Raw genomic sequence first — 1153433 nt, forward strand, 5'->3', positions numbered from 1 at the left:
ATAATTCAAATGTACGGCTTCCTCACATTAAGCAGTGTCTTTTAAGCATACTGATTCTAGTAACAGTTGGATACAAAGGATAATGCTCACCTAAGTAATAGACAGCTTCACCCGTTATGTTCAGCAGAGTTAGATAATAAGCCTTCGGATGATACCAAAGAGTACTTCTTTTTGAAATGTTCACATGCAGGGTTTTTCAGAACAATTCAAACTAATCCTTATATCCAAGAGCATCCTGTTGCACCCAAGAGGAAATTGTTTTAGAACTGAAAAACTTTGTTCCACATCTCCACTGTTATCAGAGTATGCTCAAAGCATATTTTATCAAGGAAAACACAGGGTTGTGGGCCAGTATTTAATCAATTTTGCTTTGAGCACAGTATGGGTTCACTCTGGGTGGGGTGGTTAGCAAGATTCCAAGGAGCTAACAGGGCCGGGAGGGAGGAAGGGAGGACATTCCAGTGCACGTCACTCAGACATCTCCCCTCTAAGTTCTGGCCTTTTTGCTTTTCATCTGTGCTCCAGTCCTGGCACAAACTGGCAATAAAAGCTTTATTGTGTGGCACCTCCCATCTTTCCGTCAGAATGCACTCTTACGAGCAGCAAACTAATGTAAAGGTGGAATCTAAAGCTAAGTAGTGGGAGAGGGATGGTATGGTCTGTGGGCTCCCACCCACCGCATAGCAGCACATCCTGAGTTTGGTGAAGCCCTGTCATCCTAAGGGCACAGCCTCTGGTCTCTCTGTAGAACAACTGGTGATTTGAATTGCATTTCGTTTTGCCGAAGATGAGAGTTCCTAGCATATCAGCAACTTGATTGCTGGCAGCTGGCCCGTTTAGGGTCTTTTTTCAAATCCATGATTTTTGGATGCTTTTGTTCTGAGGTTTTCTGTATAATGCTTTTCAGTAGAGACATCCTACTATCAAAAAAGAAAGAAAAATTCCTTGAAGTCAGACAAATAACTACATCTCAATTTCTCTATATATCTAGAAATAGTTCAGGCACTCTGGAAGTTTCATGGAAGTAGGGAGTCACTCAGTGAATACCTACTGAGCACCAGAGATCAGCAGGTACTATTCTAGGAGCTGGAAATAGAAGTACAATATACAAATAAAGCAAATGATGCCATTACAGTTTGATATACTATTTATTTAGTTATTAATATGGACAGCCTCTTATGCAACATTATAGATATCTTTCAAAACCTAAAATACAGTCCACTATCCAGCCCAGGAGGAGACAATGAACAAGATCATTCTTACAGTAAATGTAGCATAAGCACTCACAATAATCTTCCTTTTCTTGGATATCAAAGGGAAGTCAGTCAAAAGGTTCTTTTACCTCCACTGGGGTTTTAACGTTCTTGAATGATAGCTATTTCAGAGTCAGAAGTCCATCTTCGAGCACCCCCCAGAGGTGTGCAGCATCAGTGTTGGAGAGCAAGGAGCCCGCCTTACCTTTCAGCTAGTATTCGTCAAACTTAAGCATACGGAGAAGGCAGGTATGTCACAGGGGTGTTCTGACTAATTTACAAAGATTGAGTTTCAAAGCTCTAAAAACCCGTGTGGTGGTGGTGGTAGTGGTAGTGGCAGTGAAGAGTATACTACATTTTGCCAAGGGGGTCTTCTCATCTTGAGTCTTGGCACTGTCACTTTTCCATTAGGCTTTAAGATCTACTGAAGTTCTCTGTGAAAAGCAGAGGTGGGAAGTGCGAACAGCTACGAGGATGAGGCCATCTGCAGAATGAACTGGACTGGCTGCTATGGCTTTTATAACCTGCTTCCTTTCTTTAGACAAACATTTCTGAAACTTTGTGTCCTGCGTATGTCTCACATAAAATTTAAAAGGGCTAAGACTGAGGAAACTTCTGGCTCTCAAGCTGGATGATAAAAAACAAAATCCATTCTCCAATGAGCTATACTCAAATTTCTCAGCTGAAAACAAATGCCAAGTGATTTTTAAAGACGTGTGCTGGACAATATTAACTGATGGAAGAAATTCTGAGGTGAAACTGTACATATACCAAAATCTAAAATACAGGCAAAAAACAAGATGTATAATATTCTTCAACCCCTTAAGTTTTATGTTGAAAACTACAAATGTTTTCAGCATCAGGCTACTGATGATGGCCAATTAAATATGAAATTAAAAAAACCTCAGGAAGTCTTGCAAGTTTGTGGCAGTTTCAAGAGACTACAAAGGAAGAAGAAGAAACCATAGGGTAAAGAGTGAGAGCGTTGGACTTTATTTAACTCTAGGTACCACGGATTTGACATTAGTAGGTAAGACTAACAAATAAGCAGCCATACAGGTTTTTTGGTCACTGTGCTTTCCAAGCACCAATAAATGGAGCTATTTTTACGATTCAATCCCATCGTTCATGAGCTAATCAGATCCTGCTGCGTTCTCACTTGTTTCCAATTTACCAGCACGTTAGTATGCAGTTTACCAAGGGTGAGGAGCAAGTCACTGTGTAGTACCAAGTTTACGTCATCACAGGACTACAACATGCACATCCTACTTAATGGAGCTCAAGCAACAGGAATACAAGAAAACAGTTATGGGTGGAGACTGGTTCTTGACAAATTCATGTTCACACTAACTAATGGGTTTAGAAATCTTATTGGGCAGGTACCTACAGCAGTTCTTCGGTTGGCATTGGAACGTTACACGCATGCACAAGTGATGTGGAAGAGGATGAGGCCGAAGAGGCAGCTGGATGGAGGACAAAGGGGAAATGAGAGGAGTGTCGGGGAGGGGCAGTTCTCAGCTCTCCACAGCCAGTCTCTGCTCTGTGAGAGAGGCCTGCTGAGCGACGCTTTTGTTCTCATGACTGCGAAGTTTAGACACAACGTCTAGAAAGGCCAGATCCTGAACTTTCTTGTGCAGGGATTCTGGAAGACAAAAAACAGGACAACAGGTATGCTTCCATTAGCGTGTTCTGCTCTTACTATACACACTACCCAAAGCATATACCCAGAATGCTTGGTTAAATGATGCTGTTATAAAAACAGATGTTTTAAATTTTGTGGCAAATGAAAAGGCTTTACCTCTCCAGAGGGAGGGGAAACATGCATACTTACAACCGATTCATGTTGCTGTACAGCGGAACCCAACACAACACTGTAAAGCAATCATCCTCCAGTTAAAAGTTACACCTCACCTCCTTTCAACAAATTTCTGTGATGGTAGACTCCTTTTCAGAGTTCCTATCTTCTTCTTTCTCTTGCTCTATTTAACTTCAATTACAGTACAATACAGGATTCCTCTCAAGGCCATAAGTTTTATGTAATTAGCATTCCTCAAACTGGTGTGTTTATTTTGATAAAACTGAGGTATAAGACCAGCTGGAGTAGCAATACTCAGAATAGATTTTGAAATACTTGATATTTCTAGAGCATTCCATCCAAAAGCAGCAGAAAACACTTTCAAGTGCACACGGAACATTCTCCAGGACTGACCCCATGTTGGGCCACACAGTGAGCCTGGTAAATTTAAGAATCGTGAAATCATATCAAGTATCTTTTCTGACACAATGCAATGAGACTGGAAACTAACTACAGGAAAAACTGTAAAACACACACATGTGGAAGCTGAACAATATGGTATCAAACAACCACTAGCTCACTGAAGAAATCAAAGAGGAAATTTAAAAAAGAAATACCTAGAGACAAATGAAAACAAAAGCAAATAATCCAAAACCTATGGGACACAGCAAAATCAGTTCTGAGGGAAGTTTACTGCGATACGATCTTACCTCAGGAAACAAGAAAAATCTCAATCTATTTGCATCTAATGCAACTAGAGAAAGAAGAACAAAAACCCAAAGTCAGTGGGAAGAAAGAAAGACTTAGCAGAAATAAATGTGACAGAGATGAAGGAAACAGAAAGCTTCTTTGAAAAGATAAAAATTGATAAACCTTTAGCCAGACTTGTCAAGAAAAATGGAGAAGGCTCAAATCAATAAAATTTAAAATGAAAAAGATTATAATAGACACCACAGAAATACAAAGGATCATGAGACCACTACAAGAAACTATATACCAATAAAATGGACAGCCTAGAAGAAATGGACAAATTCTTAGGTACAATCTCCCAAGACTGGTCTGTTTATATTTTCCATTTCTTCCTGGTATAGTCACAAGTGATGAAATGGAAAATATGATTAAAAACCTCCCAACAAAAGTCCAGGACCAGATGGCTTCACAGGTGAATTCTATCAAGTATTTAGAGAAAAGTTAACACCTATCTTTCTTAAACTAGTCCAAAAAATCAACAGGAACACTCTCAAACATTCTATGAAGCCATCATGCCTGATACCAAAACCAAAGATATCACCAAAAAAGAAATTTACAGGCCTGTATCACTGATGATCACAGACACAAAAATCCTCAACAAAATATTAGCAAACCAAATCCAACAATACAGTAAAAGGTTTACCTGAAACTGTCACAACACTGTTAAAATTTTTTTTTATATTGGAGTATAATAATGATTAAGTCAGGGGTATGTAATGTACACTATAGGGAATATAGTCAATGATATTGCATTAATTTTGTATGGTGACAGATGGTTTATTAGACTTATAGTGGTGATCAATTCATAACAATGAATATATATAAATTTATATATATATAAATGTTGAATTGCTATGTTGTATACCTGAAGATAATATTGTATGTCAACTATATTTTAAAAAAAATTAAAGAACAAACACAAATTCAATACATTAAAAAAAAACTCAATACATTAAAAAGATCATACATCATGATCAAGTGGGATTTATCCCAGGGATGCAACACAACAAATTAAAGGATAAAAACCATATGATCATCTCACTAGATAAAGAAGCTTTTGACAAAATTCAAGACCTATTTATGATAAAAACTCTCCAGAAAGTGGGCATAGAGGGAACAGACCTCAACATAATAAGGGCCATATAAAACAAACCCATCTTACATCACAATACCAAAATTAAGTCATAATAGATCAGAGACCTGAACATAAGAGCTAAAACTCTAAGAAACTTAAAACTAAAAAACTTAAAAACCTAGGCAACAAAAGGAAAAAGAGAAACTGGACTTCATCAAAATCAAAAACTTCTGGGTGTCAAAGGACACGACGGTGAAAAGGCAATTCTTGAAACAGGTGAAAATATGTGTGAATCATATGTCCAATAAGGATATAATATACAGGACATATAAAGAACTTCAACAACCAACAAGAAACAACCCAAATAAAAAATAGGCAAAAGGATTTGAATAAACATTTCATCAAGAAGATAAGGTATACAAATGGCCAATGAGCAACTAAAGATCCCCAACATCACTAATCATTAGGGAAAAGCAAATCAAAATTACAGTTAAGTTAATACCTGACACCCATTAGGATGGCTCTCAAGACAGAAGAGCGTATCAGTGAGGATGTATAAACGGGAATCTACGTGCGCTTCTGGTGGGAATGTAAAAATGGTGCAGCCACTGTGGAAAAGAGTACAGTGTTTCCTCAAAAATTAAACACAGAATTGCTGTACGGCCTAGCAATTCCCCTTTTGTATATGTATGCAAACTAACTGAAAGAAGGAACTCGTATTTGTGTACCTATGTTCCGAGCGGCATTACAACAGCCAAAAGGTGAAAAGAATCCAAATGCCCACTGACTGGGTGAATGGATAAACAAAGCCTTAAGAAAGAATGGAGTTCTGACACGCTACACAGAGATGAGCCGTGAAAATAGCATGCTAAGGGAAAATAAGCCAGACACAAAAGAAAAAATATTGTCTGGTTCCATTTACACAGGGTACAAAGAATAGTCAAATTCATAAAGATAGAAAATAAAACTGTGGTTGCTAAAAGCTGGGGAGAGGGGTGGCTAGGGAGTTATTGTTTGAAGTGTATAGACTTTCAGTTTGGAAAGAAGAAAAAGGCCTGGAGGAGAATGATAGGGATGACTGCACAGAGATAAGAATGAACTTAATCTATTGGACTCTACACTTAAAATGGTTCAAATGGCAAATTACATGTATATTTTACATTAAAAAATATCCGAACAATCATGAACATGCTTGAAACAAATGATATCAGCTAGGAAACAGATGATATAAAGAACAGAAATTTTTGGAACTCAGAACTATATACATGTATATGTATATTGCATATATACACAGAAGTAGAATTGCTAGGTCATATAATAATTCTGTTTAATTTTTTTGAAGAGACACTGTACTCTTTTCCACAGTGGCTGCAATAAATAGCTTGATAGGCTCAAGAACAGAATGGAAAAGACGGAAGAAATAATCAGTGAACTGTAAGACAAAGCAATACAAATTACCCAATCTGAACAAAAGAGAGGTGATAAGCTGGGGAAAAAAAAAATGAACAAAACTTCAGAGCCTTGAGGGATATAACTAAACAGCTCACATTTGTGTCATGAGAGGCCTTGAAGGACAAGAGGAATAGGGTGGGACTGAAAAAGTACCTGAAGAAATATGATTAAGGACTTTCCAAATTTAGCAAAAGACAAAAAGCCTATACAGTCAAGAAGCTGAACAAACCTTACATAGGATAATCCCAGAGAAATTCACGCCAAGGCAAAGTATAATCAAACTTTTGAAAACTATTAACAAAAGAAACTCTTAGGTCACAAATGACACCTTATCTACAAGGGAAAAACAAACCCGGAGATGATGGGTTTCTCATAAGAAACCACGGAGGCCTGAAGAAAGTGGCACAACATTTTCAAGTTTTGAAAGAAAAGAACTGTCAACCTAGAATTCTATACAGAGAAAATATTTTTAGAAATGAAGAGGAAATCAAGATATGCTCAAAGAAAATGAATAAGTGAGGAATTATAAACGAAATGAGAATTTGTTACAAGCAGACCTAACTTAAAATAATGGCTAAAGGAGATTATTTAAACAGGAAGAGAATGTTTTTTTTTAAAAAAGCAATCTTGGAACATCAGAAAGAAAGAACAGATATAGCAAAGACACAGATAATACAATAGCTTTCCTTTTCTCAAGCGTTTTCTGGATTATGTTTGATGCTTGAAAACAAAAATTATAACAACACTCATGTGGTTCTAAGTGCATAAAGGGGAACTATCACTAAATTGAAAAGACACACGCACCAGCACCTCCATGCTTACTGCAGCATTATTTACAAAAACCAAGATACAGCAGCAATGTGAGTGTCCAAGGATAGATGAATGAGTAAAGAAATGATGGTGTGTTTGTACAATGGAATACTATTCAGCCATGAAAAAGAATAAAATCTTGCCATTTATGACAATATGGCTGGACCTTGAGGGACTATTCTAAGTGAAATGAGACAAAGAAAGATAAAATACCACACGATCTCTCTTATATGTGGAATCTAAATACCAAGTTCATTAGATACGGAGAACAGATTGGTGGTTACAAGGGGCAGGGATTGGGGGTTGGAGGAATGGGCAAATTTTTTTTTTTTTTAGTTTAAATATTAAAAACTACAGTAATAAAAAAAATATAAAGAAACAGTAAATGATTTTTGCTTACTGATTAAGCAACACACACTTTTTCCCCCACTGTTCTCCAACTTGGATTTCATATTACAAAAAAACAAACTTACCAGTAAAGCAAATAATATTTTTATTTTTGTCTAACAGAACAAAAATAGAAAAGAAAATTCAGAAAATACCCAAAGACAATACTCTCTAACTAACTAAAGACTTAACACAAGAGCCTCTTGACCATTTATTTTATTTATTGGTCCAATTGAGAATGGATGCGCTCTTTTTAAGGAAAACTGTAACATCTGGGGGGTTGCCCAAGCAGGATGTATGGAAAATATCAGCAATTACCCAAAGCAGAGGAATACTGCGGCATTAGTCAGTATAGCAGAACACAACAGAAAACACTAACATGGGCGATGCAGACAAGAGCCACGTCAGCAACATCCAAAGAGACGGCGCCCAAGCCAAGGGATTCCGTGATTCCAGCTCCTTTAGCACAGCTGACACAGCTGCAGAGAAAGCCACACGGACCTGATGCCATTACACAGTCCCCTCAGTTAACTCTCCTTGTTCTGATCAAAGCTCATCAAGCGGCCCTTGGCGCCTGTCTGCCCTGAAGGAGTCAATTCACCAGACATGCATCTGCGGTGTTCTGAGCTCAGTGGCAGTCATACTTCTCATTATAAAGGGGTAAACCACCATTCTGGTTTTGTACCTGGATGAGGTGACCCTATCCCAAGAGACAGATCCACCCTTGGTGTATGCACAAAAAAGTCCATCTAGAAACTCAACCCTGCCCATCAAGGCTCAATTCCAGAGAGGCTTTCCTGATACTCACCCGCCTCTACTGCCCACCATCTTGGCTGTTACCATCACCTTGGAAGTTGCTAACCAGACAGGACTACTGACATTCACCACTCCTCACCCAGCACCACTGCAATGTGGTGCTTATTTCCTTCACAGTCTTGGCTTCCTTGTCTAACAAATGGTAGTAATGATACTGACAACCAACTCTGGATGAAATTATGTAATCCTCAAGCATTAAAAAAAAAAAAAAGGGTAGTGGATGATAGAGTGGATTAAAAACACATGACCTAAAAACACGCTGCCTACACTTCAAATACAAGATACAGCAGACTGAATCTAAAAGGGTAGGAAAGAACCAAGTGAATGTTATTCAAAAGAAAGTAGGAGTAGCTATATTAATATCACATAGACTTCAGAGCAAAGATTACTACCAGAGACAGGGAGAAATGTTACATATGGATGAAAAGGTAAATTCTCTAGGAAGGCACAGTGATCCTAAAGGTGATGCACCTACCAAGAGAGCTGCAAAATATATGAAGCAAAACCTGATAGAACTGAAGGGAGGTAAAGACAGATCAACATTTACAGCTGGAAACTTCAACACCGCTCTCTCAATAATTGACAGAAATAGTAGAAAATCAGCAAGAGTATATCAATAGAAACACCACTGCCAAGCAAAAGGATCTTACATTTATAACACTCACCACTCAGTAACAGCAGGATGCATGTCCTTCTCCAGTGTCCATGAAAGATATACCAAGATATGCCAATCTCTTGAACCAATTACTTAGCTGATATCATGGTACACAAAATCAGAACTTGTTCTTTATATAAAATAATATTTTAGGGTTAATGAAACTTAAACCTATTAATTTCTTAACTGACTTTTACCTATAGTGTGCTATATAATTTTTATTACTAAGAATCTTTTGAAAGTATTTGCAATGTAAATGTAACCCTATATCTTCCATAAATTTTTAATGCTTTTAAAACCCAAAGCCACCATTTACTATTATTTTATATTTAATGTCAACCATATGTTGATGAATATCAAATGACAGAGGAAACACGTACCAGATCCCATGAGAGCACAGATCAGGACCATGGAATTGTACTTGATTTCAGGAGCACTTCTCTCATCTGCTAGCAGCCTGTGCAAGATCTGTACAAGTTGAGCACTTTCTAGGTCTTTCTCAGCAGTACCTGGAACATGAAATAATTAAAGCATCAGTTATATTCACTGGGTATAAACCTGGTACAGTCTGGCTAAACACTGCTTCCCCTTTTAGAAAATGATCATGTCAAACCTTCTGAAAGGAACTGATAAGCAGAAAAGATGGTATGATAGATAAGACTATGTACTGTCACCATCTTCAAAAATTATCATGACCAAATAGGCATATGAAAAGATGTTCAACATCGCTAGTTATCAGAGAAATGGGAACCAAAACCACAGTGAGATATCACCTCACACCTGTCAGAATGGCCACCATCAAAAAATCCACAAACAACAAATGCTGGAGAGGGTGCGGAGAGAAGGGAACCCTGGACTGTTGGTGGGAATGTAAATCAGTAGAGCCATGATGGAGAACAGTATGGAGGCTCCTTAGAAAGCTAAAAATAGAACTACCCTATGACCCTGCAATCCCAACTCCTGGGGCATATATCCGGAGAAAAGCATGGCCCCAAAAGACACATGCACCCCAACGTTCATTGCAGCACTCTTTACAATAGCCAAGACACGGAAACAACCTCAATGTCCATCCACAGAGGAATGGATAAAGAAGATGCGGTGTATATATACACACACACAATGGAATATTACCCCGCCATTAACAGGAATGAAATAAGGCCATTTGTAGCAACATGGATGGACCTAGAGAGTGCCATACTGAATGAAGTCAGTCAGACAGAGAAGGAGAAATAGCGTACGACATCCCTTTACGTGGAATCTAAAACAAAATGATACAAATGAATTTACTTACAAAACACAAAGAGACTCACAGACTTAGAAAACAAACTCATGGTTGCCAGGGGGAAGGGATAGTTTAGAACTCTGGGAAAGTCGTGTACACACTGTGATATTTAAAATGGATAACCAACAAGGACCTATTCTATAGCATATGGAACTCTGCTCAATGTTATGCGCCAGCCTGGATGTGAGGGGGATTTGGGGGAGAACGGATACATGTATATGTATGGCTGAGTCCCCTCCCTATTCACCTGACACTATCACAACTTTGTTAATTAGTTATACCTCAATACAAAATGTTTTTGGTGTTAAAAAAAAATTAAATTATTATGGCCAATTGTGTATTCTCTGTCTCTCTTCTTATCCACCTATTCTCACCCACTCCAAGGTATTTTGGAGCAAATCCTATAGTCACATAAGTTCCTCTATATGTATTCTAAAATGTATCTTTAAGAGAACGGTACCCTGCAAATCCTATCAAAATCCCAATAGGATTTTCTAGAGAAAATAGGTAAGCTTATACTAAAATCTGTGTGGGAAACCACAGGTCCTAAAAGAGGTAAACAATCTTGATAAAGAAGAATAAAGTGGGAGGAATTTCTCTACTTGATATGAAGATCACTACATAGGTACAGTTATCAAGACAGTGTGGTGTTGGTAGAGAGACAGACACATAGGACAAAGGAACTGAAAGAAGATCCTGGAAGCAGATCCACAGAAATATGCTCAACCGATTTTTGACGAAATCAATTCAGAGGAGGAAAGACAGCCTTTTCAACAAATGGTGCTGGGGCAAGTAGATCCATAAGCAAGGAAAAAAGAAAAAAAAAAAGAAACCCTGACCCAAATCTCACATTTTATATAGATATTAACTAAAAAAGGATCACAGACTTAAATGTAAAACTACAGGACTTTCAGGACACAAATAATCCTTAAAAGTCAATAGTTTAAAAAAAAATTAGAAAATTGGCAAAAGACACAGGTATTTCACCAAGGAATATATAAGATGGAAAAGAAGTACATAAAGATGTTCAATGTCTGTAGTTTTAAAAATTAGGGATAATATTAAATATTGGTGAGGGTAAAGAGAAAACTAGGTCAGTTATACAGTGCTGGCAGGAATGTAATGTTTTCCAGAGCCACTCTCATAAACAGTTTGTTATTTCTTAAAAAATCAAATATGCCGTTATCATACAACCTAGCAGTTATAACTCCTAGGCATTTATCCAGAAAAATGAAAATTTGTGTTTACATAAAATCCTATACATGAATGTTCTTTGCAGCATTATTTTTAAAAGTCCCAAAGTAGAATCAGCCCAGACGTCCTTCAATAGGTGAATGGTTAAACAAGTCGTGGTACATACAAATCATAAAATGCTATTCAGTAATGAGAAGGGATAAACTATAGACACACATCAATGACGAAATTACGCTGATGAAAAAAAGCCAATTTCAAAAGGTCATATACGATTCCATTCATAAATTTCTGAAATGAAAAAAAAAATTTAGAAATGAAGGGTAGGTTAGTGGTTTCTAGGGATTAGGAGGGTAGGAGGCAGATGAGTGTCCTTATGAATGGAGGATCCTTGTGGAGTTAGAACTGTTCATATACATCTACACAGGTGATCAAACTGAATTTAACATAAATAGAAATTGAGTACAAGTAAAACTGGGGAAGTCTGAACTAGAGGTAAATTTTATCAGGGGTTGGGATGTTATACTAGGTTTGCAAAATGTTACCACTGGGCAAAACTGGGCAAACTGTAAAGGCATCTTTATTATCTCTTTTAACTGCATGTGAATTTACAATTACCAAAAAAACAACAAAAAAAGGACTCTTTAAAATGTTGCTTTAATACTATTATCATACAAAAATTTTATAATTCCTTAATCGTATCTCAAAACCTGAAAGGATACAGGTTTGGAAAAATATGGTTTTCAAAGTGTGTCATATATTAAAAAGGTAGTATGGCCTTCTTTTTAATCTTAGGCTCAAGGAGCCTAGGAAACACTAGCTGATAATGATAACAAATGTGATTATGTATTATCATTTTATATAGTTCTATGGTAAAGTAATCTGACTTAGGCAAATGCTCAGTTATTAAGAAGAAGGCAAAATTAAAGCCTATTTAGAAGATACTAGTAATGCAGGGCACAAGACCAGATTCACCCCAGGTTGGTAGGTCAAGGATCTTCTAAAATTGCTTCATCACTGTAAGCCATTTTACGAAATCAAGTCATGAACTCTCTTTGGCATTCAGTGTCCTCACCAATTCTCACCTCTTCATCATAGTTTCTGATAAAGTCATCTCCCCTACCCATGGAGGAAATCATAGGCTAGGCCAGGACTCACACTGACCTCCACAGCATCTTTAACGTAAGTGACCCAAGTGACATACATCTTCTTGAAGTCTTGTGTGTGCATGCGTGCATGCTTAGTTGTATCTGACTCTTTGTGACCCTATGGACCGTAGCCCCCCAGGCTCCTCTGTCCATGAAATTTTCCAGGCTAGAATACTGGAGCGGGTTGCCATGTCCTCCTCCAGGGGATCTTCCCAACCCAGGGATGGAACCCACACCTCCTGCATCTCCTCCTTTGGGAGGCAGATTCTTTACCACTGAGCCACCTGGGAAGCTTGAAGTCTTTTCTAGCTTTAACATTCAAGAAACTTTTACATCCTATGATTTTTTTTTAAAATTATATATGGTTTTAAAGTTTATAACCTGTTAAGAGGACAAAAAATTCAAATCTCTCATACCTGAAATCTGAGTAAATCTGACACTAGAGGAAGATATACCACTTTTGCCTTTTAGCTTCTCCTTCCTGAGAATTCCCCACAGTGAGAGTTATGGACGTAAGTCATCACTTAGAACTGAAGCGACCAGTTAACAGCATTTACCCGAGAATCTCTGGACGGAACAGGACATGCCTACTATGTCTACAGGCCTCCTTGTGTAAGGCAGCCTCAGGTCTTACCTCAGGCCACCCGACTTTCATTGTCTCCAGCTGACTACGTATCAGAGCTTGGTTCCTGACACAAAGTTGCCTCCCATAAACTATTTGTCTATGAGTCAGCTTTTCCTGAAGAATTCTGAGTAACAGGGATGCTGCCACGAAGAGACTAACTGAATCATTTAGACTCTGCTTTGGGGGAATTCTGAGTGTACATACATAGAAGAGTGACATAAAAGGTGAACATTTAGAATGAAGGTGATGCTGTAAAGCAATAGGAACCATGGTGGCCGAGACCAGACCAGCAAGAGACAGAATCAGCAGTGTAGACAGAAGAGGCTCTCAGTGGCTGGAAGAGCAGCTGACGCTAAGCTTGCTATTGTATTCTAAATATTATTTCATTTTCCCATGAGGCCTGCTGAAATTCCCTAAGTGCCTAAAATTTGAGATATCATTTAAAAGTCAAACTAACATTAAAGCATTGCCTTAAAAATGTCACCAAAAGGACAACCAAAAGGGACACCTACGGTGACAATCTTATAGAGTATGATTTTCCATATACTCAGATATAGTATAGACACACACTGGCAAAATGCTTCTAGTCAAAGGTTTTGTCTGACTTCTATTCCACTCCTGTGCTTCCTTTCATCCAAGATAAAAATAGGAGAAAATAAGTTTGTCACTGGGGTACTTACCCAATTCTAAAGCTGCTATTAGTGCCAAAGCAACAAGGGCTTCATTCTGCATTATTACATGTTCACTAGTTGCCATGGTAACTAGATGCTTGATGCCACCACTTTGTACAATGGTTTTAATTACATCCTACAATAAATAAGTATCATGAAATTATAAACTTTAATTTTAAACATAAACTGCATTACAATCAATCAATTCACTGTTGAGTGGTTTTCTGACAGTTTCCCTATGAATCATTACATTTAACCATATTTTTTTTTTCTTCACAGAAGAGAAGGAAAAAGCTTTTAGCTTTAAATAAATTCAAAGATGACAACTTAAATTACCTAAGCAAAAAAGACCACTGCAGTTCATACCAAGGAAGAGAGTTCCAGAAGCTAACAAACAAAAGTGCCACAGACCCAAATGTTCACCTACCATGAGATCAACAAAACAGAATAAATCTTGGAATAATAATAATAAAAAGTTCCTTTCAAATTTTTATTATTAATATAATACCAGGTGGCTGCCTTTCAGATGAACCAGGTGACGCTTTTTATGTATATATGTATGCATGTATCTATTTAGTCTTAAAACCTCTGTTGTATCTGACAAAGTAAGATTACATACAACAGGACTCGAGGAGAACTTAAACCAAAATTCTGTCTCCCTAATTTCTCACAGTACCTTCAACTCTGTCCTTTCCTGTGGCAGGGGGCAGTGGGCTCCAGACTCAATAAATCTCACTGACTCTGAGCAAATTACAAAAGCTCTCTGAATCGCAGAGATTTCACTTGAGATAATGTAAGTGTCTATCTCATAGGTTTTTGTTATACAAAATTATTACATGAAAAGCACACATAAAAGTATACAGCAAAGGCTAGATGAAAAGAAATGGCTACACTTATTTCTAGCACTCACTTTTGTCTTCATCTCACTTAGGGTTTTGTTGCGTTCAAACTCAAGTTCTTGTTGGCCTAACCGCCACATGTAACAGGAATCTGAGAGTTCCAGATCCAGATGCCAAAACATGTCTGTCTGATTTAATCTAGTTAACAGAATTATGGTTTGCCTAAACGAAACCACTGGTAAGAGACCTCATGGAATGGAGCAAAGAATTATGGTAAAGACTCCAAGAAGGACAGAAGAGTGATTTGGGAATAAGCAAGTTAGTTGGAATGTCAGTTCTTCCCATAGTCTCTCATTTTGATGAATGACATGATGACCCCACCTGGTCCTAAGCCCCAAACGTGGAATTCTCTAAAACCTCCTTCTCCTTTGACCCCAATGTTGAATTCTGTCAATTCTACCACCCTCATCTTTCTCAAATCCTTCTCTTCTTTTCCATCCTCACTGCTTCTATTAGGCTGAACTATATGCTATTTATTTCTTTGTGTCAAAATGGTCGAGTAACAGCAATTTCAAATTACTCAACCCAAATCCTTAGTTCAGCCCTTCATCATCTTGCATCTATATTTTTGAAATAGCTTTGTGTTCCTTGCCCCTAGTAAATAAGCCGTAGAGTCATCTTTCTAGGAAAACCAAATAATGGCACCCTGCTGCTTAAAATCCTTTGGGAGCGTTTTAATTCTCTACAGAATCAACCGGGCACAAAGTTCATCTTAATGCCCACTTCTCTCCCCCCTTTGGTGACTGTCTCTGGGCCCAAGAGAGCACAGTTATGATGGAGAAGAGGTAAAAGGAGGACCACAGGAGTTAATTTTGCTATCCTTTCTCAATACTTTCCATCTCGTCAACAATACACTTGGTCCTGTACTGGTGCCAATGAAATGGATGGGCTTTCAGGCTGCTCTAGGTGAGACAGGTGGTAGGAAGGTCCAAGTTACCAGCTGTTTTTGCTCCAGGGAAAGACACCCAGAGATAGCATGTGATGGGGAGGAATATTCCTGTGATCAACCAGCTGGATAGCTACTGTGGTGAAGTCAATTATTTATATGAAGGAGATTTACTCAAGACAAGGAGTACGTTTAAGATTTTTTTCTTGCCATCTTCTTTTAATCTGTTTCATAAATAAATGGATGGTTTCCTCAGACTTACTTTTGATTTACTGTGTCGTATGAGGGCAGAGAGCAGTCTGTTTGACTCTCCCATCACACCAGCATGATCTTTGGCTTCACACCATTCTACCAAACGCTCCACTAATTTAACATTTTTTCCCAGTTGTTCAGCAGCTTCTGCTATAGGAAAGAAGGCAAACCACAAAGGAATGAATCAATAATAGGCAATCAACTAAAACAGCTAGTTAAAGATGTGAGAGTGTGAAGGAAAATTACAGGTCTAAAAAACAGAACACAACAATTTTGTTAAATAAGAACTACAAAATACTCTGCATCTAATGGATTGAGATTTTTTATATAAAGTTATGGACTTTTATAAAAAATGGAATAACTTTATACTCTTTTGGCTCAGCTTGGTAGTCTGTTAGTACTCTGGAAAACTGTACCAAACAGTTTTCAGCAGTACTCTAAGGAGTCAATACATATAAAGTTTAGAATTTAGAAATAAATAAATACAACTCATTCCGAGGATTAGTTTTCATTGTTTCTGTAAACAGAAACATGATCTCCCTGTTTGTAAAACAAATTAAATTTTTTGACTGTCATTATATTGAAACAATGATTTTGAAGACAAAGTAAAATCACTATAGAAAATGCCAAAACATAAAAATTCCTCCAAGAACTGTTAATAAATCAATCTAAAACCTAGATTATACCTACAAATGAAGAGAAGTACAATATAATTTCCATTTAAAGTCAATTATAACAAACATGGAAATTAATTAATAGGGATCTAAAACCAATCTCTTTTGCCTTTTATTTGCTACTTATCTCTATGATTACATAATTATGAAAGCTAAAAACAGGTCCTTTTTCATACAAAACATACACCTTAGGAAAGAATTTCTCTTACCTTGTGCATCTATTAACATTCTTAATGTTCCCAAGAGTTTGAACTGAACCGGGGGCATTTCAGATTTAAGGAATTTCAAAACTGCCTCCGTGACTCCAGCTGATAACATCTTTGCTTTATTTACAACTAGAGAGAGACAGAGAGACTGGTTAAAATTATGTTAGCATTTTTGATGATAATCATTCAATTCAATATAATTTTTGAGTGTCTTATTAGCTTTAAGGCTCCATGTTACATTTTTCTACTTAAAAACAATCCTATTACTTTTCTGTTAATTTTAAGAATGGGATTGGGAATGCTAGGTCGGGGGGATAAATATCCTCTGAGGAGGGATTAGGGGCAGGAGGAAAAGGGGACGACAGAGGATGAGATGGCTGGATGGCATCACTGACTCGATGGACGTGAGTCTGAGTGAACTCCGGGAGATGGTGATGGACAGGGAGGGCTGGCGTGCTGCGATTCATGGGGTCGCAAAGAGTCGGACACAACTGAGCGACTGAACTGGACTTAAGTGATAGAAGCACAACATATGAAATCACATTTACTGGCTTTTCAAATCTAATTAAAAAAGCTAATAATTTGTAAAGGAAATCTGACAATGTTGTCTTCATATTTACAAAAAGCATGATTCTTCAACTTTAATAAATGTCTCTTTTTACCTCTATCCTTGACTCAAGTGTGTTAATATAGATATTATAGACATTAATAAGCAACCTTAATCTGCTACATGAAACAATTTTATATAGATTGCATTTTCATATGTTATACTATTTTTACCTAACCAGAAACTTACCATTAGAAAGTAGAATAACAGGATAGTTTTAACTATATCCTGTATTATTTCCCATGATAATGTTATTTTGAAAGACTAGTAATCCAAAAAGGCACATTAAGGCTAGTTAAAAAAAAACTGTATGTCTGTACCCACTGCTATATTTAAAATGGATAACCAACAAGGACCTACTGTATGGCACATGGAACTTTGCTCAGTGTTATGTGGCAGCTTGGATGTGAGTGGGTTTTGGGGGAGAATGGACACATGTATATGTATGGCCGAGTCCCTTTTCTGTTCACCGAAACTAGCACAACACTGCTAACTGGCTATAGCCCAATACAAAAAGTCCAAAAGGAAAAAAATGTCACGTCTGCTTGTAGGGGAAAAAAATTCTTAAAAGTCATCTTTAGGGGATTCTATGAATTGATATCATTATCTTACCTCAACTGAAGATGCTTTAAAAATCTTAACTATACAGTATGATGAAAATCTGGGAGTTCACAAAACGTAATAGAATATTTGAATAATCTGAAAAAGGAAGATTGTGCTTGTGTAGTCTCAGAAAGCTTCTTTAACATATAATCTCCATTTATTAGTAAGAAAAATGTAAGCAATCTGAAGACTATGATTTTTTCTTTTCTTGGTCAGGGTAGGTCCACAAATCACATAAAGTAAATATCTTTCCAAAACAATAGATTTTATCTCTTACACAGTTGGCTCCCATTCTTACGACTTACCTGGGATGGCTAGGTTTCTGAGGGCACTTAGCGCTGCATGCTGAACAGTTACGTTTCCATCTTCTACATGTCTGTCCAATAAATCCATAAGTTTTTCTACAATTCCATTGTCTACCATATGGATACAATTTCCATCTAAATAACAACAGAAAACATTTTTTCCCCTCTTTACAAATATTTATAAATATTTTGTAATACTCATGCCAGCCCATTATCTACATTAAGGAAAATGGAGCTACAGAAAAATAAAATGAATTCCATCTCTTTCTCACAGCAGACTTACGAGATTTTTGTTTGTTTACTGAGTGAGAAGTGTGATTATAAGATTCTTTTTTAATTTTTATTTTTACTTTACTTTGCTTTACAATACTGTATTGGTTTTGCCATACACTGACATGAATCCGCCACGGGTGTACATGAGTTCCCAATCCTGGACCCCCCTCCCACCTACCCCATATCATCTCTCTGGATCATTCCCGAGCACCAGCCCCAAGCATCCTGTATCCTGTATCGAACATAGACTGGCAATTCGTTTCTTACATGATAGTATACATGTTTCAGTACCCTTCTCCCGAATCATCCCACCCGCTCCCTCTCCATCAGAGTCCAAAAGTCCATTCTATACATCTGTGTCTCTTTTGCTGTCTCGCATACAGGGTTATCATTACCATCTTTATAAATTCCATATATATGTGTTAGTATACTGTATTGGTGTTTTTCTTTCTGGCTTACTTCACTCCATATAATCGGCTCCAGTTTCATCCATCTCATCAGAACTGATTCAAATGAATTCTTTTTAATGGCTGAACAATACTCCATTGTGTATATGTACCACAGCTTTCTTATTCACTCATCTGCTGATGGACATTTAGGTTGTTTCCATGTCCTGGCTATAATAAACAGTGCTGCGACGAACACTGCAGTACACATGTCTCTTTCAATTCTGGTTTCCTCGGTATGTATGCCCAGCAGTGGGATTGATGGGTCATAAGGCAGTTCTATGCCATTTTTTAAGGAATCTCCACACTGTTCTCCATAGTGGCTGTACTAGTTTGCATTCCCACCAACAGTGTAGGAGGGTTCCCTTTTCTCCACACCCTCTCCAGCATTTATTGCTTGTAGGCTTTTGGGTGACAGCCATTCTGACTGATGTGAAATGGTACCTCATTGTGGTCTTGATTTGCATTTCTCTAATAATGAGTGATGTTGAGCATCTTTTCATGTGTTTGTTAGCCATCCGTATATCTTCTTTGGAGAAATGTCTATTTAGTTCTTTGGCCCATTTTTTGACTGGGTTATTTTTCTGGAATTGAGCTGCATAAGTTGCTTGTGTATTTTTGAGATTTGTCAGTTGCTTCATTTGCTATGATTTTCTCCCATTCAGAAGGCTGTCTGTTCACCTTGCTTATAGTTTCCTTTGTTGTGCAGAAGCTTTTAATTTTAATTAGATCCCATTTGTTTCTTTTTGCTTTTATTTCCAGTATTCTGGGAGGTGGATCATAGAGGATCCTGCTGTGATTTATGTTGGAGAGTGTTTTGCCTATGTTCTCCTTTAGGAGTTTTATAGTTTCTGGTCTTACGTTTAGATCTTTAATCCATTTTGAGTTTATTTTTGTGTGTGGTGTTAGAAAGTGATCTAGTTTCATTCTTTTACACGTGGTTGACCAGTTTTCCCAGCACCACTTGTTAAAGAGATTGTCTTTAATCCATTGTATATTCTTGCCTCCTTTGTCAAAGTTAAGGTGTCCATAGGTGTGTGGATTTATCTCTGGGCTTTCTATTTTGTTCCATTGATCTATATGTCTGTCTTTGTGCCAGTACCATACTGTCTTGATGACTGTGGCTTTGTAGTAGAGCCTGAAGTCAGGCAAGTTGATTCCTCCAGTTCCATTCTTCTTTCTCAAGATTGCTTTGGCCATTCGAGGTTTTTAGTATTTCCATACAAACTGTGAAATTATTTGTTCTAGCTCTGTGAAAAATACCGCTGGTAGCTTGATAGGGATTGCAATGAATCTGTGGATTGCTTTGGGTAGTATACTCATTTTCAGTACATTGATTCTTCTGATCCATGAACATGGTATATTTCTCCATCTATTAGTGTCCTCTTTGATTTCTTTCATCAGCGTTTTATAGTTTTCTATATATAGGTCTTTAGTTTCTTTAGGTAGATATATTCCTTAGTATTTTATTCTTTTCGTTGCAATGGTGAATGGAATTGTTTCCTTAATTTCCTTTTCTACTTTCTCATTATTAGTGTATAGGAATACAAGGGATTTCTGTGTGTTGATTTTATATCCTGCAACTTTACTATATTCATTGAGTAGCTCTAGTAATTTTCTGGTGGAGTCTTTAGGGTTTTCTATGTAGAGGATCATGTCATCTGCAAACAGTGAGAGTTTTACTTCTTCTTTTCCAATTTGGATTCATTTTATTTCTTTTTCTGCTCTGATTGCTGTGGCCAAAACTTCCAGAACTATGCTGAACAGTAGCGGTGAAAGTGGGCACCCTTGTCTTGTTCCTGACTTTAGGGAAATGCTTTCAATTTTTCACCATTGAGGATAATGTTTGCTGTGGGTTTGTCATATATAGCTTTTATTATGTTGAGGTATGTTCCTTCTATTCCTGCTTTCTGGAGAGTTTTTATCATAAATGGATGTGGAATTTTGTCAAAGGCCTTCTCTGCATCTATTGAGATAATCATATGGCTTTTATTTTTCAATTTGTTAATGTGGTGAATTACATTGATTAATTTGCAGATATTGAAGAATCCTTGCATCCCTGGGATAAAGCCCACTTGGTCATGGTGTATGATCTTTTTAATGTGCTGTTGGATTCTGATTGCTAGAATTTTGTTGAGGATTTTTGCATCTATGTTCATCAGTGATATTGGCCTGTAGTTTTCTTTTTTTTGTGGCATCTTTGTCAGGTTTTGGTATTAGGGTGGCCTCATAGAATGAGTTTGGAAGTTTACCTTCCTCTGCAATTTTCTGGAAGAGTTTGAATAGGATAGGTGTTAGCTCTTCTCTAAATTTTTGGTAGAATTCAGCTGTGAAGCTGTCTGGACCTGGGCTTTTGTTTGCTGGGAGATTTCTGATTACAGTTTCAATTTCTGTGTTTGTGATGGGTCTGTTAAGATTTCTTCCTGGTTCAGTTTTGAAAAGTTGTACTTTTCTAAGAATTTGTCCACTTCTTCCATGTTGTCCATTTTATTGGCATATAATTGCTGATAGTAGCCTCTTATGATCCTTTGTATTTCTGTGTTGTCTGTTGTGATCTCTCCATTTTCATTTCTAATTTTATTGATTTGATTTTTCTTTCTTTGTTTCTTGATGAGTCTGGCTAATGGTTTGTCAATTTTATTTATCCTTTCAAAGAACTAGCTTTTGGCTTTGTTGATTTTTGCTATGGTCTCTTTTGTTTCTTTTGCATTTATTTCTGCCCTAATTTTTAAGATTTCTTTCCTTCTACTAACTCTGGGGTTCTCCATTTCTTCCTTTTCTAGTTGCTTTAGGTGTAGAGTTAGGTTATTTACTTGACTTTTTTCTTGTTTCTTGAGGTATGTCTGTATTGCTATGAACTTTCCTCTTAGCACTGCTTTTATAGTGTCCCACAGGTTTTGGGTTGTTGTGTTTTCATTTTCATTCATTTCTATGCATATTCTGATTTCTTTTTTGATTTCTTCTGTGATTTGTTGGTTATTCAGAAATGTGTTGTTCAGCCTCCATATGTTGGAATTTTTAATAGTTTTTCTCCTGTAATTGAGATCTAATCTTAATGCATTATGGTCAGAAAAGATGCTTGGAATGATTTCAATTTTTTTGAATTTATCAAGGTTAGATTTATGGCCCAGGATGTGATCTATCCTGGAGAAGGTTCCATGAGCACTTGAAAAAAAGGTGAAATTTATTGTTTTGGGGTGAAATGTCCTATAGATATCAATTAGGTCTAACTGGTCTATTGTATCATTTAAAGTTTACGTTTGTTAATTTTCTGTTTAGTTGATCTGTCCATAGGTGTGAGTGGGGTTATAAGATTCTTAAAATAGATAAAAATGTTTAAATTGGCCCCAAAAATCTCTACTTGAGATCCTGACAGTATGTCAGAAGATGAGTAAGTAGAAACCACATGCTTAATGTGTCCGCCAATTGTTTCCATTTATAATGAAGTATGCCAGTGTTCTGCCAACATTACAGTAACAGTACTCTAAATTTTGTTATCATGATTGATATTTAAATTATTTTTTAAAGCAGAATTTCTGAAACATTTATAAAACAGAATATTATAATAATTACTATTTAACCCCCATTTAGCTTCATGAATTATCAACATTTTGCAAGTCTTATTTTCAACATTAAGGAGCTAATGATGGTCCCCAAAAAGACAGAATGAAAAATGGAATAAGTCATTATTAAAACATGCTATAACAAGAGTTAATACTCAAATAAAATAAAATTAAAAACAAAAGTAACTCATATTTCCTAGATACAGTATAAGAATAAGTTTCTAGAATGAACAGCAGAAGTATCATACTTCAGAAATATACATGAAGGCTGGTGCCTCTGAAGTATTATTTAAGTAAATATTCTAGCCTAAACCAGTAGATCACCCACACTTAAGTTTTGTAGACATAAGAGTATAAATTGAGGCACAATAATGAATACTCAGATTATTAAATCCAAGATAAAATCTAAATCCAAAGAGCATATCCTCCTAGATCGGAAGTATATTAGCACGGGACTAAAGTTTATTCATCTCTGAAGTGTAGAGTATTCAAAAAGAAGGACTTCAAAGTCACTGTTCATTATCTTTAAACTATCAGCTCTTAGTTGAAGTGCATAAAACATGTAATTTGTTGGGCAAGTTGCTATTAGTATTTCAGATTTCTGAAAAATTAAGGTAGTAGTACACAGAGATTCTACATATGCTTCTGAATGGTTCTAGGTTTAGTACATGTTATGGCAAAACATAATTCTAAAATATAGAAAGTCTGATTTAATAAGAATGAGCTAATATGCTTACCATTTCTGGCAAAATTTGCAATTGCCAATGCTCCAGCAAGCTGTAGCTGGTGGTTATTTGATGGAATCCAAGAGAGTACCCTTTGAAACACATTACCTTTTCCTCCTTCAAATAATTTCTGCATGGATTCATCTAGAGATAAATGAAACAGATACAAGGGAAATACTTAGGAGTGACACATCCATATTCTTAACTGAATACCCAACTGGGAAATCATATACTTCACAATCCACAATTCATAAAGGGAGAAGTAATGGCTCTTTTTATAATAAACTTTTGGTAGAGACTGGACAAAAGGGTTTAGAATTTTTCTTTTCTAAATCCCAAGTAGCCGTTTAGCTTTTAGACCTTTGGCACCATAGCTGTCTCTTCTAAATGACAGCTCTTTAAATACTGTGTAAGAGAGTAAAGACTCCTCCTGTCCAGGTTCATTATCTCTAGTTCTCTTTATGATGTGTTTCAAAATCATCACATCAACAAGATTAAATGTGACAGGAAAATGAGAGAAAATGCCTAATGAAGTATTTATAAAAGAGACAATAAATTTTAAAAAATCTGACAATCATGTTTTTTATTGACATAAATTATAACTCACCTCCAAGAAGTAATAAAACCATTAGATCCGAGGCGGTTTTGAGCTCAGCAATATCCTCCTCTTTGTCACTATCCACTTTCTGCTGAACAATCTCCAGTAGACATTCTACCAGGCCTGATTCAACAAGCTGTAGTTTAATAGCATCTAAAGAATAATGTGTACAAAATAGCCAAAATTTAAGATGAAATAAGAGTTCTGGTATAAGCAATTTATTATTAAGAATTATAAGACACCAAGAAAGTACATGATTTAGATAATACTCCTTTGAAGATTTGAGTTTCAAAAGGAAGTATCAGACAGTGAAGCTTAAATACACAAGAGCTTTATTTCATTTTTCCATTTGATATTATGTCACTTTTCAGAATGTCTGGCAGCACCTAAACAAATTGATTCTCAGCTCTGAAGGCAAGTAATATCTACTGTTATTCTAGAGATTATACTCACATTTAAAAGGCAACACTATAAAATATCCCATACTGTTTAAAATAAAACACACAGATGATATAGTTAAAATATATCCACTAATGGAATTTGAATACCAAGATACTGAAAAGAGGTATTAGTAAATTTCAAAATATATCACAAGGTATGCATATTTGGATTCATATTGGTACACTGTTATTTTTCTAAGGCAGTTAATTTGTAACTTTCTGAACTTAAAAAGTCATGTTTTAAAAAAGAGCTTCAGGTCCTCATTAATCTGAAGCTTCCGCAAGTGATGGGAACGTGGTTCATTATATTATATTTGCTCTACATTTGAATAGGTTCTTAAGTTTTCATAATAAAAGTGGAAAGAAAAAATAACTTCGAATTTTTTTGATGGATAACTAAGGAATTTTAAACAGATTTTACATCCCAATTGTATTTTAAAACACTATCTTCATAGCAAACTATATTTGTCTATTGAATCAATATTGTTTATACTAATATCTTAAATATTCTTTCATTATAGAACATATTTCACTGAAGATTTTATATTTACATTCATATCTCTCTCACCCAATTCAGCAGATATAGTATAAACTTCATTCATCCCTATGTTTTAACCTAAATTGGTCTACTTAAATATTTTGGGTATATTTGATACTGCTTAAGATAAATGTTGATCAACTGACGTTAGAAATACATTAGCTACACAGATATTTTCAAACTTAAATTTTATTGTTTAACTGGATTTTATTTTAGTCTTCAGTTTCCCTAGGCTGTATATGCATATATCTACAGCAAGGGCAGTGTAAGCTTCTTATTTGGGAGAAACAGACCTTTTTTTTTTTTTTTTCCCCAAACTTAAGACTATTCATTCAGACCATTTTAATGTGTAAAAATTTGGTCTTTTTTCCCTATCACTAGGACCACTGATCATCTTTGGCATATTATTTCAGAATACACCGAATATTCAACCTAGAATATTTTTTTAAAAGGTATACTTGCACTGTGCCATGCTGAAAGTAGGGCGTTTCCTTGGTTACAGAATGATAGAACTAGAAATATGCGGTGACTAGAATTGAAAGCCATGACGAAAAAGCCTTAAAAAATACAAAAAACCTTGAATTATAGAAATCTCAGTTTAAATGTTGGAATCACTCTCCTTTGCATACAAGGAAAACCAAGGATGATATGCTAAGGATAGTCCAGACACAAATTTTCAAAGTTATCATTCAGTCCATTTCAAAGTTATAAAACACAAGGGAAGATAGTGGAGAACAAAACAAATAAATAAAAAGTTATTATGAAATACTGCAAGGAAGGTTACAGGTTGTTCTCTGGCATAAAACTACCTGAAAGTCACAATGAAAATTTCCTATTTGGCCAAACCATGAAATGAGATGAAAAATAAATTTCTCCCGTAAGATCTAAGGCACGCAGAAAATATAACATGTGCTAAGGTTAAACTATGAGATCTTTCTTCTCACAGTTTAACTGTAATCACATATATATATGGGATGCTTAAAATGCCTTATTAAAAAGGAATAGCAAGGCATTCCGCCAAAGCAGACAGCCTAGCACACTTTTATCAGTACCATTCTGCCCAAGGACATCTACTTATATCACTACCATTTATGTATCATGTTTTTTTAATATATATGTATGTGTATATCTGTATGAACGTATATTTAAAAATCTTTTCTAAGTGCTGGAAAAATTCCACAAATTCAACAAAGCATATAAATATACGTTATGCTTAAGTGTGAAAGTTGCTCAGTTGTATCTGACTCTGCAACCCCGTGGACTACACAGTCCATGGAATTCTCTAGGCCAAAATACTGCAGTGGGTAGCCTTTCCCTTCTCCAGGGGATCTTCCCAACCCAGGGATCAAACCCAGGTCTCCCACATTGCAGGTGGACTCTTTACCAGCTGAGCCACAAGAGAAGCCCAGGAATACTCCAGTGGGTAGCCTATCCCTTCTGCAGCGGATCTTTCTGACCCAGGAATTGAACCAGGGTCGTCGTCTTCATTGCAGGTGGATTCTTACCAACTGAGCTATCAGGGAAGTCCTTATGTTCTGCTTAATCAACTATTATTATTAAATACATTAAATAACCACAGAACTATTACCTAAATCAAGAAATCCATCACGAACAACCAGAGAAACCCCTCTGTGATTTTTCCTGTCACATATCCATCCCTTTCAAATCACTACCTTGATATCCATACATATCCATACTTTTACAATATCACCAAATAATCATTCCTAAAAAACTACAGCTTAATTTTAGCTTTTTTTGAAACTTCATATAAATGGAATCATATATTTTTCAGTGCTGGCCTTTTCTTTTTAATGTTTATAGGACTCATCTACACTACTGATTATGGCTATCTTCATTCCTTTCCATAACTGTGTATTTTTCCATAATATGGATAGTCCATGTTATTCTACTGTTAATGGATACAAGTTGTTTAAATATTTCATTATTATAAACAATGCTGTTATGGACATTCCTGGAATGGCTCCTGGTGTACATGAACATGTTTCTGGGTATACACCAAACAGCAGAATTTCTGGATCACTGGGAACACCCATCTCTAACTCAGTAGATACTGTTCTCCAAGTCGTACCAATTTATAGTCCCATCAGCATTTAATGAGTTTCCACTGTTTCACACCTTCATCAATACTTGGTATTATCATTTTTTCCAGTGAGTACACAGTGGTAATTTATTGTGGTTTTATTTTGCATTCCCTAATTTTTAATGAGTTGAGCATATTTTCATGTGTTTATTAGCTACTTGGATTTTATCTTTTGTCAAGGGCCTTCTCAAATTATTTGCACATTTTCACCACTGAATTTTCCACATTTTTCTTAGTGACTTGGGGGTGTTTTTCTACGTGTTGTACACATCAGCCCTCTGCTTGTTACATGTGTTGCAAATATCATTTCATCTACTGTCATGCTTTTCTCAAATTTTTATTTTTAAAATAACCAAATTTATCATTTTTTCCTTTTAGTTAAGCTTTTTGTGATATAAGAAAATTTTCTGTATGCAAGCCTGTGATGATATTCTCCTATCTCATGTTTTAAGGTTAACTTTCTTATTTCAACTTTTATGTTCAATAATGTATCTGAAATGAAATTTTTAAAATAGTAAAAACTGGGATTGTATGTGTGTCTCCAATCGTATTTTCTACATTTCTAGCACCATTTATTTAACAAACTGTCCTTTCCATATAGCTCCATAGTGGAACCTTTTTTTCTTAGTGAAACAGACATCTACTAATGCATCCATTTGTTTCTGGGTTATCCTGTTCCACCAGTATTCCTGTCCATCTTTGAACCAATACTACATTGTCTTTTAAATATAATAGAGCTTTATCAGAATAAAACTTTATTGTTGTTATGAAGTAAAACCCATTCTGCTCCCTTGTTCTTGTTCACATTATCTTGACTATTCCTGGTCTTTGGGATTTTGATGAGAACTGCAGTTAAGTCTTTATATCAGTATGGGGCCATATAACATCATTACAGAATAGCTTTCTGTTTATTTAGATCTTAGTTTCTCTTAATGATTTTCTACACTTTTCTTCCAGAGATCTTAGACATCTTTTATTAACCTATTCTGAAGTACTTCTCTCTCTTTTTTTTTTAAAGCCACTCAGCTTGCAGGATCTTAGCTCCCAGACCAGGGATCACATTCAGGGGCCCCAGCAGTGAAAGCACAGAGTCCTAACCATTGGAATACCAAGGAATTCCCTTAAATTTTTTTTTTTATACTAAACAATGTATTTTTAAAATGTATTTTGTTTTTGCTAGTATGTAAAAATACAATGCTTTGGGTTTTCAGATGTTTTTCTTTGTTTTGGCTAACAACCCAAATTCTAATTTTCAAGATTAACCTATTCTTTTGTATTCTGGATGTAATCATATCATCTATGAAAAATGATAGCTTATTTCCTACCAATATCTTTTCTTTCTTTTTTACTCTATAGCACTGGATAGTTCCTACAATACAATAAGAAATAAAAATGGGGATAATCCTTCTCATTCCCAACTTTAGAAGGAAATGCTTTTTGTTTTACCACTGAGTGTGAAGTTTTCTATAGAATTCAGGTTATATATTCTCTTCACTCTCTTCTAGTAATGGTTTCTTAAGTTTTTAAAAACCATATATGGATGCTTAATCTTATGAAATGTTTTTCTGGATGATAAAGACGCTTACTCCTTGGAAGAAAAGTTATGACCAACCTAGATAGCATATTCAAAAGCAGAGACATTACTTTGCTGACTAAGGTCCGTCTAGTCAAGGCTATGGTTTTTCCAGTGGTCATGTATGGAGGTGAGAGTTGGACTATGAAGAAGGCTGAGCATCGAAGAATTGATGCTTTTGAACTGTGGTGTTGGAGAAGACTCTTGAGAGTCCCTTGGGCTGCAAGGACATCCAACCAGTCCATTCTGAAGATCAACTCTGGGATTTCTTTGGAAGGAATGATGCTAAAGCTGAAGCTCCAATACTTTGGCCACCTCATGCGAAGAGTTGACTCATTGGAAAAGATTCTGATGCTGGGAGGGATTGAGGGCAGGAGAAGAAGGGGATGACCGAGGATGAGATGGCTGGATGGCATCACTGACTCGATGGACGCGAGTCTAAGTGAACTCCGGGAGTTGGTGATGGACAGGGAGGCCTGGCATGCTGCAATTTACGGGGTCGCAAAGAGTTGGACACGACTGAGCGATTGAACTGAACTGAAGATCACACAATTGCACACATCTCACACTAGTAAAGTAATGCTCAAAATTCTTCAAGCCAGGCTTCAACAATACGTGAACTGTGAACTTCCATATGTTCAAGCTGATTTTAGAAAAGGCAGAGGAACCAGAGGTCAAATTGCCAACATCCACTGGATGATCAAAAAAGCAAGAGAGTTCAAGAAAACATCTATTTCTGCTTTATTGACTATGCCAAAGCCTTTGACTGTGTAGATCACAATAAACTGTGGAAAATTCGGAAAGAGATGGGAATACCAGACCACCTGACCTGCCTCTTGAGAAACCTATATGCAGGTCAGGAAGCAATAGTTAGAACTGGACATGGAACAACAGACTGGTTCCAAATAGGAAAAGGAGCATGTAAAGGCTATATATTGTCACCCTGCTTATTTAACTTCTGTGCAGAGTACATCATGAGAAACGCTGGGCTGGAGGAAGCACAAGCTGGAATCAAGATTGCCGGGAGAAATATCAATAACCTCAGATATGCAGATGACACCACCCTTATGACAGAAAGTGAAGAGGAACTAAAAAGCCTCTTGATGAAAGTGAAAGTGGAGAGTGACAAAGTTGGCTGAAAGCTCAACATTCAGAAAACTAAGATCATGGCATCCGGTCCCATCATTTCATGGCAAATAGATGGGGAAACAGTGGCAGACTTTATTTTGGGGGCCCCAAAATCACTGTAGATGGTGAATGCAGCCATGAAATTAAAAGACACATTGTCCTTGGAAGAAAGGTTATGACCAACCTAGACAGCATATTAAAAAGCAAAGACATTACTTTGCCAACAAAGGTCCATCTAGTCAAGGCTACGGTTTTTCCAGTGGTCATGTATGGATGTGAGAGTTGGACTGTGAAGAAAGCTGAGCACTGAAGAATTGATGCTTTTGAACTGTGGTGTTGGAGAAGAATCTTGAGAGTCCCTTGGACTGCAAGGAGATCCAACCAGTCCATCCTAAATAAGATCAGTCCTCGGTGTTCATTGGAAGGAATGATGTTGAAGCTGAAACTCTAATACTTTGGCCACCTGACGTGAAGAGCTGACTTATTTGAAAAGACCCTGATGCTGGGAAAGATTGAAGACGAGAGGAGAAGGGGACGACAGAGGATGAGATGGTTGGATGGCATCACCGACTCGGTGGACGTGAGTTTGAGTAAACTCTGGGAGTTGGTGATGGACAGGGAGACCTGGTGTGCTGCAGTTCATGGGGTCACAGAGTCGGACACAGCTGAGCGACTGAAGATCATATGATTTTCCCCTTTATTAAGTTTTAATGTCATGAATTATATTGATTGCCTTTGGAATAATAAACTACATTTCCAGAATAAATCCAATTTAGTATGATGATTAATTTTTAAATATATTATTGGAAATTGTTTGCTAAAAGTTTATGGGAATTTTGGATCTATGTTCATGCTGAGACTGGCCTTTAATTTGTATTCTTCTATGGTCTTTGATGGTATTTTATTAGCTTCACAAAATACACTAGTGAGTATATTTGCGTTTCCTATTCCTTGAAAGAATTTAAGGTAAGATTACTCGGCTTTTCTATTCTTGTGTCATCCATACTTGAAAATGTATGGGCATCAAATTTTTGTAACATTTTTCTAGTATCTGTGATATCTGTAGTGAGATCTATTTTCTTGATTCTGGTTATTTGCACCTTCCCTCTCTTTTTTTTCCAGATTAATTTTACTAGGGATTTACCAGTTCTATGACATCTTTTCAGACTCAACATTGACAAGCATCTGCTTATATTGTGTTACATATTTTCTATCTCATTAACTTCAGTTCTTTGTATTTCCTTCCTTCTAGTTTCTTTGGGTTTCATTTATGTTTTTCTTCACTAATTCCTGAGATTAAAACTGAGCTTACTGATTTTAGCTTTTTTCATTTTCCATTATATACTTTTAAAGTGAAAAAAAAAATCACTTTAAGTATGGCTTTACATGCATCATAAAAGATTTGAGATAGTGTTCTCATCTTCCTTATTATTAAAAAAAAACCCTCTAACATACTCTAAAATGGCAATCCTTTGTTAAAATTTTTTCCATGAGAAGTATACACATTTTAAATGTTATATGTACTTGCAAGGGCTCTGAAGCGAGGTGCAGGGCTCCACGTATGTCCATTAAATCAATTTTCATAATCATGGTGTCCACATTTTCTATATTACTATTTTTTTAAAGTCTATTTGTCCTACGATATTTGTGGATATTTAGTTGTCCTCATAGTTCTGAATACTTTTGCTTCTGATCTTTTGGGATAATATGTATTTTTATAGCTTCCAAGTGAACTGGATCTTTCATCATGATAACGTCACCTTCTTTATCTCTAGCAAGTTTCTTAATAGTAATGTCTATTTTACCTGATAGTACTGATGATATGACTATCTCGGCTTTTTTCAGGTTTGAATGGAATATTTTTTCAATCTTTTAAATCTCCTCATACTTAAGAAGTATTGATTGTTTAGTTGGTTTTTAAAATTTGAGTTAACAGTTGGTCTTAATTTTAACTAAAGCATTTAGGCCACATACATTTAATGTAATTACCAAAATACTAAATCCAGTGTATTTTTTCATCCCTGTTTTTACCTCCTGTTCCATGTTCCCTTTGCTCTGTTCTTTTGTTAGTTGATGCTGTATTAAAAAAAATTCTTTTCCACAAATCTTTCCATTAGTTGCATTTGGTTTTAAAAATTATTCTACTTCACCTTAAAATTTGGACTCATTAATCAGAATCTAATGGTACTTTCTTCCAGATAATACAAATGTCTTGGAACTCTTCACTTTTATGTCCCTCCAGATTTATACACTCATTTTGTGGTTCGGTTCAGTTGCTCAGTCGTGTCAGACTCTTTTCGACCCCATGGACTACAGCACACCAGGCTTCCCTGTCCATCACCAACTCCCAGAGCTTGCTCAAACTCATGTCCATCAAGTCAGTGATGCCATCCAAACATCTTATCCTCTGTTGTCCCCATCTCCTCCCACCTCCTCCATTTTGTGGTATATAAAATATATATACATATATATATACACACACACTTTAGATTTCACAACAAATTATTTTTATTATTTTGTATATTCAACATTCATGAGATTTACATACATATTAACTGCTTTTTTTTTTTTTTTTTTGCTTCTTTCTCCTCCCCTGCACCTATAATCTTCTTTCTGGATTCAGTTTCCTTTTTGGGGGGAGGGGGGTGGGGAATCATTTTCCTTTTATCTACAAAAATCCTTTATAATTTCTTTTTAGTAAGAATATGTTGGTGGTTAACTTTCACGGTTTCTAATCTGAAAACATCTTCATTTGCTTTCGGTTCTGATAGTTATGCTAGGATTAGAATTTTAGGTTATATTTCTTTCAGCACACAGAACATGTCTGTCATCTCCTTTCTTTACGACTGTCAAGAAGTTAGCAGCCAAACTTTTGCCTCTTTTAAGGTAATCTATTTTTCTCCTGGCTAATTTTAAAGTTCTGTCCTTATATATATATATATATATTTTTCAACTTCAATATGACATATCTAAATGTATATTTCTTTGAATGTTTTAAAATTATTGGGGTTCTTGAATCCTTGATATCTTTCATAACTTTTCACAAGTGCTCTGCCAAAATTTCTCCAAACTTCTACATCTCCCTTCTTTCTGGGACTCCAAAAAATGTATATGAGTCCCTTTCCCTCTTATTCTCTTTTATATATATTGGTCCTTTTCTTTCTCAGGATTTCATTCTGGATTTCCTTCCATTCTATCTTCCAGTTCACTGGTTCTCTAATTTAACTATATTTAATCTGCTATCAAACTCATCTATTTAGGTTAATTTTTGCTGTGTTTCTCAATTCAGGAATTTCCAATTATTTCCTTTTCAAATCAGCAATTCTACTTTTTATAGTTTCTACTTTCTATCTAAAATTTTCAAGTTTGTTTTTAACTCTTTGAACATAATAAGCATACCTGTTTTGAGTCAATGTCTAATAATTCCCGTATCGGGATATTTGTTGCCTGTTCTTTGTGCTGATTCTTGCTTACAATGTCTTGTCTCCTCATGTCCTCTCTGGTTATGTGCTAGACACTGTATTTGAAAATTTATTATGGGATGGTTTGTTTCCTTTGGTTCTCTCTTATTCCTAGAGTGTATCCCTTAAGATTTTTTGCCTAAATGGTATAAAGACTACTTTATACCATTAAAGTGGAATACTTCACACTGTCCCTGACATGCCTTCTTTTAAAGGCCCTTCTCATTCCCTCTTGCCTCTTCACTGCCTCCAACTTCTCACTCTAGAGCCTCATCCTCAGTGTCTACACAGTTGGTAGGCCTGGTGCTCCAACTTTTATGGCTTTTGCCCTGCAAGAGTATGTAAGTGGAGTAGAGCCTCTTGGCTGCCTTTTCCAGACTGGCATAAGAATGTGTAAGCTACAGAACCATCTTTCCCAAGATTTTAAAATCAAAACAATTTGGAAAGTAGTTTTGGCCAATATATGTATAGTTATGAAATAGATAATGCAGCTGAAGTTAGAGATATCTGAAATAAAACTTATCACATCATTAATAAAAGAAAGGAATTTGAGTTAAACATTTAGCTGGCAGTTAAAAAATATTAGAAAAAATGGAAAAGGTCTATATGATCAAAAATCAAGAGGTGCATTTATTTTCTCACCATTTTCTGCCAATGGAGCAAGAACTTCAAAAACCATTTCCCTCTTATCATGTTCTATTTGTTTCTTGAAGAGTTTCACCAGCTCTTCAGCAATGTTTGTACTGGCAAACTGTTCTTTACTTGACTCTGTAAAAAATAAGAGGACAATTTAAAGTAAAAAAACAAAATTAAGCACAGAAAATTTTTTCTATTACTTTCAATACTTGGTCATTTTGTATCATTACTGATAAATGCAAACACTGTTCAAATACAGAATCAGTCCTTTTTTTTTTTTTTTTTTAATGCCTCTGTAGAGGAAAAATGTCTAAAGCTTTAAGATGTTCTGACCCAATTATATTCAAGGCTATAAAAAAAATGTTTGCTAGAATAACATATAGGTAACCATAGCAATGGTAAAATTACTGTTATAAATTCATAGTTTCAAGGCTTTTAGCCAAAGAAGAAAAATTACTCATAACAGATTGCATTTCACATGGCTGAACTAAAGGTGACTTGTCTTTATACCATTCGAGCGGCATACTTTCACACTGTCCCTGACATGCCTTCTTTCTTGTCTCTTCACCACCTCTGACCTTTCACTCTAGACCCTCATCCTCAGCATTTAAATATCTTTAATATTTCTCACAAGAAAAGCAATATTAAAACCAAATACCTTCCCTTTACTCCACTTTCATGAAGCTACCATCCAGTCTGTTGAATTTCAAACAAGTTTCTTGACAGCACTGTCTACATACACTGTCTCTACTTCCTCAACTCACATGCACACCTAAACCCACCTCAAACCAGTTTTGGCCCACCTCTACAATCTGCAGTCTCCTTTGCGTGCTCCTCCTTCCCACCAGACCTGTATAAATTCTAGTTCCTTAAGACTTCATCTTTGGCTTTCTTACCTTGATCCTTACTCTCACCCTAGGCAATCTAATTTTTTTCCATAGCATAAAAATACCACCTATATGTTGATGCTTATACAGTCATACCCCTAGCCCTCTTCTTAACTCCAGGCTATTTAAATGGCCATCTGACATCACCATTTGAATATCTTTCTAGCATCCAAACACCATGCCTAAGGTAGACTTCTGATATTCTGATATCTCTGTTCTTTCTCCAGACTTCCTTAATTTAGAATAAACATGCCACCTACCCACCTTCCACACAGTCAGAAACCTGGGGCTCACTGCTCACTTGTAACCAAAATCTATCAATCAACCACCAAAATACAACCAGAATCCATTCTGTTCCCTTTCTGATTCTCAGTTATTTTGCTGAGTCAGATATCCTATCAATTTATCTAAAAGTTTCTCTCAGAGAATTGACCAATCTAGTTGAGACTGCCTGCTTTTCATGTTTGCTGAACACACTGACATCCTGGAATTTCTTTTCCATGATCTTGATGGATATTTTCTTCTCCTTACTGTATTAGATACTCTATATCTATGTTCATTTACATTCAGTTTTTTTAGTTTCAGTGGAGGCATCCACCAGCAGCTTTCTGAGAAAGGTAAAGTACACTGTTTGAAGAAGATAAATATTTAGAAATTTTAACTGTCTGAAATGTTTCTCCCACCTAGAATGCACATCTGTAATTTAAATTCCTTCCTTACCTCATTCAATTATGTCCTCATACTAGCAATTATTGTAACTTACAATTATATGCTTATTTATAAGTTCATCTTAGAAATAAGTTTCCACATCACCTACTAAAATATAAGCTGCTTGAGAGCATGCCTACCACAAACACAGTATACAGTATGGTGCCTAGTACAGAGCAAGTGTTCAAAAGAAATTTGTTGATTTTGAATGTTGGAAGAAACAAGTAAACAATGCAAGAGATACATTCTATTCTCTAGTTTCTGGTAAATCTCCACCAATATCAAATAAAAAATATTACAAATTCAACTTTAAAAGAAAATGGATAAATAAATATTTATATTGCTTAAAACAGTTTTGATTTACTCTACTGTTACCCTGCTTTTGGCACATGTACCAGATCTATGCCAAAATGATGAGAATCCACTCCAAGACTTCTAAGTAAGATTCCTTAGAGCTACAAAAAAAGAGCAAGGGTGGAGTGTCTTTTCTAATAAGTTACCTAAACCCTCAGAAATCAAATTTTACAAACATCACACCTTACCCTAAAAAGTTAGTTTGATTCAAACAGGAATGATTTAACTCCTCAACATTCGTGATTGCTCTTCTGTTTCACACAATGCTTCAAATAAACGAAACATAAAATCATAGATGAAATAGACATCATTTATCTAGTTATGTACTCTTAACTCTTTTTAAAAAAGTTGTAGCACTTTTTCCCAATCCATAGTTTATTCTTCCACTTATTAAACTGAAACCAAATCACCGCTGTTAAGTAATTCAGTCCATTTGCCAGCACAAGGGAACAATGCACAATAATTAATATAGGAATTCACAAAGAAAACCTGATCATATCCTGTAGGTGGATACAGAGAAAAGATAGCATGATCTGTGATTTGGACATTATATTTGATTTAAATGCCACAGATCCTTAACAGACTTTGAGCAAGAAGGATTTTTTCTTAAGGATTTATTTTTAAAGTTTTTTTTTTTCTTTTTTTAATGTGGACCATTTTTTAAAAAGTCTTTATTGAATTTGTTACAGTACTGCTCCTGTTTTTTATGTTTTGTTTTTTTGGCTGTGAGGCATGTGGAGTCTCAGCTTCCCAGCCAGGAACTGAGCCCACACCCTCTGCATCAGAAGGTGAAGTCTTAACTATTGGACAGCCAGGGAAGTCCCCCCTTAAGCGTTTATTTTTTAACAAAATTATATATTAATTTAAAGAGTTAGTTTTAATACTTATTTTACTGGCAGAATCCAATCTCCCTTTGCCATTTCCTCTTCAAAAACAAGCACATAAAGCTCTTTTAGCTAATTCACTGGTATTTACGTCCAAATCTTTAAATAACACTTTATATTGACAATTTTTGCTTTTTTAGTTTTAGGTATTTTTGATTGACCTTTCACTATGAAAGATGAAGCACTAGCTTTCTCCTTTTCCTGTCTCCACAATAACCTACATCTTTACAATGTAATTATACTGTAGTTTTGGTTTGAAATAATTAGTGTTTCAATAATATACTGTTTCATTTGGCCTGGGGTTACTTCTATTTCCTTGGAATTACTCTTTTTCTCATTTACTTAGCTTTCAATATACTTATTAATTCAACTCCAAACTCTCCATCAGTTGTCTGAATTTTTTCTTAATAAGCACGTTCTCTTTAGGTGCTCAATTAACTGCATCTCGTGTAAGAGTTTCTCCAATCTGGACTGGTTGCTGTTTGAAAACAGGAAATTTGGGGCTGGCATGTCACCATACTACTAGAAACTTCTATTTTCCTGTTGAATCTTGTCTCCTGATTCCTATGTAGTCTTATTATTTATATGCCTTGCTTCATCGGAACACATCTTCCAGAGGCTTCCAGGAAAGATATAAAGGATACCACTTTTCTGAGACATTCATGTTTAACACTGTCCCTATTGTTACGTCACACTTGACTTGATGATTTGCATATAGAATTCTATACTAGAAATAATTTTTCCTCAAATTTTTGAAGGCAACAACATTCCATTTTCTTGGTTACCAGTGTTGTTTTGATACATTTGATGTCTACTGATTCACAATCTTTTCTATGTAACTTTCTTCCTCCCTCTCTCTCTGGAATTGTATAAAATGTTCCCTTTGTCCCCATTATTCTAAAATTTCACATTGATGTGCTGTGGTCTGGGGACCTAATTTCATCCAGGAGGCTGTCATTTGATAAGATTCTTCTAATCTGGAGAAATATTTATTTTAGTTCTGTGACACTTGGGTTTATTCAGCAATTTTTTCCCTATTTATCTCTTTCTAAAACTCTTGGACTGATTCTCTATTTTCCATAACCTTGCTTTTTGCTTTATTTCTGTAAATATTTCTCTATACAGTTTATTGTCTTTCACTTCAGCTGTTTTAGCTTTCTTGCTCTGTTCCTTTTTCTTTGAAGATAGCGTCCTGTCATAGTTTCCTGCTTACAGTATTCTCCTACTTGAGCATATTAGAGTTTCCCCCCACCCTGCATAGTTTCTACTTCCTCCAACTTACTTTTTTTATTTCATGATTTCCCATGTTAGAGGCGGTCCTCACTTTTCTAGTTGTCTGCTACTCATTAAGAACTGGGATTTAAAAATTGATTAGGATCTATGAGTGGCCTTGTAAGAGTCCCTGTAGATCTGAAGGCTCTGTGTAGAAGAACTCCAACGTAAGTATCTTTAAGTTCATACCCTCTACTTTGAGTCTCTCTCTACAGAGTAAACACAGTCTTCTGCTGAGATGGGAAGGCCAGTTACCAGAGTGGGAAGGGACAGAAGAAACTCTTGATGCCACTAAATCCTGAGCCTTTTGAAGATACCAAAGAACAAATTGGTTAGTTCTTGGCTTTCCAATTCAGTATTCAAATTTCAAAGTTTTGCTAAGTGAGTTACTGCTTCTTTTCTTTCTGGGTTCTAAAAAGTTTTTGTATTAACCCTTTTGTTTGTTTTCCCTCCCCTTTCCTTGATGGTTTTGCATTAAAACAAAACAAAACAAAACAAAAAACTCTTTAGTTTTAGTTGGTTTCCAAAAGGGAGCAAAAGTACAGATTTTCATTCTAACATTTCTACCCACCTCCCAAAATACTAATATTTTAATCAGACAAGTTTATTTATAAAAGATTGTGAAGCCAAACAAAAAGGGGGAAAATCTCATTCTGTTTATAATGTTTATAAGCATGTAAACTTTAAAACTGGATTCAACCTATAATTGTGAATATAGAATAATATTGTGTGCATATACACTAGGAATCAAAAGACTTAAAAAGGGCTGCACATTCCTTTTCTGCCCCCAATCCTAAATTAGACTGCATTCATTTATTTTTCTGTTTTATCTTTAAGCTATATCTTTAGTGAGCAAAAACACAAAAATTTCTTAGCTCCAATTATAAACAATATAATCCTAAGATGTAATTGGATCTACACTTTAGCACTGAAACAATGTATCTATGATGCTTCAAAAAAATAAACTGAAAGAATCTAAATAGATTTCCAGGTGAACATCTAAAGAAAAATGTATTATATTAATCAGCTATGAATAATTATATTTTGGTTCATGTCTAGGACTTACCAAGTTCTGCTAAATTGCCAAAGGCAACAAGACACATTTCTGTAAGAGCTGCATTTTGGCAGTGGATGCCCAGTAATTTAACTAATGTAGGAATAACACCCATGTTGATAAGCTGAGCTTGAAGGGAATCTGTTAAAAAACAACAACAAACAAACAAGAAAACAAAACACAAAAAAAATGTTTACGTATTAAATGGACATTAGTAAGAAGAAAACACCTCTTATACTCCCTACTGCAAACACAATACTATTTCATACTATTTTAATTATGGTAAAACAAGGTTAAATCCACTCATAAGTCTCGAAAATGTTTAAGACATTAGTTCAAAGGAATTGAATTTTGAAACTTTTCAATGAAATTTTCAAAGAAATTTAGAAATGACAATAATTCAAGTAATATGGCACATCACCAGTGTTTTTTAAATGGTTTTATACCTTTACTGAGTAGGTTTTAAAATGCAAAAACAATTAAACATTACCACTGGTTTTTAAGTTAAAAGGTTAGACAAAGTAACACTTGCATTACAGGAAGTCACAGAGTATATGAAAAGCATAAGAAAAAAAGCAACTTAAATAAGACTAAGAAGATAAAAGTCTTAGAACCCCTTAAAACACTTGCTTCATAATAAAGAATGAAAAATATATAACACACTCAAATTATTATTTATTTGCAGCAGAGTGTTCTTTGATGACTGTTAGGAAGGAAAGTTTTAACAACAAAAGAATCTGGTTACTTAAAATATTTCTCTTTTCAAAGTTTTATTTAATAATAGTGACAATCATCTTAGGAAAGAAAGGAAGATTTGGCTTGAGAGGTAAAGAGGTCAATATGGCTTTGTTATCATCGCTTGCCTTCATTTTCTAAGAAACTAATTGATTTTAAAGTACTTAATATGCCTCACATTTTCACAACTGCTCTTCATGAACAATGATAATAGAATACCTGTAACAGAGTTGAAGGTAAATAAACCAAAGTGAAAATCAAAAGTACTACCTCTAAGAATAAGCAGAAAGACACTAAGAAGAAAGACACTCATATGCCTATGCAAACACTATCACTACTAGTAACTGGTTCATCTAAAGACAGAGGAAAGCTTTCAAAATCTTTTCCTTTTAAAAATTATATGCCATTTTCAAGTTAAGAATTTTCTCCAAGTTTTTTTAAGTTATATATATATTTCATCTAAAGAAAAAATCTGTTTCTTACAAAACACATTTTCCTCATAGCATGCATCCCTTGATGGAGATTGTGTACTAATCTCTTTACCACTCTTCAGAGTTCTTAGGCTTCCCTGGTGGCTCAGTGGTAAAGAATCTGCCTGCCAATGCAGAAGATGCGGGCTGGATCCCTGGATTGGGAAGATCCCCTGGAGAAGGAAATGGCAGCCCACTCCAGCATGGGAATCCCATTGGCAGGGGAGCCTTGAGGGCTACAGACCAACTGACTCTGAGTTGCGAAGAGTCAGACATGACTTTAATGGCTAAACCGTAACAACAACATAGTTCTTAACCTATAGATAAGGAGATGGTTGGGTGATTATCAGAAAGAACATAAAGGTAAGGTTGAGCTGTCTCACATGCCAATTGATTACTTGCCTAGAGGTCTGTGTAGTTAATTTTTCCTGCTTTTAGAGTCAAATATGAAGAGATAGCTAACAAGAGGCTTGTCAGCCCTGAAAACTGATGGTAATTATGGATATTATCTGGCTCAGTTGGGAGGGGTGGGTCATCTATACTAGAAAGAGGCTTATTACCAAAATAAGAATAGAAAACAAATCCTGAGACAAATGAAGTTTACACTGAGAGTTCAAATAGTCTAAAACAATTTCAAATTTTGCAGTGCAATTATGAAGTCTGTTCTAAAATGACATATATGTAAAAGAATGTATTCAATTAAATGATTCATTTTTATGCTTCTGATGCTAATTATTTTTTCTAACTATACAATTCAGTAATTAATGAATGACTCACAACACTTACATTATCTTACAGGCAAATAGCCTATTATACCTATAGTATTACACATATTATAGTATATACCTTTATGTTATATTGGCAGAGTATTTGTATCTTGGTTATAGTATCTATAAAGATCATGCACCAAGAAGCTTTCCAAGTTAGAAATTATTTTGGTTACTTACCAGTTGATAGAGTGCCTTAATATTGGATCACCTCTGCAGATCCTTGTTCTTTAGCAATATTTTTAACTTTATCTATTCGTTTTGACTACCTCTTCAAATACTGCAGAGCTGTTGAATCATTAAATCTCAGGTACGTAAGCGTGAGCACTAGCGCATGCATTGAGTGAGTCAAACTCTACTATATGTCTGCATATATGTAAGCATCACACACCCCCTCAGTACTGCTGGTACAAACTGTGAAAATCCAGCAGTCCAGGGACATTAGAGGAATAACAAAACACAGGAAGGAGCTAGGAGCTAGTAGGAGAATGCCACTTAAATAATGCTCTTCATGTTTTCTGAACTTGGCATCTCTACCACTTTCTTTGACCACTTTTACAACATTATGGATTTTGGTTCCAGGGATAAGAGGGCCAAAAGATAAAAGAAACATTACAGAGTTTCATACAATCTGTGGCATACAAATTGAAGCAGCAATATTTGAAATTGTGGTAGATAAGCAGGAAAAGTAGCATAGTCCAATGGCATATGGTATAAATTGCCATAATTCATGAAAATCTCATTGCTTCATGAAAATGTGTTCAAGCTACCCAGGAGCCATTTAACTGTGTATTCACATACAACACACATACCACACACAAGTAAAGAGAAAAAATATATAGTCATCCAATGGACAGGCCTCATTTTAGACCACTTGGGTGCCCCTCTTTTATATCCGTTTCTATGAAGGTAACTAAAACAAAAATTACACTCAAATAATTCTAAAATCTGTTCATGCCAATTGCAGGCAAGTCATTCTCCTTTGTTAATGGAGGCCCAGAAGAGAGAAATATCTTAAACAGGCTGATACAAATTTTCATCTCAAGATAGGCAGGCATCCTAGAACACGGTTCTTAAAGTGGAGTCCCCAAAACCCTTTCAGAGGATCACCAGGTCAAAATTACTTTCATAAAAACACCCAAGATTTGATTTGCCTTTTTCACTGTCCTGACATTTCCACTGATGGCACAAAAACAGTAGTGAGTAAAACTGCTGGGGCTTTAGTATGAACCCAGTCAATGGTACCAAAACGTATTAGTAGTCACTGTATTCTTAACATCATACATTCACAGTAAAATAAATGCTGTTCTTTTCAGCAGTTAAAGAAATTTAACTTATTTTTTCATAAAAAGATGCTATTTACATTGACCTGTAATGGGTTTTTATTATTTGAAAATGCAATACTAAATAATTTTTTAAATGCCTTCATTTAAATTTCCAATATAATATTGATATAACCCATACATATAGACAAAAATTCTTTGAGATCTTTGGCAATTTTTAAGTGTCTAAAAGAGCCCTGAGATCAAAAGTTTAAGAACCACTGCCAATGGATTACCTAATTCTTATAGGGATTGGGGAAAAAAATATAGAAAAGAGTTCTAAAATTCAATGATATGCTTGGCAGATGTGACAGAAGAAAAACATTAAAATTAAAAGCACAGTAGGAATCCTAGATACTGGTGCTTAGATATTTTGAGTGAGATAACATTAATTAAGCACTGGAACACCTCATTTTGCTTATATGAGTAGATATTCTACTTAAGTCTAGGAGAATATTCCATGATTAGATCTGTTTCCCTATTTCAGTTACAACTTACTATGTTATCAATACATAGTTCTTTTAAGGGTTAAGTAAAGCTATAGTTTGTGTGGAATAAATTAGTATTAGTTCTTATTGCTGGAAGCAAATGGTTAAGTAGAATCACTTTTTTCTTATTGCCCAAAGAAAGCTGTGAATAGACTTCAAAGGACATGGCTGACACTCATGCTGTTGTGAACGGTACCAGGGATATGACTTATAAATAAAAGACTAACTGGAAGAAATCCTCAGAACCAGTTCACATTCTCTAGAGACACTTGAGAGGGTAAGAGACACAATTCAAGACCGAGACTTATCGCATTCTTCAATGAATACCAGCAACTCCAAAACAATGTCAGAGCTCAACAAATACAGTTCACAAGAATGCAACTCAGGCCCATACATAGCAAACACGTATGTGTGAAAGACAGTCTTTAGACAGGACAATGTCATAAACGTCTGAAGACTTTTAAAAATTGCTCCTGACACACATCACAGACAAATACTGGCCAAAGTACAGAATTACAAAATTACATAATATCAAGATGACACAGGCCCTGCATGACCTATGGGAGGAAGAGAAGAAAGGCACTGAGGGGGTGCAATACAGATGCGTATACAAAGAGATATAAGGCAATCAACGCATGCGCTGGTGTGAACACTTACCTACCTACATTTGAATTTCAATGGTTCCAAGTTCTTCAGGTCACACACACATGGAAACTCCAAAGAATGGAGATCTGGAGAGAAGATCTCAAGTTGAAGAACCTTTTTCCCCCTGAGTTTTCAGTTTAATGTTTCAAACATTGGTATAGATTATAGGTCCAGAAAAGTATGCCAAGAATTCTAGTAACTCAACTGAAGTTATGTGGATCAATTACTAAAAAGTATAGGTTTTTAAAGAAGATAACACATGTTTATCTTATTCCCAAGAAAAGTTCCTTACAATGTCATAAAATTTTTAAGCTGATTAATAGGACATAATGATGAAACTGTATCAAAGTAACACACACATAGACAATTCAAAATACACAGTCTCTACATTAGTATGCAGATTTGGTGTTTAGTATTCATTGTATAAAGAGTATACACTTAAAAGCTTACACAAAAACCACATCTATAGTCTAATTATATATAGCGGAAACAATAAAAACAAGCAAATATAAATCCTGATGAGTTGGATAAAAATAATTTGGGGATAAAAAAATGCCCTTTACTAATGGCACATCTATATTTCCAAAAATATATATAAAAAGTAAAAATTAGATATGATGTAACAGTGTAGTATAATTTGTGCGCTGAAGCAAGTTGCAGCTCTGTCATCATGTTGAAAAGTAAACTGACTTAAATAAAGCAACCAAGAGGATGGTCTGTGGTTAAAACCTTTATACATACACATGTGCAAATACAAGTAAAGACTTCCTGACTTCAGTTAAACTTATTACCTAATATCCTTTTGTTGACTGATCAGGAAAGGGAAGAATTTTTATTCTAAATCTAATGCTGAGCAAATAAAACCAAGAATATTTACAATTGCTTAAAATTAACTTCAAATCAATTATTTTGAAATTTCTGTTTACTCAAAACATGCATTTCATGTTATGTTTACATACAGATTACCTCTATAATTTAAGCCCCAGGTTACATATCTCAATGATAATCAGCAATTTTCAAGGAAAAAAAAAAGAATCAAGATTCATTAGTATTTTAGAGTACTAGAGGTTTAAAAATAATACACTTACACATTTCGTACTTTCTGAAAGTTAACAATAAAAAGTGAAAAAGTTTCTAAGTTCTGAAACTAAGAGAGTCTCTACAGAGCAAAATTTCCCTTCTGTAAAAGTTCTAGAGATAAATGACAAAATTACATGAGTGAGTATAACATAAAAACAGTTAACAATGGAAAACCTCAAAGCAAATCACAAGAGAAAGGAAAATATTTTATTATTCTTAAGAGGCCTGTTCATTTACTGTTCTAAATCCAATGACATCTAGAATGATTATGTCTTTCTTAATCTAGTAGATAATTTTTTCCCTAGGCTCACTTCAGGTTAAATTACATACTACAGATCACCTATTGTTATAATGAATTGTTACAAAGAAGATTCCTACAGATACATCTACCCTGATTAAGAAAATTCTATGCTTTCATCTCAGGCATAAACTGGTCTTTTTAAAGGTTAAAGTTGTTTGTTTTTTAGAAGAGGACTACAGTCAAGCTATTGCTTAAGCAGCTCTTAATTGAGAGAAAAACATTCAGTCTTGGCTCTCATATGGCATGGCTGAAAGGCCACACCTACAGTTAAGTATAAATTTAAGCAAAAATTTTGTACAGCCAATTGAGTTGTGAGGCTAATTTACAGACAACACATATATCTTACAATCATGTGTGTTTAAAAACATAAAAATTCTGTTTTACAGCTTTGGTTTTAACAACAAAACAAATAATAGTAGTTACCCTAGAGAATTATTATGATTAAGTTTTTACACTTTAAAATTACATAAAAGTTATTTGCAACACACAAACTGTGTTAAGAAGTATCTACATAAGCCAAAGATTTCTGACTTCTTTCCAGTAAACATTTTTCAATTAAATTTGTTTTTCAATAAGTAAAATATAGGCAGCTTGCTGTTAACTAGATTTTATTTGTAGTTAGAAAATAGTTATTAATTTCATACAAGTTAGTTTACATATGTTACTTTTCTGCTGTAAGTTTCTTGCTGAATGAATTATTTCAAGTGGTCTAAATTAAAGATGTGCTGATATCTGACCAGAATCCATTTTATATGTACCTCTGACTTTTGCCACAGCTCTGTCAAAGGAGAATGTTTACGTCAGTGTCATTTCTGGCGCCTACAAATTTGTGCACAGTCAATGGTCATGTGTTTGGTACCAACATATTTCAATTAATGCCACATAAATAATAAAAACAAGGCCTGGTCTTTCAGTTTTACCTTCACTATCTAAATATGCACTTTCAAATACAGGTAAACATTTCATATAAATATCTCCTAATGTGGATCACATGCTGAAATTCTATCAGCTGATATGTAAATGTGTATTTATATGGCAATATTAAAATGTGGCAATAACTAATGATGGTGAAAGCTATATAAATGTAAAAATTAAATCAGGGCAGAATAACAGATTTTATCATCTATTCTCTTCAGAATTTACAACAAAAAATAAATGTTAGGAGTTTTTTTTTTTAGTTAACTAATTCCATTCCAGCCATGAATCTTTCAAGAGAAAGTCCAATTTGAGAATTCTTTACATTTTATGAGGATAAGTTAAAATCAGAAAGCCAACTCTGCCACCTTAAATTTTCACTATGGGGACATTCTCAAAAGTAATATTCAACATCTTATTAGTCACCTTCTACACATGTTTTTACGTTAGAGAATGAGAAACCCCCAACATATTTTGTTACCCTACTGTCCTCAGTTAAAATTGGTCATTTAGTATCACAATGCTAAATGCACTGTCTTGATTATAAAAGCAATCTAGAAGCTACAAATGCTGCAAAAAGTATTACTTCTTTAATATAATGTCAATCTTAACATTATGTTAACAAAACTAGAGCAATCACTTCATTTTTTGTGATATATTTTGAATTCTTATATTCAGAAGTTCATTCTATAATAGCCAAAACCGAATATTACTGGTAGTAATTGTTCATGCAGAATTAAACTAACATGTACATTTGGTACACCTCTAAAAACCAAATTCAGCGTCTGTCCATTAAATAACAGTATTATTAGAGTAGCAGTTTAAGAGGATTATGACGAAGAGCTAGTACTCTAATTGGTCAAATTTAATAGCCAGAATCAGCAGAACAAGAACAGTTAACTGCTCTGTCCTTCAATAAAAGTTTGTTTAAAATGATATTACTTGTAGCAGAACTTCATGAATGTCACCTGCTTCAGAATGATTAGAAAGCTCTGTTGGTCAAACAATGAAAATTACAAAATTTTTACAAAGAGAACAGCAATTAGCAAATAAAGAATTCTAATATAAGTCTTTCATGCACTTCAACTAGAGTACTAGAATAATTTGACATATTGAGTTTCAATAGATAGAACTTAAAAGTACATCTCCCATGCCATTTTAAAAAGAGAAAAAAAAAGAACAGAAGGTAAAATGAAAACTATATATAGAAAAATTAATATAATTAAGAAAAAAGACAATAAACTGCAAAGATATACTGTTTTGTCTTTTCCCCTTTAAGTTAGCCAGAAAGTTTTTAGTGTTTAGAAAATTTGCAGAATTATTAATTAGCTTATATCCACAGTAAGTAAACTTTGAAACTAGTTCCTCATTCATGCAAAGCAAATCATTCTCAGCATCTAACATCTAGGAAGCATTCTTTCTTACCTATAATAAAGTAATACCAAAATATAAACAAGAGGCTCAGGCCAAAGTGCACTTTTAATCAGGATTATTCCTTATTAATTTCTATTCTTCCTATTTTAAGAATAAAAATCAAGTAAGCCAAGTTAATCGGGCTGAGTTCATTACAAAAATGAAGAGTATTATTAGAATTGAGAAACTGCTGGTTGAAATGAAAGTAGCAGCTATTTACTAACTACATATTAAGTGCTCTTTAAATTAGAGGAGAGAAGATATACTTTACAAGCCCATTTTAAACAAGTGAATTGAAGTACTGGGCTTAATAATTAAATTCAATTTTTAGGCTCTGACACTCCACAAAATGCACTTCTTAAATCACACAGATGGCCTCCCTCCAAACATAGTTCAGTTATTGTAAGTCCATGTGGCAAATACATTATCATAAGAGTATGCTAGAGAGATTTCAGGAATCAGAAAAGAGAAATGAACTCTTTAAGTAACAAGGAATTATTAAGATATCACAGAAAAATCAGCTCTATTTGTAAAAATCGTATACATACACACAAACACACACACATATGTATTGTACATATATGACAGCAGTTGTCACATGAAGAAGCCTACCACAGACTGTGCATATTAGTCACTTTAGAAGGAAACTAACTCTTCCTTTCCTGATGACATGTTTATTTCCTGTACTTTTTTCTCTGACGGTATAGGTTATATAAAACAAGGAACTTCTAGTCTTTGCTTTAATGCTTATCATCATTAATAATTTTTCTTAGAATTATCACAGATTTTTCCCTATATTTTATGTTTGTAGCGTAAGTGTACTAAGAAAAACATAAACTCTCAGTTACAGAGTTTTCCAAGTTGGTTATCATGGTTACTTGTAATATAATAAAAATGGTGGCCATCCAGATTCTGCAGAAAGGCGTTAAGTTATTCCGGTGCTTTGCTTTAGATAGCTGGTTTCTTGCTATTCAAGCTGCAGTCAACTTTCAAGTACACATATGCAGATTTGTTAGGTCTGCGGATCACCTGCGGTGAATTATTAACCATGGATCTGGTGCTGTCACTGTCAGCTTGTTTTCAAGGCCACTTTCTCCTGCTGCCATGTATGTGAACAGCAAATATAAACTGACGTGACAGGCAAGAGTTTATAATGGTCCTAACTTATTTAATGAAGAAAATGCATACCAGCAACATATTTTTCTTCCCGTCACTGATTTTGCTGATTAAAAGAATTTAGACAATACAAAGCACCCAGAGAAGTCGATCTATTATATAAATATTTTCCAAACTCCTACTATATACCAAAATGGTGTTGTATTTGAAAACAGTTGGATATGTGAACAAAATTTTCAATCATCAGGGCAATGTTTTGGCACTGGGTAACCAAAGCTAAGAAAAAAAAAAAAAATCCAAGAAACTAATGAAATTAAAAATACCTACAATAATAAGTTTGAGTTCTGGTTTATAGAATAAAACTTTTAAAGTTATAACTACATAAAGAAAATACAGTTCACATTTCCTCAAACTGAATGTCAAATTGTCAACACGATTTTCTCTAACCACAACAGTCAGATGTTCAGAATATTTTGGAAGGCCACAAAACAGAAGTGCTTTCTTGCCACGTGAAAAACAGGTATGACTTTTTCAAAAAGGAAAAATTTGAAATGATTTTCACTAAACAAGAAGTTTTATTCATGTTATTTTATTTAAATATAATTTCATTTAGCAATATAATTGATACAACTTTTCTAGCTAAATAATTATAACTTTTTCTATTCAGATAGTCTACACTTAATCGTCTGAATATAAAATGTTTTAATTGCTTCACTAGTGGGGAAAAAAAAGAATATATCTAGTTTTTAGCTTAAAAGTCTTAGCAGTTTCTAAAGTTTTAGAACTCATGAACCTTGAGTTTTATACAGTTTTATCAAAGGGTATAAAAATGACTTTACTGAGTGTTTTCATTATGTATCTTTCCTGCATGTGTTTAGGAAACTTGATTTTCTATTTAATGTATTCCAAGATCTGAAATGCTCAAAGCTGTCCACTAAAAGGACAGGAATCAGGATATCCTGAGTCTCAGCCTGGTGTCAAGCCACCTTTAAGACTAACAATTTGAAAATGTTCTCACTAGAGAAACTATGTTGGTGAGTCTCTGGGACCATTTCAGTACTTTCTTATCTTCATATTTAAATCTTTTAACTATGAAGCTGAAGAGTACCTCCTAACTACTAAGGAGACAAGTTATTGGGCCTGAGGGTAGAGTTAATTTTTCTGTTAGAGGAACAAGGAGGTATTTATCACTCAACTATTCTACTCAGAAACTAGCAGAGGCTTGTGTACTGAAATTCAATAGCAAATACACAAAAAAAGGAATTTCATTTATCAGTTCTAATAAAAAGTGCCTCCTGAGTTTCAAAACGCTCTCCAGGTGGACGGGATCAATACCAAATGATCTGATCTTGGCCAAGACCTAAAATTAAGTTGGAAAGTATTAAACATATTTTGAAGAAAACAGTAATAATGGATACAACAAAGATGCTTAATAATTATACAAACAAAAAAGGATATAATTTAAGTTAAAGAGCATTATGAAGAAAAAGAAATGCTTCACAAACTAAGATTTCCATGATAGACAAATGTAGAAGGAAGTGAAGGAAAGAATATCGTTACAAATTTGGTATTCTTTTAAAATACTAAAGGTAACTTTATTTCTATTTTACCTAATAAGTTTTTAAAAGTGCATTCAAACTGCAGCTTTTAGAAGAAAGGAATAAAAACATCACTGCTCCAAAAATGTTCTCAGAAAAATTAATATAGCTTTCCAAAATATCTAAGTTATTTCTTGGGAATACTTGCACACCTGGGGGAGGGGTGGGTAACAACGTTTACAAAAGAAGTATATCATGCATTTAGACCATGCATTCTGTGTGTTGTTAACATTACCCTTTCAGTACATTTTCCTACACAGTGTGATATACCCTAATTAATAGAGAATCAATGTCCTTCAGATTAGAATGAAAGATGTTTTTGAAGACCATTTTGGCTATTTGACATGCTTTTGTAGAGATTTTTGAACACCTTCCTCAAAGGATAAACAGCAAGTTTAGGTGCATAACAAGACTAATTCTTTTACAGCCAAAGCTGCCATAGTAACTTTATTAGTTTCTTTCATTTATATCTTTCTAAACCATTCTCCCACTTAGCTCTTGTCCCACTTTTGCAGATATCCAAGCTTAAATGAAACGGCAGGAAAAGGAAGTGACATGAATATCTGGCCAATGATTTCTTAATGCAATTCAGATACCTGTGTATTATGATCACATTTCAATTCTGTAGGAACTGGCTACTCATTTTGCAGATTATTCGGATCCTGCATTTCTGCTTTGCCTATTAATATGTTTAGGGCATTTTCTTTTCAAAAGTAAACCCATCGGAGGGTAAGAAAAAGAGAGGAAACTGACCCTACGAAGACTACATCTGTTATCAGTTCAAGTAACAGGCAAGTCATTTAATGAATAAGAACTATTTATTATCATTATAATGGATAATTTTAATTCAGAAGTTTAAAAAACAGCATTTCTTGGAAGGATGTGACTTGAGGACACATTCTGTTTAGCCTGTACAGTGCTAAAGAAGCAAATGTAATCCAACATTTAAAAAGAGACATCACAAAAAAAGTTAGTTTTTTAACTTCCTCCTACCACCAAATGAAAAGATTTGGCAGTAGTTGGCCAAACGCCAACAGAAACAACGGCTAGAGAAGAGCAGTAGCTCTCCCCTTTCAGCGGGAAAAGGGCTACAGTCCCCACCATCTGCTGTTGTCACTAACACTAAGGTCAAATGTCAGTAGTCATTTGTCATCAATGTTTACCTTTCTTTTTTAATTATTTAGAATATTTCCTTGGACTCATGAAGAAATAACAAATATACCTAAAGACCCCCATGTTTCTAGAACATGGGAAAGAACACTATTACATGTTCAGTATACAAGTAAATTTATCTCTGCAAGAGACTTCAACTTAAAATATCATGATGAAATAAGTCACAAAAAGACCTTATTTGTATTAATTCTAGGAACACACCAGAAGTTGAGTGTTTGATCCATGCAGTAATTCACAGAAGAAGACAGATGACTGTTTTGTGATATTTAAAAGTATGGTGAAGACTTCATTTCATTGTTTTTATGTTTGTTTAATCAACAACCATATAGGCTCTCTGAAAACTGACATATCATTTGTTGCTGGGTTCTAAGAATGTTTTCCAGAGACAAGAAACTTCTGTTTACAAGTACTTATTAAATTTCTAAAACTAAATATCTGCAATTGCTCTGAACTTTATTTTTCTAAGGCCAGGTTTCATTTACATTTTTTTTTACTGTTACAAGTAATTCAGTATCTAGAGAAAAGAATTTTATTTATATAGACAGTGTTTGTGTTTTAAAATTGCTCCTGGTATTAATATAAAGTAATAAACAAAAGGCTATTTTAACATTGTATATTTTTTAAATGTTCATAACAAGAAATCACAAACCATACCATTATTTTGTTTCTTGGTTTTGGTACTGATTAACATGGACAACCCTTCAACAATTAGTCCCATTTAGTAAATTAGACCACTGTGTATTTTTGAAACATTGTAATTTAATGTTGGCTAGTTAATAATTTTATATGCTACTTATTAATATGTATGCTTTGTTCATAATTTTTCTAAGTATTTTTAGTGTACACTACAGTAATGATGATTTTCTACTTCTCCCCCACAGATAAAGCAAGGTTTCAATTTTGTTTACCATTCTCATTGCTATAGTTCATCAGCATGCCACAAAAGACAGTCAAGAGCTTCTCACTGGCGGGATCTGTTTTACTGCACAGTGACCTTAAATGGTCAACTACAATCTGTGCACCACCTGCTTGGTCAACTGCACTTCTGCCCTCATCTGTAAAACAAAGAGTCAAATTAAAAATAAAAGAAAAAAGAAATGTACCTTAAAATTTCAAATACAAAACATAACAGACTTATTCCTTATTTAGTAAGCAGAAAATAAACCAAAAGTAGGACATTAAATGTCTTCTTAGAAAGCAAAGCAAAACAAATAAACATGGAAATGGGGGTGGGATGGGGAAGAGAGGCAATCACTTTTTAGGAGAAAAAAGATTATTCTCATTGGCATCATATAGGAATTTAAAGAACTTCTCTGTGTCCTAAGAGTTTATGACTGACGTGAAATTTTTTGCCTTCTCTTTCACAAATGACAACTCTGTGTAAGAAGAAAAAGACTGGAACTAAAATTTGATTGGAATTTTTTTCTCAGTTTGGAAACCACTAAATGTATCTTTCTCTCAGTGGTTTCAAAGTCAGTTACTATCAAAGACAACCATCTGCAGTATAGCATAACTCTAGATTACAATATGTAATTCCTAAAGATTAGTACTAAGGTCTTTTTACTGGCATTTTCTATAGTACATAAGCATATTTCCTTTTTCAGTTCTTAGTAGTTTGCGTTTCATTTTTCCTTATTCTCTTCATTCAAGAAAACACCAATACACTTAAACATTACAAGCAATGGTCAAATGGTCAAACATACCTTCTGCTATGTGTACATCTACATCACATAGAAGAGATATCATTTAACTGTCAGAACACAGATATCACTTTAAAATACTTTTGCAAACCTTGAACACAGAAAGAGACGAAAGAATCCGTCTTTCTAAATCTGATTTCCTTATATAAAATATGATACACTCTAGAACAGTGCATACAGTAAAAATGAAAGCCACAAATGTGAACCAAATATATAATTTAAATTTACAAGTAGCCATATTAAAAACATAAAAAGTGAAAAATTAGTTTTAGCGATATGTTTTACTCAATCCACAATCTCTAAAATATGATCACTGCAATACACAATAAAATTGCTAGTGAAATATTTTACATTCTCGTCTTAGTAATAAATCTTTGAGAGCCAGGTGTATTTTATATTTTACATTACAGTTACATGTCTGTTCAGACCTGCCACATTTCAATAGCTCAAGAGTCAAACCTGGATAGTGGCTGCCACACTGAATTGTGCAGCTATAGAAGCATACAAAAGGATCAGTAGAAGAAATGCCTCATAAAAGAATTACTGCTACAAAATTAGTTAGTAAAGGAAATCTAATAAATCTAATAAAAGAACTGAAACTAAGATCATATCTTTGTAACTGTTGCTGAATCATAATAGAAAATGAAACAATACATATCACTTCCTGTGGCAGAAATACACACACAACTTACATAGCAGGGCTTCATAATGTTTGAAAAGTTTAAGGAAAGCTGTACTAAAACAAAATAGTTGTGGTCACTTAAGTTTTGTGCCATGCCCACTTGGCTTCACTGTACTGTTATATAGATGCAGAAAAGGACCCTATGTTAATTAGCTAATAAGAGCAGAGAAAATTCTTCAGTGCCAGAGTAACTAGTCGCATGAGCCAGCCAACTATAACACGTATCTCATTTAGATATCTTGGTCATATCCCATTTAGAGTTTTCGTTTCCAGTAACATAAATGCAAATTATCTAAATTGCTGGGCAATTTGTATGCAGATCATGTCAGAAAAAACTAAACATCAGGATGACGAATCTAGCTCAGACCTTCAATATTATGCACATACAGTATTTGTTGCTGTTTAGTCACTGAGTGATGTACGACTCTTGCAACTGCATGGACTGTAGCCCTCCAGGATACTCTGTCCATGGGATTTCCCAGGCAAGAATACCAGGGCAGGTTGCCATTTCCTTCTCCAGGGGATCATCCTGACCGAGGCATTGAACCCACATCTCCTTCACTGGCAGGCGGATTCTCTACCACTGAGCCACCTGGGAAGCCCACATATACCATATACCCCCATCCCTAAATTGCAAAGTTCAAATAGTTCTTGATTCTAACTGTTGAGTAAGTATAGGCTTTCAAAATATAAACTGTGTGTGCTTAGAAAGCTAAGCTGGCTTCCTTTTGATATTCAGGTACTCAATATTCAAAGCATTAATTCAAGAACCTTTAATACAAATTTATTCAACAAATTTGTTCATCAAATTCAGTAATGCAATAAGTAAGAACATAACTACAATTAAAAGGCAAATTACCTACTTGTGTTTCAGGGCCACAGTATTTTTCTTCCCTTCCTCTGCTTTCCTTCTTCTTTCCCTTCCTCCCAGCTTGCCCTGTTTGCACTGTCTACAACATAGCTATGTGTTATCAAGAGTTGGGGCTGGAGAGTGTAAACTCAAATCTCTACCTTAGAAATTACATTATTACCAAATTTAAGACAAAAAGCACATATAAATATCTGAGTTAGAGAATTTTATTAAAATAAAGAATCCGAAGATGCAAAGAAACAATAATGCTGTGTCCATTTACTCTATCAAAACCAGTGAATAAGTTTTTAAAGGTATCTCACAAATTATTTAAAATATATATTAGAACATGTCATTACACAAGTCCATTCAAACTGTTTTTCCACAGTAAAGGTAGCTCTATAGCTTTATGCTATCATATTAAAATGAGTATTATTATTGTTCACTTGAAAATAACTTTCAAAAGATTCCTTGTCCTAAACTTTCATATCCCTGAATGTAGACTCACTTTTAACTCTCTGACAATAAGTGACTTCTAATTTGTGAAGCACCCTGAGTTGTCACTTCTAGAAATATAATTTACATTTTTATTTTCCATAAATGTAAGTATCCAACCACTTGAAAGTGCAGCCCATGAACTCTTTAAGCCCTGCTACATTCTTTAATGATGACTCGTCACAGAGAGTAGCTTCCAGCACAAGTAAGAGCACTACATAAGAGCCTGGCTTTAGGAAGTAGGGCTAATGTAATACTGCACTTGATATTACTCTTCAGTTCAGCAGCCAAAACCAGGAAGCAATGAAATTTGTATGTCATGTTTATTATGCCTCACAAATGAGAAAAAAAAAGTTAGCAAGTTGGTATTCCACCATCAGGTACAAGTTATGCACTAAGGCTGAGGGAAGAACCTGAAAACAACCACTGAATACAAGCTCAGTATATCCTACTTTCAGATTTGCTCCTATGTTGTGGCTCAGCCAGTAAAGGATCCAATTGCAATGCGGGAGACCTGGGTTCGATCCCTGGGTTGGGAAGATCCCCTGGAGAAGGGAATGGCTACCCACTCCAGTATTCTGGCCTGGAGAATTCCATGGACTGTATAGGGCTGCAGAGTCGGACAGGACTGAGTGACTTTCACTTCACTTTCCCAAATGCCTCATACATAGTAGGCACTCAATATGTACTGAACGAATGAGGCCTTAGGCTACATTTTGGTAAATTATAATTCACCCTGGGGATGGGAGAGTGGGACAAAGAGAAGGAGGGAGGAGGCAGGGAAAGGGAGAGAAATGGGAATGAAAATCATTTAATTCTTTTTTAATGATTAAACCACAATATGGTTTAGTGTTCCTTGTGTTCTGAGCTTTACTTAAATGAAACCATGTTGTATTCCTTCTTTTTGTGCCTTCTTACACTGAACAGTGTTTAGGGTATCCATCTATTCTGTTACACGCTTCTTTGCTGTATAATATTCATTGTATAAACACATCATAATTATTTATTTATTCCTTTGCTGATTACTATTTGGGAGGTTTTTAGGTTTGGGCTATCATTTATAATAGCCAGGGGGTACTGTTGGTTCACAGACGGCACACCTTCCACTTGTTAAGATGATGACAAACAGGCTCACAAAGCCAGCACACATTCCCTCCACCAGTGTGCGAGTTCCTGTCGCCTCACTCCTTCACTACAACCGGCATCCCACTTGACTGTTAACAGGATTGTTAACTTGATTAATAACCTAATATTAGATCAACATTCTACTTGATTGTTAAATCTGATGGGTGAGGTTGAACCTACTGCAGAATACACAAAGCAGGTCTTTGCTGACAGCCGACTTTTCCATACATTTAATAAGACAGATAACTTAGTTCAACAGTTTATAGCATGTATGTAGAGGTAAAAACAATTCACGCTGAGGGAGGGAGAGAGATATAAATGGATGCATATACAGATATTAGAATCTGAAAGAAAAGGAAGAGAGAGCCAAGTAGCTGGTAGAAGCTGACTATCAAGCCTATGGACTAATTATGACTGGAGAGGCACAATTCTGGAACTTTTTAACAAGCCTGCTTATAGAAAGCCTTACTATAATATCAGCAAACAAACTGTCTTTTAAAAATCATTTCAATAATCACCAGTTTTCCTGAGAGAGACTCTGGAAGGCTTATATCTTTGAAAGGACTGAGGAGGAAGAATGGGGAAGCAGAATGGTGTTGGATATCAAAGAAGCCTATAATTTACAATAGCAAATTTTATCTAAAATTAATTTTTAAAAGAATTTAGTTTCATAATCTAAATGTATGATTTCCATGCTACATTCTACTTTTCTGGTTTAAACATCATTTTTTCATATTTCTTTTCAAAAATTCTCAGTATCAAGTACAAATTATAAAAATCTGTTTTAAAATTATGCCTACATATATATTTGATATGTTTTCCTCCCACCCTCTAATTATTTGTACAATAACAGAATCTTCATTCCTTAGGCATCCATCTGCTCAAACTACTTATTTCCTAGCAGAAGTAATAATCCTCTGTGACATAAGGCGTGGTTACTGTGGTGACGATTACGATGCAGCAATTCAGAAAATTATGACTGCATGTGAGAAATAAACTACAGGAGCGGGTATCATACCTATAATCTTTCATCTAAATTTTGTTAAAAATTAATATTGACAAACATGAGAAAAGTGTGTGCTGTAGAAAGACTACTGAATAAATTATCTTTTGTATTTTCAAAGAAGTTTTAGCGACTAAAGGGTTTGCTTTACACGCTGTACTGTCATGGATTTGGGCACTACCTCACTCTGTCTTCTATAAAAACATCCTGCACAAATGCCCTGCAAGTGTTAATTAATGCTGGCTGTGCACAGGCTGTGCACGCACACATAAGTGCTAGAGATTTGCCATAATTAAAGCTGGTATGGAGCAGAAAGCTAGCAAAGGTTTTTTACGGTTGCTACTGCTGCTAAGTTGCTTCAGTCATGTCCGACTCTGTGTGACCCCATGGATGGCAGCCCACCAGGCTCCCCTGTCCCTGGGATTCTCCAAGCAAGAACACTGGAGTGGGTTGCCATTTCCTTCTCCAATGCATGAAAGTGAAAAGTGAAAGTGAAGTCACTCAGTCGTGTCTGACTCTGTGTGACCCCATAGATGGCAGCCCACCAGGCTCCTCTGTCCATGGGATTTTCCAGGCAAGGGTACTGCAGTGGGGTGCCATTGCCTTCTCAGATGATAAATTAGCTAAGAAGATAAATTATAAATGATGTTTCATTTTTCTTATATTTCAACTCAGAATTTGCTTAAAGAAACAGTAATGATTAAATATCAGCATTTTGAACTAAAACTTGGGAAACTGAATTCTAATTCAATGTTCCCTTATTAAACATTAAAAACATATTTTGGAATACTTTTACCATTTAAAAGTTCAGCAAGACAACAGCACTATTTTGGTGTTAACTGTGAATCTTTTTAAAAGGTTTATTTATGAAAAATTCTTGAGTAAAAGATACCCAAAATCTTTTTAGTGTATCCATGAACTTAACAAATACTAAAAGCAATCTACATTTGGGGTGGGGTACTATTTTATTTTTTCTATTTTTTGGCCTTGCCCCATGGTGTGTGGGATCTTAGTTCCTGAAAAGAAATCAAACTCGTGCCCCCTGTGTTGAAGTGAAAGTGAAGTCGCTCAGTCGTGTCCGACTCTTTGCGACCCCATGGACTGTAGCCTACCAGGCTCCTCCGTCCATGGGATTTTCTAGGCAAGAATACTGGAGTGGGTTGCCTTTTCCTTCTCCTGTGTTGAAAGCTCAGTCTTACCCACTGGACCTTCAGGGAAATCTTGAGACCAATCTACATCGACAGACAAAATCTATTTCACATATAGACAAAATAGAAGAAACAGACAAAATCTATTTCACAAGAGATTAAAGAGGCATGGTACGATAACACAATTTTCATATCCATATCAAAACTGATGGAGAGTCACACACACACACCCCTTCATTGAGATCCATGTTGACAGTGAGATATTTCCAAATCTCTAAGAAAACATGCTTTGACTAACAATATTAGAATCACAGCAAACAATGAACAAATTAACATATTTTCTTTAACTCTGTAAAACTGATGGCCTTATGAACAATGACAAACCCTTAAAATTATGCTGCACATCTTTTCACACACCTGTCACATTACCTATGATAAGCCATCCAAATAGTCACAACTTTTAAAAGTCTCTCCCTTTCCAACTTCTGCATTCTTGGCAGAAAACATGCTCCTTAACTTTTACAGAGAGAAAAGAGAACACAACAGATACAATCTTTCTCACACTTTCACCTTCTGCACTATTAGACGGAGGATAATATGCTTCTTTTCCCAATCACTTTCAGAATCTCATACTGTAATTAAAGTTCAGCTACAGCTAATTAAGGGCAAAGAAGATTTATTTTCAACAGTCACTTTCCTCTTCAAGTAAATAAAGTTGTAGACATGTAATAAACTGAGGACCTGAATGCAAAGAACGTTTAATGATGAAATTCTTGGGACTACTCCTGGTTGTTGGCATAAAAATGAGCATTTTTGTTACCTAAAATTTGAAATGTTATTTCAATAAGGCAAGGCAGAAGTTTTTAATATTTAAAAACCTATAGTATCACTGAGGCAATGACTTTAAAAATAACTATGATAAGGTATTTAAGTTAAGGGTTTTGTTAACTTTGCCCATAAGAAAGCTTCTTACCCTCTACTGAAGTCAGTTTCCTAATCTGGAAAGGAGGGGAAGAGAAGAAGATGCTCAAACTTCTTTTTAGCTTTGACATTCTCTTATTCATTTCAATTTCTACTTCTATTTCTACTGTGTCCATGTTGTGCAAACAGGAAGTACTTAGTATATGCTGTGTATGTTTTTTTAATGTTCTAAATTTATCTATTCTAGCTTTCCAATTATTAATAATTATATTAGTAATTTAGGTATTTATTTTAATGTTCCCAAATAAATACCACTAGAAACTATAAAGGCTTATGGCAGATAAATCAGAAATCCTTTTCATAAACTAAGCTAGAAAGTTGAGCTCTGAAAAATTATACTGTCTAGAAGTAACAGTCATAATTTTTGATGTGCTTTTACTTAGTGAACAGAGAGGTGATTCAGAATAGATGCTTAAAGTCAAAACAATTATAACACAAGTCTTTACTAGCATTGGTTTGGAAAAGACAAAGACATCACAGTAACATTTATTTTAATCATGTTTCCCATGTTTTTTCCTTCAGACTCTACTACTCTGCCACCTTTAAGCCTCTATGAACAAATACTTTGTTACAACAGAATCTGAACATGTATAACATATACTGAACAAGGACTTTAAAACAAACAACACAAATCAGACTCACTTTAAATGCAGGGGCACAAACACTATTCTGAGCCTTTTTTAGTTAATAACAAACTATAACTGAGATTAGAATCCTAGATTTTAAGCTTCAAAGAGCCCTTAAAGTGCCCATTCATTTTCAGTGAATATCAGCCACATGTGTTATGAAAGTCAGATGTCTTAGATGACTAAATGAAAAGTATTACTCAAAATCTCCAAACTATTTCACAGCTGAGTTTAAAAAAAATGATTGAATTTCTAAAGTCTGCCAGAATTCTGTATGAATAATGCTACAAATAAGGAGTAAATATGATAAAGTTTGTAAATATTTTCATTAAAATATGATTTTAAAAAGTCAGCTGCTATCTTTAAATTTACCCAAATTGAAAAGTAATCAAATACCAAGTTTCTTCCTATAAAAAACAAATTTATGACACACAAATTTAGTCATGTGTATATTCTTAGACTGTCTTTTGGATTCATTAGTTTAATATCTTTATCTGAGATAATGCTACTAATAAAAGAGCATGGTTTTGAAACACAGACATCATTTCTGCTCTTTCTGGGTCAATTCTGTCTTTCAAAAATGTATTTTCAAGTTCTAACCCCCAGTACCTCAGACCTTATTGAGAAATAGGGTCACTGCAGAGAGTTAAGATGAGGTCACATCGTGTTTCAGCGGGTCCTTAATCCAATAGGGCTGATATTCTTATAAGAAGAGAGAGATGCGGACAGGAGAATGCCATGAGGAGGCACAGAAACACAAATGGAGAAGACGTTTGTGAACAGCGTGTGGCGACAGCAGCAGAGCCTGGAGTCGGGGTCACAAGCCAAGGAGCTCCAGATGCCACCAGAAGCTGGAGAGAGGCAGAAAAGGAAAAAAAGTCTCCGCCTACAGGTGAAAAGCGAGCATGGTCCTGCTTGACGCCTTGATTTTGAAGTTACAGCCTCTACAACTATAAAACAAACTTCTGTTGTTTTAAACCACCAGTTTGTGGTATTTTGGTACAGTATTCCCAAGAAACTAACACACTGCTCTACATAAAGTGTAAAATATTCAAGCCTCATCTTAAAAAAAGGAATATTTGACATTACTTGGTATTAAGTAAGCCTATACTATATACTCAGATTTTACACATCTCACAGAAATTAGTTTTCAGATTACTAACAATAGTATTTCTCAAGCAATTATATAGTATAGGATTTTAATTACTTAATAATATGGGACATTTTGTTATTTAATTAATATAGAGCTTTAACTATTTACTTATCTATTCAATTATTTAATTACATGAAGCAATTATGATATGGGTACAATCAACAGAAAATTATGGCTTCTTTCCTCAACACTTAATCTACTTTGAATTTTTTTTTCTACTTAGCACCAGAATGTTTAGAAATGGGTTTTGCTCCAGGGATTAATACTAACGGTGATGGATGTTCTTCATGGTGCTTGTCATTAATAGTCCACCACTAGAAGAGGAAGAGGTGTATGGGGAGAATTTCTTTGTGGAATAGGCAGGCATGAATGGCTAAAGAGACAGCAGGAACACTTAAAAAAAAAAAATCTTCCAGTACTCTTCCTCTAAGTACAAGGGAAGAACTGCCTGTTACTTAAGTTCTAAAGATGACTGCACTGGAGTCAAGAAAGCAATAGCAAAACATGAATCCAGCTGAACTTCTGACTAGACTGGCTGCTCTTCCACCCCATATTAACTGCCTCAAATAAAAGGAAACTTGCTTATTTCCAGAGATTAATATTGTTAATTTCAGTTTCTATTGTTTTTCTATATACAATGTCCAGCATTCAATACAAAACTAAATAACTCAATCATCAGAATGAGACTCACTGGTAACTAAGATGTCAGAACTATCAATAGGGACTTTAAAATAATCATGATTAGTATATTAAAGAATTTAATAGAAAAGGTGAATATCCATGTAGAGATATGGAATTTTGTCAAGAAATAGAAATTATAAGAGTTAAATGGAGATGTCAGAAATCAAAAAACTATCAAAGATGAAGAATTATTTCAAAAGGCTGAACAGTAGACTCAGCAAAACAAAGGAAAGGCTCAGTGAACTTGCAGAGCAATAGAAAGAATAAAAATTAAAACACAAAGACAAGAAGAGAAGGGAAACCCCAAAGCACCTACAAGCTGACAGAAAATAGCAAATGGTCTAACATAACTAACACTGGAATCCCAGCAGGAGGAAAGAAAACAGGGTAGAAGGAATATTTAAAGAGCTAACAGGGAAACATTTGCAAAAAATAATGAAAGACATCAGACCACTAATCTATGAAGTTTAAGGGCTCTTCCCTGTCTCCCCAGCAAGGAAAACAAAATAAAAATACACACCAAATAGCCAAGCTGCTGGAAGATCAAAGGAAGAGAGACTCTTCTGAAGGCAGCCAGAGGGGGGAAAAAAGTTATATTTATATTTGGAATAGCAAAAATATAGCAGAATATAGCAGACTTCTCATCCAAACTATGCTAGCTAGAAAATAACGGAATAATATCTTTGAAGCATCGAAAGAAAAAAGCAACCTGTTAACAAAAGCTTTTCAGGCAGGAGGTTACAATACTGGATCAAAAATCTGGCTATACACAAAAACAAGGAACACTAAAAAGGATAAAAAGAAAATCAAAGTAAACACAAAAATTTTTTTTCTGTTTTAAAAAAATATCTGTCTAAAGTATAAAAAACAACAATATACTGTCGGGTCTCTAACATATGTAAAAACAAAATATATGACAATAATATCACAAAGAATGGAAGGAAGGATATTAGGAGCACACAGTTGTAAGATGATTAAATTACATGTGATTTAACAGTATTTGATGGTAAATTGTGGTAAGTTCAAGATATATATGGGCAACCAATAAACAATTAAAAAGATGCATAAAAGCCAATAATAATGAGAAAAATAAAAATTACCCAGTTCATCCAGTGAAATGACACATTTGATTATAGAAAAGGTACTTATTAATGTTAAATTAGCCTTTATGTGAGGCACTGTGGATATAAACAGGAACCTAAGAAGGCTTTCCTTTTATAGAGTTCCTATTTCAGCGAGGGAGACAGAATACTAAACCACAAAAACTTCAATACAATTTTTTACAGGGTGTTATAGAAGCACCCAGAAGGGAACATATACCTCTTCTGGAGGAACAGGTGGAAAAAAGAAGTTTATATAAATCTTCACAGAAATTAAATGTTCATGATAAACAAAGTGCATTCATCTAAGACCTATAAATTACGAATCCATAATAAAAGAGATTTATGCAGTAAAGTTAATTTCTAGCTTGCCTGTAATCTAAGTTAAACACTATTTAATAGGAGTAATAGATCCTTAAACTACTGATTAATGACATAAATTACATACTCAGTTTAATCAAGATACTTTAAGACTTGGGGCCAAATTAGCACTAATTATCCACTTTTATTAATCAAACTGTGTTGGGGGTACCTACAATGTTTCACAAGCTGAGTTAGATCTGGGGAATACAAAGATAACTAATTCATAGTTCAGGACAGAAAATGAAGGAAAATATTGAAACAATAAGCACAATTAAGTTTTTCATAGTACCATGTGGGCACAAACGAAGTGTTACCTAGAAGAGTTAGAAACACATTCATTGTCATATTTCTCAGAGTGTTTCTCAAGTCCTGAATAGTATTTGTTTGGTCTACATGGTGAAAAAAACCTCAACTGCATACTTTTTTGTTTAGATTCTGATTGGATTCCCTTCCTTATTAAATACTGAGGCAAAATTTATACAAAATAAATCACGTAGGTTTAAAATGTATAATTTATGAGTTTTGACAGTTTAGCACACCCAAGAAATCAAGATACGAAACTAGCACCATCAAAAGATTCCTCATGTCCTCTTGCAGGCCACCTTTCCCTCTATCTCTAGACAATCAGTGGTTTCTGTCACTCTGTATATATACATTCATACAGCATGATTCTTCTATGTTTAGCTTCTTTGCCTCAGCCTATGATTCTAAGATTTATAATTTCAAGTATGTAAGTGATTTGTTCTTTACTACTGAGTAGTATTCCACTGTATGGGAATGTCACAGGTTTTTGTTTTTAATCTGTTCACTTACACTGATAAAACATTGGGATCTTTCTAGTTTGGGGTTATTGTGAATACACCTGCACTGAATGCTGGTGTTTAAGGTTTTGGTTAAATATCTAGGAATGAAATGGCTGGATCTTATGCGGTGTATACATTTGTGAGTATATGGCTTTTGACAACTAATACACCTGAAAGACTATGGGGTGCCACTGAAAATTTATATTTTAAAAGTTCTCAAATACAGTAAAAATTGAAAATTCTTAAAAGAAAGCACAATGCATGTATTATTGAGCATAGTTCAGTCGCTCAGTCATGTCCGACTCTTTGCAACCCCATGAATCGCAGCATGCCAGGCCTCCCTGTCCATCACCAACTCCCAGAGTTCACTCAGACTCATGTCCATCGAGTCCGTGATGCCATCCAGCCATCTCATCTTCTGTTGTCCCCTTCTCCTCCTGCCCCTAATCCCTCCGAGCATCAGAGTCTTTTCCAATGAGTCAACTCTTCACATGAGGTGGCCAAAGTACTGTAGTTTCAGCTTCAGCATCATTCTCTCTAAAGAAATCCCAGGTCTGATCTCCTTCAGAATGGACTGGGTGGATCTCCTTGCAGTCCAAGGAGTCTCAAGTCTTCTCCAACACCACAGTTCAAAAGCATCAATTCTTCGGTGCTCAGCTTTCTTCACAGTCCAACTCTCACATCCAAACATGACCACTGGAAAAACCATGGCCTTGACTAGAAGGACCTTTGTTGGCAAAGTAATGTCTCTGCTTTTCAATATGCTATCTAGGTTGGTCACAACTTTCCTTCCAAGGAGTAAGCGTCTTTTAATTTTATGGCTGCAATCACCATCTGCAGTGATTTTGGAGGCCCCAAAAATAAAGTCTGACACTGTTTCCCCATCTATTTGCCATGAAGTGATGGGACCAGATGCCATGATCTTTATTTTCTGAATGTTGAGCTTTAAGCCAACTTTTTCACTCTCCTCTTTCACTTTCATCAAAAGGCTTTTTATTTCCTCTTCACTTTCTGCCATAAGGATGGTGTCAACTGCATATCTGAGGTTATTGGTATTTCTCCCAGCAATCTTGATTCCAGCTTGTGCTTCTTCCAGCCCAGCGTTTCTCATGATGCATGTAAGTTAAATAAGCAGGATGACAATATGCAGCCTTGACGTACTCCTTTTCCTATTTGGAACCAGTCTGTTGTTCCATGTCCAGTTCTAACTGTTGCTTCCTGACCTGCATACAGATTTCTCAGGAGGCAGGTCAGGTGGTCTGGTATTCCCATCTCTTTCAGAATTTTCCACAGTTTACTGTGATCCACATAGTCAAAGGCTTTGGCATAGTCAATAAAGCAGAAGTAGATGTTTTTCTGGAACTCTCTTGCTTTTTCCGTGATCCAGCAGATGTTATCAATATGATCTCTGGTTCCTCTGCCTTTTCTAAAACCAGCTTGAACATCTGGAAGTTGATGGTTCACGTACTGCCGAAGCCTGGCTTGGAGAATTTTGAGCATTACTTTACTAGCATGTGAGATGAGTGCAACTGTGCGGTAGTCTGAGCATTCTTTGGCATTGCCTTTCTTTGGGATTGGAATGAAAACTGACCTTTTCCAGTCCTGTGGCCACTGCTGAGTTTTCCAATTTTGCTGGCATATTGAGTACAGCACTTTCACAGCATCATCTTTCAGGATTTGAAATAGCTCAACTGAAATTCCATCACCTCCACTAGCTTTGTTCATAGTGATGCTTTCTAAGGCCCACTTGACTTCACATTCCAGCATGCCTGGCTCTAGGTGAGTGATCACACCATCGTGATTATCTTGGTCATGAAGATCTTTTTTGTACAGTTCTTCTGTGTATTCTTGCTGCCTCTTCTTAATATCTTCTGCTTCTGTTAGGTCCTTACCATTTCTGTCCTTTATCGAGCCCATCTTTGCATGAAATGTTCCCTTGGTATCTCTAATTTTCTTAAAGAGATCTCTAGTCTTTCCCATTCTGTTGTTTTCCTCTATTTCTTTGCATTGATCGCTGAAGAAGGCTTTCTTATCTCTTCTTGCTATTCTTTGGAACTCTGCATTCAGATGCTTTTATCTTTCCTTTTCTCCTTTGCTTTTTGCTTCTCTTCTTTTTACAGCTATTTGTAAGGCCTCCCCAGACAGCCATTTTGCTTTTCTGCATTTCTTTTCCATGGGGATAGTCTTGATCCCTGTCTCCTGTATAATGTCACGAACCTCATGCCATAGTTCATCAGGCACTCTATCTATCAGATCTAGGCCCTTAAATCTATTTCTCACTTACACTGTATAATCATAAGGAATTTGATTTAGGTCATACCTGAATGGTCTAGTGGTTTTCCCCACTTTCTTCAATTTGAGTCTGAATTTGGCAATAAGGAGTTCATGATCTGAGCCTCAGTCAGCTCCCAGTCTTGTTTTTGCTGACTGTATAGAGCTTCTCCATCTTTGGCTGCAAAGAATATAATCAATCTGATTTCGGTGTTGACCATCTGGTGATGTCCATGTGTAGAGTCTTCTCTTGTGTTGTTGGAAGAGGGTGTTTGCTATGACCAGTGCATTCTCTTGGCAAAACTCTATTAGCCTTTGCTCTGCTTCATTCCGTATTCCAAGGCCAAATTTGCCTGTTACCCCAGGTGTTTCTTGACTCCCTACTGTTGCATTTCAGTCCCCTATAATGAAAAGGACATCTTTTTTGGGTGTTAGTTCTAAAAGGTTTTTTTGGTCTTCAAAGAATTGTTCAACTTCAGCTTCTTCTCGAGCATAAAAGGTACTTAAGTAAATGCATACCAAGTTGAAATGAAACCTTAGCTTCATATCTAGAAAAAAGCACTGGGCTTCTCCTGCTCCAAAATCAATCTGGCCACTAAAGAAAAGCTTCGCCCTCATTCTGATTTAAACTTTAATATGTATCTCTTCTAATTAACTTTACAATAATTAATCATCTAAATTACAAAATGAGAACAAAATTCAGGGCTAAAAGATTAAAAAATAAAATTCTAGAAGGAAGTGCTAAGAAATTATGTCATAACGATTTAGAATTGTAAAGAGGAATAAGGCAACTAGACCTTAATGCAAAACGATGCACTTGATTCCATGCTCAGAAATCATTAAATACTTTCACCCTGTGACTTGTATTTTCATCAATTTTAACATCAAATTATTTTTTTAAACTTGCCTGATTTTCATCCACTTAATGGCTTTGTTATGAAATTTGGTATCCTTTTATTACAATCTTTTATTATAAAACACTATATAATCTGATCTGGTCTAATAATGATTAGCTGATACAGACTACATATGTACATAACTGATCCACACTGTCTTATGTGGAAGAAAGAGGGAAGAAAAGAGCACCATCCGGTGTTCACTCAAATGACAAGTTGCCCAAGGGAAAGAACCTGTTCTTGTTATCACAGCTTAGTCTACGGTTTTTCAGGTCACTCAGGAAATTTTTTTGTCTCTGATTTGACACATCATTATGGTTTTGCTACTTTAAACCCCAATCTATTTCATTTAGAGCACAATATGAGAAAAAAAATTTAGGTTAGAGAGCTACTAAATAGAAAAGTTCGCTTTGCTATACCAACAATTTGGTGAAATTTAAAAGGGTGTATTGATCAGTAGAAGAGACTAAAACTGAAGTTTAAATATTAAAAATATGTAAGATGTATATAAATTCATTTCTATTATTTTTCATTGCAGGAAAGGAAGAATTTATTGAGTATATTTGGTAAAGACAGTATAGTTTTAATTCTCTATATGCCATATATGCAGAGGAAATAGTACAAAGCAATCATATTTGTCTGAAAACTTTCAAGGGTTTATCTATGTTTGTCTAGCTGGTTTAGTGAGAATAATAAAACTCTCAGATTATTAGCTGGATTTCCTTAGTTTTTGCTAAGAATCCTGGTCAAATCAAAACGTTTCTCATTTCCCAATGAATAAAATTCAGTATTGCATACATTATTCTACATTTAGAGAAAATGAGAATAAAGGATCAAACATGGTAAAGTATGCTTGTATTCACATATACTTTTTTAAGTTTTTGAATTTGGAAAAACGTGAAAAGCTTTTTCTTTATCACTTGGTTCTGCTCTATCTTCTTTCAAATTAGACAAAATTTACCTTTTTTTGACTTAGATTAAACAAAATATTCGTTTAAGATCGCTACTGCTGCTGCTAAGTCACTTCAGTCATGTCCGACTCTGTGCAACCCCATAGATGGCAGCCCACCAGGCTCCGCTGTCCCTGGGATTCTCCAGGCAAGAACACTGGAGTTGCCATTTCCTTCTCCAATGCATGAAAGTGAAAAGTGAAAGGGAAGTCGCTCAGTCATGTCTGACTCTGTGTAACCCCATGGACTGCAGCCCACCAGGCTCCTCCGTCCATGGGATTTTCCAGGCAAGAGTACTAGAGTGGGGTGCCATTGCCTTCTATGTGTTTTAAGATTAGCTTTTAGCAAAATTCTTACAACAAATCCCTATATCTGGAATTCTAAGGGCTGAACTATTAATATTGAAGCATAAAATTATTTGATGAAATATTTAGGTATTTATGAAAGTGGTAATTCCTTTGATTATATTACTTTGAGAAAATAAACCAGACATGAATTTTAGATCAACACTATCACCCAGTTAGCCTTGATCCTCAAAAGTCATGTCAACTCTGGGACCTCAGTTTCCCTTATCTGTAAAATTTAGAGGGGATGGATGGATTAGATGACTTCCAAAGTCCCTTCTATTTAAAAAAAAATTATAATTTCTAGGCAGCTTTATTTCCTTAAATTTTCTAATTTATCATGGTTCCTTCAATCTACATGTTCTATCCAAGTAACATCTGAATATTTTGCTAAACATGAGAGTTTATACTTTTTGTATGTTTATCCTCAAAGTGTATAAGAATGTAAAGACACAGAAACTACCCAACTGCCATTTCCTCTTGCATATCTCTATTAAGAATCTTAGATTTACTACTGCCACCAAGAAAACAAAACAAAAACCAGCAGCAATAACAAAATTCAGAAAAATATAACAAAATATACTCTGTTCTTTCCATTACCAGTAAACTGCCCTGCCCTCTGGCCAGGTGCTCAAGCCCCAGATCATTTCTCCCTTACCCTTATTCCTGATTCACCCACCACTCTAAATACTTCTCAAATTCGTCTGATGCCTCTCAGCTTCACTACTACAACCCTCATTCAAGTCACCATTATCTCTTGCCTGGACTACTACAAGTCTTATTATTGGTCTCCATGCTCCCTTTCTTAAGTATTCCATTCTTCTCAACCCACTTTTCATGCAGCTCCAAGAGTGATGTTTTTAAAATCTGTACCAGATTCCCTTGAAGTTTCTCATTACTCTCGAATGGCCCACAAAGCTCTCTGTAATCTAGGTCTTATTTTTTTCTTCCACTTTATTAAACAACATTCTCCCTATTCACCACATTTCATATACCTTGCTCTCTTTCACGTGGTTTGACCACACCAAGTTCTTTCCTCACTCAGGAGTTTGTAATTGCTATACTTCTCCAGGGAACACTCTTCCCCTTCTCTTTAAATGGCTTATTCTCATTTTTCAGACTTCACCTCAAATAACAAGAGAACTTCATCTCCAGATACTCTCCATTATAACATCTTGTTTATTTTCTTGATACCAATGATCACTGTAAATACCTTCTTTTCCTAGTATTTACCTGTTTATTATCTATCTCCTCCTTTGCAAGATCCACAAAGATAAGGAGTTCTTGCTCCTATTTTCCGATTCCCAGCACCTTCCAAAGAGTTGATAGTATGATGTAAATTAATGAGTTGTATCATTATTTCTTAAGTCAGACATATTGGCTATACTGATATGCATAACTATACAGGGTTTTCTGTATGCTTCTTAAATATACTGCCTTTTACTTTTGCCTAGTGATATTTTATTTTTCTGGAGCAGAATACTGGTAAATAGACACCCTTACATTGTTTTTCAAGATCAAGTCAAAAGACACTTATGGAATCTACCAAGGAAGAAAATTAACTTCTGATACCTAGTTTCCTCTATAATTCTGTCAAAATAGGTAATTTCTATTATGTATCTTAGACATAGTCAAATATGTTTTAAGCATTCTAATGAAAACTTTAAATTCATCAACATCTTTGCTGAAATCCCAAAAAACCAATTATTCACCCTCCAGGTGCAGGTAAAATGTATGAAAGACTAGATATAAAAGCAAAAACTATAAATATTACAGTGAAATTAAAAAGTCAGTCATGAAGAAAAAACATCATGACCATTAAATACCCATATATCAAAAGGAAACATAAAGCTTGCAAATCTGTGGCAGAGTACTATATTCAGATTTAAATATTGCCTTTATTTAATGCAGGATAATTTCAAATAGATTTATATATTTACATTTATAACATATGATCAGGAAAGGAAAACACTAGTTCCACAGATGCAGCTTAAAATTAGGTGACAGTGAGACATCTGATGGACAGCTTTGGTGTCCCCACTGATATCAGTTTTAATTTCTACAGACCAATAGATTTTTCATGTCAGTCAAAACTCTTGACAACTCTAATTTTTTAAAAAGCCTTTAGATAATAGTAAAGCATCTGCAAATCACATTGCATTTGCTAAAGAAATCACTGAAGTACTCTATTTCCTATAGCTTTGTATTTCTACATTATCAGAAAAAGACTGAATATCTATATATTATAAATTATTAATTAAACTCAATTATTTAATAAATTTACCTTAAGTCTCTTCTGAATAGCATTCAGGTAACAAGGTAAAAAATATATTGCTCCAATTTTTTAGTTTAACTGCTCAAGATCAAAATTAAATTTTATTCCAACTATTTTAAGGAGAGGCTTTTGTATCAAGTTATTTCACAGTTAAAAAACTATACTATATATACATATAACTCTGTATGTGTATGCACATGTAAATGTAGTTAAAATTTAGAATTTAATGTGAATTGATAACAGCACATTTTCTCAAAAGGTACATTATTCCACTCATCAAGAAGAATATGAACTATTCACCTTTAAAAAGTACTTTTCTTTTACTATTCCTTCCCAATTAAGGGAAATACTCCAACTTGCAGCAAAGATAAGTTTGATTAAAAACAGAGGAAGTTTTCAGTACTTTAGCTTGGTTACAAAGAAGAAAAGTAGAAAAATTAAAACAGAATACAATTAAGAGCAGAGGATAATACATATTGACATGGTGGCAAAAGTAGACTAGAAATTTTATGTTTAATGTGTCTATACATAGACTTGACCTTTAACAAGTGAAATGAGAGTAGTAAAGGTAACGGGAAAAAACAGATCTAAACAGCAACAACAAGAAAATCCAAAAATCTTACTTTTGCATCATATTTAGAATTTTCCTACCCTTTTAAAGACTTGTTAATCAGGAAAGGCAAGTTCCAAAGGCCATTCAGGTTTTGACTTAGAGGCAAGGAGAGAATCTGGTATCCAAGGGACAAAAAAAAAAAAAAATGCTTTTCTATTTAAAATTTGGCAACCATAAATGACTTCCTATTGAGCTTAAAAAAAAATCATTTAATACTTTTGGCATGCACAAGACTCCCTCACATGTTGCCTCCCTCACATGTTGCCTCCACTTACCTGCCTATCTATAAAACTGATGCCAACACCTGAAAACTACTACTTTATCTCTTCAACAAGGCATTTACTTATTTTATAACATAGTACTTGGAAACCAATCAAGCACTGGAAAAAAGCAGCTTATTTAACACGTTCTTTTCTCTGTAAGTTTGATTAAGGTAAAAATTCATATAGTTAGATTTTTAAACACCATTTTAATAAACAAAGTGTATTTGGACATAATACCAAGCACAAAAATGTAAAAATCATAGTTCCCCAAAGTATAAACTCTGTTAAGTTCTTCAGTCGTGTCCTCTTTTGCAACCCTATGAACTGCAGCCCGACAGACTCCTCTGTCCATGGGATTTTCCTGAGAAGAATACTGGAGTGGGTAGCCATGACCTCTTCCAGGGGATCTTCCTGATCCAGGGATCAAACCCGTGTCCCCTGCAGCTCCTGCACTGCAGGTGGGTTCTTTACCACTGAGACACCAGGGAAGTCCATAAGCTGAAGGGTTATTAAATAAATATTTAACACTGCTTACACCTGGTGGATACTTTATAAGAACCAACCAAATTAATGATAATCCAACTGTACTTTGTAATTTAATTTCACTCTTTCTGCTCCTGTATTTACCACATCACACCTGGCTTATTATAATGGTTTCTTCATCTCTGCCATCTGACTTCTCTTCCTTTCCGATACAGACTGGATTCCGCAGGATTCCAGAGGAGTTCCACAGAATCCTTCTATGGAACTGAAAATGCCAATTTCAAGCTATTTCTAGTGGCTCTTTCCTGTTCACACATTCCAGTATAAGACAGCTCCATAGCCTACACACATTTTAAGTGCAAAACACACATCAATAAATGGATGTAAAATCAAGATCTCTAAGTAAACCTTCACTACCGTTTGCTGAGTTAAAAATCATATCCTTATGACTATTTAAAATATTCCTCACAGTTCCAATTCTCAACTCTTCCCCCACACCAAAGTTTCTTACCATCACTTTGCCAGTAACTTTTATTTAATAATGAGCTTTGACTTCTAACTTTACTGGGAAGATGGAGGCCATGCCAGAAAGACATTTTGACTGCCCTCTGTACTACTGTAAATATATATATATATTTTAATAGTTTCACCTATCTGGTCCTTTTTCTCTAAGGCAGAAAGTCCTTTCCCATTCTAACACCAAAGATTTCATCTCTTCTTTATTTATCCATGATGTTTCTCCAACAATCATCCACTCTAGGAAATCTACTCTGTCCTTGTACATTGGGTCCTAGTCCAACAAATAAGTTCCTGTTTCCACTAATTTAATTACTCTCACAAGGCTGCCCTTCCTACAGAGCATTACTGTCTTTTCTTTTCTCAATTCCTAGGAACTTAATACCTTTGTTTCATTTCCTCATTGCTCACCATAGCCCTTGAAATTCTATTTCTTTCTCTAGAAGATTCAACTTAAAGAGTTGTTTTTTTAAAACATGAACGTCTGTTAATTAAATCATCAAAATTCAGCTACATTTTTTTTCTTGGCAGCGCTTGACGGAGCTTACTACTCGACTCCTGGGAACCCATGACACGAAATTTGTTTCCTCAAATCTTTCAGTGCTTCCTCACAAGCTCCTTCATTTCCTCTACACTCTAATTTGGGCTGTTTGCCTCATGCTACCTTTAAACATTTCTTCTATTCCCATGGGTCAACCATCACTGTTACGTGAGTGAATTTCAAAGCTCTGTCACCTCAAGATTTGTACTTCAAATTCAGCCCAGCTCGAAACATATCCACCTGCTTGAGATCTACTTCTGTTGGTGTTATTCAGATCTGAATTTGGGACTCATGGACTCCTTCTGACCTGATACTTTCTTGGATTCTTATACATGGACTCCTTCTGACCTGATACTTTCTTGGATTCTTACACACACACACACACACACACACACACACACACACACACACACACACACTCACTCTGTTCTCTTTCTATTCTCTTTCATTTACTCTTTAAGCTTGAAAAAAATAACCTTCCAACTGGCTATTTTTTTATCTAGTCTACTGTTCAGTGGTTTTTAAGTACAAATGTGCATGAGAATCATCTAAGGAATATCTGCAAGAGTATCAATGATAGGTTAGATTATAGTCTCAGAGACTCTGATTTACTGATTCTAGGGTGTGGCCAAGAAGACATATTTTGGAAAAGTTCCCTAAGTGTTTCAGAGGCATCCTTTCTCCTAAGAACAACTGCCCACATAAGACACATCTTTCTCAAATTAACTTTCTATGGGATCAACTTGAACACAACTTTTTTGTTCCAATACTTCCATGGCTCCCCACTGTACATGGGTTCCAGATATAGCTCTCTACTCTATTATCTACCTTTTAAAATGCTTTTCTGTGCTCCTGAAAAATCTGAATCCTTTCTCCACTATGCAGATGAACTGCTTCCTCCTCTGTTAAGACCACTGGAAGAGCTCCAATACAAACAGGCTCCCTCCTAGAGCTCTACTGTGTGTCCTCTTACAGCACCATCGCTGGATCCTGTTTTTACTTACTGATTCATTACCTTGAATGCACTATAACTCCTTCAAACATAGGGGACACACTTGAACAATTAAACAGAAATGAGTATCAGCAAAACTATTTTCCCCTTCACATTATTTGCATTAGCTTTTCTAGAACAAAGGTAAATTATAAATTACTTACAGGCTGATCCTGACCACAGATCTCACCTGAGGCTTCTGGTCCAACATAGAAATTCTCCTGAGACTTAGGAATGCTAATATCTAACTTATCCCTAGAGGATGCACAGAAGGCAGAACCTCTTGATTATCTGCTCTGATCAAGGTTCCAAAAGTATGAATTGTCTCTCCCTAAATTTTATTCTGGGGCTGTCAATTTTTTATTTTTTTCCTCAAAGTCAAATCTGGAGGGAGAAAAAATTAGAGGCAATTTTGCCCTCCACATTAACTACAAAAACTAGTAAAAACACAATTATTGCTGCAGGTCATACTTTAAATTTTTACATGTCTGTGTATATGTATTTAAGTTCATAATTATATACATTTTTTCTTTCCATTCCCTCAAGTAGGGCTGAAAGAAACAAGGTCATTTCCCAAAGAAGAGATTACGTGTGTCTCTTAGATATGTGGTGTTTTTAAAATTTTAATTTTGAAATAGAGACTCACAGAAAGCTACCAAAAAAAAATTAGTAGACATGTCCCATGTACCCTCCATCGAGCTTGCTCTTCGATAACATTTATATAACTCTAATACAATATACCAACCAGGAAACTACAATCTACAGACCTTATTTAGATTTCATCAGTTTTTATATGCATTTGTGTGTAGGCACATACAGTTTAAAGCAATTTTATCACATTCATGAAACCACCGTTAATGTGGCATTCTTAAGTAGTAACTATCACTTAAATCAAATTTTATCAAATCAATAACAGGCTTAAAAATCACAGATTAAGTATATTTTCTGGTCTCAGAAATTACAACTTTGATACATTACACAACACAGAAACTGAATAGGTACAGTGAATCCAAAGTAGAAATGTGTTCTGGTTTAAAATAAGCTAGGAAATATATTTAAGTCAAAATTTCTGAAAATTTTAAGTTGTATGCTTGAATCAAGTTCAACTACCAAAAAACAACACATTTGGGCTATACTGTCCAAACAGAACTATCTTTGCTAAAGTACTCCATATTATTTATTAGATTCTATTAGAGATTTGGTCCAAAAAATAACCACACAGAAACTATTTAAGCAACTTTTGTAGAACTATTATTGAAGGTGCTGTCTGCATATTTGAAGAGGAATGTGTACAGAATCACCTAGGGAGCTAATGATATCTTGATGATAATCTCTTTTTGTATTTGTCTCAACAGTTTTCTGTTTGAAGACCTACAAATTTCTCTTTAGCGCAACTAAAAAATTATATAGTATATCAAGTTTTTCACCTCAGCAAATGAGAAGCTCAAATTAAACTAGTGCTCCTTATAGTAAGCATTATATCCCTGATTCTTACTAGATTTATCTCCTGTCTTTATGCAGCTTCTGTTCTTTTTATCTTATTTTAAATATCCTATGTACATTAGTGTACATACGCCAGAGCATACTTTTTAGAAAGAATGTTATTGAATGAATGCTTGAGTCCCCCTAAAATTCATATAACTGATATTCTAACCCTTGAAATGATGATATTAGGAGGTAATTAGATCATTCAGGTAAGGCCTGCATGAAGAGACAGGAGAGTTTGCTTTCTCTCTCTCTCTCCTTTCTCTGTGAGGATACAGTGAAAAGGCGGCCATGGGCAAACCAGGAGTGTCCTCACCAAATACTGAATCTACTGCTGCCTTGATCCTGGGTAGATTTCCTAGCCTCCAAAACTTAGAAATAAACATTGGTTGTTTAAGCCACTCAGTCAATGGTATTTTGTTATAGCAGCCCAAACTGAACAAGACAAATGACTATATGCAAATGCTACATATTCCCTTTGCACAGCAGTTCATAATTTATATTGTACATCTATATATAAACCTCATTTAATCCATTCAACAGCCCACTTTTCCAATGAGGAAACTAAAATTCAGAAAGATCAAATAACAACTTAGTAAACGGTACATCTGGAAATCTTATCAATCTGTAATATTTCCCTTCCAAAGAGCTTATTAAAATTTTACTTTTTAATAATCTTATTAAACTATATTTTATAAACAATGCACTATTTGCTTAATTTCTAAAAAAAAGGCTCCAATTACTACTCCGTTCATCCATTGATATTCATTCTGATCAAAAACCACGTATTTAGTGGGTACTCTGTAACTGTCCACAAGTTTATTCCTTTATGCAATTTATTTTCTCCACCATATTTAAAACTCTTTAATGGCATGAACCTTTTATAGAGCTTATGATAGTATAGCAAAACATCATCTATCTCTAACTACTATATATTTAGGACATCTTTACAATGGAGGATTTTCATGTGATAATAGCCATAACCAGTCTCTTAAAACAGCTGCCTACAGTTATTTCTTCTTAAATACATGATGCACTTTGATAATAAATTCATTAAAAATATAACTAATTGATAAAAGCTAAAAAGTCTTATTTTAAAACTTGTTTGATAATTCTACTCTAAAACTGAATACAAAAAAAAAGTAGGACAAACATGTAGACCTGCAAACACTTTAATAAACTAATCAAATATTTAACCTAATTTATATCACTGAAATAACAATTTATTTTAAATGCAAGACATAAGTATTAGTAGTTCCATATTGAATATAACTGCTATAAATATACCCTATTTAGACATTTCAAAGCATGTTTGTATTATTCTTATCCAACCAATTTACATCATGAAATATTACAGAGTTATTGCTAATTATTTTTAGCATTTTCAGTTAGAATAATGGATTTTTTCTTTATTCCTTATACAGAAATAGTGTAGCATAGTTAGAATCACTAACATACAAATAGGTCCACACATGTATTGAACACCTGGGCACCCTTTCTTTTTTATACTTCTTGAAGTCATGGAAATAAACAATATTTAGTTCACTTCATAAATACTAGTTTCAGCAAGCCTGATTACCACTTCTGCTGCTGCAGCTAAGTCACTTCAGTCGTGTCCGACCCTTTGCGACCCCATGGACTGTAGCCTGCCAGGCTCCTCTGCTCATGGGATTCCCCCGTGGGTTGCCATTTCCTTCTCCAGGTTACCACCTCAGTTTGTTCAGTGAGCAGCATATAATACAAGCTTCTTAAGTGTGCACATTTCTAATAATAGGACTAATTATATAATCGCAAGCATTAATATTATTTCTATAAAGAGGTATATTTATTTAATTTTAATATATATTATATGCAAGACATATAGGATATGTGGGTTCGATCCCTGGGTTGAGAAGATCCTCTGGAGTAGGAAATGGCAACACACTCCACTATTAGTGCCTGGAAAATCCCATGGACTGAGGAACCTGGTGCACGCACACATAATTTGAATTGTATATTATTCTTTCTCTGGTATATAAAAGGTGCAAATATTTAATTTCATGCAATCATATTCTTTTAGCCTCTACTAAATGACTTTTTTAACTAGTATTTCCAATATCAATTATTTACTGACCTCAAGCAGTAAAATCTACAAACAGAAAGCTGAGACTCTAGTCCCTAATTTATCCCTGCAAATTATAAACACTGAGTTGGAATTTAACATGAAGCTCTTCAATACTATAAGACTATTTAAGTATATGAGCAATTTTAAATATACAAAGCTATAAACACAAAATTAATCATTAGAAGAAGAAAATACCACAAAGATGGCCAGTTAAGAAGAAAGAAAGAGCTCATTTTTTTCCATAACACTTTTGAGAGAAACATGTAATTAAACAAGTCAAAGGTATGAATTTCTGAGATTCAAGATTACTTTTCTTTATTTAAAATCACACCCCTTAGCATATCCCATCAAAGCTTTGCTGACTTCTTTCCAAATTAAAATATAATTTTTTTCTCTTCTTTGATCTAAAAGGTATTAAACTTCTTATAAAAAGAGTACTTTTGGCAAAGTTACAGGTAAAAGAATTTTTTTGAATGTTTCTTACATCAGAAGTCTGTTTGTATACTTGGAAAGAGAAATCCATAAATGCCTCGGCAGTTCTCTAGAAGCACAAGAAGAAGACTAAGCATTTTAAATGAAAAATGTTCCTACTAAGTGACTCTTTCATCTCTACATCCAAGAGACAGACTGGGATTCAAAAAGTTCATCAGCAACAAAGCCTCACTCTGTCCCATTTAGCAGTTCTATCAGTCTATTACCTGATGTTAGGATTATATAAGACAGTTTCCTTCCATTAGGAAGAGCTCCTAAAATGGGCACTGTCAAAACTGGTAAAACTGAAATCTGACCTACTTTTTTCAAAAGATGGCCATGAATTTTGTGGTAAGTGTAATTCTTTTTACAGTTAGAGCTCTTCTTTAAAAAAGAAAAAACTTTTAACTGAAATATGCTAGCACATGTCTTATGTTTTAACTATCAAATAAAAATCTATAAATATGTACACATTGCTTAAGCTTTTATCTCTAATACTGAATTCTCTATGTTACTTTATCCGTACATTGACTTTACTATGTATTGTAGGCCCAATAAAATTCTGAAGAAACCCACATTAAAAGATTATTTATTTGGAATACATTTGTAAAACAAGAATAAACTGATCAGTCCTACGGGTAAGTTTGATAAAATACACATGTAAATTTTAAATCACATGTTATTTGTAAGAAGAATTTTCCTTTTATTTACAAGGCTGTCATTTATAGCTGTCTATTCTCCTTTTAGGAATGAAGTATTACATTATTAAGGAGGAATAAGGTTAATTAATTCATTACAATGGAAGTTATTTAATACTTTTTAAAAAGATAAATCTAATTTTTTAGTTCTTTCAAACTCCCAACTGTCATAAAATGTCAATGGATTTTAATTAAATTAAAAAATCAACCACATAGCATCACATTTCTAGATTTTGTTATCATTCTTATAATTAAAGGGGCCTACTTTTCCTACAACTATTCTGGAGAATCAGTGATAAGTTTATAGAATTTAATTTCAAATAAAAGGATAAGAAAGCATATAGTATTATGGAAGTTATACGCTTAAGATAGCATGGCACAGTGAACACATTTTACCACATGATTTACAGTAATAAACTGTAAAGAAATAAATTTTTTTATTTATTCATTTTAAGACTACTAACTTCATTTTCCTTAAAGAAGATCTAAAACTATAAAAATTAGTCTGTATTCACTATGCTTAATTTTCTATTCAGCTATAATTTTCACTGAATTAAATGCAAATAAAGTGGTTATATTCATAAATAAATGAAAGAAAAATATTAACTTTATAGCCTAAAGCATAGCCACAGACTTTATAGACAGTATACCTCATAAGAACAGAGTAAACGGATATGACAAACAGTATTATAATGGACTTCAGTTTCATCAAAAATGATCATCTTATTAACTAGACATTTATTACCCTAACTTTAAGGTTCTTTAGAGTACACAGGAAATAAAATTACTCTGTGCCCATAAAAATCATAGCAAGATGAGGCAATAGATCACTATGGGTATTTCTTCTATTGTGCCAATGTTAAGTGAAACTCTAGAACAAAAGTACTCAAAACAGATTAATTCCTATGATATTCAAGCAATGCATAATTCAAGACTATCTAAACTGAACAAAGATTAAAGAATACTTGATAGCCTTAAAATCTAATAACAAACACAGAAGAATAAAGAGTAATGATTGTGTTCCAAATAGCTGCAATCAATCTTTACCTATTATTTTGCAGTGCTCTATTAAATGCATATTGTTAAAATTAATCATATAAAATACACATTCATTGTTAAAAGGTAGTATTATAAACTATGGTGTTTAATAAAAACTCTAAATGTGAAAGCATAAAGTCATAAACATAAGCACTAAGATTCTATAAACAAAGCTAATACTCTAGGATAAGTAAGAACTGGAATGAAGGCATAGTAAGGTCAATTTATAAGCAATACTGGGGACTCAAATTCTCCAATTAAAATTCATAATAAAAGATACCTGTGTCTTGAGCTATAACATGATATTTCAGAAAAAGTAAGGAAAGAATAAATGAGGCTAGCCTTATCACTACTGCTACAGAGAAGTTACAACTGAAACCTATGGTTTCAATCTTTTTTTATATCTTTCTTTTATCATAAATGAATATGTTTGTGACTTTATTGAATTAAATAAATTCTTAGGAGATGCTAAAAGTGAGTGTTTAAAAATGTGTTTTTGTTTCTGAAAATAGAAATCAAAGGAAAATCAGGATAAGTCTAAGTAAATTGACTATACTCAAGATTTTTTTCTGCTTTTCATTTGCATATATATGGGAAGAAAAGGTAGAAAATGTAAAAATTTTGCAATATCTGTACTCATACCCAAGTTCTTGCTTTCTCTTTGCCTAGCAGGAACAGTAATATTGTATAAAGTGGTAAGGATGACAACGACATTATGACAAATAGGAATGGAGTCAATGCAAGATGCAATAAACCAATCTAGCTCTTGAAAGATAATGGTTTTTATGAGTGGCTTTACTGAATTGCAAGGAAGTAAAATGCATTTGGATAGACTTAGAAACTAAAAAATGTGTTCAGAAGCATTCTCATCCAGAGATGGTAGTTCAATAAAGCCTAACTGAAAAGATATTTTTCCCTAAAATTAAAAGCTCCAAAACTTAGAAATTTACTTATTTTCTTCTGAAAATATCATTTGTGAAATCACACACACACACAAAAATTCATGGCGGATAAGTCTCAGTTTAGAATACTATGGCCCAAATTTCCATCAGTTCAAGTTTCATAAGCAGAACTAAGTCATACTGCCCCCTCATTAATGTCTTCGGCTAGAAGAGATAGTGCTAACACTCAAAGCAGAATTATTACAAAAGTCATGACTCTTAACAAAAGTTTGTAAGTGTACCACTGTTATGTCAACACTTACGGCTATCATAACATATGTTTCCTAGAGCTCTGCCCGTTTGAAGCAGCACTTCCTGGTCTTTGCTATTTAGCAGCTGCACCAGTGGTGAAATCAATCCAGCATCCACACATGGAATTCGCATAAATTCTGAAAATAAGAGATATGGTTAATTAAAAATATAAACATTCACAATTACATAAATAACTTTCCTTAATTAGATATTTACTTATTATTAATACTTATTAAAATGTTTAAGATGGCTTGCTATTTGAAGAGTACACCACTGTCCAAAAGTACTATTACAACCCTACTAAATATTTCATGAAATAAGTATACAAAAATGAATGGGATCATATTTGTCTTGTTGATAGCCTCTACCATAAACCAAAACAATTTTTCATTAACTTTCATTATGCTAATTTATCACTACTTTCTTAACTGCATGTTATAAGAGGAGAAAGAGGAGGAGAATAAGATTTAAAGTTTTTACTTGCTTTTACAACTTCACTTATTAGCACTGTAGACACAAAATAGCACCTCATTTCAGAAATATATTGTTATTATTATTAATAGATACTTTAAGAGTACAATTCTAAAAAGGAAGAAATATTCATGGACACTTTCTCTTCTGCTTATTTTTTCTTTGTCCCAAATTCATCTTAAGTCTGTTATCTAGAGGAATACTTACTTTAAAAAGTATCAAATCTGTTACTGTAACTTATGCTCATAGCTATGCTCCCACATTAAACTTGTACCTGGAACTTCTTAATAATCCTCTGGTTTATGAACATCAGCACATAGTCAGTTACATCAATTTTTAGAGGATATTTTTGGAAATAAAAATTTAAACAAAATTAACCAAAATCTAACAAGTATATGCTAATATTTCTCTTCTGTTAGCAGAGTAATGATGAACCTATCAACTTCTAATTTCTTTTTTTCTCCAGTTCACACAATTTTCTTTCATTGCCAAGTTTATAACAAGAAGAAATGTAAGCCCAGTTGATACCTCTGTTGGGTCATGTTGCATTTCTGAAGATATTTATTTTAAAAAGAAGATTCTAATCTACTTTCTCAGCCAGTCACTTAAAAAACAGCAACAACAATGTGGTGGTTAAGCAATAAACCACCATTTAAATTGGGTCCCATTTATTTTAACCAGCAGGGATTAGTGACAGGCCCTTAACAAGCCTCTAATTAAAAGTATAAATGCTACTAATTATGTCTCTGAAACAGAGCTGTCATCTACTAAAGTGTTACTAGAAGCAAGCTCTAGCAGCAGAGGTATTGAGAAACTGACAAACTATTATGAGGACTGATATTACTCAGTGAGATCATATGGGAATGGCAACCCATTTCAAAATCAGCTAAAAAATTTCTCAATCTATGTTACGTGTGTGTGTTCATTCTTAAGGAAAAAAGCTTAAAGATAAAAACTGATTTCTGGAAATTATACTGTGTTTCTAATGAAGTTAAAAATAAACTGCTTGATATAAAAATCAAGCTACCTTGCACCTGAGAAGAATTTAGACAGTGGCTGGTCTAGGTTAACAATGTCTGGAGGGGTTTCATTCTCAAACTAGATCTGCCTCAAGAGTTCTTTGTTGTCCCAAGGTAATCCCTATCTATTCAGAGCAGTTCAAATCTGCTTGAAGTACACGAAATACTCCTAGACCCACTAGGAATTTCTCAACATTTAGGACCAGCTCAAATCCAAGGCAGAGCATAGTGATTATAACCATAGTAGCTTAGATGTAGATGCAAACAGCAGATGATCAGGTTTCATTAACAAACAAAAAAATGCTTTACCAATATAGAACCTCACTGAAATTTAACATATATTTTGAGCACCTCTAAACAAATGAAACCTGCCAACAAACATGGACAGACATGAGAGCTGAGCCATAAAGAAGGCTGAGGGCTGAAGTTTTAATGCTTTCACACTGTGGTGCTGGAGAAGACTCTTCAGAGTCCCTTGGACAGTAAGGAGAACAAACCAGTTAATCCTCTAGAGGAAATCAGTCCTGAATATTCACTGGAAGGATTGATGCTAAAGCTGAAATTCTAATACTCTGGCCACCTGATGTGAAGAGCTGACTCACTGGAAAAGACCCTGATGCTGGGAAAGATGGAGGGCAGGAGGAGATGGGGGCGACAGAGGATGAGATGGCTGGATGGCATCACTGACTCAATGGACATGAGTTTGAGCAAACTCTGGGAGACAGTGAAGGGCAGGGAAACCTAGCATGCTGAAGTCCGTGGGGTTGCAGAGAATGACACAGAGACTAAACAACAACAAACAAATTAAAAAATTTCATGGCAATCCTTTTTGGTAACACACACATGAACAAGCTGTTTTACTGGACCAAAAATAACATATACTGGTACTTTACAAGGCCACCTGCAGAGTGATTACACAATGTATAAAACTGTGTAAAACTGAGACCAGAATTTTAAAGTTTCTTCTTTTTAAAGTATAATATATGCAACTTACTAAAATAAAAAGACTAAAAATAATATCAAACTTTGAGAAACAGAGGCATACTAATGCTACTGCATTTAGCATGGCCTTCCTTTATGCTTAAAAACTGCTTTAAGAAGTCAGTGGTTCTAACAATGAAAAATTGGAAAGAGAAGTTAAGAAAATAATCCTATTTACCACTGCAACAAAAAGAGTAAGATACCTAGGGAAAAACCTACCTAGAGACAAAAGAGCTGTATGCAGAATACTGGAAGACACTGATGAAAGAAATCAAAGATGACACGAACAGATGGGAAAATATACCATGTTTTTGGAAGAATCAATATTGTCAAAATGACTACACAACCCAAAGGAATCTACAGATTCAACGCAATCCCTATCAAATTACCAATGGTATTTTTCACAGAATTAGAACAAAAAATTTCAGTTTGCATGGAAACACAAAAGACCCTGAATGGCCAAAGCAGTCTTGAGAAAGAAGAATGGAACTGGAGGAATCAACCTTCCTGACTTCAGACTATACTGCAAAACTACAGTCATTAAGACAGAACAGGAGTGGCACAAAAACAGAAATACAGACCAATGGAACAAGACAGAAAGCCCCACCTTATTTTTTCACAGAGGAGGCAAGAATATACAATAGAGAAAAGACAACCTCTTCAATAAAGGGTGCTGGGAAAACTGGACAGCTACCTGTAAAAGAATGAAACTAGAACACTTTATAAAACCGTACACAAAAATAAACTCAAAATGGATTAAAGATTTAAATGTAAAGCCAAAACTATAAAGCTCTTAGAGGAAAACATAAGCCATACACTCTTTGACATACATCACAGCAAGATCCTCTTTGACTCACCTCACGGAGTAATGGAAATAAAAACAGAAGTAAACAAATGGGACTTATTTAAACTTAAAAGATTTTGCACAGCAGAGGAAACAATAAACAAGATTAAAAGACAACCCTCAGAAGGGGACAAAACAACTGCAAAGGAAATAACTGACAAAAGATTAATCTCCAAAATACCCAAGCAGCTCATGCACCTCAAAACCAGAAAAGCAGACAACCCAATCAAAAATGGGTAGAAGACCTAAACAGACATTTCTCCGAAGAAGACATACAAAAGGACAAACATGAACAGATACTCAATATCCCTCGCTATTAGAGAAATGCCAATCAAAACTACAATGACGTATCACCTCACACTGGTTAGAACAGCCATCATTTAAAAAATCTGCAAACAATAAATGCTGAAGAGGATGTGGAGAAAAGGGAACCCTCTTGCACTGCTGGTGGGGATGTAAACTGACACAGCCACTATGGAGAACAGCATGGAGATTCCTTAAAACACTAGGAATAAAATTAACATATGACTCAACAACCCCACTACTGGGAATATACCGTGAGAAAACCATAACTGAAAGAGATGCATGTACCTCAATGTTTGCGGCAGCACTTTTTACAATAACTAGGACATGGAAGCAACCTAGATGTCCACTGACAGATGAATGGACGCAGAAACTGTGGTACATACATACAATGGAATATGACTTAGCTATAAAAAAAGAGTGCATCTGAGTCAGTCCTAATGAGGTAGATGAACCTGCAGCCTACTGTACAGTGAAATCAGTCAGAAACAGAAAGACAAATATTCTCTATTAATGCATGTGTATGGAATCTAGAAAGATGGCACTGATGAACCTAGGGCAGCAGTGGAGACACAGATGGACACAGTTGGGGCAGGAGAGGGTGGGACGGACTGAGAGAGTGGCAGGAACCAAACACATTCCCATATGCAAAACAGACGGCAAGTGGGAATTTGCTGTGGGGCAGCGGCAGCCCACAAGATGCTGGACATGACTGAGTGACTAAGCTTGAGGACAGAGAGCTCAACCCAGTGCTTTCTGACCACCTAGGAGGGTGAGACGGAGAAGGCAATGGCACCCCACTCCAGCACTCTCGCCTGGAAAATCCCATGGACGGAGGAGCCTGGTAGGCTGCAGTCCATGGGGTCGTGAGGAGTCGGACACGACTGAGTGACTTCACTTTCATTTTTCACTTTCATGCATTGGAGAAGGAAATGGCAACCCACTCCAGTGTTCTTGCCTAGAGAATCCCAGAGACGGGGGAGCCTCGTGGGCTGCCGTCTATGGGGTCGCACAGAGTCGGACACGACTGAAGCGACTTAGCAGCAGCAGCAGCAGGAGGAGGGTGAGAAATGGAAGGAAGGATTCAGAGGGAAGGGTTGTATGTATACCTGTGGCTGATTCACGCTGATGTATGGCAGAAACCACTAAAGTAATTCTAAAGTTTAAAAGTTTAAAAGAAATTGTTTTTAAGTCAGTGTTTTTCTTAAATTGACTGAACTAAAATCATATACGAATATTTCTGCTACAAAATAGCCCTGAAATATCTTCTAACGCATCCCCTCTCCCTTGGATATAAACCATATATAACGGCATGGCTATTACATAATCCATGCTTTGAGGTTGTTTCTCCAGAGTATATATACGTGGACACTTAAGAAATAAATGCTTCTCACAAAGGTGAACTCAGAAAACATAGCATGTATTCTGACTTCACTACTGCAGTCAAGTGCCATGTCAGCAGGTTTGTCAGTAGGTCAGGCAAAAAAAAAAAAAAAAGTGAGTTTATCTGGATAGAACATAAAACAACGTATACACTGAAAAACGCAAGGTCTCCTGTGACAATAAAGATCAATGACTCAATGACAATTCAAGAATCCCATAACCAAAGTAATGAACGATACAGGTACAGCAGGGACGAGCAGTGCAATTCTTTAACTGACTATTCTCTGACCGACTCTGTGCAACCCCATAGACGGCAGCCCACCAGGCTCCCCCGTCCCTGGGATTCTCCAGGCAAGAACACTGGAGTGGGTTGCCATTTCTTTCTCCAATGCATGAAAGTGAAGTCGCTCAGCCACTCAGTCATGTCCAACTCTTAGCGACCCCATGGACTGCAGCCCATCAGGCTCCTCCGTCCATGGGATTTTCCAGGCAAGAGTGCTGGAGTGGGGTACCACTGCCTTCTCCAACTCTGACAGAATGGAATAGCAAATGAGAAATGTATGAACAGGATGACTACAGTCATTTTAAACAATTACATGAAAAAAAAGTTAATGGAAAGAAAAACAAAGAAAATTTTTTTAAAAAAGGTCTAATCTACAAAATGGAAACATAAATTAATAAAACATACTGACAAGTAGGGTGTAAAACTGAAGATGTTCCCAGCAGAAAAGTTCTTGAGGAAAACCTCACCATTTTTGGCTATTTCTGCTATGACGTTAGCTACTTTGGCTGTGCAGGAGGACTGTGGAATCAACAGACTTGCAAACACTTGAAGTATTCCACTTCCTTGGATTTTTTCACTTGTTTCCATATCTGAAAGAGATACATACAAAGAGCTTCAGTGAACGTCTTCAACATTAACATTGACAATTACATCTACAGTAAATTCTTTAAGAATTTTCACCATCTATAGTAGAAATTATTTATATTAAAATGTGTGCATTTATATAAAACTATCTTCAGTTCCACAAGCTGCTTTTATCTTCAGTTTTTCCCTATGCGAAACACTTTTTAATACAATCTTTTGTAAACCTACAGTCAGATTACAAAGGAATCCTTTCTGAATATACCATTTGCATACCAGAGTTACTTTTTAATGTTATTTCCAATCCTGTCTATTCAGAGTAGGAATGCTTTATTTTCTACTTCCCTTGAGTTTCCTAATAGTGTATTATTATATACATATAAATTCTATGACTTCCAATAATGCTACAGCTATTAAAAGTGGCAATTAATTACATGTGCAAAAAACTCACCTCATATCATTTTATATGCATTACCGTGTTTCTCACAAAACTTATTCAAAATACCACTAACGAAAAACGGAAGTAGTTTAGGCAGCAATAAGGCCATGGTATTCAGAATTCTGGGCTTCCCCCGTGGCTCAGCTGGTAAAGAATCCACCTGCAATGCGGGAGCTGGGTTCAATCCCTGGGTTGGGAAGATCCCCTGGAGAAGGGAAAGGGTACCCACTCTAGTATTCCAGCCTGGAGAATTTCATGTACTATACAGTCTGTGGGGCTGCAAAGAGTCATACACGACTGAGCGACTTTCACTTTCATTCTGAATTCTATACGGTTATATAGAAATTCAAGAGGCCTACTTCTTTTCTTTGTTTTCCATCTTTGTTAAACTACAAATGAAGAGCCTTTGCATGAAACCAAGCCACTTCATGTAAAAAAGTATGACCTATTAAACAGTAACTGGAATGATGTACACCTGGAATAGTAACACCCGGAGCGATGATGGAAATAAAAGCTCAAGGAAACAAAATCTAAAATTACTATTTGACTTTGAACAGTGAAGAGGAATGCCAAGTGTTTAAAAATAGGAAGTTATAAGGCTCATTAAAACATTCTATTTAGGGGGCAATCCCAAGATGACGGAAGAATAAGACAGGGAAACCACTTTCTCCCCCGCGAATAGGTCAAAAGATCACCTGTATGCGGAGTAACTTTCACAAAACAACTTCTGAACTCTGGCGGAGGACCCATATACCAGAAAGGCAAACCAACCTCTTTAAAATGAAGGATCTGATCACTGGCTTGATGGCTCTCTTCCCTTTTGACTCTCCCTTTCCTCCCCCTAGTCACCTCTATTTCCCTCCTCTCTTCTTTATATAACTATGAATCTCTTTGGGTGTTCCTGGCTCTGGAAAGTCATTTCATCATCAACCTAGGGGTTTTGCCTTCTGTGCTGTATGGAGGGAAGACTCTTGATGTTACCATAAGAGGGGGACCAAAACCAAGAGGCAGGAGGTTCAACTCCAGAACTCTGGACCCATCACAGAACTCCTGACACTGGGGAACATTAATAGATGAAAGCCCACCCAAAAGCCTCCCATACCTACCCTGAGACCAAGCTCCACCCAAGAGCCAGCAAACTCCCATGCAAGACACCCCATGCCAGGTTTCCAGCAAAACAGGAACACAACTCTGAACATTAAAATTAGACAGGCCGTCCAAAGCTGTATCAGATTCACAGACACCCCATTTGAATGTTGTTTCTATGTGTAGCTCCTCAATATCTTTTATTGCCTTTGAATACACATATAAATAAAAGAATTCTAAAGACTTCTTGTTAAGTAAATGACAGCTGCTGTGATCAATGGAGTAGGAAATCATTTTTAATAATTTGAGAAAGTCTAAAAAATAATTATTTCTTTATAGTAAGTGCTGATTGTTCAGCTCAGTGTTTTTCAAACTGTGGGTCCCAATCCATTAAGAACCCTGAAATCGATTTGGTGAATAAGGACCAGCAATTCCTTAAAAAGAGAAATAGAATTAACAATATCTACAATAAAAGAATAGAAAAACTTTTTGTTCATGCATAGTAAGGTGAAACACTGAGTTACACATACATAAGTAACTGTGTGTGCATGCTTACCGAATGCAAAATGCAGCCCTAATCATAGCTTCTGGTCAAAAAGTGAAACAGCAATGTTCTGTGCAACCAATGACTACCCAGAATTCTGGGTTAGAGAGCTTTCATATTCTTAACGTCATCAAGAGAAGCTAGAATTAACGGCTTAATCAGTAGAAAATTACATGGAAAAATTTGTAAAAATTGAAAATTGTAAAAATTCCATGGATTTATTATCTTAAAAACATTCCCTTGCAAATACTGTAGTTATGTGTATGTTTATCTATCCAGTACAAAAGATCAAGTAATCAGGATTAGTTAATGTTGAAACTCCATCCATGCATTTCCTTCTTCTACCATAGGCCTAGTACACATTAAAGCAGCTAATACCATTTTGGTTTCTTACATTTTATGTTCTGTAATAAAAAGGATTATTTTGGAGATACTTTAAAACAACATTTTCTATTAGGTGAAGAAACAGAGGTCCAGAAAGATGAAGCAAATTTGTCTAAAGTCACCAATCATACTAATCTTAGAGCATAAGGAGCAAATTCAGACTCAACTACACTAACAACTCAACGTGTATCATCTGGCATCCACTGGTGCCATTCTTTACAACAGCAAACGTACTTAAGCATAAATAAACGAAACTGTCTTTCTGTATGCTGTTACTCACTCATTTCTCACAATTCAGATTGTTACAAATGTAGTTTGCATGATAAAATATAAACACAGCAGCTGTCCTTTCTTTCAGCAAGCCCATTTATAAAATACAATGTGCCTTTTCACTTTTGTTTCTGGGATTAAAAAATAAGTTTTTATGGTACCACCTGAAAATCTGACACCAAATTTCCATTAATTTATTTTTTTAAAGCAAGAAGTCAAAAGAAAAAATTTGCCACATTAAAATTCTTCCTTTTCTGACCACTGCTACCAAAAGATGTACAACCTTAGAACACTGGGGCAGACTGCCCCAGGGGTCATGTCCCACCATCTGCCGGTGCTAGGATGACAGCAAGAATCTGGCATAAGGCATGAATCATGATTAGATGTGAGGCTGAGGCATTTGTGTGTGTGGAGGCGAGGAGTTAACTGCAAATCACCCATGCATGTCTCATTTTAACTATAACTAAAAGAATGGCTTAACATCAGAGCTGATGTCAGGGGCAAGGGGAATAAAAGAAAACAATACAAAACTCTTGCACTCTGATGGATTTCCATGGATTACAATCCAAAGTATTGGAAGGTAAGTTGTAATACAATGAAGCAAGATTTGGGGATAGTATCTTTTTTAATACTATTGTCAGAGAAAATATAATCTGGTTTTTCATATAAATCTGATTTACCATTTAGAAAAACTGAAAAGGAGTTCTATTTACTTGCTAGCATGTGGATTTCTATGTAGGTCTAGAATTTAAATGAAACAGTTGGGAATTATCTTCTTTCATCTGGCATGAAAACAAAGAGTCAAATACTGCTTACTGTTAAACTGCCACTATCCAATAAATAATTATAAAGTTTCAGTCTCATTCCATATATGCTTTCTACACTGGCATTCTACTCCATATTACAGTGTGTATCTGTGAACTAAACATTTTTTCTGATATCTGTGAACACCCTTGAAATGATTTTAAGAGAGTCAGTGAGTGTGGTGTATGCAGGTCTAAATGAATGGCTTTCTGATGGCTTGCCAAAAAAAAAAAAAAAAAGCCGTGATCAGGAGTTCTTTAAAAAAAAAAAAAAAAAAAAAGGCACACTTTTCATTATCTTTACCCAGACCACTACTGACACTGTAAATGCACTCCTTTTAAATGTTTGCAGAAATCAATCCAACTTCCCCCCTTCACATTTAGGTGCAGCCATAAAAACGTTTGAGAATGTCTACAAATTACAGCTGGCAGTCCTTGAATTTTGAAGGACCCAGGCACGAAGGGCAACTGCTTCTCTAGAATAAGATCTGTGGGAGCCACAGCCATTATAGCACCCTTGCAGTCGTGCAGGCACTCATTCTGGTCTCTGCAGTCGTATGTTCAGACTCCGCCTGACCTCCCGAGGGCAAAAATGCAGCTTTGTTATGAAATTGCCAGAGTCAGAAAGAAAAAAAAGCAACCAGGCAACAGGGTCAGAGAAGCTTGAAAGAAAAGTAAATCAAGAAGCTGGGCTACAATGCTATAGGGAGAGAAGAAGCTAAAGCACAACTCATGTCTCAAGGCGAAAGCCAGAAGAAGGCAGGAGCAGGTGGAGTGGGAAGGACTCATAACTGAAGAGACGGCCGGAGAAAGGCTCAAGTTCCTAACAAAGCTGCCAAGTAAATACACTGAAATAATTGGCATTATAGTTATATATCAAGAGGAGGTTTTCAGGTATGCTACTAACATAAGTTGCATTTATGATGTTACGTTAGCATCTGCTTTCATGAGGATAAATTAACAAAAAGCATTTGATAACCAATTTACAGTAAACTCCAAGACAGAAAAACAAAAATGAAGACTCTTATTACTATGACTCTACTAGATTAAAAATGTACTTGGATTAGATTCACAGTATTGTTTACTTCTAGTTATAAGAACAATAGGAAACTGTTAGTTTCATTTACATGTCCAAGGATTCTTGTGACTGACTGTGAAGAGAAGACTTGGATTTGGAATTGACAGCAAGGACCAGGAACATGACTCAAGGGCCATGTGTATCCTTGTCTCTGGGGAACTATTTATTTCTCAAGGGAAAGACTTTTAGAATAAGGTATAACAAGAGACCTGGCCCCGTGCCTGAGAAATCTGATTCAAATCCAAGGCTTCATTTACTACTACACAGACAAATCCCAAATTCTCTCTCCCTTTATCCAACTAAAACAAAGCATGTGCACTTGGATATGGAATATATACCTCAAGTTCAACATTCCTCAAATCAATTCTCCTCTTTTGTTTCCTTTCATTTTATTCTCCATAGCAGTTCACGGCAGGGAACCTAGCTAAGCCAGAAGCCCAAGAAGGATTATAAGATATTCTCTTTTAATAAATGCCTTTCTACCACCTACGTTAATCAGAGTGTAAGTTCCATAGATCCCATCTGATTAGCATCTTTTGCATCTATTCTTTACTTGTTAAATTCATGTTACTTCCAGTTCTCAATTCTGACCTTTATTAAATGCAACAGCCTCCTCAAGAGTCTCCCTAACTCTAGCCTCCCTCCATCTGTCATCTACCCTGACTGCAGAATAAGCTTCTGGAAATACAAATTTTATGTCACTCCCCTACTTTAAATCTTTAAATGATTGTCTGTAACTTTTAAAGCACATCCATGATATTTTCCAACCATATCTCCTGATACTCCTCCACTGATATACTATATTCTTGCCACACTAAATTACTTATAGAGATCCAAATTAACCATTTCATTTCATATCTTCTTACTACTTCCCTCTCTGAAATGCCACTCACCCCACGACTTTAATTCCTACACACAGGCACAGTGTCCTCATTTAAAGGTACCTGATTGAAAGCTCTTCGATCTTTTTAAAGATACTATCACAAAAATTCATTTTTAAAAATAGCTATGTGACATAGGCATGATAGATTGTTTCCTTCATACTACAAATAAGGTCATATGATTATACTGGAAAAGTAACAACAAACCAGTTTTTCTGATACCTAATCCAGTGCTCTTCCTACCACAAATGTTAATTTAGAAGACACAGAGTACTAACAACACCTTGACCAGATTCGCCAAGTTATTATGTGGTAAATATTTTTATTTAACATATTTTGCAGCAATAAGAATTAAAGTCAAACAACTGAGTGAGAAAGGGATGCACAGTATTTTGAGACAGATAAACTGACTCAGTGGTTGAAGGAGAGAAAGGGAACTGTGTACAGAAAAATTGAAACATTTAAAATAAGATTTAAAACACATAAGAAGAGTATGCTGGGTATAAGAAGATGAAAGGGCTTGACAAATAAGAAATTAGTGTTTCTAAAAGAAAATGGAAGTACATGATGGGGAGGAGTTACAAAATGCTCTTTCTTTCACTGATGAGAACTTTTTCCTCCCCAACATGGATTTTAAGCAAATAAAAGGAATATGAAATGCAGGAGAGAAAAGGATAGATACAGTCATGAAAAGAAAGAGGGTAGAACAAAGACCTATTCGTACAATGACTCACCAACAGAGGTTTTACTAAAAGATTAAGTTGAGAGAGTCATTTTGTAAAATTACAATAAACGATTTTTGACAGTCATGCAGCCATTTCAATTCCAGAGATAATGTAAGCTGTGGGAGTTGGAGAAGTTATGTGTTTGGAAATCATCACTAGAATAAGTAGGGAGATCTGCTAGTTTTAACTATTTTCTTTAAAGTTATCACTAACTAGGTCAAAAGAGGTTGCTAAAAATTGAGCTATATAGTTAAAAAAATGGAAGATATTTACTGAGAAAGTATATACAAAGAGAGACAATACTAATGAATGTGGTAAAAGCAGAGTATATAACCAGAACTGTTCAACTACAATTTCAGAGTGACTACTGAAAATATGGTCCCTAAAAATAAAGTAAATGTGGATTTCTTTACTTCCTACTAAGAGAATAAGGATACTGTATAGTGAAACAAAGAGAATAAGGACACTGTATTGTGAAACACAGTGAAGGAATCTTTTCAGTAGAAGATCCATCTCCATCCTCTGGTGAAATACCTTGAAGAACAATACAAAGTCTACATTGATGGGCTCAGTGACATTACAAAAAGAGATCCCAGAGAGATGCCTTGCTTTTTCCACCATGTGAGGGTCTAGTGAAGACAGCCGTCTATGAAACAGAAAGCAAGCCCTCACCAAAATCTTCTGGTGTCTTGGTCTTGGACTTACCAGTCACCACAACTGTGAGAAATGCCACCCAGTCTAGGCTATTTTGTTACAAAGACCCAAGTGGACTAAGACACAGAGCATCAAAGTCCTTTCATAATTTGACCCCTATTCCCTTCCCAATTATCATCTCTAGCCCCTTCCCTGAATGGATCCTTTTGGCTACCTCAGTCACTCAGTCGCGTCTGACCTTTGCGACCCCATGAATCGCAGCACACCAGGCTTCCCTGTCCATCACCAACTCCTGGAGTTCACTCAAACTCACGTCCATCGAGTCCGTGATGCCATCCAGCCATCTCATCCTCTGTCGTCCCCTTCTTCTCCTGCCCCCAATCCCTCCCAGCAAGAGGGTATTTTTTCCAATGAGTCAACTCTTCACATGAGGTGGCCAAAGTATTGGAGCTTCAGCTTCAGCATCAGTCCTTTCAGCATCAGTCCTTCCAAAGAACACCCAGGGCTGATCTCCTTCAGAATGGACTGGTTGGATCTCCTTGCAGTCCAAGGGACTCTCAAGAGTGTTCTCCAACACCACAGTTCAAAAGCACCAATTCTTTGGCGCTCAGCTTTCTTCACAGTCCAACTCTCACACACATACATGACCACAGGAAAAACCACAGCCTTGACTAGACAGACCTTTGCTGGCAAAGTAACATCTCTGCTTTTCAATATACTATCTAGGCTGGTCATAACTTTCCTTCCAAGGAGTAAGCATCTTTTAATTTCATGGCTGCAGTCACCATCTGCAGTGATTTTGGAGCCCCAAAAAATAAAGTCTGACACTGTTTCCACTGTTTCCCATCTATTTCCCATGAAGTGATGGGACCAGATGCCATGATCTTAGTTTTCTGAATGTTGAGCTTTAAGCTAACATTTTCACTCTCCTCTTTCACTTTCATCAAGAGGCTTTTTATTTCCTCTTCACTTTCTGCCATAAGGGTGGTGTCATCTGCATATCCGAGGTTACTGATATTTGTCCAGGCATCTTGATTCCAGCTTGTGCTTCTTCCAGCCCAGCATTTCTCATGATGTTCTCTGCATACAAGTTCAGTTTCTGTTTGAACTAGGTTTCTTCCCTGTGAAATTGTGTATGCGGCTTCCGCTGCTTGGGATGTTCTTCCCATAGTCCTTGTGCCCTCACGTTACCTAGGTAAATACACTGCATTTTCAAAATCCAGCACTCCCTGTTCCTGCTTAATCAAATCCACCTCTCTCTCCCAATATTCACACAATGCTGTCATTGTTTCCAAGGTGTCAGATATTGGTAGCTGAAGACTTGGAGTAGACGAGATTACCCACAGATGACGTATTTTTACTGAGTCCCTACTATATTGGCAGTATAAGCTAGAGGAAACAAATCATACCCTCAGTGAGCTGTCTAGTGAGAGAAAGAGAGATGTAAATAAATTATCACAATTCAATGTGACTGATACCACCATGGAAGTTACATATAATGTATAACGGGCAGCAATCACAGCTCCATGAAGACCATGGAAATTTCCATAAATAAGGTTAACATTTAAGCTGTTTTGAAACCAATAAAGCATGTTCTCAGCAGAAAAAGGAGAAAAATATATTCTACAAAGAAGGAATATGAAAAACCACTACTAGCTAAGGCTAATAACCCTAAATTTTAATAGCATCATTCTGTACCACTGGGTGGTTTTTTTTTTTGTTGTTTTTTGCCAGCTGCTAGAGGCTACCAAAAATGAGAAATAGGAAAGGTAGATAGGTGATACTATCAAAGGTTTAGGAAAAGGCAGGTGAAAGGAGAAAAATAAGAGAATATACCAATGTAACACCTACTTATCCATCAGAACCTAGGTGAAATGTTTATCTCTGTGACACTTTGAAAGACTCTGATAACTATGAATTGAGTCCAATTCTCTGAACACTTTGTAATCAACTCTATATAATGTGTTACACTGTATTAAAACTTATCTATTACTTGCCTATTCAATCTCTCCAGGGCAAGGTACCAACTAACGCATGGTGGGACCCAATTAATGCTAGTTGAATAGAACTGTCCAGTCTTTAAGGACTATATACTGAATAAAAAAGACATACACAATTAATATACACTGAAATAAGTTCAACTAAAGGGATGTATTACAATGTATATTAATTAGTCAAACTTATTTAATGTGTTTTTATATGCCTTTTTTATTCAGTTATAAACTCCTTGAAGTTTGACTAAAGGGATGTTTCTGGGCTTCCCTGGTGTTCAGTAGTAAAAAATCCTCCTGCCAATGCTAGAGATGTGGATGTGATCTCTGGGCGAAGATCCCCTGGAGAAGAAAATGACAAACCACTCCAGTATTCCTGCCTGGAGAATCCCCATGGACAAAGGTGCATGGTGGGCTACAGTCCCTGGGGTTGCAGAAGAGTAGGACACTATTTAGCGACTAAGCAACAAAAAAGGGAAGTATAAGCTGTCACAGAACACTAAAGGTGGAGTAGGTGAGTTTTTATTAATGCCCTAGTTGATAACTTAATGTTTAAGATGAGTATTTATTAATGTAGAAGTTCTAATTACTTTTAACAGAAAAGAGGACTGAGCTTATAAAGACTGTCTTGTATTTTAAGAATTCTCTCATGAAGAACAGACATTTTGTTTTTAGTAGAATCACCAATCGCTAGCTCCTGCAGGGACTAAACTTTTCACTTTGCATTAAGCTAATCAGGTCTTGGATTACATTTTTTCAAAAGCAAGCATACGCAAAAATATTCTTTAAACCTTCAGAAATCATTTTAGAAATTACCTTGCCTTTATCTCATCCCTCCCACATGCACACATCAGAAAGAAAAGGTGATCAATCCATAACTAAGTTATTATGAGCAAAATCAAAACATTCTGTTTGCTTCTTTAGTACAAGGAGGAGAAAAGATGTCTAACACTGAAATATGGGAAGAGAAAATTACTAGCATCTAAATGAACTCACCCCAGAGAACACTGTGTGCTGAAACCTAGAATTTAAATCCAGATGTCTCTTTAAAAAAAAACCCACTACTTGGCCTTCTGGAGTTTCATTTTGGGGTTTATCACAATGAATACTAAAAAGCAGGTCATGAAATCAACCTTAGTAAAAATCAACTATAGATTCCTTTGTGGAAAACTAATGTTAAGGGCATCATTCCTCACTAGCAGTTACACACAACTATTATGTCACACAATTCACATTGATACATCAGTAGAATAGAGTCCACTCATGATGGTTACTTTTGTATGTCAATTTGATTGAGCTATGGTATCTGGGTATTCAGTTAAACATTACTTTGGATGTTTTTGTAAGGGTGTTTTTGGATAGGATTAACATTAAAATCTGTACACAGTAAGCCAAGCAGATTGCCCCCCATAATATAGGTAGACCTCATTTTATCTGTTTAGAAGGCAATGGCAACCCACTCCAGTACTCTTGCCTGGAAAATCCCATGGACAGAGGAGCCTGGTGGGCTACAGTCCATGGGGTCGCTAAGAGTCAGACACGACTGAGCAACTTCACTTTCACTTTTCACTTTCATGCACTGGAGAAGGAAATGGCAACCCACTCCAGTGTTCTTGCCTGGAGAATCTCAGGGACGGGGGAGCCTGGTAGACTGCCGTCTATAGGGTCGCACAAGAGTTGAACATGACTGAAGCAACTTAGCAGCAGCAGCAGCATTTTATCTGTTTAGGGTTGGAACAGAACAAGGGGCTGACAACCCAGACCTCTTTCCCACACATGCCCTGGTGTAAGAGGAATTCAGCCAACAGAATAACTCATTTGCAGGGTTATAAAATTTCACATAGTATTCTCTACTACTGCTCCAACAGCCTTGTATAACTAGAGTCAAAGAAAAAAAAAAAAACTAAATGTGTTTTAGCTTTCTGAAATCCCAAGAAATTACCTAGTGCATTATTTGCTTTTTAGCTGGTGATATAACAGCCCAAATATCCAAGTGAATGTATCTGACAACAAAAGGCACTGAATACTACTAATCCTTAGTAAAAAAAAAAAAATTAAGAGAATATTCTCTACACTACATAGTCCATTATATGAATATTACTTAGAATATTATACCTAAAATATATCTTACTAAAAACATGAAATATTCACATTTTCTCAGTTATTAATGATGATTTTTGAGGAAAGAGGTTGTGTTTATTTTTCTCTATTTGCCTATTTTTTCTTTATTTTTGAAATACAGCTGATTTGTAACATTCTATTAGTTTCAGGTGTACAACACCTGAAATGTTTATAGATTATAACATTTCTATAGGTAAATGTTATAGTTATAACATTCTATGTGTTATAGATTATAACATATAACATATAAATCAATGTTTATAGATTATACTCTATTTAAAGTTATTATAAAACAATGGCTATACCTCCCTGTGCTGTACAATATATCATATAAATAGAAATCTGTGTCTTTTAATCCCACACTCCTGTTGTGCCCCTCTTCCCCTCACTCTCCCCACAGGTAACCTACTAGTCTGTTCTCTGTATCTGTGAGTCTGTTTCGGTTTTGTTATATTCATCCGTTTCATTTTTTTAGATTCCACATACAAGTGATAACATGGTATTTGTCTTTCTATGCGTGACTTACTTCACTAAGCATAACACTCTAGGTTCATCAATGTTGTTGCAGAGGCAGGATTTCATTCTTTTTATAGCTGAGAATCTTCTATTGTGCACGTGTGTGTGTGTGTACGCATACACACGCCACTTCTTTATCCATTCATCTAACAATGGGCACTCAAATTGCTTCATATCTTGGCTACTGTAGATAATGCTGCCATGAAACTTGGAGTGCGTGTATCTTTTGATCCAGTGTTTTCTTCAGATACACACCCAGCAATGGAACTGCTGGATAATATGGCTGGGGAAGGGGGAACTAGCTCAAACGGCACAGCACTCACTTTGCAAGTGAAGGGTGGCAGGATCGAGGCCGGCATTCTCCAGGTTTGGCTTCCCAGGTGGCACAGTGGTGAAGAATCTGACTGCCAAGCCGGAGATGTGGGTTTGACCCCTGCGTTGGGAAGACCCTCTAGAGAAGGAAGGGGCAATCCACTCCAGTATTCCTGCCCGGGAAATCCCATGGACATGGAAGCCTGGTGGGCTACAGTCCATGGGGTCACAAAGATTTGAACACAACTTAATGACTGAGTAACAACAATGGTGATTCTATTTTGAGTTTATTGAGGAACCTCCATCCTTTTTCCAATAGCAGCTACACAAATTTACAACCCCACCGATAATGTACTAGGATTCCCTTTTTTCCACATCCCAGCCAGGACTGGTTATTTGCATACTTTTTGAAGACAGCCATTTTGACAGGTATGAGTTTATATCTCATGGTTTTGATTTGCATTTCTTGATTAGTGATGCTAAGCAGTTTTTCAGGTGCCTTTTAGCTAGATGTATATCCTCTTTGCAAAAATGTCTATTCTGGTCTTCTGCTCATTTTAAAATTCAGTTCAGGGCAGTCACTCAGTCGTGTCCAACTCTTTGTGACTCCATGCACTGCCGCAAGCTAGGCTTCCCTGTCCATCAGCAACTCCCGGAGCTTGCTCAAACTTATGTCCACTAAAAGATGCTTGCTCCTTGAAAGAAAAGCTATGACAAATCTAGACAACATATTAAAAAACAGAGACATTACTTTGCCAACAAAGGTCTGTCTAGTCAAAGCAATGGTTTAGCCAGCAGTCATGTATGGGTGTGAGAGTTAGACCGTAAACAAAGCTGAGTGCTGAAGAATTGATGCTTTTGTACCGTGGTATTGGAGAAGACTCTTGAGAGTCTCTTCGACTGCAAGGAGATCAAATCAGTCAAAGGAATGGTTCAGATCAAACCTAAAGGAAATCAGTCCTGAATATTCATTGGAAGGACTGATGCTGAAGCTCCAATACTTTGGCCACCTGGGGCGAAGAACTGACTCATTAGAAAAGACTCTGATGCTAGGAAAGACTGAATGCAGGAGAAGAAGGGGACAACAGAGAATGAAATGGTTGAATGGCTTCACTGACTCGATTTTTAAATTGTTCTTTTTTTAAAGAAAAACATATTGAGTTAAATGGGTTGTTTATATATTTTGGATATTAACCCCTATTCATATCATTTACAAACATCTTCTCCCATTTGGTAGGTCATCTTTTCATTTTACTGATGGCTTCCTTTACTGTGTACAACTTTAGAAAGTAAATTAGGTCCCATTTGCTTATTTTTGTTTTTATTTTTAAGCCTTAAGAAACAGAGCCAAAAAGTATTGCTACAATTTATGCTGTGATTTGTTATAAGACAGTAAAATGACCACAAGCCACATGCAGTTAATAATACGGCATATAATGTTACTGGCCTCACTATTCTTCAACATCGTATTTTACAGCAAATAGAAGATAATACAGTAGTCTGTGCATGTGTGCTCAGTAGCTTCCGTCGTGTCTTGACTCTGCAGTCCCATGGACTGTCACCCACCAGGCTCCTCCGTCCATGTGATTCTCCAGGCAAGAATACTGGAGTGGGTTGCCATGCTGTTCTCCAGGGGATCTTCCCGACCCAGGGGTTGAACCCGCATCATTTATGTCTCCTGCATTGGCAGGTGGGTTCTTACCACTAGCGCCACCTGGGAAGCCCAATATACTAGCTTCAGTTCAGTTCAGTCACTCAGTCATGTCCAACTCTTTGCCAACCCCATGAATCACAGCACGCCAGGCCTCCCTGTCCATCACCATCTCCTGGAGTTCACTCAAACTTACGTCCATTGGGTTGGTGATGCCATCCAGCCATCTCATCCTCTGTTGTCCCCTTTTCCTCCTGCCCCCAATCCCTCCCAGCATCAGACTCTTTTCCAGTGAGTCAACTCTTCACCTGAGGTGGCCAAAGTACTGGAGTTTCAGCTTTAGCATCATTCCTGTCAAGGAACACCCAGGGCTGATCTCCTTTAGAATGGACTGGTTGGATCTCCTTGCAGTCCACGGGACTCTCAAGAGTCTTCTCCAACACCACACTTCAAAAGCATCAATTCTTCAGCACTCAGCTTTCTTCACAGTCCAACTTTCACATCCATACATGACCACTTCCAATTAAAGAGATTTAGCTCTGATTTAGTGTACATCTCTTCAACTCTTTTTCAATGTGCTTCTAAAAAGTGTTTAATTTGGGATCTTTTCCCCCTTTCTGGCTATTCCTTCCTTACTTTGAATATTTCAAGCAATGGGTTAATCATTGACTCTGCTACTGCTAAGTAGTGTCCGACTCTGTGCGATCCCATAGGCGGCAGCCCACCAGGCTCCCCCGTCCCTGGGATTCTCCAGGCAAGAACACTGCAGTGGGTTGCCATTGCCTTCTCCAACGCAGGAAAGAAAAAAGTGAAAGTGAAGTTGCTCAGTTGTGCCCAACTCTTAGCGACCCCATGGACTGCAGCCCACCAGGCTCCGCCATCCCTGGGATTTTCCAGGCAAGAGTAATGGAGTGGGGTTATTTTGTCTTTAATGTTAAAATTTTCCTATTTCAACAATCTTTGCAGATGATCATTAATATTCACATACATTCTTAACTCAAAAAATGGAAAATGCAGTAAATAAATGAGTAACAATGAAAAGTGAAATAACTTTGCTTTTGTTTATTTACTTGGTATAAATATATTCCCATGGTATGGCATCTCTTCCAGTTTTAACATAATAGATAAACTATAAATTCATATGGATTTAGACTCATATAAAATCAAACCTCCAAAAGGAGAAGAATTCACTACAGTTGCCTACTTTTCTGGCTAGTTTTCTTTTTTCCCTGTAACCTAAAATGTTAGAAACTTTAAAAATTATCTTTAATGTCAAGGATTAAAATTTTTTTTAATTTATAAAATAATTTATATCCATAATTCATTAAATCTTGAGATACCAAAATTCACATACTGTAAACGTCTAAGAGGAATCTACGTAAGTTGTTATATAAAACTACATGCAAAACTATATATCTATATAAAACTATTAAAATAAAGGTAGAAGACTAATAAGCAATCATGTTCACATTTTCAGGATTAAATAATATACACAAATTTTAAAAAATGAATATCTCAATTTATAGCTATGGACATAATTCAAAGGCTGATATACTATGACCTTATAATTGTAGCCAAACAATTATTTGGTAGCAAAATTAATGCTCTACTGACCGTAATTTTGAAACTTAGAGGGCTATAAATTACTAAATTGAGAAATTTCCTATATTGTTTATTGGACTATTTAATAACCATGGAGTCTAAAATATATAATAATTAATATTAATTTTATTTATTCTTTAGGTACTAATTCTCATTAAGTACGTGTCTGTCCCTGAATATACAAAGAAAGATATAAATTATACTGAACCTCATTAGTCTACTAAATGACAATGACTCGGAGATTGTAAAACTACACTGTACTTTTCATTAAGAAAAATTTTCTCTACAGACGGAATGTTGTCCAGGATTGACCACATCCTGGTTCACAAGGCAAGCCTTGACAAATTTAAGAAAGTGGAAATCATACTGGGACTTCCCTGGCAATCCTGTGTTAAGACTTTGCCTTCCATGGCGAGGGTGAAGATTTGATCCCTGGTGAGGGAGCTAAGTCGCTTCAGTCGTGTCCGACTCTGTGAGACCCCATAGACGGCAGCCCACCAGGCTCCCCCGTCCCTGGGATTCTCCAGGCAAAAATACTGGAGTGGGTTGCCATTTCCTTCTCCAATGCATGAAAGTGAAAAGTGAAAGTGAAGTCGCTCAGTCGTGTCGGACTCTTCGCGACCCTATGGACTGCAGCCCACCAGGCTCCTCCATCCCACGTGCCTCAGGGCCGAGAACCAAAAAGTAAAACAAAAGCAACACTGTAACAAATTCAATACAGACTTTTACCAAAAAAAAAAAAAAAATCATATGAAGCATCTTTTCTGATCACAATGCTATGAGATTACAAATATACTATGAGGAAAAAAAAACTAAAAAAAAATCACAAACATGTGGCGGCTAAACAATTTGCTACTAAACAACCAATAGATCACTGAAGAAATCAAAACACCTGGAGACAAAAGAAAACGAAAGCAGAATGATCCAAAAACCTATGGGATGCAGCAAAAACAGTTCTAAGAAGGAACTTTATAGCAACACAGTCATACCTCAGAAAACAAGAAAAAAATCTCAAACAACCTAACTTACACCTGAACCAACTACAGAAAGAAGGACAAACACAACCTAAGGTTAGTAGAAGAAAAGAAATCATACAGATCAGGACAGAAATAAATGAAGTAAAGAAAATGAAAACAATAGCAAAGATTAATGAAACTAAAAGCTGGTTCTTTAAAAAGACAAACAAAATTGATAAACCTTTAGCCATGCTTGTCAAGAAGAAAATGGAGATGATTCAAAACAAAATTGATAAGCCTTTAGCCATGCTTGTCAAGAAGAAAATGGAGATGACTCAAATCAATAAAATTAGAAATGAAGAAGTTAAAACTGACACCACAAAAATACAAAGGATCATGAGACACTACAACAAGCACCTGTACGTTAATAAAATGCACAACCTGGAAGAAATGGACAAATTATTAGAAAAGTACAGTCTCCCAAGACTGAAACAGGAAGAAAAAGAAATTATAAACAGACCAATTAGAAGCACTGAAATTGAAACCGTGATTAAACACCTCCCAACAAACAAAAGTCCAGAACCTGATACATTCAGAGATTAATTCTATCAAAAATCTAGAGAAGAGCTAACATCCATCCTTCTGAAATTGTTCCAAAAAATTGCAGAGGAAGAAAAACTCCCAGCCTCATTCTATGAGGCCACCATCACCCTGATACCAAAACCAGACAAAGATACCACAAAAAAGAAAATTACAGGGCAGAATCACCGATGAACAGAGACACAAAAATCCACAATAAAATACATTCCATATCTAACAATACATTAAAAGGATTACACACACATGATCAAGTGGGATTTATCATAGGGATGCAAGCATTTTTCAATATCCACAATTAAGTGTGATGCACGAAATCAATGAATTGAAGAATAAAAACTGTATGATCATCTCAATACAAATGAGATAAAACAGATACAGACTCCTAGACTAAGAGAACAAATTTATGGTAGTGGGGAGGGATAGTTAGGGAGTTTGAAATCAACATGTACACACTGCTACGTTAAAACAGATAACCAACAGTGACCAACTCTGTTCAATGTCATGAATGAGAGGGGAGGTTGGGAAAGAACGGATACATGTATATGTATGGCTGAGTCTCTTTGCTGTCCACCGGAAACAACCACAATATTGTTGACTATACTACAATATAAAATAAAAAGTTTAAAAAAAAAAGAAAAAAAGAAAAACTTCCTCTAGTATTAATGCTCTCAACAAATAATTTCATTATAAACAAACTTTAAAATAATAAAAATAAAAATATTTACTATTCTTAATACTAATTGATTAGGCTAAGGACTTACGGTTTAAAGGCACCCACTCTTGACTTTTTAAAGAAAATCATTCTTTAATAAAGATTATCTTCTTAACATAAAAATATATATTAAGTCATTATATTGAATGGTGAAGTATTATAAGGGCTGCCATTAATATCAGAAACTAAAATAAGATAGTACTCATACCATTGTTATTTACTACTTTGCCGGCAATTCAAGCCAATCCAATTCCAGTAAGTCAGCTATAGTCACAAGGGAAAGCGGAAACAAAAATAACACTTTGTTGTATGTTCTGGCTGCAAAACCCAAGAGATCTAGCTAAAAAATCATTTTAACTAACATGTGAGTACCAGAGGTAGTTGAATATAAATAAAGATATAAAAATCAATATATTAATAGCTTTCAAACTGATCTCCAACAAAAACCACCTGCAAGTTATAATGAGAGAAATTTACTTGTAAAAACAACCAAAAAATGTCAAATACATAGGAATGAAGCAGGAGGCAGATGGCCCTCCCCCAGGGTAAAGCAGTTGGAAATTCATTCCCTATTGACCAAAACTCCAAGATGAAAATGGAGACTAGCAGAACAATTAAGGGAGAAGGCTGGGCCCTGCCCAGACCACATATCCCTCATTCCCAAAGTCTGGAGACCTTCCTGATCACACATGCCCAGAGAAGCTCCTTGGAGGTCAAAGAGGAGTGATGTTAACCAATTCCAGGCTATCCATATGCCTCTGCAGTAGGATCCATCTTGGCTAAGAGACGTGTAGGCACACATGGAAGGATCCTGAGATATACCAAATATTTGCCTGGACCATGAACCAGACAAATCAAAATGACTGGCCAAAGGAAAACCAGAAGAAATGCCTCATGTAAGTGATTTAAGCTGCCACGAGGATGCAACTCAGGGACTGTCCCTCTGAGTCTGCCCCTGTGTCTATCCGTACAAACTGTAGTCTTTTTCCTCTTAATAGACACTCTATTTGCTTCACTACTTTCCACCTTGGTGGAAATTCTTTTCTGCAGAGCCGAAGGGGCAGGGCCTTCATCACTGACTACTAGTCCTGTGGCCAGGATCTGGTGCTTTCACCACCACAACTCAGTCTCAATCTCTGGCTGGGAACCCAAGCCCTGCTCCAAGCCATCGCAGGCCCAGACCACCCAAGATCAGGAATAGCACTTTAAATAAGATATATATAGAAAGCAGGTGAACCAAATTATATAACCGTAATGAGAAAAGTTGAATAAAAAGTATAATTATGCTTTTAGAATACAAAATGTTAGTATTTTACTGAGGATGGTAAATCTTTTTTTTCAGTATATATTTGACACCCAGCATCATTTCAAATCAAGTTTGTCTTATGTATTTTACTGTTAAGAATGTAAGAAGTTTTTTCATATGTAGCAAACCTAAGAAGCAAAAATGGTATCATTTGTTAATTAGCTAGTGTAAGAAAACCCAAATCCTCTGTCAATGCTTTAATCACAAACTATAAATACTAACAGAGGCTTATCTCCTTCTTGAGATTATACATAATGGAGCTTTCTTTGCCCCTTATGAAGTACAATGCTTAAAAACATAACAGAAAGCAAACAGCACCCAGTATCATGTTATTATCTTCTGTTACTAATCTTGTGGCCTGGGAAAGATTTCAAGATGATCTTTCTCGTTACTTCAATCAGATTCAAGTCTTTCTGTGACCCTGTTTCTATGAGCTCCTGAATATGAATATATTTGAGTATAATCTCTACTTCCTGCTTCTGACTAACATATACCTTAGACCTATATGCTATCACTTCCTTAGACTCTATCCTTAGGATAATGAACTTAAGGGTCATTATCTTAAATGGCCACTTTTAAAAATGTCCTCTCCTCCACTGAATAACCCAATTGCATTTTATTGACGACAATGATAATGATTTTGTCTCTAAATTGCATTGCCATCATACCATACTGGTTGGCCCAACTCTTAAACCTTAACTCTTAAATCATAATCCAAGAAATGATGGTAAAATTTAAAAAAAAAGAAAGAAAAGAAAAACAACAAAAAAAATTAAAAAGATTAAAAAAATTTAAAAAAAAGAAATGATGGTTTACAAAGCTCCAACAAAAATAAAATATTTATAAATATTATATAAAATTTAAGAAGTGAGATTCAATATGTAATCACTAATTTTAAAACTTTTAATGAGACATTTGACTTTGGGGAACTACTAAGTCTTTAAAAAACAGTATGCATTTTATACTTACAGGACCACTAGCCCAGACTAGCCTCATTTCAAATGCTCAACAGCTATGACAGAGTGGATACTGTATTGAATAGTAAAAGTTCAGAAGATCCCTCTGGAAGGCTAATGAGTATAGTTTTCCCTGTGTTCTTCCATGGTTAGGAGAATTTTTCTATTGTCTTGATACTTACTGAGCACTTTGGCAATGTCAAATTCTTATTCCTTGAGTTTTCTGAAAATACTGCTCTAATACTGAATTGTTCTGCATATTGTTGTTGAAGAGTCTGATGCCAATCTAATTTCCTTTTCTTTTTAAATAACCTAATCTTTTAGCATGGAGGCCTGGAGGATTTCCTTTTTGTATTTATTCTTACCTTTGAAGTATCAAAGTTTCGCTAAACATCCTCAAGATCAATTTTCACAAGCACATGGTGGGTACTTTCACCATATAGATTCTGGTTTTCTACTTCAGAAAAGTTCATACCCAAATATGAGTTCTATTTCAATGTTTTGTTTTTCTCCTTAAGGATTCCAATTGCAGGTATGTTATATCTTTTTGCTTACCTTTTATATTAGTCCTTTTATCTCGGATCCTTTATTTTGTCTTCATTTGACCCATTTTCCTCAATGTGGTTCATTAAATTTTCAGCCATCTCTATTCCTCCTTGGTACCCTGTAATTTACTCTTAATTTTTAAAATTATTCTTTTTCTTCATCTTCTAGTCAACTTTTACTTCACATCTTCCTAGTATTTATCCACTCTGGCTCCATGTTTCTGAATTTCTTATTCATATATTCTTTTGCCTTTTCATATCTATAAACGCTTAAGGATATTTAATATGGGTCATGGTGTTCTGTTACTGGTAACTGCTTCATGGTTGGTTTAGGAGAAACAAAATTAATAGCTAAAATGTTTCAATTCTCATTTTCTGCTTTTTCCTTGTAGTACCTATGTACATACATAACCTGCAATTTCCTATTCAGTGTGTGAAAAGTGAAAGTGTGGCTTGCTCAGTCAAGTCTGACTCTCCGTGACCCCAGGGGCTGTAGCGTGCCAGGCTCTTCAGTGTGTAGTTTTTAACTAGCAATAAAAGTTGTATACAGTAAGGAAAAGATTTAGGATCAATTCTCAGGTTTTTTAGTTCGAAAGCTCCTTCTTCTGAAATTAAACCAAAGAGAGCTCTTAGTGTGTCTTCTAACAGCATGATTTTCTTACTTCTACAGGACACTTAAATGTCCCCATCTTGTGTCCCCCTTTCCCTTCATCACCAAGCCTACAAGGGAGAACAATTTCATCCTCCAAAGAGGCACTCTCCTGATCTGCTGCCTAGGGTCTTGAGTACCCTTGGAGACAAAAGTCTCCTTTTGATTTCCGAATAGCCAATGCTCTGAGTGAATCTAAGCCCAAATTTTAGGATTTTCCCACCAAGGTAAGATTTTTCTAAGAACAATTTTTATTGCAAACTATCACCCCTAGGGCTCCTGATTCAATCCCTCCTGTCTTTTCCATGTAGTCTCTGCAGTCTGCATGAACTCTAAAATAGGATCTGAAGCCGAGTAGGCCAGATATAGGTATTTATTTCTCTCTCTCCTAGTAATCTGAAGTTCTTCATTTTCTCCAACACAGGTTTTGAATATTTTATTTTATCCAATCTATTTTGTTGATATTATACAGAATCTTTTTAGACTGTGTAGGAAAATTCAGATTTAGATGGCCACCACTACTATGGGAATATCAGATCACCTTGCCTGCATCCTGAGAAATCTGTATCCAGGTCCAGAAGCAACAGTTAGAACTGGACATGGAACAATGGACAGGTTCAAAACTGGAAAAGGAGTATATCAAGACTTCATATTGTCATCCTACTTCTTTAACTTATATGCAGAGTATATCATGTGAAATGCCAGACTGGATGAAGCACAAGCTGGAATCAAGACTGCCAGGAGATAACCTCAGATATGCAGATGACACCACCCTTATGGCAGAAAGGTAAGAGGAACTAAAGAGCCTCTTGATGAAGGTGAAAGAGAAGAATGAAAAAGCTGGCTTGCTTAAAACTCAACATTCAAAAAACTAAGATCAAGGCATCCAGTCCCATCAATTCATGCTAAAAGATGGAGAAACACAATGTAAACAGTAACAGATTATCTTGTTTGGCTCCAAAATCACTGCAGATGGTGACTGCAGCCATGAAATTCAAAGATGCTTGCTCCTTGGAAGAAAAGCTAAGAGAAACCTAGTCAATGCATTGAAAAGCAGAGACATTACTTTGCCAACAAAGGTCCATCTAGTCAAAGCTATGGTTTTTCTAGTAGTCAAGTATGGATGTGAGAACTGGATCATAAAGAAGGCTGAGTGCTGAAGACTTGATGCTTTTGAACTGTGGTGTTGGAGAAGACTCTTAAAAGCCCCTTGGACTGCAAGGAGATCAAACCAGTCCATCCTAAAGGAAATCAATCCTGAATATTCATTGGAAGGACTGATGTTAAAGCTCCAATACTCTGGCTACCTGATGGGAAAAGCCAACACATTAGAAGAGATCCCGATGCTGGAAGATTGAAGGCAGGAAGAGAAGGGGACAACAGAGGACAAGATGGTTGGATAGCATCACTGACTCAACAGACATGAATTTGAGCAAGCTCCAGGAGATGTGAAATGGACAGAGAAGGCTGGCGTGCTGCAGTTCACGGGGTCACAAACAGTTGGACACAGCTTAGCGACAACCACCACTAGCAGTAGCAGTAGTGTAGTGTTAGTCGCTCAGTTGTGTCCAACTCTTTGCGATCCCATAGACTGTAGCCCACCAGGCTCCTCTGTCCATGGGATTCTCCAGGCAAGAATACTGGAGTGGGTTGCCATTCCCTTCCCCAGAGGATCTTTCTGACCCAGAATCGAACCTGCGTCTCCTGCATTGCAAGCAGATTCTTTACTGTCTAAGCTACAGGGAAGATCCAGGAAATCTTAATTCATCAAGAACTCTCAGTGTCTTTTTAGTTGACCACAGTCTCTAGTTCAGTCTCTTCTACTCTTCAAATACTACCTTTAATAAGGGCTTCCCTGGTGACTCAAGTTGTAAAGCGTCTGCCCTCAATGCGGGAGACCCAGGGTTCAATGCTTGGGTTGAGAAGATCCCCTGGAGAAGGAAATGGCAACCCACTCCAGTATTCTCGCCTGGAAAATCCCATGGACAGAGGACCCTGGTAGGCTACAGGCCATGGGGTCGCAAAGAGTCGGATATGACTGAGAAACTTCACTTTCTTTCTTTATTGAATAAAAACTGAACCCTTGGTAATTTATGATTAGCACCAGCCATAAGCCCTCATAAATGATGGACATAATAATCAAAAGAGCCACATAATACAAAAGTATGTAAAGGAGGAGACCAACATAATTCACCTTGCAAAAAAGACATACCACTCTGTGGTACATTTGATACCTTAGAGAAAAAAAGTGATATCTAGATATTGCTATGAAAGAATTAAGTAAAATAAGCTTTCATTTCTACTAAAACAGCAGCAATCTTTCATGATCAGTAACTGCAGGTTTAATAAGGCTACTGAAAAACAGCTGATGATAAATTTCAAAGTCTTTAACTTAGGAAATAATTTTGATACATGATAATGAGTCTGTTCAAAAAATTAAAGGCATAAAGCAGACTAAAAGTAAATGACAACAGAAAATTCTTACTGTTAAAGAAGATTTATGATCTACTTGAGCAGCTTCCGTACATTATTTGATATGCTTAGGATTATAGCCTAATAGGGCACCAAAAATCAACATAATGAATAAAATAAAGAACAAGGGCAAAGAAATAACCCAAGAATTCAATAGGGAGATGAATATTATGAGGTTATGAATATGGAACTAGATACTAAATATTTCCTTCTTTAAAAACAAGTAAACTGATGTTCTTTCATAAGGTTTTCTATAGATAATAACTGCCATCAGGCAATTAACTCAAGTTAAAACACAAAGGTATATGAGGCAGTAAGACAGAGGAAAACAGTCTAAACTGTTAGAAAAAAGATGTAAAAGCTGTGTTGGTGATCATGCTGATATTGTTCTGTGGTTCTCCCAACCAACAAGAACACGGTCCCCATTATCTTACAAAAGAACAGAATTTTTATTATGAATGACTGCTAATTTTGCTCATTTTGAGGCCTTTAATTTATGCTAGTAGGTTGTCCTACAAGGTGGATCAGATGTCATATTCTCTAAGGACAATTCCTGTCTTAATGTTTAGGGACAAAAATGTGGCCTGTTTTACATTTTTAAATAAGCATGAAATAAAGTACCAATACAACTCAACAAGCATTTACGAACAATCTTCTAACTATTCCCTTAATCAAGAGAGACCAGAATAAACCAGGCTGATTCTTTACTGGTAGCCTTCATGTATTTACTAAAAACATTTGAGATCTGAAGTATTTAGTAATAAATGAGTGACTGAATGCTTCTACGTTAATTCAGATTTCAGATGTACACAAACTACTTGCTTAAACAAAATGTTTTCCATAACGTCTAGCAAATACTCAAATTTTCAACTTTTGTCTCTTAAGATCCTTACATATACTAGATTTAATGCCCACTCCAAATTCTAAAAAACACTCTGAAGTCATGCAAAGTGAAAATTCTAATTTCAGATTCTTATCATTTGTAAATTCCCACAATGTAAAAACTTAAAAGCATGATTTCTTTCGTTTCAGAAATGTCCCTTCCAATGACAGGTTCGGTTCAGTTCAGTTCAGTTCAGTCACTCAGTCATGTCCGACTCTTTGTGACCCCATGAATCACAGCACGTGAGGCCTCCCTGTCCATCACCAACTCCCGCAGTTCACCCAAACTCATGTGCATCGAGTCTGTGATGCCATCCAGCCATCACATCCTTTGTTGTCCCCTTCTCCTCCCGCCCTCAATCCCCCCCAGCATCAGGGTCTTTTCCACTGAGTCAAGTCTTTGCATGAGGTGGCCAAAGTACTGGAGTTTCAGCTTCAGCATCAGTCCTTCCAATGAACACACAGGACTGGTCTCCTTTAGGATGGACTGGTTGGATCTCCTTGCAGTCCAAGGGACTCTCAAGAGTCTTCTCCAACACCACAGTTTCAAAGCATCAATTCTTCGGCGCTCAGCTTTCTTCACAGTCCAACTCTCACATCCATACATGACCACGGGAAAAACCATAGCCTTGACTAGACGGACCTTTGTTGGCAAAGTAATATCTCTGCTTTTTAATGACAGGTTAGTAAATAATAAAATAAAACTTTTAGATTTCCATTACCCACATTACCATCTTGTACAGATAGAGAAATCATTCTTTCTTGATCAGGTGCAATACTAATGCAAACACTGATATTTTTAGTTAGAATACCTGACACTAAAGGAAGAATTATGAAACTAGAACTTCTCTGGGTAAAAAAGCCAGAATAGATTCTCAGTTACATGCTTTATAATTTTACCTTTAAGAGCACAGAAGTAGCAATGGATCAAGCACTTTATTCAGAGAAGTAAGAACAACTGTATAAAATAAACATCTCACTGATATTTTAAAATTTTTTCTTGCTTAAAAGCTAGATGTTAATTTTATAAAACACATCAATAAATATCTAAAAATATACAGCTCATGGGTTTATAAATCTCCTTCCTCTATACTAATAATTTGAAACCACTTTTTTTTAAAAAGCAAAACTTTAAAACCATAGTAAAATCTAGCTTCTGAAAACACTTTCACATTCTATAAACTCAGAAAAAAGCTGCACTATACTCAGAATGTAGTTTTTTAATTTTTGTAAACCAAGAGTTACAATTCAAACTCTAGATTCTGCCAGAACAAGGCAAGTAAACTTACAGGGACTGTTTCCCTACCTTTTAAATGGTGATGTATCTAATACCTCATCATGGGTCTATTGGAAAGATCAGACAACAGATTAAGTTTGAAGTCTAGTGCTAAGTAGTACACAGCGGACACTCAATCAGTGATACATATCATTCGGAAGTTAAAGACAGGACATCTGCAGGAACTACCTCTTCCTACATCAAATTATTTCGTGTCAACAGTCTCAGATGTGAAGACAATTATGAATTTTGTTACAGAGTCTTCAGAAGACATATCCCTTTTGTTCCCTTCCTGAAGAGTCAATGATTCAATTGGCAGTTTGTTGTTTTCCTTACCATTGTGGAACTATCTGTCCTTAACATTTTATGAAATACAATTTCAAGACCATTTTCAATAAATGAGGCTAACAAATAACTCAGCAATGGGTCTGAAATTTAATCCAACACCATACACACGTGTCAGTATATCCTGAAATCTGTTCTTTAAAACACTATAAAATTTTGCTTCCTTTTTTCACTTCTCTTCATCAACTTTCTCTGGGTTTCAGTCTTTCCAGGAGAGCACTGAGTGCCCCTCAATGTCTACTCAAGGACATGGAATCCCCACCCTTCAGGTTCTGAATGAATGGTCCATTTGGGAAATACTGCATGTTTCTAACATAAAGAAAAAACTGGGCCATTTAAAACAAAAGAAGTTATAAAAAAGCAAGGCTTCAAAAGAAAAATGAACTTGAGATACTCAATTTATGTAGACTAATTACATATTATGTAAATCGACCTATATAGGCATGCGTAAAAATCAGGTCATCCTGTGGTTTTCTCTCATCTTTAAGACCACCACTACCCATAAGAATCTTTTGTCATTGTGTAAATAGTTTACATCTATGATCCCCAATAAGGAAGTCACCAACCAAACAGGGTTACTGAAAAGTTAAGAGTAAAAAACCTTAATCTTTTATTAAATTTAACTATTAAATTTAAATAGCCACATATATCTACTACAACGGTGAACAAAGCCTTACACATTCTCTTCTCTCTTTTTAAAAATTTTTTTTTGATTCGGACTATTGTTAAAGTCTTTATTGAAAGTGTTACAAAACTGCTTGCGTTTTGTTTTTTGGCCCTTTGTCATGTGGGATCTTAGCTCCCAAACCAGAATGGAACCCAAACTGCCTGCATTGGAAGCAAAGACAACCTCTGGACCACCAAGGAAGTCCCTTTTTATTGTTCCTTTGCATTCCCATTGTGCCCTTTATCCAGATGGTCTCATTGAACACCTTGTTTAAACCCCTTCTGTGATATCTCTAAGATCAAACAGCTTGATAAAACTGTAATCTCAAAAGCAAACAACTACTGAAATAGAATTATAAAAGCCAGCTTTAAAATGTACTTTTTCATGAAGACCACTGCAATCAATTATTTTAATTTTCTTATCACAGTTTACTAAAGAAAAAAAAAAAGCATACATCTCAGAGTGCTTCAAATTTAACTTTAACAATACAGTATATAACTTCCCTCCTGAATTATTTGTCAGCTACATAATTACTCTCAGGGTAAAATAAAGGCATAATTAAAAACAAGTAAAGCATAAACCAAAATACAGCCAAGCAGAATTAAGAGAACAAATGAAAATTATTCTGTATCTATCTATTCACTGTGATAATACAGAAATTAATGACTACAAGTATGACAGCTCAAATGCAACAATACAATGAATTAGTCAGTGAAGAGCTGTGTAATTTTTATCTCTAGTATTATTTACCACACCACTAAAGATCAGGAGTTACCTCAATTTTAAGGGATTTTTGGATGACTCTTTGCAATTAAATCTATGCATACATTATTTTAAAGTAAAATGATTAAAAAGCTATCATAAAAAAATGTTAAGGGTTTTAAGCGCCCTCTCTGTTTCTTCCTTTTTTCATAAGCTTCCTCTCTGCTTCTCCTCTCCACATGTTAACACAGTCTTTTTTTTAAAGCACAAATGTAGGTGTTAAGAAGAAAAACAACTCTTGGTGCATGTCTGTTAAGAACTGCCTCTCTCTGGGATTGGTATTAATGTCATCACTACCAATCAGTTTTTCCTTTCTTCTGCCTATCAACTTGGCTTTCAGTATCCTGGGGGTGGGGAGATAGGTAGGAGTGTGGAACAAGGAAAACAACATCAGTATTCAAACATAGGATTCAAAAGAATTCAAACAATGTGACTGCAAGTTATTTCCTAAACTACATATGAATTTCTGAAAGACTGCTGACTTGATTTTTTTGTTTGTTTGGCATTTGAGTAAACATAAAAAAAACTTACTAAAGTGTCAAGTAAAGTGAAGTCGCTCAGTCGTGTCTGACTCTTTGCGATCCCATGGACTGTAGCCTGCCAGGCTCCTCCATCCATGGGATTTTCAGGCAAGAATACTGGAGTGGGGCGCCATTTCCATCTCCAGGGGATCTTCCCAACCCAGGGATCAAACCCAGGTCTCCTGCGCTGCAGGCAGACTCTACAGTCTGAGTGACCAGGGCACCGCCCCCCGCCACCTAAAAAAATCAACTTACTATTTTGCGTCAAAGCTTGAAGTAGACAATCCAAGCATCCTTCTAAACTATCATCAGTTCTGTCAGCAGCTGTTATCTTCAGCTTCTTCAAGGTATCACTGAGATTATCTGCTTAGAGAAAAAAAGATATCAGAAACCTCACTAACCATCATGTTACACGATAAACAGTACAAAGAGGCAAAAGGCTCCCATTATGGTGAATTAATTTTCATACACATTCCAAAATGGCAATGGACTATACAACTACTCATTTTTTAATAAAACTTTATACATTTAACTCATATAAAATAGTCACTGTATCTGTATGATACCAAGAATATTCCATAGTCACAGAACATCTTTTCAGCATTCTTATGCCTTATTTATTGTTCACGAACCAGCTATGGTTAACTGAAAAAAACGAGACGTCCACAAAAACTTATGTAAGCTTTGCAAGTAATAATGGATTACATTTTTTGGCTTCCTCTGTTGCATTTCAAATATATAAACTGAAAATGAAACTTTAGAAAAGTTTCAAAATAATTTGACTTAAAATAATAAAGTCTATTTATTATTATGGGCTTCCCTGATGGCTCAGATGGTAAATAATCTGCCTGCAATTCGGGAGACCCAAGGATAGGGAAGATCCCCTGGAGAAGGGAGGGAATGGCTACCCACTCCAGTATCCTCGCCTGGAGAATTCCATGAACAGAAGCCCCTGTCTACGGAGATGCTCAATAATATAAAGCTTTTTAAAACTGCCACTTAAACACTTCAAAGTACTGCGTTAAGTCAAAATGTGTACATTTTGGATTTTACAGCAGTTTGCATGCTCAGTCACTAAGTCAAGTCTGACTTTTTGCAATCCCATGCACTGTTGTAGCCCTCCAGACTCCTCTGTACATGGGATTTCCCAGGCAAGAATACTGGAGTGGATTGCCATTTGCTCCTCCAGGGGATCTTCCGGACCCAAAGACGGAAGCCACGTCTACTGTATTGACAGGCAGGTTCTTTACCACTGAGCTGCCCGGGAAGCCCTTTAAAACACTGCTCTTCTCCTAAATTAAATATGGATTTCTCCAGACCAGAGATAGTTAAAATTTTTTTACATATTAAAAATTATTTAGGATGCCAAGGAGTTATTAAATTTTTATTAAAGTATATTTGATGTACAATGTTATATAAATAACAGGTGTAGAATACAGTGATTCACAATTTTTTAAGGTTATAATCCATGTATAGTTATTATAAAATACTTGCTATATTCCCTGTATTGTACAATATACCCTTGTAGCTTATGCTCTACATCAGTTTGTACTACTTAATCCTTTACCATTTTATTGCCCATGCTTTATTCTATGTATCAGTGAGTCTGTTTCTTTTTTGCTGTATTTACTAGTTTGTTGTATTTTTTAAATTTCACATATAAATGATGTCATACAGTATTTGTCTGACTTATTTCACTTAGCTTAATACTCTCTAGGTCTACCCACCTTGTTGCAAATGGCAGAATTTCCTTCTTTTTTATACTGGAATACCGAGACAAAGTGTGATATCATTTATATGTAGAATCTAAAGAATTCAGCAAACTAGTAAATACAGCGAAAAAGAAACAGCCTCACCGATACAGAGAACAAAGTAGTGGTAACCAGTGTGGAGAAGGAAGGGGAGAGGGGCTGCTATGAACACTGGGATGAATGTATCATTTTGAATTAGTGTTTTGATATGTACACCCAGGAGTGGAATTACAGGCTCACATGGCAGTTCTATTTTTAGAGAAATCTCCATGGTGTTTTCCAGTGGTTGCACCAATTTACATTCCTCCTAACAGTATACAAGGATTCCCTTTTCTTCACATCCTCACCAACATGTGTTACTTGTGGTCTTTTTAATGACAGCCATTCTGTCAGGTGTTAGGTGGTAGCTCACTGTGGTTCTGACATATTTTACTGATGATTAATGATGTTGAACATTTTTAATATGCCTAATAGTCATCTGCATGTCTCTGGAAAATATCTGTTCAGGTCTTTTGTCCATTTTTCAATCGGGTTGTTTTTTTTTTTTTTTTTTTCCTGATTTTCAGCTGTATGAGCTACTTATATATTTAGGAATATTAACCCCTCATTGGTCATAGTATTAGTAAATATTTTCTCCCATTCAGTAGCCTTTTCGTTTTGCTGATGCTTTCCTTTGATGCACAAATACTTTCAAGTTTACCTAGGTCCCATTTATTTTTGCTTTTATTTATTTCCTTTGCTTTAGGAGACTGATCCAAAAAACTACTGCTACAATTTATATCAAAAAGTGTTCTGTCTATATTTTCCTTTAGGAATTTTATAATTTCTAATCCATTTGGAGTCTAGCTTTGCATATGGTATTAGAAAATGTTCTAACTTCATTCTTTTCCATGTAGCGATCCAGTTTTCCCAGCACTACTTATTGAAGACACCATCTTTTCTCCACTGTATGGTCTCATTTCCTTTGTTGTATACTAATTGACCATAAATGTGTCAGTTTATCTCTGGGCTTTCTATTCTCTTTCCTTTATCTATGGTGCTGCCTGTGCCAGCTCTTTGTGACCCCATGAACCGCAGCATTCCAGGCCTCCCTGTCCATCACCAACTCCTGGAGTTCACCCAAACTCATGTGCATTGAGTTGGTGATGCCATCCAGCCATCTCATCCTCTGTCGGCCCCTTCTCCTCCTGCCCCCAATCCCTTCCAGCATCAGGGTCTTTTCCAATGAGTCAACTCTTCGCAGAAAGTGGCCAAAGTATTGCAGTTTCAGCTTCAGCATCAGTCTTTCCAATGAACACCCAGGACTGATCTCCTTTAGGATGGACTGGTTGGATCTTCTTGCAGTCCAAGGAACTCTCAAGAGTTTTCTCCAACACCACAGCTCAAAAGCATCAATTCTTTGGCACTCAGCTTTCTTCACAGTCCAATTCTCACATCCATACATGACCACTGGAAAAACCATAGCCTTGACTAGACAGACCTTTGTTGGCAAAGTAATGTCTCTGTTTTTGAATATGCTATCTAGGTTGGTCATAACTTTCCTTCCAAGGAGTAAGCATCTTTTAATTTCATGGCTGCAGTCACCATCTGCAGTACTTTTGGAGCCCCAAAAAATAAAGTCTGACACTGTTTCCACTGCTTCCCCATCCATTTCCCATGAAGTGATGGGACCAAATGCCATGATCTTTGTTTTCTGAATGTTGAGCTTTAAGCCAACATTTCCACTCTTCTCTTTCCCTTTCATCAAGAGGCTCTTTTTAGTTCCTCTTCACTTTGTCATAAGGGTGGTGTCATCTGCATATCTCAGTTTATCGATATTTCTCCCGGCAATCTTGATTCCAGCTTATGCTTCTTCCAGCCCAGCATTTCTCATGATGTACTCTGCATAGAAGTTAAATAAGCAGGGTGACAATATACAGCCTTGACATACTCCTTTTCCTATTTGGAACCAGTCTGTTCCATGTCCAGTTCTAACTGTTGCTTCCTGACCTGCATTTAGGCTTCAGATAATGGTGGGCATTATTTGATACCATACCAAAACTTAATGAGCAGTATTTTTTTAAAAATTAGCTGCCATGGGAAATCTGAAACAATACAAATGAGCACTGCCAAGTTACATGAAAATCCATTGCTCTTTTGCACTTTGAAGCTTTTATACATGCAATATATTTAACATCGATGAATTGATCATTTAAAAAATTAAGTCATGGAGACATGTATATCTTCCAAATATCAACACATTTCATTGTACTATTTCAGGATATCATATTTGTTAATATCATCACTAATCTTTTTTAAAGACTAGGTATTAGGAAGCTATCAAGCTGAAAGTGATACAAGTTTTCCAAAGTTCCAATCTTCTCTTAAAAACTCTTAATTTTATCACTAGGAACAGACACTGTCAATTTTTTTCTTCAGTGACAAATTAACCTCATTCATTTGTGAGAAAATATCTGCCAAATATGAAGAGCCAGTTTATCTCTCAGTTCTTAAAAAAAAAAAAAAGCTATTCCATGGGAAAAAAGTTATCTCAGTCAGCTCACAACTCAAAGAGTGCACAACTGCTTCACTTAGAGATAACTATCAGAGTTTACAATGCAATGTAAGCGTTTTATGTGTACTTCCCATTTTATCACAGTATACTTTCAAAATGTGTATGAAAAGGTTGAAAGTTTTAAAAACATGGTCTTTTTTCTTTTTTCTTTTCTGATGTGGAACATGCTAAAAATCTACACTGAATTTGTTACAACACTGCTTCTGTTTTGTTTTCTTCTTTTTTATTTTTTTGACCCTGTGCCATGGGAGATCTTAGCTCCCAGATCAGGAACTGAACCCATACTTGATACACTGGAAGGCAAAGTTTTAACTACTGGACCACCAGGGAAGCCCAGATCATGGACATTCTTAAGTGAAATTGGCATTTTTTTCAACCTCAAGTATATGATAATAAAGAATATAATAACTACTAATTATTGCAGTTTGCTGCTACTACTGATTAGCACACACTGAAGCACCAGCGGTTTTCAACTCCAATTACTCTTAGAACACTGTGAATGCAACTGTCAACACGGTGAAAAGGAGAAAAAAAAAGTCTTGACACTATGCAAATAGTTTTGACGTCACAGACACCCTAATAAGATACCAAAGACCCCTGAGACTGCTGCTCTAGTATTTGAATTTCACGTATTTCTGTACTTCAAAGTAAGGTATAAATTTTAACAGAATTTTGTACATTGTCAGCTTATGATCTTGGTTCGTTTACAAGGCAAACAACTCAATATCACAGGAATCCAAGTCTAAACCCCAACCACTAATGCTGAAGAAGCTGAAGCTGAACAGTTCTATTAAGACCTACAAGACCTTCTAGAACCAACACCAAAAAAAGGTTCTTTTCTTCACAGGGGTGTCAGTCACTTAGTTGTGTCCGACTCTTTGTGACCCTATGGACTGTAGCCCGCCAGGCTTCTCAGTCCATGGGATTTTCTAGGCAAGAATACTGGACTGGGTTGCTATTCCCTTCTCCAGGGGATCTTCCTGACCCAGCGATCAAACTCAGGTCTCTTGCATTGCAGGCAGATTCTTTACCGTCTGACTCACAAGAGAAGCCTTATCACAGGGGACTGGAATGCAAAAGCAGGAAGTCAAGAGATACCTGGAGTAACTGGCAAATTTAACCCTGGAGTACAAAATGAAGAGGGGCAAAGGCTAACAGTTTTGCCAAGAGAATGCACTGGTCATAGCAAACACACTCTTCCATGCTGTACTCTATACATGGACATCACCAAATGGGCAATACCAAAATCAGACTGATTATATTCTTCTCAGCTGAAGATGGAGAAACTCTATACAGTCAGCAAAAACAAGACCAAGGGCTGACTGTGGCTCAGATCATGAACTCAGGCATTCTCTTACTTCAAATAAGGTATAAACTTTTTCTTTCCTTCTTTCTTTCTTTTTTATTTTAATTGGAGGCTAACTACTTTACAATATTGTGGTGGTTTTGCCATACATTCACATGAAGCAGCCATGTGTGTACATGTGTTCCCCATCCTGACCCTCCCTCCCATCTCCCTCCCCATCCCATCCCTCAGGGTCATCCCAGTGCACCAGCCCTGAGCACCCTGCCTCAAATAAGGTATAAACTTTAATGGACTTACTGCAAAATTCAGACTTAAACAGAAGAAAGAAGGGAAACCACTAGGCCACTCAAGTATGACCTAATCAAATCCCTCATGATTATCCAGTGGAAGTCACAAATATATTCAAGGGATTAGATTTGACAGACAGGGTGCCTGAAGAACTATGCACGAAGGTTCCTAGCACTAGGAGGTGGTGATCAAAACCATCCCTAAGAAAAAGAAATGCAAAAAGGCAAAATGGTTGTCTGAGGAGGCCTTACAAATAGCTGAGAAAAGAAGACACATGAAAGGCAAAGGAGAAAAGGAAAGACATGCCCATCTGAATGCAGAGTTCCAAAGAACAGCAAGGAGCGATAAGAAAGCCTTCCTCAGTGATCAGTGCAAAGAAATAGAGGAAAACAATGGAATGGGAAAGACTAGTGATCTCTTCAAGAAAATTAGAGACACCAAGGGAACATTTCAAGCAAAGATGGGCACAATAAAGGACAGAAATGGTATGGACCTAACAGAAGCAGAAGATATTAAGAAGAGGTGGCAAGAATACACAGAAGAACTATACAAAAAAGGTCTTGATGACCTGGACAACCACAGTGGTGTGGTCACTCACCTATAGTCAGACATCCTGGAATGTGAAGTCAAGTGGGCCTTAGGAAGCATCACTATGAACAAAGCTAGTGGAGGTGATGGAATTCCAGCTGAGCTATTTCAAATCCTAAAAGATGATGCTGTTAAAGTGCTGCATTCAATAGGTCAGCAAATTTGGGAAACTCAGCAATGGCCACAGGACTGGAAAAGGTCAGTTTTCATTCCAATCCCAAGGAAGGGCAATGCCAAAGAATGTGCAAACTAATACACAATTGCACTCAATTCACATGCCAGAAAGTCATGCTCAAAATTCTCCAAGCTAAGCTTCAATAGTACATGAATGAAGAACTTTGAGATGTATAAGCTGGATTTAGAAAAGACAGAGGAACTGGAGATCAAATTGCCAACATCTGTTGGATCATAGAAAAAACTAGAGAAATTTCAGAAAAACATCTACTTCTGCTTCATTAACTACAAGAAAGCCTTTGTCTGTATGGACCACAGCAAACTGGGGAAAATTCTTAAAGAGATAGGAATACTAGATTACCTTACCTGCCTCCTGAGAAATCTGTACGCTGGTCAAGAAGCAACAGTTAGAACTGGACATGGAACAATGGACTGGTTCAAATTTGAAAAAGGAGAACATCAAGGCTGTATATTGTCAAACCTGCTTATTTAACTTATATGCACAGCACATCATGCGAAATGCCAGGTTGCATGAAGCACAAGCTAGAATCAAGATTGCTGGGAGAAATATAAACCACCTCAGATATGCAGATGATACCACCCTATGGCAGAAAGCTAAGAAGAACTAAAGAGCCTCTTGATGAAGGTGAAGGAGGAAAGTGAAGAAGCTGGCTTAAAATTCAACATTAAAAAAACGAAGATCATGGCATCTGGTCCCATCACTTCATACTTCATAGCAAACAGATGGGGAAAAAAATGTAAAAAATGACAGACTTTATTTTCTTGGGCTCCAAAATCACTGCAAAAGGTGACTGTAGCCATGAAATTAAAAGACCTTTGCTTTGTGGAAGAAAAGCTATAACAAACCTAGACAGAATATTAAAAGCAGAGCTATCACCTTACCAACAAAGGTCCATATAGTCAAAGCTATGGTTTTTCCAGTAGTCATGTATGGATGTGAGAGTTGGACCACGAAGGTTGAGTGCCTGAGAATTGATATTTTCAAACTGTGCTCTTAAGAGTCCCTGGGACTACAAGGAAATCACACCAGTCAATGCTAAAAGAAATCAACCTTGAATACTCATTGGAAGGACTGATGGTGACACTGAAGCTCCAATACTTTGGCCATCAGAACAGCAGTCTCATTGGAAAAGACCCTGATGCAGGAAAAGATTGAGGGCAGGAGGAGAAGGGGGCAGCAGATGATGAGATAGTTAGATGGCATCATCGATTCAATGGACACGACTCTGAGCAAACTCAGGAAAGACAGGGAAGCCTGGCATGCTGCAGTCCACGGGGCTGCAAATAGTCAGACATTACTAACTGACTAAAGAACAACAATGATAAAATAAGTGGTCATTTATTTTCCATGCTAACCCAGGAAAAAGTAAACTTAAAAATTTATGTCATATAATACTAACATGCTCCAGTGATGCCTCATACAACTTGTGGCTAACCTAATAATCCTAAATAAACTTTATTAAAAATTTCAGCGTATCATTCACAACCACTGTTAATACTTACTTTCTTAAGAGAGCTCAAATAGCTTAAGAAATTGATTCTTTTCCCTAAAGGAAAAGAAAACTATGTTCATATGTATGTCTTCTGTTAACTAAAAAGAAGTCATAGGGAATCATATCTCAGATATACTTGTTCAATCTTAGTAAGTAGGTTGATTTTTCTGAAATAAAGTATGAAAAAGATATAATATCTAAGTTGATATTACTAAAAGTAACAAATATTTACCACAACACTGAGGAGAAAACAGGATACCCTGTTAGTCAAATTATAATAATCCATCAAAACTATTAGTCAACAAGTAATAAAAGTAGTTAAGACTTATTTAGTACTATGTGTATAGACATCTGGACCTGTTTTACTTCTTTCTTTTCCTTGATTCCATCCCCAGTGCTCCCTGCTTGACATCCCCTTCTCAGTAAGTCTCAGCCTAACTGTCACCACCCCAGAGACCATCCGTGCTTGTCTGAATCTTCTCTTCCTCAACCCTCCAGGGTCATTTTCTATTACTGCATCCAGCCTTCACAGCTGCTCCTCCACTATATTGTATGGGGCACCTTGTCAGCTACAGTCATTGCACTATACCTATTACTTGGCACAAAAAGGCAGCCAGTCAATATTTGTTAAATTTACTCAGTGCATAAAGGAACGCATTCCTTACTTGCAGAAAGCTGTCTAGTTACCATCCTCTGTAACACCTACTTATGAGCCAAAGCATACCAACAGGGAAGGGAAGGTATTCAATAAATGTTACCTGTTCAATATGCATTCCATATTATCAGAAATATAAATCAGGATGTTATATGTTAATATAGAAAGATATTAATGAAGCCAATTTAAGTACTTGAGGATATAAAATATATAACTAAAAACTACAAACATTTTTTAAAAGATTTCTACTCAATTAAAAAACACCATTCAGTCTCTCCATAGAAATAATTATATATGTAATGATGTGAGATTTCTTGAGGAAAAGTTCACTAAATTCTTCATCCAGAGACAGTCAAAGTTGTCAACAGAATTATTACAAATTTAATATATATAGTCAAGGCTATGGTTTTTCCAGTAGTCATGTATGGATGGATGTGAGAGTTGGACTGTGAGGAAAGCTGAGCGCTGAAGAATTGATGCTTTTGAACTGGGGTGCTGGAGAAGACTCTTGAGAGTCCCTTGGACTGCAAGGAGATCCAACCAGTCCATTCTGAAGGAGATCAGTCCTGGGTGTTCATTGAAGGGCTGATGCTAAAGCTGAAACTCCAATACCTTGGCCACTTCATGCGAAGAGTTTACTCATTGCAAAAGAGTCTGATGCTGGGAGGGATTGGGGGCAGGAAGAGAATGGGACAACAGAGGATGAGATGGCTGGATGGCATCACCAACTCAATGGACATGAGTTTGAGTAAACTCCGGGAGTTGGTGATGGACAGGGAGGCCTGGCGTGCTGCGATTCATGGGATCGCAGAATCAGACACAACTGAGCGACTGAACTGAACTGGACTTAAGCATTTTCAGTGAATTAAGAGGCTACTACTTAAAAAATTCTTACTGTGAATCCGTTTAAAAAGTGTTAGAATGTTGATATCTTGATGGGAACAGCGATTATATAAGTAGGTACATTTGTCAAAGCTCAAACTGTATGCTTAAAATCTGTGCATTTTAGTTTGCGTAAATTATATGTCATTAAAAGAGCATACTGGGAAATAAAATGCCTCAGTAACCCCTTTTCCACTCGTCTCAAGCTTCCTTACTAGGAATTTCTATTTCAATGACACTTCTGCCTCCTCACTTGGCATCTGCCACCTCCATTACCCAGGAGAGGAATGATTTATTTCACTAACAAGGTGAAAGAGAAGAACTAGGTATGCATAGCTCAGCCCCTTCTGGGTTCCTGATCTTTTAGCAGAAGGGGCAAGAATGCTGTTTCTCCCTCTCTTTGGCTGTTCAGCTGCACCAGTAACAAGCTTATTAGTAAACATATCTAAGTCAGCTCTGAAGTATTAGCTGTTACTTTGTGACTATGCAAATAAGCCCTGTCCTTCACTCTAGACTTTATCAATTTTAAAGCAGTTATTTTGAATTCCACCAGAGAATTCATCTGCTGATATGGCCAATGATTCTGAACTTGGGTAGGGATGCTATGCTAAGTTGCTTCAGTCGTGTCCAACTCTTTGCAACCCCACGGACCATAACCCGCCAGACTCCTAAGTCCGTGGGATTCTCTAGGGAAGAAGACTGGTGTGGGCTGCCAACAGAGGGTATTATTTTTGGACTCCCTCAAACTATGACAGTACATCTCAGCAGTGAATCCGTACCATCTGAAATTTTTGTGCATACATCCATATTTCTGTATTTTACATTTCCTAATGATTTAAGACGGGCTTCCATGGTGGCTCAGTCGATAAAGAATCTGCCCTCAACGCAAAGGACCCTGTTTTGATCCCTGGGTCAGGAAGATCCCCTGGAGAAGGAAATGGCAACCCACTCCATTATTCTTGCCTGGAGAATCCCACGCACAGAGAAGCCTGGTGGGCTACAGTTCATGGGGTCACAACGAGTCAGACATAATTTAGCAACTAAACCACCACCAAGATTTAAGGCACTGTAACTGTTCTAATAGAAAACTTCTAAGCTTCTGGCTGGTGGGGAGGGCATGTTCTAACAGAAAATTTCTAAGCTCTTGGCTGGTGGGGAGGGCAGGGGCAGTAAGTAGACCAGGCTAATTTTCATGCGAAGTTCTAGTATTAAGCAGTATTAACAACTAAAATGAATTTTTTTTCTTAAAAGAATAATTTCTTATATGACAGCATATGGTCTAGCGTAGCTTATGAAAGAAAATATGACATCTTCAAAGAGTTAAAGGAAAACTGACTTTGGTCATTAATTCTGTGTCTCCTACTTCTTAACCACTCAATCACTCTTAAAACCACAATCTAAGGAAGTTCTCTAAAACTAAAATTAGTCTGGCAAAAGTCTTAAATGATACCTTGACAAATCCAATGGACTTTCTTGACTCTCTTATTTAATATCCTTGCAACAAGCCTCTTTCTCCTCCTCTTACTTCAAAACACCAGCATCTCTGAACATTTGTTCTTGGTCTTCTTAATCTCTACCTACCCATTAATGTTAGTGTGACCTTGGCTTTGCCCAGAGTCCTCTTCTCTCTCTGGATAACAGATATGTTCACCAGAGAATTAGAATGGTATGCTGATCAGTAACAAAAATACCCAAATAATCCAATCAAAAGATGGGCAGGACATGTCTTAAACAGACATGTCTCCAAAAACATACAGACAGCCAACAGACATAACAGACATATGAAAAGATGCTAAACAATGCTAATTATTAGAGAAGTGCAAATCAGAATACAATGGTTACCACATGATTCAACAATCCCACTCAGCATATATATCTTTTTAAATTAGAGCCTTCATCTTTTCCAGATATACGCCTAGGAGTGGGATTCCTGGATCATGTGGTAATGACCTATAAGGGAACAGAATCTAAAAAAGTATGCATATATATCTATATAACTATATCTATATCTACATAAGAATGGAAAATATACATATACATATATAGTTGCTAAGTCATGTCTGACTCTTGCAACCCCATGGACAGTAGTCCCTCAGGCTCCCCTGTTCATGGGATTTTCCAGGCAAGAATACTGGAGTGGGCTGCCATTTCCTCCTCCAGGGGATCTTTCCAACCCAAGGATCAAATCTGCGTTTCCTGCATTGGCAGGTGGATTCTTTACCACTGAGCTATCAGGGAAACCCACAATGGAATGTTAATCAGCCATTAAAAGAAAATGTTCTGCCATTTCCAACAATGGATGGACCTAGAGATTATCATACTAAGTGAAATCAGACAAAGACAAATATTATATGCTCTTATACAGGGAATCTAGGGGAAGACAAATATTATATGCTATCACTTATATGTGGAATCTAGAGGAAGACAAATATTATATGATATCACTTATATATGGAACCTAAAAATTAGTACAAATGAACTTATTTACAGAAGAGAAACAGACTCACAGACACGGAAAACAAACATGGTTACCAAAGTGGCAGGGAGGTGTAAATTGGGAGTATGAAATTAACAGACTCACACTACTACATATAAACAACAAGGATTAACTGTATAGCATAAGAAACTATATTCAATATCTTGTAACAAACTATAATAAAAAAAATAGAAAAAGTATATAGATATATGCATATGTGTATAGCTTAATCACTTTTTTGTATACCCAAAACTAACATAATATAGTAAATCAACTATACTTCAAAAAAATTATTACAAAAATAAATACATGAAATGTTATGCTGCCTCTCTTCTGTCCTTCCTTCCTTTACCCAGCTGAACAGATAACTTCCTTTATCCAGCTATCTACCTATCAATGTAAAAAAATGCCACTTTTTAGGCCTTGCTATATTCGGATAAAATATGACTGTAACTTTTGTTACCCATGATCAGCAAGCTAGCTCTCATTTCAGGTGTTTCCTCTTAGAAGCCCTTGTTAAAGATATTAAGACATAAAGACATGACCGCACCTATACTTCCTGCTACAACCTTTAAAACAACTTCGTCCAGTCTTTTTTCTTCTAATCCTATATACCATTAGGCACCAAAGACTTTATGCTCTAATTTCTCCTTTATCAGATAGAAAGTCAATTTACTGGTCTTTATGTGTGTATTGCAATGTAAGTGTTTTAGTAAGACCTAAAATTTTACAGCTATCAGTTTTCCTCTTAATATCTAAAAAAAAAAAAAAAAAATGACGAGAAAGGTGGGGATACTGTTAAATAATTGGACTACAGAAGTGCTTAAGATAATCACTATCAAAGAATATACCGTGCAAAATAGCTAGTCTCAAAATGAGACAGTGTCATATTAGGATAAGAAGTCCTGAAATTCTTTTTTCTTAAAAGAGAAAAACCACCACTGTTTATAAGAATACACAGAAGTACTGTGCAAAAAAGATCTTCATGACCCAGATAATCATGATGGTGTGATCACTCACCTAGAGCCAGACATACTGGAATGTGAACTCAAGTGGGCCTTAGAAAGCATCACTACGAACAAAGCTAGTGGAGGTGATGGAATTCCAGCTGAGCTATTTCAAATCCTGAAAGATGATGCTGTGAAAGTGATGCACTCAATATGCCAGCAAATTTGGAAAACTCAGCAGAGGCCACAGGACTGGAAAACGTCAGTTTTCATTCCAATCCCAAAGAAAGGCAATGCCAAAGAATGCTCAAACAACCACACAATTGCACTCATCTCGCACGCTAGTAAAGTAATGCTCAAAATTCTCCAAGCCAGGCTTCAGCAATACGTGAACAATGAACTTCCAGATGCTCAAGCTGGTTTTAGAAAAGGCAGAGGAACCAGAGATCAAATTGCCAACATCCGCTGCATCATTGAAAAAGCAAGAGGGTTCCAGAAAAACATCTATTTCTGCTTTACTATGCCAAAGCCTTTGACTGTGTGGATCACAATAAACTGTGGAAAATTCTGAAAGAGATGGGAATACCAGACCACCTGACCTGACTCTTGAGAAACCTATATGCAAGTTAGGAAGCAACAGTTAGAACTGGACATGGAACAACAGACTGGTTCCAAATAGCAAAAGGAGTACATCAAGGCTATATATTGTCACCCTGCTTATTTAAGTTATATGCAGAGTACATCATGAGAAATGCTGAGCTGGAAGAAGCACAAGCTGGAATCAAGATTGCAGGTAGAAACATCAATAACCTCAGATATGCAGGTGACACCACCCTTACGGCAGAAAGTGAAGAGGAACTAAAGAGCCTCTTGATGAAAGTGAAAGAGGAGAGTGAAAAAGCTGGCTGAAAGCTCAACATTCAGAAAACAAAAATCATGGCATCTGGTCCCATCACTTCATGGGAAATAGATGGGGAAACAGTGGAAACAGTGTCAGACTTTATTTTGGGGAGCTCCAAAGTCACTGCAGATAGTGATTGCAGCCATGAAATTAAAAGACGCTTACTCCTTGGAAGGAAAGTTATGACCAACCTAGATAGCATATTCAAAAGCAGAGACATTACTTTGCCGACTAAGGTCCGTTTAGTCAAGGCTATGGTTTTTCAAGTAGTCATGTATGGATGTGAGAGTTGGACTGTGAAGAAGGCTGAGTGCTGAAGAATTGATGCTTTTGAACTGTGGTGTTGGAGAAGACTCTTGAGAGTCCCTTGGACTGCAAGGAAATCCAACCAGTCCATCCTAAAGGAGATCAATCCTGCGTGTTCTTTGGAAGGAATGATGGGAAAGCTGAAACTCCAATACTTTGGCCAGTTCATGCGAAGAGATGACTCACTGCAAAAGAGTCTGATGCTCGGAGGGATTGGGGACAGGAGGAGGAGAAGGAGATGACAAAAGATGAGATGGCTGGATGGCATCACTGACTTGATGGACGTGAGTTTGAGTGAACTTCGGGAGACGGTGATGGACAGGGAGGCCTGGTGTCCTGTGATTCATGGGGTCACAGAGAGTCGGGCACGACTGAGCAACTGAACTAAACTGAATAGTTGATTTACAATGTTTCAGGTGTATAATAAAGTGATTCAGAGATATGTATATATATATGAAAAATAATGTGTATGTATACATATATACAGCGTTTTTCAGATTCTTTTCCATTATAGGTTATTAGAAGATATTGAATGCAGTTCCCTGTGCTATACAGTAAGTTTTAATGTTTTATATATAGTAGTGTTCATCTGTCAATCCCAAATCCCTGATTTATTCTTCTTCCTCTTTCCCCTTCAGTATATGCAAGCTTGTTTTCTGTGTGTCTGAGTCTATTCCTGTCTTGTAAATAAGTTCCTTGGCAATGTCAGGTAGTCAGTAAAGAAAAAGGAGTCCAAGACAGTAGAATCATGCAGAGGGTAAAAAAAATAAACATAAAAAACACAACATGAAAGGGGAAGTGGAGGACCAGAGTGAGAACCGCAGGCAAGAAAGCCTGATTGCTGCTGGGCATAACCAATCAGGCCAACACTGGTACCCTCCCCTATTTTGCACTGGGCATAACCAATCCTACTCCAGGCGGAGGAGACAGAAAGGGCAAAAAGAGAAGCCAAGAAGGCTCCGTGTGCTTCTTTAGGGGTCTGCCTGCTCCTCTGTCTCAGGAGTCTGCTGCCTGCTTGAGCTGTAACTGGTTTGTCGTTAAGAATACTACCTGCTTAATAAAATCCTGTCTGTCTGAGCTACAAGTTCTCCAGTCATTCTAAATCTTTGTTATGAGCAGACAAGAACTAGGTGAGAGAAATAAACCAAACTGACAGTATCACTTTTTTAGATTCCAAACGTAAATCCTGAGATTCTTTGTGCTAGTCACAGTAGCATAATTTTAAGAGTTTATCTTCTATACAGAGGTTATCTAGAAATAATACCTTTAGCTTCAAGGTCACTGGATGTAAATAAAGATATAGTGTATATTTTTAAATGTTAATTCTATCGTCTTACTATATAGTAGTGGATGGATAGACAGACTGATTGACAGATAGGTATTTATCTCTTTGGACTATTCATAACTAATGCTACTAACCGAGTTTGTGAAAGTTCAAGATCTATTTGTTTATGCCCCAAATTCAAGTTCCACTCAACCTTTTCTAAATATACAGTCTCTTAGTAATAGCAACACTCTTATGAGAGAGATTAAGTATTTCTTGAGACTGAAGAGAATATTATCTTCATGCACATATGAAGTAGCAAGGCTTTACCATATCATCACTGCAACCAAATAAAAGATTTTTTTTTCTACTAACAAGCTTCTGAAGCACCTAGAATATAGCCAATGCATGCCTGGAAGAATTTCATATTCATCTCAAAATGAATGGCATTAAGTCACTTTAGGGCAAGTGGCTTCAGTTCAGTTGCTCAGTCGTGTCTGACTCTTTGCAACCCCATAAATTGCAGCACGCCAGGCCTCCCTGTCCATCACCAACTCCCGGAGTTTACTCAAACTCATGTCCATCGAGTTGGTGATGCCATACAGCCATCTCATCCTCTGTCGTCCCCTTCTTCTCCTGCCCTCAATCCCTCCCAGCATCAGGGTCTTTTTCAATGAGTCAACTCTTCTCAAGAGGGGGCCAAAATATTGGAGTTTCAGCTTCAGCATCAGTCCTTCAATCAACACCCAGGACTGACCTGCTTTAGGATGGACTGGTTGGATCTCCTTGCAGTCCAAGGAACTCTCAAGAGTCTTCTCCAACACCACAGTTCAAAAGCATTAATTCTTCGGCACTCAGCTTTCTTCACAGTCCAATTCTCACACCCATACATGACCACTGGAAAAACCATAGCCTTGGCTAGAAGGACCTTTGTTGACAAAGTAATATCTCTGCTTTTGAATATGCTATCTCCTGCTGCTGCTGCTAAGTCACTTCAGTTGTGTCTGACTGTGTGAGACCCCAAAGATGGGAGCCCATCAGGCTCCCCTGACCCTGGGATTCTCCAGGCAAGAACACTGGAGTGGGTTGCCATTTCCTTCTCCAATGCATGAATGTGAAGAGTGAAAGTGAATATGCTACTTAGGTTGGTCATAACTTTCCTTCCAAGGAGTAAGTGTCTTTTAATTTCATGGCTGCAGTCACCATCTGCAGTGATTTTGGAGCTCCCCAAAATAAAGTCTGACACTGTTTCCCCTGTTTCCCCATCTATTTCCCATGAAGTGATGGGACCAGATGCCATGATCTTCGTTTTCTGAATGTTGAGCTTTAAGCCAACTTTTTCTCTCCTCTGTCACTTTCATCAAGAGGCTTTTACTTCCTCTTCACTTTCTGCCATCAGGGTGGCACCATCTGCATATCTGAGGTTATTGATATTTCTCCCGGCAAGCTTGATTCCAGCTTGTGCTTCTTCCAGCCCAGAGTTTCTCATGATGTACTCTGCATAGAAGTTAAATAAGCAGGGTGACAATATACAGCCTTGACGTACTCCTTTTCCTATTTGGAATCAGTCTGTTATTCCATGTCCAGTTCTAACTGTTGCTTCCTGACCTGCATACAGATATCTCAAGAGGCAGGTCAGGTGGTCTGGTATTCCCATCTCTTTCAGAATTTTCCACAGTTTATTGTGATCCACACAGTCAAAGGCTTTGGCATAGTCAATAAAGCAGAAACAGATGTTTTTCTGAAACTCTCTTGCTTTTTCCATGATCCAGCAAGTGGCTTAGGGAGCTGGAAATAATAACAGTATCTCTTGAATATTTTATTTCACTTATTTAAAGAGTTTACTATCTGACAAAATTAAAGTATTTTATAAGTTTGTCTAGTAAAGTAGGAGGAGATCATTGTTTTTTACTAGTGTGACAATGGAAAGTAGTGTGTTAAAATTCATAGTATTTTCAGCTTTTGTAAATTGTAAATTAATATTTTGCTTAATGTATCTTTATAGATTAAGTCCTGAGCGAAGTCTAAAACCCAGAACCTTTTAACAAATTAGTCTATTGTGTCTTCCATTAAATTATACTATGTTTGAGGAAATAAAAAACGTTTAAATACATTTGCTTCCTTCTTTCTTTTAATCCATTTCTGCTAGTTGAAAACTCAAAAGCCAATGGAGGATTTAAGTTCCCTCTGCTTATTATGGCTCCTTCTTTACAAATAAATCTTAGATTCTGTAACTTTCTTACTAACACTAAAATGAGTATGTTAAGATTGTTTCTGAGTTTTAGGAAACCTGGGTCAAACTTCTCAATTTCTATTCACCTGGCTAAAGACCTCAGAAATATGATCTTCTCAAAGCGTATCACTATTCTTTCAAAAGTATTCAGTCATTAATAATTACCTAAAGTTCAGAATTCCTTACATCAAAGCCAAGAGCCTCAACTAATATTATGCCCTTATCTCTTATCTTTATCATGCAACATTATATATGTCAGTCCCACCACATTACCAGCTTTTTTGCAGGCATACACCCATTTTTATAACTGTGCTTATTAAATTCTCCCTGTCTAAAAATGCCTTTCTGTGCATCCTCCATCTACAGAATGACTACTTATACTTACTCTGCAGAGTCAACTAATATTCAATTCTGCTGTGAGATATTCGATATTCTTGCAATCAGATCAAGCCCTTCCTTTTCTAGGCTCCCATACTTTGTTCATAACCTCAATGATGGCACTGAGTCCACTGTTTTCTATACTGTCACTGTTCCACCATAACAAGCAACTCATGGACAAAGATGACGGCATATTTTAATGATCAACAGCCTCTAGAGTCAGTTCATCTGGGTTCAAATCTTACTTCCACCACTTAAATTGTACAAACTACACAAGCTTCTTATTTTCTTTGTTTTCTCATATATAAAATGTAGATGACAATAATAAGTAACACATAATAATAATGTGCTGTGCTTAGTCACTTAGTCCTGTCTGACAATCTTTGCGACCCCCATGGACTGTAGCCCGCCAGCCTCCTCTGTCCATGGGGTTTCTATAGGCAAGAATACCGGAGTGGGTTGCCATGCCCTCCTCCAGGGATAAGAACAATAATATAATGTGTGCCAGGGCTTATTGTAAGAGCATTATGCATAACCACATTTAATCCTTGCAACACTCTGATGAGTGTTATTATTATAATAGTACAATAATATAATATCATATATAGTATAATATAATAATAACACCACTCACCAGAGTGTTGTGAGGATTAAATGAAGTTATGCATAATGCTCTTACAATAGGCCCTAGCACACATTAAACAATCAACCACTGTTGATGACTGTTGATACAATAATTAACAACTGTCAACGTCATCCTACTCATTACACCCACCATGCTCTCTCTCAGACAGTAAGCACTCAGTGAACAACTGCTGCACAGAATTTAACGGCACCCACCAGATGTGACCCATCAAATGAACTATTTTCAGTTTGCTTTTTCAATGTTATTTAATGTTTTATATACACACACAAAGCTTAATTAAAATGCATAAATGCGATAATATCATCTCCTTTTTTGCCTGGTCTTCCTTGCCCCCATATCAACCTCTCTATTTACATGTCAATAACCTAAGTTTTTTAACCTTTCATTTTTTTAACAACCTTTACAGAATCATGTACAGATATATACAATAAATTTGGGGAGCTTTGTTCACTAAAATGGGATTATACTACACACACTTTTTTGCATCTTGGTTTTCTCACTCAACAACTCATGAATTACTCTAAGCCAATCTGGATAGTTCTAACTCATGTGTTTAACTAACTGCCATACCTCACAGTACAGACACAGAGCACAATTTAGTCAATCATTCCTGTATACATTTTCACTTTCTTCTGCTGTGTTTCAGTTTGGTCATTGGTGCCACTAATGCAATAAGCATCACTGGACATATACAAAGTACTTTTGGTTTTATGGGACAGCTTCTCAGGATGGAATTTCTGGTATTTTCATTTTAAATGGGGCTGCCCTGATAGCTCAGACAGTAAAGAATCTAAATGCTGCAAACAGCTGTCCAAAAAGGATGAAAGATCTCACTTTTCTTACAGCTATGTGTTAATAGCATTCTTTTTCCAGTAACCTGGCGAACAATAAATATTGGTATCTATTTCTTGATGGTCTGATGGCTTTAGAGTTAACATGTAGTCGCTATTTTAATTTGTATTAATTTAACCACTATAAGGGCTTCCCTGATGGCTCAGTTGGTAAAGAATTCGCCTGCAATGCAGGAGACCCTGGTTCGATTCCTGGGTTGGGAAGATCCCCTGGCGACAGGATAGGTTATTCCCTCCAGTATTCTTGGGCTTCCTTTGCGGCTGAGCTGGTAAAGAATCCACCTGCAATGCAGGAGACCTGGGTTCGATACCTGGGTTCGATCCCTGGGTTGGGAAGATCCCCTGGAAAAGAGAATGGCCACCCACTCCAGTATTCTGACCTGGAGAATTCCATGGACTGTATAGTCCATGGGTTCACAAAGAGTCTGACACAACTGACAGACTTTCACTTCACTTCAACCACTATAAATGTCAGCATCTTTTCATGTTTGTTGGCCACTGAATTGCTTTTCTGTAAAATGCTTACTGATGGTGTGATCACTCATCTAGAGCCAGACATCCTGGAATGTGAAGTCAAGTGGGCCTTAGGAAGCATCACTACGAACAAAGCTAGTGGAGGTGATGGAATTCCAGTTGAGCTATTTCAAATCCTGAAGGATGATGCTGTGAAAGTGATGCACTCAATATGCCAGCAAATTTGGAAAACTCAGCAGTGGCCACAGGTCTGGAAAAGGTCAATTTTCATTCCAATCCCAAAGAAAGGCAATGCCAAAGAATGCTCAAACAACCACACAATTGTACTCATCTCACATGCTAGTAAAGTAACGCTCAAAATTCTCCAAGTCAGGCTTCAGCAATACGTGAACAATGAACTTCCAGATGTTCCAGCTGGTTTCAGAAAAGGCAGAGGAACCAGAGATCAAATTGCCAACATCCGCTGCATCATCGAAAAAGCAAGAGAGTTCCAGAAAAACATCTATTTCAACTTTATTGACTATGCCAAAGCCTTTGACTGTGTGGATCATAACGAACAGTGAAAAATTCTGAAAGAGATGAGAATACCAGACCACCTGACCTGCCTTTTGAGAAACCTGTATGCAGGTCAGGAAGCAACAGTTAGAAGTAGACATGGAACAACAGACTAGTTCCAAATAGGAAAAGGAGTACATCAAGGCTGTATATTATCATCCTGCTTATTTAACTTATATGCAGAGTACATCATGAGGAATGCTGGGCTGGAAGAAACACAAGCTGGAATCAAGATTGCTGGGAGAAATATCAATAACCTCAGATATGCAGATGACACTACCCTTATGGCAGAAAGTGAAGAAGAACTAAAGAGCCTCTTGATGAAAGTGAAAGAGGAGAGTAAAAAAGTTGGTTTAAAGCTCAGCACTCAGAAAACTAAGATCATGGCATCTGGTCCCATCACTTCATGGGAAATAGATGGGGAAACAGTGGAAACAGTGTCAGACTTTATTTTTCTGGGCAGATGGTAACTGCAGCCATGAAATTAAAAGATGCTTACTCCTTGGAAAGAAAGTTATGACCAACCTAGACAGCATATTAAAAAACAGAGACATTATTTTGCCAACAAAGGTCTGTCTCATCAAGGTTATGCTTTTTCCAGTGGTCATGGATGTGATAGTTGGACTATAAAGAAAGCTGAGCACCGAAGAATTGACACTTTTGAACTGTGTTGTTAGAGAACACTCTTGAGAGTCCCTTGGATTGCAAGGAGATCCAGTCCTGGGTTTTCACTGGAAGGACTGATGTTGAAGGTGAAACTCCAATACTCTGGCCACCTGATACGAAGAGCTGACTCACTGGAAAAGATCCTGATGCTGGGAAAGATGAAGGCAGAAGGAGAAGGGGACGACAGAGGATGAGATGGTTGGATGGCATCACCGACTCAATGGACATGGGTTTGGGTAAACTCCAGGAGTTGGTGATGGACAGGGAGGCCTGGTGTGCTGCGATTCATGGGGTTGCAAAGAGTCAGACACAACTGAATGACCGAACTAAACTGAAAATGCTTATTCACATCCGTCACCTAGTGTTCAAACAGGCTTGTCAGTCTTGCTGTTACTGTACAGTACAAACATTAACTTTTGGTCTGTAATCAATTTAACTTTGTTTCTCCAAATCTATCACTATTCCACTAAAATTGTTTATGTATTTTTTCCTAATTTTCTTTTATAGCATCTGGATTTCCAGCCATGGTTAAGAAACTCTTGGGCTTCCAGCAAATGCCCCAATTTTCTTACATTATTATGATTCTTTTAGCTTTTATTTAAGGCTTTGATTCACAAGATTTCACTTTTACATATGGCGCATTATTGTATCAGGAGTAGTTTTAATACTCCATCCTTTTCCCATGGAATCAAACTACCACCTTTGTCTCTTTATACAGAAATGTACTTTCTGAAGTCTCTTCTTTCCAGTGACCTTTGTCTATTCTTATACTAACATATCTATGTAATCAATCACACTGGCTCTATCTATATTCTGATTATCTGGTTAAGCTAGTCTCAGTAAAATGTTCTACTTTTATGTAGATTTTGTAATTTATTAAGTCTATTTGAACATATTTAAAAATTATGTCATTTGTGAGAACTGAATTTTTCTCAATATCATATGTAGGTATTTATGCCTAGAGCAGGAAAGAGCTACTTTGTATAATTATTACATAATCAGCTAAATTCTCTTATTAATATGAAGTTATTAGAAAACAGTGCTTTTTAGTTTCCTGAGTTTTCTATATATATATTTACATGATTAGTAAAAACAAATCATGTTATTGCTTCTTTTCTAATGTTCAGACCCATTTCCAAGACAAGGTCAAAGGAGAAAATAGTTCTAAAGTTGACTAACTCATTGCCAACTAAGTTAACTTTTTTATGTTAAAATGCAATATAGCAAACTTCCTGTCCTGCTCTTAAAACCACTGCATCCTCCCTGCCACTCACATAAACATACACATGTACCTAACAAAACAGGCACTTATTTCTTGGCAAGTTAAAAAAGGCTTAGTAAAAAAGTTCATGACTCAGTCACTACTATTAACACTACAGAATCCTGGGGGGGTCAAAACATCAACTGGTAGGGGGAACACCTGAGAACACAGGAAAATGTTTAAAATTTTAATCATTCATTATTATCTTCATAATTATTTTTGGTCACAGAATAAAGAATTTAAAAATTAAAGTGAATATAAAGCTAACGTAAACAGGCCATTTTCTTTAGTTTCCAAGATTAAGTTCCACAGAAGCAGTCTGACAGGAATATACCTATTTAGTGAATACTAAACTTGACTTGAAAAAGAGATACCTGAGTAAAAATGGAACAGTTCAAAGTGTATGTGTTGCAGTATTTACTTTCAACAGCAATTCAGGCAGTACCTGGGAGAAATGGAAATACTTGTAATATTTAGAGTGAAACAAATGAAGGCTAGAAACTGTTCCACTTAATGAAAGAACTCCTGATTTCTACCTTAATTCATTAACCACTTTAACATGTAATCATACCTCTTCACACACATGGGTTCTCTCCCAACATGCTTCTCCAGACTGCAATGACACGGTAACTCTGTGTCCATTTGCCAGTTACCCACACATCCATCTGCTGGATATGCCTCTTCCATTCCACAAGATGACTGTAACAGCACATCTCACATTACTTCCTCCCTCATTTGAAATGACTAACTTAAGAGTTAATAAAAATGCAAGATCTTAGATGAATTTGATTAATCTCTTCTATATGTCAACAGTTTGAACTACATGCTAAGTAGATAAATTTCAAAATTTAAATTAAGTTCATAAATCTATTTAAGAAATCATTTTTGTACAGTATTATGCTGTTCTGTTTCTTCTGTATTTTTCACTTTGCTAGTTTTATAGTCCTAGGTTCATAGAACCCTATTAGTTTATTTCTACTATTTCTACTACTTGACGGAAATTCTTATACAACAGGACATTCTTTAAGGATATTCACACTACTCTCCTATGGTAGAAACTTATATTTTGAAAACCTACTTTACTGAGTTACTTCACTTACATTTTTTATTACAGATTAATGGCATAAACTGCCATGATTAAGAAACACTTTTATTAAGATGTTACACTAAAAACAATGACTACGTTTCACTGTAAGTTTTCTTCTCTATTTCAGAAACTAGATAAACTTTTTGAGCACTCACCTGTCATGCATTCTTAAACAGAGTTAAAACCTATTTAGTTTGAACATGTAATACTGCAGTCTTAGTAACGTGTCGTGTTTGATTAGGGGGTGAAGAATCTGACTGATAACCTTCACAACTACAATATTAAACCATAATGGATAAGAGCAAGGTACAGTGGTACAGTTTGTAAACTGTACTTCACACAATGCCAAAAGACCTTTTCACTGAGAGTTCAAGAATTATCTCACTGGTTTGTAGTTGTCAAATATAGCTTTAGCAGATAATGACATCAGCTTTTCTTTTTTATTTAGAGAATGACTTATGTTGAGATTCAGGATTAATTAATTCTTTGACCCAAACTGATCAAGAAAAATACCAGTGTAATTTCCTCTCCTCAACAATCCCCTAACAGAAAGATTTAAAATACTACCATGCTAAATAGTCATCAACACCCAGGATATAGTAAACTAACTTAGGAAATCAATGTGGATAAATCTATGAAGCATGATGGCATCTGTCAAAGAATTTTAAAGATACCAAAGAATTATACTAGAACAATGGTGGTGAAACTGCCTCATCTGTCGTTACAAACAGCTTCTATGTACAACTGTGGAAATGATCTCTACACACAAGAGTTCCAGGAGAAGCTGGAGAGTGGAAACTATGTACTTTCAAACTTCACTTCTGTAAGCTAACTGAGTCCGTAACAAAAGAGAAACCCTAAACATAAAAAGTAACTAGTTGAAATGTATTTGCCCTGTTCCAGCTCTCTATACCTGGGGTGTGCCTGCAAACCAAGTCCTCACAATATCAGCATTTTATCACCAGGATTCTTTGGAATAATGTTTTATCAGTTTACTTTATTATCCTCTATTTCCCAGTTTCTCAGGCCCTGTTTATCTTCACGCTTTCATACTCTATTTTGTCCCTTAGAATAGTACATTGATCTTGGACATAATATCTTAGCTGTGACCTTTACCCCTCCAGGACACTACTCAAGTGTCTGCCGATAATGCTTCCGCTCCTGCATTTAGATTCAAGAGTAAAAGACAACCCGCCTCCAAGCTCTGCCCTGGATGGTAGGACATGCCTGACAAAGGGTAGGGGAGGAAGACCAAACAAAAGACAGATAATATAATTTCAATAAGAGGAAATCTGACAATAAACCAAAGTGTTTGGGGGCTATCTACTTACACTTCCAAACAGTCTTGCACAATAGCTTCACTAGAACATACTCAAAGCTATGACTAATCAATTATGAAAGAGAAAGAAGTAAATACCCTGCTTTAAATGCTTTGTAATAATAGAGAACTAGATTAAAGATTGACATAAAAGACCTACATAAATGGAACTTTCTTTAGCTAGAGAATAAAGAAGTACTTCATTAAGAGTGGCACAAAGCAAACAGTCTTATTTCATAACTGAATAAATACAAGGAAGAGATAATATACACTGAAATTTATAAACTCTTAGGCAATAACTTTTCTGGGTAATAAAATGTCAACCAGAGAAAAAAGATATATAAACAAGGAGTCATAAGTGTGAATTCAATATAAGGCATACATTAAGGAATATATTGGGCTTCCCTGGTGGCTCAGACTGTAAAAAATCCGCCTGCAATGCAGGAGACCTGGGTTTGATCCCTGGATTGGGAAGATCCCCTGGAGGAGGGCATGGCAACCCACTCCAGTATTCTTGCCTAGAGAATCCCCAGGGACAGAGGAGCCTGGTGGGTTACAGTCCACAGGATCACAAAGAGTTGGACACGACTGAACAACTAAGCACAAGGAATAGATTAAGAATTTTTAAAAAATCTAATAAAAATGATATTGTCTGAACTGTAACTTATGAACCCACAAAGGAATGTCTTCCCAAGATACTGCTACAGAAAGCAAAAAAACACTTGAGGGTCAAGGTAAAGCAAAAGAAAATTTAGATAAAAATGCACAAAACAGATAGTATGATATCTGTTTCTAAAGCTACAATGTACCATGAATTTAAAAGGAATCCTATCTAAGCAATAGGATGAAGAGACATTAGGTTAGTCTTCAACTTATTTGCCTCTCAGCTTTAAATTCACCCTTATTGCCTGATCTGTAAGAAATGAATCTGGGCCTTTAAAATACTTTTTCTTTGCCAGATGGTAGGATACAGGCTTTGCAGATGCCAATGGATAGCACTGAAGAGGTATCTCCTTCCTGCCCAGACTGCGTAATTTTGTTCAGGATCAAGTGTCTGCAAGTCACTGCCTTCACTACGCATATCTCCAGCTCTCAACTGCGGCAGAAGTGTTGTGTACAACAGTCCCACAAAACTCAAGTCTGCACAGCAGGTTACTGCTTCCTGCACCCTCTCCTCAGTCCTGGAAGTGTGCATGCCAGAAGCCCTTTGGATCTGGCCACCCAGAGCCACTCTGGCCCAAACTGTACACAGGAGTGTCCTGGGCTCCTGCAGAAGGCCTCTCCAGCTCCAGGTCCCAGCAGTACCTGCAGGGGTGCTTCAGTTTCCTCTGCATGCCCAACTGTCTGTGTGCCGCCCATCAACTCCAGCTTGCTTGTTCTGCACGTTCTCCAAAGAGTTGTTGCTGTGGGTCTGACTATGGACTGGCTCTGGCCTGGGTAGTCCACGGATCTTCTACGGCATCAGGAAGCCTGAAGCTGTATTTTTAATGAGAACTAACCCTTCCAAGGAAGTCTGTCCTTCCTTGGATGTGCTCATGCACCAAATAATTTAGAGTTTGCTGTCTACCTTTAAAGTTACTCTCCAGTTATTGTTTAACAGCTTTATATCAAATGTGCCCTGTAACATTACTGTGAGCTGAAAGATTTCATGATGGGTTTCATGATGTTCCTGCGCTGTTGGGGCACCAAACCTTTGGTTGTTTTTAGCTCTGAATACAAGATAAAATTCCCTAAAAACGACTATTTTCAGCTTTGGAAACAAATTAAAATTTATAAGATTGTTATTTTATATAATATTTGCAACTACCTTGATAAACAGGTATCGTTATTATTACCTATATTTTAACAGATGAGAAAGCTGAATTTGAAATCTGAACAAGTTTCCCAGAAAGTTAAATATCAAAGTTGAGATAAATCCAGACATGTGTGTCTTCAAAGTCCAGGCTCTTTCTCACTGACCAAGCAATCTGCACAGTGCCACGTTAAATGAACCTCATTCAAATCTCATGTGCACCAGAGCTATACAAAGCAAGGACTACCTGTATCTTGCTTTATATAGATGTAAGTTCTTCAATAACAGATTTATAACCCAACCAAGTTAGATGGTTATACTAGCTAACAACTGTATGTATCTTAGTTATGTGATTAAAAAAAAAAATCACAATGAAATTTATCAGGAAGCAGTCTCTGCTATAGTATTAATATCTCAAGGGTAGTACAATGTTGTTTAGTACAAATAAGTGTTTAACTAAGTACATAAATTTTAGGAAAACTTTTCATGATCATTTGAAGTAGTCAGCTCTTGTATATTCCAGAGAAGCAGTACTATGGCTGAAAAGGTAAATATAATCTATCCTCTCATTTAAATTCATGGGGGGGGGGGCAGTGTTTTCTCTTTTTCTACTTATTGTTTCTATTACTCATTATATTATTCTTTATCTACTAGTTAGAGGTTAAGCTTTCTATAAGAAACAAAAGATGGGACTATTACATTACTTATTTTGTCACTTTCTGTAATGCCTAATATGGTGATCTTGTGTTTCTGATTTGACTTATGGTAATTTGTACAAACCATAAAAAAGCCAGAAATATGGCCCAGTGGACAGTTATTTTTCCTGGGCGCTTAACACTTCCCTCCCCAAAAATGTGTTCTGGCAACTGAAAGGAATTTAAGTTAATCAGCTCATATAAATTTTGTCTTTGTTCTAACTGATTTTACTTTTGAAACCAACTTTATCTTATAACTTTAAAGGTAAACCAACATTTATATTTCTGTGAAGCATAAGTATATCATAAATTCTACTTTCTTACAATATCAGTTTCATTTTTCATAATGGAGTTCCTTAATCCCCTGGAGAAGTAAATGGCAACCCACTCTAGTATTTCTGCCTGGGAAATCCCACGTACAGAGGATCTTAGTGGGCTACAGTCCATGGGGTCCCAAAGAGCCAGATATCACTAAGTGACAAACAAGGAATCTACAAAGTGGAATATTCTTCAGAAGAGTTAAAGAAAATAATTTTTACAACATGGCAAATTGCTTGTTAAAAAGAATCTTAGATGATGTGACCTTCTCACAGTTTTGAAAACAATTTTTTGTTAAAGTACAATGATAGCTGGTTACTTTCTTCTGACTATAAAACACACAACTCCTTAAATAAATTCAAGGAACTTATTAGTTATCTGAAATTATTCTATACAATCATTTTTATATAATGAAAAAAATTTAAAATTTAATTATTTTAAAAATAATTTAAAATAATATGATTTTATGAAAGTTGTTATATAACTCTTATATGTTAGCATTTTCTAACATACATATATATATACATATATATATAAAATAATATTGTCAGGAAACAATTTGGCAGTCTTATTGCACTTTGATGACTTTTTTAAAATGTCATGCCATTATTTTCCCCTAAAAAGTGTATTTTATACTTGAGGGCAAATAAAAAAAGGAAAACTAAAACACATCTTTCTGGGGGGACTAGTAGGTCTTCCAAATAGGAAAAGGAGTACATCAAGGCTGTATATTGTCACCCTGCTTATTTAACTTATATGCAGAGTACATCATGAGAAACGCTGGGCTGGAAGAAGCACAAGCTGGAATCAAGATTGCTGGGAGAAATACCAATAACCTCAGACATGCAGATGACACTACCCTTATGGCAGAAAGTGAAGAGGAACTAAAAAGCCTCTTGATGAAAGTGAAAGAGGAGAGTGACAAAGTTGGCTGAAAGCTCAACATTCAGAAAACGAAGATCATGGCATCTGGTCCCATCACTTCATGGGAAATGGATGGGGAAACAGTGGAAACAGTGTCAGACTTTATTTTTGGGGGCTCCAAAACCACTGCAGATGGTTTAGTCCCCAAGTCATGTCTGACTTTTTGTGACTCCATGGACTGCAGCCCATTAGGCTCCTCTGTCCATGGGATTCCCCAGACAAGAATACTGGAGTGGGTAGCCATTTCCTTCTCCAGGGGATGTTCCCCACTCAGGAATTGAACCCACATCCCCTACATTGGCAGGTGGATTCTTTACTACTGAGCCACCAGGAAAGCCTGCCAAAGGCAATACAAAACAATCAACTTCTGGAAGACCAGAGATTCTATCCTCCCTTTGATTTCTTACATTATTTGATCAACTGAAAATTCAGTTTAATCATTCCTAATGACCATACATATCACAGATAGTTAATTTTGCTCTTGACAAGTGGCATGATATAATTTTCACAACAATTTGTTGATTTTAGAATAAATGTATTAATTTTTTTTAAGTAATAAGTTCAATTTTGTCACGGTTTGAATACAACTAACTCTAGTTAGTAGTTCAATAGCTATAATAGAAATTTCAGATACTGCAAATTTAAATCTGTAGGATTTAAGATAATAGTAAGTAATGAACTGGGGACCTTATACCCTGCCTAAAGGACAATTATCACTGATTGTCACCAGTTGAAATACAGTAGGTTCAAGGATCTGAAATGTTTAATTTTTCAAGATAAGCTGAAGCAAAAAAAAAAAAAAAAAAAACCCAACAACAAAAAAGATAAGCAGAACCAGATTTTTATCAGAGATTTCCTGAATATTTAAATGTTAACAACTAATTCCAATTTCTAAGACTTTGCTAAAAAAAAAATCCATCTGCAAGAGTATGTTTGGCCCAAGGACTGCTGGTTTGCAAGCTCTATTAGAGACATGTCTATCATCACTATAGGATAATGTTTTAAATTAGGAGGAGACTTGAATCTGCAGGGATTCTGTAACATGAACAAACAAGTATTTATTGAATGCCAGTAATATAAAACATTGAGCAACTAAAATTATATTACTAGATGTGTTACAGTTCAAGAAGTGAGAGGTATCCAGAGAAATAAGAGGCCACTATGAGAGGTCAGCAGTACTTTACAAAGACAAAAAGTTATTCTAGGAGGAAGAGTAAGAGAACAATGGTGTCTTGGTGGCATCACTGATGAAGAATATTTAGAGGACTGTAAGATTATTAAAGGAAGATGTATTTCAGACTAGTGAGAAATACAAGAGAGACAGCAGATTTCTATGGATCCTGAAAGCTAAGCAGAGTTAAGACGATGTAACAGACAGCTGAAGCAACATTAGATCTTCAGCAGGAAGGTGATATGACCGATGCAGTGTCTTAAAGACTGATTACAGTACGTAGAAAAGATTGGAGAGCCGCAGAGTGGTAACAGAGAGGCCAACTAAGAAATGGTCTCAGCAGCACAGGAATGAGACGAGGGGCCTGGACTTTGGCAGTAGGAATGAGTGAAGTGTTCTCCCCCAACCTATTTACCTGAATGAATCCTCATTACTAGCTTGTTCATGTGTGTGTGTTATGAACACAATTTTTTTTAAAATTTCATTAAATTGGAGCTGGCCTAGTATAATGAACAGAACACTAGGATAGGAGCTAGGAAATCAAGATTCTAGATCTGACACTGCACCTAACCACATGGGTGAAGCTGGGCAAGTCTCTTAGCCTCATTAAACCTCAGATCTATAATCTGGGTAGAAAAGGCCAGAACCAGATAGATGTCACTGTTTGAAACTCTGGATCTTACAACTCTGAAAAGCAACAATCTGAAGTATTCAGATAAGAATGTAATTTGAGGTTTCTTTTGAAAGTCCAAAGCTGGCTTCCTTGACTCCACCTTTGTACATGGCAGAACTGGCTGGAGTTGACTAGTGAATTTCTCTCTTAGGTTGGACACACACTCTCTAGTTTGCCACAGTCCCATCATTTCCTTAAGTGAGGCCCAATGTTACCTGCTATTCATCATGATTTCACTGCTGTTTTTCTTATGGTAGAGAAACATTCTTCTCTACTTTTTCTCAGCACTTTTCTCTACATTTTCTAAACTTTGTCTTTTACCAGGGGTGAGAAAATGTAAGAAAAGAAAAATTATTTTTTCCAAGAAAAATAAAAGCATACATTTTTATGAAAATAAATATTCCTTTACATTTAACAGGCAAAAAAGCTCATCTGCATGAAAAGATTACCATTTAACCCTCTTTAATCAGATCGTTTCATTTAGTTTGGAAACCCTGTTATACACGTTGGAAAGCTATTGAAAAAATATCAAAGGAGTGAAATAATTAAATTCACATTTTAGAAAGAGTACTCTAGAAGCATGCAAAAACTTAAAAGGGGTATGACTGAGAGAAAGAAAATCTATTAGAGCACTAAAGTGGTCTGCAGAGGTGAAATGACAAGTTTACAGTGGAGAAAGGAGGGACTGATTCAAGGAGACAGAATTATTAGAATTGGGGGAACCCAACAAGTATTGGAGGAGAAGGCAATGGCACCCACTCCAGTACTCTTGCCTGGAAAATCCCATGGATGGAGGAGCCTGGTGGACTGCAGTCCATGGGGTCGCTAAGAGTCGGACACAACCAAGCGGCTTCACTTTCACTTTTCACTTTCATGCATTGGAGAAAGAAATGGCAACCCACTCCAGTGTTCTTACCTGGAGAATCCCAGGGACTGGGAAGCCTGGTAGGAGGCCGTCTATGGGGTCGCACAGAGTCGGACATGACTGAAGCGACTTAGCAGCAGCAGCAACAAGTATTGGAAGTAGAATGATGCTAGATTTTAGGGATGGTTCACTAGATAAATGGTGATACCATCCAGTGTACGGAATTCACAAGAAAGAAAAGGTTCTGGGGAAAGGTGAGGTAGTATAGCATTACTCCACAGTAGAAGTTGGCCAACTATAGCTCACTGCCTGTTTTTATACCACCCACGAGTAAAATGGTTTTCACATCTGCAAATGGTTGGAAAAAGTCAAAAGAAGAACGTATTTCATAAAGAGCAAATTGCACGAAATTCACATTGCAGTGTCCACAAACAGTTTCCCTGGGACACAACTGATTCCTTTAATCACTGTCTATACCTGGGTTCACTTCATACGGCAGAGATGAGTAGTTGAGACAGCAACCATACGTGGTATTCTCGTCACTGAACACTGTTTCTGGAGGTACTACAAACTGTAGTGACACAGTTATGATTGCTCAGTGTTTCAAGCACCATGTGTAATGGCATACCACAACGTTTCATTTCGACCATCACATCAAAGGGCTTCACAGGTGGCTCAGCGGTGAAGAACCACCTGCCAACGCAGGACACTCGGGTCTGATCCCTGGGTTGGAAAGATCCCCTGGAGAAGGAAATGGCAATCCACTCCCGTATTCTTTTGGGGAAATCCCACGGACAGAGGAGCCTGGTGGACTACAGTCCATGGAGTCGCAAAGAGTTGGCCATGACTTACCAACTCAACAACAATCACATCAAAACAAAAAGAGAAAACTATACTTCAAATATCATGCTTTTAATGTTTTAAGGGTCACATGGATTATTCTGCTACTGAATTAGATGGCAAACCACTGTATCACACAATGACACTAAAGCTACACTAGAAAAACTTAACACATATCTATATAACCAGACTAGGTATCCATCATATTCATAATTCACAGGAAAGTAATCAGAGGAATTAGAAAATATAAATCAAAGTACTTCATTGTACCAGAGTTTCGTCACAAAAAAAAAAGTGAAAATGAATTTGCAAACAAAGTTAAGTTTCTGAGTGGTGCACCTGTTGGTTAAGCAGAGAAAGCTATTTACACATGGTATGTTAATTAAACTGCATTTTGACTATAGCAACCAAAGAAACATTTGCGGGGGGTGGGGGGGGACATGTTTAAGAACAGTCTTTCGGTAAGATAGCTATGGTAAGAGCACTGGGAGCAATATTCAATTCAATTATCAATATTCAATTAGAAGACAAGGCAAATAATTTTGAAAGGTTTTCTTTGGTTCTTGATAAATTAACAGATAATTGAGATACTGCATAGTGTTTTATTTTCGAAAAGGCAGTGATAAACATGAAGTGACTGAAGGATTGGCCCTCTGTAAAGACTGCATACAACAGGCAAAAATATTTTTAAAACTGAGACAACATTAACTCAGTACAACCTAAAGTGGAAGCTACTAAGACATGTTACAACTGATGATGGTAAAAATATGTGAGGAACAGTAAAAGGCTTAGTAGAATAAATTCACAAAGTTTGTGAAAATAAGGTATATAAAGCCTATGTTTCTTTATTACATTAAGCATCAGCAGTTATTTTATGGGAAAACTTTAAAATAACATGTATTATTGAACTAGTAGTATCAACTTCATTCACTCCTACAGATTTAACTACTATCAGTTGTTTCTACTTTGATAAAAAATAGAAGCTGAATATCCTAACTTGCCTTATCACACAACAGCTTGCGGGCTTAGCAGTTGTATGGTTTTATTGTGAGGTGGTTTTTTTTTTTCCCAAGCTCAACAGTGAGACTGAAATTTCTGAACAAAAAGAAAAGCCTTCAACCATTATTAAACAATGAATACCTTTGGAAATTATATTTTGCTGCAGATTGATAACGTTTCCTTGAATTTGACCTGAAAGTCTAGGCAAAATAGTATTTATATGCAAAACATACTATGTTAAGTCCTTTTGACAACATTTTTCAAATCACAAATAACCATCAATCTGCTTTATATATTTCTTGTGCCGTCAAAATTAAAAACTAGGTCTCCGTGCATATACAAAGTTGCAACAGATATATTATGCAAGTTCAAACTATAGTGCCAGCAGTGTTTTCCAGACTTCACTGCAAGCGCAAGAGAAACTTCCATATACCAAAATCCATTTAACTATGTAATCGAGGAGCCTCTAACTTTCGACTGGTTAATCTGCAATGTAAACAGCATATAAATAGCAAATATTAAAGAGAATCTAAAAGAATTCTATAAATGCCTTCCATACAATTAATATGATCACTAAGATCATATGCCCGTGACTGACAGGAGCATTTGGTGTCACGTATCTGTGTAAAAACATTTCCAAGACAAAATCAGTTAGATGCCTTTACAGACCTGCATTAACAAATGAACAACTGCAATCAAATTTGATGATAGGGTAACTGTGAATCCCAATTAAATAAAATTGCTATCTCAAAAAGAATATTTTCTTTAGGAGATCTGTATTACAATAAACCATGCTTAATTCATGGTATAGTCTGAACGCAGTCAATAAAGATTTTGTGGTTATTTGCTTTCTCTCATATGTATTTTCACTCTTATCCATGTATTAATAATATCTTTGATTTTGCCTCATGGCCTGTGAAGTCTAAAATACTTACCATCTGGCTCTTAATGTAAAAAGTTTGCAGACCTCTGCTCTATGGATATGCTATTCAAAGTGCAGCAGCATCTGGGAAATGTCTTGACAAGGCAAATTCTTGGCCCACCCCACATCTACTAAATCAAAATTTCTGAGAGTGAGCCCAGTAATTTTTTTCTTTTTTAACAAATGTAAGAATCTCTCTTAAAGATTTCAGAGACTTGGTTCTGTCCCCTTGGATAACGTATTTAATTCTTTGAGTCAGTAAAATGGGAACAGTGTCACCCACTTCATAGAACTATTGAAGAAATTAAAACTAACTTTAAAAATATGAGAAAAAAAATAAGGTTTAACATGGTAACTGACACTAGTAATTCTTAATAAATGGCAATGAATTAGAAAAGACCCTAATGTTGGGAAAGATTGAAGGCAGGAGGAGAAGGAGATGACAGAGGATGAGATGGTTGGATGGCATCACCAACTCAATGGACAGGAGTTTGAGCAAGCTCCAGGAGATGGTGAAGGACGGGGAAGCCTGGCATGCAGCAGTCCATGGGGTCTCAAAGAGTTGGACATGACTGAGAGACTGAACAACAATAAATGACAATTATTAATACAAAGGTATACAGGGGGGCCTCCACACACCAGCCCATGATACATGAAAATTAAATTTTTAGGAATTTTGTGAGACAGTTATTTAAATTTCATAAACTTAAAACTAAGTAGGTTACACTAAATCAAAGTTATTAACACTCAAAACTCATCACGACTTAATTACCTTACCACATTTTACCATCATCTGTGCTCATGTAGCTATTATGTCTAGATGGTAGATATCCTTATATTGTTGTGCTGCATCTCATTTCTTCCCAACTATGCATATTCACAGGAAATCAACCACCACAATCAGAGCTTTTTTTGGAGAAGGGCTTCTGGCGAAACATTAATCAACACACTTCTGGTTATCATTATTAAAAATTACATAATGAATTCAGTTTTGAACTCAATGAGTCTGAATTAACTATGCACATAGGGATGTCTAACAATCTGTTAGTTAAAAAGATGTATTTTTAGGCACCAACAGCATATAGATAGTAGCTGAAGCCATATACATGAACAAAATTGAGCAAAAGAGCATTTAAAGAAGGGATCAGATATAGAATGATAAGGAAAAAATTAATTACATGAACAATTAGTCAGAAAGACTTTGGAATTTATATGTATAGCCAATTATGGCTAGCAGCTCAATTTCACTATTCCCATTTATCACTATCCAAATTTTCAGCTTTAACTCCTGGAATGCTTCTACCAACAAAAGCTGTATAAATAGATGCACTGAATTACATTACTCTGCCAGTTGAATTTAGCATCTATATCTTAGCCAGCATGGGTAATGGTATTTTAGGTCACCTATTTAGACAAAGCTAACAAGTTGGTTTATACTCTGAAATTTCTACCTCAAGTAGACATTGCCCTTTGAATGATAAAGAAAAAACAAATTATACAGGGATGATAACATAGTTTAAATATCAATGATACTGAGCATATTTTAAAGTTTAGTTTCAAAGAATCATAAAATTTTAGAACCAAAATAGACTTTATAAGGTACTCTGGTATCTTAATTTTTTTGTTCTTCTCTCCATAAGAAAGAGCTATTTGCCAAGTAAAATGTCTAGGAAAGCATTTTAAATTTTTTCCTTATCAGTTATCTGAACATTTGATTATCTGAAATTAACAGAGTTAACAAAGGAGCAGATCTACCTTCTCCATTCCTTCTGATGTTCATGAGTGGATATTAAAAATTTACATAATTCTTTATGGCTGGTACCACCAATAATGCCAGAATCACCTGATTCAATTCAGCTGATCTGGAGTCTCCAGAGAGAGCACTAGTACTTCTTTGAAGGTACCTAGAGGCTTGAATATTCTGCTGTGAAAACTAAAACTATGGTTCTCAAAGTGAATTAAGGCCTATTACAACTTTCTCAGTAGTAGTACTATATATTTCAGAATATGACTCTACCAAGGATAGTAAATCTAGCCCTCTCCTATATAAAAAAAAAAAAGAGGGGGGGTGTATATACAAAACAAACATAAAGCCAACATAAGAAAAATTACTGAACTAGTCACTGTATATGCTCTTTTAAAACAATAAATTTTTAGTGATTGCCAGCTTACAGAAATATTTTATTGCTCTACCTTGACTTGTAAAGAACAAGTAAAAGTACCAATATTAACTATTTTTCTATGAACCTATTCCTGGACTTAGAAATGCAAGCCAAAAGATTTATCCATAAGGCTTATAGATAGAGAAAAACTCCATGAGTTAAGAGTATAATTAAAGGCACACATATAACTAGAGAAATCTCAAATTCACAAAGACTATAAAAAGTGATAAACCATTCACCAGTAGAGTATCTATGACGCAAAATGTCACGTAAAATACAAAACCATTTCTAAACTCACTCTACATGACAGATATTGCAAAAATAAAAAATAAATTAAAATAACAAACTAAGTCACAGAGACATAAAACATAGAATGTCAAAGAAATGTGAGGCACTACGGTGAGATTACAAACTTTGGTTAGCCAAAAATTAGCACGTGTCATTCCATGTAATCTGAGACATTTAAAAAAATGTTTACATGCTTACTTACAGATGTTCAAACACGGCAAGGAATACCGTACTACTTACTATACATAGTGAACTCTGTTTCTACTTATTCATTATCCACTTGGCCTTTACAGGTGACCTCCAAATCTATCATTCCTCATAAAGATGCTTTTTAGAAAATACTTAACCAGAGGTAATACCCTAACCAAACCACATGAACCTGGAGCCTTTTCTCAGTCGTTACTGCTCACTGTTCTGAAGCAGCAGTCACTGACCTTTCATTCTTGAAATCAACCAATTCTAGTCTTTCACTCCTACCTGCTACAATCTTTTTCAGTGTTAAATCATTTCATTCTTTTTTCCTAATGATGCGGCATTCCTCAAGACTCTTACCTTGGATATATTTTCTTCATTGGCTCTCATCCTCCTACCTAACTTCAAATATTATCTCAGGATATTGGTGGGTAATTTTCAGATATCTAGCTCAAATCCTTTCTTGAGAGTTAAAATAACCGTTATACATTTTTTTACCCAGTTTTGGTCAGTCAAATTTTTACTGCCCAGCTCCATGTGTGATACACTAGTGTTAGGTATTTCAAAACCTAGTATGAGAATCCCTGACATCAAGAAGTAGACAAGCTAAAAGAAAAGCTAAATAGTCCATCAGGTGCAAAACTGACCATTCATGTGTCCTCTTCCAATGGACTGAATATGCATTTAATAGATCCCACCTTCTCAGTATTCCCATGTAACAATGTATGGCTCCTTTCTTAACTCTATATTCTTTATGTGCCATATTCTATTCCTACTGCCATAGCCTGGTTCAGGCTAGTACGTATTTTCACCCAACTGCAACAGCCTTCTTAACCCTTCTCTAGTTTCTCATCCAATCCATCCTGCGCTCAATTAACAGATTAATTTTCCTAAACCACAGATGTGCTCCAATACTTAACGGCATAAGATGTTTAACAGTCCCTCAAGTCCAAAAACAACTTCGGCTTGACATTAGGGGCCTTCCATTATCTGTTCCTTACCTTTTAATACTTTTTCATCTCTGTCACCCACTATTTCCTTACCTTTTGCTGTAGCCAAACATGATTATTTAATCATATCCTGAAACTGTCTGAATCTTCCTATTGCTGTATCTTCATTTACGTCATTTCTCTCCCTCCACCCCCATCCCGATTAACAGTCTCCATTTCTACCTTTCAGAAGCTTAACCAAATACTGGTTCAAGTAGCATCACTTTTCCTGAAAACTTCTCTCCCTCGTTGGAAAGTATAAAATATATTAAGGTCTTCTGTATCACTCATACATTACTTCTATTACAGTTATCTGTGTATATATCATATTATTCCTTAAGAGTATAAGAAACTTAAAAAATGTTTTACTAATCTTTATCCTCCCACAGTATATTACATATGGTTGATATTCAAATAGGAAGTATACAATGAATTTTAATATATACATAAAATAACAGCCAAGATCCATAAGACCACATAAGAAGTTTCCTTCACTTTCTTATGGAGAAAATCACTGTCACAAGAATTTTTTTTGTGACCTATATATTTCTTAAATAGACATTAACAAGTGATTTTTTTGCCCTACCAGTAATCAGCATACCCTTTATGTATGTATGAATTGTTATAATAACTTCCTTGGGTTAGAATATAAAATTGCTTCCCAAGCTTTCAGTTTTACATTATTGTATGTACCTACTGATCACAAACTAAACCAACATACCACTGAAGACAGCAGTGTAAAAAGAAATAGCTTGCCTGGTGGCTGCTCCAAAACCCATACCTCTTAAGACAACTCAACTTTTTTTTTTTTTTTCGAGAAAGAGAGAAGAGCAATCATAGTGTAAATATACTTCTCTGTTCCCACTTCTTCACACCTCCATTACCTCCCTGCTGCTGCTGCTAAGTCGCTTCAGTCGTGTCCGACCCCATAGACAGCAGCCCATCAGGCTCCCCCGTCCCTGGGATTCTCCAGGCAAGAACACTGGAGTGGGTTGCCATTTCCTTCTCCAATGCATGAAAGTGAAAAGTGAAAGGGAAGTCGCTCAGTCATGTCCGACTCTTAGCGACCCCATGGACAGCAGCCTACCAGGGTCCTCCATCCATGGGATTTTCCAGGCAAGAGTACTGGAGTGGGGTGCCATTGCCTTCTCCGCTATTACCTCCCTAACATCTACCAACTCAAACGTTCTTCAGAGTCCATACTTACAGGTTCACAAGTTCACAATAATAGATGGGTTTGCAGTTCAACAATTAATTCAAAGAGTTACTGAATATCTACTATGTGGAAAGCACTGTGGAGGGCCCAAAAATCATTAAGACACAATTTTCATCTTCTGGAACACATGACTAAATGCACAACACACACACATATAAACAACTCCATTATAAAGCTGATTATATAAGAGCTCAAAAGCTTCCAACAAGGTACAAACAGAATGACGTGAGAGAGTAATTTAGTCAAAGTATACCTGAGAAGCTTCAAATGAGGAATGGATTTAATTTTCTTTGAAATCAAGTAATAATATTCAAGATTTTCAAGATTATTTTTAAATTATTTTTTCAGTAGTACTGCAATAGAATTTAATTTTTTTCCCACCGAAATGGTACTGATTCAACATGCAAGTTAAAATTTTAAACAGATTTTTATTAGCTCAGCTTGAAACATGGTGAAATACAGTTTATAGGCCAACTTGTGGCCTATAATTAACAGGAAAAAATTTGTTATGTTCAAGGGGAAGACAAACTATGTCTCCAACAATCTGAACTAATATTCTACTCCCAGAGAAAGGCTAGGTACATATAAATGGATCACTCAATTTTTACAGAAATCTCTTCAGCATACCAATAGGACATTAAAAAGAAAAAAACTGAACAAGAGAAAATAAAATTCTGGGTCTTAGATTCACTTTTCATTCATACCACCTCCTCTTGTAACAATGACCTCTTCCTGATATACAGCAAAAGATCTGAATCAGAGCCTGGAGCATTTGCTTTTTAAGCTCCATCCACACCATTTCTAGATTTAGACACTTCTTTGAAGATTCTGAGTTGCCATGACCTAACTCTGGACGTGCTGAGTACTGTATTGACAGATGAAAGGACCACACTCATCTGAAGCTTAAAATAACTTGCAGGGAAGGGGTGGGAAAAGTCCAAGTTGATATATGCCAATGTAGCAAATTCTAAAAAGAGGAAACTATAATAGACAGGAATGGAAACAAACTGGGGAACTTGGAGAAGCATGGTATTCCAAATTGCTACCATTTAAAAAAACTTTGGTCTTTTAATTACATTACAGTATCCATAAGACGTTTTTGCAATTACTGAACTTCAAAATTAAGCAACATACTGTGAAAAAAAAAAAAGGATAAATTACATGCACTTTTATAAAAGATACTTGCTTTTAAATATCCAAAACTCTTGACATTAACAAAAAAATAACTAAAATCAGATTATGTAGATTTCGACAAGGGAAGCCGGGAAAGAATAACGTGTAAGTTGGGTAACATGTTACAGGGTGCAGTTTCCTACTACAGTAGACAGGCAAAAGAACCAAGAAAATGGGTTGAGCACAGAATACTGCTACACTGCAGCCACTCAACACTAATTCAACAGCTAGCGGGCTCTATCCATCCTTCCTCACGGTCCTCGTGGCCTCTGACAAGTCATCCTTTCAACCTATGAGACTGTGCGCTCTCCCCCAACAAATATAAATTCCCGTGCAGGTTGTAAAATCTCCCCCACAAACTACATGCTCACACCTCCTCGCCTTGGGATGAGCAGTTCCCACAGTGGGGAAAGGTCGCCCTGGCAGGGAAGTTGGGTGAAGTGGTCTTTCTCGCGGTCCGACCCGAGCCTCCAGCCCAGCAGCCGCTGGGGAAAGGAAACGGGCGGCCACCGAAGGAACCGGGAAGGGGCAGCGGATGCGAGCCCGCAAGGCAGGCTCCGTGGTGCCCGCTCGGGCAGGAAGAATGGAGGAGGGGAGGCTAGGCAGCGAGGTGCCCGAGAGGCGGGCGGCGATCCGCCCCGCGGCCAGACCCCACCCCGCACTCGGCACCCTCCCAGTTCGCGGACCCGGCGTGCGTTCCGCGTGCGCCGACTCTCCCGGGAGGAAGAGCCACTGCCTCACACCCGTGGATTTGAGAAATCAGGCAACTTTGCGCGAGAAATGCTTCCCACCCTGCAACACACCGAGAAAGAGAAATATGTCAGGCGATGACGGGGGAGGAAGGATGACTTACCCATGTTCCTCCCAGAGGGTGAGGAGCCGGCAGGGCGAGGCGAAGGTCTCCGGTGCGGGCGGCGCGGCGCTGTGTCCTCCGTCTACCTCTGTCTCTCCCGCAGCCAGGGAGGGACCCGCGGGGGGCGGCCGCCGGGGAGGAGCAGCTGCCGCTGCTGCTGCTGCAGACGGCGCGGCCGCGGCGGGGACGAGCGGCGGGGGGCGGGGCGGGGTAGGGCGGGGCGGGCGCGGCGGGCGCAGCCTGCGGCGGGCGCGGCTCCGAGCGGGCGGCGGAGGCGCCGAGCCCAGCCGGAGGAGCGCCCGCCCCGACGCGCCGTCCGAGAGCGCCCCGCCCTCCCCACCGAGCATGCTCAGTGCGTTCCCCGCCCCCCCACGCCTGGGGCCAGTGAATCCGAGCGTGCGGGTGGGCGTGTGTTTGCGGGCCGGCTGCAGCTGCGGCGGAGGAGCTTGATGGCGGCCGCCCGAGGGTGAGCCTTCAGAGGCCGAACGCCGGGACGCCGAGCCCGAGCTACTACACCTGGCTCTCTACCATGGCTCCCGCCAACCCACACCCGGAAAACGGGCCCGTGTTCATTTCGGGACAGTCTAGGTGCACCGGCGGGAATTTCCCGAAGGAGGAGACGCTGGGCCTTCTTAGACCCGGGAGGGTGGTCGGGAAGCAAAGCGGACGTTCTGAAATGAAGGTGGAATGGACGTGCTGGCCATGAGGCCAGCGACTCTGGAGACAGATACCTGAGAACGCCCGTTTTCAGAGCAGCCTATGGGCCCGCTGGGCACAGAGCAAGGAGGCGGCCGCTGGGAGGGCGCTCAGCATTAGGACTGTCTTGTCTGTGGCCAGTTTTAAAAAAAAAAAAGGTTCGGCAAACGAGAGGAGTGACCGTCCCGGGATTTCTTCAGAAAGTGTTGTTCTTCCAGAGGAGTGCGGCCTTCCGTTCCCCGGAGGACACCTGAAAAGCTATGTAACTAGGGTGCCCTAGCCATGGGGCGCCACCCTGCCGGGATGTGCCCGGCTCCCTTTGAACGCGGCAGGCACAAGGTTGCCAAAGTGGAAAATTAAGTCCGCAGAGTTGCCTGCGGCCCCTCAGGGTACATCGGTCGGAGTTTTCCTGGGTCCGCGAGGCCGCCCAACAGCGGGGAAAACCTGAGCCTCGCGGTCCCTAGTGAGGCGCCCTCCCAACTGGGCATGCGCGCGGGGCGGAGGCTGGTCTTGGTTCCTCTGCCCTGGGAGAGGAGGCAGGGGGAAACCTATTTCGCCGCTCTGGTTGGGGTGAGGAACCTGGTCGCTCTCCCGAGGCAGCAACTGCAGTCGTGCATGGGAAAGGGCGCTGTCAGCAGCACAACCTGTGAGAGGGAGATGACAAATAGCTAAATGGAAATTTCTTTCCTTTTTCAACTTTTACTCATTATATTCAGTGTTTAGAAAAAGCCCTCTCTTCACACGTGGCCCCTTTTAAATCAGCTCAGTTTCTATTTGTATAACTGATACCACACAAGTCAGAATAGGTCTTGTAACTTGCTAAGTCGTGTCCGACTCTCTGCAACACTAGGGACTAGGGCTCCAGGCTCCTCTGTCCATGCGATTTCCCAGGCAAGAATACTGGACTGGGTTGCCATTTCCTTACCTAGGGGATCTTCCAGACCCAGGAATAGAACCCCCTCCTCCTGGGGTGGTGGATTCTTTACCACTGAGTCACCAGGGAAGCCCTTGTAACTTGTTGAGCAGAGGTCAAATATTCTAAAACAAAAATGAACCATGGTAAGTAAAAAGAAAGAGGTTTGGTAAAACAAGAAAATACAAGGTAACTACAGAAGTCAGGATTATTAGACCTTCCTGGCTGCTGCCGTTTTTTTTCAGGCTTAGTCACCTCTGCCTCTCCGCCCTAATTCCGGGTGAGGGGAGTATGTAAAATTAGTTTCATTTTTCTCGGTTGTAATGGTCTTTCAGCTGTTGATCCGAAGAAACACTAACAAAAGCTGTTACTTATTGAGTCCTTAAAGGGCTTCAAATAAGTAAAGGCAATATTATTGAATAACAAAAGCGGGTAACATTTACTGAGTGCTTCCCAGGTGTCAGGCACTGTTCTAAGCACTATTGATGGGGTGCAGGGCAGGCTTCCGTTTAAATATGCGACTATGGCTTATTTATTATTTGAAATTATGGTTGAGAAACATCCAGTGCAAAAAGACCACTGTGATCATTTGTTTCCCTGAAAGCACGAAATAAATTTTTCACATGAGATGTCCTCTATGTATCAGAAGGACCAGTCAATCCTAAAGGAGATAGATCGTGAATATTTGTTAGGACATTGATGACACGACTGAGCGACTGAACTGAACTGATGCTGAAGCTGAAGCTCCAATACTTGGCCACCTAATGTGAAGAGTCGACTCACTGGAAAAGACCCTGATGCTGCGGGACTGAAGGCAAAAGAAGAGGGCAGCAGATGAGGTGGTTAGATAGCATCACCGACTCAGTTAACATGAATTTGAGCAAACTCAAGGAGATAGTGAAGGACAGGGTAGCCTGGAGTGCGCTGGTCCATAGGGTCGCAAAGAGTGGAACACAACTTAGCCAGTGAACAACAATCAGAAATAGGTATCGATGGCATCCGTATCGCCAGAGAGCAATAATTCAAGGCCGAGAACCCTTGCTACCCCAAGTCTGAGTCCCTGTTTTCTCAGAAAGAAGTCTTTCTCTGGAAGATATAAAAACTGCCTGCTTTGGCAAAAAAAAAAAACAGAAACACAGAGTTTTCTGATGCCCGAGATGGTCAGGCACTTCACTGCTTGTACGCTACTTCCCTTTCTGTGATGCAAAAATGCTCTTTCTGGTTACCTCAAAATAGTCTTACAGGCTTGAATTAGTTTCCTAAGTACCACAAGCTGCTTGGCTTAGAACAACACGAACGTATTTTCGTACAGTTTTTGGGGCCAGAAGTCTGAAATCAAAGTGTGAGCAGGGCCATGCTCACTGTGAAGGCACTAGGGAAAGATTTCTTCCAAACCTCCCCTAGCCTGTGGTAGTTTCTTGGCTTGTGCTCATGTATCTCCATCCTTCACATCCATGTCTCTTGAAATTTTTCTTTTTTACGAGCACTCCAGTCATTTTCAACTAGAGGCCCAACTATTCTAATCTGACCTCATCTTTAATTATACCTTCAGTGACACTATTTCCAAATAAGGTCACGTTCTGATATACTGAGGGGATGGGACTTCAACATATAAATTTACAGGGAACATGATTCAGTCAACACACCAATGCAAGCTACACACACACACCCCTACCATGTTCCACTTTCATTTTGGACCTTTCCAGAAGACCACCCTGGGGCCTTCATGCTGCGGCTCCTCATTTTTTGTCCCTCTCTCTTTCTTTAACCTATATTAATCTCTTCCAGATTTCAAGTTCACTTGCTTTGGCTTTCCATGCTACTTCCATTTGTAGTTATATATTACAGTAATTTCTAAGAGCATCTTCTATCTTTCGTTTGGATGCATAGATTGAAACTAGCAAAAGCAGCTGAAGCAGTTTTGTGACCACCCACCTGCCACTAGTTTAAGTGCCTCTTTTGTTCTGCTTGAATCCACAAACCATCCCCTCAGCACCCCACCAGTTAAGGCCATGGGGCTGTCCCTGCATATTGCATACAGTGAGCCCCAGTGCATTGCTGTGTAACATCTGTTGCTGTTGTTGTTGAGTCATGTCTGAGTCTTTGCGAGCCCATGGATGGTAGCGCACCAGACTCCTCTCTCCACGGAATTTTTCGGGTCAAGAATACTGGAGCAAGTTGCCATTTCCCAGGGATTGAACCTGCACCTCCTGCAAATCTTCTGCGTTGCAGGCAGGTTCTTTACTGCTGAGCCACAGGGGAAGCCCCCGTGGGACCCAATACTGACTGCTACGTGCAGATGTGGGCTGGCATAACACCTACATTTTCACACACACACTAGTTCCCCTCCCCTTCCTTGTCTTCTCTCACATGAAAGTAACGTTTTTCTCATGTCTTCACTGTCTTTATCATTTTATTCAAATGTTATCTACATGAGGGCTTCCCTAGCCATTTCATCTAATCTTTCAACACTAGCTCCACTTCCATATTTTTTCCTATGCACTTACCACTAAAATAATATATGTTTTGTTTATGAGCTGTCACTCCCATTTAAATTTAAGCTCCCCAAGGACAAGGATTTTTGTCTGTCTTATTTGCCTTTATATCCTCAGTGCCAGAACAACGCTAGCATATAGAAAGTGCTCAATAAAAATCTGTTTTATAAATGAAAGTCTTCTCATGCTTTCAGAGCTTTTGTCTTAAAGTTGAGTGAGAATGGTATTAGGATTCTTTTTATAAACTCCAGCGCTTGACCAAGTAAAATAAGTTATTCAATAAATATTGATGGTGATGATGATGACAGCTGCTATCTGTGACACTTCTTTCTTAAAGTATGAATCTTCTCAATGGTAGGGACTAGCTTTTGTACTAATTCATTCACTCATTCAGCTAATAGAGACACTGAATGCCTACTATGTATCAGGCACAATAATAGGCCTGATTAGGGATAAAAAATAAACTATGGTCCCTGCTCTCAAAAAACTTATATATTAGAAAAATTGCTTTGATGAAGCTTCCAGTCATTGATCCCATATACATTATTCTGATGTCAAAATAGTTTTCCAGAATAAATCTACTAGTTCTCATGTTCCAGGTAAAGCAATGCTCAGGATCTGATTATGCCTATTCTTGCCTGGAGAATCCCAGGGATGGGGGAGCCTGGTGGGCTGCCATCTGTGGGGTTGCACAGAGTCAGACACGGCTGAAGTGACTTAGCAGCAGCAGCTACAAATAAAGGAAAAAATTCTATCTAGAAATATCTATATATTCATGAAGTATCACAGATTTATTTGGGTAGCAAATTATTATTGGGATGGGGCAGGTGAGAAGAAATATCAAGAAAAATGTTTACTAGAAAGGGTCAGAGCACTGTATTTTGACAGGGTTTATAACAAAACTTACCTTATTGATGCATGTAAACTTCAAGAGGTTAGAAGTTGATTTAAATTCAGTAAAGGAAATGTACTGGGAGGGACAGAGCAAGAAGAAGTAGGAAAAGAGAATGTTCTTTAAAAGAATAATAGGGAACTGATTGCTGCTTCTTCACCATGATGTTCTGAATAACATTTAAGGGGATCTCACTGGAGTAGTTAACTAAACCGTGCAGTGATAATAATAAAATGATTTGGCTGTGAACAGTCTTCTGCCTAAACTCTAGTTTTAAAAGGCTGCAATGAGGTTAGGCTAGTCCAGGTTGAGCAACTGAAATGTCTATCCCTAGCTTATTGTAACCCTATTCCCCCTCTCCTCTCATTTACTTAATCTATTAACCATTTTCTCAGTTCAGTTCAGTCGCTCAGTTGTGTCTGACTCTTTGTGACCCCATGGACTGCAGCATGCCAGGCTTCCCTATCCATCACCAACTCCTGGAGCTTGCTCAAATTCATATCCATTGAATCGGTGATGCCATCCAACCATCTTATCCTCTGTCATCCCCTCTCCTCCCACCTTCAATCTTTCCCAGCATCAGGATCTTTTCCAATGAGTCAGTTCTTTGCATCACGTGGCCAAATTATTGGAGTTTCAGCTTCAGCATCAGTCCTTCCAATGAATATTCAGAACTGATTTCCTTTAGGATTGACTGGCTTGATCTCCTTGCAGTCCAAGTCCATTTTCTACATCTCCTTGCAGTCCAAGACCATTTTCTCCATCTCCTTGAAGTCCAAGACCATTTTCTACATCTGATGAATTTTCTTTTTTCATAGTCTGTCACTTCAAATTATCAATGTCTACCTATTGCAAACAATCATAAGCCTAGATTGTATGTGTGTGTATATATATATATACATATTGTATGTGTGTGTGTGTGTATATATATACCCACACATACATGTGTATTTATATATTTATATAAATATAATATATATTTATATAATATAAATTATATATAAATATATATTGTTATGTATATTGTATGTGTGTATACACACATATATGTATTTATATATAATATTATATATATATACATTATATAATATATAATATATATATATGTGCCTGCCTGCTCAGTTGCTTCAGTTGTGTTCGACTCTTTGTGACCCTATGGACTCCCACCAGGCTCCTCTGTCCATAGGATTCTCCAGGCAAGAATACTGGAGTGGGTTGCCATTTCCTCCTCCAGGGGATCTTCTGGACTCAGGGATCAAACCTGTATCTGTTATGTCTCCTGCAATAGGCAGGGGGGTTCTTTACCACTGAGCTACCTGGGAAGCCCATTATATATATATATGTATATGTATATATTAGATGAGACAAAATGCTTTACAACCAGTCTAGTAGTTTTTGAGCATCTCTTCTGAGCTCAGCACTCTGCTAGGTGCTCTCAGAGATAGATATAGGTATGCAGCATGCAAAACAAGAGTAGGAACAGTCAATATTTTGAAGTTTCTTCCTATTAGAAAATTGCCTAAGTCTGTGAGTATCAACATATAAAGAAATCTAGTCAAAGAAGTCAAAGCTTGCTCCATAAGGATACGAGTGGATATTTGGAGATATGATATTTGGACATTATTGGAAGAAAGGAGTCTATCCTGAGAGAGAAACAGTGTGAGCTAGGGCACACGTGTCATATTCATTAGACCATAGGAAAGATCATGATGGGGCATCCTGAGAAATAAGGTTGAAATTGTGGTAAGAAGAACAGATTGTGAGGGCTTAAAATAGCCAAGTGAAGGAATTTGAACTTGATAAGGTAAGAAATAAGAGCCACTGAAAGTTTCTGAGAAATGGAACGTAGTGATAACAATATAGGAGCCAGAGAACAAGCTGTAGATTAAAGAAAGCAATACTTAATAAGAGTATGAGACAATCTGCTTGGGAGTTAGGTGCACAGCAGTGGATAAGTGTTTTGGCCCTCCAGGAGTACAGTGGTAGAGACAGACAAGTGAGTCCAGAGCTGTAAGCAACAGGAAGGGGTAGTGTGGAAGGATATAGGTAGGACATTTAACCCTATTGTGGAGAGCTTCCTGGAAAAGATGCCATCAAGCAGAGACCTGAAGGAGAAATAGGTCAAGGAATCAAAAGATTTTATTTTACGTACATGGGCAAGGAGACAAGAATTTGGATCTTTGAGGAACCTGTAAGCAGTTGACGGCTAGAGCGAGATATGCAGAGATGTGGGGAGAGGGAGAAGGTCAAGGAATAAAAGTAGATAAGAAAGAAGGATCAGATCTTGCAGGGCCTTGATGGCTGAGGGCATTATCCTGAGGGCAGTAGGGATGGTGTGAAGTTTGAAAATGACATAGTTAAATATATATTTGAGTAGCTGCAAAGTGGAAAATGTCTAAGAATGAGGTCTAGCCTAGAAGGTGGGAGCCTATTGCAACATTCCAGATGTGAGCTGAACTAAAATAGAAGCAGTAGGGACAGAGAGTAAAGGATACTCTCGAGAAATACTAAGGAAGTGCTATAGGTTTGGTGGGAAAGGTTTAATCTAATCTAAACATTAGAATGTTTAGGATTGTTTATTTTAAATAATACAACAGTACTAAGGGCAAGGTATTATTAATATCTCAGTTTTACAAATGATGAAACATGTTGAGAGAGGTTAAATAATTTAACTTAGAATTGACAACTAATAAAATAAGCAGAAGTCAAATTTAAGCCTCTCTGACTCAAACCCCCACTGCAATAATATGTAGATAAAAATGCTGAGGGAAAATACCTTCTATTTTGGGTGACCTCAACAGATTAAAAATGCTATATTAAAAAATTTTATTTGAAGCAAGTTTCATTGTCTCTAAAATAATTTTTTTGGCTCTACTTCTGTGAACCTTATGAATTTAAAATATAGAATCTCTGTGTTACTATAATATTTTATTTATGAATATTTAATAAAGCTACTTTTCATTAGGATATAGGTTCAGTTATTCTTGAATAATATTTGGTTTATTTTAAACTCAGTTGCCTTTACCATTCTGTTGCATTAAAAAAGGGGTTAGTAGTTTGCTATGCATCTAGGATTCTTATTATGACATGCAGGAATTTGGTATATTTGCAATGGCACCGCACTCCAGTACTCTTGCCTGGAAAATCCCATGGATGGAGGAGCCTGATGGGCTGCAGTCCATGGGGTCGCGAAGAGTCGGACACGACTGAGTGACTTCACTTCACTTTTCACTTTCATGCATTGGAGAAGGAAATGGCAACCCACTCCACTGTTCTTGCCTGGAGAATCCTAGGGACAAGGGAGCCTGGAGGGCTGCCGTCTATGGGGTCGCACAGAGTCGGACACAACTGAAGTGACTTAGCAGTATGTTAAAAGGAGTACGTCAAGGCTGTATATTGTCACCTTGCTTATTTAACCTCTATGCAGAGTACATCATGAGAAACGCTGGGCTGGAAGAAGCACAAGCTGGAATCAAGATTGCAGGGAGAAATATCAATAACCTCAGACATGCAGATGATACCACCCTTATGGCAGAAAGTGAAGAGGAGCTAAAAAGCCTCTTGATGAAAATGAAAGAGGAGAGTGAAAAAGTTGGCTTAAAGCTCAACATTCAGAAAACAAAGATCATGGTATCTGGTCCCATCACTTCATGGCAAATAGATGGGGAAACAGTGCAAACAGTGTCAGACGTTATTTTGGGGGCTCCAAAATCACTGCAGATGGCGACAGCAGCCATGAAATTAAAAGACGCTTACTCCTTGGAAGAAAAGTTATGACCAACCTAGATAGCATATTGAAAAGCAGAGACATTACTTTACCAACAAAGGTCCATCTAGTCAAGGCTATGATTTTTCCAGTGGTCATGTATAGATGTGAGAGTTGGACTGTGAAGAAAGCTGAGTGCTGAAGGATTGATGCTTTTGAACTGTGGTGTTGGAGAAGACTCTTGAGAGTCCCTTGGACTGCAAGGAGATCCAACCAGTCCATTCTGAAGGAGATCAACCCTGGGATTTCTTTGGAGGAAATGATGCTAAAGCTGAAACTCCAGTACTTTGGCCACCTGATGCGAAGAGTTGACTCATTGGAAAAGACTCTGATGCTGAGAGGGATTGAGGGCAGGAGGAGAAGGGGACGACAGAGGATGAGATGGCTGGATGGCATCACGGACTCGATGGACGTGGGTCTGAGTGAACTCTGGGAGTTGGTGATGGACAGAGAGGCCTGGTGTGCTGCGATTCATGGGGTTGCAAAGAGTCGGACACGACTGAGCAAATGAACTAACTAACTAGACCATTTGATACGTATGGATAGCATGTGTTTCTTTTTCTTCCTGTAAACTTCAAATTTAATTCAGTCCTTAAAATGTTGTTAGTGAGATATCAGTTCAGAATAATGACATCTCAGCTTACAGTCTCCTTACTCAGTTTTCACTTCATTTTATCTTCCATGTTTCATAATAATGAGAAAGTTGCACCAAAGTGAAATGAATAGGTGGCTTGAGAACACTGAGACCTGATGGTTGAGTATGTTACCAAAGGGGCAAAGAGAGTTCAAGAAACAAGAATGCTGAGTCCTAGTCTACCTCTAACTACCTCTGTGGCAGTTAATTTTGCCTTTTGGGGCAGTTCACTGTATCTCTGACTGTCAAATTCATTCTTTTTAAAAACTGTGAATTATAATAGATATGTCAAAGGGAAAAAACATGACCTGTCTTTCAAATTTAAAGAATATTTTTCTCATAGTGCTCAGTTCTGATGGAGGCATTCAGTTCTACTACCTAAAATTATCTCCATGCTCTACCCCACCCCCACACATGTACACATCCTCACAAACTTACTAGAAAAATCCTCCAACTCTGAAAACATCCCATTGCTCCTACCTGTGCTGGCCTAAGGCAAAACTGGGAAGTAATTCAAATTAGTCTGATGCTCTTGAGAATCTTGGGTTATTCTCAAAAAGTCTCTTGTAACACTAGTATCATTATATAATCCCTAGGCTCAGAGGTTAAAGCGTCTGCCTGGAATGCAGGAGACCCAGGTTTGATCCCTGGGTCAGGAAGATCTCCTGGAGAAGGAAATGGCACCCCACTCCAGGACTCTTGCCTGGAGAATCCCATGGAGGGAGGAGCCTGGTAGGCTACAGTCCATGGGGTTGCAAAGAGCCGGACACGACTAAGCGACTTCACTTTCAACACTAACATCTAATACTAATCACATGAATTAGATATTTTACGGATAAGGAAGTAGAGAAATAAGGTATTTTAATTAATTTGACTAAGGTCACATGACCAATAAAAGGTAGAGCTGGAATTTGAACCAAGTCTGTTTGATCTCAAAGTCCATGCTCCCTCCCTTTCATTGCATTACCACATATAAACCTGTTTTCTCACCCCAAACCTCACCTCCGCTATAATACTGCATGAACAAACACCTATACTTTATCTTACTTCTCCGCACTGGCAAGGTTAACTGTCTGTTTTAGTTTCTAAGTAAGAATGATTTTCTTTTCAGGGTTAATGGAAGCTAATCTAATAATCTATGCCAATAGGCTTATAACCATCCATTCCTCTTGTGAAACATATGTAATCACTCAAAGAGTGGTGTTTTAGATAAAAGTAAAAATTCAAAAGAGGAGTTCTGACTAGATTATCTTATTATCTTCATATACTTTTGTGTAACCCAAATCACCAATAATTGCCCGTTTTCCCCGCTTAGGATTTTTCCAGATCCTCTTGAAATCTTCTCCATTTCCTTTTCAGGGGTCCTCTTTTATCTACCTTAAAATTCACCTAAAGATTTCCTTAAGGAGACACATTCTAATTTAATCTCATCCAACCCTGATTAAGTTCTTAGTGCTTATAAAACTTCTTCAATAAAAACTAGCTTATTCAGACTTCTGAATAGAAACACCTCATTAACCAGCATGTCTGTTTACCTGCAGTTCACTGATAATTGATTCACATAATGACGATCCCGAGGGGCAAGATTCTGAAGTATTAAAGACTGAATGAAATTTGCTTAATGTATTTATATTTGTTTCCCATGACTGCTGTAACAAGTTACCCACAAAATTATTGGCTTAAAATAACACACATTTATTATCTTACAGTTCTGGAGGTCAGAAATCCAAAATGGAGTTCACTGAGCTAAAATCAAGGTGTCATCAGGGTTTGCCTCCTTCCTTTCTAGAGGCTCTGTGTTAGTTGCTCAGTTGTGTCTGACTCTTTTGCGACCCCGTGGACAGGCTCCTTGGTCCATGGGATTCTGCAGGCAAGGATACTGGAGTGGGTAGCCATTCACTTCTCCAGGGGATCTTCCTGACCAGGATTGAACCCAGGTCTCCTGCATTGCAAGCAGATTCTTTACCATCTGAGCCACCTTCTGGAGGCTCTAGAGGAAATTTCCTTGCCTTTTTCAGCTTTTCAAGACTGCCTACATTCCTTAGCTAGTGTGCTCCTTGAAGACTGCAATCGCATCTCCTCCTCTCACTCTCCTGCCTGTGTCTTTCCCTTATAAGGGCCCTCATGATTATTGTGGACCCACTAAAATAACCCAAGACAACATTCCCATCTCATGATCCTTCATTTAATCATATCTGCAAAGTCCCTACTGCCATGTAAGGTAATATATTTTTAATTTTTTATTGCAATATAGTTGATTTACAGTGTAATATTTGTTGCAGGTATCCAGCAAAGTGATTCAATCATATATGTAAATATATATATGTATGTATGTGCTTATGCTCTTTTTCACATTCTTTTCCGTTATAGGTTATTACAAGATATTGAATATAGTTTCCTGTGCTATACAGTAGGTCTTTGTTGTTTATCTATTTTATATTAATATAAACTAGTGTGTATCTGTTAATCCCAAACTCCTAATTTATCCATCCCCTGTTTTCTCCTTTGGTAACCATAGATTTATTTTTTATACCTGTGAGTCCGTTTCTGTTTTTTAAGTAAGTAAAAAAAAATTTGTTCCATTTTTATAAAATTCCATATATACGTGATATCGTATGATAGTTGTCTTTCTCTGACTGACTTACTTCATTTAGTATGACAATCTCTAAGTGACTGACAGATTCTAGGAACTTGAACATGGACATCTTGCAGGTGAAGGGACATTATTCTGCCTACCTTGGTAGTACGTATGAAATATTTTGTCCTATTAAATGTATGGCTATTAGTAAAAACCTATATGTATATATGATACATAAGTGATATATATATGTGAATGTACATGATAAATTTATTAACTATTTCTTTAATCATGCTAAAAAAGCTTTAATTTTTATTTTATATATGAGTTTTAATCATTTCATGGATATAATACTTGTCTTTCTAGATCCACTATCCCGATCTCCTTTTTCATGTCCTTTTTTCCTTCATAGAATCTAGTAATAGCTCTTTATGTGTACATTTTCAATAAGCTGACATATTCTTGAAGGAATCAGCATGTGAACCAGGTTTATATGGTAAATAAACTAATTTCTGGTTTCAAAACAATGATAGGACTATGAAAAATTCATATGGAAATTAATTGGAATTTGCACTTCGTAATTATCAAGTCAGCAAGCCAGGTTATTAATTCTGAATTGCTATTTCCATGTAATCATTCATTGATTCAACGACTATTCAATACTTAACACTAGCCTGCGATGAGCTTAGATTTTTGGATACAACCACAAACAATGAAGACTTGTTCCTTCATTGAGCAGATTTTAGTGAGGAGAAGAAACAAGCAAATAAACAGAACAGAAAGGTGGGATAAATATAGAGAATTTCCTGGCTGTCCAGTAGTTAGGACTCTGTGCTTTCACTGCTGAGGCCCATATTCAATCCCTGCCGGGGGAACTAAGATCCTGCAGTCTAAAAAAAGGTGGGGTCAGGGTGGATGAGTACTGTAAGAGAAGCAGATAAGAAGCTAGGGCAGACAGAAATGACAGTGGGGAAGTAACTTACATGACACTGTGTGGGAAGGCTACTCTTAGAACATGATAACTAATCTGAGGCCTGAACATAAGAGGCGTATCGTGAAAAACCGGAGGAGTTACTCCTCGGGCACAGGGAGCTACAAGTGCAAAAATACTGAGGCAGAAAATACTGAGGCTGTGTTTTAGGAAATGAAAGACAGCTAGAATAACTGAAGCCTAGTAAGTAGGAGAGTGGCGAAAATGAAGTTGCAGACGTAGACAAAGTCCAGTAATATAGCACTGAGGGCTTTATGGATGGGAAAGAAAAAAAAAAAACCATGTGTTATTCCAGAAGTTAAAAACAAGTGGGATATAGGACCCAGGAGTCAGGATTAGATAGAAGACAAAATAGCAGCTAGATTACTGATTCTGCTGATTGGAGAATCAGTCCAATAGACCTCTTAATAGTCCTCCCACTGCCATCACCCTGGAAAAAGATCCCTCCCCTATTGCTCCTAGCAGAACTGAACTGCAGGTTTTCCTTCCAGGACAAGCTGGTTGCTAAAGGGCAGAGGAGAATTAAGCTACTCTGAAAGAAAGAACTTATGAAGTCTCTGAGACACACATTCTCAGTTCCCATTGCCATATCACCAGTGAGATATTAATAATTTCCTTCCTATACCCCAGGGAAGGAGTGCTAAGGGATGAAAGTGTGTGTGTGTGTTGGGGGGGGGGGTGCAGTTGCTGAGAGAGAATGGGACAATTTTCACTTTCTTCCTGCAGAGAGAAAGTTCTCTCCTTTCTATGGAATGTGTAGAGGAGAGGGGAAGAATAAATATTTCCCTTACAGTTCCATCAGATGGATCTTACCGGCCATGATACAGAGTTTGAATTTCACTCTAAATAAAAACGACAAGCAAAGAAAAGTTTTTAGTAGCAGAGTTACAGACTGATACACAATTTGGAAAAATTACCTTGGCTGCTATGGAGACAAGTGGAAATAAGGAGAGCATCTAGCAGGAAGAGCTACTGCCTCCTAGATGTTTTGAGAGATGGTGTGGCTTACATCAAGGTAGCGGAGGAGGAAAGTAAGAGGATTAACAGTCTGGAGGCAGAAAGGCAGTGCTTGCCGATGAATTAGATTTAGGGAAGACAGTCAAGGAGGACTGAAGGCTAAGTAATTGAGACTGGGATATCACACTTAAATGACTGGGTGGATGATGGAGCCATGTGTTCAGTTGGGAAAAACTGGGAAAGAAATAAGACAGCAACAGAATTATATTCCTTGGATTTGGCAAGGAAAAGATTGTTACTGATTCTGCAAGAGTAATTTTTGGCTTGCCAGGTGGCTCAGTGGTAATGAATCTGCCTGCCAATGCAGGAGACACAGATTTGATCCTTGGGTCAGGAAGATCCTCTGGAGTAGGAAATGGCAACCCACTTCAGTATTCTTGCCTGGGAAATCCCATGGACAGAGGAGCCTGGTGGGCTATGGTACATCGGGTCACAAAGAGTCAAACACAACTTAGCAATTAAACAACAACAATAATTGTGAACACTGGGAAGTAAAACCAGATTTAGGATTTGAAGAAGAAATGACAGGTGGTTGCTTGTGTACATTTTTTAAATTTTATTTATTCATTTGGCTGTGTTAGGGTTAACATTAGGGTTAGTTGTTGGGTCTTAGTTGCAGCACATAGAATCTTCACTGGGGGACCTTTGTTGTGTCTTGTAGGAACTTTCATTGAAGCACATAGACTCTCTAGTTGTGGCACGTGGGGCTCTGAGGTATGTGGGATCCTAGTTTCTTGACCAGGGATTGAACTCACATCCCCTGCGTTGAAAGGCAGATTCTTAACAACTGGACCACCAGGGAAGTCCTGCTTGTGTACATTTTTAAAGGAAATCTTACTGTGGAGGTAAGCAGAGAAGTGGCATAATAAGGGAGATAAGGGATTTTTTGAAGATTTTTTGTGTTTACACTGAAGTGAACGGTCCATTGATGGGGCAAAGTAGACAGAATACATGGAGGTACAAAACCTTTGGAAAGGTGAGAGGGAATGGTACCCAGAGTCTAACTGGGTAATGGGCCCGAGATATGGACACTTGAAGTGAATCTCTATAAGAGGAGTAATGGTACAGATACAGGTAGACTGGTATATCTGATGTCAGGAAGATAAAGAGTCCTCACTGAATAACTTCTGTTTCATTTATGGAGCATGAGGGGACATCATTAATGGAGGATAAGGGGAGAAGTAGGGCAGATAAGAGATTTGAAAAGAGAAGAGACATCATAAAGTAGTTGTGTCCAAAATTATGAAAGCAAACAATGTAGAAACATAGGTCTATCACTGGGCAGTGCTTAAAGCCCATGTAAGGTTTGTAATTATCTATGAAAAGTATAATGTATAAGTTTGTTATTTTCTTCGACATTTCATTCTTTACTATATTCTGATATGGTCAAAGAACTGTGGTGGTACAGTTAATAGCATGTGTGAGCTAAAAGGATAAAAGCTGACATTTATATTTTCAGAGGTAATTCAGTTTACAAGTTCTAGGTGTGACCATGGGAACAAGTGTCTAAAGAGGAGAAGAGGAAAAGTTAAGAGGTCAAGGAACTGAGAGGAAAGTTCTAGGCGGGGTCATCTATATGCAGGCTGAAATCACAGAGCATGCTGACAAATATAGCAGTGGAGTGTGGGTCAGGGGGTAGGTCATCTACTAATGAAGAAGAACAGCCAAGACATCAGCAGCTGGCAGCAACGTGATTTAGAGAGGGACACAGCCAGATGTCATGGCTTCAGAGAGCAGAGGTTCCTACAGGAGGACAGTGGGGACTGAGGAAAACACCTCCTGTATCTATTGGCTCTGCAGTAAGTGGAAGGTGAGGGGAAAAGCAGGTGTCACTCAAGAGGCCTGTAGGTTAAGTGTCCTCAACCAGAAGGTTAGTTTTCAGTTAAAAGATGGAAGTGAAAATTTCCATAAGATTGAGAATGTAACAGGGTTATGTTATCAAGTGTTGTTTAATAAACCATGACAAACTCAATGGCTTAAAACAGCAATTTTATTATCTCTCAAGATACCATAGGTTGATTGGGCTCAGCTGGGTGATTCTTCTGATTCACATGATGTCATATGGGGCTGAAACCATTAGGAGCTATGGTTGGTCTGGAAAATACAATTTGCTAATTCACATATCTGGTGTCTTAGTGGAGAAGACAGGAACGCTGGGCTCAGTTGGGATGCCAATGCCTGTCTATCTGTCTCTCTTCTGTTTTCATCTCAGGGTCTCTCCCTCTCCACATGAACTTACCAGGAGTATAGCTAGACATCTAACCTGGCAGCTTAGGCTTTCCTAAAGCACAAAAGTGGAATCTTGCAGACCTTAAGGTTTATTCCCAGAACTGGCACATCATCATTTCTACCACATCCTGTTGATTAAAGTGAGTGAGTCATGGGGCCAGTCCAGATTCAGGAGAGGAGTCTTACAGTGATGTCAATACCAGGATTTGTGACCCATTGGTAGCAGTAGCCATCAATGTCAATCAGCTACCATAAGGAACTTTTTGATTCAGACTCAAACTTCTTGACAGAGTGGAAAGGCTGAGATAGGAGTGGGATTCAGTCACATTAGGAGATAACAGCAGTGTAGGAATGGAAGAGCAGGTTGTAATGGAAGATGGAGGGACTTGAACTTCCAAAGACAATTGAAATAAAGAGGAACTTGAGGTATGATGTACTTGAGGGTCCAGTTGTACTAAAGCAGTGGTTTCCATATTTCTTTTTGATTATGCATCCCTAACTAACATTTTTTAACATTTTAATAATGATAATAAGATAATTATTAATTATGTATAAATACTCTAATGTGTACTTTGTAGAACAACTTAAAATAGAAATTAATAACAGTTAGATTAAGAGATTAAATAATAGTTTTCCTATTTTATTCTATTTATCAATAGATCAGCTTCCTTACCCTTTTTGGTGATAGCAATTTGGTTGACAATTTCTTGTCGGTTTAAAAAATCTTATTTTAATATCTTGTGATACAGTGGCTCAGAGGTCTGGTTCTAAGTTCAGTTTATTCCCATGTTGGTTTTAATGGATATTTTAGCTGAAGGAGCTTTCTCACAAAAATAAGTACTGGAAGATGGAAGAAGTGCACCATTAGCTGTGCCTGCTAAATCATGATGCTCATTTTTCAAACCCATCCCCAATTATGAGAAGGGTTTTGTTGAAATTCAGCTAGCCGACATATATCATCCCCAATATATATCATCCCCAATAACAGTCAGCCCTTATTAGCCAATAAGAAGTTACTATATTTTCATATTTTTAAGAAATGGATTCAAAACACATTGAAACTACTTTTTTTTAAGTGAGATTTAAAAGAAGATCTTTACAGAAGATTTTCAAGAAACAGTCTGAAAAATTCAATTTCCAAGTTTTTGTGTGCAGATATTATGAGTTTTACATTTAAATTGTTTTCAACAACAAAATTACATAATAGTGGAACATTTCCAAGTGTCTATTTTAAAAATGCTCTCTCCTTAGCCCAAATGTCTTTGGAAACAGCAGTTACTTTCTCCATTATTAAAAATGTCACACTTACGTTGAAGAAAGTGGTTGAGCATTATTTTTTCAAATATATCTGATCATTGCTTATGTTCATAGAAAAGGTTAGCATACTGGGCACACTTGTCAAGTTTACTTACAGATAAGTATTACTCAGCTTTTAGTTGGATAGTCCTTTCTATAAGAAAACCAGTAAACTGGCTGCTCTGTGGTAAAAAGATGTTAATGGTCGGCCCTTGCTCATTATAAGACTCCACTATTAAAGATCTTATTTAAAAAACTAATCACACTGACATTCTGTTTAGCACGTAAACTGTGGTACATATTATACGTGGAGAGGAAATCAATTTGTAGCATCTGGATGCCATGTATTTGACTTACGGAGCAAGTGATGACAGGAGTGCCAGTCAGTACACTGAGTATTAGACAAACATAAATCCCTTCATACTTTTTAGATACAAAATAAATGTGTCAGGACTGATATTTTATTCTTCTTTTTCCTCCCTGCTTTTTATTTTTACTTTTGGCCACGCTCTGCAGCATGGAAGACCTTTGTTCCCCAACCAGGGATGGAGTCCGTGTCCCAGCATCGTCTTTTAAAAAATTTTTGCAAATTTATTTTGGCTGTGCTGGGCCTCCGTGGCTGCTCCAGCCTTTTTTTTGCCCCTGTGTTTGCAGCAGGTGGGTGCTAGTTGTGGTGCATGGGCTTCACATTGCCGTGGCTTCTCCTGTTGCAGAGCCTGGGCTCTAGGGCAGATGGCCTACAGTCATTACAGCTCCCAGGCTCTAGAGCACAGGCTCTGGAGTTGCTCCAAGGCATGTGGGATTTTCCCGGACCAGGGATCGAACCCGTGTCCCCTGTATTGGAAGGAAGATTCTTTACCACTGAGCCACCAGGGAAGAACTAATATTTTATTCTCGCTCCTCATGGTTTTGTTTTGCTCATTCCATTTTGGAAATTATATTCTTTGAGTAGGATGAAGAGGAGGAACATTTGGTTTTGGCAGCATGGTCCACAGTAAAACATTAAAACAGTGATTTTGGGGTGATGGCTCTTTCTGATACCACTCAGTATAGTAAAGATTTTTATGCTAAAAAAAGTCTCATTGCAGCACAGTTATTATTGTATATAAGCACCAACTATGTGCAGACAATAGTTATAACAATGACTTTTACACTAAAAGACAGATGATCCAACTTTTGGTCTTCAGGTACTAAGATGGAAATTAAACAGGCATAAAATGTTAAAGACAAAAACAAAATACAAAAGTCCCCCCAAACAAAAAGCACAACAGGACTTATACTATCAGGGAAAATATACATTCAGAAGCCAGACTTGGGTAGTGGAGCCCACTGAGTTCAGAAATGACCGGCAGTGGGATCAGTCAAAGGAAGTCATTGGAAACAGCTGTCTTCTTAGAACATATAAGCATATTGGATTAGTGGCTCAGAGGCAAGTCCTAGAATTTCTTCAAACAGTAACACAGGGAAAGAATATCTTGTTGGTTGTTTGGGAATGATTATAAAGCAGACATTGGATGTCGGAGTCTGGAACTCAGTGGACAAGAGGAGTTCATGCTCTGCTTTTCCTCTTTTCTTGGAGCTCTTTCTGCTCTGCTCACCTCTCAAAATGAGGTGGTCTCTCTTCTCTCTCCTTCTTTCTCTCCCTTTCTCTCCTTTACACAGTCTCCCCATTCATTTAAGCCCCAAGGCTATATGTCATCCCTGATCTTGATCCTGAGTTCCAGATTTGCATTTCTGCTCACGTACCATACTTTCTTATCTTATTAACACTTCAAATTTGATATGGCCAAAAGAGAAATTTTAATCATCCTTTTATCCCCAATCTACTTTTCCCCTAATCTTTACTATCTTAGTTTTCTTAAACCAAAAACCTGGAATGCACTCTTCTCTTTCTTCTGTTATCCTCTGTTTCTTTTCACCTGCCCTCTATCCAATCCCTTTGATTCTCCTTCTTTCCAAACATTATTTCACATCTGCCTACTTTTATCTCTGATATACAACCCTGGTCCAAATGGCCATCTTCTCGTATCTTGATTTCTCTGAGGGTCTCTGGCCTTTTCTCTTGCCCACTTACATTCTGACCTCTACATAGCAGCTGGAGTCCTCATTATAGAATGTAAATCAGATCCATCGTCCCCTGCTGAGTCCCTCCTCCCTCCAAAACATCCTACCTCACTTGCTGCTGCTGCTGCTGCTAAGTCGCTTCAGTCGTGTCCGACTCTGTGCGACCTCATAGATGGCAGCCCACCAGGCTCCCCCGTCCCTGGGATTCTCCAGGCAAGAACACTGGAGTGGGTTGCCATTTCCTCCTCCAATTAAGGCCCAAATTCCTTACCCTGGCTTACCAGGCCTCATGTAATCTATCTTGCTTCCTTCTTTGTCATCATTTTAAACCCTTTCCCCTTCTCACTGCCTTTCTTTCTGTTTCCTGAAAATGCCAAGTTCATTCCTGCCTCAGAGCCATTAAACTAGCTGTTCCCTGAGCCAGGAATGCTCTTTCCATAACTGCTTCCTTCTTATTATGCAGGTCACAGCTCAATTATCACAAAGGAACTCAGTTGCCTCGCTTCTATAATGTACGCAAACCAACAAATCTGAAGTAGTTACTCCATCACATCACTCTGATTTACTGTCTTTATAGCCTTATTATTACCTGTTATTTCCTTGTTTTATTTGTTTTCTCCCTGTACTAGAATGTAACAATAGTAAGAACAAGGATTTTTGTCTTTCTTGTAAACTGGCTCTGTTAGAATAGTGTCTGGAATCCTTTTCTTTTAAACATCAATTGCATGCTCTAATTTAGTGCCCCGGAAGAGAGAGCTTTAAAGATAGAATATCACAAGCCTCATTAAAAATGTCTCATACCTAATGCTGTTTAATTGGAGAAGGGTACATCCAACAACTGTTGTTTAGTAATGGGAAGGATGTCTAATGGAACAGCTGTTTTCAAAAGAATCTTAATAGCTCTAGACTTCTGATTCAGGGGATGAATGAATAAACTTAAGGAGCTCTTCTGAGCAAGTGCTATGCTAGGGACAGTCATAGGATAAGATAGGAGATAAGAAATGGTGGAAGAGAGCCAACTCATTTGTCCAGCTGATCATACTATGAAGGGTTGGGAGAATAGAACACAGAGATAATATTAAAATAGAAATTATTGGAAAAATACAAGTTACAGATGGATAGAATCCAAATCGATTGCACAAACAGAGATAGTTACTATAAAACATGATTCATGCCTTCAAGGAAACTTAACAATATAAAAATGAAAGTGAACGTATATACAGTTAAGTGGAATCCAAAATACTTCTTAGACTAGCCTAAGCCACACCTTCAAGCCAGGCCACTTGATTTTAGCCCTTAAATAAATCTGACTGTGGGAGAACTGCTTAGAAACATAGCTTTACTAAAGATTTAATGAGAAAACAGAAAAGTGAAGTGTTAGTCACTCAGCCATGTCTGACTCTTTCTGACCCTATCGACTATAGCCCGACTCTTTGGGACCCTATGGACTATAGCCCGCTAGGCTCCTCTGTCCATGGGATTCTCGAGGCAAGAATACTGGAGTGGGTTGCCATTTCCTTCTCCAGGGGACTCTCCCCAACCCAGGGATCAAACCCAGGTCTCCTGCATGCAGGCGTATTCTTTCCACCACCAAAGCCCAGGAAAACAGAGGGAGAAGTCATATAGCAAAATAACCTAAAACTCCGCTCTTTTTCTCTTTCTTATAATTCCCTTAGTCCTTCCTCAGCAGCCTTTCTAATCACCTTGCTTAGTCCTCTTTTCCCCATCCCCCTTCTCTAGCCTCATTGTGTAGTATTCTTAGCAAACCAAAATCTAATTGTCAGCCAAACCATGATCACCTGTTGTTTCTCAAATGAATTTAGCATGGTCGGTCTAGGGGTGTGGGTGGGGAGAATGACTCAACTTTTATGCCACAGATATGTCTGGACACTAATTCAACATTATGAGAGCTTAAGTTTCACAGTGGTGTTTAGTTGGAGATAAATCTGGAAAGATAGCTCAAGGCATGATTAGCTTTGAATGCCGCCCCATTTTTACTTTTGGTAGGTCAATAGGGAATTTTGAAGATTTTCGAACAGAGATGCTTCATGATCAGATTTGTATTACAATAAGATAAGCCTGGGAACAATATGAAGGATGAATTGGAAAAATAATCCACCAAAGACAGGAGCATAGTTGGCAACTATTTTACAGTTATTCAGTGATGAAGTTATAAAATAGAGTGATGGAGATAACATGGAGAAGTTGATTTCTAAACACACTTAAAATTCAAGAATCCTCAGAATTTTAAGTTGGAATAAATGTAGAAGGTTGAGAGGGTCCTCTTGTTTCTAGCTTCAGTAACCAGTAGGAGAGTGATACAGTTAAGTGAGTTAGGGAGTGTAAACAATGAATAGCTGCTCCATTTTTGTATGTACTTTATGGTTTGCTTTTGTGGGCAGAGAAAATGATTTAGATGTCAAGCCGGACAAGTGTGAGTAGGAAAGCAATACACCCACATGAAGATGTACAGCATTTGGAAATGCAGGTGTGAGGTTTAAAGGAAAGGTCAAAGCAAGAGGAAATTAGCGGTACAGATGATGATGGAAGCTATGGAAGCAGATAAATGATGCATGAGCAAGTGTGAAGCTGGGAGGAAATAGTGCTAAGAACAGGTACATAAGGAAGTATTACATTTAAGATATTTGTGAAAAATAGGAACAGAAACAGATTGACCAAGAGTTGTCAGAAGGAGAAGGACTGTCGATAAAAGACCATTATTATTATTTTTTACATTATTTATTATTTAAAATATAAATTTATTTCTTTTAATTGGAGGTTAATTACTTTACAATATTATATTGGTTTTGCCATACATCAACATGAATCCACCACAGGTATACATGTGTTCCCCATTCTGAACCCCCCTCCCTCCTCCCCCCTCTCTGCGTCATCCGAGTGTATCAGCCCCAAGCATCCTGATAGTATACATGTTTCAGTGCCATTCTCCCAAATCATCCCACCCTCGCCCTCTCCCACAGAGTCCAAAAGTCTGTTCTATACATCTGTCTCTTTTGCTTGTCTCGCATACAGGGTTATCATTACCATCTTTCTAAATTCCATATATATGTGTTAGTATACTGTATTGGTGTTTTTCTTTCTGGCTTACTTCACTCTGTATAATAGGCTCCAGTTTCATCCACCTCATTAGAACTGATTCAAATGTATTCTTTTTAATAGCTGAGTAATACTCCATTGTGTATATGTACCACAGCTTTCTTATCCATTCATCTGCTGATGGACATCTAGGTTGCTTCCATGTCCTGGCTATTACAAACAGTGCTGCAATGAACATTGGGGTACACGTGTCTCTTTCCATTCTGGTTTCCTCAGTGTGTATGCCCAGCAGTGGGATTGTTGGGTCATAAGGCAGTTCTATTTTCAGTTTTTTAAGGAATTTCCACACTGTTCTCCATAGTGGCTGTACTAGTTTGCATTCCCACCAACAGTGTAAGAGGGTTCCCTTTTCTCCACACCCTCTCCAGCATTTATTGCCTGTAGACTTTTGAATCGCACCCATTCTGACAAAAAGACCATTATTTTTGAAAAAGTGAGAACTTAGGGTAAAGAATTAGGATACATGATGTACAAGTGGTTGTGGAATTCTGATATACCATGGGTTTTTAACTACAAAATCTACTTATGATAAACTGTTCACAGTTACCAGCCCTGATTATAAAGAAGTAGGGGCAGGGTGTGGTAAAGGCGGGACGAGGGAGAAACTTCAGCTCTGATGTTGGAATAGAGAGAATTCCCATTTTCAGGGGCTTTTGGTACAAGTCTAGAAATTTAAATTAGACCTCTCTCTGCTTTCTCTATATTTTTTACTTTAAAAATGTTTTATTGAAAAATAGTTGATTTACAATATTGTGTAAGTTTCAGGTGTACAGACAGTGATTCATTCTGATCAGTCACAGCACCTTCTTCATGCACTGAAAACAATTTTTTTATATGTTTCAGCTGTATTTTTACTTTTCTTGAAAAAATAAAAAATTATATGCCAAAAAGGTTGCTTTTTTTATTCCATCTTCAACATTAAAATGGCTGCACAAAAATTTGCTACCTTTAGTAAGTTTTTTATGCATGCTGATATGACGACTGTCATAATGCAATCTAACAAAATTGTTTCGAATTAAGTTGAAGACAACTAAGTACTCCATCTTACAGAAAAAGCCCAGCAAACCTTTTGGCCACCCCAGTGTTTTTGTCCCAACTACTCAACTTCGCCATTGTAAAATAAAAGCAGCCATAGCCAGTACATGAAAAAAAAAAGAACATGACTGTTTCCCGATAAAATTTTATTTATGAAACAGATGAAGGGCTGGGTTTGGTCCATAGCCTATAGTTTTCATACCTTAGTTCCTGATCAGTCATTCTCTGAGATTGATATTTGGTTAGGGGGTGCATGTTTGACCTCAGAATAAATACGAACTAGAAATCTCCCAAGAGTTAGCTCGGTTTTGTCCAGGAGGAAATCATTTTTATCTTCAGATCTTGATCGAGGTGTGGTAAACATCAATCTGGTGATCTTTGAAGATCCAGACAAAATGAGGTGGTATTGTGAAAGCAGCAAGGGCACTTTTGATTTTGTTGAGACAGAAACCTGCATGATTAACAGAGTATCCACCAGGCCTTTTGATGTTCCTTGGGACCTTGACAACTGCATGCCATTTTTGAAGCTCCTTCATTATCTTTTTATTCACCAATTTAATTGATAAATCAATATATTAACAGGCCAATCCCATTGACATATTTTAGTTAGAAGAAAATTATCTATATTATTTTTGTATTAATCTACAATTTGCTTATATGCCATTATTAATCACTACAATTAAAATGGACCAAAAGCATTCAAGATGAGTTACTATTACTTTTTCACTATTTAATTAACATTTTCCTGTGTGCTTCATTCAATTAGACTCTCTCCTTTAGTTACAGGTAAAAATACAATATGTATTCTTTCATTTACTTATTCATTCCTTTATTGAAATCTCACTGAGTGCCAGGTATCAACCAGAATGCAATGTGCTAGAAATACAAAGATAATCCTTCTTAATCTCTGTCCTTGAAATGCTCTCTGTCAAGGCATAATAGAGTTTCCAGAGGGAAGAACTGGTGAACAGTTTCAAATATGGCTAAAGGTAAGTCGTGAGAACAGAGGCCACTGGATTTAGCAGTAAAAAAATCATAGAGAGAGCCATTTCAGTGGAGTGTCAATGTAAGTGCACACACTTTTGGATTCTTCAAACTCTCGCCTATGCTACAATACTTAGATTCCCAACAATAGACCCCAAGGGCACCGTCTTTGTTTCTCACCAGACTATATGATAAACTCTAATTTCCAGGTGAATTGGACCTTAGAGCTGTATTAATCAGGACTCTAAGCTGTAGGCAATAATACCAGTTCTGCTAGGCATCAGCAGGAAAGCATTTCAAAATCTCTGGGAAGAAAGGAGACTCAGTCTCAGAAGCTGCATAAATAGGAAGTGAGTCAGAAGTCTGAAGCCAATCTAGACCTGTAAAGACACATTACCTTGACATTGTATTTTCTAAGACTATTTTTTAGAGCAGTTTGAGGTTTATAACAAAATTGAGAGGATGATACAGAGACTTCTCATATGCTCTCTTCTCCACATGTGCATAGCTTCCCCCATTAGCAACATCACTCACCAGAATGATAACTTTGGGTTAACACTTGGTGTTATACATTCTGTGGGTTTGGACAAACTTATAGTGTATGCATCACTGGAAAAGGACATGGCAACCCACTCCAGTATTCTTGCTTGGAGAATCCCATGGACAGAAGAGCCTGGAAGGCTACAGTCCATAGGGTTGCAGAGTCAGATATGACTGAAGTGACTTTGCACAGCATTGATAGTGTTTGTACAACAACAAATATTCATTATTATAAAAAATTCCTCTGTGCTCTGTGTATTCATCTCCGTCCCCCTGACTTCTGGCAATCCCTGAACTTTTTAGGGTCTCCATGTTTCTGTCTTTTCAAAAAAAAGTCATATAATTGGAACTATATAGTATGTATTTTTCCAGATTGTGATTTTTCACTTAGTAATATGCATTTCACGTTCTTCTGTGTGTTTGCATCATTTGATACTTCATTTCCTTTTAGTGCTGCATAATAATCCACTGTCTGGATGTACCATGGTTACTTCATTTACTGAATGACATACTTTGTTGCTTCCAAGGTTTGGCAATTATGACCAACTATAAACACCTTTTGGAGAAGGCAGTGGTACCCAACTCCAGTACTCTTGCCTGGAAAATCCCATGGATGGAGGAGCCTGGTAGGCTGCAGTCCATGGGGTCGCCAAGAGTCGGACACGACTGAGTGACTTCACTTTCACTTTCACTTTCATGCATTGGAGAAGGAAATGGCAACCCACTCCAGTGTTCTTACCTGGAGAATCCCAGGGACAGAGGAGCCTGGTGGGCTGCCGTCTATGGGGTTGCACAGAGTCGGACACCACTGAAACGACACCAGCAGCATAAACACCTTTGGGGACTTCCCTGATGGTTTGATGGTTAAGAGTCCTCCTTCCCATATAGGGGATGTGGGCTTGATCCCTGGTGGGAGAATTAAAATCCCATATGCTGTAGGGCCCCTAAGCACATTCACCACAACTACTGAACCCATGTTCTGTAGCCCAAGTGCCATAACTAGGGAGAAGCCTGTGCACCGCAACCAGGAAACCATGTGCTGCAAGGAAAGATCCTGAGTGCCGCAGCTAAGACCTGATGCAGCCGTTAATTTTTTTTTTTTAAGAACACCTTTGACTATAAACACCTATGTATAAGTTTTCAACTCCTCTGGATGAATACCAAGGATCACAATGATTGGATAACTGGTAAGAATATGTGTAGCTTTGTAAGAAGTTGCCAACTACCCAAAGTCCTCCAACGTGGCTGTATCATTTCGCATTCCCAACAGCGATGTCTGAGAGTTTGTTACTCCTCATAGTTTCCAGCATTTGGTATTGTCAGTGTTTCTGATTTTGGCCGTTTTCATATGTATGCAGTGGTATCTCACTATTGTTTTACCATGCCATTCTCTGGTGACGTATGATGTGGAGCATCCTTTCATAGGCAGTTTGTCACCTGTATATCTTTAACAAGTATCTGTTCAGATCTTTGGCCCGTACGTTTTTTAAATTTTATCTTTAATCAGATGATTATTGCTTTACAATGTTCTGTTGGTTTTTGCCATACAACAATGAGAATCAGCTGTAATTATATATGTCTCCTCCCTCCTGAACCTCCTTCACACCCCACACCACATCCCATTCCTCTAGGTTATCGCAGACCACCGACCGGGTTGAGCTCTTGTGTTAGACGGCAACTTCCCATTATCTATTTTGCATATGGTAATATATATATTTAAATGCGTCTGTCTCGATTGGCCACCCCAACCGACTGTGTCCACAAGCCTGTTCTCTATCCCTGCCCTGCAAATTAGTTCATCAGTACCAGTTTTCTAGATTCCATATATATGCATTGCATGCCGCATGCCTGCTGAGTCGCTGCAGTCATGTTCGACTCTTTGTGACCCTATGGATTGTAACCCACCAGGCTTCTCTGTCCATGGGATTCTCCAGGCAAGAATATAGAGTAGGTTGCGGTGCCCTCCTTCAGGGGATCTTTCCAGTCCAGGGACTGAGTCTTTTGTGCTTGCTTCATTGACAGGCGGGTTCTTTACCACTAGCACCACCTGGGAAGCCCTACATATGAATTAATATACCATATTTGCTCTTATCCTTCTGCCTTACTTCACTCTGTAAAACAGATTTTAGATTCATCCACCTCATACCTCACCACTTTCTAAATTCATCCACCTGACTAGTGACTCATATTAATTCCTTTTTAATGGCCCATGTTTTAATCAGGTTGTTATTGCTGAATTTTAAGTTCTTCATGTATTTTGGATAATAGTCCTTTATTAGATGAGTCTTTTGCAAATATTTTCTCCAAGTGTGTGTTTTTTTTCCCTTTTCATTAATCTTGAATTTTTTTTGAAATTGGTCTTTTTCAAATCATATATTGTTAAAATAACTTTCTTTGGCTAGTATCTCTATGTTTTATTTGCAGCTTTTGTCTGAGGTCTTTTAGTTCAGTGTATTGTTAGTAACATGGAGCAAGATTTGTTGCTTTAATCCAACCTAATAATCTCACTGACTACTCTTTCCAGTATATCTGCAATGATTTTAACCATCTTATATTTTATGCCTACCTTTCTTTTTCTGTTGATTTTTTTTCTGCCTTTTTTTGGGTCCAAAAGTTTTACATTCTGCACTTTTGTCTGCTGAGTAGTTTATTACTGATTATGTATTTTGTCTGTTAGTTATAATGCTTACTTTTTCAGCATTCAGTTCAGTTCAGTCGCTCAGTCACGTCCGACTATTTTCGACGCCATGAATCACAGCATACCAGGCCTCCCTGTCCATCACCAACTCCCGGAGTTCACTCAGACTCATGTCCATCAAGTCGGTGATGCCATCCAGCCATCTCCTCATCTGTCATCATCTTTTCCTCCTGCCCCCTATCCCTCCCAGCATCAGAGTCTTTTCCAATGAGTCAACTCTTCACATGAGGTGGCCAAAGTACTGGAATTTCAGCTTTAGCATCATTCCTTCCAAAGAAATCACAGGGCTGATCTCCTTTAGGATGGACTGGTTGGATCTCCTTGCAGTCGAAGGGACTCTCAAGAGTCTTCTCCAACACCACAGTTCAAAAGCGTCAATTCTTCAGTGCTCAGCCTTCTTCACAGTCCAACTCTCACATCCATACATGACCACAGGAAAAACCATAGCCGTGACTAGATAGGCTTTAGTCGGCAAAGTAATGTCTCTGCTTTTCAATATAATATCTAGGTTGGTCATAACTTTTCTTCCAAGGAGTAAGCGTCTTTTCATTTCATGGCTGCAGTCACCATCTACAGTGATTTTGGAGCCCCCCCCCTCCAAAAAAAAAGTCTGACACTGTTTCCACTGTTTCCCCATCTATTTCCCATGAAATGATGGGACCAGATGCCATTACATTTAACTATAAGTATTTCTTACATATTTTAACATATTTGGTGCTTTTATTTTTCAAACACAGAATAATCTACAGTTCAGTTCAGTCGCTCAGTTGTGTTCGACTCTTTGCAGCCCCATGAATTGCAGCATGCCAGGCCTCCCTGTCCATCACCATCTCCTGGAGTTCACTCAAACTCATGTCCATCAAATCAGTGATGCCATCCAGCCATCTCATCCTGTTGCCCCCTTCTCCTCCTGCCCCCAATGCCTCCCAGCATCAGAGTCTTTTCCAATGAGTCAACTCTTTGCATGAGGTGGCCAAAGTACTGGAGTTTCAGCTTTAGCATCATTACTTATAAAGAACACCCAGGACTGATCTCCTTCAGAATGGACTGGTTGGATCTCCTTGCAGTCCAAGGGACTCTTAAGAGTCTTCTCCAACACCACACTTCAAAAGCATCAATTCTTCAGCGCACAGCTTTCTTCACATTCCAACTCTCACATCTGTACATGACCACAGGAAAAACCATAGCCTTGACTAGACAGACATTTGTTGGCAAAGTAATGTCTCTGCTTTTCAATATGCTATCTAGGTTGGTCATAACTTTCCTTCCAAGGAGTAAGCGTCTTTTAATTTCATGGCTGCGGTCACCATCTGCAGTGATTTTGGAGCCCTAAGAATAAAGTCTAACACTGTTTCCACTGTTTCCCCATCTATTTGCCATGAAGTGATGGGACCAGATGCCATGATCTTCATTTTCTGAATGTTGAGCTTTAAGCCAACTTTTACACTCTCCTCTTTCACTTTCCTCAAGAGGCTTTTTAGCTCCTCTTCACTTTCTGCCATAAGGGTGGTGTCATCTGCATATCTGAGGTTATTTATATTTCTCACGGCAGTCTTGATTCCAGCTTGTGCTTCTTCCACCCCAGCATTTCTCATGATGTACTCTGCATAGAAGTTAAATAAGCAAGGTGACAATATACAGCCTTGACGTACTCCTTTTCCTATTGGGAACCAGTCTGCTGTTCCATGTCCAGTTCTAACTGTTGCTTCCTAACCTGCATATAGGTTTCTCAAGAGGTGGGTCAGGTGGTCTTATAATCCCATCTCTTGAAAAATTTTCCACAGTTTATTGTGATCCACACAGTCAAAGGCTTTGGCATAGTCAATACAGCAGAAATGGTTTTTTTGGAACTATCTTGCTTTTTCCATGATCCAGCAGATGTTGGCAATTTGATCTCTGGTTCCTCTGCCTTTTCTAAAACCAGCTTGAACATCTGGAAGTTCAAGGTTCACGTATTGCTGAAGCCTGGCTTGGAGAATTTTGAGCATTACTTTACTAGCGTGTGAGATGAGTGCAATTGTGTGGTAGTTTGAGCAATCTTTGGCATTGCCTTTTTTGGGGATTGGAATGAAAACTGACCTTTTCCAGTCCTGTGGCCACTGCTGAGTTTTCCTTAGCATGCTTCAATTATCCATAATTGTACTTTCCAATCTTATGATTGCTTGATTTTTTAAAATACAAAAGTAGTAAGTTTTTATAGTCAGTACTAATTAAATTTATTGTCGTTAATTAAAAAAATATTGAATGTTTCACAACTTTGTGTGTCGTCTTTGTGCAGAAGCCATGCTAATCTACTCTGTATGTTCCAATACAGTATATGTGCTGCTGAAGCACGTGTTTCATTTATTTTTTATTGAAGTATAGGCTTCTCAGGTGGTGCAGCGGTAAAGAATCTGCTTGCCAAAGCAGGAGACATAAGAGACAAGGCTTTGATCCCTGGGTCGGGAAGATCTCCTGGAGAAGGAGATGGCAACTCACTCCAGTATTCTTGCCTGGAAAATTCCACGGACAGAGGAGTCTGGTGGGCTTCAGTCCATGGGGTCGTAAAGAGTTGGACACAACTGAGTACGCATGTGCACACATAATTGATTTACAATGTTGAGTTAGTTTCAGGTGTAAAGCAAAATGATTCATATATATACATATATATATATTTCGGATTATTTTCCATTTGTTACTACAAAATATTGAATATTGTTCCCTGTGTAATAGAGTAAATCTTTGTTGATTATCTATTTTATATACAGTAGTGTGAATCTGTTCATACCCTTAATTTATCCCTCCCTTTCCCTTTTTCCTCTTTGGCAACTGTAAGTTTAAGGTTTTTTTTTTTTTTTTTGTATAATACTGGGACATTGTGATTTAATTATTGAAATGGAACTTCAAAGTCTCACTCAGAAAGAATGTATTACAGATTAAAAGGTTGGGGACAAGTTATTTCAGTATTCAGTAAAAATTCTATTCAATAAAAAATCATAGCCAAGAGAAAAACTAGATATTTTTTAAAAAGTGTTATCTGGATGTTAAAATTTCCAGGTACTGAAATAGCTATGAATAATATATTCAAGAAAATATGATAAAATTAAATTTAAAAAAGAAATACACAGAAATAGAGAGGATTCAACAATGAATAGAGTTCAACAAATAGATTAAAGTAGATTAGACTCAATAAATAAGAGTAACAGTGAGATTCATGTTGGATCAGAATACATACAGACTAAAAGATGTATTAAGAAGCAAAATGTAAGAGACCCATGAGTCACAAAGTAAAACGTCTAAGCAACATGGTTGGATTCCCAGAAAGCAACCTAGCCAAAGAATCACAAGTTCAGAAAACTAGTACTTTATATGTGTGCCGAAAGCAAATTTACTGAAACTTTTCCCTGAAAGGAGACGTTATGTTTATTTTTATATTGCAAATTAAGGGTATACTGGAGCTTCCTCAAAAAAAAAAAAAAAAAAAGAACCCCAAACTAGAACCACCATATGATCAATAATTTCACTCCTGGGCATACACCAGAAGAAAATGAAAATATTCATTTGAACAGATACATGCACCCAGTGCTCACAGCAGCACCACTCCACAATAACCAAGATATGAAAGCAACCTAAGTGTTTACCAACAGGTGAATGGATAAAGAAGACGTGACATACAGATAGATAGATATATGCATACACACACAGTGGAATACCACCCAGTCACTCAAAAAGAACAAAATTTTGCCATTTGCAGCAACATGGATGGACCCAGAGGGTATCATGGCTAGTGAAAAGGTCAGACAAAGGCAAACACTCTATACTATCACTTATATGTGGAATCAAAAAAATTTATCCCTCTCTGTCCCCCTTTCCCCTTTGGCAACCATAGTTTAAGTGTTTTTTTTTTAAATTTTTTTAAGTAACTTATTTACTTATTTTTGTTGATCCTAGGTGGCGCAGTGGTAAAGAATCACCTGTTAATGCAGGAGATGAAGAGATTCGAGTTCCACTCCTGGGTCGGGAAGATCCCTTGGAGTAGGAAATGGCAACCCACTCCAGTATTCCTGCCTGGAGAATCCCATGGACAGGGAAGCCTGGTGGGCTACAGTCCATGGGGTTGTAAAGAGTTGGACACGACGGCATGACTGAGCACGATATTTATTTTCGTTTCACTGGGTCTTGGTTGCTGCGCATGGCATGGCTTCAGTAAGTTCTCGAGTTTCACCACTCTCCCTTGCGGTGCACAGGCTTCTCATTGTGGTGGCTTCTTGTTGTGGAGCACAGTCTCTAGGCACGTGGGCTTCAGTAGTTGAGGCACAAGGGCTCATTACTTGCCAATTCAGTAGTTGTAGGGTCATGAACTCAAGAACACAGACACAGCAGTTGTGGTGCACAGGCTTTAGTTGCCCGAGACATGCGGAATCTTCCCAGACCAGGGATCAAACCAGTTTCCCTTGCACTGCAAGGCGGATTCCTAATCACTGGATCTCAAGGGAAGCCCCATCCTTCTATTTTTTAAAGACATCTTCTCAATTCTAAAAGATCACGGATTCATAAAGACCCAGCCATTCTCCAAACACATTCTAGTTCTGTTAAGAAAATGTAATTAGAAAGTTTATGAAATTTTAATTAGTTAAATAGTGATACTTCCAGAGATGAGGAGGGCAGTTTCGTTCACCTAGCCAGCTGACGACTTGCTTTTCTTCACAGTCAATGAGCTGTGCTTATTATTTTCTGTGCCGAGGCTTGAAGCTCCAGATGCAGAGCAGCAGATACAACATGATTTTTCATTTACCTTTTAGGAAGTGAGTTTCACCCCAATTTAGTTCGGATCAGTGGATGCGGTTTCAGCCCTTCACTTTCCATGGCATACATTCAGAAAGCAAATTCTAGTCACCAATGTTTATTTTTGGATTTAGAGTCCAGCAGAGCTTGTGGCATTTCTCTTCTGCTTCTTATCCATGGAGATTTATGTTTGAGTCTGATAGGCATTTTTTGGTTTTCTCTCTTAATGTTTATACATATTACTGATTATTTTTGGTGCTGGGTGAGTACATGAAAACCTGAACTTCCAATGTCATCTTGACTGTAAATCTCTCAATACTCTTTCAAAGCCTAATTTATCTTCGCTCTACACCAGAAAAAGATGAGAAAAACAGCACATTAGATTCTCTCTCCTTACACTATACTTCTTGCTGATAAGATAAGTTGTTCTGTGCAAACTTTGTGTGGAAAGGAAATTATACACTGGGTTGCATAATCTCATACATTTCATAGCTTCTCATAGGTAAAAGCTTTATTTTATGGTATCAAGATCACTCATTTGTGTGGTTCTAGAAGTTCCAAAAAATGTCAAGTACATCCATAAAAAATTATACACTAAAGTTAAAAGAATGGATTGTCTAGTTCTTTGGGTAATCTGCCATAACTCTCCACAGTACTGTTAGACTACATGAGGCTTCCCTCCTAGTTTGTATTCATTGCCTATATGGTACAACCCTTCAATTGTGCTATGTTTTTGTTTTAATTTTTTTCTTATACTTTTAATAGTTTTCATCATTTGTAAGTGGCTTAGCCCTTAGGCCTAAAAATAAGCCCTTTATATTAACTGACATTTTCCATTAATGAGAAAACACTGTCACTTTAACTCTTTATTTCCTGTTTGTAAAACCAGGCATATGAACTTTTTATTGCTGCTATAACAAATTACCGCAAACACATTGGCTTATAACAACACAGAGTTATTTTCTTACTGTTCTCAAGGTATGAAGTCTGGAATGGGCCTCACTGGGTTAAAATCAAGGTGATAAGCAGGATTGCATTCCTTCTGGAGGTTCCAGAAGAGAATCCATTTCCTTACCTTTTCCTTCTTCTAGAAGCTGCCTGCATTGTTTGTGGTCCCTTCCTCCATCTTCAAAGCCAACAGCATAGCATCTTTAAATCTCTCTCTGATTCTGACCCTTCTGCTTTCCTCTTCTACTCATAAGCACTCTTGTGATTACACTAGGCCCGCCTGGGTAATGCAGGATAACCTCCACACCACAAATTCATCAGATTAGCAATGTCAATTCTATCTGCAACCTTAATCCTTAATTCCCTTTTGTCAGTTCAGTTCAGTTCAGTCACTCAGTCATGTCTGACTCTTTGTGAGCTCATGGACTGCAGTATGCCAGACCTCCCTGTCCATCACCAACCCCTGGAGTTTACCCAAACTCATGTCCATTGAGTCAGTGATGCCATCTAACCATTTCATCCTCAGTCATCCCCTTTTCCTCCACCTTCAATCTTTCCCAGCATCAGGGTCTTTTACAATGAGTCAGTTCTTTGTGTCAGGTGGCCAAAGTATTGGAGTTTCAGCTTCAGCATCAGTCCTTCCAATGAATATTCAGGACTGATTTCCTTTAGGATGGACTGGTTTGATCTCCTTGCAGTCCAAGGGACTCTCAAGAGTCTTCTCCAACACCACAGTTCAAAAGCATCAGTTCTTTGGTGCTCAGCTTTCTTTATAGTCCAACTCTCACTTCCATACATGACTACTGGAAAAACCATAGATTTGACTAGACCTTTGTTGGCAAAGTAATGTCTCTGCTTTTTAATATGCTGTCTAGGTTGGTCATAACTTTCCTTCCAAGGAGTAAGCGTCTTTTAATTTCATGACTGTACCCACCATCTGCAGTGATTTTGGAGCCCCCTAAAATAAAATGTCACTATTTCCATTGCTTCCCCATCTATTTGCCATGAAGTCATGAGACCAGAAGCCTTGATCTTAGTTTTCTGAATGTTGAGTTTTAAGCCAACTGTCACTCTCCTCATTCACTTTTATCAAGAGACTCTTTAGTTCTTCTTTACTTTCTGCCATGACGCTGGTATCATCTGCCTATGTGAGGTTATTGATATTTCTCCCAGCAGTCTTGATTCCAGCTTGTGCTTCTTCCAGCCCAGCGTTTCTCATGATGTACTCTGCATAGAAGTTAAATAAGCAGGGTGACAATATATAGCCTTGACGGACTCCTTTCCCTATTTGGAACCAGTCTGTTGTTCCATGTCCAGTTCTAACTGTTGCTTCCTGACCTGCATACACGTTCTTAAGAGGCAGGTCAGGTGGTCTGGTATTCCCATCTTTTTATGAATTTTCCACAGTTTGCTGTGATCCACATAGTCAAAGGCTTTGGCATAGTCAATAAAATGGAAATAGATGTTTTTCTGGAGCTCTCTTGCTTTTTCCATGATCCAGCAGAAGTTGGGAATTTGATCTCTGGTTCCTCTGCCTTTTCTAAAACCATCTTGAACATCTGGAAGTTCACGGTTCACATACTGTTGAAGCCTGGATTGGAGAATTTTGAGCATTACTTTACTAGCATGTGAGATGAGTGCAATTGTGTGGTAGTTTGAGCAATCTTTGGCATTGCCTTTCTTTGGAATTGGAATAAAAACTGACCTTTTCAGTCCTGTGGCCACTGCTGAGTTTTCCAAATTTGCTGGCATATTGAGTGCAGCACTTTCACAGCATCATCTTTTAGGATTTGAAATAGCTCAATTGGAATTTCATCACTTCCACTAGCTTTGTTCGTAGTGATGCTTTCTAAGGCCCACTTGACTTCACATTCCAGAGTGTCTGGCTCTAGGTGAGTAATCGCACCATCGTGATTATCTTGGCCATGAAGATCTTTTTTGTACAGTTCTTCTGTGTATTCTAGTGGAGGTGATGGAATTCCAGTTGAGCTGGTTCAAATCCTGAAAATGATGCTGTAAAAGTTCTGCACTCAATATGCCAGCAAATTTGGAAAACTCAGCAGTGGCCACAGGACTAAAAAAGGTCAGTTATCATTCCAATTCCAAAGAAAGGCAATGCCAAAGAATGCTCAAACTACCACACAATTGCACTCATCTCATATGCTAGTAAAGTAATGCTCAAAATTCTCCAAGCCAGACTTCAGCAATACATGAACCATGAACTCCCTGATGTTCAAGCTGGTTTTAGAAAAGGCAGAGGAACCAGAGATCAAATTGCCAACATCCGCTGGATCATGGAAAAGCAAGAGAGTTCCAGAAAAACATCTATTTCTGCTTTATTGACTATGCCAAAGCCTTTGACTGTGTGGATCACAATAAACTGTGGAAAATTCTGAAAGAGATGGGAATACCAGACCACCTAACCTGCCTCTTGAGAAATCTGTATGCAGGTCAGGAAGCAACAGTTAGAATTGGACATGGAACAGCAGACTGGTTCCAAATAGGAAAAGGAGTATGTCAAGGCTGTATATTGTCACCCTGCTTATTTAACTTCTATGCAGAGTACATCATGAGAAACGCTGGACTGGAAGAAACACAAGCAAGCTGGAGTCAAGATTGCCGGGAGAAATATCAATAACCTCAGATATGTAGATGACACCACCCTTTTGGCAGAAAGTGAAGAGGAGCTAAAAAGCCTCTTGATGAAAGTGAAAGAGGAGAGTGAAAAAGTTGGCTTAAAGCTCAACATTCAGAAAACGAAGATCATGGCATCCAGTCCCATCACTTTATGGCAAACAGAGGGGGAAACTGGAAACAGTGGCAGACTTTATTTTTTTGAGCTCCAAAATCACTGCAGATGGTGACTGCAGCCATGAAATTAAAAGACGCTTACTCCTTGGAAGAAAAGTTATGACCAACCTAGACAGTATATTCAAAAGCAGAGGCATTACTTTGCTGACTAAAGTCCGTCTAGTCAAGGCTATGGTTTTTCCTGTGGTCATGTATGGATGTGAGAGTTGGACTGTGAAGAAGGCTGAATGCCGAAGAATTGATGCTTTTGAAGTATGGTGTTGGAGAAGACTCTTGAGAGTCCCTTGGACTGCAAGGAGATCCAACCAGTCCATTCTGAAGGAGATCAGCCCTCGGATTTCTTTGGAAGGAATGATGCTAAAGCTGAAACTCCAGTACTTTGGCCACCTCATGCGAAGAGTTGACTCATTGGAAAAGACTCTGATGCTGGGAGGGATTGGGGGCAGGAGGAGAAGGGGACGACCGAGGATGAGATGGGTGGATGGCATCACGGACTCGATGGACGTGAGTCTGAGTGAACTCCGGGAGTTGGTGATGGACAGGGAGGCCTGGCGTGCTGCGATTCATGGGGTTGCAAAGAGTCGGACACGACTGAGCAACTGAACTGAACTGAACTCTGTGTATTCTGCCACCTCTTCTTAATATCTTCTGCTTCTCTTAGGTCCATATTATTTCTGTCCTTTATCGAGTCCATCTTTGCATGAAATGTTCCCTTGGTATCTCTGTTTTCTTGACGAGATCTCTAGTCTTTCCCATTCTATTGTTTTGCTCTATTTCTTTGCACTGATCACTGAGGAAGGCTTTCTTGTTTCTCCTTGCTATTCTTTGAAACTCTGCATTCAAATGGGTATATCTTTCCTTTTCTCCTTTGCCTTTCACTTCTTTTCACGGCTATTTGTAAGGCCTCCTCAGACAGCCATTTTGCTTTTTTGCATTTCTTTTTCTTGGGGATGGTTTTGATCCCTATCTCCTGTACAATGTCATGAACCTCTGTCTATAGTTTTTCAGGCACTCTATCAGATCTAAACCCTTGAATCTATTTTTCACTTCCATTGTATAATCGTAAGGGATTTTATTTAGGTCATACCTGAATGGTCTAGTGGTTTTCCCTTCTTTCTTCAATTTAAGTCTGAATTTTGCAGTAAGGAGTTCATGATCTGAGCCCTTTTGTCATGTAACCTAATTTTCAAAGGTGTTAGGGATTAGGACGTGGACATCTTTGGGGGATCATTATTTCATCTACCTTAATACTGGTTAACTTATGAGAGTTCTTCCTATTCTATCAAGGATTCTAAATTTTGTAAGTACTCTGTGAGGTATATTAGTGCAAAAAGATAGTATGTAAGTACTGAATAATGCATAAGAATTTCGAGTACAGAAATTATTATAAGTTTTTATGTCTTGCTAAATTCACAGAACTTTTTTCCATTGGATACATTAAAACATAAAAAATCACAGTGATTACTTTCTACTAGTAATTCAGAATGTATCCTAATTATCATATTTTAACATTTTAATCTGTAAACCAAGTTAAGGGTGAGGATCATTTTACTCTCAAATATCTACTTAAAATTAAAAATTAAGAGGCTTTTTCTATGTTAACCAGTCAATGAGAATATTATCATGATGGTTCGGTAAGTACTTGAGAATTAAAATTTGGTAAAATGTTTTAAATTAAGTTCTTTCTACCTCATTTGCAATTTGCTTTGTTTTTTATGCAGTGGGAAAATGCAAATGTTTCTCAAAGGAGCTTTCATATTCATAAAATATTCTCAAATCCCATGGGGTTTATCATGAACATTAAACTTGCCTTATTATTTTTCAGGTCAGTATAGCCAAAGAGGGAACTTTTTAAATAATACCATGCTTTGGGGTGCGGTGGCAGGTGTTAGTTTCATCACTTTTATTAAATAAAATGCTATTATAAAAGCAATACTTTTTTTAAAAAACAAGACAAAATAACTATAGCTTTCAATTTCCCAGTAATGAATATATCCTTGAAAGTAATTACTGCAGTCCCCAAACAGAGAGAATGGTTTAAAATGATAATGTGAAATAATTTTACTTTCATGATCCTGTATTGCTCTTTTAGCATTAACATTTTGGTTTAAATTCTTGAATACGATTCATTTGCTACGCTTGTTTTGTAGATGTTCTTTTCCCTGGAGGATTTTTCAGAATATTGCGTCAGCTTGTGTTTTCCAGGTTCTCATTTCTGAATTTGTAAAGATGCTCCCAAAGAGATTATAGTTAAGTACGACTTCATTATTTATATATGCTTTGTTTGAATATGTACCCTAGGATTTGAATCTATCATCAGCTCTTTTCTGACCCCAATTATTAAGATAGTTAAATATTTTCCATGCTCATCATTGTAACTGAAGGAGAAACATTATTTTTTAAAACAGCACACCTAACATCAGAGATGCAACTGGTTTAATCTTCATTGGAACTGTAATTAAAATACAATAATATATGTATATCCATTGTATTATTTCCATTTGTTTAAAATAGTTGAGGAGTATTTTGGTACTTAATGTTCTAGCACAAATGAATTACTCTCCTACAGATGTTCCTAGACACTAAATCTTCTACATAGAGATGTCTGTGTCTAAGGTCTTCAAATTGCCGATGATAATAGCAAAACAGCATATAATAGAGGCAAAACTGCCTTCTTCACCTCTGGAAACACCACTATTTAATTGAAATGTTATGAATTTTCTAACTACCTATGTCTTCTTAACTGAGTTAACATGTGTTTGGAGAATGACTGGGGCTTTATGAATTAACTGAGAAGATGTCTTTAAAAGATAGATGTTAAATTTTTTATTTGCATTGTAACCTGGATTATAATATTTTAGATTTGTTCTATTAAAAAAAGTAGGGTGTGTGTGTGTATATGTGTTAACTATGGTTTGGGTCTAGGGGCAACATTCAGAAGTTCACATAAACACAGATTTTTCAAATTGTGAGTTAGACAGTAGTAGTGACATATTAAAATGATATTTAAAACACAGTTTTGCAGTGAAAATTTTAAAACACGGAAAACCTGTCATAGTTTCTCTGTAGTGATGCTATGACTTCTGGCCAATTCAATATGGAGTGAAGAGAGATTTTATGAGCCAGATTTTAGGAAGAAACTTATTTCATCCCCAGAGTCTTACAACTCATTAAAGTTTATGTTACAACTCTCCTTTTATTCTGATTATAACAGAAATTCTGTCTCACTGCAACAGAAACTGCTGCAACAGCTCTTCTTCACATTTGTAAGTGAGGACATCCTTGGGATTGAGTCGCTTTTGGGGTATAGGGGGTGTCAGATGATCTTCCTGTTTGCTGCCACTAACACAAGGATTCTGAAAGAGGACCTGTTTGATTTTTCTGAACCAGATTTCTTGTAAGTTGTCCATCTGAATTGGGAAAGTGGAGGTGGAGTTTCCTGGGGAGGTGGGAGAGGTGACTTTGAGAGGCAAATAGACATTCCCAAGTATTTTTGTACAGTCGCTCAGTCGTGTCTGACTCTTTACAACCCCGTGAATTGCAGCATGTCGGGCTTCCCTGTCTTTCCAATGAATACTTAGGGTTGATTTCCTTTAGGTTTGATCTTGCTGTCCAAGGGACTCCCAAGAGTCTTCTCCAGCACCACAATTCGAAAACTCAATTCTTCGATGCTCAGCCTTCTTTATGGTCCAGTTTTCAAATCTGTACATGATTACCTGTCAGTTATCTGTCATAGGGACACATCTGTGAGAAGCCAGGTCCATGTATGTATGAGACGTCAAAAAGTTATTCTCTCAGATCCAACCCAAACTTAGAGATGTTCGGTAAGAAAAAAGTCAGATTGGGATCAGGAAATATTATTTTCTTTTCCCCCCAATAAGTTTAGTTGTGGGTATTCTCATATGAAAGCCACAATGGTTAATAAAGTTTTCCAGCCTGGTTCTGAGACCACAAGAATACAATAGCTAAGGACACTGAACAATAGGTCATTTCAATAATTCTCAACCCGTGTCATACCCTGGCAATGCAGAGTGACATTAAGTAGTGTGATTGAGAAGCTGGAGGGCGTAAAAATAACTAGAGCCTCTCCGGTGGGGAAGCCATCTCCTTATTGCTCAGATTAATTAGGTCAACTTTTCACTGCATGCCAAATTCTTTAATGTATTTATCACAACTGCACCAACTCTCATTACGATCAGATAATTATGTGTGTAATTTTTGGTTGAAATGTCTTACCTTTTCATTATGTAGTGGACTTCTTGAGGGCAGAGAGCATGACTGTCTTACAGCTACAAATCTAATGACAGGTACATGTATGGTCATCAACAAGTATATATACTACTGTGTGGTAGTTACCTTGTTGAATGAACTGATGGTAGTAAATTGGGTGAGAGCAAAAAATGTCTTGCAGCTTCTTCAAGCTGTATATTCATGAAATGAAATTCAACTTAGCTTCTGCCTTTTGTCTTTCCAATCTGTTTCTCTCCTTGTATTCATTAATATGGCTAATGGTGTTATCACTTATCTGATCTCCCAAATTAGAAAGCTCAGAGCCATTCTGCATTCCTCTCTCTTACCCAATCTATATATAATTGACTTTCAATTTTTTTTTTCATTTTGCTTTAGACTGTCTCCAGATTCTGATTCTTCTACCTTTGTAGTGCCATGATCTTAATGTAGGCTTTTATTTTCTATTATCTGAAGTACTGCACCAGTCACCTAATGAACTCTGAGCCACTAATTTCTACCTATTTCAATCTGTACAATGTCATTGAGGGCTGTCTTCCAAACCACTGGTGTATGAATACCTTGCTACTTATAATTTTTCATTGGCTGTTTATTAACCTAGTTCAGTTCAGTACAGTTCATTTCAGTCACTCAGTCCTGTCTGACTCTTCGCGATCCCATGAATCACAGCACACCAGGCCTCCCTGTCCATCACCAACGCCCAGAGTAAACTCAGATTCATGTCCATCGAGTCAGTGATGCCATCCAGCCATCTCATCCTCTGTCGTCCCCTTCTCCTCCTTCCCCCAATCCCTCCCAGCATCAAAGTCTTTTCCAATGAGTCAACTCTTCGCATGAGGTGGCCAAAGTACTGGAGCTTCAGCTTTAGCATCATTCCTTCCAAAGAAATCTCAGGGTTGATCTCCTTCAGAATGGACCAGTTGGATCTCCTTGCAGTCCAAGGGACTCTCAAGAGTCTTCTCCAACACCACAGTTCAAAAGCATTAATTCTTCAGTGCTCAGCTTTCTTCACAGTCCAACTCTCACATCCATACGTGACTACTGGGAAAACCATAGCCTTGACTAGACGGACCTTAGTCGACAAAGTAATGTCTCTGCTTTTTAATATGCTGTCTATTTTGGTCATAACTTTTCTTCCAAGGAGTAAGCGTCTTTTAATTTCATGGCTGAAATCACCATCTGCAGTGATTTTGGAGACCAAAAAAATAAAGTCTGACACTGTTTCTACTGTTTCCCCCTCTATTTCCCATGAAGTGATGGGACCAGTTGCCATGATCTTCGTTTTCTGAATCTTGAGCTTTAAGCTAACTTTTTCACTCTGCTCTTTCACTTTCATCAAGAGGCTTTTTAGCTCCTCTTCACTTTCTGCCATAAGGGTGGTATCATCTGCATATCTGAGGTTATTGATATTTCTCCCAGCAATCTTGATTCCAGTTTGTGCTTCTTCCAGTCCAGCATTTCTTATGATGTACTCTGCATATAAGTTCAATAAGCAGGGTGACAATATACAGCCTTGACGTACTCCTTTTCCTATTTGGAACCAGTCTGTTGTTCCATGTCCAGTTCTAACTGTTCCTGACCTGCATATAGATTTCTCAAGAGGCAGGTCAGGTGGTCTGGTATTCCCATCTCTCTCCTAACCTAAAAAATAGCCTTATATCACTTAAAGAGTGGTCCTCAAGGAGAGTAATACTGCTCCCTAGGGATATTTGCAAACTTGTGAGCACATTTTTGATTGTCATGAGGATTGGTAGTACTACTGACCTTCACTGGGCAGGGACCAGGGAGGCTAGATGTTCTCCAATGTATAAACTGTATTCCTTAATAAAAATTTTCATATTTGTCACATCTTTTAAACATCCCCCAAGAAATTCATGTAAGTGGGAAATTTGTATAAGCATTTAAACAGATGTTTTATAGGTATGGAAGCACTGTGTAAATTCAGGGAAGTATCAGTTTTGATCAAAACTTTACTGAAGTTGTTTGCCATTTTTGAGACTCATAACACTAATGGTGGATGCTGCTTGGGGTATCTGAGTTTTCAGACACTTCTTCATTTGTGGCTATCACCTTTATGATGAGCCTATATATAGATATAAGCATCTGACTACTTCATGGTTTCCAGTGAAGTTGTACCCAAGCATTGACATATTGAAATATGTGTTATTTTATTTTGTTACTTTTATTTCTTTTATATATAACATTAAATATCATATGGATTTTTAAACCATGTGTCAGTCAGTTTTATCATCCTTGAATTTCATTTGAGAAGAATAACAAGGACAAGGACATCCGTTGGATCATAGAAAAAGCCAGAGGCTTCTAGAAAAACATCCACTTCTGCTTTATTAACTATTTCAAAGCCTTTGACTGTGTGGATCACAACAAACTGTGGAAAATTCTTAAAGAGATGGGAATGCCAGCCCATCTGACCTGCCTCCTGAGAAATCTGCATGCAAGTGAAGAAGCAAGTTAGAACCGGACACGGAACAACAGACTGGTTGCACATTGGGAAAGGAGTATGTCAAGTATGTCACCCTGCTTATTTAACCTATATGCAGATACATCATGCGAAATGCCAGACTGAATGAAGCACAAGCTGGAATCAAGATTGCCGGGAGAAATATCAATAACCTCAGATACGCAGATGATACCACCCTTATGACAGAAAGCGAAGAGGAACTGAAGAAACTCTTGATGAAAGTTAAAGAAGAGAGTGAAAAAATTGGCTTAAAGCTCAACATTCAGAAAACGAAGATCATGGCATCTGGTCCCATCACTTCATGGCAAATAGATGGGGAAACAATGACAGACTTTATTTTCTTGGGCTCCAAAATCGCCACAGATGGTGACTGCAGCCATGAAATTAAAAGACACTTACTCCTTGGAAGGAAAGTTATGACCAACTAGGCAACATATTAAAAAGCAGAGACATTATTTTGTCGACAAAGGTCCATCTAGTCAAAGCTATGGTTTTTCCAGTAGTCATGTATGGATTTGAGAGTTGGACCATAAATAAGTTGAGCACTGAAGAATTGATGCTTTTGAACTGTGGTGTTGGAGAAGACTCTTGAGAGTCCCCTGGACTACAAGGAGATCAAACCAGTCAATCCTAAAGGAAATCAGTTGTGAGTGTTCATTGGAAGGACTGATGCTGAAGCTGAAGTTCCAACGCTTTGGCCACCTAAAGCGAAGAACTGACTCACTGGAGAAGACCCTGATGCTAGGAAAGATTGAAGGCTGGAGGAGAAGGAGACAACAGAGGATGAGATGGTTGGATGGCATCCTTGACTCGATGGACATGAATTTGAGTAAGCTCTGGGAGTTGGTGATGGATAGGGAAGCCTGGCTTGCTGCAGTCCATGGGGTCACAAAGAGTTGGATACAACTGAGCAACTGAACTGAACAAGGATGAATATTCATCATGAGGATTATTTGGCTTAAAACTACATATGAAGATGATATATCAGGTGTATTAAAAGTATATTCAGATGATCAAAGAAAAGGAAATTTCCTTATTTTTCTCTAGGGCTGATCTGTTAAGTTCTTATTTACACTATAGTAGATAAAAGAAAGTGAAAAATTTAATCTAAACCTGTAAATGTAATCCAGTAAAATAATTTTAAACATCCACTTGGATGACTGTATAGTTTCTTATAGGATGCTCAGCATGTCTCAGATTTCTTCTCCTTTCACTATTACTCTCTGAGTCTCTGAAATGTGAAGAGAGGGTGGTAAAGCATCTTGTGGTGCTGAGGAGAGGATCCTTGCTCTATGTCTATGGGCTCATCCTGCCTGTTGATTTAAATGCCATCTATATGCTGCAGGTGATCTGTTGACTGACCTTCCATCTCCAGTCCTGAATTGTGCTGCTCTGGAATCATATTTCCATCTCCCAACTTGACATTTCCACTTGGATGCCTAACTGGCATCTCAAACTCACCATTGCCAAATCAAGACTCTTGATTCCACCTCTCCCCAAATTCACTCCTCTCCTACCAAACTTTCCCATGTCAGTAATGGCTACTGTACCCCAATTGCTCAAACCAACAGTCCCTATTCCTCTTTTGCCTCACATTTCAATCCAAACCATCAGCAAGACCTATTAACTGTACTTTTAAATATGTACTGTTTCTGCTGTTATAACTCAGTTTCTCTAGCCTCCCTGTTTTGTCCCTTATAGTCAGTCCTTCACACAGCATCCTGAATTGTCTTTCTAATGGGTAAACCAGATTATGTCACTTCCCTTCATGGCTTCCCACTGGAATCAGAATAAAATCCAAGCTCTCTACCAAAGACTATAAGGGCCTACCTATGTCTTCTCCTTCTGCTTCCCTCTCTGACCTCCTCTCTTGCCACTGTCCTCCTCATTCACAGCCCTATAGCCTACTTTAGACCTTCCCCCAGATCTGCATGTATGGCCTCCTCACAATTCACAGCTCAAGTCAAATAGCACTTCCTCAGAAAGGTTTGTCTGTCTTGTTCATTTCTGTTTCCTCATATCAAAACATCTAGCTACTCAAAAAAACAGGTTAGTTAGATGGCTGGCTTATTTCTGCTATGATAAGTCTGGGTGAGTATTCACCATGGACTAGTGAGCACCGAGGTGCAACTTTGGGGGTGGAATGGTGGCATCCAGTACTGCAGCCTGGTCATTTGCGCAGGGCCTTTGGGTACTCTCACAGTATTCTTTCTGTGATTCCAGGCTATGCTGGTCTACTGGCACTCTCAGCACTTTCAGACTTCCTCTATAAAGTTCAGGAACTTCTGGGGACATGGCAGGACATGTATAGGCCATGAGCAGCCAGGAGATGTGCCTCAAGTTTTATGTGGCCATTATATACCCCTACTTACACATTCCCATGCCATGTTGGACATTATACTGAGTGAAAGGTAGGGCTCTCCCAGGCTAGGGGCCTCCCCAACACTGCTTCTGATGAGTCCCTAGGTCCAAAGTCCTTGGTCTTAATAATTTCTGTTTCAATATTTCTGAATGCCATTTTGTCACATGAAGTCCATGAAAAGATGCTCAACATTGCTAATAATTACAGAAATGCAAATCAAAACCAGAATGAGGTATCATCTCACACCAGCTAGAACAGCCATCATCAAAATGTCTATGAAAAATAAATGATGGACAGGATATGGAAAAAGGGAATGCTCCTACATTGTTGGTGGGAATGTAAATTGGTATAGCCACCATGGAGAACAGTATGAAGGTTCCTTAAAAAACTAAAAATAGAGCTACCATATTACCTAGAAATTCCACTCCTGGGCATGTATCTGGAAAAAATGTGGTTTGAAAAGATACATGTTAGTTCAGTTCAGTCACTCAGTCATGTCTGACTCTGCGACCCCAAGATACATGTACCCCAGTGTTTATTGCAGCACTCTTTACAATAGCTAAAACAGGGAAGCAACCTAAATGTCCATTGTCAGAGGAACGGATGAAGATGTGGAACATGCACACAGGGAAACATTGCTCAGCCGTAAGGGAATGAAATAATGCCATCTGCAGCATCATGGACGGATCTAGAAATTTTCATACTAAGTGAAGTAAGTCAGACAGAAAAAGACAAATATACGAATATCACTTGCGTGTGGAATCTAAAAAAAAAAGATAAAAATGAACTTATTGACAAAACAGGAACAGACTCACAGTCTTTGAAAACCAACTTACGGTTACCAAAGGAGAAACGTGGGGTAAATTAGGAATTGGGGGTTAACATATACACACTACTATATATAAAATAGATGATCAACAAGGACCTACTGTAGAGCACAGGGAACGCTATTCAATATTCTGTAGTAATCTGTACGGGAAAAAAGTCTGAAAAAGAACGGATATATGTGTCGGTATAACTGAATAACTTGGTTATATACCTGAAACTAATATAACATTGTAGATCAACTACACTCCGCTATCAAATAAAAAATTTTTTAGGAAAATAATTATAAACAAACAAACAGATAAATGCCCTTCTCTCTCTCATGTCCCACCTTCACCTGCAGTCCCTTTGCTGTCTCAAAGCAGAAACCCGGAGGAAAGAGGAGAGAGACATCTTCCAGGCGTCACTCTTCTTATTTCTTGTCTTTTGAGATAATGCACAAGACTGAAAGGAGAAGCTGCTTCCAGTTTAACCTTTCTGCCTCTGTTGGCTCGCCTTACACAAACTGTATGGCCTGGCTTTTGAAATATTAAGAGGGGAGATTGAGGAATTTATAATAAAGTCCTTTTCTCCCTCTTATAAAACCTGGCTCTCTCAATTACTGTCTTCCTAAAAAAGTTAAGAAAGCCTGCTTTGAGACCTACAGCTAATCAAAGGCTATTTTATTTTATGGTATTTCCCCTACCATGGCATGGTAAATATCATGGCTTGACTTTGGAAGTGCAAGAACACAAAGGAACATGCTTGTATGGGGACATTACAATTGAGTGATTTTTTCTAAAATGTTATCCCTAGTACACATAGCCTGTTCCCAATTTGCTTTATCATCTTGTCCTCATTTCCTGCTATGCTCCATCTGCTACACAAACCTGGTTCTTTAGACACCATAAATTTCTTATCATTTTCTGAACGCAATATACTCCATGAATTAGCACAGCTGTTTATTTTGCCTAGAACATCATTCCCTGATGCACTCTGCCTGGCAAAGTCTTTTTTATCTTTCCAGATTTAGTTCAAATGTCATCTCCCAGAGAAGTCTTCTTCGACCAACTTGTACTCCATAATGTCGAAGCAGTATCTAAACATCACACATGTAGCATGCATCACAGTAAATTGTTGTTGTTTGTTTGTTTGTTTGTTTTTACCACTAGTTTGTTCAGCACATCAGTGGCAGGGGCAGAGTTTTACACATCTCTTTACCAATGACCCTATTATTCTGGTTAAATATATTTCTTCTGTTCTTATCGGGAGAAGGCAATGGCACCCCACTCCAGTACTCTTGCCAGTCCATGGGGTCGCTAAGAGTCGGACCTGACTGAACGACTTCACTTTTCACATTCGTGCATTGGAGAAGGAAAAGGCAACCCATTCCAGTGTTCTTGCCTGGAGAATCCCAGGTACTGGGGAGCCTGGTGGGCTGCCGTCTATGGAGCCGCACAGGGTCGGACACGACTGAAGCGACTTAGCAGTTAGCAGCAGTCTGTTCTTATTTAAATTAGACAGGAGAACAAATTGAATACTTTATAGGAAAAGGTTTCCCAAGTGGCTCAGTGGTATAAAAAAATCTGCCAGCTAATGCAGGAGATATAGGAGATGAGGGTTTGAGCCCTGGGTGAGGAAGATCCCCTGAAGAAGCAAATGGCAACCCACTCCAGTATTCTTGTCTGGGAAATTCCATGGACAGAGGAGCCCTCCATGTGACCCCTCATGGGGTCACAAAGAGTTGGACATGACTGAGTGACTGAGCAAAGGTAAGAACAGGAAAAGGTTACTAAATTTCTATAGTAATACAATTTTCCCTTTAATTTGCTACATAAAAATGTAAAAGCAAGAAAGAGGAAGAACAAAGCTAGTTTAATATATCTGAAATTCTTACTTAACCCTTTTCTATTTTTTATACAAATATATGAAGGATAAATAATTCATGTTCAAAAAATTCTGCAGATTTTTGATAGCCCAAAACTTTATACAGACTTCAAAAAGAATTATAAATGAATGTTTTAAAAATCCTACCCATTCTATTCTACATTAATAAACAATCAGAGTGTTTTAGATAAAATATTCCAATCAGGTTTCAGTGAATGAATAAGCTGAACTAGAGAAAGATCAAGATAGCAACTAATTGTACATTTTAAACATCAATTAACAACACAAAACAGGTTTTTGTTTTATGAAAAGCAAGTCAGATAACAAGCTTGTGGAATTATGTCCTATCTTCTTTCCTTTATTTCCTTCCTTCATGGTGAATTAAAAGCAGGATTTGTCAACCACTAGTAGGGAAATGCAAAAGTCACCACTCAGGGGAAGGCTGTGTTCTCAAGAGGCTAAAGCAGGAGCTCAAAAACCTTGCCTTTTCTTTAATGCCTTATTCTGTTTTGTTTGATCAAAACATGTTTGCTTTAACGTACTCCCAGGTGTAGCCTTGTGGCTTTTATTTTCCTATTCCAGCTTCAGAATCAGAATGTATTGCTTCTTTACCACCTTTGCAAAACTCAACAACTGTAAAAATGCAATGTGAGTGTGTGAGTGTGAAACTCGCTCTGTTGTGTCCGACTCTGTGCGACTCCATGCACTATACAGTCCATGGAATTCTCCAGGCCAGAATATTGGAGTGGGTAGCCTTTCCCTTCTCTAGGGGAATCTTCCCAACCCGGGGATCAAACCCAGGTCTCCTGTATTGCAGGCAGATTCTTTACCAGCTGAGACACAAGGAAAGTCCTTGACGTTGGATTGTAAAAATGCAATGGTTTCTTTAAAAGATGTGAGGGCATGTCTGTGACATATTTAGATTATTAGTAGGGATGTGTGGTGGGTTCAACAGTGTTCTCCCCAAATTCCAGTCCATTCAGAACCTCAGAGTATAAGTTTATTTGAAAATAGGGTCCTTGAAGAATGTAATTAGTTAAGGATCTTGCGATAAGGTCATATTGGGTTAGACAGGGCCCTAAATCCAATCAGGTGTCTTTAGAAGAAGACGTGAAAAGGCACAGAGACACACAGAGAATGCTCTGTGAAGACAGAGGAAGAGAGTAGACTGATGCAGCTAAAGGCCAAGGGAGGCCGAGGATTGCTGGCAGCTCCCAGAGCCTGGGAGAGGCAAGGAAGAGTGTTCCCCGGAGCCTTCAGAGGGAGCATGACCCTATAGACACCTTGATTATGGGCTTCTGGCCTCCAAAACTGGGACAGAAAAAATGTCTGTTAAGTCACCAAGTTTGTGGTACTTTCATAGTAGCCCTAGGAAACTAACATACAGTGTATAATTCTTAGCTCATTCTTTATCTTAGAAAGCAGAGAGACCAGAGATTTGGTGGGGAGAAGAGTCCTTCCTTCTCTGAACTGTCCCATCACTGTTTGCAACAATATAATAATCCTCCTGCTTCTCTTCCTCCTATTGCTAACTGATCTATGGATGACTGTCCCCTGGGAAATTAAGGAGCCCTTGCAAAGAATCCATGAAGCTATACTGAATTAGATAGTAACTGAGAATGGAATAAATGGGTTTCCTCCGGTTTTGCTCAACTATTTCCAAAAATGTATAGATGCTATAGTCGCCAGCACTGTGCACAGTAGGGTGGACGGTTTAGACTGTGCACTGCACAACCCTTAGCGTAGCATTCACATCAGTGTCAATATGCAGAGGAGTCAAACTGTATGCTGTGAAACAGACGTATGCTACTGTGACTCACAGGATACAATTTCATCTAAAAGCATTATTGAGTTAATGGCAGTGGTTTGTTATTAGGTATTTCTCGCCATCATTAGATTTTTAAGTTAAAACTACTATCCTATAGGAGGCTATGACTTTCTTAAAAAAGATGTCCTTACATAAAAATATATATTTGTAAGCTTTCCTGCCCTAATAAGTAAGCCAGTTGCCTGAGAGTTTCTTTTATCTTTCTTTCTTACTTTTCATCCATGTCAGTCGTAAAGCTCTATCCATTTCTTCTTTAGAATATTTCTTAGATGCTATCTGCTTCTACATAATAACTACTTTACTTCTGGCTAGGACGGCTATAACCAGATTCCTATATCCTCCTGTTAATTTGTGACAGAATTGCAGATTAATCTTTGAGAAGATGATTTTTTATTATGTCAACCCTCTGATCAGGAAATTTCACTGACTTCCTTGACTTGTATTAATAGAATTAAATCTGAGTTTCTTAGTCTTTCATTCAAACCTCTGTTAATTTATTCTATCTGATCTCTTTTCTCACCACTTCCTATCACTGTTCTTTTTAAGTTGGTGAATTGACTTTATAATGATATTAAACAGCTGTAGTGAAATTTTGATTTCTTTCTATTGCTTTCTTCTTCTGTCTTTTGACAGTTACAACTTCAAAACAAGCTCCAGAAGAATATACATGAGGCATATAGAGGAAAAGATGTGCTCACAGTAATGTTTTTGTGTTTATTCTTAGTTTCAGAGACCCTGTTTCATAAAGGTTGTTATTGCTGTTTAGTTGCTAATGTGTACGACTTCTTTGTGATCCCAAGGCCTGTATAGCCTGCTAGGTGCCTCTGACCATGGGATTTTCCAGACAAGAATATTGGAGTGGGTTTCCATTTCCTCCTCCAGGGGATTTTCCCAGCCCAGAAACCGAACTCATGTCTCCTGCACTTGGCAGATTCTTTACCACTGAGTCCCTGGGGAAGCCCTTCATAAAGATACTTGTAAATAAAAAAACTAAATGTAATGTCTAACAATAATGTCTAAAATAATTATTCTCTGTTGAGCTGATAATATAACTATTAAGCAAGCAAGAAATTGATGAGTTTTTAGTAAAATCATCAATAATTATATTTCATCACATACAGGTTACAAGGCAGGTAGTTAAAATTACATTTTAAGAAATTTTCCATCCACATGTCAAATACATATATCTTGTTTAAGAACCTATCTTTTAATTGTCAAAAATATTTATACTTCTTATGCAATAATATTATTAAAATCTAAATAGAATTATTAATTCCTGACAAACATCATGCTAGCAAGTAAAATGGCAGTGTTTTTCTTTTACATCTTAGATAAAATAGATCTTCATATAAACAATGGTAGCAGTCCTTCTAAAACTGACTGAATATTTATTAAAGTTCCATTGCTAATATATCATATTTTATACATTAACGGTGGGGATTATCATATATGAAGTATTATTCATTGTAGACAGTAGATAGCCTCATTACTATTAAATATATGAAACTTCATATATTATTAGAGTGCCAGAAAAACATCTATTTCTGCTTTATTGACTATGCCAAAGCCTTTGACTGTGTGGATCACAACAAACTGTGGAAAATTCTTAAAGAGATGAGAATACCAGACCATCTTACCTACCTCCTGAGAAATGTGCATGCAGGTCAAGAAGCAACAGTTAGAACTGGACATGGTACAACAGACTAATTCCAAATAGGGGAAAGGAGTATGTCAAGGCTGTATATTGTCTCCCTGCTTATCTAACTTATATGCAGAGTATATCATGCGAAATGCTGGGCTGGATGAAGCACAAGCTGGATTCAAGATTGCTGGGAGAAATATCAATAACCTCAGATATGGAGATGACACCACCCTTATGGCAGAAAGCAAAGAGAAACTGAAGAGCCTCTTGATGAAAGTGAAAGAGGAGAGTGAAAAAGCTGTCTTAAATTCAACATTCAAAAAACAAAGATCATGGCATCTGGTCCTATCACTTCATGGCAAATAGATGGGGAAACAATGGAAACAGTGAGAGACTTTATTTTCTTGGGCTCCAAAATCACTGCAGATGGTGACTGCAGCCATGAAGTTAAAAGACGCTTGCTCCTTGGAAGAAAAGCTATGACCAACCTAGACAGTATATTAAAAAACCAAGACATTACTTTGCTGACAAAGGGCCATCTAGTCAAAGCTATAGTTTTTCCAGTAGTCATGTATGGATGTGAGACTTGGACTATAAAGAAAGCTGAGTGCTGAAGAACTGATGCTTTTGAACTATGGTGTTAGAGAAGACTCTTGAGAGTCCTCTGGACTGCAAGGAGATACAACCAGTCCATCCTAAAGGAAATCAGTCCTTAATATTCATTGGAAGGACTGATGCTGAAGCTGAAACTCCAATACTTTGGCCACCTGATACAAACAACTGACTCACTGGAAAAGACCCTGATGCTAGGAAAGACTGAAGGCAGGAAGAGAAGGTGATGACAAAGGATGAAATGGTTGTATGGCACCACCAACTCAATGGACATGATTTTGAACAAGCTCTGGGAGTTGGTGATGGACAGGGAAGCCTGGCGTGCTACAGTCTATGGGGTCGCAAAGAGTCGGACATTTCTGAGTGACTGTACTGAACTGAACTGATGTGAAGGTATATGAAACTTCGCATGCTGTTTAGTACAAATAATTTCTTATTTTATACAAATAAAAAATCCCAAGAAATACAACACATATTAGTCATATCTAGCAGGTCCACAAACATATTTCAAAAGCATAAGAGATAATCCTACTGTATAGCACAGGGAACTCTACTTGATGCTGTGTGACAGCCTGGTTGGGAGGGGAGTGTGGGGGAGAATGGATTCATGTATATGTATGGCTGAGTTCTTTTACTGTTCACCTGAAACTACCACAATTGTTAATTGGCTATATTCCAATAAAAAATAAAAAGTTTAAAAAAAGCATAGGAGGTAGATGGGTTCTATGTAGAACCTGAACGTACTCTGGCATAAAAGAGTAATTAAGATTTTGTGATGAAAGGTAATAACGAAAGGGTAAATCATGAAATAGAGAAGGCACTGCTACAATCTGTTCAAATGTTCAAAAGTTGAAGGCAACGAGTGGATAGCTAGGTGTAATGATGCTCTGGAATGTCATTATCTGACAGGGTCCAGCAAACCACAATAATGATGGCATAGCAATCTTTTCTTTCCAGAAAGCTTTTGATCCAGGCCATTGAAGAATTTGTTTTCCATGGTAATATCTCTAATTCTGTAATTAAAATATCAAGTAAGGATTTCACCAAATTAGCTTTCCAGACAGTTTTATAGAATCTCATTTGTCTTTAAGGAGTAGGGTACCTGAATAATTATTTTAATATGGTCTAAATGTAATTACTGGAAAAAATAATAAGTGTATTTTGGCTGTAGCAAACCACATTTATTAATTGGAATTGCAATACTACCACTGACATTGGCAGAGTAGGAAAAAAAAATGCTATTTAGGCTAGTTCTGTTTTTTTCCCCCCTTTAGTGTTTATCCACTTGGAGCTGAAGCAAGTATAAAGGCCAAATGGGAATCTGACAGTTACTCAGCCAGAAGATGTCAACAAATCAGGAAGTTTTAATCTAGAAAACTCTGTTCAGAAATAGATGTGAGTTATAAAGGCAAAAAATAAAGGTTAGGAAAAGCATGAAATGAATTGGACATCAAAAAACTGACATATACGCCTATATACACTGTTTTATTCCTTGTGAAAATGTCAGGAATGCCATCATTTATTACTGGCTATGTGTTAACAACTCAGGGTAAACCAGCATAGTGACAGAGATGAAAGGTATTCAACCCAGACTTTAGAGGTGGGAGTAAATGGCCAAGAAAGTGGTCTTTAAAAATGGTGAGGGGAAACCAACCGTGGGGGCGAAGGGTCTGAAATAGATGGATAAAAAATTCTGTGTTGCAAACTACATATGGCTCAAGTCAATCTGAAATAATACTCCCTTATAGTCTCTAGACTTTGTGGCACACTGAAGGCTGGGAAGGAAACAATGACCAATTTCACCTGCTGTTTTGTAATTGTTATGTTTGTTGTATGGTGTGAGTAAAAATGAGCTAGGTATGTGTTTGTTCACCCAGCCCTAAACCATAAAAGATCCATAGTAATCTTTCAATTTTATAATAAATGCATGACAACAACAATAACAACCAGTTTTTATCTTTAACCCTAAATTAGATATAATACAGTTATTGAGCATCTTAATGAAGTCAATTTTATTAAATATTCCTTTTTTTTTAACAATAGCTTGGGCCATCTTCCCTGATGGCTCAAGAAACCACCTGCAAGGCAGGAGATGTGGGTTTAATCCCTGGGTTAGGAAGATCCCCTGGAGAAGGGAATGGCTACCCACTCCAGTATTCTTGCCTAGAGAATTCCATGGATAGAGGAGCCCTATGGGCTACAGTCCACAGGATGGCAAAGCATCAGACAGTACTGAGGGACTAACACTTTTCCTGTGATAATGTTACTTGTTCTTCAAGTTTATGAAGTTTTTGTCCGACCTCCTTTCAGGTTTGGGTGCCAGTTAAGCAAGCAGATGAACCACAGGTTAGATCATATGAGGTGCTTACCTGGAGAGCTAGGAGAAACAAGAGCCAGACAAAATGCAAATAGAGTCGGAGAATTGAGAATAAAAACCAGGAAAACCAAATTTGTGATCATTTCCTACACTAGGAATGTAGGGAGACAGGCCTGGAAGATAGGAGTTCAAAGCTGGTGTTCTAGAACATTGTGTTTTTTTGTTTTAAATTATTAGGAATATTATAGAAAATTTATACACATGATAAAAAACTTAAATGAGTACATAGAGATATGAAACGAAATATAAAATCTCCTAACTCACTTACTTTCAGTTCTATTCTCTAGAGATAACCATTGTTAACAGTTTCTCACGTATCCCTCCAGAATTTTCTATCCATATACTAGTAAAAACAATTTCTACTTTGAGAATTACCATTATATTTATTATGAAACTATATTAAAATATAAATGTAAGGAATATAATACCTTGAAAAAGCAGAGTCACCCTATATATGTTATATATATATGTAAATATATATATATATGGAGAAGGTAATGGCACCCCACTCCAGTACTCTTGCCTGGAAAGTCCCATGGACGGAGGAGCCTGGTAGGCTGCAGTCCATGGGGTCGCTGAGGTCGGACATGACTGAGCGACTTCACTCTCTCTTTTCACTTTCATGCATTGGAAAAGGAAATGGCAACCCACTCCAGTACTCCTGCCTGGAGAATCCCAGGGACCAGGGAGCCTGGTGGGCTGCCATCTATGGGGTCACACAGAGTCAGACACGACTGAAGTGACTTAGCAGCATATATACATATATATGTATATATATATATAGATACATAAAATAAAGTTCTTAAAAATCAAGCAGGCAAGTAAAAGGAATTAGTAATCATTAGTAATCATCTTGTATTATGTTCAGTGACAAGTAGAAGGAACAAATCAGTTAATCAGAACCAGATACATAGAGGATGAGGGCTTCTCAGGTGGCGCTAGTGGTAAGGAACCTGCTTGGCAAAGCAGGAGACCAAGTTTGGTCCCTGTGTCAGGAAGATCCCCTTGGAGGAGAGCATGGCAACACACCCCAGTATTCTGGCCTGGAGAAACCCGTGGATGGAGGAGCCTGACAGGCTATAATCCATGGGGTTGCAAAGGGTCAGACACGACTGAAGAGACTTAGCGCATGCGCATGCGCATAGAGAATGACTCTCCTTAGAGCAAACACACATACGGCTTTTTATTTTTATTATTTTATTTTTTTACTTTACAATACTGTATTGGTTTTGCCATACACTAATTCTTTTAAATAACAAGGAATTATACTATAAGCTGCTTTGTTTTTAACTTTATTCTTTAAACTAACAGCTATTTTGGAGATCTTTCCATGTGGGTCTATTTAGATTTACCTTAAATTTCTTGATTGCTACACAGTTTCTATTATATGGATTTGCTATAATTTACACAACCAATCTTGGGCTTCTCAGGTAGTGCTAGCGGTAAAGAACCTGCCTGCCAGTGCAGGAGACATAAGAGATGGGGGTTTGATCCCTGGATCGGGAAGATCCCCTGGAGGAGGGCATGGCAACCCACCCCAGTATTCTTGCCTACAGAATTCCATGAACAGAGGAGCCTGGCAGGCTATGGTCCAGGGGGTCGCAAAAAGTCAGACATGACTAAAAAGACTCAGCACCGATACATGCACGCACAGACCCAATCCTATGCTACTGAACATGGATTGAGTTTTTAGTATTTCAAACAATGTTGCAAGAAGTAATTTTATAATATGACTTTTTACATTTGTGGAATATATCTGTGTGTTAAATTCCTTTTAAATGCAGTTACTGCACCAATTTTTAGATTTTAATAGGTGTTAACATAGTGTCTTCTAATGAAGTTGTACAAATTTACATCCATTAAAAGCAGATGAATGTTCCTTTTCCCCTCAAGATTCACTCTCACTGGATGTTTTAACTTTTTAATCTTTGCTAATATCCTAGGTGGAAAAAAATGATATATCAATTTTTAAACTCCTTTCAATTAATTACAACTGAAATGGATTATTTTTTCATAAGATTTTTAGTTATTTTTATCCCTTTTTTCTATTAATATAAGATAGATTACATCAGTTTTCTCTCCAAAGTAAAATTGGAAGTTCTTGCCATGGCCTAGGCTTCCCAGGTGACTCAGTGGGTATAGAACCTGCATGCAATCTGGGAGACGCTGGAGATATGGGTTTGATTCCTGGGTGGGGAAGATCGCTTGGAGGAGGGCATGGCAACCCACTCCAGTTTTCTTGCCTGGAGAATCCCATGGACAGAGGAGCCTGCCGGGCTACAGTCCACGGGGTCCAAAAGAGTTGGACAAAACTGAAGTGACTGAACATGCGCTGCGGCCTACAAGATTCGAAAAGATCTGCCTCCTGTCTTCCTCTCTGACCTTGTCTATCAACCCCACTCTCTCTGCCTCCCTCTGCTCCAGCTGGTGGCCTTCTTGCTATTCTTTACCAAGGTCAGATGTGTTCAGCTTTCAGAATCTTTGCTCTTACTATTCACTCTGCCTGGAGTTCTTTTCCCTCTAATAAAACAGGATGATTTCCCCATTTCAAGTTGCTGCTCAGATGTCATCTTTTCAGGGAGCCTTACCCTACCACCCCGTTGAAAGAAGCACCTGGCTCTCTTCATTCTGCCTCTCTTCATCCAACTTTATTTTCCTTTATAATTCTTCCTTATACTCTGCCGGGCATTATACATACTGGTCAACAGGGGCAGGGGCATTTGACAAAGTCTAGAAACAATTTTGGTTCTCACAACTGGAGAGGAGTTGCTACTGCTGGCATGCAGTGGGTAGAGGCCAGAGGTGTTATTAAACATCCTACAATGCACTGAAGAAGGCAATGGCACCCCACTCCAGTGCTCTTGCCTGGAAAATCCCATGGACAGAGGAGCCTGGTAGGCTGCAGTCCATGGGGTTGCAAAGAGTCGGACATGACTAATTGACTTCTTTCACTTTTCACTTTCATGCATTGGAGAAGGAAATGGCACCCCACTCCAGTACTCTCGCCTCGAAAATCCCATGGATGGAGGAGCCCGATAGGCTGCAGTCCATGGGGTCGCGAAGAGTCGGACATGACTAAGTGACTTCTTTTACTTTTCACTTTCATGCATTGGAGAAGGAAATGGCAACCCACTCCAGTGTTCTTGCCTGGAGAATCCCAGGGACGGGGGAGCCTGGTGGGCTGCCATCTATGGGGTCTCACAGAGTTGGACACGACTGAAGCGACTTAGCAGCAGCAGCAGCAGCAGCAGCAGCAGCAGCAGCAGCAGCAGCAGCAGCAGCAGCAGCACAATGTACAGGACAGTCCCTGACACAAAGGACTATTTAGCCCAGAAGGTCAAAGGCTGAGAAACCACAAAGGTCGAGAAACTCCGAAATGTATTGGTTTATTGTCTGTCAACCCTCTACTAGCAGAGAGGATATTTAATAACTAGAAAGGGTGTGAGTTCTGATCAGTCAGATAGGGCATCAGTCATAAGCAACTAGTATTGCCCTACAAGGGTTTACCAGCTGAGCGTCAGGCCTACCTACTAGAATTAAGACTCATTAAGGAGATTGTGTTTTATGCTTGCATCATTTTTTTGTTAAATAAAATATGTTAAATCTATTTATAAGTCTATGACATATATACTCTATGTTAATTTTTGTCTATGTGGTTGCTTTTTAAAAATTAATTAGCAAGTGTTTTTTGTATATTAAAGAAATTAGAATTTTACTGATATGTATTAGAAACAATTTTTCTCTAGTTAGTTGGTTGTATTTTATCTTATTTGAAGTATTTGTTTTGTCTTGCATGAGTCTTTAGTTTTTATCTAGTCGAATATATTAATCTATTCCTTATTGAATTCTAGATTTTCCATGTTCCCATAAAAAGACTCCTACTCTAAAATTATTTTTAAATTCATCTTTATTTTTAGTTTTTATGATTTTACTTTTACAATGAAATATTTACATATTTCAAATTTGTTTTTAAATCTTTCTAAATGTTCTCCCAGTTGTTCCAAGATCACTTACTGAATAAGCCATTTTCTCTCAATAATTTGAACACATTTATATATTATGTGGCTTCCCAGGTGGCTCAGTGGTAAAGAATCTCTCTGCAATGCAGGAGACGTGGGTTTGATCCCTGGCTTGGGAACATCCCCTGGAGAAGGAAATATTGCCAGTCCAGTATTGCCTGGGAAATCCCATGGATAGAGGAGCCTGGCAGGCTACAGTCCATGGGGTTGCAAAGCAATTGGACATGACTTGGCAACTAAATAGTAAAAGCAGCATTTATTATATACTAAATTGCATTTTTGTTTGGAGGTTTATTTTTGAATTCTCTTTTGTTTCACAGAATTTTACCTGGCTAATAATAACATTCCTTAAAATTAAAGTTTTACATAATTAATATCTGGTAGGTATATTTCCTCCACATAAATTTTCTTTTTCAGAAATTTTCTGGCTCTACTCATTTATTTTTATAGATGAGCTCTACTACTATTTTTGCAAGTTCAAAAGAAAACAAGAAATCTCTTTGGGATCCTGTTTGGGATGATACTGAATTAACTTACTAATCTTTGGAGAAACTTCATGTTTGTATTAGTATTATTTTTAACTTAGTTTTTATTCTATATTGAGGCCTAGTTGATTTACAATGTTGTATTAGTTTCAGGTATACAGCAAAGTGGTTCAGTTATACACACACATATTAATGCAGCCATTCTTTTCCCAGTTCTTTTCACATATAGGCAACTACAGAATATTGAGTAGAGTTCCCTGTGCTACACAGTAGGTCCTCCATGTTTGTATTATTGAGTGTTTCTATACAAATCAAAGTATAGTTGACTTTTGAATAACCTACTTTGTTGGGGTGCTGATCCTCTAAGAGGTGGAAAATCCGTCCGTCCTTTGCATCTGCAATTCCACATCCTTAGTTCCAAAAACTGAAGAGATATAGTACTGTAGGATTTATTACTGAAAAAAAAATCTGTATAAGTGGATCTCTGCAGTCTGAACTCCTGTTGTTCAAGAGTCAACTGTATATCTATATATATTTTTTTATATCCCATAACTTTTCCTAAGTAGATCTTAAATTTATGTTTACTGCTGCTGCTGCTAAGCCGCTTCAGTCATGTCTGACTCTGTGCGATCCCATAGATGGCAGCCCACCAGGCTCCCTCATCCCTGGGATTCTCCAGGCAAGAACACTGGAGTGGGTTTACTACTAAGTATTTTACTGTAAAAATCTGATTTTGTAAAATGGGATGCTTTCTTTCATTTTATTTCCTAACCTATTTTTGTCCAAAGGTTTGTTTTCTCATTAGGTGCCAGCCACATAAGGAGTGCAAGTGTGAATCTGGTTTGAACAGGGTTAAGACAGACAGCTTCAAGTTCGGGGCTATATCTGGTCTTGTTTTTGTCTCGGTCTTCTCTCTCTTGCCCCCATCCATCCTAAAACTGAGAATGGCCATTTTATTATTCAATCAGTCTCAGCATCTTTCTCAGAAAGTCAGCTAATTGTGCACTCAAGCACTCTGAGATTCGTAAAACAGGCTATTATATACTTAAATATTGTTTTCTTTGTTTTTAAATTATTCCTAATATTTTGAGTTATGAATAAATTTATCAATTACATTTTTCTTCAGCTGCTTTTTCCACTGAAAAATAAATCTGTAATCTAAGTTTTGCAATATGCCCAGAGACGCAGGAGAAGAGGGAGGCTGCCAAAACTCTAGGAGTAGACAGAGCTGGTCCCCAGGTGGGTCAGTGGTAAAGAATCTGTCTGCCAACATAGGAGATGCAAGAGACACGGGTTCAATCCCCGGGTCAAGAAGATTCCCTGGAGTGGGAAATGGCAACCCACTCCAGTATTCTTGCCTGGAAAATTATGTGGACAGAGGAGCCTAGTGAGCTACAGTCCATGGGGTCACAGAGTCAGACATGACTGAATGAAAGCATGGAACTCACAGCTCAATTCATCAGTTTGGCATACTTCATTCTAATATTTGCAGGAACACCAATGTCTACCTCCTGTGGCCTCCCCATAAGAAACTGTCCACTATGGTCAATGCAACTTCTAAAAAGATGTGAGGAGAGAGAATCAAAAAGTGTTTTGAGGCCTTTTGAATCAGAGGTATTTTGCTATCATACTTGGTGTCTCTATTGAGCATCTGTTCTGCACAATCTGAGAAATATGAATCTATTGCCACAGTGATATCCTTTCTTGCCCAGAGCTCTTCAGTCCTGTACAGTTAAGCCATAGCTAGGCTTCAGGTTTATACTTACACATAACCAGCAACTGATCTCCAAAGGTGATAACATGCTAGGGTGTTACTGGAAGCTCCTGAAGTAGTTTTCTATTTCTCACATGTGCCTTGACCAAAGCTGCTTGCCTTGGATATGGAAGTTCTTGGGTTGACTGGATCTTAAGCACAAATCACTGAGGGAGAATTCTACTTTGAAGCCCTTGCTGCTCTTATCCAGCGAAAAATCTTGGACTGAACCACCTCAATCTGTCAGAAAACTACTAACCTCAAAAAAGGAAGTTATTAAAAATCTGGTTCATTTTTTTTCCCCCCAAGCAGCTTTTTCACTAGTATGTAAAATTTCCCCAGCCTTACTCTGGAGGCAGACTCTCTACTTCATGAAGTTGTGAGGAAAAAACATCAGGTTGTGAGACTTACCCTCAAGAGAACAGGTGCCTGAACATCTTATATAACCAAGAGCAAAACAAAGATCCCCAAGGAGACTTGCTTCAGGTACCTAAACCAAGAAATGCTGCCAGCTTGTCGCTCAGTGTTCTAAATTCAGCCCACCTGAAACCCTGTTACACATGATGCTTTCAGAAAACCAAAGCATGTTAGGAGGACGTATGAGTTTTGGGAAAGAGAAATTGGAAAATTTGAGGAGAAGTGCCTAAAACTTTTCTTGGTGCTTTCGGTTTGTCTTTAGGGTGTGTGGGTGAATTTGCCAGGTGTAGAAGACTGGAGACAGAAGGGGCACTATATAAATATATTAAGTTTAGTATGCAAGTTGTTAAAACATCACATAAGCTCTGTTATGATTAGAATAAAAATGTCACCTCTTTTCAACATTAACAGAATTATATTCTACCCACACACGTTGCTTTAGGCATCTCATTTACCAACACATTCGGACATCAGATAGGCATAAATTAAATTATATAATTTATAGTGCATAAAAATCACAGAAATGCTTATTGATTTGTAAATTAGGACAATATATTTTAGCTGTGCAGTCTTTTATCAATAAATCTTAATTGAATTTTCAAGTTAGAGCCTGCAGGGAAAATGTGCTCTAGTTTTTTTTTGGTTTCCAGAAACACTGAGTCCAACATTGTGAATGTTCCCTGACTAAATGTAACTGGATCGTTTTGCCACAAAGATGAATCAATTCTCTTAATTTGTTCAAATGAAAATCATTCATATATTCTAGGTCTAAGGTTTTCAACTACTCTGTAAAAGTAATTAGTTTTTCTTGTAAACTACATTTCAATCAGTTGAATATTATAAAATATTAATCTCCTTCTAAACGAATTCTCAAATATCAGCATTATTTTCTGTGCAAACATATTAAACCTTTACCTCTGGGATAAACAAAAAGATGATATATTAAAATGACAATTCCACTTAGGGAATTTTACCAATTTTTTAAAAAAATAAAAATTGTATGCCAGAATCATCAGTGGCACAGAAAGCTAGGGGAATGATTTCAACTTTCAAAAAATAAAATTCAGTATTTTAGCACTTTGAATAGAAGAAAATGAAAGTAGAGGAATCACTCTGGAATTTTAGTTTTGAATGCCTCTTTTTATCTGTAATGTTTAAAGTCAAAACATACCATTTTCCTTCCATTGGTATGGTCTGTCTTCATTGTGTTCCCTCAAAAGCCAACCCTGAAACAAGGGACTTGGGTACACGTGATGTTCTAGGGGAATGATCCGCAGGCAAATCAAGGCAGCCAACTTGTGTGACAGTGTAGTATTCTGTGTCATTACAACACTAACTCTCTGAGGTAGATAAGTTAGTCATCACCCTCAATTTCAAGCACTTGAAACTAACTCTCTTTAGCTGATTAAGCAGGAAAAGGAGTTTATTAAAAGGATATTGGCTGCCTCACAGAACTGCTGGAAGGCCCAGAGAACAAAACTTGAAGTAAGTTGTCTGGGAACAGATTCTGATCATCACACAGCACAGCCGTCCCAAAGAGGATACTGCAGCTTCTGTTGCTGTCTTACACAGCATTAGGGAAGGTGCTATCAACTCCCAGCTCCCCCACTAGGCCACTCCAGTGCCAGGAAGTAGAACTTGAAAACCATAGAGAAACTGCATGTTCTGGGAATGCTACCATCAAAAGGAGTGGCACAGGGCCCACACCTGGATCTTAGCCCTGCAAGTCTTATTTAGGACTTCTGACCTCTAGAACTTTATAAGAATAAATTTGGGTTATTTTAAGCCATTAAAGGGGCTTCCCTGGTGGCTCAGCGGTTAAAGCGTGTGCCTGCAATGCCGGAAACCTGGGTTCGATCCCTGGGTCAGGAAGATCCCCTGAAGGAAATGGCAACCCACTCTAGTATTCTTGCCTGGAGAATCCCATGGATGGAGGAGCCTGGTGGGCTACAATCCACGGGGTCACAAAGAGTCAGACACCACTGAGCTACTTCACTTTCAATTTAAGCCATTAAAGGTGGTGATTTACTAAAGCAGTGACAAAAACCCCAATACACCTCTTTTATCAGAGAGATAAGAGAGATGAGAGAAATATGGAAAGAGACACGGAGAGATCGATGAAGACGATAATGCTGATGATTCTGATGGTGCATTCTGAAACCCTTGATTTATCTAAGTCAGCATCATTCCTGCACACTGCAGTTACTGGGTGGGCGGATCATTTGTTTTGAATACCAAATAATCTGTATTGTATTTCTACCATCTACAACTGAAAGTCTTAAAGATACAAGGTAGCAATCTCACTTTCAAATTTCTAACTTGTAAAGTATAAGGAAAATGAGAGTGTAGAACCCAGTTTCTTCGTTGCCATCCACACAGATGAAGTGAATTTCTTGAAAGAAGAATGCTTTCTGAATGAATTAATGCACATTAACCAAGCACACTCAGATGGAGACAGTATTACAGGTAAAAAATGTTCAAAAAATCTCTGAAGACAAAAGAAAGTAAAGTCAATGTTTCTGTTAGTCACTGTTGAGTATAAACTTAATTATTATCTTGGAATAAAATAGCAAGCATTTAGCTTTTGAATCATTAAGGTTCATTGGTTTCAAAAGTGAAGTTGTCATCTTGGCCAAACACAAATGTTGTGCTTGATTTAGGAGAATCAATTCCCCAGAAATATTCTGATCACACAGAATTTAAAAAGGAGCAATACCTAGATCTTCCAGCAGCATGGTTAAATGTATCCTATCAAAAGAGTCGGACATGACTGAGCGACTGAACTGAACTGAACTGAACATATGATAAACATAGCATGAGCTGTGCTGTGCAGTCGCTTCAGTCATGTCTGACTCTTTGCAACCCTATGGACTGTAGCCCACCAGGCTCCTCTGTCCACGGAATTCTCCGGGCAAGAATACTGGAGTGAGTTGCCATTTCCTTCACCAGCGGATCCTGCCAACCCAGGGTTTGAACCCGCATCTGATACATCTCCTGCATTGGCAGGCAGGTTCTTTACCACTAGTGCCAGCTGGAAGCATACACGTTTACATTTTAGATAATCTAACTTTCCTCTAGTTTAGAAGGTACTCATCAGTTATGTAGGACTTCCCTGGTGGCTCAGACGGTAAAGCGTCTGTCTACAATGCAGGAGACCTGGGTTTGATCCCTTGGTCGGGAAGATTCCCTGGAGAAGGAAATGGCAACCCACTCCAGTACTCTTGCCTAGAAAATCCCATGGACGGAGAAGCCTGGTGTCCATGGAGTCTCAAAGAGTCAGACACGACTGAACAACTTCACTTTGACTTTCTTTCATCAGTTATGTAGGCAAACGCAGTTCAATCAAGGATCACAGCCACTCATACTTCAACAAAAAGTTGGTCAATTTATGTGGGAAGCTCATCTTTATTTTTATTTTGTGAGAAACATATGGAAAAAGGAAATATTTAAAGTTGAATCAGTTTTGGTTATCAGAGGGGTAAAAAATGTTGCAACTAAATTTCCCCTGGCATTTAGACATAGGTAAAAGGTGTTGCCAACAAAGGTCTGTCTAGTCAAGGCTATGGTTTTTCCAGTGGTCATGTATGGATGTGAGAGTTGGACTGTGAAGAGGGCTGAGCGCCAAAGAATTGATGCTTTGGAACGGCGGTGTTGGAGAAGACTCTTGAGAGTCCCTTGGACTGCAAGGATATCCAACGAGTCCATTCTAAAGGAGATCAATCCTGGGTGTTCTTTCGAAGGAATGATGCTAAAGCTGAAACTCCAATACTTTGGCCACCTCATGTGAAGAGCTGACTCATTGGAAAAGACTCTGATGCTGGGAGGGATTGGGGGCAGGAGGAGAAGGGGACAACAGAGGATAAGATGGCTGGATGGCATCATGGACTCGATGGACGTGAGTCTGAGTGAACTCTGGGAGTTGGTGATGGACAGGGAGGCCTGGCGTGCTGTGATTCATGGGGTAGCAAAGAGTTGGACACGACTGAGCGACTGAACTGACCTGAACTGAAAAGGTGTTTTAAGCTTGAATTTAACAGAGGTTTTAATATCATACTAATTTTGCCTTCAAATAATTTAGTTAGTCTTTAGAAGTTTTGTACCTTTTCATATTTAGTTCAGTTCAGTTCATTTCAGTTCAGTCGCTCATTCGTGTCCTACTCTTTGTGACCCCATGAATCGCAGCACGCCATGCCTCCCTGTCCATCACCAACTCCCGGAGTTCACTCAGACTCATGTCCATCGAGTCCATGATGCCATCCAGCCATCTCATCCTCGGTTGTCCACTTCTCCTCCTGCCCCCAATCTCTCCCATGAGGTGGCCAAAGTACTGGAGTTTCAGCTTTAGCATCATTCCTTCCAAAAGAAATCCCAGGGTTGATCTCCTTCAGAATGGACTGGTTGGATCTCCTTGCAGTCCAAGGGACTCTCAAGAGTCTTCTCCAACACCACAGTTCAAAAGCATCAATTCTTTGGTGCTCAGCCTTCTTCACAGTCTAACTCTCACATCCATATATGACCACAGGAAAAACCACAGCCTTGACTAGACAGACCTTAGTCGGCAAAGTAATGTCTGCTTTTGAATATACTATCTAGGTTGGTCATAACTTTTCTTCCAAGGAGTAAGCGTCTTTTAATTTCATGGCTGCAGTCACCATCTGCAGTGATTTTGGAGCCCCCCAAAATAAAGTCTGACACTGTTTCCACTGTTTCCGCATCTATTTCCCATGAAGTGATGGGACCAGATGCCATGATCTTCGTTTTCTGAATGTTGAGCTTTAAGCCAACATTTTCGCTCTCCTCTTTCACTTTCATCAAGAGGCTTTTAGTTCTCTTCACTTTCTGCCATAAGGGTGGTGTCATCTGCATATCTGAGGTTTTTGATATCTCTCCTGGTAATCTTGATTCCAGCTTGTGTTTCTTCCAGTCCAGCGTTTCTCATGATGTACTCTGCATAGAAGTTAAATAAGCAGGGTGACAATATATAGCCTTGATGTACTCCTTTTCCTATTTGGAACCAGTCTGTTGTTCCATGTCCAGTTCTCACTGTTGCTTCCTGACATGCGTACAGATTTTTCAAGAGGCAGGTCAGGTGGTCTGGTATTCCCATCTCTCTCAGAATTTTCCACAGTTTATTGTGATCCACACAGTCAAAGGCTTTGGCATAGTCAATAAAGCAGAAATAGATGTTTTTCTGGAGCTCTCTTGCTTTTTGCATGATCCAGTGGATGTTGGCAATTTGATGTCTGGTTCCTCTGCCTTTTCTAAAACCAGCTTGAACATCAGGAAGTTCACAGTTCATGTATTGCTGAAGCCTGGCTTGGAGAATTTTGAGCATTACTTTACTATCATGTGAGATGAGTGCAATTGTGTGGTAGTTTGAGCATTCTTTGGCATTGCCTTTCTTTGGGATTGGAATGAAAACTGACCTTTTCCAGTCCTGTGGCCACTGCTGAGTTTTCCAAATTTGCTGGCATCTTGAGTGCAGCACTTTCACAGCATCATCTTTCAGGATTTGAAACAGCTCAACTGGAATTCCATCACCTCCACTAGCTTTGTTCGCAGTGATGCTTTCTAAGGCCCACCTGACTTCACATTCCAAGATATCTGGCTCTAGATTAGTGATCACATCATCATGATTATCCGGGTCATGAAGATCTTTTTGTACAGTTCTTCCATGTATTCTTGCCACCTCTTCTTAATATCTTCTGCTTCTGTTAGGTCCATACCACTTCTGTCCTTTATCGAGCCCATCTTTGCATGAAATGTTCCCTTGGTATTTCTAACTTTCTTGAAGAGATCTCTAGTCTTTCCCATTCTGTTGTTTTCCTCTATTTCTTTGCATTGAATGCTGAAGAAGGCTTTCTTATCTCTTCTTGCTATTCTTTGGAACTCTGCATTCAGATGCTTATATCTTTCCTTTTCTCATTTGCTTTTTGCCTCTCTTCTTTTCACAGCTATTTGTAAGGCCTCCCCAGACAGCCATTTTGCTTTTTTGCCTTTCTTTTCCATGGGGATGGTCTTGATCCCTGTCTCCTGTACAACGTCACGAACCTCATTCCATAGTTCATCAGGCACTCTATCTATCAGATCTAGGCCCTTAAATCTATTTCTCACTTCCACTGTATAATCATAATGGATTTGATTTAGGTCATACCTGAATGGTCTAGCGGTTTTCCGTATTTTCTTCAATTTGAGTCTGAATTTGGTAATAAGGAGTTCATGATCTGAGCCACAGTCAGCTCCTGGTCTCATTTTTGTTGACTGTATAGAGCGTTTCCGTCTTTGGCTGCAAAGAATATAATCAATCTGATTTCGGTATTGACCATCTGGTGATGTCCATGTGTAGAGTCTTCTCTTGTGTTGTTGGAAGAGGGTGTTTGCTATGACCAGTGCATTTTCTTGGCAAACTCTATTAGTCTTTGCCCTGCTTCATTCTGCATTCCAAGGCCAAATTTGCCCGTTATTCCAGGTGTTTCTTGACTTCCTACTTTTGCATTCCATTCCCCTATAATGAAAAGGACATCGTTTTTGGGTGTTAGTTCTAAAAGGTCTTGTAGGTCTTCATAAAACCGTTCAACTTCAGTTTCTTCAGTATTACTGGTTGGGACATAGACTTGGATAACTTTGATATTGAATGGTTTGCCTTGAAGACGAACAGAGATCATTCTGTCATTTTTTGCGATTGCATCCAAGTACTGCATTTTGGACTCTTTTGTTGACCATGATGGCTACTCCATTTCTTCTGAGGGATTCCTGCCCACAGTAGTAGATATAATGGTCATCTGAGTTAAATTCACCCATTCCAGTCCATTTTAGTTTGCTGATTCCTAGAATGTCGACGTTCACCCTTGCCATCTCTTGTTTGACCACTTCCAATTTGCCTTGATTCATGGACCTGACATTCCAGGTTCCCATGCAATATTGCTCTTTACAGTATCGGATCTTGCTTCTATCACCAGTCACATCCACAGCTGGGTATTGTTTTTGCTTTGGCTCCATCCCTTCATTCTTTCTGGAGTTATTTCTCCACTGATCTCCAGTAGCATATTGGGCACCTAATGACCTGGGGAGTTCCTCTTTGGTATCCTATCATTTTGCCTTTTCATGCTGTTCATGGGGTTCTTAAGGCAAGAATACTGAAGTGGTTTGCCATTCCCTTCTCCAGTGGACCACATTCTGTCAGACCTCTCTACCATGACCTGCCTGTCTTTGGTTACCCCGCAGGCATGGCTTGGTTTCATTGAGTTAGACAAGGCTGTGGGCCTAGTGTGATTAGATTGACTAGTTTTCTGTGACTATGGTTTCAGTGTGCCTGCCCTCTGATGCCCTCTTGCAGCACCTACCATCTTACTTGTGTAGTTTATTATATGCATGACACTGTGCTAAACACTTTACCTATATCATTCCATTTCATTGTCACAGCAAACCAATGGAATAGGTACTGCTATTATTTTCATTTTACGAATAAGAAAACTGAGGCTTGGAGAGATTAAGCATCTTTCCCAATGTCATACAACTTATAAGTGCGAAAAGCAGGATAAAATTTTGACAGATTCTACAAACTATAGTATACTTCAGAGCTTACTTTCCAAACCAGTAAGACCATCTCAATTTCAGCTGGAACTTTTATATGCTATCTTTGTTTCATTTATATCTTTCTGGTGTTTATGCTATATTTTGGAAACATAAATGATTATGGAAATACCTGACTAACAGTTTCCCTATGGATCTAGTAACATGCTAGTTTTGTTAATTTAGAACTATAGGAGCAAAGATTATAAAGTAGCATTTGGAAGAAAAAAATTGTCATAGAATGATTTTAAAAAAAGGATTGACAGTTTTCTAAGACTACTGAAATATTTTTGTGTATAATTGAGACTAGACAGATATTGATTATATCATCTTAAATATATGAGTTTTCCAGAGTTATTTATTAAGCCTGCTCATGTATTCTAAGTATAAAGCTCTACCTTCTTGATTGCATCTCACCTCATAACTTTTTTGTCCTTTGGCCACACCACACAGAATATGGGATATTAGTTCCCTGATGAGGGATTGAACACACACCCCTGGCAATGAAAGCACAGATCCTTAACCACTGGACCCCAAGGTAAATTCTGACCTCATAATTTTAAGCATCACTTATATTCAGACAACTTACACATTTGCATCAATATCAATAGGCCAAAGCACTTACCCTTCATCCAGTTGCTTAGTGGTTTTCTTTGTTTAGCAGAGCAGCAAACACCTCAAGCATTATCAAAGCAGGATTTATTACCTCTTCCTCTTGCCCACATCCCTCTCCATCATAACCTCTCAATTTCTCTTCACGTGTCAGCCCTGTTCAGTCAGTGGTACCACTATTCATCACCTATTGATTCTTTTCTTGGTTTTGAAGCATCAGAGAGTTAGGTGTCTAGGAACTAGAACCCATGAATCAAGACCTTGGGGAGAAGGTACACAAATTGAGGTGATCCCAACAGGCTGTGCTGGTCATCCCCTCACCCCCACTCCCTGCTCCAGACACATGCTCATTGTGCACAGTATAGAATGAGGGGATTAGACATCTAACAGAAATCACTGGCCAAGAGGGTAATAAACTGAGCAGGAATTTCATCAATTTTATAGTGCTGGAAAGACAAAATTTGGAGTTCAAGGACCATTAAAGAAAAGAGGCTATGTTAAACCCTCCAGACTTTCAGCTGAGACTCAAGAAAGGAAACGCCCTGGAAATAGTACAAACTAAAAATATAGAGCTATCACAAAGGCTGAAATTCATCTTAGAATTGATATAATCCAGGAGTACATTTAAGGTGATATATCCCTATTTTAACTGCTGATGGGGGGGAAAAAACCAAACACCTATATCTTTTTCTGGAGAAAGAGATAGAAAGCGTTATCCAGAGGTTCAAGTTAGCACTCCAAATTTTCACACACAACGTAGGTATACTAGGACATGACAATAACCTAAGAGGAAGAGGAAAAAAAAAAACCCACCAGATAAAAGAAACAAACACATAGAGATCCATATATTGTATTTATTACATATGAACTTTAAAATAACTGTATATCAAAACATTTAAGAAAAGTATGAAAAGGTAAGGGATTTCAACAGAAAATTGAAACTATTTAAAAATTTCTTTAAAATTCTAGAACTAAAAATGATAGTAACTCAAGAACTTAGCTAATGAACTCAGTGGCAGATTAGACATGACTGAAGACAGGGTTGATAAAACACAAGAAAGATTGGAAAACATCGCAGAAAAGAGCAGAAGAATTCTGGAGCATGATGACATATGCTAATATATACATAATTTGAGTCCAGAAAGGAGAGGATGGAGAAGTATTGGAATACATGAAGAACTAAATTTTTTAAAAATTATGAAAAATATAAAGCCACACAATCTAGAAGGGTTATAAACTGCAAGCAGGATAATTTAAAAAAAAAACCCATCTAGACACATTATTAGTCAAGCTGCTGAAGGTGAAATATAAGGAGAGAATCTTGGGGACTTCATTAGTGATCCAGTAATTAGGACTCTGAGTCCACTTCAGGGATGCAGGTTCTATCCCTGGTCAGATAACTAAGATCCCACATGCTATGTAGTATGGCCAAATAAATAAATAAATACATAGAACATTTTGGAAGTACTCAGTAGAAAAACAATAAGACTTCTCAACATAAGTGATGAAAACAGCAAAAAATAGGACAGTTTCTGTAAGCAAGTGAAAACAAGTATCTTAGAATTCCCAACAGGCAAAAACATCCTTCAAAAATTAAAATAGTTTAAGATGGGTCATAAAACTAAGTGTAAAAGGTAAATGCTAACACTTCCAGACTAAATAATTTTAAAAAAACTGTTTTCATGGTCTTCTGGTAAGCAATTATTTCCTAAACAAAACATACTAAACACAGAAAAGAAGATTGGAAAATTGGACTTCATTGAAATAAAGAATTTACGTACATCAAAAGATACCATTAAGGAGTAAAAAGGGAAGCCAGAAGAACAGAAGAATATAAGCATAAGCATAAGACATAGCCACCCAAAGACAGCTATCTAACAGAAAGGCTGTATACCACAGGATTAGTAAGAACGTGAAGAAATTAAGTATCAAAGTTTGTGTATAGCACAGCGACTTTGGAAATTTGTTTGGTGGTATGTGTTAAATGGTCTACTATTAAATGATCAGCAATTTCATTCCTAGTATAACGAGTGCCTATGTTCACCTAGTAAATGTACAAGAATAGTCAAAGTAGCCTTATTCATAATCTTAGTTTTCTAAAATTATAGAAATCTGCATTAATATAATGGATAAACCATCTATGGTACATTTATACAAGGGAATACTATTCAGAAAACTGCTACATGCCACAAAATGAATGAATCTCATAGACACAATGTTGTGCCAAAGAAAGCAGGCACAAAACAGTACATATTGCATTATAAGTCCATTTATATGAAGATTGAAAGCAGACAAGATTAATTTGTGGTTATAAAGGTCAGGATAGTATTAGCTTTGGGGAAATATTGGCTAGCAGGAGCCTCCTAGCTTGCTGGAAATTCTTCTAGAGTGCTTGATCTAGGCTGTGACCACATAAGTGTTTACATATGTAAAGATTCATTTATCTGTAATAAATGATATTTTCAGAAAAAGAAAACTATTGAGAGACTTAATCAATAGTAGGTGTGCACTCAAAGAAATAAAAAGGCAGAGCTTCAGTTAGAAAGAAATGAGCCTTGATAGAAGCAAGCAATGCAGGGAGAAGTAAATAGCAACAGAAAGGGTCAAACGTGGGTTAACATTATAACCATTATTGTATAACATTATAACATGTATAATATTATTACATTATTGTATAAAACAATAATAGTCATGTCAAATGACATTTGTAATTTATAGAACTAAAATACCTGACAGCAATAGCACAAGAGGAGAGAAGGAGCAGAGTGGAGTGTTCCAGAATCCTTGCATTGTCTGGTACTTTGTAAAAGTCCAGGTTTATCATAGACTTGAATAAATGAAGGATGTATGTCATAATCTCAAGAGAAGTGATGCCCAATTGAAATATAATACAAGCTACAAATGAGCATCACATAAGGGAATCTTCAATTTCTAGCAGCTATATTTAAAACAAGTAAAAAGAAATGTGAAATTAATTTAAATAATATATTTCTAATCTGGTACATCTACAATTTAATTATTACTGTAATTATTAATAATTTAATTATTTATATTCGATTTAATTATTAATAATATCTACAATAAAATGATTAATGAGGATCCTTAAAATAATATTAAGTCTTCAAAAGCTGGTGTCTTACTTTTTATTCCACATCTCAATTGAGACTAGTCACATTTCAAGTTCTCACATGTGGCTACTAACTAATATATTGGACAGCCCAACTCTAGAGCAGTGATTCTCAAGAAGAGAGATCATGCCCCATGGGGGATATGTGACAGTGTCTAAAGACATTTTTGATTGTCATGATTGTAGGATCATGGGTGGTACTATTGTTATCTAATGGGTGGAAACCATGGATGCTAAAAAGAAATCTTATTCACAGCCTCCTCCTATCCCATAAAGAATTCTTCAGTCCAAAATGTCAGTCACAACATGGCTGAGAAACCCTGCTCCAGAGTAACCTCTGAAATAAAATTTAAAAATTATACAACTAGTAAGATAGTGGTAGGAAGGAGGAGAATTACATAAAGGAGTAAAAATTACATAACTAATTCAAGAGTAAAGAATGTAAAGAAAAAAGGAATATAGAACACAAATAGAAATCAAACAGTTATAGCAGTAATGTTACACGAAATAAATAAATGGATTCACATTCTAGTTGAAGATTAAGATTGTCAGATCGGGTAAAAGTCCCTACCTATATGATGCAACTTTTCTTTTTTTTTACATATTAGTATGTGGAAATGTTCAAAGTACAAACTTTGGGTTTGTATAGTTACAAACTATGATTACAAAGTCCATACCTTGCAGACTCTAACCAAAATAAAACTGGTATGGCTATGCTAAGATCAAAATAGGTTTTAATGCAAGATGTATTACTAGAAGCACAGAAAGGTATTTCATAATGATACGAGTCCTCCATCAAAGTGATGGAAGTGATTGATTTAAAACGTCAGATGACCACATTACTTCACTGATACAAATCTTTCAGTGTCTCCCCACTGACCTTGAATAAAGCTCAGACTACAATTATAGTAGATAAGATCCTCTGTGAATCACCTGCTTTCCACAAAATTCATGTTCAGCCGTGTTGAAGACCATGCAGTTTACTCAAAATTATCCTATTGTTTTATGCTGCCTGTGTTTTTGCTCATATTAGTCCTTTTCCCTGTAATGCTTTTCTTCATGGAAATCACCCAGAAAAGTTCTATTTATCTTTCAAAGCTGTCTTCTGTTATATCTTAGCTAAATCTTTTCTTACTGATCTCTGCATATAATCCTTCCCTCCTCTGTGTACCTCTGTACCTCATGAACATATAAAAAAATAATTTCTTGTACAATTCTGCCTTTTCCTGGTAGCCAGCAGGAAGATGTTAGGCACTCAATTTTTTTTTTTTTAGAAGTTAAAGTATTTACCAAAGCAAAAATTTAGCTATGACTATAAAGAAGGTTGAGTGCCGAAGAATTGATTCTTACCAACTGTGGTGCTGGAGTAGACTCTTGAGAGTCCCTTGGACTGCAAGGAGATCAAACCAGTCAATCCTAAAGGTAATCAACCCTGAAAATTCACTGGAAGGACTGATGCTAAAGCTGACGTTCCAATAGTTTGGCCACCTGATGCAAAGAGCTGACTCATTGGAAAAGACCCTGATGCTGGGAAAGATTGAAGGTAGGAGGAAAAAGGGATGGCAGAGGACGAGATCATTGGATGGCATCACCAACTCAATGGACATGAGCTTGAGCAAACTCTGGGAAATGGTGAAGGACAGGGAAGCCTGGCATGCTGCAGTCCACGGGGTCGCAAGGAGTTGGACACGACTGAGTGACTGAACAGCAACAAGAGTGAGAGACGCTTTTTAAAGGTACCCATTTGACTTCCTGGTTCTGATGTTCAAACCTGAGATTCAGCCTTTGTAATAATTCAGGTTTGGGGAGTCTGATTTCACCTTAGGCATTTACTTTTACTGAACATAATCTATTTGTGTTGGTAACTGTAATAGCCTTAGAGAGATACTTGCTAGAACATTGTCTAAAATTCTTACCAATGTATTTTTCCAATGAATGCAGTCCTTTTAGATTCAAATGGCAACTCACTCCAGTATTCTTGCCTGGAGACTTCCATGGACCGAGGAGCCTGGTAGGCTACAGTCCACGGGGTCGCTAAGAGTCGGACACAACTGAGCGACTTCACTCACTCACTCTTTTAGATTCAGCACAGGTAACTTGTAAATTGTTTATATAATGACTTCAATTAGTATCTTTTAAACTAAAGTCTCATTGTTCTCTTCTCATTTTATTAATTTTATACTTACGAATGGAGTCATGTCAGTATAATACCTGAGAAAGAAAGTCTATTTATACTGCTCTTTTGTAATAGATTGCTTCTTTTTCACAGCTTGATTCTTTTACAGTAGTTTTCTAGACTGACCTAGCCAAACTGTAATCAGTAAATGAATTAACTTGAAAAACTTTCATCTTAGGTATTTATAAAAAGCATGAATCCACATTCTGCTGAGAATTTAGAAAGAATTTTCAGAAGTTATTCAATGCAGCACTATTGAACAGGGTTATATCATTAGGAAAAACTGCAATGACAAGGTTCTAATTTCTGGATGTTATTCAAAATATTTTCAGCTGATTCTTCAGTTCTTTTTGCTAGACTCAGAAATTAAAATAACTTCTTGGATGAGTTGATTTATAACCAGCATAATAATGCTTTCATAATTTTAAAATGGCTCAGTTTTGTGTTACAGTAGACTAGTTAAGGACAAAAACTTCGGGTCAAACTGCAAAGATCTAAATTCAAGCTTTGCTAGATCCTAGCTATATAATTTTGGTCAATTCCTTAACTTCCCTAAGGTGCAGTTTTTCATCTATAAAATATAGATGATAATAGTATGTACACCACAGGTTATTTTGAGGTTTGAATGACTTAATATAGATAAGACAGTTAGTATGATTCCTCTTGCTCAGTCACCAAGTTGTCTTTGTGACCTCATGGTCTGTAGCCTGCCAGACTCCTCTGTCTATGGAATTTCCCAGGCAAGAATACCAGAGTGGGTTGCCATTTCCTTCTCCAGGAGATCTTCCCAATCCAGGGATTGAACCTGCATCTCCTGAATTGGCAGGTGGATTCTTTACTACTGAGTCACCTGAGAAGCGCCATGATTCCTCTTACATAGTAAATATTCAGTAGAAATGAGCTAACACAAAAAATATAGCTAGGTAAAATCAATAAATCATATAGTTAATCAAAACAGCTATTTTATATCATCTACCTTGTATCTAAGGGTTTTCCCAGTGGTGCTAGTGGTAAAGAACTCGCCTACCAAATCCAGGAAATATAAGAAATGTGGACACAACTGAAGTGACTTAGCATGCACCGTGTATCTAGGTAATATTAACAAAAGCTACTATGCAGAGTACATCATGAGAAATGCTGGGGTGGAAGAAACACAAGCTGGAATCAAGATTGCCGGGAGAAATATCAATAACCTCAGATAAGCAGATGACACCACCCTTATGGCAGAAAGCGAAGAGGAACTAAAAATCCTCTTGATGAAAGTGAAAGAGGAGAGTGAGAAAGTTGGCTTAAAGCTCAACATTCAGAAAACAAAGATCATGGCATCTAGTCCCATCACTTCATGGGAAATAGATGGGGAAACAGTGGAAACAGTGTCAGATTTTTTTTTTTTTTTGGGCTCCCAAATCACCACAGATGGTGACTGCAGCCATGAAATTAAAAGACGCTTACTCCTTGGAAGAAAAGTTATGACCAACCTAGATAGCATATTCAAAAGCAGAGACATTACTTTGCCGACTAAGGTCCATCTAGTCAAGGCTATGGTTTTTCCTGTGGTCTTGTATGGATGTGATAGTTAGACTGTGAAGAAGGCTGAGCACTGAAGAATTGATGCTTTTGAGCTGTGGTGTTGGAGAAGACTCTTGAGGGTCCCTTGGACTGAAAGGAGATCCAACCAATCCATTCTGAAGGAGATCAACCCTGGGATTTCTTTGGAGGGAATGATGCTAAAGCTGAAACTCCAGTACTTTGGCCACCTCATGCGAAGAGTTGACTGATTGGAAAAGACTCTGATGCTGGGAGGGATTGGGGCAGTAGGAGAAAGGGACGTCCGAGGATGAGATGGCTAGATGGCATCACGGACTCGATGGACATGAGTCTGAGTGAAGTCCGGGAGTTGGTGATGGACATGGAGGCGTGGCGTGCTGTGATTCATGGGGTCGCAAAGAGTCAGACATGACTGAGTGGCTGAACTGAACTGAACTGAACAGTTTAATGATCTCTGAGCTATATCACATTTAAATATTATAGTAACTTTGAGAGTTGACCGTAATGTCCCTTATTTTATTGAGTCAACTAAAGTTCAGAGATTATAAGCTCAAAGTTGTAAGTATGCATGCATGTGTTCTAGGTCGCTTCAGCCGTGTCCCACTCTCTGTGACCCTATGGACTATAGCCTGCCAGGCTCCTCTGTCCATGGGATTCTCCAGGCAAGGATACTGGAGTGGTCACCATGCCCTCCTCCAGGGGATCTTCCCCGACCAGGGATTGAAGCTGCATCTCCTGCATTGGCAGGAGGGAGGGGGCATATGTATACTTCTGGCTATTTTGCATTATTGTATGGCAGAACCAACACAACACTGTAAAGCACTTATCCTCCAATTTTTTTTTTTAAAAAGAGTATTTTGACATGATCATTTGAAGCAGACATTTTAATATCAGAGATATTTTGGTGCAGCCTATATAAACAAATGTTGAAACTTCCTATTTTCCCCTACAAAATAAAAATAACTTTATTGTGCTCTTTTCCAATTAAAATAACATCACATATTGAAAACAATTTGGACAATACAAGAAGGTATAAGACTTACCTATTACTTCTTCATTTAAAGGTGGCCCTGGTTAATATATCTGGTGAACAAAAATAGCAGACATTACTAGTTGCCTATTAAATATCCATTGTCCCCATATTTCTTAATAATTAAATTCAAAATTTTGTTTGGATCAAGCTAACATATTCATCCCCCCAGATAAACAGTGGACCTGTAAACCAGTTCCAGCCAAGGAGATGCAAGCAGAAATTACTGGGTAGGCACTGGTGGAAAGGTTTTTGATTAGGAAAAGACAATCACCTTTCCTTTTTCCCCTTTCCTTTCCTTTTCCTGCATGGAGTGCAAACAGGCTAGAAGTGCAGCTACCATTTTGGGGCTGAAAGTAAGAAAGTTACATATATTCTAGCATAATGAAGCTTGAATACCTGGGGGCATCATGGAGCCATTTCCCCAGTCTTGGACTGCCTACTTTGGGAATTCTTGTTTTGAGTTAAAAAAAAGCACACTCTTTGATTAATCCATTTTAATCTTGTTTCTGTTATATGCACCTAAATACAACCTTCAGTAATACACTGCCATTCTGAAATTTTTTCCCTGTTCATTGAATTTTAAAAGATAATCTTATTGTAACCTTACCATAGTGCTTCTTATAGAAAATGAATTTGTTATAATTATAAAAGGTAACACTATGAATAGTAAATTTGTCATAAACAATATTTATTTAACTGTATGTTATGTACACACCAAATTTATAGTTACAGAGAAATTCTCGTAGAAAGAAAAACATAAACTGGCTGGGTGACTCCTACACATTGGGTGAACAAGAAAGCACCCATATCAAAATGGTTAAAAGATGCTGAAACACAGTGTTACCGTAAATCCTAACCTGGAAGAGCAACATACAACTGGCAGGGAACTCACAGCTTCCACTTTTCCCTAAGGAGTGAAGGGTTTGAACACAACTGGAGCCCCAGCTTTTAAAACCTCCACTTGAGAGACAACTAAGAGCTCAGGTCAAGCTGAACAAGTAAGTTCATCTCCTATAAGAGATCACTCTGTCAAGATTGGGGGAGGTCGCTATTGTACGTGATGTACAAAAAGCAATACAGAGAGACAAGGAAAACAGAAACGGAGGAATGTGCTCTAAATTTTAGAAAGATAAAACTCTGGAAAGAGCCCTGAATGAAATGAACATAAGAGGGGATAACTGAGAAGAAATGCATAGATTTCTAGAAACATACAACCTACCAAGATTGAATCATGAAGAAATAGAAAATTGGAATGGGCCAATTACTGGTAAGGAGATTGAATCAGTAACCAAAAATTTCCAAGCAAAGGAGAGTTCAGACCCAGATGACTTCACTGGTGTATTCCATCAAACATTTAAAGAAGAATTAGTACCAGACTTTGCCAAACTCTTCCAACAAACAGAAGAGGAGGAACACTCTCAAACTCATTTTGCAACATTACCTTGATACCAAAACCAGATGAGGACACCACATGAAGTAAATATTATGGACCAATATTCCTCAGGGCTTCCCTGGTGGCTCAGCTGGTAAAGAACCTGCCTGCAATGCAGGAGACCTGGGTTTGATCCCTGGGTTGGGAAGATCCTCTGGAGAAGGGAACGGCTGCACACTCCAGTATTCTGTCCTGGAGAATTCCATGGATTGTATAGTCCATGGGGTCCCAAAGAGTTAGACACGACTGAGCAACTTTCAGACCACCTGACCTGCCTCTTAAGAAACCTATATGCAGGTCAGGAAGCAACAGTTAGAACTGGACATGGAACAACAGACTGGTCCCAAATAGGAGAAGGAGTACATCAAGGCTGTATATTGTCACCCTGCTTATTTAACTTACATGCAGAGTATATCATGTGAAATGCTGGGCTGGAAGAAGCACAAGCTGGAATCAAGATTGCCAGGGGAAATATTAATCACCTCAGATATGCAGATGATACCACCCTTATGGCAGAAAGTGAAGAGGAACTAAAAAGCCTCTTGATGAAAGTGAAAGAGGAGAGTGAAAAAGTTGGCTGAAAGCTCAACATTCAGAAAACGAAGATCATGGCATCTGGTCCCATCACTTCATGGGAAATAGATGGGGAAACAGTGGAAACAGTGTCAGACTTTACTTTTGGGGGCTCCAAAAGCACTGCAGATGGCGATTGCAGCCATGAAATTAAAAGACTCTTACTCCTTGGAAAGACAGTTATGACCAACCTAGATAGCATATTCAAAAGCAGAGACACCACTTTGCCAAGAAAGGTCCATCTAGTCAAGGCTATGGTTTTTCCAGTAGTCATGTATGGATGTGAGAGTTGGACTGTGAAGAAAGCTGAGTGCCGAAGAATTGATGCTTTTGAACTATGGTGTTGGAAAAGACTCTTGAGAGTCCCTTGGACTGCAAGGAGATCCAACCAGTCCATCCTAAAGGAGACCAGTCCTGGGTGTTCATTGGAAGGACTCATGCTAAAGCTGAAACTCCAATACTTTGGCCACCTCATGCAAAGAGTTGTCTCATTGGAAAAGACCCTGATGCTGGGAGGGTTTGGGGGCAGAAGGAGAAGGGGACGACAGAGTATGAGATGGCTGGATGGCATCACTGACTCAATGGACATGAGTTGAGTAAACTCCGGGAGCTTGTGATGGACAGGGAGGCCTGGCGTGCTGCAATTCATTGGTCGCAAAGAGTTGGACACGACTGAGCGACTGAACTGAAGTGAACTGAGGGACTTTCACTTTCACTTTCAATATCCCTCATAAGGAGTAGGGGGAATGGGTGAAGGTGGCCAAAAACATAAAGACTTCCAGTTATAAAAAATTCTGGGGAAGTAATGTACAGCATGGTGACGACAGTTAACAATACTGTGTTGTTTATTTGAAAGTTGCTAAGAGAGTGTATCTTAACAGGATCCAAGAACTGGAGAATAGCATTGACATACATACCCTACAACGTGTACACTAGATAGCTAGCGGGAAGCAGCTGTATAGCAACCGGGAGCTCAGCCTGGTGGCCTGTGATGACCTAGAGAAGTGGGATCAGGGGGTGGTGGGAGAGAGGCTTTGAGGGAGGGGATAAATGTATACGTCTAGCTGACTCACATTGTTGTACAGCAGAAACCAATGCAACATTGTAAAGCAATTATCCTCCAATTAAAAATAAATTAAATAAATAAAAATAAAAAGAAGATCCAAGGAAAACACTGTAACTATGTGAGGTGATGGATGTTAAATACTGTGGTAATCATTTTGCTGTATATATGTATATCAAATATGTATATACCTTAAACTAATTCAGTGTTATATGGCTGTTATAGCTCACTAAAACTGGGGAAATAAAAAGAATTTGCACAGTAAATTTGACACTTAATAATGCATAATTGTTACTGTCCTGAATGATAATTAGGAATCTGTGGTAAACGATTCTTTTAATGGTTGCAATTATATTACTGTCACAGAGTCAAACTGGTTTTCTTCTTTTTAAAAACTAAATTTCATGACTTTTTCAATAAAAATGGTACATATTAAAAGTCTACTCTGATTCTATAGACTTTTAATAGTTTAAACTTGATCACACGCATGCTGACTGATTTGCATATTTAAAAATCCAAGATCTTGAACTCCTACCTCACAGACTTATGGAGGTTAAATGGTTCAAGTTCAAGTTGTTGAAGACAAACTGTAATTGTGTTCCTCAAACCTCTTCCTCTATTATTCAGTCAAGATTCAAGGCAGACAAGACCACTCCTCTTACTGTTCCCTTGCCATAGACAACCTAATTACGTGAAGAGAAGGATCAGGGTGAATAAAGTGAAAGAAGGGAATTATCCAGAAAAAAATGGCCTCAAGTTTTTCATTCATTCCTTCTTTTACAAATATCTGGATGTCCTTCCTAAAGCACTTGAACAACATGCCTGTTCTCTCTTTCATTAAGGGCTTGCCTGAGAGTACAAGGCAGCACAGATGGGGCTCTGAAGCAGTAGAGATCTGCTCAGAGTTGGGAAATAAATCCTACTCAGCTTTCCACATAATGCAAGTGCTAGCTATTTTTTTTAAAATTTTTATTTTTACTTTATTTTACTTTACAATACTGTATTGGGCTAGCTATTGTATTTAGCTGCCAAGCGCACCAGTCAGATTCCTGGCCAACTCCCATCATACTTTCTGGTGGCAAAGCTTATATTCCTGGGCATGTAGCTCAGACCAGGTCAATCAGAATACTTCTTCCTCTGGGGAGATAAGTCATATGATCCAAGTCACGATGTTTCACCGAATTGTTCTAGATGCAGATAGCAAGGAAAGTCTTATTTTTGAATACTGGAGTTAGAAGTTTGTGAAAATAGATGCCAGTTGTCTTATTTCTTATCTTGTAGAGATAATGAAATCACAGAAAGATAGCAGAGTTATAGTTATGGTAAGATATGAGGGAGAGAGAGAGGGGCCAGGAAGCACTGCCTGCTGTTTCCAGGTCTGAGGTTCCAGAAGCTGTCATTGCTCAGGGTGTTAGTCAATGAAAATTTCCGCGCATAGGCGGCTGCCTCCTCTGTATCACACTTCACCATCTGGAGCTGAAAGAGGCACTGTTCATGCCCAGGGCTCAGATTAAGTCTTATGTAAAGAGTTCCTTCACCCTCTGGCCTCCAGTTTCTTATCTTCTACCAGCAATGTTCTCAACTCACATCTCCCAAAAAATGCAACTCTTTTCAGGTATAAAGGAGTTTCAGTCTCAGGGGAGAGACTTATGCAAGGGAGCCAAATTTTTCGAAACTCAACTCTTGTCTACTAAGTGAACAATCTTTAACATAATTAAATAAGCCCTTCGTTTAAAAATCGTAGTCTTTGCTCTATATTTACATAACAAAAAACTCAAGAGGCTTAATTAGAACAAAGGTGCTGTTTGTCCCAAATGTGGTTCCATGTCTTTTTGAAACAAACAACAACAAAAAAAACATTGGCAGCTTTGAAATGGAAATTTTTTTTCAATTCCCTACTCTTCTAAACCAAGGTGTCAAGATTCTACCCTAGTTCTATCTCAAAATATCTTGCAACTTTCTTCCTCCCAGTAGTCTGTGCAAGAAGATTTTCACAGCTTGTGCCTTACCAACTGGAATTGAATCTTTCAGATGGTAGGGCAGGTGACTTTCCCGTGTTGTTCCAGATGTCACTCTAAAGTTCCAGTGCAGACTGTAACCATCCGACTGGGGTTATTCGGTGAGTACTTAGAATTGTAGGACCAAAACAGAGAAATATCGAGGAAAGACACAGAAACTTGAGAGAAACGACAGTGAAGGTAATTAGTTGGATTAATCGGTCATGTGATGGGCTCAGAGTGCTGTGACTTTTAAGGACATCTGTGGTATATTCTTGGGGGCAGGATAGAAGCCTTCAAAAACGACCAGGTTAGAGCATAGTGCAAATTAGAAAACAATGCAGCCCTCCCAGTTGTATTTGGATGTGGTGCTGCTGCTGCTGCTAAGTCACTTCAGTCGTGTCCGACTCTGTGCAGCTCCATAGACAGCAGCCCACCAGGCTCCCCCGTCCCTGGGATTCTCCAGGCGAGACCACTGGAGTGGGTTTCCATTTCCTTCTCCAACGCATGAAAATGAAAAGCCAAAGTGAAGTCACTCAGTCATGTCCAACTCGTAGTGACCCCATGGACTGCAGCCTACCAGGCTCCTCCACTCATGGGATTTTCCAGGCAAGAGTGCTGGAGTGGGCTGCCACTGCCTTCTCAGGGACGTGGTGCAAGCCCTCCTAATTTCCTGCCCTGCCTCTTCACACTGTTGTCAATGTGATAACAGCTGCAATCCTGACCAGTCTCTCAGTTGAAGTTTTCACAATGGCTCTCTCTTCAGTCTTGATACTTTTGCCACTTGACTGGGTTCCTGGACTGGTCTCATTCTCCTTTCTGCTTCTGTTATTTGTGTTCACAGCATAAAGGGGATTCTGACATGAGATAAGACATAAGATAGCCTGGATATTATTTTTGTCCCTATGAAAAAAAAGAGATGGGTATTTTAAAGAAAGACCCATAATCACCACAGGTAGGAGTGCTACAAGAGCTGAGCTGCAAGATTTCAGCTGGAGAGTGAGAACTAGTAACTGGATTTTCCCTCCAGCACCATCTTGCTTTTCCACAAGAGACTAGAAGCAGGCACCAGTGAAGATTGATGGTTTGGTGAGATACACAGGTCCATAGCATGGTTAGGAAAGTCTAGGGTATTGCACTTCTGCTAGAAATGGCTGTATTAAATATCATCGTCTTGGAATCCTGGTGTTTTGGATATGATAGATTGGTTCACATAATGCCCATTCCACCCACTTCCTTGACTTTTTGTTATCCGACTCTACTGCAGCAGTTGTAAAACCTAAACACTCAATTCCTCAGCATTTCTTGAAACTGAAGTCATGTGACATGGTTCTACCCCACGAGGCACAGGCAGATGTGATTTAGCATCACAATTTTCCCTCTCTTATTTTTGCCTGGTTTTTAGTTTCAAGAACTGGAGGCACTGATGCCATTTGGTACCATAAGGCAACAAGTAAGAGAACAAATGAGAGCAAGATAATGATGATAGACCAAAAAGGCAGAAGCCATAACATTAGCCTGGAACTGCCTATCCCAAGATTTGTGTCAGTGAGACAAGAAACTTCTACTCCTTTAAGCCAGTACTTGGCATCCTTTTCCATATCTTAGCACACAAGGAAATGATAATATTCATAATCCACATGGAGGTAGATAGACAAAGCTGCTTAGAACTGGAGACAATCTCTCATAGCTTAAATGCCAACTCCAAAGACTAAATGATCACTGTCTCAGTTTACTTTTAACCATTTACAGCTCTCAGAGGATTGTGACTTAAGCCACTTTTAGTTGGGGTTTCTTTTCTCTGAATCTGAACACACATTTGATGCACTAGATTTTGAAGACGGTCTTGGGAAGTAAGAAAGTAACTTTTAACTGGAGAAAGAAGGAATGCGTAGGTAACAGAAATACATGATAAAGGTAAACAGCAAGTTAGACTCTGTAAGGAAAAAATGAAAATGTGGCGTGTGAAAAGGAAATTCTGTTGAAAAGGTGGGATTTCTGATTTAAAGAATCAGAGGTTTGCTCATTGTAACGAGAAGTATAGGCTCTGCAGGTGTCTGGCTAATAGAATGGAGATGGGGATCTTCAGAATCAAGGAAGGAAAGAAACAAGGATTAAGGGAGCTGGGGCTGTTGAATTACCTTAGAGTGAGGAAGATACAAGTATAGAGGAAGAAAGGACTGCTGTAGGCTGAGGGTATCCATGGAGAAGGAAGAGGTCTCTGCTAGGTAACGCTGTGAATCGGGGAAAGGAATTAGACTGAGGATTCACATTTCACGTGATAAGATTGGAAGGGAAGGTGCTCACTCTACTGTGTGGAAGTAGCATTGAGAATCTAGAAGAACATTAATTCTGAGGAATGGGCCATATATTTCTCCTTCTCTCAACCTTGCCGTCCTTCCACTGCCCATATGTCCCCGTTGAACTTTTCCTGTTCCTCCTATTCTGGGTTATTTAGGTCAGACTGTAGCACTACAAATAAGAAATATAGATGAGTTTATTTTTCCAAACCTCCTTCCCTGATGACAAAGATTCTTTCCTTGACCAGACTCTACTTAGTTTCCGTGGAACTCCATTTCAACTAGGCCTGACTTTGGATTTCCGTGTTCCTTTCAGCATTTCCCAACTTTATCAAGAATCTTGTTAAAGTCACTTTAACTAGAATTCCCCATCCTTCATATCTGATCACCCTCAGTATCTAATTTGGTTCCTTATCTGTCACCATCCCCCAGGTGGTGTCTGGCCTGCCTACAGCAAGAATCCTGTTAGGTCAGTTTAACCAGAATCGCCCCTACCCCCACTCCTGATGTTTCCTATTAGTAATAATCTCCCCCACCCAACTCTCTTCCTTGGCTAAAAGCTCCCCTTGCCTATGCTTTGTTAGGAGTTGAGTCTAATCTCTGTCTCCCACTGCAAGATCCTGCTGCAGTTGTCGCTATATCCTCTACAATGATCTCCCTTGAATAACATCTACCTTACTTACCACCTTCAACAAAAGTCATGAATAACATTTTCTTTAACAATTTGAATAAAATTTTCCCTAACGTTTATCAGGAGTTACAACAATGAAATAATAATGATTATTAGTGTAGATAATATACATCTTAAGGATGATAAATTGTTGAACGTGTACTAGATGTCTGACATCACTCAAAGTGCTATACAAATATTAACTCATCACCACTCCAGTATTCTTGCCTGGAGAATCCCATGGACAGTGGAGCCTGATGGGCTATAGTCCATGGAGCTGCAAAGAGTCAGACACGACCGAGTGACTGGATAATGACAACAATCCTCATAAAAACCCAACCAACTTTGGGTTAAGGCAGCACTGAGCATTATGATTTGGTGTGTGAAAGACAAAATGTATTAGACAATCGAGGAAATTATTCATCTGTAAGATAACAATAAAGAGACTGTTTAATGAGGGGTGTCTTGAAGAACAGGGAGGGGCCTGGGATTCTATAGAGGCAGATAAGCAAGAGTGTCATCTGCCATGAGGGGGTTATGAAGAATGACAGCGGCAGAGCTGTGCTTTGCAGCTAGGCATTTCCTAGAACATGAGAACATACAAGGATTTCTGAAACACTGCTGCTCAAAACACAGGGTTCAAATAAAAGTGCAGCACCGTCAGGGGAATGAAGAATGAGAGAAGTATCGAATGTACCGTGCAGTTTAATGGTAATCGTCACACTCTATACCTCTAATTTTAAATCTGTTAATATTGATTAAATGCAAAGAATATAACTCTACATGTTTTCTAAAATTATCTAGTGTTAAATTTAAGGATAATGGGAAACCTAGGGCTACATTTTAAGTGCTACATTTTAAGTGCTACATTAATCAGTGCTACATTTTAAGAAAAGCCAACCCAGGTGCGATAGACAACTGGAAGGGGGTTATTTATGATACAAAATGATGACAAAGTTTTTAACAAACTTCCCAATGATTTATTTTTGGAAATAGTATCAATAGTGAAGGGCCACCTGAGAACATGATAATAAGAAAAATAAAGTTGCTCTCTGGAAAGCTACTCTTACGGCTTAAAAAAAAAAAAAAAGGAACAGGTCAGTCTAAGTCATAGGTATCCCCAGAACATCAAATAGTGCTTTGCACAGAGTAGATATTTCTTAAATTAGTGACTTTGTATGAATAAAACCTGGAGACTGTGTAGAACTACAGGACTAAAGAGTTTGGGAATGTCTCCAGCTCTAGTCTAAACCAACTAGGTGTAAAATCTGGAATGTGACCAAACTTTGATAAACAAAACTCTAAGCAGTGTTATTATGCCTTATTTAGAAAGATGATATAAATGTAGGGGTTCAAAACATGCTGAAATATACCAGTTTTGGACATTAACTGTTTTGAGTTACAAATACTAGAAAAACAACAGACATAAGAAAGCTACACTGACCTTCCCTTTTCTTGTGAAAATAGGAGAGAAAACTCCCAAGAAGAGATGTACATGGAGGAGGAGAAATTCTTATCAGGAACAGGGAGTCAAGGTTGCAAAGAAACTGCACAAACAAACCTTGTTAAAACAACCCTTCTCTGCCTTTGTGCAGTCTCCCCATGTATTTTAGGTACTTTTCCACAATTACTAAAGTGTGTTCAATCTATTAATAGTATCTTATATACTTAGTATCTATGTGCTTATCACATAGGCCTAAATACATTGTGGGTCTTCATTTTCCTGTGAAGACATTCATGTACACATGAAAATAAAATTTATATGCTTTTCTCATGTTACTCTGTCTATATCAATTTAATTCTCAGATTCAGTCACAGACCCTAAGAGGGTAGAGGAGAAGTTTTGCCTCCCTTATACAACCAAACGGTAAATTCTATTCGGGGTAGCGAATATGAAGCCCTCCAATACAAAGTTGTTAACATCCATCCAAACACTGCCCAGGCAGAGAATGTTCAGATTAATGAAAGTGGCCGAGGAGTGAGAACTCCAAGCTTCTTTAACCTGATTCCCTTAACCATTTGAACTGCATAACTGTTGTCCCTATTTTAACAACCCCCACCTCCACACTTAATGAACAACACTGTAATTCAGTTTGGCTTCCTGTGGCTGTCAGAGAAACAAATCTTAGATTTAGCACTAACCATGGAAGAACTGAACTGTAATAACACATTTAGCCATTTCTTTACAGGTACATCATCAACTGACTTTCCTACCTTGGAAACGGAGAGGCTGAGAAACACAAGCAGTATTATGATTAGAATTAAATTTTAGGTAGCTTTTCAGGCTGCAGTGTGGAAACTGGATTTAAGAACTGAAAGACTTGGATCAGGGATACTAGTGAGAAGGTTTTTGAGATTGTCTAGGTAGGAGATAATGAAGCCCCGATTAAGAAGGCTGTAGAAATGTTAGAGATCACCTGAAAGATGATGCTGTGGAAGGGCTGCACTCCATATGCCAGCAAATCTGGAAAACTCAGCAGTGGCCACAGGACTGGGAAAGGTCAGTGTTCATTGCAATCCCAAAGAAAGGCAATGCCAAAGAATGCTCAAACTACCGCACAATTGCTCTCATCTCACATGCTAGTAAAGTAATGCTCAAAATTCTCCAAGCCAGGCTTCAGCAATATGTGAACCGTGAACTTCCTGATGTTCAAGCTGGTTTTAGAAAAGGCAGAGGAACCAGAGATCAAATTGATAACATATGCTGGATCACGGAAAAAGAAAGGGACTTCCAGAAAAACATCTACTTCTGCTTTATGACTATGCCAAAGCCTTTGACTCAGTGAATCACAATAAACTGTGGAAAATTCTGAAAGAGATGGGAATACCAGACCATCTGACCTGCCTCTTGAGAAATCTGTATGCAGGTCAGGAAGCAACAGTGAGAACTGGACATGGAACAACAGACTGGTTCCAAATAGGAAAAGGAGTATGTCAAGGCTGTATATTGTCACCCTGCTTATTTAACTTCTATGCAGAGTACATCATGAGAAACGCTGGACTGGAAGAAACACAAGCTGGAATCAAGATTGCCGGGAGAAATATCAATAACCTCAGATATGCAGATGACACCACCCTTATGGCAGAAAGTGAAGAGGAACTAAAAGGCCTCTTGATGAAAGTGAAAGAGGAGAGTGAAAAAGTTGGCTTAAAGCTCAACATTCAGAAAACAAAGATCATGGCATCTGGTCCCATCACTTCACGGGAAATAGATGGGCAAACAGTGGAAACAGTGTCAGACTTTATCTTTTGGGGTTCTAAAATCACTGCAGATGGTGATTCCAGCCATGAAATTAAAAGATGCTTACTCCTTGGAAGGAAAGTTATGACCAACCTAGATAGCATATTCAAAAGCAGAGATATTACTTTGCCAACAAAGGTCCATTTAGTCAAGGCTATGGTTTTTCCAGTGGTCATGTATGGGTGTGAGAGTTGGACTGTGAAGAAAGCTGAGTGCTGAAGAATTGATGCTTTTGAACTGTGGTGTTGGAGAAGACTCTTGAGAGTCCCTTGGACTGCAAGGAGATCCAACCAGTCCATCCTAAAGGAGATCAGTCCTGGGTGTTCACTGGAAAGACTGATGCTAAAGCTGAAACTCCAATACTTTGGCCACCTCATGCAAAGAGTTGACTCATTGGAAAAGACTCTGATGCTGGGAGGGATTGGAGGCAGGAAGAAAAAGGGCTGAAAGAGGATGAGATGGCTGGATGGCATCCCGACTCGATGGACCTGAGTTTGGGTAAACTCCGGGAGTTGGTGATGGACAGGGAGGCCTGGTGTGCTGCGATTCATGGGGTCGCAAACTGTCGGACATGACTGAGCGACTGAACTGAACTGAGAAATGTGGACTTCCCTATTGGCTCATATGGTAAAGAATCCCCTGCAATGAGGGAGATCTGGGTTTGATCCTTAGGTTGGGAAGACACCCTGGAGGAGGTCATGGCAACCCATTCCAATATTCTTGCCTGGAGAATCCCCGTGGACAGAGAAGCCTGGCAGGCTACAGTGCATAGGTTTGCAGAGTTGGACAGGACTGAGCGACTAAGCACAGCACAAGCACACAGAAATGTGGAACCAAAACAGGAAGCAGTTCTCTGTACCCTTACTGGTGCTAATTATTATTTTCTAAATCTGCTTATTTTATGGTGACTGATGCTATCTCATTGATGTTTAGATTTCGATGTCTTCTATTAATAATGAAGATAAAATTTGTCACTTGATTCTTTTGTTTAATTACTGTTTAATTTTTAAAGCTTAATTTTTTCTTTTATAAAATGCTTTAGACTAAATGTACGAGATTCAAATTATCTAGAATTAACCAACAATGGTAATAGTGACATTTTAGACACATAAAAGTAGTAACACCAATTGAAATGCAAAGCAATCCTATTTTGTTTTAATGTAATACATTAACTTTGGTCTGACCTTCAGCTTTGATTTACACAAAGTTGTCTGGGAGACAGAATTTACTGTCTCAGCATAAATCAAAGGATTTGTGTTGTAAAATGTGTCCAAAAAATTAATTCTAAGAAACTGAGTAAGTTTATCCATAATTCAATCAGTCCCAAGGCTCAGGAAAACATTTTTTAAATGATGTTGGAAGAGCAATTCATAAGCAAACTCTCTTATAATAATCTTATTCCTGATGGTTATTTATTGCAAAATAAGCAAGTATGATAGCAAATAAAGGACTTTTTTTTTTTAATTAGAAGAAAGTGAAATCCACAATCCTATCACCAAAACACATTTTATTTTAATTTTTTTAACTTAGTTTTTGTATCTGTGTAGTGATACAAATTTGATACCTCTATAGTGTTTGCGGATTCACTCAAAAGAATATCTTCCCTTTTAAATTACAAAGCTACTGGATTTTCTACAGCAATAATAGCTAGACAAAACTTTCCAGGTGGTGCTTAAGGTAAAGAACCCTGTCTGCCCATGCAGGAGATGTTAAGAGATACAAGTTAAATCCCTGGGTCGGGAAGATCCCCTGGAGGAGGACATGGCAACCCACTCCAGTACTCTTGCCTGGAGAATTCCATGGACAGAGGAACATGGTGGGCTATGGTCCATAGGACTGTACAGAGCTGGACACGATGGAAGCGATTTAGCATGCATGCACAAGCATCTAATAGTATTAGATATTATTGCAGTGACTGCTGAGCAGTTTCTTTCCATGAACCAAAAATTCTTAGAACTCAAACTCAAATTTGAAAGATGTACAAATAGCATTTTAAAATCACTTTACAGATCATTTTGACTTTAGTCATTTCCTTTTCCTCTGTTTTCAAACAAACACTTGATAGTATGAAAGTGAAATGGGACTTCCCTGGTGGTGCAGTGGATGAGAATCTGCCTCCCAATGCAGGAGACATGGGTTTGATACCTGGTCTGGAAGGATTCCACATACCCGGTCAACTAAGCTGCTGTGCCACAACTACTGAAGCCCATGCTCCCTAGAGCATGTGCTCCATGACAAGAAAAGCTACCACAATGAGAAGCTTGTGCATCACAACTAGAGAGTAGGCCCCACTCTCCACAACTAGAGAAAGCCTGCATGGAGCAACAAAGACCCAGTGCAACCAAAAATAAAAACAATAATAATAAAGAAAGTAATATGAAAATACTGTAGTATTGTGAAAAGGAGTATAGAATCAGAACTGAACTTTTAGCCCTATAAGTCACATATTTATCACCAATATTTTTGAATTTTAGTTTTCTCTTCTGTAAATAAAAACTGTACATGACTCTTCTAAGAATTAGATAATACCAAATCATAGACTGTGCAATTAGTGAACAAACTTGTGGTTACCAAAGGGGAAAAGTAATAAAGGGGAGGTATAAATTGGGAGTTTGGGATTGACATATAGTGAAAGTGAAAGTGAAGTTGCTCAGTCGTGTCCGACTCTTTGTGACCCCGTGGACTGTAGCCCACCAAGCTCAAGCTCCTCTGTCCATGGGATTCTCCAGGCAAGAGTACTGGAGTGGGTTGCCATTTCCTTCTCCAGGGGATCTTCCCGACCCAGGGATCGAACCCAGGTCTCCCGCACTGCAGGCAGACGCTTTAACCTCTGAGCCACCAGGGAAGCCCAGGATTGGCATATATACATTACTATATTTAAGATATATAGCCAACAAAGACCTACTCTATAGCACAGGGGACTCTGCTTAAAATTCTGTAATAATCTAAATGAGAAAAGAATTTTAAAAAGTATAGATACATGTATATTTATAACTGAATCACTTGGTTGTATACCTGAAACTAACACATAACACCACTAGTCGACTATATTCCAATATAAAATAAAAAATGTTTAAAATGATGCTCTGTTATACTGAATTAAGAATTGACCTAATGGGTGTGGTCAAAATATCAGTGCAGAAAAATCCACGCTTACTTGAGCGTTTCTGAGCACATGTAAAGGTTTTTTGATTGGTGGCTACAATCAAGACCTGAAGTATCTTTGCCTTTTTGTCCTTTTTTTAATCCAGCACCAGCCCCCAACTCTTAAGACTGCTTGATTAACTGCAAAAACTGAAAAACAAACAAAGCAAAACAATGTGAGCAGTAACAGTGTGAAATGAAATTCATATTTTATGGCAAGACAAGAAAAATTTAAACATGAAACATTTTCTCTGCCCTTTGGCTTCCTCTCCTCCACTGCATAATATTTCTAAGTTATGTACCAACCAAACTTCTCCATCAACAGACATACCTGCTCAATGGAAAAGAGCAACATTTTCATAGTATCAACAAGGCAACTCCTTAAAAGATAATATTCTGCCTTGATTTTATAAGGGGCCACAATATCACTTACATCTGGATTGTGTAAACTGTCAATAATACATCATTTAATGTACAGTCCTCTGTCTCAAAAAACTCACATAACTGTGCCTTGACTTCTAATGGGTGGGACAGTTCTCACAGCTTTCTGAGATGCTCCTCCAGAGTTATAATCTTCAAATTTGGCTTGAATAAAAATTTCCATTTCTTTATAGATTGATTGATTTTTAAAAGATAGTTTCCTGTTTTACATATTTTGGGGGCTGTGTTGTGTCTGAGTTGTGGTGCATGGGTTTACTTGCTCTGTGGCATGCGGCATCTTAGTTCCCTGACCAGGGACTGAACCTACATCCCTTATATTGCAAGGGAGATTCTAACTACGGACCACCAGGTAAGTCCCTGACTGATGAATTTTTCATTGATAACAAGCAACAGAGAATTAATGAAGTTACAAAAATTCTTTAAAGCTAAGAATAACTACACTTAAAAATTCTAGCCAGAGCACTTAGGTAAGAAAAAGGAACAAAAAGTGTCCAAATTGGAAAGGAAGAAGTAAAACTATTTCTGTTCTCAGATGATATAATCTTTTTCTTTTTTTGATATAATCTTAATATAGAAGCTCTAAAGATTCCACACATGCACACACAACAACCTGTTAAAACTAATAAATAAATTCAGCAAATTAGCAGCATAAAATGTTAAAACACAAAACCAAGTTGTGTTTCTATATATTGACAGTGAACAATCTGAAAAGAAAACTATGAAAACAATTTACAATAGCATCAAAAAGAATAAAATACTTAGAAATTAACCAAGAAGCTAAAAGATTCATACAACGAAAACTACAAAACATAGAAAGAAATTAAAGAAGTCATGAATAAATAGAAACAGATTCCATGTTCGTGGGTCAGAAGACTTCTACTAAGATGTCTATACTACCAAAAACAATCTACAGTTCCAATACATCCTTATCAAAATTCCAGCCATGTTTTTTTGTAGAAGTAGAAGGATCTATGCTAAAGTTCATATAGAATCTCAAGGGATCCTAAATAGCCAATGCAATTTTGAAAAAGGAGAGGAGAGTAAAAGCTGGTGAACCTACATTCTTAATTTCGAAACTTACTATAAAGCAATTGTAATCAAAACAGTATGGTATAGTACTGGCATAAAAACAGACCTATTGACTAGTGGAACAGAATAGAGAGCCGAGAAATAAATTCTATCATATATGGTCAACTGACTTTTGACCAAGGTGCCAAAACCATTCAAAGAGGAAAGATAGTCTTTCCAACAAACTGTACTGGTAAAACTGGATATCCACATACAGAAGAATGAAGCTGAATCCTTACCTAATATCATACACAAAAGCTAACCAAAAAATGGATCAAAGATCAAAATGTAAGACCTAAGAAAACATAGGGCAAAAGTTTTACACCACTGGATTTGGCAATAATTTCCTGGATATGACACCAAAGGCACAGAAAACAAAACAACAATAGACAAACTGAATTTCATGAAAATGAAAATAATGTGTGCATGAAAAGATATCAACAGAGCAAAAAAAGGTAACACAAAGAATAAAAAAAATTTGGAAATCATATATCTGATAAAAGAGTAATATGCAGAACATACAGAGGACTCCTAAAATTCAATTATTAAAAAAAGGCAATGCAATTACAATATGAGCAAAGGGTTTGAATAGACATTTCTCCAAGAAAGATACACAAATGACCAATAAAAATATGCAAAGATGCTCAGCATCACCAATCATTAGGGAAATGGAAATCAAAAGTACAACGAGAGCCCACCTCACATTATGATAGCTATTAGGATGTGGAGATATTGGAATCCTTCTGCACTATTGGTGGAAATGTAAAATCCTGTTTCCATTATGGAAATAGTATGGTGTTTACTCAAAAAAGTAAATAGAATTACCATGTGATCCAGCAATTCCACTTCATATATACCCTAAAGAATTGAAAGTAGAATTTTGAAGACATATTTGTATATCCATGACCAAAGCAGCATTATTCACAATAGCTAAAACATGGAAGCAACCCATGTGTCCATCAACTGATAAATGGATAAGCAAAATGCAGTATACACACACAATAAAGCATTATTCAGACTTAAAAAGAAAATTCTGATATATGCTATAACATGAATGAAGCTTGAAGACACTATGCTAAATAAATCAAGCCATTCAAAAAAAGACAATATTCATGATTCCATTTATATGAGGTACTTGGAGTTGAAATCACAGAGAGATAAAGTAGAATAGTGGTTATGAGGGGCTGTGGGGATGGGAGCAAACGGGGAGTTATCCCTTAATGGGTAGAGTTTCAGTTTCACAAGATGAAAAGAGTATGGAAATAGATAGTGGTGATGGTTGTACAAAATTATGAATATATTTCATACCACTTAAAAATGGTTAAGGCAATGCCAAAGAATGCTCAAACTACCGCACAATTGCACTCATCTCACACGCTAGTAAAGTAATGCTCAAAATTCTCCAAGCCAGGCTTCAGCAATATGTGAACTGTGAACTTCCTGATGTTCAAGCTGATTTTAGAAAAGGCAGAGAAACCAGAGATCAAATTGCCAGCATCCGCTGGATCATGGAAAAAGCAAGAAAGTTCCAGAAAAACATTTATTTCTGCTTTATTGACTATGCCAAAGCCTTTGACTGTGTGGATCACAATAAACTGTGGAAAATTCTGAAAGAGATGGGAATACCAGACCACCTCACCTGCCTCTTGAGAAACCTGTATGCAGGTCAGGAAGCAACAGTGAGAACTGGACATGGAACAACAGACTGGTTCCAAATAGGAAAAGGAGTATGTCAAGGCTGTATATTGTCACCCTGCTTATTTAACTTCTATGCAGAGTACATCATGAGAAACGCTGGACTGGAAGAAACACAAGCTGGAATCAATATTGCCAGGAGAAACCTCAGATATGCAGATGACACCACCCTTATGGCAGAAAGTGAAGAGGAACTAAAAGCCTCTTGATGAAAGTGAAAGTGGAGACTGAAAAAGTTGGCTTAATGCTCAACATTCAGAAAACGAAGATCATGGCATCTGGTCCCATCACTTCATGGGAAATAGATTGCGAAACAGCGGAAACAGTGTCAGACTTTATTTTTTTGGGCTCCATAATCACTGCAGTTGGTGACTGCAGCCATGATATTAAAAGATGCTTACCCCTTGGCAGAAAAGTTATGACCAACCTAGATAGCATATTCAAAAGCAGAGACATTACTTTGCCGACTAAGGTCCGTCTAGTCAAGGCCGTGGTTTTTCCTGTGGTCATGTATGGATGTGAGAGTTGGACTGTGAAGAAGGCTGAGCGCTGAAGAATTGATGCTTTTGAACTGTGATGTTGGAGAAGACTCTTGAGAGTCCCTTCGACTGCAAGGAGATCCAACCAGTCCATTCTGAAGGAGATCAGACCTGGGTGTTCTTTGGAAGGAATGATGCTGAAGCTGAAACTCCAGTACTTTGGCCACCTCATGCGAAGAGTTGACTCATTGGAAGACTCTGATGCTGGGAGGGTTTGGGGGCAGGAGGAGAAGGGGACAACAGAGGATGAGATGGCTGGATGGCATCACTGACCCGATGGATGTGAGTCTGAGTGAACTCCGGGAGTTGGTGATGGACAGGGAGGCCTGGTGTGCTGCGATTCATGGGGTCGCAAAGAGTCAGACATGACTGAGTGACTCAACTGAACTGAAAAATAGTTAAAATGGTAAATATTTTATGTATTTTACCATAATAAAAATGAAAAAACGAGCAATAACTGTCCCTAAATTTTTGAAGTCTTATTTATGTAAAGTTTTTGTTGTTTTTTAGCACCATGCCTGACGCTAACATGCTGAGTATGATCTGAAGAAGCCCTGTAGCTATTTACAAATATTTGTAGAAATGTCTCCCTCTCTTCTACCAGGAAGAGGAGGACTCAACAACTCTTATCAGTGAAGAAAGCACCAACTCAGATCTGCAGTACAAACCTTACTAAACAACCCTGTTTACCATAAGTTTCCTGGTCCCTTTTATATATCTTGCCTCCCCTGCCCCAAAGCCCCCAAATTCCTTTTCCTTTGTAGGTCTTTAAACTCAATTTCTACCTACCCATTTCTGTTACTTATTATTGAGCGCTCCCAGGTGTACATGTGCAATGCACATGTTAATAGCTTCCTTGTTTTTCTAACACTAAGAGGAAGAGATTTCCTTTCACCTACATTATCTTCCATTTCTCTCTGTGGAGAAATCATAGATGTGTCCCTTCTCTGCTTTGGTCCTGGGGTTTTGATTATCACAGGTAGTATAACCTTGCTACTTGTTTCCACTGTCTCAAGATCTCACCCTTAAATAGTAACAATGACATCAGTTATTCCTACTTGGAAGCCTGTTGTGAAAATCAGAAGGAAGAGATTTGATACTATTCCGCATGGAGGGCCAAACTGACAGAAATTCCTATGAGGTCATGGGAAAGAGCATATTCTGCCTCTAAGCTGGTGAATTTGTTGAAGTTTAGCTATAATCTTGCTGTAAGGAAGTGATGTTGAGAGCTGCTTTTTCATTACAATCTTACTCTGAGTCCTCTGACAAGAAAGAAGTTTGGTAACCTGGTTTGGGAAAACTAAACACAGACAGAGATGAAAAACTTGTAGAACAGCAGCAAATTCTTCCATAAACCTGACAATTTTTTCCCCCTGCCTCAAGGATCAATTAGAAGTTGTCTCCTTTTCCTCTTAATCCCCATGGTACTCTATCTGCAAGTTGAATTATAATTTCTATGCATATATTTTCTCTGTGGTTTTCCCATCAGGGATAGCCCTGCCAGCAGGACAAACATACTCATCCCTGTACTTGGGTGGTTTTCCCGGGTTGTCGTGGTTCCTCTACTTTCCTAGCCAATCAATACTCCCTTCCCTTTTTTATTAATACATTCTTTCATTAGCTCGTTAATTTATTCATAAAGCATTTCAAATCCTGTGGACTTGGCAGGAATTGCCTTTCAGGTCACCTCAATTATGTATAAATATATTGTTCAACTCTGAGGGAAATCTTATTTACTCAATATCCAAATTCTTGTGTGACCATTCACTATAGTGCTCTGTACTGACAACTGTAGAAAGTAAATTAATGTTTTACTTACAGCTGCATTTGAGGCTGATGCTATATCCTGGACACCAATAGCTATTCTGACTGTGCGAAATAATGATTAAGGAACTCTTTTAAGCATTGTTTTTCCTTATAACTATTTCACTTGCGCGTAGGTGTCCTGCTGTTGTATTATTTCCATGTGCCCACATTTGCATATTTCCATTGTGATAAACATCTGCATTCATCCTTATTTCCTTCCCTCTTGTCTCAGAAGATGAAGTGTCCCTCCCACTGCTCAACCGACAGCAATCTGGCTTCTGCTTATCCCCCATCTTTCTCTCTCACCCCACGAAAGAAATTATCTTTAGTGAAATAAAATAATGCATTAAAATTTATAACTTCAGGGAATCCTTTCCAATATTTATCTCAATGAATTTCTTCTCTACTTCTGATGACTGGACAAGCACTTCTCAAAATTATCATCCATGCACTTGGAATCCCTGACATTTCTTAGGCTTTCCTGGTGGCTCAGTTGGTAAAGAATCTGCCTGCAATATGGGAGACCCGGGTTTAATCCCTGGGTTGGGAAGATCCTCTAGAGAAGGAAATGGCAACCCACTCCAGTATTCTTGCCTGGAGAATCCCATGGACAGAGGAGCCTGGTGGGTATAGTCCATGGGGTCACAAAGACAGACATTACTTACTCTGACTCTAATCAAATATGCCTAACCAATTTTATTATTTTCCTTAACGAGCTTCTCCTCTTTCCCCACAGATATTTAATCTTGGCTGTTTCTAAGGGGTCTTTCTGTTTTCAGGCACTGTTCTTCTCTCTTTGCCCTCTCATGTTGGGTGACAATTCACATGGTTTTAATTCCCTGTTATATGCTCCAGTACTTTGGCCACACCTGATGCGAAGAGCTGACTCATTGGAAAAGACCCTGATGCTGGGAAAGATTAAGGGCAGGAGGAGAAGGGGGCGACAGAGGATGAGATGGTTGGATGGCATCACTGACTCAATGGACATGAGTCTGAGCAAACTTGGGAGATAGTGAAGGACAGGGAAGCCTGGTATGCTACAGTCCATGAGGGTGAAAAGAGTTGAACATGACTTAGTAACTGAACAACATACTTTATGATCAAGTAAGCTTACTCTGTGATTGTAAGGGTGATTTAGTTTTAAGAATTCCATCAACACAGTTCTTGGCACCCACATGTCAGTGTCAGCTCTAGCCATTAGATTTTGACACAGCAACATTCAAAGAAAGAAGACACATCACTTTGTCCAGGGGCTCTTTGTTGAAGAAAATTTCCTCAGAAACATCAGCAGACTGTATTTTACAACTCTTTGTCAACTGCATTAGCTTTCCACTGCTATCATAACAAATCATTACAAACTTAGTAGCTCACTACAACACTCATGTATTATCTCACAGTTCTATAGGACAGAAATCTGTACTGGCTCTACTGGGATCTCTGTTTAGGGCTTCAGAGGATAAGGTCAAGGTATAAGCTGCGCTGGGCTTCTAGCTGGAGGGTTTGAGGAAGAATCCACTTCCAAGCTCATTCAAATTGTTTACAAAATCCAATTCTCTGTGGCTACAAGACTGAGGTCCCTGTTTCCTTGTTGGTTGTCACCTGGGGATTGATCTCAGCTCCTGGGGCTGCCCACATTCCTCAACAAGTGGTTCCCTTGAATCCTTGTGCTTTGAATCTCACCGATTTTCCATTCTGCCATCAGCTAAAGAAACCTCTCTGCTGTTTTTATGGCTGGTGTGATTGGATTAGACCACATAGATAATTTCCCTATCATAAAACCAGCTGTGCCAAATCACAGACTATCATCAGGAGAGGAACAACATTTCCTTATATTTATAGGTTTTAGGGATCAGCATGGGACATTTTTTGGGGGATATTTTAGAATTATGCCTACAGCAGCCACAGTTGAGTCACATGCCCTTTCCTGAACTAATCATTGTCCAGGGAATTAATTACCATAATTTGCTCAGATAGTCTTCTGGGATGGAGTGGATGTGCTGGGGAATAAACCACAATGTACATTATGTCCTCACATAATAATGCTTCCTTTGTGAGGTGCTAAATAGGTTCATATATTCTGTCTACTATATATATATATATATATATATATATATATATATATATTCTTTTACAAAGAATACCATTATGTTGTTAATATTATATTTTCTTCCTTGTTCATCATAATATGGTACATGTTGGTTAGCATATCAGGTAAAAAGAGACTTTCTGAAGTAAAGCCTAGCATTTGATAGCAACAGAAGAAAGTCTGGTTTTTCTATCCTATCATGGTGAACTATTTTTAAAAGAGACAGCCGACTAACTAGTTAAACTCATGGATGGCAGCACCATTATGGTTACAACTTTGGAGCTTCTTCCATGTCTTTTTTATGTAAAACATGTAGGATTTGGCAGATGTAGAACTGATGTTGATTCAGCTGTTACAGGTAAGTCACTCTGGGTATCTGGGAACAACTTTCAAGAAGTCACTGTCCACTCAGCATCAACTTTAAAGGACCTCCAGTATTGCTTTAAAGTTCCTTTCTAGCATTTGTCTAATTTCTCTTGCCCTGACTCAGTCCATCGACAGCCTCCTCTGCCCAGTTTGTTGGAATGTAAGGGCAACCTGGCTGTGCTGCAGGTCACTCTGTGAATATCTAGTGCACTGTGTACAGTCTAGCTAAAACGTAGATGTCATTTTCCGTACTGCCCTCTTCATATGTGACCCTCTAGAAGCTGTTTCCTATGGCCAAGACTATTTCTTTGCCCTAAGAGGAGAGCTTTTCATTAGACAAGGGTACCTAAGTATCTAAGTAGGGCTATTTCCTTATTTCATTGTTGTGGTTTAGTCACTAAGTTATGTCTCTTTCATGACCCCATGGACTGTAGCCTACCAGGCTCCTCTGTCCCTGGGATTCTCCAGGCAAGAATACTGGACTGGGTTGTCATTTCTGTCTCCATGGGATATTTCTGATCCAGGGATCAAACCCACATCTTCTAAAATGGCAGGTGGATTCTTCACCACTCAGCCACCAGGGAAGCCCTTATTTCAGAGAGACTGCTATTTTCATTGGGTTACTTACTCAACCAATGATGGAATTATGGTGACTGTGTTTATATAAAAGGACATAAAACATGGCCTATTGGAAACATTATATTTTCAAGAACTTTTCTCTTTACTATTATAAAGATTCTTTGTTAAATTATTTAGGTGTAACTATTTATAAAGCTAAATTATTTTATTTTTGTATTAATAAGAAGACAAATGACTTTATTAGCATTAATTGGTGAAACTGTGCCATCTAGTGTCCTTTATAGGAAAAATTTATTTTTCAGTCCCTCGAATCTTACACGTAACAGATTAAAAATGAGTCTAGAAATGGATTTTTCCAACCCTAAATATTACAGATAGGAAATATTAGGACATACATCATGGAAGAGTGTTCCATGTACAGGGAAAAATTCTAGCTAATCCTTAGGAACTGGTGTGGTCACTCCAGGCATTTCCTGAGATTTGTTTACTATATATCGTATAACATCCTCCGTGCTGTGTCTATTAGTGGGGAGAATGAGGAACACAAGATAATAAGATAATTGGTGGTTGGTGATGAAAGGAAGGAAAGATCTTGAAGAGTGGGGTTTGAAGATTCTTCTCTCCTTCCTTGCCTTTCCCTGAGATCTTTTTTCTTTTAATTAAAAAAATTTTTTTTGGCTGTGCTGATGACATGCAGGTCTTCTACTGACCTGGGTTTCCTGACTGGGGAACAAACCCGAACCCCCTGCAGTGTAAGCACGAAGTCTTAACCACTGAGCTTCCAGGCAAGCCCTTCTCCTTCTATAATGCCTTATCCTCTGAACTGGGAAAAAATAGAGTTGTGTGTGTGTGTGTGTGTGTGTGTGTGTGTGTGTGTGTGTGTGTGTGCATGTGTGTGTATATGTACATATTTTGATGAGAGGAGGATAACAGTCATTGTCAGTTGTATTAGAATAAATGGTGAAATGCAAAGGAGAAGACAGAGAAAGTTTAAAAATTAAATTTTAGGGTATTGGAAGCTGAAATTAATTGACAGAAAGCTTTGGAGTTACAGTTATCCAAGTTTTGGTTTATGTGACTTTCAGTTCAGTTCAGTTCAGTCGCTCGGTCGTGTCCGCCTCTTTGAGACCCCATGAATCGCAGCACACCAGGCCTCCCTGTCCATCACCAACTCCCGGAGTTCACTCAGACTCACGTCCATCGAGTCCGTGATGCCATCCAGCCATCTCATCCTCTGTCGTCCCCTTCTCCTCCTGCCCCCAATCCCCCCCAGCATCAGAGTCTTTTCCAATGAGTCAATTCTTCGCATGAGGTGGCCAAAGTACTGGAATTTCAGCTTTAGCATCATTGCTTCCAAAGAAATCCCAGGTCTGATCTCCTTCAGAATGGACTGGTTGGATCTTCTTGCAGTCCAAGGGACTCTTAAGAGTCTTCTCCAACACCACAGTTCAAAAGCATCAATTATCTAGTTACTTTTGGAGACTTAATTTTCATATTTAAAAAAAGGTGGTAGTAGATGGAAAGAAAATTCAGATACTGTATACCAATAAAATGGTTGTGTAGAAATAATGATGCAATGAATATCAATTCATTTCAACCACAAATGTGTTAGGAAAAATTTCAAGTACGTACCTATATATGTGAGACACACGTACATACTTGTGTTAGTTATTATGCCTGTTCAATTAAGCTAAAGATTTTTTATCTAGTGACCTTCTCAACTATTAATCATGTACCATCTTATGACTTCAGTTATTTTTTTGACATTTTTTCTATCTTGAATTGCTATTATGTTTTTCAGGCTTATGTCAACAACTGTGTCTTTATCTACAGATATCTACATATCTACCAAAATGTTTACATCCCTCTCAATGCTTTGTTCATAGTACTGCTGCTACTGCTAAGTCACTTCAGTTGTGTCCAACTCTGTGCAACCCCATAGACGGCAGCCCACTAGGCTCCCCCGTCCCTGGGATTCTCCAGGCAAGAACACTGGAGTGGGTTGCCATTTCCTTCTCCAATGCATGAAAGTGAAAAGTGAAAGTGAAGTCGCTCAGTCGTGTCCAACCCTCAGTGACCCCATGGACTGCAGCCTTCCAGGCTCTTCCGTCCACGGGATTTTCCAGGCAAGAGTACTGGAGTGGGGTGCCATTGCCTTCTCCGTGTTCATAGTAGGCAATTCATAAATCCTTGTTACCTTATACGCTGGGCTTCAGTAGAATTTTCCCTTATGCAGGTAGATATGTCATCAACAACTCCTTTATTTGGCAACTATGAAAGTATATTTCACCAAACACATTTGTGATTTTCCAAGCACTTATGTAAATTATGTAGTTATTTTATGTTTAATTGTGATAAAAACATACAACACAAAATTTATCATCCTAACCATGTTTAAGTGTGCAGTTCAGCAGAGCAAAATATATTCATGCTGTTGTGCAGTGGGTCTCCAGAACTTTTTAATCTTGCCCAACTGAAACTCCATACCTATTAAACAACTCTCCAATCCTCCCCTCCCTCAGCCCCTGGCAACCACCACTCTTCCTTCTGTTTCTATGAATCTGACTATTTAGGATACCTCATGTAAGTAATTATCACGGAGTATTTGTCTTTTTGTGATTGACTTGTTTCACTTAACATAATGCCTTCAAGGTTCATCCATGTTGTAGCAACTGACAGCATTTACTTCCTTTTTAAGGCTGAATAATAATTCAAGGTAATTATTTTTAAAGTACTTAGATTGCAGTCAGAAAACTTAATCAGTGAGGACTACTTATCAATTTAATATGCTCTGCATTAAATAACAGAAGAATATAGCTACATATATTTAGTAAAACACTGTGCAATGCTAAGACAGAACTTTAATGATTGAGTACCTTCTAAAACTTTAATAAGCTCCTTTGGGACCATTATGCAAGATGATAGGTTTTTAAAAAAATGCCATATAAATATGTTCTTAAATCTTTTATCAACAGTTTATAAATTGAGCCACATGAGATTTGGATCTTAGTACTATACTTTCCATTTTTAAAATACTGAATCTAAATGATGAGAAGTGTCAAGTTTACTTAAGTTTTTAAAAGCACACACTGTCTTAAAAATACTTATTTTTTTGGTCTTAATTATTTGAGGAGTATGTCAAGACTGTATATTGTCACCCTGCTTATTTAACTTATATGCAGAGTACATCATGTGAAATACTGGGCTGGATGAAGCACAAGCTGGAATCAAGATTGCTGGGAGAAATATCAATAACCTCAGATACGCAGATGACACCACCCTTATGGCAGGAAGTGAAGAGGAACTAAAAGCCTCTTGATGAAAGTGAAAGTGGAGAGTGAAAAAGTTGGCTTAAAGCTCAACATTTGAAAAACTAAGATCATGGAATCTGGTCCCATCATCATGGCAAATAGGTGGGGAAACAGTGGAAATAGTGACAGACTTTATCTTTTTGGGCTCCAAAATCACTGCATATGGTGACTGCAGCCATGAAATTAAAAGACGTTTGCTGCTTCGAAGAAAAGCTATGACCAACCTGGACATAGCTTTAAAATGGACAGCATATTAAAAAGCAGAGATGTTATTTTGCTGACAAAGGTCTGTCTAGTCAAAGCTTTGGTTTTTCCAGTAGTCATGTATAGATGTGAGAGTTGAACTATAAAGAAAGCTGAGTGCTGAAGAATTGATGCCTTTGAACTGTGGTATTGGAGAAGACTCTTGAGAATCCCTTGGAATGCAAGGAGATCCAACCAGTCCATCCTAAAGGAAATCAGTCCTAAATATTCATTGGAAGAACTGATGCTGAAGCTCCAACACTTTGGCCACCTGATGTGAAGAATTGACTCATTGGAAAAGACCCTGATGCTGGGAAAGATTTAAGGCAGGAGGAGAAGGGGACGACAGAGGATGAGATGGTTGGATGGCATCACCAACTCAACGGACATGAGTCTGAGCAAGCTCTGAGAGTTGGTGATGGACAGGGAAGCCTGGTATGCTGCAGTCCATGGGGTTGCAACGAGTTGGACACGACTAAGTGAGTGAACTGAACTGAATTTTACCATCTAAAAAGGAAAAGTAATATCTTGGCATTTCATTCACACTTTTGGAAACAAAAGTACTGCATTTGGTATTGTTTTCCTTATTTTCACACCATTAAAATCATATAAAACCACAATGAGGTACCACTTCACACCAGTCAGAATGGCTGCGATCCAAAAATCTGCAAGCAATAAATGCTGGAGAGGGTGTGGAGAAAAGGGAACCCTCCTACACTGTTGGTGGGAATGCAAACTAGTACAGCCACTATGGAGAACAGTGTGGAGATTCCTTAAAAAATTGCAAATAGAACTACCTTATGACCCAGCAATCCCACTTCTGGGCATACACACCGAGGAAACCAGAATTGAAAGAGACACATGTACCCCAATGTTCATCGCAGCACTGTTTATAATAGCCAGGACATGGAAACAACCTAGATGTCCATCAGCAGATGAATGGATAAGAAAGCTGTGGTACATATACACAATGGAGTATTACTCAGCCGTTAAAAAGAATTCATTTGAATCAGTTCTGATGAGATGGATGAAACTGGAGCCGATTATACAGAGTGAAGTAAGCCAGAAAGAAAAACACCAATACAGTATACTAACACATATATATGGAATTTAGGAAGATGGCAATGACGACCCTGTATGCAAGACAGGGAAAGAGACACAGATGTGTATAACGGACTTTTGGACTCAGAGGGAGAGGGAGAGGGTGGGATGATTTGGGAGAATGACATTCTAACATGTATACTATCATGTGAATTGAATCGCCAGTCTATGTCTGACGCAGGATGCAGCATGCTTGGGGCTGGTGCATGGGGATGACCCAGAAAGATGTTATGGGGAGGGAGGTGGGAGGGGGGTTCATGTTTGGGAATGCATGTAAGAATTAAAGATTTTAAAATTTAAAAAATAAAAAACTAAAAAAAAAAAAAATCATATTACCAGTAAACTGTTACCTGAACTTACTCACTCTAGGAGAACCGAACCCAAGAAAACCCATGACAGGGACAGGGAGAGCGATCTAATGACTGGGTTGGTGCATTTGCCTCATCTCAAACCCTATTTCCACAGGGCATCAGAGGAACGAGCAGCTGCTACTGCTTCCAGGCAGATGATTTATTAAGTACACTGATTTTGGTCAAAGTTAATAATAGAAACATATTATCTGCCCCTTCTTGAAAAAATCCCAAGTACAAACTTCATTTATCCCATTTTTATGTAACTTATTCTCTTCATGACTCTACATTTTGCGGTAAAACCTCTTGCACCACATCTCCACATCTTCCCCATAATTGCTGTCATTAGAACACATGTGGCTCTGCCTCTAATTACTGTTTACCTCGCTCGGTACTGGGTTTTTCTCATCATGGTGTTTTCTGAAGCAGGTGGGATGAGCCATATTTTCCAAAGGAGCCCAGGTGGCGTATGTTGCAACATTCATTGCAAACTGTGCATGATTTACGTCTCACCATGCTTCTGCTCTACCTTATTCATGGCACGAAAACAATACCAATATTTCACAGCTCTGCTTGCTTGCTTTCTCTGTTTTGTTTCTTTTAACCAAGGTGTTACCTGTTTAAATTTTATTAAATAATCCTGAAACATCTCCATTTTCTAAACAATTAATAAATATAATCATTATTTATTCCTTCTTCACTCTTCTCTCCCACCACATTCTCTCCCCATTTTAGGTAATCTATACTGATGATCTAGCGTGCTTTTCACATTTTCTCCATGTTTATGTAATCATATATGTAAGTATACATGCATGTGTATTAATAGGTGTTTTATGATCATTCCTTGGTTTTAGGAAAATATATGACACATGCTTTCCGAATCTTGCTCTTTTCAGTGATACCTTATGGAAATCATGCCAAGGATTTGAAATGACTTTTACTGTTGTTTAGTTGCTAAGTGTCCAACTTTTTTTGCAACACCATAGACTGTAATCCACGAGGCTCCTCTGTCCATGGAATTTCCCAGGCAAGAATACTGTGGTGGGTTGCCATTTCCTTCTCTAGAGGATTTTCTAATAAAGCTAGTGGAGGTGATGGAATTCCAGTTGAGCTATTTCAAATCCTAAAAGATGATGCTGGCTGTGAAAGTGCTGCACTCAATATGCCAGCAAATTTGGAAAACTCACCAGTGGCCACAAGACTGGAAAAGGTCAGTGTTCACTCCAATCCCAAAGAAAGGCAATGCCAAAGAATGTTCAAACTACTGCACAATTGCACTCATCTCACAATCTTAGCAAAGTAATGCTCAAAATTCTTCAAGCCAGGCTTCAACAGTATGTGAACCGTGAACTTCCAGATGTACAAGCCAGATTTAGAAAGGCAGAGGAACCAGAGATCAAATTGCCAACATCCACTGGATCATTGAAAAAGCAAAAGAATAGCAGAAAAACATCTACTTTTGCTTTACTGATGATGCCGAAGCCTTTGACTGTGTAGATCAGAACAAACCATAGAAAATTCTTCAAGAGATGGGAATACCAGACCACCTGATCTGCCTCCGATAAATGTGCATGCAGGTCAAGAAGCAACAGTTAGAACTGGACATGGAACAACAGACGGGTTCCAAATTGGGAAAGGAGTACATCAAGGCTGTATATTGTTATTCTGCTTATTTAAATGATATGCAATGTACATTATGCAAAATGCCAGGCTGGATGAAGCAGAAGATGGAATCAAGACTGCCGGGAGAAATATCAATAACCTCAGATATGCAGATGACACCACCCTTATGGCAGAAAGTGAAGAGAAACTAAAAAGCCTCTTGATGAAAGTGAAAGAGGAGAGTGAAAAAGTTGGCTTAAGACTCGACATTCAGAAAACTAAGACCATGGCATCCGATCCCATCACTTCATGGGAAATAGATGAGGAAACAATGGAAGCAATGACTTTATTTTTTTGGGCTCCAAAATCACTGCAGATGGTGACTGCAGCCATGAAATTAAAAGACACTTACTCCTTGGAAGAAAAGTTATGACCAACCTAGCTAGCATAATGAAAAGCAGAGACATTACTTTGCCAACAAAGGTCCGTCTAGTCAAAGCTATGGTTTTTCCAGTGGTCATATATGGATGTTAGAGTTGCACTATAGACAAAGCTGAGCACCAAAGAATTGATGTTTTTGAACTGTGGTGTTGGAGAGGACTCTTGAGAGTCCCTTGGACTGCAAGGAGATCCAACCAGTCCATTCTGAAGGAGATCAGCCCTGGGATTTCTTTGGAGGGAATGATGCTGAAGCTGAAACTCCAGTACTTTGGCCACCTCATGCGAAGAGTTGACTCATTGGAAAAGACTCTGATGCTGGGAGGGATTGGGGGCAGGAGGAAAAGGGGACGACAGAGGATGAGATGGCTGGATGGCATCACTGACTCAATGGATGTGAATCTGAGTGAACTCCGGGTGTTGGTGATGGACAGGGAGGCCTGGCGTGCTGTGATTCATGGGGTCGCCAAGAGTTGGACATGACTGAGCGATTGAACTGAACTGAACTGAAGCCTCATCGTATTAACAGAGCAGACATATTAATAGAGTCTACTACATTGGTTATGTGGGAAATGATTTAGACTATTCATGTAAAGTGATTCACATAGTGCTAGCACATAGTAGGTGCTCAATAAGTGTCAGTGGAAAAAAACTCACTTAGGCATTGGATAATGGTATAATTTTAAAAATACATTTCATGAAATGCAAATGAAAACTACAATGAGGTATCACTTCATATCAGTCAGAATGACCATCATTAAAATGTCTACAAATAACAAATGCTAGGGAGAGTATGGAGAAAAGGGAACCCTCCTATGCTGTTGGTGGGAATGTAAGTTGGCGAACCCACAATGGAAGACAGTACAGATGTTCTTCAGAAAACTAAAAAGACAATTACAATATGACTCAGCAATTCTACTCCTGGGCATATATATATACACATATATATGTATATATATACATAAAAAACTATAATTTAAAAAGATATATACATCCCTATGTTCAGAGTAGCACTACTCACAATAACAAAGACATGAAAACAACCTAAATGTCTATCGACAGATGAATAGATAAAATGTGATGTACACACACACACACACACACACACACAGGACTATTACTCAGCCATGAAAAAGAACAAAATAATACCATTTGCAGCAACGTGGATGCAACTGGAGATTATCATACTAAGTGAAGTAAGTCAGAAAGAGAAAGACAAACACCATATGATATCACTTAATGTGTGGACTCTAAAATATGACACAGATGAACCTATCTATGAAACAAGGAAGTCAGTCACAGACTGAGAGTCAGAGAGAGCAGGTTTGTGTTGCCAAGAGGAAGGAGAGTAGGGAAGGGGTGGACTGGGAGTTTGGGGTTAGTAGATGCAAACTATTACCTACAGGATGAATAAACAACAAGGTCCTACTGGATAGCACAGGGAACTATATTCAATATCCTGGGATAAAGAATAATGGAAAAGAATATAAAAAAAGAATGTGTATATGTATGTAATTGAGTCACTTTTCTCTACAGCAAAAATTAACACATTGTTAATCAACTATAGTTAAAAAAACACATTTCATGATTTCAGAATCATTAAATTTGCAGCTTAGACACAAATTAAAATACTGAACATAAAATATACTGTGTAAGCTTCAAAACATTATATTAATGACCTTTTTTTTTCTCTCCCTTTTTAACTTGAATGTGTTATCACTTTACTAGCTTCCCTTGTGGCTCAGTGGTAAAGAATCTGCCTGCTAATGTAGGAGATGCAGGCTTGAACCCTTGGTTGGGAAGATCCTCTGAAGAAGGAAATGGCAACCCACTCTAGTATTCTTGCCTGGGAAAGCCCATGGACAGAAGGAGCGTAGTGGGCTACAGTCCATGGAGTCACAAGAGTTGGGCATTACTTAATGAACAACAATATCACTTTATAATATGACCTCTAATAACATTGACAAAGTATATTCATTTGATTGATACATGCTAAATGATTTGTTACTATTGCTTGATTTTTTTTTGTTAACAAAAAGCAAAACAATGGAAAACCATCATGAGGTGAAGAAATTAGTTTCAAAAATAATTCAGTTTTTATATTTATAAGGTAGTTAATGCTACTTAAAGCAGAGTTCCCATGCCCAAGCTTCATTTTAAAGTTTATTCTGTGGAAGCCAGTATGGAGAAATGGAAAGAACCCAAATTTTGCAGTCAAATAAACCTGAATTCAAACACAGTTTCCATCTCTTACTACAGTAATGGTAATACAGTGTGGTTGATTAGCATTAAAACTATTTTGTAGGAACTGAGGAATGCTAAATCAAATTATTTTGTGTTCATATATAATTATAATTCTATGTTAACACTGTAATTTTATTAGCAGCACACTCATTCTAAACTATTTGAGAAATATTTACCACACTGAGAAATAAGTAAAATGGTTTGTTCTCATTTTAAAAGTATCTTCCAATTCTTAAATATTTTGTACTATTCTGGCTACTGAACCATAAGGCGGAAATAAAAGCTAGGGAAGTTAGAACAGCCACAGTAATCAAGGAAATAGATAAAGGATTTTCACACTAAGAACTTTTCAAAGAAAAGCGTTTTGTTAGGAATACAGAATTCTCAGCGACCAAGTGTTACAAAATTAGGAAGACTGTAGATTCTATACCTTGCTGCTAACTTGCTTCAGTCGTGTCCGACTCTATGCGACCCCATAGACGGAAGTCCACCGGGCTCCCCGCTCCCTGGGATTCTCCAGGCAAGAACACTGGAGTGGGTGGCCATTTCCTGCTCCAATGCATGGAAGTGAAAAGTGAAAGTGGAGTTGCTCAGTCATATCCGACTCTTTGCAACCCCTTGGACTGCAGCCTACCAAGGCTCCTCCAGCCATGGGATTTTCCAGGCAAGAGTACTGGAGTGGGTTGCCACTGCCTTCTCTGAGATGCCATACCTTAGTGGTGTCATATTTAAAATAGATCTGACCACAAATAGTCAAACAGGAACTCACTACAAGACTTTGTGGAGAAGGCAATGGCACCCCACTCCAGTACTCTTGCCTGGAGGGTCCCATGGACGGAGGAGCCTGGTGGGCTGCCGTCCATGGGGTCGCTAAGAGTCGGACACGACTGAGCGACTTCACTTTCCCACATTGGAGAAGGAAATGGCAACCCACTCCAATGTTCTTGCCTGGAGAATCCCAGGGACGGGGGAGCCTGGTGGGCTGCCGTCTATGGAGTTGCACAGAGTCGGACATGACTGAAGTGACTTAGTAGTAGTAGTACAAGACTTTGAAACGCTAGTCTTGCCACTGATCAGCTATCCCTCTATGTGAGGTGTTTGAGGAAAGACCACACATTGAGGTGGCAGCAAGATATAAATTCTGTATTTCTAGCTGGTGGCTGTGTGCTAAGTCGCTTCAGTTGTGTCAGACTCTTGGTGACCCTGCGGACTGTAGCCCCCGCTCCTCCTCTGTCCTTGGGATTCTCCAGGCAAGAATACCGGAGTGGGTTGCCATGCCCTTTTCTAGGGAATCTTCCCAAACAGGGATCAAACTGGCATCTCTTATGTGTCCTGCAGACAGGCAGGTTCTTTACCACTAGCGCCACTTGGGAAGCTCACTACTAGTTGGTACACAGGTCCTAGGGTTACAAAATCCCCTTTGGAGATACGTAAACAAGCTTCGATAGACCCTGTAAAGAGCACCTTTTGTCTAAACTAGGTTGGCGCCAGTGGACAAAAATCAAATCCAGACAAGAAGTAGAAAAGCTTCCTTTGACACTTCATTTTCAACGGCAAGCCTTACCGCAGGAAAGAGTAATGTAGTCGGCTGCAGATAAGAAAAATCAGGAGGTGAGAGCCTGCACCAGTGCCTATAGCAAAATGGCCTGGACCTGAATTTGCTTTTTGGGGTCACCATCGAGGACGACGGATGATGAGATGGTTGGATGGTATCATCGACTCCTTGCACATGAATTTGAGCAAGCTTCGGGAGTTGGTGATGGACAGGGAAGCCTGGCATGCTGCAATCCATGGGGTCACAAAAAGTCGGACACAACTGAGAGACTGAACTGACTGACTGATACAGTTAAGTATCAGTTTCTTAGTAGAAAGGGGCGGTGTCTAAAGTGCTGAAATTAAAAAAAAATCATTTTAGCCATCTCTCTTGTTATGGATTACACACTTCTCTTTCTCTCTAAGATATAGAAGACTTGATGAAGACGTTCTTATATCTTTGGGTCCCCACAATCTAGCAGGATACTGAACCTATAGTATATGCCAGTGTTTTTTAAGTGAGTGAATAATTATTCACGTTGAGTAGGAAAAAAGGTACTACAGATACATTCTCGAGACGCAGATACGCTTTGTACAGAGCTGTGCTTTCTCAACGCCTCTGTTTTACTTTATGAACGGAGTAATGAGTCTGCTGCTGTTGCTTGGCATCCGACAACAGAAGCCCCTTTCAGTTACCTGCATTTGCATTGCTTCGGTTGGTGAGTTTTTCTTCTTCCCCGGGCTTTCTGTTTCTGTCACCACCACCTTCTGGGTTTTTCTGAGCCACACCGTGGACTATATCTGGGATAAAGTTAGAAGTGCTTTCTTTCCCCCTGGGGTGCGATATAGTTGTGGTGGGAGTGTGGGCACAGAATCGTTTCTTTTCGTAGTAAGACTTTTATTTCACAATTTTTGCTAGTCTATTTCCCAGCGGCCCTGACTTAAAGGGAAAATAGATCACAACCAAATTAGCCCTAACTCCTAATGCGTTTTCTAGAGGTTTTCTGACAAGTCAGGATCCAACGTAATTAGAAAAGTAAGAGGATCGCGGGGGTTCGAGTATGTTCTTTTCTTTAGGAAGCCAAGAGCGCCGGGCGGAGCGCTGCGCATGCTCCCGGAGCTCGGCTCGAGAAAAGCGCCTCAACCTTTAGTCCAGAGACTTCCGGGAGGAGAGAAATGGGCGGAGGCAGGGCCGGAAGCACGGGGGCGGGCGCCTAGTGCTTAACCTCGTTCTGTGGAAGGCTTCAGGCCTAGGTTGGTGAACTGATGACTCTGTAGGAAGTCTTACGTCTGGTTACACCGTTTTCAAGTTTTCCATGCGGCTCGAAGTCGCCTGGGAGAAATCTGACACCTATCAGCAGGTGGGGCGATAGCCCCTGCGCTAGCTCCTCCGTTTACAGAAATTCTTCCCGGGCCTTCTGAGTTTGTTGACGACGTTTTGCTCTACCATTTCTTCTAGCTGCTCAGTTCTTAATCCCTTTGTAGCCGCGCACCCCTCCCCTCACGCCATTATGTATGACCGGGCTCCCCGTGTGCTTAGATTGGCTGAAGGTGGCAGCACTGAGAATCGCGTGGGTCCTGGATCTTACCAGGTTCCTTACCTGAAGCAGCAGGCAACAGGTAAGATGTAGAGAAAGGCAAGCCTTTTGTGACAGGCGCCTCACTTTCAGCCTGCCCCGCTCATGTGTGCCTGAGTTAAACACTATAGTACAACTCCATAGGTATAACAGAACATGAAGTACGCAGGGAAAATTCTCTCCCTATTTTTACAGATGGTAAACTAATTTTTCCCATTTCACTAGACCAGTAAGCGTATTACCTTTTTGATTTTACAATGGTTTTCTACATCTTAGTTTAAATGCTGCAGATTCGATCTGGGATTTTGATTTCCCTGTCCCAGTTGACTATCAATTCAGTTCAGTTCAGTTGTGCCCGCCTCTTTGCGACCCCATGGACTGCAGCATGCTAGGCCTCTTGTTTATCCATAACTCCCGAAATTTACTCCAACTCATGTCTATTGAGTCGGTGATGGTGTCCAACTATCTCGTCCTCTGTTGCCCCTTCTCCTCCTGCCTTCAATCTTTTCCAGCATCAGGATCTGTTTAAATGAGTCAGTTCTTTGCATCAGGTGGCCAAAGTATTGGAGTATCAGCTTCAGCATCAGTCCTTCCAATGAATATTCAGGACTGATTTCCTTTAGGATGGACTGGTTGGTTGTCCTTTCAGTCCAACGGGCTCTTAAGAGTCCTTTCCAACACCATAGTTCAAAAGCATCAATTCCTTGACACTCAGCTTTCTTTATAGTCCAACTCTCACATCTGTATATGGCAACTGGAAAAACCATAGCCTTGACTAGATGGACCTTTGTTGGCAAAGTAATATCTCTGGTTTTTAATATGCTGTCTAGGTTGGTCATAACTTTTCTTCCAAGGAGCAAACGTTTTTTAATTTCATGGCTGCAGTCACCATCTGCAATGATTTTAGAGCCCCCAGAAATAGTCTGTCACTGTTTCCACTGTTTCCCCATCTATTTGCCATGAAGTGATAGGACCCAATGCCATGATCTTCATTTTCTGAATGTTGAGCTTTAAGCCAACTTTTTCTTTCTCCTCTTTCACTTTCTTCTTCTTTTTTTTTTTTTTCAGGAAAAATAATGATTTAATTTATTTTTAAATTTATTTTATTATTTTTTACTTTACAATATTGTATTGGTTTTGCCATACATCAACATGAATCCGCCATGGGTGTGCATGTGTTCCCAATCCTGAACCCCACCTCCCTCCTTCCTCTCCATACCATTGCTCTGGGTCATCCCAGTGCACCAGCCCCAAGCATCCTGTATCCTGCATCGAACCTAGACTGACGGTTCATTTCTTATATGATATTATACATGTTCCAATGCCATTCTCCCAAATCATCCCACCCTCTCCCTTTCCCTCTCCCACAGAGTCCAAAAGACTGTTCTATACATCCATGTCTCTTTTGCTGTCTTGCATACGGGGTTATCGTTACCATCTTTCTAAATTCCATATATATGCATTAGTATACTGTATTGGTGTTTTTCTTTCTGGCTTACTTCACTCTGTATAATCAGCTCTAGTTTCATCCACCTCATTAGAACTGATTCAAATGTATTCTTTTTAATGGCTGAGTAATACTCCATTGTGTATATGTACCACAGCTTTCTTATCCTCCTCTTTCACTTTTATCAAGAGGCTCTTTAGTTCCTCTTCACTTTCTGCCGTAAGGGTGGTGTCATCGGCATATCTGAGGTTATTGATATTTCTCCTGGCAATCTTGATTCATCCAGCCCAGTGTTATTCATGATGTACTGTGTGTATAAGTTAAATAAGTAGGGTGACAATATATAGCCTTGATGTACTCCTTTTCCTATTTGGAAGCAGTCTATTGTTCCATGTCCAGTTCTAACTGTTGCTTCCTGGCCTGCGTACAGATTTTTCAAGAGGCAGGTCAGGTGGTCTGGTATTCCCATCTCTTTCAGAATTTTCCAGAGTTTGTTGTGGTCCACACAATCAAAGGCTTTGGCATAGTCAATAAAGCAGAAGTAGATGTTTTTCTGGAACTCTTTTGCTTTTTTGATGATCCAACGGATATTGGCAGTTTGATCTCTGGTTCCTCTGCCTTTTCTAAAACCAGCTTGAACATCTGGAAGTTCACAATTCATGTCCTATTGAAGCTTGGCTTGGAGAATTTCGAGCATTACTTTGCTAGTGTGTGAGTTCAGTGCAATTGTGCAGTAGTTTGAGCATTCTTTGGCATTGCCTTTATTTGGGATTGAAATGAAAACCGACCTTTTCCAGTCCTGTGGCCACTACTGAGTTTTCCAAATTTGCTGGCATATTGAATGCAGCACTTTCACAGCATCATCTTTCAGGATTTGAAATAGCTCAACTGGAATTCCATCACCTCCACTAGCTTTGTTTGTAGTGATCTTCCTAAGGCCCACTTGACTTCGCATTCCAGATTGTCTGTTTCTAGGTGAGTGATCACACCATTGTGATTATCTTGGTTGTGAAGATCTTTTTGTATAGTTCTGTGTATTCTTGCCACCTCTTCTTAATATCTTCTGCTTCTGTTAGGTCCATACCATTTCTGTCCTTTATTGTGTCCAGTAGCTCAGACGGTCAAGTGTCTGCCTACAATGTAGGAGACCTGGCTGGGTTTGACCCTGGGTTGGGAAGATCCCCTGGAGATGGAAATGGCAATCCACTCCAGTATTCATGCCTGGAAAATCCCAAGGACCAAGGAGCCTGGTGGGCTACAGTCTATGGAATTGCAAAGAGTCGGACACAACAGAGTGAGTTCACTTTTGCATGAAACGTTCTGTTTACTATATGAGTCTCCAAATCACCTGTGTGCTTCTTACTACCTTCTGTCTCTTCTTTGTAATCCTGCCTGCCTCACATACCTTTCCTAGAAACATTTACTAAGATAAAACTTTTATATTTGTTTTGGAATATCTTTTTTTTAGGTAGGTGCCTTCTATCTGACCATCACCATCTACTTGAACTTACTTAATGAGAGCTCCTTTATCCCACATTCTGTAAGAAACTTTACTTGTTGAAAGGTGAAATGGGAATGGATAATTTAAGTAATTATTTGCTCTCATTTGTTTGCAGTTAGTGGGTGGGGTAACTTTTAATAAGTAACATAATTTGCTTTCTGCTTTTTCTAATCTTATTTTTTGTGGGGCTTGATGTAATCCAAAGTAAACTTTTTTCCTTTTTAGCCTACATTTTCCCTATTCCCACACAATTCCTGTATTTTTCAATAAGTGCCAGGATCCATTATTCCATTGACATGATTGATGAGATTAGGATGGTAGGTTGATTTAGGTTTCTTTGGAGTACTAATTTGTCTTTTGTCATTGTTTTAATCTTGAATTTTACCGCCTTTCACCTTCTGATATTGATATCAGTGTTTTTGGAGCTTATTACGTGTCTTTATTTAATGCAGCTGAGTTACAAGCATTACCGTCCTACCAATTTATTAGCCACCAATGACCACTGAAAATGCTTACACTTTTCTATCTTTATTTTATTTTGACACAACTTACCACTCTTTTTTTTAAGAGATACTTCTTTCCCTGGTGTCTGTTAACATCTTTTTGCTGGTTCTTTTCCTAACTGTTCTAACAGTGCCTGATACGTGGTTGGGAGACAATAAACATTTGTTAAATGCTGAATCAAAGTATCATTTCCCCCTCTCTAATCAATACTCCATAGTCTTCTTTAAAGATTTTTATTTTAAGGTATTTCTAAATACCTTTTACATGTTTATATACTGTACTTTCCATCATTTGCTTGTTACTTTTCTCATGTTTACTTTCTCATTCAAATCCACAGCTTCAGCTGCTATCTATATTCTGATGACTCCCAAGATACAGCTGTTTCATATCTCTAAGATGAGCTTTCTTTTGATAAGGTCTTTTACTTTTTTTAGGCATCTATACCTAAAGTGTCTGAACTTACCAGTTTCCGCAGAATTACTGGGCCCTTTGAAAAAAAATTCCCTATCAGTCAGTTAGAAACTTTAAGCTTTGAAATTACTGTAGACTCCTTTTTTCCCCCTCTAATCACTCTCATTGATCTTAGGACTTATTGATTCTTCTCTTCTCTATATCTCTCAGACTAGTTCCCTTTCTTCATTTAACCGCCCTTGACTTAGTTTGGGATTTGTTATTTTTATTCCAAAACAAGGGCTTCCCTGGTGGCTCTGATGGTAAAGAATCTGCCTGCAATGCACGAGACCTGAGATTGTTCCCTGGGTTGGGAAGATCCCCTGGAGAAGAGAATGGCAACCCACCCCAGTATTCTTGTCTGGAGAATTCCATGGACAGAGGAGCCTAGTGGGCTACAGTCCATGAGGTTGGCAAAAAGTTGGACACAGCTGAGCGACTAACACTTTTGTCAATAAAATATTTCTCGTTTCCCTCTATTTCAGTTTCTAACAATGTTTGTTTTATGTCTAATGTGATCTATACCTCCACCAACACTTAACCAACACATTAGCAATTCCAGCCTTGCATTATCTGTAAATTCATGCTCACTCACCTCCGTTCCTTTGTACCTGCTGCTACCTTTGCTGGGTATGTTCTCTCGTCTTTCCTTACTTGGCTAATTACTACTTATGTCTTGAGTCCCAGGTGAAGTTTTTCGCTGACTCCAGTCTGTCCCAGGTCTTTCTTCTTTGACTCCTTAATAACTCAAAGGACTTTGGTACTTTATTGTAATTATGTGTTTACTTACCTGGCTGCCCCACTAAAATGTGAGATTTTTGAGGGCAGTAACCAAGATCTCCACTGTATTAGTCTCAGTTTTTAGTTCAATAGTCTTAACTCCTAAGTGCTTAGTTAAAAAAATAGCAAAACAGCAATTCTAGAAGTAAAGTTAAAAAAATCTGATGAGTTACACGTGTCACATTATAAGAGTTTTTAATTCTTCTCTGTGTGAACTCTGATTGGAGATAAGTAACTAGGGCTTGCAAGGTCCTTTTACTGCTTTATAGAATTGTGCCTTGTTGACCTATGAAGGAAGCTAGGAATTTCCATTCTTGGGAACTTTGAGCAACTATATCATATGGAATCCTGTTTTAGCAGTACTCAGCAGACATGCTAACAATAATAATCAATAGAGGGCATAGGCATCTCTTCAGTCATTTTTCTACCAGATTCCCTGGCAAGGTAATTGAAAGTAGCTGTTACCTCTTTCCTAGGTACATTCTGCCTCTCACTTCTTTGAGATCAGTAATACTGGGCTATAGAGCAGTACACACAGTTATTTAAGGGTCAGGGAAATTTTGTAGAGTATGATGTAGGAAATGTTGGGAACTTTATGTAGTTTACTTGTTACCTTTGAATTACACACAGAGGAAAAACTTGGAGTCTTAACACTTCAGAAGAACACTGCAGATATTCTTTATTTCCAACCTTTCTCTCCTCATTAGCATTCTTTGCTTACTAGATTCTGCTTGGTCCGTCCTCTAGTGTATTGTCTTCATATTTTCCTCAGGAAATTCTTTCCACATCAATCTGCAAACTTCATTGCCTCGACTTTTGTCCAGCTGATCGTGGAGACTCTTTTCTACCCAGGATTTGCAGCCTGAAAGGAATAGGACTGATTTCATGAGTGGGAGAGAGAATGGATATTCCAGATCCAGATTAGTGAGAGCTGCTCCTGATTTTCTTGCGAATTATCTGAGAAGCAAGAAAATCTCTCATTAAGGCAAATCTTTGCCATAAATGACCAGCCTAGTAAAATATGATAAAAACATAGTCCCTTTAATAATGGACAGCTCCTGGCATTATTATGCTAAGGAATATTTCATTGTTTTCTGGGCTTGATTTACATAATAAATGGTACCCCATGTTAAAATGTGTTAGTTATCTGTATTGGTTCTCTATTAGTTATCTAAACTGGATAATGCTGGCTGTTAATATATTTTTTGCCAAATTTCTTTTTTTATAAAGAAGGTATTAGTTTAATCTGGTGTAGAAGCATGAGCTGTCCATGGACTTACACTCCTGCCTATGTGCTCGTCTTACACCCCTGCCTATGTGCTTGTGCCAACAATAATGACTTTATCATATTAGCCATTCAGACAGAATTCAGGAGACCATTTGAGGGAATGCAATTTATCTGTATTTAAGTTTATATTAAAAAATGTGATTGCTCTAAATGTTGATATCCCTGAAGATGAGTATGTTTCAAAGTTCTAGTTATTGCTTTTATGTGAAGAATGCCCTGCTTGCTTTGTATCTGTAATTGTGGCTATAGAACTTGTACTTTATCCCCCAGCTGCTCACCTTCTTTCTCAGAAAATAGACTGACTTTTATTGCTTCATGCCAGTCTGATTTATTTTCTGCTATTGGTGCCTCAAACTTAATATGTCTCAAATTGAACTTATTCTTCTCAAATCTTATCCTCCTACAATTCTTCATTTCTTCTTTCTTCCTGACAGTTTGATTTGTCATTTATTGTGGGAACTTCACATGTCAATATATTATATGTCTCAAATCAAACTTTTTATCTTTCATTTCACCAACCCTAATGTGACAGAACCCTTTACTCCTATATTTTATACCTTAATTATTGGCAACACTGTTTGTAATGTAAGTATTTGTTTATTTGTCTGGCTTTCCCTCTAGTTGAGGCCAGGGTTTTAGCTTATTCGTTATTGCACTCTCATTGCCTCTCTCTGACACATAATAAAGCATTTAGTGTTGCTGAATGAGTGACTAAAGGAGTAGTTTAGAATATCTACATTTATTGTTTAGTGTGCAGGGCAGTATGATAGAGAGGTAAACCATCCTGGTTTGTCTGGGAATGTCCTGATTTTAGCACTACCAGTCCTGTGTCCTGGGCAAACTGAGACAGTTTGTCACCATAACTGTAATCCATAGGTAAATAGGCATATAATTATGAATAAAACAGAAAATCCCTTTCTCTTACGGAGCTTATTAGTAAAAACATTTTAATTTTCTTGTGGTTTTACTTGAGCTCAGTATTTTATGTAAACTTTTAACCTATTGATGAAAGATTTTATATGATTAATTTTGGGAAACTTCAGTGAAGATTTTATGAGCACTGTCTCTTTTGAACACATGGGCTATTGGAGGTTCCCCCGTTTTATATGAATTTCAGTATTTTGCAATTCATTTTATATTTCTTTAGATAGATTCATTTAGAATCTCTGCCATGTTTTGATGACAGCTGCCTCAGAACTAGCCCTGAGCTTAGCTTTCTTCATTTTCATATCTGTCTCACATTATCCCAGTGTCTGTACATACCTAAATTAAAAAAAAAAACAACCTTTAATTGTGAGATGAAATACTTATACAGAAAATCGCATAAAATATAAACATACAACTTAAAAAGTAATACTCAAAGAAATATGGCATTGCAAAATTTTCTTTTTCATTCATAACTCTTACCTTCTCCCCTACTGGTAACCACTATTCTAATTTTTTTAACAAAAGATTTTTATTTTTACCTTATTTTGCTTTACAATACTGTATTGGTTTTGCCATACATTGACATGAATCCACCACGGGTGTACATGAGTTCCCAATCCTGAACGCCCCCCCCCCTCTCACACCTCCCACTCCATATCATCTCTCTGGATCATCCCCATGCACCAGCCCCAAGCATCCTGTATCTTGTATCGAACATAGACTGGCGATTCGTTTTTAACATGATAGTATACATGTTTCAATGCCATTCTCCCAAATCATCCCACCCTCTCCCTCCCACAGAGTCCAAAAGTCCGTTCTATACCTCTGTCTCTTTTGCTGTCTCGCATACAGGGTTTTCATTACCATCTTTCTAAATTCCATATATATGTGTTATTGTACTGTATTGGTGTTTTTCTTTCTGGCTTACTTCACTCTGTATAATAGGCTCCAGTTTCATCCACTTCATTAGAACTGATTCAAATGTATTCTTTTTAATGGCTGAGTAATACTCCGTTGTGTATATGTCCCACAGCTTTCTTATCCATTCATCTGCTGATGGACATCTAGGTTGTTTCCATGTCCTGGCTGTTACAAACAGTGCTGTGATGAACATTGGGGTACACGTGTCTCTTTCAATTCTGGTTTCCTTGGTGTGTATGTCCAGCAGTGGGATTGCTGGGTCATAAGGCAGTTCTATTTGCAATTTTTAAGGAATCTCCACACTGTTTTCCATAGTGGCTGTACTAGTTTGCATTCCCACCAACAGTGTAAGAGGGTTCCCTTTTCTCCACACCCTCTCCAGCATTTATTGCTTGTAGACTTTTGGATCGCAGCCATTCTGACTGGTGTGAAATGTACCTCATTGTGGTTTTAATTTGCATTTCTCTGATAATGAGTGATGTTGAGCATCTTTTCATGTGTTTGTTAGCCATCCATATGTCTTCTTTGGAGAAATGTCTAGTTCTTTGGCCCACTTTTTGATTGGGTTGTTTATTTTTCTGGAATTGAGCTGCATAAGTTGCTTGTATATTTTTGAGATTAGTTGTTTGTCAGTTGCTTCATTTGCTGTTATTTTCTCCCATTCAGAAGGCTGTCTTTTCACCTTGCTTATAGTTTCCTTTGTTGTGCAGAAGCTTTTAATTTTAATTAGATCCCATTTGTTTATTTTTGCTTTTATTTCCAATATTCTGGGAGGTGGATCATAGAGGATCCTGCTGTGTGATTTATGTTGGAGAGTGTTTTGCCTATGTTCTCCTCTAGGATTTTTATAACTTCTGGTCTTATGTTTAGATCTTTAATCCATTTTGAGTTTATTTTTGTGTGTGGTGTTAGAAAGTGATCTAGTTTCATTCTTTTACAAGTGGTTGCCCAGTTTTCCCAGCGCCACTTGTTAAAGAGATTGTCTTTACTCCATTGTATATTCTTGCCTCCTTTGTCGAAGATAAGCTGTCCATAGGTGTGTGGATTTATCTCTGGGATTTCTATTTTGTTCCATTGATCTATGTGTCTGTCTTTGTGCCAGTGCCATACTGTCTTGATGACTGTGGCTTTGTAGTAGAGCCTGAAGTCAGGCAGGTTGATTCCTCCAGTTCCATTCTTCTTTCTGAAGATTGCTTTGGCTATTTGAGTTCTTTTTGTATTTCCATACAAATTGTGAAATTATTTGTTCTAGCTCTGTGAAAAATAACATTGGTAGCTTGATAGGGATTGCATTGAATCTGTAGATTGCTTTGGGTAGTATACTCATTTTCAGTATATTGATTCTTCTGATCCATGAACATGGTATATTTCTCCATCTATTAGTGTTCTCTTTGATTTCTTTCATCCCTGTTTTATAATTTTCTATATATAGGTCTTTAGTTTCTTTAGGTAGATATATTCCTAAGTATTTTATTCTTTTCGTTGCAATGGTGAATGGAATTGTTTCCTTAATTTCTTTTTCTACTTTCTCATTATTCGTGTATAGGAATGCAAGGGATTTCTGTGTGTTGATTTTATATCCTGCAACTTTACTATATTGATTGATTAGCTCTAGTAATTTTCTGGTGGAGTCTTTAGGGTTTTCTATGTAGAGGATCATGTCATCTGCAAACAGTGAGAGTTTTGCTTCTTCTTTTCCAATTTGGATTCCTTTTATTTCTTTTTCTGCTCTGATTGCTGTGGCCAAAACTTCCAGAACTATGTTGAATAGTAGCGGTGAAAGTGGGCACCCTTGTCTTGTTCCTGACTGTAGGGAAAATGCTTTCAGTTTTTCACCATTGAGGATAATGTTTGCTATGGGTTTGTCATATACAGCTTTTATTATGTTGAGGTGTGTTCCTTCTATTCCTGCTTTCTGGAGAGTTTTTGTCATAAATGGATGTTGAATTTTGTCAAAGGCCTTCTCTGCATCTATTGAGATAATCATATGGATTTTATTTTTCAATTTGTTAAGTGGTGAATTACATTGATTGATTTACAGATATTGAAGAATCCTTGCATCCCTGGGATAAAGCCCACTTGGTCATGGTGTATGATCTTTTTAATGTGTTGTTGGATTCTGATTGCTAGAATTTTGTTGAGGATTTTTGCATCTATGTTCATCAGTGATATTGGCCTGTAGTTTTCTTCTTCACTATTCTAATTTTTATGGCAATTACTTCCTTGCCTTTCTTAATGGATCATTAAATCGTATTGATGAAATGATCCTTTTAACATAATGAAATGTCTCTTATTCCTGGTATTTGTTGTTCCAAAATCTGCCTTGTTGGATTTTAATTTAGTCACACCAGGTTTTTTCGATGCATTGATGTATGATACATCTTTTCTCATCCTTTCATCTCTGTGTCTTTATGTTTTAATAGGGTTTCCTATAGACTCCCAGAAGTTAGATGTTGCTTATTTATCAAGTCTGACAATCTCTTTTAATTGGGGTGTTTAGACATTTTCCATTTGATTTTGTTACCAATATTGCTGTGTTTAAATTTACTCTCTTAGAATTTGCTAGCTATTTTTCTCATCTGTTCTTTGTTTCCCTTTGCTTCTTTCCCTTTTATAGTTGAATGATTTGAGTTTTAAAAAAGATGGTTTTGTTTTTATCTCTACTATTGGTTTACTAGCTGTAGCTTTCTTTTATTTTTTAGTGGTTCCTCTAGAGTTTACAATATACATCTCTAACTTAACACTATCTTCAAATAATATTGTACCACTTCATGTATAATATATGAGCCGTACATCTTCTGTTTTCCTCATCTCATTCTCTGTGCTATTGTGGCTAAATATTTTTTATTTACAGATACTGTAATGCCATAATAAGTCAAAATTATTTTTGTGTAAAAACAATTATTATTATTATTTTTTAAGTATTTACTTTTATTTATTTGGCTGCATAGAGTCTTAGCTGTGGCATGTGGGAACTAGTTCCCTGACCAGGGATCAAATCCAGCCCCCCTGTATCTTGAGCACAGAGTTTTAGCCACTGGACCACCAGGGAATTCCCACAATTATTTTATAAAGTGATTAGGAACTGAGAAAAAAATGTCTTGTTAACCCACATAAAAGTAGTTATAAATCTCATAATAAGTTAAAAAGTAGTTATTAATCTCAAATATACTTTTCCTATCAGAAGTTTTCTTTGGGTCTTTTTTATATTCTCATGTTCATCTTTCTTCTATCTTGTTGAACATATGAAAAATATTTATAATAGATACTGTAATGTTTCTTGTGCTAATTCCATTTTCTCATTTCAAGATCTATTTCTTTCCATTGTCTTTTCTCCAGATTATAGGACATATTTCTCTGCCTCTTAGAAGAACACTCTCTGGTTGTTTGCACTATTCCCTTAATATAATCTGTAGCTTGGTTTGTGTGTGCCTGTATGTGTGTTTCATTTGAAATCTGTATTTTGTTCTTTGGTTGCTTACCCCATTTTGGAACATTTCAACTTCTGTACTGGATTTCTCTGCTCTATCAGACAACCCTTGTCTTTTCAAAATGGACCTTGGCTTCCTTTTAAGGATTTCTGTTCTTGTGGACCTTGTGTGGTTTTGTTTGTTTTTGTTTTGAACAGCAAATTCAAACCATCAGTCACTAAATTAACACCCAGAGTTTTTACGTCATTCATGAATTTTTTTTGAATCACCTCAGTATTGTTGAGAACTTCCCCTCCTTTTGGAGAAGGCAATGGCACCCCACTCCAGTACTCTTGCCTGGAAAATCCCATGAGCGGAGGAGCCTGGTAGGCTGCAGTCCATGGGGTCGTGAAGAGTCGGACACGACTAAGCAATTTCACTTTCACTTTTCACTTTCATGCATTGGAGAAGGAAATGGCAACCCACTCTAGTACTGTTGCCTGGAAAATCTCATGGGCGGAGGAGCCTGGTAGGCTGCGGTCCATGGGGTCGCGAAGAGTTGGACACGACTGACTGAGCGACTTCACTTTCTTTCACTTTCCCCTTCTTTGCCCCTTCTTTGCCCCTTCTGGGCACTTTAGCACTTCAGATATTGCTTGTTTAAAATTATTTTAGCACTTAATGCTTCACTAGTTTGTTTCTTTTTAAGGGTAAGGTATGTATTTTATTCACCTCTTTTGTGCTTCAGACCTTACACAAATAAATCTTGATTTCAGTTGCATTTTAATGCAAGAGGGCCTCAAAAAAAACATTATTTCTGGTTTAAAAATGTATTTTATTAGTCCAGATTAGCAAGCTTTTAAACTGTACAAATTATTGCCATAAATCCTCATAGTGTACATTTCCTTAGGTGTACAAGATTTTCACAAGTTTCACTTTTATCCTTTTATTACCTGTTGAATATAGTTGCTCTGTTTTCTTTCATTTTTTCTTGAATATCAATGTTACTTAAACTGTGCTCATTTTCTTGATATATTTCTTAAAAAGTTTTTATCAGCCTTTCAGCAGACGAAATCTGTGTAATAAGTTCATTTATTGAGTATGTCAGTAATGTCAGTAATCTTATGCTTATATCTTGTATCCAAGAAATACTGAGTGCCAAACATGTACCCAAGCAAGGAAATGAAGCTGAAAATGTTAGTCATTCAGTCATGTCCAACTCTCTGAAACATTATATTAATTACTTTCTGTAAGCTCACTTTAAATTATTTCTGTCTAGGCTCTCTCTACAAATTCATATATGCTATTTGGTATAATTGAAGTGAAAGTGTTAGTTGCTTAGTCATGTCCAACTCTTTATGACCCCATGGAGTGTATCCTGTCAGGCTTCTCTGTCCATGGCATTTTCCAGGCAAGAATACTGGAGTAGGTTGCCATTTCCTTCTCCAGAGTGTCTTCTCAACTCAGGGATCTAACTCAGGTCTCTCACATTGTAGGCAGACTCTTAACTGTTGAACCACCTGGGAAGCTGTATAATTAATAGGTTTCTCCAACATATAAAACTGTGATCTTCTGAGGATGAAAATATTTTATCAGTTAAATAGAACTTCCATTTTCATCCCAACCAAATATACTTAGAAGAAAAAAAGCTTTTGTTTTCTTTAGGTATTTTTTCTTTTGTTTAGTAAGTTCAATTCTATAGGTCCTTAATTTAATATACATTAACATTAATTCCACTGTTATATAGAATTTTTAAAATGCAGCAACATCTGTGGCTAAACATTAGTTCTGATAATATATAGTCTCAGCAATTGATGTACCAAATGATTTTATATATTTTGAGTGCGTTTTCTCTGAAATCATTAGAATCCTGTCTTATCTGCCAGTGATATGATTTTACTTATAGGTGGCTATGCACCATTCCTGTCTTTGACTGCCAGGGAAAGTGCTTTTACTGTCATCTCTAACACTGAGAAAGATGTTCCAGGTCCAGGACACTATAATGTTTCAGAAAAGCAGGTAAATTTACAGCAGTCATTATAATTATCTGAGTTAATAAAAATTATGCTTTCTTCCTCTAATAGACTAATGTGTCACTTGCCATATTATATTTTCCCTTCATATCATTTTCTTTCACCTTTCAATCTGTATTTTGCAATAGAATAAGAGAAAAAGAAGTGTGTCCAATGGTAATTGTCTGGTGGTGTTTGTCATTAGTCTATATAACCTATAGGACAAAAGCATTCTCCTTGAGATTCCTGAGTGGGAGAATAGGGCTACTGAATTTATTAAGGCCCATGAAAGTTGTGCAGATGGTCAAGATATGTAGAATAAGAATGACAGCAGGGCGCAGGAATTGGTTTGTGGGCTGTACTCTAAAGCTGTAGCTATGGCCATTGTCTCCTATTTCTATACCGTCTCAAGGGTCTGTGACCAGAAAATCTTCAATGGTTCATTTATGTTCAGAAATAATGTTTTAATTCCAGTATTTTCATAATCATTAACATCAAGTTTTACCCTTTTCACCTACATTTTGCAGTCATGGTAAGTCCTATCTGACCCAAGCAGACCTATATTTCCCCTGTTGGAGGCCCAGACCTAATCGCTGATGTGTTAATTTTTGTATTAGACTTCTGAATTATTAATAGCAACTTTTTTTTTTACCAGTTATGGGGTTTTGATTGCAAGCAATCAAATGGATTTTTAGGACAGATACTAGGTTTCTAACAAATTTATAGGTAAGGTACTTGGTTGGCTCATAGACTTGAAGGAAGAATTGTTCAAACAGGTCTTAAAGAAGGATAAAATGAAAGTGAAAGCTGTTCAGTCATGTCTGACTCTTTGCAACCCCATGGACTGTAACCTGCCAGGCTCCTCTGTCCATGGAATTCTCCAGGCTAGAATACTGGAGTGGGTAGCCGTTCCCTTCTCCAGGGGATCTTCCCCACCCGGGGATCAAACCCAGGCCTCCCACATTGCAGGCGGGTTCTTTACCACCTGAACCATCAGGGAAGCAGTAAAGAAGGATAGGACTAAGACAATTCCAGGTGTTTCAGTAGTAAGAACTTCTGCATTATTCAATGGCAAACTTCCATTAGATAATGTAATTCCATACCTTCCCTATACTTTTTTTTTTTAAATGTCTAATAACACTAAAGATTAAAATTCTCAGTAGGGAAAATCTGGTTTGGTTTTATTATGGACCCACACCTCTGCTTCTTGGGTCAGGGGTTCCTGTGTTTGGAAGTTCCTTTTAAAACACAAAATACGGTAGGTTTGATTGTCCCAAGAGTGGTAAATATGCTATTTTGAGCAAATAGTAGAAGGGATGTTGGACAGATAAAAGCAATAGATTTCCATTATGTTTCATGCTTTGATTGCCTAGTTCTCCTCTCTCTCATGCACACGACAAATACACACTTCTTCCTATATATGTAATTTTAAGTGAAGTGAAGTGAAGTGAAGTGAAGTCGCTCAGTCATGCCCGACTCTTTGCGACCCCATGGACAGTAGCCTGCACCAAGCTCCTCCATCCATGGGATTTTCTAGGCAAGAGTGCTGGAGTGGCTTGCTGTTAATTAGTGTTTTGCTACTACCTTTAAAGATGGTATTACAGTGTCACTGCTAAATGAATCCTGGATCTTTAGATTAAGACTGCTTCTTGTTCTTGACATTCCTGTTTCATTATTCTGCAGTTTATAGATTTGATGGTAAATATAACATGAGCTTTTATACAGAAGTGGTTAGGAGTGTGGCTCTGGAGCTAGACTACCTAGACTCAAAATCTGTCTCTGCTTACTAGCTGCGAGACTTAATCTTAGCCACTTAGTCTTGTCAGGCCTTTGTTTCTTCATCTATTAAGTAGCGGCAGTAATTTGATAGGCTTTTTTTTTTCTAAGGATTAAATATATTAATAAGCATTTAGAATAGTACCTTAAAGTACAGAAGGTTGGCCTTCAGTAAATTTTAACCATTATTAGTGTTGCCATTTTACAATAGAAAGGGGAAAGAAATAGAGGGAAAATTTAAAAAAAACGTGACATATGAAGCAAGGAAATATAGATAAGGACCTGTTCTGTTTCTGTAACTGAACAAAAGGCTATAGCTTAAGATTTTTCTGTTACTCACTCCATGTTACTTTAACACGAACTTTATCTGGTGGCATTCTAAGCGTTAGTGAGATGAATAGACTCTTCAGATCTAAGGTGTCTGAGTTCTTGGTTCTTAGGCTTGCTTTTTGTCCTTTAAATAAACTTGCTCTTAGCATCTTCATTGACAGAAGGCTCTGCAGGGTGTCCCATCTTCCATCCTACCACACTCCTGGTACTCATTAGTCCTGTTTTTCTGTCCTAGTGAGGACAGAAAATTAATTTCCCCAGTCAATACACAAACCTCCTTATTTTGTTTTCTGCTTGGTAGGAAAGAATGTTGAACGATCACTTGGTGGTTTCAACTTCCAGTTCAAGGGAACATATCTTGCTTTTCCACGAACTCTTTTAAATTTTCCAGAAAACTAGAGCCTAGAGCACAAAAAGCAAAACATTAAATAGTGGGACATTAGATGTAGTCATTAGAAGTGTCACTCCTGCCTCCACTCCCTGGCTTACAGACCAGACCAGCAAGGGTCTGTGGGCTTGCTAGTTCTGACAGTATTTCCCTCATTAAGCCTGATATGTAATTCTAGTATTCAAAGAGGGAAATACAGTAAAAATACATAATATATAGGTTTCAAACTTGTCAAATGTGATAGTTATCAGGATGTTGGAATATTACTTTAATACTGATTTTAGTCAATTCTCTTGTAAAATAATATAAAGTACAATTTAAGTAAAATTTTATTTTATTCCCAATAGGGTACATTTCTTGGATTTTAAGAGTAAGAAATAAGGAAGTGTGCTTTTTTGTGAAATGGATGATCTAAGAAAAAGTTCTAGTATTCTCTACTTTTCTCCTTAAAACTATAAACAAATGCTTGGAAAATATTGATATCCTTGCTTTAAAAAATGATTTATTACTTATTTACACAGTTGCTGTTAAGTTTTGGAGTTTTAAGTTAAATTCTTGTAGAACTTTTAGAAGTTCAAGAACTGTGAATTTATCGTACTATTTGAAAAAAGTCATTTCATTTTAAACAACAATAGGAAACATGTTTGTAATGTGACATAGGTTACATGTTATGTAAATTAGATAATAAAGGGGTAATCTTACTGGAAATTAATGCATATGTTTGGTAATTTATTTTTATACTTTTCTTTTGGAAGCATAGATTGAAATGTTGCTTTCTGTGGGCAGTTAGTAAATATCATTTGAAGACTTCAAATGAAATGTTAAAAAACCCAAAATGCGGGTTGTTTTTGTGAGGGCCTGCCTCCACTGCTAAATGTAGCAATAGAATACTTGTAGAATACTTGAAGCTTTTTGAAAGCAGAAGATTTAGGAGTTGAAATTTTTTTCCCGTATTTGGTCTTCTCTGTTTCTCTCTTCCTCTTATGGTCATTTCACTTTGGCTATGGTTGTGACCATTATTCTAAAGTTGGAGGTGGGGCATAATTTTTGCCTTTACAGCTCTTGGCCAGTTATAGGCAAAGCAGTTTCCTTTAGCATATCTGAAGAATGTTAATTTTGTTCAAGAGGAAAAGAAAAGTAGAAAAGAACATAAAGGACATTTGCTTTGTAGAAAAGAAGGCAAAGAAAATTAAGAAAATAAAAGAAGCAGAAGAATCAAATTTACAAAGTACAAACTTCTGATCCTTTGATAATTAACCTATTAAGTCACATACTTTGTTTTGTTCACATCCCATTTCCTAGGATGATTCCCATTCCAAAAATTCAGTACAAATTTCACTGTTTTCTGGTTGTCTTCTAGCATCAGACCTGTTTCTGCAAGATAGATACCATTTCGTTCCTTCATACATGAGAATGGCCCTGGAGAAGGAACTGGCAACCCACTCCAATGTTCTTGCCTGGAGAATCACATGGACGGAGGAGTCTGGTGGTGTAGAGTCTGTGGGGCTGCAAAGAGCTGAACGTGATTGAGTGACTAACACACACACACACACACACACACACACACACACAGGAGAATGGTTCTAGATATGGGGCTCTATTTCCCGTGCCTGTTTAGTTTATGTCTTATTTTTCATTAACCAGGCCTAGGAATAGATGTCCAAATCTAGGTTTTATTTTAGATTGAAGAGATATACCTCATTAGAGCTGAATGATAAGCTATCATATGTGATACAGTGCATGGATTCACACTTTAGATGAGACTCTGCCTCCTATAGTGTTGAGAGATTGCTGACAATATAATAATTCATCAACTAACCATAGCACATAGACAAAGCACAGTTCTCAAGAAAGACTAAGACCGCTTTCTCACAGGTGTTTATATAAAATGTATTACTACTTGGTAATATGATTTTGACTCAGTTATCTGACATATGGAAGTTTCCTTTGCAAACTTTGGTAAAATTTGTAGAATTGGTGGTTATGAATAATATGAAACATATCCTGGTTAATTTGTATGCAGTTAAAAAAATCAGATTAGAGCTATCTAAACTTTTGTTGAAGTATTCAATATAAATTCAAATTCAGTTTAAAATGTCAGATCTTAGAGACTATACTAATGACTGTCAATGATTGAAAATTTGGAGATCTTCTCTTCACATGATTTTATTTTTTAATTTAACTTATTAGATTTTTTTTTACAAAATCATTAATGTCTACCATTATAGATCCAGATTCTTTAAACATAGAAATTGTGATCTTATTAAATCAGTAATCAAGTAGTGAATTGAGTATCTAAGAATAATTTGACTCATTTTTTTACCAAAAGAACTCTTTTGTGTATTTCTTAAACTCTGAATAAAGCCTGCTGCTGCTGCTGCTGCTAACTCGCTTCAGTCGGGTCCGACTCTGTGCGACCCCATAGACGGCAGCCCACCAGGCTCTGCCGTCCCTGGGATTTTCCAGGCAAGAACACTGGAGTGGGTTGCCATTTCCTTCTCCAATGCCTGAAAGTAAAAAGTGAGAGTGAAGTTGCTCAGCCGTGTCCGGCTCTTAGCAACCCCATGGACTGCAGCCTACCAGGCTCCTCTGTCCATGGGATTTTGCAGGCAAGAGTACTGGAGTGGGTTGCCATTGCCTTCTCCAGAATAAAGCCTAATAAGGTGCAAACTAGAGATAAGCTCAGTCAATAGTGATTGTGAACAACTGACATGAACACATCATGTGAAAAAGTCTGTTGGTAAATTAATAACTTAAAAAAAACATATCTGATCAATCAGATGCCAAGAACTATTAATATGAATCATCGTTGAAATGACTGAACTGTGACTGTTTATTGAAGCTAGTATGATGGAATTTTATTTGAATTAGCTGGCTTTTAGCCAGTTGATAACTTTCTGATTCTAGAGAATCCAGATATGTGACATGGAGAGTCACAGAAGATTCCTTCCTGTTCTCTCCCTGCAATAAACAGTGTTTACAACTAATCTGACCATAAAACCAAGCTGTTGCCAGTAAAACTGCATAAACATCCCTGGAAATGACCAAAGTGTTATTCATGAAAATAATTAATCCTAAACAAGATTGGAAGGCTTTCTTTCCCCCTGCAGTATGAGCATTTAATCTCATTTCAGAGGTATAAATTCTCCAGAGACCTATAAACAAACACGCACTCTTTATTTTTGCTCTTTAGCTTTGGAGATTCCTTTATCTTTGATTTCTGTTTTAAAACTGAGTGCTGCATTCTTTTTGAGTGTTCAAAGTACAGCAAATTTTAGTTTGAGTTTGGTATTAAAACTGACAGCTGTATTGTCATCCTTTCTTATTACTGTCTCTCATTAGAGAACTGTCTTCAGTCAAGAGCCTTAACTTTCTCAGGCTGAGTTTTAAAACTATTAATGTTCACGTTAATATGTAATATTTATCAAATAGATATTGACTTAAAAGTGTTTCTTGTAATTCATGTTTTTCCTGTCCAACTTAGTGTAATATAAAAGGAGGCCAAAGTCTACAAAACCGGGAAAAGCGTTTTAAGAAGTTTATTTCAGATGGTCCAGGGCCAGCAAGCTATGATCAGTCTTATCCTGGAACATTGGCTGTCGTGAACAGGAAAACTCTGGAGGCTAAAGAGCATCTTCAGTCAGTATGTTGCTATTTTGATTTCTGTTCCTAATGACTTTTTAAAAAATTTAAAATAATTTAGAAATGGTATAATGTTTCATGTGATAAGTACATTTGAAAAACCTTCTGGTAAAAATTATCTGGTTTATTAGTATCCATATTGTAGTTTATAATTACATGAATACTCTGTTTATAAATTATAGTTTTCTACCTGTATTAACATTTGAATTCATTTTTGCTTTTGATAAAAGTATAATCTCTTCCAGTGTCTGAGGTGAACAGAAAGTAAAGGAGATTTTAAAAGTTGCCATAGTGATTTACATCTGTATATATAGGAAACTTTGTGTTAAGTACTGTTAACAATATAGTGAAAATTGAAACATGACTCCTGAAATAAGCTTAAAATTTAGGTGAGAGATATATATATATATAGATCATTAATAATGTAAGATGAAATATGACAGATGCTAAGTGAATGATCATGTGATTAAGTGCCATAGGAATTTAAAGGGAGACTGATGTATTATGGGAAAGCATAGTTTGGAGATGGCTTATAGCAGAGGTTTGTTTTGAAGCATAGGATTGCAATATCCTCTCCAGAGGATCAGTATATTCTTAATAAGTAAATTTTTAGATGACTAAATCATTTAAATGCTAGTATTTTATTTGATATTCTTATGCCAGGTGTGTGTGTGTGTGTTAGTTGCTCAGTCTTGTCTGACTCTTAGTGACCCCATGGATTATAGCCTGCCAGGCTCCTCTGTCCATATTATTCTCCAGGCAAGAATACTGGAGTGGGCTGCCGTTCCCTTCTCCATGGGATCTTCCCGATGCAGGGATTGAACACAGGTCTTCTACATTGCAGGTGAATTCTTTACCATCTGAGCCACCAAAGAAGCCCTATATTTATACTAATATTTCTAATATATGTTACTCCTTCTTGTTTCTATTTAAATTATAAAATAGTTTACATTAAAGGAAATTCTGAAAAAACAGATAATCACCTGAAAACTTCTGACTCTTAACACTGGTAATTCTATTAATTTTTTTAGTGTTAAACTGTATATATATATGACTTTATTGTAGTTGTTCTTTGGTCATTAAGTCGTGTTTGACTCTTGTGGCCCAATGAACTGTATGTAGCCTGCCAGGTTCCTTTGTTCATGGGATTCCAGTATTCCTCTGTTCAGGAATACTGGAAAGTGTTGCCATTTCCTTCTCCAGGGGATCTTTCTCACCCAGGGATTGAACCCCCATCTCCTTCATTGGCAAGTGTGTTATCACTGAGCCATCTGGGAAGCCATATGACTTTATACGCTGACATATAATATTATATAATTTAAAAAGCTGTAGTCAAAATTTTGATTTAAATTTATATTTTTGATTTCTATTTAATATTATATCAGATATTTTCCTTGCTACATAGTCTGCAAAATTAGGATTTTTATACAGGGCACTGGTAAGATGAAGATAAATCAGGAGCTGGGAAGGAATGAAGCCAGGAAATGTTATAGAAAAATGTAAAGTTTGTTTTGGCCTGACAGATACTATGATTGCATAGCCCAAGTCCACTTGGAATTGCTGATTGTTGATGTGACTGTAGGAATGAATGCCCATTTTTGAAATCACTAATACTTGCTTTACTAAGCAAGATAAAAAACTGAGCCAAGTGAGAGAGATTCCTTACTTCTAATAGTGGCTTAAACAGTAGTTTGGTTTGTATTATGGTTTTTGTTACTATTTAATAATAGTTTGATTAAATCTGGTTTGTATTATGAAGTAAGACTTGAATTCACTCTTTTAAATTACTTTTACAAACATTTTTGATTTATATTGTAAAACTCATGAAGTCAATATTTAATAGTTGTCTTTTGTAAATTTTAATATTTTATTATTCATTCCTTCTCTTGTCTTTGAGTAAATAGTATAATTTTTTTTTTTTAACAGAAAATGTCAAGGGCACTTACAGTTTCCAGAAGTGTTTATGTTCCTTCAATTCCTTTCGGACGGTCATATGGTTATGATGTTAATGAGGATGACAGTATTGTAAAGCTTTTACCACCTGCCAGTGACAGCACACTAGGTCCAGCATACTATAAGCCTCAAATTGTAAGTATAATACATTTCACATTGACAGTTGGAAGACCATTTATGATTTTGTATGTTTTAGTTAAGATAACACAAACTGCATAACAAATAGACCCCCAAATCTCACTGGCTTAATGCAGCAGAAATTCTTTTTTTTCTCATTCATATGGGCATTTCTTGTTGATAAGAGACTTTCCTCCATGTATAGATTCAGGAACACAGGCTTATTCCATTCATGTTACTGTCATCTCCAAGGGTCTTGGTGTCATATGTATCCATCCTGCAGAAGGGAAAGAGGATAAAGAACTGCGAGTGGGTTTTTTTTTTTAGGCTAGGCCTGGGAGTTCAGGGCACACTGAACTTTGTATTATGTTTATATACCTCATAATATAAAGGTATAATATAAACTGCCAAGGAGTCTGGGAAATATAGTCTAGCTATATTCCAGAAAAAGAGGAAGTAGGTTTAACTTACTAAAAGTCTTCTGCTGCATTGTATAAGCATATGCAATACATAGATATTCTTTTCCTGGATTTGAAAGGGAAAAAGCATTTTATTTTTAAAAAGTAATTGTTTTTTAAAAATATTTATTTGTCTGTACCATGTTGTGGCATTTGGGATCTTTATTTGTGTCACATGGGATCTAGTTACCTGACCAGGGATTGTACTGAGGCCCCCTACAGTGGGGCTGTGGAGTCTTAGCCACTAGACTACCAGGGAAGTCCTATGACAGAATTTGAAACTAATAAGCATTATTTATTTCATAAGTGATCATTAAAAAAGATAAGGAGTCTCTCTGTGATTTAAAATATCAAACATAATATATCAGATCTATCTTATCCAGGTTTTAAATTTCAAATGAGCAAAAACTTTATTCAGTCAGTTGAAATGTATGAGTTATCCATGAATATAGATATGTCTGGTTTTACTTCATTACAAGACTGAAGCACATTGTGCTTTGAATCTGTTGTATTTTTATACTTTTATGGGATCTGGAAGAAGTAATCCTAGTGAGGAAAATGGCAAATTTAGGGTAGAGTTAAGGAGAGGCTGAAGAGACCTCTTGGGCAAAGAAGAGGTATACTCAGAATTTGGCTTAGCTCTTATTCCCAATACTCTCTAATATTTGAACATGTTTCCATTTTTGGGTATAGACTTAAGCACCTTGTGGAAACCATTCATTTTTTGGTAACAGGTATACATACTGGGGCATTTTGGAGTCTTAGATACTTTGAATTGTTAAGTTTTTGTTACTAAAGTATTTTTATTGTAATTATATAATTGTACTTTGACTAGTAAGAACATAAAACCAGATTAACCATGTACACACCATCACATATAATACATAATAAAATTTTATTACACTTCAATTAGCTATATTTTAAAATGTGTGCTTGGTTGCTCAGTTGTGTCCAACTCTTTATGACGCCATGGACTATAGCCCACCAGGTTCCTCTGTCCATGGGGATTTCTCCAGGCCAAGAATACTGGAGTGGGTTGCCATGCCATCCTCCAGGGGATCTTCCCAAACCAGGGATGGAACCCAGGTCTCCCGCATTGAAGGCAGATTCTTTACTGTCTGAGCCACCAGGGAGGCCCATATTAAAAAATATATATATATATATATATATATATATATATATATATATAATTACAATTATTACCGAGCCCAAGTTCCCTCCCTCCTTTTGTCTCCCTTTGCAAAAGTAAACAGTGAATCTTTTAGTTCAGTTCAATTCAGTTGCTCAGTCATGTCTGACTCTTTGCAACCTCATGGACTGCAGTATGCCAGGCCTCCCTGTCCATCACCAACTCCTGGAGCTTACTAAACTCACGTCCATTGAGTCAGTGATGCCATCAAACCATCTCATCCTCTGTTGTCCCCTTTCTTCCCTCCTTTAATCATTTCTAGCATCAGGGTCTTTTCAAATGAGTTAGTTCTTTGTATCAGGTAGCCAAAGTATTAGCGTTTCAGCTTCAGCATCAGTCCTTCCAATAAATATTCAGGACTGATTTCCTCTAGGGTGGACTGGTTGGATCTCCTTGCAGTCCAAAGGACTCTCAAGAGTCCTCTCCAACACTGTAGTTCAAAAGCATCAATTCTTCAGTGCTCAGCTTTCTTTATAGTCCAACTCACATCCATACATGACTACTGGAAAAACCAAAACTTTGACTAGATGGACCTTTGTTGGCAAAGTAATGTCTTTGCTTTTTAATATGCTGTCTAGGTTGCTGCTGCTGCTAAGTCACTTCAGTCATGTCCGACTCTGTGCGACCCCATAGACGGCAGCCCACCAGGCTCCCCCATCCCTGGGATTCTCTAGGCAAGAACACTGGAGTGGGTTGCCATTTCCTTCTCCAATGCATGAAAGTGAAAAGTCAAAGTGAAGTCGCTTAGTTGTGTCTGACTCTTCACGACCCCATGGACTGAGGCCTACCAGGCTCCTCCGTCCATGGGATTTTGCAGGCAAGAGTACTGGAGTGGGGTGCCATTGCCTTCTCCCTGTCTATGTTGGTCATAACTTTTCTTCCCAGGAAGAAGCGTCTTTTAATTTCATGGCTACAGTCACCATCTGCAGTGATTTTGGAGCCCCAGAAAATAAAGTATGTCACTGTTTCCATTTTTTCCCTGTCTATTTGCCATGAAGTGATGGGACTGGATCTTAGTTTCCTGAATGTTGAGTTTTAAGCCAACTTTTTCACTCTCCTCTTTCACTTTCATCAAGAGGCTGTTTAGTTCTTCTCCACTTTCTGCTGTAAGGGTGGTGTCATCTGCATATCTGAGGTTATTGCTATTTCTCCCGGCAATCTTGATTCCAGCTTGTGCTTCATCCAGCCCAGCATTTAGCGTGATGTACTCTGAATATAAGTTAAATTAGCAGAGTGACAATATACAGCCTTGACGTACTCCTTTCCCAATTTGGAACCAGTCTGTTGTTCCATGTCCAGTTCTAACTGTTACTTTTTGACCTGCAGGCAGATTTATCTGAGGGAGGTCAGGTGGTCTGGTATTTCCATTTATTGAAGAAATTTCCACAGTTTGTTGTGATCCACACAAAGACTTTGGCGTTGTCAATAAAGCAGAAGTAGATGTTTTTCTGGAACTCTCTTGCTTTTTTGATGATCCAGCGGATGTTGGCAATTTGATCTCTGGTTCCTCTGCCTTTTCTAAAACCAGCTTGAACATCTGGAAGTTCACGGTTCACGTATTGCTGAAGCCTGGCTTGGAGAATATTGAGCATTACTTTACTAGTGTGTGAGATGAGTGTCATTATGTGGTAATTTGAGCATTCTTTGGCAATGCCTTTCTTTTAGATTGGAATGAAAACTGATCTTTTCCAGTGGCCACTGTTGAGTTTTCCAAATTTGCTGGCATATTGAGTGCAGCACTTTCACAGCAACATCTTTCAGGATTTGAAATAGCTCAAGTGTAATTCCATCACCTCCACTACTTTGTTCATAGTGATGTCTCCTTAGGCCCACTTGACTTCACATTCCAGATGTTTAGCTCTAGGTGAGTGATCACACCATCATGGTTATCTGGGTCATGAAGATCTTTTTTTTTTAGTTTTTTATTTTTTAAATTTTAAAATCTTTAATTCTTACATGCGTTCCCAAACATGAACCCCCCTCCCACTTCCCTCTCCATAACATCTCTCTGGGTCATCCCCATGCACCAGCCCCAAGCATTTTTGTATAGATTTGTGTATTCTTGCCACTTCTTAATATCTTCTGCTTCTTTTAGGTCTATACCATTTCTGTCCTTTATTGAGCCCATATTTGTGTGAAATGTTCCCTTGGTATCTTTAATTTTCTTGAAGAGATCTCTAGTCTTTCCCATTCTGTTGTTTTCCTCTATTTTTTTGCATTAATCACTGAGGAAGGCCTTCTTATCTCTCTTTGCTATTCTTTGGAACTCTGCATTCAAATGGGTATATCTTTCCTTTTCTCCTTTGCCTTCACTTCCCTTCTTTTCACAGCTATTTGTAAGGTCTCTTCAGACTACCATTTTGCCTTTTTGCACTTCTTTTTCTTGGGATGGTCTTGATCACTGCTTCTTGTACAATGTCAGGAACCTCTGTCCATAGTTCTTCAGGCACTCTATCAGCTCTAATCCCTTGAATCTATTTGTCACTTCCACTGTATAACTGTAACGGATTTTATTTAGGTCATGCTTGAATGGTGGCTCAGATGGTAAAGCGTCTGCTTGCAGTGCAGGAGACCCGGGTTCAATCCCTGGGTCGGGAAGATCCCTGGAGAAGGAAATGGCAACCCACTCCAGTACTCTTGCTTGGAAAATTCCATGGATGGGGGAGCCTGGTAGGCTACAGTCCATGGGGTTACAAAGAGTCTGACATGGCTGAGCAACTTCATTTTGAGTGGTCTAGTGATTTTCCCTACTTTTTTCAATTTAAGTCTGAATTTGGCAATAGGAGTCCATGATCTGAGCCACAGTCAACTCCTGGACTTGTTTTTGCTGACTGTAGAGAGCTTCTTCATCTTTGTTTGCAAAGATAATCCATCTCATTTTGGTATTGACCATCTGATGATATCCATGTGTAGAGTGTTCCCTTGTGTTGTTCAAAGTGGGTGTTTCCTATGACCAGTGTGTTCTCTTGGCAAAACTCTATTAGCCTTGCCCTGCTTCATTCTGTACTCCAAGGCAAAACTTGCCTATTACTCCAGGTTTTCTTGACTTTCTACTTTGCATTGCAGTCCTCTATAATGAAAAGGACATCTATTTTGGGTGTTGATTCTAGAAGGTCTTGTAGGTCTTCATAGAAGCGTTCAACTTCAACTTCTTCAGCATTAGTTGTTGGGGCATAGACTTGGATTACTGTGCTATTGAATGGTTTGCCTTGGAAATGAACAAAGATCATTCTGTCATTTTTGAGATTGCATCCAAGTACTGCATTTTGGATTCTTTTGTTGACTATGATGGCTATTCCATTTCTTCTAAGGGATTCTTGGTCACCATAGTAGATATAGTGGTCATCTGAGTTAAATTCACCCATTCCAGTCCATTTTAGTTTACTGATTCCTAAAATGTTGATGTTCACTCGTTTGATCACTTCCAGTTTGCCTTGATTCATGGACCTAACATTCCAGGTTCCTAAGCAGTATTGCTCTTTTCAGCATCTGACTTTACTTCCATCATCAGTCACATCCACAACTGGGTGTTGTGTTTTCTTTGGCTCCTTCTCTTCATTCTTTCTGGAATTATTTCTCCACTGATCTCCAGTAGCATATTGGGCACCTATCGACCTGGGGAGTTCATCTTTCAGTGTCCTATCTTTTGCCTTTTCATACTGTTCATGGGGTCAAGGCAAGAATACTGAAGTGGTTTGCCATTCCTTTTTCCAGTGGACCACATTTTGAATCTTTACTACATTTAAATAACAAATATTTTTGTGTGATTTAAAACGTTTAAGTAAATGGTATCATCTGGTATGTAGATTGCTTCCTGTTTCACTTAATGCTATATTTTCTAGACTTAACTATATCAATATATTTTACCTAATTTATTCATTGTTTCCCGTTAGTGAATTTCTTTTTTTAAAAAAATTTATATGTTGAAAAAATTTAAGATTGGGAGAAAAGTAACAAGAATAATACAAGTAATTACTATATACTTTTCACTTAGATCCTGCAGTTAACACTTTATTACATTTGCTTTGTCATTTCCTCCATATTTATTTCTATCCTTATTAAGCAATTTGAGAGTACTGCATTTCAAACATGATGCCCCTTTATACCTAAATACGTTAATGTAGAACAAGAATCTCTATTATGAACACAATGATGATCAAAATCAGAAAAATTTCATTCATGTAATGCTATCATATAATCTATAGATATTTTTAAAGTATTGCTAATTATCTCAATGATATTCTTTAAAAATGAGTTTTGGTCTAGAGTGTTAATCTAGTATTATAAGCCACATTTAATTGTGTCTCCTTAGGTTCCTTTAGTTGGGAACAGTTCTTCAATCTTTCGTTGTGTTTTGTAGTCTTGACTTTTTAAAGAGTACGGAGTGTTTATTCTGTAGAATATGTTTCCATTTTGGATTTGTGTATGTTTTATCATGCTTAGGATAAGTTTATCTTTTTGGCTGGAATGAAAGTGATGTATCAGTGTATCACATAAAGAGGGACAGGATGTTTACTTATCTGGTAATTGGTGATGTTAACTTGAGGGGATGTCTTCCAGTTTTATCTACTATAAAGTTACTATTTTTAAAAATTATAAATATTTTGGAGAATTTACTTTAAGAATGAATAGATATGTTGTTCCTTATCAAACTCTCACCTATTTAACATCCATTGATGATGCCTGAATCAGTTTTATTGTGATGTTTATTAAATTATGGGTTTCTAATTCCATATTTTCCTTTAACATTTTTTGTTGGCATTTTAAAGAACAGCTTTATGTTCTTTCTCATTTATGTATTTATATCAGTGTGGGTTCTTAAATTCCTGTTTTACTCCAAAGGTTATAATTTACCACTCTCACTTTTTATTTTGAAGTTAAAATTATCTAATGTTGACCCTTGGGAGCCCTTTAAATCTGCTTATTGTGTTTTTGACATTCATTGAGCATTTCTTTATTTTATGGCACAATAAAATGCACCAGACCCATTTTGTTTTTTCCCTGCTCCAGTTGTTCAAATCAGTCATTTCCTCAAGAAGCCCTACTTTTTTAGTAGAGAATAATATTTCAAAAGAGTATCAGTACACTAGTGTTCTTGCCTGGAGAATCCCAGGGATGGGGGAGCCTGGTGGGCTGCCATCTATGGGGTCGCACAGAGTCGGACACGACTGAAGCGACTTAGCAGCAGCAGCAGGTATGTTTAGGATATCATTCCTTCTAGGCCATCTCAATGGACAGAGTTGTAAATCTATACTTTTTATTACTTGTTAAAAACTTTGAGCTTATATTGATCTCTCTGATTCCAGTTCAATGCCACATGTTTATTCCAGTATTTCCTTTGCCATATTTGAGCTCCTTTCTCTCACATAACCTGGCTCACAGTGTTCTCAGTATAGTTACTTATTTGCTTAATCTTATAAAACACTGAAAATGATTTCAGGATTGAAAACCATTTTCAGACTTGAGAAGGTACAAAGTTCTTACCTCTATGTGACCATGTGGTTCTATACAAGTGGGAAGTGAAAGCTCAGACAGATTTACTTATAAATTGCCAACTTGAATGTTGAAGGGGTGTTTCAACACATGCACAGAGCATGTCTGCAAAGGTTGGAGACTTACTGAAAGGGCATTAAAACCCCTGTCCAGCCATTACCCGGCCAGTTAGCTAACCAGACCAAGACTTTAGTGAACACGCATGACAGAGGATACAGAATTTAGAGGATTAGTTCAGGAAAATCATAGAACCAAACAAACAAACAAAAACAGAATTAGGGGCGGGAGGGAGAGTCTGATTTTTTAGTTTTCTCACTGAATTATCTCAGACGTCTGGTTTACAACATAATCATGAGATATACAAAGAACAAAAAGTATATGGTTCATATGCAGGAAAAGAAGCAATCACTAGAAACTGTTCTTGAGGAAGCCAGGATGTTGGATTTATTAGATAAAGTCTTTGTATCAACTAATTTAAATACAATCAAATAAGTAAAGGACTTGGGCTTCCCAGGGGTACAGTGGTAAAGCATCTGCCTGCCAATGCAGGAGACACAAGAGGTGTTAGTTCAGTCCCTGGGTCAGGAAGATCCCCTGGAGTAGGAAATGGCAGCTCACTCTAGTATTCTTGCCTGGAAAATCCCATGTACAGAGGAGCCTGGTGGGCTACAGTCCATGGGACTGCAAAAAGTCAGACACAACTGAGCAGCTGAGCGCATCAAACATCAAACATACCAATATAAGCATGGTGAGAGTCAAAGAAAGAAAAAGGGCAGAGGGAATATTTGAAGAAATAATAACTTGGAAACATCCCAAATTTGATGAAAAATAATCTACACATACAGGAAGCTCAATGAATTGCGAATAGTGTAAGTTCAAAGAGATGCACAGCTTGATATAGCACAAAATGTTGAATACCACAGACAATGAGAAATCTTGAAAGAAGCGAGAGACATGGCAAGGAATCCCTAAGAAGACTAGCAGTTTACTTATCAGAGAAAATGGAGGATGGAAGGCAATGAAGTGATATATTCAAAGTGCTGAAATAAAAATCATTGTTAATCAACAATTCTGTAGTCAGCAGAAAAATTCTTTGAAAATGAAAGCAAAATTAAGATTCTCAGGTAAACAGAAACCTATAGACTTTATTTCTAGGTCCTCAGGATGAAATGAAAGTTTATTAGATAATAGCTCAAATTCTATTTAAAGAATTAAAATACAAAGGTAAAGGTAAATATATAAGCTAGTATAATTTTATTTTTGGTTTATAATTCTCCTTTTTTGAAAATTTCTGTCATGAAACATAATAGAGATATATGTTCAAATACAGATATTCCAAGACCTGATAGATTGCTCCATAAAACTTACGAAGAACCAACTTACCTCTGGTAAAATGGAGAGTAAAGATTTTGAGGTTATATATACATCTCCTGTTCGCACCCTGAATCCTCATTTCTTTGTGGCTATGTGGCCTTTTTGTCCCAAGATTATTTTGCAGCCCTCTCTCTATGCCATACCTGGTTTTCCAGGCCTTGACTGGCCTATCATCCTGTCAGTCATACAAAAATAGTTTTCATCAACAGATAGTGCTGTTATCTTACATATTTGAGTAAGATATGCTTAGAAGAACAGTGGAGATAGTTCTGTAAAAATTGCACTGGAATGAATGGCAGTCCTGTGGTCTGATATAAGTATATTCTGTCCAAGGTAAAGGACAATGAAGAAACGTAGTGTAATGGAACTGGACTGCCTGGGTTTCTTTCTTTGCTTTTCTGCTTAATAGTTACTTGTCTTTGACCAAGTTTCTTAAGCTCTTTATGATGTTTCCTTATCTAATGTATCCTGGGAGAAAACTTTGATCTAATACATTGGAACTATCAATAATGTTTCTTTTTCACAATAGTCATTGATCCTTGGTCTTAGCTTAAACAGTTCTCTAGTCTTAAATCTCAAAATGTTATTCTTGTTTTAAAATTGTATTTTTTATATATGCTATTTCTTTTTTCAGAATAATATATCATCTATTAAAAGGCTTGAATAATGCCTCCACGCTTTCCTAGACGTATAAAACCTTTTTCACATGTGAATAAACACTAACATATAACTTTTGATTTCTTTTTGGTTAAATTCTTATTTATAGAAGAGAAAAATAAGAAAAATTATAATTTTAATAGGTCCAATTTATCTAATGCCATGTCTTAGTAATTACTGAGTCAGTTCAACTTGTATTTATTAGGGTAAAAAATCTAGAATGAATTTAAGGAAACATGTTTGTAGAAACATAGATTTACATATAAATTAAAGACATAATTGTTAAAATTCAAGAAGATTCAATAAAGCATAGCTGGAGTAGCTTAGTAGCTGGAGGCTTAAATTTCTTGTTTATTCCTGCAAAAAAAAAAAAATACGTGCCTCACAGACTATTTTCAAATTGATACTGTAGTAATGTTAATTCGAGTATTACCCAAATTTCTGATAATTCTGTATATCTCTTTAGCTGCTTTGTGAGCTTGTGCTATATGTGGGCCCAGTTTCCAGATATAAATATTAATAGAAAATTGAGAAAATAATCCAAGAGATAGGTATTATTGTGATTATTCACTGAGTCATTGAAATAACATCTGCTGAAGGTATTTTATATACCTTAACTATGGAAGCACCTGTAAAGTTAAAAGCTATATAAGACTCAAGCCACCAAATCATTTTAAGCTATATTTAATCTATAAAGGAAAATTCTGTATAAGTTATTTTGTATAACATTTTGAATTATAAAATTTGACTTCTTTCCCTTTTTAAAAAGAAGAGCCCAGGGAACCATTGGAAATTTGCTTTTCAGAGGTGGATTTTGCAAGCAGGGTTTTGCGGCTGGAATTATGACACTGACATGCTTGCTAATAATAACATGTTGGGAACTACCTGTGTGCTGCCACACTGGAGTGCAGTCTATTAGTGTTTGAACTGCTGCACCTCGGAACTTGTAATTCTTCACAAATTCTCTTTCTTCACTTAATTATGGGAAAGACATGAGGAGAAAGTTTCATAGCCCCTTCATTTATTTCACTGTCAGTGAAAGTGGCAGTTAGTAATTCTTCAAGTTATATTACATCATTCACTTAAAATAATGGAGCTTCTTGCTGAGTTTGCTTCAATTAGGTCATATTTTATTTGCTAATGATTTTAAAGTTAACAATGTCCTTGAAGGACGGTGTTGTCAACACATCTTGACATAAAGAGAATGTGATATAGAACTAAGAGTATGTCAATTTATTCTTTATTTTCTGTTTGTATTTTAAAAAGACTTTAAAATTAATTTTCCAATTGAACATTTATGGGAGAACTGCAAAGGTTAGTGAATTAAGTAGTTCACGTGGTTTAAATGAAATAAATTTCAGTGTATACACAGGAAAAGGATTTTGCTGGTATCTTGAATGGTGTGTGTGTGTTTAAGTATGTTTGTGTGTACATAATCTTTCCTTCTGTTGGGTTGGTTTTAAGAATTTTTAAACAGTTAACCTGCAAAATCCCAATGATTAACCTGAAGAAAGCTTCTTGGACCTAATTCTACTTGAATATAGTTTCTCCTGAAATGTTATGTTGAAGCAGTTACTATAAAACTAACATATTTTTCAGTTCAGTTCAGTTGCTCAGTCGTGTCCAACTCTTTGCAGCCTTATGGACTGCAGCATGCCAATCCTCCCTGTCCTTCACCAACTCCCGGTGTTTATTCAAACTTATGTCCATTGAGTCGGTGATGCCATCCAACTATGTCATCCTCCATCATCCCCTTTCCCCCCCCCCTTCAATCTTTCCTAGCATCAGAGTCTTTTCCAATGAGCCACTTCTTCCCAGCAGGTGGCCAAAGTATTGGAGTTTTGGCTTCAGCATCAGTCCTTCCAGTGAATATTCAGGACTGATTTCCTTTAGGATGGACTAGTTGGATCTCTTTGCAGTCCAAGGGACTCTCAAGAGTCTTCTCCAACACTACAGTTCAAAAGCATCAGTTCTTGGGCTATCAAATTTTATAGCCTCAAATTTTTTAGGCTATAAAAATATAATGTTAAGGATGGCTTGTCAAAATGCTCTGTGTTAAAATACGAGTTTTATTTTTAAAAATCTATAAGCTATAGCAAATCAATAGATGTGTTCCTGCCTGAAAGATAGAAAATATCTGGCACATCTAACCTGGCTATATTATATTAAAAGAGTTCTACATTTATTTTATTACTTATTATGCCTAAAATCTTCACAATTATGAAATTTTGCTTTATTTCAAAGTAAAAATAAAGTACAACACAAATGAGAAAACTTTCTTTCTGACATCAAAACTGTATATGTACTTTAAAATCCATGCCTCTATTAAGTAATTTCATTTGAAAGGTGGTCTAGAACATATCTTCACAAAAAAAGTGTTGTAGGGCTCAGCACTGTTTCCTTTTTGAAGCCCTCTGGGGTACAGCAGTTTTCAGAGTTGCCACTTACCCAAAGGAACAGGCTGCTTTGTAGCTACTCTAGTGGGTAGCATGGTTTCTTCCAGGACTCCTCTTTTACCATCTGCTACTCTGTTGGTCATGTCAGGCTGTGCTGTTTTTCTGTGCTGTTCTGCTAGGTGTTATGGTGTTTGTCTTTGCACGCTAGACCCAAAGCCTTTGGATGGTCTGACTACCTTTATTTCCTTTTGTGTTACATTCAGAGGTGCTAGAGTGGTGTATAAGCTCTATGCATTAGAGAGATTGGTGGGATAGCCCTTTTAATTTTTATTTATAGCTCTGTTCCTTCTAGGATGGACAAGGATCTGGGTTTGGGAATCATATATCAACCTATTTATAATAATATCATCATCTTGCTTTAATTTGGTGCTTTATAGAGTGTTATAACTACATAGTGTGTTCAAGCTAAGCATCCCTAGTGAAGAAGGGAAATACTTCTCTGCTCTTTGCATTGTAGTTTGTTAGAAGGAATCTGTATACCAATTAGCTAAGCCAGCAAGATGACTTACAGTGCTGGAAATATTCCTAGTGGAAATAAGGATCAATCCTTTTAATTTATGTAACAAGTTTTCCCAGGCTTCATTGGATTGTGGGTACTAATTAGCATCACAGTTATGTTCAGTTAAGCTCAGTCGCTCAGTCATGTCCGACTCTTTGCGACCCCATGAATCGCAGCACACCAGGCCTCCCTGTCCATCACCAACTCCCAGAGTTTACCCAAATTCAGGTCCATCGAGTCGGTGATGCCATCCAGCCATCTCATCCTCTGTCATCCACTTTTCCTCCTGCCCCCAGTACCTCCCAGCACCAGAGTATTTTCCAATGAGTCAGCTCTTCGCATGAGGTGGCCAAAGTACTGGAGCTTCAGCTTTAGTATCATTCCTTCCAAAGAACACCCAGGGCTGATCTCCTTTAGAATGGACTGATTGGATCTCCTTGCAGTCCAAGGGACTCTCAAGAGTCTTCTCCAACACCACAGTTCAAAAGCATCAATTCTTCAGCTCTCAGCTTTCTTCACAGTCCAACTCTTACATCCATACATGAGCATTGGAAAAACCATAACCTTGACTAGACCTTTGTTGGCAAAGTAATGTCTCTGCTTTTCAATATGCTATCTCGGTTGGTCATAATGCATATTGTCTCCTCCTGTTGATGTGGTGGAACTCAAGCCTTCTTCAAAGTTCTCCTTCACAGAAGCTTCTAGAAGGGCTGTCTCAACTATGCTCCTGAACAAGTCTGTTTCCACTGAGACAGCTTCTGCTGCCCCAGGCACTTTAGTCCCTTGCCGGATGGTGCTCTCTGCTGAGCATTTCTGCTCATGTACTCCATCATAGTGAAAGCTGCATAGTGAGCTGAGGTGAAGTCAGGCGATTATGCTCTTCTCTCTGTGTTACACTCTAATAGCTAGAAGGGTCTAAAAGTAGCACTGCTTTTTACCAGTGTTTTAATGAATTAGATCTTTTAGATTTTGCACTCCACAGAACAGAGGCGTAAATCCACTGGGGGATTGTGTTGTACAAGGCAAATTCAGTCAGCAGAAAAGACTACGAAGTAGTAAGCATTGCCACTCTTTGGACCGTAAGATTTTCTTACTGGATGTGGGTTATCATGATTAGCTGCTTCCCATAGGATTACTTTTGCATTTACCTTCTGGTTGATTTGTTCTGTTAGTTCACTGGACATTCCAAAATATGTCTGAATCTTATATGGACATAGCTAGTAACTCGCTGTTTCTATACCCTCAGCTCCAACATCCTCCACCACCCCAAGAAAGGAGACTTAGTAATTCAATTTCTGTCTCAGATTACCATCTATGATGAATGAATCAACAAAGGTTCCATTTCATTTCACTCAAACATCACAGTTCTGTCAGATGGTGTTTGCCTCTGTTTAATTGTTTAAGGTCAGGTGGGTGCAAAAGGAAAAGTTTAGTTTTATTGATTTTGTATTTTATAGTATTTGAGGGCTAGTTGTTAGTGGTGAGTTCTAGGAAATAAAAGATGTTTTCACATAGTAGGAAATCTTAGTGCTATAGCAGCTTATTTTTGAATTTTGTTGTGGCACCTTTCTGGAGTGATGCCTGTCTAACTAGGAAGTCTGTCTTTGTTAGGGCCTAATGGCAGTGCTTCCAGTTTATTTCCAACCATCTGTGGCAGGAATGGAATGGGTTTTAGCATTCTTTCTTCACTTCATGTAATGGCACTGGTGCAAATAAATCTCTAAGGTTATTAGTAATTTTGAGAATTACTCTGTACTCACTACCCATGAGTCTGTCCTTACCTCTAGTATCTATCTTCCTGGGCATATTAATAGGGTTCAGCTGAGGTTTCGTTCACATGCAGCAAGGTCTTTTTCTGGTTCTAGTCTCTGCTGTGCTATATTTTCCAGAAATTCCTTGAAGTGGAATGTGAATGTGAACGATACCTTCTCTTAGTTTCTGAAGAAGAAAAAAGAAAGAAAAGAGTGAAAGTCTTTCAGTTGTGTCCAACTCTTTGCAACTGTACCGTCCATGGAATTCTCCACGCCAGAATACTGGAGTGGGTAGCCATTCCCTTCTCCAGGGGATCTTCCCAATGCAGGGATTGAACCCAGGTCTCCCGCATTGCAGGTGGATTCTTTACCAGCACTGATAATTTGAGTCTATTTTACACTCTTCTTTTGAGGTTCTGGCGGGAATCTGATTTGATTCACCAGTCTGAACTAGAATTTTGTCTTCTTAACATTTAATCACTATTTATTTAATTAATATTGCTTATAATGGTAATTGAGAGAGATTGGTTCCACTGTTCGAGAATAGCAATGATCACTTAGAACAACTGGCATGCTGTTTTATGCAGTTAAACTAAAAGTTTATGTTACTGGGATTTTATTCATTGTATTTATATAGTGTTTTAATAATCCATTCCTATTTTAAAGCTGTATTTTTACAAATCTGAATTAAAAGTTAAATAGACTAGAGTTTAACTTTACATCAGTTAAAAAAATAAGATTTTATAAATTTTAAAAATGATTACTCAACATAACAGAATTCCTATAAGAAACACTGCTGTTCTTGTTTCATATTATATTATTAGTGTCTAGTGAAAGCAGGTGTTTTTACCTTCTCTGAAACAAAGTCTTCAGTGAGTCATGCTTAATTTTGGTATTTATTATAGTGGATGTGAAGGAAGATGATTGCTGATTTCTCATGCCACAAATGACTTCTTTGGTGTTAAAGTACTGATCCTGATCTCAAATAGTAACTATAAAATGAACGGAGTTTAATTTTTGTTGTGCATTTGTTACTATAAGAAAATTTTATGTGAATATCTTATAGACTTAAATATCAAGTAATTAGACATTTTCTAGTATCTGTTGGTGATGTTTGAATTCTAATTTAATTTCTATTTAATTAAGTCATTATTGTTAGACTTTGCCTAAATCATGCAATTCTGCCCTTCCTCCCTGATTTAAACGGTAAGGAGCTGATTTTCATTACCCTTAAGGATTTAGGTTGTTGAGTGTACTGCCTAGAGCAAAGCTGTTCATATTGGTTGAGGTTATGATGGAGAAGGAAATGGCAACCTAGTCCAGTATTCTTGCCTGGAGAATTCTGTGGACAGAGGAGTCTGGCAGGCTACAGTCCAGGGGGTCGTAAAGAGTCAGACACAACTGAGCAGCTTTCACTTTCATGCTTAGCTAGAGGTCCTTCTCTGGGAATCCTGGTTGACTTAGGAGTGGAATAGGATACAGTGATAACTTAGGTTATCTAAGTTATCATGATAACCTATATCAGAGAAGATTCTAGCATTTACCAGGGGAAACTCATTGACTAAGGCTATCCTTGCTTTAGACTTGAGTAAAGTTAAACTTTGTTTCATGATTTATATAAACTCTCTCTCACCCACCCTTTTTGTTTAAAAGGATTTTTCCAATGCAACTTTGAAATACAAGGGGATACATTTTGGCAACTCTTTGGGAAGACTTCAATTACCTATAACTTCAGGGCCTGGTCCTGGACAATATGATATAACCCAGTAAGTAAAAAAATAGTATACTTTTACTGTAGTTTTTGACTAATAATTTAGACTAGGTTATGCTGTTATGAAAGGAAAAATCAGTATAAAATACTTAAAGAAATATTATACTTTAGGCTAAGCTATGTGAAAACTATTGCTTTTTCAGTCTGCCAGATCCTGTGCTACCTGTTTTACTGTATTAACTCATTTAATATTCACATGTCTCTGTGTAGTTTCTATTGTTATGTGTATTTATTAGTGAAAAATGAGTCAGAGAAGAAATAACATATTTAATATCATGTAGCTGTTGAGTGGCAGAAGTTAATATATAGCCCATGTGTCTAAGTACTAAAATATGCTGTCTTTAATTACAAGATAGATAAAAGTTCAGGAAAAATATAAAAGTAGGTGACCCCAGGATTCTTTATCTTGTTCCTGGCTCTGGTGTCCATTCTTCTGACTAATGATAGATTGAGAAGGCATTCTCACTTTGAGTCAGAGCCATAACATTAGGTTGAAGGTAATATTTACAAAGTCTAACTAGGAAATACATTTCTTGTAAAATAACTGTCTTTATTTTTTTTTCTACTCTTATCTTAGATGTGAGTACAGTCTTAGATATGAGTCCATGGAGGCCAAAATTGACTAATAAATACAATGTTCTCAGAAGCTATAGCTGCTTTCCATGATTTAGTTTTTTTTTTTTTTAATAGGTTCCAGCTTATGTGCCTGATCCTTTCTCTCTCATACAATGAATTTTCTCATAGGAAGTCCCACAATGATTACCTCCAGTTAATTTGCTGGACACATTCAGATACACATGTATACCAGCAGTGGACATAGCTTAGACTCTTGCTTAAACTCCCCTGCTACTGTTCATTCATTGAACAAACATTGTTTGAATTCTTGCTATAACCTAGTAATGAACTTAGTAACTGAGAATAAAAAGAATAAAACATGGTCCTTGTTTTAGGGAATTTATGCCCTGTTCTAGTGTCCTTTTCTTTGTTCACTTTCCTAGTATGGGAGATATGCCATGTATTTTTATTTTTTAGTAGTTACACTAGAAACTTAACATGTATAAACTTAACATGTATACACAGATTGTTGCTGCTAAGTCGCTTCAGTCGTGTCCAACTCTGTGCAACCCCATAGACAGCAGCCTGCTAGGCTCTTCTGTCCTTGGGATTCTCCAGGCAAGAACACTGAAGTGGGTTGCCATTTCCTTCTCCATTGCATGAAAGTGAAAAGTGAAAGTGAATTCGCTCAGTCGTGCCCGACTCTTAGCAACCCCATGGACGCAGCCTATAAGGCTCCTCCATCCCTGGGATTTTCCAGGCAAGAGTACTGGAGTGAATTGCCATTGCCTTCTCTGATATATAGTAATGGGATCTAAATTTAATCTTTGTCATTCCAAATAAAGCAAAGTCTGTCAAATGCTCTTAATGGTGTGCATTTCCTTGACATAATACTTTTGTTAGTACTTTACTCTTTCTTCTTTCAGTTTGGCTGGTTGGTTCCCTATATGTCTGCCTGCCCATCAGTTTTATTGAGGTTTTGTCAACATTAGGCAAAATTAACCCTTTTTTAGGGTATGTAGTTCTGTGATGATTTTTTTCCATTTCATTATACATCTAACTGAGTACCTCAGGCATGACCAGTATTCTAATTATGTTGCTCTAATTTTGCTTGCTATTTTCTTTATCACAGTCACTTTTACTTCTCTAGCCCTGTCCTGCTCCCATTCTCATCCTAGTTTTTAAATGTTACTTTCTTTTTTATCTTTGTTACTTGTCTTATTTCTTCCTTTTCTTCTGTTCGCATTTTCACTTTGCTAGTAGTACTCTTGCCTGGAAACTCCCATGGATGGAGGAGCCTGGTGGGCTGCAGTCCATGGGGTTGCTGAGGGTCGGACATGACTGAGCGACTTCACTTTCACTTTTCACTTTCGTGCATTGGAGAAGGAAATGGCAACCCACTCCAGTGTTCTTGCCTGGAGAATCCCAGGTACTGGGGAGCCTGGTGGGCTGCTGTCTATGGAGCTGCACAGAGTCGGACACGACTGAAGTGACTTAGCAGCAGCAGCAGCAGCAGTAGGAATGTATCCATATATATTGCACTCCTAACTGCTTCAGATGGTTCATCATTTCCATAATTTGTCTACTCTTTGGTTTGCTGCCTTCACTGTATCTTTTATTTGGACTTGTTTTAGCTCCTTCTGGTAGTCAATATTTTATACCATTTTTTCTTTATTACTTCTTGTTTATTGATTGAGTCATAATTACTCTGGGAGATTTGATATGGTATAAAAATGGAAATACTTGCTGGATGGGAGGAGAGTTTGGGGGAGCATAGATATGTGTAGTTACACTAGAAGTATAGTGTAATTATATTTCTCAATCCTCATCCCAATTCCCAAGAAGGCTAGTACTAAATATTGTGCTAACCATTGGACAGTGGCATTCATCTCCTGTGCTAGTAAGGTTAAGCTTAAAATCTTGAATGCTCGGCTTCAGCATTATGGAAACCGAGAACTTCCAGATGATGAAGCTGGGTTTAGAAAAAGAAGGGGAACCAGAGATCAAATTGCCAACATTTGCTGTATCACAGGGAAAACTAGGGAATTCCAGAAAAACAGCTACCTCTGTTTCATTGACTCTGCCAAAACCTTTAACTATGTGGATCATAATAAACTGTGGAAAGATCTTAAAGAGATTGGAATACCAGACTATCTTACCTGTCTCCTGAGAAACCTATAAGTGGGTCAAAAAGCAACAGTTAGAACCCTGTATTGAACAGCTGAGTGGTTCAAGATTGAGAAAGGAGTATGGCAGGACTGTTTGCTGTCACCTTGTTTGTTTAATTCATACGCTGAGCACATCCTTGAGAAATGCTGGCTGGATGAGTTACAAACTGGAATCAAGATAGGTGGGAGAAACATCAACAACCTCAGATATGCGGATTATACCACTCTAATGTCAGAAACCAAAGAAGAACTAAAGCACCTCTTGATGAGAATGAAGGAGGAGAGTGAAAGACCTGGCTTAAAAATAAATATTAAAAAAACTAAGATCATGGCATCCAGCCCCATTACTGCAAGGCAAATAGAGGGAGGAAAGGTGGAAACCATGACAGATTTCCTCCTCTTGGGCTCCAAAAATCACTGTGGATAGTGACTGCAGCCATGAAATCAGAAGACGTTTGCTTCTTGGCAGGAAAGCTATGACAAACCTAGACACTGTGTTGAAAAGCAGAGGCATTACTCTGCCGACAAAGGTCTGTAAAGTCGAAGCTATCATCTTCCCATTGGTCACATACACTGTGAGAACTGGATTGTAAAGAAGGCGGGGTCCTAAGAACTGATGCCTTTGAACTGTGGTGCTGGACAAGACTCCTGAGAGTCCCTTGGCCAGCAAGGAGATAAAACAAGTCAATCTTAATGGAAATCAACCTTGAATGCTCACTGGAAGGACTGATGCTGAAGTTGAAACTCCAGGATTTTGGTCATCTGATGCCAACAGTTGACTCATTGGAAAAGTCCCTGATGCTGGGAAAGATTGAGGGCAGAAAGAGAAGAGGGTGTCAGAGGATGAGATGGCTGGATGGCATCACCAATGCAGTGGACATGAATTTGGGCAACTTTGGGAGATGGTGAGGGACAGAGAGGCCTGGCATGCTGCAGTATATGGGGTCACAAGGAGTCGGATACGACTGGGTAACTGAACAACAAGAAGAAGATAGATGTAGATGTATGGTTGAGTCCCTTTGCTGTTCACCTGAAACTATCACGTTAATCAGCCATACTCCAATACAAAATAAAAAGTTTAAAAAATGGAAATATTTGACTATTCTAAATGGAAAGATAGGCCTATAGGTTTTTTTTTTTTAATTTGGGAAACAGACCTAAATGATATGTGACTCTTTTGATATCCCTAGTATAAATATTTTTATCCATAAAACTATTTTGAAAATGTTTGTTGAATTTTGTGTAAAAAAAAAATCAACGAAGTCAGCATTTAATAGTGAACTGAGATGTTCTATGCATTGTTTAACTCATAGTAATGTGTAAACAAAAAAGTAATGACAATTATGTAACCTAAGCATTTGTTTTTCTATTATCTGTTTTATAATCTGCTTATGTTCAATATAGCTCATTGGAAATGTTTAATGTGAAACTGTTTCCCCAGAATTCTGTTTAAGAATTAGAAAAACTGTATGCCACCAAACACTTCACATATAATTATCTGCTCTAATCATTATGACTTTGAGAATTGGTTATTAATATTTCTAATTATAGAAGAAGAGTCAAATCTGAAGTTTAGAGAAGTTAGGTGATTTGTGCAAGGTCACGTAGCTAGTAGGCAGCAATCTTAGGATACACATCAGGCTGTCTTACTTCAGAGCTGTTGCTTACTTGGTTTATTAATCTCACTTGTAAGTAAGTAAAGTAAAGTTGCTCAGTTGTGTCCGACTCTTTGCGACCCCATGGACTGTAGCCTATCAGGCTCCTCCGTCCATGGGATTTTCCAGGCAAGAGTGCTAGAGTGGATTGCCATTTCCTTCTCCAGGGGATCTTCCCAACCCAGGAATCGAAGCCGGGTCTCCCACATTGCAGGCAGATGCTTTACCGTCTGAGCCACCAGGGAACTTGAGGTTGTGTAAATTTCAGGGAAAATAAGCTTCCTTTTCATTTTCAAAGATCTTTCTTTATGCCTTTTTTCCTGATTGTCATGTGATATAAGTAGCATTAATTGTTTTCCCCTTGGGACTTCCCTAATGGCTCAGCAGGTAGAGAATCTGCCTGCAATTCAGGAGACGCAGGAGGCACAGGTTCAATCCCTGGGTCAGGAAGATCCCCTGGAGGAGGGCATGGCAACCCACTCCAGTATTCTTGCCTGGAGAATCCCAGGGACAGAGGAGCCTGGCAGGCTACAGTCCACAGGGCTGCAAGGAGTTGGACATGACTCAAGTGGCTTAGCACCTACTGAGGATATATTGGCCTAACAACACCCAGATGTGTTTATCATCAAGAACATGATCTTACTGAATACTTTTTAAGCAGGAAATATTGGTGTAAAAATATTCTCTTAGCTTATATAGACATTTATATATTTGAAATTGAGAATAAGTTTTTTTTTCTTGATTTTTAAAGGAAAAAGCCACCTCATTATGAAAATGTAAACATCAAGAAAGATCAACAGCAAAATAGTCGCTCAAATCTCCGACGACTTTATGAAGTAAAAATATTGAAGGAAGAAAAAGAGGTAAATTAAAAATTAGCCATTTCATCTGCTTTCTAGATTTTAAGATAATTGAATCTTAAAACAAAGTTAGAGTACTCTTAGATGTACTGTGCCTGGTAGGTAGTGGTCATTCAGTGAATTTTGTGGAAGGAACTAAGGAACTATATTTAAAATTTCCTTCAAGTGATCACTATTTCCGCTTGAGCACCTCTTGTGATTAAAAACTCCATACCCCTGAGGTTTCTTGTTCCAGTAGTAGACTACTCTGTTTCTTACAATTTCCTTCCTAAATGGACTTAAATTTACCTGCTTGCTGTCTTCTTAATTCTCCCTTTTCCTATGACTTCTCTTGAATCTGCCTTCAAACCTTTGCTCATAAGGATAAATGTTCTAAATACCTTTGATTTTTCTCAGTATTTAACTTCAAGATAACTTATCTTCCTTTGAGGTTATTGGGGATCTTCAGTTTTTGACTTTTTCTCTCTTTGAAATAGAGAACTAAGAATAATATTCTTGGTATAGAGTCTGAATAGTACCTAGTTTTTATTTTCATTGTTCTAGGTAGCTTATATTTATTAATATAAAGCTCTAAATGCCATTAACTTTTTTTTGTAGCTATGCTTCAGTTTAATCATTTGGAACTTGCAGTCATAAAAACCTTGGATATTTTGTAGTCACAGAAACCTTGAATTTTTTTAAAGTTTATATTTAAACTTAAAAACTTGAAGGTCATAGGATAAACATTTCAAAATGGATCCATTTAGAGGAAGGATAAATGATTCTCAATTGAGAAATCAATGAGTATTTCAATAAGAATTTTCTCTGCATTTGATTTCCTTGGTTTTTCCTCTGAATATTAATCAGCAGTGAAAAATATTGCTTATAGAGTTATTAGAAAAAGATACATTAACAGGGAAATATAATGCAGTTGTTTTCATAGAATAATAATTATAAATTTCAAACAAGATAAAAAAAGTGTTAATTTAGAATCATGAGAGAGATTGGTCTGTTATATTGTAATGTGTTTGTCTGGTTTTAGTATTAAGGTAGTACTGACCTCATACAATGAGTTAAGTGTTCCTTCTACTTGTGTCCTCTGAAAGAGACTGTAGAGAATTGGTATAATTTTTTCCCCTAAATGTTTGGTAGAATTTACCAGTGAACTCATCTGGGTCTGGTACTTTTAGTTTTGGAAGGCTGTCTTGATTTCTTTAATAGATTTAAACCTATTCAGATTATCTGTTTCTTCTTATGAGAAGTTGGCAGTTGAACCTTTTAAGGAAGTGGTTTGTTTCATCTAGGTTATCAAATTTGTGGGCATAGAGTTGTTCATAACATTCCTTTATTCTTCTAATGTATATGGGGTCTATAGTTATGTCTCCCCCTTCATTTATAATATTAGTGATTTATGTCTTCTCTCATTTTTCTTAATTTGCCAGGTGAGAGGTTTATAAATTTTATTGATCTTTTCGAAGAACCAGCTTTTGGTTTTGTTGCTTTTCTCTGTTCATTTCTTAGCTTTAATTTCATTGATTTTTTTCTCTAATTCTTAATTAGAATTAATTCTTAATTAAATTAATTCTTAATTTCTTTTTTGGGTATTATTTTGGTATTTAATATTTTACTTGGGTATTTAATATTTTATTTTGTATTTGCTCTTTCAAAATTTTTTCCTAAGGTGGTGACTTAGATGCTCATATGTGTTTTTAGTGGTATAAATTTCCCTGTAAGAGCTGTTTATCCTGTATCTCACAACTTTTGATTGTTTCTGTATTCATTTTCATTTAGTTCAAAATGTTTTAAAATTTCTCTTGAGATTTCTTCTTTGATCCGTGTATTATTTAGAATTGTGATGCTTAATCTCCATGTATTTTGTGAGTTTCCATTCATCTTTCTGTTTTTGGTTTCTAATTTAATTCTACATGGTCTGAGAACAGATGTATGATTTCTTTTTTTTTTTTTTTGATTTCTCATTATTTTTATTGTTAAAATAATAAAGGTCGAAAGAGTCCAGTAGAACTTGGCTCACTGTTTCTCCAGCCTATTTTTACTCCTCCTTCCTTTCTTAACTCTTACGACTTTTGTCTCCTTTCTTGACTTTTACTGCTTGTGTCTCCTTTTTTTTTTTTTAATATTTTAGTTTTTTATTTTTAAAAATTTTAAAATCTTTAATTCTTACATGCATTCCCAAACATGAACCCCCCTCCCACCTCCCTCCGCATAACATCTTCCTGGGTCATCCCCATGCACCAGCCCCAAGCATGCTGCATCCTGCGTCAGACATAGACTGGCGATTCAATTCACATGATAGTATACATGTTAGAATGTCATTCTCCCAAATCATCCCACCCTCTCCCTCTCCCTCTGAGTCCAAAAAGTCCGTTATACACATCTGTGTCTCTTTCCCTGTCTTGCATACAGGGTCGTCATTGCCATCTTCCTAAATTCCATATATATGTGTTAGTATACTGTATTGGTGTTTTTCTTTCTGGCTTACTTCACTCTGTATAATCGGCTCCAGTTTCATCCATCTCATCAGAACTGATTCAAATGAATTCTTTTTAACGGCTGAGTAATACTCCATTGTGTATATGTACCACAGCTTTCTTATCCATTCATCTGCTGATGGACATCTAGGTTGTTTCCATGTCCTGGCTATTATAAACAGTGCTGCGATGAACATTGGGGTACATGTGTCTCTTTCAATTCTGGTTTCCTCGGTGTGTATGCCCAGCAGTGGGATTGCTGGGTCATAAGGTAGTTCTATTTGCAATTTTTTAAGGAATCTCCACACCGTTCTCCATAGTGGCTGTACTAGTTTGCATTCCCACCAACAGTGTAGGAGGGTTCCCTTTTCTCCACACCCTCTCCAGCATTTATTGCTTGCAGATTTTTGGATCGCAGCCATTCTGACTGGTGTGAAGTGGTACCTCATTGTGGTTTTGATTTGCATTTCTCTAATAATGAGTGATGTTGAGCATCTTTTCATGTGTTTGTTAGCCATCCGTATGTCTTCTTTGGAGAAATGTCTATTTAGTTCTTTGGCCCATTTTTTGATTGGGTTGTTTATTTTTCTGGAGTTGAGCTGCATAAGTTGCTTGTATATTTTTGAGATTAGTTGTTTGTCAGTTGCTTCATTTGCTATTATTTTCTCCCATTCCGAAGGCTGTCTTTTCACCTTGCTTATATTTTCCTTTGTTGTGCAGAAGCTTTTAATTTTAATTAGATCCCATTTGTTTATTTTTGCTTTTATTTCCAGCATTCTGGGAGGTGGATCATAGAGGATCCTGCTGTGATTTATGTCTGAGAGTGTTTTGCCTATGTTCTCCTCTAGGAGTTTTATAGTTTCTGATCTTACATTTAGATCTTTAATCCATTTTGAGTTTATTTTTGTGTGCGGTGTTAGAAAGTGATCTAGTTTCATTCTTTTGCAAGTGGTTGACCAGTTTTCCCAGCACCACTTGTTAAAGAGATTGTCTTTACTCCATTGTATATTCTTGCCTCCTTTGTCAAAGATAAGGTGTCCATATGTGTGTGGATTTATCTCTGGGCTTTCTATTTTGTTCCATTGATCTATATGTCTGTCTTTGTGCCAGTACCATACTGTCTTGATGACTGTGGCTTTGTAGTAGAGCCTGAAGTCAGGCAAGTTGATTCCTCCAGTTCCATTCTTTCTCAAGATTGCTTTGGCTATTCGAGGTTTTTTGTATTTCCATACAAATCTTGAAATTATTTGTTCTAGTTCTGTGAAAAATGTGGCTGGTAGCTTGATAGGGATTGCATTGAATTTGTAAATTGCTTTGGGTAGTATACTCATTTTCACTATATTGATTCTTCCAATCCATGAACATGGTATATTTCTCCATCTATTAGTCTGTTAAATTTGTGAAAGTGTGTTTGTGACTCAAAACGTGGTCTGTCTTGGGAAATGTTCTGTATGAGCTTGAGAAGAATGAATTCTGCTGTTGTTGGATGAAGTAGCATGTAGGTGTCAATTACATCTAGTTGACTGATGGTGTTATTGAGTTCAAGAGTGTCCTTATGGATTTTATGCCCACTGGTCTGTCCACTTCTGAGAGAGGGTGAAGTCTCCAAATGTGATAGGGAATTCATTTATTTCTCCTTGCAATTCTGTCAGTTTTTGCCTCATTTAGTTGATGCTCTGTTGTTAGGTGCCTACACCTTAATGATTATTACGTCTTTTTAGAGAACTGACCCCTTTACCATTATGTAATGACCTTCTTTATCTCTGATAATTATTTTTACTTTGAAGTATACTCTTTCTGAATAAAAAGCTTTCTCTGGTGGCTCAGATGGTAACGAATCTGCCTGCAATGCAGGTAGATCTGGATTTGATCCCTAGGTTGGGAAGATCCCTCAGAGAAGAAAATGGCTACCCACACCAGTATACTTGCATGGAGAATTCCATGGACAGAGGAGCCTGGTGGGCTACGGTCCATGGGGTTGCAAAGAGATGGACACAACTGAACAACTAACACTTTCACTCTTGCTTTCTTTTGATTAGTATTAATGTGATATATTGTCCTCTATCCATTTACTTTACATTTATATGTCTTTATATTTAAAGTGGGATTTTTGTAGACAAGGCTTACTATACAAGAATAGTGGTATCTTTGATCCACTCTGACAATCTGGCTTTTAACTAGTGCATTTAGATCGTTGACATGCATGGTTATTGATGCAGTTAAATTAGTATACACTACTGTTTTCTGTTTGCCCTTATTCTTTTTTTTTTTTTTTTTTTGCCTATGCTGCACAGCTTGTAAGATCTCAGGAACCTAGGCCATGGTTGTGAAAGCCCAGAATCCTACCCACTAGGCCATAAGGAGCTCCCACATTGTTGATATTTTTGTTGTTCATTTTTTCCCCCTGCCTTTGGTGGCTTTGAGTATTTTGTATGATTCCTTTTCTGTCCTTTCTTAGAATATAGCTAAACTTCATTTTTTACTTTTTAAGTGTTCAGTTCAGTTCAGTTGCTCAGTCGTGTCCAACTCTTTGCGACCCCATGAATCGCAGCACGCCAGGCCTCCCTGTCCATCACCATCTCCTGGAGTTCACTCAAACTCACATCCATCGAATCGGTGATGCCATCCAGCCATCTTATCCTCTGTTGTCCCCTTCTCCTCCTGCCCCCAATCCCTCCCAGCATCAGAGTCTTTTCCAATGAGTCAATTCTTCGCATGAGGTGGCCAAAGTATTGGAGTTTCAGCTTTAGCATCATTCCTTCCAAAGAACACCCAGGGCTGATCTCCTTTAGACTGGACTGGTTGGATCTCCTTGCAGTCCAAGGGACTCTCAAGAGTCTTCTCCAACACCACAGTTCAAAAGCATCAATTCCTTGGTGCTCAGCTTACTTCACGCTCCAGCTCTCACATCCATACATTTTAAGTGTTAGTTCTAGTTTATAACTAATTCTGGTCTACTTTTAAATAATACTGCACTACTTCATGGGTAGTGTGAGTACCTTGTAATTGAAAAAAAATCCTAGTTTTTCCTTTCCATTGCTTGCATCATTGTCATACATTTCACTTATATTTAAGCATACAGAAACATATTCATATGTATGTGTGTATATATATGTATACACACACATACATAATTGAATATACTGTTGCTATTATTTTGAGCAAAATATTTGAGAAAAATAATAATGGCTCTGTTAGACCCATAAAGAATAAGAAAAATAAAACTTTTTGTTTTACCTGTACTTGCACATACTTCAATTCTCTTCCTTTATGCGGATCCAGATTTTGGACCTGTATTACTTTCCTTCTTTTTAAGAAAGATACCATTTCTTGTAAGGCAAGTCTACTAGCAACAAATTTCATCAATTTTTGTTTGTCTAAGAAAGTATTTCTCTTTCACTTTTAAAGGACAATTTCATAGCATGCAGAATTCTAGATTTTTTTTTTTCTCAACACTTTATTTCACCCTACTCTCTTCTTGCTTGCAAAGTTTCTTTGGAGAAATCAAGTGTAATTTTTGTTCCCCTTTATGTAAGGTGTTTTTTTTTTTTTTTCTGGCTTCTTCCAGGATTTTTTCTTTATCTAATTCTGTATTTTGAAGACAATATGCCTAGGTATAGTTTTTCAACAGTTATCCTTGTTTCAGGGACATTGGTGTTCTCTGAGCTTTCTAGATCCGTGGGTTGATGTCCAACATTAATTTGGGGGAAATTCTTGGTCATTTTTTTTTCACATATTTCTTCTGTTCCTTTTTCTTTCTTCTTCTTCTTCTAGTATTACCAGTTGTTATTATTCTTTAGTCACGAAGACATGTCTGACTCTTTTGTAATCCCATGGACTGTAGCCCACCAGGCTCCTCTGTCCATGGAATTCTCCAGGCAAGATTACTTGAGTGGGTTGCTATTTCCTTCTCCAGTGGGATCTTCCTGACCCAGGAATCGCATCCACTTCTCCAATTTGGCAGATGGATTCTTTACCACTGAGTCACCTGGAAAGCCCAGTACTACCATTATACATATATTAAACCTTTGGAGGTGTCTCCCAGTGTTTGGATAGTCTGTTTTGATTTTTTTTCCAGTTTTTGTTCTCTTTGCTACTTAGTTTTGGAGGTTTCTATTGATATATCCTCAAGGCTAGAGATTGTTTTTTCAGTTTTCTCCAGTTTACTGATAAACCTGCAAAGGCATTTTTCACTTGTGTTCTTGTTTCTGGTCTCTAACATTTATTTTAAAATTTTCCTTTTTCTTTTAGGATTTTATCTCCCTTCTTCCATTGCTTACTTGTCTGTATATTCTGTCATTTTTTCCTGTAATAGATAAATTAGCTTATTAATCATACATATTTAAAATTCCCAATCTGATTGATTTCACCATCTCTGCTGTGCCTGGTTCCCAGTTGTGTTGTTTACTACCTCTTCTAAAGGAGTTTTTGCTTTCTAATATTTGGTGTAACTTTTTCTTGATATTAGTCAGCTTGAGTTGCTATAAAAGAATGTCATAGACTGGGTGTCTTATAGGCAACAGAAATGTATTTCTTATAGTTCCGTGAGGCTGAGAAGACTAAGATGAAGGTGCCAGCAAATTCATTGCCTATTGAGGGTCTGTGTCCTACTCACAGACATCTTTTTGTTGTGTTTTTGCATAGTGGCAGGAGCAAGGGAACTGTCTGGGATTTTTTTTTTTTTTTAAGTAAAGGCACAAATTTCATTCATGAGAGCTCTACCCTCATGAGTGAATCACTTCCCAGAGGCACTGCCTTCAAGTACCGTCACATTGGGGGAATAGGTTTAAATGTGTATCTTTCAGGGACAAAAGCATTAAATCTCTAGCACTTGACATGATTTATCAGGTAAAGAAACTGATGAAAATATGCCTTTCGTAATGTGGTCTGGGGAAGGAGGAGTGTTCTACAATCCTGTGACTAGCTCTTAGTCTTTTAGTGAGCCCATGTCTCTGGACTGTGAACTTCACAAATGTTTCTCAGTGTTTTCCTCTCTCCTTAGCTGGAATAGAGTGGCTAGTGGGGCCTGGAGTTGGATATTCTCTTTATTTTGTGTGGAAGGCAAGACTAGGTTTTTTTTCTTACACCAAGTTTACTAGATGTGAATAATAATACAGCAGTTTAGACTGTGGCTAATGATATTCTCCTGAGAGCAGGCTTTGTTAAGATAAACAGAGTGTTCTGGTATATTTCAAAATGATTCCTTTCCCTCTGTCTCTGCCAGAAACTTAAGGGGATTTTGCTCCAGTATTTGCTGTGAGAATCTAAGTTGAGCTGCTGGAGTAGATGAAAATTGTGAGGTCCTCCTCTATGACTGAGACCCTGGAGTTTTTAACTTTCAGACTTGTCTGGGTGGAGGCTCCAGCAATACATCAAATAGAGTTCAGGTTTTCCTGCCTCGGCAGTGGTTCCCACAGTGGTTTCTGCGTGTAGGTTTCTGCTCTGGTAAGCTGTGACTTCTTGTGTTGGCTTGTCTACCTCTCCAGTCTAGGGGGCAGCCGTTTTGCCCTGTGTTCTCTGCGCTCTCATGGATTCAAGAAGAGTTTGGTTTTTCATGCTGTTCAGGTTTTTACTTGTTGTCAGGGAGGAGTGTCAACATTAAAGTTTCTTTTACATGTGGGACTGGAGACTGGAAGTCAGGAAACAAGTTTTTTAAACATAAAATATTTTCTGGCAGTGACATCAGCAAGATGGTGAACTTGGAGTCCCAACAGTCTTCTTTCCCCATAAAATAGTAACACTCAATAAACAACTATATCCTGATGCAAATAGCTCTGGGAAATCTCTGCAGTACAATGAAGATGCTACGGAGGCCTCAAGGAGCTTCAAAGCTAAGGATGGTCACGTAGAAAATTGTAGAAGGCATTTTGCCTGCATGACCCCAGCCCTCAGTCCATAGCTAAGTTATGAAAGACATACAGAATACTTTATCTAAAGTAAAAGTTCAATTATTAAGACAAAACAAGAAGAAAATCACATCAGAAAGGTGACTTTCCCCATGCGTGGGAAAGGGAGTGGGAGCTCTCTTGGAGCTGGTCTGGTATAGGCACATCCCTGCTGCAGTGGTGGCGCCAGTGTCTGAGACGAGCCCGTACAGAACCAGGGTCTTGGCTGCGCGTGGCAGGTGCTGGATCCAGCCCTGCGAGGTGAGTAGCGGAGGCTGTGGCAGGTCCTTCCTTCTCCAAGGGAGGCATAGTAACATGAAATAGAGGCAGTTCCATCAGCTGGCTTCTACTAACTTTGTGTTTTGTTCTTGTTTCTCTTGGTATTGTTTATTTGAGATTTTTCTTGTTTTCTAAGTTAGCTGGTATCACTGTAAGCTTCCCTGTTAGACCTGCTTTGGCTGCATCCCTTTGGTTTTGAATTGTCGTTATCTTCATTTTCATTTGTCTCTGCTGCTGCTGCTGCTGCTGCTGCTAAGTCGCTTCAGTCGTGCCTGACTCTGTGCGACCCATAGACGGCAGCCCCTGGGATTCTCCAGGCAAGAACACTGGAGTGGGTTGCCATTTCCTTCTCCTGGGTATTTAAAAAAATTTCCTCTATAATCTCTTCAGTGATCCATTGGTGACTCATAACATACTGTTTGTGCTCTTCACAGTTTTTTTTTCTTATAGTTGATTTCTAATCGCATGGTGTTGTGATCACAAAAGATGCCTGAAATGATTTCAGTTTTCTTAAATTTACCAAGGCTTGCTTTGTGGCTGACATTATTGCTTTAAATATTTTCTCCTTATCCTTAATTTTTGGCATTTTAATTGCAATCTGCCTTGGCTTGTTCCTCTTTGAGTTAATCCTGTATGGGACTCTTGGTGCTTCTCAGACTTTGATGTCTGTTTTCTTTCCCAGGTTAGGGAAGTTTTCAGTTACTATGTCTTCAGTAGTTTCTCAGGCCCTTTCTCTCTCTCTCATTCTTCTAGGACCCCTATAATGCAAAATTAATGTGTTTGATGTTGTCCCAGAGGTCTTTTAAACTGCCCTCATTTCTTTTCATTCTTTTGTTCTTTCTCCTTTTCAGTGGCAGTGATTTCTATTATTCTGTCTGATCCATTGCTCTGTATCATTTAGTCTCCTCTTAATTCCTTTTGGTGTATTTTTCATTTCAGTTATTGTGTTCTTCATCTCTGTTTGATTGTTCTTATATTTTCCAACTCTTCGTTAAACACTGTGTACCTGTTTTCTCAAATTCTTTGGTCATCTCTAGAATCGCTACTCTGGAGTCTTTCTTGGTAGATTGCCTGTTTCCACTTTACTTAGTTCTTCTGGAATTTTATCTTATTCCTTTGTCTGGAACATATTCATCACTGGCTCATTTTGTCCAGGTTGCAATTTTATTTTTATGTATTCATTTTTCAATTTTATTTTATGTATTTTTATGTACATTAGTTATGTTTCTCAACCTTGTAGAAGTGACCTTCCGTAGGGGATATCCTATGTGTCTTAGCAGCGTACTCTCCTCTTATCACCCAAGCTATATGCTGGAGGGGTTCCTCATATGAGGGCTGGTGTGTCCTTATTTGTAAGTGTTTGGGTAGGCTTTGCTGGCTCCTCGTCCAGTGGGTTGCCATGCCCCACCTTGTGTGGGAGCTACTGGCTGTTGTTTAGTGGAGTCTGGTCACTAGGTGGTTAGAATCAGGACCCTAGGGGACCCTGGGGCTAGTACTGCCTCAGTGGTAGGCAGTGTAGGGTCCTGAAGACTTTGGGACTGTTGCCTGCCCACTGGTGGGTGATGCCTGTTCCTGGGGTTAGTGCCAGACTCTTGGCAGGCAGAAGTGTTCCTGGAGTCTGGCGGTAGGGCCCAGGGATCTCAGAGCTTGTTTCAGACTATTTGTGTGTTTGTGGGGGGTTCTTCACACAGTTTGGTGTGGGATCTGGAGTGTCTTGAAGCTTGTATTGGCCTGCTAGTGGGTAGGGCCAGGGCCCACCTGGTCCCAGGGTAAGATCTGGCCTGCTGTAGTGGGGTGGATCTGCAAGCTGTGAGATCATAGTTATTTTGTATATGGTGTTTGCATGAGGCTTGTCTAGAGGCTACTGCAGGCTTCCCACAGGGAAGCAGGACCAGTGCCTGCTCACTGGTGGATTAAGCTGGTCTTAACCCTCTGGTGGGCAGGGCAGTGTCTGGAGGCCTGTTTAGAGGTGATTACGGGCTCGAGAAGTCTTTAGACAGCCTGTCTGGTGATCAGTGAAGTTGTGTTCCTGCTCAATTAGTTATTTGGCCTGAAATGTCCCTATACCACCTACAGGATACTGGGTGTGGCCAAGTCTTGGCACAAATGAGCTAAGATGGCAGCCACCAACAACATTGTTACAACAGTAGAATGTTCCTAAGTACGGCTACCCCCAGTGTTTTTGTTCTCCGTGTGAGCCATAGCCACCTCCTAGCTCCATGGGAGGCTCTCCAGGACTAGCAGGAAGCTCTGGCTCAGGCACTTACAAAATTACTGCTTTTTCCCTGGAGTCCACCTTGTCTCGTGGTTCCTTCTTTATAACATTAGTTGTGGAAGATCTTTCCAGGCTTTTTCCTTGATGGTTGTTCTGAAGATAGTTGTGATTTTGGTGTTCTCATGAGAGGAGGTAAGCTCAAGATCTTTGTACTCCACTACCTTGCCCCAACCTCAAAATTGACTTCTTTTTAATTTAGAGGTTTGCTTTTTTGGAAAAAATAGCAATATTCAGACATGATTCATGTGTAATATAATTATTTAAAGTATATAATTTCATGGTTTAGTATGTTTTCAGAGTTGTACAACTGTCACCACAATCAATTCTAGAATATTTTAATTCACCCCAATAAGTGGTCATTTCCATCCGCCTCCAATCCTCTTAGCTCTAGGCAATCAATAGTTTATCTTCTGGCTCTGTAGATTTGTTTCTCTGAACATTTCATATGTATGGAATCATACACATTTGTCCTTTATTAACTTCTTTCATTTGGCATAGGATGTAGCATGTATCAATGTTTTATTTCTTTTCATGGCTGAATAATATTACATTGTATGGATATACCACATTTTGTTTATCCATTCATTAGACACATTTGGGTCATAATCACTTTTTGGCTAAGAAGAAAAGTAGTAAGTATAGCAATATGCTAGTGAAAGCATAAGAATAAAGCCATGAACATTTGTGTATGAGACTTTTATGGACATATGTTTTCAATTCTCTTGGATAGGTGTAGAATTTCTGTGTAATACTGTAATTCTAACTTTTTGTGGTACAAACAGGTGCACTATTTTATATTGTGACTACTAAAATATGAAGGTTCTAATTTCTTTCCACCATTGCAGCACTTGCTATAGTTTTTCTTTTTGATTATGGCCATCCTACTGGGTGTGAAGTGATATATTTTTACAGTTTGATTTACATTTCCTAAACATTAATGGTGATGGACAGGGAGGCCTGGCATGCTGCGATTCATGGGGTTGCAAAGAGCTGTACAGGACTGAAGGACTGAACTGACTGAAACATTAATGATATTGAGTATCTTTTCATACACTTACTGGTCACTTGTATATCTTCCTTAGAGAAATGTCTAACTAGACTTGGCCCATTTAAAATTTTTATTGTCTTTTTGTTACTGACTTTTAGGAGTTCTATAAATTTGATTTGTTTTTCTCTTAACATGATTAATTTGAATAACATATACAAGAATATGAAATCTTTTTAAAAATGTATTTATGTTCCCAATTAACCCATTATTCTTAGAGAACAGGAATCTTTCATTGTACTTTCTTTCTTTTTTTTTGTATTCCTATAGTTAGTGGAGTAAGATACATAATGTTTTTTGAATGAATGATTACAAATTTGAAAAATATACAGTTTTATTTTAAAATATGAATTTAGAGAAAGAATTCTAAGGTTTTCTCTTGCTTTCCATGTATAATATTGCCTTAGACATAAATTTTAAAGCAATAAACTAATTAGGCAAGTAAATGCTCTAATGTCTTTGGATGTAAATATTTTCTGATGGTACAGCAAAATACAAGATATAATAATATGAATTGTTGTTGTTTGGTTGCTAAGTCATGTCAGACTCTTTTGTGACCCCATAGACTGTAGCCCTCCAGGCTCCTCTGTCCATGGGATTTCCCAGGTAAGAACACTAGAGTGGGTTGCCATTTCCTTTTGCAAGGGGTCTTCTTGACCCAGTGATCGAACCCCCATCTCCTGCATTGGTAGGGGGATTCTTTACCACGGAAACCCAATAATATGAATATAAACATGAATATTCATAACTTAAATATAAATATGATAATATGAATGATTGTGATTTTTGTTTATTATATACTTGGAATCTATTTAATTCTGTTGTATGTGCAATATTATTACAATATATCTTTTGAATTTATTCTGGCATTTGACTCTATTGATAAATTCTGTTAAGAAATACAAATATATCTCTAATGGTTTTGTAATTCTGTGAATACCCTAAAAACACCCGAGTTGTACATTTTAATGGATAAATTATATAAGATATAATGTATAAAATTATATCTCAATATAGCTGATATATACATGAGGAAAGAAAAGAAATCCAAATATTAACTTTTATTCAACCTGAATGTTTTCCACAGGAATATGTCTTGCCTTTGGCAATGAAAATTCTTGTTAGTATTCTCTTTAATATTAACGAAGTCTTTAATATATATAAATACTTAAGTTATTTCTATTGAGACTCTTTTATTTGGTAATAAAAGACTTAAGAAATTGCTGTAAATAGCTCTTGATCAGTTAAAAATCTGAGTAAAATTTCACTGAAAGTGAAGTCATTCAGTCATGTCCGACTCTTTGCAACACCATGGACTATAACCTACTAGGCTTCTCTGTCCATGGGATTTTCCAGGCAAGAATACTGGAATGGGTTGCCATTTCTTTTTTCAAAATTTCACTAGGTGGCGCCAATAGTTTGAGTCTTTATTGACAGAAAACCTTATTTATTTGTAAATTTCCCATATTCATTAAAATAAATGGTTAAAAATTATGTGGTATGAAAATTTGCCTTGTAGTTATCCTGAGCAGACCTAAATTGGAAGTTTTATTTGTTTGGAATTTCTGCCAGATAGAAAATAACTTGGAACCATATATTTAAAAATGTTATTTAAATTCTAGTTGCAGACTGAGTTATAGATTTTTCATTTCATTTATCTATCAATATATAAATTTATGAAAACTGTTAGAATTTTAAAGTTATCTTAAAGTTATAATTTATAAACTTGGTTTTCCTATAGATTAGAATATACCTAAAAATAATGTACTTGTCTGAAGTAAATATTAGGTAGAAACATCTACCTAAGATATTAAGTAGAAATCTTCAAGTAGAAAGTTGTAGTTTGAAATAAGTAAAAATGTGCTAAAAAGATTAATAACGACATAAGCGGCAGAAATAATATATAGCCTTTTGTGACTATTTTTAAAGTCCATCATTAGAATAATTCTAATGATTTTCTTTTAGGGTGAATGGTTCCAATATTTCTGACCCAAAATTTCACCTTTTTATTTTTCATTGCTAGCCTTTGATATTTATTAAACGTCCTGATTGGTGGGCATTATAACAGATACTTGGTAATTTATTGCAGCTAGCAGTATGTAGTGGTTACCTTGAAAGAAATGAACTTTGAGGATAAACAAACATTTAGGAAGATTTGCAGAAAATTATTTTCTCCCGAAACACAAATTAATTGTTTGAATTATGGCTATTGTATCTAGAAATCTGAGCAATCACTTTTCTTATTTTTTAAGATGTCTTTTCTAAGTTTTAAGTTATGGATTTCAAAGAGAAAAAAGAGAGATCAAGAAAGATTGGAGGAAAAGATAGAATCATTAAAACATGAATTGAGAAAATTGTGTGAGAAAAGCAGTGAAGTTAAAGTTGGAAACATTTTTTTTTTATTGCTTAAACAGTGGTTCAGTATCTTTTAAAAGAGCATCTTTCTGTAACTACATAATAGTTTTATTATTAGTGAGTTTTAAATATACTGAAGTCATATTTGTGGTAAAAATGTAAGAACCATGTAAAATAAATAAAGCATTCTTAGATTTATTTGTATTTTAGTGGTAAAGAGTTCAGGTTTTAAAATCACACTGCAATTTCTTACTCCATTACAACTAGTTGTGTGAGCTTGGGCAACTTACTTTGCCATTCTAAGCCTATATACTTTTCCTTCTAAATCTCTAAAGTATAAATAATAATATACATAAAGATGTCATTGTGAAAATTCAGTGAAATGTGATCACACACACACACACACACACACACTGCTTAATACAGTGTTTGGCATTTGATAATACCATGCTGTGGCTAGAAAGATGATGAATATTACAAAGTTTTCTGAATCAAAGGACTTACACATTGATGGATGATACAAATATATAAAGAATTATAAAATGATATCAAAATAAGGTACAGTGAGACTTCAGAAGAGAAAGTCATTGATTCTGCTTGGGGAATGACACAAGTCAGGAAAGAATTCTAAAATGTGTTTGTGTTTTGAGTAATAAGTAGGTGTTTGTCAAATGGAGTAGAACATTATAGGCAAAGAGGATGTGCAAAGCCATGAAATTTCAAGCAAAGCAGTTTTTATCTGGGTGATAATGAACTAGTAAATATTTTAAATGGAAGATTCATGAACAGTTTTGTAATTTTAGGAAAATAGGGCAGTAAGCTGTGAATCAAATGGATGCAATGTGGGGAAAGGGAGGACAGGAGAAGTCATGAAGTGATATGTAGTGATTCACATAGTGGATGGCTGTGTGGATGGCACTGATTTTTATCTGGTGGTTAATTTGATATGGGAAGATGACTGGCAAAGTTGAGGATGACATAGGTTTCTCATTTAAAATACTGGATAAATGGTGTTGTACGGAGAGAAAATATAGAAAGAAAGCATACTACACTGTATGTGTGTGTGTGTGTGTGTCTGTGTGTGCGTGCATGTGTGTGTGTGTATACATAATACTGGGGGATCACATTCTTTTATGCATCTATTTGTTAGATAGGTAGAAATGTTTTAAAGATAGTAGAAAATTGAGAAAAATTTGGACTGGAGATTTAGGAATTAGTCTTTGGGTTAGTTATATAATCCATAAAAGGTGAGGATTGATTGATAGTATTTAATGGATAAATGGAGGAAAAGGGATTTCAGAAAGGAACTAGGAGGATTCAAAATGGTAGGGACAAAATAGGGAGGAGTGATCTCACAGGAGCCAGATGAGGATTGTGTTTCAAGAAAGTAGCTGCCACCTGTCTTATGTACTTTGGATAAGTTAAAAAAATAAGAACTGAAAATGGTTACCTGAACTTTGCAGAATTTTGAGATCAGTGGTTGCTTTAGTAAAGCATTTCTGATGGACTGGGTTGAAGATAGCAGGCTGGTGGTGGATTGAAGAATGGATCTATGGGAAAAAATAGGATCCTGTGAATGTGTCTAAAATGAAAGGCAGAGATAAGCTTTTATCCAGGGTTTTTTTTGTTCCCTAAAGGAAAGACACTATAATTATCTGCATATGCTATTTACTTTTTGTTAATTTAGGAGTATTTCCAAGAGAAAAGCTAGGTTAATGATTTTAAATAACCTGATAGTAATTAGGTTATTAATATTTTAATTCCAGAAGCATCTATAGAAGTGAGTATTGTATGCTTAGCATTACACTAGTTGCCTTAGGACTTCGGAAGGTTAAGAAAAAAGTTTATTTTTTATTTGCCTTTGGCGACACAAGTTATGTAGAAGAAACAATTAGAGAAAAATATATGGTATTCTCTCTAACATTTGCTGAATGAATGAATGACATTAATCTATGAAGGCTGAAAACAGGGTGTGTGTGAAATATGGGGATATACAGAGTGTTGTTATGTAGTCACTAAGTCATGTCTGACTCTTTTGTGACCCCATGGAGTGTAGCCCACCAGGCTCCTTTGTTTATGGGATTTTCCAAGCAAGAATACTCGAGTTGGGTGCCATTTCCTCCTCCAGGGATATACAGAGTGAGATGGGCCTTAATACTTCTTATCTTGATATGCAAAAGTGTTACAGTCTGACCCTTTACTACTCCAACTGCATATACCATAATTCTTCTACATGCATTCAGGACTCTGGTCATATTGAACTGCCCCCTCAGCTCCTACCTCTCTCCCTCTGCATAGCTAGTCTTTACCCTGCAGTGCTCCCTTTCTCTTCATGCAGCTGACTCCCAGTTATCAGTGAGATTATTCTCCTAGTTATCTATGCATACCTCAATTGTGGCATTTATCGTACTGTATGATAATTGTCTGTTTCTGCGAAACCATGCCATTCTTGAGGGATTACATCTTATTGAATTTAAATCTCTAGCATATTGTAGATTAAAAGAATTATTGAATGAAGGAAAGAAATCATGTTAAACTATCTCTTAAAGGAAATTCTGGAGAACAGATCGATGGAGAGTAAGCAGATGAGGACATTTTGAGTAGAAATAGAAAACATAACATTTGTTTAGCTGGCAGACTAGTCTAAGTGAGATTGTTTCAGTGAGTACTGAGAGAGCTCTAAAGATGGAAATGATGGAGGGCTTAAATGCAAGCTGGAATGTCCAGATTCCACATAAATTGTAATAGTCATTCTTACGCAGGAAGACGTAGAAAAGTTTTTCAGGTTGTTTATTCTGATAGTTGTATATTTTACAGACTCCCCCTTTCAAGTTTAATCTGTTCCTAAAAACACATTGGAGCAAATACTTGGGTAGCAGGAACCTGTGTTTTGTTATTTTATGCGACAAAAAATAATACAACCAACTTGGCAAAATTGTACATCAATTTCCCTAAACACTCTTAAACAGCTATATAACAGTCACACAAGAATTTCAGCAAGGTATTTAAAACACCAGGTACCTAATTAAGGAAAAAAAAGAAAGCATTTATTGAGGACATTGATATGTTTGTGTGCAGTAGACAATAATATTCTATATCAAATATTACTTTTTAATTTGCAAAAGCCTATTCTGTATTGTAAATAAATAGTATAATAGTAAGTTACAGGTACTAAAAGTATCTAAATATTTTGGGTTGGTTGTATCCTTAGTTACCTGGCAAAAGCACAGTCTGGGACCAGTTAAATGCTAAGCTTGGGGAGCATGGAGAGGGTGGGAGGGAGTGGGAATGTGCTGAGTACAGTAAGGTGCTCTAAACCAAACAGTAGTGATCACATTAGGATAAGAGCTGAGATAGACTGCAGACTGCTCTGCACTGTCAGCCTACGTTTGTGCAGGGCACTTCTTTGCTGGCATGCATCTTCAGGTTCATAATAAGTTCCTATTTAAGTACTGAATCTGGGATAAGATATTTGGCATGTCATTATTTAAATATTTGTTTTCAGGTAGTAAAAGTTTGAAGAGTGATGTAGAATCTGCTTTATTGGGTTCTTTTATTTATTATTATTTTTAATTTATTTTTTAATACAAATTTCTTTATATTAATTGGAGGCTAATTACTTTACAATATCATATTGATTTTACCATACGTCAACATGAATCCACCATGGGTGTACACGTATTCCCCATCCTGAACCCCCTTCCCACTTCCCTCCCATACCATCTCTCTGGGTCATCCCAGTGCACCATTCCCAAGCATCCTGTATCATGCATCGAACCTGGACTGGCAATTCGTTTCATATATGATATTATACTTGTTTCAATGCAATTCTCCCAAATCATCCCACCCTCTCCCTCTCCCACAGAGTCCAAAAGACTATTCTACACATCTGTGTCTCTTTTGCTGTCTTGCATACAGGGTTGTCGTTACCATCTTTCTAAATTCCATATATATGTGTTAGTATACTGTATTGGTGTTTTTCTTTCTGGCTTACTTCACTCTGTATAATAGGCTCTAGTTTCATCCACCTCACTAGAACTGATTCAAATGTATTTTTTTTTAATGGCTGAGTAATACTGCATTGTGTATATGTACCACAGCTTTCTTATCCGTTCGTCTGCTGATGGACATCTAGGTTGCTTACATGTCCTGGCTATTATAAACAGTGCTGCAATGAACATTAGGGTACACGTGTCTCTTTCAATTCTGGTTTCCTCCATGTGTATGCCCAGCAGTGGGATTGCTGAGTTGTATGGCAGTTCTATTTCCAGTTTTTTAAGGAATCTCCACACTGGTCTCCATAGTGGCTGTACTAGTTTGCATTCCCACCAACAGTGTAGGAGGGTTCCCTTTTCTCCACACCCTCTCCAGCATTTATTGCTTGTAGTTTGGATCGCAGCCATTCTGACTGGCATGAAATGGTACCTCATTGTGGTTTTGATTTGCATTTCTCTGATAATGAGTGATGTTGAGCATCTTGTCATGTGTTTGTTAGCTATCTGTATGTCTTCTTTGGAGAAATGTCTGTTTAGTTCTTTCACCCACTTTTTGATTGGGTCGTTTATTTTTCTGGAATTGAGCTACATGAGTTGCTTGTATATTTTTGAGATTAGTTGTTTGTCAGTTGCTTCATTTGCTATTATTTTCTCCCATTCTGAAGGCTGGCTTTTCACCTTGCTTATAGTTTCCTTTGTTGTGCAGAAGCTTATAATTTATTAGATCCCATTTGTTTATTTTTGCTTTTATTTCCAATATTCTGGGAGGTGGGTCATAGAGGATCCTGCTGTGATTTATGTTGGAGAGCGTTTTGCCTATGTTCTCCTCTAGGAGTTGTATAGTTTCTGATCTTTAATTGATTTTGCGTTTATTTTTGTGTATGGTGTTAGAAAGTGTTCTAGGTTCATTCTTTTACAAGTGGTTGACCAGTTTTCCCAGCACCACTTGTTAAAGAGATTGTCTCTTCTCCATTGTATATTCTTTCTTCCTTTGTCAAAGATAAGGTCCATAGGTGTGTGGATTTATCTCTGGGCTTTCTATTTTGTTCCATTGATCTATATTTCTGTCTTTGTGTCAGTACCGTGCTGTCTTGATGACTGTGGCTTTGTAGTAGAGCCTGAAGTCAGGCAGGTTGATTCCTCCAGTTCCATTGTTCCTTCTCAAGATTGCTTTGGCTATTCGAGGTTTTTTGTATTTCCATACAAATTGTGAAATTATTTGTTCTAGCTCTGTGAAAAGTACCATTGGTAGTTTGATAGGGATTGCGTTGAATCTATAGATTGCTTTGGGTAGGATACTCATTTTCAGTATATTGATTCTTCTGATCTGTGAACATGGTATATTTCTCCATCTATTAGTGTCCTCTTTGATTTCTTTCATCAGTGTTTTATAGTTTTCTATATATAGGTCTTTAGTTTCTTTAGGTAGATATATTCCTAAGTATTTTATTCTTTTTGTTGCAATGGTGAATGGAACTGTTTCCTTAATTTCTCTTTCTATTTTCTCATTATTCGTGTATAGGAATGCAAGGGATTTCTGTGTGTTGATTTTATATCCTGCAACTTTACTATATTCATTGATTAGCTCTAGTAATTTTCTGGTGGAGTCTGTAGGGTTTTCTATGTGAGGATCATGTCATCTGCAAACAGTGAGAGTTTTACATCTTTTCTAATTTGGACTCCTTTTATTTCTTTTTCTGCCTTGTTTGCTATGGGCAAAACTTTCAAAACTATGTTGAATAGTAGTGGTGAAAGTGGGCACCCTTGTCTGTTCCTTACTTTAGGGGAAATGCTTTCAAAATGAAGTGAAGTAGTTGATCTTTGTTGTGGACTGAGGTTTTTTGATTTGCTAAATCTTGTTATTCTTAGTATGTTAAAAACATGGAGAGTTCTTTCTTGCATCAGTAATTTTTTTAAAATGTCTTTTCTGATTCTTCTTTCATTAAAGTAAAAAACACTAAAAAACTATAGTATGGACTTTGTGAAAGTCCGACTTGGGTTTGAATTCTATTTTAATGTTTGTTAGCTGTAGGCCCTTGGGCAAATTGTTCAACTGTTATGAGGCTCTTCTATAAAATAGAGACCATCTCATAGTTTGTTGTAAGAGTTAATTTCAACAGTGAAGGAGGTATGCTTACTGGAGTACTTATTATAGTGATAAATACCTAGTACTCAAATATTATTTTTTTGTAAAACTAAAAACATAGCACATTTAAAGTCAAAGTGCATGCGAAGCCTTTCTTTTGAATTTTACCCTACTGATACATCTTCATTTAACTTTAGTAAAAGTAATATATTGGGTTTTTATAGTTTAAAATTTTTTTTCTCTATTCATCTGATCCATTACCTACCCCTCCCCCAAATTATTTTGTCTTTATACTGTAACAAAGTATTTATAAAAGGAAAATGAGTTCTGTGATAACCATAGCAGTTTTTGTTCATTGTTGTGAATATTCTCCAAGCTGGTGGCAACCCAATGTTTATCTGTATGTGAGTGGAAAAATAAATTGTGAATATTTATACAGCATAATAGTATTTAGCAATAGGAAGAGCTAACCGTGGAATGACTTATTCACAAAACTTCATGGTGAGTCTCAGAATTATTCTCCTGAGCAAAAGAAACCTGATACTAAAAAGATACTGTATGATTTCATTTATATAAAACTCTAGAAAGGACAAATTAACTGAAAACAAATAAGCTGTTGCTTGTGTCCTGGAGTAGAAGAATTATCTGGAATGTGGTACATGAAAACTTTTGTGGTGATAGAAATATTCTGTACCTTGATTATGGTGATGGTTACAGAAGTTTTGGTCTTTTAAAACTCAAGAGTTTACATTGAAAATGGGTGTATTATATTGTTAGTAAATGGCATTGTAGTGTAAATTATATGATTTATATAGTTTATTGGAATGTAAACTGTGAGAAGGCAGATTTTTTTATTGTTGTTGTTCATTGTGATGTACCCCTACTTCCTGGAATGGTCCTTTTGTGTATTTGATAAGTGAATTGATAAATCTGATAGACATTTAAATTCAATAAGCTATGAGCATTTCCTTTTCAGTATTTTTTCCTACAGTCTTTTTTCCACTTGTTAGTCTTGTCTGTTTTTCATATAATAATGTATTAGTTCATATTTTCCAAGAACTTCTATGAATAAAAGGATCCAACTCCACTAGAAATATTCTTGACCTACTCAAAGTAAAGGGAAATTTATATCAGTATATTTTTATTAATGATTTAGAAAGAAGAAATTATGATATTCCTAAATACTTATGTAAAAGGAGTTCTTGTCACCAGGATTAAAATCCACGGAAGACTCGCATTTTCTGATATGAGAACTTTGCAACCATGTATTTAGTCATGCTCTTAGAGCTTCCCTGGTAGCTCAGGCAGTAAATAAGTCTTGCAGTGCAGGAGACCAGGCTTTGATCCCTGAGTTGGGAAGATGCCCTGGAGAAGGGAATGGCAACCCACTCCAGTATTCTTGCCTGGAGAATTCCATGGACAGAGGAGCCTGGTGGGTTATAGTTCGTGGGGTTGCAAAGAGTTAGACACAACTGAGTGACTAACATTTTAACTTTCTCAGAGCTAAGGGGACCTACTAGAGGGCAACAGCCTTGAGAGCCAAGGCAAAGATATAAATGTGGTCAAGGAAGCATCTAAAATGTAGATAAGGAAGACAGGGAAAATTCAAAGGTAGCTGATTATTAGGTCTAAAGAATGGGGTTAGATTATAGGTAGGAAAGTGAGGGAACAGCTCAGAATCTGGAAAGGTCAATATTAGGTTGGTAAAATATTAAGAGATGGTTTAGGCAAAGAGAGCAGAACACAAATAGTGTGAACATGTTGATGCCCGTATTTGTGCACAGTTGGCAGTGTGTTTTAAAGATGAACATAATGCCTTAAAGGCTAGATTATATATTACTCCACTGAACTTGCACTTCACCTTTTTTCAAAAGCACAAACTCACCAGCCTGTTTTCCAGTGTTTCCAACTCTGTCATTTCACTTGTAATGGGCCTCCTTTGTTGATAGCCCATTACACATGCTCTTATACCTGTATACATCTCTGTGTGTAAAATCTCTGAGCCATGATACATCCTATCCCCTTCAGTAAGTAATTGGAAGACACTTAAGAGTTTCTGGGTCTCTCGGGAATGCAAATAATTCGAAATTTACAGAGTCAGCGATTTGTCTTGGAAAAATGTAGTTTGTAATGACTTGGGATTTCTGTGCATCATTAGAGGATCGTCCTAGGAAAGTGAAAGGTTTCAATTCTGTCCTCATATCATAGAAGCCAAATGAAAATTTCTGCAACCCTTCTCTCCCATTAATGGCTTTCTACTGTCTGCTCCTAGAGAGTATACTTTTCTGGTCTGTAAATCCATCAAGTAGTCTATTACCCTAAGTCAACTATGGCATAAATAAACCAGAATATCCAATTATAATTAAACTGGAATTCCATATACATCAGAATGGACTTCATTCCTGGTGAACTCTTGTTGTGGGAACATTCTGTCACCACAGCCCCTGAAGCTCACATCTTCATGAGTGTGTACAGGGGGCTGTGGTGTCAGATATCAGGAGACGTCTTGTAGATGATTGCAGAGTGAGAGCCACTGCAAGTTTAAGTGGGCCATTCAGAGCAGCTTTGAAGAGACTTTACAGATTGCTGTCAGATCTGCTCTTTTGTTCTGATCTTTCATTGCTTTGGCTGTCTGTTTCTGCTACCTTATTCTGTCTATATTTTCTGTATCTACCCCACTCTAACCTTATGCATTACATCATGCTAAACCTGCCTTTAAATTTGTGACTTTTTAGTAGAGACCCTGCAGTCTCCCAGGTTTTATTTTCGTTTTTTGAAAAATTGCATGCAGCTTGGGCCACTAAAACATTGTTTGCTTGGGAAATATAATATAATCAAACAGGAATTGAATGAAGTTTCCAGCTACTTGACTATGAGAAGTACCCAACAGTCTAAATTTTTGCTATGGGATTTTAAGAAATCTTTATGTTGAGGTATAGTTTATTAACAGTGATGTGTTTGTTGTAGGTGTATAGCAAAATGATTCAATTATACCCATGTAAGTATCCATTCTTTTTCAAATTCTTTCCCCATTTAGGTTATTACAGAATATTGAGCTGAGTTCCCTGTGCTATACAGTATGCCCTTATTGGTTAACTATTTTAAATAAAGCAGTGTGTACTTGTCAATCTCAAACTCCCAATCTATGCTCTCACCTACCCTTTCTTCCTGGTAGCCAGAAATTAATTCTTTAAGTCTGTGAGTGTTTCTGTTTTATAAACAAGTTCACTTTTATACTTTTTTTTTTTAGATTCTGCATTTAAGTGATACCATAAGATATTTGTCTTTCTCTGTCTCATTTACTTCACTTAGTATGATAATCTCCAGGTTCATCCTATGGGATGTTTTTTGTACTTATTCATAGATACCTTTTGCTTATATCTTGTGTTTACACTGTTTCATATATCCATGCTAGCTGAATAAAAGGCCCCTAGGTAAGTGAAGTTGCTATAAAACAAGGTATGGTTATGATATAAATCAAGTAGACCTTGTTTTCAACTTTGACATGTAGAGAGAAAAAGACTATGGAGATTATGAGTTAGAAAACATGGATGTGAAGTCGATTAATCTCTTATTAAATGTGGATGCTGAAAAGTAACTTAATATTTCAGAGTTTTTTAATTTATAAAATAAGAGTTATGATAATTCCTACTTCACAGGATTACATAATACATGAGATAATGTGTGTGAAAGCACTTATTGCATTTAAGGTACTACATATATTAATTGCTGCTGTTTGAAAAAAAGTTCCTATGTACTTTTCTAATATAATGCCCTAAAATTGAGTGATAGAAGCAGCCATGTGTAATTCATCTTTGTGTACTGTTCTTGAAGATAGAAATTGTGATACTTACATCACTGCCTTCATGTGAGTAAAACTAATCTTTGCTATATTTCATAATGTGTTTGTGTTATTGCTGTGTTTATAATTATACTTTGAGTTTACCTAATTTTAAATTATTTGAGTCATCCTATTCTGCTTTTTTAAAATTAACATTGATTTTTTTTTATTGGTATTTTAGATTTGGTAGGCTAAAAGAGACACCTTTTCTCTCTAAGTGTAGCTACTGTGGTGGTGTGTGTGTTTATATTTGTTGTGTGCATGTGTTCACATATGAATTATAACTGTTAAGGATTGCCAGGTAGTATAAGTGAAAGTCAATCATGGTTACCAATCTGGTAAACATATTTGCTCTAAAGGGTAAATTATTCATTTGTGACTAAAGCAACAGGTTGTTTTAAATCTCAATACAGAAAGTGAACTTTATAGCAATATAGTTTATAAACTATAAATATCCCTTCAAACATAAACAATTGCTTGACATTAGATAATATTTCTTATCTTAACATTAGATAATACATAAAATACAGTTTTATGTGTATATAAATGTGTATTTTCCAAAGTTGTATGTTTTTACTTTTTGATTGTATGTATTTACCTTTTATATGTATTAATTTTTCTAAGAATCAATTTATAGCTACATTAGTTTTTCTTTATGAGTTTAGGTATAATATACTACAGATTTATTCTGAAAAACAGCTACATAAATTACGATTCTTGAGTCTTACCCATAGCATCTTTAGGAAAGTAAAATGAGCATCTCTATACATTTTTTTAATGGGCCTATAAATATTTCATGAAGTCTCTGTAAGTGAGTATTCTTTTTGGAACCTGGAGTGAAATAATTATTTCAAAGCAGTTAATGAAAATATATTTTAAAAAGTAACATTATAGAGATTTTTATCCTATATAAATAACATATAATACAACACATACAAATGTTCCTAAAGAATTTTTCTGTAAAAGAAAATGTTACCTTTTGTGTTGCATATATATAGTGTTGCTGTGTCACCATATGGAGCTATTTTGTGGGTCAGTCAGTAAAGAAATTTAGGAGGAATTAATTTCTCAAAAGTGCTAGTAGTAGTAAGTTTATTTTAAAAGGCTGAGTCTAATAAACAATAGTAATATTTTCTAAGAATTGATAAAAGCAAGTAGTAAAGAATGAGTTTGTAAGAGAAAGTGAAAGCAGTGTCCTGGTAAGACTGATGAGTATGAAATACCCATCTTTGCTTTTCAAACCAAACCTTTTAGGTCATCAATCAGTTAAGAGTGGCAAGTAGTGACCGTTAGGTGGATTCATTAACACCCTGCAGCCTGCTTGTACAGGGTGACCCACATCTGTCTTCATTAGAAGTTTTCTGGTTGCTGGTAGTGAACAGATGGGTCATTATTGCCAACACTGCCCTCTGGGGCTACCTGGAGGACATGCAAAGTCATCCTACATAGGACACATCCATATTTACCTACTAGGATATACACAAAATATTTTGAGTAATGATGATATATTGAGGTATTTTTAACCAAAAGGCTGCCCATGTGGATTCATATTTGTAAACTGTTTATGCAAAAATATTATTTTGGAGGAGAGGGAAATTGCTTAAATGCATATTTAAAATATAACTATTTGAACATCTGTGAAAGCTCAGATACAGTTGAATTGTAAATTACAGATAAGTTGATAGATTTTTATTCAGATTATTTGAATTTAACAGTATATTGAAAAACTTCAGTAGAAACATGGTATGTAATAGACATGGTTTTTATTGACAATGCTTTTTTGTCTAGTATTTCAAGATTTCCTTCCATTTGTTTAGTAGGGTTCAAATAAGATTATACCTTAAAACATATGATACTAAACTCCAAATTTAAGATATCAAAAGCTTAAATACATATATTTGACCCATCTAACTGACTTAAATAAAAGCAAAATCATGTTTATGGTCTTAGAGTATACAATTTGAGTGTTGAATTTTATCTGAGACTGTTTTTTTCAGAGGCAGCAAACACTTTTGTTATGGTAGATTAATTACACTGGTTGTACTTTCCTTGGTATAAATGATGGGAAGATACTGACTGTGTACATTTATCTTTGTACTATGCTTCTTTTTTTAATCTACTGCGATGCCTTTGTTCATTAATGTTCAGGGTTACCAGTAATGCAGGCTACATGTATAAACTTAGAACACTGAAAGGAAAAGTATTTTATGAAATGGTTACTCTTCCCATAATACTATAATGTGGTATTTTAAACTAGTGTTCTGAGTTTAGAAATCTGGAGGCTGGGGTCCTGGGAAATTGGAAGGCAGAAATTCTAAGAATTATTTTGTTCCTTAAATCTGATCGACTGGCTAGTGATGAATTTGCTTTCTTTCATGTAAGTTTTTAACAGAGAACTTTTATGAGGGATCCTACATCATGATGATTCTGATGTTAATAATACTAGTAATTGTGGGCTAGCTTTCCCTTTATATTACAGTATTCTTAGAAGATATTCTTTGCCTAAGAAGTCAGATGAGGTATACTGCAAGCGCATTGCCTTACTTTTTGTTAAAAAAGTAAATGTTTTCTTCATGTTGGTTGCTTTGTTAGTTTTGGCAGTGATCAACTTGCTTTACAGTTAGGGAGAGGAAAAACCATAGATTCTTTAAGGATCACATTTGAAATGATACTCAAGTTCTGTGTCTAAAATAAAATTTATTTTATTTCAGGAAACTTCTTATATTAAGTTTTTTTTTCCCAAAGGAACAAAGACAATAAAAGAATTAGGACTGTGTTGTGAGAACTGTGTTGTGACTGCAGTATCTTTTTTCCACCATGTGACTCTCACTATAATAGTTGAAAATTATAGAAGGTTAATAGAATAACATGAAAAACTTCAGTCTTATATATCAGTGTGGTAGGGTTGTATATCAGTGTGGTAGGGTTGCTATATCAGTGTGGTAGGGTTGCTATATAATAAATTATTATAGTGTTCAGTCAGTCCAGTTCAGTCACTCAGTCATGTCTAACTCTTTGCGACCCCATGGAGTACAGCACACCAGGCTTCCCTGTCCATCACCAACTCCCGGAGCCTACTCAAACTCATTTCCATCGCATCAGTGATGCCATCCAACCATCTCATCCTCTATCATCCCCTTCTCCTCCCACCTTCACTCTTTCCCAGCATCAGGGTCTTTTCAAATGAGTCAGTTCTTTGCATCAGGTGGCCAAAAAATTGGAGTTTCAGCTTCAGCATCAGTCCTTCCAATGAATATTCAGGACTGATTTCCTTTAAGATGGACTGGTTGGATCTCCTTGGAGTCCAAGGGACTCTCAAGAATCTTCTCCAACACCACAGTTGAAAAGCATCAATTCTTCCACATTCAGCTTTCTTCATAGTCCAACTCTCACATCCATACATGACTACGGGAAAAACCATAGCTTTGACTAGACGGACATTTGTTGGTAAAGTAATGGCTCTGCTTTTTTAATATGCTCTAAAAGAAGATGCTATGAAAGCGCTGCACTCAGTATGCCAGCAAATTTGGAAACTTAGAATGACTAGAATGAAAACTGACCTTTTCCAGTCCTGTGGAAAGGTTGGTCATACATTTTCTTCCAAAGAGCAAATGTCTTTTATTTCATGGCTGCAGTCACCATCTGCAGTTATTTTGGAGCCCCCAAAACAATAAAGTCTGTACTGTCTCCATTGTTTCCCCATCTATTTACCATGAACTGATGGGACCAGATGCCAAGATCTTCATTTACTGAATGTTGAGTTTTAAGCCAACTTTTTCACTCTCCTCTTTCACTTTCATGAAGAGGCTCTTTAGTTCTTCTTTGCTTTCTGCCATCAGGGTGGTGTCATCTGCATATCTGAGGTTATTGATATTTCACCTAGCAATCTTGATTCCAGCTTGTGCTTCATCCAGCCCAGCATTTTGCATGATGTACTCTGCATATAAGTTAAATAATCAGGGTGACAGTGTACAGCCTTGATGTATTCCTTTCCCTATTTGGAACCAGTCTGTTGTTCCATGTCCAGTTCTAACTGTTGCTTCTTGACCTGCATACAGATTTTTCAGGATGCAAGTCAGGTGGTCTGGTATTCCCATCTCTTTCAGAATGTTCCACAGTTTGTTGTGATCCACAGAGTCAAAGGCTTTGGCATAGTCAATAAAGCAAAAGTAGATGTTTTTTCTGGAACTCTCTTGCTTTTTTGATGATCCAGTGGATGTTGGCAATTTGATCTCTGGTTCCTCTGCCTTTTCTATATCCAGCTTAAACATTGGAATTTCATGGTTCACGTACAGTTGAAGCCTGGCTTGGAGAATTTTGAGCATTACTTTGCTCGTGTGTGAGACGAGTGCAATTGTGTCGTAGTTTGAGCATTCTTTGGCATTGCCTTTCTTTGGGATTGGAATGAAAATGGACTTTTTCCAGTCCTGTGGCCACTGCTGAGTTTTCCAAATTTGCTGGCATATTGAGTGTAACACTTTCATAGCATCATCTTTCAGGATTTGAAAGAGCTCAATTGGAATTCCATCACCTCTACTAGCTTTGTTCATAGTGATGTTTCCTAAGGCCTGCTTGACTTTGCATTTCAGGATGTCTAGTTCTAGGTGAGTGATCACACCTTCATGGTTATCTGGGGTCATGAAGATCTTTTTTGTATAGTTCTTCTGTGTATCGTTTCCACCTCTTCTTAATATCTTCTGCTTCTTTTAGGTCCATACCTTTTCTGTCTTTTATTGAGCCCATCTTTGCATGAAATGTTCCCTTCGTTTCTCTTAATTTTCTTGAAGAGATCCCTAGTCTTTCCCATTCTGTTGTTTTCCTCTATTTCTTTGCATTGGTCACTGAGGAAGGTTTTCTCTTGCTATTTCTCTCTTTGTTATTCTTTGGAACTCTGCATTGAAATGGGTATCTTTCCTTTTCTCCTTTGCCTTTCACTTTTCTCAGCTATTTGTAAGGCCTTGTCAGACAATCATTTTGGTTTTTTGCATTTCTTTTTCTTGGGGATGGTCTTGATCACTGCTTCCTGTACAATGTCACAAACCTCTGTCCATAGTTTTTCAAGCACTCCATCTATCAGGTCTAAAATCCTGAATCTATTTGTCACTACCACTGTATAATCATAAAGGATTTTATTTAGGTCATACCTTATTAGTCTAGTGATTTTCCCTACTTTTCTTCAATTTAAGTCTGAATTTGGCAAGAAGGAGTTCATGATCTGAGCCACAGTCAGCTCCTGGACTTGTTTTTGCTGACTGTAGAGAGCTTCCCCATCTTTGGTTGCAAAGAATATAATCAGTCTCATTTTGGTATTGACCATCTGGTGATGTCCCTGTATTGAGTCTTCTTTTGTGTTGTTGGAAGCGGGTGTTTCCTATAACCAGGGCGTTCTCTTGGCAAAGCTCTGTTGGCCTTTGATCTGCTTCATTCTGTACTCCAAGGCTAAATTTGCCTGTTACTCCAGGTGTTTCTTGACTTCCTACTTTTGTATTCCAGTCCCCTGTAATGTAAAGGACATCTCTTTGGGGTGTTAGTTCTAGAAGGCCTTGTATGTCTTCATGGAACCATTCAACTTCAACTTCTTCAGCATTACTAGTTGGGGCATAGACTTGGATTACTGTGCTATTGAATGGTTTGCCTTGGAAACAAACAAGAGATCATTCGGTCATTTTTGAGACTGCATTCAAGTACTGCATTTTGGATTCTTTTGTTGACTATGATGGCTACTCTATTTCTTCTAAGGAATTCCTGCCCACAGTAGTAGATATAATGGTTATCTGAGTTAAATGCACCGATTCCAGTCCATTTTCGTTTACTGATTCCTAAAATGTTGATGTTCACTCTTGCCATCTCCAATTTGACCACTTCCAATTTGCCTTGATTCATGGACCTAACATTCCAGGTTCCTATGCAATATTGCTCTTTATAGCAGCAGACTTTACTTCTATCACCAGTCATATCCACATTGTTTTTGCTTTGGCTCCGTCTTTTCATTCTTTCTGGAGTTATTTCTCCACTCATCTCCAGTAGCATATTGGGCACCTAGTGACCTGGGGAGTTCACCTTTCAGTGTCCTATCTTTTTGACTTTTCATACAGTTCATGGGGTTCTCAAAGCAAGAATACTGAAGTGGTTTGCCATTCCCTTCTCTAGTGGACAACTTTTTGTCAGAACTCTACACCATGATCCATCCATCTTGGGTGGCCCTACACAGCATGGCTCATAGTTTCATTGAGCTAGATAAGGCTGTGGTCCATGTGATCAGTTTGGTTAGTTTTCTGTGATTGTGGTTTTCAGTCTGTCTGCCCCTCTGATGGAGAAGGAAGAGGCTTATGGAAACATCCTGATGGGAGAGACTGACTGAGGGGGAAAGACTGACTGGGTCTTGTTCTGATGGGCAGGGCCATGTTCAATAAATCTTTAATCCAATTTTCTGTTGATGGGCAGGGGTGTGTTCCCTCCCTGTTGCTTGACCTGAGGCCAAACTATGGTGGAGGTAATGAAGATAATGGCGACCTCCTTCAAAAGGTCCCATGCTTGCACTGCTGCACTCAGTGCCTCTGAGTCTGAAGCAGGCCACCACCAACCCACGCCTCCACTGGAAGTCTCCTGGACACTCATGGGCATGTCTGGGTTAGTTCTTGTGGGGTCACTGCTCCTGTTTCCTGGGTCCTGGTGTGCACACGGTTTTGTTTTTGCCCTCCAAGAGTCTGTTTCCCCAGTCCCGTGTAAGTTCTGGTGGTTCTATGGTGGGGTTAATAGTGACCTCCTCCAAGAGGACCTATGCCACACCCAGGTCTGCTGCACCTAGAGCTCCTGTGGCAGGCCACTGCTGACCCCTACCTCCGCAGGAGACACTCAGACACAGTTCTGGCTCAGTCTCTGTGGGCTGGGCATGCGTTTGTGCCCTTCCCAGTTATGAGCAGCTCAGGCAAACAGGTGCTTGGTGAGTACTGTCCCAGTTGGGCTGTGCATCTTAATCACCTCCCTTGTCATGGCTGCTTTGTTTTCTGGGTATGCTGTGAGAGCACCATCTCAGGTGTGCCATATGTCTCCTTTGGAGAGCTGATCTCAGGCTGTGACCCTCCTGGCGGATGTCAACCATCAAGGATCTCAGTAAGACATGGTTAGCAGCTGGAAGCCTGCTCACAGTTTGGTGAAAGATGCTGTCTCTGGGGCTGAGATAGTAGCAACCCCTTGCTTTCTGGCTCTGGCTGTGGCAAGCCTGCCTCTCTGCCTCTGGGTCGGGAGGGGCCAGTACACAGCTGGCTAGTTCTCCTTTGGTATTCCTTCAATCTGCTGTTCTGTGAGCAGGCCAGTCTGGTCATTAGGTTGTTAGGTTAGAGCCTTTCATGGGAAAGTTCTCTTTTCCGCAATTGCAGTTAGACGTGTTGGTGGCTTAAAAAGCACAAATTTATTTTTTTCACAAGTCTGGAGGCTGAAGTACAAGATTAAAGTGTTGGCATGTTTAGTTTCTTCTTTTGGCTCTGTCTTTGGCTTATAGTTGTTCATCTTCTGGCTGTTTTTCTTTCCATGGCCTTTGTTTACATGGCCTGGTATCTCTTCCTCTTCTTATAAGGACACAAGTCCTAGTTGATCACGGTACCACCTTTACCCTTATGAACTCATTTAACATTAGTTGCCTCTTTAAAGGCCCTATGTAAATACAGTCACGATAGGGGAGGAGGTTAGGGCTTCCATATATGAATTTGGGGGACATATAATTCAATTCATATCATCCTGCAAGAGTAGGAATATTTCATATTGGTGAATTTTGCTTTTTGATTTAATTTTATTATATTTTATTGCTACACGTAGGCATTTAGGATTTGTTGATGCAACTTGTAAGTTAATTTTTTACTATAGCTGACCCTTCAGCAACTCAAAGATTGGAGTGCTAACCCTGCCTGCTATCAAAATCTGTATAACTTCTGTGTGGTTCTCTATATACATAGTGCCTCTGTATTCACTTCACAGTTGGCATTTGTAGATTCAGCCAACCTCAGATCATGTAATACTGCAGTATTTATTGTTAAAAATATCTGTAAGTTCACCCTTGCAGTTTATACCTGTGATGTTCATGGGTCACCTGTATTTTTACCGGTATGATATTTTACACATGTGATATTTAAAAAAGTAGTTCAATATATGTAGCAACAATTTTTTTGTTTGATCATTTTATCTCTTAATTTATCATTTAGGTTGTAGGTCACTCAAAGTCTTTGGCCTCAGGACATCTTTGCACTCTTAAAATATTGAGGACCCTAAAGATCTTTTATTTATGTGGATTATGTCTACTGACACTTGTATTAGAAACTGAAACTAAGAAATATTTAAAATACAAGAATATATGTGTTTATGAGAGAGCTGGAATAAAATAGGCAAATAAAGTCTTAGTATTTTCTAGAGACTGAATGTGCCTCTCCGAAATTCATATGTTGAAAACTAATCCTTAATGTGATGGTATTTGGAGGGGAGCCTTTGGGAGGTGATGAGGGCATGAGGGTAAAAGCCCTCACAAGTCATGAATATGATTAGTGCCTTTATAAAAAAGACTCCAGAGATCCCCCTTACTCCTTCTACCATATGTGGACACAGTTCGAAGATGACTGTCTGTGATCAGGAAGCTGGTGCTCACCAGACATCAATCTTTTGACTTCTTGGCCTCAGAAAATGTAAGAAATAAATTTCAGTTGTCTAAGTTATCCATATAACAAATTACTATTAACTGGATAACTTAAACACCCTGCTTATTTAACTTATATGCAGAGTACATCATGAGAAACTCTGGGCTGGAAGAAGTACAAGCTGGAATCAAGATTGCCGGGAGAAATATCAATAACCTGAGATATGCAGATGACACCACCCTGATGGCAGAAAGTGAAGAGGAACTAAAGAGCCTCTTGATGAAAGTGAAAGAGGAGAGTGAACAAGTTGGCTGAAAGCTCAACATTCAGAAAATGAAGATCATGACATCTGGTCCCATCACTTCATGGGAAATAGATGGGAAACTGTGGAAACAGTGTAAGACTTTATTTTTCTGGGCTCCAAAATCACTGCAGATGGTGATTGCAGCCATGAAATTAAAAGACGCTTACTCCTTGGAAGAAAAGTTATGACCAACCTAGATAGCATATTCAAAAGCAGAGACATTACTTTGCCAACAAAGGTCTGTCTAGTCAAGGCTATGGTTTTTCCAGTGTTCATGTATGGATGTGAGAGTTGGAATGTGAAGAAAGCTGAGCACCGAAGAATTGATGCTTTTGAACTGTGGTGTTGGAGAAGACTCTTGAGAGTCCCTTGGACTACAAGGAGATCCAACCAGTCCATCCTAAAGGAGATCAGTCCTGGGTATTCTTTGGAAGGACTTATGTTGAAGGTGAAACTCCAATACTTTGGCCACCTGATGCGAAGAGTTGACTCACTGGAAAAGACTCTGATGCTGGGAGGGATTGGGAGCAGGAGGAGATGGGGACAACGGAGGATGAGATAGCTGGATGGCATCACCGACTCAATGCATGTGAGTTTGGGTGAACTCTGGGAGTTAGTGATGGACAGGGAGGCCTGGTGTGCTGCAATGCATGGGGTCACAAAGAGTCAGACACAACTGAGTGACTGAACTGAACTGAGCCTCCATAGACTAAGGCAATATTTTTATAAAATTAATTTTGATGCTGAGAATTCTCTGAAAGGAAATCAAGGAGTCCCCAGGGGTCACTGGAACAAACTTTGAAAACTGTGACTATAGAATCTTTGATGTTACAAATAGCATCATTTTGCTGTTGATGATTAAATACCAAAATTAAATGTTAATGTTTAGTAGTAAACGTTCTATTACTATGTGTATTATTACATTGTATTTTAATATATATGCAACTAATAGAACTGCTTTTTAGTTATTAAAGAACAAGTTAATCTTTAAACATATAGTGAAACTTAAATTGGGAATGAGAATAAGTTTTCTAACTAAACCTGTTAAAATTATAGTGACCTTTAGAGATATTGCTGGCATTTGAAACTCTTATATAGAATGTCCTCCAACATTATACTGTCAGCTCTGAACATGAGGATTGACTAGTTTGAAATGGCAGTCTTAGGCAAAGCAGTAAACTTTGAAATACCCATAATTGCTCTTAATGTCAAAAATGACACATGGCCAGGGGGAACTTCCCAAGATGGCAGAGTAGAAATATTCTGAGCTTATATACTGTCTCAGACACACTAAAATTATAACTACTTACAGAACAACTGTTGATGAAAAAGCCTGGAACCTATCAGTAAAGCAACTGAAAATATAAAGAAGGAACAACAGTGAGATGGGTAGAAGGCATGCCATTGAGGTATAGTCAAGATCTATACCCCTGGGTGGGTGACCTACAAATGGGGAATAGTTAAAATCACAGAAGTTCAAGGAGGAAGTGTTCTGACTCTACACTGGGCTTCCCAGCCCCGAGCTGCTGCACTGGGAAGACAAGACCCTGGAATGTTTGGCTTTGAAGGCCAGTAGGGATTCCTGGGTGGCTCAATGGTAGAATCCATCTGCCAGTGCAGAAGATGTGGGTTCAATCCCTGGGTTGGGAAGATCCTGGAGGAGGAAATGGCAACCCACTCCAGTATTCTTGCCTGGGCAATCACATGGACAGAGGGGCCTGGTGGGCTACAGACTGTCCATGGGGTCTTGAAAGAGTCAGACACAGCTTAACACCTAAACAACAACATGAACTTACTTTCCAGGATCTTGAGGGTTGGGGGAAATAGAGACTCCACTCTTAAAGGACACACGCAAGATACCACATGCTCCAGGACTCAGAGCAAAAGCAATGATTTGAAAGGAGCCTGGGTCAGACCTACCAGCTAATCTTGGATAGTCCTATATAGAGAGGCAGGAGGCAACTGCAGCTCACTTTGGGGACATATAGACACTGGCAGCAGCCATTTGGGGAAGCTCATTCTACCACGTGGATGCTGGTGCTGGCAATCACCATTGTACAATCCTCCCTTTAGCTTATTAACCTCAGGACCCAACCCCATTCCCACCCAACATCCAAACCTAGTAGGTACCAGTACTGGGATACCTTAGGTCAAGCAACTAACTGGGCAGGGACAGTCCCACCAACCAGCAGAGAGGCAGTCTCAAGACTCACTGAGCCTGCAGCCACACCTAAACACAGCCCTGCCCACAAAAGGTCCCAGGATTTTATAGTCAGCCTAGCAAAGGAAAAAGAATAATAAAGGAAAAGCATCATAGGGAGGAGAGGTAATAAGGATTTTGAGAGTTTAAATAGAGGAATTTGAGCTAGTCATGCAGATCAAGAAAGGAAGACTCACCTTTAGAAGTGAGGTTCGAGGAGAGATCTGAAGAACGTGACTTGGAGGAGGGTTCAGAAAAGGACACTCTAGGCTGAGAAGAGCATCAGAGACCCTGAGGTGGCAAGGGGTAGTGGATGTCCAAGGAACACAGCCTGGATGTTTCTGGACATGTATACACATAAGGAAATATGCAAAAGGTTATTAATTACTTTGTGAAATGGTTGCCTTATTGTGGAATTATGGTTAAGTTTAGTGGTTCAGATGGTAAAGAATCTGCCTGCAATACGGGAGACCTGGTTTGATCCCCCTGGAGAAGGGAATGGCAACCCACTCCAGTATTTTTTCCTGGAGAATTCCATGGGCAGAGGAGCCTGGTGGGCTACAGTCCATGGGATTGCAAAGAGTTGGACATGACTGACTGATTAATATTTTAACTTTTCGTTAGATGACTTAGGCTTTTTACATCATACCATCAGGAAAACTTTTTACCAGAGAAGTGAAAAATTTAATAACTACTTTTATATTCTTCTGACTTTAGTAATAAATGGCACATAGGATTTTGGATTTTGATAGGAAAAAATACATTGTAGGCTTAGGAAAAGAAGAACTCTTTTTCAAAATATGCTTGCTAATAAAGCATAATATTAGCAAGGCTTCAAACCCACAGTCTAAATTGAAAGATATAGGTCTATCAGGAAACCCCTTTTGTTTCAGCACTCACTGTTGAAAACTTTTCAAAAATATATAAGCCCTCTCCTTCATTTATTTTAACTTTATACCTAAGTGGTATAGTACAGGTAGGGAGTATATGGATATTGGTACTTTTAAGATATAAAATAATATGTTAAAAGTAGTTTTTATATTAATACTGCTTTCCTTTCGTGCTCTAAAAACTTCACAAAGCAGCAAAATCTTTTTTTTATATTTTTGGGTGAAAGACAATGAAGTGATGTCCAGATGTATAATAAGCAATACCATTCAAAAGGTTGGGCTTCCCTGGTAGCTCAGTGGTAAACAATCTACCTGCCAATGCAGGAGACACCGGTTCAAACTCTGGTCAGGAGATCTCCTGGGGAGAGAAATGGCAATCCACTCCAGTATTCTTGCCTGGGAAATCCCATGCACAGAGGAGCCTGGCAGGCTACAGTCCATAGAGTCTCAAAGAGTTAGACATGACTTAGTAACTAAACAACATTCAAAAGGTTAAATCTTTAATCATTTATTTTTAATAGCTAAATTACTACATTGGCTGATTGGATTTGAAATTTTCTTTGTAATTGAATATTATGGGAGTTATTTCAGAAATATAAACATGAAAATTAATTTCAGATTAGTAATTTTTTTTTTTACTGTTTTCATTATGAAATTCAGAAAGCACTTGTCTGAGATATGGTTGCAGGTTGCTTTCTGAAAAAAGCCCATCTTACTCTGTTGATAACCAAATAAACATTTTTAATCTTCTTTTTATAAGTGTTTTTATTTGAGAAGAATGTCTGGCTCAGTGAACTTGATTGATTGCTTAGATTCTTAAAAAGCAGAAGCAATGAGGAAAAAACATTTCCATAATGTTTTGCTGTAACTGATGGGCCCATGTTTGAATTTTGAGCCTTTTGACATCTGTAAATGCTGAACTAAAAAAAAGAATGAAATTTCTTCATATTTCTGAATATATATTATACATTTAATAAAAAGGACCATAACTGATACTGATTGTCAGAAAAAATAAACTTGTGAATAAATAAAGCAGTCACTTGTAGACTTACAGGTAGAGAGACTAAATTAGGCAATTTGAGTACCGGTTATTCACTTAATAGTGAAGGTGATTTATGGATATTACATATTCATGACTTATGAATGGTAACAAAAATAGTTGGTCTAGTAGAAAGGGAATATATTTGCAGCCATTTCTGATGTCTTTTATCAGTATTTCTACAGATGAAGATATATTTTCTTATTAGATTATGGTAAAAGAATGTGACAAAAATACTTTCCAAATGGAATAAATATTAAAGTGTGGCTTTCTGTTTAAATTTTGACAGGTTATGTATTAAGACATACTGTATATCCATACTCAACTTGCCTTTTGTGAGAGTCAGGTTAGATCACATTTTTCACTAAATGTGTAATTTAAAAATTGTTAGTCACTAAATTCTTTTAAATATTAAGTAGATAATATATTTGATTATATTATAAACCATATATTTTTGGTATATGAAACAGGCTTCCTTCAGCTTTTATATATATATATATATATATATATATATAAAATGAAATAAGTTGCTAAAGACTCTGAGGCATCAAATCTTTCAGTTATATTTAAGTCATAGCATAATCCAGTAGAAAACATTAAATAAAATGAAATATATATCAACCTTTACTCATTAAGGACATTATAATACAGTACTTTACTGAACTGCAGATGGATATCCAAACTAAAATGTGGATAAATATATTTGCAAATTTACTTATTCTGATACAGTTGTAGTTGTAAAATTACACGGCTTAAACATACAGTGTAATAGTATATGGCAATGTCATAACTAATAGTGGTCATCTTGGTGCGTCTGTATTCAAGCTCTGTTGTCTTGTGATTAAGTAGCAGAAATAGCCTAGATATTGGGGCAGTTATTTAGGCAGAGCAGCTCTGTGTTGTTTAAATGAAAGCTTGGTAGCAAATGAGTCTCTGATTTATCTGTATTGTTGGAATATTCACATATGTGTTTGTTTACTTTGTGTACTCCTTAAAGGTATTTGCTTTCCTTGGTAGGTATATCAGGTGACAGTAAACAGAGCTCAGTTTGTCTTAAATAGAAAAGGAATTTATTGGTACATTTTAGACTAGGTCTACCCTGGGTCCAGTTTAAGGCTGTTTAAAGGCTCCAGTGATGTTACCAGGGCCTGATTTCTCTCTCTCGATTATGAGAACCTCCTCTTCTGTACTTGTTTTATTCATAGATGGGATTTTTCCTAATAGTGAAATGGAAGTTATTGCACTGAATAGCCTCACAGTCCCTTGTTCAAGTATAGTGAAAGAGTATGTCTGCTTCTGGGTAATGTAAACAAAAGTCCATTTTTAACAATTTATTGGTTTGTGATGTTTATTTGTCATGTATTAAATTCTTGTATTCATTAGGGTCAGTTTCTGGGCTATTTAGATTGCTCAAACAGCTAATATAGGGTAGGGATATTGCAAAAGAAATCTTTTTTTATTTTATTAGACCTCTATCTTTGAAATGAGTGTTATTTTAGAGAATGGATGTGACAGCTCTTTTGTAATATGATTGGAGAATTGTTGTAACAATTGTAACATCATTATAACAATGATATTTACAAGAGTTGTACCTTTTTGGTACATATGAAACATTTTAAAGTGAGAAAAACACTTCTAACTAGCTATAAGTGACATAGAAAACTATTTTACTTAAAATAGTTATCCAGTAAATGGATTCCTTGCAACACTCTTGATCTTTTCATCAAAATGGTAATTTGGCTCCTGGCTTTGTTAGCATTATTTTTGGTTTGCTATTTTGCTGCCTTGGACAGAAATTGTAGGACAATGTTAAATGATAATGGTGGTGTCTGGTATTTGGCATCCTATCCTGCTTTTAGTGGGAATGACTCTAGTGTATTCAGTGCTTATTTTTGGTTATCTAATGAAGTCACCATGTGGAGGATCTCACTAAGCATATGGAGAGATTTTCTCATGTTAATAAAGCTATCTTTAATTTTTCAGTGATGGTAGGTGATTCTCATAAAATGCTGTTGAATCAGTTTTGCAAATATGCAGCTGGCTCACAGAACATCTCCTTGGTTAATGCTCTCCCAGTAGAGACTGCCCCTTATTTATGAGTACAGTAATGTCATAGAATGTGCATCGTCTATACCCAACACAAACATTTTAACAAAATGTATGCAGAGAAAGTTCCTAGGTATATTCTAAATGCAACTTTGGTAGAATATGAAATTCAACTGTAGATGTTTTATGAATCTACAGAAGTTATCAGCAAAGATTTCACTGTTGCTGGAATAAGAGAATATTAAAACATTCAAAGCAACTGTTTGTTAGTAGCTATGTGAATGTTTATCAGAAAGCTATGTTTTAACATTTCATATCTTTCAATAGTTTGGTGAATATATAGATTTTTAATAGGGTTTTAGTTACTACATTAAACATTGTTAGAAGTTTTAGGTTGGTGTAGGTTGTATATGACTCTTTGTGACCCCATGGACTCACCAGGCTCCTTTGTCCATGGAATTTTCCAGGCAAGAATACTGGAGTAGGTTACCATTTCCTACTTCAGGGAGGTTGATGTATAATGCATTATCATTGTTATTTTAGTGAAGAACATCTAAATTTTAGGAAGGAATGATGTTATGCACTTAATGCCTGTGTTTAATTTGAATTTTTGTACCTTTGAGATTGTCCATTTGTAAAGTCTGAGGAGGCCTTACAAATAGCTGTAAAAAGAAGAGAAATGAAAAGCAAAGGAGAAAAGGAAAGATATAAGCATCTGAATGCAGAATTCCAAAGAATAGCAAGGAGAGATAAGAAAGCTTTCCTCAGCGATCAATGCAAAGAAATAGAGGAAAACAACAGAATGGGAAAGACTAGGGATCTCTTCAAGAAAATTAGAGATACCAAGGGAACATTTCATGTAAACATGGGCTCGATAAAAGACAGAAATGGTATGGACCTAACAGAAGCAGAAGATATTAAGAAGGCTTGCAAGAATACATAGAAGAACTGTACAAAATAGATCTGCATGACCCAGATAATCACGATGGTGTGATCACTCACCTAGACCCAGACGTCCGGGAATGTGAAGTCAAGTGGGCCTTAGGAAGCATCACTATGAACAAAGCTAGTGGAGGTGATGGAATTCCAGTTGAGCTATTTCAAATCCTGAAAGATGATGCTGTGAAAGTGCTGCACTCAATATGCCAGCAAATTTGGAAAACTCAGCAGTGCCCACAGGACTGGAAAAGGTCCATTTTCATTCCAATCCCAAAGAAAGGCAATGCCAAAGAAAGCTCAAACAACCACACAATTGCACTCATCTCGCACGCTAGTAAAGTAATGCTCAAAATTCTCCAAGCCAGGATTCAGCAATAACTGAACCGTGAACTTCCAGATGTTCAAGCTGGTTTTAGGAAAGGCAGAGCAACCAGAGATCAAATTGCCAACATCTGCTGGATCATGGAAAAAGCAAGAGAGTTCCAGAAAAACATCTATTTCTGTTTTATTGACTATGCCAAAGCCTTTGACTATGTGGATCACAATGATTGGAGGAAAATTCTGAAAGAGATGGAAATACTAGACCACCTGACCCACCTCTTGAGAAACCTGTATGCAGGTCAGGAAGCAACAGTGAGAACTGGACATGGAACAACAGACTGGTCCCAAATAGGAAAAGGAGTACGTCAAGGCTGTATATTGTCACCCTGCTGATTTAACTTATATGCAGAGTACATCATGAGGAACGCTGGGCTGCAAGAAGCACAAGCTGGAATCAAGACTGCCGGGAGAAATATCAATCACCTCACATATGCAGATGACACCACCCTTAATGGCAGAAAGTGAAGAGGAACTAAAGACCCTCTTGATGAAAGTGAAAGGAGAGAGTGAAAAAGTGGGCTTAAAGCTCAACATTCAGAAAACTAAAATCATGACATCCGGTCCCATCACTTCATGGCAAATAGATGGGGAAACCGTGGAAACAGTGTCAGACTTTATCTTTTGGGGTCCAAAATCCCTGCAGATGGTGACTGCAGCCATGAAATTAAAAGATGCTTACTCCTTGGAAGAAAAGTTATGACCAACCTAGATAGCATAATAAAAAGCAGAGACATTACTTTGCTGATTAAGGTCCCTCTAGTCAAGGCTATGGTTTTCCAGTGGTCATATATGGATGTGAGAGTTGGACTGTGAAGAAAGCTGAGCGCCGAAGAATTGATGCTTTTGAACTGTGGTGTTGGAGAAGACTCTTGCGAGTCCCTTGGACTGCAAGGAGATCCAACCAGTCCATTCTAAAGGAGATCAGTCCTGGGTGTTCTTTGGAAGGACTGATACTAAAGCTGAAACTCCGATACTTTGGCCACCTGATGTGAAGAGTCAACTCATTGGAAAAGACCCTGATGCTGGGAGGGATTGGGGGTAGGAGGAGAAGGGGATGACAGAGGATGAGATGGCAGGATGCCATCACCGACTCGATGGACATGAGTTTGAGTAATCTCTGGGAGTTGGTAATGGACAGGGAGGCCTGGCATGCTGTAATTCATGGCATCGCAAAGAGTCAGACACGACTGAGTGACTGAACTGAACTGAACTGACTGAGATGTCTATATTAATAACAGGAATTATGTCAGATTATGATACCAGAATTATTTATGTCATAAAATAAATTGTGTGATTTAATCTTGACATTTTAAAGAACTAAGTCACTCATTTTCCTATCCTGAATCATTTTTGAGTTATTAGTTAACTTTTATAGTTCAACTTTTATAATTTTCTGTTCAACCATCTTTTGCTGCTGAATTTTGTATCAGTTATCTCAGGGTTTTGTTGTGTTTAGCAGCGGCTAGGCTGAGGGATCCCACATCCTGGTATGGTTTGAAACTCATGCTAATACTGAAGGAGAGATCATCCAGGTTTTCTTATCAGTTTGCTCAGATGTAGGCAGAAGGAAAAGAAGAAATGGTGAGGCTTTAAAAGCTGTCAGCAGTCAAACATCAAAAAATAGAGTCAAATTTTTTATCTTAGTGGAGTTTACAAGAAGGAATACAGTAATAAATGATAGAGTATTACTTTGTAAGTTTGACACTTGAGGAGTGAAGCAGTTGATTTTGGATGGTTCTACAGAAGGCAGGTGGTGCTAGTGGTAAGAACCTGCCTGCCAGCGCAGGCGACATAAGAGACGTGGGTTCGATCCCTGGGTCAGGAGATCTTCTGGAGGAGAGCATGGCAACCCACTCTAGTATTCTTGCCTGGGGTATCCCCATGGACAGAGGAGCCTGACAGGCTACAGTCCCTAGGGTCGCAAAGAGTTGGACACGACTGAAGCGACTTAGTGCACACACGCACCTACGGAAGTCATAGTCACCGTGGGTTTCTGTATGATTTTGTGTCTGGCCTACAACATAGCTGCAGGCAGATTTTGATAGTAGCTGCATTTCTCCATGCTGGATGGGTTACAGATATTTGTTCTTGAGAGAATGATTCCAATGTATACAGAATTTAATTTTTAAAATTTCTGTGGAGAATGAAAATTTGAAACCCATCATTGGTTGGAAACTTTAGCTACATTCAAGTAAGATTAAGGCCATTATTTGGTGTGGTACAAACTTGAATTGATTTCAAATGAGAAATGGAAATCAGAATTAATTTATTCTATCACGGCAATAAATGTAAATGGTTTAAATCATATGAAAGGCAAAGGCTTTGGGTTATAATAAATAAACTAAAATACTGCTTTTTAGAGGCACACACAAACAAAGGTATGTAATGGCTATAAAAGAAAGAATGGACAAGGATATATCAGGAAAGCAGAAATAGAAAATAAAATGAGTGACTAAATTCATTTCCTACAAAATAGAATTCAGGGCAAAAACGTTCAAGATGATCTTGAAGTAAAGGCAGCTTTCTCTCTGTGCCTGAATCAGCAGTAGGAAGTGCCACCTGCAACAGAGATTTGAAATTACATGCATAGTAGAAGTAGAACTACCTCTCTGTAAGAATAGCAGGACTGTTTTTCCATACTGAAGCACATCTCCCTTTAGTGTTTGGCTTATAACCTGTTAAGTTGGTAAAAGTATTCAATTAGGTAAATACTACTAGAACTGGACATGGAACAACAGACTGGTTCCAAATAGGAAAAGGAGTGCGTCAAGGCTGTATAATGTCACCCTGCTTATTTAACTTCTATGCAGAGTACATCATGAGAAACGCTGGGCTGGAAGAAGCACAAGCTGGAATCAAGATTGCCGGGAGAAATATCAATCACCTCAGATATGCAGATGACACCACCCTTATGGCAGAAAGTGAAGAGGAACTAAAGACCCTCTTGATGAAAGTGAAAGAGGAGAGTGAAAAAGTTGGCTTAAAGCTCAACATTCAGAAAACTAAGATCATGTCATCTGGTCCCATCACTTCATGGGGAAACAGTGGAAACAGTGTCAGACTTTATTTTTTTGGGCTCCAAAATCACTGCAGATGGTGATTGCAGCCATGAAATTAAAAGGAGCTTACTCCTTGGAAGGAAAGTTATGACCAACCTAGATAGCATATTCAAAAGCAGAGACATTACTTTGCCAACAAATGTCCGTCTAGTCAAGGCTATGGTTTTTCCAGTGGTCGTGTATGGATGTGAAAGTTGGATTCTGAAGAAAGCTGAGCACCAAAGAATTGATACTTTTGAACTGTGGTGTTGGAGAAGACTCTTGAGAGTCCCTTGGACTTCAAGGAGATCCAACCAGTCCATCCTAAAGGAGATCAATCCTGGGCGTTCTTTGGAAGGACTGATGCTGAAGCTGAAACTCCGATACTTTGGCCACCTGATGTGAAGAGTTGACTCATTGGAAAAGACTCTGATGCTGGGAGGGTTTGGGGGCAGGAGGAAAAGGGGATGACAGAGGATGCGATGGCTGGATGGCATCACTGACTCGATGGACATGAGTCTGAGTGAACTCCGGGAGTTGGTGATAGACAGGGAGCCCTAGCGAGCTGCGATTTATAGGGTCACAAAGAGTTGGACACAACTGAGCGACTGAACTGAACTGAACTGATAGGTAAAGAGAAAGAACCAGCCTTTTCTTCAGACAAATATAGCCATTTGTTGGGGTTAGTCCTATTCATAATTGCTTTCAGGTTTTCAAAAATTTCACATCATTATTTCTCTTATTATCAATTTTATGTACAAAATGACATCTTTTTATTCTACCCATGAATGTAGAAAATTTAAGAGAATTTTACTGACAATGTAAATGGTTGGAGTACATGTAAAATGGCAATCTGCAGCAGCTATGTTTAATAGGGTTTTAAAAACATTTTTACTTGAAGGGACCATTACATGTTAGGTTATAACATTTCCTATCTCTCTTACTTACTTTTTTTTTTTTTTTTGAGATACATCTCTCAGTGGACAGGGAAAGATATGTGTAGATGAATGGTGAGAGATGGGGTGGAATAGTACTCTGGGTATCTCATGCTATAGTATAGACCCAGTGGAAGGATTATTACTCACATTTTTAGTTAATGATTTTTAACAAGAGAGCGTTGTAGGGAAGTATTGAAATCATCCTTTTCTTTCAGGTTTGCTATGTCTATCTTGAAACTTGTGGAAATTCCTGTTAGATTCTAATGATATGTTTTCTCTGCATCCCACTACTCAATGATGATTTTATTATTCCTTAAAAAAGTCTACTTAGGAAGTATTATTGTTTATGAAGTCCTTGGTAATTTTATTAAGACTAGCAGGTAGGTGCAGTTTCCTCCCCCCCATGAACTGTCTGCTTAGATTTTCAAAATTAAATGGTTGTGTATACTTTTATAATGGCTAGCTCAGTATTTAATGGAAGGAACAGTTGTTCTTTAATTCAGGGTACTCAGTACAGAAAAAGATACTGTCATCTCTGCTCTTTGGTTTTTTAAAAATTCATTCAGAAGAGAAACAAATACATTTAACCTGTTGTTATTGGGAAAGAGTTCCTCATAGGAAGATTATTGAGTGATAACTTCTTAAATATATAATTTTCACATATACTGTTCCCTACTAAATGGAGTATTTCATATGAAATTCGGGTTATGTGTTGTGAAAAAGCACTACTTAAAGTCTGGAGGCAACTGTGAGAAATATACTTTGGAGCAATTATGACAAAACAACCAATCCTGTTTTATATGAAATGACCTTTTTTCCATAATTGGAATTTCATATGCACATCAGTCACCCACATCTAGTTGATTAGAGATCTTTATTGTATGTTCTACAAAGCCATTTCCATTTGGGTTTTCTTCTTTATGGAGGACTTTGTGGCCCCACAGTTCACATATTTCTTTAGCAAGCAAAAGGGTGCAAGTAAGGTGAGACTGGTGGTGGTAGCATTACCTGTTTAGTCACTTGTCATCCTCAGCAGGTAGCATCAGAGCTGGTGTCTGTTCACCTGTACCATACCCCACCATAGTGGACCGTCTGATCCCTTTCAAATATTTATTGTGACCAACTGAGACATTTGGTAACTCTTATCTAGGACATGCCTTGAAATATACAGAAAGACATGGGATGTGTGGGGAATAAAGCAGAAATAGAAGTTATAACCTTAGGATTTTCTTGGACTTCCCAACAGGATTATGATTTGATTCTTATTCTTTAAGGCCTAATAAAGATGATTTATTGACTTCTCTGTCTCAACCAGCTCTTAGCCATTACTACCTTTGCCTTTGGGGGAAAAAGTGAAAGTGTTAGTTGCTCAGTTGTGTTCAGCTCTTTGAAACTCCATGGCCTTTACCCCACCAGGCTCCTCTATCCATGGAATCCTCCAGTTAAAAATACTGAAGTGTTTGCCATTCCCTTCTCCAGGGGATCCTCCTGACCCAGGGATTGGACCTGGATCTCCAGCATTGCAGGCAGATTCTTTACTGTCTGAGCCACCAGGGAAGCCCACCTTAGCCTCAACTACACTGTTATTTCCTTCCACAGCCTCTCCATCATTTTGTATTAGATCAGGGGCTTAGGTCGTATCGTAGTTTTGGAGCATTTTCTTTTAGTCCATTTGTACAGAAACCTTAACTATCCTTTATACAGCTTTTGACGACTGATGGCCAGCCAGGGTAGTATCTTGGACTTTGAATACTTTTTACTTGTGTGTGTGTTCAGTCACTTAGTTGTGTCCGACCCTTTGTGACTTCATGGACTGTAGCCCACCAGGCTCCTCAGTCCATAGAATTTTTCAGGCAAGAATACTGGAGTGAGTTGCCATTTCCTCCTCCAGGGGATCTTCCCAATCCAGGGATCGAACTCACATCTCTTATGTTTCCTGCATTGCAGGCAGATTCTTTGTCACTGTGCTGCCTAGAAAGTTTCACCTAAACATTTAGACTCATAAAACTATCATAGACTATACTAAACTATCTGTTTAGAAAAATATTGGACAGGAACTACAACTTACCTGCTGAAAGTGTTAGGAATTCTTCTTCTTTTTCTTAATATAAATTTATTTATTTTAATTAGAGGTTTATTACTTTACAACATTGTATTGGTTTTGCCATACATCAACATGAATCCACCACAGGTATACACATGTTCCCCGTTCTGAACCCCCCTCCTTCCTCCCTCCCCGTACAATCCCTCTGGGTCGTCCCAGTGCACCAGCCCCAAGCATCCAGTATCGAATTCTTCTATAGAAGTCCTTTTAGCAATCACAGAATAATAGCTCAAGCATAAGGAGATTTGATACATATGAGGAGGGTGTGATATTCTCTCCCTGGTTTAAAAGTCTCATGTCCCACAGGAAACATTGTCTCTTTTAACTACTTCAGGAATAACTTCCAGGATCCCTTCAAGGGACATGCCTGGTACAAATGATAAAGCCATGGTGCCCCCATTATGTATTTATGGTTCTCCAAGTACAATTACATCTTACTAATCAGGCAGCATGTAAGAACTGTTGCCTAGCAATCCAGTGGACTTACTCTTTTCAGGTTATTGGAGGCAGGGAAACTTTTCAGGGTTATTGGAGCTAGAGAGAAAGGGTTTTTATTAATCCTTTGCCTATGGTCTGTTCCTTGCACTTTGGCTAACATGTTCACATAGACAAGGACAATTGACACACTTTATGACCACTAGTATTGCATTATTCAAGGGGCATTACTGTTCACTTTATACCTTAATTAACTGGAATAATCTTTTGAAAAATTAGTTTTGTAGGGCCACTGTTCAGTTCAATTCAGTCGCTCAGTGGTGTCTAACTCTTTGCTACCCCATGAATTGCAGCACGCCAGGCCTCCCTGTCCATCACCAACCCCCAGAGTTCACTCAAACTCATGTCCATCAAGTCGGTGATGCCATCCAGCCATCTCATCCTGTGTCATCCCCTTCTCCTCCTGCCCCCAATCCCTCCCAGCATCAGAGTCTTTTCCAATGAGTCAACTCTTTGCATGAGGTGGCCAAAGTACTGGAGTTTCAGCTTTAGCATCATTCCTTCCAAAGTACACCCAGGGCTGATCTCCTTTAGAATGGACTGGTAGGGCCTACCATACTTTTAATTCTGTAAAAGTGAAAGTGAAAGTCACTCAGTCTTGTCTGACTCTTTGTGACCCTATATAGTCCATGGAATTCTCCAAGCCAGAATACTGGAGTGGGTAGCCTTTCCCTTCTCCAGGGGATCTTCCCAACCCAGGGATCAAACCCAGGTTTCCTGCATTGCAGGCAGATTCTTTAATTCTATAGATCTCAGGTAAATTTACATCAGGGAAAAATACATGACAGGGTTTAGTAAACCAAACTTGATACAGTGATTTTTTAAAATATCATTTATATCGAACATGTCTCTTTCATTTCAAAAAAATATACTATTAGTAAACCAGGGGATCTAGGAAGTCTGAAGTTATAATCAAGTTTTTACTTTATCTTCTTGGCTTGGGCTTTAAAAACACTGTTATTGCAGAAGTTACCTTATGAAGTTTCTTTATTTTTAATGGTAATTATAAAAAGACTTAACTTTCACTTTTTACTTTCATGCATTGGAGAAGGAAATGGCAACCCACTCCAGTGTTCTTACCTGGAGAATCTCAGGGACGGGGGAGCCTGGTGGGCTGCTGTCTATGGGGTCGCACAGAGTCGGACACGACTGAAGTGACTTAGCAGCATAAAAAGACAGCAGAAGATATAGGTAAAGAAAGGCCACCTTATACTCATGCCTGCCTCTGCTCACTGACACACACACAGAGACATTTCTTTAGTGACTGTAATCCCATTCATTCTTCATGAGAATAGTCACAAAAATATGGATTCTGAGGCTTGTATGCAACCTCAGTTACCCAACCAGATGTCAGGGTCTCTCTATATATTTAAATTGCATATTCAGCATCTGCTCAGATATCTAATAGGCATCTCAAATCACCTATGTCCAAATCAGAAGTTTTGATTTCTCCCACCTGTCTTTCCCATTCAGTCCAACTACCAGTTACTAAATAGTACCAATTTCTTTTATCAAGGAACTTAGGAGTTTTAACTGATATTTCTATATGCTCTCTTCTGCATATAGCATTCAGAGATGTCTTTCTAAAATGAAATTAGATCATAATCAGATCATATACTTGTCTTGCACAAAAGCTTCCAGTGATTTCCACCATTTGAAGAATAAAATGTATACATTTAGTCATAGTCAGTATGGTCTTTAATAATATAGACCCAGCCCATTTCTTTTATTTCCTACCACTTTTTGCCATACTTACCCTTAAGTATTCTGCTGTTCTTTTATGGCTTCTTTGAACGTATCAAACTGGATAATCTGGTGAGAGGAGTACGGTTGGTAAGGACACTCCTGTACATTTATACCCTAGAGCAAACGTGCTTTGGTTATCCTGGATAAGGTAAAGCCGCAGCAGAGGATTCTTTGCTGCGTAACCAGTATTGTATAAAAGCAGGTCTTAAGCTCTTTCTTGTCCTTAGCACTCTCTCTTGTCCTTCACAGATTTAGTCCTGAGCTACTTAACCTGACCTGTTTGATACTCTGAGCTTTCTCATATTTGACCTTCCTATTCTTTCTCCTGTTTATAAATTTATCATAGGTATTTGCACTCGAGGCAAGTTTCTTGAGTGTCCAACCAGTGCAGTTCCACAGAATCACATTCAGAAGGACCACATGCTTGATCTAATGCTCAACTGCTGTTATCTTGAAACTCAATACTATTTGAACAAGCAATACCACATTTTCACTTTGCACTGTGCCTCAAAGTTGTCTTTAATAAGACTACTAAATAAGTGGTCTTATTTGTGCCCCTGTTTGGCATTGTTTTCAATGCTGTATTGGCTATATATATTCACGCTATATTGGCTTCCAGATTCTCCCATTGGCTGTTTCAGGTTTCCACGATCCAGTATTCTCCCAGAGTGTTTATGATCCAGTTCAGTCCCGGCTTCCCCTCACCAACATAGGTCCCAGGAACAGCACTCTATTAGCCTTGTCCTAGCCCTTGGCTCAAGACATTTTCCCTTACATTTTGTGCATAATATTAGAGAAAATATTTATTAAACACTTACTATGTGCTAGTTACTACAGTTGTTAACTCCTTATTTTATGACTAAATCTATAACTCATTGAAACATTGTGAAAATAACTCCACACAAGGAAAATTGCAATAAATTACTGAGTAGTATGAATCAAAGTGTCATTCTCTTTATTATTTTTTGAATTAATGATTTGGTAATATTTTTGATAATTGACAGCTTCTGTATAGACTTCAAGATGGATCAGTAATAAGAATTACATTCTATGGTAAGTGTAAAATTTATTAAGGTTAGTGAAAATTTTTAGTAAAACTATTGAGTTAAAACTGTCTTTTAGTGGATAAAATAAAGATAGTTTACCAAAGAATTTTGAGCTCTAAGTATCTAGGGAAAGCACAGTTACTAATCTTTAACAAAATAAGTGAAAGAGAAGAGTGAAAAAGTTGGCTTAAAGCTCAACATTCAGAAAACGAAGATCATGGCATCTGGTCCCATCACGTCATGGAAAATAGATGGGGAAACAGTGGAAACAGTGTTAGACTTTATTTTTGGGGGGCTCCAAAATCACTGCAGATGGTGATTGCAGCCATGAAATTAAAAGATGCTTACTGCTTGGAAGAAAAGTTATGACCAACCTAGACAGCATATTCAAAAGCAGAGACATTACTTTGCCAACAAAGGTCCATCTAGTCAAGGCTATGGTTTTCCAGTGGTCATGTATGGATGTGAAAGTTGGACTGTGAAGAAAGCTGGACTGTGAAGAAAGCTGAGCGCTGAAGAATTGATGCTTTTGAACTGTGGTGTTGGAGAAGACTCTTGAGAGTCCCTTGGACTGCAAGGAGATCCAACCAGTCCATTCTAAAGGAGATCAGTTTTGGGTGTTCATTGGAAGGAATGATGCTAAAGCTGAAACTCCAGTACTTTGGCCATCTCATGTGAAGAGTTGACTCATTGGAAAAGACCCTGATGCTGGGAGAGATTGTGGGCAGGAGGAGAAGGGGATGACTGAGGATAAGATGACTGGATGCCATCACCGACTCGATGGACATGAGTTTGAGTGAACTCCAGAAGTTGGTGATGGACAGGGAGGCCTGGTGTGCTGCGATTCATGGGGTCGCAAAGAGTCGGACAGGACTGAGTGACTGAACTGAACTGAACAAAATAAACCCTTATGCTGATTAATTTTTCTCACAGTTATAGTTAAAACTGACAGTAATGCAAAGGTTCCTTTTCATTATATACATAGTTTCTTAGGGATGTTCCTTGTGAAGAAGAAGTTTCCTCATTTGTGTTTAGTTCTTTGGAGTAAATTGTATAAAAATGTAGAGTTCAACATTAAACATGTGAGTAGCACTTGCTTTTTGTATCTTGTTAAATGAGATTCTGCATTTTGAGTTGATTTCTTGAGAAATATCTTCTGTTTTACATAAACTTATGAGAGGGCTACCCTGATAACTCAGTTGGTAAGGAATCCACCTTCAATGCAGGAGACCCTGGTTCGATTCCTGGGTCAGAGAGATCTGCTGGAGAAGGGATAGGTTACCCAGTCCAGTGTTCTTGAACTTCCCTGGTGGCTCAGATGGTAAAGAATTTGCCTGCAATTCGGGAGACCTGGGTTTGATCCCTGGGTTGGGAGATCTCCTGGAGTAAGGGAATGGCTATCCACTTCGGTATTCTGGCTTGAAAATTCCATGGACTAGTCCATGGTGTCGCAAAGAGTTGGACACGACTGAGCGACTTTCCCGTATGAGAATATGATCATGAGGAATGGTGAAAAATAAAAATAGGTGCATAACCTAAGCTATTTTCCCCTAAAAATTCATATCCTGTAACATGTTTTCCCCCTTTATAATAAAATTTTATTTTATTTTTTTATAAGAAATATATCTTGAAAAGATTAAAGAAAAGACAGCTAAAAGTTAGAGGTTTCAGGATAAACTAAAGAAGTGGATAATATGTTTGATCTGAAATTAGCTATCTATATAATTTAGAGAAATTGTAATTCACAGGAAAGAATGTGCACAATCATGATTAAAGCTTAAAAATGAAACTGTAACAGAATTCAAGAATGATTACAGTCTTCAGCACTTTGTGCATATTATTCAACAAGTGAATTTTAAGATGAAAGCATCTGAAAAATCAGTTGTATAGCTATCCTTGCTTACTTTTTAAAAGAAGATACATATGTAAGATTTATTTATCTTTAGCTTTCAGGTAAATGAAATTCACAAAAATGCTGCCAAAGGAAATCAATCAATGCCTTCATGATTATTTTTCAAGACAATTCACAAATTATGTGATGGGAAAAAGGAAAATTATTGGTTGTCTAAACTTTTCATCTTTATAGAAGGAAATGGGATGAGACACATTATGACACAGGTACCTACTAAAAGCCTAAAGTCAAAACCTGTGTTTATTTTACTCCAATTTAGATTTGGAATTATTTGCTTGGGCTTCCCTGCTGGCTCAGCTGGTAAAGAATTATTTGCTTTTATAAATATCTTGTGGATTGATTCTTAAAGTTGTTATGTGGGGTATAGTTAATGGCTTTTGTAGAGTCAAGTCCCTGCTAGATGTATCTATAAGAACCAGAATATTAAAGGGTATTGGGATGCCGTGTACCTACATGCTAAGCAAGGGATTCAAAGTGTAATCATCAGCAGATGGGTTCTCCTAAAGTGTTAAGAGCTGATCTCAATTAGCATGTTCTCATTTGCCAAAATCAATGATATTTTGGGAAGCTATTCTGATATTTTGCAGCTAAAAGAGAACAAGGTTTTAAAATTTTACTAATTTTAACTGAATCCTTATACCACTTTAATTATTTTTCCCCAGTTCTTTGTTATAATTTTGTCAAAAGAAATGGAGAATGTTTGGTGTAAGTGGGCCTCCCGTCTCTTATCCAGCTTAAGACACTGTTAGAGAAACTTACCAACTAGCCTTTGAGAACTACTAGTTTTTGATGTTTCATCAGTTCTTGGGTATTGCTTAAACCTTAAAAATTTAAGTATACTTGGAGTACTCTTTCTGAGAATAAGACTGTTTTACTCTCCCTCAGTGAGGTTATAGTGGAAAGAATGGACTCAGTCACTGAATTTCCTAGCTATCTCTTAATAGAAAGGTAAAGGGAAATCACTCAGTCGTGTCTGACTCTTTGCGATCCCGTGGACTGTAGCCCACCAGGCTCCTCCGTCCATGGGATTCTCCAGGCGAGAGTACTGGAGTGGGTTGCCATTTCCTTCTCCAGGGGATCTTCCCTACCCAGGAATCGAACCCGTGTCTCCTGCATCGTAGGCAGACACTTTATCATCTGAGCCACCAGGGAAGTCAAAGTGATGTCACTCAGTTGTGTCTGACTCTTTGTGACCCTGTGGACTATAGCCCACCAGGCTCCTCCATCCATGAGATTCTCCAGGCAAGAGTACTGGAGTGGGTTGCCATTTCCTTCTCCAGGGGATCTTCCTGACCCAGGGATTGAACCCAGGTCTCCCCCGCATTGCAGGCAGATGCTTTAACCTCTGAGACACCATGATTTTTTACATCTCTTAATAGGTGCTGCCTATTTATGGATGTATCAACACATAAAGATTCTTCTCCAGAAGTGGTCCATTAGTTCAGTGTCTATTAAGTGATAGGTACTTTGTTAAGTATTTTAAATATATGATCTTGTTTAATTCTTTCTAATTACCAAATATTAATATCTCTATTAATTCTTCTATATTAGGTATAAATTGTTGACCTTTCTGATTTTTTCACTATGTATATAGAGCTTCACTAGTGGCTCAGAGGGTAAAGAATCCACCTGCAATGTGGGAGACCTGGGTTCAGTCCCTGGGTTGGGAAGATACTCTGGAGGAGGGCATGGCAACCCACTCCAGTATTCTTGCCTGGAGAATTCCACAGATGGAGGAGCCTGGAAGGCTACAGTCCATGGGGTGACAAAGCGGTGGACACTACTGAGCAAATTTCACTTTCATATAGATCTGTATTTATTAAAGTGGAATTCTAGATGTCAGGAGCATAGTATTGAGTTTTAAAAAGCCATTACAAAATGGAAAAACAGATTTAAAACTATTATACATATTTATATTCTTAGAAATCTTAAAAGATGTTTATCAAAATGTTAACAATGGTTAGTAATTTCTTGGTGCTAGGAGGAAGGAGGTGTGAGAATTTATGAATACATAATATTTTTAAAATAAACATGCCATTTTAATTTTAGTACAAAAAACTAAGGCCAGTGAACCCTATTTTTGACAAGTGTATTTGACAAGTATCTTTGCCAAATATATCAAGCATATTTAAATATCTTTCTCATTAAAAGATAAAGAAATAGAGGCAATAGGGAAATTCTCTAACCGCCCCCCCCAATATACGTATATATCAAACCATAAATTACATGCCTGTCAAAAAGAAGAGTTGCTTGGGATAGAGGATCTCGATTTATCAGATCCTCCCCTTTCATCTCAGGATTTTTTTGAAGAGAAGGCACTTTATAGATTATTTATTAGTTGCTAAATGTGAATTTGTCTCCCACTTGTACACAATAGCCTAACTTCTTTACCTCTATGCTGCTATCAAGCCACCTGTCTTATCTTTCTTCTTCTCTTTGACAACCTCTGTAACCTCCAAAACATTTATCTTCTGTGCCATAAAATTTTTTTCCAAAGAAAGATCAGTTATATGTTCCAGTTTTGATAGAATCATCTTTAACTTTGGCAGATTAGAGAACTTCCTCCATAAGTATAGCCATGCCTGAACTGTCTAAAGTGGGGTCTTCCACTAATTAGGGCAAAGACCCAAACAGGATTCATCAGTTATTTGAATCTGCTAAGAAATTTTATACCTTTATTTTCTCTTTCTTTGAACTGACAGACCTGTGATGAGGTGAAAGATGCAAGAAAGATGTGGGGCAAACACTTTATACAGGTCAGGGACACTGTGCAGGTCCCTGTACAGGACACTATACAGGTCAGCAATAATTGCTTGCATGATGTTGCAGTGCAGCTCGTTGTACACTTGGCACTCACAGCAAAATTTCCTTCCAGCTATGGTGAAGCACAGCTATCCCATCTTCATTCTTGATGCAGTCCTTCCCAGTCAATGACTGTGTGGTTCATTTGTAGCTGGTTGCTTCCACAGCACGCTTGTGGACTTTAAACTTGCACACTTCACAAGACAATCCTTAGGGTTTGCCAAACTGTGGTTCACGAACCAAATCATGGCCTATAGACTTGTGCTTCTTTTTGTACAGGCACTGAAATAAAAATTTTATAGGGTTTTAAAATAAAATAAAGTGTGCAGTAGAGATAGCATATGGTCTACAAAGCCTAAAATAATTACTGTTTTGGCCCTTTACTGAAAAACTTTGCCAACTCCTGATCTGTGTGATATGACCCTGGATTAAACCTCTAATGCAAGTTACAATATGTTGGCCTAGCATGTGAATGGGAATACCAATTATACATTCCTGAGAAATGATAGTCATGATACTGAGCAGACTCAAAATGTTCCCTGTTCTGAACATTTTTCAGTCTTTCAATCCAATCTTCCATGTATTTTTTTGTTGTCAGTACATAAAATGAGCTTTATACATGGAGTTTTGACCACAAGACTTGGTGTTGGATTCAACCACATCAGCAACCATCAGATCTATCTTATCAAACGTGATTGCCTTTGTAAAGAATTATTCTACCCACCCCCTGTTTTCAAATGTTGGTTTGGATTTTTATGTTTCATTAGCATCATTTTTTGATAATAATTATTATTCTTTTAGAAAATCTGGCCCATGATTGAAACCTTGCAGATGAGTGTCTGCAGGAAACTGGGGTCTGTTTTGGACTCACTGTCATGACTCCTCTGTGGGTGCCAGAGGCTATAGGGAACTCTGGTGAGAGGTGCCTCCCGACTGGCAGGAAGCCTGGGCAGGATAAGCAAGGCTTGCCAGGGAGGAAGAGGGGCATACATTTTGTTTTTAAATTAAAAAAAAGAAACAATATGAGCAATTTTAAAACCTGTACAAAAGTATAGAGAAAGTGTAATTTTCAGCTCATGGTCAATCGTGTTTATTCTCTCTCTTGAAATATTTTGATGTAAAACCTAAATACTATATATTCTAACATGTAAGTTTGAATATGAATACCTAAAAATAATTGTAACCCTATTATAATCTGCATTAGAGGTTTAATCCAGGGTCATATCACGCAGATCAGGAGTTGGCAAATTTTTTCAGTAAAGGGCCAAACAGTAATTATTTTAGTATATCTCTGCTGCACACTTCATTTTACAATCCTGTAAAATTTTTATTTCAGTGCCTGTACAAAAAGAAGCACAAGTCTATAGGCCATGATTTGGTTCGTGGACCACAGTTTGGCAAACCCTAAGGACTGTCTTATGAAGTGTGCAAGTTTAAAGTCCACAAGCGTACTGTGGAAGCAACCAACTACAAATGGACCACACAGTCATTGACTGGGAAGGACTGCATCAAGAATGAAGATGGGATAGCTGTGCTTCACCATAGCTGGAAGGAAATTTTGCTGTGAGTGCCAAGTGTACAATGAGCTGCACTGCAACATCATGCAAGCAATTATTGCTGACCTGTATAGTGTCCTGTACAGGGACCTGCACAGTGTCCCTGACCTGTGTAAAGGGCTTGCCCCACATCTTTCACCTCATCACAGGTCTGTCAGTTCAAAGAAAGAGAAAATAAAGGTATAAAATTTCTTAGCAGATTCAAATAACTGATGAATCCTGTTTGGGTCTTTGCCCTAATTAGTGGAAGACCCCACTTTAGACAGTTCAGGCATGGCTATACTTATGGAGGAAGTTCTCTAATCTGCCAAAGTTAAAGATGATTCTATCAAAACTGGAACATATAACTGATCTTTCTTTGGAAAAAAATTTTACGGTACAGAAGAAAAAGAACCAGTAGATAAATGTTTTGGGCTTCCCTGGTGGCTCAGACGGTAAAGCGTCTGTCTGCAATGCAGGAGACCCCGGTTTGATCCCTGGGTTGGGAAGAACCCCTGGAGAAAGAAATGGAAGTCCACTCCAGTATTCTTGCCTGGAAAATCCCATGGATGGTAGAGCCTGGTAGGCTACTGTCCATGGGGTCGCAAAGAGTCGGACACGACTGAGCGACTTCACTTCACTATTATACCCACAAAATGAAAATGATTTAATATCCACCAGTTGCCATTTCCATCATAGGTCACATGAATCCACATGCAATGCAGGAAACCCTGGTTTGATTCCTGGGTCAGAAAGATGCACTGGAGAAGGGATAGGCTACCCACTCCAGTATTCTTGGGCTTCCCTTGTGGCCCAGCTGGTAAAGAATCTGCCTGCAATGTGGGAGACCTGGGTTCAATCCCTGGGTTGGGAAGATCCCCTGAAGAAGAGAAAGGCTACCCACTCCAGTATTCTGGCCTGGAGAGTTCCTTGGGGTTGCAAAGAGTTCGACCTGATTGAGTGACTTTCACTTTCAGTTGCCACTTAGGGCTTCTCTGGTGGTTCAGACAGTAAATAATCTGCCCACAATGTGGAAGACCCAGGTTTGATTCCTTTTTTGGGAAGATCTCCTGGAGAAGGAAATGACAACCCACTCTAGTATTTTTGTCTGGATAGTTCCATGGACAGAAGAGCCTGGAGGGCTGCAGTCCATGGGGTCGTAGAGAGTGTGACATGACCAAGTGACTAGTACTTCACTTCACTTGCCGTTTGGTGTTCAGATTTTCTCAGCAGCCTCACTTTTTAAAAATTGTTTCAATAAAATCAAAATAAGATTCATACATTATAATTGATTGATATAGCTCTTAACTTTCTTTTAATATCTAAGCTTTCTGTCCATTTCTTTATATATATTTATTGGAAAAAAAGGATTATTTTTCTCTTAAATTTCCCACAGTCTGGCTTTGCCAACTATTTCCTGATGGTGTCCTTTAATGTTCCTTTGTCTCTTGTGCATTTTACAAAGTAGATCTATAAGCTTGATCATAATATTATTCAATCTTTTCAGCAAAACTCTTCTTAAATGATATTGTATATTTCCATCAGGGGATGCATAGTATCTACTCGCTCTCTTTTGTGATATTGTTGGCCATTGATGATCATAATCTAGATCTAGTTATTTACTAGGGGTTGCAAAATTTGGTAGTTTCTAATTTTCTACCTGTTTATTAGTTGAAATACACATAGTTGCTTGAAAATGCTGTGTTGTAGTTCATATAGAAAAGTCAAGATAAATGCTTGATATATTTATTTCTTTTATTTGCCATTTTTCAAAATATTGTGTTGTCACTCAGCATTCTTCAATGGTGACCAATGATTTTTCTTTTTAAATATCACTATGAATTCATATAGTTAGACAGGTGTCTTTAATATTTATTTCTGCCCTCATCTTCCACTCTTGTCAGTTGGGAGCCTAATTTGGCTTTTTATTAAAACCTAGCAATCTTTGATCCCTTTCTTTCTGATATAATAAAATGTTCCAAGCGCATCCTTATAATACATGTAGTCTGTGATTTCTTAAGGGAGTCTTGGTTCCTTTTAGTATTATCCTTATTTTAAAGCTGAGGAAGCTGAAGTTTGGCATGTTTTACAATTACTAAATGATGGGCTTGCTATTCTGACCCAGATCCATTTTATTATAAAATTCCCAAATCCAGTAGCCATTGGAGACATGGAGAGTACCCCGTGAGCTCAGTTCTTATTTAGCATTTATTTAACTAATTTATGTTCCTACAAGTTCTGCTTTAAGGGAAAAAAGAACTCAAAACTTTTTATATGTGCTTTCTCTTGCTTTATTATATATCAAACAGCCTACATGTGACTTTACTTGTTCTTTGCATTTCAAATTTAAGAGAAACTTTATTCTTCACCTAGGATTAATTGCTTTACTGCTATCTCTAATTATATGAACTCTTATCCAGTACAGAGTCTCATTATTCTCAAGAATCTAGAGTCCTCTGTACTTATTTTATCTTTTGAGTTAAAAGAGAAAGCCACAAGAAACCAGGTCAGACTACAGTGTATTGCTTCATCCTTTCCAACCTTGAGAATTACTCCTGTCCCCTTGCTCTGTACAGTTCCCTAGTGCAGTGTTTCTTAATGTAGGAAGTTCACTAGAATCATGCTTTAGAAAAAACACACACCTTTATCGCTAGCTTCTGAGTCAGTAGGGTTGGTAGGGGCTTCATTTATAAATGTTTGGAGAGACCTTCCAGTGATTCTGATACTACATTTCTCCAGGCAAGAATACTGGACTGGAAAAATCTAATAGTCATAAATAGGACACCAGAATTACAGATACAATGTAAGACTGCAAAATAGGAAAGGCAGGCAGCCTAGAAATAGACCAGAAACCTACAGTAATTTAACATGTGATGAAAGTAGGATCTAAAAATGGTGGGCAAAAAAAATAGATTAGTAGATGTCTGTTGTTGGTACAAATCAGTGGCCTTCTGTGAAAAAAACAACTTAATCTTTCCTAAAAATGAATCAAAATACATTTTTAATAAAGTCATAAAAGTACCAGAGGAAATCATGTGAAAGTATTTTAGAATAGGAGAGTATAAAAGACATTTTAAATTATGATATAAAACTCAAAAACCATAAAAGAGAACAGTGAAATTTAACCGCAAAAGTATCATAAGACATTTGTAGTATAAAAATTATCATGACAAACTGCGAGGTGGTACTTGCAACTCAATCATAAAACGGTAAACTCCGGTATGTTTAAACTATTTTTAAAACCCTTATTTTAAATAGATGGAATACCAAGAGATGTATACAAATAGTTGTCAGCTATATGGAAAGCCACATCATTTGTCATAATAAGAAAAATGAACTGAGATGCCATTTTCACCTATAAAATTAACAAAGATTCAAAATTTGGATCCATATCACTTGGCTGACCATGGGGAAATAGGAGTACTCATATATTAATAGTGGGAAGGTAAGCTAATACAATCTCTGTGAAAGGCAATTTGGAAATATCTATCATAATTACAAAGGTATGTATCCTTTCAAAGAGCAGTTCTAAATTTAGGAATTATCCTACAGATAGAATTATATATCTGTAAGGAAGTACATACAGGGTTATTAATTTTACCACTGGTTGAAATAGCAAAAAGCCAAAAACAACATGGTTTTACATCAGTATGGAACTGGCAAAGTAAATCATAATATATAAGTATGAGACAATACTATATAGCTCTATTTTTTTCTGTTATTATTATTATTATTATTTTTTAAATTTTCTAAATTTTAAAATCTTTAATTCTTACATGCGTTCCCAAACATGAACCCCCTCCCACCTCCCTCCCCATAACATCTCTGTGGGTCATCCCCATGCACCAGCCGCAAGCATGCTGTATCCTGCGTCAGATATAGACTGGCGATTCAATTCTTACATGATAGTATACATGTTAGAATGCCATTCTCCCAAATCATCCCACCCTCTCCCTCTCCCTCTGAGTCCAAAAGTCCGTTATACACATCTGTGTCTTTTTTGCTGTCTTGCATACAGGGTCATCATTGCCATCTTTCTAAATTCCATATATATGTGTTAGTATACTGTATTGGTGTTTTTCTTTCTGGCTTACTTCACTCCGTATAATCGGCTCCAGTTTCATCCATCTCATCAGAACTGATTCAAATGAATTTTTTTAATGGCTGAGTAATACTCCATTGTGTATATGTACCACAGCTTTCTTATCCATTCATCTGCTGATGGACATCTAGGTTGTTTCCATGTCCTGGCTATTATAAACAGTGGTGCAATGAACATTGGGGTACATGTGTCTCTTTCCATTCTGGTTTCCTTGGTGTGTATGCCCAGCAGTGGGATTGCTGGGTCATAAGGTAGTTCTATTTGCAATTTTTAAAGGAATCTCCACACTGTTCTCCATAGTGGCTGTACTAGTTTGCATTCCCACCAACAGTGTAGGAGGGTTCCCTTTTCTCCACACCCTCTCCAGCATTTATTGCTTGCAGATTTTTGGATCGCAGCCATTCTGACTGGTGTGAAGTGGTACCTCATTGTGGTTTTGATTTGCATTTCTCTAATAATGAGTGATGTTGAGCATCTTTTCATGTGTTTGTTAGCCATCCGTATGTCTTCTTTGGAGAAATGTCTATTTAGTTCTTTGGCCCATTTTTTGATTGGGTCATTTATTTTTCTGGAATTGAGCTGCATAAGTTGCTTGTATATTTTTGAGATTAGTTGTTTGTCAGTTGCTTCATTTGCTATTATTTTCTCCCATTCAGAAGGCTGTCTTTTCACCTTGCTTATATTTTCCTTTGTTGTGCAGAAGCTTTTAATTTTAATTAGATCCCATTTGTTTATTTTTGCTTTTATTTCCAGAATTCTGGGAGGTTGATCACAGAGGATCCTGCTGTGATTTATGTCTGAGAGTGTTTTGCCTATGTTCTCCTCTAGGAGTTTTATAGTTTCTGGTCTTACATTTAGATCTTTAATCCATTTTGAGTTTATTTTTGTGTGTGGTGTTAGAAAGTGATCTAGTTTCATTCTTTTGCAAGTGGTTGACCAGTTTTCCCAGCACCACTTGTTAAAGAGATTGTCTTTACTCCATTGTATATTCTTGCCTCCTTTGTCAAAGATAAGGTGTCCATATGTGTGTGGATTTATCTCTGGGCTTTCTATTTTGTTCCATTGATCTATATGTCTGTCTTTGTGCCAGTACCATACTGTTTTGATGACCGTGGCTTTGTAGTAGAGCCTGAAGTCAGGCAAGTTGATTCCTCCAGTTCCATTCTTCTTTCTCAAGATTGCTTTGGCAATTCGTGGTTTTTTGTATTTCCATACAAATCTTGAAATGATTTGTTCTAGTTCTGTGAAAAATATGGCTGGTCGCTTGATAGGGATTGCATTGAATTTGTAAATTGCTTTGGGTAGTATACTCATTTTCACTATATTGACTATTCTAATCCATGAACGTGGTATATTTCTCTATTTATTAGTGTCCTCTTTGATTTCTTTCATCAGTGTTTTATAGTTTTCTATATATAGGTCTTTAGTTTCTTTAGGTAGATATATCCTAAGTATTTTATTCTTTTCGTTGCAATGGTGAATGGAATTGTTTCCTTAATTTCTTTTTCTACTTTCTCATTATTCGTGTATAGGAATGCAAGGGATTTCTGTGTGTTGATTTTATATCCTGCAACTTTACTATATTCATTGATGAGCTCTAGTAATTTTCTGGTGGAGTCTTTAGGGTTTTCCATGTAGAGGATCATGTCATCTGCAAACAGTGAGAGTTTTACTTCTTCTTTTCCAATTTGGATTCCTTTTATTTCTTTTTCTGCTCTGATTGGTGTGGCCAAAACTTCCAGATCTATGTTGAATAGTAGCGGTGAAAGTGGGCACCCTTGTCTTGTTCCTGACTTTAGGGGAAATGCTTTCAATTTCTCACCATTGAGGATAATGTTTGCTGTGGGTTTGCCATATATAGCTTTTATTATGTTGAGGTATGTTTCTTCTATTCCTGCTTTCTGGAGAGTTTTTATCATAAATGGATGTTGAATTTTGTCAAAGGCCTTCTCTGCATCTATTGAGATAATCATATGGCTTTTATTTTTCAATTTGTTAATGTGGTGAATTACATTGATTGATTTGCGGATATTGAAGAATCCTTGCATCCCTGGGATAAAGCCCACTTGGTCATGGTGTATGATCTTTTTAATGTGTTGTTGGATTCTGATTGCTAGAATTTTGTTGAGGATTTTTGCATCTATGTTCATCAGTGATATTGGCCTGTAGTTTTCTTTTTTTTGTGACATCTTTGTCAGGTTTTGGTATTAGGGTGATGGTGGCCTCATAGAATGAGTTTGGAAGTTTACCTTCCTCTGCCATTTTCTGGAAGAGTTTGAGTAGGATAGGTGTAGCTCTTCTCGAAACTTTTGGTAGAATTCAGCTGTGAAGCTGTCTGGACCTGGGCTTTTGTTTGCTGGAAGATTTCTGATTACAGTTTCAATTTCTGTGCTTGTGATGGGTCTGTTAAGATTTTCTATTTCTTCCTGGTTCAGTTTTGAAAAGTTGTACTTTTCTAAGACTTTGTCCATTTCTTCCACGTTGTCCATTTTATTGGCTTACAACTGCTGATAGTAGTCTCTTATGATCCTTTGTATTTCTGTGTTGTCTATTGTGATCTCTCCATTTTCATTTCTAATTTTATTGATTTGATTTTTCTCTCTTTGCTTCTTGATGAGTCTGGCTAACGGTTTGTCAATTTTATTTATCCTTTCAAAGAACCAGCTTTTGGCTTTGTTGATTTTTGCTATGGTCTCTTTTGTTTCTTTTGCATTTATTTCTGCCCTAATTTTTAAGATTTCTTTCCTTCTACTAACTCTGGGGTTCTCCAATTCTTCCTTTTCTAGTTGCTTTAGGTGTAGAGTTAGGTTATTTATTTGACTTTTTTCTTGTTTCTTGAGGTATGCCTGTATTGCTATGAACTTTCCTCTTAGCACTGCTTTTATAGTGTCCCAAAGGTTTTGGGTTGTTGTGTTTTCATTTTCATTAGTTTCTATGCATATTTTGATTTCTTTTTTGATTTCTTCCGTGATTTGTTGGTTATTCAGAAGTGTGTTGTTCAACCTCCATATGTTGGAATTTTTAATAGTTTTTCTCCTGTAATTGAGATCTAATCTTAATGCATTATGGTCAGAAAAGATGCTTGGAATGATTTTGATTTTTTTGAATTTATCAAGGTTAGATTTATGGCCCAGGATGTGATCTATCCTGGAGAAGGTTCCATGAGCACTTGAAAAAAGGTGAAATTCATTGTTTTGGGGTGAAATGTCCTATAGATATCAATTAGGTCTAACTGATCTAATGTATCATTGAAAGTTTGCATTTCTTTGTTAATTGTCTGTTTAGTTGATCTGTCCATAGGTGTGAGTGGGGTGTTAAAGTCTCCCACTATTATTGTGTTATTGTTGATTTCCCCTTTCATACTTGTTAGCATTTGTCTTACATATTGCGGTGCTCCTATATTGGGTGCATATATATTTATAATTGTTATATCTTCTTCTTGGATTGATCCTTTGATCATTATGTAGTGGCCTTCTTTGTCTCTTTTCACAGCCTTTGTTTTAAAGTCTATTTTATTGGATATGAGTATTGCCACTCCTGCTTTCTTTTGGTCTCTATTTGCGTGGTATATCTTTTTCCAGCCCTTCACTTTCAGTCTGTATGTGTCCCTTGTTTTGAGGTGGGTCTCTTGTAAGCAGCATATAGAGGGGTCTTGTTTTTGTATCCATTCGGCCAGTCTTTGCCTTTTGGTTGGGGCGTTCAACCCATTTACGTTTAAGGTAATTATTGATAAGTATGATCCCGTTACCATTTACTTTATTGTTTTGGGTTCGGGTTTATACACCCTTTTCGTGTTTCCTGTCTAGAGGATATCCTTTAGAATTTGTTGGAGAGCTGGTTTGGTGGTGCTGAATTCTCTCAGCTTTTGCTTGTCTGTAAAGCTTTTGATTTCTCCTTCATATTTGAATGAGATCCTTGCTGGGTACAGTAATCTGGGCTGTAGGTTATTGTCTTTCATCACTTTAAGTATGTCTTGCCATTCCCTCCTGGCCTGAAGAGTTTCTATTGAAAGATCAGCTGTTATCCTTATGGGAATCCCCTTGTGTGTTATTTGTTGTTTTTCCCTTGCTGCTTTTAATATTTGTTCTTTGTGTTTGATCTTTGTTAATTTGATTAATATGTGTCTTGGGGTGTTTCGCATTGGGTTTATCCTATTTGGAACTCTCTGTGTTTCTTGGATTTGGGTGATTATTTCCTTCCCCATTTTAGGAAAGTTTTCAACTATTATCTCCTCAAGGATTTTCTCATGATCTTTCTTTCTGTCTTCTTCTTCTGGGACTCCTATAATTCAAATGTTGGAGCGTTTCATATTGTCCTGGAGGTCTCTGAGATTGTCCTCATTTCTTTTAATTCGTTTTTCTTGTTTCCTCTCTGATTCATTTATTTCTACCATTCTATCTTCTATTTCACTAATCCTATCTTCTGCCTCCATTATTCTACTATTTGTTGCCTCTAGAGTGTTTCTGATCTCATTTATTGCATTATTCATTATATTTTGACTCTTTTTTATTTCTTCTAGGTCCTTGTTAAACCTTTCTTGCATCTTCTCAATCCTTGTCTCTAGGCTATTTATCTGTGATTCCATTTTGATTTCAAGATTTTGGATCATTTTCACTATCAATATTCGGAATTCCTTCTCCGGTAGATTCCCTACTTTTTCCTCTTTTGTTTGGTTTGGTGGGCAACTCTCCTGTTCCTTTACCTGCTGAGTATTCCTCTTTCTCTTCATCTTGGTTAAATTGCTGCGTTTGGGATGGCCTTTTTATATTCTGGTAATTTGTGGAGTTCTCTTTAGTATGGAGCTTCCTCACTGTGGGTGGGGTTCTGTCAGTCGCTTGTCAAGGTTTCCTGGTTAGGGAGGCTTGTGTTGGAGTTTTGGTGGGTGGAGCTAGGTTTCTTCTGTCTGGAGTGCAGTGGAGTGACCAGTAATGGGTTATGAGACATCAAAGGTTTTGGAATAATTTTGAGCTGCCTGTATATTGAAGCTCAGGGCAGTGTTCCTTTGTTGCTGGAGAATTTGCATCGTATGTCTTGTTTTGGAACTTGTTGGCCCTTGGGTGGAGCTTGGTTTCGGTGTAGGTATGAAGGCATTTGATGAGCTCCTATTGCTTAATGTTCCCTGAATTCAAGAGTTCTCTAATGTTTTCAGGCTTTGGATTTAAGCCTCCTGCTTCTGGTTTTCAGTTTTATTTTTATAGTAGCCTCTAGACTTCTCCATCTATACAGCACTGATGATAAAACATCTAGGTTAAAGATGAAAAGTTCCTCCACATTGAGGGACACTCAGAGAGGTTCACTGAGTTACAAGGAGAAGAGAAGATGGAGGGGGTAGTTAGAGGTAACTGGAATGAGATGCGGTGAGATCAGAAGAGGAGAGAACAAGCTAGCCAGTAGTCACTTCCTTATGTGCACTCTATAGTCTGGACCGCTCAGAGGTATTTACCGAGTTATGCGGGGAAGAGGAGAGGGAGGAAGTAGACAGAGGTGGCCAGAAGGAGAAGAGAGAGGAATGAGAAGGAGAGAGACAAATCCTGCCAGTAACCAGTTCCTTAGGTGTTGTCCACAGTCTGGAACACACAGAGATTCACAGAGTTGGATAGAGAAGAGATGGGGGAGAAAAGAGACAGAGGCCACCTGGTGGAGAAAAAGGAGAGTCCAAAAAAAAAAAAAAGAGTGGTCAAACCAGTAATCTCGCTCTCAGGTTAACTTGGGTAGTGAAGTTTGGGTTTTTAAATGTACAAAATTGACAACAAAAACCTAAGAGCAAAGATTAAAAATCTAGAGTAGAGGTTGGATTTTCAAAAATACAATATTAAAGAAAAGAAGCAGAAGGAAAAAGGAAGAAAGAAAGAAAAAAACAACCAAGAATTATTAAAAAAAAAAACAAACCACCACCAACTATCCAAAGACTATATATGGTGTTTGCTTAAAAAAAAATAGTAATAAATAGTAATAGTAGGTTATAGAAATAAAAATTAGAGGAGAAATAGAAGACTTAACAATCAAAAAAAAGTTAGAAAAGAAAAACAAACAAACAAGAAAAACAAAACAACAACAACAACAAAAAAGGGATGATTTTAAAAATAGTAAAAATATAACTGGCCCTTCTCTGATGTTGTGGGCCGTGTGGGATCACTTCCAAGGTGGTTCCCTGTGTTTAACTTCTTCTGTTTGCTGGTTTTTTAGGCTCACTAGTTGGGTCGCGCTGTGGGGAGGGGGGATGCTGCAAACAAATAGCACCGTTGTGTGCACGCAGTGTCTCAGCTCCACTTGATCTGTCCCTTCTCGCGGCGCTAAACCGCTCTGGCTCTACGATGTTCAGCCGGGAACCATCTGGGGCCGGCCCTAGGCTGCGTGCACTTCCCCTGTCCAAGCCGTTCAGGTTCGGCACTCAGGCAGCCTTCAGAGGCACAGATTCGGCTGGGACTGCGCTTTGTGCCCTTCCCAGGTCCGAGTAGCTCAGGAGTTTGGCGAGTGCGATTGCCGCGGCTTGTCACCTTTTCTGCTGCTGCTGCTCAGCTTTCTGGGTGGACCGCTGGCACACCCCGTGAGGCAGATTGTGACTGTCCAGCACCCCTAGAAATCTTAGCAAAGAAGCCTGCTTGCAGTTAGGTAAGTAAAGTCTCTCCGGGTCTGCAATTGCCCCTTTCCAGTCCTTACGGCTCTGGTTGCCTGTCCCTGGCGGGGGATGGTCTGCAGCCGGCTTTTTCCGTTCCGTCCTTTGTTCTGTGCTCGGTCGTGGCGGTGTCTTATGTTCGAGCTTTTCATGCGGTAGCTATCCCACAGTCTGGTTTGCTAGCCCAAGTTAGATCGTTCTGGTTGTGCGTGGGCCGTTCCTGCCCGATTCTTACAAAGCACTGCAGCCCGTGCCTCCCGCGCTTCCCTGCCCTGCCCCCACTTCCCAGTGGCGGATGCAGGCGTCTGTGCTGCTTTTCCGCTGGGGGAGTTACTGTTGGGCTTGTAATCTCTTGGTTTTAATTATTTATTTATTTTTCCTTCCTGTTATGTTGCCCTCTGTGTTTCCAAGGCTCGCCACAGACTCGGCAGGGAGAGTGTTTCCTGGTGTTTGGAAACCTCTCTTCTTAAAATTCCCTTCCCGGGACGGGCTTCCCTTCCCGGGACGGAGCTCCCTCCCCACCTCCTTTGTCTCCTTTGTCGTCTTTTATATTTTTTCCTACCTGTTTTTGAAGACAATGGTCTGCTTTTCTGGTTGCCTGATGTCCTCTGCCAGCCTACAGAAGTTGTTTTGTGGAGTTTGCTCGGCGTTGAAATGTTCTTTTGAGGAATTTGTGAGGGAGAAAGTGGTCTTCCCGTCCTATTCCTCCTCCATCTTTTCCTGCCCTCTATAGCTCTATTTTTTTAAAGGATGCTCTTTGAAGACTGATATGAAAATATCTACATTGTTAAAATTTTAAGGAAAGTTTAAGAAGAGCATCTAGAATCTGTTACCATTTTCATTTTCTGTAAAAAAAGCACAAGTCAAAATGTATATTTTTATTATGTACATATAATTTTTCAAGAAGTAAATGCTGGAAATGAACATAAGTGGCTTACTTATTGGGGTGGGTTTTCAGATATGAACAGATAAAGAAAAGTGGTAGGTAGCAGAACTTTCACTGTGTATATTTTAAAATATGTGTTGATTTTGAACCATATAAAATATATTGCCTATTCAATGTTTTTAAATTTAAATTATTTTATAAGGAGGCTAGAAGGAAAATTAACAATATAAAAAACCCAAAGGTTTTTTAAAAAGGAAATTAATGCAAGAGATAATATTCAAGAGAATCAAAGCTGGTTCTTTGGAAAGATTAACAAAACATATTTTAATGACTTTAAGAAATTCTGATATTTAAATGTTAATGAAGCACAGACTTAAGCCTGAGCTTAAAGTGAATGGATATATGATATATAAATATGGCTGAAAAAAATTTCCTTGATGGGGAGGAAGCTCTCAAAGAGATTAGAGAGTCCCTAGAACACTACTATCGGAGAAGGCAATGGCACCCCACTCCAATACCCTTGCCTGGAAAATCCCATGGATGGAGGAGCCTGGTAGGCTGTAGTCCATGGGGTCGCTAAGAGTCGAACATGACTGAGCGACTTCACTTTCACTTTTCACTTTCATGCATTGGAGAAGGAAATGGCAACCCACTCCAGTGTTCTTACCTGGAGAATCCCAGGGATGGGGAGTCTGGTGGGCTGCCATCTATGGGGTCACATAGAGCCGGACACGACTGAAGCGACTTAGCAGCGGCAGCAGCAGAACACTACCATGGGCTTCCGTGGTGGCTCAGATGATAAATCTGCCTGGAATGCAGGAGACCGAGGTTTAGTCCCTGGGTTGAGAAGATCCCTGAAGAAAGGAATGTACGCCATAAGTTCTGACGAAAGGTGGTTCATCTCCTGGGGGGAGAGGTGAATCAAAATGTCTTGCTGTTATTGTTGTCCTTGTACCTCCAGTAGTTTAGCTTCGAAACAAGGGGTATTCGTCAGGCTGCCCCCTTGGCTCCATATGCCATTTATGCATTTATTGTCTCCCAGCTCCAAATCTACCCTATTTTTTTTACTCTACCCTGTGATGTTAGAATTGGATAGTTGACTATTTCTTCTTGACAACTGGCATAATGTTAGATTTTTCCAACAGATAGTATAGGTGGGTACTTGCTCCTTGGAAGAAAAGTTACAACCAACCAAGACAGCATATTAAAAAGCAGAGACATTACTTTGCCAACAAAGGTCTGTCTAGTCCAAGCTTTGGTTTTTCTGGTAGTCATGTATGGATGTGAGAGTTGGACTATAAAGAAAGCTGAGTGCCAAAGAATTGATGCTCTTGAACTATGGCATTGGAGAAGACTCTTGAGAGTCCCTTGGACTGCAAGGAGATCCAACCAATCCATCCTAAAGGAAACCAGTCCTGAATATTCATTGGAAGGACTGATTTCAGCTGAAGCTGAAACTCCAATACTTTGGCCACCTGATATGAAGAACTGACTTGTTGGAAAAGACCCTGATGCTGGGAAAGATTGAAAGCGGGAGGAGAAGGGTACGACAGAGGGTGAGGTGGTTGGATGGTGTCACTGACTCGATGGACATGAGTTTGAGTAAGCTTCAGGAGTTGGTGATGGATAGGGGGGCCTGGTGTGCTGCAGTCCATGGGACTGCAAAGAGTAGGACATGACTGAGCAACTGAACTGAATTGACTGAGTATAGGAGAGACAGAGCTAGGACTAGCAGAGGAAGGGGCTTCTCTTCCTGATTCTGGTGTGCATTTTGTTCCTTCTATAACTTGAAGGTGAGCAGTGTGCAGGACTGGTGGCGCTCAGTCTCCACCAGCTTCTCAGGCACCCAGAAGGCTAAGCACTAGCCGCAGCCTCTCACTGCCTCAGTAGACAGCTTTCTGCAGATCAGTGTTAGCCTACTCCTATCACCAGGGAGTGGTTTCTGGAGGACCAGTGAGGTCCTGGCTCACCAGGACCTCAGAGGGCTGCTTCTTATGAAGCAGCTCCAGTCCGCTGGCACCCTCGTATACTTTTCCAGCTCTCTAGTTTGCTGCGGCCACACTCTCTCCAATTGGGTTAGAATCTTGGCCTTAGTTTGTTGGGGTTTCTTTTTTTCCAAATTCTTAGTTCTTTCCTTGCTTACTGTCTCTCAATCCTAAAGGTAATAAAATGCTTCTTCCAGTAACAACTGCTTTATTCCTTGAAGTCCTCTTTTACTACTTTCAGAGGATGACTAGCCTTTTTAAAATTATTATTTTCTTACTGTAGTATGAATGTGAAAGTGAAGTCACTCAGTCATGTCTGACTCTTTGCTACCCCATGGACTGTAGCCTACCAGGATCCTCCGTCTATGGGATTTTCCAGGCAGGAGTACTGGAGTGGGTTGCTATTTCCTTCTCCAGGGGATATTCCCAACCCAGGGATCGAACCCGGGTCTCCCTCATTGTAGGCAGATGCTTTAGCATCTGAGCCACCATATATTCCTTGGAGTCCTCTTTTACTACTTTCAGAGGATGACTAACTTTTTAAAAATTATTATTTTTTTTTACTGTAGTATAGTCGCTTTGTAATGTTGTGTTAGTGTCTGCAGTACAGCAAAGTGAACCAGCTATCCTTATACATGTAGTCCTTCTATTTTGGATTTCTTTCCCATCCAGGCTATTACAGAGCGCTGAGTAAAGTTCCCTATGCTATAGAGTAGGGTCTCACTAGTTGTCTATTTTATACATAGTAGTGTATAGGATGACTTACCTTTTAATAGTATAATTTTTATATAAAATATTCCCTGTTTGGATTACTAATTTGACTTCTGTCTCTTGACTGGACCCTGTGCAATCCAGAATCAAAACCAGAAATTGTTCCCAAAAGATCAGTCAACATTCTGGAATTAGTTTGACCATATTCTTAGGCTGGAGCAGTATTGATTTCCTTGTAATGGGAAATGCTATACTAGTAACTTACAGCATCGGTGGCATCGTTGGCATCACAATTCACTGAGCTGTCACTTGTAGAGGATTGTGATGCAGTACCAACTGATGCAGGTATTTTCAGAGCTTCCCCTGAAGAAGGACTGAAACTTCACCCCAAGTATTTACTATGAATCCTCCTTTGAGCCTTTTACAGTGAAGTCTTGGTCCAGTTACTTGAGTACTCTAGGGAAAAGGAAGATGTGAGGAAAACTAGTTGCTAGCTTTGAGTTGCAGAGAAGGCGATGGCAACCCACTCCAGTACTCTTGCCTGGAAAACCCCATGGGTGGAGGAGCCTGGTAGGCTGCAGTCCATGGGGTCGCGAAGAGTCGGACACGACACAACAGAGCGACTTCACTTTCACTTTTCACCTTCACGCATTGGAGAAGGAAATGGCAACCCACTCCATTGCTGGCCTGGAGAATCCCAGGGACAGCAGAGCCTGGTGGGCTGCCGTCTATGGGGTTGCACAGAGTCAGACATGACTAAAGCAACTTAGCAGCAGCAGCAGCAGCAGCTTTGAGTTGATGCTAATTTCTGGGGTCTAAAATGCAAGTGTGGTCCAGAATTCAAAGTGAGGGTTGTATTAGTCTGTCGATTGACTTAGCTGAAGTTAGACTCATAGAGGGTACAATTTGTCCACAGATTTTACTTTGTGGTTATAAGTCTAGTTTCTGAATGTATAATTGGAGTAGATATACTTAAAAACTGGCAATATCCACAGAGTGGCTCTGTGACATATGGTTATGGGCCATTATGGTAGAAAGAGCTGAGTGAAAATCATTGGAAATTCCTTTCTCCTCCAAGGTATCAAGCCAGATGCCATAGTGAAATCCTAGGGAATTGCAGAGACTAGTGCCACCATTGGAGAAGGCAATGGCACCCCACTCCAGTACTCTTGCCTGGAAAATCCCATGGGCGGAGGAACCTGGTAGGCTGCAGTCCATGGGGTCACGAAGAGTCGGACATGACTGAGTGACTTCACTTTCACTTTTCACTTTCATGCATTGGAGAAAGAAAAGGCAACCCACTCCAGTGTTCTTATCTGGAGAATCCCAGGGACAGGGAGCCTGGTGGGCTGCCGTCTATGGGGTCGCACAGAGTTGGACACGACTGAAGCGACTTAGCAGCAGCAGCAGCAGGGCCACCGTCAGAAGACTTGACAGATTCAGTAGTAATGACACCTATTACATTTCCATGTAATTATCCCATTTGATTTGTGGAGAAGTCAGATGAATTTTGGAGAATGTGTATCACATGCAGTCCTTTAGGGTGTGATGAAGGTTGAAGCTGCCTTCTCAGATGCAGTATCTTTACTGGAGAAAAATAACAGAGTTCACGCTACTGATGGCATTATGCTCATTAGATTTGATGAGCAGAAAGTAGCAAGAACTTATATGCCTTAGGAAGACATATGTAAAGAAGGAAGTGGAAGGTAAACCCCATAAAATTTCCGAGACCTCTGACCTCAGTGAAGTTTCTGGGAGTCTAGTGGTTTGGATCATGCCAGGATATCCCCTCAGGTGAAAGACAAGTTGCTGTTCCTTTCCCTCCCTATGCTTTTGGGGAGCGATATGTATCACTTTTGAGTGTGTTACTTTGACCCATCTACTGAAATACTTGTAAGTCTGCTAGTTTTAAGTGGAAACCAGAGCAAGAGAAGGTTTGACCATATTCTTAGGTATTAATATGATAAGTCTGGCCTGCATCATAAGCTGTTCTTTTACTTGGGCCTTATGATTCAGCATATTTGATTATACTTGAAGTGCGTATTGAAAATGTTTATATTGCAAGTGTGTATTGCAACAATGGGATGTTGTAGAAAACTTCTGACAAGTACCAATGTGAGAATAAGAGTATCTACCTCTAGGTTTCTCCAGCACTTTGTGTTGTCTTCTGCAGATAACTATTTTCTTAATGAGAAACAGCTCTGGGTTGCTAGAAATCAAATGCTTAATCATGGGACAGTAGATGACCATGTAACCTAAGCTTACCATCATGAACTGGGTATTTTCTAACCAGATAGTCATAAGCTTAGTGTGTCTAGCAGTAATTATTATGAAGTGTAAATGACATGTAAGGGGCAAGATTCAGGCACGGCTGGAAGATACAAATAATCTATATATGCTCAGATTGTTTTGCACTGACTCCTATTGTATCAGAAATGGTAAATACATAAATCGATATGAACAATATTTCAAACTTTTAATTTCTTTAAAAGATAATTGACTGTCTAAAGCATAATGAGTAACAATGCCTAGGGGATTTATGACATATATAGAAACAAAATGATGACAATAATAACTTGAAGAAATAAAAATTTGTAGTGTACTGATATAAGATTTTAACACTATACACATAGTGCCATGCTGTTATTTGACGTTAAAATATGATGTTAAAGGTGTCTAGAACAGCTACTAAAAAGTAATCAAGGGGGAATAACAAATAACGCAGTTGCTCTCCAGTTGCTAAGTCGTGTCCAGCTCTTTGTGACCCATGAACTGCAGCATGCCAGGCTTCCTTGTCCTTCACTGTTTCCTGGAGATTACTCAAACTCTGGTCCATTGAGTCAGTGATGCTATCCAACCATCTCATCCTCTGTTGCCCTCTTCTCCTCCTGCCCTCAGTCTTTCTCAGATTCAGGATCTTTTCTAATAAGTCGGTTCTTTGTATCAGGTGGCCAAATTGGAACTTCAGCATCAGTCCTTCCAATGAATATTCAGGGTTGATTTCCTTTAGGATGGACTGGTTTGATCTCCTTGCTATCCAGGAGGCTCTCAAGAGTCTTCTCAAGCACCACAATTTAAAAGCATCAATTCTTCAGCGCTTAGCCTTTATGGTCCAACTCTCACATCTACACATGGCTACTGGAAAAACCATAGCTTTGACTCTACAGATTTTTGTTGGCAAAGTGGTATCTCTGCTTTTGAGTGCGCTGTCTAGGTTTTTCATAGCTTTTCTCTCCAGGAGCAAGTATCTTTTAATTTCATGGCTGCAGTCACTGTCTACAGTGATTTTGGAGCCCAAGAAAATAAAATTTGTCATCCTTTCTGCTTTTTTCCCATCTGTTTGCTGTGAAGTGATGGGACTGGATACCATGAACTTTGTTTTTTGCATGTTGAGTTTCAAGACAGCCTTTTCAGTGTCCTCTTTCACTTTCATCAAAAGATTCTCTACTTCCTCTTCACTTTCTGCTGTTAGAGTTGTATCACCTGCCTATATGAGGTTGTTGATATTTTTCCTGGCAACCTTGACTCTAGCTTGTGATTCATTTCTAGCCCAGTATTTCTTATGATGTGCTCTGTATACAAGTTAAATAAACAGGGTGAATATATACAGCCTTGAAGTATTCCTTTCCCAATTTGAAACTACTCAGTTGTGCCATGTCTGGTTCTAACTGTTGCTTCTTGACCTGTACACAAGTTTCTCAGGAGGCAGGTAAGGTGGTCTGGTATTCCCATCTCTTTAAGACTATTCCAAAGTTTGTTGTGATCCACACAGTCAAAGGCTTTAGCATAGTCAGTGAAGCAGAAGCAGATGTTTTTCTGGAAATTCTGTACTTGTTCTATGATCCAAGGAATGCTGGCAGTTTGATCTCTGGTTCTTCAGCCTTTTCTAAACCCAACTTGTACATTTGGAAGTTCTTGATTCAGGTACTACTGAAGCCTAGCTTGAAGGATTTTGATCATTACCTTGCTAGCATGTGAGATGAGTACAATAGTATGGTAGTTTGAACATTCTTTGCATTGCCCTTCTTTGGGATTGGAATGAAAACTGACCTTTTCCAGTCCTGTGGCCACTGCTGTTTTCCAAATTTGCTGACATATTGAGTGCTGCACTTTCACAGCATCATCTTTTAGGATTTGAAATAGCTCAACTGGAATTCCATCACCTCCACTAGCTTTGTTCGTAGTGATGCTTAAGGCCCTCTTGACTTCATACTCCAGGATGTCTGGCTCTAAGTGAGTGATATACCATCATGGCTGTCTGGGTCATCAAGACCTTTTCTATATACTTCTTTTGTGTATTCCTGTCACTTCTTCTTAATATCTTCTGCTTTGTAAGGTCCTTACTGTTTCTGTCTTTTATCATGCCCATTCTTGCATGAAATCTTCCCTTGATATCTCCAGTTTTCTTGAAGAGATCTCTAGTCTTTCCCATTATATTATTTTCATCTATTTCTTTGCATTGTTTACTTGAGAAGGCTTTCTTATCTCTCTTTGCTATTCTCTGGATTTATTCAGTTGGGTATATCTTTCCCTTTCTCCCTTGCCTTTTGCTTCTCTTCTTTTCTTAACTATTTGTAAAGCCTCATCAGAAAGCCACTTTGGCTTCTTGCATTTCTTTTTTCTTTGGGATCCATGATTGATTTACAGAGAAGAAAAAAAACAAGGCATCTTGAGAGTTGAGAAGATGGAAATTTACCCTCAAGGAATTTCCAGTCTAGTGGGTGGAGAGACATTGTGAGCAGGTATAAATAAAACTTCAGGGCCAAAGAAAGCGTCTCAAATGGAAAAATCAAGCACTTTGATACTTTTAAAGTACAATGGACATAATTAATTTTCAACATTATAATCATTTCCATAACATAAGTAGAGACTCCTAGATCTAAAAAGGGAGAAAAACCAGAAGGAATTTTTTTTCTGCCTTCTCTTTCCCTGATTTGTTTATTAAACTTATTTCTTGAGTAAATTTTTTAATAAGGAAATGCTTTAATTTCCCTCAATATCTTCTCTGCCTCACCTCCTTGTTACAGGGCTTGGTGCTGAACTAATATGCATCCATACTATAAGCAAAGTATCTGCCTAGACAGATACAGCAATTATAAAACCTCTATTTAAGGGGGCTAACTTTTAAGCTGAGCTAAAGCAAATACTCATTTCCCTCTACAGTAGGCCCTTGTTTAGCCATTCTGTATGTAGAAGCTTACATCTGATAACCTCAACCTCCTGCTCCATCCCTCCCCCAGCCCCATCCCCCTTGACAACCGCTAGTCTGTTTTCTGTGTTTGTGAGTCTATTTTTGTTTCGTAGGTAGGTTCGTCTGTGTCACATTTTAGACGCCACATATAGGTGATATCATATGGTATCTGTCTTTCTCTTTCTGATTTACTTCACTTAGTGTGATAATCTCTACATTCATCCACATTGCTGCCAATGGCATGATTTTATTCTTTTTCTGGGTGGACAGTATTCCATTGTAGGTATGGACCACATCTTCTTTATCCATTCATCTGCTGATGGACATTTAGGTTGTTTCCGTGTCTTGAGTATTGTGATTATTGCTGCTATGGATATATGGGTACATGTATCTTTTTGAATTGCAGTTTTGTCTGGATATATGCCCAGGAGTGGGATTGCTGGATCATATGGTTATTTTATTTTTAATTTTCTGAGGATCCTCCATGCTGTTTTCCACTATAGGGAGGTTGCACCAGCTTTACATTCCTAGCAATATAGGAGGGTTCCCTTTTCTCCAAACTCTCTGCAGCATTTATTATTTGTAGACTTTTAGATTATTTTCTTAATTTTAATTTTTAGTATTTAAAAGTTTTTGTTGGAGTATAGTTGATTTACCAGAGTAGGCAATGGCACCCGACTCCAGTACTCTTGCCTGGAAAATCCCATGGATGGAGGAGCCTGGTAGGCTGCAGTCCATGGGGTCGACCGCTGAGAGTCAGACATGACTGAGCGACTTCACTTTGACTTTTCACTTTCATGCATTGGAGAAGGAAATGGCAACCCACTCCAGTGTTCTTGCCTGGAGAATCCCAGGGACGGGGAGCCTGGTGGGCTGCCGTCTATGGGGTCGCACAGAGTTGGACATGACTGAAGTGACTTAGCGGCAGCAGCGGTTGATTTACAGTGTTTTAGTTTCAGGTGTACAGTAAAGTATATTTGTCAACTTTTTAACAATGGCCATTCTAACTGGTGTGAGATGGTACCTCACTATAGTTTTGATTTGCCTTTCTCTAATATTTAATAATATTGAGCATCTTTTCATATGCCTGTTGGCCATCTGTATTTCTTCTTCAGAAAAATGTCTATTTAGGTCTTCTGCTCATTTTTCAATTGGGTTATTATTATTATTATATATATTTTTGTTATTGTTGACTTGTATGAGCTGCTAATATATTTTCCAGATTAAATCCTTGTTGGTCACATCATTTGCAAGTATTTTCTCCCGTTCATAGGTTGTCTTTTGTTTATGGTCCCCTTTGCTGTATAAAGGCTTGAACTCTTGATTAGGTCACCTTTGTTTATTTTTGGTTTTATTCCTCCTATTGCCTTGGGAGACAGACCTAGGAAAATACTGGTATGATTCATGTCAGCGAATATTTTGCCTATGATCTCTTCTAGGAGTTTTATGGTGTCATGTCTTACTCTTAAGTCTTTAAGTCATTTTGGGTTTATATTTGTGTCTGGTAAGAGGGTGTGCTCTTGCTTCATTGATTTACACGAGGCTGTCCAACTTTCCCAACACCACTCGCTGACGAGACTGACATTTCTCCATTATCTATTCTTGCTTCCTTTGTCAAAGATTAATTGACTATCGGTGTGTGGGTTTCTTTCTGGACTCTTTTCTGTTCTGTTGATCCATATGTCTTTCTTAAGCAGTATTCTTCTAAATAAACCTTGGGAAGAAAGAAAAAATCATGAGGGAAATTAAAAAATACTTTGAGCTAACTGTAAGTGAAAAATACAACCTATCAATATTTGTGGGACAAGAGTTAACACAGTGCTTAGTGGGTAATATATAGAATTAACATTTATATTAGAAAAGAAGAAATAAGTAAAATCAGTGAAATCAATTTCCATCTTTAGGAAATAGAAAAAAGAAGAGAAAATCAAATATAGAACAAGGAGAGGAAATACCAAGTGGATATAGGTGAAATCAAGTTCTGTAACATCTATATCTCTACAGGAAATAGGAACTTCTAAGATTCAAAGTATCTATTTTTACTATCATGTGAATTGAATCGCCAGTCTATGTCTGACGCAGGATGCAGCATGCTTGGGGCTGGTGCATGGGGATGACCCAGAAAGATGTTATGGGGAGGGAGGTGGGAGGGGGGTTCATGTTTGGGAATGCATGTAAGAATTAAAGATTTTAAAATTTAAAAAATAAAAAACTAAAAAAAAAATAAAATAAAATAAAAAAAATAAAATAAAAATAAGAAAAATTTGTTAATATTTCTGACAAGCTTAACTCCTGTTTTTTGTTTTTGGTCCTTACTTACTTTGTGACCTAGGGTAACCTGTTCAGCTTGCTTTAACACTTAGGTTTCTCATTTGTAAGATGAGATAATAAATTTTAAGGTCATAATGATTGAGAGGCAAATGACATGAATATATGCAAAGATGATAGCAATTTAGAATTAAAATTTAGAACACATATTTTTAAAATCCAGCCTCAGTAAAATTAAAAAGCTAAAAAGAGTAAAATGTTTTTAATGACAAGAATCTTGAGGTATGAAGTTATTTATACAAGCTTTTTTTTTTGATTGAAGTATAGTTAATTTGCAATGTTGTGTTAGTTTCTGGCAGAGTTAGTTTATAGCAGAGTTCCAGTGTTGCATGTATTCTTTTCATATTCTCTTCTATTATAGTTTCCTATAAGATATTGACTATAGTTCCCTGTGCTTCACAGTAGGACCTTGTTGTTTTGCACAGGATTTTAAAAATATAGTTTACTAAGAAAGTACACAAAAGTACTGTATTTTGGATGAACTCTCCAGTTAAGGACAGTTTAAAAAGTGAATAAAGAAGTCTGCTTGAATATATTAAAACACTACAAGGCAATAAAAATTTACCAATCAAAATTTGAATGGGGGAGAAAGGATGCCCAAGGAGATAAGCCTTGTGCAGTAAGTAAATAATGACCCTCCAAAGATGCCCGTGTCCTGTTCCCAAGGACCTATGAATATGTTACTTTACATGGTAAAAGACCTTTGCAGAATTGTTTCCTACTCACTCATGTGGAAATTAGAATTTGTTAGAGATATTCTTGGATATTTGGATGAAGTAATTTATAAGCAAAGTGTTGAGGATACACTCAGGTTTCCTTTTGATGCTTATGGTAAAATGTGAGAGGAAAAAGATAAAAAAAGGGAAAAACTATTAAGCCAAAGGAAGTAGGACTTATGATTTAAGAAGTTTCAAGCCTTGAATATCTAGATTGAAAAAGACACTAAAATTAGAAGATTCATGTTAGGAAAGAGTACTCTGGTGAGAAAACCAAGGTTATGGCTGAACAATCTTCTTAGAAAGGTCTGGGTATACAGTCACAGCGTTTAGTCACACTTAGAGGGCTGTTCTAAGAGACTAGGTTTGTGACTAATGGATCCCTTTAACAGTCTCAATTGAAGCCAAAAATAGAGACGGGATAGTTTAGGGAAAACTGATGAAAGAGCCTCTTGTGTGGAATGAATCCCTGTGTCAGATGTGGGAGATCCACTTTAGAATTTTACATTAACAACAGCAATGCCAGCTTGGACTAAAAGGGACAGAGAGAAGGTTAACTGAAAGAAGGCTGTGGATGCCAGGTTCTATCATTAGGAAACAGGCTGAAAAGACTACTACTGGGCTGGCAGCACATGTTACCTTGATGAAAAAGGATGGTTGACTCCCAGGGTGGAGCTTTGGCCCAAAGATGTGAAGCTGTGATCCACAGAGGATTATTCCTAGGGCTTCAGTTCTTATTGACATTGCCTGACAGGATTTTGAAATTCCTTGGGATGGCTGATTCCTTTTTGTTCTTCCGGGTCCTTCCTTTTTGAATGGAATGTCTGTTTGCTGTCATATGATTGTCCCATCATTGTTCTTGGGAAGCTGATAACATTTTTTCCAGTCTTTCAGGTCCTCCGGTAGAGAGAAATTTTGCCCCAGATGGAATATATCCAGAATCTCATTCCTACCTGATTTATAATATGTGATTTAAATAGTGCAATTTGGGACATTTGAGTTGCGGCGATGTAGATGAGATGTCACACTTTGAGTTGCTTCCATAATTGATTCAGACTTATGGAGATGTTGGAATGGGGTGAATGCATTTTAATGTGGAATGGATATGAATCTTTGGGGACCACAGGGTTTACTGTGGTGGAAACAATAATGTGTCCTGAAAGATGTTCAAGTCGTAATTCCTGGAACCTGTGAATATGTGAACATGATAAAAGGAACTTTACAGATGAGATTAGGGATCTTGATATAGAGATATTTTTCTGGATAACTCTGATGGGCCCAGTGTAGTCTCAAGGATTCTATTTATTTATTTTTGGTTGTGCTGGGTCTTTGTTGCTGCACATGGGCTTTCTCTAGTTGGGGCAAGTGGGGATTACTCTTCATTGGGGTGCACAGGCTTCTCATTGTGGTGGTTTCTCTTGTTGCAAAGCACAGGCTCTAGGCACACAGACTTCAGTAGCTGTGGTACTCAGGCTCAGTAGTTGTGGCTTGTGGGCTCTAGAGCTTGGGCTGAGTAGTTGTGGTGCATGGGTTTAGTTGCTCCACAGCATGTGGAATCTTCCCGGACCAGGGGTCAAACCTGTGTCTCCTGCGTTGGCAGGTGGATTCTTATCTACTGCGCCACCAGGGTGGTCTAATCACAAGGATTCTTATGAGGTGCAGAGGAGTGACAGAGTCAGAGAAAGCATCGTAACAACAGAAGCAGAGAGAGAGAAAGCAATGTAACGATGGAGGCAGAGGCTGGAGTAATGCAAGGCCACAAGCCAAGGACAGGGGCAGCCTTTAGAAGTTGGTTAAGGCAAGGAAGCACAACCCTGCCACAATCCTGCCAATTCGAGGAGTCATTATATTAATTGCTTGCCAGCTATATTAATTGATCCTCAAATTCGGCTGAAATTCATCTGAATACTCTTCATGAAAGACTCAGCTGTACAGTAAACCCTTAATAATAAAAGACAGCCTCTTTATTCTTTGCTGTTTTTTTTTGTTGTTGTTCTTATACTTTCTGATTTGTAAATGGAGTAATGAATTTGCACTAGTCTATAACAATGAAGAAAGTGAAAGAGGAGAGTGAAAAAATTGGCTTAAAGCTCAACATTCAGAAAACGAAGATCATGGCATCTGGTCCCATCACTTCATGGGAAATACATGGGGAAACAGTGGAAACAGTGTCAGACTTTATTTTTTTGGGCTCCAAAATCACTGCAGATGGTGACTGCAGCCATGAAATTAAGACGCTTACTCCTTGGAAGAAAAGTTATGATCAACCTAGATAGCATATTCAAAAGCAGAGACATTAGTTTGCCAACTAAGGTCCGTCTAGTCAAGGCTATGGTTTTGCTTGTGGTCATGTATGGATGTGAGAGTTGGACTGTGAAGAAGGCTGAGTGCTGAAGAATTGATGCTTTTGAACTGTGGTGTTGGAGAAGACTCTTGAGAGTCCCTTGGACTGCAAGGAGATCCAACCCGTCCATTCTGAAGGAGATCAGCCCTGGGATTTCTTTGGAAGGAATGATGCTGAAGCTGAAACTCCAGTACTGTGGCCACCTCATGCGAAGAGTTGACTCATTGGAAAAGACTGTGATGCTAGGAGGGACTGGGGGCAGGAGGAGAAGGGGACAACCGAGGATGAGATGGCTGGATGGCATCACTGACTCGATGGACATGAATCTGAGTGAACTCCGGGAGTTGTTGATGGACAGGGAGGCCTGGTGTGCTGCGATTCATGGGGTCTCAAAGAGTCGGACACAACTGAGCGACTGAACTGAACTTAACTGATAACCATGAAGTACCAAAATGAGAAAATGTTTAAGAGAGTCACAAAGACTTGGGTACTGACATTGTTAAGTCACAGAATCAATACTTACATGATTTATTTCTGGGCTTACTACTTTATGAGACAAATTTATTTTTAAAGACAATGTTGGGTTTGTTGCTATTTGTGACTGGATTCACTCCTACCTGATATTCTTATAAAACAAGATGAAAAGTCAAAGACAATAATTATGCTGAGATAAAGCCCAGTAAAAGCACAGAAAACACAGTAATCTCTTTCATTAAATGATACAAGCAAATGTCATATAATATTAGTAGCATATGTATATGAGAGTACCTATAAACATGTAGTAATATCTGTACAAATGTATAGAATTTTGGTTTATTCTTTGTTAAACTACTGATTTGCAGAATATGAATCAACTCTTGCTTATGTGTGCTACATACATATGTGGGGAAGAATTTGCCAACATTTACTTTTATTTATCTTTGAAAACTAGCAAAAGGAGAAGTGGTGCTACTTTGCTTTAATCAGACATGTGGACTTGAAAACTTGCATTAGGTTATAGCAGCAAAAAACGTAATCACAACATGGGAGAGTGCTGTGTAAATAAAAGAGATTCCATCTGAGTGGCAATCCGTTCTGTGCTTTGTTCATAGAAAAGAATTGGTAATCATCAGTTAGCTTTCTAATTTTAAACTGGATTTGAATCAGAAAGTGAAAAGTATGAATATATTCAAATTTCAGTCAGTGTCTATGTGTGCTTTAAGTGTGGATCATGAAGAAATAAGTAATGTTAGATTTAACTTTCTGATCACACTGAAGTAAGAATGTTGACAAGGGACAGATGATCATATGAGCTATTGAAATAAAATATAAATTTTCTGCCAGTAAGACCATTATGATTTCATGTGGTCTTTTCAAGTGGCATATTTTAGTATCTTGAGTGGTCTGAACTTGTCATTTCCAAGCCAAAATACTGTTCTTTTTAGTGTTAAGGTTATTTTCCCAGAATTTTTAAAGGCAATCAAACTGAAATACAAATAGCTTGAGACTGACATTTGGATCTTTTCCCAGCTTAATGTCTTTTTTAGTCTGGAAAAAGAAACTGATGATATATTATTTAGCTAATATATAAACCACATCCAAGTGCTGCAGCAGAGCATGAAGAAATAATTTTGAGAACTGAAAACAAGAGTGGATTAGAGATACATTTATTGTTGTCTTCCAAGTCAAAACAGCCAGCCTTCCAGCTTTTGGCTGTAAAATGTTAGAACTTATCATCTATTTGAGTCCTGAAAGTAGTCTTCAGTGAGCCATTTCTCCATAATTTCTGGACCGTTTGTGTTAATATGAAAATCTATATTTATCTGGCAGCCACTAAACACTTGGTGCCATTTATAATGATCTATGATTGTGAATTTAAAATTTCCAGCTTAGCAGAAGCCAGCATGAGAGATCAATTGCAAATATAACCTAAATTATAAATTAAGCTATCCACCATTGAGCTGCATAGAGCTACCTTGGTGAAAAATTGCAAATAATATTATCCTTCTCACTGAAATAAAACTTATTTTATTGCTTATTTAAAAGATATTTTCTTTTGTTGTCAAGAAAATAAACATTTAATTTTTTTTTATTTTATTTTTTGGAGAAAAATTGCTTTACATTGTTGCGTTGGTTTCTGCCATACAACAATGTAAATCAGCCATAATTATATACCAGTTCCCTCTTGAGCCTCCCTCCCCTCCCAGAAACACATTTTCAAAAATATGTAAACTTGATGATATTCATGTACACTGATACCTATTAAGGAGTGGTAGACACCAAACTTTAAGAAATATGACTATTGAAGCTACAGATAGGGAGTCTCCTTTGCTTACGTAATTACAAGTAGCTCAATTTGGCAAATTAAAATTGTTCTGTCATCTTCTTGACCCTCTATATGAAATTCACATTGATATTCCACCACACAGAATCAGAGAAGGTTCTTATTCTAGTTCTTTCATAGCTTGATGATTTGATGAATGATCTTATCTTCTTCTGGGATCTTTAAATGTGTCCTGCAGAGCCTACTTTCACACTTCATTTTCTGATAGCCACCAACATATCTTTCATTACGCTGCTTAAAGAAGTATACTTGCTTATACTTGCGTGCATGCTCAATCGTGTCCATTTCTTTGTGACCCCATGTACTGTAGCCCACTAGGCTTCTCTGTCCATGGAATTTTCCAGGCAAGAATACTGGAGAGGGATGCCATTTCCTCCTCCAGGGGATCTTTCCAACCCAGGGATCAAACCTGCATCTCTTGCGTCTCCTACATTGGCAGGCAGATTCTTTACTGCTGCACCTCCTGGGGAAGCCTAGAGAAGTGTGGACAATTTTTACTTATTGTATTCACTGACTTTGGAATGTATCAGGAAGTTAGATCATCTCATAGCAATGAGAATTGTGAAGACACAATTGGTTTCTTCATGGTATGAGGCAGTGCCTTTGATGTGACTCCATAGTTTGATCACTGCACAGTAATCTAGTGAAATTATGTATAAGTAATTGCTTTTCTTTCCTACATAGCATTTCAGAGATTCCTTCAGACCTAGGCAATCCTAGTTGTAGAACTATCAATCTGTGTAAAGGTCATCTCTCTGCTAATCACTTATAATTATGAAAATAATAATTTCATCCTGATGCTATTACAGCTAGGTATAGAAAACTCCAACTCATTTATCAAACTTCTTTTGGGCTCTGATTTTACAAGACCTGGAGGTATATGCAAAAATTCATATAGGGAGATATATTCTAATATATTTAAACTTAGACTAAGATATGGATAGATTAAGAGTAGACTAAGAGCAGTGTGTGAAATCTGGTGGCTAGATAGGCTGAAATGAACCTACAAGTGGATTATGGCCAATTCATAGTTATAAAAAATTGAATTAGTTACCAACATTTGTAACCTGTAGAATTTCATAAATATAATCTAGATATTCAGCTTTTCTTAAAAATGAAAAAGGCAAAAGCCCAAACCTAACAGCAGTCAATTGGGGATGATTAAATGCTGCCCCTGATGTGGATGAGTGATCCTTAGTGTACCATTTTACATTCAACACTTATTTCCCCACCTGGCCCCAGCCATCATTTGACTTCTCCATCCTTGTGAGTGTAATAGCAATTAATGGTATAGGGTCCTTTAGCTTCATTTAAGAATTGTAATCCTTAACTTTATTTCACTTTGATATATCCAATTGTGTATTATTCATTAAATGTCAATTGTTTCTTTTAAAAGAGGAATTTAGGTTTTTAGGGAACAGGAAGAATACACTTGTGTTACGTAACTCTAGGGAGAAGTTCATGTTGCATTGCACAGTAATAAATGTCAATGAATTCTGAACATTCACATAGTTCTAATTTACTAATATAAGCATTTTAAACCTTGGCCACAACGATCATCCATCATTTGGATATATAATTTCAGGAAAACTATATAAACTATTTGTATGTTTTCTCTTAGTGAAAAATTTTTGAACACAGAATCACATAATTCTTACATAATTGTTGATTATTGTGGTGACCTTTTTTCATTTTCAGGATGTTCATGTTTACTCATATTTACTCTAGCTTAGAACTTGGCAATATAGCTTCAGATTTGCTATATTAAATTTTTGACACAACTGAATTACTAATACCAGTGTTGACATGAACTGTTATTTGAGCAACTGTATTAAGGAATCTTGGTAGCTTTTATCAGCTGTCCTCAACCTCACAAAATGGTTGAAACTTCATAAAACCATCTTTTACTCCAATGTACAGTCAAACCTAGTAGCTCACATTTAAATTCTGCCTCTCCTGATATTGTTGTTGTTCAGTTGCTGAGTCTGACTTTTTGTGACCCCTTAGACTGTAGTGCACCAGGCTCCTCTGTTCTCCACTATCTCCCAGAGTTTGCTCAAACTCATGTCCATTGAGTTGGTGATGCCATCCAACCATCTCACCCTCTGTTGCTCCCTTCTTCTCCTGCCCTCAATCTTTACCAGCATCAGGGTCTTTTCCAATGAGTGGACTCTTCACATCAGGTGACTAAGCGTTGGAGCTTCAGCATCTGTTTTTCCAAGGAATATTCAGGGTTAATTTCCTTTAGGATTGACTGGTTTGATTTCCTTGCTGTGCAAGAGACTCTCAGTAGTCTTCTCCAGCACCACAATTTGAAAGCATCAGTTCTTTGATGCTCAGCCTTCTTTATGGTCCAACTCTCATATCTGGACATGACTACTGGAAAAACCATAGCTTTGAGTACATAGACCTTTGTCAACATTGTGATGTCTCTGCTTTTTGTCTTCAGTTTGTCATAACTTTCCTTCCAAGTAGCAAGTTTCTTTTAATTTCATGACTGTAGTCACTGTCTGCAGTGATTTTGAAGCCCAAGAATATAAAATCTGTCACTGCTTCCACATTTTTTCCCTTCTATTTGTCATGAAGTGATGGGACTGGATGCCATGATCTTTTTTATTTTGAATGTTGAGTTTTAAGCCAGCTTTTTCACTCTGCTCTTTCCCACTACTCAAGAGGCTCTTTAGTTCCCCTTCACTTTCTGCCATTGACTTCCCTGGTCACTCAGCTGGTAAAGAATCCTCCTGCAATGCAGGAGACCCTAGTTCAATTCCTGGGTCAGGAAGATCCGCTGGAAAACAGATAGGTTACCCACTCCAGTATTCTTGGGCTTCCTTGGTGGCTCAGCTGGTAAAGGATCTGCCTGCAATGTGGGAGACCTGGGTTTGATCTCTGGGTTGGTAAGATTCCCTGGAGAAGGGAATGGCTACCCACTCCAGTATTCTGGCCTGGAGAATTCCATGGACTGTATAGTCCATGGGGTCACAAAGAGTTGGACACAACTGAGTGACTTTTACTTCACTTCCCTTCACTTCACTTTCTGCTATTAAAGTGGTATTATCTGCATACGTGAGGTTGTTGGTATTTCTCCTGGCAGTCTTGATTCCAGCTTGTTACTCATCCAGCCTGGTATGTCTCATGATGTACCTTGTATAGATGTTACATAAGAAGGCCTACAATATACAGCCTTGAGGTACTCATTTCCCAATTTGGAACCAGTTAGTTGTTTCCTGTTGGATTCTAATTGTTGCTTCTTGATTTACATACAGGTTTCTTAGGAGACAGGTCAGGTGGTCTGGTACTCCCATCTCTTTAAGAGTTTTTCACAGTTTATTGTGATTCATACAAAGGCTTTCATGTAGTCATTGAAGCAGAAGTAGATGTTTTTCTGGAACTCCTTTGCTTTTTCTACAATCTAATGAATGTTGGCAATTTGATCTCTGGTTTCTCTGCTTTTTCTAAACCCAGCTTGTACATCCGGAAGTTCTTAGTTCACATACTCCTGATATACTTGTCTAGATTTACATGGGAAAGCTATTTTCTATTTCTGTTACTGAAAATATGGTAAGGTTCCCTAGTGGCTCAATGGTGAAGATTTTGCCTGCAATGCAGGAGACACAGGAGATGCAGGTTCAAACCCTGGGTCAGGAAGATCCCCTGGATGAGGGCCTGGCAACCCACTCTAGTACTTTTGCCTGGAGAATCCCATGGATAGAGGACCCTGACAGGCTACAGTCCATAGGGTTGCAAAGAGTTGAACATGAGTAAAGCAACTTAGCGCACAACTAGTATACAGTTTGTTCTACAGAGCACTTCTGGTCATGTATTTAGTTTTCTCATTTCAATGGTGCTATATCTGAGACCCAGTGATACTTATAATACACTTATTGATTCACACAAAATTTTCAGATCTTTTTGGTTACTTTGAGTTCTTCTAACCATGCTTATTTGATTTAATTCTGTTTAAATTTAACTGTTTCTTTTTTAAAAATCAGAGTATTTTGCTTCCTGAGATCAGAAACAGAGGGCATTACGCTTTCTAAATGAACCACAATTTATGTTGCAATTATGAAAATGAACATATAAACACGTGTTCTTTCCTATACTCTCAAGTCAGGGTTACATATTGTTCTGTCCAATCAGTCATTATGACTGAATGACTCAAAGAGTTAACTGTACCTGGGACATACTTATTAAATATGTTCAATTTTAAATTAAGAAGATAATGCCAATTATAATCATATAGCAAATGTTTTGTTGAATTCAGCATACCTAAAATATTTTAAGTTGCAAATCATCCTTTTAAGTTCCTTATAAATTTAGTTCTTCATACTGTAAGATGCTATAATAGAAGAGGATTTTGGACAACATCTTGTTTTTAGAAACTAGAATAAAAACATTTTAATTAGCTTTGGAAAATGGAACAATCGTCAGTCTTACCAAAATATTAAATCTAGATGTTTTATAATAGTAAATGCTCTAAAAATTATTAGAGTCGAAAGATTAGAATGATTCATAAATTCACAGTTCAGTTCAGTCACTTAGGCGTGTCTGACTCTTTGCAATCCCATGAACTGCAGCACGCTAGGCCTCCCTGTCCATCATGAACCCCTGGAGTCCACCCAAACCCATGTCCATCGAGTTGGTGATGCCATCCAACCATCTTATCCTCTGTTGTCCCCTTCTCCTCCTGCCCTCAATCTTTCCTAGCATCAGGGTCTTTTCAAATGAGTCAGCCCTTCACATCAGGTGGCCAAAGTATTGGAGTTTCAGCTTCAACATAAGTCCTTCCAATGAACACTCAGGGCTGATCTCCTTTAGAATGGACTGGTTGGATCTCCTTGCAGTCCAAGGGACTCTCAAGAGTCTTCTCAAAACCACAGTTCAAAAGCATCAATTCTTCTGTGCTCAGCCTTCTTTATAGTCCAACTCTCACATCCATACATGACCACTGGAAAAACCATAGCCTTGACTAGATGGACCTTTGTTGGCAAAGTAATGTCTCTGCTTTTGAATATGCTATCTAGGTTGGTCACAACTTTCCTTCCAAGGAGTAAGCATCTTTTAATTTCATGGCTGCAGTCACCATCTGCAGTGATTTTGGAGCCCAGAAAAATAAAGTCAACCACTGTTTCCCCATTTATTTCCCATGAAGTGATGGGACCAGATGCCATGATCTTAGTTTTCTGAATGTTGAGCTTTAAGCCCACTTTTTCACTCTCCTCTTTCACTTTCATCAAGAGGTTCTTTAGTTCGTCTTCACTTTCTGCCATAAGGGTGGTGTCATCTGCATATCTGAGGTTGTTGATGTTTCTCCCGGCAATCTTGATTCCAGCTTGTGCTTCCTCCAGCCCAGCATTTCCCATGATGTACTCTGCTGCTGCTGCTAAGTCGCATCAGTTATGTTCGACTCTGTGCGACCCCATAGATGGCAGCCCACCAGGCTCTTCCATCCCTGAAATTCTCCAGGCAAGCAAGAACACTGGAGTGGGTTGCCATTTCCTTCTCCAATGCATGAAAGTGAAAATTGAAAGTGAGGTAACTCAGTTTTGTCTGACTCTTAGCGACCCTATGGACTGTAGCCTACCAGCCTCCTCTGTCCATGAGATTCTCCAGGCAAGAGTACTGGAGTGGGTTGCCATTGCCTTCTCTGATGATGTACTCTGCATATAAGTTAAATAAGCAGGATGACAATATATAGCCTTCACGCACTCCTTTTCCTATTTGGAGCCAGTCTGTTGTTCCATGTCCAGTTCTAACTGTTGCTTCCTGACCTGCATACAAGGATTAGTGATATATAAATTAATATTGAAATTAATACAATACTGAGATCACATAAATATTACATAATATTCTTAATTCTTTCTCTTCTTTGTCCACACAATATCCTCAGAAACCACCTTTACTCTGATGACCTTGGGTATCACCTTTATGTACTTATCACTTCCAAATACACAGATCACTTCCAGTGTACCTTGAACTCTCCACTGAGCTCCAGTCTTCCACAAATTGCTGTCTGTGTGATACCTCTAGCTTGATGTTTTATAAGAACTATAAAAGTAACATTTCAAAATTGAACTTGTCTTTCTTCTAACCCTGCTCTTCCTTCTATTAGATTTTCTCCACCTGACAAGTGCTTACTTCCCAGGTGGTGCTATTGGCAAAGAATCCACCTACCAATGCAGAAGGTGCAACAGATGCGGGTTGGATCCCTGGATCTTGACATTCCTCTGTAGGAGGAAATGTTACCCACTCCAATATTTGTGCCCAGAAAATCCCATGGACAGAGGAGCCTGGTGGGCTACACTCCATGGGGCTGCAAAGAGTCAGACATGACTGAGTGACTGAGCATACACACAGACACTATATGACATCAGCCAGGACAGCGTCACAAGGCTACCCCTATCTGGGATATGGTTATGGAAAGGGGAGTTGGAAATTGGGATTGTGCTAGTAGCCGATAATATTTGAGTCACCTGCTTACAAGCCATGTTGCTTTTGGAAATAATTTCTTTGTATCACAATTTTTTTTGTCTGTGAATTTATTGCTGAAAAAGTGTGTATACTCAGTAAATGTTAGCTTTGTTTTGGTCACCTATTGCTGCCTAGCAAATTGCCCTGAAATGCAGTGCCCTAAAACAGCAACTATTTGTTATTTTCATGATTGTGCTAATAGCAACAAATGAGGTTAGATTGCTAGAGAAGACTCAAGGCCCCAAACGATGAAACTTATCTACAGTTTCTTGCAGACAAAGAATACAAATAGCAACAGCAATAAAGTATTCTTTGTCATCAAAGGCTGCAAAGGTTCCAGAGAGGCCAGGAGTGAGCTCTATTTGTCTTCTCTCCATAAGGCCATATCAGGACATGCTTTCTGTCTTAGATCAGGAACCGCTAACAGATGTGTGGATATCTCAAAACCTGGGAGCTCAGATGAAGTCTTTTATCAGAATTTCTTGTACTTTACTGGTCACGTAGGCATTTTCTATTGCGTAACCAGAATCAACTATGGAACCTTCTATCTCACTGTGGCCAGGTACAAATTATTATTATCAATGAACAATGCTAACAAGCTGATGCCAACCACTCAAACTCATGAGGGTTTCATAATTTCAAAACAAAACTGTTAATCAGTAGTTTCTCATCTTGACCAAGGATCAGTGCCTTGTCAATGCTTTAGGAGAGCAACTCACCCCAATTCTAGGCCTGCTGAAATTAACCTTCATCGTACAGTAATTCTCTGGATTTTTGGACTCAGTTGGGTAATTTTTCTAAGCCATATGGTACCAGCTAAGACCACTCATCCAGCTGCATTCCAGAGTACCCAAGATGGATGCTTTCATTCATATGTGAGACATCTTAGCTGGGTTTGCTGTAATGACTGGAAGCTAGCTGGACCTCACTTTCCTTTAGGTAGTTGGACTTGTGTAACAGGCTTAGGGCTCTGAGACTGCAAATTTGGAACATGTCAGGCCTCTTAAGACCTAGGCTTGGAAATGGTGCTGTGTAACTTGCCGTATATTCTCTTTGTCTGAACAAGTCACAGGGCCAGCTCCGATTCATAAACAGGGAGATGAACTCCATCTGCTGATGGGAGGTAAGGCACGAACTTTTAGGGATAGGAAGAATTTTTGGTGGGCATGTTTGTAGACAATCTGTCATGATTATTATTCTTGTTGTTATAATTACTGTATTATCATTACTAGAACTATTGTTTAGTCAAAGTAAGAAAGCATTATCTTGCCTGGACTTCTGAAATAGCCTCCTAACAGGTATCTTTGCTTCCAGTCTCACTCCCTTTTTTTAAAAAAATTAATTTATATTTTATTGAAGGATAATTGCTTTACAGAATTTTGCTGTTTTTTTGTCAAACTTCAATATGAATCAGCCATAGGTATACATATATCCCCTCCCTTTTGAAGCTCCCTCTCATCTCCCTCCCCATTCCCACCCCTCCCATCCCCATCCCAGGGTTGATACAGAGCCCTTGTTTGAGTTTCCTGAGCCATATAGCAAATTTACTCCCTTCTTTTATCTTCACAGGCAGGCAGATATATCATCTTAAAATGTTTTCTGACAACAGAAGGACAAACAACCCAATTGAATAATGGGCAAAAGACTTTTTGAGAATATACATTTCTCCAAAGAAGATATACAAATGCTCAGTAAACACACAAAAAGATATCCAACACCTTTAGTCATTAGGAAAATGCATATCAAAATCACTGCAAGGTGCCATTTCACATTTACTGGGATTTACATAATAAAAAAATGGAAAACAACAAGTGTTGGTGGGGATGTGCCAAAACTGAAACCTTTGTACGTAGTTAGTTGGAATGTGAAATGGTGTGGTCTCTATGGGAAACAGTTTGATGATTCCTTGAAAAGCTAAATATAGTATTACTGTATGACTGAGAAATTTTACTTCTAGATGTAAACTTGTTCCTGCCAGCCTCTTCCAGGAATGCTGTACTGACCAATTTCCCCTTTGTATATGCTTTTCTGTTCCATCCATTCTTCCCAAGATAAGCTCCTTCTTGTGTTCAGGTTTCAGCATAACTTGTCTTTCCTGTCTAAGTTCCACTGCTACTTTCTAACTTAGCACTCTGTATTCTTTATACAAATTGCATTACTTGCCATTTAGAAATAGTTTATTTATCTATTCAGTCTTATTGGTCTGTCTCTCACTGGAGTTTTCACTTCCTGAGGGCACAGGTCTGTCCTGTTATACATCCAGGAACTTAGCATGTACCTAGCACATATCTGGCGATTCAGTTATTTGTAAAAATGGACAACCAAAGGAACTCCGTTATGAAATATAAAAGAGGACGTGCCACTACGTAATAGGGTGATGAAAATTTAATGGTCTTCAACCAGTTTTGCCATGATCTGTGTAATAAACTTTTGTGGTAATATTCCTTGAAGAAAAGAAGAGGGGCTTTGTAGTTAGTCAGACCTTAGTTTTCTTTGTGTTCCTACTAGTTGTCTTAGAGGTAATTTCCTTAATCTCCATGGATCTTATTTTCGCAGTTAGGCAAACTTGAGTAATTTTGTTTATCTTGCAGGATTTTTAAGGATTCTTATAAAGAGGAATAGTATCAAGTACAGTGCCTGCCACACAGTGATGCTCAGTAACTATAGGGAATTAGTGTTTGGTTTATTTGTAAGAAGGATCACAGAAAGGGAAAGCTAAAAACATTATCTAAGTAAGTATTGATCGCAAAATTGAATTTTATAGACTAAACAAAGCATCTAAAGTAAAACCCTGTGATATCGGAATGGAGCTAGTAAAAAAAATATTCCTCCCCCCCCCCTTATCTTTGCCCTTTCTGCAATCTTATTGCATTATACCTTGTATATATATATTTATTTCTATGTTTCCATATTTGATATATATTTAATATATACATGAATTTAGGAGGCAATCACAAACATTTGAACTCTGATAATTAAGAAGTCAAATGTTGATTTTTTTTAGATAGAAAAATGGTTTTGTGGTTATGTTAAAGAAAGAGTCCTTTATTTTTTAGAGATATATCCTAAAGTATTTATTGATGGAAATTATATGATATTTTGGATTTGCCTGTACATCATGAGTGAGAATTGGGCAGATTGATAGGATTAGAAATATATGCGGATGTAGTTGAGGATTATTGACCCTGGGTAATGTATATGTGGGAATTGTTTTGTGTGTTTACTTTTTCATAATTATAAGTAGGGAAGAAAGGAAATGGAGAGTTTAAGCTTATATAGAGAGTAGGGAGATGTTCTAGGCACTTTTCCCACTCACCGAAATTGTCAGCCAGGGGTGAGCAAAGAGTGACATTTGGGGGTCTGCTAATACAAAGGCTGAGTTGTGAGGCTGTCAAAACATAATGAAGTTCAGTAGGTTTCAAGTCACATCTATTCACGTGTGAAATTTTAAGTAACATTTTTCAGTGACTCACTCTTACATCTGAATGAGGAGGAAGGGATCACCAGACATTTGAGGGAACTCCCTGACATGAAACACAAAAGCAAAAAATCAAGAAGCCAACATCAAGGAAACTCCAAGGAAACAGATAGTAAAACAAAATTATAAATAATTAAAATTATAATTAATATTCAGAGAAAGATGGAGGATAATGCATACATTAATAAAGAAGATGTCAAGAATAATCAAGATAATTTGAAAATTAAAAATATAGTTATCAGTTTAGTTCAGTCACTCAGTCGTGTCTGACTCTTTGTGACCCCATGGACTGCAGCACTCCAGGCCTCCCTGTCCATCACCAACTTCTGGAGTTTACTCAGACTCACGTCCATTGAGTCGGTGATGCCATCCAACCGTCTCGTCCTCTGTCGTCCCCTTCTCCTCCCGCCTTCAATCTTTCCCAGTATCAGGGTCTTTTCAACTGAGTCAGCTCTTTGCATCAGGTGGCCAAAGTATTGGAGTTACAGCTTCAGCATCAGTCCTTCCAGTGAACACTCAGGACTGATTTCCTTTAGGATGGACTGGTTGGATCTCCTCGCAGTCCAAGGGACTCTAGTCTAGAGTCTTCTCCAACACCACAGTTCAAAAGCATCAATTCTTCCACACTCAACTTTCTTTATAGTCCAACTCTCACATCCGTACATGACCACAGGAAAAACCATAGCCTTGACTAGATGGACCTTTGTTGGCAAAGTAATGTCTCTGCTTTTTAATATGTTGTCTAGCTTGGTCGTAACTTTCCTTCCAAGGTGTAAGGCGTCTTTTAATTTCATGGCTAGAGTCACCATCTGCAGTGATTTTGGAGCCCCGCAAAATAAAGTCTGTCACTGTTTCCACTGTTTCCCTATCTATTTCCCATGAAGTGATGGGACCAGATGCCATGATCTTCGTTTTCTGAATGTTGAGCTTTAAGCCAACTTTTTCACTCTCTTCTTTCACTTTCATTGAGAGGATCTTTAGTTCTTCACTTTCTGCCATAAGGGTGGAGTCATCTGCATATCTGAGGTTATTGATATTTCTCCTGGCAATCTTGATTCCAGCTTGTGCTTCATCCAGCTTGGCATTTCTCATGATGTACTCTGCATATAAGTTAAATAAGCAAGGTAACAATATACAGCCTTGACTCATTCCTTTTCCTATTTGGAACCAGTCTGTGGTCCATGTCCAGTTCTCACTGTTGCTTCCTTACCTGCATACAGATTTCTCAAGAGGCAGGTCAGGTGGCCTGGTATTCCTATCTCTCAGAATTTTCCACAGTTTGTTGTGATCCACACAGTCAAAGGCATTGGCACAGTCAATAAAGCAGAAATAGATGTTTTTCTGGAACTCTCTTGCTTTTTCCATGATCCAGAAGATGTTGGCAATGATCTCTGGTTCTTCTGCCTTTTCTCAATCCAGCTTGAACATCTGGAAGTTCATGGTTCACGTCCTGTTGACGCCTGGCTTGGAGAATTTTGAGCCTTACTTTACTAGTGGGTGAGATGAGTGCAATTGTGTGCTAGTTTGAGCATTCTTTGCCATTGCCTTTCTTAGGGATTGGAATGGAAACTGACCTTTTCTAGTCCTGTGGCCACTGCTGAGTTTTCCAAATTTGCTGACATAGTGAGGGTAGCACTTTCACAGCATCATCTTTTAGTATTTGAAATAATAGCTCAACTGGAATTCCATCACCTCCACTAGCTTTGTTCGTAGTGATGCTTCCTAAGGCCCACTTGACTTCACATTCCAGGATCTGGCTCTAGGTGAGTGATCACACTATTGTGATTATCTGGGTTGTGAAGATCTTTTTGTATAGTTCTTCTGTGTGTTCTTGCCACCTCTTCTTAGTATCTTCTGCTTCTGTTAGGTCCATCCCATTTCTGTCTTTTTCTTGAGCCCATCTTTGCATGAAATATTCCCTTGGTATCTCTAATTTTTTTCAAGAAAATATAATTATAGAGTTTAATTATAGAATTTAAAATTATAGAACATGAGCTGAAGGAAATATCTGGAAGCCTGGTCACACTTATTTACCTTATTTACAGAAGGGAACTCTGGAACTCTAGGGAAAAATGGCAGTTATAGAACCACTGAAAAGTGATTGTACCTGCAGGGTCCTAGCAGTGTGAGTTTTAAACTATTTTAGGGTTCAGTTGTGACTGCACATTAACATTAAACAGAAAGCTTTTAAAATTTTAATAATGCCTGGGTCTCATTTCTATTGGCTTTAGTTTGAATAAAGTAGAACAAGGCATTATTATTTTTAAAAGTTCCCCAGATAATTCTCTTGTAAAGCATGGGTTGGGATCTAGTGTAAGCTTTCAAAAGCAAAGCCCATGCTTTATTTATTAGTATGCACACTGCTTTGTACATAGTAAGCTTTTAGTATTTTCTGTGGAAATAATCATCATCACTGATGGTGGCTCCAAGTTAGAGGAGTAAAGTTTCAACTATTTGCCTTTCCCCAGTCCCTGTAACTTCTACACACTATCTGATCAAATAAATGATTATACCCTAGGTTTTTTTTTTTTGAAACTGACATCAATTTTATTTTATTTTATTATTTTTTTTTTAATTTTTCAAATTTTAAAATCTTTAATTCTTACATGCGTTCCCAAACATGACCCCCCCTTCCACCTCCCTCCCCACAACATCTCTCTGGGTCATCCCCATGCACCAGCCCCAAGCATGCTGCACCCTACGTCAGACATGGACTGGCGATTCAATTCTTACATGATAGTATACATGTTAGAATTCCCATTCTCCCAAATCATCCCACCCTCTCCCTCTCCCTCTGAGTCCAAAAGTCCGTTATACACATCTGTGTCTTTTTCCTGTCTTGCATACAGGGTCGTCATTGCCATCTTCCTAAATTCCATATATATGTGTTAGTATACTGTATTGGTGTTTTTCTTTCTGGCTTACTTCACTCTGTATAATTGGCTCCAGTTTCATCCATCTCATCAGAACTGATTCAAATGAATTCTTTTTAAAAGCTGAGTAATACTCCATTGTGTATATGTACCACAGCTTTCTTATCCATTCATCTGCTGATGGACATCTAGGTTGTTTCCATGTCCTGGCTATTATAAACAGTGCTGCGATGAACATTGGGGTACATGTGTCTCTTTCAATTCTGGTTTCCTTGGTGTGTATGCCCAGCAGTGGGATTGCTGGGTCATAAGGTAGCTAGTTTTTAAAGAGAGCTTTTTTTTTTTTTTGATCATATCCTAGGCATTTCACTTCATCTGTAAATATTTCAGTAGTGACCTCTGAAAGATAGTCTTTAAAAAACCAAATAATTATCTTAAAAAATTCACAGTGTTTACTTAATATGATAGATTTTCAATTAGTGTTCAAATTTCCAGTGTCTCATAAATATAGAAACAAGATCCACAGAATGTCCACGCATTGCCGTTGGTATTGATTGATACATCTCTGTTGCTCTCTCCCCCTTTTCTTTTCTCTCCGTTCCTTGAAGTTATTTGTTGAGCAATTTATTTGTCCTGTAACTTTCTACAAGAGGTGGTAAGTGCATCTGCCTCAAGCATATTCCTTTGCCTGGGGTGGGGGAAACACTGCTTTATAAGTGACTGTGTGTCCTTCCATTAGGTAGCACATGGTCTAAAGAGGGCCATTTTTATTAGGTTGTACATGAAAAGATTACATAAACAATCTGCCACAGTAATCTTAAGTTTTCTTCCTAAGGCAGGATACTTTTAAGATCTAAGCCTTCTACTTTAAGATCGATGTGCTTTGCAGAAAAAGCTGTGGTAGGGACCCCTTTTTGGCTGAGCTGTGTTTCTTTATTGTGCTTGAGAATCCTCTATGAGGCTTGTTAAAAGTGTAGATTCCTGTGCCCAAAAAGATTCTGATTCAAGATCTCAGAGGAGACACTGGGAGGCCTTGTACTTAATAGACTGATATCCGTGCAGGTGTTTTGTTGATAACAGTTTGTAAAAGCAGGATAAATATCACAGCATTGGCCTTTGCAGAGTTTATTTTACCTTCTTACACTGTCACAAAGGGAGACCTGCCCTTCAGTGGTCAGTGTCTCACAGTCCTACTTTGGAACTTATTTAGAATTGGCTTATTAAATTCTAACTTTTTATAAGTAAAGACCTGATTTTACTATTCTATGTTATTTTAGTGAAACAAAGTTCAGTAATATTAGAAACTTTGTGGAAAACAGAAGAAAAGGAAAAGGAAGTATTTATTGAAGAGATCACGATTTCATTTAGTCTTTAGCAAAATAGTTCTCAAGACTAAGTATATTCACTCACCTCATTAATCACACTTAGTCTTTTCCCTATGCTCTATATTAATGACCAACTAGACAACTGTTCAGAACAGGAGGCAAGTAGTAGTAGTCCCTGTTTGTCAGTAGCTAATTATTTTTTATCATGCCTGCCTATACAGAGAGAAAACTGATATAGCATATCTGTAAAAAAAATACATATTACATCATGTATTTGAATATTTGTTCATATTTTTGTATTTGATACATATTTCATAGGTTTATATACACTCAGAACTATATAGAAATTTTTTTTCTTCTGAATGTATCTTTCTGCAAGTTCATAGGAAAAAACAAACTTAGATGCCATGATCAAAGTGAATCTTTCTGTCAGCCATCAAATAATTGCATAACTCTGTTCATTTGAGACAATATAATATGGACTTTTGCATACATTTTTAGAATCTAATTTGTTTTTAAGAAGAGGTATTTATGTATTAGAATTTCTCCTAAAGAATTTTTCAAATTATTTTTTTACTTAAATTATAGATATTTTACTATTATTACAAATAGATAATGCTATTCTTTGGAGACATATTAGTTCCCAGAGGGACATATCTTCTAAAGTCATTATATGGCCATTGAAAATGTAGGATTCAGTGCATGAGTTCATGCAGATATTTACTGAGCACCTAGTATGCCCCAGCTACTCTTCTGTTCTCTAAAGATACAGCAACCAATGAAACAGAAACAAAACAAAACAAAACAAAAAAAACAAAGCAAAACTGCCCTCTTGGAGCTTACAACATAGCAGGAAATGATATTTTGGGTAGTAAAAAATGAAAAGGTTGAGAAATAGGAGAGGGAACAGGGATTCTTTGGGTTTCCTGGAAATGGCTCACTGAGAAGGTAACACTGAGTAGTGAACTGATTGAATTGAAAGAGTGAGCCTTGGAGCTATATAGGAGAACATTCCGAGCAAAGAGAATGTAAGTGCAAAGGTCCTTAGGTGAATATGTGATTGATCTTTTGGGAAACAGAGTGGAGAGAATAGTAGGAGAGGAGGTTAGAGTGGTAATAGAGTGTCTGGAAGTGAAATTCTTTTCATATTTAGGATCTTTTTTTTTTTGGAAGTGAGATTGAAAACCATTGAATGGGTTTGAGAAGGGGGATGGTGCAATCTGACTAAGGGCCTCAACTGGACCCATTGCTAGCTTCTGTGGTAGAAACAGACTGAAGATGGGCAATATTGGAAGCAGGGGAGGTGGTTAGGAAGATTTTTACAGTAATCTGGATGAGAGACGGTGGCTTGGATCAGAGTACTTGTAGAGGTTGGGAAACATGGTTGGATTTTGATGTATTATAATAATATAGGTGACAGAATTTACTGATAGAATTTCATTTTATATCCAAGTTATAAGCCCAGTATTTAACTTATAAATCAATGTATAATTCTTTCAACTATAGAAAAGTAAGAGTGTTATATATGAAGCAGATGATTTAAATCTTTTTATATACTATGAAAGGTACTTTATCAAGGTAATTAAAATATTTGATGATGAATAAATAGTACTTCCTGATACATATTTATATTTTATTAGCAGGATAATTAAAAATCCTATTATTTACTGAGTTAATTTTATCTTTTGTAAAGTATTTAGTTAAAAGCTTAATGTCTTATATCTTCTAACATTTGTAGTTAAAATAGAAGAGCTGGTTGTATAAGTTAAATGGAAGAAATATATTTATTTAATGTAATGTTTAATCACGTGAAGGGCTCAGATAATATTTTTTTTCTGAGATCTATCAGTAGAGGGCAGCAAAGTTTCAAGCAGTATGTTTTTAGGTTCCTGGGAGGCTTTGCAAAGGAAAGCAAAGCCTTTCTCTCTTTTTTTTGTTTGTTGCTCTTAAGTTTGTTCTGGCTTGCTTTTTAATGAAGAGCTTTGGTAATATCACTTAAAAGCCCTGTAGCTCCAGTGTTCTTGCCTGGAGAATCCCAGGGCTGGGGGAGCCTGGTGGGCTTCCGTCTATGGGGTCACACAGAGTCGGACACGATTTAAGTGACTTAGCAGCAGCAGCAGCAGCTTTGGTTCAGATATTTAACCAACTGTTCCCTTAGGTGCTATAGATACTTTCTTAATGAGAGCACGTCTTTTTTTCTTTCTGTAATTTAGGGAGTACCAGGGCCAGGAAAATATGACATTAAGAGTCAATTTCAGAAGCATAAAAGTGCGACATCAAATGTGAATGGTGCATCACCTGCTTTTCTTTCTCAATCCAAGGTAATGTTCTATAGTTGTTTCACAGATAGAGGATAACAGGTAAAAGGATACACTAGCAACAAATTCAGTGGTGTTAGGAAGATTATAAAAAGAAAAGTGGTATATAAACAAATTGGGAACAGATATAGTCTAGGCAAATCATATTGCCAAAAATGTGGGTAGACTTAAATGACATAAGATTACAATATTAAGAATATTGCAGAGACTGGTATTCAAATTGTAATTTTTATTAAGCATTTTCTACTAAGCAAATTTGCATATGTGAAAGTTCAGTTTATCTTATAAGAAATTTTACTCTGGGTTTTAAATATATTTTGCTAATGAGTATATGACTGGAAGGTGATCAAACCAGTCATGAAACATCATGAAACATCATGAAAAATGCTGGGTTGAATGAAGCACAAGCTGGAATCAAGATTGCCGGGAGAATATCAATAACCTCAGATATGCAGATGACACCACCCTTATGGCAGAAAACGAAGAGGAACTAAAGAGCCTCTTGATGAAAGTGAAAGAGGAGAGTGAAAAAGTTGGCTTGAAATCAGATGTTCAGAAAATGAAGATCATGGCATCTGGTCCCATCACTTCATGGCAAATAAATGGGAAAACAGTGGAAGTAGTGACAGACTATTTTTGGGGCTCCAAAATCACTGCAGATAGTGACTGCAGCCGTGACATTAGAAGACACGCCTTGGAAGAAATGATATGACCAACCTAGATAGCATATTCAAAAGCAGAGACATTACTTAGCCAACAAAGGTCTGTCTAGTCAAGGCTATGGTTTTTCCAGTGGTCATGTATGTATGTGAGAGTTGGACTGTGAAGAAAGCTGAGCACTGAAGAATTGATGCTTTTGAACTGTGGTGTTGGAGAAGACTCTTGAGAGTCCCTTGGACTGCAAGGAGATCCAGCCAGTCCATTCTAAGGGAGATCAGTCCTGGGTGTCCTTTGGAAGGAATGATGCTGAAGCTGAAATTCCAGTACTTTGGCCACCTGATGCGAAGAGTTGACTCATTGGAAAAGACTCTGATGCTAGGAGGGATTAGGGGCAGGAGGAGAAGGGGACGACAGAGGATGAGATGGCTGGATGGCATCACTGACCCAATGGACGTGAGTCTGAGTGAACTCTGGGAGTTGGTGATGGAAAGGGAGGCCTGGCGTGCTGCAATTTATGGGGTTGCGAAGAGTTGGACATGACTGAGCAACTGAACTGAGCTGAAGCTATTCCTTAGGCAAGAACATTATAATTCTAACAAACATTTATAATGTGGCACTATCTGGGTCAAGTAGTTGTGATATTTCTCCAATTGTACTGTGTAAACTCTGATTATCTTACTTAACTAGGGAAGGTTATTAACCTTTAGATGACTACATGTGACTACTTTGGTTTCATTGTACTTAAGCACCTCCTTGGAGACAGTTAGATTGCAGGTATATTTTGGAGACATAATTAACATGACTTTTTAATGAGTTAATGTTGTGGTAAGGGACTGCTGCTGCTACTGCTGCTAAGTCGCTTCAGTCGTGTCCGACTCTGTGCGACCCCATAGACGGCAGCCTACCAGGCTCCGCTGTCAATGGGACTCTCCAGGCAAGAACACTGGAGTGGGTTGCCATTTCCTTCTCCAATGCATGACAGTGAAAAGTGAAAGTGAAGTCGCTCAGTCATGTCTGACTCTTCGCGACCCCATGGACTGCAGCCTACCAGGCTCCTCCGCCCATGGAATTTTCCAGGCAAGAGTACTGGAGTGGGGTGCCATTGCCTTCTCCGGGTAAGGGACTAGGAGGAATAAAGAATGAATACTAGGTTTTTGCCTTGAGCAGCTTGATGGTACTTGAGGTACAACACAGAATGAATGTAGGGGAGTGAGATACTGTGTGTGCCCTCGATTTTTAAAAATCACATTTTTGCAACCAGAACTCTCAGTTTTTATGCTGTTCTGTTCATCTAATATATAGTCCTAATGTGACATCACTTGGCATCAAGTGTAATATTTTAAATATATTTCTCAGAAATGAAAAGGAATATGGTATCAGTTTTGCTTAAGGGATTCTGAAGTGAAAGATGTGGAAGAGTTAAAACCAACAGGACTGCCTGCTAGGGTAGCGTTAGTGTTTAGTTGAATATGGATAGATTTATTAATGACTATGATTGAAAACAGAGAAGGCAATGGCACCCCACTCCACCACTCTTGCCTAGAAAATCCCATGGACGGAGGAGCCTGGAAGGCTGCAGTCCATGGGGTCGCGAAGAGTCAGACACGACTGAGCGACTTCACTTTCACTTTTCACTTTCATGCACTGGAGAAGGAAATGGCAACCCACTCCAGTGTTCTTGCCTGGAGAATCCCAGGGACGGGGGAGCCTGGTGGGCTGCCGTCTGTGGGGTCGCACAGAGTTGGACACGACTAAAACAACTTAGCAGCAGCATGATTGAGAAAGCAATAATTCAGTTAACCGGTAGACTTAGAAGACAATTTTTTTTTTTTTAGTTTTTTATTTTTTAAATTTTAAAATCTTTAATTCTTACATGCATTCCCAAACATGAACCCCCCTCCCACCTCCCTCCCCATAACATCTTTCTGGGTCATCCCCATGCACCAGCCCCAAGCATGCTGCATCCTGCGTCAGACATAGACTGGCGATTCAATTCACATGATAGTATACATGTTAGAATGTCATTCTCCCAAATCATCCCACCCTCTCCCTCTCCCTCTGAGTCCAAAAGTCCGTTATACACATCTGTGTCTTTTTTGCTGTCTTGCATACAGGGTCGTCATTGCCATCTTCCTAAATTCCATATATATGTGTTAGTATACTGTATTGGTGTTTTATTTTTTAGGAATAAAGACATATTATGTTTCTGGGATAGTTATTTTAAAAAGTCATTAACTTAAGGATTTGTCTGGTATTTTATCTAAATGCATTGAATTTTCTTATGTCAACTAGTAATTTTTAAAACCTAAGATTTTCTTTATAATAATGCTTCTCAACTTTTGCTGCAAATTAGAATATTTTGGGAAATTTTAGTACAAATCCAATTGCTTTCTTTCCTGTCTCCCAGAGTTGATGGAGCTGGTCCAGAATAGGGTCCAGGCAGGCATCAGTTTTTTTTTTAAACTTGTCAAGAAATGCAGCCAGGGTTGAATATTACCATTTAAAAATATTGTACTCAGCATTTAAATAATAAGATAATATTTAGGAAGGCTTTGGAAATGTTTCTACTTGAAAGGAGGCTAAAAGCAATATCTGAGCCTAGGCTAGATGATGTATTGGATGGGAAAATTGCATTAGAGGTATAATTAGATCAACTGACAAATTTGGAATATGAATGGTAGATTAAATAAAAGTCTTATATCATTGCTACATTAAGAAAATACATGTAAGAAAATATTCCTATTTTTAGTAAATGCACACAAAGGATTTAGGGAGAAAGGGCTGGCCACAACACAACATACATAACTTTCCATTAAATAGTTCTCTGTGTGTGTGTGTTTTTGTGTGTGTATAGAGATAGAGAGAGGGAATAATGGACATACAAACAGAAAAGCAGAAATAAAGCGGGCAAATGAAAAAAGTGAATGGCGTATTAACAGTAGGTGATCCTGGATAAACATGGCACAGGAATTTTCTGTATTATTTTTATTTATAACTTTGAATATTCCAAATTTTAAATTAATTCCAAATAAAAAAGTTAAAAAATAAATTATACAATCTATATGAGATAAGATTTCATAGTTTACATATAGATACATTTAATCAGTTAGTTCAGTTCAGTAGCTCAGTCATGCCCGACTCTTTATGACCCCATGGACTGTAGCACACCAGGCTTCCCTGTAAATGAATATATCAAGTAAGCTTATTATAAGTTTATAATGTAAAAAATTTAATGTTATAAGTTAAAGTGATTTATGTACCGTTTGAATCGATAAGATTTTTTCTTAAGGTAGTTAATATTGTTGTGTTAATTGAATATACATATTCAGGAACTTTGTCAATTTGTACAGTTTTATTACATAGAAGAAACTGTATTTGATCATATAGATTTTATTTATTATCTTAACTTTCAGAATATCTTAAATGTGGAGATTGTCCATACACTATCATCTGAATCTCATAATGAGATGATGTCCTTTCATTACTGTATTAATATACATCTGATTTTACTAAAAGTATATATTTTATGTTTTGATAGGTGTAAGATCTTAATTCATCTACATTTTCTTCACTTAATTAAGAAATAAATTAAACTCCAGATGTTATATTACTAAAAAGGCAGCTTTTAAGTCATGAAATATCAAAATGTAGCATTACTTTCTAACTGGCATATTTTCCTGTTCTTTACTAGAGGTTTGTCCCTATGAAATCAATCACTCCAGCTCCTGGCACATACAATGAATCTCGAACTGCTTTCAAGCCCTTGAAGAAAACATTAGGATTGAAAAATACCTCATTTGGTCAAAGTGCTGCTCGATTCACACAAGACTCTAAGACAGAGAAAATGCCAGGTTGGAAATTAATTGATATGTATCCACTCTAACTTGATGTAACTTAATATTCTTAACAAGATGGATGCACCAGAAAGTACAATTTTTTTTTTGTTCTGTGGGTTGTGTTGTTAATTTAAGTCAACATTTTTTTTAAGCATTGACTATACACTAAACTCAGATAAAAATAATGTGTAATTTTAGTAAGATTTTAATTTAACTTATCACATATCTTAGTTGTAATTTTCTATTGCTTTCCTTTTTTCAATAAAGTTCCTAATTTTCTCTTGATAGATGAACATATATAATATAGTAACTATGTGGTCACTGCCAGTAATGTAACTTATGATATTCAATTTTGTTAAAATTTTATTTTGGGGGATGTCCAATCATGTGTTCTAGTATTCTCAGTGGGTATTCTTTTATATATATATATACACATATATATATATGTTATATATAAGTATATACATTTATACATAATTATTATATATAATACATGTTATATATTTATATAGAGAGACATACTAGATTATAGTGGGTAATCTTTATATATCTAAGAATATAACACAAAACATATAGAGCTTCCCAGGTGGCTCAGTGGGTAAAGAATTCACCATCAGTGCAGGAGACATGGGTCTGATCCCTGGGTTGGGAAGATCCCCTGGAGGAAGGCATGGCGACCAACTCTAGTATTCCTGCCTGGAGAATCCCGTGGACAAAGGAACCTAGTGGGCTACAGTCCATGGGGTCACAGAGAGTTGGAAACAGCTGAAGTAACTGAGCACACACACACTAGCGTATAGGTTGTCTGTTGCTGCATGACAAACTTAGTGGCTTAAAAAAATGCTTTTTCTATCATATCTCATTAGTTTGTGGGGTTTCTGGAAGGCAGAGTTCAGATGAGACTGTCATTCAGAGTGTGTGCATAGCTCCAGCATTGCTGCCCCAGGGTAGCTGATTTTTGACATAGTAGCTCAGGGCTCCATGAGACCTGATAGGGTACTGCAAGACTTCTTATGACTGACCCTCAGAAAATCCCAGGACATCATTTCTGCTACATTCTATTAGTCAGTCAAATGACCCAGGGTAGCCCATATTGAACAGAAGGGCATGAAACTATCTCTCAATGACATGGATAGCAAAGAATTGGTAGCATTTTTAAAATTTTATGTAAATGGAATCACACATTATTTAGAATTTTGTATATAATCTTTCATTGGCATAATGTTTTTGAGTTTCAATCATATTGTTGCATTTATTTTTTCTTTTTATTATTGAGTAGTATTCCATTGTTTGGGTGTAGCACATTTTGTTTATCTGCTTACCAGCTGATGGACATTTGGTTTGTTTTAACTTCTCTTGGAAAAGTAATTAGAAGTAGAATTTCTGGGTCATATGGTAAGTATAAGTTTAACTTTGTAAGAAGCTGACAAATTGTTTTTCAAAGTAGCAAAGCACTTTGCATTCCTGTCAGCAATATATGAGAAGTCTTTCTAAAAAAGTTGCCTACAGTTACTCAGTTTATAAAGATGTATATAAAAAACAGAATAGTGCCCAGCCATAGAAGAGTGAACTTTTGCCATTTGTAGCAATATAGATTGACTTTGAGGATATTATGCTAAATGAAATGTCAGAGAAGAAAAGTACAGTATGATATCATTTATATGTGAAATCTAAAAAATACAACAAACTAAATAAACTGAATAAAAACAAAAAGAAGCAGACTCACAGATAAAGAGAACAAACTAGTGTTTACCAGTGAGGAGAGGGCAGAGGGGAGGAGTACAGAGGCAGGGATAAGTAAAAGGGTTATTATGGGATTATATGAAATCAGGTGTGTGAAACTTTTGAAAACTTTAAAGCACTCTAGAATGTAAAGACTCATTCAATAAATACAATACAATAAAATAGTAAAGTTACTAAGTTTAAAAGAATTAAAAGGGTGCTTATTATTATATATTATATTTTTCATAATTCTAGGTCCTGGGTTTTATAATATCCAAAACAATACGTTCATTGACAACCTTAGCAATACCTACTGGAAGAAACCAAAGAAAAGTGCATTTGGTTCTTCTGTTCCTCGGACTCTCTTCCTGGTTCAGAAAGAAGTTTTTATTACTCCTGGGCCTGCTGATTATAAGGTAATATGTGAATACCAAAATTATATTATTTATATCTCATATGAAGAATTTAGAATTTACAAAATTACCTGTGGTATATGTACTTCATTATTATAAGCCATACTGTTGTTAAAATTATTTACATGTGGTCAATTATGGCATAAAAACAAATATTAATTTGGTTAACGCTATGTTTATAATTTCTTTTTCAAAAATAGATCTTATTTGGGAATTCCCTGGTGGTTAGGTCACCATGCTTTCACTGCTGAAAGTGTGCAGGTGCAAGTTCAGTCCCTGATAGGGAAATTGTGATCTCACAAGCCATGTGGTATGGTTAAAAACAGAAGTCTTATTATTTAACTCTTTGAAGATCTCATATACTTTTGGCATTTGGAAATTTCCGGGACCAGATGTTGAACCCATGCCTGCTGCACTGGCAGGTGAGTTCTTATCCACTGTACCTGCAGAGAAGTCCTCACTTCAGTTGGGTTTAGTTGCTCAGTCGTGTCCGAACTTTGCAACCCCATGGGCTGCAGCACACCAGGCCTCCCTGTCCATCATCAACTCCCGAAGTTTACTCAAACTCTTGTCCATTGAGTCGGTGATGCCATCTTACCATCTCATCCTCTGTCATCCCCTTCTCCTCCCGCCTTCAATCTTTCCCAGCAGCAGGATCTTTTCAAATGAGTCAGTTCTTCCCATCAGGTGGCCAAAGTATTGACTGGAGTTTCAGCTTCAGTAACAGTCCTTCCAGTAAACACTCAGGACTGATTTCCTTTAGGATGGACTGGTTGGATCTCCTTGCAGTCGAAGGGCTTCTCCAACACTACAGTTCAAAGCATCAATTCTTCGGTGCTCAGCTTTCTTTATAGTCCAATTCTCATATCCATACATGACTACTAGAAAAACCATAGCCTTGACTAGACAGACCTTTGTTAGCAAAGTAATGTCTCTGCTTTTGAATATGCTATCTAGGTTGGTCATAACTTTTCTTCCAAGGAATAAGTGGCTTTTAATTTCATGGCTGCAGTCACTTCGGAGCCCCGCAAAAGAAAGTCTGTCATTGTTTCCACTGTTTCCCCATTAATTTGCCAGAAAGTGATGGGACCAGATGCCATCTTAGTTTTCTGAATGTTGGGTTTAAAGCCAACTTTTTCACGCTCCTCTTTCACATTCAACAAGAGGCTCTTTAGTTCTTCTTCACTTTCTGCCATAAGGGTGGTGTCATCTGCATATCAGAGGTTATTGACATTTCTCCCGGCAATCTTGATTCCAGCTTTTGCTTCATCCAGCTCAGTATTTCGCATGATGTACTCTGCACATAAGTTAAATAAGTAGGGTGACAATATACAGCCTTGCCATACTCCTTTTCCTATTTGGAAACAGTCTGTTGTTCTATGTCCAGTTCTAACTGTTGCTTTTTGACTTGCATGCAGATTTCTCAAGAGGCAGGTCAGGTGGTCTGGTATTCCCATCTCTTTCAGAATTTTCCACACTTTATTGTGATCCACACAGTCAACGGCTTTGGCATAGTCAATAAATAAGAAGTAGACGCTTTTCTGGAACTCTCTTGCTTTTTCGATGATCCAGTGGATGATGGCAATTTGATCTCTGGATCCTCTGCCTTTTCTAAATCCAGCTTGAACATCTGGAAGTTTACTGTTCATGTATAGTTGAAGGCTGGGTTGGAGAATTTTGAGCCTTACTTTGCTAGTGTGTGGGATGAGTACCACTTTGCGGTAGTTTGAGCATTCTTTGACATTGTCTTTCTTTGGGATTGGAATGAAAACTGACCTTTTCCAGTCCTATGGCCACTGCTGAGTTTTCCATATTTACTGGCATACTGAGTACAGTGCATTCACAGCATCATCTTTTAGAATTTGAAAAAGCTCAGCTGGAATTCCATCACCTCCACTAGCTTTTTTTGTAGTGATGCTTCCTAAGGCCCACTTGATTTCACATTCCAGGATGTGTGGCTCTAGGTGAGTAATCACACCATCGTGATTATCTGGGTTGTTGAAGATCTTTTTTGTATAGTTCTTCTGTGTGTTCTTGCCACCTCTTCATAATATCTTCTGCTTCTGTTAGGTCCATACCATTTCTGTCCTTTATTGAGCTCATCTTTGCATGAAATGTTCCCTTGGTATCTCTGATTTTCTTGAAGAGATCTCTAGTCTTTCCCATTCTATTGTTTTCCTCTATTTTTTGCACTGATCACTGAGGAGGGCTTTCTTATCTCTCCTTCCTATTCTTTGGAACTCTGCATTCAAATGGGTGAATGTTTCATTTTCTCCTTTGCTTTAACTTCTCTTCTTTTTCACAGCTCTTTGTAAGGCCTCCTCAGACAGTCGTTTTACTTTTTTGCATTTCTTTTTCTTCGGGATGGTCTTTATAGCTGTCCCCTGTACAATGTCATGAATCTCTGTCCATAGTTCATCAGGCATTCTTTCTATCAGATCTAGTCCCTTAAATCTATTTCTCACTTCCAGTGTACAATCGTTAGGGATTTGATTTATGTCATACCTGAATGATCTAGTGATTTTCCCTACTTAATTTAAGTCTGAATTTGGCAATAAGGAGTTCATGATCTGAGCCACAGTCAGCTTCCAATCTTGTTTTTGCTGACAGTAGAGAGCTTCTTCATCTTTGGCTGCAAAGAATAAAATCAATCTGATTTTGGTGTTGACCATCTGGTGATGTCCATGTGTAGAGTCTTCTCTTGTTTTGTTGGAAGAAGGTTTTTACTATCACCAGTGCATTTTCTTGGCAAAACTCTATTAGTCTTTGCCCTGCTTCATTCCGTATTCCAAGGCCAAATTTGCCTGTTACTCCAGGTGTTTCTTGACTTCCTACTTTTGCATTCCAGTCCCCTATAATGAAAAGGACATCTTTTATGGGTGTTAATTCTAGAAGGTTTTGGAGGTCTTCATAGAACCGTTCTGCTTCAGCTTCTTCAGCATCACTGGTCAGGGGATAGACTTGGATTACTGTGCTATTGAATGGTTTGCCTTGGAAACGAACGGAGATCATTCTGTCATTTTGAGATTGCATCCATGTACTGCATTTCAGACTCTTGTTGACTGTCATGGCTACTCCATTTCTTCTGAGGGATTCCTGCCCATTGTAGTAGATATAATGGTCATCTGAGTTAAATTCACCCATTCTAGTCCATTTTAGTTCGCTGATTCCTAAAATGTCGACATTCACTCTTGCCATCTTCTGTTTGACCACTTCCAATTTGACTTGATTCATGGACCTGACATTCCAGGTTCCTATGCAATATTGCTCTTTACAGCATTGGACCTTGCTTCCATCACCAATCACATCCACAGCTGGGTGTTGTTTTTGCTTTGGCTCTGCATCTTCATTCTTTCTGTAGTTATTTCTGCACTGATCTCCAGTAGCATATTGGGCACCTACCAAGCTGAGGAGGTCATCTTTCAGTGTCCTATCATTTTCCTTTTCATACTGTTCATGAGGTTCTCAAGGCAAGAATACTGAAGTGGTTTGCCATTCCCTTCTCCAGTGGACCACATTTTGTCAGAAATCTCCACCATGACCCGTCTGTCATGGGTGGCCCAGATGGCATAGCTCATAGTTTGATGAGTTAGACAAGGCTGTGGTCCATGTGATTAGAATGGTTCATTTTCTGTGATTGTGGTTTTCAGTCTGTCTGCCTTCTGATGGAGAAGGATAAGAGGCTCATGGACAATAAAGGACAGAAATGGTATGGACTTAGAAGCAGAAGATATTAAGAAGAGGTGGCAAAATACACAGAAGAACTATACAAAAAATTCTTCATGACCCAGATAATCATGATGGTGTGATCACTCACCTAGAGCCACACATCCTGTAATGTGAAGTCAAGTGGGCCTTAGGAAGCATCACTACAAACAAAGCTAGTGGAGGTGATGGAATTCCAGTTAAGCTATTTCAAATCCTAAAAGATAATGCTGTGAAAGTGCTGCACTGACTATGCCAGCAAATTTGGAAAACTTAGCAGTGGCTGCAGGACTGGAAAAGGTCAGTTTTCATTCTAATCCCTAAGAAAGGGATTGCCAAAGAATGCTCAAACTGCTGCACAATTGCACTCATCTCACATGCTAGTAAAATAATGTGCAAAATTCTCTAAGTCAGGCTTCAACTGTATGTGAACCATGAACTTCCAGATGTTCAAGCTGGATTTAGAAAAGGCAGAGGAACCAGAGATCAAATTGTCAACATACATCGGATCATTGAAAAAGCAAGAGAATTCCAGAAAAACATCTATTTCTGCTTATTGACTATGCCAAAGCTGTCGACTGTGTGGATCACAATAAACTGTGGAAAATTCTGAAAGAGATGGGAATACGAGACCACCTGACCTGCCTCTTGAGAAACCTGTATGCAGGTCAGGAGCAACAGTTAGAACTGGACATGGAACAACAGACTGTTTCCAAATAGGAAAAGGAGTACGTCAAAGCTGTATATTGTCACCCTGCTTATTTAACTTATATGCAGGGTACATGATGAGAAATGCTGGGCTGGATGAAGCAGAAGTTGGAATCAAGATCTCTGGGAGAAAAATCAATAATCTCAGGTATGCAGATGACACCACCTTTATGGCAGAAAGTGAAGAAGAACTAAAGAGCCTCTTGTTGAAAGTGAAAGAGGAGAGTGAAAAAGTTGGCTTAAAGCTCATGATTCTAAAAACCAAGATTATGGCATCCTGTCCCATCACTCCGTGGCAAATAGGTGCAGAAACAGTGGAAACAGTGGCAGACTTTAGTTTTTGGGCTCCAAAATTACTGCAGATGGTGACTGCAGCCATGAAATTAAAAGACGCTTACTCCTTGGAAGGAAAGGTATGACCAACATAGACAGCATATTAAAAAGCAGAGACATTAGTTTGCCAACCAAGGTCCGTCTAGTCAAGGCTATGGTTTTTCCAGTAGTCATGTATGAATGTGAGAGTTGGACTGTAAAGAAAGCTGAGCACTAAAGAATTGATGCTTTTGAAGTGTGGTGTTGGAGAAGACTCTTGAGAGTCCCTTGGACTGCAAGGAGATCTAACCAGTCCATCCTAAAGGAGATTAGTCTTGAGTGTTCATTGGAAGGGCTGATGTTGAAGCTGAAACTTGAATACTTTGGCTACCTGATGCGTAGCACTGGCACATTTGAAAAGACCCTGCTGCTGGGAAAAGTTGAAGGGAAGTGAAGGGGATGACAGAGGAAGAGATGGTTGGATGGCATCACCGACTCAATGGACATGAGTTTGAATAAACTCCTTTAATTGGTGATGGACAGGGAGGCCTGGTGTGCTGCAGTCCAAAGAGTCAGACACGAATGAGCTACTGAACTGAACTGATAGCTGTATTCTATATGTCCAAGAAGGTAATGGAAAGATAGATCATATTAAGTAGAGAAATGTCACAAGTAAAGAAGCACAAAGTGAAGTTCATGAGATGGGAAGTATACCATATGAAAATAAGTACCTTCTGACTAACAGAAATTTATGCAGTTCAGACAAAACTATTAGTTAACCTTAAGATAGTAATACAAACAACTTCAAATGAAATACAGTGAGAGAAATGCAAATCAAAACCACAATGAGGTACCACTTCACACCAGTCAGAATGGCTGCGATCCAAAAATCTGCAAGCAGTAAATGCTGGAGAGGGTGTGGAGAAAAGGGAACCCTCCTACACTGTTGGTGGGAATGCAAACTAGTACAGCCACTATGGAGAACAGTGTGGAGATTCCTTAAAAAATTGCAAATAGAACTACCTTATGACCCAGCAATCCCACTGCTGGGCATACACACCGAGGAAACCAGAATTGAAAGAGACACATGTACCCCAATGTTCATCGCAGCACTGTTTATAATAGCCAGGACATGGAAACAACCTAGATGTCCATCAGCAGATGAATGGATAAGAAAGCAGTGGTACATATACACAATGGAGTATTACTCAGCCGTTAAAAAGAATTCATTTGAATCAGTTCTGATGAGATGGATGAAACTGGAGCCGATTATACAGAGTGAAGTAAGCCAGAAAGAAAAACACCAATACAGTATACTAACACATATATATGGAATTTAGAAAGATGGCAATGATGACCCTGTATGCAAGACAGGAAAAAAGACACAGCTGTGTATAACGGACTTTTGGACTCAGAGGGAGAGGGAGAGGGTGGGATGATTTGGGAGAATGGCATTCTAACATGTATACTATCATGTAAGAATTGAATCGCCAGTCTATGTCTGACGCAGGATACAGCATGCTTGGGGCTGGTGCATGGGGATGACCCACAGAGATGTTATGGGGAGGGAGGTGGGAGGGGGGGTTCATGTTTGGGAACACATGTAAGAATTAAAGATTTTAAAATTAAAAAAATAAAAAACTTAAAAAAAATTAAAAAAAAAAAAGAAAAGTGAAAGTAAAGTCGCTCAGTCATGCCCGACTCTTCGCGACCCCATGGACTGCAGCCTTCCAGGCTCCTTTGTCCATGGGATTTTCCAGGCCAGAGTACTGAAGTGGGTTGCCATTGCCTTCTCCGCATAGCCCTTTAGTTTAAACAAAATATTTTATTACCTTGATTGGATAAATATACATTAAAATAAATTCTTTCCAATGTTCAAAAAAAAAAAAAAAGAAATACAGTGAGAAAAAAAAGACAAAAAGTAATGAATAAAGTATCAGTGAACTCTGGGTATATTTGAAGTGGCCTAAATGTGTAACTAGAATCCTTGAAGGAAAGTAAAGAGTGAATGAAGCACAAGAAATAATTTTAAGAAGAAATATGGCTGAAAATTTCCAAATTTTGATGAAATCTAAAACCACATATCCGTCAAGCTCAACAAACCCATAGCAAAACGGCATCAAAGGACTATGCCAAGGCAAATTACAATCAAATTGAATAAAATGGTAACAAAGAATATATTCTTAAAAACAGCCAGATGAAAAGTAAACGTGACATTAAGAGGGATGAAGTTAAAAATGACACTACAATTAAGGTTGGAAATGATGCAAGCCAGAAGACAGCAGTGCAACATCTTTGAAGTTCTGAAAGTAAACAGTTGTTAGCCTGTAATTCAATTGTAGGCTCAAATACTCTGCAAAAATGAAAACAAAGTGAAAAGCTTTTCTAAAAACTTCCATGTATAAAATAAGTCATGGAAATGTAATGTACAGCCAATGCAGGAGACATAAGAGATGTGGGTTGATCCCTGGGAAGATCCCCTGAAGGAAGAAATAGCAACCCACTCTAGCCTTCTTGCCTGGAGAATCCCCATGGATAGAGGAACCTGGCAGGCTACAGTGCATAGGCTTGCAAAGAGTCAGACACGACTGAAGCAACTTAGCATGCATATATGACTATACTAAATATTTGAATTTGTTATGTAAATCTAAAAAGCTGTGATTGCACAAAAAAACTTTGTGGTGATGGATGTTAACTTGATATTGTGATGACCATTTGCAATATGTAGAAGTATCAAACCATTATGTTGTACACCTGAAGCTAATATAATGTTGTATGTCAACTCTACCTCAATAAAAAGAAAACCTTTTCATAAGTATGAAAGCTGAAATATTTATCCACAAAAGTGTAAGAAATGTTAAAGAAAGTCCTCCAGGCAGAAAAAAATGTTACCCAATAAAATGTGGATCTTTATGAAGTAATGCAGAGTATAAAAGATACTTGTGTGGGTAAATATAAAAGTTATGTTTGATTTCTCATTTTATTGAAAGCAAAAAGTTTTCATTTTTTGACTTGCTGAGAGTTTACCTCTGTAGAAAGAAGTGGAAGCCATTAGAGGAACTCCTATTCTGACCTTAATATTGATTAAATAGAGGAGAAGTCATTTATGAAATAGAAGGGAAGAATAATTTTGTAAATAGTGATCATGTTATTCAAAAGTTAAGAATCGTCAAAGAGATCCTGGACATTGTTAGACATGTACAAGAAATACAGAAAATCCCTGTTTCAAAATGATCAGCAGAAAACAAAAAATGTTCCTAAGATAAGAGATGATACAAATAAAATTAGCCTGACAGGTTGACAGAAAACCACTTTCATGAGTAAAATTCTGACAATGCAGTTTGCTGCACATTAAACTTTTAAAAAATTAATTATTTTACATATAATCACTCTCTTTTAGATTTCCTGTCCATTTAGGTCAACACAGAGCATTGAGTACAGTTCCTGTGCTATACAGTATGTTTTCATTAGTTACCTATTTTATACATAATTGTGTGTGTGTGTGTGTGTATATATATATGACTCTGTGGTGAAGAATCCGCCTGCCAATGCAGGAGAACAGTGGTTTGATCCCTGGGTTAGGAAGATCCCCTGGAGAAGAAAATGGCAACCTACTCCAGTATTTGTGCCTAGAAAATCCCATAGACAGAAGATCCTGGCGGGCTATAGTCCATGGGGTTGTAAAAGAGTCAAACGTGACTTAGTGACTGAACAACAACAATGTATATATGTTGACTCTAACCTCCCGACTCATCACCCCTCCTCTCTTCCCTTGGAATCCATAGTTTATTTTCTAAGTCTGTGTCTATATTACTGCTTTGGGAATAAGTTCACCTGTACTGTTTTTCTAGATTCTACATATGAGTGATGTTATATGACATTTTTCTTCATTCAGAGTTCAGATTTAAAAAGACATCTTAATGTGTGTGTGTGTATATATATATATATATATATATATTATATATACATATTATATATATATATAAGTATTCATTTTTCTCATCACTGCAGAAGTTGAGAAAGCTTAAGAGAATGCATATATGGAAAAGTTAAAGTAGCTAAAAATTCAGGTGGAAAATATGGAAAGAATAGATATGTGGATATTCTGTACATAGAATATAAACAGAAGTTAAACATTGGGGGAGTTTGAACATAGTTGTTACATCATAAAAGGGCATGTACAGAACTTTGGAACTATGTCTATCCTATAGTACAGGAAGTAATAATTGAATAAATGAATACAGCAGAGAAGCATAGAAATATGATCTAGGAAGCTTAAAGGGAAGAACAATTTATTGTAAAAATTGATAAAGAAAATTATAATGGGGACTTCCCTGGCGGTCCAATGGCTAAGACTGTGTGCTCCCAGAATCCTGTAGGGTAGGGTAGATGATATAGGGATAGCAGAGCCACTGAATTACTGAACCAGATTGGATTCTTCTGTCAATAGGAGCAAATGATTTTCACCACAGAAAGTATGGAACACACATAGTCGGAAATTGAATGTTAAATACTTAGTGTGTAATATAGGGACTTTAAGTGGTATTTTCTTCTAATAGAAAGATTTCACATTTTTCTCCGCAAAACAGATAGAAGTCAATGGAGAGCACCTTAATCTAATCATGGTTTGTGTAATTTACAGTTTTTCCAGGACTTAGTTTACCTCCTGTGTTCATTGTATAAAGTATTGTCCTCTGGGGATTTCAACTGTGAGCCTGGTGTGTTTGACCACTCCCAGGCCAGTATTCTGAATGCTAATATTTAATGACTCTGCGTTTCAGAGTTTTAGCTTAGATTTTTAGCATTATCCTGCTTCTTATCCCCTTGCTAACATCTTAAGGGGAAAACAAATCATGTGTTTTGAGGCACTTCAAATCCAGTTTGTCATGTGGCCCAACAAGACCATAATAAACTTATTTGCTAGCTCCTTAATAGCAGCCCTCTGCTAGATCTAAACCCAGATTCTTTCTGTCCTGTTATCAGCAATTATCCCAGGAAAAAAAAAGCACCTGCAGATTGATAGATAACCTTTCAGAGATTCTGTCCTCTTCAGAATCTTAACCCCTCTTGTCTGTGCTGACAAGTCCTAGATTTGGAAGCATTCACAGCCCTGTGAAGACTTAAATATATATATTTTATCTGGATTTATAACAAATATATCATATTTATAAGAAATAAAAATAATTTTTATTTTGTTATATTTTATATGGGTTAATTTGGTAAAAATACAGAAATAAAACATGAAGGAAAGCATAGAGAGGGAGGCACCAGCTTCAGCGTAGTGAAGCATATAGTTTCAAAGATACATTGAGAGGTGGAATTTTTAGATCAATGTTCCTGAAAAAGTGAGCAGAGAAAGAAATATCTAACTATTGTACTAGGTGTTAAATTCTGAAGTATTAAATACAAATATAAAATTCTGAAATACAAATAATGAAGTGGACAAAAACAGGAAAATAAATCCTCATCCTTTTTGTATGTAAAAGGAATGTTACTGTTGGTTATATGGTTTAAATTATCAAATGAATACAAATGACTGAAGTGTATAATAAATTAAGAGTATAATATCATGAGCATTAACTAATTGCTAATTAAAATTTTAGATTATTATCTTCCTCTAGCCTATTAATTTGCATCTTCAGTGTATATAAGGAATTATATTTAAGAAAGTGTGGATCATTTTACTAGAAAATTTATTAATCCAGGATTGCCACAGAATCAATTTAGTTATTCTTAATGTATTTCTAGTTCATGTATAAATAATCAGGTATGGGGAAACAGTGAAAACAGTGTCAGACTTTATTTTTTCGGGCTCCAGAATCACTGCAGATGGTGATTGCAGCCATGAAATTAAAAGACGCTTACTCCTTGGAAGGAAAGTTATGACCAACCTAGATAGCATATTGAAAAGCAGAGACAATACTTTGCCAACAAATGTCCGTCTAGTCAAGGCTATCGTTTTTCCAGTGGTCATGTATGGATGTGAGAGTTGGACTGTGAAGAAAGCTGAGTGCTGAAGAATTGATGCTTTTGAACTGTGGTGTTGGAGAAGACTCTTGAGAGCCCCTTGGACTGCAAGGAGATCCAACCAGTCCATCCTAAAGGAGATCAGTCCTGGGTGTTCATTGGAAGGACTGATGCTGAGGTTGAAACTCCAATACTTTGGCCACCTGATGCGAAGAGTTGACTCATTGGAAAAGACCCTGATGTTGGGAGAGATTGGAGGCAGGAGGAGAAGGGGATGACAGAGGATGAGATGGTTGGATGGCATCACCGACTCGATGGACATGTGTCTGAGTGAACTCTGGGAGTTGGTGATGGACAGGGAGGCCTGGCGCGCTGTGATTCATGGGGTCGCAAAGAGTCGGACACGACTGAGCAACTGAACTGAACTGAACTGAATGTTAAATTCAGAACCAATTCTTGTCCTGATTCATAATTAGCAGGTTGTAATTTGCCCCTAAATATGTTTAAAAAATGTGTGGAGATCCATCTTACTTTCCTAGAGGTTCATATAATCAACCCTTTTCCCATTTTAATGTTTCATTGGTAAAATATTTTACTACATTTCATTTAAAATGTTTAAAAATAAATATATCTCTATGTAACGATAGCCATATTTTTTTAAAAATTATTTTTGATATTTAAATTTATTTATTTTTAATTGAAAGATAATTGCTTTACAGAATTTTGTTCTATAAGCTTATTGCAGTTATTTATCATGCCCCTTGAGAAAAATAAGTGATATATATTGAGAAAAATAAGCGATATATACCTCTTCTTTCAACATGTGTTTTATTTTTGGCATTCACAGGTCCCTGAAATTTCTGATGAACTACCCAACTTGACTAACCGATATGCTGCTTTCTTGTCAAGAACAGAAAGAACTTCTAAAGTATCAGATATGGTAAGAACACTTTCTAACCAAATGTATTTGTAATTTAGGAATCGTGAGGAGACTATGTAACATAAACATTATGTTAGGACCTGAGAGTGGTACCTGGTGGCCTGCTGTAACATCTTCAGCTAGTGTGAAACTTCTATATTTGTAAAGTTCAATGAAATTCTTGAAGCTAATCAGAAGTTTAGCATTGCTCCATGAGAAAATATTATGTGCAATATTTCCTTTAGGGTCAGAGAGAATCCATTCTTAGGACAAATAGGAAAATTCAACTTGTATGTGAAATGGAAGATTTACTTTTTAGTTCAAATAAGTTTACTCATAAGTGCAAATATTTACCCTTTTCAGTTTGAATCTCTCTTGAAATTTAAGACTCTTGAGCAACATTTTCATCCCTATTAATCTGTATTTTAAACTGTGTTGATGTAAACTTTGTTACCTGAATTTCCCTTTTTTTAAAATAAATAGCTAATATTGAATAAATTGAAATAAGGAAAGCTGTGAAATTTAAAACTATATACTTAACTAATTCATTCAAATTAAATTTATTAAAAGATCAAAGTGAAATTTAAATTAAAAAAATTAGAATTGTATGTGTAGATATTGTTAAAATAAATCTTTATAGAAATTAGACTATCACAGGATATTATTAGTGACAAGAGCAAAATAGGACCATTAACCAGGTTTTAAAGTATAGCCAGTCAACTTGAGAAGTAGCATTGCTTGCTGAACTAAAATTCTACTGGGTACATAATGCCAAGAGTTCATTTACAGTGTTTTCGAATGGTGAAGTAACTTACAAGTGTAGGAAGAACTCATTTAAATGAAGTACAAAGGCAAGCCTAGTTAAATACAGCTGTGAATGTTTAGGAATTTATAGAAATAAAATTAATTTGAATGGACTTATTTTTTTTGTAAGACATTAGTTGACAATCTGAGAGCTGGAGTCAAAATTAGCATTAGATCTGGCAGTGTCTTGACATTTAAGAGAGTCTTATAGTTATTTTAGCAAATTATTTCTTCATCTTGAGGAATTTTAGCGTTCTGCTGTGATTCTCAAGTGAGTCATTGTTATACATACCTTTGGATCCCTGGTGCGGTATGTCATGAGGAATTTATTACTAGTATAAAGCTTTTTAGGGCTTCCCTGGAAGCTCAGTTGGTAAAGAATCTGCCTGCAAAAAACACTGCAGGAAACCAATGTTTGATCCCTGGGTTGGTAAGATCCGCTGGAGAAGGAAATGATAACCCACCCCAGTATTCTTGCCTGGGAAATCACATGGACAGAGGATCCTGGAGGGCTACAGTCCATGGGGTTGCAAGAGTCAGACATGACTTAGCAACGAAGCCTCTATAAAGATTTTAAGCTTTGGAATATTTAGAATGGATTCAGTGTTATTTCTATTGTAGTATTGTAGCTACTAGGAAAAACCAATGCAGATTTCTGAAGGTAATGCATAGGAATGTATATGTAAATGTTACACCTTATGTTTGCAGTGAAAAAAAAAAGATGATTGAGAGATCTGTTCTAGAGAAAGATGAGTTGCCTACCAGTTGTTTTTACCTAACTTATGCTTGCCTCTTTTACCTTTTATCTCTCACTGCATTTGGAAAGTCCTTTTTACTTTAAAAATAATTTATATTGAGATATAGTTGATTTGTACTGTTGTTAGTTTCAGGTGTACAGCAATGTGACTCTATTATACATGCATCCGTATTTTTAGATTCATTTCCCATGTAGGCCGTTACAGAGTATTGAGTAGGGTTCCTTGTGCTATACACTAGGTTCTTATTAGTTATCTATTTTATGTATAGTAGTGTGTATGTGTGAATCCAACCTTCCAGTTTATCCCTCCCCCCCTTATCCCTAGTAACCATAAGTTTATTTTCTACATCTGTAACTCTATTTCTTATTTGTAGATGTTCATTTTTAGCCTTTTTTAAAGATCCACATATCAGCAATATCATATGCTATTTGTCTTTCTCTCTTTGGCTTACTTCACTCAGTCTCACAATCTCTATGTCCATCCACGTTGCTGCAGATGACAACATTTCATTTTTTATTGGCTGAGTAATATTCTATTATATATATATGTACCACAGCCTCTTTATCTGTTCCTCTGCTGATGGACATGTAGGTTGCTTCCATGTCCTGGCTATTGTAAATGGTGCTGCAGTGAATATTGGGGTGCATGTATGTTTTTGAATTATGTTTTTCCTTGGATATATGCCCAGGAATGGAATTGCTAGATTATATGGTAGCTCTATTTTTAGTTTTTTGAGAAACCTCCATGCTGTTCTTCATGGTGAATTTACATTGTTACCAGTAGTGTAGGAGGGTTCCCTCTGTTCTACACCCTTTTCAGTCTTTATTGTTTGTAGATTTTTAAAATAGTATTTTCTTTTTTTGGCAAGAGACACTTGCATTTAAAAATATTGGTTGGGATTCAATTTATCCAAAAAGCGATAGTTTAGTCACATAGAATTCTTCGGATTTTGAATCCTTTCTACAAATGAGAATACCTTTCAAACATGTGGGTATATAATATGTATCTAGTGAAAAAGTCAGATTATTGATTTCAATATATCAATATTGATCTCAAACTTATATTGATAAAATAATTGGATTATTTTTAAATTTTCTTATCAAATAAAAATATTAGAACATTTACCTCCTATATGTTTACATTTATACATATAGATGTGCTATAATCTTGAAGGAATGCATGTAGTTTAATTTTCAATATATTACACAAGATTTTGCTAAAAGGTATTTAAAAACCCAGACTTCTGGTTTCATATTAAAGAACATATATGTATGTTCTCCCTTCTTTTTACAAGGTCCCAATGAAACAACTTTGTAAAAAACTACAACATAAGCACTAGTTGAATATAAAAAGACAAAGATATTGAAAATATAATAAATTGAAGCTAGACACAAGCCAAACATCTGTTTATTAGGCATTCCGGGAGCAGAATGCTAGGATGGTAGTTGGAAGTATTTGATGTAAAAAAAAAACAGTAAGTTATCTTGAAGGGAATAAAGATATGTCTTCAATTAGAAGAGCTCAACAAAATACCACAGACAGATTTTCAAAGACATTTATTTTTTTCACATTCTCTTGCATTTTCAGAAGACTAGAAATAAAATACCCTTGAAGCTTCCCCAGAGGAAAGTAACTGGGTCACCTATAATGGGATAGAAAGATACTGTTATCAACACTTTCTCATCAGGATTAGAGACTTTTCAGAGCAGGGAATGATGGAATAATATTTCCTAAAATTTTTAAGAGGAGATAATTTTGGACATATTGACAGAATTCTGTCTCTACCCAAAGTTTCAATTAAATGAAACAAGAAAATAATTTTCTGACCAGCAAGAGCTTGGAAAGCTTCATAACTCCACATCCCCATACAAAGATGGTCCAGCAAAATTTAAAAAAAAGGGAACAAGAGAAGGGTGACATAAACATTAAGAACATAAACTGAGAATTTCTGGATAAAGTAGAGAAAAGTGGAAACAAATTAATAAAGAAGACATTTTTAGTTCATGCTTGGGACATTCTTCAAAAGTCAAGGGTTTGGTGACCACAGAATTCATTTACTTCTCTGTGCGTTTGGCTGCACTATTTGGTTTGATAGGAAATTATATTGATTGATTTAAAATCAATCTGTATACATAGCAGAGGACTTAATTATAGTATAACAATATAAATGTTAGAAACCTTAATATCATCATTAAGGTAATAGATCAAGAAGTATGAAGTAGGAGACAGTAGAATATGTTGGGTCTTTTATTTCAGAGTGCAGAGCTAACAGATGGTATCAAAAATCGACAAACTCAGTATTAAGCCCTTCCTTATATTCAATTTGTAATGGTAAAATCCAAAGGAAAAAAATCACACCTTAAACTAAAAAACACAACTACTATTAATTGTGTTTATTGTTTATTGTGTGATTATTTCTCAGAATGGAACCAGGGAGAGGTTGAGGATAATTTTATTATTTATTTTGGACTCTTGTATTATTTTTATTCATGATATGAAGATATTTTCACACTGGTCAGAATGGCTGCAATCCAAAAGTCTGCAAGCAATAAATGATGGAGAGGGTGTGGAGTAAAGGGAACCCTCTTACACTGTTGGTGGGAATGCAAACTAGTACAGCCACTATGGAGAACAGTGTGGAGATTCCTTTAAAAAAATTGCAAATAGAACTACCTTATGACCCAGCAATCCCACTGCTGGGCATACACACCGAGGTAACCAGAACGGAAAGAGACAATGTGTACCCCAATGTTCATCGCAGCACTGTTTATAATAGCCAGGACATGGAAACAACCTAGATGTCCACCAGCAGATGAATGGATAAGAAAGCTGTGGTACATATACACAATGGAGTATTACTCAGCCATTAAAAAGAATACATTTGAATCAGTTCTAATGAAGTGGATGAAACTGGAGCCTATTATACAGAGTGAAGTAAGCCAGAAAGAAAAACACCAATACAGTATACTAACACATATATATGGAATTTAGAAAGATGGCAATGATGACCCTGTATGCAAGACAGCAAAAGAGACACAGATGTATAGAACAAACTTTTGGACTCTGTGGGAGAGGGAGAGGGTGGGATGATTTGGGAGAATGGCATTGAAACATGTATACTATCATGTAAGGAACGAATCACCAGTCTATGTTTGATACAGGATACAGGATGCTTGGGGCTGGTGCACGAGGATGATCCAGAGAGATGATATGGGTTGGGAGGTGGGAGGGGGGTTCAGGATTGCGAACTCATGTACACCCGTGGCAGATTCATGTCAATGTATGGCAAAACCAATACAGTATTGTAAAGTAAAATAAAGTAAAAATAAAAATTAAAAAAAAAGTAAAAATAATGCTCCTGATTTTATGATGAGTATGCATTTGGAATGGTATTATGACATACTGGTGCCTGTACTGACTCATTTCTCTGCAAACAACCAACATTCTAGATAAAATAGAAACAAAACATACTCATGAATGCTTCCAAGAATTAGCAGAGAGGAGGAATACACAAGCTAAATTAAGGAAGGACCCAGAGTGGCAAGCAGAGCTCTGAAGCCAACTCTCACCTTGAGGGTGTTTGCCAAGCTGGATGACCTTGAGGTTTTATTTGTACAGTCTCAGAGACCTCCAGGGAAAGAAAGAAACCTAGGCAGGTTAAGAGTAAAATGCAAATAAGTCTACCTTTCTGACACACCAAAGAATTTAAAGGAAGTTAGCCAGTGTTAAACTTTTTGATATAGAATGTGTGTTAGGGGAATCAGCCCTGAAATCCTGTTACATTTCACCTTCATTTAATGAGGTGAATTGTTAATACAAAATACCTGTCTGTTACAGATATTAATGAAATAAATTTTATTAATGAAAATAAGAGCTAGTGCTTATAATATGCTTGTTCTATTCCAGAGACCATTTCAAATATAAAGCATGGTACTTATTTGAATATTATAATTATGGCCATCTTTAAAAATGAGGAAACTGAGTTTAAAGTTTTTAAGTGGCAGAGTTTTAATTTCAAACTGAGGCAGTCTATCAATAGAATCCACTCCTTTGGGATCTTTTTCTGCTCCTTTCCTCTAACTTGAAGAATTAGGCTTAACTAGAATAAATATGACAATACAATAAATGATTTTTGTGATTTAAGACCAAAGAGATATGACTGTAAAGATCTCAGACATATTATAAAGGATAGAACTTTTTTTTGAAATGCAAAAGAAAAAAAAAGATATGTTTATTAGAAACTGATGGAGGATTCAGCATTATGAAACAATAGTGAAGTTAGTAACTTTCCTCTAGTTACTGAGGCCAAAAATTAACTAAGGAATATCTATTTAGTGGAAAAAATCATTGGAAGTATTTGATGTACTTTCTTAGATTGAGTCATGTCTCAGAAAGAGGCATCATTTGGTTAGTGGCACTCTACTATAAAAAAAATCACAAAATTATACCATTTTATAAAAACGAACAAATAAAATACATTAGAATTGCTTGCTGAACAGCTGTGCTACCACTTTTATCAGGTGATAAATGGTTTTATAATACCTACAGTTGAGAATGAAGGACATTTTAAAAGTAAATTTCAATTTATGTTTATTCCCATATTAAATTTATGTTCATTTGATTTGTTAAATATTTTGAATATCATCCCTGAATAAAGTTTAAGAGCAAGTGCTTTGGCATCCGGGATATGCTTTTCAAGTCTCTAAATCTATTTTTTCAAATGTTCAGTTCAGTTTGGTCACTCAGTCATGTCCAACTCTTTGCGACCTCATGAATCGCAGCACCTCCCTGCAATTCAGGGAGGTGCTCCCTGTCCATCACCAACTCCCGGAGTTCACTCAAACTCACGTCCATCGAGTTGGTGATGCCATCCATCCATCTCATCCTCTGTCGTCCCCTTCTCCTCCTGCCCGCAATCCCTCCCAGCATCAGAGTCTTTTCCAGTGGGTCAGTTCTTTGCATGTGGCCAAAGTACTGGAGTTTCAGCTTCAGCATCATTCCTTCCAAAGAACACTCAGGACTGATCTCCTTTAGAATGGACTGGTTGGATCTCCTTGCAGTCCAAGGGGGCTCTCAAGAGTCTTCTCCAACACCACAGTTCAAAAGCATCAATTCTTCGGTGCTCAGCTTTCTTCACAGTCCAGCTCTCACATCCATACATGACCACTGGATAAACCATAGCCTTGCTTGACTAGACGGACCTTTGTTGGCAAAGTAAGGTCTCTGCTTTTGAATATGCTATCTAGGTTGGTCATAACTTTCCTTCCAAGGAGTAAGCGTCTTTTAATTTCATGGCTGCAATCACCATCTGCAGTGATTTTGGAGCCTCCCAAAATAGTGTGACATTGTTTCCACTGTTATGCCATCTATTTCCCATGAAGTGATGGGACCAGATGCCATGATCTTAGTTTTCTGAATGTTTCAAATGTTAAATAGTGATAGTAAATTAAGTAGGCATACCTGATGGAGTCATAGTAAGAACTAAGTGTCTTATTGCATGCAACACTTATTTCATTGTGTTACCCATAGTAAGCTATAAGTAGGTTAGCTATAAAAATTTTGAATTGCAGGGTTATGGCTCAAAGCTAAGTAAATACCATTTCAAAGCCTGTGCTCTCTTTTCATCTTTTTATAATATGAATGACAATATATTAAAATATGGTAATGTCTTTTGCTTTTTATATTTCTTTGTGATATTCACCTTCCGCAACCACAGGCACCCTCTATCTTGCATGGTATTGCTGTGTCAGGAATGCAAAGCAGCAGGAAGAATAAATGTTCAGCTTTTTACTTTGGAAGCATTTCTTGAAGCTCCTTTCAGAAACAATAGTTGTGGGGGCCATGGCTTTATCTGTTGTTGTTCAATTGCTAAGTCATCTCCGACTCTTTGTGACTGCATGGACTGCAGCATGCCAGGCTCCTCTGTCCTCCACTATCTCCCAGAGTTTGTTCAAATTCATGTCCATTGAGTCAGTGATGCTATCCAACCATCTCATCCTCTCTTACTCCCTTCTCCTCCTGCCCTCCATCTTTCCCAGAGTCTTTCCCAATGACATGGCTCTTTGCATCAGATGGCCAAAATATTGGAACTTCAGCATCAGTCCTCCTAAAGAATACTCAGGGTTGGTTTTCTTTAGGATTGACTGCTTTGATCTCTTTGCAGTCCAAGGGACTCTTGATAGTCTGCAGCATTGCAACTCGAAAGTGTCAGTTCTTCAGCTTTATGATAGAGCCTTAAAAATAATGAAAAATATTTTCTGATTTTCAATTTCCTTTAAATATTCTAGAGCTAGAGTTGGCTAAGAGGTCCAACTTCTATATAAATTAGCTATTTATGGATAAAAAACTCAAAATCTTAGCATATAATAAAATTCTTTCATTACTCACCGACTAGTTTTCAGGTCTGCTAGAGCAGCTTACTTCAGGCTGCAGGTTTGCTGGAGAGACGCTGCTTTACTGATGCCATTTCACTGGGGTGGCTCTTAGGAGCAGTGGGAGGGAGCTAGCTGGAGTATGAGAAGCTGAAGTATGAATTCCGCTTCATATCTGAGAGCCTAGGAGGGTGTCTCCTTTCCTTATATTGGGTGGGTAGCTGCTGCAGACAGAAATGTTATAATGGTGTATTTAAGCAAAGAAGGTCTATATCAGTCAGGATCTAGTCAGGAGACAGAGCCACAGGAGTTATTTTGAGGTAGAGTAGTGCAAGGAATTGTGGATAATGGAGAACCCAAAAAGTCAGGAGGGAACACTGAAGTATCGTGGAAGTAGTGACAAACAATGCCACTGCCCTTAGACCTTAGGGAGCAAAGAGAATAACAGATTGGAATTAACAAAACTTGAAATCATGGAGAGACTTTTTAAGGTGATTTAAGTTTGTGAAAAGGATGCACAGCTCAGCTGATGCTAGCAGCTCAGGAGCTCCAAAGAAAGAACCCTTGGGTCTGGGGCACAGACCTTTGTGATCCTGCTGCTGCTAACTGTTAAGTCACTGCAGTCGTGTCTGACTCTGTGCGACCCCATAGATGGCAGCCCACCAGGCTCCCCCATCCCTGGGATTCTCCAGGCAAGAGCACTGGAGTGGGTTGCCATTTCCTTCTCCAATGCATGAAAGTGAAAAGTGAAAGGGAAGTCGCTCAGTCGTATCCGACTCTTAGCGACACCATGGACTGCAGCCTACCAGGCTCCTCCATCCATGGGGTTTTCCAGGCAAGAGTACTGGAGTGGAGTGCCATTGCCTTCTCTGTTTGTGATCCTGGAGATGGTAAAAATATGTTAGAAGTGGGTTTCAGCTGAAATCCATGAGAACCAGAGTTATTCTGACTAAAAACTGTATTCTTTTACTTTCGATCTTTCTTTTCTTACAGTATCTCACTAAACAGGTATAGAAAGTTCTTAGATTTTTACATAGTTTTTAATGTTTATTTTATTGGCTTCTAGTTTGCTTGTTGGTATCTTATCATTCACTGAACTATTGGTGGAGGAAAGCGCCATAAAGTGAATTTTCTTACTGCAGGCCCATCAGTGCAAGTGAAGGTTTTTAGGAAAACAATTTCTGACATACTGAAGAGGAAGTCAGGCACAGTGCACTTACATACTTTCTCTTCTTCCATTACATTTTAAAGTCTCCATAAATTTTTCATATAATTGTCTAACCTCATTAGTTCAGAAAATGGCCTTGTTATGCAAAGGAAAGAGCAAGTGCTGCTGGATGCCATATTCCTCCACGCACAGAAGGATGGTGAAGGAAACTGCTAAGCAAGATACAGTGAAATAAATCAGATTCTAGTAGCCTGCTTCTTGATTGCATGCCATTGCCTGTCAGTACTTACACAGATTGTGAGAAGAATGCAATTCTGCAGTTTTATATTAGTTATTTTAATTGTCATATATAAATGTCAGAAGCAAATAATAACTTTATGAAGAAATGATTTAATTTTTTCTCTTTGATAAAAAATTTTGCACATTCTGTGTTTTTGAGGATAAAGTCTGTCTTTAAAGATAACATGTTCATTTAAAGTGATCAACAGCAAAATGACTCATATTCTACATAACCTCTGAGACTTAAGCTGTTTGTGGTATTCATCCCAATCTTATTCCTACATTTTATATCAACCAGTCATTGTTTTATAGCTTATGTGAGAATTGAGGGTAAGTGTGTTAAAACTGATATGGAGATGACTAATCAAGACCTTAACTCCATCATTTAAGTCCTTGATGCCAACATGACTATATGTGTAATCCTACACATGGTAGAGTGATGGCATTAATACCACTGAAATCTCTGTGTAGTAAATTCACAACTAATGAAACACAACATTTAGAAATTGACTTCAATGTCTAATTATCTTAGGATGCACATATTCATGAGTTATAAACCATTTTAGTATATTTAAGTGTTTAAGAATTCATCTTTTTTCAAAGTTATCTTCATTGATGAAGAAAGCTATAGCCTGCAATGCTGGATTTATTTATTGAAATCTGATTTCACTGACGTGGCTAGCAGAGTCATCTTTTGACCAATTCAGAGTATTAAACTTTTGAGTATGTGATCATTATTATACCCAAAATATGTATTTCTATATGGATTTCTAGGGGTAAACAATAATTCCATTCTATTTTTTATAAATATCTAAGAGAAAAGGCATTTTTCCATCACATAAATTTAAAACGTAGGTACAGATACCATTGTATTCATATCATCACCACAAGCATATAGGAAACAAAGAAAAGTCTTAAGAGGTTCATATAAGTTTAAATGATATTAATGGAAAAATTGAAAAAGAGGGGAAAGGATAAAGAACAGAGATGTGCAAAGGAGTATAAAGAAGAGAGGTAATGGGAAGAAGTACTCACATGGTGAAGTTTGAAAGGGTGCAGAGTAGCAAGAAAAAGCTAAAGCAGAAACATGTTGGAAAACTTGCAGCTAGATTCAGTTGCTACTATGGGAGTTTGAGCAAGCTCTGGGAGTTGGTGATGGGCATAGGAGCCTGGCGTGCTGCAGTCCATGCGGTCGTAAAGAGTCACACATGACTGAGCGTCTGAAGTGATGGGAAGGAACTGCTGCTTCTGGAATGACAAAGCAGATCCAATGGAAGAAATTCCTCCTTCTGCCAGCCTTGTAAAGACTCTGTAGCACCTCCTGTTGGCCAAGCCTAACAAGGTACCCCATCTGACAAAGCACAAATAGAATTTGCAGATTTCTAGGTTTGGAGCTGGGACAACAGATTAAAATCTGGTACATTTCATCACTTTGACTGCTTACCATCTTAATTGATCTTTCCACTCATTTGGAGTTACATATACTGTTCCAAACAGCTTTGTTTCTGCCCTAAACAGTACAACTGTCTTTTGTATAACACGTTTTCTCCTTGTGCAGAATGAGAAGCCACAAGTTTCCAACACTGGCTGTTTTCATCTCTGGCAAATTTAGTCATAGACCATCAAAATTTTTGTTATCTAAATACTTTAATAAATTGTTAAGTTACAGTTGTTCACTGTTACATGGTAAATCATGTATTGTTAATTTCAGTGAAATTTTTAGAAAATAAGATGACACTACCCTTATGGCAGAAAGCGAAGAGGAACTAAAAAGCCTCTTGATGAAAGTGAAAGAGGAGAGTGAAAAAGTTGGCTTAAAGCTCAACATTCAGAAAACGAAGATCATGGCATCCAGTCCCATCACTTCATGGGAAATAGATGGGGAAACAGTGGAAACAGTGTCAGACTTGATTTTTGGGGGCTCCAAAATCACTGCATATGGTGACTGCAGCCATGAAATTAAAAGACACTTACTCCTTGGAAGAAAAGTTATGACCAACCTAGATGGCATATTCAAAAGCAGAGACATTACATTGTCGACTAAGGTCCATCTAGTCAAGGCTATGGTGTTTCAAGTGGTCATGTATGGATGCGAGAGTTGGACTGTGAAGAAGGCTGAGCGCCAAAGAATTGATGCTTTTGAACTGTGGTGTTGGAGAAGACTCTTGAGAGTCCCTTGGACTGCAAGGAGATCCAACCAGTCCATTCTGAAGGAGATCAGCCCTGGGTGTTCTTTGGAAGGAATGATGCTAAAGCTGAAACTCCAGTACTTTGGCCACCTTATGCGAAGAGTTGACTTATTGGAAAAGACTCTGATGCTGGGAGGGGTTGTGGGCAGGAGGAGAAGGGGACGACAGAGGATGAGATGGCTGGATGGCATCACAGACTCGATGGACGTGAGTCTGAGTGAACTCCAGGAGTTGGTGATGGACAGGGAGGCCTGGCGTGCTGCGATTCATGGGGTCACAGAGTCGGACACGACTGAGCGACTGAACTGAACTGAACTGAACTGAAAGAAGGAAAATGAAACTAGTTAATGTGCACATATATGCACACACACAAGGAAATTTATATGAACAGCTGCCACAATCTTTATTCTTTTTTTTGAAACAAATACTTTAATGGACCAAAAAAAAAAAAAAAAAAACACCACTATTTCCAATCAGTGGAAAGAGGTGTTGTTAGGTACTGCTTAGGTATTTGAAGCCTGTAGTAAAAACATACGGTTAAATTTTAAAATGTCTTGACATTGTATTTGGAAATTTTGATTCACCTGACCCAACCATGAAAAATGTCCTTAACCAATCTATGAAATATGTTTTCTTTCCAGATCATTAAGAAGCGTTTACTGATAGGGTTGTGCACTATAGAACTATTCTTTGGATGCTAAAATAAAAATAGTAATTCAGAAAATGGAATATTTGTTTCCCATACCATAAACTTCTGCTGAATACACTTTAGGGAACTAGAGACAGCAAAAGAGAGCAGGATGAGGACAGGTGTGTGTTGTTCAGCTGTCACTCATACTAGCAATACATCAATCCCTTTGAGATGTTAATGTTAACATATAGCTGAAGTGTATCAGCTGGGAAAGAAACCAGTCCCTTCTACGGTTATTTATGACAAAGCACTCTTAACTGAAGTCCAGTTTGTTTGTTGAACACAATCCTCATTCTTATCTGGTCTGAGGCTGTAAATGATATTTATGACTTCTTTCTTCTATCACTCTCACCATGTTTCTTTGGCTCTCAACTGTTCAGGGTTCACTGTCTGGTGAATGACCAGACCTTCCCTTTTGAATCTTCAGTAAGCCTTCCTTTTTTTTTTTGATATAATTTTCCATCAGTTCTTAATATTGGAGATAGAAGTATTAAGAGGAATCCCAGAGAATACGCTAAAAGAGTTCTTCCTGCCTTCCCTGTGTTGCAGCAAGTCAGATTCTACTTGTTCATTGTGACAAATCACCCCAGTCAGTAGAGTGACCTCTACTTTGTTTCTTTTTTTAATTTTAATTTTTACTTTATTTTACTTTACAATACTGTATTGGTTTTGCCGTACATTGACATGAATCCACCACGGGTGTACATGCGATCCCAAACATGAACCCCCGTCCCACCTCCCTCCCCATAACATCTCTCAGGGTCATCCCCATGCACCAGCCCCAAGCATCCTGTATCCTGCATTGGACATAGACTGGTGATTCGTTTCTTACATGATAGTATACATGTTTCAATGCCATTCTCCCAAATCATCCCACCCTCTCCCTCTGAGTCCAAAAGTCCGCTCTACACATCTGTGTCTCTTTTGCTGACTTGCATACAGGGTCATCATTGCCATCTTTCTAAATTCCATATATATGTGTTAGTATACTGTATTGGTGTTTTTCTTTCTGGCTTACTTCACTCTGTATAATCGGTTCCAGTTTCATCCATCTCATTAGAACTGATTCAAATGTATTCTTTTTAATGGCTGAGTAATACTCCATTGTGTATATGTACCACAGCTTTCTTATCCATTCATCTGTTGATGGACATCTAGGTTGTTTCCATGTCCTGGCTATTATAAACAGTGGTGCAGTGAACATTGGGGTACATGTGTCTCTTTCAATTCTGGTTTCCTCAGTGTGTATGCCCAGCAGTGGGATTGCTGGGTCATAAGGCAGTTCTATTTGCAATTTTTAAGGAATCTCCACACTGTTCTCCATAGTGGCTGTGCTAGTCTGCATTCCCACCAACAGTGTAGGAGGGTTCCCTTTTCTCCACACCCTCTCCAGCATTTATTGCTTGCAGACTACTTTGTTTCAAGGGCCCCAAGTGCTAGTTGATGATCTTAAATTTCAATTCTGTAGAACCAGAGTCTTGTCTCTAGGTGGAAGCATGCCTCCCTCAGGAATCAGGATTTTAAATGAGTAGAGTTCAAAATTATGGAGATAAGTGGCAAAAATTTTGTGAGTTATCAGGTGAAACAATGAGAAGAAATATTTGACACACATTGCATATTCTGCGTTGCGTATGCTTAAAGAGGTCCTCTCAAGGTCTTGTCTCTCAATTGGCATCATTATTGTTTTCAGCTGGTCCTCTTGTTTGTTAGCTGCTTCTAAGTGGAGAATTTGTTAGACCTAGTGAATTCTGTAAGCAAAAAGCCCATATTTCTTTTGCTGAAATGAGTTCCTTGATCAGAAATAATGTTGTCTAACATATCCTAACTGTAAATAAGCCCATTCTGTAAGTCCAAAGAGGGCTGTGTTGGCAAAAGAATTAGTGGCAGGAGGACAAATGAGACCCTTTCTTGTAAGGAGCCTTTTTTTTTTTTTTTGAACGTTTTGGAGTCAGGTTATGCTGGGTTCTTAAAAGAGAGTAAGTATTCTTATTCCCCCAATTCTGTCAAAAAGTTTGCTTATTTTTTGCATGATTGAGTTGCTCTCTCTTAAATGTTTGTAAGGATTCACAGTTAAAACTTTCTGGACCTGGTATTTTATTTGGGGGATGTTTTTAAGAAAATATTCATGGCCCCCCCTGATGCTTTGGCACTGGGGCCTTGTTGACCCTGAATAGACAGCTTCTCTAGCTTTAGGCTAGAGCAAGCAAGTAGCTGGCAAGCATGCTGTTTCTATGCAAACTAGCCAATCCAGGGCTCAGGCTCCGCTGGGCCTCACACACTTGTAGCTACTTCTGCTCTAATCACCCTAGGACCTGATACCAGAGAACGAAAAACAGTATCCTGTACCCCAGAGTCTGCTGAAATTTTTCAAACTAGCCAATCCTAAGCTTGCATACTCTGTCTTTCCTGTTCCTTCCTGTGGAAACCTCAGGGAAGGCTCTCACCCATGTTTTCCCTTCATTTCTTCTTTCCTTCTGTGACCTCCACGGTGCAACATGCTCCTCCTCCTGAGACATGTGAGTATAACAAACTCTTTTTCAATAATGATAAATAATTATAAGCCACCTTAGTAGGTATTGGGCCATTTACATTTTATATATTTTTTTCTAGTTTTATTAATTCAACTTTTAGAGAAATATATCCATTTCTTTCAAATTATCAAGTTTAGTTTTTTGAAAAAGTGATTGCTGTATTTCCTTTTTTTGTTTATAAGATCTACAGTGATGATGCCCTTTCCTTACCCCCTGATTTTGGTACTTTGTGTTTTCCTTCCTTCCTTCTTGCTTTCTGTAATCAGTCTTACTAGGCATTTTAGCAATATTTATAGACTGTTTTTTAAGGAAAACCTTTTGGCTTTGTTGATTTTTCTCTATTATGTGTTTATTTTCTGTTTCATTGATTATTTTATAATTTCTTTGTTTGTTCCTTGAGTTTGATTTGTTGTTCTTTTCCTAATTTCTTGAAATGGAAGCTAAATCAATGATTTTCAGCTTCTTTTTGATTATATGTATTTTTAAGGCAATAAATTTCCTTCATACACTGCTTTAGCTGTATTCCACACACTTTCTGTTACTTAGATTCAAACATTCTTTAATTCACATTTTTTCTTCTTAGACCTGTTTAAGACTATTGTTTAATTTCCTTGAAGTGAACTCTTTTCCCTGACCATTTGTTATTGATTTCAAGCTTGCTTCCATTATGGAAATAGAGTTATATACTCAGTTGTTTCAGTGTGTTAACAATTTAAATGTTTTCTTTATGGATCAGCATATATCAGTTTTTTTTGTGTTTATGTGAAAGGAATGACCCATCTTCACTTTGTGATATCTGTAGTACTTTCCTTAATTCATTAAAATTTTCTTAACAATGCACACTCTTTCATCTGCTGGCTCTCTTAATATCGTGAGAGAGTTAATTAGGAGCATCAGATTTATTTTGGAATACCCATGGGGTCGCAAAGAGTTGGACACCGCTGAGCGACTGAACTGAGACTAACTGATTATATTTGACAATTAAGTTTTTGAAATATATTTTTATGAATCAATATGTGAATTTTAACTTTGATTAGGAATGTTATTTTTTGACAGAAAAGATGGGCATAAAATAGGAGTTTAGTATTTTTTTCCTCAATCTTCTAATAAGTCTTCTATGAACATCATTACTCAAGCATACCTTTTAAAACCTTAATTTCACTTTGGAGCACTCTGTCACACATCTATTTAAGGACACTGCTATGAGTTTTTTGTTTTATCATCTTTTTATATGAATGTCTTAAAGATAAGACATTTATTTCTTAAAGGTGGAGAGTCTATCTTCATTGCTACCCTTCATGGTTTGGTATCATGCTAGGTACACAGTAGATTCTCAGCATTTAGCTTTACATTTAAGAAAAAATATAAATAAATTTAAAAATTGCTTTAAAATTAATTAAAAATAAAAGTAATTAAAAACCACCACCAACAAAAGAAAGTACATAAATCAGAGGTTGCTCTTTTTTCACGGGAGCAGTACCTATCTCAAAGGAAGCATAGATGTACATAAAGTTATCTTGAAAAGAAATGAAGTCTTTGTCAAATTAATATATAGTCCCCCCACAAACCCACTTGGTATTGTTCACATGAAAATTTAGAGAACGGGTGTATCATTTATATTGTATCTTTCACCTGGTCTAGTTGTGTTTCTGTGCTTAGGATTTCTGAGGTCCATGGCTGATTGAGGTTAGAGTACTTCTAGCCTCTGTATCATGTAAGATAAAAGGTATCTTTACATAAACATGAATATATTTCTAAAAAGAAATATTTTTTGAAGTGTATTTGATTTACAGTATGGTAATTTATGTTGTACAGCAAAGTGATTCAGTTATACATATATATATGTACATTCTTTTTCATATTATTTTCCATTATGATTTATCATAGGATATTGAATATAGTTCCCTGGGCTATACAGTAGGACCTTGTTGTTTCATCATTCTGTGTGTAATAGTTTGCATCTTTAATCCCAAGCTCCCAATCCATTTCTCCCACACCCCATATGTATATACTTTTAAAATATGACATTTATTGTATTTACATAGAATGCCTTGTATATTAATTTTTAATCATTTAAAAAATATTTTTAGCTAGGCAAGATAAAGTGAAAGTCATTGTTTGCCAGTATTGAATATGTGTTTATATATTCTCAATTTGGTCTCCTATTTCCAAGATATTTCATGATCTAGCACTTTATTTTCCTGGAGACTTATCTCATTTATAGTTTCCTTAGATTAGTTTGATATGTTAATTCATTTTTTATAGTGATGATTAACTACCATTACAATGGTTCTAACTGAGCTTCTAAGAATTCTCAGATTAGTTGTGTTTGCCTTAAAAGTAATTTCTAGAAATATATAATGATTGTCAATTTAACTTGAGATAAGAAGTTTATATCAGATGAAGTTTACTCTGAAAATAACTATATAAAGGGAGATTTCCTTGGTCATTCTATTTCAAGCATTGTATATATCCAGTTCAGATAAATCATATCAAAGAATTGGTTATCTTGCATATATAGGTATAGATCTCAGAACTGTTACAAGTTTTGAAAATTATATTTTTTAGGATCTGTTCGAAAAGAACAATTTGATTTCAGCTTGAACGTTCTTAAGATTTGCAATTATAATTTTATGTTATTTTTGATTAAAATAAACACTCAGAATCAGGAAGCAACCTAAAAAATATATTGTTGTCAATGTTAAATTTCATCTTTAACTTGCTCTCTTAAATTTGCTTATTACATTTAAATATTTACACTTAAATTTCAAATTTAGCATAAGATCATATCATAAGATCATACAGAAAATGTTGGGCTTTATGTATGCATTTAGAAGCTTTAAAATTTGTATTGATTCTGTCTGATATTTGTTACATTGAAAGAACAAGATGATGCCCCTGTATTGAATGAGTAGGTGTACCAGTCAGTTCAGTTTAGTCACTCAGTCATGTTTGTGACTCCATGGAACACCAACTCCTGGAGCTTGCTCAAGCTCATGTCCATCGAGTCGGTGATGCCATCCAACCATCTCATTCTCTGTTGGCCCCTTCTCTTCCCATCATCAATCTTTCCTAGAATCAGGGTCTTTTCCAATGAGTAGGTTCTTTGCATCATGTGGCCAAAGTATTGGAGTTTCAGCTTCAGTGTCAGTCCTTCTAATGAATATTCAGCACTGATTTCCTTTAGGATTGACTGGTTTGATCTCCTGGCAGTCCAAGGGACTCTGAAGAGCCTTCTCCAACACTACAGTTCAAAAGCATCAATTCTTTGGCACTCAGCCTTCTTTATGGTCCAACTCTCACATCCATATATGACTACTAGACAGACCTTTGTTGGTAAAATAATGTCTCTGCTTTTTAATATGCTGTCTAGGTTGGTCATAACTTTTCTTCCAAGGAGCAAGCATCTTTTAATTTCTTGGCTGCAGTCACCATCTGCAGTGATTTTGGAGCCCAAGAAAATAAAGTCTGTCACTGTTTCCATTGTTTTCCCATCTATTTGCCATGAAGTGATGGGACCAGATACCATGATCTTAGTTTCCTGAATGTTGAGTTTTAAGCCAACTCTTTCACTCTCCTCTTTCACTTTCATCAAGAGGCTTTTTAATTCCTCTTTACTTTCTGTCCTAAGGGTGGTATCATCAGCATATCTGAGGTTATTGATATTTTCCCCAGCACTCTTGATTCTAGCTTGTGCTTCATGTAGCCCAGCATTTCTCATGATGTACTCTGCATATAAGTTAATATGCAGGGTGACAATATACAGCCTTGACATATCCCTTTCCCAATTTGGAACCAGTCTGTTGTTCCATATGTCCAGTTCTAACTGTTGCTTCTTGATCTTCATACAGATTTCTCAGAAGGCAGGTCAGGTGATCTGGTATTCCCATCTCTTGAATTTTCTACAGTTTGTTGTGATCTACACAGGCATGCTACTGTCCATGGAGTTGCAAAGAGTTGGACATGACTGAGTGACTGAACTGAACTGAACACAGTCTTAGGCTTTGGCATAATCAATAAAGCAGAAGTAAATGTTTTTCTAGAACTCTCTTGCTTTTTCCATGATCCAGCAGACATTGGCAATTTGATCTCTGGTTCCTCTGCCTTTTCTAAATCCAGCCTGAACATCTGGAAGTTCATGGTTCACATATTGTTGAAGCCTGGCTTGGAGAATTTTGAGCATTACTTTGATAGCATGTGAGATGAGTGCAATTGTGTGATAGTTTGAATATTCTTTGGCATTGGTTTTCTTAAGGATTGGAATGAAAACTGACCTTTTCCAGTCTTGTGGCCTGCTGTTAACATAGTGTGTATACGTAGTAGGGGAGTAGGTGTATGGGCCACTATTGGCCATACACATAATCATTAGGTGTATGGCCCACTGTTAATGATATTTGGGAATAGTTAATACTTAGAATGATGCACTATTATCATGCACTGAAACCTTAATTGAGAATTTAAAACTGGAGTGGGTTGCCATTTCCTTCTACAGGGCATCTTCCAGACCCAGGAGTCAAACCCATATATCCTCTGGCTTCTGCACTGTCAGGCAGATTCTTTTACCACTGAACTATTTGGGAAGCCCCAGTGTTTCTTGGCCATGGCTTAGAATAAGCTAGTGAGTTTTAAAAAATACCATTGCCAAGGCCTCATCCCTTACATATTAGGAATTAATTCTTGTGGTATGGGGCCCAGGAATCCATGTTTTTTAAAACTCTCAGACAATGTTAAGACAAGTGCAGGTTGAAAACAGTTGTAATATTCTGTGATTTACACTAAATTTTACTCAGTGTTCACCCTCCCTAATTTCTAACTAGTTCGAATCCAAGCATTTGTTTACTAACACTTTTGTTCATTCATTAGTTCAAATATTCAACATATACTTATTCAGGGTCTATTATGAGTATTTCTAGATGTTAGGAACACAGAGGTAGACAAGACATAGAAGATTTTTGCCCTCGTGGAACTAATATTTTTGTGCAGAGGGGATAAAGACTATAAGTTGAAAAATGTTACATGATATTTTTGTTGGTATGATGAATAAGGAAGAGAACAAATACAATGCTGTGTAATGAGAGAGGAGTGACAGCGATATGGGGTGGGTTGATACTTCCAGAATGTTTCTCTGATGAAATGAATGAAAAGCTAAAGAATGAGAAGAAGCCAGTGGTGAAAAGAGCCTGAGGTTGATTGAACCAGACAGAAGGAATGTATAGTATCATACTCCTAAGGAGGGAAAGACTTGATATATTTGAGGAACAGAAAGGAAACCAGATGAATGGCTTTCAGATGAGAAAAATCACTTCTTACTTGAATTGATACTGTCTCAGTGATAATGTATCATTTCTCTCTGTACTAGCTAAAAATATTTTTTTTTTTAGTTTTTATCAATTTGATTATGATGTGTCTGGGTGTAGATTTACATGGTTCTGTCTTCTTTGAGGTTCTTGAATCTGTTGGTTTATATCTTTTGTCAAATTTGGGAATTTTTAGCCATTATTCCTTCACATACATATATTATCCCTACACTCTTTCTTTTCTTCTTTTGAGGCTCTGAATAACAAAATGCTAAATCTTTTGGTTACCTGCAGATCCCTAAGGCTCTGTTAATTCTTTTAAGATCTGCTCTCTCTCTGTTTTTCTGTTTGGGTAATTTCTATTGATCTAAGTTCATTGATTATTTCCTCATCTCCATTCTTTCATTTAGCTCATCCGCTGTAGTTTTTGAGTTGTTATTATGTATTTCCGTTCTACAGTTGTCATTTAGTTTTTCTTTGTTTATTATAGAGTTTTGCCAAGGGTTTCTAATTTTCCATTTGTTTCAAGAATTATGTAATTGCTTGTTTGTACTTTTGTGTGATATCTGCTTTAAAATCCTTGTCAGACAATTCCAGCATCTGCTCCATTTTGGTGTTGTCATCCGGTGATTATCTTTTCTCATTTGAGTTGAGATGTTGCTCTTTGTTGATATGATGGGTAATCTTGGGTTTTGTCTGGACATTTTCAGTAACTGTGTCATGCAATTCTGGTTCCTACTTAAATCTTCTATTCTAGTACAGTCAGCTTATTTGAATTCAGAGCACACATCCTTGGCCACTTTTCTAGACTGTGATTCAAATGCCAGTTTAGTATTTAGGTTATTCTGGTCTAGCCTGTTTGTATGCTACCCAGTGGCCAATTTAAAGCCTGCAAGGTTGTTCACATGATATTTTTTCTCAGAGGTTTTGTTTTGCTGTTTTTGGTTTCATCCATGAGTCAGTTGGAGGGTCTACCCAGGACTCCATACACAGGTTTAAACAGTTCCTTTCTTTAGCGGCCTCTTTTCTGTACTCTATCCACTTTCTCCCCTGTCTTTGTAGGAGAGGTGAAGTGCTTCCTTTTCGTTATCATTTACTTACTATAGAGTGAGCTTGAGTGTCAAGGTTCTGCCTTGTAGTTTCTACAGCACCAGCTGGGGGGTGGGAGAGTTTTCATTCTTGAGCACAATGCATAGAAGCTCCACAGGGCTCTGCCCGACATCTGATGTCTCTGCAACATCTAATGGGGAAGAGGCAAGGTGCAGATTCTATAATAGGAAATTGTTTCTTTTCATGTGTCCCATAATTTCTTCAGGCTTGCTTTCTTCTGCATGAATGAGTCTACTTTGGAAACTATTGAAACATTTCTGTTATTATATTTTTTAACTGTAGGATTCTATGTTTGTTTGGCTTTTTGATGGTGGTTGTTTCCTTGACAGACTTCTTGGTTTGTTCCTCCATTGTTTTACTAATTTCATTTAGTTGCCTGTGTTGTCTTATAGTTCACTAACCTTCCTTAAAATTATTCTGAATTCTGTAACAGTTCATATAACTCCATTTCTGTAGGGTCAATTATTGGGGCTTTATTGTTTTCTTTGGTTGTCATATTTACTGACTGTGTGTGTATGACTTAGTTCTGCAGGTGTGTAAAGCTGATGTTTGGGATTACTCCTTGGGCATTGCAGGTATGATCTTGGTCCACCAAGACCTGTGTGTTGGTTGTTGTAAGCCTCTTTCATCTTCTCTGTCACAATCAGATACACCGTGTCTGGTCCCCATAGACTCCCCTGCAATGCTTGTGGAATGAACTCAGAGTAGAGGCTCTCACAAACTGATTCACAATGCCAGGGGAGGCTTTTAGCCTTCTCCTCTTACACCCCACTCTCTTTTCCCGCTGGAGGAACCAGAGACCCAGGAGAGACCTCTCTGCTTGGCTCTGTCCTATCCAAGGGAAGCAGACACGTGGTCAAAATGTTCTTGCTTCCCTTATCCTTCTAATGTAGTCTGTCTTGATCTCTGAGGTACAGTGGGATGCTTCATCTTCACCCCCATGTCTAGGATTCTCTCAGCAGTATTGTTCTTGAATACATGTTAGTGGTTCTTGTGAAGGGAAACCAAGTCAGGAACAACTTACGTTGGCATCTCAGTGACATTGCTCCTCTTTCCTTCAAAATTTAAAGGAAAGAACTTCAAAATTTCTGTTTATCTGCATTTTCATAAGTATATGATGCCATCATTGCACTTAAATAATTTGCAATTTAGTAATTAAAGAATTTAAATTACAGAGTAGGCAGTGTCATAGAAAACTAAATGCCTCTCCATGAAGTCTATTTTAAGCAAGGGATAAATGATGGTTTCTCAGGTGCTGTAGAAATGTTACCTTATATGAAAACATCTAGTTATTGGTATTTTGCATACATTTTAAACATTAGAATACCACTTCCCTCGTGGCTCAGATGGTAAAAGCATGTGTCTGTAATGTGGGAGACCCGGGTTCGATCCCTGGGTCAGGAAGATCCCCTGGAGAGGAAATGGCAACCCACTCCAGTATTCTTGCCTGGAAAATTCCTTGGATGGAGGAGCCTGGTGGGCTACAGTCCATGGGGTCTCAAAGAATTGGACATGACTGAGCAATTTCACTTTCACCATCGACATTTGTGCACATAATATTAACAAAGGTTTCGTGATTAATGTTCAATTCTTGGCAAAGAAAAAAAATTTCGAAATTCAAGGTCTAGAATTAAGTGAAGGATTTTAGAAAGATTTTTATTTAGCTTAGTATTACCACTGATTGTATAATTGAGACAACAATTGGTCTATTAAAGCTTTTTTATTTATGAGTAGTACATAATTAAAGAAATTTTTGAAGATAAGAAAGGAGAAAGAACAAAAGAAGTTTATATAGTTCCACCACCTGAAACAAACAATGCTAATGTTTGAGTAAATTTTTCTTTCATTGTAATAATAGTGAAATATCCTGTTTGTATTTTGTTTTCCTCAATCAGGATTGTATTGCAAATATTTTCATATAAAGCATTTTGACTATCATTATTTAATGAGTATAAAACATAGGAATCTTTTTGTTCTGAGGAATGCATTACTAAAGATGCCCTATAATTCAACTCTAAATTACATTAATAATTTTCACATAGGAATAAATATAAAAATGTGAGTATATTTATATTCAGTGATATAAATATCTGTTGTAACTTAATAACAGACTAGTAGTTTTAATTTGGAGCCATATTCCCCACAGGCTTCAAAAAAAATGTTTCCACTATCCCTTCCTAGTTATATAATGCTTTTTGTAAATCAAGCATCTGCAGTGTTTGTCCTTGTTTACTTTTGACACTGTTTGCTTGTAATTTTTTTGTTTTCCTGTGCATAGAGATGTATAGGCATTATTCAGAGATAACTGACACTTTTGCTTTGGTTAGAATTTTACAGTGCTCATTAGTTCTAGACATAAATTTTTGTTTTAATTTTATGTTACTTGATTTAGGTTAATCATAATAATTAGCATAATTCTAGCTCTTTTACCACAGTGATTAGTTCAGGTGGGAATAGAAACTAAGTTGGCCCAGACAATGGCCTAAGACTATTCTGTGGTTGAAGAGAAAGAAGCTTTCTCTTTTTCTGGATTGTATAACAGATGGATATAAGGCTGAGGCCATTATTCTATCATTAGGTAGACTGGCCTGCAAAAGGACTTGACTCATGGAAGAGAATAAGGCTTAGAGAATCAGAGATAAATAGATTTGAAATCCTGATTAAGTCATGCATGAAACCAACCCTTCTTCTAAAATTGTAGTTTTAACCTTGTGTACACTTTGGAAATTATCTGGAACCTGGAAAACAATTATATATATATATATATAGTATATATATGCACATATGTTTATTATATATAATGTATATATGTACATATACACATGTATGTATATAATTGTTATGTATAAATATAACATGTATGTATATAACAATTATAATATGGTTATAATATACATTAATATATTAACATATAATAATATAGGCATATAATTGTATATAATATAAAAATATATGTGTATGCACACACATACACATATAATGTACATAACTGTATACATATTATATGTATGTAGATAATTCTGTACACACATATATATTAATATATACCTGGAGAACTCAAGACCATTTAAAAAATGAGCTCTGAAGAGGGGGCATTGGGATAAAGATTTGGAGACAGACAAGTTTTAAGAAAAACAACCCAGGTGATTCTAATATACAGACAGGGCGAGAAATGCTGCTTTTGATTTTTCAGTAATATGAGCCCATTTTTTTTATTATTTAAGTCAGCTATATTTCTTTTTCTGTTATATGCAACTGAAATCAGTTTCAGTAAAATGTAAGGAAAGGAGATTTCATTAGAAAAACTTAGGAAGGAAAGTTAGCATGAAAAATATTAGAAAGAATTCCTATACTAAACATCCCAGACTCTAGGTCTAGAACTTATCAAAAAAATATGTAACAACTATTAAGTTAATTTGGTTTGGAAAATTGGTAAAAAGGGAATGAAAACCATTACAATGAGAAAACAACATGTTAAGCCTTATTAAGAAGATATAACTGTGACTTTGTAAAAATACTCCTATTTCATGTCAGATACTTAATATGGAGTATATACAGGACTAGACATACATCCTCCAAGGTCTTTTCACTTGGACAAGAGAGAGAGAGTTTTGTCATAAAGTTGACTGTATCTCTTGAAATATCATGTATTCTTAGACTTGACTTATAGTTAAGGAGATCTTTTAGTAGCAAACCCTTCTTTTATCTTTTACTGCGACTCATGTGCTACTGGGTCATCATCATCTGACTTTATTTCAATTGCTTGATGGTATATCAGAACTGTATTTTTTGGGGGGGTTATACCTTGAGCCCATTATTGATTTGATTTTTGAAATAAATACCATATTATTATTTTCTACTTGAGTTGTGTTATTTCCTGATTTAGCATCTGATCATATTTAAAAAATGTAATAACAAATTCACAGGATGGGTCTGAAAAACATAAAACTGGGAATGCACATGGCATCAAATATTCTTGTGCCTTGTGTCTCCAATTTTTTTCTTGGCCACTGAACTTCAATATTTTAAAAACAATATAGAGATCCACTTCTTACTTTTTCTGTGAGGTGTTTTTGTTCTCCAGTCCCAGGCTGACTGTTATAGTTGAGACCCACCCAGGCCTCTCAACAGGGATACCTGTATTGGAAAATCTGTGCAAAATCCCTGAACTGCCATAAATTTTGATCAAGGAAGACTGCAATTCAGATGTGTAAACTAGTAGATACAGAGATGACTAAAGATGAATTTAAGCATTCATGTAAACTGGCAACTAAAGTATATGGCTAAGACTGTGTAGAGCAGTTACTTGGGAATCCTGAGATAAATGAACTGAGAAGGGAACATTGAACTCTTTGGAGATCTTGAGAAAACAGTGGTGCTAGAAGCAAAGTTATAGCCAAAGTAGACTGAAGTGATTTCTTATCTTAGAAAATAAATTAGTTTAGAAAATAAATTTTATTTTGCAACTAGGAGTCAGAAGCAGTTGCTTTGGTTTAAATAGCCTGTTTTCTACACCAGTCTACCATACAAGGGGCAATTGTACTACATTTTATTTATTAGCGTTCTGAGAGAAAATATGAAAGAATTTACTACTTTAAATTCCTTATTGAGACGTGCTTCATGCTAAGTTGTTTCAGTCGTGTCTGACTTTTTGGGATCTTATGGACTTAGCCCGCCAAGCTCCTCTGTGCGTGTAATTTTCTAGGCAAGAATACTGGAGTGGGTGGCAAGGCCATCCTCTAGGGAATCTTCCTGACCCAGGGATCTAACCCATCTCCTGCATTGGCAAGTGGGTTCTTTACCACTAGCACCACCTGGGAAGCCCTTTTTGAGACAAGGTGACATAAATAAATGTTATAGAAAGTAATTTGGGAATCACATATTATAGAATAGATATATGAAAAATGTGTGCTTTGCTCAGTCACTAAGCTGTTTCCAACTCCTTGTGACCCCATGGACTGTAGCCCACCAGGCTTCTCTGTCGATGGGATTTCCCAGGCAAGAATACTGGAGTGGGTTGCTATTTCCTTCTCTAGTGGATCTCCCTGACCCAAGGATCAAACCTACCTCTCCTGCGTGGCAGGTGGATTCTTTACCACTGAGCCCCAGGGAAGCCCCGTGTGAAAAATAGATTTTTAAAAATCAAGCAATATTTAGAAATTAATTTATTCATAAAACACACCTTTTAGAATGTGATTCATCTTTTATAATTCCATAGGTTGGACTTTTAGTAACCTAGGTTTCTACAAAGTACCCTTCACTTTTATCTCCATATTCCGTATAACTGAATAGCTACATTGTTGTTACTGACACAGGAAAAAAAATACATGTTTTGTTTTCCACTCTTGAATTCTCTGTTTTGTACTCTGTGGACTTTTACCCATTCTGTTATTGATGCCAAGACCCATCATCTTGGGTTTCCATATTTATAAATGGTATACTTTAGGGGGCTTAGAAAAGCGTGACACATAACGTGGCAGAGACTTGTATTCTCCCCTTCCCCCTTACTAGCAGAACCCTGATTCTTTTGAACCAATAACGTGTCATTTGTAGCTAGGTGTAGTCAGTGACTAAGTTTTGGCCAATGAAAAGTAAGTTGAATTTACTTAGTAACTGAGCCCAGTTTTCTCCTTTGTAAAATAAGTTTCTTATATTTTTCTGACACTTGGATTAAGTTTTTTCACTCTTGTCAAAAAATTATAAAAGAGAAGAGGTAACCTTTTCTTTCCCATTTCTTATTAAGGACAAGGGCCTCACCTAGGGACTGCAAAGCAATAAGTTAGAAGAACTTAGATCTCTGATAACTTTGAGGAATTCCATAACAGCCCTGCCTAACCTACTCCTGGAATTAATTTAAGTGGAAGAGAAACAAGCTTCTGCCTTGCTTAAGATACTGTATTTTGTACTTCTGTGTTAAATGTAATCTAAATTTTGATTACCAAATGGTTCAATATGAGTAGTGTTTTAGTCAAAGTAGTTCAGTAGTTCAGTCTAAAAATATATTTTGATCCTCTTTTGTTTCTCTTTTCTTATGGTTCTAAATAAGTAGTCCACTATAATTATTTAGCCTATTCATCTTTCTTCTCCCAGAAGAATTCTCTCTCGCACCAACACCTTTCTTCTTGGTCACACTCACGGTCATGTGAGCCTCCTGCCACATGCGGTCTACTAGGGAATATAGTTGGTTTTCCTCCCTGACTGAGAGGAGATAAGTAGGTAGTATCTGAATGTTATGATTAGATAAAAAGTGTAGAGCTATAAACCTTCAAAAGTGAAAAATGTTTCACTTGCCGCTTGTTTTGTCTTATTTAATCCTCCTGTTGTTGTTGAGTCACACTCTGTTGTTGAGACACACTCTATTGTGTCTGACTCTTTGTGACCCCGTGGACTACAACATACCAGGCTTCCCTGTCCATCACCATCTCCTAAGCCTCCTAATCACACTTTTTTTAAAATTTTTTGCAGATTTCACTCTTTTTAGGTACAAAGTAGGGCCCAGTTTTCTTCTTTTTCTTTGGTTGCATGTACCACGTGGCTTGTGTGATCTTAGTTCCCCAACCTGGGATTGAACACACCTCCTGCAGCAGAAGAATGGAGTTCTGATCACCAGATCTCCAGGGAGTTCCCAGGGCTCATTTTTCTTAAGCAAACTTGCCCACATTTTTGTAGTTAGTAAAACTGAGTTGGAGTTTGAACTCATGTCTATCTGATACCAAAACTCATGATTAGACATACACATTTTGTTGTGCAAAGTTTATGATAGAAGGTGATAAGTGCATCGGTAGAGAAAATTTTACAGAAAAATTGATACCTGATGGGAATTATCTAGCTGACTTCTATAGTGAGGAGCATTTTTTTGGGGGTGGAGGAGGACACCATGGGAGTGCAAAGGTAGTTCAGGCAGATGACCTCTCTACTCCTTACCAGGTAGCTAGTGCTGGGGAAGTGTTGATCTAGTGAAAAAGGGGGAGATATGATGGTCTCTGGTCTCACAGAGCTTACTTGACTGTTGCTCTGGTTTTGTACTTAAAGTTACTGTTTTTCCATTCAAATGAAATACTGTTTTATTAAGTTTGGGTTTCCCAGGTGACTCAGTGGTAAAGAATCTGCCTACCAACTCAGGAGATGCAGTTTCGATCCCTGGGTTGGGAAAATCTCTTGGAGAAGGAAACGGCAACCCACTCCAGTATTCTTGCCTGGGAAATCCCATGGACAGAGGAGCCTGGTGAGCTACAGTCTATGGGTTTGCAAAAGAGTTGGACACAACTGAGCAACTAAACAACAACAGCTTTATTAAGATTATTATTCCTTCAGAGGCTTAAGTAATTCCAATTCAGAAAATAATCCTCTTCATTAAAATACAAGACTGAATAACATACATGTGAATCTTTATGTTCTTTTCCTATCCCCAAAGATCTTTTTCTCTTTATAATAAAATGAATAAGATGAAAATATATTTTTGGTTTTCAGATAGAACTGAAAATACTACCCAAAGCAAATTTACACATAGAGCAATAAGCAGTAAATTAACGTGAAAGTGAAAGTTGCTCAGTCGTGTCCGAGTCCTTGGGACCCTATGGACTGTACAGTATATGTAATTCCCTGGGCCAGAATACTGCAGTGAGTGACCTTTCCCTTCTCCATGGGATCTTCCCAACCCAGGGATTGAACCCAGATCTCCCGCATTGCAGGCAGATTCTTTACCAGCTGAGTCACAAGGGAAGCCGAAATTTCCCCCAAATAACAACTTTTTCTTTATTTAGTTGTCAATTCTAAATATATTAGTATGTCATTTCTTCAGTTGCCTACTTTGATGAAACTTTATTTCTTTACTCTTAAATGGTGTAGTCAGCCCTCTGTATCCACAAGTTCTACATCCCTGAATTCAACCAACTGCAGACGAAAAATAATTGGAAAAAATTCCGAAAAGTTCCAAAAAGAAAAACTTGAATTTGCCCCTTGCTGACAGCTATTTACATGTCATTTACATTGTATATACAACAATTTACATAGTATTACAACTATTCCCATCGTATTTACATTGTATTAGATTTGATAAATAATCTTGAGATGATTTCAAGTATTCAGGAGGGTATGTGTAGGTTATATGCAAATAATATATCAATTTCTAGAAGGGAGCTGAGCAACTGCAGATTTTGGTGTTTGGTTCTACAATCAATCCTTCACAGATACCAAGAGATGACTCTATGTCAGCATAAAGTGAGAGAGTCTATTACTATTCTTGAAATGCCAGTTTTTGAGCAAACTTTTACAGCACTTACATAACAGTTACAGCAAGGCAAGTTTAGTCTACATTTCTTTTTAATAAGTCATTTTATTTAATGAACTAATCTTATACAGACAAACATGTTATGACCCCAAAATGAGATCAAATAATTAATTTAAACATAGTCACAGTGATTACATCATTTATAAATATGGCATTCCTGATTCACACAACGTTAAATATCACTTTAATACAATTCAAAACATTGCGTGACTTCTGTTTAAGAGTATAACATCCCTTTTAAAGTATGGATTAGATTAGTTTATTAAAATGACTTTATTTTCTATACTTACTTGATGCCTAGAAAACATGACTTCAAATGAAAGGAAAAAGTTATTTTCTATTTAAATATACAATATAAACAGAGTTAATAGTCATGTTAAGGTAGAACATTTCCTTTAAGAATGTCACTGTGACAGTTGATTTCTACAGACCAGAAAACTATTATGTATTCTCCTACCTCTTTGGTTGCATATGTATATCTCTAGAATAAAATGGTTAGTTTAACAGTCTCTCTCAGTTCAGTTCAGTTCAGTCACTCAGTCGTGTCCGACTCTTTTCGACCCCGTGAATCGCAGCACGCCAGGCCTCCCTGTCCATCACCAACTCCTGGAGTTCACTCAGACTCACGTCCATCGAGTCAGTGATGCCATCCAGCCATCTCATCCTCTGTCGTCCCCTTCTCCTCTTACCCCCAATCCCTCCCAGCATCACAGTCTTTTCCAATGAGTCAACTCTTCGCATGAGGTGGCCAAAGTACTGGAGCTTCAGCTTTAGCATCATTCCTTCCAAAGAAATCCCAGGGCTGATCTCCTTCAGAATGGACTGGTTGGATCTCCTTGCAGTCCAAGGGACTCTCAAGAGTCTTCTCCAACACCACAGTTCAAAAGCATCAATTCTTTGGCACCCAGCTTTCTTCACAGTCCAACTCTCACATCCATACATGACCACAGGAACAAACATAGCCTTGACTAGACGGACCTTAGTTGGCAAAGTAATGTCTCTGCATTTGAATATGCTATCTAGGTTGGTCATAACTTTTCTTCCAAGGAGTAAGTGAAAAGTGAAGTCACTCAGTCGTGTCCAATTCTTTGTGACCCCATGGACACCAGGCTCCTCCATCCATAGGATTTTCTAGGCAAGAGTACTGGAGTAGGATGTCGTTTCCTTCTCCAGGGAACTTCCCGACCCAGGGATTGAACCTAGGTCTCCCACATTGTATACAGACGCTTTCCGTCTGAGCCACCGCTTGATCTTAGCCAAAACACCAAGAAGCATTAAGTAAGGAGTAAGCGTTAAGTAAGAAGTAAGCGTAAGTAAGGAGTAAGCGTTAAGTAAGGAGTAAGTGTCTTTTAATTTCATGGCTGCAGTCACCATATGCAGTGATTTTGGAGCCCCCCAAAATAAAGTCTGACACTGGTTCCACTGTTTCCCTATCTACTTCCCATGAAGTGATGGGACTGGATGCCATGATCTTCATTTTCTGAATGTTGAGCTTTCACCAAACTTTTTCACTCTGCTCTTTCACTTTCATGAAGAGGCTTTTAGTTCCTCTTCACTTTCTGCCATAAGGGTGGTGTCATCTGCATACCTGAGGTTATTGATACTTCTCCCAGCAATCTTGATTCCAGCTTGTGCTTCTTCCAGTCCAGCGTTTCTCATGATGTACTCTGCATAGAAGTTAAATAAGCAGGGTGACAGTATACAGCCTTGACGTACTCCTTTCCCAATTTGGAACCAGTCTGTTGTTCCATGTCCAGTTCTAACTGTTGCTTCCTGACCTGCATACAGATTTCTCAAGAGGCAGGTCAGGTGGTCTGGTAATCCCATCTCTTTCAGAATTTTCCACAGTTTATTGTGATCCACACAGTCAAAGTCTTTGGCATAGTCAATAAAGCAGAAATAGATGTTTTCTGCAACTCTCTTGCTTTTCCATGATCCAGCGGATGTTGGCAATTTGATCTCTGTTTCCTCTGCCTTTTCTAAAACCAGCCTGAACATCAGGAAGTTCATGGTTCACATATTGTTGAAACCTGGCTTGGAGAATTTTGAGCATTACTTTACTAGCATGTGAGATGAGTGAAATTGTTTGGCAGTTTGAGCATTCTTTGGCATTACCTTTCTTTGGAATTGGAATGAAAATGGACCTTTTCCAGTCCTGTGGGCACTGCTGAGTTTTCCAAATTTGCTGGCATATTGAGTGCAGCACTTTCACAGCATCATCTTTCAGGATTTGAAATAGCTCCACTGGAATTCCATCACCTCCGCTAGCTTTGTTTATAGTGATGCTTTCTAAGGCCCACTTGAGTTCACATTCCAGGATGTCTGGCTCTAGATGAGTGATCACACCATCGTGATTATCTGGGTTATGAAGATCTTTTTTGTACAGTTCTTCTGTGTATTCTTGCCACCTCTTCTTAATATCCTCTGCTTCTGTTAGGTCCGTACCATTTCTGTCCTTTATCGAGACCATCTTTGCATGAAATGTTCCCTTGGTATCTCTAATTTTCTTAAGAGATCTCTAGTCTTTCCCATTCTGTTGTTTTCCTCTATTTCTTTGCATTGATCTCTGAAGAAGGCTTTCTTATCTCTTCTTGTATTCTTTGGAACTCTGCATTCAGATGCTTATATCTTTCCTTTTCTCCTTTGCTTTTTGCTTCTCTTCTTTTCACAGTTATTTGTAAGGCCTCCCCAGACAGCCATTTTGCTTTTTTGCATTTCTTTTCCATGGGGATGGTCTTGATCCCTGTCTCCTGTACAATATTACGAACCTCATTCCATAGTTCATCAGGCACTCTATCTATCAGATCTAGGCCCTTAAATCTATTTCTCACTTCCACTGTATAATCATAAGGGATTTGATTTAGGTCATACCTAAATGGTCTAGCGGTTTTCCCTACTTTCTTCAATTTAAGTCTGAATTTGGCAATAAGGAGTTCATGATCTGAGCTCCCAGTCTTGTTTTTGCTGATTATATAGAGCTTCTCCATCTTTGGCTGCAAAGAATATAATCAATCTGATTTCGGTGTTGACCATCTGGTGATGTCCATGTGTAGAGTCTTCTCTTGTGTTGTTGGAAGAGGGTGTTTGCTATGACCAGTGCATTTTCTTGGCAAAACTCTATTAGTCTTTGCTCTGCTTCATTCTGCATTTCAAGGCCAAATTTGCCTGTTACTACAGGTGTTTCTTGACTTCCTACTTTTGCATTCCAGTCCCCTGCTACTGCTGCTGCTGCTAAGTCGCTTCAGTCGTCTCCGACTCTGTGCGACCCCATAGACTGCAGCCTGCCAGTCTTGCCTGAATTCTCCAGGCAAGAATACTGGAGTGGGTTGCCATTTCCTTCTCCAGTGCATGAAAGTGAAAAGTGAAAGTGAAGTCTCTCAGTCGTGTCCTACTCTTAGCGACCCCATGGACTGCAGCCCACCAGGCTCCTCCATCCATGGGATTTTCCAGGCAAGAGTACTGGAGTAGGGTGCCATTGCCTTCTCCGTCCAGTCCCCTAACCGTAGCTTAAAAAATACTCTAAAAGTTTCATGGTTAGGATTCTCTGGAGATTTTTATTTCTTTATAGCCTTTGTTAGATCTAAGTCTTTGCAAAACGTTTCTTCACTGGCCACAGTACTACAGAACATTTCTCAACTGTTTAACTTTTAATGAATCTGTATATATATATTTTTAACCCTAAGGATTATATGTGTATTTTATGTTGCTTCATATGGAGCATCAGGTAATATTAAAGTCTGATGACTGTATACTTTTAAAAATAATTTTTTTTAGGAAGGGTCCCAGAAATTCAGACATATATTATGTCATCTAAAATAACCCAAAAAGAACAACTTTTATTTGAATTTAAGTTTATTGTAGTTATTCTCTTGCTGTGAATATTCTCTATAAGGATATTGTTGTTTAATTACATGTACAATGTGCAGTACTTTGATAGTGACTGTTTTAGAATATAAACTTCTCCTTGAACATTAGGAATCCTAAACAAGATTTATGGTTGATTGTTATGTCGTAGATAAAATTAGCATGTTATTACAGATGGATCACAGATGGAAAGGAAATACTTGTTTGGAAATCTGTAAGATTTCTATGTCATTTACTTAAATTCTTTAGAAACAGCTCTAATTTATTATATATTGAATAGGTTTAGAAGAATGATTTAAGTTCCTTTTCTTGTGAGTTTCCATAGCTTTTGAGATACTTGGAAGATAAAAGAAAATGTTTTTAAAGTTTTATGTTTTTGAAGATGTTGGGTAGTCGCCAAATCCTGTCTGACTCTTTGGGAACCCCATGACTGTAGCCCACCAGATTCCTCTGTCCATGGGATTTCCTGGTCAAGAATACTGGAGTGAGTTGCCATTTCCTTCTGTAGGAGATCTTCTTGACTCAGGGATTGAACCCAGGTATCCTGCATTGCAGGCAGATTCTTTACCACTGAGCCAGCCAGGAAGTCCTTTTTGAAAATAGCTAGAAGCTTTTCAGAGAATTTAGCTGTCTACAGTAATATTCTACCTTTAAACTGAAAAGAATGAAGGGTAGGGGTAACGTGTTGCTTATAGAAAACTGCTACTAGCTTCCTGAAAATCTTAAATGAATTGCATAAAATCCAAACTAGTGCTTATATAGAGAGCTGGACTAACTTTATTGTGTTTCAGTGAGTTTTCCTAAGAGGTTTTCTTGACTCATGTCATAGTATTATTTATCTATTTTTCTTTTTATATTTCTAAATAATTTGCCAACCATTTGCTTGAAATATTTTAGAGTCTAGAGAGGGAAGATTTAACTTTTGTCAGATCAAGGATTTATTTTTAATGTCAAAAGCAAGCTCCAAATTACTCTTCCTGTTCATTGTGTCATTTATTCGTCCTGTGTATTGTATCATTGCTGTCATTTACTTCACACACACAGCTATATAAACATACATAAGCATGTATATGTGTGTGTATATATGTGTATATGCTTATGACATACATAAGCCTACAGGCATACCTTGGTTTGTTGCCCTTCACTAACTCTGAGCTTTCTAAAACTTAAAGGTTTGTAAAGGTTTGCTGTGTTGATCATCTATCAGCACCATTTTCCCAACAGTGTTTGCTTACTTTCTATCTCTCTGTCACCTTTTGGTAATTCTTACAGTATTCCAAACCTTCCACCACCAAAAAATTATGACTTGCTCAAGACCTAGAAGATGATTAGCAGATTTTAGCAAAGAAATATTTATTTTATTTTATTATTATTATTTTTTTACTTTACAATATTGTGTTGGTTTTGCCATACATCAACATGAATCTGCCACGGGTGTACACGTGTTCCCCATCCTGAACTCTCCTTCCCCTTCCCTCCCCATACTATCCCTCTGGGTCATCCCAGTGCACCAGCCCCAAGCATCCTGTATCCTGCATCGAACCTAGACTGGCGATTTCTAAATTAAGATATGTACATTGTTATTTTAAATATAGCACTATTGCACACTTAATTGACTACAGTGTTATGTAAGCATAACTTTATATGCCCTGGTAAACCAAAAAATTCACATGAATAACTTTATTCATCCATTGATGGATACTTGGATTATTTCCATATTTTGGCTAATGCTTCAGCAAACAGAGAAGTGGTATTTTTAAAATGGTATTCTTTAGGAAGTGGTATTTTTAAAAAACATTTTTTTTGAGGATGGGTGTTCATTATTTATTTTTGGCTATGCTGGGTCTTTGTTGCTGCGTGTGGGCCTTCTCTAGTTGCAGCGAGCAGGGCTACTCTTCCATTGCAATGGGCAGCCTCTCCCTGCTGTAGGTTCTCTTGTTGTGGAGCAAGTCTCTGGGGTATGTGGGTTCAGTGGTTGTGGTGCACGGGCTTAGTTGTATGCGAGGTATCTTTCCTGGTATCTTTCCAGGCCAAGGATCAGACCTGTGTGCCCTGTATTGGCAGGTGGATTCTTAACCACTGGACCATAGGGGAAATCCAAATTAAAGCTAATTTTTTTTCTTTTTTTTTTTGACCATGCTTATGGTGTGCAGGATCCTAGTTCCCTGACCAGGGATCAAACCTGTGATTCCTACAGTGGAAGTTCAGTTCAGTTCAGACCACTCAGTTGGGTCCGACTCTTTGCGACTCCGTGGACTGCAGCATGCCAGACCTCCCTGTCCATCACCAACTCCTGGAACTTGCTCAAACTCACGTCTATTGAGTCGGTGATTCCATCCAACCATCTCATGCTCTGTCGTCCCCATCTCCTCCCACCTTCAATCTTTCCCAGCATCAGGGTCTTTTCAAATGAGTCAGTTCTTCACAGCAGGTGGCCAAAGTACTGGAGTTTCAGCTTCAGCATCAGTCTTTCCAATGAATATGCAGGACTGATTTCCCTTAAGATGGACTGGTTGGATCTCCTTGCAGTCTGAGGGACTCTCAAGAGTCTTCTCCAACACCACAATGCAAAAGCATCAGTTCTTCCACACTTAGCTTTCTTTATAGTCCAACTCTCACATCCATACATGACTACTGGAAAAGCCATAGCTTTGAGTAGACAGATCTTTGTTGGCAAAGTAATGTCTCTGCTTTTTAATATGCTGTCTACGTTGGTCATAACTTTCCTTCCAGCGAGCAAGGGTCTTTTAATTTCATGACTGCAGTCACCATCTGCAGTGATTTTGGAGCCACAAATAATAAAGTCAGCCACTATTTCTACTGTTTCTCCATCTATTTGCCATGAAGTGATGGGACCAGATGCCATGATCTTAGTTTTCTGTATGTTGAGCTTTATGCCAACTTTTTCACTCTCCTCTCTCACTTTCATCAAGGGGCTCTTTAGTTCTTTACTTTCTGCCATCAGGGTGGTGGCATCTGCTTATCTGAGGTTATTGATATTTCTCCGGCAATGTTGATTCCAGCTTGTGCTTTATCCATCCTGGCATTTCTCATGATGTACTCTGCATAGAAGTTAAATAAGCAGGGTGACAATATACAGCCTTTCTGTACTCCTTTCCCAATTTGGAAACAGTCTGTTGTTTCATGTCCAGTTCTAACTGTTGCTTTCTGATCTGCATACAGATTTCTCAAGAGGCAGGTCAGGTGATCTGGTATTCCCATCTCTCTCAGAATTTTCCAGAGTTTGTTGTGGTCCACACAGTCAAAGGCTTTGGCATAGTCAATAAAGTAGAAATAGATGTTTTTCTGGAACTCTCTTGCTTTTTTGATGCTCCAGCAGATGTTGGCAATTTGATCTCTGTTTCCTCTGCCTTTTCTAAAACCAGCTTGAACATCTGGAAATTTACGGTTCACATATTGTTGAAGCCTGGCTTGGAGAATTTTGAGCATTACTTTACTAGCATATGAGATGAGTGCAACTGTGTGGTAGTTTGAGCATTCTTTGGCATTGCCATTCTTTGGGATTGGAATGAAAACTGACCTTTTCTAGTTCTGTGGGCACTGCTGAGTTTTCCAAATTTGCTGGCATATTGAGTGCAGCACTTTCACAGCATCATCTTTTAGGATTTGAAATAAGTCAACTGGAGTTCCATCACCTCCACTAGCTTTTTTCGTAGTGGTGCTTCCTAAGGCCCACCTGACTTACAGTGGAAGGGTGGAATCTTAATCACTGGACCACCCGAGAAGTCTCAGATAAATAGTGGAATAGGGATCATATGGTAGTTCTGTTCTTAATTTTTTTTTTTAAGGAATTTCCACACTCTTTTCCATAGAGGTAATACTAGTTTACAGTCCCACAAACAGTATATGAGTATTCCCTTTCTCTACTTCCTCTCCAACATTTATTATTTCTTGACTTTTCAATAACTTCATTCTAACAGGTATGAGGTGGGAATCTCATTGTGATTTTGATTTGCACTTTCCTGAGAGTTATGTTGAATTTCTTTTCTTAACTGGCTATTGGCTATCTGTATGTCTTCTTTGGGTAAATATCTATTCAGATCCTCTGCCTGTTCTTTAATAGGTTTTTTTTTTTGTGTGTGGTTATTAAGTTATAGATATTTTTTATATGTATCGATCATGTGATTTTTATCCTTCATTTTGTCAATGTGATGTATCTCTTTCATTAATTTGTGGATGCTAAACTATCCTTTCATCCCTGGACTAAATACTGCTAGATTGTGGTGTATGATCTTATTAATGAATTGTTGGATTTGTCTTGCTGTTATTTTGTTGAACGTTTTTATGTCTGTGTTTGGAGAAGGAAATGGCGGCCCACTCCAGTACTCTTGCCTGGAAAATCCTATGGATGGAGAAGCCTGATGCAGGCTATAGTCCATGGGGTCACAAAGATTCGGACACTACTGAGCGACTTCACTTTCACTTTTTTTTCATTAAGGATATTGGCCTACAATTTTATTTTTTGGTTGTGTCCTCATCTGGTTTTTGTATCAGGATAATGCTAACTTTATACAATGTTTGGAAGATTTTTCCCTCTTAATTTTTTAGAAGAGTTTGAGAAGGATAAGTATGAATTCTTTGAATGCTCTGTAGAACTTGCCAGTGAAGCCGTTGGTCCTGAGCTTTTGGTTATTAGGAGCTTTGTGATTACTGTTTGAATGTCCTTGTCCATCAGTCTATTCAGATTTTTCTTTAGGATTCAGTCTTACAGGTTATATGGTTCTAGAAATGTATCCATTTCTTCTGGATTGTTCAATTTTTTGACATATAATTGTTTGAAGTAGTTTCCTTATTTATGTTATTTTAGTGGTAACTTGTCTTTCATTTCTGATTTTACTTAATTGAGCTTTTACTGTTCTTACTTTGTTAGTCTCACTAATGGCATGTGGATTTTGTTTATCTTTTTAAGGAACCAGCTCTTAATTTCATTGACTTTTTCTAAATATATTTTTAAAAATTTCTTTATCTTCTACTCTGATGTTTATTATATCCTTCCTTCTGCCTGTTTTGGGCTTCATTTGTAGTTCTCTTTTTTTAGTAGGTATAAGGTTAGATTATATAGGATTTGTCTTGTTTCCTGAGTTAGGCCTGTATTGCTGTGAACCTTCCTCTCCTTTTACTGCATCCAGAAATTTTGGTATGTAGTGCTTTTTTTTTTTTTTTTTTTTATTCTTTACTTTGTTTTTAAAGATTCTGTTTGTATATTTTCTAGCCCAGGGATTCTTTCTTCAGCCATGTCCAATTTACTAATAAATCCGCCCAATGAATTGTTTATTTCTGTTTTTATCTCTATAATTTCTTTTTGATTCTTTCTCAGGATTTCTGTCTCTCTGCTGATACTGTCTATCTGTTCTTTTCTTTTTAAACCACTGTAAAGTGAAAGCAATAGTTGCTTGCTGCTGCTACTGCCGCTGCTAAGTCGCTTCAGTTGTGTCCGACTCTGTGCGACCCCAGAGACGACAGCCCACCAGACTCCCCCGTCCCTGGGATTTTCCAGGCAAGAACACTGGAGTGGGTTGCCATTTCCTTCTCCACCCACCCAGCCTAGCTTCCCGTAAAAGGAACTGAGCTTCTGAAACAAACAATAGGGTTCGCAGGCACTCGCGGAAGTCTCCGTTTCTACATGCCTCTCCACCTGTTAAACACTTACAGAAAGACACCCTGTTTCTTGCCCCACCCTTTTTGTACCTCATAAACCTTCCCTGCAGAGGCTTGAAATTCCACAGGGAAGGCACCTGGTATTATGATAAAGGCACTAGCTTGGGCTTTGGAGGCCTGGTACCCCATAGGCCCTGTTATGCTCCCCCCTGCCCCCCACTTCCAAAACACACCCCAAGACAATGAGACAGTTGCTTAGCCACGTTCAATTCTTTGCGACCCTGTGAACTGTAGCCCACCAGACTCCTCTACCCATAGGATTCTCCAGGCAAGAACACTGGAGTGAGTTGCTGTTCCATTCTCCAGGGGATCTTCCTCACCCAGGAATGGAACCCAGGCCTCCCACTTTGTGGAAAAATTCTTTAGCCCTTGAGCTACCATGGAAGTTTATCCATTGAAGCCTTTAGCACATCAGTTGTTGCTTAAAATTCCTGATCTGATAGTTTATTACACACCTGCCATGTCTAGTTCTAATGCTTTCTCTGTCTTTTCAAATTATGTTTGTTGCCTTTTGGTGTGCCTTGTAATTTTTTGTTCATAGTGGATTAGGTACAGAGTGAAGGAACTGCTGTGAATCAGCTGTTAATAATGTGGTGCTGAGGTGTGTGTGGTGGGGGAGCATTCTGTAGTCCTATGGATTATAGTCCATTTTATAGTCCTATAGTCTCATTCTTTTAGTGAGCCTAAGCCTCTAGGCCATGAACTTCACAGGTGTTTCTCATTTTTTCTCTTCCTTTAGGTGGGACTGGATAACTCGAGTGGGCTGGAGTTGGATATTTACCTTCCCAAAGTTACTTAGGCTCAGAAAAATAGCCCCGGAAGGTTAGGCTCTGGTTAACTAGTTTGCTTTGAGGCCAGGTCTTGTCAAGAAGAGCAAAGTGTTTGCTTCCTCTTGAACCTCCCTCCCTCCCTATTCATATTGGTATGTGGCAGAAGCCATCACAATGTTGTAAACCAGTTATCCTCCAATTAAAAAATAGATAGAAATTTAATATATTTATATATTTATATATGAAGAACAGCATGCTCTGAGGTATTTCAAAATGGTTCCTATTCCCCTACTCTTGGAAGAAGACCAAGATAATTTTTCTCTGCTACTTACTATAGGACTCTGCTGGAGCTCCTGGAGTTAAATCTCACAACCTTGTGGTTACCCCTCTGTGACTGGCTTCCCCTGGAGTTTATAACACTCAGTTGTTGTCACTGATATGTTTTACTCATATATATTAATATTTATATTACCCACATTTTATCCATTTTTTTCTGTTTCATTTCTGTTTCCAATATCAATCATTTCTGTTTCGTATTTTCCCATTCTAACCACCATCCTGCTGCTTTTTCCCTACACTGGGATCTTTTTCAGTTTTATCTTCAGATATTTCTGTCCTGTTTGAGATAAACTCACATTCTTCCCTCTTTAGTTCCACAGAGATGGCATATTTTCCAATAAAATTTTCATTGGCTATCTCACCTTCCCTAACCTTCCCTTTCATTGTCATGATATTCCTAAGCCTTTCGGATTATCTTTACTCCCAAATCTTTGCTCTTTTATTATTATTATTTTTGAAATTAGAAAAGAAACCATTACTTTTTCCAAGTCATTGTTACCACTATTTTTAGTTTCTTATTCTTTCTTCTAAACTGCTTCACATATCTAAAATGTACTGGATTAGACTTCAGTTGCTGACAATATAAACTACTTTAGCTATTTCAAGCAAAAAAGGATTTATTTTCAGGCATATTAAGTGTCTAAAACAATCACAGATGGAACTGGACAAATCACAGTGAGATACCATTATACACCTATTAGGTTGGCTAAAGTTAATGGGGAAACTGGAAACAGTGTCAGACTTTATTTTTGGGGGCTCCAAAATCACTGCAGATGGTGACTGCAGCCATGAAATTAAAAGACGCTTAGTCCTTGGAAGAAACGTTATGACCAACCTAGATAGTATATTCAAAAGCAGAGACATTACTTTGCCGACTAAGGGCCGTCTAGTCAAGGCTATGGTTTTTCCTGTGGTCATGTATGGATGTGAGAGTTGGACTGTGAAGAAGGCTGAGTGCAGAATAATTGATGCTTTTGAACTGTGGTGTTGGAGAAAACTCCTGAGAGTCCCTTGGACTGCAAGGAGATCCAACCAGTCCATTCTGAAGGAGATCAGCCCTGGGATTTCTTTGGAAGGAATGATGCTAAAACTGAAGCTCCAGTACTTTGGCTACCTCATGCGAAGAGTTGACTCATTGGAAAAGACTGTGATGCTGGGAGAGATTGGGTGTGGGAGGAGAAGGGGCCGACAGAGGATGAGATGGCTGGATGGCATCACGGACTCAATGGACGTGAGTCTGAGTGAACTCCGGGAGTTGGTGATGGACAGGGAGGCCTGGTATGCCGCGATTCATGGGGTTGCAAAGAGTTGGACATGACTGAGCGACTGAACTGAACTGAACTGAACTGAAAGTTAAAAGAATTATGACATGATTCTCTATACAGGAAACCCTAAAGACTCCAAATAAAAATTATTAGAACTAATAAATGAATCCAGCAAGGTAGCAGGATGCAAAAGTAATATACAGAAGTCTGTTGCATTTCTTTACACTAACAATGGAAGTATCAGAAAGTAAAAGAAAATTCCATTTACAGTTGCATAAAAAAAAAGGCAAAATACCTAGGAATAAACCTAACCAAGGAGGTGAAAGACTTATATTAGAACTATAAAACATTGATAAAGGAAGTTGCTGCTGCTGCTGCCTAGTGCTTCAGTCATGTCCAACTCTGTGCGACCCCATAGACGGCAGCCCACCAGGCTCCCCCGTCCCTGGGATTCTCCAGGCAAGAACACTGGAGTGGGTTGCCATTTCCTTCTCCAGTGCGTGAAAGTGAAAAGTGAAAGTGAAGTCACTCAGTCGTGTCTGACTTTTTGCGACCCCATGGACTGCAGCCTACCAGGCTCCTCCATCCATGGGGTTTTCCAGGCAAGAGTACTGGAGTGGGGTGCCATTGCCTTCTCCGAAAGGAAGTAGATGATTTAAGGAAATAGGTATCTCATGTTCTTGGATTAGAAGAATTAATATAGTTACTTAAAGTGGCCATAGTAACCAAAGCATTCTGCAGATTTAATGTAATCCCTATCAAATTACCTATGACATTTTTTCACAGAACTAGAACAAATAATCCTAAAATTTATATGGAACCACAAAAGACCCAGAATTACTAAAACACTCCTGAAGAGCAAGAACAAAGTTGGAGGCATAACTCTTCCAGACTTCAGATAATACTACGAAGCTACAGTTGGTCGAGACAGTGTGGTGTTGGCACAAAAAACAGATATATAGATCAATGAAATAGAATAGAGAGCCCAGAAATAAACTCATACACATATAGTCAATTAATCTTTGGCAAAGGAGGCAAGAATGTACAACGAAAAAATGACAGTCTCCTCAGCAAGTGGTATTGGGAAAACTGGATAGCCCTATGTAAATCAATGAAGTTAGAACACACCAAAATAAAGAAAGTAAACTCAAAATGGCTTAAAGACTTAAATATAATACATGAAACCATAAAAATTCTAGGAGAGATATAGACAATCGATTCTCTGACATAAATCCTAGCAATGTTTTCTTAGGTTGGTCTCCAAAGGCAAACTAAATGAAAGCAAAAACAAGCAAATTGGACCTCATCAAACTTATAAGCTTTTACACAGTGAAGGAAACCATAACAAAAATGAACAGACAACCTACAGACCAGGAGAAAATATTTGCAAACAATGAGACCAACAAGAGTTTAACTTTCAAAGTACACAAACAGCTCATACAGCTCAATAACAAACAAACAAAAACCAAACCAATCCAATCCAAAAATGTGCTGAAGACCTAAACAGACATTTATTCACAGAAGACATCAAGATGGCCAACAGGCACATGAAAAGATGTTTAACATGCTAATTATTAGAGAAATGCAGATAAAAACTACAGTGAGGTATCACTTTACATGAGTTAGAATGGCCATCATTAAAAAGTCTACAAATAAAAATTACTGGAAAGGTTGTGGAGGAAAGAGAACCCTTGTACATGGTAAGTGGGACTGTAAATGGTACAGCCACTAAGGAGAACAGTATGGAGGTTCCTTAAGAAAACTAAAAAGAGAATTACCATATGATCCAGCAGTCTCACTCCTGGTCTCTCATCCTTTTTCCAAATTGCTGCTGTGCCTCTCTCAGTGCTTCTTAGAATATATTAAAGATTGCATGCACTAACCTTTCTTTTCATGGAAAGGCATTTTATTTTAAATATAGCAGTGTATACATGTCAATCCAGAACTCCCAATCTGTCTGTCTCTTCCATCCTTCTACCCTGGTGACTATAAATCCATTCTCTAAGTCTGTGAGTCTGTTTCTGTTTTGTAAATAAGTTCATTTGTGATTTTTTTTTTTTTAGAGTCTACATAAAAGTGATCTTGTGAGGTATTCGTCTTTCTCTGCCTGACTTACTTCATTTAGTATGGTCATCTTCAGGTCGATGCATGTTGCTGCAAACGGCACTATTTCACTTTTTTTTAATGGATGAGTGATATTCTACTGTGTATATGTGCCTCTTTATCCATTCATCTGTCGATGGACATGCAGTTTGTTTCCATGTGTTGGCTATTGTAAACATTGCTTCAGTGAACATTGGGTGCTTCCTTAAAATATGTGAGTTTTTGCTACCAGCGCTACTCCATCTATTTGTGGGATTTTACTACTCTGATGACATATTTCCTACATCTCAGCAAGGAGCTGAAACTGCTTGTTTACTGTCAGGATGCTCATGTCATTTACTGTTGATGTTCAGCTTGTTTACAAAGTCAAGCTGATGTTTCTCCATTTTAATCATGACTCTTCAGCTGTGCCTACATTGTTGTTTTTGAGGAAAGCAGTATATGTATTTGGTCATATACTAGTTATTACGATGTCTCAGTACCTTAACAACCCCAATTCTACTTTTGAGATTTTTAAAAAAATTCTATGATGTAATACATTTCCAGTTAATTTATTCAATTGCTGGCCTCAAGATTCCTGCTTGCTTACTTCTGTTGAGTAACTTTTTTCTGAGTTCCTCCAGTAAAGTACACATTTTATTTTATGCTTCTATTCTATGCTTTTATCTATAACATATTTAGTTAAAGGATATCTTGAGCTTAAAAGTGCTCCCTGATTATTATTAAATTAACTTGAAGCAGCCAAAGCTCTGAATCAGAATTTTTATAAAGGTTTGACCCAATGTCCTTAAAATACAGTGTTGATAGCATGCCTGGTTATCTGTCTGCCCATCTATCTAAAAACTTGTGATGGCAGTTCTGTTGCACTAAGTAAATTTCCTAAACAGAATCTATTTGTCTAACAGTGAGTATGAAGTTTCAATTTGTTGCAATTTATAATATTTGCTTTTCATTTGGAAAGAAAAAAGTACAAAAGTGGTAATTTTACAGCTGAAAGAAGTTGGAGTAAATAGTTGTGTGATATATAACACAACTGAAATAAAAGTTATTTTGGAAAAAGTATTCAAGTTTAATTGCACTGCACAGTTCTCTGTACAATGTAAAACTACTTTTTAAGATTTTTCTATTTATATGCATATAACAATATAATTCTAGGTGGGATGGTATTCACAAGATTGAATGTTAACTTAGATTCTTTTTACTTTTCCTGATGTTGTTTTCATTTGAAGTTTGAAAGTAGTCCAAACTGAGCTCTTGTTATTCTGATTAATTTCTTGAGGCTGGTAATACAAAAAGTAGTAGAAATTTTTTCTGTTAACAAAATAGCATAAGTAGTACTCCCAAAGAATTATCTTTTCAGATAGACATAATGTAAGACAGTTACATTTTTAACAGCTTTAGTTACTTAGTGTAAGGATCCAGAGGAGCCTTGTATATATACTAAGTCCCTTCAGTTGTATCTGACTGTTTGCTACCCTGTGGACTGTAGCCTGCCAGGCTCCTCTGTCCATGGAATTCTCCAGGCAAGAAAGAACACTGGAGTGGGTAGCCATTCCCTTCTCCAGGAGAAAAGGGAATTCCTGACCCAGGGATGAACCTTGGCTTCCTCACTGCAAGGGGATTCTTTATCTTCTGAGCCATCAGGGAAGCCCTATTTGAATAGGATATTATGCCAATAAAATTAATAATAATAATTAGTATTGTGAAATTCCAAACATTAATGCTAAGACATGTGAAAAGCAATGAAGCATTAAAAAAAAAAATACTGTGTTGTTACTGTTGTTGTTTCTGTTGTTATCATTACCAGCAGCTTGTATTGAACCTTTCTCAGTTCAGTTCAGTTTAATTGCTTAGTCATGTCCAACTGTTTGCACCCCATGGACTGCAGCATGCCAGGCTCCCTGTCCATCACTGACTCCTGGAACTTGCTCAAACTCATGTCTATCAAGTCAGTGATACCATCCAACCATCTCATCCTCTGTCGTCCCCTTCTCCTTCTGCCATCAATGTTTCCCAGCATTAGGGTCTTTTCTAGAGACAGTTCTTCGCAGGCAGGTGGCCAAAGTATTGGAGTTTCAGTTTCAGCATCAGTCCTTTCAATGAATATTCAGGACTGATTTCCTTTAGGATGGACTGGTCGGATCTCCTCTCAGTCCAAGGGACTCTCAAGATCTTCTCCAACACCACAGTTCAAAAGCTACAATTCTTGGCAGCTATCAGCTTTCTTTATGGTCCAGTTCTCACACCATAGATAACTACTGGAAAAACCATGACTTTGACTAGACAGACCTTTGTCGGCAATGTTTCTGCTTTTTAATATATTGTTTAGGTTGGTCAGAGCTTGTCTTCCAAGGAGCAAGTGTCTTTTAATTTCATGGCTGCAGTCTTCATCTGCAGTGATTTTGAAGCCCCCCAAAATAAAGTCTGTCACTGTTTCCATTGTTTCCCCATCTATATGCCTGAAGTGATGGGACTGGATGCCATGATCTTCGTTTTCTGAATGTCGAGCTTTAAGCCAACTTTTTCACTCTCCTCTTTCACTTTCATCAAGAAGCTCTTTAGTTCCTCTTCACTTTCTGCCATAACGGTGATGTCATATCTGAGGTTATTGATATTTCTCCTGGCAATCTTGATTCCAGCTTGTGTTTCATCCAGCCCAGCATTTCTCATGATGTACTCTGCATATAGGTTAAATAAACAGGGTGACAATATACAGCCTTGACATACTCCTTTCCCAATTTGGAACCAGTCCATGGTTCCATGTCCAGTTCTAACTGTTGCTTTTTGATCTGCATACAGATTTCTCAGAGACAGGTCAGGTGGTCTGGTATTCCCATCTCTTTCAGAATTTTCCACAGTTTGTTGTGATTACACAGTCAAAGGCTTTGGCATAGACAATAAAGCAGAAGCAGATATTTTTCTGGAACTCTCTTGCTCTTGCTGTCATCCAACAGATGTTGGCAATTTGATATTTGGTTCCTCTGACTTCTAAAACCAGGTTGAACATCTGGAAGTTCTCGGTTCATGTACTGTTGGAGCCTCGCTTGGAGAATTTTGAGCATTACTTTGCTAGCATGTGCAATGAGTACAATTGTGTGGTAGTTTGAACTTTCTTCGGCATTGCCTTTCTTTGGGATTGGAATGAAAACTGACCTTTTCCAGTCCTGTGGCCACTGCTGAGTTTCCCAAATTTGCTGGCATATTGAGTGCAGCATTTTAACAGAATCATCTTTCAGGATTTGAAACAGCTCAACTGGAATTCCATCCCCTCCACTAGCTTCGTTCCTGGTGATGCTTCTTTTTGCATCAATGTATTGCTTTCAGTGTCACATGGTCACGGTTGCTACCACTCCTTTCATTGAGTGTTTCCAGGGTCCTTAGATTTTTTGAAGTGTGTTGACTACATCAGTTAACTGTATGCAATGTTAAATAGGTGAAAAAGCTCTTTGTTTTAAATATTTTCTCCAGTAATGACCACCAGTACCTTCACCTAGCATTTCAGTTTGATTTGCCTTTGTTCAAACGAAGTTGAGTCTGTTTCATGTACTACAGGGTTCTAAGTAGATATGCCAGCCTCTCGTGAGATACTCCCACAAAGGCTGCACGGAATCCTCAGTGTCTAGTTCTGATTTCCTAGATGAACACTTGACCTTCTCTTGGCTGTAGTTCTCGAAGTAGGATATTTTCAGAGGCCAAAAGCTGGCACTGTATGGGGAAGGATATCTTTGTTCATAATGCTTGGAATTGGTTTGTCAATATATGGTGAGTCTACGTTGATGCCAAAACCAATTGAGATAACTTTGAAAGGTTTTGATGGACCTGAGAGACTGTTCATCTATAAACCATAGATATTTTGTAGCATCTATTATCTTGTGTTCAGAGAAAATAACAGCTCAAGAATTCCAAATAAAATCTCAAAATACCTTTACCATCTTTAACCTGGACCCAGAGCCAGTGCTGTGGCTAGAGTTTGAGGACTAAGTTGAATCAGGGATATTAAAAGTCAAATTATGGCACCATATTATTAATTTACCCATGAAACCACAGGCTCTTATAGTAGAAGGCCAGGAAAGATACTTTGATATGCACTTGCTGTGAATTAAAATGGTTTCCATGCTAAATGGTTGGAGAAGGCAATGGCAGCCCACTCCAGTTCTCTTGCCTGGAAAATCCCATGGATGGAGGAGCCTGGTAGGCTGTAGTCCATGGGGTCGCTAAGAGTCGGACATGACTGAGCGGCTTCACTTTCACTTCTCACTTTCATGCATTGGAGAAGGAAATGGCAACCCACGCCAGTGTTCTTGCCTGGAGAATCCCAGGGACGGGGGAGCCTGGTAGGCTGCTGTCTCTGGGGTTGCACAGAGTCAGACAGACTGAAGCAACTTAGCAACAGCAGCATGCTAAATGGCATCATCGTGCACTGAGACTGGCCAGAGCTTTATTTAGGTGACTGTCTTCTGTTCACTACCTTCCTGGTAGATGCTAACATTGAAAGTAACAGGTATACTTTTTAAAGTGCTAACTAAATAATCCAGATTATGAAATACAGTTTTCTCCTTTTGAGCTTGTGTTGTTCATATTATGTGTTAGTTTTTTCTTCTGTCGGACCCACTGTGGATATTAGGTAACCTATCTCCATGTTAATTTAGAAAATCTCTTAGTACTATTCGTAAAAAAAAAATGTAAGTATCTCCCAGTGTGAAAGATAGATAATGGTTTTAAAGCTTGTCAACTTGTTTCTGAACTAAGTTTAGTAGCATTAAATATAATTTGTTTTCAAGTATTTTTTTTTGCTGTCTTTTAGTCTCCTGAGTCGTCTTAATCAATTCAACATCTGTAAACTTAACACAGTGCTCTTTATAAATCAGAAAATGATGATAGTTTGGAAAGATTTTGGTTATCTATTGTATAATACAGAATTTTGTAGAATAATTTGACTTCTATAGACTATTATGATTTTGGGTTGTCAAATAATGCAGTCTTTTGTTTATGTGATGAATGTACTTTAAAAACTTTATAATGTTTGTGAGACTATAATTTTCTATTTTATATAGTACACTAAAGTTCAAAGTTTTCCTTAAAGGGTCTTTTTCTCAAGGCATGAAGATTTGGAAAAAAGTATTTTGTAGCTGACTTTAATTATCTAGACTTCAGTGGGTGCCAGTATTAAAAAACTTAAAATAAAGCATAATGGCTATAAATACAAAAACCTTTTTTTGTCATATGGTTGGAAAGTAGTTTAATATTCCCATGCTGGGCACCCTTTTGCCAAATTTAATGAAAATCAGCATGATATGATAGCAGTTAGTATTTGAATTCTCCAGTTATCTTTATGAGTACTGAAAAAAGAGAGATTCAAATAGCAGCTGATAAGCTAGTATTATCTTTATCATGTTCCTTATCTGAATCAGAAACTGGCATGGACCTTCAGTAAGTTCTTTCTCTTTTGATGGTACCCTTGTTTTCTCTGAGAGTACATTGTATCAGAATTGCCAGTTAAGAAGCTTTATTCCCAATTCAGTGAATATTCAGTTCAATGAATATTACTGTCTAGTTGTTCTCAGAGATTGAAAGCAGAACTCAGTGATTTGACTTGCAGCCTCTGTGATGAATCTTGTGAAAGAGCTATCCTTATGTCAATGTTTTTATACCTTCATTACCATTAATACAATGGAGACAGAGTATTATTAAATTGTCTTAGCTTCATATACAATTTTCTTTCCCTTTTAAGTTAATTGTATCATTCCTATTTTGGATATCTTATATTAAAATATAATTTTTATTGAAGTATAGTTGATTTAAAATGTTAATTTCAGGTGTATAGCAAAGTGATTCAGTTATACATAAAAATATGTATTTTCATAGTATTTTCCCTTTAAGTTATTGCAAAATATTGGGTATAATTACTTGTGCTATGCAGTAGCTCCTTGTTGGTTTTCTATTTTATGCATAAGGGTAAGTAAGTGTTAGTCGCTCAGTCATGCCTGACTCTTTGTGACCCCATGGACTGCCGCCCACCAGGCCTCTCTGTCCATGAGATTTTCCAGGCAAGAATACTGGAGTGGGTTGCCATTTCCTCCTCCAGGGTATCTTCCCAACCCAGGGATTGAACCCGGGTCTCCTGCACTGCAGCAAATTCTTTACTGACTGAGCTACAAGGGAAGCCCACAATATTTACTAAGCTTCTATTATTTATTAAGCTTCTGTTATTTATTAGGCACAGTTCTGGATAACAGAATTCCAGGGAGGAACAAAACCCTTGCCTTCACAGATCTTACAGTCTCATAAGGAAGACAAAAAACAGTCAAAAAGTAAATGCACGGTTTGCCAGAGGATGATCATTTTGTGCTGTGCAACAAGAAAAGCCACTACGACAACAAGCCCATGTGCCTCAACTGCAGAGTTGCTTGCAGCAATTATTGTACAGCAACAAGACCCAGGGCTGCCCCCCACCCCCGCCAAAAAAAAAAATGCATTTGAGGGAATTCCTGGCAGTCCAGTGTTAGGACTCTGCACTTTCACTGCCGAGGGCCAGGGTTTGATCCCTCGTCGGGGAACTAAGATCCCTCATGCGGTGTAGCAGCCAAAAACAAAACAAAAAATGGCATTGATACCAACTACAAAAATTTTCAATATCAGGAAGAAAAGGTTAATTGATAAGCTTTTAGTAAATTTTAGTTTTTATTTCCAGACATCTGTCTTTCTAATTTAAGTCTCAAAAGTCATCATGAACAATCCTGTATTTAATGAATTTCAAGAGAAGCAAAAAAAATGGAAAGTGCTCCTCCTAACTCAGCAGTGTAGGATATGTGACGACAGATTCTAAATGACGTGTAAGATTCACAAGTCTTACAATTCACAAGTCATTTTATGAATAGTAGTGTATATGTATCAACCTGCCTGAACTCCTAATTTATTCGTCCTTCACCCCCAGATTCTTTTAAAATATTTAAGGTCAGGTTTTTATTGGCACAGTGTTTGACAAGTCTTGTCCTTCTAGACAATCATAAAGAGTTAACCTTGTGCTAGTGTGCTTTTCACTCTTTTAAAAAATAATGTATTTTCAAAATTTAGTGTTCAAAATCTTGTGAATGGTACATTCTATATTGTCCTTTAGTTTTCAAATATGATAACATTTTTATAAACCCTTTTGCAGTGACTTCACCCATTAATCACTCTCTCAGCAGTCTTACAGCAATCATGATGAACCTGATCTATGAGATGGTGGGAAACATTTCGAGTTACCATGGTAACTCACTGTGAGCACTGTGAAAAGTTCTTGGGTCATGAGGCTTTAGAAAAAAAAAGTTAGCTAGAAACAGACTATTTTGAGAAAACTGGAACAATACTACAAATTTGGTATTTTCTACTTAGAAAAAAATGCCTAACCGTTCTTTTCTTAGAAATAATCCTAGGGGAAAACATTTTGAAGTAAGCTCAAATTTAAAGTAAATTCAAAGTTATTTCCAATCACTAAAATTATAGTATTTTTAAATATTATGAAGGCAGAAGAAATTACCATCAATCTAGGAAAAGTAATATTACCTTTAATAATTGCTTATTTTAACTTCGCTCTTATATTTCATATTAATAGATTCTTTAAAATTCTACCTTCCATCTTTGTATGTGTTTGTGTGTGTGGCAAGCATTACTTGAACTGCTTTGAAGAATAAAATACCAAGTCTCCTATCTTGTAGTTTAGTGGAAGAGACTGAGAAATAGAGGCAATTTCCAATAAATAATGAAAGACACCCTGATAGGAATAAACATAGGCAGACTGCCTAACCAGGCTTGAGGGCCAGATATTACTGAGGGGGGTTCAATAATATTTAATCTGAGTCCTGAAAGCTGAGTGAGATGAATTAAAAAGAGGCTCTTCCATGCAATACTCAGCATGTGCAAAGGCTCCTTTGCTTTCCATTTTTCAGAACAAAAATAATTCGGAATATTTAGGGCAGAGACTGTCAAGACATTTGGTGGCTGAATAAGCTGGAGAATTAAACAGATACTGCCCTAAATAAAGATCTTACCTGCTCATGCACGGGGATAGAGCTTTATCTGAGAATGCAGTGAGGTTTCAGTGGTAGTTTTAAGCAGAGGAATGGCAACATGCATTCAATTTGTAGAAGGATTAGGAATCAGCATGGCCAGTAAGGAGATATTTTAGTTTTCTCTAACTGCTCTCACAGATTACCACAAATTTAGCAGAAAACAGGAGCATCCATTTGTTATCTCCCAGTTTCTTTGGGTCAGAAGTCCAGGTGGAGCATAACTCAGTTTGTTCTTTGTTTTGGGTCTCTTAAGGACAAAATGATGCACTCCCTGGTGGCTCAGACAGTAAAGAATCTGCCTGCAATGTGGGAGACTTGGTTCGATCCCTGGGTCAGGAAGATCCCCTGGAAAAGCAAATGGCATCTCACTCCAGTACTCTTGCCTCAAAATTCCATGGACAGAGGAGCCTGGAGGGCTACAGTCTGTGGGGTTGCAGAATCAGACTCAGCTGAGCGACTAACACCTACATTTTCATCTTAAACCATATTCTTCATTTTTAGCTTGTTTTGAAATACTAAATGTTCTGGATTGTATATGGTCAACTGAGTGCCACCAATACTTCATACTAAGGCTAGAAAGCGTATTTTCTAGAATTCCATTCCCTGTGTGGCTCCAGGTTAAAGTTAGGTGCTAAGAGAATCTTACATGCTATTTGGAATATGGAGATTAAATATAAGTCATTATTCTTGGCACGTAATGATGCCTAGTTGCAGTAGCTTTGGAGATCTTCCCACACCTTCCTGTTTTACAGTTGTGGTGACTGGACCCAGCAGTTTCTCAGACTTTTCTGTGAGCTCTTGCTTCTTGACCACCTCTAGGGTTTCAGGCTAAATTTGTTGGAGACTGTTTCTTCAGTTCTCTGAGTAGAGCCTCCCAGACATTTACTCTCCAGACTCCCTCACATTGGCCTATTTTCTATGCATTACTTCTTCCCGTGCCTGTGTCCAATCTATTGATGAATCAAGTAGAAAGCACTCTTCATGTCTGTGCCTGTGTTTTCATTTCTACCACTTCTATTTGATTCTTTTTTATAATTTTCAAAGTCTGTGTGTCTTGTTCTGTTACCCACTTTCCACTAAAGCCTTTATCATTAATCACAGTTACTTTAAATTCTCTGTCTGAAAATTATAACATCTGGACCATCTCTGTGTCAGGCTGTGTTGTTTGCTTTCTTTCTTGGCAGATGACTGTTTTGACATTTTTTTTTTCCATTTGTGTCTCATAAATTTTGGTTGAAGGCTGGACATGATGTAAAAGAGAATCAAGTAAGCTCTACCTGGATTGGCATACCTTTTCTTCTGATATACTTCAGTGCAGAGTTGGGCTAGTTTTGTCAGGAATTGAGTTGGTTTGGGATTTTGTGTTGCTGGGTTTACTTAGTGCGTTGTCGGCTTTATGTTACTTCATTGTCACCTTTTGTTTAGGGTGGAAGTTGGCTTCCAGAAGATTTTTCCTCATTTCTGTTCTGTCCTCCTTTTAGGCTATGCCTCATGTTGCTTGTTACTGAGGTCTCACTAGTGGTGTTGAGGGGCATGGGATGGATGTTCTGTATCAACAGTCCAAAACCTTTTTGGCACCAGGACTGGTTTCATGCAAGACAAGTTTCCACAGAATGAGGGTTGGGGACTGGGGTGGGGGTGGTGCCGGTGAGCGCCGGACTTACTGGCCTGCCGCTCACTTCCTGCTGTTCCGCCAGGTTCCCAACAGGCTGTGCACTGGGTGGGGGAGACTGGGTTGGGGACACCTGTTCTACAGTGTCCTAGATCATCCTCAGCCTTAGACCCATTTACTAGGTAATCTGGGTGGATCTCTCACAGTCATGTTGAGTTTCTGCACAGTCCTCTGGTTTTCTGCCCTTATTTATCTCAGAGGAGCAGGTTTTATTTCCTGTTCCATCCCTCCAGCCATAATAGTTCTTCATCTGTGTCCTAGAGGCAGCAAGATTTACTGCCTTTCTTCTGGCAGCTTAAGGCTTTTGTCTCACATGAAAGAATGTTTTGGGTAGACCTTCACCCTTATGGCAGAAAGTGAAGAGGAACCAAAAAGGCTCTTGATGAAAGTGAAACAGGGGAGCAAAAAAGTTGGCTGAAAGCTCAACATTCAGAAAACTAATATCATGGCATCTGGTCCCATCACTTCATGGGAAATAGATGGGGAAACAGTGGAAAGAGTGTCAGACTTTATTTTTTGTGGCTCCAAAATCACTGCAGATGGTGATTGCAGCCATGAAATTAAAAAACGCTTACTCCTTGGAAGGAAAGTTATGACCAACCTAGACAGCATACTCAAAAACAGAGACATGACTTTGCCAACAAAGGTCCGTCTAGTCAAGGCTATGGTTTTTCCAGTAGTCATGTATGGATGGAGAGTTGGACTGTGAAGAAAGCTGAGCACTGAAGAATTGATGCTTTTGAACTGTGGTGTTGGAGAAGACTCTTGAGAGTCCCTTGGACTGCAAGGAGATCCAACCAGTCCATCCTAAAGGAAATCAGTCCTGGGTGTTCTTTGGAAGGAATGATGCTAAAGCTGAAACTCCAATGCTTTGGCCACCTGATGTGAAGAGTTGACTCATTGGAAAAGACTCTGATGCTGCGAGGGATTGGGGACAGGAGGAGAAGGGGATGACAGAGGATGAGATGGCTGGATGGCATCACCAACTCAATGGACGTGAGTTTTAGTGAACTCCAGGAGTTGGTGTTGGACAGGGAGGCCTGGTGTGCTGCAGTTCATGGGGTCGCAGAGTCGGACACGACTGAGCGACTGAACCGAACTGAACTTGGCCTGTTCTGCAGTGACAACTACTTTCCTCCCCCCAAGTCTCTATCAAAAGAGATGCTTTCTTTAGTTTCCCTCTCTGTCCCCAGTATTTCTTGTGAGCACATGGTCTCACAAGAGACCATGAGTCTCTTGGTCTCATGAATGAGTCGTAACTATCTTTGTGTCTGAAGGTCCTAGTATGGTATTCTATACTCTCATGCCAGTCCATGCTTAGCCTTAAGCAGTTCATTAATTTTTTTCTTACCAGCTTGTATGGTGTTTCCTGTCTTCCCTCCATGCTCCACCTTGGATAAATCAATACTTTAAAATGTCTTTTCTTGAGGACACTTGTCTTTCTTTACATTTTATTGATAGGTTAACTTTTTATACTCTGTGACTTTGTCTCTCTGGTTTAAGAAAAATTATAATCATATATAAGAAATTGGCCCTTTGTTATTGTGAGGGTGGAAATGACAGTCATTCCAGCTTTCTACATCTTAGGTAGAGGCTGAAAGTCAGTTTTGACATTGAAAACATTGTATAACTAAAAGAGAATAGATTTGAAGATTCTGACGTAGTGCTCTTGATACTGTTTCAGTAATCTTTGAGATATATAATGATAACTAAAACCAGAGTAATGGGAGAAGTATAAAAGTTGGAAGTTTTTAGTTTTGGGGTGTACTTAGAAATATTTTAGTCTGAATCTTTTCTGATAAGGTCACTGTTTTAAACTATACAACTTAATTCTGAATGTCATTTTCTTATACTCAATAAGCCAGAATATTATTTCCTTATGTCATTTTCTCTTGTCATTTAATGTATTTGTATAGGAATATTTAAAACTCTAGACTATTTTCTTGCTTGTCCATTTATGACTGTATGGTTACTATTTCAAGAATATTATACAGAAGTATAGAAAATGCATTCACAAAGTCCTTTTAATGAGAATTTGAGGGTAGAATGACTACTTTAAATATTGATGATAACATTTTAGAGATGAAAGGACTTTAGGAAACTTTTAAAGTAACATTTTTACCTTTAAGAGATGAAAAAATTAAGAAGAAAAAAGGTTAAGTGACTTAAAGAAAATATTGCAAAGAGATTTCTTGAGAAAAGGAGAGAGTTGTCTTAGATGAAGTCTGTCAGAGGAAAAGTTTTGTGTTTGTCCTTTAATTTTTAGAATTAGGGCTAAAGGTTCAGACTTGCTCTAGCTACTTTGCTCTCCTTTCTGATTTTTAGCAAACCCAGAGTGCTGACCTCAGCTTTTTTTTAAACTTGCTTATATCCTTCCCTTATTTCCTGGGTCTACTTTGTGGCTGAGTTCAGGTGCATTCTTCAGTTTTGCTTTTCTTTTTTCCTTCCAAATTGGTAAAGAGACCATTTCCTTTTAAGGATAATCCTTATAGTAGGACAGATTGAAGATAGCAACAAAAAAGCACATTTTAAGCTGTCAAATATTAAAATTATGTTAACCAAAATGGCTGGCATCCTTCTAAACTGGAAATGAAAGTCTTAGTGTTCTTATTCCACATCTATTTTTAAGTGTGTTGTAGGTTTTCCCTTCTGAGCTTATTCCCTTTTCCCTGAAGACACCTCTTCCTAGCATGAAAAAATGCCAAAACATTGAGGAAAGAACAATATTGTACTTTAGCTCAAGTGGATAATTCGGATTTCTTATAAACTCTGTAGCCAGTGATGTCAACTTCTTACCTACCTCATATATAATCAGTTCTCAAGGGACATACCTTCTTAACCAGCAGGGTCATTTTGGCTGTAGAAGTGTTTGCTTCTGGAGCTTCTCTAGTGTTCCAGTTACATTTTAACAGACCCTGAACTAGAAATTGGGAATCTTGATTCTCTGCTCAGGTCTTTATTTAATGCTTCCCAGTAAAATCCATCTTATTTTTACTGATGTCTGAAGATAATCTTTCATCGGTGCTATTTTCTATTTGTCTGAACATACTTTCTCCATGTTTACTAATTGCTCTTTGACATCTCCGCTTTTTCTTTTTAACTGTACCTGCAGAAATAGAAACTCTCAATGAATCTGATGCCATTGATAAAAAATGCAAAAGGTCTTTTATGAAAGTGTTTTATTCAAATGCAGCTATATTCTAGTCCAAAATTTTTCTTTTCCCTTACTTTTTACCATATAAAGAATACAGGAGTCTCTTTGAAGAATGTAAGTAAATCTCTAATTCTCATCTACATAAAATGCAAACTTTTATGGAATATTAAATATGATAACTAAAAGGGAAAAATGAAGTTTTATGCATTCTATGAATTGTTTTATCTTCCCTTAAAAAACTTTCAAGACTTTTTTTAGCTTCTATACAATGAGATATCCTTAGCTTTTAAATATTAAAAAAAATGTATGTAATGCTTAGTATGGAAAAGATATTCATGGAAAAGATATTCATAGAAATGTAAAGCCGTTTCCTACACAGTGGAAAACAAAGGAAGCAGCATGTAATTTAATGATAAGCATCTCTGAGGACCTTCTAATTACCTTCTAATATGGCGTTTATATTTAGAAAATTAATTTACCCATTTTATGGTCCCACATCCAATTCTAGAACTATGCTTTTAAGACATCATTGCCTAATTATAAAAGAAGCATTAACAGAGTAGATTTTTAAAATCTGCTTTTGCACATTTGAGCATTTTGCTAGGGTTTAATATCTTTTCTAGACCTTTGTTTTGCTCTATACGAAGAAAAAAAATCACGTATCAAACATTTTTCAACAATTTCCTAATGTGCATTGTAAATACATGATTACATCTGTTTCTTCATATGAGTCTCATAGTGCACACTTAGGGGCTTATCTTCTACTGATATTCAATTGATTTAATTAGGCAAGTCACACTAATGTGGTAATTGGAAGACAGACTTTTTAGCATTCGCCTGAGATTAGATTGCATTCATGGAATCATAATTATTTTGATGGCTTGCCACAGTGAAATAGATGAACTGTGTACCAGCTAAATTTTTAATGAAGTTAACTTTTTACTTTAATTCTTATGTAATTTCTTTATTTTGTATGTACGGTTGTTTCTCAAAGTGTCCTTTATTTTATTTTATTTTTCAGTTGTCATTCTCTTTCTAATATGCCATATCTCAAATATTTTAATAAAATTTTATTGTATATTTACAAGACTGTAAACTTAAAGACAAAACAGTGTTGGTCTGAAGACAATGCTAGAAAATAGAAGTAAAACCCATTATTTATTAGAGCTCAATTGTGGTTATAAAACATTTTATCTTGTAAGTTGTTAACATTTTACACATAATTTCTGTTCATTTGTCTCCTTTATGAACTCATCTAAGGTCATTATTCTAATTCTAATAACACTATTATGACCTTGATGTATTCTAATCACTGTGATAGTGTTTGGGATAAAAGATAGCTATGATCTTTCTTTCAGAAGAACTTCATCCAAAAGTAGAATTAATGCCTTTGAAAACAAATTCTGAGGAACATGGTTTGTGTTTTTTATATCATCTGGGACAATTCTTTTCACACTTATGTACATAGTCTACTTGTAATTTAATGTCATGAATTCCCATTTTTTTTCATTTTTTTCCTGATTAATCATTAAGTTCTAATCTTTTTTCTTAGTATTTTGGAGATTTTTGACCTTCAGAGAAAAATATATACCAAGATCAATGTAGTTGCAATATAAGTAATAAGCACCCATTCTGCTTCTAGGTCTTTACTCAGGAAAAATGGGAGGCATGTATATGAATGTTTATGGCAGTATTATTAACCTAAACTGTTATTACTTACCCCAAACTGGAATCAGCCTGAGTGTTCATCAGCTAGTAAATAATAAGTCAGCTAGGATGTCTATAAAATGAAATACTACTCAGAAATTTAAGTGAATGAAATACAGATATACACAGGAACATGGTGAGTCTTAAAATCATGTTATGTGAAGAAAGCTAGAAACAAAACACTATATAATACATGATTCTATTTATATAACATTCTAGAAGTGAAGATTACATAGAGTCACAAAGAGCAGATAACTGTTTACATGTGAATGTGGGTAGAAGGTGGGTTAGCTTACAAAGAAACATGAGAACTTTGGGGGATTAAAAAAATGTTTATTATCATGATTGTTGAGATAACTTCATGCAGGTGACATCCCCAAACTTGTCAAATTGTACACTGTAAATATGTGACGTTTACTTTTTTTCAAGTATACATTAGTAAAGTTGCAAAAAATTACTTAGAAAGATAAGACAAATTGATGAATATTATAAAAGTAAAGAGAAAATACATTAATGACAAACAAAAATAAGTCATTAAGATGATCATTGTGTGAATTGGTAACCCCAGGGACTAATGGGGTTCATAAAGTGTTTCCAGTGGAGTTTCTAAATAACTAATTTTCATTTCGCATGGTCACAGTTTTAAAATAACTCTTTTATTTTGATTGATGAGAGAATAGAGTTTACTTTTTATATTGCTTTTACTTTATGGTGTAAATTTCTTTATTGCACAATAGGTTGAATGTTTTAATGTTTCAGCTTCTCTTTTATTATCTATATTTCTGATTATCCATTATTTTACTTCAGTTATACAGTTAGAGAAAAATAATGTAGAAAACATACTTTTACTTTTTTTTTTTTAAACTATTTTCTTGGCATACTCCAATAACAGAAGCTTTCCAAGGCACTGGAAACTTAGTAGACCCCAGTGTCTAGATTCAAAGGTTCAGTGTATATAATAGAGTTAATGTTCTAACAAGAATTTTAATTTTGCAAGAGATGGAAACTGTTTCTAATTCAAACATGTTAGAGTGAGTGGAATGATTTTATTTCTCTTTTGTTTCTGGAAAATAAGTTGAACATAAGGTTTCCCAGGTGGCACAGTGGTAAAGAATTTGTCTGCCAGTTAAGAAGACTGAAGAGGCGTGGGTTTGAGCCCTGGCTTGGGAAGATCCCCTGGAGTAGGAAATGGCATCCTGTTACAGTATTCTGGCCTGGGAAATCCCATGGACAGAGGAGCCTGGCAGGCTAGTCTATGGGGGTCACAGAGTCGAACATGACTGAGCAACTGATAATGCACAAAATTATAAGAATCTTGACAGTGGGGTATTTTTGAGTCATTTGGAAAAAAAAAAGGCATAGCATGGTATTTCTTCTATGTGGTATGATATTTTTTGTTGTATTGTATAACGTTGCACCTTAAAAAGAGAAGACATATGAGAGAAATTTCTTGTTTTACTAGTGTATTTTATTGCTGTATTTTCCCTGCTATTTAAAAAATAGTAGTAGTAGTAACCTAAATAAAATTTTGAACACAATACTTTCCGACTAAGGGCAAAAAAGAACTATAAACAAATTCTGAACTGTATTTAGTAGGTCTGATTTTCACATGTGTAGGTTAGCGATTTTAAAACAACTTTCTGTGTGAGTTAGGAGTAAGTGAATGGGTCAATACACTGAGAATAAGAAGCGCTGTGTTTTTCACTGTTAGAAAAGGGAGTTACAAATATGAAAAGGAAAACTCGAATGTATAGATAGAGATATATGGATATAGATATGAACATAGTTATTTATATATGTGTACATTCTTTTTTTTTTTTTCCTATCTCTGTCTCTTTAAAGGGCCATTGTAGCAATGAACACACTTTATTCTCAGATCTTGGTTTCTAAAAATCATTAATTACTGAAAGGTTCTAGAGGTCCTTAGAGGAATGGCTGATTCCAGGGCAGGGGCAGGACTATCTTGTTGTGTTAAAAATCAGTGCTCACTTTAAAAAAAAGTGATTGAAACAAGTCAGAAAGAACAGGGGCTAGATTGAAGGTGCTCCCATAGGCACCTGAAATAATTTGAATATCAAAATAAATAATGATAATAATGAGTTGTAATGCATAGAATAAAACAGGAATCCGCTAGTCAGCAGGTCTGACCTGTGTTGAACTGACCATGGTATTTTAATGTTTCTTAGTGTGCTTCCATCTATTTACTCTCACATTTATAAAGTGAAAGTGAAAGTCGCTCAGTTGTGTCCAACTCTTTGTGACCCCATGGATTGTCCAGGCCAGAATACTCTAGTGGGTAGCCTTTTTCTTCAGTGGATCTTCCCAACCCAGGAATGGAACTGGGATCTTCTACATTGCACGCAGATTCTTTACCAACTGAGCTATGAGGAAAGCTCAATTGTTCTAAAATTATATTTTTTATAATATTTTCTGGTTTATTTGGTGCATAGGCAGTGGTAAATTTTTTTTTATCTTCAAAATGAATGTATCTTTTAGCATTGAAAGTTTTCTTCTTCATTACAGTAATATTTTTGGCTTGAATTCTAATTTATCTGATATGGTCATAAACCTTTATCTTATTTGCATTTGCCTGATACACCTTTATCTTTACCCAGCACATTTTATTATTTTTTATATTTTCAAAGTTACTTTTATGTTTGTCTCTTGTGCAGAGCATATAGTTGTTTGTTGACTGTTTTGTTACCCAATTTGAAAATTGTTTCATTTCAATAAGTGAATTATGTCTGTTCACACTTATTGAGTATATACAAATCTTGGACATGTTGATTTGGTTCCAGACCACCACTGTAAAGCACATATTGCAATTAAGTGAATCATACAAATGTTTTGGTTTCCCAGAGCATATAAAAGTTATATTTCCACTATACAGTAGTCTATTAAGAGTACAATAGCATTTTATCTGACAGTGTACATATCTTAATTAAAAGTACTTCATGCTAAAAACTGTTCATTGTCATCTGAGTCTTTAACAAGTTGAAATCTTTTTGCTGGTAGAGGGTCTTCTCTCTGTGTTGATGGCTACTCACTGGTCAGGGTGGTGGTTGCTGAAGGGCTAGGTGCCTGTGGCAATTTCTTGAAACAGAACAGTGAAGTTTGCTGCATCAGTTGACTCTTCCTTTTACTTAAAGATCACTGTAGGGTTAGTAATTGATCTAATTTCAACACTGTTGTGTCTCACCCATTGTGTCTCAGGGAATAAGAACACCCAAGGAGAGTGAGAGAGATGGGGGGACAAGTTAGTCGATGGAGTAGTTAGAACATATGCATTTGTTGATTTAGTTTACTGTCTTAAATGGGTGTGCTTCATGGTTCCCCTAAAAAATTGCATCAAACATCACTGATCACAGATCACCATAAAAATATAATAATAGTGAAAAAGTTTGAAATACTGTTAGGATTACAAAATGTGTCATAAAGATATGAAAGGAGCAAATTCAGTTAGAAAAGTGGTATGGTAAACTTGTCACACGATGACACGGACCTTTAATTTGTGAAAAATGCAGTCATCTGTGAAGCATAAAAAAACAAAATGTGGTATGCCTGTAGTCTCTATTATAATATTTTTGAATAATTACTATATATTATATTAATTTTACTCTCTCAATGTTATTTTTCTCTTTGGCCTTTCATAATGTCAATTTATTTATTTAAGAAAATTTGTATTTTTGTTGCAACTGTTATTTTTGTACTTAGAACTTTTGAAAATGTTCTTAGTCCCATTTTCTTATCTTTTTACTGTCTGGTTTGCCACTTTTTAATTTTTTTCTTTGGACTATCATCTGTGACCTACATAGCAGTCAATGGGCTTCTGTACTTTTCTTATACGTTCCCTCCTCCTGCCGTTATTCAATTGCATGATTTATACCCTGTTTTAGTCTTAGATGTACTATTGCATATACTACTCATGTTTGTTAGTACTTTTGCTGAACTCTTATTTGTTGTATCTTGGTTGAGCAAGACTCATCTTTGTGCACATTTTTCATAAGGACAATATTACCTGGGTTCTTGAGTGTTTGGGATTGTTTTCCTATAGTCTTGATACTTTAAGGCAGCGTGGCCAGCAATGTTGTTCTACATTGATAAATATTTTTTCTGTTTATTAAAGATAACAGTTACTGTAACTTAGCTTGGTATGTTATTCTGGAGAAGTCTGTAGCCCACCTAATTTTATTGCCTTTGTATTGCCTTTGTTTTCTTTGTTTTTTTCTTGGAGATCTTAAAAAAGTTTTTTTGTTTGTTTAATGTTTAAAGTCCAGTAGATTTATAGGCACATTTCCAGGGCTGAAATTTCAGTTTTCCTACATATAAAATGGTCACTTTCAATATATATATATTTAAATATATTTTTAACTTTCATATTTTTCCTCATTATCACTTTATATATTAGTTTGCTCTGTTAAAGTAGCATATAAAATGGAGACCATACTTGAGAATTTCCTGAGAAGCAAAAAACATTTAAGCCACATAAGGAAAACAACATCTTATTTCATGAAGATAACTAACCTAGATTATTTCTTATAAATCCTCCGGCAATCATTAAAGTTCATTTCAGTTCAGTCACTCAGTCGTGTCCAACTCTTTGCAACCCCATGAACCGCAGCACACCAGGCCTCCCTGTACATCACCAACTCCCGGAGTCCACCCAAACCCATGTCTATTGAGTCGGTGATGCCATCCAACCATCTTATCTTCTGTGGTCCCCTTTTCCTCCTGCCCTCAATCTTTCCCAGCATCAGGGTCTTTTCCAATGAGTCAGCTCTTCGCATCAGGTCGCCAAAGAAAACATGTCATATTTCTAAAAATAGTATGAGGTCACTTTTAATGAATCCTCTGCCATCTAGGAACCTCCACTATAATAACCAATGACTGTAAAGGTTAGCCGCTTTCTCATTTTACTCTGTAAAACATAACATCATACCCCCAAGCTTCATATCAGTTTTTATTTTTGAACACACTCAGTTGCAAACTGTTCTAATTATGCACAACAAACTCTTACTAAATACTATTTATTGATTTGGTGGTTTTAATTTTGCTCTTTCTAGGTTTTTGATGGTTCCATTAAAAAAAAAATTCAGGTATTCCACTTATACACACATTGGATCTTCTCTGTCCATCTTCCATTTCAAATCACTTTTTCTCTGACTCTTCCCTTTTTACTTTATCTAATATTCTAACTCTTGGTTCATTTCCTGATTTTAGGCAACACTTCTTTTGAAATTTTTATGTGAAAGTTTTTTCTTCTGTGCTTACCTTGTAACTTAGTCTATATTTCTTAGATGGTTGTGTTTTTTTCCTTTCACTTTTTTTTCTTAAGTCAAATCAACTTTTATTTCTTTCATTTTTTTGTTCACTTCTGCTCTTAATTTTTAAATTGCATGCAGTTATATTTTGGTAATCACCAAAAGGTTTATTGAGGAAATTTAATTCATCTTGGAGTTTTGTGTTAGAGTTTTTTTTTTTTTTTCTTTTTACTTCTGTGTGTGTGTGTTTGTATGTTGGAGGGGCATTCATTAGCTAGTGTTTTGTTGCTATCAAACTGTTAACATTTAATCAAGAACATACATAGTTGCCAGTTTTCCTCTGAATATGACTTTGAAGAGATCATGTGGCTAAAGATCTTATATTTGATGTTAATAAATCAGATTACTATGATGATGTCATTAGCACAATGAAGAGAAATTATTGTATGCTTAGGGAAAGAAATGCCTGAGCAGACTTATAAATTGTTGAGGAAGGTTGTAGCTTACAGAGCACAGAACTGTAAGTGGAAGATCTGGGTTCTTGTCTTGACCTTGCCACTGATGCGTTGTGCTTAGTTGCTCAGTTGTGTCTGACTCTTTGAGACCTCATGGACCTTAGCCCGCCAGGCTCCTCTGTCCACAGGGACTCTCCAGGTAAGAATACTCTCCAGGTATGCAGTGGGTTGCCATACCCTCCTCCAGGGGACCTTCCCAACTCAGGGATCAAATCCAGGTCTCCCACATTGCAGGCAGATTCTTTACCATCTGAGTCACCAGGGAAGCCCCACTGATAATATGTAGTAAAATGTAGCAAAGTCATATTAGTTGTGGGCAAGATGTCTTACAATTTGGAGATGAATATTTGAGGGTCTTAAACTATTACTAGATATGAAAAGAATCTAGAAATTATTTTTATTTGAAATTCTCTGAGGAAATTAGCGAGTGCTGGTTGGTTAGCTTTCTGGTATTGGAGGGAAAGTTAATACTTCTAAAAGTTATGCTTCTAATAATAGATGATGACAAAATTGCTTTCTAAAGTGTCAGGGATGGATTAACTACAGGAATTTGGTCTTCCAGTGAAGTTTTGCAAGTTTAGGGCCATGAAGAAGACATTCTGGGTGTAAAAGAAAGTTGGAATCTTACTGATCAAGGGTTACCTCTTCCATTCATCTTACATACTGTGTTCAAATCCTAATCTAAATAAATACTTTTTAAAATAACTAAATGCCTTAAAATATCAAAAGCTTATCTTTTTAAAAAATGCATCAAAATGTTTGTCTTCTTGGTCACTAGATAATTGGTCTTCCTGGGCTCCACAGAAGTCTAATTCTGACTTAGAACAAGAAACTTAGCTCCTCTGTCTCTCTTTTTTAAAAATTAATAAATGAAGATGACCTTGAGGGCATTTTAGAACTAACTTTAGTTTTAAGATTCTAAACTAATTTAATAAAGAAAATATTTATTAATGTTATTCTAATTTGTTACTAAGTTGTTATTCATTAAAATTTTGAAATAGTATTAAGGTATTTTGTTTCTAAACTGAGAGTATTAGGGATTTAGTAATATTTTAACAAGTAAACTCACCAGAAAACAATAGAGCAGAATAATTTCTAAGCTCTTCATATGGCCTGTTTTCCTGGCCATAAGGTTGGTTGTCTGCAGGCACATTTTTCATAGAGTCACATGATCAATTAATGTTGAAAATTATATCAGCATTCTGACATAATTTAAAATTAGATAACTTGAAACCCTCTTATTTTAAGGGAAACATCAATAGCTATTAGATAATGTTTTCTTTGGTGTTCTACTATTTCACTATGATGCACTTAGGTGTGTATTTATTCTTTGCTTATCTTCATTGGAACTTGATTCAGCTCCCTATCTGAGCACTCACCTTTCATTTGTATCAGTATTGGAAAAATGTCAGATATGACCTCTTCAGATATTATCTCTTCCAGATTATCTCAATTAAAAAATGCATCAAAATGTTTGTCTTCTTGGTCACTAAATGATTAGTCTACCTGGGCTCCACAGAAGTCTCAGTCTCATTCTTGCTTAGAACAAGTAACTTAGCTCCTCTGTCTCTCTTTTTTTAAAATTAATAAATGAAGATGACCTTGAGGGTATTTTAGAACTAATTTTAGTTTTAAAATTCTAAACTAATTTAATAGAGAATATATTTATTAATGTTATTCTAATTTGTTCCCAACTTGTTATTCATTAAAATTTTAAAACAGTATTAAGGTAATCCAAGTCTATGCCCCAACCAGTAATGCTGAAGAAGCTGAAGTTGAATGGGTCTATAAAGACCTACAAGACCTTCTAGAACTAACACCCAAAAAAGATGTCCTTTTCATTATAGGGGGCTGGAATGCAAAAGTAGGAAGTCCAGAAACACCTGGAATGACAGGCAAATTTAGTCCTGAAGTACAGAATGAAGCAGGGCAAAAGCTAATAGAGTTTATCCAAGAGAATGCACTGGTGATAGCAAACACCCTCTTCCAACAACAAAAGAGAAGACTCTGACATGGACATCACCAGATGGTCAATACCAAAATCAGATTGATTATATTCTTTGCAGCCAAAGGTGGACAAGCTCTATACAGTCAGCAGAAACAAGACCGGGAGCTGACTGTGGCTCAGATCATGAGATCCTTATTGCCAAATTCAGACTTAAATTGAAGAAAGTAGGAAAAAACACTAGACAGTTCAGGTATGACCTAAATCAAAACCCTTATGATTATATAGTGGAATTGAGAAATAGATTTAAGGGACTAGATCTGATAGACAGAGTGCCTGATGAACTATGGATGGAAGTTCCTGACATTGTACAGGAGACAGGGATCAAGACCATTCCCAAGAAAAAGAAATGCAAAAAGACAAAATGGTTGTCTGAGGAGGCCTTACAAATAGCCATGAAAAGAAGAGAAGTGAAAAGGAAAGGAGAAAAGGAAATATACACCCATTTGAATGCAGAGTTCTGAAGAATAGCAAGGAGACATAAGAAAGCCTTCCTCAGTGATCAGTGAAAAGAAATAGAGGAAAACAATAGACTGGGAAAGGCTAGAGATCTCTTCAAGAAAATTAGAGATATCAGGTGAACATTTCATGCAAAGATGGGCACAATAAGGGACAGAAATGGGTGGACCTAACAGAAGCAAAAGATATTAAGAAGAGGTGGCAAGAATACACTAAAGAACTATACAGAAAAGATCTTCATGACCCAGATAATCACGATGGTGTGATCACTCACCTAGAGCCAGACATCCTAGAATGTGAACTCAAGTGGGCCTTAGGAAGCATCACTACGAACAAAGCTAGTGGAGGTGATGGAATTCCAGTTGAACTATTTCAAATCCTAAAAGATGATGCTGTGAAAGTGTTGCTCTCAATATGCCAGCAAATTTGGAGAATTCAGCAGTGGCCACAGGACTGGAAAAGGTCAGTGTTCATTCCAATCCCAAAGAAAGGCAATGCCAAAGAATGCTCAAAATACCAAACAATTGCACTCATCTCACAGGCTAGTAGAGTAATGCTCAAAATTCTTCAAGCCAGGCTTCAACAATATGTGAACCGTGAACTTCCAAATGTTCAAGCTGGATTTAGAAAAGGCACAGGAACCAGAGATCAGATTGCAACCAACATCCTTTTGATCATTGAAAAAGCAAGAGAGTTCCAGAAAAACATCAATTTCTTCTTTATTGACTATGCCAAAGGCTCTGACTGTGTGGATCACAGTAAACTGTGGAAAATATATCAAGAGATGGGAATACCACACCACCTGACCTGCCTCTTGAGAAACCTGTATGCAGGTCAGGAAGCAACAGTTAGAACTGGACATGGAACAACAGACTGGTTCCAAATGGGGAAAGGAGTAGGTCAAGGCTGTATATTGTCACCCTGCTTATTTAACTTATATGTAGAGTACATCATGCGAAATGCTGGGCTGGATGAAGTACAAGCTGGAATCAAGATTGCTGGGAGAAATATCAATAACCTCAGATATGCAGATGACACCACCCTTATGGCAGAAAGTGAAGAGGAACTAAAAAGCCTCTTGATGAAAGTGAAAGAAGAGAGTGAAAAAATTGGTTTAAAGCTCAACATTCAGAAAACTAAGATCATGGCATCTGGTCCCATCACTTCCTGGCAAATGGATGGGCAAACAGTGACAGACTTCATTTTCTGGGGCTCCAAGATCACTGTAGATGGTGAGTGCAGTCATGAAATGAAAAGACGCTTACTCCTTAGAAGAAAAGTTATGTCCAACCTCGACAGCGTATTGAAAAGCAGAGACATTCCATATATATGTATATATGGAATTTAGAAAGATGGCAATGACGACCCTGTATGCAAGACAGGAAAAAAGACACAGATGTGTATAACGGACTTTTGGACTCAGAGGGAGAGGGAGAGGGTGGGATGATTTGGGAGAATGGCATTCTAACATGTATACTATCATGTAAGAATTGAATCGCCAGTCTATGTCTGACACAGGATACAGCATGATTGGGGCTGGTGCATGGGGATGACCCAGAGAGATGTTATGGGGAGGGAGGTGGGAGGGGGGTTCATGTTTGGGAACACATGTAAGAATTAAATATTTTAAAATTAAAAAAATAAAAAACCAAAAAAAAAAAAAAAAAAGCAGAGACATTATATTGCTAGCATGGGTCTGTCTAGTCAAAGCTATGATTTTTCCAGTAGTCATTTATGGATGTGAGAGTTGGACTGTGATGAAAACTGAGGGCCGAAGAATTGATGCTTTTGAACTGTGGTGTTAAAGACTCTTGAGAGTCCATTGGACTGCAAGGAGATCCAACCAGTCCATCCTAAAGGAAATCAGTCTGGAACATTCATTGGAAGGACTGATGCTGAAGCTGAAACTACAATATTTGGGCCACCTGCTGTGTAGAACTGACTGATTTGAAAAGATACTCATGTCCAGAAAGACTGAAGGCAGGAGGAGAAATGGAGAACAAAGGATGAGATGGTTGGATGGCATCACCGATTCACTGGATATGAGTTTGAGTAAACTCCGGAAGTTGGTGATGGACAGGGAGGCCTGGCGTGCTGCAGTCCATAGGGTTGCAAAGAATAGGACACTACTGAGCGACTAAATTACTACTACTACTACTAATCTATTCAAATTAATAAGTGTTCTAAACTTCAAAGATAGAGTAAAGAACATATATTTTATTTCATAATTATTTTTCCCTGCTCATGTAAAAGGTAGTTTGATGTTTTTAGTGTTTCATGTATATAAAAACAGTGTGTAGTCATGAGTACTTTTTAATCCTTAGGAACCTCATTAAATGATGTAATCACTGATTAATGTGAAAACATAATTTGGAATAGATTAGTTCTGAAAATGCATATATGATAATGAAATGCAGATACTAAAAAGTAAATGTCTTTATTAAGTTTATTGATTTGAAAAAAGTCAAAGCAGGGACAGTTTTTATAGTTAATGGACAATAAAGCATCTTTATAAAATCAAGAGTAGAAAATATAGCATATTGTAGCATATTATTAGATTTTTCATCAACATTGCAGGTAATATTTAATAATGCCATTTGTACTATTGTTTGATTTCCTTTCCTGCATTTTCAAGTGGCACTATACATCAGCTTTAATTTGCGTTGTCTAGGTTTTAATGGTATACATTAAAAATGATTAGTATGAAAACATTATTTAATTTGCCTTCAAATCAAATTTCCATAGATCTTACATAATATTATATTGTTTGGTGTAAAAGCCTTTCAGAGGACAGTATGTTTTATAGTATTAGATTGAATCATTTCCTTGAAAAGAGAGAAAGACTAAGTCAAAGCCAGTATTTTTGACTAACTTTTGGGAGGAAGGAGGGAAGAAATAAAGATATGATGATAAATTTGGAGTGACTTCATGTGAAATGGTAATCAGATGCTTTTTCTAACTGAAACCACAGTTTCGAAACCACAGTTTCCTCCTCTTACACTTGTCTTTTTCACATGCGTTGGTTCATGCTCAATTGACTTACTCTCTTAGTAAGTGCAGGTATTAATGTCGGCTTCTGGTGGCTCAGTGATAAAGAATCCACCTGCCAATGCAGGAGATGTGGGTTCAATCCCTGATCCAGGAAGATCCCCTGGGCAAGAAAATGGCAACCCACTCCAGTATTCTTGCCTAGAAAAACCCTGAGGACAGAGGAACCTGGCAGCCTACAGTCCATGGGCTCACAAAGAGTTGGACAAGTTATAATTCCATGTCAGTGTTTGTGCATTTTGTCATTTGAAACAGATGCACTGATTGTTTAACTGCATGTTCTAAAATTAATTTATGGCATTGAAGGATATATTACTTTCAAGTTGTGTTTGTAGTAATTATTTTGGAAAACTCAAGTGTTACCTAAATATGTGAGATATTAGAAGCTTAATATTTATAATGAAGTATAATAACTAAAAGTTGTTCAAGTGATGCTCAGCTGTGTGCCTGGCATGCTGTGTTGCACATGCATTAACGCATTTATCCTTATAAGAACACCAAGAAGTGGGAACTATTGTTGTTAATACCTCTTTTATGAATGAGGAAATTAAAACACAAGATTCACCCATTGTCATATGGTTTTACAAACATGCCAAGCCAGGGCTTGACCTCAGGTAGTGCCCTTCAGAGTCCATAATCTTTACTACTAGTGTGCACTGAGGCCAGTGCTTTGTAAAGACCAAGTAAAGTTTTGTATTTCACTGTAAGTTAGGGTAGCATTTAAAAACAGTATCTTTAAGTAGTTTTTTTCTTTTTAGTACAGAGGAAACAATATATCAAATTTTATTAAAAAAGGGAGAAGAAGTAAGGATATTAACTATTTTATTTTAGATGGTCATTTTCTTGATTCCTTATGAAGTTAAATAATATTTTGGATGTTTTTATATGGCTCTAATCTTTATATGCATAATCTTGGAAAATAGTAATAGCACCCTTGAAGCACTTTCATCTTCTGTTTAATTTTGTCTGTTTGGTTTTTTGTCTAGTTAATCAACAAACATGTAATGTTTCTAAGAAATATGCCATTAGATTTGACACCAAATACATGATAAACCTGCAGAGTTCATTAGTGTCACAAAAATACCATATTTGAAAGAAGATGGGATATTTAAAATATTTCATTCATCAAAAAGGGTGTTTATAGGAACATACAGGGACATTATTAGATCTCCTGCATTTTATTTTTATTTATTTATTTATTTTTGGCTTCCCTATATATATTTTTTTAATTTTTACTTTATTTTACTTTACAATACTATATTGGTTTTGCCATACATTGACATGAATCCACCACGGGTGTACATGCGTTCACAAACATGCGCCCCCCTCCCACCTCCCTCCCCATAACATCTCTCAGGGTCATCACCGTGCACCAGCCCCAAGCATGTTGTATCCTGCGTCAGACATAGACTGGCAATTTGATCTTACATGATAGTATACATGTTATAATGCCATTCTTCCAAATCATCCCACCCTCTCCCTCTCCCTCTGAGTCCAAAAGTCCGGTTCTACACATCTGTGTCTTTTTTGCTGTCTTGCATACAGGGTCGTCATTGCCATCTTCCTAAATTCCATATATATGTGTTAGTATACTGTATTGGTGTTTTTCTTTCTGGCTTACTTTACTCTGTATAATCGGCTCCAGTTTCATCCATCTCATCAGAACTGATTCAAATGAATTCTTTTTAACGACTGAGTAATACTCCATTGTGTATATGTACCACAGCTTTCTTATCCATTCATCTGCTGATGGACATCTAGGTTGTTTCCATGTCCTGGCTATTATAAACAGTGCTGCGATGAACATTGGGGTACACGTGTCTCTTTCCATTCTGGTTTCCTTGGTGTGTATGCCCAGCAGTGGGATTGCTGGGTCATAAGGTAGTTCTATTTGCAATTTTTAAGGAATCTCCACACTGTTCTCCATAGTGGCTGTACTAGTTTGCATTCCCACCAACAGTGTAGGAGGGTTCCCTTTTCTCCACACCCTCTCCAGCATTTATTGCTTGCAGATTTTTGGATCGCAGCCATTCTGACTGGTGTGAAGTGGTACCTCATTGTGGTTTTGATTTGCATTTCTCTAATAATGAGTGATGTTGAGCATCTTTTCATGTGTTTGTTAGCCATCTGTATGTCTTCTTTGGAGAAATGTCTATTTAGTTCTTTGGCCCATTTTTTGATTGGGTCATTTATTTTTCTGGAATTGAGCTGCATAAGTTGCTTGTACATTTTTGAGATTAGTTGTTTGTCAGTTGCTTCATTTGCTATTATTTTCTCCCATTCAGAAGTCTGTCTTTTCACCTTGCTTATATTTTCCTTTGTTGTGCAGAAGCTTTTAATTTTAATTAGATCCCATTTGTTTATTTTTGCTTTTATTTCCAGAATTCTGGGAGGTGGATCATAGAGGATCCTGTTGTGATTTATGTCGGAGAGTGTTTTGCCTATGTTCTCCTCTAGGAGTTTTATAGTTTCTGATCTTACATTTAGATCTTTAATCCATTTTGAGTTTATTTTTGTGTGTGGTGTTAGAAAGTGATCTAGTTTCATTCTTTTACAAGTGGTTGCCCAGTTTTCCCAGCACCACTTGTTAAAAAGAGATTGTCTTTACTCCATTGTATATTCTTGCCTCCTTTGTCAAAGATAAGGTGTCCATATGTGTGTGGATTTATCTCTGGGCTTTCTATTTTGTTCCATTGATCTATGTGTCTGTCTTTGTGCCAGTACCATACTGTCTTGATGACTGTGGCTTTGTAGTAGAGCCTGAAGTCAGGCAGGTTGATTCCTCCAGTTCCATTCTTCTTTCTCAAGATTGCTTTGGCAATTTGAGGTTTTTTGTATTTCCATACAAATCTTGAAATTATCTGTTCCAGTTCTGTGAAAAATATGGCTGGTAGCTTGATAGGGATTGCATTGAATTTGTAAATTGCTTTGGGTAGTATACTCATTTTCACTATATTGATTCTTCTGATCCATGAACATGGTATATTTCTCCATCTATTAGTGTCCTCTTTGATTTATCAGTGTTTTATAGTTTTCTATATATAGGTCTTTAGTTTCTTTAGGTAGATATATTCCTAAGTATTTTATTCTTTTCGTTGCAATGGTGAATGGAATTGTTTCCTTAATTTCTTTTTCTACTTTCTTATTATTAGTGTATAGGAATGCAAGGGATTTCTGTGTGTTGATTTTATATCCTGCAACTTTACTATATTCAGTGATTACCTCTAGTAATTTTCTGGTGGAGTCTTTAGGGTTTTCTATGTAGAGGATCATGTCAGCTGCAAACAGTGAAAGTTTTACTTCTTCTTTTCCAATTTGGATTCCTTTTATTTCTTTTTCTGTTCTGATTGCTATGGCCAAAACTTCCAGAACCATGTTGAATAGTAGTGGTAAAAGTGGGCACCCTTGTCTTGTTCCTGACTTTAGGGGAAATGCTTTCAATTTTTCACCATTGAGGATAATGTTTGCTGTGGGTTTGTCATATATAGCTTTTATTATGTTGAGGTATGTTCCTTCTATTCCTGCTTTCTGGAGAGTTTTTATCATAAATGGATGTTGAATTTTGTCAAAGGCCTTCTCTGCATCTATTGAGATAATTATATGGTTTTTATTTTTTATTTGTTAATGTGGTGAATTACATTGATTAATTTGCAGATATTGAAGAATCCTTGCATCCCTGGGATAAAGCCCACTTGGTCATGGTGTATGATCTTTTTAATGTGTTGTTGGATTCTGATTGCTAGAATTTTGTTGAGGATTTTTGCATCTATGTTCATCAGTGATATTAGCCTGTAGTAGTCTTTTTTTGTGACATCTTTGTCAGGTTTTGGTATTAGGGTGATGGTGGCCTCATAGAATGAGTTTGGAAGTTTACCTTCCTCTGCAATTTTCTGGAGGAGTTTGAGGAGGATAGGTGTTAGCTCTTGAAATTTTTGGTAGAATTCAGCTGTGAAGCTGTCTGGACCTGGGCTTTTGTTTGCTGGAAGATTTCTGATTACAGTTTCAATTTCTGTGCTTGTGATGGGTCTGTTAAGATTTTCCATTTCTTCCTGGTTCAGTTTTGGAAAGTTGTACTTTTCTAAGAATTTGTCCATTTCTTCTATGTTGTCCATCTTATTGGCATACAACTGCTGATAGTAGTCTCTTATGATCCTTTGTATTTCTGTGTTGTCTATTGTGATCTCTCCATTTTCATTTCTAATTTTATTGATTTGATTTTTCTCTCTTTGCTTCTTGATGAGTCTGGCTAATGGTTTGTCAATTTTATTTATCCTTTCAAAGAACCAGCTTTTGGCTTTGTTGATTTTTGCTATGGTCTCTTTTGTTTCTTTTGCATTTATTTCTGCCCTAATTTTTAAGATTTCTTTCCTTCTACTAACCCTGGGGTTCTCCAATTCTTCCTTTTCTAGTTGCTTTAGATGTAGAGTTAGGTTATTTATTTGACTTGTTTCTTGTTTCTTGAGGTATGCCTGTATTGCTATGAACTTTCCTCTTAGCACTGCTTTTATAGTGTCCCATAGGTTTTGGGTTGTTGTGTTTTCATTTTCATTAGTTTCTATGCATATTTTGATTTCTGTTTTGATTTCTTCTGTGATTTGTTGGTTATTCAGAAGTGTGTTGTTCAGCCTCCATATGTTGGAATTTTTAATAGTTTTTCTCCTGTAATTGAGATCTAATCTTAAAGCATTATGGTCAGAAAAGATGCTTGGAATGATTTCGATTGTTTTGAATTTATCAAGTTTAGATTTATGGCCCAGGATGTGATCTATCCTGGAGAAGGTTCCATGAGCACTTGAGAAAAAAGTGAAATTCATTGTTTTGGTGTGAAATGTCCTATGGATATCAATTAGGTCTAACTGGTCTAATGTGTAATTTAAAGTTTGCATTTCTTTGTTGATTTTCTGTTTAGTTGATCTGTCCATAGGTGTTAGTGGGGTATTAAAGTCTCCCACTATTATTGTGTTATTTTTGATTTCCCCTTTCATACTTCTTAGCATTTGTCTTACATATTGCGGTGCTCCTATATTGGGTGCATATATATTTATAATTGTTGTATCTTCTTCTTGGATTGATCCTTTGATCATTATGTAGTGGCCTTCTTTGTCTCTTTTCACAGCCTTTGTTTTAAAGTCTATTTTATCGGATATGAGTATTGCCACTCCTGCTTTCTTTTGGTCTCTATTTGCGTGGTATATCTTTTTCCAGCCCTTCACTTTCAGTCTGTTTGCGTCCCTTGTTTTGAGGTGGGTCTCTTGTAAGCAGCATATAGAGGGGTCTTGTTTTTGTATCCATTTGGCCAGTCTTTGTCTTTTGGTTGGGGCATTCAACCCATTTACGTTTAAGGTAATTATTGATAAGTGTGATCCTGTTACCATTTATTTTATTGTTTTGGGTTCGGGTTTATACACCCTTTTTGTGTTTCCTGTCTAGAGAATATCCTTTAGAATTTGTTGGAGAGCTGGTTTGGTGGTGCTGAATTCTCTCAGCTTTTGCTTGTCTGTAAAGCTTTTGATTTCTCCTTCATATTTGAATGAGATCCTTGCTGAGTACAGTAATCTGGGCTGTAGGTTATTTTCTTTAATCACTTTAAGTATGTCTTGCCATTCACTCCTGGCCTGAAGAGTTCGTGTTGAAAGATCAGCTGTTATCCTTATGGGAATCCCCTTGTGTGTTATTTGTTGTTTTTCCCTTGCTGCTTTTAATATTTGTTCTTTGTGTTTGATCTTTGTTAATTTGATTAATATGTGTCTTGGGGTGTTTCGCCTTGGGTTTATCCTATTTGGAACTCTCTGTGTTTCTTGGACTTGGGTGATTATTTCCTTCCCCATTTTAGGGAAGTTTTCAACTATTATCTCCTCAAGGATTTTCTCATGGTTTTTCTTTTTGTCTTCTTCTTCTGGGACTCCTATAATTCAAATGTTGGATCGTTTCATATTGTCCTGGAGGTCTCTGGGATTGTCCTCATTTCTTTTAATTCATTTTTCTTGTTTCCTCTCTGATTCATTTATTTCTACCATTCTATCTTCTATTTCACTAATCCTATCTTCTGCCTCCGTTATTCTGCTGTTTGTTGCCTCCAGAGTGTTTCTGATCTCATTTATTGCGTTATTCATTATACATTGACTCTTTTTTATTTCTTCTAGGTCCTTGTTAAACCTTTCTTTCATCTTTTCAATCCTTGTCTCTAGGCTATTTGTGATTCCATTTTGATTTTGAGATTTTGGATCATTTTCACTATCAATATTCGGAATTCTTTCTCAGGTAGATTCCCTACCTCTTCCTCTTTTGTTTGGTTTGGTGGGCAACTCTCCTGTTCCTTTACCTGCTGAGTATTCCTCCGTCTCTTCATCTTGGTTATATTGCTGCGTTTGGGGTGGCCTTTTAATATTCTGGTAATTTGTGGAGTTCTCTTTATTATGGAGCTTCCTTACTTTGGGGGGGTTGTATCAGTGGCTTGTCTAGGTTTCCTGCTTAGGGAGGCTTGTGTTGGAGTTCTGATGGGTGGAGCTGGGTTTCTTCTCTCTGGAGTGCAGTGGAGTGACCCGTAATGGGTTATGAGACATCAAAGGTTGGTCCTTGGGTGGAGCTTGGTTTCAGTGTAGGTAGGGAGGCATTTGATGAGCTCCTATTGCTTAAGGTTCCCTGAATTCAGGAGTTCTCTGATGTGTTCAGGCTTTGGACTTAAGCCTCCTGCTTCTGGTTTTCAGTTTTATTTTTACAGTAGCCTCTAGACTTCTCCATCTATACAGCACCAATGATAAAACATCTAGGTTAAAGATGAAAAGTTTCTCCACATTGAGGGACACTCAGAGAGGTTCACTGAGTTACAAGGAGAAGAGAGGAGGGAGGGGGTAGTTAGAGGTGACTGGAATGAGATGCGGTGAGATCAAAAGAGGAGAGAGCAAGCTAGCCAGTAGTCACTTCCTTATGTGCGCTACATAGTCTGGACCGCTCAGAGGTATTTACGGAGTTATACAGGGAAGATGAGAGGGAGGAAGTAGACAGAGGTGGCCAGGAGGATAAGAGAGAGGAATGAGAAGGAGAGAGACAAATCCTGCCAGTAACCAGTTCCTTAGGTGTTCTCCACCATCTGGATCACACAGAGATTCAGAGTTGGATAGAGAAGAGATGGGGGAGAAAAGAGACAGAGGCCACCTGGTGGAGAAAAAGGAGAGTCCAAAGTTGGAGAGAGTGGTCAAGCAGTAATCTTGCTCTCAGGTAAAATTGGGTAGTGAAGTTTGGGTTTTTAAATGTACAAAATTGACAACAAAAGCCTAAGCGCAAAGATTAAAAAACTAGAGTAGGGGTTGGATTTTCAAAAATACAATATTAAAGAAAAGAAGCAGAAGGAACAAGGAAAAAGGAAAAAAAAGAGCCACAAGAATTATTTAAAAAAAAAAACAAAACACCAATAACCACCCAAAGACTATATATGGTGTTTACCTTAAAAAAAAAGAAGTCTTTTTTTGTTTTTGGATAGTAATAATAGGTTATAGAAATAAAAATTAGAGGAGAAATAGAAGACTTAACTATTAAAAAAAGTTAGAAAAAAAAGGAAAAAAAAGGAATGATTTTATTTATTTTATTTATTTATTTTTTTTTTAAATTTTAGTTTTTTATTTTTTAAATTTTAAAATCTTTAATTCTTACATGCATTCCCAAACTTGAACCCCCCTCCCACCTCCCTCCCCATAACAACTTTCTGGGTCATCCCCATGCACCAGCCCCAAGCATGCTGCATCCTGCGTCAGACATAGACTGGCGATTCAATTCACATGATAGTATACATGTTAGAATGTCATTCTCCCAAATCATCCCACCCTCTCCCTCTCCCTCTGAGTCCAAAAGTCCGTTATACACATCTGTGTCGCTTTCCCTGTCTTGCATACAGGGTCGTCATTGCCATCTTCCTAAATTCCATATATATGTGTTAGTATACTGTATTGGTGTTTTTCTTTTTTTTTTTTTTTTTTTATTATTTTTTTATTTTTTTAGTTTTTTATTTTTTAAATTTTAAAATCTTTAATTCTTACATGCATTCCCAAACATGAACCCCCCTCCCACTTCCCTCCCCATAACATCTTTCTGGGTCATCCCCATGCACCAGCCCCAAGCATGCTGCATCCTGCGTCAGACATAGACTGGCGATTCAATTCACATGATAGTATGCATGTTAGAATGTCATTCTCCCAAATCATCCCACCCTCTCCCTCTCCCTCTGAGTCCAAAAGTCCGTTATACACATCTGTGTCTCTTTCCCTGTCTTGCATACAGGGTCGTCATTGCCATCTTCCTAAATTCCATATATATGTGTTAGTATACTGTATTGGTGTTTTTCTTTCTGGCTTACTTCACTCTGTATAATCGGCTCCAGTTTCATCCATCTCATCAGGACTGATTCAAATGAATTCTTTTTAACGGCTGAGTAATACTCCATTGTGTATATGTACCACAGCTTTCTTAGCCATTCATCTGCTGATGGACATCTAGGTTGTTTCCATGGCCTGGCTATTATAAACAGTGCTGCGATGAACATTGGGGTACATGTGTCTCTTTCAATTCTGGTTTCCTCGGTGTGTATGCCCAGAAGTGGGATTGCTGGGTCATAAGGTAGTTCTATTTGCAATTTTTTAAGGAATCTTCACACTGTTCTCCATAGTGGCTGTACTAGTTTGCATTCCCACCAACAGTGTAGGAGGGTTCCCTTTTCTCCACACCCTCTCCAGCATTTATTGCTTGCAGATTTTTGGATCGCAGCCATTCTGACTGGTGTGAAGTGGTACCTCATTGTGGTTTTGATTTGCATTTCTCTAATAATGAGTGATGTTGAGCATCTTTTCATGTGTTTGTTAGCCATCCGTATGTCTTCTTTGGAGAAATGTCTATTTAGTTCTTTGGCCCATTTTTTGATTGGGTCGTTTATTTTTCTGGAATTGAGCTGCAGGAGTTGCTTGTATATTTTTGAGATTAGTTGTTTGTCAGTTGCTTCATTTGCTATTATTTTCTCCCATTCAGAAGGCTGTCTTTTCACCTTGCTTATATTTTCCTTTGTTGTGCAGAAGCTTTTAATTTTAATTAGATCCCATTTGTTTATTTTTGCTTTTATTTCCAGCATTCTGGGAGGTGGATCATAGAGGATCCTGCTGTGATTTATGTCTGAGAGTGTTTTGCCTATGTTCTCCTCTAGGAGTTTTATAGTTTCTGATCTTACATTTAGATCTTTAATCCATTTTGAGTTTATTTTTGTGTGCAGTGTTAGAAAGTGATCTAGTTTCATTCTTTTACAAGTGGTTGACCAGTTTACCCAGCACCACTTGTTAAAGAGATTGTCTTTACTCCATTGTATATTCTTGCCTCCTTTGTCAAAGATAAGGTGTCCATATGTGTGTGGATTTATCTCTGGGCTTTCTATTTTGTTCCATTGATCTATATGTCTGTCTTTGTGCCAGTACCATACTGTCTTGATGACTGTGGCTTTGTAGTAGAGCCTGAAGTCAGGCAAGTTGATTCCTCCAGTTCCATTCTTCTTTCTCAAGATTGCTTTGGCTATTCGAGGTTTTTTGTATTTCCATACAAATCTTGAAATAATTTGTTCTAGTTCTGTGAAAAATGTGGCTGGTAGCTTGATAGGGATTGCATTGAATTTGTAAATTGCTTTGGGTAGTATACTCATTTTCACTATATTGATTCTTCCAATCCATGAACATGGTATATTTCTCCATCTATTAGTGTCCTCTTTGATTTCTTTCATCTGTGTTTTATAGTTTTCTATATACAGGTCTTTAGTTTCTTTAGGTAGATATATTCCTAAGTATTTTATTCTTTTCGTTGCAATGGTGAATGGAATTGTTTCCTTAATTTCTTTTTCTACTTTCTCATTATTAGTGTATAGGAATGCAAGGGATTTCTGTGTGTTGATTTTATATCCTGCAACTTTACTATATTCATTGATGAGCTCTAGTAATTTTCTGGTGGAGTCTTTAGGGTTTTCCATGTAGAGGATCATGTCATCTGCAAACAGTGAGAGTTTTACTTCCAGGAACAAGACAAGGGTGTCCACTTTCACCGCTACTATTCAACATATTTCTGGAAGTTTTGGCCACAGCAATCAGAGCAGAAAAAGAAATAAAAGGAATCCAAATTGGAAAAGAAGAGGAATGATTTTAAAAATAGCAAAATATATCTGGCCCTTCTCGGATGTTGTGGGCAGTGTGGGGTCACTTCCAAGGCGTTTCCCTCTGTTTAACTTCTCTTTATGCTGGTTTTTTAGGCTCACTAGTTCAGTCGCACTGTGGGGAAGGGGGATGCTGCAAACAAATAGCATTGTCGTGTGCACACAGTGTCTCAGCCCCGCTGGACCTGTCCCTTCTCGCGGTGCACAAACCGCTCCAGCTCTACGATGCTCAGCCGGGAACCGTCTGAGGCCGGCCCTAGGCTGCGTGCACTTCCCTGGTCTATGCCGCTCATGTTCGTCGCTCAGGTAGCCCTCAGAGGCACAGATTCAGTTGGGACTGCGTTTTATGCCCTTCCCGGGTCCGAGTAGCTCAGGAGTTTGGCGAGCGCGATTGCTGCGACTTGTCGCCTTTTCTGCCTCTGTTGCTCAGTTTTCTGGGTGGACCGCTGGTGCCCCTTGTGAGGCAGATGGTGACTGTCCAGCACCCCCAGAAGTCTTAGCAAAGAAGCCTGTTTGAGTTTGGTAAGTAAAGTCTCTCTGGGTCTGCAATTGCCCCTTTCTAGCTCTTACAGCTCTGGCTGCCTGTCCCCAGCGGGGGATGGTCTGCAGCCGGCTTTTTCCGTTCGGTCCTTTGTTCTGTGCTCGGTCCTGGCGGTGTCTTATGTTCGAGCTTTTCATGCGGTAGCTATCCCACGGTCTGGTTTGCTAGCCCAAGTTAGATCGTTCTGGTTGTGTGTGGGGCATTCCTGCCCGATTCTTACAAAGCACTGCAGCCACGCCTCCCGCGCTTCTCTGCCCTGCCCCCACTTCTAGTGGTGGATGCAGGCGTCTGTGCTGCTTTTCCGCTGGGGGAGTTACTGCTGGGCTTGTAATCTGTTGGTTTTAATTATCTATTTATTTTTCCCTTCCTGTTATGTTGCCCTCTGTGTTTCTAAGGCTCGCCACAGACTCGGCAGGGAGAGTGTTTCCTGGTGTTTGGAAACCTCTCTTCTTAACATTCCCTTCCCAGGACGAAGCTCCCTCCCCACCTCCTTTGTCTCCTTTTTCGTCTTTTATATTTTTTCCTACCTGTTTTTGAAGACAATGGTCTGCTTTTCTGGTTGCCTGATGTCCTCTGCCAGCCTACAGAAGTTGTTTTGTGGAGTTTGCTCAGCATTGAAATGTTCTTTTGAGGAATTTGTGAGGGAGAAAGTGGTCTTCCCATCCTATTCCTCTGCCATCTTAGGACCGCCCCTTGATCTCCTGCATTTTAAATGTACAGTTTTTTTTTGATATTGAAATCTACAACCTGTGTCATAAAATGTTATTTTTGTGTATGTTAACATTACCAGAGCTTCCTATCTTGCCTTTTTTCTCTGTTGAAACAATTAATGCTCATTTTCTGTTCTGTATGCCTTCTTTGTCTTACACCTTGCTTTCTCTTCTCTCTTTTCATCTTTTTCAGTTCATTCTTCTCTGTCATCATCTTTACTCTTGTCTGTCTATATATAGCCATAATTATTTGAAGTAGATAATTGGATGCTAAGATATTTGTAGCTTACAGAAAGCCAGTGTGGATCATTCTGCCCACTCTTGGCTTACTATGTATGGTGGTGTTAGTTTCCAAATATCAATAGTTCTGTGACTCATCTACTGCCAATCTCATAAGAAGAGAAAAGAAAAGAGGCATGTTTCCTGTACAATGACCCACTGAATCTTTCTGAACATGACCTTCAGCATGCATTATGATGGGAAGGGTTTGGATGAGTGAGTGAGACCTTGGGGGCCTTCTTGAAGCTAATGATAAGGTTATGAATATAACCCAGCAATTCTGACTTCAAGTTCTAATATACTTTAGTAGCACTACCTTGAAATGATTCCTCTTTTTATACACTGGGTGATTCTTGACATACAGAGCATTGATAGTTGATAATAAGGGTCATTTGATTTCACAAAGTTTAAACATGACGTATTGACTGGACTCTTTCTTATAGATGTTTCTCTAGGGTTAATGTGCAATGTTACAACTCTGTTATTCAAATTCACAGTTTCCTCACAAATCACATTGAAATTTTACCTCTTCTAAGTTTTCTAACTTTATCAAGATGAGTTTTAGTGCCTTATCCAAATCTGTTCAACTGGCTCTGGGAGCAGTTATTTTTTTAAAAAGAATCATTTACACTATCTTTCTTTCTACATTCTACTTACAGAGTAATTTACTTTTGGATTTTTATTGAATTGATAAAACTCTGTAGAAATGATGTAAGGATTATACCAGATAGATTTATACCAGATGAATAATTTATACCAGATAAAGGATTATCTGGTAATAATCTATGCTTTTTCCCTACCTGAGAAGCGTTCCCTGCCTGAGTATAGGAAGAAAAAGGTTATATAGGCTATTTCTGCTCACGTTTTACTTTAACCTGCTGAGATATATATTTTTTTTCTGTAAAACCAGTGTCAGAGGTCATCATGAAAAGCTCAAGCATCAAAAGTAAAAGTCTACTTTTTTGACAGCAAAGAGAAAGAAATATATCTCACATAAAATAATAATCCAATTTAACTACCTGAAGACATATTGTAATGATTTTGTGAAAGTTAGGCCTTGATCAGTTTGAATAGAAATACTCCTGCATCATTGCTGAGATTATAAATTTCATTTATCTTTACCAGAAACTGGAGCATCTTTAGGGAAAGCAGTACTTGAACAGTTTTATGCAACAGATAGTTTAAAAAACTGCTTTATACATTAGGCTAATTTAATCACTGTAGGGGTTGAAACTGCTTTCAGGGTGTAGTGTCAGCCCTACTTTTATGGAGAAACTCAGTGATAAGATCACACATGAAAGGGAAAGCTTCGAGACAGATACTGATAGATTCATTCACTAGCTCATGTATCTACTCATTGATTTAAAAATGTTCATTAATCACTTGCTGTGTGCTGCACATTTGAAGGTATGATGATGTACTGGGGGTAAAATGATGAGCGAAACAGATTCTTTGTGAATCTTCAAGAAGTTTACCTTTCTATGGGAATAAGTGATGTTAAAAAATAATTGACTTCAATTGAAAATGCAGTAATGACTACAAACTTAAGAGCTATGTGTTCTGAAAGCCTATTGCAAGAGCGAAAGGATCCAGGGAAGATTTGAGACCCAAAGGATGAGCATGAATTAAACAAAGTCAATAAGTCATGGGTCAAAATAGCTTTTTATATAGTCTAAAATCTTGATAGTATTCTAGAAGTGAGTTAATTTTTTATGGTTCTGATTTCCTCACAGGTAGCTATTGTGACTGAGATTACTAGTTCCCTACGCCATCTTTATTTTTTTTCTTCCTTTCTAACATTCCTATCTAATATAACCCAATTTTATTTAGAAGAATAACATGCCCAGATAAAACAGTTACTTTTTAAAAGTTCACTTATAGGGTGGTTATTTGACACAGTTTTAACCAATGGGAAGAAAACAGAAGTTACTGGTTTTGACTCCTAGGAAAGTTCCTCTTGGAAAGTTTTTCAGCTGTTAAACAGAATTTTGCCCTTTGATTCTTCTTTGGATTTCTAAAATGAGAATGCTATGGCGGGAGCTATGGCTAATGTCTGAGAACATTAGGATGATGGTCACAATCTAAGTATAGTAAAATAGAAAGCCAGAAAAGGCCTTGATTCCCTGTGTAACTCTGGAGCCCCTAAACTCTTGGATTCCTACTATCATTTTTTCTTTAATTTGAGAGAATAAAAGAAAAATTAATCTGAAATATGTAGAAATCTGAAATATATAGAATCCTATCTGTGGAAACCTTGACTGCCTACTCATTAGATGACTTTATTCTCTTTCTACCCTTATATTGACAAAGAAAACAGTATTCAAGTAGATATGGTATATTTATTTAATGTGCCTTTTATACGTTTGTGTGTCTATACAAGCAATAAGTATTAGAAGAATTAAAAGGTAAAGAATATCAGTTCCAGCTTGAGTGATCAAGAGTGCTTCATGGAAAATATTCCATTAGAACTGAGCTTTAAAATTGTAAAGGCTTTTGCATACCAAGGAGAATCTACTGAACTTTTTCCGCATAGACACTTAGGAGCTGATGAGTGCTTCCCGTGGATGTGTGTCATGTTTTAGTATGAAACTTGCTTGCTATTGGAATGCCAGTGATTTGAGACTGGAAGGCCTAAAGGTTTAAGAGGCAGTTATTACAGTTGTCAAGCAGTATTTTGGAGCCCTTACCAGGATCTTTTTGGTAGTAAAGGAAAGAGAGCGTTGATTTTTAGATATAGGAGAGAAGGGTGAAATGAAAGACAGCTTTCTGTTTTTAGGCCTGGCTACATAAAGAATTGTTGTAGGCAGGTGAGAAAGGATAGATAATTGGGTAGCTGTGGAAGGAAAGAAAATGAATTTTATCTTAAGGCTATCTGAGAATAATGAAGTGGAAGTATACAGCAAACAATTAGAAATTTGTGACTTAAGCATGATGAGTTGTATAATATTATGTTGGAGAAATTAGGTGAAATTAATGGTTTTATTGCCAACATAATTTTGCCCATCAGCATTTTTTTTTTCTTTACTGGGTTTTGAAGTATCATAGTGTAGCTGACAATTCTACTTTCTTTCATAAAACAGCATTAGGATAAAAGGTTTTTTTCACTGTGCTGGGAGATTACAGAAAATGAAATCCATGTTTCCTGTTTTTGATGATCACAATTACATTATATTACATCTATATTAAAATATTTTTCTTTCTAAAATAACATTCCTTTCTGACTCATATATTTAAAGAAGTGTATGTTTAGAATGATGAATATTAGGAATGCTGAAAAAAGGCAGGGGTAACATGTTTGTAATTATAATTTACAATATACAGAACAAAGATAATTTGATTATCATCTGAAATGCCTTTCTTCTCTATAAAGCCAAAATGAAATAACTTGGATAAACATATTGGTAAATTGCTTTAATCGAAGTTTTCTGCATATTCAGGCAAACTTCACTACATTTATATGGTCTATAAATTTTTCATTGTATATATTTGATTAAAGATTTTGATTTGATGCTTTGATTGAAAGTATCCTTGAAGTTTTCTTAACACACTTCACTAATATGACAAACTTCATCATAAAAGAACCCCTAAATGTGTTCTTAATAATTATATATTTGAAATTTTAAAATAGAATTTTAGACCAGAATATACCTAGCTAGAAATAACAGCTAGAACAAGTTGCCCCAAAACATAAAGTTAATTTTAGCCCAAATTATAGTTGATTAGTGATTTATTATTTTACCTAGCTTTGTATGTGTATATGCAGTATATGTATATACCTATATACCTTATAGAAAGCAAAAATGGAAGAACACTTGTTTTATATCTTGCAAGAAATAGTTCGTGTCTAGTTACCTAGAATGTTAACTCTTGTAGTGTGTGTGAATTTGTCACCTAGCTAGTATCCTTAGAGCTGTTGTGTATCACTGTGGACTCAACCTGCTGGTCAGAGTTTGTCTCCTAAGCAAGGCAAGACTGAAATTCCACTCTTCCTTTGTTGCCCCGATTCATGTTGCCCTTCCTGAGGGTCTCATTTTTCCTCCCTGCAAGTCCTACCCTTTACAAATTTTCAGCTTACTCTTTAGCTTCCTATGCTGTTTGGGTTCAAAACTTGGCAAATATCTTGAGAAAGAGCTTGTTTTGTTGCCAGCCCATACAATAGTGACTTTGGCTCCTAAGCATCAGGAAGCTGCACATTTTCTCCTGTCTCTTTAGCCCGGACTTCTGTTCTTTTGCTTGCTCCAGCACTCAGCAAAGAGTCCATTGTAAAGAACCGTAAAGAATTTGTTCTCCCCTGATCTTCAGTCCCTTAAGATAGACTTTGTGTCCTTTGAAAGCTCTACTAGTTCCTCTTTCTGGTAGAATAACCTGGCTGCCTATGAAAAACCTAATCATTAGCTCGTGTCTTGATTTGGTAAATGCCCATATAGGAGAAAGCAGCTTGTAATGTAAACCATATTAGAAGGGCTTTCCCTATTTTTGAATTTAGTACATAAAATTAAGTGTGCTTCCACAGATTTCTTATATTTTTAAAATTATAATTTTAACATTTTACCATTTTTAAAAAGTAATGGTGGCTTATCAAAACCTACTCATTGGTGGAAATGCTTGAATAGCAACTTTAATTACAAATCAAACATGCTAAGACAAATTGCAATTAGAGATGAGCTTAACATTAAAAAAAATTAATTTGCCAGAATAATATGATAATTAAAAATTTTTTATCACAGCTCCACAAATATATACAATAATATTGGCATAAATACAGGGAAACGCAGACAAATTTAAAAACAAAGGTAACTTATTTGTCTGTATAGATCTATCTTTAAAACATAGAATAGAGTTGACCACTTTGTGATTTTACTGATTAGGACAAAATGAGAAAAGGCAAAAATAACAAACATAAACAATGTAGATAAGGATATTTCTGCATGTTCTTGAAGTAATAAACACATTTTTAAATAAATTTGAAAACTCAGGACAACAATAGACAATGGTCCTTACTGTAGAAAAATGGAATCCAGAGTTAATATCTAAAATATGTGTTTTTCAACCAAAACTTATTAGATATGTAAATATTAGGTATAAGTATGTTTCAAACTCAGAGGGAGAAAACAGTCCAGACACTCTGGTAGATTAAATATTGTATTTAACAAAGAAAGACTTCAAAGTAGCTATCATAAATATATTCAAAGAATCAAGGGAACTTCAGTTCAGTATAGTTGCTCAATTGTGTCTGACTCTTTGCAACCCGATGAACTGAAGCATTCCAGGCCTCCCTGTCCATCACCAACTCCCGGAGTTTACTCAAATTCATGTTCATTGAGTCAGTGATGCCATGCAACCATCTCATCCTCTGTCATCCCCATCTCCTCTTGCCATCAATGTTTCCCTGCATCAGGGTCTTTTCAAATGAGTCTGTTCTTTGCATCACGTGGCCAAAGTACTGGAGTTTCAGCTTCAGTATCAGTCCTTCCAGTGAACATTCAGGACTGATTTCCTTTAGGATGGACTGGTTGGATCTCCTTGCAGTCCAAGGGACTCTCAAGACTCTTCTCCAACACCACAGTTCAAAAGCATCAATTCTTCGGCACTCAATTTCTTTATAGTCCAACTCTCACATCCATACATGGCTACTGGAAACCATAGCCTTGACTAGATGGACCTTTGTTGGCAAAGTAATGTTTCTGCTTTTTAATATGCTGTCTGGGTTGGTCATGACTTTTCTTTCAAGGAGTAAGTGTCCTTTAATTTCATGGCTGCAGTCACCATCTGCAGTGATTTTGGAGCCCAAGAAAATAAAAAGTTTTCCACTGTTTCCCCATCTATTTGCCATGAAGTGATGGGACCAGATGCCATGATCTTAGTTTTCTGAATGTTGAGCTTTAAGCCAACTTTTTCACTCTCTTTTTTCATTTTCATCAAGAGGCTCTTCAGTTCTTCTTTACATTCTGCCATAAGGGTGGTGTCATCTACATATCTGAGGTTATTGATATTTCCCCTGGCAATCTTGATTCCAGTTTGTGCTTCATCCAGCTCAGCATTTCGCATGATGTACTCTGCATATAAGTTAAATAAGCAGGGTGACAATATACAGCCTTGACGTACTCCTTTTCCTATTTGGAACCAGTCTGTTGTTCCATGTCCAGTTCTAACTGTTGCCTCCTGACCTGCAGACATATTTCTCCAGAGGCAAGTCAGGTAGTCAGGTATTCCCATCTCTTTCAGAATTTTCCACAGTTTATTCTGATCCACACAGTCAAAGGCTTTGGCATAGTCAATAAAGTAGAAGTAGATGTTTTTCTGGAACTCTCTTGCTTTTTCAATGATCCATTGGATGTTGGCAATTTGATCTCTGGTTTTGCTGCCTTTCCTAAATCCAGCTTGAACATCTGGAAGTTCACAGTGCACATACTGTTGAAGCTTGGCTTGGAGAATTTTGAGCATTACTTTACTAGTTGTGTGAGATGAGTATAGTTGTGCGGTAGTTTGAACATTCTTTGGCATTCCCTTTCTTTGGGATTGGAATGAAAACTGATCTTTCCCAGTCCTGTAGCCACTGCTGAGTTTTCCAAATTTGCTGACATATTGAGGGCAGTGCTTTCATAGAATCATCTTTTAGGATTTGAAATAGCTAACTGGAATTCCATCACCTCCACTAGCTTTGTTCACAGTGATGCTTCAAAGCCCGCTTGACTTCACGTTCCAGGTGTCTGGCTCTAGCTGAGTGATCACTCCATCATGGTTTTCTGGGTCAATAAGATCTTTTTTTTGTATAGTTCTTCTGTGTATTCTTGCCACCTCTTCTTAATATCTTCTGCTTCTGTTAGGTCCATACTGTTTCTGTTCTTTATTGTGCCTATCTTTACATGAAATTTTTCCTTGGTATCTCTGATTTTCTTGAAGATATCTCTAGTCTTTCCTATTCTATTGTTTTCCTCTATTTCTGTTCATTGATCACTGAGGAAGGCTTTCTTATATCTCCTTGCTATTCTTTGGAACTCTGCATTAAATGGGTATATCTTTTCTTTTTCTCCTTTGCTTTTCACTTATCTTCTTTCCACAGCTATTTCTAAGGCCTCCTCAGACAGCCATTTTTCTTTTTTGCATTTTGTTTTCTTAGGGATGGTCTTGATCCCCATCTCCTGTACAATGTCACGCACCTCCGTCCATAGTTCTTCAGGCACTGTGTCTATCAGATCAAAAATCCCTTGAATCTATTTGTCACTTCCACTGTATAATCATAAGGGTTTTGATTTAGATCATATCTGAATGGTCTAATGTTTTTCTCTAGTTTCTTCAATTTAATTCTGAATTTGGTAATAAGGAGTTCATGATCTGAGCCACAGTCAGCTCCCGGTCTTGATTTTGCTGACTGTATAGATTTCTACATGTTTGGCTGCAAATAATATAATCAGTCTGATTTCAATATTGACCATCTGGTGATGTCCATGTTAGAATCTTCTCTTGTGTTGTTGGAAGAGGGTGTTTGCTATGACCAGTGCGTTCTCTTGGCAAAACTATATTAGCCTTTGCCCTGCTTCATTCTGTACTCCAAGGCCAAATTTGCCTGTTACTCCAGGTATTTCTTGACTTCCTACTTTTGCATTCCAGTTCCCTGTAATGAAAAGGACATCTTTTTGGGTGTTAGTTCTAGACGGTCTTGTAGGTATTCATAGACCCATTCAACTTCAGCTTCTTCAGCATTACTGGTTGGGGCATAGACTTGGATTATTGTGATATTGAACGATTTGCCCTGGAAATGAATGGAGATCATTCTGTCATTTTTGAGATTGCCTCCAAGTGCTGCATTTCAGACTCTTTTGTTGACCATGCTGACTACTCCATTTCTTCTAAGGGATTCTTGCCTACAGTAGCAGATATAATGTTATCTGAGTTAAATGCACCCATTCCAGTCCATTTTAGTTCACTCTTTTCTACAATGCCGACGTTCAGTCTTGTCATCTCCTGTTTGACCACTTCCAATTTGCCTTGATTCATGGACCTAACTTTCCAGATTCCTATTCAGTGTTGCTCTTTACAGCATTGGACTTTGCTTCTATCACCAGTATATCCACAACTGGGTGTTGTTTTTACTTTGGCTGTGTCTCTTCATTCTTTCTGTAGTTATTTCTCCACTGATCTCCAGTAGCATATTGGGCACCTACCAAGCTGGGGAGTTCATCTTTCGGTGTCCTATCTTTTTGCCTTTTCATAGTGTTCATGGGGTTCTCAAGGCAAGAATACTGAAGTGGTTTGCCATTTTCTTCTCCAGTGGACCACGTTTTGTCAGAACTCTCCACCATCACCTGTCTGTCTTTGGTTGCTCTACAGGGCATGGCTCATAGTTTCATTGAGTTAAACAATGCTGTGGTCCATAGGTTCGTTTTCTGTGATTGTGGTTTTCAGTCTCTCTGCCCTCTGATGGAGCAGAATAAGAGGCTTATGGAAGCTTTTTGATGGGAGAGGCTGACTGAGGGGGAAACTGGGCCTTGTTCTGATGGGCAAGGCCATGCTCAGAAAATCTGTAATCCAATTTTCTGATGACAGGTGGGGCTGTGTTCCTTCCCTGTTATTTACCTGTGACCAAACTATGGTGGAGGTAATATGATAATGGGTCCTCCTTAAAAGATCCCATACACTCAGTGCCCCCAACCCTGCAGCAGGCCACTACCGACCCACGCCTCCACTGGAGACTCCTGGACACTCCTGGGCAAGTATGGGTCAGTCTCTTGTGGGGTCAAAGGAACTTCAGTTTAGATAATTAAAGCAAATATACTGAGTTAGACAGTAGAGAATATCAATGAAAAATAGAAACAAGCATGCAAGCAAGCAAAGGAACCAAAGAAGAATTCTAGAATTATAAAGGACAAAAATGTAAATGAAAATTGACCAATGGGACTTAATAGCATATTTGAGATGACAGAAGACAAAATCAGTGAACTCAATAAAATATAGTTCCACAGAAATCATTGAATCTGAAGGAAAAAAATTGAACAAAATGAGAAGTTTCAGAAATCTTTGAGTCAGTGTCACATATTCTAGCATATATGAAATGATAGTCTCAGGAGGAGAGTTGAAAAAGAAAGGGGCAAAAAAAAAAGCTTGAAGAAAAGATAGTGAAAGCTTTTCCAGAATTAATGAAAAACATGAATATTACAAATCCAGGAAGTTCAGTGAACTGTTAAGAAATATATTTATAAAGAGAATCTGCTCTTAAGCATACACAGTCAAATGGCTAGAAGCGAAAAACAAAAAGAACATCTTAAAAGTGAAAAAGAGTTTACTACATACAGTGGAAATAATATGATTATGAATCTCTTATCAGAAATAGTAGAGGCCCAGAATCAGTGAGTGTTAGTCACTCAGTCATGTCCAACTCTTTGTGACCCCATGGACTGTAGCCTGCCAGGCTCCTCTGTCCATGGGATTCTCCAGCTGAGAATGCTGGAGTGGGGGGCCATTCCCTTCTCTAGGGGATTTTCCTGATTCAGGGATTGGACCAGTGCCTCCTGTGTCTCCTGCACTGAAGGCAGATTCTTTCCCATCTGAACCACCAGGAAAGACCCCCAAATCAGTGAAATGACATGTTAAATGCCAGGAGAAAAATAAGTGATTCAATAATTCTGTAGCCAGTAAAAGTATCACTGAAAAATGAAATGTGAAGTAAAGACATCCTCAAATCTTTAACCATAGCATGGTAAAAGGAAAATTCATTCTGAGGCTAACTCAGGTTCAGTCTTTGTTCATAATGTACTACATCTTAGGAGTCAACCTGGTGATTAAATGCTCCATATCTTGTTGGGGCTGAAGGTTTAAATGTTGGTATTTGGTAATCAGAGTTTTAAACATCAGAGTATACCTGCAGTTTAATATGTCCAAGATTAGAGAGTATATGAAATTTTACATGTCAAAATGGCAGGGAACCAGGATTGGAAAAATTGAATTTTTTGAAATGAACTGGTCTTTGAGGCTTCAGGTCAGTTAGGATTTTAAGTGGTTAAGAATTCTGGGCATGGGGAATTATGCAGGGCCTTCGATTTTTTATTTTGTTGTTTTGTTGGTTGTTTGGGGCTTAAAATACTAGGAACTTTCCTTTTAAATGTCCTATCGGTATTTCTCTGCAGAAAATGGAAATGTCACTGAGGCTTTCATGTAGTCTCACAACTAATGGAAATAATAATGCTAATAATAACGATGACAATGAAAACAAACAGTATATCTTGTTATGTATCAAGCACATTGATCCGAACAAGTAGATTGCTGAATGTTTCTCTAGCAAAGATGTGTTTATTTGAGATCAGCAGAGAATGGCAATTTGGTGTCTGCAAACATGGTGTATGTGTGCGTGCTCAGTCACTTCAGTTGTGTCTGACTCTTTGTGATCCTATGGACTGTAGCCTACCAAGGCCCCCTTTCCTGGGATTATCCCGGCAAGAATACTGGAGTGGGTTGCCATGCCCTCCTCTAGGGGATCTTCCCAATCCAGGGATCGAACCTGTGGCTCCTGTATTTCAGGTGGATTCTTTACTACTGAACCACCTGGGAAGTCCCTGCAACCATGGTGAGTCACGTGCAAGTCCCTGCAGGGCAAGGGAAGGAGAACACTTTTGCAGAGATGAAAAGGAAGTTGGGAGAGCTATAGAAAAGAGAGTCCAGGGTATTTCATTGCCTGAGTTCTTGCCAGGAAAGAAGAGGAAGAGGGTATTTCTTCCTGTAGGGCTCTACTATCATCCCAGGGTATAAGAGCGCCCTCTTCTGATCTTCTGACTATAATTAATTGAGGTTTATGTTCCTTAATGCTTTAATAGATACCATTCTAAGAATTTTGCATACATAAATTATTTTAATTCTATTATAATTTATGTCATTTTTAGGTAGGACCCTGGCTTTCCAGATGAAGAAGTCAAGACACCTTAGACTTTAATTTGCATTAAAACATAACTTTTATTTCATCAGACATTTATGGCATTTTCCCTCAGTTGCTATTTGCATCTTTCAGTTTGTCCTCCCACTGTTGCCTCTGGGAAATGAACATAACTGCTAGCACTGCCAGTGCCATCACTGGAATAGATTTTTTTTTAACTCACTTTTCTTAAGCTAAAAAAAATAAAATAACCTCTAAATGGAATTTTTAATGTTCTCTATTTTTTTAAAATAACTAACTGCCAATTGAAAAGCTGGCATTTGAGCTTATGGCTTAAACTCATGTCCTAGGTTTAAAAAATTAGACCAGGAAGATGAGAATCAAGTAGTTTTAGCTTTTGTGCTGGGACTCAGTTTGTACTGCAAAACACGTGGGATATTCCAAACACAGGAACAGGATTCAAATACTGAGTAAAAAAAGACATGAGAAATGTCTATTAGATCCACTCATCAAATGCCTTCCCTATTTTCTGTGATGTATAAAGGATCACCAACAGAAATTTGATGATTTTACCTATACATACTATTTCCCCCTGAAATGGTGTATAAAATACAATATATAGGTAGTGTTGTTGCTCTTTTTAAAAAAGGATTATTGCTTTATAGAATTTTGCTATTTTCTGTCAAACCTCAACATGACTCAGCCATAGGTATACATATATCCTCTCCCTTTTGAAACTCCCTCGCATTTCCCTCCCCATCCCACCCCTCTAGGTTGACGTAGGCCTATGTTTGAGTTTCCTGAGCCATACAGCAAATTCTCATTGGCTATCTATTTTGCATATAGTAATGTAAATTTCCATGTTACTGTTTCCATACATCTCACCCTCTCCATTACTGCTCTTAAACAGGCTTTCAGATTTTTCTTACTAATCCTAGGAATTAATTAATGAATGCCTAGAAAATTTGCCTGACATATTAATCTCTTAGATAAAGTGAGAGTTGAAGATGAGTAAGAACATCCTAGAAACATCAGTAAAGGACATAATTAGGAAATAAGACTTTATATTTTTGGGCTGCAGGATCACTGCAGATGGTGACTGCAGCCATGAAATTAAAAGATACTCGCTCCTTGGAAGAAAAGCTATGACCAACCTAGACAGCATATTAAAAAGCAGAGACATTATTTTGCTGACAAAGGTCTGTCTGGTCAAAGCTATGGTTTTTCCAGTAGTCATGTATGGATGTGAGAGTTGAACTATAAGAAAGCTGAGCACCAAAGAATTGATGCTTTTGAACTGTAATGTTGGAGAAGATTCTTGAGAGTCCTTTGGACAGCAAGGAGATCCAACCAGTCCATCCTAAAGGAAATCAGTCCTGAATAGTCAATGGAAGGACTGATGCTGAAGCTGAAGTTCCAGTACTTTGGCCACCTGATGCAAAGAACCGACTCATTGGAAAAGACCCTGAGGCTAAGAAGCATTGATGGAGGTGGGAGAAGGGGACAACAGAGGATGAGATGGTTGGATGGAATAACTTACTCAGTGGACATGAGTTTGAGTAAACTCCGGGAGTTTGGTGATGGACAGGGAGGCCTGGCATGCTGTGGTCCACGGGGTCACAAACAGTCAGACATGACTGAGTGACTGACCTGAACTGAACAGCTTTTGATAAGAAAATGAAAATGGGTAGTATAATCAAGATCTTTGTAAAGTTTTCCTAAATACTCTGAGTACTTTGTATATGAATGGTTTCTTTGTGTTTTTGTGGTCTTTTATGCTTTCCTTTCGCATACCACAGAGGCATTCCTGAAAGATCCAAAGTCATCTTTGGAACTATTTTACTACCATTTATCCTCAGCCTACTTTTACCGAATATACTCCTAGTGTAGACAAGAAAGAAAGAGTAATTGACATTTCTCAATTGACTTACAGATTGTGGAATTTGTGTTTGACATAGTATTTACACCAAAAATATGGATTTGCATGTAAGAATCTCCTCCACCAGTCATGATCCGTGCTTTTACCTTATTTAGTGATTCTTTGGAAGTGGGAGTTCATACTGTTGGCTTGTGCCTGAAGATGATCATAGGGATTTAAGGAACAAAGAAAGTATGTTTTATAAAGTATGGCTTCTAGATGGACTTCAAAAGTATGGTTTTTCAGTATCCAAATGTGTTTGACTTATTTGAAACATTAAAAAAACTCTTTTCTGTTCTCCTGTACTTTGTTCAGTCTTGTTTTCTATGTTGAAATTAGCTTTGTAGAATAGTAAGGTTCTTTGCAACCTCATGGACTGTAGCCTGCCAGGTTCCTCTGTCCATGGAATTCTCCAGGCAACAGTACTGGAGTAGGTAGCCATTCCTTTCTCCAGGAGATCTTCCCTATCCAGGGATTGAACTCAGGTCTCCTGCATTGCTGGCAGATTCTTTACTATCTGAACCACCAGGGAATAGTAAGATTAGTGAACCCTTTGGAAAGATATAAGCGTCTGAATGCAGAGTTCCAAAGAATAGCAAGAAGAGATAAGAAAGCCTTCCTCAGTGATCAATGCAAAGAAATAGAGGAAAACAATAGAGTGAGAAAGACCAGAGATCTCTTCAAGAAAATTAGAGATCCCAAGGGAACATTTCATGCAAAGATGGGCTCGATAGAGGACAGAAATGGTATGGGCCTAACAGAAGCAGAAGATATTAAGAAGAGGTGGCAAGAATACACGGAAGAACTGTGCAAAAAAGATCTTCATGACCCAGATAATCATGATGATGTGATCACTAATCTAGAGCCAGACATCTTGGAATGTGAAGTCAAGTGGGCCTTGGAAAGCATCACTACGAACAAAGCTAGTGGAGGTGATGGAATTCCAGTGGAGCTGTTTCAAATCCTGAAAGATGATGCTGTGAAAGTTTTGCACTCAATATGCCAGCAAATTTGGAAAACTCAGCAGTGGCCACAGGACTGGAAAAGGTCAGTTTTCATTCCAATTCCAAAGAAAGGCAATGCCAAAGAATGCTCAAATGACCACACAGTTGCACTCATCTCACATGCTAGTAAAGTAATGCTCAAAATTCTCCAAGCCAGGCTTCAGCAATACGTGAACCGTGAACTCCCTGATGTTCAAGCTGGTTTTCGAAAAGGCAGAGGAACCGTAGATCAAATTGCCAACATCCGCTGGATCATGGAAAAAGCAAGAGAGTTCCAGAAAAACATCTGTTTCTGCATTATTGGCTATGCCAAAGCCTTTGACTGTGTGGATCACAATAAACTGTGGAAAATTCTGAAAGAGATGGGAATACCAGACCACCTAACCTGCCTCTTGAGAAATCTGTATACAGGTCAGGAATCAACAGTTAGAAGTGGACATGGAACAACAGACTGGTTCCAAATAGGAAAAGGAGTGCGTCAAGGCTGTATATTGTCACCCTGCTTATTTAACTTATATGCAGAGTACATCATGAGAAACGCTGGACTGGAAGAAGCACAAGCTGGAATCAAGATTGCCGGGAGAAATATCAATAACCTCAGATATGCAGATGACACCACCCTTATGGCAGAAAGTGAAGAGGAGCTAAAAAGCCTCTTGATGAAAGTGAAAGAGGAGAGCGAAAAAGTGGGCTTAAAGCTCAACATTCAGAAAACGAAGATCATGGCATTAGGTCCCATCACTTCATGGGAAATAGATGAGGAAACAGTGGAAACAGTGTCAGACTTTATTTTTTGGGGCTCCAAAATCACTGCAGATGGTGACTGCAGCCATGAAATTAAAAGACGCTTACTCCTTGGAAGAAAAGTTATGACCCACCTAGATAGTATATTCAAAAGCAGAGACATTACTTTGCCAATTAAGGTCCATCTAGTCAAGGCTATGGTTTTTCCTGTGGTCATGTATGGATGTGAGAGTTGGACTGTGAAGAAGGCTGAGCGCCGAAGCGTTGATGCTTTTGAACTGTGGTGTTGGAGAAGACTCTTGAGAGTCCCTTGGACTGCAAGGAGATCCAACCAGTCCATTCTGAAGGAGATCAGCCCTGGGATTTCTTTGGAAGGAATGATGCTAAAGCTGAAACTCCAGTACTGTGGCCACCTCATGCGAAGAGTTGACTCTTTGGAAAAGACTGTGATGCTGGGAGGGATTGGGAGCAGGAGGAGAAGGGGATGACAGAGGATGAGATGCCTGGAGAGCATCATGGACTCAATGGACGTGAGTCTGAGTAAACTCCGGGAGATGGTGATGAACAGGGAGGCCTGGCGTGCTGCGATTCATGGGGTCGCAAAGAGTCGGACACGACTGAGCGACTGAACTGAACTGAACTTTGTAGATTCTGGGACCAATCTAAGTATTTGTTTTAACTGATTTAAACCTCACAGCAACTCAATGACATAGAATATAAGTTCTATAGTTTTCCTACTTACAGATGAAGACACTGGAAATTACAGAGGTTAAGTAGCTTGGTTAGGGTCCTACAGCAAGTAAGAAGCAGATATTTGGAACCAAAAAGGTCTAGTGCTAGAGCCTCTACCCTTGGCCACAAGACAAGTCTCCTGCCCGCCAGAAAATTACTAAAACTTAAAAAATATTGTCTTTGTACATAAAACAGATGAACAGATTTGTTACATATAAAACATTATTTTAAAAAATAATTTGAAGGAAACGAGTTTTAAAAGTTTTCATTGAGGTAATTAGCTAATGGTTTTAGGCATTAGTTATGTAACAAATATATAATATTTTATTTTGTTTAGATTAGAATTATTATTATAGTTATTAATATCCATGTGGTTTATGTTGATTAAAAATGTTAATATAACTGTAGAGCATGTTAAGAGCTATAAATGATGAAATGGGGAAGCCTTTTAACCTAATTGAAATCTATTAAAATGAAATAAGCAGTCTCGTTTGTAGGATAAGTAAAGTATGCTCACATAGGATGGTAAAGCAGGAATAGTTTTGCTACTTAAAAAAATAAATAATCAGTGCTCTCATTTCTATAAAAAATTTGATTTTTATTGTGAAAATTGAAAATTAGAGTTTGATGTATATTATGAAGGGTTTCCCAGTGGCTCAGTGGTAAAGAATTCGCCTGCAGTACAGATGTGAGTTGGATCCCTGGGTTGAGAAGATCCTATGGAGAAGGCCATGACAACACATGACCACTCCAGTATTCTTGCCTGGGAAATCTCATGGACAGGGGAACCTGGTGACCTACAGTCCATGGGATTGCAAAGAGTCAGACATGATTTAGCGACTGAACCACAACAACTGTATTATGAACACTAACTTTTTAAGAATGTGAATCTGTACTTCATGATTCTGTTCATGTTAATTTTTTGTGAGTCAGTTTATACTTTGTTTAGGAGAGGATAATTTAGGGATACTCTTTTAAATTTCCATTTTTAATAATGAAGTAAAAATTTTGTATTTTTCTATGTATACCATTTTTTAGTGTGAACATCTATGCTATATCTTTCTGGAAATTTCCTATATGTTTATGCTAGTTCATTGAAATCTGTTTCAGGGTGTTCCAGCACCAGGTGCCTATGATGTTCAAAAATCATATGAGGTATCTCAAATTCAACATAAATACATGCCACCTCGTACTTTTGTGGCTAGAATAAAACATGCCTCCTTTCTTAGCACAACACCTCGGTGCCTGGACAAAGTGGATGATGGGCCAGGTAAGTAAATCTGTCCTTTTAAAGATATGAGGGAAAAAAATCTAAGGTTTCATTATTAAAATAGATAATTGTAAATATACATTTACATTCACCATGTTTCTTTTAAGTTTGCAGGACCAAAAAAAAAAAAAAAAACAACCTAAGTCTTCTTATTTAGTGAGAGTTTGAATTTTTTTCAACTGTAAGGTTTGTTTGGAATTTTATGTCTTTTAATTTTTCCAAAGACAATTTTACTACAGCTCATAAGTCATTTCCTATTAGAGAAAAAAAAAAACTCTAAATATGCTACATTATTGGAGGAGAAATAACTACTGATGTGGAAAATCAGTCATATACAAGATATATATCTTATACATATCATGCCAGTCTCATGGAATTATTTGAATTTTCCTCAAATATTAAGAAAGCAACTATTTAAAAGCTAAATGTTTTTAATCAGGGCTTGAAATACCAAAAGAAATTTTGATTTTTAGAATTGCAATTAGTTCAGCTACTAGTAATTACACTTTGTACTAAAATATAATGAAATAGCTTTTCTTGGTAATGAAAATGAATTGGTAAGGCTGTTTCACACCAGAGTGCTAGATAAAGAATAGGAACATGAGTTTTCAACAGTAATTTACAAATGTATTGCCAGTAAATAATCAAACTATTGTCATGAATCTTTATGAGACTATAAAAAGAAAAAATGAAATAGAATAGAGAAAATTAAGAGATTTTAAAGAAAAATCAAAGCAGGAGAATATGATGGGTCAAACAAATAAGAATACTTGGGGAACCCTGAAATCTATAGAGGCTTGCTTTATTTTTCAGTTTCACTAATCAGGTATATTACCAACTTACAGGTCCATTTTAAGTCCAAATTTAGCTTTCCTTAGTTTCTTTTTTTTTTTTTTTTTGTATGATCAATATCTTTTTTTTTTAAATTTTTATTTTTACTTTATTTTACTTTACAATACTGTATTGGTTTTGCCATACATTGACATGAATCCACCACGGGTGTACATGTGATCCCAAACATGAACCCCCCTCCCACCTCCCTCCCCACAACTTCCCTTGGGTCATCCCCGTGCACCAGCCCCAAGCATGCTGTATCCTGCATCAGACATAGACTGGTGATTCGATTCTTACATGATAGTATACATGTTTCAATGCCATTCTCCCAAATCATCCCACCCTCTCCCTCTCCCTCTGAGTCCAAAAGTCCGCTATACACGTCTGTGTCTTTTTTATATATGGAATTTAGAAAGATGGCAATGATGACCCTTTCCTTAGTTTCTTTTTCATCTTTTGAGTTATTGTGCCATTGTATATTTTGTCAGGTTTTAGCTTTGTTTGAAGTATCAGTAGAATTCAATTACCTTTACTGTGTCCATAACCACACTCAATATATGGTCACCCAGAAATGGTTTAGGGAAATTCATTCTTTGAAGTCGAGGTATCATCACTGTCACCAAGACCAAGAACAATCAATCAAGTAACAGATGTCTATTCCAGAGTCCCTTAAAGTAGATTAGATTGGTTTTCATATTTTCTGAAGATTTTTTTCCTTTGCCTTTACTCTCGTCTCCATAAAATGTATTATAGATAGAATGCATAGTAAGAGTTTGAGTTAAGTTCCAGAACTGGAATCTGACTTTTCATTACTTCAATGTTTAGCCCCAGGCAAGTAAACTCACTAATTGTTTCATTAGTTTCTATTTTACAAAATTGAGATAATATTTGCCACCTACTTGACTCTCATGAGAATATGAAAGATTAAAAAAACTATACTTCAAAGTCATTTTCAGAACATTTGAATCTCCTAGAAGTATAAAATCTTATTATAATATGAAACATGTTTCTTCTTAGTGCCAAGCTAGCAATAGCTTCTGAAAGAATTTGGGATAGGGAAATATCTTCATTATGAAGACAGTTATTATTTGGAAGTCAAAGACATATGGGCTGTCAACGTCACTATACAACTGTAGATTAGTTAGTTAACTAAATGAAAAGAATTTATCACAATAAGCCAATACTTCATTAAGTTTGCCATCCTGCATCTTAAAGTAGCCTATAATTCAAATAAATGATAGCAGATATCCCACATTCCTCTATTATCAACACATTTGAAAAAATATATGCATTTCTGAAGCTATTACCTGATGCCATGATTATGAAATTTGATTTCCTCTGACATATGTAGATACTGTAATATTTTAGAATGATTCATTTTTTGAACTTAATCTTAAAGTATACAGTCCAAAATATGTCTCTTACATATATTTAATAGGTCACCAGGGCCAATTCAATTAATATCCATGCCTTGTTTTGGTAATTGAAGATTAACTTCTGTTTGTCCTGTTACATTGATTTAATCTAGGAAAATAAGTCAGGTGTGTATCAACTCTGAATAGGTTCATCTTACTTGGTTGATTTTTGTTTAGGCTAGATTTTTTATTGACTGATAAGACAAGCAATTCTTAATTCTATAATGAGAATAGCCCATTTATATTATAGTTCTTAATACCATTTAACTTTTGTTGGGGACAACTGGTATGTTAAGTCTTTAGGTTTCTGTTTTAAATCAGTTATATAAATCATTGTTATATGATCAAAAGGGCTTCTCTGGTGGCTCAGAGGTTAAAGCGTCTGCCTCTGATGCGGGATTCGATCCCTGGGTTGGGAAGATCCCCTGGGGAAGGAAATGGTAACCCACTCCAGTATTCTTGCCTAGAGAATACCATGGACAGAGAAGCCTGGTAGGCTACATAGGTCCACGGGGTCGCAGAGAGTCGGACACGACTTCACTTTCACTTATATGATCAAAAGGTACAATGATAGTAATTCTGTTGGTTATATGTTTTGTGTCAATGTTTATCCTATGAATGATATTCTTTCTTATCATATCTTCTTAGAAATAGAAAAAAAGTGGGTTTTTTTTTAGTCCCTAATATTTGTCATTTAAATCTTCGTAATTGTTTTACCTTAATACCAGTGACAAGAGCCATTTGCGCTTTATGTCAAATTATTTATGAGCCAGATAAAATTATTTTCTGTTATTATATATGTGTATTTGTATACATTTGAAACTATAAGACTGAGTTAATTTATAGAGCCTGATATGAATGTTTCTTCCTTGAGTCATGACATTGACAAGAAGAATTGAGTGCTTTGCCTCACAGAACTTAAAAACGTGTACCTATAATAGAATAATAGGCAAATTAAAAATTTATTACTGTCTGGTATTGGTACGTAAAAATGGTAAGAACTGAGATTGATAAATGACATAATATGAGTTTGGTTGATATATGAATAGTATTCTTGGGACTCACAAACTTATAGGACATTCAGTCACTCAACATTCTATAGCTGTGTATTTATTTCAAATTATTTTAGAACTTTTAGCAATACTATGGAAGTGATTTTGTTTTATTCAAACGAAGTCTTTTCTTTGAAGTTATTTGAGAAGGATAAAACTCATTTTCATTAGTCTAAATTAAAGGGGGAGGTAGTATAGTTGCAGTCAGTATACTGTATACCATTAAATGTTGTGTAACCAATAGAAACACATTTGAATCATTTAATGAGGAAGTTATTGAATGAGGTGTATCACATTATAAAGCGATCTACTCTTACAGGCGTAAGTTTTAATTCAGGGATATGTAAATGACTTTGTGATTAATCTAGTTCAGGTAAAGTAAAATTGTTAAGTGTAAAGAGAATTAAACATTTTTTTTCTCTCATATTTGACCTGTTTTTAGACATTTGGAGGAGGAAAATACTCAGCAAATATAAAAAGAAAATGAATGAAAACATTGAGAATGTGGAAAATTGGGAACTCTTTTGTATCACAGTGGAAATATAAGTTGATGTCAGTGATTCTTAAGGACAAGCTGGCAGAATGTTTCAAATATACATCCCATTTAACCTTAACATTCTACTTCTGTGATTCCTGTATGAAATAATTGATAATATGCCTAAAGTTTTACACATCAAGTATATTCATTCAAAAACACTAAAAATGAAAAGTTTTAAATATATGAAATGAAAGAAAATAGGTAATTCTGATGTATAAGCTGCATAAAGTCTTATGAAAAATTTTAAAATGGTATATATCATTTAAACCTGGTAACAGGATAAGATTGATTTGATCAGTTATTCAACAAATATGTACCAAGAGCCCCTTACATACTAAGCACTGTTCCAGGGACTTGTGATAGAGCAGTGAACAAGATGTAAACATTGTTTCATGGAGCAAAACTTTAGAAGCAAGACATTTAATAAATAAATGAATAAATAGATCAATAGGTTGATAAATGAAGGAATGAAAAGAAAGAATACAAGATGGTTATAAATGCTATTGAGAAAAATGAGAAAAAAGGAAGAATGGGAGTTCACTGTGGGTTCTGCATCAGTTTAAAAAGTATTATCAGTGAAGAGCTTACTTGGAAAATAATATGTGATTAAACAACCTTAGGCTCATAAAAGATTTTGTTTTGCTTTTCGATTCTTGCTTTTTCTATAGGAACATACACTGTTTTACAGTAAGTAAAAATGATTTTAAAATTTTAATAAAACAATTGAAATTTAAAGCATAATTTTAATTAAAATCAATATTTAAGTGAATAATAGATTAAACAATAAATAGTATAAATATAACACTTGTAGGCTGAACATAACAGACACTGAGACTATTTTTATATAGAAAGCATAGATTATTTCTAATGAAAATAGAGTGATTTATGTGTAACATTCCCATGGGAAATTATTTTATGAAACAAATATAATTCATCATTGAAGTTAATTGGACATATCCCATGAAGATATTTTTGTTCACTTTTTTAATAAATATAAGTGGTGCCTTTGATATAAAAATCAGTATAGTGTGAAAACTAATTATTTATTCTATTTTCTCAGTGGTTTGTAATATTATAGCTTCAGAAATACCATAGAGTTTGTCAAAATGCAGTTCATCCCACTTGCTGAGTGCTATTGCAATAAACATGTAATTTTTTCGCTTGTTTTTCTATAGCTTCCAGAAATGCTTTTGGGCTGTGAAAATGCAGTATAATTCTGAGTATAGGCAAAAATTGATCAATCAATATTGGAGACTTGCTGATTTTATATCATTATTAAAAATGGTAGAAATTTTATTACTGAAAGTAAGATAACTTTATTCGATTTGCTCTCAAATTGTTTTTGTTTCTCTGGGCACTTCATATATCGGGTAAATTCTTATATATATACAATTGAGAAAGATCAACTTATTTACTAGGTGTATCTTAAAGGTAAAATTACCCTATATGTAGTATACAGAAAATGAATTTTCTGAGTCATTCACTTATTGTATACTAAAGAATCTTTGAAGACTATGGAAAAAGTTTCGTTTGAGGAGAAATTAACTATGTTGGGGGAGGGGAAGAAAGGATTGATGCAAAATATTTTAGAACAGAAAGGTTAACAGAATCAAAATCTGAAATAGAATGATAGCCTTAAAGCAGAAAATCGACTTTGTTTATTTAGGTGGAAGGTAAGATGACTGTGTGGATCACAATAAACTGTGGAAAATTCTGAAAGAGATGGGAATACCAGACCACCTGACCTGCCCCTTGAGAAATCTAAATGCAGGTCAGGAAGCAAGTTAGAACTGGACATGGAACAAGAGACTGGTTCCAAATAGGAAAAGGAGTACGTCAAGGCTGTATATTGTCACCCTGCTTATTTAACTTATATGCAGACTACATCATGGGAAATGCTGGGCTGGAAGAAACATAAGCTGAAATCAAGATTGCCGGGAGAAATATCAATAACCTCAGATATGCAGATGACACCACCCTTATGGCAGAAAGTGAAGAGGAACTAAAAAGCCTTTTGATGAAAGTGAAAGAGGAGAGTGAAAAAGTTGGCTTAAAGCTCAACATTCAGAAAACGAAGATCATGGCATCTGGGCGCATCACTTCATGGAAAATAGATGGGGAAACAGTGTCAGACTTTATTTTGGGGGGGGCTCCAAAATCACTGCAGATGGTGATTGCAGCCATGAAATCAAAAGACGCTTACTCCTTGGAAGAAAAGTTGTGACCAACCTAGATAGCATATTGAAAAGCAGAGACATTATTTTGCCAACAAAGGTCCTTCTAATCAAGGCTATGGTTTTTCCTGTGGTCATGTATGGATATGAGAGTTGAACTGTGAAAAAGGCTGAGCACCGAAGAATTGATGCTTTTGAACTGTGGTGTTGGAGAAGACTCTTGAGAGTCCCTTGGACTGCAAGGAGATCCAACCAATCCATTCTGAAGGAGATCAACCCTGGGATTTCTTTGGGAGGAATGATGCTAAAGCTGAAACTCCAGTACTTTGGCCACCTCATGCGAAGAGTTGACTCATTGGAAAAGACTCTGATGCTGGGAGGGATTAGGGGCAGGAGGAGAAGGGGCCGACTGAGGATGAGATGGCTGGATGGCATCACTGACTTGATGGACGTGAGTCTGAGTGAACTCTGGGAGTTGGTGATGGACAGGGAGGCCTGGTGTGCTGCAGTTCATGGGGTCGCAAAGAGTCGGACACGACTGAGCAACTGAACTGAACTGAAGTTGTAAAGAATAATTGAAAATGTATAGATTTTATACAGAGAGAAAATACAAGTATAACTGTTTTTTTTGTACTTTGCATTATTGCACTTTACTGATACAGGTTTTTTAAACAAATAAACTGATGCTCTGTGGCTACCCTGTTGAGGAAGTCTATCCACACCATTTTTTCCAACAGCATTTCTCACTTCCTTTTTCTGTGTCACATTTTGGTAATTCTCACAATATTTCAAGATTTTAATTATTATTATGTTTTTATGGTGACTTTTAGTCTGTGATCTTTGATGTTACTGTTTTAATTGCTTGGGGACATCATGAAATAACATCTCTCCTCTTATCCTACACCCATCTAAGATGGCAAACTTAGCTGGTAAATGTCATATGTGTTGTGACTGCTCCATCAACTTGCAATTCCCTCTCTTGCTCTTTCAGACCTCCCTATTCTTTGATATGTAACGATATGGAAATCAGGCCAATTAATAACCCTAAAATAGCCTATAAGTGTTCAAGTGAAAGGAAATGTTACATCCCTTACTTTAAATCAAAAGCTAGAAATGATCGGGTTTAGTGAGTAAGGCATGTTTGAAAGCTGAGACAAGCTGATATGATATAATATTGTTGCCTGTAATCACTGTGCTATGCATTAAATCTCTATGACTTACTTATTAGTTTTAAGTTGTGTGCCCTTAAATAACTTCTCTCCTCTTATCCTATTCCCAGGCCCTAGTCACCACCATTTTACTCTTTTTTTTGGAGTTTGACTTTAGATTCCACATGTAAGTGATATCATACAGTATTTTTCTTTCTGTCTCTGACTTATCTTAGTATAATATCATTGAAGTCCATCCATGTTATTATTACAGGTGGCAGGATTTCGTTCTTTCTTGTAGTTGAACAATATTCGATTGTGTGTGTGTGGCATGGGCCACATCATCTATATCCATGTACCTTTTCATGAGCACTTAAGGTTGTATCCCTGTCTTGGCTAATGTGAATAGTACTGCAATAAATGTGGGAGTGCTTGTATCTCTTCAATAGTGCAGCAGCTCTTTATACAGATTTCTTAAACACAGAAAGTGACATAACAAAGCATTCAACATGTACAGTATATAATAGCAAGCTTGGAAAGTACATAGTGGCAAATCCTCATGGAATCTAAAATAAGTATAATAAATCATATGAATTTATAATTGCATATGTAGTAGATCAAGGCACTATGTGTTCAAAAGTTTTTCACATTTCATCTGTAACAACAAAATATTTTGCTTATTAAATGATATGGTGACTTCAAGGAAAAAACAACTGTTTTATAAATTTTGTAATCCTCAGTTTTAATTCATGAAGATGTTTAGCTTCAGTGAGTGAACTGAAAGTCGCTCAGTCGTATCCAACTCTTTGCAACCCCATGGACAGTAGCCACCAGGCTCTTCTGTCCATGAAATTCTCTAGGCCAGAATACTGGAGTGGGTAGCCTTTCCTTTCTCCAGAGGATCTTCCCAACATAGGGATCGAATCAGGGTCTCCTGAATAGCAGGTGGATTCTTTACCAACTGAGCTCTCAGGGAAGCCCTTGGACCTTCAAATCTGAATGAAGCTAATCAAATGAAATCTTAACAAAAATGTGTGGAAATTTTAGGCAAATATAATACAACTTTAAGTGGTCAGGCTTGCCGTCTAATGGAAGAAGTTGTCTCAACAGTTAGGAGGCTTCTTATTACTGAATGTCTCTATCCATGAGCTGAATGACTTAACTTCCAGGAATGCTTTGGGATGGATTTCTGCAGAGAGTGGGAAGTTGGATTTGAGAAACTTTAAGCCCTCCACCCCTTTGCACTGTGTCCAAGTCTAATAATTCTCTAGATTATTACCATAAGGGCTTCCCAGGTGGTGCAGTGGTAAACAGTCCACCTGCCAATCAATGCAAGAGACGCAGGAGATGCAGGTTCAACCCTTGGGTTGAGAAGATCCCCTGGAATATGAAATGGCAACCCACTCTAGTATTCTTGCCTAGAAAATCCCATGGAAGAGGAGTCCAGTGGGCTACAGTCCATGGGGTCACAAAGAGTCAGATATGGCTGAGCACGCGCGTGCATGCGGCTAGTATACGAGAATGTAAATTATACAAGAATGTAAATTATAATGTGATTATAATACAAGAATGTAAATATAATGTAATTATACAAGGTTGTGAATTATAATGTAATTATAATGAGATTATTTATGAAGGAAATTTGAATTTGTAGAGAATAAGGGTGAATAACACCATCTCTAATCTGTATTCAAAGTTTTAGGAATTTTTTTCCTAAAGACATCATATTAAATATTTCATTTTCACCTATATAACATGGGTCCAATTCCATTTTTAACAGTAATGTCATTGATAATAATGGGTCTTGAATAGGAATCACTTTTAGTAAGAACAATAATTTATCAACCCTTTATAGTGTCAACAGACACTTTTCAAAATACTTTGTATATATTAATTAGTTTAATTTTCACAACAATCCTATAGTTACCACACTCTACAGGAAAAGTAACCAAATCTTAGTTTATGTTACTTGCCTAAGCTTTCACATTTCAAAGATAGCAGGCATTCAAATATAAGATGTTGGCACATGGACCTGTGCTTTTAACTGCTGTTTTCTAAGTATAGTTTTAATTAATAAATTGACACTAAATTTATAAATCCTTTGGTTATGAGCCTGATTAGAATGAATTCTTTCTCCTTCCTTAGGGTTTTTATATACCTGTATGTATAAATATATAAATTATCAAATAGAACATATAAAGGTGGGTCAGCTGTAAGAAAGAGACTATCAATAGTATGAGGTAGGTCAGTCCCTAGGCAATAATTCAACTTGACTTTATAAACAGAGTTTCTGAGGGTGACAAGCAGCCCCCTGATACAGTTTTAAGTGTAGACATCATCTTCATTTCCTGGTACCATTTGCATTCCTCTGTATATAAGGGAAATGTATTTATAACTGAAGGAAGATCTCAGGGGAGAAGAGGATTAGAAGAAAAGCAGAAGAAAATGAAATGTATGATAATGCATCTGTTCTCAATATGCTTCTTGGACCAGGTTTTAGTTCCTATGGCAAGAGGAGTAAGAACTGGAAATGAGATTTTCATGAAAGATAGGTGAGATCTGGAATAAAGGTATTTCTAGAAATATTTAAAAAGCAACTTGAGACTCTAGGTCCAAGCAGTACAGGACCAAAATGTGATAAAATGTCGACGTGTTGTTGAAGACACCCTTCTTCAGGGAATATTTCATTAGGATGGGAAGGTCGAGCAGGATCTACATTGTTAACAAGCACCCAGATTAAGTCTAATGCAAGTGAGTTAGGATTTATCATTTCACAAAGTGTCACAGTTATCTCATTTAGGATTCGTCATATGTTTTTTTTTAAGTCATCCATAATTTTGAGTTATTTTCTAATTATTGAGTATGGAATTCTTACCCATATCTGTAGGTCCCAGCTCAAGCTAACAAAAATGAGAGTGTTCCTATTTATTCTATTTGTTTTCCTATATACTTCTACCTTGGGCCTTAAGACAAACTGAAGCAATATCAAGAAACTTAATATATCGATATTAAATCAGGTTCTCCAGAAACAGACCCAGAAATAAAAATTAAAATTATTTATTAAGGAGATATCTATGAGAAATTGGTAAAAGATTGGGAAAAACAGGAATTGGAAGGAGTGGAAGCCCAGCAGAGATGCAGTCTGTGGCAAAGTCCTACAGAGGGAAGCCTAAGTTTAGCCTGATCTCCCAAGGAATAGGGGTCTTCCTTGGTGGCTCACACAGTAGAACATCTGCCTGCAATGTGGGAGACCTGGGTTCAATCCCTGAGTTGGGCAGAGCTCCTGGAGAAGGAAATGGCAACCCATTCCAGTATTCTGGCCTGGAAAATTCCATGGACAGAAGAGCCTGGTAGGCTGCAGCACACTGGGTTGCAAAGAGCCGGACACGACTGAGTGACTTTCACTTCACTTCAGTAAGTTCTTACATTATGATAGACATCACGATAATCTCTTTCAAAGCAATGCCTAATTCGAAACTCCAAGGGGATACTTGCAATGCAAGCTATACCTAAAAGCTGCCCTGTTCAAAAGCAAAAGTACTGACGCTTTCATACTTGTATATCTATCAGCCATTGATTAAGGGCTGCCTTGGGGGCACATAAAATCCCATGTACATCTGGATCTCTTGAGCTTATAGGCAAACTGGGCTCCTGACAGCATTCTTTTGAAAAAGAGTCATAGATGCTGGCTGCTGTAAGAAAAAAGTACACAGTAGTTGGAAATGTGTAAAATGTACTAACAACAATCTGAGAAATCTGGATGGAGCGCTGACATTATCAGCTTACCTGAAGTTTACTTTTTATTTTGATTTTCATTGACTTAACTGTCTTTTTTATCATCAGGTTTTTTTTAAAGCTTATTTTGAATTGGAGGATAATTGCTTTACAATGTTATGTTGGTTTCTCCCATACAACAACGTGAGTATACATGTATCTCCTCCTCCTTGAGCCTACCTCCTCTGTCCCATCCCACCCCTCTAGGTCATCACACAGCACTGGGCTGAGATCCCTGTGTTATATAGCAACTTCCCACTAGCTCTCTCTTATATGCATAGTTGTGTATATACATCAGTGCTATCTTGTCAGTTTGTCTCACTCTCTCCTTCCCCCTCTGTGTAAAAAATCAACAAATATTGTAAGGTTGTACTCTGGCCATCCACTGTGCTGGATACAATGATTTTGGAAATGCAAAAGAAAATTCAATTTAATCGAATATTTGTAAGTTGAGTTAATTCACAATTTCTCTTTTTTAAGATTTTTTTTTTTTTTAGGACTGGACCTTTAAAAGAATTTAACAAGATGTACCTTAGAAAGTCCAAAATTAATAACCTAAGCATGGGGGTTGCTAGACTAAGCCATTAACTGATATTTAAGATAAATATAAAAAGTATTTATATTCTTCCATTTTATCAGAATACTGTAAATTACTGAAGTAAAGCAAATTATGCCAGCAAAAGTAAAGGAAATTGTATTGGACAGACTTTGCATTTTATGATGCCAATTATTTGATATGATTCTTTCCTTCTTCCATTAATGGATTCATTCTTCCAATAAATGTAGTGAGCAGCTAATTTGCACCAGGCAGTAACTGAATTTCTGAAAGTGAATAGAAAAAAGATAGTTCCTGCACTTTGTGTGTGTGTGTGTGTGTGTGTGTGTGTGTGTGTGCACGTGTGCATGCAAGCATGCTCAGTCATGTCTGACTCTGAAACGCCATGGACTGGGATTTTCCAGGCAAGAATACTGTAGTGGGTTGCCATTTCCTACTCCAGGTGGTCTTTCCAACTCAGAAATCCAAACCCACATCTCCTGTGTCTGCAGGTGGATTCTTTCCCACTGCGCCATTAATGGAGTTTAAAACATAAGCTTTTTAAAGGTAATATGGTGGCACAGTGGTAAAGAATCTTCTTGCCAGTGCAGGAGACGTGAGTTCAATCCCTGGGTTGGAAAGATCCCCTGGAGAAGAAAATGGCAACCCACTCTAATATTCTTGCCCAGAGAATCCCATGAACAGAGGAGCCTAGTGGGCTATAATACATGGGGTTGCAAAGAGTCAGACATGACTTAGCTACTGAACTACAACAAATAACATGCAATTATAATTTATATGTTACAGTTTTATAATTTTAAATTATGTTTATCATTAATTTTTAAATATTTGGGTTACTTTTTTCTATTCATTAGAATATAAGTAAAAATATTTTCTGACAGTATTTTAGCATTTAATAAAAGCACACACTTGTACTCACCATAAAAAACAAAATATACTGGTTTTAAATATTAATAATGCTTTGTGTGTCCATAAGGGCTACTATATCCTGTTACTATTTTTGTTTCTTTATGAGCTAATATTTATATGTTGTAATAATTAAACAGTATATTTACTGTTCTTTCTTGCGCACATTCTATTGAAAGCAACTTGATGTACTAGGATAAAAATAAACTCTAGATTCTGACAGAATGCATTGTAATTGGGCTTATTTATGAGCTAAATGACCCTACAAGTATCTCATTTTTCCCTTCCTATTCCTTTAATATGAGCATTCATGTCATTCTTAATGTGACCAATGTAGTCCTTATGTATGGGAAACAAGAGCACCTTTGATTAATTCACAAACTATGACCAATATCTGTAATTCATTTTTTTTTGAAAATTTTGTTTTGTCTTCGTGCTATACATAAAAATATGTATCTGAAGGCTGTCTTTTCACCTTGTTTAGAGTTTCCTTCTTTGTGCAGAAGCTTTTAATTTTAATTAGGTCCCATTTCTTTATTTTTGCTTTTATTTCCAATATTCTGGGAGGTGGGTCATAGAGGATCCTACTGTGGTTTATGTCGGAGATGTTTTGCCTATGTTTTCCTCTAGGAGTTTTATAGTTTCTGGCCTTACGTTTAGATCTTTAGTCCATTTTGAGTTTATTTTTGTGTATGGTGTTAGAAAGTGTTCTAGTTTCATTCTTTCACAAGTGGTTGACCAGTTTTCCCAGCACCACTTGTTAAAGAGATTCTCTTTTCTCCATCGCATATTCTTGCATCCTTTGTCAAAGATAAGGTGTCCATAGGTGCATGGATTTATCTCTGGGTTTTCTATTTTGTTCCATTGATCTATATTTCTGTCTTTGTGCCAGTACTATGCTGTCTTGATGACTGTGGCTTTGTAGTAGAGCCTGAAGTCAGGCAGGTTGATTCCTCCAGTTCCATTCTTCTTTCTCAAGATTGCTTTGGCTATTTGAGGTTTTTTTTTGTATTTCCATACAAATCTGGAAATTATTTGTTCTATTTCTGTGAAAAATATCATTGGTAGTTTGATAGGGATTGCATTGAATCTATAGATTGCTTTGGGTAGTATACTCATTTTCACTATATTGATTCTTCTGATCCATGAACATGGCATATTTCTCCATCTATTAGTGTCCTCTTTGATTTCTTTCATCAGTGTTTTATAGTTTTCTATATATAGGTCTTTAGTTTCTTTAGGCAGATATATTCCTAAGTATTTTGTTCTTTTAGTTGCAATGGTGAATGGAATTGTTTCCTTAATTTCTCTTTCTGTTTTATCATTGTAAGTGTATAGGAATACAAGGGATTTCTGTGTGTTGATTTTATATCCTGCAACTTTACTATATTGATTGATTAGCTCTAGTAATTTTCTGGTGGAGTCTTTAGGGTTTTCTATGTAGAGGATCATGTCATCTGCAAACAGTGAGAGTTTTACTTCTTTTCCAATTTGGATTCCTTTTATTTGTTTTTCTGCTCTGATTGCTGTGGTCAAAACTTCCAAAACTATGTTGAATAGTAGTGGTGAGAGTGGGCTCCCTTGTCTTGTTCCTGACTTTAGGGGAATGCTTTCAGTTTTTCACCATTGAGGATAATGTTTGCTGTGGGTTTGTCATATACACCTTTTATTATGTTGAGGTATGTTCCTTCTATTCCTGCCTTCTGGAGGGTTTTTATCATAAATGGATGTTGAATTTTGTCAAAGGCTTTCTCTGCATCTACTGAGATAATCATATGGTTTTTATTTTTCAATTTGTTAATGTGTATTACATTGATTGATTTGCGAATATTGAAGAATCCTTGCATCCCTCAGATAAAGCCCACTTGGTCATGATGAATGATCTTTTGAATATGTTGTTGGATTCTGTTTGCTCAAATTTTGTTAAGGATTTTTTCATCTATGTTCATCAGTGATATTGTCCTGTAGTTTTCTTTTTTTGTGGCATATTTGTCAGGTTTTGGTATAAGGGTGATGGTGGCCTCATAGAATGAGTTTGAAAGTTTGCCTTCCTCTGCCATTTTCTGGAATAGTTTGATTAGGATAGGTGTTAGCTCGTCTCTAAATTTTTGGTAGAATTCAGCTGTGAAGCAGTCTGGTCCTGGACTTTTGTTTGTTGGAAGATTTCTGATTACAGTTTCAATTTCCATGCTTGTGATGAGTCTGTTAAGATTTTCTATTTCTACCTGGTTCAATTTTGGAAAGTTGTCCTTTTCTAAGAATTTGTCCATTTCTTCCAAGTTGTCCATTTTATTTGCATATAGTTGCTGATAATAGTCTCTTATGATCATTTGTATTTCTGTGTTGTCTGTTGTGATCTCTCCATTTTCATTTCTAATTTTATTGATTTGATTTTTCTCCCTTTGTTTCTTCATGAGTCTGGCTAACGGTTTGTCAATTTTATTTATCCTTTCAAAGAACCAGCTTTTGGCCTTGTTGTTTTTTGCTATGGTCTCTTTTGTTTCTTTTGCATTTATTTCTGCCCTAATTTTTAAGATTTCTTTGCTTCTACTAACCCTGGGGTTCTTCATTTCTTCCTTTTCTAGTTGCTTTAGGTGTCAGTTCAGTTCAGTCGCTCAGTTGTGTCCGACTCTTTGTGACCCCATGAATCACAGCATGCCAGGCCTCCCTGTCCATCACCAACTCCCAGAGTTCACTCAGACTCACGTCCATTGAGTCAGTGATGCCATCCAGCCATCTCATCCTCTGTCGGCCCCTTCTCCTCCCGCCCCCAATCCCTCCCAGCATCACAGTCTTTTCCAATGAGTCAACTCTTCGCATGAGGTGGCCAAAGTACTGGAGTTTCAGCTTTAGCATCATTCCTTCCAAAGAACACCCAGGGCTGATCTCCTTCAGAATGGACTGGTTGGATCTCCTTGCAGTCCAAGGGACTCCCAAGAGTCTTCTCCAACACCGCAGTTCAAAAGCATCAATTCTTTGGTGCTCAGCCTTCTTCACAGTCCAACTCTCACATCCATACATGACCACAGGTAAAACCATAGAGTTAGGTTATTTATTTGACTTTTTTCTTGTTTCTTGAGGTATGCCTGTATTGCTATGACCCTTCCCCTTAGCACTGCTTTTACAGTGTCCCATAGGTTTTGGGTTGTTGTATTTTCATTTTCATTCATTTCTATGGATATCTTGATTTCTTTTTTGATTTCTTCTGTGATTTGGTTATTCAGCAGTGTTTTGTTCAGCCTCCATATGTTGAAATTTTTAATAGTTTTTCTCCTGTAATTGAAATCTAATCTTACTGCATTGTGGTCAGAAAAGATGCTTGGAATGAATTTACCAAGGCTAGATTTATGGCCCAGGATGTGATCTGTCCTGGAGAAATTTCCATGTGTGCTTGAGAAAAAGGTGAAATTCTTTTTTTTTTTTTTGTGGTGAAATGTCCTATGGATAACAATTAGGTCTAACTGGTCTATTGTATCATTTAAAGTTTGTATTTCTTTGTTAATTTTCTTTTTAGTTGATCTATCCATAGGTGTGAGTGGTATATTAAAGTATCCCACTATTATTGTGTTATTGTTAATTTCCCCTTTCATACTTGTTAGCGTTTGTCTTACATATTGTGGTGCTCCTATGTTGGGTGCATATATATTTATAATTGTTATATCTTCTTCTTGGATTGATCCTTTGATCATTATGTAGTGTCCATCTTCATCTCTTTTCACAGCCTTTGTTTTAAAGTCTATTTTATCTAATATGAGTATTGCTGCTCTTGCTTTCTTTTGGTCTCTATTTGCATGGAATATCTTTTTCCAGCCCTTCACTTTCAGTCTGTGTGTGTCCCTTGTTTGAGGTGGGTCTCTTGTAGACAACATATATAGGGGTCTTGTTTTTGTATCCATTCAACCAGTGTTTGTCTTTTGGTTGGGTTCAACCCATTTGCAGTTAAGGTTATTATTGATAAGTATGATCTCATTGCCATTTACCTTATTGTTTTGGGTTTGAGTTTATATACCCTTTCTGTGTTTCCTATCTAGAGAAGATCCTTTAGCATTTGCTGAAGAGCTGGTTTGGTGGTGCTGAATTTTCTCAGCTTTTGCTTGTCTGTAAGCTTTTGATTTCTCCTTCATATTTGAATGAGATCCTTGTTGGGTACAGTAATCTGGGCTGTAGTTTATTTTCTTTCATCACTTTAAGTATGTCCTGCCATTCCCTCCTGGCCTGAAGAGTTTCTTTGAGAGATCAGCTGTTATCCTTTTGGGAAACCCCTTGTGTGTTATTTGTTGTTTTTCCCTTGCTGCTTTTAATATTTGTTCTTTGTGTTTGATCTTTGTTAATTTGATTAATATGTGTCTTGGGATGTTTCGCCTTGGGTTTTGGGATTCTCTAGGTTTCTTGGACTTGGGTGATTATTTTCTTCCCCATTTTGAGAAAGTTTTCAACTATTATCTCAAGTATTTTCTCATGGTCTTTCTTTTTGTATTCTTCTTCTGGGACTCCTATGATTCGAATGTTGGGGCATTTAACATTTTCCCAGATGTCTCTGAGGTTGTCCTCATTTCTTTTAATTGTTTTTTATTTTTTCCCCTCTGTTTCATTTATTTCTACCATTCTATCTTCTACCTCACTTATCCTATCTTCTGCCTCCGTTATTCTACACTACTCCAGAGTGTTTTTGATCTCATTTATTGCATTGTTCATTATATATTGATTTTTTTTTTAATTTCTTCTAGGTCCTTGTTAAAACTTTCTTGCATCTTCTCGATCCTTGTCTCCAGGCTATTTATCTGTAACTCCAATTTGTTTTCAAGGTTTTGGATCATTTTCTCTATCATTATTCAGAATTCTTTATCAGGTAGATTCCCTATCTCTTCCTCTTTTATTTGTTTTGGTGGCATTTATGCTGTTCCTTTACCTGCTGGGTATTTCTCTGCCTTTTCATCTTGTTTATATTGCTGTGTTTGGGGTGGCCTTTCTGTATTCCGGCAGTTTGTGGTTCCTTTTTATTGTGGAGGTTCCTCGCTGTGGATGGGGTTGGATGGATGGCTTATCAAGGTTTCCTGGTTAGGGAAGCTTGTGTCAGTGTTCTGGTGGGTGGAGCTGGATTTCTTGTCTCTGGAGTGCAATGAAGTGTCCAGTAATGAGTTTTGAGATGTCAGTGGGTTTGGTTTGACTTTGGGCAGCCTGTATATTGAAGCTCAAGGCTATGTTCCTGTGTTGCTGGAGAATTTGAGTGGTATGTCTTGCTCTGGATCTTGTTGACCCTTGGATGGTGCTTGGTTTCAGTGTAGGTATGGAGGTGTTTGATGAGCTCCTATTGATTAATGTTCCCTGGATTCAGAAGTCCTCAGGTGTTCTCAGGATTTGGACTTAAGCCTCCTGCCTCTGGTTTTCAGTCTTACAGTAGCCTCAAGACTTCTCCATCTATACAGCACCTATGATAAACCATCTAGGTTAATGATGAAAAGTTTCTCCACAGTGAGGGACACCTGGAGAGGTACACAGAGTTACATGGAGAAGAGAAGAGAGAGTAGGGAGCTAGAGGTGACCAGGAGGAGAAAAGGGGGGAATCAAAAGGGGAGAGAGCAAGCTAGCCAGTAATCACTTCCCTATGTGCTCTCCACAGTCTGGATCCCTCAGAGATGTTCACAGAGTTACACAGAAAAGAGAAGGGGGAGGAAGGAGACAGAGGTGGCCAGGAGGATAAAAGGGGGAATCAAAAGGAAAGAGACAGATCGAGCCTGTAATCAGTTCCCTAAGTGTTCTCTACAACCCGGAACACACAAAGAGATTCACAGAGTTGGGAAAAGAAGAAAAGGGGGAGGGAGGAGATAGAGGAGACCTGGTGGAGAAAAACGAGAGTCAAAAGGGGGAGAGAGCAATCAGGCCAGTGATCTCTTTCCCACGTAAAAATGGGTACTGAAGATTGGGTTCTTAAAGGTACAAAGTTAATAACAAATATCAAAAGCAGAGATTAAAAATCTAGAGGTTACATTCTCAAAAATACAATATTAAAAAAACACAAAAATTATAAAATATATATATATATATATATGAAGTTTGCTTTAAAAATAGGGTCTTTTTTTGCAGGGTAATAGTAGGTTATAAAAATGAAAATTAAAGGAGTAATAGGGGACTTAAAAATGAAAAAAAAATTTTTTAAATAAAAAAAATGATAATTGTAAAAGTACTTCTAGGACTTTCTCTGGAGCTATTGCAGACAGTGTGGGGTCAGTTCATTTTCAGATAGTTCCTTGGTCCAGCTTGTACTTCTCAAGGTCTATAGGCCCCTTCCATGTAGTCGGTACTAACCACAGGGTTTTAATCTATTGCACCTGTCACTTCCAAAGTGGTTCCTTCTGTTTATTTTAGCTTCTTCTGTTTGTGGTCTCTTCAGTGTCTGATTTCTGCCACGACACAGGTGGGGTGGTGGTGGTCACTTGTTTTAGGCTCACTTGTTCAGTCGTTTTGTGGGGAGAGGAACACTGCAAACAAATATCACTGGCATGTACTCACAGTGATTCAGCCACACTGGGTTTGCCCCAACTCACGGCGTGTGTGCTTTCCCAGTCTACATTGCTCAGGCTCTAGGTTGCTCTGCCAGGAACTGTCTGATGCTGGCCCTGGGTTGCATGCACTCCGCAGATCTAAGCCACTCAGGTTCAGGTTCTCAGGTACTCCACAAAGGTGCAGACTTGGTTGGGCCAGCGTTTTGTGCCTGTCCCAGGTCCAAGCAGCTTAGGTGACCAGGTGCTGATCGCCAGCTGCAGCTCTCCTGGTGGATGTCAACCATCCAGAATCCCAAGAATTCTTGGTTAGCGACAAAGTCTGCTTGCAGATTGGTATAGGATGCCTCTCTGGGGCTGTGATTGCCCCATTCCAGCTCTAGCTGCCCCCTGCCCTCCTGTCTCTGGTAGGGGATGGGCAGGCCTCAGCCGGCTAGCTCTGCCCAGTCCTTTGTTCTGTGAGCGGGCCTGACGGTATCTTCAGTTCATTTCAGTTTAGTTGCTCAGTCATGCCCAATTCTTTGTGACCCCATGAATCGCAGCACACCAGGCCTCCCTGTCTATCACCAGCTCCCGGAATTTACCCAAACTCATGTCCATCGGGTCAGTGATGCCATCCAGCCATCTCATCCTCTCTCGTCCCCTTCTCCTCCTGCCCCCAATCCCTCCCAGCATCAGAGTCTTTTCCAATGAGTCAACTCTTTGCATAAGGTAGCCAACGTATTCGAGTTTCAGCTTCAGCATCAGTCCTTCCAGTGAACAAACACCCAGGACTGATCTCCTTTAGGATGGACCGGTTAGATCTCCTTGCAGTCCAAGGGACTTTCAAGAGTCTTCTCCAACACCACAGTTCAAAAGCATCAACTTTTCAGTGCTCAGATTTCTTCACAGTCCCACTCTCACATCCATACATGACCACTGGAAAATCCATAGCCTTGACTAGATGGACCTTTGTTGAGAAAGTAATGTCTCTGCTTTTTAATATGCTGTCTAGGTCGGTCATAACTTTCCTTTCAAGGAGTAAGCGTCTTTTAATTTCATGGCTGCAATCACCATCTGCAGTGATTTTGGAGCCCCCCCCCCCACCCCCCACCAAAATAAAGTCTGACACTGTTTCCGCATCTGTTTGCCATGAAGTGATGGGACCTGATGCCATGATCTTTGTTTTCTGAATCTTGAGCTTTGAGCCAGCTTTTTCACTCTCCTCTTTCACTTTCAAGAGGCTTTTTAGTTCCTCTTCACTTTCTGCCATAAGGGTGGTGTCATCTGCTTATCTGAGGTTATTGATATTTCTCCCAGCAGTCTTGATTTCAGCTTGTGCTTCTTCCAGCCCAGGATTTCTCATGATGTACTCTGCATAGAAGTTAAATAAGCAGGGTGACAATATACAGCCTTGATGTACTCCTTTTCCTATTTGGAAACAGTCTGTTGTTCCATGTCCAGTTGTAACTTTTGCTTCCTGACCTGCATACAGGTTTCTCAAGAGGGAGGTCAGGTGGTCTGGTATTCCCATCTCTTTCAGAATTTTCCACAGTTTATTGTGATCCACACAGTCAAAGGCTTTGGCATAGTCAATAAAGTAGAAGTAGATGTTTTTCTGGAACTCTCTTGCTTTTTTGATGATCCAGTGGATGTTGGCAATTTGATCTTTGGTTCCTCTGCCTTTGCTAAATCCAGCTTGTACATCTGGAAGTTTACTGTTCACGTATTGCTGAAGCCTGGCTTGGAGAATTTTGAGCATTACTTTACTAGCATGTGAGATGAGTGCAATTGTGCAGTAGTTTGAGCATTCTTTGGCATTGCCTTTCTTTGGGATTGGAATGAAAACTGACCTTTTCCAGTCCTGTGGCCACTGCTGAGGTTTCCAATTTTGCTGGCATATTGAGTACAGCACTTTCACAGCATCATCTTTCAGGATTTGAAATAGCTCCACTGGAATGCCATCACCTCCACTAGCTTTGTTCGTAGTGATGCTTTCCAAGGCCAACTTGACTTCACATTCCAGGATGTCTGCCTCTAGGTGAGTGATCACACCATCGTGATTATCTTGGTTGTGAAGATCTTTTTTGTACAGTTCTTCTGTGTATTCTTGCCACCTCTTCTTAATATCTTCTGCTTTTGTTAGGTCCATACCATTTCTGTCCTTTATCGAGCCCATCTTTGCATGAAATGTTCCCTTGGTATCTCTCATTTTCTTGAAGAGATCTCTAGTCTTTCCCATTTTGTTGTTTTCCTCTATTTCTTTCCATTGATTGCTGAGGAAGGCTTTCTTGTCTCTCATGCTATCCTTTGGAACTCTGCATTCAAATGGGAATATCTTTCCTTTTCTCCTTTGCTTTTGGCTTCTCTTCCATTCAAAGCTATTTGTAAGGCCTCCCCAGACAGCCATTTTGCTTTTTTGCATTTCTTTTCCATGGGGATGGTCTTCATCCCTGTCTCCTTACAAGGTCACGAACCTCTGTCCATAGTTCATCAGGCACTCTGTCTATCAGATTTAGTCCCTTAAATCTATTTCTCACTTCCACTATGTTAGGGCTTTTCGTGGGATAGCTAACCCACAGTCTGGGTTGCTATCTCAAGCTAGATCCCTCAGATTTCCCTTGGGGCATTCATGCTTCGTCCTTACCCTAAGCAATGCAGCCTGTGCCTCCCTGTCCAGCCCCCGCTTGCTAGTGGGGGATGCAAGCATCTAGGCTGCTGTTCTACTGGGAGTTGCTTTTAGGCATGTAATCTGTGGGTTTTAATTATTTATTTATTTTCCCCCCCAGTTATTTTGCCCTCTCAGATTCCAAGGCTCGCCACAGACCCACCAGAAAGGGTGTTTCTTGGTGTTTGGAAACTTCTCTCTTTTTTAAGACTCCCTTCCCTGGATGGATCACCATACCTAACTCTTTTGACTCTCTTTTTATCTTTTATCTTTTGTCCTAACTCCTTTAGAAGACAATGGGCTGCCTTTCTGGGTGCCTGATGTCCTCTGCCAGCATTCAAAAGTTGTTTTGTGGAATTTGCTCAGCATTTAAATGTTCTTTCAATGAATTTGTAGGGGAGAAAGTGGTCTCCCAGTCCTATTCCTCCGCCATGTTAGGATTGCCTCCCAAATAATCTTCTTAAGGTATATTATTGTTTACAATGTCTTGTGGGTCTAAACATTATACATTACTAGTGTATTTGTTTTTTATTGCTGCATATAACAAATTACCACAAACTCAGTGGCTTAAACCAAAACCCCTTCATTAGCCCACAGTTCTGTTGGTCAGAAGTCTAGACATCTCATTGAGGTTATATGCTTAACCTCTCAAAAAGGTTAAAAAAACAATGTTGGTGAAACTAGACTCCTATTTGAAGGTTCCAGGGAAATATCTGTCCCCACATTCATTCAAGCTGTTGACTGAATTAAGGTCTTCATGGTTTTAGGATTGGGGTCCCTGTTTGTTTGCTACGGTCAACCAGTAGACTACTCTGAGCTCTGGTTGAATGCAGCCTGCCTGCATTCCTTGGCAAATGGCTTCCTCTATCCTTAAGCTAGGAGAGGCATATCAAAATCTTACTATGCTTCAGATATTTGACTGCTTCATCTGCCACTTGGTAGAGAAAATGCTACTTTTAAAGGATTCACCTAACTGGGTCAGGTTCATCCAATCTCCATATTTTAAAATCAATTGTTGTTTAGTTTCTAAGTAGTGTCCAGGTCTTTGCGACCCCATGGACTGTAGCTCTCCAGGCCTCTCGGTCCATGTGATATTCCAGGCAAGAACACTAGAGTAGGTTGCCATTTCCTTCTCCATGGGATCTTTGCAACCCATGGATTGAACCCACATTGCCTGCATTGGCAAGCAGATTCTTGACCACTGATCCACCAGGGAAGATCCATTTACTGGCACTTCAATTACATCAACAAAAATTCCTTCATAGTAGTTAACAGATTAGTGCTCATTTGGTTAACCAGGAGATAGGAATCTTGGAAAGATATATTTAAAATTCTGCTTATCAGAATTAGTTTACTCAATTATAGTGAACACATTCCTCAATTTTTCCTTCTTTTGATGTCATTATATCTTTAATTTATTTGTATATAGGACTTGAGATTTTTCCATTAGTGCTGGTTAAGACATGTTAGTTATTTGATTTTTGTGTTTTTTCCCCTTCCATATTTCACTTGGGTTTTAAATTTTAAATAATGACAGTGATTGTTCAGCACTTGAAAATTATCATTCAATTGTATTTTAGCTTCCATTGTTTCTGTATAGAATTCAAAATCACCTAAATATTGTCCATCTAAGTATTGCTTCCTTGAAGATAATGCGTATTTGTTCTCAAGATAGTTTAAATATGTTTCTTTTTCTTCTGTTTTCAACAGTTTTACTATGATGAACCTAGGTATGATTTTCTATATATTTATCCTGATACATGTATACATTGTTTTTTGAGTTTATGCCTTGATGTCTCCCCCCTGCCCCAAATTTGGAAAGTTCTGTCAAACAAACAAATGTATTTTTTGCTTCCAGGAGTTTAAAGGCAGAAATGGAAAATAGGTAGAAAAAAATATTAAAAATATATAAACAAATTTATAGATTATTTTTAAGTGAGCTGTAAATATATTGAACAAATTAATGTTATCTGATGCTGGGAGGGATTTGGGGCAGGAGAAAAGGGGACGACAGAGGATGAAATGGCTGGATGGCATCACTGACTCAATGGATGTGAGTTTGAGTAAACTCCGGGAGTTGGTGATGAACAGGGAGGCCTGGCATGCTGCGATTCATGGGGTTGCAAAACGTTGGCCACGATTGAGCAACTGAACTGAACTGATATCTTAACCATTTTAAATGTATAGTTCAGTGATAATAAATACATCCATTTCTTCAACCATCATTGCCATCCATCTTCAGAACTCGTTCCATCTTTCAAAACTGAAACTCTGTACTCATTAAACAATTACTCCCATTGTCCCTCCCCCAGCATCTACAAATCAGAGAGTTGAGGGGAAATGGATGTCTTCCCCAGTATATACTATGGGCATGTGAATCTTAAAGAAGAGAGGAAAAAGAAACAAATCTGGGGGTTTGAATATGAGCTCCATCTGTTATAATTTTAGTTCTGAGTAGGACTTCCCTGGTGGCTCAGACAGTAAAGTGTATGCCTACAATGCGGGAGAGCCGGGTTCGATCCCTGGGTTGGGAAGATCCTCTGGAGAAGGAAATGGCAACCCACTCCAGTACTCTTGGCTGGAAAATCCTATGGATGGAGGAGGGTGGTAGGCTACAGTCCATGGGGTCGCAAAGAGTCAAACGTGACAGCGATTTCACTTCACTTCAGTACCAGCTATATCACTGGCCAGATTACTAACTCTAGGTTCCTGTCTGGCTTACATGTTCATCATAGCTTGTGTTGTCTTGTTGGTTGAAATAAACCAGAATGCACCAGACACAAGTTATACTAGTCCTTGAAAGACCATTTCAAAATGAAAAGAATGTTCTGAGAATAATGTTATATTAGCATTAGGGTTGCGGAGAAGTGTAAGAGTACAGGATATTTAATAAAGTGCATTTTCTTGATTTGAAGATGCCATAGAGTGCCCAGCAAAATCAGTAAGCAAACTCACATCATGACATTTTGTGGAAATGAGTGTGAATAAAATTTCCTACAGTGTTTTGGAAAAGAGAAAAATGAAATGTATACACAGTGTTTAAATATTAGAATACTTTCTAGTTCTCAACAGCAACATTAGAAAGTATGACTGTGCACAATGCCTTTCAAATGCCCAGAGAAAATAATTTCCAATCCAGAATTCTCTTCTCACCCACAGGATCAGTCTAGCATGAAGGTTAAAAAAGAGGAGGTTTTCAGATACACAAGTTCTCACCAAATTTATCTTCCCTAAACACTTTTTCAACAAATTACCAGAGGATATGTACCCCTAGGCAAGCGGGCCATGAATGCAGAAGACACAAGATCCAGGATTCAATACTGGAAAAAGGACAAAGGAATTCCCAGGATATTGCTACAGATAAATCCTAGAAGGCAGCCAAGCATCAGACCTTAGCAGAAGGGCAAAACAAGAGTAGTGTCTTCAGGAACAAAATGAATATTATAAGTTACCTGTTATGCTTGACTATAGAAGAGTTATTGATGATATTTTATATTATCAATAGGGTCTATAGGCATGCTAAGAGCTTCCCTGGTGGCTCAGATGGTAAAGAATCTTGCAATGTGGGAGGCCTGGGTTTGATCCCTGGGTTGGGAAGATCCCCTGGAGGAGGCTATGGCAACCCACTCCAGTATTCTTGCCTGGAGAATCCCATGGACAGAGGAGCCCTGTGGGCTGTGGTCCATGGAGTCGCAAAGAGTCAGACACGACTCAGTGACTAAGCACTGTACAGCATAGGCATGCTAAATACGTGGAAAAGCAAAGAAGAAAGAAAAGTTCTCGAAGAACTTAAAATGGGGCAGGAAAGACAGTGAAAGGAGTGGCACAGCTATGAACAATATTTGTGTATACATAGTATAAACACTAAATATTAGTTTTAAGTGGTTCTACTGATTATGTCTAATTATTACAACTTTTTGGTCAGAAATTATGATTTTCAAGTTTTAATTTAACATGTTGAAAAGTGAAAGTGAAAGTCAGTCAGTCGTGTCCGACTCTTTGAGACTCCATGGACTGTCCATGGAATTCTCGAGGCCAGAATACTGGAGTGGGTAGCCTTTCCCTTCTTCAGGGGATCTTCCCGAAACAGGAATCGAACCAAGGTCTCCAGCATTGGAGGTGGATTCTTTACCAGCTGAGCAACCAAGGAAGCCCAATTTAACACATTAATGGTGGTGGTGGTGGTGTTGGTTTAGTTGCAAAGTCGTGTCCAACTCCTGCGACCCCATGGACAGAGGAGCCTGACAGGTTACAGTTCATGGGATTCTCCAGGCAAGAATACTGGAGTGGGTTGAGATTTCTTTCTCCAAGGGATCTTCCCAACCCAGGAATCAAACCCGGGTCTCCTGAATTGTAGGCAGATTCTTTACCAAGTGAACTACAAGGGAAGTTTTGCATGTAATAACAGCAAATTGGCAGCTATGATTCAGGGTCTGCAGAGGTGAAAAAGTCCTTATACAAATGTCTCCCTCCAAAGATCAGGGTCCCTGGTGCTTGCCCACTTCCAGATCTAGACAAGACAAACTCAGCTCTGGGGCAGATTTCTCCTTCAGCGCTAAGAGGATCTGGCTTGCAGGCATAACGTCGGAGGAGCTCTCTCTAACGCCCATGTCAGCAGCGTCCCTTTCATCCCCGAGGTCAGCTCTGGACTCTTGCTGCTTCGACAAGATGCTGCCTTCCTTCTCCAAAGCCTGGAGGTAAAGCTCCACCAGCTGTCTGGACTGACAGGCTTCCTCTCTCTGGTCAAGCACCTGTTTTGGAGCCCCTGGACTGCCACATGATTTTGGCCTAGTTTCTGAGGCAGCTCCGAACATGGGACATCAGTGAGCATCTGAAGCTCCTCCTTGGACATCAGGATGATGCTAGATAGGTCTTCCTTCAGCTGCCTGGCCACGTTCTTCCATTTCAACGCTGCCCTGCTGTCTGTTTCATCTCTGTCGAAGGATTCTTGGGTTATCCAAGCTGTACCTCCTTCTGAATTGTGTGTCCACTTCTCATTCCCAGCCAATGCCACAAACTTAGTATTGACAGGAAGACACAAGAAGTAATTATCGTCATCCACTGTGGTGCCATCCTCTGCCAGGACCAGGGTGGCTGACGCCTGGGTCTTAATGATGGCCAGAACATTGCAAGCCTTGTTCCTCAGCTCCTTGAGGCATGAGGCCTCCATGCCTTGCTGATCCCGGCTGTTGTTGCGGCGCAGCAGACACTACGTTAGAGCCCAGATCTTGCTGGGTTCTGGAGCTGCAGGTCTGCTGGCTACCTCCATTCTCTTCAGGGTGGGACCAGACTGACACAGAGAAGTCAGGTAGTCTGGGGCGTGGAAATCTTCCCCAACTCTACCCCCCACAGCATGCCAGGAAATGGAGCTGAGCAACCAGGGAAGCCCAGTTTAACACATTAGGATCAGATAATCCTGTTCCTAAAGCTTAATCATTTCCATGCAGTAGAATACTACAATTGAGTACATGAAAAATATGTTTTAGTCACATATAATATTCTTTTCAAGCAAGCCGTGTTGAATTTGTGGAGCAGATCCTTTTCAGAAATGCTACACTGTTCTAAAATTAAATTAAAATTCAAACACTTGGAACATAGAAATTAACTCAATTTATATTAGAAGATATAATAAAAGATTTTACATAGTTCAATGTAGGATAATTGTTATATAAAGTGTATCTAGATGATTCTACAAATTTATTAAAACTCAATACTGTATGATATGATAGTTTTATATGGTAGCTTTCCAGAAAGCTCATATTATCCAATTTGCTATAATTATTGGAACTGCATTTCAATTAAACACTTAGCAATTTCCTTGTTCTTTTTGAAATATTTTGAAACCCATTAGTGTGTCAGTGACTTGGCATTGCTCTCTAATTGCAATAGATTTCGAGTGATAAAAATTGATTTTTTTGTAGCGTACTTTGTAGAGTCAGCATTGGTTACCTGAATACATTAAAATTCTCTTAAAACATTATTTAATGTTGTTAGAAGGTTTCATTGTCTGAATTCAAGATTATGTATGCAGATTATTCTTCACTGCAGTGATTTGTATTTTGAGGAAATGTAATGAAATGTGAAATCCTAGGAAATATTAGGATATTGAAAACATATTTTAAAAGCCTCTTTACATGTAAAGCTAAATTTTGCCACCGTAGGTTCAATGTATCTGTTAGCATTTTAGGGATCATAATGTAATTTTTGTTATAAGTATATTACAAAGCAATAACAGAAATATTAAATTTATAATTTCAGAGGACAAACCTTTATCTAATTATAGTCAGTAACTTTCACACCATTTACTTTTTATAATAAAAACATTTATTATATTAAAATTATAGAAAGTACAAAGTTATTACTTTATATCTCAATGGTTTTTTATAAACATCCATATAACCATTATCAAATGAAGAATTAGAACATTACAAGTATCCTTAACCCCCCACTTCTTTTGCCCCAAAGTAACCACTGTTCTGGTTTTTGACACCATTGGTTTATTTTCACTGTGTTTCAACTTATATAAAAATTGAATACGGTGGGTTCTGTTTTGTGTCTGGCTTATTTCTCTCAACCTTTTAATTTTTAGGCTGTAATCTGTGTTGCTGCAAGTATCAATAATTAGTTCATTCTCAATATAATATATCACACTTTCTTTATCCATTTTACTACTGATAGAAATTTAGGTTGTTTCTAGTTTAGTGCTTTTATGAATAGTGTTAAAGTTGTTGTTCAGTCGCTTAGCCATGTCCAACTCTTTGTGACCCATGGACTGGAGCACTGCAGGCTTTTTTGTCCTTCATCATCTCCCAGAGCTTGCTCAATCTCATTTCCATTGAGTTGGTGATGCCTTCCAACCATTTCATCTTCTGTCATCCCCTCCTCTTCCTGCCTTCGGTCTTTCCCAGCATCAGGGTCTTTTTCAGTGAGTTATCTCTTTGCATCAAGTGGCCAAAGTACTGGAATTTCAGCTTCAGCATCAATCCTTCCAATGAATATTCAGGACTGATTTCCTTTAGGATGGATGGGTTGGATTTCCTTGCAGTCCAAGGGACTCTCAAAAGTCTTCTCCAATAGCACAGTTCAAGAGCATCAATTCTTTGGTGCTCAGCCTTCTTTAAGGTCCAACTCTCACACCCATACATGACTATAGGAAAAACCATAGCATCATTTTTTTTTTCTCATTTTAGCCATTAGTCTTTAGGAGTATTACATTGAATCTTTAATATGCATTTTCCTGATGGCTAATGAAGCTTAATCTGGAGAAGGAAACAGCAGTCCACTCCAGTATTCTTGCCTGGAAAATCCCATAGACAGAGGTGCCTGATGGGCTACAGTTCAAGTATTCACAAAGAATCAGCTATGACTTAGCGACTGAACAACACCCCAGTGAAGTTTAATACCTTTGCATATATTTTTTGACTATTTGCATAATCTGTTGTAAACTGCCTTTTAATATCACTTGGATATTTATCTTTTAAATTATGTTATTATTGATTTTTAGTAGTGTTTGGTATATTAGATATATTTTATAGTTATACATAATGTAAACAAATCTCTATGATTACACTTTCACTTTCTTACTGGTTTCTATTGATGGATATAACTTTTTCATTTTGATATCAAATTTATTCATCTTTTCCCTACAGTTACTGCTTTTAGCATCCTATTTAAGAATTCATTCATAATCATAGTTCTTAAATAATTTTTATAGAAGTTTTACTACTTTGCTCTTCACAATTATTATCTCAGAAATCTCTGGGCTATCTTAATTTCTTATCATTCTTTTTTCTTTATACCACTATTCAGCAGTTATTTCCACCTTTCTATCTTCTAGGTCACTTGTCTGTTCTGCCTCAATTATTCTCCTATTGATTCCTTCTAGAGTATTTTTAATTTCAGTAATTGTGTTGTCATTGTTTGTTTATTCTTTATTTCTTCTAGGTCCTTGTAAAATGTGTTATGTTTCTTGTATTTTCTTCATTCTGTTTTTGAGATTTTGCATCATCTTTACTACATTGCTCTGAATTCTTTTTCAGATAGTTTGTCTATTTTCTCTGCTTACTTCTTTTTTTTTTTTTTTTTGGTTTTTGCCTTGTTCCTTCATGTGCATGGTATTTCCCTGTCTTTCATTTTGTCTAATTCACTGTGTTTGAGGTCTCCTTTCCCCAGTCTATAGGGTTGTACTTCTTGCTTTTGGTCTCTGCTCTGGGTGTCTTGTATAGGCTTTGTGTTGGGATGGACTTCTGCCTCATTCTGGGTGGGAGGAGGTGAGTTCTTTTGCTCTGATGAATAGGGTCATGTGAGATGGTGTGTTTTGTGGTGTCTGTGCAGCCTGTCTGCTGCTGATTGCATTTGTGTCCCTGTGTTACTTGTGCTTGTGTGAGGCATCCAGCACTGGGTGCTGCAGCCAGATGGGTGGTGCCAGATCTTGGATTTGGATGGAGGCATTCATGGGAGTTCTCACTAATACCCCTTGGGGTCAAGAGTTCTCTGACTGTCTAGTGTCCTGGACTTGGTGCTGCCACTGCTCTTTACAGTTAGATCTATATTATTTAAGTGGATGCCGCTACTGCTGCTAAGTCACTTCAGTCATGTCCGACACTGCGCGACCCCGTAGACGGCAGCCCACCAGGCTCCCCTGTCCCTGGGATTCTCCAGGCAAGAACACTGGCGTGGGTTGCCATTTCCTTCTCCAATGCATGAAAGTGAAAAGCGAAAGTGAAGTTGCTCAGTCATGCCCGACTCTTAGCGACCCCATGGACTGCAGCCTACCAGGCTCCTCTATCTGTGGGATTTTCCAGGCAAGAGTACTGGAGTGGGGTGCCATTGCCTTCTCCAAGTGGATGCTGCACATATATTTATGGATGAGATTACCCTGTAATGGGCTTCCCTAGTACCTCAGCTGATAAAGAATCCTCCTGCAATGGAGAAGATCTAGATTTGATCCTTGAGTTGGGAAGATCCCCTGGAGAAGGGGAATGGATACCCACTCCAGTATTCTTGCCTGGAGAATTCCATGGACAGAAGAGCCTGGAAATCTATAGTCCATGGGGTCACAAAGGATTGGACATGAGTGAGAGACATTCACTTCACTTACCCTGTAATATTCTGAACTTCTTCTTATCAGTCTTTGTTAACAGACTTTGCTCCTTTCTGGGTTCGAGAAAAACGGTATGGGAAGCTGAATAAATCAGCTATTGCTCTATGTGTAAACAATTTTGAAATCTCAGTGGCTTAAACAATAGTTTAAGCTATTATGCTACATCTCTTTACTTATAGTGTTTTCAGTATCATTCAGTTTTAAATATATCCTAATTTACCTTATAATATCTTCATAGACCTATAAGTTTTTAAAAATTCTACTTAAATTTTATAAATGTTTATAGTCTTTTTAAAATTGGTACAGTTTTTTGGTAATTGAGTTTTAAATTTTGTAGTCTAGAAATTTGATCTATCTGTTGCTCATTTTTTGAAATCTCTTGAGGTTTGATTTAAAGCTGAATACTTACTATTTTTATAAATGTTCCATTCACACTTAAAAATATGTATTTGCCAGTAGTTGTATGTAATGCTCTACCAATATCAGCTAGATTAATTAGCTTATTAATGAAAATTTCATGTCTTTTTTATCTTGCTTAATGTATTAATTACTTTGAGTAGTGTGTTAAAAATTCCCACTGTAGTGATATATTTTACAGTTACTCCTCATGGTCTGTTCAATTTTTACATAATAAGTTTTGAATCAATACTGTTATGTGTCTACCAATTATAGCTGTCAGTTAAACTGAACCGTTTATCATGCTATAACGACCCTCTTTACTTGTGTGTTTCAGGTCTAGCAGCCATTTTTTGTTGTTGTTGTTAGAATTTACCTGGTATATCATTCTTCCTCCTTTTACTTCCAACTGTTTTCAGACCATATGCTTTTATTTGTTGCCTTTTGTTGCTAACATATTCAGAAACTAGGTGGATTTTATGTTTATAACCAGATTGTAAAATCTGTATTTTCTGTTGTTTTCAATTTTCTGTATTTCTTTGTTTTCTTTCTTTCTTTTTTATTTTTTGAAATGATTCAGGGCCTTCACGCTATCTTCTATCCCCCACCGTACTTTATCTGTTTGCTTTCTGGTGTGCAAGCTATTCTTACATTTTTATAAAATACCCTTGGTGTTGCTACACACACATTTACTTAATAAAATTTATATTTCATCAAGATCTTTGCCCTCCCAAACAATGCTTTAACTTTCTTTACTTTTGTTTAACCTTACATATTATCTTATGTGATAAATTGCTATTTAGATTCACCATTAATTATTATTTTCTTTAGTTTTTTTTTATATTTCAGACATTCCTTCTACTGTCACTTTTCTTCTTGATGTATCATTTAGAAACCCCTTTAGTGGACTTCCCTGGTGGCTCAGATGGTAAAGCGTCTGTCTACAATGTGGGAGACCTGGCTTTGATCCCTGGGTCGGGAAGATCCCCTGGGGAAGGAAATGGCAATCCACTCCAGTACTATTGCTGGAAAATCCCATGGACAGAGGAGCCTGGTAGGCTACAGTCCATGAGGTCGCAAAGAATCAGACACTACTGAGCGACTTCACTTTAGTGATAAATGCTGTGATAACAGCAATTTAGTGGTAAATACTTACATTTATTCATTCAAACTGGTTTATATTGTGCACTGGGCATAAAGTAATATATGCAAAAATCTCTGTTCTCATGGAACTAAGATTCTAGGAAGGGAGACAAGCAATAAGGAAGATGCGACATAAAACATATGTAGTATGTTACATTGTGTAGCAGAATAATAAAACTGAAAAATGTGATATGAGATTTTAGATAGGAGGGTCAAGGGACTTTTGAATCAGACCAAAAGAAGTAAGAGAATATGAAGGTATGTAATGAAAAAACACTGCAGACACAGGGAACAGATTTTACAAGAGAGCCTGACAAGTTTAAGGTACAGGAAAGAAACAAGTAAGGCTCTAAGAGAAAGAATGATTTGGAGATTAGTATATGTGCCCAGAGATGTAGTGTACATCTTGATGACACTTTTCTCTGTAGGTCATGCTTCGCAGTGAGATGGAAGGTTCTTAGAGGGTTCTGAATGACAGTTGATATGATCTGTTTTAGCAGGTTCACTTTGTACATTATAGACTGGGAAACAGCAAACGTAGAATCAATAGGTTATTGTGATATCAGTGAGAGAAAATGGTAGCTTGGTGCAGAGTATTGACAATGAAGGTGGCAAGAAGTCAAGACATTTTTTAAAGGTAAAGCTAGCTGATGGACTGTGGCATTCTGATGTAGGATGTGAAACAAGGGAGAAGCCAAGGATGACTTAAGAGATTTAGGTCCAAACAACTGTCAGATTTGCCATTACCGAGATGAAAGCTTTCCCCTAGGTGGCGCTAGCGGTAAAGAACCCAGGCCAGTGCAGGAGACATGAGATGCGTTCGATCCCTGGGTCAGAAAGATCCCCTGGAGAAGGAAATGGCGACCCACTCCAGTATTCTTGCCTGGAGAATCCCATGGACAGAGGAGCCTGTGGTCCTGGTGGGCTATGGTCCATGGGGTTGCAGAGGGTCTGACACGACTGAAAGTGGCCTAGCACAAGTGGCACAACTAGCACTAGCACTGAGATGGAAACAAATAGAAGAGATGATGATTTGGGAAAGATTATTAGCAGCTTAATTTGGAATAAATTAACTTTAAAAAATAAGTCGTGCCCCGTTCTTTGTGACCTCATGGACTGCAGCACGCCAGACTTCCCTGTGCTTCACTATCTCCCAGAGTTTGCTCAAACTCATTTCCATTGAGTTGATGATGCCATCTAACCATCTCATCTTCTGTCATTTCCTTCTGCTCCCACCCACAATAAATCCCAGCATCAGGTTCTTTTCCAATGATTCTGCTCTTCAGATCAGGTGGCCAAAGTATTGGCCAGCTTCAGCTTCAGCATCAGTCCTTCCAATGAATATTCAGGACTGATTTCCTTTAGGATGGACTGGTTGGATCTCCTTGCTGTCCAAGGGCCTCTCAAGAGTCTTCTCCAGCACCACAATTTGAAAGCAGCAGTTCTTCATCTCTCAGCTTTCTTTATGGCTCAACTCTCACATCCATGCATGACTGCTGGAAAATGCATAGCTTTGACTATACAGACGTTTGTTGGCAAAGTGATGTCTCTGCTTTTTAATATGCTGTCTAGGTTCGCCATAGCTTTTCTTCCATGGAGTGAGCATCTTTTAATTTCATGGCTGAAGTCACCATCCACAATGATTTTGGAGTCCAAGAAAATAAAGTCTGCTACTGTTTCCAGTTTTTCCCCATCTATTTGCCTTGAAGTGATGGGACTAGATCCCATGTAGTTAGTTTTTTGAATGTTGAGGTTTAAGCCAGCCTTTTCACTCTCCTCTTTCACCTTCATCAAGAGACTCTTTAGTTCTTCTTTGCTTTCTGCCATTAGAGTGGTATCATCTACATGTCTGAGGTGGTTGATATTTCTCCCAGCAGTGTTCATTCTAGTTTGTGATTCATCCAGCCTAACATTTCTCATGATGTGCTCTGTGTATAAGTTAAATAAGCAGGGTGACAATAAACAGCCTTGTCATACTCTTTTCTCAATCCTGAACCAGTCAGTTGTCTATACATGGTTCTAACTGTCGCTTCTTGACCCCATACAGGTTTCTCAGGATACAGGTGAGGTAGTCTGGTATTCCCATGTCTTGAAGAATGTTCCACAGTTTATTGTGAACCATACAGTCAAAGGCTTTAGCATAGTCAATGAAGCAGAAGTAGATGTTTTTCTGGAATTATCTTGCTTTTTCTGTGATCCAGCAGATGTTGACAATTTGATATCTGGTTCTTCTGCCTTTTCTAAATCCAGCTTGTACATCTGAAAGTTCTCAGTTCACATACTGTTGAAGCCTGGCTTGAAGGATTTTGGGCAGTACCTTGCTCTCATGTGAAATGAGTGCCAAATCTTAATTCCATCCTTACAGTGGCAGTATAATTTTGCTGGCTGTATAATTTTATTTGATATTTAATTTCTCTTAGCACTCTAAAGAGTCCTTCTTTTAGCTTCAAACTTCCATTGCCATTGCTGATAATTTGGTCTTCAGATTAATTGTCATCTTTTTATAAGTAATCTGTCTTCTGTACCTGCTTTTAAAATCTCTTTATCTTTCACATTGCTTACTGGTCTTCTCATGCCAGTATTCAGCATTCCTCTGTAAATGTAATTTTTCCTTTTGTTGTAATCATTCAGGAATATTCTTTGTCCTTAATTTTCACTAATTTGAATAGATATGATGGTTTTATTTATTTGTTATGTTTGGATCTAGCTGAGCCCTCTCAGTTTGAGTTCATGTGCCTTTCTCTCATTCTCAGAAATTCCCAGCAATTATATCTTCTTATATTGCCCTCTCCAACAGCTTCTTGCAGGTGACACTAGTGGTAAAGAACCTGTCTGTCAGTGCAGGAGGCACAAGAGACATGGGTTTTATCCCTGGGTTGGGAAGATCCCCTGGAGGAGGGCATGGCAACCCACTCCAGTATTCTTGCCTGGGGAATCCCATGGACAGAAAGAGCCTGGTGGGCTACAGTCCATAGGGTCAAAAAGAGTCCAACATGACTGAAGAGACTTTAGCATGCATGCAGCTTCTTTTATTTTTTACTAATGTTGGAGCTTCTAGCTTCTAAATTACCTATTCTTTTAGTATCGTCTTTACTTTTTTGGGCTCCAAAATCACTGCAGATGGTGACTGCAGCCATGAAATTAAAAGATGCTTACTCCTTGGACGAAAAGTTATGACCAACCTAGATAGCATATTCAAAAGCAGGGACATTACTTTGCCAACTACGGTCCATCTAGTCAAGGCTATGGTTTTTCCAGTAGTCATGTATGGATGTGAGAATTGGACTATGAAGAAGGGTGAGCGCCGAAGAATTGATGCTTTTGAACTGTGGTGTTGGAGAAGACTCTTGAGCGTCCCTTGGACTGCAAGGAGATCCAACCAGTCCATTCTGAAGGAGATCAGCCCTGGGATTACTTTGGAAGGAACGATGCTAAAGCTGAAACTCCAGTACTTTGGCTACCTCATGCGAAGAGTTGACTCATTGGAAAAGACTCTGATGCTGGGAGGGATTGGGGGCAGGAGGAGAAGGGGACGACAGAGAATGAGATGGCTGGATGGCATCACTGACTCGATGGACGTGAGTCTGAGTGAACTCCGGGAGTTGGTGATGGACAGGGAGGCCTGGCATGCTGCGATTCATGGGGTTGCAAAGAGTCGGACACGACTGAGCGACTGAAATGAACTGAACTGAACTGAACTCTTTTTATGACTCTGTTGTAAGATCTTGGAGCATCATTTGGCTCTTTTCCAGCCTAGTCATGGAAAAACTTTCATTCTCCTATTCAAACCATGTATTTATGTTTTTGATCTACAGTCTCAGAAGTTAGTTCTATCTCTATTTGTATTTTTCTTAAATTTCGGTTTTCATTTGATCCTACATTTTACAGGACTTTGTAGGTGTTAGCTTATCTGTCTTAAGACATTAAGTATTCTGATTCTAAACTATGTTTCTGAATGATGCTTTTCCTTATTTATTTGGTTATGAGTTGGTTTTTTAAGATATCCTTTTAATTGTCTTTCCTTAAATGTTTGTCAGTACTTGATTTTGTGTTCATTTTTGTAATTGAGATTTCTTACTAGACAGATCAAATTATCTATCTTTCAAACTTGGCTGCTGTTTTCAAAATAAATACTAAATTGGATGGGACATCAGAACTATAGATCCAGATCAAAGTGCTGGCAATACTAGGACCCATGGTCACACAATTGTTAGACTCTGGAAAGTCTGTGCTGGCATAGTCTGTCCTGGGCCAGGGGAGGGGTTGCTGCTGTTAGGGCTCTGAACTACTCTTTGAACTTGCTCTCCAGTAGGAAGGAAAGGTTTTTAATATGTGCCAATAAATGGGATACTTGGACTTTGAGTTTTCACATACAGTGTTTCACTATACATCTGAGACACTCTCTTGTGCCATTGTCCAAGGTTGTCGACTTTTGCTCTCTGTTCTTGTCACCTCCCCATGCCCACATCTGACCACCACAGGGCACAGACTTCGGTGGTTTCTTCAAGAAAGAAATGGTGGTACCTAATTGTTCTAGCTCAAATAACAACATTGCCAGTTCTTCCTGAGTTGAATTCCGCATGCTTCTTGCTCCTTCTGTGCATCTCGTCTAGACTGAGGTTTTCTTCAATTGTGTGTATTTTCAGTTCCTCAGGAATTTTTCATGCCCATTAAAAAAAGTGACATATATATGTTTTTCATTTCTTGACTTTGCACCTTAGTCCTTACAGTTACTAAATTCATTGTTATTATATTCTTTAGGAGATATTTCCAGCTTTAGTAACTGCCAGTTTTAGAGTTGAAATACTATGACAGTATTTCAAGGTGTTCATGATTATTATAATGTATCTGGACTAGTCAAAATTTATGATATATATATATATATTTCAGTGATCTTTCTAGAAATCTGATATGCAATATGAATAAAAGATTAGTATTGGTAAACAAAGTTGTAAGTTTGGTATACAGGTATATTTATTTCAAAAACTGCAGTTCACTTTATTTATTTGTCCACTCACTCGGTCATGTCCAGCTCTCATGACCCCATGTACTACAGCACGCCAGCCTTCCCTGTTCATAACCATCTTCTGGAGCTTGCTTAGACTCCTTGCAGAGCTTGTGCAAACTCATGTCCATTGGGTCAGTGATGCTATCCAACCATCTCATCCTCTGTCATTCCCTTCTCCTGCCTTCAATCTTTCCCAGCATCAGGGTCTTTTCCAATGAGTCAGCTCTTCATTAGGTAGCCAAAATATTGGAGTTTCAGCTTCAGCATCAGTCTTCCAATGAATATTCAGGGTTGATTTCCTTTAGGATTGACTGGTTTGACCTCCTTGCAGTCCAGGGGACTTTCAATAGTCTTCTCCAACACCACACTCCAAAGCATCAGTTCTTTGGCACTCTGCTTTCTTTATGGTCCAACTCTCATATCCATACATGACTACTGGAAAAACCGTAGCTTTGACCATACAGACTTTTGTTGGCAAAGTAATATCTCTGCCTTTTAATGTGCTGTAAAGGTTGGTCATAACTTTTCTTCCAAGGAGCAAGCATATTTTAATTTCATATCTAAAGTCACCATCCACAATGATTTTGGAGCCCAAGAAAATAAACTCTTGTCACTGTTTCCACTGTTACCTCAAATACCCATGAAGTGATGCAGCTGGATGTCATGATCCTAGTTTTGTGAGTGTTGAGTTTTAAGCCAGCTTTTTGACTCTCTTTTACTTTCATCAAGAGGTTCTTTAGTTTCTTTGCTTTCTGCCGTAAGGGTAATGTCATCTGCATATCTGAGATTATTAATATTTCTCCTGGCAGACTTAATTCCAGCTTGCGCTTCATCCAGCCTGGCATTTCTCATGATGTACTCTGCATATAGGTTAAATAAGCAGGGTGACAGTATAAACCTTGATGTACTCCTTTCCCAATTTGGAACCAGTCTGTTGTTCCATGTCTGGTTCTGTTGCCTCTTGACCTGCATCCAGGTTTCACAGGAGACAGGTAGGGTGATCTGGTAGTCCTATCTCTTGAAGAATTTTCCACAATTTGTTGTGATCCACACAGGCAGAGGCTTTAATGTAGTCAATGAAGCAGAAATAGATGTTATTATGGATTTCTCTTGCTTTTTCTATGATCCAGTGAATGTTGCGAATTTGATCTCTGGTTCCTCTGCCTTTTCTAAATCCAGCTTGTACATCTGGAGGTTCTCAGTTCATGTACTGTTGAAGCCTCACTTGAAGGATTTTGAGCATGACCTTGCTAGCATGTGAAATGAGTGCAATTGTACAGTAGTTTGAACATTATTTGGCATTGCCTTTCTTTGGGATTGGAATGAAAACTGACCTTTACCGGTCCTGTGGCCACTGCTGAGTTTTCCAAATTTGCTGGCATATTGAGTGCAGCACTTCAACAGCATCATCTTTTAGGATTAGAAATAACTGAGCTGGAATTCCATCACCTCTACTAGCTTTGTTTGTAGTGATGCTTCCCAAGGCCCATTTGACTTTACACTCCAGGGTGTCTGTTCTAGGTGAGTGGTCTCCCCATTGTGGTTATCTGGCTCATTAAGATCTTTTTTGTACAGTTCTTCTGTATATTCTTGCCACCTCTTCTTAATATCTTCTGCTTCTGTTAGGTCTGTACCTTTTCTGTTCTTTATTATGACTATCTTTGCATGAAATATTCCCTTGGTATCTGTAATTTTCTTAAAGAGATCTCTAGTCTTTCCTATTCTATTGTCTTTCTCTATTTGCTTTGCATTGTTCCCTGAGGAAGGCTTTCTTATCTCTCCTTTCTATACTTTGAGCTCTGCATTCAGATGGGTATATTCTCCTTTTCTCTTTTGACTTTCATTTCTCAGCTTTTTGTAAGGCCTCCTCACACAACTTTATTTATAAAGTAAATCATAATATATATATTTGTGAAGAAAAACAGACTCCTGTATATTGAGGTCACCTTGAAAAAATTTTTTATATGTTTATTACCTTCATGATTTCACAATTGTTCTACTTATGTCTTAACAGTAAAAGTTTTGAATGCCCAATTGTTCTTAATTGAATATAATCAAAATAATATTACTATATTTGTAAATTAATTAAAATTGTTTACTTAAAGCTTTAGTATGCTATAAACTATTTCTTAGAGATTATTTGTATTCTAAAGTAATTTTAACTTTGACAATTTTAAAATTGCATTCAGTACTAGGTAGAAAAATGGTGTTACATAAAATCATAATATCTGAAGTAGAAATAATAGTTGTACTCTTAGCCATTTTGTGTCTCTATAAATAAAATTTGTTGTTCAGCATGGCCTCCTGAACTGTGTTTTCCAGTCAAGTTATTTTGTGAAGACTAAATTCATTGCAAGGTACATGCTTTCACTGATTGTAACGATTCCTATCTGTTGGAACAGTAGTGAGGTTTTATAGTGTAAGAATGAGTTCAGCAAGAGAGTTTTCCATCTCGGTGCACCTTTTCAGAACAGTTCTCGTCAACCAGAGGCTTTATCAAATACAAATTGAAGTGAACTTATGTTAGTAAAAAATAATGAAAACAAATGTTCAAAGGTGTGCTTTGCAGTTTTTAAAAACGTAGGAGCATAAACTCTACTTCAGAATTACTTACAGAGTGTGCAAAGTTTGGAAGAATTTGAGTAACTGCTTTGTTTTGAATATTATGTATGTTCAGTAACTAATTTTATAAATCTTAGGTTTTGTAGACAGAATAATGCCTTCCTGTATCTCAACCTCTGGAGAAGGCAATGGCACTCCACTCCAGTACTCTTGCCTGGAAAATCCCATGGACGGAGGAGCCTGGCAGGCTGCAGTCCACGGGGTTGGTGGGAGTCGGACACGACTGAATGACTTCACTTTCACTTTTCACTTTCATGCCTTGGAGAAGGAAATGGCAACCCACTCCATTATTCTTGCCTGGAGAATCTCAGGGACGGGGGAGCCTGGTGGGCTGCCATCTATGGAATCACATAGAGTCGGACACAACTGAAGCAACTTAGCAGCAGCAACAGCATACCTCAACCTCAGTCTCTCCAAGATACCTATCCCTAAACTTCAGGTGCTTATGAACATTTTTTTTTAAAAAATCAGATTGTCTTGTGCTTTTCTTTCTTTTATTTTGGTATAGTTGATTTACTATGTTATAAAATTTCAGGTGTACAACATAGTGATTCAGAATTTTTAAAGTTTATTCTCCATTTATTTTTATTATAAAATATTGGCTATATATCTTGTCCATGTAACTTATTGATTTTATACATAGCAGTCTATACGTCTTAAACCGTGTCTCCTATCTTGCCCCTTCCCTATTTCTTCTCCCTACTGGTAACCACTAGTTTGTTCTCTGTATCTGGAAGTAATCTGCTTCTTTTCTATAATATTCACTAGTTTTAATTTTTAGATTCTGTTGTATACCTTAAATATATGTAATTTTTATTTGTTATACTTAAGAGAAGCAAAAGAAAAAATTGGTAATACAATTTCTGAAGCAGCGGACCTGGGAAAATCTAGGTGCTTAGGAAATCTAGCGCATTGTAAAAGTCTGGTGTTGTTAAGCTCCAGATCAGCAGCTGCATTCCTTTGAAGTCCAGCTCCTTTACATAGATGAAAATTCCATTCCTTGAACACGGTAGATCTTCCTTTTGCTTTCATTAAACTTTTTTCAGGTACAAACAGTTGAGTTACAAGGGAGACCAGGCTTAATTCTGGGAACACAGTATACAGATCAAATTTGAAGTTTTTGAAATCCAGCAAAAAATATGTCATACTGTGGATGAGTTAGTGATATTTGTATCCAAGTGAAACATAATAGGGTCAAGCAGTGAGGAACATAGCAATATTGAATGTATTTAGGAAGTATATGTTCAAATGAAAAGCAAACTTAGAAGCACTGATGAAGAATTTCAATTCCATAATGTCTTGGTTTACTTGGTCAGTTTAACTTCTGTGCTGTAGAAATAAAAATTGCAGTCATATTCTCCAAAGTTTAGTTTGAAAACATCCTCTATAATCCAGTTACTCCCACTATCTCTCAGGAGTTTCAGAAGGAAAAATTTATTTAATCTAAAAGCTATTTAAAATCACCCTGCATCTAAGTGAGAGCTGCATTTCTGAGGTCCTCCAGTAATCAGTCTTCTTTGTATATTTCTGCAATTATCTGTTCCAAACACATTTATATGGAATATTTAACATACCTAGTTAGAAAATTGTAGGAGTTAGACATAAGAAACCAAAAGTGGATCTCTTCACTCTTTGGCTTGCATCTTAAGAATCTTGTATTCATGTAAACTATTTTGTCAAAGTCTGCAGAATAGTTTATTTCTGTTCTTATTTATTTATTTATTTATTTATTTTTGGAGAGAATTTTCCGTTTTCTATGGGAAAAGGGAATTTAAGGAGAAATTTTACTTTCCTTCCCCATAACTGCTTTTATTGGGGGGAGGAGAGAGAGAGAGGAGACTCATTAATTTTAGTTACCTAATCAATTAATTCATTTATTTATCCCACAAACGCATTGCACAGTTTATTCCTAACGTGCTTTGTTAGATGCTGGACTCTAATGATGAGCAAAAGTAGAGAAGAATCCTGTCTACATGGGGTTTATACTCTAGTAGGAGTGATAGAAGTCAAATGGGCAATCATTTCTTTGATGATGTTTGGTTTTTACATATATAGAGGTAAGAGAGACTAAGAAGAAGGAAAATCTGGAAAGAAGGAGTTGGAAAAAAATAACCTGCTGTCCTTACAGGTCCACTGTCTTAGTGTAGTGGGCAGAGGCTTAGACTGTTTTTACAGGTAGTCCTAGATTGGGTAATATTTTATGCATTAATCTTTATTAGTAGAGACCTAAAGGAAAAACCCATTAAGGAATTATGACTGTTAAAAATCCTTTAAAATCTGTAAAATTATTCATCTATTAACCAGAAAATTGTGAGACTTAATTTTGGTTTTATACAATAGTTTTCAAATAATTATCCATATCATGAGAATTTTAAAGTTAATAAAATTTGAATATAGTGACTATGGTGCTAATATTTGATCACTGACAGATGTAGTGATGGAGTGTGGGTTAAATAAAAGAGCATAACAACTGTGCAATGATTTTCCCTAGTTAGTGGAAACCAAGTGGTCTTGAAATAATTTTTGGTTGTTGAACTTCAGAAATTTTTGTTTTAGTTGATGAAACAACTGTATATTGTGAATGATGTATGAGCTGTATCTTTTTCATTACATTTTAATTAGGATCAGAATTAAGATAATTGATATATGACTGTTTTACTTTTAGATGTGACACATTGTATTTTTGTCAGCTTTTTATTTTTTAATTTATTCTCATTGAAGTATAGTTGATTGACTATGTTGTGTTAGTTTCAGGCATACAGCAGTCTGTTCAGCCATACACATACACATATATATGTATTATTTTTCAGTATGGGTCATCATAAGGTATTGAGTATACTTTCCCGTGTTATACAGTAGGTCCTTGTTGGTTATCTATCTTACATATACTAGTGTATGTTAATTCCAAGCTCCCATTTTATCCCTCCCATCCCCTATCCCCTTGGTAACCAAAAGTTTGTTTCCTATGTCTGTGAGTGTATTTCAGTTTTACAAGAGTTCATTTCTGTAATTTTTTTTTTTTTAGATTCTACATATAAGCAATATTCTATGAGTTTTATCTTTCTCTGACTTACTTTATTTACAGTCTCTGGGTCCATCCATGTTGCTGTGTAATTAATAAAATTGCTGTATATATAATAAAATAGCATTATTTTATTTTTTATGGCTAAGTAATATTCCAGTGTATGTGTGCCACATAATCTTTATCCATTCATCTGTCAGCAGACGTGTAGGTTGCTTCCGTGTCTTGGCTATTGTAAATATTGTTGCTATGAACATTGACATGCATGTATCTTTTCAGATTAGAGCTTTCTTTGGATATATGTTCAGGGGTTATTTTCCTGATCATATGGTAGCTCTAGTTTTAGTTTTTTAAGGAAGCTCCATACTTGTCTCCATAATGGCTGTACCAAATTACATTCCCACAGTGTTGAAGGATTTCTTTTCCTCCACACCCATTTATTTATTTATTTTTTGGTAGAGTCTTTGGTGATGGCCATTCTGACTGGTACGAGGTACTACCTCATTGCAGTTTTGATTTGCATTTCTTTGGTAATTAGTGATGTTGAGCATCTTTTCTTTTGCCTGTTGGCCATCTGTATGTTTTCTTTGGAGAAATGTGTATTTAGGTCTTCGGCCCATTTTTTGATTGAGTTATTTGATTTGTTGGTGTTGAGCTGTTTCTATATTTTGGAAATTAAGCGTGTGTCAGTTGCATCATTTGCTAATATTTTCTCCCATTCTGTATGTTGGCTTTTAATTTTTGTTTATGGTTTCCCATGATCCATCTTGGTTACAAAGTTGGTGATATTTTCCCTATATTTTTTTCCCTATATATCTACTTTAATCAGCTATTTTTAATGTTTACATTAGAAAAAAGATTTAAATTCAGTGGAACAAAAAGCAATGAATAAGGAAACAAATAGCTAGTTATTTTTTAAAGTTAGTAAGGTTGATAAACTTCTAGGTAGATTCATTAAGTTAGAGAGACAACACACACTGAAATATATAAGGGATGTTTGCAACAAAACCAAACTATATTTTTATATGCCAGCAGTAAAAAATTTTTATATTTTGATTAACAAGAAAATTTCTTATGTGCAACATAAGTTATTTAAAAGCCAACATCTTTATTTTCTAACCATTAAAAGGATAATAATATAATTATTGTGAAAAACTTCATGCCAAAGAATTCAACAACTTAGATAAAATAGACAAATTTCTTGAAAGACATAAATTAAAATGCTATCTTAAAAAGAAACAAAATCTAATTAGTTCAGTTCTGTATCTACTAAAAATTTGAATTCTTAAAGAAAAACCTTCTGACCCAATACCAGGAATAAACATTTAGGGAACAAAAAATAGAAACTTTTCTAGAAAATGGAAAAGATGGAAAATTATTTACTTTTTAATGATATCTAGCATATTTTGGATAACAAAGGAATGCAGATATATCCACATTATAAGAAAGCTAAAGACATCAGTTTCCTCATGAACACAGATACAAAATTTCTTAACAAAATATAATCAACTTGAAATTTGCAGTGTTTGTCTTCCTGTGTTTATGTAATGATTATGCCTGTTGAATTTTCTCTTCCGAGCTCTAGGCAGTGAATCAAGATATTTTTCTAATCAGAAGTTCTCTTCCTAAGAGAAATCTGGTGCCAGATGGGGAAAAAGATTTTTGTGGTTGCTTGTGTGTGTATGTGTTTAACCCTGATACACTTAATTTGCTCTAACTTTTTTGCTGTTTTCTCCTTCACATTTATCTTACTGTAATAACCACCATAACATCTGAACACAAACTTAAAAAAAAAAATCCTTTCTCTCTAGTCATCAGCTTCTTCATTTGTATGAACATGTCTATATAAAATTATATTTACTACAAATTATAGTATAACTTGAAATGAAAAATGGTTTAGAAAAAACTTCTACAATGACTTCTTGGGCAATCTTGATTCTAGCTTGTGCTTTTTCCAGCCAGCGTTTCTCTTCATCCCATCTGGTGATGTCCAGAGTCTTCTCTTGTGTTGTTGGAAGAGGGTGTTTGCTATGACCAGTGCGTTCTCTTGGCAAAATTCTACTAGCCTTTGCCCTGCTTCATTCTGTACTCCAAGGCCCAATTTGCCTATAACTCCAGGTATTTCTTGACTTCCTACTTTTGCATTCCAGTCCCCTATAATGAAAAGGACATCTTTTTTGAGTGTTAGTTCTAAAAGGTCTTGTAGGTCTTCATAGAACCATTCAAATTCAGGTTCTTCAGCATTACTTGTTGGGGCATAGGCTTGGATTACCGTGATATTGAATGGTTTGCCTTGGAAATGAACAGAGATCATTCTGTCATTTTGAGATTGCATCCAAGTACTGCATTTCAGACTCTTGTTGACCATGATGGCTACTCCATTTCTTCTAAGGTATTCCTACCCGCAGTAGTAGATATAATGGTCATCTGAGTTAAATTCACCCATTCCAGTCTATTTTAGTTTACTCTTTTCTAAAACGCCGACGTTCAGTCTTGCCACCTCCTGTTTGACCATTTCCAATTTGCCTTGATTCATGGACCTAACATTCCGGGTTCCTATGCAATATTGCTCTTTACAGCATCAGACCTTTCTTCTATCACCAGTCACATCCACAACTGGGTGTTATTTTTGCTTTGGGTCCATCCCTTCATTCTTTCTGGAGTTATTTCTCCACTGATCTCCAGTAGCATATTGGGCACTTACCAACCTGGGGAGTTCCTCTTTCAGTATCCTATCATTTTGACTTTTCATACTGTTCATGGGGTTCTCAAGGCAAGAATACTGAAGTAGTTTGCCATTCCCTTCTTCAGTGGACCACATTCTGTCAGAGAAATATCAATAACCTCAAATATGCAGATGACATCACCCTCACGGCAGAAAGTGAAGAGGAACTAAAAGCCTCTTGATGAAAGTGAAAGAGGAGAGTGAAAAAGTTGGCTTGAAGCTCAACATTCAGAAAACGAAGATCATGGCATCTGGTCCCATCACTTCATGGGAAATAGATGGGGAAACAGTGGAAACAGTGTCAGACTTTATTTTGGGGGGCTCCAAAATCACTGCAGATGGTGATTGCAGCCATGAAATTAAAAGACACTTACTCCTTGGAAGGAGGGTTATGACCAACCTAGATAGCATATTCAAAAGCAGAGACATTACTTTACCAGCAAAGGTCCGTCTAGTCAAGGCTATGGTTTTTCCTGTGGTCATGTATGGATGTGAGAGTTGGATTGTGAAGAAAGCTGAGTGACAAAGAATTGATGCCTTTGAACGGTGGTGCTGGAGAAGACTCTTGAGAATCCCTTGGACTGCAAGGAGATCCAACCAGCTCATCCTAAAGGAGATCAGTCCTGGATGTTCATTGGAAGGACTGATGCTGAAGCTGAAACTCCAATACTTTGGCCAACTGATGCAAAGAGTTGACTCATTGGAAAAGACCCTGATGCTGGGAGGAATTGGGGGCAGGAGGAGAAGGGTCCGACAGAGGATGAGATGGCTGGATGACATAACTGACTCAATGGACATGAGTTTGGTAAATTCCGGGAGTTGGTGATGGACAAGAAGGCCTGGCATGCTGTGATTCTTGGGGTCACAAAGAATCAGACATGATTGAATGACTGATCTGAACTGAACTGATACATTGACTCAAATTCCTTCCTTTCATGGTAGTAAGAATAATCTGTGATAGTACACCTTAAGGAAAAACCCTGTCATAGAAATAGTGTTTATCACATGATGCTCTGATGTATTACAATTTTATATTATAATAAAACAAGGGTCTTGGAAATGCATTTCACAGTACTTCACGTTCAGGACACTCTGTATTTGTAGAGGAACAATTCTTAAATGTATGTGGAACCTGTTTTCATCTATTATAATTTCATTAATTTAAAAAATTTACCAGAAAAATATTATATGATTTAGCACAATTATAAGCTACCATAAATCCTAGTAAAATTATACCCCCTGTACTTTAAAAGAGATATATTTTTATTCTCTAGGTTCAGTTCAGTTTAGTTCAGTCCATCAGTCGTGTCTGACTCTTTTCGACCCCATGAATAGCAGCACACCAGGCCTCCCTGTCCATCACCAACTCCTGGAGTTTACTCAGACTCACATCCATCGAGTCAGTGATGCCATCCAGCCATCTCATCCTCTGTCATCCCGCCATCTCATCCTCTGTCGTCTCCTTCTCCTTCTGCCCCCAATCCCTCCCAGCATCAGAGTCTTTTTCAATGAGTCAACTCTACATGAGGTGGCCAAAGTACTGGAGTTTCAGCCTCAGCATCAGTCCTTCCAGTGAACACCCAGGACTGATCTTTAGAATGGACTGGTTGGATCTCCTTACAGTCCAAGGGACTCACAAGAGTCTTCTCCAGCACCACAGTTCAAAAACATCAATTCTTCAGTGCTCAGCTTTCTTCACAGTCCAACTCTCACATCCATACGTGACCCCTGGAAAAACCATAGCTTTGGCTAAGTAAGTTATAGCAAATAAAAACTTTGTAGTGATTCTGGTTTTTCACATCAGAATGCTTTCTTTTATCTTTGATCAGAATGTTCAAAAGCATCTCAGGCAGAGTTCATTAAAAACAATTTTGTAAACGATTGTCATTTTGAAGCAGTACAGAAAGTTTAAATTAGAATAAGTTTTGTCAGAATTTGTAGATATAACTCACATAAGACTTTTTATCCATTTCCCCTTTTTGTGTAGCAGTGCTATTAATGGTTTTGAAAAATAACATATTCTCTGTCATAATGTTATCTTATGTTTTAGTAGATTTTCTGATGGCGTGAAATGACAAAGTAAAGAGTACAATTACCCTATCTTGTGTATCTCTCTCTGCTATTTATTAAGATTAATACTGTAAATATCATCTGAGGTCTCAGTTGATTTTTGTGGTACAGAGTAAAGTTCAACCATAAGCATCTAGGAGCAGAAAGTTTTTGATTCATGTTTCGAAAGTAGTCTTCTAGTGAGCTACTGATAAAGAGTCGACTGTATGCCTTCCTTTATATGCATTATTTAAAATATTTATAGAATTAGTTCATGTTATGGGACAATCTTGCTAAGACCCATATATGTTATTGGGATTAAAGTTACAAACAGGGTTGGGGTGGAATGAACTCTTAGAAAATTTTCATTCATGAGCACTTTATGGTAGTTAAGAATGTAACTGACAAACTGCTAAATCAAAAGTTGCATTTGATAGACATCTAGGTCAGAACTGATGGAATGCCTTGTCATCATGAAGAATTTAACAAATTGCTTTTATCAGTTTTAGTCATCTTTGATCAAAGTGAAAGAAAAAGAGAGATGACTCTTGTGAATTTTATCTTGCAGGATAAAAGCTTTGAGCACATCTTTAAATTATATGTCATGAAATTGTAGAATCCCAGAGGTAGACAGGATTGTATATATCATTTGATCCTCTCTCTGCTTACAAATCAGAAATGTAAGAGCCCAGGGGTTAAGGCATTTTCAAACCATACATAGCTTGTGAGAAAAAGAGCAAAGAGTTAAATCTCTGCTATGTTTAGATATAGATATAAACAATATGACAGGATATATGATCATTAAATTTTTTACTTTAAGAATAGATAATTATATCCATAAAACAAATAGCAAAATTGCATTCATAGATTATTTTTTAATTCACTGTTTAGTTCTTTTTAATCACTGTCAATTGATTATATAAGTCCAAATTATTTGAACTAGAAAACATTATTTCCTATGTTATTTATCAGTGTTTTTCTTTATAGTAATGATAATAAGCATGAATCATTGAATAATAAGGCAAGAAGAAATTCTGAAGTCAAGATTATATGATATATATATTGATTCAATATAAAACTATGCTTAAAATATCTGTAGTTGGTTTATTTCTTTTAGAGATGATTCATGTTCAGAGATGATAAGTGAAAATTTTATTGGCAGTGTAGCTCAGTGTTTTAATTTCTTTAATGACTTTCTCCCTATATTTAGTAGCACAATATCATTTAGCAAAATGAATATCATTATTTAAATTTTTAATAGTGAAATGTTATTATCATACATAATTGGCAGAGGATTTTAAAAGTGAATCCAGAAAGTCTGTTACCAAAAAAGTAGCAGAGAGTCCTTTAGCAAAAATGTAATTTCTGACATATGGAAAATTACCCAATTGTTCAGTTCAGTTTACTTCAGTTGCTCAGTTGTGTCCGACTCTTTGCGACCCCATGAACCGCAGCACGCCAGGCCTCCCTGTCCATCACCAACTCCCGGAGTTCACTCAGACTCAGGTCCATCGAGTCAGTGATGCCATCCAGCCATCTCATCCTCTGTCATCCCCTTCTCCTCCTGCCCCCAATCCCTCCCAGCATCAGGGTCTATTCCAATGAGTCAACTCTTTGCATGAGGTGGCCAAAGTACTGGAGTTTCAGCCTTAGCATCATTCCTTCCAAAGAAATCTCAGGGCTGATCTCCTTCAGAATGGATTGGTTGGATCTCCTTGCAGTCGAAGGGACTCTCAAGAGTCTTCTCCAACACCACACTTCAAAAGCATCAATTCTTCGGCACTCAGCCTTCTTTACATCCAACATGTCCAACTGTCACATCCATACATGACCACAGGAAAAATCATAGCCTTGACTATGGTTGGCAAATTAATGGACCTTTGTTGGCAAAGTAATGTCTCTGCTTTTTAATATGCTGTCTAAGTTGCTCATAACTTTTCATCCAAGGAGTAAGTGTCTTTTAATTTCATGGCTGCAGTCACCATCTGCAGTGATTTTGGAGCACCCCCCTCCAAATAAAGTCTGACACTGTTTCCACTGTTTTCCCATCTATTTCCCGTGAAGTGATGGGACCCGATGCCATGATCTTCGTTTTCTGAATGTTGAGCTTTAAGCTAACTTTTTCATTCTCCTCTTTCACTTTCATCAAGAGGCCTTCTAGCTCCTCTTCACTTTCTGCCATAAGGGTGGTGTCATCTGCATATCTGAGGTTATTGATATTTCTCCCGGCAATCTTGATTCCAGCTTTTGCTTCTTCCAGCCCAGCGTTTCTCATCATGTACTCTGCATATAAGTTAAATAAGCAGGGTGACAATATACAGCCTTGACGTACTCCTTTTCCTATTTGGAATCAGTCTGTTGTTCCATGTCCAGTTCTAACTGTTGCTTCCTGGCCTGCATACAGATTTCTCAAGAGGCAGGTCAGGTGGTCTGGTATTCCCATCTTTTTCAGAATTTTCCACAGTTTATTGTGATCCACACAGTCAAAGGCTTTGGCATAGTCAATATAGCAGAAATATATGTTTTTCTGGAACTCTCTTGCTTTTTCCATGATCCAGCGGATGTTGGCAATTTGATCTCTGGTTCCTGTGCCTTTTCTAAAACCAGCTTGAACATCTGGAAGTTCATGGTTCATGTACTGCTGAAGCCTGGCTTGGAGAATTTTGAGCATTACTTTACTAGCATGTGAGATGAGTGCAATTGTGTGGTAGTTTGAGCATTCTTTGGCATTGCCTTTCTTTGGGATTGGAATGAAAACTGACCTTTTCCAGTCCTGTGGCCTCTGCTGAGGTTTCCAAATTTGCTGACATATTGAGTGCAGCACTTTCACAGCATCATCTTTCAGGATTTGAAACAGCTCAACTGGAATTCCGTCACCTCCACTAGCTTTGTTCGTAGTGATGCTTTCCAAGGCCCACTTGACTTCACACTCCAGGATGTCTGGCTCTAGATGAGTGATCACACCATCGTGATCATCTGGGTCTTCAAGGCCTTTTTTGTACCCAAATTGTGGGGCTATTCTATCATGTTAGTCCTAATTTTATGCAATTAAAATTTAAGTTTACAAATAAAGATAGAGCACATAATCCTTATCTTTGAATGACAGATTCTAAAAGCAGAAAATTAGTAGATAGTAATTTGATATCTTAGATTGATAATCTACCAGAGACATTATAAGAGAAATAAAGGAGAATGGTTAATCCACTGTGAATAACAGCAGAAGAAAGGTATTTCTATCCTACTTAAAGCAAGTATTAGGGCAAATAGTATATAATCTAAAACAATGAAAGGTAGAGACATTACTTGATTACATCTTTTAATCAAGAGTAGGATAGGGGTTTACATTACTTTTTACATTTGAATGTAAAATCAACCAATGAGTAGCTCTATGGCAGAAAGTAAGAAACTGAAAAATCATCATTGGTATTGCAACTTTTTGTCTGGTTCCCTAGAGCTAATAGCACCTGGTTTAGCAACATACCTGGAAAACGCTTGTGCGGAACAAGGAATCTGCATTGCTTTATTCAGAGAACAGAGTCTCTACTGGAGATCTCTGATAGGAATTGGAATTTCTTTGACTCAGTTTTTGTTGCCTGGGAGACATGATTCAGCTGCCCCGTAGCCCCATTTTTACATAAGATCTAAATAGGACCTTTCAGTTTGATTTAAAAGAAGGGACTAATTTGTGGTATCAGTTCAGTTCATTTGCTCAGTGCTGTCTGACTCTTTGTGACCTCATGGACTGCAGCATGCCAGGCTTCCCTGTCCCTATAATTTTGGCCAAAAATTGACACAGAATAACTGACAAACCTATACAGGTAGCTACTGTTACAACTTAACTCAGAGTATAAAATGAATGCTCAATAGCATTTCCTGCATGACTAAATGGGCATCTGTTTCTGCATTTTTGTGGAGTTATTCCTGAATCAGTAACCAGTGTAAAGTGTCTTGTGAAAATCCTCTAACCTTCATTTCCTGAGCTCATGTATAATGATGGTGATTAAGCATAATGACTTAACTTTATATTTGCATAGTATTTAACAGTTTTCAAAGTGTTTAAAAATACTTTTTAATTCTTCAAATGAACTTGTAGGTAGCATAGATTGACATTATGAGTCTACTATTTCTAAACTTATTCAATGGAAGAACTAGCATAAAATTCTATGCATTTTTGCATGTACTTCAGTGCTCTTTTGGTCTCTGAGTGTTGCCTCACCAAACCCTCTACACTGAAAAATAACAGTATTTATTTTTGTCTTTCGGAAGTATTTCCAGAGATAATCTTTCTATGTTCCATCACTTTAGTCAATTAAGTCACTCAGTCATGTCCGACTCTTTGTGACCCCATGGACTGCAGCATGCTAGGCTTCCCTGTCCATCACCAACTCCCCAAACTTGTTCAAACTCATGTCCATCTTGTTGGTGATGCTATCCAACTATCTCATCTTCTGTCATCCTGCCTTCAGTCTTCTCCTCCTGCCTTCAATCTTTCCCAGCATCAGGGTTTTTTCTAAAGAGTCAGTTCTTTACATCAGAAGTCCAAAGTATTGGAGCTTCAGCTTCAGCATCAGTCCTTCCAACGAATACTCAGGGTTGATTTCCTTTAGTATTGACTGGTTGGATCTCCTTGCAGTCCAAGGGACTCTCAAGAGTTTTCAACACCACAGTTCAAAAGCATCAATTCTTCAGCGCTTGGCTTGCTTTATTTTCCAACTCTCACATCCATACATGACTACTGGAAAAATTATTGCTTTGACCATATGGACCTTTGGCGGCAAAGTAATGTCTCTGCTTTTTAATATGCTGCTAGGTTTGTCATAGCTTTTCTTCCAAGGAGCAAGCATCTTTTAATTTCATGGCTTCAGTCACCATCTACAGTGATTTTGGAGCCCAAGAAAATAGTCTGTCACTGTTTCCATTGTTTCCCCATCTATTTGCTATGAAGTGAAGGGACCAGATGCCATGATCTTTTGATGGATCTACTTAAATTTTATTAATAAGTGAATCTTAATGGCCTTAATGCTTTTTCCCTATGTGCAATCTTCTTCTGTCCACATTTTATTGAATTTCCACCCATAACTCTAGTAATGTACTAAGTACTAGTTCCTCCACATCCTTGGCAGATCTTAACTTTTTTCTTCTCATACCTCTCTCTAATCCATTCATCTCCCTATAATATTTTGTTTTAAAATCAGCCCCTTTATAGTTGCTGAAGTTAAAGAAATTTTAATAGTAGCAGAACTAAAATTAATGGGAATAGAAAATAAGTGAAAATTTACATATTTCCTGAAGTTTAGTGAGACTTTGAAAGTTCATTTTGCTTTGTTTTAGATAATACAAACATCAGGGGGCCATTTTATTCTAGTCTGGTCCTCCAACCAGCTATTTACAGTTATTTTGATTATATTGTTCTCATAGTATACATTAGAATATAAATTTCATGAAGGCAAGGATCTCTCTTGTTGGCCATTGTGTACTCTGTAACCTAGTGTAGTTCTTGATGTATAGTAGGCAAAGAAATAAATGATTGCCTTTTGTTTTTATCCTGCTCTCTTCACCTTTATCCCTCAGCCATTTTTTTTTTAAAAACATTGAAGTGCTTTTCTCCAAGGACCATATTTACTTTACTTCATCTTTTTCTGTTGGTCACAATGATTCTTCTGTTCTATCTCTGTTGTATTCTTCATATTCATTTCTATTTAACAACCCTTTCTATTATAACAAGATGAGAGATAGGATGGGCTAATTACATTTCAGTGTTCTAATTTTATTCAGAGCAGTAATATATCCAGATAAAAGACTGCAAGCCTAGTAGTTCTTTCAAGCTGGTGTGTAACCACTGTCTACATCAAAATGGAGGTCATTTTGTGGGACATGTAGGAGAGATTGCTTAAAGGGGAGACAGACGGAAGATGCTCTTTGCCCCTTCCTCTTCCTCTTCTCCCCCCACCCTACCCTGAAGCTTTAGTAGTCATTTTTCTCCCTGGAGCTCCATGTAACTTTGAGGTTAAAATATATGTTCCATGTTTGCTGGGAGAGGAGGATGGAAAGAAGCTAGGTTTCTCACTAGTGCTAAGCCAATACTCTCGTTAGATATTGTTGATTTCTGTTTTTCTGTATGTGTGTGAAAAAGAGATAAAACTCATTTTTCTTTTGGGTTTTCAATTATGTGCACTTAAATTTTATCTTCAATTTAAACTCACTGTGAATTTAATTATTTTCAGCAAAAATATAACCATGTTGTTATTGGTGTGAGTGAATTTCTTTTGGAAGCTAGAAAATGGTAGAATTGTATTGAAAATTGTATTGAAAATACAATTGAAAATTGTACTGAAAATACTCTTGAAATTGTATTGAAAATGTGTATTTGTTGTTTGGTATGAAGAGGAGGATTGGTGAGTGTGAGGAAAATTAAGTGGTTCACTGGGCCATAAAAATAGAGAAAGTCATAAGGAAATACATCTTAAAATTTACGGAGGTGGTAGAAGGTTCTGTATCCTAGATGTTGTGAAATATGTTTTTATGCTAAAATAACTTTAAAAGGTTAAGAAGACAACAAAATAATATAAAGATAGCAGCATATACTACAAGAGTAGGTTACAATCACGGTTTCATTTGTAATGAAATAAAAAGCTTGAGGACTACTGAAAAGTGCTACAAACATAAAAGCACATTTTGATAGAAAATTGTATAAAAGACTAAATGGCTTAAAAGAGGAGCAATATGATCGCTGAAGTTCCAGTGTGCATCCATTGTAGTCTTTCTGGTATTATTTTTAGTATTATTTGTGCCTTTCCCCAACTGGTTGCAAGAAGGTTGAGGGTGGGTTATTGTACTATGTTAATCTTTCTTGTATTTCCTGCATCAGCTTGCAGTGGTTATATTTAACACGTGTTTATGAAATTTAATGAATTTAATGAAAGTTTCTTTTTTGTTCTTTCATTGAGCTTTTCAAAGAAAAATATGAATATATTAATTTTATAGTACAATGTGGCTGTTTTTGCTAACATACTTTTAATTTCTTTAAAAAAAGATAATGCTTTAAAAATAATTTTCCCATGAAATGTGAATTTTTCATGTTTAGTGTTTATACATGTTATGAAAGTCATAAATTTAACAATTCTGCTAATAAAATATATACCTTAAAAACTTTGAGTTTTGTAATGTGAATGACATACATATAACGTATATTTTACTTTCTGAATTAACTGATGTTAAGTAGTAAAATAAAATTCACTTTGCCTTTTGATCAGTGTGAATGGAATGGCATGAATACTAAAGATTGAGCTTATCACTGAATAATTTTTTCTTAAAATTCTACCTTCCTAGAGTATGTGACATTTTTCTTTATGAAACTGGCTTTAAATGCTGCAGTATATACTTCAAAATGTATTCAAAATAGTGTTATTTCGATGTTAGTGTTAGAAATGCTGCTGCTGCTGCTGCTAAGTTGCTTCAGTCGTGTCCGACTCTTTGTGACCCCATAGACAGCAGCCCACCAGGCTCCTCCGTCCCTGGGATTCTCCAGGCAAGAACACTGGAGTGGGTTGCCATTTCCTCCTCCAGTGCATGAAAGTGAAAAGTGAAAGTGAAGTCACTCAGTTGTGTCCAACTCTTAGCAACCCCATGGACTACAGCCTACCAGGCTCCTCCGTCCATGGGATTTTCCAGGCAAGAGTTCTGGAGTGGATTACCATTCAGCTAAAATCTTACTATTGAATTATAAATGCATGATCGAAAATACAGTCTTACTTCCTTCAATCATGGAGTTTTGTGCGGTTTTGTAAAATGATAAGTGGAAAGTGTTGCTTCTGAAAAGAAATTAAAAGTGAGATTGAAGCTCAGAAATCATAAAAAGGAATCATATTAAAGAAATATGTTTGTTGACTTTATAAAAACAGTGATGATACACATTCCATTAATGCACAAAACATAGATCTTTCGGAACATTTCTCAAAGCCAACTTTAAACTGTTTCTCTTAATGTATATACCTGCTATTTCTCATAATGATTTAGGGAAAAGTTGTCTTTAATTCATTAATCCTTGTGCTTAAAAATGCAGCAATGGAGCAGAGAAATAGATTTTCAAAACAAATTATCTCTGAATTTTCACCAGTATCTCTAACATTTACAATTTTTCCTTATTTTTTTTAATGTTCCTTATTATGTTGGTAAAAAACAGTTCAAAATAGATGTTGTATTTATTTCTGGAGGTTATCTTTTTGGCTAAATTGTGAGATAGAAAGATTGATACTCTGCTTTTATTTCATCCTTAAAATTTTGAGGATCCCCAGTAGAACTTTTTGAGATGTATTGTCTAAACAAAATTAAATGACTATAAGATAAATATATGCTGAAAGGGTAATTTTATTTAATGTTTGGAGCTAATATACCAAATATTTTATAAAAAGTATAATTAAACTATGATGTAAGATAATGCTCTTTAAATTTCCATAGGCATTTACTCTTAAATGGAGATACATTTTTCCTGAAGTTATCTAGCTAACAAACTCTCTGCTAAGAGGGATATTAGCTGTCAATCTATTCACTATTTTTTAAAAATAATTGACAGTTAATAATTGTTCCATGTATAACATTATAAATTACACAACCATCATTATTCCCTCTTGCAATAGTAAACATGCAGTTAACATTTTAAATGAACGATAGAATTTCAACATATAATGCACGTGGGGAATTCTACTTAAAGTTATTTCTGGAATGGTTGCCTATATTTGAGAATGTTCAGATATTAATAATAAATCTGAACAATCAGTTATCAATTTATTACTTCACAGATCCAGATTTACCCTTTAACACATGCTGGGCAAATGAACTGAATGAAATTCCTCTAAGCCTCTCTGCTTTACAGTGTGTGTGATGTTGAACTTTCTCAGTAGAGGGCACTGAAGGGACACTGCAGGAAGGCACTCTCCTGCTGTTTCTGGCTGCTGGGTCAGCAGGTGTGTGGAAAGATATCTGGGTACATCGCTGCAGCCATCCACCCAGAACACAGCCTTAGCTCTAGTCCGTCCTGGTGATAGCGCCAGAGCTATGACTTTTCCATAGCACTCTCAACATGATACCACATACTCAAGGCCTCCTGCTCACATTGGCACCCTTGTCCCCGTTTCCATGTAAGCTACCCCAGGTTTGTCTTCCATAGTCTCTCTGCCATGGCCCTCTTGACATGGACACTCTGTGCTCCAGGCCACCTGCCAGGCCAGGGCACCTATTTCCTCTGCATGTCCATGTGCCCAGTCCCCTGCCTCCTTTCCCTCCGCATGTCTACATGCTGGCTATTGTCAGAGGCTCACCTCACAGATACTGTGCTCCAAGCCATCTGCTGCTCCTCTTCCCTCTTCATGCTCACATACCTGACTGTGCTCACCTGTGTCCCACTTGTACCCCTCCTTGGCCCTCCTCCACTCCAGAGGGCTCCTTCCTTGTACCCACCAACTCCCAACAAACTCTGGAGTGGGATAATCAGCAAATCCCTTGTCATCCTATAAGTTTGATTATACCTTTCCCCAGAAGGTTTGAAAAATAGTGTAGGGAAGGAATTCTTTTCCTAGTTTGGGTATTCTCTCTTTGCCCTAGGCAAGATTTAGAATTCTCTTATACAATGAAATCATTCCTTTATCATAGTTAATAATTTTTTATATTAAACTTTCTCTGTTTAAGTCACTGTGTACTTTCAGACACTCTTGGTTGGCCTAGAATTCATACAGCATGCTTTACTTTTACTAAAGTTGTCATGCTGACAGGACCTCATGGTAACACCCATGATCATAAGTACCAGAAATAATGTCAACATTCAGTATGTTCACTTTTCCAAAATCGAGTAACAGTATTTGCCACAAAACCAAACCTCAGACTGAACTTTAGGGCACCCCTACTGTCAGCGTTTAACCTTAAACTTTATACATCCAGCCCACATTTCTGTTCTGAACTCCAACTTGTATATCCAAGTACTTATCAAACATTTCTACCTGGATGGTTGACAGACCCTCCCCCGCATCCCAAACCCAAACCAAAATAAGTGAAAAGAAAAAAAAAAGCTTGAGAACCTACTGTCTAATCTATCTTACCCTTATGTCCTGCCTCGTCACCTTTAACTGTTCTCTCCGTCTCAGTAATAGCAGTTTCATTTTCATTTTGTGTTTCTTACACTAGAACCATCTTCCTTGATTCTTCTGATGCTCTCAATCCCAAATACAGTTCGCGAGCAAGTCCTGTAGGTTCTGTCTTCAAAATGTATCCAGTTTTCAACAGCTTTTTATCTCATCTAAAGGGAACTTTTGGTTCAAGCTACTGTCTTAACTGGATCTTTGCAAGCATTTCCTAACTAGTGGTCTTACTGTTTCTCTTACCTATGGTCTACTCTCACGTTACTCCTCTGTTCAAAACCTCCAGTAGCGTCTAGAGAAACACAAAGACCTTTTCGTGGCCTACAAGGACATGGTAGTCCTGGCTCTCCTCTGCCTCTGTGAACTCACCTCCTTCTCTCTCCCTCGCTCACTGTGCTCTAGGCCAACCGTTCCTTGAACTTCCCCTGTAAGCTCGGTCCTGTAGTGTTCCTCCTCCAAAGACCCACATGGCTCACTTCTTCATCTCTTTCAAGATTCATAGTCCCCTTCATCTCATTTTATTTTGAGATATGTTTTCATGGTGATTACTTAATATTTACAATTTATTTGTCTGCTGTACCTGGAAGGTTAACCTCATAAGGGCAACACCTTGTCGAGTTAGTTCACTGCCATATCCTCAGCATCTAAAATTGTGCATGGTGTGTGTAAATGCTCAGTGAATATTTGTTGAATGAATAAATGAATGAATTGGTTGCCTATAATATTTCATTCAAGTATTGATCTTATGGAGTATCAGATCCCCATTTACAGACAGAAAATTGGAGCAGAGAAAGTTTAATTATTTTTCCATGGCAATAATAAACAGCTGTTAACATTAAGTCAGTTCATTTCAGTAACTCAGTCATGTCCAACTCTGTGACTCCATGGACTGCAGCATGCCAGGCTTCCTTGTCCATCACCAACTCCCACAGCTTGCTCAAACTCTTGTCCATCGAGTTGGTGATCCCACATAACAATCTCATCCTCTGTCTTCCCCTTCTCCTCCTGCCTTCAGTCTTTCCCAGCATCAGGGTCTTTTCCAAGGAGTCTGTTCTTCACATCAGATGACCAAAGATTTGGAGTTTCAGCTTCAGCATCAGTCCTTGCAGTGAATATTCAGGACTGATTTCCTTTAGGATTGACTGGTTTGACCTCCTTGCAGTCCAGGGGACTCTCAAGAATCTTCTCCAACACCACAGTTCAAAAGCATTAATTCTTCGGTGCTCAGATTTCTTTATAGTCCAACTCTCACATCCATACATGACTACTGGAAAATCTATAGCTTTGACTAGATGGACCTTTGTTGGCAAAGTAATTTCTCTGCTTTTAATATGCTGTCTAGTTTGGTCATAACTTTTCTTCCAAGGCTGCAGTCACCACTTGCAGTTATTTTGGAGCCCCCCAAAATAAAGTCTGTCACTGTTTCCCAACCTATTGCCATGAAGTGATGGGACCGGATGCCATAATCTTAGTTTTCTAAATGTTGAGCTTTAAGCCAACTTTTTCACTCTCCTCTTTCACTTTCATCAAGAGCCCTTTAGTTCTTCTTCACGTTCTGCCATAAGGGTGGTGTCATCTGCATATCTGAGGTTATTGATATTTCTTCTGACAGTCTTGATTCCAGCTTGTGCTTCATCCATCCCATAAATAAGTAGCAATAAATGGCAGAGTATTTGAATTCAAGCATATCTGTAACCAAAGCCCATAAATGACTTTTAACTAAATCATACTGTCTCTCAGAATTTGTAACACATATATAAATAAATATAATCAAATGTATGACAATATAAGAATATATATATTTAAAGTATATTTGAAACTGAGAATATTTTCTTTGCCCCTTAGTTGGTAAGAATAGGCTCCTTTAGTGTTTAAGTGTTATATTAGGTACATTCTATTCTAGTGAGAGTAACAGTTGTACTTAAGAATATCCAAAATTTGGGTCTAATAATTATAGACCATCTGGTATTATTTTGTTTTACTTTTACTATGTAACAAACTACCCTAAAATTTGGTGGCAACTCTTTACAACTCTCGAAACAGCAAGGAGTTGAGACAGAGGCTAGTGGATCTTGGCTGCAAGTTAGCTGTCTATTGGCTGGTCTAGACTGGCCATTTTTGGGGAAACTGGACCAGTTTAGGAGGTGTTCCATGTGAGTATCACTCTCCAGCAGGTTAATAGGTATGTTCTGTTATTGGCAAGGCTGAAAGAGAGCAAGCGTCACTGTGTACATCCAGTCATTTCAAGCGTCTATTCACTTTGTGTCTTTAAAATTTTCACTGGCATAGCAAGTCATTTGTATGAGCCTGGAGTCAAGGGATTTCCACTATGGTTTTACCTTCATTACAATATTTCTGATTTTCTCTTTCCATCACTTGACTGTTAATGTCTACTGAGTTTCGGTGGCTTTTTTCTCCCTCCTCTAAAATGCCAAATTTCCAGGAGAAGACCAAATCAAATTAACTCTTTTCTGTACCCGTTATAAGTATAACATGGAAAAACTGATTAACACATTATTTAAATGCTCATTATGTAAAGGTGTCACCTAATCTTGACAAAACAGATAACTAATTTCAGGGAAAATTCCTTACAAAGTTGAAATTTTATAACTGTTAAACATGAATAACAAACTACATGGAAACAAATTATGGAAGATTTATTTCCTTACTTTTGTAGTTAAATATAACAAATAGTATAAAAGTTAAATTACAATAATGGCTGTAGTTTATTATTAAATCATGCTGCCACATTTAATCGTTAGAAATACTCAGAATCTTCTAAAATTTTTTCCATTTCCAAATTAAATGGGAGTTAGTGAGGATAAATGATAAAACCTTAAAAAAATTAAAGAAAGGAAAATGAAACCAAACTTAGCCTGGCTCACTTACTGCACTCCTTTGTGAGCTTGTTATAGGTATAAAATGGAAAAACTGATAAAAGAATGCATTGTATTTGGTATTTAGTAAACATTTTAATAGAACAAAGAGAGAAACAAAGTCAGTAATGAATCCCATGGATAGAGGAACCTGGTGGGCTACAGTCCACAGGGTCGCAGAGAATCAGACACAACTGAAGCAAATTAGCATGCACATGGGATCCCTGGCTGGACAAACATGTCATCATCAAACAGAGACAGTTTTATTGGGTTTCTCTGGTGGCTCAGATAGTAAAGAATCTGACTGTAGTGCAGGATACCCTGAGTTTGATCCCTGGGTTAGAGAAGGGAATGGCTACCCATACCAGCATTCCTGCCTGGAGAATTCCATGATGGGGGAGCCTGGCAGGCTACAGTCCATGGGGTCACGAAGAATCAGGCACAACTGAGTGCCTACCACTTAAACACTATAAAGCCTCCCTCACAAGTTATCAACAACAGCTGAGTTTCATTTGCCTTTTAGGTCATAAAATCCCTGAGCTTCTAAATTTGATGCAGAAAGAAAGATTTGTTTTGTCAGTGTCCAGAAATGTATTATACTTACTCATGCTGAATATTTTGTGATTTCAGATGACAGTGAGATATTTCTCACACTTTTAAATTACTTATACTTGTTTTGAACTTACTGAAATTTAATAAATATTTATTAAGTGAATTACCTGTTTGAAAAAAGCGTGCTATAAAATTGAACATATGGTGTCTAGAATTAAATATTGAAAAACTAATTAGAACAGATAGAAAAAACAGGTATTGATTGGCAGTTGCAATTTAGCATGCCAATTATTTAAGATTTTATGTATATATTGAATTTATCTGTTTGACAAAAACAAGTACCAGAAGAACTTACTTGATAGTTATTTTTCTTATAAAAGCAAAAATTAACATTCTCCTAAAGATGCATTTTATTATTTTAATTGACAAGTTGGTTCATTTTGATATTAAAATTCTTTACCAAAATCTATATTGGATGGAAAAACTGAAATCATCGAATGCCCTATTGGTTGTCATGTTAATGCCTGTACATACACTATAAACTCATAAATGAAGTAGAAATCATATTCTGAATACAGTGAAGCTTTTTTTTATAAATATCTGTATATTCATTAGTAAAATCATTTTATTTTTGAATGTTTAGTAAAAAACAATTTTGTAATTCCCTGTTTTTAAAATTTAATTATTTTAAATATTTAATCTAAATCTTTGTGAATGGTGCTATTTTCTCATACTTGGCTGATATACCCAGTCTTAGACTGGTAATTTTGGAGGCATATGATTTATTTAAAAGAAATTTTGTCTCTTTACCGGTAACTGCTCATAATGACTGAATAATAACAGAATGAGGAGAGAAAACCAACATGTAAGGGACAGTGAGTCTTTGAGAAAGATGGGTTTGAGTTTCCTGAATTTTGTTATAAAGTTTGCATTTTGTTTTAAAAAGGGGCCATATATTGATGCAATCAATGTTTACATTATAAAATATCCCTAACTAAATGTGTTGAGCTAGTTGAACCTTCCAGTGTCTGGAAACTTTTCAAGCACCCTAACACTGCTAATATTATTTTATTTTGTATTTTTACCACCTTTGCAAGTTAAAAGACTAATACTCAGCTGATTTGAGGTCTAGCTGTGGTACATATACACAATGGAGTATTACTCAGCCATTAAAAAGAATACATTTGAATCAGTTCTGATGAGGTGGATGAAACTGGAGCTGATTATACAGAGTGAAGTAAGCCAGAAAGAAAAACACCAATACAGTATACTAACACATATATATGGAATTTAGAAAGATGGGAATGATAACTCTGTATGTGAGACAGCAAAAGAGACACAGATGTATAGAACGGACTTTTGGACTCTGAGGAAGAGGGAGAGGGTGGGATGATTTGGGAGAATGGCATTGAAACATGTATAATATCATGTAAGAAATGAATAGCCAGTCTATGTTCGATACAGGATACAGGATGCTTGGGGCTGGTGCACGGGGATGATCCAGAGAGATGATATGGGGTGGGAGGTGGGAGGGGGGTTCAGGATTGGGAACTCATGTACACCCATGGCTGATTCATGTCAATGTATGGCAAAAGCAATACAGTATTGTAAAGCAAAGAAAAGTAAAAATAAAAATTAAAGAAAAAGGAAAAAAAAAGTTCACTGTGTGTGTGTGTGTGTGTGTGTGTGTGTGTGTGTGTGTGTGCAGTGTGTTGTGGAGGCTGGGTCTGAAGAGTGATCGTGGGAGAGGAACCGCTATGTTCTGTCTCTCTGAGCACGGAACATTCAAAGTACTGAAAAAGGGAAGTGTGGCTAAAATGGAGAGATAGGAAGAGTGGTACAAGACAAGGGCAGAAGTGGGCTTGGGCTAAATCATGTAGGCTTTGCAGACCATGTTAAAAATGTTTAAGCTTAGTCCTTATGCAGTGAAAAATGTGACTTCAGTATCATCATTTAAGATAAAGATAAAAAATGTTGAACAAAATGCTGTCAAGAAAATCAGGAGAACTATCCATATTGACCATCAACAATTTCCTTAATAGTGTACAGAATGAATTCCCTTTCCTAGTGGGGCTTGTCCCACCAGGTTTACTCTAAAGGGCTGGAGATAGACGAGGGAGTGCCTCTCTGGAATGTCAGAAATGACTTTCCTTGGGGGCGGGGAGGGGCAAGACCCTGAAATGAATTTTGAAGCTGAGCTTAATAAACTATAAATGTACAGAACAAATGAACTAAAAAAATATTAATTTTTATAGGTTAAAAAAATAAAAACTGAGGTTAAATAGTAAAGGCTGAAGGTTAAATGTAACCCAGCTTTGTCTAAGTAATTGCCTGGAATAGGTGTGCTTTTTTTTTCTGGGTTGATCTTATGAGAATTACAGTGTGAAGTATCAGCTCAGTTCAGTTCAGTTCAGTTGCTCTGTCGTGTCCAACTCTTTGCAACCCCATGGACTGCAGCATGCCAGGCCTCCCTGTCCATCACCAACTCCTGGAGCTTACTCAGACTCATGTCCATTGAATTGGTGATGCCATCCAGCCATCTCTTCCTCTGTTGTCCCCTTTTCCTCCTGCCCTCAATCTTTCCCAGAATCAGGGTCTTTTCAAATGAGTCAGCTCTTGCCAAAGTATTCAAGTTTCAGCTTCAACATCAGTCCTTCCAATGAACACCCAGGACTGATCTCCTTTAGGATGGACTGGTTGGATCTCCTTGCAGTCCAAGGGACTCTCAAGAGTCTTCTCCAACACTAGAATTCAAAAGGATCAATTCTTCGGTGCTCAGCTTTCTTTACAGTCCAAGTCTCACATCCATACATGACTACTGGGAAAACCATAGCCTTGACTAGATGGACCTTTGTTGGCAAAGTAATGTCTCTGCTTTTTAATATGTTGTCTAGGTTGGTCATAACTTTCTTTCCAAGGAGCAAGTGTCTTTTAATTTCATGGCTGCAGTTACCATCTGCAGTGATTTTGGAGCCCCCCAAAATAAAGTCAGCCACTGTTTCCACTGTTTCTCCATCTACTTGCCATGAGGTGATGGGACCAGATGCCATGATCTTAGTTTTCTGAATGTTGAGCTTTAAGCCAACTTTTTCACTATCCTATGGTGGACCCAAATATGAAGTATAGATATTCATGTACAAAGCTATATACCTTTGTACATTGATAGAATAAAAGATATCATTAAATGTCATAATAAACTCTATTGGATAGACTATATGTATGGCTCCAGTATTTCACAGACTAACAAACTGAGGAGAGCTGAGGAGAACTGACCTATTGTTTGTAGAATCCACTCTGATCCAATTAGAAAAAAGCAATTGGAATTTAAACCATTTCCACTTCCTCACACTTGTTATATTCTGTTTACTTCCTCTTAGACCACTGTAATGCTTCCATAATCTGAATTTCAATTTGCTTCACTTTCCTGGGCTATAATACATCCAAAGTGGTAGACCTGAATTTCTTTCTTTCTTTTTTTTTCCTACTTTACAATACTGTATTGGTTTTGCCATACATCAACATGAATCCGCCATGGGTGTACACGTGTTCCCAATCCTGAACACCCCTCCCACCTCCCTCCCCATACCATTTCTCTGGGTCATCCCAGTGCACCAGCCCCAAGCATCCTGTATCCTGCATTGAACCTAGGCTGGCAATTCATTTCTTATATGATATTATACATGTTTCAAGGCCATTCTCCCAAATCATCCCACCCCCTCCCTCTCCCACAGAGTCCAAAAGTCCGTTCTATACATCTGTGTCTTTTTTTGCTGTCTCGCCTACAGGGTTATCGTTACCATCTTTCTAAATTCCATATATATGTGTTAGTATACTGTATTGGTGTTTTTCTTTCTGGCTTACTTCACTCTGTATAATCGGCTCCAGTTTCATCCATCTCATCAGAACTGATTCAAATGTATTCTTTTTAATGGCTGAGTAATACTCCATTGTGTATATGTACCACAGCTTTTTTAGCCATTCGTCTGCTGATGGACATCTAGGTTGCTTCCATGCCCTGGCTATTATAAACCATGCTGAGATGAACGTTGGGGTACACGTGTCTCTTTCAATTCTGGTTTCCTCGGTGTGTATGCCCAGCAGTGGGATTGCTGGGTCATAAGGCAGTTCTATTTCCAGTTTTTTAAGGAATCTCCACAGTGTTCTCCATAGTGGCTGTACTAGTTTGCATTCCCACCAACAGTGTAAGAGGGTTCCCTTTTCTCCACACCCTCTCCAGCATTTATTGCTTGTAGACTTTTGGATCACAGCCATTCTGACTGGTGTGAAATGGTACCTCATTGTGGTTTTGATTTGGATTTCTGAGCAGACAGGTGCATTCCCATTTAGATTTCTATTACCCTTATTATCCGCCTTTGCCCACCATTTTGTTTTCAATTTCCTAAAATATACTAAGCTAAAAAAAACAACTTAGAGTTGGAGCCAATTTAGAACAGAGGTATCTAATATTAGCAAGTAGTACTATACTATGAATAAATGACTAGATGTAAATAATATCTGTCTTGCCCACATATTTTTTAATCTCTTAGATTGCAAACATAAAGATTTTTAGAAAGTACAACATATTTGAGGGGAGTTGGCCTTCTTGGTTTAATTCTTTTGGATACAGTAACCATATAATATTGCTTATCTAAGAGGCCTTTGAGAGTGAAAGAGACTCTGTAATAATAATGCTCAGACAAAAGGCATAAAATAAGACTGTCCTAGTCAAACTGGGACATTTGGTTATCCTACTTATATGTCCTATATTTGTCCCTAGTTACATCTCATGAAGTTTTGGCCTGAAATCCAGTAAACTATGTGATAGAATCATGTGATATTTATTGACATTTAAATATACACGAAAGCTTTATTTTAAAATCCTTCCATGGGATTTGACACATCTCTTGCTTTTATAGAATTTTAGCTTGTCTCTGTATATAAAATGATTAATTTCTTGTTTTCTAAAAATCCAACTGACAATTTAAATTGACCATTTATCACTTATATGCTATACTAATGGCTAACACTTTATAGGAAACTATATGTTGGTCTTTATTTCATTCTTGGGGTAGAAGTCACTGATTAATTTCTAGTATTAGTATTTGTGCCCAGTTTTTCTTTTTGAAAATATAACAGATTATTATATTTATAGTTAGGTCTTCTAAGAGTCAAGATTGAGAAAATATTAGCAAGATTTAATAAAGAAGCTTTGAATATGAGAGAAAAGAGATGTGTTAATATTTATGCAAAAGCTATAATACTTTGTTCATTTTTAGCCATATGATCTTCAGAATATCTTTTTATATTCTAATAATGATAGCTAAAATAAATGAAAATATTTCACAAGAAATTGAAGAATTTTTGAATGACTTATTCTTTTTTTTTTTCTTGAGGCATTTTTGTTTTGTTTTCGATTTAGAATACTTTGCTACTGATACTGCTAAGTTACGTCAGTCGTGTCTGACTCTGTGCAACCCCATAGACTGCAGCCCACCAGGCTCCTCCAGCCCTGGGATTCTCTAGGCAAGAACACTGGAGTGGGTTGCCATTTCCTTCTCCAATGCACGAAAGTGGAAAGTGAAAGGGAAGTCGCTCAGTCGTGTCTGGAATACTTTGGGTCTATATTTAGTTTGGATTTAATGTAAAATATTTTTCAATTAAGAGTGAGGCAATAGTTTTGATTTTCTTTTCCACTGTTGTTGTAGAATAAGATTTTCTTTCTATACCTTTTTTTCCTGGGGCATTTTAGCTACATGTTCCTCATAATTGAAGTAAATGTGCCTATTTGTTAATGGTGTGCACATCTATATGGCAATGAGATCCTTTTCATAGGGAGAATGCTTCCCATTAAGTCAAAAGCTTTGACTTTTTTTCAGCTGTCTCTGTTCGCATTCGCCTGTTCATTCTATTATCAGCTACCTGTATGGGCAAAACAAGTCTGAACCTAATGTTCCTATAAAGATTGGCCACCAAGGGACAGCATAGAATGTGCTTTATCTCAAAAGACAAATGTGTTAATCCTGCTCTATTAAGAAGGAGAAAGATAAATCTGACAGAATGAAAAAATGCCAAATGAGTCATTTTGTTTCTGTAGGGTTAAAAGATCTTTAGAATTCTATTTTTCTTTCAAAATAAGATAAAGGAATCCTGCTACCTCTAAAAGTGCTGTTAGACACCAGCTGCACTGAATACAAATTTAAATATGTCCATAGAGAATAGACTTACAGACATAGGGAGAGGGGAGGAAAGGGTCAGATGTATGGAAAGAATAATGTAGAAATTTACATTACTATATGTAAAATAAATAGCCAACGGGAATTTCCTGTGTGGCTCAGGAAACTCAGAGACTCTGTATCAGTCTAGAGGAGTGGAATGGGGTGGGAAATGGAAGGGAGGCAAAAAGGAAGGGATATAATGTATACCGATGGCTGATTCATGTTGAGGTTTGACAGAAAACAACAAAATTCTGTAAAGCAATTATCCATAAATTAACAAATGCATAAAAAACTCTAAAGCTTTTTATAGCAAAGGAAGCAAAGTGAAAAGATGACCTAAGGAATGGGAGAAAATGTTTGCAAACCATGTATCTGGTAAGCCATTAATCTCCAAAATATGTAAGGAACTGCTATGACTCAATAGCACAAAAAATAATAACCCTGTTAAAAATGTGCTGAGGACTTGAATGCAATGTTACTCAAAGAAGGCATATAAGTGACCAACAGGTGTGTGTGTGTGTGTGTGTGTGTGTGTGTGTGTGTGTGTGTGTGTATACATAAAAGTTCTGTGTTACTAATCATCAAGGAACTGCAAATCAAAACCACAATGAGATACTCTCTTGCACCTATCAGGATATATCTGATAAAGGATGGCCTTTATCACAAAAAGCAAAGGACTAATGTTGGGAAGATGTGGAGAACTGGAACACTTGCACGCTGTCGCTAGAAATGCAGAATGGTGCAGCTGCCTAGGAAAACAATATGCAGTTTCCTCAAAAAACTGAAAATGGAACTACCGTATGACCTAGCAATCCTACTTCACTTTTTTATCCCCAATTAAAATGAGAATCCTGAAGAGGTTTTAGTACCTTAAAGAGGGAAATTTTACAATATGGGACAATGTGAACAAACCCTGAGGGCATTATACTAGGTGAAATAAGTCATTCACAGAATGACAAATACTGTATATTCTCATTTATATGAAGTATCTGAAGTAGTCAAATTCATAAAATCAGAGTGGATTCATGGTTCCCATGGACTATGAAGAGAGAAAATGGGGAGTTACTAATCAATGGCTTGAAGTTTCAATTAAGCAAGATAAATAAGCTCTGTGTTGTGCTGTGCTTAGTCACTCAGTCGTGTCCGACTCTTTGCAACCCTGTGGATTGTAGCCCTCCAGGCCCCTCTGTCCATGGGGATTCTCCAGGCAAGAATACTGGAGTGGGTTGCCATGCCCTCCTCTAGGGAGTCTTCCCAACCTAGGAATCGAACCCAGGTCTCCCTCATTGCAGACACATTTTAAATAATAACATACACTTAAAAATTATTGAGAGAGTAGATCTTATGTTGTGTTCTTACCACAGTAAGATAAAATTTTAAAAATAACCTTGAACAATTGAAAGTGAAAACTTTTCCCCCTCATTGTTTCAAACTCAAGGACATTCAGCTGGAGTGGTTTTTTTTCATGGTCTACTAGTCTGTACTCAGCTATGCATTTTTAGTTTCAGTTATGCTTTCCTAAATTGTAGCCACCTATATTAAGCATTTAGTTCATTTAATAGTAAAATCAGCAAAAAAAGCAGTGGTTAAAAGTTGTTGCTAAGTGATCTGGAATTCTTAATAGAAGTTCTAGGAAGATAAAAGCCTCAGGATGCTATGTAAATTAGAAGGAAAAAAGAGCATAATTTCCATTTCTTCAAAAAAGAGATTTATCTTGTTCTTTCTTGATTAGAGGGCAAATGTCTTCTATTTTTATCATTTCCCCACTGATGGTTGTGGCAGAATAACTGCCTCTCCAAAGATGTCTATATCCTAATCTTCTGAACCTGTGAAATGGTGTATTCATCTGTTAAACCTGCCATAGCAAAGTACCACAAACTAGATGCTTTAAAACAACAGAAATTTATTTTCTCATTGCTCTGGAGGCAAGAAGTTCCCATAAAGGTGTCAGCAGGGCGCATGCTCCCTTTGAAACCTGTAGAGGAAAAACCTGTAGAGGAAAATTGCCTCCTCCAGCTTCTGGGGTTTGCTGGAAATCCTTGACATTCCTTGGCTAATAGATGTATCTCTTCAATCTACATGGCCACACAGCTGTCTTCTCTGTGTCTCCTCTTATGATAAAAGCATAAGTCATAATGGATTAGGAGCCTACCTAGTCCATTGGGCTTCCCTGATATCTCAGTTGGTAAAGAATCTGCCTGCAATGCAGGAGACCCCTGTTTGATTCTTGGGTTGGGAAGATCCGTTGGAGAAGAGATAGGCTACCCACTCCAGTATTCTTGGGCTTCCTTTATGGCTCAGCTTGTAAAGAATCTGCCTGCAATGCAGGAGACCTGGATTTGATCCCTGGGTTGGGAAGATCCCCTGGAGAAGGGAAAGGCTACCCACTCCAGTATTCTGGCCTGGAGAATTCCATGGACTATATGGCCCATGAGGTCGCAAAGAGTTGGACACGACTGATCGACTTTCACTCGCAGCAATCCTGTTTCCAAATAAGGTCACATTCTGAGGTCCTGAGAGATAGAACTTTAATATTATTTTGGGGATGACACAATTCAACCCATAATACATAGCAGAAGTAATTAAGGTTGCCAGTCAGCTGATTAGATGGGGAGATTATCCCAAAGTTTTCATGGGGGTGCAGTGTAATCACAAGGGTCCTTATAAGTGAAAGAGGGAAACAGGAGTTCAGAGTGACATTGTTAGAGAGATTCCACCTGCCACTGCTGTCTTTGAAGACTGAAGGAATCATGAGCTAAGGAGTGTGGGTAGCCCTTGGAAGCTAGAAAATGTGAGAAAATGGATTTTCTTCTAGAGCTTCCAAAAAGAAATGAAGCCCCACAGTGAGACCAATTTTTAAATTTCTTCTCTCCAGGGCTTACAATATAGTAAATTTCCATTACTTTAAGCCACTGTGTTTGTGATAGTTTGTTATAGCTTCAGTAGGAAACAAAAATACTGACCCTTGCTATAGTAAGGTATATGTTGTTATTTAGTTGCTAAGTTGTATCCGATTCTTTGTGACACCATGGACAGGCTCCTCTGTTCTTGGGATTCTCCAGGCTAGAGTACTAGAGTGGGTTACTATTTTCCTCTCCAGGGCATCTTCCTGACCCAGGGATTGAATTTGCATCGGCAGGTGGATGCTTTACCACTAAGCCACCAGGGAAGCCCAATAAGGTATATACAGAGACAGTAAAGACTTGGGTTAGTGTAACGTCTCTTCCAGTATGACTGTCTTTAGATGGTTAGCATTATATTTTCTTTATGATCCTCTTTTGTTTCCGTTCATGACTTATTAAACATAGAATTGTTGGCTTAAATGTTTGGAAGAAACATCAAGAACATATAGTTCAACCCACTGTTTCAAGATTATGTTCTCTCTATAGCATTCTTGTGAGGTTATAATATTTTGACATGCATACCATGTAAATTGAAATTTATCCCCTCCTGAGGAGTACATGTATCCAGATATGGTCTGGCTTTGCCTCAATAACTTACTAGGGAAGAGATACTTATCACAACTTGGTTTATTGATTTAAACCCATACATTGATGATACATCTAGAGCTAGGTTCTTGGCAGGGTACCTTGTATGAGGTGGGTATGTAAAACCCAAACCTTTGTTCCTGTCCTTGAGCTCTTATATTGGTGGGGGAATTTGACCTTCAGTAGCAAGGACCTTATTGTAATGAGCTCTCCAGTAGCATACGCTGGGAACAAAGTTCCCAACAAAGACATAGAAATAATGAGTTCTATTCAGATGTATGAAGACCAATAAATGACCATGAAAATATGAAATAACTGGCATGTCTGAGGGATAGCAAGTTATATAATGTGACATGGTGCTAAGAGTGGCAGAAGATGAGCATGTGGGTTAAATCACAGACAACCTTGATGTGCCATCGGAAGCTATGAAAGAGGGGAGCAGCACATCAGGTTCATACTAGAGAGAACTTGTGCTAGTGTTGGGAAAGGCCTGGAAGGAGGAGCAGAGTGACTGGTTAGGAGGCTCTTGCAATAGTTCAGATGGCCATATTTCCTAGAATTTCTGGCGTTCCAAAACTCTCTGATTTATTACCTAGATAGATAAAGATAAATCGCATTCTTTCTTGTGATTCATCTTTAGATTCCATCTGAAACTCAGTAAACAAGTTCCTGAAACTTCACGTGTGTATTTTGCCGGTCCCCTTAAATATTTGTATGTTTCCCTACAGCAGCTGATTTTTCTCGTCTTATCTGAATTGCCAAAATATCAATACTAACTATCAGAGAATAAATCCTCCAACCTTGCTTTCCACATATGTTGAAAAATTCAGCTACTTACTCCCTGATCATGTAATATTGCTGGAGATTCTTGATGACTTACATTTCTTCTGATTACCTTTTAATTTCCTTTTTTCCCCACTCAGTCCTGATTGCTACTTTATGTCTCACTATCCTTAATATTTTTTTCCTCCTTCCACTCCTTTAATCTGAAACACAGAATTTGACTGTTCTTCCCCCAAAGTACCATACACAGCAGACTTTGATAAAGGTAGGTGGTAAGAAATTGGGGTTACTTAAGAGAGTAGTGACAATGCTGACCTTTTTCCTGAGCCCTGTACTCTGGGAAAGCAGTGGAGATTAAGCAATCCCCCACCCTTTTGTGTTCTGTCTAAAAGCTAATGGCAAAAGACATCCTACCCTGACATCCTTGGGTATTAGACCAGCCTCCATCCTTTCTTATGACACCCAAAAGACTCAGAGACGATTCACATTTAGCTTTCTCTGTAAACCTTCAGGCCCCTTTGCCTTTCTTTGAGACATTTCTCATTAGTGACATCTTTTATGCAGTAGCCTTGTCACCTTAAAAAAAAAGTACAGTGTGAGAGTTATGAGTTAAGTTTGTTTGGAGCAATATGAGGACTGTAGCCTGAGAGCACCGCAGATAGCTCTGAGACACTGTTTCAAAGAGGTAGAGGGGAAGGACAGTATATATGTGATTTTGGTAAAAGAGGAATATGTGCAGTCAAGCATGTTCATTTTGTTTTGGAAAGTTTCTGCTGGTCTCGTGAAGCTTCCACTAGTCACGAGAAACAGTCATTACCATGAAGGATTTTAGTGCTTTTCCAGATATGAGGAGATACAAGAATTGAGCTCATAAAATCAGCAGCTGAGAATATCTATCTGAAAACCTGTCCTGCCAGTTTTCTGGGAGCACAGAGTGTGTTCTTTCTGCTCTCCACCCTGAACAACTTGAGAGGGTGTTGGAGATCAGCAGCTGCAGCCGCACATGATTTAATGTAGAGGTAGAGGGCTGCACCCATGTACACCAAGTGCCGGTTTGTGGTTCAGTTCAGTCGCTCACTCGTGTCCGACTCTTCGCGACCTCATGGACCACAGCTAGGCAGGCCTCCCTGTCCATCACCAACTCCCGGAGTCTACTCAAACTCATGTCCATTGAGTCGGTGATGCCATCCAGCCATCTCATCCTCTGTTGTTCCCTTCTCTTCCCGCCCTCAATCTTTCCCAGCATCAGGGTCTTTTCCAATGAGTCAGCTGTTCACGTGAGGTGGCCAAAGTATTGGAATTTCAGCTTCAACATCAGTCCTTCCAGCGAACACCCAGGACTGATCTCCTTTAGGATGGACTAGTTGGATCTCCTTGCAGTCCAACGGACTCTCAAGAGTCTTCTCCAACACCACAGTTCAAAAGCATCAGTTCTTCGGTGCTCAGCTTTCTTTATAGTCCAGCTCTCACTTCCATACATGGCTCCTGGAAAAACCATAACCTTGATGAGACAGACCTTTTTTGGCAAAATAATGTCTCTGTTTTTTAATATGCTGTCTAGGTTGGTCATAACTTTCCTTCCAAGGAGTAAATTAAATTAAAATAAATTAAATTTCATGGGTGCAGTCACACCGAATAACTGTGCACTTAACTGTTCATTGTATTTTGTCTTTCTCATCACCTAACAATTGAAATATAAGGAATATGTATCAATTTTTCCTGTGTCTTTTGCCATGCCCTTCTCTAGAAGATATATTATTTCCAACTTTCTGTCATCCTGCTAAATCCTCTGCCATTTTTCCATCTAAATTTTGTCTCTCTAATTTATTGAATTCCTCATCCCTTTCCTATCTAGAATGCCAGAGCAAAATAAAATTAAATATCCTTTATTTTTTAACAGAGTATTTTATTTTCTTCTTCTTCTTCTTTTTTTTTTTTTTTTACACTTTCTGTGCAGATCTCTCTCTAGGGCCTCTCTGTTCTCACATGGATGGCTTTCTAAAATGCTTTGAAAAAACTAAGGTCATTCTTTTTTGAAATATTTGCCACCACTTCTTAATATAACACATTTATGACCCATTTAAAAGACTGAAAGACAATAATTCAGGACCCCTAAAGCCTAGACTGACAACTTTAATTAATGTATGAAAATAACAGCTATAATAATTTTAAGTAAAATTAACTTTTTTAGTATATATCTTGTTTAGCAATGTTCACCAACAACATTGTAATGTAGATTTTTCTTTTCTTCATTGAAGGTGGACTGAGTGTCAGGGAAGTTCAGTGTTTTGCCGTTAATTTCGTGTAGTAAATTGGGGCTAATATAAGACTAATGATATAGTCACAGATGTTAAACTCACAACTCATTCAGCCTATTTACATCTCTATTAAATATCAGAAAATGACAAGAAAAACACATTACACCGAATCAATATGAATTCAATGACCATTAATCATGCGTGCATATATTTGTTTAGAAACTTGGTTGTGTTTGAGTTAGTGTAGGTTTTAGTCTCAATGTACATAAAGTGTTGCAAATACTAATCAGAAGGAGATCTATTGTCCTGTGTTAGGGATGTATATGCATATATATGTGTATATATGCATGTGTGTGTGTGGGGGTTCAGAAGTAGCAATAGAAAATGCTAAAATTCATAGAATTCTGGAAAGTTTTGAGTATAGTAAATTATATGTCAAGAAGGATTTACTCTGCAAAGTACTTACTTTCATGTAACCACAACCCTGAGTTAAGTCTATATTGCATTTGAGAGCATCAATATCACAGAGCAGAGCATTCACATAATTGCTGCCTAATGTTAGTGATGAGAAAATGCATTTGTGGTTGGAGTAAGCTTAATTAGGAGAAGAGCTGCTTGTGACATAATTAACTTTATTTTAGGAGGAAGTCAATGAGAAGTTTTCAAAGGGTTTTTTGTTATGGAGATAAAAGGATAAGGTAATGAAGAGATGGACACAGATTATCAGTTAGAAGTCCAGTATCAGGTTTTCATCTTCATGGATGCTACATGTGATATGTAGTCAGTGTAAAAAGAGAAAATATCTGTGATTCACATTCTCTCACATCTTTCACTTGATGTTTTCAGTGCTTGGGGAAAAGTCCAGGGGTTTTGAAATGATAGTGCATTCAAATAGTGGCTCTTACAAATTATTGGTTTGAGTTACAATCAACAGTAGTAGCTTGCTGCCTTGATTATTTCCTAGCTGCCTGCTGTAGCAAAGAAGGGTGCATCTACAAGCAGATAGGGTAATGGAACAAGGAGGCAATATGAGGAGCACATGGAAATTTAACCAGATGTAGGAAGGCTTTAGAAAGTACTTCAAACTCTTTTTCTGATTGTCTGTATTAGTTTTCTTTTACTAAACTTAAAAGGAGGAAAATATAAATAGTGGAAATGCTCCTATGCTTCTTGAATGAGAGGAGTGAATATGAAATTGAGGTGATTCCTCCTAAGGAACACTAATTTCTTCCTGAAACAGGAGTCAGAGTCACTTTCTGAAAGGACAGAGTTGGAATAGTCTATAAAGAATGTAAGTGGCACTACTTCCTTTGTATTTTCTATTAATTTTACCTAATGATTTCTAAATAGAAAACATCACAGTATGCCAAGGGAGAATTTATCACAGAGATTTATTCATGTCCTTCAAAAAGCGGGAGTCTTTAAAATAACTCTTGCAGCGAGAGAGGAAGGAGAAAAAGAAATTTAGAAATTTAAAAAACAGAAAGAGAGTGTAGAGGAAAGAGAAAAAATAATCCTGGTAAGAAACAAATCAGAAGTGTACTCAGGCAATGTTGATTCGTGCATTAGAAGCCGTGAATCTGAAGAACTAATCCATGTCATAGTCAGAGTTTTTCACTGTGGATGTGAATCTTATGCCAGGCGTCATAATTATTTATGTCTTTAGAGCATCTCTTTCCAGACTCTGCTTCCTAAGACTTTTATCCAAGGTCTTTTTAATGTTTAAAACCAAAGAACATAATGTTGAATATAGATAAGAATATATAACAATAGGATGGATTTTATATATCTTTCACAGAGGATCTTTTTGTAAGAATTCATCCTTAGAGCATTTCACTAGTCTGCAGTATGTTCAGAGAGCCCAGTAGATATAAATTAATATAAAGGTTTAAGTGATTTCTTTGTTTAAGAGTTTTGGTCACATTTAGATATACAGACGATGCTAGTCTATTCTTAAGAGCCAAATGGTTTATAAACAAATCAAGTAAAGATGAAAGGAGATAAAGGGAATATAAAGCTTATCTTTATTTTTTCGTAAAGAAATGGGCAATTTATACTACTAGGGCAAAGAAAATGCAGTATGTCTGTGGAAAATAGGCTTATGTCAGAAAAATAAAGATACCTCAGTTGTAGAGCAGATATTAATAAATCCTTACAATAGAAAAAAATGCAAGAGAATGCAGTATGAGCGCATTTTTTCCTCATTGAACTATTATGTTGCTTTTCATGAACAAGTAATTAAGGTAAAATGTTTTTCAAGGTTTCATACATTGTACTCTGATTGCAGTTAAGAGTATATTGTTAGAGGATATACTTGAATCACTAATAGACATATAGCATTCTCTGCAGGATTTAAAAAATATTTTACAATTGAGAAGCTATAGGTAAAGACTCATTATTTACTAGGTAAATGAAAATAATAAGAAAAAGTATTTAACATTCCCCAAAAACTTATCACAAAAAAAGATTTTTTTGAAGTTTGAAGGTAAGCAGACATCTCATGTTAACCCTTTTGGTCATTGAATTTGACTCACTAACTTCATCATCCATTCACTCAGAGTGGTCTTTCCAAAAATATGGTAACCAAAATATCAAGCCACAGGATGGATATTCCTATGTTATGAATGTGGTAAGTGAATTTCTAGGGTGGCCTCAGTGATTCTCACTTCCTGGCATTCATGGCCTTGAGTTTGGATCTTTGACAATGGACAGGGGAGAAAAAGATGTATGTGTGGAGGCTGTCGGTCAGATGGGAATGGGGGTCTGTGAAGGTCTCCTCTGATTCATTTTCTCAGTGAGATAGAAAGTACTGTAATTGGCTGAGAGTGAAGATTTATTGGGTGATTGAGAAGAGAGAAGGTGTGGAATAGTCATTTAGGAGTGAGAGACTACATAGACCAGGCAGAAATTGTATGACTGAATGGCAATGTTAAGAGTCCTTAGAGGTGGGAAGTAGATATCTGAGACTGGGGCCTGGAAGAGAAGTCCAGGCTAGACGTGTGAAGTTGCGGATTGAGAACCCAATTGATGACAAGTGAAGTCAGGGAAGATGATTGAAACAGAAAAGTGCCAGGAATCTGCCTCTTCCCTAAAAAAACAATTGTACTGCTAGGAACTAAAGTGTTTGTTTTGGAACTCTGGAGTCTGTTTGATCACTGGACCCTCCAGAGGAAAGCTTGACTGGTACATTGCTGTTAATACCTGTCAATTTCAGCTTTCAGTGCATTGTAACAACTCTCATACTCCGCCCCATGGAAGGCAACTGTGGAAATGGCAACCTACGTTTCTGGATTGGGCTGCTGGAGCCAGGGTGGACAGTGAGGACCTTGTACTTCAATTATTGGGACTATGTGTTCTGATTGCATATTGCTTTTTCTGATCATTTTGGTGCACAAAGTCACCATTGTTTTAATCCCTACTGGCTAAAGCAGCTTCCAGAAGATTTAGAAAGACAGAACTTGATCGTTTTTCAGACATTCAAAAATGGCCATGCACACAGGGGTTTATAAAGTGACTGGGCATGCCAGAGAAAGACTGTGGCTTAGAAAAGACCTGAGACCTGTGTTCACGAATAGGAAGCTTTAACCTTGCTAAGATGTCAGTACTACTCAAAGTGATCTACGGACTCAACACAATCTGTATCAAAATTTTAACAGCCATTGTCTCAAAAATGAAAAAGCAATCCCCAAATTCCTAGAGAATTGCAAGGAGCCTTGGATAGCCAAAACAGGCTTGAAAAAGAATAAAGTTGGAAGACTCACATTTAGAAAGACTGTGGCTTAGAAAAGACCTGAGACCTGTGTTCATGAATAGGAGGTTTAACCTTGCTAAGACGTCAGTATAACCTCAGATATGCAGATGACACCATCCTTATGGTAGAAAGTGAAGAGGAACTAAAAAGCCTCTTGATGAAAGTGAAAGAGGATTCATGTCAATGTATGACAAAACCAATACAGTATTGTAAAGTAAAATAAAGTAAAAATAAAAATTTAAAATCAATGAAAATTAAAAAAAAAAAACAAAAAAATAAAAAAGAAAGTGAAAGAGGAGAGTGAAAAAGTTGGCTGAAAGCTCAACATTCAGAAAATGAAGATCATGGCATTTGGTCCCACCACTTCATGGGAAATAGATGGGGAAAGAGTGTCAGACTTTATTTTGGGGGGCTCCAAAATCACTGCAGATGGTGATTGCAGCCATGAAATTAAAAGATGCTTACTCCTTGGAAGGAAAGTTATGACCAACCTAGATAGTATATTGAAAAACAGAGATATTACTTTGCCAACAAAGGTCTGTCTAGTCAAAGCTATGGTTTTTCCAGTGGTCATATATGGATGTGAGAGTTGGACTGTGAAGAAAGCTGAGTGCCTAAGAATTGATGCTTTTGAAGTGTGGTGTTGGAGAAGACTCTTGAGAGTCCCGTGGACTACAAGGAGATCCAACCAGTCCATCCTAAAGGGGATCAGTCCTGGGTGTTCTTTGGGAGGACTGATGCTGAAGCTGAAACTCCAATACTTTGGCCACCTCACGCGAAGAGCTGACTCATTGGAAAAGACCCTGATGCTGGGAAAGATTGAGGGTGGGAGGTGAAGGGGACAACAGAGGATGAGATGGCTGGATGGCATCACGAACTCAATGGACATGAGTTTGAGTGAACTCTAGGAGTTGGTGATGGACAGGGAAGCCTGGTGTGCTATGATTCATGGGGTTGCAAAGATTTGGACATGACTGAGTGACTCAACTGAACTGAACTGAAGATGTCAGTACTATGCAAAGTGATCTACAAACTCAACACAATCTATATCAAAATTTTAACAGCCATTGTCTCAGAAATGAAAAAGCAATCCCCAAATTCCTAAAGAATTCCAAGGAGCCTTGCATAGCCAAAACAGGCTTGAAAAAAGTTGGAAGACTCACATTTTTTGACTTCAAAACTTACAACAAAGCTATAGGAATTAAAATAGTATGATGCTTGCACATGGACAGACATTTAGACCAGTGAAATAGCCTAGAAATAAACCCTTAGGTATATAATCAATTAATTTTAAACAGGAATGCCAAGATCCTTCAGTGTGGCAAAGATAATCTTTTCAACATATATTGCTGGGAAAACTGGATGTCCACATGCGAAGGAATGCAGTTACATGTACATCTATATACCCTACAACTCAACAACAAAAAAGCAAATTTAAAAGAAAGGGCAAAGTTCTTAAAATGATATTTGTCCATTGCAGATATGTAGCTGGCCAAAAAGCACATGAAAAAGTCTCAGAATAGAGAGACTTTGACAGGTATTTGTATACCCATGTTCATAGCTGAAAATGTGGAAACGACTCAAACGTCCATAACAATGAATAGATAAGCAGAGTTTGTTACATGCATACAACTGAATATTGTTCAGCCATAAAGGGGAATGAAATGTTGATATATTGACTTTGAGACACCATCATTCTTTGTGAAAGGAGCCAGACTCAGAAGGACAGATATTGTATAGTTCCACTTACATGAGGCACCTAGAATAGGCAAATACATAAGAGAGTACTATAGAGATTACCAGGTGTTGAGAAGACGGCAGAAGGGGCAGTTATGTAATCGGAACAGGATTGTTGAGGATGTAGAAAATATTTTGAGTATAGGTAATGGTGATGGTTACACAGCACTGTGAATATATTTAATGATAACCAAATTATGCTCTTTTAAATTGCTTAAGTTATTAATATTGTGTTATATACATTTTACCACAATGAAAAAAATTTTTAAAGGCACCTATCTGAAGTTTGCATTCATGAATTTAGAGTGAGTCCAGTCAGTACGACTGATTAGTTTTCTTTAGCATTGCTGGAGTCATTGACATGCCAATGAGTAATTGAGACAATTTACATCTAATAGGAAGATATTCTACTATTCATATAAAAAGAAGCTTTAGGAATTCAGAGAACTAAGAAATTAAAGGGTATGTTAGACTGGTTGAAAAAGGCTTTGTGAAGAATACAATATTTGAATAGAGCCTTGGGGATTTTAGATATATGAGAAAAGAGAACATTAAATCTTGGTATGAAAAACAAATACATTAGTCTTGGATTCTGTAATTAGCATGATATTAATATATTATAAGGGGTTTACCTGGTGGCTCAGAGGTTAAAGCGTCTGCCTGCAATGCAGGAGACCAGGGTTCGATCCCTGGGTCGGGCAGATCCCCTGGAGAAGCAAATGGCAACCCACTCCAGCATTCTTGCTTGGAGAATCCCATGGACAGAGGAGCCTGGTGGGCTACAGTCTATGGGGTCGCAAAGAGTCGGACATGACTGAGCGACTTCACTTTAATGATACAGGGTAAGTTTGAGCAGATAGTTAATGTAAAGACATGGGATAGACATTTGGGATATGTATGGTATAAAAGCATGGAAGGTGGCATAAAACTAGATTTTAAATGGTCATAAAACCAAGGATGAAGAGTGTATATTTTTTCTATGGAACTGGAAACAAGTATAACAGAGAGGAGATATGATATGATCAATATTTTAGGAATATTGACTGAGCAGCACTGTGGAGGGCAGTATGACTGAAATTAGTGAGGCAATGAGAGGGATGAATTCAGAGACAGATGTGGTAACTAGGCTGTAGCAGTCATCTTGCCAACACAAGAGGACAGCTGATAGAACCACATACATACTTACTCACTTGGCAGTTGACCCACCACTGAAAGCCACCTAACTCTACACGTCTTTCTATATAAGAGAAATAATTGCTTATTTGTTTAAGCCAGTGGGTGCATTTTCTGTTTTCTATCACTTTTTGACAAAATTGTACCTGACAGAAATGCTTAGTTCGGTGGCTGGTATACGCAAGTGTTCAAAACGTATATTGGTGAGTACGATAATGTGTGCATCTCTAGATCAGGCACTCAGTATGGTTAGCAGATAATAGGCCTTTAAACATAACAGTAAAAGTTCCAGTAGACAAAGTAATTGGAAAATGAAATAGGGTATATAAAGGGCTTAGAAGTTCCCCATTATGTTAGAGGTGCACAGAGTTGAGCCTGCTGTGCCCTTCACCATACTCAAACATATATAAACAAAAAGTTTAAAAAGATGACAACGATTATGTCAGTTTAGTTAGTTTAAGGCCTTTAAAACCCTTACAAAAATCCCACTGTTAGTAATTGATAGCCTTATAATTTAGCTGACTAGATTTTGCATATGATCTCATCTCAGAATGTCATCCATTATCTATTAAAATTCCTGGTACAAGCCATCATCCAAATCTTTGGTTTTTTGTATGTTTGATATGGTGACATACAACTACTTCTCAGTATTTTTCTGTGTGGATTAAGTTTTACCCCTTCTCTTTCTGGCAGTACGAGAACTTAGTGGAGAAGTTCAATTGTTAAGTCACATAATCATTTCAAGTATATTGTCGATGAAATCGTATTGGGTAAAGCCTGGAACAAACAATATTTTAGTATGTTTAACTTCAAAATCTATGGACTTAAGTATGAATATTGTTTCAGCCAAGTTATTATATATTGCTTTGTTTTTAAGCTTTTTAAAATGGCATCCTTTAGTAAGCTAAAGATACAAATTAATACGGTTTTGTGTGTGTACAAGGTAACAATATATTAAAGGTTTAACTATAAATTCAGTTCAGTCGCTCAGTCGTGTCCGACCCTGCAACCCCATGAATCATAGCACTCCAGGCCTCCCTGTCCATCACCAACTCCTGGAGTTCACCCAAACTCAGGTCCATCAAGTCGGTGATGCCACCCAGCCATCTCATCCTCTGTTGTCCCCTTCTCCTCCTGCCCCCAGTCCCTCCCAGCATCAGGGTCTTTTCCAATGAGTCATCTCTTCGCATGAGGTGGCCAAAGTAAAGGTCATCTATAATTCTCATGAGTATGTCTGTTTCATAATGATTATTCAGGCAAACTTTATCCATCAGTATTAAATGATCATCTGCATAAAGAAAATGAAACCTGATGTAAAGGTTTCATTATATTACATAGAAATGGCAATTAGAACATCCAAGAACTTTTAGAAAAAAAAAAGACGAGGTACTTAAGTCCAAAAGATAAATTAGTTCAAATGACTCCCATCTTCTCATACTACATTTTGTATAGAAGATTAGAAATCCAGATGTTAAGATGAACTGTTTATTTTTCAAATAAGTATTGAATTGCAGTGTAATTTTGAGAACCTTCACTTTGTTAACTCTTAACTGCTGTTTAATTTACTTGAAGGGAGTATTTTGTAAAGATGAAATAATATACACATATGACATGAATTTTCCTTGAATTTTCTTAATCAATTTTCATCTATGTTCATTGACCAAAGTAGTCCTGTATAAATCAATATAAGGCTCTTTTACTCAATCAAGGTTTTCCTGAATTCTGAATAAAACACATTGTGTCTTCCCATAAATATTTAGATGACAGCTTTTTAATGTTTTATTTATGACTATTAAGTTTACTAAAGATCTTTGATGGTAAAAATTTTTAATGAGATATGTCATGCTATGATATTTTATAATTGTAGCATACTTTAATAATCTTGTGTATAAATGAGGTAATTTCATGAAATTTAATAGAATAAGGGGAAAAATGGAGAAGAAAAATACCTTTACAAAAATCTTTAGTACAGAGATTATCATAATTTTATAGATTGATTTAAAAAGGAATAAAATTAAATATGCCATAATTGCATTTTATTGATGTGAATTTGAATTATTGGACCAATTAAGGACACTTTTCTGTACAATTTTATAATTTTTGTGCAGCGAGTTCTCAGAGGTAAGGTATGGATGACTTAAATTTGAAAGCAATTCTGGCTTAGGCCCTGGTTTTGAAGTGTCAATACAAGTTCATAAATTATACCATATAATTTATGGTATGCATATGCAGGTGCATTTCTTAAATGTCTTCTTATACCATTGGTAGCCTGTTTTTAGATTGACTGAATAGGCAATTTTATAAGGAACTATTTCTGGAAGTACCAACTCAGCAAAATGAAGAATAGAAATCTCATTGGTAATTGGAGTAACAATTTTAAAAGCATTGAATTGTTCTTTTATGTGAAGAACAGATGGTAAAGAAGAAAAAGTAATTCACGGAAGCCTTCCATTTGAACCTTATAATTTAATTTTTAGAATATAGTAGTAATCAGCTAAATCAAAACAATTATTTATATAAAAAGGAACAGATTTGATAAATTTATAAAATTTATATATATTTATAAAACTAGAGCAATATTTTTGAAATTTAATATACAAAAAAGGGATACTAGTTTTCCTCTTTTCCATCCCTCACCTCGTACAATTAAAGAGGCATTTGATATTAAAATAAGGTCACACAATAATTACCTATGGGTTTATTGTCACCATGCATTCTTATACTACTTATCAATAGAATAGTGCTTATTACATATTAGTAGTAGTATGAGTAAATTGTCAAATTAATTCTATAGGAATACTGTGACAGAATGAAGGAAAAAAAATCTCAGGAGCCATTTTAATTTTTCTAATATATGTGGAAAGATGATGAGTGGTTCAAGGGTCTCCTAAAACACAGTTCTCGTCATATCATTCCTAAGCTCACCAACATTTCATGCCTTACTGTTGACTGTTATATAAGTGCAAAAGTTTCAACTCATGTATTATGGCCCAGATTTTCCATTCTAGTCATAGCTTCTCTATTCTTCATCTCTCTCTTTATTCTGTTCTTCTGTATCATCTAATAAAATTACACTATTCAGTTCCCAAGTCATGCCTTATGCTTTGCTATGTAAGGATTTTGTTTATACTGTTTCTCTCACCTAGAAATCACTCATACCATTTAACAAAATTCCACTCATTTTCTTGATCTGTCTCTAGCATCTCCTTTTGTGAAGCCTTTTTTGATTCTCCCAATGAAATGAAATCTCTTACTCTTTAAGAGCCCTATAGAACTAATAATACTAATTTTTCCTGCAATATAGATATTTGTGCATTTGTCTTATTTCCCTTTACACTTTACTGGAATTTCCTTGAGGTAGAACTTGATTATTTTTCTTCTTTGTATCCCCTGTGCACCAAGTGCTAAATGAATTTACACTTTGTTGAGCAAAAGATGTAAGATATGAGAATCTTCCTTCAGTTTCTACAGATTAGCCCTCCACAATATAAAATGAGAAATGAAATATTAATAGGTTATTCAAACTCTGAGTAATATGGAAACAAATGATCACCTTTGGTTTATCAGTCTTCCAGAAAAATGATTTAAAATTTAGATTTCTTTGGTTGTGTAAATAAAAGGAAGTCAATACAAATGAAACAGTGGTCAAGGTTTCCCCCCCCCCAAAGCTTGGAACTGAGTGTATTTAATCTGATCTCATTCCTTTATTTGCTCTGATAATATTTAAAAGCAACCACTCTGTACAAATGCATGATACTAGGTGTGGAGTAATAATAACCAACCTTTTGGGCAGCATCAATCTAAATGACCATTGTTCATAGTGCAACCAAAATGTAGGTCTTAGCTCTTGCTACTCTGGAATGCATATCTTAAAAAGAAATACAACACACAATTTTTTTTGAAAATAGGCTAGCTTCCTTACCATCTCTCATTCAATCCATATATGGAAACAAAGGTATTTTAAAATGACTTGACTTTATGAAGTCTGTGTTTCTAGATGCTTGTGATAAATTTTATCAGAGTTGTCTGGTTTCTTTAGTATTTTTCTTGTGATGCATGCATTCATAGTCATTCAGTCATGTCTGACTCTTTGCGAACCCAGAAGAGCCCTGTATATTCTTCTGTCCATGGAATTTTCCAGGCAAGAATACTAGAGTGAGTTACCATTAGCTCCTCCTGGGGATCCTCGCAACCCAGGATCGAACCTGCGTCTCTTGTGTCTCCTGCATTGGCGGGAGGATTCTTTACCACTGCACCATCTGGAAAGCTTTTACCTAAATTCTTCTTTCTTTTGTGAAATAATTCTTGTGACCTTTAACCTAAATTCCTTCTTTGCTGTGCTCCTTAGAAGAGTTTAACCTCTTGGAGTCTTCCTTGTTTTGAGACTTCTGTTGATGAGCTAGTTCTAACCCACCTAATCTACCATGTTCAGAATTTCAAGCCCCGTATGTATAGCAGGGGAAAGAACTCCTCCCCAAAAGCCAGTCCACAGAGGCGCAGCATTCTCACATGGAACATATCTAATATGTTTCTAATTTAGTAGAGAATTCAATGCATTCAATCAATAATTGAATTTCTAATTTAAATAATTTCACTCTTCTACTTTGATGATTGACAAAATGAATCTAATTCTGAAGTTCCAACTAGATCAACCTTTCAGGTTGCTTCATCAAAATAAAAGGAACTATGCTGACATGAGTTTTATTCCATTCTCTGATTTTGAAAGATGGCGAAGTCATATATTCTTCCCCGTAATCTACAGGGTCCATCAAAACTTCCACTGAGTCTTGATAACAGGTGCTTTCTTTCCAGAAATCAGCTAAGGGCACAAGTCCTAGAAATGAGATGAAGATTTTGCCATGGAAAGTTATACACTATTTTCTCTTTTTTCATTTCTCCCCATAGTCTTTCTCTGTCTCTCATTCACTGTTACACACACACACACACACACACACACACACACACACACACACACACACACACACAACACACACACACACACACACACACACACACACACACACGTTTCTTGATTAAAAAGTTCTCCAGAAGATACTTCTAGGGAAGAATTGTTTTTTCTCTGCTTGTTTGTGTTTTGAATGATATTTTCTGAAGTCTAACTCTTCTGAGCAATTTCAGAGTATCTGCTGAAAAGTTTGTTCAATGTGGTCAAATAATTTGCATGACTTCCCCTAAGCTTTTACTTCATCAGCTTTTTTTCTCAGTTCTGGGCAGCTACTTTAACAGGTATGCTCAGATTTTAAAGTGACCATTTTCTGGGTGAATTAAGCCTTTCGCCCAGTTTAGATGTAGGAATTTTCTCCATATCATGAATAAATTATTCTGGCCATACAGCAAAGGAAGTAAATACATCATATAGAAAAATACTTCTACATATAAATTTTTTTAACCTAAAATGAAACAATTTCTATCTATTTAAGTGAATTTTTTTTACCTCCTATGAAATTTTTAAAATACTAATAAAAGTGAAAATGTCATCAATGGAATGGAAGGTTTTTAAACCAACATTTATCAATAAACTTCATGGCTTCAAATTACTTCATTTCTCTGAATACCCATATTTGCTTTTACTGTGCCATATAATAATAACTTTATTGTACAAATTTCAGACTATAGCCACTATGCTTCTAAGATATGTTTTCAAATTAGAGGATAGAGAGGTTGAAAAGAATAGAAATGAATAAATTTCTTGCAGCTGTGGACAATTATTAGAGAATACCATTCACTGTTGATGTAAATCTTTGGTTCACACTTTATGTTTATCTCAAGATGCTACATGCTGAAACTGACAAAGCTATTGTCTGTTAGATAATAGCATGCATTGCTAAAGACTGATTATGCAAACTGAGGAGGACAGTTCCATAACACTCAAAACTAAATATTATGTAAATGGCTTTTAAAAATGTGAACTATTTAACAATAATTTACTTTGAGTTTTTTTATCAGTGGCTAAATGTCTTTGTTGTAATTTTAGCTCTCCTATCATCTGTGCTTTCTAACCAGCACCATAGCTAAGTTTTAAATGGCAGTTTCAGAATTAGTATATTGAAAAGTAACACTAGAAATTGGGTAACTAAGTTGGTTATCCTGGAAATTAAAGTTTGCCAAAGTATGTTCAATAAATATTGATGCTGTAAGATCATGGGACAAAAGGGGAGTATGTGGTGAAACTTGAGAGGAGATGCACACATTGTGTTGATCCTTTGTTATGTCTGAGTTAGAATATCACAGACTCTACTATGATCTGCAATAAATAAATCTGTTTTAATCTTTCTTAATACAACTTTCCCCAAATTTATTTGACAAGAGAACACTATATGTGACATAAACTCTTCATATATGCCAAATGATCTTTGGTATCTGTTTACATACTTAAAAGAAGATTCTCTCTCTATTTCAGTACTCTTTGGGTACACCAATAGAAGTACTATTCTCTTCTCTCTTTGTACAACAGATCTGATGTACAACTCTATCTTGTTTGACAGAGGCAGGAGTTTGTTGAAGAGTGAGGTTTGCTTTAGGCTGAATGAGGAGACCAGCCGGCTTCTTCCTACTGACCTGCCTCATCCCAATTCTATGTGCTCTTTTCTCTGAAATGCCAGCACAAGGATCATAGAGGGTGATGGCCAGAACACTGCATGTTAAATTACTTAGTCATCCAAGGGCAAAGATAAATTAACAGGAGCAAAGATAAGAGCAGTTCTGGTTGTAGTGCATTCTAAGATGTTCTCATTTTTCTATACAATACTGTTTAAAAAGTACTTTAATAAAGAGCTGCAGAAGCAATATCTTAAAAGTATTAGTGGCCAACTCTTTGCAAAGAGTCTCCAACTCTTTGCAAGCCCATACATAGACTGTAGCCTGCCAGGCTCCTCTGTCCATGGAATTTTTCAGGCAAGAATACTGGAGTGGGTTGCGATTCCCTTCTCCAGTAGATCTTCCAGACTCAGGGATCAAACATGGGTCTCCTGCATTGCAGGCAGATTCTTTACAGTCTGAGCCAGCAGGGAAGCCTATGTATAATAAACCTAAAACTTATTATTCTTAAACGCGGGAAGACAGAGGTATCCACTATTACCATACCTTCTTAATAAAGTAGGTAGTCCATACACTATTACCTAAGGATAGAGTACATAAGAATGCAGAGGAAATGGCAGGATTGAAGGAAAAGTGAGAACAGTCTTCAGTTTCAGATTATAGCATTGTTGCAAAATTTTTTTTTAAATCAAGAAGCTACTAGGACTAATAAAATTAAGCACACTTGCTAGATATAAGAATGACGTAACAATGAGTAACATTTCTCTGTATCAGCAGTGGTCATATATGAAAAGGAATCAAATTTCTAGGAATTAACTAAGAAGGCCAAAGTTTTTCATAAATAGAATTGTAAAATTTTAATAATATACAGATATATTGGTCTGAATAAATGAAGAGCTAATTCTAGTCCCTTGAATGGAATGTCCTTCTTTAATGAAGATATTAATTTTTCCTTTTAATTTATAAGTGTAACCCTACTGTAATTTATAAATATAAAGTCTAGTTTGAATTTTGGAAGAAATTGATAAACACACTAAAATGTATGTAAAAAATAAAGGTACATGAATAATTTTAAAAAAGTAAAGGAAGAGAAGAAATCCCTATATTATTTATTGAGATGTATTATAGAACTATGTTAATAAAAACATTGTGGTTTTGGCAATAAGTAAGATAAATGAATAAGGAAACAAAGAAAAAGCTCAGAGATAGATCTATGTACATATGAAGACAATTTATTACAAACTTGCCATCACAAATCAATGGATAAAGGAAAATTTTAGTAGCATACACTGGGAAACTGGGCAGACAAAATACTACATTCAGTGATGGAATCCACGTGAATTAAAGACATAAATATAATGCTAAAACTACAAAGTTAGTAGAAGAAAATACTGGGAACACCACTGCAATCTAAAAAGTGCAGAAAGATTTCTTAATAAAAACTTTAAAGATAGAACCAAAGGCGGGGGGGAAAAAAAAACAAGGTATAAGCTTGACTGTATCAAAAACTAAAATATTTCAGTTCAACATTGGGTAGCCAAGGCAAAGTTAAGCAGATGACAGAGGGAAGAATATCTGCAGTGTTTAAAACTGATGGAGACTCAAATATGAACTAACCAAGGAATTTATGAGCTCATGAACAAAATGGGAAACCCAAAGAGAAAATCTGCAGAGCTTATGAAATTAATATATAAAGCACCCAAGAACTGATGCTTTTGAAGTGTGGTGTTAGAGAAGACTCTTGAGAATCCCCTGGACTGCAAGGAGATCCAACCAGTCCAGTTTGAAGGAGATCAGCCCTGGGATTTCTTTGGAAGGACTGATGCTAAAGCTGAAACTCCAGTACTGTGGCCACCTCATGCGAAGAGTTGACTCATTGGAAAAGAGTCTGATGCTGGGAGAAATTGAGGGCAGGAGGAGAAGGGGTCGACAGAGGATGAGATGGCTGGATGGCATCACCGACTTGATGGACGTGAGTTTGAGTGAATCCGGGATTTGGTGATGGACAGGAAGGCCTGGTGTGCTGCAATTCATGGGATCACAAAGAGTCGGACACTGAGCGACTAAACTGAACTGAACTGATTGACTATTGATTGTTGCTTATTTTAATCTTTTCCATAGAAGTTCAACTTACGGCAGTAAGACTTATGTTCCTTGAAAGTGAAAGTGAAGTTGCTCAGTCATGTCGGACTCTTTGCGACCCCATGGACTGTAGCCTATCAGGCTCCTCCGTCCATGGGATTTTCCAGGCAAGAGTACTGGAGTGGGTTGCCATTTCCTTCTCCAGGGATGTTCCTTATTAAAGCTCATTTATTTCTCTGTTACTGCTCAGTTCAGTTCAGTTGCTCAGTCGTGTCCAACTCTTTGTGACCCCATGAATTGCAGCACGCCAGGCCTCCCTGTCCATCACCAACTCCCGGAGTTCACTCAGACTCATGTCCATCAAGTCGGTGATGCCATCCAGCCATCTCATCCTCTGTCGACCCCTTCTCCTCCTGCCCCCAATACCTCCCAGCATCAGGGTCTTTTCCAATGAGTCAACTCTTCGCATGAGGTGGCCAAAGTATCGAAGTTTCAGCTTCAGCATCAGTCCTTCCAAAGAAATCCCAGGGCTGATCTCCAGAATGGACTGGTTGGATCTCCTTGCAGTCCAAGGGACTCTCAAGAGTCTTCTCCAACACCACAGTTCAAAAGCATCAGTTCTTTGGCGCTCAGCTTTCTTCACAGTCCAACTCTCACATCCATACATGAGCACTGGGAAAACCATAGCCTTGACTAGACGGACCTTTGTTTCCAAAGTAATGTCTCTGCTTTTGAATACGTTATCTATGTTGGTCATAACTTTTCTTTCAAGGAGTGAGCGTCTTTTAATTTATGGCTGCGGTGACCATCTGTAGTGATTTTGGAGCCCCCCAAAATAAAGTCGGACACTGTTTCCGTTGTTTCTCCATCTATTTGCCATGAAGTGATGGGACCAGATGCCATGATCTTCATTTTCTGAACGTTGAGCTTTAAGCCAACTTTTTCACTCTCCTCTTTCACTTTCATCAAGAGGCTTTTTAGTTCCTCTTCACTTTCTGCTGTAAGGGTGGTGTCATCTGCATATCTAAGGTTATTGGTATTTCTCCCAGCAATCTTGAATAAAACTGAATGTTAATGTTTTTAAACCTCAGGGAATAACAGTTATTGTTAGCAGTAAAAATAAATTCTCCTAAGAAGTCCGGCAATTATGTGACAAGTACATAGGACCCTAACTTCAATGATAAGTTTCCCTAAAAATACTCATTGGAGTTAAAATTATCTAGTCATTTCTAAGGAGAGGATAGATGAATTTTATAAAACAAATTGGTATGAGAAATAATGTTGTATTGGGTTTCACCTAAGCGTAGAACTCACTATTTCCCCCCAAGGCTTAAACAAATATTACATGAGTGAGGACTCTTGTAAAATGTTATGTTTTGAAATAGATATCATTAATGGCTTCTAGTGATAATTTATTTCTCCCTTTATGCACAAGTTTCTTCTCATACTAATAATGGATAGCTAATTTGCATATAAATAGATTTCAGTATTTGCCGAAGCAGAAACAAAACATGTTTCTTCCTCTCTCTCCTCCACCTCCGGACATTGTTAAACAAAACAAAATAAAAAAGGAGAGGGCAATATTGCAATAATTAACAATTAGTATTTCTAAATAATTTTCTTGATCGAAAATTTTTGCAAGCAACTTTCTTTCATGGTTTTATTGGTTTGCCTCATGTCAAAGGTTTTGACTCTGTTAAAACAATAAAAAAAAAGACTCTGCATAGTTTTCTTAGTGATTTTTTTGATATAATTATGCTTCAAACAAAAACAACAAATTAGCTTCATGTTGGTTATTGAAATGTTTATTATGACCCTCTCGGTAATTTTTCTTACCTAGTTTTTATTGTTTGCACCGACTAGTTAGCATATTCTGCTTTAGAGAAGGTAAATGTTGTTTTTGTGACTATATCGCTTAATTAGATAAATCCTTTATTTTTGATACATAGCAAGTCATATGCTTATAGTATTTTGTTCCTTTCAGTTAAAAATGTGCAAATGTTACTCTTTCAGTTATCATATGGTTAAATGTATCAAGTATTAAAAAGTTATTATCAGAACTTATGTCCCTCCTAAATATGTCTTATAATAAGGTCTTTTGAGCCCACTTCATTTCAACTAATAATGGTCATTAGTGGAAGAATGATTAACTCAATATATGTGTATATTAAAGATATCCATTTGATATTTGCTTTTGGCATTTGAAATAGGATATGTTTCTCTATCATTTTTCTTTAAGTGGATAGGAGGCGTTATTTTGTGGAACACTTAGCACTTATTTTAAAGTAATTCTTTCAGGAAATTAAGATAGCAGCTATCGGTCCAGCGTCTATTAATAAGTGTGTCTTTCTGACCTGCAGAATCATTCAGTGGAAAGTGAATAAGGATTTCAGCTTGCAGAAAAGACAGGAAAGATGACTATTACATTTGAGCAATTCTGTTTTCCTTGATTTTTTGTTATTTGCATAAATACTATTTTCATCTCTTGTTGTATACTTTTGCCAAGATGAGTGAGGTGATTCCTGGGGGGTCCAAAGCCCTATCCAAAATCGAGCCAAAAATATCCAGAAAAAGTAGTAAAGATACTGTATTGAAATTTATGTATTTTAAGAATATTATATAGATCTTTTCTACCAGCTTAAAGGAAAAGAGAGAAAATATTGTCCCCTAGAGAATATGACATGTTGCATTCTGCCACAGAGAGGCAGCCTTCACCAAAAGATGGGACTTAAGGGTGTTTGGTTTTTGGAAACTAACATTTAACTCTTGATTTAAAAAAATGTTTATAACAGGTTGAGAAAGTAGCAAGTATGGCATCCTTGACACCTGGGAGTGTGTGTGATAGCATGGAGATTGAAGACAATTTGGCTTTCAAAATTGTGACATTTTTGTTTTCCTTAAACGTGTATGCACTTATTAGAAATAGAAAAGTATAGATATAAAACCAAAATTACATCCACTTTGGTACGCTAATAGATTAATAATCCAGTAACAAAATTCCTGAATTTATCATATAGCCCTTAATTTATTCCATCTGTTAGACCTAATTCACCTATTAGGGAAATGTAATGTTCAGGTGGACTTCCCTGGTGGCTTAGACGGTAAAGTGTCTGTCTACAATGCGGGAGACCTAGGTTCGATCCCGGGTCAGGAAGATCCCCTGGAGAAGGGAATGGCAATCCACTGCAGTACTATTGCCTGGAAAGCATAATATTCTCATTTAATTACCATGATTTTGGGGGAAAATTTGATATTTTTGGAAAGTGCTAGAAAAAGCAAATGAAGATTAAAAAGGCAGTGTGAAATATTGGAAAGAGTCGTTAAAAACACAGTCCAAGTCACAGAGCAGCTATTAACTTAATTTCCTAAAAAATTTAAGTGATTTTATTTTCCTTTCCTCCTAGGGATGTTCTAAGGATTAAAAGTGGTTGAATGATTTGATTCTTATTCATTTTGTGACTTTGTAGAAGTTATTTAAGTGATCTGCACCATTTTATCCCCATTTTATAAAGAAAGAATCTAAAACTTTAGAAGATTTACAGATTTTATGACAGTAGTATGGCCAGTATACAGAAAGCTTGAATGTTTTAGGTTTAAAGATTTATTGTGGGAAATAATAGACTAAAATAAAATAGAGATGAAATATACTTATATTTCAAAGAATCGTATCTTCCATGATAATGAAATACATGTTATGTGTTTGGCCCCAACTTGAAATAATGTAACATACCTGCAATAGAATTCATAATGTGTTGAAGGATATACACTGAAAAGTACATCTCTTTACCGTCTTAACAGTGCCAGTCTCCTGCAACTCTCTGTCCTTTCAGGCAGCAAGTGTTCTAAACTTGTTCACCAACATTTATGTAATATATCATCTAAATACCATTTTCAAATTATAAGAAGAAATATGAATTCAAAGTATCAATTTTCCATTGACAGTTGCTGACAAAGAGGGAAAGGAAAAAATAATGGTTAAAATGCTTGCAAGCAGTGGGAGTGGACTCTAGTGGACTTATACATTGATTCTTCCTTCCTTTGTTTGGCTCAGTTTAGCAGAACAAGCTTTAATTGAGGCTCTGAGAATAAGGCAAGCATAGGCAGTAAGCTCATCTCACACGCTAGTAAAGTAACACTCAAAATTCTCCAAGTCAGGCTTCAGCAATACGTGAACCGTGAGCTTCCAGATGTTAAAGCTGGTTTTAGAAAAGGCAGAGGAACCAGAGATCAAATTGCCAACATCTGCTGGATCATTGAAAAAGCAAAAGAGTTCCAGAAAAACATTTATTTCTGCTTTATTGACTATGCCAAAGCCTTTGACTGTGTGGATCACGATAAACTGTGGAAAATTCTGAAAGAGATGGGAATACCAGACCACCTGACCTGCCTCTTGAGAAACCTATATGCAAGTCAGGAAGCAACAGTTAGAACTGGACATGGAACAACAGACTGTTTCCAAATAGGAAAAGGAGTATGTCAAAGCTGTTTATTGTCACCCTGCTTATTTAACTTCTATGCAGAGTACATCATGAGAAACGCTGGGCTGGAAGAAGCACAAGCTGGAATCAAGATTGCCGGAAGAAATATCAATAACCTCAGATATGCAGATGATACCATCCTTAAGGCAGAAAGTGAAGAGGAACTAAAAGCCTCTTGATGAAAGTGAAAGAGGAGAGTGAAAAAGTTGGCTGAAAGCTCAACATTCAGAAAACGAAGATCATGGCATCTGGTTCCATCACTTCATGGGAAATAGATGGGGAAACAGTGGAAACAGTCAGATTTTATTTTTCTGGGCTCCAAAATCACTGCAGATGGTGATTGCAGCCATGAAATTAAAAGACGCTTACTCCTTGGAAGGAAAGTTATGACCAACCTAGATAGCATATTCAAAAGCAGAGACATTACTTTGCCAACAAATGTCGGTCTGGTCAAGACTATGGTTTTCCCAGTGGTCATGTATAGATGTGAGAGTTGGACTGTGAAGAAAGCTGAGTGCTGAAGAATTGATGCTTCTGAAGTGTGGTGTTGGAAAAGACTCTTGAGAGTCCCCTTGACTGCAAGGAAATCCAACCAGTCCATCCTAAAGGAGATCAGTCCTGGATGTTCATTGGAAGGACTGATGCTGAAGCTGAAGCTCCAGTACTTTGGCCACCTCATGCGAAGAGTTGACTCGTTAGAAAAAACCCTAATGCTGGGAGGGATTGTGGGCAGGAGGAGAAGGGGGTGGCAGAGGATGAGATGGCTTGATGGCATCACTGACTCGATGGACATGAGTTTGAGTGAACTCTGGGAGTTGGTGACGGACAGGGAGGCCTGGCATGCTGCGATTCATGCGGTCGCAGAGTGGGACATGACTGAGCGACTGAACTGAACTGAGGCAGTAAGAGATTCAGACATATTCTAGAGGAAATGACGTGTTCTTAGTCACCCCTTGTGTCCGACTCTTTGCGACATCATGGAATGTACCCCACCAGGCTCCTCTGTCTATGGGGATTCTCCAGACTAGAATACTGGAGTGGGTTGCCATACCCTCCTCGAGGGATCTTCCCAACCCAGGGGTTGAACCTAGGTTTCCTGCATTGCAGGCAAATTCTTTACCAACTGAGCCAATTCCTTAAGGTTTATTGTTTGATCACTGTTTCTTGAGATTTAGGGAAAAGTGATTTCTTCAGTGTTTAAATATATTTGAGAACAGCTCCATAATAAGTTGTAATTTAAAGGTTAAAAAATGGGTTTTATAAAAATTACATTTTTTCATTTTACTTTCAGGGAATATGATTTATTATTCTGTCATGAATCCAAGGAATCTATACTTTAAATAACTCACCTGGGTAATTCTGCTGCCTGTGATCCGTATACTACACTTTGAGAAAGATTAGTTTAAAATGTATGGTGCCCATATGATCCTCTTTGTTTTTTGTTTTGATATTTCAAGCCCGAGAACAAATTCAGTCCAGAGGCCAGTGGAGAACATGTCCAAAGCTAGGGAATGGCAGTGAATAGGGCTTGTGGGTCATATATTGATGACAGATGAGGGAAGCCCTAACTATTTGGAAGTAAGCATTATTAACATAAACAAATCCCACTGCTATTTGTCTTGGTTATATTCATTACTGTAGTTGATGAGAAGGCTTGCAAGGAAGGAATTTTGGTATTATTTCATGAAGGTATAGGAAGAGGGTTGGAAAATATTTATTAGTATTATATTCACAACAACAGAATGAACAGAGAACACTGTTATGTTGAAGAAAAAATCTTATTTAGATTTAAATATATGTGTAGATTTAAATTTACTGAAAATGAGCAAGAAGCTTTCTGAAATATTCAATGGTTAACTCAATCATTTTTGTTTGATTTCTAATGAATATAAAGAAAATATTTGTGCATGAAAGCCCCATTCTGTCACTCATTTAATCTATAAAAATATGTTCAAGATGCAGAATGTATTCATTAAGTTGAAAATAAAAATGTTAACCATTTTTAATTGACTTGTCGTTAAGCTCTTCTTTCAGAAAACTCTAAGCTCTGTGAACCTAGCTTTATTGTAGCTATTTATAGCAGACATATACAAAGGAAATTCAAATGAAAATTCAGTTGAAAATAAAAATGTTAACCATTCTTAATTGACTTGTCATTAAGCTCTTCTTTCAGAAAACTCCAAACTCTGTGAAGCTAGCTTATTGTAGCTATTTATAGCAGACATATTCAAAGGAAAAGTCAAATCCAAATGCACTTGGGGGACTTAACAATTTTTAGCAAGTCAAGAAAATGGCACTAGTCACAATAAAATGGTAAAAATTAGCCAGTTAAAAAGTTTTGCTTAGGACTTCCCTGGTAGTCCAGCGTTTAAGACTCCTCACTTCTAATATAGGAGGTGTGGGTCGGGGAACTGAGGTCCCACATATTGCATGGAGGACAAAATAAAGTTTTGCTTTAAATTATGGCTCATTTACTATAGCTTTCTTAAATAATTTAGTTTGATTAATACTAATTAAATATTTAATTATTTAAAAAATAGAGTTGGTATTTATATTTTAAGAACTCTATATAACTTGATCTATGACATTACATATTTTACAGACATATAACATTATTCTGATTTTTACATACAGTGTTCACAGAGATAAGTACCAGTTTTAACAGGGAAAAGCTTACTATTTTAGCCCTGAGTGTTGTTATATTGATGACGACCTAAGAAGACTAAGAATATATGTGGAGACTTCTCAACTTTTTGCTTAGGTAATAATCCTGGCATTCTGAATCCAAACCTTTAAATGAACAGTGGGATATAAAGCCCAAACTCAGTTATGAAAGGAAAATTTGCTACTAATTTTTATTGTTGTTCAGTTACCCAGTTGGTTCCAAATCTTTGTGACCCCATGGACTGCAGCCTGCCAGGCCTCTCTGTCCCTCACCATCTCACAAAGTTTGCCCAAGTTCATGTCCATTGCATCAGTGATGCCATCCAGCCATCTCATCCTCTGATGCTTTCTTCTCCTTCTACTCTCAATCTTTCCCAGCAACAGGGGCCTTTCTAATGAGTCAGCTAGTTTCAGCTTCAGCATCAGTCCTTCCAACAAGTATTCAAGGTTGATTTACCTTAAGATTGGCTGGTTTGATCTCCTTGCTGTCAGGGACTCTCAGGAGTCCTCCAGCTCCACGGTGCAAAGGCGTCAGTTCTTCAGTGCTCCAACTTCTTTATGGTCCAGCAATCACAACCGTATGTGACCACTGGGAAAACCATAACCTTAACTATATGGACATTTTTTGGCACAGTGATGTCTCTGCTTTTCAACACACTATCTAGGTTTGTCATAGCTTTCCTACCAAGAAGCAAACCTCTTAGTTCATGGCTGTACTCACTATCTGCAGGGATTTTAGAGCCCAAGAAGAGGATCTCTGTCACTATTTCCACCTTGTCCCCCTCAATTTGCCTTGCAGTAAGAGGGTCAGATGCCATGATCTTAGTTTTTTTAATATTTACTTTTAAGCTAGCTCATTCCCTCTCCACCTTCACCCTCATCAAGAGGCTCTTTAGTTCCTCTTTGCTTTTTGTCATTAGAGTAGTACCATCTGCATATCTGAGACTGTTGATGTTTCTCCTTCCTATCTCGATTCCTGCCTGTAACTCATCCAGGCATATCAGCCTGGCATATCTCATGATGTGCTCAGTGTATACATTAAATAAACAGGGTGACAGCAGACAGCCCTGTCCTACTCCTTTCTCAGTCTTGAAACTTTGTTAATAATGTATCAGACTAATTGTGAGGTATTTTATTTACCTTGAAGATAATGTCAGTTTTACTGATTAATTGATAATTTGTTCACCAATGAAAATCATCCATGTGTTACATATTTATACACTACCTACTCAAAGTTGTATTAGGTGAAAGGTGATCATCCTTCCTTCCAGTTGGTGCCTATAATTCATACATAAAGGATGTTATAACTTCATTTCCAAGACTGGTGAAAGTCTTTCAAACTTGTACAATGTTACTTATATTATCAGAGAGTAAAATTATCAGTAAGATCAAAGACTTCATCTGATAGGGTTTTGGATATGCATTGGCTTTTTGGCTAAGATCAAGTGGTGGTTCAGACGGAAAGCGTCTGTCTACAATGTGGGAGACCTGGGTTTGATCCCTGGGTCGGGAAGTACCCTGGAAAAGGAAACGGCAACCCACTCCAGTACTCTTGCCTAGAAAATCCCATGGACGGAGGAGCCTGGTGTCCATGGGGTCGCAAAGAGTTGGACACGACTGAGTGACTTCACTTCACTTTTGATAAGTATTACTTGGAGGTACACAGTTAAACAGACTTCAATATTTGAAGATATTCAAATTCAGTATTTGAAGACATTAGAATTGATGAAACAATTGAAGATAATATGACTGATTAAACAATTGGTTAAAAATTGAAAAACCAAGAGAGTTCCAGAAAAATATCTATTTCTGCTTTATTGACTATTCCAAAGCCTTTAACTGTGTGGATCACAACAAACTGTGGAACATTCTTAAAGAGATGGGAATATCAGACCACCTGACCTGCCTCTTGAGAAATGTGTATGCAGGTCAAGAAGCAACAGTTAGAACTGGACATGGAACAACAGACTGGTTTCTAAATCAGGGAAGGAGTACATCAAGGTTGTATATTGTTGCCCTGCTTATTTAGCTTATATGCAGAGTATATCATACTAAATGCCAGGCTGGATGAAGCTCAAGCTGGAATCAAGATTGCTGGGAGAAATATTAATAACCTCAAATATGTAGATGACACCACCCTTTTGGCAGAAAAAAAAAAGAAAGCAAAGATCCTCTTGATGAAAGTGAAAGAGGAGAGTGGAACAAGCTGGCTTGAAACTCAACATTCAGAAAACTAAGATCATGCCATCACTTCATGGCAAATAAATGGGGAAACAATGGAAACAGTGACAGACTATTTTCTTGGGCTTCAAAATCCCTGCAGATGGTGACTGCAGCCATGAAATTAAAAGACACTTGCTCCTTGGAAGACAAGCTATGAACAACCTAGATAGCATATTAAAAAGCAGAGACATTACTTTGCCAACAAAGGCCCATCTAGTCAAGGCTATGGTTTTTCCAGTAGTCATATATGGATATGAGAATAAGGAAAGCTGAGCACTGAAGAACTGTTGTTTTTGAACTGTGGTGTTGGAGAAAACACTTGAGAGTTCCTTAGATTGCAAGGAGATCTAACCAGTCCATCCTAAAGGAAATCAGTGCTGAATATTCATTGGAAGGACTGATGCTGAAGCTGATACTCCAATACTTTGGCCACCTGTTGTGAAGAACTGACACATTGGAAAAGACCCTAATGCTGGGAAAGATTGAAGGTGGGAGGAGAAGGGGACGACAGAGGATGAGATGGTTGGATGGTATCACCGACTTGATGGACATGAGTTTGAGCAAGCTCTGGGAGTTGGTGATGGGCAAGGAAGCCTGGCATGCTGCAGTCCATGGGTTGCAAAGAGTTGAATGTGACTATGCAACTGAACTGAACTGGTTTTGTTTTTGGAAAGAGAAGTCAACAATATGATAACAAATACCCAGAAATTTCAGTTAAAAGTTTACCTATCATTTGGACTCTGTCATTTTTTCTCATTACCTATACAGTGAATTTAATAGATTGTGCAGTTCTGTAGTCATAATCTGAAGTGCCATTTAAGCAAATCAAGTTTTAGAAGCAGGAGAGGAGCATTGAGAGCAGGAGAGTGGTTTTGACACTGATGATAATACTTCCTTGTGTACCAATCTTTTGTCTTTGCTATTATTGCATTTGTAGAGTCGGAGAATTAAATCAGTGTGAAAAAATGTGTTCTGTGATCCCTAAACCCTCTAAAAGACATTTCAAAGCCATGCAGTCCATTTCAATGACCAGTTTTCTAGATGCTTTTTAAATATCTAAAGATAAGCTCACATATGGGATATTTACTTTCCAGTAGTTTTCTGTCCCCTTCAGATGAAATAAGGACTCTGTAATCATAAGCAAAATTGACTACGATTTATTAATTTTGGCTCATTACAAAGATAGCCGTTTTTTTAAAATATGAGGTTTTGCAACTTTATTCATAGAAGTATTTATTTTTGAGTCCACTCTTAGTGTACTTAAATCATTTTCATTTTAAATTACTCATTGTTCCTGTTATCTCCTATTTTTGCCTTGTAGCATTGGTTGACATTTCAGAGTGTGTGAGTTGGCATAGGGCTGGAAAATATGTAATTATAAGAATCACCTGCTCTTGAATTTTCCATTATATAGTAGTCATGATCCAGTCAGACTTTTCATAGGTGTTTGATTTGGAATGAGAAGCTTTTCTTCCTCTGTGACCTGTGATTAAAATGTGGCCTTTTGGTAAATAAAGAGAAGATAGTTTCTGCATAATCCAGATGTGAATCAGAGCCGGTGAAGCAATGTAAATCTTTGACCTGTATCGTATAAGCAGTAATATACGTAATTGAAAATTTATTTTAAAATTAAGTGCAGTAAACCTTTTCTTTAATGCTCTGTAGCTCAGAGCAGTCTAAGTGCTAAAATGCAGCAAGCTGCATATTAAGGAAAGTTTTGCTTCACTTAATATTCCTCAAAGAAATTCCAGTAAAAGAAAATCTACTACAACTACATTTGAATATTTTCTTTTCTTTTAATGAATTATAACCACGAATGTAAATATTTATCAGCATTATGATAAATAGCATTTAGCATTATACCTTTCACATTATGGTAAAGGCAGGGGATAGACTATACTTCATAACTGAAAATGGAACACCTTTACAGTAGTGTTTGGATAATAGCCTTACCTATTGCATTAACTTTTATAAATCTTTACAGTTAAAGTTGTAATTTTCAATTAATTGTGGAATTATGTACCCATTTCCTGATGGTAGTTTGTGGTTTGTTTTTTTTTTCTGGATATTGCAGCAACTGGTACATTTTCCTATGCATAGTTTAGTTTGTGTATTTAAGATTTGCTGTTAAGATACTATATTTGTATATATACATTATTTCTCTGCAATGTAAATATAAATTGCTCTGTTTGTTTAGTTACCAAGTTGTGTCCAACTCTTTTGTGACCCCATACACTGTAGCCTGCCAGGCTCCTCTGTTACAGGGGATTTCCCAGGCAAGAATACTGGAGTAAGTTGCCATAACTTTCTCCAGGGGATCTTCCTGACCCAGCGACTGAACCCATGTCTCTTGCAATAGCAAGTGGATTATTTACTGCTGAGCCACCAGGGAAGCCTTATAAATATGTTAATATCATTTCAAAGAGTTGGACATGACTAGTGACTGAACAACATCCCACTGTCTTAGTCACTGTGGGCTGCTATAACAAAAGTGCAATAGACTGCATGATTAAACAAAAATTTATTTCTCATAGTTCTGGTATCTGAGAAGTTCAAGATCAAGTTCCCCAGGATTCTGGCCAATTCTATTCCTAGTGAGGGCCCTCTTCCTAGTTTGCAGATAGACATCTTACTTTGTCTTCACATAAGAGAGAGAGAGAGTTGGTGGGCAGGATGGGGGAGAGAGAGAGAATAAGCTCATTATATCTCCTCTTACAAGGACAATAATCCTATCATAAGGGCTCCCCCCTAATGAACAAATTACCTCTCAAAATCCCCATCTCCAAATACCCTCACACTGGGGATTAGGGTTTCAAAATATGAACTGTAAATGGACAGAAACATTCTGTTTGTGTTCTGTTCTGTAGCAGTCTCCCACAAGGGCTTTATAACTTTGGATGTCTATCCTGTTAATTGAATTTATATTAGAATGATTAATCTAGAGTCAAATGTTACATTTTATTTAAAATTTTGAAATGTCCTTTGCAATGAAGCTAAAGCTTTAAAAATGTTTCATGTGAACCTATCAATTCTAAAATACATCAGATTCTAAAGTACCAACAAGAATCTATTCTTCAAAGTAAGTGGTTTCAAATTGCATGTCTCCTAGGGAGATAGAGGCATTAATTTTGTATCCTATTACTATCTTTATATCTGTTCTACTATTTCACTATGTATGTTCATTGTCAATATTCTGTGCTTCAAGTTTTTATTCCCTCACTCCACAGTGCCTTTTTAATGCCTTCTAATTTAGTTTCATTTGTTACCACTCTTTTAAAGTTACATTCTATATGCACTGCTTCCCTGCTTGCCTGGTGGCTCAAATGGTAAAGAATCTGCCTGCAATTTGGGAAACCTGGGTTATCGCTGGGTTGGGAAGATCCCCTGCAAAAAGGAATGGTGGCCCACTCTAGTATTCTTGCCTGGAGAATCCCATGGACCAAGGAGCCTGGTGGGCTACAGTCTATGGGGTTGCAAAGAGTTGGACACAACGGAGTGACTAAGCACAGTACATACACTCTACTATAAATCCCCTCTTGAAATATTTGCTATGGTAGACCTCTAACCCTCTTCATGCACTTCTCCGGAGGCTCAGTGGTAAAGAATCCATCTGCAATGCAGAGACATGTGTCTGATCCCTGGTTTGAGAAGATTCCCTGGAGAAGGAAATGGGCACCCACTCCTGTATTCTTGCCTGGGCAGTCCCATGAACAGAGGAGCCTGGCAGGCTACAGTCCGTAGGGTCGAGAAAGAGTCAGACACTACTTAGAGACTAAACAACAACCCTCTTCATATACGAGGCATGGCATGTTAGAGACAGTAATTATTGGTTAACATGGAAATAGAGGGAAAAACAGCCTCTTTCGATTTATTGTCTATGATGTAGTAGCTAGGTTTATTAACTAGACTGTTATCCTTCTTTGACTCTCTGTTCCCTCTCTGTGTGCAGTCTCCCAAGTTCCACTCCTCGGTTATTTAGTTTTCTCTCTCCGTGCTCTTCCACTTAGAGAAACCTCGACTATTGCCTCTATATAAGTAACTGCATTCTTTCTCTCCAGGTCAGCTTTCTCAGGAGTCTCAGATACATACCTACAATTGTCCTCTGGATATCCTGCATCTTTTCATATATAACTGGCTCAAAATCAAGCCCAAAGTCTTCCTCTGCTCCTTCTTTCTGTGTTTCTTTATTACTAACACAATATTACCTTTCTCATAGCCACTATTCATTTTTATCTCCTTCCAATCACTGTACATACTAAACGTTTATTGCATTTCTTAGAAAGTATTCTGAATTGTTCTTCTTTTTCCTTATCAATGTTACTAAACTCCTTGTTAGTAACCCTGAAATAGACCATCTACAAGCCATTTCATTCTATAAACTATTGCCAGAGTTTATTTCTTAATTAGCTTTTTCTTTATGAATCTCCTTTAGTCTAAAATCTTCAAAGGGTAGACTATGGAAGTGGTTTTTAAAAGCTTTTTTAAATAAAAATTAATGAACAACTTTGGTTAAATAAAATTTTACATGGAACCCAAACAAAGCAGTGAATCTGTAGTTGTTTTGGGTGAAAATATTTAAGTGTAAGTGTTAGTTGCTCAATCATGTCCGACCCTTTGCGATCCCATGGACTGTAGCCTGCCAGGCTCCTCTGCCTGTGGAATTCTCCAGACAAGAATACTGGAGTGGGTTGCCATTCCGTCTTTCAAAATTTTATTTGGGGTCTACCTACACATTGTCCCCTGGGCAATTCTTTGGAATTTTTGGAACATTTTAGAATACAATTTGAAGCTGTTGGCTCTAGTACAGAATCTTTATTTAGGATTTAGGCTTGTTCCATTCAGCCCATCTGTTTACTCCACGCAACGGTTCCATAGTCGTAAATTCCATCTTCGTGGCTTGACTTCTATCATGTTTAGTGCTCAGTATGCTGTAAAACCACCATTCTCCTTCTTTAAATCTTATTCATATTTTCAATGCAATTCAGTCATCACCTCTTCACTAAACATATGAAAGTTGTTCAGTTGCCAAGTTGCGTCTGAATCTTTGCAACCCCATAGACTGTAGCATGCTAGGCTGCTCTGTCCTTCACCATCTTTTGGAGTTTGCTCAAATTCATGTCCATTGAGTCGGTGATGCCTTCCAACCATCTCATCCTCTGTAATCCCCTTCTGCCTTCAGTCTTTCCCAACATCAAGGTATTTTCCAATGAGTATGAATGAACATATGAATGAATATTTAGGAAATAAGACTTGGGTATCTCTTCTAACAATGTAGAAGTATTTTGAGTGGGTATTATTTTCTTTTTTTTTTTGGAAATTGCCTGTGTCTTACATTTAATTATTACGTAAGCAGAGGTCCCTGCAAGTGTATCTTGGGGATATTGCGGGTTTGGTTCCAGACTACCACAACGAAGCAGATATCGTAATAAAGAGAGTCACACAATTATTTTTGGTTTTCCAGTTCATATAAAAGTTATGTTTACACTATAGTGCAGTCTATTAAATATGCAATAATTTTTGTCTAAAAAATGTGCATACCTTCATTTAAAAATGCTTCATTGCTAAAAAAAAGACTATACACCATCTGAGCCTTCAGCAAGGGATGCTCTTTTTGTTGGTATAGTGTCTTCCCTTGATATTGCATGGTGGTTGCTGAAGGGCTAAGTGGTGAGGCAGTTTCTTAGACAGTAGTGAAGTTTGCTGCATCCATTATCTCCCTTTCACAATTTTTTTTTCTTTATCACACATGCTGTTTAGTAGCATTTTACACGCAATAGGACATCTTTCAAAATTGGAGTCAATCCTCTCAAACCCTTCTGCTGCTCTATCAACTAACTTTATATAATAATTTAAATCCTTTGTTGTCAAAATGTTAACAGTCTTAACAGCACCTTCACTGGGAGTAGATTCCATCTTAAGAAACCACTTTCTTTGCTTATCTATAAGAAGCAACCCCTCATCCGGTTAAGGTTTACCATGAGATTGCAACAATTTGAGTCCTATCATCAGACTTCATTTCTAATTTTAGTCCTCTTACTATTTCTGCATCTGCGTTTTTTTCCTTCACTAAGACTTGAATCACTCAGTCATTCAAATCCTTCCAACTAACTCCTGTTAATGTTGATATTTTTACCACTTTCTATAAATTGTAAATGTTCTTAATGGCAAATGCAATGGTGAATCCTTTCCAGGAGGTTTTTCATTGACTTTGCCTGCTTCTCTTTACCATCTGGTGACTCAGATGGTAAAGAATCTGCCTGCAATGCAAGAGACCCAGGTTTGATCCTTAGGTTGAGAAGATCCCTTGAAGAAGGCAATGGCTACCCACTCCAGTATTCTTGCCTCGAGAATTCCATGGACAGAGGAGCTTGGTGGGCTACAGTCCATGGGGTCGCAAAGAGTCAGGCATGATGGAGTGACTACTTTCACTTTCTTTTCACATCTGTCAGAGGAATCACCATTGATGGCAGCTAGATCCATTTGAAATATATTTATTAAATAATAAGATTTGAAAGTCAAACTGACTCCTTGATCCATGGGCTGCAGAATGGATGTTATGTTAGCAGGCATAAAAACATCGTTAATCTCATAGTACAGCTTCATCTGAGTTCTTGGGTGACCAACTACATGTCAATATTTGGTAATATTTTGAAAAGAAACTTTTTTTTTTCCCTAAGCAGTAGGTCTCAACAGTGGGCTTGAAATATTTAGCAAACCATGTTGTTAACAGATGCCACATTATCCAGGCATTATATAGCATAGTTCTTAAGGGCCCTAAGGTTTTTGGAATGTTAAGTGAGTATTAGGTTCAACTTAAAGTCACCAAGTATATTAGTCTTTACCAAGAGAATTAGCCTGTCCTTGAAACTTTGAATATAGCCATTGACTTCTCCTCTTTAGCTATGAGAGTCCTAGATGACATCTTCTTTCAAAAGAAGGCAGTTTTTTTCTACATAGAAAATCTGTTGTTGAGTATATTACCTTCATTAATTATCATAGCTAGATCTACTGGATAACTTGCTACAGTATTTACAGCTGTATAAACAGCTACTTTACATTGCAGTTTTATGTTATGGAAATAGCTTCTTTACATTTACCAGCCTCAGTTAGCTTCAGACTTCATCTGGCGCTTTCTCAGCTCTCTCAGCCTTCATGAAATTGAAGAGAATTAGGCCTGGCTCTGAATTAGGCATTGGCTTAAGGGAATGTTAATCTCTAACCAGACCACTAGAAGTTTCTCCATATCAGCATTAAAATAGCTTAGCTTTCCTATCATTTGCGTGCTCACGGGAATAACACTTTTAAATTCCTTCAAGAAGTTTTTCCTTTGGATTTATGACTTGGCTAGTGCAACATGCCTGGCTTTCAGTCTGTCTCAACTTTTGACATGCCTTTCTCAATAAGTTTAATCATTTCCAGTTTTTAAATTAAAGTGAGTCATGTGACTTGTCCTTTCACTTGAACACTATAGTAATAACCCATGGTAGAGGTACAGATTGGCCTAATTGCATTATTATTGTGTCTCGGGAAATAGACCCAAGGGGAGGGAAAGAAATAAGGGAACAATCAGAACACATGCAACAATTATCAGTTAAGTTTGCCATCTTATATGAGGATGATTTGTGGTGCCCTCAAACAATTACAATAGTAATATCAAAGGTTAGTTCAGTTCAGTTGCTCAGTCATGTCTGACTCTTTGTGACCACATGGACTGCAGCACACCAGGCTTCCCTGTTCATTACCAATTCCCAGAGCTTGCTCAAACTCATGTCCCTCAAGTCGGTGATGCCATCCAACCATCTCATCCTCTGTTGTCCCCTTCTCCTCCTGCCTTCAATTTTTCTCAGCATCAGGGTCTTTTCCAAGAGTCAATTCTTCCCATCAGGTGGCCAAAGAATTGAAGCTTCAACTTCAGCATCAGTCCTTCCAATAAATATTCAGGATTGATTTCCTTTAGGATTGACTAGTTGGATCTTCTTCCAGTCCAAAGGACTCTCAAGAGTCTTCTCCAACACCACAATTCAAAAGCATCAATTCTTCAGCATTCAGCTTTCTTTATGGTCCAACTCTCACATCCATACATGACTACTGGAAAAACCATAGCTTTGACTGGACAGACCTTTGTTGGCCAAGTAATTACTCTGCTTTTTAATATGCTGTCTAGGTGGACTATAGCTTTTCTTCCAAGGAGCAAGCATCTTTTAATTTCATGGCTGTAGTCACCATCTGCAGTGATCTTGGAGTACCCCCAAATAAAGTCTGTCACTGTTTCCATTGTTTCCTCATCTATTTGCTGTGAAGTGACAGGACTGGTTGCCATGATCTTAGTTTTCTGAAAGTTGAGTTTTAAGGCAGCTTTTAAACTCTCTTTCACTTTCACCAAGAGGCTCTTTAGTTCTTCTTCACTTTCTGCCATAAGGGTGGTGTCAATGCATATCTCAGGTTATTGATATTTCTCCAGGCAATCTTTATTCCAGCTTGTGCTTCATCCAGCCAGGCATTTTGCATGTTGTGCTCTGCATGTAAGTTAAACAAACAGGGTGACTATATACAGCCTTGACATAATCCTTTTGAAGTTTGGAACCAATCTATTGTTCCAGCTCTAGTTCTAATTGTTGCTTCTTGACCTGCATACAGATTTCAAGAGGCAGGTCAGCTGGTTTGGTATTCCTATCTCTTTAAGAATGTTCCAGAGTTTGTTGTGATCCACACAGTCAAAGGCTTTGGTGTAGTCAATAAAGCAGAAGTTGATGTTTTTCTGGAACTCTCTTGCTTTTCCAGTGATCCAAGGGATGTTGGCAATTTGATCTCTGGTTCCTCTGCCTTTTCTAAATCCAGCTTGAACATCTGGAAGTTCATGGTTCATGTAGTGTTGAAGCCTGGCTTGGAGAATTTTGAACATTACTTTGCTAGCATGTGTGATGAGTGAAATTGTGCAGTAGGTTGAATGTTCTTTGAAATCACCTATCTTTGGAACTGGAATGAAACTGAACTTTTCTAGTCCTGTGGCCACGGCAGAGTTTTCCAAATTTGCTGGTATATTTAGTGCAGCATTTTCACAGCATCATCTTTTAGGATTTGAAATAACTCAGCTGGACTTGCATCACTTCCACTAGCTTTTTTCATAGTGATGCTTTGTAAGGCCCACTTGACTTCACATTCCAGGATGTCTGGCTCTTGGTGAATGATCACACCATCATTGTTATCTGGGTCATGAAGATCTTTTTTATACAGTTCTTCTGTGTATTCTTGCCACCTCTTCTTGATATATTCTGCTTCTGTTATTTTTTCCCATTCTATAGCTTTCATTTATTTCTTTGCATTGAGCACTGAAGGTGACTTTCTTATCTCTCCTTGCTATTGTTTGGAACTCTGCATTCAAATATATATATCTTTTCTTTTCTCTTTTGTCTTTAGCTTATCAAAAGGTCACTGATTACAGATTACCAAACAGATATAATTTTAATAATGAAGAAGTTTGAAGAATTGTGAGAATTACAGGACCAAATGCTTTGAAATATGGTGCTGATAAATTTGCTAGAAGCAAAAATGCCACAAACCTTCAATTTGTTAAAAAAAAAAAAGATGAAAAAATCATAATATCTGAAAAATGCAACAAAGTGACATAAAATGAAGTTTGCCTCTGTTTTATGCTTATTATATTTGAAATCCCTGAGCTGAATGACTTTAAGCATTCAAAAGGATGGGTTCAAGATTGTTTGATGCCAAATTTAAATGTTAGGCTCACAAATCTAAGAATAATATCCATGTGACCAAAATCAATAATTTAAAACGTGCTTTATTATTTTTACATTTGTTTTTCTTAGGACCTACAACATACAATCCTGTTTTTAAGAAATCTTGCTTCATACCCTCATTTGTTAAAGCATCAGAGCGTTTTAAAGATTCCAAAGAGATTACTCCTGGTCCAGCGACATATGAGGTTTGTCAAAAATATTTCTCTTTAAATAATAACATAAGAATGAAAAAATTTCCAGAACATCACTGGAAATGTCTTTATTAAAGTCCTTTCCATGTGATCTATTCTTATTACTAACCAAAATCTTTTAGCTGATAATGACTTTGTAAAAAATATATTCTGACATTTCTTAAAGATTTAAGAATTATTTAACAACTCATATATAAATAGCCTCAACAGCATTAATGCATATATATGTATATATAATTTTATATCTCTGCAACTTTAAATATTTACTTGTCTACATACACAAATCAAAATTTCCAAATATTTGTTGAAATTAAGAATTTATTAAAGAGCGTAGAAGAAAGCCCTGCAGATCTGGAAGAACAGGTTTGATCTTTTATTTTCTTTTAATAAATGTAGATGGTTTAGATTCATAATAAATAAATGTCTCATTCTGTTGTGGGTCTTCTGATTATATGGAGGAGGCTGAAATAAACTGCAAGGTTTTAGAAATTGTGTTCACTATAGGTTTTAATACCTGTTTGGAATGAAAAGGTCTTCCCATTGGCTTATAGCAATTAATTTAAGAGTGCAAAACATAGTGAATGTTCTTATCTGAGATAGTTAATGAGAAATTTATTTGTATTGAATGTATGTTTTTCTACTTATTTAAAATGTCATAATCCAAATAGCTTTTCAGCATTCTGTCAAAGGCACATTCATAATATAATAGCAAAAAAGGAAGAAAATCAATTATGAAAGACTTGTTATTTTTACCCATTGGCTGTTGATTTTCCCAGAAGATCACTGTTAATGTCTATTGATAAGCCAATACTTTTATAAGACTTACTTCAGAAAGGGAAAATATGCTAGATAGAGCATTCATAGTAGTTCAGAATGTGAAAGTGAAAGAATTATACATTATATAGTTAATGTTTTAGAGCCTTGCCTGTGTAATATAAGGCAAGACTTGCAAATTAGAAACTTGCAGTTGTAAAGATTTGGCAAAGTTTATGACATATTGACTCTTGATTGTTGGGTATAATGAGGAAGGGCCTTTAAGCAAGTATTGATCAGTAAACTATTAGTCTTAATGAAGTAGGTTAGTTATTCTAGGCACCCCACTCCAGTACTCTTGCCTGGAAAATCCCATGGATAGAGGAGCCTGGAAGACTGCAGTCCATGGGGTCGCGCAGAGTCGGACACGACTGAGTGACTTCACTTTCACTGTTCACTTTCATACATGAAGAAAATGGCAACCCACTCCAGTGTTCTTGCCTGGAGAATCCCAGGGGCGGAGCCTGGTGGGCTGCCGTCTATGGAGTCACACAGAGTCGGACACGACTGAAGTGACTTATCAAACTATGCTGCTGCTGCTGCTGCTAATATTAAATCATATTATATACTTAGTTGATTGTGTCCACACTCTGTTTTAAAAGTGATTTTAATGGTGTCCACAAAATACAAATGCTAAGAAATCTGATACTACCTTTTTCATTTTGTGATACACTTGTCAGAGAAGATGTACCAATTAGTCTTCCTTGTATTTAAAGATGCTTTTCCTTTTTCCTTTCACTGAGATTTAATAATTTTTATTTATACTTCAGTCATTTATGGAGTAAAACATTTATGGATTTAACAATGAGGTATAATTAAAGTAATGCCTGAAATTTCAAGCTAATATATCCATACATTATATAGTATATATAATACTACACTGCTTGGTAACTTTTCTATTGAAAACTACCTGTATTTTTTTGTCTTTGCAACACCATTTTGTTTCCTTATAATTTGCTCTGATTTTTTAGTTTGACGCTTCTCTTTTCCTTCATCATGTTTAATAAATTGATGACCTAAAAACATATTTGCCTTAAATATTTTACTTCTTTAATAGAAAAAGATGATTCTGGTCATTTATAACACTCTTTTAAGATTGCAATATGGGATTCTATTTGGAAAATACTTAAATGTATCTAGTGTCTGCCGTTGATGGTTAGAGGTTTCTTTAGTATCTCACGTCCACTTTGGATCCCAACTGTCGGATGTTCCTTTTCTTACATCCTTACCAACCTTTTTTATTCTTGTCTTTTTGATGATAGCTACCAGTTGTGAGGTGATATCTCACAACTTATGGTTGCTTCCATGTCTTGGCTATTGTAAGCAGTGCCAGAGTGAAAGCTGAAGTGCATGTATCTTGTTAGATTATTGTTTTATCCAGATATATCCCCAGGAATGAGACTGGTGGGTCATGTGGTAGATCTATTTTTAAAAAACTAAAGAACCCCCATACTATTCTCTATAATGACTGTACCAATTTACATTCCTATCAACAGTGGGTGGGGGGGACGTTCCATTGTTTCCACACCCTCTCCAGCATTTATTGTTTGTAGACTTTTTGATGATGGCTATTTTAACCATGTGAAGTGATACCTCATTGTAGTTTTGATTTGCATTTGTCTAGGTAGTTATGTTGAGCATCTTTTTCATGGGCTTTTTGGCCACCTATATGTCTTCTATGTAGAAATGCCTATTTAGATCTGCTCATTTTTTGATTCCTTTTTTTCCTTCTGTTTATCTGCATGAGCTGTTTGTATTTTGGAGATTAATTCCTTGTTGGTCTCATCATTTCCAAATATGTTCTCCAATTTTGATGGTTGTCTTTTTTTTTTTATAGTTTCCTTTGATGTGTAAAAGCTGTTAAGTTTAATTAGGTCCCATTTGCTTATTTGTGTGTTTATTTTCTTTATTCTAGAAAGTGGATCCCAAAAGATATTGCTGTGATTTATGTAAAAGAGTGTTCAGCCTGTGTTTTTCACTAAGAGTTTTATACCATCTGGTCTTACATTTAGTTTTTAAATTCATTTTGAGTTTGTTTTTGTGTATGGTATTAGGGAATTTTCTAATTTCACTCTTTAACATGATGCTGTCCGATTTTTCCAGCATCATTTATTGAAGAAACTGTCTTTTCTCCATTGTGTATTCTTGCCTCCTTTGTCATAGATTAATTGGCCATAGGTATATGGATTTATTTTTTGGCTTTCTATCTTGTTCCATTGATCTGTAAGTTTGTCTCTGTGCCAGTACCATGCTGTTCTGATTACTGTAGCTTTATAGTATAATCTTAAGTCATGAAGCCCGATTCCTTAAGCTCCTTATTTTGTTCTCAAGATTGCTTTGACTATTTGGGGTCTTTTGTGTCTCCATACAAATTTTAAGGTTTTTTGTTCTAGATCTGCAAAAAGTGCCATTAGTTATTTGATAAGGATTGACTTGAATCTGTAGATCACCTTGGATGATAGTATAGTTATTTTGACAATATTTATTCTTCCAATCCAAGTACATGGTATAGCTGTATGTCATCTTTGATTTCTTTCATCAGCATCTTCTAGTTTTGAGAGTACAGGTTTTTTGCCTACTTAGGTACATTTATCCCTAGGTATTTTATTCTTTTTGAAGCAATAATTATTTCCTAAATTTCTATTTCTAATCTTTCATTGTTAGTGTACAGAAATGCAAGAGATTTCTGTGTATTGATATTGTATACCACAACTTTATCAAATTCATTAATGAGCTCCACTAGTTTCTGGTAGCATCTTCAGGATTTTCTATGTATAGTATCATGTCATCTGCAAACAGTGACAGTTTTACTTTTTCTTTTACAGTTTTGATTCCTTTTATTACTTTTTCTTCTCAATTGCTGTGATTAGGACTTTCAAAACTATGGTGAATAAAAATGGTGAGACATCTTTATCTTATTTCTATTCTTAGAGGAAACATTTTCAGCTTTTTACCTTTAAGTATGATGCTATCTGTGAGTTTGTCATGTATGGCCTTTATTATGTTAAGATATCTTCCCTCTCTGCCTACTTTCTAGAGAGGTTCCCCCCGCCCCCACCAATAAATTGATGTTGAATTTTGTCAAAATCTTTTTCTGCATCTGTTAAGATGACCATAAGGTTTTATTCTTCAATTTTTTTTAATGTGAAGAATTAATGCTTTTGAACTGTGGTGTTGAAGAAGACTCTTGAGAGTCACTTGGATTGCAAGGAGATCCAACCATTCAATCCTAAAGGAAATCAGTTCTGAATATTCATTGGAAGGACTGATGCTGAAGCTGAAGCTCCAATACTTTGGCCCCCTGATGCGAAGAACTGACTCATTGGAAAAGACCCTGATGCTGGGAAAGATTGAAGGCAGGAGGAGAAGAGATGACAGAGGATGAGATGGTTGGATGGCATCACCGACTTGATGGACGTGAGTTTGAGTAAGCTCAGCTTACTCAAGTTGGTGATGGACAGGGAAACCTGGCATGCTGCAGTCCATGGGGGTCACAAAGAGTCAGACATGGCTGAGCGACTGAACTGAACTGATCAAAGGGATTGATATTGTGGACATTGAAGAATCTTTGCATCCCTGGGATAAATCCCACTTGATTATGGTGTATGATCTTTGTAATGTATTGTTGCACTCGGTTTGCTAGTATTTTGTTGACAGATGTTGATTTGCATTCATGCAGAAGCTTTTTAGTCAGATGTAGTGTTTTTAGTCAGATGTGGTCCCACTTCTTTATTTTTGTTTATACATTTGATGTCATATCCAAAAACATCATTGCCAAGACCAATGTCGGGAAACTTTTCCCCATGTTCCTTCTAGAAGTTTTATGGCTTCTGGTGTTCAAGTTACGTCTTTAATCCATTTTGAGTTAATTACTATGAGTAGTATAAATAAGGGTTCTCGTGTACTTCAGTTTTCCAAGCATCGCTGATAAGAAGTTAACATATTTTCCCATTATTTTCCCATTGTGTATTCCTGATATCCTTTTCAAAGATTAGTTGATGGTAAATGAAACAGATCATTCTGGGCTCTCAAGTTTTTCCATTGCTTATGTGTCTTTTTTTAATGCCAATTTTGACTACTGTAGCTTTGTGACAGAGTTTGAAATCAGGAGGTGTGAGGTTTCTAGCTCTGTTGTTCTTTCTTAGGAATACCTTGGCTACTAAGGATCTTATATGATTCCATACAAATTTTAGGATTATTTTGTCTGTTTCAGTGAAAATGCCTTTGAAATTTTGATAGAGATTATATGAAATCAACAGATGACTGCACATTGTAAAGTGCATATTTTATTATTACTGATTTTTAAAAATTCTTGGACATGGGATATCTTACCATTTGTGTCTACTTCAAATTCTTTCACCAGTGTCTTATAATTTTCAGTGTATAAATATTTTATTGTCCTGGTTACCTTTATTCCTAAGTATTTTCTTATGTTTTATGCTGTTGTAAATGGGCTTGTTTTCTTGGTGTTCTAGATAGTTTGTGTTAGTGCATAGAAACATAATTGACTTTTATATGTTCAGTTTTCATTCTGCAACTTTTCAAATTCATTTATTTATTATTTTATTGTATTTCCATTGATATTTTTGTGGCATCTTTAGAATTTTCTATAAATTTATTTCATCTACAAACAGAAATAATTTTACTTTTTTCTTTATAATTTGGTTGGCTTTTATTATTACTACTATTTTTGCCAAATTGTTCTGGCTAAAACTTCCAGGATATGTTAAATAGGGGTGGTTAATGTAGTCATCATTGCCTTTTCCTGATCTTATCCAGAAAGTTTTTAACTTTCTACTGTTGAATATAATGTTAGATGTAAGTTAGTCTTCAATGGCCTTTATTATGTTAAGGTATTGTACACTTATTCTATAATCAAGTTGTTAACATTTTTTTTAACGAAAAAATGTTGAATTTTGTCAGATACTGTTTTTGCATTGAGATGATCATACAATTTTTATTTTTTATTGTTTTAATGTGGTACATCACTTTTATTGATATGTTTATGTTGAGCCACTTTATTCTCAGGGGTGAATCCCATTTGCCATAGTGTATGATCCTTTTAAGGTACTGTTGAATTTGGTTTGCTAGGTTTGATATTTTGTTGAGGTATTTTGCCGGTATATTCATCAGGGATATTAGCCTGTAGCTTTTTCTTTTTGTAGCCTTATTTAACTTTAGTTTCAGGATAATGCTGGCCTCATAAAATGAGTTTAGGAGTATTCTCTCCTCTTCAGTATTTTGGGAGAGTTTGAGAAGGATTGGCATCAATCATTTAAATGTTTGGTAGAATTCACTAGTGAAACGATCTGGTCATATTGTTTTGTTTTCTGGGAGATTTTTAATTACTGCTTCAGTCTCCTCAGTCATTAGGTTGTTGTTGTTGTTGTTTGTTTTGCTTTTCTAGGCCACGCTGGGTCTCCGTTGCTTTACGTGGGCTTTCTCTAGCTGCAGTGAGCAAGGGCTACCTTAGTTGCCGCGCACAGGCTGCTCACTGCAGTGGCTTCTCTTGTTGTGGGGCACAGGCTCCAGGCCCGTGGGCTTCAGTGGTTCTGGCACCTGGGCTTAGTTGCTCTGTGGCAGGTGGAATCTTCCTGGGTCAGGGCTTGAAAGCATGTCCCCTGTACTGGCAGGCAGATTCTTATCCACTCTTCCACCAGGGAAAGTTCAGTCATTAAATTTTTTCAGATTTTCTATTTCTTTATAATTCAGTCTTGATAGGTCATATGTTTCTAGGAATGTATCCTTTTTTTCCCCTAGATTATTCAGTTTGGAAGTGTACAGTTGTTCATATTACTCCCTTATGATCCTTTTTATTCCTGTGGTACGAGTTGTAATAGCTCCTCTTTCATTTATAATTTCATTTATTTGAATCTTCTCTGGTTTTTCCTTTGTGTAGCTAAACTTTAGTCAATTTTCTTTATCTTCTCAGAATACCAGTTCTTTCATTTGTAAATCTTTTCTATTGTTTTCTTGGTTTCTATTGCATTTCTGCGCCAAAACTTGTTACCTATTTCCTTTTACTGACTTTGGTCTTAGTTTGTTCTTTTTTTTCTAAGATGTATAGTAGATTTATTTATGACTTTTCTTTTTCTTTCATATGGCATTTCTTCCTATAAACAGTTTTCACTACATCTCCTAAGTTTTGGTATGTTGTTTTGCCATTTTTTGTTTGTTCCAAGATAAATACATATTTTTGGTTACAGAGTGTGACTTGTGGGATCTTAGTTCCAGAACTAGGTATCAAACCATGCTCCCTGCTGTCAAAGTGCAGAGTCCTAAGCACTAGACTGCCAAGGAGTTCCCTTAAGATATTTTTTGACTTCCCTTTTGATTTTTTTAACCCATTGTTGTTTGGTGTATGTTGTTCAATTTCCAGTTATTTGTGAATTCTCCAGTTTTATCCCATTGATTTCTGATTTCATAGAATATGAAAATATCAGAAAGGGTATTTTGTATGATTTCAATTTTCTTAACACTTGCAAAGGCTTGTTTTGTGACCTAACATAATTTCTCCCATAGACTGTCCCATGTGCTTGAGAAGGATATGTTCGGCTTATATGGAGTGTTCTTTGTATGTCTGCTGAGTTCACTTGTCTAAGATGTATTTTGTTTCTTCATTGATTTTGTATGCATTTTATGAAAGTATGGTATTGAAATCCCCTCATGAGAAATGCTGGGCTGGAAGAAGCACAAGCTGGAATCAAGATTGCCAGGAGAAATATCAATAACCTCAGATATGCAGATGACACCATCCTTATGGCAGAAAGTGAAGAGGAACTAAAAAGCCTCTTGATGAAAGTGAAAGAGGAGAGTGAAAAAGTTGGCTTAAAGCTCACCATCCAGAAAACGAAGATCATGGCATCTAGTCCCATCACTTCATGGGAAATAGATGGGGAAACAGTGGAAACACTGTCAGACTTTATTTTTCTGGGCTCCAAAATCACTGCAGATGGTGACTGCAGCCAGGAAATTAAAAGACGCTTACTCCTTGGAAGGAAAGTTATGACCAACCTAGATAGCATATTAAAAAGCAGAGAGATTACTTTGCCAACAAAGTTCCGTCTAGTCAAGGCTATGGTTTTTCTAGTGTTCATGTATGGATGTGAGAGTTGGACTGTGAAGAAGGCTGAATGCCAAAGAGTTGATGCTTTTGAATTGTGGTATTGGAGAAGACTCTTGAGAGTCCCTTGGACTGCAAGGAAATCCAACCAGTCAATCCTAAAGGAGATCAGTCCTGGGTGTTCATTGGAAGGGCTGATATTGAAGCTGAAACTCCAGTACTTTGGCCACCTCATGCAAAAGAGTTGACTCATTGGAAAAGACCCTGATCCTGGGAGGGGTTGGGGGCAGGAGGATAAGGGGATGACAGAGAATGAGATGGCTGGATGGCATCACTGACTCAATGGACATGAGTTTGGGTGAATTCTGAGAGTTGGTGATGGACAGGGAGGCCTGGCATGCTGTGATTCATGGGGTCATAAAGAGTAAGGACACGACTGAACAACTGAACTGAACTAGATTTGCATTGCTGTCTACTTATTTTTTCAAATGTAGTAATTTTTTCTTAATACATTCAAGAGCTGTGATTTTAGGTGTATATATATTTATAATTGTTACATCCTTTGGATGAATTGACACCTTTACCATTATGTAATGACCTCTTTTTGTCTCTTTTTACATCTTTGACTTAGGGTCCATTTTATCTCATATAAATATAGTTAATCCTGTTATCTTTTGGTTTCCATTTCCATGGAATATCTTTTTCCATACCTTCACTTTGAGCCAGCGTTCTTAAAGCTGAAGTGAGTCATTGGTAGGATACACATATTTGGGTCTTTTTTTTTTTTTTAATCCATCTAATCCAATCTGTGCCTTTAGATTAGATAATTTACTAATTCCAGTTTATTGTTTCCTGGCTGTATTGTAGTTTCCTTATTTCTTTTTCCCTCTTTTGCTTAAGAACCGTGCTTGGCACATAACATGACTCAATAAATGTTTGTTCAATCTTCGAATGAATTTTAACTTTTTTTCCATGCCATGTTTCTAGTTAAATATTTTATAAGCTTAATTTTATTTTTAGTATCATCTACAACATTTTTAGTTCTACTCATGCTTTTCTTTAAGATATTATTATTTTTTTAAAGTGTTTCATTTTTTATTTTTTTATTTTATTTTTATTTTTTTAATTTTAAAATCTTTAATTCTTACATGCGTTCCCAAACATGAACCCCCCTCCCACCTCCCTCCCCATAACATCTCTGTGGGTCATCCCCATGCACCAGCCCCAAGCATGCTGCATCCTGCGTCAGACATAGACTGGCGATTCAATTCTTACATGATAGTATACATGTTAGAATGCCATTCTCCCAAATCATCCCACCCTCTCCCTCTCCCTCTGAGTCCAAAAGTCCATTATACACATCTGTGTCTTTTTTCCTGTCTTGCATACAGGGTCATCATTGCCATCTTTCTAAATTCCATATATATGTGTTAGTATACTGTATTGGTGTTTTTCTTTCTGGCTTACTTCACTCTGTATAATCGGCTCCAGTTTCATCCATCTCATCAGAACTGATTCAAATGAATTCTTTTTAATGGCCAAGTAATACTCCATTGTGTATATGTACCACAGCTTTCTTATCCATTCATCTGCTGATGGACATCTAGGTTGTTTCCATGTCCTGGCTATTATAAACAGTGCTGCGATGATATTATTTTTTTTTAAGAGCAGTTTAGATTTGCAACAAAATTGTGAGGGAAATACAGCTATTCCCCATGTACTCCCTACATATTGGACTTTTTTTTTTTTTTTTTTTAACAAGAATGAACCTATATTGACACATTGTAACCACCCAATGCCCATTTACTTTAGGATTCATTCTAAGTGTTGTATGTGCTATGGGTTTTGACAAATATATAATGATACATACCATCATTATATTATCATACGAAGTATTTCTACTGCCTTAAAACTTTTCTCTTTTTTGCTCATCTCCCTATCCATTGACAACCACTGGTAATTTTATGATTGTGTTTTCCCTTTTCCAAAATATCTTATATTCAGTATGTAGCCTTTTTAGGTTGGCTTCTTTTACTTAGTAGCATGCATTTAAAGTTATATATTTGATTTTTATATTTTAGCTCTATTTAATTTTTTAGTGTAATGAAACAAGGACAGTTGTCTGGATTTTGAAGCATTATATGCTTCAACAGGAGTGGTTTCATATTCTATGCTTAGTAAATTACACATTTTTATACAATTACATTAGAGAAGTATTTCTACTGCTCAAAGAAAAAATTAAAGTAAAGCCACAGTTATAGAGAAAAGGTAGGTTCATTGGTCTAAGAGAAAACTTACTGACTTCAATCATTAATAGCTGAGATATAAGGATAAAAAGTGACTAAAACTATAGTATCAAAAATAGTACCCAAAAACCTTTATTGCTGTACTTGCCAAATAGGTGGATCCATAAATTAGAGTTATGACTAGTACTACTTCATGGCTATATTCATTTATTTCTAGTTTGTAAAAATGAATCCAGTCTGCCCCAGGCTCTGAGGATCTAAAAATGACTCAAATATGTAGCCATCAGGTATGGAGAAAAAATATAGATATTTTAATTATAATAAAGTAACTATTATCTTGGAATAGGTGAAAGGTATCTGGATATAAGCTAATCAGATGGAGTTAGGAAATATTCCAAAAGCATTTTATATGAAATATGAGATTAGTGGGAGTTTTCTATTTGTATAAGGTAAAGGAGCCTGTTGTAGGCAAAATAAATGATATATACAAATTCCAACAAACACTGAAGAATAAAATATCCTTGGCAAGCCTTTATTATCACTGCTTTTAAATATAAGATGGATGGCATGACATTACACATGTAGAGACTGCTAGATAACAAAGTGTATTAAGCAATATGCAGCTTTTGTATTATTCCCCTGATTATAGGTAGATAACTCGCGATTTCTCAGTAGAGTACTATTACATATTAATAGAAATAAAGCAAAATCCAGTTTTCACTTTTTAATGTTTTATATTATTTTTATTTTTTCTTGATATATTGATAATAACTAATGGTAAAGGTTGATTTAAATTATGTAATTTTTGGATGAATGTTCTTATTTTCAAATACCCATATTATTTCTGTATAACATATTTTTTTATAGCTCTCAGTCAGTCAGTCAATTCAGTCAGTTGGTCATGTCTGACTTTTGCGACCCAATGGACAGCAGCACGCCAGGCTTTCCTATCCATCACTAACTCCCAGAGCTTCCTCAAACCCATGTCCCTTGAGCCAGTGATGCCATTCAATCATCTCATCCTCTGTCGTCCCCTTCTCCTCCTGCCTCAATCTTCCCAGCATTAGGGTCTTTTCCAAAGAGTGAGTTCTTTGCCTCAAGTGTCCAAAGTATTGGAGTTTCAGCTTCAGCATCAGTCCTTCCAGTGAATATTCAGGACTAATTTCTTTTAGGATTAACTGGTTTTATTTACTTGCAATCCAAGGAGCTCGCAAGAGTCTTCTCCAACACCACAGTTCAAAAACATCAATTCTTCAGCACTCAGCTTTCTTTATGGTCCAACTCTCACATCCATACATGACTACTGGAAAAACCATAGCTTTGACTGGACAGACCTTTATTGGCAAACTAATGTATCTGCTTTTTAATATGCTGTCTAGGTTGGCCATAGCTTTTCTTCCAAGGAGCAAGCGTCTTTTAATTTCATGGCTGGATTCACCATCTGCAGAGATTTTGGAGTTCAAAAAATAAAGTCTGTCACTGTTTCCATTGTTTCCCAATCTATTTGCCATGAAGGGATAGGACCCCATGCCATGATCTTAGGTTTTGAATGTTGAGTTTTATGCCAACTTTTTCACTCTCTTTCACTTTCATCAAGAGGCTCTTTAGTTCCTCTTTGCTTTCTGCTATAAGTGTGGTATCATCTGCATGTCTGAGGTCATTGATATTTCTCCTGGAAAACTTGATGCCAGCTTGTGCTTCATCCAGTCCATCATTTCACATGATGTACTCTGCATATAAGTTAAATTAACAGGGTGACATTATACAGCCTTGACATACTCCTTTTCAAATTTGGAACCAGTGTGTTGTTCCATGTCCAGTTCTAACTGTTGCATCTTGGCCTGCATATAGATTTCTCAGGAGGCAGTTAAGGTGGTCTCATATTCTATCTCTTTAAAAATTTTCCAGTTTGTTGTGATCCACACAAAGGGTTTGGTGTAGTCAGTAAAGCAGAAGTAGATGTTCCTCTGGAACTCTTGCTTTTTGAGTTGCTCTTGCTTTTGCCACGTCTGTTAGAAATTTGATCTCTGGTGCCTCTGCCTTTTCTAAATCCAGCTTGAACATCTGGAAGTTCATGGTTCATGTACTGCTGAAGCCTGATTTGGAGAAATTTGAGCATTACTTTACTAGTGCGTGAGATGAGTACAATTTTGCAGTAGTTTAAGGATTCTTTGGCATTGCCTTTCTTTGGAGTTAAAAGGAAAACTGACCTTTCCCAATCCTGTGGCCACTGCTGAGTTTTCTGAATTTGCTGGCATAGTGAGTACAGCACTTTCACAGCATCATCTTTTAGGATTTGAAATAGCTCAACTGGAATTCCATCACCTCCACTAGCTTTGTTTGTAGTGATGCTTCCTGAGGCCCACTTGACTTTGCATCCCAGGATGTCTGCCTCTAGGTGAGTGACCATACCATCGTGATTATCTGGGTCATGAAGATCTTTTTTGTACAGTTCTTCTGTGTATTCTTGCCACCTCTTCTTAATATCTTTTGCTTCTGTAGGTCCATACCATTTCTCTCTTTTATTGTGCCTATCTTTGCAGGAAATATTCCCTTTGTATCTCTAATTTTCTTGAAGAGATCTCTAGTCTTTCCCATTCTACTTTTTTCCTCTATTTCTTTGCACTGATCTCTGAGGAAGGCTTTCTTTTTTCTCCTTGGTATTCTTTGGAAGTCTGCATTCAAATGGTATATCTTTCCTTTTCTCCTTTGACTTTAGCTTCTCTCTTTTCTCAGCTATTTGTAAGGCCTTCTCAGACAATTATTCTGACTTTTTGCATTCCTTTTTCTGGTGGATATTCTTGATTATTGCCCCCAGTACAGTGTTATGAACCTTTGTCCATAGTTTTTCAGGCACTCTGTCTATCAGATATAATCCTTTGAATCTGTTTGTCACTTCCACTGTCTAATCATAAGGGATTTGATTTAGGTCATACCTGAATGGTTTAGTTGTTTTCCCTGCTTTCTTAAATTGAAGTCTGAATTTTACAATAAGGAGTTCATGATCTGAGCCACAGTCAGCTCCCGGTGATTTTTTTACTGACTGTATAGAGCTTCTCCATCTTTGACTACAAAGACTATAATCAATTTGATTTTGGTATTGACCATCTGGTGATGTCCATGTGTGGAGTCATCTCTTGTGTTGTTGGAAGACGGTGTTTTTTATGACCAGTGTATTCTCTTGGCAACACTATTTTAGCTTTTGCCATGCTTCATTTTGTACTCCAAGGCCAAAGTTGCCTCTTACTCCCGATATCTTGTGACTTCCTACTTTTGTATTCCAGTTCACTTTGATGAAAAACACATCTTTTTTGGTGTGTGTGTGTGTTTGTTATAGCTATAAAATATATTTATTTTAAAATGTGACTTAAACTTCTGTTCTTAAAAACCCTGCTTTATGCCATAGTTTTAAAGTTTGTGGCATTAAGTATATCATAGCCTTTGAAAATGTGATTTAAACTTTGGTTTTAGAAATCAGTTTTACACTTCGTTTGTAAAGGTCATAGCACATAATTTAAAACCCCAAAATGAAAAAGGTTACTGTCATTTGCCATTCCCCAAAAAAGGTCTGTGGTGCTCCATGGACTACAGTCTTAGTTTAATTTTCCCTTTTCATTTCTGTTTACAGAACTTTCAATATTCCTCTGAACTTCCTAAGTTAACTAAGTTATGGGAGACTTGTTAGGATCTGTTCCAGAAAATCTATTTTCAGCCTATTGTATTCAGTCATGACTTGCCTATCAGACGTATCAATTCAGTTCAGTCGCTCAGTTGTGTCTGTCTCTTTGTGACCCCATGAACTGCAGCATGCCAGGCCTCCCTGTCCATCACAAACTCCTGGAGTCCACCCAAACCATGTCCATTGAGTCAGTGATGCCATCCAGCCATCTTATCCCCTGTTGTCCCTTTGTCCTCCTGCCTCCAATCTTTCCCAGCACCAGGATCTTTTCAAATGAATCAGCTCTTTGCATCAGGTGGACAAAGTATCGAAGTTTCAGCTTCAACATCATTCCTTCCAAAGAACACCCAGGACTGATCTCCTTTAGAATGGACTGGTTGGATCTCCTTGCAGTCCAAGGGACTCTCAAGAGTCTTCTCCAACACCACAGCTTGAAAGCATCAATTCTTTGGTGCTCAGCTTTCGTCACAGTCCAACTCTCACAAGCATACATGACCACTGGAAAAACTATAGCCGTGACTAGACAGACCTTTGTTGGCAAAGTAATGTCTCTGCTTTTCAATATGCCATCTAGGTTTAACTTTCCTTCCAAGGAGTAAGCATCTTTTAATTTCATGGCTGCAATCACCATCTGCAGTGATTTTGGAGCCCAGAAAAATAAAGCCAACCACTATTTCCACTGTTTCCCCATCTATTTCCCATGAAGTGATGGGACTGGATGCCATGATCTTCATTTTCTGAATGTTGAGCTTTAAGCCAACTATACCTATGCTAATTGCCATAAATGCAGACCTCTTTCCTATATATATGTATTCTTGATTTAATGCAGAATTTATTTATGGAATTGTCTATCTAAAATATTCTTAAAACTGAAAATTACACATTATATTTTGGATATTCAGTGGAGTACTGTAGTCATAAATGTGGGTTAAGTATATGATTTTTGCAATGGCACTGAGTGATGATTTGAATGTAAGAATGTCAAAAATGAGGAAAGTGTAAAGGAACCAGGTCCATATCTATTTAACCTATTTTTATTTGAATCAGTGTCATTTTAATGTGTTACATTGAAATATATTCTTTATTGTGTGCTTCAGTATGCCAAAGTCTTTTAAGCTGTCATTGATTTTATTACCAAAAAGTGCTTTTCCATAAGGCATAATTTAAGAATCTGTGGAGGTAGAAAAAAATCTTACCCAAATGATAATTATGTGCTTTCCTAGTATCTTGTTTTAATTATAATGTAGAAGTTTCATTATTTGTTGAAGGTGATATTGAAACTTTAACTTCTTGATAAATAACCATGTTTATAACCAATGAAAAGATACTTTTTAAGCAGTTAAGAAATTCTTGGGGGCTTATCTCTGGTTATCATAGTAATTCATATTTTCATTTTCATATTCTCCTAAAATGCAAACTTTTTTTAACCATGCCATAGCATCTTGTTTATATTATTGAGGTTTCTGGATTAGAATTATTGTTAGAGGAGAATCAAAGTAGTAAGAGAAATAGGCTTTTCTTTGAATTCTCAACAGTAAAATTGTTAGAAATATCTATTTTCTTCTCCAAGAAAGTCAGAGACTAGTTTTGTGTCCTCTGTGACAGCTAATATAATTATTTACTGACAAGTATTAAATGTATACCCTGTGGCCCTGTCTTTCTCCTGATACTACCTTGTTCCAGGGATGATGCTCCTCAAGGTTCTGTATGCGTCTCTCCTTAGCCTCTACTACACCAACTATATTGTGACTGGACATTGGCACTTGGTGCTGTAATGTTTCATCTTCACTGATTCTGTCATTGATGTTGACCTAGTCTTTCCTAGAACAATTGATATTCACCTATTTATGTTCTCTTAACTACAAAATAATACACCTTTTCACTCAAAGATTTTCAGAGTCCCAAGTGATGTTATTTGCCTTGATCTTTCTTTTTCTTCCTTAGAATCTTTATTCTAGAAGTTGGAAGATAGAAATATTAATGGATCTTATAATTTAATAGCCACTTGTATAAAGTAATGCCACCTATGTTCAGCCAAAGTTGCTTAAAAAAGCTAGGGCACCCTAAACCTTCTCTTTCTTCAGAAGAGAAGAGAAGAGAAGAGCTGAGAGCTCTCGGCTCACCATACATATTATGGAAATAGCTATTAAATTATTTCCTCAATATTGGTTAAGAATGTTGGGCCTCGTATATCCATATCCGTTTGTACAGTGATTATACATCACGAATAGTCCTTGATTTTTATGTAAAGAGGACCACCAATGAACTACTTTTGGTGGTCTTAGACTAGTCCTGACTTGCCGAGATTCATATTTTCCCCCTAATGACTACAATAGACCACCTTCTGGCTACCTCCTGTATCAGCGGTCTTAAAATCTTGTAAGATAGTCTATTTTGTCTCCTGGAAAACACTAGTTTTCTCATAATTGACTCTCATGAAGTAGCTTGAACTTAATAAGCATGAATCTGAAATATATGTAATTTTGAGTAGTGCTGTCAATAAAATGTTTATATATATATATATATATATATATATAAAATTTATTTGGGAAAAAGGTGATAATAGTATTCACCCTGCAAAAGTAGTGTTTCTTTTATACTCCTGATTATTGGAAGTTATATTTAAAAAGTGCTGACCTAGAAAAACTTCTGTTGCTTTAGTAACTGCTTTATTATTTTAAACAGCCTTGAAATGTAAAATTAGTTTTAAGCACCCATTTTAAGATAAAAGAAAGATTGGAAAACTTTAATGGGTATTATTTTATGAAAAATAGATAAAATTATGGAGAAGATATATATGGTTTTAGCATTTTCTCTTCTTATGTAATTTTAAGGTGTCAAAGTTGACAATCTGAAATTATTTTAACTTATTTTAATGAGAACTGAAGAATTCCCAAGTGAGACTCCTCCTGAGAGACTTGTGTCTTAAATGGGATTACGTGGTTAAAAACTAAATACAGTTTTTAAAGGTTATTTTCTTTAATATTATGACTTCTAAACATCTCTACGTTTAAATTCTACTATCATGTAATGTCTATGAGTCCCAAAAAGGAGAGAAGTCTTCTTAAACTTTTCTAGAAAACATACTGTTTAATATTCATATAAACTATCTACTTCTCTATTTGAAAGTTACTAATTATTTTTGTATATAAAATAGCAAGTGTCACAACCGCCATCAATTATTGCAATATTTTCCCCTTGCGAGAATAAACAAACATTTACACTTGAAAGAGAAGAGAGAGAGGAGAGAAGTAAACCTCCTCAGTGTACTTTTCACTATAAATGACAGTTTTAAATAGTACTTTTTTCTGTGTATGACATATAACGCTTTGTATTTGATCAACATATTTATCAGTTTCTTGATGATAAGGAAGATGGGGATGTAACTTCTTACAAAGAGTTTCATGTCATTTATTTTATATCCTCAGATGCTTTTTTCTTAATCTTGTATTATTTCCTTTTGGTGGCCAAAATGTGACTAAAAAAGTAAAACTAAAATCAGACAGCATGTTTAGATGCATGTAAAAGCTGCTTATTTAGCTTCTTTTTCAAGTAAGTGTACTGTTTAGTTCTAGAAGAATAAGCAGTCTAGTTTAAAATCATATTTTATTTCTGTAGTAGAAAATAGATGTGTTGGTGAAACTGTATATTTGTATGTATCTTTCTGATCTCTGTTCTGAGTGAAAGATGTTCGATTAGATTTCCTGGTGTAATAAATAGTTAATAATTATTTGCTGAATTAATAGATGTGCTGCCAGCTTATCCTGCAATATTAAATTTTTATTTTCTTCACTGTTCTAGGACTTTTACTACCTTCATTTGTGTGTGTGTGTGTGTGTGTGTGTGTGTGTGTGAATTTATTATTTTAGTTCAGTTCAGTTCAGTCGCTCAGTCATGTCCGACTCTTTGTGACCCCATGAATCGCAGTACTCCAGGCCTCCCTGTCCATCACCAACTCCCAGAGTTCACTCAGACTCACCTCCATCGAGTCCGTGATGCCATCTAGCCATCTCATCCTCTGTCGTCCCCTTCTCCTCCTGCCCCCAATCCCTCCCACCATCAGAGTCTTTTCCAATGAGTCAACTCTTCGCATGAGGTGGCCAAAGTACTGGAGTTTCCGCTTTAGCATCATTCCTTCCAGAGAACACCCAGGGCTGATCTCCTTGAGAATGGACTGGTTGGATCTCCTTGCAGTCCAAGGGACTCTCAAGAGTCTTCTCCAACACCACACATATATGTGTTCCCCGTCTAGAACCCCCCTCTCACCTCCCTCCCCATCCCATCCCTCTGGGTTGTCCCAGGGAAACAGCTTTGAATGCCCTGTTTCATGCATCGGACTTGGACTGGTCATCTGTTTCACATATGCTACCTTCATTTCTGTGTATTCAGAAATGAAGAATTCTATATATTCTGTATATTCTGTAATTTTAGTTGAGTCCTGAGAGATCAGAGACATAGGTGGCCTGTGTTTGTTTTTTTCTTAATTCAAGTTGAGTTAATATACAGTATTATATTAGTGACAGGTGTACAGTATAGTGATTCAAAACATTTAAAGGTTATACTCCATTTTTAGTTATTATAAAATACTGGCTATATTCCCTGCATTGTGCAATATATCCTTGTAGTGTATTTTATGTATAACAGTTTGTGCCTCTTAATCCCTGAGTCCTATATTGTCTCTCCTCACTTCCATCTTCCCTCTGCAAATCACTAGTGTGTTCTCTTTTATCTGTTAGTCTGTCTTTTTTGTTATATTATCCAGTTTGTTGTATTTTTTGAGATTCCATATATAAGTGGTATCATACAGTATTTGTCTGACTTACTTCACTTAGTCCATCCATATTGTTAATGGCAAAATTGCATTCTTTTTTATGGTTGAATAGTAATGGTTCATGGTGTGTGTATGTGTCTATGTGGCCTGTATTTTTAAATAATCTTATACCTGTTAGGCATAAATATATCTCATTATATTATCTCATTAAAAATTGTAGAATCATTGTCATTTCATAACCCTGAATTATTTTGTTTTATTAGGAATCTAGCAGTTTTCTATCTGTACATTTATTTTCTTGATGTCCATTTGCCTCAGTTCAGTTCAGTTGCTCAGTCGTGTCTGACTCTTTGCAAGCCGTGAATCGCAGCACGCCAGGCCTCCCTGTCCATCACCAACTCCCGGAGTTCACTCAGACTCACGTCCCTCGAGTCCGTGATGCCATCCAGCCATCTCATCCTCAGTCGTCCCCTTCTCCTCCTGCTCCCAATCCCTCCCAGTATCAGAGTCTTTTCCAATGAGTCAACTCTTCCCATGAGGTGGCCAAAGTACTGGAGTTTCAGCTCCAGCATCATTCCTTCCAAAGAAATCCCAGGTCTGATCTCCTTCAGAATGGACTGCTTGGATCTCCTTGCAGTCCAAAGGACTCTCAAGAGTCTTCTCCAGCATCACAGTTCAAACGCATCAATTCTTTGGCGCTCAGCCTTCTTCACAGTCCAACTCTCACATCCATATATGACTACTGGAAAAACCATAGCCTTGACTAGACGGATCTTAGTCGGCAAAGTAATGTCTCTGCTTTTCAACATGCCATCAAGGTTGGTCATAACTTTCCTTCTAAGGAGTAAGCGTCTTTTAATTTCATGGCTGCAATCACCATCTGCAGTGATTTTGGAGCCCCCCAAAATAAAGTCTGACACTGTTTCTACTGTTTCCCCATCTATTTCTCATGAAGTGATGGGATCAGATGCCATGATCTTTGTTTTCTGAATGTTGAGCTTTAAGCCAAATTTTTCACTTTCCACTTTCACTTTCATCAAGAGGCTCTTTAGTTCCTCTTCACTTTCTGCCATAAGGGTGGCGTAATCTGCATATCTGAGGTTATTGGTATTTCTCCTGGCAATCTTGATTCCAGCTTGTGCTTCTTCCAGCCCAGCGTTTCTCATGATGTACTCTGCATATAAGTTAAGTAAGCAGGGTGACAATATACAGCCTTGATGTACTCCTTTTCCTATTTGGAACCAGTCTGTTGTTCCATGTCCAGTTCTAACTGTTGCTTCCTGACTTGCATATAAGTTTCTCAAGAGGTAGGTCAGGTGGTCTGGTATTCTCATCTCTTTCAGAATTTCCCACAGTTCATTGTGATCCACACAGTCAAAGGCTTTGGCATAGTCAATAAAGCAGAAATAGATGTTTTTCTGGAACTCTCTTGCTTTTTCCATGATCCAGTGGATGTTGGCAATTTGATCTCTAGTTTCTTTGCCTTTTCTAAAACTAGCTTGAACATCTGGAAGTTCACGGTTCACATATTGCTGAAGCCTGGCTTGGAGAATTTTGAGCATTACTTTACTAGCATGTGAGATGAGTGCAATTGTGTGGTAGTTTGAGCATTCTTTGGCATTGCCTTTCTTTGGGATTGGAATGAAAACTGACCTTTTCCAGTCCTGTAGCTACTGCTGAGTTCTCCAAATTTGTTGAACCTAATTGTATTTAACATGTCTAAGTATTTATAATTCCAACTATATTTTGTATAATCTACTTGATAATTTGATACAAGTAGCAGATAAGCAAGCAGACTTTTAAAATTTTTATTATCATAATTTGGCTAAACTAGCTTTAGTTAGTATATAGTATTTTCTTCAGTTGAGATTTAAATGATTATTTGCTCGTATTGCTTTCTAATATTTGTATAAAGGTTACTAGTTAAACACAGATGTAGCAGGTTGCTAACCTGAACAACTTAATGAGTATGTACATATCATGGTGAAGATTGCTTTTAGATCATAAATTTGGGACTTGAAGGGTACCAGAACATTACCTTATTTATTAATATGCTCTCTAATTTTATTCTTTCATTGATCATCTATAGCGTGCAAAGAATTTAAGCTACATATTTTGAAGGATCCATGAATAGATTAGCCTCTAAGGTGTTCACAGTTTGATTGGGAGATAAAAGACAATTGTATTATTAACAGGATAGTGGTTTAGTACAGAGTAATTTCAGAGCATACACCAGTTTGTTTCTTTGCATGAGATATACCTGTTACAGTAAGATCCCTTTTTAATTCTGACCTTGTCACTGCTAATTTTCTAAGAAACAGATCCATCCTCAAATCTGTCTCCCACTCTGTACAGGCTGGTAGAAGGAAAGACTGGGAATCTTAAAATTTCATGCATATATTAATTTTTCTCTTTATTTACTTACTTTTCTCTTTATTTATTTACTCTAATTTTTCTCTTTATTCTGGGCTTATATTAGAAAACATATTAAAATGTTAAATATATAATTTGAGAAAAATGGAAATTTCCACTTGGAAAGTTAGGCATATGAAATAAGTTTAGAGAAAAAGTAAATATCCATTTATAAGCCTAAGTACAGTGCATTTACCATTCTGATCTATTTCATTTAATGGGGTAAAAAATATTCTCAGCTAACTAGAAAATTGTGACTTTCAAAATAATCAAGAAAATAAAGCTATTATTTGTCAATCAATGAATTTAATATACAAATTAAAGGGGAAATAGTCATGTACCAAAGGAAAAAAAAAAAAGAGAAAAGAAGAGAGTGGGTAGAATAAATGGATAAATATTCAGTGAACCTTGAGGCTACTAGCCTTCTTCTCTCAACTTATTTTGAGATGGTTGGCATCTAAGATTCTAATCTCTAGCAGGAAAATAAAAGAGGCTTCTCTGAGGAATAAAACAATCTACATGAAAAAGCAAAAACACAAGCAATGTGTAAGGGTACTGACTTCAAAATTCTTCTAATGAAATGCCTGAACCAACATCTTGGACACAAGATTAGGTTGACAAGTCCCAACTATGCCCAGAGAACTTCTAATCAACTTTTAATGGCCTACGTAGGGGGACAGGAAATGAATGGGCAAGAGATCAGTGACATATGAGTCCTTAGTCTGTGATAAGATAAAGGCGGGAAATAAAGGAAAAATCTTTGAGGACACACAGATCTTTCAAGGAGAAGAAAATTTTAAATAAACCAATATTAACGATTTTGAGACAACACACTGCCCAAAACACGAGAGCACTTAGTGAACTTTCATTTTGTAAGGAATGCTTTTGAGGACTGAGTGCTGTTGCCTAAAATAAATAACATGCTTTTTCTTTAGCTCTTTCTCCCAAACAGTCCTCACTTTTTGACCTCTTCTCCAATTCAGGTTGCAGCATGTAAAATTACCAATTTTGTAGGTCAACAATGGTTAAATATTGGCAATTTCATATGGCTTGACCTAGTATTATTCTTCCTGTGTATACTGTACACTCTATCAGCCAGACCATTCACCTTGCCTTTTAAAAAAATAAATAATATTTTTTAGAACAAGGGTAGGTTTATAGAAAAATTGTGCTGAAAGTACAGAGTTCCCATATACTCCCCCCTCACATACACAGTTTTTGCCAATATTAATATCTTACATATGTGTACATTTATTATAACTGACACACCAATATTAATACATTATTATTACTTAAAGTTCACAGTTCACATCATTTTCATTTTTTTTACATTGTACAATTCTATGGGTTTTTCCAAAATGAGTAACTCTGCAGAAAAGTTTCACTGCCTTTACAAAGCCCTCTGCTCCATGTATTCATCCTTCCCTCTTTGAGCTCCTGGCAATCATCGATCTTTTTAGTGTGTATGTAGTTCTGCCTTTTCAACAATTTCATATAATTTGAGTTACACAGTATGTAGCTTTTCACACCGACTTCTTTCACCTTATAACATGCATGTGAGATTCCTCCACTTCTTTTCATGGCCTGATAGCTTATTTCTTTTTGTTGCTAAATAACATTTCATCTTTACTATATGAATGTAATATAGTTTATCCATTTACCACAGAAAGACATCTTCGTTACATCTTTTGACTCTTTTGGCTAATATGAATCAAGTTGCTGTAAACATTTGTGTATTAGTTTTTCTGTAGGTAAAAGTTTTCAGCTTTTTTGGGTAAATAGATGTGAGATTTCTGGATCATAAGACATAAGACAAGAATATATTTACTTTTGAGTAAATATATTTAGAAGTCAAGCCTGACTTCTCCAGTGGCTTTACCATTTTTCATTCCCGTTAGCAATGAATACATGTCTATTGCTACATATTCTCACCAGCATTTGGTAGATTTCAGTCATACTAACAGATATGTCAGGGTACCTCATTTTAATTTGCAATTCCCCAGTGACCTATTATTTTGAACATCTTTTCATATGCTTAATTTCCATCTCTGTCTCTTCTTTGGTTAAGTGTCCATTTGTATCTTTTTCCTATTTTATAATTCTTTTAAATTGTTGAGTTTCATTGTATGTTTTAAATACAAGTCCTTATTTATTCGATACATGTTTTACAAATATTTTCTGTCACATCTTTTCATCCTGCTAACAGTATTATCGTAGAGTAGATATTTTTAGTTTTTAAATGGATTGTGCTATTGATATTATATCTAAAATCATTGCCAAATGCAAGTTTGCCTAGATTTTTCTCCTATGTTATCTTCTAGAGGTTGTATAGTTTTATGTTTTACATTGATGTCTATGTTCCATTTTTAATTAGTCTTTGCAAAATGTATAAAGTCTGTCTAGATTAAATTTTTTGAATATGAATGTCTATTTGTTTCAGAGTCATTTGTTGAAAAGAGTATCTTTTCTCCACCTAATTACCTTTCCTCCTTTGCCAAAGATAATTAAACTGCGCTTGTGTGGAAGCATTTTCAGGCTATTTATTTTCAGGCTGTTCCACTGATCTATTTATTCTTTTGCCAATATCACAATGTCTTGATGACTAGCATTAGTCTTGATAACTATCATTAGTCTTGAAGCTGGGAGTGTTAGTCCTTCAGCTTTGTTGTTCTTCAGTATTGTCTAGGTTATTACAGAATGATAGAATTATTATAGAATTATAGAATAATAATATTCTATAATATTGTCATTTTGCCTCTCTGTATAAACCTTAGGATTGAGTTTTCTATATCTACAAAATAGACTTCTAGGATTTTGATTGCAAACGCATTGAATCTATAGCCTTTTGGGGAAGAATTGTCATCTTACTAATATTGTCTTTGTTGTTGTTCAGTCGCTCAGTTGTATCCGACTCTTTGTGATCCCATGGACTGCAGCACACCAGGCTTTCCTGTCCTTCATTGTCTCCCAGAGTTGGCTTAAACTCATGTCCATTAAGTTGATGATGCCACCCAACCATCTCATCCTCTTTCGCCCCCTTCTCCTCCTACTTTCAATCTTTCCGAGCATCAGGGTCTTTTCCAATGAGTTAGCTCTTCCCATCAGGTGACCAAAGTATTGAAGCTTTAGTTTCAGCATTAGTCCTTCCAATGAATACTCAGGACTGATTTCCTTTAGGATGGAATGGTTGGATCTCCTTGCAGTCCAAGGGACTCTCAAAAGTCTTCTCCAACACCACAGTTTGAAAGCACAAATTCTTTGGCACTCAGACTTCTTTATGGTCCAGGTGACATCTATACATGACTACTGGAAAAACCATAGCTTTGACTACATGGACCTTTGTGAGCAAAGTGCTGTCTCTGCTTTTTAAGACACTGTCTATGTTTGTCATAGCTTTTCTTCCAAGAAGCAAGTGTCTTTTAATTTCATGCCTACAGTCACCATCTGCAGTGATTTTGGAGCCCAAGAAAATAAAGCCTGTCATTATTTCCATTGTTTCCCCATCTGTTTGCCATGAAGTGATGGGACTGGATACCATGATCTTTGTTTTTTGAATGTTGAGTTTTAAACCAGCCTTTTTCACTCTCTTTCACTTTCTTCAAGAGACTCTTCAGTCCCTCTTTGTTTTCTGCCTTTAGGGTGATGTCATTTGCATATCTGAGGCTATTGACATTTCTCTTGGCAGTCTTGATTCCACCTTTTGCTTCATCCAGCCCGGCATTTCACACGATGTCCTCTGCATATAAGTTAAATAAGCGAGGTGGCAATATATAGCCTTGAAGTACTGCTTTCCCAATTTTGAGCTAGTCTGTTCTTCCATGTCTGGTTCTTTTGCTTGTTGACCTGCATACAGCTTTCTCAGGAGGCAGGTAAGGTGGTCTGGAATTCCCATACCTTTAAGAATTTTCCGTAGTTTATTGTGATCCACACAGTATTAACTTGGGATATTTATACATTTATTTATATAAACTTTAATTTCTTTCATCAGAATTTTGTAGTTTTCCTTATATAAATCTTATATAAATTTGTTAGAGTTATACCTAAGTATTTCACATTTTTGAATACTAATGCAGATAGCACTGTGTCTTTGATTTCTAATTCCAATAATTCATTCCTCATATGTAGTTAAGCAACTGACTTTTTATATAAATTTTGTATATTGTAGCCTTGCTATTAGTTGATTCTTTGAGATATTCTACATTGACAACTGTTTTATTTTCCAGAAAAGGGAATTTTGCTTCTTTTTCAATCAATATTCCTTTACTTGGTTGTCTTTTTACTGTACAATATTGAATAAGTATAGTAAGCAGGAACAGCTGTCTCTTGTTCCTCATTGTAGGGAAAAAGCATATAGTTTATCACAGTATTAGATTTAGGGGATTTTGTAGATGTTTATCAAGTTCAAAGTTTCCTTTTTCTTCCTAGTCCACTGTGAGTTTTATTATCTATGGACTTCCCTGGTGGCTCAGATGGTAAAGAATCTGCCTGCAGTGGAGGATATCCTGATTTGATCCCTGGGTCAGGAAGATCCCCTGGAGTAAAGCAATGGCTACCCACTCCAGTATTTTTTGTCTAGAGTATTCGATAGATAGAGGAACCTGGTAGGCTTATAGTCCATGGGGTTGCCAAGAGCCTGACATGACTGAACGACTAACACTTTTTCACTTTTTATCATGAACAGTCTGGATTTTTTAAATGCTTTTTCTACATCTGTTAATGTGATCTATGATTTTTCTTCTGGTCAGATATTCTTATAAACATGTTAAAAATAGACATCCTTGCAATCACACTAGTGGTATTTACCAGACAGAATCTTTACCCTTGAAATGCTTTTATAGCAGTATGAACCTGATCTGTCAACAAGGCTGGTAATTATAAATAAGTCTAAAATTTATTAATTTATAAGGCATAGCTCTATTGAAAATGTCACTTAATCTGTGTAATTATGAAAATATAAAATGGAACTCTTTAGTGACTGAATTGCTTCCTTCTGAATAAGTACTGTTTGTTGTGTATGCGTCATTTAGAAACCCACATGTTTGTCTGGGCCAGGATCCATCATGTGACAGGAAAGGTGGACTGACATAAATATGCTGATAATCAGGCTGTTTGATGTACCTCAAGTCACAAACTTCTTTTCCTCTAACCCAGGAATCTCATTGTTCTTGGCAGCATCATGAGATAGTAACCAGCTAACTAACTTGTGAGTAAAATAAAATCCCAATCCATTTCATTTCTACTGCCTATGAAGTGAAGTGAAGTCGCTCAGTCGTGTCTGACTCTTTGCTAGCCCATGGACTGTAACCTACTAGGCTTCTCGGTCCATGGGATTCTCCAGGCAAGAATACTGGAGTGGATTGCCATTTCCTTCTCCAGGGGATCTTCCCGACCAGGGAATCAAACCCGGGTCTCCCGCATTGCAGGCAGACGCTTTACTGTCTGAGCCACCAGGGAAGCCCTCTACTGCCTATGGTTGACTGGAATTACTTAGTAGCTACCACTTAAAAAAATCATTTTCTCTCCATTTTTCATAGTCCCCACCACTGAGGCTCACTTTCAGTTGCCTCTTTTTGTAATTAAGTTTTTATTTTCTTTTTATAAAATTAATAGGCATTGTAGAATAGTGATTTGCTCTGAGGACTCAAACTATGATTCCTGTATTCAAGTTTAAATTTCCCCACATAAACCTGTATGTCTGTAGGCAAGCTATTTAAGGTTTCTGTTCTTCAGTTTCCCCACCTGATAATAATGGTGGAGGAAATAGTAATGCTTTCTTCATGTTAGTTTTGAAGATTCACTGACTTAGTTACTAACTAAATTCTGCTAATTTAGTTCACCAGGTTAATGTGCTTAAAGTACTTAGAATTATGCTGGCCAGCTAGTAAGTGTTAGTTGTTATTGTTACAAACCATGCCTCTATTAAAAATGAGAAAGTAAAGGGGGGATATTTAGTTCAAAATTTGAGAATAAGAAATTATTTGTGGAATTTTTCTGTGTGTTTATTGAAAGTGTATTTGTATTGGAGAATCAACTTAGTAATATTCCAGGTAATTACTGCAGGCTGGAAACATAAGACTAGATGGTCATCCTTGTAATAATAATTTTTGTAATTTTTTTAGGTTTATGGAAGTTTGCATTAGAAATTTAACTTTGGCCAGAAACTTATAGTATCTGAAAGTTAGATATGATCTCAACAAGGATGGAAGATCTTATAGAACATTCTAAGCTTTCACAGTTCAGAGTACCTACAAATATTATCAGAACATCCATTAATAGTTAAATGGTAAGAGAAATAGTAACAATGCTCAATTCATTCACTTCAGATTTTAAAAACAGAAAAGCTAAATATGATTTTATGTTTCTTCATGAATAAAATGTTCTCAAGATACTTTCCATATGTCAGTTTATGATGATGATAGAGGTAGATTAATCATTCATTTTTTGAGGCTTTAGTATTGACTGTCTTGGCCACATTCTTCTGTAAAATGACATATTTTTTGAAGTTTGAGCTCTTTTGGATGTCCAGTAGAGAGCTTACTATGATGTATATAACTTGTGAAATGTGATAAAATAAACTTTCTGCATTTAACTGATAGGAAAAAATAGGGATTACTAATAGGAAAGAGCCCATAAATGCATAAAGTAGACAAAATCTGCTTTATAATATTAGGAATTTGATTCTGAACATTTTCTATAATATTGTATAAGCAAGTGTTTTATTATTAGTGGTTATTTAGCAAAATACCATTGACTCAAATGATTCTTAATTCCATCATTGCTAAATTCTAATGAGACTATTAATGCTATCAGTACAGACTGGTTCCAGTTAGGAAAAGGAGTACATCAAGGCTGTATATTGTCACTCTGCTTATTTAACTTATATGCAGAGTACATCATGAGAAATGCTGAGCCGGATGAAGCACAAGCTGGAATCAAGATTGCTGTGAGAAATATCAATAACCTCAGATATGCAGATGACAGCACCCTTATGTCAGAAAGTGAAGAACTAAAGAGCCTCTTGATGAAAGTGAAAGAGGAGAGTGAAAGAGTTGGCTTAAAGCTCAACATTCAGAAAACTAAGACCATGGCATCCTGTCCCATCACTTCATGGGAAATAGATGGGGAAACAGTGGAAACAGTGACATACTTTATTTTAGGGGGCTCCAAAATCCCTGCAGATGGTGACTGCGGCCATGAAATTAAAAAATACTTGCTCCTAGGAAGACAAATATAACCAACCTAGACAGCATATTAAAAAGCAGAGACATTGCCAACAAAGGTCCGTCTAGTTAAGGCTATAGTTTTTCCAATAGTCTTGTATGGATTTGAGACTTGGACTATAAAGAAAGCTGAGCACTGAAGAATTGATGCTTTAGAACTGTGGTGTTGGAGAAGACTCTTGAGAGAGTCCCTTGGACAGCAAGGAGATCTAACCAGTCCATCCTAAAGGAAATCAGTCCTGAATATTCATTGGAAGGACTGAAGCTGAAGCTCCAGTACTCTGGCCACCTGATACAAAGAACTGACTCATGTGAAAAGAGCCTGATGCTGGAAAGATTAAAGGCAGGAGGAGAAGGGGATGACAGAGGATGAGATAGCTGGATGGCATCACCGACTCAATGGGCATGAGTTTGAGTAAACTCTGGGAGATGGTGATGGACAGAGAGGCCTGGAGTGCTACAGTCCATGGGATCTCAAAGAGTCAGACATGACTGAGCTACTGAACTGAACAACCAGCATGTCTACAAATGCTAACTTGGTAATGGTGCTAGAGATTTCTAGGTGATTCTATTGTTATATCACAAAAAAATTAAACAAGGTTTTAAACAGAGCAAATACACTAAAAAATGTTAGAGTAACTCTGTCATAGAAATCTTTTTTAAATCTCATATAAGCCTGTTTCAACACCTATGTTAATTTTACTTTTTACTGGAGATGATAAGTAGTAAAAATCTGGCTTCTGATTTGACTTTTTTTAAATTATGCCTTTTGTAAATTGCTGAATTGCTTACATAGTCAGTTCTAGTTCTGTAGAAACTGAGTTAAAAGATGTGTGCTATTGAATTCCATAAAAATAGTGACTTTCAAAATTAAATCCTAAACTTAGAATGTCAGTTTATGAACATATTGAGAGCCTAATGACATTAGTTACACTTAAAGAAAACAAAATTTACTGTATTCTGGGCACCTAAAATGGTTATAAAATCAAGCTTCGTTGATCCCTACCATAGCATCTAATTTCTCCTATAAGTGTTTTCTGCACTGGCGAGAGCATGCCCTGGGAGAAGGCAATGGCAACCTACTCCAGTACTCTTGCCTGGCAACTCCCATGGATGGCAGGGCCTGGCGAGCTGCCATCTATGGGGTCGCACAGTGTCCGACACGAGTGAAGTGACTTAGCAGCAGCAGCAGAGCATGTCCTGAAATATTCTAATAAGTTTCTTTTCCTCATTTCTGTATAGAACATGAAATGAGCCTATTCATATCAGAGGTCAGAACCCCTGCTCAGTTAAACATTCTCCACATTATCTAAGACTTGTGTTTTCTAGTTAACAATGGTTGTTATCTTAGACCTTTTCACTTCGATTTTACTTCCATTGGCACTAATAGGTTTCTCTTTGGGTCTGTATTTGTTCAGAAAATACAGTTATAGTAGTTACTGTGTTACTGCATATGAGAGACAAATAGAAAATAACCAGTTTTAAGTGAAATGCAGATGCCAACATCCTAACAGTGGGTAATACTGTATACACTTGAGGAAAAATCACAAATCATAGATTAAAAAAAAATTTTAAAGTAATTGAAGCTTTTGGGGGTAAATTCATTAAAGCCAATTCCCTATAACACTGTGATTACAGTTACTATCTATGTATTAGCCAAGTGCAAGATGGTCTTGGAGGCTGGGAAAGCATAAGAGAGAAGTGTTGTCGTTGTTATTCTGTTGTTATTGAGGGCCTTATGCGTAGCATAGTCTAATCATCAGGAGTTAACTTTTTGTGATAAAACAGACATTGGAGCTCTACTGACTTTTTCATCTCCTCCTTCTCCATTCATATCCAGGGAATTTGAAAACTGAGCCCCAGATTCCCCATATTTAAAATGGCGCTGTTAATAGGATCTATTTAATTGTACATTTTAAGTGTTAAGAAAAAAGTAGGTATGCTGGCTAGTCCATAGTAAATGCTGATTATGCTGTTTATACTTGTATTTTAATTTTTTATCATTGGTATGCTCTATATTAAAAACAAGAAATTTTATACATGTAATCTGTTTTTGTTTAGTTGCTAAGTGGTGTCCAATTCTTTTGTGACCCCATGGACTGTAGCCCACCAGGCTTCTCTCTGTTCATGGAATTTCCCAACCAATAATATTGGAGTTGGTTGCCATTTCCTTCCCCAGGGGAATCTTCTAGACCAAGGGATTGAACCCACGTCTTCTGCTTGGCAGGTGGATTCTTAACCACTGAGCCACCTGGGAAGGCTGTGTAATCTATTAGTAAGGACTTAATTTTGAATTCTATTTTATTTGCATATAAATTATTTCAAAATGTTTGTGTGTTAACTATTCCTCTTAGGTGGATCTTTCCTTAGTTTCTTTACTATATATTAGCAGAGAAATTGTTACTGAAAACTCTGTCCATGTCCGTGATGCTGAATGAGATGAGGAGGCCAAGTGTTTGAAAATAAAGGAAAGAGAATTTAATTGATTTGCCAGCAGATGAGGAGGGTAGTAGACAAACACCTTGAGAATTATTGTCCTGCCTTCTAAGAGAAAGCAGGTGTATTTAAAGAAAAGTTTGGGGGGCTCTACGTGACCATTGCCACATACAGTTTTGTTGAGATTGGTTATTTCATAATATTATCTCTGTCTGTTTTGGTCCTCTGGTTGTTTAAGACTTCTGGTTCCAGTCAGCATATTCCATTTTCTATAATCTGGGTTTGCTGACTTCATGGCCTTGAGTTTCTGTGGTCAGGAGGAACAAATAGAAACAATGAGAATGCTTGCCCAGGTTAATCAGTGACAAAGAATGTACAGTAATAAAGAAATTAAGTTGTAATACCCAGCAATGGAGGGAGAAGACAGAAAAACAAAATCATTCATCTAACTGTATTAGTTTAGGGGTCCTATTGCATAATATTTTATTTAGTGTACAGTTATTAATTAGCTCTTATGCTGATTCATTGCAAATATGATTTCATTGTGGTTTCAAGTAGGAAACTGAAAAAAATATTAACTCTGAGTATTTAGTTCAGTTCAGTTCAGTCGCTCAGTCGTGTCTGACTCTTTGTAGTCCCATGGACTGCAGAACACCAGGCCTCCCTGTCTTTCACCAAATCCCAGAGTTTACTCAAACACATGTCCATTGAGTCAGTGATGCCATCCTACTATCTCATCCTCTGTCGCCCCCTTCTCCCCCTGCATTCAGTCTTTCCCAGCATCAGGGTCTTTTCCAATGAGTCCGTTCTTCGTATCATATGGCCAAATCACTGGAGTTTCAGCTTCAGCATCAGTCCTTCCAATGAATATCAGGACTGATTTCCTTTAGGATAGACTGGTTTGATCTCCTTGCAGTCCAAGGGACTCTCCAGAGTCTTCTCCAACACCACAGTTCAAAAGCATCAATTCTTCGGCACTCAACTTTCCTTATAGCCCAACTCTCACATCCATACATGACTATTGGAAAAACCCTAGCTTTGACTGGATGGACCTTTGTTGACAAAGTAATGTCTCTGCTTTTTAATATCTGTCTAGGTTGGTCATAACTTTTCTCCCAAGGAGTAAGCGTGTTTTATATTCCTGGCTGCAGTCACCATGTGCAGTGATTTTCTAGCCCCAAACAATAAAGTCAGCCACTGTTTCCCCATCTATTTGCCATAAAGAGGTGGGACCGGATGCCATGATCTTAGTTTTCTGAATGTTGAGTTTTACACCAACTCTGTCACTCTCCTCTTTTACTTTCATTAAGAGGCTTTTTAGTTCTTCTTCACTTTCTGCCACAAGGATGGTGTGATCTGCATATCTGAGGTTATTGATATTTCTCCCAGCAATCTTGATTCCAGCTTGTGCCTCATCCAGTCTGGCATTTTCCATGATGTAATCTGCATATAAGTTAAATAAGTAGGGTGACAATATACAGCCCTGATGTACTCCTTTCCCAATTTGGAACCAGTCTATTGTTCCATGTCCAGTTCTAACTGTTGCTTCCTAACCTGCATACAGATTTCTCAAGAGGTAGGTCAGGTGGTCTGGTATTCCCATCTCTTTCAGAATTTTCCAAAGTTTGTTGTGATCCACACAGTCAAAGCCTTGGGCACTGTCAATGAAGCAGAAATAGATGTTTTTCTGGAATTCTCTTGCTTTTCCATGATCCAGCGGATGTTGGCAATTTGATCTCTGGTTCCTCTGCCTTTTCTAAATCCAGCTTGAACATCTGGAAGTTCACAGTCCATGTATTGTTGAAGTTTGGCATGGAGAATTTTGAGTATTACTTTACTAGCATGTGAGCATTATTTGGCATTGCCTTTCTTTGGGATTGAAATGAAAACTGACCTTTTCCAATCCTGTGGCCACTGCTGAGTTTTCCAAATTTGCTGGTATATTGAGTGCAGTACTTTCAGAGCATCATCTTTTAGGATTTGAAATAGGTCAGATGGAATTCCATCACAACCACTAGCTTTGTTTGTAGTGATGCTTCCTATGGCTCACCTGACTTCACATTCCAGCATGTCTGGCTCTAGGTGAGTGATCATACCATTGTGATTATCTGGGTCATGAAGATCTTTTTTGTATAGTTCTTCTGTGTATTTTTGCCACCTTTTCTTAATACCTTCTGCTTCTGTTAGGTCCATACCATTTCTGTCCTTTGTTGTTCCCATTTTTGTCCTTTGTTGTTCCCATTTTTGCATGAAATGTTCCATTGGTATCTCTAATTTTCTTGAAGAGATCTCTAGTCTTTCCCATTCTATTGTTTTACTCTATATTTTCCCCTAATCACTGAGGAAGGCTTTTTACCTCTCTTTGGTATTCTTTGGAACTGTGCATTCAAATGGGTATGTCTTTCTTTTCTCCTTTGCTTTTTGCTTTTCTTCTTTTCTCAGCTATTTGTAAGCCCTCCTCAGATAGCCAGTTTGCTTTTTTGCATTTCTGGGTTTGGAGATGATCTGGATCCCTGTCTCCTGTACAATGTCATGAACCTCCATCCATAGTTCTTCACTATGTACCCTATCAGATCTAATCCCTTGAATCGATTTCTCACTTCCACTGTATAATTGTAAGGGATTTGATTTAGGTCATACCTGAATGGTCTAGTGGTATTCCCTACTTTCTTCAATTTAAGCCTGAATTTGACACTGAGGAGTTCATGATCTGAGCCACAGTCAGCTCCTGGTCTTGTTTTGCTGACTGTATAGAGCTTCTCCATCTTTGGCTGCAAAGAATACAATCAATCTGATTTCAGTGTTGACCATCTGGTGATGTCCATGTGCAGAGTCTACTCTTGTATTTAAATTATGTGCTAAATATGTCTGATTAAAGTGAAATTTGGGTATTTTTGAGGTATATCCTTCCTATAATATCTAGCATTTCCACTTACTATTTTTTCTCACTAAATGGTGATTAGTATGATTTTTCTTGATTCTTTAAGATATGTTTATTTACAGTTTTAATGAGAACTAAAATAACTTCCTGATCTTAGGAATACTAATTGGTAAAGAACCTGCTTGCCAGCGCAGAAGACATAAGACATGCGAGTTTGATCCTGGGTTGGGAAGATCCCCTGAATGAGAGGCTGGCAGCCCACTCTAGTATCCTTGCCTGGAGAATCCCATGGGCAGAGGAGCCTGGTGGGTTACAGTCCATAGAATGGCAAAGAGTCAGACAAGACTGAGGCGGCCTAGGAAACACATTCTCAGCTGCTTATGGAAGAAAACTCAAAATAGCTGTAGTAATTTCTTCCTCTCTCATGTAAGAGACAGGCAGTCTAGTGCTCTTACAAAGGATCCACAAAGTCACCAGGTACATGGGCTACAACCAGCTTATCATTTAACAGTCCTGGCCTTGTGGCCTTTACCTTTCTGGTTCAAGAGGGCTATCAGACATCACATCTTGTTCCATGTACCAGAGGGTAAGGGGAAAGGTATCCCCTCTTCTCTTGAAGGAAATATCCCCCCAAATTTGCAAAATGTTACTGTTGTAATTGGATAACAATCTTCTTTACTAAGCCAGTGGTTTAGATACATGGCTACATTCAGCTATAAGGGGCCCAGCTAAAAATTAAGATATTAAAACCAATTAGCAGTCTCTGCCACACTATCTTTTGAAGAATACAGGTATGTTTCAGAGTGTTAAAAAATACTATTAAATCTGGCTTTGTAAACTATAGAAAATTGGTCAGGCTATTACAACTTAGTCATAGTTATTTTTTCATGATTAAATTGCTGTGATAGCTATAATTGGTTCTGCATCATCTGCTAAGAAAATGGCAGCATTATTAAAAAGCAGTGAATGCCGTGTCATACTACTCAATTTTTCTACACATCAAACCATTTTAGAGTTCCTTTCAAGAATTCTTAGTGGGTCAGTAACAATATTCAGTTGCAAAGAGCCTGTTATGGCTTTTGAACTATAGTACCTAAATATCCTTTAAGAGTATTGCTTTAGGACAATATCCATATTGCCTACAATGCTTAGGTAAGTTGGCTTTCAAAGAAAAGAACTGTACCTCATATTTTTAATTTTGGAAAAAAAATGGAAAACTACCAATCTAAATTTGTTAAAGATTGAAATGAAAATGGCTGTCTAATTCAGAAAGTTGCTCATATGAGTAATTCTCTTTATTCAGAGTAGCGCTGCCTCTTCTTGTCTTCTGATGAAACTGCTTACATATAAGACAAAGAACCATCAGAAACATTTAAAAATGAAAGTTTTTGTCTGTTCTGGTTAGAAGGGAAACAAGTCATTTGCTTTACGATTTAAAAATATTACATAGCAGTACAGCTAATGATTTAACTTTGATTAATTTAGCAAGACATAGCATTTTAGAATTTGTGGAAACCTTTGAGAATACATCCTCCACATGCCATCGTTTTGTGTTGAAGCACCATAATCTGGAAAGTTCAAGTGACTTTGCAAGGTCATGTTGTTGAGTTAGTGGCAATGCTGAAATCAGGACTGAGGTTTTACCCCCTTTTAATCTAGTGCATCCTGTCTCCCGTTCCCTCCCTCCTTCCCCTCTCCTTTCCCTTCTGTCCTTCCTCCCTCCATCCTCTGCTTCCTATATTGCATTAGTGTTAAAATGTTTGCGTATCAAACCAGGTTCATATGTGAAAAGCATATCAGGTCATAATGGTTAGTTAGTGGCAGTACTGAGGTAAGCCTAAAGATTTCTTTGCTCGAATCGAATGCACCCTGTTTCCACTAAGTATATTATCATCACTATTATATCAAGAATTTTGTTTTATCTAACATTTGAATTTCAGGATTTAGATCAAAATTATTAGAAATAGAAATGTTTCAAATGTGAGAATGGATAAACACCTGCTCTGGTTAGTCTCTTTTAAATGTTATCAGTAGAAATATAGTGCCTCGCTGCTTAAAGCAGACTGTGTTAAAAGGAGTGGACCATTCGAAGTTAGGGGAACCTGAATGTTCACTCATTCTATAACTCTGGATATGTTTAAAGGATTGGTTGCAGGGATTTCAGTACCATTCCTTCCATTATGCTATTCCGTTTTGAGTGTGAAAAACTGAGTCTAGGGTCCAGAAAATTATATGTGAAATGAGAATACCCAAGTAAAATGTGATTATTGCTTTAGCAGTTTGAGCTATTTTGACCAATTTGCTGCTATATTATCAACTTCCCAAAATAACCAGCTGGAGTCTTACTTTCCTGTGTTCTGAATTTTATAAATTACACTTTAAATTTTGAATATCCTTATAATAATATATGTCCTAAATTTCTGCTTCTGCCCCTTCTCTTCCTCATCCTCCTTTTTGCATTATCATCAGATCTTAAAAAATTTTTTGAATCTTTGTTACATGAATCACCTGTTGCTATCTACAACTGGGGATAGGACAAAGTAAGGCACTTTTGCCCTCAATGAACTTCCAGTCTGATTAGATGAACAGGACCTATCCTAGCAGAGACTAGTTAACATTTCACAAGTAGTATGAATGATAAGCATTAGAGAAGGTCAAAGAAGGGAGAGATCACCAGTGAGTGGCTAAGTCCATTGATAGAAACTTCAGAGAGAAATACCCCTTATGGACTAGACTTGAATGATTTAATCAGAATATATTATAATATGCATCAGTTCAGTTCAGTTCAGTCGCTCAGTCGTGTCCGACTCTTTGCAACCCCATGAATCGCAGCACGCCAGGCCTCCCTGTCCATCACCATCTCCCGGAGTTCACTCAGACTCACATCCATAGAGTCAGTGATGCCATCCAGCCATCGCATCCTCTGTCGTCCCCTTCTCCTCCTGCCCCCAATCCCTCCCACCATCAGAGTCTTTTCCAATGAGTCAACTCTTCGCATGAGGTGGCCAAAGTACTGGAGTTTCAGCTTTAGCATCATTCCTTCCAAAGAAATCCTAGGGCTGATCTCCTTCAGAATGGACTGGTTGGATCTCCTTGCAGTCCAAGGGACTCCCAAGAGTCTTCTCCAACACCACAGTTCAAAAGCATCAATTCTTCCGCACTCAGCCTTCTTCACAGTCCAACTCTCACGTCCATACATGACCACTGGAAAAACCATAGCCTTGATTAGACGGACCTTAGTCGGCAAAGTAATGTCTCTGCTTTTGAATATGCTATCTAGATTGGTCATAACTTTTCTTCCAAGGAGTAAGCGTATGCATATACTGTGCTAAACCCTTTGAGTCACTGTTAGATATCCTGATGGATATTTTGAGTACATATGTGATAAACTACTTGACATGGGTAATTTATGATGAACTAAATCATCCTTTCAAGCAAATTCAAATTTAAAACACAAAATGAGAAATTTCATTCAGATGATATAAACTGATTACAAAAGTATATACTTAAAATGTGTGTACATCTATTGCAAAATGTCAGATGTGTTCTACACTGTAATAAAGAGATAGGATATGATAGAAAATCATGTATGTTTCTGCGCTTTAATTCTTTTCATAGTTATAGGAGCCTGCCAAAATGAAAAGAAAAGCAATATAAAGCTTCATATTCTTAATTTAATCCTGGTAGAAAATATAACTGAAGCCAGAGGGTACAAGCCTCAGTTGACAGTTTAATGAAGACTTTGGAAAGAATGTGAGACTCTTGGTGCTTTAAGACAAGCCCTGAGCAAATCATTACATCTGTTTAGATGAAAAAAGGGCTTGATGAATATTTGTATAACAGTTACCAAAATATTTAAGTAAAATATATGTTTATTTTTATATAGTTTTCATAAATTTGAATTTTTTAAATCTATCAGCTACAAAAGACAAAGTAATATTGAACCATTTATTTTTAAAGTCCCAAAGGCTGTTTACTTGTGACTGTGAAATTATTAAATATTTATTATAGAGGACTACATGTTAAAAAGTCTGTGTGAAATATCTGCCTTTTCATTTAAAATTGTAAATTTGATTGTTCATTGGAAGCTGATTTTACCTACCATATTTGTAGTATCAACTATAAATGCACTGATATCTTTTCCTGTAACTTCCTTATGTAAGCGGCTTCTGTTTATTTCTTACATGGAATGTATCAAGGATTTTTGCCCTATAGGCTTATTTACAGTAGATCAAGTGATTCTAATTCACTCATTTCTGAAAAGCATCACATGTACTAGTTTTTTTTCAAACATTAGGTTGTATTATACCCAGTACCTATTTTTGCTCAGGTTTAGAAACTGCTGCAAATATAGAGATAACAGGGAAAATTCAAAGGCATTGATTTCCTGGATTTAAACATAACATAGAACCCAGTAACTGGATGCCTCCTCTATCCCACTAATAGATTTTTAACATGAATTTTACAGTCTTTTAGTGTCTTACACACACCATTATCAGATACCTTCCTATGACTAGAAAAGATGACTGTAGCCTGCCAGGCTCCACTGTCCATGGAATTCTCCAGGCTGAAATACTGGAGTGGGTAACCATTCCCTTCTGTGGGGATATTCCAAACTCAGGGATCAAACCCAGGTCTCCAGCATTGCAGGCAGATTCTTTACTATCTGAGCCACCAGGGAACCTGTCTTCTTGCTCTAGACAGTTCAAATTCATACTGAACTCCTTAGGATGAACTCCTTAGGATAAACTCAGCTATGTTGTCTTGAGATCCACCCCTAAAATTCATTTAGCTATAATTTAGCTATCAATAATTTAGCTATATATATATAATTTAGCTATACATATAATATATATATATATATAATTTTGCTATAAATAATAGCTAAAATTCCTTTAGCTCTATATATCTTGGAAGTACCTTACAGTGCCTGACATGTAGCTATCACAGCAACAATAGACGTAGTAAAAATAATAATAGTAGTGGTAGTGGTATTACCTAAACTCAGGTCCAGGTGCTGCTCAAAAATCAGTCCTGGAGAGGCAAGTGCCAGGAGGAATGGAAAAATTGCTTTAATCTGAAGGCCAGACATTTGGGGAGAAGGCAGTTTCTTGTCCCAGACCAACTCTGAGGATTTTGCTCGGCCGTGAAAGTTCTAAAGGGAAAAAGGAGAAACAATCTCCGTCACTCAGGTGGGGAATCAGCCTGGTCCTTTATTTCCCACTGTGCCCAGATGTGTTGACTCCTTGTGATCTTTATTTAAAAGCTATCCTGTTCACACAGTCTGTTCACCAAAGTTTACTGAAAGGGAAGCTGGGGAAAAGGTGTTTGTTATTTAGCTGCTAAGTTGTATCCATCTCTTTGCGGCAGTGTAGGCTGTAGCCCACCAGGCTCCTCTGTCCATGGGATTTCCCAGGCAAGAATATTGGATTGGGTTACCATTTCCTTCTCCAGGGGAAAAGATCTAGTCATCTGTTAATTATTCATTTCTACTTTTTTGATTTTTGGAGAGAGTCAACAGGTTAGACATTTTGTAATCAAAAGATTTGAAAGTGTGCTTAGGTCAGAGGTGAGTAGGGCATGGAGGTGGCTGGTTTAAAAGTTAGTTGTAATATATAGCTTTATTGCAATATACAGCTGAAGCTTCAATTCTTTGGCCACCTGATGCGAAGAGCCAACTCACTGGAAAAGACCTTGATACTGGGAATGATTGAAGACAGGAGGAGAAGGTGGCAGCAGAGGATGAGATGGTTAAATAGCATCACCGACTCAATGGACATGAATTTGAGCCAACTTGGGAAGATAGCGGAAGACAGAGAAGCCTGACATGCTACAGCCCACGGGGTCAAAAGGAGTCAGACATGACTTAGTGACTGAAGTACAACAACATAGCTTTATTAAAGGGTTCCCTGGTGGCTCAGTGGTAAAGAACCCATCTGCCAAAGCAGGAGACATGGGTTTAATCCCTGGGTCGTGAAGATCCCCTGGAGAAGGAAATAGCAACCCACTCCAGGATTCTTGCCTGGGAAATCCCATGGACAGAGGAGCCTGGAGGGCTACAGTCCATAGGGTCGCAAAAGATTTGGACAGGACTTAGCAACTAAACAACAACAGCTTTATTAAAGAGACAAGGCAAAAGCGATGGGTCTGCTGAGGGTAGTTTTTTGCAAAGAACTGCTTAAGGAAGTAGTACCAGTAGCAGTAATAGCTGCTGGATAGTGGTTTTTTTTTTTAAATATTATAAAAATATCTCTCACATTTTTTTCGTTTTGTTTTAAAAACATTCTATAATATGTGTGCTGGTAATATGGGGTTCACAATAAAATGTACAAGGCTTGAGTATCTAAGTTTATACATGTGTAGAATGTTTACTTATCATACATTGCTGTTGTTTTTATGATCCACACAAGAAATTCAGTCCCATCCCTTTTCAGTTACATTTCCTCTCTGAATATGATGTGAACTAGAGGAGCAAATTAAATGAGATGTTATAAAATACTTGCCTTTCTAGTGCAATCCTTTGGTCCTTTTATTGTCTCAACGGAGCCCATTTTCAGAGATGCTGAGTAGAGGAGCTTGGGGTTTGGTATGTATTGTTTGGTCTTATTACAGTCATTAACCATAGTCAAGGTGCCTTTCAGGAAGAAGGGATGATGGATAGGTCACATTCTCAGGATCACGTTCACTGTCAGGGAGAACAAAAGCTCGGGAGGTGGGAGGCAGCGGAAGACAGAGTGCAGTGGGATACAGGTGCCCCTTTCCCAGAGAAGGGCGAAATGAATGACCTCATTGTCGCTGCTCCCTGCATCTCCTTAGTCATTAGTGTGGCAGGCCTGTAATTGACGACATGACGTGGGACCTGTTGTGGGGCTTCTCTCCCCTCCCGTGAAACTACTACTGTGTTCTTTAAATAGTATATGGTTATCCAATGTGTCAGTTCAGCTGCCTTCATATCTCAATCTAAGCTATACTGGTAATGACAGAAATCACACCACTTGTAACAGGGACGATGATATTCAAGTTTCATTGCTGTGCTAACTGCAATTCTCAGCAGAGGTTTCTTATGTAATAATAGGCAAGGTCAAGAATAAATTTATCAGAATAAGAGAAAAGAGCATAGGGTGAGCTCTCGTTCCTGCTCAGAGGAATGCTCTGTGGTCCACAGCTCATTGTTTTACTTGTATGCTTTCTCTAGTTGCACTATTCAGATTAAAAAAGAGTTTCAGAGTTCTGTTTCAAGAAATTCTTATTATATATACTATCTGAATAATTATTTCAATACTTGAGCAAAATCTGAATGAGCAAATCATGACTAAGCACTGATTCCTCTCTAATAATTGTTTGAAAGTTATTGAATCTTTCAGGAACTGCTGGAAAATTGCATTTTATTTAATTCTATATTTAGGCTTATTTTATTATTATTTATTAATTTTGTCCATGTGGGAGTTTCTTGAGAAAACCACTGTAACCACAGGGATGAAACATATCTAATATAATGACAACATGTTAAATATTTTTAAAATGAATTCTTAAGATTAGGACTGTAATTATGCATTGAAAATGTTATCAACATTTTAAAGTAGTTTGTTTTTCTTGGTTGATAGAGTTTTATTTTTAATATTATAAAAGATATCTTTTTCTCTTCAAGTTTTAGTAATATAGTGATTGTAAAAATGTACTTTTCATAGCAGTTATCTATAATGAGAAGCCTTCCACACACTGAGAATAAATTTAATTGCTTGTATTAAATTTGGCTACTGCACATGTAGAGTTGCTTTACTATAACTATTTTAAAACAGATAACCTTATTAGCATTATAATGACTTAAGTGTCCAAAAGAAAAATTACAATAAAAATTGAATAGAGCATTAGTGTTGATCAAGTCAGAACTACATTCTATCGGTACTTTTCTGACTTCTTTACTATACTTCAGACTATACTCCCATATCTGATTCTATAAGATTGTATCTTTCGTTGAAGCGTTATTAGTCACTTCCTTCAGACCTGTACGTAGTTGTAGATACACTATACATAGACCGTAACCTATGCATCCTGGTGATCTTTAAGAGTTCATGAACCAGGACACAAGAGAATATATATATTTTGTTGACTAGCTAGGTCAGAGTTTGTGAAGTATTTTCTTGACTAAAAATCTATTAGATAAGCACCAAAATGCCCGGAAAGATCTTTAAAATACCTCTATCTAGTCTCTTCTTTATTTGCTAAATAGTACGTTTTCTTTCCTTTTGTTTCTGAAGCAATACTTCCTCCTTCTTCTTTCACCTCTTTGATGGTGCTGTTCTCCACGATGTTTCCTTCTTTGCCTGCTGCTTTATTATCAGTTTACAGATGGTTGCCTGGGTTCTATCTAACCCTGTTTTCTTCTCAGATATCATAACTTTATTCTCATTTTATACCACTTAATCTAACTTTTTATAATTCCCCTTTTCTTGTGAAGATTGTGTATACATTTCTAGTCTTCTACTGAGATCTGTTCCTGAAATAACGCTGATAAAACAGACACTGTTCTCAGAGAGAGTCACTTACTGTTCTTTACCTGGATTATTTTAACAGGCTCCTAATTCTGTTACCAGCCTCTGCATAAGATAGTCAGTCATCTTTCTGAGGCATGGATCCACTCATCTCACCCTCCTATTGAATCCCTTTTCTGGCTCTCCATTTCCAACATAGTGAAGTCCGAATTCTTTAGCACAGCCATCAGAACATTTCAGTCTGGATGCTGTCTATCTTTCTAGTGACTTTTCCTGACAGTTTCTTATGGAGGACTGCTGCCTATTCCAAGAATATGCCATATCTCTGTGTCTTTCTTCCTTTACTTTGGTTTTAACTGCTGCCTTGAATGCTGTACTCACTTTTTTCCTCCTGATACCCTTTTCCTTATTTTTTAACTTTTTTACATAAATTGACACATACTACATATAAATTTTTGCAGCTGGGTCTTTTGACTTATTTTTTTTGAGATATATTCATGTCGAAATATGTAGATTTTGTTTATTAGTTTTAGTTATTGATAACATTCTGTTATATGAGTAATTCATGGCTTTTCATTCTTCTAGTGAGGAACAATAGGTTGTGTTTTCTTTTTTCCCTTTTGCATAAAAACGCCACAGCAAACAATCTTGTTATGGTACCTTTGAGCATATGTGCACAATTCATTAAGTAATTAATGAATTCATTTCAAATGGCTAATCTGGAGACCTGTGGAGAGTAATGAGAGGATGGTGCAATGCAGACACCTGTCATCATTTTCCAAAGTTTCTTTACTTGAAATGTCCTTGCATGAAGTATGATAGTGTCAAAATTCCTTTGTTATGCTTGGTTTGGTATGTAGTTATATGATGCAAATAAATGTAAGGAATGAAAGTTTTGAAAAAAGTCTATTAGTTGATGTTTTCTCTGTGTCACGTCAAAGTGTGACACCATTTTACCTAATAAAGCTCTCTCATTAACAGGCTTTAACTGCAAGGGAAATACGTTTTGAAAGTTAACCTGTATTGCATTGCCTTCTTTGTCCTAAAATGTGGAAATAGATTAGAGCTTTGGGAGTCATTTATTCCTGATAAACCTAATTATTTTTCACACAGAATTCTTACTGTATACTTGCTTGCTAATTGCATTAGGTCATGCATTTTCAAATGCCACAAGATATAGAAGAGTAAGTAACTGTACCTATACTTAAAATATTATCCCATTTACCCTTCTATTTTCATATATATATATATTTTCATATATATATATTTTTCATATATATATATTTTCATAGTCTCATTGAAATGCTTCTTGAAGTATTTTAATAGTTGAAATACTTCCATATAAATTGAGGCACTATTACATATTATAGTGGTCCTTTCATTTTACTTTGGGTAATAATTTCCTGGGTATTGTGGTAAAATATATATTTTTAGTTTCTACCACTGAAAATTCTTCTTCAAGTGTATATTTTGAATATTAACTTCATGTCCTTATAACTACTACTACTCTAATTGTGCTCTGGAAACTATTTCTTCAGAAACACAAGTTGAGGCAAAAACTGGGGAGCTTGTAGTCATGGTGATAGCGGTGGTGATGGTGGTAATTCTGGAGGTGGTGGTTGTGGTGGGGGGAGTTTGGAATGGAGCTGGCATAATTCAGGCCTTTGGAATTGAGTTGCCTTGAATTTGAATCGCAGCTCCAAGACTGTATTTAAAATCTTGGTCAGATTAGTTAACTTCTCTAATTCTAAGGTTCCTCATGTTTAAAATAATGATAATAATTTCCATAATTCTTAAGATTTAGCACAATACCTGGCCTGTAGTAAATATTATATATAATAAATGCCAACTATTAAATACTCCTGAAGTGGCTTTGTTTCTTTTCCAATTTTGTAAACATTTTGAGGGTGGATTTTCTATGGAAGAACAGAAGTATATCTAAAACTCTCTATCTTTGAATTTCATAAACCAGAGCCAGAGAGTATCCATGTATCTCATTTTCCTTATTTCTATAAGTGCTACTTAGTGACACTTTAATATTAGAAAGCTTAAAAGGCCTTTTAAGTATCTATTCTTGTTTATTAAGTATCTATTTAAGTATCTATTCTTTGTCCTGAATGTGAATCAGTAAAACAACCTATATTAGAAGTGCGTATTCTGGAGACAAAGTTTCATCTTTTTTTTAAACCAGTTATGAATATTCCTTGGTGGCTCAGTGGTAAAGAATCCCCCTGCCAATGAAGGAGACACGGGTTCGATCCATGAGTTGGGAAGATTCCCCTGGAGAAGGAAATGGCAACCCACTCCAGTATTCTTGTGTGAGAAATCTCATGGACTGAGGAGTCTGGTGAGCCATAGTCCATGGGGTTGCAAAAAAGTCAGACATGACTTACAGACAAAACAACAACAATGACTATCTCATTCTCTCATAGGAGATACTAAAGTCAAAAATTAGAAAGCTTCTTATCAGAAAGACACACATGCACACTCCTGAGAACTCTGGAGTACCTCACAGGGGGAATACTGTATGTTTTCACTTATATGTGAAGTCTAAAAAATGAAACAAATGGAAAAATAGAACAAAACATAAAAAGACTTACAGATACAGAGAGCAGACCTGGTGGTTGTCACAAGAGGGAAAGGGGCAAAATGGATAGGAGGATTAAGTGGTACAACAACTACGTATAAAATACATATATACAAGGACTTTATTCTTGTATAATACAGGCAATATAGCAAACATTTTATAATAGTTTATATGGAACATACAAAAAAATGCCATGCCCAAGATTTATCAAATTTATATTTCTATAAACTCAAGAATCTGACTTTTAAAATAGCATCTAATGAGTTTCATATGTAATCCATAGATCATACTATGAGAAGTAATAAGTAAGGAAAAGTTCTGGAACTTTAATACTTACAAGTAATTTAATTTCTTCATCTGTAAAAAAGAAAAAGTATATAAAGTGCCTGGCGGATATTAGATTGTCATTAATTTCATTCACCTTGTGGAAGGCAGTGTGCTTAGTGGTTAAAAGCATGAGCTGTGGGGTAAGACACACTTCAGGCTTAAATCCTGGTTATCCGATTGCTTGCCTGTGTGACTTTAAACAATACTTAAGCTGACATGAGTTTGAGTGAACTCCTGGAGATGGTGATGGACAACGAGGCCTGGCGTGCTGCGATTCATGGGGTCGCAAAGAGTCAGACACAACTGAGTGACTGAACTGAACTGAACTGAAGCTTCCTAAGTATAAATTTCTTATTTATGAAATGGGAATAATAATTGTAGTAACATTTTAGGGGGTTATGAGGATTAAATGAGATAAAAGATGAAAAAGAGTTGCAAAAATGACTGCTATAGAGTAGTGCTTAATAAATTATTTATGTGTCTAATAATAGGGTCAGTAATACAGAACTATCTTTGGTATTGGCAAAGATTTGTACTTTTAAAGTGGTGATTATTTTCAGTATTAAAGCTAATGACATCTTAACTTTTTCAATATATATATTCTTTTCTGGAGTTTTAAATTTAGCTATAAAAGGTCGTTTCAGTTGGAGAAAATTTTTCCATGCAAAACCTTTGTTTTCTCTTATAAAAATGCAATATTAAAAATTGTGACCCCATTGTTTGCTATTCCCTCTTATAAAAAATTTTAGGATAAATTAGTTGACCGAATTAGTGATTGAAGGTGCAGTATTTTAAATTAGTTTATTGTAGTCTCTAATTGTATTTTAAAAACTTGTTTATTTTTGTTAATTTCATTTTTATTTTCCAATATAATATTTTAGACTTTCAAGCCTAGGTTTATATTTCCAGCATGAGCTCTTGGTAACAATGATGATGATGATAATGAGTATCATATACTGAGTATTAAATATTCTGACTTGACTTTATCTCAGTTTATCATACCAGTAGTAACATGAGATGGACACATTTATTATCCCATTTGGTACAGTTTACAATGACAGAAGATTTATATGAATGCATTCTAAAAAATGTCCACATGCAAAGTTAGTAAACTTTAAAGCCCATGAAATTAAATGTGACATATTATATATTTAAATTTGTATTTAGCTCTAATCAGGCTTAAAGAATAAACCTATGAGCTCAAGATTGTTATGACATTAAAGTAGATCTGTAAAATTATGTTCCCCAGAGTAGATATTTTGTAAAATGAAAATGAACAAAATCTATCATATTCACTATTATTATATTATCAGTTTGTTCTTAATGCTTGTCCCATAAATCAATTTTCATTCACTTTTAATGTTGTGATAATTTAAAATGTATTTTAAAGTTAGTTTTTGTTATTTAATGTAATTTCTCTGGTACATTGCCTTCTCAATTTATATTTAGAAATTTGAATATGGAATAGGTATTTCTTTATTCTTGGCTGATTATTTCCTTCATTTTTTAAATGGTTGCTTTCTAGTCAAACTAGGCTGTGAAATTCTGGAACTTAAAGGATCAGCTTGGATACTTAGGAATTTAATAGAATTATTAAAACATTATCTAAATATTGTTTACTAATTATAATTAAATTATTAATTAAAATATTATTACATTGATATGTGTTAATGAGATGTTGAGGGGAGAAGTGATTTTAGGATGATGGGATAGTGATCAAAGTAATCAATATAGGCCCCTAGGAGAGAATGTGGTAGAAGTTACAAGAGGCACTCTGGCCAGCCAAGGTAGACAATATACAAAGGTGACAGTAAAATTAGATTGAGAATGCTTACATTTCTTTCGGAGAAATAATAATCTCCTGAGAAGAAGTAGACTTACCCAGCACGTCTGGAAGTAGAGGCTATTATTTTCATGATTAGAGTAGTGCTTTAGGTGTTGTGGGAATAAAGAATTGCCACACATTCTTTCCCACTTCCTTTAATTAATAGGTGGTGTCTGTGTACTCTTTCTAATTTAGGTGGGCTTACAACCCACTCCAGTATTTTTGCCTAGAGAATCCCATGGACAGATGAGCCTGGCGGGCTATAGTCCATGGGGTTGCAAAAAGTTGGACACGACTGAACGACTAATACTAGTACTATACAAATAGTTTACGGCTAACAGAATATAGCAGAAGTGAAAGTGCATTAATTTAGAGGCCAAGTCCCCAGAAGTGATGGAGCTTTTACTTTATTCTCTGGAATATTTGTGTTTGGAGTCCAAAGAGTCCATATAAGAAGCCCGGCTGCTTCTTAAGTCTGACTACTTGTTAAGTCAACATTCTGGGAGGATGCAAAGCCATGTGGTGGGGCCGTATTTAGGAGCTACAGCCAGCAGTCCTCATCTTTCAGTTATTCCCTCTCAGGCACCAGATATGTGAGTTAAGGAGGCTTTGGAGGATTCCAGCCCTCAGCTGACAAATAAGCCCCAGCTTCAGATATTCCTAGTTTGAGATATTGTTGTTGTTTAGTAGCTAAGTCGTGTTTGACTGTTTACAACCCTGAGAACTAGGGCACACCAGGGTTCCCCTCTTCTTCATTTTTTCCTGACGTTTGCTCAAACTCATGTCTATTGACTTGATGATGCCACCCAGCCATCTTATCCTCTGTCACCCCTTCTCCTTATGCTTTCAATCTCTCCCAGCATCAGGATCTTTTCCAATGAGTCAGCTTCTTGCATCAGGTGGCTAAAGTATTGGAGCTTCAACTTCAGCATCAGTCCTTTCAGTGAATACTGAGGGTTGATTTCTTTTAGGATGGACTGGTTTGATCTCCATTCAGTCCAAGGAACTCTCAGGAGTCTTCTCTAGCACCACAATTCAGAAGCATCAGTTCTTCAGCGCTCAGCCTTCTTTATGGTCCAGCTGTTACATCCATACATGACTACTGGGGAGAAAACAGCTTTGAGTATATGGTAAGGACACATCACCCCTGCCTGTGTTTGGATTCATTAAACCCAGTGGTTTAATACACGTTATAAAAATCACTAGGTTTTGGGTTAATTTGTTACATCATATCAGAAACTGAGACAGATGTTAGTTTACCTTGTATCTCTTTTTGAACTGAAGTTGTATAGAGTTTTAGAGATGGTACTTGTTAAGTCTATATTGTGTCTTAATCACTAAGTCATGTCTGACTCTTTTTGTGACTCCGTGGACTATAGCCTCCTAGTCTCCTCTGTCCATGGGATTTCCCAGGCAAGAATACTATAGTGGGTTGCCATTTCCTTCTCCAGGGAAACTTCCTGACCCAGGGATCAAACCCTTGGCTCCTGCATTGGCAGGTGGATTGTTTACCACTGAGCCACCAGGGAAGTCTTATTGTATCTATATATGTGCGTATATATATAAACATAAAACATACATATACACATGTATATAATTTAAAACTTTAGGTAACAAGTACTATGGAATAAATCTGTATAATTTTCAGAGAGCATTTTAGCATAATACTTTTACATGAGCACTTAATGCCTTAGATTATAGTTTTTAGTTTAGAATTCATTCACAGCTCCTATTTAACTTGAGAAATATCTTCGATGGATAAGACTGTCTTAGAATGACAAGAAACCCATGTCTTCTATTTCAAATACTTAAAAATTTCCTGCTTCAAGTCCTGCACATCTTGAATCTTCTTCTGTATGTTTTTTTAATATACTTTTTTTTTGAGCACTTTTAGGGTCATAGCAAAATTTGAACTGAAAGTTTAAGTATTTCCCATAGGTTCCTTCCCCTCCAAACATGCATAGCCTCTTCTGTTATCCATATCCCCCCATCAGAGTGATACATTTTTTATAAATGATAGGGTTCACATTGACACATCACTGTTAACACAGAGTCCATAACCTATAATAGAATTCACTCTTGATGTTGTACAACTGTGTGGTTTTGGACAAGTCTATAGTTTTGCCTGAAGAATTCCATGGACAGAGGATCCTGGTGGGCCACAGTCCATGGCGTCTCCGAGTCGACACAACTGAGTGACTAATACACACAGTCACATGTATTCATTATTTTAGTATCACAGAGTAGTTTCACTGTTCTAAAAGCCCTTTGTGCTCTGCCTATTCATCCTTCCCTCTCTCATAACTCCTGTCAATCAACCAACCTCTCTTTTTCTCCTGTCTCTGGAATTTGCTTTTTTCCAGAATGTCAGATAGTTGGAATCATACGGTATGTAGTATTTTCAGGTTCCCTCTACTCTTTTTTTTTCAACTTTTCATTTATGGTTTGCAACTTAAATATGAAGTCCTTTCCTCAAAAATGTCTTCATAAATCCACAATCTATATCAGGCTTTATGTTAATTTTTCACATTGCAGTTTTAATTCTTCCTTTGCAGTACTTATCATTATTTATGTAATTAACATCTATCCCTAATAAAAGGTGAAATATTTAATCACTGGTATCATTCTTAGAGCTAGCATAGAACCCAGCTTATTTAGGTACAAACATTTATAGCCTTTATGAAACAAATTAATGAAACATGATTTTCATATAACAAACACATTAAGCATATCAATATAAACTGACAAAGCTGATTCTACTAGCTATAACATAAATTGAAATTCCAATTTTATTGGTTTGCCATACCTTATACTTACATAGGTGCCCCAACAGTATTTCATTTTGTCTTATATGTTTAATCTAATATAGTTTATTGTATTTTATTTTGAAACTAGCTAAAGTTGTTATGCACAAGATTTGATTTCTTATGGGCATATTTTGGAATCTCCTTCAAATGTTTTAATAAACACTTTTCACTTATGTCCTACTGGAATCTGTTCACTGACAGTTACTAAAATTACAAGTTTATAGGTATTGAATTTCATAGCTGGTGGAAACTGTAGAATTAGTGGAAATGATCCAAATATTTATTTTATAGAAGAATCATCTCAGAATTCATGACTAGTCTAGGGTGACAGAGCTACTCGGTAACCAGGGCTTCCCTGGTGACTCAAAGAGTAGAGAAGCGGCCTGCAATGCAGGAGACCCAGCTTTGTTCTCTGAGTTGGGAAGATCCTCTGGAGATGGGAATGGCTACCCACTCCAGTGTTGCCTGGAGAATCCATGGACAGAGGAGCCTGGCAGGATACAGCTCACGGATTCACAGAGTTGGACACAACTGAGTGACTAACAGTTTCACGGAACTACTCAGAGCTGAAGCCTTGAATTCTTCCAAAACTCTTTCTTAGTATATCAGACCTATAAAAAGGAGCAGAGGATTGGAAAAAATAGTGTGTGCAGCGTAAGCCTAGAATTGAAAACTTTAGGTTTTTCCTTTCTTATTCATGGTCTTTTTTTTTTTTTCCTCTACCAATATAACTTCTTACTAAAAGTACACATTGTGAATAGCATTCCTCTTTGAAGTATTAAGATTGTAAGAAGTACAGAGAACTTAGATTTTTTTCCCTCTTTCACCTGTAGTTTAAAGAACATTTAGTAGTAGGTACACTGTGTCTTCTAATTCAGTTTTTCCAAATTTGTTGTAATGCCTGCTTTTTTCTTTTCCTGGCATACAGATTTTCAGCCTCAGACAGTAAAGTGTATTATTTTGATGTAGTTCATTCTAGAGAATTTTATGATGAATAAGGATTGTGTGAGACACACCATGTGACAGTGGCCTTTCCATGCAATCCACTAATCCTAACAATATCCATGCCATTCAGGAAGTGGGATCCCCACTTTATTGATGAGGAAACTGGCTCAGAAAGTTTAAATTCCCTGCCCAAATTTACGCAGCTCATCAGCAGTAAAGTTAGGTATATCTAGTCTAAAGCCTACGTTTATTTTTCCTTGACTCTGCTTTCACTGCACTAAACTCCCTATATTATTATTAATTGTTTTCCAAAACTGTCAAGAATGAGTTTAACCAAGGAATCATTGCTATATTTGTGCTCATTATGAATAGATTTCATGTATGATTTCTTTTGTTGCCTTAGCAATAGACAGACATTTAAGTCACTTTTGGTTTCATAGAAATAACTCCTGAAATTAGTGTCAGACAATAATCTTTCCACGCAGATGTGTATTTTGTTATTTTAAGTAGCTTAGCTGAGTGTACTTTGTGGTTTTTACCTGGAATGTGAATCCTTAATCCAGGCATATCTCACTTGTCAGAATACAGCTAATGAATTAATAAGTACATTGGTTAATCTATAAAATAATTATAACTGAAAAAAATTAACATCCTAGCCTTTTCCATTTACTAACTTTGAGATATAGGACAATTTATTTAACCTTTTTGAACCTCCATTTCCTCACCTATAAAATTGGTATGATGGCAGTAAAACCCTTATAAGATTTTTCTAAGGATCACATGAGAAAATGGATGTAAAATACTTGGCACCATGCCTGACCCAGAAAGTGCTCAATAAATCATTTAAGCAGATCTTGTCTTATCTGTGGATTGAACAGTTATAATGATTACCCCGGATCTGGTAATGTTACCATTGTTTAGTAGATGTATTTCATGAAAGAATATGGATAAAGGACATCCTTTTTCATCATGCTGGGAGGAGTTTAAGAAGTCTCTCATACCGTGTGTCACATTCCTTTTTAATTTCAACAGGACTATTGCGGGTAGTATTCTAGTTCTGGTAATTGTATGTGAGGAAGTACACAAAAGCTCTAGGCAAGGGGGGTGAGGAGGGAGGTTGAATTTTAGTAGCTCAATTGCTCAATAGCTACTAGGAAAAATCTAATTTAACAGATCCATCAATATAATATGAAGCCTCATCTACAAATGCTCTTCTCCCTTAGGAAGATCATGTCCAAATTACTGGTCAAAGGCTGAAAGGAACCGTATTATGATGAATTGTTGTTGGGATATGATAGATGTGTTCTATCTCAAGTTAACAGAACATGCACTAGTGTGCTAGAGCTTACTCATCCAATTCTTTCAAATGTGTGTCCACTATGGTCCGTTAAGCCTTGGCAACCTTACCCTCTCACCCCATTTACTATTTATCATGTAACACAAAGAGGCTCATGTCCAGTATGGTAGATACACTGTTCAGAAGCCAAAAGTAATCATTATTCTATCACTTAACTGGCTTTGATACCTATAGGATATGTATAGTTGGCTGAAACATTTTTCTTTTTCTCTCCTATTATATAAATAAAGCTTTATCTGAAATAGCTGCTTCAAAAGTAAAATGATCATTTATATCCAGGCTTTCCAACAAGCTTCAAGAGCTGACATGAAATCCGAAAGTATATAGGAACTCACTGCCATATGAGAAACATCCTAAAAGACAAGTTTACTTCTTTTTACATAGTAGATCCCTCTCCAGTTCTGTCAGGATCAAAGTTAACTTTTGTAAATGAAGTAAGAAGACCCTTGGATTAAACTATAATTCTGTTTTTAAATGGTTTGCAGTAGTTAGTCCAGAGACTGCATATGTTCTATCCAAACTAACTAACAACTAGAATGTCACTCTAAGAAAGCCTTCCTAAGTGATCAGTGCAAAGAAATAGAGGAAAATAATAGAATGGGAAAGACTAGAGATCTCTTAAAAAAAATTAGAGATACCAAGGGAACATTTCATGCAAAGATGGACTCAATAAAGGACAGGAATGGTATGGACCTAACAGAAGCAGAAGATATAAAGAAGAAGTGGCAAGAATACACAGAGGAACTGTACCAAAACAGATCTTCACGACCCAGATAATCATGATGGTGTGATCACTCACCTAGAGCCAGACATCCTGAAATATGAAGTCAAATCGGCCTTAGGAAGTATCACTATGATCAAAGCTAGTGGAGGTGATGGAATTCCAGCTGAGCTATTTCAAATCCTAAAACATGATGCTGTGAAAGCACTGCACTCAATATGCCAGCAAATTTGTAACACTCATCGGTGGCCATGGGATTGGAAAAGGTCAGTTTTCACTCCAATCCCAAAGAAAGGCAATGCCAAAGAATGCTCAAACTATGGCACAATTGCACTTATCTCACATGCTAGCAAAGTAATGCTCAAAATTCTCCAAGCCAGCTTCAGCAATATGTGAACCATGAACTTCCAGATGTTCAAGCTGGATTTAGAAAAGGCAGAGGAACCAAAGATCAAATTGCCAACGTCCGCTGGATCATGGAAAAAGCAAGAGAGTTCCAGAAAAACATCTATTTCTGCTTTATTGACTATGCCAAAGCCTTTGACTGTGTGGATCAAATACCAGCCCACCTGACCTGCCTCTTGAGAAACCTGTATGCAGGTCAGGAAGCAACAGTTAGAACTGGACATGGAACAACAGACTGGTTCCAAATAGGAAAAGGAGTACATCAGGCTGTATATTGTCACACTGCTTATTTAAGTTAAATGCAGAGTACATCCTGAGAAAGGCTGGGCTGGAAGAGGTACAAGCTGAAATAAAGATTGCTGGGAGAAATATCAATATCCTCAGATAAACAGATGACACCACCCTTATGGCAGAAAGTGAAGAAGAACTAAAGAGCCTCTTGATGAAAGTGAAAAAGGAGAGTGAAAAAGTTAGCTGAAAGCTCAGCATTCAGAAAATGAAGATCATAGCATCTGGTCCCATCACTTCATGGCAAGTAGATGTGGAAACAGTGGAAACAGTGTCAGACTTTAATTTTGGGGGGGCTCCAGGATCACTGCAGATGGTAACTCAGCCATGAAATGAAAATACAGTTACTCCTTGGAAGGAAAGTTATGACCCACTTACACAGCATATTAAAAAGCAGAAACTATAAAACTCCTAGAGGAGAACATAGGCAAAACACTCTCAGACATAAATCACAGCAGGATCCTCTATGATCCACCTCCCAGAATGCTGGAAATAAAAGCAAAAATAAACAAATGGGATCTAATTAAAATTAAAAGCTTCTGCACAACAAAGGAAAATATAAGCAAGGTGAAAAGACAGCCTTCTGAATGGGAGAAAATAATAGCAAATGAAGCAACTGACAAACAACTAATCTCAAAAATATACAAGCAACTTCTGCAGCTCAACTCCAGAAAAATAAACGACCCAATCAAAAAATGGGCCAAAGAACTAAATAGACATTTCTCCAAAGAAGACATACGGATCGCTAACAAACATATGAAAAGATGCTCAACATCACTCATTATTAGAGAAATGCAAATCAAAACCACAATGAGGTACCACTTCACACCAGTCAGAATGGCTGCGATCCAAAAATCTGCAAGCAATAAATGCTGGCGAGGGTGTGGAGAAAAGGGAACCCTCCTACACTGTTGGTGGGAATGCAAACTAGTACAGCCACTATGGAGAACAGTGTGGAGATTCCTTAAAAAATTGCAAATAGAACTACCTTATGACCCAGCAATCCCACTTCTGGGCATACACACCGAGGAAACCAGAATTGAAAGAGACACATGTACCCCAATGTTCATCGCAGCACTGTTTATAATAGCCAGGACATGGAAACAACCTAGATGTCCATCAGCAGATGAATGGATAAGCAAGCTGTGGTACATATACACAATGGAGTATTACTCAGCCGTTAAAAAGAATTCATTTGAATCAGTTCTGATGAGATGGATGAAACTGGAGCCGATTATACAGAGTGAAGTAAGCCAGAAAGAAAAACACCAATACAGTATACTAACACATATATATGGAATTTAGGAAGATGGCAATGACGACCCTGTATGCAAGACAGGGAAAGAGACACAGATGTGTATAACGGACTTTTGGACTCGGAGGGAGAGGGAGAGGGTGGGATGATTTGAGAGAATGACATTCTAACATGTATACTATCATGTGAATTGAATCGCCAGTCTATGTCTGACGCAGGATGCAGCATGCTTGGGGCTGGTTCATGGGGATGACCCAGAAAGATGTTATGGGGAGGGAGGTGGGAGGGGGGTTCATGTTTGGGAATGCATGTAAGAATTAAAGATTTTAAAATTTAAAAAATAAAAAAATTAAAAAAAAAAAAAATAAAAAAAATAAAAAGCAGAGACATTACTTTGCCAACAAAGGTCCATCTTATCAAGTCTATAGTTTTTCCAGTAGTCATGTATGGATATGAGAGTTGAAGTATAAAGAAAGCTGAACACCAAAGAATTGATGCTTTTGAACTATGGTGTGGAGAAGACTTGAGAGTCTCTTGGACTGCAAGGAGATCCAACCAGTCCATCCTAAAGCAGATCAGTCCAGAGTGTTCACTGGAAGGACTGATATTGAAGCTGAAACTCCAATACTTTGGCTACCTGATGTGAAGAGCTGACTCCTTTGAAAAGACCCTGATGCTGGGAAAGATTGAGGGCAGGAGGAGATGGGGACAACAGAGGATGAGATGGTTGGATGGTATCACTGACTCAATGGACATGAGGTTGGGCAAACTCCAGGTGTTGGTGATGGACAGGGAGGCCTGGCATGCTGCAGTCCATGGAGTCGTAAAGAGTCAGATATGACTGATCGACTGAATTGAACTGAGAATGTCACTTAAATACTGAAGTTATTTTATTGTTTGTTATACTTGTATAAATGGTAAATGAAGAAATTTTTTGATGAAAGTTCTCTAACAGGTCCTCTTTAGTTCCACATAAGTAGTGATTTGGAACCATCTTGTTTCCTAGCTTTGATTCCCAGATATGTTGCTCAGCAGACACTTTATAGTCTTAAAAGTAATTGAGGACTTCACAGAGCTTTGCTTTATGTGGGTTGTATCTATATTCAGTGCAGAAATTAAAACATAATTTCTTTCAGTATTTATTCCTTGTTTTTCTTCTGGGTTATTACTCTTCTAAGATATATAGAATGCCAGTCAAATGAGTAGGAGAAGAGTGTGTGGATAATAGGAGAGAAAACTCTAGAATTTATATTTTTTAAATGTTATTTCTGAAGCACATGTATTTAGTTATGAATGTTTGTGTATATTTCCTTAACACACCCACTGCCTACAATGTTCTTTGTTATTTTCAGTTTAAATCTAGTAAGTGCATGTTTACATACATATGTATGTGTATGATAATATCCGGTCTAGTTGTTTTTGTTAAAGAAAATTTAATTTCTTAGAAAAAGCAATTTTCTACATAGTATAGTGGTCAAGTACTCCTTGCAATAAAGAGTGTCCCATTAAGGTCCATATTTTCTTAGTTAAGCCTGGTAGTCAGTTCCTATTAGCATCTTTCTGCTTATCCTGGAAATACAAGTACTGTTGAGATACTCTGCTATTTCATAGTCTGTAGAAAGGCTAGACTTTCTTCCAGTAAAACATTTTGTGCAATTACTCTACAACTTACTCTTCCATGAAGATGGTTCAGGGGTCTCTTCCTTGGTACTTGTCCTTCCAGCTCTGCCCCATTTCCTTGCAGTTTACCAGTCCATCCTGTTTTTTACTAATATATGACCTAATATTTTATGTATATTGGCACACACATGGATGATTCTGCTTGATCTTGTTTCTTTCAGTAGTTTTCAGTTCAACTTAATATATTTGGAGATTGTGTTGTAAAGCTATTAATGAGTCATATATTTGGAGGCCTTGGGTAAAATTTATTTTCACATATTTTTCCTTAAAAACAAAATGCCAAATTTAAATATTGCGGATGCATGTCATATTTAGTATTGACCAACTATCAGAGCACATTGTAGCAGATACCATCTGCTATTCCTTCAAAATATTGGCATTCTAGCTGTTGGAAACCTTATCTCTAAAATCTGATAAAATCTGGAAGTTTTTATAATAATCCATCATCATGAAATTATCCATCTTGGAAGGGGAAAAAAAAAACTGATCATGTATGTTCTTCCCATAGAATCTCATTGTTTTGTGCAAGTCGCATTTTCTGTAGGAGCAACTTTGATCACATTTCTCCCACAGTATGGAGCAGCGTACATGGTGCTTCATTGCTTTGCTACACAAACACAAACTGAAAAGTATTAGATGTTTATAGATGTGTTCATAGTTGGGATTTTTATTTAGTTTGATTTTGAACTACTTCCTTTAAATAATGATACCCTTGCAAGTACAATAGCTGACAAATTTTAGGTGTAACCCAGCTTTCATGGACTACTATGAAAATAAGTGACTATAAACTGGATTAACTGAAGTAATATTTTGAGTTCACATCAAAATTGTGGTGGAGTTGAAATCTACAGGTAAACCGTTGTAGTGACCTGTTGGTCAGAGAAAAGGTATAGGTTGACTGGAACAGCCACAAAATAAAATGAAGCAGAAAAGAGTTTAGCACCTGGGACCAGGATCTGTAGGCCTACCGTAAGGTTGTTCTAGGGCCACCCTGCAAGTGGAAGCATACACTCCTTATATTCAAATATTTTAAACTTAGGTATCAAGCTAAACTTTTAAATTCAGTATATTCTATCATCCTGTCTTAAAATATATATCTTTATAACCCCAAATTAAGAAAAGTATGTATAAAGCTATCACTTTTATATTTTGGAATTGGCAGATACCAATAAGTTAATTACTATGCCTACCTGAGTGAACTGATAATTGGCAAGCAGCAGAGTTTTCATGAGTAATAAATAAGGAAATACATAATTCAAAATCATCACATCTTTTTTCATTAAATTTATTTGTCTTGTTTTTATTTCAGTAAAATCATGAATTCTATTGTTGTGATCAAGATCTTTCAAATAATTTTGTTCTCTTGACAGTAATGATTTAAATTAGGATTGTAAAGTACATGGTAATTGCATTAAAAAGCACATGAAATATGGTTATATATTTTCAGAATTTTAAAATAAATGTAAAATGATTAAAATATTTTTCTTGTGTATTTTCAAAAGTGTCTTTCTTCTAAAAACTTTAAATTATTTAAATTAATAAGTATTTAATTAGTTGTATTTATTCTAAAATTTGAAATTATTAAAAGGAAAAATATATCATGATTAGTGAATATAAAAATTTGGATTTAACATATAGAGCTGGAATTTATATTTAATAATATGAAAGTCCAATCACATCTCATTATTTTTATAAAAAATGAAACTATGCACAATTCTAACATTATGTTCATCTCATTGTCAGTATAAAGATAATTTCATGTTACATGCATGTTGTAACACTTAAGTACATATTTAAGAGTAATATGTATTACTAATACCCTAAAACATTCTGTGCCACCATGTAACCTGATACTATTTTGAAGACAATGCCAGTTTGTGGTACATGAAAGGAAAACAGAAAAAGAGATGCTCTGTGCTACAGAAAATGATGCCTTGTTATGTAAAGCTCTTTTACACTTGTGTTCTTTGCACCCTTGTGGAAGATCAGTAGACCACAAATGTGTGGATTTATTTCTGAGCTCTAGTCTGTTCCATTGGTCTTTGTGTCTATTTTTATGATAATATCATACCATTTTGATTACTGTAGCTTTTAATATATTTTTAAAACCAAGATATGTGATGATTCTCTTGCTCAAAATTGCTTTGGCTATTCCAAGCCTGTTGTGGTTTCATATGAATTATAGGATTTTTTTTCTGTAAAGAATTTAACTGGTAGTTTGATAGAGATTACATTGTATTTGTAGGTCACTTTAGGTAGTATAGCCATCTTCCCTGGTGGCTCAGATGGTAAAGCATCTGGCTACCATGCAGGAGACACAGGTTTGATCCCTGGGTTGGGAAGATCTCCTGGAGAAGGAAAGGGCAACGCACTCCAGTACTCTTGCCTGGAAAATCCCATGGATGGAAGAGCATTGTAGGCTACAGTCCGTGGGGTTGCAGAGTTGGACACGACTGAGCAACTCTACTTACTTTCACTTTCACTTTAGGTAGTATAGACATTTTAACAACTGATTCTTCTAATCTATGAACATGAAGTGTCTTTCCATTTATCTGTTTTTCTTAATTTCCTTCATCAATATTTTGTACTTTTCAGTGTATACGTATTTCTCCTCTTTGATTAGTTTATCATACATGGGTATTGAATTATCAAATTCTTTTTCTGCATCTATTGAGATAATCATGTGAATTCTTTCATTCTGTTAATGTGGTATATTGAATCATCCTTGTATCCCAGGGATAAATAATCCCACCTGGTCATAGTCTATAGGCTGAATTATATTGAATTCAATTTACTTGTATTTTTGATTACTTTTACATCTATGTTCAACAGGAATATTGACCAATAGTTACCTTTTCTTATGGTGTCCTTGACAATGAGGAAATGACAATCTCTTCAGTAAACAAGTGTTGGGAAATCTGGATAGATACTAGCTAAAGAATGTAATTGAACTCTTATCTCTAACCATTTACAAAATCAACTAAAAATGGATTAAAGACTTAAACATAAAATCCCAAATCATAAAGCTAATAGAAGAGAATATGGAGAAAATGCTTCTTGATGTTGGTCTTGGCAATGAGTTTCTGGATATGACACCAAGTACTGTTTTGTTGACATAGCCAACAAAAACAGAAATAAATAATTTGGTGCTACATCAAACCAGAAAGCTTCTGCACAGCAGAGGTACAATTACCAGAGTGAACAGACAACCTACAGAATGGGAAAAAATATTTGTAAACCACATATATAATAAGAAGTTAATATCCAAAATATATAAACAATTCCTACAACTTGATAGCAAAAAATTAAACAATATTAAAAAAAAATCAACAAAAGACCTAAATAGACAATTCACAAAAGAGGACATACAAATGGCCAACAGATATATGAAAAGATGCTCAACATCACTAATAACCAGGGGTGCAAATCAAAACCACAATGAGCCATCACCTCACAATTGTTAGAATGGCTCTTATTTAAAAGACAAAAGATAACAAATTCTGGCAAAAATGTGGAGAAAAAGGAGCCCTGTACATTGTTTATGGGAATAGAAATTGGTAAAAAAAAAAAAAAAAAAAAACAGCCATTATGGGAAATAGTATGGAAATTCTTCAAAAAATTGAAAGTAGAACTACCATATGATTCAGCAATCTCAACTTCTGGGTATTTATATTCAAAAAATGAATTTAGTAACTCAAAGATACTGAACCCCCATCTTCATTGTAGCAATAATCACAACAGTTAAGATATGAAAACAGTCTAAACAGTCATAAAAGGATGAATGGATTAAAAAAATGCCAAACACACACTCTCACACACATTCATACACACTCATGCGGTGGAATATTCAGTTCAGTTCAGTCGCTCAACCTTAAAAAAGAAAGAAATTCTGCCACTTGTGACAGATGGATCTACCTGAAGGACATTATACTGAGGGAAATATGCCTGACACAGAGAGACAAGTACTGCATGATCTCACTTATGTGTAGAATAAAATAGTCATACTTGGAGAAGAGAATAGAATGACGATTTTCATGAGTTGGGAGGTAGGGGATATAGGGAAATCTTGGTAAAGGGTATAAAGTTTCAGTTATGCAACATAAATATATTCTGTAAATCTGTGCAACTTGGTGACTATTGGTAACAGTAGTGTATTTTATACTTGAAATTTGCTAAGAGGGTAAATCTAAGTACTCTTATGACACACACACACATCCACATGCACACACAGAAAGTGTTAACCATGTGAGATGATAGGTATGTTAATTAGCATGATCGTGGTTCTCATTTCACAATGCATATGCATATCAAAATATAACCTTTACATCTTAAGTATAAAAATTGTATCTGTCAGTTATGCCTCAGTTCAGTTTAGTTCAGTTCAGTCACTCAGTTGTGTCCGACTCTTTGCAACCCCATGAATCGCAGCATGCCAGGCCTCCCTGCCCATCACCAACTCCCGGAGTTCACTCAAACTCATGTCCATCTAGTTGGTGATGCCATCCAGCCATCTCATCCTCTGTCGTCCCCTTCTCCTCCTGCCCCAATCCCTCCCAGCATCAGAGTCTTTTCCAATGAGTCAACTCTTCGCATGAAGTGGCCAAAGTACTGGAGTTTCAGCTTCAACATCAGTCCTTCCAGTGAACACCCAGGACTGATCTCCTTTAGGATGGACTGGTTGGATCTCCTTGCAGTCCAAGGGACTCTCAAGAGTCTTCTCCAACACCATAGTTCAATATTGCTTTTGTCCTGACAGGAAGGATCTGACAGTTCCTTTTTCTCTTCTCTTAAGTATTTCCACTACTCAAATCATCTCCTCTCTGAAATATTTTGAAATGTTTGTGTCCAGTGTTGAAGCAGCCTTCATGACATTTGGGTGGAGTCACCTTTTATTTTTGAGGACATAGGGAGAAAATGTGAAATGTTCCCCTGGTATAAACAATGTTAGTCATAGAAGAGGATTTGTAATGTTCAGGGTTGTATTGGGCCAGTACGGAGCACTGCATCCCAGAACCAGGCCATCCATGCATACTGCAACATTTATCTTTGTGAATTTGTGATGTGCAGGATCTCTAAGCAGAGGCCCGTCTTGCTAGTTGTATGAGAATTTGTAATACGTGGTTACTGCAGCCATCACCTATCGATATCTGATTTTATATTCTGAAATACAGTCTTACCTGAAGTGAAATTGCTGTGTCCAACTCTTTGTGACTCCATGGACTGGAATTCTCCAGGCCAGAATACTGGAGTCGGTAGCCTTTCCTTCTCCAGGGGATCTTCCCAACCCAGTGATCAAACTCAGGTCTCCAGCATTGCAGGTGGATTCTTTACCAGCTGAGCCACAAGGGAAGATTAATCTACCTAACTTTTGTGATTGCCTCTAAATGAGTCATCTTAAAAATATGAAGTAACTACAAAAGTTACTTAATAACTAGAGAAAAGTGTGTCAGTCATTCAGTTCAGTCACTTTGGTCATGTCCTATTCTCTGCGACCCCTTGGATTGCAGCACACCAGGCCTCCCTGTCCATCACTAACTCCCAGAGCTTGCTCAAACTCATGTCCATCATGTTGGTGATGCCATCCAACCATCTCATCCTCTGTCATCCCCTTCTCCTCCTGCCTTCAATCTTTCCCAGCATCAGGGTCTTTTCCAAGGAGTAAGTTCCTTGCATCAGGTGGTCAGAATACTGGAGTTTCAGCTTCAGCATCAGTCCATCCAATGAATATTAAGGACTGGTTTCCTCTAGAATTGACTGGTTTGATTTCCTTGCTGTCCAAGGGACTCTCAAGAGTCTTCTCCAACACCAAGGTTCAAAAGCATCAATTTTTCAGTGCTCAGCTTTCCTTATAGTCCAACTCTCACATCCGTACATGACCACTGGAGAAACCAAAGCATTCACTAGATGGACCTTTGTCAGCAAAGTAATGCCTCTGCTTTTAAATATGCTGTCTAGGTTGGTCATATCTTTTCTTCCAAGGAGCAAGCGTCTTTTAATTTCATGGCTACAGTCACCATCTACAGGGATTTTGGAGCCCAAGAAAATAAAGTCTGACACTGTTTCCTTTGTTTCCCTATCTGTTTGCCATGAAATGATGGGACCAGATGCCATGATCTTAGTTTTTTGAATGTTGAGTGTTAAGCCAGCTTTTTGACTCTCCTCTTTTACTTTCATCAAGAGACTCTTTAGTTCCTCTTTGCTCTCTGCCATAAGATGGTGTCATCTGTGTATCTAAGGTTATTGATATTTTTCCTGGCAATCTTGATTCCAGCTTGTGCTTTATCAGCCTGACATTTCACATGATGTACTCTGCGTATAGGTTAAATAAGCAGGGTGACAGTATACAGTCTTGACATAGTCCTTTCCCAATTTGGAACCAGTCCATTGTTCCATGTCTGGTTCTAACTGTTGCTTCTTTACCTGTATACAGATTTCTCAGGAGGCAGGTAAGGTGGTCTGGTATTCCCATCTCTTTCAGAATTTTCCACAGTTGATTGTGATCCACACAGTCAAGGCCTTTTGCATAGTCAATAAAGCAGAAATAGATGTTTTTCTGGAACTCTCTTGCTTCTTCTGTGATCCAACAGATGTTGGTGATTTGATCCCTGGTTCCTCTGCCTTTTCTAAATCCAGCGTGAACATCTGGAAGTTCTCGGTTAACGTTCTGTTGAAGCTTGGCTTGAAGAATATTGAGCATTACTTTGCTAACTTGTGAGATGAGTGCAGTTGTGTGGTAGTTTGAACATTCTTTGTCATTGCCTTTCTTTGGGCAAGAGAAAAGGTTATAGTGCAAATTAAATTCTATCTTTGCATCAGCTACTTGGTCTTAAAGTTTATTTCTTTTTACTTATTCTATACAAATATGACAAGGGATTATGAGACTACATTGACATGAAGAATAGCATAATTTCTCATCTTATAAAAACTAGTATGTAAAATTGAGGCAATATCAGTAATGGGTATACTATTGAAACTAAAGTAAGAAATAAAATAAATAGTTCTGCCAGCTGTTTTAAGGAATACCTAGTCTCTTATTTGGTGCTTTAGACTTCATTAAAATATAGTGAGTTTTATCTTGATAAACAAAAATGGAAATGTCTGCTTCCCTTGGGATTTTATTGCCTCCAAGATTAACGTAAGAGATTAATATTGGTATGAATTAAGAACTAACAAAAATGAAAAGTTATGCTTTGGTTTAATAGTACTATCAGATTCCTGAAATGGTAAGAGAGAACAACTTTAATTTTAGTGTTTTTTCCCCTAAAAAATACACATAAATATATCCCATTAATGACGGTTTTTTTTTAGTAAAACTAATCCTCAGCAGATGGTGACTGCAGCCATGAAATTAAAAGACACTTACTCCTTGGAAGAAAAGTTATGACCAACCTAGATAGCATATTCAAAAGCAGAGACATTACTTTGCCGACAAAGGTCCATCTAGTCAAGGCTATGATTTTTCCTGTGGTCATGTATGGATGTGAGAGTTGGACTGTGAAGAAGGCTGAGCACCGAAGAATTGATGCTTTTGAACTGTGGTGTTGGAGAAGACTCTTGAGAGTCCCTTGGACTGCAAGGAGATCCAAGCAGTCCATTCTGAAGGAGATCAGCCCTGGGATTTCTTTGGAAGGAATGATGCTAAAGCTGAAACTCCAATACTTTGGCCACCTCATGCGAAGAGTTGACTCATTGGAAAAGATTCTGATGCTAGGAGGGATTGGGGGCAGGAGGAAAAGGGGACGACAGAGGATGAGATGGCTGGATGGCATCACTGACTCGATGGATGTGAGTTTGAGTGAACTCAAACTCCGGAAATGGTGATGGACAGGGAGGCCTGGCGTGCTGCGATTCATGGGGTTGCAAAGAGCTGGACACGACTGAGCAACTGAACTGAACACAACTGAATCTTCAGTAATGCCTTCAGTAATGCAGCTCTAATATAAAGTCTGGTTACATAAAAAAGTTGCAAGTTCATATCATATGCAAGTGTTTTGGTCATTCTCAAGTATTTGATGTTTGGTCAGTTCATTACATTGTTAAAATTAAAGATGTATCCTTTTAACCACTATGGCTTTCTGTAATAGATTCAACATGTATTCACAATAAAAATCACCAAGTAATTCATTGTGATTAAAAAGGAAATACTATACAAAATTCATAGTGGAAAAAATTTTAAAATTACCTGTAAATAGCACCTGTAAAAACCAGAATCATTATTTCTCTGTATCTTATCCTAGATTTAGATTTATAATAAAAATATATTTATCCAAAACTGAGTTATACTAGATGTGATATTTGGTAAACTGCATTGTCAACTTAATGCCCTTAATTTTATGCCTTGTTTTCCATGATATTTCAGATTATCATTTTTAATCTGTGTAATATATGCGCTTCCCAGGTGGCTCAGTGGTAAAGAATCTGGCTGCCAATATAGGAGCCGTGGGTTTGATCCCTAGGTAGGGAAGATTCCCTGGAGACGAAATGGCATCCCCCTCCAGTATTCTTGCCTGAGAAATTCTATGGGCAGAGGAGTTTGGCAGGCTACACTCTGGGTCACAAAACAGGTGGACATGACTTAGCAACTAAACAACAACCATATATGTGTGTATTATGCAAGCAGCACATTCTTTTGGACATTATGTGTGTTTTTTTCTGATATTTTACTATTGTCAACAATGTCAAGATAAACTCTAAATATTTTTTGATTAATTTTTCTATTGTTGTCTAATGATATATTCATGGATAAACCATTCAACATATTTTGTTGACTATCTATTAGATGTATGCTAATCTTCTCAAGTCTAGGTGCCAATGATTAAGACAGACAAAAATCCTTAACCTCATGTGGCATATAGTTTAGTAAAGATAACAGACTATAAAAATAGGTAATGATAATTAATTAATCAATGGTGATATGTACTATGGAGATAAAGAAAATGAGGATGGGTGATTGAAGTGTCAAAAGATAGAATTGCAATTGTAAATAGGGTGGTCTGGAAGAAAAGCTGTTGCATCAATATATATATTAAACACTATAAACATATTGGCTTATTATTTTCCATAAACCTTTTATGAATTACATTTCTACCAATGTGTGAGAAACTATTTTTTTCACATTATAAAAAATAAAATTGTTAAAAATGTTATTTAATTTTTTGTACTTTTCCAGTTAAGGTATAATTGCCATAGAGCACTGTAAGTTTTAGATGTACAGCGTAATGACTGACTTACATAAACACAATTTTAATATGCAGAATTTGAATATTTAAAATCTGTATCACATGGTTACTAATGAAGTTTATTTTTCATTGTTGTGGAACATTTGTGTATTTTTAATGTAAACTGTGAGTTCATTTTACCCGTAGAATTATTATCATTTGCTCCTCATAGCAGAGACCATAGAAACACTGCCATTTCTCTTGAGAATAATCATTCCAAGGAGTGCTCACCAGCTCCAACTGCCAGTATCTGCATCTGTTTCTTTGAGAGAGGTCTCCAACATAGCACACGCCTCTAGAGAATTAACACTCTTTAGGGCAACTTTGCACTGAAGGCCGACAGGAGTTGATGGCAAACACCCACCTTCCTTACCCCTCTGTTTATATTTCTGAGGCCTGTGTTCTACACCATTTCCTCAAGTTTCTCTGTAGGAGTAAGCTGCTGTCGCCCACACTGGTAACTGCTATAATAATGCTCCCTTTATTAGGTGTCTGATTCTCTTGTCTCACTTCCCCCCATCTCTTGCCATTGCTTCTAGCACTTCCCACATAAATTTTGCACATGTGAATTCTTTTCTTAGGATCAGCTTAGGGATGTTGCACACAGCAAGAGTTGTTCTATTTTTTGCTGCTACAAGCTTTTAAATTATCAATAATAGAAGCATTTGTCAGTTACATAGCTTATAAATATGTTTCTGGCTTGTTGGTTTTTTTAATGGTGTTTTCTCAGAGACAAATTTTTCATTTCTGTTAGGTGAAATATGTTCAGCTATTTCCTCCATAATTTCTGGCTTCAGACTCATGCTTAATTTTTTTAAAAAATTCTACTGTACAATGTTAAAAAACAAAACAACCCCCCCCCAAAAAAAAACCCTCAATATTTTGTTAGTACTCATTTTTTTGTTTTTTTTTTTCTATTTTATTTTCCATTTGGAATTTTGCTGCAAGTTGAGAAAGGTGAAGACTCAAAGTTAATTTCTTTTTTTGTAACAGTAAATATTTTCCAAATACTGTTCACTGAGACATTTTTAGATTATTGGAAATCAAAGTTTACTTTTGGCCATGTTGTCAAGTAACAAAGTTAGATCATCAAATCACTTTCTTTTCTTTCTCCATTCTGTGCTGCTATGTGGTTCCCTCATACCTGAGTCAAAATGGACATTGAGGAGTGAAATTGCTACTAAACATATATATACCATGTTGTGAATTTAAGTCCCATATTACAAGCCCACCATTTCTTATGATGTACTCTGCGTATAAGTTAAATAGCAGGGTAACAATGTACAGCCTTGACATACTCCTTTCACAATTTGGAACCAGGCCATTTTTCCATGTCTGGTTCTAACTGTTGCTTCTTGACCTGCATACAGATTTCTCAGGAGGCAGGTATACCAAAGTGGTTTGGTATTCCTATCTCTTTAAGAATGTTCCACAGTTTCTTGTGATCCACACAGTCAAAGGCTTTGGCATAATCAATAAAGCAGAAGTAGATTTTTTCTGGAATTATCTTGCTTTTTTGATCATCCAATGGATGTTGGCAATTTGATCATTGGTTCCTCTGCCTTTTCTAAATCCAGTTAGAACGTTTGGAAATTTTTGAACATTTGGAGTTCAAAAGTTCTTGAACATTTGAAACAGGTTCACATACTGTTGAAGCTTAGCTTGGAGAATTACGAGCATTACTTTCAGTTCAGTTCAGTCGCTCAGTCGTGTCCGACTCTTTGCGACCCCATGAATCGCAGCACGCTAGGCCTCCCTGTCCATCACCAACTGCCGGAGCTCACTCAGACTCACGTCCATCGAGTCAGTGATGCCATCCAGCCATCTCATCCTCTGTTGTTCCCTTCTTCTCCTGCCCCCAATCCCTCCCAGCATCAGGGTCTTTTCCAATGGGTCGACTCTTCGCATGAAGTGGCCAAAGTACTGGAGTTTCAGCTTTAGCATCATTCCTTCCGAAGAAATTCCAGGGCTGATCTCCTTCAGAATGGATTGGTTGGATCTCCTTGCAGTCCAAGGGACTCTCAAGAGTCTTCTCCAACACCACACTTCAAAAGCATCAATTCTTCGGCGCTCACCCTTCTTCACAGTCCAACTCTCACATCCATACATGACTACTGAAAAAACCATAGCCTTGACTAGACGGACCTTAGTCGGCAAAGTAATGTCTCTGCTTTTGAATATGCTATCTAGGTTGGTCATAACTTTTCTTCCAAGGAGTAAGCGTCTTTTAATTTCATGGCTGTAGTCACCATCTGCAGTAATTTTGGAGCCCCCCAAAATAAAATCTGACACTGTTTGCTAGCATGTAAAATGAATGCAATTGTGGGGTTGTATGAACATTCTTTGGCATTGCCCTTCTTTGGGACTGGACTGAAAAGTGGCCTTTTCCAGTCCTGTGGCCACTGGAATTTTCCAAATTTGCTGACATATTGAGTGCAGCACTTTCACAGCATCATCTTTTAGGATTTGAAATAGCTCAGCTGGAATTCCATCACCTCCACTAGCTTTGTTCATAGTGATGCTTCCTAAGGCCCACTTGACTTCACACTCCAAGATGTCTGGCTCTAGGTGAGTGATCATACCATCGTTATTATAATCATTAATATCTTTTTTATGTAGTTCTGTGTATTCTTGCCAGTTCTTAATCTCTTCTTCTTCTGTTAGATCCTTACTATTTCTGTCCTTTATTTTGCCCATCTTTGCATAAAATGTTCCCTTGGTATCTCTAATTTTTTTTGAAGAGATCTCTAGTGTTACCCATTCTATTGTTTTCTTTGTACTGTTCACTTAGGAAGACTTTCTTCTCTCTTCTTGCTATTCTTCGGAACTCTGCATTCAGATGGGTATATCATTCCTTTTCTCCTTTCCCTTCTCTTCTTTTCTCAGATATTTGTAAGCTATTTCTCAGCTAGTTCGTCAGACAACCATTTTGCCCTTTTGCAGTTCTTTTCCTTGAGGATGGTTTTGATCCCTGCCTCCTGTCCAATGTAATTGGTATACCTTAGGCAAAGACCAGTGATTGCTGACTCTTCTGACAGGATGGGAATTTTTTTGCCAAGGGGGAGGAAGATGGAAGGAGCCTGTGGGAATAACATGGGACTAGGCGATGCCAGGGGTACAAATCCTTATTTTCAGCCTTTTTAGTTAAATATTGTTGTTGTTGTTCAGTCTCTAAGTCATGTCTGACTCTGTGACCCCATGGACTGTAACACGCCAGGCTTCCTTGTCCCTCAATATTCCCCAGAGTTTGCTCAGATTCATGTCCATTGAGTCACTGATGCTATTTAACCATCTGATCCTCTGTGGCCCTTTCTCCTTTTGCCTTCAGTCTTTCCCAGCATCAGGGTCTTTTCCAGTGAGTCAAGTCTTCGCATCAGGAGGCCAAAGTATTGGAGCTTCAGCTTCCGCATCAATCCTTCCAATGAATGTTGAGGGTTGCTTTCCTTTAGGATTGACTGGTTTGATCTTGTTGCAGTCCAAGGGACTCACAAGAATCTTCTCCAGTACCACCATTTGAAATCATCAATTGTTTGGTGCTCAGCCTTCTTTTTGGTCCAAATCTCACGTCCATACATGGCTACTGGAAAAGACATAACTTTGACTGTATAGATGTCTTTACTTTTTAATATTCTGTCTAGGTTTGTCATAGCTTTGCTTCCAAGGAACAAGTGTCTTTTATTTTCATGGCTACAGTCACCATCTGCAGTGATCTTGGAGCCTGAGAAAATAAATTCTGTCACTATTTCCACTCTTCTCCATCTGTTTGCCATGAAATAATGGAACTGGATGCCATGATCTTAGTTTTTTGAATGTTGAATTTTAAGTCAGCTTTTCCAGTCTCCTCTCTGACCCTTATCGAGAGACTCTTTAGCTCCTCTTCACATTCCATCCTTAGAGTGGTATCATCTGCATTTCTGAGATTATTGATATTTCTCCCAGCAATCTGGTTTCTAGCTTGTGATTCATCCAGCCCAGCATATCACATGATGTGCTTCCCTGGTAGCTCAGCTGGTAAAGAATCCACCTGCAACGTGGGAGACCTGGGTTTGATTCCTGTTTTGGGAATATCCTCTGGCGGAAGGCATGGCAACCCACTCTAGCATTCTTGCCTGGAGAATTCCATGGACAGAGGATCCTGGCAGGCTATAGTCCATGAGTTCACAAAGAGTCGGACATGACTGAGCAATTTCACACAGCACCACTCACTCTCCGTGTAAGTCAAATAAGCAAAGTGGTAATATACAGCCTTGTCAGACTCCTTTCCCAATTTTGAACCAGTCTTCCATATTCTATTCAAACTATTGCTTCTTGGCCTGCATTCAGATTTCTCACAGGACAGGTAAGGTAGTCTTGTATTCCCATCTCTTTAAGATTTTCTGAGAGTTTGTTGTGATCCACACAGTCCAAGGCTTTAGCATAGTTAGTGAAGCAGAAGTAGATGTTTTTGTTTTGAATCTGTGATCTAATGAATGTTGGCAATTTGGTCTCGTGTTCCTCTGCCTTTTATAAACACAGCCTGTACATCTGGACTTTCTTTCACATAGTGTTGGAGACTAGGTTCAAGAATTTTGAGCATAACCTTGGTAGCCTGCATAATGAGCACAACTGTACAATAGATCAGTATTACCTCTGTTTAATTCACTGCATGACAGCTAGTCACAGTTGTTAATAGCATCAGTATTAATAACAAGTCATGGTCCAGATCACCATTGCAACACAACTGAGTCTTCCTCATTCAGTAGGCCAGGAAACTGAGGCACTAACAGACTATTTAAAACTTACACAGGATTCTAACTGTGTAAGTTTTAACACAGGATTAACTAGGATTCTAACTCAGGCAGCCTAGCAACATGCTCATGTTCTTAACCATGACTTTATGCCACCTCTCACATGACCTAAAGAATTAGATTAATCCTACTAAATATGAGATTCAGATTTATGTTGTCATGTTTTAGTTATAAAATAAAATTGAATCTATAAGGATATCAAGCATAAACTAGAAAATACTTAAATGCATTTGCTATTAGTTTAACAGAAGCTGAAGGAGAAAGTGCTTTAAACAATGTTGATCTGAAGAGAAATTCTGTTTATTGAGATGTTTAATTCCTATCAATTAAACACAATAAATTATTGGAAAACTTTGATATAGCTCTCTGTGTCAGATCATGGGTTATACTGAGGCATTACTTAGTGTTATTCATACCAAACAAAAAATTACACGAGGCATTTCTAAAAAAAGAATTGATTTTGAAATTATTAGGATAATTTATATAACTTATTAAGGTTTTATAATACTTACATAAGTAATGCTGATAATTTAGAGAATCAGCATGAATATATTTTGAACAGTGTATGCATATATTGATTTACAGAAATAATCAAAGCTTTTGAAATCTGTGAATACTTAAGATGGAGAAGTTAGAGGATTCTGATTAGTATGGAATCACATGAGACTTTTCCATGGGTTCTTATGTTTCTGGTTTCCATTCTAAACTTGTATTTAGTTAACTTTGATATATAATTCAGGTTTTATGTAAAAGACTAATTTTTCAAAGTAATATATTATAAATTCCCATCATAAAATGAAATAAGATATATCAAAGGGAAAAAAAAAGAAACGATCTCTTTGGAATCTGCTGATAACAAGACGATAACATGAGACTTTGACATTGAAATACAAACAGAGGATGGAGGACTAGATTTTGTTATAATATATCTGACTCCTGCATATAGCCTTGCAGTGTGGGCAAATAAAGTTTGTTCATCAGTGAAATTACAAAGTGCTGCTTGTCATAGAACTCAGGGGGACTCTCACAAATCTTCAAAACCACACATTGTAACTTGTGAATACCAAACAAAGGTCTACTTCAAGCAACATAATGTTTACAATTGATTACACTTAGAAAAATCCACAGGACCATGGACTTATCCAGAGAGAAGTAATTACGAAGATGAAGCAACTGAGACCCGGAGAGAGTAAAATACATCCCTGGTCTTTAGAAGTCTGTTTGTGGCAGGGCTTGGACTAGATTTTAGGTATCGTGGAAACACTTTTTTCTAGTATAAAATGCCGCTGCTTCACCGAATCAAACATGTGAGAAAAACTCAAATTATTTTTACCTCAGTGAAGTTTTAGAGGGAGTCCAGAAGCAATCTTTGTACCTATAGAAAATTAAATAAAACTGTAACTAAATGAACTTTTCTGCAGGAGTCATGAAGTTGGCCAAACAGAATTTGAAAGTGTCCTAGAAAGGATATCTTTCACACTGCAGTTTGTGGTAGGACGTACCATCTGGCCACTCTCTCAAAGCCTGGAATGAGAGCAACAAAGGGCTGCCAACCTCCCGTGATCAAAAATGAGAGTTTCTGACAATGCCTATTAATTATGTCATAAAACTAACTAAACAAGCCACATTCACATGCCACATGGCAGAGGTTAAAATGCATCTAGTGGAGCCTAAAGATGCTGGAGTGTTTGAAACTCTGATAGCCTCAGACTACTTGGAAATTAACAGCAAAATAAAAAGTCTTATTGATATTATTTTATGAATTCTATCTTTAACACCCAAGTTTCAGGTCCTTCATCTTAAGAAGGCTATAGAGCTGCATTTAAACTGTTCTGCTGCTGGTTTTCTTGTTTTTCTAGCAGGATGCTTTCAGCCCACTCTATTCAACAGCTGCCATGCAGCAGAGGCTTTTTCTTGTGAATAGAGATTTTTTTTAAACCATAGCTATATAAAACAATAGGCCACATTCAGTTCTCCATCTGTCTTTTATGTCTCTCTTCATTGCTTAAAGAGGCAACAGTTTATTTATAACCCTCATATTATACTCTAAATAACATCTGATGAAGGCAGTTTTTAAGGTTATCAGAAGAATTGCATAACTGTACCTTTAAGATATGGGAAAAAGTGCAATGCAATTGCCCATAGCTTCCTCAGCCCTGCTGTGCCATGCAATTTGCTTGTACACTTTATCCAATTTTGAACGTGACATTGTGGGAAACAAAAAAATGACCCCAGTTCATCTCAAGTCTAGTGTTGTCACTGACAAAAAGCTTTAATATATCTAAGCCTGTTCTTAAGAGAAGGGAAGCAAATTTACCAATTTTGATCAGAGTTTCAAAATAAAGAAGCTTTAGAAAATTAGAATACTAAAAAACTATATTATTTATCTGTTCATTGTGCTTTTCAAGTAAGAATATTGAACGTTATTGCACTTCTCTCAAGTGAGATCTGCTCAACTGAAAAAGAGATAATATTATATTTAGGGTTCCCAGCCTCTTAAGTGTCAGATTTAAGCCAGACAGTCTTACAAGTGACTAGAGCCATGTGATGTTTGCTTCCCTTCTGATTCTTTCAGTTTGGTATCAAACCAGTTGTGGGTCAAATAATACATATTTCTCTGGCACAACATCCAGACAGTTTGTCAGAGAAACCATTTCATTTGTTGAAGGTTTGTTTCCTTTCAGGTGCTTATTTACTTGGCTGGAGACTAGTGAAAAACAATTCCTTCTTATGAATCAGTGATGCAGAACAGATAAAATGCTTATTTTCTTGGTGATTTTCTGTGACCATCCATGTCTTATTTTCTTTGAAAGAGAAGAGAACTGATGTATTCTGATGCCTTATTTGTTCAAGATGTGTTAAAAACATTTTCTCATTTTATTGTCAAAACAAATATATGAGGTAGGTACTTCTATTAAGTAATATGTACACGTGCCATTTTAAAAAGAAAGATTTTACTAAAGTTATAGTTCAGAGTTTTCTGAAAATCAAAAGATCAAGGGCACATCAAATAAACATTACATTCTATTTAAATTTCATTCTGATAGAATAGAGCGGCATGAATTTTTGTATACCAGTTCAAGTTTAGATTTTCAGATTTAAAAATCCTAGAGACTGGAAATACTAAAAGTTGTTTTTAAAAGATAATCATCTCAATTCCACAAAAATAAACGACCCAATCAAAAAATGGGCCAAAGAACTAAATAGACATTTCTCCAAAGAAGACATACGGATGGCTAACAAACACATGAAAAGATGCTCAACATCACTCATTATTAGAGAAATGCAAATCAAAACCACAATGAGGTACCACTTCACACCAGTCAGAATGGCTGCGATCCAAAAATCTGCAAGCAATAAATGCTGGAGAGGGTGTGGAGAAAGGGAACCCTCCTACACTGTTGGTGGGAATGCAAACTAGTACAGCCACTATGGAGAACAGTGTGGAGATTCCTTAAAAAATTGCAAATAGAACTACCGTATGACCCAGCAATCCCACTTCTGGGCATACACACCGAGGAAACCAGAATTGAAAGAGACACATGTACCCCAATGTTCATCGCAGCACTGTTTATAATAGCCAGGACATGGAAACAACCTAGATGTCCATCAGCAGATGAATGGATAAGAAAGCGGTGGTACATATACACAATGGAGTATTACTCAGCCGTTAAAAAGAATTCATTTGAATCAGTTCTGATGAGATGGATGAAACTGGAACCGATTATACAGAGTGAAGTAAGCCAGAAAGAAAAACACCAATACAATATACTAACACATATATATGGAATTTATGAAGATGGCAATGACGACCCTGTATGCAAGACAGGAAAAAGACACAGATGTGTATAACGGACTTTTGGACTCAGAGGGAGAGGGAGAAGATGGGATGATTTGGGAGAATGGCACTCTAACATGTATACTATCATGCGAGAATTGAATCGCCAGTCTATGTCTGACGCAGGATACAGCATGCTTGGGGCTGGTGCATGGGGATGACCCAGAGAGATGTTATGGGGAGGGAGGTGGGAGGGGGGTTCATGTTTGGGAATGCATGTAAGAATTAAAGATTTTAAAATTTAAAAAATAAAAAACTATTAAAAAAAAAAAAAAGGATAATCATCTGCAGGGACTTCCCTGGCAGTCCAGCAAGTTAAAACTTTTTCCAATTGTACAGGGTGCAGGTTCAATCCCTGGTCAGGAGGCTAAGATCCTACATGTCTCCTGGCTGAAAAACCAAAACATAAAGCAGATGCAATGCTGTAGCAAATTCAGTAAAGACTTTAAAAATGGTCCATATACAAATCTTAAAAAAATATATCTATTCATCTACAGTGTTTGAGACAAGTTCAGTATATCTCATTTCCTGGTGATACCATTTTGTGTAGCCTAGTTTTCATCCTACATGTTTTATTATAATAGTATGGCTGAAAATAAAGTGAATTTTACCAAAATTATCTTTGAAATAGGAGTCATCTCAAATTCTCTTGTATCAGACACTGTCGAAATAAACTCCTATTTGGAAAAGACACATTAATACAACTTGAATCACTGCTAGGAGCCTCTTGATGAAAGTGAAAGAGGAGAGTGAAAAAGTTGGCTTAAAGCTCAACATTCTGAAAACTAAGATCATGGCATCCAGTCCCATCACTTCATGGCAAATAGATGGGGAAACAGTGGCTGACTTTATTTTTTTGGGCTTCAAAATCACGGCAGATGGTAATTGCAGCCATAAAATTAATAGATACTTACTCCTTGGCAGGAAAGTTATAGCCAACCTAGACAACATATTAAGAAGCAGAGACATCACTTTGTCAACAAAGGTCCATCTAGTCAAGGCTATGGTTTTTCCAGTGGTCATATATGGATATGAGAGTTGGACTATAAAGAAAGCTGAGGACCAAAGAATTGATATTTTTAAACTGTAGTGTTGGAGAAGATGCTTGAGAGTCCTTTAGACTGCAAGGAGATCCAACCAGTCCATCCTAAAGGAAATCAGTCCTGGGTGTTTATTGGAAGGACTGATGTTGAAGCTGCAGCTCCAATACTTTGGCCACCTGATACGAAGAGCTGACTCATTTGAAAAGACCCTGATAGTGGGAAAGATTGAGGGCAGGAGGAGAAGGGGATGACAGAGGATGAGATGGTTGGATGGCATCACCGACTCAATGGACATGAGTTTGGGTAAACTCTGGGAGTTGGTGATGGACAGGGAGGCCTTGCGTGCTGTGGTTCATGGGGTTGCAAAGAGTTGGACACAACTAAGCGAGTGAACTGAACTGAATGAAAAATATGCAATTGCATGATTTAATTGATTTATGTATTCATCAAATAATGTTTACTAAGTTGACCTAAGCATTTTGCAAAGTGATTATAAATATTTCCTTTATTCTGGAAAGTTCTGCTATTGTTCAGCTGTTTTGAATTTATTTGGCAATTATTCCCTAAAGCTTAATTTTCTCTTACCTTGTTTTATTATTATCTAAATTTTCTATTGATATATTCCAATGTGACCTATATCTATAGGTGTATATATATATATATATATATATGTATATATATATATATAAAAGAAAGATATGTGAATTTTCTTATTCTTTATTTATTATATGATATTTTCATCTTTCAGTTCAACAGAATAGAAATAGAGTATTAAGATTATGTCTAATTCCTTGTTAATAACAGATATCAAGTAAAATGATTTTACTACAGTCAGCAAACCACTTTAAATTTTACAATGACAGTCATAAATAGGAATTATTTTTAATTCTTTTCTGATAATATACAGAAATATGGCCTATTTGTATATGTTCATTTTGAATCTTACAATCTTAGTAAGTTAACTTATTAGTTTTAGGAATTGCCTTATATATACTCCTTACATTTTTATCATTAGTAATAATGTTGTCTTCTACAAAGAAATATTCTTACTTTGAATATATTATTATTTTTTCTTTTTTTCTTCCTTTATTTCACCAGTTGTTACCTCCAGTACAATATTAAAATAGAAATGGTGAGAGTTAACATCCTCGACTTTTTCCTAATTTTAGAGGGAAAAATGCCAGAATTTCACTTTAAGATGTTGGTTTTCATATTAATGTAGGTTCCACATACTTTTACATATTCATTTTAAGATTTCATCTTTTACAAAACTGAACTTCTTTTGTCCTCATAATGCTTTTTGCATTGCATGCTACTTAGTCTGATATTTATTGTTTGTTTTAAAACTATTTTTCTGCCCAGCTTTTACTATTTAATCACCCTGCTATTTGATTTATATATGATTATCTCAAAGGATGCAGAAAACATTTGACAAAATTCTGCAAACTTTCATCATAAACACTCAGCAAACTATATATAAAAGGAATATATCTATAATTAAGGCCACATATGACAAACCCATAGTTATTATAACATCATATTCAGTGATGAAAAATTAAGTGTTTTTCCTCTATTTCTCTGTTTGAAGAAGACATGATTTTATATATAGATAACCTGAAAGACTCCACAGAAAAACCTGTTAGAATGAGTAAATGAATTCAGTAAAGGTACAGGATACAAAATCAACATAGAAAAATCAGTTGTGTTTTTCTATACTATGAGTGAACTCTCTGATAAAGAAACTGAGAAAACAATCCCATTTACAATATCATTAAAACACACACACACACACACTTGGAATAAATTTAACCAAGGAGGTGAAAGATCATGCAGAGAAAACTAGAAGACTTTGATGAAAGAAACTGAAGAAGACACAGATAATGGAAAAATATACTGTGACCATATATGAGAAGAATTGATATTTGTTAGAATGTACTCAAAATGATCTACAGATTTAGTGCAATTTCTATCAAAATTCCAAGGGAATTTTTAACATAAATAGAGAAAAAAAATCTTAAAAATCTTCTGGAGTCACAAAAGAACTTAAATAGCCAAAGCTATCTTGAGAAAGAGTAAAATGCTGCAGGCATCATACTGCTGCTGCTGCTAAGTCGCTTCAGTCGTGTCCGACTCTGTGTGACCCCATAGACAGCAGCCCACTAGGCTGCTCTGTGCCTGGGATTCTCCAGGCAGGAAAACTGGAGTGGGTTGCCATTTCCTTCTCCAATGCATGAAGGTGAAAAGTGAAAGTGAAGTCACTCAGTCGTGCCCGACTCTTAGCGACCCCATGGACTGGAGCCTACCAGGCTCCTCAGTCCATGGGATTTTCCAGGCAAGAGTACTGGAGTGGAGTGCCATTGCCTTCTCCGAGGGGTCATACTAACTGAATTCAAAAAGTGAAGTCACTCAGTCGTGCCTGACTCTTTGCGACCCGATAGACTGTAGCCCACCAGGCTCCTCAGTCCATGGGATTTTCCAGGCAAGAGTCTGGAGTGGGCTGCCATTTCCTTCTCCAGGGGATCTTCCCAACCCAGAGATTGAACCTGGGTCTCCTACATTGCAGACAGATGCTTAACCATCTGAGCCACATGGGAAGCCCTCACCTGAATTCAAAATATACTACAAATGTATAGTAATTAAAAAGGGCTTCCCAGGTGGAGCTAGTGGTAAAGAACTCCCCTACCAATGCAGGAGATATAAGAGATTTCCAGGCAGAGGAGGAGCCTGACATGGCTATTGTCAATAGGGTCACAAAGAGTCGTGCACAGCTGAAGCAACAGAGCATGCACATATTAACCAAAACAGAGTGGTACTGGCATAAAAACAGATACACAGACCAAAAGAACAGAATTTAGAGCCCAGAAATAAATCCCTTAATGACCCAGATAACACAATTGTGTTAGCCAAACATCTTGGAGTACAAAGTTAAGAGGGCCTTAGGAAGCATCACTACGAACAGAGCTAGTGGAGGTGATGGAATTCCAGCTGAGCTATTTCAAACCTTAAAAGATAATGCTGTTAAAGTGGTGCGCTCAATATGCCAGAAAATTTGGAAAACTCAATGGTGGCCACAGGACTGGAAAAGGTCAGTTTTCATTCTAATCCCAAGGAAGAGCAATGCCAAAGAATGTTCAAATGACTGTTTAGGTTTTAATCCTAGGCAGCATATTAAAAAGCTCAGACATTACTTTGCTGACAAAGGTCCATATAGTCAAAGCTATGGTTTTTCCAGTAGTCATGTATGGATGTAAGAATTGGACCATAAAGAAGACTGAACATGGAACTGATGCTTTTGAACTGTGGTGTTCGAAAAGACTCTTGAGAGTCCCTTGGACTGCAAGGAGATCAAACTAGTCAATCCTAAAGGATATCAGCCCTGAATATTCATTGAAGGGGCTGATGCTGAAACTGAAGCTCCAGTACTTTGACCGCATGATGCAAACAGCTGACTCACTGCAAAAGGCCCTGCTGGTAGGAAAGATTGAAGGCAGAAGGAGAAGGGGATGGCAGAGGATGAGATGGTTGGATGGCACCTTTGACTCATCAACAGACATGAGTTGGAGCAAGCTCTGGGAAATGGTAAAGGACAGGGAAGCCTGGTGTGCTGCAGTCCATGGGGTCACAAAGAGTCAGACAGGACTGGGTGACTGAACAACTGAACAGCAATTAATCCCTGCTATTAATAGGTCAACTAATCTTTGATAAGGGACTCTAGAATATGTAGTAGGGTAAGGATAGTCTCTTGAATAAATAATAAGAGGGAAATTAAACATTCACATGCAGAAAATGAAATTGCACTTTTACAAAAGCTATAAGTAATAATTAACTCAGGATGAATTAAAGATTTAAATGTAAGACCTAAAACTATATGGAGAAAGAAGTGGCAACCCATTCCAGTATTCTTGCCCTGAAAATCCCATGGACAGAGGAACCTGGTGAGCTACAGTTCCTGCGGTCTCAAAGAATCAGACATGACTGAGCAACTAAACACACACCTGAAACTATAAGACTCCTCAAAGAAAACATAGGGGAAAATCTCCTGGACTTTGGTCTTAGCATTATATTTTTGGCTATAACTCTGAAGCACAGGCAACAATAGTGAAAATAAGTGAGTGAGATTACATCAAACTAAAAATGCACAGCAAAGGTAATAATCAACAATAAGAAAAGACAACCTATGGAATGGAAGAAATATTTGCAAACCATATATCTGAAAAGGGGTCAATATGCAAAATATAGAGAAACTCCTACAATTCAACAGCAATAAAAACAACCAATCCAATTTAAAAATGTGAAAAAGATGTGATTAGAGATTCTTCCAAAGAAGACATGCAAATAGTTAACAGATAAATGGTCAACATCACTAATCACCAGAAAAATGCAAATCAAAACCATAATGAGATGTCACCAGATACCTGTTAGAGTGGTGTTTATTAATAGACGAGAGATAAAAAGTGCTGGCGAGTATGTGGAGAAAAGAAATACTTGTACACTCTTGATAGAAATATAGATTGGTATAGCCATTGTGTAATAATCAAGTACTGTTGCAGCCTGGCAGAGCAGAGACCAGAACCTGCCCCATGACTCGGGGGTGTGGCAAACTGCCTCGTGATCGTCCTAGTAGGCATGCTGGACAGACATACTTGGGGCGGGACCATGCTCTCTGCTTCCCTTCACTGCCTGTCCCTGCATCCGTTTCCATGGAAACAAAACAAGATGTTCCTGATTAACAGCAGAGCCTTAACTTTCCTCCCTCTTTGTGGTATGCTGATCAAACTCCCCAGTAGAGCTATTTCCTAATGATCTCATGTGAGACTTCTCCGATAAAAGTATGGGCTGAAAGGAGCCATTTTGCCTTCCTGCCATGGAGAGCAGGAGGGCCCCCTGACTCCCTGCTTGCCAAATTATATGTGTCTGTCTGTTCATTATGCTCTCACCCCCATTACAGGTCTTTCTCACCCACTGTGCTGGACAGGGCAAAACAACTGCCATATGATCCAGCAATCCCATTTTTGGGGGTATATCTAAAGGAAATGAAACCAGGATCTTGAAAAGATATCTGCACATCCACATTCATTGCAGCATCATTTACAGTATGTAATATATGACAGCAATTTCAATAACAGTCAACAAAAGAATGGGTAAAGGAAATGTAGAGACACAGAAAATAGAATATTTTCAGCCTTTAAACAAATCCTAGTATTTGCAAAAGCATGGATGAGCCTAGAGGACATTACAAAAAATAATTTAGACACAAAATGACAAACACTGACCTCACTTATACGTGGAATATAAAAAATCCAAATTCACAGAAAAAGAGAGCAGAATGGTGGTCGCCAGGGAGGTTGTGATGCATATACACAATGGGATATTACTCAGCTATAGAAAGGAACACATTTGAGTCAATTCTAATGAGACAGGTGAACCTGGAGCCTATTATACAGAATGAATTAAGTCAGAAGGAGAAACACAAATACTGTATATTAATGCATATGTATGGAATTTAGAAAGATGGTATCGATGATCCTACGTGTAGGGTAGCAGAGGAGACACAGATGTAAAGAACAGACTTTTGGACTCACTTAGAGAAGGCGAGGGCGGGATGATTTGAGAGAATAGCACTGACACATGTGTATTACTACATGTAAAACAGAAGGCCAGTGCAAGTTTGGTGCATGAAGCAGGGCACCCAAAGCCGGTGCTCTGGGACAACCCAGAGGGATAGTGTGGGGAGGGAGGTGGGAAGGGGCTCAGGATGGGGGAGACACATGTATACCTGTGGCTGATTCATGTTTTGAAAGGCAAAAACCATCGCAATATTGTAAAGTAATTATCCTCCAATTAAAATAAATTGATTAATTAAACAAGAGAAGTAGGGGTAAAGAGAGAGTTTGATCACAGGGTACTAACTTTCATTTATAAGACGAATAGGTTCTGGGGATCTAACATGTAGTATTTACTGAGAGTAGATCTTCTGTTCTCAGCATGAACACAAAGTTAAACCATTGAGTTGGTGGGTGTGTTAATGAATACATTGTGATAATTATTTCACAGTGTACATATGTATCAAATTATTATATTGCAGCTTGCAGAATCTCAGTTCCCTGACCAAGGCTAGAACCCCAGCCCAAAGCAGTAAAAGCCTGAAATCCTATCCACTAGGCCACCAGGAACTCTCAGTACACTATAAATATATACAATTTTTATTTGTAAATTATACATCAGTAAAGTTGTACAGGGAGGAGGGATGAAAAAGAAAGTTTTAAGAAGTAGCCATCATTAGCTGTTGTTAGGGACCTGTAGAGAATAAGTTAAGCAGAATTATTTTCCTGAGATATAAAAATCAAAAGATAAATAGCTGTATTGTAGTGTTAGCAGTCTCTATATTTGAACACTGATGATTAATCTTAAAATCATACATTGATTTTCCATAATTAAAATTCTCAATATGTGATTACCAAGTAAATCTTGAAAAGTGATATTAGCCCAAACATTAAAGTATGATGAGCTTCCTCAGTGGCTCTGACGGTAAAGAATCTGTCTGCAATGTGGGGAACCTGGGTTCAATTCCCAGGTCTTCAAGAACCCCTGGAGGTGGAAATGGCTACCCACTCCAGTATTCCTGCCTGGAGAATTCCATAGACAGAGGAGCCTGGCCAGCTACAGTCCATGGGGTCACAAAGAGTTAGATGTGACTGAGCAACTAACACTTTCACTTTAAATTATAAACTGCTGAGATCATTGAATAGGTCATAAAATAGGAAAACGAAGGAAGTAAATTTGCTACTTCAGATTCTAAATGAAACTTCAAAGTTGTGATGAAAATATTTAGCATTTGGTCAAGAACTGAGAGATCACAGAAATTACTTAATACTGGATAGAAGTACAACTGAATCTGTACTTATTTCAAAAAACTTCCTGACTTTATAATGACAAACCCATAGGTATACAACATGATTTAAAGATTATGATATCTATTTATTTATTATATATAATGGATTTCTCTGGTGGCTCAGATGGTCCAAGAATCCGCTTAGAGACCTGGGTTCAATCCCTGTGTTGGGAAGATCCCTTGGAGGAGGAGGAAATAGCAACCCACTCCAGTATTCTTGCCTGGAGGAGTCCATGGACACAGGAGCCTGGAGGATTATAGTCCATGGGGTCGCAAAGAGTCGGACATGACTGAGTGACTAAGCACATTATGTGTAATACAGCATTAGTAAGGATATTTTCTTAAATATTTGGAAGAAATATCCGAATCTGTGTACCTATTTACCTGTCTATCTACCTACATATGCATTCCCTTTTAAATATAATTAGAATTGTATCTGGCACATAGTAATAATCCAATAAATTGTTGTTAAATGAGTTCGATCTCTGGGTTGGGAAGATCTCCTGGAGAAGGGAAAGGCTACCCACTCCAGTATTCTGGTCTGGAGAATTCCATGGGCTACAGTCCATGGGGTTGCAAAGAGTCAGATATGACTGAGCGACTTTCACTTTCACTCTTCTGAACACTGCTGCATTTTAACACTATATTATTGATATAGGCACTGATCTTATTTCTACTTTCCTTTATAGATTTGAACACATTCAGCACAAGATTTGTCTCTCTGCATCTTCATATTGTCATTCTTCAGCACAGTGACCTGTACAGAATTTTTTTTGACTTGTATTAGTTATGATATAATTTTATAAAAGATATTGGTTCCTTTGAGTCAATGAATGTGTAACATCCTGATCTTTGAAAACTGATTTTTTTTTGTATATGAATTGCAAGGACTCAGGATCAAAAAATGTCATTTTGTTGATGCATACCAGGCAGAGAGATGCATACCAGGCCATGAGATTTTATCATCAGATTATGAGAATCAGTACTAATTCATGATTTCATTTGATTTTTTTACTCTTATGAACATTGACTGGTATTGAGTCTTCATTGTATCTTGCTAGTTCATCTCTCCAAAAATGTAGCCATCATCCATCTATTTTACTTTTTCCATGTTACTGAGAAACTCAGGAGAAAAAACAAAACAAAACTACAAGCATATTAAAGTTTCTATGTAATTTTAGTAACCCTAAAAACAGAAGATGCTATTACTCTTTCTCTATTTTTTAGTTTATTTCTTTATTTTAACTGGAGGATAATTGCTTTACAATGTTGTGTTGGTTTCCGCTGCATAACAATGTGAATCAGTTATAACTCTCTATCCCTTCCCTTCTGAGCCTCTCTCCCACCCCTGCTTCTGTATTTATTTACTTAATAGTGATTTTAAGAATGGAGTGAGACTTATTGTCATGAAAATGACGGCTTAGTTTTAATTAAACTCTTCTGACGGAAGTACAAGTCAAAGTGTCAATAAGGAAAAATAGCTTCTGTTGCTCTTAAATGACAAGATAAGAGTAAGGACTATTTTAATGTTTATCTCTTTAAAATATAGGCAAAAATTATGTGATGTATTTATTAGCATATTCTGATTTAGGGATATGCTTTTACATATAACAGAAAGCATATTATATTCAAGATAGACTTCTGATCTGTTTCTGTCGTTCATTAAAACATTTCATCTATCTTTTCTTATTCCTATTAAAAACTGAGGACTAGCAAAGAAAGAAATAGTCTACTTTTCTCAGAACCTATAGCCTTGCACTGTCAGAAATGTCACAGGTTAATGGTACAGCTCAGCTCCATTTATCTTCTTCTGACAACTCAACCAACCTAGCACAATCTAGCAAAAACATTCTTCCTAGACCAGGTGACATTTTCAGCCTTTGTTCCTTTAATATGGTGGCTGTGTGAGCATTTAGTGTGCAATAACTTTGCACAGAAACTTAGTGCTTTAGGTTTCTTCAGTATTCAATCAAGGACAAGAGTTTTTAGAATTTTAAAATGGTTTATCAACTATAAATATACAGAGTACTCTCTTACTTTCAACTCACTTGACCTTTAATTTTTTTTATTATTCAAAAGCTGTAAAATTTACAGAATATATTTTAATTCTCGAACTTTTTGATTGCATAAACTTAGTTATTTTTGAATGCTGAAGAGCTAAATTTAGCATCAAGATTGATACGAGTTCCCAGAAGCATTGCCCAGGTCACTTTTGTAAATGAGTCTGAGTATCTTTGAGGAATATTACTCACTGTGTTGATGGAAATTTAAACAAGTTATGACACCTGAATATTTCTAAAGCCATTTTTTTTGTTCTGAATTTGATATTGAATAATATCTTGCCTGCTCTGTCTAGAAAATAATCATATTAAAATAGTGACTCTGTATTGCCTTCCTTCTCTATTTTTGATTGCTCAGGTTTGATAAAATATATTTTCCACTGTAATAGAAAATCAATTAAAAAAAGGCAAGCAATGTTTTGGTTTCAGGAACAATATATACATAAATATGTGTGTATATATTACTGTCATTTTCAGAATAGTTTTTATATGTCTTAAAATAAGAATGTATGTAGTCCAAGAAATCTTTGCCTCTTACCTGGTAGTAGTAAAATCTTAACATTTTATATTATACATTCATTGTTTTATGTAGTCAGTTTTATGAAGGTTTTATATTTAATTTTTATAATGGCCGTGTAGTCTGTTAACTGTTAGAAACACTGAATTTTTTAAAATCAATTTTATAATGTAAAGATTTGTATAGAATTCATAAAGCAAAAATGATTAGCCATCTTTGAGTTTGAATAACGCATCCTTGAATAGAGTACTTTTTCATAACTGTAATATTTTACAGTATACTTAGTTATTTTTGTATTTATAATTTCAATCCAATAGTTTTATACAGAAAACAATTATTTTTGCTGAAGAGCAAATGTGTTTTGTGTATATCTAATCTGAATTTCAGATTAATTTCTGATGCAATGCATAAGCAAGATGTAATTGTAATTTAAGTGTATGCATAAATAGTAAGTGATAATAGATAAGCTATTTCCTATAATTAAGAAAAAATCAGAATAATATATCATTGGACTAACAAATAGGGTCAGTTTTTAACATATTTTATGTTAATTTATATTGTTTGAAGAAAATAAACTGCTTTTGTCTTAACTGAATTGTAGCTAATAGTCCTCTAACATTGGAGAAGGAAATGGCGACCCACTCCAGTGTTCTTGCCTGGAGAATCCCAGGGACGGGGGAGCCTGGTGGGCTGCCGTCTGTGGGGTCGCACAGAGTCGGATACGACTGAAGAGACTTAGCAGCAGCAGCAGCAGCAGCCGTCCTCTAACATAATGGACATTGTGTGACAGTAGTTAAGGTTACTTCAGGTATTCTCTGAGACAGATTGTTGTAAAACAGCCACAGTATACTGTTTCTACTTTTATTTTTTCTAAAAGTAGATTTATTTTATTTCAAGATTTGTAGTAACGCTAAGAATTAAGTAAGTTAATTCAAATAGGCTCCATGGCTCCTACTGATCTTGGTGAATCCAGGCATTATTCTGTAGGTTTGCAGCAAAATTCGCATATGACACTACCATCATGTTGTGTTTTTGGAGTTAGCCAATGAGCTCCATTATTACTTTGCATTGATGAGTTCGCTTTGTGTGGAAATGTTCACATAGTTATATGGATTATAGAACAACAGCTGGTGCTTGATATGTAGATAATTATTAATTTATTTCACAACAAGTCAATTAATGTCAGGGAAGATTGATTCATTGTCTGATTAACAGTTTGATATTGTCTATGGATTAATGGGCGCATCAGATTCACATAGCACTTTCCAGAGTTTGTGTGCTTTCATTAATCATATTTCACTTATAAAGTATCCTTTTGTTACGGTCCTGTTAATGATTATTCTCATCTTGTTTATTTGGCAATCCTAATTTCTTTCATTCTGTTATTCCTGTCCTGTTTCAGATGTTGCTGCTACTCTCAGATATTACAGGTGAAATTATTTTGCAGCCAAATGGATTTCTATTCTTTTCAAAACTACTGTTCCTTGTAACCCTTCCTCTGTTTGATTCATTCAACCATTATTCATGGGATAAATACTTGGTTCAAATTAATGTGCTCATGAATTCACTGGCTTATATCACTACAGATTTTTTTTTTTCTTTTTTGTCACTGACATTCTTGAAATGTGTATGTTGGAACCAAGCCAATCATTCCTATTATCATTATATTTTTTTGCTTCTCAAGGACTCCACACTTCTCTGTTGAATTTTCTATAGCATGTGTTTTTTCTATAGCATGTTTTTTTTAAAATCTACTTTCTTTTTTTATCTCAATGTTTATTAGCAGTATGTGCAACTGGCAAAATGGTAAAAACAACAATTAAAAAAAAACCTTTTTGCATTATTAATGAATCATCCATTGTATGGGCCCTTTGCTCAGATTTAGTACTAATGCTGCCTTCATAAAGTAGTTTGCCTGCTTACATAAAATCTGCAGTTGAAAATAATTATTCTGTTCTTTCAATAGCACGTGTTATTGATGGCTTTTAAAGTGTATTATTATTATTACTATTTTGACCTTCTCACTCTAAATTTATTTTTCTAATTCATTTGCACCCTATTCTATACATGTTTAAGTTGGTTAGTGTACTGAATTAATATTTATTTGTAAATGTGAGGGATCAAAGGCAGATAACATTAGATATTTAAAGATTTGTGCTCAATCGTGTCTAACTCTGCAATCCTGTAGACTGCAGCCCCCCAGGCTCCTCTGTCCATGTAATTTTTCAGGCAAGAATACTGAAGCAGAATGCTATTTCCTACTCCAGGGAATCTTCCTAACCCAAGGAGAAAACCTGTGTCTCCTGCATTGATAGGCAGATTCTTTACAACTATGCCACCTGGGCAGCCCCATATTTAAATATATAAATGGCTATTCAGATCCAAAATATTTCCAGTCTTTGCTTTGAAAGTGTGGTATGAGATTTCTATAAGAAATGATGAACAGTTGGAGTTGCTGCCAATGAAATACAAATTGTATTTTTCAGCAAAAAATTAATCTAGATACAGTTTGACTATGAGTGAGAATATTGTAATTGCGCCATTATTTTATGTACTAAGAACAAATCATATACTACCAGTTTAATTATTATCTTTAAATGATTTGTTGAGCGAGGAATTTCAATTATCCAATCATAACCCTAGGGATGAGTCAAGTTCATATATGTATACACAGTAACAACTGAATTCAGTTGTCTAATTGTTATTTTAAGATAAATCCATATTTCAGAGATATTAAAATGTGAAAAATGTGTTTCTTAGAAGTGATAAAATACAGTAATTCATATGAAGTAACTAAATACAGTACCTGACACAAAAATTTAATAAAATATTAAAGTAGTAGTATTGAAAAATAAAAAACACAAGTTGGATGTACATTTGATTTTCCTCTCACTGTAAACTTTAGTTTGCAGTTTGATATGTATGTGAAAAATCCAGGTTTGTCAACCAGAACCATCTAGTTTAAGTTATTCACTCTGGCATAGCTTTATTTTTGAGTTGCTAAGATGGTTGGTAGAAAAGAGACCCATGCATGCCATTTGTCATCCAGCTTATAAAGGAGATTTTAAATAGTCTTGTTAAACCTCAACAGGTTCAATATCTTATTGATAATCCTGCCAGAATCAGGGTGATATCCCTTAATACAAAGTCCTCAAAGAATAGTGTTTTCCTGCATATACTATGGACTGTGTAGAAAACAAAATTGATGTATGTATAAATAACTCTGTCCTTTAAACATTTTGTTATGAAATATAAAAAAGGAAAGCCATTTAAAAAAACATTTGGCTAATTACAGAATGTCTGTCAGTATATGTCTATGAAAAAACCCTTCAAGATGCTTTATATTATGCTCTATTTGCTATCCTATAAAGTTTCAAAAATGCACAAGTCTCTTCAGTTCAGTACATTAATTTAGCTCAAGTAGGTTAACATCCTAGTTTAAATAATTGTGTTAGCAGAGAAAAATTACCTTCTAATTTCATTTTTTATAAAAATTTTGCTGCACTAGATGTCATCCTAAAATGAAATATTTTGTATGTTTTTAGAATTCTGAACTGAACAGGCCTGTGCAATAAATCTCTAAGGGATGAAACTTTAACCTCTACAATATCCACATACTGTGTGCATATAGAGATAAAGAGAATGATCTTTCTTTTTGTAAAGATACCAGCACTATGGTATCTTTGGCCCCACCCTAATGACTTCATTTAATCTTGTTTCCTAATGACTCTATCTCCAAATGTAATCATATTAGGAATTCAGTTCAGTTCAGTAGGTCATGTTCAACTCTTTGCAACCCTATGGGCTGCAGGATGCCAGGCTTCCCTGTCCATTGCCAACTCCCAGAGCTTGCTCAAACTTGTACTTTGAATTGGTGATGCCATCTGACCATCTCATCCTCTGTAGTCCCCTTCTCCTTTTGCCTTCAGTCTTTCCCAGCATCAGGGTCTTTCCCCAGTGAGTCAGTTCTTCACATCAGGTGGCCAGAGCATTGGAGTTTCAGCTTCAGCATCAGTCTTTCTAATGAAGATTCAGGACTAATTTCCTTTAGGATAGACTGGTTTGATCTCCTTGCAGTCCAAGGGACTCTCAAGATCTTCTCTAGTGCACGGTTTATGAATTTGAGGGAGACACAATTCAATCCATAGAACCTGTAGTTCACTGTCTCTATTCATCTGGAATGAATGTCTCTCCTTCTTTCCCCATAATTACTTAATACATATATTTTAAATTCTATCTTTAGTGGAAAAAAATCTGCCCTTTAAGTTAGCCACCATAAAAAAAAAATTAGCTGGTGTAAGTAATTCTTGAGACTAGAAAGGACATCTTTCAAGGCTTGCAATGAGCCAACTAAATTGAGAAACCCTTCCTGGAAATAGAATGAAAAACTAAAATATTGGGCCCATGTCTTGTCTCAGTCATTAAGTGTTCATAACACTCAATAATCACAGATGAGTGTTCAAAAATATATTCTTTGACAATTCAGCCAAACATTTGACAAAGAGGGGAATTTCCTGTAACTTATACAATTCACCTTTGAACAAATATTTATCAAGACTTCTTATATGCCAGTTATTATCCTAAGCATTGAGAACGTGAGTTTAAAACATATCTTTACAGAGCTTAAGGTCTAGACAGTAAAATGATTCACGAATAGGACAGTACAGTAGTGTGATACAGAATCTGTAAAGCACAAGGCACTTTCAGAGTCCTTAGGAAAAGCAAAACAGCAGAACTGGAAGGGGTCAGGGAAGATTTCTTCGAGTGGTTGACAGCTCATACATAAGTATTTAGCCTGGAAATTATGTATGTGTGCGTAGGGGGTTGCATTTTGTGTACTGACGAGAGGATAGGGTAACATTCTTCCAGCCAGAGAAACAGTATAAGGAAAGGTCCTGAAGGTGAGAAAGAGCATGAGGATCGTGTCAACATCTCATCTTCTTCCTGTCAGCCCTCAAGCCAAAGCGTGTAATAGTCCTCCAGTGACTATCACATCATGTATAAATTCTTCAAAATTATAAAATCCTCTATGATGTTAAGAGCTGTGCGGAAATAGTATTTTATTCTGTTTGCAAGTTAGCATGCCACAATTCATATATGCTGGCAAAAGTACGAGACACCTGGCGCAGAGATATAGACCTTTTATTAAATGAAGCGGCAGCAGTAGCACGAGTATCAGCATTTGCATCATCTCCCTCAGGACCAATTTGTTTTGGGTGGTATGAAGAGGTTCAGGTGATGCCTGAACATACAGTGTGCTGCCTTACGTGGGAGGAATATCAAATTTAGGATATTTGAATATTTTATAAGGCATCGTAAGCTTGCCTGAACTTTGCACAAGGAGGCATTGTCTTTATTACACTGAACAGTAAACAGACTCACCCTTAGCTCCAGAAGGATATACTATCTTTCAAGACTGTTCACTGTATAAATATCCTTGGAAATTTAGCTAAAACAAAAGCAGTGTTCCTGCTGATAAGATATGCAAGGGACCCATAGAGAATTGTTTCTCAAATATTTTAAGGCCTTCTATAACTTTGCTTTTTCTGAATATGAAGTTTTACTTTTTATTTTTCAGAGTATTCCATTTTGACTCAATTTCCCTGTCAAGAAAAACCCTAGCCTTTCCTCCTTTGCTTAACTATAAACTCATAAATTGGGACAGGTCCAAACAAAGCTCCCCTTGCCTATATCAAGAACTATTCAGATTCTTAGATCTTTCCATATTCGCAGGGTAACATGCTAGCCCATTGTTGTTGCGAATCAGTCACTAAATTGTGTCCAACTCTTTGTGACCCGATGGACTGCAGCACACCAGGCTTCCTGGTCCTTCCTTATCTCCTAGAATTTGCTCAAACTCATGTCCAGTGAGTTAGTGATGCTATCCAATCATCTCATCCTCTGTTGCCCCCTTCTCCTTCTATCCTCAGTCTTGGCCAGGATCAGGATTTTTCCCACTGAGTTGCCTGCAAAATCCCATGGGTGGAGGAGCCTGGTAGGCTGCAGTCCTTGGGGTCGCGAAGAGTCAGACATGACTGAGCGACTTCACTTTGACTTTTCACATTCATGCATTGGAGAAGGAAATGGCAACCCACTCCAGTGTTCCTGCCTGGAGAATCCCAGGGATGGGGGAGCCTGGTGGGCTGCCGTCTCTGGGGTCGCACAGAGTTGGATACGACTGAAGCGACTTAGCAGCAGCAGCAGCAGCAGCAGCAGCTGTTCCCGTCAGGTGGCCAAAGTATTAGAACTTCAGCATCAATCTCGCCAGTGAATACTCAGGATCGATTTCCTTTAGGATTGACTGGTTTGATCTCCTTGCTGTCCAAGGGACTCTCAAGAGACTTTTCCAGCACCGCAGTTCGAAAGCACCAATTCTTCGGTGCTCAGTCTTCTTTCGTTCTAGCTCTGACAGCTGTACATGATGACTGGAAAAAACCATAGCTTTGAATTTATAGAACTTTGTTGACCAAGTGATGTCTTTGCTTTTTGATATGCTGTCTATGTTTGTCATAGCTTTCCTTCCAAGGAAGAAATGTTACTGTCCTGTTACTGTATCATGAACACCAGCAAGACATAAGATCAGCAACAAAGGACTTTATCACTCATAGCAAAAGCAAAGGCAGTCGCTACTTTGCCAATTGTATGCTCAGATTTGCTGAATTTAGTGTAACTATATATATAGTTAAATTTGAATTTTAGTTTTTTATCATCATACGTATGTGTCTTTAATATTTGAAACACACATGAAAAAAGTCCATTGTTTATCCCAAATTCAAGTTTAACTAGGTGTCCTGTTTTTTGTCTCGTAGCTATGTATGGGTCACAGAGGGCCCATAAAGGGTGCCTGCACGTATTGTGGGCTATGTTACAGGTTAGAGGAGAGAGAACTACCACCTGGGAGACTTATTGCTTTCATAGCAAGTAGAAATAAGGCTGTTCTTTGGGAAGAAATGTTACTTTATCCCACCATGCTGTTCACTGGAAACAAACACACCCCCCTGGAAAATGGAATGGATTAGGGAAAGAGTGATCAGGACTTTATATTCTTTGCTACACAGAGAGAATGTACAGGAATCCTCAGGGGTCACTGCAGACTGTCTCCAACATTCTGAATCATACAACTTAATCCAACCTTAATTCCCATCTGAAAGACTATTCTTAAATATGACACTATAACTTTAGAATCTTTAGTATTTTTAGTTCAACCTAACTTCATCTTTTAATTTGCCCTGTAATCTTAGTGAGGCCAGAGAACATGTCCTACTTTTTATTTCTTTAAAAAAAAATATTTCACAGTATATTTTATAATGTCTTATATATAGATACTGCTTAACAAAATCTTTTCAGATAATTTATGCCTTTGGAATTGTTATCTATCACTTTTTAGGGATAATGGTAAAAAAGAATAAATTCCTTGAGAAGATATTTGTCTGATCTATTTGTATATTTGGAGGAAGCTTTTGTTTTTATCTAGGAGTATGGCAGCCCACTCCAGTGTTCTTGCCTGGAGAATGCCATGGACAGAGGAGCCTGGCAGGCTACAGTCCATAGGGTCCCACAGAGTCGGACGTGACTGAGTGACTAACACTTATTTTACCTTTTTTTTTTTTTTTTTACTAATAACGTCTTGATCTATGCTCTAGAATAGCTAACAAATTTCCCTTTCATTCTCTTCTGTTCCCAATTATCTAATATCTTCTTATTTTATCTTTTAAAATATACCAGTGCGTGCAAATGAGTAAGCCTCCCTGCGTTTAAGGCTGGATAGCTTTATGAAGTTTGGTAGGTTACCATACTGTTAAAGCTTCTAGATAGAATTTTAAACAGGTATCCAGAGTCTGCCTCTCTGTTTTTCCTTATGAACAAAATGAAAGGGTTTTGAATTTGAGTTTTGAGATAGCCAGATGCTATAACTATCAAATACGCTTGGAAACACACACACACACACTCTTTCATTTTTTTTCTTCTCCCACCCACTGGCTACTATTTGAACACCTATAGCAGTGAGGTGAGGCTGTTCTTTATGTAAAAACAGATTTTAGCCAGTCTTCAGTACCTACTTTTTCATTCCCAGTAGAAGAGATATGTGCTCTTTCAGGGTAGGTGAGAAGGTGCATCTGTGATCAGGGGAAAAATAAGGAAGTGGAAACAAATGGCTCCCGATTAAGTCTTGTGTCAAGTTACTGTCACTTTTGAGCTGATTATTGTAAATAACTTAAGAATAAATTGTTGGTATGTGTTCTATGTCTCTTGTGTAATGAAAATAGAAATTTAGGTACCACTTACATCTACCAACACTCTGTTGATGGGTATGAAGTAACAACTCATAATAAGAAAAGCCTTAATAGTAATGCATGCCGTTGCTGCTGTTCCACTTACCTAACAACAAATGAGAATATAAAATACACAGTAAAACAGCCACCACAGCATGAGTCCTCAAATTGATTCTAGCAACAAAGCTCCTTACAGTGAATGCAAACCACTTGATTAACAAGAAAACAGCATCCTGTTGAAAAACACAGAGTATCCTGTAATCATGGGCTTGTACTCTGGTCACCCATTTAGATATTAAGATTTTATTTAAAAAAAAAAAAGATTTTATCCATGAGCTGTTCTTGGAATGATCTGGTACCCTGAAATAACTCATTTATTCAAGGTTTCTCCTACTCTGAAATATTTCACATTCTTAATGAGTTGAAAGAGCTTTGTATCTATTTATATTATCCTTTGCTATGGATCAAAATACCCAGATGTTTAATGGCTTAAAACAAAATTCTTTGATCTCTCATGATTCTGTGGGGTCAGCTGGGCACTTCTCCATTGGAGTCTCCCTCTGGCTGCGATAAGATGTGAGCTGGAGCATCATGTGAAGACCTGGTTGAGCTGGATGTCCATGAAGAATCTCTCATGATTAGAAGCAGATGCAGGCTTCTCACAGCATAACTCCTTCCCCAGAGGGAGTTTCCCAAAAAGAAACATTCTAAGAGACCCAGGCAGGGGACTTCAGGCTTCCTATGACCTAACTCTGGAAGTCCCACATTTTCCCATCAGGAAAGCCACAAAAGCCCCTGAGGTTCAAGAGCAGGGGAATTAGACTCCAACTCTGGATGGAGGAACAGCTAGGTCACACTACAGAACAGCTTGGATGCTCTTTGGAAAATATATTTGGCTACGTTTCCTTTAATCACCTTAGTAAGCAAGTCTGGATTTTTATACTAAAGATTACTTGCTAGCAATATTCATTAGACAAAACTGAATGATAATAGAGACCTATCTAACCACCATTCTTATAAACCATGATGTAGTATTTGCATAATTTAACATAGATTTCCACAGTTGAGAGCTTGCATGGCTCTCTCTCTGTTACCCTACTACTCTTTCATAATAGTAACTGGACCACGTCCACTCCACTGCTGGTATCAACTCACATTTCTCCTTTCCTATGCTAACTTGCTAGTTTATCATTTTCTCTAACACTTAAAGGGGTTTACATGGCTGAGGATGGAAGGGAATAGTCTGAATATCTTGTTATTACTACTGATATGGTATATCCTGCCTCTGGTTCTCCAGTTAGTGAGAGAAAAGGAGAATAAGTGCAAGAAGATTTTGGTGAGGGAGGAGTTATCTCTGCTTTATCCTTAATCTCCATCAAACCTACTAAAGCCATATAATTTAAACATATAATTAAAGTAAAATGAAAAGTTTGCAATGCAAATGAAATTTCCAGAAACATACTCTTGCAGTTTCTCCAAAATGCTAGTCCCTTTTCAGAATTATAGAGATGCCACTGGTTCTAATTCCTAAACTTAAATTGGCCATAAGAATAAATATTTGGAAATAATACTCTCAGATTTCCAGCCTGAGACCTCATGTTTTTCATCTGAGATCAAAAGTCAGAAAATTAAATCAGATTTGTAAATCAGTTATTACATATGTACTTTGATTTTCTTATCCCAGAAATAGGATGATACTTTTCCCTGTATTTATTAATTTGTGTACTTACTTAATGCTAGGTATTGGGGATACAGGTTTCAACAAATAGGCAAAAATTCTTTCCTTCATGAGCCTTACTTTCAAAAGAAGGATTTAACTTAACAGATATATATTTAAATTTATATAATAGATATATATTTAAGTTTACATATGTATTTGTTAGATATAAATATTTAAGATTTGTTGTTTAGTTGCTAAGTCATGTCTTATTCTTTTAAGACCCCACATACTGTAACCTGCCAGACACCTCTGTCCATGGGGTTTTCCAGGCAAGAATACTGGAGTGGATTGTCCTTTCCTTCTCTGTAAGTTAAGATAACATATATATTTTATGTAAACAGTCCTGTCCTTCACTTTCTGTTACAAAGTGAACATGAAATAATTTGTCTAGTAAGGTCTAAAAACCAAAATTAAAATAATACTAAAATTTTTATTAAGCTGAGAAAATTTGATAGAATTTATTAATTGTATTTATAATGTCTCCAAGCTTCAGACATTTAAAGTAGTATGTATGAACTCTTCCTGCAAACAAGATCATTCTTAGCTTTTGCTCATTTGATAGTTAATAAGTCTCCGAAAGATGCGTATTTGAATTGGCATTAGCTGGTCAAGCTTTTGCAAAGAAATAATTCTCTAAAGTAACTTCTGTAATTGTGCAAACTTAATGTCTTTTTTTTTTTTTTTTTGAGAGAGAAAGAATTTAGTGGTAACAACTATTTAAGCCTAAGTTAGCAAATTCTATTCCCCAAGCCATGCTTATATCACTACTAGTCATGTTTTTGACAAAACACCAAATTAAATAAATCCGTCCTCATGCAGTCTGTGCTCAGGAATAAATGGAGTAGAGACAAATCAATAATGCCAAAGAGAAAAAGATACTAGCAATAACAAAATAGAAATAATTTTCTAGTGTTCAAGAAAATGTTACAAGCAATGGAAAGGAGACTTAAAAGTATGGTTCTAAAGATTTCTTTTGCTAGATATGTGGAAAACCATTTTATTTCTGAAAATTTGTAACAGATAGGGAATATTCTAGTGCTATTTTACCTGTGAGAATACAGCTACAAAAATCAGAACCTTAGTAAGAAGAGAAAATAAAAAGTTAGAAAAGTATTAGTCCCATTCCTTTTCTTGCTACGGAAGTTACATCACTTAATATTTCTTTTTCTGACCTCACTAAAAGGGTATAGGAAATAGTATTCAATTTTACCAGAAACAAAGCATTTTAATAACCCAAAGTATAAAAGTAATATGCATGAGTCCAGACTGATACAAATTGGCGATTGAATAAATGAGGAAGAAGTGGCAAATCTTCCTTAAAGAAAAGTTATCAATAATTTATGTGCTCCCCGCTTCAAGAGGTAAAGAGGTGTTCCTTCTTTACCCCACTCCCCAGACTTACTGGAGTGTTGGCTGGACTTAGTGACTCACTTCCAAACAGTAAAGTGTAGAAAGGGAACAAATAGTGATTTTATAGTGCAGAAATCTGGCAAACACTACCTTAACCAATGACCAAGGTTAGTGTGGTAAATCATTTTAATATCATGATGCTTCTGAACTGTGGTGCTGGAGAAGACTCTTGAGAGTCCCTTGGACAGCAAGGAGATCCAACCAGTCCATCCTGAAGGAAATCAGTCCTGAATGTTCACTGGAAGGACTGATGCTGAAGCTGAAACTCCAATACTTTGGCTACCTGATGCGAAGAACTGACTCATTGGAAAAGACTCTGATGATGGGAAAGATTGAAGGCAGGAGGAGAAGGGGACAACAGTGGATGAGATGGTTGGATGGCATCACTGACTCAATGGACATGAGTCTGAATAAACTCCGGGAGTTAGTGATGGACAGGGAAGCCTGGCGTGTTGCAATCCATGGGTCACAAATGAGCGGCTGAACTGACCAACTTTCTAATATGGTGTGATGAGAAGGGCATTTCACCTTTTTGGTATTCTTCCCCGAAACCCATTACCCCAGTCTGATCATGAGAACAATGTCACAGAATCACGTATTGAAGGACATTCTATAAAATATCTGAATGGTACTTTTCACAATAGTGAAAGTCATGAAAAGCAAGTATATGTACAACTGATCACTGTTACTTCAGAGTTTTTATTCCCTCCTCCCATTATTTTTTGTTTCCTTGTCTTAATTGGATCTATTTTTTAAAATTTTAATATGTTGACATACAATATTATATTAGTTTCAGGTATTCTATGTAGTTATTTGATATTTGCATACATTATGAAATGATCACCACAGTAAGTCTAGTAACCATCTGTCCTCATACAAAGTTATTACAATGTTATTGAATGTATTCCTTATGCTGTGTATTGTGTCCCTTATGACTTTATTATGTAACTGGAGATGTTGTACCTCTTAATCCCTTTCACCTATTCTGCCCACCTGTTCCCTCCAACCTGTGCACCTCTCGAAAAGATGGTGTGGCAGATTTCATTTGTGTTCATTAAAATTTGTTATATTTTTGCTTACGTCACCTGGGCACACCCAGGCTATAATCCCCAGCCTCTCCTGTAAATAGCTGTGGCCCGTGTCTGACTTCTGGCTAATGTAGTGTGGTAGGAGGTAATAGAATGCCATTTTCAGACCAAGACCATAAAAACTTGCCCACATGGTCATCGTCGCTATAAAGTGTCTGAAGAGAGAGGGCACCAGAGGTTCATAACTGTGTGCTTCCTCAGTGCACCTTAATTTGAGAACTACTGCCAATGACCTAAGTATTTACAAGGTTCTTTACACACACTGACACATTATTTTCTAGAATGACTATATCAGTTAATCTCAGGTCAACAGTAAATGAATTGTTCTGTTTCACAAAATCTTTATTGTTGCTGAAAATTCTGATGTTCTTTTTTTTTTGTCATTTGTAGAGGCAAGGAAAATGTGTCCTATTATAGTCTATCTAATTTGGTAAATAATGGTATTCTTACCAGTTCTCCTTTTTTGTGTGTGGTGTCTCAGTCAGTTTAGTCGCTCAGTCGTGTCCGACTCTTTGCGACCCCATGAACTGCAGCACGCCAGGCCTCCCTGTCCATCACCAACTCCCGGAGTTCACTCAGACTCATGTCCATCGAGTCAGTGATGCCATCCAGCCATCTCATCCTCTGTTGTTTCCTTCTCCTCCTGCCCCCAATCCCTCCCAGTATCAGGATCATGCCTTAATGCCATTTTTCAATTGGTGCATCTTATGGTTATTCTTTTCTCTGTTTTCAAGACCTTCAGATATATTAAGCATGCTATACCATTTCCTGTAATATATTTTGAAAACATTTCATCATAACTTGCTTGCATATTGCATTGTTAGTAGTAGATGGTGTACATAATTTCAGAGATTCACTCTTATTTTGTAAGTGCTTCCTCTGCTTTTGTTGTTACAAAGGATATAACCTGAAATTCAATATGTATTATTTTATGCTTTGTTTTTAATATTATTCATATTTTACACTTAACCCATCTTAAATTTACCTTATTTTCTATTGTAAAAGCTTAACCTTCTTTTTGATAATAAATAACAGTCTCATAACTATTGACTAATTCTTTCCCCTGAATTAAATTATCTGCTTCTTTATATACTGTCTTACATCTGTGTATTCTGTATTTTGAAATCTCAGTTTTTATATTATTATTTTGACCTATTATTTCCTGCAGATTATATTTCATTCCAGTCATTGTTTTTATGATTTTCATTTTGCCAAAGATTACATTTTACAGTCAATTTAACTAAAAACATGGCTTTCCATTTTTGACCTAATTATTTAATACACTTTCTAATATTATGTCAAAACTTTAATATTGGGATAAATTAAACTTGCCCTTTGTACCATCTTTTATTATGAAAGTCTAGTTTTTGTTTACTGGGGCTTCCTAGGTGGCTTTCGTGGTAAAAGATCTGCCTGCTAATACAGGAGACATAAGAAATGTGGATTCAGCCTCTTGGTTGGGAAGATCCCCTGGGGGAGGAAATGGCATCCCACTCCAGTATTCTTGCCTGGAGAATCCTGAGGACAGAGGAGCCTGGCGATCTAAAGTCCTTGGAGTTTCAAAGAGTTGGACGTGACTGAGCATCTGAACGTAGTTATTGTTTGCTAGCATTTGCTGTCTTAATTTAGCACCTTTGTTTATAGATGTTTTATCTGTTTTTATGGGTATGTATGTGTATTATTATCATCAGGTTTTTATATCATATACAAATGAAGAAATTTGAAGTGCCCTGCCTTTTTGTTCTGTGCTTTGGACCTGTGGTCTCTCTGCAGACCAACTGTAAGCTCTGTGGGGATGATGGCCGAGATTTTCTTGCCCACCACTTTATTCCTGGTGTCCAGTAGCCTCTCAGCATGCGATGGGTACCACTGGATGCCTCAGTTTACTCAGCTTATACTTACCTGTTACTTGAAAGATTAAAATTTCATGGTTAAAATTCTTCTGGGTTCAGTGTCCTTTAAAATTAGGAATTCTAAGACAGTTTTAAAAATTCTTCATTTAAATTCTTATTTTTAAATGTCTTTGTATAGATTTGTTAATAATAATATCATATAAATATAAAAACAGTTCACCTATTTGAGTTCTAAAATTTACCTTTTTTTGACTTATACTCCATATTACTAAAGAAGAATGTTTTTATTTGCACAATCTAGATGCACTGTTCCTCTTCTTTCACATCATAATTGACATGTTATTATTTTTGTATTCACCATTTATTGAAAAGGTGGTCATACTTGCCAGTCACCAAATGTCTTGATTCTTCTTGTTCTACCTCACTAACACCTGGTTGCTATTAGAAACTTACTGCTAGGCCTAAAACTAGAAGGTTCTTTGCTATTTAATCATTAATCTAATGAGCTGTGCTGGACTGGCCCTCCTGCTTTTATTCCCTCAGTGTGTAGATAGGAATTAATTTTAAGGTAGTTTGAAGCAGTTTGAAAACTCTAGCCCAGAGTGTGTAGTCTTCTCATGGTTCTTGCCTTCATCTCGCTTTGCTACTGACTTCTTTCTGGGGAGTAATTTGTTAATTCTAGTCCAGTTTTATCATGGAATCTGTTGATTATTGGATTTGTAATCCCAGTTGTTGTGGTAATAGAGGGCAACAGAGAAAGGCTTGAGTTACTTAGAAAACTGTTTCTCCTCCTTAAAACAATGACTTATTCTGCTTTATTCAGTGATGGTACCATGTCTCTGAGGTAAGAATATGCATTAACGTTTGATGGACATAATTTATTACCTTCTCCTAAATGATTCTGCTTAATGGCTCCATCTAACCTTTAGTTATTAGAAATTCCCTCTGGAGTCAAGCAGATGCTTGGCCATTTATCCTGATTTTCACTGCTTTGTGGCTTTGTTTTCTTTCTTAGTTTTTAATATCTTTCTGTGGGAAAATTGAAGAAGAAAAATTAGGACCTCCTAGCTAGCTAATATTTTAACCTAAGCCTCATCAGGAAGTTATTTCTCTTTCAATTGAGGAGGTTTTCTTGGTGGTCTGTAAGTAGTCCTGTTATATATGTGTGTACTCTATGACATCAATAATAAATATATATGTTTTGCCTATACATTTTCAGTGATGATAAATCAAGATGGAAAAATTTATAATCTTTAGTATAAATCCACATAGGCACAGAGGACAAACATTGACTATGAAATGAATCAAGATAAACATATGATTAACTTAAGTATTAATTTCTAGCATGGTATATTCCAAATTATATTTCTGATCTAAATTTTTAGAGGTCTCTTGGTAGAAGAGAAAATTTAATTTTAATTTAGAAAAATATTTAAATGATAAGATATTGCATTAATTGGACTTTGTCTAAGTCACCACAGACATTTTGCCAGATAGCCACCGTGTTGAAGAAAGACCATAGGAACAGGGTATAATAATGTTGTTTCTTTTGCATGCTAACTTGGTGTCTTACTGATATACTCAAGATACTATGATACTTATCATAGTGGATAGTACTTTGCTGTTTTTGTCTGTCTTTCACTTCTTGCATCTTTCTCATGATAACAGAGCCCCTTTTACTGAATAAATGGAAAACTGATACATGCCTGGTCAGAGTACAAGAGTCCCTTGAGCAGAGTTATTGATTCGAGAATGACTAAGTGACTCAGGAGGGCTTATCAGACACTACCCTGGGAATTTCCTACCTCAAGTTTTAGGGAATATTTTCACTAGCTAGTAGGTAAACTTTATAAATTGTCTGTGTAACTAATAAGCTTAGTGAGCACATTGTGTGGATCTTCATCTTTTAGGATTTTCCTTTAAACTTTAATCAGGCATAATATTTCCTTGCCCCTGGCTTAAAAATTCCATCAGGATCATCATTTTTCTGCCCACCTTTAAAAAATAGACACAGTGCTCCACTGTAGACTCTCTATCCTGAGAGAAGTCTCAAATAAGAAATAAGATATCTCATTTATTTTTCCCAAGCTGTGGAATCCAGTTGGTTACAATTGTTTTCCCTCCTTCCTCCAGCTTGTACCTGCAGCGTGAACAAGGATCAGTTAGTCAGCTCAGTTGCTCAGTCGTGTCTGACTCTGTGACTCCATGGATTGCAGCACACCAGACTTCCCTATCCATCACCAACTCACAGAGCTTGCTCAGACTCATGTCCATTGAGTCGGTGATGCCATTGACTATCTCATCCTCTCTCATCCCCTTCTCCTCCCACTTTCAATCTTTCCCAGCATCAGGGTCTTTTCCAGTGAGTCAGTTCTTCGCATCAGGTGGCCAAAGTATTGGAGTTTAAGCTTTAACATCAGTTCTTCCAATGAATATTCAGGACTGATTTCCTTTAGGATGGACTGGCTTGATCTCCTTGCAGTCCAAGGGACTCTCAAGAGTCTTCTCCAACACCACAGCTTGAAAGCATCAATTCTTTGGTGCTTAGCTTTCTTTATAGTCCAACTCTCACATGCATACATGACTACTGGAAAAACCATAGCTTTGACTATAGGGACCTTGTTGGTAAAGTAGTGTCTCTGCTTTTTAATATTCTGTCTAGGTTTGTCATAGCTTTTCTTCCAAGGAGCAAGTGTCTTAATTTGATGGACACAGTCACCAGCTGCAGTGATTTTGGAGCCCCCAAATATAAAGTTTGTCACTGTTTCCATTGTTTCCTTATCTATTTGCCATGAAGAGATGGGAATGGATGCCATAATCTTAGTTTTTTGAATGTTGAGTTTTAAGCCAACTTTTTCACTCTCCTCTTTCACTTTCATCAAGAGGCTTTTCAGTTCCTCTCCACTTTCTGCCTTAAGAGTGGTGTCATCTGTGTATCTGAGGTTATTGATATTTCTCCCAGCAATCTTGATCCCAGCTTGTGCTTCATCCAGCCAAGCATTTCTCATGATGTTCTCTGCATATAAGTTAAATAAGCAGGGTGACAATATAATAAAAGCCTTCACATATTCCTTTTCCTATTTGGAACCAATCTGTTGTTCCTTGTCTGGTTCTAACTGTTGCTTCTTGACCTGCATACAGACTTCTCAGGAGGCAGGTTAAGTGGTTTGATATTCCCATCTCTTTAAGAATGTTCCACAGTTTGTTGTGATCTACACAGTCAAAGGCTTTGGCATAATCAGTAAAGCAGTAGTAGATTTTTTCTGGAATTCTTTTGCTTTTCAATGATCCCATGGATGTTGGCAATTTGGTATCTGGTTCCTCTGCCTTTTCTAAATCCAGCTTGAACATCTGGAAGTTTTCAGTTTACCTACTGTTGAAGCCTGGCTTGGAGATTTTGAGCATTACTTTGCTAACATGTCAGATGAGTACTGTTGTGCAGTACTTTGAACATTCTTTGGCATTGTCCTCCTTTGGGATTGGAATGAAAAGTGACTTGTGGCCACTGCTGTGTTTTCCAAAATTGCTGACATATTGAGGGTGGCACTGTAAGAGCATCATCTTTTAGGATTTGAAATAGTTCAACTGGAATTGAGCTCAACTGGAACAAGAGTATGGTTTTGTTACTGGACATGGAACAATAGACTGGTTCCAAATAGGAAAAGGAGTACATCAAGGCTGTATATTGTCACCCTGCTTATTTAACTTCTATGCAGAGTACATCATGAGAAACGCTGGACTGGAAGAAACACAAGCTGGAGAAATATCAATCACCTCAGATATGCAGATGACACCACCCTTATGGCAGAAAGTGAAGAGGAACTAAAAAGCCTCTTGATGAAAGTGAAAGAGGAGAATGAAAAACTTGGCTTAAAGCTCAACATATAGAAAACGAAGATCATGGCATCTGGTCCCATCACTCCCTGGGAAATAGATGGGGAAACAGTGGAAACAGTGTCAGACTTTATTTTGGGGGACTCCAAAATCACTGCAGATGGCGATTGCAGCCATGAAATTAAAAGACACTTGCTCCTTGGAAGAAAAGTTATGACCAGCCTAGATAGCATATTCAAAAGCAGAGACATTACTTTGCCAACTAAGGTCCGTCTAGTCAAGGCTATGGTTTTTCCTATGGTCATGTATGGATGTGAGAGTTGGACTGTGAAGAAGGCTGAGCACTGAAGAATTGATGCTTTTGAACTGTGGTGTTGGAGAAGACTCTTGAGAGTCCCTTGGACTGCAAGGAGATCCAACCAGTCTATTCTGAAGGAGGTCAACCCTGGGATTTCTTTGGAAGGAATGATGATAAAGCTGAAACTCCAGTACTTTGGCCACCTCATGCAAAGAGCTGACTCATTGGAAAAGACTTTGATGCTGGGAGGGATTGGGGGCAGGAGAAGAAGGGTATGACAGAGGATGAGATGTCTGGATGGTATCACCGACTCAATGAACACGAGTCTGGGTGAACTCCAGGAGTTGGTGATGGACAGGGAGGCCTGGCGTGCTACAATTTATGGGGTCGCAAAGAGTCGGACATGACTGAGCAACTGAACTGAACTGAACTGAGCATACATTTTCCTTTGATTTGAGCTTTCTTTTTCTCTCTTATACCCTTGTGTTCTAGCTGTGATTTTTGACCTCACATGGATGGGAAATATGAAGAATAAAAGACATTGAGTTGAACAGATTTTATCTGAACTGGATAAGTTGGCTTCAAGCCCTCTGGGATGACAGATTCATAAAGTTGAATTTCATGTATCCTTTTGTGGGATCCTGGAGTTTTCGCTCAGACCTCTCTATTTTTTCCATCCCGGCAGACACTTATTTCTTTTGGATGGCTCATCTCCTTCTGCAGTCACTGAGTAAACCCTAAACTTTCTGCTTGATGTCCTCTTTCTTTCTTTCTTTATTATTATTATTTTTTTAATTTTAAAATCTTTAATTCTTACATGCGTTCCCAAACATGAACCCCCCTCCCACCTCCCTTCCCATAACATCTCTCTGGGTCATCCCCATGCACCAGCCCCAAGCATGCTGTATCCTGCGTCAGACATAGACTGGCGATTTAATTCTTACATGATAGTATACATGTTAGAATGCCATTCTCCCAAATCATCCCACCCTCTCCCTCTCCCTCTGAGTCCAAAAGTCTGTTATACACATCTGTGTCTCTTTCCCTGTCTTGCATACAGGGTCGTCATTGCCATCTTCCTAAATTCCATATATATGTGTTAGTGTACTGTATTGGTGTTTTTCTTTCTGGCTTACTTCACTCTGTATAATCGGCTCCAGTTTCATCCATCTCATCAGAACTGATTCAAATGAATTCTTTTTAACGGCTGAGTAATACTCCATTGTGTATATGTACCACAGCTTTCTTATCCATTCATCTGCTGATGGTTGATGTCCTCTTTCCATTCTAGAAGCTCTGTTAGACCAGACTCAAACAACCTCAATCTATTTTTTTCCCCCCAGAAACCCAATTTTGACAAAAACTCAAGGTTTTCTAAGGCCTTCAAAGTTAGGCAGTATAAGCCAATTGCAGTGTCCTAGGAGAAGGCAATGGCACCCCACTCCAGTACTCTTGCCTGGAAAATCCCATGGATGGAGGAGCCTTGTAGGCTGCAGTCCATGGGGTCGCTAAGACTCGGACACAACTGAGCGACTTTACTTTCACTTTTCACTTTCATGCATTGGAGAAGGAAATGGCAACCCACTCCAGTGTTCTTACCTGGAGAATCCCAGGGATGGGGGAGCCTGATGGGCTGCCGTCTCTGGGGTTGCACAGAGTCGGACACGACTGAAGTGATTTAGCAGCAGCAGCAGCAAACAGACGTGTAATTAATGCAGTGAATGCATTTCAAAACTGTGAGTGCTTTTTTTAAATGCCCCCTTTCTAGACTTGTTAAAATGATGCATCTTCTTCATCCCCCACAAATGAGTCGACTGTGAATTAGCAGCATAATGACAGATCTTCCCACTGATTTTCTTTTCTACACACCCCACACCCCACCCCCAACGCCTGTGATGCCTTCTAGTATCCTTGGTTTATGTGGTGAATACAAGAGTCATGGGGAAAGTTCTTCATCGCTGCTTTTGCAAATTCTTCATGACTACAATATAGTGTTAGGAAGAGCCCCACCACCCCCATATAATGTGGGCTCCTCAGGATACACACACACATGCATGCATGCACACACACACATGCACACGCACACACACACACACACACACCTGGAAGGGAAATGGCAACCCAGTCCAGTATTCTTGCCTGGAGAATTGCATGGACAGAGAAGCCTAGTGGGCTATAGTCCATGGGATTACAAAGAACCAGATATGACTGAGTGACTAACACATGCATACAGATGTATGTATGTATATATGAGAGAGGGAAAGAACGTGTATCTATATATTTGCTCAGTTGTGATCAACTCTTTGTGACCCCATGGACTGTAGCCTGCCAGGCTCCTCTGTCCATGGAATTCTCCAGGCAAAAATACTGGAGTGGGTTCCCATTTCCTTCTCCAGGGATCTTCCTGACCCAGGGATTGAACCCAGGTCTCCCACATGGCAGGCAGATTCTTCACTGTCTGAGCCACCAGGGAAGACATACTATAGAAAAATGTTTCAAGGTACTGGATCATATAGTAGCAGCAGCGGGTCTAACCTTGGCTGCTTACTACCGCTGCTACTATTGCAGTAGTTGATACACACTTTCACAATCTGAGTGTCTCAGATTGTAGGCAAAATCAATACCTTGAAAATCTCCATGAAGTTATTCAGGGGAGATTCCTTTCTGTTGGAGACAAAGCCAGAAATATGTATAATAATTTTTTTCTTTTTGCTATAAAACTGCTTTCTTTTGTTCTTATTGCTTTCTTATAGAGGGAGATGATACAGTTCTGTATCATTATTTCTGAAATTAATTTTGGCCCACAAATGGCAGTACTCTTGAAATTTAATTTTATAGAAGTTCTACAACAGTTTCTTATTTTTCTTAGAATTATCTTTGTAAGCTACGCTTCTGGAATTATAGGCATAACAGAAAGAATGAAACATCTAGTAGAATCCAAGTACTTGAAACGTATTTTCAAAGGTGAAAGACAACAAAGTATAAAGATTTTTAAAGATAAATTGCCACAATATTTATCTAATCATTCATTTGGATGTAATATTATATTATATATAATACAATAGTAAACTATTACTTTTAAAAATAAAATTTTCAAAAATTGCAATGCTAGAAATCAAATCAGTCAGTGGAAATCAAATGTGTATTATATTTAGTCATTCTTGTGAAGCACATTTATAAGATGAAAAAAACCTCAGAGTTTGTATGTATCTCTGAACTTGACTTATGTAAGTTATGTTTTGTTGCCTTCTCCCAATAAAAATATTTTTTACACTGTGTCTATTTTGCACACAGGGAAGCTCCCTGACAGAGGGTTCCATTTATAAGATTTATAGAAAATGTATAGCCCTAGAGAGCAAGGCTCCTAAGTGCTCAATGGTTTTATTTATATTTGGTAAGCATATCAGCTAAGAATTAAAATAAAACTGCTTTAAAAGAAGGGTATTTAATAGTATTTATTTAGAAAGAAGTGTCCGTCTTGAAAGCATTGCTTCTCGTAAGAACACATGCCATGGTGCAGTCACAAGTCATGCACTAAAATCGCAAACTCAGAATACTATAAGGCCTCATATGATGGCAAGAGCAAACTCTTAAAAATAGACACCATCAACATGCTGTGTTCTGGAAGGTCCTAGACCATTTCAGATTTTTCCAAAAAAGGTGAATAGGGCTGAGCTGCTGCTTGAAAGTAATTTGTCTTTCAGTTCTTATCTAGGAATGAAAATTGGATCTAAAAATTCCATAGCAGGAGATTTTATGACATATATAAAACTCCCACAGTGAAATTTCCATGGCTCTGAACTAGTTTCTCAAATGCTTCTTTATGGAATGTTTTAGATGAGATTGATTACCTTGTGCTCAACTTTTCTTCTATATGGAATTCAGTTTTCTTTTTGTAATAGTACAAATAAAATTGAAATCCCCAATTTGAATCTGATAAATGTCTGAATTAGCTGATAGATATTGAAGCTATATTAGTTTATAAATACTATTCAGTTCAGTACAGTCACTCAGTCATGTCCAACTCTTTGCGACCCCATGAATCACAGCATGCCAGGCCTCCCTGTCCATCACCAACTCCCGGAGTTCACTCAGACTCAACGTCCATCAAGTCAGTGATGCCATCCAGCCATCTCATCCTCTGTCGTCCCCTTCTCCTCCTGCCCACAATCCCTCCCAGCATCAGGGTGTTTTCAAATGAGTCAACTCTTCCCATGAGGTGGCCAAAGTACTGGAGTTTCAGCTTCAGCATCATTCCCTCCAAAGAAATCCCAGGGCTGATCTCCTTCAGAAAGGACTGGTTAGGTCTCCTTGCAGTCCAAGGGGCTCTCAAGAGTCTTCTCCAACACCACAGTTCAAAAGCATCAGTTCTTCGGTGCTCAGCCTTCTTCACAGTCCAACTCTCACATCCATACATGACCACAGGAAAAACCATAGCCTTAACTAGACGGACCTTTGTTGGCAAAGTAATGTCTCTGCTTTTCAACATGCCATCTAGGTTGGTCATAACTTTCCTTCCAAGGAGTAAGCGTCTTTTAATTTCACGGCTGTAATCACCATCTGCAGTGATTTTGGAGCCCCCCAAAATAAATATTGTACTTGATTACAATACAGGGATAATGATGCTTCTATTAAATTTATGCAGATTCTATTTATTTAATTTTCATATTATTATCAGTAATTCACTGTGAAAATTTTATATAACACTTCTGAATCATTGCTCACTTCCAAAATATTAATTTAATTGTTAACAATGAGTGACAACATATGTCATTCAAACAAAAAGGTGCAGGTCTTGGAGTCATGAACTGAGTCTTAGTCCCAGGTCATAGTTTTGTGACTTTGAACAACCAGAAACATAAGCTCCTTAAGTCTGTGATACATACTTCCTAAAATGTTTCATGAGGGCATTTAAGTTAAATGAGATAGTGTATAAATTTAGTGCATGTAAGCATATTCTAAGTTCCAATCTAAACACTTTCAGTACCACCAGATATTTGTGTATTGAAGTATTATATGTAGATTTTTCACTGGGTTAGAAGTTTTCTTACGCTTTTGGAAATTCTTTATTTTGAAAAAAATGCATCAGATATAGCAGTTCACATCCCTGTGCCTCTGTTAGTAGCAAAATTTTAAAAGGTAATGAAATATAGTTCAGAGCTGGATGATTTATGTCTCTGTGTAACAAGAAAGAGAAGCAGCAAATGTGTGTAATTATTGAACTAAGTAAATTGCAGATTCCTACATCATAGAGTTGAGAATAGCTCTGATGGTAGAGCTCTTCAAAGAGCTATTTTCAGTTAATCTAGATAGTTAAAAGGTCAACATAGGGTCTTAGATCAGCTCAAGCAGCTTTGGTTTGTTTTTTTGAAAAGTGTCATTGTATTCTAAAATTCTGGTTTTTTTTAAGCTATAATTTTATTTACAAATAGCCTTTCACAAATACATTGTTAACTCTTACTTATCTTGTGGATTCAGCTCAGATCACTTCAAAGAAGCCTACTCTGACTGTTTTTAGATCATTTTCCTGGCAACTCACTCCAGTATTCTTGCTTGGATTCTCCCAGGAGGAGGATCCTGGGGAGGAGCCTGGCTGGCTACAGTGCATGGTGTCCCAAAGAGTTGGACATGACTTAATGACTAAAACATAAAACAAAAGTGTTTATACATATTCACTGTACTAGATTTCATCCCTATAATTCTGCTTTTTTTCCCCCCTTTCCTTAGAAGAGAAGGGGAAAGGAGAGGATATTTGTTGCCTGGGGCGATTTAAACGATACCGTACTGATTATCTTGCCTTTGAAATGGAAAAGGGAAAGGCGTATTAAATCTGGTTATGCTCAGATATTTAGTATGTTTGGAGGTGGAATGTAAGATAAATTAGAAGTAATCTTTACTTGGCAGCCAGAACTGGCTGTTAAGATATTTTAGTTCTAAAGTATTAATAAATTTGTTTCCTTTAGAACACTAAAGTCTTTTTCTTTTGGATGGGTCTTAGACCAACTAAACATAAGACTCTACCTTTGGAAGGAACAGGAAGGGCTGTTTTCTTGGGATATCAGAAGGGAAGGAGAAAGAACTCTGAGTCCTATTCAGATAATATTTTGACTCCCAACTGTCATTCTTCAAGAGGGACATCATTTGGTACATTCATCCTCAGAGGGAAAGCTCAGATTATTCCTTAGAACTACAGATAGGAAACTAAATTTTCAACACTGCTGTGTCTTTTTTTTTCTTCTTTACCTTTCATAGCATATTTAAATGTCAGTTTAGACATATGATCTTTTATTTGAATTATCGAATCCTTAATTCAATCCACTGTGGATATGTTATAAACGATTTTTATGTCATTTTCTTCTGGCCATATTTCTCCCACAGACTCAGAGGACTTGCAAGATATAGGACTATCCTTTCAGAACTGGGGTGAGGGGGTCCCTGTCCCCGATCCTGGGACCAGAAAGCTCCAGGAGGCAGCCCTCCTTTCTTACCACTCTCTGTCCTGTCCTGAGCTCGGCTTGTGACAGTCCATTGTGATGTCCACACATGGTAAATCCTCGGGGGGCTCCTAGAAGGCAGCTGCCAGTTTGGTACAAGAATCATCTGTCGTTCGTAGACTTTGTGCGTCTTACAAAGCCACTGGCCTGTTTCACTGCTATCGTCATGGTACTCAGACGATACCCACCCTTGATCAGAGGCTGCACATGGCAAGTCAGTGGCTCTTGAGGGACGAATCTTCAAGTTTCCTGTTTCTGTACCACGAGATGAGTAAGAATCCCCTTGGCCTCCCTTGTGGCTCAGCTGGTAAAGAATCTGCCTGCAATGTGGGAGACCTGGGTTGGGAAGATCCCCTGGAGAAGGGAATGGCTACCCACTCCAGTATTCTGGCCTGGAGAATCCCATGGTCTATATAGTCCATGGGGTCACAAAGAGTCGGACACGACTGAGCGACTTTCATTCATTCATTTTAAAATATGGATTACTACTTTACCATTTAGAATATGGAATTACTCCAGAGTAAAATTGAGACCAAAGATCAATATAAGAACACACCTGAATTCTCAACTTTAGGAGTGGATTTTCCTTACTATGACAAAGATTTTCCCTTATGAAGTATTCAGAAATGGATAGTATCTTTTAAGACTAATTTGAAACAGTTTTGAATGGTGGATATATATATAATGTAAAATTCATCATCTTAACTATTTTTGTATACAATTTTATAGTGTAAAGTACATTCATATTGTTGTACAATATTCAAATCTCTTTTCATCTTGCAAAACTGAAATTCAATACTCATTAAACAATAACTCACCATTTCTCCTCTCCTCAGCCCCTGGCGCTCACCAATATGCTTTCTGCCTCAGTGAATTTAACCATTCAAGATACCTCATATAAGTGGAATCATATAGTACTTGTCTTTTTATGATTGGCTGATTCACTTAACACAGTGTTCTCAAGGTTCATCCATATCATAGTATGTGTCACTATTTCCTTCCTTTTAAAGGCTAAATAATATTTCATTGTATACATAACACACGTTTGATTTATCCATATATCTATCAGCAACCCTGGGGTTGCTTCCACCTTTCAATTACTGTAAATAATGCTATGAATATAAGTTTCCTTAACTCTCTTTGGGGTGTATACCCAGTTGTAGAATTGCTGTTTCATATAGTAATTCTATTGTTAATTTTTTTAAGAACCATCATACTATTTTCCATAGTGATTCAGTTCAGTTCAGTTCAGTCGCTCAGTCGTATACAACTCTTTGCGACCCCATGAATCGCAGCACGCCAGGCCTCCCTGTCCATCACCAACTCCCAGAGTTCACCCAAACTCACGTGCATCGAATCAGTGATGACATCCAGCCATCTCATCCTCTGTCGTCCCCTTCTCCTGCCCCCAATCCCTCCCAGCATCACGGTCTTTTCCAATGAGTCAACTCTTCGCATGAGGTGGCCAAAGTATTGGAGTTTCAGCTTCAGCATCAGTCTTTCCAATGAACACCCAGGACTGATCTCCTTTAGGATGGACTGGTTGGATCTCTTTGTAGTCCAAGGAACTCTCAAGAGTCTTCTCCAACACCACAGTTCAAAAGCATCAATTCTTCGGCGCTCAGCTTTCTTCACAGTCCAACTCTCACATCCATACATGACCACTGGAAAAACCATAGCCTTTCACCACTCTGTATTCCTACCAACAGTGATATTCTGATTTCTTCACATCTTTGCCAACACTTGTTATTTATTTTTATTATTTTATTTTTAGTATTAGCCATTCTTTTGGGTGTATCACACTGTGCTTTTGCTGTGCATTTTTCTAATGATTAGTGATGTTGAAAATTATTTCATGTGCTTGTTGGTCATTTGAATGTCTTCTATGGAGAAATCTCTATTCAAGTTATTTGCCTATTTTTAAAGGATTTTTTTTGTTGTTGTTGAGTTATAGGAGTTCTTTATATATTCTAAATAATCTCTTATCAGCTATATGATTTGCAAATATTTTCTCCCATTCCACAGGTTGCTTTAGTTTGAAAAATTCATTTTTAGATCAATTTTAGGTTCAGAGCAATATTGAGGAGAAGATGCAGAGATTTCTTATATAGCTCCAGTTCCCACCTATGCAGAGCCTCTCCCATTATCAGCATCCCCCACCAGAGCAGTGTGTTTGTTACTAAGGACAAGCCTCTGTTGACATATCATAATTATTCAAAGCCCATGGTTAACCTTAGGGTTCCTCCTTGGTGATGGACATCCTATGGGTGTGGACAAATGAACAATAGCATATATCTATCATTTTAGTATCCTACAGAGAGTATTTTCAGTGCCCTAAGAATCCTCTCTGCTTTTCCTGTTCATCCTTCCCTCTCCCATCGCCTCTGTTAATTACTGATTGTCTCATACTTTTGCATTTTCCAATGTTTCATACAGTATGTAGCCTTTTCAAATTGGCTTCTTTTACTTACTAATATGAATTTCTGCTTCCTCATGCTCTTTCATGGCTTTATAGCTCATTTCTTTTTAAAACTGAGTAAGATTCCATTGTTTATGTATATTACTTTTTTTTTAATCCATTCATCTGCTGACAGATATCTTGGTTGCTTCCAAGTTTTGGCGATTATGATGAAAACTGCTATCAACATCTGTGTGATTTGAAAAAAAAAAAAAAAGAACAGTTTTTTTGTGGACAAATTCTCACTCCATTGGGTACGTATCAAGGAGTGTGACTACTAGATCTTATGGTAAGAGCCTGTAATTAAGACAGTGCCAAACTGTGTTTCAGTGTAGCTATACCATTTTACGTTCCCACCAGAGAAGAATAAAAATTCTTGTGGCTCTACATCCTTGATATGTCATTTTTCAGTTCAGTTGCTCACTTGTGTCCGCCTCTTTGTGACCCCATGAATCACATCATGAGAAATGCTGGGCTACAAGAAGCACAAGCTGGAATCAAGATTGCCAGGAGAAATATCAATAGCCTCAGATATGCAGATGACAACACCCTTATGGCAGAAAGTGAAGAGGAACTAAGAAGCCTCTTGATGAAAGTGAAAGAGGAGAGTGAAAAAGTTGGCTGAAAGCTCAATATTCAGAAAACGAAGATCATGGCATCTGATCCCATCACTTCACGGGAAATAGATGGGGAAACAGTGGAAATAGTGGCAGACTTTACTTTTTGGGGCTCCAAAATCACTGCAGATGGTGATTGCAGCCATGAAATTAAAGGAGTCTTACTCCTTGGAAGGAAAGTTATGACCAACCTAGTTGGCATATTCAAAAGCAGAGATATTACTTTGCCAACAAGGCCCATCTATTCAAGGCGATGGTTTTTCCAGTGGTCATGTATGGATGTGAGAGCTGAGCACTGAAGAATTGATTCTTTTGAACTGTGGTGTTGGAGAAGACTCTTGAGAGTCCCTTGGACTGCAAGGAGATCCAACCAGTCTATTCTAAAGGAGGTCAGTCCTGGGTGTTCATTGGAAGGACTGATGCTAATGCTGAAACTCCAATTCTTTGGCTACTTCATGAAAAGAGTTGTCAGTTTTAGGCCATTCTAAATGATTGTGTAGTGGTAACTGCTGCTGCTGCTAAGTTGCTTCAGTGGTGGGTGACTCCATGCGACCCCATAGACGGTAGCCCACCATGCTCTCCCATCCCTGGGTTTCTCCAGGCAAGTGCACTGGAGTCGGTTGCTATTTCCTTCTTTAATGCATGAAAGTGAAAAGTGAAAGTGAAGTTGCTCAGTTGGGTCCGACTCTCAGAGACCTCATAGACTGCAGCTTATCAGGCTCCTCCACCCATGGGATTTTCCAGGCAAGAGTACTGGAGTGGGGTGCCGTTGCCTTCTCCAGTAGTGGCAACTAGTTGTTTTAATTTGCACTTCCTGATGATATATTGGGCTTCCCAGGTGGCACTAGTGGTAAAAAAAAAAAAAAAAAAAACCTTTCCATATCATTATTTGTCATCTGTATATCTTTCAGTGAAATGTTTGTTAAGGATTTGGCCTGTTTTTTAACTGAGCTATTTATTTTCTTATTATTGAGCATTATTAGTTCCTTGTATATTTGGAAAACAGTCGTTTATCATATGTATCTTTTATTTCCTCCCAGTTGTGGCTTGTCTTCTAATTGTCTTGATGGTCTCTTTCACAGACCAGTTGTTTTAAATTTTAATAAAATACAGTTAATCAGTTCTTTCTTTCATGGGTATGTCTTTGTTGTTGTTATCTAAAAAGGCTTCACTGTATCCAAAGTCATCTCGGGTTTCTTCTGTGTTATCTTCTAGGAGTTTTATACTTTTGAGTTTTACACTAGGACTGTGACCCATTTTAAATTAAATTTTTGAAGGATATAATGTCTGTGCCTAAATTGATTTTTATTTTGCATGTAGTTGTCCAGTTGTTACAGCATCATTTGTTGAAGAGATTGTCTTTGCTCCTTTGTCAGAATTCCGTTGACTATATAGAGAGAGGTCTAATTCTGAGCTGTCTATTCTGTTCCATACAGTTTGTCTTTTCACTCTGTTGACTATGTATTGTGAGGCATCCTTTAAGGTTGATTTAGGCACACTTTGAACTTGGTAGAAAGATAAACTAATAAAAAATATAACAAAATATAATACTGGTTATGTCTAGGTAAGGTCATGTATTTCTATTTTCTTTTTTTCCCTTTTTCTATGATTTATGTTTCCTAAAATATCCTATCTGCTAGCATTTTTTTCACTTAACAGTATATTATAAACATTTTCCCATAACATTAATAACTTATTTTTAAATAATTGTATACTATTAACATATTTGTATTCGTAGAATCAGTTCAGTTCAGTCGCTCAGTCATGTCCGACTCTTTGTGACCCCATGAACTGCAGCATGCCAAGCTCCCCTGTCCATCACCAACTTCTGGAGCTTGCTCAAATTCATGTCCATCGAGTCAGTGATGCCACCCAACCATCTCATCCTCTGTCATCCCCTCCTCCTCCTGCCTTCAATCTTTCTCAGCATTATGGTATTTTCTAATGAGTCAGTTCTTCACATCGGGTGGCCAAAGTATCGGAGCTTCAGCATCAGTCCTTCCAATGAATATTCAGGATTGATTTCCTTTAGGATTGACTGGTTGGATTTCCTTGCAGCCCAAGCAAGGGACTCTCAAGTCTTCTCCAACACCACAGTTCAAAAGCATCAATTCTTCAGCACTCAGCTTTCTTTATGGTCCAGCTCTCACATCCATACACGACTACTAGAAAAACCATATCTTTGACTAGACAGACCTTTGTTGGCAAAGTAATGTCTCTGCTTTTGAATACACTGTCTAGGTTTGTCATAGCTTTTCTTGCAAGGAGCAAGTGTCTTTTAATTTCATGACTGCAATGACCATCTGCAGTGATTCGTGGAATAGATATCACAAAATTCATTCAGTCATTTCCTTATTTTGGTTCTTTCAGATTGTCTCCATATATTTGTTATTTATGAAGATAATGAAAACTTTGGATGTATAAACCTACATGCTAAAGTTTAATCTTAATGGGTTACTTTCTCAAAGTGATCTATTGAGTCAAAATTAGTACACATTTAGATTTTATTAGGAATGGCTACATTATTCTCCAAATAACTGGTATGAATTATATAGCAATCAAAAATGTATGAAAGTACCTTTTTACCTACAATAATGCTAGTATTAAATATTATCAATTTTTGCATTTTGTCTAGTCAGGAAAAAGAAGAAAGCTTATTTTTAACTTATATTTTTGAAGTTTATATCTTTTTTATGTCACCCATTTGTATTTCCTCTTCCACATGGCTAGGAATATGTTTGCCCACTTTTAAATTTCTTTCATTGCTTTTGACTAGAAAATGATAGAATTCATCATATAGTAGAGATATAACATTTATTTTTATGACTACATTTTGACTGATTCTTGTCTTTCTTGTTTGTGTATGGTTTTTGCATTCAGAAGTATTTAAATTACTTATATTTAAACCAGCCATCTATTACTTCATAGTTTCTGAGTTTTCTTTCTTTAAGAGGGCCCCATTCCTTCCAAAGGTATAAAAGTATTTTCTAATTTTGAAATAATTGATAGTTGTTTTTCTTTTGCTTTATGGGAAGACCATTTTTTATTTCTAGCTTTTCTTTGGTATATACAGGCAATTATGCTAACAACATTATTAAACTCCATTTTCCCCACAATTTTTCTTGTTATATGGTTACTGTACTATAATTCATTCATGGAACCCTTTTTTTGACACTGATTTTTTTCTATTTCTGTATATGTCAAAATATACTCAGATTACTCCTCTGTTTTAAGTTCTTTTTCCCCTAAGAATGTGCCTGGAGAAGCAATCTAATTAAAGACTTTTCTTATCCAAATTGTTAAAATGAAATTTTAACATTTTGGAAAGGGAGGAAAGGAGAAATGAGAAGAGAGAGAAAGAAGAGGAATATTTCAGCTTATCTTCCTTACCTTATCCTTGGGTTTTCCAGACTGTGTAGAGGAGAGGACATGTGTCATCATTCTGTTTTTATATGCCTCAGTGAACATGAAGCAAGACTTTTTTTTGAAATTCAAAAAACATACAATAACCAAACAGTGATATAACTATCTTGAAGCCCTGTTGCTTTTATCCCATTTGTCTCTTGCTTCTCTACTTATGTGTCAATTTTATTCCTTTTCTCATGTGCAGTATTGTCTGTTGTAAAGCAAAATTATCAAGTCGAAATCCAATTTACCTTTTGCATGGGAACTTTTTATGTATTACATATGACTAAGACTCCTATAAAGAAGGCAATGGCCCTCCAGTCCAGCACTCTTGCCTGGAAAATCCCATGGACGGAGCAGCCTGGTGGGCCGCAGTCCATGGGGTCGCTAAGAGTCGGACACGACTGAGCGATTTCACTTTCACTTTTCACTTTCATGCATTGGAGAAGGAAATGGCAACTGACTCCAGTGTTCTTGCCTGGAGAATTCCAGGGACGGGGGAGCCTCATGGGCTGCCATCTATGGGGTCGCACAGAGTCAGACACGACTGAAGCGACTTAGCAGCAGCAACAGCAAGACTCCTATAAAGAATTTTAATGAATACTGTAGTCACACTTTAATAACTTGAAAGCTGCCCTTCATTTCATATATTGAGGATAGAAGATTACTTTGGTACTCAAGTCACTCAAATGTCCTTAAGTTAAAACTCTTACTTATCTGGTCTTAAATAGTCAAGAAGCAGCCCTTCTCTTTAGGTTTTTTTAAAGTTTAGAGCAAACTTCTTAGCTAGTTTCATCTTTATTCAGTTGTAGAAGAACTTTGGTCTTGCATTGAATGAACATGATTATTTTATCAACTGAAAATACAAGCTTTTCACTCAAGATCTACATCTCTCAAGATGCTACAATTGACTTTGTCTTTATTATCAGATTTTCTTTGGCCATAGTGCTTTTAGAAACGAGATCTGTAGGGTTTTTTTTTCTAGTTTTTTTCTTTTGACTCTATAAACCAAGAGTATAATTCAAAATGTACCCCAAATCATTTTATGTTGCTTTACTCCACTGTCATTCTTGTATTCAGATAATTAATGGACTTTCAAAGTTATTGCTAAAGTATTTGAAGTTTGTTAAGCATTCCCCCTGGAGAAAGGAATGGCTTCTCTTCTCCCATGGCATCACAAAGAGTCAGACACAACTGAGTGACTTTCACTCACTTCAAGCATTCCTGGAAGCCAGTTCCTTCTAAGTAATATAGGTAACAGAGGAAATAACATATCAATTATCATTGGTGAGAATGAAATGACTCAATATTCTTATTCAACCCAAGATGGGATTTGTTGGAACTTCTAATCTGTAGCCAGTCAGGCAGAAGCATAGGTGACAAACTGGTCTTGTAATTGGCATCTGAAGTGGGTGTTTAGGTGTGAACACTTAACCTGTGCGATCTGATGCTATTTCCAGGTCCTTAGTGTCAGAATTGAGTAGAATTGTAGGATACACAGTTGATGCCAGAAAATTGATCTGATGTGTGGAAAAAATACCCATACATTAGAATTGTGTGCCGAGCCTTACCTAGTTCAAAAAAACCTCTTGGAAAACTATTAATAGATGGAAAATTTATTAATCTAATTGAATATTTATCCACTACATGGGACAAAGATTGTATTCAGTGTTATAATCTTAAAAACATTTTATTCAAATTGAAGAAAAGGACAAGTAAGTCTTATGATTTCCACTCCTATTTGAGAGAATAATAGAGGCACTGCATTTTTTTTTTTAAGTTGGAAGAACTGTATATTTTTTTCAATATTTATTTGGCTGCACTGGACCTTATTTGTGGCATATATGTTCTAGTTTACTGACCAGGGATCAAACTCAGGCCTCTTGCATTGGGAACACAGAGTCTTAGCCATTGGACCACTGGGGAAGTCCCAGAACCATCTTGAATAATAAAAAATGGGGGAAATGTGTACAAAGATTGGTATGGAGTGGCTTCATAAAGATTGGAGGAGAAGAATGAACAGTTTTAAAGAGCAAAATCTATGACATATTAGAGTATCGGATACATTTTAGAATTTGAAAAGTGAAATTAATAGACATTAGATTTGATGAAGCATGTGGGAAACATTAGTGATACATGAAAATTAATAAACTGAAAAAGAGTTAAAACTGGCATTATTTGAAGATGATATTGTTAACAGAAAAAATTTAAAAATCTATAGACAAATCATAAAATTCATAAGAGATTTTGACAGCCTTTGATTGCATAAAAAGTGATTGCACTTCTGAATATCAGCAGTGATTAGAAAATGTAAAATTATATAATAGTTAACAGCTAAATAGCTATAAAATTAGGTATAGAGAAATAAATCCAACAAAAGAAATATAATTAAGACTATATGGAAAGACATTACAGAGACCTAAATAAATGGAGCAATGAATAGAAAGCTTCTCAAATATGAATTCTCCCAACTCAACCTGTAAATTTAGTGACATTTTAAAAAAGATTTCTCAGCAAAGTTGACAAGATTATTTAAAATTTGTGTGAAATAGTAAAGAGTATATAAGAAACACCTAAAGAAGAACATTGCAGAGAAACTCCTGTACCACATAAGATTTTATAGTGCAGTAGTGATTGAATCAGTATAATATTGGTGTAGGGATCGACAATAGAGCAGTAAGACTACCTCAAAATAGATATGTACATAAGAAAACTTGATATATTTAAGAGGTGACCTTGAATACCTTTTGGACTTTTGAGACCTGTTACATAAACAGTTAATAATCCATATCAGAAAAAAAGGAATTGGATCTTTGCAACATGTCATATACAAAATGCACTTCTGGGTAGATTAAATATTTATTTTGAAAAATACTTTAAATCTTCTAGAAGAATATACAGAAACTATGTAATAATTTTAATTTTCTAAATAATTCACAAAAGCACATAAGAAAACCTGGGAGTAAAATATATAACAGGAGTTCCAGAAAGAGGAAACAGGACAAGTTAAACTAAGAAATTTATCATGAAATTTGTATGAAAAGTTCTCTCTAGATTTAAAGACATGACCTCCAGATTGAAAAGGACTACTAATGTCCTGATGCAGTGAAAGGAAAAGCAAGCAAAAACAAATGCACAAAGAAAGGCACATTGTTTTGTAGTTTCCAGAATAACTGGAGTAATTATACCAACAGAAATTTTAAGGTCAATTTTGACCTCATCTCATCCATTCCATGCCCATCCCTAATCAAACCAACTGCTAAGTACCCTATATTCTATTTGTGCCACATTTCTCACCTTATTCCTTTCCTTCCATTCCTTCCACTGCCACGTGGTTCAGCTCATTATCTTCACTTTTCTCGTTTATGTCAATAACCTCCAAATTAATCTTTGCCTAACATCTCTCTGCACTCTGTCTGTTCTATGCCACTAGACATTCAAGCTAACTGTGCCCAAAATTACTTGCTGCTTTCTGTTGCTTCTTAAATTAAGTCCAGATTCCTTATCTGGAGTTTTAAGAGTATGTGCAGAAATACTCTCACCCTGATTTTTGATTTTGATTTTTTTCCCTCCGTGCATCGGTACACCTGTGCTTTAGCTGTTTTGTGAGGTAGGTGCGAGTGCCATCTTCTAGTTGCTCTTAGTCACTTCTAGTCCTCTGTGGACACTCTGCCATCCATACCATGTCTCTCTGTGCACCTCCTTCTTAGAAATTCCATCTAGCCTTCAAAACCCAATCAAGGCTTCCTCCTTTATGAATTCCTTTTTGAGTTCTCCACAAATATGGAATAGGCATTTATCTCATTGGAAACCCATATTTACTTGAACATTTTCAAAACATTTGCCCTTTTTAAACTTTATAACTATTTGTATAACTAATTTGTTTGTTTGTTTGTTACTTTTAAACTACTTAACAGTATTTTATTTTAAGCCCTTTGAAGAAAGGGCTTTATTTTATATATGTGCTTATATTCTAGCACCTAGCATGTGTCCTGTACATAGGGAACATTTGGTAAACATTTGCTGTATTGAATGAAATTCTTAACATTATTCAGTGAGTACATACTTTTAATATCAAAAAGAGAAAAGCATTTGATTAAAAATTCCAAATTATGTCCACAGTAAAAGTAAACCTTATGTGTGAGTTTATTATTTGAGCTTGGTGAATTGAAACCTCATAAAGGTTTTCCTGGTGGCTCAGGTGGTAAAGAATCTGCCTGCAATGTGAGAGACCTGGGTTCGATCCCTGGGTTAGGAAGATCCCCTGGAGTAGGAAATGGTGACCCACTCTAGTATTCTTGCCTGCGAAATCCCACGGACAGAGGAGCCTGGTTGGCAACAGTCCATGGGGTTACAAAGAGTCGGACATGACTGAGCAACTAACATGTTCACTTTCAAAGATATATTGACATGGACTTATGTATAACAAAGACATGTGTATAATAATTTCTTAGACTTCAGGAGAGGGTAAGGGACAGGGAAGCCTGATGTGCTTCAGCCCATTGGCTCCCAAAGAGTTGGACATGACTGGGCGACTGAACAACAAATTAGCTCTAATGAAGTAAACCCTCCGAGTGAACATTCTAATGTTTCGTTTTTCATTTCTTAGATTTTTAAAGTGGATAAATATATTCTCTTAGTTAGTAAATCAAAAGAACTGCCTATATTAATTTGGGCTCCCAAGTGTCAATATGGTAATTTTAAAATTTTATATATTTTTTAGGGCTTCCCAGAGGGTGTGGTGGTAAGGAATCCACCTGCCAATGCAGGATTAATTATCAGAATGATTATTATTTTTCTGTTGCCCTTTCTAATTACTATTTCTTTTGAAGTTTTACTCTATTTAATTTACTCACTAAAGGAATATATCTTAATATATTTCCTCTGATACAATTCATTTTTTAATTGAAACATTTGATCACAAAAATTATCTCAAGCTACTCAGGTATTTCTCAGATTTTTTAAATCAGAAGAACAGTATGTTTGGGGATTTATTAAGGTCAGGTCTATATCACCTAGCTAAAAGAATGTTTTAAAGCTTTTCTTACTACTTGGAACAAATAATATTCTGGAAATCTTAAGGTACATTCTTTGAGAAAGCAACGTGGATTGGCTACTCATATCCTGACTGATGACATTCACGGGAGCAATGAGGTTAGTTTTTGCCTTCTGAGAGAACCCTGATTTGGATATGGATACAAGAAGAGAAAACCAATTTGGCTGCAGTGAACCATGGCAGACTAGGGTACAACATGTGCTTGAAGGAAATAAAAGGTCCATTGTTCAGAATTTTATCCCCGTATCTCTTATTTCACATCATTTTTCATCTTCAAGTGTGATGATCTGTGGAAGAATCAGGTTATCCGAAAGTGTAGCATTTATTTAGAACTGTGAAATTTTCCAAGCTGCTAAAACTTTCTAGTCTCATGATTCAAAAATGGAACAAGTCAACTTATGGACTGACTCCCATGAGGAAGATGTTATATAACTCAGGTCTTCATTATTATGTAAACTGATTAGTGTTAGAGAACATGGAGCAAAAGATATTCTTGTTTTGCTCCCATGGTTATACCCTTTCTCTTATGTTTTCAATTATATTTTTTATTATCTAATTTTAAATTCCAGGATTTGTTAATGGAAGTTGATTTTTAAAATGTAAATGTTATATTTCATTTAAATTTTTTTTTAAATTTGGTAAATGGACCTGCTCTCTACTTTTAAGTTTCTTATTGTCTTACAATTGTTTCTTAGTTGCATATATATTATTTCTTTGACTAAAATCACTTCTGTCTTTGAAATATTTTTAATGCTGTTTTTTGAATAGCTTGCAGGTTATCCTGTGTGTTTCTGGTACTGATATGTGCAACTGAAATGAGTATTCCAGATGTACAGTCAGTATAATTGTGTAGTGAAGAATTCATCACCTAGTTTTGATATGTGATGTCTTTTGCTTTTCCTAAAATAGGAATGCCCTGTTTTCTTGATGTGTTTTATCCAGATCACAGTTAGTTTTCTCTTTAGTTCACCCATTGCTTTCCTTATGCAAACTCTGAGAATAATGCTGCCTCATGTTTTCTCCTCTACATTATTCACTTTTAGTAATTTACTTGTTAAGTATATAACCATTAATATTATTAATTTTTACATAATTCCATGGTATTGCATCTCTATCTTATACTTAAGTCAGGCATAACCTCTTAGTTGGTTCTTTTAAAGTGACATGTTTATGTGTGCTATCAATAGGCATATATAAATTATATGGATATGTATTTATTATGACTGTACATATATATATATTTAGGCTAAGAACACCTAGACAGATTAAAAATAATCACCTAAAACAGGAGTTGGCAAACTATAATCTATATACCAAACTGATTTGATTCCTATTTTTGTAAATACATTTTTGTTGAAATACAGCTACAGTAATTTTTATATGCTGCTGCAGCTAAGTCGCTTCAGTCATGTCTGACTCTGTGTGACCCCAGAGACAGCAGCCCACCAGGCTCCCCCGTCCCTGGGATTCTCCAGGCAAGAACACTGGAGTGGGTTGCCATTTCCTTCTCTAATGCATGAAGGTAAAAAGTGAAAGTGACAACGCTCAGTTGTGTCCGACTCTTAGCGACCCCATGGACTGCAGCCCACCAGGCTCCTCCGTCCATGGGATTGTCCATGCAAGAGTACTGGAGTGGGGTGCCATTGCCTCCTCCGAATTTTTATATATATGTTGTCTATTGTACAGTGGCAGAGTTGAGTAGTTGTGACCAAGATCTTATGATCCACAAAGCCTAACACATTTTCTATCTAGCTTTTTCAGAAAATGTTTTGCCAACTCTTCACCTAGGAAATTGTTTATATGGTTGTTAAGAGCTTAGTAAATGTATAAATGATTAAATTAGCATATAAAAGGAATAATTTAGTGATTAAGTTCAAATTACTGATTCATGCTTATGTCTTCCATCTTTAAAATAGGCATAATATCCCAATATTTTTGTATGGTTTAGGTAAAATTATACATATTAAGTGCCAGGTAGACTGGGTAGCAAGTGTTAGCTGTTGTCTTTGTTTCTGCTGTTTGTTGGACACTTTAGTTGTTCCCAGTACTTTTGCTATTATAATTTTGCAAAAGATAACTTTATAATAGTATCCTGGAAAACCGTGATAGTCATCTCCGTAAGGTAAATTCCAAGTTGTGAGTTTTCTGGATCAAAAGGGATGTCCATTTCAATTTTCAAAAAAATATTGCCAAATTACTTTTCAGAAATGGTGCTCCAATTTATATTCTTACCAATGGTGTGAACTTTTCCCACCACACCCTTGCCTGCAGTGAATATCACCAAACTTTTAATTAAAACTTGTTAGGTTGGTGAATGATGCCTTTGTTTCCTTATTATAATGACGATGAGGTGGTTTTTTTTTTTTTAATATAGTCACTGTTGGCTTATGTTTTTCTTGGTCTCTAAAACATTTACTCAGTACCCAATGTCCATTAGGTCCATTAGGATAGTTTATTTCCATCATAGTGGTAATGAACCTTTCATAAGTTAACCAGAATGCTCAGATGCATGTCATATCTGTGCTAAATAAGACTTCTTGGAATGATGTCTTTCATTTGCATTTGTGGTATTTTTCCTGTATTGGAATATTTTCATCAAGTTTATCAGACTTCTGGTGGACATGGTCCTGGATTATTTCCTGCGCACATTCCTTTTCATCATATCACGCTTTGTGATGCCATACATTTGATTTCCTGACTCTAAAGAGCAGACCTTAGGACCATCTTTTCTTTGTATCACAACCGTAATTAAAACTGCTTAAAGGTGAATGGGACTATGAAATTCATTTTTATTTAGGCTTGTGTGTGTGCTTAGTCACTCAGTTGTGTCCGACTCTTTGCAACCCCACAGACGGCAGCCCACCAGGCTCCTCTCTCCATGGGGATTTTCCAGGCAAGAATACTGGAGGGTATTCTCCAGAAGGGTTGCCATGCCCTTTTCCAGGGGATCTTCCTAACCCAGGGTCTCCTACATTGCAGGTAGATTCTTTACCAGTTGAGCTACCAGGGAAGTTCATTTAGTCTTGGGTATTATTATAAATTTACTGATGCACACCACTATCAGGAATTCATTCCACATTAAGTCGTGTCAGGATAAGTCCTAATATGTAATTTTCAAGATCCTAAAGAGATTCTTTTAGAAAATGAACACCTCCCATATTTCATATTCTTCAGTGTGAGGAGGCTAGAAATATAACAATAGAAGTTGGGGCCTAATGTGGAGTCTAAAGTATGAAATAGAAACTTATGACATTCTAGGGCTACAGTGATTGTTTTAGAAAACATCTCCAATCATTTCCAGATCTCAGAATGGAAACTTGGGCCCCTAACCTCCATGAGAAACACCGTAAGTTAAAAATAAGGCCATAAGACTTTTATACTAAGCAGTGTTACTCACATTAATTCTTAATGTTAACCATATTATTGAACTTGGCTGTAGTTGGTGCTAATGGTAAAGAACCTGCCTGCTAACTTAGGAGACCTAAGAGACTCGGGTTCAATCTCTGGGTCGGGAAGATCCCCTGGAGGAGGGCACAGCAACCCAGTCCAGTATTCTTGCCTGGAGAATCCCTTGGGTCAGAATCCTCTGGCACACTACAGTCCATAGCATCACAAAAGAGGTGGACACGACTGAAGTGAATTAGCACACATGTGCGTGGAAGGAGGGTTCCTATATGATAGATTATGAAGGTTCTTATTTTTTAAAGTGTAAATTCTTCTTTGTACTTCTTCAGTTCCCAAGAAGTTATAAAGCCATGAAACATTATTGAATGCTGCTTAAAAAATCCATGAAATATTGTTGAATGCTGTCTTAAAAGTAGCATAGCACAAAGAAATATTTTGGTGAAAAATAATGTGACTAGTTAATTAGGTATTTAATTATGGATCATAGTATTTCTCAGCAAGTTATTACTTTTTCTTAATGCTTTTTATAATAATCACTTTAATATTTGAATTATTTACCTAGTATTTAGAGGAAGAGAGAGGGTGATGATAAGTATTTTATTCTTCATTTTATTTATTCACTTAGTAAAATTTTATTGAAAAATAATAAGTCCTAATTATTCTGAAAGATACTATGATATTGTGATGGATAATGAATTATGAACTTAGTTCTTTAGAGGCTTATGTTTTACTAGCAAAGAGAAAACAGTATTATCTGAATGCCCACATTGATAAGTGCCATACATTAAGACAGGTGCGTGATATGTATACTCTCTCATTTAATTTTTGTTTCAACTATAATATGTAATTTAGGAAACCCATGAGGAAAAGGAATTCTATTGTACTTATCCATATTTCTGCTTTTACTGTGGCTTTTCTTTCCTTGCTGATGCTCCAAGTTCTTTTATTGCAGAACTTCCTTTACTCAATGCCTAAGGGTAAGTTGGCCAGCAACAAATTCTTTTAGTTTCCCTATATCTGAAGATGTCATTATTTACCTTTCATTCCTCAACAAAGTTCTCCCAGGTATAAATTCATGTTGACAGTTCTTTTCTTTCAGGCCTTGAAAACAGGGTGCCGCTTCTTTCTGGCTGCCATGGTTTTCATGTCAGAAATCTGCTGTCACCTAAATTGGTGTTCGCCTGTAGATGTCATTTACTTCTAACTGCTTGCAAGCTTTTTCTTTTTCTTTAGTTTTCCCAAGTTTGTCTTGGCATGATTTCTTTGAGTTTATCACTTTTGGAGTGTTCAGCTTCCTAAATATTCAGGTGTGTGTCTTTCATCAACAAGTTTCAGTCATTATCTTTGAACATATTTTTAGCACCATTTTTTTTTCCTTCCTCCTTCTAGAACTCAGATGATATGAATAGTGGATCATTTCATATTGTCCCTTCGCCTCCTTAGGCCCATTAAGCTCTGTTCATGTGTTTTGATATATTTTCTCTGTTGCTTGAATTAGATTAATTCTACTGGTTTGTTCTCAGTTTCATTGATTCTTTACTGTGTCATCTCCACTCTACTATTGAGTCCATTCAGTAAGTGTTTTGTTCCTGAATTTTTCAGTTCTGTAATTTCCATGTGCTACTTATAAATAAATTATTTGCAGAGATTTTTCTACTTTTATTTATTTAAAGAGAATTTATAATTGATTGTTGAGTAATATTTATGATGATTCCTTGTTAAGTAATTCCAGTGTCTAATTCTTCTCAGTTTGGGATCAGTCTTTTCTCTTTAAGACTGTGATTATCTTGGTGTCTGGTATGATAGGTGATATGTATATATATACACACATATATATCTCCTAGATATTTTGTTTACCATTACATTTTCTATTTTGTCTGGGTTCTGCTTGAATCTTTTATTCTAGCAGGCAGTCACCTTATTTAGATTTAGCCCACAGTTTTGACCTACTTTTGAGAGTTATAGTTATAAAGACAGTTTAATTTTTAGAGGCTTTGCAGATTACAGTGATCTTTCTGCTTGTCTGGTACCACTGGTGCTCCTACTGGACCCTTCTAAGGCGCCTGAAGAGGCAGACAGTGTTTGGTACATTGGATCACAGTTTTCTCTCAGGGGTAGTGAGGTCTCAGACACGTGGAAATAAAGAGGCTTTCTTGATGGGTCAGGGCTACCCTGTCTGTGAGATCCATAACGCTTCCAAGTCTGGATCCTTGTGACAGGATCTTCTCTACCAAGGCCCTTTAACCACATTGGTATTTTCAGGTGTGCTTGAAAGGAGACTCTCAGACTCCCAGGGTCAAAAAAAGCTTTGCTGGACTGCTTATAGCGGCTTGGTCCCTCTTGCCAGTGCGTCCCAACCATCTTGGTATTTCTCCCTGGGTGAGGTGAATCTCAGGTCTGGTGGTGAGAAACGGCACGTCTCCTGGTCACTTAGCATTAGTGGAGCACTTTGATGATGCTTACTGGCTATCTCTTCCCTGGTGGCTCAGTGGTAATATGCCTGTCAGTGAAGGAGATGTGGGTTCAATCCCTGGGTCAGCAGGATCCCCTGGAGAAGGAAATGGCAACCCACTCCAGTATTCTTGCCTAGAAAATCCCATGGACCTGGCAGGGCTGCAGTCCATGGGGTCCAAAGATTCAGACACGACTTAGCGACTAAACAACAAGCAACTGACTATATCCTATTTCTCTTAGACGGAGAGAGGAGTCTCAGCCTACTGGCAGCACAAGGACTTCCTAATTGTCTCTGTGTTATGGTTGGCTCCTTCTAGCTGGTTCTGCCTGCCTGCTTTAAGGTCAACGGTTGAGAACGAAGAGTCTCAGCTCCACAGGGAAAAAGATGCTTCTATTATTGAGTTTTGAGAATTTCCTATATAATTTGTATGCAAGTACTTTATCATATATGTTTTGTGACTTTTTTAGAATCTGTGGCTTATCTTTTTGATTTCTTAATAATGCTGTTGAAGAAGAAGTTCTTATGTTGAAATGTAATTAATATTTCTTTTACCCATTATACTTTTGATGTCATATCTAAAAAAACCTACCTCATGGACACGAAAATATTTTATGTTTTTTTTTAAAGTTCTTTAGTTTTTAGGTTTTACATTTGTCTAGGATATGTTTTGACTTATTTATGTGCTGTGAGCTTTGAACTGAAGTTTTATTGTGTATGAACATCTAGCATAGTGTGTCGAAAGATTGTCCTTCCTCCATCAAACAGCTTTGATAAAATAGTTGTGAGTCTATTTCTGTGCTTACTATTTTTTATGTTTTGTTCTTTTTACCTGTTTGACCACATGTAGCCAGTGCTGTGCTATGCTGTGGTCAGTTGTGTCTGACTCTTTGTCACCCCATGGACTGCAGCCCCCAGACTCCTCTGTCCATGGAATTTTCCAGGCAAGAATACTGGAGTGGGTTGTCATTTCTACTCCAAGGAATCTTCCCAACCCAGGAATAAAACCCAGGTCTCTTGCATCTCCTGCATTGGGAGGTGAGTTCTTTACCACAGCACCACCTGGGAAGCCCCTGTAATGCTGCTGCTGCTGCTAAGTCACTTTAGTCGTGTTCAACTAATTCATGAAACTGTATAGTAAGTTGTGAATTGAAAATTTTCCAAATTTTTCTCCAAATTTCTCCTTTTATAAAGTTGTTTTAGCTATATCAAATCCTTTGCATCCCATGTAAATTTTAAAATCAATTTCTCAATTTCTATTTTTAGAAAACTGTTTTTTGTTTGAGATTGTATTGAATCTGAAGTTCTGTTTGAGAATTGCCACCTTAATAATATTGAGTCTTTCAATCAGAAAATTATATGCTTCAATCCTATTTAGGTTTTTTTAAATTCTGTTCAGTGTTTACAACATATTTTAGTCTACAGGTATTGCACATCTTTTGTCATAGGTCTCCTTAAGTATTTTGTATTTTTGATGCTTTTGTAAGTGGTATTTTAAAAACATTCATTTCTGATTGTTTGTTGCTTATAATTAGAAAAGTGATTGATTTTTGTATATTAACCTTGTATCCTGCAGTTCTGCAAAACTCATTTGTTAGTTCCAGTAGCTTTTCTTATTATAAATATCACAAAATTTTCTATGTACATGATAATACCTTCTGTGAGTTAAGATAGTTTTACTTCTTCATTTCCATTATGGAGACTGCTTATTCCTTTTTCTGGCTTCATTGCACTAAGTAGAACTTCCAGTAAAATATTAAACAGAAGAGGTAAGAGCAGATATTTTTCATGATATTAAGAGACTGTGTTTGAGGTTTTGTTCCTTTAATCCCTCTGGCTAGAATACATCATATTTTATTTCTTTCCCCCCAACCAAATACAAGTTCCCTACATGCACATGAGTATTCTGAGAGTGTGTTTGTAAGTCCAATTTGTTCATTAAGTCCAACAAAGTTAGCACAAGTACCCAACTAATACAATTGGCTATATAGAACTATACTGTAATAGGTTTATATTACTTTTCACACAAATAATACATAAAAAATAAAAACACTAGAAATAAAGAAATTTTTGATCTTACAGTACAGTACCTTGAAAAGTATAGTAATACAGTGCAACAGCTGGCATACAGGGGTTGGCATCAGATGAACAGGTAAAAAGAGTTACTGACTGGAGGAGGGAGAGGAGGTGGGAGATGGTAGAGCTGAAGGACTGTCGGCAACAGGGCGTGGAGGGCAAGGTGCAAATTCACTCATGCCTGACGTTGATGGCACAGATTCTGGTGAATTTAATTCTACCTACCCTTTTGAAAAAATGATCCGTCGATGTCTAGGTGGTAGCTCTTTTCTTCTTGTCTTAGATTACCCCATAGCACTGGCTTGTGCTCTGAATGGCTGCTGCAACTTTCGTGTACTGTCCTACATTCAGGTCCTGTGTTGCAGAAACTAACACGGTGCCTCCTCAAATAAAGAAAATCCCTGTGCCATTTCTTCTGTCATGAATCTCTTCGGTTCTTCAGTTACTTCCCCCTCTTTCTCTTTGTCCTTTCTCTGGGCCTCCAGTTCCATCAGCTCTTCATTAGTAGGCTCCTTGTACTACACAGTGAGTTCAGTGAAGTCGTTCTCTTGCAGTTTTAGCTCCAGCCTGTACACAAAAGCACAGCCACTTGTAGAGGATGCATGTACATGACAGTGTGCATCAGGCACAGGAACAAACGTGATTGGATGTGCGAATGCATGTTTGCCTCTTTGAAGGTTCGCAACTTGAAGGTTCATATGAAGGGAACTTAACTGTAGTCCTAAATGGCTTATAGCTCTGGGGGTAATTCTTTCCTTACCCTAAAGATGAGAAGTTGGTTATAAGAGCCAGTGATTCTCCTCAAACGTTTCCCTGTTAGTTAGTTCACATGAAGATAGCAATAACTCTTAGATAAACAAAAATACTTAAGCAAAAGTTTTGCCCTTTTTTTTTTTTTAATTGGCCTGTTTATTATGCTAAAGCAACACATTCCCCAAATTTGGATAATGAAGGCTCAATGCTATTATTTTCAAAAAGAAGTTCTGGCAACTTAATATTTGTTAATACTTGCATTATGACTAGAGTAATTCTGCACTTTACGCCAACATTGTAAAGTACCTCCAAGTGACCAATAATACACAGTTACTATTGCTTCAGCTTATTCTGAGTGACCCTAAATAGACTTCTTTCTATGGTTACTTTAGAAGTTTTTGTAGCTAATAACAGGATAATAAGACTGGTAGCTGGCCACTGTGAAACTGGCATTTAGGACACATCGACTCTCTTCTTCTAGCGAGAAATTCCATGCAAGTCAGTTTGTAGCCTTGGCAAGAAGCCATGACAGCCTCAGTCCTCAAATCTATGTTTATTTATAAGTTTGGAAATGATGAGGGCCTAAGAAGAAGCATTATAGTAATAAGTAAGAATTTTCGTTAGTACTATCAATAATTGTATGTTTATGCAAAAAATATATCCCCATGGCTGTTTCATTGATAAGCATATAGAATCTCAAAAACATCAGGAGATTGTCACATTTTTGACAACAAAAGTTGTCACTTCATGGATTTTCTTTCTGGTGCTTTTCTTCACATAGCACCAACCTCATTTATCTTGGTGCTAACACAGAGCTTGCTAGTGATCCAGGTAACCTAAATTTTATATTCATACATATTTTTAGGATTTTTACTTCCATTTGTATACATTCAGTAAATAAAAGTTAAATGAGTAATTGTGAGTGCATGCTAAGTTGCTTCAGTCGTGTCTGACTCTGTGACCCCATGGACTGTGGCCGACCAGGCTTCTCTGTCCATGGGACTGTCCAGGTAAGAATACTGGAGTGGGTTGCCATGCCCTCTTTCAGGGGATCTTCACAACCCAGGGATCAAACCCACATCTATTATGTCTCCTGCACTGGCAGGCGGGTTCTTTACCATTAGAGCCACCTGAGAAGCCCAGGAATAATTGTACCTGCAATCAATTTATCATTTAGACTGTATCTTTTACTCAGTTACAAATACTATGTTTTGATATGAGCTTTCCCCCCACCCTGTAATATATCAAAAACATTCTTTTCTGAGAAATAGTAAGAAATTTAAATTTTGTTAGTGAAAGAAAGTGAAAGTGTTAGTCACTTAGTCATGTCCGACTCTTTGCAACCCGATGGACTGTAGCCTGCCAGGCTTCTCTGTCCATGGAATTCTCCAGGCAACAATACTAGAGTGGGTTCCCATTCCCTTCTCCAGGGGTTCTTCCTGACCCAGGGGTTGAACCTGGGTCTCCCATATTGTGGGCAGATTCTTTACTGTCTGAGCCATTAGGGAAGCCCTAATTTTCTTGGAGGCCAATTTAATTTTGGTCTCTTGCTTTGGAAGGGCCTGTTCTCTGGAGACTGGCTAAAAAAGCCTGCAGCCTGGCTCCTCTGGGACCAAGTATACCATCAGGACTGTGGGCATTAGTTTGCAAGCTGTACATTAGAGGAAAAACTTCCGACAAATGGGATCTGGGTTATTGAAGTATTTTGATGATACATCCCTTCACCCTTCAGGGACTTTGGCTGAATTTGTGTTTCAAAACCTAGCTCTTTTCTCATGTGCACTTCTAACTGAATGGACTGAACTGACAAAATATCAGTGGTCCTAATGGAGAATGTTTGATTTCCCCAACCCTAATTTTCTTAAAACTGTGTTGGACTATAATAGCTCAAAAATGGCAGAACTGGATGGAATGCTTCTTTTGATAGGTATTTTGAGGCCAGCCAGTGTTATCAGGAATCTAGAATTTGTTGTTGTTCAGTCTCTCAGTTGTGAAACTAATCTCTCACCGATCTTCCATTTTTTCTTAAACTCTCCCCACTTCCTTCTCCTCTGAACTTGTCAGAACCCATCCCTTTAAGCTTTCTGAGGATCCAGAAGATAAACCCTTAATTCCTTATACTCCCTGGACTAAAGCTGAACTTTAGTGAGCCATAGTCAAAGATTTTCCCAAAGTAACTGAAGATCCTCACAGACTTGCTAAGGAATTTAATATAGTCATTTAAACTCTTCACTCTCAACTCTCTAACTTGTGTCAGTTCATTCATATGCTTTTTGGCAAAGATCAGGCTCAGCATTGGATGAAAACTGATAGTTGGGAAAATCCAGAAAAGTCTCCAGAATTACAACCAGGAGAAGCAGCCCACTAAGTTACTATATGATCAGGCTAAATTGGTCATTAGACAACTTCATTGAACAATTCCTAAGGCTTTACAAAGCCTGTTGATTAGAGAAAAATTCAGGCTTGTACACAAAAATCTGATCAACCTGTTCCTGATTATTATAATCAACTCTAGATTATTTTTAAAGAAAATTCTAGTCTTCCTTCATATGTTCATTTATCTCTGGTAGCTTTTTACCCTATATTTATTAATCGACTGAATCAGGACTTTTCCCTTCTATTTAAAAAGAAACAAGATGGAATGGGAAACTGTGTTCATTCCAGATTTTGTTTATCTGGCAAACCGGCACTCTTGCGCCGTAAACCCAAGAGTGCCAAAACTCTTAATCTTCACCTGCAGCAAATGAAGGCTCCAAAACAAAAACAAAACGTTCCTGGTTTCTGCTATAATTGCAAAGAACCAGAACATTGGAAAAGACATCGTTACAAATTTAAGTACTTGAGGTGCCTTCAGACCTCTAACCAACCTTTCCAACCTCCTCCCAGGTCTCAATGATGGGACTCAGAGGAACCACAGGACTCTTTCCAATCCTCCCTTTTTATCAGCTTGGGAAACATTTCTCCACATGGGGATGAATTTTCCAGTTCTAGTTGACACTGGACCACACTTCCAGGGCCCAATCTCACTACTATAACACAGCCAGTGCCTTTTAGTCCTAAGACAGCTCAGATAGTGGGGATATCTAGTGAACCTCAAGGGGGCCCGTCTCTGCACCTGTTCCCTTTTGTTTAGACCCTCTGGGAGATACCCGCTCTGTGTTCATTAGATCTTCTGCTCCATTTATGATGCTCATTAATTCCTCTGCTCCTACCCATTTATGATCCTCCAACTTCTTTGAGAAGTATCCTGCTAGAATTTCCTTCTCTCAAAAGGGTGAGACAATTCTAGAATTTGACAGTAGTCAAAGTAACAAACTAGGTGAATTAAATGACCCTTTATTTGTCCTCTTTCTGATGATAACTCCCATAGATTCTGGAAACAGGAATCCTTTGTCCCTATAGAGTTGGCTGCCATTTCCTTAGGGGCAAAAATCTCCAAATGGTGTTAGCCCTAAGGCTGCACTGCTGTTTCCTCACTGCCCCGCCTGTGTCTTTGCCTCCCTTCCCTTCCCAGATTGGAAGGGAAGCTGTTGGAATCTGCCCTTTTGGAACTCAGGGAAGGTCCTGGAGGCTGGAGTCAAGAAGCAGGGAATAAATAGAAAGTTTTTTGTGCCCAGGAGCCCCAAAAGGGTCCTGCTGGATTTCACCACTGGAAATAAAATTTTTACTGTAATTACTTTGTGTGATGAATTCTCCAGTATTATAATTGGTAATACTAGCCAATACCTTTTTGCCTTCATTTGGGAAGAAAACAATCCGCCTTGACAGTAATGCCTCAGGGCTTTACTGAGAGTGTTTCTTATTTCTTACAAATCCTGAAGGCTTATCTGGATGCTACAAAGTCCCCTAGAGGTTCTACTTTGTTGGGATATATAGACAGTTGCTGTTTTACTCTCCTCCTCACCCCCTCACAGGAAGACAGTCTCCACTTGTTAAAGCTTATTGTTTCAAAGGGAATAATGTGGCCAAATAAAAATCACTTTTCCCCCAAACCCAGGTTTGATATTTAGGGCATCTGATCAGAACAAGGGCTACACCTAGATTCAGGTAGACTTCATGGTCTCCTAAATTTCCTAAAAGTAAGTACCAATTTGCAGTTTTTTCTGGGACTAGTTATTGTCAAAATTGGATTCTAAATTTCTCTCTTATACCATTCCTCTCTCTGTTTTACTCAAAAATAAGAACTCCAACCTAATAAGACAACCCAGCCTTTAAGCCTTAAAGGAGCATTTGATAAACTCACTTGCCTTTGGGTACTCCAATTTTAAGATTCCCTTTTCCCTTTTTGTATATAAAAAAGAAGGGAGTGCCCTTCGGGTACTAACTCAAAAATAGCATACCACCATTGACCCACAAGGGTATTAAAGCCAGCAATTGAACCCTGTATGTGTGTGCATGCTAAGTCTCTTCAGTCATGTCCTACTCTGTGTGACCCCATGTACTGTAGTCCCCCAAGTTTCTCTGTCTATAGGTATCCTCCAAGCAAGAATACTGGAGTGGGTTGCCATGCCCTCCAAAGGGGATCTTCCTGACTCAGGGAGTGAACCCGCATCTCCTATGTTTCCTGCATTGGCAGGTGGGTTCTTACCACTAGCGCCACCTGGGGTAGCATGGGCCTGTGACCCTTGCCTGAAGGCCATTATGGCTATTGCCCTCATAGCTAAAGACACTTGACCCCCTCTCCCCAAAAGAATCATTGCAGGATTCCCTTTAACAATTGTTGTACCTCATGGATTAGAAGATACCGCAAATTCTTATCACACTCAACATTTCTCAGACAGCTGTCTCACTTCATAAGTCCTTTTTTTTCACTGGCCCTCAAATAACTTTTACATTATAATAATAATCTTAACCTGGATACTCTTACCTCCTCCATCAACAATGAAGTCCCTCTGGACTGCTTAATACTGACAGACTACCTCTGGTTGTTGATCTATAGGAAATCCCATAGGTTAACATTTGCTTCTCCTTATGGTTCCTTGATGGTTCTTATTTAAAAGATGGCAATGGAAAATACTGTGTTAGGTATGCTATTGCAACTTCTTTTGATGTCACTGAGGCAGCATTACTTATGGATATTTTGGCTGAATTTTATTCCCTGACATGGGTTTGTATTTTAGCCAGGGACAGAATTGCCATTATTTATACTGATAGTATAAATAAATATGCTTTCACAGTAGTTCATGATTTTGAAATGCTATGGAAGCAAGATGACTTCCTACTTTCAGTGGAAATAAAATTTTAAATGGTCCCAATGTGCAGGAATTACTGGATGCAGTATGTTTTTCCCTGTTTTTTTTTTTTTTTTTTTTTTGGTATTATCAAGATTCTGCGGTGTTCTAAATTGGACTCTTCGGAAGCTTGGGGAAATCATCTTCCTGATATTTCAACAAGGAATGTTTACTGTAAAGGGACTAACAGCAGGCAAACCTCCATCATGATACAAAGGGATATTTCAAATGATATTCAAATGATAATTTAGAAAATAGCAAAGCCCAACAGTTAACCTCAGAGAAGGGAAATGAAGTTGGAAATTCAACAGTTGATTTTATTAAAAATAAAATCATGGTTTGGACCAATAATGATCCAGTTTTACTGGAGACTCTTTTATTGGAGACTCTAAAATTTCTGCTTCTCACCTTTGAACTTGTGTTGACCATTGGTCTACTGTCAAAATAATAGCCTTTTCATCAATCAGTATTAGCTGGGAAATAAGGCCGCAAAAAGTGCCTACTTCATCTGTCCCACTTGCATGAAGCAAAAACCAGGAAGTATGTTCATATTGCTCCCAGATCTTTTAAACTGCAAGCTCTGTCAAAACTGGGTTTCGTACAGTTCCCTGCATCTCCTGTGTATAGATCTGTTTTAATCATGGTCTTCATGTTTTCATGCTACACTGAAGCTTTACACTACTGCAGGTGGGCTATTGCATATTCTATGGCTAACGTTGTTTTGCAGATGATTATCCCTGCTTGGAAAACTCCTCTCGAACTTTATACTGATGGAGGAAGCCATTTTATTGGCTAGTATTTTGACAAGTCTATGCTGTTTTTGGCTGACTTTATAATACTTTCACTGTGCTTGTCATACCATTAATCGTCTAGTCTAGCCAAACACACTGTGTGCAATATGAGTGAGATTAGTGCCCTTTTAAAAAGAAGATATGAAGATACAGCAAGAAGATGTCCCTCTGTAGATCAGGAAAAGGACTGTCACCTGGAACCAAGAGGCCAGCACCTTGATCTTAGACTTTCTAGCCTTCAGAAATAGGAGAAATAAATAAAGCCACTGAATCTAAGGTATTTATACCAAAGCAGCCTAACCTAAGACATTCCCTATTCTTTGACCATAATATTTCAAAAGTTATTTTTCACTTGGTGAACAACAAAATTAAATTATAATTTAAAAAAACACAGATGAGTTAAGTTCCAATGTTCTGATAAGGTACTAAGTATTTATAATTTACAGTATAATTCCAAATTATTTTTGAAAGTAGACTGAGAGGAGATTATATAAAACTATCATTTTTATCCAGTCCCATCACTTCAGGGCAAATAGATGGGAAACAATGGAAACAGTGGCAGAATTTATTTTCTTGGGCTCCAAAATCACTGCAGATAGTGACTGCAGCCATGGAATTAAAAGAAGCTTGCACCTTGGAAGAAAAGCTATGACCAACCTAGACAGGATATTAAAAAGCAGAGATATTACTTTGCCAACAAAGGTCGATCTAGTCAAGGCTATGGTTTTTCCAGTAATTATGTATGGATGTGAGAGTTGGACCATAAAGAAGTCTGAGCACTGAAGAATTGATGCTTTTGAACTGTGGTGTTGAAGAAGACCCTTGAGAGTCCCTTGGTCTGCAAGGAGATCTAACCAGTCAATCCTAAAGGAAATCAGTCCTGAATATTCATTGGAAGGACTGATGCTGAAGCTGAAATTCCAATACTTTGGCCACCTGATGCAAAGAACTGACTCATTAGAAAAGACCCTGATGCTGGGAAAGATTGAAGGCAGGAGGAGAAGGGGACGACAGAGGATGAGATGGTTGGATGGCATCACCGACTATATGGACATGAGTTTGAGCAAGCTCTGGAAGTTGGTGATAGACAGAGAAGCCTGACATGCTGCAGTCCATGGGTAGCAAAGAATCGGACACAACTAAGTGACTTGACTGAACTGATCAACTTTATCATCTTTGTTAGCTAAGTATAAATTAATCTATGTTTCTGTTTCCTGCTTTTCTTTAAAAATATTTCTGCAATGCTTTCTGTAACTAGTTAGTTCGCCCACATACAATTTTTATATAACTGTTTGTTAATGTTAAATGCTTATAAATTTTGATGAAATTGTATTGTTGACTATCTTTGGCTAATTGGCAAGGTGTGCATGTGTGCTAAGTCACTTCAGTTGTGTCCAACTCTGCAACCCAATGGACTGTAGCCTGCCAGGCTCCTCTGTTGAAGGAATTCTCCAGGCAAGAATGCTGGAATGGGTTGACATGCCCTCCACCAGGGTATCTTCCCGACCCAGGGATTGAACCCACATCCCTTAAGTCTCCTGCATTGGCAGGTGGGTTCTTTATCACTAGTGCCATACTCTTTGCCAAATACCTGCTGTAGTAGGAAATGCAGAGTCTCTGGAGATGGCCTGGGTCAGAATGTTGGCTAAAACACTAGACGCTGATTGCCTTAACCTCGTGATCTTTTCACTCTTTGTGGTACTTACAGAGTATCTCTGCTCAAAAGAACTCTATGAGATAACACAAATGCTCCGTAATATCTGTTACTTGAGCAGTGAAAGTTACTGTAAACACTGAGGATATGAAATTTAATTTTACTTAATTTATATTTAAATGCATACCTGTGGCTAGTGTCTATTCTGTTGGATATCACAGCTCTAGAGTGTAAAAGTAAAAAATTAACCACTCTTGCAATCATAACTAAAACCCCAAATAACTATATAAAATGAAGAAGGATGAAGGGTTAAGTTTTAATCATTAGTACTTTAATCAAAACCATTTATAATTTTTTTCTTATTTGAAAAAAAAAACAGCATTTGACCCAATACATTTGATCGTGACAAAATGCCCAACAAATTCAGTATACTATGAACATACCTCTACAAATAAAGGCCATTTATGACAAGATGACAGTTAACATCGTACTCAGTGGTGAAAGGTTGAAAGCTTTTCCTCTTTGCCAGTGGCTCAGAGATGTGGAAAATGATGGAATTGTCCATCAAAGGGTACAACTTCTAGTAAAAAGACAACTATATTATGGGGTTCTAATGTATTTGTTGTTGTTGTTCAGTTGCTAAGTTGTTTCCATCTCTTTGCTGCCCTGTGGACCTCAGGGTGCCAAGCTTCTGTGTCCTTCGCTATCTCCCGGAGTTTGCTCGTATTCATGCCCATTGAGTTGGTGATACTATCTAAGCATCTCATGCTCTGCCACCCTCTTCTCTTGCCTTCAATCTTTCCCAACATCAGGGTCTTTTCCAATGAGTCAGCTCTTTGCATCAGGTGGCCAAATTATTGGAGTTTCAGCATCAGTCCTTCCATTGAATGTTCAGGGTTGATTCCCTTTAGGCCTGAATTCCTTTAGGAAATCAAACTCTAATGTATAGCGTGGTAATTAGAGTTAATAATACTCTATTATAAATTTGAAAGCTGCTAAGAGAATAGATCTTAAATGTTCTCACCACAAAAAAGAAATGGTAATTATGACTTCATGGAGGTGTTAGCGAACACTATGGTGGTAATCATTTTGAAATATGTATGTGTATGAAATCAACATACTGTGCACTTGCAGTTACCCAGTTTACATGTCAGTTATAGTTTAATAATGTAAAAATTGCAAAAACATGAACACAAAAATAAGAGCAATTATTTTTGCTCATAGAAAAATGCTAAAAAACATGTATCTTTACAATGTAGACATGAAAAGGATCTTTGATGCTTGTTTGAAGTAATCGTATCTCCATGAAAATCCAGTTCTATTTCACATAATGAATTAGAGCATCCATAAGCATATCTGAAGAGGTAGTAAGAATAAAGTATTTATTAACTTACCCAACTTCCATCAAATTATAATTTTCTTACCCTTAAATATTTACCTACTATAAGCTGGATTATATTTGTGGACTTTCCTTTTTCCCTAAAATAGTTTGTAGTTATCTGGAATCTCTTATTCTTGATTGGTATTTCAGATAGAATTTATTAAGGAATTTAAATGACTCTGTGTATTTATATGCGTGTGTGTGTGAGAGAGACAGAAAGGGACAGACATAGAGGCAGATAGAGACAGAAACAGAAAGAGAAACAAGGGAACATGCATGGAGAAAGAGCCCAAGACAGAAATTTCTATGACTATTAATCACCCATGTAGGAAACCGTCGGGGATTGGGCCCTCTGAAACTGTCAAGTAAATAGGTAGAAGGGTATTGTAAGCTTCACTTAGATACAGGCGCAAAATTCTAAGTAATGGCCTGTCGGTCTTTATCGCTTGTTCTCTATTTGTGATTGCCTTAATGATATCTCAGTTATTATATTCGATAATCACAGCTTGTACTGTAAAAATTACATATGTGTGTCACCTGATGATTCTGATAGGATGGCTTCTTATATGAATGAGTGAATTGATGATTCTGATAGGATGGCTTCTTATATGAATGAGTGAGTTGATGATTCTGATAGGATGGCTTCTTATATGAATGAGTGAGTTGATGATTCTGATAGGATGGCTTCTTATATGAATGAGTGAGTTGATGATTCTGATAGGATGGCTTCTTATATGAATGAGTGAGTTGATGATTCTGATAGGATGGCTTCTTATATGAATGAGTGAATACTATCTTGTGACGTTACTGCAGACTAGTTGTAGGTAATAAGTGTCTTCATGTGCCTGCTTCTGAACAGTTGCATAATTCTTCTATATTATAGGGTAATCATTTGCTCTGTGGAACAGTGGCTTCCCTGGTTGTTCAAATGGTAAAGAATCTGCCTGCAGTATAGAAATCCCTGGTTCAGGAAGATCCCCTGGAAAAGGGAGTGGCTACTCACTCCAGTATTCTTGCCTGGAGAATTCCATGGACAGAGGAGCCTGGTGGGCTATGTCCATGGGGTCACAACCAGTCAGACATGACTGAGTGACTAAAACTCACTCATGTGGAACTGTATTATTTTGAATTTAGATATTCATATAGTTTATTACTGTTCTGAATACATGTTGAAAAATTTAATATATAACTATAGTGATAAAGGTTTTAAATATGCAGTCAATCCAAACTTTCTTTCACAGTATTTACCTACCCAGTCCAATTCATTGTACATTTATAATTGATGATGGATAAAGTATTTGTACATAATACTTAGATGGCTGCATATGTGTAAATCTACAATGACTTATATGGAATAGTGGCTTCAATAAAAGGTTTGGTCAATTATAAAATATAATTGTGCTTTTAATTAGGCAGTTTACCCCAATTAGTCTTCAAAATTATGTAAATCTGATTAAATGAGAGAAAAATCAAGATCCATTATTGAAGACCAAAGCATGAGCTTAATGACTATAGGTTTCCTTAGTGTGGTACACTTGAAAGCACAGTCAAATAATGATCCCCACAAGTAAATTGATGAGTAAAAGTAAATTAAAAGTTTATTTTATAAAGGTGGCAACAGTTAAGTCTCAGCCTCCTTCTAAGGAAATGAAAAGCTATAATTTTGAACTCTATCCAGAATACTCAATTATAATCCCTTCTTCAACTTGTAATTGCTTTAAAATAGTTTAAATAAAGCTGGAGCTTGTGAAATGAAGTAATAAATTTAACAGCACAAAAATCTTTCAAAGAAAAGAGAAAGTACACATTTTATTTACTCTCAAACTTCTATTCAGATACATTTCAAATTCTAGGATCAAATCTCCTCTGAGGGGTGAGGACTGAAATTTTTTTTTTTAGCACAAGTTACAATATTTTACTTTGAATTTTCAAGAGCCATATATTAGTACCTAAAAGAAAAAATGTATTAGTCAATTTTTTTCCTTCTGTTTTCCTGATTAGGATGATTAATAAAAATAATTAATATTTTAACTCCCATAGGCAATGATATTTCCCAAGTGTGTGTTATGTTAATATGAAACTCTAAGTTTAGTGATATATACTTTTCTATTAATAAAGTCAATGTTGGACATATTAAAATATCATTTATTATCCATAACTAATGAAAAATTAATATATAATATGCTTCATATTTTGGAATTCTGTTATGACTTAAAAGATACTGTAAACTGATTTTTTGCAAGATGTTCAACCAAGGTATAGTAACAGCTATTCATGTAAGAAAAAAAAAAAACATTTTAAAATCTATTGCTTGAAGAAAAATCTTAAAAATTCAGGATAACAGTAATATCTAACAAGCAATGGTTACTAGCAGAGAAAATAGTTTGATGAAACTATAGAAGAAGAAACCGAATGGCTGTGCTATGAAAGTGCCGGTGTGTGTTACATAATACACCTTAGAGAAATGCCCCTGCTGTTAGACGTCAGGGCCATACTGAAAATGTGCATTCAATGAAAAGTAAAATGATGAAAGTGATCATGTAAAAAAGTAAGAGCGTGCAAAGGGATTAGAAATTTTAAAAATCTATTTAAGGCCAATGGTAATTGTTTAGGTAGCATTTCCTTCAGGCATAGACAAACCAGTTTGAGGGATTATTTCTCTAAATTTGCCTCACTGTTGTGGAGCAGAGTTCCAAAGAATAGCAAGGAAAGATAAGAAAGATGTCCTCAGTGATCAGTGCGAAGAAATAGAGGAAAACAATAGAACGAATAAGATTAGAGATCTCTTTAAGAAAATTAGAGATACCAAGGGAACATTTCATGCAAAGATGGGTACAATAAAGGACAGAAATGGTATAGACTTAACAGAAGCAGAAGATAAGAAGAGGTGGCAAGAATACACAGAAGAACTGTACAAAAACGATCTTCATGACCCAGATGATAATGATGGTATGATCACTCACCTAGAGCCAGACATCCTGGAATGTGAAGTCAAGTAGGCCTTAGGAAGAATCACTACAATCAAAGCTAATGGAGGTGATGGAATTTCAGCGGAGCTATTTCAAATCCTAAAAGATGATGCTGTGAAAGGGCTGCACTCAATATGTCAGCAAATTTGTAAAACTCAGCAGTGGTCATGGGACTGGAAAAGGTCAGTTTTCATCCCAGTCCCAAAAAAGGCAATGCCAAAGAATGTTCAAACTACTGCACAATTGCACTCATCTCAAACGCTAGTAAAGTAATGCTCAAAATTCTCCAAGCCAGGCTTCAACAATATGTGAATCAAGAACTTCCAGATGTTCAAGCTGGTTTTGGAAAAGGAAGAGGAACCAGAGATCAAATTGCCAACATCCGCTGGATTATCAAAAAAGCAAGAGAATTCCAGAAAAACATCTGCTTAATTGACTATGCCAAAACCTTTGACTGTGTGGATCGCAACAAACCGTTGAAAATTTTGAAAGAGTTGGGAATATCAGACCACCTGACCTGCCTCCTGAGAAACCTGTATGCAGGTCAGGAAGCAACAGTTAGAACTGGACATGGAACAACAGACTGGTTCCAAATTGGGAAAGCAGTATGTGAGGGCTGTATATTGCACCCTGCTTATTTAACTTATATGTAGAGTACATCATGAGAAATGCTGGGCTGGAAGAAGCACAAGCTGGAATCAAGATTGCCAGGAGAAATATCAATAACCTCAGATATGCAGATGATACCACCCTTATGGCAGAAAGTGAAGGGGAATCAAAAAGCCTCTTGATGAAAGTGAAAGAGGAAAGTGAAAAAGTTGACTTAAAGCTCAACATTCAGAAAACTAAGATTATGACATCCATTCCCCTCTCTTGGCAAATAGATGGGGAAACAGTGGCAGACATTATTTTTGGGGGGACTCTAAAATCACTGCAGATGGTAATTGCATCCATGAAATTTAAGGATGCTTACTCCTTGGAAGAATAGTTGTGATCAACATAGACAGCATATTAAAAAGCAGAGATATTACTTTGCCAACGAAGGTCTGTCTTGTCAAGGCTGTGGTTTTTCCAGTAGTCATGTATGATTGTGAGAGTTGGACTGTAAAGAAAGCTGAGTGATGAAAAATTAATGCTTTTGAACTGTGGTGTTAAAGAAGACTCTTGAGAGTCCCTTGGGCAGCAAGGAGATTCAGCCAGTCCATCCTCAAGGAAGTCAGTCTAGAATAATCATTGGAAGTACTGATGTTGAAGCTGATTCTCCAATACTTTGGCCAACTGATGCGAAGAACTGACTCATTTGAAAAGACCCTGATGCTGGGAAAGTTTGAGGGTGGGAGGAGAAGGGGAGGACAGAGGACGAGATGGTTGGATGGCAATCACTGACTCAATGGACATGAATTTTATTAGACTCCAGGAGTTGGTTATGGACAGGGAGGCCTTGGCGTGCTGTGATTCATGGGGTCACAAAAAGTCAGACGTGACTGAGAAACTGAGCTGAACTGTCTGAAATGTGAAGCAGAGGGCTTCCCACGTGACACTGCTGCTGCTGCTGCTACTAAGTTGCTTCAGTTGTGTCCGACTCTGTGCGACCCCATAGACAGCAGCCCACCAGGCTCCCCCATCCCTGGGATTCTCCAGGCAAGACCCTGGAGTGGGTTGCCATTGCCTTCTCCAATGCATGAAAGTGAAAAGTGAAAGTGAAGTCACTCAGTCGTGTACGACTTCACGACCCCATGGACTGCAGCCCACCACGCTCCTCCATCCATGAGACACTAGTGGTAAAGAATCTGTCCCTCAGTGCAAGAGACACGGGTTCGATCCCTGGGTCAGGAAGATCCCCTGGAGTAGGAAATGGCAACCTACTCCTGTATGCTTGCCTGGAAAATCCTATGGACAGGGAGTTTGGCGGGCTACAGTCTGTGGATCGTAAAAAGTCACACATGACTGTCTGAAAAATTACTTTTCTAACATATTCTGTCATCCCAGAAGTTCATTTTATGTTGTTGACATGCGAGTTTTGGCCTCAGCTTTAACTTCAATGTTATATTGAATTTTTAACCATTTGTTTTGAACTATTCTTTCTTCTTAGACTAAATTGCAACAGTAGTACAAAGTTTTCTGAACCATTGTGAATAGGTGCATATATTGTCCCACACTTTAGGCCTTAAAATTTTGTGTGCATTTCCAAAGTATAAGAATAATGTTCATAGAAGCCAGTACAGCTATGAAGTTTAGGAAACTAAACACTGATACAGTAACTTTAATAAATTTGTCCATTATCCCAATAATGTCCTTTAGATAGTTTTTGAGGGGATACAGAATCCAGTCCAGGATCATGTTCTGCATTTAGTTGTCATGTGTCTTTAGTCTTCTTTAATCCAGCATATGCTTTGTCTTTGATGATTTTTTTTTTTTAAAGAAATTAAGGTATTTTCCTCCATATTGGTTTTTCTAGTGTTTTCTCATGGCCAGGAACAGAATATGTATTTACGGCTGAAGTGCTACATGTGTCATGAGTGTATGTTTTAGGATATCACATTTAGAAGCACAGTACATCGAGGCTGTATACTGTCACCCTGCTTATTTAACTTCTATGCAGAGTATATCATGAGAAACGCTGGACTGGAAGAAGCACAAGCTGGAATCAAGATTGCCGGGAAAAATATCAATAACCTCAGATATGCAGATGACACCACCCTTATGGCAGAAAGCGAAGAGGAACTAAAAAGCCTCTTGATGAAAGTAAAAGAGGAGAGTGAAAAAGTTGGCTTAAAGCTCAAAATTCAGAAGACGAAGATCATGGCATCCGGTCCCATCGCTTCATGGGAAATAGATGGAGAAACAGTGGAAACAGTGTCAGACTTTATTTTTGGGGGCTCCAAAATCACTGCAGATGGTGATAGCAGCCATGAAATTAAAAGACGCTTACTCCTTGGAAGAAAAGTTATGACCAACCTAGATAGTATATTCAAAAGCAGAGATATTACTTTGCCAACTAAGGTCCATCTAGTCAAGGCTATGGTTTCTCCTGTGGTCATGTATGGATGTGAGAGTTGGACTGTGAAGAAGGCAGAACGCCGAAGAATTGATGCTTTTGAACTGTGGTGTTGGAGAAGACTCTTGAGAGTCCCTTGGACTGTAAGGAGATCCAACCAGTCCTTTCTGAAGGAGATCAGCCCTGGGATTTCTTTGGAAGGAATGATGCTAAAGCTGAAACTCCAGTACTTTGGCCATCTCATGCAAAGAGTTAGTCATTGGAAAAGACTTTGATGCTAGGAGGGATTGGGGGCAGGAGGAGAAGGGGACGACAGAGGATGAGATGGCTGGATGGCATCACTGACTCGATGGACGTGAGTCTGAGTGAACTCCGGGAGTTGATGATGGACAGGGAGGCCTGGCGTGCTGCGATTCATGGGGTCACAAAGAGTCGGACATGACTGAGCAACTGAACTGAACTGAACGGAATGACTATTTTTCTTTAATAAGTAATATCATTTCATTAAGATTTTGTCTATTTCATCTACTGTATAAATGCTGTTTTTCTTTTTGTAATTAATAAGTAATTTATAAGGAGATACTTTGAGATGATGTAAATACTTGTTCTGGTCATCCTTTCTCTATGCTCTATGTAGCACCATTTGATGAATCTTGCCCAAACTAATTTTTACTGTAATGGTTACCAAACAGGAATTTTCTAACTCTGCCTCAGTCTAGATTTATCAGTTAGCTATTCATTGTAAAGAAGACCCTCCCCACATTCCCCTTTATTACTTAATGTATCTACTTGTATATTTATGATCAGTATTACTAATAGATCTATATTATATTCAGTTGATTCTAACCCATTATAGCAAAAAATTTTCTGATGCTCATTCATATTTGGCCAGTGCTAGCCCCTTCAGACTACTCCGAGGATCTTTTGACATGCCTCTCCCCATCATTTATTTTAGCACTTTGGGGGCACTTCATTCCTGGTAGAAGAAAATATTACAAGACCATTTTGTACCTTCCCAGATCAAGTCCTGGACTCAATCATTTTTCCAAGGAGTCCGTCTCCTTTAATAGATAATGGTAGTTAGAAACTGAGATCTGGGTACTAGATGTGTTCATTGCAACTAGGTTGTGGCTGTTTCTTGCCCTTTCAGGAGACAGTGACAGAGAGGTAATTAGTTATGTAAGTTCATGCTACTGCTGCTGCTCCTGCTTAGTCATTTCGGTTGTGTCCGACTCGATGCGACCCTAAGAATGCAGCCTGCCAGGCTCCTCTGTGCATGGGATACTCTAGGGAAGAGTATTACAGTGGATTGCCATTCCCTCCTCCAGGGGAATCTTCCTGACCCATGGATTGAACCCAGGTCTCCTGCATTGCAGGCAGATTCTTTACTGCTGCATCACCAGGGAAGCCCATGTAAGTTCATATTTGCCCCTAATTTCACCTGCCACAAAGTTTTTCCTTTTCTTCATTCTACAGTCATCACTCCATGGCAAATAGAGAAACAATGGAAACAGTGACAGATTTTATTTTCTTGGGCTCCAAAATCACTGCAGATGGCGACTGCAGCCATGAAATTAACAGATGCTTGCTCCTTGGAAGAAAAGCTATGGCCAACCTAGACAGCATATTAAAAAGCAGAGACATCACTTTGCCGACAAAGGTCTCTATAGTCAAAGCTATGGTTTTTTCAGTAGTCACGTATATATGTGACAGTTGGACTATAAAGAAAGCTGAGTGCCAAATAATTGATGCTTTTGAGCTATGGTGTTGGAGAAACTATTGAGAGTCCATTGGACTGCAAGGAGATCAAACCAGTTAATCCTAAAGGAAACCAATCCTAAATATTTATTGGAAGGACTGATGCTCAAGGAGAAACTCCAATACTTTGGCCCCCTGATGTGAAGAACTGACACACTGGAAAAGACCCTGATGCTGGAAAGATTGAAGGCAGGAGGAGAAGGGGATGACAGAGGATGAGATGGTTGGATGGTATCACCAACTCAGTGGACATGAGTCTGAGCAAGCTCTGAGAATTGGTGATGGACAGGGAAGCCTGGCGTTCTGCAGTCTGTGAAGTCACAAAGAGTTAGACACAACTAAGTAACTGAACTGAACTGACATTCATCACTTCCTTCTTCCATTCTTAGAGGCATCATCTGCACATTTACTCATTTGCTCAACTGTACCATGTGTATAAAGAATTTCAGAATTGCTGTACTAAACAAACCTACTAAAACCAGTTCAAGATTTTTTGTAGTTTTCCTCTTGTTTGTACTGTGTTCCAACACTGGGATTATTTTTTTTTTTTCCATGTTTTAGTGTAGCTATGTTATTCTTTTTAAATAGTTAGGGTCATTAGCAAATAGTTGGTTCTGTTAACAAACAGTATCTTTTTTATATGTAGAACATCAGTATGTTTCTAAAAGTCAAAACTGTTCAACAGTATACCCCCAGAGAAGTATAACTCCTCTCTAATCTTTTCCAAACCATTTAGCAGCATCTACCCTGTGCAGGCAAATAATTTCAATGATTTTACTCAGATTCTCATCTGTTGTGAGTCCCAGTCTTGTATAAGGGTCTCTGATCTTCTTTCCTGTGTAACTGGGGCTTGCTTAAATCCTGTTTGCCAGGCTATCAGATGTTATTTCTTTGGATTCGTAATTTCTCGTTTTATTCAGTTTTGCTTTATTTTTGGCCTGTGGCAGTTGGCCTCTTCTCATGTAGATGGACAAAAGGGGAGTTTAGAGCTGTGGTTCCAGCTATGACTCATCTGTCAGTCTAATTTTGCATTAGAGAGACATATTTTCCATGACTCTAGTGTCTTTGAGGCCTTCTCCTCTTAAATATTCCCTTATATCTAAAATGTACCTAATTCTTTCCCTCTCTCAAAGGCATGGACTCTCATTCCTCCACAAATCATATTCTTTATCACAAAAGATTTACTTTTCTTGTCTAAACGCTTTTGTACTCCAAAGGGAAAGGAGAGCTGTGACTGCACACAAAGTTGTACATTGCGGTTGATTAAACAGCGCCTTAGACTTTGTGTTTTAGACCCATTTTCTTAGTAGTATCTCAGCAGAGAAAGGTTTTCTTTGATAAGTAAAAAGCTGAGTTTCTTTCCCATGATCATAACATTTCCAAGGATGTCAGATGTTATGGCCTAGTCAGTGGAAACTGGCACTGTTTAAATATTATCCCTCTATCATTCAGGTTTGTCTGGTGAGTAGGGAGGACTGAGAATTATGGGAGATAAATCACTAGGATCAGTCAAGTGTTTTAGCAGAAGGAAGAGACAAGGAAATTAGAATAGGAATTGAAAATGTTTTGTATACAATACGCTCTTACTATATATTTATTAAACGTTTGTTGTTGAGAAATGAAATGCTGTTTAAAATATTTACTATTTTTACCGAAAGAGCTGTAGGAACTGCAAGTGGCATAGCATACAAACGGGTAAGGTAACTCAGACTGGAACTGAACCTGCATCAGTCAAAAGTCCAGACTAGAAACAAAGCATTGAAGGTTAAACACTTTACAGTAGTAAGCACAGGATAAAGAAAGTTCTGAAAGTCAGAATTTAGGACAGAGGTCTTTGAGGTCACGATTGTGAGTAGTCAAAATCAAAAGCCAGTAGAAAAGTCCTTTGAAGCTGAATAACTTGCAGATTTCAGAGGCCAAATAAAGAAAAAGGACTATAGAAAGGCAGAGGGGCTTGAAACAGTTTCATTACTGAATAGAAGCACTAACTAAGCCATATCCTACTAGGGTGGGACTGCCTGACCTCTACTTACTTTATGCTTTCTGCTACATGTGTACGGGCAAGTAATAGTGCACAACACTCCTCCAGAAGTAAAAAGGAAAGCATTGAATTTAATTGTAAAATATATTTTTAATTATTTTATTATATTCTCAAACATTTAAATTTTGAGTGAAATAATATCAAAACAGGCTTTATCGTTTTAAACATATTTTATTTTCTACATTTATCTCATCCTTTAACTTTATAAAAATTATTAGTCTTTGGTAATGCTTAAATAATAGTCCGATATTAATTTCCATTTCTAGATTACTTTTTCTTTAAAATAGATGGTTTTCTCTCCTCATTCTTAATAAGCAGCTATGTTGAGAGAAAAAAATAAAGAAAATCTCATTGGTGAAATGATTACAGACAATATGACACAAATTTATAGCAAAAAAAAAAAGCCTTTTAGGGAGGCCAGTTACTCATTGCTCAGTAGCTTTAATATAGATTATTTCCAATTTAGATGTAATAAAGATTTATTTTTTTTCTTGTTCAGGCTTTGTTTAAATTTAGTAACTGTGACAAAACCACAAAGTCATAAATATTAAAAATTTATTTAAATAGCAATGTTGTATTAGTTAACTCTTTTGTTTAACAGATTAATCCAACATTTAATGGCTTAGAGCAGCATTTATCATCTCACAGTTTCATTGGCTCAGGCACCTGAGTGAGGTTTCTCTAGGTCCCCTAGCTCAGGGTCTTCGACAAGGCTGCATCCAGGTGTGTTGACTGGGAAATGATCCTGCTGTTACACTTCACTTTCTCAGAGGCTGTTGGACCGAGGTGTTAGTTTCCTCTTGGGTTTTGGCTGGGGTTGCCGCCTGGGTCTCTGTATAGAGCAGCACAGGCAAAGGCAACTGTTTTCCCTCAGAGGAAGTGAGCGTGAAGGGTAGAGATGCAGTATGAGCAAGAAGTCACAGAATCTTGTAACATAGTTTCAAAAGTGATACTCCTTTTCCATGGCCAACCAACCCCCAGGTGAAGGGGTATACAAAAGGTTATGAATACCATGGGAATCATTAGGGCTACCTTAGAAGGCCACCTACTGTTTTGTCCCCACATTCTTGGATTTTGACTATTAAGATTTATGGGATCCAAAGATCTATAAGTTCCAGATTTGCATGTTAAATCTCAAATTCATTAACTAGTAGACTGTATAACTGAGAACTTCCAGGTGTACAAGCTGGGTTTATAAAAGGCAGCAGAACCAGAGACCAAATTGCCAACATTCATTGGATGATAGAGAAAGCAATGGAATTACAGAAAAACATCTACTTCTGCTTCAATGACTATGTTAAAGCCTCTGACTTTGTAGATCACAGCAAACTGGAAAATTCCTTCAAGAGATGAGAATACCAGACCCCCTTACCTGTCTCCTAAGAAACCCTTATACGAGTCAAGAAGCAACAGAACCAGACATGGGACAATGGACTGGTTCAAAACTGGGAAAGGAGTACATCAAGGCTGTATATTGTCACTCTGTTAATTTAACTTACATGCAGAGTACATCATGTGAAATGCTGGGCTGGATAAATCACAGCTGGAATCAAGACTGCTGGGAGAAATATCAACAACCTAGATATGCAGATGATACCACTCTAATGGCAGAAAGTGAAGAGAAACTAAAGAGCCTTTTTATGATGAGGGTGAAAGAGAAGAGTGGAAAAGCTGGCTTAAAACTCAGCATTTAAGAAGCTAAGATCATGGCATCCAGCCCCATTACTTCATGGCAAATAAAAACGGAAAAAGTGGAAGCAGTGACAGATTTTATTTTGGGGGGCTCCAAAATAATGTGGATAGTGACTTCAGCCATGAAATTAAAAGATGCTTGCTCTTTGGAAGAGAAGCTAAGACAAACCTAGATAGCATATTAAAAAGCAGAGATATCACTTTGCTGACAAAGGCCCATATATTCAAAGCTATGGTTTTTCCAGTAGTCGTGTATGGATGTAGGAGATGGATGTGAGAGTTGGACCATAAAAAAGTCTGAGCGCCAAAGAACTGATGCCTTCCAACTGTGGTGCTGGAGAAGACTCTTGAGAACACCTTGGACAGCAAGGAGATCAAACCAGTCAATCCTAAAGAAAATAAACCCTGAATATTCATTGGAGGGATTGATGCTGAAGGTGAAGCTTCAGTACTTGGGCCACCTGATATGAACAGCTGACTCATTGGGAAAGACCCTGATGCTGGGAAAGATTGAAGGCAGGAGGAGAAGGGGGTGGCAGAGAATGATATGGTTAGATAGCATCACTGATTCAATGGACATGAATTTGAGCAAATTCTGAGAGATAATGAAGGACACTATCCACCTGGTGTGCTGCAGTCCATGGGGTTGCAAAGAACTGACACCACTTAGTGACCGAACAACAACAACAATACACCAATATGTGTGTGTGTATGTGCATGTGTGTGTACGTGTGTATGGAACCAATACCAAGGAATGATAGCGTGTATGACACTGTATGGTTTTATCATACAGCTACCTCAGACACAGATATATACAACCACTCCAAAAAGTATACTATACGGTTATAATGTACAGTCATCATTCCTTCTTGCTAAGATAATGTACGAAAGACTTAGTTTGGCTTAGGAAGTAGTCTGTATTCCCCTTTAATTTATATTCCTCTTTAGTGTATATCACTTTGCCCTTGTTTCTATGCCTTTTTTCCCTCAGTGTTGGTATCTCCTATTTTAGGATCCTTATTCTGTTTGCAAGAAATTCTCAGTCCCTGCTAATGCAATTGCTCAAAGGTCACTTTAAGTACAGTCTTTATAAATTGATTTCTACAGAGTCTTTGCTTCCTTTGCTCAAATATGTCCTGCAAAATGCTTGCTGCCTGTGTTAGTTGTTAACCTCAGGAATGACTTTTGTCTGTTTGCCTGGCCCTGTGTGCAGCGCTTTCTCCTGCCTGAGAAATCTGTGTCTGCCCTACTGTCTTTTCTGCCATCTTATTTCTCTTTCTGATGCAGAGGTTAAGGTGATGTTTTATATTCTTTTGCCTTTGGCAAAACGATTCAGTTTTTGGGCGTCTGCATTGAAATGTGACCCTGCTATATGTGCCTAGACAACAGGAGAATCTCAGGAACAATTCTCTTTATTTTATTGTCACTATTTTATTTGCCACTTGATGATGATGAGAAGAGTAACAATAGCTACTCTGTTGAACTCATTTGACAAATCCTGAAAAACTTGTATTGTTTATCATAATTCCAAATCTGAATAAAGTATTTCATTTGACTCCCTCTGTCTCTGATAGCGAGTAGGGAATTCAAAGTAAAAGGCCCTTACTTACAAGATTAATTTTCTAAATTAGTAACTCTATCTAGGCTACATAATTTAGTTTTATACTAACACAAACCTTCAAAGTATAAGTATTTTTTAAGAGGGAAATTAATGTACTCTATTAATATATAGGTCTTATCTCTTTGGTCCTTTTATTCAGTAGAATATGAACACTAATAAAATATATATGCACATATATTTTTTCAGTACTCCTTTTAATTTTTTTATTCCTCCAGTCTTACAAAAATATATAACTATAGAGACAAGAGGAGACTCATAATTTTATCCCAGAAGAATAGAAAGAAATGATTATAGTGCTTTTATAGTTAATGTTTGTTTCTCAAATAGAGCTAGATGTCTTATCTTTCTGTTTAAGCATCTTTCAGTTAGTGTTCTGGCTTATTAAAGATTTGGCTTTTTTGAGAGAAAACTGCATAAAAATATGTAGATTGTGTGAATTCAGGTATGTGATGTTTTCAGCAGCCTACAAATCATAAAATGCAATTTTCTCCTTTTAGTGCCAAGCTCATGATACTAAATGGTTTAGAAAATTGTATTAGGTAATTTTCTCTAGTGCATTTGATGCAAATTGCACTAATATTGTGAAGTGCCTTTGTTTAACACATTTTCTTATAAGTTAGATAAATTAAAATTTCTGAAGGGTGGAATTGGATCAAGATGATTATGATTAGGGAGATGGCTTATTCCTCTCTAATAACATTAAATATGGTTAGTTCCATGCATTACCGATGTAAACCTGAGTAACTTCACCATTTACTCTAATGACCACTTTCTTTAGTAGACGGAGAGTGCTTTGTTCAAGAGTTCTGCAATAAAATCTCTTTATTTCTGCAAATCAGTGTAGGAGATGTTACCAGTTTCCATAAAAATATTTTTATTACCCAAAATAGCTATTTTTGGAGATACCTAATAATGACTCTTTTCATTTTTGAGGTTTAAAAAATCATGCTGGAACCTGATCAACGTAAGACTCTCTCATGCCTTTTAATGTTCAGGAAACGGATGCACATTATGTTAAAAGTATGTGTGTAATGATAAAGACCTTTGTGGAATGATAAATAGATGTAACTGATGAAGTGATATTGGCGGACAAGAAAGATTTACCCAGAGCAAGAGTTTGTCTTTGTTGTCGCCCATCTTTAATGTTAGGTGTCGATCTTAACCACCTGTTTCTATTAGATTATTTTTTCATGCTGCTCCCAATCTGTCCTGTACTACCTGCTTCAGGGCTTCTACTTGTGCAGAATCTGGTATGTACTGAGTGCTTGGCATATAGTGAACCTTCACTTAATGTGTTGATTTTACAAATTAATTGATCTCTGGAGTTATCATTTCTCCTTCCTCTTATGATAGCATGCATAACCATAAATAACTGTTCTGAGTTACCTTTTAGGTTTAAAAAAATAGCATTAATGTATTAGTGATAGATAATATGTTCTGTACTTCCCTTTCCCCATCATTCTTTCCACAGTACTTTTATAGGGAAAAAAACCTAACAGGGTGATAAATTGTATATGAATTCCAGCCCCTTGAGGCAGGCTGAGTTTCAGGGAGATTTTACCTACTACATTGTATTACCTAGCCAATGTCTTCTACTGAGACAGAATGCAATGAAAAATGGTTTGCAGCCAAGCCAATTTAAAGAAAAGACACATCCTTAAAAACAGATCCTCTTTGAGTGCTCAAGTTGGAATAGCTTATCTAGCATAAGCATATAAGCATATCTTATTGTAGTATTTTCACAGGAGTCTAAAACTCTTCATATTTTTCATTCCTGAAATTCTAGGGCACACAGGTTTACATCTGAATGTTGTCCTTGGTTCAGGAATTTCTGTACTCATTCCATTTTGTTGAGACATAACTGGAAACTACAACAGAGAAAGAGTTTAGATTTAGGGATAGAAAAATAAACTCTGCAGTTGAAAGTATAGACACTATTAATGACTTTTTAGGAGAGATAAAAAAATAATGGTAAGAAATTAAATATGGACGTTAGAACATTTAGGAAATAGGGAGTTGAGGCTGAACTTGAAAGTATGAACTGCCTTCTACCACATAGTTCTCAATAATCTAAGCTTTAACGTTGGGATAATGAGATAAGTGACTATAGTCACTTATAAGTGACTAAGTGAGATTGAGCCAGAAGTGAAAACAAAATTGCATATTATTGTCATTCTCCCTGAGGTGTGGCTTGCAAATGATGTTGAATTGACTATTCTGAAGGTAGACTAGGCCAGACCTAAGAGAAAGGGCCTACACCCATACCTGATCAGAGCTGCCTACTATTGACCAGGAAGACTTGGGGCTGAGGCAAAACAATCCTGTAGAATTCAGAGATTTAAGAGAGGTGGATGGATTTTCCAAATATATCATAGATCTTAAGTAGCAGAGTAAATGTGAAACCATTTATCTAATGCCCACTCAGTTGTTCCTTCAAATATAATCAGAATCTTTTATTTCAAGAACATATGTAATACTGAGAATTTTTAATGGAAGAGGAGACTTAGAAATGATGCTTGTAGAATGTATTGACATTCTGAATAGTTTTGAGCCTATATTCATAAAACCATAGAGCCTATATCTCAGTGTCACATGAAGAAATTTAGTAATTGAAAATGATGAGAAAAGGGTGACTTGTTCTCACCGCATCTGCATTAGTCTGGTTGTTTTCCTAAGCATGTGCAGCAGTATATTATTCTGCAACAAAAATAAAATGGCCGTGATACACCACAATGATAGAAATTAGAAGAAAACAAAAATAATTTCATTTTCTGCCATGACTTGGGATGTTTTCAACAAACCCTTTTGTCTAGGATATAGTCACTTATCTCACAGACCCTTGCTATTAACATTCATGTCATAAAGAAAGAGAAGATAAGCCATTAACTGCTTCCACAATGGAGAAAATTAGAGATGTACTTGAGAACTGTAAAAAGGAGCATTGCGATCTATTTCTATAATGGAGGTAGATGATTCAGAAAAGGGATCCATGGAAAAGAGACTTATGATTGCAAGACATTACGCTAATGGGGGTGATTGAGAGGTAAGAGTATCAGTCTGGTTTGATTTGCTTTAAACCATAATTCATAGATAGCTTGACCTTTCTCAGGATTCAGGGTCCAGATATTAATAGCAGTGAATAAAATGATAGTGAATATCATAGAAAGTAACGCCTAGCATACTTTTGAGAACTTGAAAAAGTATGTTCTCATATTTTCTCCAATGTTAGTGTCTGAAAACTCAATATATTGAGTATATTGTGCTGGGCGGGAAGAGAAAAACCTGATAGTGTACATACATCTTGAGAGTGTGCATATGATGGATAGTCCTGCTTGTTGTTTTTTTTTTTTAATTTTTATTTTTACTTTATTTTACTTTACAATACTGCATTGGTTTTGCCATACATTGACATGAATCCACCACGGGTGTACATGCGTTCCCAAACATGAACCCCCCTCCCACCTCCCTCCCCATAACGTCTCTCTGGGTCATCCTCGTGCACCAGCCCAAAGCATGCTGTATCCTGCATCGGACATAGACTGGCAATTCATTTCTTACATCATAGTATACGTGTTTCAATGCCATTCTCCCAAATCATCCCACCCTCTCCCTCTACCTCTGAGTCCAAAAGTCTACTCTATACATCTGTGTCTGTTTTGCTGTCTTGCATACAGGGTCATCATTGCCATCTTTCTAAGTTCCATATATATGTGTTAGCATACTGTATTGGTGTTTTTCTTTCTGGCTTACTTCACTCTGTATAATCAGCTCCAGTTTCATCCATCTCATCAGAACTGATTCAAATGTAGTCTTTTTCATGGCTGAGTAATACTCCATTGTGTATATGTACCACAGCTTTCTTAGCCATTCATCTGCTGATGGACATCGAGGTTACTTCCATGTCCTGGCTATTATAAACAGTGCTACAATGAACACTGGGGTACACGTGTCTCTTTCAATTCTGGTTTCCTCGGTGTGTATGCCCAGAAGTGGGATTGCTGGGTCATAAGGCAGTTCTATTTTCAATTTTTAAAGGAATCTCCACACGGTTCTCCATAGTGGCTGTGCTAGATTGCATTCCCACCAACAGTGTGAGAGGGTTCCCTTTTCTCCACACCCTCTCCAGCATTTATTGCTTGCAGATTTTTGGATCACAGCCATTCTGACTGGTGTGAAGTGGTACCTCATTGTGGTTTTGATTTGCATTTCTCTAATAATGAGTGATGTTGAGCATCTTTTCATGTGTTTGTTAGCCATCCGTATGTCTTCTTTGGAGAAATGTCTATTTAGTTCTTTGGCCCATTTTTTGATTGGGTCGTTTATTTTTCTGGAATTGAGCTGCATAAGTTGCTTGTATATTTTTGAGATTAGTTGTTTGTCAGTTGCTTCATTTGCTATTGTTTTCTTCCATTCAGAAGGCTGTCTTTTCACCTTGCTTATATTTTCCTTTGTTGTGCAGAAGCTTTTAATTTTAATTAGATCCCATTTATTTATTTTTGCTTTTATTTCCAGAATTCTGGGAGGTGGATCATAGAGGATCCTGTTGTGATTTATGTCTGAGAGTGTTTTGCCTATGTTCTCCTCTAGGAGTTTTATAGTTTCTGATCTTACATTTAGATCTTTAATCCATTTTGAGTTTATTTTTGTGTGCGGTGTTAGAAAGTGATCTAGTTTCATTCTTTTACAAGTGGTTGACCAGTTTTCCCAGCACCACTTGTTAAAGAGATTGTCTTTACTCCATTGTATATTCTTGCCTCCTTTGTCAAAAATAAGGTGTCCATATGTGTGTGGATTTATCTCTGGGCTTTCTATTTTGTTCCAATGATCTATATTTCTGTCTTTGTGCCAGTACCGTACTGTCTTGATGACTGTGGCTTTGTAGTAGAGCCTGAAGTCAGGCAGGTTGATTCCTCCAGTTCCATTCTTCTTTCTCAAGATTGCTTTGGCTATTCGAGGTTTTTTGTATTTCCATACAAATCTTGAAATTATTTGTTCTAGTTCTTTGAAAAATATCGCTGGTAGCTTAATAGGGATTGTATTGAATTTGTAGATTGCTTTGGGTAGTATACTCATTTTCACTATATTGATTCTTCTGATCCATGAACATGGTATATTTCTCCATCTATTAGTGTCCTCTTTGATTTCTTTCATCAGTGTTTTATATTTTTCTATATATAGGTCTTTAGATTCTTTAGGTAGATATATTCCTAACTATTTTATTCTTTTCGTTGCAATGGTGAATGGAATTGTTTCCTTAATTTCTTTTTCTACTTTCTCATTATTCGTGTATAGGAATGCAAGGGATTTCTGTGTGTTGATTTTATATCCTGCAACTTTACTATATTCATTGATTAGCTCTAGTAATTTTCTGGTGGAGTCTTTAGAGTTTTCTATGTAGAGGATCATGTCATCTGCAAACAGTGAGAGTTTTACTTCTTCTTTTCCAATTTGGATTCCTTTTATTTCTTTTTCTGTTCTGATTGGTGTGGCCAAAACTTCCAGAACTATGTTGAATAGTAGCGGTGAAAGTGGGCACCCTTGTCTTGTTCCTGACTTTAGGGGAAATGCTTTCAATTTTTCACCATTGAGGATAATGTTTGCTGTGGGTTTGTCATAGATAGCTTTTATTATGTTGAGGTATGTTCCTTCTATTCCTGCTTTCTGGAGAGTTTTTGTCATAAATGGATGTTGAATTTTGTCAAAGGCCTTCTCTGCATCTAGTGAGATAATCATATGGCTTTAATATTTCAATTTGTTACTGTGGTGAATTGCATTGATTGATTTGCGGATATTGAAGAATCCTTGCATCCCTGGGATAAAGCCCACTTGGTCATGGTGTATGATCTTTTTAATGTGTTGTTGGATTCTGATTGCTAGAATTTTGTTGAGGATTTTTGCATCTATGTTCATCAGTGATATTGGCCTGTAGTTTTCTTTTTTGGGGGCATCTTTGTCAGGTTTTGGTATTAGGGTGATGGTGGCCTCATAGAATGAGTTTGGAAGTTTACCTTCCTCTGCAATTTTCTGGAAGAGTTTGAGGAGGATAGGTGTTAGCTCTTCTTAAATTTTTAGTAGAGTTCAGCTGTGAAGCCGTCTGGACCTGGGCTTTTGTTTGCTGGAAGATTTCTGATTACAGTTTCAATTTCCGTGCTTGTGATGGGTCTGTTAAGATTTTCTATTTCTTCCTGGTTCAGTTTTGGAAAGTTGTACTTTTCTAAGACTGTCCATTTCTTCCATGTTGTCCATTTTATTGGCATGTAATTGCTGATAGTAGTCTCTTATGATCCTTTGTATTTCTGTGTTGTCTGTTGTGATCTCTCCATTTTCATTTCTAATTTTATTGATTTGATTTTTCTCTCTTTGTTTCTTGATGAGTCTGGCTAATGGTTTGTCAATTTTATTTATCCTTTCAAAGAACCAGCTTTTGGCTTTGTTGATTTTCGCTATGGTCTCTTTTGTTTCTTTTGCATTTATTTCTGCCCTAATTTTTAAGATTTCTTTCCTTCTACTAACCCTGGGGTTCTTCATTTCTTCCTTTTCTAGTTGCTTTAGGTGTAGAGTTAGGTTATTTATTTGACTTTTTTCTTGTTTCTTGAGGTATGCCTGTATTGCTATGAACTTTCCTCTTAGTACTGCTTTTATAGTGTCCCACAGGTTTTGGGTTGTTGTGTTTTCATTTTCATTCGTTTCTATGCATATTCTGATTTCTTTTTTTATTTCTTCTGTGATTTGTTGGTTATTCAGAAGCGTGTTGTTCAGCCTCCATATGTTGGAATTTTTAATAGTTTTTCTCCTGTAATTGAGATCTAATCTTAATGTATTATGGTCAGAAAAGATGGTTGGAATGATTTCACTTTTTTTAAATTTACCAAGGCTATATTTATGGCCCAGGATGTGATCTATCCTGGAGAAGGTTCCGTGAGCACTTGAAAAAAAGGTGAAATTCATTGTTTTGGGGTGAAATGTCCTATAGATATCAATTAGGTCTAACTGGTCTATTGTATCATTTAAAGTTTGTGTTTCTTTGTTAATTTTCTGTTTAATTGATCTGTCCATAGGTGTGAGTGGGGTATTAAAGTCTCCTGCTATTATTGTGTTATTGTTAATTTCCCCTTTCATACTTGTTAGCATTTGTGTTACATATTGCAGTGCTCCTATATTGGGTGCATATATATTTATAATTGTTATATCATCTTCTTTGATTGATCCTTTGATCATTATGTAGTGGCCTTTTTTGTTGTCCTGCTTGTTAAATCCCTTTTGTTGTTGTTCGTCACTCAGTCGTGTCTGACTTTTTGTGACCCCATGGACTGCAGCACACCAGCTTTCCCTGTCCTTCACCACCTCCTGGAGCTTGCTCAAACTCATATCCACTCAGTCAGTGATGCCATCCAGCCATCTCATCCTCTGTCGCTGCCTTCACCTCCTGCCCTCAATCTTTCCCAGCATCAGGGTCTTTTCCAGTGAGTGGACTCTTCACATCAGGTGGCTAAAGTATTGGAGCTTCAGGTTCAGCATCAGTCCTTCCAATGAGTATTCAGGGTTGATTTCCTTTAGGATTGACTAGTTTGATCTCCTTGCTATCTAAGGGACTTTCAAGAGTCTTCTCAGCACCACAATTTGAAAGTATTAATTCTACACCACTCAGCCTTCTTGATGGTCCAGCTGTCACATCCATACGTGACTACTGGAAAAACCATGGTTTTGACTATATGGACCAATAAATTTCTCCTATTTATGTGAACTAAGATTAGATTCTCCTTGCCAGCTCAGTTACCTTCTTGGCATCAGTAGCGTTCACAGGCAATTTTAAAATCTTTTTGACACAAACTAATCTAGACAGTTATTATGTGTGATTTGTATTCTTTAAAATATATATCTTTACATTTATCTGTGTCAAAACACATTGATTGTATCCTACTTTATTTAGGTATTAAGAATCTAGATAATATCATGCAACATGGATAAGATTTTTAGATTTTAGTTACTCTTAAATTCATTTAATAGTCACAGTAAGAGGCACCTCAGTCTTAGTCAGAGTGTCCATAAGCAAGTAACTATGATGCAAGGAACCCAGCAAGCCTAGGTACCAGCTTGAATACCTCCCTGAATCTGTTAATATTATCTGTACACTTGACAACTATCAAAGACAGCTAGAAAAAGAATTTTTATAGTAATAATGAGTCATTTTGTCCAGATACACATGTAAGAGCTCCTCATTTTAAACCTTATAATTTACATAATAATAACCATAGTAACGCAGCTATTAATGAGAGAGCAGAGACTAAAATTTAGATATCCTATGGTGATGTTCAGTAGAGATTAAAATTTGTTCTTATGCAAACAAAAAATCAACAGCAGATTTTGATCAAAAGTGATTTAAAGCTACATTCTAAGAAAAAAATTATAAGCAAAAAACTCTCAGAAAGAGTAGTGTTTTATTTAGTTGTGTGGATAGTCTAAGCAAATTGAAAGCTCTATTTATTACACAAAGAGAGAGCTTAGCACCACAAGTGATTGTTTAAAAAGAGCTTCATTTCCTACTTTTATTCTGCACTCATAGAGCATTTGGAATTTTATTAATTTTAAAGAGAACTGACTTCCCTTTTAAAAATCATAAGGGATACATTATTTTCCTATATATTGTTACAGTGGATAGTATTAACAACATAGATAATTATAGCTATTAGTGTTATAACATTCCATACATGGTGGTAAATAAATATAGAAATAGCCTAAGATTCTTCTAAACTAGGCTGTACCATAGTATAAGGCAGTCTCTTCTATAGCCGTTTCCCTCTTTTAATTTTTTAAATAATTACTTTATTAGCTTTTTGTTTTGTTTTTAATAAATTATATTTTTAAAGCAGTTTTAGGTTCACAGCAATATTGAGCCGTATACGCATGTTTCTCATATATTATCTTGCTCCCATACGTATGTAGCCTTTCAAATTATCAACATCTCACACTAAGTTGGTACACTTGTTACCAAGGATGAACCTACCTAATATATCATTATCTTCCAAAATCTATAGTTTACATTAGAGAGTGCTCTTGGTGTTGGATATTATACAGGTTTGGATAAATGTATAGTGATGTTTTGTTGGGTACGAGCACAATTCAACCCATGACATCTACATATACTAATAAGAGACATGCTAGGAATTGAACCTATGTGTTCACACTCCAGATCCAATGCTATGTCTTTATTTCCAGGCTTCTGGAAATCTATTTATGGCAAAATAAATCAAGATATTTTAAATTGTGGAATTTCTGTTGCCAGCAATTGTGCTAGATGCTGGAAATAAACTGATGAACAGGAAATACATTGTCCCTGACTTCATCAAGTCAACTCCATAGGCACTGATACTCCAGCATGAAAAACTATAAGACAGACAAAGTATATGATAAAACAGGAACATATAGAAGAGATATATCCATATAGAGACATATCTAACATATAGAAGATATCCAGATTTAGGGTATCAGGTAAAGCTTTATGGAATATCTGATTTCTAATACGGGGAGCTAAAAAATACTCACATGAAGGGCACAGAGCCAACCTGTTGAATGGAATTAATTACATGGTATATTCTTACAAATGAAAGAAGTTCAGTATATTCAAACTAAAAATGAGAATGGAAAAGAGCCTATGGAGATAAACTGAGGTCTAGTCATGAATGCCATGATAACTCTTTAAGTTTTATCCTGAAAGATATGAGAAACTCTTGAGTGGTAGAGTGGTAGAAATACATAAGTAAATTTTTACTTTTAGAAAGTGATCTAGCTGCACAGTGAAGCACAGACTGGGAATTGAGGATAGGGAGAAAGACTGGAAGTTTGTAGAGTTTCTATGGAGTAGATGATTATGGGGAAGGTATTGATATTGAAAATGAAAAGAAGCAGACAAATTAGGAAAATGTTTAGTATGTAAACAATAAAAAATTTCTAATTGATTAAATAGGGAAAAATGAACAAACACGCTCCAAGTTCAAGTGATTATAATCTTTTGATTTAGACTTTCTTTGGAATTTGAACAAAATCTGTATTTTAGTGAATTTTTTTTACAACATAGTATTTCTTTATATTCTCAGAGCCTATTATACAGAGTGAAGTAAGTCAGAAAGAGGAAAAACAAATATCATATATTAATGCATATATATGGAATCTAGAAAGATGGTATTGAACCTATTTGCAGGGAAGGAATGAAGATGCAGATATAAAGAACAGAGCTGTGGCCATGGGTGGGAGGGGGAGAAGGAGATGTTGGGATGAATGGATAGAGTAGCATAGAAACATACACACTAATGGGACGACAGAGTATGACATGGCTGGATGGCATCACCGACTCAATGGACATGGGTTTGAACAGGCTCTAGGAGTTGGTGATGGACAGGGAGGTCTGGTGTGCTGCAGTCCTTGGGGTCACAAAGAGTCGGACACAACTGAGTGACTGAACTGAACTAAACATACGTAAGATAGCCAGTGAGAATTTGCTGTGTGATTCAGGGAGCTCAAACCAGTACTCTATGGTAACCTAGAGGGGTGGGGTAGGTTAGGAGGTGGCAGGCAGGTTCAAGAGGGAGGGGACATATGTATACCTGTCCCCTGTGGGTGATTCATGTTGATGTATGGAAGAAACCAAAGCAATATTGTATAGCAATTATCCTTTAATTAAAAATAAATATTTTTTTAAAAGAAATAAATCTAGCATTCTATTCACACTAAGTCAAACATGTGGAATAAAAATAACACACATTTTTTAGCTAGGCAAAAATTCATAAATTTTCTAATATATATATTATATATACTATATATATATATATATGTATGCATGCTAAGTCGCATCACTCTTGTCCGACTCTGTGGGACCGTATGGACAGCAGCCCACCAGGCTCCTCCATCCACAGGATTCTCCAGGCAAGAATACTGGAATGGGCTGTCATTTCCTTCTCCAATATATATATGTATACAAATGTTTTTCTACTGCACTTCATAAAAAGCTTGAGAAAGAACAACAAAAATAGACAGACATTGGAAAACATAAACTGGATGAAATGGGAGCACTGAATATGAAATAGAAAAAGTGAGACTAGATAAAAGTGAAAGATCATCACGTAGTCCAGTTGTTTTTAAACATCATTGCTCATTGGAAATGCATCTGGAACTTTGGAGGAAAAAGCAATACCTGGGCATTTGCATTTTTCAAAAAGTTCCAAGATAATTCTGATATGCATCTGGAATTTAAAAAGTAATTACAAGTTTTTCCATTAAATGGTAGTTTTGGTGATATAGAATTCTATTATTTTCTGTTGACCAATCATGATACAATGGTATTAAGCAAATAATAGTTACATAATCACAATGGTAAAAGATTTTTTATAAGTTTTCTCAATCAATAGCCAGAAAAAAGATAAAAGATAATTATAATTGCAAGCTATAATGGAAACACGATTAACCTAACAATATAAAATAATTATGTACAACTTGGAGGGATTAAGTAGAGTGATTTGGTTAGTGGAAGTACATATATGCACATGTTTTCATCTGCCCAGCCAGTCTATGTCTTTTGACTGGTGCATTTAATCCATTTATATTTAAGATAATTATTGATATATGTGATCCTGTTACCATGTTCTTAATTGTTTTGGGTTTATTTTGTGTAAGTCTTTTCCTTCCCTTGTGTTTCCTGCCTAGAGAATTTCCTTTAGCATTTGTTGTAAAACCGTTTTGGTGGTGCTGAATTCTCTTAATTTTTGCTTGTCTGGAAAACTTTTGATTTCTCCATCAAATCTGAAAGAGAGTCTTGCTGGGTAGAGTATTCTTGGTTGTAGATTCTTCCCTTTCATCACTTTAAATTTATCGTGCCATTCCTTTCTGGCTTGTGGAGTTTCTGTTGAGAAATCAGCTTACAGCCTTACAGGAGTTCTCTTGTATGTTATTTGTCGTTTCTCCCTTGTGTTTAATATTTTATCTCTGTCTTTAATTTTTGTCAGTTTCATTGCTCTGTATTCAATGTGTTCTTCCTCGGGTTTAACCACCTAGGACTCTCTGCACTTCTGGATTTGGTTGAATATTTGCTTTCCCATGTTAGCAAAGTTTTCAGCTATTATCTCTTCAAATATATCTCCTTTCTCTATTCTCCTTCTGGGACTCCTATAATTTGAATATTGGTTTAATGCTGTCCCAGAGGTCTCTTGGGCTGTCTTCACTTTAAAAATTCTTCATTCTGTATTGTGTTCTGTAGCAGTGATTCCTACCATTCTGCCCTTCAGGTCATTTATCCATTCTGCCTCAGTTATTCTGCTATTGATTTCTTCTAGTGTATTGTTCACCCGTGTCTTTGTTCCTTAGTTCTTTTAGGTCTTTGGTAAACATTTCTTGTATCTTTTCTGTTCTGTTTCTGAGATCCTCGATACGCTTCACTTATCATTATTCTGAATTCTTTTTCTGAAAGATGGCCTTTATCTCTACTTCATTTGTTTTTCTGGAGTTTTATCTTGTCCCTTTATCTGGAACATAACTCTCTGCTTTTTCATTCTGATTAACATTCTGTAATGTGGTTTTTGTTCTATCCATTGTGAAATTGTGCTTCTCTTACTTCTTTTGTCTGCCATCTGGATGAGGCTAAAAGGCTTGTATAAGCTTCCTGATGGGAGAGACTAGCAGTGGGAAAAATTGAGTTTTGCTCTGGTGGGCAGGGCCATGCTCCGTAGAACTTTAATCCAATTATCCACTGATGGGTGAGGTTATTGTTAATTAGCCCCTGTTAGTTTTTTGGTCAGGGAGGTGACCCAACCCTGGGGTCTACTTGGGTTCAATGGTAGGGTTAATGGTAACATCCAAGAAGGCTTATGCCAAGAGGCACCTTCCAGGACTGTTGCTGCCAGTGCCCTGGTCCCAGTGACAAGCCACTGCCCACCCACATCTCTACATGAGACCCTCCAACACTGGCAGGTAGTCTTACTAGTTCAGACTCCTGTGGGGTCACTGCTCCTTTCCCCTGGGTCTTGGTGCTCACAGGATTTTGTTTGTGCTCTCCAAGAGTGGAATCTGTTTCCCCAGGTGCTATGGAAGTCCTGTAATCAAATCCCGCTGGCCTTCAAAGGCAGATTCCCTGGAGATTCCCAGTCCCTTTGCTGTATCTTCAAGCTTGGACGCTTGATGTGACACTTAGAACTTTTACAACAGTGAGAGAATTTCTTTGGTACTACTTGAGACTATTCATTGCTCACCTGGTGGGCATGAGATTTGATTTTATCATGTTTATGCCCCTCCTATGATCATGCTAAGGCTTATTCTTTGTCTTTGGACATGGGGTATGTTTTCTTTGGTAGGTTCAAGTGTCCTCCTATTGATTGTTTTCTCAACAGCTAGTTGCAACTTTGGTATTCTCACTGGAGGAGATGATATTAACTTTTTGATAGCATATGACTATTTCTGCTTTATTGACTATGCCAAAGCCTTTGACTGTGTGGATCACAATAAACTGTGGAAAATTCTGAAAGAGATTCGAATACCAGAGCACCTGACCTGCCTTTTGAAAAATCTGTATGCAAGTCAGGAAGCAACAGTTAGAACTGAACATGGAACAACAGACTGTTTCCAAATAGAAAAAGAAGTATGTCAAGGCTGTATATTGTCACCATGATTATTTAACTTCTATCCAGAGTACATCATGACAAATCCTGGGTGGGAAGAAGCACAAGCTGGAATCAAGATTCCCGGGAGAAATATCAATCACCACAGACATGCAGATGATACCACCCTTATGGCAGAAAGTGAAGAGGAACTACAAAGCCTCTTGATGAAAGTGAAAGAGGAGAGTGAAAAACTTGCTTAAAGTTCAACATTCAGAAAGCTAAGATCATGGCATCTGGTCCCATCACTTCATGCGAAATAGATGGGGAAACTGGAAACAGTGTCAGACTTTATTTTGGGGGGCTCCAAAATCACTGCAGATGGTGACTGCAGCCATGAAATTAAAAGACGCTTACTCCTTGGAAGAAAAGTTATGACCAACCTAGATAGCATATTCAAAAGCAGAGATATTACTTTGACAACAAAGGTCTATCTAGTCAAGGCTGTGGTTTTTCCAGTAGTCACGTATGGATGTGAGAGTTGGACTGTGAAGAAGGCTGAGTGCCGAAAAATTGATGCTTTTGAACTGTGGTGTTGGAGAAGACTCTTGCAAGTCCCTTGGACTGCAAGGAGATCCAACCAGTCCATCCAAAGGAGATCAGTCCTGTGTGTTCACTGGAAGGACTGATGCTGAGGCTGAAACTCCAATTCTTTGGCCACCTCATGTGAAGAGTTGACTCATTGGAAAAGACTCTGATGTTGGGAGGGATTGGGGGAAGGAGGAGAAGGGGACGACAGTGGATGAGATGGCTGGATGGCATCACCGACTTGATGGACATGAGTTTGGGTGAACTCTGGGAGTTGGTGATGGACAGGGATACCTGGTGTGCTGCGATTCATGGGGTGGCAAAGAGTCGGTCATGACTGAGCAACTGAACTGAGCTGAACTGAATTTTATTTCTGTTTCTTTATAAGAATTGATAAATGCGTATTTAAAGTTGTATTTTTTAGAAACAATAGATGGAAAGAATTAGATCCACCTTGCCTGCCATGGTGAAATAGCAACCTTTTTTTTTCCCCCATTTTCTTTTCTTTGTACTGCAAAGTATAGGAACAAAGGAAAAAATATCTATTTCTAACTGGTCATATTATATAATATATTGCATATTATCTTCAGAGATAGCTATGAACCATTATTTTTAAACCATGTCTGCTAATTTTGTTGTCATTTTATTTACCTAGATAATACAATACAGTTTACAATGAATTTTTCATTGGGAGACATTTTTAAGAACCAGTATATCCTTTATTTGTAATATTTGTCTATTTCCTATTATAATTAGATTATATATTTTCTATTACTAGCAAATGTTTTTAGAAATATAGGTAAATTAGAGTGCCCACTTGGTTTTTCCATTAGTATTCATTATTTTATATAATATTACATATCCTTTTAATTTTCCTCCTTCAACTAAATGTATTCTTTAATCTTTTATCATAAAGAGTACCTCATTTTCCTTGTAAGTGTAATAGTCCTCATTGCTTTCTGGTTCTCTGTTTTTTCACATAGCCTCTTAAAGATGATATGACTAAGATGACTACTCGAGTACTATAGTTAAGATAAAGAGATATTATTGATTTGTAAATTGAGGTATTATAATATGTGTGTCCTATTTCTGGCCTCTTTTAATATGGTTTAATGCCTCATTCCATTTTTATTGCCTTTAGGTAGTGAACAAATGTCTTCATTGAATTATACAAAGAGATACATAAATCTTATTCCTGAGAAAATTACATTTAGCTCAGAGCTCATCAATGTATATGAGTAATCTGAATTTATTTTTCAAATGTTCTTTGCCTTTACATATTTTAAATAGATTTTACCAACCTTTGTGCTTCTTAATTACCTTATATTGTTAGGTGTTTTTGGAATTCAACCAGTTTCCCTAATGTCAAGAAAATTAAATTTTTTTTTTTTTTTGCAAATTTTAAAACTTCACCTTCTTTTCCAGATCATTAACGAAAGTATTGAATAGAAGACACAGTTCTGGGTCCTGGACTAACCCTGCTAATTAACCTTTTTGCTTCTTAAGGATTTGGAACTTATTTCCACTCAATTTCTACCACTTAACTTGTTTTTAATGGCTTAGGGCCATCTCCAGTGGGGTAGAGGGCCCTGAGCAAATCATTTTGTTGTCTCATTGCTTAACATTTTTATTCATATGAAATCATGTGAAAGTTAGCATCAAAGGCATCCTTAAAGTATAAAGCTCCTGGGAGCTGTGTATAAAGAAGACTTGTTTTCAGATAGCAAACCCATTTCCAAATCCTCCTCCAGTTTTTTTTTTTTTTTTAATGAGTCAGTGCTTCTCAGAGTTTAGATTTCATAGAGAATAAGCTAGGAGAAGATGTTAAAAATGTGGATTCCTTTGCCTCCCTTAGGATCTGTTGAATCAGAATGTGGCATGGTTTGGTTGACTCATTCTACCCTTTTAAATATCAGGCGAGTATAATCTCCTCGGTTCTGTCTCATCTCAACAAAAATTTGAAGCAACAGCCATTAAAGCCCTACGTGCATCGCAACTCTTGGACAGACCATTTTATAGCTCTCAAGTCTTGAACAGACTGTGTTATAGCTCTTAGATCAGTGTTACAGCTCCATGTTACAGCTCAGATTTATTTAGAAAATACATCTTCGAGGTGTGAGGGCATGCTGACCCAAAGACATGAAGAGAAGAGAGAGCCCCGCTGTTTGGCTCCTCTTTTTATATGTCTTTTCCTCCCCCTGGACCTGCCCTATATAAATTGGTCTAGCCAGGACTGCTGTTTGTTCTACCTGAGGTCCTCACTCCAGTCCTTGGACCTTCCTTTGACCTTCCTTTGTTCTGTTTTTGCCGGCTTTTCCCTTCCTTGTTTTTTAGCCACCGCCATTTTGGACTCCTGTTTTCTGTTCTAACTACCTAACATAAGAAACAACCTAGATGAATACTAGTTGCCTATGCTTTCCTTCTTAAAGTCTTGCCCAAGGATTAGAAGAATCAGCATCAACAGTTTATTGGAAATGCAGAATCTCAGACCTCTTCCCAGGCACTGAATCAGAATTTAAGTTTTTAACAGTATTCTTACATGTCATTTACCTGTTAAAATTTGAGAAGCACTCTGTAGACCACACTTTGAGAAATACTACAGTGTAAGAAAACAATCACATGTCATTTTTACTATCAGCTATAGATTTCAAACTACCACACAATTGTACTCATCTCACACACTAGTAAAGTAATGCTCAAAATTCTCCAAGCCAGGCTTCAGCAATATGTGAACTGTGAACTTCCTGATGTTCAAGCTGGTTTTAGAAAAGGCAGAGGAACCAGGGATCAAATTGCCAACATCTGCTGGATCATGGAAAAAGCAAGAGACTTTCAGAAAAACATCTATTTCTGCTTTATTGACGATGCCAAAGCCTTTGACTGTGTGGATCATAATAAACTGTGGAAAATTCTGAAAGAGATGGGAATACAGACCACCTGACCTGCCTCTTGAGAAACCTATATGCAGGTCAGGAAGCAACAGTTAGAACTGGACATGGAACAACAGACTGGTTCCAAATAGGAAAAGGAGTACATCAAGGCTGTATATTGTCACCCTGCTTATTTAACTTATATGCAGGGTACATCATGAGAAACGCTGGGCTGGAAGAAGCACAAGCTGGAATCAAGATTGCCAGGAGAAATATCAATAACCTCAGATATGCAGATGACACCACCCTTATGGCAGAAAGTGAAGAGGAACTAAAAAGCCTCTTGAAGAAAGTGAAAGAGGAGAGTGAAAAAGTTGGCTTAAAGCTCAATATTCATAAAGCTAAGATCATGGCATCTGGTCCCATCACTTCATGGGAAGTAGATGGGGAAACAGTGGAGACAGTATCAGACTTTATTTCGGGGGGCTCCAAAATCACTGCAGATGGTGACTGCAGCCATTAAAAGACACTTACTCCTTGGAAGGAAAGTTATGACCAACCTAGACAGCATATTCAAAAGCAGAGTCATTACTTTGTCAGCAAAGATCCATCTAGTCAAGGCTATGGCTTTTCTAGTGGTCATGTATGGATGTGAGAGTTGGACTGTCAAGAAAGCTGAGTGCCAAAGAATTGATGCTTTTGAACTGTGGTGTTGGAGAAGATTCTTGAGAGTCCCTTGGACTGCAAGGAGATCCAACCAGTCCATTCTGAAGGAGATCAGCCCTGGGATTTCTTTGGAAGGAATGATGCTAAAGATGAAACTCCACTACTTTAGACACCTCATGTGAAGAGTTGACTCATTAGAAAAGACTCTGATGCTGGGAGGGACAGTGGCAGAAGGAGAAGGGGGCAACAGAGGATGAGATGGCTAGATGGCATCACCAACTCAATGGAAGTGAGTCTGTGTGAACTCACTTGGCGATGGACAGGGAGGCCTGGCGTGCTGCAATTCATGGGGTCACAAAGAGTCAGATATGACTGAGCGACTGAACTGAACTGAACTGAACTGATCAATTTTATTTCCTCCTCAGTCCCCATCTCTCCTTTAGCATTTACCAGTTCGTCTAGATCTAGGCTTTGCAGTTTCTATGGTCTTTTTTTTTTTTTTTTTTAACTAGATAATGAACTGTACAATGTGCTTAAATGATTCTTGCCTGATAGAACCTGTTGTCTAGCCTGTTGTGTTTAACTTCCCATTATAGATTTTATGTTTAAGTAGAGATTAGGCATTATGTCTCCTTTATCTTAGTGTGTTAAAGGAAAAAGGCATTACTCTTGTTAAAAGTAAGAGTTTATTCAAGAGGGACTAATACAATGGGTTTTTGAAGTAGGAGAGAGAGATTGGGCTCAATTGCAAATACAATAAGGATATGTGTAGATTCACTGCCAAGGAAAGGATAGGGGTCAGTGGATGGAAAATTACTAGGAGGAAACATCAAGGCTATGGTAATTTTTTCTAAACCAACTCAACAGGATTCTTGTGGAAGGCAGGCTAGAGGGATGAGATATTAAAGATGGTGGATGAGGAGTTTGATTAGATATCTAGAGGGATAATATATCCAGAGTAGGGGATCTAACTAAACTGATTCAGTAGGTTTCTTGTCAAAACCAAAGTAAGCAGACAAAAGATTTACTTAGACCCCAAGTTTGGGTAGGGCCTGGTCAAAAAGATAATTCAGATACACATAAATTTGGTGAAATTTGGTGAAGGAAAGAGTCTTTTCAGGTGTTACTTATGTGTTTTAATGCCTTCAGTATGTTGGGGAATTTTTAAAACTATGTTAATTTTCTTTGATAATATTCTGGCTTCTTAGAAATTTCCTGGTCTGCATTTTTCTTATAAATATTTTTAGAATAGCCAAGTTTAATCTATATTATTATAGAAAACTCAGATAAAAAGTATTATCTTTATAATTAGCAAATTTTAAGTTGATTTTGTGATTCCAAGATATATAATATTACCTTTTGCTCTTCTGTAAACATAAGCAAGCATTTGTTTTTAATCATATATAAACATTGTAGGCAGTAAATTCATTAACTGTTCCCACTTATATTTTATAGCTTATTGTCTGTCTCAAAAGTATCAATCCAAATGAATATGTAGATAATGATTTATAACCAAAATTTTATAGTGCGAGCCTACACATTTAGTAGATTTGCACTGATGGGAAAATTGAGTTGTTTGAAAACAATTATGTTTTAAACATTAACTTATATTTAATACATACCATAGTTATGCTTATAAATGAAAAAGATAAAGTGAAGCAGAAGAAGGTATTTGCTATTTACAAGTCACCCTGGGTATTTCTGAGAGTACAGAGTCACTCTGCATTCGGTGGCATTTCATACACATCAGAATGGTTCTAAGTATTGCAACACTGTGGAGGGAGCAGCATCAAGGGAGCTGGTATTTAGCTGAATAGTTTAGCCCTGAAAGCCACGCATATAGAGAGATATATGTAGGCGGAGGGAGAGACTCAAACCCGAGAAATTTTTAGACGCTATTGGGAAGGGTGGAAAGAAGAAGGCATGGAAGCTGGAAATGAAGAAGAAGACTTTTTTGGATAAAAGAGAAGTGTGATTAATTAGCATTAAATTGTTTGTTCTGTACCAGGTAATATACCTTCTCTTGCATAACTTTACCAAAATATTCAGTGAAAGCTATATTGTTGCCTTGTAATGCTTTGTAGAGAGGATTTATATTTTGGAGCTACGAGAAACTGTTGAGTTCAGTTGCAAGGTATGTTGTTGTTTAGTCGCTAGGTCATGTCTGACCCTTTGCAATCCCACAGTCTATACCCTACCAGGTTCCTCTGGCCATGGGATTTCCCAGGCAAGGAGACTGGAGTGGGTTGCCATTTCCTTCTCTAGGGGATCTTCCCTACCCAGGGATTGAACCTGCTTCTCCTGCATTGGCAGGCAGATTCTTTACCACTGAGCCACCTGGGAAGCCTTGTAAGATATGTGCTTGTGTGGATATAGACCTTCTTTAAACAGCCTTTCTTCTGTAAGCTCACGTGAGCTTGTGATAATATCATTTTAAAAATATGGCTAGAAAATTCAGTTCTCCTGTAAAGAGTGTGCTTTTTATTTTTGTATTGCTACTTTGCAAAGTATGCTCCTCTACTTTTGGTAGGTTTATTCTTTTGTTCACTGAATTTAGATTTGAAAGGGAACATGCGGGTCATCAAGTATAACGTCTTGCCAAGGTCAGGAACCCTCTCTCCTGACAGCTTGTACTTGTACTATTCTATTTCACTAAACAGCTCTAACTGCTGAAGGCTGTTTATATTATGCAATTTCCTCCTCACAACTTTCTTCAATTTTTCTAGTTCTCTAAAACAGGTATGTGGCTGCAGTGTTTTCTTTGTGAATGTCCTTAGAATATTTGAAGAGAGCTCTGCTATTTCCATTGTTCTTTTAAAAATACTTATCCATTTATCCTTTCTTCCAATCTGTGAATCTTACAATAAAACACAATAGTCTATAGATATCATCTGAAAAGTCCTACTACTCAGTGGTACTGTTATTTGAAACTGAACTGTATACTTTATGGATATCTCTATAGACTCCATGAACTTTGTGATCACACATTCTGAAATATTGACTTATAATTAATTGAAATTGTATCTTCATAATGTTTTTATGCATAGAGCTTTGTTTTACAACTTATTTTTTGATGATGTATATTTGCTTAGTTAAGTTTGTTAGGAAGCTATTTGATAAATATGTTTAAGTTAAACTTTCCATGACTTGTTTGCACAGTTTTCCTTTGATAAATCAAATTATGACTGGGTGGGGAGGGAAGCTTTTCAGTTTTTCTCTTTTGGATGTGTTCTTCACTACAGTATACCAATGTGTGGCCAGTAGATCTCATATATCAAGGGGATTCCTAATTATGCAAATATTTGAGTCCTATCAAGGACCTATTGATGCCAGCATCTATGTGTTTAGTTCTCCAAGTGATTGTTATTAAAATATGATAACATTTAAAAGACTTTACTTATGATTTCAAGGAGACTGAATCAAGATTCAGTCCAGTTCAGTTCAGTCGTTCAGTCGTGTCTGACTCTTTGTGACCCCATGAACCGCAGCATGCCAGGCCTCCCTGTCCATCACCAACTCCCAGAGTCCACCCAAACCCATTTCCATCAAGTCAGTGATGCATCCAACCATCTCATCCTCTGTCGTCCCCTTCTCCTCCTGCTCTCAATCTTTCCCAGCATCAGGGTCTTTTCAAATGAGTCAGCTCTTCATATCAGGTGCCCAAAGTATTGGAGTTTCAGCTTAAACATCAGTCCTTCCAATGAACACCCAGGACTGATCTCCTTTAGGAATCAAGATTATGGATCATACATTCAATTTATTGTTATAAAATAAAATTATATAAACCTTATATTCTTGGAACCATAAAGTCAATGGTAACTTTAGTAGATAATGTATAATTTGATTATCACCTACATCTAAATAAGCAGGATATTTTCTCTCATTGGTATTTTGCCATCTAGTATAGTGACCTAAATAAAAAAGACAAAACTCTAAGGCAAAACGAGGCTTATATAATTACCTGGTATTAATAAATTATACATTTATTAACAATTAGGATTATACGATTGCAAAAAATCCTTTAATCTCTGCATTATATTACTACATTAAAACGGTATTTTCAGAGTTGACAAAGAAGCTCCCTTAGGTAAGAATACTGACTACATAGACTACATAGCCTTTTTCTTTTCACAAATGCATTTTGAAGCTATAAGCTATTAGTCTTTCTCTTTATTAAGTCAGAAAAATTGATTTATTTCCACATATTTCTCTCAAAAGAAGTTTATTCTTTACACGCTAAATTTCTTTTCCAGACGGTCATGCTTCAAGCAGTATGAGAAAGCCCTAGAACATTGATGTGGGGTTTATTATTATCGATTAATGAAGAGTCTTAACCTGATAACTTGTTTTCCAGAGTGAATTTCAAGGAAATATGTACATGAGAACCCGTATTTACATGGACCTCCTAGGGAAAGCAAGGATAGACTATTTATTAAAGACTAGAACTCATGTCCTCAGAAGAAAAGGTGAAACAGGGCACCCTCTATTCTTTTCAGGAATGTTCAGTGAGCAAACCATTTATATTAAGCTTGAAGATGTTTAAAATATTTGGGTGCCACGATAGGAAATATTTAGATTAGCAGCAGGGAGAGAAGCTCTTGGGTGTACCTTTTGATTTAGCCACAGTGCTACTCCATTCCATGTTCTCTGTGTTCCTCCTAAAATGGGAAGCCATAAGTGAAGTGAAAGTGAAAGTCACAGTTGTGTTGACTTTTTGAGACCCCATGGACTATACAGTCCATGAAATTTTCCAGGCGAAAAATTGGAGTGGGTAGTTCTCTTCTCTAGTGGATCTTCCCAACCCAGGAATGGAACCCAGGTCTCCCGCATTGCAGGTGGATTCTTTACCAGCTGAGCTACCAGGGAAGCCATAAAGTAGAATAATATTCAATCTTCTCAACATTTCTTTCCAGACTCTACACAGTCTGGCTCTTACCTACTTTTAAATTATTCTCTTCCTTATTTATTATATTTCAGCTACAGTGATTTTCAGTTGATTTTCTTTTAGGTGTTATTTCTTACCATAGGCTCATCCCAGAAGCTTTGCAGCCTGATTCCTTCATGTCTTTTTTCTCTTTTTTAACTTCCTCCCTTTTTCTTTTTTCCCTACAGTGATGGAGCTATAACTGACATAAAATACTGTGTAAATGTAAAGTGTACGATGTATTGATTTGATACATGTTGTATATTGCAAAATTATTACCCTCATGACAAGCTAACACCTCTATCACACAATATAATTATCATTTCTTTATTGTAGTTAGAATATTTAAGATCTACTTTCTTAGCAACTGTCAATTATGTAATACATAGTTGTTAACTATCATCACTGTACTGTACATTAGATCACCAGAACTTATTCAGTTTGTAACTGGAAGATTGTACTCTCTGACTCAAATCTCTGCATAGTCCCACCCAACCTGTCTCTAGTGACCATCATTCTATCTGTTTCTATGAATTCAGCTTTTTTGTAGATTCCACATATAATTATATTGTTACCAAGCCCAAGCTCATACTGATTGTTGCACAACAGGTTAATAAATCAAGAGACAAGTTGTTGGGACAAGGAACAGTAACTTTATTCAGAAAGCCAGCAGACCAAGAACATGGTCTAGTGTCCATGACTAGTGTCTCAAAGAACCATCTTCCCTGGTTTTGGGTGCTAGTTTCTTTCATAGAACAAAGATGGAGAAATGAGGAGATAAGCTTAAAAGGCAGTAAGTTGCTGCAAATATTTCCTAGTTCTGGCCAGACTCTGGAGAGGGGGGTGTTAATTTCTTCTTTCCTGGAGTTGACCATGTGGGCCTGGTCAAGATGTTTCCTGTGAGCTAAACAAAGGACTTTAGTATTCTTGGGCAAAGTAAAATAAACAGATCCAATATGTCAGGTTTGTTCTTCCCTGTTACAATATCATCTTTCTCTGTCCCACTTATTTCACTTAGTAGAAAGTTGTCAGGGTTAATCCACGTATAAACAGCAAGATGTCCTCCTTTCCATGGCTAAATACTATTCCATCATTATTATATAATTACAACATTTTAGGCACATACGCATACACACAACACATACATACCAAATTTTCTTTATCCATTTATGCATTGACAGACACACACAGGTTTTTCCCATATTTTGGCTACTATGAATAATGCTAAATTGGAGTACAGATTTCTCTTCCAGAAAATAATTTTCTTTACTTTGTATATTTACCCAGAAGTCAGATTATTGGATCGCATGGTAGTTCTGTTTTTAATTTTTTGAGGATCTTCCATAGAGTTTCCCATAGGGGCTGTACCAATTTACTATCTACCAGCAGTGTACAAGGGGTCCCTTTTCTCACAATCCTCATTAGTACTTTTTATTTCTTCTCTTTTGATAATAGCCATTCTATTATCAGAAGAATGATTTCACACTGTGGTTTTTATTTGAATTTCCTAATGATCAGTGATGTTGAGAGGCTTTTCATGTATATACTTTTTAGTGATTTATCTTCTTGAGAAAATATCTATTCAGCTCCTTTGCCAATTTTTAAATTGGATTAGTTTTTGGTTTTCTTTTTTCTATTTACTTCTATGAGTTTTATAAGATATGATTAGCAAATATTTTCTTCCATTCTGTAAATTGTCTTTTCATTTTGTTGATGGTTTTCTTTGCTGTGGAGAAGCTTTTTAGTTTAATGTAGTCCCACTTGTTTCTTTTTGCTTTTCTTGTCATTGCTTTTGGTGTCCAAGTAAAAAAATATATATAGTCTAATGTCAAGGAGTATGCCTTCTATGTTTTCTTCTAGGCGTTTTATGGTTTTAACTCTTACATTCAAGTGTCTGAGTCTTTAATCCATTGTAAGTTGAATTTTATGGATAGTGTGAGAAGAGGATGCAGTTTTTGTCTTTTTCAAGTGGCTGTCCCAATTTTCCCAGCAACATTTAATGAATAAAATGTCGTATCTCCATTGTGTATTCTTGACTCTTTTGTCCTACACTAATTGACTATATATGCATGAATTTATATCTGGGCTCTCCATTGTGTTCCATTGGCCTGTGTCTTGTTTTTATGCCAATATTATATGTTCTGATTACTATAGCTTTGTAATATGGTTTGAAATCAAAAGGGGTGAAACTAGCTTTGTTCATCTTTTTCAAGTTGCTTTGGCTATCCTGGGTCTTTTGTTGTTCCATGAAAAAGGATCTGGATATTTGTTTCTTAGGTTAAGGAAGATTCTTGTCATTGTTTCTTCTAGTTCCCTCACCCACTTTCTCTCTTTAGTGGTATCCCCATAGTGCATATCATTATGGTAGTCCATGAATTCTGTTAAAGCTATCATCACCATTTTCATTCTTTTTTAGTTTTGTTCTTCTGACTGAATTAATTCTGCCACTATATCCTTGAGTTTGCTGATTGTTTCTTTGACTTCATCTAGTCAGCTGTTTAATTTCTCTATTGATTTTGTAAGTTCAGTTATAATCCTCTTCAGCTCTGTTATTTCTGTTTCAGTTCATTTCAGTCAGTTCAGTTCAGTCACTCAGTCGTGTCCCACTCTTTGCGACTCCATAAATTGCAGCACATCAGGCCCCCCGTCCATCACCAACTCCCGGAGTTCACTCAAACTCACGTCCATTGAATCAGTGATGCCATCCAGCCATCTCATCCTCTGTTGTCCCCTTCTCCTCCTGTCCCCAGTCCCTCCCAGCATCAGAGTCTTTTCCAATGAGTCAACTCTTCACATGAGGTGGCCAAAGTACTGGAGTTTCAGCTTTAGCATCATTCCTTCTTAGAATGGACTGGTTGGATCTCCTTGCAGTCCAGGGGACTCTCAAGAGTCTTCTCCAACACCACAGTTCAAAAGCATCAATTCTTCGGCACTCAGCATTCTTCACAGTCCAAATCTCACATCTATATATGACCACTAGAAAAACCATAGCCTTGACTAGACGGACCTTTGTTGGCAATGTAATGTCTCTGCTTTTGAATATGATATCTAGGTTGGTCATAACTTTCCTTCCAAGGAGTAAGTGTCTTTTAATTTCCTGACTGCAATCACCATCTACAGTGATTTTTGGAGCCCAAAAAAATAAAGTCTAACACTGTTTCCACTGTTTCCCCATCTGCTTCCCATGAAGTGATGGGACCAGATGCCATGATCTTCATTTTCTGAATGTTGAGCTTTCAGCCAACTTTTTCACTCTCCTCTTTCACTTTCATCAAGAGGCTTTTTAGTTCCTCTTCACTTTCTGCCATAAGGGTATTTCTGTTTAGTACTTTTAAATATTTTATCTTTGTTCTCCTGACTTCAGTGAGCATCTCTTATGACCATTATTTTGACTCTATATGAGTCTTCATTTCGTTTTGATCTACTTCTATAGTTTCATCTTGTTCTTTTGTTTGGAACATATTTCTCTTTCTTCATTTTCCATGATTCTTTGTGTTGGTTTATGTGCATTAGTTAAAACAGCCACCTCTCCTGGGCCTGACAGAGTGGTCTCATGTAGGAGATGAATGAACCTTGTCAGCTAGCCCAACCCATAGCTCCTGATTGTTTCTCAAATCTTTATGATTGTCCAGTCCTCTTCCTTTGCTCTTAGTGGCTCCAACTAATTTGAGGGTGTGCCAAGATCCATCAGTGTCCCAAAGAGGATCACAGTCAGCACGTATATTCAGCCCGAGTAGAACTGGATTCCAGGCAATAGCTGGGAAATGCATGGTTAAGTCACTCCTGGGGGTGCGGTGTGACTTTTTGCCATCTCCCACTGTACTGGGCGGGCTTCCCTCTTAGCTCATTCGGTAAAGAATCTGCCTGCAGCGCAGGAGACCCAGGTTCGAGCCCTGGGTCGGGAAGATCCCCTGAAGAAGGAAATGGCAACCCACTCCAGGGTTCTTACATGGGAAATCCAATGGACAGGGGAGTCTGGCGGGCTGTAGTCCATGAGGTTGCAAGAATCAGACATGACTTAGCAACTAAAGAGAGAGAGAGAGAGACTGTACTGGGCTCAGGTGTGTAACTTTTTTTTTTTTGGTGGTGGGGAGGGGTGGTCCTAAGCCCATTAAGGACTTTTTTGTTTGCTACAGTCCCGTGGGAATCCATTTAGAGCCAGACAATCTGGGGTCCTGTCCCTTGGGTAGCAGCTACTAAAGCTGAGATGGGAAACTGTGTACAAGCTCTTTTCCAGGGGAATTACTTGTGAATTGGAGCAGGCAGGAGAGAAAGGGTGAGAGATGTATCCACTCACTTCCCTGTTCTTAGCTGAGATTCATAGCCAGCCTAGTGATGTATGCTAAATTAGAGGCCTGACTTTCAGACCACAGCCTTTAAAGTATACAAATAGTCCTCATTTAGGGAAAGACTAGGAGATGGGCAATTTTTGCCACTGTCTGTGCACTGAGCCTTCAGTTGATAGCTACAGAGAATGTTTGATCCTGTCAATTACCTCTTTATTTGCTGTGGTCTTATGGGTTTCCACAAGTCTTGTGGACTTCCCTGGTGGCTCAGACAGTAAAGCGTCTGTCTACAATGCAGGAGACCAGGGTTCAAGCCCTGGGTTAGGAAGATTCCCTGGAGAAGGAAAATGGCAATCCACTCCAGTACTATTGCCTGGGAAATCCCATGGACAGAGGAGCCTGGTAGGCTACAGTCTATGGGGTTGCAAAGAGCCAGACATGACTGAGCGACTTCACTTCACTTTGTGGGTCTCATGGACGCAAGCTCCATTGGCTTTCCCAGGTAAATGTCTTGAGGGCCTGCCCTTATTTGGGAGTCTTTAAAGTTGGTATGCTAGATATAGGGTACTAACTCTTTGCTTTTCAGGGAGAAGCTGGGAGTTTTCTCCTAATTTTATAGTCCTATGCTGACAATAAGGTTTATAGGGAGAGCATGTCTCAGATTTTCCTACCCACTTCATTGTGGATGTTTTCTCATTCACCAGTGTATAAGAGTTGCTCAGTTGATTTCTGGATTTCTTTTAGAGGGAACTGCTCCACGAGTATTTATTTATTTGGTGTGTCCATGGGAGGAGGGAAGTTCAGGAGCCTTCTATCTCACTTTGTTTAAAGACTGCCTCCTTTCATGTCTTTAGTGTCTCTGGTGAAGTATGAATTCCTCAGAGAAACTGTTCCTTTGAATTCAATCTAAGGTAGCTTCTGTTGTGTCACCCTATAATGTTTTATTCATGGTATTGATTACTCTCTGTAATAGTGTCTATTTGTTTTGTTTTTAAAATTTTTGATTGTGATAAGTCATATAAAACATACTATTTTAACATATAGTTCAGTGGCACCAAGTACATTCACATCATTGTACAATTCTCACCACCATCCATCTCCCAAATTTTTCACTTTCCTAAAATGAAACTCTGTCCCCATTAAACACTAAGTTTTTATTCCTTCCTCCAGTAGTACTTAAGATTTATGAGAATAAGTGTATATAACATATACATATAACTTATACATATTATAAATATACAAGTATTGCTTATTATTATAATTTATAAAGTATAGTTCAATTAACTCACTTTATCCAAGAGTTTGGATTTTACATACAGAATATTCTATATGTTTAAATATAGAAATATCTCTGATTAAAATTAGCCTTTTTTGTTAAATAGTTACTATATATATATATATATGGTCTAAATAAAGACAAGTCTTTAATTTGAAAGTCAGCTTGCTTCTTTACTTATCTTTTGAGCTACTGAAGTTGAATTCTTGGAAAGGAAAGATGTGAACACAGGCCTCTACTGAAGAACAAAAATGTTGTCAGTGTGAAAAATCAGTCTGTGATCTGGGAATGTTAGCTTGCTTCAGCTTAGAAATCCAGTGATTGACTATACAAAATCTTTCCAGATTGAAACTCAGAGATGGAGACAATCTGATCCTTACTAGGAAGATCTCAATAGATAATGATCCAAAAGATAGGGTTGCTGTTTGATGAAGTACATATTAATCTGTCCATTAAAAAAATAAAATAATGGACTAGCTTCTTAGAATCCCACTAGAATAAAATACTTAGGAAAAGAACATTGTTCTTTTGTGTTTCAACAAAAGAGTGAGGATCAAGGCATTATTAGTATAAACAGAAGGCAATAATAAAGGAGATAGAATATGGAGCTTCATGTAAGTTGAGAAGAATCACACCAATATAATACCAAACATGTCTTGCTCATTAACGAAATGTTGAAATACTGACTCAAGAAAATCAGAATAGCACTGGAGAATCTCAAATTTGTTTACTGTGTGTTATAAAGTTAACTAACACACTCTGTGTGTGCTTAGCTGCTCAGCCCTGTCCGACTCGTTGTGACCCCATGGACTGTAGCCTGCCAGGCTCCTCTGTCTATGGGGATTCTCCAGGCAAGAATACTGGAGTGTGTTGCCATGCCCTCCTCCAGGGGATCTTCCCAACCCAGGGACTGAACCCAGGTCTCCCGCATTGCAGACGGCTTCTTTACCATCTGAGCCATTAGGGAAGCCCATAAAGTTAGTGCTTAGTCCCTCAGTCATGTCTGACTCTTTGTGGCCCCATGGGCTGTAGTCCATCAGGCTCCCCTGTTAATGGGATTCTCCAGGCAAGAATACTGGAGTGGGTTGCCATTTCCTAAAGTTGGTAGTACCAACCAAAAAAAAAAAAAAAAGTCTGGTACAACTGTAATTATAAATTTAGGGGTTTGTTGAAATAGTGCTATTAGAAAAAAATAATGGTATAATTGGCATATTAAATAGTTGTTAGCCATATTTTAATTTCCTTTCTTCCATATTTTGATAACTTTTAAACTATAAAATAAACAGAGCTTTTACACATTCCGTTGTAGTTCAGCTTCTGTAGTTGCGCTATGCTCTGCTATATACCTAGAGTCTCCATTGTCTATTTCTGCCAAAATAACTGATTAATCCGATCATTCAAGAAGTCCTCCTAGTGCCCTGAACCCAAGTCTGATTCCCTGTTTAGAGAACAAGATGTTTTCTCTAAGTTTTAATTATGTACTCAGTATTGTGATCATTTTAATGGTATATGTCTCCCTCATTTTACTGTACATTTCATGCCTCTTGTTCTGCATCTCTTTTTATCATTGCATTGCCAATATCCAGTTCAGTGACTAGATGCTGAGTGAATGACCATAATTTGTTGTTGGGAAAATAGGAGAATTACCTCAACCTAGAGAAGATGCACTTACTGACGAATATTTTTTTTCCTCTGATGTTAGACAATATTTCCCCAACCTCTCCAATTTTACCATGGAATCTGGTGGAAAGTCAAATAGTTATATAGTAACTATATGGTTACCTAGCACTATACATTTTGTCTGATAAATAATCATATCTTTTAAGACTGTCAAGTCTAATAAATAATTTTTGACTGTCCATTCATACTTTACTATTACTAATTTGCTAATAAACACAAACAATAAGAGGACTCATGACTGGTTTATATCGAGCATCTATCATATGCTTTCTAGGCCTGTATATAATAGTTATGTTACTTAATCTTTATAACTATGCTAGGAATACTTAATTTTATAAGTATGGCCTCTTCTGATATATGTTGAAAATGAGACTAAGTGTTTAAAACCTGTATCCAACTGCTAGGAAATAGAGGCTATAATACAACCCAAATCTATCTTGCATCAAAATTCTGCATACTCTTTAACTAAATTATTGAATATTGAACTAAATTTTTCTTCTGGAAACTTCATGTTATGTATCTAAAACCATAAAATAGTAGAAAAATGTCAAATACTATGTGCTATTTATACAGTGGATAAAAATGTTTTGTATTACAACATTAAAGCAGCATGACATTTTTAATTGTTCAACTAGCTGGCTTTTTTTAAGGAGCTACTTCACTATAGTGTAGGAAACTCTTCCATTCACATGTGACAAGCATCTTGGTAGTATAACAGTATATGGTATTGCAAGAAATTAAAATTGTAATATCATAGCTGAAAAGACTTATAAGTGATTATGCCTTCCAAACATCTGTTTTGAGTCATAAGATTATTCAAATTATTTAGTGTAGATGGTCAACAATTGTTTTTAAACTTAAAACCCCTCCAGGCCATACCAGTGTTTTATTTATTCTTCAACTGTCCAACCAAAACTTCTACTGGTCTAATTTACATTTTCCATTATTTATCTGTAGGACAGCTCACCAGCATGTGTGTGTGTGTGTGTGTGTGTGTGTGTGTGTGTGTGTGTAAATCAGCTCTCTTCTCTGAGCTAAAAATATTACCTAAGGCTATACAAAGTTCTCATATCACCTGCAGGATGTTTGTCAGGTTTCTCTAGTAAAACTTGTGTCATTATAAATGATTTAATTCTCACTGCTGCTGCTGCTGCTGCTAAGTCGCTTCAGTCGTGTCCAACTCTGTGCGACCCCATAGACGGCAGCCCACCAGGCTCCCCCGTCCCTGGGATTCTCCAGGCAAGAACACTGGAGTGGGTTGCCAGTTCCTTCTCCAATGCATGAAAGTGAAAAGTGAAAGTGAAGTCGCTCAGTCGTGTCCGACTCTTCACGACCCCATAGACTGTAGCCTATCAGGCTCCTCCATCCATGGGATTTTCCAGGCAAGAGTACTGGAGTGGGGTGCCGTTGCCTTCTCCATTAATTCTCACTAGTAACCCCTAAAATAAGTATATATTAATAACTTTTATGGTAACATATTGAATTTAAATAGCTAAATGAATTTTAATTGCTTAGTGGAAAAATTAATTCCAACAAATTTTACTATACAGTGTTTGATTTTCCACCAGATTCCATTGTAAAACTGGAAGTAGGGAAATTTTTAACTACTTGAAATTATAAAGGCTTGAAAACCTATTAAAAATCCCCTAAATTATATACAAGAAGCCTAGTAAAGTTTATGTAAAAGCAGCAGATTTTTATTTTTATTCTTCAATAGAAGAAAAAACATGAAAATGTACAGAACTAGCAATTCTATAAGTATATGTTTTAATATTAATATTCTTTTTCTAGTTTAGTTGTAGCATCAAATTACTATATTAAAAAACAGTCCAATGTATCAAACTAAATATTTGTGTAAACATTATTCAGCTAATTAGATATCTTTGATTACTAGGTTTTACTAATAATCTCAGGGATGTAGGTTTTAAAAAAGTTATATCCTCTGATTACAGGAGACAGAGAAGTTCAGGCTTTAGATTGAAAGTGTAATAACTAACTGGTATTTACTAGTAATCATAGATATTCCATTACAACTAATATTTTATAAAATATACTTGGATTACATAGTATATTTGTTTCTGACTTTTTAAATGACAAATTAACTTTGTGTAAAATACTTTTCTTTAAAGTTAATTTAATTCATCCTGTTTTTAACTTCAGGATTCTATTCTAACCCACTAATGCATGCATGCAATATTAGTTCAATTTTTAAATATAATCTTTATTGTAAATTCTTTCTGAACAAATTAGAACTTATATATGTTGAAGATGAGATTCTAGTTTGATTTTTCAAAAACTCTCCCAAAGATGATGAAATAATATAAAATAATGTGTCTTTGATTTGTTGTTAATCCCAGTGTCACTGTCATATTTATTTCATGGTGTCCACAGTGTATTTCTGAATACTGACTTACTGATGTGTCCGTTCTGGATAATGATTAACAGAGGACCATTGTCATTATGGAGAGGACTGGAAACAAGGAAAAGACTGTTGGGATTTTTAATGTCCTTCTGTTTAATTTATGAAGTCACAGTGTTTGAAGATTATGATTTTCATAGCTTTATCATTTTGTTGCGTATTTTTTCTGACTTAGATTTCTAGTTATAAATTTCATTTGACTTTCGCTGTCACTATTCTTGTCAATGTTAGCATATTATTATGAAAATATGTGTATCTTTGATCATATTTACTTCATTCTAGTTCATCTCTTATTCTCAATCTAACTAGGCAAGATTGGTCTTTCAAAATCTAGTGGTTTATACATGTGTCCTCCAATTTAAAGGCCTTCATTGACTCCCCAATGACCATTTTTTTTTATGCATCAATTACATACCTACTTATACTAGACGCTCTGCATGTAGAACACAAGATCTAGACCCAAGTCCTTGTCCTGCTTTTTTATACTTAGTTCCTATCTAGTGTGCCATACTCAGCTCATTTTCTTTTCTGTACAAATATTCCACTTTAGCCAACTGTCTTCTACTTGCTACCTGGACATGCCATAATTATTCTATTCCTTTTTACCAGAATATCCTCTCCACTTGTTTAAAAGCTTTACTTTTATTCTTTTTAAGTTCTGCCTGTGTATTGACACATTTAATTTTATAGCATCTCTGTGAGTTAGGTATCACTGATATCCCAGTTTTTCAGATAGCGAATCTGAGGCACAAAAAGGTTAGGTAACTTGCTCAAGGTTACACAGCAAATAACAGAACTGAGGATTAAACTCTGATATTCTGACTCAAAAAATCTGATCTCTCAACTAGTTTATTTTGAGATTTTTTTACCCATCCTTCCCTCTTTCTCCTCTTTCATTCTTTCTCTACTTCTTGTTATCTTTCCTTCTCTCCCTTTTTCCCATTTACTCTTCTCTCATTTTTTCAGGAATAAGATAAATTCCTAGCTGTGTAGTATCCCGGCTAGAGATGCAAAGCGATATTTGCTTTAGAGTCATCTTTTCTGAGTGATCATCATCTTCCCGGGATCTTCCTTCTGTGCTGGCATTTGCAGAGGTGTATGCATCTCCATTTGATGCCCCCCCCTTTTTTCTTCGCGACTTCCTTCATTATGTCCAAAATACTCCTCAGTGTCTGCTGGCTCTGTGTTTCTTTTTCTTAATCCTTTCATGATAAGGAGAATTTGGCTGCCCTTCTATACTTCCCTGACCTTCCAGGAATCTCCATGGGGTTTTCTACACCAATCTCCTTTCATAGTTTCCTCAATTCCATTTCCTTCTGACATGGAATTCTGGGCAACTTTCTGGATCTTGATACCTCTCAGGGAAAGCTAGGGAAGAGAGCAGCTATATCCTATATTCTAGTTCTGGTTCTAAGCCTCTCATATCTCCATCTTTTCTATGTTTTAATTTCTTATCTCTGTACTGCCAGCTCTGCGGTTATTATTTTCAGTTCTGTATTCAGAATGAATTATTATTTTTATTTGTTTGCTGATTTTAATGTTTTGAAAGGCAGGGACTTGATGTTTATTTTTGTTCCACTGTCCCATAAGGCACCAAGTTTCTACAAGTAGCTAGGCCATTCATCAGGACAAAGAAAGGGGAAGGATAAAAACAAATTATATTACAAGATTTTAATGTGATTTCTTCACATTAGCATCAGATTGTAGGTAAAGAAAATGTTCATATGAATGAGCTGGTAGGGAGATAGATTGATGAAAATTTTGTTTTAATGAGATAAACAGAAAGAAGGCGTTTAATGTTTTAGATGGAAGTAACTTAACAGGAAGGTTGTATGGAGGAATTTTGTTGTTTTATGCTGGGATATGATAAAATAAAACAGGGAGACGGCAGAAGGCAGATTAAGTACTTTATTGCCTATAGCCAATTATTTCCTCCTGAGTGTGGCATATCTACTAGTTTACATTAATGCTTTTGTTTTTCATGGAAGATTAGTGTCTGCCTCTCCACGAAAAGTGAAGTAATTTTTGACAATTCCATTTTTACCATATTAGGTGCTCCTTAAATGTATATTCATTTAATCAACTACCAGTAACTCATAGGTTTTAGTATGTGAATGTGTTATCATGTCATAACTTTTAACCTTATTTTATAAAAAGAAAATGAATACTTAAGTGTACCTGCCATCATTTCTAAGTGACTGTCTCTTTCAGTCATGGTTTCGTTTCCTCTGACGGGGTTCTCAAGCAGATAGTTCTTATCTCTGTTTTTATAGTTTCTTAATTATTCACTGTCATTTTGAAATGAATGCTCCAGGAATATCTGAGTATTTACATACTCTTTGTCACCTTGCTTAACTCTGCATATCTCATAGACAGGTCTTGATAATTATCGTAATAGGACTTAAAAGAAGTTATGTCAGCATGCACATACCATTAGTGCATTAATGTGTCAAAATAGCAGTGAATGACACAGCTCTAGGCAGTCTTAAAAGCTCCTAATGGCAGGCCAACTCCAAGGAATTGATTTGTAAGCAATACTAAGGCTATAAAACTTTCTCCCTGATATATAGTTCCGAAAGCCTTGTTCTATTATTCACCTTATTTTTAGTAAATGAGTAATAACTCTTTGAATAAGAGAACAATCTATAAAGACAATATAGTTGATGTGGTTTATGTTAAAGTAGCAACAGAAAACTTCAAATAGCAAAACTAACAAGGTAAAAGCAGATTAAAATTAATTCAGTTGTTAACATTTAAACTGCAATTTAATCACAGGTCAAATATTGTAAGTTATTGTTTTGTGGCTAATAAAAATGGATGTGGTAATGTTGTTTGTCAAACTAATAGCTTTTTGACACCTAGAAGAAATTGAAGACGAAAGGATTTGAAATGTAAAATACACTTCATAAATATAAATTTATGAGAAATAATGTAATAAATATAAATATAGTTATATATTGATTTCTAAAACTGGAAAAGTAAACCAAGGATATACAAAATTCTAAGGCTAATACACTTTATGACCTAATACAGTTTATGCTGTGTTTTAGTTTAAAATGTGCTTTTATTGTTCTTTCATACAGCAACCAGAGATTCTTATAACACCATATTATTGTTTGATCTGTCTCTTGGGGGTGCTCCCTTAGAACAGGGGCCATCCCTATCTTGTTAATCATTGTAGTTTCCAGGATTAACACAAACTGGGAACCCAGTTAGTACTTGATTTGAAAGAATATGTTCTCCCTCAAGGGCCAAACCATATTATTTTTATATTAAAAAAAACTGGCTTGTAAGTATCATAAGAACGACAAAAAGGATAATTCAAGTGAGATATATCTCATATTTCTTAAAACTTACTCCAAATGGATAGTTGTTGAAAGAAAAAACCGTGTAGTATATAGTACAATTGACGTTCAGATTTGCACATAAAACAGATGAGTTCTGTTAGAGTATTTGAAATTTTCTCTTTAACCCTAAAATTTGTAACTATGATTCAGATCCAAATTCATGACTAAATCATATAAAAGTGACTGCAAGTAAATTGCTATTTTGAATGAATCTAGAAGTATTTTTTTCAGTGGAGAATGAGCTGAGATTGGTAATAAGCAGCTTCATAGCTCATGGATCCTATTCCATTGCAAGTGACAAGGATGGAGGAATTTTAGGTAGACCCTAAAGATCTTTGAAATTTCCTAGGGTGCATATGAGTGCTGAGAAAGAAAGATGACTTGCTTCATTTATTATTTATTTATTTCCTCCACTCTTCATTCAGTCTGCATGTTTTTCCCCTGGATTTCACTAAGGAGTTGAAAATAGTGACTTTTTGATACATTTTTTTAATGTCAGACTGAAAATACAGTATTGCAATATCAAAACAAAAAAATATTCCACATAAAATTTTAAAGTTAGATACACACATACATATACATGTATTTTTCTAACATATAATTACAGGCTGAATTCATAGGAAATTTTATACCTAGTTACTGTATACTTTTTTAAAAGCGAAGAAAAGTAATATGACATAGTTCCAAATTTTTTCCATACATTAAAATTACATTAAAATTCTTTACTCCAATTTTGCAACATTTTAATTTTTAAACAACATTCTAACAAACTGCATTCTATCCAACTTCCTGTTTCAAATTGCTCCCTCAACTTATAATTTACTGCTCTGGAGACAGTGGTTAACTTTTTATGGGGTGATTATTTTCCAGTTATTTCTTCTTTCAATTCCCTTTTCTGCTTTTCCCCTCTTAGCACCCACAAACACATGTAAGTGTCTTTCCTCATTTACTTCATAAGTGGTCTTTTTCATGAGACTGTCTTTCTGTGAAAATGAAATTTTATATCTGGTTAAAAATTCCAGAGTATAGTGTCCCAAATACGTATACATTTCTGAGTACATGACCCTAAATCTGAAAAGCCAGACAGGCAAATGACTTACTTGTAATATCCATAACTACTTATAATAATGCAACCTTATAGATTTACTAAGGCCATGATTTACAGTCGAGTAAATTCCTATAAGTAAGATTTTCATCTCTGAAAGTGTTCCATACCACAATGAAACAGATTTGTAGTTTACTTAATTATGACTGTATATCTTCATAGCACTTATTAGTCATGCCTCACACTCACTTTAGGAAGATCATGTTCCACATAGTTTTGGTTTTGTCCAAAGGTCTCTGAATATTTTGTACTAGCTTGATTTCACTGAGACCTTGGACTTAAATATACATAACTTTTTAAAAGACAATGTTACAGTGTTACTATTCATAACATTTTATAAACTATTTGAGAAGATATTCCAGTTACTATTTTCCCCAGCCCTGCTTCATCCTCAGCCATCACAGTTAAAAAGAATGCATTAAGAATGTATAAAAATAAACAGACACGCATATCTCTTAAATGAGATTTTGCAGGGTAATGCTAGGTTCAGGAGAGAGAAACTACAACTAAAGGAATTCAGGCTTGACTGTGTATATCACTTTTGTTAGTAATAAAAAACATGAAAGTACAAAATATAATTATTGAAGGCTTGGAAAAAAATTTGAGCCGACTACCATGAAGAAGTGGAACTTTAGCTTTTATTCAAATGTCTTCAAATAACATCTTCAAGTATTTAAGCCTCTATTCTTGAAGCAAAGAAATTATAAGGATAAATATGAGTAACTCAGTCACATACTGTATGAAAAATATTTTTATTGTCAATAAAATACGCAGCTCAATTTTTTTCTTCTCTGTAAGAAAGGATCAGGAAGAATTTCTTTAGCTCATGTTTATAGACACTTTGGGAATCCACTCTCGGAGAAAAAAGAAAACCTCCCCTTGGTTTGAGGCTAGCTTTCATCTGTCTCCATGGCTGTCATACTTACATCAATCTCCTCTGTCCCATTTCTTCAGAATACTCCCTAATTCAATTATCCTCTTCCTCCTGTTTCTTTAACTTCTCCAGCTGCTGACACTGCCTTCAGCATCCAGTATATTTATGATTCTAGGAATATTTGGACCAAAATCAAGATGTCCTTCCGTGACGCATTAACTATGCCCGGTCTCCCTTTCTTTCTGTTCAGGCTCTAAAGGAGAGTCCAGCTATACTGTCTCTGTTTACCTTCTATGCTGCCTCCGCCTATTGTACTCTATCCTCTACCACCCAGTGGCAGCTGTTAAGAGCAGCAGTGAACTCTTATTTACAGAATCAATAGAACAGGTTTTGAAGTATTTTTTCTTCCTTTATGTTTTTTGTCTGATTTGATTTTGTTTTTTTTTTTCAGTATGGGCCACTGCGACCACTTCCTCTGTATTTGTACTTGTCTGTCTTGACTTAGCTTTGTGACACAGACTGGGCAGGCACGACAGCATAGTGTTTGACTTCATGAAACTTGTCAGAAATATCTGGATTTATTATCCCTATTGTACTATTGAATATGTGGGTTACTTTGGGAACATTACCTAATCTCTCTAAACTCAGTTTTCTTTTCTTTGAAGTAGATAGTAATCACATCTAACCCATAATGTTGTAAGGATCAATTTTTTTTAATTATTAAAGTCTGTTATCACATTTGATCCATGCTGAGCCCTCAGTAGGTGATAGCTATTCATATTTTTAAACCATGAGGATACTCCTCTCTCTCCCTTTCCTCTCTATATCCACTCCTCTATCCTTCCCCTTTTTTCCTTCTCTTCTCTTCCTTTTCCTCGTTCCCTGCTTCCCCTCTTCCTACTTTCTTCCTCCCCTCTTCTCAACCTCTTTCTTTAGTCCTTTCAGATGCTCCAATCACTAGCATGGCTGCTGCTACCAGTAAATCCCAATCTGTTCATCCCAGGTCACATTTTTCTCAGGTGCTTCAACTACATATTGAATTTCACACTAAAGACTTCCAGCTGGGGATTTCCTCAAGGACAGCATGTTCCAAGCTTAAGTGACCCCACCTCACCACTCACTCTACTATGCTCCATTAACTACTGTTCTGTTCCTTGTTATTGATGCCAGTCACTGTAGTGACTGGTTCTTTAGCTTCACTGTCCCTTAAATCTGTATCATCTTCTTCCTGCCTGTTCTTCCTTTTCTAGCTCATAGTCTTATTATTGTTCACCTAGATTACTACAGTGACCTGCTATACAAGCTCACTACCTTTGGTCTTGCACATCTCTCATCCAATATTCAAATTATGCCAGTTTGAAACGTTCAAAGTACAGATCTGATTTTCATATAATTGTTAAAGTTTTAATTGTTTCTCGTACAATCTCAGGTTTAAAACAACAAGGTATGCACATGAATGGTTTAACTGTTTTGTTTTCTATATATTTTTGTTTTCTATATATTTTTGTTTTGACCATTACTGTCTTATGTATGGCAAATGATACCCTAATGATAGATACATCTTGGCAAATGTTCTAGGTGCAGTTGAAAAATAATTTCTCTTCTGAAGATACTGTGCATAATTTTCTATATATGCCAACTATATCAATTTGGTTAAATATGTATTTCAAATTTTCAACTGTGTTAGTTTTTTGTCTGTTTATTCTATTTAGACTGATGCATTAAAATCTCCTGCTATGATTGTAGATATATATATTTCTCCTTATTCCCCTGTTAAAATTTTGTTTATATACTTTACATCTCATTATCATTAAACAGAAACTAAGGACTGTTTTCTTATTGGAATTATTTTAAAATTATGGGTTATTCCTTTTTATCTCTAGTGATTATTTTTACCTTCAAGTCATCTTCAGTTCAGTTCAGTTGCTCAGTCATGTCCAACTCTTTGCAACCCCATGAATCGCAGTATGCCAGGCCTCCCTGTCCATCACCAACTCCCAGAGTTCATTCACACTCACGTCCTCGATGCCATCCAGCCATCTCATCCTCTGTCTTCCCCTTCTTCTCCTGTCTCCAATCCCTTCCAGCGTCACAGTCCTTTCCAATGACTCAACTCTTCGCATGAGGTGGCCAAAGTATTGGAGTTTCAGCTTTAGCATCACTCCTTCCAAAGAAATCCCAGGGCTGATCTCCTTCAGAATGGACTGGTTGGATCTCCTTGCAGTCCAAGGGACTCTCAAGAGTCTTCTCTAACACCACAGTTCAAAAGCATCAATTCTTCAGCACTCAGCCTTCTTCACAGTCCAACTCTCACATCCATACATGACTATTAGAAAAACCATAGCTTTGACTAGAGGGACTTTTGTTGGCAAAGTAATGTCTCTGCTTTTGAATATGCTGTCTAGGTTGTTCATAACTTTCCTTCCAAGGAGCAAGTCGTCTTAAATATTAATATCTCTACATTTCTTTCTTTTAATGAGTATTTTATGGCATATTTTTCATTCTTTTACTTGCACTTTTCTGTGTGCTTTCCAGGAACCAGCACGGCAGATCCCACCCATGACAAGGTCATGTGGAAGAGATCTGATAAGCAAGGCTTCAGGCCTCAAGGTACTCCCCTGGACCTGCTCGAGCATCTACCCCAAAACCAGAATCTGTCTGTCTTACTATTTTGTGCCTTTCACCAACTCTTCTGACGTTAACAGGGGGCTGTCCCCGACCACCTTTTTCTGGAAAAAGTTAACTTAGGGCTTTAGTTAATAAGTCTCTGGGACATGAGAGGAATATTTCAAATCAAACCCCCTTTGTTAGCATTCTAGCTTGCTTGGCAGGTTTATCCAGACTCTTGCAGCTACGCATATGATTATTCACAGCCTCCCAACTGTGAGAGGTACATACAGGAAGCCTAAAAATATAGAGCCTTTCAAAGAGTTAAAAACTATTAGAGTAGTGCTGGTGTAGGATTTCACTGTTGAGCCAATGCTTGCTGCTAAGTTCCCATATCTCTTATCCACTGTGCACCTGGGATTGCATTAGTTAACATAGCTGGAATGTAAGAAAAATAAGAAATAGCCTTGAAATTAACCACATCAGACTTTTGAGCTAATAAGGTCTTCCTTTGTTGTAACTCACTGCACCTTTGCTCTGTGAGAATGTAACTCTGCTTAATACTTTCTGAGGCTGACATAGATTAGAAATATATTAAAAAAAAAAACCCAACACTTCAAGGGAAAATAAGTTTTTTGGTTGAGCAGCCTTTATCAAAAGAGGGTCATAAAATGTCCACAGGCCTCCAAGGCCAGAAGATAATATATACAACATTGTTTATGGAAAAAGTATGCAGAAAAAATCCTGGTTTCAGTAAGGGCAAAACTGCTGGAGTGTTTGGGCTGATTCTGCATGACCTTGCATCTTTCATTTCCCTCTATGTACAAGTCAAGGTATAAAAGTCCCTTTTGAAAATAAAGTTATGGGCCTCGCTCACTGAAGAAGCTTGGTCTCCCAGTGTTTTTCTTTCTTTTTTTCTTTCTTTCTCTCCTCCATTTTCTTATCTGCAACATTCTTTCTTTATCTCTCTCTCTAAATCATTCTCTTCACTGATGCCATTTCTCCTGAGGGTTCCCCTGGATCCTGCAGGGGCTGGACCCTGGCATGCGCTCATATTTTAAACATGTTTTTTGCAAACAGCAAGTGGTTTATGTTAGTTTCCAACTCTTTTAATGTATTTTTAGTACTTTTAGGTTTGGTACAGTTACTAATATATTTGCTAATATATACTAATGTTATCTTGCTATATATATTTCTTCCATGTACTTTTTGCTGTTATTTCTCTCTTCCCTCTTATAAAGAACTTTAATTATATTTGTATTCATTGTATTTAATTATATTTTCTAATTAATTTACTTGTTTTTTCTTGTGTTCATTTTAGTGCTTTTGATTTAGATTTTAATACACAACCTTGATTTATTAGAGTCTTCCTAAGCTAGTGTTATTAGCACTTCCTAAAAATACTGAAACCACCACACCTCACTTTAGTCTCATTTAGCCCCTTCTTACCTTTCGTACTATTGCTCAGACATTTTTCTTTCTGTGATATACAGCCACAAGACAGAAATAATATTGTTGTTCTAAAAAGTCAATCTTTTTTCTGTATATCAGCAAAATCATCTTTGCTAGTGCTTGCTCTTCATGCATTCCTTCAGTTTCATCTTTCCATCTGAGGTCATGCTTTTCTTTCAGCCTGAGAAACTTCCTGTGTATTTTTTTTTTTAATATTGTAACCAATTGTCTCAGCTGGTAACTAATTCTCTTATCATTTCCTTGTCTGGAAATACTTTGATTCCACCGTTATCTTTAATGGATATTTCACTGGGTTAAACCCTAGTCTACTGTGGAATTTTTTTTTTTAATCTTTCAGAATTTAGCACACTTTCTACTGACTTCTATACTTCTGTGGATAATTTGGTTATCAGTTTTATGTTACTCCTTTTATAATTTAATCTTTGTATTTCATCAGCTTACCCTTGATGTGGTTCGTTATGGTCTTCATATTGTTTACCCTGCTTGTGATGCAATGATCTTCTTAAATATATGGGTTGATAATGTGGATCAGTTTTAGAAAATTCTTGGTCATTATCTAATCAAAAATTGATTTTGCTATAATTTCCCTGTCATTTCTTGTGGGTAGTCTAGTTACAAGTATGTTAGACATTTGCTATTTCCTTATGTGTGTTGCACTCTATTTTGTTTTTGCCATGCTTTTTTCCTTCTGTGTTATAGTTTACAAATTTCTTATTGACCTGTTTTTTAGTTTACTATAGAAAGTTTCTATTAACCTCATTCAGTGAGCTTTAAATTTCTGATATTGTGCTTGTACAGTTTTTAAATGCTGACTTGATACTTACTTTATACAAAATTTCAATCTTTTCATGAAATTTTTCAGTATTTTCCTTAATTATTAATAACACTGATATTTTACTATTCATCTTAGACTCAGTATCTGAGTCATTATTCATCTATCTTACTCATATACTTGTTTACTTTTTTTCCTGACAGTTGATCATGATTTCCTGCTCCTTTGCATGATAATAATTTTTTATTGTGTGTCAGACCTTGTATATAAGACAAGTTTTAGCTCTATAATTTATTTGCCAACAGAATAGGTTTACCTCTGAGACTAATCACTTCAATCCTGTCCAGGACTGAGCAGGATCAAGTTTCGGTTGCAATTTGAGTTAACTCTCAGTTTATCTCTGGTTCATCCCTGTTCCTTGGACATGACCCTGATGAACTTTTCACTGAAAGCCTGGTAGATTTTTGTCTCCTTAGTTGTGAAAGACTTCAGGAGATTTAGCTTTGGTGTTTTGCCACAGAAAGCTTCAAAATATATCAGATGTGCATGTGTGATGGGACTGTGGCTTCTTAGTATTTGTCTCACTAACACAGCAAGACAGAAAAGATTGCACTCTTCCCTTCAGGCCCAGCACCATCCTTGCCCGTTTACACCTGATGTGGAAAACCAGCCCCGTACCCTGTGACTTGTCTAGTTTCTGAACAGGTACACTGGATCCACATGCCCACTGATTATTCTGCTGCTGCTGCTAAGTCGCTTCAGTCGTGTCTGACTCTGTGTGACCCCGTAGTCGGCAGCCCACCAGGCTCCCCCGTCCCTGGGAGTGGGTTGCCATTTCCTTCTCCAATGCATGAAAGTGAAAAGTGAAAGTGAAGTCACTCAGTCATGTCCGACTCCTAGCGACCCCATGGACTGCAGCCCACCAGGCCCCTCCATCTATGGGATTTTCCAGGCAAGAGTACTGGAGTGGGGTGCCATTGCCTTCTCCGGATTATTCTGCTGGTTTCTTCTTTTTCCAGTAAAGTCACTTTGTGTGATCCTACTCTGATCTGCAGATCATACCCAAATGCCCTAGAGAAGAAAATAGACGGGCATTACCTGTTGAGAAAAGACTCACCACTTTGGTATTTTAGTTTATCTATTCTTTATTGTTTCCTCAATACTCTGATATACTTTAAAAATGTTTCTTTTTTCAAGTTATCTGTTTTACTTATTTTACTAGTTGTTGTAGTGTGAACGTTAGCAACTGATTAGATCCTATGAAGAAATGGAGGCTCCCCACTCTTATCTGGGCTTCCCTGATGGCTCAGCTGATAAAGAATCAGCCTGCAATGCAGGAGACCCTGGTTGGATCCCTGGGTCAGGAACATCCCCTGTAGAAGAGATAGGCTACCCACTCCCGATATTCTTGGGCTTCCCTGGTGGCTCAGACGGTAAAGAATCTGAAGCTCTGAAGTTGTCTGTTCTTTCCTAGGATTCTCATAACATCATGGTACTCTCTGCTTATCTTTGTCATAATACTTTTCTCGCTTGATAACAATGATCCCCTCTGTGTCTATATGTGTGTGCAGGGGACAGGGGATACTGGTTGTGTTTCTCTGTCTCTGCACCTAGACTGTAGGGTTTCTAGAGTCAATGTCCCCCACATGTGCCTATGAATGATGGAAGGTGAATACATGTGGAATAAATCAATGATTGGCAATTATACTCATTCTAGGACACAGGTTATTAGATGTTTAGAATTAGTTGTTGTCTGAAATATTTAAAATAGCTTGATGTAAAAAGTTCCAATATCCATAACTATCTCCAATCTGATATGTAATCTCGTGCCAAACATGTAATTTTTGGCCCTAACAATAGTTTCATTTGACCCTGGTAAACATAGAACTTCCAATTTGTATCTTTCACAGGGTTCAGTGAAGTGCTCTGCTCTGAGTAGACAATGTTTATAGGTAAAACTCTTGCTAAAGTTGCAGTGTTCTTAACTTTTCAAGAGTTAATTCTGATAATCAACTGTATAACATTTTTACCTGGAGTACACTATCACAATGTTATTTGTAATTCTGTAGCACAAACTCCTGCCCTTTTCCATCTCTTTACCATGTGACAGAAGTGTGGAAAACCACAGCAAAGTTTTATATATTTTTGTCCTTATGTAATGCTAAAAGTGCATATTTTTCTTGATTTAAAATCACAAACTATGAGTAACTTTCTAGTGTTAACACCTACATAAGGGTTAGTTTTCAGGGGTTTTTTTAAAAATAATTATACAAATTCTAATTAAGTTATTCTTGATCACACATTTCTTTCTCATTTGGAAATTCTATGATTCCCTGAACAATGTGCTAATGAAGCTTCACTGTTCTTTATGGTTTATTTAAAAGCAAGACACTATTATAATTTTTTGTAAGATTTGTCTAAACCTAATTAAAATTTAGTGCATCATTTCTAATTTTATAGATTGTCTAAAGTTCATAAGGAGCAAAGTTTCATCTTAAAATTTTAAATGGAAACTTTTTCAGTATTATGTAACCCTACATCTGAGCCTTCTTAAAATTTTCTCATGAGTTGAAATTAATTGGTGAATATTTTCTTAGCTTCATATCCCTAATGTAGTCAAATTGTAACTACTAATCTTTTTCTACTAAAACCTTTTTGTTAATTTAACAAAATTCCTCACTAGTTATTTAAGAAAGGAAACAAATCATAAGGGATTAATGAGTGCTAATGTGATATTAAAAATATCTAAGAAGTTAGATTTGAAGGACTTTCTATAAAGCTTCTTACATTATTTTTATTCCAAATACTATCTTCTTTTGAATTAAGTGATTTGTTAATAGCCTATAAAACACAGTTTCAAATTTTTGAATATATAGAATAGACATGTTGTTAAAAAAACACTAGTTAATGAAATGGAAAACAGCAAACTATTTTGAGGAGCTCAGTAATACTGAGTTGATGCTTTCTTGATATATTGCATTTTCTTTATCGTTCAATTAAAAATGTTACCTAATTTGCATTCTGACTTTTTTGACCCAGGAATTCTTCAAAAATATGTTGCCTATATTTATGGTTTCTACTTCTCTGGATTATAGGTGGTAGGGTAGGGGAAGCAGCTGGTTAAATGTGCTTTTAATAGATAGTTATTCAAAGAAATATATCAATATTTAAGAGGAAAAAATCAAGTCATTTAGTTATAATTTCATATGCATGAATTGTAATTGGTTCAGAAACACTAGTATTTAACCTAATATTTTAACTTGTTTACTATCAAATATGTAATTGGTTCAACTAATAGGAAAAGGAGTATGTCAAGGCTGTATATTGTCACCCTGCTTATTTAACTTCTATGCAGAGTACATCATGAGAAACGCTGGACTGGAAGAAACACATGCTGGAATCAAGATTGCTGGGAGAAATATCAATAACCTCAGATATGCAGATGACACCACCCTTATGGCAGAAAGTGAAGAGGAACTAAAAAGCCACTTGATGAAAGTGAAAGAGGAGAGTGAAAAAGTTGGCTTAAAGCTCAACATTCAGAAAACAAAGATCACGGCATTGGTCCCATCACTTCATAGGAAATAGATGGGGAAACAGTGGAAACAGTGTCAGATTTTATTTTGGGGGGCTCCAAAATCACTGCAGATGGTGACTGCAGCCATGAAATTAAAAGACGCTTACTCCTTGGAAGAAAAGTTATGAGCAACCTAGATAGCGTATTCAAAAGCAGAGACATTACTTTGCCGACTAAGGTCTGTCTAGTCAAGGCTGTGGTTTTTCCAGTGGTCCTGTATGGATGTGAGAGTTGGACTGTGAAGAAGGCTGAGCACCGAAGAATTGATGTGTTTGAACTGTGGTGCTGGAGAAGACTCTTGAGAGTCCCTTGGACTGCAAGGAGATCCCAACCAGTCCATTCTGAAGGAGATCAGCCCTGGGATTTCTTTGGAAGGAATGATGCTAAAGCTGAAACTCCAATACTTTGGCCACCTCATGTGAAGAGTTGACTCATTGGAAAAGGCTTTGATGCTGGGAGGGATTGTGGGCAGGAGAAGAAGGGGACGACCGAGGATGAGATGGCTGGATGGTATCACTGACTCGATGGACGTGAGTCTGAGTGAACTCCGGGAGTTGGTGATGGACAGGGAGGCCTGGCGTGCTGCAATTCATGGGGTCGCAGAGTCAGCCATGACTGAGTGACTGAACTGAACCTAACTGAACTGAACTGAATCTAAAGGAAGAGTTGGATTAACTAGGGAAGCCAAGATGGGTAATTCCCAGGAGATTCTAAAACGTGGCACTACCCTAGTAAATCTACCATCTCCCAAAGCCTGAGTCAGCTCTTCTATTTCATATATTGTTACTTTTTAGTACACCAAAGACATGTAAAATTCATAGGAAAACTTATGTTAACCAAGCTCAGGAGACTGACGTATAAAACCCAAATATCAATTTACAATAAGAACTGTAATGTCTAAGGGTACTACTAAATAAGGAAAACTACCTTGCAAAGCCTAATTATAATCAAGGCACCAGTCTATAAATTCATGGTAAGAAATACAACTATCCAGGGAACTGGGCACTTGAGTCTTCTAGTGAGCACATTTTCTCTCTAGGTGCCATGTGAGAAACTGTTATAATTGAAAGGTAATTTGGTGAATAGCTAATCAGAACAAGGTAAATTAGCTATGTGATTTGAAGTTTGATACTCAAGTTAATATGCTTCTCAAGGACCATGAGAGTGTCTTATTCATTTTTTTTTCTTTTTGTATCCTGATTGTGTGGAACATGCTAGAGATTTTTTTTAACTGTGTTGAATGAACACTCTGTACCGAAGAACATTATGTGTTCCAGATGCTAGGAAATATTTCATTTGCTGCACTAAACATATTGTCTTTACCAAGTGTATAACTGCTAACAATGATAGGAGAAAATACCTGTAAAACTAGTAGCTAGTCAATTTTATATAAAAATCTCTTCAAAATGAACATGACTACCTAAGGTAGGATTTGCTCATTACACAACTCCAGGGTCACCGTTCAGTTAAAATGCCATGTGGAGGTGCACAATAGTACTTATCTATGGTTAGCTGATTTTTACATTTTAAGATGAGCGATAAGAAAAGCAAAGTATATTATTTAAAATATGTGCAATTATTATAGACAAGGTGCCACAGTAACATAGTCACAACAGATAACGCACGATTAGAACACTACTGTGCGCAGTTTCAGTGCACAGTGCTCCAAACAGTGCCATCAAGAACTCTGGGCTTTTGCATTATCCAGCACATAACCAATTCAACCTGCCTTTCTCACGCTAACCCCTCTGTGCCTGAGTCACTCTTTGCTTTTGTTGTCATTTCCCTTTTTTTTCCCCCCAACAATTCTTTCAATAACTTATCCCCAGAAATCGTATGTCAAGGACTATCAACTTCTATTTTCAACTTCTGGGTTAGATAAGTATCTTGATTACATATTTGTTGTTGCTATTCATTGTAGGGGTGACAGTAAGCAAAGCACACCTGAGGGTAATCATTGTGAAAATGGGAGAAATGCTGTTTAGGGAGAGGGGTCATTTGCCTGCCTTGAGTTCATCCTGAGTAAATGCTTTGGGCTCTGCTTAGATTGGTACTTATGTGCTATCTTGTTTTATTAGCAGCAGTAGACTAAATACCCAACTCAGGTTATCTAAATGAAGACATACCTCTAGAGTATGTCACCATTTGTGACTGTCCTTTTGTGTGTGGGCTTCAGACTTCCATTTTTTAGCTGTGCTACTTTGGGCAAGACTAATTCCTATGAATGTTGGCATTGCTTTAACATGTTGACAACAATAACTTTCAGAATTGTAAAAAGCAAAAACATATTACAATAGCTATTAAATCATTCCTAGGACATAATAGTTTTTTCTGTTGGCATTCAACCATTATTTGAAAGTAAAAAGGTTTCTCTTTAAAAACTCAAGCACATTATTTGAAAGTAAAAAGGTTTCTCTTTAAAAACTCAAGCACATTTTTTTCTGTTTATTTTGTTTACATTTTAACGATCCCTTAGGAAATTCCATGTAAGCACTTTCATTACGGATCTGCTGCATTGTACGTGATTTTGATTATTTTCCTCTCCAATGACCAGTGTAAGTTGATGAAAGAGAACATTCAGATTTGAAGATCCTGGAGAACAGAAAATTTAATATTTTTTTCTATTTAATGTAATCATTTGTTATGTGTAACATAGCTTAAAAATTTTAAAGATAATTATTTTTTCTCACATTATTTTCCGTGGATACTTTTTCAGTTTTTCTCATTTTTCAATAGTTTTTTTTTTTTACTCCACCACAAGATTTTTTAAGCTTATTTAAATGCAGAAGTATAATTTTGAACCAAAACCAGAATCTGTTGAACGTAAAATATAGACCAGTTTTACCTATATGTAATAATCTTAAAGGAGTTAATATTCTTTTCCTATATAATTCAAATCTAGGATACACTTAATGGAAATTATCAGAAAATAAGAAGAAAAAAGTACACAGGAATGTTCTTCAGATAAGTTTGTATCTGATAAGTTCTTCAGATAAGTTTGTACATATTTTGAAAATATTTAAATACCCAACAAATTCAGAACAATTGTATGGAACACTGTTATTTCCATTTAGTGTATTAGTTTATTCAAATGTTGCTTATAGGGAGATATTTATGTTGCAATATAAAGTATGAAAAACATAATTATAAACTACATTTTTATTTTTAAAACCATACATACTAAAAGCTTATAAATATACAAGTATATTAGTGGCAGTTATGAGTAAATGATACATTTTGAAATATATTTTCTTTTTCCCTGCTATTCTGTTTTCAAATGAATATTTTTTAAGATGTTGAAAACCATGTCTTATCTGTAGAAACATCTAAATTATTATTTTTTTAATTTTAATTTTTTACTTTGTTTTACTTTACAGTACTGTATTGGTTTTGCCATACATTGACATGAATCCACCATGGGTGTACATGAGTTCCCAAACATGAACCCCCCCTCCCACCCCATATCACCTCTCTGGATCATCCCCGTGCACCAGCCCCAAGCATCTGTATCCTGCATCGAACATAGACTGGTGATTCGCTTCTTACATGATAGTATACATGTTTCAATGCCATTCTCCCAAATCATCCCACCCTCTCCCTCTCCCTCAGAGTCCAAAAGTCTGCTCTACACATCTGTGTTTCTTTTGCTGTCTTGCATACAGGGTCATCATTACTATCTTTCTAAATTCCATATATATGTGTTAGTATACTGTATTGGTGTTTTCTTTCTGGCTTACTTCACTCTGTATAATCGGCTCCAGTTTCATCCATCTCATTAGAACTAATTCAAATGTATTCTTTTTAATGGCTGAGTAATACTCCATTGTGTATATATACCACAGCTTTCTTATCCATTCATCTGCATCTAAATTATTAAAAATATTTTATCTATAATTTCTGTTCATAGCATTTGACAATTTCTGTGGTGTAAATATTTCTACCATAACAATTTTAAACAATTAGTGGGTAAAATTAGACACTGTTCTGGGGTCTATGTCATTCTAGCACTTCAGGAATCTTATCATCCTGAAAACTAGGTACATAAAAGGAAAGAATAAAGTATTTACAATTCTTTGCAATTGAATTATATCCTTGGTAACCAAATAATATAAAGAAATGCTGCTGCTGCTGCTGCTAAGTCACTTCAGTCGTGTCCGACTCTGTGCGACCCCATAGACGGCAGCCCACCAGGCTCCCCCGTCCCCGGGATTCTCCAGGCAAGAACACTGGAGTGGGTTGCCATTTACTTCTCCAATGCATGAAAGTGAAAAGTGAAAGTGAAGTCACTCAGTCGTGTCTGACTCCTAGCGACCCCATGGACTGCAGCCCACCAGGCTCCTCCATCCATGGGATTTTCCAGGCAAGAGTACTGGAATGGGGTGCCATTGCCTTCTCTGATATAAAGAGATATCTCCTTATAAATAATTATTTCAGCTACAAATGAACACAAAATAATAAAATTAACTATAACAACTTTCCTGTCTTTAGTGAACTCCAAATAGATTTTGAACATCAATAGGAGAGAGTGATTGAGTGAGGGAGATAGTCAACTCAAAAGCAAAATAGACATGTTCTCTGCTACTGGCTGTGTAATGGTGGAGAACGCAGCAATTTAAAAAAAAAAATGTTTTTAACTACATGTTTCAGCTTGTTCTACATGTAATGACTACTTTCTCTGTTTTTTTCCATTCCTCTCACTTTAATTATTTTGATGCTAATAATATTTTTCTCGGGCAGGGTTTATATTATATATTCCCCTACAACCCTAATTTTTCTAGCAGGTATGTACTAGAGCACTAAATGAATTCAACATTTGGTGTCATCCTTAAATAATCATAGCTATATCATTAAATTTTAATTCTTGACTTTTGAGTCATCTTTTGGCTGTCTGGATTTCAACACTGAATAGTTAATTTTTAAGCATCCATGAACTCATATATGTTGTCTCATATATTAGAGTGTTTGGCATTTGCATTTATACCCAAAAAGCAACTCATTGGGGAATAATAATATTCACTCATACATTTTTTTTTCCCCATCAGAAATTTGAATTTGAGAACAATGTTTGACCAAATTCTGGTATTGAGTGTTGTGGTGATGAAATTTGAGACTAGCTTAAATTTATTTCTCCTTGAAGTTGACTTGTATTTCCTGCCTGTTTGCCTGAGGAACTCTTTATCATGGACACAGAATAAGTTTAACCAGAGTTAGTGTCATTTCTGGCATTTCTGAATGTTAAAGTCCCTTCTAATATATAGTATAACATCTTTAGATTTAGTTCTTCATTTATTCAGAGAAATGTTACTAAAATACATGTCTTTAGTTTTTTAAATTCAACAAACCATATTTCTATTGAGTAATTATCCATATATTTGATCATCTTCAGTTCAGTTCACTCCCTCAGTCATGTCTGACTCTTTGCGACCCCATGTATTGCAGCACGCCAGGCCTCCCTGTCCATCACCATCTCCCGGAGTTTACTCGGAGTCAAGTCTATCGAGTCCATGATGCCATCCAGCCATCTCATCCTCAGTCGTCCCCTTCTCCTGCCCCCAATTCCTCCCAGCATCAGAGTCTTTTCCAATGAGTCAACTCTTCGCATGAGGTGGCCAAAGTACTGGAGCTTCAGCCTTAGCATCATTCCCTCCAAAGAAATCCCAGGGCTGATCTCCTTCAGAATGGACTGGTTGGATCTCCTTGCAGTCCAAGGGACTCGCAAGAGTCTTCTCCAACACCACAGTTCAAAAGCATCAATTCTTCAGCGCTCAGCCTTCTTTGATCATCTTAGTGTCTGCTTATCAGCATATCTCAATGAGAATCTTTAATATGTTTCTATTTCTATTTTGTCTTAATTTTTTTATAACTATCTCAAGTATTCTCTAAAGTCATTGGTGTGACTTTTATTAATTTTGACTCTTACTATTTCTAATCTGTACATTCAATTTGAGTATTTTGGCTTTTAATTTTGTTGTCTTTCATCGTATCTTTGTGAGTTACCTTATTGACTTCTAATTTGTTCTAAATTTTTCTCAGATTATTCTTGAGAATATGCTTTTAGTCCTTGTATTATGTTTCAAATTATGTTTTTATTTTGCATCTCTCTCACTTCTAATACTTTTTCTTTTTTTCCTAGTATAGTATGTTTGTACAGTTTATACAGGCTATTTCCTTTCATTTTTTAGAAATGTTCAAATGGGCAGCTTTGTTCAGATCTTTTATTTTCTCTGACTTCATGTGATTGAATTATCCTTGACACTTTTGTACATTTTAGAGTATTTTCTCTATTTTACTATTTTCTAAAGGCTAAATATTCTTATCTATACACTTTGTGTATTTGCATATTAAGTAGTATTTATGAACTCTTCCTGCACCTATGTCCTCCTCTGTCCATCATGCACTATTAATAGATCAGGTCCTCCTTCACCCAAAGGCATCTCTTCAGCAATTCTGCTCTCCTTCTTCCTCATCAGGTTTTTCTCTCTCTTAGACCATCTCAACATCAGATTCTGGTATATTGCATTTTTAAAGTGCTTGGTTGATCCTTCTTCCCCTCCAATCATTGTTACGTTTCTGTTTCCATTTATTATAACTTTCCTTAAAACATTTTCTAGACTTGTTTTCCCCACTTCTTTTCCTGTTATTATCTTTTGTACCTAGTAGGCTTTTACTCTACACTGTACAGAAACCACTCTTGTCATGGCCAGTAAGAATGGCCATGTGGTTAAATCTGGTGCAGATTTTCAGTCTGCATCTTACCTGTTCGCAGCATTTAACATGACACTTGGCACTCACTCCTCCTGGAAGGGCTTCCCTGGTGGCTCAGCTGGTGTAAAAAATCCACCTGCAGTGTAGGAGACCAGGGTTTGATCCCTGCCTGGATTGGGAAGATCCCCTGGAGAAGGAAATGGCTATCCACTCCAGTATTCTGGCCTGGAGAATTCCATGGACTGTACAGTCTGACTTGCAAAGAGTCGGACATGACTGAGTGACTTTCACTTTCACCTCCTTGAAACTTCAATGTTTAACATATAGAACAGCATCCTGGCTCCCTAACCACCCATTTTCAATTTCCTTTTCCAGTTCCTTCTGATCTCTCTAATTTTATTAAAGTTGGAGTGCTCTAAGTCTCTACTTTTCAACTTTTTTTTTTTTTAAATCTCAGAGCCTTGATGACAGCTTTAAATGCTATCTTTATGTTGATGAAGTCTCGTGTTTTACCTCCATCCAGTCAGGCTTGTTCACTAAGCTTCAATCATCAAACCCCCACTTGGAAGTCTAGTGGGCATTTCAAAATTTACATATCCAAAGCCAAACTTCTGGCTTGACTCATCTCTTCCTCACCTTCATGTAATCGGCAGAAATTCCTATTGACCCTCCTTTCAGAATATATATGAATTTCAACTCCTCTAAAACTTCTGGCACTACCACTGTTATCAACTTTTCTCTGAATGATGGATGTAACTTCCTACTGGGTCTCCTTGCGTGTCTGTTTGCTCCTTCTAGCATTTATCCTCAAGATTGTAGTCAGAATGTGCTAATTAAAATATAAATTAGATTAAATCTCCCATCTGTTCAAAACACTCCATGCTTTACTTTTCATTCTATGTAAAATCCAAAATACTTACTTACAATGATATAAGGTCCTATGCAATATACCTGCCTCTAGCTCCAACCCAACTTTTCTCTCATCCCCTACTAACCGCCACCGGGTTCCCTCCATGTAAGTGGCACTGTCTACCTGGCTGTTCCTCAGGCCTGCCTTTGTACCTGCTGTCTCTGATGCCTAGAATCTCAATATCACCTGTCCAGTGCTTCCCTCTCAATTCCTTCCAGTCTTTCCTCATTTACCACCTTCTCACAGAGGACTTCCCTGACTATTAATTGGAACCCTTCTCCCCCAAGGACTTCTCCATGTCTCTTCTTTAATGTTCAATCACATTGTAATATGCTATAGACATATTTGAGTTTTGATTTTAATAATTTTCTAAATAATGTAAACTTCATAAAACTAAATATTTTTACCTGATTTGTTTACTGCCATTTTTTCAGTACCTGAAGCAGTTCAATTGAGAGTGGTTAAATGAACATATAAAAGAATGAACAAATGGCCTGTGCAAGGGCTAGTTCTCAGCTATAGCTTACTATAATTCATGCTGTGTAACCTGGGTTCTTTCTCTTATTGTTTATTAATTGCCATGTTAGGACGCACTCATCCCAACTAAAGAGGTGTGGAACTCCCATAGTTTTTAGATCTTTTACTTAACTCAATATGATATCCTGGAATATAGAAATTCCTGGTGATAGTTTCTCACTCTGCTGATTTTGTCCTACATTATAGAAGTTGTTAATATTGTACTTTCTGGGGTTTATCCTGATTTTCCCAGGGCTAATGAATCACTTGAGTCAGCTTTGCTCAAAACTAGAAAGTATAATGAGAAATAGCAGGATTTTCTTGACTCCTCATTTCCTAAGTATATATTAATTTCTTTGAGGGAGATGAGGCAAGGAGTGATACATTTTTTAGTTTGGGCATCTCATTGTATCCCATTCATAATTTAGGTCTTGCTGGTGAATTTTGTTGTAATTTTTTACTGTTTTCCTTCATTTTGTTAAATACGGAAGGAGTGAGGCTTTTTTTTTTTTTCCAGTACTGTTTCAATCCTCTATCTTTACAGGAAGTCTGTATACTTTATTTTTTTAAATGAGGCAATATTAAAAATAAACCAGCAATCTGCACTATTGGCATGTTTTTGTTTCTCTGTTTCTTATTTTAGTTAAAATGTGTAGTTATTTGTTGCAAGTTTCAAGACCATTATATTTTTGTTCAGTCTTCCTTTTTATTTTTGCAGCTGTAGATTTTACTGAGAATCTGAGTGAAATTTTCCTAAACCATATGATTATGCATTTTTCTTTTGTTTCATCCATGAAAGCATTTGGTTTGTGATTTGTAAAAACTCTTTATAATTAAATAACAGCAACATTCAGCAGTATCGCTTCTCAGTGATGAAAACGTCTTCTCAAATGCTAAATAAGATCTTTATGAGATTTCTCTTAACTAAACTGCTTAATAGGAATAAAAACAGAAATATAGACCAATGGAACAAGATAGAAAGTCCAGAAATGAATCCACATACCCATGGGCACCTTGTCTTTGACAAAGGAGGCAAGAATATATAATGGAGAAAATATAGCCTCTTCAATAAGTGGTGCTGGGAAAACTGGACAGCTATGTGTAAAAGAATGAAACTAGAGCACGTCCAAACACCATACACAAAAATAAACTCAAAATGGATTAAAGACTTAAAATAGAAGGCCAGAAACTATAAAGCTCCTAGAGGAAATCATAGACAGTACACTCTGACATATATCACAGCAAGATCCTCTTTGATCCACTTCCTTGAGTAATGGAAAATAAAACCAAAACAAATGGGACATAATTAAACTTAAAAGCTTTTGTATAGCAAAGGAAATAATAAATAAGATCCAAAGAAAACCCTCAGAATGGGAGAAAATAATTGCAAGTAAAACAACTGACAAAGGATTAATCTCCAAATGATATAAGCAGCTCAATATCAGAAAAATAACTCAATCAAAAAATGGGCAAAAGACATAAACAGACATTTCTCCAAAGACATACAGATGGCCAATAAACACAAGAAAAGATGCTCAACATCATTAATTATTGGAAAAATGCAAATCAAAACTACAATGAGGTATCACCTCATCCTAGTCAGAATAGTCATCATCAAAGTCTACAAACAATAAATGCTCTAGAGAAGGGGAGAAAAGAGAACCCTCTGGCACTGTTGGGAATTTAAAGTGATACAGCCACTATGGAGAACAGTAAGGAGATCCCCTTAAAAACCAGGAATAAAACTACTACATGACACAGTGACTCCACTACGGGGCATATACCCTGAGGAAACCATGACTGAAAACAACACATGTAGCCCAGTGTCCGTTGCAACACTATTTACAAAAGCTAGGACATGGAAACTGTTGATGTCCATTGACAGATGGATGGATACAGAACTTGTAGTACATGTATACAGTGGAATATCAGCCATAAAAAAAGAACAAATTTGAGTCAATTCTAGTGAGGTGAATCAAACTAGAACCTGTTATACAGAGTGTAGTAAGTCAGAAAGAGAAAAAGAAATATCATATATTAACACATAAACATGGAATTTACAAAATGGTATTGATGAACCTACTTGCAGGGAAGGAATGGAAACATAGACGTAGAGAACAGACTTTTGGACATAGTCAGGGAAGGAGAGAGTGGGATGAATGGAGAAAGTAGCATCAACACATATGCACTACCATGTGTTAAATAGATAGCCTGGCACTGTGTGATGATCTATAGAGGTGGGATGTGGGGAGGGGAGGAAGACTCACACAGAGGGACTTATGTATGATTATGACTGATTTTGTGATGCTGTAAAGCAGAAACCAACACAACATTGTAAAACATTTTTCCTCCAGTTAAACATACATTTAAAAATGTAAAAAATATAAACTGAATAATATAAAAATTGAAGCAAATTGAAAATTTTATGGCTGCATCCTGCAGCATATGGGATTTTAGATCCCCAATAAGGATCGAACCTGTGCCCTTTGCACTGGAAGCTCAGTCATAATCACTGGACTACCAGGGAACCACCACAAATGGACATTTTATTAAAGCTCTTATAATTAGTGGCGTTGAACATCTTTTCATGTACCACTTGGCCATCTGTATGTCTTCTTTGTATACATGTCTGTTTAGGTCTTATGCCCATTTTTGGATTGGGTTGTTTTGTACTCTTAAGTGTCATGAGCTAATTGTACATTTTGGAGACTTATCCATTATTGGTCACATCATTTGAAAATATTTTTTACCAATCTGGGTTGTCTTTTTATTTTGTTTAGTTTCCTTTGCTGTGCAAAAGCTTTTGAAATTAGTTCAGTTCAGTAGCTCAGTCATGTCCAACTCTTTGTGACCCCATGGACTGCAGCACACCAGACCTCCCTGTCCATCACCAACTCCTGGAACTTACTCCAACTCATGTCCATAAGTTGGTGATGCCATACAACTATATCATCCTCTATCGTCCCCTTCTCCTCCCACCTTGAATCTTTCCCAGCATCAGGGTCTTTTCCAATGATTCAGTTCTTTGCATTAGGTGGCCAAAGTATTGGAGTTTCAGCTTCAACATCAGTCCTTCCAATGAATATTCAGGACTGATTTCCTTTAGGATGGACTGGTTTGATCTCCCTGCAGTCCAAGGGACTCTCAGGAGTCTTCTCCAACACCACAGTTCAAAAGCATCAATTCTTCGGCACTCAGCCTTCTTTATAGTCCAACTCTTACATCCATACATGACTGGAAAAACCATAGCAGAAGTAGATATTTTTATGGAACTTCTTGCTTTTTTGACGATCTAACAGATGTTGGCAATTTGATCTCTGGTTCTTCTGCCTTTTCGAAATCCAGCTTGAGCATCTGGAAGTTCATAGTTCATGAACTGTTGAAGCCTGACTTGGAGAATTTTGAGCATTACTTTACTAGGTTCTGAGATGAGTGCAATTGGGCAGTAGTTTGAGCATTCTTTGCCATTGCCTTTCTTTGGGAGGAATGAAACTGACCTTTTCCAGTCCCGTGGCCACTGCTGAGTCTTCCAAATTTGCTGGCATATTGAGTGCAGAACTTTCACAGCATCATCTTATAGGATTTGAAATAGCTCAACTGGAATTCCATCACATCTACTAGAGTTGTTTGTAGTGATGCTTTCTAAGGCCAACTTGACTTTGCATTCCAGGATGTCTGGCTCTAGGTGAGTGATCACACCATCGTGATGATTTGGGTCATGAAGATCTTTTTTGTACAGTTCTTCTGTGTATTCTTGCTACCTCTTCTTAATATCTTCTGCTTCTTTTTGGTCCATAACATTTCTCTTCTTTATTGTGCCCATCTTTGGATGAAATGTTCCCTTGGTATCTCTAATTTTCTTGAAGAGATCTCTAGGCTTTCCCATTCTATTGTTTTCCTCTATTTCTTTGCACTGATCACTGAGGAAGGCTTTCTTACCTCTTCTTGCTATTCTTTGGAACTCTGCATTCAAATGGTTTTATCTTTGCTTTTCTCCTTTGCTTTTTGCTTTTCTTCTTTCCACAGCTATTTGTAAGGCCTCTCAGACAACCATTTTCCTTTTTTGGATTTCTTTTTCTTGGGGATGGTCTTGATCCCTGTCTTCTGTACAATGTCACAAATCTCTGTCCATAGTTCATCAGGCACTCTGTCTATCAGATCTCATCCCTTGAATCTATTTGTCACTGTATAATTGTAAGGGATTTGATTTACGTTATACCTGAATGGTCTAGTGCTTTTCCATACTTTCTTGGATATGGGGTATCTCCTCATGGTTGCTGCAGCACTGTGTAGCCACTGCTCTAGCCTTTTAAGAATATTTCAATGGATGAGTTAGGATGTTTACATCTTTATTTTAGCTCCATCGAATTCAGGCTTGAGTTTAAGTAGATCCCATTTGTTTATTTTTGTTTTATTAACATTATTCTAGGAGATGGAGCAAAAAATATATTTCTTCAATTTATGTCAGAGAAAGTGATGCCTATGTTTTCCTCTAGTAGTAACTACAATGAGATATCCCTTTACACCAGCTAGAATGGTTATCATCAAACATCCACAAACAGTAAATGTAATGTAATGTAAATTGGCAGAGCCTCTATGGAGAACAGTATAGAGATTCCTTAAAAACTAAAATTAGAGCTGCCATATGAACTTACAATCCCACTCCTATGCATATATCTGGAGAAAAAATATGATCCAAAAGGATATAAGCACCCCAATGTTCATTGCAGCACTGTTTACAATACACAACAAATGGAAGCAACCTAAATGCCTATCAGCAGAGAAATGGATAGAAAAAGATGTAGTACATTTGCACAATGGAGTATTACTCAGCCGTTAAAAAGGATGGAATAATGCCATTTGTAGCAACATGGATGAACCTAGAGATTGTCATACTGAGTGAAGTAAGTCAGACAAAGAAAGAGAAATATTGTATTACATCCCTTATATGTGGAATCTAGAAAGAAATGATAGAAATTAACTTGCTAAACAGAAAGGGACTCACAGACTTAGAGGATGAACTTATAGTTGCCTGTACACACTGCTATATTTATAATGGATAACCAATAAGGACCTATTGTATAGCACTCTGCTCAATGTTATGTGGCAGCCTGGATGGAAGGGGAGTTTTGGAGAGAATGAATACATGTATATGTATGCCTGAGTCCCTTTGCTGTTCACTTGAAGCTATCACAACATTTGTTAATTGGCTATACCTCGATACAAAATAAAAACCAAAATTCTAAGAGTACTATTAAAAAAATTTAATATCTTACATGAAAATGACATATACCTTCAAAAGTACTTCACCCACTGAAGCAACATTGCTCCTTATGAACACATTCTCTGCAATTTTAAAAGTCCACCAGTTAAAGGTGGGGAGCATGGTTTGCTTCAGAAATGAAAACTTAGTCTTTGTATGAGAGTGCTTAGCCCATGGAAGATTCACAAAGACTAAACTGAGAATTTCTTTCTTAAAATTTATTTATGTGTGAACATATGCCCTTAATTCTATACCCTCATTTTTAGGAAAGTGAAGACGTCTATTGGATTCTGATTTTTCTCCAGGGTTCATTTAGTAAGTGCTGTCTATAGCTGTTTCTCCCTGTTCTCATTCTAGCACATGGTCAGGAGAACTGGCTCCCAGACTGTTCATTATTAAAATCAAACCTCAGCAATGATAAATTATACTGATGAAATAAGAGAAATGGAATAAATAACAGGAAATATAGGAATCAGAAAAATATGTACATGATTATGTAAGAAAGCAAAAATTTATAGTGATGGCTTGGCAATTTGTGTTTTCCTTATCAATGTTTTGAAATAATATGTGCTTCCCTTACAGACATATCATACAATGGCATGCTAGCAATTTTGCCTAAAGAAAACAAAGTAATGGGCCATGGATTCTTAGAGTGTTACTGTTTATAGTGCTAAAATATTTTAAAGTTCTAACACAGTGTAATAATGTTTTATTACAGGTTCAAAGTGATGAGTGTAACATTTGTTGTTCAGTCACTAAGTTGTGTCTGTTTGCAACGCCATGAACTGCAGCACAGCAGGCTCCTCTTTCCTTCACCATACCCCTGAGTTTGCTCAAACTCATGTCCATTGTCAGTGATGCCATCCAGCCATCTCATCCTCTGTCACTCCCTTCTCCTTTCACCCTCAATCTTTCCCAGCATCAGGGTCATTTATAGTGAGTCAGCTCTTCGCATCAGGTGGCCAAAGCATTGGAGCTTCAGCATCAGTCCTTTCAGGGTTGATTTCCTTTAGGATTGATTGGTTTGATCTTGAAATCAGGAGTCCTCTCCAGTACCACAGTTCAAAAGCATCAGTTCTTTAGTGCTCAACCTTCTTTATGTTCTTCAAATTAATTCAACTAGCTAACAAAGAGATTAGCAGAAATGTATGTTTGTTTAAATTGAAGACTTTAAATAAAAGAGGTATATATTTCTCTATTAGGTTTTTTTTTTTTATAAATGATTTCTTATAATTTGGAAAACATGATGTGTTAGGAAAGTATTGCTTTTCCTGTTGTATTAGAACTTAACTGGAGCATTTATATGGCTATACATTTTGTTTATTTAACCTGATCAATAATGCTAAATAATCGACATTTATTAAGTTACTAGTTATGTTAGATACTGTAGTGAAATAATTGTAATTTTCATGCAGTAAAGGCCATGTTTATCAACAGTTCTATATAATTAATTTCTATCATTTTTAGGTCAAATTGGCAAGTAGTCAGAATTGTATAAGCTGCCTGCATATGTTTTTTTCTGTTTGGATTATCCTTAATACTTGGGAAGTAATGGAATTAAGTACTACTTCTAAACTGTTTAATTATTTTTATTTTAAATAATGGTTATTTTTTCCTGTATAACTCATCTTAAATAATGCTTCTTTTATCCTATGTAAAACAATGACAAGAACTCCTTCTTTTTTTTTAAAAAAAATGGACTTAAACATGAGAAATTTATTTTTCTTAGCATTTTAATATAAATGTTGCTTTCTTTTCTCTAATGGAGTCATGAACTTCTAGCCAAACTATAGAGCAGAAAAACAAACAACTTAGATGTTATGGGGAGGGAGGTGGGAGGGGGTTCATGTTTGGGAATGCATGTAAGAATTAAAGATTTTAAAATTTAAAAATAAAAACTAAAAAAAAAAAAAATATATATATTTGGCAGACAAAATTAATGCCCCATTGTGAGTCTCACCTTTGAAGAAAGTCAAAGAACAACCAAGGTACATTTGTAAGGAATTATTAGATAAGAGAAATGATTCACACACTGCTGGTATACACATACTGCTCTATGGGAACTTCCTTCAGAGTTAGGATGCTTCTAAGAAAGTACATGAAACTATACAGAAATCTATATAAGCATAAAGGGTATGTATATGTCTTTCCAACAGAAAGATTTTTCCCCTAAGCTAATGTTTTGTTTTTCGTTTCCAGATTATGCAGTATATTTCATATAACCATGGCAGAGCAGTAATTTTACAGTTTAAGCTTTTTCATGCAACAAAGCTTTTTTTTTCTTTCTTTTGTTCTAGCAGCAGGAAACATTTGACTGAAAAGCAAATCACAATCTTTTGAGACTAGATGCATGCTGTGTAATTCTGAGTTCAGCATGTGTCTTGGGGAGGTGTGTTTAATATTTTTTTTCCTGTGGCTGTTTTATTTTGTCTGCCTGGAGATACAAAGGCATTCTGTTCAACTGTTAAAGCTCTGTATTAGTATAAGCAATAGCTTATAATTGTTAAAATCAAGAGAAAAATTGCAAATTATTTTTAGATTTCTGTTTTACAATATATTCTGATTGAGAACACTTTCCTCCTTTTGGGGCTTACAAGTAGGGTTTGGAAGACATTTTCATATTTAGGATAATAAAAGTAGAAAATGACAGTACTGAAAAAAATTGCCTTTATTAATGTTTGTCATGTATAAAACACATTTGGTCCCTCTCTGATTTTTTAACATATGTATATGTAAATCATTTGCAAATATTTATTTAAAGTGTTCATGAAGTCTTCAGAGAGAATACAAAATATTTCTCTTGTCTCTTAAGAGTGAAACTTAAAAAAAGACCTTGCAAGTATTTGGGTTTATGTGAACAATAACTACTTATTGATATATACAGATGTTAATAAGCTAAAGAAAATAAATTACTTCATCTTTTTTTTTAACCAAATTACTCACATAGAATTCAATGAAATTTGAAGTTTTGTTCATTATATTGTTCCCTTGGTTATTTTTCTGTCCTAAACAACTTTTTTCTCAAACATTTAATGTATGTAGCTTTATTGCCGGGAGTGAATTTCTTTCTTTTTTTTTTTAATTTTTTTTTTATTTTTTACCTACATTTACATCATTTTTGAAATCTAAATTATTCTCTTGAAACTGACTGCATTTCTGTCAATCCAAGGAATGAGATAGGATTGTGTATCAGGTTTTATGCCATAGTTTAGAACTAAAAAAAAAATGCTGGCAGAAACTGTAGAGTCTGCCCTTCCAGGGGAAAACACAGTATAGTTTTAAAAGATGTCCTATTTCCCTGCACAGAAGCAGAGCTGCCTGCCACAGTGCCTAACACACTCTAACAACATATTAGAATGCTTTAGTAAGACATATACAAAGTTTCAGATAAATAACATTAAATGTGATTTCAGTTACATACCAAATCACCGTCCATAGGCATTAGTTTCTATAAAAACCCCCCAGTCAGTAATGTGTTAACAGACATAAATAGAAAAATCAACAGTAACACAATAATAGTGGGGGACTTGAATACTCCATTTACATCATTGGGCAGATTATCCAGACAGAAAATCAATAAGGAAACACAAGTCTTCAGTGACACATTAGACCAAATAAATTTAATTAATATATAAAACATTCAACCTGAAAGATTCAAACTACATGCACATTCTTTTCATGTACACATGGAAGATTCTCTGAGATAGATTACATTCTAGACCACAAAACAAGCCTCAATATGTCAAGTATCTCTTCTGAACACAATGTTGTAAGACTAGAAATTAACTGTAAGGATAAAACTGCAAACACACAAATATATGAAGGCTAAAAAAATACGCTACTAAACCACCAATGGATCACTGAATAAATAAAATAGGAACACAAAAAATATCCAGATACAAAAATGATTGTCCAAAACCTATGGGACACAGAAAAAGCAATTCTAAGAGGGAAGTTTCTAGCAATACAAGTTTACCTCAGAAAACAATAGGAAAAAAGTCAAACCTAACTTTTCCCTAAAGCAACTAGAGAAAGAAGAGACAAAACCCAAAGTTAGTAGAAGGTAAGAAGTCATAAAGATCAGAGCAGAAATAAATGAAATAGACTAAAAAAGATAGAAAAGAAACTAAAATCTGATTCTTTGAAAAGATAAAATTGATAAAATATTTAGCCAAACTCAGGAAAAAAAAAGGAGAGGGTCTAAATCAATCAATCAGAAATGAAAAAGGAGAACTTATAACTGAAATCACAGAAATACAAATGATTTTAAGATACTACAACAAGCTGCTATATGCCAATAAAATGGACAACCAGGAAGAAATGGACAAACTCTTAGAAAGGTACAATCAGACAGAACCAGGAAAAAACAGAAAATATATATGGGCCAATTAAAAGTACTAAAATTGAATTTTTGATTTAAAAAAATTCCCAACAAACAAAAGTCCAGGACCAGGTGGCTTCACAGGTAAATTCTATCAAATATTTAGAGAATATTTAACACCTATACTCCTGAAAATTCTTCCAAAAATTGCAAAGGAAGGAGCACTTCCAAACTCATTCTATGATACTGCCATCACCCTAACACCAAAAGCAGACAAAGATACCATAAAATAAAATTACAGGTTAGTATCACTGTTGAATATGATAACAAAATTGTCAGCAAAATACTAGCAAACCAAATCCAACAATATATTAAAAGGATCACGCACCATGACCAAGTGGGATGTATCCTAGGGATGCTAGAAATTTTCAATATCTACAAATCAATGAGTATAATATACCACATTAACAAACTGAAGCAAAAAAGTATCATCTCAGTAGATTCAGGAAAAGATTTTGATAACATTCAACATCCATTTCAGACAAAAAGTCTCCAGAAAGTGGACATAGAAGGAACATACCTCAATATAAAGGCCATATATGACAAACCCAAGCTAACATAGTACTCAAGAGTTAAAAGCTGAAAGCATTCCCTCTAAGATCAAGAACAAGACAAGTTTTCCCACTCTTTCCACTTTCACCCAACATAATTTTGGAAGTCCTAATCACAGCAATCAGAGAAGAAGAAGAAATAAAAGGAATCCAAACTGGAAATGAAGAACTAAAGCTGTCACTTTTCCAGATGACATGGTATTATACATAGGAAATCCTAAAATTGCTACCAGAGAACTATGGGTATTATATCAATATCAATAAAGGCAGTAAAGTTTCAGGGTATGAAATTAATTCACAGAAATTGGTTGCATTTCTGTACATTAACAATGAGAGATCAAAAGGTAAAACTGGGGAAACCATCATACTGAAAAGAATAAAATACCTCAGTGTAAACCTACCTAAGAAACTAAAAGATCTGTATTCCAAAAACTGTGACACTGATAGAAAAAAAGCAGATGATGTGAAGAGAAGGAAAGATATACTGTGCTCTTGGATTGGAAAAATCAATGTTGTCCAATGACCATACCACTCAAAGCAATCCACAGATTCAATACAAATCCTTATGAAATTATCAGTGGCAGTTTTCACAGAACTAGAACAACAACAAAAAAAGATTATTTTGTGTGGAAACACAAAAGGTCTCGAATAGCCAAAACAATTTTGTGAAAGAAGAATAAAGCTGAAGGAATCAGACTCCTGGTAAGTTAGACTATACTACAAAGCTGCACTAATAAAAATGGTATGGTACTGGCACAAAACAGACACATAGATCAATGGAACGGATTAGAAAGCCTAGAAATAAGCCCATGCACTTACAGTCAGTTAATCAATATCAAAGGAGGCAAGAATATGCAATGGAGGAAAGACAGTCTGTTCAATATGTGGCACTCAGAAAACTGGACAGCCACATGTAAAATAATGAAATCAGAACAGTCTCTAATACTATATACAAAAATAAACCCAGAATGGATTAAACATTTAAATCTAAGACCAGAAGTTATAAAACACCTAAAGGAAAACATAGGCAGAACATCCTGTCATCTGACATAAATCACAGCAATATTTGGGGGGATCTGTCTCCTAAAGTAATGGGAATAAAAGCAAAAATAAACAAATAGGACCAAATTAGCTGAAAAGCTTTCACACAGCAGAGGAAGCCATAAACAAAGCCAAATATAACCAATGGAATGACAGAAAATATTTGCAAATGATGCCAATGACGGCGGCTTAATTTCCAAAATACATAAACAGCTCATATAACTCAACAACTAAAAGCAACCCAATCAAAGGATGGGCAGAAGACCTAAAAAAACATTTCTTCAAGGAAGACATACAGATGGCCAACAGGTGTATAAAAAGATGCTCCACATTGCTAATTATTAAGATGCAAATCAAAACTACAGTGAGGTATCACTTCACACCAGTTGAATGTCCATCATCAAATAGTAAATGCTGTAGAAAGTGCAGAGAAAAGTAAACTCTTCTACAGTGTTTGTGGGAATGTAAACTTGTGCAACCATTATGGAGAACAGTATGGAGGTTAGTTTAAAAACTAAAAATAGAGTTACCATATGATCCAGCAATCTCATTCCTGGGCATATATCCAGAAAAGACAAAAACTCTAATTCAAAAAGATACATGCACCCCAGTATTCATAGCAGCACTCTCTACGATAGTCTAGACATGGAAGCAACCTCAGTGTTCACTGAAGATGAATGGATATAGAAAAAGTGCCACATATACAGTGAACTCAGCTATTAAAAAAAGAAGGAAATAATGCCATTTGCACCTATATAAATGGACATAGAGATTATCATATTAAATAAGTCAAACAGAGAAAGACAAATATCATATCACTTATATGAAATCTTAAAAAATGAAAATACTATTTACAAAAGAGAGACTCACAGATATAGAAAAGCAACTTATGGTTACCAGTGGGGGGGAAGTGAGAAGAAGGATAAATTAGGAGTTTGGGATTAACACTACTGTATTTAAATACATAACATCAGCCTCCTGTATGGCACAGGGAGCTATAGTCAATATCCTGTGATAATCTATAATGGAAAAGAAGCTGAAAAAGAATATGTATCGGAATCACTTTGCTATATACGTAAAACTGACACAACATTATAAGTCAACAATACTTCAGTAAAAAAAAACTAAGCGGGGAAAAAACATATGAGATTCAGTCTGGAGGAAGAGCAAATGACCAATGAGCATAAGATATTCAAAGTCTGTAACAGTGAAATATGAATCAAAACAATGGGCTACTGTCTTCACAATATGTTTGGCCCAAGTAGAGAACAATCAAAATATCTAGTATTACAACATTGTTGGAGAAACAGTATTTATTTGCCCCACCAGATTCCAATATTAGAAAACATCCTTAAAAAATAATTAGATAAAGATTTATTTCTAAAGATGGCTATTCAATATTTTTGTAGGCAACAAACTCAAAGCAAATTTCATGTCTATCTATAGCAATCTCATGTCTATCATTTATCTGAGTAAATGATAGAAATGTCTATACTACAAATATGACAAAACAGAGAATAGTGAATTGATGCTGTATTAATGTCTTATAGAGATATTATGATACATTAAGGAACAAGCAATTAAAATTTGTTATGTTATATAATGCCATGTTATGAGAAATCTGTATGTGCATAATTTGTTTCAGCAAAGAGAAAATTATGGATGGATCCACATGAAAAGTTATTTGTTATCTGCTGGGAGAGGGTTAGTTGTTTTTACCTTTAAAAAATACAATTTATTCAAAAACTTTGATATCATAAAAGGGAAATTCATGATAGATATTAATTGAGCCTTTTCTTTGAAACTCAAAGTCTTCTGATCCACTGGTGAGACTTTCTCCTCTTTAAACATGTTCCAAGTTTCTGGTGTACCAAAAGGAAGGGTGGTAGGAAAAGTTTGTCTTACATGCAAGTAATAAGAAAGTATATTGGAAAAAAAATCTAAAGATAATAATCACACCCACTAAAAGTTGGATTTTTATTATCACTATGTGCTAGTGATTCTAAATAACATCAGTGATACTGCCTCTCCCTGCCAGAGTGTCCACTATCACCCTCCCTCCACAATTTTCCATTTTCCACTTTTAGTTAAGAAATTAATATAATATTATATGTCAATTATATCTAAATAGAAAAATAAATGTTTGTCTGAGTAACTAATTACCAAACCTGTAACTTCTCTCATATTTCAATTTTAGACTTTTCTCTACTTAATTCTTTGCCATTAACAAAGAATGTGTGTGCACCTTTGTGTGTTTGTAGCACATACTGAGTTTTTTTGGGTGTGTGTGTATATATATATATATATGTATATATATATATGTATATATGTATGTGTGTATGCTCTGGGAGTGGCAGTAAGTATTACAAACACCATTTTTCTTTTGTTAAATCTACTTTTATCACAATAGAAATATATATTCATAAAAATGAAATATTTAAGAAAGTTAATAGAATGTTGAATTCTATCTCAAAAAGGACAACCAATGTTAAACCCCTGGTGTATATCATTCAATAAGCAGATATTTCTTCCTTCTGATCTTTTTAGATTAAACATAAACAAATTGAACCATTTCAAAATTCAGTTACATGGCTTTCTAAATGTTAAATATGCATTATCCTCTGTTGTGCTATTTATCAAATTATGTAACTTGACTTCGTATGTATTCCAAATAGCCTGAGTTTTATACATGGTGCATACACTCAATATAAACATAACTATTCTCAAATAAGCCAGTCTGAAATTTTGTATGATGTATATTTTATGCATATCTAATTTGAGAGTTCAAAAGGAAGCAAGAAATCTTTTATTTACCAATTAGATCTGCTTGCCTTATAAAAGTTGGTTTTGCATTATATGTGAAACTGAAGAAATAACAATGCTTAGATAAATCAATAAACACTCAGAAAATGTTTTCGTCAAATTCAAGTGGTATTCTGTTTACAGTATTAAGCCTTAACTGCTATGAACCTCTTCTTGGAATATTAGTTTTCATTTTTTCCCCAACAGTGAAACACTGTCTTAAAATGACTTTTTTAATAAGTCAAATAGGATAAACAGATACAACTGCAATTGTTACAGGGAATGATTGGGTGGCTACCCTGCCCTGCTTGCTTTTTTCCCTAGACCCAGATCCAAGAGAGTCCCTGAGGCATGTTCTCAGAATCTCTATGGGTCTCTTGGGCAGTATTTTAGTATTTTATTGTGGATGCAATGTATGCCATAGAAAGGAATCACTTCAGTGACCTGTATAATTCTGAAGATTGTTTGAAAAACATCAAAATAATACAAATAGCATATTATTTTAATAATGTGACTATTACTATTTCCTTTTATTGTCCTAACTAGAGACTATGGTCAGGAGACACTTGTGGTTAGGAAACACAGATAAATCAGACTAAAGTTTAGTTTTGTGATAATCAATATATTCTACATGATATAACTGTTGTTGTTTAGTCACAAAGTCATGTCTGACTCTATGACCCTATAGACTATAGCCTACAAGGCTCCTGTGTCCATGGGATTTCCCAGGCAAGAATACTGGGGTGGGTAGCCATTTCCTTCTCCAGGAGATCTTCCCAACCCAGGGATTGAAACTGTGGCTCCTGCATTGGCTTGTGGATTCTTACTGCTAGCCACTGGAGAAGCCCATGCTGCTGCTGCTAAGTTGCATCAGTCATGTCCGACTCTGTGCGAACTACCAGGCTTCGCCGTCTCTGGGATTCACCAGGCAAGAACACCAGAGTGGGTTGCAAGTTCCTTCTCAAATGCATGAAAGTGAAAAGTGAAAGTAAACTTGCTAAGTCATGTCTGACTTAGGGACCCCATGGACTGCAGCCTACCAGGCTCCTCCACCCATGGGATTTTCCAGGCAAGAGTACTGGAGTGGGTTGCCATTGCCTTCTCTGGAGAAGCCCATAATAGTATATAAAATTCTATAAAGATGCATTTTGTGTCATGCATCATATATTTTAAGAATTACCTTTCTGACTGCAGCCATGAAATTAAAAGATGCTTACTCCTTGGAAGAAAAGTGATGACCAACCTAGACAGCATATTCAAAAGCAGAGACATTACTTTGCCAACTAAGGTCCGTCTAGTCAAGGCTATGGTTTTTCCAGTAGTCATGTATGGATGTGAGAGTTGGATTATGAAGAAGGCTGAGTGCCGAAGAATTGATGCTTTTGAACTGTGGTGTTGGAGAAGACTCTTGGGAGTCCCTTGGACTGCAAGGAGATCCAACCAGTCCATTCTGAAGGAGATCAGCCCTGGGTGTTCTTTGGAAGGAATGATGCTAAAGCTGAAACTCCAGTACTTTGGCCACCTCATGCGAAGAGTTGACTCATTGGAAAAGACTGTAATGCTGGGAGGGATTGGGGGCAGGAGGAGAAGGGGACGCCAGAGGATGAGATGGCTGGATGGCATCACTGTGTCAATGGACGTGAGTCTGAGTGAACTCCAGCAGTTGGTGATGCACAGGGAGGCCTGGCGTGCTGCGATTCATGTGGTCACAAAGGGTCGGACATGACTGAGCGACTGAACTGAACTGAACTGAATGTGTAGCTGTGGTGATAGAAGCAAGGTCTGATGCTGTAAAAGAGCAATATTGCATAGGACCTGGAATGTCAGGTCCATGAATCAAGGCAAATTGGAAGTGGTCAATCAAGAGATGGCAAGAGTGAACGTCAACATTCTAGGAATCAGCGAACTAAAATGGACTGGAATGGGTGAATTTAACTCAGATGACCATTATATCTACTACTGCGGGCAGGAATCCCTCAGAAGAAATGGAGTAGCCATCATGGTCAACAAAAGAATCCAAAATGCAGTACTTGGATGCAATCTCAAAAACGACAGAATGATCTCTGTTCGACTCCAAGGCAAACCATTCAATATCACGGTAATCCAAGTCTATGCCCCAACCAGTAACGCTGAAGAAGCTGAAGTTGAACGGTTTTATGAAGACCTACAAGATCTTTTAGAACTTACACCCCCAAAATATGTCCTTTTCATTATAGGGGACTGGAATGCAAAAGTAGGAAGTCAAGAAACACCTAGAGTAACAGGCAAATGTGGCCTTGGAATGCGGAATGAAGCAGGGCAAAGACTAATAGAGTTTTGCCAAGAAAATGCACTGGTCATAGCAAACACCCTCTTCCAACAACACAAGAGAAGACTCTGCACATGGATGTCACCAGATGGTCAACACCAAAATCAGATTAATTATATTCTTTGCAGCCAAAGATGCAGAAGCTCTATACAGTCAACAAAAACAAGACCAGGAGCTGACTGTGGCTCAGATCATGAACTCCTTATTACCATATTCAGACTCAAATTGAAGAAAGTAAGGAAAACTGCTAGACCATTCAGGTATGACCTAAATCAAATCCCTTATGATTGTACAGTGGAAGTGTGAAATAGATTTAAGGGCCTAGATCTGATAGATAGAGTGCCTGATGAACTATGGACTGAGGTTCCTGACACTGTACAGGAGACAGGGATCAAGACCATCCCCATGGAAAGGAAATGCAAAAACAGTAAAATGGCTGTCTGCGGAGGTCTTAAAAATAGCTGTGAAAAAAAGAGAGGTGAAAAATAAAGGAGAAAAGGAAAGATATAAGCATCTGAATGCAAAGTTCCAAAGAATAGCAAGGGGAGATAAGAAAGACTTCCTCAGCGATCAATGCAAAGAAATAGAGGAAAACAACAGAATGGGAAAGACTAGAGATTTCTCCAAGAAAATTAGAGATACCAAGGGAACATTTCATGCAAAAATGGGCTCAATAAAGGACAGAAAGGGTATGGACCTAACAGAAGCAGAAGATATTAAGAAGAGGTGGCAAGAATACACAGAAGAACTATACAAAAAGATCTTCACAACCCGGATAATCATGATGGTATGATCACTCATCTAGAGCCAGACATCCTGGAATGTGAAGTCAAATGGGCCTTAGAAAGCATCACTACAAACAAAGCTAGTGGATGGGATGGAATTCGAGTGGAGCTATTTCAGATCCTGAAAGATGATGCTGTGAAATTGCTGCACTCAATATGCCAGCAAATTTGGAATACTCAGCAGTGGCCACAGGACTGGAAAAGGTCAGTTTTCATTCCAATCCCAAGGAAAGGCAATGCCAAAGAATGCTCAAACTACCACACAATTGCACTCATCTCACATGCTAGTAAAGTAATGCTCAAAATTCTCCAAGCCAGGCTTCAGCAATATGTGAACCGTGAACTTCCTGATGTTCAAGCTGGTTTTAGAAAAGGCAGAGGAACCAGAGATCAAATTGCCAACATCCACTGGGTCATGGAAAAAGCAAGAGAGTTCCAGAAAAACATCTATTTCTGCTTTATTGACTATGCCAAATCCTTTGACTGTGGATCACAATAAACTGTGGAAAGTTCTGAGAGAGATGGGAATACCAGACCACCTGACCTGCCTCTTGAGAAACCTGTATGCAGGTCAGGAAGCAACAGTTAGAACTGGATATGGAACAACAGACTGGTTCCAAATAGGAAAAGGAGTACGTCAAAGCTGTATATTGTCACCCTGCTTATTTAACTTCTATGCAGAGTACATCATGAGAAACGCTGGACTGGAAGAAGCAGAAGCTGGAATCAAGATTGCCAGGAGAAATATCAATCACCTCAGATATGCAGATGATACCACCCTTATGGCAGAAAGTGAAGAGGAGCTAAAAAGTCTCTTGATGAAAGTGAAAGAGGAGAGTGAAAAAGTTGGCTTAAAGCTCAACATTCAGAAAATGAAGATCATGGCATCTGGTCCCATCACTTCATGGGAAATAGATGGGGAAACAGTGGAAACAGTGTCAGACTTTATTTTGGGGGGCTCCAAAATCAATGCAGATGTTGACTGCAGCCATGAAATTAAAAGACGCTTACTCCTTGCAAGGAAAGCTATGATTAACTTAGATAGCATATTCAAAAGCAGAGACATTACTTTGCCGACTAAGGTCTGTCTAGTCAAGGCTATGGTTTTTCCAGTAGTCATGTATGGATATGAGAGTTGGACTGTGAAGATGGCTGAGTGCCAACGAATTGATGCTTTTGAACTGTGGTGTTGGAGAAGACTCTTGAGAGTCCCTTGGACTGCAAGGATATCCAACCAGTCCATTCTGAAGGAGATCAGCCCTGTGATTTCTTTGGAAGGAATGATGCTAAAGCTGAAACTCTAGTACTTTGGCCACCTCATGTGAAGAGTTGACTCATTGGAAAAAACTTTGATGCTTGGAGGGATTGGGGGCAGGAGGAGAAGGGGATGACAGAGGATGAGATGGCTGGATGGCATCACTGACTCGATGAACGTGAATCTGAGTGAACTCCGGGAGTTGGTGATGGACAGGGAGGCCTGGCATGCTGCAGTTCATGCGGTCGCAAAGAGTCGGACACGACTGAGCAACTGAACTGAACTGAACTGAACTGAATGTACACTGATGGACTATAAAGAAAGCTGAGTGCCGAAAAATTGATGCTTTTCAATTGTGGTATTGGAGAAGAGTCTTGAGAGTCCCTTGGACTGCAAGGAGATCTGACCAGTCCTGGGTGTTCATTGGAAGGACTGATGCTGAGGCTGAAACTCCAAAACTTTGGCCACCTTATGTGAAGAAGTGACTCATTAGAAAAGACCCTGATGCTGGGAGGGATTGGAGGCAGGAGGAGAAAGGGAAAATAGAGGATGAGATGGTTGGATGGCATCACCGTCTCAATGGACATGGGTTTGAATAAGCTCCAGGAGTTGGTGATGGACAGGGAAGCCTGGGGTGCTGCAGTCCATGGTGTTGCAAAGAGTTGGACATGACTGAGCTACTGAACTGAACTGAATGTACACTGAAAAATACTATTATATATAAAACATATGAAGTTCTCCTTTGCAAAATGATGGAATTTTTCCTCATTATTAATCACAGAATATTTGATGAAAAACTTTGACAAAGCAGCACATATCAGCAAAGCTAATACGTGTCAGATCTCAATCAGGTGTTTGTGGAATTACATGGCTTCCATTAAAGAGTTCATCCACAATATTTCCCAAATCTTATTGCTTCCATTTAAAAAAAATTTATTGCTAATTCTCTGTCTCCTGAGAGACAACTTGAATCTAAATCACAAAATAATTGTCTCAAACTTGTTTGTTTCATAAAATGAAAACATGTATTGTATAAGCTGAAAGCTTTCATAATCATAGCTTATTAAATACAGTGGTTCTACTCACATGTTAATTTCCACTTCTTTATACTCATAGCTTTTAGAAATGATGCATGTTCAAAGTATTCTCCTTGTCTGTTCATTTGGTTACTGGTCCTTTAAATTCTGTCTGATCATTCCCTCACAATGCCCTGACCAGGACATAAAAGGAGGCAAGGAATAACAAAACCTTTCCTAGGCACTTGCACCCCTTCACCTTCCTGAGTTCCTGACAGAGTTTTCTGTCTCAATATTCTAGCTTCTGTACTCTGTATGTGTACGTTTCTCCAGTCTTCTTTTTGGCTATTTAAGGGTGGTCTTTCGATTTGGTTTTGCCTTTTTTTTTGTCTTCTTTGTAGTCATCAGCTAGAAACAACTAATTTTATCCTTCCCATCCTGAGTGATAGACTCAAATGGGTGGCTGCCTCCTACCTTCATTGTCCTAGCTCTCCCCCAGACGTCTAGAACTAAACTTAGTATCTTTCTCTTTGATTCTGCTCTCCCACTATACCTTCTCTAATGGTGAGCTATAGCAACATCCCACCAGTTATTTTTGACCCTTTCCTGTACATCCTTACCATAACTGGAGAACTCACCCAGTGTTTCCAATGAATCACCAACTCTCTATTCCAGATGTTATTATTGAATATCTTGATTCAGTAATATAATTTCAGGTTTTATTTCATTTTATTTGAAATAACTAAAAAATGACCACAGTAATTCCAAATCCAAATTCTTCAAAGTGAACTCAGTTTTCACTATATGGTATGTATTTTTTAAAATTATGAACATTATTGGGTTGTTAATATAGATAACTGAGCACTCTGTTAAGCCAGTAGTGGGCAAATTTTAATACTACTTTAATTTTATGATTATACATATATTTTTTGCCTGAGTTTTAAAAAATGCTTCATGACATGTGGGTGTATTTCCAATCTTTGTTTTTTCTGACCCATATTTTCTAGAAAAGTGGCAACACATTTAAGTGTCTGACCCAAATACCGTAAAGTTTTGAATGTACTAAACTGTGGTTGTATGTGTTTTTTGTTTAAGTTTTGCCATCAGTTCAGTTCATTTGCTCAGTCGTGTCCAACTCTGCGACCCCATGGACTGCAGCAAGAGAAGCTAGATGATAGAGAGAAAGGAGTTTACAATTTGTAGTCATCTGTGGGAAATCTGAAAGCGGATTGACTAATAAAATACATTTCTCCAATATCTTTTTCTTCATTTTCCAGTTGCACTGCATAGGCCAAATTATTGCAAGACTATTTGACACGGTGCAAAACTTTCTTTGCCTAAAGGGAAGAAAATGGGATTCAGTTGAAACCTGGGGGGTGGGGGGTGGGGAGTAGGTTTGCTACTCTATAGTGTTTATAGGGCAAAGAAAGAAATTTAGTAGTTAAGAGATCAGGTTTATCATGACCACCTCCAGAGAAACTTTGAACTATTTTTTACCACTTTAAAATATCTCTTCTTATAAAAAGCTCAAAGCCTCCAGACAGAACTTTATGTAGAAGTGCATGTTATATATTTAGGAATTTAAGGGAGAGAATGGTGCACAGCATGGAAGGAGAAAAGACTGAAAATTTTAAATCACTTTTCCTTATTAGTTTCAAATTTTAATAAGACAATACACATTTGTCATATCATATATTTTTAAATAAATCATTAAATGAGGAAAAATGTGTAACAAATATTTTATGCACTAATTTATTAACATCATAAACATTCATTTCTTTTAGCATTCATTGGTTATACAGGACATTGATGGTAGGCTGTTAAAGTATAATTTAGTCACAGGATTTAGTTTTAAGAGGATATATAGTAACATCCTTTAAATATGCTAGTGCATCTTTTTCCTATCACCTTACTTTCTTCTATTAGAGACATTACAGTCTACAGTTTTCCAGAGAGAAGCCTTATCAAGTAGAGAATCCATTCTTACTGCAGTATACAGAGTTCTATCTTGAAAAAAAAAAAAAAAGCCAAAGTAGTTTCAATAAACTTCATCAACCATATTCTTATTTAAGTCATAGGATGACTTTTATTTATTGTCCAGCTTCTGGCAGTGTTCCTTGATCACAATTTAATTATTTTGCATTTGTCCACTGAGTTTACAAATATTTCCTGAACCCAGTCATCAAAATGGTTTAAATTTTTTAACCTATTTACCAGCTTTCTCATTTTTTCCTCTCCAATTTGCATTTTTAATATAATTGCTTAATAGACTAGTGTCCTTTCCATAGGTTTCAAAAATTACTTTTTTATTAATATGCTTTATGGTTCATATACCATACTATATGACTGTAAAATGAATTTTTGAATATATTATACATGTAATTTATTTTTAAGTGGAAAACATCTTTTGGTGAATCATCATCTGGTTAGGCTCTTCTACTTTTGTCGTTAAATGAACAGCGATACTTTTGGAATTCTTTTCTGTATAAATAGAAGAGTAATTACAATAATATATAATTAAGAATTTGCATGCTTTTATCCAATTAAAAATATTTAATATTCTTTAATCCTATACTTTTTAACATTTTAATTAAACATTTTAAAAAAGAATTCTTTTAGAGGGATCATGAAAACCAAAAATGGTTATTTTAGAAGACTTTGAATATATTCAGTGAATCTGGTTTCTAACTTCCATCTGAAATAATGTCAAAGCACTGCCTGGTTAAAACTCTCCCATAAGATGGGGTTAAATTGAGTGGCTATGCAATTCTCATGACCTTTTTCAGATACTAGAGATAACTTAGTCATTTTCCATTTCTCAGCTATAATATTTCTTTTGAATGTTGTGAACTTTTAAAAAATGTCACTAAAATGTTAACTATTTTTTTTTCTTCACACATTTGTGCATTTTGACTATACTAATATGGGTGTGAAAAAGCCTATTGCAAATATGTTTAACAAATTCTGTATTTCTCAACTTATAGATAATCTTATTTCACACTTCAATGCATGATTTATGGCATTGAATAATCTATGATCTAGTCTTCTGAAAGGACATGGAAAAAGATCTCCAGTTTCTTTTCTTATTTATTCTAACATTTTTTACTATGTTCTTCATATACTTTTAGGATGATTTCATTAAACTCTAGGAGAGTGTGAATAATGTAACCATAAAATGGAAGAAACCCACAAAAGACAAATGTGATCAATTTATCCATCTAGAAAGTAAACACTTTTGGATGAAAAATAAATAGGCATCTAAAATCCTCAAAAAAATTAAAATTATCAAATATTACAGCTATCTAACAGACGTGGATCATTTATTATGTGCCCACTTCCCTTCTAAGAACTACTCATTCCCATCAATAGAAAATTAAACCAATCACCAATTCCCACTATTCATTCCCATCAATGGAAAATTAAACCAATCACTGATTCCCATTCACAGAACTATTAAGAGGCAATGCCTGGTTCTAAATCTAGAAAAGTATAGCTTGAGAGAACATGCTGTTAACCTCTCTACTAAGAATTAAAAGAAATATAATTATTTCCATTATGAGTGAATGAGTTCAGAACATGCCACCCTAACAGAAGCCACTCTTAAGTACTCTCTATTTTGAGTTAAAGACACTTGAAAAACGGCAAAGACAATAAACAACAAAAAAAAGAACACCCCAACTTTCCAGGCAGGAGATGAAATTTCCTTGTGAAAGATATCCTCCCTATACCAGAAGAAAAGTAACATTCCCATCATTAAGGATGAGAAGCTAAGACTAAGAGAATTCTGTACAAGCAGACCTTGTTAAAATCATTCTTATCTCCCTTTGGCCTCTTCACATGGGTTAGTTACTTTTTCCCAATGGTCTCTCTTTTCTCAACCTAATACAGAAAACCTAGATTTTGCCATTTCTTTGACTCCTCACTCATGAAGGCTTACATGCCATGTAAAATTTGTGTTAAATAAACTTGCATTTTTTTTCCTATTTATCTGTCTTAAGTCAATTTAATTCACAGGTCCAGATAAAAATAACTAACTGGGTAAAAGTAGAATTTAGACTCCCCTGTACCATCAACCAAAAAAGTCAAAAATAACTAGATGACTGCATATCAATTAAGATACCAAAGACTTTTAATTCAAAAAGATACACAATGACAATAAAAATCTGATGAAAAAGACAGTATGAATTGGGCCTCTTTAAAAAATCAAAATATGATTCCCTCTGGCTAAGTAATTCTGTGTCTAATCATCTACCTTAAAAGTGAAAACTGAAAACTGTATAAATTATATATATGTATTAAAGCGTAGAAGTAAATGTGACATAACAGCACAGTGTATTATGCAGCCCTAAAATATGTCCTTAAACACTGAATAGCCTTGGGAAAATCCTGACATTGTATAAACAGTATAACTACTCCTACATAATACAAAATGATGAGCAAGCAGCAATCAGCAGCAGTAACAAATCCCATAAAGGAATGCATAGAACAGTGACTAGGAAACATCTAGATATTTTAAAACTAAACTAATGTAGAAGGTGAATCCCCACTTCTGTCAATTACATTTCAGAATGGCTGTATAAACTGAAAGTTTAGAGTCTCTCTGTCCTTGGCACAAGAGGTTGGGTGTGGCTGGGTATTACATAGGAGAAATCTAAGCCATAAGCCTCCCATTAATCATAGGTGTGGGTCTACTTTTATTACCTTTTGGTATAATAATGGATAGAGAATTATTTTAAAACTCCAGAATCTTGTAAAAGCAAATACAACACTTCATAGGATTATTTTCAGTTTTGAACACATTTTTCTTCCCTAGTCCCTAAAAATGAACTATAAATGAAATATTATAAACCCCTATCAGGAAGAATAAACATATGTAAATGAAAGGAAAATTAGCACACTCGAAAACAATATATAATAAAGCAATTTGATGAAACTCTAAAAATATATATAACCAGGCTATAAAGTACATAAGAAAAAACAAAAGATTTAATATAAACCAGAATGAAAAATCTGGGAAGCACAGAAACACAAAAACTTTAAAAATATTTAAAGATTTCTAAAATATTCATAGATTTCAGCTGTAACACATACAGAACATGGAAATCACCACTCTTGTCTGCACAACAAAAACTGGACAATGTGAAAATCAATGACTTTTCTTAGCCCCGTCTGAAAACTGAAGTGGCAGGGACAACCACCATTCTGAAATCTGAAGAGACAGGCACATCCAGAGAGACGCAGGGACTGAGATCGTCTCACCTGGAGCAGGAGCCACTAGAGCTGTAAACTGGTAGGGATACCTACATGGAAGATTTGACAATTCTGGAGGCCGAGTGTGGACTAGTTTAAAGATGAGAAAATCATGGGGGCTGCAGGCTTAAGAGGACCTCCTTCCCAAATCCTTCACCAATAGGTTCTTCTGGTGAGGATCCTAGAAAGATCCCCTTATAAACCCAGCAGAGAGTGTAACCATTGTGAAACAAGCCCAGAGCCTTCTCTGTAGTAAAGGTCTACTCTCCAGGTGAAAGGACTTTGCCTGATGTAATTCTGAAACTTTATCCTAGCTGAAGAAAACTGAGTCCCAGAAAAATATAGGTGATTTTTTTTTAAGAGTGCAATAATTATTGGAGCAAGGCTTCCCTGTTGGCAGTAAAGAATCTGGAGCAGTGCAGGAGACCTGGCTTAGATCCCTGGGTTGGGATGATCCCCTGGAGAAGGGAATGGCAACCCACTCCAGTATTCTTGCCTGGATAATCCCAGGGACAGAGGAGCCTGGAGGGTTACAGTCCATGGGGTCGTAAAGAGTCAGGCACAACTGAGCAACTAAGCACAGCACAATTATTGGAACAGACATAAATGTGACCTTTGGGCTATTAATGTATGCCTACATGATAATGCATTTCAATTCCTCACAGATAATCTTTGAAATAATTCAGTTCACCGACTATTCATCACTACTATCATATAGTGATGCATATCAGGCACAGTGACAGGGCAAATAAGCATATAAAATTTAACAGTATCATTTATCATTAGGAAATGCAAATTAAAAGAGCCTATGATCCCACCATAAACCGACTAAAATTACTAAAATCTAAACAACTGTCAATAACAATTGCTGATGAGGAGGTAGAACTATAGGGGCAGGAAGAAAATTCATTGTTGTTGGGAATGGAAAATAGTTTGGAAAATAATTTTACACTTTCTTACAAAGCTATACAGTCTTACCATGCAATCCAGCAATTATGTTCCTAGGTATTTACCCAACTGATTTGAAACTAACGTCTACACAAAACCCTGTACATAAATGTTTATAGACGCTTTATGCTTAATTTCTAAAGACTGGGAGAAACCAAGATGTCATTCAACAGGTGAGTGAAAAACAAACTGTTATCCATCTATACAATGAAATAAAATTTAGTGATAAAAAGGAATGAGCTTTATGCACTCCAAAGACGTGACTACTAAAAGTGTAGATACGTTATGACCTAACAGTTACTCTTTTAGGTATATAACCAACAGAAACATGTACATACGTACATCAAAAGACATGCATAATGATGGATAGCAGCACTATTTATAACTATTAAAATCTGGGGGGAAAAGCTTCCTTAGAAGTAGAATGGATTAAATACAGTGTTTATATAACAGAATGCAAAAGAAAAGAGAATGAACTACAAACTACATGAACACATATCACAAACATACTGTTGAATGAATGAAGCCAGGTACAAAAGTAGATTCTGTGTGTGATTCTACTTATGTAAGGTTCAAATTCAGGCAAACTTATCTAATATGGTCTTAGAAGTCAGGATACTTTTGACTCTTACAGGCTCTGAAGTGGATTTGGGGAGTTATGACTACATATAGGAACCTTTTGGAGGACTGGTAATATTTGTTGACCTATGTCTGTTTCACACAACAATATTAACTTTTTGGAGATTCATTATATGTCTTTCTCAATTTTTCTTTGTGTATATTATGCTTTTGCTTGCTAAGTCACTTCAGTCATGTCCAACTCTGTGTGACCCCATAGACGGCAGCCCACCAGGCTTTGCCATACTTTAGCAAATACTTAAACAAATGAATAATGTTTAAGAGGATTAAACAATGTCTAATAGTAGTTCTAGAAAAAGGAAGTAAAATGGAGACGAGATACACATATAATCTTAGCTGAGAATTTTCCAGAAATGAAGATCTGAAGTCCTCAGAATATTAAAGAAACATAAAACTTCTCAGGTCTCTGGGTCAGGAATAGTTATTACTACACAGCAAAAGACAAAAACTACTTCAAGCAAGCTACATAAGAAGTAAAGCAAGACACAAAATATATAATATGTAAATTAGTAGTAAGTAAAAACATAAAGCAGAGAAAGTCCATGATATATTGGGCTTGGGAAGCAATGGTGAAATCTTAAATGGAGTAGGGATGCTGCTGCTGCTGCTACTGCTAAGTCGCTTCAGTCATCTCCAACTCTGTGTGACCCCACAGACCGCAGCTCAGCTGGCTCCACTGTCCCAGGGATTCTCCAGGCAAGAACACTGAAGTGGGTTGCCATTGCCTTCTCCGGAGTAGGGATAGCTTTACTGAACATGAAGAGATATAAAATATACAGATATAGGTAGGTGGGTAGATGTGGTTGTGGGTGTTGATAGAAGAGGATAAAGTCAGATATCCATTTACAAATACTATAGCTAATTATCTGTAGTTAAATCATAATTCAGTTACTATTACCCAGTTGTGAGGAATATTCCATGGTGTTTTATAAGGACCATGGGAGGGACTGGGGGCAGGAGGAGAAGGGGACGACAGAGGATGAGATGGCTGGAAGACATCACTGACTGGATGGATGTGAATCTGAGTGAACTCTGGGAGTTGGTGATGGACAGAGAGGCCTGGCATGCTGCGATTCATGGGGTCTCAAAGAGTCGGACACTCAGCGTTCACTCAGACTCACGTCCATTGAGTCAGTGATGCCATCCAGCCATCTCATCCTCTGGCGTTCCCTTCTCCTCCTGCCCCCAATCCCTCCCAGAATCAGAGTCTTTTCCAATGAGTCAACTCTTTGCATGAGGTGGCCAAAGTACTGGAGTTTCAGCTTTAGCATCATTCCTTCCAAAGAAATCCCAGGGCTGATCTCCTTTAGAATGGACTGGTTGGATCTCCTTGCAGTCCAAGGGACTCCCAAGAGTCTTCTCCAACACCACAGTTCAAAAGTATCAATTCTTCAGCACTCTGCCTTCTTCACAGTCCAACTCTCACATCCATACATGACTACTGGAAACACCATAGCCTTGACTAGACCGACCTTAGTCAGCAAAGTAATGTCTCTGCTTTTGAATGTGCTATCTAGGTTGGTCATAGCTTTTCTTCCAAGGAGTAAACGTCTTTTAATTTCATGGCTGCAATCACCATCTGCAGTGATTTTGGAGCCCCCCAAAATTAAAGTCTGACACTGTTTCCACTGTTTCCCCATCTATGTCCCATAATCATTAGAATATACCAAGTATAACAATGTTTCATCTTTAAGTAATTCAGCGTGTGTCTTCTGACAATGAAGATGATCTCCTCTATGACAACAAAATAGTGATCAAATCCTGGGATTTTACATTACTACAATCCTTATTCTAATTTTTTGAATCAATCTAACAATGTTCTATATCCAGGATCATCTAATGCCTTTGATCATCATGTTCCTTTACTTGCTTTTAATCTATAACTGTTGCTCAGTCTTTCTTGTCTTCAGGACACTGACCTTGTTGAAGCTATTTACTAAACTGAGTTTCAATATTTGTTCATTCTCTGTTCTAAATGCATACTTCTTATCAGTAGTACAAAAGTTATCCAGTCATTGTCCTTTCATCCTTTTCTGACAGGGAACAATGTAATGCTTTTTTTTTTTTTTAATTCCACAGTGGCATGCAAAAACATTCATCATGCCAGGATATAGAATAGTTGTTATCCTACCAAACATATGAATATAAATATTCTAATGATTCGTTGGGACTAAAATGTCTTAGGCAGTGTGCTTTATTTCACATAACAAATGTATACTATATTATTTATAATTTCAATGTAAACTATAACATGGCAAATTAGAATGTAGGCACTTTAGCTTTTATTTCATTATGTTTGAAAAAGAAAACATAACTTTGAACACTGTATTGATTTTACTTCAATTGTAATTCAAATTTCAAATGCACTTACCATAATTTCAATGAAATGGGACATATAAATTGTTCTTTAGTTCATATTAATCTTAAATCAGTTTTACAAACCATAGAGCACAGAATATAAAAAGTCTAAGTGGACATTAGGTGACTCTTTGCTGCAGACAAATAGTTTCAGATATTTTTGTATTCTGAAAGCTACAATCTGAACATGATTTTTGTGCAGATCAAATACACTTAAGAGCCATCTCATATTCATTCTAACTCCATGTGGAAAATGCTTGGAATACAAAACAAATGTTTTTATCTCCACATAACAAGGATAGCAGTCTTTCTACTTTTCCTACTTGGGTATGGTTTAAGAAAAAGCAAATTGTTAATTAGAAGATGTTTTGCATAGTTAAGAACTCATGATTATGTGCTGCCATTCATATGACTTCATCATCAGTGGTAAAGAATCTGCCTGCCAAACAGGAGAGGCGGGTTTGACCCCTGGATCAGGAAGATTTCTTGGAGAAGGAAATAGCAATCCATTCCAGTATTCTTGCCTGGGAAATCCAATGGACAGAGGAGCCTGGTAGGCTACAGTCCAGGGGGTTGCAGAGTCAGACGTGACTTAGTAACCAAACAAAATTAGGAGATGTTTTTGAATAATTTAAAACTCATGATTATGTGGTATCATGCATACGACATTTTTTTTGTTTGCCTAACAGTATAACGATTGTTAAAAATTAGTTATTAGGGTATTGTTACTTTGTCATCATGTAGTTTAGTTTTCTCCAAACCTAAGCTCTCTCTTCATATACTTGTTTATTGTCCTTCTGCAATTTATTTGAAGTATAATAACTTTTAACCCCTTAATTTATGTTGCATACCATCCTCAGATTCTGAGTTTATATCTTCAGTCATAACAATAGATGTATTCTTGAACAATGACTATGAATGCCTTATGTTTAACATATTAAGAAAATTATATTAAATTACATTTAAAAATTGTCCAAGAGGATGAATTAATGTTTGACAAGAGGTTAAGATTAAAAAAGTAGGACACTGTAACATCTGACTTTGATAAAAGTTGTTTCCACAAAAATTAGTCAATAGCATAAATTATTTAAAGCAGGACAAGATTATTCTCCTTATTATTCTTTTTAAAAATTTACTATTCTTTTTGTCTATTCTTTCAGATAATTATCATAATTACTCCACATTTTTAATAGACTATTTTTAGAGCAGTTTTCAGAGAAAGCACTGGTACCCCACTCCAGTACTCTTGTCTGGAAAATCCCATGGACAGAGGAGCCTGGTAGGCTGCAGTCCATGGGGTCTCTAAGAGTCAGACACGACTGGGTGACTTCACTTTCACTTTTTACTTTCATGCACTGGAGAAGGAAATGGCAACCCACTCCGGTGTTCTTGCCTGGAGAATCCCAGGGACAGCGGAGCCTGGCAGGCTGCTGTCTATGGGGTCGCACACAGTCGGACACGACTGAAGCAACTTAGCAGCAGCAGCAGCAGCAGAGCAGTTTTAGGTTCATAGTAAAATTGAGTGGAAAATACAGGAAGTTCCTCTATGCTACCTTCCCCACCCAGCTTCTGTTACTGTTAACATCCACACCACAGTGGTACATATAATTGGTGGAACACTGACACATCATTATCACTGAAGTACATGGTTTACATTAGTGTTCACTCTTGGATTACATGTTCTGTGGGTTTGAATCAATGTATAATAACTTGTAACCAGAGGGGAGTGATCAAGATGGTGGAGTAGCAGGACATGGCACTCATCTCCTGCCACAAATACATCAAAAATACATCCACACCGAAAAATACATTAGTGGAACCATTCTCAAAGAAGGCATACTGAACACTGGCACAAGTCTTTGGACTTCTGAAAGGGCAAGAAGAATCCCCATGTAACTGTGTAGGACAAAATAAAAAAGAGAGAGAATCAGGATGGGACCTGTGCCCCTTGGAGGGAACTGTGAGAAAAGAGAGATTCCTGAGCCTGGGGGAGTCTCCCGCTTCATTACTGGTGGGGAGCCTCAGAGGATGGCACAGCAGCCAGTTTACAGAGTGGACAGACCTGCATCCTGCATGGATGGTCCATGCCAGCACCCTGTGTTCCCCAGACTGAGACACATGTCTACTTGGTGCTAAAGCTCAGGCTTCAGACATCAGGCCCAGGTAAAGGACTGGGGTTAGCTGCACAGAGCCAGCTTGAAGGGGCTGGAGTGTGGTGTAGGTGCCCCTGAAGGCATAAGTGGAGGGAGCCTGGGCCTGCCGTAGAGGTGGGCACTGGCCACTGCATCTGCACAGCACCCACAAGGGGATAATGGTCGGCACATACTGAAAAAGAGGAGGCAGGCATCCATATTAGAAACAGCTCTCACACCAAAAATATTAAACCCACACAGGCTATAATTGGATACTCTCACATAAAATAGACCTCTAAGACTATGGTAGGTGATTTTACTCCTAAACTTGCAGAATAAGAGAAATGTAAAAAAAAATAATTTAATAAAGCAGAGAAACCATTTGCAGTGAAAAGACGGAGAAATTCATTCCTGCGAAAGAACAATGAAACAGACATCTTTGGTTTAATAGATATCAAGTTCGAAAAGAAGATAATGAAAATACTGAAGGAATTAAGACAAGCTACCAACAGAAATACAGCTTACTGTTAAAAAAAAAAGTAACTAGAAACTATAAGAAGGAGTCAAGAAAGATTAGAAATTTCATTTGCTGAGACAAAACCTGAGCTAAAGGCAATAAGTAGCAGAAGGGATAATGCAGAATAATGAATAAGTGATTTGGAATATAGAATAATGGAACTCATTATACTGTCACCCTGCTTATTTAACTTATATGCAGAGTACAGCATGAGAAATGCTGGGCTGGATGAAGCACAAGCTGGAATCAAGATTGCTGGGAGAAATATCAAAATAACCTCAGATATACAGATGACACCACCCGATGGCAGAAAGTGAAGAACTAAAGAGCCTCTTGATGAAAGTGAAAGAGGAGAGTGAAAATTTTGGCTTAAAACTCAACATTCAGAAAGCTAAGATCATGGCATCTAGTCCCATCAGTTTATGGCAAATAGATAGGGAAACAATGGAAACAGTGAGAGACTTTATTTTGGGGGGCTCCAAAATCACTGCAGATGGTGATTGCAGCCATGAAATTAAAAGACATTCCTTGGAAGGAAAGTTATGACCAACCTAGACAGCATATTAAAGAGCAGACACACTACTTTGCCAACAAAGGTCTGTCTAGTCAAGGCTATGGTTTTTCCAGTGGTCATGGATGGATGTGGGAGTTGGACTATAAAGAAAGCTGAGCACCGAAGAATTGATGCTTTTTAACTGTGGTGTTGGAGAAGATTTGAGAGTCCCTTGGACTGCAAGGAGATACAACCAGTCCATTCTAAAGTAAATCAGTCCTAAATATTCATTGAAAGGACTGATGTTGAGGCTGAAACTCCAATACTTTGGCCACCTGATGCGAAGAACTCACTCATTGGAAAAGACCCTGATGTTGGGAAAGATTGAAGGCAAGAGGAGAAGGGGACGACAGAGGATGAGATGGCTGGATGGCATCACTGACTCAATGGACATGAGTTTGACTAAGCTCTGGGAGTTGGTGATGGACAGGGAGGCCTGGCATGCTCCAGTCCATGTGGTTGCAAACAGTTGGACATGACTGAGCAACTGAATTGACCTGAACTAAGCCCCCCTCCTTTTTTAAAAAAAGCACCTAAGAGACCTATAGGATAATACATAGATTATCATCTATGCTAATCTATGCTAATAGGGATTCCAGAAGAAGAAGAAAGAGATAAAGGGATTGAAAATATATTTAAGGCAATTATGGCTGAAAACTTCCCCAGTCTGAAGAAGGGAACAGATATTCTAGTATAGAAAGCACAGAGGGTTCCAAACAAGATGAATCCAAGTAGACCTATACCAAACATATTATAATTAAAATGAAAAAAGTTAAAGAGGGGACACTAAAGGCAGCAAGATAAAATAGAGTTAATTACAAGGGAACCCCTATAGGGCTATCGGCTGGTTTCTCTACAGAATCATTGTAGACCAGAGGATGTGGCAAAATATATTCAGAGTCCTGAAAGAGAAAATTCTGTATCCTAGAATGCTCTACCAGCAAGATTATCATTTACAATACAAGGAGAGAGAGAGAATTTCTCAGCAAGCAAACTCTAAAAGAATACAGCGATACTAAACCTATCCTTAAATGTTGAAAGATCTTCTCTAAATGGAAAAGAAATAAGAAGCTGTATGAAGATCACAACTGGAAAGTATCACTTAAATAACTCAGTATATGGTAAAAAAAAATTATAATAATAATAATTTTTGACTGCATTATGTAGCATGCAGGGGATCCCCAACCAGGGATCAAACCTGAGCCCCCTGCATTGGGAGTCCTAACCACTGGAACACCAGGGAAGTCCCCCCAAATTTTTTTAATTAAAAAAAATGCTCTTAAAATGATGACAACCAGATTAACAACAAAACGATAAGCATGAAGATGTAAAAGCATGGACATCCAAAATCATAAAATGTATGGGAGCAGAGTAAGAAAATGAAAAAATTCTTCTGTTTACAATGTGTTTGAACCTAAGGAAACTAGAGAAAGAAAACCAAACAAAACCCAAAGTTAGAAGGAAAGAAATCCTAAAGATCAGAGAAGAAATAAATGAAATAGAAATTAAAAAACAATAGAAAAGATCAATGAAAAAAAAAATTGGTTCTCTGAAAAGATAAAATTGACAAACCTTTAGCCAAACAAGAAAAAAGGAGAGAAGGTCCAAATCAATATAGTTATAAATGAAAAAGGAGAAGTTACAATTTACACCACACAAATGCAAAGGAACAAAAAGGCTACTACAAGCAACTGTATATATATGCCAATAAAATGGACAACCTATAAGAATTTGTCCATTTCTTAAAAAGATGCAATCTCTCAAAACAGAACCTGAAAGAAATAAAAAACGTGAGCAGACCAATAACAAGTACTTAAATTAAAACTGTGATTTAAAAATTCCAAAGATCTAAAAGTCCGGGGCCAGATGCCTTCATAAGTGAGTTCAATCAAACATTTTGAGACAAATTAGCATCTATACTTCTGAAAACTATTTCAAAACTTGGCAAGGGAAGGAACACTTCTAAACTCATTCTTTGAAGCCCCTATGAAAGCCAAAGATACTTCAAAAAAAGAAAATCACCGGCCAATATTTCTGATAAATATATATGAAAAAATCCAACAAAATACTAGCAAACCAAATCCAACAATATATTGAAAGGATCATTCACCATGGTTAAGTGGGATTTATCCTAGGGATGGAAGTATTTTTCAATGTCCACAAATCATTATGATATACCACATTATCAAACTGAAAAATAAAAACAATATGATCCTCTCAATGGATACATAAAGAGCTTTTGATAAAATTTTTCAACATCCATTTATGACAAAATCTCTCCAGAAACTGTCCATAGAGGGAAATCACCTCAACATAATAAAGGTCATTTATGACAGACTCACAGCTAGCATCATACTTAATGGTGAAGAAATGAAAGCATTCCTTCTAAGCCATGAGCAGGACAAGGATTTCCACTCTCAACAGTTTTATTCAATATAGTTTTGGAAGTCCTAGCCATGAGCAATAAGAGGAAAAATACAAAGAATCCAAAGTTGAAGAGAAGAAGTAAAACTTTCACTGTTTGAAGATGACATAATGCTATACACAGAAAATCCTAAAGACACTATCAGAAAACTACTAGAGCTCAACGATTAATTCAGTAAATTTGTAAGATACAAAAGTAATACATAGAAATCTGTTACATTTCTATACACTAACAATGAAATAGCAGAAAGATAAGTTATGGAAATAATCCCATTTACCCTTGCATCAAAAAGAATAAACCCTAGGTTGAGTAATACTCCATTGTGTGAGATGTTATGGGGAGGGAGGTGGGAGTGGGGTTCATGTTTGGGAATGCATGTACACCCGTGGTGGATTCATGTCAATGTATGGCAAAACCAATACAGTATTGTAAAGTAAAATAAAGGTAAAAAAAAAAAAACCCCTAGGAATATACTTACCTAAAGATATATACACCAAACTGTAAGATGCTGATTAAAGAAATTAAATATAACACAAGCAAATGGAACGATATACCATGTTTGTGGATTGGAAAAATCAATACTGTTTTTTTAAAAAACACATACTCAAGGCTATATACTTCCAAGGCAATATACAATATACAATCTGTAGATTCAGGGCAATTTGCATCAACTTACCAATGACAATTGTTCACTGAACTAAAACAACTTTTTTTTTAACTTCTGTGGAAATGGCACCCCACTCCAGTACTCTTGCCTGGAAAATCCCATGGACAGAGGAGCCTGGTAGGCTGCAGTCCATGAGGTCGCTAAAAGTCGGACATGATTGAGCGCCTTCACTTTCACTTTTCACTTTCCTTCATTGGAGAAGGAAATGGCAACCCACTCCAGTGTTCTTGCTTGGAGAATCCCAGGGACAGCGGAGCCTGGTAGGCTGCTGTCTATGGGGTCGCACAGAGTCGGACAGGACTGAAGCGACTTAGCAGCAGCAGCAGCAGTAAACACAAAAGACCCATAATAGCCGAAACAATTGCCAACATCCATTGAATCATAGAAAAAGCAAGTGAGTTCCAGAAAAACATCTACTTCTGTTTCACTGACTACCCTAAAGCCTTTGACTATGTGGATCACAGCAAGCTATGGAAAATTCTTCAAGAAATGGCAATATCAGACCACCTTACCTGCCTCCTGAGAAATCTGTATGCAGGTCAAGAAGCAACAGGTGAAACTGGACACAGAACAATGGACTAGTTCCAAATTGGGAAAGGCATATATCAAGGATGTACATTGTCACCTTGCTTATTTAACTTCTATGCAGAATACATCATGTGAAATGCTGGGCTGGATGAAGCCCAAGCTGGAATCAAGATTGCTGGGAGAAATATCGATAACCTCAGATATGCAGATTATACCACCCTTATGGCAGAAAGCAAAAAAGAAACAAAGAGCCTCTTGATGAAGGTGAAAGAGGAGAGTGAGAAGCTGGCTTAAATCTGAACATTCAAAAAACGAATGTCATGGCATCTGGTCCCATCACTTCATGGCAAATAGATGAAGAAACAGTGAGATATTTTATATTTTGGGGCTCTGAAATCACTACAGGTGGTGACTACAGCCATGAAATTAAAAGACATTTGCCCCTTGGAAGAAAAGCTGTAACTCACCTAGACAGCATATTAAAAAGCAGAGACATTACTTTGCCAACAAGGGTCCATCTAGTTAAAGCTATGGTTTTTCTAGTAGTCCTGATGGATGTGAGAGTTGGACCAAAAAGAAAGCTGAGTGCCGAAGAATTGATGCTTTTGAACTGTGGTGTTGAAGAAGACTCTTAAGAGTCCCTTCGACTACAAGGAGATCCAACCAGTCAATCCTAAAGGAAATCAATTCTGAATATTCATTGGAAGGACTAATGCTAAAGCTGAAGCTCTAGTATTTTTGCCACTTGATTTGAAGAACTGACTCCTTGGAGAAGACCCTGATGCTGGGAAAGATTGAGGGCAGGAGGAGAAGGGGATGACAGAGGATGAGATGGTTGGAGAGCATCACTGACCCAATGGACATGAGTTTGAGCAAGCTCCAGGGTTTTGGTGATGGACAGGGAAGCCTGGAGTGCTGCAGTCTGTGGGATCACAAAGAGCTGGACATGACTGAGAAACTGAACTGAACTGAGCCAAAGCAAAATTTAAAAAATGAAGACAGAGGAATGAGGTTGACTGACTGCAGACTATCCTGCAAAGCTACAGTAATCAAAAGAGTTTGGTTCAGGCACAAACAGAGAAATCAGTGGAACAGGATAGAAATCCCAGAATTAAACTTATGCACATATGGTCAATTAACCTCAGACAAGGAGGTAAGAATATATAATGGAGAAAGGACAGTCTGTTCAATAATTGTTCATGGACAACTGGGCAGCTGCATGTGAAACAATGGAATTAGAACATTCTCTAACACCATACACAAAAATAAGCTAAAAATGCATTAAAGACCTAAATATAAGACTGGATACTATTAAACTGTATTTCCCCAGTTTCTCAGTGCAGGAGTCTCAGGAGATACAGCTCCGATTACTGGGTCAGGAAGATCGTCTGTAGAAAAGAATGGCAACCCACTCCAGTAATCTTGCCTGGAAAATCCCATGAACAGAGGAGCCTGGTGGTTTACAGTCCATGGGGTTGAAGAGTCAAACACAACAAAAAACAAATGGGACCTAATTAAACTTAAAAGGCTTTGCACAGCAAAAGAAACCATTAACAGAACAAAAAGACAACCTATAGACTGGGAAAAAATATTTGCAAATGATGCAACTGACAAGGGATTAATCTTGTATCTTTGTATCTTTAAAATATACAAATGGCTCCTACAGCTCAATATAAAAAACAAAGAAAGAAAACAACCTAATCAAAAAATGGCATAATATCTAAAAAGACATTTCTCTAAGAAGACATACAGATGGCCAAAAGGCACATGAAAAGATTCTCAGTATCACTATGTATTAGAGAAATGCAAATCAAAATTATAATGAGTTATCATCTCATGGATCAGAACAGTTAACATCAAAAAGTCTACAAATAATAAGTGATTGAGAGGGTGTGGAGGAAAAGGAACTGTTGATGGGAATGTATATTGGTGTATCCAGTATGGACAACAGCATGGGGTTTCCTTATGAAAATAAAAATATAACTTCCATATGATGCTGAAATCCAACTCTTGGGCATACATTTAGAAAAAAATATCCATAATTTGAAAAGATACATGCACTCAATGTTCTTTGCAGCACTGTTTACAATAACTAAGCCATTGAAGCTATCTAAGTGTCCATTGACAGATGAATGGATAATGAAGATACCCCTTATATGCTGAATCTTAAAAAATGATACAAAGGAACTTACAAAACAGAAAGAGACTCACAGTTAGCAAAGAGGAGGGTGGGAGGAATTAATTAGAAATTAAAATATGCATTTTGCTCTATATAAATAGATAACCAACAAGGACTGTACTGTATATCACAGGATACTATACTTGATATCTTATTATATAATGGAAGTGAATGTTAAAAATGAATATATATATATATATACATAATAACAGATTCACTCTGTCTTACAGCTGAAACTGATACAACATTGTAAAATCAATTATATTTCAATGAAAATTAAAAAATAAAAATGCAAAATTTTAAAAACATCTACTGACTCCAGTATTTTACCCTCAATGACACTGCACTACTTTGATCATCTCTAGATTGAGAATGACAAAATTTCAACTTCCTAAAGTGAATATTTTTACTTGGAAATCAGTCAGGATAGGGGACAGGAAGCCTGAATCATCCCTCTAAATCTCCTTCAATCCTTTCTCATCACTATTATATCCGCCTGTATTTCCTTGAAACTTCCAGCATAAAAATGTTCTATCCCTGTTTTTCCTTAACATATAGAGTTTTTCCTAATCATATATTGTTTTGGCCATTTCCATGGGAATTTGAATAGGAGGAACACTCGGTGCCAACTGTAGAGAAAAACAAACCAACAAAAATACATCAGATGGAAAGTAATTTATATTTTATTTAATTTATATATGTATACATATCTAGATTTATCTCATAATCATCCCCAAGTGCTATAACAGAAGCTCACTCATTTTTTCTAATACTAACAACTCCAAATACGGATTTTATTCTCTTTCTAAATTTTGTTGCACATTTTACTATCAGTTATGCCCCCTTATTCTCACCAATAGATTCAAATATTCCCTGTTAAACAAAAAATAAAAGCAGAAGTTATAAGCCAGTGTTTCCAGACTCTATGTGTCTCTGGTTCATTTTTTTCTATCTTTGACAATAAGTTCTTGGAAAAAGTTTCTCATTACTGCTGTACTTTCTTCTCCTGTTTCCCCCGTAACCGTTCTGGCTTATATTCACTTTAATTTACCACAGCTACACTAATTAGTGCACTTCTTCTCTGTCAAGTGAAGAACGTTTTATTATTAGACTTCTCAGCAGTGCTGAAATCTGGGTACGGGCTCTTCTCTTGGCTTTGCTGCCACACTACTGCTATCCCTCCTACCGCTCGACCTGCTCCATTATTGTATCTTCCACAACTTCTTTCCCCATATATGGCCCTCAATTTGCTTCCATAAATTTGACCTTGGGTTCTTCTCTTGTCCTGTTATTTCTCCACAGTCTATTCACAGACAATCTGCATTATTTTCATCCTTAACCCATTCTTCTCCTCTGAGCCTCAGACTATACGTTCTTCCCTGGTTCTAGAAGATAATTTTGAACCTGAAAACTTCTTCCTGAGGTATTCTCATTTACAGAATAAATAAAAATAAATAATTCCCATTTAAATCAGTGATACATGATTCTTTCGGTAATTAGATAAATGTACATATGCTACTCAATGTTTTCATAATAAAACCATTAATGAAAAATATAGTAATGAATGATCTTTCTAGAAAACAACCAGAAAATCTCTCACCTTCTTTTTAATAAAGTTCAGTGGTCTCTAATCACTTTTATCATAAAGACTCCTTAGCTTGGCCTGTTCATCCTCAAAGCAACATCTCTTGTAATGTGTTTCTTTATTCCACTCCTAGCCCACTAATCTTATTTTAGTTACTAGAACATGTTTCAGAGTCTTTGTGTCTCTCAGCCTGGAGTACATCCTTCCATCCCCCATCACAATTGCCTAGCTGAGTTCTCTCCTTTCTTCAGATTTCAGTTCAATCAACATTTCTTTGATGAAGCCTCTGATTGCCCTTCCTTGGTCAAATCTTCCTATTTGTCATTCTGTACCTCGTAAGAGTTCTTATCACTCTTTGATTTTACATTTATTTTATCATTATCTGATTTGGTAGTGGATTTCACAAGGCCTGATATTTTGTCTTATTTCTTGAAAATTTTATCCTTACACCCTAGTGTAGTGCCTGGTATGTTGTAAGCACTTCATATCCACTTGTGGAATAAATAAGAGGAAGTGGGAATAAATAGTATTTACCCAGTTTTCCTTCTTTAAATCATAAAAATTTTGGATTGTGACTATACTTTTGGAAGGAATTCTATAAACATTCAGGTCAGTTCAGTTGCTCAGTCGTATCCGACTCTTTGCGACCCCATGAATCGCACCACGCCAGGCCTCCCTGTCCATCACCAACTCCCGGAGTTCACACTCACGTCCATTGAGTCAGTGATGCCATCCAGCCATCTCATCCTCTATCGTCCCCTTCTCCTCCAGCCCCCAGCATCAGAGTCTTTTCCAATGAGTCAACTCTTCGCATGAGGTGGCCAAAGTACTGGAGTTTCAGCTTTAGCATCATTCCTTCCAAAGTACTCCCAGGACTGATCTCCTTTAGAATGGATGGGTTGGATCTCCTTGAAGTCCAAGGGACTCTCAAGAGTCTTCTCCAACACCACAGTTCAAAAGCATCAATTCTTCGGTGCTCAGCTTTCTTCACAGTCCAACTCTCACATCCATACATGACCACTGGAAAAACCATAGCCTTGACTAGAGGGACCTTTGTTGGCAAAGTAATGTCTCTGCTTTTCAATATGCTATCTAGGTTGCTCAAAGCTTTTCTTCCAAGGAGTAAGCGTCTTTTAATTTCATGGCTGCAGTCACCATATGCAGTGATTTTGGAGCCCCTCCCCACTGCCCCCCGGCCGACCAAAAAATAAAGTCTGACACTGTTTCCCTATCTATTTCCCATGAACTGATGGGACCAGATGCCATGATCTTCGTTTTCTGAATGTTGAGCTTTAAGCCAACTTTTTCACTCTCCTCTTTCACTTTCATCAAGAGGCTTTTTAGTTCCTCTTCACTTTCTGCCATAAGGGTGGTGTCATCTGCATATCTGAGGTGACTGATATTTCTCCTGCCAATCTTCATTCCAGCTTCTGTTTGTTCCAGCCCAGTGTTTCTCATGATGTACTCTGCATAGAAGTTAAATAAGCAGGGTGACAACATACAGCCTTGACAGTCTCCTTTTCCTATTTGGAACCAGTCTGTTGTTCCATGTCCAGTTCTAACTGTTGCTTCCTGACCTGCATACAGATTTCTCAAGAGGCAGGTCAGGTGGCCTGGTATTCCCATCTCTTCAGAACTTTCCACAGTTCATTGTGATCCACACAGTCAAAGGCTTTGGCATAGTCAATAAAGCAGAAATAAATGTTTTTCTGGAACTCTCTTGCTTTTTCCATGATCCAGCAGATGTTGGCAATTTGATCTCTGGTTCTTCTGCCTTTTCTAAAACCAGCTTGAACATCAGGGAGTTCATGATTCACGTATTGCTGAAGTCTGGCTTGGAGAATTTTGAGCATTACTTTACTAGCGTGTGAGATGAGTGCAATTGTGCAGTAGTTTGAGCATTCTTTGGCATTGTCTTTCTTTGGGATTGGAATGAAAACTGACATTTTCCAGTCCTGTGGCCACTGCTGAGTTTTCCAAATTTGCTGGCACATTGAGTGCAGCACTTTCACAGCATCATCTTTCAGGATTTGAAATAGCTCAACTGGAATTCCATCACCTCCACTAGCTTTATTCATTGTGATGCTTTCTAAGGCCCGCTTGACTTCACATTCCAGTATGTCTGGCTCTAGGTGAGTGATTACACCACCGTGATTATCTTGGTTGTGAAGATCTTTTTTGTATAGTTCTTCTGTGTATTCTTGCCACCTCTTCTTAATATTTTCTGCTTCTGTTATTACCAACTCCCAAAGCCTGCTCAAACTCATGTCCATCAAGTTGGTGGTGCCATACAACCATCTCATCCTTCATTGTCCCCTTCTCCTCAAGCCTTTAGTCTTTCCCAGCACCAAGTTCTTTTCTAGTGAGTCAGGTCTTCACATCAGGTGGCCAAAGTATCAGAGTTTCAGCTTCAGCATCATTTCTTCCAATCAATATTCAGGGCTGATTTCCTTTAGGATTGACTGGTTGGATCTCCTTGCTGTCCAAGGGACCCTCAAGAGTCTTCTCCAACACTATAGTTGAAAAGAATCAATTCTTTGGCACAAACATTGGTTCACTGTTATTTCCATTTTGTAAATAAGTTCATTTATATCATTTTTTTTAGATTCCACTTATAAGTAATATATGATATTTGTCTTTTTCTGTCTGACTTATTTCACTTAGTATGATAATCTCGATCCATGTTGCTAAAAATGCAAATTTCATTCCTTTTTATAGCTGAGTAGTATTTCATTATATGCATAGTCCACATCTTCTGTATCTATTCCTGTGTGGATGGACACTTTGGTTGCTTCTATATTTTGACTATTGTAAACAGTATTGCTATGAACATAGCAGTACATGCATCTTTGGAAATTAGTGTTCATTTTCTTCAGATATATATACTCAGGAGGGGAATTGCCAGACCACCTGACCTGCCTCTTGAGAAACCTATATGCAGGTCAGGAAGCAACAGTTAGAACTGGACATGGAACAACAGACTGGTTCCAAATAGGAAAAGGAGTCCGTCAAGGTTGTATATTGTCACCCTGCTTATTTAACTTCTATGCAGAGTACATCATGAGAAACACTGGGCTGGAACAAACAGAAGCTGGAATGAAGATTGCCAGGAGAAATATCAATCACCTCAGATATGCAGATGACACCACCCTTATGGCAGAAAGTGAAGGGGAACTAAAATTCCTCTTGATGAAAGTGAAAGAGGAGAGCGAAAAAGTTGGCTTAAAGCTCAACATTCAGAAAATGAAGATCATGGCCTCTGGTCTCATCACTTCATGGGAAATAGATAGGGAAACAGTGGAAACAGTGTCAGACTTTATTTTTTGGTCGGCGGGGGTAGGGCTCCAAAATCACTGCAGATGGTGACTGCAGCCATGAAATTAAAAGATGCTTACTCCTTGGAAGACAAGCTATGACCAACCTAGATAGCATATTGAAAAGCAGAGACATTACTTTGCCAACAAAGGTCCCTCTAGTCAAGGCTATGGTTTTTCCAGTGGTCATGTATGGATGTGAGAGTTGGACTGTGAAGAAAGCTGAGCACCGAAGAATTGATGCTTTTGAACTGTGGTGTTGGAGAAGACTCTTGAGAGTCCCTTGGACTGCAAGGAGATCCAACCCATCCATTCTGAAGGAGATCAGTCCTGGGTGTACTTTGGAAGGAATGATGCTAAAGCTGAAACTCCAGTACTTTGGCCACCTCATGTGAAGAGTTGACTCATTGGAAAAGACTCTGATGCTGGGAGGGATTGGGGACAGGAGGAGAAAGGGACGACAGAGGATGAGATGGCTGGATGGCATCACAGACTCGATGGACGTGAGTTTGAGTGAACTCTGGAAGATGGTGATGGACAGGGAGGTCTGGCATGCTGCTATTCATGGGGTAGCAAAGAGTTGGACACGACTGAGCGACTGAACTGAACTGAACTGACAGTAGTTGTAATTTTATTGTTTTGAACCTCTCTACCATTCTTCTTAGTGGCTATTCTGATTTACATTTCCACCGATGCTTTCTAGGGTTCCCTTTTCCTCACATTCTGGCCAGATTTTTGTATTTGTAGACTTTTAAATGATAGCCATTCTTACAGGCATGACATGATATCTTGTTGTTTTGATTTACATTTCTCTGATGATTAATAATATTGAGCACCTTTTCATGTTTCTGTTAGCTATCTGTGTGTCTTCTATGAAGAAATGTCTGTTCAGGTCTTCTGTCCAGTTATTGATTTTTTTTTATACTGAGTTATGTGAGCTGTCTGTATATTTTGAATATTAATTGCTTGTTGGTTGCATCATTTTCAAATATTTTCTCCCATTTCATAGGTTGTATTTTCATTTTGTTCATAGTTTCTTTTGTTTTGCAGTAGCTTTTAAGTTTCATTTGGTCCCACTTGTTCACTTTTGCTTTTGTTTCCTTTGCCTTAAGAAACAAATCCAAAAAATATATTGTCATGACTTATGTCAGAATGTCCTGCCTATGTTTTCTTCTAGGAGTTTTCTAGCATCTCATCTTACATTCAGGTCTTTAATCTATTTTGAGGGTTTTTGTGTGTGTGTGTGTGTGTGTGTGTGTAGTCTTAGAGAGTGTTTTAATTTCATTCTTTTACATGTAGCTGTCCTGTTTTCCCAGTACCACATATTGAAGAGACTGACTTTTCTTCATTATATATTCTTACTTCCTTTGTCATAGATTGACCATAAGTTCATAGGTTTATTTCTGAGCTCTCTGTTCTCTTTAACTGATTGAAGCATCTCTTTTTGTGCCAGTATCATACTGTTTTGATTACTATAGCTCTGTAGTATAGCCAGAAGTCAGAGAACATGATAAATGCGGCTTTTTTTTTTTTCCTTCCAAGATAACTTTGGTTATTCAGGGTTTTTTGTGGTTCAGAACAAATTTTAGGATTATTCTTTCCAGTCTGTGAAAAATGTCAGAGTATTTTGATAGCGATTGCATTAAATATGTAAATTGCTTTCAGTAGTATAGACATTTTAACAATAGTGCCCTGTGCTTAGTTGCTCAGTCGTGTCCAACTCATTCTGACCCCAAGAACAGTAGCCCATCAGGCTCCTCTGTCTGTGGGATTTCCCAGGAAGAATACTAGAATGGATTGCCATTTCCTCCTCCAGGGGATCTTCCAGACCCAGAGATTGAACCTGCATCTCCTATGTCTCCTTCATTGCAAAAGGATTCTTTACCTGCTGAGCCATCAGAGATTATTATTCCAATCCATTTACACAGGATATCTGTCTGTCTCTTTATATCAGATATTTATTTTTAGTAACTTGATGCAAATGTTCACTTTTTGGGAGAATACTATATAAGTAATAATACTTGATACATAGTGGTATTGATGTGCTTTAAACATTTTAATTAATTTAGTCCTCAAAACAATATTGTAAAATAGGTATTATTTTATCATCTTCATCTACCAAATGTCAAAACCAAAGAGTAAGTTAAGTTGCTTGAAAGTGAAAGTGTTAGTCGCTCAGTCATGTCTGACTCCTTATGACCCCATGGAGTATGGCCTACCAGGCTCCTCTGTCCATGGAATTCTCCAGGCAAGAATATTGGAGTGGGTTGCCTTTCCCTTCTCTGGGGAATCTTCCCAACCCAGGGATTGAACCTGGGTTTCCTGCAGTGCAGGCACATTCTTTATCATCTGAGCCACCAGGGAAGTCCATAAGTTGCTTAAGGACAAAAATAAAGCAGATATCAAGCATGGATTGATAGTCCATGCTCTTAACTGCTGAGTCATACTGCTTCTCAAGAACAAAGACAGACGCTTTAACCTCCTAGCCACCAGGGAAGCCCAAAGACTAGTTTAATACTTTAATTCAAATTAATATAACCATAAAGGTTGTATAAAGTATATAACATTTTCTCTATTTGGAAAATGAGGAAATCAAGGTTAAAAAAGGGGAAATAACCTTCCAAATGCCACAGATATTATAAGTGTACAAGTCCAAATTTTCACTGAGATCTGTTAAATACCCTTTCTTTATGAAACCATTTCTAAACCTGTAATTATCTTCCTATCTATCACATCTAGACTGTGAGAAATGCAGTATTCTCAAAAATTATTTACTTATTAATTACTCATCCCAATGCCCCAGTGTTCCTGGAAGGGTCATTTAAAAAAAAAAAAAAAAAGGATATGTGTTGATAAGGTTATGGTAGAACTGGTACCAGTCACATGAAAGTGAAAGTGTTAGTCACTCAGTTGTATCCAACTTTTTGCAGCCCCATAAACTGTAGCTCACCAGGCTACAGTGAATTCTCCAAGTAATAATACTAGAGTGGGTTGCCATTTCCTTCTCCAGGGGGTCCTCTCCCAACCCAGGGATCAAACCTGGGTCTCCCACATTGCAGACAGATTCTTTACTGTCTGAGCCAGCAGGGAAGCCCTGCCAGTCCCATCTGAGGTACTAAGTACATATCAATTGAATGAAATTCCATAATTTTGTTTATCAGTCATCTCCTTTTAGCAAGAGATTCGGTGGACATTCCTCACAGTAGTTGAAAACTAGACACTAGGGGGTTTATTGGATTTTCAGTTTTTGAGTTGTTTCAAATTTTTGTCTTTTTCAATGTTTTCATTGGAATGTAAATGCTGAATATAAGTAAATGAACTTTTGTTAATGGATGATTTGTTACTGAAAGATAGTTTTGGGCAGATGATAAGGATTTACTCAATATTTGATGAAAGGATAAGGTTGAGAGAAGATGCCGGGGTCCAGCCCCAGTGGATCCAGGGTAATTCGAAGGTGGGGATGGAATTGGCATCCTAGGAAAAATCTTATTACAGATATAGAGAGAGATTAGAAAATTAGCAGAGAAAAAGAGGCTGAATAACTTGGTTTACGTGGAATACCAATCACCACCTACGTAGGCCACAGGCGTCTTTCCATTTTCCTGAAGGAGAGGAGGCACTGCCTCCCTGGTCGATCTTAGAAACCCAGGCAAAATTAGCAGGCTTGGTGAGTACCCACGTACCAGATGGGAATTCAGCCAGAAAAATGGGGAGCAAGAAAGAAACGATGTGGGGGAATCAGTCTTTCCAGAAACTGATCCCATTTCTTTATTTTTTAGGTTTGCTTATATACTTTTTGTTATACATAGGGATGAATACAGAGTCACATGGGGGTCACCAGTCCTGACCTTTATCAAAATCAGGTGCTTCACATAAATGTATTAAAAAAAGGTCTTAGGGGTTTTACATCATCTTATGGCCATGAGGCCTGCTGACATTTTATGATCCTTTCTTTCTGATAACCCAAAAACTTATTTTTTCCAAGGGTGTTTTTTCTTAAACCAGGCGCCACCCTATGAAGGTACCAGATAAAGTTGCATTCCTATAGGGTGAGGGGGTAGTGGGTTACAACTAGGAAAGGAATTTATTTAACCTAAGGTTAACATGATTAATATTAAAGGTTAATACTTATTTCTCCTATATGCTAGTTATATTCATTATAAGGGCAGGGAATATGGAGATTTAGCAGCCAACATCAGCGCAACAAATGAAAACCTTTCACCAATGTTCTCCTTAAGATCTATTTAGTCTTAAGATGGTGATAAAGTTACATTTTTATGTAGGAAGGACACAGTGACTTATAACAAAGTACAGTGATCTATAACAAAGAGAAAATTCATTAACTCAAAAGGTCTAGTATTGCTAACATCAAAAACTACTATATTTCCTTTTCCATATTCCAAATACATTAATATATTCCCAGGTGCCTAAGGATATGGAGGCCTGGCGGCAATCATTGACTCAACAATGAGAAAAGAATTAAGATTTTCAAAATACTCCAAACTCTCTGTGCTGTTTATGGTTGAGAGGTAGTAAACAATCATGTGCGTTGTGGCAGGAGTATGGATAATCCTGTCACACAAGCTAGTCTGCCAGCAGAGAGGTTTGACCTGAGACACCCTTGTCACACCAGGGCAGGGAATTAGCAGCAATTATTGGCACAACAAATGAAAAACCCTTCACCAATATAATTCCTAACCAACCCACTATACTAATAATTTCTAACTTCCCAAAAGAATCTGCCTTTAGTAAGTCTAAAACATCTCGTGCCTCTTACGATTGGGAGGCTGTAAACAATCACATGTGGCTGGACGAACCTGTACAGACAGGCTAGATAACCTTCAGAGGAGTTCGTAAGTTGAAACACGCTTGTCACGCCCAGGAATTTTTATTGACTTGGAGCTGTAAGTTAACTCCTTCTCTGAGAGAGGTAATGGGGGTCAGCCCCCCGTAAAGTCAGAGGTATAAGTGAGAGCATGAAACAGTTAAGTAGGTAGACTCTGGTTTTGGGGGTAGAGGCTTGGGAAGAGGGGGTTTCCTGGGGCTCGATCCCACCTTTGTGTATGCCGAAGCCTCCTTCCTCATGACCTTTGCCATGGGTGGAGTTCCTTACGCTGGCTCCCAGCAAGAAGACATCTGAGAAACCAACACCTACTTTCATTGGAAGCAAAACCTGTTTTCAGAATAAAATTATGTGATATTTGTTGTTGTTGTTCCATTGCTCAGTCATATCCAACTCTTTGTGACCCCATGGACTGCAGCACACCAGGCTTCCCTGTCCTTGACCATCTCCCAGAGCTTGCTCAAACTCATGTTCATTGAGTCCATGATGCCATCTCATCCTCTGTTGTCCCCTTCTCCTCCTGCCCTCAATCTTTCCCAACATCAGTGTCTTTTCCAATGAGTTGGGTTTTTACATCAGGTGGCCAAAGTATTGGAGCTTCAGATTCAGCATCAGTCCTTCCAATGAATATTCAGGATTGATTTCCTTTAGAATTGACTGGTTTGATCCCCTTGCAGTTCGAGGGACTCTCAGGAGTCTTCTCCAACATAACAGTTTGAAAGCATCAACTCTTTGGCACTCAGCCTTCTTTATGGCCCAACTCTCACATCCATACATGACCACTGGAAAAACCACAGCTGTGACTAGACAGACCTTTGTTGGCAAAGTAATGTCTCTTCTTTTTAATACACTGTCTGGGTTTGTCATAGCTTTTCTTTCAATGAGCAAGTGTCTTTTCATTTCATGGGTGCAGTCCCTATCCACAGTGATTTTGGAGCCCAAGAAAATTAAGTCTGTCAGTTTCCATTGTTTCCCCATCTATATGCCATGAAATGATGGGACCGGATGACATGATCTTAGTTTTTTGAAAGTTGTGTTTTAAGCCAGCTTTATGTGATATTAATATATGCAAAAATCTATGTATTTCTTATTTAAAAATGTTTAAGATTTCATCCAAGATTTTGGTCTCCCTCTAATATGTATGATTTTTGGTAAAACTATTAAACATACTTTAGTCTACCTCATGACTAGTAACTTTTTTACACTTTAACATACATTTACAGATATTAACCCTAAAAACTTAAATTGTATTCCAAAATTATTATATCCCCAAATTCCTTTTTAGTTTAAGATATTAATAAATAATGTAGGTATGTTACAAAAGTTATTTCCATTAATGAATACATTGTTCATTTTTGTAAAATAATAATTTTTTCAAATTATGAATAGTGTAATTATTGTGTTTATGAATAATATAATTAATACATGTTATTCTTTTGTTTGACTACTCATAGCTCAGTCCATTTTTAAGACATTCTGTTCTGAAAAGAACATTTAATGTCACTCTACCAAATCCTTCCCCGATTAAGACAGAAGATGCTGCACTTATAATACAAAAAAACAAACAAAAATGTCTGGGAAGCCAAGGGTCTTCTGAATGGTAAGTATGCTTGCTTGTCCTCACTGAATCATATGGCTGGTACATTTTTACAATCCATAATTTAACTGTCATACAGACTCTCTGGGTGAGACTTTTTGTTATCTTCAAAGCAATATATTTACATCCTGTTTCTAAAGATTGGTTATATTCATGGGCCCAAGGAGTAATTTGGCTTCCCCTGTAGCTCAGATGGTAAAGAGTCCACCTGCCATGCAGGAGACCTGGGTTCAATCCCTGGGTCAGGAAGATCCCCTAGAGGAAGGCATGGCAGTCCACTCCAGTATACTTGCCTGGAGAATCCCATGGACAGAGCAGACTGGTGGGCTACAGTCTATGGGGTCTCATAGAGTCAGACACAACTGAGCTACTAACACACATACACACACACACACACACACACACACACAGTAATTAAGAGATTATAGTTGAGGACAGTCTACCTGCTTGTAGAAATAAGTGCTAATCTTATCAAGAAGAGCTATTATATTTTCAGTTTTATAAAGCATGCTTCTCATTTACCTTTGATGCCACAACTGAAGTTTGCTTAATGAGGTGAAGGTGACCAGCTTTATTTTAATTAACATCTTTTTTAATACAAAGTAATCTAAAAATTAAGGTCATGCTTAAGTAAGTTATTGTGAAATTACATCTCTTGACATTTATGTTTTGTTGACCAAGTTGTACAATCAAGCAAGTTTGCATTTAGACAAATCAGTTCAGCTCAGTTGCTCAGTCCTGTCTGACTCTGCAACCACATGGACTGCAGCATGACAGGCTTCCCTGTCCATCACCAACTCCTGGAGCTTACTCAAACTCACATCCATCGAGTTGGTGATGCCATCCAACTGTCTCATCCCCTGTCATCCCCTTCTCCTCCTGCCTTCAATCTTTTCCAGCATCAGGGTCTTTTCTATTGAGTCAGTTCTTCGCATCAGGTGGCCAAAGTAATGGGTTTTCAGCTATATAATAATGACTGTGACAGTGTTTTTGACTTTGATTTGGGGGGAGGAGCTGGGTGTGAACAATTTGATATTATTGTATTCCAGAATTCCTTTTTACGTCAGTATCCATACTGCCAATTAGCATTATATTTCAGGAACTGAGATAATATTAATTGCGGGGGAATTAGATTTTAAGCAGAAAGTTATTTAAGTAATAAAATATAAAGTTTAATATATCATTAGATGACTTACTGGTCAGTAGATCTAATTCATATAAATTCATCCAAGTTTATTCCTGCTACATTTTAGACCACAGACTATTGCCCATGATGGTAGCAAGTAACCATGCATGAGTATTAAGCATGTGAAATGTGGCTATTTCAATATGAAATGAGCTGCAAGTCTGAATGCACACCAGATTTTGAAGACTTAACTTGACAAAAAGAGTATAAAATATCTGATTAAAAATATTTTATATGTTGAAAGAATATTAAGATATATTTGTTAAAATATTACGTTATGCTTATTTTCATGTTTATTTTTACCTGTTTAATATGATCATAGGCTCATGTTACATTTCTATTGAACAGTGCTGATCTAGAACATCCATATTTAGGAATAGTGAAATTCTCAGTAAGTTATGTTGAAAAACAAAGTCTGCAATAATGTTTCATTTTCAATTCCATTTCACACATTATACTTCTGCTTTTGTTATATGTTTTGTTATTACTGGAAGCAATAGCCCATTAAATTTACTCATAATCATTATTAGTTATTAATATGCAGTATTTCCTCTAAAATGTAAAGATTTAAAAGCTATTTCATTTAAAACTATTGCCTTACCATTTATGCTTTAATTGTCATATTTTCAATTCCATATCTATTTTGACCCCAACGGGGTTATTATTGTCATTTCTTGAGTCATATTCATTTAAATTTACCCACAGATTTATCTGTTACATTGCTCTCCATTCTTTCTTTTCTATGCTTCTCTTTGGAATCATTCTTCTTCTATCTAGTGAACTCCTCTTAATGTGTACATTCATGCATTTGTTGTTGATGAGTCCTTTCAGTTTTTGTCTGGAAACATTTTTATTTCATCTTTATTTTGAGGAATATTTTTCCTGGATAAAAATTGCTGGTTCATACATATTTTCTTTCAGCATTTGAAAGATATCATTGCATTCTCTTCTGCATGCTTTTTATGAAATGTTTTCTACTTTTACTATAGTATGTCTTTATCTGACTTTTACAAATTTTCTTTATGCATTTTTAAAAATGAATTTTAATCCATTACACCTAGCATTTTTTTGTTGTTGTTGTTGTTTGTTTTTCTTTCCACTCCACCACAATCCTGCTTGGTATTTGCTGAAGTTCTGAATTGTGTGGATTGATGCCCTTTAATCGGTTGTGAAAAATCCTCAGGTATTATCTGTATAACCTTCTCTCTCTTCTTATTCTGAAACTACAGTTACAGATATTAAATCATTTTACTGTATGTCATGTCTTGGATTTCTTTTCTATATTAGAGACATTTTTTCTCTTTGTACTTCAGTCTGTATATTTTCTAACAATCTCTCTTCTAGATCGCTAGTCATCTCTTCAATAGTCTAATCTGCAGTTAAACACATCTGTTGCATTCTTAATGTCAATTATATTTTTAATTCTATGATTTCCATTCAGTTATTATTTATAAATTTAAATTATATGGTGAGATTCTTCATCTTATCAATAATTTGTTAAGCATTTTATTCTTCATTAAAGCTCATAGTACAAAAAGTGAATCCAACTCTGATTCATCTTTGAATCTGCTTATATTGTTTATTTTCTTAGTTCCTGTCTTTTAATTCTATTTGCTGGCATGCCTAATAAGTTTGATCATAGCTTATGAAAAATTATAGAGATAATTTGATTTTTTTTTTCATATTATCTTCCAAACAGAATATCTTTCTGTTTTCTCTCAGGCACCTTAAATATGAGGCAAATAATTTTTTTGTAGTGTGAGATTTTGTTTGTTTAGAACTGAGATTCCCATTTTTGTGAAAATTGATCTAATTCTCATCATCCATGTTCCTAGGGTTTAACCTTTCTGTGATCCTAAGAGGAATTCAGTGATAATCACTGGAGATCCTCCTCCAGTGTTTTTTCCTCCATCCTGTGAAATTACCAAACAGTGTACAGCTGCCCAGATCTTTACCTGCTACTTCTGACTCTACTTCTTAGACCTCAACCCTCCATCAAATAAAATTTAGTAATGGCTTGAGAGGGAAAAAATGACAATGCCATACTTTCATCTTCTCTTTTCTTTGAACTTTCGTCCCCTCAAGCCCTGCCATCTCGGACCTGAACAAAACATTTGTTTCTATAAACCCTAAGAAGCCTAAAATCTCAGCATAGATTTCTGTCTACTTTCAGGCTGTCCTGTTAGCCTTAGGTAAGAGTCCTCCAAGGCAATGTAACGCTCACCTCGGTGTTGTTTCCTCCACACCCTGCTCACCGTGTTCCTGGACCTTGTAAGACTTGGCTGCCTCTGACACTCTCCATTCTCCTGATTAGACAGAAACAAAAGTAAATTCCCTAATTTTTCTCAGAGACTTGGTTTACATCAAGTTACTCTGCCATACCTAAAATTCTTCCTTCACTTTAGTTTGCCAAGTTCATTGCCTTTTACCACTCAAACAGGTCTTGAAATTGTATGTCTTTGCTGAACATTTATAACTAAAAAGAATATTTCCTAGACATGTAACTATATGCTCATCATCCTACTAAAATTACACATTATTTTTAAGGGCCTATATTTCTCAACTTCCTTGAATATTTATTTCCCAGAAGATTATTACTGTCACATTGTAAACTAAAAGAACATGTTAAGGTTATATGCTTAGTTATTTAATTATTTTATACTTGGCGTCACAAAATAAGTTCCTCCGAACTGTTTTCATGTCCCAGATATGCCCGCCTCATCCCAAACCCTTTGTGCAATAAACCTGCAGAAGATAAAGCAGTCTAGTTCCTTGTTCAAGATTACCATTACAGACGAACAAAAAGACTCTCTTTTCTGTTTAAGTACACTCCTACCATCATTACCACCAGAGAACCCCAGGAAAAAAAGACATCAGAGTTGCTTTCAGAATTATTCTGCATTTCAGAAAACTTGAGAGTCATTTAGAGGCCCTTTCCTTTAATTAACTTTCAGGAAAGACAATTTTATGTCATAATTAGAGAGGAGTTTAATGCTTGGCTGAGCCACTACACTAACTCTAAAAAAAATGAGTGCGTTAACATGTTCATATATCAGCTCCACACATGTCTGGGTGAAGGGGAAGCAAGCTAAATAACAGTAGAAAATGTTGGATGATTGAAAATTAGGAAAAAATCACCAGTTGAATGCCGAATAGCAAGGGTGATATCACCAGAACAGTCTCTGGACTTCATATGTTTATCTTGGGTCAAATGACCACAGTTTGTTCAACTGTTCCTGATCATGATGGAAATGAACATAAAATGTTTTTTGACATGCACAGCACAGCACAAAGCCTCATATACATGAAACTTAGTGAAAAACCTGATTTATTCTAAGATGAAATGTAGTACAGTCTCTTATGTGCCACAAGTACATTAGAAAACCAATTATGAAGGATCTTCATTCCCTAAATATTCATCAGTGACTAAATCAGTATATCAAATTACATTTTGAAGATGTAGCAGTGAATTTAGTTGTATCTTCTGTTCTATTAGTTGCTATTTCATCTCATTAAATTATTATGATATAACATCTAAACAGTTACAAGTATAATATGTATTTTAATATATATTTTCAACTGGCCTGAGTCTCCAGCAGAGTTATTAGGACAATACAAAAGCTAGGATTTTAATATAATGTGAACTACTTGGTATCAGTGATACTTAGTTAACTTGGTTTACAGGAAGGACCAAGGTATAGGGTGGATTGAGGGGAGGGAAGATATTTTGTGATATTTTTGTATCTTTTTAAATTTGAGGTACTGTAACTAGAGAAGCAATCTGAGAGAATATTTTGGCTTAGGTTGAGAAGTACAATAGAGACATCACTTACTGAAACAGCCTTTCTTTTCCCACAGATATATTCTAAAGGTATTTTTAACATAAAGGTAAGCTGACATTCTTTCACAAAGAAGTAATTCCATTTTGATGATCAGTCCTCCATCAGCTGCTCAAAGAAACATATTGCTCTTCTAACCTCAAGGGATAGAAAAATCTGTTCTTACAGGACATTTAATTTTGTATATGTTACTCCAAAAATTCCCATTACAAAAGCAGTGTGTGTCTTTGTTGCATTCTTTCTGAATATATATTACTACTACTTTCATATAAAATACAATGCTGGATAAATACATCTAATGAAAAGCCTTTCTTTTTTACTGTAGAATCTCATTCTGTGACCAGAGAATGCAATTACTTTCCAAATACTCAGCTCAGTCACTCAGTCATGTCCAGCTCCTTCCAAATACTAGGCATGCTGAAACAAAGTAAATGATGTTCTCATGTGTCTTATCTACTTATTTCCTTATAATAAATACTTATAAGTGTGGAGGATAAAAATCATAAAAGGAATATTCAGTATGCTTTACATTTTGTGAATGTTATATCCAAATAAGAGAGCAAGGAAAAAGTGACTAAATTGTGGCAACACAATTTAATTTCAGTAGCCAACATATTTGAGGAAGATAAATATTATCCTACAAGCCTTTTGGGGTTAATGCTGTAACATCATCTTGGAAAGCAAATCAGAGATAAGGATTTGGATCAATACCTCTTAATTTTTCTTTTTTCTTTTTTTTTTTTTTTGGCTGGGGGTCTATTTCTCCCTTGAAATGGCAGAAACCAATATCACATTGTAAAGCAAATATTCTCCAATAAAAAATATTTTATTAAAAAAATGTGAACTTAGGCAGATACCCTAAAATTTAACCTAATTTCAAAAGATTCAAGTCTGAAAATCTCTCAATATGTTCTGGTTTAAGAAAATTTTTATCAAATATTACTCATGAAAGATTGGAACAATAAAACCCAGAATAAACGGTCTATGAATACTTGCTCTTCCATTGGACTGATGAATTTGGAAAACAGCACAAAGTTGATAGTTGAATGGAAATCTTGAGCTCACATCCTGGCTAGGTAACCCTAAGTGAATTACTTAATCACCTATTTTTTTATTCTATGGCTGTAAAACAAAGCAGTTGGTGTGCCAGGTCAGTAATTTTCAAACACAGACACTGCTTCACAATTACTAAATGAGTTGATAAAACAACACAACTTCCCCATCTAACATATCCCCATCTCCTGTGGTCTGTATCCTGGAATGGAGCCCCACAACTTCCCCATCTAACATATCCCCATCTCCTGTGGTCTGTATCCTGGAATGGAGCCCTGGAACCTCTATTGTCCTTTAGGTGTTTATGTGGTAAAGTTAAACTCTAGCTATATAATCTACTAGGTTTCTATTATCCACATGGGGTTTTTTTCAGCAGTTATCATTTTATATGTCATGTGAACCATGTAAAATACAATTCTGGTGCCAGAAAATTCAGGTGACTAGAGGCATTTGAAGCATCACATATGTTGTGATACCCTTGTATGTACCCTTTTAAGATAAAACTTATAGAATGATTTTTATCACCTTTGTCTTAACTCTATACTTCTATATTACATGATAAGAAATTTGTTCATGAAAGAAAAACAGAAAAATGAAAATTTAGAATGTGGGAGAGAGTTACCAGTCACAGCTCTTAAAATGATCCTTACCTCCATAATCTTAAATTCTTTAAAAGTTTTCTAGAGCAGAACTAGCTGGAAAAACAAAACTAGTTGGAAAAGACACTTACCCACCCTCCAACTAATCCTTTCCAACAATTTCACCAAGTTTCCTATTTGTTTTAATTCATTTTCCTCTCTTTCATTTGAAATAGCACTGTAACTTAACATTAGGTTTTGTTGAGGAAACTCATCTCTTATTTGATGATTATAGAGCTTGTTTTGAGGAGGCAGGGTTTTTTTTGTTTGTTTTTTGTTTTTTGTTTATTTAGTAATTTTAAAAATCATATCTCACCTTTAGAGTTACTGACAAATTTAATCTTTGCTTAATATGTTAATGTTTAGGATATTAAATGTTATTACAAAAGGGATCTTTTGTATACTTCTGTTAGATAGTTAGAATAGGAAAAAGGAGTCCAGAATGGTAGCAGCTAAAAGACAAAGGAGGGAAAAGCCCATGAAAATAGAACAAAGGAAGGTCCCAGGACCAGAGTGAGAACCTCAGGTGAAGCAAACAGCCCTCCTGGCTAGCCTAATTTACATAGGGCAGGCTCAGGAGGAAGGGGAAAAAAAAACATGTAAGAAGAGGAGCCAAAACCGAACTGTGGGCTTCTCTTCTCTTTGCTTTGGGGTCAGCCAGCCCCCATCCCTTGCGGATGTATTTTCCTTTGCTTGCCAAATAAAACTGAGCTGTAATACCAATCAGTCTGTCGCTTCAAATTTTTGCTGCAGCGAGACAGAACTGGGGAAATTAAAAACTCCCCTGACATATATGGTGCCATTTCTCAGATTTAACCTGGCTGAAACAACCTTGGCTTGGCCCCCACGAGGCAAAGGCCAAGCACAGCAGAAGAGCAACGCGGCAAAAGCTCCCGTGGTGGAAGCCGAATGTGAAGAAAATCCAGCACAGTGGAAGTGACAAAAAGCCTAGTGTGCTGGAAACCAGGACAGCAAGCACAAACTCCGCAAAAACTCACGCAGCTCAGTCTCAGATTCCAGAAGGCCTCCAGCTAGGGTAGGAACTGCTCACTCCTATGGCTGGAAGGACATATGACTAACAAAATCTTAATTCCTTTACAATCTCTTGTTTCTTGTTTCCTCGAACCACCTGTGAGCAGGTGAGTGGCAATGGGTACAACTGAGGGATCTGGCAGCCGCTACTTAGTAGCTCTTGCCCAAGAGGGTTGAAGTTCTTCTGTCCTTAATCTTCTTTGTACCAAAGATCAGGCCAAAGAAAACTGTAAGTACAGGTCAGGTATTTAGCAGATTTTCTGGCAGGTTATGAAGGGGATTCCGAGTCATGTTTTCCCACTACCTTTTCCTCCTGTCCTTCAGCTCCTCTCTCCCAGGACTTGAGCCCAGCCAAAACCCATGGTGTCTGGCTTCAGGGCCTAATGAAGCTCAGGCTCTTGATGTCTCATTGTAAAAATTCAGTGAGACACAGTGATAGGTAACAAGTGGATTTGTTCGGATTTGGAGAGAGGCATAATCCAAGTGTGGGCCATTACAGAGCGGAGTGCGGTGGCAATGGAATGTGGTATGGGTCATGGAAGATGGTGTGGTTAGTTTTCACTAGCTGGGTATTTTTATATGCTAATGAGTTGGAGGATCTTTCCAACAATTGGGGAACCACCCACTCCTTGGTCTTTTGACAGTGCCTTGGAACTGTTCTGACACCTCTGGATGTGTCATTTAGCTTGCAGACTGAGATTCAAGGTTTAGTTGAAATTGACTTGTCTGTCAGATTGGACCCAGTTGATTTTATCAGTTTACGTTATGTTTTTGGGCTATGTCATTCCTTCAAAGGGCTTCCTTGGTAGCTCAAACGGTAAAGTGTCTGCCTACAACGCGGGAGACCTGGGTTTGATCCCTGGGTCGGGAAGATCCCCTGGAGAAGGAAATGGCAGCCCACTTCAGTATTCATGCCTGGAGAATCCCATGGACCAAGGAGCCTGGTGGGCTACAGTCCATGGGGTTGCAAAGAGTCGGACACGACTGAGCAACTTCACTACACTACTGCTACTGTTCTTTCAAAAGTTGTGCCCTGCCCTCTTCCCTCCTGTTTCATGCTCTTTTCCTGAGCCCTTTCCAGGCCCACAATGTTGCCTCTACAATCTTCTGGATGGACAACCAGAAAATAGCTGGCCCTTGGGAGGCAAATACTGTATAACCCAATCCCTCTAGATATTCAGGTCTTCATCTTCCATGTTTCCTGCGACATGTGCAACAACAGCATCTCTCAGTGAACCTGCTAGGGTGGGTGACAGGCACACAACGCCTGCTAGAAGTCCATCTGTTGGTGGCATCCCTTCAAGGGCAGTTGGGCTTCTAGGGATAATGTTTGCCACAGTGAGAGTTAGCCCAGTAGGCCATTTGGGCCCAAAACCTTACCACCCTTCTCCTAAAGTTATAAACATATTCCTGGATCAAATCTCCACTCCACTTTTATGGAACATCTGGTTTGTTGCCTCTTATCAATTTGATTTTAAGCCACTTACTAACTCCTAAAACCAGGACCCTGCCCTGTTGTAGGCAACATCACTCCACCCCACTTATTATTATTATTAAAATACTCCTAATGCCCAGACAGGACCAGATAACCCATTCCTTTGTCATTACTTCAGTTATTACCTAAAGTGGGTCTATGACAATGAGATGTTTACCACTGGAACCACCCTAAGATGTTCTTATGGAGAACTAAGGGTGGTGGCCCAGAGTGCCAGGCTGCGATGGTGTAGGAGCGGCCACGAGGAGCTACCGCCTACCCGAGGCCAGGGATGGCGGCCGGGAAGAGCTACCCAACGTGAAAGGAGCAGAGGCTGCTCTGGTGCAGGAAGGCAGAGAGGAGCTACTCCACGTTCAAGGTTTTGGGGTGGTGGTGAGGAGATACCCCTCCTTCAAGGTAAGGAGCAGTGGCTGCACTTTGCTGGAGCAGCCTTGAAGAGATACCCCACATCCAAGGTATGAGAAACCCAAGTAAGACGGTAGGTGTTGCAAGAGGGCATCAGAACGCAGACACACTGAAACCATAATCACAGAAAACTAGTCAATCTAATCACACGGACCACAGCCTTGTCTAACTTGGTAAAACTAAGCCATGCCATGTGGGGCCACCCAAGACAGGAGGGTCATGGTGGAGAGGTCTGATAGAATGTTGTCCACTGGAGAAGGGAATGGCAAGCCACTTCAGTATTCTTGCCTTGAGAACCCCATGAACAGTATGAAAAGGCAAAATGATAGGACACTGAAAGAGGAACTCCCCAGGTCAGTAGGTGCCCAATATGCTACTGGAGATCAGTGGAGTAATAACTCCAGAAAGAATGAGGGATGGAGCCAAAGAAAAAACAATACCCAGTTGTGGATGTGACTGGTGATAGAAGCAAGGTCTGATGCTGTAAAGAGCAATATTGCATAGGAACCTGGAATGTCAGGTCCATGAATCAAGGCAAATTCAAAGTGGTCAAACAGGAGATGGCAAGAGTGAACATCGACATTCTAGGAATCAATGAACTAAAATGGACTGGAATGGGTGAATTTAACTCAGATGACTATTATATCTACTGCTGTGGGCAGGATTCCCTTAGAAGAAATGGAGTAACCATCATGGTCAACAAAAGAGTCTGAAATGCAGTTCTTGGATGCAATCTCAAAAACAACAGAATGATCTCTGTTCATTTCCAAGGCAAGTCATTCAATATCACGGTAATCCAAGTCTATGCCCCAACCAGTAATGCTGAAGAAGCTGAAGTTGAACAGTTCTATGAAGACCTACAAGACCTTCTAGAACTAACACCCAAAAAAGATGTCCTTTTCATTATAGGGGACTGGAATGCAAAAGTAGAAAGGCAAGAAACACCTGATGTAACAGGCAAATTTGGCCTTGGAATACAGAATGAAACAAGGCAAAGGCTAATAGAGTTTTGCCAAGAGAATGCACTGGTCATAGCAAACACTCTCTTCCAACAACACAAGAGAAGACTACACATGGACATCACCAGATGGTCAACACTGAAATCAGATTGATTCTATTCATTGGAGCCAAAGATGGAGAAGCTCTATACAGTCAGCAAAAACAAGACTGGGAGCTGACTGTGGCTTAGATCATGAACTTCTTATTGCCAAATTCAGACTTAAATTGAAGAAAGCGGGGAAAACCACTAGATAATTCAGGTATGACCTAAATCAAATCGCTTATGATTATACAGTGGAAGTGAGGAATAGATTTAAGGGCCTCGATCTGATAGAGTGCCTGATGAACTATGGAATGAGGTTCGTGACATTGTACAGGAGACAGGGAGCAAGACCATCCCCATGGAAAGGAAAGGCAAAAACAGCAAAATGGCTGTCTGGGGGAGGTCTTACAAATAGCTGTGAAAAAAAAGAGAAGTGAAAAGCAAAGGAGAAAAGGAAAGATATAAGCATCTGAATGCAAAGTTCCAAAGAATAGCAAGGGGAGATAAGAAAGACTTCCTCAGCGATCAATGCAAAGAACTACAACAGAATGGGAAAGACTAGCGATCTCTTCAAGAAAATTAGAGATACCAAGGGAACATTTCATGCAAAGGATAGAAATGGAATGGACTAAACAGAAGCAAAAGATATTAAGAAAAGGTGGAAAGAATACACAGAAGAACTGTACAAAAAAGAGCTTCACGACCAAAATAATCACGATGGTGTGATCACTCACCTAGAGCCAGACATCCTCGAATGTGAAGTCAAGTGAGCCTTAGAAAGCATCACTAGGAACAAAGCTAGTGGAGGTGATGGAATTCCAGTTGAGCTGTTTCAAATCCTGAAAGATGATGCTGTGAAAGTGCTGCACTCAATATGCCAGCAAATTTGGAAAACTCAGCAGAGGCCACAGGACTGGAAAAGGTCAGTTTTCATTCCAATCCAAAGAAAGGCAATGCCAATGAATGCTCAAACTACTGCCTGATTGCACTCATCTCACATGCTAGTAAAGTAATACTCAAAATTCTCCAAGCCAGGTTTCAAAAATACATGAACTGTTAACTTCCAGATGTTCAATCTGGTTTTAGAAAAGACAGAGCAACCTGAGATCAAATTGCCAACATCCGCTGGATCAAGGAAAAGGGAAGAGAGTTCCAGAAAACATCTATTTCTGCTTTATTGACTATGCCAAAGCCTTTGACTGTGTGGATCACAATAAACTGTGGAAAGTTCTGAGAGAGATGGGAATACCAGACCACCTGACCTGCCTCTTGAGAAACCTATATGCAGGTCAGGAAGAAACAGTTAGAACTGAACATGAAGCAACAGACTGGTTCCAAATAGGAAAAGGAGTACGTTAAGGCTGTATATTGTCACCCTGCTTATTTAGCTTATATGCAGAGTACATCATGAGAAGTGCTGGGCTGGAAGAAGCACAAGCTGGAATCAAGATTGCCAGGAGAAATATCAATAACCTCAGATATGCAGATGACACCACTCTTATCACAGAAAGTGAAGGAACTAAAAAGCCTCTTGATGAAAGTGAAAGAGGAGAGTGAAAAAATTGGCTTAAAGCTCAACCTTCAGAAAACCAAGGTCATGGCCTCTGGTCTCATCATTTCATGGAACATAGATGGGGAAACAGTCAAAACAGAGTCAGACTTTATTTTGGGGAGCTCCAAAATCACTGCAGATGGTGACTGTAGCCATGAAATTAAAAGACGCTTACTCCTTGGAAGAAAAGTTGTGACCAATGTAGATAGCATATTGAAAAGCAGAGACATTACTTTGCCAACTAAGGTCCGTCTAGTCAAGGCTATGGTTTTTCCAGTGGTCATGTATGGATGTGAGAGTTGGACTGGAAGAAATCTGAGCACCGAAGAACTGATGCTTTTGAAGTGTTGTGTTGGAGAATACTCTTGAGAGTCCCTTGGACTGCAAGGAGATCCAACCAGTCCATTCTAAAGGAGATCAGCCCTGGGTGTTCTTTGGGAGGACTGATGCTAAAGCTGAATGAAACTCCAATACTTTGGCCACTTCATGTGAAGAGTTGACTCATTGGAAAAGTCTCTGATGCTGGGAGGGATTGGGGGCAGGAGGAGAAAGGGACAACACAGGATGAGGTGCCTGGATGGCATCACTTACTCGATGGACAGGAGTTTGGGTGAACTCTGGAAGTTGGCGATGGACAGTTAGACCTGGCGTGCTGCAATTCATGGGTCGCAAAGAGTCGGACACACCTGAGTGACTAAACTGAACTGACTGAGGTGAGTGTCCTACTCACTTATTGGGAAGTGATCTTTCCCTGCCTTCAAAATCTTGCAGCTATTGCAGTCCTGATAGAAGATGCTTTAAAACTCTCTCTTGGGGGCAAACTATTTTTCCCAGCCACCAAGTGAGAAACTCCTGAATGGGAAAGGCCATTAATGGATGTCTGATCAAAGAATCCTTAGATATCAAGTAGTGCTGATGGAAAATCCAGGCCTGCCTATATCTCCTTGTGAGGTTCTTAACCCAGTTACCCTCCTGCCTACGCCCAAGGCTCTCTCCCTTTCACTCTTGCCTAGAAACCTTGGACCACTGGACAAAACCCTGAGAGGAACTGTCAGAAGATCCCCTGACCATTCCTGGGAAATCAGGTATGCTGATGGAAGCAGGTTTGTCTTGGATGGAAAAAGAAGAGCCAGATATATAGTAGTCTCCAATTTTGATACCATAGAGACTAAACCTTTGCCACCAGCTTCTTCAGCCCAATTAACTGAGCTCCTAGCCCTGACTCGAGCTCTAGAGATGGGAAAAGGAAAAATAGCCATTCACACTGACTCCAAGTATGCCTTTCTGGAGCTACATGCACATGCTGCTCTTTGGAAAGAATAGCCACCTGACCACCCGAAGGTCCCCAATCAAATATGCTGATAAAATCCTTAAGATTCCTGAAGGCAGTCCATCTGCCTGCTGAGGTTTCAGTCTCTCATTGTAAAATACACCTAAAGGGGGGCACGGAAGTGGCACAGGGGATCCAAGTAGCTGATCAGGCAGCTAAGAGAGCAGCAATACAGAACAATGACCTAATAGGAGGTGCCACCTCAGTTCCTGAGACTAATTTTCCAGAAACTCCTTCATATACTCTTAAAGCTAAGAGTGAGGGCTTTCAAGAAGATCATATGGGGTGGTTCCAAAAGGAGGGACTCCTTTTTCTGCCTAGGAACCTCCAATGGAAGTTGATTAGCTCCTTACATGCCACCACTCATTTAGGGGAGAAAGCCCTCCTAAGATTACTAGAAAGGTGCTTCAGAGGAACAGGCCTCCAAAGGGCTATAAGGCAAGTGATTTCCCCTTGTCCCACCTGCCAATTAAACAACCCCCAAGGAGCTCGAAGACCCTAGCTAGCCCAGCCCATCCAACGACGTGGGGCTTACCCAGGAGAGGACTGGCAGGTGGACTTCACCCAGATGCAAGTTTCTCAATGGTGTAAATACCTACTAGTCATGATAGATACATACATAGGATGGATTTAAGGCTTTCCCACCCAGACTCAGAAGGCTGAGGAGGTGGCAAAAAACTGCTCTATGAAACCATTCCAAGATTTGGTCTGCCCAGGTCATTACAAAGTGACAATGGAACATCATTTACTTGTAAGGTCACCCAAAGGATCTCTAAAGCATTGGGCATTACTTAATATCTCCATTGTGCCTGGAGGCCCCAGTCTTCAGGAAAAGTAGAAAGAGCCAACCAATTTTTAAAATCAGCAATAAAAAAGATAACTCAGGAGACCTCCCTGGTATGGAAGGAGGCTTTACCAACAGCTCTCCTCCACACCCATATTGCCCCTAAGGAATAGGGTTGTCTTGGTCCTTATGAGATGCTATATGGGAGAGCTTTTTTTCTATGTCAATGACCTCTTCCTAGAGCCAGAGCCTCAGACCCTCTGGTCTTATACCATGGCCATTGTACAATTCCAACAAGATAGACGCTTGTGGGGTGTCAACCAGGATCTAAAATATTCTAAAGAGCCACCACTATATGCTCCAGGGACCCAAGTCCTAATAAAGTCTGGAAAGATGGGTCCCCAAAGGCTCAACTCCAGCAGACGTGCAAGGGCCCCTAGCCTGTAATACTTTCTACCCCCACTGCAGACAAGGTACCAGGACACAACTCCTGGATTCACTACTCATGAGTCAAGCCATGGAAGAAAACAGAAGAGGACAGTCAATACACCTGTGAGCCCCTGGGAGCTCTCACATACCTATTCAGGACTACAAATGAGTGCCATTCTAATGAACACCCCCAAATTAAGTTTCTGGGGATACAATTTCTCAGGATAGCTCTAAAGAGCCAACACAGCTTGGCAGGGTTGTAGTGATCTGATCCCTGAACAAAGAGGGACTTGAGCCGTCTTGAATGAGACGTGTTGTTTCTGGGTAAATACCTCCAGCTAAGTTAGTGTCTCAGAATCCTCAAGAAAAATATTCCAGATCCTACAGGATCTCAGAGAAAGGGCTGGACGGTTCTCAGAGTGGCTACAATCACTTTTTGGGGGATTCTTCTCCTGGTGAAGGGGAATTTGGAGTTGGCTAAGGCCCCTACTAATCCCTGTTATCACCATAATGATGCTGCTTATGATTGTTCCATGTATTATCGATCATCTAACCTATTTTGTCTCTGCCTAGGTCAACAAGCTACAACATGCAGTGCCAGTTCAACAAAGATATATAAAACTATACCCGGCCATGGAAAACACCACTCACTCTTAGATGGGCACTGCTATAAGGACTCTGAGGCTTGAGACTAGCAAGAGGGGGAGGCCCAATGCCCCTACCTGTCCCAGTTCAGCCTGAAGTAGACAGAGAGACCTCAGTGCACCTATTCCCAAAGAATTGGGCCTCCCATCTCTTGAGAATGTTAGGTAGTTAGAATAGGAAAAAGGAGTCCAGAAAGGCAGTGGCTAAAAGACAAAGAAGGGAAAAGCCCATGAAAATAGAACAAAGGAAGTTCCGAGGACCACAGTGAGAGCCTCAGGTGAAACAAACAGTCCTCCTTGCTAGCCCAGTCTACATAGGGTAGGCTCAGGGGGAGGAGAAAACCATATAAAAAGAGGAACCAAAATTGAGCTGCAGGCTTCTCTTCTCTTATTTTGGGTCATCCCATCCTTACGCCTCAAGGACAGATGTATCTTCTTTTGCTTGCCAAATAAAACTGAACTGTAATACAGATCAGTCCATGCTTCAAAATTTTGCTGTGGCGAGACAGAACTGAGGAAATCACAAACTCCCCCAACAGTTCTATTTATTCTTGCCACCTCTTAATATTTTCTGCTACTGTTAGGTCTGTACTGTTTCTGTGCTTTATTGTACCCATCTTTGCATGAAATGTTCCCTTGGTAGTTTTAATTTTTTTGAAGAGATCTCTAGTCTTTCCTATTCTATTGTTTTCCTCTATTTCTTTGCCTTGATCACTTAGGAAGGCTTTCTTATCTCTCCTTGCTATTCTTTGGAAAACTACATTCAGATGAAGATATCTTTTTATATATAATATATATATATTCATATATCTTATATATAAAAGATATATATCTTATAAAGGAAAATATATTCTTTGCCTTTAGCTTCTCTGCATTTCTCAGCTATTTGTAAGGCCTTCTCAGACAACCATTTTGCCTTTTGGCATTTATTTTACTTGGGCATGACCTTAATCACTGCCTCCTGTACAATGTCACAAACCTTCATCCATAGTTCTTCAGGCACTCTATCACATCTAATTCCTTGAATCTATTTGTCACTTCCTGTATATAACTATAAGGGATTTGATTTGGGTCATACCTTAATGGCCTAGTGGTTTTCCCTACTTTCTTCAGTTTAAATCTGAATTTGGCAATGAGTTCATGATGTAGGCCATGGTCAGCTACTTGTCTTGTTTTTGCTGACTGTGTAGAGCTTTTCTATCTTTGGATGCAAAGAATATAATCAATCTGATTTTGATATTGACTATCTGGTGATGTCCATGCATAGTGTCATCTATTGTGTTCTTGGAAAAGGGTATTTGCTATGACCAGTGTGTTCTCTTGGCAAAACTCTGTTAGACATTTCCCTGCTTCATTCTATACTCCAAGGCCAAACTTGCTTCCAGGTATCTCTTGACTCCCTAATCTTGCATTCCAATCCCCTGTGATGAAAAGGACGTCTTTTTTTTTTGGTGTTAGTTCTAGAAGGTCTTACAGATCTTCATGGATCTTTCAGCTTCTTTGGCATTAGTGGTTGGGGCATAAATTTGGATTACTGTGATATTGAATGCTTTGCCTTAGAAACAAACCAAAATCATTCTGTCATTTTTGAGACTGCACCCAAGTACTGCATTTTGGACTATGTTGTTGACTATAAGGGCTACTCCATTTCTTCTGTGCGATTCTATCCCATAAGAATAGATATAATGCTCATCTGAATTAAAATTTGGTGCAAAGATGGACACAATAAAGAATAGAAATGGTATGGACCTAACAGAAGCAGAAGAAATAAAGAAAAGGTGGCAAGAATACACAGAACCTTACAAAAAAGATGCTAATTACCTGGATAACAACAAAGGTGTGATCACTCACTTTGAGACAGACATCCTAGAGTGTGAAGTTGAGTGGGCCTTAGGAAGCATCCATGTAAACAAAGCTAATGGAGGTGATGAATTCCAGCTGACTATTCAAATCCTAAAAGATGATTTTGTGAAAGTGTTGCAGTCTATATGCCAGCAAATTTGGAAAAATCAGCAGTGGCCACAGAAGGGAAAAGGCTCAGTTTTAATTCCAATCCCAAAAAGGGCAATGATAAAGAATGTGCAGTTTAGTTCAGTTACTCAGTCGTGTCCAACTCTTTGCGACCCCATGAATCACAGCACGCCAAGCCTTCCTGTCCATCACCAACTCCCGGAGTTCACTCAGACTCACTTCCATCGAGTCAGTGATGCCATCCAGCCATCTCATCCTCTGGCGTCCCCTTCTCCTCCCGCCACCAAACCCTCCCAGCATCAAAGTCTTTTCCAATGAGTCAACTCTTCACATGAGGTGGCCAAAGTACTGGAGTTTCAGCTTTAGCATCATTCCTTCCAAAGAAATCGCAGGGCTGATCTCCTTCAGAATGGACTGGTTGGAACTCCTTGCAGTCCAAGGGACTCTCAGGAGTCTTCTCCAACACCACACTTCAAAAGCATCAATTCTTCGGCACTCAGCCTCCTTCACAGTCCAATTCTCACATCCATACATGACCATTGGAAAAACCATAGCCTTGACTAGACGGACCTGAGTCGGCAAAGTAATGTCTCTGCTTTTCAATATGCTATCTAGGTTGGTCACAACTTTTCCTCCAAGAAGTAAGCGTCCTTTAATTTCATGGCTGCAGTCACCATCTGCAATGATTTTGGAGCCCCCCAAAATAAAGTCTGACACTGTTTCCACTGTTTCCCCATCTATTTCCCATGAAGTGATGGGACCAGATGCCATGATCTTCACTTTCTGAATATTGAGCTTTAAGCCAACTTTTTCACTCTCCTCTCAATTTCTTCAAGAGGCTTTTAAATTCCTCTTCACTTTCTGCCATAAGGGTGGTATCATCTGCATATCTGAGGTGACTGATATTTCTCCCAGCAATCTTGATTCCAGCTTGTGTTTCTTCCAGTCCAGTGTTTCTCATGATGTACTCTCCATATAAGTTACATAAGCAGGGTGACAATATACAGCCTTGACGTACTCCTTTTCCTATTTGGAACCAGTCTGTTGTTCCATGTCCAGTTCTAACTGTTGCTTCCTGACCTGCATACAGATTTCTCAAGAGGCAGGTCAGGTGCTCTGGTATTCCCATCTCTCTCAAAATTTCCCACAGTTTATTGTGATCCTACAGTCAAAGGCTTTGGCATAGTCAAGAAAGCAGAAATAGATGTTTTTCTGGAACTCTCTTGCTTTTTCCATGATCCAGCAGATGCTGGCAATTTGATCTCTGGTTCCTCTGCCTTTTCTAAAACCAGTTTGAAAATCAGGAAGTTCACGGTTCACATATTGCTGAAGCCTGGCTTGGAGAATTTTGAGTATTACTTTACTAGCATGTAAGATGAGTGCAATTGTGCACTAGTTTGATCATTCTTTGGCATTGCCTTTCTTTGGGATTGGAATAAAACCTGACCTTTTCCAGTCCTGTGGCCATGGCTGAGCTTTCCAAATTTGTTGGCATATTGAGTGCCGCACTTTCACAGCATCATCTTTCAGGATTCGAAATAGCTCAACTGGAATGCCATCACCTCCACTAGCTTTGCTCGTAGTGATGCTTTCCAAGGCCCACTTGACTTCATATTCCAGGATGTCTGGCTCTAGATGAGTGATCACACCATCGTGATTATCCGGGTCATGAACATCTTTTTTGTACAGTACTTCTGTGTATTCTTGCTACCTCTTCTTAATATCTTCTGCTTCTGTTAGGTCCATACAGTTTCTGTCCTTTATTGAGCCCATCTTTGCATGAAATGTTCCCTTGGCATCTCTAATTTTCTTGAAGAGGTCTCTAGTCTTTTCCATTCTGTTTTTTTCCTCTATTTCTTTTCACATATCACTGAAGAAGGCTTTCTTATCTCTTCTTGCTATTCTTTGGAATTCTGCATTCAGATGCTTATATCATTCTTTTTCTCCTTTGCTTTTCACTTCTCTTCCTTTCACTGCTATTTGTAAGGGCTCCCCAGACAGCCATTTTTCTTTTTTACATTTCTTTTCCATGAGGATGGTCTTGATCCCTGTCTCCTGTACAATGTCATGAACCTCATTCCGTAGTTCATCAGGCACTCTATCTATCAGATCTAGGCCCTTAAATCTATTTCTCACTTCCACTGTACAATCATAAGGGATTTGATTTAGGTCATACCTGAATGGTCTAGCAGTTTTCCCTGCTTTCTTCAATTTGAGTCTGAATTTGGTAATAAGGAGTTCATGATCTGAGCCACAGTCAGCTCCCGGTCTTGTTTTCGTTGACTGTATAGAGGTTCTCCATCTTTGGCTGCAATGAATAGAATCAATCTGATTTTGGTGTTGACCATCTGGTGATGTCCAAGTGTAGAGTCTTCTCTTGTGCTGTTGGAAGAGGGTGTTTGCTATGACCAGTGCATTTTCCTGGCAAAACTCTATTAGTCTTTGCCCTGCTTCATTCTGCATTCCAAGGCCACATTTGCCTGTTACTCCAGGTGTTTCTTGACTTCCTACTTTTGCATTCCAGTCCCCTATAATGAAAAGGACATCTTTCTTAGGTGTTAGTTCTAAAAGGTGTTGTAGGTCTTCATAGAACCGTTCAACTTCAGCTTCTTCAGCATTACTGGTTGAGGCATAGACATGGATTACCATGATTTTGAATTGTTTGCCTTGGAGATGAACAGAGACCATTCTGTCATTTTTGAGATTGCATCCAAGTACTGCGTTTTGGATTCTTTTCTTGACCATGATGGCTACTCCATTTCTTCTGAGGGATTCCTGCCCGCAGTAGTAGATATAATGGTCATCTGAGTTAAATTCACCCATTCCAGTCTATTTTAGTTCGTTGATTCCTAGAATTTCGACGTTCACTCTTGCCATCTCCTGTTTGACCACTTCCAATTTGCCTTGATTCAGAGACCTGACATTCCAGGTTCCTATGCAATATTGCTCTTTACAGCATCAGACCTTGCTTCTATCACCAGTCACATCCACAGCTGGGTATTGTTTTTTCTTTGGCTCCATCCCTTCATTCTTTCTAGAGTCATTTCTCCACTGATCTCCAGAAGCATATTGGGCACCTACTGACTTGGGAAGTTTCTCTTTCAGTATCCTATCATTTTGCCTTTTCATACTGTTCATGGGGTTCTCAAGGCAAGAATACTGAAGTGGTTTGCCATTCCCTTCTCCAGTGGACCACACTGTGTCATACCTCTCCACCATGACCCGCCCGTCTTGGGTGGCCCCGTGGGCATGGCTTAGTTTCATTGAGTTAGACAAGGCTGTGGTCCGTGTGATTAGATTGACTAGTTTTCTGTGAGTATGGTTTCAGTGTGTCTGCCCTGTGATGCCCTCTTGCAACACCTACCGTCTTACTTGGGTTTCTTTATTGGGCATGGGATATCTCTTCAAGGCTGCTCCAGCAAAGCGCAACCACTGCTTCTTACCTTGGATGAGGGGTATCTCCTCACTGCCACCCTTCCTGACCTTTAACATGGGATGGCTCCTCTAGGCCCTCCTGTGCCTGTGAAGCCACTGCTCCTTGGATTTGGGGTTGCTCCTCCTAGCCACCGCTCCTGGCCTCAGGTGTGTGGTTGCTCCTCCTGGCCACCTCCCCTGGCTTCGGATGTGAGGTGGCTCCTCCTGGCTGCCGCCCCTGGCCTCTGGCGCTGCCCATGGCCTCCGATGTGGGGTGGCTCCTCCCGGCTCACACCCCTGGCCTCTGATGCAGGGTGGCTCCTCTCAGGCTCGCTTAGTGCACCGGCTGCAGCCTAGCACAAAATTTAATCATTCCACATTCTAGCAAAGCTATGCTCCAAATTCTGCATGGTAGTCTTCAACAACATGTGAGCTGAAAACTTCCAGATGTTCATCTGGATTTAGAAAAGGCAGAGGAATCAGAGATCAAAATGTCAACATCCATTGGATTACAGAAAAAGCAAGAGAATTCCAGAAAAACATCTACTTCAGTGACTACATGAAAACCTTTGACTCTGTAGATCACAACAAATAGTGGAAAATTCTTAAAGAGATGGAACTACCAGACCACCTTATCTGCCTCCTGAGAAACCTGTATGAAGGTCAAGAAGCAACAATTAGAATTTGACATGGAACAATGGACTGGTTAAACATTGGGAGAGGAGTACGTCAAGGCTATTTATTGTCATCTTGCTTGTTTAACTTATATGCAGAGTACATCATACGAAATGCTGGGCTGGATGAAGCACAAGCCGGAATCAAGATACTTGGGAGAAATATAAATAACCTCAGATATGCAGATGACACCACCCTATGGCAGAAAGAGAAAAACTAAAGAGCCTCTTGATGAAGGTGAAAGAGGAGAGTGAAAAAGCTGGGTTAAAACTCAACATTCAAAAAACGAATACCATGGCATCCAGTCCCATTACTTCATGTCAAATAGAGGGGGAAACAATGGAAACGGTTACAGACTTTATTTTCTTGGGTTCCAGAATCACTGCAGATGGTGACTGCAGCCACGAAATTAAAAGACTCTTGCTCCTTGGAAGAAAAGCTATGACCAACCTAGACAGAGCGCTACAAAGCAAAGACATTGCTTTATGGACAAAGTTCCATCTAGTCAAAGTGATGGTTTTTCCAGGAGAAATGTATGGATATGAGAGCTGGACCATAAAGAAAGCTGAGTGCCAAAGAATTGGTGCTTTTGAACTGTGGTGTTGGAGAAGACTTATGAGAGTTCCTTGAGCAGCAAGAAGATCAAACTAGTCAATTCTAAAGGAAATCAACCCTGAATATTCATTGGAAGGACTGATGGTGAAGCTGAAGCTCCAATACTTTGGCCACCTGATATAAAGAGCCAACTCATTGAAAAGAACCTGATGCTGGGAAAGACTGAGGGTAGGAGGAGAAAGGGATAGTAGAGGACGAGATGTTTGGTTGGCATCACTGACTCAATGAACATAATATTGAGCAAGCTCCAGGAGATGGTGAGGGACAGGGAAGCCTGGTGTGTGTATTCCATAGGGTCACAAAAAGTCAAACACAACTGAGCAATTGAACAACAAAAGGGATTTAACATGTGGGACAAGTCATCATATGGCCACCATACACTCTCAAGATGTATGTACCTTACACTGTCAGCTTACTCCTGTGGTGCCCAGGGTTATCATTAGCCATGGCAACATGCTCTTACTCACACCAGGATATGTTGCCTAAAGATCCTTATGTGGGAGCAAATAAATTGCTATGATTTGAATGATATTCCCTTGTGACTTCTAATTCTATGTAACAATTCAAAGACATTTGTTTTCTGTCTCTCTGGCATTTTAATTAATATAGCTTATTTCTTCTAATCAGTAGCTAATTAAATACTAGTGTTATACTTCAGTTTAAGCAGTTCTGGAAAATTATTATCTACCTCTTTACCTCCAACTGCATTTTATGTGACTTATTTTAAATTTTCCATCATTTTAAATCAGAACTCTCCAATGACTATTCCCAATAAGTACTATAGTACTAAAGAAGATCTGCAGTGGGTTGAAGCCACAGGTGTGGAACCACAATTTGGATGGCAAAGTTACATGCAGATTTTCCAGTGCACATGTATATTGGCACCCCTTAGAAAGCATCACTACAAACAAAGCTAGTGGAGGTGATGGAATTCCAGTTGAGCTATCTCAAATCCTGAAGGATGATGCTGTGAAAGTGCTGCACTCAATATGCCAGCAAATTTGGAAGACTCAGCAGTGGCCACAGGACTGGAAAAGGTCAATTTTCATTCCAATCCCAAAGAAAGGCAACACCAAAGAATGCTCAAACTACCACACAGTTGCACTCATCTCATATGCTAGTAAAGTAATGCTCAAAATTTTCAAAGCAAGGCTTCAGCAATAGGTGAACCATGAACTTCCAGATGTTCAAGCTGGTTTTAGAAAAGGCAGAGGAACCAGAGATCAAATTGCCAACATCCACTGGGTCATGGAAAAAGCAAGAGACTTTCAGAAAAACATCTATTTCTGCTTTATTTACTATGCCAAAGCTTTTGACTGTGTGGCTCATAATAAACTGTGGAAAATTCTGAAAGAGATGGGAATACCAGGCCACCTGACCTGCCTCTTGAGAAACCTATATGCAGGTCAGGAAGCAACAGTTAGAACTGGACATGGAACAATAGATTGGTACCAAGTAGGAAAAGGAGTACGTCAAGGCTGTATATTGTCACCCTGCTTATTTAACTTCAATGCAGAGTACATCATGAGAAACGCTGGACTGGAAGAAACACAAGCTGGAATCAAGAATGCCGGGAGAAATATCAATCACCTCAGATATGCAGATGACACCACCCTTATGGCAGAAAGTGAAGATAACTAAAAAGCCTCTTGATGAAAGTGAAAGAGGAGAGTGAAAAAGTTGGCTTAAAGCTCAACATTCAGAAAGCGAAGATCATGGCATCTGGTCCCATCACTTCATGGGGAATAAATAGGGAAACAGTGGAAACAGTGGCAGACTTTATTTTTTTGGGTTCCAAAATCACTGCAGATGGTGACTGCAGCCATGAAATTAAAAGACGCTTACTCCTTAGCAGGAAAGTTATGACCAACCTAGAGAGCATATTCAAAAACAGAGACATTACTTTGCCAACAATGGTCCATCTAGTCAAAGCTATGGTTTTCCCAGTGGTCATGTACAGATGTGAGAGTTGGACTATGAAGAAAGCTGAGCACAGAAGAATTGATGCTTTTGAGCTGTGGTGTTGGAGAAGACTCTTTTAAGTCCCTGGACTGCTAGAAGATCCAACCAGTCCATCCTAAAGGAGACCAGTCCTGGGTGTTCATTGGAAGGACTGGTGCTGAGGCTAAAACTCCAATACTTTGGCCATCTCATGCGAAGAGTTGACTCATTTGAAAAGACCATGATGCCTGGAGGGATTGGAGGCAGGAAGAGAAGTGGACGACAGAGGATGAGATGGCTAGATGGCATCACTGACTCGATGGACATGAGTTTGAGTGAACTGCGGGAGTTGGTGATGGACAGGAAGGCCTGGTGTGCTGTGATTCATGTGGTCACAAAGAGTCGGACACAACTGAGCGACTGAACTGAACTGAACCGATACAGTGTTCATTGTACTGTATGTATGTATGTGTGTGTGTGTGTGTGTACTACATATATATATATATGTTATACACATATATATATATATATATAACCTGACAAGGAAGTGCAGATAGGTTGGAGGAAATGTGGCCATTAAAAATAATTAAAATATATATATATGAAACTATATATATCTATATATAAGCATATATATGGAGACACAGTACAGTTTAAAATGTAAGTTTTACCTATAAAACTCAAGAGTTAAAAGGGTCTCTGATTTGTAAACTTATACTCAGAAATACTGAATATAATATTTATGTAGGTTATATGTGGTCCTTAATATTACTAATACCTAGAATTCTAATAAATCTCAAACACCAAGAGAATCTTAAGAGTCTTGTCAGTAGGATTCTCTCTTGTATGTATTTACTGAATTTATAGTAAGCTAACTCTAAATTTTTTAAACTAATTCTTAAAATGATAAAGCATATGTTTCCTTTATGCTCTTTGGAAAGTAAGATACTTACTATAAAAGAAATGATACAGAGTATTGAGGGACAGTTTTTGAACCAATGATACTCAGTTGGAGATAAAATTTGAGTGATGGAGATTAGTACAATGAAGAATATAATTTTCTGAACAATAAGAAAACCACATAAAAGAAGGTAACATCAAATCATGAGGAGGTACCAATTAATCTTTCACTAGCAGTGTTTATAATGACACAACTGATAATTAAAAAGAAAACTGAAGTCAAGAGAGAAAATTCAGGGCTCATGTCTTGATCAGGGCCCCCTCAGAACTAAATCTCTTCATTATACATCTGGTCTAAAATCATATTTTGCTGTATGAAATAACAAATATTAAATAATAATGGCTATGGTGTCAAGAATGTTTCATTGCACATCTTCTGCTTAACATGACAGGGAAGTTCAGATTGGTTGAAGGAAATGTGACCATTAAAAATAATTAAAAATTTTAACTGATAGTATGTAAAAGGTTATACCTCAGCTATCTAGATAATTCAGATATCCACAATGATATATACTCTGTGGATTATGATTTTATCTTCCTGTGATATAGGTCCTATTCATAAATTGTCTTCAGTTTACCTTGGTGGCTATACATGTAATTTTCTCTACAATCAAGATCTGAAGTTGGATTTAACATTATTCTTAGCAGATGATATCATGAGGGAGGCATAAATTCTTTACTGAAGCTTGTCTCTCTTCCTGTGGCTAAATGTCTTAAATCTTACTGTTAAATGATTTGGAAAAAGAGAGACACTATTGCAAAAATACAAATTATCTCATTTTTAATTTAATCTTATAAACTGCTTTGAGGGTGAACAGGGATCTGTGTTATCTATAGGATTATGAAAGGTTGTTGCTGAGCCATGAGAGATGCTGGGATTCTTAGCCTCTGGAGGAAAGGATTCAATCCTTCAATCCAGGACCAGTGAAGAGGCTTGATCACTGAAGAGCTTTTGTGTAATAAAGTTTTATTAAAGTGTAAAAAAGATAGAAAAAGCTTCTGACATAGACATCAGAAGGGTGAAGAAAGAGTGCCCACCAGCTAGTCTTTAGCCAGATGTTATACAGCTACTAGCAGTCTGCAAATTAAAGAAAGGAAATGTCTTAAAACACAGAGACTGGATCCAGGCCCCTCACCCACTACATGAATTTTGAGATATCATTGGCACAAAGTGAGTTGTCCCAGGCCATAAAATGATTGACATGAATCTTGAAGAAAGGCAGGTTTCCAAGCAAAGAGAGTCACATTAACATAGTTTAAGAGAATATTTTGCATGAGTAAAACATACTGGTTTGTCAAGTCAGTTCTGAGTCTTAGGCTAATGGACTTGAAGACAGAGTCTAGGGTAAATACATAGTTCATTAACATAGCTTAAGAAAAAATTTCCATAAGAAAAACGCATTGGTTAGCTCAAGGTTTGAGAAAAGTTAAGTTCTGGTGGAACCAGGTGTCCTCATTGCAGCACAGAATTTTAAAAGAAACCTCTTTTTAAATTTTTATACGGAAGGGAAAAATATCTAACACTTGCAGTTTGTTTCCTCCTGCCACTTAAGAAAGAGGTAAAAAATGTCTGACACTTTCAGCCTATTTCCTCCATTTGGAGACCCCTGGCCTTCCTGCCTGTTACCCACTCAATTAGATGGAACATGATATGTAAAACCGTCTTCTTAGACAGTGGTTTGTTCTTGCCTAAATTTTTATTCTGGACAGAGGAGCCTGGAAGGCTGCAGTCCATGGGGTCGCTTAGGGTCGGACATGAGGAAGCGACTTCACTTTCACTTTTCACTTTCATGCATTGGAGAAGGAAATGGCAACCCACTCCAGTGTTCTTGCCTGGAGAATCCCAGGGATGGGGAAGCCTGGTGGGCTGCCGTCTATGGGGTTGCACAGAGTTGGACACGACTGTAGTGACTTAGCAGCAGTAGCAGAGACAAGGAAGTTGAATATGGCATTAATCAGAATTTTATGTAAGAATGATACTATATTGTATGCTGTTTGCTAAGGGGTCACAAAGCCAATGTTTAAGCAAATAAAAGATTACTTTCTAGATCCTGTACCTGAAGCTGTTCATTCTCAACTGCTGCTGCTGCTAAGTTGCTTCAGTCGTGTCTGACTCTGTGTGACGCCATAGACGGCAGCCCACCAGGCTCCCCAGTCCCTGGGATTCTCCAAGCAAGAACACTGGAGTGGGTTGCCATTTCCTTCTCCAATGCATGAAAGTGAAAAGTGAAAGTGAAGTCGCTCAGTCGTGTCTGACCTTCAGTGACCCCATGGACTGCAGCCTACCATGCTACTCTGTCCATGGGATTTCCAGGCAAGAGTACTGGGGTGGGTTGCCATATTCTCTACTAAATTCATGCAACTAATATTCAAGGATAATTTTTCTTGAATGTCAAATGAACTATAAGCTGCTGATCCTGTAACAACAAGTTAACTACCAATTGTAACTTTAGTGTTTTGAATCACTGTTTTACTCAGCAATAAAAATGCTTTAAATTTCCTTTATCAATTGAAAAGGTCTTGTTCTATTATAGTCATTCTCAGTGTAACTGGTGGTATAAATTCACAGAATTACAACATTCAAGGACTTTTCACAACTTCCAGCTCTCAGAGTATAAACCAAATTCTGCAGTAAAGAATGTTATACAAAGCTGAAGAACTCTATACTTTTTTCTTAAATTTCAGATTGAAATGTCTTTGTACCCTTGATATTTTTATAAATATGAAATTGTTGTTGTTCAGTTGCCTAGTTGTGTCCAATTTTTTGTGACCCCATGGACAGCAGCACACCAGGCCTCCCTGTCCCTCATCATCTCCAGGAGTTTGCCCAGGTTCACATTCATTGCATCAGTAACTTATTTACATGTAATTATGAAATTACATCGGAGAAGAAAATGGCCACCCACACCAGTATTCTTGCCTGGAAAATCCCATGGATACAGGAGCCTGGCCGGCTACAGTCCATGGGGTCACAAGAGTCAGACATGACTTAGTGACTGAAGCACCACCACCATGAACTTACATGTAAATATGAAGTTACAAACTCTTAAAAAGCAAAGTCCTTAACTTTTATATCTTCATATCACCCAAAGTACATAGCAAAAATGCTTTGCATGTAAAGGTTGATCAGTTAATACACATTAATTTACTGAGATAAATTCTGCCCATGCCAGATTGATGATAAAATGAGATGTAAGAAAACAAAGTATGGTTTTTCTCTTTTTGCTCAGGCAAAATATTATAACAATGTTGTCAGAAATATTAAGCTGTCTTCAAAGTACATATCTTACTAGAACTTGTAACTTAATTGAACATAAGAAAAAGAAATCTTTCATATGTATATAGTTGAGTTGGGTCCTCCAGAAAGATGTTGATGCTCTGACTCCCAGCAGCTGTAAATGTGACTTTATTTGGAAATAGGATATTTACAGATATTTAAGTTAAGACAGAGTATTCAGTTCAGTTCAGTTGCTCAGTCGTGTCCGACTCTTTGCAACCCCATGAATCGCAGCACACCAGGCCTCCCTGTCCATCACCATCTCCAGGAGTTCATTCAAACGCATGTCGGTGATGCCATCCAGCCATCTCATCCTCTGTTGTCCCCTTCTCCTCCTGCTCCCAATCCCTCCCAGCATCAGTCTTTTCCAACGAATCAACTCTTTGCATGAGGTGGCCAAAGTACTGGAGTTTCAGCTTTAGCATCATTGCTTCCAAAGAACACCCAGGACTGCTCTCCCCCAGAATGGACTGGTTGGATGTCCTTGCAGTCCAAGGGTGGACGCTAATCCAATATGACTCTGTCCTTATAAAAGGAAGACTTTTCTCTCTGTGTGAATACACATAGAGAGAGCCCCATGTGAAGATAAAACAGAAATTAGCGTGATCCAGCAGAAAATACGAACACTGAAGATTGCCAGAAAGCTACTAGAAGCTAGGAGAGAGGCATGGAGTAGATTCTCCCGTGGAAAGGATCAACACTGCCAACACCTTGATCTCAAACTTTAGCCTCCAGATTCAGGCAAAAAGACTTTGTTTTGGTGCCCCAGATTGTGGTGCTTTGTTCTGGCAGCCTTAGTAAGCTAACCCAATATGAATGAATCACAACTTGAAATTTAGATTTAGATACTTAGGTTATATAGGAATGAATCTAGTGTTTAACCTTTCAACTATTGGTTAAAATGTGCTGCTGGAGGCAAAAACAAATATTTGTGATGAAACATCAACAGAAATCTATATGCAATATCAGATTTTAATTTTAGGAAATTTAAAAAAATATTCTGTGTACAAACTAGTGTTGAAAATGAAACTGGAAAAGAGAACCATTGATAATACTTCAAATTATAGAAATTTTACTTTCTCTCTTCTAATTTTCCATTCTTTTTGTCCCTTTTCAGTTAATTAATAATCCTTGTTTTGGCCACCAAAAATAAAGTGTAGGTGAATTCTATTTTCTAATGGATGGGAGGAGAACACCTTTTTCTTTTTTAATTTCTAGTAATATTCATTAAAAAAAAGGAAAGGCATATCATTTATGGAATATTCACACACCCTCCCTTTAACCACTGTGTGTCCATGTTAGCTTGAACCTTACTTTTCTACTTGGTATTATTTAAGTACTTTCTTTTTTTTTTTATCATTTTCTGTCAATACTCTATTATCTCTGTTATCTCTTAAAATAATGTATATATTTCAGCAACCTGGACACATTTTTCTTTACAAATTTTCTGTAATCTGTATTTTTTTGCAATCGGGATACATTTTCTTTATATACATGTTTGATGTGTCTTCTAAGTTAGAAATGGGACTCCTTGGGATACAGTCTCTGTGCAGAATGTCTTTTAAGGATCCTTGTGATCAACACTTAGGGAAGGGAGGGAGAGGAAGCAGGGTTACCCAGAGGAAGAAGTTAAACTGCAATCTGAGCCCTACAGCAGCTCTAGTCAACTCAGCAGGAGTGCTTTGGAGAGACAATGGGCTTTCAGAATTCTGCTAACTTGGGCTAAGACAGCTGGCCTTTGTACTCCTATGCACATCAGTCACTGGACTGGGCCACTCCTGAAATGAGTGTGACCTTGCACAGAGTGGCTCTGCAGCTGAGTCTATCCCCTGAAGGGGCTGACAGTTCAAAGCTGTCTACCAACAGCACTTCCTGCAGCTGAGGCAGCAAGTCCTTCCCTGAAAGGAACCTGGGCACCGCATTACAGTGCCCATTACATGGAAGAATGAATGTCCTCATGAATTTCTCTTGTAAAAGATACTCTTAACAGTTTCTACATAATCTTTTAAATTGGAACCATTTTAATTATGAGCTAAGAGATGTCATATTTAAAACTTCTATAGATGAAAGATGCTTTATTTCATAAAGGAAATAACCACACACTAATTTAGAGATCTAGCTTCAAGATAACCAATATATTCACATGTTGACCTTGCTGGAGGCAGGGTTCTTCTCTATGTATGAACACTCTGTGAAATTTTGAATGCTAAATGCTTTCTTACACTCGTGGATGCTGACCTGAGCTTTCAAACACTATTAGATCAGCATGATAAAGCCGACTTGAAGCAAACTCTAAAGAGCAACTCACTGTTATTTTGTCACTGATCACCTCTTACTGCTACCACTCTGGGGAATTTAAGCTGGGACTTTAAAACAAAATTATTTCAAATGTCATGTCCTTGATGCTATAAAAATGTATCATGTTTTACTTGCCTTAAAATATTTTCAGCCAGTCACTTCACACTTCTGCCTAGAGAACTCAGGTTCTACCTGTACCATGGATAGGGATATTATTTGTTGATAATTCTACTGCTTAAGCTCTCAGCACATTACTTTGTTCATTAAGCTCTTAATGTGAAATCTGATTCTTCCCCAGGTTTTTGTCCCTGTATTTGGCCATGAACTATCTAGCTCCTTCAGTTTTGCTTTGTGATTGATTCCATTCCTGAGCCAACCTATTTCTGCTTTACCTCTTTTTCTTTATATATAGAGAATGAAGTCCTTAGCCCCACCCTTTTAATCACATAATTATCTCTGGCTAGATTTTTTTTCAGTGGCACTTAGTCTCTTCTCTCTTATCATTGCTAAGATTTTTAATTTTTCATAAATCCCTTCTGCTTTAAATTCACTCAACTTTTTATGACATAAATTTTGTGTGCTTATTTTCTTTGTAGTGGCAGACTTTCTGATGTGCTGGTTTAAACTTGTCTGCAAATACTGTGAACTTTTTACCAATAGACAGGACCTATGACTTCAGCAGAACTCAAATGCACAAGAAATATATCGGAGTCTTAAGTGTTAAAACACGTTTTTATATCTCATCACCATTTCTTTAAAAATCTATTTTGCTTAGCTCCTAGGCTCTTTGCTTTCTTCAGTGGTTCATAGGTCTTGGGCTGACAGGTTTATTATTTACTCACAAGACAAACAATGTTTTGTTAACATAAATAGTCTCTCTGAAGGCAAGATAAGTTAGTTGGTCTGGTCACATTCAGAGGGTTTTATTTTAAATTCACTATTATTCTGTAGAAGAGGTATATAATAACAACTATAATATTAATTAAAATACAATTATGATAAGAGAACAGTCCTATTATTTTTTCTTTTGTTTTTTTAACATGTAATGGTTTTTCTAAAGTAACTTATTGTACCCAAGATTTTCAGGCATTCTCTAGTCTGCTTTTGACTAGTAAGTATAACATAGAACATAGTTTTATGAAATTAATTCAGCAAAGTCAGAGGATACAAGACTGACATGCAAAAATCAGTTGTATTTATATATATATATCAATGAACATTCCAAAAAGGAAATTAAGAAAACAATTCCATTTATAATAGCATAAAAAAAGATTGAAATATTTAGGAATAAATTTCACCAAGGAGGTACAAGACAGGTACATTGAAAAGTATAAAATATTGTTAAAAATATTAAAGATGACTGAAGTAAATGAAAAGACATTGCATGTTCATGGGTTAGAAGATATGATATTGTTAAAATGGAATTATTCCCCAAAGCAACATATAGATTAGTGCAATCTCTATCAAAATTTAAATGACTTTTTTTAAATAACAAAAAAAAATTCTAAAATTCATATGGAATTGCAGGAGAGTGCAAATACTCAAGCCCATCTTGAAAAAGAAGAACAGTTGAAGAAAAGTTGAAACACTCACACTTCATATCTCAAAACTTACTAAAATCTGCAATCATCAAAAAAATTATGGTGTACCCAATAAGTGAAGTGAAGTTGCTCAGTCGTGTCTGACTCTTTGCAACCCCATGGACTGTAGCCCACCAGGCTCCTCCGTCCATGGGATTCTCCGGGCAAGAATACTGGAGTGGGTTGCCATTTCCTTCTCCAATAAGGAGCACCTTAATATATAAGGCAAATGTTAACAACCATAAAAGGGGAAATCAACACTAACACAATAGTAAGAAGGGGTTTTAACACCCCATTTTCACCAATGGACAGACCATCCAGGAATATAATAAATAAGGAAACACAAACTTAAATGACACAATAAACCAGGTAGACTTAATCGATACTAGGACATTCTACCTGAAAGCCTCAGAATATACTTCCTTCTCAAGTGCACATGGAACATTCTCCAGGACAGATCAGATCTTGGTCACAAATCAAGCATCAGTAAATTTAAGAAAATTGAAACTATAATGAGCATCTTTTCTGATCACAACACTATGAGATTAGAAATCAATTACAGGAAAAACTATAAAAAACACAAACACATGGAGGCTAAACAGTATGCTACTAAATAACCAAGAGATTACTGAGGAAATCAAAGAGGGAATAAAAAAATACATAGAAACCATGGCTATGGAAACACAATGGCCCACAACCTATGGGATGTGAAAAAAACTGTTCTAAGAGGAAAGTTTATAGCAATTCAGTCTCACCTCAAGAAACAAAACTTTCAAATAAACAATCTGCCCTTATAAATAAAGCCACTAGAGAAAGAGGGACAACAACAATATTAAAAAAGGTATGGGAAGGGAGGTGGAAGAGGGGTTCAGGACTGGGAATTCATGTACACCCATGGCAGATTCGTGTTGATGTATGGCAAAACCAATATAGTATTGTAAAGTAAAATAAAGTAGAAGAAAAAAAAAAAAGAAATAGAATTAGCAGAAGGAAAAACATCATAAAGATCAAGGTAGAAGTAAATAGAAATGAAAACAGCAAAGATCAATAAAACTAAAAGTTGATTCTTTAAGATAAAACTGATAAACCTTTACCCAGACTCATTAAGAAAAAAGAGAGGATTCAAACCAATTAGAAATGAAAAAGGAGAAATTACAGCTGACACCGCAGAAATACAAAGGATCATAAGAGAATATTACAAGTAACTATATGCCAATATAATGCACAACCTATAAGAAATGGACAAATACTTAGAAAGGTACAACCTTCGAAGACTAGACCAGGAAGACATAGAAAATACATATAGACCAATCACAAGTAATGAAATTGAAACTGTAATTAAAAATCTTCCAACAAACAAAAGTCCAGGACCAGATGACTTCACAGGCAAATTTCATCAAATATAAAGAAGAGTTAACATCTCTTCCAAAGTAGTGCAGAAGAAAGAACACTCTCAAACTTGTTCTATGAGGCCACCATCACCCTGGTAACAAAACCAGACAAAGATATCACCAAAAATAAAATTACAGACCAATATCACTGATGAGCATAGACACAAACATTCCCAACAAAATATTAGAAAATAGAATTCAGACACATATTAGAAAGATCATATGCCATGATCAAGTGGGATTTATTCCAGGGATGCAAGGACTCTTCAATAAATTCAAATCAATCAGTATGATATACCATATTAACAAATTAAAGAATAAAAATCATATGATCTCTATTTCATTCTTTTACATGCAGCTATCCAGTTTTCCCAGTACCACTTATTAAAGAGACTGTCTTTTCTCCATTGTATATTCTCATCTCCTTTGTCATTGATTAGGTGACCTAAGGTGTATGGGTTTATCTGTGGGCTTTCTATCCTGTACTATTGATCTATATTTCTTAGAATGGAGATATTCACAGAACTAGACAAGCTTTAAAAAAAAATTTGCATGGAACACAAAATACCCCAAATTACCAAAGTAATACTGAGAAAGAAAAATGGAGCTGGAGGAATCAGGATTCCTGACTTCAGACTATTCCGCAAAACTACAGCCATCAAAATAGTATACTATTGAAACAAAACCAGAAATATGTACAGATCAAAGGAACAGGGTAGAAAGCCCAGAAAGAACCCCATGTACCTGTGCTCAATCAATCTATGACAAAATGGTAAGAATACACAATGGAGAAAACAGTTTATTTAATTAGTGGTACCCGGAAAACTGGATAGGTACACGTAAAAAATGAATTAGAACACTAACTATATACACTATATACAAAAATAAATTCAAAATTAATTAAGGAACAAATGTCAAACCAAACACTATAAAACTCATAGAGGAAAACAGGAGTAACACTTTTTGACATAAACCACAGAAATACCTTTTTTGACTCACCTTCTAGAGTAATGAAAATAAAAATAAACAAATGGGACCTAATTTAACTTGTAAGCTTATGAACAGGAAAGGAAACCATAAATAAGACAAAAAGACAACCCTTAGAATGGGAGAAAATATTGGCAAATGAAGCAGCTAACAAGGGATTAATCTGTAAAACATACGAACAGCTCATGCCACTCAATATCAAAACAACGAACAACTCAATCAAAAAAAAAATAAAGGAGGAATACATAAGTAGACATTTCTCCAAAGAACACATACAGATGGCTAAGAGGTACATGAAAAGATGCTCAACATCACTAGTTATTAGAGAAATGTAAATAAAACCTACAATAAGATATCACCTCACACTTGTCAGAATCAGTTCAGTTCAGCTGCTTAGTCATATCTGACTCTTTGCAACCCCATGAATCGCAGCACACCAGGCCTCCCTGTCCATCACCAACTCCCGGAGTCCACCCAAACCATGTCGATTGAGTCGGTGATGCCATCCAACCATCTCATCCTCTGTCGTCCCCTTCTCCTCTGGCCCTCAATCTTTCCCAGCATCAGGGTCTTTTCAAATGAGTCAGCTCTCCACATCAGGTGGCCAAAGTATTGGAGTTTCAGCTTCAACATCAGTCCTTCCAATGAACACCCAGGACTGATCTCGTTTAGGATAGACTGGTTGGATCTCCTTGCAGTCCAAGGGACTCTCAAGAGTCTTCTCCAACACCACAGTTCAAAACAGAATAACCATCATCAACAGTAAATGCTGGAGAGGGTGTGGAGTAAAGATAACCCTCTTGCACTGTTGGCAGGAATGTAAATTGATACAGTCACTATGGGGAACAGTATGGAGGTTCTTTAAAAAACTAAAAATAGAACTACCATATGATCCAGCAATTCCACTCCTGGGCATATACCTGGAGCAAACCAAAAATTCAAAAAGATACATGCACCCCAGTGTTCACTGTAGCATTATTTACAATAGATAGGACATATAATAGAAGCTACCTAAATGTCCATTGACAGATGAATGGATAAAAAAGTTGTGGTGCATATATACAATGGATTATTGCTCAGCCATATTAATGCTTACCTGTGCAATCTAGAAATATGGTACAGACGAACCTCTGTGCAAGGCAGAAATAGAGATATAGACATGTGGACTTGGGGAGGGAAGGAAGCATGAGGCGAGTTAGATTAGGATTCACATATATACCCTACTGTGGCTGCAGTCCATGGGGTCGCTAAAAGTCGGACACAACTGAGCGACTTCACTTTCACTTTTCACTTTCATGCATTGGAGAAGGAAATGGCAACCCACTCCAGTGTTCTTACCTGGAGAATCCCAGGGACGGAGGAGCCTGGTGGGCTGCTGTCTATGGGGTCACACAGAGTTGGACACAACTGAAGCGACTTAGCAGCAGCAGCAGTGTTTAAAATAGCTCGCTAGCAGGAACCTGCTGTGTAGTATAGGAGGCTCAGCTTGCTGCTCTGTGATGGCCTTAATAGGTTGAATGAGGAGTTGAGATGAGGGGAAGGAGGTTCAAGAGGGAGGGGATATATGGATACGTAGAGTTGATTCAGTTCAGTTCAGTTCAGTCGCTCAGTCGTGTCCGACTCTTTGCGACCCCACGAACCGCAGCACACCAGGCCTCCCTGTGCATCACCAACTCCCGGAGTTTACCCATACTCATGTCCATTGAGTCGGTGATGCCATCCAACCATCCCATCCTCTGTCGTCCCCTTCTCCTCCGGCCCTCAATCTCTTCCAGCATCAGGGTCTTTTCAGTGAGTCAGCTCTTTGTATCAGGTGGCAAAGTATTGGAGTTTCAGCTTCAACATCAGTCCTTCCAATGTACCACAAAGACTTAACACTGTGCTTTATACAACATTGTAAAGCAATTATGCTTTAAAAAAATGTGGTGCTAACAGAGGGTAGACAAATAGATTAATGGAATATAATTGAGAATAAATCAATATATCTATGATCAATTTATTTTGACAAAGATGCCAGAACAATTCAGTGGGAAAGAATAGTGTCTTTAATAAATGATGCTAGGACAGGTGAATAAATACATGCTAAGACTGTGATGCTGGGAGGGATTGGGGGCAGGAGGAGAAGGGGATGACAGAGGCAGAGATGGCTGGATGGCATCACCAACTCAACGGACGGAACTCCGGGAGTTGGCGATGGACAGGGAGGCCTGGAGTGTTGCAATTCATGGAGTCACAAAGAGTCGGACACAACTGAGTGACTGAACTGAATTGAAAGATTAAATTAGACCCTTCCCTCATACCATATACAAAAATTACAACAAAATGGAGCAAAAACTAAGTGCCAGAGCTAAACTATAGCACAAGGAACTATTATATATCCAGGGATGTATTCCTGTGATAAACCATAATGGAAAAGAATATATACACACACACACACACACATACACACATATAACTAGTTACTTTGCTATACAGGAGAGATTGGCAGCAACATTGTAAATTAACTATATTGCAATTAAGGAAAAAAAAAAACTCCTAGGACAAAACAGAAGTAAATCTTCATAACCTTGGATGTGGCATATTTTTTTAGATGTGACACCAAAAACACAGGCAACAAAGTTTAAATATGCATTGGACTTCATAAAAATTAAACATTTGTACAAATGATGCTCTCAAAAAAGTGAAAAGGCAACCCACATAGTGGGAGAAAATATTTGTAAATCATATATACATATATAAATATATATATATAGAGAGAGGATGTAGTATCCACAATATGTAAACAACCTTACTACTCAACAACAAAAGACAACTCAATTGAAGATTTTATGAAGTGCTTAGAGATTTCTCCAGGGAAGATTCATAAATGGTCAAGAAGCCCATGGAAGATATTCAACATCATTTTTCATTTGAGAGATGCAAATCAAAACAATAAGAAACCACCTAATATCCAGTAAGGTGACTATAAAAATAACAGTAAAAGTAGTCAGTAATATTGCAAAAACATGGAGAAACTGGAATACCCATATATTGCTGTTGAGTCTGTAAAACAGTGCCATGACTGTGGAAATCAGTGTGGTTTTGCAGTCCTCTATAGCATTGCCACGTGACCCAGCTACCCCATTCCTAGGGAAATACTCTGCTGCTGCTAAGTTGTTTTAGTCGTGTCCGACTCTGTGAGACCCCATAGACGGCAGCCCACCAGGCTCCCCCATCCCTGAGATTCTCCAGGCAAGAACACTGGAGTGGGTTGCCATTTCCTTCTCCAATGCATGAAAGTGAAAAGTCAAAGTGAAGTCGTTCAGTCATGTCCAACTCTTAGCGATCCCATGGACTGCAGCCTATCAGGCTCCTCTATCCACGGGATTTCCAGGCAAGAGTACTGGAGTGGGGTGCCATTGCCTTCTCCTGGGAAATACTCTAAAGAATTAAAAGCAGATGTTCAAATAAAAACTTATACATGGATATTCATATCAGTACTATTCAGAATAGTCAAAAAGGTATAAGCAATCCAGATGTTGATCAACTTATAAATGGATAAGCAAAGTGTGATATATCTACACAATAGAGTACTATCCAGCCATAGAAAGGAATGAAGCACTGATATAATATATAACACGTATATCCTTAGAAACTTTGCTAAGTGAAAAGTTAGGCCCAAAGCACCTCACACAAAAGACCATATTGAGTATGATTCTGTTTGTATGAAATATTCAAGAATAGACAAACTGGTAGTCGTCTGCCAGGGTTTGAGGGTAGGGAGAAGTGGGTAGTGACTTATGAATGGATATGGAGTTTCCTTTCGTGGTAATGAAAGTGTTCTGGAATGAGAAAGTGGTGATGGTTTCATAACACTGTCAATAGCATATGAATTTGTTGCACATATTCATTAGTAAAATGCCACTGAACTGTATAAAATAGTTCAAGTGGTCAGTTTTATGCTGTGAATTTTCATAATAAAAGAATTAAAAAATGCCCCACCAAATGGATTGTATACATTCATTTTAAGTTTTATTTCTCATTAAAGTATAAGCTTTTCCCCAAATATTTGTAATATAATTTTATCTTAAAATTCAGATGAAAGAGCATCTGAAAACTTTCCCTTATTTATTCCATGTGAGAGCATATAATGCAAATTTATTTGCTTGGTCTGTTGGAAAGTTATTAAACTCAGAAGATACTATGATCTAACCACCAAACAAGAAATTCTATGATTATATTAAAGAGTGTGGTTTGGATCGTACAATTGGGTCTAATTATGTGTTCATTTCTTGAATTGTAAAGTCACTGAAATAAATATTGGTGTGCTCTGCGTTATACATCCGTGGCAGCTGCTTCCACACTTGTCACCCCCAGTTTATAATTTCTGTCTATAAGTCTTTATGCCAGAAGAGCTCTAGATCTGAGTGACATCTAAATAGATCATCACACTGATTCTTAACTTTTCTGCCTTATTGTGGTAAAAATTGATCAAACTCAGAAGGGTCATCTTTACCCAGAGCTTGCTTTCAAAGAGCAATCATGTTCTCTAAAAACCAGCAGCACAGCCATTGATTTTAGATTCAATGGGACATCAGGGCAATGCTGGATCTCTGATTGGCAGCAGGAAAATGGGTGAGAAGATTTCAAACTTTATAAAATAAAGGCAAAAAAACCATTGAACTACATGAAATCACGTCTGCTCTGACTGCTTGCACTTCAGGATTTAGTTTGAAGCAGAAGTGAAATGTCCAATATTCAACTTCAGAAATTTGAAAATCAGCCAGCCACTCTGACTTTGTATCCCAATGTCCAACATTCCAGTTGAGACTCAAATGCTAACTTACCCTTAAGGGTTCCTTCTGATACCTCATTTTGAAATTTTTATCAGTTTTCAAGCAATGGGATCCTAGGTTGCTAGGCTGGTAGGATCTGAGCATTCCCAGAACATTTATATCACAAAGTCGAATACTGTTTTATAGGAAATAACTTGACAAATGTTAAGTGTACATGCCACAGAGCCGGTGAAACATGCTTGTTCAAATAAATGCCAAGTTGAGGCTTGACCTCAGTCAGTTCAGTTCAGTTCAGTCACTCAGTCATGTCCAACTATTTGCATCCCCATGAATTGCAGCACGCCAGGCCTCCCTGTCCATCACCAACTCCCGGAATTCACTCAGACTCACGTCCATCGAGTCAGTGATGCCATCCAGCCATCTCATCCTCTGTTGTCCCCTTCTCCTCCTGCCCCCAATCCCTCCCAGCATCAGAGTTTTTTCCAGTGAGTCAACTCTTTGCATGATGTGGCCAAAGTATTGGAGTTTCAGCTTTAGCATCAGTCCTCTCAAAGAACACCCAGAACTAATCTCCTTTAGAATGGACTTGCGAGAGGGCATCAGAAGGCAGACACACTGAAACCATAATCACAGAAAACTAGTCTCTCTAATCACACGGACCACAGCCTTGTCTTAACTCAACCCATGCCATGTGGGGTTACCCAAGATGGGCCAGTCATGGTGGAGAGGTCTGACAGAATGTGGTCCACTGGAGAAGGGAATGGCAAACCACTTCAGTATTCTTGCCTTGAGAACCCCATGAACAGTATGAAAAGGCAAAATGATAGGATACTGAAAGAGGAACTCCCCAGGTCAGTAGGTGCCCAATATGCTACTGGAGATGAGTGGAAAAATAACTCCAGAAAGAATGAAGGGATGGAGCCAAAGCAAAAAAAAAAAAAAAAAACAAAAAAACAAAAACAAAAAAAACCTAGCTGTGGATGTGACTAGTGATAGAAGCAAGGTCTGATGCTGTGAAGAGCAATATTGCATAGGAACCTAGAAGGTTTTGTCCATGAATCAAGGCAAATTGGAAGTGGTCAAACAGGAGATGGCAAGGGTGAACGTCGACATTGTAGGAATCAATGAACTAAAATGGACTGGAATGGGTGACTTTAACTTAGATGACCATTTTATCTACTACTGTGGGCAGGAATCCCTTAGAAGGAATGGAGTAGCCATCATGGTCAACAAAAGAGTCTGAAATGCAGTACGTGGATGCAATCTCAAAAACAACAGAATGATCTCTGTTCGTTTCTAAGGCAAACCATTCAATATCACAGTAATCCAAGTCTATGCCCCAACTAGTAACGCTGAAGAAGCTGAATTTGAACAGCTCTGTGACCTATTAAGTGATAAAGTGGAAACTGATTTTTTTTTAATTAATATAAACTTTTAGACTAAATTATAGCAAGAAGTCAAATACTTGTTCTTCACACTTTTTTCTGAAGCTTTGTCTCTCTTGGCCCCCTTGTCATGTTACCACTGATACTTTTGATTGGATTCACCTGTCAAAATAGTGGCACACTGTGCCTATGAATCTGAGAAAACTCTGGAAGATGTTGAAGGACAGGGGAAGCTGGTGTGCTGCAGCTCATGGGGTCTCAAATAATTTGCCATGCCTTAGCGACTGAACAGTAGTGTCCTTAGTTCCCTGGATGCTGTTTTGGGAAGTTGACTTTAAGTTACAGTATGTTTAGATTCTAACGCACTGCATAATTTGTACTTAACTTTCTCTGTACCTTTTGTTTCTTTGACAGGTGGCTGCTGCCAAGAATCAGCTTGGGTGGGGAGTAGAGTTCCAAGAAATGTAAGAATTGCAGGTATAGTTAATATCCCTTAGGTTTGTGTTTGCTCTGAACATGATGGAGACCCAAGGCACAGCTCCTGCCTTCTGGGACAGTCCTTACCAATGATGGCTTTGTCTCTTGCCTGAGTCCCAGTTCCCCACTCTGTAAATCAGACATAATTTGTTTGCCATCCCTTTTACTTCACCGGGGGATTTTAAGAATTGAGAAACAACATAGCACTTGACAATATAAAATGTTAGTTTAATGGTTAAAATGACAAATGATCTTGTCCAGCCAATGAGTCATTTACTCTCAGGGAGTAAGTTTGGTATCTGGGATGTGAATTAACTCTCTCAGGCCATTTTCAGCTGAATGCTAGAGAGCACAAAAGAATACGCTATTTCTATGAGAGGCCAAAGTACTTCTGCCCTTCCTACTCTGCCTACATTTTTAAAGCAACTAAAAATTTAAAAGAGATATTAAACACTCTTGGGAAATACCCAAAATTAAATTTGGAAAAGCATCCTGGTCTTAACAGTTATTGAAGTAACCTTGAGTGTTTATCCCTTTGATATAAGTAACTAAAATTTTGTCATGCTTTCTACTAGGATCTCCCTTTGAAGTCAGCCTCCAAGACTAGGAGCATAAACATATCCCAGTTGTCCTTCACAGCTTAATTTAGCTTTATGAATTTAAACAAACTTTCTATCTTATTGATAGGCAGATTATCACTTTGGGTGGTATGTAATAAGTTTACAACTTATTTTCTAAGGTAATAATTAATTTCTAATAGTTGTGTAGGGCTGCTGTAACAAAGTACCAGAAACTGGGTGGCTTAAATGACAATAAACTACCAAAATTGGGTGCCTTTGTCCCTTGGTTCTGGAGGCTAGAAAACAGAGATCAAGTTGTCAGCCGTATCAGCTCCTCTTGAGGGCTGGGGAGAGAAATCTGTTCATTCTTCTCTCCTAGCCTCTGGTGGTCTGGCAGCAATCTCTATCCTTCATTAGCGTCTGCTGCTTCACCTTGATCTCTGCCTTCATTTTCACACAGCAATCTCTGTGTGCATGTCTGTGTCCAAATTTCCCCTTTTCATAAAGATTCCTGTCATATTAAATTAGGGGCCCACCTTACTCCAATATGACCTCATCTTAATTTAACTAATTACATCTGCAACAACTCTCTTTCCAAATAAGGTCACATTCTGAGATACTAAGGGTTAGAAATTCAATATATGAATTTGGCAGTTGGAGGCACATAATTCAACCTATAATATAATTTTATTTAATCTAAGTTAAATGTATTCAGGCAACATGAAATAATAACTCATTATAGTCTAAAATTTATATTTAAATTATATCCATTTTTCTTTCGCTCTTCACGGCTTTTTAGGTTTGTCACATACTCTTTCAGCATGTATTTTCAGTGTCTATAATGTTCCAAATGCCTCCATGCAGGTGCCTTACAGTGCTCCTTTTTATCCTTTCTTATTTCTACATTCTTAGGGTCCTCGATTTCATTGTTATTGTTTGGGTTGTCATGTCATGTGTGTGTTATGTATAACTTGTTCATTCCAAAATTCATCAATGCTTCAAAGGTTGGCACCTGAAGCAGGAATTTTAATTTGAATCTGCCTGGTAGTAGATCTACGACCTTGGGCGAGTGAGCATCCCTAGTGGTGCAGGAATTCATGATATTTATAATAGGGATTCAGAGAGGGCTGAACACAAAACTAAAAATAAAATCAGTAAAGCTGTTAGCATGATGCTTGAGACTTAACAGATGTTCAGGTAATTTACTCATTTTCATTTTATTATTCAAAATGGCTTAGTGAAGGAAAAACCGTGCTGGCCTTTCTCCAGGTCATTCAACAAAATTTGTTCTAGGTTAGTTTGCTGTAACAAATGACCCTCCCCCGAATCTCTGGTAGTTTATAAGAACAAAGAGGTTTTGTTTTTTGTTTTTTCCTTGTTCCTGTTTTGCATCAGCTACTTGTCCCACTAGTTTTGCTCCTCCAGGTTTCTCCCTCTTTTCAGAATGCTGGCTAAAAACAGTGACTGAAGGCCCTATCTAGACCATGCTGTTCTTGTATGTTCTATACAGGAGAGGAAAGGAGACCAAGCAAAAATAGTCAATGGCTCATATAGCTCTGCTCGCAGCTGGCATATTCTTGCTGCTACTGCTAAGTCACTTCAGTCGTGTCCGACTCTGTGCGACCCCATAGACGGCAGCCCACCAGGCTCCCCCGTCCCTGGGATTCTCCAGGCAAGAACACTGGAGTGGGCTGCCATTTCCTTCTCCAATGCGTGAAAGTGAAAAGTGAAAGTGAAGTCGCTCAGTTGTGCCCAACCCTCAACGACCCCATGGACTGCAGCCTTCCAGGCTCCTCTGTCCATGGGATTTTCCAGGCAAGAGTACTGGAGTGGGGTCCCATTGCCTTCTGCTCAAATGCCATTGCCCGGAGCAGATTGTTTGGGCCTGCATAGTGCCAGGAAATTGGGAAGTATATAGTTCTTCCACAGAAAGGCACTGAAAGTTACATAATAAAAGATAAAACTGCATAATCTTCTAACAGGAAAAGAGAAAGAAAAAAATTTGGAACAGAATACAATCAATTACAAAGACAAATCATAGTTCTGATACCTAGAAAACACCAATATTGGTATTTTTTCTCCATAGATGTTCCCCTTAACATTCACCTATTTTTGTTGTTGTTATTATTATTGTTTCTAGTCTGGAAAAAATTAAAAAATAATAATTGTAACTTTGAAATGGCTAATATTGATAGCCCTCATAAAAGACCTTTTGAAAAACATTTAAATCAGATTAATCCACATTCATGATTAATCTCTTCAAGCTCTGCAAATAAACAAATGGTTTCCTTATATGCTGATTTATATTACTTTCCCAAAATTTGTACCCAAATATTTAGTGGCCTGTTAGACATTTTTTGCTTCTTCCTACTTCAGGTAACATTCCATCTTCTTCTGGTAATAATACTCCAATTATAAAAAAGTTACCCTTTCACCATTTTCAGCTGGTATTCTGTGCTGTAAAGTGTGTGAAAATTAAAAACAGAAAAATTCATCTAAAATTTGAGTCAGGAAGGCCCATAGAGGAAACTCTCACACCCAACCATTTTTGGTCATCTACAGACCCCATCTGGAGGAGATTGTCTTGTGCTCCTAAACAGGACACGTTACTGCTTTGCTAGCCAGCAGGGAGAAGGAAGATTTTCTTCCTGCCCAGCAACAAGCCCAGCCAACGGATCTGCCATGGCTGGGAACGAGAAACTATTATCACCTGCACCTGAGCTCTTATTTTCTTCCAATGAACTTTCATTTCTCTCTTGCTTTGATAACTTCCTTATCCCATTTTCTATAAAAGCCTTCTAATTTGTATAACTCCTCAGAGCATCACTCTACTTGCCAGATAAGATGCTGCCCAATTCATGATTCACTTAAAACTTCTGCAAACTTAGGTTTTCAGATTTACTCAGTTGAGATGTGGTTGTTAACAAACGTCACTCAAGTGAATATATGAATCAGGCTGAGCTATAGAGCCAATCGCTATGAGCCAGACTATGGGGAAAGACCATCTCTTTTTTGTACAGGGCACATGAGGTACTAAGATCCATACTTGGAACTACTGGTAAATCTGTGGGTCACCATGAAGGTATAGCTTATATGAATTATCGAGATCAGAGAAAGAATTTCTGACAGTTGAAGAGAAAAAGAAAAGTGAAGTATTATTTAAGTACAACCTTAACTGAAGCTCTGTCCTCTAGACTTGTGAATCAATACATTTCCCATTTTTGCTTAAAGTGGTTTGAGTTGAGTTTCTGTCATTTGCAACTAAAATAATCTTGATTCATATGCAGTTTTCTAGAATTTTCTGATATGCAAATGAATATATGCTTTCTGTTTCCCTTTCGATTTCCTTTTTCTTCTATAAAGGTTTTCATTTGATCAGAGTTGTATAAAGCTTGTTTTATTTGTTCACTTGACATCAAATTAATAAAAAACAAGGATTAAAAATCTATCCTATGACAGGAAACTTTTACTTCTGAGCTCCAAGATAGAAAGAAATGAAAACATTTGTAACAAATAACTGACTATAAATTCTTTTCAAGTTTTAAGAGAAGTTAGTGGCATTATGATGTCAAAGGAAAGATTAGAATTTAAAATTAATGGACCTATGTTATAAATCTTGTTCTGCTGCTTACTACCATTTTGACCAGGGAGAATCATTTATACTTTGTAATATCCTTTTATTTTTAAAATATGATAATACTAGAATTCTAAGACAGCTATTGTAGGGAATCAAGATGGTACTTGTGAAAATAATTTCTAAAGCTTTATAGAAAAATCCATTATTCTTACCACAAGGCCAGCATACAGTTCCAAGAGTAGCAGCATTTTCATCACCTGGGAGGTTGTTAAAGTTTCAAATTCTCAGATTCTTATTCAGTTAAATTTTTGAGGATAGGGCTCAGGAATTCATATTTTAAGAAACTCTCTAGGGAATCCTTGAGAGTGTTATAGTTTGGAAATGATCCTCTTAAAATTGCTATACAAATAGAAGAAGCAGGTCAAAAGGATATCTATATTGCTGAGGACAAGTCAGTGAACTATAAAGGAAGCCAATTTATCAAAATCTTTCTGACTTAGCTATAAAGATAAAATGGACACAAGTTTAAATAGTTTTTACAAAAGGTAATGATAAGTGAGATCTGAAAAGTTATGACCAACCTAGATAGCATATTCAAAAGCAGAGACATTTCTTTGCCAACTAAGATCCGTCTAGTCAAGGATATGATTTTTCCAGTGGTCATATATGGATGTGAGAGTTGGACTGTGAAGAAGGCTGAGCACCGAAGAATGGATGCTTTTGAACTGTGGTGTTGGAGAAGACTCTTGAGAGTCCCTTGGACTGCAAGGAGATCCAACCAGTCCATTCTAAAGGAGATCAGTCCTGGGCGTTCTTTGGAAGGAATGATGCTAAAGCTGAAACTCCAGTTCTTTGGCCACCTCATGCGAAGAGTTGACTCATTGGAAAAGACTCTGATGCTGGGGGCAAGAGGAAAAGGGGATGCCAGAGGATGAGATGGCTGGATGGCATCACTGACTCGATGGACGTGAGTCTGAGTGAACTCCGGGAGCTGGTGATGGACAGGGAGGCCTGGCGTGCTGCAATTCATGGGGTCGCAAAGAGTTGGACACAACTGAGCGACTGAACTGAACTGAACTGAAGGCATTATGCTTAATTATCAAAGCAGTGATATATTGTTAAGTGATATGAAATTAAAAGAAAGGATCTTAAGCACTACAGTTTTCTCTAAGCCGCACACTGGAATAAATTCTTCAAAGTATGGGTAGAATTGGGCCAAGTAAAGTGAATGAAAATAATTACAGATAAAATAATCAGAGTGAAAAACAAAATGGAAGGGCAAGGTCAGGAGTAATTTCAGCATGACTAGGGCATAGAGTGCTTTGGTGGGGAAAAAAAAGAGGAGGAAAGGTTAGTGGGTTTTGGTGGTAATTGGACTTCATCTTTTCAGCAGTGAGGAGTTCATAAAGAGAGACAGAACAGTGCTCATACTTCATGCCATAGTGGGTAAAAGCAATTCTCAGTTTTGCCTGGATTAAATCCTAAATCATTACCGATTATCTGTATATATTTAAAATATATTTAGCTACTCTATCTCAAATAGACTGTAGGAATAAATTTACTTGATAAGTTTAGAGCTCATCTGCAGTTATTACAAGCACTGGGCCATTTTATGTATCAATTCAGCTCAGTTCAGTCACTTAGTCATGTCAGACTCTTTGTGACCCCATGGACTGCAGCACACCAGGCTAACCTGTCCATCACCAACTCCCAGAGCTTGTTCAAACTCATGTCCATCGACTCGGTGATGCCATCCAACAATCTTATTCTCTGTCATCCCCTTCTCCTCCTGCCCTCAATCTTTCCCAGCATCAGGGTCTCTTCCAATGAGTCAGTTCCTCATATCAGGTGGCCACAATATTGGAGCTTCATCTCAGTATCAGTCCTTCCAATGAATATTCAGGGTTGATTTCCTTTAGAATTGACTGGTTTGATCTCCTTGCTGTCCAAGTGACTCTCAAGAGTCTTCTCCAACACCATCATTCAAAAGCATCAATTATTTGGTGCTCAACTTACTTTATAGTCCAATTCTCACATGCATACATGACTACTGGAAAAACCATATCTTTGAGTAGATGGATCTTTGTTGGTGAAGTAGTGTCTCTGCTTTTTAATATGCTATCTAAGTTTGTCATAGCTTTTCTTCCAAGGAGCAAGCATCTTTTAATTTCATGGCTGCAATCACCATCTGCAGTGATTTTGGAGCCCCCCAAAATAAAGTCTCTCACTGTTTCTATTATTTCCCCATCTATTTGCCATGAAGTGATGGGACTGGATGCCATGATCTTCATGTTTTTGAAAGTTGATTTTAACCCAGCTTTTTCACTCTTCTCTTTTACTTTCATCAAGAGGCTCTTTAGTTCTTCTTCACTTTCTGCCATAAGGGTGGTGTCATCTGCATATTTGAGATTATTGATATTTCTCCCAGCAGTCTTGATTCCAGCTTGTGCTTCATCCAGCCCTGCATTTCACATGATGTACTCTGCATAGAAGTTGGATAAGCAAGGTGACAATACACAGCTTTGTTGTTCTCCTTTCCCAATTTGGAACCAGTCCATTGTTTCATGTTTAGTTCTAACTGTTGCTTCTTGACCTGAATACAGGTTTCTCAGGAGGCAGGTCAGGTGGTCTGGTATTCTCATCACTTTAAGAATGTTCCAAAGTTTGTTGTGGTCTACACACTCAAAGGCTTTGGCATAGTCAATAAAGCAGAAGTAGATGTTCTTCTGGAACTCTCTTGCTTTTTCTATGATCCAGCAGATGTTGATAGTTTGATTTCTGATTCCTCTGCCTTTTCTAAATCCAGATGAACATCTGGAAGTTCTCAGTTTGGGTAATGTTGAAGCCTGGCTTGGAGAATTTTGAGCATTCCTTTGCTAGCTTGTGAGATGAGTGTAATTGTGCGGTAGTTTGAGCATTCTTTGGCATTGCCTTTCTTTGGGATTGGAGTGAAAACTGACCTTTTCCAGTCCTGTCACCACTGCTGAGTTTTCCAAATTTGCTGGCACACTGACTGCAGCACTTTCACAGCATCATCTTTTAGGATTTGAAATAGCTCAACTGGAATTCCATCACTTCCAATAACTTTGTTTGTAGTGGTGCTTCCTAAGGCCCACCTGACTTCACATTCCAGAATGTCTGGCTCTATTGATCACTGAGGAAGGCTTTCTTATCTCTCCTTGCATTCTTTGGAACTCTGCATTCTGATGGGTATATCTTTCCTTTTCTCCTTTGCCTTTAGTTTCTCTTCTTTTCTCAGCTATTTGTTTATGCATGGAGAGAGTTTCCACAGAATAGTAAATGACCTTTAGAAGCAATGGCTGGATGGAAGAAAACAGCCTTTATGCTTTAAAAATGATGCCTTTAAAACTGATGTCCAAAGCCACTGTGGAACTGAACCAGCACTGATGCTGCTGCAATAATCAGGAAGCCACTGCTGGGTCGATAAGTCACCATGGCTTCTCTCAAGTCCAGAGTCACAACATCTCTGCTACAGTTTGTGATAGAAAACATACACCTCCAGTTTTACATCTCTCTCAAGTTCTTTCAGTTCTGAATCAAGTTTTGCATGAATGTATATGAATGATGCACTGAAACCTTTGTTGGAAATGAGTCTGGGGAATGTGACATTTAGCTTTCCCACCTCCAAGGCCAGGGAGGTACACTGGGAAGAAGTTAGGCTAAACATTGAAGGAGCCAACATCACCTCCTAGCTTTCAGGGTGACTGTGAGGATTAGATGAGCATCTGTGTTTCATGCCTTCACCAATGTGTCTGACTGTACTCAGCAAATGGTAGCTTGCGAAAGATTTTGGAATCAGAGATTTGAGTAAAACAGAGGTAATATAGTTGTTTATGTAATAATTGCTTTAGTTAGAATAGAAGAGATAATGGCACAGAAAGAAAATGAAAATTATAGCTACAAATAACAATAAGGATATATGTGCTATTTCAAAGATATTATCGACAGGGTTTGATGAGAGACTATAACTGATAAATGAATTCAGCAAAGTAGCTGGATATAAGATTAAAATATAGAAATCTGTTGGATTTCTTTATGGTGGTGGTGGTTTAGTAGCTAAGTACTGTCCAACTCTTGTGATCCTATGGACTGTAGCCTGTCAGGCTCCTCTATCCATGGGATTCTCTGGGCAAGAATACTGGAGTGGGTTGCCATTTCCCTCTCCTAACAATGAAATATCAGAAAGAGAAAGTAAAATCACTTTTTAAAATAACACTGAAATAATTACTTAGGAATAAGCCTAACCAAGGAAGTGAAAGACTTATATGCTAAGAACTATAAAACACTAATAAAGGAAATAAAAGATGATTCAAGAAATGGGAAAAATTAATATTGTTAAAATGACCACACTACCCAAAGCAATCTACAGATCTAATATGATCCCTATCAAATTACCCATGACATTTCCTCCAGAATTACAATAATCATAAGACTTAGATGGAAGAACAGAAGGCCCAGAATTGCCAGAGCAATCCTGAGGAAAAGAACAAAGCCAGTGGCATGACCTTCCCAGACTTCAGTAAATACTACAAAGTTTTAGAAATCAAAACAGTATGGGATTGGCATATAAGCAGACATGTGGATCTCAATGGAGAGTCCAGAAACAAACCCACACCTCCACAGTCAAGTAATCTTTGACAAAGGAGGAGGCAAGAGCTGCTGAGCCTGTGGACCAGATGCCCACATTGTTTTCATTAATATATAAACAATACAGGCTATTTAGTTTAATTTCTTCAACTAATTCCTGATTTCTCTCCAATCCTGATCTCTGTCTAAATCCATCTTTATGTATGTTAATCTTGTGTCCTGCTACTTTGCTCAATTTATTTATCAATTCTAGCATTTTTTGTGTGAAGTCTTTAGTGAATGTTCATAAGAGAAAAGACACAACAGTTTTCTAATCTGGCCCACATGCTCAGCAGCATAAAATGAAGAAAAGACAGTGTTTTTGGCAAGTGATGTCGAGAAAGCTGGACAGTCGAATGTAAATCAATGAAGTTAGAACACATCCTCACACCATACACACACAGACACACACACAGACACACACACACACACACACAAACCTCAGAAAGGCTTAAAAACTTAAATATAAGACATGACACCATAAAATTCCTGCAAGCGAACACAGGCAAAATGTTCTCTGACTTAAATTGTAGCAATATTTTATTAGATCAGTCTTCTAAGGTAGAAGAAATAAAAACGAAAATAAATAAATGAGACCTAATCAAACTTATAAGCTATTGCACAGCAAGGGAAACTATAAATAAATGAAAAGACAACCTATAGAAACAGAGAAGATTTTGGCAAACTATGTGATCAATAATGGCTTAATTTCCAAAATATACAAACAGCTTATACAACTCAATACCAAATAGACGAACAACCTAATCAAAAAATGGGCGGAAGCCTTAATAGACATTTCTCTAAAGAAGACATATGAATGGTTAACAGGCACATGAAAACATGTTCAACATCAGTGATTAATAGAGAAATGCAAATTACAATGAGGTATCACCTCAAATTGGTCTGAATGGCCATCATTAAAAAGTCTACAAATGATAAGTGCTGGAGAGGGCTGGGAAAAGGGAATTCTTATACTGTTGGTGGGAACAAAAATTGGTGTAGCCATTATGTTAAACAGTATAAAGGTTACTTTAAAAACTAAAAATACAGTTATCATATGATCCAGCAGTCGCACTCTTGGGTATATATCCAGAGAAAACCATACTTTGGAAAGATACATGCATCCCAATATTCATAGAGTACTAGTTCCAATAGCCAAGACATGAAAGCAACCTAAGTGTCCATGAACACATGACTAAAAAAAGATGTTGTGTGTGTGTGTGTGTGTGTGTGTATGTATGTGTGTATTTGTATACACAATGGAATATTACTTGGCCATAAAAAGAATGAAATAATGCCATTTGCAGCAATGTGGATGGACCTAGAGATTACCATACTAAGTGAAGTAAACCAGAAAGAGTAAGATAAATACCATATGACATCATTTATATGTTGAATCTAAACAATGATGCAAATGAATTTATAAAAGAGAAATGGGTTCAAAGACTTAGGTAACAAACTTATGGTCACTAAAGGGGAAAGAAGTGATATAAATTAGGAGCTTGGGATCAGCAGATACAAACTACTATATATATAAAATAGAAAACAAGATTCTACTGTGTAGTACAAGAAGTATATTCAATATCTTACAGTTGATGCTTTTGAACTGTAGTGTTGGAGAAGACTCTTGAGAGTCGCTTGGACTGCAAGGAGATACAACCAGTCCATTCTAAAGGAGATCAGTCTTGGGCGTTCTTTGGAAGGAATGATACTAAAGCTGAAACTCCAGTACTTTGGCCACCTCATGCGAAGAGTTGACTCATTGGAAAAGACTCTGATGCTGAGAGGGTTTGGGGGCAGGAGGAAAAGGGGACGACAGAGGATGAGATGGCTGGATGGCATCACCAACTCGATGGACATGAGTTTGAGTGAACTCCGGGAGTTGGTGATGGACAGGGAGGCCTGGCGTGCTGCGATTCACGGGGTCACAAAGAGTCAGACATGACTGAGTGACTGAACTGAACTGAATAATCTATAATGGGAAATAATTTGAATAAGTATATACATGTATGTGTGTGTGTGTGTGTATAAACTGAATCACTTTACTGTATATCAGAAATTAATACAATATTGCAAACCACGTATACTTCAATAGGAAGCAAAAAATCAAAAATCTCATCCAATGGCACATACAGGCAGCAAGGAAGAGCAGTTCAGGTATTTTAAAAAGGCAGATGAATTCCAGAATCAAGGGAAATAGACATGCGTGTCTATCATGTGGACTAAGATTTCAAGTTCTAAATGTTGATACAAAGTTGATTCAATAAACAGTTTCCTAGGAAAATTAATACTAAATGTCACAACAGAGGGAATGTTAGTTTGTTTTCTTATTCTGTCCTTTGCTTCTGGCTTCAAAATTTCAGTTAGAAAGTCATAGTTAGAAAAACTGAATAAGAAAGAATAGAACCACAAGGGGGCAAATCGATCAAAGACAAACTCAGTATATTCTTTAATAAGAAAACAAAGGGGACACTGTTTATTTCTAAACTGCTTTTTAAAGAAAAAGAGTTTTAAGGGAAATAATGTTTATGCCATTCTTTCTGCAGAGTTTCAGTAATACATGTCATGGTGTCTATGTGTAGCATGCATTTAATATTGTTTGCATCTGCAGAATCCAGAAACTCAGCTATCATGTCTTTTTTCCTTTCCCTCTTTTCATACTTAATCACATGTATTGAGAAAGTGGTAGTTTGTAGCCAATGAAGTGCCTACTCCAAGACATCTGGCAAAGTGGAGGGTGTTTCCAGCACTCCTAGAAGTCACATGGATATTTCAAGACAAAGAGACACAGGGGCTACCTGCATCTTAAGGCTTCATCCCAACAGATTATTGTCATAAATACTAGTGGTCACTATCACAGAAGGTGTCCATGTAATTTCCCTTTGATTTCTTGCCATTTCCAGGTTTTACAAAGGCTTACAATGGTAACTCAGTAAGCTGAAGGCTTTGAACAAATCCTAGGCTTCCTTTTTTTTTGGTCCAACTTTTGGCAGTGAAACCAGCCTGAAGGACCCAGCCTGGCAAGCAAATTCCCAATGATTTATGCAATGTCACTTTCTTGATGATTAACCCGAATAAATCATGCTGGTATTTTCAGCATTGCCCTTTATATTCTTATCAATTTTCAGAGCAAGAAGAAATTAGCCCAGTCCTCTCATTGATCTTGTGAGGGAAATTGTTCACAACAGGGCTTCTACTGCTAAACAATGAACACTACAAATAAGTTATCAGTTTACTTTTAATCAATAAAGCTTCTCACGATACATTATTCTGGCAACTGGTCTAAATCACTGTGACTATAATTGTTGTTTTCAAAACCTTTTAATCTAATTGGAAAATCTTCCTTTGTACTAGTAATAAACACTCACTAAACTGTCTGCACCTAATTGTGCTATAATAATTTATGGGTGCTCCCTACTGGTGTCCCCCTTTTAATCAGACAGACTGCTTTATGTCTTTAACTAATGAAACCTAAGAATCCACCCTGTAGATCTGGTCAAATGTCACTACTGAGTAAATCTTCATTAACACTGGCAGGTTCTAAACCTAGTCTCTATCTTAATTTAATTATTTCCTCACAATTGTACTTTTGTCAGGTTGCAAACACTTTTTTCTCCATTTCTTCAAATAACATGATTTCATCAGCAGATGTGCTTATGCAGCACAGCCCCTGGGCAGCAAGAGTCGGTGTATCCCTTGGAGTGAAAGCGCAGCTGACTTGCTAGTCTAGGCAAGACCATGTTTCCAGTCACGGGAACTGCTTCTGTTTCGGCTTCCTCTGCGACTTCTGCTTACTACCTTTGTCAGGGTGAAAACATACTTTTATCAGTTCACTCAAGGTTTCTAAACCCTGGTAAATTAAAGCATACCATCAAAAATCAGAAAAGAACAAAAGATAAACCAAACTTTGTTAAGAAGAATAGAGAATTCCCCAAATAGCTATTTATCCCAGTAGGAAAGTTTTCTTGGGAAACGGAGGTCAGAGCACAAGGAGTTAGTTAAATGATATTAAGATTGGAGGAGTGTCACAAAGCTGGCACCTACCAATGACCGACCAGATCCTCTGGAAAGTCTCCATTAACTATATTTGTGATGAGCTGACATAGAACTTATTTCCATGAACTGTTCTCAGAAGCACTGACTGATCACGCTTATTTTAAAAGTTCTTTTTTGAATCCCATCTGCTTCATTTTGAACCATAACATTATATGATTTATATGATTCCAAAAAAAGCATACCACCCACAAGTGACTTGAGTACCTTAAAATTAGTAAAAAGAGAAATAGATGCTAACAAGCAGGAGCTGGATCAAAAGAAAAAGCAATAATATTAGCCACAAGAGAGCTAGTTTAATTGCTGCTTAACAAATGCTTATGTAGTTTTAACCATATGTCAGGTACTCTAAGTCCTTTGCAAATTTTAATATTTAAAAAACCCCAAAGAGGTTGCTCTTATTTTAAAAAAGTAACATTTTCCAGCTGAGGGGACGGAGACACAGAGAGTTTAAGTACCTTGTTAGAGTCAAAGAACTAAGGAGAGGTAGAATTGGAAACCGAGTCCTGGTAGACAGGCTTTGGAGTTAATTCTTCCTCTACATTATGCTATCATTTTGCACAACTGAGTATCTGGCTTGATTCTGAGTTCCAGAATGTAGGGCAAAAATGGAGCATAATGATACCTCAGGGAAGACATTCCTCTTGGTATTTAATTATAGAAAGATGTCTTTGCACTTATTCCAGAGAACTACAGTCTCTCAGAATAATCACCCGAAAAAGATTCTGTGGCCTAATGAATGGGGGAAGTTTAACCATGTTATAACTTCTTTGGAAATTCACAAAGCGTATTAGTATGCTAAAGGCTTTGGATGTGCAATGAAGATATTACATGGGTATAATCTAGTATTTGCAAACCTGCTCAACATCAGAACAATGTTTTCTGGAACACTCACTAAAATCTTGCAGAGCTAATGACTCACCATGAATCATTTTTATGAGAAAGTTGTGAAAGTTTTATTTAACGTGGGTCCTTAGTGGGGTGCTGAATAGTATACTCAACATACCCTTGGCACAAATCCAAAAAACAAATACTGCATTGGTTTTTACATACTTTCATCAACTTTTTTTTTAATTGAGTGATTAACACTGAAGTACAATGTGTTAAAGATAGTCCTGAATGAAGCTAGACTGTATATAATTTTCCTATGGTCATTATAGGAAATGGAAACTGAGTACTTGCCACAACTTCCAAAACTATTACTTATATTATTCATGTTTCATATTAGTTGCTTCCCAATTGAAATTTTTGAGAATACTTATTAAGATAACCTTAAATCATGCATTAAATGGGAGTAAAGTAATTGTATTCCACAATACAAGAGTTTTTATGTCCATAAGGGAGGTTGCTTTTTCTCACCATTGGGGCAATTACTGACCCCCCCTAAGCCTTGTTTTTCTGATAAGGTTTACACAGCCTTTCTATTTTAGGCCTACAGTTGACTTTTGTGTAGTGCCTACCGTGTATCTTTATGCAGTATTGAAGAAGTTCTTATCTTTTCCATTTATGCTTGACTACTCTTCAGTGGTTCAGAGTATGAGCTTTAGACTGGTCAGAATGTGGTTAGACATCTATCACCTACTTTTTAGTTCTGCAACTTTGGCCAAGTTACTTTACCTTGATAAGCCTTTGCTTCTTGATCTGTACAGTGTGAATAATGATAAAAAACAATTCAAATGGTTATTGTGATGGCTGACATATGCTTATGAAGTATCAAATGTGGTATGCAGGTATCACTCAGCAACTGGTGTCTACCCCTATTACAGCTTCAAACTAAAGTTTCCGTTGGACACACAGGAGGGCTTGTTAACAGATTTCTGAGCTTTACTCCAAAAGTTGCTGTTTCAGTGGCTCTGGGACAAGGCCTGAGTATCCTCATTACTAATAACTTCCCAAGTGATGCTGCTGCTATAGGTTTGAGGATCATATGGTGAGAATTATTGCCATAGAGTTTCTGACAAATGTTTTATAAAAAGAGATGCTGTCAAAGTGATCATGCTGTATCAGGGACATTTGTCAGAGGCATTTAACATATACACCTATTAGATATGTTAAATAAAAAGGCCTTTAAGCAGAATTACTGTCTTAGAGTCTGCCAAGAATAGTATTTGTGAAGAGGTACACAAATGTCTTCAGCTGGTCTGCACTGGTCTTTTATTGGCCTGGGATGATTTCTTCTTCCGGAACAGCATTGTGTTCGAGCTTGATGCTAAGTAGCAATGTTTTGTTTCATTGTTGTTTTGTATCGAATTCCCATGCTGTCACATTATGGTGGTCTGACTTATTAGAGCCCGTTTTACACCCTCCCAGGTCTGTCTCAATGGTGCCATCAGGATGGTTCTCCCCTAAAAGTTACCCAATGAGAAGTAACATTCCTGAGTCACTGTGGGCCCCTGTGTATGCCGCCTGAGTAGAATTATTGAAAAGTTCATTTTCTCAACTTAGAACAGATGGAAGCAGCTGGAGGAGATGATAGACAGAAGAGGAACAGACTTCATTATACCTTCTGAGTTAATATGGATCTGGGAAAAATACAATGATTTCAAAGTTTGTCCTGATAATTGGGAAAACCTTCTTAAGTAGAGATAATGCCGGAAAGGTAGCTATTCTCCCAAATTCCAGCTCACCTACCATCTGCTACTGATAAAGGTTGGCAATTAAGGAATGTTAAGAGTAGGTATCTTGTTCCCTTGTTGCTCTTTGATAGCCTTAATTGAAGCCCACATGTGAATCACATCTTCTGCTGCATGCTGGCTCCTTCTGCCTGAAAATGCAGAAATCATCATAAATCCAAAGTTGCCCTCTCCTAAGTGTCTGTTAGAAACATAATCCTATACTTTTCAACTTTTCTGTGTGTACTCATCTTATTTATCCATAATTACTCTGAGTGTGGCAGTGATAGCAGTTCTAAATTTAATTCCCCAAGAATGGCACTTGTTATTAACCGAACCCTTCTCATTGGTAAACGATGATGCAGTGAAGTGGCAGCCTTTCTCACCAAGCCCTCACCAGTGTACTGAAATCTGTGTGGTCATATTCTATCCGCGTCACCTCTTTTAGAAGTCCTAGAGACAAATTTTAGCGTCTCTATTTTTAGTAGGGAAATTGTGCTTCCTGTGCTTTGGGTACTGCCAATAGAGAACAGAAAAAGAAGAGCAGTATTATGCTGGAAGTAATTTATGACTGCCTGCCAAGGCTCTGGTTGTGTGGGAATCAAGAGCTTGTTTGCCCTCCTGCTGTCAGATAAAACTGTGACAATCCAGCTCCACGTTGCCATGGCGTCCTTTGGAAGAGAGAGTCACCTCACTGCACTGACCTGGAAAACTGCAAAATAACTGTTTCATCGAGGCCATCATAAATATATCTCTACATCTCTATGAATGGTGTCTGGAATCCACGGAAGATACCTGTCTGCATTTACAAAATTTATTTATATCCAGCATCTGTTCTATTTTTCAGTAATTATTTGAGCAATCCTAATAATTTTTCACTTTATTACACCATGCAAAAAAGCAGCAAAATGCAGGCAGTTATTCTTTGTGGAACACTTTTAGAAGCAAAACCATATGCTGTTCTTATTTGGGATAATTATAAATCTTTAAATATTTAAATGCAGTTGTCTCTAAATTTTAAAAAATTAACTCCAAAACAAAAAACTTAATGTTAACAATTCAATACCTAGAATGTCTTACATACAAAAAATTATGTTTATACATATACCTGTGCAGACGATTGCAAATGGCTTTCATGTGTTTGCATGAATAATCAAAGTAGACTATATATTAATACGTAATTTTTTCTTTTAAAATAGTCCTTCTAGGACTTGAAGTCGTTGAATTTTAAAGTTAGGACTTCAAAACCATCTACTCTAGTGATTTGCAAGCTTGAATATTCATTATAATAGGCTTTGGAGCTAAAGCATATATACTTGAGCCCCAGGTAGCTATGAATAGGAATTTGAGATTTTTATTCACTGGATGGACAAGAATGGGAACCTGGCATGTATATTTTTAGAGTTTTCACAGATCACTCTGATGGGCACTTGTATTAGTTTCCTAGAGCTGCCATAAAAAATTATCATAAACTGGGTGGCTTAATACAACGGAAATGTATTCCCTCACAGTTCAGGAGGTTGGACAAGTCAAAGCCTCAGCAGAACCATGTTCTCTGTGAAAGCCCTGAAAAGAAGAATCCTTCCTTGCCTCATTTTAGCTCCTGGGGTTGCTGCAATCTTTATTATTTCTGGGCTTGCAGCTGCATTGCTCCATTCTCTGTTATCACATGGTCTTCCTCCCTTTGGGTCTGTGTCTCCATATTTCTCCTTATAAGGATACCAGTCATTGGATTTAGGGCCCCAGCTATCCAGAATGATCTTATTATAACTTGATTACATCTGCGAAAATCCTATTTCCAAATAAGGTCACATTCACAGGGACCCAGGGTTAGGAAATCAATATATGGGTGTGGGTAGGGAAGTGACACAATTTAACCAACTAAAGCACTCAAAGTAAAAAGTTCTGAACTAGTGTCTAAAATCCACTGATACCATTGTGTTTAAAACAGAGAAGTTAACAACTTCTATTAATTTTCTCTTGCTCCATAAGAAACTGCTTCCCACGCACACAATTAAAATAGTAAACTTTTATTATTTAACAGTTTAGGAGGATCAAAGAATCCAGAAATAGCTTAGTTGGGTTGTTTTGGCTCAGGTTCTCTTACAAGATTTTAGTCAAACTGGTGTTTGAGGTTATAGTCATCTGAGGCTTAAGTAGGGTTGGAGGATCCACCTGGAATCTCACTTGGTTCTGCAATGCTAGTTGGCTTTACATCCCAGTGTCTCACCAGGTCAGCCTCCAAAGAGGGATGTTTATGATGTGGCAGCCAGCATCTACCCAAGTGAGGGATCTTAGATAGAAACAGAGAAACCAAGACAGAGGGCCTTTGGTAAACCTAATCTTAGAAGTGACATACCATTTATTCTGTCATATTTAATTGGTGACACAGACAAAGGAGAGAGCCACACAAAGTTTAATACCAGGAGGCATAGATCAGTGAGGGCCCTGTTGGAAGCTGGCTAGCATGGATGGGGTGTCAGGCATTTTGACTTTAGGACCAGAGACACAACCTTTCCCACTCAAGATGTGATCTAAGGGTTGACATTACTTGGGAGCTGAGTAGAAATGCTGAATCACAGGCTATATCTCAGACCTAGTGAATTAGAACCTTTAGTTTAATAACACCTCCAGGTGATTTGCACACACACTATATTCTGAGAAGCACTAGGCCAGAACAAATTAATGACTCAGACACATTGCCCTTTACAAAGTAGTGACTTAAGCAGTACCCCTAGTCTAAAGAGACTGTCATTGCTTGAAAACTGCTATGAACCTGACTTTGGGACAGAGCATAAGACACTCCAAGAAATCGACATTTTCCCCTGGAGGCCACACTATCTTACTGTAATCATAACGACATTTTATCCTTTTGGTCACACAAATTTTATTTGACCGAGTTGCTTCAAAGGTATTTATTTTTCGGGGCTTCTCTGGTGGCTCAGTGATAGAGAATCCACCTGCCAATGCAGGAGACATGGGTACCATCCCTGATCCAGAAAGATCCCACATGCTGTGGAGCAACGAAGCCCGTGCCCCACAACTATTGAGCCCGTGCTCCAGAGCTGCTACTGAGCTCATGTGCTACAACTACTGAAGCCCACGCACCCTAGAGCCCATGCTCTGCAAAAAGAGAAGTCACCACACTGAGAAGCCTGGGAATCACAACTGGAGAGCAGCCCCTGCTCCCAGCAACTACAAAAAAGTCCACACAACAACGAAGACCTATATGGTCCACACACCAACCACAGCCAATGAATAAATAATTTAAAAAACAAATCTTCTTTAAAAAAGATATTTACTTTTAAAATACAAGAGTCCACATAAAGGATAAAAATCTACAGTAGCAATATTTAAAAATGTATCACATCCTCCAAAGGTCATATAATTCCAAACTGCAATGCTCTTTTCAGAAACAATGCCATGCATTTCCAGCCTCTCAAATTTTGAAAGAAAGATTATGACCTTGCCCTCAAATCACTGAAGCCAGTGGTGAACTGAATCTAGCTAGAAGTATAACAAAACTCAGACCAAAATAAAAGATTATATTAACTCAGGCCTTTGTACCAACAGTTTAAGAGAAGAAGAGGCATAATATCCAATAAAACATTGTATGCCACTTCCCAAAGCCAGGGATAATTTCTCAACTATATGGAGGATAGCAAAGACCATCACTGTGCCAAACACTGTAGATAGGAGTCCAGATGCCTCTATCCAGTTCATCTTGTTATCAGAGTTTCCAGGGAAAACAAAGCATCAAGCAATGGACAAAATGATGCTTTACTTACACAGAGATGGACAAACAGTGGGTGCTGATTCCTCAGGCCTGCAGGTCTCTCTCGGCAGCCAGTGCAGGGGAGTTCTCCTACGTACAGCCTTGTGCTGCAGTGGAAGGGCCCCGTGCCATCCCTGTAAAAGGCAGACGTAGTGGCAGGGTTGGTCAAGGGCCCTAATGGCACAGATTCAAACAGAACCACAGAGAGTCCACTGAACATGAAACAGGGAAAAGTATATTTCTACACACTAAGCGTGACACAGGCTGTGTAAACTCTTAATTTTTTTTAAATTTTTTAAAAAATTGAATGAAAAGATTCTTTAAGTTCTATAATGCTTTAGTTTTCAAAAATTTCACACACGTGATTTTATAGAATCCCATAATAACTATTTTTAAAGTCCCCATGAAATTAAAAGACGCTTACTCCTTGGAAGAAAGTTATGACCAACCTAGATAGCATATTCAAAAGCAGAGACATTGCTTTGCTGACTAAGGTCCGTCTAGTCAAGGCTATGGTTTTTCCAGTACTCATGTATGGATGTAAGAGTTGGACTGTGAAGAAGGCTGAGCATCGAAGAATTGATGCTTTTGAACTGTGGTGTTGGAGAAGACTCTTGAGAGTCCCTTGGACTGCAAAGAGATCCAACAAGTCCATTCTGAAGGAGATCAACCCTGGGATTTCTTTGGAAAGAATGATGCTAAAGCTGAAACTCCAGTACTTTGGCCACCTCATGCAAAGAGTTGACTCATTGGAAAAGACTTTGATGCTAGGAGGGGTCGGGGGCAGGAGGAGAAGGGGACGCCAGAGGATGAGATGGCTGGATGGCATCACTGACTCGATGGACGTGAATCTGAGTGAACTCCGGGAGTTGGTGATGGACAGGGAAGCCTGGCGTGCTGCGATTCATGGGGTCGCAAAGAGTCAGACACGACTGAGCGACTGAACTGAACTGAACTGAACTCCTATATTGCCGCTCCCCCTTCCCTTCTCACCACTTGTAACCACTCGTTTGTTGTCTCCCCTGCATGGGCTGCCTAGAGAGACCTACAGGCCATGAGGAATCAGCACCCACTAGTCTTGCCTAGAGAATTCCATGGACAGAGGAGCCTGGTGGGCTGCTGTCCGTGGGGTCTCACAGAGTTGGACATGACAGAAGCGACTTAGCATGCATGTATGCATTGGAGAAGGAAATGGCAACTCACTCCAGTGTTCTTGCCTAGAGAATCCCAGGGACAGAGGAGCCTGGCGGGCTGATGTCTATGGGGTCGCAGAGTCAGACACAACTGAAGCGACTTAGCAGCAGCAGCACAGAAGCTGATCACGCTTTGTCTATCTCTGTGTAAGTAAAGCATCATTTTGTCCATTACTTGATGCTTTGTTTTCCCTGGAAACTCTGATAACAAGATGAAGTGGGCAGGGGCGTCTGGACTCTTACCTGTGGTGTTTTGGCACAGCGATGAGTCTGTTTCTTTCTCTGTTAAATTCACGAGTTTGCTATATTTTTTAGATCCACATATAAGGGATAACGTATAGTATTTGCCTTTCTCTGACTTATTTTACTTAGCATAATGTCCTCCAAGTCCGTCCATGTTGCTGGGATCTGCAACATTTCATTTCTGTTTATGTGTGTGTGTGTTATTTGCTCAGTGGTGTCTGACTCTTTGTGACCCATGGAATGTAGCCTGCCAAGCTCCTCTGTCCATGGAGTTCTCCGGGGAAGAATACTGGAGTGGGTTGCCATTACTCTCTTCAGGGAGTTATGGCTGAGTAGTATTCCATTGTACGTGTGTACCACATTTTCTCTATCCATTCACCTGCTGATGGACACAGGTTTCTTCTATATCTTGACAATTGTAAATAATGCTGTTACGCACATTGGGCTGCATGTATCTTTTGCAGTTAGTGTTTATGTTTTTTCAGACATATACCCACAAGTGGAATTGCTAGATCATACACTAGTTCTATTTTTAGTTTTGTGAGAGATCTCCATACTCTTTTCCATAATGGCTGCACCAATTTATATTCCCACCAACAGTGTAGGTGGCTCCCTTTATCTTGGTTAAGGAAGTGTTCCAGGCCCGAGGTCCATTCTTATGGGGTCGAGTGGGAGTCAAAAGACTAAACGTGAGACTGCCTTTCCCAACACACAGATTTTTCTATATGGAAAATAATATTTATCTAATGTCATACTTTCTTAATATTTTATGATAAAAACTTAAGACCCATAAAGAAGTTAAAAAATACATATAGTCAAAAGAGGAAAGAGTCAATAAAATCAGACTCAGAGATGGCTCAAATGTTGGAATGTTCAGATATGACAGAATAACTGAGAAATAATGGATAGTGTTCTAGAGGAAAGATTAGTAACTTAAGGGGACGACAGGAGAGAGGTGGAAACTATAGGAAGAACCAAGATTGGAGTTTCTATGGATAAAAAATATAATATAAATCACAGAGAATTTATTTGATGGGCTAATGTGGTCTGGGTAAGATGGGGGAAGATTTAGTGAACTTGAATCAATGTCAATAAAACTTGAATCTGATACTTATGAACACAGATACAAAATCCTTAACAGAATATAGTGAATCAAATTATGCAATACATAAAAAGGATAATCCATCCTGATCAAGCAAAGTTTTTCAGAAATGCTCAGATAGTTCAGCATTAACATTTTTACCAACTTAATTACCATATTATGAAGAAAATATAAATTAACCTCAATAGGATCAGAACAGGCATTTGATGAAATTTAGCACTCATTTAGAAAAGAACTTTCAGTAAGTGAGGGATAAAAAGAGGCTTCCAAGGCCTGATCTATGTATGAAAAACCTCATACACCCAACACCGTAATAAGTGATGAAATATTCACTTTTCCTTTAAGACTGGGAATAATGCAAGGATATAGACTCTGACTGCCATGCTATAATATAATGCCATTATATTTTGGAATCACAGGTTCTCACCAAGTAAGCTAAGGCATTCATATCCAGGGAAGCCTTATCCTCTACTTGTCTTTTTCTTCCATCCTAGAATTTGAAGATAAATGTACCATAGTGATAGGAGATCAAACCAGTCAATCTTAAAGGAAATCAACCCTGACTATTCATTGGAGGGATTGATATTGAAGCTGAAGCTTCGATACTTTGGCCACCTGATTAAGAGCAGACTTATTGGAAAAGACCTTGATGCTGGGGAAGATTGAAGGCAGGAGGAAAAGGGGACAACAGAAGACAGGATGGTTGGATGGCATCACCGACTCAGGGGACATGAGTTTGAGCAAGCTCTGGGAGATGGTGAAGGACAGGGAAGCCTGGCGTGCTGCAATCCATGGGGTTGCAAAGAGTCTGACACAGCTGAGCTACTGAACGACGACAAATACAGTAGTGATAGTCTCAGACTCTGGTGTCTTTCAAAGTCTTAGGACATCATTCACTTTATTAATTCAGAGTCTACTAAGTGTCAAGCACCGTGATAGGTGATAATTATTTGTATTTTTCTTTAAAGAACATACAGATAGGTAGATAAATAAATACATAGAAATTCACAAGAGAGGCTGACAGTGTGCTCCTAGAGATCAACACAGGCTGCTATGGGCACATAGGAGGGCACTAACCCAGCCTGGGGAGGAAAGGCCAGAGGAAGTGGGGTGAGTCTTCCAGGAGCAGGTGAATACTAATCCTCAGCTTTGACTATGATTAAGTAGTTTCTTATTATAAGGTCCTGGGCCCACAAGCACCAAGTCCAATGTAGACAGAAGAATTTCCTAGGGCCACAAGTGCACTTGTCCTTCTTTACTAGCAATAAGCCAGAGAAAACACACAGTCATTTATACCCCACTTAAGAGCAAGGGGTATGTGTCCAGCCTCAGTCTAGCCCAAGCTCGATGTCTATTGCAACATACTGTTGGATCTGGGTACTGAGTGTGCCCACTCATGCTGATCAGTCCTGCCTGATCTTGATGCTACATTGTCTGGAAGCATCTGATTCATAATTATATGTATTCACTACTTCCAAGTCATGCGTATAGAGAGGACTAGATAATAGGCGGATGCTAACACCTTTACACATGCCCAAAGGAAAGAGAGAAGAGTGAAGAGGTGTTTTACAGAAAGAATAATACAAAGGCTTCAAGCCAAGAAATGCTGGGCTCTTTCAGGAAACTGCTAGTGCTTTAGATGAAGTGGATTTTGAGTGGCCAGCGTAGGAAGGAGGGAAGAGAAGGAGCTGAAGAGGCAAGCAGGAGAGAGGCCGTAAAAGAACCTACGTGTCACACTGGAATTTAAACTTTCCTTTCCCTTCGGCCAATAGAGAGCTATTGAAGGGTTTTGCGAAAAGGATTGTGTTGCTACATAATTCAGTGTAAAGAAATATTACCCTGGTGACAATGTGAAAAGTGAACTTAAGGGGGCAAGACAGGAGTCTTGGAAACCATTTAGGAAATTGTTACCATAGCGGACTGTGAAATGCTGATGCCATAATTCAAGGTGCTGTTTCCCCAGGTGGAGAGGACAGATCTGAGAGATTGAACAGACAGTATTTAGTGGTTAATTGGACATGAGGAATGACACAGGATAATTATGCTTTTGTAGCCCTTCCTCCTTCATCATTCATCAAAGGACATTTTTGTAACACTATGTTACTCTCCCATGTTTTATACTTCTTCAGCAAGCATGTACTTAAATTACATTGTTAAAAGCCTGAGAATGTTCACTCATTTATGGGTTTTTTTTTAATTATCAATGCCTAAGACAGCAAAGATAAAAATGTATCTTTGAACAAACTATCACATCACTTTTCAGCAAAAGAAAAAGGAAAAATAAACAACAACCTTGAACATTATACTCAAGTATGAATAAGATAAACACAAGATACAATTTCTATCTATTGTGATAGAGCTTTATGTGTTATTTCAGTACAACCCTGAACTAAAAGAAGTCTCAGAAAAGATATATTTTAGATTATTTTCTGGTTAACCCTAAATTAACCAGAATTTTCTTTTTATATCAATATTTATAATTGAAAATCTTAGTAAACTTAATCTCTTGCTTTACTAACTACATGATACCAAACAATTTAATCTTTTGTTGAATCCAGGTTATTTTTGTACTCTTTAAGTCATTATTACAAATAGAAATGATTAATCAGCTTTCAACCCTCTCTATATTCAGTAATGACTTGGTTCATGAAGTATACCAAAGGAAGGTAAAGAAAGCTTCTTTAAGAAACAAATAACTTAGTATTAAAAAAAAATAGCGTAGTTTCAAATGGGATCTTTTAGAGTTACCTTTCAGGAACACTATGGGATTTAGACTTTGCATGTGTGGTCATGGCAGGAAGTGAGGGTTGGGGGTGCAGTAGTGCAAATGCCTCAAAAGGAAGGGGCCTGGCTAGCATGTTTAAGACCAAAAGGGAATGAGTAGAGTTACATTTGAGTGAACAAGGAGAAGAGGCACCAGGGATAAGGTCTGGAAAGGCTGCCAGCTTTGGTGGTTTCAAAGCCTAATTACCAAATGCATTGACAGGCCCCTCATCAAGAGCTGGGGCCTATAGGTCTCATCCTCTTGGACGAAGGCTGGTGACTGACTGGCAACGTGGGTGAAGTTATGCTGTGCTGACTTCTAGGTCCAGACCTTATGAAACTGGTGCCTCCTCTTACTGTTCCTTGGGAAGCTTGCTCTCAGAAGTGTGAGATGTGCAGGGCAGGTGAAGGGACTACATGCAGGTTCCAACTAACAGACCACTTACAACCAGGATTAGTTGTCAGACTTGTAACTGGGAAAGCCTGTCAATGCTTCCAGTCCCCACCACCATGAAAGAAACTAAGAAATAAACACCTAGCTGAGCCAAGTCAACCCCAGAACCATGTGAGAGAATAAAACGAGCACTGTGGGGTGATGTCACACAGCAATGGGTCATCAGAACACCAGGTTCTATGTCTAGTAAGCCTTTTAGGCTACTATAAGGCTTAGACTCTGAGCTATAGGACCTGCCAATTTGAGCTGAAGATGGGTAAGATTTGACTTCTTTTTAAAAGGTACCCTTCATAAGTGCTGATTTGGTAAAACACTATGAAGGGTGAGGGGTAGAAGCAAGGAAATCAGGCCACTGATGTAACTGGTGTGAGTTTATAGTATTTCCGTTCAAGGTGGTAGCAGTGAACTGATTAATAGATCACAGGCAAGATACAGGGAGAGTTAAGATATATCTTGACTTAATTTCTTGGAAACAGTGTGGATATGGTCTATGTTTAAAAGCATATTCTCTCAAGATGATCCTGACTTATAAACATTTTCCTCTCAGTACAGAGAAGGGTATATATTGGTTTGGCCAAAATGTTTGTTCAGTTTTTCCATAAGGTAGCTCTAGTAGCGCTTGTCTTTAACTTCATTCAAATCAATAATACTGGATTGCATGGTGACAACTTTCATATCAGCATGCATTTAAAATAAAATACTTATCAAAATTGGTGAATTTTTGTGTAGCCATTTTAATATTGAAAATGGAAGGATAAAAGCAACATTTTTAGCATTTCTCCTGAGAAACCTGTATGCAAGTCAAGAAGCGACAATTAAAACCTTACATGGGAACAACTGGTTCTAGATTGGAAAAGGAGTACAAGGCTATATATTGTCACCCTGTTCATTTAACTTATATGCAGAGTACATCATGAGAAATGCTAGGCTGGAAGAAGCACAAGCTGGAATCAAGATTGCCTGGAGAAATATCGATAACCTCAGATATGCAGATGTCACCATTACAATGGCAGGAAGTGAAGAGGAACTAAAGAGCTTCCTGATGAAAGTGAAACAGGAGAATGAAAAAGCTGCTTAAAACTCCACATTCAAAAAACTAAAATCATGGCATCTGGCTCTGTCACTTCATGGCATATAGATGCATAAAAAGTGGAAACCAGTGACAGTGACAGATTTTAATTTATTGGGTTCCAAAATCACTGTGGACAGTGAGCACAGCCATGTAATTAAAACACACTTGCTCCTTGGAAGGAGAAGGCAATGGCACCCCACTCCAGTACTCTTGCCTGGAAAATCCCATGGATGGAGGAGCCTGGTAGGCTGCAGTCCATGGGGTCGCTAAGAGTCGGACACGACTGAGTGACTTCACTTTCACTTTTCACTTTCATGCATTGGAGAAGGAAATGGCAACCCACTCCAGTGTTCTTGCCTGGAGAATCCCAGGGGCGGTGGAGCCTGGTGGACTGCCATCTATGGGGTCGCACAGAGTTGGACACGACTGAAGCGACTTAGCAGCAGCAGCTCCTTGGAAGAAAAGCTCTGACAAACCTAGACAGTGCATTAATACAGAGAGACATCACTTTGCCAATAAAGGTCCACATAGTCAAGCTACAGCTTTTTCAGAAATCATGTACAGATGTGAGAGTTGTACCATAAAAAAGGCTGAGCACTAAAAAATTGATGCTTTTGAATTGTGGTGCTAGAGAAGACTCTTGAGAGTTCCCTGGCCTGCAAGGAAATCAACTCTGAATATCCATTTTAAGGACTGATGCTAAACCTCTAATACTTTGACCACCTGATACAAAGAGCTGACTCATTGGAAAAGACCCTGATGCTAGGAAACATTGACAGAAGGAAATGAGGACAGCAGAGGATGAGATGGTTAGATAGCATCACTGACTAAATGGACACGAGTTTGAGCAAACTCAGATAGTGAAAGACTGGTGTGCTGTAATCAATGGGATTGCAGTTGGACCCAACTTCACAAATGAACAACAAAATGTTTATTTCAAGAAAGGTAAAAACAAAACTTAAACACAAAAATAGATCAGAGTAGTGTATGGAGAAGGTATTGTGACAGATTGAACTTGTCAAAAGTGGTTTGAGAAGTTTCATGCTGGAGATTTCTCACTGGATGATGCGCCATTGTCAGATAGACCAGTTGAAGTTGATAGGGATCAAATCAAGGCACTGAGAACAATCAATGTATCAGCTTCCAGGTGGCACTAGTGATAAAGAATGTGCCTCCCATACTAGAGATGTAAGAGACCTGGGTTCGATCCCTGGGTCAGGAAGATCCCCTGGAGGAGGACATGGCAATGCATCCAGCATTCTTGCCTGGAGAACCCCCATGGACAGACGAGCCTGGCTACAGTCCCCTAGGGTCGCAAAGAGTCAGACAGGATTGAAGAGACTTAGCACACAGAAGAAGGTTTATAGTATGCAGGAGATAGCCATACTAAAAATGTCCAAATAAGCACTGAAAATCACTTGCACCAGCTTGGTTATGTTCATTGCTTTGATGTTTGGATTCCACATAAGTTAAGCAAAAACCAAAATGAAACAAAAACCTTAACTGCATTTCTGCATGCAATTCTCTACTTAAAGGTAACAGAAATGTTCTGTTTTAAAACAAAGTGTGACAGGTGATGAGAAATGGATACTGTACAATAATGTGGAACAGAAGAAATCGTGGGGCAAGTAAAATAAATCACCATCCAACCACACTGAAGGCTGGTCTTCATCCAGAGAAGGTGATGTTGTGTATATGGTGGGATTGGAAGGGAGTCCTCTACTAGGAGCTCCTTCTGGAAAACCAAATGATTAATTCCAACAAGGAATGCTCCCAATTAGACCAACTGACAGCAGCACTCAATGAAAAAGTGACCAGAATTAATCAAGAGAAAACACATCATCTTCCATCAGGATAACTCAGGACTGCATGTTTCTTTGATGACCAGGTAAAAACTATACAGCTTGGCTGGGAAGTTCTGATTCATCTGCCATATTCACCAGACTTCCCAGATGGCAAGGATACTGGAGTGGTTTGCTGTGCCCTCCAGGGTGTCTTCCTGACCCAGGGATCAAACCCATGCTTCTTATGTCTCTAGTATGGAAAGTGGGTTCTTTACCACTAGTGCCACATAGGAAGCTGGGATTGCACCTTCCGGTTTTCGTTTATTTCAGATTTATAACACTCTCAATGGAAAAAAAAAATCCTGCCAATTCCCTGGAAGACTGTAAAAGGCCTAGAAGAGTTCTTTATTCAAAAAGATAAGTTTTGAGAAGGTGGAATTATGAAGTTGCCTGAAAAATGGCAGAAAATAGTGGAATAAAATGGAGAATGCGTTGTTCAATAAAGTTCTTGATGAAAATGAAAAATATGTCTGTTACTAAAACATGGAAGGAACTCTTCGGCCAACCCAATATATTTTTGCTTTGTTTCAGTCTATTAACATATTTGAATATTGAAACAGCAGGCACTTGCTGTTTCTATACATTCTACTTCATTCTATGGAGCATATTTCATTTGTTACTAGCGGCCACTTTTACAGCTCTCTTTAAACTTCCACAAATAAGTGCTCCCACTTCCCTCTTATTTAAAGTAAGAGAAATGAAAATTAGAGAAAGAGTGGACTAGATGTTATCTGGAGCCAACCTCAATGTTTTCATCTGATATCTGTCACCTAGGGGGAGATTTAATTAGACAGCTACTGTTCTCACTGTTATGCTGTGAAAAATTTCATTTCAGTGGATTAGCTTGTCTTCTAAAAAGAAATATATAATGCATGCCTATGAGAAACCGCACATAGTGTGTAGCAGCTTCCACATTTGTGATATCAGCATAAAAATACAGTCTGCCAAGTTAACTATAAATTAAAACAAAGTTCACTTTACACAATTTCTTCAAAAGTTATGAAAAGAATGAGTTTAGAGCAAGGACTCAGGAGGTAAAAAAACGACAAATAATGCAAAAGTACAAATAACAGAAAAGGGAAGGGTTGGGAGACACTGGATATGAATGTGTTTAGGGACAATGAAATTATGAATTGTCATAGAACAGAAGTAACTGGGCTCCCTGAGACCAAGAGCTCACAAGCTGCCTCTAACACTAAAGTACAAGCATATATCCCATCAATCTGAGTTCAGTCTGTTTCATGCAGCGTGGAGGTCAGAACCATTTCACTCGTCATTTATACAACTTTAAAGCACAATTTCCCAACCAAGAGAACCAGTCTACCAGGTATTGCTAATTTTGCTGATGAGATCTCAAAATTCAACTCAAGATATCAAATATTTACTAGCCAAATAGAAAGTGCCCTTCACTCACAGCTTGCCTCTTAAAGCATTAATTGTGGAAGGTGGAAAAATAATATTTTACTTTGACTTTAAAGATAAGAGTGACTATCACAATTTCTACAAAATTATGCAGTGCCTGATTATAACAGCTGGTGAACAATTTGCAAAACCATTTGGGGGGTGTGGGTGAAGTGGGTAAGAGATGAAGCACGAAAATATAGTAGATGTACCAGAAAGCCACAAGAAGAATCTTTTGAAATTATAACCAAATGAATCCTCTGGGAAGAGAATGCCTTGCCAAATGCAGGTATTCATCTATCATATTCTGAAATATTTTTTATTTTTCAAATGAATTCATTGAAAATAAGCTTTATAATACTCATTGTCAATCAAGAAAAAGTAAAGCACCACATAGTGGGAAGAATGATTAATATTAGAGTTTTAGAGCTTTCTCTGTAACTAATGGTTAAACTTGGATAATTCATGACCTGTCTGGTCCCAGTTTCCTCACCAATAAGACTGCAGTTAAATATATCTTCCCATGATCCTCAAGCCCCTGTTTTGTAGGTTGGCTCCCCATAGACTGGATATACAGATGTTGGTCCTTGGTTGCTTTTGATTTGCACATGTCCCAGCATCTCTGGGACCTCCACTCATAGTGATGCTAATCACATCTACAACTCCACCTCTCTTGGGTACAACTTGTTGACCTTGGGTGTTAATGGAGAGGTGGAGGTTGCCTTCTTGTTATCTAGGTCCTTCAAGACCACAAAACCAACACAGTGGGGCCAAATGACTGTATTACTGAAGGAGGGAGTATGTTACAAGGGAAATTATGATGGAGGGCAAACATCAGCAGCAGGCACTCAGTATCTTCCAGATTAAGTGCTGAGAGGGAGAGAGTACCATTCTGAAGTGTATCTTCCTTCCTAGCTAGGCTTGCCCACCCTTGGATTCTACAGGACAGTGGAGGTGAGAACCAAGAAGAAACTTTGTATCTCAGGCTTCTCAGAAAGAGTGGAGATGAGTCTTCCAGGTTCTGCTAATTGTTCAGAAATGTAAACTGCAATAGTGTTTGTTTCTAGAGCTTTTACTAATACTTCTAGATTTTTAATGGTTGCATATGTTGAATTATAATATATGTTCACATCTTCCCCAAACAATTTCATTCACTCATTCATTTTTCCAGTATTAAATGAGACGTTGTGATGTGCTTAGTTGCTTAGCTGTGTCCAACTCTTTGGGACCCTATGGACTGTAGCCCGCCAGGCTCTTCTGTCCATGGGGATTCTCCAGGTAAAAATACTGGAGTGGGTTGCCATGCCCTTCTCCAGGGGATCTTCCCAACCCAAGAATTAAACCAGGGTCTCCTGCCAAATGAGAAGCCTAAATGAGAGCCTACTCTCTGCCAAAAGTCTACTCTCTGCCAAGTTGATAGTAAAATAGTACACAAATCACTTGAGTGAGAAAATCTTGATGGTGATTAGTGATTTTAAGATGCTATTAATAAATAGACTCTGATGCTGGGAGGGATTGGGGGCAGGAGGAGAAGGAGACAGCAGAGGATGAGATGGCTGGATGGCATCACTGACTCAATGGACGTGAGTCTGAGTGAACTCCGGGAGTTGGTGGTGGACAGGGAGGCCTGGCGTGCTGCGATTCATGGGGTCGCAAAGAGTCGGACACGACTGAGCGACAGAACTGAACTGAATAAATAGGGAGATGAGTGAAAGTTGCATAAAGGGAGTGCTACTTATAATAATCATGAAGGTCCTTCTGAGGAAATAATATCTGAGTTGAGATTTTGTCTATGAAATTATGATAGTAATTGTATCTAACTTTGAAGTTTTTTGTTGAGGATTAAATGAAACTATATAACTATATAACTATATATATATATACACACACACACACATATATATATATATATATATGTATATATATATATATATATATATACACACACATACAGACATATATGTATATATCAGCTTCTCTGGTGGCTCAGCTGGTAAAGAATCTGCCTGCACGGCAGGAGACACTGGTTCAACCTCTGGGGAGCGAGGTTCCCCTGGAGATGGTAATGGCAACCCTTTCTAGTACTGTTGCCTTGAAAATGCCATGGACAGAGGAGCCTGGTGGGCTCTAGTCCATGGAGTGACAAAGAGTTGGACATGACCTAGCGATTAAACCACAGCCGCATATATATGCACATACATTAGCTGAAAAGAATCAATAGGATTAATATATACAGATAGAGATATATCTTTATATTCCAGCAAGAGTGGGTGTTGTGACTTGAGCCTGAAGGTCATCCGGAAGGAGAAGAAACGTCCTTTTCAAGGATCTCAGTCTTTTAAAGCTTTCACCTGACTGGATGAGGCCTATCCACTTAAGGAGAACAATCTGTTTTACTCAAAGTCTACTGATTTAAATGTTAATCACATCTAAAAGATACCTTCACAGCAATATGTAGTCTGATATTGCCAAAAACCCGCACCTTCATCTGGTCAAGCTGATGTATGTGTTTCAGAGGTACAAGCACACTCAGATTCCTGGCAAGCATTCTTCCATGGAAGCTCCTTGATAGAAAGTGCTTATACTAAATGCCAGCATAAATCATACTTTATTTTAGTCACATGCATTACAGTGCATGTACACCACTGTTCCAGGTATGTGGTATAACTATTTTTCCTTCAGCTTAGCTGAACAAACAAAATGCTTTCACAAAATGATTTCCCACAAGTTTATTCCAACATAACAGTATCAAAGAGACCCTGATAGGAGAAAAGTAGTCTTTCCTTTGTGCATATGAAGGTATGGGTTTGGTTCTTGGTCATTCATTAAATTAAATAAAATAAATATTTTGCATAATAAGTTGGTTGTCAAAATAAGGTATCTCAGTTCTACTCTGTTTCTGTAACATAATGCCTAGAGATTTAAGGTAACAATCTGCAATGTACATGACTTATGTACATAAATATTTAGAATTACAAAAATGAACACAAATTAAATATTTAATAGGCAAATGCCTAATTATACTAGAATGTTTTTAAGTCTTTCAAAATGTTTTATGAGTTTTTATAAAACATGGAAAACTGCTTATAAATTTATGCAATTAAAGTAAAATTCTCTGTCTATAATACCCCAATCATGTAAAAAATGCCTAAACTAGAAGGATATTTTCCTTAAAAAATATACAGTTATTATCTATAATGACTATTACCTCTAGATGGAAGTATTATGGATGATTTTATTTTGCTAATTTATATTATTAAAATCAGCTTTTATGCCATATATGTACATTTTTATAGTAAGTAAAAAATTAGCCTAAAATTAAAAATTAAAAAATCCCCTAGGTATCCCAGTTCCATGTGGTGAGCTTAAGCGGCATATTTGTGGCATATGATCTCTTTAATGCTCATCTTTTCTATACTAATAAAATAAGAAAAACATAGCAATATGCCTAGTCCATTCTATTGCTTATCACACCTATCACTTAATTTAGGGGAGAAATTCAAGGGAAAAAAAATAAAACCATTTCTTGGTTTTGATCTGTACCTCTAGATCTTCACACCATGGTCTTAAAACCGATGGCCAGTGTGTGACTGTGCTCACATTGTTTCCTGGCCTGGAATGCCCACATCTTCTCTCCCTTCACTTTGTTCTGCCTTCAACATCCTCACAAGACACCTCCAAGAAGTTCTCAGGTACCTCAAGCCCAGCGTAATCTTTCTTTCTTATATTCAGCACGTGTTTTACAATTGATGTAAACTAAACCCTTAACTCCACCTTCTCTCTTCATTAACTGCCTTTTATTTCCATTGACCTTCCTTCAGATTTATCATCAAGTCTTCTCAACAAAGCTTACTGAAAGCACCTTTCTTGGAATTAGTTTCATTATAGCAAGTGTTTATTACAGCAGGCTTCCCAGATGGTGCTAGTGGTAAAGAACCTGCCTGCCAATGCAGGAGACACCAGAGATGCAAGTTCGATTCATGGGTTGGGAAGATCCCCTGGAGAAGGGCATGGTAACCTACTCCAGTATTCTTGCCTGGAAGATCCTGTTGCCAGAAGAACATGGTGGGCTACAGTACATAGGGTTGCAAAAAGTTAAACACGACTGAGTGTGCACTCATGATGGCATGATAGCAAGAGTATACAAACTAGAATTAGCCAAGAGAAGAGATAAATAGGGCAAAGTTGGGGAGAGTTCCAAATGCAGTTTCCAGGAAAGTGTTAACTTCTCAGAACCAAAATGTGACAATACTCAAAAAGTGTTGCCAACCAGTGTACTTCACTTAAGCTACACTGTCCAAGGTTTTGCTGAGTGTTCATTCTGTGGGCCTGACTGATTAAAAAATTGGCCATGTGACTGAAATAAATCTCCATCCTCTTACCCTCCTCCTTAGAGGTAGGACTAATATCACCTGGCTCAAAGCTCCATCTCTCAACTTGCACAAATGGTCTTTCTGGCATGGCCAGCTTCCCTCTTGAGTCATCTCATTAGCATAAACTATCCAAGAGCCCAAGATTTACCTTGTCAGCATAAACTATCAAATGTGGTTCAGGGCCCCACCCTGGATAACAGTCCTATCACTCGGGAAATTTGAAAGATTAGAAGGTTATTTCTTCAGTACTGCCTACAACAGCCAGCCAAATCCTTTTTCACACAAAATTAAATATACAAGTTTAACAATCTTATTCTTACCAAACAGAAGAAAATTTGGCTCTTTAGGTTTCCATGTGTGCATTTTTAAATTTAATGAGAAAAAGGTCAGTGTCCATAATTTATCTAAATCTTGACTTAGCTTACATTTATTAAAATGAACAAAGCACAACATTGAGCAATTAGATATTGTTCATATCTTAAAGATTTTCATTTGAAACAGAAGGGGAGATATTTTTGCTATCTGGATTGAAATCTTGAAAAATGAAAGAGTAAACAATAAGATTAAAAGTAAGTGAACTTAAAACAGATCAAAGACCTAAACTTAAGAGTTAATACTATAAAACTCTTTGGAAAAAAACAGGGAAAATCTTCATGACCTGAATTCAGCAATGACTTTGCAAATATGACACCAAAATCACAGGCTACTAAAGAAAAAAAGAATTGAAATTCATCACAATTAAAAACTTTTGTGCAAAGTAGACTATAAAAAGTGAAATGGCAACCGACAGGAGAAAAACTTTGCAAATCACATATCTAATATGAATGTAATATTGAGACTGAAGAACACCTGCAACTTAATAGAAGAAAAATAGCTCAATTATAAACACAAGCGGGGTGTGGGGGAGCTAATAACTAAATAGAGCAGTGTTAAATAAGAGGCAAACAACTGTACCCAGAATATTAGGAATTATAACTAGCTAATATATTTGAAAAAAAAGTATGCCTAGAAAAGTCAAAAGGAATAGACACAAAAGTGTTTAGCAATTGTTAACATGTTGGTGGTTTAATTTCTTGTTCACACTGCTCTGAATATGTCAAAATTGCTGGAATGAGTATGTACTGATTTAATAAGAGGGACATTTGAAATAAATGAGATGAAAAAAAAATGGGCAAAGGACTTGGGTAGACATTTCCCCAAAGATATACACACAGACTATAAACAAATGAAAGGATACACATCATCACTAATAATTTGAGAAACCAAGTTAAAACCATATTGATATACTACTACCTCACACTCAGTAGGATGGCTATTATCAAAACACACACACACACGAAATATCTCAGAAAATAAGTATTGGCAAGGATGTGGAAAAATTGGAATCATTGTGCACTGTATTTGGGAATGTAGAATTATGCATCCACTATGGAAAACAGCATGGTGGGTCCTCAAAATATTAAAAATAGATTTAATAATTCATAATCTGATAGTTACACTTTTGGTTATATACATGTAAAATTAAAAGTAGGGAGTCAAAGATATATTGTCTACTCATATTCATAGTGGCATTATTCACACACGCCAACAGAGAGAAATAACCCAAGTGGGCATCAACAGATGATTGAGTAGATAAAATGTGATGCATACATATAATGGAATGTTACTCAGTAACCAAAGGGAGTGATGTTTTGATGCATGCTACAAGGAGAGAGGTGGGTTTGATCCCTATGTCGGGAAGATCCGCTGGAGTAGGAAATGGCAACCCCCTCCAGTATTCTTCCCTGAGATATACCAGGGACAGAGGAGCCTGGTGAACTGCAGTCCTTGGGGTCACAAAGAGCTGGAAATGACTGAGCACACACGCACACACACACACACACACACACACACACACGCACACACACACACACGCGCGCGCAACAGGATGGACCTTGAAAACATGCTAACGGAAATATACCAGAATCGGAAGAAAAACTATCTATGATTCCGCTTGTATGAAATGGACTTCCCTGGTGGCTCAGACAGTAAAGCGTCTGCCCACAATGCGGGAGACCTGGGTTCTATCCCTGGGTTGGGAGGATCCTCTGGAGAAGGAAATGGCAAACCACTCCAGTACTCTTGCCTGCAAAATCCCATGGAAGGAGGAGCATGGTAGGCTATAGTCCATGGGGTCGCAAAGAATCGGACAAGACTGAGTGACTTTACTTACTTTTATGAAATATCTAGAATAAGGCAAATTCTTGAGGACAGAAATTGTTACCATTACCTGGGGGCGGGGGTGATAGGGAATCATTGCTTAATGGGCATAGAGTTTCTATTTGAGATGATAAAGTTCTGAAAATAGAGAGCAGTGATGGATACACAGTACTGTGCATGTACTTTATGCCACTGAATCGTACACTTAAAAATGGTTAACATTTTATGTTATGCAAATTTTATCACAATTTTAAAAAGTCTGTAAAGAAAAAATAGACTATATCATTATTAGATAACTAGATGCTAAAAGCATCGTATATGACAGTGGATAACTACAGACAGGCTTTTAAACTGGCTTCTACACAGAGTGGAAAAGAAAGTGAGGGAATCAATTCTAAACGAAGACCATAAAAGTTAGCCACCAGAAAACTCCTTTGAGAAACCATTTCCTCCATTTTAAAGATGGCATTGGCTCTGTGCAGCTGTCTATTGTAAAATGATAATTTAACTTGAATAGTATACTAGGCACAATAACGGCCCCCAGCCAAGATGCCCAAGCTCTCATCCCCCAAACCTGTGAATGTTACCAGTTACACAGCAGAAGGGATTTCACAGATATGATTGAGGTTACAGTATGTGAGTTAGGGAGATCAGCCAGGCTTACAGAGATGTGCTCGATCCAGTTATATAAGCCCTTAAAAACAGAGAAGTTTCTCTGGCTGTTGTCAGAGATGCAACAGAAGAGAAGGGCAGCGGATATTTTCCAGCAGGCAGGTGGCTAGGGGTGAGCAGAAAAATGCGGGCAGGGAGGGGCAAAGTGGCAGAAAACCTGGTATCTCATAAGCAATGGCGGTCCATAGGCAGACAGGGCAGCAGCAACCTGCAGACTGACAGGAAACCGCACATTTGGGGTGTTAAGTGTCTGCCTAGCACACAAAAAAAGGTGGGGAAAAGCGGGAATCTCCTGTGACCTTATTTAGCCTGTTGAGCAGTATGCTCTCATTACAGTAGAATCAGACTTACAGGTAAGAAGTGCCCATCATGCACCAACGCCATGGCACTTCTGATCTAAGCTAAATAAGGAAAAAAATCCCTCCTCCCCTTGGGAAATTGGGGCTGGGATGAAAACCAGGAAACATGACCCCCTATACTCCTCCTTCCCAGTGACTATTCCTCCCCTTCATCTGTAGGCCCCTAACTGGCTTGCCGAGGAAACCCAGGGCAACAGCACTTCACCTATCTGCCCGCTCTTCCTGTAAGAGTATATCCTGCTTAAATAAACTTTGTGTCCTTTCTTAATGTTTCTCTGCTTCATCTCTGAATTCTTTCGCGATGAAGAAAGGACCTTAAATTCACCAGGAACACAGATGAAGCAGAGAAATTTGAAATGTGAGAAGAGCTGGAGCCCCTTTGAAGATTGAAGGAAGGTGGTCATAAGCCAAGAAATGAACTCACCTCTAGTGTTACCAAGTCCAAGATTGTACTGCTAGGCACAAAATAGGCTGACAGTCAGTCATGAAACAACATGTTGGGGAAAGGAATATCGACTTCATTCAGAAAGCCAGCAGATGGAAAAGATGGCAGACTAGAGTTCCTAAAGAACCAAGATGTTCCCCAAGATGGCATTCTGGCTTTTTTTATCCTAAAAGGGGAGGGGATAAGGTCTTGCTTTTGGCCAGACTCCAGAAACAATGTGTTAATTTATTCCTTTCCCTAACCATCACAGGTGGCCCTGGTCAAGATGTTCCTGAGTTAACAAACGGTATTTTAGCTTAACCTTCATTATCTGGGAAGCCAGGTTCCCAGAACTGGGTTATTATGTATAATTTAAACTTATAGGCTGGTGATCCCCAACATTTTTGGCACCAGGGACCACTTTTGTGGAAGACAATTTTTCCATGGACCAGGATGTGGGGGTGGATGGTGAAGTTTGGGGATGATTCAAGCCCATTACATTTATTGCACAGTTTAATTCCATTATTACTACATCAGTTCCACCTCAGATCACCAAGAATTAGATCCTGGGAGGTTGGAGACACCTGTTATAGGCAACATCCCTTTAGTGATTAACTTGTAATAGAATCTTCCCTGTTACACATCAGTAGCTCAGCCAACAGCCAGCAAAGGAATGGGAACTTCAGTAGTACAAACCCATGGAACTGAAATTTTGCCAGTGGGTGGATTCTAAAAGGATTTGGCAATGGATTCTCCCCAAGAACCTCCAGAAAAAAAAAAAAAAAAAAACAGAACCCTGATGATACCTTGATTTTGGCCTTGTGGGAGCTCTAGTAAAGAAACCAGCCAAACCTATTGTATTTATGACCCATAGGACTGTGAGACAATGCATTTGTGTTGTTTAAATGGCTTAGAGTGTGGTGATTCTTTATGGTTGTGATAGATTATATACAATAAATCAGGAAACACTTTGTAAATATATCTACATTTTTTTCCAAACACTATTTAGAATTTTACATCAACACCACCTTTCCTTTCAGATGGTTTCCTGACATTTAATAGTCATTGAAAGTAAGCAACATAACTCCAAGTTTTCTGAAATTCAGTTATTTTTCCCTGGGTATGTCTTGACTTTTTATAAAGGGCACCCAAGAAAATCAAGGGACAGCAAGAAAAATAAAAGAATATTGTTATTTTTTCCTTGTGCATTAGCAAAATCTCAACTCAAATATTGTATATTTGATGTTGAATAATAATGACTCAGGAGATGAATTCTCACCTGCAGAATAAAAAATACTTGAGAGAAAGCGAAACTTCTCTCCACTTGACATGATGGAACTCTAAGCACTGTTCATTTTGGGATTTGCTCTAAGCCTCAAGGTCGAGATCACTGAGGTAATTTCAGAAGTCTAGAGGCTATATTTCAAGGATTGATAGTGCACACAGATATGGTTCAGATGCAAGTGAATTAAAATAGAGATGTCATTTTCCTTTCTGAAATATTCCTGCCAATCTTGTTTCTTATCCAGGGCATTAGTTTTATATTCTCCATAACAAGTTACTATGCACCTAGTGGGTAAAAGAATACATATTTATTACCTCTTAGTTTCTGTTGGTCTGGCATCCTGATACAGGACTGGATTCTCTGCTCAAGATGTAGCAGGGTTGCAAACAAGTTTATGAACTGCATTTTCATCTGGCTCGGCTGGGAATATATCTTCTCTTCAGCACGTCCAATCAGAATTCATTTATTTGGGGCTGTAAGTCCGAAGGCCCTGACTTTTTCTTGGCTGTCAACTCTCAACTGAGGTTGCCCTCAGGTGCTACAAATCAAACACCAGTGATTGCTTGCCAGGTGGGCTTTCTCAGCATAGCTGTTTACTTCATCAAGCCAGCAAAGAAAAGCTCTGAAGCAATTTGACTAGCAAGACTTGCCTCCATGCCAAGTCACTTCAGTCTTGTCCGACTCTTTGCAACCCTATGGACTATAGCCTGCCAGGCTCCTCTGTCCATGGGATTCTTAGGGCAAGAATACTGGAGTCTGTTGTCATTCCCTTCTCCAGAGGATCTTCCTGATCCAGGGATCAAATCCACATGTCTTATGTTTCCTGCAGTAGCAGGCAGGTTCTTTACCAGTAGCACCACCTCGGAAGCCCAGTAAGACTTAACAGTATGTGATAGAATCTCAGGAGTGCCATTCCATTGCCTTTCTTGTATTCTATTAGTTATAAACAAGTCACAGGTCCCACCCACACTCTAGGGGTGGGGATCTGAAAGGCATGAATGCCAGATAGCAGACATCACTGGGGTTAACTTAGGGTCTGCCTGTCATACCCAGATAAAGATTTCATGATTTTATGTTGTTTTCCTAAGCTTAAAAAATGAAACGATAACCTGACTTGATTTTTTTTTAAAATTCCTATGCTCATTTAGAGGCAAATATGGTGAGCATTGGTTAAAAGCACCGACTCTGGAGTATTTGCATAGGCTTAGGATCAAATACCAGTACCAGTTCAGTTCAGTGGCTCAGTCGTGTCCGACTCTTCGCGACCGCATGAATTGCAGCACGCCAGGCCTCCCTGTCCATCACCAACTCCTGGAGTTTACTCAAACTCACGTCCATCGAGTCAGTGATGCCATCCAGCCATCTCATCCTCTGTCGTCCCCTTCTCCTCCAGCCCACAATCCCTCCCAGCATCAGAGTTTTTTCCAATGAGTCAACTCTTTGCATGAGGTGGCCAAAGTACTGGAGTTTCAGCTTTAGCATCATTCCTTCCAAAGAACACCCAGTATACTAATATGCAATTTGTGGCTAGTTACTTAATGGTTGTAAACTTTGACTTACTCTTATAGAAAATGCAGATAAAATTACCTATCTAATAGTTTTTCTGTGAGAATTAAGTGACAGTATACATACTTAGTAAAATAAGAAAATAAAAGTTATTTATTTTGTGTCTTTTTCATTTTTATGGAAAAAAAATCCTCCTGGTCCATAGATGAGAGTCAAAGTTAATATTGGGGGTGAGAGACAAAGTATCATTTTTATGGAAAAAAATCCTCCTGGTCCACAGAAGAGAGTCAAAGTCAGTACCTGGGTGAAAAGTTAGTATACCATGAAAAATATCAAGTAAAATATCTATTTCACTTAGTATCTATAGCATAAACCAGTCTGTGAAACAGATGCAGTATATGCCATGTGAAGAGACTTCACTGAATATATGTTTCTTTTCAAGTCATTCTTTAGTAATCCATAACATCAGTTTTTGGAAATTTCACAAATTTCTATCTATTATAAGGTATATCAAACACAAAGCTTACCTTTTAAATTCTTCTTTCTCTAAAAATGGATGGAACTGGATTGACTTAAATGACATTACAAAATAACTGAACTGCAAAACAATTTTTTTCTTTTTGTTTTTTCATTGATCCCCCTTTAAGTAATGACTTTGTCTGCATGAAGTGTGAAACCATGGGAGTATTGAAACATACAAATCAAGTGGAGGTAGTGGAGGCAATCTTTCTGATAACCATTGTTTTGTGATGTCATGTGGGCACCATTCAGTTTCACAGAAATTGTGGGACTATAAAGCGGGGTTCATGGTATGAGTTCATGTACCAGCTGAATTTATTTTTGTCAATGAACAGCTGCATATGCTGCTGAGTTCCTTTGGCTAATATACTGCATTTAGTTCATATTACAGCATCCAATATGGATCACACCAGGCCATGGCTGTCCTGCCGTGAACAATTTTATTGTAATCATTACTGTGGTAAGGAAATATTTCCTTTTAGCTTTTTATTTTTATACTTCACACCTTGTAGACATATAAGTAGTAGGTAAATAGACAGATAGCTCTTGTGAGTGATTCATATCAACAGATTATTTCGCCAAAGGAGCCATATTAAAAGTCATATTAAAAATGCTATACTAAGAAGTTTAATAAATAGAATTTTTACAAATCAGAGAAAGTATATATTAGAATCAAGAAAGAAATTTCATTTTTGATGCGATGGGTTTTATCTATTCATGGCATCTGGTCCCATCACTTCATGGCAAATAGATGGTGAAAAGAGTGGAAGTAGTGACAGATTTTATTTTCTTGGGCTCCAAAATCACTACAGGTGGTGACTGCAGCCATGAAATTAAAAGATGCATGCTCCTTGGAAGGAAAGCTATGACAAATCTAAACAGTTGAATAAAAAGCAGAGACATCACTTTGCCAACAAAGGTCTGTATTGTCAAAGCTATGTTTTTTCTAGTAATCATGTACAGATTTAAGAGCTGGACCAATAAAGAAGGCTGAGTGTCAATAAATTGATGCTTTGAATTGTGGTGCTAGAGAAGACTCTGGAGAGTCCCTTAGACTGCAAGGAGGTCAAACCATCAATTTTAAAGGAAATCAACACAGACTCTTCATTAGAAGGACTGATGCTGAAGCTGAAGCTCCAATACTTTGGCTTTCTGATGAGCTGATACTTTGGCTTTCTGATGAGCTGACTCACTGGACAAGACACTGATGCTGGGAAAGATTGAAGGCAACAGGAGAAGGGGGCAACAGAGGATGAGATGGTTAGACAGCATCACTGACTCAATGAACATGAATTTGAGCAAACTCCAGGAGATAGTGGAGGAAAGCGAAGCCTGGCATGCTGCAGTTCATGGGGCCACAAAGAGTTGGACATGAATTAGCAACTAAACAACAAGAAGAACAACATCTATTCCTGCTATATTATTATTATTTTTTCTTTATAAAGTTTTGTCCTTCACAATTATTATTAATATGAACATGAAATTCAGGAAAGAGATTAAGATTTGTAGTGTTAAGACCTAGGACCATGTCTCAAAACAATAATTATTCATTTTGGCAAATCATAAAATTCTTTTTAGCCTCAGCTTCCCCTTCTGTGAAATGGGATTGTTAAACTTCTGCCATACCTACCATGCACAGTAGTTAAAATGAGCAAAACATATAAACAGGAGCTTTGTGGTCCATTGGTAAATAATCTGCCTACCAAGGCAGGGGACACAGGTTCCATCCCTGGTTCGGGAAGATTCCATACACCACAGAGCACGAATCCCGCACCACAACTACTGAGCCTGCACTCGAGAGCCTGTGAGCCGCAACTGCTAAGCCCACATGCTCTTGAGCCTGTGCTCTGGAACAAGAGAACCCACCTCAATGAGAAGCCTACACGCTGCAAGGAAGAGTAGCCCATACTCATCGCAACTAGAAGCCCTCGTGCAGCAGTGAAGATCCAGTGCAACCATAAAATAAAACAAAATGTATAAATAATGTACTTGGTGTGTCTCCCAGTTTTTATCTATGCAAGATTTATGGTCCTGGGGTATGGATGTATAACCCTGAGACTCTGGGAATAAATGTAAACCAGCTGTACAAACACAAATTTTCTTTGTTTTAGTTGTTTTTTAAAATAAAAAATGCCTATGACTTCTTAATTATATTCCTTAATATATTGAACATTACATGTAATAACATTTTTATAGCCACCTCTGAGTAAAATTAATGCCATGAAAAGATATACTTTGGCTTTAAAAATTTCATGGCTTACGGCTATTCTGTAAATACAACTGCTTTGTACATTCTGGACATTTTACACATCTGAATCATTTTTATAGAAAAAGAAGGAAAAAACCTTCTCTGTGAAATGAGCTAATAATAATTCTGATTTCTCTAATAAAACAATAAGCTTGAATGAGATTAAAGAAGGCCAAAAACACGTGACGCGGTGATAAATATAAATATTCTGTAATGGTTACCCAAAGTCCACATAAAGTAGTTATTAAAACAGACAGCAGAATACCTAAAAAAATTATATATGAGAAGAGAATGACAAATATCTTTTAGGAAGGTAACACTAAATACTTCATAGGTCTCATCAAAAACAATAGCCTTAGACACCACCTTACATAATATCAGTCAGTTCAGTCACTCAGTTGTGTCCGACTCTTTGCAACCCCAACTCCGACTATTCATTAGAAGGACTGATGCTGAAGCTGAAGCTCCAATACTTTGGCCTGCAGCATGCCAGGCTTCCCTGTCCATCACCCGCTCCTGGAGTTTACTCAAACTCATGTCCAAGTCAGTAATGCCATCCAACCATCTCATCCTCTGTTGTTCCCTTCTCCTACCGTCAATCTTTTCCAGCATCAGAATCCTTTCAAATGAGTCAGTTCTTTGCATCAGGTGACCAAACTATTGGAGTTTCAGCTTCAGCATCAGCCCTTCCAGTGAATATTCAGGACTGATTTCCTTTAGGATTGGTTGGTTGGATCTCCTTGCAGTTCAAGAACTCTCAGGAGTCCTATACATAATATAGGAAGCCTTTTACTGATCATGGCAAAGTAATAGAAGAGGGCAATTCAGTGGCAGTTTAAGCAATCCAGTCTTATCAACAGCTATCAAGCCATTTCTAAGACCAATGGATATATTAACCACTTTGACACTCAAGACGAATAACTGGTTCAAGGTACAACATGATTTGTTTTTGTGTAGGAGTTCATCGGATCATTCCTGACTCATTCTGGTTCTTTTACATGGTTATGTTGGGGAGGCTGGGACTGCATTGCTTTCCAAATGTGCAAATATATCCAGATGCCTTCTTCACTCAAGAAAATCTTAGGTTAGTGAACATTTAAATGTCAGTATTTGACTGATGTCCACAGAGCTTCTTTACATTTTCAAACTATTGAAGAAATCATGCAAGGTCATCTGGAGTGGATAGAGGGTCATGTATCCTTAAGTTACTACTCCAGCCTTACCATGGCTCTATCACTGGGGCTATTCTTCAAAAAAAAAAAAAAAAAAAAAAAAGAGTTTCCATGGAAGCTGAATCATATGATATATGATACAAGAAACAAAAGAGAGTGCATAAATATAAAATGGATAAAATTTACAAGGTGACTATACTCTTTAAATTTTTATGCTTCTACATTATATCTTTACAATTTCATTCAGCTGTTCATTCTTTTTAAAGTTGATTAAACTGCTCCATTTAAGAATTTATGTACTAGATTTCTTACAAATGTGGAACATAATTATCTGTGAATTCTATTCTGAACATGGCAATTCTGAATCATTGTCACTTGAGCCTCAAAGATAAAAATAGGAAGTCATATTTATGTTTACTTGAACTTATTGCATCTAATGGACTTACTAGGTGGCTCAGTGGTAATGAATCCACTTGCCAACACAGGAGATCCAAGAGACACAGGTTTGATCCCTGGGTGGGGAAGATCCCTTGGAGGAGGAAATGGCAACCCATGCAAGTATTCTTGGCTGGAAAATTCCATGGACAGACGAGCCTGGCAGGCTACAGTCCATTGGGTTGCAAAGAGCCTAATATCTAATTTTCTAATAATTTTTTCTGTCTTTAGCCAAATACTGAAAAAGTTAGATTCCTCAACACTTAATATACTATATCTTCCCTGAATCCTTTTCAGCTCAAAGTCTTGCAAATGTTGGTGATTCCAAAATAATGTATGTATCCTTTTCAGCAATTTAGCTTTCTATTATGTAAATTCAAAGTCAAAAGTACCCCATGTCCAGATATTGTAGAGTCCACTCTCTAATTCATGCATCAACTGGGAACAGGAGTTGGGAGAGCAATTCAGTTGTGGTGAGACTTCCAGAAGCTGACCAATCCAATGCACTTCAGTTTAGTTCAGTTGCTCAGTCCTGTCTGACTTTTTGCAACCCCATGGACTATAGCACGCCAGGCCTCCCTGTCCATCACCAACTCCTGGACCTTGCTCAGACTCATGTTCATTGAGTTGGTGATGCCATCCAACCATCTCATTCTCTGCTGTTTCATTCTCTTCCCACCTTCAATCTTTCCCAGCATCAGGGTCTTTTCCAAAAAAACAGCTCTTCACATCAAGTGGCCAAAGTATTGGAGTTTCACCTTCAGCATCAGTCCTTCCAATGAATAATCAGGACTGATATCCTTTAGGATGGACTGGTTGGATCTTCTTGCAGTCCAAGGGACTCTCAAGAGTCTTCTCCAACACCACAGTTCAAAAGCATCAATTCTTCAGCACTCAACTTTCTTTATAGTCCAACTCTCACATCCATATATGACTACTGGAAAAACCATAGCTTTGACTAGATGGACCTTTGTTGGCAAAGTAATGTCTGCTTTTTAATATGCTGTCTGCTGCTGCTGCTGCTGCTGCTAAGTCCCTTCAGTCGTGTCCGACTCTGTGTGACCCCATAGACAGCAGCCCACCAGGCTCCCACGTCCCTGGGATTCTCCAGGCAAGAACACTGAAATGGGTTGCCATTTCCTTCTCCAATGCATGAAAGTGAAAAGTGAAAGTGAAGCTGCTTAGTCATGTCCGACTCTTAGCGACCCCATGGACTGCAGCTTACCAGGCTCCTCTGCCCATGGGATTTGCCAGGCAAGAGTACTGGAGTGGGGTGCCATTGCATTCTCCCAATATGCTGTCTAGGTTGGTCATAACTTTTCTTCCAAGAAGCAAGCGTCTTTTAGTTTCATGGCTACAGTCACCATCTGCAGTGATTTTGGAGCCCAAAATAACAAAGTCTCTCACTGTTTCCACTATTTCCCATCGATTTGCCATGAAATGATGGGACCAGATGCCATGATCTTAGTTTTCTGAATGTTGAGTTTTAAGCCAACTTTTTCACTCTCCTCTTTCACTTTCATCAAGAGGCTCCTTAGTTCTTCGCTTTCTGCCATTAACAGTGGTGTCATCTGCATATCTGATATTTCTCCCAGCAATCTTGATTCCAGCTTGTGCTTCATCCAGCCCAGCGTTTCTCATGATGTACTCTGCCCTTCAGTCAGAGTTTATAATGAGGCTGGTTGGCTGAGAATGTGAAACAACACAAATTGGCCAATTTTAACTTATTTTCACCATCTATTAATTCACTTGATGAGAGAAATAACTCAGCTACATTTCCCAGTTCTTAAACTAGCAAGATTTTATCTTTAATCCCTGTTTTGCCTCTACTCAGATTTCTACCCAAGTTACCACCATCATTCCGTGGGGCATTCATTTATTAATTTAAGAAATATTTGCTGTGTATCAGCTATGCGCCAAGCAACTCTCCTTGGCGCTGAAGATGTGGCAATGAACAAAACAGACAAATATATCTGCCCTCATGAAGCTTATATTGGGAGAGGAGGGTGTAAGATATTAGAATAATTTAAGGGCTGGTTAGAAAAACAAAGCAGGGAGAGGGATAAGGGAATTTCAGTGTGGGAGGTGGGGTTTGCAGTTATGGCCGGGATGGCCAAACAAGGACTCATTGAGAAAGGGGGCATTTGAAGGGAGATCAAAAGGAAGAGTTGGGATAAGCCTTGTGGCTATTAGGGAAAAGAACCCAGGTACAGCAGAATAACAACCTCTTCTCTTGTTCTGAGAACAGGAGGAGGAGAAACTAATGATAGAAGTCGGGAGATCATAATTCAGATGAGACATGGGTGGTGGCAGTGGAGGCAGAGAGAATTGGCCAGATTCTTGAAATATTCTTAAAGCAGAGCCAACAGGATTTGCTCAAAGATCACATATGAGTGTGACAGGAAAAAAATAAAATAAAATAAAAGATAAGGGAGACCATCAAGATTTGGGCCTAAGCCTCTGAGAAAAGAAAACTAAAGGCTGTAAGAGGAACAGTGGAAACTCTTAGGAAGCGAGTTTTAAATATGTTAGGTCTGTGGTGTTGACTGGATATCCAAGTAAAGAGAGTGAAGAACTAGTTGGATAGATGTCTGAAATTCAAGGGAGTAATCTAAACCAGATATATAAGACTTAGAGACACATGCCTAAAGATGGTATTCCTCTGAACTGGATAAAATCACCTGATGAGTGAATATAGATGGTAAAAGAAGTTCATTGATGGATTAAACTCCAAGGCTGATTTTAGTCTGTTATCTTTCTGTTTCTTAAATTCTTTGTATCTTTTAGCTTGGTTCTTTTTATGGGGGGAAGAGGTAGTATAAGCGTGCTTTTTATTACTAACTTTTAGGCTGGCTTACTTCTAAAATATCATTTGGGACTTAATCATAGCTAATATATTTTAGTGATATTTTACTGTGAATTTTTAATGTATTTTTAATACCCAATATATAGAGAAAAATGGTACATTTAATAATTCTCATAATAACATTTCCATAATATGCATGATTATCGTGTTAATAATATTTTTCATTATTTAAAAAATAACATTGGAGAGATTCATATTTCAAATCCTGGCACTTTGTGTCCCAAACATCTAACATCCTGCCTCATATACAGAATGTGTTCACTATACATTGAGCAAATGAGTAGTTATGCATATTAATTTATTGTAAATGTGAGAAATTTGAAAAATAAATTTTATTAACTGAATTTTAAAAATAGTGTTTTAACTACTCCTTAATTATAAAATTTTTAAAATTATTTTTAATTTTGAAAGTTATACAATTATAGAAATACAGTTAATATAGAAATTTTTAAGGAAAGAAAAAATAACCCAATCTAAAGAACACTTTTAACATTCAAATGTATTATTTTCTAATCATTTTATATTTATAAAGTTAATGATTGTTTTATATATATGTATATTAGTTTAATCTTGCCTTTCTCAGCAACATCACAACAAAATATTTTCTAGCCATTTTGTTTAAAACTATACCAATTAAAATAAACTATTATTCCCTTTTTAGGATATTTTGGATATTTTCAATTTTTCATTATCAAAAAGCAATGTTCAATGAATATCTTTGCACATAATTTTATTTTCTGAATTAAAAATTATTGACATATACACACTGCTACATTTAAAATAGATAACCAACTGACTCATTGGAAAAGACTGATGCTGGGAAAGATTGAGGGCAAGAGGAGAAGAGGGTGACAGAGGATGAGATGATTGGATGGCATCACTGACTCAATGGACATGCGTTTGAGCAAAGTTCAGGAGACAGTGAAGGACAGGGAAGCTTGGTGTGCTGTAGTTCATCGGGTCACAAAGAGTAGGACACGACTTAGTGACTGAACAACAACAATAAGCCAACAAGGATCTACTGTATATTAATAGCACCGGGAACTCTGCTCAATATTCCACATAACCTAAATGGGAAATTAACTTGCAAAAGAATATATAAATGTATATGTGTAACTGAATCACTTTTCTGTACACCCAAAAGTAACATAACCACCTGGAACTAACGTACCATTGTTAATCAACTATACTGGAATACACAATAAAAATTAAGAAGAGAGAGAGACTGTGGAAGAATAGAAAAAATCATTTTCTTAGGTGATATTCTAGACTTAGAATGTAATAAAACTTAAAATGTTTTTATTTTAAGATGTTTTAGAGCCTCAACATTAGATTACGTACATTGTATCTTTATTCAACAGTAGCTGCCAAACTGTATAACTTCAGATGTAGGAGACATGCTTTCTCAAGCATGAAGTCATTGCACTTTTGTAATAGTTCTTAAGAATAAAGTGTAATATTATAACTATACTTTCAATATGTACCTTTAAGATATATGCTGAATATAACTATGCCGCGATCTGTCTAGTCAAAGCTATGATTTTTCCAGTAGTCATGTATGGATGTGAGAGTTGGACTACAAAGAAAGCTGAGCTCAGAAGAATTGATGCTTTTGAACTGTGGTGTTGGAGAAGACTCTTGAGAGTCCGTTGGACTGCAAGATCAAACCAGTCCATCCTGAAGGAAATCAGTCCTGATATTCATTGGAAGGACTGATGCTGAAGCTGAAACTCCAATACTTTGGGCACCTCATGCGAAGAACTGACTCATTTGAAAAGACCCTGATGCTGGGAAAGATTGAAGGTGGGAAGAGAAGGGGACAACAGAGGATGAGATAGCTGGATGGCATCACTGACTCGATGGGCATGAGTTTGAGCAAGCTCCAGGAACTGGTGATGGACAGGGAGGTCTGGTGTGCTGCAGCCCATGGGGTCACAAAGAGTTGGACACGACTGAGCGAATGAACTGATATCTATACATGGGCTTCCTCAGTGGCTCAGATGGTGAAGAATCTGCCTGCGGTGTGGGAGATCTGGGTTCTATCTCTGGGTTGGAAAGATCCCCTGGAGGAGGAAATGGCAACCCACTCCAGTATTCTTGCCGGAGAAACCCCATGGACAGAAGGAGCCTGGAAGGCTACAGTCCATGGGGGTCACAAATAATTGGACACAACTGAGTGACTAAGCACAGTAATATCATAGATATTTATGCATTGATATATATATATATACATACATATATATTTTTTTAAAGTAACACAAATATATTAATGCTTTCAAGAGAAAAAGAGAAAATTATTATTAAACTATTGTAATAAAATCTTTGTATTTGGAAATGCCAGTGTAGCATTCCAGGGACATGCTGAAGTAATCACACAATTGTTCAAACATGGCCAGAAATCAGAGATGAATGAAACAGTACAGCCCTTAAGAAGTTCAACGTTTAGAAAGGGAGAAGCACAGATAAACTGAGTATTATATGAAAACCCACAAAACCCGGGGCACTGGGGCACCGCGTCTGCACAGTCACATTTGGAGCAGCACTGGACAACAGCTGTGTAAGTTAAGAGTTTCATTTTGTCACTCCTGTCTCCTGAAGAGCCCAGCGTGACACATCTCAAACAGCCCGTTTGCTCATTCCCAACTCATTTAGAAGCTCTCACGCCTCACATCCACCCTTCTTGCCGTCTCAAGTTCTCTTTTTCTCAATTTCTTCCTCTACTTCCAGTTTCTTATTGCATTGGTTGTTTAGCCTCTGAAATCAAGTCCTTCACTTTTGCCTCCACTCTTTCCTAATACCCTGTTTCTTCACTGACAAAATATCTAAAAATTATTTCGTTCCTGTGGAGGAAAGGGAAAGACTAAGTTAGACCAGGACACTGAAATATTTCTATGATAATGAATCTAGTCCTTATCATGATTTCTCCACTTTTATTCTAAAATGTACTCAAAGAGATGCCTGACATTTAATTGCGTCACTAAAAAAGCACAAAACCCTTTCTTCTAGAATAAATGTAACTTCATATGGTCACTTCTAGAGGTGCTGCCAAGCTCAGCCTATTAGTGGAAGTCAAAATCCTTTTTGGGAAATTTGACAAGGGGTGTGGATGAGAAGGTAGGGGGTGTGTGAGTATCAGGGTTTCCGTACTGGAGGTCCCAGAAGGGTTCCTATCACTACAGGCCCTTCTTAGTGAAAACCAAACATAAACAGCTTTTATTGTTTTGGGTTTGGGATTTGCCATATGCCCAGCCCTGAGAGCAGACCTGTTACCTAAGCCAAATGGCTTCCTGGGAAGCAAATGAGCAGGCAAGGCTGCAAATGACTGTCTCTAAGGAGATCTACTAGAGAACCCTCTAGTAGAACTACTTTTCTAGCTTTTGACCACCCATGGGTACCTCCCATGGAGAAGGCCAGGGCACCCCACTCCAGTACTCTTGCCTGGAAAATCCCATGGATGGAGGAGCCTGGTAGGCTGCAGTCCATGGGGTCGCTAAGAGTCGGACACGACTGAGCGACTTCACTTTCACTTTTCACTTTCATGAATTGGAGAAGGAAATGGCAACCCACTCCAATGTTCTTGCCTGGAGAATCCCAGGGACGGGGGAGCATGGTGGGCTGCCGTCAATGGGGTTGCACAGAGTCGGATACGACTGAAGCGACTTAGCAGCAGTAGCAGCAGGTACCTCCCATAACAGAAGTACAACCTTATGTACCAGAACTGACCTATCCAAGCACCCTACATCAGCATTTTCCTTCAACGTTGACTAGAATTCACTGGTGTAACAAAGGTGAAAGCGAAAGTGAAGTCGCTCATTCGTGTCCGACTCTTTGCGACCCCATGGACTGTAGCCTATCAGGCTCCTCCGTCCATGGGATTTTCCAAGCAAGAGTGCTGGAGTGGATTGCCATTTCTTTCGCCAGGGGAACTTCCCGACCCAGGAATCGAACCCGGGCCTCCCACATTGCAGGCAGACGCTTTACCGTCTGAGCCACCTGGACGTAGTATAAAAATCCTGGATTCCTGTTTCTCATGCTTCTGCTACTATAAGAGTTTATCTCTTAAGACTACACACTGGTTACATTCTAGATGCTTAGACTTTGCTCATATTAAAAAAAAAAACAAAAACAAACAAGCAAAAAAAACCAAAAAAAAACTATGGGAGAATTTTAAGAGCAGATTTAAGAGGGTACTGAAGAGAGACACCAGAGTGTGAAATATTTTAGAGCAATCTGTGAGAAGTGATAAAGAAATACAGTAATAATAAAATAGAAATTGGCAGCAAAATGGTCAGCTTAATAGATTTTGACCATATAAGGAGATATTAAGTGGCTTGCCATAGAACTCAATAAAGAATAAATGAATCTCCTGTAACAGCTTTAAAAAAAAAAATAAAAAAACTCTTCTTTTGGAGGTGTGTGAGTAAAATAGCCAAATCTTCTGTGAATGATTTGATAGTTTTTCGGAGAAGGTAAAAAAAAAAAAAGATACATCCTGAAGCCTCATTTAGCCTCATGATTTTATGTATAAATTCATCTTTCTTTATTTATTAGCATGCCTGAATAACTTTCTAGGAGCAGATGTTGATTTGTCAAGACTTTTGTAAAGTCTCAAAATAATTTGCAAATTTGACTTCATTTGCATTTGTTATCAACAAGTTTTTCATATTTATTTTTAAGGCACAATTTTCTGACGAAAAGGTTGTTACAAAAGAAATGATAGTCTTGAGTGCAGATAGTAATGTTTGTTTGTCCTTCTGTATCATGCCTTTAGGAATTTACAACATTTTAATATGTTAGTTATCTCAGAACCCCACCATACATACAACAAAGAAAGTATGGGAAACTCTGTTCATTGAAAACCATCCAAACCATTATGAATCAATTATTCCAACACCAAGATCTGACACCCAGTGGGTGTTCACAAAACATTTGTTGACTTTAAATGAATTGACTCAACAAATTTGAATCGAGCCTCCTGTGGTTGTTCATTTCTCTTCACAATCTGCATTTTACAAAGAAAATGACAAATTCACTAAGAAAAGTCATTGTCCCTGAATCCACAAATTCTAGCTCACACAGGCATGATTATATAAGATGGCTTTTCTTGTATATTGAAATTTTATATGACATTCTTTAGAAAGGGATTCTATATACGTAAGGTATTTCATCCAGGATTCAGCAAATACTGTGATTGTTTCATCCTCTTCCTATTTTCTCTCTATCCACTCTGTTTATGAATAATGGGAATTACTGTAATTTTTAAATTAATATTTTAATCAGATATTACTGTAATAATAGTCAAATCAGATATAGTAGTCAAATCAGATATAGTAGTCAAAGTTTTTATGTTGGAAATAAAGGTCAACATCAGAAAAGAAAAATAAATTACCATTAAAATGTGCTTGCATGTGTGTGTTAGTTGCTCAGTTGTGTCCAAATATTTGCGACCCCATGGACTTGTAGCCTGCCTCTCTGTCAATGAGATTCTCCAAGCAAGAATATTGGAGAGGGTTGCCATTCCCTTCTCCAGGGGATCTTCCTGACCTAGGGATTGAACTCAGGTCTCCCACATTTTAGGCAGATTCTTTACTGTTTAGGCTACCCAGGAAGCCCAAAATGTACTTAGAGAAATAAATAAATAAATACACATTTTATTTATTTTTAGTTGCTCTCTGTATGTTAGTAATTTGTCGGGGGGGGGGGGGGGGGGGTGGGAAGCAATGTGATTTTGTTGTTCATGACCAGATTCTTTTAATCATTAGTATCAGTCTTGTTTTTGGGATCAATGGATGCATTGAGCCATTGTTTTCACTTAGGTTTTCACTCATGCAAATGATTTAGCATGAATTTCTATGGAAAACTTAAGCAAAATCATCAAGATAAACATATTCTTTGCAACCTGATGAATATATTTTGCAACACATTTAAAATATGAGAAATGCTCTTTTTTTTATAAGAGGAAAGGTATACCTAAGAGAGGCATATCCAATTTTTTAAAACTTTCCTCCATTTTTGTAACTAGCTAATCCTACTAAGGGAAGGGCAGATAGAACTTGAGAACTTATTAAAAAATAAGCTTAAAAAGATTTGTTAAATTCAATTTAACTGCTGGTGTCAGAGAATTATATAAGCCCTGTAAGTTATCAAGTACTTCTTTTGTTATGCCCAAGTTGTGAAATCTCCCAATGACCACCAGGGAGCTCATATCCGATGCAAAAGCAAGAGAGTTTTTATTACCAAGCTCGAGCTGGGGCTCCCACCGATACCCGCACAGCAGCTATAGGGAGGAGCCCTGAGCTCTGGGTTACATTGCTTATATAGGGTATTATCGCACAAAAAATTCGAAAAATGGGAGTCTCTGGGTCTGATTGGTCACCTTCTGGTGAAGGGTTAGGTGTTGAGTTCTGATTGGTTCTCCTTTCCCGGCCTTGATTCGAATTTCCCTGGGCTGGCCAAGGGTTCTGATTGGTTCGCAGGTGGTGGGGTGAGGTCAGGGGATTTCCAAACGCTCTTTTCCCGGAACCATACAAAATGGAGTAGCTTTGATTCTTCATTTTACATGGCAAACGTGTTGTTTTTGTGTTAGAATTTTTCTTGCTACTAAAAGGAAAATTTTAGCAAACGACCTTGCATATACACTTTTCATTATTTTTTAAATTTATTTATTATGGATTCTACAAATGGAATTGCTCCCTTTGTTGATTCATATGCCAACTTTCCTTCCAGTGTAGCAAGGTGATTCAGCTTGAACTTCTACATGAAATGTTCTGTTCATACAAATACTGAATAGCATTGTCTAATTATTTGACTAAGTAAAAAGTGAAAAATATTTTATTAGCTACTAATGCACTTCTTCAAGAAAAAAGTTCTCACATAACACTATAAGAACTAATACTATTTTTCTTTTATAAATAAAGATACTGAGACTGAAACTTAAAATGCCATGTTTCTATCTTACCATAGGTCACAAAGCTAGAACCCAAGTCCTTCTCACTTAAACCTACTGCTCTCAACAATATATTATTAAACCTTTCCTACTGAAAAGAAACATTTCAAAATTTCATGTCCTGGCTACTGGTATGCTATAAAATCCATTCACTAGCTATATTTTAAAACTCATTATATTTTCCTTTGGACTATCATCTTTTTATTACTGATTTTTAAGAAACTTGTAAATGTAAAGCAACAACTTTGTTTTACTACATTTTGATTTGCATTTTGATCTTATTCAATTTTGTGTAATAACTCAGTATATCTGTAGAATTCTACAAAGTTTCCATAGGCTGGAAATCAATAGTTTTGACTTGAAAATTTATGACTTCTGAATAAGTAAAATGATACTTGAGTTGACAAGGTTTACAAAATGAATCTCTAAAGGCTCTCTTCCAGCTAGGTCCTGTTTATTAGAATATTCCAAATTACAATTCATACATTAAACATCTTGCTTAATTTCTCTTCTGCAATTTTGCTTCTATGAATAGTAGAGTTCCTTACTGTCTTCCTAAATCTTTCCAGATAAGACTTTTTTGTTTTGTTTTGTTTTGTTTAAAGTGCTTTCATATCCATACACATACACACACACATTTTATGAGTAACATTTCACTTTGAAAAAAAATATTTCAAGGCATTCATCTTTAGATTTAAGAAAAAGGATCTTCAAATGCTTTTGAATATGACTGAATATTAGGTAATTGATATATATATTGAATACATAAAGAGATATGCATCATTACCAGATTAGGAGTTGCTTTGATGAAATGGTCTAAATGAAGCGAAAATGACGGAAATTAAGGGTCTTAAAAGTAATTTCTAACTAGAATGGTTTTATCTCTATTGAATATCACCTTAAATTTATTGGAAAGCTTCCTGAAGTTGTTCAGCAGGCGTCCTATAAAATGTATCTTTAACCCCATTTTCCCTTCTTTTCTCTCATCTAAAAACAGCTTGAGGATACTTGCCTGGTTGGCTATCATCTTGAGAGGGCCTTTTAGTAAACATGTTCTGAGCAGAAACTCCCTGGCTCTGTAGGAGACAGCTGGCTCTTATTAACAAACTTTGCATTACAAATAGAGGCAGGCACATAACACATGGGGGCTTATGCATCTATTTTTCTGCATTCCAGGCAGGTGTTCTTCCCACAGAGGCCAACTCTTGGGCACACTTATTTTAACTATAGATGAATTAAAGGGAACATGTGCTTTTCCTTTATAGAGTAGTAAGTGGCCTAGAAGCAGTTACCCAACTTCAACCACAAATGTGAAACAACAGTCTCCCAGAGTAGAAATAACCACAGGACCAAATACTCCTGAGAAAGAAATAACAATTAGCTATTAAACTTTATGAAAAGATGCATAATATCATTGATAGTAAAATAAACACAATTTTGTATTTTTTGTAAAGATTACTGGTAAAGGTGTGTGTGGATAAAAATGCACTTTGATGGAAAATTTCATGTTTATATATACCTACATAGATATATATGCAATAGGCACATAGTAAATACACAATACATGATATATATGTGTGCTTACAAAACTTATTTGTAAAAACATATACATACCTGTATAACATATCTATATGCATATATAAAATTCGTCATCAAAATTTATATTTCTCCATTTTTATCCTTGTCAACAATGTTTCAAGAAACAAAAGCTGTTTTGCTTCTATTGGTTTTATTATGCCCAGTTGACCTTTGAACAGCGTAGGTTTGAACTGTGTGGGTCCACCTACACATGGTTTTTTTCCATAAATACAGTAGCACTACACTACCCACTATTGGCTGAGTCCTCAGATGTGGAACCACAGATACAGAGGAAGAATATGGAGGGCAGACTATAATGTTATGCATGGATTTCCCTGCTTGAGGTTGGTATTTGTGGACCCTACCATGTAACTAAGGCACAGCAGTATAGCAGTACATGTATATCTGTATATCCTTGAGTCCAGATAGTCTATCAATCCTACAAAATTATCCTATGAAAATGACTGGACAAATACATAGAAATACATATACAGAAATGTGTATTGCAACATCTATTTTAATAGTGCAAGTAGCTTAATGTTAATCCACAGGGGATTAATTAAATAACTAAGGTGCATTTATTCATTGGGCTGCCAGGTAACTGTAAAAGAGGATAAGTGTGTGTGTGTGTGTGTGTGTGCTCAGTCACTCGGTCATGTCCAACTCTTTGTGACCTCATGCACTATAGCCCACCAGTCTCCTCTGTCCATGGGATGTCCCAGGCAAGAATACTGGAGTGGGTTGCCATTTCCTTCTCCAGGGGATCTTCCCAACGCAGGGATCAGTCCCATGTCTTCTGCATCTCCGATACTGGCGGGTGGATTTTTTGCTGCTGTGCCGCCTGAGTCCCCTGTTATTCCACTTAGTGATATAATCTTTGACAATTCACTTAACCTCTTTGCACATCATTTCTCTCAAATTTAAATGAGGATAATAATTGTATCTAACACACTGATTATTACAAAGATAAAATGAGTTAATGTCAAGTGCTAACAAAGACACCTGGCACATAGCTATTATAAATGTTGGATTTTTGTTACCTACAGCACATTTTGAAATGGGCTTCCCAAGTGCAGCTAGTGGTAAAGAACCTGCTTGCCAGTGCAGGGGACATAAGAGATGTGGGTTCAGTCCCTGGGTTGGGAAGATGCCCTGGAGGAGGCAACCCACTCCAGTATTCTTGCTTGGAGAATCCCATAGACAGAGGAGCCTGGAGGGCTACAGTCCATAGAGTCGCAAAGAGTCAGACATGACTGAAGAGACTTAGCATGCAGGCACACACACGTTGAAATAGAACTGCATTGCATAATTATGTGACTAAATCATATTATAGGACAGTCTGTAATATGTGTATATATGTAGTTATAATTATATGCATATTTAATGTATGTTTTATATATACATATATATGTCTGTGTATCTCAATATTTGATCATGTACATAAACTATGTGCAAGTGAGCAGTGATGATGTCTAGGGTGACTTAAGGAACAACTTCATTTTATTCTTTACACATCTTTAGTTTAGACATTTCTATATATGTTATAGGGCTTCCCAGGTGGCTCAGTGTTAAAGAATCCTCCTGCCAATGCAGGAGATGCAGGTTCAATCCCTGGGTTGGGAAGATCCCATGGAGAAGGAAATGGCAATCCACTCCAATATTCTTGCCCAGGAAATCTCATGGATAGAGGAGCCTGGAGGGCTACAGTCCATGGGGTCGCAAAAGAGTCAAACACGACTTAATGACTAAAAAAGAACAAAAGCAATATATATTTAATAATACCCATGCATTACTTTTTAAAATAGAACAAGATTACTTTGATTATAAGAATGATCTGAAAAGCAAAAACACTTGCAAATAAAGGAGAAAATTTACATATGCAAATTTGGCCCAATAATTGCTAGTAATTTAACAGAAAATAATTGGGATCAGACACTATTCTATAGATGCAAGTATTAATATCAGATGCAAAATCTTTTAAGTTTTGTATAGTTTATCAATTTCCATCACATCTTCTTAAGAGAGGTCAGAGTTAAATATTTCTATGCACATTAGTTTCCTGCAGCTACACTTACTTCTGAGAAATCATTGTGGTTTTCCTGTGGCATTTTTTTCTTAAAATTTCATTCTTTACATTTGTTTGTCTTGCTTTATTATAAGGTTTTAATACTTGAGAACTTATTTTTTAACTATGCCAACATTCTCAGTATTTAAATTACAACTTAGCATGCATGCATACACAATTTGAAATAGAACTGCATTGCATAATTACGTGAATAAGTCAGATTACAGGATAGTCTGTAATATGTGTGTATATGTATTTATACCTATATCCATGGGTTGATTACATTAATAACATTCATCCCCAGCACCTAACCATCCCTTACAGACTTTCTGTTGTCAGAATGGTAACTATAGCACTGTGGACTCCTGGGAACTAAATGTATTTACCAGCTGCTGCCCATACTATTCTGGTATTGCTGTAAACTATTTTACTGAAGACAAAAGATAAAATAGGAGAAGCGGGGAGAAATTTAAAAAAAACATTCCAGATAGAAATGAATCACAGTTGATCAAAACTCCAAAAACAGGAATTAACTCTCAGTGACTGTGAAAGATATTTCACATTTAGAAGGACTAGTCATTTCCTTGGGCTTTAAAAGCTATATACCTTGAAAGCTTTTAAAGCTATAGTTATATATCCACAATCTTGTTTCCTATTGACATCTGAAAGTTTGCCAGACTGATCCAGTTGTACATCTTGATAATAGGCCATTTAAGTGTTTTTATTTCCTACTATTTTCTGATGTTTCTGATTTATTATGGTTATTAATTTCTAGTTAACATTATCATGGCAGAAACACTATTCTGTATTATTCAATCCTTTGAAATTTCCTGAGGCTTGTTTTATGAACCCAGCATGTTGTCCTTCTTGGTGAACGCTGTATGTCTGCTTACAAAAAGAGTGTATATCTATAACCGTTTGGTATAATTCCACATATATCAATCAGAACAACTAAGTTGATAATTCTTTTCATGTCTTCCATCATAATACTGATTTTTTGTCTACTTGTCCTTTCAAGTACTGAGAAAACTTTCTTAAAATATCCAACCATGTGTGAATTTTGTCTATTTCTTCTTTTACTGTTTAGCTTGTGCTTCATATACTTAAAAGTTTGTCTTTAGGTAATTATAAATTTAAGTTTGCTAGGTCTTCTTAAAACTCAACATTCAGAAAACTAAGGGCATCTGGTCCCATCACTTCATGGCTAATAGATGGGAAAAATGTGGAAATAGTGTCAGATTTTTTCATGGGCTACAAAGTCAATGCCAATGGTGACTGCAGTCACGAAATTAAACAATTGCTCCTTGCAGAAATAGCTATGACAAACCTAGATAGCATATTAAAAAGCAGAGATGTTACTTTGCCAACAAAGGTCCATCTAGTCAAAGCTATGTTTTTTCCAGTAGTCATGTATGGATGTGAGAGTTGGACCATAAAGAAAGCTGAGCACTGAAGAACTGACACTTCCAAACTGTGGTGCTGGGGAACACTCTTGAGAGTCCCTTGGATAGCAAGGAGATCTAACCAGTCAATCGTAAAGGAAATCAACCCTGAATATTCATTGAAAGGGATGGTGCTGTAGCTGAAGGTCTGATACTTTGGCCACCTGATATGAAGAGATGACGCAGTGGAAAAGACCCTGGTGCTGGGAAGGATTGAGGGCAGGAGGAGAAGCGGACGGCAGAGGATGAGATGGTTGGATGGCATCACTGACTCAATGGACATGAGTTTGAACAAACTCAGGGAGATAGTGATAGTGAAGGACAGAGAAGCCTGGTGTGCTACAGCTCATGGGGTCACAAAGAGTTGGACACGACTTAGCGACTGAAGAACAACAACAAAGTCCTTAATCAGGTCCCTCTTTTATCATTATGAGATGTCTTTAGTTATGGTGAAAATCACCATCTTGTTAATATAGCCACAGTAGGTTTCTTGTGCTTAGTGTTGGCATGCTGTATCTTTTCATGCGTTTATTTTCAATGTTTTTGTTAATATATAAACTGTGTTTCTTGGAACAGCATATAATTGAATCCATTTAAAAAAATCTAGTTTAGTGATATGTGCCTTTTGTGTGGAGTGATTAGTTCCTTTTAATTTAATATATCATGGTTGAGGTTGTCTATCATCTTCATATTTGTTCCTGATCTCTGGTGGCTCAGATGGTAAAGAATCTGCCTGCTTTTCGGGAGACCCAGATTCAGCCCCTGGAATGGGATGATCCCCTTGAGAAGGGAATGACTACCCACTCTAGTATTCTTGCCTGGAGAATTCCAAGGACAGAAGAGTCTGGTGGGCAACAGTCTATGGGGTTGCAAAGAGTCAGACACGACTGAGCAACTAACACTTTCAGCTTTTTTCATATTACTTCTTTAACAATGTTAAGAAGTACAATGGTATAATTCCATGCTCTTATTGTAATATATTTTATTTTTGTATATGCTAGAAGCATACTGGTTTAACAAGTGAGTATTCTTTATACACCCGGGGTGGATTCCTGTCAATGTATGGCAAAACCAATACAGTATTGTAAACTAAAATAAAGTAAAAATAAAATAAAATAAAATATTTAAAAATAAATTTGGATGTAAGTAAAAAGATGTTTTATAATCACCCATATTTTCACCCTATCTGGTCCCTTAATGGTTTCTGTATATCTGACTTCCCTATGGTATTGATGAGTTACATTAACATTCTACCCAGTACAGATCTGCTAGCAATGAACTTGTGTGGTTTCTCTCTGTCTGAAAATATCTTTTTTTGCCTTCAGAGTTGAAGAATATTTTAACTTGATTTTGAATTTCATTTGGTGGTTCATTTTTGTTTTTCTTTCAGCACTTTAAAAATGTCATTCAATTGTACTTGCTTCTCATTTTTTCTGATGAGAAGTCAGCTACCAATATATCTCTATGTAGTGATTCTTTTTTTTTTTTTTTTAGCTGTTTTCATTTTCATCAGTTTGTATATGATGAAACGAGTTATGGTTTTCTTTGCATTTACTCTGCTTGAGGTTTTGTTGAGCTTTGTCAATCTGTGAGTTGATATGGTTTATCAGTTTGGAAAAATCTTGCCAATAATCTCTTGAAATAGTTCTGGCTCACTTTCTATTTTCTCTTTTTCAGGGACCTGAATTACACATATATTGCCTAACTATTTGATATTGTTCCACAGACCTCAGGTGTTCTTTACCTTTTTATCTTCTTTGGGTTAGTTACACTTTGTATACTTTTTTGTTGACAGGTTTTCAAATTCATTGACTCTTCCTTCTTTTGCGGCCTGTCTTCTGTTAATCCCATAGGGAAACTATTTCTGATGTTGTACTTTTAATTTTCTTCATTTTTATATTGTCTGCCTCTCTGCAAAAACCCATCATCTGTATGTGCATGTTGTTCACCTTTTCCACTAGGTATATTTTTCCCAGTTATTTTAAAGTTGCTGTCACAGAGAATTTCAGCATTGTGGCTAATTTTAGTTTTGTTTCCATTGTTTAGTTCCTCTTTTCATCTAAGGCCATATAGCTTATTTCTTTGCATTCATTATTATTATTATTGCTTTCTATGACAATTTATACATAAGAGACCAAAGTAAATAATATTTGTCTCCATAAAAGTATGCTTTTCTTATGGCAGCCATCGGTGATGAGGACTAAACCAGCCTAATACATATTTGACCACTGTCTGAGATTTTTGCAGCTTTAGTTAAATTCAGGTAATCCCTGATTTAACATACTTTGGAGAATTGGAGAGCAGACTTAAAATGCTTCCCTTTAGCAAGGCTTGGGATCTGAGCACCGGTAAGAGTTGGCTACCCTCTTTTTCATTAATGTCCACTTTCCAACTTTCTGGGCCATTTGGGAGTTCTCTTTGCTCTCCAGTCCTGCTCCTTGGGAGAACTCTGTCTGTCCTACAGCCCAGTTCACAAGCTTCGGCACTGCTGCAGTGCTCTTGGCGTAGGGCCAGAGTTTCTCTGAGGGATTTCTCTCTGCTCTCCTGCCCTGTCCCCAGCCTTTGGCATGCTGCGGCAGTGTAGGCAGCAAAAGCTAAGAGAACCTCTGTGAATTTCTCGTGACACCCTCCTTAGACCCAGCCTTCAGTGCACAGCTGCTTCACCTTTGGAAAAGGTCCAGATACCTTGAGGGGTATCTCTCTCAACTTTGCTGCTCTGCCTCTGGGCTTCACTGTACCCCATTATGTGAATACTTGGAGGAGAATTGGGTGGCTGGGTGCAGACTTACGCGGTGGCTAGAGTGCTCTGTGATTCTCACTCATCATACTGACCTACATTTTACTGTGAAAGTTCATTAAATGTTGGTCAGACTTCTACAAATCTTGCTCTTGTCTCTGAAAGATTTCTCCACTTCTCCCTTTGTTAGCCCTGAAAACAGGTCCCCAAGCAGTCATATCTTTCAGGATTTTAGTTCATTTTGGTCTCTTGGCATAGTGAATTCTCTAATTTTTAAAACACCTGATTTTGTAGCTTACCTAGGTTGTTTTTATTGTTAGGATGGAGTGAGATTCACTTGTGACTTTCTAGATACTAACTCCAGTTGATAATGAAAAATTAGTATTGCTAATGTGAATTCTGGTGCCCTGGGACACTATGAAATTCACACCCAACCTCAGGAAACCCTAAGGAAAAAAAATCAAGCATACAAATTTATTTGTTCCCAAGCTTTTCATACTAGGTGTTTGAACATTTCAATTCATTTTTTTAGTATTCGTTTTTGTGTCAACTTTCTCAATTGATTTGAATTTATTCTTTCTTCTTTAGGTCAGTTTTTCTTTATATAAGAGCATGTGAATCCTCCTTATCTTACATCTGAATCTTAAGGTAATCCCCTTTTCTTTGAAAACCCTTCCTGTCTTTCGGAGGAGGTGAGCGAATAGGTGAGGGAAGTAAAGAGGAAAAAACTTCCGCAAAATAAATGAGCCACAGAGATAAAATATACAGTGAGAGGAACATAGTTAATAATAATGTAATATTTTTGTATGGTGACAAAATGGCAACTAGACTAATTGTGATCATTTTGTAATGTATAGAGATATCGAATTACTATGTTTGTGTATCATGAACTACCACAGTGTTGCACATCAATCATACATCAAGAATAAACAAGCAAACATACAAACTAATAGAAAAAGATCAGATTTGTGTTTACCAGAGGTAGGGGGTGAGTAGAGGGGGAAATGGATGAAGGTAGTCAAAAGACACAAACTTCCAGTTATAGGATAAATAAGTTCTAGGGATGTAATGTACAATATGATAAATACAATTAACACTGTTGTGTGTTATCTGTGAAAGTTGTTAAGAGGGTAAATTCTGAGTTCTCTTCACAAAGAAAACAATATTTTTTTCTTCTTTTATTTTTTAGCTATATGAGATGATGTATGTTCACTAAACTTATTATGGGCAAAACATTTTATGCTGTACATAAAACAAATCATTATGCTGTGCACCTTATACAGTGAGTGTGTGTGTGTGTGTGTGTGTGTGTGTGTATGTGTGTGTATGCTCAGTTGCTCAGTAATGTCCAGGTCTTTGACGCTCCATGGACTGTAACCTGCCAGGCTCCTCTGTCCATGGAATTTCCCAGGCAAGAATACTGGAGTGGGTTGCCATTTCCTACTTGAAAGGTCTTCCTGTCCTAGGTATTGAGTCTATGTCTCCAAGTCTCCTGTATCTGCAGGTAGATTCTTTACCACTGTGCCACCTGGAAAGCATATCAGTAAAACAGGAAGAAAAAAATAAAAATAAATTCCTTCCCAGCTTTTGGGAACTTCATGCAGTTAGGTACTCAGCACTATTTCTACTGAGAATTTTTGTAAATTAATTTCAAATAATGCATGGCCCCATGGATCTACCATATAACTGTATTGCTATGGTTAATCAACACATATTTTATCAATTTGCTTTACTTCATTGAACTTCTTTGAATCTATTTACTGAGGATAACAAAAAAGCTGATATGTTCTAGAGAGTTTCTATATATCCTATTGTTTTATATTCCTCTATATGTTATAAATATATACAGTTAAATGCTGATTATTTGATGATTCGTATATTGACATTTTTATATTCAGGATTATTAAGGGGATTAAATATTTGAAGCAACACTACAAGCATAGACATTTCTTTCAATCATTATACATAGTTGAAGTATGGAATTTTCAAGATAAATATGAGATGATTAAATCATCTTTTCACTAAGGTTAAAATGTAGCTATGCTGGAGAGTTCACACCACCATACAGAAAGTCTAGATTTTAAAATATAGTAGTCGGAGAAGGCAATGGCACCCCACTCCAGTACTCTTGCCTGGAAAATCCCATGGACGGAGGAGCCTAGTAGGCTGCAGTCCATGGGGTCGCTACAAGTTGGATACGACTGAGCGACTTCACTTTCACTTTTCACTTTCATGCATTGAAGAAGGAAATGGCAACCCACTCCAGTGTTCTTGCCTGGAGAATCCCAGGGACGGGGGAGCCTGGTGGGCTGCCGTCTATGGGGTCGCACAAAGTCGGACACGACTGAAGTGACTTAGCAGCAGCAGCAGTGGGATTTAGAGCTTAAACTGCACAAAATCAGTAGTGCTGCCTGAACATGTACTGAATGCACTTAAACACATTTTGGAATTTTAAAAATGGATTTTGATTAGGACAAAAAATACCATATAATTTCATTCAATAAAACATTACTTAGCTAATTCTTAATCTAATTAAACACTGAAATTTAAAGATTCATTCTCCCATATAGCACATTACTACCCATTTGCAAGAAACAAATGATCTAGAAATGTTTGATTTAAAAAATATATGATAAAAATGTGAAATTTGTTTAAACCCCATGTCTGAGCCTCACTGATTATTATTCAAATGGGTGTTTTTTATGTGTGTGTTAATCACATAATAGTTCTGAGTTAATCAGAGACTAGGATATCTAGTATAACACCTTTTAATTCTTTAGTTTTCAGAAGAGGGGAGAAAAATCCCATCCCATGTCACATAGAATACTTTGAGATGAACAGCTTCTTAATGAAGAGTAGAATGAGAGCTATGATAGACTATTATCTAGGGAAATGTCCTAGCAAGGAAAATGGAAGATGCAGAAACATCTGGGTTGAATTTTTGGCATAAGCAAGAAAATGTACTCATGAGGAGCAAAACTTCCCAAAGAAAACTCGACTAAAGCTGTCTGCTTTTATTAATGTGCCTCACTGGTGAATCCCCAGTGGTGATGGATCACCCTCATTTAAGGAATGATGTGCTGGAAAAATGCATTATTTTCAAGAGTAACAGTGGATTAATGCAAGTGTGCACTGAAAAAAAAAAAAAACCTCTCTCATGATACATGCTGATTTTCGGGTGTTCCCTATTTTGCACGGCTGTTTAAGCAAGCACTCTAAATGGAAATGCACTTGACGTTTTTGCAACTGGATGTGATCAAACAACATTAGAATTTAGCTGATTTCTCAGAAAATGATTAAACCAATTTCTTTCTCATTTCCACTTCTTGCATGGAAGCAGGAAAAATAAAAGACATTTAATAAAATAGATTCCCTAAATGAAACACTGCCTGGGAACAATATAAGGGGTTTGATATCTTTTTTCTTCTTCCTTCATCTATCACAACAGTCTTGTGCTGCATACATCAGAGGAGAATTTTGATCACCTGTTTCCAGGCCTTGGTAGAGTTATTCACAATAAATGTTCCATAAGGTACCTTGAGACTGAGTTATGCTTTCCATTAATACTTATGTCACAAGGGCTTGTTAATATAGAAATATTCTTAAACATTCTGTAATAGATGACTTTGGCCTTCCAGTGCCGGGTAGTAGACAACTGAGCACTAAATTCTGCCAGGGAAGTAAGCGATAACACAGTATGATATTATGTCTGCTGCACAATATCACAGGCACAAGCACTTATTCTATTACCTGGTACCAGTTAGGGTAGAATATAAAACAGACCGATGACAGCTAGTGGTAATGAACCCCCCTTGCCAATTCAGGAGACATAAAGAAACTTGGGTTCCATCCCTGGGTCAGGAAGATCCCCTGGAGGAGGGATAGGCTACCTACTCCAGTATTCTTGCCTGGAGAATAGCCTGTACAGAGGAGCCTGGTGGGCTACAGTGCACAGGGTTGAAGAGTCAGACACAACTGAACAGGCTTAGCGTGCACACACACATGTTTGCACTTTTTTACCTATAGCAGGATTCTTTGAAATCCTTCTATTGAAAATAAAATGATGGATCAATGACTACTTTAGCTCCTATGGCCTCATAATAAATTATCACAAACTTAGCAGCTTAAAATAACACATATTATTTCCTAATGGTTTCAGGATTCAGGGCATGGGTTTGCCAAAGCCTCTGCCTAGGGTCTCACAAGGCTGCAATCAAGGTGTCTACCAGGAATGGGGTTACCTCTGAGGCTGGACAGAGGAAGGATCTTCTTATAAGTTCACATGGTTGCTGGCAAGATTCAGTTCTTTGCTGGCTGTTGGCTAGAGGTTTTCCTCAATTCCTATGCAAGCCTTTTCACAAGACAGTTTGTTTCATCAGAGCTAGCAAGAGACACAGCCAATAGTGAGAGTCTTCTAAAAGATTCTGTCCTGCGGGAGGATTGATCACTTTTGCCATATACTGTTGGCTAAAGGCATATCACAGGGGCTATCCACGTTCAAAGGGAGATGACTGCTTTGAATGCTATCCACATTCAAAGGGAGAATTCATAGGCTTGAGAAATCCTAAGTGATTTCTCAACAACCTCAGATATGCAGATGATACCACTCTAATGGCAGAAAGTGAAGAGGAACTAAAGAGCTTCTTGATGAGGGTAAAGGAGGAGAGTGAAAGAGCTGGCTTAAAATTAAATATTAAAACAAACAAACAAAAACAACAAGTAAACATAAGATCATGATTCCAGCCCCATTATTTCATACTAATAGAAGGGGAAAAGGTGGAAGTAGTGACAGGTTTCCTCTTCCTGGGCTCTAAAATCTCTGCAGATAATGACTGCAGCCATGAAATCAGAAGATGATTGCTTCTTGGCAGGAAAGCTATGACAAACCTAGACAGTGTGTTGAAAAGCAGAGACATCAGTCTGCTGACAAAGGTCCATATAGACAAGGCTATGGTCTTCTCAGTGGTCATGTATAGTTGTGAGAGCTGGACTGTAAAGAAGGCAGAGTGCCAAATAATTGATGCCTTTGAACTGTGGTGCTGGAGAAGACTCTTGAGAGTCCCTTGGACAGCAAGACTATCAAAACAGTCCATCTTAAGGGAAACCAACCCTGGATACCCATTGGAAGGACTGATGCTGAAGCTGAAGCTCCAATATTTTGGTCATCTGATGAAAAACAGCCAACTCATTGGAAAAGTCTCTGATGCTTGGAAAGATTGAAGGCAGAAGGAGAAGAGGGCATCAAAGGATGAGACAGCTGGATGGCATCACTGATGCAATGGATATGAACTTGGGCAAACTTCTGGAGATGGTGAGGAACATGAAGGCCTGGTGTGCTGCAGCCCATGGGGTTGCAAAATGTTGGACACAACTGGACAACTGAACAACAAAAACATGTCTAAATAACTTTGTATTCCTGAAAAGCTTTGTACAAATATTTCTGTGATGGAGCATTCACAGGCTTGAGAAATCCTAAGTGATGTATTATTGAATCTGTCTAGAAATTAGGGAACATATATATTTAAAAATTGTTCCTCAGTCTTTGCCAGCTATGTAACATAGGTTAATTTCATAATCCACTATGCTTCAGTTTTGTATGTATGAAACAGGGAAATTATGGCTATCTTGTCTACCTCACAGACATATTCTTATAAATGATATAAACAAAAAAGTACTCTGAACAAATAAGTTGCCTATAACAATTTATTTGATATATGCACATGTGACCTAAATTTCCTCAGGTATCAGGATTCTGAGATCCCAAATCTTAATATAATAATGTCTTGACTGTTTTGATCCTGCATTTCATAAGTTCACTACACCTCCTCCTAAAATTTTTTCTTTGAGTTTTAATATGAGCTTCCAAGGGATGGGCTTCCCTGATAGCTCAGTTGGTAAAGAATCCACCTGCAATGCCAGAGACTTGGGTTTGATCCCTGAGTTGGGAAGATCCACTGGAGAAGAGATAGGCTACCCACTCCAGTATTTTGGCCAGGAGAATTCCATGGACAGTCAGACACAACTGAGCAACTTTCACTTTCATTTCCAAGGGATGTCTCTCACATTCTCTTAAACATTTTCAATGAGTTATCAAATGTCATCCACAGACTTTTTACCTTTTCTCCTGCCATGACCTCCCCGTGTAAGGCCCTAGGAACCTGCCAGGTCCATTGCCTTCTCCAGGTACAGTGCCCTTGAGCTTTAGAGCTGGCAGACCTGTGAGTTTAGAGCTTAAATAGAGCTAATGTAGTACACACTCCTTCCCTGTGAAGCGTAGAGTTAGTTGAAAAACAGATACAGGAGCTTGATAAATATAGTCTAAAATATCAGCTTAATCACCAGCAGAGGCTGATTAGAAAACACAGCTTGGGTTTGTGACTGTGCATGGACTCCCTACTAACTCTTTTCTGATCTTGGAAAACTCCTTTTAGGAATACAAAGTATGCAGGCCATTTCATACCTTCTACCCCCTGAGAGCAGGGGCAGAGAGTGAGACCCAGGACGTGAGCCATTAGCCAATGGACGATCATGGACACATGGAACAGAGGGCACCAGAGCCTCCTCATCTCACCAATCAAATCAGTCAATCCTCTTTCTGCAGAGAGGGGAAACTAAGAGAAGGAGAGAGAATTTGGAGGAAGAAAGACATAAACATGGGGACATGGAATAGTGTATCCCCTAACATCGTGCAGTGCTCTAAGATGAAGTTGGGGACTAACTGGTTTCTCATCTTGAAAGGTTGTTCTAAGATTGAGGGTATAAAGAAGATACTACTTTAGTCCTGGTGAAGAGTCTGAGAAAACAGCAGGCCAGCCAAAGTGCAGCTCTACTGCTGCTGCTAAGTCGCTTCAGTCGTGTCCGACTCTGTGCAACCCCAGAGATGGCAGCCCGCCAGGCTCCCCCATCCCTGGAATTCTCCAAGCAAGAACACTGGAGTGGGTTGCCATTTCCTTCTAGAAAGAAAACATTATTGGTATATTATGATGTTTGGGGCTTCCCTGGTAGCTCAGACAGTAAAGAATCTGCTTGCAATGTGGGATACCTGGGTTCAATCCCTGGGTAGGGAAGATTCCCTAGAGAAGGGCATGGCAACCCATTCCAGTATTTTTGCCTGGAGAATTCCATGGACAGAGAAGCCTGGCAGGCTACACTTCGTGGGGTTGCAAAGAATCAGACATGACTTAGTGACTGACACTTTCATTTTATGATGTTTGCTGCTAAGTCGCTTCAGTCATGTCCGACTCTATGCGACCCCACAGACAGTAGCCCACCATGCTCCCCCGTCCCTGGGATTCTCCAGGCAAGAACACTGGAGTGGGTTGCCATTTCCTTCTCCAATGCATGAAAGTGAAAAGTGAAAGTGAAGTCGCTCAGTCGTGTCTGACTCTTAGTGACCCCATGGACTGCAGCCTACCAGGCTCCTCCGTCCATGGGATTGTCCAGGCAAGAGTACTGGAGTGGGGTGCCATTGCCTTCTCCGTTATGATGTTTACTCCCTGTGAAACGGATTGGAGCACTGGCTGGAATTGGACAAAAGTAAACCATCACAATACAATAGCATCAACTTCTTGCTAACATAGGTCTATTCTGTTGATTCAGTTGGCAAAGTCACATACCTTGGCTAGTTGAAAGCCAGTGATCATAGTTAACTGAAAACTTAAAAATAATAATACATGGCATGGTGCTGTTTACTGAGACTAATTTTCCTTTTATATCTAACTCATAAATGGCTTAATGTACCTCCCAAGAAGCTTTGAAAAATCATGACAGTAAGAAGAACAAGTACAAAAACAAGGAGGTGGTTTATAAGCTATTTCCAGAATTCCAGGTTTGATTCAGACAATGGAAATTAAATAATATTAACCTGTTTTTAAAACAACATTAAAAGAGAAAATCAATTTCTCTCTGCCATCATTAACTGTACACTGAATGCCAAACTGTTTTAAACCTGTTTGAGGAAGTCACACATAAAACTGGTACAGGGAACTCCTGTGTTCCAGGCTGGTCTGTGTCTAATTGAGTTCTTAGCAAAACAGAAGTTTTGGTTTTTATTTAAGAGATATTCCACTTAGCTATATATCCATGGGGGCCATCTTAATGACTCTTTGCTCTTGCCCTCCAAGGAAAAGAGGTTTGTTAGTGTTGCTTAGCTTGAGTTATTTCCCTGGAAATTTTTAGTATCTCATACATTTAGGCTTCTCTTCAAGTTTCAAATTTTGCCCAAGAACACCAACAACCTGAGCTCAAGCCAGGACTTGTCTATATCCCCATTCTCTTTTCCACTTGTCTTTGATAATAACTTGGAAACCTCATGGAAATGAAGCTGTAATTAGGATTTAGGAATAAAATATGCCCACTGATCACTTTTTCTAAGTTTGTAGTTATGGGAGAAGTCAGGTTCTGTCATTTGGATTACATCACTTTATCTCTATATGTAAACAGGTTGGTAGCATCAGATGTTAAGAATTTGTCATAATTTGGCTTATTTTTTTCTTGTAATGTCCAGCCCATGTGTTTTGTTAGGTGGCTACACAATCACAATGGCTCCACTAAACTGAAAGGAAATCTGATTGAACATTTTGCTTTTGAGCAGGGTGATCTTGCATTTGAGATTTAAAATGCATTGCATTCCAGGTGTCGACCCAACCCTTGCTAATGCAGAGGAGAGTGCACCCCCATGACAGGAAAAGGAGCTAAAAATGTTTCCTGCTGTGCTTATAGCTCTCTCATCACTGTCCATTATTTTTTATAGATGGATTTATTGGCTGCTTTGCTCTCCGACTCTTCTACTAGCAGTTCTTACCTCAAAAACAACTCAATCATCTACCTGTCCATCACCCATGATGAGTACTGTTGTGTCACAACTAAATGGAAAATTGCTTAATAAAATGCCTCGCTTTTAATACTGAACCAAAGGAAGACAATAAAGACTCTGTTTTTATCTTTCTTTAAAACTGACAGTGCTGATTCAAACCAGCCTCTACAACAGATATTGCAGCAGCTATGGATGTTTCTACTGAGAGTATAGCTCTTTGGGTTGTAGTCCTAATTTGGACCTCTTCTCAAATGCTGGGAGCAGTTATGACTAGAGGAAGTTCGATGCTTGGGGCTGGTGCATAGGGATGATCCAGAGAGATGATATGGGGTGGGAGGTGGGAGGGGGTTCATGTTTGGGAACTCATGTACAGCCGTGGCGGATTCATGTCAATGTGTGGCAAAACCAATACAGTATTGTAAAATAAAATAAAGTAAAAATAAAAATTTAAAAAAAAAGACAAAAAAAAATGTTTTGCTTGGCTTTCAGAGTTTTCGCTTATTTCATGTTACCTAAAATCATACCTTGAAAACACTGACATGTTTTCATGTCAGCAAAACAGAAAGGACTGGTTTAAGGATCATTTTTACAAGGTCATTCATGCTACATCCTTTTTGGGTAAAGTTGGAGAAGACTCTTGAGAGTCCCTTGGACTGCAAGGAGATACAACCAGTCCATCCTAAAGGAGATCAGTCCTGGGTGTTCATTGGAAGGACTGATGCTGAAGCTGAAACTCCAATATGCGAAGAGTTGACTCATTGGAAAAGACCCTGATGCTGGGAAGGATTGGGGGCAGGAGGAGAAGGGGACGACAGAAGATGAGATGGCTGGATGGCATCACCGACTCGATGGACATGGGTTTGGGTGAACTCCAGGAGTTGGTGATGGACAGGGAGGCCTGGCGTGCTGCGGTTCATGGGGTCGCAATGGTTTGGACATGACTAAGCAACTGAACTGAACTGAACTGAAATAAAACATTTAGAGAAAATTGCTGACAAAGGTAGAAGTATATTATCAATAACATAAAAAAGTTGTTTTATTTGTAAAAAACTGGAAAAGTCTCCCATTCTTCTTGTTTTTAATCCAGATTACAGAGTAGAGAATTTGTATGTGTTATACACTCTTTTTGCAAACCTTATTTTCTGAAAAGGACTTATATGAAGACTGTGATTATTAGAGTTTTAGACTCTGTGATGACAGCCAGGATTTCCCTGTATACGCTCAGTAGTTCTTACATTCACTTTTATTACTGCTTTCCTATTTCCGTGTAGTCCATGGAATTTTGCTGGATATGCTGGATGATATAATCAGAACATACCTCTGATTAGTCAAAGACTCTGTCAAGTATTTTGTTTGTTCAAACTTGGGATATTTCTTAGGTTCATAAAGGTTTGGCCAATGTGAATCTTATAACTGACCATAGCTTTTTTGTTGCAATTAGAAATGTAAAAGCCCATCTCTAGAATGTGAGAAAGTCCTTATATGTATTTCAATCAGTTCAGTTCAGTTCAGTCACTCAGTTGTGTCCGACTCCTTGTGACCCCATGAATCACAGCACGCCAGGCCTCCCTGTCCATCACCAACTCCTGGAGTTTACCCAAATTCATGTCCATCGAGTCAGTGATGGCATCAAGCCATCTCATCCTCTGTTGTCCCCTTCTCCTCCTGCCCCCAATCCTTCCCAGCATCAGGGTCTTTTCCAATGAGTCAACTCTTCACATGAGGTGGCCAAAGTATTAGAGTTTCAGCTTTAGCATCAGTCCTTCCAATGAACACCCAGGACTGATCTCCTTTAGGATGGACTCGTTGGAACTTCATGCAGGCCAAGGGACTCTCCAGAGTCTTCTCAGCACCACAGTTCAAAAGTATCAATTCTTTAGCACTCAGCTTTCTTCACAGAACAACTCTCACATCCATACATGACCACTGGAAAAACCATAGCCTTGACTAAACGGACCTCTGTTGGCAAAGTAATGCCTATGCTTTTCAATATGCTATCTAGGTTGGTCATAACTTTCCTTCCAAGGAGTAAGACTCTTTTAATTTCATGGCTGCAGTCACCATCTGCAGTGATTTTGGAGCCCAAAAAAGTAAAGTCTGACACTGTTTCCACTGTTTCCCCATCTATTTCCCATGAAGTGATGGGACCAGATGTCAGATGATCTTCATTTTCTGAATGTTGAGCTTTAAGCCAACTTTTTCACTCTCCTCTTTCACTTTCACCAAGAGGCTTTTTAGTTCATCTTCACTTTCTGCCATAAGGGTGGTGTCATCTGCATATCTGAGGTTATTGATATTTCTCCCGGCAATCTTGATTCCAGCTTGTGCTTCTTCCAGCCCAGCATTTCTTAGTATGTACTCTGCACATAAGTTAAATAAGCAGGGTACAATATACAGCCTTGATGTACTCCTTTTCTTATTTGGAATCAGTCTGTTGTTCCATGTCCAGTTCTAACTGTTGCTTCCTGACCTGCATACAGATTTCTCAAGAGGCAGGTCAGGTGGTTTGTTACATCCATCTTTTTCAGAATTTTCCACAGTTTATTGGGATCTACACAGTCAAAGGCTTTGGCATAGTCAAGAAAGCAGAAATAGATGTTTTTCTGGAACTCTCTTGCTTTTTCCATGATCCAGAGGATGTTGGCAATTTGATCTCTGGTTCCTCTGCCTTTTCTAAAACCAGCTTGAACATCTGGAATTTCATGGTTCACATATTGCTGTGCTTGGCTTGGAGAATTTTGAGCCTTACTTTACTAATGTGTGAGATGAGTGCAATTGTGCAGTAGTTTGAACATTCTTTGGCATTGCCTTTCTTTGCGATTGGAATGAAAACTGACCTTTTCCAGACCTATGGCCACTGCTGAGTTTTCCAAATTTGCTGGCACATTGAGTGCAGCACTTTCACAGCATCATCTTACAGGAATTGAAATAGCTTAATCAGAATTCCATCACCTCCACTAACTTTGTTTGTAGTGATGCTTTCTAAGGCCCACTTGACTTCACATTCTAGGATGCCAGGCTCTAGGTGAGTGATCACACCATCATGATTATCTTGGTCATGATCTTTTTTTTGTACAGTTCTGTGTATTCTTGCCACCTCTTCTTAATATCTTCTGCTTCTGTTAGGTCCATACCATTTCTGTCCCATGGGCCCATTTTATCGAGGCCTTGTTTGCATGAAATGTTCCCTTGGTATCTCTAATTTTCTTGAAGAGATATCTTGTCTTTCCCATTCTGTTGTTTTCCTCTATTTCTTTGCATTGTTCACTGAGGAAGTCTTTCTTATCTCTTCTTGCTATTCTTTGGAACTCTGCATTCAGATGCTTATATCTTTCCTTTTTACCTTTGCTTTTCGCTTCTCTTCTTTTCTTAGCGATTTGTAAGGCCTCCTCAGACAGCCATTTTGCTTTTTTACATTTCTTTTTCTTGGGGATGATCTTGATCCCTGTCTCCTGTACAATGTTATGAACCTCTGTCCATAGTTCATCAGGCACTCTATCAGATCTAGTCCCTTAAATCTATTTCTCACTTCCACTGTATAGTCATAAGGGATTTGATTTAGGTCATACCTGAATAGTCTAGTGGTTTTCCCTACTTTCTTCAATTTAAATCTGAATTTGGTAATAAGGAGTTCATGATCTGAGTCACAGTAAGCTCCTGGTCTTATTTTTGCTGACTGTATAGAACTTCTCCATCTTTGGCTGCAAAGAATATAATCAATCTGATTTTGGTGTTTATTTTGTGTGTGTGTTTGTCTTTGCCACACTTTACAGTGTGTATAAGAACAATCACACACTCATATACATACATTCACAGATGCACATGTATTGTCTAAGCTTTGCATACAGGAGGTGAGTTTTAAGTTTGAACTAGGCAATAAATAATTAATTAATTGGGCTATCCTGGTGGCTCAAATGGTAAAGAATCTGCCTGCAATGTGGGAGACCTGGATTTAGTCTCTGGATTGGAAAGATCCTCTGAAGGAGGGCATAGAAACCCACTCCAGTATTCTTGCCTGGAGAACCCCCTGGGACAGAGGAGCCTGGTAGCTACAGTCAACAGGGTCACAAGGAGCTGGACCATGACTGAGAGACTAAGAACAGCTCTAAAAGCCTGTATCTAGCATATTACAAAGTCGTTATGTTTTTAAATTCACCTTAATGTGACCTTATTTTGTGTGTGTTTGTCTTTGTCTTTACTGCTCTTTACAGTGTGTGTATGTACACTCAGACACTCTTATACATACCTTCATGGATGCACATGTATTTTTTATGTTTTGCATACATGAAATGAGTTTTGAGTTTGAAATAGGCAATAAGTAATGAGTTAATAATGAACTAATTAAAGACTGTGAGGCAAACCAGCAGTTCAACTCAAATCACCTTTTTGTTTGGATGGTCTTTGTGCTACTGCCATTGTTTAAAATCTGATAGATGGTGCTGGTGGTTTATTTTAGTATGTTAAAAATGGGTCAGATAATCATTTTTTTTTTCCCAAATCTCATGGGTTTTGTTTTGTTTAATAGATTCTTTCAAAAACGTGGGATCTTGCCCTTGGTTTCTAACGAAATCTTTTGTTAAGTTCAGGCCCGGTAATCACAAACAATGTAGAAGGTAATGGTGCGTGATAGACATAGTTCACTCTTCTAAGGATTTCAGTTCCACTTCAGTTTTTATATTCAGCAAATGAGAATGCCTTTAAAGCCTCTTATCTGTACATAAAAGTGAGTATGAAATAGGAAGGAACTGAAAAGTAGCTACAACTACAGAATTCATGATAGAAATATAGAGAACAAGATGGCATTGTTTAAAGAAACAGAAAATGTGTTTTTTATATTTTTGTAGAAAAAACCCTTCCGATTATGATTTGCATTGTCTATGTTTAGCAGAGATAATTGAAAGGATGTTTGACAGTAGTGGTATGCAAATCGGCCTGAGAGGAGGAGAGGCAGTTACTAGATTGTGCTGGTGCCATTACCCTCCCCCTGCCCCCGCTGACTCCATTGCCACTGTGTCTGAAGCACCCCTTCCTTGTGCTCAAAGCACAGGCAGCTCTCTCCAGCTGGTTTGTCACTCTCCCTGACCTCATTGACCCAGGCTTACTACACACACCCTGCGTGCTTCTGAGTCTCCTTAGTTTTCAATTATACACAGAGTTGTATTGTTGTGTTTGGATTTCAAAGTCCTAATTTAAATCCCTTCACTATCAGCAGTGGATTTTTTATTTTTTTTAACTGCAAGGGTAGTTAGAAAATAACTCAGTAGAGAGGATCTTAGCTAATTTAAGCTACTTATAATTCTTCCCTATTAAAAAAAGAGAGAGAGAAATAAAGGAGGAAAGAGGCTGGGACAAAAGTACTTAGCCCATTGTATCCTCTGAGTTAAAATTCAGAGATGAAATCTATTTATCCTCCAATACTCCACGGATGTGGTAGCCACCCAGTTACTCAGTGAGAACACGGGAAGATTCTTCTTCTTTGCCTTAGTGTACTCAGCAGTGAGAATCCTATTATCTCTACTATTCCATTGAGACCCTGCACCCACCTTTTCATTATCTGGTTGAAGACTATCCTACGGTAGCATAACAATTATTTTGAGCTGAAGACATTAGAGTTCCTGAAATCCCTTATTTGCCTAAAAGTAGAGCCTCTAAAAAACACAAAAAACAAAAATCTCAGTTGTCATGAATTTCCTTCAGGAAGCCACAAGGGACAGTTGATTCTTACCACCTGAGACAAACAATGAGCCATCAGCAGCACACCTGAGAAAGGACACTGTCACGAAGTTATCATAACTCCTGTCTGCTGTGCGAAGGACTCATTTATCTTATCAAAAAGTCATTTGTTTTCCCATAAGTACCTTTCTTATGCAGCCACCCCCGCTTCTAAGAAACTATTCTTTCCTATAAGTTTTCTTCCCATTCCCTTCACTTACGTGTTCTAACCACCACTTTTGAGTCACCATTTCTTGATGAACGTTCTTATGTACATACGTGATTAAAATCTGTCACTTTTCTTGTTAACCTGTGTTCTGTCAGTTTAATTTGCAGCCCCCAAAATACTCATCCTAAGACGGTAGAGGAAAAGTTTTTCCTCGAAGACAGGATTTCATGCTTATGCTTAACAACTTTAGCAAAAGTTCTCTTGCTTTATTTTAAGGTGGTTTCCAGAGGTTAGTGTATTATAGAATTTCATCCATGTGTATTTTAAAAGATAAGATTATAACATGTAACTCATATGTATATGTAAATTTATGCCATGTAATTTTTGCATATGTCCATTCATATAAACCCATTATTTCTGAGATTCTCTTAAAACAAAAGGAATCATGGGAAAATGTTGTCTTTAGTAAAAATTATGAACTCTGGTAAATGAGGATTTTCCTCAAATCCTTTCTCACTACAGAATCCAGTGATTTAAACAGCAAATGCATTTTTATAATGTATTTAAAAACTAAATTCCAGTTCATATTACCAAATAATGTTTGATTTGGTACTTTCTTCCCCCTCCATTTTTTTAATAGCTTGATGCCAAAGGAAAAGACAGAGATTTGGCCCTCTTTTTAATTCCTTTCTTATCATCTGTTTGTTTTAGACCCTGGGTAGCTAATTTATGGATAGTGATAAAAAACACAACACCCATGCAACATCTAGCAAAGAACATATGGAAATAGATACATAAAAATCTGGACTTAAAGGAAAAGAAAGATTGACACTGCCCTATCTAAAGTATTCTTCGTTCTGCAATAAAATGTTCTATAGGAGTCTTTCTTTTTAGCGAAATGTCTAGTCATATAATTCTCCTATATAAATAGTCTGCAGGATATTGCCAAGGCATTTTACATGGCATTCAAGCCTAGCTATTTGTCTTCATCTGTTCCTTTACAGTTCCATCATAGTACCTATCACGTTTTATTATTGTTTTCTTTTCTGTACTCTTGATTAAATTAATATCAAATGAAACAAGAACATTTTATGTCACTATACCCCAAAACTAACACCAGTTGTATCTGTATGCCAGCACCTAACTCTTATGTTTAGCACATAGCAGGTGCTCAATACATGTGTGCTGAGTGAATTCCCATTTGGAATGCATCCTCTGATGTTTCTGCCTGCTTCACTTTTATACTGCCATTAATATTCAATTCAGAAAATTATCTTTGTTTGGATAACATGGTCTCACAGGCTGAATTCAGTTCAGTTCAGTTACTCAGTCATGTCCGACTCTTTGCAACCCCATGAATCGCAGCACGCCAGGCCTCCTTGTCCATCACCAACTCCCGGAGTTCACTCAAACTCATGTCCATTGAGTCGGTGAAGCCATGCAGCCGTCTCAACTTCTATCGTCCCCTTCTCCTCCTGCCCCCAATCCCTCCCAGCATCAGAGTCTTTTCCAATGAGTCAGCTCTTCGTGTGAGGTGGCGAAAGTACTGGAGTTTAAGCTTTAGCATCATTCCTTCCAAAGAAATCCCATGGCTGATCTCCTTTAGAGTGGATTGGTTGGATCTCCTTGCAGTCCAAGGGACTCTCAAGAATCTTCTCCAACACCACAGTTAAGAAGCATCAATTACAAGATATTGAATACACTTGTACTACACAGTAGAATCTTGTTTTCTATTTTATATATATAGTAGTTTATATATATAATAGTTATATATATAGTATATATAGCATCATTCCTTCCAAAGAACATCCAGGACTAATCTCCTTTAGAATGGACTGGTTGGATCTCCTTGCACAGGCTGAATTAATTACACATTAATCTATGTCCCCAAAGCACTCTGGTCATACCACCAGTATCACATTGAAACATGTTGTTTTATTTGTTTATTTCTATATATCCTTTTTGGTAAAAACCAGGTCTAACTCATTTTTTATTGCTCAGAATCCTGTATTGTGTCTATCAGAAAAGACCCACTGAATAAATGTCTATGAAATGGATAAAGTAGCAGCTTCAGTGGTGGGAAATATACAAGGTTTCATTTTCCTGGGCTATGGGTGGAACTGTGTCCCCCTAAAATAATGTGTTGATGTCCTGAATCCCAGATCTCAAAATGTGACCTTATTGGGAATTAAGGTCATTGCAGATGTAACTAGTTAAAGTGAGATCATGCTGGAGGAGGGTAGGCTAGTGTCCTTATAAGAAGAAAGACAGACACAGAAGGAGGAAGGCCATAAAGACAGGGCTAAAGGTTGGAGTTATATTCCTATAACCTGAGGAGCACCTGGGGTTACCAGAGACAAGGAAGATCCTCCCCTAGTGGTTCTGAAGGAAGCACGGTACTGTAAACATCTTGATTTCAGACCTCTAGTGTCCAGAACTGAGAGAGAATAAATGTATGCAGATTTAAGCCACCTAGACTGCAGTGCTTTGCTACGACAATGCTAGGAAACCAAATACCTAGTATGTTAAATGGTCTTATCTACACTACTCACGGTACGTTCTCTGTCATTTAGTCATGTCTGACTCTTTGTGACCCCATGGACTGGAGCTCACCAGGCTGCCCTTTCCATGGGATTTCCCAGGCAAGAATTCTGGAGTGGGTTGCCATTTCCTTCTTCAGGGGATCTTCCCGACCCAAGGATCGAACCCATGTCTCTCACTTCTCCTGTACTGGCGGGCGGATTCTTTACCACTGTATGTTACTCAGGGTTATCTCTAAAATGGAATTAGCTTTAGGCAAGAAAATAAAAGCATTTTTTAAATTTATGGATTGCCTCAGTTCTGTAAGGTGTTAGTCTCCCAACATGGTATCCACCTGAAATGTGAACTCTTTGAACTGAACAATCAAATGAATGAACGTGTATTTACAAGTTAATGGGTAATAGTAACATATGGAATGTGATGCCCTATGGTTCCAAATGTCTCAAAATTGGGAGCAAAATGTCTTTAGAACCCTAAAACAGCAATAACAAGTTTTTACTTAGAATCTATTGTGATGGGAAGACACAAAATAAAAGATAATGGATTCATCTATCCATTTATTCATTCATTTACTATCATCTGTTCATCCATTTACCCATCATCTGGTCATTCATTTACTCATCATCCCCCATTTGGGGAATGCAGTGGTGGACAATAAAATGAAGGTTCTTTCTCCTGGAGATTATATTTTATTGGGGAATAGTAGAAAAAAACAACATATAGGTCACATTAACTGATCCTATGAAACAAAGGAGGTGGATAAGAAAAATAGGGAATACTGGAGGGAGGTTACCCCTTTAGTTGGGATTGTCAGATGGGTTTATTTGATTAGGTAGCACTTCGATGGAATGAGGGAAAGAGCCATCCATGTGGCTCTCTAGCGATACATATGTATATATCACCTCCAATACTTTGGCCACCTGATGCAAAGAGCCAACTCATTGGAAAAGACCCTGGTGCTTGGAAAGACGGCAGGCAGGAAGAGAAGGGGATGACAGAGGATGAAATGGTTGGATAACACCAAAAACTCAGTGGATATGAGTTTGAGTAAATCAGGGAGATGGTAAAGGACAGGGAAGTCTCAGTTCAGTTCAGTCATGAAGTCGTGTCCAACTCTTTGTGACACCATGGACTGGAGCACATCAGCCTTCCCTGTTCATCACCAACTCCCACAGCTTACTCAAACTCATGTCCATCGAGTCAGTGATGCCATCCAACCATCTCATCCTCTGTTGTCCCCCTCTCCTCCCACCTTCAATCTTTCTCAGCATCAGGGTATTTTCCAATGAGTCAGTTCCTCACATCAGGTGACCAAAGTATTGGAGTTTCAGCTTCAGCATCAGTCCTTCCAGTGAATATTCAGGACTGATTTCCTTTAAGATGGACTGGTTGGATCTCCTTGCAGTCCAAGGGACTCACAGGAGTCTTCTCCAACACCACAGTTCAAAAGCATAAATTCTTTGAAGCTTAGCCTTCTTTATAGTCCAACTCTAACATCTATACATGACTACTGGAAAAACCATAGCTTTGACTAGACAGACCTTTGTTGGCAAAATAATGTCTCTGCTTTTTAACATGCTGTCTAGGCTGGTCATATCTTGCCTTCCAAGGAGCAAGTGTCTTTTAATTTCATGGCTGCAGTCACCATCTGCAGTGATTTTGGAGCCCCAAATAATAAAGTCTGACACTGTTTCCCCATCCAGTTACCATGAAGTGATGGGACCAGATGCCATGATCTTGGTTTTCTGAATGTTGAGTTCTAAGCCAGCTTTTTCACTATCCTCTTTCACTTTCATCGAGATGCTCTTTAGTTCTTCACTTTCTGCCATAAGGGTGGTGTCATCTACATATCTGAGTTTATTGATATTTCTCCCAGCAATCTTGATTCCAGCTTGAGCTTCATTCAGCCTAGCGTTTCTCATGCTGTACTCTACATATAAGTTAAATAAGCAGCGTGACAATATACAGCCTTGATGTACTCCTCTCCTGATTTGGAACCAGTCTGTTGTTCCACGTCTAGTTCTAATGGTTCCTTCTTGAACTGCATACAGATTTCTCAGGAGGCAGGTCAGGTGGTCTTGTATTTCCATCTCTTTAAGTATTTTCCATAGTTTGTTGTGATTCACACAGTCAAAGGCTTTGGCCTAATCAATAAAGCAGAAGTAGATATTTTTCTGGAACTCTCTTGCTTCTTCAGTGATTCAACAGATATTGGCAATTTGATCTCTGGTTCTTCTGCCTTTTCTAAGGCAGGGAAGGCTGGTGTGCTACAATCCATGGGGTTGCAAAGAGTTAGACACAACTTAGGAACTGAACCAGAAAAACAAATAGAGATATATATGTATATATCAAGGCCTTCCCTGGTAGCCCAGCTGGTAAAGAATTCACCTGCAATGCAGGAGACCCCAGTTCTATTCCTGGGTTGGGAAGATCCCCTGGAGAAAGAAGAGGCTATCCACTCCAGTATTCTTGGGCTTCCCTGGTGGCTCAGATGGTAAAGAATCAACCTGCAATGCAAGAGACCTGGGTTCAGTCCCTGGGTTGGGAAAAATCCCTGGAGGAGGGCATGGCTACCCACTCCAGTATTCTTGCCTGGAGAATCCCATGGACAGAGGAACCTGGTGGGCTACAGTCTATGGGGTTGAAAAGAGTCAGACATGACTGAAGTGACTTAGCACAGCACAGTATGATTTAATATAGGAATTCAAGTGTCTCTCTGGCTGCTGTGTGCAGAATACATCACAGGGTAAGCAATGGTAGAAGCTGACAGGTTAGTTAGATGGAGACTGCTGGAATTTATTTGAAATGTCACAGTGACTTGAAGTAGTATGAGAAGTGGTTGGAGTCTGGCTATGTCCTGAGAATGGAACCAAATACTTGCAGATGGACTGTACCAGTAGACCTGAAAAGAGTTTTGTCAGGCAAATAAACATCATGATGAAGAGGAGAACAGTGAAGTTGGGAGTGGAAGGGACAGCACTCCACTCTTATCAGAAAGCATGAAAGCTTAAGGAAAGAGTACATGCTTGAGGAACTGGGGAATCCTTTGGAGGAAGATAAGAAAAGCAAATGATAAGGGAGATTTCAGAGCTTAAGGCAACCCAGATTATATAGGATCGTTGTTACATTATAAAGGTTGGAGTTTATCCTGAATGTGGAAAGGAGTTTTGAGGGTTTTTTGAAAGGGAGTGAGGCAGTATTATATTTATAGTGTAGGATGCTAATGCTTACAATGGAATGGAGAACAGATGGAGAAAGGGCAGGGATTAAGGGTGGAAACCAGATTGGAGATTTTGCAGTATCTCATCTAAGAGACGATGGTGGCAATAACACTAGAAATAAGGAGGACTAGACAGACAAAAATACTTATGAATAAAAATGGCTAGACTGAACCATTAGTTGAACAGAGTAGGTGAGGGAGAGCGAGACAGCAAGGGTAACTCCAAATTTTATGACTCGGGTAATTGATTAGTGGTGGGCCATTCCCAGGTTTGTTGTCATGTCCTCTTCCAGGGGATCTTCCCAACCCAGGGATTGAACCCAGGAGGATTCTTTACTATTTGAGACACCAAGGAAGCCCAAGAATACCGGAGTGGGTACCCTATCGCTTCTCTAGGGGATTTTCCTGACCCAGGAATCGAACTCGGGTCTCCTATATTGCAGAGAATTCTTTATCAGCTAAGCTACCAGGGAAGCTCCTCTAAAAGACACAAACATAAAACTCCTAGGGACTGACAGCAGAGGCAGAGACCAATGAAGATTGCTCACTGCCTAAGTACACCAAGAATGTCAAGTTCTGAAGGCCTAGCCTCATGTGATAATTTGCTTCACAGTGGTGATGTGGCAACAAGTAAAGGACAAGTGTGCCCAGAGTTCTCTGTTTCTTTGACCTGGCAAGCCTCTCTTTTTCTGTGGGAGGTCAAGAACACCAAATTTTGAGCACTCCTTATCATGAGAACAAGGAAGAAATTGGGAACCTTGGCTATCACTAGTATCCTTTGCACTTCCTTCTGTGGCTTCATGAATAAACCATAGAAAAGTGCAGGCTAAGCCAAGTCATCACTATCTCTAAGCTTTCAATCATCTCCAGATTAGCTTCATGAATGGATGATGGTGCCATTAATTACATTTGTGAATAATAAAGGAGAAATATATTGTGGTGGTGGAGGGTAGGAAAGACAAGAAATCCAAGAAGAGACTTCCTGGGTCTGTAATTCAAGTTTAAAACCTGTGTTTAGAGCCCTTAAATGGGGTCTGATGTCAACCATAGATATGGATGCCATTAGGGAACACAGGAGATCCCGGAAAGAGGTCAAAATAAGGAGATGAAGAGTCAGGGAATAAGTTTAAGACACATCATAATGTAAATTATAGTCAGTAGGAAGTTGTTATATAACACAAGGAGCCTAGATTAGTTCTCTGTGATGACCTAGAGGCGTGGGATGGGGGAGAGGAGGGAAGTTCAGAGGAAAGAAAGTTCATACATTTTATATATATATATTTATATATATATGACTGATTTGCATTGTTGTATGGCAGAAACAAACACATTGTAAAGCAATTTTCCACCAATTAAAAAATAAAGAAATAAAAAGAAAGCACATCATTCTAGAAAAACTGAACTGCTGGCAAGAGAGTAAAACAAGGAGAAAGTGGATCTTGGAACCCAAGGGAGAAGGGATATTTATAGCTTGCAGAGAGACCCAGGGAGGTAAAGAATGAAAACTCTCCACTGAATTTAATAACAAAGAGGTCAAAGATGTTGTTAGGTGATAGTGAGGTAGAGAAATCAGATCTCAATGGATAATTAAATGGCAGGTTAAGCACTGGTGACAGCACATGGTTAGCATTCTTTCTGATATACAGGTTTTTTGGTGAAGGAGAGATCAGATGATGGCTGGAGGAGAATATTAAATAAAAGATTTATTATGTTAAACTGAGGCATATTAAACTTTTTAAGAATTGATTTGAGCAGAAATCAATTTGAATAGAGCAGCATCCAATATGCTGGACAAGAACAACAAGGAAGTTTAATATTAGGCAAAAAAAGCGCAGACTGGTTACTTCAAGATTGCTTTCCTTTCGGGGATGGCAGGTAATCAGGCAGATTACCTAACCAGTGCTAAGCAGGCAATTCCTGATTGACTGATTTAAGATTCCATTTCTGGAAGAGCTGAAACTGTAATTAAGTCTGTTTGGTGACATGTGTGAAAGTCACTTAGTCACGTCCAACTCTTTGTGACCCGATATACTGTAGCCCGCCAGACTCCTCTGTCCATGGGATTCTCCAGGCAAGAATAATGGAGTGGGTAGCCAATCCCTTCTCCAAGGGATTTTCCTGATTCAGGGATGAAACCCTGGTCTCTTGCATCACAGGCAGACTCTAATATCTGAGCCACCAGGGAAGCCTGTTTGGTGGCATGGGGCTCAGCATAAGGGACTTCATTTGGAGTCTGTTGTCTTTTTTACCAGTTATGTGTAGCAGATTTGTAGAATGCTAGTATGTTTCAGAAGAAAAGCAAGTCTTAAGCAAGTTTTTAGAGGCTTCATTTGAACATACAACAGATACATCTGGAATAAGCTATAGAGTGAGGCACTGGAGAGAGCAGATGTCCCCATTATTCTAAGGCTTAGATTTTGCCTAGTGAGTTTTCTGGAAGAATATTGCACTAGATGTTAGAAGTTATTTTTGGAAGAGTGGTTTATGTAGCAGTTTAAGTAAATCAAGTCCAGGCTACCTGGAGTTGAAACCAGGAAGGGGCTAACTCGTTAAAATCATGCTTTCATCCTCCCAAGAGCTGGGAAGTGCAAGTGAGAAAATGGTAATGTGGCGCATAGTGAATATTGCATCAATGCTGGTTCTCTTCTGAATAATCTGAAAAAAAAAATTATATATATATATATATATATAGAACGTGAAACCTCCAAATATGTCAAAATTAGAGAGCTCATTATCAGCTCTAAGAAAACTTGTCTCCAATAGGACACTGCAGAAACTGGGCAGTAGTCTTAACAAAGGCGAGTCAGTCATTCAGTCTCTCTGTGCACCTTAATAAAGGAAGGAGCTTGAGGAAATCCATGGCACAATGGCACCTGATTCACACGGCTCATCAAAAGTCCACGAAATGCTGCACTCCTGAGTTTTGTCGAATAGATTCTATAAATGCTAGACTCAGGAGAAAAAGAACTGCTAGAAATATATCTAGTGATCTCTGAGATACGCAGCCGACCAGCTCTCTGACTGATCTCACTCTTACTCCTATTTCAAGGCAAATGCTTCTAAATATAGACCCATTCACACTCAACAAAGAATTCCTATGATCACGTATGGATTTTAAAATATGCTTTAACTTTTTCACTTATCTTTATTTTTCATACTTTTTTTTTTCCTTTGCACTTTTCCACAATGCTTTAAAGAATGAGCCTGTGTTGAAAGAGTCTAGATTTCAAATAATCCCTCTCTAGCGCCTTTTGGTTCAGTATTACTTTTCTTTCTTAGGCTGTCCTCTCCCAGCCCTCTAGATGACTGACCTCCTTTCAGGCAGAGAGCCTTGGTGAGTGCACCTTTCAGGTCATCATTAGTTATTTCAAAGATTTTACAGAGGAATGATAAAGAAAATTATTACTTGAAGAGCTTGGTTAGGTTGTGCTTTTTTTTTTTTTTTTTTTTTGGCTTTCACAAATACCCATTGGTAAAATGAAGACTTCAAAGGGCCTTCATTAGGGCCTTAGAAAGAAATCGTGGGAAAGTTAATTACCTGGAGCCAAAAATCCTATTTTCCCTTTAACAACTCAGGGCTGCACTTTACAGGCAATCAAATGGAGTGATGTTTGGCAAACAGTCAGCCTTTCTTGAAATGCAGAGTGTAATTAGATGCTCTGCTGTCTGTCATTAAAGACAAATTGTTTGTAAATGGTTAACATTTGAGTACTGCACTGTGTCTTCAACCTTTATCATAATTATATTTCCTATATTGACTGAAATATTCTAAACAGAGAAATGGGAGCTTATTGCAAGGTTAATTGCTTGATAATAAATTACTGTTGCTCTTAAGAATACTCGCATTATTTATTTATTTTGCCTTCATTTTCTTTAGAGGTTTTGACACTTGCATTTTAAATATACTCAGAAGAAGTCTTCTGTGAAAAGAATCATCCATCCCCTGATAGTAGCTAATTTTGTTCCTAATTGGGGCTCTGAACCATTCAGAGAAAAAAACTCTCAACCCTGTCCAAAACCCACTGGCTTGAAAGAAACTCAGATGTCATTAGGGTTGTCAGTGCTCCCTGATGAGAGAGAAGAGTGAATAAAGTATTTTTGACTTGCAGAGAATGCTGTGATTGTAATGTCATCAGCTTTTCCCATGCTTGACAGCAGTTTACCTCATTATATTGTATTTTAAGTATTCAAAGCACTTTTCTAAACTGTTTATTCAACTACACTATTCTTGTTCAATCACTAGGCCCCTTACATAAATCTAGGAAGTTTAGACAATAGGATATAAGAGTCGGCTTCCTCAACTTCTGGTGATGCCAATTTAGACTCCTCTGCTGGAGAAGGCAATGGCACCCCACTCCAGTACTCTTGCCTGGAAAATCCCATGGACAGAGGAGCCTGGTAGGCTCCAGTCCATGGGGTCACTGAGAGTCAGACATGACTGAGAGACTTCACTTTCACTTTTCACTTTCATGCATTGGAGAAGGAAATGGCAACCCACTCCATTGTTCTTGCCTGGAGAATCCCAGGGATGGGGGAGCCTGGTGGGCTGCTATCTATGGGGTCTCACAGAGTCGGATATGACTGAAGTGACTTAGCAGCAGCAGCAGCAGCAGCAGCAGCAGCATCTTTCAAATGATAAGTTTTTAAGCTGGCGCTTGGGTTTATTTCAGCAGTCCTATTTCAGTACTTTCATCTTAAGAATTGAATCCAGGAGGGTTGATGAGTAGATTTTTGTACAAAATTCTGAAGAAAATTATTTGCATATGTTCCTGGTTACAAAATTGGAGAAGGCAATGGCAACCCACTCCAGTACTCTTGCCTGGAAAATCCCATGTACGGAGGAGCCTGGTAGGCTGCAGTCCATGGGTTCACTAACAGTCAGACACGACTGAGTGACTTCACTTTCACTTTCATGCATTGGAGAAGGAAACGGCAACCCACTCCAGTGTTCTTGCCTGGAGAATCCCCGGGATGGGGGAGCCTGGTGGGCTGCTGTCTATGGGGTCTCACAGAGTCGGACACGACTGAAGGGACTTAGCAGCAGCAGCAGCAGCTGGTTACAAAATTCAGAGTTGCTGTTTCTAAGTGGTTTGTTCTGCTTCTCAGTTGCTAAGTTGTGTCCAGCTCTTTACAAACCCATGGACTACAGCATGCCAGGCTCCTCTGTCCTCCATTGTCTCCTGGAGTTTGCTCAGATCCCTGTCCATTGAGTCAGTGATGTAATCTAAGGATATCATCCTCTGCCTCCCTCTTTGCCATTTGCTTTCAGTCTTTCCCAGTATCAGAGTCTTTTTCCGTGAGTTGGCTCTTTGCATCAGGTGGTCAAAGTATTGGAGCTTGAGCTTTCAGCACCAGTCCTTCCAATGATATTCAGAGTTGATTTCCTTTAAGATTGACTGGTTTGAACTCTTTGCTGTCAAAGGAGCTCTCAAGAGTCTTCCCCAGCACCACAATTTGAAAGCATCAATTCTTTGGCGCTCAGCCTTCTTTATGGTCCAACTCTCACATTTGTACATCATAGCTTTGACGAGATAGGCCTTTGTTGGCAAAGTGATGTCTCTGCTTTTTAATATGCTATCTAGGTTTGTCATAGCTTTCCTTTCAAGGAACCAACATCTTTTAATGCCATGGCTGCTGTCACCATCTGCAGTGATTTGGAGCCCGGGAAAATAAAATCTGTCACTGTTTTCACTTTATTCCCTTCTATTGCCATGATGTGATGGCACTAGAGGTCATGATCTTACTTTTTTGAATGTTGATTTTCAAGACAGATTTTTCACCCTCATCAAGAGGCTCTTTAGTTCCTCTTCAGTTTCTGCCGTTAAAGTGGTATCATCTGCATATCTGAGGTTATTGAAGTTTCTCCTGGCAATCTTGATTCCACCTAGCATGATTCAGCCCAGCATTTCACATGACATACTATGCATATAAGTTAAATAGACAGGCAACTATAAACAGCCTTGTTGTACTTCTTTCACAATTTGGGACCAGTCAGTTTGTCCATGTTCAATTCTGTTGTATTTCTTGACCCACATACAGGTATCTCAGGAGACAGGTAAGGTGGTCTGGTCTCATTAAGAATTTTCCACGGTTTGCTGTGATCCACACAGGCAATGGTTTTAGCATAATCAACGAAGCAGAAGTAGACATTTTTCTGGAATTCCCTTGCTTTCTCTAAGATCCAACAAATGTTGCAAATTTGATCTCTGGTCCCTCTCCCTCTTCAAAACCCAGGTTGTACATCTGGAAGTTCTCAATTTATGTACTGCTGAAGCCTAGCTTGAATGATTTTGAGAATAACCTTACTAACATGTGAAATGAGCCCAACTATACTGTAGTTTGAACATTCTTTTGTACTGTCCTTGTTTGAGATTGGAATGAAAACTGACCTTTTCCAGTCCTCTGGTCACTGCTGAGTGTTTCAAATTTGCTGACATATTGAGTGCAGCACTTTAACATCATTAACTTTTAGGATTTTAAATAGCTCACCTGGAATTCCATCACATCCACTAGCTTTGTTTATAGTAATGCTTCCTAAGGCCCACCTGACTTCATACTCCAGGATATCTGGCTCTAGGTGAGTGACCACACCATCACTGTTATCCAGGTCATTAAGATCTTTTTCATATAGTTCTTCTATGCACTCTTGCCACCTCTTCTTAATCTCTTCTGCTACTGTTAAGGCAAATTATTATGCCCATCCTTGCGTTTATCATGCCCATCCTTGCATCCTTGATATCTCCAGTTTTCTTCAAGAGATCTCCAGTCTTTTGCATTCTTTTTTTTTTTCCTATATTTCTTTGCACTGTTCATTGAAGAAGCCCTTCTGATCTCTCCTTGCTATTCTCTGGAACTCTACATTCAGTTGGGTACATCTTTCCCTTTCTCCTTTGCCTTTCATTTCTCTTCTTTCCTCAGCTATGTGTAAAGTCTCCTCAGACAACCACTTTGCCTTCTTACATTTCTTTTTCTTTGGGATGGTTTTGGCCATCACCTTCTGTACAGTGCTTTGAGCTTTGGTCCATAGGTCTTGAGGCACACTGTTTATCAGATCTAATCCCTTGTATCTATTTGTCACCACTGTATAACAATAAAGGATTTGATTTAGGTCACAGCTGAATGACCTAATGGTTTTCCCTGGTGTGCTGAGTGCAAAGTCACTTCAGTTGTGTCTGACTCTGCACACGCCTATGGACCATAACCCGCCAGGCTCCTCTGTCCATGGCATTCTCCAGACAAGAATACTGGAGTGGGTTGCCATGCCCTCCTCTGGGGGATCTTCCCAAACCAGGGACTGAACCTGCGTCTCTTACGTCTCCTGCGTTGCCAAGTGGGATCTTTACCACTAGTGGCAATGGTTTTCCCTTTTTTAAATTTAAGCATAACTTTTGCAATAAGGAGTTCATGATCTAAGCCACAGTCATCTCCAGGTCTTGTTTTTGCTTACTGTATAAAGCTTATCCAACTCTGGCTGCAAAGAATACAATGAATCTCATTTCGGCATTGACCATCTTGTGATATCCATGTGTAGTGTCATCTTTTGTGTTGGGAAAGGGTGTTTGCTATGACCAGCATGTTCTCTTGACAAAACTCTGTTAGACTTTACCCTGCTTCAATTGTATTCTAAGGCCAAACTTACCTGTTACTCCAGGTATCTCTTGTCTATTTTTGCATTTCAGTCCCTTATGATGAAAGGGACATCTTTGTTTGGTGTTAATTCTAGAAGGTCTTGTAGGTCTTCACAGAACTGATCAACTTCAGCTTCTTCAGCATCAGCAGTTGGGGCATAGACTTGGATTACTGTGATGTTGAATGTTTTGCCTTGGAAATAAACCGAGATCATTTTGTCATTTTTGAGGTTACATTGAAGTACTGCATTTCAAACTCTTTTCTTAACTATGCAGACTACCCCATTTCTTCTAAGGAATTCTTGCCAACAGTAGTAGATACAATGGTTATCTGAATTAAATTCACTCAGTCTGATCCATTTTACTTCACTGATTCCTAAGATGTGGATGTTCACTCTTGCCATCTCCTGCTTGACCATGTCTGATTTACCTTGATTCATGGACCTAACATTTCAGATTCCTATACAATGTTTTTCTTTGCAGCATTAGACTTTACTTTCATCACCAGACACATCCACAACTGAGCATTGTTTCTGCTTTGGCTCAGCTGTTTCATTCTATCTGGAGCTATTAGTATATAATTGTCCTCTTCTTTTTCCCAGAGGCATATTGGACACCTTTTGACCTGAGGGGCTCATCTTCTGGCATCATATCTTTTTGCCTTTTCATATTGTTCATGGGGTTATCATGATAAGACTACTGGAGTGGTTTGCCATTCCCTGCAACAGTGGACCAAGTTTTGTCAGAATTCTTCCATATGACCTGTTCATATTGGGTGGCTTTGCTTGGCATGCCTCATAGTTAATTTGAGTTATGCAAGCCCCTTCACCACAGCGAGGCTGTGACCCATGAAGGGGTTCTAAGTGGTAATTATCATCATTAAAACAGAATGTTTTAAATGCAGATGTCAAATCTATTTTAGGATATCAGTAGAACCAAATGTTCATTTCACTATTGTCTGTCCAGTAAAACCTCTGTTTACTAATAAATGATAAACTCTAAAACAATAACTTGTGTATGTGTTCACTCAGTTATGTCCGACTCTTTGTGACCCCATGAACTGTAGCCCACCAGGCTCGTTCGTCCAAGGACAGGCAAGAATACTGGAATGGTTTACCATTTCCTACTCCAGGGGATCTTCCCCACCCAGGGATTGAACCTGAATCTCTTGCATCTCCTGCATTGGTAGGTAGATTCTTTACCTAGTATGCCACCTGGGACACCACCATGAAACAATAATTTAGCCATTAGTTATTCAGAAGTTACTTTATGCTTAAAGAGTATGCTATCTCCTTCAGTATAGTTTTCATTTAATTTTCATAATAATCTGCTTCCCTTGTAGCTCAGTTGGGAAAGAGTCTGCTTACAGTGTAGGAGACCCAGGTTCGATTCCTGGATCAGGAAGATCCCCTGGAGAAGGAAATGGCAACCCACTCCAGTATTCTTACCTGGAGAAACCCATGGACAGAGGAGCCTGGCAGGCTAGAGACCATGGGGTTGCCAAGAGTTGGACACGACTTGGTGACTAAACCACCACCACCACCTGTGAATTAGATTGTATTATTTCCCTTTTATAAGTGAACAAACTGAGTTTTGGAAACATTATATTCCCATAACTAGTAAGTCACAGAGCCAGAAATCGGAGCAATATTACTGTTTTCAAAGCCATGTTCTTTCAAGTGACAATTTTCTAATAACCCGAGCATTATGTGCTATTATTTTCTACCTTGTCAAAAACAACATGATAAATACCATAGAAATACAATATTGAAGGCTCTTGACAGACTAAGTATAGGAAACTAAGTAAAAACTTTGTTCACAAGATGAATCTTCTCTGAATCTATATTTAACGTATGTCCTGAACTTACAGTAAAAGCCTAGAGTGTGGTCTGCAAACTGCAAACCCCTAGTTGATGACTGTTTTTGTAAAGAAACTTTGATCAGAACATAGCCATCTCCATTCACTCGCATACTGTCTATGACTGCCTTTGTTATAAAACTATGAAGAGTCCTAGAATTTAGGATTGTGGTGTAAGGATTATATAGAGCTGATGCCTTTGTTATAAAACTATGAAGAGTCCTAGAATTTAGGATTGTGGTGTAAGGATTATATAGAGCTGAAGACACTTGAGAATCAATGGATAAAGGAAGAGGCTTTCTCTGAACTCCCTTTATCTGCTTAAAAGCAGAGTCTCCCCAAAGAATTCAACTGTCATAAAATCCCTCTCTGTAGTTTTACAACCAAGGAAGATGGACTCCTATCACTAGAAAGAAGTCAGCAATGGGAATAAGAAATAACCAGAAATTGTCACAAAACGATCATATCTCCTATCTATTCACTTAAGGGCCCACTGATCTTTCCTAAAAGTCACTTGGTTTTTCCACAGGTGCCCTCTGTCCTCCACCTCTTTGCCTATTGAGATGGTATGTAAACCCCCAATTCTCTCTCTCTCTCTGAGACATATTGTTTTTTTATAAGCATGTGAGTAAACTTCTTTTCTCTCTTGCTAATTTGTCTTGTGCCAGTTTAAGTCACAGGGGTCCACGTGATAAACCTAAGAGGGTTGAGGAGTTTCTCCTCCCTGATTACGGCAATGTCAAGTTGCAACAGAGACTCTATGGCCTACAAAGTGTAAAATATTTTCTATCTGGCATTTAAGAGTACGTTTGCTGATTCTGGTGAGCCTGAATGATTATTCAGAAATGGAATAGAGAACTTCACAACATTTCAGCCAACTTCACAATGAACCTGAAGCTTATGTGAAAAGGCACAGCCATATTATATACTTACAAATAATCATATATCAAATAATCACAAATGATCATGATGAAGGAAATACATAAATTTGTTTGCTGCCATGTTGCTTGTGGGGTCACCAGCAATGAGAACCTAGGAAACTATTTCTTGTCCTAAAGGTTATTGTATAATTGTAAAAATTTTATCAACTGTGTCTAGTTTAAATTCCACAGATATATAGTGTGTGGTATGTATGTACCACAATAAATATTCAAATACAAATAATCTCAAAAATCACTGTTGTTTAATTTTTATTTTGAATTTTTTATAGAGTTTCATTATCTAGTAATACAGCTATGCCTAATTCCTCTTCTGTGAATTTTCTGTTCAAATTTTATTGATATTCTCATAAATATTTATAAATGAGATATACATGAGTATTTGCTTTTAATACTATATTGAATAAAAGTAGTGAGAGTGGGCATCTTTGTTTTGTTCCTAATCTTTGAGGAAATGCTTCCCACTATTTACCATTGAGTATGATGTTGGCTGTAGATCTGTCATGAAAGTGAAAGTTGCTCAGTCGTGTCCGACTCTTTGCCGTTCCATGGACTGTGGCCTGTGTCCATGGAATTCTTCAGGCCAGGATATTGGAGTGCTTTGCTGTACCCCTCTTCAGGGGATCTTCCCAAGGCAGGGATGAAACCCAAGTCTCCCACATTGCAGGCAGATTCTTTAGTGTCTGAGCCACCAGGGAAGCCCAAGAATACTGGAGTGGGTAGCTGGTCCCTTCTCCAGAGGATCGTCCCAACCAAGAAATTGAAAGAGGATCTCCTGCATTGCAGGTGGATTCTTTACCAGCTGAGCTACCGGGGAAACCCCAGATCTGTCCTATATGGCCTTTATTATGTTGAGGTATGTTCCCTCTATACCCACTTTGTTGAGAACTTTTATTATAAGTAAATGTTGCATTTTGTCAAAAGCCTTTCTGCATCTTTTGAGAAGATCACATGATTTTTATTCTTCAGTTTGTTCATATGGTATATCACATGTATTGATTTGTGGATATTGAAACTTCCTTGCATTCATGATATAAGTCCAGCTTGATCATGGCATATTATCCTTTTAATGCCTTTGTGAGTATGATTTGCTAATACTTTGCTTAGGATTATGGATCTATGTGCATCACTGATATTGGACTGAAATTTTCCTTTATTGTGCTATTCTGGTTTTGGTATCAGGGTTATCCTGGCTTCAGAGAATGAGTTTGGGAGCATTCCTTCCTCTTAAATTCCTTAGAATAGCTTGAGGAAAGTAGGTGTTAACTTGTCTTTAACTATTTGGTAGTATTCACCTCTGAAGCCCTCTGTTCCTGAACTTCTGTTTGTTGGGAGTTGTGCATTTTGTTTGTTGGTTTTTTTAAATGCTGATTCAGTGTCATTACTGGTAATCAGTCTATTCATATTTTCTAATTCTTCATGATTCAGTCTTGGGAAATTGTTAATTTCTAGCAATTTATCCATTTCTTCTAAGGTTGTCCATTTTATTGACATGTAGTGGTTTATGGCACTCTCTGTGAGCTTCCCAAGTAGTACAGTGGTAAAGAATCAACCTGCCAATGCAGGAGGTGCAAGAGATGTGGATTTGATGCCTGGATCTGGAAGATTCCCTGGAAAAGGAAATGGCAACCCACTCCAGTACTCTTGCTTGGAAAATTCCATGGACAGAGGAGCCTGGTGAGTCAGATAGGACTGAGTGACTAAGCACTCAGTGTACTCTCTGATGATCCTTTGTATCTCTGTGGTGTGGGTTGTAACTTCTTTTCTTTCATTTCTGATTTTTTTGACTGGGGCCCCCTCTCTTGCTCTTGATGAGTCTGGTTAAAAGTGTATCGATTTTTTTGTATCCGTTCAAAGAACCAGCTCTTAGTTTTATTGATCCTTTCTCTTGTTATTTAGTCTTTATTTCATTTATTTCCCCAGTGATCTTTAGTCTTACTTTCCTTGTACTAACTTTGGGTTTTGTTTGTTCTTTCTTTAGTTCCTTTAGGTACACAGGTTAGGTTAGGTTATTTGAAATTTGTGTTTCATAAGGTAGGCTTTATTGCTAGAAACTTTATTCTTAGAACTGCTTTTGTTGCATCCCATACATTTTTGGTTATTGTGTTTCCATTTTCATTTACCTACAGGGTTTTTAAAAAAAACTTATTTATTTGCTTTTGGCTGTAATAGGTCTTCATGACTGGGTGGACTTTCCTCTGGTTGCCGAGAATGGGGTCTACTCTTCACTGCGGTGCACGGACTTACCGTGGTGGCCCCTCTTGTGGTGTAGCACGGGCTCTAGGTGCCTGAGGCTTCAGTAGGTGCAGCTCCTGGGCTCGAGAACCCAGGTTCAACAGTTGTGGAGCTACTAAGTTGCTCCCAGGCATGTGGGATCTTCCTTGACAAGGGATTGAATCTGTGTCTCATGTACTGGCAAGCAGATTCTTTACCAGTGAGCCGCCAGGGAATTCCTACCTCCATTTTTTTTTTTTTTTAAAAATTTCTTCAGAGACTCATTGGTTGCTTGCCAACATTCTGTTTAGCTTATACCTGTGTGTGTTTTCATCCTCCGCATCTCTCATGGATCCTTCTTTATGTCTTTAGCTGTGGGAAACCATTTCTGCTAGCCTTCAGGTTGTTCTCATAGATAGTTGTTTTGTAAATAGATGCAAATTTGGTGTGTCCATTGGAGAAAATGAGTTCAGGGTCTTTCTACTCTGCTATCTTTTCCATCTCTTGTTCACTGATTTTATTTTTCCAGAAATATATTAGGTAATTTAGATAACTAGGTAAGCATTAAATCATATCAGAGATCCCAACTTTCCAAATCTTTCTGTTAGCATAACAATGATCATAAAATGTTGCCCTATTGAGTAATACTCAAGGTGTCTCCTGCCCTTTCTTTGGCCTGTTTAATTTTTGGTGTGTGTTTCCCAGGTTGTGCTAGTGGTAAAGAATCCACCTGCCATTGTATGAGACTCTAGAGACATGGGTTCAATCCCTGGGTTGGGAAGATCCCGTGGAGTAGGAAATGGACACCCCACTCCAGTATTCTTGCCTGGAAAACTCCATGGTCAGAGGAGCCTGGTGGGCTACAGTCCATGCGGCCTCAAAGAGTCAGACACGATTGAGCAACTGAGCACACACACAAATTTTTGGTGAACTGCCAACAGTTTATATTGGACACTTCCAATGGTGATAACAAAATTGCAGATGATGTGCATTACTTCAGTGATTTTTGCTCTCATGAAAGTGAATTTATAGCAGGAAGCTTATATAAAACTGGTAGTAAAAATATGTACTTCAGCACCATCCACAGCCCGATAATCACGACTAGTATCCGATGTTTATTAGTGGGAAACAAGAGCTTAATTTTAGAAATAAGAATTGGAGATACTCAAATGCGAATATTAATTTTTTTTACCAGTGTATACCAAGAATCCTGATATGTAAGTGTGCAATAAATGTGTGTTGAATGTATGGAAAACTGGTAATATATTCCATAGAGTTTATTAAATCATTGATATAGAAGGTGACCTGCAGGTTTATCCTCTCTACTCCCACTTATAGTCCTGGACTTATGTCTCTTGATCTTTATTCTCCTTTCTAAGACAATACATACTAAGTATAATCCCTCTTCCATATGTAGTCTTTCATATAGTTTATGACAGTTTTAATTTCCTAAGGAAGATACTCCTTATTTTTTAATATGTAAACTCTAAGTGAATAGTATTATTAAGGGTGAGAGCCAAAATGTTTGATACATAGTAGGTACTGAATAATTTGAAGAATAAATTTTATATACATATAGTATTTCCAAACACTGTATCTTATATTTCTAATACTATATTTTAAAATCTCTAGTTAATTTTTTCCCTGTATGATAACATTCCTCTTCAAGAACAGTGTACAATTTAAGAAATTGTTACTTTGATGAATGCACTTCAGTCAATGCAGGCTAAGACATATTAGCCCTTCAACAAACATGATATTTTTAGATTAACTATACCTCCCTATTCACAAAGTATCTTCTGAATATCTAGCATATGCACAAAACAGAATGCTAAAAAGATATAAAATTATTATTTTTGCCATATTTATACATCTGATATCTTTAAGCCAAGTGCATATTTGAATGCCTTCAAATTTCTTGAAGTTTCTGGGGAAAAAAAAGATAAAAAAAAACCCAAATGTGTGTGATGTTTTGGCTGCTGATATATATCAAATCTTAAAATGCCATTAGAAACATTTACTTTTGTTCATATACCCTTTTTGATTTGTGCACTGTAACATTTATGTTTTTTAGTTTCTAAGAGTTTCTGAGTGTTTTTAAACATAAAAATAATTAAGCAATGTCATATACCCTTTATTGTACCTGGGATCTGATATAAACTGCAAATATATATATATAATTTAAAATAATATATAACTATATATAATATACATTATATTATATAAACAATATTTTAAAAAATATATCATAATGCTTTTCCCCAAAAAGCAGGGTTTAAAAGTGTTTGAAAATTGAATTAAGAAAAAGTTCCTTTGACAGATTCATTCCGGACAAATGTCTACTTTTTTAACTATTGGGATCCATGTCCCAGTCCTGGGCATCTGTTGTGTTGATGTTTTTTATATTTTCTGTACTTTCAAACTGGCTTTAGATTATGCAGGACTTGTCAGTGAGTAGACTGCAGAAAACTGGGATATAACCCACGAATGAGCACACATGAAAGAACATGGTAAAGTCTAATCAAGCACTCTTATTTGCGTAGTCCTCCTTCCCAAATACATACAAAATGAGGCATCACTGTTTTTCCTAAGAATAAAGTGATAATAAAAGAAACCTAATAATAGGAAGCATGTAATTTTAAAAATTAAATTAAATTTTCCCTTTTTGCAGTTTTAGAGTAGATAGCTAGATAATTAACAGAGGAGTGGATAAGAATCATAAGAGGAAGTATAAATAAAATGGATGGTTCTGAATTTAAAGAATTTCCCTAAGGCAGTAGATTCTAATGACAGAAAGTTCATTCTGACTTCTGAGTTTACTAACATTCAGAATTTCCTCTACCATTCTATAGTGTGGTAGTCAGTCGTGTCCGATTCTTTGCGACCCCATGGACTGTAGCCCACCAGGATCCTCTGTCCACGGAATTCTCCATGCAAGAATACTGGAATGTGTTGTTATTTCCTTCTTCAGGGGATCTTCCCAACACAGGAATCAAACCCAGGTCTCCCGCATTGCAGGCAGATTCTTTGCTGTCTGAGCCACTAGGCAAGCCTCTACTGTCCTATAGCTAGCTACAATTATCTCAGATTTATAGTCAGAATAACCACATCATTTCTTCTTGAAGTCAGAACATGTTAAGGGAAACATTACCAGCTTGTATTTGTGTTTAGAGATAGAACTAGAAACAATGGGAAATAACTTGAATTAGAGCTTCCCTGGTGGCTCAGCAGTAAAGAATCTGCCTGCAATGCAGGAGACATATGAGATGCAGGTTCAGTTCCTGGGTTAGGAATATCCCCTGAAGAAGGAAATGGCAACACATTCCAGTATTCTTGACTGGGAAATCCCACGGACAGAGGAGCCTGAAGGGCTACAGTCCAAAGGGTCACAAAGAGTAAGACATGACCTAACAACTAAACAACAACAAATGCATAGATTACTTGAAATTTCATGGTTTTGGAGAATGTAGATTTGGTTCCATGCTAATTATATTAAGATTTTAGGTCATTTGAACAAAAGACATGGATTATTGGGCTTCCCTGGTGCCTCTAATACGGGAGACCTGGGTTCGATCCCTGGGTCAGGAAGATCCCCTGGAGAAGGAAATGGCAACCCACTCCAGTATTCTTGCCTGGAGAATCCCATGGATGGAGGAGCCTGGTGGGCTACAGTCCATGGGGTCGCAAAGAGTCAGACAGGACTGAGCGACTTAACTTATACAACATACTTTATCTCAGATTCCTGGTTTGCTTTATGGCAGATATAAATAAACACAGAAATAACATATAAAGGATCCTGATGATGAATGCCTTCCACATGAAAGGTTTTTGTTTTTGTTTTAATAATGAATGAAAATCATTCTGCCTTGTTAAGGAAGTATAAAAATAGTAAAGTTCACTATGCACCAAGGGGAGAGATTTAACTCTGTCTTTGTAAATCCCAAGATGTTTCTATGTCAGCTTTATCAGTATGTTATAACCTTGAAACTCATCAATCATCTACTGTGGTGGTATACAACCTGAAATTCTAACTGGCAGATTCCTCTCTTCTCTTCTTGAACATGGTGCATAAATAATCCTACAGAAGTGTCTCTCAATATTATTTACATCAAAATTCCTTGAAAAGCATATTATATGCTTCTGAAAGAAAGGGAGGTAAAAAAACCCCTCAGATGGATTGATTTTTCTGGAAACTTTGCCTCTTTTTTAAGCTAAAAAATCTATTGGGAAGAATAAACTCATAAAATACTACTTATAACTTGAATGAGAAAATGGCTGTTCTTCAACTGAAATATTTTTTAAAGGATTGTAGAATTCTTAAAACAGCTACAAGAGAAAAATTATTAGAAGATTAATCTTTCATGTAGTAACTGTCCAACTTGGTCTAAATGCAGTAGCAGCAGAACTAGAATTCCGCATAAACAGTGTGGGAAACATTCAACATTTGAAGGACAATGACAGGGTAACTTGGCTGAAAATCTCTTATGCCCTATTGTCCTTCCTTACCTCCATTTTTTTCCCCTTAAAGTATTACCTTGAAGTTTTATCCACAATATGTCTTTGATAAAAGATTTTTCTTTCTCTTCACCTGTGTCTCCCAAGGTCTTCTTTTCTGTGCTTGCTATCTTTTTTACATTACTAATGGAAGTATTTTAAGTGAAAGTCTTCAGTGAATTCCTGGTGACATCCTTATAAACAGTATTTTAGAGGTTATTTCTAGACCTTAGTTAAATGTTATTAAGCCTTTAGGGAAAGTGTCAAGTATATTCAATGATACAAAGTTAGACTCTTTTAAGAATGATTCAATAACCTAAGACAAACAGAAATAACTTCCTGGGGAGAGAGAAGACATTTGGGTCACATCTATAATGGGGATATTGGAAGTTGAGGTCAGAGAAGAATTAGATGTTTTAAAGCAGGGCAAGAGCTTTAGAGTTGTGCCTTTCTCTCTCCACCATTGAAGCATGGGGGGATAATTACCTGTATTTGCACTATTCTGGGAAAGAAAAACCAGACACCACAGTGAAACCAATCAGAGGTGGCAGGGTAACATCAGTATAGACAGGGGTCCAGCTGTGGTGGAGAGTTCATAGTATCTAGAGCTAATAAGGGGGAGTAGCTCCCAAGAATTTTCTTCTCACCACTCTTTGTCTTTAAGTAATATTCCCTGAAAGAAGTTGTTCAGGGCAAAGAATGAAGCCAAGGATCAAATAAGATATACCAGGAAAATATTGATTGAAAGAAACACTGTGATACTGATTTCAAACTTAGCCAAAATATAATATACAAGTTTGGAGATCCTAGCTAAAATATAAACGGACTAAAAAATATTTCTTCTTTTCAGATGACATGATTATCTACATAGAAAGTCCAGCAGAATCAATAAGTTGTTAAGGTGAAAAATAGCTTGCTAATTACAAAATATCTTACAAATATCATTATCATTTTTCAGATCTAGTAGTAAGCAGCTAGAAACTACAACACAACACAGAAACTGGCCCATGTAAGCTTGTGCGTGTATGCTAAGTCTCTTCAGTATTCTCTGACTCTTCGCGACCCCATGGACGGTAGACCCCCAGGCTCCTCTGGCCATAGGATTCTCCTGGCAAGAATACTGGAGTGGGTTCCCATTTCCTCCACCTCTCTGCCAGGGGATCTTCCTGACCCAGGGATTAAACCTGCGCCTCCTGCAGCTCCTGTACTGCAGGCATATTCTTTACCGCTGAGCCACTGGGGGACGCCCCATGTAAACTTAGTAACTTAGAAATTTGAACTCTTGTTCTTGTTATGGCTATTAAGAGAGAACCGATATGTTATTTACTGAACACTTATTGATAAACAAATACAGCAAAGCACCATTCCTGATGATTAGCAGAGAAAATTGTCAGAAAGACAAAATATCAGCTTTGCTAGTAAGATGGAGAATGGTAGTTACCAAGGAGGGTAAGCCTATATGTTTATACCTACTACAATAACAATGTACATTTATCTTAACAGTATTGCTTTTGAAACTAAGTTGGCTGAAGATGCACAAAATAATATTATATGTATTTGCCTTTTGAGAATATTAGTAACTGTTTTTTTTTAAAATATGTTCCCAATTATCCAACATAAATAAGCTTTCATGGTGTAATCTTACAGCTAGTAGAGCACACAGGTCTTTTAGATAGGAATATAAAATACAAAATATGGTTCCTGATTATGAGGCTGTGAGAAGCTAGTTGAGGAAATAAAACACAAGCAACATGAAACAACATGATAGCAATTACAAAACAACTATCAACCTGTGCAGTAAAACCTCTGTAATGAGAGCCAACTAGAAATAAGCTAATTTGAACTAGTTAAATATATACATTGGTCTTCCAAGTATATGAAATAGCTCATACTAGGCTAAATAATGTCTCTTAAATTAATATGTGCTAAATAATTATGCATAAATAATTTCTGTGGTGAAAACACCCCCACTGTGGACAATTTTGGGCTACCAATTGTTTAAGAGAATTCCTTCGGGACTTCTCCGGTGGTCCAACAGTTCAGATTCTGAGCTTCCACTGCATGGGGCACGGGTCCCATCCCTGGTCGGGGAACTAAGATCCCACTCACTGCATAGTGTGGCCAAAAATAGTAACAATTATAAAAATTCCTTAGTATTTACAGAATTACCATAATTCCTTAGTATTTAACAGAATTACCTTAACGTTCATGAACCAGTATGACCTGGCTCCAGCACACCACAGTCTGTATTTTGAAAGTATATTCTCTTTCATTATCTCTCTGCTACTACTTCTCTTCCCACTCTAACTATTGGAGAAAGATGTGGAGATGTTTTCTCTATAATCAACTTGTCTCAAAATGTCTTGTTTCTCATGTATTTTGTTAGAAAAATATCTACAAACGTCATCTGAAATATTTGAATCCTAAGTTTATGAAACCATACCCTTTAGCCACTGTATGATTTTAAACAAACTTTGTAACAAGATATATGTACAAATACTATACTTGTTAATAAAAAGCTATTTTGCATTTCATTGAGACTATTTTCTTCAGAGAATATCCTCATCCTAGAGAGGGCTTTATCTTCTCAAGATCCTCCAGCTAAATTCATTTTTCCCATTTTTTTTCATGTTACTGTTTCCTAAAAATTCAACATTTATTTGTAAAACACCTTGGACTTGGTTTATCTGAGATACTACCATGTGGATTTCTTGTGATAGGAATATTAGAGAATTAAGCTGGATACTCTTCTTTTCGACAGGTTTTTTTGTTGATTTTGTTTCATCAGACTTTGGAAAATTTGCTGTTCCCTGGAGCTCTTTGCCATAATAATGTTAGTGCCACAAACAGGCAGTGATAGTGGTTTTGAGCTTGGGGAGTCTTGGAAGCTGGGGGGATAAAAGGATAATTTGCCTGAAGTTTCAGCTATCTGCTCCCCTTTATACATGAAGAGGTAAGGTAGAAGCCCAGATTATTTTAGTTTCCCAGAAAGACTGTGGGGATTAAATTGCAAATGCAGTTTCACATCAAATCTTTTATTAACATTAAAGTCATTGACATTTACTCTCCATAAATCTCAGTAGGTCACTTAGGAAGAAAATAAGAATATGATGTACAGTAATATAATGCGGGCAGGGGTAAGGGGAGGGTTTAGAGAGAGAAAAAGGAGGAAGGAAAATATTTTGCAAGTATTGAAATGCATTTATATAAAAAATACTCATTTTAACTATATGGTTTCAGTGAGGAAAGGAAAAATAACTCATTTATATCCAGGGCCATGAATAAGTGCATGTAACATATATTGAAATCTCAAATAATGACTGATATAATGACTGATTCAAGTAAATTGAATTGAATCAGTTCCCTGGAGGAAATTTCTTCATTTGATACATTATAGTATAAAATAAGTAAAGGTAATGATGGAAAGTTATGATCTTACTACGCATGGTTGTTAGAGTATATGAGAAGATGTTTGACACTCTTAGACCTTTAAAAGAATGATCTGACAGAATGAAATAGGTAATGATGAGATGGTGCTTTCAACTGAAATTGAGTGATGATTTATTGGTAATGTAAATAAGAAAATTATTCCATAGGTCCTATGGTGATCACAGTTATTAATAAACTGCACGTCCTTAACCATTAAGAGCATATAATTTAGCAGAGGGAATAAAAATCATATATCAGTTCAGTTCAGTCGCTCAGTTGTGTCTGACTCTTTGCGACCCCATGAATTAATTGCAGCACACCAGGCCTCCCTGTCCATCACCATCTCCCGGAGTTCACTCAAACTCACGTCCATTGAGTCGGTGATGACATCCAGCCATCTCATCCTCTGTCATCCCCTTCTCCTGCCCCCAACCCCTCCCAGCATCAGAGTCTTTTCCAATGAGTCAACTCTTCGTATGAGGTAGCCAAAGTACTGGAGATTTAAAATGTGGCACACCATAATGAGATCCTTATACAGTGATGAAAATAGGCTGTAAGAATGAGGGAAGAAAGAACTTAATTCTGAGTGAAGGGTACCTGGGAAAATTTTGGTAAACATATATAGCTTTGAAGCAGAATATTAAAAGACACATAGAAGTTATATTGGAGAAGGCAATTGCAACCCACTCCAGTACTCTTGCCTGGAAAATCCCATGGACAGAGGAGCCTGCAAGGCTGCAGTCCATGGGGTCGCTGAGGTCGGACATGACTGAGCAACTTCACTTTCACTTTTCACTTTCATGCATTGGAGAAGGAAATGGCAACCCACTCCAGTGTTCTTGCCTAGAGAATCGCAGGGATGGGGTAGCCTGGTGGGCTGCCATCTATGGGGTTGCACAGAGTCAGACACGACTGAAGTGACTTAGCAGCCAGTATCCTTGCCTGCAGAATCCCATGGACAGAGGAGCTTGGTGGGCTACAGTATCTGGGGAGTGAGGACATTCAAAACACAGACCTTTGCTTTTTACCATTAATTTATTAATCAAATTTCATGGAGTGTTCTATGTCAGGTCCTATATGAAATGCTGGGAGGAAGGAAGAATAAGGTGTGGTCTCTACCCTCAAAGAAATAATTGTGTGGTTCATTTTATGAAAGCAATTTATCTTTTTTCCTTTTTCTTCTTGTAGTATAAATATATCAATGCAAACTTTTAAAAAATTGTGTTTAACTTATAAGTTATAAGGGGAGAAGATAAGATAGAGAGAAAAGACATTAAAATTAATAAATCAGAGCAGGTAACAAATAAATATGATAAAATGGGAAAAGCCAACTTAATTCTTGATCTTCTCCACCAGTGCTATGATGGACCTAGCATACTAACATTTTTTTTTTTTAACATTGCTTCTTTCTCTGTAACAAAATTGTTTTCAATAATAATTATGTAGCATTTAATAATTATTTTTATTTGTCCTTTATTAATTAAAATAGTAATTTAAGAAGAGAATTACTTTCAGTTTTAAAGCTATTAAAATTAACATATTTCATGTGTGAGCTAAAATTGTACTTAACCAATTGCAGCTTCCTATAGCTACTGTAACTAATTATGAAAAACTTAACAACAATACAAATTTACTGTCTTATAATTCTGGAGGTCAGAAGTTTTATTCTAAATGGGTTGCATGGGACTAAAATCAAGCTGTTGGCAGAGCTGCGTCCCTTCTGGAGGCTGTGGGAGAGACTTTCTTTACCTTTTCCTATTTCTAGAGGTTCCCCTTTTTCTTTCAAGTCCAGCTATTACATCACTCCCACCTCTTGGGCCCTTATGATTATGTTGAACCCACTCCATCTCACAGTCCTTAATTCAATCACATCTGCTAATTCTTTAGCTGAGTTAAGATAATGTATTCACAGGTTCAAGGATTCTGATATGGACATCTTAGGGAAGGGGTCATTATGTTGACTTCTACTCAAATAAAAAATTATTATGACCTAGGGTTTGCTCTTTCTTTCATGGCTTTTTATCTTAAACACAAATACACCTCCAAATGCTGACACTGAAGCCATGCAAAACCCTGACTGACTTTCTCAAAGCCACCCCCCACCTCAGCCATGTCCCCTTCCTCTTATCTGTAATAAAGTGTTAGCCTCCTAGGCCTTCCCAGAGTTCCAAAGAGCAAATTTAATCAGAGAAATGCAGAATCAAGAGAAAACACTCAAGCAAGACAAAATAATAAAACAAAGTCAAGGACTTTTAGTTCCTCCCTAAGGAATATATCTTTGAGTTTTTTTGCAGATACTAAAACCCCTACCAGGTGGAAGAAATTAATTGCTGACCATTAGGATGTAGTACTCTTGCCTGAAAAATCCCATGGACAGAGGAGCCTGGTGTGCTGCAGTCCATGGCGTCGCTAAGAGTCGGACATGACTGAGCAACTTCAATTTCACTTTTCACTTTCATGCATTGGAGAAGGAAATGGCAACCCACTCCAGTGTTCTTGTCTGGAGAATCCCAGGGATGGGGGAGCCTGGTGGGCTGCTGTCTCTGGGGTCACACAGAGTTGGACACGACTGAAGCGACTTAGCAGCAGCAGCAGGATGTAGTAGAAGGAAAGTTATGACCAACCTAGGTAGCATATTAAAAAGCAGAGACATTACTTTGCCAACAAAGGTCCATCTAGTCAAGGTTATGGTTTTTCCAGTGGTCATGTATGGATGTGAGGGTTGGACAATAAGAAAGCTGAGCACCGAAGAACTGATGCTTTTGAACTGTGGTTTTGGAGAAGACTTTTGAGAGTACCTTGGACTGTGAGGAGATCCAATCAGTCCATCCTAAAGGAGATCAGTCCTGGGTGTTCATTGGAAGGACTGATACTAAAGCTGAAACTCCAATACTTTGGCCACCTGATGTGAATAGCTGACTCATTGGAAAAGACCCTGATGCTGGGAAAGATTGAGGGCAGGGGGAAAAGGGGACATCAGAGGATGAGATGGCTGGATGGCATCACCAACTCGATGCACATGAGTTTGAGTGAACTCCGGGAGTTGGTGACGGACAGGGAGGCCTGGCGTCCTGCGGTTCATGGGGTCACAAAGAGTCAGACACGACTGAGTGACTGAATTGTACTGAGGATGTAGACCCCAGACCAGTTGGAACCAGAAGGTTGATGATGTTGCCTCCCAAAATACCACCCTGTTACCTTACTATCCATCATTCAGAGAATGGTACACAAGCAGAGGACAACTTTGTGACCCTCTCCCTCACTGTCTTTAAAAATTCTTCTCAGAAAGCCAATAAACACTGTAGTTTCCTTTGCCACAAACCTGTGTCAGTAGATTGGCTTTACTGTACACTGGGTGAGCAGACCCAAGTTTATTTCAGGAGCATCATGCATTGATTGACAGAATTGAAGGAACTCAAACATTGGATTTTTTTTGTTTGTTTGTTTTTGCAATCACTGTGCTCTACTGCAGTACCCCTAGACAAGGAACTGGTCCATGGTCTGTTAGGAACCAGGCTGCACAGCAGGAAGTGAGTGGCAGAGCAGGCAGATCAATGGACCTCCTTTCACTGTCTTTACAAAGGAGGTACTATTCCTGCTGTCCCACTTTTGGTTTGCCACTGAATCAATAATATTCTTTCTAGGTGTATTTTTTTTTTTAATATCTGCTTATCAAAATCTAATCTGGCTATTTTTGGTACAGTAAGTGATGCTATAATGAGACATATATAGGCCTAAAAATCACTATAAAGATTCTCAATATTGTGACTTCATTAAATTAACAATTGTTAAGTAAAGCCCTGGGTATCTGATGATATCTGAAGGCGCCTCCCTGATAACTCAGTTGGTAAAGAATCCACCTGAAATGCAGGAGACTGATTCGATTCCTGGGTTAGGAAGATCCCCTAGAGAAGGGCTAGGCTACCTACTTCAGTCTTCTTGGGCTTCCCTTGTGGCTGATCTGGTAAAAGATCTGTCCACAATGTGAAGACCTGGGTTTGATCCCTGGGTTGGAAAGACCCCCTAGAGAAGGGAAAGGCTACCTACTCCAGTATTCCTGCCTGGACTCCTGTACAATGGGGTTGCAAAGAGTCGGACAGGATTGAGTGACTTTCACTTTCACTTTTCATCTGATGGTAAACTATGGTTCAATAAAAGATTCCAAAAAAACTGAAACAGAGAAATGTATTGCTCACGGATCTTGTGGGAGGAAAAGGCATTCCTCAGAGACTTCATGGTGAAATCAAGGCAGAGTGTGGGCAAAGAGAACAGCTGGGCATGGGACACATGTCTTCAATAGGGTCCGTGGCCAGAGTGCTTTGGGATTCCAGGGCTAAGGCCAAATCAGCTTTGAAGGGGTCTTATCCAAGGGGAAACTTATCCAAGGCATAAGGGGAGTGCCCTGGGATGTGGGGAGACTGCTTATCATGAGAGTAGATGCTGGAAGTCATATCAGCACATATATTTACTTGTGACTCTGCAGGCTACCATTCAGGTATGACTTAAATCAAATCCCTTATAACTATACAGTGGAAGTGAAAAATAGATTCAAGATATTAGATCTGATAGACAGAGTGCCTGAAGAACAATGGACAGAGGTTTGTGACATTGTACAGGAGAGAGTGATGAAGACCATCTCCAAGAAAAAGAAATGAAAAAAAGGCAAAATGGTTGTCTGAGGAGGCCTTGCAAATAGCTATGAAAAGAAGAGAAGTGAAAGGCAAAGGAGCAAAGAAAAGATATACCCATTAGTACTTCCCTGGTGGCTCAGACGGTAAAGCATCTACCTACAATACGAGAGACCCAGGTTCAATCCCTGGGTGGGAAGATCTCCTGGAGAAGGAAATGGCAACCCACTCCCGTATTCTTGCCTGGAAAATCCTATGAACAGAGAAGCCTGGTAAGTTACAATCCTTGGGGTTGCAAAGAGTCGGTCAGGACTGAGTGATTTCACTTTCTTTTTCTTTCTTTCTATACCCATTTGAATGCAGAGTTCCAAAGATAGCAAGGAGAGATAAGAAAGCCTTCCTCAGTGATCAACGCAAAGAAATAAAGGAAAACAATAGAATGGGAAAGACTAGAGATCTCTTGAAGAAAATTAGACATACCAAGGGAACTTTTGATGCAAAGATGGGCCTAATAAAGGACAGAAACGGTATCGACCTAAAAGAAGCAGAAGATATTAAGAATAGGTGGCAAGAATACACAGAACTATACGAAAAAGATCTTCATGACCCAGATAATCACGATGGTGTGAACACTCACCTAGAGCCAGACATCCTGGAATGTGAAGTCAAGTGGGCCTTAGGAAGCATCACTATGAGCAAAGCTAGTGGAGGTGATGGAATTCCAGTTGAGCTATTTCAAATCCTAAACGATTATGCTGTGAAAGTGCTACACTCATTATGACAGCAAATTTAGAAAACTCAGCAGTGACCATAATTGCATTCATCTCACACACTAGTAAAGTAATGCTCAAAATTCTCCAAGCCAGGTTTCAACAGTATGTGAACTGTGGACTTCCAAGCTGCATGTTCAAGCTGGATTAAGAAAAGGCAGAGGAACCAGGAATCAAATTGCCAACATGCACTGGATCATTGAAAAAGCAAGCGACTTCCAGAAAAACATCTACTTCTGCTTTATTGACTAAAGTCTTTGACTGTGTGGATCACAACAAACTATGGAAAATTCTTAAAGAGATGGAAAACTCTTAAAGAGATGGAAATACCAGATCACCTGACCTGCCTCCTGAGAAATCTGTATGTAGGTCAAGATGCAACCGTTAGAACTGGACATGGAATGACAGACTGGTTCCAAATCAGGGAAGGAGTATGTCAAGGCTTTATATTGTCACCCTGCTTATATAACTTATATTCAGAGTACATCATGAGAAATGCTGGACTGGATGAAGCACACACTAGAATCAAGACTGTCGGGAGAAATATCAACCTCAGATATGCAGTTAACAGTACCCTTACAGCAGAAAGCAAAGACAAACTAAAGAGCCTCTTGATGAAAGTGAAAGAGGAGAGTGAAAAACTTGGCTTTAAACTCAGTATTCAGAAAACTAAGATCATGGCATCTGGTCCCATCACTTCATGGCAAATAGATGGGGAAACAGTGAAAATAGTGAGACTTTATTTTGGAGGAGCTCCAAAATCACTGCCAATGGTGACTATATCCATGAAATGAAAAGATGCTTGTTCCTTGGAAGAAAAGCTGTGACCAACTTAAACAGCTTATTAAAAAGCAGAGATATTACTTTGCCTACAAAAGTCCATCTATTCAAAGCTGTGGTTTTTCCAGAAGTCATGTATGGATGTGAGAGTGGGACTAAAAAGAATGCTGAGTGCTGAAGAATTGAAGCTTTTGAACTTGTATTATTGGAGAAGACTCTTGAAAGTCTCTCGGACTGTAAGGATATCCAACTAGTCCATCCTAAATAAAATCAGTCCTGAATATTCATTGGAAGGACTGATGCTGAAGCTAAAACTCCAATATTTAGGCCACCTGATGCAAAGGATTGACTCATTTGAAAAGACCATGATACTGGGAAAGATTGAAGGTGGGAGGAGAAGGGGACGCTAGAGGATGAGATGGTTGGATGGCATCACCGACTCAATGGACATGAGTTTGAGTAAACTCTGGGAGTTGGTGATAGACAGGGAGGCCTGGTGTGCTGCAGTCCATGGGGTTGCAAAGAGTCAGACACAACTGAGCGACTGAACTGAACTGCAGGCTATCCAGGGCATGTTACTGAGGGTGTGGCTATTGTCACTTCAAGGTACCTGAAGGCTTTTTGGCACATAACACAGATGCTGGATGTCAAGACAGTAATATAACTACATGGTTTAGCTAAGCTCTTAACACTGATCAAGATCATAGGACTTATAGGAACAATGGGGTGAGAGTCACAATACTAAAAATACTTCTTCAGTGGCATTTAAAAAAGATAGGAGTCTAATAAAAATGTTAGAACAGTTTTACACATTTAAAATTGTTAACAAATATATAAGCAATTTGTATGACACTATCTTGACAGAGACCTAAAGTTTACTTGGAAGGGCATTTTAGAAGGGCTGTAGCCTTAAGTTATTATGAAATAGCAAAGGCGGTGTTACCTGAAATCAGTTTGAAATTTGTAATGGCAGCTGTGGGTAGGTATGGCTTATAACACACTGGATGAACTAATTATTAAATATTTGAGGCGTGTGCATGTGTTTATTACATACACTTACATAGGTCTTAATTCAGCAGGGCAGTTTTTTGCCATCACATGGCTTTTCTCACTGATGAACTTACACATAAGCAAATGTGAAATTTACATGATGCTCAAAGTGTTCCTTAATAAATCAATCTCACTGGCACGAATATATGTTTTCAAAGCAAGCATTATAGCAAGATCCACCATAATATCACTTCAACTCTGAGTGGAATTATGGAGAAATACAAAAATGTTTTCCAACTTGCAGATCAGAGAAGAGGCCTGATCTTGAGAGACCAAATGATTTCATGTCAAGTACATGTCACCTATGACAAACTCCTCCCATTCCCATTTTCTCAGTTAATACTATTAGATCCCTAGATCCTGGTACATATCTCTTTTGGGTTTTAATTTTACCTTGGAATCTTTCTAAAGACACAGTTCCAGAGATGCACTGCCAATCAATTGAAATTTGTCATCAAGAGTCAGGAAACTGCTTTGTCATACTCATCAACAGTGAAAAAAAGGAAGGGCTATGAACTCTTTTTAAGCAGGGTGACATTATATAGCCTTGACATACTCCTTTTCCTACTTGGAACCAGTCTGTTGTTCCATGTCCAGCTCTAACTGTTGCTTCCTGACATGCATATAGGTTTCTCAAGGGGCAGGTCAGGTGGTCTGATATTCCCATCTCTTTCAGAATTTTCCACAGTTATTGTGATCCACACAGTCAAAGGCTTTGGCATCATCAATAAAGCAGAAACAGATGTTTTTCTGGAACTCTCTTGCTTTTTCCATGATCCAGAGGATGTTGGCAATTTGATCTCTGGTTCCTCTGCCTTTTCTAAAACCAACTTGAACATCTGGAATTTCACGGTTCATGTATTGCTAAAGCATGGCTTGGAGATTTTAGAGCATTACTTTACTAGGGTGTGAGATGAGTGTAATTGTGCGGTAGTTTGAGCATTCTTTGGCATTGCCTTTCTTTGGGATTGGAATGACAACACCTTTTCCAGTCCTGTGGCCACCTTTTCCAAATTTGCTGGCACACTGAGTACAGCACTTTCACAGCATCATCTTTCAGGATTTGAAATAGCTCAATTGGAATTCCATCACCTCCACTAGCTTTGTTTGTAGTGATGTTTTCTAAGGCCCACTTGACTTCACATTCCAGGATGTCTGGCTCTAGGTGAGTAATCATACCATCATGCTTATCTTGGTCATGAAGATCCTTTTTGTACAGTTCTTCTGTGTATACTTGCCACCTCTTCTTAATATCTTCTGCTTCTGTTAGGTCCATACCATTTCTGTCCTTTATTGAGTCCATCTTTCCATGAAATATTCCCTTGGCATCTCTAATTTTCTTGAAGAGATCTCTAGTCTTCGACAAGCTGGAATCAAGATTGCCGGGAGAAATATCAATAATCTCAGATAGGCAGATGACACCACCCTTATGGCCAAAAGTGAAGAGGAACTAAAAGCCTCTTGATAAAAGTGAAAGAGGAGAGTGAAAAAGTTGGCTTAAAGCTCAACATTCAGAAAACGAACATCATGCCATCTGGTCCCATCACTTCATGGGAAATAGATGGGGAAACAGTGGAAACAGTATCAGACTTTATTTTTGGGGCTCCAAAATTACCACAGATGGTGACTGCAACCATGAAATTAAAAGACGCTTACTCCTTGGGAGAAAAGTTATGACCAACCTAGATAGTATATTGAAAAGCGTAAACATTACTTTGCCAACAAGGGTCTGTCTAGTCAAGGCTATGGTTTTTCCAGTGGTCATGCATGGATGTGAGAGTTGGACTGTGAAAAAAGCTGAGCTCCGAAGAATTGATGCTTTTGAACTGTGGTGTTGGAGAAGACTCTTGAGAGTCCCTTGGACTGCAAGGATATCCAACCAGTCCATTCTGAAGGAGATCAACCCTGGGTATTCTTTGGAAGGAATGATGCTAAAGCTGAAACTCTAATACTTTGGCCACCTCACGTGAAGAGTTGACTCATTGGAAAAGACTCTGATGCTGGGAGGGATTGGGGGCAGGTGCAGAAGGGGACAACAGAGGATGAGATGGCTGGATGGCGTCACTGACTCGATGGAGGTGAGTTTGAGTGAACTCTGGGAGATGGTGATGGACAGGGAGGCCTGGCGTGCTGTGATTCATGGGGTCGCAAGGAGTTGGACACGACTAAGTGACTGAACTGAACTGAACTGATGAAGTCTTTTAGACTTGGATTCAAATGTTCGCTCATGGCTCTCTCTTATAAGCTGTGAGTCTTGAAATTACCTAGACTCACTTAGGCTGTGTTCTCTGAACTATAAAACTGAGCTAACTCTTTCAAGTTGTTGTGGTGAGAATGAAATAAGAGCTAAACAAAGTACCTATTGGAGTGTCTGCATCTGTCTGTCTCCAGTAGTTTTCTTAACTTCTCCTTGGACAAACAAAGAAGGAGAGAAATACATCTCGATTGGGGGTTGAGGAGAAGATGGAACTAAAATTTATCATGAAAGTTACAAACCAAAATAATCATCTTACTTTTAGGGTTTCATGCTTTCTGTGCCCTCTGCATGAAAACAAACTTGAATGAAATGTTACCAAAGCACAGATACATGGCATGTATATCCTGGGATCACATAGTTATCCTGGGCAAAATGCAGATCCTCTGAAATATTGCTTATCACTTGTCATCTGCCCTAGTCACTAAGCAATGCTTTATGGAACTGAACTTTGAACAGACTATCTTGGCTGCTCCTCATGGTTGGCAGGTGTATGTGAGATGGACTTTAAAGCTAAACCGAAAGACAAAGGTGCCAATGAAGAATGCTTGGTTCTCCACTCACTAAAAATGTTACCGATTTACGATATGAACTCAGGTGTACTTGATGGAAGAAAAAAAATGTTTCAATTCACAATCATTTCCTAATGATACCACAAAAGTTAAGCACAAAAAAACAGGCAAATTCTTGGTTATATTATTCAAAAATAATGAAATAGTTGGGCATTAAAATAATTGTAAAAGCTGTTGATAAAAGGCAATGAGTATATTTCTTTTAGCTGGTAAAATACAGACCATTATAAACTGATTACAATCTGCCAAAAAGAAGCGGGTACTATTGCTCGAGCATGTAAATTGCCCAGCTACAATTTTTGCTATCAAAGGCACCACATTCTAAAGCTTTAGTCCTCATTTCAGAGGCAGAGACCTGCTTCTTTTGTGTTGTAATATTTAGACAAGAAGATCGTAGTTATGCCTATCAACATGCATAACAATGAAGCTACCCAGGACAGATGAAAAGGGGCCTCCGGCAGAGCAGGCTGTTGTTTCTGCCATGGCTGGGCCAGTTACATAATTCCTACTGCAAGTTGCTTTGTTGGCTGAGGCATTATTTCCTTTCAGAAGAATTTAATACCAATGAGATTTCGTGTTCTGGTATACAAGTGGAGATGCTGAGCTAAAATTAAGTAAAAGTCAGATCTCCAGGAAAATAGAAGGGGAAATAATTTCTGCTCCAAGCTATTGCTAAGGATATACAACAAATTCACGCCAAATTTAGCCTGAATTTAGACTGAATAGGGTGCCAGATATGTTTTCATTTGGTAAGAATACAATACTGATGGAGAATTTTATACATTAGGAATATACATTAGGAATTTTATACATGAGGATTTTTATTACATTTTACTTTCACAGTAAAATAATAGAAATACTTCCCATTATTCTAGCAAAATATTGGTGGTTGGAGAGATGATTGGAAGATAGCATCACCAACTCAATGGGCATAAACTTGGGCAAACTCCAGGAGACAGTGACGGACAGGGAGATCTGGTGTGCTGCAGTCCATGGGGTCACAAAGAGTTGGATAAAACTTAGCGACTGAACAACAACAGCCAAATATATTGCAGGAGGTAAAGGGAATATAGTACCACTTTTTCTTCAACATGATAAAAAGTTGTGAATTGTGTGTCTGATGCTATAGAAAAGATGCATTCTAAACTGGTAAAGCAATAGTTCATTTACAACATGGACAATTAATTCACAATGCACGTCTCTGTTTGAACAGTTAAAGGACAGGACTTTGCTTGGAAGCTGGGGTGTTTTGAAATAAATCTTCAGGAGTTTACTGTTTGAATATCTCAATCACTGCCCAAGTTTTTTATTTTCATTGTCAGTGGCAACAGGTCTAATGGAAAGCAAGGAGATAGCCTTGTAGTATATCAAGGTGGCATCAGTGTCCAATGAAATTGACTTCCTGAAGGATGATGTCACTTAATATGGCATTATCTAGACTACCCACCTAAACCCAGTTGAATTGCCATCTGCTCCACAGTGAAGCTGGCACAGTTTCCAAGAGGAAACCTCCTGCCCTCCTATATAGTGGCCCTTGGGATGGAAAGCCAATTGACCATGATAAGTTAAGTTGATTAATTGTTGATGTGAAAATTAAGATTGCATGCCAAAAAGTGAAAAAAGCAAAACAAAACTGTAAGACTCTATTTCATCCTGATTATTTTTTTCAGGCTGAATTTTTATGCTGAAAATCATTCAGGTTGTTTGCTTAGGTGCTATATTTTTGCTCAGGTGCTAAATATATTTTGCTCAGATGCTTTATTTATTTCACATTTATAGTAATATATATATATATGATTTGTGAAATTATTAATTATGCACTTTCAGATCTTGATACCAGAGATCAAACTGCCAACATCCATTGGATCATAGAGAAAGCAAGAGAATCCCAGAAAAACATCTGCTTCTGCTTCATTGAATATGCTAAAGCCTTTGACCGTGTGGATCACAACAAACTGTGGTAAATTATTAAAGACATGGGAATACCAGACCACCTCACCTGCCCCCTAAGAAACCTTTATGCAGGTCAAGAAAAAACAGTTAGAACCAGACATGGAACAATGGACTGGTTCCAAATTGGGAAAGGAGTACGTCAAGGCTGAATATTGTCACACTGCTTATTTAACGTCTATGCAGAGGACATCATGTGAAACGCTGGGCCAGATGAAGCACAAGCTGGAATCAAGATCACTGGGAGATATGCAGATAATACCACCCTTGTGGCAGAAAGTAAAGAGCAACTAAAGAGCCTCTTGATGAAAGTGAAAGAGGAAAGTGAAAAAGCTGGCTTAAAACACAACGTTCAAAAAATGTAGATGATGTCATCCAGTCCCATCACTTCATAGCAAATAAATGGGAGAACAATGGAAACAGTGACAGACTTTTTATTTTCTTGGGCTCCAAAATCACTGCAGATGGTGATTGCAGCCATGAAATTAAAATTAAAAGATGCTTGCTCCTTGGAAGAAAAGCTATGACAAACCTAAACAGCATATTAAAAAGCAGACATATTACTTTGCTGACAAAGTTCCGTATAGTCTAAGCTGTGGTTTTTTCCCAGTAGTCATGTATGGATGTAAGAGTTGGACCATAAAGAAGGCTGAGCACTGAAGAATTGATGCTTTTTAACTGTGTTGCTGGAGAAGACTGTTGAGAATCCCTTGGACTGCAGGATCAAACCAGTCAATCCTAAAGGAAACTAATCCTGAATATTTGGTGGAAAAACTGATGCTGTAGTTGAGGCTCCAATTCTTAGGCCACCTGGTGCAAAGGGTTGACTCATTAGCAAAGACCCTGATGCTGGGAAAAATTGAAGGCAGGAGAAGAATGGGACAACGGAGGACGAGATGGTTGGATGGCATCATCAAATCAATGGACATGAGTTTGAGCAAGCTCCAGGAGATGGTTAAGGACAGGGAAGCCTGGCATGCTGCAGTCCACGGAGTTGCAAAGAGAGGGACACAACAGAGCAAAAGAACAACAGATCTTGATACAGAATGCTAATTTTGTAGTTTTTTATACACTACATGCAGACTCAAGACACAGACACATGCATGCGTATCTGTATTTGCACTTACCATACTATATTATCTGAACATAAGGTATTGTCTTAATAGGCAATTTTTCCTCTGCTACAAGAAAATGATATCAATGTTTCATCATACATTGATCAACTCACATCAGTGTATTCCTCTCAAAATAGTTCCCTCTGAAAGGGGTTACATTGTCTGAACTGGCATAGCCCCAAGACTACAGAACATGCTTCATTTTTATTTGATATTACTTAAACTTATGAACTTCTAAGTCTGTATTTCAATGACATTTGGTTCTGCAGCCACTAGAGCTGTTGTTTTTCTTAGTGTATGTTCTTTACCTGTGATGTGCTGTTGCATTCAAGTCTATGTCTCAGAGTTTATCAGTAGTTTGCAGTTATTCCTATCTTACAGCTTATGCCTTTCTCCAGATTGCAGTTTAAGCCTATGCCCACTTTATAGGTATATATGCCCATGTATAGGTAAGATCAGTTTTTGTTTTGCCTATATTATGTTTAAAATTAGTCATACTGGTTTCTTTATGAATTTATTTTCATAACTTGTTTGACTTATTCATGAATCCATATTTCATCTCAATGATAGGTAGACTTGTGTTCAGGGTAGGAGGCAGCTCTGCTCTGCAGGAGCAACAGAGAGACTAAAAAGACAAATCTGGATAGCCCTTGGTCTGACATGGGCAGGTGCACCAATCAACCCCACAGTGAGAAAGCTATAATGATGAGATATGTTATGGACTTGGCTTCAACTCCATCAGTCGTGGAAAACAGATCAATTAGATTTGACATTGATACACCTTCAATACTCAAAACTCTGAGGGAAAGAATCCCCCTGCCAACTGTTTTCCAAACAGGATCTTTAACTGTCTGTGTAAAATGTCTTGCTCCTTAAAGAGTGAAGGTATCCAAATTAACCCTAAGCAAGGGGGCTCTGTTAATTGTGCACTGAAGCTTTATTCTAGGCAAGAAGGTGAATGGCATTTGGAAAATAATTGTAAGATGATCCCTGAACATCCTTTGCACTTTTTCATTCCAGACATGCAGAAAGACATTTATAAAACTTAAGGGAGGGCAAACCATGTTGGCAACTTAGCAAATTGCTCTTTTGGTTTTATCAGTGCTTTTGAACTGCTTGTGGAGTGTGAAATCTTCCATGTTTTTCTTGTATTTATAAAGATACAAATGTTTCCTATTTCTTTACATTATAGAAGATTTTGAAAATTTATACTTGGAGTATTCACATATGTGTGATATAGATATATTGTGGAATGAAGGCAAAACAAACCAGGCAATCAGCTTTGCTGATGTTATGCACAGTATTTAGGTTTAAGCATTGCTATGAAGACAATGTAAAATATTTCACATAATGAATATATTTTAGTAATCCTGGCTCTTAAACATTTAAGAAACATTTATTTCAAAGCAAACCTAAAAGAAAAGAAAATAAACATTCTAAGAATTACTTCATTTTGCTATTTGCTTAAGATTCCTAAGGTAAATCTTATTATATAAATGGTTGAAAGATGATTCTAATTGTTTTTCAAATATACTTTTTCTTCATTGTTTAAAAAACTGCTATGTCATTTCTATTGGTCAAAGCATTTGAAAAGGTGAATTTTTTTCCCTATGTGATCCTAAGTTATTAAATAAAATGCAATTCAAAGGTATTTGTTGACTTTTTTAAAACAACCTAGGGACAAACTGTATAAAAATGAAAATCTTTAAGACCACCTGATCTCTGCTCCACAGCCAAAATGACATATGTGAAATTGGTTTCTAGCTTATCATTTAAAAAAAAAATCCTAAGTCAATTCAAGTTATTGCACCTTCAAGATCATTTTAGGAAAAAGATATCAAGACAAGAAAAATATTCTTGGCCAGAGCATTTCTCTTCTCAGGGTGGAATCCCTAGGAGCAGGTATATGGGATGTTTCACACACTCGCCATAGCAGTCGATACAAAGAAGACTTCCTGTTTGTGCCGCAAGAAAGGACTCATACCTCCCCTGTCTCCACCTGTTTTTATTTGTTGGTTTAGGTTTGATTAGATAGTTTATTAAATGGCAGTAATAAGAGCAAGACAGGAATTTATTACTTTCTTATACAAAAGAAGGCTCGTTTGATTCTAATTTTCTGCTCCTAGGATTTTGATATCATGTTAGTGTCATTACATTTGAATTTCAGGCCCAAAGAGGGAGACAACAAAAGGCAAAAATGGATTCTCAGAATAATTCAGAGAAATAGTTCACTGGGAATAACTTTATGTCTAAAGATATGTGGTATACTACACTAACCTCTTTCACGAAACTAAAATATTTATGAAAATGTATATTAATTTATAGAAAGTAATTTTCTAGAACTTGACAGCATTGATTTATTCTTTTCCTTGTCTAGATTTATTAAAATTATGTGGAGAGCATGGATATATATAGTTGTAGCTTTCTATATATATTTATGCTTTTGTGACATAGATGAAAATCAGTTCATTCCAAAATAGCAGATCAGTTTCCTAAGTTTTATGTTTTTCTTTTTTCCATTCCTCATGCAATAGTGATTTGAGAGAATCCCATCATGCAAGTGTAGGAAAAGGCGCTGTGGGCACTGGCTCACTGCCCCAGTGATCTGATTGCACTGAGAAAGTGAGCACCACTTTTCAGTGATACCTGAAAAAATATATATTTTTTTAATTAAGTGCTCTCACAAATGTAAGTACTTCTTGCTTATTTATTTTTCCCTGCTTATTTCTGAAATTTGATGTACAGAGGCAGCACATATTTATGTTACTTCAAAGACCTAGGGAGATGCTCTGAGAGCATATTCAAATTTAGGGGTTTGCTGTAACATACTTTCCCTAAGAAATCTGTTGAGATTCAAATTTACATGAGGAAAGTCCATGGCAGGGTAGGGGGCTGTCAAAACTAATTTTTCTTTCCTTCTGCATCAGTTATAAGAAAACCCGAGATGTGTTGATCTAGCTAGAAACTCTGTTATCTATGACAACAGCATCCCTTCATTTGACCCAAATACACAACTGGAAAAGAGGGCAACAATTCGTGTCAACAACTTCTCAGTGACAGAAAGAATTTAGAACTGCTATTACATTGCACGAATAATTAATCTAACGATCCACCCAAGCAACCAAGCAAATTTTGTAAAAAGAACTCTTTTTATTCACATCTTTCAACCCAATTACATGTTAAGGAAACAGTATCACTAAAGAATATCCTTATATGTACAGTACACTAGAATCCTGAGGTCCAAGGCTTAGACTTCTGATATCCTATGAAAGCGTAATTCCAGAGATTTTAATGTACAGCTGCACTGTGAATGCACTGTAAATACTGATGCTTGTCCATTGTATTAATTTTGTTAAGTCAGAAAATCTGTCTTTTGTGGATAGAGGCAAGTGGACACAAGCTTATAATATTTGCAGAAGCATCAGTTGTATTATGTGCAGCTGTGAAAGAAGGTTGGGTGCATTTCATTAGGTTATTTGCCGTATGTTGTTCAACCAAGTGGATGCTCATTTCAACATTCCACTTTATTATTTTTGCAGATCTGCATGGATGTCTGGGTTGAATTAAATGTGAGGCATATAGAGCAGACCTGTATACTTCAAAATGTACATTTTTATTGCTTATCCAGAATGAGTCTGTTAATCCAGGAAGACATAAAATTTATATTTATCATTTGGACTTGACTAAAATGTATGTGCATTCCCTTAATATATAAATTATGAAAAGTCAAATTGTATAAGGGACTCATTACTGTGCTCAAGTAGAGGCATTTTACCACGTTTTGCTTGCTTTTAGGTTTATATTTTTAATATTCTAATATGTGCCAATAAACACTCTGTGGAGTGTTACTAGACAAAATTTGAATAAAATGAGAGGGCAAAATTACATGAAAATAAAATGGAAAGGGTTTTTAGGCAGAAGATTTTTTTTAATTTTAATTTATTTATTTTAATTGGAAGCTAATTACTTTACAATATTGTATTGGTTTTGCCATACATCAACATGAATCCGCCACAGGTGTACATGTGTTCCCCATCATGAAACCCCTTCCAACATCCCTCCCCATCCCATCCCTCTGGGTCATTCCAGTGCACCAGCCCCAAGCATCATGTATCCTGCATCAAACCTGGAGTGGTGATTTGTTTCTTATATGATATTATACGTTTCAAGGCCATTCTCCCAAATCATCCCACCCTCGCCATCTCCCACAGAGTCCAAAGGACTGTTCTATACATCTGTGTCTCTTTTGCTGTCTCACATACAGGGTCATCATTACCATCTTTCTAAATTCCATATATATGTGTTAGTATCGTGTATTGGTGTTTTTCTTTCTGGCTTACTTCACTCTATATAATAGATTCCAGTTTCATCCACCTCATTAGAACTGATTGAAATATATTCTTTTTAAGGGCTGAGTAATACTCCATTGTGTATATGTACCACAGCTTTCTTATCCATTCATCTGCTGATGGACATCGAGGTTACTTCCATGTCCTGGCTATTATAAACAGTGCTGCGATGAACATTGGGGTACACGTGTCTCTTTCAATTCTGGTTTCCTCGGTGTGTATGCCCAGCAGCGGGATTGCTGGGTCATAAGGCAGTTCTATTTCTAGTTTTTTAAGGAATCTCCACACTGTTCTCCATAGTGGCTGTACTAGTTTGCATTCCCACCAACAGTAGGACAAAGGAGGCAAGAATATACAATGGAGAAAAGAAAACCCTATTACAACCCTCTTACAGGGTTCCCTTTCTTCACACCCTCTCCAGCATTTATTGTTTTTAGACTTCTGGATTGCAGCCATTCTGAATGGCATGAAATGGTACCTCATTGTGGTTTTGATTTGCATTTTTCTGATAATGGGTGATGTTGAGCATCTTTTCATGTGTTTGTTAGCCATCTGTATGTCTTTGGAGAAATGTCTGTTTAGTTCTTTGGCCCATTTTTTGATTGGGTCATTTATTTTTCTGGAATTGAGCTGCAGGAATTGCTTGTATATTTTTGAGATTAGTTGTTTGTCAGTTGCTTCATTTGCTATTATTTTCTCCCATTCTGAAGGCTGTCTTTTCACCCTGCTTATAGTTTCCTTTGTTGTGCAGAAGCTTTTAATTTTAATTAGGTCCCATTTCTTTATTTTTGCTTTTATTTCCAATATTCTGGGAGGTGGGTCATAGAGGATCCTGCTGTGATTTATGTTGGAGAGTGTTTTGCCTATGTTCTCCTCTAAGAGTTTTATAGTTTCTGGTCTTACATTTAAATCTTTAATCCATTTTGAGTTTATGTTTGTGTATGGTGTTAGAAAGTGTTCTAGTTTCATTCTTTTGTTAAAGAGATTGTCTTTTCTCCATTGTATATTCTTGCCTCCTTTGTCAAAGATAAGGTATCCATAGGTGCATGGATTTATCTCTGGGCTTTCTATTTTGTTCCATTGATCTATATTTCTGTCTTTGTGCCAGTACCATACTGTCTTGATGACTGTGGCTTTGTAGTAGAGTCTGAAGTCAGGCAGCTTGATTCCTCCAGTTCCATTCTTCTTTCTCAAGATTGCTTTGGCTATTCGAGGTTTTTTGTATTTCCATACAAATTGCGAAATTATTTGTTCTAGCTCTGTGAAAAATACCGCTAGTAGCTTGATAGGGATTGCATTGAATCTATAGATTGCTTTGGGCAGTGTACTCATCTTCACTATATTGATTCTTCTGATCCATGAACATGGTATATTTCTCCATCTATTAGTGTTTTCTTTGATTTCTTTCACCAGTATTTTATAGTTTTCTATATATAGATCATTAGTTTCTTTAGTTAGATATATTCCTAAGTTTTTTTTGTTGTTGTTGTTGTTGCAATGGTGAATGGATTTGTTTCCTTAGTTTCTCTTTCTATTTTCTCACTATTAATGTTTAGGAATGCAAGGGATTTCTGTGTGTTGATTTTATATCCTGAAACTTTACTATATTCATTGATTAGCTCTAGTAATTTTCTGGTGGAGTCTTTAGGGTTTTCTATGTAGAGGATCATGTCATCTGCAAACAGAGAGAGTTTTACTTATTCTTTTCCAATTTGGATTCCTTTTATTTATTTTTCTGCTCTGGTTGCTGTGACCAAAACTTCCAAAACTATGTTGAATAGTAGTGGTGAAAGTGGGCACCCTTGTCTTGTTCCTGACTTTAGGGTAAATGCTTTGAAGTTTTCACCATTGAGGGTAGTTTGCTGTGGGTTTGTCATATATAGCTTTTATTATGTTGAGGTATGTTCCTTCTATTCCTGCTTTCTGGAAAGTTTTTTTTTTTTTTATCATAAATGGATGTTGAATTTTGTCAAAGGCTTTCTCTGCATCTATTGAGATAATCATATGGCTTTTATTTTTCAATTTGTTAATGTGGTGAATTACATTGATTGATTTGTGGATATTGAAGAATCCTTACATCCCTGGGATAAAGCCCACTTGGTCATGGTGTATGATCTTTTTAATGTGTTGTTGGATTCTGATTGCTAGAATTTTGTTAAGGATTTTTGCATCTATGTTCATCAGTGATATTGGCCTGTAGTTTTCTTTTTTTGTGGCATCTTTGTCAGGTTTTGGTATTAGGGTGATGGTGGCCTCATAGAATGAGTTTGGAAGTTTACCTTCCTCTGCCATTTTCTGGAAGAGTTTGAGGAGGATAGGTGTTAGCTCTTCTAGAAATTTTTGGCAGAATTCAGCTGTGAAGCCGTCTGGACCTGGGCTTTTGTTTGCTGGAAGATTTCTGATTACAGTTTCAATTTCTGTGCTTGTGATGGGTCTGTTAAGATTTTCTATTTCTTCCTGATTCAGTTTTGGGAAGTTGTGCATTTCTAAGAATTTGTCCATTTCTTCCACATTGTCCATTTTATTGGCATATAGTTGCTGATAATAGTCTCTTATGATCCTTTGTATTTCTGTGCTGTCTATTGTGATCTCTCCATTTTCACTTCTAATTTTATTGATTTGATTTTTCTCTCTTTGTTTCTTGATGAGTCTGGCTAATGGTTTGCCAATTTTATTTATCCTTTCAAAGAACCAGCTTTTGGCTTTGTTGATTTTTGCTATGGTCTCTTTTGTTTCTTTTGCAATTATTTCTGCCCTAATTTTAAAGATTTATTTCCTTCTACTAACCATGGAGTTCTTCATTTCTTCCTTTTCTAGTAGCTTTAGGTGTAGAGTTAGGCTATTTATTTGACTTTTTTCTTGTTTCTTGAGGTATGCCTGTATTGCTATGAACTTTCCCCTTAGCACTGCTTTTACAGTGTCCCACAGGTTTTGGGTTGTTGTATTTTCATTTTCATTCATTTATATGCATATTTGATTTCTTTTTTGATTTCTTCTGCGATTTGTTGGTTATTCAGCAGCGTATTGTTCAGCCTCCATATGATCTTTAGGTATAAAGGGCTCTGATTGGGTACAGGTGAGTTGAGTCTTAGCTAGCAAATAATGAGATGGAGACTGGTTAAGAGATGATATCTCAAGATAATTTGGGACCTGATCAAATAAAACCTTTCAAGGACATGGTAAGGACTTAGAAATTCACTCTAAATGTGTAGCAAGTCGTGGGAGAATTTTGAGCAAAGGAGTGATGTGATAAGCATTATGTATTTAAAGGATTTATCTGATTGTGTGTGGAGTAGGAACTCACTATTCATAGGAACTATTTATGAATATTGCTTTTTTCCCCTTAACATAATGGTATAATTAATTGTACTGATGTATTTCCTGATACTAAACTATATGCATTTCTGAGGTAAACTGAAATTTATATACATCCAGGTGATTTTAGGTTGTTATTATTTTATTCAAATTCATGAATGAGGTTTATTTTCCAAGCTTGGTCAGGAAGTTGAGAGAAACTGAAGCAGTTTCTGTTAAACTAAAACGTTTTAAACTGGGCATCTTATTGATATATGTGAAAAGTACCTAAGAGAGTTGGAGAAGGCAATGGCACCCCACTCCAGTACTCTTGCCTGGAAAATCCCATGGACAGAGGAGCCTGGTAGGTAGCCTGGTAGATGGAGAAGTCCATGGGGTCGCTAAGAGTCAGATATGACTGAGCAACTTCATTTTCGCTTTTCACTTTCATGCATTGGAGAAGGAAATGGCAACCCACTCCAGTGTTTTTGCCTGGAGAATCCCAGGGATGGGGGAGCCTGGTGGGCTGCTGTCTATGGGGTCACACAGAATCGGACATGACTGAAGCAACTTAGCAACAGAAACCTAAGAAAGTGATCAGAAAAGAGCTTGCAAATGTAAAATTATATTTGGATTAGCAAAGTATAATTTGAAAATGAATAGGTTGGAATCAGTATTAACCACTCTTTGTTATTAGATAGAAAGGAAGAAGTCAGTCTAGCATCTGAAGCAATACAAAGGTTTGATTAAACAGTATTTTACTGATTTTGATGCTTTTATTATTTAGTGGAACAAAGGAGTAAATGAATAAATGAATGGATGAATAAATCACCACTATTTGCATAATACTTTCCAGAATACAAATCTCCTTACTTACTCATTTGGGTAAGGAGAAAAAAAAAATCTAAGAAATGAGCTGTTCTAAGGTTTTAAGAGAAGTGATGCATTAATGGTTAAGAACACCCAGAATGCCAGGGTGCAAGTCCTGTCTGTGCCTCCTATCACATGTGTAATTATCTAGTAAGCAACTTCTTTGCTCCCAGTTACCACATCTGTAAGATGGAAATAATAATAAATTTTTATGGCTTTATTGTTAATATGAATAACATTAAATGAGTAAAACATTTAGAACAATGTCTGCAGAATAGTATGTGTTTAATAAATATTTACTTTAAAAGATAATAAAGGTAATAATTGTATGGAATAGAACCGGCCTCAAAGAGATGTTTCAAAGTATCACTCTTTCCATTAATAAAGCTAATAAAAATACAGTCATGAAGGGCATGCTAAATAATTTGCTGTTTCAGCTCAATAGTCTCATATAAAAGAGATAATGAATATTTAGCATTTGCATATTAACTGGCACATAAGTGTCATTGGTTACTATAAGCGCATTTAGCCAAGCTGACCTAATTATTGTAAGGCTAAAGCATTTATATAAATATAGCATGTTGTTATAGAGACAGTAGTAAGCTACACACTAGTCAGAGATTTGCTATTTGTCTCTGCTAACTATAGATAGCTCTTTTCAATGAACAGCTTGTTATGTCGTCCTAAATGCCACTCAACCTGATTTTCCTCGAGGTGTCCATATGGGTGATGGTATTTTGCAATGTTACTCATCTATTAGGAAACAATGTCATTTTCAGAGATTAGAGATGACTATATGTTATCTGGCCAGGGCTGTTTGTCACACCCCTACATTCATCAGTAAACATGGCAACAGAAGATTTTGCATACAGTACCACCTGTGTGTTCAAAAGCTTTACTCCCCTTTAGTCTGAGTTTGCCCAGTTTGGAAGCATGACCAAACTCTAAAAGTCATATACCAGCTGGGTGGGAGGAGAAATAAAAAACAGGCCAGAAAAATTCTCCCCAGACCACCTGAAGATGTATTTCTAAACATATCACCAGACCTGAAAATGTTCTATCTGGAATGAATGCATATATTACCAAACATCCATGAATATGTAATATCAATAATTTTTTTTTCATAGTGTAATAAAATTAAATACAGGAGTGTGAATAGTTAGTTCTGTTTATGCTATCATCTCAAATATCTGGCAGTGATCACTAAGAACCTGGCATTTGACAAGTTTTTGCTATAATAGCTGTAGTGCCTTTGTGTGTGTGTGGTCAAATAGATGGCCATTTTAGCTGAACATGTAGTAGTCTGCAGAAGTTTGCTTTTCACTCTTTTTCTTTTCTCATTTTTGGTGTTGAGGTATTTTGCCTTTTATGGTAAGTACTTTATAATGTACTCTTGGAGAAAACACAATAGCCTTATTACTATGCATTCATGTTAAGTGGCTTTAGTTATGTCTGAGTCTTTGCTATCTTATGGACTGTAACCTGCCATGATCATCTGTCTGTGGGATTCTCCAGGCAAGAATACCAGAGTGCGTTGCCAACCCTTTCCCCCTAGGGGATATTTCCAACCCAGGGATCAAACCCACATCTCCTATGGCTTCTGTATTGCAGGTGGATTATTTATTGCTGAACCACTGGGGAAGCTCTTTTATAACCCTATTAGTAGTGAAGTGAAGTCGCTCAGTCGTGTCCGACTCTTTGCAACCCATGGACTGCAGCCCACCAAGCTCCTCCGTCCATGGGATTCTCCAGGCAAGAATACTGGAGTGGGTTGCCATTTCCTTCTCCAGGGGATCTTCCCCACCCATAGATTGAACCCAGTTCTCTCATATTGCAGGCAGACGCTTTAACCTCTGCACCACTAGGAAAGCCCTATCCTACCCAGAACCATTGCAACCTGAGAGCCAGGCGTCCCTGGGTCAGGGTGCAGATCTCCAGGCAGCCTCCTAGAGATCGAATCCCCAGGCAGGCCGAGGCATGACGGCCTCCCAAGAATTGGGTCCCTGGGCAGGTCGAGGTGTGATGACCTCCTGGGACCCCCCGGACTGGAGTTGGGCATCCTCAAGATCTCCAGTGTGACTAGTACTGGGTAGGATTAGTACTGGGTAGGATTAGTAGTGAGTAAGTGCATTTTACTTAAATTAATAAAAATGGAATTTCAAATAGAGAAAGATTGAAGGCTTGGGATTTTGGGGGGGAGATATAGAAGCTAACATTTCTTGGAATTCATATCCTCATAAAATACTTCAGTTATATCTTCCCATTATTCTTCTCTCTGAAATAATTTATCCCATAAATGCTTCTGCAAATAAAAAGTCTTCTGTTTCTGCTACTTAGTGAGTTTGTTTTTAAATTTAGTTACTCCTCTTGCACATTTAACTGTCTTTTGCTAAAATATTAATAGTTTTAATCATGAGGAAATTGAGTGAACTCATGACTAAAATTCTTTAGAGAATAGTCTTAAATGTCTGGCATCATATTTCCCAAGCAGTCTCTCTGCATCAGAAAATGATTTATTAACCAGAGTTCAGCTGCTTTTTGCTTTTGTTGTCTAAGACAAAAGGCATGTTTAAGCATGTTAAATTCGCTTAATATAGTGGACAGAAGTGATGGTTTACCATAGCAGAATTTGCTGCCAATGCATATTTCTTCTTTGTGTTATGTATACGGAATAGTTAATCTGACCTCAAAGAAAAGAAACATATGCTCCCCTAGATAAGGTTCTAGAGATGAATGAGTCTGTCTGCTATACTGCATTTGTTGGTCAGAGAGAAGGGAGAATAAAGGAGGGTGGAAAATAAGCAGAAAATGAGACTCACCAAAGGCCTGATTCTAAAGGGGAAAAGTGAAATAAAACAGAAATGACACATAAAATGGAATGGAAGTGGGGTGAATAGATGCAGAATATAAAATAAGCACAGGTATGTTGGCAGTCAGCAGTCTCTCTGGGGTCACATTTGTTATTTGTCCCTGAGCAAATGATTTTGGAATGTTAACACTCAATGTGCCTGTTTCTAATGAATTAGGCTGTCAAAAATAAATAAATAAACTCAGTATGGGGACTATCATCTATAAATTATATAACTCTAACAAGCACAACCATTATTCAAATTCTATGTTGGGCAGCATTTCTATGTACTGAATGAATTAAGACTGCAATCTTAATTGGCCCAGTTTTGTGTGGCTCATGTAGCTGGAAGCTGAAAGTGGTGGTATCACCTCCTTCATACTACTGGGCCAATGCAGGATGGCTGTAGTCAGTTCCACAGCTGCTGCACCATCTATGACACTGTCTCATTTTGTTCCTGCTTCTCTATTACCCTTTTCTCACTCCCTTCTGGTCTATGCCATTTTCCAAGTTGGTTATATTTTATTTTGTTGAAAATACTTATGCCAGGCTACTTCTCCTTGATCTTTCAACATTATTCCATTTACTGAACACCAATTTATTCTTAAAATTGATCCTTTTATTTTCAAGATGTTTCACTCACCTGGTTCTCCTTCTACCTTCTGACCACTTCTTGTTTCCTTTCTTTCTCTTTCTCTTTCAAAATGTTTATAAACCAAAAATAACCAATGAGAAAGATGCTATTTTGTTTAATAAATTTGGAAAATACTACAAATTATACCTTTTTCTTGGTAACTTACCAAATATTATTAGACTCTTTTACAAGTCCTGGAATAAAGAACCTTGTTTTTGTTTAACTTAACATCTAGCACTCTTCCTGGTTTCCTGTTTATTACTATACTTTAAAGGATCATGTATCTGCAAATAACTGTGTATAATGGGTCTTTGTTTCTATGTCAATCATTAACCCACATTTCCAGTTACCTGTTGAATAGCTTGGATGGGATCTTATGCCAAAACTTTGAATTCAGTATTAAAAGGTACATCACTTTTCCCCTTAATTAAAAAAAAAATTATCAGTTGGCTTCAATGGGTCAGGCACTGGTAGGTGTTAAGGATAAAGTAATAAACAGAATGTAGTTTCTGTGATGGAGATAAGTAAACAGAAAGAGGGGTGGGGTTTGAGAGAGATGAGGGCAAGAAGGGCAACAGATCTAAACTGAGATCTAATCATGAAAATCAAATCAAATCATGAAACTCCATGCTATGGAGTTTGAAGTTTTTCTTGACAACAAAAGGCAGCCCATGAAGAATTTTAAGGCAATCAATGATCAGATTTTTTTTTTTTTTAAACACCAATATGATTCCAGGATGAGGTATACAGTAAAGCAAGGCAAGACTGGAGTCTATGAAATCAATTACTCTAAGATGAGACAATTATGAAATTAATCAGAATCTGCCTCCTATTATTCTTAGGTGTGAATACTTTTCTATTTTCTCAGTTTGATATCCTTAAGGACAGTAGCTTTATCTTATTTAGTCTTGTACACTTGCCCGTCCTTAGTATGCTTCTTTGCACATCCTAGATGCTTTCTTAATGATTGCTTGGTGAGTAAATATATACGAACTTGTTACCGTTTAAAATAACACTGATGAAAGAAATCAAAGAGGACACTAATAGATGGAGAAATATACCATGTTCATGGATTGGAAGAATCAATATAGTGAAAATGAGTATACTACCCAAAGCAATCTACAAATTCAATGCAATCCCTATCAAGCTACCAGCCACATTTTTCACAGAACTAGAACAAATAATTTCAAGATTTGTATGGAAATACAAAAAAACCTCGAATAGCCAAAGCAATCTTGAGAAAGAAGAATGGAACTGGAGGAATCAACTTGCCTGACTTCAGGCTCTACTACAAAGCCACAGTCATCAAGACAGTATGGTACTGGCACAAAGACAGACATATAGATCAATGGAACAAAATAGAAAGCCCAGAGATAAATCCACACACATATGGACACCTTATCTTTGACAAAGGAGGCAAGAATATACAATGGAGTAAAGACAATCTCTTTAACAAGTGGTGCTGGGAAAACTGGTCAACCACTTGTAAAAGAATGAAACTAGATCACTTCCTAACACCGCACACAAAAATAAACTCAAAATGGATTAAAGATCTAAATGTAAGATCAGAAACTATAAAACTCCTAGAGGAGAACATAGGCAAAACACTCTCAGACATAAATCACAGCAGGATCCTCTATGATCCACCTCCCAGAATTCTGGAAATAAAAGCAAAAATAAACAAATGGGATCTAATTAAAATTAAAAGCTTCTGCACAACAAAGGAAAATATAAGCAAGGTGAAAAGACAGCCTTCTGAATGGGAGAAAATCATAGCAAATGAAGCAACTGACAAACAACTAATCTCAAAAATATACAAGCAACTTATGCAGCTCAATTCCAGAAAAATAAACGACCCAATCAAAAAATGGGCCAAAGAACTAAATAGACATTTCTCCAAAGAAGACATACGGATGGCTAACAAACACACAAAAAGATGCTCAACATCACTCATTATTAGGAAAATGCAAATCAAAACCACAATGAGGTACCACTTCACACCAGTCAGAATGGCTGCGATCCAAAAATCTGCAAGCGATAAATGCTGGAGAGGGTGTGGAGAAAGGGAACCCTCCTACACTGTTGGTGGGAATGCAAACTAGTACAGCCACTATGGCGAACAGTGTGGAGATTCCTTAAAAAATTGCAAATAGAACTACCTTATGACCCAGCAATCCCACTTCTGGGCATACACACCGAGGAAACCAGAATTGAAAGAGACACATGTACCTCAATGTTCATCACAGCACTGTTTATAATAGCCAGGACATGGAAACAACCTAGATGTCCATCAGCAGATGAATGGATAAGAAAGTGGTGGTACATATACACAATGGAGTATTACTCAGCCATTAAAAAGAATTCATTTGAATCAGTTCTGATGAGATGGATGAAATTGGAGCCAATTATACAGAGTGAAGTAAGCCAGAAAGAAAAACACCAATACAGTATACTAACACATATATATTTAATTTAGGAAGATGGCAATGACGACCCTGTATGCAAGACAGGAAAAAAGACACAGATGTGTATAACGGACTTTTGGACTCAGAGGGAGAGGGACAGGGTGGGATGATTTGGGAGAATGGTAATTCTAACATGTATACTATCATGTAAGAATTGAATCGCCAGTCTATGTCTGATGCAGGGTGCAGCATGCTTGGGGCTGGTGCATGGGGATGACCCAGAGAGATGTTGTGGGGAGGGAGGTGGGAGGGGGGTTCATGTTTGGGAACGCATGTAAGAATTAAAGATTTTAAAATTAAAAATAAATAAATAAATAAACTTTAAAAAAAAATGAAAAAAAATGTTGAAAGCACAATATTCTCAAGGGACTAATAAACAAAAAAATGAAAGAAGTTAATGAGAACCAAGAGAAATAGGGAATTAGTGGTGAGTGAAATACAATCATAAAGACAGAAAATAAAATTTGATGATAGGAATTGCCTACTTAGGAGACATGAGTTCAAAGTCCTGGTAATTTACAGTTTCACTTCTAAGTCACAGAACTTGTCTTTACATCACCATTAAATACACACACACACACACACACACACACACAGTTGGGTAAGCAGCCATTGCTTAACCTATCACCCCTGTCTCTGGGACTGCCCAATTATTGTCCTAGGACTGGAACATTCCCTTATATGGAAGACAGATGTTAAGGTGTGAGTTGGCTCCAGATTTTTGTTAGAAGGAAATTTTCCCACATTCTTGGTACATGGTGAATTCCCTTGAATTACTTACACATTTGTTGTATAGACAAGTCCACCAATAAATCTGCATTCCCTGCCCAAGGTAAAGAGATCTTTGCCTGCAGCACAAGAAGGGTAGCGAGTTCCCCTCCCTTGTGTTGGCAATCAGAATTCACACATTGATCTTGCTCTTCTCCTTTCTGTGAGTAAGGCTTCTTCCAACCAGCACATTATTGTTTTCTTTGGCAGCTCTGAACACATAGAAGATGCAGTGGGCAGAGGGCTGGGGGCTCCTACTTCTCGGGGTTAGCATTGTTATGGTCTCTGCTGTCTTTCATACAATGGAAATCCTAACTTGGCATTGGCAACTCATTCTTCCTGCCCAACATAAACCCATAATTTGTCAGAACTAGAACATGGAGTGAGTCAATGGGTGGAACTGCCTCAAGTTGGTCATGATTTGGTAACCACATCTGAGGTAAAGCTCAGTCTGGAGTGCAGACTATGAGTAAAAGGGAAGCTTAAAATGCTCACGGCCCTCTCTCATGCCTGTAGAGAGTATGAGGTTGAAGGAATGTTTGGATACATGTGCTATTATGTTTCTGAATGATAAGATTTAAGCTAAGAGTCTAGAACCATCATCTGATACCAGTGCACTTGGGGGAACTCTTCTCTGTTCTCAGCAAGTGTTAAAAATATATAATGTGGTATTAATAGTTTCTTGAGTATTTTTGATATGCTAGGATCTATGCTATCTCACATGAATCTGCTTCATCTACCCATTACTATTCTTACTATAGAAATAGAAAAACCAAGGATTGTGGGGGTTGTGTGCACGCTTAGTGCTCAGTCATGTCTGACTCTTTGTGCCCCCATGGACTGTAGCCCACAGGCTCTTTAGTCCATGGGATTCTCCAGGCAAGAATACTGGAATGGGTTGCCATGCCCTCCACCAGGGGATCTTCCCAATCTAGGGAAATCATGGAGGTTAAATAACAGCTAATGACTGGCAAATTATAGCTAATTTCAAAATTTGTGATCTTAAACTCTGTATTTCATGCTTCCTCATTTCATTTGAAATAACTAGCTTTCTCATGAGGTCAGCAGTGCCTAGAAGCATTTTTGGCTTCAGTTTGAATTAAAACAGCTAAAACACTATTTATTTCAGCATTTTATTAAAAATTCTGTCATGCTAGTCAATATATTCATAAAAATGGAAATTAAAAGTCGCCATTAGAAAATATCTTTTCCTTTCAGTTCAGTTCAGTCGCTCAGTCGTGTCCGACTCTTTGCGACCCCATGAATCGCAGCACACCAGGCCTCCTGTCCATCACCATCTCCTGGAGTTCACTCAGACTCACGTCCATTGAGTCAGTGATGCCATCTAGCCATCTCATCCTCGGTCGTCCCCTTCTCCTCCTGCCCCCAATCCCTCCCAGCATCAGAGTCTTTTCCAATGAGTCAACTCTTCACATGAGGTGGCCAAAGTACTGGAGTTTCAGCTTTAGCATCATTCCTTCCAAAGAAATCCCAGGGCTGGTCTCCTTTAGAATGGACTGGTTGGATTTCCTTGCAGTCCAAGGGACTCTCAAGAGTCTTCTCCAGCACCGCAGTTCAAAAGCAGCAATTCTTCAGCGCTCAGCCTTCTTCACAGTCCAACTCTCACATCCATACATGACCACAGGAAAAACCATAGCCTTGACTAGACGGACCTTAATCAGCAAAGTAATGTCTCTGCTTTTGAATATACTATCTAGGTTGGTCATAACTTTTCTTCCAAGGAGTAAGCATCTTTTAATTTAATGGCTTTTCCTTTGGTTATACATTAACCTGGATCAAAGATATATCTTCCTGATACTAGGAAAAGTGGCTCAGTTTTATCCAAAAAAAGCTTGAGTGTCCTGAAAATGTATGTTATAGTAGAAGAGATTTACACATTTTGATATGATCATAGAAAAATGTAGGAATTTTGCTATTAGCCATATCACCAAAATAAATTAAAATCAAAGTACAAAAAGCTTCAATGATGAAAACAAGTAACCAATATAATTTCCTATGTTTGATGAGCATCCCAGGCAAAACCTGATAATGCTTTATTTTTAAAAAATATTTTATTAAAATAGGTATTTTGTCTTGGGTTTCAAATTGTCTTGCCTTCTGGGTAGATAAAGTTGCCACTGAATTTGGTTTTGTGTATTGTGCTTAAAAGGAAACAAACACACTGTTTTAGAATTTCAGCCAGGATATATATAAAGAAGGAAGTGAATTACGCCTGCAAAGAGTAGAGGAGTCAGTCTCAAATTGATGCATTAAAATTAACTTCATCTAGTATCACAATCAGGGCCCAGGGAAAATCTATGGTATCTACTCTGTGGATAAGAAATAGCTGTGTCATATTTTAAAGGAAAATCATTGATTCTGTATTTTTCTCAACCTTGAAACACATAATAAAGTACAGAAAGAAGAAAAGGAAGCTGGTCTGATTATTTCCCCTGAGATAGGGAGTAGAAAGCCCTGGACCTAATAGGCAGGTCATTTTGGAAAAGCTATGACTGAATCAATTTCAAAGTAGTATGAATGGATGCTCAACCTTGAGCAGCTTTAGCAAAACACTGAAGAACTTGTAGATGCCCAGGGAGCACACAGAGAAGACAGAATGAGCAAGGGTTTTCAATACAGGTAGCTCATACATTTTCCCTTAGGTTTGCTTTTCTTTTATCTGCAGTTGAAGGCTGAAAGAATAGAGATAGACAACTCTCAACTTGCTGACATTTACTGACAGCAAAAATGTTATTATAAATAGAGCTCATTCTGCAAACCTCCAGAAACCAAGCCTTTACTCTTAAATGGGAAACATTTTATAGGCAGAGTTTATGTTGAACTAATATATAGAGTAAGAACTGAATTCTTTTTTATACTATCCCAATTAGAATGTCCTTTTCTAGAGGTGTTCGAAGGAAATTTGCTTCCTTAGGTCATAAAATTTTCCATTTTTGTCTCATTCAATGAAGTTTTAATTTCTTTTAATGGGGGTTCCAGGACTTTTTGTTTCCATGATTAGAGAAATGGCTTAAATATCTATAGAAGTATAACTGATTTTTGGCTAACACTCACTCATATTAACCTAAAGTTGATCCATTTTGCTTTATTGATTGGTAGTGGGGTGGTGAGATAAGAGAAAGGATACCTTCTTTGGTTTCAGATGTTGAATGGAAGAAGATAATTAAAAATTGGAATAAAGAAGCAGAGAAAAAGTTCAGCTGCTTATATTGGGACAATATGCACTATTATATAGCTTTCAGAGGCATTTCCCACAGGGAATCTTGCTTTTGTGTTGAATTTAGGGCTGCTGGAACAGAGAAGGTAATAGAACAGCCAAAGTTCAAATTCATTTCCCCTGGTGTTTAAGGAGGTAAGTCTTCCTATTTGGAATGGGGATGTATTTTAATAATGTCAAAATAATGTAATAGTAGGACTAAATTACCAATGGCATTTTTTACAGAACTAGAACAAAAAAATTAAATAAATTTGTATGGAAACACAAAAGATCCCAAATAGCCAAGGCAGTACTGAGAAATAAAAATGGAGCTGGAGAAAAGTCAGGCTCCCTGACCTCAGACTATACTACAAAGCTACAGTAATCAAAACAATATCATACTAGTGCAAAAACAGAAATATAAATCAATGGAAAACGGTAGAAATCCCAGAAATAAATCCATTCACCTACAGTCAATCAATCTATGACAAAAGAGACAAAAACATACAATGAAGAAAAGATAGTTTCTTCAATAAGTTGTGCTGGGAAAATTGGACAGTTGCAATGTGAAAGAATGAAATTAGAACATTCTCTAACACCATACACAAAAGTAAAATCAAAATGGATCAAACACCTAAATGTAAGGTCAGATACAAAAACGCTCTTAGAGGAAAACATAGGTAGAACATGCTTTGAAGTTAATCGCAGAAATATCTTTTTGGATCCATCTCCCAGAGTAATGAAAACAAAAACAAAAATTTAAAAAAAAAAGGGACCTAATTAAACCTTTTGCACAGTAAAGGAAACCATAAGCAAAATGAAAAGACAACCCACAGAATGGGAGAAAATATCTTCAAATAAAGTGACCAATAAGGAATTAATCTCCAAATTACACAAATAGCTCATGCAGTTTTATGTCAGAAAAATAAACAACCCAATCAAAAAATGGGTAGAAGATTTAAACAGATATTTCTCCAGAAAGATATAGATCACCAAAAAACAAACACATGAAAAGATATTCAACAGAGAAATGCAAATCAAAGCCATAGTGAAGTATCCCCTCACATAGGTTACAATCATTTCTGCTCAGTTCAGTCACTCAGTTGTGTCTGACGCTTTGCAACCCCATGGACTGCAGCATATCAGGCTTTCCTGTGCATCATCAACTCCTGGAGCTTGTTCAAACTCACGTCCATTGAGTCAGTGACATCATCCAACCATCTCATCCTCTGTCATCTCCTTTTCCTTCTGCCTTCAGTCTTTCCCAGCATCAGGGCCTTTTCTAATGAATAAGCTCTTCACATAAGGTGGCAAAAACAAAAAAACAAAAAACAAAAACCAAAAAAACAAGTCACAGTGACCATCATCAAAAAGTCTGCAAACAATAAATGTTGGAGAAGGTGTGAAGAAAAGAGAACCCTCCTGAACTGTTGGTTGAAATGTAAACTGGTACAACCACTATGAAGACCAGTATGAAAGTTACCTAAAAACTAAAAATAGAACTACCATATAATCCAGTAATCCTACTCCCAGCCATATATCCAGAGAAAACCATATTTTGAAAATATACATCTACTCCAATATAAATTGTAGCACTATTTACAATAGCCAAGATATGGAAGCAACCTAAATGTCCATTAACAGAGGAATGGATAAAGAAGATGCAGTGCAATGGAGGCAATGGCACCCCACTCCAGTACTCTTGCCTGGAAAATCACGTGGACAGAAGAGCCTGGTGGGCTGCAGTCCATGGGGTCGCTAAGAGTCGGACACTACTGAGCGACTTCACTTTTCCCTTTCAAGAATTGGAGATGGATATGGCAACCCACTCCAGTGTTCTTGCCTGGAGAATTCCAGGGACAGGGAAGCTTGGTGGGCTGCCATCTATGGGGTCACACAGAGTCGGACATGACTGAAGCAACTTAGCAGCAGCAGCAACAGTGCATATATAAGAATACTACTCAGCCATAACGAAGAACAAAATAGTACCATTTGTCACAACATGGATAGACCTGGAGATTATCATACTAAATGAAGTAAATCAGAGAGAGAAAGATAAATATCACATGATATCTCCTGTATGTGGAATCTAATTTTTTTAAATGATACAAATTAATTTATTTACAAAACAGAAATATTTCAAAAGCAAACATGTTTACTAAAGGGGAAAATGGGAGGAGTGGTGGATTTGGAGCTTGGGATCAACATACACATAATATTATACACAGAATAGATGACCAGCAGGGACCTACTCTATAGCACAGGGAACTCTACTCAGTAATCTAAAGTGGCCTATATGGGTAAAAAATCAAAAAAAGAATGACTGTGTATATATATATATGTATATATATATGGCTGAATCACTTTTCTGTACACCTGAAACTAACACAACATTGTAAATCAACTATACTGCAATACAATTTTTTTTTTTTAAACTGATGAGACAGTCAGAATAAGGTCATTCAACTTAATTCCTGGGCAGAGATTTTTTTCCTGGTAACATTACCAGGTCCCCCTAAAAGAAGGAAATGCTAATAGCCATGTGAAAACATTCTGCCCCCACCTCTCTACACAAAATACAAGTTACTCCATACGCCACTGAGAAAACCCACCATTTTCCTTGTAATATTTGAATAGAAATCAGTGCAAAAGCAATATTTGTACTGTTTAAAGAAACATACTAAAACCTGATGACTGAAATACTGTTTGAGCTTTATTAAGAATATGCCAGTCTAACAGTTTCTTTTATCTTTCAATATGAAGAGAGAAAAGTAACTTTTCCTTTTTATTTTAAATGGAATCAGAAGAGGATATATATGCAGGATCATCCCAGAATCTTTCATTCAATAGTGAACATGAAGCTGGTTCTCAATCATTTGCTTGGCTTAGATTTGGAAAAAGTTCTCTGTAATTCAGGTAAATTGGTCCTCAAAAAAACAACAAAAAAAGACCAGTTTTTAACTTCCAAGTTGCCCAGAGATGAAGCTTGTTGCTCCATAGGCTTCCCAGCTGGTGCATCTGGCTCCATGACAGGGCGTGTCAGGTTCTATCTGTCACAATGTTCCACATGACCTCATGGTTCAGAGACAAGTGCAGATGATGAAAGGAGATGGTGTCACTCACAATATGAGGTCTCAGCTGGGGAAAGTCTCAGAAAACCTCCAACTCATTTTTAAAAGTAAACAAATTGGAAATGAAAAGCTCAGATTGTTGGGCAAAATGAATTTTATTTGGCTCAAAATTTTAATCTCAGAAAAACTTTAGAGCACATGAGAGTAAACAAAGAGTGCAAAGTTGGGGTCAGAGATTTTGTTTAGTTCAAGGATATGTCTTAAAATTCTCCCACTTAGCTTAGGCTTCATCTCACTTGCTAAATTCTTTCATTTATCTCTCCATTATTTAAAAAATACATTTAAGTTAGAAAAGCTTACATGGGTTTTCTAATTGATGATACAATCTATGATATTACTTAAACTCACACAGTACTTATTACCATTCAGAAATAAATGCTTTTTGTTTTATGCTCTTTTGCAATTGATGCCCAATGACACCAGTAAATATCTCTGTGTTTATATGATATCATTTCACATAGAGGAAACTTGAGACTGGTCTTGGTTAAAAAGAAGATTTAGATAGAAATAAAAGAGAGATCCAGGTAGTAAAATGTTAGGAATAAAACTAAAGTTATTAGAGTTGAAAGTTTTCTTAGAAATCATCTATTTCCTAAAATATACAAACTTAAGAATAATATTTCCACAAGATGTTCTGAAAAAAGTCTTATCATTAAAGAAATATAAGTAGCAGTGTATAATATACTATCATCTGGTGATGCTCATTGTAATACCAGTGTATTAAAGACCTGAGAATGTTTTATTATTATTTTTTTTTTCAAAAAATCTCTTTAACATGTTTCTTCATCATTTCCTCAAGGCAATGTGTGGTAGTGACAGCACAAATAGATTTGGCTCAGAATCATAACTTTACTACTAAGTGTGTGTACCTGATAAGTCAGTTAGCAACCCTAAACCTGAATTTCCTTCTCTAGTAAATGTGCGTGCTTCAGTCCTGTCTAATGCTTTGTGACCCTATATATTGTAGCTCACTAGGCTCCTCCCTCCATGGGATTCTCCAGGTAAGAATACTGGAGTGAGTTGCCATGTCCTCCTCTAGAGGATCTTGTGGACCCAGGGATTGAACCCACATCTCTATGTCTACTGCATTATCAGGCAGGTTTCTTTACCACTAGCACTACCTAGAAAGCCCCTAGTAAATGGGGGATAATATTATTTACTTCCTAAGGTTGGAGTGAGGATGAAACAAGAAAATGATAATGAAGACCCTAGCTTTGCAGCACCTCACATATAGTGCATGTCTTCTTCAGATTGTAGTTTAATTAACAGCAAGATACCTTTGATTTAAATAACACAGGAAAACATAGTTGTTACAGAAATTAAAGCAATATGTAGTCTTGGAAAGGAAATAGATTATTAGTAAAAGTAAATGGTACATGATGCATAGAGTTACCAGCAGGATGTGAATCTTTGAACTTCTAATATTGTCCTCTTTCCATGATGGTTTAGCCATTTTTCATGGATTATGGATTAGGTGATGATATATAGGTATGATGTAACGTGAAAGTCCTCAGTCATGTCCAACTCTTTTCGACCCCATGGACTTTACAGTCCATGGAATTTTCCAGGCCAGAATACTGGAGTGGGTACCTTATCCCTTCTCCAGCAGATCCTCCTGACCCAGGAATTTAACAGGGTTCTCCTGCTATCTGGGAAGTAATGATAAGGGTACACAATTGGTACTGTATCATCTAGACTCAGATTCTAAACTGAAAATTAGTGCTGTAAGTTAGGCAAGTCACTTGACTTTTGAGCCAGTTTTCCTATTTGTGAACCATGAGTTAAAATATTCCTCTTTATAATAGTTGCTGAAGATAATTAAACTATAGAAAATTTATCATTTGTTGAAGATTAATCATATCCCAGGCCACAATTCCTAGGTAATAATGCAATAAATGTTTTGTCTATAGTGAGTGAGCAACTTTATAAATACTGCACAAACTATAATGCTGTTTGTAAATATTACTTAATAGGAACAGTGAATGCTACTTGGCATTCCACAGTTTCTAAGTAGTTAACTAAATATCTGTATGACTTCAGGTATAATTACTATAATGCCTAGTAATTACACAGAAGAAAAGAAGATACACTCAGTCCCCAAGTATTAACAATTTTGAACTCTTAAAGAAGTTTTAAAATCTGTTCTATTATCAAATTTCAAATAATGCAAGAAACCAGGTTCAATTTGCTGTATGCTATCTAGGATCTCTGTTCTCTTAGCTCAGACTTTCAAACTGCCCGTTCCTAAGCAACTGAGGATATTTTGCTGCTAGGGCTACATAAAACTTTCGTGGGTGGACCCAGTAGGAATGAGAGTACATATTATTATTCTTATTTTTTCATAAGAGGAAACCAAGGTTCAGCCAGGCCAGTGAACAGAAAGTTAGAGAGGACATAAACCTAATTTTTAAATTTCAAAGTACAAAAGCCAGCTTCTACTGTGTCCAAGACATGACAAAGAAAAGATAATTTAACAGATGATTTCTAGAGCTCAAGCTCCATCAGATCAGTTTTATTAAAGGATTGATTTACTTTTAAAAAATGACCCCTGGGCATATGTCATGTAGTAATGAGATAAATTTATTCCAAGAAGTTTTATATCAGTTAATTATTTTCATATCCATAAGTGGTTATCAGAAATGCTTGAGGAATGTTCAGTCTGTACATTTTTGAGGATAAGAATTATAATATCCCATATTCCCTCCATGGAACGAGAAAGTAACCTGGGTAATCTTTGTTCAACTTTGGTGCTATATTTGTTTTTTTGTTCATATTTGTTTTTCTGCTTCTAAATTTTATACATATGTTCTCTAAAACACAAGACAAACATTGGATAATTAGATATATAATTTCCCCCAAATCCCTTTTGAGTGAAAAATCATTTTGGAAATGGCTTATCATCATATAATCTATATAGAACTTTCAGCAGTAAAGAGATATTTCAGTGAGTAGTCATCAAACATCTTTGTAGTTGAGGTGTTGTGCAGGGTACTAAATGACCTTACTGCTTTGAAGGAAGTTAAGAATTTGGTGAGTGAGGTGGACAAAGACAGGGAGTATTGAACTTGTAAAGGATGTATTGGGCCAGCACATGTCCTGGGTCCTTTGCTCTGCTTGGATGTACATGCTAAGCTTCTCCTAGTGCTCTGTTCATTTATTGATCCAAGGCACACTCATTGTAAGCCAGTCGGATGTTAGGAATTTTACCAATCTCTCACGGCATTACCATAAAAACTTAACATAGATCTATAAAAGTTGTCCTTAAGGAATAGGAATCTGATTGATGTTAGTAACTTTGCTATTACAATATAGATTGACATGATATAGACAGTAGAAGAAGCTATCAGAATATATGAAATGAAAACCGCCCAAACTTGGGAACTCGAGGAAGGCTTTCTCAAAGTGACATCTGAACTGGTAATTGAAGCCAGAGAAAGAACAGCCCCAGAAAAGAGGGGAAAGTGAAGGAAATATTCCAGCCTAGAGAAGAGTGTATAAAAAGAACAGCCTCAACTCCGCATGCTTGGGGCTGGTGCATGGGGATGACCCAGAGAGATGTTATGGGGAAGGAGGTGAGAGGGGGGTTCATGTTTGGGGACGCATGTAAGAATTAAAGATTTTAAAATTAAAAAATAAATAAATAAATAAAATTAAAAAAAAAAACAAATAGAATTGAACCAATTGAATAAAAGTTTTGAGAAAGGGAAAACCGTATGTAAAATTATAGAGACATTAAATCCACTATGTATATGAGGAAGCAATAGTATTTTGGTATAATTCTATCAAATTCTGCAGTCAAATATCAGAACATGAATCCTGAGGAGGGGAGGAGGGTCAAGATCGAAATGGACCTTGATATTATTAGGTAGTAGCAAACCACTGACAGCCATCACACAAAGTAATTGCTTAGAAAGACTTCCTTAGATTTACAGGTAATAAAATGGAGAACCAGAGAGCTTCCATGACTTGCCCAAAGGCATACAGCCAGTTAGAAAAAGAATTGGCTACACATGCCTCACCTTCAGGCATTTAACTTATTTGGGAAATTTAAACCAATGACAAATTGATTGTCAAGTAACTGATACCAGTGGCTCCTTCTCTCAAGAGGACTCTCTAAAATATGTCCTTCCCAGAGTAAATCCCGGGATGATGTCTAGATAAACACAAAAAGAAGGCCATGCTTGCTTGATTTACAATATTCTTCGCTTGCATCACTCCCTTTTCGCCTCACTTATGTTTGATTATTCATTGTCTCTCACCCTGAATATGAGTTTCAGAAGGGTCACTGTCATCTTGTCACAGAATGAGAACTGTCTCCCCTGAGTTCCCCAGCACCTGCAGCACAGTTTACATTGATTCAGATTAGCTCTGGGTCAGCAATGCTGTAAGAAGAGGGTTTTAACTCCTTCTAGACCTGGTTTCTTTCTCAGAGTGAGTCTGAGGACAGCACATTCACAGGATTCCTCTTTCCCTGGTCTTTCCTGCTCACTCCCTGCCCTCTCTCCAGAGTAGGCTGGGTTTTCTCCCTCAGCCTGCAAGCTTCTGTTTTCTGCCTGGCTGAGCTCACCGCCTTCCTATGACACCTCAGGGAATTGCCCTCTTATTACCACAATTACAATCTGTACACATTTCATTAAACTAATATCGCTTCGCACAGGCTTTCTCCGCAGAACAGCACAGCTGGAGGCCCATTTCTTTTCCTCAGCTTAAACACTTTGACAGGTTAAGAAAGCTATTATGTCTGAATAACAGGTGTTGCAAAACAATGTGCATTTGATGTTTAAATGAGAGAGCTTCTTTATTGACTGGCTTTATTGCAGCTAAGGCTTTCCTTTTTCACAATGACTGGAGTTTTATTGTTTTTACTGCTTTTTAAAGTGTATTCTGTTGTTTCAGAATAGGTCTGAAGTGACTGTGTGTGGTTATTTGTTATTCTGCTGTCCTCTCCTTTTATTATTATTATTATTATCAGTGCTTCTTGCTTTACTTCTCAGGTGAAAAAGAGCTGCAGAAAGAGAAGGGCTTGTTGGGTCCCTCTTTCTCTGTACTAGAAGCACACCACTTCATGCACAACCCCCAGAGGATCTCGAATGGTCTCCTTCTCTATTATTTCCCTCTGTTTTCATTGCCTTCTCAGTCCTCTCACCTACCTTCCAGTTACTGAAAGAATTGGTTCCCAAATGAGAAACAGCAAAATACAGAGGGAGCGCTTACTGTTATGCTTCCTTATCTGAATATCATTGTCACATTCTTTGTTTAGGACTTTGATGCATAGGACATACACAGGGGTATATAATATTGGGTATTTATCCTTTTCATCTCTTAACATTTGTTTATTTTTCCTTACATTTATCAGTGTTAAACAAATCTTTATTCCTTTTCTCTTTTTCCCCACACAATATCATGCTCAGCAGGGTATAGTCTGCTTTATTATTTCAATAAGATGACTTTTGCTGAAGAGACAACCAAGTGTTAAAATACCATTTTTCAAAGGCAAGTGCTCAGTGAGAGAGAACACATGATTATGAAAGCATAGAAATGGATGGAAATAAAAGATGACTTCGAAATATTTAGATGTGTATTCTTACAATCTCTAGTGCAGTGCTCTTCATATTATAGGCACTCAAAAATGATTATTAATGCAAAGATAAGCCATAATATACTTTTTGAAAGCAAAATTTAGATTTCATGTTTACTTGCATTTTATGGTATTAAAAAGCAGGAAGAGAAAAAAGGAAGACAAAAGAAAACGCTCACTGTTTCCTTTAGCTGAGTATTTTCAATTCTCTTAGGATATTCAAAAGTTGTAATCATCCTAATTATCATCATTTTTGTGTCTGTGAAGCCAAATGAGGTCATATCTTTGACTAGATGAGATTTATGTTTTACTCAATATATGTATATCACCTACTAGAATTGGGGCAGAGCCTAGTTCCCTGTGCGTCTTTAGTATCTAGGGCATATTCGAGAACAAAGTAGGTACTCAATAAGAGATTGCTGAAAGGATTAATCTTAGTCCCTTTAGAGGTGAATTCTTTTCTGGGGGGGTGGGCTGTGCTGTGTCTGCTGCTGCAGGCTTTTCTCTTGCGGCTGTGTGCAAGGGCTACTCTCTAGCTGTGCATGGGCTTCTCATTGCAGTGGCTTTTCTTTCACCGCATGGGCTCTAGAGCGCATGCGCTTCAATAGTTGCAGCACATGGACCCACTAGTTTTGGCTCCTGAGTTATAGAGCACAGGCTTAATGGTCGTGGTCCACAGGCTTAGTTGCTCCAAGACATGTGGGACCTTCCTGGATCAGGGATCGAACTCGTTCGTGTCTCTTGCATTGGCAGGTGGATATTTTACCACTGAGCCACTAAGGAGGTCCTAGGAATAAATTCTTCGCCTGGATTTCAGATGGCTCCAAGACCTCCTGAAATTCTAATTTTGTGTATACGCACAGGAGTGGGACAGTGAGAATTTCTGGTTTTCACTGGATTATCAAAGGAATCTGTGACTCCAAAGTTTATGTATCCCATCCTAAAAAGAAGTGTTTTGAATGATAATGAAACATTTGGCAAATGAAGGAATTATTTATTGAGCTTATGGCTTAAGCATATTTTTCTGTTGTAAAGTTATGCCTAGTTGAACATGGAATTTAGGAAACTAGGTAAGTTTTACTTGATCTTATAAAAATATACTCATATTATTTAATTGTTCCTTCCCAGAGCCAGAGACCAACTGTGACCATCGACCTACAACTGTAACACAGATGGATATTATCAATAATAACACCCAAACTTGCACTTTCTGTACGTACTTTGCAATTTAAAAAGTGCTTTCTCCACGGAAATCCATCCCACTAGATTACTGATTCACCAATATCCCTAGGAACAGATGAGGTCAGTTCTATTTTCAGAGATTTCCAAGTACAGTCTGTGTCTAAATCTCTGTGATGCCTATTTTTTTTAAGTGGTAATTCTGCATTTATGAGGCACGGTTCTCCAGAGAATTTCAATGAACTTCATCAAGTTTCTACAAACGATGTAGAGCAAGACTGTGAGTCTTCTCACTTGACAGGTAAGGAAACTAAAATGCAGATACTGTTTAATGATTATTCTCATGGCTATCTGGACCATGACTGGATATGCAAATCATAATATTAATCCTGAATTTTTCATTAGTTGCTTGCTTCTAAACTAATAAACACAGAAAAATTAAATATTTATAGATTTAGGAATATCTTTGCAAAAAATCCCAGTACATATTTTTCTTTCTGATTTAAAACTGAGAAAATAATTTTACCTTAGGAAATTGGTTTTAAAATGAAGGAAAATGTTTTATAGGTTTGAGCCAATGGATTTAAACGAAATGTTATGAATACCTATCAATATACTAAAATCTAGTAATATAGTATATGATTCAATATATTAGGGAAGTCCATTATAACAGATTTTTAGAAATATCTGCTCTCTTCAGATAACTCCACAGATGTGGGTGATGCATGAATTTTCAGAAAAACCGGTTTTGTTTGAAAAATGATGAATGAAAGATCAGATTGAGAGAGTTTTGCTTTCTAGTTCCTTTACGTCTCAACATGTTAATTAGATTATTTAGCATGACACAGATTCCCTTTCCAGATTTATTCTTTAGGCCATTTTGAAACTTTACATCTTTAGGTGTTTATGTGAAGGAATATTAAAAAGTTAAATTCAGTTTTACCTCTTATACATTCTTCCCTTTTAAATATTATTAGAAGGTATGACTATGTTTCGACATATTCTCTGATTCAGCCTATTGCAAATAATAGAATCAGTTGTCCATAACAGTTCTGTCAATTAGATTGTATCTGTGCTGTCTTTCTCTTGTCCTAGAAATTCATCTTCTTGAAAGCATTTGTGTTATTGAAAGCAACGGAGCCTGGTAATGCTGGCCATTACCTTTACTTCATTTGCATTTTTGTCCAATATTTTATCCCCAAGTTCCCTCCTCTTTCCCGAAGCCCACACCACTCCACTGCATCTCATCAGGTACCTTCTCAGCCACACAGAGGCAGCCTGCTGTGCGAAAACAAACTGGGTACAAACCAGTTTCCCAAGTGTCTGGGGCTTCTCACGCTTGTTCCTTAAGCCAGCAGCAGCTGGGATGACCCACATACTAGAACTGTTTTCCTCTCTCTGGGTTTCCCCATTTCCAGGAATGACCATTGTTCATTACCTCCAGGATTTGAAAACACAGCATGATCCCTGTGGGTGGTACAATTTCCTCTGCTGGAAAAATCAGGGCACAATGGGAAACTTAAAGCCCCAAAGAGCAGAAGGGTGAGTGTAGCAAAGCAGAAAATGTTAGCACAGTGTTCCATTATGCCAGCAAATATTCCTTCCTATGCGTGTGAACACAGGAAGAGAATTACACACTCACCTGCCTAGTTACAGGCAACTGTCACCAAGAATAAATGCAGTTTTCAAATACAATAGGGAAACAAGAATTTATTCAGTATGGGGACTAAATCTAAACAAAAAAGAAAATGTCAGGAAGAAAAAATATGTATAGTTAATTTAATAGGATTTATTTTCTGCCAAGTAAATCCTATAATTTATAAAGAACAGTCCCTGATTGTAGAAGGAAAATAAATTTCTAAGTTTTCTTTTAGCTTATGATGAACAAGGACTTAACTTATTAGTCAATATCCCTAAAAGATTTTATCTAAACCCATGGTTCCTAAACTTCAGCATTCACTACAGTCACCTGGGGAACTGGTAAAAGTAGAGGCTCAGATCCTATCTTGCATCAATTTGTTAGCCTCTATACTCTGGTAGCTTACCAAACAATTCTCCAAACCCAAGCTTGAGAACCACTGATCCAAACCATGAAGGGGAAGAACTAAAACATTTCAATACTATACATTCTTTTAACATTTTTTTTGTACAATTTTAAGTTACAAAATGTTATAGTAACATTGGAGCCATCTTAGACTCTTTTATATTCCACATCCAACCTATCAGCAAATCTTGGTGGCTGTTTCTTTGAAATGGAGCACAAAGCTGATCGCTACTCATCACCTTCACCTCTATCATCCTACTCAAAATTCAATATGAGCCTCACATGTTGTTGTTCAGTGGCACAGTTGTGTCCCATTCTTTATGACTACATGGGCAGCAGCACACCAGGTCTCCCTGACCTCACCTTCTCCCAGAGTTTGCCCAAGTTCATGTCCAATCATCAGTGATACCATCCAGCCATTTCATCCTCTGATGCCCTCTTCTCCTTCTGCCTTCTATCTTTCTCAGCATCAGGGACTTTTCCAAAGTGGCAGCTGCTTGCGTCACGTTGCCAAAATACTGGAGCTCCAGCTTCAGCATCAGTCCTTCCTGTAAGATTGACTGGTTTGATCTCCTCAGTGTCCAAGGGACTCTCAGGAGTCTCCTTCAGCACCATAGTTCGAAAGCATCAATTCTTTGATGCTCTTCCTTTTTTATGGTCCAGCTCTCACAACCATATGTAACCATTGGGAAGACCATAGCCTTGACTATATGGACCTTTGTCAGTAGAGTGATGTCTCTGCTTTTCAACGCACTGTCTAAGTTTGTCATAGCTTTTCCGCCAAGGAGCAACTGTCTTCTGATTCCATGGCTTCAGTCATCATCTGCTGTGATTTTAGAGCCCAAGAAGAGGAAATCTGTCACTGCTTCTCCATTTTCCTCTTCTATTGCCATGAAGTACTGGAACCAGATCATGGGAAATTGATGGGGAAACAGTGGAAACAGTGTCAGACTTTATTTTGGGGGGCTCCAAAATCACTGCAGATGGTGATTGGAGTCATGAAATTAAAAGATGCTTACTCCTAGAAAGGAAAGTTAGGACCAACCTAGATAGCATATTGAAAAGCAGAGGTATTACTTTGCCAACAAAGGTCCATCTAGTCAAGGCTATGGTTTTACAGTAGTCATGTATGGATGTGAGAGTTGGACTGTGAAGAAGGCTGAATGCCGAAGAATTGATGCTTTTGAAGTGTGGTGTTGGAGAAGACTCTTGAGAGTCCCTTGGACTACAAGGAGATCCAACCCGTCCATCCTAAAGGAGACAAGTCCTGGGTGTTCATTGGAAGGACTGATGCTGAGGATGAAACTCCAATACTTTGGCCACCTCATGCAAAGAGTTGACTCATTGGAAAACACTCTGATGCTGGGAGGGATTGGGGGCAGGGGGAGAAGGGGACGACCGAGGATGAGATGGCTGGATGGCATCACTGACTCGATGGACATGGGTTTAGGTGAACTCCGGGAGTTGGTGATGGGCAGGGAAGCATGGCATACTGAGAATCATGGGGTTGCAAAGAGTCAGACGTGAATGAGCAACTGAATTGAACTAAATGGGACCAGATGCCATGATCTTCAGTTCAGTTCAGTCACTCAGTCATGTCCGACTCTTTGCTACCCCATGAATTGCAGCACGCCAGGCCTCCTTGTCCATCACCAATTCCCGGAGTTCACTCAGACTCGCGTCCATCGAGTCAGTGATGCCATCCAACCATCTCATCCTTGGTCATCCCCTTCTTCTCCTGTCCCCAATCCCTCGCAGCATCAGAGTCTTTTCCAATGAGTCAACTCTTCGCATGAGATGGCCAAAGTACTGGAGCTCCAGCTTTAGCATCATTCCTTCCAAAGAAATCCCAGGGCTGATCTCCTTCAGAATGGACTGGTTGGATCTCCTTGTGGTCCAAGGGACTCTCAAGAGTCTTCTCCAACACCACACTTCAAAAGCATCAATTCTTCAGTGCTCAGCCTACTTCACAGTCCAACTCTCACATCCATACATGACCACTAGAAAAACCATAGCCTTGACTAGACGGACCTTAGTCAGCAAAGTAATGTCTCTGCTTTTCAATATGCTATCTGGGTTGCTCATAACGTTTCTTCCAAGGAGTAGCATCTTTTAATTTCATGGCTGCAGTCACCATCTGCGGTGATTTTGGAGCCCAAACAAATAACGTCTGACACTGTTTCCGCTGTTTCTCCATATATTTCCCATGAAGTGATGGGACCGGATGCCATGATTTTAGTGTTCTGAATGTTGAGCTTTAAGCCAACTTTTTCACTCTCCTCTTTCACTTTCACCAAGAGGCTTTTTAGTTCCTCTTCACTTTCTGCCATAAGGGTGGTGTCATCTGCATATCTGAGGTTGTTGATATTTCTCTCGGCAATCTGATTCCAGCTTGTGTTTCTTCCAATCCAGCATTTCTCATGATGTACTCTCCATATAAGTTACATAAGCAGGGTGACAATATACAGCCTTGACGTACGCCTTTTCCTATTTGGAACCAGTCTGTTGTTCCATGTCCGGTTCTAACTGTTGCTTCCTGACCTGCATATGGGTTTCTCAAGAGGCAGGTCAGGTGGTCTGTATTCCCATCTCTTTCAGAATTTTCCAGTTTATTGTGATCCACACAGTCAAAGGCTTTGGCATAGTCAATAAAGCAGAAAGAGATGTTTTTCTGGAACTCTCTTGCTTTTTCCCTGATCCAGAGGATATTGGCAATTTGGTCTCTGGTTCCTATGCCTTTTCTAAAACCAGCTTGAACATCAGGAAGTTCACATTTCATGTATTGCTGAAGCTTAGCTTGGAGAATTTTGAGCATTTCTTTACTAGCATGTGAGATGAGTGCAATCGTGTGGTAGTTTGAGCATTCGTTGGCATTGCCTTTCTTTGGGATTAGAATGAAAACTGACCTTTCCCAGTCCTGTGGCCACTGCTGAGTTTTCCAAATTTGCTGGTATATTGAGTGTAGCACTTTTGCAGCATCATCTTTCAAGATTTTAAATAGCTCAACTGGGATTCCATCACCTCCACTAGCTTTGTTTGTAGTGATGCTTTCTAAGGCCCAGTTGACTTCACAGTCCAAGATTCTGGTTCTAGATGAGTGATCACAGCATCATGATTATCTGGGTTGTGAAGATCCTTTTTGCACAGTTCTTCTGTGTTCTTGCCATCTCTTCTTAATATCTTCTGCTTCTGTTAGGTCCATATCATTTCTGTCCTTGATCAAGCCCATCTTTGCATGAAATGTCCCCTTGATATGTCTAATTTTCTTGAAGAGATCTCTAGTCTTTCCCATTCTGTTGTTTTCCTCTATTTCTTTGCATTGATCGCTGAAGAAGGCTTTCTTATCTCTTCTTGCTATTCTTTGGAACTCTGCATTCAGATGCCTATATCTTTCCTTTTCTCCTTGGCTTTTCGCTTCTCTTCTTTTCACAGCTATTTGTAAGGCTTCCCCAGACAGCCATTTCATTTTTTTGCATTTCTTTTCCATGAGGATGGTCTTGATCCCTGTCTCCTGTACAATGTCATGAACCTCATTCTATAGTTCATCAGGCACTCTATCTATCAGATCTAGGCCCTTAAATCTATTTCTCACTTCCACTGTATAATCATAAGGGATTTGATTTAGGTCATACCTGAATGGTCTAGCGGTTTTCCCTGCCTTCTTCAATTTAAGTCTGAATATGGTAATAAGGAGTTCATGATCTGAGCCACAGTCAGCTCCTGGTCTTGTTTTTCTTGACTGTATAGAGCTTCTCCATCTTTGGGCTGCATAGAATATAATCAATCTGATTTTGGTGTTGACCATCTGGTGATGTCCATGTGTAGAGTCTTTTCTTGTGTTGTTGGGAGAGGGTGTTTGCTATGACCAGTGCGTTCTCTTGGCAAAACTCTATTAGTCTTTGCCCTGCTTCATTCTGTATTCCAAGGCCAAATTTGCCTGTTACTCCAGGTGTTAATTGACTTCCTACTTTTGCATTCCAGTCCCCTATAATGAAAAGGGCATCTTTTTTTGGGTGTTAGTTCTAAAAGGTCCTGTAGGTCTTCATAGAACCGTTCAGCTTCAGCTTCTTCAGCATTACTGGTTGGGGCATAGATTTGGATTACTGTGATATTGAATGGTTTGCCTTAGAAACGAACAGAGATCATTCTGTCATTTTTGAGATTCCATCCAAGTACTACATTTCGGACTCTTCTGTTGACCATGATGGCTACTCCATTTCTTGTGAGGGATTCCTGCCTGCAGTAGTAGATATAATGGTCATCTGAGTTAAATTCACCCATTCCAGTCCATTTTAGTTTGCTGATTCCTAGAATTTCGACATTCACTCTTGCCATCTCCTGTTTGACCACTTCCAATTTGCCTTGATTCAGAGACCTGACATTCCAGGTTCCTATGCAATATTGTTCTTTACAGCATCGGACCTTGCTTCTATCACCAGTCACATCCAAAGCTGGGTATTGTTTTTGCTTTGGCTCCATCCCTTCATTCTTTCTGAATTTATTTCTCCACTGACCTCCAGTGGCATTTTGGGCACCTACTGACCTGGGGAGTACCTCTTTCAGTATCCTATCATTTTGTCTTAGGTTTTTTTAATATTTAGTTTTAAACCAGCTTTTTCGCTCTGCTCCTTCACTCTCTTCAAGACATTCTTTAGTTCCTCTTTGCTTTCTGCCATTCAGTTCAACTCAGTTCAGTCACTCAAGTCACATCTGACTTTTAGCAGCCTTGTGGACTGCAGCACGCCATGCTTCCCTGTCCATCACCAACTCCAGGAACTTGCTCAAACTCATGTCTATTGAGTTGGTGATGCCATCCAACCTTCTCATCCTCTGTCATTCATTTTCCTCCTGCCTTCATCTTTCCCAGCATCAGTATCTTTTCCATTGAGTCAGTTCTTCACATCAGGTGGCCAGTGTATTGGAGTTTTAGCCTCAGCATCAATCCTTCCAATAAATATTCAGGTCTAATACTGGTTCGATCTCCTTGCAATTCAAGGGACTTTCAAGAGTCTTCTCCAACACCACAGTTCAAAAGTATCAGTTCATCAGTTCTTTAGCACTCAGCTTTCTTTATGGTCCAACTCTCACATCCATACATGACTAGTGGAAAGACCATACTTTGACTAGACACAGCTTTGTCAGCAAAGTAATGTCTCTGCTTTTTAATATGCTGTCTAAGTGGATCATAGCTTTTCTTTCAAGGAGAAAGCATCTTTTAATTTTGGATTGCAGTCACCATCTGTAGTGATTTTAAAGCTCAATAAAATAAAGTCTCTCACACTTTCCTCACTATTTGCCATGAAGTGATGGGACTGGATGCCATGATCTTAGTTTTTTCAATGTTGAGTTTTAAGCCAGCTTTTTCACTCTCCTCTTTTAGTTCTAAGAAGCTCTGTACTTCCTCTTTGCTTTCTTGCCATAAGGATGGTGTCATGTGCATACCTGAGATTATTGATACTTCCCTGGGTAATCTTGATTCCAGCTTTTGAATCATCCAGCCCAGAATTATGCATGATGTACTCTACATATAAATTAAATAAGCAGGGTGACAATATACAGCCTTGTCGTACTCTTTTCCCAATTTGGAACCAGATGTTGTTCCATGTCTCATTCTAATTGTTGTTTCTTGACCTATACAGATTTCTCAGGAGGCAAGTAAGTTGGTCTGGTAGTCCCATTTCTTAAAGAATTTTCCACAGTTTGTTGTAATCCACACAGTCAAAGGGTTTGGTGTAGTCAATAAAGAAGAAGTAAATGTTTTTCTGGAATACTCTTGCTTCTTTGATGATCCAGCAGATGTTGGCAATTTGGTCTCTGGTTCTTCTGCTTTTTCTAAATCCAGCTTGAACTTGTGTAAGTTCTCAGTTCATGTACTGTTGAAACCTGGCTTGGAGAATTTTGAGCATTACTTTGCTAGCATGTGAGATGAGTACAATTTCTGCCATTAGAGTGGTATCATCTACATATTTGAGGTTGTTGATGTTTCTCCTGCCTATCTTGATTCCAGCTTGTAACTCATCCTGCCCATCATTTATCATGATGTGCTCAGTGTATCAGTTAAAAAAACAGGGTGACAACAGACAGCCCTGTTGTACTTTCTCAATCCTGAAACAATCAGTTGTTCTGTACAGGGTTCTAACTGTTGCTACTTGACCAAAATACAGCTTTCTCAGGAGACAGGTAAGATGGTCTAGTATTCCCATGTCTTTAAGAGCTTTCCATTGTTAAGATTCACATAAAGTCAAAGGCTTTAGCATAGTTGATGAAACAGAGGTAGATGTTTTTCTGGGATTCCCTTGCTTTCTCTATGATCTAGCAAATGTTGGCAATTTGATCTCTGGTTCCTCTGCCTTTTCTAAACCCAACTTGTTCATCTGGAAGTTCTTGATTTGCATAATGCTGACCTAGCATGCAATGTTTTAAGCGTGACCTTACTAGTATGCTCAATCTACCACACAACTGCACTCATTTCACATGCTAGTAAAGTAATGCTCAAAATTCTCCAAGCTAGGCTTCAGCAATACGTGAACTGTGAACTTCCAGATATTCAAGCTAGTTTTAGAGAAGGCAGAGGAACCAGAGATCAAATTGCCAACATCTGCTGGATCATTGAAAAAGCAAGAGAGTTCAGAAAAATATCCATTCTCTACTTTACTGGCTATGCCAAAGCCTTTGACTGTGTGGATCACAGTAAACTGTGGAAAATTCTGAAAAGATGGGAAAATAGACCACCTGACCTGCCTCTTGAGAAATGTGTATGCAGGTCAAGAACCAACAGTTAGAACTGGACATGGAACAACAGACTGGTTCCAAATAGGAAAAGGAGTACATCAAGGCTGTATATTGTCACCCTGCTTATTTAACTTCTATGCAGAGTACGTCATGAGAAATGCTGGGCTGGAAGAAGCACAAGCTGGAATCAAGATTGCCAGGAGAAATATCAATAACCTCAGATATGCAGATGATACCACCCTTATGGCAGAAAGTGAAGAGGAACTAAAGAGCCTCTTAAAAATGAAAGAGGGGAGTGAAAAAGTTGGTTTAAAGCTCAACATTCAGAAAACTAATATCATGGCATCTAGTCCCATCACTTCATGGCAAATAGATGGGGAAACAGTAGAAAGAGTGTCAGACTTTATTTTTTGGGCTCCAAAATCACTGCAGATGGTGATTGCAGTCATGAAATTAAAAGATGCTTACTCCTTGGAAGAAAAGTTATGACCAATCCAGATAGCGTATTCAAAAGCAGAGACATTACTTTGTCGACTAAGGTCCATCTAGTTAAGGCTATGGTTTTTCCAGTAGTCATGTATGGATGTGAGAGTTGGACTGTGAAGAAACTGAATGCCGAAGAATTGATGGTTTTGAACTGTGGTGTTGGAGAAGACTCTTGAGAGTCCCTTGGACTACAAGGAGATCCAACCAGTCCATTCTAAAGGAGATCAGTCCTGGGTGTTCATTGGAAGGACTGATGCTGAGGCTGAATCTCCAATACTTTGGCCACCTCATGCGAAGAGTTGACTCATTGGAAAAGACCCTGATGCTGGGAGGGATTGGGGGCAGGAGGAGAAGGGGATGACTGAGGATGAGATGGCTGGATGGCATCACTGACTCGATGGATGCGAGTCTGAGTAAACTCTGGGAGTTGGTGGTGGACAGGGAGGCCTGGCGTGCTGCCATTCATGGGGTCGCAAAGAGTCGGACATGACTGAGCAACTGAACTGAACTGAACTGAAACTCCATCACATCCATTAGCTTTACTTACAGCAGTGCTTTCTAAGGCCCTCCTGACTTCACGCTCTAAAATGTCTGGCTCTGGGTGGCTGACCACATCATTGTGGTCATCTGGTTCATTAACATCTTTTTTTGTATAGTTCTTCCATGTATTCTTTCCATCTCTTGATCTCTTCACCTTCTACTAGATCCCTGCAATTTCTATCCTTTATTCTCTGTCCATCTTCATGCAAAATATTCCCTTGATATTTCCAGTTTTCCTGAAGAGATCTCTAGTCTGTTCCCTTCTGTTGTTTTCCTCTATTTCTTTTCATTGTTCATTGAAGAAGGCCTTCTTGTCTCTCCGTGCTATTCTTTGGAATTCTGCATTTAGTTGGGTATACCTTTCCCTTTCTCCCTTGTTTTTTGCTTCTCTTCTTTTGCCTCCTCAGATAACTGCTTCGCCTTATTGCTTTTCTTTCTCTTTGGCATGGTTTTTTTCATTCCCTCTTGTGCAATATTACAGAGCTCTATCCATAGTTCTTCAGGCACACTGTTTACTAGGTCTAATCCTTTGAATCTATTCATCACCTCCACTGTATATTCATGGGGATTTGATTTAAGTCATACCTGGCTGGTCTAGTGGTTTCCCTTCCTTTCTATGCCACAGTCAGCTCTAGGTCTTTTGTTTGTTTGTTTCTGCTGACTGTATACAGCTTCTGCATTTTCAGCTACAAAGAATGTAATCAATTTGACTTTGATATTGACCATTTGGTAATGTCCATGTGTAAAGTCATCTCTTGTGTTGTTGAAAGGGCTTTTGCTATGAACAGTACATTCTCTTGGGATAATTCAGTTAGCCTTTGCCCTGCTTCCTTTGTACTCCAATGCCAAACTTGCCTGTTACTCCAGGTATCTCTTGACTTCCTACTTGTGCATTTCAATCCCCAATGATGAAAAGGACATCTTCTTTCTGGTATTAGTTCAAGAAGGTCTTCTACATCTTCATAGAATAAAAAACCAACTTCAGCTTTGGCATTGGTGGTAGGGGCATAGACTTGAATTACTGTAATGCTGAATGGCTTGCCATGGTAATGAACCGAGATCATTCTGTTGTTTTAGAGGTTGTACCCAAATATTGCATTCTGGACTCATTTGTTGATGATGAGGACTACTCCATTTCTTCTAAGGGATTCTTGCCCAGAGTAGTAGACATAATGGCCATCTGAATTACATTCACTCATTCCCATCCATTTTAGTTCACTGATTCCTAAGATGTTGATGTTTATTCTTACCATCCCCTGCTTATCGTGTATAATTTACCTTGATCCATGGACATAACATTCCAGGTTCCTATGCAATATAGTTCTTTGCAACATCAGATTTTACTTTTGTCACCAGACACATTCACAACTGAGCGTTGATTCCACTTTGACCCGGCCACTTCATTCTTTCTGGAGATATCAGTAGTTGTCCTCCACTCTTCCCTAGTAGCATGTTGGACACCTTCTGACCTGGGAGACTCATCTTTCAGTGTCATATCTGTTTGTCTTTTTATGCAGCTCATGAGGTTCTCATGGCAAGTATACTTGGGTGGTTTGCCATGCCCTCCTCTAGTGGATCACGTTTGGCCAGAACTCTCCACTTTATGACCTGTCTGTCTTTGGTGGCCCTACATGGCATGGCTCACCTAAGCAACAATAGGACAGTTTCCTTGAATCCTCCCAGTCCCAATCCCGACTCATACAGCAGCCTGAATGATCCTGTTAACACTAAATAAGACCATGTTACTCTCCTTCTAAGAATTCCTCATGACTTGCAATGCAGTTTAGAGTAAAATCCTATGAGTTATGGACCCATTATCTCTCTTTCCTCTTTCCCTCATTTACATTTCTTAACCACATTGCTTTTCTTACTCTCCCTTGCACATGCCATTCTTGCTTCTGTCTTGGAACTCTTGTCCTGGCCTGTTGTTTTGCTTGGATCACTCTCTACCATACTAACCACCTCAATCACTGATCTGCTTCATTCAGACCTCTGTTCAGCTGGCTTCTTGTTCACCCTTGGTAGAATAGAACTGCAGACCCTAGTGATTAAATTTTCGTGTGTGTGTGTGTGTATTTTAAACACTTGTTGGTACCTGGAATGTTATATATTTATCAATTTATCCTTAATAGAACATGAGCTTCATGAAGCTGAGACTTTGTCCTTTTTGTTCTGAGGAGTGGTGTATTATTAGCATTCAAAAGGGTTCTGATAAATGAATGGATATATAATTTCTTCTAGAAATACCCCCAAATCACTAACTGGATAGTATTGAGAATTAGATTAAGTTTATAAGAGTCATTTTATAGATGAGAGAACTAAAGCATAGATCCATGTATTTATTTGAGGGAACTTATCTAACTAGCATTTAACTATTTAACTACTATCTAATAAGATAGACCTATAATTTCCCCAAAACTCACTAGACCTGTGTCTGGCATTCAGACCTCTCATGACTTCCAAAACAAAATTGTGTGCCACAACACTTCCTTTGGGCTTCACCTTTTAAATTTAAAAATGACATTTTTGAAATAATATTATACATGTTAACAAAATATTTTGGTAATCATTCTGTGAATACACAGAAAATGCAGCTTATTGCTTAAAATAAAATTGATGAATGTGATACTTAAGTGTTAGTTTGTTCAGAGTTTAAATCAATATCTATTCTCAGGCAATGTTTTTGTGAGTATATTTCCTTGTTATTACTCTTCCACATACCATCCACTCCAGCCTCTACATCTAGATTGTGTCCATGATGGGTGGCTTTATAGTCTTTTATCATCCTGTTATCCCTAGATCTGTCCATACTTAATGTTTAATTCCTAGCAAGTCCTTAAACAATCTAATTCCACATAAGAAGGATTTTGCTTATTTGGGAATATTCAGTGTAATCTCTAGATAAAATCCTTAGATACTAAAGACAGTAAATATAAGCAACAACAGAAAAATGTTAAACAAACGTGTCGGTGAAGTGGCCATTAAATTTAAGAGTGAGTGAATTAAAAAGCAATTCATTAATGTCAATTAGCTAAATGGATAAGAGTTGATTTTTTCCTGTCTAAAAGAGGTTTTCCACATAACAACTGTCCTTGCTTTCAAGAGCTATTCATAACCCTACTGTCATCCTACTGAATGTATTTAGAATGGTGAAAACTGGAGTGTGAGACTGGAGCTAATGCTGAGCCAGGAGTGCGACAGGGAAGGGCCAGGGAGACGGCTTCAAAGCTGCCTCACCATGCTAAGCATTTGGAACAAGAACTCCAGAACAGTGTAGTCACTCTCCACTAAGAAAGTCACAGCTGGTTCCAATAAGCCTCATGCCCCTACTTTTTCCAGAAATCCATAAAGTCTGAGTGCATGTAGAATCCCGAGAGAAGCTAAAAATATATTCTCATAATTGATGAGTGTTCAGAAGCTAATATCTAAAAGTACAGTCCAGCAACAGTTATGTGCTCAGTCGCTCAGTTGTGTCTGACTCTTTGTTACCCATGGACTTTAGCCTGCCAGGCTCCTCTGTCCATGGAGTTTTCTAGGCAAGAATACTGGAGTGTGTTGCCATTTCCTACTCCAGGGAATCTTCCTGGCTCAAGGATCAAACTTGCGTCTCTTTCATCTCCTGCATTGGCAGGTTGATTCTTTACCACTAGCATCACCTACGAAGCTCCTAACAACAGCTATCAAATGAAACTTATATTAACAAGTCACCTGCAATAGCAACAAAAACTATAAAGAATTTAAGAAAAAAGTTTATTGGAAAACATGCATTAAAGTATAATAGCATAGCATATTAGTTTATGATCTAATACTAGTTTTCATAAATTTTTATGTGCTTATAGTAAATTTATCAAATCATTAATTAGGGAAAATAGATATGTACTGTATATGTCCTTCAGTGGAAGCTTGCTTAATTATGCTGTTGACATCTTTTGTAACCTTACTATTTTTTACATTGTTTTCCAATAGGATTTTTTTTTTGTAAATGTGATTATTTTTCAGCATGAGGACACTGCAATGGATACTATGGAGAAAACATAAATGTCAACAAAATGTTCCTATCATTAGGATCATGACCTAAAATGAATTAAAATATAGGTGTGATTACCTATGGATGCTATTACTTGGAGGAAGGCAAGCAAGGCAAAAGGCAGGAAAAAACAAACCAAAAACCCCCTACTTTTCCAGATGAGTGCTACTAAAGCTTCAATATACTTCTATCTTTATATTTTCCCCATTTACTAAGAAAAATGTGGCTTTGAAACTAAGAGATAATTCTCTCACTGAACTTTAAGTGTGTTAAGTTTTTTGTAGACTATCTCAAAATCTGACCCAGTTGCTTACTTGTCTGGGGTTTTTAACAGCCAGAGAAAACTCCATGAAAAGCAATTATAAAATAGCCCTTGTTTGTTTCCAATTCAATTTTTCAACTTCTTCCACCTATCAATAAAGAAAGTACTGCCTTTCATAATAGGTAATTACTTTAGATAATAAGTTATAGGTGGTTTAACAAGTCTTATAGTTCAAATATTGATTTACCTTTTATAATAAAAGGGAACTCAGTAAAGATGGCAATGAAATCTTTTGATTATCTAAGATACTTATGTTAAAGTAAGAAAAGTACACAAGGTAGTTAAATTCAAGTCATTATTTGTCAAATTGATATGATTCCCCTCCTTTTTTGCCAAATAAGTAGAATAAAGTAGAAGTGATGATGCATTACTTTTCAAGGACAAGCTGTAAAAGGTAATGTAGCTTCTACCTGGCTCAATCCCTACCCCAGCTTTCTCTCAAATGCTCACCCTTAGAATCTGGCCACTGTGTCGTGAAGAATTTCAGGCCATGTGTAGTAGTCATGAATAAGTGTTCTGGTCAGTATTCCAGTGAAGATATCAAATGAATGACATCAGCTTCTAGACATGTGAGTGACTAAGCCTTGAGATGATTACAATTCCCAGCTTTGAAGGCACTTCAAATGATGCTGAGTACTATCCCTGCTGTGCTAAGTTGCTTCAGACATGTCCAACTCTTTGCAACACTATGGACTGTAGCCTGCCAGGCTCCATCTGTCCATGGGATTCTCTAGTCAAGAATACTGGAGTGGGTTGCCATGTCCTCCTCCAGTGGATCTTGCCAAGTCAGGGATAGAACTCACATCTCTTGTGTCTCCTGTACTTGCAGAAGGGTATTCACCACTAGTGCCACTTGGGAAGCCCTGCTTAAATTGCAGATTTAAGAGCAAAATAAATGTTTTAAGATGCTAAGATTTGAGGTTTCTGTTGTACAACATAAGGTAATTAGAAAAAGGAGAAATAAGAATTTAACATCAAGAGCTCAAACCAAAAATTCTTCATTATTTTGTATGTATTATAAAAATTGATATGTTGATTTCATATAAATCTGTGAACTTTTGTTTTCTGTATTTTTGGATAATACTAGATACATTTGTTGTTGTTCAGTCACTCAGTTGTGTCCAGCTCTTTGTGACCTGATGAACTGCAGCATAACAGGCTCCTCTGTCCTCCACTACCTCCCAGTTTTTGTTGAAATTCATGTCCATTGAGTCAGTGACACTACCCAACCATCTCATCCTCTGCCACCCCCTTCTCCTTTTGCCCTCAATCTTTCCCAGCATCAGAGTCTTTTCCAATGAGTCGGCTCTTTGTATCAGGTGGCCAAAGTATCAGAGCTACAGCTTCAGCATCTGTCCTTCTAATGGATAATCTAGGGTTGATATCCTTTAGAATATACTGGATTGATTTCCTTGCAGCCCAAGAGTCTTCTCTACCACCACAATTTGAAAGCATCAGTTCTTTGGTGCTCAGCTTCCTTTATGGTCCTCCTCTCACATCCATACATGACTATTGGAAAAACCATAGCTTTGACTATACGGACCTTTGTAAGCAAAGTGATGTCTCTGATTTTTAATATACTGTCTAGGTTTGTCATAGCTTTCCTTTCAAGGAGCAAGTGTCTTTTAATTTCATGGCTGCAGTCACTGTCTGCACTAATTTTGGAGCCCAAGAAGATAAAATCTATCACTGCTTCCACTTTTTACCCTACTATTTGCCATGAAGTGATGGGACCAGATGCCATGATCTTAGTTTTTTGAATGCTGAATTTTAAGTGAGTTTGTTCATTCTCCTGTTTCACCTTCATCAAGAAGGTCTTTAGTTCTTCTTTATTTTCTGGCATTAGAGTGGTATCATCTGATATAATTTAAGTAAGCAGGGTAACAATGTATAGCCTTGACATACTCCTTTCCCAATCTGTTCCATGTCCAGTTCTAGCTGTTGCCTCCTGATCTGCGTACAGGTTTCTCACAAGGCAGGTAAGGTGGTCTGATGTTCCCATCTCTTTAAGAATTTTCCACAGTTTGTTGTGATCCACACAGTCAAAGGATTTAGTGTAGTCAATGAAGCAGAAGTAGATGTTTTTTCTGGAATTCCCTTGCTTTCTCCATAACCCAATGAATGAATGCATATTTTGAATTAATATATATTATTTTTGATTAATCAATTAATATGAGATGTACACATATATAGATTTAAAATATATTTTATAGGCAAAGTAGTCAGTATTCATATGTTGAAAGCATTGTATTCCTAATAAGTTGTTCATCGCTAAATTAAAGTATCATTTATTTGACATTCATATCACTTTATCAACTGCATTCTGGAGGGTATATCAGTTCAGTTTAGTCATTCAGTCATATCCTACTCTTTGTGACCCCATGGACTGCAGCACTCCAGGCTTCCCTGTCGTTCACCAACTCCTGGAGCTTACTCAAACTCATGTCCATATAGTTGGTGATGCCATCCAACCATCTCATCCTCTGTTGTCCCCTTCTCCCTTGCCCCCAATATTTCCCAGTATCAGGGTCTTTTCCAATGAGTCAGTTCTTTGCATCAGGTGGCCAAAGTATTGGAGTTTCAGCTTCAGCATCAGTCTTTCCAATGAATATTCAGGACTGATCTCCTTTAGGATGGACTGGTTGGATCTCATTGTAGTCCAAGGGACTCTCAAGAGTCTTCTCCAATACCAAGTTTCAAAAACATCAATTCTTCAGTGCTCAGCTTTCTTTATAGTCCAAGTCTCACATCCACACATGACTACTGGAAAAACCATAGCTTTGACTAGATGAACCTTTTTTCGTAAAGTTATTTTATATTGGAAAACATTTGGTTCACAATGTTGTCTTAGTTTCAGGTGTGCAACAAAGTGATTCAGTTACAGATTCTGATTTCCAAAGTAGGGCTGTCTCCACCTGGACACATACACAAAGTTCCAATGATAAGTTATGACTTTTCCTGAGAACTTCAGGCTCCTTATGGCATGAGACAGACGGGCAACAGGAGGACTCACCATCCTGGCAAGAATAACTGACCTGGGTTATCAGCCTGATGTTACACAAGAGGGACAGGGAGGAAAATGTTTGGCACCAGCTGATTCACTTCAGTACTTTTTGCTATTTCCTTGATCAACTTTGACAGTAAATGGACTAATGTAGAAAAACAGCCTAAAAAGGGTAAGCTCAGATCCCACAGGAATGACTGTCACAGTCATATCACCTAGTGAGCCACCTAGACAAAGAGAGTCAGCTGAGGATAGAAAAAACTAGAATGCATCAATAGTATACACTGTACACTCTGTAGTATATAGAGAGTTGGTGAAGGACAGGGGAGCCTAGTGTGCTGCAGTCCATGGGGTCACAAAGAGTCGGACACGACTGAGCAAGTGAACAGAACAATCAATAGTATAGAAGGAAGACTTGTGCATAATTCATGATCCTGAAACCAGCTGTACCAGTGGGGCTGTAGTTTGACCCATTAACCTTTCTCGTCTAAGTTTTCCTAAGGAAAATAGGTACACCAGCATCCTAGAAGATTTGCTCCAAAGATTTATACATACGATTGTACCTAACAGGCACATGTTTCCTTTCAGAGCTCAAAGACTAACTCTCGCAGCTGTCAGCTCATCCTTCTGGCTGTCTGGGCCCTCTGGGAGCTGCCCACAGCTGGAGAGATCTGGTTTGTCCAAAATAAACTCCTTCCTGGGAAAGTCTGCCTTTAGTTGACAGGTCAGTATGAGACTACAAAGACGCAGTCCTCTTCGTTGCAACTCTGAGGGTCATCTCAGCTTCAGAGCTCCCCACCTTGGCTAGCTGTGGCCTTCGCTGAGACAGTCTCCAAACCCAGGCCCTCCCTTGGCTGTTGATCCTGCAAGCACCCACTGATGCACTCTCCATCTCAGAGTCTCCTTCCTGGGGAAATCAACACCTTCAAATGCCCTTCACTCTTCAAATATGTATGTTCCTCCAGGAGGACCAATATGTTTTCTGTTTTTAAAAAATGTCCCTTACTAATCTCTTAGTTCAAAACCTCTGCTAAGTGTATCTGCCTTCAATGCTTCCCATTTGTTCAGTGCCAACCCCATTTACAATGCACAAAGTAATCCACATTGACATTCCCCTGCCCTTTGTCTGCAAGACTGTTTATGCTCCTTACCCCACTAAGTCATATAGTTTACATTTCCCTGTAAATGCATTTTTCTGCTAAGTAAAATTCTTTAAAATCTGAGACTATGTTTTAAATGATTTGTGAATTCTATAATGAATCTTGTGTAACACTAGGCATATTATAAAATTGCAAGGATTTGCTAATTTGCAGATTACCTAATAAACGTAATCCACACCTTTATCTCTCTACCTCTCCCTCAGTAGTTCGCTAAATTCAAGTTCTACCTCCCTCTCTAAACTTCCTTCCCTTTCAGCCCATCTTCAATATCAGTCGCTGAATTAACTAGGGCAGAAAGAACCCTCAGCTATTGTGGTTTTTCCATAAATGGTGGCATTTAAATGAGTGTCTGAGTGAATAAATGATTAACTTATTAAGTCAAGTCCCCAGACCTAGAATCTTCTTACCAAACCATGATTAACAGATCCTTGCTAAAATCTATCTATACTCATGTGAACCCTCGTTACCCCTATCCCAATGCTCCATTGTCCCTACATCATGTCTGTGGCCATCAAGAGAAAAGATTTGGTGTACCTGTAAGGAGAATGGTAAAGTGGGAGAAAGCCAGGGCTCACTGAGCCTCTGGGTTATAACATGTCCTATCTTCTTGTGACACTTGGGCTCACTGTTCTCCATTCTACTCTACCTGGTAACCAGGGATTGTGGCCCTCCTCTACAACTAATCCAGTACCTAAGGGTCCTAGGATTTCACGAATTCCTGCCAGTCTTCTTGTTGTTCAGTCACTCAGTTGTGTCCGATTCTTTGCGACCCATGGACTGCAGCACACCAGGCTTCCCTGTCCACCATATCCCGGAGTTTGCTCAAACTCATGTCCATTGAGTCGATAACGCCATCTAACCATCTCATGCTCTGTTGCCTCCTCCTCCTCCTGCCCTCAATCTCTCCCAGCATTAGGGTCTTTTCCAATGAGTCGGCTGTTCACATCAGGGGGCCAATCCTCTTACCCTAGATCTAAATCCTGCTTAGTTCACCTCTGGCTCTTATTAGAAGATCCCCCTTTGTATAGACAAACTGCCGGACGTAGAACGAAACATTACTCTGCCCCATTTCAGAACTAAGTTATTACCAAATCCTCCTTTACTGCTATGTTCCAGAATGCAGATTCATACGTTTGGTGTGTAACCATGACTAAGCTTATGCTCACTAGGTACAGGGCTTCAAATGCAAACTGGCTCTCTTGTGCTCTATTTGCATAAATGTGTGGGGTAGGGGAAACTTCTGCAATAAACATTGTTCCCTCAGTTCCATTCTGGATGCCATCGCATTTACTTCTAATGGGTCTTGGGCTTCTCTAATATATTAGTTAGCTAGGGCTGCCATGACAAAGTACCACAGAAAGAGGGGATGTAAACAACAGAAATTCATTTTTTCATTGTTCTGGAGGCTAGATGTCTGAGGTTAGGTATTGAAGGGTTTGGTTTCTTCTGATGCCTCTCTTCTTGGCTTACACATGCCTGCCTTATTGCTGTGTCCTCATATGCTCTTTCCTCTGTGCACAGTATCCCTGGCATCTCTTTGTATCTTAATTTCCTCCTTTTAGAAAGACACAAGTCAGCTTGGATTAGGATCTACCCTGAGTTTCATTTTAACATAATCACCTCTTTAAAGATCCCATCTCCAAACACAGTTATGTTCTAAGGTAACTGGGTGTTAGGACTTCAACATAAACATTTGGGGAAGGGCATAATTCTACAGTTCTAACAGTAGCATATACACTACTCTGTGTTGCTGATGTCTTAGCAGTTCTCTCATTTCAGCCACCCTATTTATCAGCTAATCTCTTCCACAGCAACTTAGCACTACTGAAAAGCAAACTCGATAGCTCCCCCAAATAGTCTGTAATCATTGCTGCTATTAAACCAGTTGAGTTTTTTTAATAAATAAATTCACTGGCCTCTACATTGATTTGTTAAGTAAAAAATAGTTAACAATTCAAAAATAAACTCTCACCCCTACCCCCAGCCCCAGATCCTAAGTATTTCTATATATACCAGGAGAACATATTATATTTTGTTTAATTAGATAAACATTTCAAAAACAATATATTCTCAACTGTTTAAATTTGTGGCTTTGACCTCTGTTAGTAGTTTTTCTATCTCAAAATATCTGCATTCATTCTCAATATACTCTCCAGGAAATTGTGGAGATTAATCACTTTTAGTGTGAGTGAAGAAAAATTTTACTGTTTACATAGTCTAACAATGTATAAGAAATATAGTATAACATAATAGGAATCTGAGAGACCAGGGAGATCCTGAAGATTTGGAAAGTTTAGTCTAAAATGTCATCTATTTATATATTCCTTCCTAATTCTATCAAATCCCTGACTGAATTTCATTCCTATAGAACTCTGATACACAGACACAGGCAAGATTAAAAGAAAACAAACCACAATAATGTCATAAAGATTGTCTCTTTGTTACAGTGCTAAGGGAAGTACCAGGATTTGTTCTATTTTATCACTGCTCAGAGACTGACTACTCCTGATGGCAAATTTCAGATGATAGATTTGTCAGGAAATTAAAATGCCCAGGAGTGGATATTGAAGGGCTATCTAAAGGGTCCCATTATTGACATCAGAGAAAAGAAAACTTGCAAAGATAATTTTAATTGGACTCTGTCATGACAGGCTGACCACTTGCCAACAATTATTCTAAGAAAAATAACATGAAAGTGTGTAAAATTTGCTGTATGTCTTCCAAGGTTGGTTGCAAAAGCTGTGAGAGTTTTTAATTCATTTAAAATGCCCTTTAATTTTTTTTTTTTATTTTTTAGGGGCTCCAAAATCACTGCAGATGGTGACTTCAGCCATGAAATTAAAAGACACTTGCTCCTTGGAAGAAAAGTTATGACCAACCTAGATAGCATATTAAAAAAGCAGAGACATTACCTTGCCAAAAAAGGTCCATCTAGTCAAAGCTATGGTTTTTCTAGTAGTCACATATGGAGTTGGACATGAGAGTTGGACTATAAAGAAAGCTGAGCACCAAGGAAGTGATGCTTTTGAACTGTGGTGTTGGAGAAGACTCTTGAGTGTCCCTTGGACTGCAGGGAGATCCATCCAGTCCATCCTAAAGGAAATCAATTCTGAATCTTCACTGGAAGGACTGATGCAGAAACTGAAACTCCAATACTTGGCCACCTGATGTGAAGAACTGACTCATTGGAAAAGACCCTGATGCTGAGAAAGATTGAAGGCAGGAGGAGAAGGGGAAGACTAGGATGAGATGGTTGGATGGCATCACCAACTCTATGGACATGAGTTAGAGTAAGCTCCAGGAGTTGGTGGTGGACAGGGAGGTCTGGTGTGCTGCATTCGGGCTGACACAACTGAGTGACTGAACTGAACTGGGCTTTCATTTTTGAAACTTCTTTGACAAAGAAGTAATAGAGAGGGGGCCAGTCAACCAGGGTGAAAATGTCTAATGAGGAAACTTCACACTAGATATTACATGGGCAATATAAACAGTCCTTAGACTGTGTGCTATAAAAAAGTGTATTTTCCCTTATTTCATGTTTTAGTATGTGGCAGATGGTAGAAGTGCTTTTAAATCTCCTCTCTCTTACCCCAAAACTTTGTATTTCAATAGTGGAACCAAAGATGGAATGTAGTCAAATAATACACTGGATTTACCATAATAACATCACTTTCCTGGGTCCTTCAAAGCTCTCAATCATGGTGTATTGAATTATGTTTGTCTTGTAATTCTTAGAGAACAGAGGTGGTATAATCTGGGTCTACAAGGCCTCCAGCCTTCAGGTCCATTTTGTTGGGCCCTCAAAATGCTGGCCTCTGAAGCACATAAACAAATAAAACTTTAGCCAACTATTTTCAGATAGGCCCCACTTCCTTGAAAAATGAAAATTGGAAGATCATTTCTGCATGGTAAAATACCACCTGGGAATTTATTATACTTATAAAGTTGAGGGAGAATGAGTTCTGTTTCTCTTTTCTAACTAAAGTCTCCATTTCTAACTACAAAAAAAAGACTGATGATCATATTTTCATTTTTAATTTAGTTCATTTTCCTAGATATGGTTGTAGGTGAAAGGAAATAAAGTATTTATTATCTTTGCCTTGAGATCCTCAAAAAGACATTCTGTCTGAGATCATGCAAGTATCCATGAATGTAAGCTTGAAATGATTATAATTATGGGTTTGATCATCACGTCTTACACATTTCTCTTTTCATTTCAACATCTATTATTGAACACCTGTACTGAGGTCAAAATGGTACCATGGGCTTTGAGAGATGCAAAAAGAATATGTGACAGCATTTTCTATTACGGGTGTTAAAGTCTATTTGGAGAAAGAACAAATGTACAAATGAAACAGTACCAAAGTAATACAGAACCATGCATATTTGGAAACCAATGAAGATTGTACAGTGTTGTAACTTCAGGGAAGGGAGGTATCAATCTAAACCATAAAAAACAATAAAGATACCAAGACGGAGGTGACTTATAAGTGGTACATATTTGATGTACAGTCTCAGAAAAAAAGAAACAATGTTTAAAATAGCAGAATATAAAAGCTCCAAGCCAGAGAGGATTTTTAAAATATCTAAAAGAGGATTTTGATATGAATAGTTTCAGGTAGTGATGAGAGAAAAGGATGAATACATAAGACATTAGAAAGGCATGATGCAATGTAGTAATTACTTGACACGAAGAAAATAATGTTATTTCCATCATAACTTTTATTTCATCTTTATAATGGTTTTCAAATTTAGTGTAACTCACTAGTGTTAACCGCCAATATGTCATTGGAATATCCATAATAAAATCTGATTAAAACCCCCAAACCTGTCTTAAGAAGCTATGATCTTAGGCAGCAAAGTCTAGAAGGTCCACTAAAGTTGCATTCTTCATCTCTGACATCTAGACTCAGGAGTGATGAGGAAAACCCTGTTCTTACAAACGATTCAAGTTAGGGTGCAAAAATAAAGGTGAACACATATGTGCCACTAACAGTGTACATATACTCATTCATAGGTAAAAAGACATATCCTTGCCATCAAGGATGTCACAATTGTGAAGACGAGACAAACATAATGTTAAAGCTTTCTGAATGTAAGAAAGACATGTACTATTGAACTGTGTATAAGACATGATAACATACTCTTCCTAGGAATATTTATAAAATTCTACAATGGAAAAGGTGATTTCTAATTTAAACAAAGAATAAAATTTTGCAAGATGTACTGAGACAGAAAGAGTATGCAAAGCAAGATAAATGACATGGGCAAAGGCAGGAATGCATGCAACATCTAAAATGTTAGGGTAACCATGGGTATTTTTTTTATTATTGGAGCCTGAAAAAAAAAATAAAAAAAAAACCAGGAGGGTAGTGCTGAGAAGTAGAAGAGAGGCAAATCATTAGTTATACTTTGTTCTATTGGACATGGAGAATCACTGAAGTGTTGAACCTGGGAAGAAACATGATCAGATTACTCTGCTTGCACTAAAGAAAACAGATTAAATATATAGTCTAGAGGCAGGAAATTCAGGTGGCCATTGCAAGAATCCAAGTGTAAGATGATTATGAGGGATTGGATCAAAGCATAATGGTAAGTATAGAGAGGAAAGTATGTATCTGAGAGATTTTTAGGAAATAAGATTTACAAGACTTGCTTAGTTTACTACTACTAATAATGAGGATGGTAATGATCATAACAATCATTGTTGCTCATTCCTTAAGTCTTGCCCTGCTGTTTGCAACTACATGGGCTGCAGCATATCAGGCTCCTCTGTCCTCCACTATCTCCCAGAGTTTGTTCAAATTCATTTCTAATAGGTCAGTGACACTATCCAACAACCCCATCCTCTGCCATCCCCTTCTCCTTTTTGCCTTCAATATTTTCCAGTATCACGGTCTTTTCCAATGACTTGGCTCTTTTCATCAAGCAGCCAAAATATTGGAGCTTCAGCTTTAGCATCCATCCTTCCAATGAATAGTTAGTGCTGATTTCCTTTAGGATTAACTGATTTGTTCTCCTTTCAGCTCAAGGGATGCTCAAGAGTCTTCTCCCTAGCCACAATTTGAAAACTTCAATTCTTTGGTGTTCAGTCTTCTTTAGGGTCCAACTCTCATATCTGTACATGACTACTGGAAAAACCATAGCTTTGACCAGATAGACATTTGTTGGTAAAGTGATGTCTCTGCTTTTTAATATGCTATATAGGTTGGCCATAGCTTTTCTTCCAAGGAGCAAACATCTTTTAATTTCATGGCTGCAGTCACCATCTGCAGTGATTTTGGAGCCCAAGAAAATAAAGTCTGTCACTGTTTCCATCACTTCCCCATGTATTTGCCATGAAGTCATGGGACCAGATGCCGTAGTCTTAGTTTTTTGAATATTGAGTTTTAAGCCAGCTTTTTCACTCTTCTCCTTCACCCTCATCAAGAGACTCTTTAGTTCCCCTTCTGTTTCTGCTATTAGAGTGGTATCATCTGTATATCTGGAGAAGGCACTGGCACTCCACTCCAGTACTCTTGCCTGGAAAATCCTATGGACAGAGGAGCCTGGTGAGCTGCAGTCCATGGGATCACGAAGAGTCAGACACAACTGAGCAACCTCACTTTCACTTTTCACTCTCATGCATTGGAGAAGGAAATGGCAACCCACTCCAGCGTTCTTGCCTGGAGAATCCCAGGGACAGAAGAGCCTGGTAAGCTACCATCTCTGGGGTCGCACAGAGTTGGACACGACTGAAGTGACTTAGCAGCAGTAGCAGCATCTGTATATCTGAGGTTGTTGGTATTTCTCCTGGCAATCTTTATTCCAGCTTGTGATTCACCCAGCCCAGCATTTCACATGATGTACTCTTTTTAGAAGTTAAATAAACAGGGTGACAATATACAGCTTTGTCCTACTTCTTTCTCAATTTGGAAGCAGTCAGTTGTTCCATGTAAGGTTCTAGCTGTTGCTTCTTGACCTACATACAATTCGCTCAGGTGACAGGTACGACGGTATTCTTTAAGAATTTTCCAGTTTGTTGTGATCCACACAGTCAAAGTCTTTTGTGTAGTTAATGAAGCAGAAATAGACATCTTTTTCTGGAATTCACTTGCTTTCTAATGAATGTTTGATCCCTGGTTTCTCTGCTTTTGTAAACCCAGTTTTTACATCAGGAAGTTTTCAGTTCATATATTGCTGAAGTCTAGCTTGAAGGATTTTTGAGCATAGCCTTACTAACATGAGAAATGTAGGAAGGCACCATATGGTAGTTTGAATATTCTGTCTCATTGCCCTTCTTTGGGACCGGAATGAAAACTGGCCTTTTTCAGACCTGTGGCCACTGCTGAGTTTTCCAAATTTGCTGACATATTGAGTGTAGCCCTTTAACAGCATCATCTTTTAGGATTTGAAATAGCTTAGCTGTAATTCCATCATCTCCACTAGCTTTATTCATAGTTATTCTTTCTAAGGCTGTTCAGCATCATAGTAATCAAAGTCTATGCCCCAACCACTGATGTATGAAGAAGCTGAAGATGATTGTTTCTATGAAGAACGCTAAGACCTTCTAGAACTAACACCATAAAATGATGCCCTTTTCATCATAGGCCTTGGAATGAAAAAGTAGGAAGTTGAGAGATATCTCGAGTAACAGGTAAGTTTGGCCTTGAAATACAAAATGAAGCAAGGCAAAGGCTAACAGAGTTTTGTCGGGAGAACATGCTGGGCACAGCAAATACCCTTTTCCAACAACACAAGAGACAGTCTACACATGGACATCACCGAATAGTCAATACTGAAATCAGATTGATTATATCCTTTGAAGATGAAGATGGAGGAGCTGTATACAGTCAGCAAAAACAAGACCTGGAGCTGACTGTCACTCAGATTATGAGCTTCTTAATGCAAAATTCCAGCTTAAATTGAAGAAATTACAGAAAACCAATAGACCATTCAGGTATGATCTAAGTCAAATCCCTAGTGATTATACAGTGGAGGTAATTAATAGATTCAAGAGATTAGATCTGGTAGACAAGACTGCCTGAAGAACTATGAATGGAGATTTATAACATTGCACAAGAGGCAGTGACCAAAACCATCCCAAAGAAAAAGAAATGCAAGAAGACAAAATGGTTGTCTGAGCAGACTTTACAAATATTGATAGCCTAAGAAAGAACAGAAGCAAAAGGCAAGGGAGAAAGGAAAAACTATACCCAACTGAATGCAGAGTTCCAGAGAATAACAAGGAGAGATAAGAAAGCCTTGTTAAATGAACAATGCAAAGAAACAGAGAAAAACAATAGAATGGAAAAGACTTGAGATCTCTTCAAGAAAATTGTAGATTTCAAGGGAAAATTTCATGCAAGGATGGGCATGATTAAGACAGAAATGGCAAGGATCTAACAGAAGCAGAAGAGATTAAGAAGAGGTGAAAAGAATACACAAATAAACTATACAAAGAAGACCTTAATGGCTCAGATAACCATGATGGTGTGGTCACTTAGAGCCAGACATCCTGGAGGGTGAAGGTATGTTTAATTCCCCAAAGCTAGTTGACCACTAATGTGTCTCAGCTGAGTCACTGGGACTCCCTTTCACCTAATAACTTGAATATTGATTAATATTTCCCTTCTACGCTTCCTCCAATTCATCAGTAAAGAGGACAGTCATTCTTACCACTTCCATAGCCACAGCCCTTGTCCAGTCTGCAATCATCTTTCCCTAGTATTAACCGAAACTGCTTGCTAACTGGTTTGCCTGTTCTTGCTGTTTCCCTAGATGCTATTCATCCTACAGTACGTGGAGTGACATTCCCCAGGCTTCAGAGACATCAACTGATTCTCAGGCCTAAATCAGAACTCTTTCTGAAGATCATCAAGGCCCTTCCTGAGCAATCACTGGTTACTCCTCTGACCTAAATTTCTACCTTTCCTCCATCTCTCTCATTCTGCTCAACATATAGTCTTTGTTCTTCTGTGAATACACACAGGCAAGTTCTGCTTCAGGGCCTCTGTATTTGTTTTTTCTGCCTGGAATTGTATTCAGAGAATTCCCTCCCACAGACAGATCTCTGTTCAAATATCATCTCTTAAAAGATGTCTTTCCTGACCATTCTATCTAAAACAGCATTCTTTTCTTCCTCTACCATCACTCTCTAGCCTCCAACCAACTTTGTCCTTATTCATTTGTAGTTCAGTATTGTTATCCAATGAATAAACCTATTGTTTGTTAACTGACTATCTCCCCTGGTAATATAAACAGAGATTTTCTTTGGCTTGTTCCCTGTTATATCCCCCCAGCACCTGGGATAAGTCTCCTGCATTCTGTGGGTATATAATGCTTGCTGAATAAATTTTAAAAATGAATGAAAGGATGAATTAATACTCTTTTTATAGATGAAGAAACTGTAGCAAAGAGAAATAAGTAAATTTTCTAAACTCCTACAGCTATCAGATGTCAAGAGCTGGATTTTAAGCCTAAGCAATATCACTAAGAACATGCATGTTCATATGCTTTGTGACTCACAGTGGAAACTGATTCACAAAAGAAGGTATTAGAGAAAACCAAATTCTCTCTCCTTCCTTTGTTTAGATATTTCAGTTAAAATTTTAGACCAGACGTGATTTCATAAGAAGAGAATATTCAATATAGCAAACATAAAAGCAGGTTGAAAACAGAATCAGTCATTGTGGTGTGCTAGAAAAATGACTTAATATGAGCTTTCATATTAACCTCCACCACATAAAGATGGGCTTCTTTCTTCCTATATGTAAAATGGCTAAAGATAAATCCTACCTCAGATAATGTGAGGATCGAATGAGATCATATATGTGAGATATTTTGTAAAATATTATAGCAACATTGGTTTTCTTTATCTCTATAATAGGGCATGGTCTTGCCTAAGTGTATGCAATGATTGTGGGTTAGAGCATATTGTTATAGCCACATGTTCTGAGAAACAAACTCACTCAGAAGGACAATGCAGATAGTGGAGTGCAGTTTATTACACCGGCGGGCCCAAGGCAGAGTCTCCTCTTAATCAAGGACCCCGACCAGTTTTTGTGAAAACCTTATATACCCTAAGCGTACGTGCCCAAACCCACCTCCCCAAATTCCCTGAAACTATTCTGAACAAGGAAAAGAAAGATATAATCAAAGTTAACCTGTGATTCATATGCCTTAAGCCTAGGTACTTAGCAGTGGACAATTATCAATAGGCCTGTGGTCATACCCCAATAAGCATAATAAAATTTATGATTCTATTTGGTTACACAGATAATTAGGGTATTCTTTTAGGTAACGGAGAGTCTAGGTATGAGCCCTGGGGCCCTTCCATCCGGGGGTCTGGTTTTCTAGTTGGTATGTCGTTTCCATAGATACTGGGCATATAGTTCAAAGTCCACTGTCCAGCCAAAGGTGGAGACCTGCTTTCAAGATAGAGACTGTTCTGTCTGCTTCCTCCTTCAATATAATCTCTTCTCTTTCTAACATGCTCTATATTCTATTGTGGCATAGGTGTGTTATATGGTTAAACACCATTTGCCCAGATGCTTTTGGCTCCTGCAGACTCATCCAGTCTCCTGAGGAACCATGGACATACTGGGAAAAATTTGGCTCAATCCGTGCTAACTGGCTGATGTAATTGACCTTCTGTCTTACAATGCATAATTGCAGCCTTTGTATAGAGAGTTGCTAACAGTGAGATCTGCAAAGAATTTCAGAGAGAAGCTAACTCTTTGCACTTTTTTCCCCTATTAAATCCATTGTATATTGTTGTGGCTGAATAGTTTAAACAAGCTGAGAATGAGCCTCTTATGTGTGTAAAAAACATAAAGTAAAGCGGTGTCCCTCGAGTTGTTCAATGTTTATTCAAATCAGAGGTCTGAAAGGACTTGTTTCATGAGAAGTAAAGGGAAAAGTTTAAAAGCTTAGCCTGGGCAATTACAGGGAGTATGTTTTCTGTCTCTTCTCGTAGAAACACATGCATCTTATCCTCAATGGCTGCCAGCCTTCTTGTCAGACCAATTACTTTAAAACAATTGTTTCATTTGGAATAGATGCCACAGCCCAAGTGATGTCCCTTGTCAGTGACACATTCAATTAAAACAGCTCTGAATAGGAGTTCTGGGGGCCTACTGTGCCTTGTCCAATCTTATCAGTCAACAAAGAACAACCTTGGAGAATTCAGTGCCGACTGGTTCCACTGTCAGGTGGTTTGAACATGTTGCACCTTCCCAGGGTTCCTCAGAGTCTTTCATCCCTGTGCCTTTTACAGCCAATGACAGGCGCCATCTCAGCAGTGTCTGGGTCCACAATGCCAAGAAAGCTTATGGCAGTAAATTCGATGGCAGCTGTGACAATCCTGACAGCTGGCTGGAGCTCAGGGTGGCAGGCTGAGCCGGACTGTGAGCAGTTGGAGCAGCAGCGAGGTATGACCACCATTACTGGTTGGCAGATGTCAGTTTCCACACTACCAGTTACTACATGATGGGATGGACACACTTGTATTATTATATAGGCAAGCGGAACTTTAAACAAACTCCGGGCACCTAGCATGCTGTTTACCTTCCTTTGCATTCAGGAAAATGTAAATGTTCTCCTCAAAAGGAAAATTCCTTGCGTTTACAATACATATACAATGGAAGAAGAATTTTCTGAAGTAGCAATATCAGAGAATTGACTCCTCCATATGAGAGCTGGGATCAGTGAAAGTAAAACTGATTTCAAAGAAAGGTTTGGTGTGTTGGCTGCCATTTTCGGAAAAGCACTGTGAGTTCGCATGCATCTTAGGACTTCTTTGTGTAAACATTGTATGTGTTCCCCATACATTTTGAATGTTCTCCCATACTTCTTTTCCTAGGCAAACTTACCATACCTTTACATCTGAATTATCTTTCTCATTTTTGAAGAACTGATTATAGAACTTCCTATTATTAGAGGAGATAGGTAATGTAAAATACATATCAAAACAGTTAAGTGAAAAGAAGTTATTGTATTAACTAATGTGTACCATTGTGAGTTCATAGACAGGGCAAAATAGATTGCTGCGGCTGTGTCAAATCTGTGCAGAATACAGATTTGCTACTTCATCATCAGGTCAACCAAGGTGGGCAAGCAGGCTCCAGGTCTGAAAATCTGTCATGGAATGGAAGTTACAAGCTGCCAGACTAGATCTGACAGCACGTAGCTTCAGAGCTGAACCTAGTCACAGAGAAAAGTCAGCAAAGTGACTCAGGCACAGACTGGTGCCACTGTTCTCACATCCCGGCCCTGTGAGAGACTGAGGGTGCTTTACCTAAAACAAATTCTCCTAATACCCAGTCTCCCCAAATACCCATTAGCCTAATGATTATATTCCTAACAAAGATCTGCCATAGATGTACCATTTCTTATATAATAAGATGCCATTTCTTATATAATAAGATGCATTTTAAGGATACAGTGGGCTTTTAAGATCTGCTTTATAATACTTTAAACATTTACTCTTAATTGGGTGAAATGCCTTGAAAATCCTCAAAGGTCAGCAAAATAGTCACTATGAAAGTTTCCAAAAATGCCTCTAAGCTAGTACTATCTTAGTATAGATGAGAAGTTGCATATTTGATAAATGAACATTTTAGATGAATGTGTCATTAGGTAAATTGATCATTATGCCAATTGATGTTAAGAAAATCAGTTTTAGGGGATTTGACATTCTCCCCTTTCTCACTTTGAAATTCTAGGTTGTTTTTTTTTTTTTTTAATGTGAACAACAAAGCCACTGCCCAAGACAAGATTTGCTTGACTCTATCCCTAAGTAAGATCAAAGTTTCTAATATAAAGTCATGATAAAAAATAGTAGAAAAACAAACGAGAATTTGCTACAAGCGTGGTATAGGCCAATGTACTTTGCATCCATTTATTCAATAACCACAGCTGTATACCAGGCACTATTCTGAATTATCTCATGTCATCCTCACAGTGATGTTGTAGTTTATTCCCAAATGAGGATAGGGCTGGGAGCTGAAGGAAAGAGATACTAAGTAATTGCTTAATAAAGTGGTGAAGGTAGGTTTGGAATCCAGGCAGTCTGGATCAGTGCTTTACAGCCTCAGCAGATAAGCTCTGCTGAGAAAACAATAATGTGAAACTTCAGTGATTTTTCAAACTGAGCAGGTAGTGAGGATATAGGTGATATCCCCTGTATGGTTAAAAAAAAATTGTTAGGGCTATGCCTTCTCAATAGCATTAGTGGAAGATCAAAAATCACTGCTTGAGAGTGATTCTTTTCTCTGAGTGCATCTAATAATCTCCAGATCCTAAACAGATGAAAGAGCACTCATCAAAAGGAGCATATAATGAGCAAGAAACTCCAGATGAATCCTATTAAAAGAGCAACCCTATGACATGCCAATAGTGTTCATACCCCTTCTCCATGCTATCTGGTTGTTTATGGAGACCCAAAGAGTTTCTACACCTTCCTATCTTAATACTCATGTGAAGGATGGAAGCTGAATGTTTGAAGGATGTCACTCCAAGAAGGACTTCTGCTGCCATTATGATCAAAGTGCCATAAGAAAGGGCTGGTGATGGGAATTATGTATGCATTTTTATGTCATTGATTAGGTGAGTGACCATAACCCATCAGAAATGTACTATACTAAGGCAATATCCAATATTTGGTGCTAAACACCTTCTGGACAATGGATAACTGTTCAGTTCTAAAATTACTATTGGCAGTACTTCCGGTGTCCTTAGTTAAATAAAACTCATTATGAGATAATTACAATGAATTCTAATACATAGTTCTTATATAGATTTGTTAGTAAACAACTATATAGGTGTGTGTGTGTGTGTGTGTGTGTTGTATATCTCTGTGTGTGTGCTCAGTCATGTCTGACCCTTTGCAAGCCCGTGGACTATATAGCCCACCAGGCGCTTCTATCCATGGAATTCTCCAGGCAAGAATACTGGAGTTAAGTTGTCATTTCCTACTCCAGGGGATTTTCCTGACTCAAGGATCAAAATGGCGTCTCTTGAGTCTCCTGCATTGGCAGGTGTTCTTTACCACTGTGCCACCTAGGAAACCCATAACAAGTGTGTACATGTGTATATATATGTGTGTGTGTGTGTGTGTGTACGGCTAATTGGACATTTAAGAAACAACAACAAAAGGAAAAAAGAAAGAAGAAAAATTCAGGTAGGAATTATCTTAAAACTTAAAATTAGTATTGCTTGATGATTTAAGCTTTAATTTGCAAGATAAAGACAAGAAAGAAATGTCAGTATGGCTAAAGAAATACTTGCAAAAGGTAAGATGTTCCTGCAATGCAACTGACCCACTGGGGACAGTTTTTACAGAAGCAAAATGTCTTCCTGAGCCCAGCTGGAGATCAGTTTATGCCCTGAAGCATGATTATGTTAACCTTGAAAGGTCCTAATGAAATGAGTTTGGTGGTCTCAGCCTATATATTTCTATATGCACTGGTGCATGCCTTGGAACATATCTTGATGGACTGTCTGCAGAATGGCACAGCATGTATTTGAGATTACAGTGTGACCCACAGTCTCCAACACCATAACTCCTATTTTTTCCCACATGATGCATCTCTCACAATTCAGCCCAGGAGGGAGAAATGACTACTTAATGACAGTCTATACATTATTGATGGGGCAGTAAGGTGGTAAAGAGATAACCCTAGGTGTCTTGTTTGCCAGTTGATTAACCAGAGTGAGTGCATTCCCTAGGGAAAACATGCTTTGCAGTAAACCAGTTATCCATTTAGTCTCTCACTAATGACAATAGCGCAAAAATTTGACACCCTCCTCTTTCCTCGAAAGCTTGGTGGAGTATGACTCTTTAAATCAGACTGCAAATTAAGACATAAAATGAAAATTGAGATGCATGCACATCACTTTGGTCAATGAAGTACTATTAAGAGCTTAGATTGAGGTAAATGATTGAGCTATATTATTCGTATTTCATTGTAAAGATGACTGGTCTCCTGGGTAATCTTTCTATGTTTTAAGGCAAGAAATCTTTATATGTCTGGAAGGGATATGAGATTGCTATATGTATTAACATTTGATTCAAATAAAATATTTAGAAGCAAGCATATTATAGATTAAAGCTTTAGTATTTTAAGGAATGTCTGGTGAAGTTCTAATGTGATGGTGCCACTCTTTCTTAAAACAGGGGTGATCAACTTGTAGCTGTCCAATCTTCTTATTCATTTTGGAACCAGTTTGGTAAAGTCAGCAGTTTATTTTCAGTATCCTAGGAAAAAAAAGGCATTTAACTTCTCTTGAATCCATTGCTTCATGACATACACCAGCTCAGGATTCTCTCCTGTTATATATTGGATAAAATTTAGTATCAAAACTTTCACAACTGAAAACTTTGTGTGTCTCACTCCTTTGAACATGCGTGTCAGGCTGATAAATAGCTTGCATTCTTTATATTTAACTTCTTTAAATGGAATTCAAATTTTTTGCTCTGAGGCCATTAGGAATTTATGAACCATTTTTCTTTTCTGTAGTCTTCAGAGAGGAATCTACTTGTACAAAGACGACTCCGAGGCATTTGTCATTTTATACAGTGAGACCATTAGTGGTTATTGAGTATGGACCGAAGATTTTAGGAGTTCTGAGGAACTGTGGAACCAAGACACACGTAGTTAAAGAATACAGTCTAAGCGCAAACATTTTATTCTCCCTCATTGAGCATCTTTTCTTCTGTGTCTTACAGAAAACTCAAATTATAAAATTATTCAGATGTTGGCAATTTCTTTGAAAATTTCCATTAGTTATCTTGTTTTAGTAGTGCTATCTCCACACACCACTACTGTTCTATTACTCTTAACATTCTTAAGGAACGTTAGGTTCAAAATCCCCTGGGACTCCAGCCTTCCTCCTCCTGGCTAATGCAAGAAACTCAGATAAAGACTAAAATAAAAGAAGGAGATGAATTATTTAGCCAGCAGAAGACTAAGTGGGTTTGAGGATCATTAAGGAAATTTAATGATAGTTTTCATGTATAGAACAGATATTATTCAGAGATTGATGGCTAGCTATTCTCTGCATTTTCTGAAACTGTAAGAAGAAGTAAAATAGGAGCGACTAAGGCAACAATGAAGAAACATTTCCTGATGTTGAAATCTGTTGGTTATGAATATGTTCATTCAATATGTTATTCATTCAATATTTATTAACTTTCTACTATATGAGGTCATACTTGCCTGAGATGGAATTATTTACTTAGGTCTTTTTAGAACATATTTACATTATACTTGAAATGACTTATCTGGTCTTGTTTAGAGACAGAGAAGCAAATCATTGGTTTTATGATTTTTGTAATTCCTTCAAGGACTCATAATAGGAAAAATAAGATGCTGATATAAACGTTCACACTAACATAACACGGATTTTTCCAACATCCATCTTAAGAAATATAGAAAAGAGTAATTAAGTATAAGCGCCCATCAATGTAATCACCAAAGCTCCAATACATTTAAATCCCTTTTTAAATCAGGGTCTAATTATGGCTGATTAATCTCTTTGCCCTCTTCATGGATTGAGCCTTGCTGTGGTAAAGGGGATTGCATAAATCAATGAAGCAATGAGCCATGCCATACAGGGCCACCCAGGATGGATGGATTATAGTGAAGAGTTCTGACAAAATGTGGTCCACTGCAGGAGGAAATGACAAAACACTCCAGTATTCTTATTGTGATAACCCAATGAACAATATGAAAACACAAAAGATATGACACCAAAAGATGAGCCCTCAGGGTCAGAAGGTATCCAATATGCTGCTGGGGAAGAGCAGAGGGCAATTCTTAATGGCCCCAGAGAGAATGAAGTGGATGAACTAAAGTGGAAAAGATGCTCAATTGTAGATGTGTCTGGGGGTGAAAGGAAATTCCCACGCTGTAAGAACAACAGTGTCAGGATACTATGCTGGCCATAGCAAACACCTTTTCTAACAGCCCAAGAGATGACTCTACTCATGGACATCAACAAATGGTCAATAGCCAAAGCAGATTAATTATGTTCTTTGCAGCTGAAGATGGAGAAGCTCTATATAGTCAGCAAAAACAAGACCCAGAACTGACTGTGACTCCGATCATGTGTACTTTATTCCAAAATTCAGGCTTAAATTGAAGAACATAGGGAAAACCACTAGGCATTCAACTATGACCTAAATCAAATCCTTTATTATTTTACAGTGGAGGTGATAAATAAATTCAAGGGGTTAGATCTGGTAGATAGAGTGCCTGAGAACTCTGGAAAGAGGTTTATGACACTGTACAGGAGGCAGTGACCAAAATCATCCCAAAGAATAAGAAATGCAAGAAAGCAAAGTGGATGTCTGAGGAGGCTTTATGAATAACTGAGGAAAAAAAGAGAAAATAAAGGCAAAGGAAAAATATACCCAATTGAATTCAGAGTTCCAGAGAATAGCAAGAAGGGATAAGAAAGCCTTCTTAAATGAATAATGCAAAGTAACAGAGGAACACAAAGGAATGGGAAAGACTAGAGATATCTTCAAGAAAACTGGAGATAGTAAGGGAACATATCATGCAAGGATGGGAATGATAAAGAACAGAGATGGTAAGGACCTAAAAGAAGCAGAAGAGATTAAGAAGAGGCAGCAAGAATATATAGAACTATACAAGAAAGGTCTTAATGCCTGGATAACCATGATGGTGTGGTCACTTACCTAGAGCCAGATATCCTGAAGTGTGAAGTCAAATGGGCCTTAGGAAGCATTACTACAAACAAGGCTAGTGTTAAGTGGTGGAATTCCGGCTGAACTGTTTAAAATCCTAAGAGAAGATTCTGTTAAAGTGCTGCACTCAATATGTCAGCAAATTTGGAAAACTCAGTAGTGGCCACAAGACTGGAAAAGGTCAATTTTCATTCCAATCCCAGAAAAAGGCAATACCAGAGAATGTTCAAACTACTGTACAGTTGCACTCATTTCACATACTAGCAAGATTATGCTCAAAATCCTTCAAGCTAGACTTCAGCAGTATGTGAACCGAGAACTTCCTGATATACAAGGTATGTTTAGAAAAGGAGAAGAACCAGACATAAAGTTGCCAACATCCTTTGGATAGTAGAGAAAGTAAGGGAATTCCAGCAAAACATCTACTTCTGCCTCACTGGCTATACTAAATCCTTTGATTGTGTATATCATAATGAATTGTGGAAAATTCTTAAGGAGATGGGAGTATCAGACCACTTTGCCTGTTTCCTGAGAAACTTATATGCAGGTCAACAAGCAGTTAGAACTGGACATGGAACAATGGGCTGATTCAAAATTGGGATAGGAGTATGACAAGGCTGCATATTGTCACCCTGTTTATTTAACTTCTAAGCAGAGTACATCATGAAAAATACTGGGCTGGATGAATCACAAGCTAGAATCAAGATTTCTGAGAGAAATATCAACAAACTCAGATATGCAGATGATACTGCTCTAATCACAGAAAGTGAAGAGGAACTAAAGACCATTTTGATGAGGGTGAAAGAGGAGAGTGAAAAGGCTGACTTAAAACTCCACATTCAAACCATAGTGTCTGGTCTCATTACTTAATGGCAAATAGAAGGGGGAAAAGTGGGAGCAATGACAGATTTTATTTTCCTGGGTTCCAAAATCACTGTGGACGGTGACTGCAATCATAAAATTAAGACACTTGCTCCTCGGAAGGAAAGCTATGACAAACTTTGAAAGTGTATTAAAAATCAGAGATATTACTTTGCTGTCAATGGTCTGTATTGTCAAAGCTATGGTTTTTCTAGGAGTCATTTATGGATGTGAGAGTTCAACCATAAAGAAGGCTGAGTGGCAAAGAATTGATGCTTTTGAATTGTGGTGCTGCAGAAGACTCATGAAGAATCCCTTGGGCTGCAAGGAGATCAATCCAATCAATCCTAAAGAAATCAATGGTGAATATTCATTCAAAAGTCTGATGCTGATGTTGAAGCTCTAATACTTTGGCCACCTGATGCAAAGAGCCGACTTATTGGAAAAGACCCTAATGCTGGAAAAGATGGAAGGTAAAAGGAGAAGGGGATGGCAGAGGATGAGATGCTTATCAAAATAGCATCACAAACTCAAATTGACAGGAATTTAAGAAAATTCCTGGAGACAGTGGAGGATGGGGGACCCTAATGTGCTGCAGTTCACAGGGTCACAAAGAGTTGGAAACAACTTAGCGTCTGAACAACAACAAATCTTTTGCATTCCATTAATTTTCTCTTGGAGAAGGCAATGGCACCTGACTCCAGTACTCTTGCCTGGAAAATCCCATGGACGGAGGAGCCTGGTAGGCTGCGGTCCATGGGGTCGCTAAGAGTCAGACACGACTGAGCAACTTCATTTTCTTTTTTCACTTTTATGCATTGGAGAAGGCAATGGCAACCCACTCCAGCACTCTTGCCTGGAGAATCCCAGGGACGCCAGAGCCTGGTAGGCTGCCATCTATGGGTTCGCACAGAGTTGGACACGACTGAAGCCACTTAGCAGCAATTTTCTCTTGGATAGCAGACTATATGAAATGTCACTGCTTTGTTGGTCTTAGCTACCATTTTAGTGGGTCCCCCTAAATAAAATGATGACGACTGACTTGGGCTAAAATACTTATCCCTCTGGTTTGCTATCAATGCCACACTAACTGGCCAATACTCAACTCTAATTTATTTTTATTTTTTTAATTTTTATTTTTACTTTATTTTACTTTACAATACTGTATTGGTACATATCACACTTCTCTCTATGTAAGACATTTATCCTCTGACCCCAAGTCTACATTTTATCATTAAAGTTAAGGAAGGTCTCTTCCTCATTAGAAAAATCATCACTTAAGCTCCTAAGTGGTGAGGATGTGTTCTTTCAGTCAGGACATTTCTACTTTTTTCTGAGTTGGAGGAAAATACATGAGTTGCAATATTTCATGTGGACATAAAACTGAAAAGCCTAATTGACAATTTAACAATATATAATAACTGATTTCAAACGAAATTTACTTTGAATGAGTTCCTGCCTCCCAAGGCACCCATCCCTTCTCATGTTTGCTATATTTTTGGTTGTCTCCATTGTTAAGAAGTATCTCAAGTTATGGATCCTAGGGCTGTCAGTTCCAAAATCATCTTACCATTTTCCAGTTACAAATTAGCTCATCTTGTAAATATAGCACCTAATTACCAGTTTTTTGTTGTACTTTTGCATAGTCTTATTACTCTCATTTTATTCAGATAAGTAAAAGTATTGAATTTAAAAGATCTGATTATTGTTACAAAGATAAAAACACACATAAAATATTTGCTTTGGTATATGAGCCTCCTAAATAACTTGCAGCCTGGATATAATTAAATAGCATATGTCTAGGCCATGTCAAGAGAAAATGGAGTCAAAAAGTGTGCTTTTAAAAGTAGCCCCAATTCATAAATGTGATTCTACCCTTATTGGAGAAATAAATAAAGGTTTATTAAGTCAGAGCTAAAATTAAACAGTTTCAAAACCTAAACAGTTACTGAACAGTATTTTCATCTATTGTAGCCTGACAACACATAGGAAGCTGACAAACAACTTAAGGGAAAAACCAGAGGAGGTCCTTTCCTTAGGAATTTGAAATATAAAGAAGGTATACAACTTGCCCAGGGCACACCCTGAGTAGCAGAAAGGAGATCCATATATGCAAGTCTAAGTCCAAAATCCATACTTTCCTTGCAAATCAACTTTTACAGTGAATATAAAATGATCTTACTAAATCATATAATACTTCAAATCAAAATCGTAAATGTATTGATGGCTTCAGTTTGTTAGGTAGTTAGAATAGGAAAAAGGAGTCCAGAATGAAGGTGGCTAAAAGACATAGAAGGGAAAAGCCCAAGAAAACAGAACAAGGGAAGATCTGAGGACCAGAGTGAGGACCTCAGGTAAAACAAACAGCACTCCTGGCTAGTCCAATTTACATAGGGCAGGCTCAGGAGGAGGAGAGAAACATATAAAAAGAGAAGCCAAAATTGAGCTGGGAGCTTCTCTTCTTTTGAGTCTTTTGGGTTGACCTGCCCTTATGGCACGAGGATGTATTTTCTTTGCTTTCTAAATAAAACTGAGCTATAACACAGGGCAGTAACAATGATCTATCTGTTGCTTCGAATTTTTGTTGCAGTGAGACAGAACCAAGAAAACTGCACACTCCCTTGACATATGTGGTGCCATTTCTCAGATTTAACCTGGCTGAAACAATCTGGTTTGGCCCCTGGGAGGTGGAAGCCAAGCACAGCAAAAGCCCAACTGGGTGAAAGCTCCTGTGGTGGAAGCTGAAGGCAAAAAAAAAACCAGTGCAGAGGAAGTGACAAGAAGCCCAGCGTGCTGGAAATTGGGACAGCAAAACAAACTCGGCAGAAAGCTCATGTGGCTCAGTCTCAGATTCCAGAAGACCTTCGGTTAAGGTATGAGGTCCTCGCTCCTATGGCTGAAAGAACATATGGCTAGCAAAAGTCTTAATTCCTTTACAATCTCTAGTTTCTTATTTCCTTGCACCCCACTTAAACAGGTGAGCGCCAGTGGGCGCAAATGAGGGACTCTGCAGGGGCTTAGTAGCTGTTGCCCAAGGGGTTGGGCTTCCTCTGTCCTTAATCTTCTTTGTGACAAGGATCAGGCCAATGAAAACTGTGAGCACAGATCAGGTATTTCACAGATTTTCTGACAGGTTATGAAGGGGATTCCTCGGCACATTTTGCCCACTTCCTTTTCCTCCCCTTCTTCAGCTCTTCTCTCCCAGGACTTGAGCCTGGCCAAAACCCATGGTGACTGGCTTTAGGACCTAATGGAGCCCAGGCTCTTGATGTCTCATTGCAAAAAAGAAAAAATTCAGTGACAGACACAGTGATAGGTGAAAGGTGGATTTGTTCAGATTTAGAGAGAAGCACACTCCAAAGTGTGTGGGCCATGGCAGAGGGGGAGTGTGGTGGCCAGGGAATGTGGTGTGGCTAGTTTTTGAGTGACTTCCTATGCTAATGAGTGGGAGGATCATTCCAACAATTGGGGAACCACCCACTCCTCTGTCTTCTGACAGTTCCTTTTAGAAGGATCAAGGTCTAGTTGAATTTGACTTATCATCTTGGACCCATTTGATTATAATTGGTTTATGTTATGCCCTTGGGCTATAATATTCTTTCAAAAGGTGTGCCCTGCCCCCTTCCCTCCTGTTTCATGCTCTTTTCCTGAGCCCCTCTGGATCCCAACAACATTGCCTCTACAATCTTCTGGAGGGACAACCAGAAAATAGCTAGCCTTTGGGAGAGAAATGCTGTATAATATCCCATCTCTCTAGATATTCAGGCCTTCATCTTCCAAGTTTCCTACAGCACGTGCCACATTAGCATCTCCCAGTGAACCCCCCCAGGGCGGGTGACAGGCACACAGTGTCTGCTAGAAGTCCATCTGTTGGTGGCATCCCTTCAAGGGCTTCTAGGGATAATGTTTGCCACTTTGGGAGTTAGCCCTGCAGGCTGTTTGGGCCCAAACCCTTGCCACCCTTCTCCTAAAGTTACAAACATACCCCCAAATCAAATCTTCACTTCACTTTTATGGAACATCTGGTCTGTTGCCTCTTATCATTTTTTTTCGTAAGCCACTTACTAACTCCTATAACCAGAACCCTTACCCCTTGTAGGCAACATCGCTCCACCCTACTTATTTTTAAAATACTCCTAACACCCCTAAAAGAATCAGATAATCAGCTCCTTTGTCATTACTTCTGTTATTACCTAAAGTGGGTCTATGGCAATGAGATGTTTACCACTGGAAACACCCTAAGTTGTTCTTATGGAGGACTAGGGGAGGAAATCAGTGACTTACATTCCCTCAGAGCAATACGAGGATAAGGCTTATGGCTGTTTCACCAGGTTCCCAGTCTCAGAGCACAGGCTTAGATTGCTTTACATGATGGTATCTATTCCCATCTGCAGTGGACAAATCAGTAATGAGTTGGGATTTAGTTCAGTTCAGTTCAGTCCAGTCACTCAGCCTGACTCTTTGCGACCCCATGAATTGCAGCACACCTACAACCCCTTAATCCTACCCAGTACTAGTCATGCTGGAGACCTTGGGGATGCCCAACTCCAGCCTGCAGATCCCAGGAGGAAAACCTGCCTTGACCTGTCTAGGGATCTGGTCCTCAGAATGTTGTCACACCTTAACCTGCTCGGGGATCCACCAGTCCAGGGGTCCCAGGAGGTCAACATGCCTCGAGCTGCCTGGGGATTCTATCTCCAGGAGGCTGTCATGCCTCAGCCTGCCTGGGGATTTGCACTCTGAGCCAGGGATGCCTGGCTCTCAGGTTGCAACAGTACTGGTATGATAAGCTTCAGAAAGACTTACCCCTAAGGAAGTCCACCCGTGGAAGTAGAAGGAAGCCTATTAGTTGTGGGACTGTGCCTGGTCTCAGCAATAACTCAGGAGTCCAATGAGAACCCTATTGTCATTCTGGAAAGTCTAAAAGAGGCCCTCCAAAAGTTTACCAATCTGGACTTAGACTTCTACAAGGGACAGGTGATTTTAAAGGACAAATGCCTGTCCCAGCGTGCACCGGACATCAGGATAAAGTTACAACAGCTCCTGCAGCAGGACCCTGCTTCCTCCTTAGATGAGATGGTCCAGACAGCCACCAGTACCTTTCATAACAGAGAACAGGAGAGGGAGGCCAAGGCTCAGGAAAGGGAGAAAAGGAAGGAGACAAGGCATACCCAGCTGCTGGCCGCCCTCCAGGGAAGCCCTATGGTAACCCTGAGTCCTTGAAGGACAAGGCACAAGGCGAATGCCTAATCTGCAAACAGGTGGGACACTGAGCCAAAGAGTGTCCAAACCATGACAAGTCTCCTAAAATGGTTGCTACAAATGCCATCAGTTGGGACACTGGGCAGCACTCTGACCTGTGGAACCAAGAGCCTCAAGGTCAAGTGCCAAGCTTTCCCTCACAATAGTTCAACAGGACTGAAGTGGCCCACTTCAGTCTGCCTGCCTGTCTCAGATAACCATCCCAGGTCTGGACCCTAGGGTGCAACTGGATGTGGCAGGTAGGTCTGAGAATTTCTTGGTTGACATAGGGGCTACCTACGCTCTCCTGACCTCCTTCTCCAGAGCCTTCTCCTTACAAACCCATACCATTTTGAGTGCTACAGGAAAAACAATTACAAAAAGATTCACCTGAGCACTTCTTTGTTGCTGGGATGGACAAATACCTCCCCACAAGTTTTTGGTCATCCCTAAGTGTCTTACTCCCTTGTTGGGAAGAGATATACTCACTAAACTGGGGACCATCCTTGTGAAGGGATGCTTTGCAGCCCCTAGAACCCTACAGCTTCTGGTTATTACTGAGGAATCCATTAACCCTCTCTAATAGGGAGGGACCAAAAACTGTAGGAAGACAAAATTAACCCCCTGGTGTTTGATCAGGGGACTCCTAGAGGAGCCCACCAAGCTGAATCGGCCGTCATTGCCCTCTGAGATCCCATTCGGTTTCCAAACTGAAAACAATACCTTCTCAGAAGAGAAGCTCAGGAAGGACTACAGCCTCTAATAAATTAATTCCTTGCATGTGGGCTATTGGTCCCCACCAGTTCACTGTGTAACATCCTGATCCTCCCCGTAAAGAAAAAGGATGGGACCTGTCCAATGGTTCAAGATCTCTGGATCATAAATGAAGCTGTAGTCCCCCTCCATCCCACAGTACCTAATCCCTATGTAATCTTGAGAGAAATCCCACCCAGTGCCAAGTGATTTACAATCCTGGATCTCAAAGATGCTTTCTTTTGCATACCACTGGCTAAAGAACCCCAATATCTTTTTGTCTTCAAGTGGGAGGTCTGTCTAGTCAAGGCTATGGTTTTTCCAGTGGTCATGTATGGATGTGAGAGTTGGACTGTGAAGAAAGCTGAGTGCCAAAGAATTGATACTTTTGAACTGTGGTGTTGGAGAAGACTCTTGGGAGTCCCTTGGACTGCAAGGACATCCAACCAGTCCATTCTGAAGGAGATCAGTCTTGGGATTTCTTTGGAAGGACTGATGCTAAAGCTGAAACTCCAGTACTTTGGGCACCTCATGCGAAGAGCTGACTCATTGGAAAAGACTCTGATGATGGGAGGGATTGGGGGCAGGAGGAGAAGGGGACGACAGAGGATGAGATGGCTGGATGGCATCACTGACTCTATGGATGTGAGTTTGAGTGAACTCTGGGGGTTGGTGATGGACAGGGAGGCCTGGTGTGCTGCGATTCATGGGATCACAAAGAGTTGGACACAACTGAACTGAACTGGGAGGCTTGAGGAGAAAAACACCAACAGATAATTGGGACAGCATTACCTCAGGGGATTAGAGAGAGCCCCCACCTGTTTGGGCAGGCTCTTAGCCGGGATATCCTAGATCTGGATATGGGACCTAATGGGAAAATATTACAATACATAGGTGACCTACTAATCTGCTCTCCAGATGAGAAAAATGCCCAGCAACATGTAATTCAGGTTCTAAATTTTTTGGCAGAGAGGGGATATAAAGTCTCCCGTGCTAAGGCACACATGGCCAAGACAAAGGTCACTTACCTGGGAGTTCAGATTACACACGGGTCCAGGAGACTGTCCTCTGATCAACCACAAGGAATCCTTCAGTTACCCTCCCCCACGACTCGAACACAATTGCGAGCTTTTCTGGGGCTACCTGGGTATTGTAGAATCTGGATACCTGACAATGATCTAATTGCCCAGCCCTTATATGAAAGCTTGAAGGGAACAGGATGATTCAATCCCCCTGAGGTGGGGAACTTCTCAAAAGAAGGCAGAGACTACACTAAAACAAGCCTTAACTCAGGCACCTGCTTTGAGGTTGCTGGACCCAGAAAAAGCATTCAAATTTTATGCCCACAAAAAGGAAGGAATAGCCTTGTTAACTCAAAGGTTGGGACCTGAACCCCAGCCTGTAGCTTATTTATCCAAGAGGCCCAACCAAACTGCCTGAGGTTGGCCTTCCTGCCTTCGAAATCTTGCAGCTATTTGAATCCTAATAGAAGATGCTTTAACAATGTCTTTGGGGGGCAAATTAACTATTTTTACCAGCCACCAAGTGAAACAACTCCTAAATGGGAGAGGCCATTTGTGGATGTCTGATCAAAGAATCCTCAGATATCAAGTAGTGCTGATGGAAAATCCAGGCCTGCCTATATTCCCTTGTGAGGTTCTTAACCCTGCCACCCTCCCGCCTACCCCCAAGGGTTCTCTTCCCTTTCACTCTTGCCTGGAAACCTTGGACTACTGGACAAAATCCCGAGAGGGATTGTCAGAAGATCCTCTAACCAATCCTGAGGAAATCTGGTACACTGATGGCAGCAGCTTTGTCTTGGACAGAAAAAGAAGAGCTAGATATGCAGTAGTTTCCAATTTTGAGACCCTAGAGGCTAAACCTTTGCCACCGGGTACTTCAGCCCAATTAGCTGAGCTCATAGCCCTGACTCGAGCTTTGGAGCTGGGAAAAGGAAAAAGAGTAGCCATCTACACTGACTCCAAGTCTGCCTTTCTGGTGCTACATGCACATGCTGCTGTTTGGAAAGAATAGCCACCTGACCACCCGAGGGTCCCCAGTCAAATATGCTGATAAAATCCTTAGGCTCTTGGAGGCAGACCATCTGCCCACTGAGGTTTCAGTCTCCCACTGTAAAGGACACCAAAAAGGGAGCACATAAGTGGCACGAGGTAACCAAGCAGCCGGTCAGGCAGCTGAGAGAGCAGCATTACAGAACAATGACTTAATAGGGGTTGCCACCTTAGTTCCACAGACTAATTTGCCAGAAATTCCTTCACATACTGAAGGTGAGACTCTTAAAGCTAAGAGTGAGGGCTTTTAAGATGATATGGGGTGGTTCCAAATGGAGGGACTCCTTTTTCTGCCTGGGAACCTCCAATGGAAGTTGGTTAACACCTTACACGCCACAACCCATTTAGGGGAGAAGGACCTTCAAAGATTACTAGGAAGGTCCTTCAGAGGAACAGGTCTCCAAATGACTATAAGGCAAGTGGTATCATCTTGTCCCACCTGCCAATTAAACAACCCCCAAGGAGCTCGAAGACCCCAGCTGGCCAGCCCATCCAACAATGTGGGGCCTACCCAGGAGAGGACTGGCAGGTGGACTTCACTCAGATGCCAGTTTCTCAAGGGTGTAAATACCTATTGGTCATGATAGACACATTCACAGGATGGACTGAAGGCTTTCCCACCTGGACTGAGAAGGCTGAGGAATTGGTAAAGAAAAAAAATAAAATAAAACTGCTCCATGAAATCATTCTGAGATTTTGTCTGCCCAGGTTATTACAAAGTGAAAATGGGACATCATTTACTTCTAAGGTCACCGAAGGGGTCTCTAAAGCATTGGGCATTACTTATTATCTCCATTGTGCCTGGAGGCCTCAGTCTTCAAGAAAAGTAGAAAGAGCCAACCAATTCTTAAAATCAGCAATAAAAAAGATAACCCAGGAGACCTCCCTGGGATGGAAGGGGGCTTTACCGAAAGTTCTTCTCTGTATCCATATTGCCCCTAAGGAACAGCTTGGTCTTAGTCCTTTTGAGATGCTATATAGGAAACCTTTTGTTTATGTCAGTGACCTCTTCCTAGATCCAGAGTCTCAGTCCCTCTGGTCTTTTAAAATGGCCACTGGGCAATTCCAACAAGATATATGCTTGTGGGGTGCCAACCAGAACCCAAAAGATTCTAAAGAGCCACCCACCACTATATGCTCCAGGGACTCAAGTCCTAATTAAAGTCTGGAAAGATGGGTCCTCAAAGGCTCAACTCAGTCCACATGGAAGGGCCTCTATCCTGAAATACTTTCTATCCCCACAGTAGTCAAGGTACCAGGACACAACTCCTGGATTCACTTCTCACAAGTCAAGCCATGGAAGAGAGCAGAAGAACACACTCAATACACCTGTGAGGCCCTGGGAGATCTCAGCTACCTGTTCAGGACTACAAAGGAGTGCCATTCTGACAAATGCCCCCAAAATTAAGTTTTTGGGGATAGCAGAGTCAGACATGACTGAGTAACTGACCTGAACTAAACTGGGGATAATATTTCTCAGGAGAGCTCTAAAGAACCAACACATCTTGGCAGGGGTTGTACTCCAAAATAGATGGTAGATAGATCTCTTGATCCCTGAACAAGGAGGGACTTGAGTCATATTGATTGAGATGTGTTGTTTCTGGGTAAACACCTCCAGCTAGGTTAAAGAAAGTCTGAAAACATTCAGATCCTAGAGGATTTCAAGAATGAGCTGGAGAGTTCTTGGGATGGCTACAATCTCTCTTTGGGGGATCCTTCTCCTGGTGAGGGGGAATTTGGAGTTGGTCAATGCCCTTACTAATCCCTGTTATCACCATAATGATGCTGCTTATGATTGCTCCATGTAATATCAATTGTCTAACCCATTTTGTGTCTTCCCAGGTCAATAAGCTACAACAATGGCAACCCACTCCAGTACTCTTGCCCAGGAAACCCCATGGATGGAGAGTCTCATAGGCTGCAACCCATGGGGTCGTGAAGAGTTGGACACAACTGAGCAACTTCACTTTCACTTTCATGCATTGGAGAAGGAAATGGCAACCCACTCCAGTGTTCTTGCCTGGAGAATCCCAAGGATGGCGGAGCCTGTTGGGCTGCTGTCTATGGGGTCGCACAGAGTCAGACAAGACTGAAGCGACTTAGCAGCAGCAGCAGCAAGCTACAACATGCAGTGCCAGTTCAACAAGGATATATAAAACTACAGCCAACCACGGACAATATCACTCACCCTTAGATGGACACCACTATAAGGCCTCTGAAGCTCGAAAGTAGCCAGAGGGGGAGTGTCAGGAAGCGTTTAACAGGAGGCTTCCTGTGTGCTGTTTTGGATCTGTCAGGAATTCTCTGTTCCTTATTAATTCCTGAATATTCAGGAATAAGCCTTTCCCGGGGGCTGAGGAATCCAGGCATTTCCTTCGTTAGTTTTTCTATATGGTTTTAAGTACCCTCTTCTTTTTTATGAACCCTATGGTAAAAGTGATTATTTACAACCCTCTCTCTTTCACATGGATGACCTCGTGTTTCCTTGTAAGTTTTGATTTTATCTCTGCTGAAAATAGCTATATTGTAAGACAGTATATATGCCCACACCATGTTAATTAAAACACCTTTGCTCCATCAGAGCTTTGGTCCCCGTGTCTTGCTTTCTCTCTCTCTCTCTTTTTCAGGCTGATCCCCTGGAGCTCAGAGACTCTCTGAGTTCACTTTCCTGCCCGAGCTTCTAAGACCCTCTCGAGAAGGCGCTCTGTACCTTCAGCCCATCGAGAGGGCGCCTAAGGCCTTCATGAACAGAGCAAGCCCTGTGCAGGGGCTTTATTGGCTCTCTGTGTAAACCAAGGAATATCAGCCTCTTTCTCTTCTTTACTTTCTTATCGTCGACTCTGGACCACCAGGTTCCAGTTCATTAAAGGACCTCAACAGGGGAGGCCCAATGCCCCTCACCATACCAATTCAGCAGGAAGTAGCCAGAGAGACCTCAATGATCCCTATTCCCAAAGAATTGGGCCCCCCATCTCTTGAAGGGGGAATGTTAGGTAGTTAGAATAGGAAAAAGGAGTCCAGAATGGTGGTGACTAAAAGAAAAAGAAGGAAAAATCCACAAAAATAGAACAAAGGAAGGTTCGAGGACCAGAGTGAGGACCTCAGGTAAAACAAACCACCCTTCTAGCTAGCCCAATTTACATAGGGCAGGCTCAGGGGGAGGAGACAAAAAAACATATAAAAAGAGGAGCCAAAATTGAGCTGGGGGCTTCTCGTCTCTTCGAGTCTTTTGGGTCGACCTACCCTCAAGCCTTGAGGATGTGTCTTTCTTTGCTTTCTAAGTAAAACTGCTGTAACATGGGGCTGTAACACTGGTCCATCAATCACTTCAAGTTTTTGCTGTGGCGAGACAGAACCAAGGAAATTACACACTCCCTTGACAAGTTGATCACTCTGTTTTCCCAGAGTCTCTATGATTCTTCACTTCATTTCTAGGACGCAACTTCTCTGGGTTTTCCTCTTGCCTCAGGGGTAACTCTTTCTGTCTTCCAAACTTCCTGTTCTTGTAAGGCTGTGGACCTTAGCACTTTAAACTATTCATATTAAACACTTACTTCTTTGGCAATCTCAGGAAATCATGTGGTTTTAAATATAATCCACGTGCCAATGGCACCAAATTTATACCTATGTTTTATAACTTTTCCTTGAAATCCAGACATATATTCAACTTCCTACTCAATATCTCCCATTGGATGTCTAACAGATATCTCATATTCAGCATGCCCAAAATTGAACTCCTAACTCTTGTCTCCCTACCACAAACCTGCTCCACTTCAGTCTTTGTCATATTAATGGGAACTCTTCCCTACAGCTGTTTAGACTCAAGTCCTTAGAATCTTCTTTTACTTTTTTCTTTCTCTATACCTCATATCTAATTCATTAGAAAGTTGGAATGGCTCTAGCTTCAAATATTTCCAGGCTAGACCACCCCTAAACATTTCTTCTTCCCCTACAATTATTTCCTTAGCACCACTATCTCTTGCCTGGATCAGTGCTGCTACCTCCTAACACCCTTCCATTTTCCACTGTTGCTTCCTATAGTCTATTCCCAACAGAGCCGCTGCCTGATTCTGTTTTACCATGGACTGTGGAACAGTTCTATTCAAACTCTCCAGATTTTCGCAAACTCTCTATTTCTAAGAGTTAAAGCTATAATCCTTACAGTCCTTCAAGGATCTATCAGATTTGAACTTCTGTTCCTCAGCGATCAATGCAAAGAAATAGAGGCAAAAAAAACAGAATGAGAAAGACTAGAGATCACTTCAAGAAAATTAGAGATACCAAGGGAATATTTCATGCAAAGATGGGCTCGATAAAGGACAGAAATGGTATGGACCTAAGAGAAGCAGAAGATATTAAGAAGAAGTGGCAAAAATATACAGAAGAACTGTACAAAAAAGATCTTCACAAGCAAGATAATCACGATGGTGTGATCACTCATCTAGAGCCAGGCATCCTGGACTGTGAAGTCAAGTGGGCCTTAGAAAGCATCACTACGAACAAAGCTAGTGGAGGTGATGGAATTCCAGTAGAGCTATTTCAAATCCTGAAGGATGATGCTGTGAAAGTGCTACACTCAATATGCCAGCAAATTTGGAAAACTCAGCAGTGGCCACAGGACTGGAAAAGGTCAGTTTTCATTCCAATCCCAAAGAAAAGCAAAGCCAAAGAATGCTCAAACTACCGCACAATTGCACTCATCTCACATGCTAGTAAAGTAATGCTCAAAATTCTCCAAGCCATGCTTCAGCAGTACATGAACCATGAACTTCCAGATGTTCAAGCTGGTTTTAGAAAAGGCAGAGGAACCAGAGATCAAATTGCCAACATCCGCTGGATCATAGAAAAAGCAAGAGAGTTCCAGAAAAACATTTATTTCTGCTTTATTGACTATGCCAAGCCTTTGGCTGTGTGGATCACAATAAACTGTGGAAAATTCTGGAAGAGATGGGAATACCAGACCACCTGACCTGCCTCTTGAGAAATCTGTATGCAGGTCAGAAAGCAACAGTTAGAACTGGACATGGAAAAACAGACTGGTTCCAAATAGGAAAAGGAGTATATCAAGGCTGTATACTGTCACCCTGCTTATTTAACTTATACGCAGAGTACATCATGAGAAACGCTGGGCTGGAAGAAACACAAGCTGGAATAAAGATTGCCAGGAGAAATATCAATCACCTCAGATATGCAGATGACACCACCCTTATGGCAGAAAGTGAAGAGAAACTAAAAAGCCTCTTGATGAAAGTGGAAGAGGAGAGTGAAAAAGTTGGCTTAAAGCTCAACATTCAGAAAACTAAGATCATGGCATCTGGTCCCATCACTTCATAGATGGGGAAACAGTGGAAACAGTGTCAAACTTTATTCTTGGAGGCTCCAAAATCACTGCAGATGGTGACTGCAGCCATGAAATTAAAAGACTCTTACTCCTTGGAAAAAAGTTATGACCAACCTAGACAGCATATTCAAAAGCAGAGACATTACTTTGCCAGCAAAGGTCCGTCTAGTCAAGGCTATGTTTTTTCCAGCGGTCATGTATGGATGTGAGAGTTGGACTGTGAAGAAAACTGAGAGCCGAAGAATTGATGCTTTTGAACTGTGGTGTTGGAGAAGACTCTTGGGAGTCCCTTGGACTGCAAGGAGATTCAACCAGCCCATTCTAAAGGAAATCAGTCCAGGGTGTCCTTTGGAAGGAATGATGCTAAAGCTGAAACTCCAGTACTTTGGCCACCTCATGCCAAGAGTTGACTCATTGGAGAAGACTTTGATGCTGGGATCAAATAATTATGGGATCCCATAATTATCATATTATCCTCATAATCCACCCTAATAATCCTAAACTCACATTTTACCTTAGCCAGTATAATGCCCATTATTCTACTAGTTTTCGCAGCTTGCGAGGCAGCACTAGGCCTGTCCCTACTGGTAATGGTGTCAAATACATATGGCACCGACTATGTACAAAACCTTAACCTTCTACAATGCTAAAATACATTATCCCCACAATAATACTTATACCCCTAACCTGACTATCAAAAAATAGCATAATCTGAATCAACACCACACTTCACAGCTTGCTAATCAGCCTCACAAGCCTTCTCCTCCTAAATCAATTCGGTGATAATAGCCTCAACTTCTCATTAACTTTTTTCTCCGACTCCTTATCTACACCATTACTAATTCTAACCATATGACTTCTACCCCTAATACTCATAGCTAGCCAACATCATCTATCAAAAGAAAATCTAGCCCGAAAAAAACTCTTCATCTCAATGCTAATTCTACTACAACTATTTCTGATTATAACATTCACTGCCACAGAACTAATCTTTTTCTATATCATGTTTGAAGCAACGCTAGTCCCTACACTTATTATTATTACTCGATGAGGAAATCAAACAGAACGCCTAAACGCCGGTCTCTATTTCTTGTTTTACACACTAGCAGGATCCCTGCCCCTATTAGTCGCACTGATTTATATTCAAAACACAATAGGATCACTAAATTTCCTTATTCTCCAGTACTGAGTTCAACCAATACCTAACTCATGATCCAACACTTTCATATGACTAGCATGCATAATAGCTTTCATAGTAAAGATACCACTATATGGACTCCACCTCTGACTTCCCAAAGCCCATGTAGAAGCTCCAATTGCGGGCTCCATGGTCCTTGCAGCAATCCTACTTAAACTAGGAGGATATGGCATGATACGGATTACATTACTTCTGAATCCAATCACCGACTTTATAGCATACCCATTCATTATATTATCATTATGAGGCATAATCATAACCAGCTCAATTTGCCTTCGCCAAACGGACCTAAAGTCACTCATCGCATATTCTTCCGTTAGCCACATAGCACTTGTCATTGTTGCCATTCTCATTCAAACACCCTGAAGCTACATAGGAGCCACCGCCCTAATAATTGCTCATGGTCTCACATCTTCCATACTTTTCTGCCTAGCAAACTCCAACTATGAACGAGTTCACAGCCGAACAATAATCCTAGCCCGCGGCCTACAAACACTCCTTCCACTAATGGCTGCCTGATGACTCCTAGCAAGTCTAACTAATCTAGCTCTACCCCCATCAATCAACCTAATCGGAGAACTATTTGTAGTAATATCAACCTTTTCATGATCTAACATCACAATTATTCTAATAGGACTTAATATGGTAATTACTGCTCTATATTCCCTCTACATACTAATCACAACACAACGAGGTAAACATACTCACCACATCAATAATATTTTACCCTCCTTCACACGAGAAAATGCACTTATATCACTGCATATACTACCACTCCTACTTCTATCCCTAAACCCGAAAATTATCCTAGGCCCCCTATACTGTAAATATAGTTTAAGAAAACATTAGATTGTGGATCTAATAATAGAAGACTATCACCTTCTTATTTACCGAAAAAGTATGCAAGAACTGCTAATTCTATGCCCCCATGTCTAATAACATGGCTTTTTCAAACTTTTAAAGGATAGTAGTTATCCATTGGTCTTAGGAACCAAAAAATTGGTGCAACTCCAAATAAAAGTAATAAACCTATTTTCCTCCCTCACACTAGTCACCCTAATTCTACTAACCATACCCATCGCAGCAATCAATTTTAACACCCATAAATTCACCAATTATCCACTCTATGTAAAAACAACCATTTCATGCGCTTTCATCACTAGCATAATCCCCACAATAATATTCATCCACACAGGACAAGAAATAATTATCTCAAACTGACACTGACTAACCATCCAAACCCTCAAACTATCACTCAGCTTCAAAATAGACTTCTTCTCAATAATATTCGTTCCAGTAGCACTATTCGTTACATGATCTATTATAGAATTCTCAATATGATACATGCACTCAGACCCCAACATTAACCAGTTTTTCAAGTACTTACTCCTATTTCTCATTACAATACTTATTCTTGTCACTGCAAACAACCTCTTTCAACTTTTCATTGGCTGAGAAGGAGTTGGAATTATATCATTTCTACTGATCGGATGATGATATGGACGGACAGACGCCAACACAGCAGCCTTACAAGCAATCCTATATAACCGCATTGGTGACATCGGATTTATTCTAGCCATAGCATGATTTCTAATTAACCTCAACACCTGAGATCTCCAACAAATCTTTATACTAAATCCAAACGACTCAAACCTACCCCTAATAGGACTAATTCTAGCTGCAACCGGAAAATCCGCACAATTTGGCCTACATCCATGACTACCCTCTGCAATAGAGGGCCCAACACCCGTCTCAGCACTACTCCACTCAAGCACAATAGTAGTAGCAGGCATCTTCCTACTAATCCGCTTTTATCCACTAACAGAAAACAATAAATTTGCCCAATCAATCATATTATGTCTAGGGGCTATAACCACATTATTCACAGCAATATGCGCCCTCACCCAAAATGATATCAAAAAAATTATCGCTTTCTCTACATCCAGCCAACTCGGCCTCATAATAGTAACAATCGGAATTAATCAACCCCACCTAGCATTCCTTCACATCTGCACCCATGCCTTCTTCAAAGCCATATTATTTATATGCTCTGGCTCCATTATCCACAGCCTAAACGACGAGCAAGACATCCGAAAAATAGGAGGCCTATTTAAAGCAATGCCATTTACCACAACAGCCCTCATTATTGGCAGCCTTGCACTAACAGGAATACCCTTTCTCACCGGATTCTACTCCAAAGACCTGATTATTGAATCCGCTAATACGTCTTATACCAACGCCTGAGCCCTTTTAATAACATTAGTCGCCACCTCCTTCACAGCCATCTACAGCACTCGCATTATCTTTTTTGCACTCCTAGGACAACCCCGATTTCCAACCCTCATTAATATCAATGAAAATAACCCGTTCCTAATTAATTCAATCAAACGCTTACTAATTGGAAGCCTATTTGCAGGGTTCATTATCTCTAATAACATCCCTCCAATAACAATCCCCCAAATAACCATGCCCCACTATCTAAAAATAACTGCCTTAACAGTCACAATCCTAGGCTTTATTCTAGCACTAGAAATCAGCAACACAACCCACTACCTAAAATTTAATTATCCATCAAACACATTCAAATTCTCTAACCTATTAGGATATTATCCTACAATTATACACCGCCTGACCCCCTATATAAACCTAACAATAAGCCAAAAATCAGCATCCTCTCTCCTAGATCTAATCTGACTAGAAACTATTCTACCAAAAACCATTTCACTAGCCCAAATAAAAATATCCACCACAATCACAAGCCAAAAGGGCCTAATTAAACTATATTTCCTCTCCTTCCTAATCACGATCCTCATTAGTACAACCTTACTTAATTTCCACGAGTAATCTCCATAATCACTACAACACCAATCAATAAAGACCAACCAGTAACAATAACCAATCAAGTACCATAACTGTATAAAGCAGCAATTCCCATAGCCTCCTCGCTAAAAAACCCAGAATCCCCCGTATCATAAATAACCCAATCCCCCATACCATTAAACTTAAATACAATTTCCACCTCCTTATCTTTCAACACATAATAAACCATAAGAAATTCCATTAATAAACCAGTAATAAACGTCCCTAAAACAACCTTATTAGAAACTCAAACCTCAGGATACTGTTCAGTAGCTATAGCTGTCGTATAACCAAAAACTACCATCATACCCCCTAAATAAATTAAGAAAACTATTAAACCTAAAAAAGACCCACCAAAATTCAACACAATACCACACCCAACCCCACCACTTACAATTAACCCCAACCCCCCATAAATAGGTGAAGGTTTTGAAGAAAACCCCACAAAACCTATCACAAAAATAACACTTAAGATAAACACAATGTATGTCATCATCATTCTCACATGGAATCTAACCATGACCAATGATATGAAAAACCATCGTTGTCATTCAACTATAAGAACACTAATGATCAACATCCGAAAAACCCACCCACTAATAAAAATTGTAAACAACGCATTCATTGATCTCCCAGCTCCATCAAATATTTCATCATGATGAAACTTTGGCTCTCTCCTAGGCATTTGCTTAATTTTACAGATTCTAACAGGCCTATTCCTAGCAATACACTATACACCTGACACAACAACAGCATTCTCCTCTGTAACCCACATTTGCCGAGACGTAAACTATGGCTGAATTATCCGATATATACACGCAAACGGAGCATCAATATTTTTCATCTGCCTATTCATGCACGTAGGACGAGGTCTATATTACGGATCATACATCTTCTTAGAAACATGAAACATCAGAGTAATTCTCCTATTCGCAACAATAGCCACAGCATTCATAGGCTATGTTTTACCATGAGGACAAATATCATTCTGAGGAGCAACAGTTATTACCAACCTCCTTTCAGCAATTCCATATATTGGCACAAACCTAGTCGAATGAATCTGAGGAGGATTCTCAGTAGACAAAGCTACCCTCACCCGATTTTTCGCCTTTCACTTTATTTTCCCATTCATCATCGCAGCCCTCGCCATAGTTCACCTACTCTTCCTCCACGAAACAGGATCCAACAACCCCACAGGAATTCCATCGGACACAGATAAAATTCCCTTCCACCCTTATTACACCATTAAAGACATCCTAGGTGCTATCCTACTAATCCTCATCCTCATGCTACTAGTACTATTCACGCCTGACTTACTCGGAGACCCAGACAACTACACCCCAGCAAACCCACTTAACACTCCCCCTCACATCAAACCTGAATGATACTTCCTATTTGCGTACGCAATCTTACGATCAATCCCTAATAAACTAGGAGGAGTCCTCGCCCTAATCCTCTCAATCCTAGTCCTAGTAATTATACCCCTCCTCCATACATCAAAGCAACGGAGCATAATATTCCGACCAATCAGTCAATGTATATTCTGAATCCTAGTAGCCGACCTATTAACACTCACATGAATTGGAGGCCAGCCAGTTGAACACCCCTACATCATTATTGGACAACTAGCATCTATTATATATTTCCTTATCATTCTAGTCATAATACCAGTAGCTAGCATCATCGAAAACAACCTCCTAAAATGAAGACAAGTCTTTGTAGTACAATCAATATACTGGTCTTGTAAACCAGAGAAGGAGAACAACCAACCTCCCTAAGACTCAAGGAAGAAGCTATAGCCCCACTATCAACACCCAAAGCTGAAGTTCTACTTAAACTATTCCCTGAATCATTATCAACGATACTTATCAATATATTTCCAAAAATATAAAGAGCCCCTCCAGTATTAAACTTGCTAAAACTCCCAAACATACAACACGGACTTCCCACTCCACAAGCCCACATAACAACCCATACAAGAAAAGCACAACCATCCACCCACGGACACGAGCGTTCATAAACCCAACATATCTTATGTCTGTCTTAAACATGCAAACGAGTACATAGTATTAATGTAATATAGACATTATATGTATAAAGTACATTAAATGATTTACCCCATGCATATAAGCACGTACATAGTATTAATGTAATATAGACATTATATGTATAAAGTACATTAAATGATTTACCCCATGCGTATAAGCATGTACATTAGTATTAATGTAATACAGACATTATATGTATAAAGTACATTAAATGATTTACCCCATGCGTATAAGCATGTACATTAGTATTAATGTAATACAGACATTATATGTATAAAGTACATTAAATGATTTACCCCATGCGTATAAGCATGTACATTCGTTTCATTAAAGCATATAGGACATTAAATTGCTTGACCGTACATAGTACATAAAGTCAAATCCGTCCTAGTCAACATGCATATCCCGTCCATTAGATCACGAGCTTGTTCACCATGCCGCGTGAAACCAACAACCCGCTCAGCAAGGATCCCTCTTCTCGCTCCGGGCCCATTAACTGTGGGGGTAACTATTTAATGAACTTTAACAGGCATCTGGTTCTTTCTTCAGGGCCATCTCATCTAAAATCGCCCACTCTTTCCCCTTAAATAAGACATCTCGATGGACTAATGACTAATCAGCCCATGCCTAACATAACTGTGGTGTCATGCATTTGGTATTTTTTAATTTTTGGGGATGCTTGGACTCAGCTATGGCCGTCTGAGGCCCCGACCCGGAGCATGAATTGTAGCTGGACTTAACTGCATCTTGAGCATCCTCATAATGGTAAGCATGGGCATAATATAATTAATGGTCACAGGACATATCTGCTGTATCGTGCATTTATATATTCTTTTTCCCCCCTTCCCCTTAAATATTTATCACCATTTTTAACACACTTCCCCCTAGATATTAATATAAATTTATCCCGCCCTCAATACTCAAATTCATACTCCAACCGAAGTAAATATATAGGCACCTGGGTCACATACATAACGCATAGTTAATGTAGCTTAAACTTAAAGCAAGGCACTGAAAATGCCTAGATGAGTCTACTGACTCCATGAACATATAGGTTTGGTCCCAGCCTTCCTGTTAACTTTCAATAGACTTATACATGCAAGCATCCACGCCCCGGTGAGTAACGCCCTTCGAATCACACAGGACTAAAAGGAGCAGGTATCAAGCACACACTCTTGTAGCTCACAACGCCTTGCTTAACCACACCCCCACGGGAGACAGCAGTAACAAAAATTAAGCCATAAACGAAAGTTTGACTAAGCCATATTGACCAGGGTTGGTAAATCTCGTGCCAGCCACCGCGGTCATACGATTGACCCAAGCTAACAGGAGTACGGCGTAAAGCGTGTTAAAGCATCATACTAAATAGAGTTAAATTTTAATTAAACTGTAAAAAGCCATAATTATAACAAAAATAAATGACGAAAGTAACCCTACAATAGCTGATACACCATAGCTAAGACCCAAACTGGGATTAGATACCCCACTATGCTTAGCCCTAAACACAAATAATTATAAAAACAAAATTATTCGCCAGAGTACTACCGGCAACAGCCCGAAACTCAAAGGACTTGGCGGTGCTTTATACCCTTCTAGAGGAGCCTGTTCTATAATCGATAAACCCCGATAAACCTCACCAATCCTTGCTAATACAGTCTATATACCGCCATCTTCAGCAAACCCTAAAAAAGGAACAAAAGTAAGCTCAATAATAACACATAAAGACGTTAGGTCAAGGTGTAACCTATGGAGTGGAAAGAAATGGGCTACATTTTCTACCCAAGAAAATTTAATACGAAAGCCATTATGAAATTAATAGCCAAAGGAGGATTTAGCAGTAAACTAAGAATAGAGTGCTTAGTTGAATCAGGCCATGAAGCACGCACACACCGCCCGTCACCCTCCTCAAGTAAATATGATATACTTAAACCTATTTACATATATCAACCACACGAGAGGAGACAAGTCGTAACAAGGTAAGCATACTGGAAAGTGTGCTTGGATAAACCAAGATATAGCTTAATTAAAGCATCTAGTTTACACCTAGAAGATTTCACACATTATGAGTATCTTGAACTATACCTAGCCCAAAATCTCCCACTCTCCAGTTTAAATAACTAAATTAATTAAAATAAAACATTTACCCTAATTAAAGTATAGGAGATAGAAATTCTAAACACGGCGCTATAGAGAAAGTACCGCAAGGGAATGATGAAAGAAAAAAATCATAGTACAAAAAAGCAAAGATTAACCCTTGTACCTTTTGCATAATGAATTAACGAGCAAAAAACTTAACAAAACGAATTTTAGCTAAGTAACCCGAAACCAGACGAGCTACTTATAGACAGTTTATTAGAACCAACTCATCTATGTGGCAAAATAGTGAGAAGATCCATAAGTAGAGGTGACATGCCTAACGAGCCTGGTGATAGCTGGTTGTCCAGAAAATGAATTTTAGTTCAGCTTTAAAGATACCAAAAATACAAATAAATCCCACTGTATCTTTAAAAGTTAGTCTAAAAAGGTACAGCCTTTTAGAAATGGGTACAACCTTCACTAGAGAGTAAGATCTAAAAATACCATAGTAGGCCTAAAAGCAGCCATCAATTAAGAAAGCGTTAAAGCTCAACAACAATAGTATTATTAATCCCAGCAATAACATTAGCCAACTCCTAGATTTAATACTGGACTATTCTATTACTAAATAGAAGCAATAATGTTAATATGAGTAACAAGAAATATTTTCTCCTAGCACAAGTTTAAGTCAGTAGCTGATAATACCCTGACCGTTAACAGTAAATAAAAATAACCCAACAATAAATGATTTATTACTTATACTGTTAACCCAACACAGGAGTGCACCCAGGAAAGATTCAAAGAAGTAAAAGGAACTCGGCAAACACTAAACCCCGCCTGTTTACCAAAAACATCAACTCCAGCATCCCTAGTATTGGAGGCACTGCCTGCCCAGTGACTAAACGTTAAACGGCCGCGGTATTCTGACCGTGCAAAGGTAGCATAATCATTTGTTCTCTAAATAAGGACTTGTATGAATGGCCACACGAGGGTTTTACTGTCTCTTACTTCCAATCAGTGAAATTGACCTCCCCGTGAAGAGGCGGGGATAAATCAACAAGACGAGAAGACCCTATGGAGCTTTAACTAAGTAACTCAAGGAAAATAAATTCAACCACCAAGGGATAACAACACTCCTTATGAGTTAACAGTTTCGGTTGGGGTGACCTCGGAGAACAGAAAATCCTCCGAGCGATTTTAAAGACTAGACTAACAAGTCAAACCAAACCATCGCTTATTGATCCAAAAACTTGATCAACGGAACAAGTTACCCTAGGGATAACAGCGCAATCCTATTCAAGAGTCCATATCGACAATAGGGTTTACGACCTCGATGTTGGATCAGGACACCCCGATGGTGCAACCGCTATCAAAGGTTCGTTTGTTCAACGATTAAAGTCCTACGTGATCTGAGTTCAGACCGGAGTAATCCAGGTCGGTTTCTATCTGTTATGTATTTCTCCCAGTACGAAAGGACAAGAGAAATAAGGCCAACTTTAACAAAGCGCCTTAAACCAATTAATGACTTTATCTTAATTAATTTCACAACAAAACCTGCCCTAGAAAAGGGCCCAGTTAAGGTGGCAGAGCCCGGTAATTGCGTAAAACTTAAACCTTTATACTCAGAGATTCAAATCCTCTCCTTAACAAAATGTTTATAATCAACGTTCTAACACTCATCATTCCTATTCTCCTAGCTGTAGCTTTTCTTACACTAGTTGAACGAAAAGTTCTAGGTTATATACAATTTCGAAAAGGCCCAAACGTTGTAGGACCATATGGCTTACTTCAACCCATCGCCGACGCAATTAAACTCTTCATCAAAGAACCCCTACGACCCGCCACATCCTCAATCTCAATATTCATTCTAGCCCCCATCCTAGCACTAACCCTAGCCTTAACTATATGAATCCCCCTACCCATACCCTATCCCCTCATCAATATAAACTTAGGAGTCCTCTTCATATTAGCCATATCAAGCCTAGCCGTATACTCAATCCTCTGATCAGGTTGAGCCTCCAACTCAAAATATGCTCTCATTGGAGCCCTACGGGCAGTAGCACAAACAATCTCTTATGAAGTAACACTAGCAATTATTTTACTATCAGTCCTACTAATAAATGGATCCTTTACCCTCTCTACACTAATCATTACACAAGAACAAGTATGATTAATCTTCCCAGCATGACCCCTAGCAATAATATGATTTATCTCAACACTAGCAGAAACAAACCGAGCACCATTTGACCTCACCGAAGGAGAATCTGAACTAGTATCAGGCTTTAACGTAGAATATGCTGCCGGACCATTCGCCCTATTCTTTATAGCAGAATATGCGAATATTATCATAATAAACATCTTCACAACAACCCTCTTCTTAGGAGCATTTCACAACCCATACATACCAGAACTTTACACAATCAACTTCACCATCAAATCGCTACTACTCACAATTACCTTCCTATGAATCCGAGCATCCTACCCCCGATTCCGTTACGACCAACTAATACACTTACTATGAAAAAATTTTCTACCCCTAACACTAGCCCTATGCATATGACACGTATCGCTACCTATTCTCCTATCAAGCATCCCCCCACAAACATAAGAAATATGTCTGACAAAAGAGTTACTTTGATAGAGTAAATAATAGAGGTTTAAATCCTCTTATTTCTAGAACTATAGGAATTGAACCTACTCCTAAGAACCCAAAACTCTTCGTGCTCCCAATTACACCAAATTCTAATAGTAAGGTCAGCTAATTAAGCTATCGGGCCCATACCCCGAAAATGTTGGTTCATATCCTTCCCGTACTAATAAATCCAATTATCCTCATAATTATCCTATTATTGGGGGCAGGAGGAGAAGGGGATGACAGAGGATAAGATGGCTGGATGGCATCACCAACTCAATGGATGTAAGTTTGAGTGAACTCCGGGAGTTGGTGATGGACAGCGAGGCCTGGCATGCTGCGATTCATGGGGTTGCAGAGTCAGACACGACTGAGTGACTGAACTGAACTGAACTACATTTGCTGATGGTGCTGCCTACTACCTGCTCTGTTGCTTTTCCTGTCTCCTGTGCTAGAATTCTTACTAATTCCTCACATACCCCAGCTAGCACCTGACTCAAAGTCTTTGCTGGGGCTGTTGCCTCTCTCTCCATATAGCTGCATGGCTCACTCTTAGATTTCCTTCAGCTCTATCTTGTGTGTCAGTTAATGAGGTCTTTGACTACTCCTGTCCTCCCAATCTTCCTTATCCTGCTGTATTTATCCCAAGCCATTTGTCACTTTCTAAAGTATTATATAATTTAATTACTATGCTCATTTTTTACATTTTTGTCCTTCTTCACTAAAATGTAAACCCCACAAAAAAAGTTTTTCTCATGCTTTGTTGTTGAATGAATTCTCATAGCATGGGATGATATCTGTTGCAGTTGGCAGTCAATTAATATTTTGAGAGAGAAATGAATGAATAAATGAAAGCAGAAAGTAAAGCATAAAGAAAAAAAGAAGAAAACTGAGAAGAAAAAAGTTTATTACTATTCTTATGGAATCTATATATTATCTCTTATGGTGATAGCTCACTATGTGATTAAACTATGGGAATTTAAAACTTTGGAATAATAACATAATTATAGTGAGAATATTTGGGGTGATTTTGAAAATATTAGATGTGGATTTAAAACACAGACATTTATCAGTGCCAAGAAGTGCCTAAGGAAACATGAGGACTAAATATAATACGTCCTGAATGGGATTCTAGATACCTCACCACCCCCTACACATCTGAGATTGACCCAATCAATTGCCTGTTATAACTTTTTTATATTCAAGTTTTTTTGCTTTAAAGTAATGCTTCTCCTCTGGCTCACTTACTATCTCTTTATTTCAAGCCATCATTCTGTTTCGAAACTCCATCACTTATTTCTCTCATCTTCTGTTATTCTTCCATTATATTAGTAATACCAAGGGCTAATAAACTCTCACTGGTCAAAGTTTCTGGCCTATGGTATACAACAATATTTCTTATGCAAATAAACAAGAGATATATAGATAATAGTCATTCTCCAGGTTATTATGTGAAAATCATATTATTCCAATCAAATTCTAAGATTTATTTAAAAGTTGATAGAATGCTCTGGTAGCATCAAAGGTATAAACACTGATTTATTCTTTTTTATTTTTCTTAATATACTTTAAGTGAAAGTGTTAATTGCTCAGTTGTGTCTGACTCTTTGCAACCTCGTGGACTATAGTCCACCAGACTCCTCTGTCCATGGAATTCTCCAGGTAAGAATACTGGAGTGGGTTGCCATTCCCTTCTCCAGAGCATCTTCCCAACCCAGGGATTGAACCTAGATCTCTGGATTGGAGGCAGATTCTTTCCCATCTGAGCCACCAGGATAGCCCTACTATAATTTTTGACAATGAGTCAAAACACTAAAATGTGTTATATCTGATGGTTGTTACTGTTTCCTTCTTGTGTCTATGTCTGATTTCTTTTTTTCTTTTTTATATAAATTTATTTTAATTGGAGGTTAATTACAATATTGTATCGGATTTCTTAACATAAAAAAAGTATTAAAAAAGACTATCTGTGTATATGTTTTACTTTTTCTTTTAAAAATATCATCTAGCTATTTCTGTTCATTAGTTTATAGATATTGTTTGTTTATTAATTCTCATGTTAAAATTAAAAATGTACAGCTACCTGTGAATTTGGGGGTCTGGCCAGTAGTTTAGAATCCAATCACTAGTAAAAGCTGCAGCATCTGATAGTGATCTGGTCTCAGATTTGAGGAGATAATTCTATCCAAAATTCTTTTTCTGCATTAGGACTTTAGAGTAACCCCTTCAAACCAAAAAATGTCTATGTTCTATTTTGAGAACTTGAAACTAACCACACCCATGCTTAGACTGTGTTTGTAGACCATATGTAGCGCCCTCTCCTTCTTCTGCTCTTTGTTGATACCTGTGTATTACTTGTGCATATTCCTGAATCTTCTTTAAAGTGTAGAAAATATTTCTTCTCCTACCCAATTGCTAGCATAGCATTTTGTATGAAGTAGATGCTGAATCCATTTGATTAAATACATTACAGGTAATTTGTGAAATGAACAGAATTAACATTACACTATTTCTGCTAAAATTTATAATGCTTCAGCATGTTGCCAAATGGCCACGTCTATTCTTCATTGATTTCCTGTCAATAATTAAACACATATTTTATTGTTCCATTTTACTTAATTGTTCAGAGTTTCCCATTTCAGCCATAATTTATTACTTGTTCTAAGTTATTTAGGCCTGCTTTCTGGTTCTAAATGACCACAATATCATTTTACAGTTATAATTCATATTAGATAGAAAGCTTAATATAGCTTCTCAACATTTGATCACTTCATAATGTCATGTTTTTGGATTAATGGTAGACTGAATCCTATTTCACTAAGTTGAAATGAGGATCTAATAAAAATTATAGTGTCTAGTAAGTATAATTTTATTAAAATAATTGAGAGAATATATATCTAGAAATCACATTCCCCTTAATTGGTCACTGTAGGAATGTTCTGATGATGCTGTTGTTGACTGGATGTTACTGTCAATGAATGTGAGGTAATATAAAACAGAATTGATAGGGAGATGTCAATTGAAACTGACTTTTCCAGAATCTTCCTGTCTTATATTTCTTTATTGCAAAGAAAAGTATGAGTAGCTAATTTTTCAATTTCATATAAACTTTTTCATTTGTAATTATATCATTTTTGAGAAACCACTGTCTTGAATCACATTTTTTCCTATTTTGGGTTGTTGGCTGTTGACCTAAGCTACTCCATGGTACTGCTGCCTTGACATCCATTTTGTTTTGGCCAAGTGACCAGCAGGGACCTTAAACTGACACCAGCCGCTCATGCAAATGTATGCCTTAGATAAGAACTCAAAGAGTCACAAGCAAATGTTAAGTTCCTGATTTGCCTCCTCCAAGTGCCCTTGTAATTAACAGTCTGCCAGTCTCTCAGGGCCTTCTCCTTGTGCTTAGATAAGACCCCCATGCAACTTATCAAAACTGTGCTCTTTTGGTTTCAATTGACCAATCTGGCCTTAGCCTTGGAACCCCAAAGCGGTCTGTACCCAGACCATAATAAAGGCATGTGCCCCAGATCCTATGGCTCCGACTGTACTCTGCCTTGACCTCCCCATGTAGCCACTTTAGGCATGCCATGCTTCCCTCAGGACTGTGAGTAATAAACTTCTATTTCAATTTCTTTTTTGGTCTATTGCTAAACTGTGATTTAACATCTGGCACCCAATGCTCCTCTTAACAAATATTAATTTAACAAAATCAGAACATGGGCAAATTCATTTGCTAAAATACAATACAAATATAAAATTGAGCAAATTTAGTCAGATATTTTCTTTTAATGTACAGAAGCTCAATAGACATTAAGCCCCTTAAAAGAGAACTATAGTTCCAGTGTGAAGAAATATATTGGATTACATGATTATAGAAAAAAACATGAAAACACTTAAGCAAGTACAGAATGGTATGGGGAAAACTTAGCATGGATTAATACAAAGAAAGGTGAATGTCAACCTTAACAAACCAATTAACTTTCATCATGCAAGAGAGTCAATGAGCTCCTGACAGGGGTAAAACGATAGACATAATTTGTTTACAGATTAAAAAGCCTCTTTGACATGCTACCACATCATAGACAAGTACTTGAAATTAACAAGTTATTTATGGAGAAATTATACGTTGAATGAAAAAAAGCGCACAGTGGTGAAGAACATTGACAGGCATTCCAGATTACATAGAAGGAAGGACAAAATGGAATGAGAGGGCTGCAGCTGTGCCCACACACAATGTCTGCTCAGAGAGACATCTGTTAAAGGGAACACAATTCAAAGTTGGGAGAGAGCTAGCATTGCCAATCAAGAGTACTGATTCAAAGAAATTAGGTCTGTATTAGAAATTTATTTCTTTGATATTTTGCTGGCTTGAATTTCTTAGAAAACAGGAAAGAATTTTTCATCAGCAATAGCTGTATCTTTCATGTCAAAATGGATCTCACACACTAATGAATGATTAGAATATTCTGTTTGAAGGACATATACAAGCAATGGCAGGGCAGATCTTCACTGCCTTCCTTCAGTCATATATTTAGACATAATTTCTCTTTCTTCTTCACTTCATGTTTTCCTATGCCCATATACCCATTCCAACATAGCATTATGTCCCATACATTTTGTATATTCCAATAAAGTCCCATTTTTCATATTTTCACATCAGTATATCAGACTCCAATATTTTTATACTTTATATATTTCAATAATTTTCCAAGATAAGATGAATTCTTTAGTATGTAACTCCAAACCTGGCTCACTTGTAAAGAATCTGCCTGCCAAGCAGGAGACGTGGATTTGATCCCTGGGTTTTGAAGACCCCTGAAGAGGAAATGGCAACCCACTCCAGTATTCCAGTATTGCCTGGGAAATCCAATGGACAGAGGAACCTGGTGGCCTACTGTCCACGGGGTTGCAAAAGAGTTGGACACAATTCAGTGACTAAACAACAACAACAAAAACTGAGTTACTGACATAATCCCCTGAAGTTTAATTTTGACACCTCCTTTTCTTCTCCTATCCAGGGGTTTCCTTAATATGTTTATATTTTCTTTTCTTCATTATTCTCAGACTGATTTTATTCAAGCCTCTAATACTGCTAACCTATATTATTTCAATTGGTTCAAACAGTGTCCAATTATATCTTTATTCTTTAAAGCATGCACCATGCTAATTGTTTCATAAGCATTAGTTTTCATAATTTTTATAGTGCTATGTCAAGAAAGGCATTACTATGCCAGTTTTACAAATAAGGGGAAGGAGACTTAAAAAGGCCAACAAACTTGCCACAGGCCACTCAACTGGTTAGAGAAGGATCCAGGATTCAAACGATACTCTAAGGACATGTTTCTGTGATACTTCCTGTTATTGTTTCCCATCTGTTGTCCTTGCTTTACTTAGTAGATCCTTTATATTACTATAAAACCTTTTTTAAAAGCTTATTTGAATTTGAATTTAATTCCCTTCAGTGCAGCCCCTCTCTTCTCAGCCATATTGCCTTCTGGATAGAGTCTAAACCCTTAGCATATCATATCAAGTTCTCCCCAACCTGATCTTTTAGGTCCCACCTCCCATCACTCCTCACCTACCTGCTCCAGCCATACTAAACTACTAAATTCCTTTTGACAAGTTCTTGTCCTGACCTTCAAGTCATTACAGTTCCCTTAGTCTCCTCCCTCATTATCCACTAGGTGATGTGGATAATTTCATCTTTTCTGCCATATTCCATTGTTTGTGGGTAAGCCTCTTTCAGGAGAGTGGCTTACTCTCCCAATGCCTAGCACACTGACTTTCACATAGGAAATGCTCAATAAGAAACAGCTGAATTAATGTACAGATATATCCCAGTGATTTCCTCTGTCTTGTTGTATGAATTTTTAATAATTTAACTTAGATTTATACTCTGAATTTTTAAAATGATTTGATTATTTGTGTTCATATTTAATTTCTGCTCTTATGTATACAAAATTTTGTGGTGTGAATTTTTCACTTAATCTCACTTATTTAAAAATAGATATTTAGATAGTAACATATATTTTTCAAAATTGTGTTGGGACAGATGTATAATACTACCTCTATTTGGTGTGCTTGACTATTTCTTTGTCATTGAGAATTAAGACAATTACAATGTTACCCATTATGGATAACATGGCAATAAACATTAAAGTGGAAATATATTTTTAAAATATATTATTGTCAGTATCTCTCTTATGGTGCATACTCAGAAATAGGGTTAGTGGATTAAGGCAACAGTTTTTACATGGCTTTAAAAAAGTGTTCAATTAACTAGCCTGTGGGCCACGCTTGACCCACTGCTTGTTTTTATAAATAAAGTTTTATTGTAACACCGCCACACTTTCATTTAGGTATAACCTGTGGCCTGTGTCACATTTCAAGGGCAGGGTGGAGTAGTTCATCCCCTACAGATGAGAATCTTTCTCGCTCTTTGCAGAAAAAGTGACCAACTTCTTCTTGAAGACATATTACTCAACTTATTTCTGAGAGGCAGTTTTTATTACCAACAAAGTAAGAATTGACTGATTTCACCATACCTTCAACTGCGATGAGAGTTATGATTATAGTAAAACATTTATGAATTGCCTTTTCTCCATGATGGTCTCACACTTTGTACTGAGAGGAAGGATGAGAAATGGAGACTTTGTACCAAGGGGCTTGGCAGCTTAGAAAATTGCCCTGAAGCTTGGTTATATATGCTTCCAAGGCTATTACGTTGGAAGTCACCATATTAGTACTTCAGTGACTGCCAGGTGCTTCCTTTTTCTAGTTAATGAGTTCTATGGAGCGCTCATTCTCATCTAGTTTGCAATGCTAACAAATCCAAGAGAAATGTAAGAAATCTATCCCATCAGACTTTGTGATATTGTCTACTTTAGCATGCTGAACTGTTGCAGATGTTTTGCATTCTAAGGGTACAGTTTAACATACCCAAAAATGCCTTAAAGCAAAATTTAGGTTATTGCATAAAGCTCTGCTGACTTGCTGCCGCATGTTATTATGCTGAGATTGCATGCCAGGTGCAAAAGGGCTATTAGGTTTCATCATTTCTGAGTTGCAAAATCAAGTAACATGGGTATATAATAGGTCAGATTATCTTCTTGTGATACAATGTGACCCAATTTGCCAAATAAAAATGGAATGAAAACAGCAGCTTGTAGCAACACCTAAAATATCTTCTGAGTCATTATCTCTTTAATGAAAAGCAACACTGGACAATTTCAACACAAATTGTGGTTTAGCATCTCATTAACTGAATAATGGCTTTTACACAGGATGCATTTCTAAACACTTGAAGTGTTACAAAAATGTTATACCAAAATGAGTTAAGGCCATGCTTCTATCCATCCTCAGATGACAAGTAAGATCTTTCTGTCCTTCATTATTTTACAATAATATTTGTTTTTTCTTTTATCTTCCACAGATATTAAATAGAACAGAGTAAGGTTTCCAAGCAGCCTATTTGCTTTGTTTCTGTGTATTTAGATATTATTTCCACTGTGGATTATGTGGATATTTGATTCTGACTTAACATTTGACCGATATACTTTTTCTCAGGAGACTTAGGGAGTCTAAGAATAAAAGAGGAGTTGACTTTGTGTATGAAAGTTCTCTCAGGACATAAATTTCTGCTGGGCATGTTCTAGTGCCCATAAAACAAATCTTGCAACTTTTTAATTGAAGCCTACTGAGACTAGTATGTCTCTATTTTTTAGTTCATTTAAAACATCCCTCTCCAGAAGTGGTATTTTCCTTTCAGTAATCAAGCAATTACTAGGCTGATTTCACTTCTTTTGAAGAAACTCTGTCTTGTGTTCATCAGCCTGTTTCTTTCACCCTGATAAGCCCTGGCTACTGGGGCTGGAATAGCTGTTCCATACCAGGCTTGAATATCTGCAGGCATTTTCCTCCTGTTTCACACTGAGTTAGCAATCAATCCCATCTGTTCTTTATCATTAGGATTTCACAGTGTGCTCTAAGCCATTCTTCAAATAAGGTCTTAAACTTCAAGAGAGCTTTCTAGATAGATCTATACATGCATACACACATAGTTTTTTTTTTTTTAAATATTGTCTAATTCCTACATAGATTTTAGATAATATGGATACATAGACATCTGGACATAATTATTTGTGAAAGAAACCTCACTTTTATATGCTCATCACTTTATCATTCTCTATGAAATAGTATTGGATGGCTGTTTCATATACCATGTTTATACTATTAGTAAAAGACAACTTGTATTTCTTTCAAAACACTCGTAAATCAGGCCAGATAATCAAGTGTTAACACTCTTTGATTTTTATTTCGAGCAGTTCTTCATTGACTTATACAATATTCTTGTATTTGATATATTGTCAAAGTCAAGAATATTCAGTACCCAATTCCTCACAGTCCATATTGTTAGGATATCAAGGTTAAAATATAGCAGTGTATAAACTGGCTAGTGTATGACATGTGTCTCAAAGACAAAAAAGAAAAACAAAAAACAGTACCCAAGAAAGCCCTACAAAATACTGTCTTAGCATTTTATAATTGAAAATAAACTTCACTTAATATTTACTTTAAAATATGAATGAAGTTGAGCTGTTATGAATCCCTAAGAGTGCTGTTTTATTGTGTATGGTGTGAAGGCCTTTTAACCCAAAACTTTGCTTCACATAGTGAAATTTGACTACTTCCACGGACTAATACTTTCAAGTAAATACAATTATTTAATATCTTTAATGTATCTCAAATGCTATCTAATACCTGATCCTTCATCTATCTCCTGTCTCTAAAACTGTTTTGATCAAAATACTAGATCTGTTTTCATTAGAGATTTGATGGTACTTTTATATAAAATATATTTACTTATTTTCATTTTCAGTATTTTAGTAACATTATAAAATCCACTCATACCATTTACTAGAGTATAACAAGATGCCCTAAGTTTTTGAAAATAAATTCAAAGAGCTGTATAAACTCCTTGAAACCATGAACAATGAAGTATGGAAAAATCCAAAAACTATCTATTTTATACAAATTATATTTTCTATCACTTATTAAGAAACTCCTATAATAAGCATCAACTTTAATATATCAGGTTTGAAATGTAATTTTTCTGCAAAAAATAGAAATTAACTAACTACACTTTGCCTAGTAATTGTTATGTGGGACTTGCGAATGTGTCTCATGAAAGGGAATAAGTCTAAAAGCTCTTGAAATAAGATTATAACTTTTGAAAAGTATGCCTTTTGCTTTAGTATGATTAAGGCATAATTACTGGACCCATTAAAAGTCAATGTACCTAAGAAAGAGCATTATAAAAGCATGAACAGGGATGAATTATAACATTACCATCTTCACTGGTGATGCAGCTCTATAGGGCAAAAGAGATTTTGTGTATACTTTCTTTAATATATCATATCCACATCCACTATACATTTCTTTGGCATTTTTAAAATTGATCTTTTAGACACTTTATAATACTGAACTTGGGAAAACTGTGAAATGAAAGTACAGAGGCATGTGTTACACAAATGTTTATTAGGGGTAATTAATGTTTCAAATTTTTCTTGAAATTTCATTGGGGGTGGAATAGGTCAGAGAAAACTGAAGGGAGGAATAGAAGAAGCATAGCTGAAGCCATAGGCTTTGTTTAGATACCTGAAGACAGAGGAGAAGCAGCCTGAGATGACATTCTCTTGTTTTTCCCAAGTTCTAAAGGAGAGGAAGTCAACGAAGTGTACCTTATTTTTCTCCCTAGTCTGTGACATTTTGTTTAACTATATTTGTTGAAAAAACTCTTACCTTTGAGTTTCAATTTAAGATAGTCATCCAGCCTCTACATTTTGGATAAGATGTGACTCATTCCAATTTTTTTTAAGATCCAGTTAGTCACAAAATTCTATCAGTTATTCCTTCAGGATATCACTAATCCAAGTTCTTTTCACTTTAATTCATTGTCAACATCCTAATTCACAGTTTCATCACCTCACACAGAGATGAATCAAAGAGCTTTGTAGGTGTTCTAACTTCAGTCTCTTCCATCTGCTCCATCCTACATACAACTGACAGATGAACCTTGCTTAAATCCTTTTTATAAAAATTACGTCATTATCTATACACGCTTCACAATGAATTTCAGCATTACATCCTGTAATGTTTCTCTATCTCCATCTAAACAACCATATATTATTTTTCAGAGATAACAAGCTAAACTCATAAAAGCCTCTACATCTCAGGGTTTATATATCTACTGGAACTTGGTTGGATTTAGCCTATGAATTGAGCTTTAAATACAGAGATAAGATACCACTACTAAAAATGTTCATTTTTTTTCTATTCTCAGATTTTTCAAGTTATATCTTTTTTTGATATAGCGGCTGCATTATTTGTTTTTACAGTGATTATCTAGTTTTTGATTTAGAACTAATGGCTTATTAGTTATTTATTTCTCAGTTAATATTTTTCAAGATATAGGTATATTTTAATTTGTATTACAATGAAATAAATTAGAGATGTTAAGTTGTTACAAATAGATCAATACAGAAAGGATATTTTTGATTCCCAATTATACAAACATTAAACTTTTTTTAATAGATGATTTTGCATTATAAGACAGGAATAAGTATAGCTATTCCCTGGGCCCAAAATTGGAGAAGGCAATGGCACCCCACTCCCGTACTCTTGCCTGGAAAATCCCATGGATGGAGGAGCCTGGTAGGCTGCAGTCCATGGGGTCGCTAAGAGTCGGATAGGACTGAGTGACTTCACTTCGACTTTTCACTTTCATGCATTGGAGAAGGAAATGGAAACCTACTCCGGTATTCTTGTTTAGAGAATCCTAGGGATGGGGGAGCCCGGTGGGCTGCTGTCTATGGGGTCACACAGAGTTGGACACGACTGAAGCGATTTAGCAGCAGCAGCAGCAGCAGGCCCAGAAATAGAGGAAATCAGGATGTTTAACTGAATTCATTTGAGTGAAAGTTTTTCTACTTAAACGAATCCTGATGATATTCTTCCTTTGGAATTTTAGGAAAGAAATTCAGTTCATTAAGATCAAAATATCATTATAGATAATCTGTTATTTTTTGTTGAAAAAATTAAACTAAGCATATCAAAATAGATTCTTGTTACAGGTTTGATTGTGTCTGCCAAAATGATACATTTGAAGTCTCAACTCCCAGTACTTGTGAATATAACTTTCTTTGGCAATAAGGTCTTTACAGATGTAGCCAAGTTAAGATCACACTGAATTAGAATAATCCAATGACTCGTGTCCTTATAAGAAGAGATAAATCTGTACACAGAGTAGATAGAAACACTGGGAAGAACTCCATGTGGCAATAGAGGCAGAGATTAGAGAGTATCATTAAGTGGCTCAGACAGTAAAGGATCCACCTGCAATTCAGGAGACCTGAGTTCAATCCCTGGGTCAGGAAGACAGCTTGGAGAAGGGCATGGCAACTCACTCCAGTATTCTTACTTGGAGAATCCAATGGACAGAGGAGCCTGGCGGTCTACAGTCCATGGGGTTGCAATGAGTCAGACACGATTGAGTGACAAACACTTTCACTTAGAAGTCAAGGAATTCCAAGGATTGCCAGAAACCACCAGAAGCTAGGAGAAAAGCACAGAAGGAAATATTTCCCAGAGCCTTCCGAAAGGAACCAACTTTGCCAACATCTTGATTGTGGATGTCTAGCCTCCATAACTGTGACAGAATAAATTTGTTTTTCTCAGCCACCCAGGTTGTGATAACCTTAGGAAAAGAAAACAAACATGTCTGTGTATTAATTACTGGTCGACTGAGCGACTTCACTTTCACTTTTCACTTTCATGCATTGGAGAAGGAAATAGCAACCCACTCCAGTGTTCTTGCCTGGAGAATCCCAGGGACGGGGAAGCCTGGTGGGCTGTCGTCTATGGGGTCACACAGGGTCGGACACGACTGAAGTGACTTAGCAGCAGTATACCTATCTATCTATGCACCCATTTATTTCTCATCATCAGCAATCAAGCTATTCAAATTCCTTCCATCCATCCATCTGTCCATCCATTCTAAAAAAGAGAATAAATTTTATAAACAGTCAAAGCCAAGCTGCAAAATTCTCAGATAGTTCTTAGTTTTTCAAAGCCTCAGTTTTTTCATCCGAAACATGAATAGGTTTAGGAGTAAATAAAACTAAGAACAATACCAGACATATTAGTAAGGAATCAATAATTACACACACACACAGAAATACATACACAGATACCTATACACACACATTTTTTATATCGATATCCCCTTTATTCCTCCACGATATCTATCTAGCTCACTATGTGTTTTTCTATATGCCTCTATATACACAAATGTATAAGTGGTTTTGTAGCAGAAACTGTTGGTTGTCCCCCAGTATCCACACTTTCCTCCTTCCCTCAGACCTTCACTTGTGTACATAGAAATATGGGAAAAAATGATTATTTTCCAGCAGCCCAAACTTACAAATTGTGACCACAAAATTCTCTTCTAGCCATTAAATGTTAAAATGTTGCACTAACTCTCAGTGAGAATGCTTCAGATGAGATGGTGCATCTTTCTTTGTCAGATCAAATCAGAGCCTACTTGCTGGCATCCTATCAATGTGATTAGTTAGAGTTCAAGTAGTCATTTTGACGATCAAGTGGAAACTGCATGAAGAGAATGCTAGAGTAAAAGATAGAAAAAGATTAATTATAATTTCTGTCATAGCTAACTATTTCTAACAGATGTTCATGTACTAATAACTTGAGAATATTTAAATCTCAATATAAAACTTCTCATATAAAAAAATGAAACATATAAACAGATTGACTATAGAAGCTCCTATATGAGTTTATTTCTCATTATCTCCATTATTACTACCCTAGTCCATGAATTTACCACCTCTTCACTAACCCATTTCAATTGCCCCAAACGGTCTTCCTGCTTTCACTTTTTTGCACCACCATGGGCTATTATCTTCATAGTAATTTGTTTTTTTCTTAAATAATGGGTCAAGTTATATATTTCTCCTTCTTAAGATGTTCCAATGGCTTCCAGTGCACATACATCAAACTCCTTAAAATTTACAATAAATTCCTTTTTGGTCTGACCTAGTTTTATCCTTTCATTTCATGCAACATGCAACATTCTCCTGAAACCCGAAGTGTTCATTTCAGTTTAGTCACTCAATCCTATCCGACTCTTTGTGACCCCATGGACTGCAGCACACCAGGCCTCTCTGTCCATCACCAACTTCTGGAGTTTACTCAAACTCATGTCCATTGAGTCAGTGATGCCATCCAACCATCTCATCCTGTGTCATCCCCTTCTCCTCCTGCCTTCAATCTTCCCCAGCATCAGGGTCTTTGCCAGTGAGTCATCTCTTTGCATCAGGTGACCAAAGTATTGGAGTTTTAGCTTCAACATCAGTCCTTCCAATGAATATTCAGGACTGATTTCCTTTAGGATGGACTGGTTGAATCTCCTTGCTGTCCAAGGGACTCTCAAGAGTCTTCTCCAACACCACAGTTCAAAAGCATCAATTCTTCGGTGCTCAGCTTTCTCTCTAGTGCAACTCTCACATCCATACATGGCTACTGGAAAAACCACAGCCTTGACTATATGGACCTTTGTTGGTGAAGTAATGTCTCTGCTTTTCAATATGCTATCTAGGTTGGTCATAACTTTTCTTCCAAGGAGTAAGCGTCTTTTAATTTTATGGCTGCAATCACCATCTGCAGTGATTTTGGAGCCTCCCAAAATAAAGTCTGCCACTGTTTCCATTGTTTCTCTATCTATTTACTGTGAAATGATGGCACTGGATGCCATAATCTTTGTTTTCTGAATGTTGAGCTTTAAGCCAACTTTTTCACTCTCCTCTTTCACTTTCATCAAGAAGCTCTTCAGTTCTTCTTCACTTTCTGCAGATGTGGTGTCATCTGCATGTCTGAGGTTATTGATATTTCTCCCGGCAATCTTGATTGCAGCTTGGGCCTCATCCAGTTCAGCATTTCTCATGATGCACTCTCCATATAAGTTACATAAGCAGGGTGACAATATACATCCTTGACGTACTCCTTTTCCTATTTGGAATCAGTCTGCTGTTCTATGTCCAGTTCTAACTGTTGCTTCCTGAGCTACATATAGGTTTCTTAAGAGGCAGGTCAGGTGGTCTGGTAATCTCATCTCTTTCAGAATTTTCCACAGTTTATTGTGGCCCACACAGTCAAAGGCTTTGGCATAGTCAATAAAGCAGAAATTGATGTTTTTCTGGAACTGTCTTGCTTTTCTGATGATCCAGCGGATGTTGGCAATTTGATCGCTGGTTCCTCTGCCTTTTACCCAACATGTACTCACTCTACATTTATTTCCTTTTATCAAATACTTAAGGCTTATGTCATGTTACTTTCATAAAGAGAACTCCTTATCCAAGGTTATATCCCTCTCGCATATACACACCCTACCAGCAATCTCTGTGTTAATGATATATTTTATATTCAGTTGGCCCATAGCATCTTATGGAAAAACCTGAATTAACTTTTCTGTCAACCCAATATTTTCTATGCTACTTCAATACAGTCTAAAATTACCATGTATATGTATGTTTGTACATATACGTATAATTTTTATCAGCCCTAACTAGAATAGAAACTTTATGAGAACAGAAACTTATCTTATTTATATCTGTATCAAAGTTCTCAGAACATACCTGCTATATGAGAGATGCTCAATAATGAACAAATAATGATTAATGAACAAATAAATGAAGTAAAAATTAAGGCCTATAGAAAATACTTTAAAAAGCTGCACATGGTTATCCTGAACAAAGAATGATTCAGGGGAAATATTTGAGTAGCTGTCATGAAAATAAGGAGAAGGCAGTGGCACCCCACTCCAGCGCTGTTGCCTGGAAAATCCCATAGATGGAGGAGCCTGGTGGGCTACAGTCCATGGGGTCGCTGAGAGTCGGACATGACTGAGTGACTTCACTCTCACTTTTCACTTTCCTGCATTGGAGAAGGAAATGGCAACCCCACTCCAGTGTTCTTGCCTGGAGAATCCCAGGGACAGAAGAGCCTGGTAAGCTGCTGTCTCTGGGGTCGCACAGAGTCGGACATGACTGAAGTAACTTAGCAGCAGTAGCAGCATGAAAATAATCTAAAGATATTTCAAATGGAAAAATAATTTCTGCTATACTCTTAAGACAGCTGCTGCTGCTGCTAAGTCACTTCAGTCATGCCCGACTCTGTGTGACCCCACAGACGGCAGCCCACCAGGCTCCCCCATTCCTGCGATTCTCCAGGCAAGAACACTGGAGTGGGTTGCCATTTCCTTCTCCAATGCATGAAAGTGAAAAGTGAAAGTGAAGTTGCTCAGTCGTGTCCGACTTTTTGCATCCCCATGAACTGAAGCCTACCAGGCTTCCCCGTCCATGGGATTTTCCAGGCAAGAGTACTGGAGTGGGGTGCCATTGCCTTCTCCAACTCTTAAGACTAGGATATGTATTTTGATTTAAGAGAACTAAAACCATTCTTAAAATCAAAACTGTGGGAAGATAAAATGGGTTGTTTGTGGAATTTTTTGAATAAAATCTGGATGACTACAGGGAGGGTGTCTATAGAAAGGACTATCCAACCAGTCCATTCTGAAGGGGATCAGTCCTGGGTGTTCTTTGAAAGGACTGATGCTAAAGCTGAAACTCCAGTACTTTGGCCATGTCATGAGAAGAGTTGACTCATTGGAAAAGACTCTGATGCTGGGAGGGATTGGGGGCAGGAGGAAAAGGGGATCACAGAGGATGAGATGGCTAAAAGGCTTCAAACTTGATGGACATGAGTTTGAGTGAACTCTGGGAGTTGGTGATGGACAGGGAGCCCTGGCATGCTGCGATTCATGGAGTTACAAAGAGTCGGACACGACTGAGCGACTGAACTGAACTGAACTGAAGGCTCTGTATAGATAATGTAGCTGCTTTATATACATTACATCTTCTTCTACTGAGGAGCTGCTTCCTCTTTAGTTATCATAACCCAATGTGCCATTATGTTATCTTAAAAGATGATGCAAGTAATCTAATTAAATTGATTTTACTTTCCTCATCAAGCCAGTGAGTTACTCTGAGCACTATGTCTCAACGGTATATGGAGATTTACATAGGTTACAAGAAATCCAGGTCTTCAAAAGATTTTTTAATAACTTATTCCTACTTTTGGTCCCCTCTCAACCTATCACCATGATCACTGAATCATTTTTCTGATGAATGTGGAAGGAATATTATTAGAAGAGGCAGTGTGAATCATCCTGGCACTGGGATTATTACCATTTTTTCTAAATAGACCGTTTCCATTTCTTGTTTTTGATGCTTTATCATATTCAGCACATGACCATATATACTGGGGAGTATAGGTGCACCCCACTCCAGCACTCTTGCCTGGAAAATCCGATGGACAGAGAAGCCTGGTAGGCTGCAGTCCATGGGGTCACCAAGAGTCGGACACC

The 1153433-nt window shown here is 37.5% G+C and overlaps 2 protein-coding genes and 4 pseudogenes across 8 annotated transcripts; 3 read left to right on the top strand and 3 right to left on the bottom strand.

Moving 5' to 3' along the window:
• Positions 1 to 1129: 1129 nt before the first annotated feature.
• RAP1GDS1 (Rap1 GTPase-GDP dissociation stimulator 1) lies at positions 1130 to 155759 on the bottom strand. 7 transcript variants are annotated; one of them, XM_060416867.1, is made up of 15 exons: positions 155568 to 155759; positions 114676 to 114783; positions 86600 to 86722; positions 80860 to 80985; positions 51915 to 52061; positions 38996 to 39124; positions 33831 to 33956; positions 23957 to 24100; positions 23362 to 23493; positions 18343 to 18477; positions 16831 to 16956; positions 15958 to 16094; positions 13920 to 14046; positions 9374 to 9502; positions 1130 to 2895 (listed from the first exon to the last, which is right to left on the bottom strand). In XM_060416867.1, exons 1-15 carry the CDS (start codon positions 155569 to 155571, stop codon positions 2768 to 2770), a joined length of 1821 nt encoding a protein of 606 aa, XP_060272850.1. In that variant the 5' UTR covers positions 155572 to 155759; the 3' UTR covers positions 1130 to 2767. The 7 variants fall into 7 exon arrangements, with proteins under 7 accessions (XP_060272850.1, XP_004009735.1, XP_012035039.1 ...); XM_004009686.6 differs by having other exon boundaries at positions 15958 to 16097; XM_012179649.5 differs by having other exon boundaries at positions 114676 to 114786.
• Positions 155760 to 185745: 29986 nt separating this feature from the next.
• LOC114115502 (U6 spliceosomal RNA) lies at positions 185746 to 185846 on the bottom strand (annotated as a pseudogene).
• An 81638-nt stretch (positions 185847 to 267484) lies between these two features.
• Positions 267485 to 890084, top strand: STPG2 (sperm tail PG-rich repeat containing 2). Its single transcript, XM_060417505.1, has 17 exons — positions 267485 to 267730; positions 267839 to 268032; positions 268301 to 268461; positions 271592 to 271683; positions 272305 to 272412; positions 281513 to 281665; positions 287637 to 287795; positions 289721 to 289882; positions 305395 to 305507; positions 310642 to 310753; positions 410581 to 410688; positions 415037 to 415196; positions 417159 to 417319; positions 428856 to 428948; positions 526384 to 526543; positions 634951 to 635066; positions 889935 to 890084. The coding sequence occupies exons 1-17, from the start codon at positions 267485 to 267487 to the stop codon at positions 890082 to 890084; spliced, it is 2448 nt and encodes an 815-aa protein (XP_060273488.1).
• Positions 552566 to 553382, bottom strand: LOC105613656 (DNA fragmentation factor subunit alpha-like; annotated as a pseudogene).
• Positions 890085 to 1105419: 215335 nt separating the features above from the next.
• LOC121819866 (cytochrome b-like) lies at positions 1105420 to 1131888 on the top strand (annotated as a pseudogene).
• A 3374-nt stretch (positions 1131889 to 1135262) lies between these two features.
• LOC121819815 (NADH-ubiquinone oxidoreductase chain 1-like) lies at positions 1135263 to 1137048 on the top strand (annotated as a pseudogene).
• Positions 1137049 to 1153433: the final 16385 nt, after the last annotated feature.

Source organism: Ovis aries, chromosome 6 (assembly GCF_016772045.2).
Source record: "Ovis aries strain OAR_USU_Benz2616 breed Rambouillet chromosome 6, ARS-UI_Ramb_v3.0, whole genome shotgun sequence".
NCBI lineage: Eukaryota > Metazoa > Chordata > Mammalia > Artiodactyla > Bovidae > Ovis > Ovis aries.

Coding starts and splice junctions, on each gene's coding strand:
- RAP1GDS1 (XM_012179647.5), bottom strand. Junction 33,957..38,995: donor TGGCAATTTAGCAGAACTTG/GTAAGTCCTAGA, acceptor TATTTTTTACAG/AGTCAAGTAAAGAACAGTTT. Junction 16,098..16,830: donor AATGTTAATAGATGCACAAG/GTAAGAGAAATT, acceptor TCTTTCCTATAG/CAGAAGCTGCTGAACAACTG.
- STPG2 (XM_060417505.1), top strand. CDS start 267,485: ATGAGTCTGCTGCTGTTGCTTGGCATCCGACAACAGAAGCCCCTTTCA. Junction 410,689..415,036: donor CTTTTCTTTCTCAATCCAAG/GTAATGTTCTAT, acceptor GTTCTTTACTAG/AGGTTTGTCCCTATGAAATC. Junction 428,949..526,383: donor CTTCTAAAGTATCAGATATG/GTAAGAACACTT, acceptor AATCTGTTTCAG/GGTGTTCCAGCACCAGGTGC.